Source organism: Podarcis erhardii (assembly GCF_964252035.2).
Source record: "Podarcis erhardii genome assembly, chromosome: 1".
NCBI classification, from domain to species: domain Eukaryota; kingdom Metazoa; phylum Chordata; class Lepidosauria; order Squamata; family Lacertidae; genus Podarcis; species Podarcis erhardii.
Window position 1 is genome coordinate 130,487,494 of NC_138497.1, and position 999,418 is coordinate 131,486,911.

Consider the following 999,418-nt stretch of genomic DNA (forward strand, 5'->3'; position numbering starts at 1 on the left):
AAGGATCTTTGCAAACTCAGAAAGGTAAATAAGATGAAATAAACTGAGCGTATCTGTTTTGCCGTCACTTTTTTTGGAGCCATTTCACAGAAAACCAAACAAAGCTTGCAAATCTTCCTCCAGGCTAGGAATCTTGAACACCCCTTTCATATGTGCCCTGAAGCCTATAACAGGTCCCAACTGCACGGCTTCAAAGACTTCCAAGAGGTCTTTCCTGTCAAAGCCGGGTAATAGAATCCAGTACAAGCAACGCAGAGTTCAGGCTACGCTAGACACAGCTATTAAAGCCGCCACTTTTTCCAGTAGATTGTATTACTCGCCGAATGCACAGTTAGTTCAAAGGGGCCTGCACAAGAAAACTTCCCTATGGAATGCACTCGACATGGCTGGTACATTTTACTTCAATACAAACGAGTTCAATGCATCAATCCCCGTTACATGTATATATACTGCACAGGAGAAAATGTTTCTTTGGACAACTAGTTCCACTAATCATTATTTTCAATTGCAAACAAATGAGCCAGGAGACTGCTATCCGGATAGCAGATCCTTATTTGGCAAATGTCAAGGTGCGAGCCTTCAAACGGAAAGTTCTGGAGCCCATAAATGACCCCATCAGTAAATTAATTAAATTTAAAATTTAATAAAACTCTCTGCTGCTGCTGAGGCGTAATTCCTGACAGTTCCCAACCTCACCCAGCAATTTGAAGGCCTTTTTTTAGTGACCAGAAATTCGCAAAACCGATCTCACGTGGACCTCCTGAAACTGGAAAATGGGTTATGTCAGCACCCCAGAATTCTATTAAATGTACGCTGCCCATCTGACTGGGTTCCCCCAGCCACTCTGGGGGAATAAGACATAATAAGACATCACACATTAAAAAGCTTCTCTATACAGAGCTGCCTTCAGATGTCTTCTAAAGGTTATATACTTACTTATCTCCTTGACATCTGATGGGAAGGCTTCAACAGGGCAGGTGCCACCACTGAGAAGGCCCTCTGCCTGGTTCGCTGTAGCTTCACTTCTTGCAGTGAGGGAACTACCAGAAGGCCCTCGGAGGTGGACCTCAGTGGGTGGAGCTGAACGATGGGGGTGGAGATGTTCCTTCAGGTATACATGGCTGCGGCCGTTTAGGGCTTTAAAGGTCAGCACCAACACTTTGAATTTTGCTCGGAAATGTACTGGGAGCCAATGTAGATCCTTTAGGACCTGTGATATATGGTCCAGTCGACCACTCCCAGTCACATGTCTAGCTGCTGCATTCTGGATTAGTTGCAGTTTCTGAGTCACCTTCAAAGGTAGCCACACTACAGAAGTCCAAGTGAGAGATAAACCAGGGCATGTGCCACTCTGGCGAGACAATGTGCAGGCAGGTAGGGTCCCAGCCATCTAAATGCTTTTAATTAATTAAATGTCTGGAGCTTATTCACGGGTGTATGCGAACATCACGTGTGTTTGCTATCTATGCAATACCCATGCATTCGCACTTCATAGCACACCGAAAACATCTTTGATTTGTGCCTAAAAACTAACGGTCTAGAGAGGCCTAGATAACAGACACCACTCCATGCTGTCAAAAGCAGCTGCTGCTGCTGCCTTGGGCTCCCCCCTCCCCCAATTTTCTCCAGTTGCATCGAGGCTGGTAGCAAAAGTCTCAGGGCCCTCTGCTTTTAAAACTGTGCCTGCTTCAGCATACATCATGGGGCCTCTTAGAAAATTACCAGCCGCAGTTCTCTGTAACCCCTCACAGTGCTGTTCAATAAAAGACCCGTAATTATTGCCATAGCAACTGCAGCATGTGGTGTATATGGTACATCTGTGAAACAAGACTTTGTTTTCTAAAAAAAAAAAAGGAAAGAAAATGCACTGTATATTAATTTGTAATCAGTTAGTATGATTTTAGCATTTGTAAAGCAAGGATCTTTTCGAGGGGTCTCCCTCCTTATTTTCAAGTGTGCTCTATTCCTTCCCCTCCCTGTGAGAGTCTCCTCCCCATTTCTGTGCCCTCATTCAGAATCCTATACATTATTCAAGTGTAGATCTGTGCAATGCATGTTATTTGGATTAACAGGTACCAAGTGAGAGCATGCAGAGTGCTTTCTGGGAGGCTATCGCAATACGTCTCTTCCCATCTCCTTTGTTGTTGTTATTAGGTTACAGTGACAAGTTGCAGGCTGGAGATATTCTAGGAAAACAAAATCCATTTATCTTGGTTTTCTGCAGGGCCAGAATCACCACATGCTTGTCTGTTTTACCTAAGAAATTAAGTACAATTATTTTCAGCTAATCAAGGAAGCAGCTCACTTTCCAGTTGGCTTTCTGAGGACAGCTCTGTGCGTTCTGTATCAGGAGAGGGACAGAGGCAGGGCTGTGTAGAAATGGCCGAACATAAATGCTTTTAAAATGGTCTTCTCTCAACATGTCAATTCATTTCTGTTCATTTTGGTGCTGCTTTCCAGCTACAGTTTAAAAACACACACACAAACACACACACACACAATGCTACTGTAAGAAATCAAATTAAATTCAGAGCCCTCCTGTATGCTGTCCACCCCACAACATGAGTTGAGAGTAAATGTCATTTTTTCCATAATTTGTATAACTTATAAAGTTAACTTTAAAATGCACTTACAATTTCTCTCTCTCTCTCTCTCTCTCTCTCTCACACACACACACACGGATTGTGTAAAAACATTTTCTTCCTTGACCTAAGGGCTATTCACGCATTACTCAGATGACAACCTGGGTTTGGCATTCAGTTAGGCATTTCAGCCAATCCAGGTTCCCTGATGAGCCTGTCTGTACTGTGCATGTGGTTGCAAACATGTGTTTGTCGCATTCACAATTTACATTCTGGGACACAAAGTGTCTTAGATGCCCATCTTATAAATGTAAAGTGGTCCATCGAGTCAGCCATCTTGCAAATGCAAGGCATATCTCTCAGATTCATAAATAAACTGCTGCCAATACACATATCCCAGTTTCCGTGGCCTAGATGAAATGATCCCCTCATCTAAATTGTCTGAAAAGGGGGAACAGATGAAATGACTCTCTCATCTAAATTCCCTGGGGGCGGGGAAGGGAACAGTATCTGTGAAAATAATTATTCTGACAATGTTTACCCTGAACAGTTGGAGCACTGGTGAACATTCCATGACATGACAACAGCTCAGCCAATAGCTACAGGAGGGGGGAATTCCACATTGATGTATATTACATAGGCCAACAGCTTTTAATATACAATCTTGGTAACAATGGCACCTTTTCTTCATGTTGCTGTAACTAGGTTTGGGACACTGTTTATTTTCAGCTGTTAGAAAATGCCTTGGTGAAGTCGCCACACCCTGCTTTGGAAAAGAAAGCTCCAAAATGGAACTGGTTCAATTCCCAGCTTTTAATGAACCACTTGATGCTCGAAGAAGCTGAAATCATGGTTTATGAACATTTTGCGAATGGGAGTGGTTGCCGGTTGTTATTTTATCCCTGCCTGAAGACAGCTTTCAGAATGTGAAAAGGCATAATGTAATACTTTAACTAGTCATTCCTTTAAATAAAGTAGGGCAGACATCAAAGCTCTTTTTTCTGGTCTTACTAATACCATAAAAGCAGACTAGCGTTACCAACCGCAGGCTGTATTTATTTGGGAAGGGGGGGGGGCAAGCAGATTTTGTCTTCTTTGAAGCACATATAACTTGGCCCTTGACACTGGAAAGATCTCAGATTGAGACAACGCAATAAACTTGACAGTCTTCCAAAAGAGCCTTCCTGTTCCCTTTTGCTTCCACGCCCTTCCTGGTCCCCGGCTCTCTCCACAAATTTCTTGCTCTTTTGCACTTCCCATCCCTCTTTCGTCTTTGCAGCTCCTCTGACGGATCCGACCACTAGAGAGCACCCGTTGCACACAGATAAAGCCCAATGCTGCGATGCCAGTTTGCATGAAAGAACACAGTGCTGAGAAAGAAGTGGGAAATTAAGTGGTACCAGGAATTATTATACACCCTTCGCCAACAGACGCCGGTTCAATAAAAGGTATCGCCTTATCTACTTTATGTCTCTCGTTTCATTTGTTTGTGATTTAGCGCCTTCACCGTCACAGAAGCACAACGTGCAGCCTGGCTACCGGAGGGGTGATTTGTAGCAAGCAGTGAAGTTAAAAAGAATGGTTTTCTTCTCCCCTCAGTCTGTTTGGTGCTGACATCAGCAGAGAAGAACGGGCGTCTCGTAACGTGACATCATTTCCAGTAAATCAATATGGAGTAAAATGCTGAGCCCTTCAGCTACGAGTGCCATGACAACCACCAGGGAGGCGGCAAGCGAAGGATGGGTTCAGAAGGCTCATTCTGTGCCCACTGCCAAGCTCAGCTTCTGCACCTGTGTACAGTAAGGAGAGAGAGCGGCCTCTGTTTAGACTCTTATTTCTGCCGTATGCTAGGCAACTGGGAATTTCCCTTATGCTTGTGTTGTGTGGTTTGGCATCGTTCCCTACTGGAGGGACAGCTGCAAACTGACCGCAAAGCATGCTAATCGCCTGGCATACATGAGGGTTTGAAGCAGGCAAGGGGTCATCACCTGAAACCACAGGTTGTTCCCTCTAGCTGATGGGGGGTGAATCTCCTCCATGAGTAGTCAACATGATGCCCTTCAGATGCAGTAGAACTGCTACTCCTGACATTCATGTTGATAGGAGTCGGACTCCATTAACACCTGGGGAACACCAGGGGTGGCGCTGCGGTCTAAACCACTGAGCCTCTTGGGCTTGCCGATTGCAAGGTTGGCGGTTCGAATCCGCGCGATGGAGTGAGTTCCCGCTGTTCTGTCCTGCCAACCTAGCAGTTCGAAAGAACGCCAGTGCAAGTAGATAAATAGGTACCGCTGTGGCGGGAACAAAAAAGGCATTTCCGTGCAAGCTGGTTTCCGTCACGGTGTTCCGTTGCACCAGAAATGGTTTAGTCATGCTGGCCACATGACCCGGAAGAACTATCTGTGGACAAATGCTGGCTCCCTCGGCCTGAAAGTGAGATGGGTGCCGCAACCCCATAGTTGCCTTTGACTGGACTTAACCATCCAGGAGTCCTTTACCTTTTACCTTTACCATGTTCAGAGGTCGTTTAGTGGAATAGGCTCCCTGCCTATTGAGATCAAGGAGGCACTTTACTCTTTTCAGATCCTGCTAAAAACATTCTTGTTTAGACCAAGCCGACCCAGATGCTTAGAAAGTTGAGGTCAGTTTAATCTGTTTTAACTTTTGTATGCTTTAAAGTGCTCACTGGAAGGACAGATCCTGAAGCTGAGGCTCCAATACTCTGGCCACCTCAGGAGAAGAGAAGACTCCCTGGAAAGATGTTGGGAAAGATGGAGGGCACAAGGAGAAGGGTACGGCAGAGGACGAGATGGTTGGACAGTGTTCTCGAAGCTACCAGCATGAGTTTGACCAAAATGCGGGAGGCAGTGGAAGACAGGAGTGCCTGGCGTGCTCTGGTCCAGGGGGTCACGAAGAGTTGGACACGACTAAACAACAACATGCTTTAAAGTAGAGTTGTAATTCCACTCCCCCCTTAATTTTGTCTTATCTTTTTGTAAACTGCTTTGGTTTTTTGTTTACAATCAAGCAGTGTATAAACTTTAGGAAACAAACAAATAATCCGGCTCTGCTTCCAGCTAGGTGGAGTCTCAGTGTACCAAACACATTTTCTCCTTCTCCTATCAAGAGGAGAACTGGCAACTGAAAGCTCCATTCTGGCAGCACTGCCAAAAGTGATGCTCAACAGTGGGTCACAGAAGGCTTTGTCTCCTAGAGACATGATGTGATGGTCAACGGGTTACCTTTTGCTCCTTCTCATTTTCACATTGGAAACAGATTTTATTCCTGCACAGACAAGGGGCAAGATGAAGCGATTTTCCTTCGCGGAGCCACTGTAGTTGATTATCCTGTAATACTGGTAGATCAAAACTCATGTCAGCAACAGAGAGAATGCTTTTTATTAGGCCCAGCTAAAGCCAGTGAGCTCATGCAGAACTCTCTTGCAAGCTGAACTTGCCCGTTGTTCGAGGACCTGCATGATCCTGTTTGAACACGGACTGGACTTTTGACTAAAAGTTTTGATTTTATGTGTTCTCCTGTAATAATGACAACAGGCCATTTCATTGGCTGACTTCACGGCACCCTGTGGTCCTTTTTTAGCCACTCTTCAGGTCTGAATGTGAAAGAATGAATCCACGAGACCTTTTCCAGAAGTAGGTTTTTTCTTGATGTGATATTTTAGTGTGTTGAGAATAAGATTTGACTAGATCTGAGCACTTGGGGTTCATCCAGACTTGCCTTTGTCCCACTGCTTTCTCCTGGGAAAGCCCAGTCTTTACCACTGAATCGGATCAAATGTCAACTGGATTTTCTATGGACTGACATTTGCTCAAATTTATTGCTGCAGAGTGGGTTTTCCAAGGGAAAATTGCAGGACCTGTGCATGGGGCAAATGGTAAAACCCCTTGGACCCATGCTTTCTAAGCATGGGATGAGCATAAGCCTGGATGAGCCCTACGTAAAGGAGTTGAGTTACTTTTCCCAGATCCTATTTCAAATGACTTTTGCCACTCTCACGTCTCTCAAGGAAATTTCAGCAGCTTTAGCGAATGGCAGAGTTAATGTAACTTAAGTTGCCAAGGAAGAGTGAAAGAGCTTGTGCTGGCTATTGTCAAAGTAATCTGGAAGCTGCAGCTTGGGCCAGCTGAAGCTTCTGAGTCATATTCAAGGGCAGTTCCACATGGCGACAACCATTTCCAACCTGGAAATCACCAGAGCCAAATGTGGTGGCCAAATCATCTCTGTCCAAAAAAAAGCTGATAGCTGGTGCTCCTAGCCACCTGTGATGGCCTGGGATTCAGACTTGGAGGCTGAACCTGAGGAATCCCAGCCTGCAGAGGAGTCCCCGCCTCCAGAACCAGCTGAGCCGGGGCTGGGGCATGAGCCTGAAGGGTCCTCACCTGTGCTGGATCCTCAGGAGCAGGCACCAGCTGAGTCTGCTCTGGCTCCTGAGGGGATGGAGGACCCATTGCCTGCAGGTGCTCCACTCTCAGCCCCGTCAGGGGAAGCTGAGGTTGCCTCTGGGTCCGGTAACCCTCCAGCCTCTCCTGAGCTGCAGAGGCTCAGGGCAGAGAGACGGAGGGAACTAAGTTCCCGCAGGAGGAGTGCTCGCCTTAAGGCCAGGAGAAGCGAGTCACCTGTGGACCGGGGCCGCCCTATGCCTCGGGGCAGATAAAAGCCAGCCAGCCCAGTCCCAGGTTGCGGGAGCAACATTGTTGGTAGCCTGTTCCTGCCTGTACCCTGTCCTGCTTCAGGTCAGAGTTCCTGACCTCACCCGACTCCCTACCTTGGACCCTGCTTCAGCTTTGACGGACAGCCTCCGTACCGCACCCTCAACCTCGGACTGGACTCAGATCTCACCGCATGGTTAGCCCTCGGGACCAGCACACCACCAGAGTCGCCAATGACAACACTGAGTATCACTAAGTGGTGGACCTGCTCCTTCCAGAGGAATGCATCCCTGCCAAGAACACACCATCTCTCTACCTCTTGGACCTGATAACTAAGAACACACAGCAGCTTTCTTTCTTAGCAGGATTCAGCTTCAAATTATTGACCCACATCCAGCCGGTCATTGTCTCTGTCAGGGTAGCCATTTTGGTGGACTCCAGAAGGATGTTGTAGGACTCCATCTTCTTTCAACCTTGCCCGTTGGAGCTGGTGGGAGTTTTGCAGGCCAACAACATCTAGAGGACACTGGCTCTCCCTAGTCTGTGAGGTGCCATAGTATGCCTCAGTAAGGTAAAAGGTAAAGGTAAAGGACCCCTGGATGGTTAAGTCCAGTCAAAGATGACTATGGGGTTGAGGCGCTCATCTTGCTTTCAGGCTGAGGGAGCCGGCGTTTGTCCACAGACAGCTTTCCAGGTCATGTGGCCAGCATGACTAAACCACTTCTGGCGCAATGGAACATCGTGACGGAAACCAGAAACGCCGTTCACCTTCCCACTGCACAGGTACCTATTTATCTACTTGCACTGGTGTGCTTTCGAACTGCTAGGTTGGCAGGAGCTGGGACAGAGCAACGGGAGCTCATCCCGTCGCGCGGATTCGATCCGCCGACCTTCCGATCGGCAAGCCCAAGAGGTTCAGTGGTTTAGACCACAGCGCCACCCGTGTCCTCAGTATTGCCTCAGTATTGAATAAGCACTATATATTACATCCAGCATATGTGCTTGGATCGCTGGTTATTGCTCTTACGAAGCCAGGCATTCTGTTTATTTAATAAAACCCAACAAGGCATGTCTGACTGGAAACGAGGTCAGCTTGCTTCGGTTGGATGTGATGTCAGCTTACTGTATTTGCCTTAAGCTAACTTAAGATGACTCAGGTTGCCTCCTTATGAATTGCAATCAAAGCCTGTGTGTGGCTGGGTTGTTCTGAAGTAACCAGATTGTGTCCTGAGCTATCTTCAGTTTCCTCGTGGGTTTGCTCCCCGTCTCTTCACTTTTAAACATCTGGAGAGATTTGTGCAGTTGTACCAGTGCCCCGCTTTTCCCGGTTTGGTTTCTCTCGTGGAGAAAAGAAGTTGAGTTTGCGCCATTTCAAGGGAAAAGAGAAACAGCAAGAATATGGCAAGGACTGCAGTTACACCTGCTCCTTTTGTCTTTATAAATATAGCATCAGGAGGCTGGCATTGAATTTTTACAACTTGCACAAAACAAGTTCTTCTAATCAAGACAAGGATTTCCGAAAGCTGCAAATCTTTCCTATTAAGGTGGGGGAGCGTGGGGGTTGTGGAGAAACAAGGATGATAAGTGAACAGAGGAATCCGCTTTCAACTCAACAGCACTTCTGCAGAGAATGCAAACTAGAATATTAATATCGGGCATTTACTGATATAATTCTCTCCCCCCATGACACCTGCCAGCATATGCCACTCCCCATCATGGCCCACAGTCACAACTTGTAATGTTCGCAAAGAATAAGGAAATAACACTGGAGGCGCATATTGTCTTGAGGGAAAGATATATGCACCAAGTATGTATCAGAGGATCGCCAAAGCATGAACCATCAGGACGCAACATTATCAAAGCTAGAAGTCAGGTCATTCGTTATGCAGAACTAGAAATTCCCTGCATTTCTTTCTCGTGCATGATCTCTTGGGTTGGGGCAACTGGCTTAAATGATTTTAAACATTTTTAAAGGTTCTAATTTTGGTTCCTCTGTTTTGTTTTTGTTGGGTTGATGTTGGTTAAATGTTTAGTTGGGGTTGGCAGTTATTTTAATTTGGGCATAACTGTAAACTGTTTATTATTGTTGTTGTTGTTGTTATTGGTTTCTCTTATTTACTGGTTTGTTTGTTGCTCGTATAGGATATTTTGTTTTTTGATGTTTGATGTGGTTGTGTGTGTTGCACGTCACCCAGAGTGGCAGGGGAAATGCAGCAAGATGGGTGGGATATAATTGTTTTTAAAAAAATATTATTATTGTTATTGTTATTATTTTTATTATTTTTATCATCATCATCATCATCATCATTAATCCTTCTCACCCAGCAAAAAAAAAATCCCATTCATGACATAAAATTATTCTCTGAACCTTTTCCATTCTGAAAAAAGAATACACACACACACACATTTCGCAAGTAAATTACTCCAATTTCCAGAACTTATTTCAGTTGCAAAAACATTGTGTAAGGATATATTTATATGGTCATTGACAAGAAGATTCAGACTATGTTTTCGACGTTTGTAATAAAACTGGTTTAGCGTATGAATTTGGCACACTTACAAAGCATGCCAGGACTAAGAATTGAGCCATCCCTCCCATTGTTCTTATCTTGCTCAGATGGTAATCTGAGTGGAAAAACTCCTCCATCCCCTTTAATAGTTTATCTGGTGGTGGTAGAAACAGGGACAGGGGCAGGACTAATTTTTGCTTCCCCCCTATCATTTGGAATGTTGCTGCCCTAGTATTCCTGGTGCCAGGGATGCTGTGAAGTGTAATTGTATGTTTGGCAGGTGCCCTAGTAAAGATCTGTTTCCTGGAATCCCTAGTGTCACAAATGTTGCTGTAGGAGAATTCCAAATGCCAGGGAGGGAGAAACCTATGTTTGCCATTTGCAGCAGCCACAACTAACGGTAAGAGAGCTTAGGGACTCATGCACGGGGCTAGGAACTTACACAGACCCCATTATGTTCCAACGGATGCAATAAGGAGCATGGCGATTTTTTACTGGAGCTCGGAATTAGCAGTTTTGCCAAATCTAGTCCCACTTTGATGGGCTCCAACATCCTACTCCAGGATAGACAAATCCCATGGGCAGCTTGCACCCAAAGAAAGCTATTCCCCTTGTGCTCAACCAATGAGCTATGGTTCTCTCTTGGTCCGCTATCACTTTCTATGAGAACAATTCACTGTTTACAATGGAATCGCCTTACATTACAAAGCATGCTGAATGTTTCAAGTGGCAGGAAAGTAGAAGCACAAGTGAGTTTCTGGGGTTTTAGGTGTAATGTGAAAAAAAAAAAGACTTGCAAAGTATAAATACACAGCCTCAAGTCTGTAATGCTATGCATTACATCATTCAATTCTGCAAGTGGACATGTCTTTAACTAGTATGGTTTCTGCATGGGCAAGTCCTTTATCAGTAACCTTTTGCGCTTTTTTGAGTGTGTCAACAAGCATACAGAAAGATCCAGTTGATACAGTGTACTTAGGGCTTATCCACAATTACTTTTTGTCTCGCTCTTTCAAGGCCCTGATCTGTGCTTAAAAGCTTTTTGTCCAAGCATTTTGCTTTTTGTCCCGGAGCTTTCCCTACAAAAACCTGCTTAACTGGAGCAAACACCGATTCCTGTTTGCCATGGATTGCTGTTTGTGCCGACTGAGCTTTAAAGAGTGTGTTTTTATGGAGAAAGCTCTGGAGCAAAAAAAAAACTGGGGGGGGGGGAGCGCTCAGACAAGTGCTGACCATGTTTGGAAAGAGTGCAGGAAAGATAAGTGGCTAATATTTGTGAAAAGCTTTTGATTAAGTCATTCACCAAAGACTCCTGAGTAAGCGTAGTCAGTGGTTTTTTCCTGGAAAAAAAGGTGCCAGAACGCATTTCTCCCAGAAGAGCCATCACAGAGGCCAAAGAGGATTTTTCCTGTGCATCTGTTGTTAGCTGGGAAGTTGAAGAGCCTCAGGAAAGCTGCACTGTGCCTCCATCTCTCAAGGAGACCCTCTCTGGAGCCTGTAGAGGATGTGGGTCTATGCTGATCAGGTCTCTCCACCTAACTTCCAGGGCCCACCTAAGAGGTGCAGGAACACCGTTCCTGTGTGTTCCACCTGAAGAAAAGCCCTGAGTGTAGTAGCAGTCATGTGACAAGAGGACAGCAACTGGTAAGGAACAGGAAGCTCTAATAACCTAGCAGTTTGAAAGCATGTCAAAGTGCAAGTAGATAAACAGGTACCACTCCGGCGGGAAGGTAAACGGTGTTTCCATGTGCTGCTCTGGTTTGCCAGAAGCGGCTTAGTCATGCTGGCCACATGACCCGGAAGCTGTACGCCGGCTCCCTCGGCCAATAAAGCGAGATGAGCACCGCAACCCCAGAGTCGGTCACAACTGGACCTAATGGTCAGGGGTCCCTTTACCTTTACCTTATATTATTTATACCCCATCCCAACAGAATATTAAAAACACAATAAAACACCAGACATCAAAAACTTCCCTAAGCAGGGCTGCCTTCAGATGTCTTCTAAAAGTCAGATAGTTGTTTATTTCCTTGACATCTGATGGGAGGCTATTCCACAGGGTGGGTACCACTACTGAGAAGGCCCTCTGCCTGGTTCCCTGTAGCTTCACTTCTTGCAGTGAGGAAACTGCCAGAAGGCCCTCGGTGCTGGACCTCAGTGTCTGGGCTGAACGATGGGAGTGGAGACGCTCCTTCAGGTATCCTGGGCTGAGACCGTTTAGGGAACATACTGGAAACCAATGAAAGGCTGCAATGCTGCCTTTTCCCTTCCTTGCCTGCCATCACCATCTTGCATTGATGTAAACTGACTTTTGGAATCACTCTGCTCGCTGGAAGTAACTCCAGATTTTACCTCACTATCTTGGAGCAACGTTGGCTTGGTAACGTTTGGAAAATTAAGACTGTTACCTTGGCTCGCCGCTAATGCACGCACAAAACACAAGATAAAGGTACAAAAGAACTGCATCCCAAAAGGGGGCAAAGGAACGAGAGCAGCTGAGAGCTTTTGCAAAGGATCAGATTAAAACGATGACAAATGGAGGTGCAGCACTAGGGTCAGGCCCCTTTCAATAACAGGATCCAAGAGCTCTCAAACATTTGGTTTCTGTCAGTTACATGGGAGCCTTCTGGTCTCTGGTGACTGAGGTTTTTCATCAGGCTTTGCTGAAAGGATAAAGGAGAGAAGCTAAACAGGATAATTCCCACATTCTGCCGGGTGACTCATTTCCCCTCACGCTTTTCAAAAGCCGCCTTCACAGGCCAAGGGGAGCCGTGCTGACAAAGCAAAGGAAGTGGACCTTTTGGTGGAGGGGAGCGAGCGTTTCAACGGGACGCCTGGTTCCAAACATGCACGGTCACTACAGAGAGCACCTGCAAAAACACAGGCTCCAAAAACAGCCTGGCAAATGTGGGAATTATCCTGTGTCGGTCCTCTTGCAAGAAAGGAGTGCTGGTGGGCTCCGAGGATTTCAAACCAGAGGATCTCAAAAGAGAAGATAGACAGGGACTGGAAGGTGTTTAAAAGATACTTGCAAAGCCATATCGAAAAATCAGAACTCATATTAGAATAAACAAGTTCCGTTTCAAATACTGAAATACCAAATAAGATGGATAACAATGTGTAATAGAGAAAGAAGTATGAAATTAGGTTAAAGGTGTGTGAAAGAAAGTAATAGAAGTGGAAAGAAATTGCAACTGAGTACCGTATTTTTCACTCTATAAGACGCACCAGACCACAAGACGCACCTAGTTTTTGGAGGAGGAAAACAAGGAAAAAAAATATTCTGAATCCCAGAAGCCAGAACAACAAGAGGGATCGCTGCGCAGTGAAAGCAGCAATCCCTCTTGTTGTTCTGGCTTCTGGGATAGCTGCGCAGCCTGCATTTGCTCCATAAGGCGCACACACATTTCCCCTTACTTTTTAGGAGGGAAAAAGTGAGTCTTATAGAGCAAAAAATACGGTAGATTGGAAGTCTAACACAAAGGTAGGGTGAGGGGTGGTGGATGGTGATGGGAGAAGGAATTATCTGTGGGATTGAGTGTAGGTATGTTTGAACACTTTTAAGGATTGTATGAAATGTATGCTTGTATATTTGTAATACATGTGTATTAATGCTGAATTATTTTAACAATAAAAACTTTTTTAAAAAAAACAAAAAACCATCCATCCAGGTAGTTCGACAGAAACAAAAACCTCTTGACTTGCCCCCAAGCTGATGCACGCATTCCTGTCTCTTTCCTAATATGGAAAGAGGCAGAAATGGTCTTATTGTGGTAAAAAGCCACAGAGGATAAAAGACAGAGGATAATGCTGATGGGGCAAAAATTTAGCTGGGCTGCAGTGGCAGGTCAGGGGCGCAGCATTCACATAAGCAGGTGATGGCCGGCATATTGTTATTTTCGGCTCGGATTAAGGGTTCAAACATGAGGGCCTCAGGAAGATCTGTAGCCTCAATCTCGGATAACACCAGAAATAAAAAGCCGGGTTTCTTCCCGCTTTCATATGATGAGGGCACTTGAAATCTCCTGCCTGATTGTCCTGTTTTGCCTCGCATATAACCTGATTTCAGATTCTTGCCTCGTAGCTGCAGTTCTAAGTTACTATTGATAGGTCCAGGCCAGAAACTTGACCCTGTGATGTATGAAAGGCGTAGCAAGTGTGACTTACATGTCAGTACACTTGTTTCATGCCTTAAGCCACATCATCTCGGGATGTGATCTTGTCAGATTGTATAACCAAAAGTAGGGCTGAGTTGGTTCGTGCTTAGATAAGGGGAGGATTTCAAAAGTAAAAGCCTGGGGCAATGGCAGATGATTTTGGCGAATCCCTAGGGGGATAATTGGCCACAAACAGAGTTGCTTTAAAACACACACACATACACACACACACACACACAGTGGTACCTTGTTTTCAAATGTCTTGGAAGTTGAAAGTTTCAATTTTCGAACATTGAAAACCCGGAAGGAAATGCTTCCGTTTTCAAACGCGCCTTGGAAGTAAAACGGCTTCTTCTGAGTGTTTCTCATTTTTCTCAATTACATTTGCTAACCGCCCTTGGGTGTCTCAGTTTTTGAACGTTTTGGAAGTCGAATGGAACGGATTGCGTTCAAAAACCGAGGTTTGTTGTTTAGTCGTTTAGTCGTGTCCGACTCTTTGTGACCCCATGGACCAGAGCATGCCAGGTACCACTGTAAAATAAATAAAGAGTAAATATGCTGTTGTGGTTATTAGTGGTGCTGTTTTTTATGCTCCTTCAGAGGTCTGCAAACCAATCTGTTGGCAGCTGGTGAAATCCCTCCATTCAAGAAGAGTAACAAAACCCCATTGCCACTTTTACCTTTGTCTGAATGAAAACTGTCTGAATTTTGGCGAGCTTGACAGCCGGAGCTTCTGCCTGGGTCACACCAGGCTCAAACATGGGGACGTAAAGCTAGGCTTGGCTTTAAGTCCCTGAGCTCAGGGAGATGGAGAAGCTCAAGTATGGTGGCTGAATACAGCTCTCTGGGTCTCTCTATCTGGTCCACCCACTTATCTGTATTTTTGTAGTAGACGCAGACTGAGGGCAGCCCAAGCGAGGGGGGGGCACTGGGTGCGCAGCCAAGGAGGGAGCCTCCTCAAAGCTGATATTGCACTGGCCAGGTTCGGGAAGGAGGTGTGAGGGCTCTGACAGGGTCCTAGTGTCGTTGTGCATCCTTCCCAAAGCTGGGAAAAAGCTAAACAGGCTTAGGGAGGAGGAAGGGAGGGCTCTAGGACTATGCCAGAGCCTCACTCCTCCTTCCCAGTGCCTTGTTCACTGGGCTAAAGCCAGTGCCAGGAGGGCTGGGGGGAGGGCATCAAATGTTGGATGGACTTCATGGAACTGGCGGAAATGACTGGCAGGATCCGAGACCAGGAAGAAGAGTCGGTGGAAGAAGATTGGAAGAAATTTAAAGATTATCTACAGAAATATTGTAAAATTAAGGAATGTTAGAAAGATGTTGGAATGAAGTTACATGGCTTTAGCAGAAATGTTATAAAGAATTAAGTATAATAGATTGTAAATGGATTAAAGGAAAAAATATTGTTAGAATTTGTCAAGTTAAATGATAGGACAGAAAATTGAGGAAGATGGAAAGGATTTGCTGAAACAATTAATCGAAGTGGAATACAAAAAAAGGGAGGTGTGAGGAGGTCGCTGAAATAAGTAAAAGAAAGTTAATAACATTGAAGGTATAGGTTGTGTTTCTTTTAATTGTTTTTGTTTTATTTTTGTTATGTATATGTAGTATTTTTGTCTTTGTATTGTATTGTATGGTTTTGTTATGTAATAATAATAATAATAATAATAATAATAATAATAATAATAATAATTTATTTATACCCCGCCCATCTGGCTGGGCCTCCCCAGCCACTCTGGGTGGCTTACATAAAAAACAAAAAACCAAAAAACCAAAAATACAGTAATTTTTTTTTTATCACACGTTAAAAACTTCCCTGAACAGGGCTGCCTTAAGATGTCTTCTGAATGTCAGGTAGTTTGTATGACATCTGCTGGAAGGGCGTTCCACAGGGAGGGCACCACTACCGAGAAGGCCCTCTGCCTGGTTCCCTGTAGCTTTGCTTCTCGCAATGAGGGAACCGCCAGAAGGCGCTGGACCTCAGCGTCCGGGCAGAATGATGGAGGTGGAGACGCTCCTTCAGGTATACTGGACCGAGGCCGTTTAGGGCTTTAAAGGTCAGCACCAACGCTTTGAATTGTGCTCGGAAACATACTGGGAGCCAATGTAGGTCTTTCAAGACCGGTGTTATATGGTCTCGGCGGCCGCTCCCAGTCACCAGTCTAGCTGCCGCATTCTGGATTAGTTGTAGTTTCCGAGTCACCTTCAAAGGTAGCCCCACGTAGAGTGCATTGCAGTAGTCCAAGCAGGAGATAACCAGAGCATGCACCACTCTGGCGAGACAGTCCGCAGGCAGATAGGGTCTCAGCCTACGTACCAGATGGAGCTGGTAAACAGCTGCCCTGGACACAGATTTGACCTGTGCTTCCATGGACAGCTGTGAGTCCAGAATGACTCCCAGGCTGCGCACCTGGTCCTTCAGGGGCACAGTTACCCCATTCAGGACCAGGGAGTCCTCCACACCTGCCCACCTCCTGTCCCCCAAAAACAGTACTTCTGTCTTGTCAGGATTCAACCTCAATCTGTTAGCCGCCATCCATCCTCCAACCGCCTCCAGACACTCACACAGGACCTTCACCGCCCCCACTGGTTCTGATTTAAAAGAGAGGTAGAGCTGGGTATCATCCGCATACTGATGAACACCCAGCCCAAACTGGGTGTTTAATTCTTTTTAATTCTGTTTATGTTTGATTCTTTTTCTTTTTTTCCTGTAACTTTCAAAACTTTAATAAATATTATTTTTTTAAAAAATCAAATGTTGGCCTCACACCATGCAGCATATTACCTAGGTCCGCCCCTGTTTGTAGAATGATCAGGCCATGCAAGTGCATCCGTACTATGTAGCCCTCCCTTTCCTGGGAATTTAGTTAAATGGTTCCTTCCCATCATGGCAAGCTCTGCCCAGGTTGGCCTGTAGCACAGGGCAAAGAGGACAGCAGCAATTGACAGGACTTCGAAGAGTGTGGGGCACAAGCAACAGACCAGGAAAGTGACCCAGTATCGGACTCTGGGCAGAGGAGGAATGATGGAGACTGCCTCCCCAGCCTGACCCTTCCAGAGAAGAAGACAGTTCAGAATTACAACAGGGGTTTGAGGGAGGTCACGGCTCAGAGGAAGATGATACTCTTCATGGCCCCATGGACCAGAGAACGCCAGGCACTCCTGTCTTCCACTGCCTCCCACAGTTTGGTCAAACTCATGCTGGTAGCTTCGTGAACACTGTCCAGCCATCTCATCCTCTGTCCTCCTCTTCTCCTTGTGCCCTCCATCTTTCCCAGTATCAAGGTCTTTTCCAGGGAGTCTTCTCTTCTCATGAGGTGGCCAAAGTATTGGAGCCTCAGCTTCAGGATCTGTCCTTCCAGTCAGCACTCAGGTCTGATTTCCTTAAGAATGGATAGGTTAGAATGGATAGATCTATCTATCATCTATATCTATATCTATCTATCTATCTATATTTATCTATCATCTATCTATCTATCTATCTATCTAATCTATCTATCTAATCTATCTATCTAATCTATCTAATCTATCTATCATCTATCATCTATCATCTATCTAATAAAATTTATATACATCTGAATACAGCCCTTTAAATGGAAGTTTTTAATGTTAAAAGTTTTATTATGTTTTCATATATACTGGAAGCAGCCCAAAGTGGTTGGGACAACTTGATTGTAGAAAACCTCAGAGCCGTTTCCAAAACAAGAGAGAGATTACAACAATAATATTATTAGTAAGAACAATTAAACATTTTTTTTTTTAAAAAAACCCAACAATAAATTAAATGCATTAACACCAGCAGTTCTGCCTTGTGGGCTGGCCCTATAGAGCCATTGATTTGAAAAGAAGTTGTTGAGTCAGATCAGCATGAATGTGGGTGGGTGGGTAGGAGAGAAAGCAAGAGTTTGAATGACCCCCTAAGTGTTTCTGTACCTCCTTTGGAAAACAAAAACGACAAAAAACAAAATATACAAGATTAGCAGCCTTGTTCCTTTGATCTGCCCATTGATCACCGTAGTGCTTTGCTCTTTCTTTTGAATATGTAAAATTGCCTCTGTGACAAGCACAATGTCTTCCATTCAAGGGCAGGCTGCATTATGAATAGAGCCTTCCTTTCACTCTTTTTCCTTTCTCTTTATGACGCCGGCCTTGTTATTATCACAATGTTCCAAGTCCTGCCAATGCCAGACACTTTTGGACTTCGACTCTGGAATTTATTTCTTCCCCTCCCATCTTTTATCCCTATACATAGATCTGCTGGGCACCGATGTGGCTTAATTCATTCGCTGGCTGGGATAGCAAGAGGCTAAACTGACTGAAAATCAATGTCCACAGCCAACCAGTTAATAGCTATTGGAGCTGGAACCAACCAGGCTGGTCCTAAAATAGCCTGATGTGTTTTGCTGTGTGTTGAAAAGCAGAAGGGCTGGGAGTTGTAAAGTACCTTAAGAAATTAAGTTATTTCTGTGTTGCAACCCCCATGGTTTGTGGTGGCAATCCAGAGTGTTAAAATTGGGTTTGCTCCTCCCTAGGCCTAGTCTGATGTTCTGACGGAAAAACTCACATCAGAATTTGGATTCAGCAACATTGGGCTCTCATCCTGCCTTCTCCACGTTCCCACATTTCGGTGCAAATTTCTCCTCATATACTTTTGTATGCCATTTTGCCAAATATACACAATGTTGCAAAGCAACTTTCCCTAATATAATGCAGTTTGGGGTGTTGTTTTCACTAATATGTGCATTTTATGCCCACTTCACCACTACATGTGCATTTTTTGTACACATTACTTAGCCGGATACAGTGGTACCTCGCAAGACGAATGCCTCGTAAGGCAAAAAACTCGCAAGACGAAAGAGTTTTTCCTTTTTTGAGTTGCTTCGCAAGACGAATTTCCCTATGGGCTTGCTTCGCAAGACAAAAACGTCTTGCAAGTTTGTTTCCTTTTTCTTAAAACCGTTAATCCTATGGGAATCCGTGCTTCGCAAGACGAAAAATTCGCAAGATGAAAAAACTCGCGGAACGAATTAATTTCGTCTTGCGAGGCACCACTGTAGTTGCATTTTGAAATCTGGAGAAGTGTGAAGCTCAAAGGATCGGTGTGTTTCCACTCATGTATTGTTTTGGAAAGTGTGGATTAGGTGAGTTCACCTTTCAATGTAAATAATCAAATTTCTCACCCTTCCATACTCCTGGATGCCCCCTGGTTGTTCCGTCTGAGCTCCCTGGCTATCCTTTCCATTGGAGGACAGAGTTAAGTATCCGTGAGGCCTGCCCTGAACACTCAGAACTCCCTCAAGTGTGGAAGAGGACACTCCACTTTTGTCAAATAAGATTGAACTACCAGTCTGGTAACCTTCTGTACGTGGAGTGAAAGTGAGGGCGCCATCTTGTCTTTTGCCTCAAGCAGCAAAATATCTTGGGATCTCCTTGCTCGCATCCTATTTTTGAAATGCTCTTCCTAAAGATACTTTCCTGACACCAACCTTAATGCCCCCACCCCAGCATCAGGCAAATGTATATTTTTTTATTGATTTTATTTTCCCAGGTCTTTAGAAACAACAATACAACGTGTTTTTATTCTCCCCTCCCTCATGACGTGCCTTTACTCTTTTAATTCTGTTCACCATTTTTATTAATTTTTAACCTTTTTGTTGTGGTTTTATTTTAAAAAAAATCAATTGCCAGCCTCCCTGAAAGCATTTTGCTGCAGGAGAGACCATGGTGGAAAAAATGGATACATGCATTAAATACAGGAACCCTGTCAGAAGAGGACTGGTTTTTCATTTTGATGCTCTGATGTGTTGGGAGCCATTCCAAAGACGACAAGGCAGAAGTGGTGTGGGCTAATTAATTTGATCATCACAGAAGGAAGTCCAGATGATACATTTCGGACCTGCTGGAAGGGAGTGTACAGCATGAGCAAAAGGGTCCAGGTTGCAGCCATCAATTGCTTTTACCTCAGTTTCATCAGCATGGTGACAAAGGGAACAGCTTACCCTGGCACAGTGAGCAAGACAAAAAATGGCAGGTGAAAGATACCTTTGGAGGTGAGTATTAAGGGAAGCCCTGAGATACCGTATTTTTCCGTGTGTACGATGCCCCCATGTATAAGACGCCCTCATGTATTTTGGGGGACTCCAATTTAAGACAAAGGTCTGTATAGTTAAAGCTATGGTTTCCCCAGTAGTGATGTATGGAAGTGAGAGCTAGACCATAAAGAAGGCTGATCGCCGAAAAATTGATGCTTTTGAATTATGGTGCTGGAGGAGACTCTTGAGAGTCCCATGGACTGCAAGAAGATCAAACCTCTCCATTCTGAAGGAAATCAGCCCTGAGTGCTCACTGGAAGGACAGATCCTGAAGCTGAGGCTCCAAGACTTTGGCCACCTCATGAGAAGAGAAGACTCCCTGGAAAAGACCCTGATGTTGGGAAAGATGGAGGGCACAAGGAGAAGGGGACAACAGAGGACGAGATGGTTGGACAGTGTTCTCGAAGCTACCAGCATGAGTTTGGCCAAACTGCGGGAGGCAGTGGAAGACAGGAGTGCCTGGCGTGCTCTGGTCCATGGGGTCACAAAGAGTCAGACACGACTAAACAACAACAAAAGCAATTTAAGAAAATGGGGGGAGATGGCCCAGAGTTATTGAGTTTATTTTTTTGGGGGGGGGGATGCTGGAAATCACTCACCAGACTTACAAACGCTGGCAATCACATGTGTCACAAAAGCCACAAAGTGTCTGCCCACTCAACCAGCAGCCGGCAAGTGCACACAGAATTGCTACAGTGGAAGCCAATCCACATCACCCCTTGCCTCAGCCACCAATCACCCACCCAATCACCACTGACAAGATCCTGATCACAGCTGCAACCAATCGCCCGTCCCCCCTCTGCACTATCCGGGTATAAGACGAGCCCCGATTTTGAACATTATTTTAGAGTAAAAATACCTCGTCTTATACATGGGAAAGTACAGTATCTTCCAGACAGGCTGGCTCAGAAAAGGCTTCCCACCAAACTAGAAAGCCATGCCTTGGAAGGCGCTTGCCGACAAAATAACCCTCCACCCCAGAAAGAAACAAGATCATCGCGTTTTTTAAGAATCATAAGCAGGATTTTAAAAAACTGTGTGGGAATGTGGAATACAAAAGGAGAGAAGATTGGTGAACGGTGATGAATTTTTATGACGCAGTTAAAAAATGGCGTCTCGCCAACACAGGCTGCCGGAGAAAGACTGCCGGAGAAAGACGGGGGAGGAGAATCAGGAATGCTGGAAGAGGAGGAGTGACGGAATTGAAAGTTTGACCTGACAGAGCCCCCTGATCTACTTGACTTATTTGGCTAGCCTGGAAAAATAAAGGACAAACCGAAGAATAATTTTATTTAAGGAAGTGTCGAACAGAGGTTGTCCTGGGCTGATACAGCTTCCGAAGAGAACCCACACAGAGATGCCAGCTTTCAGCCTGCTTGTGAGAATCATCAGAGATCGCAAAGAAAGGAATGTACGACTACAACAAGATGGGGAAAAAAGTAACAAAGGACTATCCGGATTGAACTGGATAGAACTGATTAACTAATGCAGTAAAATAAGTGATGTCTGGAATTATCCGGAATTTTGGACTCGTGCGGAGCTTGATATATGGGTACCTCTAAAAATTTAAAATTTGGCTGTATAATTTGGAACCAATGTGATTTAAATAATGTGATGTGATTGGCCTGTTAATAAAAATTATTTTAAAAAAAAAGGAAGGAGCTTGCCAATGTTACAGGATCATCATGCACTTGGCGCCAACCGCGCCACTTGAACATGCCATGTGGGGAGTGACAAATAGCGGTCATGCTCCGCTCAGTCCTGGAGGAAGACAAAGTTCAAGAGGAGACCAAACACTTTGAGCTAGAAGGGCTGCAAAGAACCATTGGAACGGAACCCAATGCCCCAAACAGGGTGCAAAATGTTGAATGGGCTGCAGGTACGAGACCCTGAAATGCCATCAACGAAGCCCAATATGAATTAGGGAGAAGGAAAATAAACGTTGTTGAGAAGGAGGAGATGGAGGCACAAATGCACTGGGGCACCGGGTTTGAAAACGTATTTCAGCTGGGGGGCTACATTTCCTTGTGGGAAACCATTTCAGTGATGGTGGGATTATGGAGGTGGCAGGAGGCTGTATCCCAAGATTCATTCGTACAAAAGTCTGATGTTTCTACACATCCACCCACATGGGGGATATTTCTCTATCCTGGCAAACCAGAGGTACTGGTATCACAGGCATGGATCACAGTTCAAGGCATATTCCCCAGTGCCCAAAAAGTTCAAAACTCTCCAAAATCAACACCATCGTCTCATCTACATGTTAAAACTAATGATGCTGTTTTTATAATCAATTTTTATCCGTACTGTTTTTACATTTAAGGCAACATTTAATTTTCTTGTTAAATGTGCTGCTTTAAATACTTCCGACTTTCCTCTGTTTGATGTTTTGAATTTTTTTATGCTTTAAGTTGTAAACTGCTTTTTGTATTTGTAGTGGTTCTAGGGGGTTGCTCATGCGTAAGTTGCCGCCACTCTTGGCTTGGTTGCCTGGTTGAACCCTTTCTGTCTGGACAGCCCTTCACTGCGTGGCTGTCTCAGTCGCTGGCAGAATCCGTCAGTGGGCGTTTGTTAAACTTCTTCCAGCAAAAAAGTTCTTTGACGCCAAGTCTCCTCCTACTCTCCCTGCGCGGAGGTCTTCTGCGCAGGGAGGATGTGGGCAGCGGAGTACCCGTGCTCTCCCCACTAGTCTCCGGTGAAGAGTCCTGGAGCCTTTTCTCCGATTCCCCCATCTGCCCCCCTTCTCTCCTGGTGTTACGTTGATATCCTTCCCCAGCAGATGGGCTGCCTCTCTTCCTGCTGGGACCCTCTCCGGCATCCCTCTGGAGCCTTCCCTCTGCCTCTGGCTCTGATGGCAGTTCCCTGACAGTATTATTATTTTTTGAATCTAAAGCAGTAGAGAAATGATTTCCATAAATAAAACAGAATAATGGCGAACACTGGAACTTACCTTTTCAAGTTATGATTCTCATCACCTTTAGAAAGTGTGGGGAGACTTTGGGAAAGAGGAGACACAGTTTTCATTCCCTCTCTCCTGTCATCTGTTTGTGGAAAGATACAACAGCTTGGCATATTATGTAAGTACGAATTGCATCTAATTGTAGTTATGCAAGGAGCACTGCAATTATAATATCATACCACCATTAGTGCACGGCGTCATGCGCACATGTAATGTTTTCTGCACCCACATCCACCAAGATTCAGTTCCCAGCTCTGTGCATACAAAACTTGGGGATACATTGTTCTTCTTTGAACTCCTGACCCATCGAAGAGGGCATCCATCTCCTACAGGGGTATCACAGACCCTCCAAATGTCCTTATTTTCTAGGGACAGGCCTGGATTTACAGGTTTCTGATATGATCCCAGAATGTCCCACTTTTCCTTAGGTAAAGGTGAAGGGACCTCGGACCGTTAGGTTCAGTTGTGGGTGACTCTGGGGTTGCGGTGCTCATCTTGCTTTACTGGCTGAGGGAGCCAGTATTTGTCTGCAGACAGCATGACTAAGCAGTTTCTGGCAAACCAGAGCAGCACATGGAAATGCCATTTACCTTCTCGTCGGTACCTATTTATCTACTTGCACTTTGACGTGCTTTCGAACTGCTAGGTGGGCAGGAGCAAGGACTGAACAACGGGAGCTCACCCCGTTGCGGGGATTCAAACCACTGACCTTCTGATCGGCAAGCCCTAGGCTCTGTGGTTTAACCCACAGCGCCACTCACATCCTTTTCCTTAGGACTCCCTATTTTCACTGGGAAATGTTGGAGGGTATGGAGTAGGACATCCCTGTTTTCACTGGATAAATTTTAAAGGATATACCAATTTTCACCGGAGAACTGTTGGAGGGTACGTTATGGCCTTATGTAAAACGAAGCACCCCTATGGAAATTGGGCATTGCAATAAATGGGCTCTGGACATAGAAAAAGTGCGCTGACATAAGATATGCATCTAGCCCAGTACAGTGGTACCTCGGGTAAAGTACTTACCGTATTTTTTGCACCATAACACTCACTTTTTTCCTCCTAGAAAGTAAGGGGAAATGTCTGTGCGTGTTATGGAGGGACTGCCTACGGGTGGCGGGGGGGATCTGCTGCAGTCATGAGCAGAGGATCCATGGTTCCCCTTCCTTCGCTCACGAGTGTAAGCGGCTCCTGTCCGGTTGGTTCCTTTAAAGCAAGCAGGCTCTCTGTCCCTCTCTCCTCCCCACTCAGTTCGCTAAATAGCAGCAAAGTTTTTCAGCTCGCTAAGCCGGGGATGAGCAGGGAGGAGGGAGAAAAGCAGAGCCTGCTTGCTTTAAAGGAGCAAAGCAGGAGAGGAGAGGAGCCTTCTCCCCTTATACCCCTCTTCTGCATTATTAGCAGCATCCTTCTCCACCCACCCCACGCATGCTCCTTGTCCCTTGAGTACTTTTCCTTCCCTCCCCACTTAAAACGTGGTTACAAAGCACGGATCCACATGGATCCTCAGGATTTTTGCATTGGGCTACTCTAAACTCACTGTCAGATCACATGTCTGTGGCCACAGCATGAACCACAAAAATCATGCATCCACTGTTTTGTTTAGAATATTTTTTTTCTTGTTTTCCTCCTCTAAAAACTACATGCGTGTTATGGTCGGGTGCATGTTATAGAGCGAAAAGTACGGTAATTCGTTCCGGAGGTCCTTTCTTAACGTGAAACTGTTCTTAACCTGAAGCACTTTAGCTAATGGGGCCTTCCGCTGTTGCTGCATCGCCAGAGCACGATTTCTGTTCTCATCCTGAAGCAAAGTTCTTAACCCGAGGTACTATTTCTGGGTTAGCGGAGTCTGTAACCTGAAGCGTATGTAACCTGAAGCGTATGTAACCCGAGGTACCACTGCATTATCCGCACTGACTGGGAATGGCTCTCTAGGGTTTCAAACAAGGCGTCTAGCCCAGACCCACCTGGGGACACCGGGGATTGAACCTGGAGCCTTTCTCATGCAAAGCCAATGCTCCACCCCTGAGCTATGGCCCTTCCCCAAATCCTCTGTTTCTGCTTCCTTGTGCCAAACAGGACCTCTCGCCTGCCTGACTCTGGGGCTCTGTGTGCTCAACAAGCACAAGATTTAGAGCAACAACCCAGAATCACAGCGTGAGCCTGTCATCCCCAGTTCAGAGCTTCAGAGAGAGAGCTAGGAGGCATCTCCAAACTGTAGTGATAGGGAGAGAAGACAAGGGAGCCCATGCTGGGCTATAATGTACTCTCACTAAGTCGCACAACAGGAGCTCGGAGAGTAACTTATCTCCTTTTGCTAGAGGATGGAGAGGTAGCCAGGAATTTAAGTTACATCAAATAATTTGACATACTCGTATCGGGGAAAGTGATTCATGAAATCTGAATTTTTAATTCCAGGCCCGGAGACAATTTCTTTATTAACATGCCTTTTGAGATGGCTCAGTCGTTCCGCACATTCCCACCCCCACATTTAAATTCCGAATCTTTTTATAGGTCACTTCCTTTTTTGCTAGCCAACCCAACCCCATTCTTCCCTGGGGTCCTAATCAATTACCACCCTGCTATATTGCATTTGATGGGAAGCTTGTGCGCCCAATTAATTCAAAGATGCATTAAAGTGAAAGGCTTCACAATGGAGATGAACGCATCTTCCTTTCTGTCATGTCTGGGGCTCGTGAATTAAATTTAAGGAAATGTTAACGGAATTGTCAATAGCGCATTGCAGAAAGGTCATAATGGGGCTGGCTTTAATAAATGGGATTTTTTGTGCGCACGTTATTTCTTTATTATATTAGAATGCATTTTCCCCTGTTGTCTTCTGAAAGTGGATGAGAACAGTTTCCACCCATTAGCGTGTCTGTGGCGCTGTCATAATTGAAATCTTTGCTTCGCTACATCAGGCTTTGGTACCTTCTTAGCTAGCACTATAGAATTGGATTTCTCTCTCCCCCCCCCCCTTGCATCCCTCAGTCTGTGATTATAATTAAACAGTCCTTGCCTTTGACGATACGTGAGAGAGGTGAACTGTGTAGTGGTTAAGTGGCTCATTAGAATGATTTCAGTTGACACAGCCAAGATTTCTAATTCCACACTAAATACTTTACAGAGTTGAGATTTAAGCCACCTCTATGACTTGGAATCATAGAATCACAGAATTGTACAGTTGCAAGGGACTCCCAAGGTCCTCCAGTCCAACCCCCAACAATTGAAATACTTTATTGTCACTTGTACAACTTGTATACAGTGAGATTATATGAGCCCCCCCACTCAGCTCTCTTAGTCTTAATTCCCCTCGTTTACTGACGCACACCCACCAAACCCGAAAGTCAGTTGCCCTGTTGTTATCTTTTCATTCAGCAGCCTAACAGCCCACGGATAGAAGCTGTTCTTTACCCTGTTGGTGCGACTAATCATGCTTCTCTATCTTCTGCCTGAGGGCAGGAGATCAAGAAAGTGCCGGCCAGGGTGTGAATCATCCCTGAGAATGTTCCTCACTCTCCTGAGGCAACGTTCTTCTGCTATTTCATCCAGCGGATTCACGGGGCAGTCCATAATATCTTGGGCTGTATTCACCAGCCTCTGTAGGCACTTCCTATCAGTTGATGTCAAACCAGCGTACCACACCGTGATGCAGTATAAAAGGACACTTTCTATTGTGGAGATCACATCAGATGTTGATTGACATTGTTCTTTCACAATACTCTGAGGAGATGGAGTCTCTGTTGGGCTTTCTTAACCACCTGGGTTATATTGATTTTCCAAATAAGGTCTTCACTGAGATAAACTCCTGGTAATTTAAAGGAAGAGATTCTCTCCACACACCCCTCCCCGATATACAGCGGGGCTAGTTCTCCTCTGTTCCTCCGAAGGTCCAACGCCATCTCCTTTGTCTTGCTGATATTAAGGTGCAAGTTGGTCCCTAGGCACCATGTAGATATTTTTTGGACCTCCCCTCTATACGCTGATTTGTCTCCACCTGTTATGAAACCCTGGTGGTGGTGTCATCTGCAAACCTAATAATTGCAGTAGACGGGTCAGATGATACGCAATCGTATGTATACAATGAATACAGGTAGGGACTTAGGACACATCCCTGTGGTGTGCCAGTGCTGATTTTTTAAGGAATTACATGTTACATGTCCAATCCTCACTGTTTGTGTCTGATCTATCAGAAAGTCTTTAATCCAGTCACAGATGGTAGAAGAAAGGAATGCAGGAATCTCAGCTAAAGCATCCATGACAGAAGGCCATCCAATCTCTGCTGATAAACCTCCAAGGACTTATATAGGCGCTGGAAAATCTAGCAACCATTTCAGACCAGCGAGGTAAGCAAAGAGTGCCAATCGCACCCAGTTCTGTGATGCACTGTAACTTTTCTCGCTAAATAGGTTGGGGAAGTTGTGGCCCACCATATGTCGTTGGACTACAACTCCCATCAACCCCAGTAAACATGGCCAAAGGCCAGGGGTGATTGCGGTTGTGGCAGTGGCGGCGGCGGCGGAGGCAGCGGCAGCAGCAGCCCATAGGGTGGTTCTGGAAGGGCTGTGGCATGGGGAATAAAGCACAGTGCAGGCTTGGTGGTACGGCCAAGTCAAAACTCCTGCCACTATGTCTGGCTTCTTGGAAAATGCCAACTACATCATACTGTTGGGAAAACAAGTACACAACCCTGCCCTGGCTGCAACGCCACCTCAATCACTGCCGAGTTGTAGTCCAACAATACCTGGACGGCCACAGGATCCACATCCATGCTCTAAAAGACAACAACTTTCCTGACGTGCCCATTCTGCCATGTATTTTTCACTCGTTTAATCAACGGAATTAATTATATTTAATTTTAACACAAACCTGGTGTTCTCCCAAGGGCTCGGAGCAGGAGTGTGTTAATTACAAAGGCCCTAACAGCGTCAGTTAAAACCCATATTGCCTTCTTTCACCCTTTGACGATTTGAATTAAAAGAATTCCATACCCACCTAAATCGGGACGCTCCATTTTTTTGGTCCCAGGCTCTAGTGTATGCACAAGAGGACAAGGTCCAAAGATGCTCCAGTGCTCTGGCATGACTGAGCTGGTTCACAGCAGAATGCTGTCCAGTGTCCGGTGCTCTGGTGTGACCCTGCTGATTAACACCAGGGTGATCGTCTTTTGGTCCAGAGTGCAGGATAAAAAAATGAAACATTCTGGGATCCAAACAGAAGGTGGGATTGGCTTCTGTGATTCTGGGATGTCCCGCTTAAAATGGGACAGTTGCTGTATAAAGTTAGTAATAAATGTTGGAAATGTAAAGAAAAAGAGGGAACATTTTATCACATGGGGTGGGAATGTAAAAAGGTGAAATGCTTCTGGGAGATGATATATAATGAGTTGAAAAAAATGTTGAAATATACCTACATTTATAAAGAAACCAGAAGCATTTTTATTGGGCATTGTGGGGAGTGACATAAATAGAAAGAAATGTAAGCTCTTTTTATATGCAATAACAGCAGCAAGAATATTATTGGCCCAAAAATGGAAGCAAGAAGAGTTACCGACGATTGAAGAATGGAGGATGAAGTTAATGGACTATGCAGAATTAGATAAACTAACAGGAAGGATTCGAAACTGGCGAGACCAGAAATTCACGGAAGACTGGAGTAAATTTATGGACTACTTGAAAAGTATTTGTGAAGATCAGACGACGTTTGTAGGTTTGCAAGAAGTTTTGTGAGGAGTATTATTAGAAGTATTGTAAAAATGGAGAAGGGGAAGGATGATTTGTTAAGAGATGTAAAGGCAATATAAAGTTAAGAAATGCATGAGAAGTGGTTAAAACAGTGGATCATCAGAGGTGCTGATGGAAGTCTAAAAAGATTGTATAAGTGATAAGTTTTGTGGTACATTTTATAATTTATATGTTAAAATTAATTAAAAAAATATTATTTAAAAAAATGGGACAGTTGAGGGGTATGGAATTCACACTGCTCCTTGAAGATCTTTCGCTTTGAGCTTTAGCAAGTCTCCAGGTAAAGAGAACCCTGGAAAAGGCCTCTCTGCACACCACTGTGATCCTGGTTTGCTTGGAAGATGGTAGTAACCTTAAGAGGGAGTTTGTTTATCTTAAAGGACATGATGGGAAAGCAGAAACTCCTAAGAGATGCAGGGCCCTGGTCATTTACAGATCCTTGGCTCATCATCAGCATCACCCTTGCCTAAAAGCAACTGGGAACAATTTCAGGTGTCTTTTGTTCTTTTTCTCCCACAATATCACTGAGTCCCCTGGATGGCCGGTAGTCAGAGATGTCATTCCATGGAATTATTCCAGTCTCTGCTGGAAAAGGCACCATGTAGCCTAAAATCCTGCAAGTAAGCATCTAACACTCTTCTTAGCGACATCTGCAAACCAGATCAGACAGCAGCAAATCGTATTATGGACATTACTGCTGATATGGCTAAGTGCAAACGTACAAACTTATCCACAATTATCTCCAAGATCACAGAACACAGCTTTGGAATGGGAACTTGAACTCGGATGCAGAATGCAGATTTTAAGAGCAGCTGCAGTGGCCAAATGTTTTATTCTCTAAAGCTGCAAAATCTCACACTCCCCAACATCCATTGAAATTTGGAGCGAGGTGTTGTTAGATTTAGCAGCTAATTTCAAAACTAGAGTTAAATGCATAATGCAAGTGAGCAATAGCTAGATATGTGGCCTATATTGGTAATTATATATATGGTCTATATATAGCTATATATAAAAGTCTTAAAAATGGAAAGCGTAATGCTGGTGGTCAACAAAAGAGGTTTAAAGACTCTCAAGGCAAATCTAAAAAAATGTGGTATAAACACCAACAATTAGGAAACAATGGCCTGAGAGTGCTCCAATTGGAGAACAGCCTTTACCAAAGGTGTCATGAGCTTTGAAGACATTCAAACTCAGGAGCAAGGGAGAAACGTGCCAAGAGGAAAGCACGCTTGGCAAACCCTCACCATGATCAACTCCCTCCCGGAAACCTATGTCTCCACTGTGGACGGATGTGTGGATCCAGAATTGGCCTCCACAGTCACCTATGGACTCACTGTTAAAACCGTGCTTATGGAAAACAATCTTGCTCGGCTACGAGTAATCACCAAAGAAGAATAAGATTTCTAGAAGTTTGAAATCTAGTGTAATATTCTCCAGCTGATGGGCCATCAGCCCACAGTTCTCACCCCTCCTCTATTTTTATTTTTCATGCACTGTGCTTGTACAAGGTTTTGTGCATGTATGTTATATGTGTTAGGTATAATTGGTTTAATTCACATAGAAATTGGAAAATGCCTATGCGTATTAATGAAGATTTAAAATGGAGAATGTGTATTGCTAACATTTCCCACAGTAGTTTTCTAAGGGACTCTAAGCTCCTTAATAGGCTAATGATTACCTGTTGATTGTTTCTCTAGCTCTAAACTTAATGCAACCTCTGATCACATGAAAAAGGTATTGAGTTGCAAATCCGCCAATTTGATAGGGTTAATTTTATTCTTTGGTAGATGTACAAAAAGAAAAACACACACACCAATAAATAACTTTTAGAAAGGGACAAGATTAGGACAAGCACTGGCTCCTCCTCCTCCTTAAGCTTGGTGGCAGCAACATTGTCAGGGGAAACAGGGACATTCCAGGATCAAATCAGAAGCCAGGATGGCTTTTGCAATTCCAGGACTGCCCCTGGAGGGTATGTTAGTTGAATCTGGGCCTGAGCCTATATGGACCTAGAATGATGCGATGAGCAGTTTCCCGGGCTAAATGCATGGGCTAATGTGTATTGTAATGTGCATTATAAGAATGACTCACAAATGCACAATCCATTCCATAAGGTTTAATTACTGAACGTCAAGCAAAAATTCAGCAGGGGAAGCTTTCCTCTCCCATGCCCAGAAAAGGGTGGATTTCTGCTTGTCACACAGCTGTGAAAGCTACAGGGACCTTGCCAGAAAAGTTGGCAATTCTACCCTGTCTAAATTACCGTTCAAGGAGAAGAATGGTACATTTTGATTCACCCTGCCAGCTCCTTATCCTTTTCGGTCTGCCACCAATGCTTCTGCAGACAGCTGCACATTCAGAAGCAGAGCTTTGCAGCTAAATGCTCAGCCTCTGGATCAAATGCCCCATTTGCCTTATGAGTGGACTAGCCTTTATCATACATTGCAACGAGACTCTTACTCTTGTAATTGCTGGCGTTTGCCCCACACAAGTACCTAGCGCTACCTCTAATCGCTGTCTGTTGACACTGGAATGACACCAGCCAACCGTCTGTTTTCTTTGGCAGAGGTAAGAGATTCACAAGAACTTTACTGAGCAGAACATACGATGGATGTACAGTTCCCTCGCAGAATGACATACGCTCAGGGAAACCCAATTCGCCTGTTGAGGAGGGCTGGAAAAACCAAGAAGTGGCTTATTTCCACTCGGAAGACGGGATGTACACTTTCTGCATGGATTGTCAACACCTGGAGAGAGAGAGGGAGAGAGCGCATTACTTCACGCTTGGAAGCCCCTGTATTCAAATTTGCTTATCAATGTAATAAAAAGAAGCATATTCACTACTTTGATGACTGGGAAATGTTTTACTGGAAACAAATAAAACCAGACAATCACAGCGTAAAATGGCCTCATACAATTTCATTCTCTGGTATTGCGCATTTGTATTTTTATGGCATGACTACAATTAGGCAGTTATTTTTGCTTCAAGAGACACCGGGTGGTTGCGGGAGGGGAGGGGGGCATGGAGCTGGTAGCATATACCATCCATGCGAAAAAAGAAGAAATCTCTTCAGAGTCTCAGCTGTCACAGAAATCTGAAATCCCATACAATGAAAGATGGCTTTGGGTAAAGGAGACATGTCAAGTAAACACTCACAGAAGAGATCCCTTAAGGCAGGAGACTTCAGGCTTTCAGACAAAGGGCCCACCCACCTTTTGCCCAAACCTGACACCCAGGGCTATTTCCTCTTCCTTTTGGTCTTCTTCTAGCTTCCCCTTCCTCCCAGTTCCATTCTTCTCTTAATCTCTGTTTCTTGCCTCCTCTTCCCAAAACAAGGAGTATAAAATGATAATGGCAACCATAGGCACCAATTATGTGGGGCACTGGGTGCCCAGGCACCCACAAATTTCAAATGAAGGGGCCGGGCACCCCAAGGTTCTATTTGGTGGTGTGTGAAGATGCATCCATAGCTCCCACTGAATATGGGATTTATTTGGAATCTTTATCCCTTCACAGTTCTTGAGAATTAGAGCCAGAAACTCATTCATTCTGAATGCCATCCTTGGCAATATTCTGAAGCCAATTTTGCCTCCTCAGCTTGGTTAGAAAACACTGGATTTGAGATCACACCACAGGATTTATTTGCAAGCAGAAATAAATCTTGGTTTATTTATTTATATTCCTAAAGCCATCTGTATGCAAAATCACTCATTATTGTAACAACTTTTCTTTTTCTTTTTCCTTTTCCTTTTCCTTTTTTTTAAGCCGTCACATGAAATGGCTGGAAGACTGTGGAAATATGGATTCAATCAGCAGCCCCTGGCTATTTTCTTTCTGCTTCAGTTATGAAAGGAGATGAGGTGTTTAAATTACTAGATTTCACATGTGGAACAAATAAGTCTGAAGGAAATAGCATCTGACTCCATCCAAGTTTGAATTACAAATTATTCTAGGACCCACTAGAGAAAGGGAGCAGTGGGGGAGACTAGAGAGAGAGAAAACACATTTGGGGAGATTCTTTGTCAAACAAAACAGCTTTTCAATCACTTTGTGGGCCCAATTTCTTCCTTATGTTGTATTAGCCAAGCAATGCAAAGGCTCAGGGGCTCTTGTTGATACCACACTCGATGACTACTTATATTATGTGGTGATATATTTATCTGGCAATAAACATATCACAATGTTTGGGGATCTTTCTTTGTAAGGGGAGACACGGTTGTCTTGCCAAATGCAAGGTGGTTCTTTTAAAAAGAGATTCAGAAGTAGTACAAACACAAGTGAGTGAGAAGATTGAAGATTTTATTCTAAACAGCAAGCAATATATACATTACCAAGCAAGCACTTCAATCTGCCACTTGGAAGCCCTCAAGAAGTAGCAAAGTGACACCCCCCCCCCAGTAGCCTCAGGTTGCATGGCCCTGCGGCCATCTGTCCGTGCACAAGCTTCTCCTTCTCTATGCCCAAAACCATCCGATAGATAGATAGATAGATAGATAGATAGATAGATAGATGATAGATAGATGATAGATAGATATAGATAGATAGATAGATAGATAAACAATGACAAACCTAGACAGCATCATATAAAGCAGAGACATCACCTTGCCAACAAAGGTCTGTATAGTTAAAGCTATGGTTTTCCCAGTAGTGATGTATGGAAGTGAGAGCTGGACCATAAAGAAGGCTGATCGCTGAAGAATTGATGCTTTTGAATTATGGTGCTGGAGGAGACTCTTGAGAGTCCCATGGACTGCAAGAAGATCAAACCTATCCATTCTGAAGGAAATAGCCCTGAGTGCTCACTGGAAGGACAGATCCTGAAGCTGAGGCTCCCGTACTTAGGCCACCTCATGAGAAGAGAAAAGATCCTGATGTTGGGAAAGATGGAGGGCACAAGGAGAAGGGGACGACAGAGGACGAGATGGTTGGACAGTGTTCTCAAAGCTACCAGCATGAGTTTCACCAAACTGCGGGAGGCAGGCGAAGACACGAGTGCCTGGTGTGCTCTGGTCCAGGGGGTCACGAAGAGTCGGACACAACTAAATGACTAAACAACAACAACAACAGATAGATAGATAGATAGATAGATAGATAGATAGCCCGTATAGCTTGCCTGACTGGCTGTGTGCAGATTATTTGTTAGCCTCTCCCAATGCCTTACTTCAGGGGTGACCAAACTTCTTTCAAAGAGGGACAGATTTGATGAAGTGAACATGCATGAGGACCGACCAATGTTGTTAAGCTTTTTTTAGGATTGTTGTTTTAGGACCAAAGTTTTTTAGTTTAGGATTTTAACCCAGGATATACTGCCACAGGGGATGGATTAAATAAATTGGTGGGCCGGTTTGGGCCCCCGAACCGGACTTTGGGCATGCCTGCCTTACTTTCTCCAAACAATGTCCAACATCAAAGAAGGTTCTCATCACTATCTCTTCCTTCCAACAGATTAGGACATTAAAGGCTGTTCTCATCCATCCAAGTGCTTAGCAGGAGATAGGGAAAAGGAAGGAACAGGGGGCAGGAAGAGGGCAACTGAGCTAGACCACTAACTCTTCGAAATACAAATATCTTCTGGATAGATTGCCCATACAAAGGTAAAGGATGGACTGTTCTCCCACTGTGCCTGTAGGGAAGACTCGCCTTATCTAAGGGACGTATCTTTAGACATGTCTCTATTTGTGTTTGTTTTCTGTACAATGAGTCCAGATAGTTCTCTCATCTAGCTTTCTCACATGCTCTGAAACCAATACAGTTTAAAGGTAAAGGTAAAGGGACCCCTGACCATTAGGTCCAGTCGTGGCCGACTCTGGGGTTGCGGCGCTCATCTTGCTTTACTGGCCGAGGGAGCCGGCGTACAGCTTCCGGGTCATGTGGCCAGCATGACTAAATTGCTTCTGGCGAACCAGAGCAGTGCACAGAAATGCCGTTTACCTTCCCGCTGGAGCGGTACCTATTTATCTACTTGCACTTTGACGTGCTTTCGAACTGCTAGGTTGTCAGGAGCAGGGACTGAGCAACGGGAGCTCACCCCATCGCGGGGGATTCGAACCGCCGACCTTCTGATCGGCATGTCTTAGGCTCTGTGTTTTAACCCACAGCGCCACCCGCGTCCCATACATAATACAGCTTAACATAACGCAAATTTGCATCACGGCAATGGAGAAGTACAGCTGAACTGTTGCAGCTACATGGGCAACAGTGCCATTGCAGCTGCACCGGCAGGAGGCAGGAGGTCTTCTTCCTTTGCCTTTGAAACCTGTAGGCTTGGAGAAAGAAGTGTGCTTGGAGGTTGTCTTCCTTCTGGCATCAAGATCGGAAAAGCTATTCCCTCTGGTGCAATGCAGCTTCCATGTCAAATGGTGCCAAGAGCATTCTGCAGAGAAGCAGCAGCAAAAAAACTGAATGCAGCCGCCAAGTAACACTATCATCCCCCCCCCCTTACTAATTGACCTTGTCAAGATAATTATTGCAGATTGTAAGATGCTGGCAGGTTGGGTGGTATTATGTGCTTTAGAACAGTCTGCTGTATTAAGTGGAAAGCACACTTGGGCTGTTTCTAAAGACAAACGGCTTCGTTTGAATGGGATGGGTTTTAACGGAGCAGTAAGCTGACATGTTCACAGCCCACGGCCTCCCTATGTTGTCAGCATCCATTTTGCGTAAACAGGTCGCAGGTAACAGAGTGACAAATATTTTTTAAAACCACACTTCTGAGTGCCCTTGGAACTTCTCCCTCCAGTTTCCCAACATTTCTCGCAGAGCTCCAGCTGCTGATTTCTTTGCTTTTGCCATTTCTCTGCCTGCATTTGCCAATGTCAGTGACTTCTGTGGTCCAATATCACAGTGCAGCCTGGCAGGCACAGGTTTCAATAGTGGCCTGAGTTCTTGGTGTGCTTTTTTCTTGGTATATTTAATAACAAGAACTCCAATTTCTTTAACGTTAATGGCAGGCAGAGGTGGCATGCCGCCCCCTTTGACTCCCATTGGCTGGACTGCTCTGATGTCAGAGTGATGCAGGGCCAGGGCTGGATTTAGGTTTGATGAGGCCCTAAGCTACTGAAGGTAATGTATGTCCATCTGTCCTTTGTCAACAACAAATTGTCGCTGTTTTTTGTGTTGATTATATGCTGTATGGTAATTTATGGACCTAAAGGTATCTAAAGCCATTTGCATATAACAAAATATGTAGTCTATTAAAGTAATTGTTGAACTGAAATACAATTAAGAAGTATATACCAGTCCATGCAGAATGTAGGCACCCTAAATATAGAAATTAGCATACCAGTGATATTTTAGGGAGCAGACTAGCATGCGGGGCCCGTTACTTACATCAGGCTTCCTCAACCTCAGCCCTCCAGATGTTCTGAGACTACAATTCCCATCATCCCTGACCACTGGTCCTGCTAGCTAGTGATCATGGGAGTTGTAGGCCAAAAACACCTGGAGGGCTGAAGTTGAGGAAGCCTGACTTACATCACAGGAGCCTACACAACACAAAACACTGTTGCTGTATGTAAGTTTTATTTTATTTGTTTTTATCTTATATTTCGGAAATGTACATCCAGTTTTTTTCCTGAATTTTTTGGGGGGGCCCCAAGAGGTAAAGGTAAAGGTAAAGGTACCCCTGCCCGTTCGGGCCAGTCTTGCCAGACTCTAGGGTTGTGCGCTCATCTCACTCTATAGGCCGGGAGCCAGCGCTGTCCGCAGACACTTCCGGGTCACGTGGCCAGCGTGACAAGCTGTATCTGGCGAGCCAGCGCAGCACACGGAACGCCGTTTACCTTCCCGCTGGTAAGCGGTCCCTATTTATCTACTTGCACCCGGGGGTGCTTTCGAACTGCTAGGTTGGCAGGCGCTGGGACCGAACGGCGGGAGCGCACCCCGCCACGGGGATTCGAACCGCCGACCATGCGACTGGCAAGTCCTAGGCACTGAGGTTTTACCCACAGCGCCACCCGCGTCCCTCCAAGAGAGTCAGGCTCAAAGCTGTAGCTTGTTTAGCTTATAAGTAAATCTGGCACTGTGCAGGGCACAATTGAGCTTGGAAATGTTTGCCAGGAATGTGTTGGGAACTGAATCCCACAATGGCCCATGAAAGGATCAGAAAGGGCAGGATATAAATAGTTGAGCTGCTGGTTATGCACAACTCTAGTGCATATTAGAATCCAGGGGTGCCAACTTGAATAAAATATTGGGGGTGGGGCAGGTAAGCCCCGCCCTGCATGATTGATACACTATTTGAATGCCAATGTCTATCAACTTTGGGGGGCCCTGGCTCCTCAGATATTTTATGGGGGGCCCTGAAGGGACCTCAGCCCTTAGGAGTTGGCTCCTATACATAACATTGTACAGTTGGAAGCGACTCTGAAAGTCATCTAGTCGGATTCCCTGCAATGCATGATTTATTTTTTTTTGCTCAAGGTGGTGCTTGAACCCAGGACCTTGAAATTAAGAGTCTCATGCTTTACCAGCTTCACTATAGGAAAACAGAAACACAGAAAGCTGACTTACATGGAATCAGACTGTTGGTCCATCTAGTTCAGTATTGTCCCCACTGGCAAGCCGTAGCTCTCCAGGGCTTCAGACAGCGGTCTCTGCCAGCCGTTCATGAAAATGCTGAGTGTTGGACCTGGAGTCTTCTGCATGCTCTTCCACTGAGCTACAACCCTTCTCCAAACAACAGGATTCAAACCATTCCTGATTAATAGACCAATCTCTATGAGTACAAACCAGTGAAGGTGGTGAAGGTCCTGTGTGAGTGTCTGGAGGCGGTTGGAGGATGGATGGCAGCTAACAGATTGAGGTTGAATCCTGACAAGACTGAAGTACTGTTTTTGAGGGACAGGGGGCAGGCGGGTGTGGGGGACTCCCTGGTCCTGAATGGGGTAACTGTGCCCCTGAAGGACCAGGTGTGCAGCCTGGGAGGCATTTTGGACTCACAGCTGTCCATGGAGGCACAGGTCAATTCTGTGTCCAGGGCAGTTGTTTATCAGCTCCATCTGGTACACAGGCTGAGACCCTACCTGCCCGCGGACAGTCTTGCTAGAGTGGTGCATGCTCTGGATATCTCTTGCTTGGACTACTGCAATGCGCTCTACGTGGGGCTACCTTTGAAGGTGACCTGGAAACTGCAATTAATCCAGAATGCGGCAGCTAGACTGGTGACTGGGAGTGGCCGCCGGGACCACATAACACCGGTTCTGAGAGATCTGCATTGGCTCCCAGTACATTTCTGAGCACAATTCAAAGTGTTGGTGTTGAGCTTTAAAGCCCTAAACTGCCTCGGTCCTATATACCTGAAGGAGCGTCTCCACCCCCATCGTTCTGCCCGGACGCTGAGGTCCAGCGCTGAGGGCCTTCTGGTGGTTCCCTCATTGCGAGAAGTGAGGTTACAGGGAACCAGACAGAGGACCTTCTCAGTAGTGGCACCTGCCCTGTGGAATGCCCTCCCTTCAGATGTGAAGGAAATAAGCAGCTATCTTCTTTTTAGAAGACTTCTGAAGGCAGCCCTGTTTAGGGAAGTTCTTAATATTTAATGCTGTACTGTTTTTAACATTTGTTTGGAAGCCGCTCAGAGTGGCTGGGGAAACTCAGCCAGATGGGCAGGGTATAAATATTATTATTATTATTATTATTAGTAGTAGTAGTAGTAGTAGTAGTATCAACTCAGAAGTAAGGCCTATTAATTTCAATGATTCTTACTCCCAGGTGCATAGCATTGCAGTGATCCCAACAGCAGCCTTACTCACTGAAAAACCTATGGATGCAATGGGACAAATGGCAGATAAGTAGACATTTATTGTGCTAGAAAGGCCCCCCCGAACCACTCCTCTTTTGCTTTAGCGGCCCAACAAAGTCAAACTGATGGCTTTGCATTTGCATGAATCACTGGCTAATCTGTCTTGCAGCATTTTAAATTGATCGATTTGTCTGCTTCCCTGGTTTAGACGATGCCCTAAAAGGAGGAGGGGGAGTCATCTCAAGGGACAGCGTGCCAGAACATCACTGCAGGGTGTTCGGCAGTAGCCTCCTGCAAATTTGAGCCATTAACATGACAGCACATCTGATCTCGACAGGGCAGAGCTGCTGTCATCTCCTGCTCCCGTCTCCCCACCTGGGAACGGCCGCTTTTAAATGGCAGCAGCCAATGGCTGGCGCATTGGGGGATTGAAAAGCTTAGCAGGCCGTGCTCTTCGCAGTGGCTCCAGAAATCTAAGTGCTGTGACTAAAATAGAACGGGGAGATAAATTGCGCGGCTTTGGCCAAATGGCACATGCCTTTAATTCCAAATATGAGCTGCTGAAACTTGCCGATGTCATTAGTTTAGAGCGGAAGCAGGGTGTACATCACGGCCAACGTTGAAGATTAAGTCAATTCAGCCTGAGAACATCTACTGGACTCGAAGAAGCATTAAGGAAAAATTGGGCCAGAGTGGTGGAACCTCGGGTTTGGGAATTTTATAATGCAGCAGTTAGAAATTACTGAGCCAAATTGCTCCCCACACCCACCTCCTCCCATAGTTGTCAACCCAGCAGATTTAAGGTAAAGGTAAAGGGACCCCTGACCATTAGGTCCAGTCGTGACCGACTCTGGGGTTGCGGCGCTCATCTCGCTTTATTGGCCGAGGGAGCCGGCGTACAGCTTCCGGGTCATGTGGCCAGCATGACTAAGCCACTTCTGGCGAACCAGAGCTGCACACAGAAACACCGTTTACCTTCCCACCAGAGCGGTACCTATTTATCTACTGGCACTTTGACATGCTTTCAAACTGCTAGGTTGGCAGGAGCAGGGACCGAGCAACGGGAGCTCACCCTGTCGTGGGGATTCGAACTGCTGACCTTCTGATCGGCAAGCCCTAGGCTCTGTGGTTTAACCCACAGTGCTACCCGCGTCCCCAGCAGATTTACTTTATTAGTTATTATTACATTTATTTTTGAATCAATTTTTTATCCATTCCTCCCACACCCAACATAAAAGACAATAGAGGTCAAACTAATCTAACAGAAAGGATCTACGATTCTCTGTTTTTTATCCATTCCTCCCCCACCTCAACATAAAATACAATAGAGGTCAAACTAATCCAACAGAAAGGATCTACGATTCTTTGGAAACTGGGTGGGGGGGCAATGAATACAGATTTTACCTTTCAACAGTAGTCTAGCTTCTACATCTACATCTACACTCATCCCTCTATGTCCTCTATCCAGGCAATCAAGAAGTATGAGAAGAGTTCAAGGTTGCGTTCCAGTCAGGCAAAAATGAAGCGATGCCTGGAGAAGGGTGTGGCTTGAAGATAGAGAATGTGTGCCCTGGAGAGAATCCCAACTGGCAGACAGAGAGGCCTGGAGGTCCACATTTGCTGCCCTGGACCTGAGGTTCCCCCTGTTGTTAAAATAAAAAAAATACAAATATTACCAGACACCACAAGCTACCCAGGAAGCAGGTCGTGGGTACGCACTGTGCCTCTGGGGTTGCCACTGCTTAGAGAATTGGGGCAAGTGTAATAATACAGTTAAATAATATAGTTATATATATATAAAACCCCAACCATTTACTCTTGATTTCCCACCCAAAACAGACCTTTAGATCCTTGCTGTAAGACAGGGGTCAGCAAACTTTTTCAGCAGGGGGCCGGTCCACTGGCCCTCAGACCTTGTGGGGGGGCCAGACAATATTTGGGGGTGAGGGAGGAATGCATTCCTATGCCCCACAAATAACCCAGAGATGCATTTTAAATAAAATCACACATTCTACTCATGTAAAAACACCAGGCAGGCCCCACAAATAACCCAGAGATGCATTCTAAATAAAAGGACACATTCTACTCATGTAAAAACATGCTGATTCCTGGACCGTCCGTGGGCCGGATTTAGAAGGCGATTGGGCCGCATCCGGCCCCTGGGCTTTAGTTTGTCTACCCATGCTGTAAGGATTGCCTTTCCGCATTAAAACCTACCCTGACCATTGCAACTTGAAGTGGGAGCTCTACAACCTAGGGATTAAAAAACAAAAACGAAACAGGAGTATGCTGAGCCCATTAGCTGTTGGCAACAAGAGTGGCCTTCTAGCAAGTATCATTTGGGTCTTTGCGGTCTAAAGAAGCCCTCCAGCAAAACTAATTCTGGCCAGAGATGGATAGTTTTCACACGTGATATCTTGCCACTTGAAAAAACCAGAATGGGGTGGGAATTATGCTTCCTCGTGTTAGGAAACCGATATATATGTTCCAAGTTCGCTGTGGTGCAGATTAATGTGTTTATTTACCTAAGTATTTTTTAACCATTGCTTCCTGACCCGGAACTTGGCGGTTGCGTGAGGGTGGTATGAGATGCACACAAACACCGTTAAAGCTCTGAGATGCATGATCTATTTAAGGAAAAGCAATACTCAAAGGAACCCTGCGGCAAAGTAGTAAAAGATTTAGCAGCCCTGGCAGCCCAAGATATACACGAGGCAGTAAAATATTACACCTCCTCTAGGACTCAGCATAATCAAAGGGCGGCAAAGAAATAAACCCTTGACAAGAGGCCGAATATGAAAGTCAAATGACTTAGCAATAAAAGTGCCCCTGTACCGTTCCGCAGCCCAGATTCTGCCTGCCCCATCTGAATCCTGCCTGTTATTGAGCATGCAAGACAGTTCCCTTTCCCCTCCGTGTCTGTTGGGTCGTTCTGCTGCATAGTTGACATTTTAATGGCGTTGTAACATTCTCATGCCTGAGATCAAGTTCCTTCAAAATGAACTTCGGGCAGTGGCTGGAAGGAGAGTTCTTCGGTGCAAAAGGTGCAATTATAACTTTACAGGAGCCTGAAAATTGCTGCAGGATATTCCCAGCAGGAATTAGGTGACCAGCGGTGACCAAGCAGCAGCACGGATTGCCAGTTTCGGAAAGCTATTAAAATATCGAAGCACCACTTAGCACGGAAAGAAAATCCGGCCCCGTCTGCTTCCCTGCAATTCTTAAATAACTACTCTGCATTTAAATTGAGATTCTTTAAAGATCTTTGTGAGCCCTTAAAAAAGAAAAAAAAAAAGTATATAGTAGCTCTGAATGACGACCAGGGGCTGATATGACCAGAGACCTGTCTCAGTGTCAGCAAGTGAAGATGTTGAAATTCTAAGAGCACTTGACACAGGAGAGTTTTTTGTGGTTTCGTCAGGAGAGGCTCTAACTAACTGGCAGAGGCACACATAGTGTTCATGCTGCTGAATAAATGCGACCGGATAAATACTTCACTTGACAATCGTTGTCCACAGACTTGAGATGTTACTTGTTACAGAGTTCTTACTTTGATATAAGAAGACATTTGAAGGCAGACCTGTTTAGGGAAGCTTTTAATGTTGTTGTTGTTTTTTTAGTTTTTATGATTAAAATAATTCAACATTAATACACACATATTGTGAATATACAAGCATACAAACATACATTTCATATAGTCCTTAAAAATGTTCAAACATACCTACACTCAATCCCACAGATAATTCCTTCTCCCATCACCATCCACCACCCCTCACCCCACCTTTGTGTTAGACTTCCAATCAACTCAATTGCAATTTCTTTCCACTTCTATTACTTTCTTTCACACACTTTTAACCTAATTTCATGCTTCTTTTTCTATTACACATTGTTATCCATCTTATTTAGTATTTCAGTATTTAGAACGGAACTTGTTTATTCTAATAGGAGTTCTGATTTTTCGATATGGTTTTGCAAGTATCCTTTAAACACCTTCCAGTCCCTGTCTATCTTCTCTTTTGAGATCCTTCCAATTTCTCCCATTGTTTTGGATATATTGTAATACTCCAATAATTTGGCAAGCCACTCTGTTTTTGTCGGTATAATACCACTTTCCCAATTTTTCACAATCAGTAGCCTTGTGGCTACTGTTGTGTATAAATATAATGTCTTCTCTTCTTCCTTTAGACTTCCTGGTACTATTCCCAACAGAAAACCTTCTGGTGTTTTCCTAAATGGAAGCTTTTAATGTTTGACAGACTATTATATTTTAATATTTTGTTGGAAACCGCCCAGAGTGGCTGGGGAAACCCAGCCAGATGGGTGGGGTATAAATAATAATAATAATAATAATAATAATAATAATAATAATAATAATGTTGTTGTTGTTGTTGTTGTTGTTGTTGTTGTTGTGTCTAGGCTAGGGATGGAGAGGAAATTCCCACTTCCTAAAACAGCATGTGAACCGTGAGCACAGACATCCCTGTGTGCTGAAGTGCATATGCTAGGGTAGAGTGTGCATATATTAATACAACATTCATTGTATTAGGGGAAATCACTTGCAAAAATATGTATATTGGGCAAAATTGCGTTAAAAATGCGCTTATTAGGAAAAATTTGCTCTAAAATGCTGGGGAATTTTCACAGCCACTTTAAAAAATAATAATAATCAAAAACTGATGTGGAAATGGAAAGAACTACATAAATACATTACGTTTTTTTTATTCGTATGCTGCCTTTCCATAGTTCAAACCATGCTCAAGGTGGCTTACAACAGGGGGAAAAATGAAATTATAACATAACGAAAGTAGTCATAAACAATAAACAAAATATATAAAATACGCAACCAGACTGAACAATTTCCGCATAAATCATAAGATCTAAAATAAAGATACAAAAAGGATAGTATAAATAACAACAACAACCCCCTCCAACAATGACCCCTAACTTATCTTAAAGACCATTGTAAACAGTTGAGAGCCAGTGTGGTGTAGTGGTTAAGAGTGGTGGACTCGTAATCTGGGGAACTGGGTTCGCTTCCCCGCTCCCCCACATGCAGCTGCTGGGAGACCTTGGGCTAGTCACACTTCTCTGAAGTCTCTCAGCCCCACTCACCTCACAGAGTATTTGTTGTGGGGCAGGAAGGGAAAGGAGAATGTTAGCCGCTTTGAGACTCCTTCGGGTAGTGATAAAGCGGGATATCAAATCCAAACTCCTCCTCCTCTTCTTCTTCTTCTTCTTCTTGAAATTGTTATTAAGATTGGGATAACACTTGTAGTTTACTGGTGAATTTTGGGCACAATGGAGATGTAAAACATTTGGATTATCATAAATGATGCAGGAGGAAATGATTAACAATAGGGCCCACAAGTGGGAGGACGTCAGTCCAGGAGAGTCATTGGAATCTTGTTTTTATGTTGGATATGTGATTGTAAAATTTTAATCTGAAAAACCAAATAAACAATTAATTATTTTTTTTAATTGTCGTAACCTGCCCTGGGGCCTGTTGGTGAATGGTGGACAATAAAATATAATGAAATAATAATAATAAAGGTTTCAAAAATTAGGGCCAGGTAGGTAACACACTATGTGGGGCTGCCCTTGAGACTGACCCAGTAACTCCAGCAGGTGCAGAATGCCGGGGAGAGACTCCGTACGGGGTCCTCATCGCGGGATCACATTCACCCGGTGCTATACCAACTGCACTGGCTCCCGGTGGAGTACAGGATCATGTTTAAGGTGCTGGTTTTAACTGCCTCTCCTGGTATGTCCCACGGAGGACCTTACGGTCTTCAAATAAAACATCTTGGAGATCCTGGGCCACAGGGAGGTTAGACTGGTCTCGACCAGAGCCAGGGCTTTTTCGGCTGTGGCCCCGATCTGGTGGAACGCTCTGTCACAAGAGACTAGGGCCCTGCAGGACTTGACTATTTCTGCAGAGCCTGCAAGACAGAGCTGTTCTGCCAGGCCTTTGGCCAAGGCACAGTCTGACCCCCTCTCTCCTTCTGTAATCTTCATAGAACTCTAGCCCAATGGTTGCCATTAATTTGATTCTGAATTGATACTAGAATGTATTTTTATTAATTGACTGAGTGATTTCATGTACACTGTGCTATTTTTACTTGTTGTTAGCTGCTCTGAGCCCGGCTGTGGCCAGGGAGGGTGGATATAAATAAATTATTATTATTATTATTATTATTATTATTATTATTATTATTATTTCTCCAGAGTTGGATATGGAGAAACAGTACTTGTAACAATTCCACCAGCAGCCAATTGCAAAGGGTTGAGAAAAATCCCACTCCCAGGGCATTCGTAACAAGTACAATCGCAATTAGAATTTGCAGCAGTGCAATAGTATTGTAATGACTATTTCCCCCAATATTTTAAAATTTTAGTCACACATATCATGCGCCTGTTGAGCTGAGGTGCAATGGAGAATGCTGTACTCCCCCCACAAGTGCTGAAGAAAGGCTCACCTCCTAGTCTGCTGCAGTACTTGGAATGAGAGGAAATAATAATAATAATAATAATAATAATAATAATAATAATAATAATAATAATTTATTATTTTTACACAGCCCATCTGGGCAACTTTCAACAGAACATTAAAAAACAATAAACATCAAACATTAAAAACTTCCCTAAACAGGGCTGCCTTCAGATGTCTTCTAAAAGTCGGATAGTTGCTTATTTCCTTGACATCTGATGGGAGGGCCAGTGAAGAAGAAGAGAGTTTGGATTTGATCTCCCACTTTATCACTACCCGAAGGAGTCTCAAAGTGGCTAACCATCTCCTTTCCCTTCCTCCCCCACAACAAACACTCTGTGAGGTGAGTGGGGCTGAGAGACTTCAAAGAAGTGTGACTAGCCCAAGGTCACCCAGCAGCTGCATGCGGAGGAGCAGAGACGTGAACCCGGTTCACCAGATTACGAGTCTACTGCTCTTAACCACTACACCACACTGGCTTCATCACAGTGGCGAAGCTGCATGCTCTGGCACCGGGGGCGGAGAGCAGCTGAGGATGTGGCTGGCGCGTGTCCTGGGGTGTGTGGCGCACGTCCCGGGGGCATGGCATGTCGCCCGTGGGGGCATGGCACTTGGCATGGTGGGGGGTGCACAGCGTGTGTCCGGGGGGCAGCCGCAATGGTATCCCCTCCCCGATGGTGCCAGGGCCAGTGAGCCTCCCTCCCGTTCCTCCGCCAGTGAGGAGGGCGGTCCATAGGGTGGGCGCCACTACAGAGAAGGCCCTCTGCCTAGTTCCCTGCAACCTCACTTCTCGCAGTGAGGGAACCGCCAGAAGGCCTTCTCGGTAATGGCACCCACCCTTTGGAGACGCTCCTTCAGGTATACTGGACCGAGGCCATTTAGGGCTTTAAAGGTCAGCACCAAACCCTTTGAATTGTGCTTGGAAACGTACTGGGAGCCAATGTAGATCTTTCGGGACCAGTGTTATATGGTCTTGATGGCTACATAACACCGTCATTGCCTCAGGCAGCTTAGGACGCGGGTGGCGCTGTGGTCTAAACCACAGAGCCTAGGACTTGCCAAGCAGAAGGTTGGCAGTTCGAATCCCCGCAACAGGGTGAGCTCCCATTGCTCGGTCCCTGCTCCTGCCCACCTAGCAGTTCGAAAGCACGTCAAAGTGCAAGTAGATAAATAGGTACCACTTCAGTGGGAAGGTAAACGGCATTTACGTGCGCTGCTCTGGTTCGCCAGAAGCGGCTTAGTCATGCTGGCCACATGACCCGGAAGCTGTACGCCGCAACCCCAGAGTCGGTCACGACTGGACCTGATGGTCAGGGGTCCCTTTACCTTTACCTTTATCCATGAGGTGAAGGGGTTTTGCTCCTTGTTCTTCCCAGACAAATGCATCCAGCATTAGGGTGTTCCTTTTCACCTCATGGCGTGGGAGACTATTGTATTTTAATATTCTGTTGGAAGCCACCCAGAGTGGCTGGGGAAACCCAGTCAGGTGGGCGGGGTATAAATAATAAATTATTATTATTATTATTATTATTATTATTATTATTATTATTATTATCATCATCATCTCAAGGGCTGCCACATGGAAGAGGGAACAAGCTTGTTTTCTCCTGCTCTGGAGGGTAGGACTCGAACCAATGGCTTCAGGTTTCAAGAAAGGAGATTCCGACTAAACACTAGGAAAAACTTTATGAGAGTAAGAGGTGTTCAACAGTGGAACGGTCTCCCTTGGGAGGTTGTGGAGGTTTTTAAGCAGAGGTTGGATGGCCATCTGTCATGGATGCTTTAGCTGAGATTCCTGCATTACAGGGTTTGGACCATAGCTGTCAACTTACAGATTTGAAAATAAGGGACCAGCAGCCTCAAAAATAAGGGATCAGCAGCCAAAATAGGGGATTTTAGTCAACCAGCAGCCAAACGAAGCCTCAAGCGGTGGTTCCCACAGCGCAGCAACCCAGCAAAGGGGATGCAGCAAGGAAAACCACCATCACCTCTCCGCTGGGAAGCGCTGAGCAAAGGCGAGTCCCCAGGCAATGCAGCCGATTTGATGGGCACAAAGCATGCAAGCTCCACCCTGGCCGGCAGGGAGGGAGGGAGAGGAGCTGCTTCCTTTGAAACCCAGGAAATTTAAGGGACATCATCAATAAGGGACAGCAGCGGGACACAACACTGGGATAAGGGACTTTCCCGCCAAATAAGGGACGGTTGACAGCTATGGTTTGGACTTGATGGCCCTTGGGGTCCCTTCCAATTCTACAATTCTCTGATTCTTTGAAATGCTATTTGGGAGTTGTAGTCCAGCAACATCTGGAAAGCACCAGGTTGAGAGAGGCCCTTGTTCCTATTTCTCTCTCTCCCTGCCTTCTGGCCATTGGATAATTTTGCTAGAAGCCGTGGAACAGCCTGTACAAAAATCCTTTGAAAGATGCTCCTGCTCCACCTGCCACCACTTTGACATTGTATCCTGGTTATGTAATTCATACAACCCCCTGCACATTCAGAGCACATACCAGATCCTCCTGTTTACTCCCAGACCTCAGGCAACGGAATAATTATGAGTAATAGCTGCACAGTGAAAGGGCAAGCCGATTATTATCCGCATAAATATCAGCCCAGGAAGGTTAAACAACATCTTACGTACCACATTTTTGTAAACCATCATTGAGGGGAAGGGAAATAAATCACTTTTTATAAAAGTCCTTTATACTTTGACATGCCTGCTGCTTTCCCTAAACATTATACTAAGATATTTAATTGGAAGCACTAGCAAAGAAAACTTTTCATTCTTTATTCTCTCCTCACCCTCCTTTTTCCTTTCTTCAGTCCTCAAGGTAGGCTAGAATGAGGAAATCAAGATATATATGAGGTGGCTGCTTGTTGAGGTCCATTCGAGAGTTAGTGTGTGTGTGTTTTATGAGGGGGCAAAACCCTGAAAGACGTACAGTGGTACCTCGGGATGTAAACGGGATCTGTTCCAGAGCCCCATTCGCATCCTGAAGCGAATGCAACCTGCGTCCATGCGTCTGCGCATGCACGGGTCACGTTTCACCGCTTCCGCGCATGCGCATGACATCATTTTGACCGTCTGCACATGCGCGCAGGGTGAAACCCAGAAGTAACGTGCTCTGTTACTTCCGGGTCGCTGTGGAGCGCACCCCGAAAATACTTAACTTGAAGCACATTTATCCTGAGGTATGACTGTACATGAAACTCCACAGAAAATTGGCATGATAATTGTAATGCTGTTTGAAACATGAATGATAAAATCTAGCTTCTGGAAGCACTATTGACACCCACGCGCCAGCTTGAGCGCTGCTTTGAAGACTAGCGGACCTAGCAACATCACAAACTCTTATCAGTTTCATTCGAGTTGAATAATCTCCTGGGAACTGGTGAGACGAATTATCTATTAGATACTTCCCACCCTCTTGTGGGATGTTACACATAGATAGCAGTCAAGTACAACATTCCTAGAGTGGACATGAAAGGGGATGTTTGCTCCAGTCAGTCAGAACTTCCTGTGTCTTCCTGTGCTGGGACAAACTTCCTCTGCATGTGACTAGAAGTGGGCGTGACCTTACCTGCCCAGGTAACAAAGGGGCAAGGCAGGCAGCACATTTCCCTCTTCTCCATCTTGCTTTCAACGTGTGAGCAGCAGTGATGGCTTCTCTCAAACAGTCACTGGGACTAACTCCCATATGGGATAGTTCCATGTGTCTATACTTTGTAACCTAAGGCTGCCTTCAGGGATCCATCTGTGAACTGAATGTGTGAGTAAACTTCTTTTATAATGCTTTACACAAGATTGTCTATTTTTTTTAAGGGGAGAAAAGGGGATTACCAGGAATCCTAATATTGAGAAACTTAAACAAGCTTGCAACAAGCTAACCCAAGGGTCAGCAAACATCCCGCACCTCGGGCCGGTGTCTCCAGAGCTGATCGCATGGCGGGCTGGAGGGTGGGGGAGCGCGTGCCCATACACTTGCACACATGCTATTTCCGGTGCACTTCTGGGTCAGAGGAGCACCGGAAATAGCTTGTGCGCATGTGCACGGGTCTCCTCCGACCCAGATGTGCACCGGAAATAATGCTTGCACATGTGCAAATAATGCTTGCGCACGCGCACAAGCTATTTCCGGTGCTCCTCCAACCCGGAAGTGGGCAGCTGCCCAGCACAGCACTGGTAAGAGCGGGCGGCGGGGGTCGCCGCAGGCCAGATAAATGAGTCCCTCGGGCCTTATCTGGCCTGCGGGCCTTAGTTTGGGGACCCCTGAGTTAACCGCTGTGTATTTAATAGGCGAATACCCTCTGCTATGTAAAGGGACTTGCAAACACAAGTTAGGAAGCATAATATATATATATATACTCTCCTGCCTCCCTGAACATTCCCACACCTCTCACCAAAGTGGAGGAATAAGTATTGAATTTGGTCTGTAGAGCAGATGTCCCCAAAGAGGTTTAGTAGCAATAGTATCGCTATGCCCCCACTGTTGTTGTTGTTGTTGTTTACTATCATCATCATCATTTATTGAATGATACTGCCCTATACCTGAAGGTCTCTGGGCGGTTTGTCATTATTAAAATCATTTACTGCAGATAAAGTGCCTATCAATTTGGAAGTGCTTATTAAAAGCTAAGGCAACCCTTCCCACAGGCTCATAATCTAATATACACAACACAAAAGGACAAAAGAATGGAGAGGGTAGAGGAAAAGAGTACGAATTTGATCAGCTTTTCCTTTACTAGCTGATGAAGGGGACCAAGATAGCATCTCTATTGACATGATGCTCTTCCTGGGTCACCTGGTTCATGTGTTACAGCAAAAACACAATACATTGTCTGTGTCTCTTGTGTATCATGACCTTTCGGCCCCACTAGATGCATTTCCACCTCCCCTCCTCCCCATACACCTTTGTGAATCTGCCAACTGAGGACAAGCTTTGTGCATCAATAAATTGAGCTCTGCCCCATAAAAAGCTTCTGCCCCAATCAATCTGATAGGATATGTGGGGGAGGGGGAGGGAATCATTTCAACAGGTGGTAGATGTTACTGTTGCTAATAAGTCATGTTTTGCAAAGCATTATGAAGTCATGAATTTTTATTTTTATTTTATTTTTTTAAAAAATCTTATTGAACATTTTATGGATTTTGTTTCAGTTTTGGTAAGTGGGTTAGGTTAGAAAGATGCATTCGAAATGTTAAAAAATAATGTGCATACAATTTCCCCCATTAGAGACTCCAAAAGCATATCTCCAAATGGAAGCTGTATTCCATTTGCTGGCCTTTAATGCATTATTTAAAAGCGTTATGTATTAAATAAATTGAAAACTCCCAAGAACTGGCTGCAGATAGTTGTCCTTCAAGAACATATCGGTTGTGGATGTCAGGGTAGCATCCTAGCAGTGTGGGGGGCCAGTAGGGAGCCGGTGGCACTGTGGTCTAAACCAATGAGCCTCCTGGGCCTGCTGATCGGAAGGTCAGCGGTTTGAATCCCTGCAACAGAGTGAGCTCCCATTGCTCGGTCCCTGCTCCTGCCAACCTAGCAGTTCGAAAGCACACCAGTGCAAGTAGATAAATAGGTACCGCTGCGGTGGGAAGGTAAACGGCATTCCATGCACTCTGGCTTCCGCCATGGTGTCCCGTTGCGCCAGAAGTGGTTTAGTCATGCTGGCCACATGACCTGGAAAGCTGTCTGTGGACAAACGCCGGCTCCCTCGGCCTGAAAGCGAAATGAGCGCTGCAATCCCATAGACACATTTGACAGGACATAACCTTCCAGGGGTCCTTTACCTTTACAGTGCAGCCATCCAGATTTGTAGTTAGCACTAGAGGTTTTCCCAGGAGCAGAAGCGCCTGGCCTGTCAGTCGAGCCTGATAATATGTACTGCTAGCATTCAGAAGCCTTATCCTCATAGCTAGACATCTTCCCGATTGGTACAAGCTTGCTGTGTGTGTGTGTGTGTGAGTGAGAGAGAGAGAGAGAGAGAGAGCGCGCACCCATTGAGAACAGAGGAGAAACTATGTCATTAATCCCAGGAAGTACTTGCCATCAACCTGTCTGGCTTTGAGTTTGTTAGCCAATTATTCAGGCCATAACGACATCAAGATGGCTTTTAGGCATGGCATGGCTGCTTCTGAACCAGAAGCAAAGACGAAGAAAATCTGGTTGTCATCATACTGAAGTTGCCACTCTCTCTTCCAGACTATCTCATGCAGACATTTCCACCCAGGCTCTGGAGAGAATTTGGGGTGCAGCTGGGGGGGGGCTTATATCTATAGTTGCACAAATAGGGGGATGGCGATAGTAAAGAATTCTGGGGACGTAGAATGGACATAATGGTCTCAGAGTTCAGGTGGGAGTTCATACTTTTGAATGGTATTTTCAAATGAAAGCTCCTCCTTTGCCATGTAGCAAACTGGCACAGTGCCCCCAATATCTTTTATTTCTTCGCTTGCAAGTATATTTATATTTTGGGTTGGTGGGGTGGGGTTACAAGCAGGGAACATTTTCTGAAATAGCATCCCACCAAGTCTGAAATCAAGGGATGCGGGTGGCGCTGTGGGTAAAAGCTCAGTGCCTAGGACTTGCCGATCGCATGGTTGGCAGTTCGAATCCCCGCGGCGGGGTGAGCTCCCGTCTTTCGGTCCCAGCTCCTGCCCACCTAGCAGTTCGAAAGCACCTCCAAGTGCAAGTAGATAAATAGGTACCTCTTTATAGCGGGAAGGTAAACGGCGTTTCCGTGTGCGGCGCTGGTGCTGGCTCTCCAGAGCAGCTTCGTCACACTGGCCACGTGACCTGGAAGGGTCTTCGAACAGCGCTGGCTCCCGGCCTCTTAAGTGAGATGAGCGCACAACCCTAGAGTCGGACACGACTGGCCCGTACGGGCAGAGGTACCTTTACCTTTAAGTCTGAAATCACACAACCTAGCAGTTTGAAAGCTTCACTTACATGGTTGTTTTTATCGCTGACCTACTCCTGTCCCTCACAGGTGGCGCTGTGGGTTAAACCACAGAGCCTAGGGCTTGCCGAACAGAAGGTCGGCGGTTCAAATCCCCGCAATGGGGTGAGCTCCCGTTGCTTGTTCCCAGCTCCTGCCAACCTAGCAGTTTGAAAGCACGTCAAAGTGCAAGTAGATAAATAGGTACCGCTCCAGCGGGAAGGTAAACAGCATTTCTGTGCACTGCTCTGCACAGAAGCGGCTTAGTCATGCTGGCCACATGACCCGGAAGCTGTATGCCGGCTCCCTCGGCCGATAAAGCGAGATCAGCGCTGCAACCCCAGAGTCGGCCATGACTGGACCTAATGGTCAGGGGTCCCTTTACCTTTAAGTCTGAAATGATACAGCCCTGGATTCTGTCACCAAAATCTCTCACCATATTCTGTCACTTGCACAGGCCAGAACTGTGTCTGCTGATGATATTGACCTCCCTCTACTTGCGAATCAGCTTTGCAGCAGCAGCAACAGCAACAACAACAGTTTTCCGGGTCATGTGGCCAGAATGACTAAGCTGCTTCTGGTGCACGGAGGACCGTGATGAGTGCCAGAGAGCATGGAAATGCCTTCTCGCTGCAGCGGTACCTATTTATCTACTTGCACTGGCATGCTTTCAAACTGCTAGTTTGTGTGATGGCCTGGGACTCGGATTCGGAACCAGAGGAGTCTCAGTCCACACCGGATCCTCTGCCTCAGGTGGCATCTGAACCAAGTCTGGGGCCTGATTCTGAAGAGCCCCAGTCTGTACAGGTTCCCCTGCAACAAGCATCAGCTGGGCCGAGTCAGGGGCCTGAGCCTGCCCTGGCTCCAGATACGGGGATGACCTCGTTACCCTCTGCTGGGCAATCATGTACAGCTGCTCCACTACCAGTTGGGTCAGGAGAGGCTGAGGCGGCCTCTGGGTCTAGTAACCCACTGACATCTCCCGAGCTGCAGAGACTCAGGTCTGAGAGAAGGAGAGACCTGAGTACTCGCAGGAGGAATGCTCGCCTTTGGGCGAGACAGGGAGGTGAGTCACTGGGGGATCAGGACTGGCCGTTACCCTGACGGAGATAAAAGGCTGTCAGACCCTGCCCTAGGTTGCGGGAGTAACATTGTTGCTTGTTGGAACCTGCCTGAGACCCTGTGTCTGACCTAGCCTGGTTTCCTGCCTTGTGACTTGCCTTGGCCATGTTGGACTGACTCCTCACAGAATCCTTGGATTCGGGACTGGACCTGGACCGTGTTGCTCGGGTTTACTCCCGGGCCCAGCACAGGTTGGCATAAGCTGGGACAGAGCAACGGGAGCTCACCCTTTGCAGGGATTTCAACTGCCAACCTTCTGATCGGCAAGCCCAAAAGACTCAGTGGTTTAGAGCACAGCGCCACCCACGTCCTACATTGTATTATGCATTGTATAATACTTACAACCTAATATTGTCTCCCTGCTTATTTAACGTATATGCAGAATTCATCATGTGAAAGGCTGGGTTGTATGAATCCCTAACCGGAATTAAGATTGCCGGAAGAAATATCAACAACCTCAGATATGCAGATGACACAACCTTGATGGCAGAAAGTGAGGAGAAATTAAAGAACCTTTTAATGAGGGTGAAAGAGGAGAGCGCAAAATATGGACTGAAGCTCAACATCAAAAAAACAAAGATCATGGCCACTGGTCCCATTAACTCCTGGCAAATAGAAGGGGAAGAAATGGAGGTAGTGAGAAATTTTACTTTCTTGGGCCCCATGATCACTGCAGATGGTGACAGCAGCCACAAAATTAAAAGACGCCTGCTTCTTGGGAGAAAAGCTATGACAAACCTAGACAGCATCTTAAAAAGCAGAGACATCACCTTGCCAACAAAGGTCCGTATAGTTAAAGCTATGGTTTTCCCAGTAGTGATGTATGGAAGTGAGAGCTGGACCATAAAGAAGGCTGATCGCCGAAGAATTGATGCTTTTGAATTCTGGTGCTGGAGGAGACTCTTGAGAGTCCCATGGACTGCAAGAAGATCAAACCTATGCATTCTTAAGGAAATCAGGCCTGAGTGCTCACAGGAAGGACAGATCCTGAAGCTGAGGCTCCAATACTTTGGCCACCTCATGAGAAGAGAAGACTCCCTGCAAAAGACTCTGATGTTGGGAAAGATGGAGGGCACAAGGAAAAGGGCACAACAGAGGGCGAGATGGTTGGACAGTGCTCTCGAAGCTACCAGCATGAGTTTGAGCAAACTGTGGGAGGCAGTGGAAGACAGGAGTGCCTGGCGTGCTCTGGTCCATGGGGTCGCGAAGAGTTGGACACGACTAAACGACTGAACATCAATAACAACAAACCAGGTTCCCACAATCTGCTGCCTTCCAACTGTCTTGGACGACAACTCTCACCCATTCCAGATCTCTGACCCCTGGCCGTGCAGGTTGGAATAGGTAAGTGTTGCAGACCAAAGGATCTGGTGGGCAGCAGGTAGAGGAAAGCTGACCTAAACTACTTTAAGATAACCTTCTAAATATTGGCATTATTCCACCCACCCCAAAAACCTTCAGGAAATCTTTCTCATCTTGGGAGTTTTGTTTCTAGCCTTCTTCCATGATTAAAAAACAAATCCCTATTCCAAAAAAAGAAAGCAAGGGGGGAAAGCCTGACCCCGAGAAGCTCTAATTTGGAGATATCAAAACCGGCAGCTTTTGTCAACATGACTCATTTGCAATGTCATTCAACGCGTCCCAAGCCGCTCGACGGAAGCTCGTTAATGCAACAGCCCCTTTCATAATAAGCCCCAACCCTTTTAAATATACAAATAAATCCAAGCCGTAGTGGAAGATGGAATATTCTTCACTTTTACAGCAAATTAGGTTTAATGGACAATAAGTGGCAAGGTTTTAAAAGGAAGGGGGGGGGAGTGGATCTGTTGATCAATATTTAATCAAGAGCTCTTTATTTTTTCATAAAGGAAGACTTTTTCTAAAAGCCTGATTTAAAATCAGTGACAAGGCCGGATTCTGTAATTTTGCAGGGTTAGTGCCATATATAACACGCCAGAGACAGAACAGCAAAAAAAAAAGAACCTTTCTCGACACCAGCGAAATGTAGATTAACAGCAGGAGAAGACAAAAGGCCACAGGAACAGATCAAATAGAGTGAAGGGTGCGATGGTGGCAGGAGGGGGGAGGTGAGCAGCTTGGCTAACGATGGCGAAGCATTACCATAATGAATCTTGTGAGTAAGCAACATACTTTAACATAATTCCTTTTGATCTATTAAGAAGGCATATGCTATAATCAAGAAAAGCGTTACTAGGCAAAATGCTTTCAGATTTAAAAGCTTAACTCGTTTTCGCAATCTCCACCACCGTTTTCAGACATACTTTTTAAAATAAAATAAAAAACCCAAAGGAGCTATTCACAATAAATTGACATAACTTACCCTCACAGACACGCATGCAATAATTTCTGTGTATGTGTGTGTGTGTTTTTCCTATCCTGTCAACATTAATGTTTATTCATTGTTCCCCAGTCCCCCTTAAGAATTTAGGAGAGGGAAAATGCAATAAGCTATAACTTTGAGATGCCTGTGCTAAATTACAGGCGCTGTCATTCATGGAATAATTATCCACCAATCCATACAAAGTTAAATCAAATAGAATTTTGAAGCAACATCAATTTCGGCATAACAAACATGCCTTCTGTTCTTTAAATGTGCCAGGTGGAAAACGAGGAGCCAGGGCTGTGATCCTTCTTTAGGCAATGGAAACCAGCCCAATATGTGTTTGGACTTAGATATTCTAGACTCCTGACCATTCTTTGTAGTGGCTGTTTGTCCAGGTACTTTTGTGCCTGCTTCTTTGACTAGCTCAGAAGCTTTAACAGGGGAAGGCAGGGGAACTCACAAGGGACTGAACAACACTACAGTCGTACCTTGGAAGTTGAACAGAATCTGTTCGACTTCCAAAACGTTTGGAAACCAAAGTGCGGCTTTCAATTGGCTGCAGGAAGCTCCTGCAGCCAATCAGAAGCCGTGGAAGCCCTGTCGGACATTCAGCTTCCAAAAATAGTTTGCAGACCGGAACATTCGGGAGCCAAAATGTTTGAGAACTAAGCTGTTTGACTTCCAAGGTACGACTGTATATCAACCTGTTATTGTTCTCAGACACTCTCCTCCTCCCCAAGTTGTTTTCACCCTCATGAACACAAACACCTGCACACAGGTAAGTTCTGGTTCTGCACAAGTATTCTTCATAGAAGAAGAAGAAGAGTTTGAATTTGATATCCCACTTTATCACTACCTGAAGGAGTCTCAAAGCGGCTAACATTCTCCTTTCCCTTCCTCCCCCGCAACAAACACTCTGTGAGGTGAGTGGGGCTGAGAGACTTCAGAGAAGTGTGACTAGCCCAAGGTCACCCAGCAGCTGCATGTGGAGGAGCGGGGAAGCGAACCCAGTTCACCAGATTACGAGTCTACCGCTCTTAACCACTACACCACACTGGCTCTCATACCTGCTGATCTGCACCTCTCAACCATTGAGTGCACAGGTGCACAGGCGGTATACTTGCTGAACGTTACTTGTGAATCATTGTACAAGTACGCAGCTCAGCTGTTTGTCTGTACAGATGCACGTTGGACACTCATTGAATGTACCACCCCTAGAGCGAATGTGAGTCCAGAACCGTACCTGGGAGGCGAGTGATGGCGCGATAGAAAAAGGTAATGCGTGGAAGGGCAAGCATTCTCTCCTACCCACTGTTCGTTACTCCACTGGAATCTAGTTTATTTATTATATTTATATCTGCCTTTCTTCCCAGAGGAGCTGCACAAAGACAGGCTGGTCCTGGAAGGAGTCTTATTCTCAGTGAGTTGCCATCTCCTTAGTCCCAGGCAGACCAAAGGAATTGCACCCCTCTGGGCCAGCACTGCATTTGTTCAAAGAGGTTGTATAAAGACTCCAGGAGCTGAAGATTAAGGATGGCTGAGGATTTTATTCAGTCTGCATTTGGAGGGGAGACCAAACCAATGCACAGCCCCAAGAACCACTGACTACAGCATAATGCAAGATTCAATCAGATACAAGCATTTCTCTGAATTTTGCGATGTTGCTTGTGATACAGGTTTTGGCGAGAAAAATGTGCAGGAATGAATTAAAATGGGCAAAATATATACAAAATATACCGCCAGGATGATGTAAAATGCAACCCATTTGAGGTCATATTTGGGTAATATTTTTTCATGGTTTATTTTTTAAAGCTGTTTGATGAAGGAACAGGATGGAATGGATCAATGACAAGGAGATGTGTAAAATTGAAATATCCTGGGTTGTATTCAGTGCAGCACTACAGATGTTGTTCTGTCAGCAAAAGCATCTCTGCTTGCCCGATAGAAGGCTCTTCCTTCTTATCCCCCTGCCTGCCATTCTGGAGGATCTCCCAACCCTCGGGAGCAGATCTGGAGAGGGTGTGTGGACCACATGGGGAGGGGGAAATTCTCACTGCACTAGTGGCACTCCTTGCTCTGACTTTTGCTAGCACTATAGTTTAGTTGAATATGGTCCACTGACCTGTCCATCCTTACTCAAGATGCTCCATAGGGGGATCAACGAAGGGAAATCATCATTGTCCAGGGAACCACAGCAGAAAACTGAAATTTAGGGCAGAAGCCAGTTAAAGGTCAATTGGATAAAGAGTTAACACAGTGTTGAGTAAAGTCTTGCTTGTTCATTCTCCTGTGGATTTGTTTACAAGGTTGGCGGAAGCAAATATTCCCTGGTGGGAATTTGTGGCCTTCTGACTCTCGACCAACACAGCCAACCAGTTCGGCAGACGGCCTCCTTTCGCACAGCGCAGGCACCCAGTTGGATTTCCCTCTCTGACATTCAAACAAGGGTAGCAAAGAAGACTTGGTAATATTCCGCACTGCAGCCCTGCTTACGATTCTGTCATCCCAGCATGTCTGGGAGACATTTCGGCAAGATGTGTGAATCCCTTTCATCCTCTCATGAATTACTGAAAAGGCATGTGGAAGTCGAAATACTCGCCAAAGTGAAATCTGTCATGTTTGGTCCTGAGCATGATGTTACTGTGGTTGGGACTGGCTGCTGAAATAATCTAAAACAGAGTGTCCTGGAAAGGCTGCTTCTCGTGGTAACCTGTTCCATGTGTGTCCTCCTCTGTTAAAAACCAGAGACTTTCCCCTCGCAAAGGAGACTCTTTGAAGTCCTTAAGTGATATTTAACCCCTTTTCCTTGTTGTAAAGAAACCAGCGAAATAAGACCTGCAGCCATCACCCGTCCCCAAGCATCAAGACTTTGAAGAAGAGTGGCAAAGTAACACTAGCAGTAGCAGTAGCAACCTTTGCTTTCTTAGGGTACTTCAGGATTTGCCTTGCTGTGTGTGAGAGAAAGAGAGACAGAGACAGAGACACTCTTTAAGGACTCTTTGAAGTTAGAAATTGCAAAAAGAAAAGGTTCTCTGAGTTTTATCTCTTTAACATTCAAACAAGTAGTGGAACTCGACCATCTGAGCACCTTTATGATCAGATTCTGGGCTGCGTCTTTGAGATAGAGTTTGAATGTTTGTGCTTATTAATTTTGGAAGGCAAGGAAGTGTTGAGAAAAGAAAGCTTTCTGGAATATATTACTGAATTCGGAAGCCAATGCACCAGGGGGAAGATGCACAGACTTTGTTTACCAGGCTAAAAGATGTGTAGACTTCCTGAGTTCAGAAATTCCTGTCAGGGATTCCTGACTTCTTCCTTGACCTCTTGGGGCTGTTTCACATGAGTCCAAATAGGTGTATATTAAAAATTTAGCAAGTTCCTGCTTCTGCCCTGAAACATAACCATGGGAGATACACTGAACAAAATAATTCTGCAGCCACCAATTCTTCTGTGGGGAAGAACTGATGTATGTTACATTTTTAATGAATATTTTGGTGTGTGAAGCAGCTCAGTCCTTGCCCTAAGAGGGGGGAAAGTATACAATAACACTTTCAAGGAATCTCCATAAGCATTTCAATCTCAGTTGGAACAGAAGGTTATTATTTGGTAACCCTTTTCCATTGCTGCAAGAGAGTTGGTTACGAGTGCATATGTATGTATACACACACACACAAACACACACACACACGCTAGTAACCATTTAAAACCATTTTTTAAAAAACTCTCTTGCAGCAATGGAAAAGGGTCATATATATGTTTGTCTTGTCTGTTAGTATGTCTTTCTTTTTTTTGTGTGTTTCTTGGAATGGAACAATGGAAACAAACTGTTAGTATTATTTTCTTCTTTGGAAGAACAGTACAACAATCAACAATTGGACAAAAAAAAATATGCACTTGAGGCTGCAATATTTTTGTGGGAGCATCAATGAAGCAGCATATAATCCGTAAGGTTCCATTTAGGATCCCTTGCAATGATGCAGCGAATGCTGAGGACTGATCTCAAAGGCTCATTTCAGATGTCACACAAAACTTTGGCTAAAGAAGCTTAACTTCTTGGAACCAGTCAGCAAACCAGAAACAGAACAAGTGTTTGAGGTGGGCTTGTAAACCATGGTTTGTGCCAACCATTGTTTGGCAATGTGTTTGAATTGACACCAAATAGTCATTGCTTTGCCTCCGGACTCAAGGCTAATGTCCCTAAAGACTAGACTGCTAAGTATTGGGGATGGGCCTGTTTTGCAACTAGAAAGTCCTAGATTCAGTCTTCAGGTAGAGATGTGTGATGGCCTGAGATTCGGACTTGGAGGCTGAACCTGAGGAATCCCAACCTGCACAGGAGTCCCCGCCTCCAGAACCAGCTGAGCCGGGGCTGGGGCATGGGCCTGAAGGGTCCTCACCTGTGCTGGATCCTCAGCTGCTGGCACCAGCTGAGTCTGCTCTGGCTCCGGAGGTGATGGAGGACCCATTGCCTGCAGGTGCTCCACTCTCAGCCCTGTCAGGGGAAGCTGAGGTTGCCTCCAGCCTCTCCTGAGCTGCAGAGGCTCAGGGCAGAGAGGCGGAGTTTCCGCAGGAGGAGTGCTCACCTCCAGGCCAGGAGAGGTGAGTCACCTGTGGACCGGGGCCGCCCTATGCCTCGGGGCAGATAAAAGCCAGCCAGCCCCGGTTCAAGTTGCGGGAGCAACGTTGTTGGTAGCCAGTTCCTGCCTGCACCCTGTCCTGCCGGATCTCCTGTCCTCGCCTGACTCCCTGCTTTGGACCCAGCTTCAACTTTGATGGATGGCCTCAATACTGAACCCTCGACCTCAGACTGGACTCGGACCACACCTCACAGAAACCCACGGGACCAGCACAAGATGGGAGAGACTACTGTGTGAAATTCTGGTGAAGCAGTGACAGTCAATATAGATAATATTGAGCTACATGGACCAATGAATCAATATAATACGCTATTACGGAAAGTAAAAGCAGACAAACCACAACCTCACTTGATCAGGAGTTGTTCCCCAGCATCCTTAGTGACTTCACAAGACAGCCTGGGACTCATGTCTTAGATCATGTGGTTAAATGTCCTTGGTCAGCAGTTCTGCAAAGCAGCAATCATTGTGATTCTTCAAAAGCTGACAATCGCACCAGGTCATATACTTTATAGAATTATGAATAATTTTAGCTGCTCGTATTTCTGGCTGACAGGCACTGAATACTTAAACAACATAAGAAGTTCATGGGAAACTTTGCCGGAGTTTCGTTAAAATATGCTCCTTGGGTTCTATTGATTTTGCAGTTCTGGAACATTGTATTTGAGAGTGGAATTTTCAGTTCGGCTTTCAATTTATTTAGCTCTCAAATATTATATGGTGCTATAAAATTGTGTTTCATAGCTGCTTGCAACAGAAATGAGAAGAATTGGAGCTGGTGGGGGAGAGATGCCAAGTCCCAAAACATGCTACAGAAATACACAGAGAGAGAGGGGGGGAGAGAGGAATATATCCCTTTTATTTATTTATTTTTAACTGGAATTTTTAATATTGATATTAGCAGGTACCAGCCTTAATGTGAGTCGCCAAAGTCAATGGAGTTGTTACACAATGCGGTGCTTCAACCACATCCTCCTAGTGGTCCAGCAATAAAACTGCCGGCACATTTGCAAAGCTAAGCAGGGTCCGGTATGGTTTTTAACCATTCTTATCAGTGGAATAAATCCAGGGAAGGCTATATCTACACAGCTATAAAAAATGCTCTGCAAAAAAACCGTTGTAAAGCTCACAATTGAAAAAATCATTGTGTTGTGATTTCAGCTCTACAGCGCCACCCGGTGTCACAGTGTTATAATGCATTTATAACGCTGTATTTTGACTAATGACAGCAGTCACGAAATTAAAAGACGCCTGCTACCTAGACAGCATCTTAAAAAGCAGAGACATCACCTTCCCGACAAAGGTCCGTATAGTTAAAGCTATGGTTTTCCCAGTAGTGATGTATGGAAGTGAGAGCTGGACCATAAAGAAGGCTGATCGCCGAAGACTTGATGCTTTTGAATTATGGTGCTGGAGGAGACTCTTGAGAGTCCCATGGACTGCAAGAAGATCAAACCTCTCCATTCTTAAGGAAATCAGCCCTGAGTGCTCACTGGAAGGACAGATTGTGAAGCTGAGGCGCCAATACTTTGGCCACCTCATGAGAAGAGAAGACTCCCTGGAAAAGACCCTGATGTTGGGAAAGATGGAGGGCACAAGGAGAAGGGGACGACAGAGGACGAGATGGTTGGATGGTGTTCTCGAAGCTACCAGCATGAGTTTGACCAAACTGCGGGAGGCAGTGGAAGACAGGAGTGCCTGGCGTGCTCTGGTCCATGGGGTCATGAAGAGTCGGACACGACTAAACAACTAAACAACAACAAACAACAAGCTGAGGCCTAAGTCAGTCAATCAACAGATAAACAGCAACACACCAGATGGTGGGCACTGTGTGAGAACAGGATGATGGGCATATGGTCTCATCCAGCAGAACTCTTCTTATGAGCTTACATACATGGATTCATGACATAACTGATTCAAGTTGTCCATAAGGCCATAATTGGCTGAGATTTACATTTACAGACTGTAAATGGGCCGTTGAGATATTACTAACAGGTAGATTATCAGATTTTCCCCGCAAAGGAAAAATCTGGATTAAATTGTTTTTCAAAAAATGGGCTGGCATTTTGATGCCGGTTGCTGCAAATCAACTCGCACATTTGCGGAGAACCCATCCCACAATAAACATCCATCTGGAAGCAGCTTAAGTGCAAACAGATTCCAAAATTGCATGCATTCAGGAATGGTTTGCATCTGAAGAATGGGAGACCATTTTAAAGGGATCAGTTTAATAATTTTTCACATGCAATTCATAAAGGACTATACAAAAGGCCATCATTCTGCATAAAGCTCATGCAGACATCAATATTATCTTTTTTCTTTGTTGAGTGCCACTGTGCAGTGTGTCATGCCAGGTTTATCTTGTTTGTTGGCAACAGTGGGTAAGGCAGGTCTGATTCTCAATTTATATATTCTTCTTTGGTGATCACTTGTAGCTGAGTAAAATTGCCTTCCATAAACACGGTTTTAACAATGAGTCTGTAAGTGACTGTGGAGGCCAATTCTCGATCCACACGTCCTTCCACAGTGCGGACATTGGTTTCCGGGCAGGATTTGATCATGGTGTGGATTTGGCAAGTGTGCCTTCCTCTTAGCACGTATCTCCCTTGCGTCCTGAGTTCGAGTGTCTTCAAAGCCTACGATACCTTTCACAAAGGCTGTTCTCCAACTGGAGCACTCACAGGCCAGTGTTTCCCAGTTGTCAGTGTTCATACTACATTTTTAAAGATTTGTTTTGAGACAGTCTTTAAACCTCTTTTGTTGACCACCAGCATTACGCTTTCCATTTTTAAGTTCGGAATAGAGTAGTTGCTTTGGAAGGCGATCCTCAATGGTTTTCGGCCTTCATTTTATAAATATTGAAGCAAAGACAGTGAAAGAAAACTATGCAATGGATCACAGTTCCTATGCCAGTCCGCAGGAGGGAGAGAGACAGAGAGAAAGAATTATATTTCCACTCACTCTCGTGCTATTACCTTTATGGTATATCGAATCTTCCGTTTTATGTGAATTGCAACAGCTCCCGTGTTTTTAACGGCCTTTACTCTCATCAACTTATGAAAGATTTACGGCACTTCTAAACAGGAGTCATCAATTTCAATTCTCAGCAAATCAATGAGTGGGGGGGGGCAGCACTATTGAACTGGTTTATGCAACCAATTGCACAAGTTAACGTTTATTCCTTGAAAACATAAAAAACCCACCTGTATGTGGACACAGAACTAGTAAAAGGTGCCAGGCAAAAAAATGTTGCAGATATTAAAACTGTGTATTTATTATCTCACCCAGACACAGAGTGATTCCCTCAATAGAACATTGTCAAAGGCAGATTGTCTAGTAGGTTTTTCTATTGTTATAAAAAATTAGGGTGGCACACACTCCACGAAAGCCAATCCTTCACCCTTCAGAATTTAGGAAATATTCCCTGAGAAAATCACACTTTACTTTAGAACACAGAACTATCCCAAAACCTGGGCTCTCCTAATAACTCTAAATATTTCCTCTGCAGAAGAAATGTCTTAGAAAAACGTTTCCAAATTGTTCTTTTCACTTACAGATCATACAAATTCTGTCTTAAGGGCATATTTTGCAGAATACTAGGATAGGCCTGTGACCTGGATTCAAGAACTAAAGTGTTTATGATCTCAAAGGAATGGTCATACTAGCCAGTTAATGCAATCAGTGACCATTATCAGGTACCGTGTTTTTCGCCCTATAAGACGCACCAGACCACAAGACACACCAAGTTTTTGCAGGAGGAAAACAAGAAAAAAATATTCTGAATCTCAGAAGCCAAAACAGCAAGAGGGATTGCTGGGCAGTGAAAGCAGTGATCCCTCTTGCTGTTCTGGCTTCTGGGATAGCTGTGCAGCCTGCATTCACTCCATAAGACGCACACACATTTCCCTTTACTTTTTAGGAGGGAAAAAGTGAGTCTTATAGAGCAAAAAATACGGTAATTTGTCAGACAAGAAACAAGCCACACTCTCAAATTTCTGTTGTAGACTGCCTCCTTCTGTGACACAAGCATGATGCATTTTGGGTGGTCTTTGGCTAAGGGCCTGCACAATTTTTAAAGTCTTTAAAAGTTCTTGCACACATTTGTTCTGGATCCTCGACTCCATGCAAAGTGGGGGGGGGACACCGTTGTTGCAACAGAAAATAGAGAAGTTCTTTGATTTCACTGGATCCTGCCTCCACTCAATTTTCTCTGGCCGATAACAAACATAGGAGGACACTGGATCCCTTGATCAAGAGTTGAGCTGACAAAGCAAACTCCAGTTTTTTCTATAACACTACACAGCACTACACAAGGAATTATTATAACACTACACAGCACTACACAAGTTGCACTTCCGGAACAGATTCTGTTCAACTTCTGAGGTACAACTGTAAGGTTTAAAAAAAAAGGGGGGGGGAGTTGATCAATATTTAATCAAGAGCTCTTTATTTTTTCATAAAGAATGAATGTTCGAAAACCTGAACACTCTCTTTCAGTTTTCGAATGTTCAGGAGCCAAAACATTCAACTCCCAAGGCTTTCAGGAGCCAAGGTATGACTGTATTATTATCGAAACAAAATAAAATAAAAATTCATTCCAGTAGCACCTTAGAGACCAACTAAGTTTGTTATTGGTATGAGCTTTCATCATTATCATCATCATCATCATCATCAATTGCTAGAAGGCACTATCTGGTACAAACAGGGCTGTGCACATTGGGTTTTTTAAAAAATAATATTTATTCAAATTTTCAAGATACAAAAACATTTAAATCATAAACAAACAAAAACAGAAAAAGGCAAAAGAAGAGAGAAAAAAAACCAAAAAAGAGAGAAAAGTATACAAGATTCAAAATAACTTCATTTCATTATCTTGTGTCTTAGACCTCCTCATACCTCCCTTTTTTGTATTCCAATTTAATCATTGTTTCAGAAAATTCTTCCCATATTTATCAAAAAAGAGAAAAAGAATAATTTATCTTAACAATCTATTTCAAATTTAAGGGCTGTGCACATTGTAAGAATTCATTTGTGTGCCATTATCTCCCCCGCCCCAAATGAAACTTGCTAATTCAACAGCAACTGATTTCATTCTGCATCAATTGCTTCAACATCTTCCTGTGCCTTAGGGCCTTCCCCTGAGGAACCTCACAGCTGGCATGCAGGCATTCCCTCATTCAAGCAAGAGGCAACCCCTCTTCTTTGCCTGGAATAAGCAAAACTGGTGAGCTTTTCCCCGCAATCCAAACCCAACACCATCCACTCCACAATGCTAGATTTTTGTGAAACCTGCCATGGATTGCAGAGGAGGAGCACAGGAGCTCAAAGAGTTAGAGATGGTCCCAAAAGGGAAACAAATGTACCCTCCTGAGCAAAACTCAGGCGCTATAAAAACACCATACATTTAAAGCACACTTAGAGTGCATGATTCCTCCACAAAGAGTGCTGGAAACTGTAGTGTACGCCTCACAGAGCTACAGTTCTCAGCCCCCTTAACAAACTACAGCTCCCAGAATTCTTTGGGGGAAGTCAGTTGCTTTAAATGTATGGTGCAGATGCAGCCTCAGAGCACACAGGGACTGGAATGCAATTTGTTGTGTTTCTCAGCCCACTGCTGAAGATCTGGGGATCGAGTAATATCTATACAGTGGTACCTTGGTTCTCAAACTTAATCAGTTCCGGAAGTCCGTTCCAAAACCAAAGCGTTCCAAAACCAAGGCGTGCTTTCCCATAGAAAGCAATGCAAAAAGGATTAATCCGTTCCAGACTTTTAAAAACAACCTCTAAAACAGCAATTCAACATGAATTTTAATATCTAACAAGACCATGGATCCATAAAATGAAAGCAATAATCAATGCATTGTACTATAGACAGTATTGTAGATGATAAAAAATAAAATTATTATTTTTTCTTACCTGCACTGATGATAGTCACTGTTTGGGGGGCTTTTATCCATTTCCACAGTCACACAATCAATCAGTAGCTGAACTGGGTTCCACACAGTCACAAAAACAAATTAACTGAAAATGCCTCAAAAACAAAAAGGCAAAATAAAAAGCAAAAACAAAAGCGCCGGTCTTAATCTGTTCCAGAAGTCTGTTTGACTTCCGAAATGTTCAGAAACTAAGATGCAGCTTCTGATTGATGCAGGTGCCCCAGAAACAGTAGCTGACAGCCGCATCGGACATTCTGCTTCCGAAAAATATTCCAAAACCGGAACACTTACTTCCAGGTTTTCAGTGTTTGAAAACCAAGATACCACTGTATATGGTTGTGATGGACTGGGAAACCAGAAACTCTTCAATCAGCAAACTTGTCTACTTCTCATTAGTTACTCATCAAACAATATTTCATGGTACTTGAAAAATCTTGATACTGTAACACCATTCTAGCCGATTTGATACTCCTTCATAGCAAGCAAGGAGCTTTGAATGGAGAGAGGTGGCTTTGTGGGAGCATAATATGTAGGTTTCCCTCTCCGAGTCTCTAACTCCATGCCCAGAAATGCCCCATTTTCACTTTATTCTATGCTATTCAACATCTTTGTGCAAAGGTACAACCAGAATATCTTCTGTAGCAGCAGCGCCCACGGTAGGGGTGTGTTATATAAGGGTGGATCTTAAAATATGGAGATGCGCTAGGTCTCGGCTGGTATAAGGTAAAGGTAAAGGGACCCCTGACAATTAGGTCCAGTCATGACCAACTCTGGGGTTGCGGCGCTCATCTCGCTTTATTGGCCGAGGGAGCCGGCGTACAGCTTCTGGGTCATGTGGCCAGCATGACTAAGCCGCTTCTGGTGAACCAGAGCAGCGCAGGGAAACACCATTTACCTTCCTGCCGGAGCGGTACCTATTTATCTACTTGCACTTTGACGTGTTTTTGAACTGCTAGGTTGGCAGGAGCAGGGACCGAGCAATGGGAGCTCACCCCGTCGCAGGGATTCAAACCGCCGACCTTCTGATCGGCAAGTCCTAGCCTCTGTGGTTTAACCCACAGTGCCACCCACGTCCCTTTTGGCTGGTATAGGAGATCTTAAAAGACACATGAGTGTGCAAGATGAAATCTCCAGCCTCCGTAGACAGCGATGGATTGGTTCTGATGAATTGCCTTTAATTGCTGCTGTGCAATCTCCACCGTGCTTTCATGTGCCATACAATTCATGGGCTCCGTCACCTGTAAAACATTACTCTTAAAAGAAAACTGTAAACACATTTATGGATGCCTTTGATTTGTCATCTGAAACAGAGATAGCCAACATGGTGCCTTCCAGATGCAACTGAAGTACAAAACTGTCATCCTGGCTGGGGCTGATGGGAGTTGAAGTCCAGCAACAGATGGAGGTCCCTATATTGGTTAACCCAGATCTTATTTTTTCTGAAATAATTTTATTTGATTTTTACACATGTAAAGTTATAACAATACAAAATGCATATCCATAGTTAGAGATTTCTCTGAATCTCCAGATTTCCCACCATCCCCTCCATGGGTCCTGTTGTCAACCTTTTCGACTGCATATTATTTCAAAATCCATATTTGTATCTTTCCATATTGTCCATGATATTTGCTACATTGCAAGTGTTATTAGAATCCTGCTAATGTTTTCATCTGCTTACAGTGGTCTCCTAAATAAATAATAGTTTTCCCCATTCTTTGTTAAAGTTTTTGTCTTCCTGGTTCCTGAGCTTTCCGGTTAATTTTGCCATTTCGGCATATTCCAACAGCTTGATTTACCTTTCCTCTCTGGTAGGGACTTTATCTTCTTTCCATCTCTGGGCTAGTAACATCTGTGTGGCTCTTGTTGCATACATAAAAAGTCTTTTCTGCTTCTTTGGGATCTCCGTACAGTGGTACCTCGGGTTACAGATGCTTCAGGTTACAGACTCCGCTAACCCAGAAATAGTACCTAGGGTTAAGAACTTTGCTTCAGGATGAGAACAGAAATCATGCTCCAGCAGCGCGGCGGCAGTGGGAGGCCCCATTAGCTAAAGTGGTACCTCAGGTTAAGAACCATTTCAGGTTAAGAACGGACCTCCAGAATGAATAAAGTTTGTAACCCGAGGTACCTCTGTACCTATAATTCCTAATAAAAAGCTTCTATTTTCTATTTTAAACATTTTTTAAAAATTCATTAGATAGCATTTCCCAGAATGCTTTTATTACCTTACACGACCACCACATATCGTAAAAGGTACCTTCTTTTTCTTTACATTTCCAGCAGGTATTTGTACTTATCTTAAACATTTTTGCTAACTTACTAGGAATCAAATACCACTGGTACATCATTTTCAAAGACCATACTTTTCTGTGTATGTTTTTTTACTCTAAAATAATGTTCAAAATCTGGGCTCGTCTTATACACAGATAGTATCTCCCCCCAATTTTCTTAAATTCCCCCAAAATAGGGGGTGTCTTATACATGAGGACGTCTTATAGACCGAAAAATATGGCAATTTTCTTTCAGCATGCCGAGAATTTCAAGTGAATTTTTTGTAACCTTTCCCAATCGGAGAGTTGAATATTATGGTTAACCCAGATCTAAATACTTTATAGAGTCACTCTTGTATCCAAGCCATACATGTACATTTAGTATAAGGGGGAGAGTTTTTTAGTGCCATGCTGAAGGGCTTTGCAATTGATTAGATGCACCATGCAAACAAGGAAGTCGATGGAACGGAAGTACAATAGACAACAGCGACCGGGCTCCCTGAATACATTCTGACAATTTAAGCCTGCCCACGTAGAAAGGAGATGAGACGATTTATTTCTCGGTACTTAAAATTTTGTGCACCTTTGATATTTTTAAAAATTCCTTTTAGATACATCAATCATTTGCTTAATTCTCCGCTTTGATCTCACCCTTGAATCGGCCTCAGTTCAGAGGGAGAGAGCCATCCTGATCAAATGGGCTTTTGAAGTAGTTAAATCATAGCTTTGCCACAGTTCTTCATAGTTCTAAGCACTTGGGTTTCTTATGGCGGTGTCTCTGGAGACAGCACAAAGTTACCAAGGTGACCCTGCAAAAGGACATGGCAGTGGTGAAAAATGCTTCTGCCCTTTGCTGCGTCTTTATGATGTATATTAAAAGCCTGAAAAATGCTTCTGCCCTTTGCTGCATCTTTATGATATATTAAAAGAAGCTCGGAAGTTGTTCGTTCTGTTGGTTTAATAAGTGGGGAGGGGGATTTTTTGAGTTTATCAGAAATATGCCTACTTGTCTTATGGAGGGAACATAAAGGACCCTGACCATTAGGTCCAGTCGTGACCAACTCTGGGGTTGCGGCTCTCATCTCGCTCTATTGGCCAAGGGAGTCGGTGTACAGCTTCCGGGTCATGTGGCCAGCATCATGCAAACGCTGTTTACCTTCCCGCCAGAGTGGTACCTATTTATCTACTTGCACTTTGACGTGCTTTCGAACTGCTAGGTTGGCAGGAGCAGGGACCGAGCAACGGGAGCTTACCCTGTCACAGGGATTCAAACCACCAACCTTCTGATTGGCAAGTCCTAGGCTCTGTGGTTTAACCCATAGTGCCACCTGCGCCCCTTATGAAAACCGAGTCCATCGCATCGTCTTCGGCAAACTAGTTCAGCAAGGTTGCTGAGAAAAGAATCATTGTTTTTGAAAATGCTTATAGGAACCAAGCTATTTTCATGAGTGGTTGTATAGGAGGAAATAGTTCTGGGGATCATTGTAAAGGAAGGGATGTTGTATGAGTAGCATGCGAAGATCCCTTGTTAGACACTTCTGAACCAATTATTAAAAGGTTGCAAAAGAAGAAGCACATATTGCACTCACGACTGCAGCACCAAATCCAAATGTCTTGCATCCAAAATTAGTGGGCAGGGCTTTTCCTTCAGAAGATTCGGCTTCAGGCAGAACGTTGCAATCGTTTCCTCTCTCTATATATAGAAATTAATCATTGACTAAGCAAAGATGGCAACAAAAATACATTTACCACTCACCCCAGCAGTACTATTACAATTATGGTTTTATTAAATTTATATCCTCTTCTCCCTCCCAAAGGAGTCCAGGGTGGCAAACAACGAGAGGAAAACCCCCAACTAAAACAGGTTTTTATAAAATCCAGTACAGATGCAGACTGGGAAAGAACTCAATTTTAAAACCTTGTTGATAGAAGATGTCATTCTCTAGACACCATTAGACATTTAATATTCAATGGGATTATTATTCTGTAGGAGAACAGATGCAAAAACACCTGGAATGGCCAATGGTATCTGGAAGGAGGAGGAGGAGGAGGAGGAGGAGGAAGAGGAAGAGGAAGAAGAAGAAGAAGGGGGGAGGAGGAGGAGGAGGAGGAGGAGGAGGAGGAGGAGGAGGAGGAGAGGAGTTTGGACTTGATATCCCGCTTTATCACTACCCTAAGGAGTCTCAAAAGGGAGTCTCCTTTCCCTTCCTCCCCCACAACAAACACTCTATGAGGTGAGTGAGGCTGGGAGACTTCAGAGAAGTGTGACTAGCCCAAGGTCACCCAGCAGCTGCATGTGGAGGAGCGGGGACGCGAACCCAGTTCACCAGATTACGAGTCCACCGCTCTTAACCACTACACCACACTGGCTAGTAGCTGCAGGAGGCCCTTCCCTGCAGAGTACGGCGAATGATTGGCTATGTAAGAAAGGAGACATCTAGCACACAGAGCATCTCCCATCCAACGCTAGCATTGCTGCATAATTCCTGGACATCCCTGAGGAGCAGCTACTGACACACATGCGATCCTTTGCCCAGACTTTCAAATTCCCGTAAGATTATGCATGGGAGAAAGGAAAGGCCCCAAACCTGGGCATCAGATGAAGCAGGGTAACAGGAAATTGCAGAAATAGACCTATGGAATCCCCCAAATGGATTTATTTCATGCTGTTCATCAACAGCTACCAGGAGCTGGACTTTAACCTTCAGCAAAGCGTCTGGAAAAGGTGTCAGCGGTGATATACAGGAAAGACTTGCAAAGCTGATTTGCTTTGTAACAGGGTCGCTTCACCTCATCTTTTATTAAAATATGCCTGATCTTGAAACCCTTTCTGATTACTGGAGAAGTACTAGAGTGTTGATATCACAGGGGCCAAAGTTAACCCATCAGAAATGGAGAAGGAAATATTTGCTGCTTGTCTTGCCCCTCTGAAATACCCTATACACTTAACCACAGCAACTCAATCTGGATCTATACTTACACAACACAAAGGGTAGGATTGGGGCGGTACAATAGACTGTACCATTTTACGCTAGAGATGGAACATTGCTTTTAAAAACGTTTCTCTCCAGCAGCATATCTCAAGTGAGGCCACTAGTGAGCTGTGTTTTCCCCTCTGCTGTTTACGCAGAAACACACTGCAGTCTGATTTAACGTCATAATAAACTCATCAATAAACTTGACGAGAATGACTTCTCATCACGTAGTAATGAGTTCTCCAGGCAGGCCATACTTCTGGTTCAGCTCTGGAGCAACTGACCTTCTGGGTCACAGTTGTTTCTCTTAATAGGGCCTCAGATGATGAGGGACTCTCCTCTGCCAGAGGGTTTTAAGCAGATGTTGAATGGCCAACTATCAGGAATGCTGCGGTTTCCACCAAGACTACAATCTCTGCCAACACCTATAGACAGAAGCTTCTACTCTACTGCATGTGTACCTGCACTTCTCCCAAGGCACATGGTCTCTCCCCTCAAAGAATTATGGGAATTGTAGTTTACCCCTCACAGAGTCTCCCCCCCCCAGAAGGTGACAGTCAAGCTCCTAGTTGATAAAGATCTACAGATTAAACATCTGGTAGCCAAATTCGCTCTGGCAGCTAAGAAGCGTGGTTCTAGATATGTTCATGCTTCTTAATTTTAAAATCTCATGCTGTAAATTTGTATGTTTTAACTTTTATAGGTCATGCTGTCTGATTTCAGCCTCATTCTTATCCCCTGCTGTACATTGTAAAGGCCTTGGGCTATATACAATAAATTGACTGACTCATGGACCTTCATAGAGCTATAATTCTGAGCAACTCTAACAAACTACAGTTCCCAGGATTCTTTGGAAGAAGTCAAGTGTTTTGAATATATGATGTGTATGCACTCCAGAAGCTAATCCATAGAGGGTCCCTATCCTGTTACTTTGTTCCTAAGGTAAGCCAGATATGGCGTTAAACACGTGAAGCAAAAGTGGTTATGTGTCCTTCACAATGGTCCTGAAGAGCTGCCTCCGTGTTTTGTGCTCTAACTTTCTTCAGAAATATCCCACTGAGTTTTTTTAAAAAAGAAAAAAAATAACCCTTTTGGTCTGGGGGCCCTGCTGTGTTTCCTTTGTACTCCAATGTCTCCAGCCCTGATATATATCTCTCTAGTCCTCCCCCCCCCCCGAAAAAATGTTTATGGGTACTCTCATTTTCTTACTCATATTGAAATACTGCCCCTCAATGAGGCCAAACTTAGATTCACAAAATGTTTAGGGGTATGCATACTCCTGTGCCCCCCCCCCCCGAAAAAGCACTGTATCTCTCTATATCTTTGTCCCACTGCATTTCAGGAGAAACAGATTTTTGAGGCACTACAAAAACCTGCGAAGAGAGAGAGACAATGGGATGAGTGCCTATACCAAGGGCAATAATGCCTCTCTTCATACTAACGTCAACTGATAGCTTAGAAGATTCCTTAACCCAAATCTGTCTTGCTAGAATATAAACCCATCACATCTTGCCTCAGTGGATTAACTGAACAACTTGAGTAAATTTTCTTAGCATCCTTTTAAATATTTGAACATTGTCTGCATGCCACCCCTCTCACACACACATGTGCATGCAGCACACGCCTTGCCCCACTTGCACACACCTTGCCCCACACATGTGCATGCAGCACACGCCTTGCCCCACTTGCACACGCCTTGCCCCACACATGTGCATGCAGCACACGCCTTGCCCCACTTTCTTGTCTCCAGGCTTAGAAGATTTCTTAACCCAGGTCTCAGAGTGCCACCTCACAACCTGTATAATAGCCCTCTGAATTTGGCAATGAAGCTCTCCAACCAAACCATTTGACCATATGCGGAAGTCTGCATATATTGGTGAAAATAAAAGTCAAAAAGCATTATTATAGAGGAAATTTCATGCAAACATTAAGGAGACACAGTAGGCACAAGTATGGGCAGAGAAAGAGAGACAGCCGCAAAACCGTATGTAAATTTTCACGTGGGCTTTAAAACAACAACAACAACAAAAACCACAAACTGATGGAGAAACAAAGTAAATTGAACTGAAAATGGGAGAAAGGAGAAACTGAGGGAAACAAAAAATTGCCAAATTCCTAGCCTGGACCTTGAGCAGCTCCAACATCTGAAACTCCAACAGCTCGAAAGAGCAACTTTGACAGAGATGGAAGTCTTGGGTTTGTAATTTTCCGAACAAATCCACTTTGAAATGTCACAAGCGCTTGGAGAACAATAACAAGCCTGAAAAAGAGCCATTTAATTGAATTCTATTGCAATCTGCATGTTTTATTTATCATTTTTCATCATCTCACTTTTAGGAGGGTGGGGGTGGGAAGTCTTATGCATTACGCTATCGCCTGGAGTGGAGGAGCTCACCTCAAGTGAGCAAAGGCACCCAAACAGCAAGGCAGCAGAATACCAAGCTGATCTAAGATTCATGGAATGGATTATACATATTGCATTGGCTTAAAAATGAAACCTGGTGAAGTATTACAGTAATTTTAAAATATAAGTGGGTTTGTACAGGGAGGAGATTTAAAATTTAAACCTGTTTAAATATTGAAGCAATCTAAGAGGGCGGGGGTGGGGGGAGTTTTGAAAAATGGAATTCAATAGCAAAATCTCTGTTCAGGGCAAACTGCTGCACAAAAACCAATCTGGTCATAAGAACATACCATAAAGCAGGGTATTTGCTGTTTAATACCACGGAGGAAAACATATAAAAATAGGAGTCGGCTGGATGAGTTAAGGCTTCAGGGGGAAATGTGTTGTGGAATACAATTGCTAGAAGAAGCTTGGAATTTATTTTCTTTGCAAAACTGTAACCTTGACACTGCAAGGCATTTCAGACGGTCACATTAGGGCTGTTGTATTGTCGTTGTCCCCCAACGTATGGCGGGGGGTAGGAATAGAGGGAACAGATTCTGCAGGGCTTTGCACCATGCAAGGACGATGCTCAGTTCAGACATTCATACCCAACTCATAGAGATCTCTAAACAGTGTAAAGGCAAGGGTGAGACTCAGCTATGCAACTAACTGGGCTGCATTTGTTTACATCCGAGGAGAGTCTGAACACTTGAATGAGGCAAATATGATGTGCTGCCTGTGGCATACTATGCCATTACCAAAGGCAGCTGGTTTCATGGGTGGGGAACCTAAAGGAAGAAACACCCCCCTCCATCCTGAGGGCGGCACTCTCTGGAGTATTCACCACCATTGTAGCTGCTGCCACATTCAAGCCAAGTTTTTTCAGGTCGGGGCACATGGAATGGAAGGCAGTAGAGGTGGCGGGAGCAGCGATATCACACCTCCACCAGCCTTTTGCAACGGCTCAACCCAAGCCCTAGCAAAAGGTTCAAGCATTTGAAAGAGCCCAGTTTTCAGGTTAAACACCAGGGTAGCTAGTGCATCCCTATTTGAATCATCATAGACTAGTCTCAGTGTGGCTTCTGGCCTCAGAGATTGCTTAGAGTTTCTGGTATATACATGCACGCATGTGCAGCTCAGTTGAGCAAGGCCAATGGAGTAATTATTAGATTGCTTATGGCTGAGTCTTAGTTTGCTTTTTACAAAGCTACCGTACAGTGGTACCTTGGGTTAAGAACTTAATTCATTCCGCAGGTCCGTTCTTAACCTGAGGTACCACTTTAGCTAATGGGGCCTCCCGCTGCCGCCATGCCGCCAGAGCACGATTTCTGTTTTCATCCTGAAGCAAAGTTCTTAACCCGAGGTACTATTTCTGGGTTAGTGGAGTCTGTAACCTGAAGCGTCTGTAACCTGAAGCGTCTGTAACCCAAGGTACCACTGTACTACCAACCTTACTGTATTCTTGTGAAACATGGACCACTTATAAACACCATCTCCAACTCCTCAAAAGATTCTATCAACAGTGTCTCCAAAAAATTTTACACCTCACTTAGGGAAGACAGGTAAACTAATACCAGTGTACTGGAAGAAGCAAAGATCACCAGTGTTGAAGCAATGATTCTTCAACATCAACTTCGTTGGACTGGTCATGTCGTGTGGATGCCTGATTATCGTCTTCCAAAGGAACTACTCTATTCTGAACTTAAAAATGGAAAGCATAATGCTGGTGGTCAACAAAAGAGGTTTAAAGACTGTCTCAAGGCAAATCTAAAAAAAATGTAGTATAAACAGCAACAATTGGGAAACACTGGCCTGCAAGTGCTCCAATTGGAGAACAGCCTTTACCAAAAGTGTCATGGGCTTTGAAGACACTCGAACTCAGGACACAAGGGAGAAACGTGCTAAGAGGAAGGTGCGCTTGGCAAATCCACACCATGATCAACTCCCACCGGGAAACCAATGTCCCTATTGTGGAAGGATGTGTGGATCCAGAATTGGCCTCCACAGTCACCTATGGACTCATTGTTAAAACCATGTTTATGGAAGACAATCTTATTCAGCTACGAGTGATGGCCAAAGAAGAAGAAGTTTGCTTTCATCGCCATATGCAAACACAGCAGGGCTTTTTGCAACCATACCCCCGCTTCATAATGACCGCTCCTCCTTGCAGTTTGAATGCCAGGACCCTTTGTCTCTTGGGCAAATACTCTGTGGGAACGATAACTGGAAATATTTGCCTGGAACAACAACAAAAGTCTTGAGACACTGTAAGTTTTATGGTCACATGGGTTTTTGTTTTTTTAAATTGACTACAGCCCACTTTTTCAGATGCACAGCATTATCTCCAGTTGACAGATGTATTACAGAGAGAAAGAGAAATGGGAAACACAGGAACTAAAGAACATGGAATAGGTATTCAAAGCCCACATTTACCCAAGACGAAAACAGTGACTCATTCGCAACAACAAGTGTTGTTTTTGTTTAAATTTTATTTATGTTTTTCAGGTTCATACATTTCAATAATTTTACAGTCACTTTAACATTTCAAAACTTGACTTCCTTCCCCCTCTTTCTGCGCTTCCTTAAATTTATTTTTAATGTTTTCTGCATATCCAAATAAGTTAATTTGATCATTTATTCATCTACTTTAAAAAACTGCAGGTTATTATAATAATCCTGCCAATGTTCTTATCTGTTTACAATTTATCTGTAAATATCCAATAAACCATTCTTCTATAAGAAGTTTGTTGTCTTGATTTCTTATTTTTCCAGTAAGTTTCTCCATTTCTCCATATTCCATAAGTTTTTGTATCCATTCTTCTTTCACTGAGACTCCTTCATCTTTCCATTTTTGGGCAAGTAACATTCTTGCTGCTGTAGTCGCATACATGAATACCTACAGCTGTAGGTATTCAAAGCCCACATTTACCCAAGATGAAAACAGTGATTCATTCACAACAGCAGCAATTATTGATGATTCTGCTGTTCCTCCTAGGCTACACTAACTTAAAAAACCTGGGTCTTGATCGAGCCCAAAGAGAAGAGGATCAAATTTGCCAATAAATTCATATACAGTGGAACCTCGGTTTTCGAACGCCTCCATTGACGAACGTTTCGGAAACTGAACACCGTAAACCCGGAAGTAAATGCCTTTGTTTTTGAACGTGCCTCAGATTTTGAACTTCCAAGGAGGCTTCTGTTTTGAGTTTACCTATTGTACTGAGGCTTCTGTATTGGGTTTTCGGTTTTCGAACGTTTCGGAACTTGAACAGTCTTCCAGAACGGATTATGTTCGAAAACCAAGATTCCGCTGTAGTTCTCACAGTTTCTGAGGTGGAGTTTGCCAGATTTTACACGCACAGATGAATACATACCTCTGAGGTCTTGCTTATGAAGTTCTCCAAGGGTAAAGCACGGTGTTGGATGCTGTTGTTTTTGTCAACCTCAGAAGCATGCACGGTGGATTCCTCACCATGAACTGGGTGATGAAGATGTAAGAAACCAGCTATTGGTCCATGTGACCTGTTGTAAATAAAAATTTCCCTTTTCCCTTATGGGGTAACCAAGAGCCCATATTGAGTCCTTACATAGGTTTCCTATTGGTAGGAGAAAATAACAGAGGCCAACCAGAGAATACTGAGAAGCAAATCAGCTAGTAAGCTTGATCTTTATTGATCTGTTCCAACATGGTGCTCCCTTCACCCACAGGAGAGAGGAGGAACCCGGAAAAATGGCATGCAAGGCCTTATAAAGACTTTTGAAATTTCCACCTTGTAGATCAAGACCACCCCCAGAAACATCATACCTACATCACAGAAAAGGCAGTCTTAAAACAGAAATTTGAATGTTGCTTTTCTGCTGTCATTGTTTATCTCCTGTCTGACAGGTTACTTGATTGGATTGCCTGGGGAGCCTGGCCAGTCTTTTGTAATGATAAATACTTAGTTCCTGGGCCAGGTCACAGGCTCACACCCTATTCATATCTTAAATGTGCCCTTAAGACAGGATTTGTGAGGAAAGAGACAATGGGAGGTTTCCCACTTTGACCTTGCAGAGAAAAGATTGGCTCAGTTTAGGAATCAAAATGGTTGCAGGTTGGTCTTCCTGTGCTGATCTATGTACGTGCTTGGTTGGTACACTTATGAACATTACCATATATCTAAGACCATAAAATTCCTATCAAGAGGCTACATGAGGAGAGTAGATTGGCAAATGGGAAGACAGAAAGGGACTCTCTTGAAAGAGAGAGACTAGATTCCAGGAATAGAAAGAAAGTGGAGAATATTCTACAAAGAAACGTGGGATGATATAAACAGAGCCCCCTAATCCAGTTGACTGTAAATCCCTTTTTCCTTAATTGGTTTAGAAGCTGAGGGCCGTAATGCGAGAGAGAGGGGCTCTCAGCTGCTTTTCTCCCTCACTGCCTGGAATCACATTAAGTGGGGGAGGGGGGGAAACAATGACAGAACTGACAGCTCCCTGTCTGTAGGGGCACTTAGAGTTAATCTGCTATTGAGACTAATGCAATTATGTGGGATTATAGGATTGCCAGCAGATACATAGATTAAGGAAATTCCCAAAGAGAGGCCAGGGTATGGTACTATTTATTTCAAAACTGCATCTGTCTAAGTGAATGCTGGGACACTATCCATGGTCTCGACACTAATGCAATGGCTAGCTTTAATGAAGGCATTGCTTACCTCCCCTGGACACACCTATGTGTCCAGAAATGACAAAACAGAGGTCACACTGTGAGGAATGCTCATTTCAATGGGGGGGGGGGACTTGGTGGTGGTGGTGGTTGTTTTTAAATATCCCTTTTTTCTAGACCTTTCTCTTTGCGTGTCGAGGTCCCCAGGGCCACCCCAATAAAATCACACATCACACAGAATTTTTTTTGTTTAAGGTTTTTGGCATAATTTTGACCACAACTTTATTAAAATACAAAAATGTGAGTGGTTGCTTAGGCATTGGTTGCTACTACCTGCTACTATTCCGCACACCTGCGAAAGTCAGAAAAGGGGAATACACTTGGGGGGAGCGACAGAGCAGGGAACCTGCCCTCAGCCCTCCCCAAATGCAGCCAGGGGCTCTTGCAGTGGCCTGAGCCCCCTTGACAGGGTGGACAAGCAATAGTTAGCCCCCGATTCCTTTAATGGAATCCCTTGCAGCAGCAGCATTAGAGGGTCAGGCACAGCCAATCCATGCCCCTCAACCAACCAAACCATAAACCAATGCCTAACCGCAACCTTACAAGTTGTGAAGATTTGCTATGCAGTAGGCAAAAACCAAATGGCCCCAGCCAATCAGCCAGATGGACAAAATTCCTACCGGGCCCCTGCCCCAAGAGCAGACGACCCCATGACAGGCATAACAAGGTCAAAGCGAACAACCCTAAATATAGGGAGGGGGGACGGGCAATCTGATGCACAGGGTGAACAGAGGAAGCTCTATGCCTCATGCAGGGAGTTTTAGCATTTCTGGCTGTCAATCAATGGCAACAACAAGGGAAGCCCAATCGCATCAGTGGCCAACGATCAATTAGCCCGCCCCCAACTTTGGAGTGTCCTGGCGGCCCCCACCGCAACACGTGCTCTCCATGAAGGAGAACACGCTCGCTAGAGAGGCATAAACAACAGTTCCCAGAATTCTTTGGGAGAAGCAATGTGCTTTAAATTTATGGTGTGTGCGCAGCCTCAGTTAATGTGCTCCACCGCTCACAGGCTATGCCTGGTCCCTATCCTTAAGATATTTCTTCACCCTAGTTTTCCCTGAGCCCATTAAAACCTGGAGTGAGCACCAAGGCTGATAGTTACACTTTCCCGTTACCTGTTGTGTTCATTTGCTTCCGCAACAGTCCAGCCAGCATTTTGCCAAAAGGGGCTGTAATTTCACAGCAAAGGGTGGTTTTTATTTTTATTTTTTACCCTTAAGGAGGCATGCTCTTACACTCTTTCCAAAAATAGCTGTTTGCCTCGCAGTAACAGAAAATACTGTTTCAGGGGATAAGAGAGTGGGAGCTCGTGTGAGATTAAAGAAAATATAATGAGGTAGAAGAGAAGCAGGACCATCTGGAATAATCATACACCTAAGCAGCAAGACTGCTAAAACCACACAACCTTCTAAAATAAATGGTGTGCTGGGGAGACAGTGCCTTAGCATTCGCATTTCACACGTCACATTATTAGAACTTGTAACCTCTCGCAGCTCACGCAAAGCACATTTGTCTTTTAATATTGCAGATAGCTAAAGCACTTGGGTCTATTGACATACATTATCTAACTTTCTGTTTTTAAGTATGATTAATAGTTGGCTGTCAGGAAAGAAGGAATTTTGCTGTGTATTTGCTGCGTATATTTATATGCCAAGGAATTTTTGGTAAGGGGGGAGGAGCTACTGGGGTGGGGGGTGGGGTCTCAAACATAAAATTGATAAAACTAGAAAGAGAATGGACCCCAAAATTAAAACCTAAGAGAGGATGCCAAATAGATATTTTTGAATTTGAATCTTGGGCAGATGAGCAGGTTTATGATTCATAACCAAGCAATATAACTATTACATTGCTATTACTTTCAGATGGGAGACATGTAGACAGATTTTAATTGAAGCAGCCCTGCGTACAGGATAGAATCAAGGAAGACAGCAATAAAAGGATGGTTCAACTAGACTTGTTTTATGAGCAGAATGTTCACAACTTTGGCACATTCAGTGCTTAACTAGTGATTGATCTCTGGACAAATATATTTTAAACTTGTTTTGCAGATGCATCGCAACGTGAGCATAAGCGGTGGGTTGATCCACCTGTTTCAAGTGCATGTCAATATTCCGTGTATTCATCCATAAACCCATTCTGCCCAGTTTTCCATATTGCATTCAGAAGATGAAGGGGCAACAGGTCTTAGTGAGTTGGGAGAGTCTGTGGCAGAAAGAAGTCAAGTATCAGAGGCAGATGCTGAAGCAAGGGATTGGGAGGCCAAGAGGTAGAGATGAGTCAGGCTGGTGAGGAGTCAGGGGTTTCTCCAGCTCCTGCTCTGAAAAGCTCCCCTCTCCCCCTGACTCCTAGAACCAAGTGAGGTATGAAATGGGAGAAGCAGAGGTACAGGCTACACTCAGGCACAGTCTCTGAGTGCTTGCAAGAAGCCCTGGAGAGAAGGACTTTAGCCCAGAGAGGAGAACAGCCTTAGAAGGCAGTGGGAAGGATGGGACTTTTAGTCTTCTTTCATGGAGGAAGACCTGTAGGCCATGAGCTGTTGTGTTCATTATGGCTGAAACTCTGTCCAGTTGATGAAGACCATGTTTCGCTAATAAAGAGTTAACTCCAGCTTTGAACTAGTTACAGGTAGGTAGCCGTGTTGGTCTGCCATAGTCGAAACAAAATAAAAAAAAATTCCTTCCAGTAGCACCATAGAGACCAACTAAGTTTGTTATTGGTATGAGCTTTTGTGTACATGCACACAAAAGCTCATACCAATAACAAACGTTGGTCTCCAGCTTTGAACTGCGTGGCCATATGCCCTCTTTTTCCAGGACACATCCTCTTTTTCATGGGTATGTAAAATGAGAGTCGTCATAGCAATCCATAGTGAAAAGCAGAAGTTGTCAAATGCATCCTCTTTTTGGCTCTTCAAAATATGGCAACCCTAAATTTCTGCCAATGAACTCAGTAGCGATTCTCCAGTAAAGGTAAAGGGACCCCTGACCATTAGGTCCAGTCATGACCGACTCTGGGGTTGCGGCGTTCATCTTGTTTTATTGGCCAAGGGAGCCGGCGTACAGCTTCCGGGTCATGTGGCCCGCCGCTAAGCCGCTTCTGGTGAACCAGAGCAGCACACGGAAATGCCGTTTACCTTCCCGCCGGAGTGGTACCTGTTTATCTACCTGCACTTTGATGTGCTTTCGAACTGCTAGGTTGGCAGGAGCAGGGACCGAGCAATGGGAGCTCACCCCATCGCGGGGATTCGAACCACCGACCTTCTGATCGGCACGTCCTAGGCTCTGTGGTTTAACCCACAGCGCCACCCGTGTCCCAGCAATTCTCCAGAGGACAAGCTAACTTCTGTGTCCTCCTTTTCAAGCCAAGACCCCATAAACCAGCAGGTCTTTATCTGCATGAGAGTTCTGTAAGGAGCAAAATGTTCCCACTCTCTTGAATCTGGGAGTCTGGCTCCATGCGGGCATCAGAACAGCATATGCAAAACTACCACTGATGCTGTGGCAAATGGTTACCCCCTCCTCACGAGGATGCAGTAAGTGAGCATATATCTATCGCAGCCAATTACAGAGGACTGGATCAGGCTGTGTCTGCATCAACAAAATAACTGCATCCATTCTGTTCCATGTCTGGAATACCATGTGCTGTCTGAAAATGTTGTTTTATTTATATCTTGTTTTTCTCAAAACCTTAGCACAAAAGACTTTTGAGCTCTGGCACAACGCCATATAAATCTTTCATTTGGATCAATTTCAGCGACTTGTTAATGGAATATATAGCCTTCCTGATTTTTGAGGAGTAAAAATAGTGATTAGTTTTATCTGCTAATTTAAAGTGGCTGATCAAATGAAGGCTGAAGGTTTCTGAAATGGCTTGGGTCCCAGTTTTGCCATTGCAACCTATCATATAACCCCTGCAATTAACCCAAATTGCTAATGATCACTGTTTCTTTCAGAGCTTGTTGAGGCTTTCAGTCTTACGCACACATATTTGGGACTAAGCCCTGTTGAACTCAGAAGCGAGTAAACATGGTTTTCATCTTCTCTGTGTAGTAGCATAAAATGTTTTTTAAAAACTTTACCAATCTCTCCCCCCCCCCCCGTTTTATTTATTCTCTTGGTTTGTGACCGGGGGGTGGGGATTTTTTTTGTTTGATTGTTCTGGTTTTACTCTCTCTCAGTTCAGGTTGCATTCTTGTTCCTGGAAAGACACTCAAGCTGAGAGGTGTCCGTCAGAAAAATGGGCTGACCATTTAATATATTTGTTTGTTTTTAAAGAAAATATGCCCACAGACATTGAGAACAGAGGTTGCATTTGAACTGAATACTGGAATGAACTGATTCTCTGGACTAGGGGCAGGCAACCCATAACCGTGGAAGATGTCATTGGACTCCAGTTTCCAACTGTTTTGTACTTCTTCACACAGTGTTAGGGACTGGGCAGAGGAGGAATTACTCAGCTACAATCAATGAAAATAACGGCAAGTCACAATGCATAAAATACCACAAAAGTGTGTAAAAGGGTCAAACTGAGAAACACTATATATATATATATATATATATATATATATATATATATATATCCCTGAACTCTTCTTCTCTCTTCCCAGCTGCATCTGCTGTTCTCCATGTCAGGGTCTGGAACGTTGGGCAAGGCAGGTAGGAAAAACCATTGCCTGATTGCCAGCACAAAGTCCCTCTCTAATGGAAACGAAGTGATGGGGATGGCTGCTCCTGTTGAATTTCTTCCTGGCAAGGGTTCCAAGTCTGGCAGGTGGCATTCATATTCTAGATACATAGACCAGAAAGAAATAAAATATTTGCTCTGGGGTAGCATTAGCATTCCAGGAGATAATCCCATGGCAGTTTGCTGACCCCGTACCTTATAGTGTGCAGTAATGCTTATAGATCTCCTTCAATTAGAAGTCTTAATTAGAAAGGCCCTTAGCAGGACTTGATTGGATTTGGGCTCCTAGGAATAAATTAAGTAACTTTACAAGGCTCTCCTAATCAGATGGGGTGTGTGGAATAAGAGCTGTAGTTTAATTTCAAGGTGTGCTCTCCAACTACTTGTGAATTAACCCAGAAGTGATAGGTCTGTGATTGAGTACTTCTCTCTCTGTCTAATGCCGAAGTGGTTGAGCTGTGTGATCCCTGGAGAGACGAAGGAGGGGTGGTGGCCAGGAAGGGGAGGAGAAGTGAACAAGGGAGGATGAAAGGACGACAGGGCCTATTTGGGGGTCAAGGGCTCTCAAACGCTCTGATGAAACTGCTGCGGTAGCTGGCAAGCAACCCAAATAAGATAGATGCAGGAACTTCTCATTAACCCCAAACACAATAGGGCTGTCTATCTGGTATTTCTAAACTGCCCGGGCCAATGCTCAACCCTAGTTGTGCTACAGTCAATGTGGGTATTGCTTTGTTTCTCCTTCAATACCCATGCCAAACCCCATCTCAAACCCTCAATGATTTGGGGACTTCTTACCCATGCAAAGCCAGGTTCCAACAGATTATTATTATTATTATTATTATTATTATTATTATTATTATTTATACCCCACCCATCTGGCTGAGTCTCCCCAGCCACTCTGGGCAGCTCCCAATCAAGTGTTAAAAACAGTACAGCATTAAATATTAAAAACTTCCCTGAACAGGGCTGGTTTCAGATGTCTTTTAAAGATAGCATAGCTGCTTATTTCCTTCACATCTGAAGGGAGGGTGTTCCACAAGGTGGGAGCCACTATTGAGAAGGCCCTCTGTCTGGTTCCCTATAACTTGGCTTCTTGCAGGGAGGGAACCGCCAGAAGGCCCTCGGCGCTGGATCTCAGTGTCCGGGCTGAATGATGGGAGTGGAGACGCTCCTTCAAGTATACAGGACCGATTGAGCAGATGAGACCAATAGTGGGTCCAACGGCCAAGAAAGCGGTTTCTGAACATGCTGTAGAGGAAAGTGAGGGGCCTATGGGTCTCATCAGCCTAGGAAGGTAGCCCATCGAGGAAAAGAAAAACTCTGATCCGAAACCTCCACTGCCTTGTGGGACGTCTTGGGGAGAGAAAAGGGTGAAGGAGTAAACCCTACACAAATCCAGAAGACGGTCGGATGGTGTATTGTGCGTCTCCTTCCAGCAACTCCTACAGCCAAGCTGGCACCAAATGTATTGCTCTGCTTTCCTTTGGACCACATCAGTGAGGCCAGTAAGGGGGTCCTGTTATCTGGGCAGCCCAGGACCTCCATACAGGCTTGTGCCCTGAGGGGGTCACCTTGGTGCTGCTAACTCAGTGGTTTGACTTGAGGCACACTCCATTGTCTTTCGAGACAACAACAACCCCTGCCAAAGCTTTGTTGTCTGTTACAATGGTGGAAGGCTCCCCATATAGGTACTGGTGAAACTTCCTTAGACCAGATATAATTACTAGATTTTCCTTTCCTCTCCCCCTGAAAATAGGCCGGTTCTGCTTTGTTTAGTGTCCCGAAGGCATAACCAATAGGCTGTCCTTCCATGGGATCTATTTTATTTCATGGGACAAAACAGCCTTTAGTCCATTGCATGAAGCATCACAGAGTTCAATTAAGTCCTTTACTGGGGTCAAATGGACCAAAGTATCTGAGAATCTCAGTATCATTTCAGATTCCTGGAAAGTCTTCTATTTTTTCGTCTCCTCAGTGCCATGAGGTTCACTTCTTAAGACGTGTTCTGTTGGTTCTAACAAGGCAGAAAGGCTTGGAAGGACTCCAACATCCCTAGATATCTCCAAAGTTCTGGGGTATTTTGGGGTGCTGGTATCTTAGCTGAGACTTTGTCTGCCACAGGGTGAATTCCCTCTTCATCCATATTATAGTCTAAGTACTGTACCTACAAGCCTTGAGATGTGGGAAGAATTTCTTTCATTTCATCATCATCATCAATCTTTATTACGGTCCAGAGACCCAACAAATCGTTACAAAGCAATACACAATTCATACAGCCTACCTCCAGGTTAAACAAGCATTTTGTTCAGAATATAGGGATCATTGGTTCATGCAATCACCGATAAAAACTTTGCCACTGCTAATGTTCTAGCGTTTGTCCGGTCTTCCAATAGGAACCTGACATAGTGAGCCTCTGATTTTCCCGGGAAAGGTACCAGCAAGGGTAATATCAGTTCAGCCCTGGCTTGCTCATATTTTGCACAGTGCAACAAAATATGTTTTATGGAATCGATGTCTTGAGCACATGAGCAAAGTCTGTCCTGGCATCCAACCTGCCATCCTCTCAACCTGCCATCGAACACTGCAGAAGGAAAGACATTTAGTCTGGCTTTGGTGAAAAGCCTTCGATAGTTTGGTACTGTCAGGTTTTTAATGTAAGACGTTAACTTAAAGACATGCCCATATTGTACTCCTACTGCCAGCGGACTACAGACTGTGTGTGATCGAGATCGTGAATTTCTTTCATTTCAAACACATCCCTGCTTCTTTCCGCCTTTGAAAAGCTCTCTTGAGTGTTATGAGATTATCCTGATCACTTGTGCCTCTGATGGGGATATCATTAATCCTCACCACTGCTCCACAGATCTCCTTTAAGAGGTTTTCTGTGACCCTTTGGAATCTCTCTGGTTCTGGTGAAACTCCCAGGGGCAAGGTGTTATAATGGTACAAGCCTTTGTGTGCATCGACCGTAGGAAATTTCTTGCTGTCTTCATCAAGGCTACTAAGAATGGAACACGTCCAACTTGGAAGTACGCAGGGCTCCTCCAAGCACTGCTAGCAAGTCCCCCGTTCAAGGACTGGGGTAGCTGTCTAGTTTAGAAACTTGATTGACTGTGACTTTACAGTCGCCAATGGACCATAATAACGAGTACCATGGGTGTTGCCCATTCAGAAAAACTATATAAGGGAAATGATGCCTTCATGCTCCAGTTCCACTTCAGTTCTCTAGGGAACTGTTCTGGCTTTAAAGTATTTTGGCTGGCTTTCTTCCTAGATAGAAATCCTGGCTTTTATTCTGTAGTATAACCAGCCTCCTATAACCTCCTATAACCAACATAAAGGTAAAGGTAAAGGGACACCTGACCATTAGGTCCAGTTGTGGCCGACTCTGGGGTTGCAGCGCTCATCTCACTTTATTGGCCGAGGGAGCCGCCGTACAGCTTCTGGGTCATACGGCCAGCATGACTAAGCCACTTCTGGCGAACCAGAGCAGCACACAGAAACGCCGTTTACCTTCCCGCCGGAGTGGTACCTATTTATCTACTTGCACTTTGACATGCTTTTGAACTGCTAGGTTGGCAAGAGCTGGGACTGAGGAACGGGAGCTCACCCCGTCGCAGGGATTCAAACCGCTGACCTTCTGATTGGCAAGTCCTAGGCTCTGTGGTTTAACCCACAGCGCCACCCGTGTCCCCATAACCAACATACTTATGTCTAATTAATGCATGAAGGGGTTAATGCCATACCACTTGCCATGTCACTTCCCTTACCTCAGAAGGAAATAGAAAACCAAGCCTGTTGCCCCTCACCCCACCCCCATCTACCTGTGAAACTCTGCAAGCGAAGAGGTTTGAGCTGGTTGCTCCAGCTCAGCTGCAAGACTCTTATCAGCCACTTGAGTTCCTATACCAGGGGTAGGCAACCTAAGGCCCGGGGGCTGGATGCAGCCCAATCGCCTTCTCAATCCGGCCCGCAGATGGTCTGGGAATCAGCATGTTTTTACGTGAGTAGAATGTGTCCTTTTATTTAAAGTGCATCTCTGGGTTATTTGTGGGGCATCGGAATTCGTTCATTTTGTTCCCCAAAATATATTCCGGCCTATTTGTGGGGAATAGGAATTCGTTCAGCACCTCAAAAAATAAAATAAAATAAAATAAAATAAAAAATATTCCGGCCCCCCACAAGGTCTGAGGGATGTTGGACTGGCCCACGGTTGAAAAAGGTAGCTGACCCCCGTCCTATACCAATAATCTAGGACCTTTTACCACTTTGTAACTAATCTATGTTTTACTGACTGTGCAACTTAATACGCAGAAAAGCACATGAACCAGACCTTTGAAGAATTTGTAAGTAAACCATTTTTTTTCCTTCTCAAAATACATTTTAATATTTTGTTTTCCTTCATAGATTTAATAATTTTTTTTATAATATTTTTATTAAGTTTATGAAATACAGAAAAAAGAAATAAAGACATAGATAGAAAAATACAGTAGAGAAATTACAAATTTCCATAATCCTTTTTTCCAACACATCTATTGGACTTCCCCACATCCTCCAAACCCTGCATTTTCTGTAATACAAAATATCAGCAATTTGTTAACTTATTTCTAAGCTTATTGTATCTTTCATTTTATCATGTTGCCTAATTTCAAAACTATTGTAACCCAAATCTTATATGTTTTAACTTAAACATAATAAAGTTATTTCATTATTCCACCTTTGACTTCTTGTACCTTAATTTCCATTTCATTAATTTACCAATGCTGAAGCAAGAATTTCTAAAAAGAGCATTTTTTAACATTCATACAACTTGTAATGTTTTTTCAAATAGTCTTTAAATTTTTCCCAGTCCTCCTCGATTGTTTCTTCTCCCAAGTCTCGGATTCTGCCAGTCATTTCAGCCAGTTCCATATAGTCCATCAACTGCGTCTGCCATTCCTCCAGCGTGGGTAAATCTTGCGTCTTCCAATGCTTAGCAATCAGGATCCTTGCTGCTGTGGTAGCATACATAAAAAAAGTTCTATCTTTCTTAAGTACTCTCTGGTCCACAATGCCCAGAAGAAAGGCCTCCGGTTTCTTAGGTAAGGTATATCTAAGTACCTTTTTTAGTTCATTATGAATCATCTCCCAAAAGGCCTTCACTTTCGGGCAAGTCCACCAGAGGTGAAAGAATGTCCCTTCCGCCTCTTTACATTTCCAACATTTGTTATCAGACAGGTGATATATCTTAGCAAGTTTGACTGGGGTCATGTACCACCGGTATATCATTTTCATAATATTTTCCTTCAAGGCACTACATGCCGTAAATTTCATTCCGGTGTTCCATAACCTTTCCCAGTCTTCAAACATAATGTTGTGCCCCAAGTCCTGTGCCCATTTTATCATGGCGGATTTGACTGTCTCGTCCTGTGTATTCCATTTAAGCAGCAAATTATACATTCTCGAAAGTAATTTATTTTTTGGCTCTAACAGTTCTGTCTCTAGTTTCGATTTTTCCACCTGGAATCCAACCTTTTTATCCACTTTAAAAACCTCCTGGATTTGAGCATAATGCAACCAATCTCGCACCTTGTTTTTCAATTTTTCCAAGCTCAGCAGCCTCCAATTGTCTCCAATTTTTTCAATTATTTCCCAATATTTAGGCCAGTAGGCTTCCATGTTAAGTCTCTTACGTGCCTTGGCCTCCACCGGTGAGAGCCACCTCGGAGTCTTACTCTCCAATAAGTCCTTATATTTTGTCCAGACCATCAAAATTGCTCTTCTGACAATATGGTTTTTAAACAATTTGTGAACTTTAACCTTGTCATACCACAAATATGCATGCCACCCAAAAGCATTATCAAACCCTTCCAGATCTAGGACATCAGTGTTTTCCAATAAGATCCAATCTTTCAACCAGCAGAAGGCTGCAGATTCATAATATAACCTCAAGTCTGGCAGGGCAAATCCCCCTCTTTCTTTCGCATCAGTTAGTATTTTAAACTTTATTCGGGGCTTTTTGCCCTGCCAAACAAACTTGGAAATATCCTTCTGCCACTTTCCAAAACATTCCACTTTGTCCACGATCTGTAGGGCCTGAAACAGAAATAACATTTTCGGCAATACATTCATCTTTATAGCTGCTATCCGGCCCAACAAGGAAAGTTTCAATCTTGACCATATTTCCAAGTCTCTTTTGATTTCTGACCAACATTTCTCATAATTATCTTTAAACAAATTCAAATTTTTGGAGGTCAAATACACCCCTAGATATTTTACTTTTTTAACCACATTTAATTCTGTTTCTTTCAGGAACTCATCTGTTTCTGTAGTTGTCAAATTTTTTGCTAGAACCTTAGTTTTTTGCTTGTTCAGCTTAAATCCCGCCACCCGACCAAAATCAGAAATTAATTCTAACACTCTTTTAGTGCTAGAGACTGGCTCCTGTAATGTTAATACCAAGTCATCTGCAAAAGCTTTCAGTTTATATTGTTTCACTCCGACCTCATGTAAGTAAACCAATTTTTAATGTCTTTCCCTATGCTGGGGGAAGAGGGAAATTATGGAAGTCACTTGGAAGGATATATTTTAAAGGTCTAGTGGCCTATATTTCCACTTTGCTACATATTTTGTGACTTGAAATCTCTGCTGGTGTTCTCTTACCAATAATACTTGCCCCAAGCTGTTCCTTGTGGGTATGACCATTTCTGTACTTCTTTGTTACAGATCTGGTCTCAGTCTAGTGTGAGTTCCTTCAGCCATGCTTAACCAAACAGGTGTGCCCTTTCTCCTTTTACTACTTAAGATTTTATGTTGGCCTTTGTATGTGACTTACAGACCCTAGTTCTGGGGTATTTCCCCCAGTTTAAGTCCTTAATTTCACTCTTATCTTCATTGCTGGACTCAGGCCTCTTCTACGTTTCTCACTGACAACTGTAACAGAAGCACCAGTATCTATTTCCATGCCTACTGGGTGACTACTGAACTGTACAGTCACTTTATAAGGCACCATTCCCTGTCCCCCCATTACATCATAAACCATGAGAATGGCATCATCTGCCCCCTCTCCCACTTCCTCCCATAGTTGATGTGCTGCTTGTTTTCTTCTCTGTCCCTTGACTTGGTTGTACGACCAGACAGCCTCCTTTGCAATTTATTGCTCCATGCCCATTTCTTCTGCATTTCATAGCATTAGAATCATAGAATCATAGAGTTGGAAGAGACCACAAGGGCCATCAAGTCCAACCCCCTGCCAAGCAGGAAACATCATCAGAGCACTCCTGACATATGGTTGTCAAGCCTCTGCTTAAAGACCTCCAAAGAAGGAGACTCCACCACACTCCTTGGCAGCAAATTCCACTGTCGAACAGCTCTTGCTGTCAGGAAGTTCTTCCTAATGTTTAGGTGGAATCTTCTTTCTTGTAGTTTGGATCCATTGCTCCGTGTCCGCTTCTCTGGGGCAGCAGAAAACAACTCTCCTCTATGTGACATCCTTTTATATATTTGAACATGGTTATCATATCACCCCTTAACCTCCTCTTTTCCAGGCTAAACATGCCCAGCTCCCTTAGCCGTTCCTCATAAGGCATCGTTTCCAGGCCTTTGACCATTTTGTCAGGAGTGCTCTGATGGTGTTTCCTGCTTGGCAGGGGGTTGGACTCGATGGCCCTTGTGGTCTCTTCCAACTCTATGATTCTATGATTCTATGATCTTCGTTTTTTTGATGTTGAGCTTCAGTCCATATTTTGCGCTCTCCTCTTTCAACCTCCTTAAAAGGTTCTTTAATTTCTCCTCACTTTCTGCCATCAAGGTTGTGTCATCTGCATAGCTGAGGTTGTTGATATTTCTTCCGGCAATCTTAATTCCGGCTACGGATTCATCCAGCCCAGCCTTGTTAAGGTGCAAATCCTGTAAATTTTTTCGCTCAATGGAGGCTGGTCCATTTGGTTGAATGAGTCTGCCCTCAGACAGCCCTCAATCACCTACCTTCTTAACCAGTTCAGGTTGGGACTGAGCATCAGCAAACTCCTCTGTAGACACAGTGTTGCCCTCATAGAACTTATCTGGGAAGAGGATGGGGGCAAAACTAGAGGGCGCAGTTTGAGGAAGGCTGCTTTACTTGCTAAGGTTCTGCCGTATAGTCAACGCTGATCAAACCCTGCTCACATGCTTGCTGACATCAGTTTTTATGGAAAGGGATAAACTGGATTTTTCACTCTTTTCTTGTATTGATTTGGCAACCAAAGAGCAAATATTGACAAGAATTATGTTGCACCAAGGTACCAAAAGCCACATATATATATATATCCCAGGAATTATGGGATTTCAGAGATAGAGAATTCCCACACAACTATTAAAGAAACAGAAGTTGTGCCCTCTTCTTCACCTGGTCTCTTGATTCATATCCTGGGCTATGTAATGATTTCTATAACCAATTCCCATCCTTATTCAATCAAAGGTAAGATACTTTACAATTATGGAATTTTAAATACACCATAAAGATGGGCATCTGAGCTCAAAAATGTTCCCAAGACTCATTGCACCTCTGAAAGGTAAAAAAACCCCACAACAAACATCCTTAAGGGCACCATATAGTAAATTTTAAATAGGGGTGGATGAACCTGTCCATTTTGGTTTCTCTCGGTTTTCTAATATATACACATTTTTGCATGCAATTTGGACTGATATGCACATTTTTCCAAGCAATTTCAACATAATGCGTGTTGTGTTATTTTCTTTATTTGCTTGGCGAAGAGTATCACAAAATTCAGAGAAGCGCGAACTTTGAAGGATGCCTACATTTCGGTATGGTTTTTCATAATTTGAAAGAGGAGTGAACACTATTTACTGTGCAATGCTATGTATAATGGTTCTAGGGGTTGCTCGTGCGGAAGCCAGTGCAAACACCTGGCTGGGTTGCCTGAGTGAACCTTTTCTGTCCAGACAGCCACTCACCCGTGGCTGTCTCAATCGCTGGCAGAATCCGTCAGTGGGCGTTTCTTAAACTTCTTCCAGCAAAGAAGCTCTTTGACGCCTAGTCTCCTCCTACTCTCTCTGTGCAAAAGCCTTCTGCGCAAGGAGGGCATAGGCAGCAGAGGACCCCTACTCTCCCCGCTGGTCCCCGGCAAGGAGTCATGGGACCGCCTCGCCGCTTCCCCCATCTGCCCCCCTCCTCCACTGGTGCTACGCTGATTCTCTTCCCCAGAAGATGGGCTGCTCCTCCTGATCCTTGGACGCTCTCTGGAATCCCTCTGGCTTTTGCTCTCTCCCTCCGGCACTGATGGCAGTTCCCCGACACTATGCATGTCCTCTCAGAAGCAAGTTTCATTGAGTTCAATGGGCCTCACTTCCCAGTGAGTATAGGATTGCAGCCTGGGGTGGTACAAAGTCTGGAGTATGTTAGGCAGCACAAGCAATCTTGTCTCTGATAAAGTAAGCCCAAACTTCATTGTTAAAGTTCTCTCTAAGTCATTATCGGGGGGGGGGGGCGGTAGGAGGAGCTCGGGGAAAATGAGTTTCCTTACCTTTTTAAAATTATATATCTGTATATATTTATTTGTTGGGGGCGGACTGGAAGGGATATACACCCAATGCCTGAGCCTATGCAGAATGACCTGGCTAAGCCATTAAGAAACAACACGGGACCAATGAGGTCCTCCCCACTTGCCCAGAGGTATGAACAGAGACAGGGGTTTGGAAGGTTGCCTGGGTAACTGGGTGTGAGGTGTCAGGAAAAGAGAGCTTTTAGCAAGGTGTTCTGGGAAGAAAAAGGAAGAAAGAAAGAGTCTGGGATCCATCTTGGGCAGGCTGGCTGAGGGCTGGCTGGGAAAGATGCCTATGTCTCCAAAGCTGCACTGTTGTCAGGGACAATTCCCTCTCGAAATGACCGTGCTGTAAAATCTGGACTCCCTCCATGCAGACTGAAGGTGTAAATAGGTGAATAAGCCATATTTATTCAAGCTATAGCAGTCTCCACCGTGTCTCCAAAGGAACACAGACCCTGGGTGAGTGCCTGGAACCCCACCGCTCAGCAGATATAGGGGGAGGCACCCAATTTTTGTAATAATAATAATAATAATAATAATAATAATAATAATAATGTGATTCTTTCAAGTGGAGTGAGACTATCAGTCTTTAGTGCAGGAAAACGAAGATTACAGGAAGGTGTGATTACTGAGGGAACTGTAAGGTATACAGTCCACACCCAGCTGAAGTCAAAAGGCAGAACTTCCATGTTTAAATGGTAGCTGATTGCACCTTCCCCGGGCATAAATCTCACTAAATACCATGGGCCTTCCTTCCAAGTGCAGCAATTTATAGGGCACTTACATGCATGGAACGAGAGTGGGGGATGAATGGCTGACAGATGCAGCTTCTCCTCCTCCTCCTCCTCCTTCTTCTTCTGCGATCACTCGTAGCTGAGAAAGATTGTCTTCCATGAACACGGTCTTAACAGTGAGTCCGTAAGTGACTGTGGAGGCCAATTCTGGATCCACATGACCTTCCACAGTGTGGTCATAGATTTCTGGGCGGGAGTTGATCACGGTGAGGGTTTGTCAAACCTGCCTTCCTCTTAGCACGTTTCTCCCTTTTGTCCTGAGTTTGAGCTTCTTCAAAGCCCATGACACCTTTGGTAATGGCTGTTCTCCAATCAGAGCATTTGCAGGCCAGTATATCCCACTTGTCAGTGTTTATACAGTGCTGCAGGTGGAGCACCGCAGTGCTGAAAGTGCAAAGAGAAAGAGGGCTTAGAAGGACCGCACCGCCAATCTTTTTCTCAATAAAAGTGCCAACACAAAATGCCTCCACCTTGTCTCCCAGCAGCAACCGCCCTGCTTTTCTATCATTCGGGGATCAAAGAGGACACTGTTAGAGGGGAGCCACATCAATACTAATTAACAATTCAACTAGTCTACAGGCTGTCTGCCATGCTCCTTCGTTTTATCATTACAGCTGTTGAAAGCTACCAAGATAGTCGTATTTCAAGTAGGGAGGTAAAAAGCTGTTTTATCAAGCCACCAACACGTTCTCTGCGTGCAGCACATTGGAATGCTAATATACCAGGCCTATTCTCTTGGGAGGAGGGAGAGCCAATGGGTGGGAGCAACTGGAATCTGTGACTCTCCCAGTGTGGTTAGACTACAACTCCCATCATCCCTGACCATCGTCGATGCTGTCTGGGACTGATGAGAGTTGGAGTTCAACAACATCCAAGCTGGCTGCAGGTTCCCCATCCCTGGGATAGAGCATTGGCTGAGAAATTACGTTCAAAACTCTACTTAGTTGCTTTGTGGCTCTGGGCAGTGGCATACCATGGGGTGTTGGTGGTGGCCACAGGGGCAGCTGGTTGCTCCAGGCGCAAAATTCTTAGGGGCACAAAATTCCAACACCCGGCGCTGCCTCAAAACAGCTGCCTGCCTCTGTTGCTGGCTTATCCATGCGAACCAGGAAGTGACCTCTACAGACAATGGACTCTCTGCGGCAGCGATTTCCTGGGTGACGTGGATGCCGCTAGGTAGTTGAAAGTGCATGCGTTCCCTGTCCGTTTCCCTCCCTCCCACCCCTTGGCATACATTTCAATAGGTGAAATCTCTCCAGCTGGCTGAAGCCAATGCATCTTAAACGTTTACTGTGGGAACCTTTGGCTGGATTGTGTCCTTGCAAATTTGACAACAGGAACTGCAGGGGCTTCAAAACACACACCACAGGCCACAGCCACATGGACAGGAAGGGGGAGGGAAGATACTTGATCAACTTAACTTCTACACATATTAAACATCTCCTTTTGATCTCTAAATCTCCTGTTTCCAATCCGGCATCTTAAAAATGCCAAGCTTACACCCTCTCCCCTAATGATAAATGTGCTCCAGTCCTTCCGAAAGCTTAAAGACCTCTCCCTTCAGGCCAGAGCATTTGATAAAGAAATGAATCTTGCCGATTAATAATTCCCTAGGCTGAGTTTCTGTTTAATAACTGTTCTGTCAGTGATAGATCTGGAAGGCTCGGCTGTGTTTATATGCAAGCGTGCATATAACTGGAAGAGGGTGGCAGGCCGGGGGTGGGGGAGAAGAATGAGGGGACAAGGAGTAATTTGATTGTGGCTGGAAGATTTGGCAGGCAAGCATTACAAAGCAGCTCTTTAGCAATGGCTGGGGAGTGGGTGGTGGGGGGGAAGCCTCCCAGCATGACAAATCGTCCCCTTCACTGCTTCCCCCCCCCTTCCTCTCCAAATGCGCTATCTGATTAGGCAGCGGCGAGCCAATCAGAGTGTATGATTGGGGAAATATTTCCTCCTTGGCATTCAAGAGAACAATCCCTTACCCGGGGAAAATTACATTAAAAATAAATAAATGGAAAAGCATCAATCAGCTAGGAACATATATTCAGCTCTCTGGAGGGAAAGCAATTTTTTTAGAAAACTTAAATAGGACTAAGGGCCTTAGCTTGATTTGGATTCCACCCTCCCCTCACTGTGTTACTTAAAAGGATAGGCTTGCAACCTTTCTGTGCATGAACTCTATAGGGTCCGTACTTTTCAGTAAACGAAACCTCTGAATATTTACAGTGCCACTGAGATGCAGGAAGAGACTACTGTTCAAGTAAACAACCATAATCTACAAATTCATTGTATTTCCCACCCAGACCATAGTATGTCCTGTGTTGCATCGTGTGAAGGGCTGCATGAACTGTCATGGCAAATCAAAACATTCATTGGTAGCTGCCTGCAGCCAGGGGGCGGAGGAAAGGGGGAGGTGGGGGCGGCCCACCCCAGGTGTCATCACTGGGGGGGGGGTGATATTCGGTGCACCAACTGCCCGCAACTCCCAAGCCCACCCCGAGCCATTGAGGGATGAGGAGGAGAAGAGGAAGAGTTTGGTTTTGATATCCCACTTTATCACTACCCAAAGGAGTCTCAAAGCGGCTAACATTCTCCTTTCCCTTCCTCCCCCACAACAAACACTCTGTGAGGTGAGTGGGGCTGAGAGACTTCAGAGAAGTGTGACTAGCCCAAGGTCACCCAGCAGCTGCATGTGGAGGAGCGGGGAAGCGAACCCGGTTCACCAGATTACGAGTCTACCGCTCTTAATCACTACACCACACTGGCTCTGGCCAGCAGCCTTCTCCCCTTCCCCCTTCGTTTTGACAACTCAGGGGAGACTTGGGAGTTGTGGGCGGGCAGTCCGCCATTGCCACCCACTCCTGGGCTGCTTCAGGGGGGAGGAAAGCCTCCCCTGAGCTGTTAAAAGGAAGACGGAAGGGAGGGAGGCTGCTGGCAAAGCGGCATGGCTCCTTGCCTCGCCCTGGTGTAGGAAGCAGCCCGCCATGGGCAGCTTGCTGTGCCCCCATGGGCATCTTACCCCCTGGGATGCTCGCCCTGCTACCATGGCCCCGCTCCAGGGTGCACAACAGGTGTGCCGCTCCGCTTGCCAGAGCAGCTAGTTCGGCCTCTGCCTGCAGCTCCGTCTTTCAGTAAAGGTGCTTGCAACTGGCAGATGAAAAGAAAAAGTAGTGGGCAAGTTATTGCACATCAGCCAATTATAAAAGGATCAATAAAGTAAAACCACTGACAACTCTGCTAGTTAGGTTACGGCTCAGTGTCCAAGTTCAGATTTCCAGTGTGACACATTGGAACTATTTCCGTCAGACCCAAACTGGAGCTTGTAAGTTGGTCAAAGCACACAGTGAAGACACTGAATGGAAATATGCTCTTTGAAATCGGATGCTCTTCAAGGAAGGTACGCGTTGCGCTCGGGGCCCCCAGGCATCTCCCACCTCCTGGTGTGGGCAGGGCTATGTCCTGCACCCCTCTGGTTGGTCGTTTCATGGTCACTTGGTCCCTAAAGCCAATGGCTTGGCTTGGGGGGTGGCCATGAAACATTATTTAATCCCTGCGAGATGCTTGCTGGTCCTCTGTGCCTTTAGCGTAGCAGATCACCCACCCCTTTATCTGGTGTGTTGCCTTGCTATGGATGTTGTTGGTCACCTGTTTTGCAATGGAGGCCTGGTAGGAATTCCCCCCCCCCCTTTTAGAAATAATTTTTACTGAATGATTTTACGTTACAAAAAACAATACAACCATACTACCACTAAATATAATTAAGAAATAAAAATTACATACATCAATATTTAGTTTGTTATTTGTTATTTACCGTCTTATTTCCTCCCAAACATTCCATACAAAAACACACATATGTTCAGACAGCCACACACCCACACACCAAATGATAATAATGAAAGTAAATGTTTTCCTCCCTTTTATCTTCCAAAATCTTTTCTTCAACTTTGACTTCCTGTCAAGTCCCTTTGTATATATTTAACCTACAGTCGAATGTACACAAAACAATAAACCTTTCTATATAAATTTTCCAATACATTCTGAAAACATAATAAATCCTTAATTGTTGTCCACCTCCTTTTAATTCCTTTATCACTCGAATGCTAGCATGGAGTCAAAACTATTATTGTATTTTTGAACATACTTTCTATAACCATCCCATTTTTCTGCAAATTTTTGCTTTGAGTTTCCTCTGAGTTTACTAGTCAACTGAGCTGTCTCCACCAATTCCTGTAATTTGATTTGCCAATCTGTTATTTTGGGAGCCTCGTGATCTTTCCATCCCTTGGCCACAAGTATACGAGCCGCTGCGGTTGCATACAAGAATACCTCTCTTAGATTTTTTTGGGATCTCTTTATCTAAAATACTTAATAGAAATGCCTCCGGTTTTTTAGTAAAAGTTATCCCAATCATCTTTTTTAATTCTGTGGGAGTTCAGAACTTAACTGGTTAAGTGTTCTGAGCTGTGCGTCACTTTCCGACGTCAGCTATGAAAGCTGGGAGGAGTCTGGGAGGAGACTGTACTGTTGTTGTTCTCTGTGTGTCTTGAGAGAGACGGACATGGCTGCAAGCAGTGATGGACAAATGTTTGAATAAAAGCTGTAAATAGACGAATCTGTCTGTGTATGCTTGCATGGAGCAAGGGAGAAAAAGACTGTTTTACACCGCTGTATGCTACTCTGCTAAGCCGTGGCCAAAGAGACAGCAGACTTTGGTGCGCAGCTAGAAGGAAGCGTGCCGGACGCTGCAAATGACTGATTGGGATCGTAAAGCTGTCTGAGATCGCGGCTCCATCGATCAAGCTCAGAGATCGATTTCCGCATAGGTTATGGGAAGGTCAGAAAACGCTCGTAAAACAGTCGGTGTGAGCTCCAGGAACGCTTTGAAGTCGGCACGGAAGCTAGCTGGAGGTTGGAAGCTGCATTCCTTGAGTCTAGCCTAATGCCGGGAAGCAGAGGGAGTTTTTGCCTGCTTCCGAGAGACAGTGAGAGCTTCTGATACAGAGAGCTGGCCGGAGGCGTAGGCTGCTTTCAGTGAGTCTTGCCTGATGCTGGAAGGCAGAGCTGCTCAGAGACAGAGCTAAAAGCTAAAAGGCAGCTGAAAAATCGTTTCTCCACGGAGAAGGGAGAGCCGGAGCAGCTGGGCCGTTTCTCCATGTACAGGAGCCGGAATCAGCTGGTACTGAGTAAGTACAGCTTGTGGGGCACCTTGGCAGAACGGGAGAAAATGGCAGAGAGCCAGGATATGCCGGTGGAAAAGCTCACTTTAAAAAATTGGGCAACCTGGAGCAGAAGAGTCAGGGGTTGGTTCTTGGTCACTGGGCTTTGGGAAGGAAGCCAGTCAGAGCCAGCTGAAGCAGGCTGTGAATCTGCGGTGCCTGGAGATGGCAAGCAGAGAATGCAAAGAGAGCTGAATATGCTCAGAGCATGCATTGATGCTTCACTGAGGCCTCATTTGGAAGGTGTACAGACACCAGGGGCTGCCTGGAATGTGCTGCGAAGTTTGTGTGAAACTGCAGCAGGAGGCCAGGGCCCTGGAGAAGAAATGGAGAGCCCCAAGATGGCTGCGGCCCCAGTTCCCGGTACTTCAGTCTCAAGGAGCACTGTTGGGCAGATCGGGGGGGCGAAGAGTTCCAAAGGCAAGTTTAAGAAACTTTCCACTGTTGCTGAAGCGAAGAGCAGCTTCAAGGGGGGCAAGGCTGGTGGGAGGCGCCGTTCCAGGAGAAGGAAGGCCAGGCCAGCTGGGAGGAGCCCCGGGCAGTGTTTTTCCACTGGAGTTCAACATCTGCGTGGCAGTTGCCCCCACCGGAGCAGAGAGCCGATGCAGGATGTTTGCAAGGACACTTCCCATGGGAATCAAGCGGGTTTCCATGGCAACAGGCCTGGGAAGACAGGCAGGCGTGGAACTGAGCCAGGTGGTCGTGGTAAACAACAGGAAGAGGCTTATCAAGTCTCTGCGAGTATGGCATTGTTCGAAGACGGCCGAATGGAAAATTTGGAAATGGCTTTTGTAATCGACTCTGCAGCTAACCGCAACATGGTTCCAGAGACATCTGCAGTCAAGATGGGGAATTGCACGGCAATTCCGGCCGGACAAACTGTTATGTTCGCAAATGGACAGAGAACCCAGATTAAAACTGTCACTAACGTTTTCCTTTCTGTTTTGCAGGAGACGCTGCAGTTTTGTGTTATCCCAGAGGGGGATCACTGTTTATTATCTGTGCCTTATTTGTTAAGTAAGGGGTTCAAAGTTTGTTTTGAAAATGATGTCTGCACAATCTCCAAAGGGGAGAGGGTACTTGCCAAGGTTAAGAAGGGGCAGAATGACCTTTTCATTCTTAAGACGTCTCTTGGGGGTGAGGGGAAGGTTGAGAGAGCACAGGCGCAGCGTGCTACAGTTCCCACTCATGTTCAATGTGCTTGTGCATGGCATCAGAGGACCAATCATAGTCCTGTAGAGGAACTGCAAGTACTTCCTGAGGTTACCAGAGGGTGTAAAATTAGAGATTGTGGACGTGCCATTAATTGCACCACATGCAAGCAAGCAAAGGTGAAAGGGTGCAGTTACCCAAAGGTGGAACGGGTTGCCACTAAACCTTTTGAGCTGGTTCACATAGATTTGGCCGGTCCTGTCAAGGAACCAAGTCTGGGAGGGGCCAGGTTTCTGCTAACTTTTTTGGATGATTTTTCGCAGAGCACCTGGACCCACGGTCTCAAATCCAGGGAGGATGCAGCACAGCTGATCAAGAGCTGGGTTGAGGGGGTGGAACAGAGATTCTCCACCAGGGTTCAAGCGATCATCAGTGACAGAAATGCTAGGTACACTGGTTCTGCTTTGCAGCAGTTCTTTCACAGAAGAGGGATACGTCACACAGTTACTTCACCCAGTAAGAGGGGGGTGGCAGAGCTGAGAAGTGAAGCTCTGGTTAAGGCTGGACAGGTGATGCTGAAAGAAGCCAGGTTACCTCCAAAGTTTTGGCTGGAGGGAATCCGTTGTGTGTCGTTCACCTGGAATCGTGTCTACAACTCACTGGTGGGTGACACACCGTATTCTTTGTTAAATGGCCGCAAACCCCAGGTTCATTTTCTGCGCAAGTTTGGATCTCCTGCGGTTGTCCCTGTGCCTAAGGCTTTGCAAGGGCCAGATGGAGCCAAAGTCCAGAAAATGATCTTCTGTGGGTATGAGCCAGACGCTCGTGCTTGGAGATTTGCTTATCCGTCAGGTGATCAGAGTAAGGTGCTGATCAGTAAACACGCTGAATTCTTTGAGCAGGATGAAAGGCCAAAGATTTCTGCACAGCGTGATGTTCTTTCAGAATGTCTCTCTGATTCAGAGGACAGTTCTGGTGAGGAGGAAGAAGAGGCTGAGTCTGCTGATGACGATCAGGTCACTGACCAGGGTCAGGAGCAGGGTGGGGCGTCTCCACAAGTTGTTAGGAAAGGACAGCCCAAGAGTGAGCCTAGTTCTCCTGTGAGTGTAATGGAGAGGATTCGAAGACGCTTTAAGTCAGAGGGGGAATCCCGTGATGCAGAGGACACACCTGCTGGTGACAGTGAGCCAGAGGAAACACCAGAGTTTGTGCCTAGGCGATCCAGTCGCACAACCAAGGGTATTCCACCTGAGAGGTACCAGGCCACAGGTACGTGGGTAAGTTTCGCACAGTGCGATTCTGAGAGTTGTGAGGTGATTCCACAGATGCCCAACAGGTACGCCAAGGTAGGGCGCAAGGCATTGGGGAAGGGATTGATCTCACAGGGTGTGGCTGAAGATGTTACACAGGTTTTGTCAGAAAGCAACGCAAGGGGGTGTGTGGGAGTTCAGAACTTAACTGGTTAAGTGTTCTGAGCTGTGCGTCACTTTCCGACGTCAGCTATGAAAGCTGGGAGGAGTCTGGGAGGAGACTGTACTGTTGTTGTTCTCTCTGTGTGTCTTGAGAGAGACGGACATGGCTGCAAGCAGTGATGGACAAATGTTTGAATAAAAGCTGTAAATAGACGAATCTGTCTGTGTATGCTTGCATGGAGCAAGGGAGAAAAAGACTGTTTTACACCGCTGTATGCTACTCTGCTAAGCCGTGGCCAAAGAGACAGCAGACTTTGGTGCGCAGCTAGAAGGAAGCGTGCCGGACGCTGCAAATGACTGATTGGGATCGTAAAGCTGTCTGAGATCGCGGCTCCATCGATCAAGCTCAGAGATCGATTTCCGCATAAATTCATCGTATATTTCCCCCCAAAAAATCTTAATCTTTTCACACGTCCACCACATATGGATCATGTCACCATTATTTCTGGTAGGAATTTTTTTCCATCTGGCAGATTGGCAGAGCCATTTGGTTTTCGCCTACCGCACAACAATCATCACAACATTGTAAGGTTTGGCGGTTAGGCATTGGATCAGCAATGCTTGGGGAGGGGAGGTGTGGCCATCACCTGCTCCTCCAAGCTCAAGGGTATTCCGTTAAAGAAATCAGGGCTGGGTCTTGTCCGAAACCCCGCGGTAGGGGCTAGGGCCATACCAGGACCCCACGGGGGCACCAGGGGTGACCTCGAGTCGGTCCGCATTGGCGGGGGTTCCCTCTAGCCGTGTTTCACTCTTTTATCAGATTCCCAGCGATGTGGGTGGGAGTCTGACATAGTTTGGATGATTTCAATGCCACTCACATTCTGTATTCAATAAAGCTGTGGCCTAAATTTTGCCTAATAACTTAAACTAAAATCCTGTGTCACTGTGTCTTCATATTTTGTGGGTTGATGGGGGTCTCGAAGCGCAAACACATGTTTTTGCAATGTCCTTCACTTACCAAGTTTTGGGAGAAAATATTGGATTGTATAAACATGACAGTGCTGAAAAAGTTAAAATTTTCAGAGGGAAATATCCTTTTGAATTATGTACCTGCTGCATGGAATTTGACGACTGGACAAGGCAAATGAATTTTTCATGCGCTGACTACAGCCAAAAGACAGATATTGATGTACTGGAAAGATAAATCTATCCTCCTCTTTAGTCAATGGATTGAAGACATGACAACATTCGCAACTTATGAACTGACTGCTCACAGACATGGACTTTGTATGAAGAAGTAAAACATTAGTTGGAACATGTTTATATATTAAAAAATAGTAGGTTATAAACAGTGCTCCCCCCCCCTTTAAAATGTTTAGGGGTACTGAGAATCAGGAAACACTATGACCAGAAATGCGGCCACCCCTGGGGATAGCAACAGAATTGACGATTCACCATACTAGAGAAGAAACTAAAGATTTTAAAGTATTTAGTTTCTTCTGTTAGGGGCATGGGTGGAGCTGTGGGTTAAACCACTGAGCCTAGGGCTTGATGATCAGAAGGTTGGCGGTTCGAATCCCTGCAACGGGATGAGCTCCCGCCACTCGGTCCCTGCTCCTTCCAACCTAGCAGTTCAAAAGCACATCAAAGTGCAAGTAGATAAATAGGTTCCGCTCTGGTGGGAAGGTAAACGGCGTTTCCGTGCACTGCTCTGGTTTGCCAGAAGCAGCTTAGTCATGCTGGCCACATGACCCGGAAGCTGTACGCTGGCTCCCTCGGCCACTAAAGCAAGATGAGTGCCGCAACCCCAGAGCCGTCCGCGACTGGACCTAACGGTCAGCGGTCCCTTTACCTTTACCTGTTAGATTCACAAAATGTTTAGGAGTATGTGTGCCCCTGTGTACCCCCAGAAAAAAGCACTGGTTATAAATAACCATATATGTATTTAAGTAATAACACTTATATATAGTCAGTGCCCTTTTTCTAGAAAAAGAGATGCCAGAACTCACCCCACTTGTTCTCTTATAATGGCAATGGCACCCACCAGAGAGGTGTCAGAACTCAGCTCTCTCCCCAATCCAGACCAAATATCTGAAGTTGAAGCTCCTGAGCCAGTTGGAGGCTATGTAGGAAAGTGTGATGGCTGCTGCGCTACCCTGAACACCAGCTGTTAGGCGGGGAGGCTGAGCAGCCTAAATAAAGCTCCCCTGCACCTCAGATCTCTTTGGGACTTCCTTTGCCCTCATTTACATCCTCTTTGGGGTTCCAGGAAGGGTCTCCTCATGAGCCATGAAGACCCTCTAGCTCTCTCCTGCCATTTCCTGGAATGATTTTGTTTATTTATTGGTTTGTTCGTTTGTTTCCCAGTGCCGCATATATATGCAGTCATATGCGAGTTGGTCAGATGTAAGGGGGGGGGGAATTGTGGCTGTTTGCATATTTAGTGGTATGATAAAGAAGGCTGATCGGCGAAGAATTGATGCTTTTGAATTATGGTGCTGGAGGAGACTCTTGAGAGTCCCATGGACTGCAAGAAGATCAAACCGATCCATTCCGAAGGAAATCAGCCCTGAGTGCTCACTGGATTGACAGATCCTGAAGCTGAGGCTCCAATACTTTGGCCACCTCATGAGAAGAGAAGACTCCCTGGAAAAGACCCTGATGTTGGGAAAGATGGAGGGCACAAGGAGAAGGGGACGACAGAGGATGAGATGGTTGGATAGTATTCTCGAAGCTACCAACATGAGTTTGACCAAACTGCGGGAGGCAGTGGAAGACAGGAGTGCCTGGCATGCTCTGGTCCAGGGGGTCACGACTAAACAACAACAACATACAGTGCTACCTTAATTCTCAAATGCCTTTGTTGTCAAACAAATTGGCTCTCAAGTGCCGCAAACCCAGAAGTAAGTGTTCCAGTTTGCGAAAGTTTTTCGGAAGCCAAACGTCCAATGTGGCTTCCAATTGAGTGCAGGAAGCTCTTGCAGCCAATCGGAAGCTGAACCTTGGGTTTTGAATGGTTTCGGGAGTCAAACGGACTCCCGGAACGGATTCCATTAGAGAACCAAGGTACCACTGTACTTTTTAAAAAAGATCTATTCACTTTTACTTCATTTTGTTCTATTGAAATATTCCCAACCAAAAAAATAAAAATAAATTTAAAAAACCAAATCAGCAAAATGAATAAATCAGTGAAGAAAAAAAAACGCAGTATATTGTAGAGGTTGCTGATAAAAAATGTGTCCATTAGGGGAAAGGTGCTCTAAATTTCTGGAAAACTTTCATAAAGCCAAATGATGATGATGAGATATTATTTATACCCTGCACATCTGGCTGGGTTTCCTCAGCCAATCTGGGCGGCTCCCAATCAGATATAAAAACACAATACAGCATTAAACATTAAAAAATTCCCTAAACGGAGTTGCCTTCAGATGTCTTCTAAAAGTCAAATAGTTGTTTATTTCCCTGACATCTGATGCAAGGACGTTCCACAGAGCGGGTGCCACCACTGAAAAGGTCCTCTGCCTGGTTCCCTGTAACCTTGCTTCTCGCAGTGAGGGAACCGCCAGAAGTTCCTCGGAGCTGGACCTCAGTGTCCAGGCTGAATGATGGGGGTGGAGACACTCCTTCTTCCTTTCTGGCAAACTGATAAGGAAATGTAGGTGGACCTAATTTTGGACTTGCAAAATAAGAAAATGAGCGAAACAAAAAATGTCCACTCTTAATTGTACCTTCAACAGCAGGTAGAAGGGCAGACATGAAGAGATGATAATGCCTATTGCCAAAATGTAAGAAGCTTCACTCCCATGTCTGCCTCTCAAGCTGGTTGCAAGTCAGGCTTTTCTTACTGGTCAGTTGGCAGTCTTATTAAGAAGGCATCAGGGCACAGATAAAGCTTGGTGTGGGGAGGCTTAATGATATGCAAAAATGGGAAAGTAGAAAACACATACCTGGGTCAAGGGGTCATGTTATGTACTGAACTTGGATCCTAGAACAATAGGCAGGTAGGATCCTAGAAGGCAGCAACCCGATAGGTCTGCAGGAGATGCCCAATTGGCTCCAGAAGGAAGTGAATCAGCAACCTGATTGGCCTGCAGGAGCCGCCCAATCAGGCTCCAGGAGGAAGTGAATCAGCAACCTGATTGGCCTGCAGGAGCCGCCCAATCAGGTTCCAGGAGGAAGGGAATCTGCAACCTGATTGGCCTGCAGGAACAGTCCAATCAGGCTCCAGGAGGGGAGTTGAATCAGCCAATCACACAGGACCCATTGTGTAATTAATATATATATATAGCCAGAGGTTTGGGGGGAAAGCACACACTCACTGTTTACCTTGAGCTGAAATAAAGAGCATGAAATAAATATTTCAGGTCAGCAGCAAGACAAAAGTCCAAAGCTGAAAGAAATCCAGGAAACTAACCAGCTACGGTTTTGCAGGCAAGGAAAACAACCTGCAAATGAGGTTGCCAATTAGGGCTCCGTTCTGCTTGGCAAATCAGACATTCGGGGATATCAGAAGGTTACGTTTTCAAAAGGTCATTACCACCGATTAGCCTTGGATCTCTCCCAAATGAGAGCACCTGCCCTTATCGCCGTCTGATATGGCTCTCCCTCCCTCTCTCCCTTACCTGGCAAGAAAGGAACGATCCTCTGGCAGCCAGAAAGCTGTATATGGGGCATTTGTTATGTTGTGAGCAGCCTATGCAATGGAGACGAGATAATTCACTCCTGGTGCTACATCAGGGCCCAAGGGCACAGCCACCCAGCCACCCAGGAGCAATAGCAAAGCCCCGGAGCAGAGTAATGACTTGCCACTGGGGTGTTTTATGGGCGGGACAGAATGTGGAATATAGGCCCATCTGTTATTTTCCGTGGGGCTGTTCAGTTTGGATTCTAGCAATCCAAAGGACAGTGTTTTTTGCACACTTGGAGAAAAGGTGACAAAGCCAATGGCCGATTCTTGCCATCCCTTTCCTAAAGGAAAAACAGAGACGAGAATGTGATTGGGGCTGCCATACATCCAAGTTTTCGCTCAGAAAAATGGCGTCGGGGCGGATTTTTTGCTGAATTGGCAAAATGTCTGAGAAAACCCGGATGTATGGCAAGTTGGGCTATTTTTTTAAAAAAAGTCTTTAAAAATCAAAGAAAAAGCCCCAAAATGATTTTGGGGGGGGGGGAAATAAAAATAAAAATGGCCACCCAGTTGGGCCATTTTAGGGACAACTAAAATTCCTTTTGCTTTGAGAGGGAAAGAGAGACCTCTGAAAATGTATGCTGAAGGAAGGTTGTTAGGTTTTATGGACATAGCGAGTGTGGAAAATAGGTCCATCTGCCAGAAACAGGATTCTTAAAACAGTTCATGCAAAGGAGAGGCCATTTCAGATGTCACCACACCTACCGTAAAAAGCTATTTGCAGGAACTTTAGGACCAGCTAATATACTGCACCTCTGGTGATGAAAGCCCAGGTGCAAGGAAAGAATGATGAGTCATTTAAAGGCCTGTATAAAGATGGCCATCAGTAGACAAGAAGAAAACAGGTTTTTAATCTTTGTTTCGGGGAGAAAGGTTGCTAGGGTTACAGGATGCAGCTGGAGGTGGAGCAACACCCCCCCCCCCAAAAAAAGAACATGTTTTACTGGTTTGGGCCAGTAAAAGCAAACTGCAAATTCAAACCATGTGAACTCCAAATATCAAATCTTAATTTGTGGATTTGTCCACTAACAGAACAACTCGGGGAATAGCCAGTCCGGTCTTAACAGATCAAAATGCGTGACCTCTCTGGAGTGCCACCAACATCTGTCCATTGGCTGGTATGTCAGCCAATTTGACTTAGAACCTACAAGTTAATAGGAATTTATGTTAATCCAGGTAAAACAATAAATTTGTGAATGTCATGGTTAAGTCGGGTTAAACTGGCATTTTTTCCCTGTTATTTTTAGATTGTACTAAGATCACTTTGGATTCAGATTCATTAGTCAACATTAAGGGACATTAATTAGTCTACATTAAGGAACACAGGTGGCGTTATGGGTTAAACCACAGAGCCTAGGACTTGCCAATCGGAAGGTCGGCGGTTCGAATCCATGCGACGGGGTGAGCTTCCATCACTCGGTCCCTGCTTCTGCCAACCTAGCAGTTCGAAAGCACGTCAAAGTGCAAGTAGATAAATAGGAACTGCTCCAGCGGGAAGGTAAACAGCGTTTCCGTGCGCTGCTCTGGTTTTGCCAGAAGTGGCTTAATCATGCTGGCCACATGACCTGGAAGCTGTACGCTGGTTCCCTCAGCCAATAAAGCAAGATGAGCGCCGCAACCCCAGAGTCGGTCACAACTGGACCTAATTGTCAGGGGTCCCTTTACCTTTACCATTACATTAGTCAAAATACAGCATTATAAATGCATTATAACACTGTGACATCAGATGGCGCTGTAGAGCTGAAATCGCAACTCAATTATATTTTCAATTGCGAGTTTTACAACTTTTTTTGCAGATTGTCTTTTTTTAAATAGCTGTGTAGATCACTGCCATGCATCTGATGATATTGTCCACAGAACCTGGGAGATTAAACCAACCTTTCCCAACCTAACCCCCTCCAGATGTTTAGCACTGCAATGCACACCAGCCCCAGCCAGTGGCGGAGAAACCCTCTCCAGCACCCAGGGTGGGACGCCAAGGGGTGGGGTGAACCACCTGGTGATGCACGTGCAACATCCATATGGAGTGCGCATGTGCAGCAGCCCGTACGGAGTGTGCATGCGCAGCAGCCTGTACTGTCGCTGTTTGAGAGGCAGTACGGACGCCCGTATGGACAGCGCACAAGAGCGGCAGCCCATACGGTCGCCATGTGAGAGGCAGCCCATATGGATGGTGTGCGAGAGCGGTAGCCCATAATACCTATACTGACTGCACCTGCCCTTGGCCGCTCTACAGCTGGGGGGAGGCAGAGGCCATCCTGTCCATAGCTGTCAACCGTCCCTTATTTGGTGGGAAACTCCCTTATCCCAGTGCCGTGTCCCGCTGCTGTCCCTTATTGATGATGTCCCTTAAATTTCCCAGGTTTCAAAGGAAGCAGCTCCTCTCCCTCCCTCCCAGGGAGGAGGGAGGCTCCAACTGTGTTGCTTGGTTGCCTGGCCCGCCCCCCTCCGGCCTCCTCTCACCAGCCTCAGCCCCTGGGAGTCCCTCCCCGCCGGGACTGGCAGGAGCCTCGGGCCCTTCCGCCGCCATCCTCGCGGCCACCGAAATGAGCATCTCTGCCTGGGGCTTCCCCTCTGCCCATCACCGTCGCTCCCACTAGGCTGTACTGCGGCTGTGCCGCCGAAGGACCCAGATGAGATGGGCAGCCTATGAATTGCTGAGAAGCCTTGAGAGGAAAGCGAGGGCAACCATAGAGAAAGCAGTTCAGAGAGAGGAGGCGGAGGCACGGGCAGTGTTCCAAGGGCCAACCATAGAGGGGGAAAGCGGAGGAGGGACCGCAAGCGCTTCTCCCATAGATTTATAGTGGTAGACTAGCATAGATGGTCTGATCTGCGGGTTTACTTCAGCGCTATTCCCCCCCCCTCTCTTCCTCCCGCCCCACCTGATGGAACTGAGCTGCAGATGGAGAACGAGAGAAAAGATACAGAACTGCAGCAGCATCTTCGTAGTTTGGACTTCGTTTTGCGCGAAAAGTGGTTGCTGCTTGTAGTTATTTAATTGCAGTGTTTCATCAGCTGGTGTCTTGAGCAGCAACCTCTGGAAATGAAGGGCTAAAAACCGGCGCTGCTCTCCAAAATTATCTGGTCCTTTTAACTTTGTATTTCCGCTGGTTGACTAAAATCCCTTATTTTGGCTGCTGATCCCTTATTTTCGAGGCTGCTGGTCCCTTATTTTCAAATCTGTAAGTTGACAGCTATGATCTTGTCACATCCCCCCCCCCCCGAGTGGTACCCGGGGCAGACCACCCCCTCCGCCCCCCACTTTGTATGCCCCTGGCCCCAGCTAGCCATTCTGGAGGGCATCAAGGCAGAACATAAGATAGAATGAAGAATAACAATGTTTTAAATGTTAGAAATTATCAGTTTTGATCCAGGCCTTCTGCTGAGATTCTCCCTTAGATTCCGAAGAAGCAGATCTGTGGGTTCACAGAGTCCCTTAGAGCAGTGGGGCATTTGATCCATCCAAAGGATCCAACCAGATCACTGGCAGCCCATTGGAGAGCTGTAAGAGCAAGCTAGTGTCGCCCAACATTTAAGCCCCAGAGCTTTCCCCCTGCTGACCTCCCCGTGGCAGCTCATGAAACGAATAATGCAAATGTCGAAAGAAACTATTTTTTCCTTCGAAGTACCCTCGCGCATTATTCCAAACCTCATCACTTTAATCCGGAGAGTAAATAACCTGCTGAATGAAATGTGCTATTTCAGGGCTATAAAAGGGGGAATTCATTATATCACCTTTTCCTAATGGGACATCATAAGCCGTAGTGTGCGATTTCTGCAGGAGGCAGCTGCAGCTCCAGTAGCGCTGCCCTGTCCCATAATTCACTGTAAATGGTAGGAATTCAAGCTGCATCTGTTTCATTATAGGAAGACGAAGTGCTGCGGCGGCTCTGAATTACATTTCTATTCATTTCGCAGAGTTCTGAGATTATTTTTATATATATATATATTTGCTTCTCATACAGAAATTGTTGCCATTATATAAAGATTACATAGCTGACAATTTTACTCTTTTCTCGGAATTAATAACAAAATGGAAATCAGATTCCTTTTTTACACCTTTGACTTAATGCAGAACGTTTTACATACTGAATGGAAACTTTGAATTATTGCCCTTTTGTTTCCTATATACACACCCAAGGCACATGTGTTTGAGGTATTTTGTTTTTTGGTTTCCTCCTTCCTGGTTTGTTTGAATTCATCCGTCAAACTTGGTTTCTGATCCAGTCATTTGGTTTGCCCTCTCCTCCTCCTCTCCATCCCCTCCCCCGTCATGTTTGTCGGGTGATAAAACCCTCCCTCACTAAATCAAGAAGAACAATTCTCCCTCGTCCAATCCATATATTAAAGATCCAAAGCTCAGCATGCCTGGTCATCTAGATAAATCCCCGAGTTATTGTCAAGGCAGAACACTGAGTTACGGTCACCACTGCTATTGCTCTATTAAACTTTGCAGCCTGCTCTCTCCTTCGCAGACTGCGGCGCCCACACTGTCATTCGAAGCAAATAAATCACACAGGGTGGCTTTCAAAAAGCCTGCCTGCTTCATTTTATAGTTTGTGTAATCACTGGTTTTGGGTAGGGGGGGCAGGAGATGTGTTTGCATGTGTTTAGTTTTTAGATAACTTGTTAAACGATATAGCGAGTGTTGAATTATTTTAAATGTTGATCCTATACAGGACTTTTGGGATGCGGGTGGCGCTGTGGGTTAAACCACAGAGCCTAGGGCTTGCCGATCTGAAGGTCGGCGGTTCGAATCCCCGCGACGGGGTGAACTCCCGTTGCTTGGTCTCAGCTCCTGCCAACCTAGCAGTTCGAAAGCATGTCAAAGTGCAAGTAGATAAAGAGGTACTGCTCCAGCAAGAAGGTAAATGGCATTTCTGTGTGGTGCTCTGGTTCGCCAGAACAAACTGAATAAACGCAGTTCCAACAACAACAACAACAATCCTTTCACACCAACAGGTGAGCATGTTTATGATTTCTTCATGTTCATGCAGTGGGAAGCCTCCCTCGAGAGCCTGCTAGGTTGCTGACAGCCCTACACTTATAATAATATCTAGAAATACGATAATATCTAGAAATACGAAATGAAAAATTCCTTTCAAGTTAGCATAAGGTGACAAAGAGTAGGGTGGAATCTAGACACATATAAAAAACATTGTGAAAATGCTTTTTAAAAAGTTTTGAAAAATATATTGAATTTGCCATAGCTCACCAGCGCCATCTAGTGTCAAATTCCTATAATGCACTTTACAACACACTTAAAACATTTTATTTGCAGCCGTATAGCTGAGTCCCTAGGTCACAGTGAACCTCAGTGCTTATCTTTGAGTAAGCAAACATAGAACTGGACAGACAGCAACAGTCTTGGAGAAGTAGAAAGAATAGACCACTCAATTGTGCCTTGGTCAGATCACATCTGGAATACTGTGTCCAATTCTGGGCACCACAATTTAAGAAGGATGTTGACAATCTGGAATGTGTGCAGAGGAGGGCAACGAAGATGATCAAGGCCAAGGGTCTGTAAACCAAGCCTTCTGAGGAGTGGTTGAAGGAGCGGCTTATGTTTAGCGTGGAAAAGATGAGACTGAGAGGAGATATGATAGCAATCTTCAAATATTTCAAGGGCTATCACATGGAAGATGGAGCAAGCTTGTTTTCTCCAGCTCTGGAGGGTAGGACTCGAACCAATGGCTTCGTTACAAGATTCAGTTGTGCATTAGCTATGTGAAAAAACCATCAGAAGGATTCTGTTCTCTTTTCCATTTTCTGTTTCTGAGGAGTGTATGATGTTCCAACTTGCTGTCCTCTGTTAGAAAAGCTCTCCAGTTCTGGACCAGTATAAAGATTAAAAACCCAAAGGCACGAGACACAAGGGCCTCGAAGATGTTGAACAACAACTAGCAACTGGGCAGCAAACTGAAAATGTGCACAGATCACCTGGTCCACGGCTTTTCCCACTACAGTGAGATTTATTGCATTGCTGTTTATAGTAAGTACATATAAATTAGCATATGCAAATTTTAAGCGAATCTGTGTCCTCTTTTTTGCCGATACATTATGACCACCCACAGAATTCTAGCTGTCAGTTTGAATTCCTGTTAGCGCTGATTGGACATCAAATTCCCTGTTCCCATTCATTTTTCTCCACACACATGCTTGTTTCTTACACGCTTGCGCTGCATCATAGGTATCGTTACCTGTGACGGGGTGAGTTCCCGTTGCTCGGTCCCTGCTCCTGCCAACCTAGCAGTTTGAAAGCACACCAAAAGTGCAAGTAGATAAATAGGTACCACTCCAGCGGGAAGGTAAATGGCGTTTCCGTGCGTTGCTCTGGTTCCAGTGTTCTATTGCACCAGAAGCTGGCCACATGACCAGGAAAAACTATCTGCGGACAAATGTCAGCTTCCTTGGCCAGTAAAGCGAGATGAGCACCACAACCCCAGAGTCATTCACGACTGGACTTAACTGTCAGGGGTCCTTTACCTTTACCTTTTTATATATGTTGGAAGCCGCCCAGAGTGGCTGGGGCAACCCAGTCAGATGAGTGGGGTAATAATGGTAAAATTATAATTATGGAATAAAGGTAAAGGCACCCCTGACCATTAGGTCCAGTCGTGGCCGACTCTGGGGTTGCGGCGCTCATCTCGCTCTATAGGCTGAGGGAGCCAGCGTTTGTCCACAGACACTTGTGGATTATGTGGCCAGCATGACTAAGCCACTTCTGGTGAACCAGAGCAGCACACGGAAGCACTGTTTACCTTCCCACCGGAGCGGTACCTATTTATCTACTTGCACTTTTGGTGTGCTTTCAGACTGCTAAGTTGGCAGGAGCAGGGACTGAGCAACGGGAGCTCACCCCATCATGGGGATTCAAACCGCTGACCTTCTGATCAGCAAGCCCTAGGCTCTGTGGTTTAACCAACAGTGCCACCCGCATCCCTTACCATTATGGAATAGGCCAGCCCTAATTTCATCAGAGAAATGCTGGAGGGTATGTGTTTGTTTGTTCATCCTGCCCTTCATTGTCCAACTGCTCCAGGGCACCTAAATGCAGCTGTTCCCTTCCCTGCAAGGCTCTGCCACGGACCCCCACAAACACAGACCCCTGCAGCTTCCGCAGGCCATTACAGCACCAGGGCCTGCCTGAATGCATGAAATCCTAATCTGATTAGATTTCTCATTTTCCGCGTAATGCATCTGTCACACCTCTATGCACCACTGCCACAGATTAGTGGCTTCGACGGAACGCTGCCCCACTAATGAGTTAATCCAAATGCCCAAATCCCAAATCAGACTGAAAGCAACACAGAGAAATGGGGGGGGGGGAGTGGCGATCCGCATTATTTTGTATCTGTTGTTGATTCAGCAGGGAGAAAAATACGGGAGAAAAAGCTCTTGTTTCTCGCTAAGAACGAGTGTTGTCAAACTTCCAAGTCAGCTGTGGCTATAGTCCTTCCTGTTCCCCCCTCCATCATTATGAGTGCCAGTTACGCATTTGTTATCAAATGGATGGGCAAAATCCTTGGTAAAGACAGACACCAAAAGGTAAAAACTGTTTTGTTTTTTAATTTTTTAATTTGTGATTTTCAGTTACAGTGGTGCCCCGCAAGACGAACGCCTCGCAAGATGGAAAACCCGCTAGACGAAAGGGTTTTCCGTTTTGGAGGCGCTTCGCAAAACGAATTTCCCTATGGGCTTGCTTCGCAAGACGAAAATGTCTTGCGAGTTCCTGCGGGTTTTTTCCGTTTTTTTCGCCCTTTTCCTAAGCCGCTAAGCCGCTTAACAGCTGATCCGCTGATAAGCCGCTTCTCAGCGGATCGCTAAAAGCCGCTAGACCGCTAATAGCGCTAATCCGCTAAGCTGTCAATGGGCTTGCTTCGCAAGACAAAAAAACCGCTAGACGAAGAGAATCGCGGAATGGATTCTTTTCGTCTTGCGAGGCACCACTGTATATGCGTTTCAATAGTTTTAGTCATTTTAACATTTAAAAACTTGACTTCCTTCCTCCTCTTTCTGCAGTTCCTTAAATTTATATTTATCGTTTCCTGCATATTCTAAATGAACTTCTTCTTTTGTTTATCTGCTTTAGTTATATACTGCAGGTTATTACAATAAAGTTCCTTATCTGATTACAATTTATTTCTACATATTCAATAAACCATTTTTATATTAAAAAAGGTTTCTTGTCTTGATTTCTTATTATTTCCGATGAGTTTCGCCAGGACCCCTGGATGGGTAAGTCCAGTCGAATTCAACTATAGGGTATGGCGCTCATCTCTGATTTGTAGGCCGAGGGAGCCAGCCTTTGTCCGTGTACCATGACTAAACCACTTCTGGTGCAACGGGACACCGTGACGGAAGCCAGAGTGCACAGAAATGCCATTTACCTTCCCGCCGCAGCGGTACCTATTTATCTACTTGCACTGGCGTGCTTTCAAACTGCTAGGTTGGCAGAAGCTAGGACAGAGCAAAGGGAGCTCACCCCATCACGGGGATTCGAACTGCCAACCTTCTGATCGGCAAGCTCAAGAGGCTCGGTGGTTTAGACCACAAGGCCACCCGTGTCCCTTACAAGCCCCCCAGTACCACTGGTTCTCTCGCAGAGAAAGGGTGGTGCTTAAAATGGTCCCTTTTGCAAAAGAAACACTTCTTTTAATATGATGAAGGAAGGAGGGGTAGGGGCATCCCAGGAAACATTTTGGGAGTTTACAAAATTATTCGTGGCCTGGAGGGAGTGGATAGAGAATGGCTTTTTTTCCTCCATCTCTCATAACACTTGAATTCGCAGGCATCCAGACGCATCTGAATGTTGCAATATTCAGGACAGATGAACTAATATACTTCTTCACAGAACTGAAGAATTGGAAGGGACCCCAATGGTCATCCAGTCCAACCCCTGCAATGTATTTGGTGCCTTGTTAAATTATGGAACTCACTCCCACAATGATGGCCACCACTACCTTGGATGGTTTTAAAAGAGGGTTGGAGAAATTCAGGGAAGAGAAGGCTACCAGCAGCTCCTAGACACAATGACCATGCTCTAAGAGGCAGTCTCGCAGGGGAGTAGAGCACTATTGCTCTCATGCCCAGTTTGTGGGTTTCCCATAATGGGTATCTGGTTGGCAGCTGTGAGAACAGGCTGCTGGACCAATTGGGCATTGGCCGGATTCATCAGGGCTTCTGAGTTCTTATGAGTCAGAACAAACTTGTTTTAGGAAAAATATACAAAAAAATGCCACAGTCTGGGAGAAGCCTCGTACGGTTCCCAGGGAAATTGGAGCTAATAAGTTGGGGAAATGACCAGTGATGGACGTGAGAGAGAAGTTGGGCTAAGTACTCAGGAAACTTGTGGACAGAGGGTATGAACGGGGGTTTGTTTTTGGTTTTTTTGTATATGATTTTTATTAAATTTTTTGTTTCAGAAGAGATTGGATTTGATATCCCACTTTATCACTACCCAAAGGAGTCTCAAAGTGGCTAACATTCTCCTTTCCCTTCCTCCCCCACAACAAACACTCCGTAAGGTGAGTGGGGCTGAGAGACTTCAAAGAAATATGACTAGCCCAAGGTCACCCAGCAGCTGCATGTGGAGGAGCGGAGACCCGAACCCGGTTCACCAGATTACGAGTCCACCACTCTTAACCACTACACCACATTGGCTCTCTAAGTTAGAACGGACATGGGAAACGGTTTAAGGTCCCATAGCCTGGAAGGAAACTGGCCAGTGGCATCTCCCCCTTGGCTTAATGAAGGAGCTAAGCAGGCTTAAGGAAGGAGCTAAAGGGACGCGGGTGGCGCTGTGGGTAAAACCTCAGTGCCTAGGACTTGCTGATCAGAAGGTCGGTGGTTCGAATCCCCGAGACGGGGTGAGCTCCCGTTGCTCGGTCCCTGCTCCTGCCCACCTAGCAGTTCGAAAGCACGTCAAAGTGCAAGTAGATAAATAGGTACTGCTTTATAGCGGGAAGGTAAACGGCATTTTCATGTGCTGCGCTGGTGCTGGCTCGCCAGCTGCAGCTTCATCACGCTGGCCACATGACCTGGAAGTGTCTTCAGACGGCGCCGGCTCACGGCCTCTAGAGCGAGATGAGCACGCAACCCTAGAGTCGGACACGACTGGCCCGTACGGGCAGGGGTACCTTTACCTTTTAAGCAGGGATTAAGTTTGGAGACAACAGACAGATTTTGTGTCATATTGATGCAATATTTCTCAGAATGTGCTCTACCTGGCTCCTGCCAATGGCTGTGGCTTCTCCTGTGCTTTTCTACAGCTGGAGGGCAGTGCCACCCACTTCCAGGGAAAAGCCAGCCACGTCAAATAATAATAATAATAATAGGATGATTTCACAAATCCCTACCCACCCATTCCCAGGGCTTACATAGATCCCTGAGCCAGAGCTTGGATTGTGATTATTGCCACGAGGAACCTATCTGAAAATGGGCAAAAGGTCACTGGTAAGCCCTCTACACAAATGTCAAAGATTTATTTTCCCACCGGCTGGTTGTTATAACAGTGGTGTGGAGTTTATTTATGAGTTTCTCATAGCCCAGAGGTTCCCTTCTGCCACTCGGCTTGACAGTTCACATTTTCAGAACCTTCAAGTGCCCCTATTTTCCAGGGACAGTGAAAGATTTACAGAAGCCATCCCAGTTTCTGATTTGATCCCAGAATGTCTCTGTTCCTTAGGACATCCCTATTTTCTTTGAAGGGTATGGAATTATGAGATCCCCGAGCCAAGAGGATAGGTAACTATACAGCCTTTAGGAGTCATCTGAAGGCAGCCCTATATAGGGAAGTTGTTTAATGTTTTATTTTTATATATATATATGTTGGAACCTGCCCAGAGTGGCTGGGGCAACCCACTCTGATGGACAGGGTATAAATATTATTATTGAATAGGACCCCTGGACAGGTAAGTCCAGTCAAAGGTGGCTATGGGGTGCGGAACTTAACTGATTGATACTAGCATTGGGTAAGTCCTATAATGAAAAAAGTTGTGTTGGTTTGTTTATTTCTGTAGATCATGGGTAGGCACCCTAAGGCCCAGGGGCCAGGTGCGGCCCAATCGCCTTCTCAATCTGGCCCGCGGACGGTCCAAGAATCAGGGTGTTTTTACACGAGTAGAATGTGTGCTTTTATTTAAAATGCATCTCTGGGTTATTTATGGGGCATAGGAATTCATTCATTTTTTTCCTTCAGAATATAGTCCGGCCCTCCACAAGGTCTGAGGGACAGTGGACTGGCCCCGTGCTGAAAAAGTGTGCTTACCCCTGCTGTAGATAGATGCAGCTGTTACTCTCATTTCATAGATAGGGGATTTGTTCCGGGCAATGTAATAAATTCATTACTGCTGAGGTTGCAAGTTTATGCCTGGGCACAGACATAGTTGATTCCAGAAGATGGAGAGGGGGAACCATTTTTGTTGCTGCTCTTGTTAATAGGCAGCTGCCTTCTGCTACTTCTTCAAAGTGATTTGTGTTAGAATTCCTGCTCCGTGATTGCAGTCATAGGATTGTTGTCTATCGCATGATGGTGTATGTTTTGACTCCACAGAGTGGGAAGTGACGGAGGGAGAGGGAGCCATGTTGCAGTACTCCGTGTGTGTTTGTATGTAAACAAATGTAGATTAGCCAAAATGCTGAGTTGCTGAGGTCTGTTACACAAACTGTGAAGACTCTGCGGATCCCTGAGTGTGTCGGTGTCTGTTGGCATTGGTCGCTGTGATGTTCGGGCAGAAGAAAGCTTTTGAAGCTCCGGAAGGAACGAACAGGAGGGAGAGAAAATGCCAGTCGGGCATGTGTCTCTGCCAGGGTCCTACTCAAGTGTAGGATGAACCCCTGACAATTTGATGGATGATATTTTCTGTGCTCAGAAACAGGGAGAGTGTCCATTTGAGAGGAGGATGGTTACATAGGAAGGTCTTTTTCATTTGGGATGAACTTCATGATTGCACTTTCCTGTCCTGAGCCCCTGCCTCAGAGCCGACCAATGGCTTGAACATCCACAAAGGGCCAAAGCATGTATTGTGGGATGCAGGCCAAATTAGCCATGGTCAAGGAGGATCCTGACACTTTCATTCACAGAATGAGCTAAAAAAGGAACTCTTCCACATTGTTCTTGGCTCAGTGGGAGGGACGAAAGGAGTGGTAGGTTCCAATTATGGGAAACTGCAGTCAAATATACCGTATTTTTCGCTCTATAAGACGCACCAGAACACAAGATGCACCTAGTTTTTGGAGGAGGAAAACAAGAAAACAAGAATTCTGAATCTCAGAAGCCAGAACAGCAAGAGGGATCGCTGCGTAGTGAAAGCAGCAATCCCTCTTGCTGCTCTGGCTTCTGGGATAGCTGTGCAGCCTGCATTCGCTCCATAAGACGCACACACATTTCCCCTTATTTTTTAGGAGGGAACAAGTGAGTCTTATAGAGCAAAAAATATGGTAACTTGCAAGCTTAGGAAGGAGTTTAGACCACAGGTCTGTTTATACGTAAGTTCTCCAAGGTAAACGTGCATAGGATTGCAGCCTTAGTTAATTCCTCTTATTTGCAATTCATTGATTGGTTAACAGATGAAGTCTGCAAAACTCTGGTCCTGGAAGGACATCTCAGTGGTTACAGGGTACGTGCAATCTCCCTGTCAAGGGTGAAAGAGAGAGAGCGCTGACCTCAGAAAGGCAGGTCCAAAGCTACATTTTCCTGCAGCCGTAGTCTTATCTTATCAAAGTAGACTTCCAATGTAGGTAGGGCCCGAAAAAGTGGGGATGTTGTGAAGGTTCAGAAACATGCTGGGGGAGGCTTGGATTAGTCATGGGCAACCTGATAAATTTGCACCAGGCCCAGAACTGACATAAATGGTTGTTGTTGTTTAGTCGTTTAGTTGTGTCCGACTCTTCATGACCCCACGGTCCAGAGCACGCCAGGCACTCCTGTCTTCCACTGCCTCCCACAGTTTGGTCAAACTCATGCTGGTATCTTTTAGAACACTGTCCAGCCATCTCGTCCTCTGTCGTCCCCTTCTCCTTGTGCCCTCCATCTTTCCCAACATCAGGGTCTTTTCCAGGGAGTCTTCCCTTCTCATGAGGTGGCCAAAGTATTGAAGCCTCAGCTTCAGGATCTGTCCTTCCAGTGAGCACTCGGGGCCGATTTCCTTAAGAATGGAGAGGTTTGATCTTCTTGCAGTCCATGGGACTCTCAAGAGTCTCTTCCAGCACCATAATTCAAAAGCATCAATTCTTCAGCAATCAGCCTTCTTTATGGTCCAGCTCTCACTTCCATACATCACTAATGGGAAAACCATAGCTTTAACTATACGGACCTTTGTTAGCAAGGTGATGCCTCTGCTTTTTAAGATGCTGTCTAGGTTTGTCATTGCTTTTCTCCCAAGAAGCAGGCGTCTTTTAATTTCGTGGCTGCTGTCACCATCTGCAGTGATCATGGAGCCCAAGAAAGTAAAATCTCTCACTGCCTCCATTTCTTCCCCTTCTATTTGCCAGGAGGTGATGGGCCCAGTGGCCATGATCTTCGTTGTTGTTTTTTGATGTTGAGCTTCAGACCATATTTTGCGCCCTCCTCTTTCACCCTCATTAAAAGGTTCTTTAATTCCTCCTCACTTTCTGCCATCAATGTTATTTCCCTCCCATTGGGAGGGAAGAGAAACACCTTTAAACAAAAGAAAAAGATAGAGGAAGCCTTCATATTTATTTCTGTGATGCTGGGCACTGGATAAACCAGGGATGGGGAAACTCTGGAGCTCCAGATGTGGCTGAACTACAACTCCCATCATCCTAGGTCATTGGGTATCTTGTCTGGGGCTGATGGAAGTTGGAGTCTAACAACTTAAGAAGGGCCACAGGTTACCCACCCCTGGGATGAGCAATGGAGCCACTTCCTGTTCACACACAGAGAGAGACACAGAGAGACTGAACATTAAATAAATGTGCACATGACAAAAGGTCATGGCTTTAGGGAAAGAGCAGTGGGATGCTCCCCTGGTGTCCCCCCATGATGGAAATCTGCTTCATATTTCAGCAGATGGGGAGGGGGGCAACTAGTAAAAGTCACCTCCCGTTTTTAATCCATGACGAAACATTTTTAATCAGTGGTTTTAATCAGTCAACTACAGACTGCACCCCTATTAGGAAAATGAATCCTGTTCTTATGAATCAATTTGTTCAATCTGCAGCTGATCCCAAATAATTCAGCTTTTGTAGAATAGCAACCTTTTGGCAACCATAAGAGAAAGAAGGAAAGACACTGAAAAGCAAAAGCAACAGATACTGGGGAAGGAAATAGAAGAATGGCTCGTGCTCAAGGCCATAACAAAGGGGTCAGGATCAGGCATAACATGAATCCTCACCCCAAGCAAAACATCCAGTTGCCAACAAGCATTGTGGAACACAACAGTAATGTCTAGACACATGGATGGATGGTGGAAGGATGGAAGTTTTGAAGAATTCGGCCACAAATTCCACATACACTGAAGATAAGAAACTCAGATTCTGCTGTGTGTTCGTCCCACATCCTGCATGGATTCCATCCACCTAAAAAGTGTCAGAAAAAGGGAACAGCCAAGGTGATAATTTCTAGCAACTGCAGTAACTTGTGAATCCAGCCCTAAATCTTCAAACTGATATAATGGTTGGAATAAATCCTCTCCTAACTACTAAGGCATCTTCTAAGCTAACATAATAAGCAATAAGCAGGGTGTCAAAACTCAAATGCTTTGCATTTGTTTCCTGAATATTAGACTTCGCCAAAACAAACGGCTGCAATTTTTCTTTAAGGGAAACTAATAAGCTGCCGTTTTTTACACCCTGCATAATCCTTCTAGTCCATTTGCTTCTGTTCTTCACGTAATAAATGGATCCCTACCTAGGGAGCATGTAATGTTTTAAGCTCCTTTCATTAATAAACTTCCTCCGTTCCAAATTTCCAGCTTGCAATCTGCTGCTGCAGGAACCCCGCCCTCTCCCCGAGCCAACTGCCTCCAGCAAGCTCGCTCTTGTGCGCTAACAAGGCCCTAATAACCACCGTAATCAGAGCCGGCCTGCTCGGCTCACCCCAGGAGCATGGCGGCAAATTGACGATCATTTCTCATTCTGAACGATGACACGGGCGCATCACCTCACCCTCAGAAGACAGCAGCACCTGCCAATCCCACTAAAACAACAAGGGGGGAGAATGAAAGCCCTGCCTGGGCCAATCCGATGCCCCGCTGGCTCTAATTATCCAGACGGGAATTCCTCAATTGCTGCCTCCCACCAGCTCCCACCTAAAAACTGCCTGGAGAGTCTTTGGCTGGCTTTTCCCCTCCTGTGTGGGAGCCTTTGCCTGTACCTACTGTCACAGCCGCTGAGTGGATGGGGTTCCTAATGAGTCTTGACACTAATGGCTGAGCGAGACGGTGTAATTATGTATCCCCTCCCGCCCGGAACAAACCTGGCAGGAAAAGACCCCAGACCTCACACCCTTCCAGTCCAAAGAGCCCAGTTATAATGCTTCATCAGCAGAGCCAGCTGCTATTCTCTTCCCGCGGCTCCCCCCTCCCTCCCTAATCTACTTCCCCCATTTCTTTCAGCACCGTCGTGCAGGTGGCATGAAATAAAAATTTATGGCCCAACTCAGGATGGCTTGGGTTGAGCGTATTAAGAATTCCTCTTCAGTCTTTCGGGAAACGGGTATTATTTTTTTGCTTTAACTTGCAAACTGGAAGTGCGTTTGAATTTCAAGATCCAGATATGTATTTATTTATTCTTTTATATATATATAAAAAAAGCACCCCTAAATCAAAACAAAGGAAGGGGTGTTCCAATAAGGCTGAGTTCCCCTTTGTTGGAAAAACAGTTGGAAAATACAAGTGATGTTAGTTTCATTGCTGTTTCTATTCCGATGATATATATTGCGGTTTTTATGTCGATCTTTTCTGTGAACCGCCCTGAGACCTCTGGGTATAGGGCAGCTGAATATAAATTCAATAAATAATATTGAAGTAATTGCAAAAGTAGGGGCAGAAGGAGACAAGGCATGCTTCTGAAATTTCTGTGTTGATTGTAAGTACAGGTGTAAGAAACTGAAGATACCTACTGAACTGTGAGCTAATTACGGTAAGAAACAGATGTTGTCTGCTAATGAGGAGGCAGGATCTACGAGAAACATCTTGGGGAGGAATTTGTCCGCAGCTTCTTGCGATACGGTGGATAACAGAGTAAGGCAACCACCACTTCTGACCTCCACAAACTCTAATGCTTGGGACGCTTAGGCTGCCGACACGCAACATTTTATTCTAGAATTGATGCAGATGGTGTCCTTGGTTTCTTCTCCGCAGTCTGCACACAGCCTAGATCCTTCGCACATGTCTTTGCCCCTGAAAAGTGCTTCTTGGGAAACTGGTTTCATTCAAGAGATAAATGCTCGTCACAAGTTGAGTCTACGTTACCCCCAGTGCCAGATTTACGTATAAGCTAAACAAGCTATAGCTTAGTGCCTCACTCTCTTGGGGGCCCAAATTTTTTTAAAGGAAAAAAACCACTGGATGTACACAAATTAAGTGCTTAACCCGAGGTACCACTGTACAAATAGACATAAAAAGTCAATTATATAAAATACATTTTAGGGTTTTGACTCAATAGTCAAATACAGTGGTACCTCAGGTTAAGTACTTAATTCGTTCTGGAGGTCCGTTCTCAACCTGAAACTGTTCTTAACCTGAAGCACCACTTTTGCTAATGGGGCCTCCCACTTCTGCCATGCCGTTGATCTTATTCTGATTGCCCCAGCTAAAAACCTTGCAACCTTTGCTGTCACCTGCTCATCTTGATCTGCCAAGAGAAAGGACACTGTGGCAGTGGCAGGGCAACCCGGAATGGACAATAAAAGAGGGGTGACAGCCTCATTCCTCAAGTCTTTCTACAGAGTGCAAGCCAGAAGGTCATGCGCCACCGATTCAATACTGCCATCTCCACAGGGACGTAAGTGTTTTCCATGTGGAATCTGTTGGAATCGTCCCATTGAAAGGCCAGCGTTTAAAGTGATGATGGGAACAGAAGATGAGCATAGCATCCTTCTGCCCAACACTGTGTCCTATGCGCCAATTCACATCTCCCTCCTGTTGCTCCCAGAGCTTGTCAGCCATTAATCATTTCCAGAAGGACAGCCGTCTTAGTCCGTGTTGGGGGAAAACCAACAGAGAGTCTCGCGGCACCTTGACTCCTGGTTGCTTTGTCTATCGAGAGAGCCCTTTATTATTTGGCCAACTTCAATAGATTCCTCCTCCTATCATTCTGTCTCGGTGAGTTCATGGCCAAGGAAAGGCGCCGACCACATCTTGAGCCCAACTCATATTCTGAGCCATTAATGGATCTCCCAGTTCAGACAAGGAACTTTTAAGTGGTCTCAAAAGTTAGTGCGCACATACACAAATATCACCTGGGCCATATTTTAAGTAAAATCAAAATATGGATTCCTTTCCCCACCCCCTCCCACAGACACTTTCAAGGTTGCTGGTTCAAGCTGTGGGCAGGGGGTTGGACTAGAGGACTGGAGGGGGTGTCCCTTGCAACTCTACAATTCTACATGTGTTGCAGACTTGCTTTGCTTTTTTGCTGCCTTTTATTTAGTGCCTTGCTTTTATGTAGACTGATTTTAAAGCAGATAATAATAATAATAATAATAATAATAATAATAATAATAATGGTGTTCCTGTTCTCTGGCCCATAGCATAAAAGGGTACAGTTTTCAGGATGATAATAAAAACAGCAACAAGACAATAGGCAATTAAAAATGGCTCAGGGCTATTTTAACTGGTGATCCTACCCTTTTGTGTGTGTTTCACAGCTCATCAAGTATTATTTACTGTGCTATTCACTTTAGAACAAGGGCTTGCTAATAGCAACCACTGCAACAAGAGCCTCTATTCATAGGCTGCTTGGGATACACTCGAACAGAGCGGTTTGAAGCACCTTCTTCAGAAACACTTGGTGAAACAGGAGCGTGACAACATTTTACTTGCACTCCTGAAAATGGCATAATAAACAAAAGCTATCAAGGCTGTGCTTTTCTCCAGATCTTTTTCCCACCTTCCAGTAAGCAGCAAGCTGTCATGAAATCAGGTTCTTATCGGGCTGTGCTGGTCACGTCTAGCCAGAAGGGACTGGATAGCTCAGTTGGCTAGAACGTGGTGCAGGCAAATGCCAAGGTTGCAGGTTCGATCCCTGTTTGGGACAGCCACATATTCCTGCTTTGCGGGGGGTTGGACTAGATGATCCTTAGGGTCCCTTCCAATGCTACAATTCTATGGTTCGAGGGTAAGCATCACTGAGCTCAATAGGACTTGATCCCAAGTTGCGAAAGCCTGGACTGGATGAATCCCAAGCCAGAATTAAGATTGCCGGAAGAAATATCAACAACTTCAGATATGCAGATGACACAACCTTGATGGCAGAAAGTGAGGAGGAATTAAAGAACCTTTTAATGAGGGTGAAAGAGGAGAGCACAAAATATGGTCTGAAGCTCAACATCAAAAAAACGAAGATCATGGCCACTGGTCCCATCACCTCCTGACAAATAGAAGGGGAAGAAATGGAGGCAGTGAGAGATTTTACTTTCTTGGGCTCCATGATCACTGCAGATGGTGACAGCAGCCATGAAATTAAAAGACACCTGCTTCTTGGGAGAAAAGCAGTGACAAACCTAGACAGCATCTTAAAAAGCAGAGACATCACCTTGCCAACAAAGTTTTATAGTTAAAGCTATGGTTTTCCCAGTAGTGATGTATGGAAGTGAGAGCAGGACCATAAAGAAGGCTGATCGCCAAAGAATTGATGCTTTTGAATTCTGGTGCGGGAGGAGACTCTTGAGAGTCCCATGGACTGCAAGAAGATCAAACCTCTCCATTCTGAAGGAAATCAGCCCTGAGTGCTCACTGGAAGGAGAGAAGCTGAGACTCCAATACTTTGGCCACCTCATGAGAAGAGAAGAAAAGACCCTGATGTTGGGAAAGATGGAGGGCAGAAGGAGAAGGGGACGACAGAGGACGAGATGGTTGGACAGTGTTCTCGAAGCTACCAGCATGAGTTTGACCAAACTGCGGGAGGCAGGGGAAGACAGGAGGGCCTGGTGTGCTCTGGTCCATGGGGTCACGAAGAGTCGGACACGACTAAACGACTAAACAACAACAACAACAACAACAACAAAGGGAGAATGCAACTAAAACCTTAGTCAATTAAGCCTATTAACCAATTTACAAAATCTGCATATATATATATATGCATATGAAAACAAACAGGGCTTTGTTTTGTTTTTAGAGCATTCCATCCAGGAAGAAGCATGCCCTCTTGAATATGCGAGAGAAACTTGCCATGCTTAGATTGATCAGCATCTTAAGCACAGTCAACAGAGTTTATAAAGAAATCATTTACCAAAGATTATAATCAATAACGTAATCAATTTATAAACCAATATTTGCCGCCCCCTTTTTTGAGGCTTTAAAGATGGCACACACAAAAACACACCTATCCCCAAACGCCTATTATTGCTATATGTATATTCTTGGTTAAGGAAGCTGTTGACATCTTTTAAGAGAGAGAGAAAAATTCTCCATTCTTCCACCATGTGGCAGCAAAATACAGAAACTTTCGATGGTTTTATCAGCACCTTGGTATGTCTATTCCAGCTCTGACTTTGTGATCAACTGGGGCGAGGGAGGGCGGTTCTTTCCTTATTTCTGCATCTGCCAGCTGTCAGTGAAGACTCTGGGGAAAAGGTAGAAGGATTTCTACAAAGTTACAGCGGGCAGCGGAAGGGAGGATTAGATTTGTTATATGCTTTGCATAGGATTGGGTGGCAGATAATGTGTGCCTTATTTATGCTTTACTCACATGTAGGGAGTGCACAATTTCAAGACTGAGCAGGGGCATTCTTCATGCCCCACCCAGAGCACCCACACTGCCTTGCCAACCAGTGACAGTGTGCTGAGCACCCAGTCATGGCTCTCGCTGCCAGAAAATGAACGCTGCTTTTCGTGTTTACCAGCTCTGATGACAAACCCCTCAGGACTGGAGGACATTGCTCTGCGCCGGAGGAAGTCGATGTGGGAGAATATCTGGTGGCTACAATTAAGACGCACATCTAGAAGGGGGGGGGGGAGCATATAGCCAAGGCAGTTTCAGAACTCTGGTTGCAAATAAATCTTTCCCCCAAGCAACACACGCGTATTAATCAGGGTGTTTTGCAGCATGACAAGCTGCCGCCATTGTGTCTATAAATCCCAGCGAATAATTCCGCCTTCTGAAAAGAGAAAAGGAGTAGAAAAGCCGAGGATGATGTGGAAGGAAAGGCTAATTTAATTAAAAGAACCCCATTTTCTCCTTGAGTAGAATCGCACCCCAGGTAGAAGCAATTCAGGCTTCTGGTGCCGCGAAGAAAGGCGACAGGTGGCTCGTTTGCCAATTACCTGAATGTTGCATCCAGCTTATTCAGCAGGCTTGCAGCTGGAGTCTGTTACAGTCCAATTTATTAATGATCTGCCTAATGCAAAAGCTACAAATTTCCATAAGATGCTTTTTAGAAAGGAAAGGAAAGGAAAGGAAAGGAAGAAAGACGTTAAGGGAGATGTGCGATTTGGCAGTGCAGCAGACTGGAGGTGGGACTCTTAGCACGGGCCTTGCCAATTAAAGGGAGTTGGGCTGCCCAAGAAACCCAAGCAATGTGTTAGTTCCTCTGTCTTCCTTCAATTCCACTTTTACTCCTTTGTTCTTAAATGTCCCGTTGCCTCTCTCACTAATGTTCTGGTCCAGGTGGATTTAAATACATGCTTTAGTTGTGAATTGTTCTAACTTTAGCCATTTGTTCTTCAAGGTGTTTCACGCATTGTCATTAGACATTAGGTTTCAGCTCTTGCCTTTTTTCCTTTCTAATTTTTTTTATGCTCTTCCTCCCCCCACAATTCTCCTCATACCATAGAATTATAGAGTTTGAAGGGACACCAGGCCCAACCCCTGCAATGTGTGTACATGTATCCATGTATGGTCCCTTTCGCTCCGCCCTTTAATCCTATTGCCATTCTGCTTTCCTTAAACACCACAAGATTAAAAAGAGACAAATATCTACGTGATTCTTCCTTAAGAGCGGGTTCCGGCAGTCTGACAGCTTCCTGAAGGGTTTTGCCCTTTCCTCTTCCTTTTCACTAATCTTCTCATTTAAAAATAAATGCACGAATAGATAAAATCCCACTTCTGAAACCAGATACGACCATGGAAATGTATGATTCCCCCGGTCTTTCTAGGCTGCTTTCCACTGATGTCTGCGTCAAACTTCATAGTGTCTCCATTTTTTCTCTCTGCAACAGCTGATAGCATCCCTATTCAGCAGGAAGAAACTCCAATGAAAATCCTCGTTACATATTTTACATGGCTGTTTTTTGTATAGATCTTAATTTTTTAAATCTGGATGTTTTATGGTGGCCTATATTTGGAATATAGAAGGCTGATCGCTGAAGAATTGATGCTTTTGAATTATGGTGCTGGAGGAGACTCTTGAGAGTCCCATGGACTGCAAGAAGATCAAACCTATCCATTTTGAAGGAAATCAGCCCTGAGTGCTCACTGGGAGGACAGATCCTGAAGCTGAGGCTCCAATACTTTAGCCACCTCATGAGAAGAGAAGACTCCCTGGAAAAGACCCTGATGTTGGGAAAGATGGAGGGCAGAAGGAGAAGGGGACAACAGAGGACGAGATGGTTGGATAGTGTTCTCGAAGCTACCAGCATGAGTTTGACCAAACTGTGGGAGGCAGTGGAAGACAGAAGTGCCTGGCATGCTCTGGTCCATGGGGTCACGAAGAGTCGGACACGACTAAACAACAAATATTTGGAATGCCAAATAAAGGTTTGGTGAAGGAAGGGAGGAAGAAATTTGCGTGGGAGTGCACCCGGTCACCTATGGGTGACTGTCAGGCTTCAGGAAATCCCTCCCCCGGTGGCAGTGAATAAACAAATCAAATGAAAAGGAGCATTCTTACCAGTTAGTTTCTTTAACAATCACAGTGAGAGGCAAAGGAATGCATCTCTCTCTAAAAAAGGCGTTGTTCCCAGTAAAGGCTCACCCTCTCTGTCCCCAGTAATCTATGTCACTCCTAGGTCGGGTAATCTGAGCTGGTTGCCACAGCGTTCTCTATTATATCACTCCCAGAGTATGGTTACCAGATTTTTTTCAATGAATCCGGGGACACTTTTTTGTTAGCTGAGTAGCAACAGGGAGTCAGTAGTGGGGATGGTGAGGCAAAAGACCCTGGGCCCAAACACACATGCATATTGTATTGCAAAGCCCTTCTTTTTCACCTTCTGAAATATAAATGTGCAGAGTTTTTATTTAAAAAACCTGGGCAACTGCACGCTGCCTGCCCGTGACTCCCAAGCCTTCCCTGATCTCCTTCCCCGTTTGTTTTGACAGATCAGGGGAGGCTCGGGAGTCACGGGTGGGTGGCCGTTGCCCAGGAGGGGCCAGCCTGGTACTGCAGTTGGCTGGTAGTAACAGGCTGGCTCCAGGCTGCTGAGGCTGCCACTGCCACATTTCCCAGGAACAGATTTGCAAATCTGGGGACGTTCCAGGGATGGAATTTGTCCGGGGACAGATCTGCAAATCTGGGGGCTGTCCCCGGAAACTGGGGATGTCTTGTAACCCTATCCCAGAGCCCGTCTAGTCTTAGGCGAAGGGGGGGGGGTCAGGAATGCTGTCGAAGGACACTGAATCTGCGCTCTCTCTCTCTCTCTCTCTCTCTCTCTCTCTCCTGGTGTTTCCTCTTCTAGCTGTTCCTCACCCAGTATTTCCCAGCTTTTCCCCTCTGGACTATGCCCCTCTGCAAACCGCTGTTCTAAATCAATACTGTCCTCCTGCCCTTGGGAAGGTTAGGAGAAGGGGGGTGACTCCCACCATTCCTACGCAGTCCAGCCCCCGACAGTGACTGACCATTGAGAAAACCACACCCAAATTCTGTCTGCTACAAGCTAGCAGAAGATTATCATCGTTTACAGGGCCGGATTTAGGTTTGATGAGGCCCTAAGCTGCTGAAGCTAATGGGGCCCTTTATATGTGCAGCTGTCCTTTGCCAACAACAAATTGTTGCTGTTTTTTGTGTTGAATATATGCTCTATGGTAATTTACAGACTTGATAGGTATCTAAAGCCATTTGCACATGTTCCTATGCAACCAGTCCATGCAGAATGTAGGCACCCTATATATAGAAATGAACAAACCAGTGATATTTTAGGGAGCAGGCTAGCAGGCTTACATCATAGGAGCCTACACAACACAAAACACTGTTGCTGTATGTAGGTTTTTCCTTTAATTTTTTTTGGGGGGGGCAAGAGAGTGAGGACTTAAGCTATAGCTTATACGTAAATCTGGCACTGAGCATTTGTTATTATTCATAGTCCACCCTTCCTCCCAAAGCAGCCCCGGACAGCAAACACATTCATTTTATATATATATGCATTCTATATGTTTGTTTGATTGTTTATGTATTTATTGATTGCATTTCTATCCCAGCTCAAGGTGGCATCTGTGGTTCTCCTCTGCCCTGTTTTATCCTTACAACAACCCTGTGAGGTAGGTTCGGATGGGAGGGCAGTGGGTGGCCCCTATATGCATTCTAAACAAAACAAAACAAAAACTCATTCTCTCAACCAGTGATCTCAGGGTTGCTAGGAACAATGTCTTTCAGCCATCAAATGCCTGGGTAAAGAGGAAAGCTTTAAGGTTTCTCCTCAGTTAAGGAGACACACAGGCACACCTCAATAGGTTGGGCATCCCACAAGCAGGGAGCTACCACTGAAAAGGCCCTGCCATGGGTTCACACCAACCTAGGCAGTCCCCAGCAACAGGAACAAGGCACCACCTGCTGATCATAGGGTCCGTGGTGGGTACAAAGACCTCTCCACCTACAATAAGGCCTTCCTTCCTTTGGGTCTCATGCAAATGTTATCAGCATCTGTATCTCGCCCCAGATTTGGGGCATCACAGAAAGCTACCCAGCTATCAGCACCACAGAGGGAGGGAGGTTAATGCAAATGTATATATATATATTTATTAAAATATTTATACAACACTTATTGTATTGGGAAGGCCTGCGGCTCAGCAGTGCAGACCCATGGTTCACCTTCCAAAAAAGGTCCAAGGTGCAGTACTTGGAATCTCTTGGCAGAAGTAGGGAAGAACACACTCTGAAACCAAGAACGGCACAGCTAGTTGGGGCAGATAACACTGAACTAGATTCACCATTAGTCTGGTTTAGTTTGGGGCTGGGCAATATATCAATATCTCGTCCAGAACCAGTTTGAAGTCCATATTGTGATATTGGTTTCACAATTTTTGACCTGGCAAAATCTTGATGTGTGTATGAGCATGCTAGGCAAAAAATCACAATGTGGGCGAAACCGTGAAGCTGGTCAATACCTCTACATAGCTTCATCCTTGTTTCATACATTGTAATAGGTCAGTATATCACAGTGTTTAGCTGGCGATACATCGCAATGTTGAAACCCAGATATTGCCCAAGCCCTAGTTCAGTATAAAGCACCTTCCTACCGTCTTGCCAACCAATGTTCAAGAGACGGTGTATAATGCATTTAAAATACAACAACTCAATAATCAGGATGAGTGGCTCAGTGCAAGGCAGCTTTCTATCCGTTGCCTTCCTAAACCATAGTTCTCAAGAGTCAGACAATCAGGACTGGTTGATTTTAGCTGATGATTTGATTCCCCCTCATATAAATTGTAGCCTGACTGCAGCGCAGGTAGCCCGTCAAACACAAGAGTCAACAGAGCTATGTGGTTCACAAGTTATTTAGAGTGGGGAAACTTTTGATTAGCCTTCTGACTGAATGCTTAGCAGTCTCCATTTCTGCTGCTGCTGTGTGTGTTTTTTTCTAAGGGCTCTAATGTAGCACCAAGAAGGTTGAAGCCTACATTCTCCATCCATGACAGTGTACAGGTTTTTGTGAACCAAGAAATGACATTTCCAGAAAGCCAGGCTAACTCCCTTTGGGCCAAGCATCACAGATTGTTCCGGTGTTGTTTGAATGCCATCAAAATATGAAGCAAGTTCCCACCTGTAAGTGCAGACCTGGAGAATGGCTCCCAAGGCCAATGTGCTAATGCCTGAATGATGAGCATTCATGGATAAATGTCATCTCTGAGTATGACGGACAGCTGTTAGCCCCAGCTCTCCACCTGTCAACTGGAGACGGAACAAAGCGAGATCCTCTTGTTATCCTGAAACTGAGTTGCTTAGGCCTAAGGAATAGTAAAACGGTACCTCTAAAAAGCGTATGAGCAGAGCTCTCTTCCCAAGAGCCTCTGCTCAGCTTACAGTGGTACCTCGGGTTAAGTACTTCATTCGTTCCGGAGGTCCGTACTTAACCTGAAACTGTTCTTAACCTGAAGCACCACTTTAGCTAATGGGGCCTTCTGCTGCTGTGCCGCCGGAGCACAAGTTCTGTTCTCATCCTGAAGCAAAGTTCTTAACCTGAAGCACTATTTCTGGGTTAGCGGAGTCTGTAACCTGAAGCATCTGTAACCTGAAGCATCTGTAACCTGAAGAGTATGTAACCTGAGGTACCACTGTATATTTAGCGCCTTGAAAATGATACATCCTATTCTGTAACGACAGCAACAATCATAATCATAATACCATCTGACATGGCTGCCCCAGCCACTCTGGGCAGCTTCCAACATACATAAAAGCATAATAAAACTATACAGGGCTGCCTTCAGATGTCTTCTAAAGGTTGTATAGGTACTTATCTCCTTGGCTCGGGGGTTACTCCATACCATCTAGCGTTTCTCCGATGAAAATAGGGACGTCCTATGGGAAAATGGGACATTCAGGGATCAAATCAGAAACAGGGATGGCTTCTGTAAATCCGTGACTATCCCTGGAAAATAAAGACACCTGGAGGGTCCGCCATTAAGCCACTACAGATGTCCCCAACTGCTGCTCAAAGTGGGGGTTGACCCCAGATGCATGCAGGTCCCAACTGCCACATATTAGCTGAACGGCAGACAGGAATCCATACGCCAACCCGCATCTTGGTTAGAAGCTGTCTTGTGGGTAGAGGCAGCCAGTGTTCTGTGGCCTCTTCGTGGGTAGATCCTCATAAGCAGAGCTAGGGGCATGAGGAGAAGGCTTGAGATGGGATGTAAGAAACAGAAGGGGCTGAAGAAAGGGGCTCAAAACTGGAAATGAGAGGACCACAATCGGAGAGGAACACCTGCCCCAGCCATGCCACCTCTCCTTGGCCAAGAGACCATGAGGAAGAAGGCAGCTTAGTTGTTAAGTTCTTCTTTAATATGAAGCAGGCTTACTCACTTTTTAGGCCCGGAACAAGAATCTATTTTTACAACTGCATAGGGAAAAGAAAGGGCGAGCTCTCTTTGCTCCAGGCCAAAATTACCAGAGACAATGCTTAACTCTTGTGATTACCCATTACTACACTAGGCAAGAGGGACGCGGGTGGAGCTGTGGGTTAAACCACAGAGCCTAGGGCTTGCCGATCAGAAGGTCAGCGGTTTGAATCCCCGTGACGGGGTGAGCTCCCGTTGCTCAGTCCCTGCTCCTGCCAACCTAGCAGTTCGAAAGCACGTCAAAGTGCAAGTAGATAAACAGGTACCGCTCCGGCGGGAAGGTAAACGGCGTTTCCATGCGCTGCTCTGGTTCACCAGAAGCGGCTTAGTCATGCTGGCCACATGACCCGGAAGCTGTATGCCGGCTCCCTCGGCCAATAAAGCGAGATGAGCGCCACAACCCCAGAGTCTAGCCACAACTGGACCTAATGGTCAGGGGTCCCTTTACCTTTACCTTTACACTAGGCAAGGGTGGAGTGCTAACTTAGGTGCTTGAGAAGCAGGACCTACAGCTACAGCCTGGATCTCAGGTGGACCACAAGGTTCATGGCGATGCTGTTTAACTGGTTGCGATGAAGTGTTTGGAGCTGTGCTGAACCTAGGGAAGCAACTCAGGTTCAACAAATGCCTGGCAGAAAATTAGCTGGTCTTCCCGTCTTTTGTTAAAATGATGGACACTGGCATGCGTGACATGGCCCTTCCTCCAGAGGACATCACTGCAGTGGTCCCATCTGTGCTATAAATTGAAAGCGCTATCGTATCACTTTAACAGGCCGGGCTTCCCCTAAAGAATCCTGGGAATTGTGGCATGTTAAGGGTTGCTAAGGTAAAGGTAAAGGTACCCCTGACCATTAGGTCCAGTCGTGACCGACTCTGGGGTTGCGGCGCTCATCCCGCTTTATTGGCCAAGGGAGCCGGCATACAGCTTCCGGGTCATATGGCCAGCATGACAAAGCCGCTTCTGGCGAAGCAGAGCAGTGCACGGAAATGCCGTTTACCTTCCCGCCGGAGTGGTACCTATTTATCTACTTGCACTTTGACGTGCTTTCAAACTGCTAGGTTGGCAGGAGCAGGGACCGAGCAACGGGAGCTCACCCCGTCACGGGGATTCGAACCGCTAACCTTCTGATCGGCAAGTCCTAGACTCTGTGGTTTAACCCACAGCGCCACCCGCGTCCCTTTTGCTAGGAGAACACTATTTCCTGCGCAGAGGTACAGCTTCCCCCGGAGTCCCTCACCATCTAGGGGAGACATTACAATCCTGGATAGTCTGACTCAGTATAAGACACCTTTCTATCTTCCTAGGGAGGAAGTGTGGATGCAAGTTTTTTTTAATCTATGGTAAAAATGGTATTTCATAACTGATAAAGTTAATCTCTAACACTCCCTCACCTCAGAAGCACAGGGGGAGAATCCCCCAATTCATTAAACCTTTATAGAATGTCTCAAGAGTGGGGTATTTTCTTAGGGTCTCATTTAAATTAAAAAGGACCGCTTTCCTGTGTTAAATGCTGCAATACCGCAGGAGCATAAAGGCGTTCTTAGACTGCCTTGTGAAAGCACCCGCCGCTTGCCAGGTTTTGTGCGAATGCTGTCCATCTTTTAAATCTGCACATCTTTATCTGGGAGCTTTGAAATTTTTCTCCTTCATCTGCCTTGAGATTTTTCATCCCACCTGTTTGCCCAGTAATGCTTCCAAGCGTGATGCGGCCATAAAGGGTTTTTCTTCTTCTTCTTCTTTTCCTTTTGGAGACAATTCTATCCCTCCACGAATCCATGTTCTGCTGCAAAACAAACCTGCTGTCCAGCAGCCACAACAAAACAACAAACCCGCCCTCTTAATGTGCCGCGTTCCCATTTTCTTCGCTAGGTGGGTGGGCTAACAAATGTCCCAGCGAATGTCCCATGCTATAGCAGCCCCCAGCTCTTGGCACAGAAATGTGCAGCCATGATGTTCCTAAATGTCAGGGAACGAGCTCCAAGAGCGGCTAGTACCGCCAGACACCTGCTCCCAGCCACTCTCAGCTTCGCCTTCTGCTGCTGCAGTTCTGACACTCCAGGCTTGGTGAAATTCCAGTCAATGGTCACATTTGGGCAGATATATGTATATATAATGTTCTGCAGTTCTAAAGCAGGAATGGAGGACTTAAAACACCACCTACCCCTGACTGTTGGCCATAGTGGCTATAGGGATGGTTGGAGTCATAGCTGTCAACTTACAGATTTGAAAATAAGGGACCAGCAGCCTCGAAAATAAGGGATCAGCAGCCAAAATAAGGGATTTTACTCAACCAGCTCCTTTCCTTTCCCCCATAACAATCAATCAAAGGAGCCTCCAAAGCAAATCCAAAATCCCCCCCCCCCACGAGATCGCCACCCGCCATTGTACTCAACCAGCTCCTTTCCTTTTCCACCACCATGCGCCCTCTCTCCAGACAGACCTTTTCCCTGGCAAGGGTGAGTGGGCCGTCGATGACGCATCCATCCGATTCCAAGTACAGGTATGTTCAACTTCTGAGCCCCTCCAAGCCAAAGGCAGAAAGCCCAGCCAGCAGCCAAACGAAGCCTCAAGCGCTGGTTCCCACAGCACAGCAAACCGGCAAAGGGGATGCAGCGAGGGAAACCACTGTCACCTCTCCACTGGGAAGCGCTGAGCAAAGGCGAGTCCCCAGGCAACGCGGCCGATTTGATCGGCACAAGGCATGCAAGCTCCACCCCCCAGTCGTTCTTAGACTCCTTATTGGGTGAGCAACGCAGCCAAGCAACACAGTTGGAGCCTCCCTCCTCCCTGGCCGGCAGGAGGGAGGAAGGGAGAGGAGCTGCTTCCTTTGAAACCTGGGAAATTTAAGGAACATCATCAATAAGGGACAGCAGTGGGAAACGGCGCTGGGATAAGGGGGTTTTCCGCCAAATAAGGGACGGTTGACAGCTATGGTTGGAGTCCACCAATATTTGAAAGTGACTCAGAAATGAGAACCAATGCACAATGCGGCAGCTAGGGACCATATAACACCGGTCCTAAAGGATCTTCCCTGGCTCCCAGTACGTTTCCGAGCACAATTCAAAGTGCTGGTGCTGGCCTTTAAAGCCCTAAATGGCTTTGGCCCTGTGTACCTGAAGGAGCATCTCTACCTCCATCGTTCAGCCCGGATACTGAGGTCCAGCTCCAAGGGCCTTCTGGTGGTTCCTTTATTGTGAGAGCTGAGGTTACAGGGAAACAGGCAGAGGGCTTTCTTGGTAGTGGCGCCTGCCCTGTAGAACATCCTCCCACCAGATGTCAAGGAAATAAACAACTATCTGACTTTTACAAGATATCTGAAGGCAGCCCTGTTTAGGGAGGTTTTTAGTGTGCAATGTTGTATTGTGGGAGAAAAAGCAACAATAGTGATGATGGAACCACCATGAAATCAGAGAGATTTGTTGTCAACTGAGTTTTGATGAAACTTTGGAATTACAGGAAATTAAGCAAAAACTCCCAACGAACCTTTTGATTGTTCATTTGTTGGCTTACCTTTTCTCCAGATCCCTGCATTTCAACCAGAACTACAACGTGAGTAGGGGATTCCAACAGGTGAACATGAACTTATGCCCATTTTGCCCTTTCTGGGATGTTCCCTTATAATTTAGACATAGCAGAGCAGCTATTTACAACAATCTTCCAATACTCTATTAACCACACAACAGATGAGACAGTTTCTTAATAATCTGACTTGCCGCTAGAACAAATTACATCATTGCTAGCAATCAATCAGTTGAAAAAAAAAAATGTGTCAGGATTATTTAGAGTCTTCCAAGTAGTGACAATATAATCACAGGAGTCTACAATTACTTCAGGGTTGTCAGATTGCATCGTCAGTATGCAACTAAAAATGACTTGGCACCTATCTCTCTAGAAGGAAGCTTTCGGCGATAAATACTAAAGCATGCAATGGAATACATCAGCAGGACTTGTTGAATGCATCCTTCTTTTTTGGCTATGTTCTGCTTGAGCAATGAAAGTAGCAGCAGACAAGAACCCTAAACTACTCAGGACCAGGTTACCTGAAAGGCCAGCTTCTCCTCTATTGCCCTGTAAAATCAGTGAACATAACCCAATTAGCCTTGGCTGTGACCAATAACTATTGACTTGTGATCATGTAGAATGCCCTCTTTGTTGAAACTGAAGAAACACCATAACCACTGGCATTCTGCCACCTCTTGAAGATGCACCTATTTCCACAACCGTTGCACCTGATCCCTTGACCAGGATCTGGCCAACATTGGTTTTGTTAACATTGTACTGCTTTTATTGTGGGAAAACACTGCTGCAGTCAAATATATTAAATTCTCTGTTTGCTAGGTGAGCAAAGGGTTAAGACACATGGATTTCCCTGTAAATTCCTAGAGGGTACTCTGTGAGATCACATCCTCTGCTTCTCCAGGCAAGAAGAGCAACAACAGGAAGATAATCCTTATTACTTCCTCCCACCTGAGGAACCGTTTCCTTCTCGTCATTCAGCCAGGAGGCAGAGTCGGTGCGCTCCTGAGTCCAGGTGCCATCTTTGATCTACTAAACCATGTATTTTGCAATCTAGAAGGAGTTTTTACTTAACTTGCTTCACTGCTATTTTCTGCCTGAATCAAGTCAGCAACTTTATGTAAGTAAATAATACTTTTATATTCTTACATTACAGATTTTTGTGTTATTTTGTTTAGAGGGATAAAAGAAAGGGGAGATCCAGTCTGCTCAAGCCATCCTGGATAATTATAGAAAGCGAACACAGCTTTGTCCCAAGTTTTGGTGTTATTGCTGCAAAGGAAGGTATACTTTTAGCTCTGATAAACTAGACGCTGATCTTGCTCAAGTGAGTAAGAGGAAGGGCAATTAATAAATATCATATCCTACCTTCTCAATCCATCTCACCGTTTCTGATACTGTTCTATTACGTATTTTAATCACGGGTTTTAATCTGGTTTTGTGTATTTGGCTTTTATATTTTGTAAACCAATTCAGACATTGAAGTAGTATGCAAATAAACAACAATGTTGATCAGCCTTTACATTCTCGTGTGTCCCAGGGGCTTCCAGAGATCCTGAAATGTGAAACAGGAATAGCCCCAGTACCAAGACTACTTGGGTGAAGATGGAGAAAGGGCATCTAAGGTCACAGTGGGCTCTCACCAACAAGCTTCCAGAAGACCCAGTAACCATATCAATGGTTCACAGATGCAGATTTCGGTACAAAAAGCATTGATCGGTGGCAGTGGAGTTGCCAACTTTCAAACCGGCCGCTGCACTTGTACTTTTAACAGCAGCTAGATGTGCAGAAACCAGCAGGTGAAGCTTTTGATGGCATGGAGATGAGCCATCGCCTGCTGCTGGCTACACATTGCGTTGCACAAGAGCAAGCCAGCAGCGTTGATTCCCCAACTCCTCTTGCCAGTTGGCAATCCCAGGCATTGCCATTTTGTAGGAACCAAAATGAATCATTTCAATAACGTTTGGTTTGGAACGTGGTTGTTATATTTGTCACGAGCACTGGGTTGAAGACGAAGGTTTCGTGTTTTGATTTTGCTTGCTAGTAACATTATAGACTTCAGAATAACCTACTTCTTGCCATTTCAGAACTTACACCCTTCCATCCAGATTGCCTGGGAGTTTTGTCTCTAAGAGCAACCTCAGCTGTTCGGATCTCTGCGGAATCCAGAGCATTAAACTGCCTCGTTTACTTTGAAACAATTTAGAGAGAACCTTCATCTCTGTGCCTTGAACCACACACAAGCACAAAATGGATCTAGCTTCTACCTGTACTTCATTTTATTTACTTCAATAAGCAGACATTTTCACAAGTAAATCCATTTATTATTGATGGTTCCATATCACATCACATGCATTTCTTTACCCTTTCTGAACTCATTTGTGTACAAAATTCCAAAGGGGATTTAGAATATGGTGCTTTCTCCTTGACATTGTGGCAGGATTTGCCATTAGACTAAGCATGCTCTAGAATCAAGCTCTAGAATCAGCAAGGAATGATTTAACTGTTACACAAAACGCACCTAAACCTCAAGCAAACTGAGACCCTCATTCCACAATTCAAATATCAGGCTTCACCACCCTCTTATGGTGGTTATCAAGATAGATGCCCCCTCTATGCCTGCAGATTGACTGACAACCCTGCGCTGTTCATATAGGGGAGGAAGGAACTAAACCCTATGGTTTTAATTTCTTGCTGCCTTAATAGATCAGGTGATGTCAGGGAACTGACATCAGAGCGAGAGGCGGAGGCAGGGCTCCAGAGCGATGCCGGAGAGGGGACCAGCAGGGGGGAAGGAATTCAGCGTAACACCAGTAGAGAAGAGAGGGAGATGGAGGAATTGGAGACAGGTCTCCAAGACCCTTCACCAGAGACTAGTGGAGAGAGCACTGACACGCCCCTGCCTTCCACTTACTTGCGCAGACGAGTTCCGCGCAGGGAAAGTAGGAGGAGACTTGGCGTCAAACAGCTCTTATGCTGGAAGAGGTTCAAGAAACGCCCACTGACGGATTCTGCAAGTGACTGACCGGCCACGGAGTGTGAGCTGTCAGCCAAAGCATGGTTGGCCAGGCAATATAACTAAAACTGAAGGCAACTTACGCACAAGTAACCCCCTTACAACCATTACAGGTACATTGGCCTGGAATTTTAAAAGGAAAGATGGCATGTGGATATTTCCTCTAGAATGTCCCTGGAATAAATGGAGGGCATTTTATAAATTTTAAAAAATTAATTGATTAAAATTAAATAAGGGAAGGAAAACTCAAAAATAGAAAATACAAAACCCATGGAGAAACAAGAAGACACACCTACAGTGTTCCTGGAACAAGCAGTCACGGAGATGGTGACAGCAATGGCACCCACACACCATCTGGGCACGGAGGCAACGGACAAGCACACAACAATGATGTCACGCTGGTCCTGTATGCTCTGTGACATCAGACAAAACACAAAATGAGGCCAGCACACCCATACCAAGATTCCACCAGCCCAGCTGTTACCTCCACACTCCATAAGGCAGGGGTCTTTTTCAGGAGGGGGCTGGTCCACTGTCCCTCAGACCTTGTGGGTGGCCAGACCCACCCTCTCCCAAAAGCACCCTCCTCCCCAAAGGACCCCCCTCTCCCGAAAGGACCCCCTGCACCACCTCGTCTTTGGCAGTGTCGTCGTCTTCTGCCTTGGCCAGGGGTCTGTGGGGCACAGAGCCCATGCTGCTGGCCTGGGCAGCCTCCCCACTGACACCACGGCTTCCTCCCGCTCAACTCTTGGCCATACGCAGCCGCCTCAGCAGGAAGGAAGGTGTGTTGCCCTTATTTCCGAGCACAATTCAAAGTGTTGGTTGCTGACCTTTAAAGCCCTAAACGTCCACAGCCCAATATACCTGAAGGAGCGTCTCTACCCCTTACCCCTATCATTCAGCCCAGACACTGAGGTCCAGCTCTGAGGCCTTCTGGCAGTTCCCTCGCTGTGAGAAGCGAAGTTACAGGGAACCAGGCAGAGGGCCTTCTCGGTAGTGGCACCTGCCCTGTAGAATGTCCTATCTGACAACCATCTGACTTTTACAAGACATCTGAAGGCAGCCCTGTTTAGGGAAGTTTTAAATGTTTGATGTTTTATCGTGTTTTTAATATTATGCTGGGAGCTGCCTAGAGTGGCTGGGGAAACCCAGCCAGATGGGCAGGGTATAAATAAAATGATTTATTAATTTATTATTATTATTATTATTATTATTATTATTATTATTATTATTAAACTGTGGGTGTCTGGTTGGCTGGATGCTGGATTAAAATAGGCCACTGGTCTAATCCAGAAGTCTCGCACAGGACGACGAAGAGAAATGAGGCTGGAGAAAGGCTGGCGCTGCCGCATAAAGGCTGCTGGACACCCCCCCCCATGGCACCTGGTTGGACGGCCACCGGGGGGGGGGCATGAGCGCCAGCCAGGTGAGCTGGAGGCAGGGGGCAACGCCCCCTGCTAGGAGCAGTGTTCGGGCTCCTGCCCACAACCACTCCCCTCTCTTTCAGGGAGGAGAGTCTTTCTCATACACAGTGGTCCACAAACCTTTGTTCTCTGGGCCACACTTCCAGAATAAAAAAATTCTCTTGTGACACCAATTTTGATTTATTTAAATGAAATACACTGGAAGACAGAAAGAAACAACTCCTAGCAGTGCTTGATTTATAACACAGAACTCGAGTGAAGTGTTAAAGATCCAATTCAAAAGGCACTGAGACTGCAGTCAGCCTTTGTGACTTGGGTTTGCACCTCTGAAACCAATAAAGATGCCATGGAGAGAACTCCAGAATATTTCTCAGTTTAAAATAGGGACATCCTATTCCATTCCCTCCAACAGGTCTCTGATGAAAACTAGCATGTCCAGTGCTATTTTTCCAGAAAAAGGTGCTGGAACTCACCATAAACACATCCTTTATTTTCTTGGGATAGCAATGGCACCCACCTGACAGGTGCCAGAACTGAGTTCTGGCTGGAAAAAAACCCCTAGGGATGTCCTATTCCATACCCTCCAACATTTCTCCAATGAAAATAAAAAGGTAAAGGTAAAGGACCCCTGACAGTTAAGTCCAGTCACGGACTCTGTGGTTGCGGCGCTCATCTCTCTTTACTGGCCGAGGGAGCTGACGTTTGTCCGCAGACAGTTTTTCAAGGTCATGTGGGCAGCATGACTAAGCCGCTACTGGCGAAACCAGAGCAGCGCACGGAAATGCCATTTACCTTCCCACCAGAGCGGTACCTATTTATCTACTTGCACTTTGATGTGCTTTTGAACTGCTAGGTTGGCAGGAGCAGGGACTGAACAACGGGAGCTCACCCCGGTGTGGGGATTCGAACTGCCGACCTTCCAATCAGCAAGCCCTAGGCTCAGTGATTTACACCACAGTGTCAACCCCGTCCCTCCTAATGAAAAGCTGGACATTCCAGGATCAAATCAGAAACCGGGGTGGCTTCTGAAATCTGGGACTGTTCCTGGAAAATAGAACACTTGGAGGGTCTGTCAGAATTGCTTCTGTGTGCAGATGAACAGCACTCTCATTTTTAACATGTAAAAAAAAGAGAGAAACAATAGAGTTGCCAGCTGACTGACAATGACCCTTGAAGTCAGTCGCCTGAGTTTATGCCCTTCAACATTTCTTCGATGAAAATTTGTTGTTGTTTAGTCGTTTAGTTGTGTCCGGCTCTTCGTGACCCCATGAACCAGAGCACACCAGGCACTCCTGTCTTCCACTGCCTCCCGCAGTTTGGTCAAACTCATGCTGGTAGCGTCGAGAACACTATCCAACCATCTCGTCCTCTGTCGTCCCCTTCTCCTTGTGCCCTCCATCTTTCCCAACATCAGGGTCTTTTCCAAGGAGTCTTCTCTTCTCATGAGGTGGCCAAAGTATTGGAGCCTCAGCTTCAGGATCTGTCCTTCCAGTGAGCACTCAGGGCTGACTTCCTTAAGAATGGAAAGGTTTGATCTTCTTGCAATCCATAGGACTCTCAAGAGTCTCCTCCAGGACCATAATTCAAAAGCATCAATTCTTTGGCGATCAGCCTTCTTAATGGTCCAGCTCTCACTTCCATACATCACTACTGGGAAAACCATAGCTTTTACTATACGGACCTTTGTTGGCAAGGTGATGTCTCTACTTTTTAAGATGCTGTCTAGGTTTGTCATTGCTTTTCGCCCAAGAAGCAGGCGTCTTTTAATATCGTGGCTGCTGTCACCATCTGCAGTGATCATGGAGCCCAAGAAAGTAAAATCTCTCACTGCCTCCATTTCTTCCCCTTCTATTTGCCGTTAAAAGCTGTTGGCTCTGCACAAATCACAGCTGAAGCTTCTCACAATGCGAAGATAACCATTATCACCTGCTAACGTTTGGGCAGTCAGCTGTTCTTGAAGGCACAAATTGCACTTGATAAGTTGGCAACTTTTACGCAGAGTTCAGGGTACTGTTACCAGATGTGTTTCAACTCTTCCGTTTCATGATTGAATAATGGTGAATGACCAACTTCTCTATTCTTGGGGAGCACACAATTGTCCAGCCGCTTGTCTGGGGGTGTTACGGCTGAGTCACTGGCAGCAGACTGAGGCAAACTGTTATGTACTGAGTTGAATAGGATCCAAAATGCAGCAGTCTGATTGGTCCTAGAACAATAGGATCCAAAATGCAGCAGTCTGATTGGTCCTAGAACAATAGGATTCAGAATGCAGCAGTCTGATTGGTCCTAGAACAATGCAGCAGTATGATTGGTCTGCAGGAGCCACCCAATCCAGCTCCAGATAGAAGTGAATCCACAACCAGATTGGCCTACAGGAGAATTCCAGAATTAGTCAATCGTGCAGCCCATTGTGTAAATAATGTATATAAAGCAGATACTTTGAGAGGACTTCCATTCCTCCTCACCACTATGAGCTGAATAAAGAGCATGAAATCCACTCTTGACTCTGAGTATATTTCACAAACCAAGAGCCATGGAACAAACCAGAGGTTGGGACCGAAGAGCAAATCATGAAAGAAGAACAAACCAGGAGGCAGAACAAAACGCAGTGTTTCATAAGGAATTTGTGGGTTGTGTCTTAACAATGTACGTGCATCATCTCCCAAACCAGCAGCGAGAGCAGCTGGATGCGGAGTGAACATGAGTTCGTACACAGTCTAAAATAGTAAATATTCATGCAATACCTGTCTTCCAAATGTGCATTTTGTAAGGGTGATTGCTCAAACGCTATCTGTAGTGTTTTAGAACTGAAAAGAAAAGGCTTGTTACATTTCTCACCACAGAAAGCAAGCAAGAGGATATCTTCGCACATATTCTCTCTCTGCACACACCCCCAGCCCCTCTTGGTTTCATATGTACATTTATCCAGACATGGATAGTTCTTCATGAGTAGCCTCTCTGTATCTATCAAGTTGCAGCATTCAGAATGTCCTCTGCGAGCTGGAACGTTGCATCCTAATGCATTTTGATGAGCCAGATTAGTTATTTGTCACATACGTTGGTAATGCAAGGGGAAGTATTCATTCCAGAAATTAATCCAAGCAATCAGCCGGTGGCAAATGGATGACAGTGACCAAAACCAAATTTGTACAGAAAACAGCAGAGGAGAGGCATTTTTTCCCCTCCATCTGCCCAATCCACAGATACTACTCTTTTTTTGGAAAAGCAGATAAATAGCTGAAGGATGTGAAATCAATCCCGTCTGATGAAAAACGGCTATAGCATTCATTTCCCCTTTCTACTCTGGCCTTGGAATGGGAGACAAAGAAGTAATTTCCTTACTCCCTGGCCTAATGGCTCACTCAGTGAAATAACCAGACTCCATTGACAGAGAAAAGGCTTTGGATGGCACATACAAAAGGCACTTGGGAGCAAAGGAGCAGTTGTGTTCAGTAGATCTTCAGTAGTTTTTAACGTGTGATATTTTACTGTATTTTTGCTTTCTATGGAAGCCGCCCAGAGTGGCTGGGGAGGCCCAGCCAGATGGGCGGGGTATAAATAATAAATTATTATTATTATTATTGATCTGAAATCTCCTCTGCCTTCAGCGTAAGAATGCAGGGACTGTAAGGTCTTTGACTCTCCAAGGAGTCTGTAAAAGTCCGGGACCAAGTATTTAGTACAAACTGTCCCACTAACAAGATTTAAACCAACTGCACCCTGCCCCCCCAAATGGTATATACTCTGAACAAAATCCTCACTCTAGCTCAGCGGTGAGAAGCCTTCTGGGGGGGCTGCGTTGTTATGTACTGAAGTTCTCACCCTGGGCCAGCAGGGGCATACTGTGGATAGTTTCCACTCAGGTCCACATATGCAAATAAGGAATTGAAAGTGACGTTCAGTGATTGGATAGTTACAGAAAGTTGCTACTGTTGCTTTGTAGTTGAGCTCTATATAAGCAGGTTGGCTGAACCCTTCAGCCCAGTTCTGTTCTGGGCCTGTGAATAAACAAGAGCTGTTTAAAGAATCGCTGGGTCATCTGATATGTTCACCCACAAATTAACATGCGTCCCCTCTGTAGCAGTCTCTCAGGAGCCATCGTATCAGGGCTCAGCAGAGTCTTCCCTGTTCCTCCAGTCCATTTTTCTTTGTTGGGGTAGAACTGGAGTTATTTACGGGTAGGCCAAGCCTATGTTTTTTTATTATATTTGGGTCTCAGAACTCCATTTCAGACCCTCCAAGTGTCCCTATTTTCCAGGGGCAGTCTCAGATTTACAGAAGCCATCCTAATTTCTGATTTGATCCCGGAATGTCCCGCTTTTCCTTAGGATGTCCCTATTTTCATCAGAGAAATGTTGGAAGGTATGGAGTTATATGGCCCCCCCAAGCCAAGGAAATAAGTGTCTACACAACCTTTAGAAGACATTTGAAGGCAGCCCTGTATAGGGAAGTTTAATGTTTTATTGTTTTTTTATATATGTTGGAAGCCGCCCAGAGTGGCTAGTGCAACCCAGTCAGATGGAGGGGGTATAATAATAATAATAATAATAATAATAATAATAATAATAGTCTGTATTGTAGTAAGAACCATTCGCTTTCCTAGTGAGCTCAATGATATGATTATCCTTTTCCTCCTTGCCATCAAATTAGTGCCTCTAACTTAAATTCTAAACAACAAGCATGACTACCTAGGAACAATGACAATGTTGCCCAGCTGCTGTTATCTTTTTAAATAGAACTGTGCAGAAAATATTTTTAGCTGATTTCCGAAGGTTTGGTGGGAGAGTGTTGTGTTGTGTGTTTTTCTGGAAGATAGCTTACCTTATTTCGCTCTTAAACTATTGCCTTGGGTATTACGCATGCGGAACATATGGGGTGCTATTTAAATCCAAGTTGTTGCTTATTTGATTTTTTAAAAAATCAACTTTATATATTTCTTTTTTGTTTTCTCTTCTGTCGGGTAAAGTCTGTCTCCGTAACGTTGGGAAGCCTCACATTTATTTTCTTGACATAGGGATGCCAAGTCTCGACATTTCCTTTCAAATGTTATGAACTTGGATGACTTTAAGAGAGGATTAGATGGATTCTGAGGGTGCTACAACAGCAGCAAGAATACTCATTGCAAAGTACTGGAAGACACAAGATCTACCCACCCTGGAAGAATGGAACTGGTGGAAATGACTGGCAGAATCCGAGACCAGGGAGAAGAGTCGGTGGAAGAAGATTGGAAGAAATTTAAAGACTACTTACATAAATACTGCAAAATTAATGAATGTTGAAATGATGTCGGAATGAAGTTAAGTGGTTTTAGTAGCAATGTTATAAAGGAGTATGTAAAAATGGATTGTTATTAGGTGAGAATGCAAAGTTATAATACATCAAGGTAAAGGATTAAGATAAAAATAAGGAGGGAAAGGATTTGCTGAATTAACTAACTGAACTGGAATACAAAAAAGGGAGGTGTGAGGAGGTCAGGGAAACAAGCAAATGAAAGACAAGATATGAAAAGATTGATTTGTTTTTAACTGTTTTTATTTTTCTGTACTCTGTATTTCCCCCCCTCTTTTTCTTATTCTGTAATCTTTTTTTTGGAAACTCTAATAAATATTTTTTTAATGGATGGATTCTGAGTGGATGCCGCTGTCAGTGGCTACTCGCCAAAATGGCCACATTCTGTCTCCACTGGTGGAGGCAGCATAACTCAGAATGCCAGTTCCTGGAAACCACAAGAGGGGAGCGTGATGTTGCCCCCAGGTGCTCCTTACAAACTTCCCATAGGTATCTGGTTGGCCACTGTATGCAGATCCATACCATACATTCAATCCATATTTATTTTTTAAAAAATAATATTTATTAAGTTTTCAACAAGAAAAAGGTTACAAAACAATAAAGGACAAACACCAAAAGTACAAAAAACCAAAAATAGACATAAAAAGAAAAAAAATAAGAAAAAAAATCCCTCTTTCTGATATCTTACCACTCATTTACTTATTTTCATGACTTCCTCACACCTCCCTTTTTTGTATTCCATTTAAAAAATTGTTCAGCAAATCCGTACCCTCTTAATTTACCATTAATTATTTATCCTCACATATTATAATTTCAAATTTTCATCTAATCAATCGATTCTTACATATTCTTATTTTGCCTTATTGTTAGAACCACTTCGTTTCATTCCAGCGTCATTAACATTCATTAATTTTACAATATTTCTGTAGATAGATTTTAAATTTCTTCCAATCTTCTTCCACCGACTCTTCTCCCTGGTCTCATTCAATCCATATTTAAAGCACAAGGTTCCCTCCCCTAATGGGAACTGTAGTTTGTTAAGAGTACAGCCATGCCTTGGTTTTTGAACAGAATGCATTCTAGAAGTCCGTTCAACTTCCAAAATGTTCAGAAACCAAGGCTTCCAGTTGGATTCTGATTGCACAGGCACACCAGAAACAATAGCAGAAGCTGCATCAGACTTTCGGCTTCCAAAAAAACGTTCGAAAACTGAGACACTCACTTCCGGGTTTCAATCGTTCGGGAGCCAAAACGTATGAGTACCAAGGCGTTCAACAACCAAGGTATGACTGTACTGGGAACTGTTATGCTTCCTTGTTATTTTTGATGTTATTAGTGTAATCGTCTTGCATTTAGACTACTGACTTTTATTTTTTTTTTCTAAGTTGTTATATCCGCTATCATGTTATTTTTGTTACTAGGAAATTGTTTTTTCCACTGTTTGAAATGCATTACTGTTTTCTTTGTTGTAAGCCGCTTTGAGCATGATTTTTTGTGTGTAGGGCGGAGAAATGGCATAGATAAAATTATGAATGATTGAATTGTAGAACTGTGGTGGGCAAACTACAGCTCCCAGGATTCTTTGGGGGAAGTCATGTGCTTTAAATGTGCATTGAATGTCCTTTAAATGTATTGTTACATGCCACCTCAATCTTCACGAGCCATGTGAGATGAAGGCACACTTACTTGGAGTCTGTGTTTTCTTTTGGAAAATGAGGCACAACGGAGATTGTGGTGTATTTATGATACATGGTTTATTTACACATGTATACAACCTGAGACTAGGGATGCGGGTGGCACTGTGGGTTAAACCACAGAGCCTAGGACTTGCCGATCAGAAGGTTGGCAGTTCGAATCCCTGCGATGGGGTGAGCTCCTGTTGCTCAGTTCCTGCTTCTGCCAAATGCAAGCAGATAAATAGGTACCGCTCTGGCGGGAAGGTAAATGGCGTTTCCATGCGCTGCTCTCGTTTGCCAGAAGCAGCTTAGTCATGCTGGCCACATAACCCGGAAGCTGTACGTTGGCTCCCTCAGCCAATAAAGCGAGATAAGCGCTGCAACCCCAGAGTCGTCCGCGACTAGGTAAGGACTTTGGGATTATACAAGAGGACTTTAGTGTTTTCTTATGAAGTCATAGGGTGTTTCTTTCGCCCTGGTTCTCCACAAGCCCCTTTTACCCCTTTCCTGCAGATCAGGTGTGGGGTGGAGCGAATGCGTCTTAAAGGAAAACACATTTTTCCCCTGGGTTGTAAGCTGGCAACTCTGCCGACCAAATGTTGATTTTCTAATTGGGATGACCAGTTTCAAATCCCTAGCTCTTTCACAAACATGACAAGCAAGCCTTTAGAAAAATCGCTGTCATTCAGCTTTCTCTTCTTGTTCTGTTAAAAGGTAGCTTCATCTGTTTGCCTTACAGATCTTCCTTTTGGAAGATTAGCCAACGGCTGGGGAAGAACACTCTGAAAGTTCTATAGAGATTGAAATTTAAGAATAATCTGATAAATGATTAACCAAGTGGGAGTAGGGAAGGCAGAGAGTCTCATTTGGTGTGCATTTTTAAGTGCGTCGACCTAATTTGTATCTTTCGGACTAATGCAGAGACTGGAACATAATTATCCTTCACATCTAACTAAATTGTGCAATGAAATTCTTGGCTGAAAGAAGTGCCGCAATGTGTAAAACAGATGTCTGTTTTAGGATAAAACACCGTTAGAAATGCATACGTCAAGGTAAAATACACATTTTGTGATAAATTCAATAAATAAGAATGATTATTTCACTACATACCCTGTTCTTGTGACTGTAATTTGTTTTAAACTGTTCTTAATACAGTGGTACCTCAGGTTAAGTACTTAATTCGTTCAGGAGGTCTGTACTTAACCTGAAACTGTTCTTAACCTGAAGCACCACTTTAACTAATGGGGCCTCCTGCTGCTGCCACGCCGCCGGAGCATGATTTCTGTTGTCATCCTGAAGCAAAGTGTTTAACCTGAAGCACTATTTCTGGGTTAGCAGAGTCTGTAACCTGAAGCGGATGTAACCTGAAGCATATGTAACCCAAGGTACCACTGTATCATTTTTTAAAGTGTTGCAATTCACCCTGGGACCTTATGGTGACAAAGTAATAAACTGAAATAATAATAATAATAACAATCAAGTACATATAAATTTCTTCCAAGAGTTGGTGGAAGAAGATTGGAAGAAATTTAAAGATTACTTGCAGAAACACTGTAAAATTAATGAATGTTAAAATGATGTTGGATTGAAAATAAGTGGCATTAGCAACAAAGTTAAAAAGAGTATGCAAAAATGAATTGATAATGGGTGAAAATATAGAGTTATAATATGTTAAGATATAGAGTTAAGATAAATGAAAGAGGGCAAGGATTTGCTGATTTGAATATATTAATGGGAATACAAAAAGGAGAGGTGTGAGGAAGTCAAAGAAATAAGCTAATGAGTTTAAAGTTATAAAAAAATGGATTTGTTTTTAACTTTCTTTTTTCTATTTTTCTATTTCTCTTGTTTTTTGTACCTTGTATTTTTGTTTGAGAGTTTTTTCCTTTTTTGTTTTACTATGTATTTTTGTACTTATGACTTTGTAAAATTTTAATAAATATTCTTTAAAAAAAAGGAAATGAAAAATAAAATAAAATATAAACCTCCATATGATTTTTTTATAGGTGCTGGAATGGATTTATGAATGAACACATGTGAAATGAACTGATCTGTCCATCTTTAGTTGGAAGTCATTTTTGGCTCGTAAAGCAATTGTTCAGATGTTCCTTCACCAGCAACAGAGCCTGGATTCCAGAGGGGCAATGTTGTGCTTTTCATGCCTGCTTGGTTGATACAGGAAACATTTCTCAAATGTGGCTCCTGCCATCACAGCCACGCCGTGACCCAAGAAAATGCATCTATCAACCACCATCCTGCCACAATATTATTAAAATACCACTGGGCTTGGGAGCTGGTCGTCAAAGAAAACGTATGGTGCATTTAGCTGCACAGGAAAGGCATTCACAACACAATCCTATGAGCAAGGGCTCATCTGGGCTTCCTTTATTTCTGCACTTCCAGGCACAGGTCCACGCTATAAATAGTGTTAGAAACTTGGATATATCAGCTAGGTGAGGAGATTTCACCCCTCCCATATCCAAGAATCTCCTGACGAGTCTGCTGATTCTCCAGAGAGGAGGAGCAGTGTTCTGCTTTCTACTTATTCAGCTCCAGCACCAAGTCAGTCAGTCAGTCAGTGTGTCGGAGAGAGAGAGAGACTGAGTGTTAGAGATCATGTGTAGAGATAAGGTTGCTGCTAAGAGCAGCTGCAGACACTCAGTGCAGCATTCATTTATGCTTAGACCTATTTAGCTCTGTATATAGTTTTGTATTATAGTTGTAGTTATAGAATAAAAGAAGATATTCTACAGAGCTGCTCTCCGAGTCGTGTATACACTGCCAGACTCTGCTATACTCTGCTGTGCGACGACTGTATTGTGGAAGTGAATCCGGTGCTCACAACTCTAAGCTGTGAGTCCACAGCACTTTGACCTGGTGGTCTCTGGAAGTGCTACCCAGCTCGCCTAGCCCAGTCGGGGTTGAAGTGCTTGAGTCCAGTTGGTGACACTGGCTCAAGGGTGATGCTGACACTAGGCGCCAAATGGCTCCTTAAACCAAGGTTGCAGGCACCAAAACAGAATGTCCGGTTGCCATTTTGGGGCAAGACGGGTCTAAAGTCTTTATTTTTCAAATGATGGAATGACTGCAGTTGATTCTCAGTTAAACATCTGGCTAGTTCAGATGGCAACCTTATGCTAGGTTAAGAACTTTGGCCTCAGTGGCCCAGAGTGCCTTCTATCAGCTTCGGCTGGTGAGCCAGCCATGCCCCTATCTGGACAGGGAAAGCCTAACTACTGTTGTAGCCCTCTGAAAGGCTACAACAGCCCTCTGGTAACTTCAACTACTGTTGGCAGCCCTCTGGTAACTTCAAGGTTAGATTACTGCAATGCGTTATGTGAAGGGCTGCCTCTGAAGATGGTTCAGAAACTTCAGCTAGTGCAGAATTCAGCGGCCAGGTTGCTGCACTGGCTACCAATTAGTTTCCGGGCCCAATCCAAAGTGCTGGTTTTGACTTATAAATCCTTAAATGGCTCAGGACTGCAATACCTCAAGGACTGCCTCTTTCCATATGAACCTACCCAGATGCTGAGATCATCTTCTGAGGCCCTTCTTCATATGCCTCCTCCTCAAGAGGTCCAGAGGGTGGAAACATGAGAACAAGGCCTTCCCTGCAGTGGCTCCCTGCCTGTGGAATGCTCTCCCCAGGGAAGTTTGCCTGGCGTCTTCATTATACACCTTTAGGCGCCAGGCAAGAACGTTCCTTTTTAACCAGACCTTTGCTTGACCTGATGGACATCCTCTACCCTTTTTGTGAGGATGCTATTGGATTATTGTTCTTATTTTGATTTTATAGATTGCGATTTTATTCTGTGAACCGTCTTGAGACCTCCGGGTATAGGGTGGTGTAATGGTTATAAGGGGTTACTTGTACGTAAGTTGCCGTTACTTTTGGCTAGATTGCCTGGCTAACCATGCCTCGGCTGACAGCCCTCACTCCGTGGCCGTTCAGTCGCTTGCAGAATCCGTCAGTGGGCGTTTCTTGAACCTCTTCCAGCATAAGAGCTGTTTGACGCCAAGTCTCCGCCTACTCTCCCTGCGCGGGACTCTTCTGCGCAAGGAAGGAGTGGGCAGAGGCGTGCCCGTGCTCTCTCCACTAGTCTCGGACGAAGAGTCTTGGAGACCCCTCTCCGAATCCTCCATCTCCCTCCCTTCTCTACTGGTGTTGCGCTGGATTCCTTCCCCTCTGCTGGTCCCCTCTCCTGCATCGCTTTGGAGCCTTGCCTCCACCTCTCGCTCCGATGTCAGTTCCCTGACAGGTGGTATATAAATTCAATTAACAATAACAACAACAAGAAAAGTCACTTGATCCAGGGACAGTCTGCATATATATTGGCCAATTCCTACCTCTTTTTCTTAATAGGGACACATAGGGATATTCTTCACAACTGTGGGCAGGGCAGTGGAGTAGGGTAAGTGAAGACAAGGGACAACATTTAACTATAACATCATTCACTGTTCTTGCTCAGGCTGCACAGAAAAAGCATGTCAGTTCCTGAAATCCATTCTGATTGTGCAGATAAAATATAACGGATAGAATTCTGCAGGGTGTGGTATTGTTGCGTAAAAACAGGCAAGACCCAATGATCCCCAGGCACGCACCTCCAGATGATGGAGATGTCAGGAAACATCCTGGTGCCCAGGCATCTTCACCTGGTCGCAAGTGGCTGATACCCAGGTGCAAAATGCGCCTGGCACCTGGCTAATTTCAAACATTTGCTTTGAAGTGCTGTGTCTGAGTTAATTTTATGCCCCACTGCTTTCCCCCGGAAAACCCGCTCTGGAATGCAGAATCGGAACAAATAGCAATTTGGGTTTCCCACAGATTGCCATTTGCTTTGATCTAGTGGTAAAGAGAAGGTTTTCGCAGGGAAGAAGAAGAAGAAGAAGAGTTTGGATTTGCTATCCCGCTTTATCAATACCCGAAGGAGTCTCAAAGCGGCTAACAATCTCCTTTCCCTTCCTCCCCCACAACAAACACTCTGTGAGGTGAGTGGGGCTGAGAGACTTCAGAGAAGTGTGACTGGCCCAAAGTCACCCAGCAGCTGCATGTGGAGGAGCGGGGAAGCGAACCTGGTTCACCAGATTATGAGTCTACCACTCTTAACCACTACACCACGCTGGCTGGGAAAACACCAGGTCAGAAAAAGGCGCTGAGTGTGGGCCTGTGCTTAGAAAGTATGGGGCAAAAGTAAGTTAGGTGCGTCCAGCGGCAGAGCAAGCCAATGGGGTGTCTGGGGTGGGGCACATGCCCTGTGCCCAGGGGCGGGGCCAGCCACTCACAGGGTGGGGCAAGCTGGGGCAGGATGCTCCACGGGGCCTATGAGGAATCTGCCTACCTCCTCCCTCTCAGCCACCCTACGGCTGAGGGGGAGGCAGTGGGCAGACCATTTGGGGCAGCCCTGAGCCTGCAGGCGCCCAAGCCACCGTGTCACTCCCAGGAGAGATGCATGGCTCGGGCGCACTGCAGGCCCCGCAGTGAGTGCTGCCTGGCATTTTGTCACCCCCCTCAGAGGTGACACCCTGGGTGGTCGGCCCCCCTCCTTCCTCCACTCCTGGGTGAGTCCTTCATCTCCCTGTTTTCAATGGGACTTACTGACGGGTAAGTATGCATCGGATTGTTGCTTCTGTATGAGAGAAGCACCATAGCAGCACACCTCTAATCTCTAATCTATGTGAAGGAATGGAGATGAAGAATCTCTTCCTCATCACGATATTCTAGTGCCCCCTTTCTAGTGCCCCTTGCACCTTCCGAAGGACAGGCGCTGTGTCAGGGATGACATTTGATTTGTGTGCCACTGATTCAGGCTCTCACTGTTCCGGCAGAGAGCCAAGAAGGGAGAGCCCAAGGCCTGCTGCCAGGATGGCTCAGAGGTACCTGGCTTGTGCATGATGGATGTTATTGTCAGCACTTGGTTGCTCTGCGCGACGGCCATGCAGAAGCGTCAGAGGTTTTGCATTGAAATTCTGCATTAAAAAAATGTCACGCTTCTGCCTCGAAGGGCTTCCTTCTCAGAAATGACTCAAGCCTTTCCAGCTGCACAGCCAAGAGGGAGAGGCATCACACATGCCTGCTGTGGAGGACACAAGCTGCTCCTGCGTTGGCTCAGAATAAGTTGCGAGTTCTGGGTTTTTACCAAGCACAGGAACAACTTTACCGGGGTTTGAATAAGGCTGCATTTCAATCACGGGGTATTGTTGTCGGAAAGAGCCTGAGCTCAGGAGCGATGCCAAGATCCCTGAGGTTGTGTGATCTGCCAAGGAACAAACAAATATATGCTCTCCAGTAATCAGTTCCCTTCTCACTTTTAGCTGTGTACGTCTATTATATTCTTGTGCACTCCTCACTGCTGCACAGTGGAAAACACTAAGGAGAAAACTACCATGGTTTGGTTTCTTTGGATGTGAGTCAACATTGGAAACTCAGGTACAGTGGTGCCCCGCAAGACGAACGCCTCGCAAGATGGAAAACCCGCTAGACGAAAGGGTTTTCCGTTTTGGAGGCGCTTCGCAAAACGAATTTCCCTATGGGCTTGCTTCGCAAGACGAAAATGTCTTCAAGTTCCTGCAGGGTTTTTTCCTCCTTTCCCCCCCTTTTCCTAAGCCCTAAGCCGCTTATCAGCTGATCCACTAAAAGCCGCTAAACTGCTAATAGCGCTAATCCGCTAAGCTGTCAATGGGCTTGCTTCGCAAGACGAAAAAACTGCTATACGAAGAGCCTCGCGGAACGGATTAATTTTGTCTTGCGAGGCACCACTGTATGTGATTTAGGCAGCAAATGGCTCCTTAAACCAGGGTTACGGTAGCCAAAACAGAATGCCTAGTTGCCGGGGTGTAGCAAGGTCAGGTGGTACCTGGTGTGAATTTTTTTTTGTCACCACACAGATTGCAATTTTTGGGAACGTTGCCCAGAGTTGTTGACCTTTTTTTTAGTGAGGGTGCCCCAAAGTTGTTGAAGGTTGGCCGCGAAACAGATATGCCCGCAGATCACACAAATCTGACCAATGATCACATGAAACCATGCCAGCCGCCGGGGCTATGAGCACCACCAACCAGGGGTGTGAGCACTGACCACCAGGGGTGCCATTGCTGCCCGCCGATCACAAAAATCTGACTGCCAAGCTGGCACCCTTCAGCGGGCAGCGTTCGCATCCCCCTGCGGGGGGCACTCACATCCTTGGCGGGTGGGTTTTCGTGATTGGCGCAGCCATCATCATGAAAATCGACCCACTGATCATGCAAATACACCTGGTGTGCTGGTCAAGAGACAAGGTCTAAGTCTAGTCCGTGGTTGAGGGTGCAGTATGGAGGCAGTCCATCAAAGCTGAAGCTGGGTCCAAGGCAGGGAGTCGGGTGAGGTCAGGAGCTCCGGCAGGTCAAGGTACAGGCAGGAACTGGCTACCAACAATGTTGCTCCCGCAACTTGGGACTGGGGCTGGCCGGCTTTTATCTGCCCTGAGGCATAGGGCAGCCCTGATCCTCTGTTGACTCGCCTCTCCTGGCCTGGAGGTGAGCATTCTTCCTGCGGAAACTTAGTTCCCTCCGCCTCTCTGCCCTGAGCCTCTGCAGCTCAGGAGAGGCTGGAGGGTTACTGGACCCAGAGGCAACCTCAGCTTCCCCTGACGGGGCTGAGAGTGGAGCACCTGCAGGCAATGGGTCCTCCATCACCTCTGGAGCCAGAGCAGACTCAGCTGGTGCCTGCTCCTGAGGATCCAGCACAGGTGAGGACCCTTCAGGCTCAAGCCCCAGCCCCGGGTCAGCTGGTTCTGGAGGCGGGGAATCCTGTGCAGGCTGGGGTTCCTCAGGTTCAGCCTCCGAGTCCGAATCCCAGGCCATCACACCCGGCATGTGGCATTGCCAGCCGAGGGTGTGAGCACTACCCGCCAGGGGTGTCAGTGCCACCCACCGATCTCAAAAATCTGACTGCCAATCGCATAAAACCGCCTGCTGGGAATGCAAATGCCGCCCGCCAGGGGATGCCAGGCTGATCGCCGGGCATATTTGCGTGATATTTGTGCCTATCACGAAAATCTGCCTGCGGAGGGTGCGAACGTCACCATGCCGATCTGCCCAGGACGATTTTGTTACACACACACCCCAGGCATGACACCCGGGGCGGACCACACACCTATTGTGATGCCCCTGCCTAGTTGCCATTTGGGGGCCAGGCGGCTCAAAAGTCGTATTTTTCAACACAACTTGTTGGTTCCTGAAATCCATTCCGAGTGTGCACATAAAATATGATGAATAGAATTCTACAGGATGTGTATGAAAATGCACCTCCAGATGGTGGAGACATCAGGCGCCATCCTGGCATCTTCACTTGGTCACAAGTGGCCTGGCTGATGGCCAGGTGCAAAATGCGTCTGGTGCCTTGCGGATTTCAAACCGCACGCAGGGATTAATACTTTTGTTATAAAGATACAAGCAGAGCATCGGTGGAGGTGCAGAGGCAGCCTTATATGACAGCAGATCCCTTAAAGGTAAAGGTAAAGGGACCCCTGACCATTAGGTCCAGTCGTGGCCGACTCTGGGGTTGCGGCGCTCATCTCACTTTATTGGCCGAGGGAGCTTGCGTACAGCATCCGGGTCATGTGGCCAGCATGACCAAGCCGCTTCTGGCAAACCAGAGCAGCGCACAGAAATGCCGTCTACCTTCCAGCCGGAGTGGTACCTATTTATCTACTTGCACTTTGACGTGCTTTCAAATTGCTAGGTTGGCAGGAGCAGGGACCGAGCAACGGGAGCTCACCCCGTCGCGGGGATTCAAACCACTGACCTTCTGATCGGCAAGCCCTAGGCTCTGTGGTTTAACCCACAGCGCCACCCGCGTCCCTCTTGCTTAGTGTAGTAATGGGTAATAACAAGAGTTAAGCATTGTCTCTGGTAATTTTGGCCTGGAGCAAAGACAGCTCGCCCTTTCTTTTCCCTATGCAGTTGTATAAATAGATTCTTGTTCCAGGGACCGAGCAATGGAGCTCACCCCGTCACGGGGATTCGAACTGCCAACCTTCTGATCAGCAAGTCCTAGGCTCTGTGGTTTAACCCACAGCCCCACCCGCATCCCTCAGCAGATCCCTTACCCTGCGTCAAATCACTAGAGATATCCTGCACCTCCCAAATGTACCCACAGCTGACTCACAGCTTTCTTTCTTTATCTCTACATCTCCTACATTTTTGTTCTCTCTCTTACACACACACACATAAACACATGCACGAGGATCACCTCTTCCCCATTCCTGATGTTGTTGGACTGCAATTCCCATCAGACCCAGCCAGCATGGCCAGTGGTCAGGGGGATGGCATTAGTCCTACAGCATCTGTAGGGCCACAGGTTCTCCATCTCTACTCTAATAGATGCTTGAGTAGAATTAAGAGCTCTCGGGAGACTGTCTCCTGCCATTAACGTCAAACATCAGCCAGCCATCCCAGGCTTTCAACCTAGCCAAAAGAATAGTCAGTCAGCAGCCATCGTGATATAATAAATTAATGGCTGCCACTGATGCCTACGGGAAGAGCAAAAGCAGGGCACTTGAGGATAACGTTGCGTTGGGGCACAACCTGCTGTCAGTTGCTGACACTGGATGGCCTGATCTCTCCTGACAGGACAAGAGGGCAGAAGGCACCGAGATGCATCAATAGTCAGATGTGTTAGAAGCACAATGGGAAAGTCAGAACTGCAGTGAGGCTGTCTTGAGGCACAGCCCATCTGCAAAGGAATATTCGTCACAACGCAGTAATGTCTTTCGTTGTGTGATTGAAACGAATCCAACATAGGCATAGCTGTCAACTTACAGATTTGAAAATAAGGGACCAGCAGCCTCGAAAATAAGGGACCAGCAGTCAAAATAAGGGATTTTCCGGGCACAGGTATGCTCAACTTCTGAGCCCCTCCGGGCCAAAAGCAGAAAGCCCAGCCAGCAGCCAAACGAAGCCTCAAGCGGTGGTTCCCACAGCACAGCAAACCGGCAAAGGGGATGCAGCAAGGAAAACCACCGTCACCTCTCCGCTGGGAAGCGCTGAGCAAAGGCGAGTCCCCAGGCAACGCGGCCGATTTGATTGGCACAAGGCATGCAAGCTCCACCCCCCAGTCGTTCTTAGACTCCTTATTGGGTGAGCAACGCAGCCAAGCAACACAGTTGGAGCCTCCCTCCTCCCTGGCCGGCAGGGAGGGAGGGAGAGGAGCTGCTTCCTTTGAAACCCGGGAAATTTAAGGGACATCATCAGTAAGGGACAGCAGTGGGACACGGCGCTGGGATAAGGGAGTTTCCCGCCAAATAAGGGACGGTTGACAGCTATGAACATAGGTTCTGTTGTATGTGATAGAAATCGGATCATTCTCTGGCCCTGCAAAAAGAACTCCTGTTGGTTTATTTCTAGCAGCTAGGGGCACCTGGTGGAGCAAGTTGAGACAACATAAGGCCACAGCTTACAAACAATAGGTGTCTAAGGCATACAGGTATTGTGATCATGTACAAATGGATTTGGCAGGTTTACTGGGCTAATGCGGCAGAACGGCTGCCATTTTCTAGAAACCTCCTCCTCCTCCTCCTCCTCCTCCTCCTTCTTCTCCACCACCACCACCACCACCTCTGCTTATCTGGTAAAGTAGAGGTTTCCAACACTATAGACTGAGGGTGTGTGTCCTCCAAGCCTGTAATTTTATAGCTGTAAGACTGAACTCTGCAGAGAAAAGGGGGACTACTAAAATAGTCAAACCAGTTTCACTGTTGAGTAAAGGGATACGTATATGCTTTGTAATGTACAGCTAGGACCACAAGTTGCCACAAAAGCTAAACAGCTGCAGACAATTCGGGAAGATGAGATGAAGGGAGCAAGTCTTCTGCCCTCCCCCTGGCTAGATGTGATATAATGGATGCACGAATTAGAGACCCAGGGTGTATATTTTGATTTAATTATGTTTCAAATATTAATGGCATTTAACTTTTAGAAAGACAGAATGCATCACTGACATTTTATAACATTTTATAACCCCTGTGTTCTCTAGGCCATGAACAAGAAACCTTAACTAAACCTGAAAGTAGCACAAATGGTCATTAAGGACATTGTTCTAGTTAACATTGGAGTGTAAACAAACACATCTCCTTGACATCCTGAGATGGCTCAGGGACAAAGGGAAGTGAGATGGGGACAGGAATGTCAACGACCCTGTCAAAGGCCTTATTGTCAACGAAACAGTGATAAACCCAAATGTGAGACCCAAATGGCTTAGGCACTTAGGGGCACCCCAAGGAAATTGTGGGGATGAAGGTACTTGAGTGGAGTCATGTGTGTTTTACTTCTCATGACCTGTAACCTTTCTTGATGTACATAGAAGAATGTTTGATGTTTTATGACTCTTGGTGTGCTGTGCTTGAAACCCTATCCAGTCGTACCTTGGATCTCAAATGCCTTGCGACTTGAACGTTTTGGCTCCCGAATGCCCCAAACCCCGGAAGTGAATGTTCCAGTTTGCGAATGCTTTTTGGAAGACAAACGTCCGACGCGGCTTCCAATTGCGTTCCTGAAGCCAATCGGAAGCCACACCTCAAGCGTTTTCGGAAGTAAAACGGACTTCTGGAACGGATTCCGTTTGAGAACCAAGGTATGAGTGTATGAGCTTTATTAAGAATTTGCTCTGTGAAGTCTTTTCTTCCTGTTTCTGCTGAGCAGCTGGTTGGCAAGGCTGTGCTATTGCAGTAGTTAAGAAAACAGGCCCCTAACTTGATCTGCTGACACTTGCTGCAATTCTCTTGGTTCCATGTTTTATTATTATTTTATATATATACATATATATTTATTGATTTTAACATATAAATTGCAAAATGTACCACAAAACTTATCACTTATACAATCTTTTTAGACTTCCATCAGCACCTCTGATGATCCACCGTTTTAACCACTTCTCATGCATTTCTTAACTTTATATTGCCTTTACATCTCTTAACAAATCATTCTTCCCCTTCTCCATTTTTGCAATACTTCCAATAATACTCCTCACAAAACTTCTTGCAAACCTACAAACGTCGTCTGATCTTCACAAATACTTTTCAAGTAGTCCGTAAATTTACTCCAGTCTTCCGTGAATTTATGGTCCCGCCGGTTTCAAATCCTTCCTGTTAGTTTATCTAGTTCTGCATAGTCCATTAACTTCATTCTCCATTCTTCAATCTTCGGTAATTCTTCTTGCTTCCATTTTTGGGCCAGTAATATTCTTGTTGCTGTTATTGCATATAAAAAGAGCTTACATTCCTTTCTATTTATATCACTCTCCACAATGCCCAGTAAAAATGCTTCTGGTTTCTTTATGAATGTATATTTCAACATTTTTTTATCTCATTATATATCATCTCCTAGAAGCATTTCACCTTTTTACATTCCCACCACATGTGATAAAATGTTCCCTCTTTTTCTTTACATTTCCAACATTTATCACTAACTTTATACATTTTCGCTAACTTGACAGGTGTTATATACCATCTATACAGCATTTTCATCACATGGTTCCGTGTTTTATTTAAAAGGTGTTCCCTCACCTGGGTAATGAACAGGTGTTGTATAAGCCAAATTCTTAACCACATGATCAAGGTCTCAGTGTTTAAAAGCAATTGATGGTCTTGGGAGTGGGACAAAGGGACTGTACTTGCTTTTGAGAATCTACTCAGCTATGACACTGGGGAGCCCTGCTAGAAATCTGGTGATGAACAGAATCTGTTGACATGTTAATGGTGTGAAACTTCTCCCTTATGCTCAGTCTTAAGTATATATAAACCTTACGTCCCAGAAAGCTCTTTTAAGTCTCCAATGTCCTTCCTACCAGGGAAACCAAACCCAAGGTATTGTGGTAGGAATTTTGAGGTCTTAGATATATGTTAAATGTTCATAAGTGTACCAACCAAGCACATACATAGATCAGCACAGGAAGACTGACCTGGAACCATTTTGATTCCCAAACTGACCAAATGTTTTCTCTGCAAGGTCAAAAGAAAATGGAAAAGCCTCCCCATTGTCTTTTCCTTCACAAATCCTGTCTTAAGGGTATGTCTGTGTTTGAATAGGGTGTGAGCCTGTGACCTGGCCCAGGAACTAAGTATTTATCATTACAGAAGACTGGCCAGGCTCCCCAGGCAATCCAGTCAAGTAACCTGCCAGACAGGAGATAAACAACGACAGGAGAAAAACAACATTCAAATTTCTGTTTTAGACCGCCTTTTCTGTGATGTAGGTATGATGTATCTGAGGGGTGGTCTTAGGTTACACCCCTTCTGTGATGTATGTATGATGTTTCTGGGGGTGGTCTTGATCTACAGGGTGACAATTTCAAAAGTCTTTATAAGGCCTTGCACGCCATTTTTCTGGGTCCCTCCTCTCTCCTGCGTGTGAGGGGAGCACCCTGTTGCAACAGATGAATAAAGATCAAGCTTACTAGCTGCTTTGCTTCTCAATATTCTCTGGATGGCCTCTGTTATTCTCTCCTACCAATAGGGAAGCTATGTAAGGACTCTATATGGGCTCTTGGATACCCCATAAGGGGAAAGGGCATATTTTTGTTTACAACAGAATGCACTGGGATCCCTGAGATCTCACATTGTTCTGAAACTGGGGCGTACGTAACAGTATTTCTTTGTACTGATGGATGAGGAGAGCAGAAGTTCTTATTTATTATATTTATGAGTCTCCCTATCACATAAGTTCCCCGGGCAACTACAAATTAAAGCAGAGAATTTAACATAAATCATAAAATGCAATCCAGCGAACACAAACATCAAAGCAAACAAGATCCAGGACAATCCATCTAATCACCATCAGAGTAAGATTAATCTTATAGGGATGAAAACATGCATCCCAACCAGAGGTTTTAAAAATAATTCAATTAGATTTATAGAGTAACTCTACAGCAGAGCGAATGGAAGAGCCAGTCACAGAGCCTAGGGCTTGCCGATCAGAAGGTCGGCAGTTCGAATCCCCGCGACGGGGTGAGTTCCCGTTGCTCGGTCCCTGCTTCTGCCAACCTAGCAGCTCCAAAGCATGTCAAAATCCAAGTAGATAAATAGGTACCGCTCCAGTGGGAAGGTAAACGGTGTTTCCGTGTGCTGCTCTGGTTCGCCAGAAGTGCCTTGGTCATGATGGCCACATAACCCGGAAGCTGTATGCTGGCTCCCTCGGCCAATAAAGCGAGATGAGCGCCGCAACCCTAGAGTCGGCCATGACTGGACCTAATGGTCATGGGTCCCTTTACTTTTTTAAGCCCCCTGGGCTCACATGGAGAGCAGGCAAATTTTAGCCATACAATTTTGGTGCTTTCTGATTCCGTCTCCTCCTGGCCCTGGTTCTCACTGTACCCCATATCAAGTAATCCAACTTTTTTTTAACCTCATGTCATCCAGTTTTCTTAATATTTTGTACACTTGTGGAATGATCAAAACTAAGTTTAAATCTAAATTTTTAGGGTTTTTTTTAATCTCATCCCGTTTTTTAGTTATCAGGTTTTGAAAATTGCATTTTGTTGTAATGTTCATGAAATGAAGTACTAACAATAATTATTTCAAAGCGTTAATTCTATCATGCAACAACAAGCTACCACACAGCTTTGGAACACGTTTTTAAAAGAAAAGTCTGACTAGCTTTTCAGATACCTTTTAACCGAATAACTTTCTAAAGAAATGCCTGAAGTAACTGATATTATAGTTTGAAATCTTGTTTATTCTGTTATATTTTACTCCAAGAAGACCCATTTATCCTAAATAGAACCCAATAAGGTACGCATGTAGGAACAAAATATTTCTTTAATGTGATCTGATTGAGATCCCAGTATGAAATTCTTATAATATTAAATAATCAATACAATTTTTGAAAAAATAATCCTATTAATTTTAATCACTTTTTAAAATTTAAAATTTTGTAACTTAAATTTAAAATTTAAAGTAAATCCATCATGTGACATATCATATTAAAGCCCATTAAGTTCTGAAGAGATTGGTGTTTTTAATTTTGACGTATCTCACTGCTGAGCTGAGCTTTTAAGGTTTTTGTGTAGCTTGACAAAGCCAAAATTGTCAGTTTTTTGAAATTTCAAACTCTCATAATAAGGATGAGGAAAAAAAACCTAAAATTTTAGATTTAAACTTAATTTTGATCATTCCACAAGTGTACAAAATATTAAGAAACTTGGAAGACATGAGGTAAAAAAAAGTTGGATTTCTTGATATGGAATGACCCAGAATGGGAACAAGAATCTTTCGATCCAAGACCTTCCTTATTTCTTCCTGGCATATAACCATTTTCCTCCTTTATGACAGTAGTCTCTACATCTGTGAACCCAGAATTAAAGTCTGATTTACAATGTTGATGCTTGAGTTCAAACCGTGTGGTCTATTAATGAATGCACTTGAAGAAGGAGCTCCATTGATGATGTCCTTAAAATATCTGTGCTGAGAAACTATGGTGTTTATTGTAAATCACTAATTGGGCAGTTAATTAGTTAAAAACAAGATAGTTAAATTAAAAACCTTTAATTAGCCTTCCGCAAACATTTGCTAATGGAAGCGTTTCAAAAGGTATCTTCAAATTCTCTCACAGCAGCCTCATAGACACCAAACATCACTTAGAGTCCATTGTATCTCCGCATTGACTAATGCTATTGTGTTTGTGGTGTCCTGCATTGTCCTGTGTCATGAAAACAGCTCAGCAAATGTCTCTCAAGTGGCAAATATAGGTGGTGGCATTTAAAACATGGAGAGTTATTAATGGCTTTCTGCATGTGGTTTCTCCTTGCCATTGCTCCCCTAGCCCCGTAAATCAAGCCACTTTGTCACTACTTTATTTGTAGACCAGGAGGAGCTCAGGAGGAACAGGTGGTATAATAATAATAATTAATAATAAATTTATTACTTATACCCCACCCATCCGGCTGGGTTTCTCCACCCACTCTGGGTGGGCAGCTTCCAGCAAAATATATTAAAAGACAGTAATTCATCAAACATTAAAAACTTTCCTAACAGGGTTGCCTTCAGTTGCCTTCTAAAAGTCAAATAGTTGTTTATTTCCTTGACATCAGATGGGAGGGCGTTCCACAGGGCGGGCGCCACTACCGAGAAGGCCCTCTGCCTGGTTCCCTGTAACCTCACTTCTTGCAGTGAGGGAACCACCAGAAGGCCCTCAGCGCTGGACCTCAGTGTCCAGGCTTTAAAGGTCAGCACCAACACTTTGAATTGTGCTTGGAAACGTACTGGGAGCCAATGTAGGTCTTTGAGAACCAGTGTTATATGGTCTCGGCGGCCACTCCCAGTCACCAGTCTAGCTGCTGCATTCTGGATTAGTTGCAGTCACCTTCAAAGGTAGCCCCACGTAGAGCGCATTGCAGTAATCCAAGCAGGAGATAACTAGAGAACGCACCACTATGGTGAGACAGTCTGCAGGCAGGGAAGGTCCCGGCCTGTGTGGTAATTGTTAGTGCCCACCAGCCTCCTCCAGCAGCTGACCCACTCTGCTCACTGGTGGACTGGCCCTGCAAGATCATCTGGGTGCATGGTCTGTTAAGTTGTATGTGAACATATCAGATGACACAGCGATTCTTCAAACAGCTCTTGATTATTCACAGGACAGAACTGAACTGAAGGGTTCATTCAGCCTGCTTATATAGAGCTGCAGTACAATGTAACTGTAACAATTTTCTAAATCTATCCAATCACTGAATGTCACTTTCAATCCCTTATTTGCATAACTATCTACAGTATCCCCCTGCTGGCCCAGGGTGAGAACTTCAGTACATAACATGGTCGCTCCAAGTCCAGCTGCTGGAAAAAGGCCGTCTCTTGCAGACAGGTTGTGGGCCCCCGACACAAGACAATGGCTTTGGCTTTCACAGTAACCCAGTTTGAGAACAGACAACTCCATTGCAACCGAGTGATACTTTTCAATACGGCATTGAACTTTGCAGAAGAATCAATGGCAAACATCAATAATGCTCACATTACACTGCAACCCAGGGGTCATTTCACTCTTGCGCCGGCTATTTATTTCCTAGTCCCAAATCTAATACGCCTCATCTCTGTGCCTTTCTCAAAGAGTTATTTGTTATAAGCAGCAAGGGGGAAATAATTAAAATATAAAACATAGCTAAAATTGTGCTCTCATCTTTGGCACTGCGTTATAACTCACCATGAAGAACAATAAGATTACTGTTCTGGGACTGTGTCCAGAATGAGTAACATTTGCACTGCCTCCCATTCTTGTTCCTAATCCTTTTCAAGACAGTGGAATGATAAACCCTATTTACTTATTTGTCAAGCCAGTACATTTATAGAGTTGCTGAGTGCCTTTTCCAGGCCGTGAATTATTTTCTGATGCAGGAAAGGTTTGTTTTCATGGAACATATTCTGTGTAATCAATTCAGCTTTTTTTCCATTAAGTCAATAGGCAGGTAATTGTCAATGTGATTCTTTTGCTCTGCTGTTAAGATAATCTTTTCTGTTTACTACTTGGTTTTTTGCTGGAATGGCAACGTGCAGGAATGAAAGTATAATGGCAGGCACCATAAAACAGTTTGGTAATTGTGAAGAAAAGACAAAAGTGGTCTGGGTGCAAATGAGAATTTAGAATAATGCCATGATATTAGCAGCCCAATATTAATTAATACGGGATGCAAGTAGTGCTGTGGTCTAAACCACAGTGCCTAGGGATTGCCAATCAGAAGGTCAGTGGTTCGAATCCCTGTGATGGGGTGAGCTCTTGTTGTTCAGTCCCTGCCCCTGCTCACCTAGCAGTTTGAAAGCATGTCAAAGTGCAAGTAGATAAATAGGTACTGCTCCGGCGGAAAGGTAAACGGTGTTTCCTTGCACTGCTCTGGTTCGCCAGAAGTGGCTTAGTCATGCTGGCCACATGACCCAGAAGCTGTCTGCGGACAAACGCCGGCCTCTCGGCCAGTAAAGCGAGATGAGCGCGCAACCCCAGAGTCGTCCATTACTGGACCTAATGCTCGGGGTACCTTTACCTTTACCTGTATTAATTAATACATACACCATTGCTGAAGAAACAGTGCACACTCCCAGAAAATACTGCAGGTGTTTGAGCAATAACTCATAAGCATAATACTACTGGCCAGTAAGAGGACGAGATGGTTGGATAGTGTTCTTGAAGCTACCAGCATGAGTTTGACCAATCTGTGGGAGGCAGTGGAAGACAGGAGTGCCTGGCATGCTCTGGTCTATGGGATCACGAAGAGTCGGACACAACTAAATGACTAAACAACAACAACATTGGCCGGTAACACTCATTTACGCTTAATAACCCCTGCAAACTGAGTATGGGCATAGTCTTCTCTAGTAGGGAGGGATATATTTATTATAGTTCGCATCTATATGTTTGCATCCATACAAATAATTTAGCATAGAATCATAGAACTGTAGAGTTGGTAGGGACCCCAATACAACTTTGTACAATACAGGAATCTTTCACCTAGCATTGGGCTTGAACCCATAGCTTCGAGATTAAAGAGTCTCATGCTCTGCCGACTGAGCTATCCCAGCTCACGACATATATTTAAGTTGTTTGAAGACCCATCACCTTCCGGAGGTTGGGGGAGGATAAAGCCACCCTATCAGTTCTAGATACAGTGGTGCCTCGCAAGACGAAATTAATTCGTTCCGCGAGTTTTTTCGTCTTGCGGTTTTTTTCGTCTTGCGAAGCACGGACTTTGGAAAAGCTTCAAAAATCACCAAAGTCTTCAAAAACCTCAAAAAAGGCTACCACACCACGTGCTATGAGTTGCTCCTCGAAGTGAATGCACGGTTTTAAGAAAAAGGAAACAAACTTGCAAGACAAAGGAAAGAAACTTGCAAGACGTTTTCGTCTTGCGAAGCAAGCCCATAGGGAAATCCGTCTTGCGAAGCAACTCGAAAAACCCTTTTGTTTTGCAAGTTTTTCGTCTTCTGAGGCATTCGTCTTGCGAGGTACCACTGTATCTGGTCTCCTTTGTCTGAGCAGCATTTCAACCTTTCAAGATCCACACCGTACATTTAAAGAACTGTAGTTTCCCTCTCTCACAGTTTGGTCAGCATGAGTTTGACCAAACTGCGGGAGGCAGTGGAAGACAGGAGTGCCTGGCGTGCTCTGGTCCATGGGGTCATGAAGAGTTGGACACGACTAAACAACAACAACAAAGTTTTCCCCTCACAGAGCTACGGTTCCTAGCATCCTTAATGAACAACAGTTCTCAGGATTCTTTAGGGGAAATAGTGTGTTGTTAATGTATGTTGGATGTGGTTTAAATCTATTGTATGAATCTAAAAACTCCCATTCTGCCAATTCACAGACCCTCCAAGTGTCCCTATTTTTCAGGGACAGTCCTGGATTTGCAGAAGCCGTCCCGGTTTCTGATTTGATCCTGGAATGTCCCTTTTTTCCCTTAGGATGTCCCTATTTTCATTCATTGGATGGTATAATAATAATAATAATAATAATAATAATAATAATAGTAGTAGTAGTAGTAGTATACCCCGCCCATTTGGCTGGGTTTCCCCAGCCACTCTGGGCAGCTTCCAATGGAATATTAAAAAACAATACAGCATCAAACATTAAAAACTTCCCTAAACAGGGCCGCCTTCTTATAAAAGTAAAATAGTCGCTGGGAGGGTGTTCCACAGGGCAGGTGCCACTACCGAGAAGGCCCTCTGCCTGGTTCCCTGTAACTTGGCTTCTTGCAGTGAGGGAACCACCAGAAGGCCCTCAGTGCTGGACCTCAGTGTCCAGGCAGATCGATGGGGGTGGAGACGCTCCTTCAGGTATACAGGACTGAGGCCGTTTAGGGCTTTAAAGGTCAGCACCAACACTTTGAATTGTGCTCGGAAACGTACTGGGAGCCAATGAAGATCTTTCAGGACCGGTGTTATATGGTCTCGGCAGCCACTCCCAGTTACCAGTCTAGCTGCCGCATTCTGGAGTAATTGCAGTTTCCAAGTCATCTTCAAAGGTAGCCAAACGTAGAGCGCATTGCAGTAGTCTATGGTACGGATTGATGCAACCCTTGAGCCAAGGAGATAAGGAACTATACAATCTTTAGATGACATCTGTATAGGGAATTCCCCCCCCCCATCTTTAATGTCTTACTTTGTTTTTATACAGTGTTATTTTTTTTCTTTAAAAAAATGTTTAGGGGTAGTCTCATTTTGACTCAAGAAAATCACCATTTTATAGTTCAAATAGGGGAAAATAAATACAGTAAATGGACAAAAGTACAAAGAACATGCATTTCTCATATTGAATTACTGCCCCTCAATGAGGCCAAACTTTCATCAGTAAAATACCACACATCCACATTCCACACTGCTTCACACATTAAATGCTCGCTTCCATCTGAGACTCAGGAAACACCGGGAAAGGAAATGAGGCCGCCATCGGGGGCAGCAACGTAACTGAAGATTCACCGTGCTAGAGTAGAACCTTTAAAAAAAAAAAAAAGTTTCTTCTCCCATTAGATACACAAAATGTTTAGGGGTACATGTCCCCCTGCGTCCCCCCAGAAAAAGCACTGTTTTTATATATGTTGGAAGCTGCCCAGAGTGGCTGGGGCAACCCAGTCAGATGGGCAGGGTGTAACTAATAGAATTATTATTGTTATTATTATGAAATAAGATGTCACTAGAGACATCACCTTGCCAACAAAGGTCCGTATAGTTAAAGCTATGGTTTTCCCAGTAGTGATGTATGGAAGTGAGAGCTGGACCATAAAGAAGGCTGATTGTCGAAGAATTGATGCTTTTGAATTCTGGTGCTGGAGGAGACTCTTGAGAGTCCCATGGACTGCAAGGAGATCAAACCTATCCATTCTGAAGGAAATCAGCCTGAGTGCTCACTGGAAGGACAGATCCTGAAGCTGAGACTCCAATACTTTGGCCACCTCATGAGAAGAGAAGACTCCCTGGAAAAGACCCTGATGTTGGGAAAGATGGAGGGCACAAGAAGAAGGGGACGACAGAGGACGAGATGGTTGGACAGTGTTCTCGAAGCTACCAGCATGAGTTTGACCAAACTGCGGGAGGCAGTGGAAGACAGGAGTGCCTGGTGTGCTCTGGTCCATGGGGTCAGACACAACTAAAGAGTCGGACACAACTAAACGACTAAACAACAACAAATTTTCATCGGAGAAATGTTGGAGGGCATAAACTCAGGCGACTGACTTCAAGGACTACAAATCAGACAGTACATCAACCATGTCGCAGCCTGGTTGCTGGTATCCACAGCCTCAGCCAGGGTCTCTCTTGGACAACTCCCATATATTGAAACAGACACATGGCGATAGTCGGAAACCAGGGGGAGAGGGTTGCAGACTGCTGTGATCTACTTTACTCTGGTTTATAAATGAAGGGGCTCCTTTAAGAGGACTGTCACACGTGTCCAAATTTGAATGTCAGGCTAATTTAATTTGATGGCCCCTTGATTGATTTCTATTGTTGCCACGTGACTGAGAATATTACAAGATATCTATTTTCCGCAGGGAATAAAAGAATTGTGTATTTATTCCGGTGTGACGAGTTTGTGCATAACATTAGGCCTCGTCCCGAAACTGTCTATCATCAGGGCCTGCAGAAGTAAGCGGCTCAGAGCGCCCTCCATTCTTCCTATCAGTGTGAAGCCCAATTACTTGGGAAAGGGTGAAGGACTATTCCCAACATCCACACATGACAGATATAACCTTTAAGTCCTAGCAAAATGCCAAGCCGTAAGGGGACATAAAAATTCTGAACATATTTATGTTTTCCATTGTGCCGTTTCAATTCTTATGCAAATGTGTTCTTTTAAGTATTTTGCTATGCCCAGTCCTGGTGCATATATTCTGAAAAGTGAGTCCCACGGAGTTCGACGGGGATTATTCCCAAGTAAGCAATGCCCATGGCTACAACCCTAGACATCCACAGCAAAAACAGGAAGAGGATGTGTGTTCAGTAGGGCTGGGCGATATCTGGTATTCAACCTCATGATACATCACCAGCTAAACGTCGCAAAATACCAGTATATCACAATGTCTGAAATAAGGATGGAGCTATGTAGAACATAGGGACATAGAACATAGGGACGCGGGTGGTGCTGTGGTCTAAACCACAGAGCCTAGGACTTGCCGATCAGAAGGTCGGTGGTTCAAATCCCCGCGACGGGGTGAGCTCCCGTTGCTCGGTCCCTGCTCCTGCCAACCTAGCAGTTCGAAAGCACTTCAAAATGCAAGTAGATAAATAGGTACCGCTCCAGTGGGAAGGTAAACGGCGTTTCCGTGCGCTGCTCTGGTTCGCCAGAAGCGGCTTAGTCATGCTGGCCACATGACCCAGAAGCCGTACGCTGGCTCCCTTCGCCAATAAAGCGAGATGAGCGCCGCAACCCCAGAGTCGGCCACGACTGGACCTAATGGTCAGGGGTCCCTTTACCTTTACTTATGTAGAACAGGGACCAGCAAACCTTTTCACCAGGCCAGTCCACTGTCCCTCAGACCTTGTGGGGGGCCAGACTATATTTTTTGGGGGGGAAATGAACAAATTCCTATGTCCCACAAATACCCCAGAGATGCATTTTAAATAAAAGGACACATTCTACTCATGTAAAAACACGCGAATTCCTGGACCGTCCACAGGCTGGATTTAGAAGGCAATTGGGCCGGATCGGGCCCCCGGACCTTAGTTTCCCTACCCATGAGGTAGAAGCATTGGCTGGAGTCACAGTTTTCCCCACATTGTGATATTTCCCAGTGCCTGCTATTGTGATTCAGTGCCCCCGCATGATGAAGGGGAGAAGCTGAGCCAGCAGAGGTAATAGGGGCTGCAGTTATCGATAGAAGAATTGGCTGGCTTCACAGTTTTCCCCCCATTGTGCTTTCTGCATAGCATGCAGAGACATCATGATTCGTGATATATTGCCAGGTCAAAAATTATGAAACCGATATCACGATATGGACTTCAAACAGGTTTTGGAGGTTATGGTAAAAAGGGTAAAGGTAAATGACCCCTGGACAGTTAAGTCCAGTCAAAGGTAACCATGGGGTTGCTCACCTCGCTTTTCAGGCCAAGGGAGTGGGCGTTTGTCCACAGACAGCTTTCCGGGTCATGTGGCCAGCAGGACTAAACTGCTTCTGGCACAATGGAACACCATGATGGAAACCAGATCGCATGGAAACGCTGTTTACCTTCCCGCCACAGGGGTACCTATTTATCTACTTGCACTGGTGTGCTTTCGAACTGCTAGGTTGGCAAGAGCTGGGACAGAGCAACGGGAGCTCACCCCGTCACGGGGATTCAAACCGCTGACCTTCCAATCGGCAAGCCCAAGAGGTTCAGTGGTTTAGACCACAGCACCACCTGCGTACCATATATATCGATATATCGCCCAGCCCTAGGTGGGACAAAAGAAAAACCTCTCAGCCCCATGCCTAGAAATCACTGGGCTTAAATGGAAGTGTGGATGAGCCCGCAGTCTCTCGCTTCTGACTCAGACTGAAGTCTTTCATTCACAGCCACCTAGATTATTCTATCCCCAACCAAGAGTTGGGAAAGAAGGGACACATTTTGGCCAAGTTACTCTCATCTTCCAGAGAAGCCTCCCGCTATTTTCCTAGTCATTCTGGACCAAGTACCTGGAACTTCCCTCACAACAAATATGGCTGGCAACTTGGCTTGCTTGACCTTTAACAACCGTCTGCTGTCAACATGGCCCCATTAACTCTCTCCTGACCCAACCAACACACCTCCTCAATCTTGCAACAATATTATGTAGCACGGTTGTGGGGTTTGCCTTTTGTGTTTCCATCATCATCATCATCATCATCATCATCATCACCATCATCTTATTTGTATGCCTCCTTTCCACAGTTAAAACAATTCTCTTTTTAAAAAAATAATAATATTTATTCAAAATTTTGAAGGTTACAAAAAGAAAAAAGAGAAAAAATAAAAATTAAAAGACAATAATAAAAAAACAGAAAAAATACAATCAATTTTAAAAAAAGAACAAATCGAACCTTTACATAGCTTTCTTTCCTTTACTTATTTCCTTGACCTCCTCACACCTCCCAGTTTTGTATTCTAATTCCAATTGTTATTTCAGCAAATCCTTCCAACCTTGTTTTTATCTTAATAATTTGTCTTAATATACTATCATTTTACGTTCTCTCTTTCATCAATTCATTTTTACTTAATCCTTTATGTCATTTCTGCCAAAACCACATAATTTTCTTTTTCCAACATCTTTCTAACAGTCCTTAATTTTACAGTATTTTTGAAGATAAGCTTTAAATTTTTTCCAATCTTCTTCCACCGACTCTTCTCCTTGGTCCCGGATTCTGCCAGTCATCTCAGCCAGTTCCATGTATTCCATCACCTTCGTCTGCCATTCTTCCCGGGTGGGTAGATCTTGTCACAGTTAAAACAATTCTCAAGGCAGCTTACAATATGAAAAGATTGACATAATTACAAACATAGCAAAGTAGTCAAAAAAATAAAGCACATTAAAAACTACATAACCAAATCGAACAATTTCCACATAAAAATGAAGATAGGAAAAGGTAATATCAGTTCATATCAGTAACAACAGCAAAAACTCCCAACAGAACTTCCCCTCAAATACCGCAGTCCTTGCACATATTGTAGAACCTCGTGTTACAGATGGGATCTGTTCTGGAGGCCTGTCCATAACACGGAACGGACGCAAGCCGAAGCACTGCGTCTGCACATGCGCGCGGTGCGATTTAGTGCTCATGTGCAAGCGGTGAAACCCAGAAATAACCCGTTCCAGTACTTCCGGGTTGCTGTGGGACGCAACACGAAAACACATAACCTGAAGCGGACGCAACATGAGTATGACTGTATATGTATGTTTCCTTGCACATATATGTGTGTCTCAGTGCACCTCTGTCCAGCATTAAATTTTCTCTAGCTCAGAAATTAACAGGATTTAATTTAGTCTGCAAATATTAGAAGTTCTTGAGGCTTTGACATGAATTCTATTCTTTGTCTACCATTCAAGCAGCATATGAACCTTTGTGATCAGGCAGCCAGGTAGAAAAAGAAGACCAATCTCCTGCTGCACCTATGAAGGATTCCTAGCAAGTGCCGTGTGCCATGCGAGGCTATACAGTGGTACCTCGGGTTACATAGGCTTCAGGTTACATACGCTTCAGGATACAGACTCCGCTAACCCAGAAACAGTATCTCAGGTTAAGAATTTTGCTTCAGGGTGAGAACAGAAATTGTGCTCCGGCGGCACGGCGACAGCAGGAGGCCCCATTAGCTAAAGTGGTGCTTCAGGTTAAGAACAGTTTCAGGTTAAGTACGGACCTTCAGAACGATTTAAGTGCTTAACCTGAGGTACCGCTGTAGTTGTGAAATCCCTTCTTCCACACAACTATTAAAGGTACCGTATTTTTTGCTCTATAGGACTCACTTTTTCCCTCCTATAAAGTAAGGGGAAATGTGTGCGCGTCCTATGGAGCGAATGCAGGCTGTGCAGCTATCCCAGAAGCCAGAACAGCAAGAGGGATTGCTGCTTTCACTGCGTAGCGATCCCTCTTGCTGTTCTGGCTTCTGAGATTCAGAATATATTTTTTTTTCTTGTTTTCCTCCTCCAAAAACTAGCTGCGTCTTGTGGTCTGGTGCATCTTATAGAGCGAAAAATACGGTACTTGAAAAGCCTAGTCCTTTACGTGCATCTGGTCATTCTTTCTCATTCAGAGCAGCAACAAAGGACACCTGGTCGCATCTTTCGGCAATCTTTCAAATTCATGCAAATCATGGAGTTTTTGAGTTGCCATAAAGGAAATGAAAACTTAAATTGGAGGCAGACGAGAGTGGCCAGCGGGTGATGGAGAGAGGAAGCACAGGCCATCAGTTTGTACTTGGGTAGAAGGGAAGAACTCCACTCTGCAAAATAATTGGAGGTCCTCCTCCTTTGTTCTATGATGGGACCAAATAACGGCTTAGATTAGGTATGAGTCACGGTAAACAACATGAAAACAACAAGGCGGGGAGGGGAGGGAATTGTTCCAAAGTTGTTTTTGCACAAACCTTTGATACTGTACATTTCGCGGTCGCTCTCTTTCATTTCTCTCACTAGCTCATTTTGAGTGACATCCAAGCAATTCCACCTAAGATTGCCCCTTTTTCCTGAGAGCTGCACTCTGGAAGGGCTCTGGCCTAAGATGAAAACAAACAAAGCAGCTACCGGTGGGAACACTGCTTCTTTCTGGGGGTACGCAGGGGTACGCATACAGTGGTACCTCAGGTTACATACACTTCAGGTTACATACGCTTCAGGTTACAGACTCTGCTAACCCAGAAATAGTGCTTCAGGTTAAGAACTTTGCTTCAGGATGAGAACAGAAATTGTGTTCCGGCGGCGCGGCAGCAGCAGGAGGCCCCATTAGCTAAATTGGTGCTTCAGGTTAAGAACAGTTTCAGGTTAAGTACGGACCTCCGGAACAATTTAAGTACTTAACCTGAGGTACCACTGTACCCCTAAACATTTTGTGAATCCTTTGTACTTTTGTCCATTTACTGTATTTATTTTCCCCAATTTGAACTATAAAATGGGGGTTTACTTGAGTCAAAACATTTTATTTTTTTTAGAAAAAAAGCACTGAGTGGGAATAACCACTAGCCCTCCAAAGGATGTCTTCCCACTCTGCCCCACAAAAATCTCAGTTGTGCTTCCAGGAGGGCTAAGAGGATTCCTCCTTTCCGTGTAGCCTCAAACTTGTGCCAAAAGACCAAAATGAGCATTCCAACTAAAGGAAGGACATTTTTGCCTACATTTAAAGGTCTTGGCTCCCTTAAAGAAGACATTATTTAGCAGGCAAGTCCTTCCCTAAAAAAAGAGGAGAAGAAAAGACATGGGAGGCTAGGAGTTTGAGCAGAGGAGTGTGCTGCTTGCCCCACACTGGTCCCTCACACATTCGCTCAAGCAGCTATAAATAAAAGCAGCACCTTGAAATAAAAGCAGCACTATCAGTTACCTTAAAATGAAGAAAGTGGCCACTACTAAAAGCTGGAAGTGCCTTTTGCTTATTTCCCTATAATATGTTTTCTTCCTGCCTTTGAGCAGACACCTTACTTTATTTTACTCTGAAATGCTTTAGGGGTATTACTCATGCAGAACATATGGAGCACTATATAAATCCGAGTTGTTGCTGATTTTACTTAAAAGCCACTTTATTATTTTTCGGTTTGGCTTCTGCCTACTTACTGTTCCCTAAAAACATCCCTAGCTTCATAGCAGATGTTGCCTGCTCAGAGCAATTTTCCTTTCCTTTCCTTTTATTCCCCTTTAATCTTTTCCGGTATCTGTGATTTCGCCCAGCAATTCAGTAACTGTGATTTGGGTGACAAAGAAGAGAGGGATGCCAACAGTAAATAAACAAATCCAACCATCCACGTCCCCCCCGAAAAAAGAATCTATGCAGAAAACAGACTGATTTAGAGTTGAGGGTGGCAGCTCCTCTAGGTGGCCTATTTATTGAGCATTCCTCCCGATTTGCTTGCACATAGAAGAAGACCCTTGAGCCCTTGAGACTGACCCAGAAACTCCAGCGGGTGCAGAATGCTGCAGCGAGACTCCTTACGGGGTCCACGCTGCAAGATCACATTCACCCGGTGCTATACCAGCTGCACTGGCTCCCGGTGGAATACAGGATCAGGTTTAAGGTGCTAGTTTTAACCTTTAAAGCCCTATATGGCCTAGGACCCTCGTACCTACGTGACCGCCTCTCCTGGTATGTCCCACAGAGAAACTTACGGTCTTCAAATAAAAACATCTTGAAGGTCCCAGGCCACAGAGTGTTAGGCTGGCCTCAACCAGAGCCAGGGCTTTTTCGGCTGTGGCTCCGATCTGGTGGAACGCTCTGTCACAAGAGACTAGGGCCCTGCGGGACTTGACATCTTTCCGCAGGGCCTGCAAGACAGAGCTGTTCTGCCAGGCCTTTGGCCAGGGCACAGCCTGACTCCCTCCCTCGGCAATCTTCATGGAGCTCTGGCCCAATGGTTGCCAGTGGCTTGATTTGAATTAATTTTATAATGAATGATTTTAGAGTGTTGTTTGTGCTGTACTTTTGTACTGTTTTATTGTTGTTAGCCGCCCTGAGCCCGGCTTCAGCTGGGGAGGGCGGGATATAAATAAAATTTTTTATTATTGTTATTATTAAGAAGAAGAGTTTGGATTTGATATCCCGCTTTATCACTACCCGAAGGAGTCTCAAAGCGGCTAACATTCTCCTTTCCCTTCCTCCCCCACAACAAACACTCTGTGAGGTGAGTGGGGCTGAGAGACTTCAGAGAGAAGTGTGACTAGCCCAAGGTCACCCAGCAGCTGCATGTGGAGGAGCGGGGAATCGAACCCAGTTCACCAGATTACGAGTCCACTGCTCTTAACCACCATGCTGGCTCTCCACATAGCTTACGTGGAGGTCAGATTCTCACCTGTCTTTATTGAGCATTCAATCTGATTATTATTTTTTAACGCAGCAGCTATATATCAATGACCATTCATCCTGATTTGTTTCATCTGAGCCTCCTCTACTCAGAAACGCCCCGTGTGATGTAGAATCCACAGCAGATGGATTTGGACATTTACTCCAGAAATGAGATGGGTGGGCAGAGTTCTACTTACTTGCGAGTATAATGACTCTGTAGGAATAGCATAAATCAAACAGAATTATGCCAACAACCAAAGGGGACGCATGATAACAAATACCAGATGGCAAGCCCTAACAACATGTCTCACATCCAGATTCTGTGAGATGTTAGGAACAGAGGAAGTTGCCACATTCTGAGTCTGAGCATTGGCCAGGGATTCTCTGCCGTGATGGACAGAGGCTCTCCGGGGTTTTGAACAGATGTGTCTCTCAGTTATTCATTACCAGATCCTTTCAGGTAGAGATACTGGGAACTGAACCTGAGATCATCTGAATACAGAACATTTGCTCCACCATCACTGACCTGTGGTAGGCTCCTCTAGCCTCCATTTCTTTCATCCATTGAATATGCTCAGTTTTAAAATAGACTTTTAAAAAGTCAAACTTGGTAATTATGGCATAAATTTTCATGCCAGTGTTTGAATACAGACACAACCCAGATACCTTGCAAAAACTTCAACATTCTACATGTTCAGCTTCCACATAAAAAGTTGTCCAAAACTGGAAACCAAGTTCTGCTTTGCAAGTTGTTTCCAACTTTATTCCTTCTCCTTCTCCTTCTCCTTCTCCTTCTCCTTCTCCTTCTCCTCCTCCTCCTCCTCCTCCTCCTCCTCCAATCACTTGTAGCTGAGTAAGATTGTCTTCCATGAACACGGTCTTAACAGTGAGTCTGTAAGTGACTATGGAGGCCAATTCTGAATCCACACATCCTTCCACAGTGGGGACACGGGTTTCTGGGTGGGAGCTGATCGCGGTGATGGTTTGCCAAATGTGCCATCCTCTTAGTACATTTCTCCCTTTCATCCTGAGTTTGAGCGTTTTCAAAGCCCATGACCCCTTTGGTAAAGGCTGTTCTCCAATTGGAGCACTCGCAGCCCAGTGTTTACCAATTGTCCGTGTTTATACTACTTTTTAAAAAAAGATTTGCTTTGAGAGAGTCTTTAAACCTCATTTGTTGACCACCAGCATTACGCTTTCCATTTTTAAGCTTGGAATAGAGTTGTTGCTTTGGAAGACGATAATCTGGCATCCACACAACATGACCAGTCCAACGAAGTTGATGTTGAAGAATCATTGCTTCGACACTGGTGATCTTTGCTTCTTCCAGTACACTGGCATTAGTTTGCCTGTCTTCCCAAGTGATGTGTAGAATTTTTCTACATATTCCAGTCCCTGTTAGCAAGAGATATTGTCACACTAGGAAATGAGCCCCAGCTTGGCTTAAGCCAGTTGCTCCAAGGACCAAAGTTATCATGTGTAAAAGAAGCAAATAACTGCTGAGATGAGAAACACCTTGTGAGGTTTCTAGGGCAGGCAACCTATCACCCACTATCCAATTGGCATTTTGTTCCATGTTTTGTGTTTACACACATCACAAAAAGCAGCCACAGTAAGTCCTTGTGTTAGACCAACAGAAGGCCAACTTCATTATGTTGTGGAGAGGTGCTGTAAAACCTTGAGATTGAGTCGGTATTTCTCAAGGAACAGCTCTGGGCTCATAGCAGAACAAGCTGGCCATTGTGTTATTTCATTTTCAATAATGAAAATGTAGTGTCATGTGGCTTTATGGCCAGGAACCATAGTGGACTTGACAGGGTCCTTTATCAATATATTATTATGTACAGTGTTACTAGGTACTGCCAATGATATATGGCTCGTTCCACTTCCCCATTTCAGGCTCTGCGGTGCACACATATTGCTTATTAGAATGCTATTGAGACCACCTCCTTGGAAAAGGAACTCTTTGGGATCCTGCACGCCAAAGCAGTTAGTTAAAACTGACGATCTGCACTAAGGGGCACTGAAAGAAAGAAAGAAGGTTAGGTAGTTTAGCACAAATAATCCCATTAAAATGACATCCCAAGCTTTTGCTACAATAACAGGATTTTGCTGTGTTTCTGCAGATCAGAGAGACTGGATGATAGATTTGCTTTCAGACAGCTCGAGAAAGATATTGATTTTACTAAATGCAACTCGATACCTGTCTGTTTGTAGCATGCGACAGCATGAATCTGCGCCTTCTTTTTCTTCTCTTTTCGAAGACTTTGGATTCCAGATCACTTCCTCCACCCCTCCCCGCTCAATGCTGTGGAAGGGTTTTAGCACAGAGTTGTGCTTAAAAAAACACACCTCTTTTGCAGAACTGAGAACAGACTGAGCACTGGCAATGCTCATTCACTGACAGTTCTACAGCTCACTGTCTGGTCCAGTTTTCACATAATGCTAAGACGGACCATGTCTTAGCATGCATGATGAACAAATGTCCAAGGTCCCAGAGTGAAGATCACAGCCACTGTGCTCCTCCCCATATCCTCCTGCTGCTGCATTAGCCAGGGCTAACGTACAGTGAGGGGGGGGGAGTATTTGATCCCCTGCTAAATTTGCCCGTTTGCCTTCTGACAAAGAAATGACCAGTCCATAATTTTAATGGTAGGTTTATCGTAGCTGTGAGAGACAGAATAACAACAGGAAAACCCCCAGAAATCCAGAAGACAAAAGTCAGAGATTGATGTGCATTAGAATGATTGAAATAAGTATTTGATCCCCTATCAACCAGCCAGATGTCAGGCTACCTGGGATCTTCACTGTATGCAACGAGCTGAGATTAGAAGCACCTGCTGTAAGGGAGAGGTCTTACCTGTAATCCCAGCTCGTTACAGTACCTGTACAAAAGACACCTGTTGACAGAAGCAACCTATCCAGCAGATTCCAAAGTAGCCACCATGACCAAGACCAAAGAGCTGTCCAAGGATGTCAGGGACAAGATTGTAGACTTGCACAAGGCTGGACTATTGCCTAGCAGCTTGGTGAGAAGGTGACAACAATTGGTGCAATAATTCACAAATAGAAGAAACACAAAATAACTGTCAACCTCCCTCGGTCTGGGTCTCCATGCAAGATCTCATCTCATGGAGTTGCAATGATCAGGAGAATGGTGATGAAGCTGCCCAGAACTACATGGGGGGAACTTGTCAATGATCTCAGGGCAGCTGGGACCATAGTCACCATGAAAACAGTTGGTAACACACCATAGTCACCATGAAAACAGTTGGTAACACAGTCCTGTGAAGGACTGAGATCTTGCAGAGCCCGCAAGGTCCCCTTGCTCAAGACAGCACATGTACAGGCCCATCTGCAGTTTGCCAGTGCACATCTGAATGACCCAGAGGAGAACTGGGTGAAAGTGTTGTGGTCAGATGAGACCAAAATCGAGCTCTTTGGCATCAGCTCAACTCACCGTGTTTGGAAGAGGAGGAATGCTGCCTACAACCCCAAGAACACCATCCCCACCATCAAAAATGGAGGGGGACATATTATGCTTTGGGGGTGTTTTTCTGCTAAGGGGACAGGACACCTTCACCACATCAAAGGGACGATGGACGGGACCATGTATGGTCAAATCTTGGGTGAGTAACTCCTTCCCCCAGCCAGGGCATTGAAAATGGGTCATGGATGGGTATTCCAGCATGACAATGACCCAAAACACACGGCTAAGGCAACAAAGGAGTGGCTCAAGAAGAAGCATATTAAGGTCCTGGAGTGGCCTAGCCAGTCTCCAGACCTTAATCCTATCAAAAAATCTGTGGAGGGAGCTGAAGGTTCGAGTAGCTATACATCAGCCTAGAAATCTCACTGACTTGGAGATGATCTGCAAAGAGGAGTGGGACAAAATACCTCCAGAGATGTGTGCAAACCTGGTGGCCACCTACAAGAAACGTCTGACCTCTGTAATTGCCAACAAGGGTTTTGCCACCAAGTACCAAGCCGTCTTTTGCAGAGGGATCAAATACTTATTTCACTCATTCTAATGTACATCTTCCGACTACTTCCAAGAATTCTGGTAACAACTCATGGCTTGTCTTGAGTGGTAATTTGCAGGTTTCCTTATTTGCACTGAGCCATAAAGTAGCCATGTTGGAGAAGTCCACAACGAGTGCAGCCCACATCCACTCCTCTTGTTGTTTTCAGTCTGCAAATGTTGCATAACAAACGTTGCATACATCTCGGACGGCCTTCCCCTCCAGTTTGTGTTGTGTTTTCCTTGCATTGAAACAAATTCTATTCTATGATTCTATAGAGCTGTTCGACAGTGGAATTTGCTGCCAAGGAGTGTGGTGGAGTCTCCTTCTTTGGAGGTCTTTAAGCAGAGGCTTGACAGCCATATGTCAGGAGTGCTCTGATGGTGTTTCCTGCTTGGCAGGGGGTTGGACTCGATGGCCCTTGTGGTCTCTTCCAACTCTATGATTCTATTCTATGAAATGGTATGGAATAATGTACCATATTTTTCGCTCTATAGGATGCACCAGACCATAGGATGCACCTTGTTTTAGAGGGGAAGAACAAGAAAAAAAAAATTCTCCCCCTCTCTGCTCAGCACCCCTTCAGCGAAGCGGCGGGAGAAATGAAGCCCCTTCCATTTCTCCTCCCGCTTGGCTGAAGGGGCGCTGCGCAGCTTGCCCTCTCTGCTGAAGCCAGGAGAGTCTTGCTCTCCTGGCTTCAGTGAAAGGAACCCGAAGCCTCCGGAGTGCAGCGGGAACTCGTGCTGTGCTCTGAAGGCTTCAGGCGGCTCCCAGGCTTCAGCGAAAGCAATGCGAAGCCTCCGGACCACGGAGGAAACACTCCCTCTGCGCTTCGGAGGCTTCGCATTGCTATCGCTGAAGCCAAGGAGCCTACATTCGGTCTATAGGACGCACACACATTTCCCCTTAATTTTTGGAGGGGAAAAAGTGTGTCCTATAGAGTGAAAAATACAGTAATTAATGACATAAAATTTAGCCACGGGGGACAGCAAGACAGAGAACATAGTTTTTTTCTGGAAGCTGAACTGTAGTGGAAAGGAAACAGCACTGTATGTAACAAATACAGAGGAGGATGGAAATCAATGCCTTGTTACATCTCGAGTTTGAAGCCCTGCAGCTGTTGGCTATTGTGGTTCTGCTTTCCGCAGCTTCGCTTAGAAAGGTGTTTCAGTTTTAAACATGATGTTTCCATTTAGCTTTTGAGATTTTTATAGTTAAGTACAGACAAGCGGAACCTGCCAAGAGTCCTTTCTTTCTCCTTAACTATGAAAAGGTATGGGAGCTTTCTTTCTTTTTCTTTTTTTACACCTGGTCACCCCAAACATGCATTCACACCGTAGGTTCTCAACTTGTGGATCAGGACGCCTGCAGTGGTTCACACAGAAGACGCTTGCATGGGCTTTGCAAATGCTGCGATTCTGGGAATGATCAAGTGCAGGCACAGGCAAACTTGGCCCTCCAGATGTTTTGAGACTACAGTTCCCATCATCCCTGACCACTGGTCCTGTTAGCTAGGGATGATGGGAGTTGTAGTCCCAAAACATCTGGAGAGCCGAGTTTGCCTATGCCTGATCAAGTGCTTCTCTCCACCAGTCCAGGAGCTCTGAAAACAGCAGATGGATGAAAGAATTGCTAAGCTTCTGTTCCTTATGGGAACAATCCTTTGGGACCCATCCTTTGGATCAAAAGAAATTGGACAGAAGAGGTAATTTTTAATAGCCATTCACCCCATTTCCCAGGTTTTCACATACAGAACTGCTTCCCCAGTTCTGGAGAGGCAGTGGATGTGAGCTGCTGGGAGCTTGGCAGAAAGTCTGATGGTCCTGTTATGCCAGCTGTGGTCTGGCTCAGGCAGAGTGCTTACAGCAGATGTTGAGGTCCTGCCCCTTTCTGGTGCTTACACAGGCTTCCCCCTGCCCCCTCTCCTGATGGGTAGCTTCCTGTGGCTTCCAGGGCCCTTCACAAGCATAGCAACATAATTCCTGAGTGGATTGTCCTCTCCTCTGTGCCTAAGGCCCCGGGGTGGTCAGGTGGTGGGATCCAAGAGACAGCTAGAAGCACAGGCAACCAGCAATGAGTTTTCTGGTGCTGTAGCAAAAATGTTGGCATCTGAAGACTCAGCAGAAATTGTGGGTTCCTCAGGGTTACTGGCAGTCCTGAAGTTATTAGGAGGAGACTCCTGCTCTCTGATGCCAAGGACTGGGCAGAGGAGGAATGGTGGAGGCCACCTCCCCCTCTTGACCCTTCCAGGGAGGAGGAAGAGAAAGATAGTTACAGATAGGTAGCCGTGTTGGTCTGCCATAGTCAAAACAAAATAAAAAAATTCCTTCCAGTAGCACCTTAAAGACCAACTAAGTTAGTTCTAGGTATGAGCTTTCGTGTGCATGCACACTTCTTCAGATACCTAGATAGAGAAAGATAGTATAGATTTACAACAGGGGGTTGAGGGAGGTCACAGCTCAGAGGCAGATGAGGCGGAAAGTTGGCAAATCATGAGAGAGGCAGGACCAGAACGGCAGCTGGCTGACATGGTGTCTTTAAAAAGCATTCCAGAGCCTCCATCTCCCAGAACCCGGCGAGCCTTGAAAGTAGGAGAGCAAAGAGCTCAAAGACAGAGGGCACAAAGCGAAAAGCTCAAAGACAGAGGGCACCTGTAGAAGTGACGAATGAGGAAGTGGGAGAGACGGGGGTGGAGATTCACTCGGGACAACGCCATTATCCAAGAGGCTGGGTTCTATAGCCTCTCTTTGTAAAGATTAAAATTTTAAAAAAGGACTGTAAGAAACTTTTCCTTGTCTTTATACTTTCCTGGGCAACCAGCCAGAGCCCCTGACAGCACCCTGGCACCCTGTGATGCACATGGATAATTTTAGGCTCCAGACTTAATGATCTTACGGCAAGCCCATTTGAGATTGCAACGTGCATTGCTTTGCTTATCCTGTGGCAAGCCAGCCCTTCTGTTGAGCGGTGCCCTGGACGTCTGTCTCAGTGTCACGCCCTGATTATATTCCTGCTGGGTCCCCCCACCACACCCAACTCTTCCTCCTCCCCCTCCTCCTCTGAGATCTCAGGTTCAGCATTGGGGATGGATGGGCCCTGACAGTGCAGTAGTGGGGTGATCAAACGCAAAACTCTCCACAAACTCAGATCATAGAACATAGAACTGTCTAGTTGGAAGGGGCCAAAAAGGTCATCTAGTCCAATCCCCTGCAATGGGGGAATCTTTTGCCCAAGGCAGGGCTTGAACCCATGACCCTGACCTGAAGAGTCACATGCACATTTCACATACTAATAACATCGGAGCATGACTTGGAAGGTTCTACCGAACACAGAGCAAATATTGATATGGGGCCAAGATACATGTCTGTATTAAGTCACTTTGTTGTTGTTGTTGTTTAGTTGTTTAGTTATGTCCGACTCTTCGTGACCCCCTGGACCAGAGCATGCCAGGCCCTCCTGTCTTCCACTGCCTCCCGCAGTTTGGTCAAACTCATGCTGGTAGCTTCGAGAACACTGTCCCACCATCTCGTCCTCTGTCGTCCCCTTCTCCTTGGGCCCTCCATCTTTCCCAACATCTGGGTCCTTTCCAGGGAGTCTTCTCTTCTCATGAGGTGGCCAAAGTATTAGACCCTCAGCTTCACGATCTGCCCTTCCAGTGACCACTCAGGGCTGATTTCCTTAAGAATGGAGAGGTTGGATCTTCTTGCAGTCCATGGGACTCTCAAGAGTCTCCTCCAGCACCATAATTCAGAAGCATCAATTCTTTGGCGATTAGGTCACTAGTGAGATCTTTAAATTGCATTTTAGCATTCCCAAAGCAAAATCCAAAGATTCAGCCAGCAAGTGAGGCTCTCTCCTTCAGTGATAGGTGTCTGAGATGGAATTGCTCAAAGCCCGGAAAGAGTCTAGACAAAATAAAAACTGTTATCTGCTATGGAATTGACCCAAAGCACCCTTTATAACAAGATAACCATAACTTTAGAAAATCTGATTTTCCATTCATTTCATCAGTGAGAGGCATTTCCTTTGTCTCAATCTACTGCACAGCAGGGGATCTGAGCTGATGAAGTATCATCAAATTGTCAGCTCCCACTGTGAAACACACACACACACACACACACACACACACACAGCAACCACCCTTCCTCTCACTGGTTAGTTGCATGGATATGAGTTTGAGGTATTGCTTCGAATCTGGTCTTTTTCGTCTCTGCTAAAACAAAACAAAACAAAATGTAGAAATGTCTCCCTTCCTAGGAAAAAAAAAAGAGAACACATTCTGGAAGTTTTCTATGGCAGGGAGATGATGATGATGATTATTATTATTAGGCTTTAAAGTTGCCAAAAAAAAAAAAATCACCATACTTGCTGATTCAGGAAAACCTGTGCATATGGCAGCCCTAGGAAAAAGAAGAGGAGGAGTTGGAGTTTGGACTTGATATCCTGCTTTATCACTACCCTAAGGATTGACGGGGTGAGCTCCCATTGCTCGGTCCCTGCTCCTGCCAACCTAGCAGTTCGAAAGCATGTCAAAGTGCAAGTAGATAAATAGGTACCGCTCCGGCGGGAAGGTAAATGGCATTTCCGTGCGCTGCTCTGGTTTGCCAGAAGCGGCTTTGTCATGCTGGCCACATGACCCGGACAGGGCAGGAGCTGGGAGGCCACCAAGTATGGGAGAATCTGGAGCAAAACAGCAGCAGCTCACTACAGCTTTTGGGAGCAATTGGCTGGCAAAGCCCCGGTACCCATATTGTTACTTTGCAAGGCACAGACATTTCTTTGTTGTTGTTTTTTTAAGAATATTTATTAAGATTTTACAAAGTCATAAATACAAAAATACATAGTAAAGAAAAAAGAAAAAACTCTCAGACAAAAATACAAAATACAGAAAACAAGAAAAATAGAAAAAAGAAAGTTAAAACAAATCCATTTTTTATAACTTTAAACTCATTAGCTTGTTTCTTTGACCTCCTCACACCTCCCCTTTTTGTATTCCCATTAATATATTCAAATCAGCAAATCCTTGCCCTCTTTCATTTATCTTAACTCTATATCTTAACATATTATAACTCTATGTTTTCACCCATTATCAATTCATTTTTGCATACTCTTTTTAACTTTGTTGCTAATGCCACTTATTTTCAATCCAACATCATTTTAACATTCATTAATTTTACAGTGTTTCTGCAGGTAGTCTTTAAATTTCTTCCAATCTTCTTCCACCAACTCTTCTCCCAGGTCTCGGATTCTGCCAGTCATTTCTGCTAATTCCATATAGTCCATCACCTTCATCTGCCACTCTTCCAGGGTGGGTAGATCTTGTGTCTTCCAATACTTTGTAATAAGTATTCTTGCTGCTGTTGTTACATACATAAAGAAAGTTCTATCCTTTTTTGGCACCAATTGGCCGACCATGCCCAGGAGAAAGGCCTCTGGTTTCTTCAAGAAGGTATACTTAAATACCTTTTTCATTTCATTATAAATCATCTCCCAGAAAGCCTTAATCTTTGGGCACGTCCACCAAAGGTGAAAGAATGTACCTTCATTCTCTTTACATTTCCAACATTTGTTCTCAGGCAAATGATATATTTTTGCAAGCTTGACTGGTGTCATGTACCACCTGTAGATCATTTTCATAATATTCTCTCTTAAGGCATTGCATGCCGTGAATTTCATACTGGTGGTCCACAACTGTTCCCAGTCAGCAAACATAATATTATGACCAATATCTTGTGCCCATTTAATCATATCTGATTTAACCGTTTCATCCTGAGTATTCCATTTTAACAGCAAGTTATACATTCTTGAAAGTATCTTAGTTTTGGGGTCTAACAGGTCTGTTTCCAATTTTGATTTTTCCACCTGGAAGCCAATTTTTTTATCCAAATTGTAGACCTCTCTTATTTGATAATAATGAAGCCAGTCTCGCACTTTATCTTTTAATTTCTCAAAACTCTGCAATTTCAATTTGTCTCCTTCTTGTTCCAATATTTCCCAATATTTCGGCCATTTGGCCTCCATATTGAGTCTTTTCAAAGCCTTTGCTTCCATTGGTGACAACCACCTTGGGGTTTTATTTTCCAATACTGTAAGTCTTTATATCTTATCCAGACATTAAACAATGCTTTCCTGACAATATGGTTTTTAAATGCTTTAAAAACGTTGCTTTAACGTTGTCGTACCACAAATATGCATGCCACCCAAAAGCATTATTGAAACCTTCTAAGTCCAAAATGTTTGTGTTCTCAAGGCACAGACATTTCTTTGAAGGCATTCAGCTTAGACTGAATGTATTGCTGGTGCCGGTTCAGAACCATAGGAAGTTTTGCTGGTCAACGTGTTAAGGATCCGTATTCTAATCAGCTTAAAATGCAGACATCACATTTTATTTTATTTATTTATTTTTTGCTGTGAATTTAAATGGGAGACAAGCATACGCACAAAGAGTTGGCTGCACATTCCTCCTGCATTTGGATCACTGAACCATACTGTTCCTCCAAATAAATGAGCAATTGTTCAGACATCATAAATATTCTCCCCTTTTATTTTTGTGCGATATTGCGAAAGCTGGCCCCCATCTGTTGGCAAATGATTCACCCTCGGCTGCTAAAAATACCTGGGCAAAGCATATGCAGATTTGCTGTTGTTGACATCTGTCTGTCTCAGGAGACAATGGAGCACGTCTCTGGAGGCGGAATCAAACTGCTGCATTAGCAGCATAAAAGTGACCTCCCTGGGGCACAAGCCTGGGCAGTGTGTGTGGAGGTCCTGGCCTCCATACAAGACTCTTGGCCTTCCTGATGTGGTCCAAAGGTTAGGAGCTGGGGGCACTGTCATACAGTGGTTCTGCTCCTTCCTCCTGGGCCGTGTTCAGAAAGTGGTGGTAGGGGATGAGTGTTCAGACCCCTGGGCTCTCACTTGTGGGGTGCCTCAGGGTTCTGTCCTCTCCCCCATGCTTTTTAACATCTACATGCAGCCGCTGGGAGAGATCATCAGGAGGTTTGGGTTGGGTGTTCATCAATATGCAGATGATACCCAGCTCTACCTCTCTTTTAAATCAAAACCAGTGAAGGCGGTGAAGGTCCTATGTGAGTGTCTGGAGGCGGTTGGAGGATGGATGGCGGCTAACAGATTAAGACTGAATCCTGACAAGACAGAAGTACTGTTTTGGGGGGACAGGAGGCGGGCCGGTGTGGAGGACTCCCTAGTCCTGAATGGGTGTAACTGTGCCCCTGAAGGACCAGGTGCGCAGCCTGGGAGTCATTCTGGACTCACAGCTGTCCATGGAGGCACAGGTCAATTCTGTGTCCAGGGTGGCTGTTCACCAGCTCCATCTGGTACGCAGGCTGAGACCCTATCTGCCCGCAGACTGCCTCGCCAGAGTGGTGCATGCTCTGGTTATCTCCCGCTTGGACTACTGCAATGCGCTCTACGTGGGGCAACCTTTGAAGGTGACCCAGAAACTACAACTAACCCAGAATGCGGCAGCTAGACTGGTGACTGGGAGCGGCCGCCAAGACCACATAACACCAGTCTTGAAAGACCTACATTGGCTTCCAGTACGTTTCCGAGCACAATTCAAAGTGTTGGTGCTGATCTTTAATGCCCTAAAAGGCCTTGGTCCAGTTTACCTGAAGAAGCGTCGCCACCTCCATTCTTCTGCCCGGACACTGAGGTCCAGTGCCGAGGGCCTTCTGGCGGTTCCCTCGCTGCGAGAAGCCAAGTTACAAGGAACCAGGCAGAGGGCCTTTTCAGTAGTGGCACCCACCCTGTGGAACGCCCTCCCACCAGATGTCAAAGAGAAAAATAACTACCAAACTTTTAGAAGACATCTGAAGGCAGCCCTGTTTAGGGCAGCTTTTAATGTTTAATAGGTTATTGTATTTTAGTGTTTTGTTGGAAGCCGCCCATAGTGGACGGGGTATAAACAATAAATTATTATTATTATTATTATTATTATTATTATTATTATTATTACTCATAGGGTAAGTATGTATATAATTGCAGCCCTAAACACAGTATTATTCACAGCTACTTTGTTAAGACCCAATGTTTCCAATGGGGCTTCATTCCATTCAGCCAAACTTCCAATATGGTGTGGTTGGGGTTCTACAAAAAAAGAAAGCATCTGAGTGACATTTCAACCACGTAGGAGAGGGGACATGTTTCAAAAAGAAAGGCAAAAAGAGGGAGAGCAGTAGTGAACCAAACCTGCCATCTGCACAAATAATAGTGCTGTGTTCACAACTAATAATCAATACCTTTTGAGCTTCCTTATCCTAGTACAGTAACAGTACTGTAGCATCACAGCAAGCAGAAGGCATAACCAGGCGATAGGATTCCAAGCTGGGCATTCAAATGAGCTGCAAAACTTGCAAGATTAATTCCCACATTCTTTGGTAAACTCAGATCTTCCAACTGGTAAGATACAAACTCTCTATCTTACGTATGAGAGACTCAATTCGAAATGTTGAAAATCTTCAAAATAATTCAATATACCCGGTGAGATGCGTAGAACTGCATGAGTTTGAGTAGCTTTAGCCTCTAATCATGCAAAATCAATGAAAACAACTAAGAAGAAATAAAAATACACTCTGCAATCTTATTTATTCATTTCGGAGGCCAGAGCTTGTTACTCCAGACTAATGTTACTGAAGGCTTAACGACACATGACACTAATAATGTGATTAGCAATCACATTTTTTAAAATGGAGTCTTGGTCGCAGGGGAAGGAACAGCCTTGGTGAGCCAGGAGAGGAGAATTAAACGTTCTTCTCAGCCCTGATCTCGGTTAGAAGAGTCCCTCCAGCACCACAATTAGCATTAGGGGGGAAAAATAACCCTATTGCACAGGATTAATTATGCACTGTGTAAACAAGTACTTGCTTTTATCTGTTCTGAATCTATGCCCCATCAACCACATTTAAATCTTCATCTTATTACAAGTGACATATAGAAGTTTTCCTAATGTAAGAATCTGTTGTTGTTGTTGTTGTTTAGTCATTTAGTCGTGTCCAACTCTTTGTGACCCCATGGACCAGAGCATGCCAGGCACTCCTGTCTTCCACTGCCTCCCACAGTATGGTCAAACTCATGCTGGTAGCTTCAAGAACACTGTCCCACCATCTTGTCCTCTGTCGTCCCCTTCTCCTTGTGTCCTCCATCTTTCCCAACATCAGGGTCTTTTCCAGGGCGTCTTCTCTTCTCATGAGGTGGCCAAAGTATTGGAGCCTCAGCTTCAGGATCTGTCCTTCCACTTAGGGCTGATTTCCTTAAGAATGGAGAGGTTTGATCTTCTTGCAGTCCATGGGACTCTCAAGGGTCTCCTCCAGCACCATAATTCAAAAGCATCAATTCTTTGGCAATCAGCCTTCTTTATGGTCCAGCTTTCACTTCCATACATCACTACTGGGAAAACCATAGCTTTAACTATACAGATTTATACACACAGCTTAAAAATATGCAAACATTTATCTCTTAAAATAAATAATAAAAAAACAAAATTCAAAGTGCTTTCTTTCTTGGGTTTCAAATTAAATAATTTACCCCACATAGTTCAATAGTTTATTTTACCAATCTTCTTCATCTTATTTGGCAGAGGCTTCCTCCTTCTATAAGAGCAGGCTGGTCTTGGCCTGGGGTCTACTCTTGGGTACAGGAACAAAATCTTTCGTACAATAAGTCCAACAAAGCCTATACATCTCAGTGTCATGACTTCAAGGTTTTTTTAACAGCAACCATTTTCCACATACCTTTCCAATCTTTATATATCTTCTCCCAGGCCTTTAAAATAATTTTACATTGCCACCACATATAATAAAGCCGTCAACAATTGTAATCCAAATGATAACCATTACTGTTCCTCCCTGCTGGATATGAAAATCAAAAGCTGCTTTGGGCCATCCATTATGACCTAACCTGTATCCTGCCCTCCCCGGCCAAAGCCAGGTATGGAGCAGCTAACAACAGGTAAAAATAGCACAGTGTACATAAAAATCACAGATTCAATTAATTAAAATACATTCTAGAATCAATTCAGAAGCAAATTAATGGCAACCATCGGGCTAGAGTTCTATGAAGATTACAGAAGGAGAGAGGGGGTCAGACTGTGCCCTGGCCAAAGGCCTGGAGGAACAGCTCCATCTTGCAGTCCCTGCAGAAAGATTTCAAGTCCCACAGGGCCCTAGTCTCTTGTGCGTTCCACCAGATCGGGGCCACAGCCGAAAAAACCCTGGCTCTGGTCGAGGCCAGTCTAATCTCCCTGTGGCCTGGAATCTCCAAGATGTTTTTATTTGAAGAGCGCAAGGTCCTCCATGGGACATACCAGGAGAGGTGGTCCTGTAGGTACGAGGGTCCTAGGTCATATAGGGCTTTAAAGGTGAAACCAGCACCTTAAACTTGATCCTATACTCCACCAGTACAGCTGGTATAGCACCGGGTGAATGCTGGCACTAATTGTGCCCCCGCAAGAGATGAGAGTTGGGCCCCCAATCCCATATCGCCCCAACCCAGCCAAAGGACCTCTGTCTTCGAAGGATTTAACTTCAACCGGCTCCCAAGTAACCATCCCGCCACAGCTTCCAGACATCTAATCAGTGTGTCTGGGGCCAAGTCAGGATGGCCTTCCATCAACAGATAGAGTTGGGTGTCATCAGCATACTGATGGCAACCCAACCCAAACCAAAACTCCGGACAAGCTGGGTGAGGGGGCGCATAAAGATGTTGAAAAGCATCAAGAAAAGTATTGCGCCCTCCGGCATTCCACACACCAAGGAGTGGTGCGCCGGCAGTTCCCCCCCAAGCGCCACCCTCTTTCCCCGACCAGAGAGAAACGAGTGCGGCAGCGGTGGTCCTGAAGTTTGTGATTGACCGTGTCAAAGGCTGCTGACAGGTCTAAAAGAAACAGCAGCCCCAAGCAGCCTCGATCCAGCTTGAGTGGTAAGAAGAAGAAGAAGAAGAAGACGAAGAGGAGGAGGAGGAGGAGGAGGAGGAGGAGGAGGAGGAGGGGGAGTTTGGATTTGATATCCCGCCTTTCACTCCCTTTCAGGAGTCTCAAAGCGGCTAACATTCTCCTTTCCCTTCCTCCCCCACAACAAACACTCTGTGAGGTGAGTGGGGCTGAGAGACTTCAGAGAGAAGTGTGACTAGCGCAAGGTCACCCAGCAGCTGCATGTGGAGGAGCGGGGAATCGAACCCGGAATTGAACTCTTAACCACTACACCACACTGGCTCTCAGATTGGCATTCTATCATCCCCTCTGTTTCCAGTGTTCATGAATGAGTGTCATGGCCTATGAAGTCAAAATGGCATCATCTCTGCTCACATAGCAGCAGGCTTGGGGAAGAAGAAATAAAAAAAAACTTCTGAGGAAAAGAAAACCCTAAGGGCAGAATCCTAGGAAAACCCAGTTAGGACTCAGCATATTTGGTTACAGAAGTCTAGGTGATGGAGAAAGGGCAGAAAAATGGATTGTGTGTGGGTAATGGAACACAGTATTCTGGAGGGGGCAAGGCGGACTGGCTGCAACAGTAAATGGGAACACGCCGCACAGCAATATTTTATGGCAGGTCGCACTTGTTTGATACTAATGCAGATAAAAAATGAAATAGCTGGAATGTATCATAGTATCTGAAGCAGGAAAAATATTCCCTCTACAGTGGTACCTTGGTTCTCAAACACCTTGGGACTCAAACAACTTGGAACCCAAACACTGCAAACCCAGAAGTGTGTGAACTTTTTACGGAAGCCGAACATGCTCCGGTTTGAGTGTTACGCTTCCGATTTGAGTGCCACACTTCCGTTTTGAGTGTTACGCTGAGGTCTGTCTGTTTTTGCTATTTATTTTGCATTTTTGTGTCTCTCTTTTTTTGCGACTGTGTGGAACCCGGTTCAGCTATTGATTGATTGATTGATTGATTGATTGTGTGACTGCAGTGCATTGTTTATTGCTTTCATTTTATGGGTCTCATTTGATAGTAAAATTCATGCTAAACTGCCATTTTAGGGGTTGTTTTTAAAAGTCTGGAACAGATTAATCCATTTTGCCTTACTTTCTATGGGAAAGCATGCCTTGGTTTTGAAACACTTTGGTTTTGGAACGGACTTCCGGAATGGATTAAGATTGAGAACCAAGGTACCACTGTAGTTGGGCTTCATATTTTATGCCGTATGTTCCTTCGCACGTCTGAATCACAGGCACAAAAGGTGCTGCCGATCAGTCTTCCAAACATACATATTCACGATCATCCAACGACTCCGACATCTGCAAACTATCTCAAGTTGTCGAAAGACATGTATCTTTTCCCCCTGCTGGTCTTTCAGTGATTGCAATTAGGAAGAACTGGAGGAAACATGCTTTTCCGTTAATATTTCCTAAAACCAGATGGGCGCCTGCTATTTGATTTGCGTGCCTTTGTGTGTGTGTGTGTGTGTGTGTGTGTGTGTGTGTGATTTTCTTCCGCTCACTGCAAGTGTGCATTGTATAACTTTGCATGATGATGTGATTACTTTGCAACGCGGCTGCACTGTCACATTTCACTGGGCATCTCGGCTTTTAATTTCCAGTTAATAACTGGATGGGGTAGAGCAGCGAGCTTGCTGGCTGCCTTTTTAAATACCGTGGCACGTTGATGGAAAGAAGTTACATTGATGAAACACTTAGGCAGTGATTAATCTCATCTATAACGCAGGGTGATGTAACAGCTCCAGCATTCTCTTCCACACAAAGCAGCGTCCAATTACTTGCTATTGATCAGCGATTGCATTGTGCCAAACGGAATGCCAGGCTTGATTCACTGGATCCAATTGAATTTCAGCCAATATCAATTGATATTTGGCATTTTTCTCCTTGGAACATTTGTCTGTCATCAGGGAACTGATTAACAGGTTGGCAGGTTTTGTTGTTGTTTGTAAAAGAGAATTTTTTAAAAAAAAAAATCCAAGAAAAATGTGTGGATTCTGTTTCTGAACTGTCCTTCTACTCGTTGCCTAGAGAAAGTGAAACGTATTTCTCCCCATCCATATTTGCTTTCTGCCAGAGGTTGCTTGCCCCCTTCAGGCCTCTTAGCATTCTGTGCTGGTCCGTGCTTATTTTTTATTGATAATCAAGTGAATAATTAAAGTCCAACAGCTACATGAAAATCACATAAATCATCTTCGGTATGCAAGCAACAGCGCTATGCTCAGTCGTAATTCACATTGCAGATTAAGCTCAACAAATTTATATTTTCAAGCTGCGGCAAAACCACCCCACCTGCAAAACCAAATCGCAGTGTGCTTGTGTGTCACTTTGAGCTTAGCGACACAAACGCTGGAGAGAGGAGGAAGACAGATCAGTTTCACGTGACTGTTTTTATGACTCCGTACACAAAATGGCAGCTTTGGGAAAGAGCTGTCGGCTCTGCAGTGGAGAACATGCCTGGCAGGCAGAATTCCTCAGGTTCACTCCCTCGTATCTCTGGGTAGATCTGGAAAAAGACTCCAATCTGAAATCCTGCACAGCCACTAACAAAGCTTCAGGGAATCTTATCCCTCCCACGGTGGGATGCCAAGAAACAGATGAACAAGAAGAGTTCTTACCAAGTAGTTTATTCAATATTCACAGAGAGAGACATAGAAATGCTGTCTCTCTTAGATAATGGCGTTGCTCCAAGTAATGTCCCACCCTCTCAGTATTGGCAAAACCTATTTGGTGTTTTGCAACTTTCTGACTAGTTGCAGAGTCAACGCAGAATCCATGGAGGCAATTGGCAACTTGGCTGCAGACAGGATAGATACAGTAGGAACCAGGAGCTTGTAGTTGGATGTTTATTATATACAGTGGACTATTTACAGGAACAGGGACGCGGGTGGCGCTGTGGGTAAAACCTCAGCGCCTAGGACTTGCTGATCGTATGGTCGGCGGTTCAAATCCCCGCGGCGGGGTGAGCTCCCGCCGCTCGGTCCCAGCACCTGCCAGCCTAGCAGTTCGAAAGCACCCTTAAGTGCAAGTAGATAAATAGGTTCCGCTTTATAGCGGGAAGGTAAACGGCGTTTCCGTGTGCGGCGCTGGTGCAGGCTCGCCAGAGCAGCTTCGTCACGCTGGCCACGTGACCCAGAAGTGTCTCCGGACAGCGCTGGCCCCTGGCCTCTTAAGTGAGATGGGTGCGCAACCCCAGAGTCGGACACGACTGGCCCGTACGGGCAGGGCTACCTTTACCTTCATCTTTATTTACAGGAACAGGACACGGATCTTTTGCTAGCTTTCTCTGACACGACTGACAACTCCTACACTCACTGACACAATGAACCACTGAAATCTGAACTACCAGTTAGTAGGCCATTAATTATCACGCCCTTGAGAGAGCTTGACTAGTCAGGGAGCTGTTTCCATGCCTCTGTTATCACCAGGCAGACTTACTCCTTCAGATTGCCCTCTGGCTGTCTGCCAAACCTTAATTGACTCTGTGTGAGTAGCTGCACGTACACAGTTTCCCAACACTCAGTCCCTCCTATTCTATGTCACCCCTGAGCCAGCTGATCTGTGCTTTCTGCCTCTGAGCTTTCTGTTCTGCTACTCTCAAGGCACGCTTGGCCCTGGGAGACGGTGGTGGTCAGGAAGGCCTTCTAGAGAAACTGTGCAGTGCTTCTTCTTCCTGCTGCTCTCCCAATATTTCTCAGCTTCTCCTCTCTGCAGCCTCTGAACTATGACCTTCTGCAAACCACTGTTCTAAATCTATACTGTCCTCCTCTTCTCGGGAACATGCAGGAAGGGGTGGTGGTGGTTCCCACCATTCCTCCTCAGTCCAGCCCCTGATAATCAGACAATGTAGAGTCGGCGTGTCCAACAGGTAGATTGTGAGGGTGTCCTAGGTAGATCACGGTCTGAAGTGTAGTGATCGCCTTTGGCCAACCCTCCCCTAAAAAAAACTTATGCCAACCCCCCCCCCCAACTTTGGTCAACCCTCTCCTTAAAAAAGCTCAACAACTCCTAGCAATGACAATGGGTAGATCACAGCCAGTCTTTTTATGCAGTGGTACCTCAGGTTACAGTCGCTTCAGATTACAGACTCCGCTAACCCAGAAACAGTACCTCAGGTTAAGAATCATAGAATCATAGAATCATAGAGTTGGAAGAGACCACAAGGGCCATCGAGTCCAACCCCCTGCCAAGCAGGAAACACCATCAGAGCACTCCTGACATATGGTTGTCAAGCCTCTGCTTAAAGACCTCCAAAGAAGGAGACTCCACCACACACCTTGGCAGCAAATTCCACTGTCGAACAGCTCTTACTGTCAGGAAGTTCTTCCTAATGTTTAGGTGGAATCTTCTTTCTTGTAGTTTGGAACCATTGCTCCGTGTCCGCTTCTCTGGAGCAGCAGAAAACAACCTTTCTCCCTCCTCTATGTGACATCCTTTTATATATTTGAACATGGCTATCATATCACCCCTTAACCTCCTCTTCTCCAGGCTAAACATGCCTAGCTCCCTTAGCCGTTCTTCATAAGGCATCGTTTCCAGGCCTTTGACCATTTTGGTTGCCCTCCTCTGGGCACGTTCCAGTTTGTCAGTGTCCTTCTTGAACTGTGGTGGCCAGAACTGGACACAGTACTCCAGGTGAGGTCTGACCAGAGCAGAATACAGTGGCACTATTACTTCCCTTGATCTAGATGCAATACTCCTATTGATGCAGCCCAGAATTGCATTGGCTTTTTTAGCTGTTGACACTGTTGGCTCATGTCAAGTTTGTGGTCAACCAAGACTCCTAGATCCTTTTCACATGTACTGCTCTCAAGCCAGGTGTCACCCATCTTGTATTTGTGCCTCTCATTTTTTTTGCCCAAGTGCAATACTTTACATTTCTCCCTATTAAAATTCATCTTGTTTGTTTTGGCCCAGTTCTCTAATCTGTCAAGGTCGTTTTGAAGTGTGATCCTGTCCTCTGGGGTGTTAGCCACCCCTCCCAGTTTGGTGTCATCTGCAAATTTGATCAGGATGCCCTTGAGTCCATCATCCAAGTCGTTGATAAAGATGTTGAATAAGACCTGGCCCAAGACAGAACCCTGTGGCACCCCACTAGTCACTCTTCTCCAGGATGAAGAGGAACCATTGATGAGCACCCTTTGGGTTCGGTCAGTCAGCCAGTTACAAATCCACTGAGTGGTAGCATAGTCCAGACCGCATTTTACCACCTTCTTTACAAGAATATCATGGGGCACCTTGTCAAATGCCTTGCTGAAATCAAGGTAGGCTACATCCACTGCGTTCCCTTCATCTACCAGGCTTGTAATTCTGTCAAAAAACGAGATCAGGTTAGTCTGACATGACTTATTTTTCAGAAATCCATGCTGACTATTGGTGATCACAGTATTCCTTTCTAGGTGCTCACAAACTGTTTGCTTAATGATCTGCTCCAGAATCTTCCCTGGTATTGATGTCAGACTGACTGGGCGGTAATTATTTGGGTCCTCTCTTTTCCCCTTTTAGAAAATAGGGACAACATTTGCCCTCCTCCAGTCTGCCGGGACTTCGCCTGTTCTCCAGGAATTCTCAAAGATGACTGCCAGTGGTTCTGAGATCACATCTGCCAGTTCTTTTAATACTCTTGGATGCAGTTCATCTGGCCCTGGAGACTTGAATACCTCTAAACTAGCCAAGTATTCTTGTACTATCTCCTTAGTTATTCTGGGCTGTGTTTCCTCTGCTGAATCATTTGCTCCAAATTCTTCAGGTCGGGCATTGTTTTCTTTATTGGAGAAGACTGAGGCAAAGAAGGCATTGAGGAGTTCAGCCCTTTCTGTGTCCCCTGTTTGCATTTCACCATCTTCTCCTCTGAGTGACCCCACTGTTTCTTTGTTCTTCCTTTTGCTACGAACATACCCATAAAAGCCTTTTTTGTTGCTTTTAACCTCTCTAGCAAGCCTGAGTTCATTCTGTGCTTTAGCTTTTCTGACTTTGTGTCTACACGTGCTGGCTATTTGTTTGAATTCCTCTTTGGTGGTTTCCCCCCTTTTCCATTTTTTGTACACATCCTTTTTTAATCTTAACTCAGTTAAAAGTTCTTTAGATAGCCACCCTGGCTTCTTTAGGCACCTTCCATGTTTCCGTCTCATTGGTATTGCCTGAAGTTGTGCTTTTACTATATCCCTCTTAACAAACTCCCAGCCATCATGAACTCCCTTTCCTTTTAGTATTACTGTCCATGGGATCTCACCCAGCACTTCCCTAAGTTTTATGAAGTCGGCTTTCTTAAAGTCAAGAAATTGAGTCCTAGTATGCTTGGCTGCTCCTTTCCGCTGTATAGTAAACTTCAGAAGAGCATGATCACTCGCACCTAATGATCCTTCCACTTCTACCCCACTAACCAGGTCATCAACATTGGTTAGGACCAGATCTAAAATGGCTGTTCCTCTTGTTGCTTCTCCCACTTTCTGGACAACGAAGTTGTCTGCAAGGCCAGTGAGGAATCTGTTTGACCTTATGCTCTTGGCTGAGTTTGACATCCAGCAAATATCCGGGTAATTGAAGTCCCCCATTACTACTATCTCCCTTCCTTTTGCATGCTTGGCCATCTGTTCCAGGAAGGCATCATCTATGTCCTCCGTTTGGCTTGGGGATCTATAGTAAACTCCCCCAATGAGGTCCCTGTTATTCATTTCTCCCTTAATTTTGACCCAAATGCTCTCACTTTGAGGTTCTAAATCTTGGATCTCTTCACAGGTATACACATCCCTGACATATAACGCCACTCCTCCTCCTTTCTTGTCTGGTCTGTTTCTCTGAACTTTGCTTCAGGATGAGAATAGAAATCGCACAGCGGCAGCGCGGCAGCAGCAGGAGGCCCCATTAGCTAAAGTGGTACCTCAGGTTAAGAACAGTTACAGGTTAAGAATGGACCTCCAGAACGAATTAAGTTCTTAACCCGAGGTACCACTGTACTTTGAGTAGATCACAGTCTCTTGGGAGTTGGACGTGCCTGATGTAGAGAATACTGAGTCATCCTGAGAGATGGGTCTGACTTAATATTGGGCTGGGCAATATATCGATATACCGTGGTACCTCGGGTTAAGAACTTTCTATTTATTTATTTAATTGTCACAAGGCTATGATACCGTCAGTAAACCGTGCGTAAGTTTCGGGCCTACTGTATCACATTTGATGTTCACGGCCCAGAGCAACATTTCAGGGAATCTGGGGGTCACTAGAAAAACTGGAGTGGGCTTTGTTCTACCTGCCTGAGCCACTATTTGCAGTATGGGTTGACACATGCCACTTGGTGCCAAAATCCCCATTTTAATTATTTTTCTGTTCAGCACGCATTCTTTTCATTTGTATCCATGGAGGGTGAAACTAAGAAGAAACGTTAAGGAAGCAGACAAGAAGCATTCATCAGCGATAATAGGGAAAGACTTGGAATGAGGGAACAACAATTGGGAAGACTCAATAGAACAACCAAGACAAATATCAAGGGAGAATAAGGAGACATGGTTAATAGAAATGACTGCATTTTAAAATAAAATCTAAAAATAGTTCTTTTATATACCTCCAACGTGATAATTGTAGCAAACATGTTTTGAAATATTTCTACTATTGGACTACTTCTTACATTTGTTTGACACCCATTAAGGATTTTTTTTCCATTTTAAAAACATTATAACTAGTGGGGTATATGCCCATTAGTCTGTCTTGTGGATGTCATCCATCATGCGTCTGACACACAGGGTTTTGTTAGAAAAATGTAACAACATCTGCCGCTCATTCTACAACTTCCTTTTGATTCCTTACACTTTATTTTCACTTTTGTCTCCGAAAGAGAATGAGATTTGTTTCTGTCACAGTGCATGATAAAACACAACTCTTCCATGGAGAACCGAGAAGATTAAAAAGGCAAAACTAAGTTTGAAAACGAGAAGCGACACAAGATGTTCCCAGCTGTGCTGCTGATTTTTCCAAGGTGCTGCTGAAGAACTTGCTCCAGTTCCAACGGTCTTTTTTTTAGTATGCATTTTATATGTGAACAGATAAACAACACACCTTTCATAAAAGTACTTCAGTAGACGTAAGGGCATGTCAGTGAAAGAGAAGTCATAAGAGGGAAAGGTCTTCAACATTGAAATAGCAGCTTCTTTTTACCTTCACAGATAGTGACCTTCAAATCATAGCCAACTTCAAACCATTGCTTATGCATCATGCTTTAAATCTTTGTCTGAACGCAGTCAGTAGATCACATTTTTCTCTAGCTGGAATGCCCTTTCCAACATATTCTTACAAAAGTTGGGTGACCGTCCCTCTCTCTGAGAGAGAGCCAGCGTGGTGTAGTGGTTAAGAGTGGTGGACTCGTAATCTGGTGAACCGGGTTCGCGTCTCTGCTCCTCCACATGCAGCTGCTGGGTGACCTTGGGCTAGTCACACTTCTCTGAAGTCTCTCAGCCCCACTCACCTCACAGAGTGTTTGTTGTGGGGGAGGAAGGGAAAGGAGAATGTTAGCCGCTTTGAGACTCCTTCGGGTAGTGATAAAGCGGGATATCAAATCCAAACTCTTCTTCTTCTCTTCTTTTGCCAAGCATTAGCAAAAGCCCCTGGGGTTCCCAGCACTCACCCATGGTCTGTGTTCCTTTGGAGAATTGAGACACGGCGGTGACTGTCATAGCTTTAAGAAATATGGTTTATCCACCTATTTACACCTTCAGTCTGCACCTTACAGCATGGTCATTTCAAGAAGGGCTTCTCCCCCACAGCAGTGCAGCCAGCCTTCAGCCAGCCTGCCCAAGATGGATCCCAATCTTTTCTCTTCCTCCTCTTTCTTCCCAGCAACCCTTGCTCAAGGCTCCCTTTTCCTGTCACCTCGAACACACACCCCATCACCTTGTAAACATTTGTCTCCCTAGGCCAAAGGATTTCTCTCAAATGGCCCATCAACAACTTTTGTCATGTCAGAAGAGGTGCTCTTTGCTAGGCCAGCGAGGCTGGTTTGCATAAGCCAGTCCAGGGAATCATTGTCTGGCACAGCTCTGCAGCTTGTACTTTCATCCATGTCCAAATTAATTAAAATCCGACCATTTATTCATTTCTAAGGTTTCGGGGTCCATATATATATAGCTACCTTATACAGAACCAAGCCATAATAACCAATCTAGCTCAGTTCCGTCTAGTCTAACATAGCGGTTCTCCATGATTCCAGGGAGCGAAATCATCCAGTTGTGCTGCCATCTAGTATTATTTAACTGTATGTTTCAGAGAATGTTATGAGTATCCACTGCTGGACTGTTCTTCACAGAAATGTCTGGATGCTCAGGCAGGGGCTAGGGCTATAGTACTACTCTATTTGACCATCCAGGAAAGGTGGCATCTATATGATATATGTCATAGGTCCTCCTCAACACTGGTTGGACCCCTTGGTAGATCATCCAGTGGGCAGGTTGGTTGATATTGGTTGAGCTAATGCCTATGCCAAACCCCTTCCATCTGTAATCAACAAAGCTGTGGCTGATTCAAACCTTATAATGTTGTCTCCGTCACCCGGGGCGGGATGTGGAGGGGCAGGGTGACCCGCCCGGTGACGCATGCTCAACGTCCGTACAGACTGCGCATGCGTGGCAGCTGATATGGACGTCACGCGCGATCAACAGCCCATGCAGACTGTGCATGCACGGCAGCCCGTACAGTCACCATGCGGATGCAGCGTGAGCGGCGCCCACACTGACTGCTTGCGCACCCTCCACCGCTCTACAGCTGGTGGGGGCAGTGGGTCATCTTGTCAAACCCCACCAGGGCAGTGCCCAGGGCGGCCCGCCCCCTCCGCCCCCCTTCATAGGCCCCTGGTCACGAGTGGTCTTTTGGAAGGCGGTGGGTGCTCACAGCACTTTGGCACGCAAGAGGGTCCCCAAACACATGTGCGCAGTACAAACCTGTCACGAGAGAAGAGAAAGGAGCTTGAATGGTGGAATGGTCAGATGGAGTGAGAATGAGTGTCGGGCAGGGAGGCTCAGTTGGAAAATGACACGTTTGTGGCTGTGCGAGAGACGGAAAATGACTCAGGAAAAGGAAAAGAGAAATATACAGCAGCGCATTTATTTATTTCTTGTAGGACCACAGCTGTGACCCTACTGTTAAGGGTGAGTCAGCTGAATTGCAATCTGTCATCATCATTTCTTGCCTATCACTTCCATGATCTTTAATTGTGTTTTTCATCTGAGAGGTTTTATGCTGCATCTCTTGCAAGAAGAAAAAGTGTTTTCCTGTATTTTGTTCTTCTTTGGTGTTTATTTGTTCTTCTTTGGTGCTTATTATTATTATCCGTTGCATTCTTAACACTGTTGTGTGTGTGTGTGTGTGTGTGTGTGTGTTTTTGCTTTTAAGCCTTCCATGGAATATTTATTGATGGGTGGCTATATAAACTTGATAGATAAATCATGCTGGGGGCAGCACAAGGAAGAATGGGTTTGCATTACAAGCAGATAGATTAGAGTAAATGTTAGGAAAACCTCATTAGGCACAGTTCAAAAACAGAAAAGTCTGCTTATGGAGGTTAGGGACCTCTCATACTTGGAGAAGGACACGTAAAAACCGAAGATGGAAATGAAGGAGGAAGCTCCTGCATATCAGCATTCAGAACAATGTGCTCGCCATTGTAAAGCCATCGTGTCCCGCTCCACTTTTAATATGCCTTTCACTGCGGAATGTTACTTAACAAGTGTTTTGCATTTTAAGCTGAGCAAAACAATGGCACATTTATGTTTTAGTCAGGTGAAAACTGCTGTAATTGTGAGTCAATGAAACAGAACACCTTTTAAGAGTAGGAAATGTGTGTGTGGGCTGAATGAAATTAAAATATCACACGCATTATGTGTGGAAATGTTTCTGATACAAGGCATTGAGGGTTTTTTTGTTTTTTTTAAGGGCCTATTCCATTAGTCAATTAAATCTGTGGTCAGAAAAGGAGGGGGATTCTAGTTACTACGCAGTGATTCGTTTTCTGTATTATCTCCCACGGTCTGTTTGTTCTGCAAGATCGTCTGATATGAGAATTTCATTGGCATTTCTTCTTTTTATTTTGGATTAATTTGTATTTATTCACACCAGGCTTTCCCTATAAAGAGCTAAGAACAGTATTTTAGCAACACAAATAGGTTTGCCAGAGAGATTAATGACTCATGCAAGCCTCATGGCTGTGGAGGGGGCCTTGAACTTAAGTCTCCTATATTCTAGCAGTGTGTACCAAACAGGATCCAGGCCTGAGCTCAGTTTGGTGCCTTGGAAAACAGCCCACTTCAGCCTGAAGATCTTCAAAGGATATCCAATTGGGCCCAGTATCTAAAGCCAAACCCCATTCAGGCAAATAGGTTCAGGGGTGGAGATGCAATTGTTCAGTACCTTTTAAAAATATTGTCTAAAAAGAGTTGCCTACGGTTTGTGTTTGTTGTTTGTAGGAATGGATGAAATTTGCAGGCATGGTGGACACTTTAACCAGGCTGGCATGCGCTCCATAAATTGGGCCAATGGCACAGAGAAATGGGAGAAAAAGCTGGACAGGCATCTTGTAAAGAACTAAGCAGGCATCGGAAAGGCCAGGAAGTTGGGAATACATGAGTCTTCATTTCGCCCCCTCTCAACTCAGTGATTAATTTCTACGCATCACACCATTTCAACAACGAAAACATGTCCGTCATTTCCCACTCAAGGGGAACTGCCAACAATCCAGAATGCTCATAAAATCACTTTGGGTGAAGTCACTTCCTTGCAGAATATAACAGCAGCTGGAGAAACGAAGTTGACATCCGATTGGACTCAAATATGGCACATTCAGCATTGCCAATCTTCTGCATTGCCTTGGCTAGGAAAGGGCACACGGGTTATCTTTCCTTTTCATGTTAAACAATCTGGTTGTGTGACCTCAGAGAGTCTTCCTACTAGTACGCTAAAACCACTTTCTGCAAATGGGCTTACAAAGGGAGAAACTGATTGTGTTTGCTGAGAAGAGGTGTCTATAGCTTATCCTCTCATCTTTCCTGTTCTGAGGCAGCTTTCTCCGAAAAACAGCCCAAAACCTTCCGGCTGCTTTTGTTCAGTTCATAAAATGGGTGTTTCCATGACTCATGGAGCATGGAAAAAACAGGTGAGGTGTATTTTTCACATCACACCACTCCAAATCCTGTAATTTTTTGCAAGGGGAAAGCATCAATCCTAGCACAGGAAAAGAGGAAGCGCACGGGGGGGGGGGGCGGCGCATGAGAGTAAGAAGACAGATATTTTCATGAAAAATACAGGAAGTGTCATTCCGAAACCCTTTAGTGCCAGTGAATTCCCCAAGCCAAATGGAAGGCAGTCAGCATTACATGACACAGAGTAGCTCCCTGATGGTGGAGAGGAAGGAACCTGCCAAGTTCATCACTTTGCTGACCTTTCTCTGGAGCCCTGCTGAAGGTTAATTTCCAAAAGTGCTACAGTTGCCCATAACATAATTACTAATTAAAGTCATCTAATAAGTTCATCCCAGAAGGCTAATAGTAAAACCACCAGCTCTTTCTTCTCAGTGCACACCCATGCACTCACTTATCGACTCCCGGGCCGCTCATTTTACTACAGGGCCTGCATTCCCAGCCCTGGTGGAGCTCTGCCGCTAGGCAAATGATTACACGGGGCAAGCAGAAATTCTTTACAACGCAAAGCAGTTCTGTATTTTCAGTAGGCAGAGTGTGCTTAAATCAGGGGTTGGCAAGGCTTACGGGTCATGGCCTGGATCACTCCCATGGAGATCATCCGTGGGCCGGGCCAGCGCAGCGCTGTGCCTTAAATCATGTCTGCACATGTCCACGGCACCGGAAATAGCTTCTGTGCATGCCCAGACACCAAAAATCACGCCTACAAAGGGTCTATAAGGCTTGGCCTTCAGATTGACTATCTTAATCATTCGCTGTTCACCAGAGCTACAGAGCTGTGGAACTCCCTGGTCCCGGAAAACAGTGCCTGCATCTCAATATTTTTCTGAATGTCTGTACATTTCCCCTGCTGCAACACCTGGGTTGCTTGTTGACATTTCAGTAAAGACGAGCTGATGGTTGGGCGGGAGGTATACGCCTCACCAAGATCCAAAAGACCTGCTCTTGAGAACGTTAAAAATTAAACTGAAAAGGAAGTGCATTTCATACGAGTGTTTGCGACGATCTTTCGCATACCTCACAATGAACTGACGCGTTTGGCCTGTGGCATGAATTCTTTTTACAGTGGTACCTCAGGTTACATACACTTCAGGTTACATATGCTTCAGGTTACAGACTCTGCTAACCCAGAAATATTACCTCAGGTTAAGAACTATGCTTCAGGATGAGAACAGAAATTGTGCTCCTGCGGCGCGGCAGCAGCAGGAGGCCCCATTAGCTAAAGTGATACCTCAGGTTAAGAACAGTTTCAGGTTAAGAACGGACCTCTGGAACGAATTAAATACTTAACCCGAGGTACCACTGTATTTTATTTTTGATAAGAATAAATAAATAAGAATAAAATGTGCACCCCACCCCCGAGACCAATCCATTGTAACTATCCAACCTCCCAAAATTTCAACACATCTTGTGATGGTTTGACCCCTTTCCATTTTACAAATTCTACAAACGCCTTCCGTATCTCTTCAGAATCATTTTGTCTTACCTTAATAGCACATATTAATTTATCATTAATAGCTATATCCCACACCTCTTTATACCATTCTTCCATTCTTATATTCACCTTGCCCCTTCCACTTCCTAGCTACAGTAACTCATGCAGCTGTCAATAAATTTGTGAGCAAGTCCTTCATAGCCGGCGAACCTTCCACCCCGTCGTAAATTGATAACATTGCTACCTCTGGACTTTCGGTCAGCTTTGTGGCATGAATTCTTAACAGAACTTTGCCTTCTGTCCCTGCTCTTCTTGGTTTATGCCCAATTCCTTGAGGGTGTGTCACTGAACTGAAATCTGCCCAAGGCCTAGGAATGGGGGCATGGTGGAAACTGACATAAAAAGCAAATGCGCTGGGTGGAATAGCTTTGCACAGAGCATCACAAGACATGATCTGATACAATGCCAACATTCCAAAGAGGCTTATTGATGTCCAAAGTGGAGAATCACAACACAGTAAGGAGAAGGTAAAGGATACTGCAGATGGTGACAGCAGCCACGAAATTAAAAGACGCCTGCTTCTTGGGAGAAAAACAATGACAAACCTAGACAGCATCTTAAAAAGTAGAGACATCACCTTGCCAACAAAGGCCCATATAGTAAAAGCTATGGTTTTCCCAGTAGTAATGTATGGAAGTGAGAGCTGGACCATAAAGAAGGCTGATCGCCAAAGAATTGATGCGTTTGAATTCTGGTCTGGAGGAGACTCTTGAGAGTCCCATGGACTGCAAGAAGATCAAACGTATCCATTCTTAAGGAAATCAGCCCTGAGTGCTCACTGGAAGGACAGATCCTGAAGCTGAGGCTCCAATACTTTGGCCACCTCATGAGAAGAGAAGACTCCCTGGAAAAGACCCTGATGTTGGGAAAAATGGAGGGCACAAGGAGAAGGGGACAACAGAGGACGAGATGGTTGGATAGTGTTCTCGAGGCTACTGGCATGAGTTGGACTAAACTGCGGGAGGCAGTGGAAGACAGAGGTGCCTGGCGTGCTCTGGTCCATGGGGTCACGAAGAGTCAGGCACGACTAAACGACTAAACACCCAGCCTCTAAGCTTCAGCACCCAGCCTCTAAGCGTCTCTCTTAAAAAGGCAAAAACATGAGGAAACACAAGATTTACACACACATGTGCGCACACCAGTGGTCATGACAGGTTTCCACCTCTAAAGGGCGCTGCGTGTGTGTGATGCGACGGCATCAGACAAGCCTGCTAACAGAATGTTCCCCTAACTCAACGAGGACTCTTCAACTTTGTGTTCTCCACGGAGAAGGGGAGTCACACTTTCCAAAGTTGATTTAAGGACAAGTATCATCAGCGCGCTCCATAAATAATGTAAGGGCAGAAGAAACGTCCAGCATTGTTTAGAATATTTTATGAGGACTTCATTGCTGTTAATTGAAAGGGAGAGATGGATCACCGAGAGTTTTTGCATATAATTTTACAGAACCTGGAGAAATGGTGTGTCAACATCTCTAATCTGATTAGCTCTGATCTCTTCACCTTTTCTGTTTAAGTGTGTGGGGTGTGTGGGGTGTGTGTGTGTGTGTGTGTGTGTGTGTGTGCGTGCACGCACAGAGACAGGATCACCTGGCACCTCTCATTTTCAGCTATTAAATAGAAAAGGGGAACCAACAACATATCCTCTAACATTTCTCCGATGAAAATAGGGACATCCTATTCCATTGTTGTATTATTATTATTATTATTATTATTATTATTATTATTATTATTACCCCTCTGGACAGCTTCCAACCTATGAAAACATAACAAAACATTGAATTATTTTTAAAAAACACTTCCCTATACAGGTCTACCTTACAATGTCTTCTAAAAGTTGTACAGTAACTTATCTCTTTGGCTCTGGGGTCGCGTAACTCCATACCTCCCAACGTTTCTCAGTGAAAATAGGGACGTCCTAAGGAAAAGGGGGACAGTCGGAAACTGGGATGGCTTCTTTAAATCCAGGTCAGTCCCTGGGAAATAGGGATACTGTACTTGGAAGGTCAGCAACAACATCTATTTTCTCTCTTCCATCACTATCTGAAATGGCATCCTGTTAAAAGCGAAGAAGCTTAAAGGACGTCCCCTGCACTTGAATCCTATTTTGTCTTCAGATTCGGCACTGAGTGGGTCCCCTGCTGCGAAGCCCAAGGACGCTCTAAGCTGCTTGGCCGAGGAACCCCGCCAGCCCATTGATCCAACAGTGGGAGCGAACTCAGCGGTGCCCCTGCACTCGGGGCTTGATTCGAGTTTGCAGAATATCTCCGCTAATAAAGAGTGCCTAAATGGAATCACCTTTTAAAAGGGTCCGCACACTTAATTTGGCAGGGGGCATAGCCAGCACATTACACATGATTTCTTTCTTTCCCCCTACCCCACATCATTCTGGCTGGCTTTGAATAAATGCCTGTAATTAGATAGCAAAGGGGGGAAAACATTACCCAAATTAATATTAGACTCCGGCTAGCCAGATAGAATAACGCGCAGGGACACTGATTAGACTCAGCCCACAGCTACCACTCCTGTGTTGGCTGCGTATTATTCACAGACCAATTATAAGCAACGGGAAGGGGAAATGAAAGGGCACTAGATAGCTGTTACCTTTATTATGTTGCCCTGAAGTATGAAAGGCCCACTAAGAATGACAGGCTCCTGGAGGAAGGGAGGCAGCGAGCCACTCTTTGGAATGGATAAGGAGGAGCGTTGACCAGGGCAACCCAGGAAATGAAAATCTTAACAGGGGTAGAGAAACTGGCCAACGTGGTTGAAAAGGTAGTAAATGGCCTCCACATTTGAAAGAGCAGAAAAGGAGACCCGTAAAAATGGGTAAATGTGGGAAACTCAAATAAAAAAGCTGTTTGAAACAGCCAAAAGGAGGAATCTCCTTTTCCAAACATTGCTAAGCCTTGTCTGTTGTGCTACCTGTTGCTGCTGAGATGTTACGGGCAAGAGCTAGGAAATAAAACATAACTCAGAATAATTCCTCAGCTCTGCATGAATATACATGCACAGTCACAAATAAAATTACATATCTCAATGCTGGCTGACCGGCTAGTAATCATAATATTTAAATTTACTAGTAATCATAATATTTAAATTTCCTGAAAGATTATTTGGTTGTTGTTTAGTCGTTTAGTTGTGTCCGACTCTTCGTGACCCCATGGACCAGAGCACACCAGGCACTCCTGTCTTCCACTGCCTCCTGCAGTTTGGTCAAACTCATGCTGGTAGCTTCGAGAACACTGTCCCACCATCTCGTCCTCTGTCGTCCCCTTCTCCTTGTGCCCTCCATCTTTCCCAACATCATGGTCTTTTCCAGGGAGTCTTCTCTTCTCATGAGGTGGCCAAAGTACTGGAGCCTGAGCTTCACGATCTGTTCTTCCATTGAGCACTCAGGGCTGATTTCCTTAAGAATGGAGAGGTTTGATCTTCTTGCAGTCCATGGGACTCTCAAGAGTCTCCTCCAACACCAGAATTCAAAAGCATCAATTCTTCGGCGATCAGCCTTCTTTATGGTCCAGCTCTCACTTCTGTACATCACTACTGGGAAAACCATGGCTTTTATAATGAATGATTTTAGAGTGTTGTTTGTGCTGTACTTTTGTACTGTTTTATTGTTGTTAGCCGCCCTGAGCCCAGATTCGGCTGGGGAGGGCGGGATATAAATATTTTTTTTTAATTATTATTATTATTATTATTAATACGGACCTTTGTTGGCAAGGTGATGTCTGAAAGATTATTTACTGAAATGCTTTTATATCCCACTCTTCTGCTCTCAAAATGGCCATATAGATCACTTACACACACACACACACACACACACACACACACAGCCCAGTTCCAGCTCGCTTGGCTCACAATCAGAAAATATATGACGCAAAAGGAAAATGCATCAGGAGGGAGGACGAAGTAAGCAAATGGTGAATGCACAAGTCCTTAGTTACAAAATTATGGAACACAGAATAGAACAGAGCAGCTCACCAGAAGTAACCCACCAGAGTAGTGGTTGGGAAACACTATTGCACCTTAGTGCGGTGACTGAGGCTGACCATCATCTACAACGTGCAGAAAATACTCAACAAGCAGTGTATCGTCCAGGGGGAAGATCACTTAAGAAAAGTTAAAAACAGCCCGGCAGGGATGAACCCCCTTCCCCACACACAGAAACACAATTCATAGCAGATCCTAAATCCGGGTTCAGAATCATCCTCCTCCTTAGCCTTGAAGTTTGCTGGGGAACCTGTCTCAGGCATACACACTCTCTCTCATACATAAAGGTAAAGGGACCCCCAACCATTAGGTCCAGTCGTGACCGACTCTGGGGTTGCGGCGCTCATCTTGCTTTATCGGCCGAGGGAGCCGGCGTACAGCTTCCGGGTCATGTGGCCAGCAGGACTGAGCCACTCCTGGTGAACCAGAGCAGCACACGGAAACGCCATTTACCTTCCCACCAAAGTGGTACCTATTTATCTACTTGCACTTTGACGTGCTTTCAAACTGCTAGGTTGGCAGGAGCAGGGACCGAGCAATGGGAGCTCACCCCGTTGCAGGGATTCGAACCTCCAACCTTCTGATCGGCAAGTCCTAGACTCTGTGGTTTAACCCACAGCGCCACCCGCGTCCCCACTCTGTCATACATACAAACAGCTTTATTACCTAGGATTCCCAAGAAGACCAGCAGCGATTTGGCTTTTTTGCAGATTGCTGTTTGCTCTGAATCAGCAGTAAAGAGAGTTTTTGTTTTTTGTTTTGTTTTGTTTTGTTTTTGCAAAGAAAGCACCAAGGCAAAAGGAAAAGGAAACAAGCTCAGACAGAGATTTAAAAAGCAGACCTGTGCCTAGAAGTGTGTCACAAAAAGAAGTCTGGATGAGCCCTAAGTCCCATCGAGTTACTTCTGAGTAGACATACACGGGACCGTGGACATGCTGCCAGTTCTGAAAAACAGAATTTACCACTGCTAAAAGAGCTTTTCTTGACAAAGACATGAAGAGCTCAGCTGATTATTTTTGCAGTTTTTGGCATCTGCCAGGCACCAGTGAGACTAAGTGAAGTTATGTGTATTTGGGGATTTCAGAAGGGCCATTTTTTCTGCAACAGAAGTTCCTGTTCCTTCTGATACAGCAAATGTAGCTTAGTAACTCACTTTAAGTAGTTTTAATGGTACAGGAAGGCGAATTGGTCAATAGTAAAATTCTCATGGGTCAGCCAATTTTCTCCTAGAGGTACTGTCATGCTGTCTCCTTGGGCCAAAGAGCCACCAGTCTGGCCGTAACGGGTTTTCTTTTTTGTTTTTGTCATCTCACAATTGCAAAAACTGGCACAAAGTAATGATATTCCTTTCATACACCTGGTGAACATTGAAATTGAGAGACTGATGAACCTAGTGGCTTCCAGCTGGGTCCTAGAAGTCAAACTGCGCTCCTTCTCAGTTTCTCCATTTCCTCACAGATGTTCTGTCAGACACAGCCTGAAAATGGCGTCCTCAAGAGAGGGCGATAGCGAATACCTCAGCAACACCAGCCTTATGTATTTGTCACAGGACGCGGGTAGCACTGTGGTCTAAACCACTGAGCCTCTTGGGCTTGCTGATCAGAAGGTCGGCAGTTCAAATCCCTGTGATGGGGTGAGCTCCCATTCCTCTGTCCCAGCTCCTGCCAACCTAGCAGTTCGAAAGCACACCAGTGCAAGTATATAAATAGGTACCGTTCCAGCGGGAAGGTAAACGCGTTTCCGTGTGTTCTGGCTTCCGTCACGGTGTCCTGTTGCACCAGAAGCGGCTTAGTCATGCTGGCCACATGACATTGAAAGCTGTCTGTGGACAAACGCCGGCTCCCTCGGCCTAAAAGCAAGATGAGCGATGCAACCCCAGAGCCAACTTTGACTGGACTTAACCGTCCGGGGGTTCTTTACCTTTTTGTGTATTTGTGCACATAAAATTAAACTATGTGAAAATTGCACTGCATTGGAATTCTGGCGCACTGGTCATACTGCCATGACGAATGGACGGTTGCTCTTTCCTGATGCCTAACACGACACAGCAGGGTGACCAGAGGCATGTTGGACGTGGTCATTTTGAGAAAGTCTGGTTTTCTCTTCCAAGTTCTGTGAACAAGAATTTGCCACAGCCTGTTCTTGTAGTTTCCGATGACGAAGAAGAAGAAGAAGAAGAAGAAGAAGAAGAAGAAGAAGAAGAAGAAGAAGAGGAGGAGTTTGGATTTGATATCCCGCTTTATCACTACCCGAAGGAGTCTCAAAGTGGCGAACCATCTCCTTTCCCTTCCTCCCCCACAACAAACACTCTGTGAGGTGAGTGGGGCTGAGAGACTTCAAAGAAGTGTGACTGGCCCAAGGTCACCCAGCAGCTGCATGTGGAGGAGCAGAGACGCGAACCCGGTTCCCCAGATTACGAGTCTACCACTCTTAACCACTACACCACACTGGCTCTCACTTTCCGAAGGGGCATAGTGAATTCCAGTAGGACTGAAGCTGTAAAAGGTCTGTGGTCTCTTGGTTTTCTGTCCTTGGAAATGCATACTCTACATATGTTCATTGTTTAACTGTCATTCTTTTCCTCAAGACCAACAAAAACTCTCTCAGCTCAACATTTTAATGGCATACAGATGTCATTGTTGAAGGCAGGAAAATTGTGTCCTCTCTAGAATCGTCTTTCCAAAAACAAAACAAAAAAACCAAATTTGTAGGATCATAGAACTGAAGAGTGGGCAGTTATCCCAAGGATCACCTAGTCCAGCCTTTCGCAACCTGTGGGTCCCCAGATGTTGTTGAACTACAACTCCCATCACCCCTAGCTAGCAGGGCCAGAGCTCAGGGATGATGGGAGTTGTAGTCCAACAACATCTGGGGGCCCACAGGTTGAGAATGCAGGAATCTTTTGACCCACGTGGGGTTCAAACCCACAACCCCAAGATTAAGAGTCTCATGCTTTACCCACTAAGCTATCCTCATGTACCAGTCCTCTATTGCTGTAAATAATAATTTCCCCTTTCCCTTATGGGGTATCCAAGAGCCCATATAGAGTCCTTATATAGGTTCCCTATTCATAGGAGAAAATAACAGAGGCCAACCAGAGAATATTGAGAAGCAAAGCAGCTAGTAAGCTTGATCTTTATTGATCTGTTGCAACAGGGTGCTCCCCTCACACACAGGAGAGAGGAGGGACCCAGAAAAATGGCGTGCAAGGCCTTATAAAGACTTTTGAAATTGTCACCCTGTAGATCAAGACCACCCCCAGAAACATCATACATACATCACAGAAGGGGTGTAACCTAAGACCACCCCTCAGATACATCATGCATACATCACAAAAAAGGCGGTCCAAAACAGAAATTTGAATGTTGTTTTTCTCCTGTCGTTGTTTATCTCCTGTCTGACAGGTTACTTGACTGGATTGCCTGGGGAGCCTGGCCAGTCTTCTGTAATGATAAATACTTAGTTCCTGGGCCAGGTCACAGGCTCACACCCTATTCATATCTTAAATGTGCCCTTAAGACAGGATTTGTGAGGAAAGAGACAATGGGGAGGTTTCCCACTTTGACCTTGCAGAGAAAACATTTACACAGTTTAGGAATCAAAATGGTTCCAGGTTGGTCTTCCTGTGCTGATCTATGTACGTGCTTGGTTGGTACACTTATGAACATTACCATATATCTAAGACCATAAAATTCCTATCACACTATCTACCACAATGTTCAAGTGTTGATCAGACTGCTGATATTATCAGCTATGCACTTCAGGCACAAAAAGAACAAAAGGTACTGTTGAATCACTTTCATTCTCCCAGGTCTGGGTTTATTTAGTACAGTTAACCACATTAACCTGTGCGCGTTGGAGATAACTGCTGAAATGTGATCGCAGAAGATGAAATATACAAGTCAGGGAATGTGATTATATTGGGCTAGTTTCTGCTGAAGGAAAGTGTCGCCTTTTGAGTTTCACGGAATTCTTTGTCAGTGGGTGACAGCAGACGCGAGTCTTGTGAAAACGTTTGCACAATTCCAGGAACTACATATGCTCCGCACACTACAAACCGAGCACAGGTTGTTCACCTTGTTGTTGTTGTTGTTTAGTCGTTTAGTCGTGTCCGACTCTCTATGACCCCAAGGACCAGAGCACGCCAGGCACTCCTGTCTTCCACTGCCTCCCGCAGTTTGGTCAAACTCATGCTGGTAGCTTCAAGAACACTATCCAACCATCTCGTCCTCTGTCATCCTCTTCTCCTTGTGCCCTCCATCTTTCCCAACATCAGCGTCTTTTCCAGGGAGTCTTCTCTTCTCATGAGGTGTCCCAAGTATTGGAGCCTCAGCTTCACGATCTGTCCTTCCAGTGAGCACTCAGGGCTGATTTCCTTCAGAATGGGGAGGTTTGATCTTCTTGCAGTCCATGGGACTCCCAAGAGTCTCCTCCAGCACCAGAATTCAAAAGCATCAATTCTTTGGCGATCAGCCTTCTTTATGGTCCAGCTCTCACTTCCTACATACTTGTTATCTCGCATGGATCTTTGCTGAGGGCTGGAGCACCCATCAGCAACCTGAGCAAACAAAAATCTCTTCCCTCCACCCCCTCTGACTTCAGAGTTTCGATATATGAAAAATGCACAACGGAGCCCAAGAAGCTGAGAGCTTTTCATATGGCTGCAAGACGGTGAAATAAACATAGACCTACCATAGTCAGTGGGAGCTTTACCATGGGGCGGGGGGGGGAGGGACACAACTTATCCCTTTGACCCCGACCTGGCCACAGTGATCCATGCAATGGTCATCTCCAGGCTTGATTACTGTAATTCGCTCTACGCGGGGCTGCCCTTGAAGCTGTCCCAGAAACTCCAGCGGGTGCAGAATGCTGCAGCGAGGCTCCTCACGGGGTCTCTGCCATGGGAGCATATTCACCCAGTGCTTTTCAAGCTGCACTGGCTCCCGGTGGAGTACAGGGGCAGATTTAAGGTGCTGCTTTTGACCTTTAAAGCCCTTCACGGCCTAGGACCCTCGTACCTACGGGACCACCTCTCCCGGTATGCCCCACAGAGGACCTTAAGGTCTATAAATAGCAACACCCTAGAGGTCCCGGGCCCTAAGAAAGTTAGCTTCAACCAGAGCCAGGGCCTTTTCAACTCTGGCTCCGGCCTGGTGGAACGCTCTGCCTCCTGAGACCAGGGCCCTGCAGGATCTGATTTCTTTCCGCAGGGCCTGTAAGACAGAGTTGTACCGCCTGGCCTTTGGCTTGGAGCCAATTTGGTTTTTTTTATATATAAGATATTTATTGAAATTTTCAGAAAGGAATACAATGTAAAACAGAAAAAGGAAACAACAAAAATACAAAAATACAAAAACACAAAAACAAAAACAACTCAAAACACGTATAATTTCCAATTACTTATTTTCTTTTAACTTATTTTCCAGAGCTCCTCATTCCTCCCTTTCTTATATTCCAATTCAAATTATAAATTCAGCAAATCCTCACCATTAATTTTTACTTATTTCAAAACCTTATTTTCCATTTCTCTTAAGCATTACAGCTGGAAACCACTTAATTTCTATCCAACATCATTCTAGCATTCATTAATTTTACAATATTTCTGCAAATAGTCTTTAAACTTCTTCCAATCTTCTTCCGCTGACTCTTTTCCCTGGTCTCGGATTCTGCCGGTCATATCTGCCAATCCCATATAGTCTATCATCTTCATCTGCCATTCTTCCAGAGTGGGTAAATCTTGTGTCTTCCAATATTTTGCGATAAGTATTCTTGCTGCTGTTGTCGCATACATAAAAAAAAGTTCTATCCTTCTTTGACACCAATTGGCCAACCATGCCTAGTAGAAAGGCCTCTGGTTTCTTCAAGAAGGTATATTTAAATACCTTTTTCATTTCATTATAAATCATTTCCCAGAAAGCCTTAATCCTTGGGCACGTCCACCAAAGGTGAAAGAATGTACCTTCAATCTCTTTACACTTCCAACATTTATTATCGGGCAAATGATAAATTTTTGCAAGCTTGACTGGGGTCATGTACCACCTGTAAATCATTTTCATAATATTCTCTCTTAAGGCATTACATGCCGTAAATTTCATACCGGTAGTCCATAACTGTTCCCAGTCAGCAAACATAATATTATGTCCAACATCCTGTGCCCATTTAATCATAGCAGACTTCACCGTTTCATCCTGAGTGTTCCATTTCAGCAGCAAGTTATACATCTTTGACAAAACCTTAGTTTTAGGTTCTAGCAATTCTGTTTCTAATTTCAATTTTTCCACCTGGAATCCAATTTTCGGCTTGGAGCCAATTTGATTCCCTCCCTCTCTTTCTTTTTCTTTTTCCTTCTCCTCCTGCGAGGAGGCTACATTTTAATATTTTAATGTTTCAATATTTTAATGTTGTATTTTAATTTTGTTTTTAAGTTGTATTCATTCAACTTGTTTTTATTATTGCTTGTAAGCTGCTCTGAGCCCGGCCTTGACTGGGGAGGGCGGGGTATAAATAAAAATTATTATTATTATTATTATTATTATTATTATTATTATTATTACTCTGGAGCAAACCTGGCATTGGTAACTGTGTCCCGGATTTCTAAGTATGCTTACTATATAATCAATGACGGGGAAGGAGGAGGAGAGCAGAGAAAATGGCAGGAAGGATTTGCAAGCAGCGATGTGCTTTTGTCCTGTGACGTTCTATTTACCGCAAGCTTCCTATCGCTTCCCTTATCTGCTTTCCATTATGAAGACATGTAAAGATATTTTGCATCAAACTGCTCTCTTCAAAAGGGGGATTACATGGTGCTGCAGAGTTTAATTTCAGCTTATCTCCCGACACTGTATTCCTTGACTATCGGGTTAGGCCGTTCTGTGTTACCGTTTAACCAAGGCTGGAGACAAATGTTTCATATTAATTCTAATTCCCCTTAAATTGTCTTATTTCATGCTTTATAACAAATTAATGTGCTGTATCAAGGGCACCCCCTTTATAAAGGGCAGCTCGCCTCTTTTTTTTTGTTCACCGCTCACCATTGTGAGAACTGTAAACATTTTAATTAACTTTTAAACTCTCTCGCTCACATCAGCTCAATACACCTCGTAAATACAAAGGGATAAGCCCTTTGAGCGCCATAGATCGAAAAGCCTGCTCTTTTCAGCAGCATTGAACACTGCCTGTACCTCTTTGGCCCCACAGATTTCTATTTTTCTTTTCGGCCAGGCATTCGTAGACGGCAACACATAACCCCTTGTAGGTATCCTTACTGTGCCGCAAGTCACCTCACACGTGGTGTTTTCCCTGCACACAAGGGCTTCTAGAACAAGTGGCAATCGTGGCGAAATATCTGCAGTATCTCCAGACTGTGAAGGAGAAATGTCATTTATTTATTTATCTCCTTATCAGCCAATCAATCTCCATGCCCTTCAATGTCATGGTGGCAAACACACTTACTTCTCCTTGATTTAAATTCCACAGCGGCCCTGTGAAACAGGGTGGGCTGAGGGAGAGCAAAGGGCCCAATGTCACACAGCGAACTTCAGGGCTGAACAGAGATTTGAACCTAAATATCTCTGGCCTAAGCAGATCCTCTACCATCATACTGGCAATGGAGCCCTAACACAACAAGCCATGGCCAAGCCCACTACCATTTTTCTAGGAAAAGAGGTGCCAGAACTCACCATGAATGCCGCCTCTTAGAATGGCAATGGCGCCCACCTGAGAGGTGCTAGAACTGAGCTCTGGCGAGCTCTGGCTAAGAAAATCCCTGGGGCCCAAGCCAACGTGCCAGTGATGAGTTCTGTCAGATGTTCAGACCCAAGAACAGGGGATGTCAAGCCAGCAACTCACGGCTGGTTGCCCATGAACGTACAAAGACAAGGGAATGTTTCTTACCGTCCTGTTTTTATTCAGTATTTACAGAGAGAGGCTATAGAACCGAGCCTCTTGGATAATGGTGAATCTCCACTCACCCACCCACCCGTCTCTCCCACTTCCTCATTCGTCATTCTCATTGTCTCTCCTACGGGTGCTGCTACATGCCCTCTGTCTTTGAGCTCTTTGCTCTCCTACTTTCAAGGCTCGCCGGGTTCTGGAGGGCCTGAAATGCTCTCTAAAGACACTGTGTCCATCATCTGTCGTCCCCCTGCTGCTTCCTTTTCCTCCCCTCCCCCAATTATTTCCCAACTTTCCCCCTCATCTGCCTCTGAGCTGTGACTTCCCTCAAATGCCTGTTGTAAATCTAAACTGTTTTCCTCTTCTCTGGAAGGGTCAGCCTGGGGAGGCGGTCTCCGCCATTCCTTCTCTGCCCAAGTGAGGACCAGCTGAAGGCTTGTTGTCGAATGGCACAGAAGGGAAAGTGAGCCACCTCATCAGCAACAAGTTGCCCAGACTGAAGATTTTAAGTGCCTCAAAGATGACCCCGCCCCAGGAGTACTTTAAGGATGTGAAGACCAATTATGGCACGGTTGTGAAACCAGATAATCTGGCTCAAAGCGGCTCCTCGCTCATGAACAGAACCTGCCCTCTCAACCTCTGGAACAGCCACAAATTTGGGGTGCAAGGGTGGCAGGAATACCTCAATGGAAATGTTGGCTTGAACGACCCTCAGGGTCTGTTCCAACTCCACAATTCCACACATTGCGCCTTCCTCGTTTCCTTGTGGGCCTTGTCACCCTTCCGTGTCCTCTCTGAAGAAGAAGATAAATGACACGTCCAAAACGGTTTAGAGAAGCTACAGCTGAGTACCTCCTGGCTTCTCCTGCCTGTCCACAGCTGTTGCCTCGTGCTGCCACTCTGGCAGCTGTGCCCTTGCACTGCCTAGTCACTAGAGTCAACTCTGATCAATACTCCTAAGCGCTTGTCCAATGTAATAATCTCTGGCGATTCCAGGTAATTCGCATTCCTAATCAAACAGATGAAGTCGACAACAAGGCGAGGGCAATCCCTTCCTCTTCGCAGGAGCGGAGCCTCTTGGAAGTTACTGTACCCAATGGGGGAAGAAGACATATGCCACATTTTTAGAGATACCCTCAACTCTCTAGGTACTGTTTGCACTAGGTGTGAGGAGAGTTGAGGGCATCTCTAAAAATGTGGCATATGTCTTCTGCAGCTGCTGGGTGACCTTGGGCCAGTCACACTTCTCTGAAGTCTCTCAGCCCCACTCACCTCACAGAGTGCTTGTTGTGGGGGATGAAGGGAAAGGAGAATGTTAGCTGCTTTGAGACTCCTGAAGGGGAGTGATAAAGCGGGATATCAAATCCAAACTCCTCCTCTTCTTCTTCCGCAGAATCCTTTGCACAAGTCGGAAGATCCCTGGCTGCCTAAACCCCAAGGGAATATATTCCTGCTTTGCATTTATCTTTTTTCTTTTAAAAATAATAATAATGAGGATAAATGAATGAATAAATTTTAAAAGCAGACAGCCCGCCAGAAATACTGTGGGAGAGGCAAGATGCAGGCTCCGTTTATCTTGGCCATCATTTTAGTGTGAGGCTGAAGAAGGGGGAGGCTGTAAAAAGTTATTCTCTTATACTTATCTTCACACAAAGTGTGGAAAACAGCTAGGCCAGCAATACCAGTTCTAAGCAATACCAGTAGTGCCATTCTACACGTCTGCTCAGAAGTAAGCACACTGAGCTCCGTGGTCCTTCCCCCAGGTAAGTCGGTGGTGGGTGACAGCCTAAAGGCCCCTCCAGTCTGGTTTTTTTTATTACAGTTGTGTCTTCTGCAACATGTTCTCGACACCATCGTAGTGCATTATTTGGTTCTGTTTTATTAGTGGTTCTGTGATGCTTCGCCGATGCTGCCACATTGGTGAGGTTTGAGGGGTTATTGGTTTGTATTGCTTTTGTTTTTATTATGCATTTGATGTTTTTATGCATTATGCTTCCTAATTTTCTTTCTAGAAGGGCTATATACTTACATATGGATGCCATACATCCTCTTTTTCCAGGACATGTCCTCTTTTTCAGCAGTAAAATGTCCATCCGGGCGGATTTTCTGAATTTGCCAAAATGCCCAGGGGTGCGGGCTACATTTTATGTTGCATACACAGTACTAGACAACCAAGTGCAAAACATATACAGTCGTACCTTCAATCTCAAACACCTTGGCTCCCGAACAAATCGGCTCCCGAACAATCGAAACCCAGAAATGAGTGTTCCAGTTTTCAAACCAATTTCAGAAGCCGAACGTCTTTCGTGGCTTCTGGTTGGCTGCAGGAACTTCCTGCAGCCAATCAGAAGCCGCGCTTTGGTTTCCAAACGTTTTGGAAGTCGAATGGACTTCCGGAACGGATTCCATTCGACCTCCAAGGTACGACTGTACATCCTGTGTGAGTTTTGCATGATGCAGGAAAGGACCGGGTCCTTGTTTTTGTATATTTTGAAGGGAAATTATAGAATGTGCCCGCTCCCCTTCCCTTCTCCCAACCTTAAAGGTAACAGGACCCCTGACCATTAGGTCCAGTCGTGACTGACTCTGGGGTTGCGGCACTCATCTCGCTTTATTGGCTGAGGGAGCCGGCGTACAGCTTCTGGGTCATGTGGCCAGCATGACTAAGCCGCTTCTGGCGAACCAGAGCAGCGCACGGAAACGCCATTTACCTTCCTGCCAGAGTGGTACCTATTTATCTACTTGCACTTCGTGCTTTTGAACTGCTAGGTTGGCAGGAGCAGGGACCAAGCAACGGGAGCTCACCCCGTTGCGGGGATTCGAACCGCTGACCTTCTGATCGGCAAGTCCTAGGCTCTGTGGTTTAACCCACAGCGCCACCCGCGTCCCTAGGTGGGGGCAAATGCATCCTTTTTTTGCTCTTCAAAATACAGTGGTACCCCGCAAGACGAACGCCTCAGAAGACGAAAAACTCGCTAGACGAAGGAGTTTTTCGTTTTCTTAGCCGCTTCGCAAGACGCATTTCCCTATGGGCTTGCTTCGCAAAACGAAGCTTGCCCTGCAAGCTCCGGGGATATCAGGGAAGCGCAGCACGTCTTCCCCGCTGTCCCCGGACCTGTTTTAAAGCAAGGGGCAGCGGGGAGAAGATTGCTTCTCCCCGTTGCCTGCCCCGCAATCTCCGGGGACAGAGGGGAAGGCGCGCGGCGCTTCCCCTCTGTCCCCGGACGGTCTCCATAGGAAAGCATTGATTGATTTTCAATGCATTCCTATGGGAAACTGTGCTTCGCAAGACGAAAAACTCGTAAGAAGAAAAAACTTGCGGAACGAATTAATTTCGTCTTGCGAGGCACCACTGTATGGCAATGAAAGCTCAGAGTCTGGAGGTCCTGCTGGAATGACGCAGTTACTCCAATTACTGTTTTAAAAATTCAGCCCTATGAGAGTCCCAGAGATTCCTATTGGCTGGTGTCCAAACAACTAATCTATCAGTCACCACTCTGGCTTCACTCATTGGCTAAAAATGCCGACATTTGGCTGACAGATTTTACAGAAGTTGCTTGGAAAGGTGCCTGCATAGCTTTTTTTCTAGAAGGCCTAGGGATTTACTTAAAAAAAATAAAAAGCAGGAAGGTATTTCAGAGTCTGGTAGTCTTCTTTAGAGATGCCAGTGAAGGCCTTTGTAGACCCGGGTCCTAATGGAGGAGCCTCCATTGTCTTTAATTGGGGAGAAGGAGAAATGAAGAGTGTAAACAATGCACCAAATTAAAATACAGTGGTACCTCAGGTTAAGTACTTAATTCGTTCTGGAGGTCTGTTCTTAACCTGAAACTGTTCTTAACCTGAAGCACCACTTTAGCTATTGGGGCCTCCTGCCGCCGCTGCGCCGCCGGAACACAATTTCTGTTCTCATCCTGAAGCAAAGTTCTTAACCCGAGGTACTATTTCTGGGTTAGCGGAGTCTGTAACCTGAAGCGTATGTAACCCGAGGTACCACTGTACGAGTCTCCGCGAGTCTCTTCGTCTTGCAGTTTTTTTGTCTTGCGAAGCAACCCTATTAGCGGCTTAGCGGATTAGCGCTATTAGTGGCTTAGCGGCTATTAGCGGCAAAGCAGCAAAGCGGCTAAGCGGCTATTAGCGGCTTAGCGGCTTAGAAAAAGGGGGGAAATGGAAAACCCTTTTGTCTAGCGGGCTTTTCGTCTTGCGAGGCATTCGTCTTGCGGGGCACCACTGTACTAGAATTCGACAATCTCAGTTTGTTGCTTGTAGTCACATTTCAAAGATATCATCCTCGCAGCTAACAATGCATAATAATGATTTGTGGGACCCTCAGCTGCAAGGGTCCCCAAGTCTGTGCATGCCTATAAATCTGCCACCAAACTTACAAGGTTTGACTGGAAAGTTCAGTGAATGGTCACAGAAATTGGACAGTGAGAAATATTCAAACATGCATATCTTAGGTAAAGGTAAAGGGACCCCTGACCATTAGGTCCAATCGTGACCGCCTCTGGGGTTGTGGCGCTCATCTTGCTTTATTGGCTGAAGGAGCCGGCGTACAGCTTCCGGGTCATGTGGCCAGCATGACTAAGCCTCTTCTGGCGAACCAGAGCAGCACACGGAAACGCCGTTTACCTTCCCGCCGAAGTATTTATCTACTTGCTCTTTGACGTGCTTTTGAACTGCTAGGTTGGCAGGGGCAGGGACCGAGCAACGGGAGCTCACCCTGTCACAGGGATTCGAAACACCTACCTTCTGATCGGCAAGTCCTAGGCTCTGTGGTTTAACCCACAGCGCCGCCCACGTCCCTTACAGGCCTTCAAAGCAGGCCCTCCCGATACAATGCACCATTGACAACGTTCATAGAACTGTTGGAAACTTCTGGAGAAGTTCTGTTTTCGTACTGCTTTCAGTTCCCTTGTCACAGCAGATTGGACGTGTGAAATGTTGGAAAACCTCGGCCCTTTCAGCGCAGATTTCAGTTTTGGAATAAGAAAGAAATCCGATGGGGCCAGATCTGGAGAATATGGAGGTTGGGTCAAATCAGTAGCCTCAGTAACGATTTCATGCAGAATATGCAATTATTCCGCCATCATTCGGATGGACAAACGATCCCACATCAATAACTCACGAACTCTGTCAACCTTTGCCGCTGTTCTGCTCATCAACGGTCTGCGAGACCGACGGTCATCTTCGATGGTTTGCCGCCCTTCACAGAAAGACTTAAACCACTCATACACTGTCTTTTGAGTTACAGCTTCATCTCTGCACACAACTGTGAGCATTTCGTGGGTTTCTGATGCCAAGTGTATGTTCGAATATTTCTCGCTGTCCGATTTCTGTGACCGTTCACCGAACTTTCTGGTCACACCTTGTATAACACAAGCCTGGATAGCTCAGCTGGTTAGAGCATGGTTCTGATAACAGCAAAGTTGCTGGTTTGATCCGCATACAGAACAGCATTGGACTAAATGATCCTCAGGGTCCCTTTCAACTCTACAATTCCATGATTTTATGATCAAAACAGCAAAAGTTCTCTTTCTGCTGTTGGGGGCAGGGAAAGTCAAAATAAATGCATCTTTCTTCTCCAAAATATCAGGCTGATGACAGAATAGCTAGAACTCAGTAAGTTGGGTAATTTTGCTCTGAATATGAATGAGTTATAAGATAAATGACATTTAGTGACATTAATTAACTGATTAAATTAAACCTGATATTTTAATCAGAATTTGTTTATGCAGAGTTGTGAATAAAAAGTGTAGTTTAACCTAGTTACTTTAAAAATTCAAGTTACCATAACAACTTCTTGCAATATTAAAGGTGGTATTTTCTTTGCATTATTTTTAGAAGTTTAGTTGCCATAACAACTGGAAGCCAGCTCCTATTCTTTCTCTCTCGCTTTCCCTTTTGCAAAGAGTTAAAATGTGTTGTTTGTTCCTTTAGAGACAATCAAAACAGGGTAAGTGAGATGCCAGGAACGGAATGCCACAAATGGACACATTAAAAAAAGCTGCATTTATTTATTCATTTATTTATTTGTGGGGGAAGGAACTTGGTGGGCCTCCTTTTCTGTGAGAAACTCAAGATGCCCCTGTGTTGCTCAAATAAATTTTAGATGAATATTTATCAATCCAGGAGGAAGTGGGCGTAATGGGCTCCAGCTGTATGAAAGACTGTCAAAACAGCATACGAATAACACAAATGTCAATTTCGCTTACTCTGGACTATTCCCCTTTTCTTATAGATTGCTTGTGGTTCCGTCAAACGGAGACTAGGTAAGCCTTGGGCTCATTCCTGTTCAGCCATAAGGCTAGCATATCCTTAGGCAAGCAACTACCTCGCTGGGTTCTTATCCTGATGCACTCCGCGCCTTGGTTGAAACCTTAGAGCTATTTACTCTACACACTCCTCTTTACTCTGCATCCAGTGTGCTCCCATCGTTGGTTTGGGAAGCAGTGTACAGTGGTGCCTCACAAGACGAAAAGAATCCGTTCCGCGATTCTCTTCGTCTAGCGGTTTTTTCGTCTTGCGAAGCAAGCCCATTGACGGCTTAGCGGATTAGCGCTATTAGCGGCTTGGCGGCTTTTAGCGGCTTATCAGCTTAGCGGATAAGCAGATAAGCGGCTAAGCGGCTTAGAAAAAGGGGGGGGAAGGGGGGAAAAGTTGGAAAAACTCGCAAGACATTTCATCTTGCGAAGCAAGCCCATAGGGAAATTTGTTTTGCGAAGCGCCTCCAAAACAGAAAACCCTTTCGTCTGGTGGGTTTTTCGTCTTGCGAGGCATTCGTCTTGCGGGGCACCACTGTACTCAGTTTCCCCTAAACCAGCTTCAATCTGAATTGAGAAAGAAGCATAACCCCATTGCGTTTTAAGTTGGTAATGCGTGTACGCAACCTAGGGGTTTTAATGTGGAATTTCTGCTCTCTGACCTGTAGCAGCGAACACCGATGTTATGGAAGATGTGTGCGTGAGAGCCTGAGGAAGCATGGAAAGTGGTAACACAGGCTTCCTCAACCTCGGCCCTCCAGATGTTTTGAGACTACAATTCCCATCATCCCTGACCACTGGTCCTGCTAGCTAGGGATCATGGGAGTTGTAGGCCAAAAACATCTGGAAGGCCGAGGTTGAGGAAGGGAGAACATAAAACTAAAAAACAAAACAACAGCCCTCCAACTGGAAGCACCCAAGGGGTGAGAGAGAAATAAGAAAACCTAGAAGCCGCATTGGGTGCCACACTGCAGGGGGAGGAACAGCAATGCTGTAGAATGGAGCGCAAGAGGCAAGGGCACTGGATTTTACCATCACAAAGTTAACCTCTGGTTTCTGATAGAAAACATGCTCTGGCTTGCAGTATTACTTGATAGGAAGCCATGCGGTGCTGAGGGATTTAGAACACACCCTAGATTTCCTCAACATCTGTTTGGTTGCAATGAAGTGCTGAGCCACTTCATCACATTTTAATAATTTTAATAATTTTAATAATTTTAATAATTTTAATAATTTTAATAATTTTAATAATTTTAATAATTATTTTTGCCCTGCCCATCTGGCTGGGTTTCCCCAGTCACTCTGGGCTGCTTCCAACAGAACAATAAAAACAGAATAAAACTTCAAACATTAAAAACTTCCCTAAACAGGGCTGCCTACTGATGTCTTCTAACAGTCAAATAGCTCTTTATCTCCTTGACATCTGATGGGAGGGCATTCCATAGGGCAGGCACCACCACTGAGAAGGCCCTCTGCCTAGTTCCCTGTAACCTCACTTCTCACAGTGAGGGAACCGCCAGAAGGCCCTTGGAGCTGGACCTCAGTGTCCGGGCTGAACGATGGGGGTGGAGATGCTCCTTCAGGTATACTGGGCTGCAGAGAATATAACATTATGGCTGAAGGTCGTTGATAAACTAGATGATGGTGGTGATGATGATGATGATTAGATGCATACTATGGTAGGGACACGAGTGGCGCTGTGGATTAAACCACAGAGCCTAGGAGTTGCCAATCAGAAGGTCGGCAGTTTGAATCCCCGCGACGGGGTGAGCTCCCGTTGCTCGGTCCCTGCTCCTGCCAACCTAGCAGTTCGAAAGCACATCAAAATGCAAGTACAGTGGTACCTCGGGTTAAGTACTTAATTCGTTCCGGAGGTCTGTTCTTAACCTGAAACTGTTCTTAACCTGAAGCACCACTTTGGCTAATGGGGCCTCCCGCTGCCGCCGCGCCACCATAGCACAATTTCTGTTCTCATCCTGAAGCAAAGTTCTTAACCTGAGGTACTATTTCTGGGTTAGCAGAGTCTGTAACCTGAAGCGTGTGTAACCTGAAGCGTATGTAACCCGAGGTACCACTGTAGATAAATAGGTACTGCTCCGACGGGAAGGTAAATGGCATTTCCGTGTGCTGCTCTGGTTCGCCAAAAGCGGCTTACTCATGCTGGCCGCATGACCCAGAAGCTGTCTGCGGACAAACGCCGGCTCCCTTGGCCAATAAAGCGAGATGAGCGCTGCAACCCCAGAGTCGGCCACGACTGGAGCTAATGGTCAGGGGTCACTTTACCTTTTCTCATGGTGGACGCATGAGAAAAGATAACCAGGTGCCACCCAATATCCAAAGTCTCAAAACATCGAGGCCTGGAATTCCACAGCCAAAATGTGCTAGGTGATGGCCCTAGAACATTATTGACCACTTCCATCCTGAAGGTCTGGAGATTCTCCTTCCTTCCAGGGTTCAGAGGATGGCTGGAAGGACACTAACTTTTACCCTCCACTCATATGAACACCCTGGCGCATTGTCTCCCTCCTTTGTTCTCAGCAGGCCTCCAGCACTTTATTATTTTCACTGCCCCCTGTTAAGTTGTGGGTGAACATATCAGACGACACAGCGATTCTTCAAACAGCTCTTGTTTATTCACAGGCCAGAACTGAACTGAACTGAAGGGTTCAGCCAGCCTGCTTATTTAGAGCTCCACTAGAACGCAACAGTAACCATTTTCTGTAACTATCCAATCACTGAACGTCACTTTCAATCCCTTATTTGCATATGTGGACCTGAGTGAAAACTATCTACAGTATCCCCCTGCTGGCCCAGGGTGAGAACTTCAGTACATAACAACCCCCATCAATCACCCACCAGCCCCTCTCAAAATCTGCCAAGTCATTCTGAATGAAATTTATATACTTGGTTAAAGGAGAATTTAATCTGCACAAGCCATTAATCTGTGGCAGAAGTCATAATTTTCAGCTCATAGGATTTGCATTTCCCTTCTGCAGAGTTGGGGTCCCCGGCTATACATCTTTCGGTCGTCAGTCTCAAAGCATCTTGTACGGGAGCCGTACTTTCACCTACCCACTGGTTATAAAAATATAGGATGGCCTGTGATTTATGGCATGGAAACGCACTTGGGATGGCTAATTAATTTTCCAGTGCAGCCCACTGGGACAGCTAACAGGAAAGAATGTAGCCGCTCATAACATGTCCCCATTCACCTCTGTCATGGTCCTCAGTTTTGTCATTAAATCTTAATTATCGCCGCAATCCAAAGCTGCAATCGCGACAATAGTCAGAGGCTCGGTGTCTTCATTTCTCCCTAAGCGCTGCATCTGTCCTTTATCTGGAATGAACGGCAGTTTTCTCTTTTGAATACCGGGCGCACGGAGAGAGAAAGATCCATATTGAATATGCTGGTGATCTGCCCTTTCGTCCCGAGATTCAGAAGACAACGTGATACATATTGCATTACCCGGCGCTGCCCTTTGCTCATACAAAGCAGATCAGGCAGTGAAGTGGAACTAGAAGAGGTGACCCTGGATTCCTAGTGTAATTGTGGTCCTCTCCCTTAATGAGGTTTCAAGAGGAGGTTGCAGAATGGCGGTGGGAGAGGAGGCAAGCAATGCTGGTGCGCTTGGCTGGGGGAGGGGGCGCCTTTAATTAAAAACCAATAAAAAATGTCAGCTGCGGCAGGTTAACAAGCTGGATTCCCCTTGTCCCTGCTCCTGCCCTTTCCTGACAGCAAGCAAACAAAAGCTTGCTATAAAAGACTAGCTTTTGCTCATCCATCTTTCTCCTTTCCCATTAGATCCTACAAGCCAAAACCTCCAACTGCTGCAGAATTTATTTCATTTCGTTGAGCAATGGCTGTTCCTGATGCAAAACATGCTCCCTCCCCGTTTTTAAGGGAGAAACATCCTCGTGGCAACAGGCACCGCTGTCTTTTTCCACCGGTTAAGGATGCTTGGGCAACGATTTCAACGATAAAAGTATTCTCTTTTATCACACGGACGGAAAAGTTGTATCATTAAAGGGTGCGCAGTGTGTGTGATTTCTACCGCATTGCATCATGGGCTGGATTCTGTTGTTGTTGTTTTTTATATATAATATTTTATTAAGTTTTAACAATAACAAGGTTATAAAACAACAAATAAAAAAGACACAAGAAAAATACATAAACACAAAAATACAAAAATACAAAAGTTCAAACATTTAACATAGGGGGAAAAAGAAAAAAGAACAAAAAACAAAAATCCCTCTTTTTAATTTCTCCTCTTTAGTTAACTTATTTTCCTGACTTCCTCACGCCTCCCTTTTTTGTATTCCATTTAAATATTGGTTCAGCAAATTCATATCCTGTTAGTTTATCCTTAATTATTTTTCCTCACATATTATAGCTTCAAATTTTCATCCAATATCACTCCAATCTTACATTTTACCTTATTACTAGAACCCCTTCATTTCATTTCAATGTCATCAACATTCAAAAATTTTACAATATTTCTGTAAGTAGATTTTAAATTTCTTCCAATCTTCTTCCGCCAACTCTTCTCCCTGGTCTCGGATTCTGCCAGCCATTTCCGCCATTTCCATGTAATCCATTACTTGCATCTGCCATTCTTCCAGAGTGGGTAAGTCTTGTGTCTTCCCATGGGCTGGATTCTGTTAATGGAAGCCTGGTCACATGTAGAGAAAGTTTGTCCCAGCCCAAGAGGAAACAGGAAGTTTATCTACTGGCTGGACAAACATCCCTCCTCATGTCTAAACACGTTCACTCTAGGAATGTTGTATTTGACTGCTCTGTGTTTCATACCCCACATGAAGACGGGGTTCAAAAACTTCAGCTGTTGCAGAATTCAGCAGCCAGGTTGCTTACCGGAGCAAGACAGTTTGAAGATATTACACCGATCCTGGTCCAACTGCACTGGCTACCAATTAGTTTCTGGTCCCGATTCAAAGTGCTGGTTTTATAAATAAAGCCTTGAATGGCTCAGGACCGCAATACCTCAAAGACCGCCTATTTCCATATGAACCTACCCGGACCCTGAGATCATCTTCTGAGGCCCTCCTTCGTGTACCTCCGCCTCGTGAAGTGTGGAGGGTGGCAACACGAGAACAGGGCCTTCTCTGCAGTGGCTCCTTGCCTGTGGAATGCTCTCCCCAGGGAAGTTTGCCTAGCGCCTTCATTATACACCTTTAGGTGCCAGGCAAAAACGTTCCTTTTTAACCAGGCCTTTGGCTGATTTGATTTACATGCTATGCCCTTTTAAAATGTGGTTCTTTGGGTGGGGGGGCTATTGGATTGTTGTTTTTATTAGGTATTTTGTGGTTTCATATCTTGATTTTATATCTTGATTTTATTCTGTGACCCCTGGGTAGAGGGTGGTATATAAATTTAATAAATAATAAAAATAATATAGCAAGCGGGAGAAAAAGGAATGTTGCAGCTCGGATGCTGGCCTGCTGTGGACTCTCTCACTGGATAACACCTCCCATGGTTTCCCCCACCCTTCATGGTTCTGCCCAGGTGCCCCCTTAATCTCTGGGTCCAAGCCTGTTGGTCCTGCGTTTTGGCTCCTGGCACGTTCAGCAGCCTGCATCCCATCACGAACAGCCTGTTTTTTGAAGATGGGAAACTGAGACTGGCAGGGAGTGGGTGGGAGTGATTTGTGGGGCTGGGCCTTGAATGCCTTGACGCTCTTGCTTTGGCAGGTGTCCTACAAAAACGAGAGGCTTTCCCAGCCTGGCGGGGGATTTTGAAGTCTGAATCCTTAGCAGCACATTCCCCAGACTCCTGACAGAAATAATAGTTTTGCTAAGGCATCGCATGCTCTCGCACTCGACAGAAGTCGGTAGTAAATACGCTGCTCCGGCGTCTCTGCGTTTTTGCGGGCAAACAGACATCCGTTTGGGTGTTAGAAGGAAGGCCGCAGCAGCAGAACTCTGGGGACGCGGAGCTCTAATAGATTCGCAAGGCTGGCTTGTTTAAATGGGATTTCATTGTATTACACAGAGGATATTTTTTTCCTGAGGATGTGATTATTCCAGGCCTTATCCTCTTGCTGTGATATGACCACCCTTGGCACCGTGCTGCATGGCGTGGGATTAGTCTGCCGGCATTGTACAAAGTGACTTAGACATGTTGTCTTTCTTATTAGCATGTGGTATTGTAGATCATTTTACAGAGGCAACAGCTGCAGCCGTTATTCCTACAGTTATGTCATAATTTGGTATGTTAGCTGCTGCTGGCAGCACAAATTATTCAGCTTGCTTATCGATACGTTGAATTCTCCTAGCCCTCAAGCTATGCATTCTCTCCAGCCCCCCACCCCACCCTCTTCCACCACAGCAATAAAAACGGTTAAGTGACAACTCTCAAGGATTAGCAGTGAGAAAAGTGGTGACCATGAAATGTACACCGTACACAGCCCGAAATAATTATGACTGATAACAAGAAGGGTGGAAGAGGATCACATTTCTCTCTCTCTCTCTCTCTCTCTCTCTCTCTCTCTCTCTGTGTGTGTGTGTGTGTGTGTCTGTATCTCATACAATCACACACATATGCACACAGGTTGGCTTCCCCCAAAGAACTGGGAATTGTAGTTTGTCGCCCAGAGCACCCTTAACTAACTACAGTTCCCAGGATTCATTGCGTGAAACCATGCAATTTCAATATATGATGTGGGAGGCCATTAGGCTGCATGATTCATGAGTCCCTTCTAATCCCCTGGATCCAGCAAGGGTGGAGATCTAGCAGAGGATTCCGTTGCTGATTGTGAGAAGGACAAAAGCCAGAGAGAGCTGAACGTGAAGCAGGCAGGAGTTCAGAGAGCAACGCCACGCTTCATTTCTGTTTGAATCCAAGCCTGGGACTATGGGAGACGCGAGGCCTTCTGGGGTGTTGATGCCATGAGCCCCTTCAGTTTTGCCTGTGTAGGGAAACCATATATCATAAAGACACCACAGTCTCTACTGTCTCTGATTCCAAAGAAACAGAGACCTGGAAAAGCACCTGGAATCCCCGGAGTCTTGCCATGCTTGGAGACTGGGTTGGCACTCTTGTTATTATCGCTAATAATCACTTCAGGCTGCAATCCAAAAAGCCTAGTGACATGTGCTTCGTACCACAGAAGTTAACCGGGTCTCTCCAATGGTTCCGCAGGAGCTCCTATGTACACAGGGACCACCCTGGTTCCCTTAATAGGGAAAGATAAAGAACTGTCAGCCGTGATCTGAATTGATTTTACCCAGGTAGAGATTGCTACGCAGTGTAAAATAATGGTAGCTGAAATCACTTTCTTCAAACCGGTGTATCCTTGGGCCAAAGTTGGAGCTTATGAAGCAATCCCTGTTTCCCCACTTTTCTACGAGCTTTTTAAATCTCTTGCTTTGCACATTGTGCTAAGCTATGGGTAGGCAAACTAAGGCCCGGGGCCTGGATCCCGCCCAATTGCCTTCTAAATCTGGCCCGCAGACAGTCCGGGAATCAGCATGTTTTTACATGAGTAAAAACATGAGTATTTGAAAGGCTTAGGACAGCGTCCCCATTTATTTCCCATACAGCAACTCAAAGTTCATCTTGATGGAATCATTCGTTATTTAGTCATCAGTAATAGCTTGAAGTTGTTTACTGGGGGGGGGGCAGGATCCTGGCCAAAACCAAACACACAGCATGAGGAAAATCTGATACATCCAAAAAGCTTAAACACAACCAGGATTATTGCTGCTGCTCTCCCTTTCTTCATATCTTTCCTTCTCCCCTATCATCCTTCACGTCATTCAGGAATGAGCGTCTTAATTTATTACAGTCCTCCCAAAGCAAATATCCAGAAGACAGTCAGCTAATTAATTTCCTGTTTCAGCGTCATTTTTATTCTAGACCTTTGGCCACTTGGATGCATGCCACATTGGTTCAGATATATACATGAATTGAGATGTGGAAGAAAGAAGGCATTGTCTTCTGAATTGTGAGTGTGCTTGGGAACAGAGATGTTTCTTTCGCAGTGCTTTTTTCTCTGCCCCCTTTCCTTCCCTCCCCTGAGCCGTTGACTGATCACAAATTTTAACACAGATCCATACAGATGGCATTAGCTGAGTCCTGTGATAAACATACCTGCAGAATGTGTATTTATTTGATGGTGGAAATGAACCTGCCAAGTAAGTAATATTGCCCTCCTACAATTTTTTATAATCCATCTCCCTCTCAAAGTTCTTATTCCCCAATCCCCTACATAAACATGCATGCTATCTCCTGAACGGCATCATTTATCTTGACTCTGCCGGTTAGGTGATCATTCTTTTTTTGGGAGCCTGGATGACACCCAGAGTACACAGTGAATTAGTGGCACATCTTGTTCCTCAAGTAATACATCTGGCACTTTCCTTCCCAGACAGCAGGCTCCAAATTCAGCCTTCTCCACCTGACACCCCAAACACCGAAATTCTACAGGGATTAATTGTCATCATCACACAGCAATCGCTCGACTCAAGATAACAAAAATACTCGGAATGCCATTACTGATCTCCCATTAACAAGCTTTCCCTCCTGGGAAGGAGGGCAATAGAGCATCTGGCACGTCCTTTATCGGATTCTCAGTTTGCCCAGTCCAATGGGGCAGGTTGACAGCAGTTATAAAGAGAGGCATTGCAGGTGGGGGTTCACATATTGGAATTCCCGGCCGATAGAAAAACTATCAGATCAGGAAGAAAAGCCTCTATGTGCTGGTTTTCTTTGCGCATGATTTTTTGTGTGAGTGTGTGCGTGTATGTGTGTCAGACAATTCCCTTATGTGAACCCTGCACAATTTAAGCATGTTTTAAATGGCAGCTTTAAATGAGAAGCATAGCTGTCAACTGTCCCTTATATGGCGGGAAACTGCCTTATCCAAGCGCCATGTCCCGCTGCTGTCCCTTATTTATGGTGTCTCTTAAATATCCTGGGTTTCAAAGGAAGCAGCTCCTCTCCCTCCCTCCCTCTCTGCCGGCCAGGGAGGAGGGAGGCTCCAACTGTGTTGCTTGGCTGCATTGCTCACCCAATAAGGAGTCTAAGAATGACTGGGGGGTGGAGCTTGCATGCCTTGTGCCGATCAAATCGGCCGCGTTGCCTGAGGACTTGCCTTTGCTCAGCGCTTCCCAGCGGAGAGGTGACGGTGGTTTTCCTTGCTGCATCCCCTTTGCCGGGTTGCTGCGCTGTGGGAACCACCGCTTGAGGCTTTGTTTGGCTGATGGCTGGGCTTTCTGCTTTTGGCTCGGAGGAGCTCAGAAGTTGAACATACCTGTGTTTGGAAAATCCCTTATTTCCGAGGCTGCTGGTCCCTTATTTTCAAATCTGTAAGTTGACAGCTATGATGAGAAGTGACTCAAATATGTGTCTTAGAAGGTCCCCCGAGATCCCTGACAGCAGCGCTGTCTTTAACATATGCACCACCGGGGTGCAAAGATCCACCCAGCGCCCCAAATTTAGTTAAGCCCCCAAATTAACTTTTATTATGCTTATGTCAGACACCACGCTTACGCCTTATCTCTTGTTTACGAAAGGAGGGAGGAAAAAGAAACAAACTTTTTTATTTGCTCATTTATTTACAATACACATATTTAAGTATACAACACTACCACACTTAAACTTATAAGTATTGTTTAGGCACCTGCTTAGGAGAAACATCAGTCATCTCAAAGGTGCCACTGACCCTGCTGCCACATAGCAGTGTAGCTCAATACAATACGTAACATAATATTTTGATGTAAGAGTTAATTGATGCTTTTGAATTATGGTGCTGGAGGAGACTCTTGAGAGTCCCATGGACTGCAAGAAGATCAAACCGATTCATTCTGAAGGAAATCAGCCCTGAGTGCTCACTGGAAGGACAGATCCTGAAGCTGAGGCTCCAATACTTTGGCCACCTCCTGAGAAGAGAAGACTCCCTGGAAAAGACCCTGATGTTGGGAAAGATGGAGGGCACAAGGAGAAGCGGACGGCAGAGGACGAGATGGTGGGACAGTGTTCTCGAAGCTAGCAGCATGAGTTTGACCAAACTGCGGGAGGCAGTAGAAGACAGGAGTGCCTGGCGTGCTCTGATCCATGGGGTCACAAAGAGTCAGACGTGACTAAACGACTAAACAACAACAACAACAAAAGTTAATTTTGCATGCACTGCGCCACTGTGAATGACAAGCGCCGTCGCTGAGTCTGACAAGCGCTGCCGCTAGCGCAGCACGTCTTTGGTAAATGAGTGCACAAAGTCGAAAGTCCTTTCACTAAAGGACATTTCGGTAATACCTAGGTATTACCTGTGTATTTTGTTTTTCTAGCTTGATCAAAATTATTTATTATTTCATAACAGGTAGATAGTTAAGAGCTTAGGTGGTTTCAGCAGTGGGCGCCTGGCGCCCCCCAGAATTCGGCGCCCGGGTGCCCCGCACCCCTTGCAGCCCCTTGCCTGACAGCATCCCCATGGCAAATGCGTAGAGGTTCCTTGGCACATGGAAAGGATGCCCTGAGGACAGGGTATGGAAATGCATGTGCTGGTTTAATCCAGCACTCATTGCAGCTGCCTGGGAGCTTTCTTACGGCAGCAAATATCTACCCAAAGGAGCCACACATAGAAATAAATGGAAGGCACAAACATACAAATCTAGACTTGACTTCATCAACCACATGATGAATGTGGGAAAGGCAAAGTTCAACTTGAATCAATCTGGACATGAAGGTCAGGGACTTTGTTATCGATCCACAAGCCATTCTGAAAGCCTTTGAGGTTGAAAAGCATAAAATGTTTTAAATAAATGATACCAGTAACAACAGCCATTTAAATAAAATCGCTTATGGGCCCTTTTTACAATTAAGCAGCATAAAATTTCTGCTTAATAAAATAAAATAAAATGTGTTCATAACATGCAGCTATTTCAGACCATCCAAGTTGCGTCAGGAGTGACATGTGTGGTCTTGCTCCAGCGGTATTTTGCTGATACACCTCCGTAATGACCCTGGAATGCCAGCATGGCTGGACATTTGCAGTGCTGAGTGTCTGATGCTTTTCTGGTGCGAGAACTCATAGCATCAGATTTTTAAACCACAGAAACAAACCATGTCGTCATCTGAATTATTTCCCAAATTTGGATTAGACTTCTGGATACAGTGGTACCTCGGGTTAAGTACTTACAGTGGTGCCTCGCAAGACGAAAAGAATCCGTTCTGCGACTCTCTTCGTCTAGCGTTTTTTTCGTCTTCTGAAGCAAGCCCATTGACGGCTTAGCAGATTAGCGCTATTAGCGGCTTTTAGCGGCTTAGCAGCTTAGAAAAAGGGGTGGAGGAAAAAAAACCCCGCAGGAACTCGCAAGACATTTTCGTCTTGCGAAGCAAGCCCATAGGAAATTCGTTTTGCGAAGCACCTCCAAAACGGAAAACCCTTTTGTCTAGCGGGTTTTCCATCTTGCGAGGCATTCGTCTTGTGGGGCACCACTGTAATTCGTTCCGGAGGTCCATTCTTAACTTGAAACTGTTCTTAAGCTGAAGCACCACTTTAGCTAATGGGGCCTCCTGCTGCTGCCACACCGCCGGAGTTCTTAACCTGAAGCACCATTTCTGGGTTAGCGGAGTCTGTAACCTGAAGCATATGTAACCTGAAGCGTATGTAACCCGAGGTACCACTGTACTTTCATAAGCTAAGATATCCAATTATCTTTCTCTGAAGTGTCCACATCAAAATCCTATTTCTGCATGTGTTTTTCTGTACGTCGCTTAGGGCATCCATGTTGGGGGCAGAGAAATGGACCTTGGAAACCATGTTTGATATCTTGATATTGTGTGGGCATTATTTATTACAAAAGAAAAAGAGAACAGACTGAAAATACAGTGGTACCAGAGTTACAAACGCCTCAGGTTACAAACGCTTCAGGTTACAAACTCTGCTAACCTGGAAGAGTTGCCTCAAGTTGAGAAATTTGCCCCAGGAGAAGAACGGAAATCATGTGCCGGTGGCGCATCGGCAGCAAGAGGCCCCATTAGTGAAAGCACACCTCTTGTTAAGAACAGTTTCAGGTTAAGAACGGACCTCCGGAACGAATTAAGTTTGTAACTTGAGGTACCACTGTACTAGGAGAGATGAAAATACCACTTCCATTAGTGTATTTTAAATGACCGTAACAGAGCCAGTGTTTTTCTGGAAGTATTTTATGACCAAAGGTCAATAGCAAGGAATGTCTGGACAGTGACTGCATATATGCTGCTGTTACTTAAATTTGGGGTGTTCAAGGAGTTTGAGAGGGGAATGAATTACAACTATGGTAAGTGCAGTGGCTTTCAAAGTGTCTGAAACACGGTTCCCATATTGTACCTCTATTGTCACCAGTGCTGGATTTACATATAAGCTAAACAAGTTATAGCTTAGGGCCCCACTCTCTTGGGGGCCACAAAAAAATTTAAACGAAAAAACCCCTGGATGTACATTTTCGAAATATAAGATAAAAAACAAATAAAATAAAACCTACATTCAGCCAACAGTGTTTTGTGTTGTGTAGGCTCCTATGATGTAAGCAGTGGGCCCCGCCTGCTAGCCTGCTCCCTAAAATATCACTGGTTTGCTCATTTCTATATATAGGGGGCCTACATTCTGCATGTGCAAATGGCTTTAGATACCTATTAGGTCCACAAATTACCATATAGCATACATTCAACACAAAAAAGTGACAATTTGTTGTTGACAAAGGGCAGCTGGACATATAAAGGGCCCCATTACCTTCAGTAGCTTAAACCTAAATCCGGCCCTGATTGTCATCATTGCTGATAACCAAAAAAAAAACCCTAACATTTTCTTCTGCCATTGTCCCTGTAATATGGAACCCCCTTCCCTCTGCTATACATGGAGCATCATCTCTCAGACAAGGCTGAGCAAGGAGTAAAGAAAGCTGCCTTATCAGATTGTCGGTCCCTCCAGCTCAGTATGGACCAAGTGCCTGTCTTAAAATAAGGCAGTTTCCCATATTATTCCCTGCTTACCCCCAGAGTGCTTGCAGAGAACATTCTTAGCTGCTAAGCAGAGTCACTGTATCAGCAACAGTAATTATTTCACGAAGATCAACCTGCAGTGCTTTTTCAGTTAGCATACGGCATACACTGATACATAAATACCGCATTTTTTGCTCCTAAATACCGCACTTTTTCCCTCCTAAAAACTAAGGGGAAATGTGTGTGCGTCTTATGGAGCGAATGCAGGCTGCGCAGCTATCCCAGAAGCCAGAACAGCAAGACGGATTGCTGCTTTCACTGCGCAGCGATCCCTCTTGCTGTTCTGGCTTCTGAGATTCAGAATATTTTTTTTCTTGTTTTCCTCCTCCAAAAACTAGGTGCGTCTTGTGGTCTGGTGCATCTTACAGAGCGAAAAATACGGTACTTTACGATGATCAACCCGCAGTGCTTTTTCAGTTAGCACACGGTGTACACTGATACATAAATACATGCCCACCCAATTTGGGTAAAGCACTGTACATTTTGAATAATATGGCCCATGATAACCACACAGATATTTATAGTTTCAGGGGGAAAGGGGCTCTGCGGAGTTTATCATTCGTGAAAAACTATATTCCAGAGTTATTCTACATATAGCAATCTTATGTAATGCTCTAAGTGGCTCTGTGTTGCTATAGAGGAGCAAAACAACCATAAATGCCATGCCCGCTATCGTGGGGAAAATGAAAGAAGGAGCAGCCATATACCAATAACCCAGACCGGGCCTTTTTAAAGCTCGCTGGCATTAATTAGGAATAGATTTTGTGATATATTTCTGTCCAAAAACTTTTTAGTAATACATGACATAAACACAAGACACTTTAGAATTCCAGACCCATTTTGCATCGTTAAAAGGTGGCTTGAGATTGTGAGCAGCACCACTAATTAATCAAGGGGTAAATTTTAATCTGCACAATTAAAGCTTTGGTTGATTCATTGCACGGCTTGGATCGATCAGAACTTGCAACCCTACGAGCAATGGAATGGACTCAAATGACAGCTTTTTCCCTGTCCGAATTTAAAAAAAAAACACCTCTCACCTGTACCCAAACATTTCCTCTTCTCCATCTCCACCCACCGGCAAGTGCAGTTTGGGTTCACACGATGGCTTTGGGGCGAAAGAGAGCATATTTTGCATTTTTTATTCTTCGTTGAAAATTCCTGACAGACAGACAAGATAAAGGTCAATTCTAAGCCCATCACCCTTGTGATTTGAATTTGCAGTTCAGCTGAACTCTGTTTTTGAAAACCTTTCATTTGAATATATAACGTATTAGTTCCCCTACTATTTCACCAGTAATTTGAGAGAAAGGGAAAGTGGAGGATGGCGGGGGGGGGGGGGAGAGCATCATTCATTGCTCTGCAGCCTCTCCCAGCGGTCCAGGCAGACTGAGGCTCAGGAACACAGCAACCAACAGAGAAATTATATTTTCAAATGAATATATTTTCATCAAACCTTCTATGTATCTGTCAGCTGCACTGTGAGTGAACCTGATGGTATTTGAAAGCTGCTGCATAATTCCAGCCCTTGATGAAAATATTTGTAAGAGAAATATTTGGGATGCAGCCCTCAATCTACTCTGAGGAGACGACTCCTGCTTATTTCAGCATGCTTGCATCTGCAGAATGCTGTAAGGACCAGGAAGCACAAGGTTGCCATATCCTAAAAAAGAAAAAATCAAGGAAAACAAGAAACATAAACAAACACAATATCTTTCCCCTTCATGCCTTACATCCACAAAGTGGTCTTAAATATTTCATGGCAAGAAGAAAACAATTTGAGCTTACAGGCACCATTCAGAATTTTCTGGTATTAAGGCTACAAGCAGCTTTGTGAACTGTTCAAAGGGTGGGGTGGGGGGCTTCAGAACGTGGTTTGTACATTCAAAAGGCTTTGACGTGCATTACGGCAAAGTGGGGAGGGGGACACTGGAGTTGTTGTTGTTTAGTTTGGTTGGAGGGGGTTGGCAGTCATCCACACATTTTTTTAAAAGCACCTTAGAAAAACAGGAATACAAAGCTTTTCGGAAACCCAAAAGGTGCCAAATTTTATACAGCGCACTGCACCAATTGGTAGGGGTACAGAATTATGCATCCTAAGTGCCAAAATAGAAGCTTGCCAGCAGAGGTGAGTGTTGGTGGTTGCAATATGAAGTGGCAGGAAGAGGGTGCAAATGGATATTCAAAAGCAGCTGGGAAGGAAGGGGTGCTTAACCCTTCACCCACCCATCATTTCCCATGAGATTTTTTTTCAATGGTCCTTTTTGAGGCACGCACGTCCGTCCGTCCCCCCCCCCCAGAGATTAGACAGATAATGATGGGGGAAATTGCCTTTTCCATGATACCCTGATATTCCTCCCCAGAAATATCTGCCTGAGCCCTACCTTCCTAAGTTTTAGAGTCTAGAGGACCATGGAAAGCATAATGCTGGTGGTCAACAAAAGAGGTTTAAAGACTCTCTCAAGGCAAATCTTTAAAAATGTAGTATAAACACCAACAATTGGGAAAGACTTGCCTGCGAGTGCTCCAATTGGAGAGCAACCTTTACCAAAGGTGTCATGGGCTTTGAAGACACTCAAACTCAGGACGGAAGGGAGAAACGTGCTAAGAGGAAGGCACGCTTGGCAAATCCACACCGTTACCAACTCCCACCTGGAAACCTGTGTCACCACTGTGGAAGGATGTGTGGATCCAGAATTGACCTCCACAGTCACTTATGGACTCACTGTTAAGACCGTGTTCATGGAAGACCATCTTACTTGGCTACAAGTGATCGCCAAAGAAGAAGACTGAAGCTATTAGTTCAGAGAGAGGGCCCCAATGTGAGAAGCCAGTAGGGATCTACCTGGTCTTATAAAGCTTCTAACACAGCCCTAGCTCTTCAATCTGAACAAGACATCCTTATGGACGATCTGAAATTATCCTCAGGCTACTCTTGCCTCCTTACCTCCTTCCTTTTGGTTCCCCACTCACTTTCTTACCAACCAATTTGAATTAGTTGCCCACTCATTTGAATGCCACGCTCATCTGTCTTCCTTACCCTGTCTCCTCCATCGCTAAAAAACCTTGGGGTTTGCAGAGGTATTTTTTCAAAAATAAAAATAAAATCTTTAATTGGGCTCTCGTTATTTAGGCTTTTCATTCCATGCGAAAGGCACAAGAAAGGGAACACACACACACACACACACACACACACACACACACAAAGTTGGGTGAATCCTGTGTGTTTAAACAGGACATTGTCAGGCACTCTGAAATAGGAGTTGGCGGTCAAAAATTAGCACCCATTTATATAGTGCAGCATTAAGGGGGCGAATATTGTTTCGCTTTTTTAATGTACCAAATCTATGTCTTTGTGGATGAATTCTCTTGGTGTAGCAACAGATGCAGAGGGTTAATTATTGCTAAAACTAATTGTGTGTGCTAGAATACCAGGCACACATTAACAGCAAGCTACTTAAAGGCACACAGCATGGGATGCTGGCAGGCGTTGTGGGCGTGGTCCAAAGCGTCTCCCAGAATGCCACTCTATAAATAATGCACTTTATTAGTCCTCTTGAAAAAGCAATGCCCAGCCGAAAAATATGAACCCTGGGATATCATCATTATCATTCTCTCTCATTGCAAGTGCAGAGGGACATGCTCAGCACACCAATTACCGCTCAAGATGATGCAGCTCCTCTCCATCTAATGAAATTAAACCGGTCCCCAAGGCCAGCTGGATTGCTCCTAGATTTTATTCCCCCCTCTCCTCTTGCCTGCTTAATTAGCGAGACCTTTGTTCTGATCTTGCTCCGATGGTTCCATGAGATTCTGGGCCCAGGAGAGAACTCTGGCTCCATGGAGGTGGTTACCATGTTTTCGCTATTCAGTTTGTAGTCACTGCAAGGGGGATGGGATTGCGAGCGGTGGCAAGGAAGCCATCGTGGTGTTGCGCAACATTGTGTGTCGAGGACCCCCAAGACACCCCTGAATAAAAACATGTTCACACATCATTTTTGTTTTGGTTTTTGGCATAATTTTGGCCACAACTTTATTGAATTACAGTAAGTGAGTGGTTGCTTAGGCATCGGTTAGCGACTATCTGTTCCCACTTGGAGGTAAGATCAGAACTGACAACCACACCCATGCGGAAGTCAGTAAGGGTAAGCAATTTTGGGGAGAGAATGGAACTGGGTGCCAGGCTCACACCTCTCCCCAAATGCTCCCTGGGGCTCTTGCATGGCCCTAGCCCTTTGTCAGGGGTTCGGACAAAAGCATGGCAAGCCCCTGGATTCCTTTAACAGAATTCCCTTGCAGCAGCAGCATTGAAGGGGCAGGCACAGCCAACCTCATCCCCTCCACCAACCAAAAAATTAACCAGTGCCTAACCGCAACTTACAAGTTGTGACGATTTGCTACACGGCAGGTGGCGCTGTGGGTTAAACCACAGAGCCTAGGACTTGCCAATCAGAAGGTCAGTGGTTCAAATCCCTGTGACGGGGTGAGCTCCCGTTACTTGGTCCCTGCTCCTGCCTACCTAGCAGTTCGAAAGCACGTCAAAAGTGCAAGTAGATAAATAGGTACCACTCTGGCGGGCAGGTAAACGGCGTTTCCGTGTGCTGCTCTGGTTCGCCAGAAGCGGCTTAGTCATGCTGGCCACATGACCCGGAAGCAGTACGCCGGCTCCCTCGGCCAATAAAGCGAGATGAGCGCCGCAACCCCAGAGTCGGTCACGACTGGACCTAATGGTCAGGTGTCCCTTTACCTTTACCTTTTAGGCAAAACCCAAATGGCACCAGCCAATCAGCCAAATGGTAAAATTCCTACCAGGCACCTGCTCCAAAGCAGACGACCCCATGACAGGCATAGCAAGGTCAGCGCAAACAAACCCTAAATAAAGGGAGGGTGGGCGGGTAATCTGATGTGCGCAGCGAAAAGAACACTGCGCACAGGGACCTATATAGCAACCCCAACAATCAAATAAAATTGCAACAATCAATTTCCCCCAGCAACATTGGAGGTGCCCAGTCAAATCCGTGGCAATCCAAACTAACCCGCCCAGCAACAGGGAATGTCATGGTTGCTCCCACCACAACACGTGCTCTCCATGAAGGAGAACCCGCTTTGTTAGACAAAAGCAGCTCTCACTAAGCGAGACGTTGGACGTCTCTCTGCAGAGCAGTGCAGGCAGATGGGGTGGAATGGAACATCTCAAACGGAAGGGGAAAATATCAGCTGCCTTGCTTCGCTGATATTAGGGAGCTGAGAAGGTATTGGGGTCCAGAAAAAGGTAAGATCAAAACCTTTTTCAGGGTAGAGTTGTGACTCAGGCCATGATCTCAGTTCAAGAATCCCAGAAATCAAAGACAAGTTCAACACAGTTCAAGGTCCAACAAGGCAGAGGGTGGGGCCACATAGCAAGCAGAGGTCAAGGTCCACAAGGCAGGCAAGTTTTGCAAGCCGTGTCACCTAGTCAAACAAGGCAGACTTGAATGTAGCTCCAAAAGCAGCCAACACCAACTGAGCCTTGAATGGAACCACAGGTATCTCTGAACAGCTGGCCTCACCCTTGGGAGGCAATATCTACTCTGAAAGGGACCCGGTCTATTTTAGGACACTGTTCGGATGACAACGGAAGAATATCTCTTAGATTTGCAGTAACTCAATTTGCCTCTGGCTTTGACAAGTGCTGACAAGTACACAGTAGAGCTTGGCTGGTCAATAAATAAATGTGTCTTTTAAAAAAAAGAAAAAGAGCAAATTCCACTTTGCTGAGGGGAATGAGAGAAGCAATGCTCATTATGGAAAACATCAGAAACACAGCGAACTTGGTTGGCTGGGCAGTGTATAATTGTCATTAAATCACCATCAGTCGTTGAGGGAGGTTAAATGTCGCTGGAAATTTTACTGAGTTAAGACCCTAAGCATGAAATCAGAACCCGCTTACCAGATTTCCCCAAGACTTGTATTTGTGCATACAGTGGGATCCAAGCTTAGTGCTTATCACAGTGGTACCTCAGAAGTCATACGGAATCCGGTACAGAAGTCTGTTCGACTTCCAAAACGTTTGTAAACCAAGGCGCGGCTTCCGATTGGCTGCAGAAAGCTCCTGCAGCCAATCGGAAGCCGCTTCGAGCGTTCGGGTTCCAGAGAACGTTCGCAAACCGGAACGCTCACTTTGGGAGCGTTTTGGAGCCAAAATGGATGAGTACCAAGGCGTTCGGAATCTAAGGTATGACTGTATTTCAGTTTTCATCTCATCCCAGAGGCATTCACCACCAACCCAGCCCTAAATTGCTGGCTATTTCACAGGATTTCAGTGGAGCTTTTAAAATAAATAAATAAATGAAATTAAAATAAAATAAAATAAAGCCCATGGTATGTCAGCTACCTAAAGCTCAGTAGACAGGGAGTTGAATTGGCCTCAATCTATGATGTAGAGATTCACTCAGCACATGCTGGGGCCTATCCTGTTACACAAACAAATGTTGTGCTGTCCATTCAGAACTGAAAACACTTCTGTGTCCTCTGGCTTTTTCATTTCACCACATCCTATTAAAGGGGGCAGAGCAAAGCCCATTCTCTATGCTTGTCGGCTGTCAGAATAGATTTGCTACAGCACCCATTACTTGCTGCTGAGAAGTCATTCTTCCGAATTAGAGGAGAAGTCATCCATCTGTCCAAAAGAGTCTCTTGAAACTGAGCTGCGCTGATGAAAGAAGCCCCTGCAGGCAAAGACTGCGGGTTTATCATCCCAGGGGCCTGTAAGAGATCATATCCAATGGCCATAAAATTGGGGAAGGGGTGGGGACGCTTCAAAAACCCAACAAGGAAGAAAGGAAACGTTTTCCAGCCTTGGAAAACCAGCATAATGTGGGGAATTTGTACAACAATCTACAGGCACACCTCATTTGACACCCATCCAATTGCCCTTTTGCTCATTCTTCCAGAAACTGAAACACGAAGTAAACACACACAGGCTGTGTACAGGCTATACCTTTAAAGCCTTCTTTCCCCTCAAAGGATTATGGGCTCTGTAGTTTGTCTCTCACAGAGTTAACCATTCGCTTAACAAACTAGAGTGCCCAGAATCCTTTGAGGATTTGAATGTGCTCTAAAGGTATAATGTGTACACAGCTGCACAAGTACTGTATTTTTTGCTCTATAGGTCTCACATTTTCCCTCCTAAAAAGTAAGGGGAAATGTGTGTGCATCTTATGGAGCGAATGCAGGCTGCACAGCTATCCCAGAAGCCAAACCAGCAAGAGGGATTGCTGCTTTCACTGCACAGTGATCCCCCTTGTTGTTCTGGATTCTGAGATTCAGAATATTTTTTTCCTTGTTTTCCTCCTCCAAAAACTAGGTGTGTCTTGCGGTCTGGTGCGTCTTATAGAGCGAAAAATACAGTAATTGTCACAGAGGAACAAGTTATCAGTGTACAGGAATGAAGTCTTCCCCCAGATAATTTGTATTTCCTGTTGGAAGATGGGGCTCCCATATTATTTCTCATGGTGCTCTCCACAAAGATTCTAGAACTGGAATCACGGTGTCTTCTAGAAAATAGTTGCTGTTTTACTGTCGTAATTCTTCCATATTGTTGTTATTGTTCTAATAAATTAATGGTTCAAATCTGGGGTGGAAAACTCATGGTCCTCCAGGTTCTGGTAAACTCCAGCTCCCATCAGCCCCAGCCAGTATGGCCAATGGTCAGGGATGATGGGAGTTGGAGTCCAACAACACCTGGAGGGCCGCAGGTTGTCTGCCCCTGCTGTAAATGAACACCCTGTGATATGTCATGTCAATTGACTTTGTGTTCTGTTGTTGTTGCTTCTCTTGGACTGGTCAAATGCCCAAGCGAGATTGTTTACGTTGTCAAAAGCAGTTGGAGAAAGGTATCTCTTTACCTCTAATGGGACAACGACGTGACGCTCAGAGACATTTGTCGCTGCCACTCACACAAATTATATTTCAAAATACACCTTCAAATCCTGCAGCAACCTCTCGGGACACTATATATGCACCAAGAAAAGTATAGCCGACAGGCATTCTGTGTCAAAGCAGCCTTGCTGAACTTAATTGCTCAAGGTGGGTCTGAACACATTCATATGTAGAAGGGGGAGAGAAAGAACTATGTTTTTGCTTCAGGCGAGCATTAATATTACACTCTGAAGGCATCCAAAAAGAGCCAAGGCACACAGGAGAAAAACATACCTGAAGTTCAGGTATTAAAAATAGGCCATGCCATTCCAGCCAGCGACTTTATATCTCTCTGTTTATCCATCTGAAGCATTTGTACCCCACTCTACAGCTAAAAAGAAAACCCAGCCCAGAACGGCTTACAAATATCAGCAATAAGACAGAGCCTGTCCTCAGGCTGTTACCAACAAAGGTCCGTATAGTTAAAGCTATGGTTTTCCCAGTAGTGATGTAGGGAAGTGAAAGCTGGACCATAAAGAAGGCTGACCGCCGAAGAATTGATGCTTTTGAATTATGGTGCTGGAGGAGACTTTGAGACTGCAAGAAGATCAAACCTATCCATTCTGAAGGAAATCAGCCCTGAGTGCTCACTGGAAGGACAGATCCTGAAGCTGAGGCTGCAATACTTTGGCCACCTCATGAGAAGAGAAGACTCCCTGGAAAAGACCCTGATGCTGGGAAAGATGGAGGGCACAAGGAGAAGGGGACGACAGAGGATGAGATGGTTGGATAGTGTTCTCGAAGCTACCAGCATGAGTTTGACCAAACTGCGGGAGGCAGTGGAAGACAGAAGTGCCTGGCATGCTCTGGTCCATGGGGTCACGAAGAGTCAGACACGACTAAACGACTAAACAACAAACCCAGTAAGTTTCATGGCTGAGTAGAAAAGCAGCTGTCTTGGTTGCCGGGCTGCATGGAGAAGATGTGCTCTTCCCCTGAGGTACGCAGGACCAGTCTGACCATTAGGCAGCAGAGTGAGATTTCTATCTCAGATGACGGAGGCAGTGTGCTTGGAGGAAACAGTCCCCTGAAGTATCCCCATTCTCCTGAGTAGGTGGAACGGAGACACTATCTATTCATGCGCCCCAGGCAGCAAAATGTCTCACCAGTAAAATTACACCAGTAAAATTACAGTAAAAACATAATGGGGGGGGGGGCAATTTAAAATACAGGTTAAAATGCAATTTAAAATGCAGCCTCATTTTAAATGTAGCCCATAGATCAAAACCATAAGGGGGAATGGAAACATAAGGGTCAGACTGAGTCCAAACCAAAGGCCAGGCGGAACAGCTCTGTCTTGCAGGCCCTGCGGAAATATATCAAGTCCCGCAGGGCCCTATTCTCTTGTGACAGAGCGTTCCACCAAGTCGGGGCCAGTACTGAAAAGGCCCTGGCCCTAGTTGAGACCAATCTAACCACCTTGCGACTTGGGACCTCCAAAATGTTGTCATTTGTGGAACTTAAGGTCCTCCGCGGGGCATACCTAGAGCTCTGAACTCTCCTGATTTCTGCTAAAGCACACTTTCCTTGAGGTCATTCCATGCATCTTATGAACTCTTGAATATTCTTCATAGAGAATCCCCAGCAAAGGCAGACTTCCAAGTGTCCCTGTTTTCCAGGGACGTCCCTGATTTAGAGAAGCTGCCCCGGTTTCTGATTTGACCCCAGAATGTCCCACTTTTCCTTAGGATGCCCCTATTTTCATTGGAGAAATGTTGGAGGTGATGGAAGGATGTTCCTATTTTCACTGGAGAAATTTGGAGGGTATGGATTTATCCAACCCCTGAGCCATCTGAACGCAATAGGGAAGGGTTTTTAAAAAATGTTTTATTATGTTTCTACAGGGGTACCTTGGGTTAAGTACATAATTCGTTCCGGAGGTCCGTTCTTAATCTGAAACTGTTCTTAACCTGAAGCACCACTTTAGCTATTGGGGCCTTCCTGCTGCCGCCATGCCACCGGAGCACGATTTCTGTTCTTATCCTGAAGCAAAGTTCTTAACCTGAAGCACTATTTCTGGGTTAGCGGAGTTTGTAACCTGAAGTGTATGAAACCCGAGGTACCACTGTATATATGTTGGAAGCCGCCCAGAGTGGCTGGGGCAACCCATAAAATTGTCGTTATGGAATGGGACGTCCCTGTTTTCATCAGAGAAGTCTTGGAGGGTACACAAAGCCATAACTTCCACAACAGTTGCATGCACTAATTGCTAGGTCGCTGCCTGGGTTTCTCTGATCCCCTCAAAATCTGTTGCTGCGTTGACCAGAGAAAGATCCCCTATAATGTTATCGTGAGGTACACTGTTTCCTGGCACAAGATTGGCAACCATTTCTCTCCCCCAAAGCTCTCTTTGTTGTGCCTACCTTTGTGCAGGAAACACTGGCAGTGCTCCTGCCTCAGAGAGAAGATCTGCATGAAAAGGCAGAGATGTTATTTTCCTGCAGCAGCCAGATAGGAGAGGCTTTCCAATAAGAGAATAAAATATAGCCCCAGTTTGAATCCTTCGCCGTTGTTGTTTCCTAAGTTTTACAGCCTTCCTTGTCCATAAATAAGAGAGTTAGATTTTTTCCCTCTCCCCCATAATGTGCTGCATAAATACAACTTCATGTATCTGAAAAGCTGACAGCTGCCCTACGAGATATACTATGACAGCTTGAAAAGTCTACGAATCAATCATTTAGATATAGCTACTGTACTCTCTCTTCCTGCTAGGATGTATTGCAGGGCCCAGGAACTAGCTGGTGGAGATATGCCATTATAATCCTGATAGATGAAAGCTCCCCCATCCTCAAAACAATTGTCTTGTAAAGTGGAAGGGATGGTGGGAAGCTGGGCTCAGCAAACAGATATGCCAGGTTGCAGCACGCAAGCTCTGAGCCAACTGGGGGCGGGGGGGGGGGGAGCAGCTCTATCTCCACTTCCAGAAACCAGCACAGCAGCAGGATGACAGTTCAGTTCTCAAACAGGCCCATTATGACCTAATTAGCATACATGAAATGCAGATTCAAAGCATTAAAGTGATATACAAATCATTAATTTTTTGTCAAACGCATGTCAGCCTCGTGTGGGCCTTCTTATTTTAATGTTGCATGACAGCAAAAAGCTTAATCCTCTCCGCACACGGAAGAGGAGAAAGATTTGATGGGGCTGATAGAAGAGGACCCTTTTAAACGTATTTCAAAGCTTGGCGGATTGATAATACGTGTGTGTGTGTGTGTGTGTGTGTGTGTGTGTGTGTGTGTGTTGTAGGGAAAGATACATTTGTCCCGTTGAAGCTAATTGTGGAAAGACAGAAAATAATGTACCATATTTTTCCATGTATAAGACGACCCCTATTGTTTTGAACCAAAAAATTAAAAATCCATATTTATTGAGTTGTTGAACTTTTTGTGTGTGGAGCTTTTTTTGGGGGGGGGGGAGTTAAGACACAGTTGTTGAGCTTCTTTGGGAGAGATCAGCCTTGAGTTGTTTGACTCCCAATATTTGCCTGAAATATTTTAGCAAAAAGCATTGTCTTATACACAGAAGAATACAGTAACATACTATAACTCTTGTCCATATATTGTTTGGATGAATGGGGCAGAAATATCAGGAAGCAGATTGGGCGAGGGGGTTGATAGGGGAGGGGTAGTACTGTAGCACCCTGCTTGTGGTTAACGCTTAGCTAGAATGAAATATTCAACGCAGCAATAGAGAAATTAAAATAATAATTTATTTGTCAGACAAATAAATGAGAGGCACAGTGGTATATGGTTACCAAAGCTCTGCTCCCTCCAGCCCTGATGGCCAGCACTTATATTTCCTTAACCCAGCCCCCTTGCTCCTCCTTTGGCTGCCTCTGTCCAATCAGCCTGGTTGAAATTCCTGTTGGCTGTTCGCTAGAACCAATCATAAAAGATACACCCATTTCCTATTACCTTTTATGGGAGACAAAGAGCTATATTTCCTTCTATCCATAAATGGCAGACAAAGTGTGTTCTCCTTCATGGAGAGCACGTGTTGTGGTGGGGGCCGCCAGGACACTCCAAAGTTGGGGGGCGGGCTAATTGATCGTTGGCCACTGATGCGATTGGGGCTTCCCTTGTTGTTAGGATGAAGTTAATGTTGTCATTTATTGATTGACAGCCAGAAATAGTAAAACTCCTTGCACGAGGCTAGGGCTTCCTCTTTTCGCCCATGCATCGGATTGCCCGTCCCTCCCTCCCTAGAATAGGGTTGTTTGCTTTGACCTTGCTATGCCTGTCATGGGGTCGTCTGCTTTGGAGCGGGGGCCTGGTAGGAATTTTGTCCATCTGGCTGATTGGCTGGGGCCATTTGGTTTTTGCCTACTGCATAGAAAATCGTTACAACCTGTAGGGTTGTGGTTAGGCATTGGTTTATGGTTTGGTTGGTTGAGGGGCATGGATTGGCTGTGCCTGCCCCTGTAATGCTGCTGCTGCAAGGGATTCCGTTAAAGGAATTGGGGGCTAACTATTGCTTGTCCACTCTGACAAGGGGGCTCGGGCCATAGCAATGAGCTCCTGGTTGCATTTGAGGTGAGGGCAGGTTCCCTGCTCCGCGTAACCCCCAAGTGTATTCCCCCATTCTGACTTTCGCATTGTGCAGAATGTCAGTCTGTCCCCCATGGTGGGGGCAGATAGTCGCAACCAATGCCTACGCAACCACTCACAAATTTGTATTTTAATAAAGTTGTGGCCAAAATTATGCCAAAAATCTTAAACAAAAATTTCTGTGTGATGTGTGAGTTATTGGGGTGGACCTGGGGACCTCAACACGCAAGTAGCCATATATCTTACATTTGCCTCGACAAGGCACCTTAATTACCAGATCACCTTTTGCCCCTGTTGCCCCTGCATTCCAAAACAAATGGCTAAAACAAATGGCTAGTGGTATTAAATTCTATCTAAACAGAGATCTTGGGTTCACATTCTCACACACCATCAATGAAATAAGAATCTAACATTTCTTACTTTCTAAATCCTTTGCCTAATTACATTAAGCCAACAAATCTCATACATAACATAGATAGCTTTTTAGAAGAAAAGGCCTTTGCAAAGTAAAAAGGAACTCAGTAAAAAACAGCTTCAAAAGAAGCCTCTTCAGTTTACACCCCCCTTGCCCAGCCAGCTGCTTTTCCCATTAGCTCTTCCCAAAATTTATTGCCCTTTAACTCTCTCAGTATACCTTAAACCTTAGGAAAATATGGCTAGAGTCTGATGGGAGGCACATGGCATTATTTTCTGTTAAACAATAAATCTTACTATTTACCAACTCTTAATTAGTGTTTTTGCAGCTTGATTGTATTCTGTAATATGTAGGGTCAGTGTAACATTTGCTCCCAGCCTGTAATTCCATTTTACAACTTTGAGAAACTTGTCTCCTGCTACTGCTATAAATCGGGGGGGGGGGCTTGTTCAGGAGAGCAGGAAGATAAACAACTGCCATAGTACTTAGCCAACTGGTTTCTACCTGGCATGAAACATACAAACATTTGCAAATATATCTTTAAGCTCATTTTAAAATACAGGCCTTGATCAGATGCCTCAGTGCCTCTGGTAATAATAAAATTAAAAACCATACCACAACAATAATGCTACTGAGATTCGAGGCAAATATTTTGGCCTAGAGTCCTGGAGAAACAAAAATGTTTTTAGTAAGTGTCTATTCGAAAGCACATCAAAGTGCAAGTAGATAAATAGGTACCGCTCCGGCGGGAAGGTAAACTGTGTTTCCATGCGCTGCTCTGGTTTGCCAGAAGTGGCTTAGTCATGCTGGCCACATGACCTGGAAGTTGTACACCGGTTCCCTCGGCCAATAAAGCAAGATGAGCGCCGCAACCCCAGAGTCGGTCACAACTGGACCTAATGGTCAGGGGTCCCTTTAGCTTTACCTAAAACTTGATGGCATGGGCGACAGTCACAATTCCCTGGGAAAGGAATTCTACCATCCGGGTTGCCACCAAGAAAGTCCTGCCTCATATCGCAGGACCACACATCCAGCTAGGAATCCTGCATTGAAGGGGGTTGGACTAGATGGCCCTTGGCGTCCCTTCCAACTCTACTCTGAGCTAGTGCCTGAGCTTGTGGTTATTTAGTTGCCGTATCAGAACATCTTTACAGATATATTCAGTTGGACACACAATGTACAATGGGAATTAAATCACTGTACAGTACAGTGGTGCCCCGCAAGACGAACGCCTCACAAGACGGAAAACCCGCTAGATGAAAGGGTTTTCCGTTTTGGAGGTGCTTCGCAAAACGAATTTCCCTATGGGCTTGCTTCGCAAGACGAAAATGTCTTGCGAGTTCCTGCGGGGTTTTTTCCCTCCCCCCCCTTTTCCTAAGCCCTAAGCCGCTTATCAGCTGATCCACTGATATGCCGCTTATCAGCTGATCCACTGATAAGTCGCTTATCAGCTGATCCACTGATAAGCCGCTTATCAGCTGATCCACTGATAAGCCGCTTATCAGCTGATCCCCTAAAAGCCGCTAAACCGCTAATAGCGCTAATCCACTAAGCTGTCAATGGGCTTGCTTCACAAGATGAAAAAACCGCTATACGAAGAGCCTCACGGAACGGATTAATTTCGTCTTGCGAGGCACCACTGTATAGAGAAGGGTCAACTATAACTCCAACATTAAGTCATTCTTGGGCTAATTTAATAACATTTATAAGCCATGGATTTAAAAAGGCAATGAATTTTAGAGTCTGGGCTTGTAAGAAATTAATAACTGTGGGCATCAAACAAAAATCTTGGCTGATATTCATCTAGATGAAAGCTGGAGGATTCTGTGGGACAAGAAGAACATCATAGGAACTTTAAGAATTGAAACCAGGATTTATAGGCAATATTGATTATTTTTGAATGAAATGTGGTAATTAATTTTGATGACTGACTGACTTGGATGAATTATCTTTAGTTGAGACACAGCTAAATCAACCTTGTTTGATTTGGGGCTACTTTTTACAGGGGAGTAGCTGGCTGGCTTTGAAGATTTGACTGAACCATCTTCATTGAATGTCCAGATGATTCACTTTAATACGTTGACTGACATCTGATTGGACAGATTGATTTAGAACTATTTTACCTGGATAACAGTTGACTGGCACTGCTGAATTAATTTGAATTATTTCAAATTAAAATACACCTCACCGGTTCTTAAAATGAAGAACAGATACCTTCTTCATCCACCTCAGCACGATCAAGACGAACATCTCCTCCTTCCCTTAATCATTAGATTTATCATCTTCTAAGCAGAAGGAGGAAGCAATCTTGATTGAAATCATGATGACACTGGGCTGAATGGTTGAAGCCTCTCTGTCCAGCCAAGCACCGTGATTGGAATGAAAATCTGCTGGTGTTATACATCCCCCCCCCCAAGTGGTCATGCTAAATTGGAGTGCTGGGGGGCTGGATCAGACCAGTGGGTCACTAGTTGGCAACCCCTACTGTGGCCAGACCATCTCTGTCCAAGAAGTACTGTAACTGGCATACCAGCCATAGCTGGGAATAGGTGCTTATTTCCATGGCCACTACTTGTGTCTCTGCAGACAGTGATAGACCCAGGAGCTTGTCCTACACTCAAGTAGGACCCTGGCAGATACTCATGCCTGACTGGCATGTTTTCTTCCTCCTGGTTGATCGTTCGGGAGCTTCAAAAGCTTTCTTCAGCCTGAACATCACAGTGACCAATGCCAACAGACACCGGCACACTTAGGGATCCGCAGAGTCTTCACAGCTTGCGTGACAGACCTCAGAAACTCAGCATTTTGGCTAATCTACTTTATTTACATATAAACACACACGGAGCACTGCAACATGGCTCCCTCTCTCTCTAGCATCAGACAGCAAAGAGAAAAAGAACAAAGGACAATAGTCCCACTTCATGGAACACAGTAACACAAACATCCTGTCTCCGTCATGTCCGACTCTGTGGAGTCAAAATATGCACCGTCATGTGATAGACAAAAATCCCATGACTGCAATCATGGAGTAGGAATTCTAACAGGAGCTGCCCTAGACCACAGACCTGCAGCTTCTGAGGAAGTGCGACCCCATTGCAGCAGCACCGTCCTTCAAGGCATCAGACACCCACTCATCCCACAATGACATGTCTGCCACACATGGGAGCAACTCAGTCAATCCCCTGCAACTAGTTTGAAAAGGGTAACAGGGCAAGTAGCTGGAAACAGTGCTCCAAGCATCTTGTCTTGTCCACATCCTCAGAAGCTGGACCTGATTTCTCAAAACAAGCCCCATGTTTGGATTTGGCACTCAAGTCAGCATGTGGATGAGTGGTTTCACCTCCTTGCAACTGTGTCGCAGCAGGTGTTTTGGGGGTCCAGCACCCCATTTGCCAAGATAGATGTGTGTGGGATGTGAAACACAAGAGCAGCCAAGTACAACATCCCTAGAGTGGACATAAAAGGGGATGTCTGGACCAGCCAGTCGGAACTTCCTGTTTCTCCTAGGCTGGGACAGACTTCCTCTGCATGTGACTAGAGGTGGGCATGACCTCAACTGCCCAGGTAACAAAAGAGCAGGTGTGCTGGTCCCGGGGGGAAGGTTACCGTTGGCGTAGTCAAAGTCCGGTCCTGGGTCACTGGTCTGGAAACAGTTCACAAGGAGCGAGGCGAGGTCCGAAGCAGGAAGCCGGGCGGGGACAGGAACACTGGAAGGTCAGGTCTGGGTCCGGGCAAGAGCAGGTACTCAATGACGTTGCTCCCACAACCTGGGACCGGGCTGCCTGGCCTTTATCTTCTCTGAGGCCAGGGGCGGCCCCGGCCCCCAGGAGACCCGCCTCTCCTGGCCTTAAGGCGAGCACTCCTCCTGGGAGAAACCAGTTCCCTCCGCCTCTCTGCCCTAAGCCTTTGCAGTTCAGGAGAGGCTGGGGAGTTACTTGACCCGGGGGAGACTCACTTTCCCCTGACAGGGCTGGGAGAGGTGCACCTGTAGGCACTGTGTCCTTAATCACCTCCGGAGCCAGAGTGGAATCACCTGGTGCCTGCTCCTGAGGATCCGGCACAGGTGCAGGCACTTCAGATCCAAGGCCCTGCCCCAGCTCAGCCGGCCCTGGAGGCGGGGACTCTTGTGCAGGCTGGGGTTCCTCCGGTTCAGCCTCTGAATCGGATTCCTAGGCCATCACAGCAGGACTGGTCAGCCATCTCTCTCTGACTACAGTGGTGCCCCACAAGACGAACGCCTCGCAAGACGGAAAACCCGCTAGACGAAAGGGTTTTCCGTTTTGGAGGCGCTTCGCAAAACGAATTTCCCTATGGGCTTGCTTCGCAAGACGAAAATGTCTTGCGAGTTCCTGTGGGGTTTTTTCCCTCCCCCCCCTTTTCCTAAGCCCTAAGCCGCTTATCAGCTGATCCGCTGATAAGCCGCTTAACAGCTGATCGCTAAAAGCCACTAAACCGCTAATAGCGCTAATCTGCTAAGGTGTCAATGGGCTTGCTTCGCAAGACGAAAAAACCACTATACGAAGAGCCTCACGGAACGGATTAATTTCGTCTTGTGAGGCACCACTGTACATTCATCGAAGAAGCAACATCTGCTTAGCCTAAGATGCTCTCTTAGCTTGCAGCCAAGAGAGGACAAAGGAGCTATCTCCTTATGGACTAGTTTCCAGGTGTATATTTCTTTTGTAACTTAAGTCTGCCTTCTGGGATCCATTTGTGAACAGAATGTGAGTGAGTAAACTCTTTTTATATTTTTATAGAAGACTGTGTCGTGTCTATCTTTTTATGAGGGACTAAATGGGAAATTACCAACGAAACTTATTTTAGAGGCTTTAGCGGGCCTGAGCAAACACATCAGCTGTGCAAGTTTAAAAAGGGGACTGTTACTCTGCTAAACTGTAGAACTTTTTAACACAAGTTGGAAAGGATATAATCAAGCAATATATCCTCTCCTGCATCCCTGAACAGTCCCACAATGTGAACTACTTGAACCAACTCTGCTGGACTCTCCTGGACTCAAGGACACAATGGAGACAGCACAGAAGTTCTTCTCTACTCTCATCACCCTATGAGAGGCGTGATCATATGATCTAGCGCAGGATTTCCCCGAACCTGGGTCTCCAGCTGTTTTTGGACTGCAACTCCTATGATCCTTAGCTAGCAGGACCTGTGGTCAGGGATGATGGGAACTGTAATCCAAAAGCAGCTAGAGATCAAGGTTTGGGAAACTTTGATCTAGTCCAGGCATAGGCAGACTCAGCTCTCCAGATGTTTTGGGACTACAACTCCCATCATCCCTAGCTAACAGGACCAGTGGTCAGGGATGATGGGAATTGTAGTCTCAAAACATCTGGAGGGCGAGTTTGCCTATTCTTGATCTAGTCCATGGTCAATTGTCTTCAAAATAAGATTCTCACCACAGCCACGCTAACTAAGTGTATGGGTTGGGGTTCAAAGAGCAAGATAATAGCCATTTAGAGTAGAAGCAAAAGTGGAAGTTGACAGAGGTGTGCTAGTAGATCTTCCTAGTAACATTTTTGTAAAGGAAAGAGCAGAACTTTCTAGCAAAGTATTTGAAAAAGAAGGAATCTGTTATGAATGAGGTTTTCTGTTTCAGTTTATGATGCATAATAGAAATCAAACAGTGATCAAAACTCTGGAAGAGATGATTTTTAAAAAAGAAATATACAATCTGATGAAGCAGGAGCATAAGAATTAAATAGAACAGACAGAAAGAAAATCTTCCCTGACTTTTAGCTACAAAAATCTAACAAAAAGCTGGGGTATAGTTCCAGATAACAGAACTGTAGTATAATCCTGAGGGTTATTGCTCTTGATATTCTGATTTTCTTTCTTTCTTTCTTTCTTTCTTTCTTTCTTTCTTTCTTTCTTTTTCTTTCTTTCACTTTAAAATAAAGAACGAATAAAGCAATTACATTTATGGCATTGGATGTTAATGGCCTACAGAGCCCTTTCAAAAGATGCAGATTTTTTTTAAAAAAGTCTGTGGTGAACATGACATTTTATTTATTTAGGAGAAACATACCCTTAAAAAAAAAAGAAAAAAGATGAATAGTATCTGAAAGAATTTTTCTCAGGCAACATCTTTCATGCTGCAGCAACAAAGAAAACCAGAGGTATTATGGTCGGTATTAATGTGTCTTTAGCAATGCAAATAATTTATCAAAAAATGGATAAGGGAAGCAGATTTTTGTTCCTGAAAATAAGACTTACGGGGGGGGGGGTAACAAAACCATCAATGTGTGCACCAAATTATAAGCAAAAAAACCCACCCCAAAACCATTTATATGGACGGAGGGTCTAAATTTGGTAGAAGGGAACATGGTGATAGTATGCCATTTCAATGCACAGTAATACCTTGGAAGTCGAATGGAATCTGTTCCGGAAGTCCGTTTGACTTTCAAAACGTTTGGATACCAAAGTCCGGGGCCTGCAGTGTGCCCGAGCCTTGCGTCTCTCCTGGGAGTGATGTGGAGACTTGGGTACCTACAGGCTCCGTGCTGCCTGAAATGGCAGCGTGGGGCTTGCGTCTGCCCTCCGCCTCTCCCTCAGCCACCCTACAGCTGAGAGGGAGGCGGCGGAGAGGCTCCATGCAGCATGCCCCGCCCCCATGGGCAGCTCGCTTCGCCCCCAGCTGCAGGATGTGCGTGCCGCACCCGGCACCCGAGCGGCTAGCTACGCCACTGTCCACAGACAGCTTTCTGGGTCCCGCCACAGTGGTACCTATTTATCTACTTGCACTGGTGTGCTTTTGAACTGCGAGGTTGGCAGGAGCTGGGACAGAGCAACGGGAGCTCACCCCGTTGTGGGGATTCGAACCACCAACCTTCTGATCAGCGAGCCCTAGGCTCAGTGGTTTAGACCACAGTTCCGACCACTTTACTTTTAACCCCTATACCTATTTTGGTAATGCAATTTCAGCCTCTCAGGACAATCTGAACGTGACTATCCTGGAGCAAAGGAACTTCAAAGGAAGATGGTCACACGAACCCACCAAATACAGTGGTGCCTCGCAAGACGAAAAAAATCCGTTCCGCGAGTCTCTTCGTCTTGCGGTTTTTTCGTCTTGCGAAGCAATCCTATTAGCGGCTTAGCGGATTAGCACTATTAGCGGCTAAGCGGCTATTAGTGGCTTAGCGGCTTAGAAAAAGGGGGGGGAGCGAAAAAAAAATCGCTTTCGTCTTGCGAAGCAAGCCCATAGGGAAATTCGTCTTGTGAAGCACCTCGAAAAACGGAAAACCCTTTCGTCTAGCGGGTTTTTCGTCTTGTGGGGCATTCGTCTTGCGGGGCACTACTGTATATGTCAATAGGTCCCATGCTATCATTTGGGTATTAAACTAAGACCCATGATTTTGTATGCGTTAACTGGCTTTTCCGCTGCCAGGATGCCCGTCATATCAGCAACTTTTTGTGTGTGAATTACAACAGTCGACAACGTATTTGTATCACTGTCTGTATTCTGCATTTGACTGCTAAACCTCCTCACCCAACTCCATTGTGTATGTGAACATTTCATGCATTTGACAGCAGTCCATTGAATAATTTGTTAGCCTTTGAGGTGCCACACGACTTTCGGCTGCTTTTGCTGCAAAAGGCTAATGTGGCTATCCCTCTGGGAATTCAGATAAAAGAGGCTCATCTGCACCAGAATTGCGGGGCGGGGGGGAGGAATACCTACAAAGCACGGTTAGGGTATTAATTATATGGTACTTGAGTTTTGTATTTGTACGAATCGATTAACGCTGAAAATATCTCTCCAGCAGATACAAATATATCTTCTTTTTCTTAATTAGATGCATTGCTTTCCCTTGCACCTCTACCGAGGGGACTTCTCCCTGGCAGGCACTGAGCTGGCTTGAGTGAAGTTGTTTATATGGCGCAGGATCTGTTACTGAAACACATCGAAAGAGTTCCCTTTAGGGGGAAAGAGTTATTTTGCAGCCAGCGGTGTGCAAAGATTTGTGTGTGAGATTTTAAATAAAAACCTACTATGGAGGAGCCAGAGGGCCCTTGCTGGGTTTCATGAGCCCATTGTTAGCCGTGATGCACTCCTGGGGCTGGAGGAGGGAAGGGTATTAACTGAATTTAAAGCAAGACAGGGAAAGTCTGGCTATTTGAAGAAGGAGGAGGGGAGCTAGCTTAGGAAACTGAGCAGTTCTGCACAAATGAATGGCTCTACTCATGTGGCAAGGCTTCTAACTTTGTTGTTGTTGTTGTTGTTTAGTCGTTTAGTCGTGCCTGACTCTTCGTGACCCCATGGACCAGAGCACGCCAGGCACTCCTGTCTTCCACTGCCTCCCGCAGTTTGGTCAAAGTCATGCTGGTAGCTTTGAGAACACTATCCAACCATCTCGTCCTCTGTCGTCCCCTTCTCCTTGTGCCCTCCATCTTTCCCAACATCAGGGTCTTTTCCAGGGAGTCTTCTTTTCTCATGAGGTGGCCAAAGTATTGGAGCCTCAGCTTCAGGATCTGTCCTTCCAGCGAGCACTCAGGGCTGATTTCCTTAAGATGGAGAGGTTTGATCTTCTTGCAGTCCATGGGACTCTCAAGAGTCTCCTCCAGCACCATAATTCAAAAGCATCAATTCTTCGGCAATCAGCCTTCTTTATGGTCCAGCTCTCACTTCCGTACATCACTACTGGGAAAACCATAGCTTTAACTATACAGACCTTTGTTGGCAAGGTGATGTCTCTGCTTTTTAAGATGCTGTCTAGGTTTGTCATTGCTTTTCTCCCAAGGAGCAGGCATCTTTTAATTTCGTGACTGCTGACACCATCTTCAGTGATCATGGAGCCCAAGAAAGTAAAATCTCTCACTACCTCCATTTCTTCCCCTTCTATTTGGCAGGAGGTGATGGGACCAGTGGCCATGATCTTCATTTTTTTGATGTTGAGCTTCAGACCATATTTTGCACTCTCCTCTTTCACCCTCATTAACAAGTTCTTTAATTCCTCCGCACTTTCTGCCATCAAACTGGCCTCCTTTAAATAGTCTTTTATGTTTTCATAACCTAGCAATTGTGGGTTCAGCTTGCATTCTGGGTAACAGGCAGCTTAAATGCATATATAGTGAAACACACATTTACATATACACACACATAATCCAAGAGAAAACAGCATGTCATCCCACAATATTTTTGAATATCCATTGACTCTCTTCCAGCTGCCACAAACCCCGATAGACCACTAAGCCCATTCTGGTATGCCAGCTTTTTCAAAAACCTCAGCATCTTGATATTGCTATAAGATCGGGAGAATATGATGAAAATGATGTATAGATGGTATATTACACCAGTGAAATTAGCTAAAATCTACAAGACAAATAATAAATGTTGGAAATGTAAAGAAAAAGAAGGAACATTTTATCATATGTGGTGGGAATGTAAGAAAGTAAAGAACTTCTGGGAAATGATATATAATGAGATGAAAAAGATGTTGAAATATACATTTTTTAAAAAACCAGAAGCATTTCTACTTGGCATTATAGGTCAGGATATTAACAGGCAAGATGTTAAATTGTTTTTATATGCAACAACAGCGGCAAGAGTATTGTTAGCCCAGAAATGGAAGCAAGAAGAAATTCTGACGAAAGAAGAATGGCAGATGTAAATAATGGACTATGCAGAATTGGACTAAATGACAGGAAGGATTCGAAACCTGCGGGACCAGAGATTTACAGAAGTTGGAAGAAGTATATGAACTATTTGAAGAGCTATTGTAACCAACAAATTATGCTAGTGGGACTACAAGAAGTTTTGTAAGGAGAAATATATGAAGTGCTATGAAGTAGATAAAGAATAGAGATATTGGTTATGAGTTTTAAATGTAACAGGGAAAATAAGAATGTATACTAAGAGATTACATTGGAAAATTTTCAGATGAAAGTCTTCCATCGAATAAGACGTAAAAATATGTTTAATTACTGTTGAAGATGGTATGTTAAAAAAACCTAATAAAAAATTATATTTAAAAAAAAGATATTGCTATAAGATCGGAGGTTGTGCTGGAGGACCTGTTGGGTCTACTCTGCAATTATAAGAGTCAGGTCTACAAAACTGATCAAACCAGCAGGACTGCTGGAGATCACATGAATAGCCCTGGTAAAGGTCTGCTTTGTGACAGAAATTGCAGGTAAATGGCCCACAGTGACAAAGGAATGGGCAGAGGCTTTTATGTGCCAAGGTCCCATGACCCTCTAGCCCCCGATAGTAAAATAACCAGACAGGAAAATTAGTGTAAGGGAAGAATGGATCAAATAGGCCACAGCTTTATTGATTAGAGATGTGGTTTGGCTTAAGGATTGGATATGTCTTTTAGATCATCTGCTGTAATTCTACATCTGCTATGGTCAACTCAACCTTGGGGGGTGGGTCCTATGACCCACATCAAATAGTGGTACCCACCCACCCCCAAGAGGTCCCCATTGGAGGAGTTCTATGGCCCTAGCCCCTGCCTGGGCACCTGGACAGAAGCAGATCTTCATGGCTCCTGTTAACGGGATACCCTTGACCATGGAGGGGCAAGCAGAGGCTACAATCCCCCTCCATCCAAGACTAAAGCTTACGCAAAGCCTAACCACACAAAGTTGTGATGATTGCTATGAGGTAGGCGACAACTACAGGGGCATAGCCAATTTGTTAAGTGGAAAAAATCCTGCCCGGCCCCTAATACAGCGGGCAACAATTGTTATGTGCTGAAGTTCTCACCCTGGGCCAGCAGGGGGATACTGTAGATAGTTTTCACTCAGGTCCACATATGCAAATAAGGGATTGAAAGTGACATTCAGTGGACCCTCGTACCTACGGGACCGCCTCTCCTGGTATGTCCCACAGAGGAAATTACGGTCTGCAAATAAAAACATCTTGAAGGTCCCAGGCCTCAGAGAGATTAGGCTGGCCTCAACTAGAGCCAGGGCTTTCTCGGCTGCGGCTCCAATCTGGTGTAACGCTCTGTCACAAGAGACTAGGGCTCTGCGGGACTTGACATCTTTCTGCAAGGCCTGCAAGACAGAGCTGTTCCACCAGGCCTTTGGTCAGGGTGCAGCCTGACTCCCTCCTCTGGCAATCTGCACAGAATTTTGCTTAACGGTTGCCATCAATTTGATTTTAATTAATTTTTATAATGAAATGTTTTTAAAATGTTGAATTATTTTATTGTTGTTTGCTGCCCTGAGCCCAGCTTCGGCTGGGGGGGGCGGGATATAAATAAAATTATTATTATTATTATTATTATTATTATTATTATTATTATTATTATTGGATAGCTACAGAAAGTGGTTACTGTTGCGTTGTAGTGAAGCTCTATATAAGCAGGCTGGCTAAACCCTTCAGTTCAGTTCTGTTCTGGCCTGTGAATAAACAAGAGCTGTTTGAAGAATCGCTGTGTCATCTGATATGTTCACCCACAACTTAACAACAATGTCCAAAGCAAAACCATGTACCAGCAAAAATTCAATATTTCAAAGAGGGAGGGAAGGAGGGAGATCCAACGATGAGCTGGGTGAGTAGACCTGGGCTGACCCTCTATTTATTCCCTGGGCACAAAACCAAGCAATGCTTGCCAATGTGGTTGGCCCCACCCCTGGGGAGGTCCTGCACAGTAGCCTGCCTGTGATTGGCCACTTTGCAGGAAGGCTACCATCCGGCCACTGCGTGGAGGTCTGCAGTCCACACACTCCAACCAGCCCTCCCAACCCAGCCGCCGCAGGATTGCGATGTGGGGGGCAGTACTAGACCACAGCGCCATCTGCCCAGTTAAGGATTTTTTTGTGATTTACCCCTTGATTTTCATCTATTTTCCAAGATAGATTTGATGTGCTGGATGTGTTTCTGTTGCTGTTTGTTTATGTTGTATTGTTTTATTTTTAAAAAAACCTGTTGCAAGCCACCATCTAACACTGCAAATGCAGTGGAAGGATGCGATACAAATATGACAATCAATTAACTAACTAACCTCCAATGCAATGGCAGCAATTGCCCTTTAAACCAATAAAATACCATTTGAGCCCTCAAGCGTGACTACTATAAAGGCATATCTGCCCACATTGTCATTGCACTAGCGGAGAACAGAATCCCCAAGAAAGCGGGGGGATGTGTAGGATTCCAAACATTCCCCCACCCTTATTTTTTCTCCCAGGATGAAATCTTTGCCAGAGGAATCAGAGTGGAAAAATCTTGCAGGCTGGCTTCTAATTTTAGAAGCATGTCCCCCGTCCCCCCGCCACCCACCTCCCTAGAACTGTTTTGATTTGACTGGTGGCTTTCGCTTCAATTCCACAGGCATTACAATGCACAAGAAAATGATTTGTGCTCACACATCCAGCGCACCCAGCCTTGACACCTGTTTGTCCTAATAATATTTGAAAAGAGGCATGCTGCTTGACATTATTGTGACTTGTGGCAAGGCATAGAGTGCCCCCCCCTCCCCAGATCATTTAATGTCAGCAGTTGGGTGAGCTTAAAACACACACACACACCTCAACAAATCGAATTTCTTTTCTCTCTCACCATAGAGAAAACTAAAGTCAATCTCTATGGAGAAAACAGGTAAGAACAAAGTCACACTTGCCACCAGCTTCCAAATCCAATGTGTTTTATTATTTATCTGACCTTCTTAGCAAGTAAGTTTCCAAAAAGAATTAAGAGCCTAAACCTTTCACAGACGGGCTCTATGATGTAGCTAAGACACACACAGAGAGAAAAATGGCCGGATTTAGGTTTGATGAGACCCTAAGCTACTGAAGGTAATGGGCCCTTTATATGTCCAGCTGTCCTTTGTCAACAACAAATTGCAGCTGTTTTTTGTGTTGAATATATGCTATGTGGTAATTTAGGGACCTAATAGGTACCTCAAGCCATTTGCACATAACAAAATACAGCAGTACCTCGGGATAAGAACTTAATTTGTACTGGAGGTCCGTTCTTAACCTGAAACTGTTCTTAACCTGAGGTACCACTTTGGCTAATGGGAACTCCCGCTGCCGCCGCATGATTTCTGTTCTCATCCTGAAGCAAAGTTCTTAACCCGAGGTACTATTTCTGGGTTAGTGAAGTCTGTAACCTGAAGCATCTGTAACCTGAAGCATCTGTAACCCAAGGTACCACTGTATGTATTTTATCAAAGTAATTGATATAGAAATGAGCAAACCAGTGATATTTTAGGGAGCAGGCTAGCAGGCAGGGCACATTATTTACATCATAGGAGCCTACATAACACAAAACACTGTTACTGTATGTAGGTTTTATTTTATTTGCTTTTTATCTTATGTTTTGGAAATGTACATCCAGTTTTTTTCCCTTTAAATTTTTGGGGGGCCCCCAAGAGAGTGAGGCCCTAAGCTATAGCTTGTTTGGCTTATACGTAAATCCGGCACTGCACACACACAGAGAGAGTGAGAGTTTTGCTCTGCTTGCAACAGCACCAGCAAAAGCAGTATTCTTTGTTCTCCTGGCACAACAACAAAGGAAAATGTGAATTTCAGAATGGTGATGCAGTACTAGCAGGAACCAGTCAGATTCAGAATTAGCCAAGGCTCAAACAAGAAGCCTCCTCACCTGAGCACTGCTGTTGGGAAAGGCTGTGGCTCAGTGTTACAGCCCATCATACTCTATTCTGATGAGAATAGGGATGTCCTATTCCATCATAATAATAATTTCATTATTTATGCCCTGCCCTTCTGACTGGGCTGCCCCAGCCACTCTGGGTTGCTTCCAACAAATATCTTCTTTGGCGATCACTCGTAGCCGAGTAAGAATGTCTTCCATAAACACGGTTTTAACAATGAGTCCGTAAGTGACAGTGGAAGCCAATTCTGGACCCACGCGTAAAACATTAAACACTGAAAATCTTCCCAATACATGGCTGCCTTCAGATGTCTTCTAAAAGTTCTATAGTTACTCATCTCCTTGGCTCAGGGGTCACATAACTCCATACCCTCCAACATTTCTATGATGAAAATAGGGACATCCTAAGGAAATCAGCCCTGAGTGCTCACTGGAAGGACAGATCGTGAAGCTGAGGCTCCAATACTTTGGCCACCTCATGAGAAGAGAAGACTCCCTGGAAAAGACCCTGATGTTGGGAAAGATGGAGGGCACAAGGAGAAGGGGACGACAGAGGACGAGATGGTTGGACAGTGTTCTCGAAGCTACAAACATAATCTGACCAAACTGCGGGAGGCAGTGGAAGACAGGAGTGCCTGGCGTGCTCTGGTCCATGGGGTCGCGAAGAGTCGGACACGACTAAACGACTAAACAACAACAAAGGAAAAGCGAGACATTTCAGGATCAAATCAGAAACCGGGACCATTTCTGTAAATCCGAGACTGTCCCTGGAAAATAGGGACACTTGGAGGGTCTACTTTGCCTGCTGAAGGTCCCAGCATCTCCAAGTCGATGCCTAAAACTCTTGAGAGCTTCTTCCAGTCCATGGAGGCTTTTCTAAGCTAGTTGTCCCAGGGTCTGACTCTGTATAAGGGTTCCTGGGTTCTTATGTCTTGATAAAGAAAGAGTCAGCTGCCAGTTCTGATAGCTTCTGCACACAGGGCGCCATCTTGTACTTTGTCAGGCAGCAAAATGTATTGTGCCAACCCTGAGGCAGACCATATGCAAGTCAGCTCCTTCACCAGCGAGGCTCATAATGTTTTCACAGTTGGTATGAGGCAGCTTCATGTGAGGTACAGCATGGACCACTCCTGAATCTGAAATGGTTAATGTTGAGCCGAGAGAATGTTTCTTGCCACTCCCATCTGAACCGGAATTGTGAACGCCAAGCAAGAATCACCGCAAATAGATGGAGTGGCAGAACTTCTACCTTCGGGCAAACAAAGCAGAGCTATGGAATGTTGTTTATGCTCCTCTTTCCCATAAACACTGCCGAATAAAGACAGGAAGCTCTTTTTATCTTTTGTTCGGCAATTTCTTTCTGCCACCGGCAAGAGATCTTCATCTTTACTCCCTCTACCCCTTCTCGTTTATTATAGCCTAGCTATTCTCATCTCCAGCTAAACTATTCATTATTTCATTCTCTCTTAAATTGTCTTTTAATTACTTGGCAGACTCGAAGCATCTAAATGTGCATTAGTTTCCCACATCATCTGACACTCGCTCATGCTATGATATTATTAGAAATAATTGCAGGGCCCTGTAACTGAACACAGCACTTTATTAACACAAAAGGTCACAGGAACTGTAGACTCTGAAGGAACCCTTTAAGAGCATTCTGCACCAACCTTCAGGTGCAACCCAAGGAAAAATCCACTCCTCCCTTCACTCCTGCAAGACTCTGATATCCTTTAACATGGGTAGGCAAAATAAGGCCCAGGAGCCGATCTGACCCAAATCGCCTTCCAAATCCGGCCTGCGGATGGGCCAGAAATCAGCATGTTTTTACATGAGTAGAATGTGTCTTTTTATTTAAAATGCATCTCTGGGTTATTTGTGCGGCATAGGAATTCATTCATATAGTTTTTTCAAGTTTTTCACAAGGTCTGAGGGCCAGTGGATCGGGCCCCTGCTGAAAAAGTTTCCCCACCCCTGCCCTATAACATGTGGCTTTAGCAAGACTCACCCAATGAAAACAGGGACGTCCCATTCCATAATCATAGTTTTACTATTTATACCCCACACATCTTACTGGGTTGCCCCACCCATTCTAGGCAGCTTCCAACATATATAAAAACATAATAAAACATTAAATATATATTTTAAAAAACTTTCCTATACAGGATTGTGTTCAGACAGCTTGGGTGTTGGATAACTTCATACCCTCCAACATTTCTCCAATGAAAATAGGGACACGGGTGGCGCTGTGGGTTAAACCACAGAGCCTAGGATTTGCTGATCAGAAGGTCGGCGGTTCGAATTCCCGTGATGGGGTGAGCTCCTGTTGCTCGGTCCCAGCTCCTGCAAACCTAGCAGTTCGAAAGCACATCAAAGTGCAAGTAGATAAATAGGTACCGCTCTGGCAGGAAGGTAAACAGTATTTCCGTGTGCTGCTCTGGTTCACCAGAAGCGGCTTAGTCATGCTGGCCACATGACCCAGAAGCTGTACGCCGGCTCCCTCAGCCAATAAAGCAAGATGAGCGCCGCAACCCCAAAGTCGGCTACGACTGGACCTCATGGTCCCTTTATCTTTAAGGAAAAGTGGGACATTCTGGGATCAAATCAGAAACTGGGACGGCTTCTCTAAATTAGGAACGTCCCTAGAAAATAGGGACACTTAGAGGGTCTGTAGTATTGGTAAATTAAAATGCAATGCAATGCACTTCTGTGTGGCAAAGAAATCTCAAATGGATCAGAACTGGAAGACCAAAACAGAGGCAGAAGGGGTTAACAGCTGCTGTTTCTGCTGCTGCACCTGCCATAATTTCATTAATAAGGGTTTGTGGGGTGTTTCTAAGCTGCCCTTTGACAATCATTGTCGCTAAGATTGATGTGTGCACCGAATTGTCTGGCTCCGACTGGTGATAACTTGAGTTCTAACAAAGAACCTCCAGGAGGCTTAAAATGCAAGGCAACTGGAGGGAAGGTGCTTAGGTGTTTGACAGACAGCCTGGGCAGATAAGGCAGCTCATTCCAGGTCTCCTCACAGGTTAGTGCCTATTTGCTTTCCTCTTCAGCATGGAATTAAGCCATGGGAGGGGCTGCAGTGCTGAATTGATTTGGGGATCTCATGCCAATCAAATCCCTGTTCTTCTGACTGCTCGCATGCAGATGCACAGAGGAAGGTAACCTAACTCTGGCTATAGACATGGCTTCATTAATTATTTTTATTAATAATATGCTGCCCTTTATCAAAAGACCCTGGAGCCGTGTATAGCTTTAAAAGCACAACTTTAAAAGCGAGGTCCCAGCCAAAGAAGAATGGCAACTTAAATTGATGGAATACGTGCAGCTTGCAGATTGAACGTATAGAATAAGAGAACAAGGACGTTTGAAGAAGACTGGAAAATGTTTACTGAATATATGGGTGGAAATTGTGTCCATTTAAAAACACTGGTAGCATTAAGATGAATTCAGCAGTGTAAATGAGTTTGATCGATGTAACAATGGATTACTGAAGGGTTTAGTTCATGTAAAATATGCAGGGATGTATGCAAAATGAACCACGGAAAGAGAAGAAGGGAAATCATTGATTTAAGGCTGCTTAAATGAATATTTTGGAATGTATATTAGAAAATTTAAGAAAAATTATACAATACAATAAAATACAAGCACATTACAGAACATCAATGATAAAAAAACATACTAAACAGCAGACTGACATTCTAATAATAAAATAGTCATCAAAATAACAGTCGTGTCCCCCACACTTTCACAAACCATTGGTTATTTAATAGCCATAGATCTGGGTAAAGAGGAATGTTTTTGCCTGGCACCTAAAGACATGTAATGATGGCACCAGCCTCTCTGGGGAAAGCCTTGCACATTCAGGGAGCCACCACAGAAAAGGCCCTTTTTCTTATTGCCACCATCTAAACCACTCTGGAGACATAGAGAAGGGCCTCAGATGGCAAACACAGGGTCTGGGCTGGGTTGTTTGGGGAGAGGTGGTCCTGAAGGTTTTGTGGTCCTGAGCCTTTATAGATCAACAACAGCACTTTGTGGTTTTTCTTTTTGTTTTTTTACAGATGATCTTTATTGAATTTTTAGTTACATATTATACATACACATACATTATATTTCACATTTGTTCTTGCTCTCCCGAGTTGACTTCCCTCCTTCCTTCTTCTGGCTTTTTTATGTCCTCTGACTTTTCGCATTGTCTTTATCCATTTTCTATAAGATTGTTCTTCTTAATTTTTTTCCATTAAATGTCTGTAAACAAATAAATCTTTCTGTATATACAATTCTTGTTGTCTGTCTGTTCATTTACAAATATTGTTCAATAATAGTCCTAATATACATTTTTAATTCATTTTGATATTATTATCCCATAAATTTCTTGTATTTTCCCATTATGAGATATTATTTTAATTCTACTGGTTTCCCTATTTCACACCATCTTCTCTATATATAACATAATTTTCCCCCATTCTTTTTGATATGTTTCATCACCCTGATGTCAAATTTTTGCTGTTAGCTTGGCTATTTCTGCATACTCCATAACCTTGTACTGCCACTCTGCTATTGTAGGCAATTTTTGCTGTTTCCATACCTGAGCCAGCAATAACCTCGCCGCCGTCAACAACAGCACTTTGAATTGGGTCCAGAAACTAATCAGCACCCAGAGTAATCGTGGTGTGCATTGACAACAGTCAGAGATTTTCCCCAGAGCAAAGGCAAGGCAATCTACTCACAGTATATATATATATATAGAGAGAGAGAGAGAGAGAGAGAGAGAGAGAGAGAGAGACAGTGATCTACCCATTGTCTTTGGAGGACGGACCAGAGTTGCTGAGCTTTTTTCACGGCCTCGGTGCTGTATACCTGAAGGAGCATCTCCACCCCCATCGTTCATCCCAGACACTGAGGTCCAGCTCCAAGGGCCTTCTGGCGGTTCCCTCACTGTGAGAAGTGAAGCTACAGGGAACCAGGCAGAGGGCCTTCTCGGTAGTGGCACCGCCCTGTGGAACACCCTCCCATCAGATGTCAAGGAGATAAAAAAAACTATACAACTTTTAGAAGACACCTGAAGGCAGCCCTGTTTAGGGAAGTTATTAATGTTTGTTTTATCGTGTTTTTAATATTCTGTTGGGAGCTGCCCAGAGTGGCTGGGGGGGCCTGGCCAGATGGGTGGGGTATAAACAATGTTTTTTAGGGGGGGGGGTATGCAGGGGTATGCATACCCCTAAACCTTTTGTGAATCTTTCTACTTTTGTCCATTTACTGTATTTATTTTTCCCAATTTGAACTATAAAATGGTGATTTTCTTGAGTCAAAATGATGATGATGATGATGATGATGATGATGATGATGATAATAATAATAATAATAATAATAATAATTTATTATTTATACTCCGCCCATCTGGCTGAGTTTCCCCAGCCACTCTGGGCGGCTCCCAATCAAGTGTTAAAAACAGTACAGTGTTACATATTAAAAACTTTCGTGCCTTAAGATGTCTTCTGAATGTCAGGTAATTGTTTATCTCTTTGACATCTGATGGGAGGGCGTTCCACAGGGCGGGTGCCACTACCAAAAAGGCCCTCTGTCTGGTTCCCTGTAGCTTTGCTTCTCGCAATGAGGGAACTGCCAGAAGGCCCTCGGCGCTGGATCTCAGTGTCCGGGCTGAATGATGGGGGTGGAGACGCTCCTTCAGGTATACAGGACCCAGGCCGTTTAGGCCTTTAAAGGTCAGCACCAACACTTTGAATCGTGCTCGGAAACGTACTGGGAGCCAATGCAGATCTCTCAGAACCGGTGTTATGTGGTCCCGGCGGCCACTCCCAGTCACCAGTCTAGCTGCCGCATTCTGGATTAATTGCAGTTTCTGGGTCACCTTCAAAGGTAGCCCCACGTAGAGCGCATTGCAGTAGTCCAAGCGGGAGATAACTAGAGCATGCACAACTCTGGCGAAACAGTTCGCGGGCAGGTAGGGTCTTAGGCTGCGTACCAGGTGGAGCTGGTAGACAGCTGCCCTGGACACAGAGCTAACCTGCGCCTCCATGGACAGCTGTGAGTCCAAAATGACTCCCAGGCTGTGCACCTGGTCCTTCAGGGGCACAGTTACCCCATTCAAGACCAGGGAATCCCCCACACCAGCCCGCCCCCTGTCCCCCCAAAACAGTACTTCTGTCTTGTCAGGATTCAACCTCAATCTGTTAGCCGCCATCCATCCTCCAACCGCCTCCAGACACTCACACAGGACCTTCACTGCCTTCACTGGTTCTGATTTAACGGAGAGGTAGAGCTGGGTGTCATCTGCATACTGATGAACACCCAGTCCAAACCCCCTGATGAACTCTCCCAGCGGCTTCATATAGATATTAAAAAGCATGGGGGAGAGGACAGAACCCTGAGGCACCCCACAAGTGAGAGCCCAGGGGTCTGAACACTCATCCCCCCCCCCACTTTCTGGACACGGCCCAGGAGGAAGGAGCGGAACCACCGTATAACAGTGCCCCCAGCTCCCAGCCCCTCTAGACGGTCCAGAAGGATGTTATGGTTGATGGTGTCAAAGGAGAATACCCCTGAACATTTCTTTAGGGGGAAAAAAGCACTGGGTATAAGTAATAAATTATTACAGTAGAAACTTGGTTCTCGAATGGCTTAGTAGATGAACAAATCGGCTCCCGAACACTGAAAACCCAGAAGTGTTCTGGTTTTCTAACGTTTTTCGGAATCTCCTGCAGCCAATCGGAAGCCATGCCTTGCTTTTTTAACAGTTTCTGGAGTCGAACAGACTTCCAGAACGGATTAAGTTCGAGAACCAAAGTTCCACTGTATTATTATTATTATTATTATTATTATTATTATTATTTCGGAAACCTGTGTGGTTTTTGTCCTCATGTCCTCCTTGTGGACTCCCCCATAGACATCAGGTTGGCCGCTGTGTCTCTGTACATTCATGATGTCTTCCTTGTGGACTTCCCATAGACTGTGGATTAGCCACAGCGGTGGGGGGGGGGATGTTGGACCAGATACACCTCTGTTCTGGCGCTCTAATGTTCTTCTTCTTTGTGTTAAGATTTTTATTAAAGTTTATTCATGATGCAATAAAATATAGACAACTAATTTGAACAAAAAACAAAAACAGCTACAAAAAAAATGAAAATAGAGTACAGTGGTACCTTGGGTTAAGTACTTAACTCGTTCCGGAGGTCCGTTCTTAACCTGAAATTGTTCTTAACCTGAAGCACCACTTTAGCTAATGGGGCCTCCCGCTTCCACCGTGCTGCCGGAGCATGATTTCTGTTCTCACCCTGAAGCAAAGTTCTTAACCCAAGGTACTATTTCTGGGTTAGCGGAGTCTGTAACTTGAAGTGTATGTACCCTGAGGTACCACTGTACAGAGTCCTCTTGTCAGGTGTGCATACAGGAGCCAGGCCCTGTGACCAATAGGAAGGCCCCAGTCCTGCAAAGTCCTCAGTTTGTTCTGGAAAGGCAAGATGCGGCCTTACAGGTGAGGCCGATTGGTAACTCACAGCACCTGGTGGCAAGAGCTGGGAAGAGATATAAGGTCAGCATTTCCCTTCGGCTCTTTGCCACAGCAACACTCTTCTTGCCTTGGGCTTCTTGACTCCTTACTTCCTGAACCTCGGACCCTTGGCTTATTGACTCCTGGCTTTTGGACCCCCATTCCTGCTCCCACCCTGCCATCTTGCCCCCCAGTCCTGATGTCCCCTGCCGGGACTTTGATCGCCCATGAACCGGACCGTAACACCTCTCTTAGAGGTAGTTCTTAACTCTTACCACCCACAGAAGGTTGTAGTCCCTCCCAGCTCTCATATGGGACCTTTTCTTCTTATGTTGCTACTGAATGAATGAATGAATGACAATAGTAATTTAATGTCATGTGTCGTTTGGACCTCAGCACACGAGAAACGGTTTTACTTTTTCTTTTAAATCCCCCTGCGTCGATTACTGTTGGAAACCAACACTCTAATTTTGTTCGTTATAGTTTTGTGTCACAAAACCTCAGCAAGCTCTTGTACCAGGCTAATGAGAGAAGGGGTGAACAATATCATTTTTCAGGGCTGTCGTACACTGTTTCATGAACGCCTAAATGCCTTATATAGAGAGTGAAATATGGAAGTGACTGCGTAACAATGACCTTTTCAATATTCTCCATTTTCATTGGCTCCCCGTTCAAGGAGTACCAGCAAGTTTAGTGCCATTGTAACACTGAGAGGAGGAGTGGAAATGCCAGCCAGTGAAAACACAGAATATTGAAAAGGTCAACATGGTACAGCATGCTGCTGTAATTCGTATAGCCATTAGAAGTCCAATATTTCATCTCATGGTAAAGAATTATAATGAGAATTGAAAATGGCACCACATTAATTCATCTTTATGACGAGCACAGCAATCAAAATGGAAGCATACACATATCAGATATTCTTTTTGCAGTTTTGAAGAATATAGAACGGGCATGTGAAAAGGATTTTATCCCTCCAAGTAAAAGCCCAAACCAAGCCAAGCCTTCTGTTTACCATCACTTTTATTAAGTTTTGTATCCTTATTGGAGTTCACCGATTGGGTCTGTGTTGCTCCCGGACAGGAGGAAGGAAGTCAAATGACACCGAGGTTGATTCCAAGAAAGAGTTTATTCTGCTCTCCGGATAGCAGAAGGCACTTGCGTGGTGAGTCCACAGCAAGTCCAAAGAAATGAGAAGTTTCATGCAGTATATATATCCCCCAGGCACCCTCTCCCCCCTTCCCCAGGAATCCAACCACGTCAGCCTATGTACGCAGGTTGACATCACATATGTTCCTGCTCTGGTATTCTTAACCATAAAAGGGTATTCCTTCCTGTACTTCTGACCCTAAAAGGATCTTCCTCCTCCTACTCTTATCTTGGAGGAAGAGGTCATCATCTCCGGGAACACACTCTGGCGTTGTTCCCAGACTTAGGTCTGTGCTTCAGGGTTGTGGTAAGATAAGACCTAGAGTGTCATCCCTGTTCCACTTTGGAGTGGACAAGGCCATCCTTATCGTCACTGACTGATAAAGGAGAAAGCCTTGTTTATGCAGCTATGTTCTTATGCATTTGCTCAACAGCTCAAGTTAAAGCATTTTAGAAATGCTAAGAAGAAAAGGGGGGGGGGTTGAGTCAGTTTTAAACTGACTGCACAGAAACCCATTCCTTCAGTTTGACCAACCCGTAGTGGCACTGATAGTTCCAGAATCTCTAAATGATGGGAAGGAATGACAACAACAAAAGAACAGATCTTGAGAGGAGGTTCACCAAAAGCATTTTCATAAATATCAGAATGCCATAGAATGTAGTGATCCACATTGGTTTAGAATCAAAATGCTGCCATGCTCACAATCAAAATGGAGCCCAACCATTGCCAAACCATAGTCCCATAAAAGAAAGGTTGTGTGGTGAGTTCCCGCCTCCCCCCAGTAGGAATAAAGACACAGGACACCATTATTTTAAGGTTAATGGGCAAAAAATGTGTTAGGGTGTGAAACCTAAGACGCTGGCAAGTTAGCAATGTCATGTGACTTTAAGTAGTCAAGCTCGTTAAGTTGTTAAGTTGCTCAGTATATAAAGAGTGTTTGTTTTCTCTGCCTGTGGGGCGTGAAGCAAAAATGTCTGAAAGCTCCGGAGGTGTTTCTGTTATCTTTCTGCAATAAACCTGTCTTTGGAAAGACAGGCTTCCCTGTGTCATTATTTCTTTGCTGCTGAGACTCTGAAGCTTGTACTGCAACAAGAATCTCTGCACTGGACTTAATTAATGCTCTGCAAAGAGAACTGTTGCTGGTTGCGCAGTGGAAGCGTTTACTGGACCAGTACACAGACTCTCTTAAAATGGCCACAACTTTATTGGTTACAGGTAAGAGCAGTATTGGCTTAGGCATTGGTCCTATCAGACTATCTGGCTTCAGCCTGTTAGCTTGAAAACTGGGAAGGGTTAACACCAGCAGAGGGAGCCCTGCTGATGCACATCAACTAGGCACTCACCCGGGGTCACCACTCAAGGGGGCGCTTTAGGCCCTGGCCTCCATAGGCTTTGGACAAGGCAACGCCCCCCGGAATCCTTTACCGGACTACCCTTCAATAGCTGTGCGGACCAAAGAGGGAGATCCCGGGGCCGCGCTTGCCTTAAATGAGGCAAGCCACACACCCTGAGCCAGCCGATTGGTTGGCTCAGGGGATGACGCAGCCCAAGGATTCCTCTGATCGTGGGGGGCTGGAAGCCAGCCTCCACGTGCGCGTTGGGGGCGTGAAGCCCACAACACCACCTCCTCCTGATGTCAGAAGTGGCTATACAGAGCAAAATCTTGTTGTAAGTGAACTAATGGGCTTCATTTGGGTGAAAAGGTGGCTCAAAGATTTAGAAATAGACAATATTTTCTAAAATTTTGTCTGTGGACCCTTGAGTCTGTAATGCTGAGAGGTGGGTTTTTAATGCTCACCTGTTTAATAATAATAATAATAATAATAATAATAATAAATTATTATTTATACCCCGCCCTTCCCGGTTTAAAAATGGGGCTCAGGGAGGCTAACAGCAAATATAAACATTGATTAAAATGCGACTTAAAAACAGCATAAAACACCACAGAATACAACATAAAATGCAGCATCAACATCAATAGAATTCAAAAATTCAGGGGGCATTTTTGGAAAAAAACAAAACCCCAGTCAGTAGACATTGAATGACCACCAAGGCTAACTGGCCAAGTTGGTCCTACTAGGGCCAGCAAGGAGGTGTGTGAATAAGGGTTTCTTCATAGAAGAGGAAAGGGAAAAGGGAATAGGATAAAGCTAATTCAAACTGAAGGCCAGGTGGAATAGCTCTGTCTTACAGGCGCTGCAGAAGGAGATCAAGTCCTTAAAAAGGAAAGGAAAGACCATTTCAACCTACAAGTAAGGGGAAAAAATAAGAATTAGAGCACTTGGGGGAAGCAAATTCTATTTCATACCCTCCAATATGAAATGGCCCCAAACCGAGACACCATATTCCAAGTCAGCATTCCCTTGTGAGTCACTGTAGAGCATGTTCTTGGGGATCCTGCCATCTTCCATTCTGTGGACAAATTGCTTATCAAACTACTCATTATTTAAAAAATACCAGATACATGCAGGGTGTTGGTCCACTGTGCTTCATTAAATCCAGGGTCAATGCAGCCGTCTACCAGGAGATTTTGGAGCACTTCATGCTTCCTTCTGCAGATGAGCTTTATGGGGATGCTGACTTCATTATCCAGCAGGACTTGGCACCTGCCCACACTGCCAAAAGTACCAAAACCTGGTTCAATGCCCATGGGATTACTGTGCTTGATTGGCCAGCCAACTCGCCTGACCTGAACCCCATAGAGAATCTATGGGGCATTGCCAAGAGCAAGATGAGAGACATGAGACCGAGCAATGCAGAAGAGCTGAAGGCTGCTATCGAAGCATCCTGGTCTTCCATAACACCTCAGCAGTGCCACAGGCTGATAGCATCCATGCCACGCCGCATTGAGGCAGTAATTGATGCAAAAGGGGCCCAAACCAAGTACTGAGTACATATGCATGCTTCTACTTCTCAGAGGTCCAATATTCCTCTATTTTCAGTCCTTGTTTTGCTGATTTCATTTAATATTCTAATTTTCTGAGATTTGGGGTTTTCATCAGTTGTGTGCCATAATTATCACAATTATAACAAATAAAGGCTTGACATATCTCTCTTTGCATGTCATGAGTCTATCTCATATATTAGTTTCACCTTTTAAGTTGAATTACTGAAATAAATGAACTTTTCCATGATATTCTAATTTTTTTAGTTTCACCTGTAGAATAAACACAAAATAAAGCATATTACCAAGACTTCTCAAAAACTTGTAACCTTTCCTGCCGATCCCTTTTTATCTTGCAATTAGTGGCAAAAATCAACATTCGCCATGTTTCTGACATTATTCACTGTAACGCTTTCAAGCTAAAATTTCAAAATCTCACAACTTTTCCTGAGTCTTTGTATCGGGATTGTCGCTTGCAGCGCTTTAAGTAGTAACATTCATCCAGAGTCAAACTAGCGCCTTCAAGATCCATTACACTGCAACAATCTTTATACCCCAGGCAAGGGCCTTTAAAGTCTAATTATTTATACAGTTAAATAGGTTTTACCGCACAGCTAATAACAACTGCTGGTTATTAATAATTCATGGCCATTCATTTGGGAGACCAGGCCTTTATGATTTGCCTTAGTCAACATGCAAAAATCAATTACCAGTCTTATCCAGGTTAGGGGGGGGGTCTTGAAGATGAGCTATCTGCTAGCCTGCTAAGCCATTGTCAATGTGTAAGACAGTCCATATTGACTGAGATGCGCTCCATGGGACTTACACGAAGGTAAGAGTATCTAGGACTTCAGCCTTAGAGAGGCAGTGTTCACTTTTAGGCTGGTGTAGCTAAATTGTTAAACATTTAGCAGTTTTATGAAACATGGGTTTTAAAAGTCTGCGGAATTTTAAATTGGCTAATTTGCAGCAGGTTGCCTTTTCAGAACACCTCTTTCCTACTGGGATGTCATAGTAATTGGTTCTTAATTGAGACATGTGCTTCCAATTTTCTAAATCCAACCGACTATGAATCTGGAAAAGACCGGCAGGTTTTAGGCTCGGATTCATTCATTTCCATAGGACTGACAAATACGTTTAGAACTGGTGCCTATGCAAATCTATCGTAGGTGGCTTTCATCAGATCTCTTAATGGATATTAATTATCCCTTAACAAGCTTTAACCACATTTTTGTTCAAACAGTTGGAATGACCAAGCAGGTAGAAGAGGGAACCTTATCTTCTTTGCCAAAGGATAGCGTGTTGGGTGGAGCTGATGATTTGACTAACTTTGTTTGTGGTTGCCATCACATAAACCCAGTAACTGTGTGAAGCCACTTCTATATGGAAGTAACAAAGGTTACAACCAGCTGGCTGTGAGATATCATGTAGGCCTTTCTCACCAGTTATCACTCTCTCATGGTCCTTACTGGTAACCTCTAGGCTGGATTACTACAACGTGAGACTGTTCAGAAACTTGAGCTAGTGCAGAATTTGGCAGCCAGGTTGCTCACCGGGGCAAGACAATTTGAGCATATTACAGCAATTCTGGACCAAATTCGCTGGCTGCCAATTAGCTTCCAGGCCCAATGCAATGTGCTGTTTTTGACCTTGTTGTTGTTGTTTAGTCATTCAGTCGTGTCTGACTCTTCATGACCCCATGGACAGGAGCACGCCAGGCACTCCTGTCTTCCACTGCCTCCCGCAGTTTGGTCAGACTCACGTTGGTAGCTTCGAGAACACTGTCCCACCATCTTGTCCTTTTTCGTCCCCTTCTCCTTGTGCCCTCAATGTTTCCCAACATCAGGGTCTTTTCCAGGGAGTCTTCTCTTCTCAGGAGGTGGCCAAAGTACTGGAGCCTCAGCTTCAGGATCTGTCCTTCCAGTGAGCACTCAGGGCTGATTTCCTTCAGAATGGATAGGTTTGATCTTCTTGCAGTCCATGGGACTCTCAAGAGTCTCCTCCAGCACCATAATTCAAAAGCATCAATTCTTCAGCGATCAGCCTTCTTTATGGTCCAGCTCTCACTTCCATACATTACTACTGGGGAAACCATAGCTTTAATTATACGGATCTTTGTCGGCAAGGTGATGTATTTTATAGGTTTTTGACCTATAAAGCCTTAAACAGCAACACTGAACAGGTTCAAGGGAAAAGCAGGCAAAGTATCCCCATCTCCACTAACCCCCCTGGCCTATCACCCACTATTCCAACATGCAGCTCAAAACCTCCGGATTAAAACCTGGCAAGCCAAAGGACTACATTGTCTAAAAGACTTCAACAACAACAACAACAACAACAACAACAACAACAACAACAACAACAACAAACAACAACAAACCCATACCAACACAAGGAATACAGAACAAACTAGGGGACACCCATATACCTTTGGCTAACACATCATCAACTACATGCCTTCTTAAACAATCCCCAACAGTAAAATCAGCAGCCACTAGGTGCTTGACCACCTTTGAAAACCTCCTGACAGCAGAGGGACACAGTAAAGGGATGGTATCCACAATATACAAAATACTGCTCCAAAATCCCACAAACCCTCTTGACGCAGTCAAAGAACAATGGGAACATGACATAGACAAGGCATGTACTTTTGTAAACCAAGAAAATCTTTAATAAAAATAATTTCTTTTTTGATAAAGCCTTGAATTGCTATGGTCCGCAATACCTCAAGGACCACATCTCCCCATATAAGCCAACCTGGACACTAAATTCATCATCTGAGGCCCTTCTTCATGTGCTTCTTCTTCTTCTTTTTTTAAAAAAATATATTTATTAGCAATTTTTTAATTTAATTACAATACCAATAAACAAAACAATGTAGCATATCTCTTAACATAATTTTCTTATCATCTTTGGACTCCCTCCCATCCCCCGCTCCTGCCTTCCTAACCAAAAAAATATACATAAATTTCCAGCAAATTTAACCCCTTATTTTCATTCTTGTTGTCTAATTTTCCAATATTGTATCTCTAATTTTAGATATCCTTTATTCAAATCTTGAAATATTAAATATATCGTAAAAATTCTCCAAAATTTTTTCTTTTCTTAAATTTAACTTATCTTCCTATATCACATATTTAACTTTAATGGTGCCCAGTTATTTATATTCTAGCATCCTTCTTAACATTCATATAGTTTACAATATTTTTGTAGGTAGATCTTAAATTTCTTCCAATCTTCTTCTAGCGTCTCTTCTCCCAGGTCTCAGATTCTGCCAGTCATCTCAGCTAGTTCCATATAGTCTATCAGTTGCATCTGCCATTCTTCCAGTGTGGGTAAGTCTTGGGTTTTCCAATGCTTAGCGACGAGTGTCCTTGCTGCTGTAGTTGCATACATAAAAAATGTTCAGTCCTTCTTTAACACCTTCTGGCCGACAATACCCAGAAGGAAGGCCTCTGGTTTCTTAGGGAAGGTATACTTAAATACCCTTTTCAGCTCATTATATATCATTTCCCAGAAAGCCTTCACTCTAGGGCAGGTCCACCAGAGGTGAAAGAATGTTCCTTCATTTTCTTTACACTTCCAACATTTGTTATCAGACAAGTGGTATATTTTTGCAAGTTTGACTGGAGTCATATACCATCTATATATCATTTTCATAATATTTTCTTTCAGAGCATTACATGCAGTAAAGTTCAGCCCAGTAGTCCACAACCTCTCCCAGTCCTCAAACATAATGTTATAACCAATGTCCTGTGCCCACTTTATCATAGCCGATTTGACCGTTTCATCTTGTGTATTCCATTTTAACAGCAAGTTATACATTCTTGAAAGTACCTTAGTCTTAGGCTCTAATAGTTCAGTTTCTAACTTCGATTTTTCCACCTGGAATCCTAACTTTTTGTCAAGTTTAAAAACTTCTTTGATCTGAGCGTAATGCAACCAATCTCGCACTTTATCTTTCATTTTCTCCTGACTCTGCAATTTCCAATTATCTCCATCTTTTTCTAATATTTCCCAATACTTCGGCCACTTGGCCTCCATATTGAGTCTTTTCCGGGCTTTAGCTTCCAATGGTGAAAGCCACCTTGGAGTTTTACTTTCCAGTAAGTCTTTGTAATTTGTCCAGACATTAAACACTGCTTTTCTGACAATATGGTTCTTGAAAGTCTTATGAATTTTAACCTTGTCATACCACAAATATGCATGCCATCCGAAAGCGTTGTTAAATCCTTCCAAATCTAAAACATCAGTGTTTTCAAGAAGCAGCCAATCTTTCAACCAGCAGAAAGCTGCTGATTCATAGTACAACCTTAAGTCTTCTTCATGTGCTTCTTCTATGTGAGGTCCACAAAAACAGGCCTTTTCTGCAATGGCTCCCCATTTGTGGAATATTCTCCCCAGGGAGATTCATTTGCTGCCTTCATTATATATTTTACTTGCCAGGTGAAAACGTTTCTTTTTTTAAAAAAATAATATTTATTACTTTTCCAACAATTTAAACACTACAAAAAAGAAGAACAATACAATACAATACAAAAACACTACATAACACTAACACATTAAACTAACAAAACAAAACAAAAACAATTTAAAACACATCAAATAATTTCAGTATATTATCTTTCATTCACTTATTTACACGACCTCCTCACACCTCCCTTTTTGTATTCCACTTCTGTTAATTGTTTCAGCAATTCCTTTCCATCTTCCTCTGTTTTCAATCCTATAATTATCTTAACACATTCTAACCTTATTTTTTCCTTTAATACTCTATTAATCTATTTATACTTAATTCCTTATAACATTTCCACTAAAGCCATATAACTTCATTCCAACATTTTTCTAGCATTCATTAATTTTGCAACATTTCCGTAAATAATCTTTAAACTTTTTCCAGTCTTCTTCCACCAACAGGTGAAAACGCTTCTCTTCAACCAGATCTTTGGCTGATTGATATTCTACAGCAGGGGTCAGCAAACTTTGTCAGCAGGGGGCCGGTCCACTGTCGCTCAGACCTTGTGGGGGGCCGGACTATATTTTGAAAAAAAAAAAAATGAACGAATTCCTATGCCCCACAAATAACCCAGAGATGCATTTTAAATAAAAGGACACATTCTTCTCATGTTGCCTACCCATGTTCTACAGCCTTTAAAGTGTATTTGTGGGGAATGGGGTGGTTGTTTTGTTTTTTCTGTTTTAACTTTTTATTTGTGCTTTTAACTTGTATATTCATCTTGTGAGCCATATAGAGATCTTACGATGAAGTGTGGTATATAAATTTTTATTACAGTGGCACCTCGGGTTAAGTACTTAATTTGTTCCTGAGGTCCGTTCTTAACCTGAAACTGTTCTTAACCTGAAGCACCACTTTAGCTAATGGGGCCTCCCACTGCCGCCGCGCCGCCGGAGCACGATTACTGTTCTCATCCTGAAGCAAAGTTCTTAACCCAAGGTACTATTTCTGGGTTAGCGGAGTCTGTAACCTGAAGCATTTGTAACCTGAAGCATCTGTAACCCAAGGTAACACTGTATTATTATCATTCTTTCACACAATACCTTTAAAGACCATTCAAAGACCATTCTTCCACTCAAAGAATTCTGGACATTGTAGTTTACGCCTCACATACAATTCCAAACAACCCTTAGCAAACAAGAATTATTTGAGGGCGGGGAACTGCTGTAAAGGTACAAACCTTTAGTATTGCCAAACAACTTGAACCTACAATATACTGCATAGCATGACAAGCAGCTTTGTAAATCTTACAAAGTTGCTCTTCTGTCATATATATATATGTGTGTGTGTGTGTGTGTGTGTGTGTGTGTGTCTGTGTATTGCAGTTAATGGACTCCTCTTTAAAAGGAGTGTATGCAATGCAGAACTAAAATTACTATTAAGCTATGCTTGCTATAGAGAAGGATCCCTGCTGATGTGTTAGCATTCATTTATCCAAAGGGGGCGAGCCTTCCCCCATAAAATAGAGCAAATGTATGGTCAGGAGGCCTACCCTATTCTCTGTGCCCACTGAGATCTTTTTAAAATTCACCACAGCTAGGAACATAATCAAAAAGAAACAGTTGGGCAATGTTCCTAGCCATGGGGAATGTTATTGCACCTGCTTGCCGGGCCCAATGAGCGAAGTGACTTAAGTAGGTTGGTGAGAAGTTTTGTAGCAAAGCACCAGAAATTAAACTTATCTTGTACCAATGGCTGGAGTAGCTCCTTTGAGTGTCGCTCCTGGGGTGAGATTAGTAGAATGGAGAGGTTTGAGCGTTTGTATCTCTGGCAAACCAACACTGAGCTTAGATGAGAAAAAAGGCTCCTCACACATCATACAAACTGCTGTAGCTGTTCACAACCAATAATAATAATAATAATAATAATAATAATAATAATAATAATACCTTTATTGTCATTTTACAACCTGTGTACAGTGAAATTAAATGAGCCTCCCTCTCCTCCAAACACTCAATCTCTTATCCAACAACACACCACCTCGCAATTTCGCTATGTTATTTTTCGTTCAACAGCCCACAGATAGAAGCTATTTTCCAGCCTGTTGGTACGGCTGATTATACTTCTATATCTCCTGCTCAGGGGTAGAAGATTAAAGAGGTGATGGCCGGGGTATGAGTCATCCCTGAGAATTTTTCTCACTCTCCTAAGGCAACGATCCCTTGCAATGTCATCTTGCGGGCTCATGTGCCGTATTCACCACCCTCTGTAGAGACTCTCTGTCCGTGGCTGTCAGGCCAGCATACCACATTGTGATACAATACGAAAGGACACTTTCTATTGTGGACCGGTAAAAGGAGTTCATCAGTTGTTGTTCAACATTATTCTTTCGCAAGACCCTGAGGGAATGGGGTCTCTGTTGGGCCTTTTGGACCACCTGAGTTATGTTGATTTTCCAATTGAGGTCCTCACTAAGGTAAACTCCCAGGAATTTAAAGGAGGAGACTCATTCCATACAGCGCCCCCTGATATACAACGGGGCAGGTTCCCCTCTCTTCCTCCTGTTCACAACCTACTATGACCATCTGTTGTTGGCATCCATCTGTCTCAAGAGACAATGGAGTGCACCTCTGGAGTCAGCAGCACTCCCCGGGGTGCAAGCCTGGGCAGTGTGTATAGAAGTCCTGGGCTGCACAGATGACAAGACCCCTCCTCTTGACTTCACTTAGGGGTCGAAAGGAAAGATTAGCATGTTGGGCACCAGCTTGGCTGCAGGAGCTGCTGGAAGGAGGAGTACAAGGCACCATCCAACCATCTTAAGGACTCTATCTTAGGGACTTCTGGATTTGTGTAGCCTATTCTTCTCCTGAAGATAGAGGAGGTTTGGGATCAAAGTTTTCCTTCTCCTAGATGGGCTACCTTCCCAGGTTGAAGAGCCCTATCCACCCCTCATTTCCCTCCACAGCTCATGCAGAAACCACCTTCTTGACCGTTGGATCTGTTATTGGTCTTGTTCCTTCAATCTGCCCAAGCCTGTCTTCACATGCACAGAGGAAAATGCCAGCTGGAGTGGGAGGCCAGAAATAAGTGCACCTGCAATGTGGCAATTGAGGGGGAGGAGTTTTCTTCCTGCTTGGCCAACCGGTCTTGAAAACAAGCAATGACTCCTCCCCCAGCAAGGATTTTCATGTGACTTTGATTGTCCAGTCAGAGAAGAGGAACCATCCTAAGTGGTTTCTCTTCAGATCATATGGATCTTTCGCCTTTTACTAAGTGGGATATGATTGTCTAATAGTTAGAGATCTGGGTGAAATTTTGGCCAGTTTGCATTTAAGTGGAATTTACCTAATCCATACTTCTCAAACACACACTAACTAAAATACAGCTGTCTTTCAAAATTTGCCCTTCTACATAGTCCATAGTTTTGCTCTCCAATCAAACAAAACATATATTAGTGAAAGTAGCATACAAAAACACAACATACATACATACTAGCAAAAACTGCTTGCAAAAATAAGGTCTGTTGGGAGAAAATCATATTAAAATGCTGGTGAATTTTCATGAAGACTTTTTTGCTTTTACAAGGTATGCTGATGCGGAAATCTGTAGAAGTGAACTTAAGAATGGCAAGCTGAGAGACTGAGCTTGAACAATTTGTCCATCTCTACTGCAGGTCTACAAAGAAGACCCTATGGAAAAGGAGGAGGGAATTGTTGGAAGCAAAGAAAATTTACACCAAAGTTATTGGGAAACCATTACTATAATCATCAACTCTCAGGGCTCATTGAAGAAAAGAACGCCTATTTTCCACACAAGCTGAGCCCCTGAGGTCCTCAGTGGGTTTTGCTGCATAGGAGGTGGTGATCCAAAGGGAAGACACAAAAGCAGAAATTGCAGCCTGAATAATCATGGCCCCAGAAAGATGTTAAGTTATTTCTCTTCCCTGTCCTTTATTTGATTGTGACTGTGTTGTGAAAGTCATTTGTTAGCTCTTTGGGAGACTCTTGGGGCTATAAAGCGGGATATAGGTATTCAAGAGTATTTTCCACCCATCAAAAGTCATGGAGCAAAACATCTTTAGCTACGTTGAGAAAGTGATTGTTATTAGCAAGCAAGCAAGCTAAACAAAACACAGTTACCTCATCCCTTGATAACACCATGATGGCATTTCCAGTTCACGAGGTCATAAAATGTCGTCACTTTCTTCAGCTAGCTAGTTCCCAAAACAAACTTCCTGGAAACCACTGTTGCCATCCCCAAATGTGAAACTCAAAGGGAGAGGGAGGGAGAAGGGGGAAGTGTTGCAAGAGACCAGAAATCCTCTCGTCTTTGGCTTATTTATCACCAACCAAGGTGTAGGAGCTCTTTTATTGCAAATCCTGCCTAGCAATTTAGTGTGCTGCCACCGTGCCAGCCTGATGACACATCATCAAGCTAATTACACTCATTCACTAAGTGCCTGTCCTTCTTGTTAGAACAAGAACGGTGAAAAGCTAGTTAGGGAACAAAGTACTGCAAGGAGATATCACGGCAGTGAGTTGGCACACGAGAGGGATATTTGTCTGTGTAGAGGCTCTGTAATAAATGAAACATCTGGCAGAGGAGAATGTATTGGCAGCATTCTTCAATCTTTCCAAGGAACTGACAGTGTGCTCTACAGCCATGTGGCAGCAGTTACAAAGAGGTTCTCTGAACAAACTAATATAGATTATGTCAGCCTGTCATTAATTCTAACCAGACAGTTGATATCTCTTTTTCCCCAAAGAAGGAGAGAAAGAAAGAAAGTATTAAGCTTGATGTTGTGCTCTCTCAAAATGGGGATATATGAGAAAGATATTTCACAAATAAAGGAGGGCCTGGCAACTATATTTAAAATTGGTGCCAGGGCTGCAATCCAGACAGCTGTATGTGGATAGCGACCTAGCCTGAATCGTTTCCCTTTCACCACTTGTCCGAACAGGAGAATGCAAAGTCTCAGCAAATTCTTTTTAAAAAATAAAAAATATATTTATTAAGAGTTTGGAAATTACAAAAAGAAAAAAGAAAAATTAGACATAACAATATAATAAAATACAAAAACAAAACCAAAAACGCTACATAAAACATTGAGTTAACAAAACAAAACAAAAACAATTAAAAACACTTCCAATATTTTCAATCTTAACTTTCATTCACTTGTTTCATTGACTTCCTCACGCCTCCCTTTTTGTCTTCCACTTCAATTAACTATTTCAGCAAGTCCTTTCCATCTTCATCTATTTTCTGTCCTATAACTAATCTTAACATATTCTAACCTAGTTTTTTTCCCTTTAATACATTAACAATCTATCTGTACCTAGTTCCTTTTAACATTTCTGCCAAAGCCATATAGCTTCATTCCACCTTTTTTCTAAAGCTCATTAATTTTACAATATTTCTGTAAATAATCTTTAATTTTTTTCCAATCTTCTTCCACCGACTCTTCTCCCTGGTCTCGGATTCTGCCAGTCATTTCCGCCAGTCCCATATAGTCCATCAACTTCATCTGCCATTCTTCCCGGGTGGGTAAATCTTGTGTCTTCCAATACCTTGCGATGAGTATTCTTGCTGCTGTTGTCACATACATAAAGAAAGTTCTGTCCTTCTTTGGCACCAATTGGCTGACCATGCCAAGGAGAAAGGCCTCTGGTGTCTTCAGGAAGGTATATTTAAATACCTTTTTCATTTCATTATAAATCATCTCTCAGAATGTCTTAATCCTTGGGCATGTCCACCAAAGGTGAAAGAATGTACCTTCAGTCTCATTACATTTCCAACATTTATTTTCGGGCAAGTGGTAAATTTTTGCAAGCTTGACTGGTGTCATGTACCAAAAGTCTCAGCAAATTCATGCTTGCTGTTCATGTGCATGCATTTGCTGTCATAGTGTATTTGGGATATGATACATAAGTAGCAGTCAAGTGCAACATTCCTTGTTTTCCTAGAGTGGACACGTGGGGGAATGTTTGGTCCAGCCAGTCGAAAACTTCCTGTTTCCTCCTGGCTGGAACATACTTCCTTTGCATGTGACTAGAGGCGGGTGTGACGTTACCTGTTCAGATAACAAAAGGGACAAGGCACGCAGCCATCTCTCTCTTTTTGACTTCCTCCATCGTAGGACCAGCAGCTTTTTAGCTAGAGATGCTCTGTTCAGCCAACAGAGGACAAAGGGACTATTCCCATATGGGATAGCTCCACATGTATATACTTTGTAACTAAGTCTGCCTTCAGGGATCCAACCGTGAACAGAAATGTGAGTAAACTACTCTTATATATTTTACACAAGATTGTGGCATGTTTATTCTTTTAAGAGGGATATAAGGGAACTTGCCAGGAACCTAATATTGAGAGGCTTACACAAGCCTGCAACCAGCTATTGGCTGTGCATGTAAAAAGGGGAATGTAAACTCTGCTAAGAAAAGGAACATGCTAGCTCAAGTTAGGAAGGATATTAAGAAACAATATATCCTCTCCTGCCTCCCTGAACATTCCCACAGTGTACACCTGTGCATTAATGTATCACATGACGGTGATGACTGCATTTCATACATAGTAGATGAATCTAGTAACTTGTTGTCTTGTTACCTCATCCTGCTGAAACATCATAAAGCTAATTATTCTTATAGGGAATGCAGAATCCATGGGGCCACTCTGAACCTCAACAGGTGAACCTCAACAGGTGAACAGGTGAACAAAGACATTGGATTCGTATCTCATTATACATGACAAAGCCATTTTTCACCTTCTCACCCCTTGCTTTTTCCTGTAAGACCTATTGCAGTCGTTAAGAGTCGCCAACAGGCTCATCACAGCTATCTGCCAATCACCCATTCCCTCCACCCTTCTGAGTAATACCCCTCCCCACCTTCTCACTATATAGAAGGGTCTGGTGACTTCTGTTTCAGTGTATCTGAAGAAGTGTGCATGCACACGAAAGCTCATACCTAGAACTAACTTAGCTGGTCTTTAAGATGCTACTGGAAGGAATTTTTTTATTTTGTTTTGACTATGGCAGACCAACACGGCTACCTATCTGTAAGGTGAACCCTGTGTGTGGCACAGGACATCAGATTCCACAGCACACCCAAGCAGTCTACAGACCTAAGAGGGAACATCCCTCTACAGTTAAAAGAAGCTCAGGAGCACTTTTCCAATGGGTTCTTTTTTGTGACAGACATATTTTCCTTTGTGGTGGGACATGGGAATTTGTGTGTACTTACAGGCATGCAGGGCTCCAATTTTCAGAAACCAGGAAATATCAAAAGGATGAATCATATCTGTTTATGGATGTACAGTGGTGCCTCGCAAGACGAAATTAATCCGTTCCGCGAGTCTCTTCGTCTTGTGGTTTTTTTGTCTTGCGAAGCACAGCTATTAGCGGCTTAGCGGCTATTAACGGCTTAGCGGCTTAGCAGCTTTAAGAAAAAGGAAACAAACTCGCAAGAACTCGCAAGACGTTTTCGTCTTGCGAAGCAAGCCCATAGGGAAATTCGTCTTGCGAAGCGCCTCAAAAAACGGAAAACTCTTTTGTCTAGCGAGTTTTTCGTCTTGCGAGGCATTCGTCTTGTGGGGCACCACTGTACAGGGAAGGCTCTTTTTTTATTTAACCTATGTGTAAGACATTTTCAGGGGGGACTCACAGGAACTCAGTTCCAGCATCTCTCAAGTGGGCGCTATTTCCATTCTAAGAGAACAAGCGAGTACAGGCACCTCTTTTTCTAGAAAAATAGCCCAGAGCAGCTTATATGGGTGCAGTTTATGGTTCTTCAGATACATTCCTGGGCGGTATGCTTGAAAAACAGAAATGAGCTGCTCAGAAAATGGAAGCCAATTTCTAAATGTGGAACTAGCGATATAGGTCACAGGCCGGAGTATCAACTGACTACCACAAACTTTAGGGAGTTTTCCTTCTCATAATCATGGATTGCTTTGAACTGTGTTTTTTATTACCTGAGGGCATAAAGTTAGTTATCTCAGCTATCCACACAACAATTATTCAAGGCGGGTTATGATGATTCATAAAACATAGGTGGAGAAACTAAATACAGTGGTACCTCGGGTTAAGTACTTAATTCGTTCCGGAGGTCCGTTCTTAACCTGAAACAGTTCTTAACCTGAAGCACCACTTTAGCTAATGGGGCCTCCTGCTGCTGCCGCACCGCCGGAGCACGATTTCTGTTCTCATCCTGAAGCAAAGTTCTTAACCTGAAGCACTATTTCTGGGTTAGCAGAGTCTGTAACCTGAAGCGTATGTAACCTGAAGCATATGTAACCCAAGGTACCACTGTAATAATAATAATTTTTATTTATACCCCGCCCTCCCCAGCCAAGGCTGGGCTCTGGGCAGCTAACAAGCAATAATAAAAACAAGTTGAATGAATACAACTTAAAAACAAAATTAAAATACAACATTAAAATATTGAAACATTAAAATATTTAAATGTAGCCTCATCGCAGGAGGAGAAAGGAAAAGAAAAAAGAAAGAGGGGGAGGGAATCAAATAGGCACCAAGCCAAAGGCCAGGTGGAACAACTCTGTCTTACAGGCCCTGCGGAAAGAAATCAGATCCTGCAGGGCCCTGGTCTCATGAGGCAGAGCGTTCCACCAGACCGGAGCCAGTGATGAAAAGGCCCTGGCTCTGGTTGAAGCTAATCTAACTTCCTTAGGGCCCGGGACCTCTAGGGTGTTGCTATTTATGGACTTTGAGGTTCTCCATGGGGCATACCAGGAGATGCTAAATTCTAAAAGAAAAGCGGGACTTCCACATCCAGGGCCACCCAGTGAATATCGCTGAGCACAGATATTAAACAAGATTTGTGCCACATGTTTTGTCTACAAGACAACACCATTGCCCATTTGGGAGCCAAATATGCAAAGGAGGTACATATCTCTACACCAGTCTGTCCAGCTGAAGATTTGCAGGCTAGGACCTTCTTGTCATCTCACCAATGGGTTCAGCCCATTGGGTGTGATGCAGAATAGGGCCTTCTGTGTAGTGGCACCCCATTTATCAATCACTGGCGGGGTTTCAGTGCCACCTTAAGACCCATTTCTTCACTCAGGTGCTTAGAGGAAATTACGTGAAGGGGTGGAGCACCTAAAACTGATTTCTCCATTGCTATTGATATGAAACTGTTTCCATGTCGTGGTTGTATTGATTATTTAGATTTATATTCCATGAGCAGTTTTACTGTTTTAATGTGAATACTGCCAACAGCCTTGGAGTCCTTTCGGATGAATGGCATTAAAAAAATGAAATGAATTAAATAATCAGCCTGCAAAACCTTGCTAATCTTCACTGGTTCTGCAGCAAAAACATTAGCATCTTCTTCCCACGTGAATTTGCTGGATTGTGTGAAAAAAACATTCTTTCCAGTGCCACCCCCTGCCCCCTAAGGGATGTCGGTGCTAATCTGAACTGTATGGGACGTGCAGCAAAACATCTTTGCTGTTGCATGGAAACCAGACCACCCTCAAGAATTCGGGCGGCAACCATACCACAGACTCAGTGTTTGAATTAGGCCTTCGATGTCACGATGACTGAAGTACTCTCCTCTGGGAAATGGCAAGATTGCATCCATCTTTTATTTGACATCATCCTAAAAGTTTGTTGTTGTTGTCCCTTGTCATATTTCTCCTGTGCGTCACCTGTCTGAAGGCTTGATGGCTTCTTGGAATGGTTTGTCTTTTGACTCCATGCTTCACATAAGAACTAGCTACAAGTTCGGTGGGGGTCAGGAATAAGGCAGCCTGAATTAACCTAGTGCACTCCTATGAGAAGGCATCACGTTTCATTTTTACCATGGTGCACAATGCACTCTGCATCTGACACTTACATAATTTGGGGGGGACGAAGGAGATGATTCAAACTCTACATCTAATGATACAAAAGACTATGCAACAGATCTTTCCAATGACCATGGAGCAAATTTAACAAAGATTTTATAGTGTATCTTCTGTGCTAACGTTTCATGGTTGTTTTTTCTCCCCACGCTCATGCATTAACTTTGGGTCAAAAGTCACAAAGAAAGAGAGTTGCTTGATGTTGACATAACATAGAGGATACAATACAGTGGATGGGGGGAATACATTTTTTTTGAAAAGGAGAATGGAGTCAGAAATTTCATAGACTCCAATAATAATAATAATAATAATAATAATAATAATAATAATAATTAATTTCTATTTATACCCCGCCCTCCCCAGCCAAGACCGGGCTCAGGGTGGCTAACAACCAATAATAAAAACAAGTTGATTAAAATACAATTTAAAAGATTAAGATACAATATTAAAACAATTAGGGAGCAATCTCATCATAGGAAGAGAAAGGAAAAAGAAAAAGGGGGAGGGAATAAAACTGATTCTGAGCCAAAGGCCAGGTGGAACAACTCTGTCTTACAGGCCCTGCGGAAAGAGATCAGATCCCGCGGGGCCCTGGTCTCAAGAGACAGAGCGTTCCACCAGGCCGGAGCCAGTGTTGAAAAGGCCCTGGCTCTGGTTGAGGCTAATCTAACTTCCTTAGGGCCCAGGACCTCTAGGGTGTTGCTATATATGGACCTTAAGGTCCTCCATGGAGCATACCAGGAGAGGCCATCCTGTAGGTACGAGGGTCCTAGGCTGTGAAGGGCTTTAAAAGTCAAAAGCAGCACCTTAAATCTGACCCTGTACTCCACCGGGAGCCAATGCAGTTGGAAAAGCACTGCTCCCATGGCAGAGACCCTGTGAGGAGCCTCGCTGCAGCATTCTGCACCCGTTGGAGTTTCTGGGAGAGCTTCAAGGGCAGCCCCACGTAGAGCGTATTACAGTAGTCAAGCCTGGAGGTGACCATCGCATGGATCACTTTAAGCAGTCAGCAGGTCAAAATGAATGTTACCAGTTTCTCTAGGTGAAAAATACAGGAATATTAGGCGATAGAGAACAGCTTTTTTATTTTATAAATTAGGCAAAGACACTGCCTCCTTTGCAAATGTGATGCTGCTGATTATTTCACAAATGAAGCCATTTCGCTAGCTTAGCATAGAATACAACTGAAGAGTCTTTTCGCTCCCGGAATAATAGCATATATACCTTGCATCAAAACTGACTGCTGCAGGTAAGTGATCAAAGACGTTTAACCTAAAAAGCGAAAATTGAATCAGCTGTGGTGGGAAAGTAGGCTACCACTTTAATTTTGTAAACCAGCAGAAGAAAAACCTAGACAATGAGCAGCATATGTAGGCATCAGTAAATTTGCCCTATTTGAAGGCTCCAGCTTCCTCAAAATAAAATATTTATTGCAACCTGCTGCTGCTTAAGGCTTCCTTAGCTGTCAGAACTCATACATAAAAATATTTCTTCTCCCCAAGAGTGCCATTCATCATTCAACCAGTAAATATAACTCACGTCATTGATTATGCCATGATTATATTTTCTCTTTTAAATGACTGTTAGAATCAAGTTTTAAAAGAGCCATTAGTTTCTCCTCTAAACAATCTTCCAGGCTTTAAAATGCTTCATTGTTTTAGTAAATTGCTATAGTCTGTAGGGTCAAAATCCAAAGCGGGATATCTGTAAAATTCTCTTGTCTCTTGACTGACTTGTCACTGAAGTTTCTTATGCATTTTTAAATGTCAACAAGCATCTTTATAAATAGCAAATGTCCTCTTCATTGTCTGGTTCACCATTTGTGTCGGAATAATCAGAAATGATTATGACCCCTCAGAAACATGTGCTGGGTAGAAACCAGCAAAACTGTGTTGTGATTAAACCCCATTGATTGGAATAGGATTTTAATGTGCATTTAGTTGCAGAAATAACTACTAAGGAGCAGGTCTTGTCAACAGATTGTGTGTGTGTGTGTGTGTGTGTGTGTGTGTGTGTGTGTGTGTGTGTGTAGAGGGGCCTCAATCCAAATGCAGTGAATTGGACCCAGAAAATCCTGTTGGCATCCCTGCCAGTATCTCTTGTGCAATAGTTAATGGAACAGCATCGTGGCCAGACTTCCTTCTGCTAACTGCTTGGCTCCAACCCCTTGTTTTCTACAGACTAAATTTTCACTCCATAGAACAGGCAGTTCTCGAAGGGCATTGCGTGCCACACCACTGTGGCAGGAGAGGATGGCAAGTTTGCCAGGACGTTTCAAGGACAAACAAAGAAACATTTAAACATTTCAGTGAAGTGTAGTATATAATTATATTTCGGGAATGATTCATGTTCCTATGTCGCTGCATTGTTTTATACTTTCCAGATGTCCCATGATCATATTATAAAGTAGTTGTACTCTGTGTTATAAATCAAGCACGGCTAGGGGTTGTTTCTTTTTGTTTTCCAATGTATTCCTTATCAATAAAAAGAATTCGTGTGGCGTGGGCAAATTTTTATTCTGAAAGTGTGGTCCAGAGAAAAAGAATTGAGAACCACTGCCATAGAAGCTGGTGAGAAATTGGCTATGCAATGCTAATCTTCAATTTCCAAATGTGAATTACTTCTAGAGCAGTGGTCCCCAACTTTTTCTTGGCCATGCCCCACCTAAAGGTAAAGGTAAAGGGACCGCTGACCGTTAGGTCCAGTTGTGGACAACTCTGGGGTTGCAGCGCTCATCTCGCTTTATTGGCCGAGGGAGCCGGCGTACAGCTTCCGGGTCATGTGGCCAGCATGAATAAGCCGCTTCTGGTGAACCAGAGCAGCACATGGAAATGCTGTTTACCTTCCCGCCCGAGTGGTACCTATTTATCTACTTGCACTTTGACATGATTTCGAACTGCTAGGTTGGCAGGAGCAGGGACCGAGCAACAGCTCACCCCGTCGCGGGGAAGGAACCACAGACCTTCTGATCAGCAAGCCCTAGGCTCTGTGGTTTAACCCACAGTGCCACCCGCTTCCCATTCCCTAGTTATGTAGTTCAAGAAAGGTTCTTGCTGTTATCACTGTGTCTTGCCTCGTGGGAACCCACCTACATTTCAAAGCCATTGTACCAAACTCTTCAACCATTACTTTTTCATGCTCATTTATCTCAACCTAAAGATATTTTTGCAATCCTCGGAAGGAAGTTGGTTTTTAGGAGAGAGGAAAAGATTGTAGGTTCAGTCAAGGTGTCAGATAATTTCACTTAGGATGATGAAATTACACGAAGATCCATACATCCATTATCTTCAAATTAGGTACCACCTGCTTCTTATAACAGTCTTATATGAATGAGGAACACTGAGTTTAATTAAGGAGCACGTGTGGGTGGAACAGACTTTCCAACAGCAGTGAGATTATTAATGGACAACTATACTGAAGTTCTCCACGTTTCTGAAAAGCTAATTACAATGTAAATTTAGTCTTAAATTGTGGCTTTGCTGTGGGATAGGAGTTGTTAGTTATTAAGCTTTTTTTTCTTCAGATCCTGGGGAAACATTGGTTTGCCGCTACAAATTATTCCTATTCCCTTGTTTAGCTGCATGAAACTTCTAAAACAGTTCCACTTTTTAATATATTTTCAGTCTTCAGCAAAACGGAAATTTAAAAGGGGGTGCACCAACATGCACACCAATGCTTTATTACCTTTGTATCTCCCCTCCCACAATGTCAATAATTTAGGGATTATCAAATCAATATAGCAGGACACTCCCCCCCCCAAAAAAAGTATTCCACTTTGTCAAATGCTGAGTAAAATACTATAAAATTGTCAGTTTGCATTTCCTAGTGCAGAAAGTATTGATCTGAAGTGTAGAGATCTTTCCTATTCTAATTAATTCAAGCGGGTTCTGGAAGCTTCTCTGTGTGAAAGAAGCTTCATGATGTTTGGGTTATTCCTTCAGAGAAAGTAAACTTTTCCAGGATAACAGTCTAGTCTCCTTCCATATATCTACTTGGAAGATGGTAGAGTTTGTTCCCTTACCCTGGCATTTTGAAGTTTCCTTGCTCTGAGGTTTCCGCAGCTCTCAGTGGATTTGCTGGATTTGAGTACCTGATTAAATAATAACAGCCCTCTCCGCACTGATAACTAAAATGGGGCACAGAAGAGAAAAGCTGACGCCTCCAAAGGCTGCTAAGAGTGGTCTCCTCAAATCAAGTGTACTCCCTTGCTTTTTCTGAGGCTGTTACTCTGTGCCTGAATCATTTGGGCAGTTGACATACCAGAAGTCTGATATGTCAAAATCCAGTTGTTGCTTCCTCGTCTTACAAGTTTCAGAAATAAGTGCATCTTCTTTAGCTTCTAGGAAGAATGCAGTCACCACAGCTTTTCTGAGAGGTAACGGTAAAGGTAAAGGACCTCTGACAGTTAAGTCCTGCAGACGACTCTGGGGTTGCTGCATTCATCTTGCTTTACAGGACGAGGGAGCCGGCGTGTGCTGGACCCGGGGGAAAGGTACCTTGAGCGTAGTCTGAGTCCACACGAAGAGGGGCGAGGTCCGAGGCGGAGAGCCGGGCGGGGAACAGGAACGCTGGAATAGGAGGCCGAGCAGGGTACAGGAACACCGGATGGTCAGGAACAGGAGGCCGAGCAGGGAACAGAAGCACCGGATGGTCAGGAACAGGAGGCCAAGCAGGGATCAAGAACACAGGAAGGTCCAAAGCCAACAACGACGTTGCTCCCGCAACCTGGGACCGGGCTGACTGGGCTTTTATCCTCTTCTAAGGCCAGGGGCGGTCCCGGCCCCCAGGAGCCCCGCCTCCTCTGGCCTTAAGGCGAGCACTCCTCCTGGGAGCAACCAGTTCCCTTCGCCTCTCTGCCCTAAGCCTCTGCAGATCAGGAGAGGCCGAAGGGTTACTGGGCCCTGGAGGAGGCTCACCTGTAGCCACTGAGTCCTCAAGCCCCTCTGGGGCCTGAAGGGTTTCACCTGGGGCCAGCTCCTGGTGCTCTGCCACAGGTGCAGGCTCTTCAGCATCTAGGCCTTGCCCCAGTTCAGCCGGCCCTGGAGGCGGGGACTCCTGTGCAGGCTGGGATTCCTCTGGTTCATCCTCTGAATCGGAATCCCAGGCCATCACACGGCGTTTGTCTGCAGACAGTTTTTCTGGGTCATGTGGCCAGCATGACTAAGCTGCTTCTGGAGCAGCGGAACACTGAAACCAGAGCAGTGCACGGAAACTCCATTTACCTTCCCGCCTCAATGGTACCTATTTATCTACTTGCACTGGTGTGCTTTAAAAACAGCTAAGTTGACAGGAGCTGGGACCGAGCAACGGAAGCTCACCCCATTGCGGGAATTTGAACTGCCAACCTTCTGATCAAATCCCCATTGCGGGGATTTGAACTGCCAACCTGCCCGCGGACTGTCTCACCAGAGTGGTGCATGCTCTAGTTATCTCCCGCTTGGACTACTGCAATGCGCTCTACGTGGGGCTACCTTTGAAGGTGACTCGGAAACTACAACTAATCCAGAATGCGGCAGCTAGACTTGTGACTGGGGGCGGCCGCCAAGACCACATAACACCGGTCTTGAAAGACAGACATTGGCTCCCAGTATGTTTCCGAGCACAATTCAAAGTGCTGGTGTTGACCTTTAAAGCCCTAAACGGCCTCGGCCCAGTATACCTGAAGGAGCGTCTCCACCCCCATCGTTCTGCCCGGACGCTGAGGTCCAGCGCCGAGGGCCTTCTGGCGGTTCCCTCATTGCAAGAAGCAAAGCTACAGGGAACCAGGCAGAGGGCCTTCTCGGTAGTGGCGCCTGCCCTGTGGAACGCCCTCCCATCAGATGTCAAAGCGATAAATAACTACCTGACATTCAGAAGACATCTTAAGGCAGCCCTGTTCAGGGAAGTTTTTAATCTGTGATATTTTAGTGTATTTTTGGTTTTTATGGAAGCCGCCCAGAGTGGCTGGGGAAACCCAGCCAGATGGGCGGGGTACAAATAATAAATTATTATTATTATTATTATTATGATGATGATGATGATGATGATCGGCAAGCCCAAGATGCTCAGTGGTTTAGACCACAGTGCCGCCTGCATCCCTTTTCTGAGAGGAGTGTTATCCAATTCCCCAATTTCTCCCTCTCCCTCTAATATCTCTCATTAGAGGTGAAAATGGTGATGGATTATCCTTCCTTCCTGCCTTCCAGTTTCAACCAAACATTAGTCCAGCATATCTGGCCCCCTTAAGTGCTTGCCTTGGTCATAGTTGATCTCAGTCTTGCACTGCTACTGTGATGGCCTGGGATTCGGACTCGGAGGCTGAACCTGAGGAATCCCAGACTGCACAGGATTCCCTGCCTCCAGAACCAGCTGAGCCAGGGCTGGGGCTTGAGCCTGAAGGGTCCTCACCTGTGCTAGATCCTCAGGTGCAGGCACCAGTTGAGTTTGCTCTGGCTCCAGAGGTGATGGAGGACCCATTGCCTGCAGGTGCTCCACTCTCAGCCCTGTCAGAGGAAGCTGAGGTTGCCTCTGGGTCCAGTAACCCTCCAGCCTCTCCTGAGCTGCAGAGGCTCAGGGCAGAAAGGCGGGGGGAACTAAGTTCCCGCAGGAAGAGTGCTCGCCTCCAGGCCAGGAGAGGCGAGTCACCTGTGGTCTGGGGCTGCCCTATGCCTCGGGGCAGATAAAAGCCAGCCAGCCCCAGTCCCAGGTTGTGGGAGCAACATTGTTGGTAGCCTGTTCCTGCCTGCACCCTGTCCTGCTCCTCTGCCAGAGTTCCTGACCTCACCCGACTCCCTGCCTTGGACGCAGCTTCAGCTTTGATGGACAGCCTCCATACCGCACCTTCGACCTCGGACTGGACTCAGACCTCGCCGCACGGGTAGCCCTTTGGACCAGCACAGCTACTGAGTAGCAGCTACTCCCTTCTTGTGGCAAGCGACTTAATTAAGTTGTGCTAGATGAGCTACATACTGTGACAGTTTCTCTCCTGGTTTCTGACAGCTGGGGTTTCCACAGAAACTCTTCTCCGCACTCAATGCTCCCAAATGCACTCCCTAGGGCATCAAGATATTCCAGTGCTGTGTCATGAGGGTTACTAGCTCAAAGCAGCCTAATCACCTCAGAAGCAGGTCCCCTCGGGCTTTCTGCTATTCTTTCCCTCTTCTCTTGCTCGGTAAAAGTTCCCTCTTGCTCTGTGTAGCTGGCATGAGATAATCAGTCCAGAGTAGTCAGTCCCTGAAAAAACATCTCAGTCTCTGATCATTCCCACATCCATCCCCTAAGATCCAATGACCTGAGTAATGGCTTTTAAGGAAGTCTCTTACGTCAGAGGACATGAGGGGGAGCTCCATATGATATTTCTTCACTTTCTACTGCGGCAATGATGGACCTTTTGTTGGAAATTGCAGCTGGGCAGTGCTTCTGCAGTCATATACAGCCTGAAGGCTTCCTCCTGGTATCTTTTTTAAATAATTTTTATTGAGTTTAGTTTACATTATTTTTAACCATAATCACAATCCATTAGAATCATAACATCACCTATAGCGTTGCTCAAACTGAGCCTCAACTCCCCCCCACCCCCACTCCTTGGCTTTCATAAATATTCACTTATAACTTAACATTTCTATTTCAACCTATTTACCTTCTTTCATGCTTATAAAATTTACCTTAATAATTGTAAAGAGGTTCCACAAATTTAACATTACAAAATATTTTTTTTATCATAAATTTTTATTATTTTTCAATACAATCATACAATTTTATCCAGATTTTAACTGATTTTAACAAAGTACAAATTTTGGTCTTCCTTCAGTTTCTCTGGTAATCATCCATTTTTACCCTTCAATACGCATTCCTTTAATTGCATTGCCATTTGTCTTCCCTCCCTTTTCTATTTTCTTTTAACAATACCTCTTAAAATTTTACAGTGCTTCTTGAAACCCCACTAGCGTTGTTTGCACCTCACATATATTTTTCAGATAATCTACAAATTTTCCCCAATCCTCGATGAACTTTTGGTTTTGGGCATATCTTATTTTCCCAGTCAGTTTGTCCAGTTCCGCATAGTCAGTCAGTTTCATTCTCCATTCTTGAATCGTCGGTATTTCCTCTTGTTTCCATTTCTGGGCCAATAAAATTCTTGCTGCCGTAACTGCATACTAAAATAATACAAAATATTTTAACTCAAGCCTGCAAACATTTTCAAATGTTTACAATGTTCTCTCATATATTGTATACATTTACTCCAGTCCTTTTCAAACAGCTCGTCACAGTGGTTTCATATCTTCCCTGTCAGCTTCGCCAGTTCTGCATATTCCACCATTTTAGTCTGCCATTCTTCCAATGTTGGAAGTTCCTGCTGCTTACATTTCTGGGCTAAAAGTATCCTCGCAGCTGTGGTAGCATACATAAATCAATTTATATCTTTTTTTTGGAATTTCTTCTCCAGTTATACCCAACAAAAATGCCTCTGGTTTTTTGATAAAAGTATTTTTAAAAATCTTTTTCAGTTCATTGTATATCATATCCCAATAGGCTTTAACCTTAGTACAGGTCCACCACATATGGAAGAAATTCCCCTCCTTTTCCTTACATTTCCTTGTCTTGATTTCTATACATTTTAGCAAGTTTAGACAGCGTCAAATACCACCTATACATCATCTTCATTAAATTTTCCTTAAGTGCTGTACATGCAGTAAATTTAATTGCTTTTGTCCACAATTTTTCCCACATTTCACAATCAATATGGTGACCCAAATCTTGAGCCCATTTAATCAAAACCATCATTACTTCTTCATCCTTTCTGTGCCATTGCAGTAATAACTTATACATTCTTGACACTGTTTTCCTTTTATTATCTAACAACTCAGTCTCTATTTTTGATTTGGTATTACCAAAACCAGGCTTCCTACTGGTATCTGTGTTGAGTGTATGGGCCACAGAAGCTCAGTCAAGTGGTTAAGTTCACCACAGAAAACAGCCATTTAGCAGAGTTTACTAGGCTAACACCAGCGATACACTACCATACACACCCACACTATTTACCAGTGTTACAAGTACAGTGGTACCTCGGGTTAAGTATTTAATTCGTTCCGGAGGTCCGTTCTTAACCTGAAATTGTTCTTAACCTGAAGACCACTTTAGCTAATGGGGCCTCCTGCTGCCGCCACACCGCCAGAGCCCGATTTCTGTTCTTATCCTGAAGCAAAGTTCTTAGCCTGAAGCACTATTTCTGGGTTAGAGGAGTCTGTAACCTGAAGTGTATGTAACCTGAAGCGTATTTAACCCAAGGTACCACTGTACAGTGGTACCTCTGGATACAAACCGGATCCGTTTCGGAGCCCCGTTCGCATCCAGAGGTAAATTGAAGACGCGTCTGCGTGTGCACGGGTCGCGTTTCGCCCCTTCCGCGCATGCGCATGACGTCATTTTGAGCGTCTGCGCATGCGCGAGCGGCGAAACCCAGAAGTAACGTGCTGCTACGTCTGTTACTTTCGGGTCGCCATGGAGTGCAACCCGGAAATACTTAACTTGAAGCTACTTCAACCCAGGGTATGATTGTAGTCTTCTCTCTCTGAGCCCAGAGAGGGCTCTTTGCTTCACAGTCATTGCTGTGACACACAGCTGGCCTGCCAACAGGCCTGGTACCTGAAGCCAGCTCCCTATTGAGCACATCCATTTTCCAATCTGGGCATGACTGAGCCAGCATAGATGTTGCTGAGACGGGAGTGTGAACATGCTGGGATTGTGGGCTTGGGAGAGCACGTCTTTGTTTGAGACTCTGTCAGAATCTCCCCCCACCCTCAGACAGGCAGGGAGAGCAGTTCAAAAACAATAGAATAATTGTGGAAAAGAATTAGCAAAATACATAGACTTGTTTTTTGTATTTACAATAGGGTTTTTTTGTATCTACAATGAGTGAGATTAATAAACAAAAAGTGAATGGCATTTCTCTTCTCACGTCTGGATGCCAAGTGCCAGACACTGTTATCTATGCTACAATAGCCCTAAAGAGGTAAATTAATTTCAGAATGGCCAGGAAGACACACAAAATGAGGGTAGATGGGGATACGCTTGTTCTGTTTTGCCAGAGGGGGTGATAACCGAGTGACACTCTGTGGCTATGTGACTGAAGGCTTTAAAGAATGCAAATGTGCCATCGATTGAGCATTTTAATTCTAACAGAGCACTAACTGCATGAGAAGCATTCTTCAAATGGTGGAGTATTCATGGAGAAAAACAATTGCATTCAGAACTTGCTGACAAGACATGCGTGAGATGTGTGAAATCTACAAATATCTGCCTTTGATAAGAACAAGTAAAACTAGGGGAGGGGAGTTATCACAAATCGCTCTCCTCCAAAACAGTAACTGTTAACACCCATATCCAAACAAGCCTTTATGTTCTTATGCACAAGCTAACTTCAACAGGAGTGGATTTGAGTGTCTTCTTGAACGGCAATATGACAAGAAGTAGCAATTAAATGAGATACCCGATCCCTTTTGGAGCAGTTATTTTATAATCTGGGCTACATTAGAACATGCCTTTTTTGCAGTATCTCCCCAGGGAGGCTCATTTGGTGCCTTCATTATACATCTTTAGGTACCAGGTGAAAATCTTCCTCTTCAACCAGGCCTTTAGCTGATTAACATTCTATGTCCTATTAAATGGTTTCCTTTTGGGGGAAGATATTGGTTTGCTTTGTTCCTGTTCTTAATTATGCATTTGTGTTTTTACTTTGTATTTTTATGCTGTGAGTAGGGACGTGGCTGGCGCTGTGGTCTAAACCACTGAGCCTCTTGGGCTTGCCAATCGGAAGGTTGGCAGTTCGAATCCACACAACAAGGTGAGCTCCCGTTGCTTTGTCCCAGTTCTTGCCAACCTAGCAGTTTGAAAGCACACTAGTGCAAGTAGATAAATAGGTACCACTGCTGAATCAGACCAAATGGGGTTTTCCATGGGTGGCTCTTTGTTCCAATTCAGTTCTGAGGAGTTTGTTTCCCAGGGGGAAGCTGTAGGGCAAACACATATCCGCTCAGACCCATGTTTTCTAGGCACAAGACAAGCAGAAGTGTAGGCGAGCCCAGAATAATAGAATCATAGAATCATAGAGTTGGAAGAGACCACAAGGGCCATCGAGTCCAACCCCCTGCCAAGCAGGAAACACCATCAGAGCACTCCTGACATATGGTTGTCAAGCCTCTGCTTAAAGACCTCCAAAGAAGGAGACTCCACCACACTCCTTGGCAGCAAATTCCACTGTCGAACAGCTCTTACTGTCAGGAAGTTCTTCCTAATGTTTAGGTGGAATCTTTTTTCTTGTAGTTTGGATCCATTGCTCCGTGTCCGCTTCTCTGGAGCAGCAGAAAACAACCTTTCTCCCTCCTCTATGTGACATCCTTTTATATATTTGAACATGGCTATCATATCACCCCTGAACCTCCTCTTCTCCAGGCTAAACATGCCCAGCTCCCTTAGCCGTTCCTCATAAGGCATCGTTTCCAGGCCTTTGACCATTTTGGTTGCCCTCCTCTAGACACGTCCAGAGTTGGGTTCCATTTTTGTTCCCTTCCTTTCCTTCCCGTTCTATGGCTTTGTAAAACTTTGTGGATTCAAGTCAAGCAGAGTTATTCTTTGAATAAGCGTGAGGAGAAGCAAATGTGAAAACACTGGAGTAGGAGGTTTAAGCACCTTCGCAAAAAAAAAAATGAATTACCGTACTTTTCCATGTATGAGACTAGGTATTTTTATTCAGAAATCATCTTTAAAATTGGGGGTCGTCTTATACATGGATGGTGCATTGTGAGGTCTTAGGATTGGTTGCTGCTTCGACTGGTAGATTGTTACTGGTGCCTGAGGCAAGGGCTGGTGTTGATTGGCTGTTGCTGCGGCAATTGGGTGGGCAATTTGTTGCATTTGACAGTGAGGGGACAGAGGATTGGTGGCATTTATGAGCAGTGGTGTAGTGTGGGGGTGCAGGGGGTGCCAGCCGCACCGGGCGCAGCATTTTTTGGGGGGGCGCTCGCAGCTCTCTGCCCCTACCTGGCTCACTCTCTCTCTCTCTCTCATTGCAGTGCTGGCTGTGCAAATCCGATCCGAGCTGCCAGGTTGCCGTCCACTGTGGAGGGGGAGGGTGCCAGGCGTGCGGTGCGGAGCGGAGCGGAGAGAGAGCGAGGGAGGGACTATCTGGGGGAGGGACAGTGCAGCGGCCGCCCAGCGCAGCGCTGAGAACCACACCCGACCAGCCCAGGAGAGAACCACACCCGACCAGCCCAGGCAGCAGCAAGAAGAAGCTGGCAGCGGCAGCAGGTTAGGGGTTAGGGGCGCAAATTACTTGCCTTGCCCCGGGTGCTGACAACCCACGCTACGCCGCTGTTTATGAGGCGTGCAATCAGGCATTGTCGGTCTTGCAGGTGAGCGATTTTCTGCTGCACATCCCCCCTAAAAAGCTCAACAACTTTGGGGGGATCTCCCCTCCCCCCATTTTCTTAATTTTGAGTCCCCCAAAATAGGGGGCGTCTTATACAAGGTGGCATGTTATGCACGGGAAAATATGGTTACCTACGAGGCAAAAATTCAGTAGCTGTTGTTTTTTAAAAATAAAATAATAGCTGTGGTGGTGGTGGTGTAGATACATGACAAATGAAGCCAGCAATGTATTCAAATTGATAGCTACCCAAAGGATTTCACCTCACTCTTGACAGCGCCAGGTGTCCCAGGCAGACACACCGTGTCAAAATGCAAAAGGCGAAAGGCACTACAATTTTCTAAGGAACGGATGGCGGTGCCGAGAATGCCTGCTGGGACGCTTGTCTCCAAAAGCACTGAAACAGATAAATATTGGAAGCAAAAAATAAAACTTCCCACAGTAATGTTCTTTCCGTATAAGGAGGGACAGATAGGTTCTCCACAGGTGGTTGTCATTCTGTACTTATATAACCTTCTTGGCTGACAGGCTTTCTTTCCCATCAATCTACCATCCTAGCTGCGGGTTTGCTCTAAAAAGTTACTGATTCACAACTTATAATCAAAGTCTTCTCTCTCTCTCCCTCCCTCTCCTTTTTTGTCTTTCTTTCTTCTGCTTATTGATTTTATCTATAGTAATACACAAAGGCTTTCCTAGATACAGTTAGAGCCGGAGTCCGTGATTGGCAAAGACAACAAATTTTGCTCTTGGAGGAAACTGATTTTCTTGATCCATTTCATGGGGTTTAGGCCCAGTTTTAGCACAGAAACTGCTTTGGTCACCCTGCATGCTGACCTTAGACGGGAGAGAGACAGGGGAAATGTGTCCCTGTTAATTCTCCTCGGTATCTCAGCAGTTTCAGTACCATCAACCATGGTGTCCTTCTGGAGCAGCTGTCCAAGTTAGGAGTGCATAGAATTGCTTCACACTGGTTCCAGTCCAACTTCAATAGTTGGTCTCAGAGGATGATGCCTGGGGAGTGCTTTTCAGCCCCTTGGTAACTACCGACCAGAGCGATTGACATGGATACCACAAAAGGTCCTAGAACTGATAATTCAACAGTTGGTCTGTGAGCACTTAGAAAAGACCCAGCATAAAAAAAGGTAAAGGGACCCCTGACCGTTAGGTCCAGTCGCGGACTACTCTGGGGTTGCGGCGCTCATTTCGTTCTATAGGCCGAGGGAGCTGGCGTTTGTCCACAGACAATTTCCAGGTCATGTGGCCAGTATGACTAAGCCGCTTCTGACGAACCAGAGCAGCACACGGAAACGCCGTTTACCTTCCCACTGGAGTGGTACCTATCTATCTACTTGCACTTTGACGTGCTTTCAAACTGCTAGGTTGGCAGGAGCAGGGACCGAGCAACGGGAGCTCACCCCGTCGCAGGGATTCAGACCACCAACCTTCTGATCAGCAAGCCCTAGGCTCTGTGGTTTAGACCACAGCGCCACCCACATCCCAACATAGGTTTCTCAAAAATAAGTCATGTCGGTTGTACAGTTCACCACAAGGGGATAGAGATTACCAGTTTTTGACACCAAGAGCTAATAGTCCAGGCATAGTCAATGTGGCGTTCTTCTTTTGAACTCCAGCTCCCCACCACCTCCAGCCAGCAATGGGAGAGGATGGCAAAAGTTGCAGTCCGAAACATATGTTGGGCACCACGTTGGCTACCCCTGCAATAGTCCACCTTACTCACGCAACCAGAACTACTCTCTCGGTTATCGCTGCTTGTCTCACCCATCTGTTTTCAGCCAGGCTTGAGGTGCTTTAATTAACTACATTTTAACACGTTGTGACCCCACACTTTCTGTGAGGAGATCAGGTTGGCATACGTGGTCACTCTCACCATAACTCTGCGTGGTAGTTTGCACTTGTTCCTAATGCTTGCACCTTCCTCTAACAGGCTCCTCAAACTGAGCCCATGTTGGGACACCATGGTCTGAGATATTTGCTATGGAGTAGACCAGTAGTGATGTATGGTAGTGAGAGCTGGACCATAAAGAAGGCTGATTGCCGAAGAATTGATGCTTTTGAATTATGGTGCTGGAGGAGACTCTTGAGAGTCCCATGGACTGCAAGAATATCAAACTGATCCATTCTGAAGGAAATCAGCCCTGAGTGCTCACTGGAAGGACAGATTCTGAAGCTGAGACTCCAATACTTTGGCCACCTCATGAGAAGAGAAGACTCCCTGTAAAAGACCCTGATGTTGGGAAAGATGGAGGGCACAAGGAGAAGGGGGTGACAGAGGACAAGATGGCTGGATAGTGTTCTCGAAGCTACCAGCATGAGTTTGACCAAACTGCGGGAGGCAGTGGAAGACAGAAGTGCCTGGCATGCTCTGGTCCATGGGGTCACGAAGAGTCGGACACGACTAAATGACTAAAGAACAACAACAACAAGACAGTCTCTTCTGTCAAAGCAACTGCTGTCTACCATCTGGAGCAGGCAGCTAAAAGCTACCTAAATAACACAAGAAACTCATGTCTGGAACCGATACAGGATGAGATTATTACCATCACTTAACGTTTACAAGCCTCCATCCACTGCCAGCAGTTACGTTTTGACATTATATACATGATTTAGTGTCCTCATTATTATTGTGTACAGTGATATTCCCTTGCGGATATTATTAGAGATTTGTTATTATTGCTGTTATTTGCATTGATGGGTTCTTACTCTTTATTAGGCCAAGGTCCAATTCCTAGGTAATCCTTGTTTTCCTTTGATTCTAGGAGAAATTGGCGAATTGTTTGGAGTAGGAGTAAAATGTATGTGTTTAGGGTTGTGTGACAGAGTGTGTGGAGTTTTTCAAACCAAAACTGGTCCAGAGAAGTAGAATTCCCTTCTTCTGATTGGATATCTTAGTAAGCAGAGAATGAGATTTTTACTCTCAGGGTCATGGGATCTGAACCCCACATTGTTTTCCCTTCCAACTCCACAATTTTATGATACTATGATATAACACACACAGTGCTGGATTTACGTATAAGCTAACCAAGCTATAGCTTGGGGCCCCACTCTCTTGGCCCCCCCCCAAAAAAAAATTAAAGGGGAAAAAACTGGATGTACATTTCCAAAATATAAGATATATTAATATACTACTTAATTGTATTTCAGTTCAAAAATTACTTTGATAAGATACATATTTTGTTTCATGCAAATGGCTTTAGATACCTATTAGGTCCATAAATTACCACATAGCATACATTCAACACAAAAAACAGCGACAATATGTTGTTGACAAAGGACAGCTGGACATATAAAGGGCCCCATTACCTCCAGTAGCTTAGGGCAGGCATAGGCAAACTCGGCCCTCCAGATGTTTTGGGACTACAATTCCCATCATCCCTGACCACTCGTCCTGTAAGCTAGGGATCATGTGAGGTGTAGGCCAAGAACATCTGGAGGGCCAAGTTTGCCTATGCCTGGCTTAGGGCCTCATCAAACCTAAATCCGGCCCTGAACACACATGACTTTTGTTTTGAGAAATTTCAGCATGCTAAGATATGTTGGAACTTGGTTTGAGATGGTAAAGAAATCCCCAAAACCATATACAGTGGTACTTCAGGTTACAGACACTTCAGGTTACATATGCTTCAGGTTACAGATTCTGCTAACCCAGAAATAGTACCTCAGGTTAAGAACTTTGCTTCAGGATGAGAACAGAAATTGTGCTCCAGCGGTGCGGCAGCAGCAGGAGGCCCCATTAGCTAAAGTGGTGCTTCAGCTAAGAACAGTTTCAGGTTAAGAATGGACCTCCGGAATGAATTACAGTAAGTACTTAACCTGAGGTACCACTGTATGTAAGGGCTTGTCTTTATCCTTGAAGGAAAAGTTAATAATTGCAACCAAACAAATACAGGGAAATTCCACAAATGAAGGAGTTCATTTCTCCACCATCAAAAGCTTCAGCTGCTGAATCATTTGTGCCCCTCCATTGCTAAAGGGCAGAAGAGCAGGACAATAACAAAAAATTAAAAATAAAAATGGCACAAGCCTTCAATTGAAGGTATGCGAGAGAGCACAGAACCGAGAATTATTTTGGGTTCTTAAGGTTTTTTTTAAAGACATGCTCATCCGTAAAAGCAACCCAGCCTGTCCCTTGGTAACTAAGACCAAACCAAATAACTGGATTTAAACATACTGGGCTTTAAAGGAGAGCTGGCTAAGTACAACTAGATGCATCAGGAAGAAGAAAAGTGATGAGATGAACACTTCATTTTATGATATGCAATTACAGAGTAAACGAGCAAGAGCTACCCCCTTAATGGGAGAGGCTTATGAAGAGAACGGATGATCCTTTTACAAACAACCTCACAGCAATGCTTAAGACCTAACACAAACCAATAAGAAGACAACTAGAGGTTTTGTTTGCTCTTCAAAATGTTGAGTTCTATTAGCTTTATGCTGAGTGGAACAAGACTGTCATGGTCACCTAACTAAGGCACAAAGATTTCAAAGGAACCAGAAAGCCAATGTCGCCCAAACCCAGGACGATTAGAGTGTGTTTTATCCCACTCTGGGAAAATCCCTCCTTGTAGCTTCCCCTGAGATGTATTGCACCAACACATCCTGACTGCACTTTGGGTATTTGTGGTTTGGTATGGATTATAAGAGGGACGCGGGTGGCGCTGTGGTTTAAACCACTGTGATGCTTGGACTTGCTGATTGGAAGGTCGGCGGTTCGAGGCCCTGCGACGGGGTGAGCTCCCATTGTTTGGTCCCTGCTGGCATCAGCAGCGCCCTAACTGAGCCACCTAGTGAGTTCTGCAGTGTCCTTGAATAATAGTTCATTGGGGCATTGCGGCAATTAAAACGGTGGGTCACTTGCTGCTGCTGCTGCTGCCCTCACCACTGCTACAGATAAGTACAATAGTGTTTGGGGAGGGGATCACTGATCTTGGGATAATGCAGCGTCACATTTTTACCCTTCTCAATCATTTATTTATGTATGTATGTATGTATGTATGTATGTATGTATGTATGTATACCCCGCCCATCTGGCTGGGTTTCCCCAGCCACTCTGGGCGGCTCCAGAAAGAAGAAGAAGAAGAAGAAGAAGAAGCGATAAAAGATCAAACCTTAAAAATTTCACTAAACAGTGCTGCCTTCTGATGTCTTCTAAAAGTCAGATACAGTAGTTGTTTACTTCCTTGACATCTGGTGGGAGGGCGTTCCACAGGGCAGGCGCCACCACCGAGAAGACCTCCTGCCTGGTTCCCTGTAACCTCACTTCTTGCAGCGAGGGAACTTGCAAAAACAAAACAAAACAACAACAACAACTTGCTTTGTCCCTTGCTTTGAGCTGTGTGGACTAATTTTGGTGTGTTCCCTACAGCCAGCCATTTTGTGCTACCCTTAAAGTAGAGTTGCACAATGCCATGTAGCAGATATGCCTAAACAGGCACCTTCAGCATGATCGTGATGATCCACACATAGATGAATATAGATATAGTAAATCAGCTGGGCATCCACTGCAATGACTGCGTGACTGTAGAAGAAAATACAGACTTAACGAAACGTTCCTAGCTTGTCCAGCCACCCAAATGCTGCCCGTCGTTTACTAGAACAGCAAACGATCACGCATTAATCAGAAAACCAAGGCATGGTCTTAGCATGGATCACAAGCTGTGTGATGGAATTACAATATTACAAAATTTACGGACGTAGATATAAAATCATGTATTAGGGGGAAACGGCTCAAGAGATAATTTTGTAAGCTATCCATTAAGGCAACAATGCTATGGCACATTGATAATATGAGAAAAGGCATCAGCGTCAAAAATGTCAATGTTATTTTACAAAAAACAAAAATGGAAATCACTGTAATTTAAGCTACTGAAGCAAATATTGCTGCTGCTCCAAAACAGGCTGATTATCTGAGTATAAGAGTCAGGATGCCACAGAAGCATTCATCACCTGATAATAATTTTACATAACATATGCCCTATAAACTCTGCCTTGTTCTTGTCCAGAGTCCTGAGCACAGGAAAGGCTAACAAATGTAGAAGGGCCCTTTAATGCCTTCTTTCCCTTCAGTTTATCCATGTTGAGTTGTATCTAAATCAGACCAGGGCTACTCCAAGCTCCTACTCATCCTTTACTTATTTTACTGCAGACTAAGAGAATCCAAAGGGATGCGGGTGGTGCTGTGGGTTAAACCACAGAGCCTAGGACTTGCCGATCAGAAGGTCGGCAGTTCAAATCCCTGCGATGGGGTGAGCTCCCGTTGCTCGGTCCCTGCTCCTGCCAACCTAGCAGTTCAAAAGCACATCAAAGTGCAAGTAGATAAATAGGTACCCCTCCAGCGGGAAGGTAAACGGCGTTTCCGTGTGCTGCTCTGGTTCGCCAGAAGCAGCTTAGTCATGCTGGCCACGTGACCCGGAAGCTGTACGCCAGCTCCCTCGGCCAATAAAGCGAGATGAGCGCTGCAACCCCAGAGTCGGTCACGACTAGAACTAATGGTCAGGGGTCCCTTTACCTTTACCTTAAGAGAATCCAAGGGATGAGGGACTTTAGAAAGAAAACTGGGATGTTATTTATACACACTCAATGAGGATTACAGTTTATTGGTTGCAACACCTGGTACCAGTCAAAAACTCTTTACGGATCTAGTAAAAAACCTTACTTAAGATTCCCACGTCTGTGACTGCATAAATGGATTCCACCTAGAATGGATATTTTGTTCTGCTAAGCCTGTAAAACACTCTTCTGGGATCTTTACCTTCCCCTCAGCAAATAATCTGGGTTGCCCTGCGTAGGTATTTCCTAACCAAAACCTTTCCAGGATCTAATCTATGGTTACTAGACGTCCCCGTTTCCCAGGGACAGTCCCCGGATTTACAAATCTGTACCAGGCAAAATCCGTCCCCAGAATGTCCCCGGATTTCATTTAATGTCAGCGGATTTATATCTTAAGTGTTGTAGATTTATTAGCAGGGAATGAATGTTGTGTGATTGGTTCAATGGCACAAGACACATCATATGGGGACTTCTGGCAAGGGAACATGGCAGGCGCCACAGCAGCAAGCAGCTTCTGAAGGAAGCCAGAGCCAGCTGCGCTACCAGGCTGGCTCTGTGCTGCTGAGACAGCCACTGCCAAGGGGGAACCCGGGACGCCTGGTGCATCAACCGGGGGAACCGCTGACCCCCCAACCCAAATTGAGCCAGGAGTGAGAGCGCCTGGCCACCCGGCCGATGGCCCAGTGGCGCTCCAGGGCCTGTAAACCCTGGAGCCGACACAGGGAGAAGGAGAACAGGAGAAGGAGAAGGAAGAGAGTGAAAGAGGAAGGAGAAAAAAGAGGGGAGCCCCAACCTTGCCTCGCTGCTGCTGCTGCTGCTGCTGCCGCCGCCACTAAGAAGGAGAGGTAGGAGAGCACCAGGAGGGCAAGGACATGTAGCCGAGCCCAGGCCCGACCTGAGCCTACTCCATGGCAGCTAGCGCTCCAAGAGAGCAGGCCGGGGTCCAGAGGAAAGCTGTGCGACAGAGGAGACCACAAAAGAGAAGATATGACTTCTTAACTTTTTAAAAACAAATAACTTTTTTTAATCCCTTTTTTTTTCTCTTAAAAAAAAAAAAAGAAGTGTCCTCGGATTCTTTGAAAAAAATCTGGTAACCTTAATCTAATCTAATCCCTGTTTGAGCACTATATGCCAGTCAAGCCCTATTTCTGCACCATCCAAGCCCTATCTAAACTCTACCCAAGCCCTATTTGAAAATTTAACTGGCAGGTTCTGTTCTGTTCTCTCCTGATTGGATGACACTCCACTCAGTCCTGATTGGTTTCTGGGTCCCCTGGACTATGACCCAAAGTCCATCCATCACATATGTTAACTCACTGTGGTTTTCACAGCCCCCGTTTCCATATTTGGGTGAATGAGAAAACTGTGGTTTGCAAGTAGTAGCTTTGCATTTCCTCTCTTTGTGCTAAAAATGAAGTTGTGTGAGAGAGTGGAAAGCATAGGAGCTCAAGTCTGATTATGGTGAATTATCCTAACAAACCATAATTTGATGTTACATCCAAATCTGGGCAAGGAACTGACACTATAGTTTGGTGTCAACTCTGAATTGGGCCCATATAACAGAGTGATTTTTTTCAAACTTTAACAGTGACTAAGTTCTGGCAAAACTAAATAATGCTTACATTAGTTATTTTACATCGGGCAGCAGGTCTCAAAAACTATCTTAGCATTAGAATTCTTTCAGCTAAAGACTGAGAAATGAATAAGCCAAAGTCATCACCCTTTGGAGATTATTTTTAGAAACTTTAATGACTCCAAGAACATTAATGGCTAAAAGAGAGAGAAATCTATTTTTTTTTCCAATTACAGATCACATTTCATATAAACAAGTATGGCATAAAAATCATTGCCTTCAGATTTTTCATTTACTGAAGCAAGCACTCAAAATGGAAATAAAGAGCATAGATAAACTCGCATATCAAGCAGATTCAAACTCCCCAAAATGTAAAATGCAGCTTTTTGTATATCAATTCTCTGAACTCTAATCACTGCATTTTCCCAGCTTGTATAGTTAATCACTACCAATCAACACTCTTTTCTTTAGAATCTTGCTAAATATATCTGTTTTCAATTGATCCTCTTTCTATGTTCTGTAGTTTCCTTGGGCATAACTACCTCTGCAGGATATTAATACCCTGTTCAGGTAATACAAGGAGCACTGTGAAACATCAGTGTAATTAAAATAATGTCATCAGTCTGTGAAGTACACTCCCTACTGTGATAGATGGCAAGAAAATCCTCCTAATGTACAACGTGGGGGTCTTGTAGACAAAGGTGATTTTCATTACTGTGCATTTCATTCAAGATGTTGTGCTTTAATGCACGTTACTTTATAATATCTGTATATCTTGTATCATTTATTCTCTGTGCTATATATTTCATGGATAGCCATCGAAGCAACCTACCTTGCCATTTCCACCAATTTTCTTTTAATTGTGATAACTACTTGCTGCTGTTCAAAAGCACTTCTACAATGACATGGGCATGACCTTTACTGGACCACATTAGACCTGCCAAATAGAATGGTTTACTTGTGATGTGCATAGCTGTAGATGGAAAACAGTTATTCCCAGGTGTTGAAGGGAGCATGAGCGAGCCGCCTGTGTATATGATCAGAGTTGACAATACGAGTTAAGAAATGTATGTATACTCAAATCAGCAGCTGGACTCCTCAGGGCCAATTCAGGCCCCTGAGCAGCTCTAATGGGACCCCAGCACGGTTTCTTTAAAATCAGCTTGATGTGTAGACATTAGAAGGTAACAACGTGTTGTGAAAAGCTGTTCCACGGAAGTTGTGTGTCAGGAGCGGGTCAGCAATAAATCACACAGAGTACCTGAAGTTAAATCTTTATTAGAAGAAACAAGGCTGCTCAGTAGTGCCAGGCCTAATAATAATAATAACAATTTATTATTTGTACCCTGCCCATCTGGCTGGGTTTCCCAGCCACTCTGGGTGGCTTCCACAAAGACCAAAAATACACTAAGATGTCACACATTAAAAACTTCCCTGAACAGGGCTGCCTTAAGATGTCTTTTGAATGTCATTTAGTTGTTTATCTCTTTGACATCTGATGGGAGGGCGTTCCACAGGGCGGGTGCCACTACCGAGAAGGCCCTCTGCCTGGTTCCCTGTAGCTTTGCTTTTTGCAATGAGGGAACCGCCAGAAGGCCCTCTGCGTCCGGGCAGAATGATGGGGGTGGAGACGCTCCTTCAGGTATACTGGGCGGAGGTCGTTTAGGGCTTTAAAGGTCAGCACCAACACTTTGAATTGTGCTCGGAAACGTACTGGGAGCCAATGTAGGTCTTTCAAGACCGGTGTTATATGGTCTCGGTGGCTGTCCCCAATCACCAGTCTAGCTGCCGCATTCTGGATTAGTTGTAGTTTCAAATGAGTACAGTTGTGAGGTGTGGCCTTCTCACACCTGCCTAAGGGTCCTTTCCAAGCAATCTGAGGTTCCTTCATCTTGCCTGTCTTTGCTCAACACTCTTCATACCTCTTTGGGTTCTGGGACAACAGAGTGGGGGGGGGGAGAGCTGGTTGCAATAGGAGCCAGAGACACCCTGGCATTTTCAGCAGCCTGCCCCGTCTCTACTTCTTGGCCTCCCTCCTCCCTTGAAGTCCCCTTTAGCTACGCTTGCACACAGGTTGTGCAATTCCCTTCGGAAATATTGCGGTGAAGATGCTGATGTCAGCAGACGGGACAATTTCAGGATGTTGCACTGTTAAGTAAAGACGATGCAGAAGTAGGGAAGAGGGAGGGGAATGTAGCTGGGAATAGAGAGAAGCCTGTTAACGTTGTGAAGTAAGGATGTTACATATTTTGTTGTTCATACACAAATAGTTGCACAAGTTAAAACGAGAAGGGCTTGGCATATTTTAGGTATGTGCAAGAAACAAACACCATCTGGAGAAAGGATATTGCAAGGGACTGTCCCTGGTTATTTAAAAAATAAATAGATGAGAGGTAGGAAACTCAGCAAGGCTGACCCAGATGGCTTGTGTATAACTAGGCTAAGGAAAATGGGAATGTTTGAAGGTCCTTCCCAGCTACATCTAACAGGGTGCCAATTAACTATTTGTCCCTTTGCTCTTGCAGGCAACTGTAAGCAACAGCCAGTCCTCATTTTGTCTTAGTTTATTTTAAGATAAGGGACGCGGGTGGCGCTGTGGGTTAAACCACAGATCCTAGGACTTGCCGATCAGAAGGTTGGTGGTTGGTGGTTCGAATCCCCACGACAGGGTGAGCTCCTGTTGCTTGGTCCCAGCTCCTGCCAACCTAGCAGTTCGAAAGCACATCAAAGTGCAAGTAGATAAATAGGTACTGCTCCGGCGGGAAGGTAAACAGCGTTTCCGTGCGCTGCTCTGGTTCACCAGAAGCGGCTTAGTCATGCTGACCACATGACCCGGAAACTGTACACCGGCTCCCTCGGCCAATAAAGCGAGATGAGCACCGCAACTCCAGAGTCGGTCATGACTGGACCTAATGGTCAGGGGTCCCTTTACCTTTTTATTTTAAGATACACACAATATAATACGGTTTGTTTTACAGGAAGTGTAAGATGAGATGAGGTATCATCATCATCATCATCATTTTATTTGTTTGCCACCTTTCCTATGCTCAAGGTGGCTTACAACATGACAAGGTTTACATAATTTACAAAATTACATCATTACAAACATAGCAGAAGTCCTAAACAATAAATAAAACACATCAAAGCGTACACAACCAAATGGAAACAATTTCCTCGTAAATCATAAGACCTGAAACTAAAGATACAACAGTAATATCAATAACAGCAACAAGCTCTCTCAACTCCTCCAGCCCAAGAATCTGTTCAACAGCCTGATTTTTTGTAGCTGGAGTCAGTCAGCACTCCATTCTCCCAGGCCAGATGGGAAAAGGCTAGCCAGGCAGGGTACAGGTCTTCCAGAACTCACAGCCAAGGTGGTCTCATTTAAAACAACACAGATAAAAATTAAAAACAATTTAAAAGAGGGGCTGTCTCTGCTGAGCAGCAGCAGCAGTCCTTGTGAAGCCTGTCAGGCCCTGCCCCAAACCAGTTGGAGAGAGGTAAGGGCAGGGCCCTTCAGGCCCTCAGCAGGCAGGCCTCCTGGGCAGCAGCTTTAATAGCATTCTAGTTCCTTCTTAGTTTCTGGCACAGGTTTTCTCAAATGTGGCTACCAAGGAGAGCCAGCGTGGTGTAGTGGTTAAGAGCGGTGGACTCGTAATCTGGTGAACTGGGTTCGCTTCCCCGCTCCTCCACATGCAGCTGCTGGGTGACCTTGGGCCAGTGACACTTCTCTGAAGTCTCTCAGCCCCACTCACCTCACAGAGTGTTTGTTGTGGGGGAGGAAGGAAAAGGAGATTGTTAGCCACTTTGAGACTCCTTAGGGTAGTGATAAAGCGGGATATCAAATCCAAACTCTTCTTCTTATTCTTTTGATAGCTGTACTGAGGTTTGCTACACATTGACATGTGAAGAATATGATTTCGCTTTGCCGTAGCTGCAGCTCCAATTACAGAGCTAAAAGGAGAGGTAGCCTGATTAGTTTTGTCAGAATCAAGATGAAACCCACTTCACAATTTTTTGGGATTGCTACAAATTGGCAGAGATATAAGTTTCAGAGTGATCCCTGATTATCTAGCATCTCCTTTGTACCCCAGGCCATGAACTACTGTCCTCGTTCTAATGAGCTTCATTTGCCTTGGTGACACCAGCACATAGCTAAATCTATTTGATTCTATAGTGTTGTGACATCATTACCCCAATATAGGGACCCTGATTGACTAGGGTAATCCAACAATGCATGAAAAAAGGCAGTGGGGAGAGGGGGGGGGGACGACTGCCAAAGTAGCAAGGGAATCAGATAGGAATGAGTAGCTGCTAAAGGGATTGAGAGCTTTTTCAGAGGATTTTGCTCTTTCAATTTAAAAATTGAACTCGGAGAATAGAATCCTAGGATCTACAAAACTAGATGCAGGAATCTCCAATAATTCATACATGACAGATGGCCATCTAACTTCTGCTTAAAAAGCTCCAAGGAAGGAGAGTCCACCATCTTTTGTGAGAGTCCATTCCACTGCCAAACAGCTCTTACTGTCAGAAAGTTCTTCCTGGTGTTTATTCAGAATCTCCTTTCTTATAACTTGAAGCCTAGCCTCTGGAGCAGAAGAAAACAAGCCTATAGAATCCTCCACATGACAGCCCTTTAGATATTTGAAGATGATTTTAATATTTGACTCAACACAAGCTCCTCTGTGCCTCACTTCCAGCAACGGAATATGATGACTAGCAAAGGCCACTTATTCTGGCAGCCTACTTTTGGCCAGACACTATGTATTCAGACTTCCTTGCTTAATAGTCATGCTGTGGTCTAAACCACTGAGCCTCTTGGGCTTGCTGAAGGTTCGAATCCCCGCGATGTGGTGAGCTCCCATTGCTCTGTCCCAGCTCCTGCCAACCTAGCAGTTTGAAAGAATGCCAGTGCAAGTAGATAAAAAGGTACCACTGCGGCGGGAAGGTAAATGGCGTTTCCGTGCTCTCTGGGCCTCATCACGGTCCTCTGTGCACCAGTAGCAGTTTAGTCATGCTGGCCACCTGACCCGGGAAACTGTCTGTGGACAAACGCTGGCTCCCTCGGCCTGAAAGTGAGATGAGCGCCGCAACCCCAAAGTCACCTTTGACTGGCCTTAAGCATCCAGGGTCCTTTACCTTTTTTTTTACCTTAAGAGCCATGAGTATTTTATTTACATGTACAGTGGTACCTCGGGTTAAGTACTTAATTCGTTCTGGAGGTCCATACTTAACCTGAAACTGTTCTTAACCTGAAACACCACTTTAGCTAATGGGGCCTCCTGCTGCTGCTGCGCTGCCGGAGCACGATTTCTGTTCTCATCCTGAAGCAAAGTTCTTAACCTGAAGCACTATTCTGGGTTAGCGGAGTCTGTAACCTGATGCGTATGTAACCTGAAGCGTATGTAACCTGAGGGACCACTGTAATATATGTAACCTGAACATAGGATGGAGGGGCTCAAAGCATTCACACTTCAGCAGATCTTGTGTCCTCTTAGGTTTCCAGGGGGGGACCCAAAGCCCAGCACACTGGAAGACATACCTCTGTTCTCAAGCTTCCAGCATCAGCCAGCTTTTCCTCACAACTCTCCTCTGCACAGCCTAGTGTTCATCATCCTAGGTTCATGTGGCATCCGGAGTGGGAGAAAGGCTAACCCCCACTTCCTGGAAACCACCATCACTTCCTTGTATCTATTGCAACCTAGCTAAACTTGCCTGACCAGTTCAGCAGCCTCTCCTACCAGATTCTAACCCGCCTTGGATATAGGATGGGACTGTGACATATTACCCAGGTGAACTATACTGTACTTGGAGTCGAGAGTGGATTTCATGCTCTTTATTCAGCTCATAGTGGTGAGGAGGAATGGAAGTTCCCCTAGAATGTCTGCTTTATATACATTATTTACACAATGGGCCCCACATGATTGGCTAATTCTGGGATTCACCTGTAGGCCAATCAGGTTGTGGATTCACTTCCACCTGGAGCTGGATTAGGTGGCTCCTGTGGACCAATCAGACTGCTGCATTCTGGATCCTATTGCTTTAGGACCAATCAGACTGCTGCATTTGAATCCTATTGTTCTAGGGCCAATCAGACTGCTGAATTCTGAATCCTATTGTTCTAGGACCAATCAGACTGCTGCATTTTGGATCCTATTCAACTCAGTACATAACACCAGGAAACCCCTTCCCACTCAGCTGAGGTAGATCAATCAGGATCAGGCACTAGCTATGGGGCTACCCAACAAAATAAGAGGCCAACTAAGAACTGTTGTACAAGCAAAGGCCAGGAAAAGACTGAGACGCTTTCTGCTGCTACAGTCAGATCCACCTCTTCCTCATCATCAGTGGACTACAAGATGCACTTGTTCCTGCTCTTTGAATAGACTTCTGACCCTGAAGTTTTGCAGCCAGGATGGCCAATTCGGAATGTCTCACTGGGCCCGTCTTCATCTCATAGGAACCAGGGTGAAGGGTGGGAGTCTGGACCACGGTGCAATGCAGGGACCCATCTGGGTGGGTCTGTATGACTGGGGAGTTGGACTGTTTCTTCAGGTGTGGTAAAAAGGTAAAGGCAAAGAACCCCTGACAGTTAAGACCAGTCGCAGACGACTCTGGGGTTGCAGCGCTCATCTCGCTTTACAGGCCGAGGGAGCCGGCATTTGTCCGCAGACAGTTTTTCCAGGTCAGGTGGCCAGCATGACTAAGCCACTACTGGCGCAATGGAACACCAAAACCAGAGCAGCGCACGGAAACGCCATTTACCTTCCCACCGGAGGTACTTATCTACTTGCACTTTTTGGTGTGCTTTCAAACTGCTAGGTTGGCAGGAACTGGGACTGAGCAACGGGAGCTCACTCCATCACAGGGATTCGAACCACTGACCTTCTGATTGGCGGGCCCAAGAGGCTCAGTGGTTTAGACCACAGCGCCACCCGTGTCCCTTCAGGTGTGGTAGTCATGTTCAATGACTAGTAATGCAATCCTAAACATGCCTACTCAAATGTAAGTCCTATTGAATTCAATCGGTCTTACTCTCAGGCAAGCAGTTAGGATCGCAGCCTTGGTTGGCATCATCATCAGAGTAGCTTCAGAGTGCTGGAAGTGTTTTAATACCTGTTTGTGTCATAGTAGGTAAGAGCAGCATTAAAAAAATAAAACTTCTTTGCTTAGGGTTAAAACTTCTGAATAGGCCTGGGGAAATAGAAAAGGTATTTGTATGAGATGTGAAAAAAATCACATGAGCACCAAATGAGCCTCTGTAGGAATCATAGAATCATAGAGTTGGAAGAGACCACAAGGGCCATCGAGCCCAACCCCCTGCCAAGCAGGAAACACCATCAGAGCACTCCTGACATATGGTTGTCAAGCCTCTGCTTAAAGACCTCCAAAGAAGGAGACTCCACCACACTCCTTGGCAGCAAATTCCACTGTCGAACAGCTCTTACTGTCAGGAAGTTCTTCCTAATGTTTAGGTGGAATCTTCTTTCTTGTAGTTTGGATCCATTGCTCCGTGTCCACTTCTCTGGAGCAGCAGAAAACAACCTTTCTCCCTCCTCTATGTGACATCCTTTTATATATTTGAACATGGCTATCATATCACCCCTTAACCTCCTCTTCTCCAGGCTAAACATGCCCAGCTCCCTTAGTCGTTCCTCATAAGGCATCGTTTCCAGAACATCTCACAGGCTAGGCTAGGTGCCACCACCAAGAAGGCTCACATCCTTCTTTCACTTCATACAGTGGAACAACCTCCAGCAATAAATTCAGTTAATTCAGCGATCATGTACTTTGGACCCAAACAATGTGGTTTTAAAGGTCAATACCCGCACTTGGAACTGTGCCAGGAAACAAACCCAAAGCCACTTCAGCTGTTTCTAGGAATGAGGAAATGTACCGTACTTCCACATGACCAAGTGTGACCCTGCTTTCTTCCTTAAAAAAGCAACTGAATACCAATGGTAATGGGAACATGGTCTATAACAGTGAATGAGACAGTACCCCATCAATCACAGTCTACCCTTGCCTGCCTGCCTTCTTGCTTACAGCCAGTGAGGGGGTAACTCTGCCTATCTTTGGTTCTGGCTTCATGTTCTGTTTGCCAGCCTACCAGTTCCAATGGGTGCCAAACTATTCTAAGTAACCCTGTGTCTTCAAAGGTTAAGTCGATTACCACCAGAGAGAGGGACTGCTCTGTGGTGGCACCCTGGTTGTGGAATACCATCCCAAGACAAGAAAAAGAACCTCATCACCAGTTTCATTAACCTTCAAGCAGCAGGCCAAGACAGTGTTAATCTCCTGAGCTTTTAATCATCCATTTTCTTTTGCTGCTATTTTACTCATAGAGATTTTATGGTTTCTGTACATTGTTGTTGTTGTCATTCTAAATAGTTGACTGTTAAGTCACATTAAACATTTTAAGGAAAATAATGTAGGGTGCTAGTTAGTTTGGATGTTGTTGGGTTTTTTTAAAAAAAACTGGGAGTACAGTTATGATTGATGACAGCTTCTACAAACCATATTGCCTTCACAGTGGGATTTATTTCTGAGTAAATGTATTGCATTGCACACCTCTTATGTAGGGCATGTGCAGAATCCTTTAATAGAATGAAACCCTTCCAGCTGCTCACCAACCTTCCTTTTTCAGTGCATTTCTTTCACCCTAAGGAGCAATGGTTGTTCTGTGAAAGCAACGCAAAACTGCTCCATCAAAATGGTCAGAGCACCTATTTGCCAGAATAGCCTTTGCAGTCCCTATGCGTGCTGACTCCAGACTTTTAGTGCCTGAAGGTTTACATTGGGATCTGCTGCCTGTGGATCCCGCTGCCTGAGGCTGTTGCCTCACCCTGCCTCATGCATGGGCCGGCCCTGCTTATTGCCATGGGAAGTATGCATACTATTGCCACCAGGCCATACTTGTGAATGTGGTGCGACTTAATTGCCACATAAAGGGATGCGGGTGGCGCTGTGGGTTAAACCACAAAGCCTAGGACTTGCCGATCAGAAGGTTGGCGGTTCGAATCCCCACGATGGGGTGAGCTCCTGTTGCTCGGTCCCTGCTCCTGCCAACCTAGCAGTTCGAAAGCATGTCAAAGTGCAAGTAGATAAATAGGTACCGCTTTATAGCGGGAAGGTAGACGGCGTTTCCGTGTGCGGCACTGGTGCTGGCTCGCCAGTTGCAGCTTCATCACGTTGGCCACGTGACCCGGAAGTGTCTTCGGACGGCGCCGGCTCCCGGCATCTTGAGCGAGATGAGCGTGCAACCCTAGAGTTGGTCACGACTGGCCCGTACGGGCAGGGGTACCTTTAATTGCCACATAAAGGGACGTGGGTGGCGCTGTGGGTTAAACCACAGAGCCTAGGGCTTGCCGATCAGGAGGTTGGTGATTCGAATCCCCGCGATGGGGTGAGCTCCCGTTGCTCGGCCCCTGCTCCTGCCAACCTAGCAGTTCGAAAGCAAGTCAAAGTGCAAGTAGATAAATAGGTACCACTCAGGCGGGAAGGTAAACGGCGTTTCCGTGCGCTGCTCTGGTTCGCCAGAAGCGGCTTAGTCATGCTGGCCACATGACCCAGAAGCTGTACGCCGGCTCCCTCGGCCAATAAAGCGAGATGAGTGCCACAATCCCAGAGTCAACTGGACCTAATGGTCGGGGGTCCCTTTACCTTTAATTGCCACATAAACACACAGGGTTTGCACAGTCCCACAGCTGGCGAATGTGAGGAAGATCACAGAAAGCAGGCTAACCTCTCCGGGTCAACTCGGCTGGTTCGCATTGTCTGTTAACAAATAGTAATCTGCGCTAAGGAGAAATCTGCAAAGCTAAGCAGGCTCCGGTCCGGTTTCAAATCGGATGGGGGAACCGCGTGTTAAGATTCCTGCAGGGGTTGGACTAGACGACCCTTTCCTCCCTTCCAACTCTATGGAAGAATACACACGCGCTTTCAGAACTGGGATCTGTAAATGCGGAAGATTTGCTTTGCTGCAGTCCGTGCAGCGTCAAAGTCTGCCTGCAACACTTCACATCTGCTCGTGTCTTGGAAGGCAACACTGTATTTAAAAATGTCAACAAAGTTTCGGAAGAAACAAAATCGCAACTTGGTGGGAAGCAAATCAAGCAGCGGGTCGTTTCCCTCTGCCTCGCCTCGCCTTGCCGAGAGGACTTGTTGCTGCGGTGCTACGGAGCTGGCATTTAAAACGCTCGCGGCAGGAGGAGGAGGAGGAGGAGGAGGAGCGGGAGGGCGGCCGGCCGGCCCCGGAGGTGTCCGCGGCCCCTTTAAGCTGTTGCCGTTGCTGCGGGAGGAAGCCAAGCCCGCGCGCAAACCTTGCGCGCCCCCCACGACCGAGAGCCGTGCCTTCCCTTCCCTTCCCGGGGTGCCTGGTGCGCTGAGCCGCGAGGAGTCGGGTGGAGAGACCCGGGCAGGGCGCGCGGGAGTCGGGGCGCCCAGGCAGCTGCCCCACAGAGAGGGGGCGGGCGGCGGGAAGGAAGGAAGGAAGGAAGGAAGGAAGGAAGGAAGGAAGGAACCCCCCCCCTGCCGTTCCCAAGCTGCCCTCCCTCCGAGCCCGAGGTGCCTCGCCGCGTTGGCGCGCCCCTCTCCAAGGCTCGGCCTGCGCTTCTTTCCCTGGGGCGCACAGACGCTTTCCAATCTCTCCCTTCCGGTTTGGGCCGCCTCCTCCGCCTCTGGGGAAGCAGCCTGGGGGGAAGGCTCGGCGGGGTGGGGAGCCAAGGGCCGCCCTTTTCCTTCGCCCTCGGGGTCGCCGCCGCTGCGCGCCTTCGCCGCTTCCCAACTCCCTCCCAGCCGCCGCTTGCGTTTGAGCGCGCAGGAGACGGAGGCCGCGCGCTCGCCGCCGCCACCACCCTCCTCTCTCTTCCCCCTCCGTGGTGCGTGCAGCTGGCTTCCATAGGGCAGACCCAGTCTGCCTCGATCCCTCCTTCCCTCACTCTGCCTCTTTCTCTCCCTCTCCATTGGAGAACTCGCGTGTGACCTTTGTTGCCGTTGCGCTTTGCCTTCAGGGCTGCTTGGCCTGCTTCCATCTCCCGGGCCTGTTTCCCTCCCTCCAGCAGTTCTGGCCCTCTTTCCTTCTCTCTCTCTTTTTCTCCCCCTTCCTTAAACACCTGCTGCTGCTCAGAGGAGCTTTTAGTTTTTCCTCTCCCCCCCCCCATTGCCCCCCAAACAGTGAGCCTTAGGATCTGCTTTAAGAGTTGGAAAGTGAATGTTATTTTGCTCGCTTTGCTGGCAAGGCTGCCCACATATCTCTCCTCCCTGCCCCCCCCCCCAATCATTTCCTTTTGAAACCCAACAACAACAACAGGCCTCTAAATAGGTTTTTATTTGGATGAGATGAAAGTGACGGTTTGCTTTGGCAAGACGGGGATTGTGGTTCCCTGTAAAGATGGACAGATCCCGGTTAGAGACTTAACACAGCAGGCTCTCCAGAGATACCTGAGAACCAAAGAAAAGGTAAGGGATGTTCTTTACCTGTAACAAGGCAAGGCAAAGTCGCCTCCTGTGGCTTCTGCCTGCAAGGTGATTGCATGCATCCTTCTGCTGCATGAGTACATATTTTGAGACGGAAGCGCATTGCCAGTTGCTTGAATGGCCTTTTCATGTAGATGGTAGACTGCTGTCAAAAATGACACCACAGCACAAGATGAGAGATGGGATTGTGATGTTCCATGTCAATTTCCCTTCATAAATGTTGCTTATAAACATATTGTCTGGTTTTCCTTTAAGGGGAAAAAAAAACCACCTGTTGTGTTTTATGTGTGGCTGAAGTGTTTATAAAGGCAAAACGTTAGTTGCAAATAGCAATGCCAAACTTTTATTTTATTTATTAGATTTATATAGCACCATCGTAAGATTTCCCTGGGAGCGGATAGGTTGTCCAGCCAATAGCAGCTCTTGGGTACAAGGAAGACAAGAGGTTGCAAATAATATTCAGAACAGCACTGCCAAATATGTTTGTAGGAATTGTTACAATCGGAAGGTTAGACATACAGCTCTATTTTGTTTACCGCTTCAACGGGCCTTTATTCTAATTTAAGTGTCCTGGGTTTTGCAGTGCCGCTAACTTCCATGTTAACATAGCCATTTTTCTTCTTCGTTTCTGAGCTACTTACCACAGGTGACTAAAGATTCCTAAACTGAAGGGCTATAAACTTGTTAAAGTCTGCATCACTGGACTTGTCTGTCACTTTCTAGCATTCGTTATGATTTTGCCAAGCTGATGGCCAGCAAAACCAACCTCCTTGTGATGAATGATCTTCACCCAGTCTGTAGCATCTAACAGCAATTGCTATGTGGGTCCATCTCCGTCCGTCTCGTTTTGAGTTCTCGCGCTGCCCTGCATTCCTGGCAACTGGATGGTGGCTAACAGATTAGGGTTGAATCCTGACAAGACAGAAGTACTGTTTTGGGGGGACAGGAGGCGGGCCTCCCTGGTCTTGAATGGGGTAACTGTGCCCCTGAAGGACCAGGTGCACAGCCTGGGAGTCATTCTGGACTCACAGGTGTCCATGGAGGCACAGGTCAATTCTGTGTCCAGGGCAGCTGTTTATCAGCTCCACCTGGTACACAGGCTGAGACCCTACCTGCCCGCAGACTGTCTCGCCAGAGTGGTGCATGCTCTAGTTATCTCCTGCTTGGACTACTGCAATGTGCTCTATGTGGGGCTACCTTTGAAGGTGACCCAGAAACTACAACTAATCCAAAATGTGGCAGCCAGACTGGTGACTGGGAGCGGCCGCCGAGACCATATAACACTGGTCTTGAAAGACCTAGACTGGCTCCCAGTACATTTCCGAGCACAATTCAAAGTGTTGGTGCTGACCTTTAAAGCCCTAAATGGCCTCGGTCTAGTATACCTGAAGGAGCGTCTCCACCTCCATCGTTCTGACCGGACACTGAGGTCCAGCGCCGAGGGCCTTCTGGTGGTTCCCTCGCTGCGAAAAGCCAAGTTACAGGGAACCAGGCAGAGGGCCTTATCGGTAGTGGCACCCGCCCTGTGGAACGCCCTCCCACCAGATGTCAAAGAGAAAAATAACTACCAAACTTTTAGAAGACATCTGAAGACAGCCCTGTTTAGGGAAGCTTTTAATGTTTAATAGATTATTATATTTTAGTGTTTTGTTGGAAGCTGCCCAGAGTGGCTGGGGAAGCCCAGCCAGATGAGCGGGGTATAAATAATAAATTATTATTATTATTATTATTATTATTATTATTATTATTATTATTAACTGCTGGAAGAGAAATGGTGAAGTCACCAAAAATGGGATGGCTGAGCTCCATGTGCCTTTTAATGTTGTAGGCTGGGCAGAGAGCAGAGAGCATCCAGGTGGGGGAAGTTGCTTTGAGTCCACCTTGAAACTGGAGAACATGCTCTGTCCCTGTGCTGTTTTCCTCTTGTCATTCATACAAGACTGACTGGCATAGCTGCTGCCTCTGGTTCCTTCTTCTGAAGATCCCAGTATGTTGGATGGTGTGGAAGTGGGTGGGTCAGAGGTAAGCCTCTGTTGTGTCTTGGCTCCAAGAGATGGGTTGGGAATGTGTGGCCCACCAGAGGGTGTTGGACTTGGTATCCCATCAGCCCCAGCCACCGTAGCCAGTGACTGGAGTTGTATCATCTAGACAGCTGCTGGTTCCTTGCTCTAGGATGATCATCAAATTCTGCTCTCTTTCTTATACAGATCGTTTCATGTTCCAGCTGAGTTACTACTTGTGAACCTTTTCTATTTTTAAAGTATCTCTTTTGTTCATGTCATGTCTTACACCAAAAGGGATACCTTACTATAGGGAAAACAAAATAAAAAAAATATCCTTCCAGTAGCACCTTAGAGACCAACTCAGTTTGTTATTGGTATGAGCTTTCGTGTGCATACACACGTCTTCAGATACCAAACTACAGTGGTACCTCGGGATGCGAATGGGATCCATTCTGGAGCCCCGTTCGCATCCCAAAGCAAACGTAACCCGTGTCCGTGCGTCTGCGCATGCGCGGGTCACGTTTCGGCACTTCCGCGCATGCACATGACGTCATTTTGACATTCTGCGCATGCGCGCGTGGCAAAACCCGGAAGTAACGCGCTCCGTTACTTCCTGGTTGCCGTGGAGTGCAACCCGAATTTGCCTAACCCGAAGCGTATTCATCCCGAGGTATGACTATACAGGGGTCAGCAAACTTTTTCAGCAGGGGGCCGGTCCACTGTCCCTCTGACCTTGTGGGGGGCCAGACTGTGTTTTTTAAAAATAATAATGAACAAATTCCTATGCCCCACAAATAACCCAGAGATGCATTTTAAATAAAAGGACACATTCTACTCATGGAAAAACATGCTGATTCCCAGACCGTCCGCGGGCTGGATTTAGAAAGCGATTGAGCTGGATCCAGCCCCCAGACCTTAGTTTGCCTACCCATGCCTTACTACAATGAGTTGCTGGCTCTGATAAATGGAGAACCCTTTTCATTGTTAGTAGAGCGGCGAATATGTATGTCCATTGTGCGGGAAATCGGGGTTTGATTCCCCAATGGCAAGTGTTTCTTACTGGACCAGGACTATAGCTCAGTGGTAGAATGCATTCTTTATAAACCATGCCAAGTCCAATGCTTGGCAAGGCTGGATGCAGAATTGTATGTTTTAGGTTTGGGACATCCCTCTGCTCAATGATAGGCAAGATCTGTGTTGAGAATACAGTGGTACCTCAGGTTAAGTACTTAATTCATTCCGGAGGTCCGTTCTTAACCTGAAACTGTTCTTAACCTGAAGTGCCACTTTAGCTAATCGGGCCTCCTGCTGCTGCCGCACCGCCGGAGCCCAATTTCTGTTCTTATCCTGAAGCAAAGTTCTTAACCTGATGCACTGTTTTTGGGTTAGCGGAGTGTGTAACCTGAAGCGTATGTAACCCGAGGTACCACTGTATAGGGCTAGATATATCAGACAGCTTTGTATGTTCATCTTATAGCCATACTTAAAGTAGAAGCATCACACTAATTGAAAACAAACCATTGAGTAGCAAAAAATGATCATAGAATCATAGAATCATAGAGTTGGAAGAGACCACAAGGGCCATCGAGTCCAACCCCCTGCCAAGCAGGAAACACCATCAGAGCACTCCTGACATATGGTTGTCAAGCCTCTGCTTAAAGACCTCCAAAGAAGGAGACTCCACCCCACTTCTTGGCAGCAAATTCCACTGTCGAACAGCTCTTACTGTCAGGAAGTTCTTCCTAATGTTTAGGTGGAATCTTCTTTCTTGTAGTTTGGAACCATTGTTCCGTGTCCGCTTCTCTGGAGCAGCAGAAAACTTGTACATGAACAGTTTGGAGATTCATGAGGTTTGATGGTTGATTTTGGCCTTCCAACTGGTCTTTCATATGATAATAAAGTTTCCTGCCTTGATTTTTGCCATGAAACATTTGTAAACACAAATCGCCCCTCCCAGTCCTCTTCCTCCTCCACCATAATGGGTGGTTGCTATTTCAGATTGTTTATTGAGCTGCTAAACATACGTTATACTCCGCTGTGTTAAATATGGGTATAATAAAGAAGGTAAAGCAGTAGGGCATAAAGGGAGTGGTGTATTTGGTAAACAGTTGTGATGGCGTGCATATTTACTTATAGATCAGGGCGGTCCAACTTTTTATATCAAATGGGTACTTCAACATGGAACCCGCTGGCTGCATACTGCTGTGTTGTGCAGGGTTGCAGAGTCAGGCCAAAATTTGATGCTCCTATCCAGCCCTCGTTCTGCTTTCCCAAAGCTGGGCAAGTGATGCACTGGGCTTTGGGAAAGCGTTGCGAAGCTCTGGCAGAGCCCTAGAGCAGGCTTCCTCAAACTCGGCCCTCCAGATGTTTTGAGACTACAATTCCCATCATCCCTGACCACTGGTCCTGCTAGCTAGGGATCATGGGAGTTGTAGGTCAAAAACATCTGGAGGGCCGAGTTTGAGGAAGCCTGCCCTAGGAAGGATGCGGGAGGACTCTAGGACTCTGTCAGATGTTTCTGAGGGCTCCGAAGAAAGACCTTGGAGGGCCACATGTGGTCATTGGGCCACCCTGCCTTAGATGCCCCTCAGAGTCCTTTGTTCCCAAATCAATGTGTGTTTGGGCCAGTGTGGTCTTTTCCAAGCTTCTACAAATGCTTGATCAGTGCTTTTTTCTTTCTCTTTTAAAAACAAGCACATGCTGATGATGTAAATCAGGTCCTCTGCAAGTGTTTCATTTTTATTGCTCTGTTAACACCATAAATCCTAGACACCTGTGTGCCGTGTGATTGATTTAGAAGAGAGCTGATTACAGACACATTTCCCTTCTTGATAATGCTGCTTCACAAGCTGAGTATTCTTTCATCCACAAGATGCAACATCAGTGTAGGTGGTTGAGAAAGAGCCCTAGGAAACACTACTAAGTTTTTTCTTCTTCCGTTGACAAGGAAATACCTTGTATTTTATGCTGATTACAATGCATTACAATTTGTGCGCCAGCTATGAATTATTTGTGTATGAAACAATGTATTGTAATCACTGTGCCTATGTTTTGAGTTCCGAAAGATATACCATAATCTCTTTCAGAACTTACCTTAGAGTTCCAGCTTTGGTGATGTGTTTAAAGTTTTGCATGTACCACCTATGAAAGAAATAGGGGGCTTGGAATAGGGGCCTGTGGTAAATGTAACTCTGTGACAAAAGTCCAGGAAATTACCATATTTTTTGCTCTATAAGACTCACTTTTTCCCTCCTAAAAAGTAAGGGGAAATGTGTGTGCGTCTTATGGAGCGAATGCAGGCTGCGCAGCTATCCCAGAAGCCAGAACAGCAAGAGGGATTGCTGCTTTCACTGCGCAGCGATCCCTCTTGTTGTTCTGGCTTCTGAGATTCAGAATTTTTTTCCCTTGTTTTCCTCCTCAAAAAACTAGGTGCGTCTTATGGTCTGGTGTGTCTTATAGAGCAAAAAATACGGTAATTCTACAGCAGGCATGCCCAACAGATCGATCGTGATCCACCACTGGTTGATTGCAGGGGGTTCCTGGTCGATCGTGGTCAATCTTTGGACCCTTAACAACCCCCCCCAACACCCCCCCCCCCGCACTCTGGCTCCTTACAAAAAGCTCAACTCTGATCCATTCTCCAATGACAATGTGTAGATCACTGTCTGTTGTTTTTTAATATATACTGTGAGTAGATCGCTGTCTCTTGAGAGTTGGATGTGAGTGGTGGGGACCTATGGCCCTTCAGATGTCTTGGGCTGTAGCATCCATCAGGATGGCATCTTGATTGTCGTACTGATTGCAAATGTGTGCATCCTCTTCACAAGAATCTGGGATGCAGTCTGAGTTATGTGTGGGAAGTTCCATTCAATTAAATGTCCCTCTTAAGCAATGCTTCCAGGGGAGGAAAGATGAAGATTCAGCTTCTCCTGTCTTTGATAAATGTTTGAGTTATTAGTGTATAGCATCCAAAGTGCCTGGTTATTTATCTAAGCCTAAATTGTCACTGTTAATTACGATGGTAAAACAAACAGTCAAACTTCCTCATAAGTTTGTTTCACGAGGGAGCAAGAAGTTAGGGAAGCCAAAACAAACATTCCAGAGACCTGAAAAATTCAGGTCAAACTTCTTGCGAGAGATTCTCAAAAAAACCTGCATTGTTCGCTATAATACAGATGGGATGTTCTTCTCTTGTACTATCCATATGGAGACAAATTCTGAAACAGAAAAAAGCAATATTAAAATGAAGCCTCTTGTCAGGTATAAGGAGGCATAGGAAAGTGAATAGTTACTACTAGTTAGACGCCATAATCCCAGGCAGGAGTTTTTGAATGGTGAGCCAGATCTGAATCCTAAGGTAATTTATCTGGTCTCACATTTTAATAAAGGTACAATTAAAACATTCTCAACATGTAAGAAATAGAAGTGCTGGTTTTATTACAGAGCCTGATTACAGTGGTGCCCCACAAGACGAACGCCTCGCAAGACGGAAAACCCGCTAGACGAAAGGGTTTTCCGTTTTGGAGGCGCTTCGCTAAACAAATTTCCCTATGGGGTTGCTTCGCAAGACGAAAAAATCTTGCGAGTTCCCGCGGTTTTTTTTTCGCTTCCCCCCCCTTTCCTAAGCCGCTAAGCCGCTTATCAGCTGTTCCGCTGATAAGCCGCTTAACAGCTGATCGCTAAAAGCCGCTAGACCGCTAATAGCGCTAATCCGCTAAGCTGTCAATGGGCTTGCTTCGCAAGACGAAAAAACCGCTAAACGAAGAGAATTGCGGAACGGATTCTTTTCGTCTTGTGAGGCACCACTGTACTTGTGAGACATTCAATTTTGTGTGGCAAACAGAATGGTCTCTAAGACAGGGGTCAGCAATCTTTTTTCAGCTGTGGGCCGGTCTACCATCCCTCAGAGCATGTGGGGGGCCGGACTATATTTTGAAAAAAAAAAAAAAGAACAAATTACTATGCCCCACAAATAACCCAGAGATGCATTTTAAAGAAAAGGACACATTCTACTCATGTAAAAACACGCAGATTCCTGGGCCGTCCGCAGGACAGATTGAGAAGGCGATTGGGCTGCATCCGGCCCCCGGGCCTTAGGTTGCCGAAAACTGAAATTAGCCATGCCTGATCTAAACCAGGTGGTCTCTAACAGATAAATAGCTATTTGGAATTCGGGGAAAGTGTGGGACATTTCAATGAGAGGCCACAACTACTTTTAGGCTGAACTTTGACTAGTGCAGTGGTACCTCGGTTCTCAATAATAAATAATAATAATAAATTTTATTTATATCCCGAAGCTGGGCTCAGGGCGGCTAACAACACTAAAACAGTGCAACATTATAAAAACATAAAAATTAATTAAAATCAAAATTGATGGCAACCATAAACTAAAGTTTTGTAAAGATTGCCATAGGAGGGAGTCAGGCTGCGCCCTGACCAAAGGTCAGGTGGAACAGCTCTGTCTAGCAGGCGCTGCGGAAAGATGTCAAGTCCCGCAGGGCCCTAGTCTCTTGTGACAGAGCGTTCCACCAGGTCGGAGCCGCACCTGAAAAAGCCCTGGCTCTAGTTGAGGCCAGCCTAACCTCTCTGTGGCCTGGGACCTTCAAGATGTTTTTATTTGAAACTTAATCCATTCCAGATATCCGTTCCAAACCAAAGCATTCCAAAACCGAGGTGCGCTTTCCCATAGAAAGTAATGCAAAATGGATTAATCCATTCCAGACTTTTGAAAACAACCCCCAAAACAGCAATTTAACATGAATTTTACTCTCTAACGATACCATTGGTCCATAAAACGAAAGCAATAATCAGTGTACTGCAGTCACACAATCAAGCAAGCAAGCAAGCAAGCAAGCAAGCAAGCAATCAGTAGCTGAGGAGGGTTCCACACAGTCACAAAAACGAAACAAAAAAGCTGCAAAAACAAAAACGCATAATAAATAGCAAAAACAGACAGACCTCAGCATAGCACTCAGATCAGAAGCGTGACACTCAAAAACAGAGCATGTTCAGCTTCCGAAAAAGGTTCACAAACCAGAACACTTACTTCCGGCTTTGCAGTGTTTGGGTTCCAAGTTGTTTGAGTACCAAGGCGGTTGAGAACCAAGGTACCACTGTATGGGATTATCACTCCCAGCTCTACAACTTGTTAAAAAGTTACCAGTGAGCTTATTAAAGCTGAACAACCAGAATTCTTACCTTTTTGCTGCACTTCTTAATATCTTCAATTGCTCATAGGTGGGAATAAGTAGAAAGTAGCCAGCAAGCCTGTCTCTCAGCATTGAGCTGCAATGTTTTTTTTGTCATGGAGAGCGTTCCCCAAACAAGGAAAAAGTAACTTGTCTAAGCTTATTAAAGGTAAAGGTAAAGGAACCCCTGACTGTTAGGTCCAGTCGCGGACGACTCTGGGGTTGCGGCGCTCATCTCGCTTTATTGGCCGAGGGAGCCGGCGTACAGCTTCCGGGTCATGTGGCCAGCATGACTAAGCCGCTTCTGGCGAACCAGAGCAGCGCACGGAAACGCCGTTTACCTTCCCGCTGGAGTGGTACCTATTTATCTACTTGCACTTTGACGTCCTTTCGAACTGCTAGGTTTGCAGGAACTGGGACCGAGCAACGGGAGCTCACCCCATTGCGGGGATTTGAACTGCCGACCTACCTGTCATTCGGATCCTTCCTGTCATTTTGTCCAATTCTGCATAGTCCATTATTTCCGTCTGCCATTCTTCTTTCGCTGGAATTTCTTCTTGTTTCCATTTCTGGGCTAACAATACTCTTGCTGCAGTTGTTGCATATTTAAAAAAAACAATTTAACATTTTGCCTATTAACCACCCGCATCCCTTCAAAGCTTATTAAGGCGTACTAAATTGAAATGGGTGAACTGATTGAACTCTTGATGTGTACGGCATGTATACACCAAGCTGTACCTAGCTGGGAAAGGACCATTTGCAAGTAAAAACTATATGGGCAGTGTTGTGCTCTTGCTACCTGTAGAGACAAATATTCGGGCATTCAGAGGCACATTGCTCACTAGCAGCCTTCCTTACATAGTCAAGATATGGCCTGCGAGCCAAAGTGTTGTGTGCGCTGATCTGTTCACCTTCATGGTCTTGACCTTCCTGAATCTCTCAGGGTCTTTTGGACTGGCACCCACAAGGGAGTCCTGGAAGTTAATATTATACCCTTCTTTAAATGATTTTATAGTGGGGAAATAAATAATAATAATAATAATTTTATTATTAAAACAAAACAAATTCCTTCCAGTAGCACCTTAAAGACCAACTAAGTCAGTTCTTGGTATGAGCTTTCGTGTGCATGCACACTTCTTCAGATACCATGACCAAGAACTGACTTAGTTGGTCTTGATACCAAGAACTGACTTAGTTGGTCTTTAAGGTGCTACTGGAAGGAATTTGTTTTGTTTTGACTATGGCAGACCAACACGGCTACCTATCTGTAACTAATTTTATTATTGATACCCTGCCCATCTGGCTGGGTTTCCCCAACCACCCTGGGCAGCCTACAGCACATACAAAATGGCAAAACATCAGACATTAAAAATTTCCCGAAACAGGGTTTCCTCCTTCAGGTGTCTTCTAAAAGTCAGATACCCCGTTCAGGACCAGGGAGTCCCTCAGACCTGCCCGCCCCCTGTCCCCCCAAAACAGTAGGAAAGGAAAAAGCATTAAAAGGTCATTGAATGGGCAACATTTTTGAAGACGTTGCTTTACTGAAATTGTTTATAAAAGGCAAAGTAGTATTATTATTTTTAATTGGGGCCTGTAGGATAAACAACACATACTCTGAATTATGTATGTGAACAAATCATACAGTTTTTTATAGAAGTCTTGTTTAAGCTTGTATTATGTCCTTGCCGCTTACTACTTTATGCCTGTATAATGTATATTTTTGCATAGTATTTATGTGACTATGAAATATTACTGCCACCAAGCACAAGTGCTTTCCTCTAGCACATATTGTGTTGGCATGCGCATGGATGGCACCAGCCAATAACTTGTTTTCACAAACTGCATGGTGAAGTGGGCTGGAGAAGACGTTGCCCCTACTGCCCACACCTCCCTTAGGTAGGCTTCCTCCATGCTTGTGAGAGACCAAAACAGAAAACGAAACAAATCTGCCATTATCTCTTCTCAAGTGATAGTCACAATTTGGAAACAGAATGCTGCTAAACCTGGAGGAGGGTGGCTATATTTAGCCCGTCTTTCCAGACTTCATCAAAACAGAGTGCCTTTGTAAGACTGATAGCCTTGTTTCTAACAGGGTTATTATTATTTTTTTAACGTTGCTGAAAAGTGAAGTTTTCTCATCACTGCCCTGTAATAATTCCAGTCTCAAAAGAGCATCTGCAATGCTGGTGTTTTTATGAAGTTCTTTATGCACGGGTGTATGTGCATGACTGTGTGATAGCTCAGTTACTGGAGCATGGAGACTCTTAATCTCAGGGTCAGGGCTGTCTTAAGCATTTCCGGCGCCGTGGTGCAAAGATCCCTCCAGCGCCCCACCCCCCGTTTACCAGAGTTGTCAACCACAGAGCCTAGGACTTGCCGATCAGAAGGTTGGTGGTTCGAATCCCCGCGACGGGGTGAGCTCCCGTTGCTCGGTCCCTGCTCCTGCCCACATAGCAGTTCGAAAGCATGTCAAAGTGCAAGTAGATAAATAGGCACCGCTCCAGCGGGAAGGTAAACGGCGTTTCCGTGCGCTGCTCTGGTTCGCCAGAAGCAGCTTAGTCATGCTGGCCACATGACCCGGAAGCTGTACGCCGGCTCCCTCGGCCAATAAAGTGAGCTGAGCGCTGCAACCCCAGAGTCGTCTGCGACTGGACTTAGCGGTCAGGGGTCCCTTTACTTTTACCTTACAGTCCCCTAAACAAAAGACCGAGTTGCTATTTTGGGGCCAGATGCCTCAAAAGTCAAATTTGTAATATGACTTTTGGGCTCCTGAAATTCATTCCGATTGTGCAGATGAAATATAGCTGATAGAATTCTACAGGATGTGTAGCTCGTGTGTGAAAACAGTCAAGATCCAAGAATCCTCAGGTGTTCACCTCCAGATGGTGGAGATGTCAGACACCATCCTGACACCTGGACATCTTGCTTTCCACACGCTTAGTTGATTATCGAAAGTTGTCGATAGCGGATAATTACCGTAACAAAAAGGTTCAGTCACAAGGATGTAAACTGGTGTGGTGCCACACATCAACCCTGTGGGGACTATATCTTTCCTGTGACTAAAAATATATATTTTCTTCCGAGCCCTTATCTCTAGTAGCCTGATCTCAAAACTATCAGAAATCCTGTATTCATGGTTTAGTGTTTTGTTTTGTTTTTTAAAAAAAGAAATTAGAGTTGCTCTACAACCTGTAATCCAATTAGAGAAACGTCACACACCCAGCAGAGTTAATGCTGCGTGAATGTAGTTTGTAACTGATTTTGTAAGCGTTTAAAAGAAAATAAGATGATTAGCAGTAGTTAACATGGATTTTTTTCCAAAAACAAATGCCAAAACAACCTAGTTTTCTTTTCTTTACTTTTTAGCAGAGTAACTTTTTCCCAGTGGGAATACAAATCAGTTAACTGTTAAGCAGAAGTAAGCAGGTTGTCCCTGACTCCCCCCCTAGGTCTAACCCTGAGGTGTGACCCTTTAATTATGTATAAAGAAGTAGAACTTGGAACTGCAACTGTTCAGTGAGGTTTTCTGCGTAGAGGGCTTCTGGGTGTTTGCCTTTACCTCTTGGGATTTCCTGTGGGGATCAATTAAGAATTTAGTCTCAAGAATTTAGTCCTTGCCAGAGACAAAACTTGCTGCCGGTATTGGAAGAGAAGGAATAACTGTGCATCAGGACTAGTTCAGTAAAACTATGCTTTTGCTTCTAATGGTATCATTTCCTATTCTGGGCCTCCGATAGATTGATGGATAATGCAAATATCTTTACAGGCGACTCCCCACTTACGCAGGTGCTACTTCCCAGTGCTCCGTGTGCGCATGAGTGAAATGCACGTACGCGGGGAGCACCCTAGACAATTGGCGTGGCCCATGAAGATACCCTCCCCACAGCTGGAGGTGCAGCAGGGCTTTGTTTTGGCTGCTCAGCTTCCCCGTCAAACAGCTGATGCACAGGTTAGTGTGGCAGCAGTAACTGCTTTCCCCCACACCAGCTGTTAGGCAGGGAGGCTGAGCAGCCAAAACAAAGCCCTGCTGTGCCTCTGATCTCTTCAGCACCCTCTTTGGACTCTGGGAGGGTCTTTCTGCAAGCCAGAAGGACTTTCCAGCGCTCTCCTGCTGCTTCTGTTTTCCTGGTGCCATGTGTGTGCATTGTCGCACACCAGTTGATCATGTGTAAGAGGGGAGTTACCAGTACTTGACTTTGTTGTTGTTGTTGTTTAGTCGTTCAGTCATGTCCGACTCTCCGTGACCCCATGGATGAGAGCACGCCAGGCACTCCTGTTTTCCACTGGCTCCCGCAGTTTGGTCAAACTCATGCTGGTAGCTTCGAGAACACTGTCCAACCATCTCCTCCTCTGTTGTCCCCTTCTCCTTGTGCCCTCCATCTTTCCCAACATCAGGGTCTTTTCTAGGGAGTCTTCTCTTCTCATGAGGTGGCCAAAGTCTTGGAGCCTCAGCTTCAGGATCTGTCCTTCCAGTGAGCACTCAGGGCTGATTTCCTTAAGAATGGAGAGGTTTGATCTTCTTGCAGTCCACGGGACTCTCAAGAGTCTCCTCCAGCACCATAATTCAATAGCATCAATTCTTCGGTGATCAGCCTTCTTTATGGTCCAGCTCTCACTTCCAGCTCTCACTTCCATACATCACTAGTACTTAACTTAGTTGCCTCTAAATCTGCTTCCACACTGGCTTGTAGACTGAATCCTGAGGAAGGTAAGGGAAAGAACACAAGTAAAGTTAGATTAGCGTAAAAAGTTAATTAATGAGACAGGTGAGATGGTGCGGCTTGGCAGCGTCCGAAACTCCCATTGTTCTATGCACATTTTGTGGCAGGGGATTTCATGAGCGCAAGCAGTTTCTGAGCTCTGGACACAGTACTGCACCAAAGATTTCAGATTAAAACTGCAGAGTGGAAGGAAAGGAGGACCTTCTCCTGCCTCCCCACTTCCAGCTACTCTCTGAAGACTGGAGAAGAGACCCTCTTAAGAATATTAGGGGGGTGCTCGGGGGAAGGACTAGACCATGTGAAAAATGAACGTAATATTTTAGCTGCAGTTCATTCATTTTTCAGCTTTGTATTCTTCGTTATTAAAAGAAGTGTGCCTGAACATTCTGTTGTTGCGCCCATAACCTCGGTTTAAGGTGCCATTTAGCTCCTAACTTTCATATCTCAGTTTCTAACACCTGAGCCGTATAATTCTAACCTATTTTATGTATGAACCCTGCCCAGTGACATAACTATGCTTGGTTACTGCCAGCAAGCTATAATCTGAAGCCATGGTTTGGTGTAGGCTTATGAATCTTGGCTTGCCATTATGTTTGAATCCTGCACCCTTTCTGGTTTGTCTTCCCTGTTCCCACTCTGCCGGTGCTCCCCAAGCTACAAAGGTGTTAGACAAGAACAACTGGAAGCAAATAGAGACTCTGGGGAAACAAGCCATCATTTGTTTCAAAATCCGCGGGACAAATTTTGGCTAACTTGTGGTTATTAAATGCAGCGTGGCTTAGCGTAATGTGTGAACCAGGGACTGAATTTGGAGAAACTGAACAGTAGATAAAGGACTTGGATAGTTAGAGCATTTTGCTGCAAAAAAGAAGTGAACTAGACTAAATGGGAATATTTCTGAAAAAACAGTGGTACCTCGGGTTCCATACGCTTCAGGTTCCATACGCTTCAGGTTACAGACTCCGCTAACCCAGAAATAGTGCTTCAGGTTAAGAACTTTGCTTCAGGATGACAACAGAAATTGTGCTCCGGCGGCATGGCAGCAGCAGGAGGCCCCATTAGCTAAAGTGGTGCTTCAGGTTAAGAACAGTTTCAGGTTAAGAACCGACCTCCGGAATGAATTAAGTACTTAACTCGAGGTACCACTGTATTCTAACAATTAGGTGCAGCTGGAGGGCAGGTACAGTACAATTCTATACAGTGGTACCTTGGGTTACATACGCTTCAGGTTGCAGACGCTTCAGGCTACAGATGCCGCTAACCCAGAAATATTACCTCGGATTAAGAACATTGCTTCAGGATGAGAACAGAAATCGTGCTCCGGCGGAGTGGCAGCAGCAGGAGGCCCCATTAGCTTCAGGTTAAGAACAGTTTCAGGTTAAGTACAGACCTCCAGAACGAATTAAGTACTTAACCCGAGGTACCACTGTACTGCAACTGACTTCCCCTGACCATTTCCATTGTTGACCAAAGGAATGGATGGTGGTGATTGTCCTATTCCTGCTGCTTTTGGGGTGCGGAGGTTAAATCACCAAATGAGATGTATATTCTATGCTACCCACATGTTTGCTACAATATCACCCTCTTTCCCAGGTTGAGCAGAGCCACTTATATGGGGTCTTTCAATAAACTAGAGGTGAGGAAGATGGCAGGAGTCAGGACACACAAGATGTTAATTCTGTGCTAAATTCTGGGTTAGTTTTCTGGTTACTTTGACCTCTGGTTGGTCTTGGACATTGTTTCCCCACGATTAGGCATTTCTTTTTAAGAAGCAAAAAGCAGTGTGGTATATTGTGGTATATTGTATTTAAGAGAGGAAGGTGAAATTAATTCTTGTAACAACCAGGGTTGGTCTATACTGATTTCCTTCAGTTGTGTTTCCATGCTTGGATGAAGACAGTTATTTCTAATTTTCCCAGTGAGTAGGATTATCTGTGTTCTTGTAGCATGAGAAACTGTAGGCGGAGTTTTCATATGCAACTTATTCATACATGTTCAAGATTATACTGTCTCATACCCAACTAAATATTAATTTATCCTTTATGGATCAGAGTTCATTAACAACCCTCTAATTTGCCCTTGCATCAATATGTTTTCTTGAATAGAAAATCTTAATTAAGCTGTACAGCATTAAAGTTCGTTCACCATGACAAGCATATTAATAAGCTCAAGTATCACTTCATGCAACAGCTCCTCATGCTTTTGTGGGAGTTGCTGGTGATTGCTTGCCAGGTTTAAGGAGAGAACCCTTTTCACAGTATTAATTTTATTACTTACTTTTTTATTGTATGTGTGAATTGCCCCATCGCAAACTTCTCTGGGCAATGAACAATTAAAACAATTTCAAAATAATAAAATCCAATGAAATACTAGCCATTAATCGGCACAACAACAACTATGAAAGCACAACTACCAGTGATAACGTGAAAAGTAAAATAAATTCTGTTGTAATCCTAAAATGACAGAATCGTAAAACATCCTTGCAGAGCTAAAGGAACACACTAGTCAGGAAATGCAGGGTTTAAGATGTTAATACAGTTCTAAACCATGAATGGTGTTAAATAAAATAAACAAGGTATTTGCCAGATGTTGAAAAGAGAATAATGTCAGTTCCAGGCAGACTTCTCTGGGGAAGGAATCCTATGACTGAGGGCATCACTGATGTTCCCTCTTTCTGTCTCAGATTGAGGGGCCATCCAAAGGAGGGAGGCTCAGCTGATGATTTTCAGTATACCTGAAGGAGCGCCTCCACCCCCATCGTTCTGCCCGGACACTGAGGTCCGGCACCGAGGGCCTTCTGACGGTTCCCTCACTGCGAGAAGCCAGGTTACGGGGAACCAGGCAGAGGGCCTTCTCGGTAGTGGCGCACGCCCTGTGGAACGCCCTCCCACCAGATGTCAAAGAGAACAACAACTACCAGACTTTTAGAAGACATCTGAAGGCAGCCCTGTTTAGGGAAGCTTTTAATGTTTGATGGATTACTGTATTTTAATGTTTCATTGGAAGCCGCCCAGAGTGGCTGGGGAAGCCAAACCAGATGGGTGGGGTATAAATAAAAAATTTGTTGTTGTTGTTGTTGTTGTTGTTGTTGTTGTTGTTTATTATTTGGGGGCCCAGAGATGTGTGTTTGTGTAGGGAAAGGGGCAATCCTTCAGGTACCCCAAGTCCTAAAGGACTGATGTTGAAGCCATCATTTTGCAGTGAACCTAGACATGGACCTAGCCAATGGAGGGAATAAAGCACTTGTGTAATGTGTACATATAGCACCAGGATTCAAGTAGAAATCTTGCTGCCGTATTCTTCACAAATTGTAGTTATGGATGGTCTTTAAACACATTGTCAGGGGTTCAGGGAGAGAGACGCAGAGTGAGGGGGAAGGATTCCAGACTGACGAGGAAGAGGATGACAATGACCCAAGATTGTCCATGAGTCCGTCCAGTGAATCGGAGGACTCCCAAAAGGGAGCCCCTCTGGTCAAGCCAAGGGGAGCTAGAGGGGGAAGCAGTCAGGAGCAGGGAAAGGAAGGGGGAACCCCCAGTGGGAGTTGGAGAGCGAGACCGGCTGCTCCGCTGGAACGGAGTGAGGGGGGAGGAGTGACCAGTGTGTCAGAAGGAGCAGAACAGGAAGCAGAGAGGGGAAGGAGATCAGGGCAAAACGTGCTGCCGGAAGGGGAGGAAAGTAGTATTGAGGGCAATGTAACTGTCGAAAGGAAGGTCAAGAGCAACGTAAGCGCGCCAAGTTCAAAATGGGAGGCGCGCGGAAATGAAGAGAGTCCTGGGGAGGAGCCTGGTCCCAAAGCCCGAAGGAGGGGGGAGGAGGCGGCAGAGGATTCAGCCTCGGGAGAGTCCCGAAGGGAGAGAACACAGGGGGGCAGAAAGACCCTGCGGAAAAGGAAAGAGAGAAAGAGGTGGACCAGTACAAGCCTCTTAAACTGGTGTCGAGGGGGGAGCGAGTCAGAGGGGACTTCAGCGGTCTAAGGGTAACAGACGTAGGGTCACGGACCTCGGATCTAAAGCTACTGATGTTCTTGAATAAAAGCTTTTGTACATAAGCTGGAGTGGACTTTGGTCTCTTGTGAGCTGGGACCACGGGTGACTCTGACACACATATTCAACACATTGCAGTTACCAGTGCATGGATTGCTGAAGCAGTGATATCACTGTCAAGGAAAGGCCATAGTTGGCATACAAGTCAGAGCTGAGAAAAGTCTATAGAGACTATAGTCCTATAAATGAAAGACTTTGTCCCATAATATTGAATGAGAAAGACGTACAGCTATATATCCCCCCCCCCAAAAAAAAATAGAATTATACCGCAAAATGATCTCATGGATTTCAAACCCAGAATTTCGCATATGTTATTTGGTAAACCACAGTGATTTCCTTGGTTTACTTTTGCGGCGTACACCCCCCATCCCCCCCCAATTAATAACTGCTTTGGTATCCCCTAATTCTTGCTGACATGGATGTGAGTGTTTTGACTTCTGCTGAGATCCTTCATTGCTCTAGTCATCTGCAAAAGTGTTTTGTTCCTGGCAGAGCTATCCTGCTTACTTGCTTGAGAGTAAAAAGTTACTTTCTCTTACTTGCTTAGAGAACCTTTTCCCCTTGTTTCTTCAGTGTAAAATTGGCCTAGGAGGCTTCTACACCTTGTAGATAGGACATCACTGGCATAGTAGATCCTATGCTGGTTGGTTGCAGTGGCCTGAATTGTGGCATTGCTAATGATGAGATCCATTATCCTGTGCACTGCTCTGCTGGCACAATGGCTTATGGGTTTAAAATCGGTCTTATTTATTTCTGTACAAAGTGCATCAACCAGAAATCAGCTTTGATTTAAAGTTTCCCCAGGGATAGGAAGAGTGGCTAAGGAATATTCATGTTGAGTGACAACAATAATTACTGGAAGAACCATTTAAAAAATGCCATGCATTGATTGCATTATTCCTGTGCGCCAGTGGGAATATGTTACAAAATAGCTGGCAGAATTACAATTATTACTCCCAGTTTTGTAAAATGCTAAAGCCATCTATATAGATGGATCTATCTATCTATCTATCTAATATAGATATCTATCTATCTATAATATGTATGTGTGTGTGTGTGTGTGTGTATATATATACATATATATATATATATATATATATATATATATATATATATATATATATATAATATGTGTATATATATATATATATGTGTGTGTGTGTGTGTGTATGTATGTGTGTGTGTGTATATATATATATATAATAAAAATGTGCCTGTATTTTAACTCCCTGCCCTGCTGTGGCTTGCATTGGTAAATAAAGTGCTGGATCTTAATTTAGATGCATATTGTCTGTCTCTGTGTTAAAATTATACCTTATAATCTGGAGAAGGTAAACCTGTTGATGAATTCTCTGCTTTATTATGATCCTGACAGGTGTTTTTTTTTTTTAATGGCTGTGGCTTCGAAATTAGCATATTACTAAGTAGATCCCAACCTCTGACCTTTCATCTTTTAACGGTTGGAGTAGATAATGTGAAGAATACTCTCTCATTTCTAGATGGCTGCATCCTTGATACTCCTTTTTATTTAGCCATTGTTCAAACGTGAACACTGCAATGATTGTGTGTGTCCTCCCCCGTTCTTTTGTGAGCTGTGCAGAACCTTTTGTATGCTGGTTTTAGATTGACTGACTGCTTGATTCGTCAAATAAATCTGGAACAATGGCTGCCACCTTGATAGTGTCACAAAAATACATTCTACAAAGTTGTTAAGGTTCATGAACAAATTAAATCGGGGGGTGGTTGGTTGTCTTTAATTCAGTAATGACAGCTTTGTATATCTTTTCCTGGAGCCTGGGTTTCTTGTGTTTGACAACTGGCATCCTGAAAACATATTAATGGGCTCTGATTATTTCAAATACTGAGAAAGAACTAAGGTGGATTTATTGCTAAAAGCCATATACTTAATGATACCCCTTTAACAAAATAGCCTTGAGAAGTTTTAAGCAATGTTGATTCTCTTATATGGAATTTAGATTGGTAGCGGACTCAGTTTTTGCTTACCTCTAACTCCATTTCATTATGAGTTGTCCAGTGAAATAAGACAAGTGTTGGATATTTTTCTACTATGTATGCAGTGATATCAAACATGTAATGAAGTTTGAACAGTGCCAGATTTACGTATAAGCTAAACAAGCTATAGCTTGGGGCTCTACTCTCTTGGCCCCCCTCCAAAAATAAATAAAGAAAGAAAATAAAGAAAAAAAACCTGGATGTACATTTTCAAAATATAAGATAAAAAACAAATAAAACAAAACCTACATACAGCAACAGTGTTTTGTGTTGGGTAGGCTCCCATGATATAAGTAATGGGCCCTGCCTGCCAGCCTGCTCTCTAAAATATCACTGGTTTGCTCATTTCTATATTTAGGGTGCCTATATTCTATATTTTAGTGTGCCAGCCTCTATACAGTGGTACCTCGCAAGACGAATGCCTCGTAAGACGATAAACTCGCAAGACGAAAGAGTTTTTCGTTTTTTGAGTTGCTTCGCAAGACGGATTTCCCTATGGGCTTACTTCGCAAGACGAAAACGTCTTGCAAGTTTGTTTCCTTTTTCTTTAAACCGTGCATTCAGGGGGTGCAGTTGCGACTTGACTTCGAGGAGCAACTCATAGCACGCGGTGTGGTAGCCTTTTTTGAAGTTTTTGAAGACTTTGGTGATTTTTGAAGCTTTTCCAAAATCCGTGCTTTGCAAGACGAAAAAAATCGCAAGACGAAAAAACTCGCAGAACGAATTAATTTCGTCTTGCGTGGTACCACTGTACTTCAGAACTCCCTGCCTGTTGTCCTCGTAGTCTGGTGAACCGGGTTCGCGTCTCTGCTCCTCCACATGCAGCTGCTGGGTGACCTTGGGCTAGTCACACTTCTGTGAAGTCTCTCAGCCCCACTCACCTCACAGAGTGTTTGTTGTGGGGGAGGAAGGGAAAGGAGATTGTAGCCGCTTTGAGACTCCTTAAGGAGAGTGAAAGGCGGGATATCAAATCCAAATTCCTCCTCCTCTTCTCCACTGTGCTCTCATTGGTGCATGCTTAATTTTAATTTTAATTTTGTTCAAACAGGTCTGTCCAGAAACAGACCTGTTTCTGTTGTTTCTGTTCATGTTGTTGACATGTTTTAATCTCTTTGTTAGTGTTAGTTATCTTTTGCATGTTTTTAATCACTTGTTTATAAGTGTTCTTATTGATAATTTTAATAATTTCTCGTAAACTGCCTAGAGATTTTTATTTGCCATCAAGCAGTATATAAACTTTTATGAATAATAATTTTTAAAAAGGCAGGTGATGTTAGCTTCTGAAGCAGCTGTTGTGCTTGAAAGTACCTGGGCACATCTTCCTCTTCTTTGGCGATCACTCGTAGCAGAGTAAGATTGTCTTCCATGAACACGGTTTTAACAGTGAGTCCGTAAGTGACTGTGGAGGCCAATTCTGGATCCACACGTCCTTCCACAGTGGGGACATGGGTTTCCGGGTAGGAGTTGATTACGGTGAGGGTTTGCCAAGTGTGCCTTTCTCTTAGCACATTTCTCCCTTTCGTCCTGCGTTCGAGTGTCTTCAAAGCCCATGACGCCTTTGGTAAAGGCTGTTCTCCAATTGGAGCACTCGCAGGCAAGTGTTTCCCAATTGTTCGTGTTTATACTACATTTTTAAAAATTGGCCTTAACACAGTCTTTAAACCTCTTTTGTTGACCACCAGTATTACGCTGTCCATTTTTAAGTTCAGAATAGAGTACCTGGGAAGTATGAACACACATTTAGCCATTGTGACATTTATTCACACTTTCAAAAAATGGTATTTTCCCATTCCGCTGCAATTGGCTTCAACATTGCAATACATTCAAATGCATAATGGCACAACAGCAAAATCCCACTGACTTCAAGTTGGAACTTAGATGTCTTGAAGCCAACTGAGATCAAAGAGGCTCCAAAGGGGTCCATGATCCATTTCAGGAAGGATAAGGCATCAGTGGTTACTGAGGGTGATGAGACCACATCTCCCTTGATTGTAAAGGGAAGAGAGATGTTGCTGAAAGAAACCCAGTTGAGACAAGTGTTTGCAAACCATGAAATTAATGTATCCAAATACTGTAATCAGCTACATGTATCAGATCGTGTTGTGTAAATACAGTGGTACCTTGGTTCTCAAATGCCTTGGTACTCAAACCACTTGGAACCCAAACACTGCAAACCTGGAAGGAAGTGTTCCGGTTTGCGAACTTTTTTTGGAAGCCGAACGTGCTCCCATTTGAGTGCCACACTGAGGTCTGCCTGTTTTTGCTATTTATTTTGCATTTTTGTTTTTGCTGCTCTTTTTGTGTGTGTGACTGTGTGGGACCCAGTTCAGCTACTGATTGATTGATTGATTGACTGTGCGACTGCAGTACATTGTTTATGGCTTTCATTTTATGGATCAATGTTCTCGTTAGATAGTAAAATTCATGTTAAATTGCTGTTTTGGGGGTTGTTTTTAAAAGTCTGGAACGGATTAATCCATTTTGCATTACTTTCTATGGGAAAATGCACCTTGCTTTTGGAACGCTTTGGTTTTGGAACGGACTTCCGGATTGGATAAAGTTTGAGAACCAAGGTACCATTGTATGAGCAACCACTGAGGCACAGCACTTCTCGTCTTTTATTCTGGAATCCCAAGAATAGCCCCATTAAATAAATAATAATAATAAAACTTCGTTCAAAATAAAATGCAACACATAACTAGAGGCAAAAGTCAGTCTATGTGCATGCAGAGGTACACATTCTTTCTTTAGAAAGCCATGGCATAAATGTGTCACCATGGCGATGCAATGAAAGATGGGGCATCACATAAGATTCCGGATTCCATAAGTTCCATATTCCAGGAACATGACCAGTCATAAATGGTCAGCTGACGATTCCAACCCTGATAACTCTTCTCCCTCCTTAACATTCTGTGCAATGTAGCTGCTAAAGTCCTTATCAGTCACTGGAAATGTATTTCCTGATGTTGGAATAAAACTGCTGGTCCCTTCTCCTTTTCCAAAATTAGTTCAAAGTGCTGGTATTCACCTATAAAGTCCCACATAACTTGGAAATCAGGTACTGTACTTAAAATACTGTTGGTTCCTGTGTACATTTTAGCCAATTTCTAGTGCGCTTTTGAGAATGTCCCCACCATCTGAGGTGACTGGGAGAGGACATGTTTTGCTGTGGTGCCTTGTCTGGTGACAGATTTGTATGGCAAAAAAATTTATGCTGCGCTGGAATTTCTGTCTTCCAAAACACACGAAAGAAACACAAGGTTTTGGTTTTTCTGGACTGAACACAGTAAGACCACAACTTGCACACCTTTTAACTTGTGTGCATTCTACTTTACATGTGTGACCATCCCCTCACCACCCGGGGTTGGAAGAGAGCAGGATTCTAGGAAAAATTATTTTGGCAATCCCACACACCATTTAACCCAATGGGTTTCGACTGTGGATGCTTTTGGAACTTAAATTGAGAGCTTACTGTGTACATAATTGTGACAATGGTATTAGCCAGGGGTCAACAAACGTTTTCAGCAAGGGACCAGTCCACTGTCCCTCAGACCTTGTGGGGGGCCAGACTATCTATCATCTATCTATCTATCTATCTATCTATCTATCTATCTATCTATCATCTATCTATCTATCTATCTATATTGGGGGGAGAACGAATTCCTGTGCCCCACAAGTAACCCAGAGATGCATTTTAAATAAAAGGACACATTCTACTCATATAAAAACACCAGGCAGGTGCAAATAACCCAGAGATGCATTTTAAATAAAAGGACACATTCTGCTCATGTAAAAACATGCTGATTCCCGGACCGTCCGAGGGCTGGATTGAGAAAGCGATTGGGCCGGGTCTGGCCCCTGGGCCTTAGTTTGCCTACCCATGGTACAGTGGTACCTCGGGTTAAGTACTTAATTCGTTCCGGAGGTCCGAACTTAACCTGAAACTGTTCTTAACCTGAAGCACCACTTTAGCTAATGGGGCCTCCTGCTGCCGCTGCACCGCCGGAGCCCGATTTCTGTTCTTATCCTGAAGCAAAGTTCTTAACCTGAAGCACTATTTCTGGCTTAGTGGAGTGTGTAACCTGTAGCGCATGTAACTTGAAGCGTATGTAACCCGAGGTACCACTGTATTAGGTTTTGCAAAAGAACCAGTGAACTCAATATGTGGAGTAAGCAAAGACCACTACATGCCTTCCATTCTAGCACCTCCTAAGTTTCAGCTGGCTGTAGCAAAAACTAGCCATTTGGTTGCCAATTCACTTGGCGACACCTTTTGAAATCCACCAGCAAGCCTCTCTTTGTTGTCATCTTCCAACGTCAAAGCCTGTGATGCTGGTGAGAGCTGAATAAAACCGTCCCATCATTAATGTAGGGTCACATAGCTGGTTGTAACACCTGGGCTTAGAGAAACAGCTATAATTAAAAGCAGAACTGACGAAAGCTAGTTCATGAAGCAAAACATCTTCCTGTGAGTCTAGCAGTGTAATAAGCATTACTGAATGCAAGCACCCTGGATTGTTATTGGGGGGAAACTGCAGAAATACTGAATAATACAGAATAATAATAATAATAATAATAATAATAATAATAATAATAATAATAATCCTGTTTCAAAGCATTTTAATTCTACACTCCCTCTGGTTTGAAAATATTTCCCATAAAACGACCATCAAATTCTGGGATATTAAGAAGGAAGGGATTGCTACTGGATCCATACAGACACCATAACTTAACTTCCCATGGACTTAACCCATGGAAGACAATTTTATGTAGACTTTTGTTTACTTATTTTAAAAAATATTGCAAATGTCACACTTTTTTAGAATTATTCTTTCCTGGAAGCAGCCACCTTGGCTCTCAGAATTCATTTAAAATCGCAACATGCAAACCCAACAGTTTACCTGGTTTGCATATTGAGGATTTTTGAAAACTTGCTGTAAAAGACATTCATTAATGTATCTACATTAATTAAGTAGTGTAAAAGTGATTTCATGACATCTGTATCCAAACAGATGTTTGGCACAATCAAGTTGTTACTGGATACCTATTTAGAAATGCATTATTGCACTTCGGCTGAAAACAAGACTGGTTTCATATCATTTTACTTGGAGGCTGTGAGGAATTCCATTTGTTTTCTGATTATGTCACCCCCTTTGTAATAATGAAGCCATTTAATAATAAGACTCTTTCTCTTGGCTGAAAACCAAGCATCACATGCACATTATCTAGAGTGAGTTTATTTTTCATGATTTTGGCATATTTCCTGGTTTTGGATTGAGGTTTTATTTATCTTTTAAAAGGGGTATGTAGATCACGTGTTATAGTGATCCTAGCTATAAAAGTCTCTGTTATAAGTTGTGGTTTCTTTGGAACTTCTGAGCAGACTTGTGTGGGAGCAGACTATGCTCTGATCCAGCCATAAAAATGATATCTACTCTTATATATTGTTGGTAATTGTTTGATATGTATACACGTTTCCTTTTTTGAGCATTTGTTGAGCCAATAAAAGATACCAACTTGCCTGTTTTTGTTTCTGGCATTTTAGGGCCAACACAGCAACAAATACGCAATAGGTATTATTTTAATTTGCTCTCTTCCATGAGCTCAGGGATTGGTTAATATATTATGCATAGACAAGGACAATTCTCGTTTCTAAGGGATTACAACTTAGCTGTTAAGGAACAGTGAGGCCATGAATTAACTCATGTTTTTTGAGGAACGCGGGTGGCGCTGTGGTCTAAACCACAGAGCCTAGGGCTTGCTGATCAGAAGGTTGGCGGTTCGAATCCCTGTGACGGGATGAGCTCCTGTTATTTGGTCCCTGCTCCTGCCCACCTAGCAGTTCAAAAGCGCGTCAAAGTGCAAGTAGATAAATAGGTAGTGACGGCGCACATGTGCTGTACATAGTGGTTTGCCAGCAGCATGCTCCAGTGCCGTACGGATGGTGCCGGAATCCTCTGCTTGTGGCTGTAGCAGCGACGGAGGGATCCCACCAGCATCCGTATGGTGCTGGAGCAGCGCCAGCGGCAAACCACTATATACAGCACATGTCGACATCGCGACATACAGTGCATGCGTGCGACACTGCACATGTGCTGTAAATAGCGGTTTGCCGCCGGCACTGGGATCCTTCTGCTTGTGGCTGCAGACACGAACGGAGGATCCTCCATGGCGCCTTCTTGTCACCCCCCGACACCACCCCTGTTGCGACGCCACTGCATAAAGATAGAAAAAGTCCCCTACACAATATACACCAAAACAACAGTCCCTGGTCACAGGTTTGCAATCTAAAACATGTGACGGAAAAGGGGAAGGATGAGAAAGCCACTTCCGAGCTGGAGAGGAGGTGGGGTTGCGGGCCCACCCCCTCCCCACGCATGCCGGGGCTGGCCGACAGCCCCCACGAGAGTAGGGGAATCCTCGGGCGCATCATCACCCCGACCAGCCAATCGGCAGGCTGGGGAGGCATGGCCTGGAACATTTAAGGCTGGCGCGCCCAGGGACTTTCCTCTCTTCCCCGTTCCAGCTGCTGCGGTGGTTAACCCTTCCCAGTCTTCATGCAATTGGGCTGAAGCTGGGTAGTCGATAGGAACCAATGCCTAAGGCCAATACCTCTCAAATCCTGTAATCAATAAAGTTGTCGCCTTTTACGCCCATTAACCTTAAATAAAGTGTCCCGTGTCTTCATTTCACCGGGGGGGGGGGGACTTGCCATGCAATGGAGGATGGAATGGAGCATTTTTAAAGTTGCACAGTAATTCTTATAATGACCAGTCGGAACGAAGGAAGTCCAGGAAGAGGAGAAGCTGAATGCAGCTGACCTAACCTGAGTGGCCATTGTGCGTCAGCTACCCCTATCCTTGCTTGTATTCATTCATTGCCCTGCTTCTTGCTTCATGTTACATCTTCTGTCAAACATCATGACTTGTAATCAGCATGGAATGCTGTGTTAATATATATCCCCTTCCCCTCCTATTCCTTTGCTGTGTTGTGAGTCTAGAAACGAGCTTTGCGTTGTTAGTGCTTAGAGGTGAAGTAAAATTATTGGTGGTGATTTGATTTTCCTGAACAGCCTTCACTGCAAGAGGTGACTTAAATTTGTCTAAATAAGCTACCGTAATGCCTGCTTCATATATATATATATTTTCAGGTGACTAGCTTTTAGAAATATATATGTGATGAGGAAAATATTTACATAATAATCCTGAAAGCATTGCTCTTTGCATAAAAAAAATGTGATCATAAACATCCTTGGAATAGTTTGATTCTAAACATGGGTCTCAGCCCTTAGGCAAATAGCACACGCACATTAAATATTGCTGTTCAATATTCATTTGAAGTGCCGAGGTGAATTAAACTAAGTAGGTATTTTCAAATGTCTCCTCTTTTAAAAATGTAGTATGATGTCTTGATTGAAACTATAGATAGAACTGTAGCTTACCACATATGCTAACGTATGTCATGCTTCAGGCGATAATTGCCATTCCCATAATTAGGAGTTTAGAAGTTATTCAAAAGAGTAGCCCATTAAATGCTTTTACTAAATGACCCTATTAACTCTATGCTGTGGTGGTATCAAACGATGCTTTTCAAGCGGTTGCACAAGAATTGTGTGGAACTATAGGAGTCTTTTTTTTAAAAAAAAAATTATTACTTTTAAACCTTACAAACAAGAAGAAAAAGAAAAAGAGAGAAAAAAAGAAAAAACAAAAGAAAGAAAAAACAATACAATACAATATATAAACAATACATCACACAACATTAACGCATTAAACTAAACAAAACAGAACAAAAACAATTTAAAAACATTTCAATGCCTTATCTTTCATTCCCTTGTTTCATCGACTTCCTCTCACCTCCCTTTTTGTATTCCACTTCTATTAATTGTTTCAGCAAATCCTTTCCATCTTTAACTATTTTCTGTCATATAAATATCTTAACTTATTTTAACCTTATTTTCCATTAATACTATAATACTTATTTATGCTTAACTCCTTATAACACTTCTACTAAGGCCATATAATTTCATTCCAACATTTTTCTAACACTCATTAATTTTACCATATTTCTATAAATAAACTTTAAACTTTTTCCAATCTTCTTCCACCGTCTCTTCTCCTTGGTCTCGGATTCTGCCAGTCATTTCCGTCAATTCCATATAGTCCATCAACCTGGTGCTCTTCTGTCCGAGGCTTTTAACTCTTTTCCAGGTCCCTTCTGCAAGACTTCTTCGCATTTATACATACACTATACTTTGTCTTCTGCTGATCTTGTTCTTAATTTCCTTTCTTTGATGCTGAAGAGTAGGTCTTGAGGGAGCTCCAACCTAACAATGTTTTTATTCCTTCTCGACATGTCATCCACATCTCCGTGGTTAAAACTAAAATCCAAAAGATATTTCAGGACGTGTTTCAAAGTCCCTCCAAATCTGCAGGTCCCCACAACTCCAATTTCCTCCTGACCCAGGTCCAGATCCCAAAGGTCAGTAAATCCCTGCATGAGGTGATCTATCCAGCTTTCCTTCTCCGGAACTATAGGAGTCTTCAGGGGACTACAGTAGAACCTTGGTTCACGAACTTAATCCATTCTGGAATTCCGTTCCAAAACCAAAGCGTTCCAAAACCAAGGCACACTTTCCCATAGAAAGTAATGCAGAACTGATTAATCCGTTCCAGACTTTTAAAAACAACCCCTAAAACAGCGATTTAACATGAATTTTACTTTCTAACGAGACCATTGATCCTTAAAATGAAAGCAATAATCAATGTTCTGTACTATCAAATAAATAAGACAGTATTGTAGATTATTAAAATTAAATTTTTATATTACCTGCACTGATGATAGTCATTGTTTGGATGGGGGGCGGGGCTTTTATCAATTTCCACAATCAATCAATCAATCAATCAATCATAAAAGGAAAAACAAGCCACTGTCACAAAAATGAAAAAGCCACACAAACAAAAACGCAAAAAAACCAACAACAGCATAAACAAAAGCACCAAATATCACCTTAGAACACTGCAATCAGAAATGGAAGGCTTTCATTATGATGCGGGGGGGGATTCAAATGAGCTGTGCAGTAGTAAAAATGAAAGGAAGGAAGCCTTAATTACTTTGCGGGGGACTCAAATTAGCAGTGCAAGGGTAAAAACGGAAGCTCAGGAGCACATTCGGCTTCCGAGGCAAAGTTCGAAAACCAAAACACCTACCTCCGGGTTTGCAGCGTTCGAGTTGTTCAGGAACTAAGCTGTTCGAAAACCGAGTTACCTGTGAAATGTGTTTCTCAGACCTGGTGCATGTGTCACATTAAACCACGGTTTGGATGAAACTGAGGTATAATGTGAGTGGTCAGCGTGCTGGTATGCGTTGCTCAAAAGTTCATGTGGCATGCCTCCCTTGCTCCTTCCTTACTTATGTGTAGGGAGTAAACCTGTGGCTGCCTTCGCATTATGTGTGAACCGGTCCTTGTGATTTACCGTATTTTTCGCTCTATAAGACGCACCAGACCAGAAGACGCACCTAGTTTTTGGAGGAGGAAAACAAGAAGAAAAAAAAATCTGAATCTCAGAAGCCAGAACAACAAGAGGGATCTCTGCACAGTGAAAGCAGTGATCCCTTTTGCTGTTCTGGCTTCTGGGATAGCTGCGCAGCCTGCATTCGCTCCATAAGACACACACACATTACCCCTTACTTCTTCGGAGGGAAAAAGTGAGTCTTATAGAGCAAAAAATACAGTATTTCTCTCCCAACAAACCACAGTGGTAAACCAAGAAAGCTACAACAGCGCTTCGTGGTTCCTGCTTGGCTCACCACCTGGTGTGAATAGGAACAATAAACATCAGGTTACAATTATGCCCAACCCTGCAATATGATTAGTTTCTCTTCCAACTGTGTGAAGCCAATGTTTGTTCTTGGCTTACCAATCACCATTTGTTTCAGTGAAGCAATCTACAATCCCTGGTTAGGACACGGTGCAAAGTCATGGGTTGTGGTTTGTTGTTGCCATTCCCCTTAGGATAGGAATGAAGTTGTAGTGATCTTGACATTCATGGTTAGCTGTTAACTGTGGTTTACTATGATGTGTGAACTGGAACACTGTATGTGAAGTTCTGGCAACACTGGAGTTGCCAATGTTAGTGCCTGTGGTAGTTTTACTATTTCCACATGAAAAAAAAAAATCTCATTGCAACCACTTCCTCCAATCCATTTAGTGAGGTTCCATACTGAATTTGGATTCCTCTCCATCTTACTTGCCTTAAGGCAGATGATCACAGTGAGCTTTTTTGAGTAAAGTTTTGCTTAGCTGTGCGTATCTGTGCAGATATTACACTTGCAAATTAATTCTTTTGCAGTTCTGAGTCCTTGAGTAAGGAATGTATGTGGGGTATGTGTTTGCAAGAAGTGTGGTCTTGTCTTCTGGCATCAAGTTGCATTCCTGAAGAGCACATAGTTTTTCTTCTAAGTCTTCACCACCAGCAATTTATTACATCCCATTTAAAAAAAAACACCTTTATGCATGCTAATTTGGGTGAAAATGGTTGCTCCAATCTAGTGTGCAAAGAAAAGCTCAAATGCTTGATTTTTTTCTGGATTGTGTGCATAATGCTAGTTTTTTTTTGGAATTGCATTAGTGATTTGAAAAATATAGAAGACAGACACATGTCTTGCAGTTGTGTTTTGGGAAGCATGACGCCAAAATTATAAGATTATAAAAAAAAAAATCCACCCTCTATGGCTCATTTTTAAAAATTTAATTAAAAACGGCATTTAGGCTTAAAAAACTGGTTAACTGAAATGTATGCTAAATAATGTGGAAGCTTAAGCGATGCAGTTTAGTTAATAACTTTTAACATTAGCATATTAGCATTTACCTTTCTAATAAAAACCTTAAACTTTTGATAGCAGCCTTCGCCCATTTGTCATCTTTTCATGGGCTGTTGGTATTGCAGCGATTCGGGCAATTCTTAGCTTTAAACTTTCGCATGTCAGGCAACATTTAATTTAAAAGTGTTTAAAGTTAAATCACCTGTGTAATTCTTCTCAAGAGCTGGATCCTAAGGGCTGCAGCATGTCGGAATCTCAGTGCTAAAGAGGAGGTGAGTGAGACCATAAAAATCACAGGATAGGATTCAACTTTACACTATTACAAATGTTCTGTATGCGCAAAATTTACAGTTCATCGGATGGAACGGTTGTGCCCCCCCCCCCGGCCTGCACACTATTCTGGAAGTTCTCCTGAAACTCCCTTAGCCATTTTGAAGGGGACGGACATTGAGTGAAGGAGAAGAGCGAAGCGCCCTTGGAAATCCTTGTGTAGGGTATTCGCTGATGTGGCTGTCTAGGTCAGGCATAGGCAAACTCTGGCCCTCCAGATGTTTGGGACTACAATTCCCATCATCCCTAGCTAACAGGACCAATGGTCAGAGATAATGGGAATTGTAGTCCCAAACATCTGGAAGGCCAGATTTTGCCTATGCCTGGTTTAGGTGAATCCAGCCCGCAAGGTTCTGCAAAGACTTTGGTCTTGAAAAGAAGGGCCTGTATTCTTGCCCTTTCTGGGTCTGCTTCTGAAACACCCATGTGGGAGCTTTATTCATGACCTTACTGACTGCTAGACAGGACTACACTCTCTTCATCTTCCAATGCTCAAATCCCCATGAAATTGGCTTAAAGACATGACTTAAAAGAAACAAGGCCTGTGTTGCTTTAATTTGTATTCTAGTTTGAAAACACATATTCAAGCTTCTCAGTTCCAAATTATTTATATAAGAAAGGTTTGTTTATTATTTAAAGTATTTTTGCCCTGTTTTTCAGCTGCAGAAGGCTCATACACCCCGGTTCTATTGAATTTTTTTTCAGTTCAACTTGTAAGATACCATCAAGGTTGCAAGATTCATGATTATAAGAGAATAGTCAATATTTACAGCACATTATAATATTGAGACACCCCCCTCCCCGAAGGATCTATTCTTCAATTATTTCCCTTTAATTCATTGTATGAAGCAACTAGCCAATTGGAAAATAAATTGAAAATGTTAATTTTTGTGCATTTAAATGGAATAATACAACTTCATCTTTTCATGGACTGTCTAAATAAACTATCATCCTAGGAAAAAGAGATGTCTGTATTCCATGCTAGCAGAACACAAGTTACGAATCTTGTCACGCCACCTCAATGCTTGTTTTTATATTGCATTTTGAATTACAGTAAGGTATTTTCCTCGCCTAATGTCCTATGGAGGTGGGTAGAATCCAGACCAGATTTCCATTGGCTTTTAAAGAGGGTTGATTGAATGAAGAAGAAGATTGATTTCTTTGGAATTAAACTATGCACACAGATGTAACAGAACTCAGACATCAGAGGGCTGTGTTCACAACCTTTGTCCGTTCAGTGGGTACCACTGAGAAGCTCACCATGGCTGAAGCCAGTCACCTCTCTAAACTCTTTTTCAGTACTAAGGCTCAGTTATGTAAGGCATAACAGCTTTGGCAGAGATGCTGCGGTAAAAGTTACATATAGCTGTGTATGTCTGAGATCACTGAAGAAAGGGAGGAACACAAAATTAAAGGGTTAAAAGAGGAAACGAGGATGAAATACAAATCTAGTGAGTGCTGTCCTAAGCTTTATCATTGAAAAATTCCTTCCAGTAGCACCTTAAAGACCAACTAAGTTAGTTCTTGGTATGAGCTTTCGTGTGCATGCACACTTCTTCAGATACACTGAAACAGAAGTCAGCACTTCTGTTTCAGTGTATCTGAAGAAGTGTGCATGCACACGAAAGCTCATACCAAGAACTAACTTAGTTGGTCTTTAAGGTGCTACTGGAAGGAATTTTTTTATTTTGTTTTGACTATGGCAGACCAACACGGCTACCTATCTGTAACTTTATCATTGAGTTACTCTGTAGGAGGATTTGGGAGCAGGTTGAGGAAGAATTTGTACTTGGTGATCTTGGCACTATGTGATATATAAACCAGTACCACTAATTAACAATTTATTCTGAAATAGCTTCTTCTAGGCGGGAAGTTCTGGTGTTCAGCAATTACCACACGAAGCTTCATTAAAACATTGAAAAACTGGTATGCCAGTGATAGAACTGTAAAGAAACCAAACTACTACAGAGGTACCTCAGGTTACAGACGCTTCAGGTTACATACACTTCAAGTTACAGACTCTGCTAACCCAGAAATATTACCTTGGGTTAAGAACTTTGCTTCAGGATGAGAACAGAAATCGTGCTCCAGCGGCACGGCGGCAGCAGGAGGCCCCATTAGCTAAAGTGGTGCTTCAGGTTAAGAACAGTTTCAGGTTAAGAACAGACCTCCAGAACGAATTAAGTTCTTAACCCGAGGTACCACTGTACACAAATAAAAATGTATGCAAAGTTAAAGGGTAAAGGGACTCCTGACCATTAGGTCCAGTCAGGGCGCTCATCTCGCTTTATTGACCGAGGGAGCCGGCGTACAGCTTCCGGGTCATGTGGCCAGTATGACTAAGCCGCTTCTGGCGAACCAGAGCAGCGCACGGAAACACCGTTTACCTTCCGACCTACCTTACCTATTTATCTACTTGCACTTTGACATGCTTTTGAACTGCTAGGTTGGCAGGAGCAGGGACCGAGCAATGGGAGCTCACCCCGTCGCGGGGATTCGAACCGCCGACCTACTGATCGGCAAGTCCTAGGCTCTGTGGTTTAACCCACAGCACCACCCGCATCCCTAAAATGTATGTAGTGTGCAGCAAAAGGACAAGATTACTTCCATGTCTTTTGAATTGGACTGCATGCATGCATGCATGAGATCAGCGGTTCACGTGCCGATCAACATGGGTTTTGAGCCCACATTGGGGGTTTTGACCCCATGTTGGGCAAAAATTGCAGACTTGATGAACCTTGTGGCTCCTTGCAAGTCTGCGATGTTATGAAATCTGAGTATAAATATGTGAGATGAGCTAGGTGTTTTTAAAAGCAGAAACAATTTGAGTTGGGGTATAGTAAATGTTGGAACTATTGCAGAAGAAAAGAACGCTTGGCTTGCTTTTTATTGTTATTACAAAGTGCCGTCTTTTGTGTTCATGGCCGTTGTAAACTAGACTAATTTTTATCTAACAAGTTATGTAAAAAAGAATGTGTAAATGGCTTCTTCAAACAGTGTGGAATAATTGCCTTGTTTATTAGTGAATGCTTGCATGTGTAAGTCTTATCAGATATGTGTGGCATCCAGTTATCAGAAGAAACTATGAAAAAGGAAGGAGTTGCCAGAAAGTACTGTAATGACCAAGAGGACTGGAATGCTGAAGTATGAAAAGATTGGAAACTGAAAGGTGTTGGCATGATAAACAATCTTGGGCATTGCTAGATTAATATTCTGGAATGCCTGGCAGAAACTGAAGTATAGTTAACTTGTGCAATCGGTATACAGTGGTACCTGGGGTTAAGTACTTAATTTGTTCCGGAGGTCCGTACTTAACCTGAAACTGTTCTTAACCTGAAGCACCACTTTAGCTAATGGGGCCTCCCGCTGCTGCCGTGCCTCCGGAGCACGATTTCTGTTCTCATCCTGAAGCAAAGTTCTTAACCCGAGGTAATATTTCTGGTTTAGCGGAGTCTGTAACCTGAAGCGTATGTAACCCAAGGTACCACTGTGTATCACTCAGTCGTAATATCACTTTAATTGTGCCAGCTTGACCTAGAGTAAGTTTGGGTGGAGGACCTCGAAGCTTTTGTTGCTGCTATGGTTAGTTGGAAATACTTGGTGTTTTAACTATTTGTGAATGTTACTGTCTTTTGTCCATATTTAGCTAGTTAGTTAATTTTGCTAACTGGACTAGCAGGGTTTATGTAAGGTAACCTTCCAGGTAAAAATGCAACTTCCTTGTGACACTGGATTACAGTGAGGATGCACTTGTTTTTTTTTTAAATTTGAACATCAAGATCCTTATTGAAAACAGCTGGGAATCAGTGGTTGCATTTAGATAGGTTTACAAGCTAATATCCTAGTTTGGGATATTGGTTAATTTAGGTTATAGTTCATCACCCTTGGATAAAACAGCCAGTTATTTGGGGCATAACAGGAGTGGGAGATTCTGGTAACCTCCTCGCATGCATGGTGGGAGTGCATCACCCCAAAAGTCTGGTTTGCTGTCGCCTCTGAAAACAGTCACTGTTTCATCATCCAAAACAATTTGATACCAATTGCAAAGCTTCAAGAGACAGATATTCCGACTTAATTTGCGCTTGTTGCAGAAAGATCCATGTGCGAGAAAAGAGAGCTGAAATTCTGCTTGGCAAGGCATTGTGCAGTGAAAGTTTCATCTAATGTCTCAATCCCAGTATCTAGTATCTTGCAGTATCACACAAATGTCCTCCACTGGTTTTGTTCAGCTTCATAGTACAGTGCCACTGCTGGTCGAATCTTTCTTGCTCATGCCTCTCTAGATCCCAACCCAATGTGAATTTTAAAATGGTTGTTTTACATTTTAATCTACGGCTATTAATTATATTCTTTAAAAATAATCGCAATATTCTGAAGAGAGATTATTTGAACACGTCCATATTTTAAGATAATGTTTTTAACTAAATATTTTGATACTCTGTTGCTGACTGAAGCATGCTAAAGTGGTAAATTAAGGAGAAAATACACTTATGTTTCATTTGCAGGATCCTTCGTATTGGGTGAATATTCACCATCTGGAATACACAGATGGAGGAATCCTGGACCCAGATGACATCCTGGCAGATGTTGTGGAAGACAAAGATAAGGTAGATGGAGAATAATGCTCTATTTTTAACTGGAAATTGTCAGATTGAATTAAGGCTCTACTTGACTGTGTTATAACCTCATATAGCTTAATATACTGAATAGCTATTTCATAGAGTGATATTAGGTTGAATAGCCCAAATAATTAAAATGCTGGCAGGCTTTTGTTGAGGTACATTTCTGCTGCACAGTATCAATGCTGGACAGAAGCAACCCGATGCATTGCTACTCTGCATTAGGACTTTGGTTAAAACTATATTTCATGCTCCTTTTACAATTCTGAAAAAAGTAGCTGCTGATAAAAGTCAAGCACTGGCTGCATTAAAAGAAGTGTAGTTTCTTTTCGCTGTTGAAATGGAATACACAGGATGAAATGGTGAAATCAGCTATGATTAAATGGGCACAAGACATCGGTCATGACATTATGTTCGCTGACTGGGAACAGTTATGGACCACCGGTGTTAAATTTACGGCATGTAATGCCTTAAAAGAAAATATAATGAAAATGATCTATAGGTGGTACATGACCCCAGTCAAGCTTGCAAAAATTTATCATTTGCCCAATAACAAATGTTGGAAATGCAATGAGACTGAAGGTACTTTTTATCACCTTTGGTGGACCTGCCCGAGGGTTAAAGCCTTTTGGGAAATGATCTATAATGAAATTAAGAAAGTCCTTAAGTGGACCTTTCCTAAGAAACCTGAGGCTTTTCTCCTGGGTATGGTTGGCCAATTGGTGCCAAAGAAGGATAGGACCTTTTTTATGTACGCTACCACAGCAGCAAGAATTCTTCTGGCAAAGTATTGGAAGATGCAAGAACTACCTACTCTGGAAGAATGGCAGACAAAGGTCATGGACTTTATGGGACTGGCAGAGATGACCGGCAGAATCCGCGACCAGGGGAAAGAGACAGTGGAAGAGGACTGGAAGAAATTCAAAATATATCTTAAAAATTGTTGTAAAATTGAGGAATGTTAAGATGTCAAGGGGTAAGAAGTAGAGAATTACAGCTGTAACTAATAAGTTTATGGAAACGTAATGAAAGGGAATTAATAGACAAATTGACTAAAGGGTTGCTAAAGAATTTTAAAATAAGGATGCAGCGAAAGGGAGGTATGGGGAAGTCGGAGGAAAGAAGGTGTATGAAAATAAGATTATGAAATTATACATGTTTAAATGTTTTTATTTGTTTTTGTCTTGTGTTTTGTTTGTTTTTATTATGTGTTTGAAAAATGAATAAAAATTATTTTAAAAAAAGAAAAAAAAGAAGTGTAGTTTCCAGATCAAGGGAAGTAATAGTATCACTCAATTCTGCCTTGGGACACGGGTGGCACTGTGGTCTAAACCACTGAGCCTAGGGCTTGCCAATCGGAAGGTTCGAATCCCCACGACTTTGCTTGGTCCCTGCTCCTGCCAACCTAGCAGTTCGAAAGCACGTCAAAGTGCAAGTAGATAAATAGGTACCACTCTGGCGGGAAAGTAAACGGCATTTCCATGTGCTGCTCTGGTTCGCCAGAAGCGGCTTAGTCACGCTGGCCACATGTCCTGGAAAAACTGTCTGCAGACAAACGTTGGCTCCCTCAGTCAGTAAAGCGAGATGAGCGCCACAACCCCAGAGTCGTTCGCGACTGGACTTAACTGTCAGGGGTCCTTTACCTTTTTATTCTGCCTTAGCTAGAACACACTTGGAATACTGTGTCCAATTCTGGGCACCACAATTTAAGAAGGATGTTGACAAGCTGGAACGTGTGCAGAGGAGGGCAACCAAGATGCTCAAGGGTCTGGAAACTAAGCCTTATAAGGCGGCTTGAAGGAGCTGGGCATGTTTAGCCTGGAAAAGAGGAGACTGTGTGGAGATATGATAGCCACCTTCAGATATCTTAAGGGTTGTCACATGGAAGAGGGAGCTTGCTTGTTTTCTTCTGCTCTGGAGGGTAGGACTCGAACCAATGGCTTCAAGTTGCAAGAAAGGAGATTCCGATTAAACATTCGGGAAAAACGTTCTGACAGTATGAGCTGTTTGGCAGTGGAATAGACTGCCACAAGAGGTGGTGGACTCTCCTTCCTTGGAGGTTTTTAAGCAGAGGTTGGCTGGCCACCTGTCATGCATGCTTTAGCTGAGATTCGTGTATTGCAGGGGGTTGGACTAGATGGCCCGTAGGTCTCTTCCAACTCTATGATTCTGTGATGCTTCTGTTTGTTTTCACAAAGCCAGCCTTGTTTCATTGTATGTGTGTGAGATATTTATAATAAAGGAAATCACACGGACATACAACATTTAATTCATCCACATTTTGAAAGCCATGTCTTTCTTTTGATAACACCTGTGTATTTTTCAGTGAAATTCTCTGGGTCTCATACATGGGCATAGCCAGGATTTTGTTATTGGGGGGGGGGGAGAATCTCAGTTAGCTATGTATTTTTATGTATAGTGGACCCTCCAGATACGAATTAAGAGCCTCGGACATAAGATCTCCAGGTTGATGGACTATATGGATCTGACGGAAAGGACTGGCAGAATCTGAAACCAGGGAGAGGGTGGAGGAAGAGTGGGAAGCTAAAGCTTATATTTAGAAATTTTGCAAAATTAATGACTGTTAGAAAAATCGTGGAATGTTATTATATGGATTTAGTAGAAATGTTAGAAGAAGTTAAGAATGGATAAGTAATTTAGTCTTAAAGGGAAATAAGGTTAAAAAATATGTTATCTACAAGACGATAAAAAACAGAGAAAGATGGAAAGGATTTGCTGAGATAATTAGAAGAATTGGAATACAAAAAGGAAGGTGTGAGGAAGTCGAGGAAACAAGGAAATGAAGGATAGAATATGGAAAAGGAGAGATGTATTTTAAACTGTTTTTGTTTAGATTTATTTATGTGTTTAGTTTAATGGGATTGGGTTGGGGTTTATATTATTTGTATACTGTATTGTATTGTGGTGTTTTTTCATTTTTTCATTTTTTTTCTTTCTTTTGCCTTTAATTTTTCTCTTTTCTTCTTTTTCTGTAATCTTTAAAAGCAATAAATATTATTAAATAAATAAATAAATAAATTCGTTCTGGGGGTCCGTCCGCAACCCAAAAAGTCCATAGGCAGAGGCGCCACTTCTGCGCATGCGTGCGGTGCGATTGAGCGCTTCTGCGCATGTGTCGTGGCGAAATGGGATGGGCTTCAGCAGGGCTTATGCAGAAACAAGATGGTGTGAGCCACCTGTTCTTACCTGCCTGTTCCACTCATAAGAATCCACCAACAATGAAGGCACCAATATTGAAGTACTGATGGCCTGTTGAAGCAGGGCAGTCTTCGTTTTTATAAATATTAAAGGAAAGGGGGCAATGTGAGGTTTCTGGGAGAGAGATTGCATGGGTCTGGGTGCCAGTTGAGAGGTGAGTGGTCTAGCAAGCTTTTTTTGTTCATTGTTTTCATATGAGAGATCATTTGAAACGTAGACACCGTTGGCTGCCTGCTAAATTCTGCCTGTTTGCTGCAATTAATGTTTAGCCTGCCACTGCAGAAAAGGTAGTTGATTCTAATGAAATTAAATGCATCTCTTCTTCCTTTTTTTTGTATTATTTTCCCTGGTACTAACATGGCAAATGCCAGTAATTGCTTCTGCACATAAAATAAGCATCTTGATCTGCTTTATACTGAATTGAGACTGCCAGGGCCCCTCCAGTATCTTAGGCAGAAATACCTTTCCAGTCCTGTTACTTTTGAGCTATGTTAGCTGGAATGACCAGGGAGTGAACCATGGAAACGTCTAAATTTAAAGCAAATCCTGAGCCGTTGCCCATTCCATTCTTTTATTAAGAGCTGTTGTCTCCAAATCTTTGTGTAATATTTGTGAAACACTACTTTATAGTGTTGCTTTCTGGCCCTGACTAAACACAAGCACATCAGATACTTAACTCAAAGTATATTAATCATCTATCTAAATTATACTTGGGGTATTGACCCATTGTAATAAGTAGGCTTAAGTCAATTGGTCACAATGGATCTATTCTGAGTACGACTTAGTTGGATAATGTTCTTCATTCCATGCTGCTTTCAAAGACAGAGGTTTTTTAAATCCTGTATATAAAACAGTTGTTTCATTAAACTCAGGGCACCTTGGTTAGTGCTTAGAAGGTCACAGGCAGAAAAAAAAGCTGGGACTCTTTTGAATGACACCATTTTAAAACCCTATAAAGCATTTCACAAGCATTCGTCCAGGGCTTTTTTCTGGGGGTACGCAGGGGTACGCATACCCCTAAACATTTTGTGAATCTTTGTACTTTTGTCCATTTACTGTATTTATTTTTTCCCAATTTGAGCTATAAAATAGTGATTTCCTTGAGTCAAAATGAGAGTACCCCTACACATATTTTTTTGTAAAGAAAAAAAGCACTGCATTCGTTCAACATCTTTACAACAGGCTTGCAAAGGGGATTTGGTGTAATTACCAGCTTATTCTTTTCAAGTTGCTGTTTTGTGTTTTGCAGTATTCAACCTTTCCATTGTATACACAGCACAATCTGCCATCGCCCATTAAAAAAACAAACAGTGAATATGATAGCTTATTAAAGGGGAGAAAGAACAATGTTAAAGAGCTTGCAATCTATTGATAGCCCAGTAGTTCCAAAATGTCTGCATAATAAGGTATTTGAGTGAATGGAAAACGAACCCGTGTGTGTGTGTGTGTGTGTTTGTGTTTTCAGGGGTGGGAAACTGGATTTTGCTTTTTTTTTTTTTTTAATAATTTTTATTGGGTTTTTACATTTTATAACAACAGACACACACACAAAGACAAAGACAAACAAACACACAAATACAATTACATACCCTAAGTTTCTTTACCCACTTTCATTGACTTCCCCCCACCCCCTCCTCTTACATCCCAATTCCAAAATTAATTCAGCAAGTTCTTACCTAACCTCTTAAAGATATTCACATTGCTTTTAAAAATTAAATTCTTTTGTTTATCTATATTCAACTATCCAATTCTCTTATAATCATTAATTTCTTTTTTTTTTAAGGTCGATCTAACTTCCCCTTCACAAATTTTCCCTTTATTATATTAATTATAGGTCACATTGACCAAGTAAAACAAAACATAACATTTTATAATTCTATTCTCTCCCCCCCCTGCCCCGGTTTCTGTCCCTTCCTAGACAAATGTCCAGAAAACAAACAAAAAATATTTCTAGCCCGGATTCCTCACGTCCGAGGCGTCTGATTCTCTGTCAGTCCCTCTCTGCCAGCTATATTGGTAGTCCTCTTTGATGGTCCTAAGACCCCGAAGGAGTTCAGTCAGAGTCAGATCATATTTTCTTTCATTCAGAATGTTGAAGAGTGTTTGCTGCGAAAGGCCATCTAGTTTTCCATACTCAAGAGAAAAGTCCCAATCATATTGCTTTGTTCTTTCTAGTTTTAATATTCCAAGTACTCCAGGGGCTTCTCTCTTCTTCTTTCTCATCTTTCGCAGGTCTGTAATCCAAAGGTCTTCTTGCTCATACTCTAACGCTGCAGATTCCTGGTTGATATTTTCCACTTGTAGTGTCTGAACTCCTTCTTTTTTCTCTGTCAATTCCAAAGGCATCTCTTCCTGCTCAGCTGCAGAATTTTTATCATACATCTCCTTTGTGCATTCAGCAGAGTTGTTTGTTTCAGGATTCAAGGTTATAAAAACTTTACTCAGAGCCATACTCTGCTCCTGCAGGATTCCCACGAGAAAGAACATTTTTTCTATCTCCGCCAGTAATTTTCCCTCTGCAGCCATTGTAATGTCACTAATTCCCCCTAGGGGGCTTTCAGTTATTTAGTAGTCCTTTTCCAATAATCTATTACTTTGTTATTATCAATACTTTGTTTCCAATCGCCTCAGTCCAAATGTATCAGCTTTAATTCCAAGAGTTATTAAATAGCAAAATTCTTTACTTTGTCCGCCCGTTTGACAGCTTCTTTGACAGCTGTCAAACTCCTTTCACTTCTTCCTCCGGGACCCAAATAGGACACTCCCGGGTTTTTTGGGGGGGATACACACAAAGTTCCAAATTCCCTTTCTCTCCAGCACAAAAATCTTGTTCTATCAAATTTGTGAGAAACTTTTAAATCTTCAAAACAGTATTCATTTCGCCTTAATTCTCCGTTCCTTGCTTTGAAACGTCTATAAGTAGAGGGGGTGCGGACTTCCCTTTAACACATCCCCCGATCGTGCCGAATTCACAGGATAAAATTTTTAAAGTCCAAATTCCACTACTCACGGGTCCTTTGTTATCCAGTCCAAATTTTGGGAAGAAAGTCAGCGCTCTCCGGCCATGGCTTGCGGCTTCGCTCTACTGAGGTAGCGGTCTACTCTCAGCACCACGCCACTCTCCGTACCCTCTCCGCAGCCTTTAAAAAGGCTCTTCGTGGGTCGGGGAGGGCGCTTAAGGTGCCCACCGAGTCACCAAGTCCGCAGGCTTCCGCGCCTGCGGTTTCTGAGGGTCCCCGTGTCGCCGGCACGGCAAGACCCGTCCTCAGCAGAGCCGATTCCCTCCGGAGCTCGGAGGGAATCCGCCATTAGCCGTTCGCGCTAACCCGGAAGTCCCGGGAAACTGGATTTTGCTGGTGGGCAAGATAGTTACTTCCTCTACTCTCAACAGAATTCTCCACCAATTCTGCAAAGTATTTGTTTTAGTATGCTAACAAAAAACCATTACTGAAATATCTTAAAGTACTATTTCATCCTATAATTTCTCAAGACTGGGAGAAGAGAAAAGAAGGCATCACCAAGCTTTATTTATCACATTGTGAAGTAAAATATAGGGAATTTTAAAATGCCTATTAGTTCCTTACATGGCTTACCTTCTGTAAAGTTGTGGTAGGCACCTGAAGCAATTTAACTATCTTAGAATTGTCAAAGATAGAATTCGCAGACATTTTTAGTTGTAAGGTTAAAAAATTGCTCCCCTTCTTCTTTAAAAAAAAGAAGAAGGGGACATACATTTGAATAATGCACTGTTTCTAACTTAAGAAAATTACAGTATAATTAAATGTGGCAGGCTGTACATGTTTACTGTTTCTTGTTGCTAATTAACTGTTGGGATTGTAGAGAAGAGCTGGCTAACAGCTGTTTGAGGTAATAGGAACAGGGAGTGCTTTGGTGGTGATGAGGAAAACAACAAAGTGTTCGGGTATAATGAAAGTCTTATTTGTTCTATGTCTTTTCCATCCTTTTGAGGAACCAACTATTCTTGTACGCTGTTTTACTTTTAGGAGGATGCTAAAGAAGTGGTTTGAAAGAGGAGGGCAACCATGCCCCTTTTAGTTCCTGGTGTCTGGGAGCTTTCCATTCTGCCTCAGTAGCTCTTCCTGGCTCTGCTCCCTGGGCCAGCCTTCCCCTGTGTATAATTAGAGGAGTTTGCTGCTTTTGAAGGTCCCCAAATCTGTAGCCCATCCACATCAGTAGCAGAGCCTACCCTGGGCCACCACAGATACACTTTCTCTGTTTCACCAGCTGCTAGTGAAACCTGTGTTATCTCTTGCATCTCCTTTGCTACCTTTTTAATTCCTTTCTCTTTTAATCTTTCTCCAGTCTTCGTTGCTCACCGCCCGCCCGCCCCGGCAAAGAATACGCCATTTCTTCTCACAACATTTTGTTTAATAAGAAGCTAGCGTGCTGCCTCTCTCATTTAGAACAGTGGTCCTGTATGAATGCAAAACACTGATCGATAGCTCTGTCTCCGCAACCTTTACAACATCCCTATAAAGCTGGGCAGTATTGTTACTTTTGCGTTACTGATGACCCGGAAACTACAGCTAATCCAGAATGCGGCAGCTAGACTGGTGACTGGGAGCGGCCGCTGAGACCATATAACACCAGTCTTGAAAGACCTACACTGGCTCCCAGTACGTTTCCAAGCACAATTCAAAGTGTTGGTGCTGACCTTTAAAGCCCTAAACGGCCTCTCCCCAGTATACCTGAAGGAGCGTCTCCACCCCCATCGTTCTGCCCGGACACTAAGGTCCAGCGCTGAGGGCCTTCTGGTGGTTCCCTCATTGTGAGAAGCAAAGCTACAGGGAACCAGGCAGAGGGCCTTCTTGGTAGTGGCACCCGCCCTGTGGAACGCCCTCCCATCAGATGTCAAAGAGAAAAATAACTACCAAACTTTTAGAAGACATCTGAAGGCAGCCCTGTTTAGGGAAGCTTTTAATGTTTAATAGGTTATTGTATTTTAGTGTTTTGTTGGAAGCTGCCCAGAGTGGCTGGGGAAACCCAGCCAGATGGGTGGGGTATAAATAAATTATCATTATCATTATCATTATCATTATCATTATCATTATCATTATCATTATCATTATTACTGAGTTGCCAACATCCCCTGGTGCCCACAAACTTTTTGAATCTCCTTCCCACATACACTTGCTTCCTCCTTGATCACATGGTGGTGAAAATGGCTTACCTTTTTCTCGAAATGTACATAGAACCGAAGCACGGAATTGGAGGATGGTGCTGTTTTCGACTTCCTCTTTCAGCTGTGTGTTCTTTTCAAGGTTGAGATGAATTCTAATGGGCCCAACTTTTGCCCACTTCCCTTGGAAAAGTGAAACGTGTGTGGAGACACTTTCTTTCTGTTTCTTGGGTGTGTGTGTGAAGAGATGTTACCAGAGGAGGTGGAGGCCACAGCCCTCCAGGTGTGAAAGCTCCAGGTGTGCCCATGGACCTAAAAAAGTTGGCATGTAGTGAATTAGTTCTTGGTTGTGATGAGATTTCTTTAGCGTGGTGGTTCAGAGTGTGAGCTTGCAAGGCTTATGTTTCAAATTTCGCCTCTAGCTGTGAACTTATTGAGTGGCCTTAGGCAAACCATTCTTGTTTAGCCTCATCATTGGTATGGGGATAATTACACCCAATTTCCTTCGCAAGCTGTTGTACTAATGCTCAAGTAATGTTCAACTAATGTTTGTGAAGTGATTTATAGAGTGTTCAAAGTATCTTGTGCAATGCAATCCTCACTGTGTCTGCTCATAAGTAAGTCCTACTGAATTGTAACTGTAATCTTTTATAGTTTTATTAGGCATGATTCTTCAGGTTGTTGTTGCTTTTTTAAAATAGAAATAAAAATGAATCCACAAACACTTACAAGCAACCAATCTCTGCAATGTTTTTATCTTCATAAATTGTGTTTCTTCTGCCCAGAGATCAATTCAATCCATTTGGAGGTGTTCATGGGATTAAGAAGTCTAGGAAAGCACAGTGTTGATTGACGTTTGTAATTGCACATCGTTGTCCTTCTCTGTGTGAACTATTTTTCTTTCTGCTCTTCAGGTCTGAGAGCTCTTGTCTCTCACATGACAACTGTGCATGCTAGCAAGATGATGTATGTTGCCAGCATAGCAATACACTTAAATATTTTAAATGATTAAGTCTCCTACTAATTTACAGTGAATTTGGAGAAGATTGTTAACAGCCTGCATATCGCAGAACAAATGGCCAAAAATATTCATTGAGTCTATGTGGGAAAATTGCGTGGTTCAGAATTTGCAGCTCCGGTGGTGTATTATTAGTAAAATCTAATACAGAACTTGAATGAAAGGCAAATTAAAACATTATGCATTTAAAATCCAGTCTAAAGACCTTTATTGGTCAATCTGCTGTTCTCATTCTACTTTGTGAAACATTATTTCATTGCCTTTTAAAAATCTGTCATATGCTGGAAATATTGAAATAATTAAACACGTTTGATTTTATGCATACATTTTCTAAAATTAACTGCCTTTTTCACACTAATCTGTCTTGTCTCTAATTGGGTTGAAATGTGTGAAAGGGAGAGCGCTTGATACAGAACAATTTTTCAAAGGGAAGCTGAGGAGCAGTCAACAATCGCAAGTTATTAGGTATGGTTTTGTTCAGGGGGTGGGAAGGAGAAGAAAGCAGCTTGTGCTAACAAGGGACAGTAGCTTTTGCACCAACATTCTTCTTACAGGTTAAATAAAGCATTTACATATTTGTTACAAACAGATACTGAATATTTATGTGGCGGTTAAAATACATTACTGTTTTTTCTGAATGGAAGGGATATGTGATGCTCTGCAATAAACAGCGGAACACTTTCACTTAATTCTCTTTTGCATGTATTTAAAATATTATATCTTTCTGCTTTACTGATGCATTTTTGGGTGGTTTTGAATATTCAGATTCACAGGAAATCTGTGTCTTAAGATTTCCCCCAACTTACTTATTACAGTCCCTTTTTCTAGGGTGTGGAAGTAAAATTCAACATGCTCAAGTGTTGAGCAACAACACCTGCTCGTAGAAAATGTCAGTTCTCCTTCTGCATTATCATGAAGTTTTCCGACCTAGCTATACAAATGCAAAATTTCATGCTGTGCTTAAAATTCTCACATAAGAGTTTTATAATTTGGGCACATCTGTTTTCTCTTGCGACTTTTCTCTGAAATGTCTGTCGATTATGTTGGGGTTTTAGTTTCTCTCTTCTGTGGTGTGAGTCACTTTGTACTGGTTTATAGGAAGGAAAGGTACCTGTATGGATCCATAAGGGGAAAAAATCTTCCAAAACCCACAGTGGAGGAATACAATTTATTTTTTTTGCCACAATTTTGTTAGCTGTATTTAGGACCAACCACAATGTGTTGTCTGACTGTGTATTTAAGGTGTTACCGTATTTTTCGCTCCATAAGACACACTTTTCCCCTCCTAAAAAGTAAGGGGAAATGTATGTGCATCTTATGGAGTGAATGCAGGCAGGAGGCTCTGCTCAGCGCTCCCTTTAAAGAGCCACGTGGAGCATGTGTGCGGCTCTTGGGGGCTTTTCCCTGAGGAGGGAGAAAGACTGCCCTTCTTCCTCCTTGGGGAAAAGCCCCCAAGAGCCACATACATGCTCCACGCACTCTTTAAAGGGAGCACGGCTCTTGGGGGAGCCTTCCTCCTGCTGCCCAGGAGAGGCTGCGCACGGCTATCCCATAAGCCAGAACAGCAAGAGGCCCTCCCAGAAGCCAGATTCCTCTTGCGGTTCTGGCTTCTGGGATTCAGAATATTTTTTTTCTTGTTTTCTTCCTCCAAAAACTAGGTGCGTCTTGTGGTCTGGTGCGTCTTATAGAGCGAAAAATACGGTATTTTATTTCATAACTGTAACAGGGTATGGAAAACAGAACTAGCCATCCATTTCTCTCTCCCAATAGCTAATATAGTGTGATGCCCCTCCAAATACCGGCATATTCTAAAAATACATACATATCTGTACAACCTTTATTTACCGGACTTGTACATTAGTTCTCCCAAAGTTGTAAACTCTGTATGCATTTGCAAAGTTGGTTCACCAGTTCTCCCATAAGGCAGAAAGTTACATGATGAGTACACTCAACATTTAGGTTCAAAATAGATACCCATCAACAGCTAATATGGAGATGTGAATATAATAGTAAAGATTTGTTTGACCCCCTTAGGCTGCAATCCTAGCCCCACTTATTTGGAAATAAGTCCCAGTGGATTCAGTAGGAACGACATGAGTAGACATGGTTAGGATTGCTCTGGAAATGCTATAGATGTTTCTACAATAATGCACCAGGTAAAAAGCCAGAAAGACTGACTGATTGATACATACCTAGTGTCCAGTTGAGTGGAGGTTGAATTCTGCCCAAGTGTTTTGGCTATGCAAACATGGAAACAGCAACCTTTTCTCTAATGGATGTTTGTAGGATTTGTTATCGCACCCAAGAGAATTCACCGATGCTTGGGGAAGGCTGACTTATTTTCTGTACGCCTTAGGGCAAAAACATGGTCTAGTTTCCCAAATCTTTTTGCAAACATCTGCTTCTCTGTAACACGATTTGGGTGAGTTTGAAAGTATGACATCTCTGGAGGAAGTATGGAGAGATATTTCATCCTGTGCCTCTGTAATAAAAATCTTTTATAAAAGTGAGAGGTTAGGAGGCGAAGGTTCATGTAGTCTTGGTTGTCCGTCCATCCTCCTTGGCCCTTGAGGCAACGGGTTATGAAGCAGTGGTAATTTCAGAATTTCAGAATTGCCTTTATTTCTTTCAAGCTGCTTCTTTTCAATTTTGCCTCCTGCTGCTACTGAAAGTGAAAGGAACAACCATACAGGAAAAAAACTATGCTGTGTTCACTTCTTCTAAGAGGCAGTGGGTGGCAAAAGGAACATGGCTGGTAGTTGTCCTCAGGCAGCAAACTAATAATAGGAGAAACAGCTTAGTGCCTATAAAACACCTGGGCTGCCTTGTCAACTGCTATGATAAACACATCTCTGTGAGCCATACAAGAGGCATTTGGGCAGGAATACTTGTTTTTAGTAGGTTGGCGAAAGACGTGAGTGGTCCTTATTGTACAAGACCTCAGACTTGACCATGCATTTGAAATAGTGCTATTAAGATCAAAGGAATGTATACAAAGCAGAAAGAAATGATATTTTACATTGTAAACCTGTGTAAAAAAGAATGTTATATCAAACAGTATAATGAGAAGGATGGGAAGGATTGTGCTGTTAACTATATGGACCTTTGTCGGCAAGGTGATGTGTCTGCTTTTTAAGCTGCTGTCTAGGTTTGTGATTGCTTTTCTCCCAAGAAGCAGGCGTCTTTTAATTTCGTGACTGCCATCACCATCTGCAGTGATCATGGAGCCCAAGAAAGTAAAATCACTCACTGCCTCCATTTCTTCTCCTTCTATTTGCCAGGAGGTGATGGGACCAGTGGCCATAATCATTGCTGTAATCAATAAAGGTGTGGCCAAAAAAATTGCCGAATAACCTTAAACAAAAATTCTGTGTCTGTGTGAATTTCTTTATGCTAATGGGGGATGGCTTGAGGGTCTTGCCACGCAACCAGCAAAAAGGCACCCAGACAACACAAGGAATATTGCGGCACGGATAAAACTCTCCACACCCCTCTAAGGAGTTGGCACTTTTTTGCGTGGAGGGCACTGTGGGCCACATACAGCCCAAGACCTGCAGGGTAGCCGCCCCTGCTTTAGGTGGTACCTCTTTGATTATTCCTTTGTCCACAAAAATAGTATAGCTTGACATTTACCTATCCTGTGTTTTGTTCGTGCATGTAGTTTGCTGCCAAGGAGTGTGGTGGAGTCTCCTTCTTTGGAGGTCTTTAAGCAGAGGCTTGACAACCATATGTCAGGAGTGCTCTGATGGTGTTTCCTGCTTGGCAGGGGGTTGGACTCGATGGCCCTTGTGGTCTCTTCCAACTCTATGATTCTATGATTCTTCTATGATTCTAAATCATAGTTAGTGGTTTTCCTTGAATATGAAGATGGTGCTTGCTTCATTCCTACCCTAGTGCGAGAGGGGATAAACCATGGGTAGGCAACCTAAGGTCCGGGGACCGGATGCGGCCCAATCGCCTTCTCAGTCTGGCCCGCGGATGGTCTGGGAATCAGCGTGTTTTTACATGAGTAGAATGTGTGCTTTTAGTGTGAGGTCCAGCGCCGAGGGCCTTCTGGCGGTTACCTCGCTGCAAGAAGCCAAGTTACAGGGCCTTCTCAGTAGTGGTGCTCGCCCTGTGGAACACCCTCCCACCAAATGTCAAAGAGAAAAGCAGCTACCAGACTTTTAGAAGACATCTGAAGGCAGCCCTGTTTAGGGAAGCTTTTAATGTTTAATAGGTTATTGTATTTTAGTGTTTTGTTGGAAGCCGCCCAGAGTGGAAACCCAGCCAGATGGGCGGGGTATAAATAATAAATTGTTGTTGTTGTTGTTGGGCGGGGTATAAATAATAAATTGTTGTTGTTGTTGTTGTTGTTGTTAAAATGCACATCTGGGTTATTTCTGGGGCATAGGAATTTGTTCACCCCCCCCAAAAAAATAGGCCACCCCCCCACAAGGTCTGAGGGACAGTGGACCGGCCCCTTGCTGAAAAAGTTTGCTGACCCCAGGGATAAACCATGAACCCTAGCTTAGCAGTATGTCCAATCCAGGGATCATGGTTTATTTCACTTATGTCAACCTTTGTGGTTTGTTAAACTTGCCCCATTTTCTCATAGTTGTTCCTTGAGCCTCTAATTATGTCTTCTGTTGGAAATTCTACCCCTTCCTAACAACTGAAATAAATCTTTGCATTCCATTGATTTCTGTAGTGTTTTTATCTTGAGGCAATATGTTTAAAAATGGTGCAGAGAAACATGATTTACCTTTTTTTAATTTTTGAAAGGGCATCCATATTACCATTCCATCAAACTCCATTGGTCATTTTTTTGCTCTCTGGGTAATGAGAAGAGGCAAGGCAATAAAAAATTGAAAATTATAGAACCTAGCTTTATTCAACGAACTCCTGGTGCAAGACATGAACTGTCATTGCTCTTATAAGGATCAATAAAGTTCCAGTGTTAAAAATGGAATTGTTGTCCTCCTTCAGCCTGTTATTAAATCAATGACAATTTTATTGTGTGTGTTTCCCCCTCCCAATTTTTTTTTTGTAATCTGAGCTTTTTTCCATGGTGTTTGTTGCCTTCTGTGTTTCCTTCATCTGCTTTTACTATTGGTGAGCGGTATATCTAGATGCAGAATGTTTGAATCAGGTAAACTATAAATGTATGTAGTTTGGTTTCTCATTACTTGTCGAGAGGTTTCGTATTAACAAACCCTGCATTTTGAGATGTGAGACTACATGAAATTCCTTTTTGTGGTCCGTTCACACATAAAAATGGCCACCAATAACTGCTGGTGCAGATGCAACACAACTGGGGAGAGGACTGTGATGTTGTCTGTTCCTTGTCCTCCTTGTATAATAATAATAATAATAATAATAATAATAATAATAATAATAAGTAATTATTATTATTATTTATTTATATCCCACCCTCCCCAGCCAAAGCTGACATTTTCTATGAGCAGGTGTTGTTGCTCAACACTTGAGCATGTTGAATATTACTTCCACACCCTAGAAAAAGGGACTGTAATAAGTAAGTTGGGGAAAATCTTAAGACACAGATTCCCTGTGAATCTGAATATTCAAAACCACCCAAAAATGCATCAGTAAAGCAGAAAGATAGAATATTTTAAATACATGCAAAAGAGAATTAAGTGAAAGTGTTCCGCTGTTTATTACAGAGCATCACATATCCCTTCCATTCAGAAAAAACGGTAATGTATTTTAACCGCCACATAAATATTCAGTATCTGTTTGTAACAAATATGTAAATGCTTTATTTAACCTGTAAGAAGAATGTTGGTGCAAAAGCTACTGTCCCTTGTTAGTGTTGTGACGTGGGGTTTGTGATTTCAGCTCTCTTGACATAATATGCTGGAGACAGTTCTCTAGTAACACTTCTTTATTAACGCAACAAGACTCAGACTTTAGGAGGGGAGAGCTACATTTATAGGGACAGGGAACTAGATAGAAAGGATACATTTTGGAGGGAACAATATCAGGCAATCACAGACCTGCCTTTTGGAGGCAACCAATAAGACAGAGGATCCAAATACAGCAGCTTAAATGAACCAATAGTAGCTGTACCCTCTGGAACCAAAAGGCAGTTACTTTACCCTAATGCAAATACAGACAATAATAATACAGATATAAAATCCTTTGACTCAATACACAACAGTTAGCACAAGCTGCTTTCTTCTCCTTCCCACCCCCTGAACAAAACCATACCTAATAACTTGCGATTGTTGACTGCTCCTCAGCTTCCCTTTGAAAAATACGCACAACCGAGTCCGTTTTGTTCACGATGAGAAGCCATCAAGCTGGTCTTACCAGGTCCCTTCAGTCTTACCTTCCTCCTCCATTGACACAAGCAACAAACCATGAAGCCTCATCTTGCCGTTTTGTCTAAATTTGGGATAGCGGGTTGTTAACCCCAAACAAAACATGATCAACTTGCAAAGAACAGACCATGGCTTCACAGTCGTACAAGGCTATATGGCTTGTTTGGAGCTTCTGGAGATGTACTAAATCCCCACAAGCCGTTAATCCTGGCTTAAAATTAAATTCAGATGAGGCCATCCTTTTAACCAGCTTCAAACCCCGAAGACTGTCTCCTCCTTCGTTTTAACTGCGGTTAATGTTAAGGGTATGGGACGCGGGTGGCGCTGTGGGTTAAACCACAGAGCCTAGTACTTGCCGATCAGAAGGTTGGCGGTTCGAATCCCCGCAACAGGGTGAGCTCCCGTTGCTCGGTCCCTGCTCCTGCCAACCTAGCAGTTTGAAAGCACCTCAAAGTGCAAGTAGATAAATAGGTACCGCTCTGGCGGGAAGGTAAATGGCGTTTCCGTGCGCTGCTCTGGTTCTCCAGAAGCGGCTTAGTCATGCTGGCCACATGACTCGGAAGCTGTAGGCCGGCTCCCTCGGCCAATAAAGCGAGATGAATGCCACAACCCCAGAGTCGGTCATGACTAGACCTAATGGTCAGGGGTCCCTTTACCTTTACCTTTTAATGTTAAGGGTGGGGGTGACTGTGGACATTTTAAAGAGGAAGGGGTGGAATTTGTTTCCTGATGCCTGCTACCCAAATCCCTTGATCAGGAACGTTTATTTGTAACAAAATATAAAAAAATCCTTCCAGTAGCACCTTAGAGACCAACTAAGTTAGTTATTGGTATGTACCAGTTATTCTTTCATTTCATTATTATACTTGATTTTTAATCCTGGTCTGTCAGAAACCATTACGGTGACACTTTTTAAAAACAATCCCATCGCACCTATGGATTTTAAATATATATATATATATATATACTTTGGGAACGGGAGGGACGCGGGTGGCGCTGTTGGTTAAACCACAAAGCCTAAGACTTGCCGATCAGAAGGTCGGCGGTTTGAATCCCCGCGACGGGGTGAGCTCCCATTGCTCTGTCCCTGCTCCTGCCAACCTAGCACTTCGAAAGCATGTCAAAGTGCAAGTAGATAAATAGGTACTGCTCCGGCGGGAAGGTAAACGGCGTTTCCGTGCGCTGCTCTGGTTCGCCAGAAGCGGCTTAGTCATGCTGCCCACATGACCTGGAAAAACTGTCGGTGGACAAACACCGGCTCCCTCAGCCTATAGAGCGAGATGAATGCACAACTCCAGAGTCGTCCACGACTGGACCTAACGGTCAGGGGTACCTTTACCTTTTTATACTTTGGGAACAATGATGCTGCTGAGCTCTATATGCTTCTGCAGCTGACTCATTTTTGGGCACTTATAAATGCTGACAGCATAATACATCTTCTTCTTCTTTTTTTTTTTTTTTTTTTGTTCTACTCTGTTAATAAAGTATATCTATGCTCTTTCCCTTTAGAGGAAACATTTAATATAATAGAATAATAATAAAAAATAAATAAGCTTAAGTTACTTTTGGCAACAACTATATTTCATCTACATTAAAAACTTAAGCCATAGCAGGGAAATTAGAGCTCTTTATTGCTATGCACGTCAGTTAATGTTTGACTCATTTCCTTCTACTGGGAACAGTTAATTTCCACTTCTATTTTTTCCTATTGTGGTTTTTGAATTGTTATGTATTTGGGCACAATTTTGTGGAAAACTGGTGTTCAAATAGTAATAATAATATAGTTTATTAAATTTGTATACCCCCCATCATCTGTAGATCTTTGGGGGATTCACAACATAGAATTACAATATCAAAACCACAAAATACATAATTAAAACAAGAACAAAAACCAATAACACCCCCCAAAAAAACCACATTTTGAAGGATGTCAGATGTCAATCAGTAAAATCAGATGTCAATCAGGAACGTTTTCACCTGGCCCTTAAAGGTGTATAATGAAGGCGCCAGCTGAACATCCCTGGGGAGAGTATGTGCACCCATTGCAGAAATTAAGTAGATGGCCATTTGGTGATTTGATCCCATTCTAACTCTGGGTTGGACTAGATGACCCTCGAGGACCCTTCCAACTCTACAGATGCTTCAGGTACACCTGAACCCTTCAATCCATCGCAATGGAGTATCCTAGATCCATTGTTGCAGCCCAGTCTTCAGGTTACATTAGAAGGCAGAGGTAAAGGTAAAGGGACCCCTGACCATTAGGTCCAGTCATGGCCGACTCTGGGATTGCGGTGCTCATCTTGCTTTATTGGCCGAGGGAGCCGGCGTACAGCTTCTGGGTCACGTGGCCAGCAGGACTAAGCCACTTCTGGCAAACCAGAGCAGCGCACGGAAACACCGTTTAACTTCCCGCCAGAGCGGTACCTATTTATCTACTTGCACTTTGAGGTGTTTAGCAATTACCACACGAAGCTTCATTAAAACATTGAAAAACTGGTATGCCAGTGATAGAACTGTAAAGAAACCAAACTACTACAGAGGTACCTCAGGTTACAGACGCTTCAGGTTACATACACTTCAAGTTACAGACTCCGCTAACCCAGAAATATTACCTTGGGTTAAGAACTTTGCTTCAGGATGAGAACAGAAATCGTGCTCCAGCGGCACGGCGGCAGCAGGAGGCCCCATTAGCTAAAGTGGTGCTTCAGGTTAAGAACAGTTTCAGGTTAAGAACAGACCTCCAGAACGAATTAAGTTCTTAACCCGAGGTACCACTGTACACAAATAAAAATGTATGCAAAGTTAAAGGGTAAAGGGACTCCTGACCATTAGGTCCAGTCGTAGCCGACTCTGGGGTTGCGGTGCTCATCTCGCTTTATTGGCCAAGGGAGCCGGCGTACAGTTTCCGGGTCATGTGGCCAGCATGACTATGCCGCTTCTGGCGAACCAGAGCAGTGCACGAAAACGCCGTTGACCTTCCGGCCTACCTTACCTATTTATCTACTTACACTTTGACGTGCTTTCGAACTGCTAGATTGGCAGGAGCAGGGACCGAGCAATGGGAGCTCACCCTGTTGCGGGGATTCAAACCGCCGACCTTCTGATTGGCAAGTCCTAGGCTCTGTGGTTTAACCCACAGCACCACCTGCGTCCCTGAAGGCAGAGGTACTTCTTGCCTATTCCTTCCCCAGTGAATGCTCTGAGTAATTTATTTCTTACTAATGACAGGCAAGCGGAGCTCGCAATATGAAGCTGGCATTCAGGGCCGTCTTAAGCATATCCGGCACCGTGGTGCAAAGATCCATCCGGCACCCCCCCCCACGGCATTTCCCAGAGTTGTCGACTTGTCAATCTTTTCCCAAGCCTCTGCAGGGATCGCTCTCCTCCCGCGGAGGCTTGGGAGGCAAGCTGGACACCCGCCAGCCATATGGTCGATGGGGCACAGCTGGCGGGCGTTCAGGGAAAGGGGATGCTGCCAGCAAAGTTGCACAGTTCCCCCATTCACTGGGGCACCCTAGAGAGGCCAACACCCTGGCGCAATGCACCAGTAAGCTCAATAGGAAAGACGGCTCTGCTGGCATTGTACTAAGGACTATCTAACTCAGTGTTACCTAAGGTAGCTTTCTCTAGCTTGGTGCCCTCCAGATGTGCTTGGGAGACAGCTCCCTTCACCCACACTGGCTGAACTCTGATGGGAGTTGTAGTCTGAAACAACCAGAGTGTGATGGCCTGGGTATCTGATTTAGAAGCTGAATCTGAGGAGTCCCAGCCTGCACAGGAGTCCCCACCTCCAGGGCCGGCTGAGCTGGGACAGGGGCTTGAACCTGAAGGGCCCTCCCCTGTGGCAGATCCTCAGGAGCAGACACCAGGAGCAGACACTCTGGCTCCGGAGGTGATTGAGGACCCATTGCCTGCAGGTGCGCCTCTCTCAGCCCTGTCAGGGGAAGGTGAGGTTGCCTCTGGGTCCAGTAACCCTCCAGCCTCTCCTGAGCTGCAGAGGCTCAGGGCAGAGAGGCGGAGGGAACTGGTTTCTCCCTGTAGGAGTGCTCGCCTTAAGGCCAGGAGAGGTGGGTCACCTGGGGGCCGGGACCACCCCTGGCCTCAGAGGAGATAAAGGCCAGTCAGCCCAGTCCCAGGTTGCGGGAGCAACATCGTTGGTAACCTGTTTCAGCCAGCACCCAGACCTGTTTTTCTGAAGTTCCTGACTACGCCTGGCTTCTTGCTTCGGACCCCGCTTCCCCCTTGGTGGACAGTCTCCAGACCCTCAGCCCAGGACCGGACTTTGACCATGGCTCACGGTAACACCCCCCCCCCCGGAAGCAGCACAACAGAGGGCATCAGGTTGAAGCCTGTCTTGGGGCTAGGCTGTTCAAATCTCTCTCTGCCTGACCTTGCAGAGGTGATCAAGGACTTGGTGTTGAGAACTCCCAGGGTGTTGGTATTGGGGGACAACCACACACACCATCGGTTTCTTAGAGATTGTTCTGAAATACATGGTGGCCAAATTTGCTCCTAAAACACTTGCAGCCTTTTGCACAGTCTACATGGATGCAGATGAAAATGAACGGCGTTTTGGTTTGTGCTTGACTCGCTTATTTGAAGACTACATTTCAAAAGTTGGATCTCTTGGTATTCCTTGTGCATTAAAAATGAGGTCTCAGACTATAATGATTAATTAGACTATCACAATGTGGTTAATTATGACACAGACTGTATACATTTCAAACTGTAATTAGCCTTTCATGAATAACTATAGGAAAGTAAGCTAATAAACAGCCTTGCTTAATCCTATGTAACTTATATTTTAATAAATTCAGACTGAGAGTTGCAGTCTCTAGTAATTTGAAGCAGTCTAAAATAATGAAAAGCTGTTATAAAAATTTAATTTCTGGCTCATTTGGTTTCCGTAGTTTAAGGTGCTAAAGAGGGATTGTTCTGTTTGGCCTTGTTTCAGTTTTAAAAGCCTACCCTTTTTTCATTTGTAAGACATGCGTTGTGAGACCTCTTATTAACCCTTTATTTATAAGACTGAGCTAATCAAAACTGTTCCGAATACCAGTTCTCCACATTGCCCATCTAAAGCAATAACATGCCCCATATTTTGCATGAAAGGAGTCATAACTGGCTCCTGGTTATCTCAGGTTAGGAGGCAGGTTTCCAACCCATCCCCACTGCTTCTAAGAAATAATAAGTGGATGTGATCTATTGATTTATATAATGATCTCATTAATCTGTTCCAAAATTCATCGTCTGCTTATTAGGCTAACCCAGATTTCACAAAAGGTTTTGAGTTATCTGTAACCAGGTAGGTGGTAAACAAAAGCAAAGTTGCAGGGGAGGGAAAGGTTGGCGGATGGCGAAGCATCTGGTTGCAGTCTTAGTGTCAGGAGTCCAGATTCCCAGCTTGATAACGCAGTAAGCGTAGCTAATTAAAAAGGTGGATTTGGTGCAAAAACAAACAGATAGCTCTGCATGGCGCTAACAAAGCGTCCGGCACCATTACTCAAGATGACCCTTTTGAAGACTCCTTCCGGCGTCGCCAGAAGCAATTGAACTTACAAACCTTACATCTCTTGTTTTGTGTCCTATCTTGCAGCCCTCCCATTTGCCGACACCTTGGACTTAGTGGATCAGCTCACACTCTTCCTTTTCTGAGAGGCTGTCTCTGAGTTCTTTCACGCTTGTTTGTGCTTCCGGCGAGGTTTGACTGTGTTCTAGCCCACTATCAGCTACTGTCTTATCAGCCAGCCTGTCAGGGTCAGGAAAAGCTGAAGTCTGCAGCTGCCGGCTCTCCCCTGCCTGACTAACATCAAAACCTCTCTGTTCCTAGCTGCTTTCTGCAGTTGGCTGAAAACCTTCTCTTGGAGCTGGCTCATTCATGACACTTAGGATGGAATATTAGAGGAGCCCCCCAATCTGTGTTAGGATGTTGTGCCCCCACTTACCTTTCTTGGGACTCTTATAAACTGTCATGCCACTATGACCACCACTGTGCAAATAGGGGACCTCCTAACTGAGGCATCTTGAACGAATTCATGAGACAGCTCATAACCCTAGAACATTGATTAGCCTTTAAAAAAGTAACATAACAGGAACTGGCGGAGGAGAGACAGAGCACTCCAGAAGCCCTTCGTTTGCCTGCATTCAATGTTTTATCACTTACGGCAACCATTTGGGCAGAGTCTTCTTCCATTGGTTGGGCTAGAGGTGAAAACCTTTCGAGGCAAAACAAGCTGCTCAGGTTCTGTTTCAGCTCAAGGGCCAGATTGGAGCTGTATTTCAGTGGTATGGGGTGCAACCCTCCACAAAGAAAACACACACATCTCTGTTTTCCCCACTCAATTGCCATAAACACACACATGCACCAGACTCCTAGGCACACTTTATTTCTTTCTCACACATACCGTATTTTTTGCTCCATAAGACACACTTTTCCCCTCCTAAAAAGTAAGGGGAAATGTGTGTGCGTCTTACAGAGTGAATGCCGGTGGGAGGCTCTGCTCAGCTCTCCCTTTGAAGAGTGCATGGAGCATGTGTGTGGCTCTTGGGCCCTTCTCCCTCCTCGGGAAAAAGCCTGCAAGCGCCGCACACACACTCCATGCAGCTCATGAAAGGGAGCACTGAGCAGAGCCTGGGATGCATACAGACTCTGCTCAGTGCTCCCTTTAAATAATATTTTTTTTTCTTGCATTCCCCCTCTAAAAATTAGGTGCGTCTTATGGTCGAGCGCATCTTATGGAGCGAAAAATACGGTACATAGACAAGCTAGTCACTCACTCAAAGAATTTCCAGTCCTCCATTGCAACGCTGGAGTGGGGTGGCTGCTCTTTAGAGAGGTTCATAGCTTAGTGCTAATATTGGGAGATGGAAGTACTCTGCCTGCTCTTGGTGTAGTGGTTAAGAGTGGTGGACTCGTAATCTGGGGAACCGGGTTCGCGTCTCCGCTCCTCCACATGCAGCTGCTGGGTGACCTTGGGCTAGTCACACTTCTCTGAAGTCTCTCAGCCCCACTCAACTCACAGAGTGTTTGTTGTGGGGGAGGAAGGGAAAGGAGAATGTTAGCCGCTTTGAGACTCCTTCGGGTAGTGATAAAGCGGGATATCAAATCCAAACTCCTCCTCCTCCTCGCTGAGGTGCAAGCCTGGGCAGTGTGTATGGAGGTCTTGGGTCGCCCAGATGACAAGATCGCCCTCTCAGCCTCGCTGGTGTGGTCCAAAGGAAAGCAGAGCAATATGCTTGTCTGCAGGAGTTGCTGTAAGGAGGCCTACAAGGCACCATCCAACCCCCTTAGGGACTGTATTCTGGATTTGTGTAGCCTTTCCTAGAGCCAGTGTGGTGTAGTGAACTGGGTTTGATTCCCTGCTCCTCCACATGCAGCTGCTGGGTGACCTTGGGCCAGTCACACTTCTCTGAAGTCTCTCAGCCCCACACACCTCACAGAGTGTTTGTTGTGGGGGAGGAAGGGAAAGGAGATTGTTAGCCGCTTGAGACTCCTTCGGGTAGTGATAAAGCGGGATATCAAATCCAAACTCTTCTTTTTCTTCTTAAGAGTAGAAAAGCAGCATTTCCACCCAGCTCTGGGCTGTGACTTGGGGACAAATACTACCTATTACTGTCAAGGTGCAGCAAGAACACTTCTCTCTGCTGCAGTTACCTCTCAAGTAGGGCTTATATCCTATCATAGTGCTTAAAAGGGAGATAACTGTCATGTACCTGACACCAGATGATCGGCCTTGTACTATTTAATGTTTTTCCTACCCTACTCTTCATGTTAAATAGGGGCCCCTAGAGTGGCTTACAAACATTAATAAGACGTCTCTGTTGATGGGCTTTTAATCTAAAAGAATCAGAACAGGGAGAGGGATTGGGGAGGGGGGAAGGAAACAATAGTGGTTATTATGACCAGCTGGAAGAGAAACAGATTTATTTAGAGGAGAAGTAAAATGTAGCTGGTCTCTCTGTGGAGCCAACTCAGCAGCTCAGCTTCCCATCTCTCCCTGTGCTGGTGGAATAGCTGTTGCCATGTGACAGCTGTTGTAGGACTGCGTTCAGTCTTCCCACAATACATCAACCAATATCATGGTCTATTAAAATAAAACCAGAACGTAACAATGAAGGGAAGATTGAGGGAAAGGCTGATTTGAGGATTAAGTGAGAAACTGAGGCAGAGATGCAGCTCTTGAGCTATTTTTAAATTTAGCACAAAGCATTCTGTGTCGGAGCTGTCCTTGGTGCTAACTGAAGTAGGTATGTCCGCAGAAGCTTGATTTACTGTATTATTTGATAGCCTTCAAAATAATTTCACCAGTGCATATATTAATCCTGTTCAAAATACAGTGGTGAGGAAAGAAACCCAAGATTATTGCTAAAGGATAATTAGCAGAATGAAGCTGAGTTAATAGGTGCGACATCCAATTATTTTCTGCCCTGGAGATAAATTTCAAGTGAAGGTTGAATATTATAGCCGTGGCTTAGCTCTCCTGCTTGTTCAAAGTCACATTGAGTGGTTAGAAGTTGTGGCATGTTAAAAGATTTCTGCCACTGGTATTGCAAATTGATTTTTAGAAGAAGCTTGTGGTTGCTTTAATGTGGTGTTTGTGCTGAAAGGGTTTGTAGCTAACTTCTTGATGTCTGTCTAAATTGTATTGATTTAACATGCGCAAAAGACAAACCAACTTGCGCGGAATGTTTCATTAACTTACGTTCCATTTCTTCTCTTCGTATGCTTTTGAATTGGACCAGAAATCATATAACAGTCATAAGAACAAGAAGTGAAATCTATAAAAGATAAAAACAAACCACACATCAGGAACAGTGGAAGTGGAGCAGGGGACAGAAAAATAAATGTTTTGCAATCCTGCTGCAAACCTATTAAAGAGGGAAGTTTCCTAACTATTTCAGGAAGGAGAGCTTCATAGATTTAGATCTGTGACCATAAGGTTATTGCTTCTATCCACTGATGGTCTGACCTGCCAAGATGGGACCAGTTGTCTGGATCTCAACTGGAAGATGGTTGTGCATGGCAAGAGACCCTCATAAAAGCAGCGCTTCAAGATCAGCACCCTGAAATTGATTCCAGAAGTGCATTAGTTACCAAACAGACTGAATGTTTAAATTCTTGAGAGTAGATGTGAATCCGTGTTCTGTATTCTTGATAACTCCCAAGTCCTCTTCAAGCTCATTGCAGTAATGAAGTCTTAAGTTACAGACACATCAGTCATATAGTAAGGGGGACAGAACAGATGTGTTTGTGCCGATGGAGAACGGCAGTCTTAGCAACAACTCCAACCTGCTTTTCAGGAAGCAGATCTGGTCCAGGAATATGGTTCTCTTTATCTGATGAGTTTGGGTTACGTCTGTCATAGAAAAGTTTCTGCCCTCTAGAAAATGGCTGTTTCATACATTCCAGTAACAGACTGACCTACATCTTCATCTGGATTCAACTTCAATCTGTTCCTTCTCGTCCATTTGACTATAGCTTCAAGACATTGGTTTGGAACACAGATGGAGAGAGAGAGGGAGAGAGCACTGCTCCTTGGTGCTTTGTTAAAGATGCACATGGATTAGATGTCATCAGCATATTGAGGACCCCAGTACTAAAGCTAATACTAACACCCACTGACCTGACGTCTTCAGTAACCAACCTCTAGAGTCCATTTAGATGAAAAAAGAGAGGCTGAATATTGGATTCTTCCCAAGGCACTTGACATAAATTTGAGATGATCTGAAAGAAAAGCACAGCCTGCTGTGTCAATAGTCCATCAACATCAGCAGAAAGCTGCCCTCCCGCCATGTTGTTCTCTGGACAAATATAGTCTTTCAGGGGTGTTAATGCAGCCTCTTCCCCATAACCAGACTGGAAGCCTGAAAAGAAAGCAGGCTTTTCCTGTATCTGCATGAGTAGTACACCATGTGGTGAATGAGTTTTTGTTTGTTTGCTTTGGTCACGAGTAATCAAATTTCAACCATGCCAATGTTGTGCTAGCTGCGTGTATAAATTGGTCGTTGTGTGCTGGTAGTGCTGAACAGTCAATTATCTATGTCCTATTAACTGCTGCCCTGGGATCATCTTTCCTGACCATCCAGCCACAAAGTAAAATTCAAGCATCCTTTGTTTCTGCTTTCTCAATTACATTGGCTGCTCTCTGATAGAGGTTCCTGTACTATAGTTAGCTGGTGCTGCTTGTTGTTGTTGTTTAATCGTTTAGTCGTGTCCAACTCTTCGTGACCCCATGGACCAGAGCATGCCAGGCACTCCTGTCTTCCACTGCCTCCCACAGTTTGGTCAAACTCATGTTGGTAGCTTCAAGAACACTATCCAACCATCTCGTCCTCTGTCGTCCCCTTCTCCTTGTGCCCTCCATCTTTCCCAACATCAGGGTCTTTTCCAGGCAGTCTTCTCTTCTCATGAGGTGGCCAAAGTCTTGGAGCCTCAGCTTCACGATCTGTCCTTCCAGTGAGCACTCAGGGCTGATTTCCTTCAGAACGGAGAGGTTTGATCTTCTTGCAGTCCATGGGACTCTCAAGAGTCTCCTCCAGCGCTATAATTCAAAAGCGATTCCAGGGTCCCCTCTTAAAAGGGTTACAAAAATGGGTGTCACTGGCCATACACTGAAAGGTTGTCCGTGAACTACCCTGCGTGTGGGGATATGGTCTCGGCTGCCTGACTACACTTACATCACACAGAGCACCCCCATATCCCATTTACCCTGATGTGCCCCAGTTCCCTGGCTGGGGGGCTGGGGGGATATACGCCCAAGGCCTAAGCTATGGCCTACCTACATTTGGAAGTTTAATGAAGTTGATAGAATAATAGAATCATAGAGTTGGAAGAGACCACAAGGGCCATCGAGTCCAACCCCCTGCCAAACAGGAAACACCATCAGAGCACTCCTGACATATGGTTGTCAAGCTTCTGCTTAAAGACCTCCAAAGAAGGAGACTCCACCACACTCCTTGGCAGCAAATTCCACTGTCGAACAGCTCTTACTGTCAGGAAGTTCTTCCTAATGTTTAGGTGGAATCTTCTTTCTTGTAGTTTGTAGGTAAGTGTGGAGCACATGATGTAGGCAGAAAGCCCGCCCTCCGGACACTGGAGGCAAAGCGCCACTGGAGGCCTTGGACAAATGCATCCAGTCAGAGTGGAGAATAGTGGGCAAGATGAGCCACTAGTGATCATTTGCTGTTCTAGTAAACGACGGGCAGCATTTGGGTGGCTGGACAAGCTAGGAACGTTTCGTTAAGTCTGTATTTTCTTCTACAGTCACGCAGTCATTGCAGTGGATGCTCAGCTGATTTACTATATCTATATTCATCTACGCGTGGATCATCACGATCATGCTGAAGGTGCCTGTTTGGGCATATCTGCTACATGGCATTGTGCAACTCTGCTTTAAGAGTAGCACAAAATGGCTGGCTGTAGGGAACACACCAAAATTAGTCCACAGAGCTTAAAGCAAGGGACAAAGCAAGTTGTTGTTGTTGTTGTTTTTGCAAGTTACCTCACTGCAAGAAGTGAGGTTACAGGGAACCAGGCAGGAGGTCTTCTCGTTAGTGGTGCCCGCCCTGTGGAACACCCTCCCACCAGATGTCGAGGAAATAAACAACTACTTTATCTGACTTTTAGAAGACATCAGAAGGCAGCACCGTTTAGTGAAATTTTTAATGTTTGATCTTTTATCGCTGCTGCTGCTGCTTCTTCTTCTTCTTCTTCTTCTTCTTCTTCTTCTTCTTCTTCTTCCTCCTGGAGCCACCCATAGTGGCTGGGGAAACCCAGCCAGATGGGTGGGGTATGTATGTATGTATGTATGCATGTATGTATAAATAAATAAATAAATAAATGGTAAAAATGTGACACTGCATTATCCCAAGATCAGTGATCCCCTCCCCAAACACTGTTGTACTTATCTGTAGCAGTGGTGAGGACAGCAGCAGCAAGTGACCCACCATTTTAATTGCCCCAATGCCCCAATGTGGGGCTGGAAATTTAGCAAAATCGCAAGTATCCCAGTGCTTCATTTTTCTGTGGAAAAGTTTGTGTTTTATAAGTTCATTAATGAAAATGAATGGATGCCAGCTGTGAATAGATATTACGCAAGCTAGGCAGTTTTTAGCTTTGTTTACTAAATGATATTTCCTAACTTTCTACATCTTTCCAACGCCATGTATGAGGTGATTCCTCAGCACAGTTCTGTTAGTCTAGTTTGGAGTGGCTGAACTAATCTTTGCTTATTGCTGCTTCAACCTGAAGAAGGCATTTTTGGGGGGGAAAATTGACAAGTCAGTTAAATGCTACAAATGACATTATGCTGTTCTACTAATTGCTTCTGAAATAATACAATCATATCTGAAAGCTTCTTAGTGAAGACTGTGTTACCTGGCTAAAAAGTCATTGTACATAATTCAGCAAGGTCAAAATATTTGAATCAGTGATGTTCTGGGGCCTCTATTAGCCTAGCAAAGAGAGGTCAGAATGTTAGAGTAGCTTTGATTAGTTAAAATAACGAATCTGTGGCACGTGCCTTTTAAATGAGCTACTTCCAATGTTCAGCTGTACTAATTGAGAGAGAGAATTGAGATTCTCTCTCAAATGTCTCCATGCATTTTGGTTGCTTGTAAATACATCCAAAAGATTCAAGACATTAGACATGATAAATGGCATTTCATTGTAGCTTCATTATTTAATGTAAGTTTTTGAGCTGCTTGTTGGAAGTTAGCGTGTAGAACTTTCCTTGTTAAACAAATACGATTAGCTGCCTTTAGCATTACACCAAAATTTTCTGCTTAAGGTTTGCCTCTACTCCCTGTCTAAAAGTAGTGGGGAGGATTAAGATTTCCAGTGTTCATTGGCTCTTTTTCCCATGTAAGAAAATAAGAAGCAAAATACCATATTTTTCGCTCTATAGAATGCACTTCCCCCTTCCAAAAATTAAGGGGAAATGTGTGTGCATCCTATGGAGCAAATGCAGGCTCCTTGGCTTCAGCGATAGCAACGCAAAGCCTCCGAAGTGCAGAGGGAGTGCTCCCTCCACGCTCCGGAGGCTTCGCGTTGCTTTCGCTGAAGCCTGGAGAGCGAGAGGGGTCAGTGCGCACCAACCCCTCTCGGTCTCCAGGCTTCAGGGATAACACTCTCCTTTCCCTTCCTCCCCCACAACAAACACTCTGTGAGGTGAGTGGGGCTGAGAGACTTCAGAGAAGTGTGACTGGCCCAAGGTCACCCAGCAGCTGCATGTGGAGGAGCGGAGACGTGAACCCAGTTCACCAGATTACTAGACTACCGCTCTTAACCACTATACCACACTGGCTCTCCTATATCACAAGGAGGCTGCGCTCCAAAGGCTTTGGGTTCCTTTTGCTGAAGCCGGGAGAGCAAGACTCTCCCGGCTTCAGCAGAGAGGGAGAGCTGCGCAGCGCCCCTTCAGCGAAGCGGGAGGAGAAATGGAAGGGGCTCCGTTTCTCCTGCCGCTTCGCTGAAGGGGCGCTGAGCAGAGAGGGGGAGATTTTCTTCTTCTTCTTCTCCCCCTCTAAAACAAGGTGTGTCCTTTGGTCGGGTGCGTCCTATAGAGAAGTCTCTTTGGACATGTTCTCTAATTTTGTGTGACCCACGCAGGACACAGAATATTAGGTGTCTTGTTACTGTAGGACTGGCGGCATACAATTCGGTCTTCCAGTCCTTGCTTCTTGGCAGCTCTGAAATTTTGTGACATTTTGCCATGCTCTAGTTGGCAGGTTTACAGTGCAAGAAAGAACCACTTAACAGAAAGGTTTCTTAACATTCTAATTAATTTTGCTTGGGAAGGTTAAGAATGCAGCCAGGTAAACCATTCAGCTTCGATTGTCCAATCGTGTAAAAAGAAATCTCTCTCTCTCTCTGTGTGTGTGTGTCTCCCATCCATGCACACACTTGCATCCTCTCACGTACTTTAGGATTGTGGAGAATGTTGGTGCGTTTCACTGATAGAGGTGGAATTACATTCCAGTCGCCCTTTCTTTTGTGCAAAGTGCCCAGCAGAGCTTTTTCCAGGTACTGAGAGACCTTTCACATCTCCTCCGCCCAAATAATACCTCACGCTCCTGCTCTTTGTGCGTCTAAGTTGCTTTGAAGACAGTTTTTATATCAGAAGGCTTTCCATGTTAATTCTGTCAGAAATGTGTTATTAAAACAGTACTATGTGAATTTTTCACTGGGGTGGCGTATACTGGTTTTATTGCTGTATATGTAAGCTGCCTTTTGGTCCTCTTTGCTGGAAAAGTGATTGGAAAGATGATGGTACAAATGTAATAAGGGACACATCTTGCCATCTTTTAAAAAGAAATGTAAGAATGTCACCAGATGCCAATTCGTTTCTGGACACAATTCGGAGTACTAGTTTTTAAGCTTTGAGAGCCCTAAATGGCTTCAGACCTGAGTATATTTGCAGGACTACCTGGTCCCTGGCACACCTACCTAACCTTTAAGAACTTTTTTCTTTTTCTTTTGAGAAACCCTGTTCAGAATTACCCCGGTCCTCTGAAGTGAGCGTTCTCGCTTTCCATTTCTAAACTGCCTTCATCAGTAATGATCCTAGGGCAGTTAGCTGTCTAGCAACAATACAATGGTACCTCGGGTTAAGAACTTAATTTGCTCTTCTTAACCTGAAACTCTTCTTAACCTGAAGCACCACTTTAGCTCATGGGGCCTCCTGCTGCAGCCACGCCACCGCAGCACGATTTCTGTTCTCATCCTGAAGCAAAGTTCTTAACCCGAGGTAATATTTCTGGGTTAGTGGAAACCTGAAGTGTATGTAACCTGAAGTGTATGTAACCCGAGGTACCAGTGTACATCAAAACCTTAAAATGACAACGGCACTTTAAAACCAGTATTTAAAATCCACCCATATTAAGGATATTAACCATGCAGTAGAGCTCAGGACGTGGGTGGCGCTGTGGGTTAAACCACAGAGCCTAGGACTTGCTGATCAGAAGGCTGGCGGTTCGAATCCCCGCGACGGAGTGAGCTCCCGTTGCTCAGTCCCAGCTCCTGCCAACCTAGCAGTTCAAAAGCACGTCAAAGTGCAAGTAGATAAATAGGGACCGCTCTGGCGGGAAGGTAAACGGCATTTCCGTGCGCTGCTCTGGTTCGCCAGAAGCGGCTTAGTCATGCTGGCCACATGACCCGGAAGCTGTACGCCGGCTCCCTCGGCCAATAAAGCGAGATGAGCGCCGCAACCCCAGAGTCGGTCACAACTGGACCTAATGGTCGGGGGTCCCTTTACCTTTTAGAGCTCAGTTGGTTAGAGCATGGTGCTGTTAGCACCAAGGTTGTAGGTTTGATCCCCATAAGGGACAGCTGAATATTCCTGCTAGGGGCTTGGACTAGATCAGGGACGTCTAACTCCCAAGAGACTGCAATCTATTCCTAGTATAAAAAAACTGGCAGCGATCTACCCATTGTCATTGGAGGTAGGAGGAGCTTGGGTGGGTGGATTGCCCAGAGTTGTTGACCCTTTTTGGGGGAGGATTGCACAGAGTTTTTTTAGCTCCCCCCCATAACTTTTTGTGCACAATAAGGATCTTGCGATCTACCAGAATCAGCCAGGGATCTACTGGTAGATCACGATCTACTGGTTGGTCATCCCTGAACTAGATGATCGTCAGGTTGCCTTCCAACTCTAAATTTCTAATTTCTAAATTCTACAATTTCATCACTGTGCAGCTGGTGTTATCCAAATAATAGGTCAGAGGTGGGGAACTAGTGAAAATCCAGATGTTGTTCAACTCCATCTCCTGTTGGTTCCAGCCAGCACTTCCAGGGATAGTGGGAGTTTAGCTCAACAACATCAGGAAGGCTGCAGATTCCCGTTCCCTGTGGTAGGTGCTAATGAGGAATAGGATCTTTTCTGTTGTGATATCTCACCTTGGGAGCACCCTTGCTCTTCTGTCTTTCTGTCTTCATGATGTATTTTAGAAAATGTTTCGTTACTTTGCCAATGCTTTTAATATTTGGTTGGAAGCCATCCAGAGTGACTGGGGAAACCCAGCCAGATGGGCATGGTAATATTATTATTATTATTATTATTATTATTATTATTATTATTACTACTACTACCCAGTCTGCTGGCCTTTATTTGATTTTTGACTCATTTTTAAACTCCCACTGCTTTATTTGTGGTTTTGATAGAGTATTGTAATGTGTTGTTGTTTTTTCTTGCAAAGTGAAGACCCCTTACATTTCTTCTTGGCTATATGAGGCAGAGAAAAGCTATGGTTTTTTTTTCTCTTTTAAACAACAACACTATAATTCTATAAATTTGTATGCATGCTCTTTAGCTAATGAAAAAGGGCTGCTATTTTTAATACAGAGAATCAGAAAGGTCAAGTTTATAGGATCTTGCTGCTTTTATGAATAGATCATGTCTTCACAGGTACAGCCTGGTTATGCGAAGTATCAGTAATGTGCCGCGTACTTCCAGAGATTAAAAAGTAAATCTTAGTGTGGAATCCGAATAAGGAGAGCTTTATCACAGTACATAAGCCCATTCAATCTTTGTCAGGTAAATTCTTTCTCTCCTAGATGCTTACTTGGCAGATATCAGCAAGCCTGTTAAGAAATTGCCCACCCTCGATTTCTGAAGAACAGAACTGATTTATCAACATGTCAAATGCAATGCAAGGCCTGATGGCTCTAAGCAACATTTGACTGGAGGAAATCTTGGGTCTTCTTATCAAAACTATGCGTAATTTCAAACTGATTTCTAGTTCTTATCTTGTTATTATGCTTGGAGACTTTTAAAAATTCATAAATACCTAGTATTTTAATAGTGTTTTGTACTTGGTATAATGATGAGCATTTAGTTAAAAGAGCATCCCCACACCTCCACGTAGAGCAGGAACACCCCAAACCAATGTTGGACCAGGAGGTAGATGGCAGAATCACTGGGTGCCAAACTAGCCAGAAGACAAGTAAGTAAAGAACTTCTGGGAAATGATATAAAATGAGATGAAAAAGATGTTGAAATATACATTCTTAAAAAAAACAGAAGCATGTTTACCTGGTATTATAGGTCAGGACATTAATAGGCAAGATGTTAAATTGTTTTTATATGCAACAACTGCAGCAAGAGTATTGTTAGCCCAGAAATGGAAACAAGAAGAAATTCTGACGAAAGAAGAATGGCAGACGAAATTAATGGACTATGCAGAATTGGACAAAATGAACAGGAAGGATTCGAAACCTGCGGGACCAGAGATTTACAGAAGATTGGAAGAAGTATATGTATTATTTGAAGAGCAACTGTAATCAACAAATTACACTATTAGGACTACAAGAAGTTTTGTAAGGAGAAATATACAAAGTGTTACAAAGTGGAAAAAGATAGAGATATTGGTTATGAGTTTGAAATGTAATAGGGAAGATAAGAAATGCATACTGAGAGATTAGATTGGAAAATTTTCAGAGAGGATTGATGGAAGTCAAAAATTTGAATAAGATGTAAAAGTATGTTTAATTACTGTTGAAAATGATATGTTTAAAAAAACTAATAAAAATTATATTAAAAAAAAGAAGACAAGCAAGTGGCTTCTGAACTATAATTCTTACAGTGCTTAGAGCCATGGACAACTTTTAAAAAAATATGTTCAATTCCAAAAACACATTGAAAATATTTACCAAAAAGCTTATTATTTCTACAAATGAGAGATTGAAAACAGCCGTTTATCCTCCTCGTATTTTGCCATCAGGGAATGTTGCACAGGTTTGAAGCCTTTCATGTTACAAACCCTCCTCAGCAAAAGGGAAAAAAGTACTGAGTAAACCAGGTTGTGCCAGAGGAAGCCTCCATTGGGTGTCTGCTGAAGGGCAACAAATGGCTAAATATTAATGTATATTTATTGCCATGGAGAAAAGCTATGGTTTTCCCAGTAGTGATGTATGGAAGTGAGAGCTGGACCATAAAGAAGGCTGATCGCCAAAGAATTGATGCTTTTGAATTATGGTGCTGGAGGAGACTCTTGAGAGTCCCATGACTGCAAGAAGATCAAACCCATCCATTCTTAAGGAAATCAGCCCTGAGAGCTCACTGGAAGTACAGATCCTGAAGCTGAGGCTCCAATACTTTGGCCACCTCATGAGAAGACTCCCTGGAAAAGACCCTGATGTTGGGAAAGATGGAGAAGGGGACGACAGAGGACGAGATGGTTGGATAGTGTCTTTGAAGCTAGCAGCATGAGTTTGACCAAACTGCGGGAGGCAGTGGAAGACAGAAGTGCCTGGCGTGCTCTGGTCCATGGGGTCATGAAGAGTCGGACACGACTAAACGTCTAAACAACAACAACAAATTGCCATGGAGAGATGCTTGTGAGGTTTTCTGATTTTGTTGCCAACATAACTTGATCAGCTTTGGGTGCTATATGTCCCTTTAGATTGGGAGGGGTAATAATAATAATAATAATAATAATAATAATAATAATAATAATAATATATTTATAACCCGCCCATCTGGCTGGGTTTCCCCCAGCCACTCTGGGCGGCTTCCAACAAAATATTAAACATTAAAACATCAGTCATTAAAAACTTCCCTAAACAGGGCTGCCTTCAGATGTCTTCTAAACGTCAGGTAGTTGTTTATTTCCTTGACATCTGGTGGGAGGGCGTTCCACAGGGCGGGCACCACCACCAAGAAGGCCCTCTGCCTGGTTCCCTGTAACTTTGCTTCTCACAGTGAGGGAACCGCCAGCAAAGGGGTTGCCCTTTGCTGCTCTGTCTCCGATGGCATAACATCTTGGGATGGCCCAATATATAAACACAAAAACACACAACACAGTAACAAACAAAAACAACCTCCACCCCCAGTTTAAAAGCTCACAGATTGTTTAATTAACAGGAGGCCTGGGAGAAGAGGAATATTTTTACCTGGTGCCTAAAGATATGTAATGACATCAGGTGAGTCTCCTTGGGGAGAGCATTCCATAGGCTATCGGATGGGAATATGGATTCCATCCAATCAAACCTGTCATATCTCCTAAAGAAGATGGTCTTTGTCTGATATCGTGTTGTTGACTTTGTGCACTTGATCTTTGCTGGTTATATATTGACTTTTTATCCAGCTTTTATTGTTCTGTTATTATTATTATTTATGTGTTGTGACTTACAGTGGTACCTTGGTTCTCAAACTTAATCTGTTCTGGAAGTCCGTTCCAAAACCAAGGCGTGTTTTCCCATAGAAAGTAATGCAAAACAAATTAATCCATTCCAGACTTTTAAAAACAACCCCTAAAACAGCAATTTAGCATGAATTTTACTATCTAACGAGACCTTTCATCCATAATAATCAATGTACTGTACTATAAAATAAATATGACAGTATTGTAGATGATAAAAATTAAAATTAATAAGGCAATGGATGTGTGGAGTGGAGAACCTCTGACTTTCCAGAAGGTGATGAACTCTACTCCCTTCTCATCACTCCTGGGTGTTGGCCCTGCAGCCTGGTGCTGAATTAAACAACATGTGGAAGGGTTAGGGGATTTCCACCCTTGTCCTATAACTCCAATGAGCAGAGCTTTGAGAAGAAGCCATTAATGTGCTTGTTTTTAATAAAAGTGTATCCTTGTCGTGGCATCGCAAACGGAATTACTTTCCAAGTATGTTCATAAGTAGAGTAAATGCAATCTAACAAGAGATTGCCTGAGGTGTACATTTTAGTTTCCACCTCCTTTCCCCGGAGAGTTGCAGAAAATTCAAGTTGCATCTGTAATAAAAACTGTCAGGCTGAGTTAAGTGAACTTTTTAATGATTCTTTGAGGAACTTTACAAGGGGAAGAAAAAGGAATATTGGGGAGGGGAAACTTACCATAAATCTTAGCAGTCAAATGTGTCCTACTAAAGCAGTTGCCCTTGTAGTAGAATTTTAGCCATTAAATAACTCTGCAAGGAAGACATATAGCTGGTCCAGTGAGTAATGTTCTGTGTGAGCAAATACCTTTGGTACCCCATAACGAGAGATTTCCCTGATGCTCTTTACATTGTCAAAAGCCCAGAGTAGCGCCAGTCTTCATTTCAAGTAAAAATCTAAAATTGGCATCCCTGTGAAAGAGACTTCATTTTAAAAGTTGATAGATGTTTCAAATCCAGGTTTGAATTTTGAGGATATTATCAGTGTCACAAAGTGACAACTGCGACCTCACTTCTAAAGTATTCACATCCAAAGATCTGCTTTCGGTTCTGAGTAATCTCAGCGGAAGGTTTTTAAAACTTCAAACATTCTCTTTGCAAATATTTCCCCAATGCAGTGTCACAAACTGTTTTTGAATACTCCTGTTTTATAAACATTTACTGTGTGATGCCAGGGGGGAGCTGCTATTGAGGAAACATGGGAAAACAACACTGGATATGCAGAACTACGTTTCATGATTGTTTAGATCCTGGGCCTATTGCATTTGTTTATGAATTAAAACCTACCTGTGTGTTATTTTAAAAAATCAGCATTGAAAGCACCTACCTAAAAGCACAGATCTTTTTTTTTTTAAAAAAAAGTTAGCTAAACAGTAACCTGTTGTAAAATCCAAGTTACTAGGAGATGTTGAGAAGAGTTACATTTCAAGTTCTTTTTCCTTGCGGATTTGCTTCTGTTAAATTAGACTTGGATTTGTCTTGAGAAGGGGAACTTTAAAGGATTCTGCCAATCTATATTTAAGTCTATGGTAGCTAGGCTTTTCACTACCTTGGATTCCTTATTACAACACACAGCTATTAAGATTGATCTTAGAGATAGCTTGTCTTTTGTGGATGAAGGAAGCCTACTGTTCATTGAAGAATTAATATGTCAAGCCATTAAAAAAACAAAAAAGCAAAAAAAAACCCCACTCCTTTGTTTGTAGCACTCGCTTTGAAAAATATATTTTCTTTTGTATGTTATCTGCCTCCAGGCTCTCACCTTGCTCATTCCTCGACTGTGCTGAATGTGAATAGGTTTTAAGCTGTACAATAACAGATAGTAAGCTCAATTTCAAAAGCAGCTGTTGATTTTTTTTTCCAGGCGCTCTTCATTCTAGCCCAGTTTAATCTTCCCATGCCAAGAAAAGCACACCTTGATAATGCAGCTATTTCAGGCATACAATTAGGAAATAATTGTAGAAGCCTCAAATATCAGGAACTTTAAAAAGAAAAGAAAAAGGAAACACTGACCGCTAGCTATTTTAATTGGAATCCCTACCTTTTTTTTTAATGGAATACTTATGTTGGCATAGACCAGAAAATAACTTCTGTATCACTCAGGGGCTCACCAATTTCCCTTTGTGATTTGATACACTTCTTCCAGGGCCCAACTTCAGTTATTAATGAATTTATATATATAAAGCTGCACACTGTGATCACATAATCTGTGTTGTGAGGAGCAGCATGTTCAGGTTCCACGAGAGAGGAAAACAGCCTGGGGTTTTGCAATCTTTTTGGAAATTTATTCCACATGGAATACAAGGGACAAACATTCCAACTACTGTACTTTTTTCTGGAACAAAGCTATCCACAGAACGTCTTGGCTGTCACAGTCTTTGATAGCAGTTTAATGGAGGTCCGATTCCCTGCTGTTACTTACCCATTCGTTTATTCTTGCAATACGGAAGCGATTCTCAATACACTGTTTTGGGCTAATGTCTTATGTTATATTCTAGGCATATTCTGTTTATTTAGCAGACATGCATTGTGGCCACGGAGGCCCACAGAAAATAAGGTGAGTGAATACAGCAATAATTTGTACTGCCATGATACTTTACAGCATAACACGGAGAGTGCAATAGTTGTTCAGCCATTTTTAAGAACGTCAAAAGTTTAAGCATAAAATATCCCAACGGTTCAAGCAACAGTATATAATAATACAGTTAAGAAACGGTTAAGGTAATAAGCATGGAGTGTGTCTCCATGTTCTGCTCTAGGGTGCTGGACCAACTTCACAAACGCATTTCCATCCCTTAAAAATGATGAAAAGAACATTCTGATACCTGACAGATGCATGCTTGGTTAAAATACTGAATGCTAACTACCGTATTTTTCGATCTATAAGACGCACCAGACCATAAGACGCACCTAGTTTTCGGAGGAGGAAAACAAGAAAAACAAATATTCTGAATCTCAGAAGCCAGAACAACAAGAGAAGAAGCCAGAACACTGCTGCACAGTGAAAGCAGCAATCCCTCTTGCTGTTCTGGCTTCAGGGATAGCTGCGCAGCCTGCATTCGCTCCATAAGACGCACACACATTTCCCCTTACTTTTTAGGAGGGAGAAAGTGAGTCTTATAGAGCAAAAAATACGGTTTATGGTGATGTTAAAGAACAGTGCATACCAATTTTTGCTTACAAGATGCAAACTTTTGTCACTTCTAGTAGCATCAGGTCAAGTTTGTTGCCAAATTATTTTTCATTCATGTATAAGAGCGATTCCAGTTAGATTTTGAAAAGCCAAGATCTCTGAACGAGTAGCCTAAAAATGTAGTTAAATTTTCAAGCTGCTCTTTTTTCAAGAGCATCGTTGTTCAAAGAGTCTCCTTTTTCTGTCACTAATATTAACATTAACATTTTAATGTTTCAATATTTTAATGTAGTATTTTAATCTTGTTTTTAAGTTGTAGTCATTCATCTTGTTTTTATTATTGCTTGTTAGCCGCCCTGAGCCCGGCCATTCAAAAGCATAAATTCTTTGGCGTTCAGCCTTCTTTATGGTCCAGCCCTCACTTCCATACATCACTACTGGGAAAATCATAGCTTTAACTATACGGACCTTTGTCAGCAAGGTGATGTCTCTGCTCTTTAAGATGCTGTCTAGGTTGGTCATTGCTTTTCTCCCAAGAAGCAGGCGTCTTTTAATTTCGTGGCTGCTGTCACCATCTGCAGTGATCATGGAGCCCAAGAAAGTAAAACCTCTCACTGCCTCCATTTCTTCCCCTTCTATTTGCCAGGAGGCATTAGCAACATGTAATTGCTGATTTATGTTTTTCTTTGGTCTCCTGGTCTTAACTTGTATATTTTTGGCTGCTATCCATGGTAAATGATAGTTGTTGATACAATATTAACTCCTCCTCCAACCCAAATACCCTGATAAGTTATCTCTGGCTCACAGTGTGCGTTCTGGCACAACACAGCTCGCTCTTCTTTTAAGGCACAAGACAATATCTTTATACAGAGATGGATAGGCTTCTGGGTGCCCAAAAGCATCTGTTCACTATTCTTGTCGCATTGAATTAACGTGCCTGGACTGCAAAAAGAAAGAGACAGAGAACTTGCAGGTTTAGCTACCTCTCGGTCAGAGCACACTGCTTTGTCTTAGCATATGTTTATTTATATATTTAAATTTACCAATAGATCAGCAGAGACTATGGGACACAAATATGAAGACTGCACAATTGCTAATCCCACACCTGGTTTGCCAAGAGAGCATTTTGTATCCCATGGGTGCCTCAGGTAGTTCCAGCTAAAAACTCTCAGCTCTTCATCCTTTCCTTGCACCTCATTCTTCCCTTCCACAGCATCAATGCAATTAATATAGGTCCCAACTCTGAAAACAAATTCAGGAGAATATCCAGTCATTGACTCCCACTGAGGGAAATTCCACTCCTGTTCTTGCCTATTAATAAACAATCAGCCTAGCAAAGGATTTAACACGCAGCATATTTGCACTTACTGTGTTGATCCATAGGTGTTCTCTGTGGAACCCTGTAGCTCAAATGTCAGGGGTCTGATGAATACTCAGCCTCTTCTTAATCTCCGAACAAGGACGTAGTAGCCCTGTGGTCTAAACCACTGAGCCTCTTTGGCTTGCCAATCATAACGTCGGCAGTTCGAATCCCTGCGACAGGGTGAGCTCCAGTTGCTCGGTCACAGCTCCTGCCAACCTAGCAGTTCAAAAGTACACTAGTGCAAGTAGATAAATAGGTACCGCTGTGGCGGGAAGGTAAACAGCATTTCTGTGTGCTCTGGCTTCCATCACGGTGTCCTGTTGTGCCAGAAGTGGTTTAGTCATGCTGGCCACATGACCTGGAAAGCTGTCCATGGACAAATGCCGACTCTCACAGCTTGAAAGCGGAGATGAGCGCCGCACCCCATAGTGGAATTCGACTGGACTTAACCGTCCAGGGCTCCTTTACCTTACCTAGTTTCTGAACACAGATGTGAAGTTAAGAACAGGTTCACCACAATCCATTGCCTCTAATATCCAGCCCACTGATTATAGCAGGAGGCTATAATGGTCAATGTTTTCAGAAGCTGCTGAGAGATTGAGCACTTCCTCTGCTACTTGATATAGGTCATTCATTCAGAAGGGCGACCAAGGCTGACTCAGTTCGAACCCAGATTGTAGTGGACCTAGATAATTGGTCTCATCCAAGAACACAACCACTCTCTCCACCATCTTAGAAAAGGACACGGGTGACTGGTATATTGTTATTGTTCTCGTTTCATAGCGGGCTTTTAAAGAAATGAGCTCATACCATCCCAGTCAGGGTTGGATTTAGGTTTGATGAGGCCCTAACCTACTGAAGGTAGTGGGGCCCTTTATATGTCCAGCTGTCCTTTGTCAACAACAAATTGTCACTGTTTTTTGTGTTGAATATATGCCATATGGCAATTTATGGACCTGATAGGTATCTAAAGCCATTTGCCACTGTTGCTGTATGTAGGTTTTATTTTATTTGTTTTTTAACTTATATTTTGGAAATGTACATCCAGTGTTTTCCCCTTTAATTTTTTTGGTGGCCCCCAAGAGAGTGGTGCCCTAAGTTAGCTCTTGTTTAGCTTAAACGTAAATCCGGCACTGATCCCAGTAGGGAACAGGCATGTGATCCAAAGTGAGAAGGTTTTAGACCCTGTTCTACAGCTGAGAAGAAGCAGGTTGAATCCGGTTTGGCTGCAAGCGTCTCTTTGCACAGCCAAGGTGAAGTTCGCCTGGTGCCTTCGTTATACACCTTTATGCACCCGGTGAAAATGTCCCTTTCTAACCAGACCTTTGGCTGATCTGATTGACATCCTATATACCCTTTTAAAATGTGGCTCTTTTTTTGGTGGTGGTGGGGAATATTACAGTGGTACCTCAGGTTACAGATGCTTCAAGTTACAGACGCTTCAGGTTACAGACTCCGCTAACCCAGAAATAGTACCTCGGGTTAAGAACTTTGCTTCAGGATGAGAAGAGAAATCGCGCAGCGGCAGCAGGAGGCCCCATTAGCTAAAGTGGTGCTTCAGGTTAAGAACAGTGTCAGCTTAAGAACAGACCTCTGGAACGAATTAAGTACTTAACCTGAGGTACCACTGTACCCTTTTAAAATGTGGCTCTTTTTTTTGGAGGGGGGGAATATTGCAGTGGTACTTTGGGTTACAGACACTTCAGGTTACAGACGCTTCAGGTTACAGACTCCACTAACCCTGAAGTAGTACCTTGGGTTAAGAACTTTGCCCCAGGAGGAGAACAGAAATCGTGCTGTGGCGGCGCAGCAGCAGCAGGAGGCCCCATTAGCTAAAGGGGTATCTCAGGTTAAGAACAGTTTCAGGTTAAGAACAGACCCCCAGAACGAATTAAGTTCTTAACCCGAGGTACCACTGTAATGGGTTGTTGTTTTTATTTTGGTTATATATATCAGGCTTCCTCAACTTCGGCCCTCCAGATGTTCCAGTTATAGATAGGTAGCCGTGTTGGTCTGCCATAGTCAAAACAAAATAAAAAAATTCCTTCCAGTAGCACCTTAAAGACCAACTAGATGTTTTGAGACTACAATTCCCATCATCCCTGACCACTGGTCCTGCTAGCTGGGGATCATGGGAATTGTAGGCCAAAAACATCTGGAGGGCCGAGGTTGAGGAAGCCTGATATATATTGTGGTTTTCATATTGATCCTTTCTGTGAGCTGCCCGGAGACCTCCAGGTATAGGGCGGTATATAAATTCAATAAATAATTATAATAATTTGAACCCTCCCCACATGTCAATCAGCTGGATTGTTTTAAACCCTGCATATGATTTTTTTTTTTTGGAAAAAAGAATTTTAGTTCAGAAAAAATAGAAAACTGCAGGTAGCTGTAAACAACCAGTTGCATTCAAAAAATGTTGCAGAAACATATAAATAGTTCTTAAACTGAAAATACTTGATAATACTTGGGTTTTCATTTTACTACCATTTTCTACATTTGGTTATTGAGAGCTATATTTCCTTCATTAAAAGTCAGTAATAATGGTATTTGGTTTGTTGTATGATGACCTCAGCTCTGATAATAGGTAGGCAAGGCAGAAAATGTGTAAGTAATAGTAATAGTAGCAGTAGCAGTAGTAGTAGTAGTAGTAATAATAATAATAATAGTAATTTATTTATACCCCGCCCATCTGGCTGAGTTTCCCCAGCCACTCTGGGGAACACTTCCAACAAAATGTTAAAATACAATAGTCCATCAAACATCAAAACCTTCCCTAAACAGGGCTGCCTTCATATGTCTTCTAAAAGTCTGGTAGTTGTTTTTCTCTTTGACATCTGGTGGGCGGGCGTTCCACAGGGCAGGTGCCACTACTGAGAAGGCCTCTGCCTGGTTCCCTGCAACCTCACTTCTCTCAGTGAGGGAACCGCCAGAAGACCCTCCGCGCTGGACCTCAGTGAACGATGGGGGTAGAGATGCTCCTTCAGGTATACTGGACCAAGGCCATTTAGGGCTTTAACGGTCAGCACCAACACTTGGAATAATAAATAACAACTCATTGCATTTTTTGCTTTTAAATATCAGCTGTAGAAGTCTTTCAAACATATGTGCACGCACACATACTGCAAAAGAGATTGAAATATTTTTGTTTCCTTAAGTATAGTTTTAGTGATCAGGTCATGTTGTTAGATTTATAGATCCGTAACACAAAATGAGGCTGCAGCATAGGAATATTCAGTTCCAAAACTTTTTTTTAGGGCTCATATGCTGCTTTTGGTTCGTGAAAAGTCAGCTATTAGTTTTAAATTGAGCTGTGTTCACAGTTCTGCTTTTATGTTGCACTAAAATAGGGTGATTAAATTTAGAGTACATTTTTTATGGATTGGTAGGGGAAAAACCATGTTCACCATGGAAATTAAACAGTTGATAGCAAGTACCACCTAGCATACTCCTAAAAATTAAAATTGCTGATGCTCCAAAATTGTCTGTAGCACCTCATCTTAATATAGCGGTTATCTTTTTAATAAAGAAAGCCTTTAATGAAATAAGGCATTTTTTTTAAAAAAATGCAGTGAGTTCATTTACCATGACCTTTAGCATAAAAGAGTCACACACAATACCAGTAAGAGGCGAGACTTAAATAGAGAATTTCTGAGGATGTTGCATTTCCCAAGAGGCTAAGTCAATTTGTCTTTGGTTTGTGCTTTAATGTTCCAGAGACAAGTAATAATTTTACCGATATACACTGCCCTGGAGTGTCTTAGAGTTCTAATTATTCTATTTTTAAGTGCTGACTTATTTAAATTCTTCATATAGTTTAATTGGAATATGAACATTCTTTATGATTACAAGTTGGAGGGTAGGGAGAGAGCGAGCTAAGGAACCTTTGATACATTAATTTAAAATACATAGGCGTGGGCCTGAACTGGCATGAACAACCTGGTTTTTGAGATCTTAATGCTGGAGGAGACTCTTGAGGGTCCCATGGACTGCAAGAAGATCAAGCCTATCCATTCTGAAGGAAATCAGCCCTGAGCGCTCACTGGAAGGACAGATCGTGAAGCTGAGGCTCCAGTACTTTGGCCACCTCATGAGAAGAGAAGACTCCCTGGAAAAGACCCTGATGTTGGGAAAGATGGAGGGCACAAGGAGAAGGGGACGACAGAGGACGAGATGGTTGGACGGTGTTCTCAAAGCTACCAGCATGAGTTTGACCAAACTGTGGGAGGCAGTGGAAGACAGGAGTGCCTGGCGTTCTCTGGTCCATGGGGTCATGAAGAGTCGGACACGACTAAACAACAAATGCCAGACCTGGGCTTGAAAGACACATTCAAAGCTCTTTCATGGTCCCAAGGACTTGGGGAGTTCATAGGGCCACTCCTCTTCCCAGAGGTGTGGGGTTGCTGGTGGATTTCGTGCACTCCTCACAAACAGCGTGGGACATTGGAAAGCCACTGGGGTCCCGGCCGCATCACGCCCCCGGCTGACCAATCCGGTCGACCCTGGGGGTGGGGGCATGGCTTACCTCATTTAAACTGCTGTGCAGCTGGGGAGCTCCCTCTCCTTACCTCCTTCTTCCTCAGATCTTCTCCTGCCCTATTTTCATGTGTTCATCATTTGACCTTGTTGTGGACCACGGTTGGTCGCCTGTTGAGGGGGCCAGGTAGGAATTTTCCCACTTGGCAAGCTGGCACCAGCCATGTGGTTTTCGCCTGCCTCATAGCAACTGTCACAACTTTGTAAGGTTTGGCAGTTAGGCATTGGTAAAACTTGGTTTATGGAGGGGAGGTTGTGGCCTTATATACATATATATATATATATACACACAGTGGTACCTCTAGATATGCACACCTCTGGTTGTGTATCTTTCAGGATGCGAGCGCAGCAAACTTGGAAGTATTTTTCTGGGTTTCGCTATGCGTGCATGTGCAGAAGCGGGACCTCCGGTTACGAATTCCTCGGGATGCAAGCAGTGCTCCAGAACGGATCCTGTTCGCAACCGGAGGTACCACTGTAATGAATTGAAAAGAAACCCATCACCTTAGTTCAATGGTGAACTCTGCCCTAAGTGTTTAATGGTGCTTACTCCTGGGTAAGTGAGCAGCCTAGGCTTTTTTTAATTGGTGGATTCATGATGTGATTGAGAGGAGTTTTCATGTACATGTTGGAAGTTTTCATTAGCTGCTTGTGGTAAGGGGGGGAGCTTGACTTGGAGTCCCTGCAGCCACCATGGGCACACATTTAGCTTGGCTCATCTTGAACCTGCCCCCGTCAAGTGTTGTCTATTGTGTGTGTTACACAGCTTTCCTTGTTCTATGATGGAAAGTGTGATTTCAGAGAGTGCTCCCTTTCTTTTGCAGATTGCATCTTTTTTAAAAAAAAGAGATTAAAAAAAGATAGGGCTTCAAATGATGGTTTTGTTCACAATTAAAAAAAGAATGAACCTGTGTTAAACAAACATAGGGACATCTTAACAAAGTGTATTAGCTAGTGGAGTGCTTGGTATCAATGGAACATTCTTCTGGTCCTGAATGAGGCATTGATCTGTTGTCTTAAGGCTTTCTTTTAGTTTAGCAAAGTCTTGTGTTTTAGTTTTCACAAGGTTTATGGTTTATATTATCTTCTTGGTTTCTTTCCCCATTGTAACATGGGGATAATAAGTTGTCGTTTGCAGCAGGTCTCCTCCTGCAAACCTTAATTGCTTTTCATTTATTTTACTTTAGCTTCTTATAATTGTTGCCTGGAAATGATGGAAGAAGAGAAAGAAGAACAGAGATATAGTGTTCAAGATAATTCTAGTGTTTTTTTCAGTCCTGCATGATGAATTTCTCATAATACAATATAGTATTGTTGTACATTGTAGTTCAATATACAGCATCAAAAATAAAACTTGTTCTCTTGAAAAGAGGGACCATGTATTATTTATAATAGAAAACATGTTTGTTTAGCTTTGTATAGCTTTTCCCCTTTCTTTTTTTAAGAGGACCATTTCCAAGTTTCTTATTTCAGGTTAACATTTATAGCAAAAGAAGGATCAAGAGGTGATTAAAATTAAGAAGTTGAGCCATGACAAGTGTGACGATGCAAATGTGGTTTATTTAATATTAAACCACATATGGTTGTAGAGATAAGTCTACTTCTAAATCTGTGAACTTGAGGAAGACATTATTTTCAATCACCTCTAATGCCCCAAATGATTTAGATACAATATATTTTAATGGAAAGATAATATTTCCTGGATTTTACACTCTTTAAGATTATGACAGCAATAACCTTAAAAGGTCCTGTGATTCAGTCATTAGATAAGTTTGTTGTAGTAGTAACCGCTACCAACAAACAAGCTAGGACAAAAAATGACAGCAATAAATGACAGCAAAGTCTGTAATTCTGACTTCATGGGATTATTTTTTTTATAGCCGTAGGGAAACTCAGTGGAGTCTATTATCCATAATCTCATGAACAAACTTTTGTGCAGCTGTTATTTATCATACTGTAAAAGCAAAGTTATAAAGATGTCAGAAGAAGCACCATGGTTCAAAAAGTCTACAACTGTTAATATTTCCATATAATTACCCACACTGATAAATCTGTTCCTGTGCTTTGCTGTTTTTGCCCTAAAATGATTCACATACGCAGAAAAGGAAGCTTTGGAAAGTGGGGTTGGGAAAAGGAATAAGCCATTAACGGCCTTGGCCCCGTATACCTGAAGGAGCGTCTCCACCCCCATCGTTCTGCCCGGACAATGAGGTCCAGCTCCGAGGGCCTTCAGGCAGTTCCCTCATTGCGAGAAGCAAAGCTACAGGGAACCAGGCAGAGGGCCTTCTCAGTAGTGGCGCCCGCCCTGTGGAACACCCTCCCATCAGATGTCAAAGAGATAAACAACTACCTGACATTCAGAAGGCATCTTCAGGGAAGTTTTTAATGTGTGACATTTTAGTGTATTTTTAGTTTTTGTGGAAGCCGCCCAGAGTGGCTGGGGAAACCCAGCCAGATGGGCGGGGTACAAATAAATTATTATTATTATTAGATCTAAAATGATTGCACTTGGAAATGTTCAAAGGTCCCTTTGCTTATTTGGTACTGCAATGAGGAATACCCCAGCAAAGGTGTCCCATTGTGCTATCCATAGAGAACTGTTCTCTCCCTCTCTCTCTTTTTCTCTTTCCCTCTCTTTGTGTGGCATCTGACTAAATCGGTTCCTTTCCCTCTCAGCTATCTGCATGATTACGATGTATTTGCTAAATTGGGCAAATTATGCTCGGCAGCTAACAGCAATACTACAATAAATAAAACACAAAGTACGGAAAATAAAACTGGCAGCTTCAAAAAAACAACAACCGTCATTGAGCAGGATAAATGCTTGTTAGTGACTTGACTATCTAGCGACCACATTACTCAGTCTATTTCCAAACAATGGAATAACCACCAGCAGCAGCCCTAATTCCCCCCCCCCCCTCATTGATTTAATTTATATTACTCCAAGAAGGTAGATTGCACAGTTAACTTCAGGCAGAGACATTTGAATGCCTGGCTCCTGGCCTGTGACTAATTGCTGTGTAACACGACTTGTAAAGCCACCGTTAAGTCTGCTAAATTTCTAAGGCGTTGTTCTTGCAGAGTTGGTAAACTTGCAACCGGCTGCACCACTTCAGATTACAGTTTTCTTTTTTATATAATATTTTTTATTAATTTTAACATATAAATTATAAAATGTACCATAAAACTTATCACTTATCTTGCAACCCTACAAATGTTGTCTGTTCTTCACAATTACTTTTCAAATAGTCCGTAAATTTACTCCAGTCTTCCGTGAATTCCAGTTTTGAATCCTTCCTGTTAGTTTATCTAATTCTGCATAGTCCATTAACTTCATCCTCCATTCTTCGATCGTCGGTAACTCTTCTTGCTTCCATTTTTGGGCCAATAATATTCTTGCTGCTGTTATTGCATATAAAAAGAGCTTACATTCCTTTCTATTTATGTCACTCCCCACAATGCCCAATAAAAATGCTTCTGGTTTCTTTATAAATGTATATTTCAACATTTTTTTCAACTCATTATGTATCGTCTCCCAGAAGCATTTCACCTTTTTACATTCCCACCACATGTGATAAAATGTTCCCTCTTTTTCTTTACATTTCCAACATTTATTACTGACTTTATATATTTTCGCTAACTTGACAGGTGTGATACAACCATCTATACATCATTTTCATCACATTTTCTTTTAGGGCATTGCATGCAGTAAATTATAAACCTCCCTTCCATAATTTCACCCAATCACTCAGCTGTATATTATACCCAAAATCTTTGGCCCAGTTCAGATTACAAGTTTCAGCCTCTCTTGCTCACAAACAAAGCCCAACCCACCGTGCATAGCTATCACGCCAGGAAAAGTTATGCTAGAGCACTTTCCCCCCAACATGCTGTTTCCTATATGGAGGGGTTTTTCTTATCCCCACTGCAGCTTTTGATACGAAGGAGCAGCCATGTGGCCTCCCATCTGCAGTCTGAAGTAGAGCAACCCCCGATATAAGATTTGACAGTCTCAGTGAGAGTAATGATCAAAGTGCAGCAAGTTAAAAGTAAGACACAGTATATATAGCCCTGCTTTGGTTTTTCCTTTTAGTATGCCAGGCCAGGAAGCAGATGGCACTAGAGAGGTGGGCAGGCGTTTTTGTCTAACAACACTAAATCACAAGGGTCCGGTGAGTCCATTTGCAAACTAGGGAAGCTGTGGTGGGCAACCACCCCATCAACCCACAACCTCCTTTGTTTACTTCAATAGAATACCAATTTCAAGTCTGATTTCAGTGAGGACAGTGGATTCTGTGAGTACCAAAGGAAGCATTTGTAGGTACATATGCACCTGTAGTTGTCACATTGGCGACCCCTGCTATTGTATATCCAAACTGTAGTGTCTTGTCCAGGAATGCCAAAAATCTCAGTAGAGGTACCCATGAACTGCAGAAGTAGCCATGTTGATTCTGGATGAAAAGGGACCCCTGACCATTAGATTCAGTCGCGGATGACTCTGGGGTTGTGGCACTCATCTCGCTTTATTGGCCGAGGGAGCCGGCGTACAGCTTCCGGGTCATGTGGCCAGCATGACTAAGCCGCTTCTGGCAAACCAGAGCAGTGCACGGAAATGCCGTTTACCTTCCTGCCAGAGCGGTACCTATTTATCTACTTTGACGTGCTTTTGAACTGCTAGGTTGGCAGGAGCAGGGACCGAGCAACGGGAGCTCACCCTGTTGCAAGGATTTGAACTGCCGACCTTCTAATTGGCAAGCCCTAGGCTCTGTAGTTTAGACCACAGCGCCACCCGTGTCCCTTTCCAGTAATATTAGATAAACATAAACATATATAGGGATATTTTTCAGTTGAATGGGAAAACTATTAAGTTGGGAGTTTTGTGGTCAAACTGGTTATATTGCTGGTTCTGGTTTGTTTTTTAGATTACAAATCAACTGCTACAAGCATTGAAACAGATGTGGGTTAAGGAACGACCCTTTTGTTTCTCATCCATTATCAAATACATAGCTTAGAGGCCATCAACAGGAAGGATTTTATTATTAATCCATTCTGAACACTTTCAATTCTGAGATAAGTAGAACCTCCAGTTTAACCTCTTCCGAACTTGATCACACTTGTAGCAAGAATTGCTGAACTGACATAGATATTCAGAGTCCCACAGAGCCCATCTCTGACTCTGCTGGTACTAAACGAAATGCTTAGGATATATAAATTTTATTTCTCACTATTCCTTCCCTCGATGCTTCTAAACAGCCCTCAAAGAACCACATTTTTGACATGGCCTTCAGCGGTTAGTGTAAACAGAGCTGTAGAAATGCTGCTGCTGTCTGCTTTTATATGTTCTAAATTATACTGGGATATTTGGGGGGGGGCTCTTACTAGTGTTCTTTACACATTTCTTGCCCTCCTAAGAGAGTTATATTCTACTAGTATTCAGATAGCACTAGGTTACTACCAGTTAAGTAGGCAGTCTAACATTTCCCGTGATAACAAGTGCACCTCTTGGACTTTATTGTGGGTTCAGACTGGCAGCAAAATATTTAAAGGAACAATCTCGGGAAAATGGCTTTATGAAAATCAGTTTACTTAAAAAAAAAAATCAAAACAGTGTTTGCATATCAATAAAATTGGATATGAGAGTATAGAACACAGGGGAAAAAAATGTAGTTAGTGGTATTGGAAACAAAATTCATTTCCAAAGCCTTGTTGGGATTCTAAGGAGCTGGAGTTAGCCTTTTGTTAAAAACACTTGCCTATGTGATCCTGCTGAGCTGTCCTGGGAGGAGAAGCCACTAAGAAGTTTGCCTGATCCAAAGTCAGGGAGGTCCTAATGGGTGGGACATGGCACTACACAATTTATGTATTGTGTTTATCTTATTAAGGCTTTGTTGATAATATCTAACTTGGGGACTTTGAGCACCCTTTAACAATGAAATTGCAGATCAATAGTTGCTTCATAATATTAACAGTTTGAACTTTACATACAGTCGTATCTTGGTTCTCGAACGTAATCCGTTCGGCTTCTGAAAGCTTCCGAAAACTACAACGCAGCTTCCGGTTGTCTGCAGGAGCTTCCTGCACTCAATCGGAAGCCATGGAAACCATGTTGGACGTTCAGCTTCCAAAAAACGTTTGCAAACTGGAACACTCACTTCCAGGTTTGTGGCGTTCAGGAGCCAAAACGTTGGAGTCACAAGGCTGTTGACAACCAAGGTACCACTGTATATTCCTTTCTAGCCACTTGAAATTACTCTTAGACTCTACCAAAAGTGGTTCATTGTTTAGGAAATTCTGTCATCATAGATGATAAACGTGAGTTTCACCCAATTTCAGTTCAGTTATTTGTTCCACTCTGTTCCCTGGTATAAGTGCTTTGAAGCTCCAGAAATATTTCCACTATGTGTTCGTTTTCCTGTGATGGGAGGCAATATTAACAGATATTGACTGAACTAAATTCCTCCCCTCTTGTTGGTGGAAGAAGAGTGGAAGAAATTTAAAGTTTATCTTCAGAAATATTGTAAAATTAAGGAATGTTAGAAAGATGTTGGTGAAAAAAATTATGTGGTTTTAGCAGAAAGGATATAAAGGATTAAGTAAAAATGAATTGGTGAAAGAGAGAAGGTAAAATTATAATATGTTAAGATAAATTATTAGGATAAAAACAAAGTTGGAAGGATTTGCTGGAATATTTAATTGAATTAGAATACAAAAATGGGAGGCGTGAGGAAGTCAAGGAAATAAGTGAATGTAAGTAAGTGAGTTAAAGGTTTGACTTGTTTTTTATTTCTTTTTTCTTTTTTCTGTTTTTTGATGATATGTATTGTTTTTTCTTTTTCTTCCTTGATTGTTTTCTCTTTTTTTTCTCTCTTTCTGTAACCTTTAAAATCTTAATAAAAATTTATTTTTAAAAAATAAAATAAATTCCTCCCCTCTTGTGCTCCTTAAAGATTAGTCTTTACCATGGGTAGGCAAACTAAGGCCCAGGGGCCAGATCTGCCCAATCGCCTTCTAAATCTGGCTCGCAGACGGTCCGGAAATCATCGTGTTTTTACATGAGTAGAATGTGTCCTTTGATTTAAAATGCATCTCTGGGTTATTTGTGGGGCATAGGAATTCATTCAATTCCCCCCCCCCAAAAAAATATAGTCAGCCCCCCCCCCCAAGGTCTGAGGGACAGTGGACCGGCCCCCTGCTGAAAAAGTTAGCTGTCCTCTGGTCTTTACCCTTCCAGATAGAGCCCCCCCCCGCCTGGACTTCCTCCCAGATGTCTGTAGCTAGAATGGTTTTTTTCAATAGCTAGCTGTACCACATTTTAAACAACCGCAGAAAAAGAATCAGTATATTTGGAAAAGTCATCATTCCTATTTTCTTCACCTTTGCTCATAAGCTGTTTCATTTTAGTCAAAGACCTCACTTTTAAAATCAGGTGAGAGACTGTAACAGGATGTGGATGTCGATGAATTGTATCCTTTGCTGAAAAAAGAGTTATTCTTGAAACCATTAGTCCCCTAGCTAATAGCTACTGTGTTAATTTCAGAAGCTGCGAACAATGCATGCTCCTTTCAGTGTTTATCATTAACTCAAGAGTTCCCTCGTACAGAGCTAGATGGAGCTGTAAGATCTATCATAAATGGTTAAGACCCAAATATATTTATGCCACCTACCAAAAATTGTAGTCTGAATTTTTCCACCCATCACTGTTCTAAAAACTGAGTTGGGAAGCAGCAATGCAGTGATTCAGCAAGGCATGTTTGGAAGTGCAATTTGCTATTATAGTAGGCATGTTTTTGTATAATATACCTTAAAATAAAGATAATGTTGCCTACGCATTATTTGAGAGGAAGGTGTGCATGTGTGTCTGTGTACATATTCATGTGCTTGCTTGCTTACTTTCCCCCCCTTTTTTTACAAATGTCATTACACAGTGCTATTATATCTAGAAAAAGAGGTGCTGGAACTCACCTTGAACGTCTCCCTTGTTTTATTATAATGACAACGGCGCCCACCTGAGAAGGGCCTGCCATTACTGTTATACACAGGAAAAGGTAAAGGGGTAAAGGGACCCCTGACCGTTAGGTCCAGTTGCAGATGACTCTGGGGTTGCGGCACTCATCTCACTTTACAGGCGAGGGAGCCAGTGTTTGTCCGCAGACAGCTTCTGGGTCATGCGGCCAGCATGACTAAGCTGCTTCTGGCAAACCAGAGCAGCGCACGGAAACTCCATTTACCTTCCCGACAGAGTGGTACCTATTTATCTACTTGCACTTTGACATGCTTTTGAACTGCTAGGTGGGCAGGAGCAGGGACCGAGCAACGGGAGCTCACCCTGTCGCGGGGATTCAAACCGCCAACCTTCTGATCAGCAAGCCCTAGGCTCAGTGGTTTAGATCACAGTGCCACCTGCGGCTATATATACACAGGAAAGGCAATCGTAAGATCTTAATTCCACCCCCTTCCTTCTATCAGCCAAATAAGTTAATCTTTGCTGTGGATATTTGATACATAGAAAGACAGAGGTTAAGTGTTCATGATCTGTGTAGACACCAGTCTATGGAAAATGGAAGATATTAAACATAAATGACTTTAGGCACACATGGGCAGGGAGGCAAGGCATTCTTCATTATGGCATAGCTTGTCATTCAATCTTACTTGCCCTTTCAGACTCTGCTGCTGCCTCTTCCTTCATTCATAAGACTAAGTCTCACAGACACTAGGTTGGAACTTTCTCATAATTTGATCTTGACTTGTGGCACAAATGGCAAAAATCTTGGCCCCTGCAATAATAAAATGTGTTGTAGGAAAGCATAGTTAGACCTTTGGGGACACTTGAATCTTCCTTGTGGCTGTGGAGGAAAATGCAAAATTATGCTTTTAATTTGGAATAATTAAAGCCACGAATATATATTCCAAATGAAGCTCCATGCATGTGTCTGGTTGAAAACTTTCCTCCGTATACAAACAATTTAGAAGGCTACCTGACCTTAAAGAAAATTTTCTGAGAGTTTGAACTGTGTTAAATATTTTAGTTTGGTAAAGAGGTTGCTAGTTCTAGTTCCTATGTGAGCAAGATACAATTCTTAGCAGATTACGTAGTCTAGCATTTTTCAACTTTTCAGATCTCTCTTCCTTGTTTCTAAAGGTATTTGTTTTAGGAGCTGGAGTAATTTCAGACTTGTTTCTCGCACTGTTCAGCGGTCAAATACCTACGTAGGCGCCAACAATAAATGGCTTGCTTTTTTATAGCTACAAGAGCACTGACCACCCACAGATATGTATCTGGGCACTATTGTAATTGTATAGAAAGAGGTACATAAATAGAGATTTTTGTGTGCATATCCTTTCTCTCTACATGCACACATCTGAAAATATTGACCTTAGACCATAATTTACCTAGAATGGCTGTTACGAGTTTACATTGCTTGTAGTTGCTTGGTGGGTGGTATAATTCTAATGTGATATAGTAGTGTTCTAATTGTAGGTGTTAGGTAAGAAAGCGCTGGACAAAATGAGATGCTTGTATTTAATTGCACTTTAATGGCCTTCATGATTTTGGGTTTGGGACTTATTCTGCATTAAGCAAAAACTTACTGGGCTACCAAAAAGTATTGCAAAATGCCATGGTTTTGGGTTTACAAGAATAAATTCTTGAAAATTGGGGAGGGTAGGAGAGGCAAGCTTTCCTAACAGCGCAGTTATAATTCGTAGGCAGAGTGGGGGACGACAGAGGGTGAGATGGTTGGACAGTGTTCTCGAAGCTACCAGCATGAGTTTGACCAAACTACGGGAGGCAGTGGAAGACAGGAGTGCCTGGCATGCTATAGTCCATGGGGTCATGAAGAGTCGGATACGACTAAATTTGCAAAGTTTTCGTGATTACTTGAAATACCTGAAAATTGTTCATAGATGATGTCTTCTCCCAAAAATATACAGTATATGAAGACTGCGTCTTAATATTAACCAACTCTACATTGCAGCAAGCCTAGGTGAGAGTCATTGTGGTTAGGGTGCTGTACAGTGGTACCTCGGGTTACGAACTTAATTCGTTCCAGAGGTCCGTTCTTAACCTGAAACCGTTCTTAACCTGAGGTACCACTTTAGCTAATGGGGCATCCCACAGCCACTGTGCCACCACTACACATTTTTTGTTCTCATTCTGAGGTAAAGTTCTTAACCCGAGGTACTACTTCCGGGTTAGCGGAGTCTGTAAACTGAAGTGTTTGTAACCCAAGGTGTTTGTAACCCAGGTGTTTGTAACTTGAGGTACCACTCACTGTACTAGAATTATGGGGAGGCTATAGGTTTGCCACCCCTGTGTTAGCTTAGCCTCACAGGGCTATTGTGATGATAATGTGGTGGCGGCGATATACATATCCCTGTTGCCCTGAGCAACTTTGACAAAGGAAGGGATAAAAATACAAGACAGAGGTTGGGTGAAATACTGGCCTCCCTGAACATTCCCACATCCCAGGCACATGTAGAAGCAAGTCATAACATTGAGAACTTGCATGTTGTTAAAAGGGACCTATTGCAGTTGAGATAGTTCGCATCAGTTTTCCTACATAAAGCATTCCACTTGGATAGAGTCATGGAATTGTAGAGTTGGAACGGACTACAAGGATCATCTGGTGCAACTGTTCAGTGCCAGAATCTTTCACCCAACGTTGGGCTCAAACGCACAACCCTGAGATTGAGAGCCTCACGCTGCATTGGCTGAGCTACCCTATAATTTGTATTCCTTGTAAGGCTGCTTCACCCATTTGCACCAAACAATTATTTCCACACTGAAGCATCCATTCAAATACCTTTTTTCATCCCCTCCCCCCATTTTTAATAACTTTCCTTGCTAGGAATAGCACATTTTTAAAAATTGAGATTAAATAGCGTCAACCGGGAGAGAAGAGCTTAATATATGCTCACCTGTGCTTAACCCCCGAACCATTTCCATCATCTATGGCTTGACCGAGCATTATTTGCAGTGTACTAGGAAGTGTGTAAAAAGCTTTGTTATTCACGGAAATACACAGCTGATTTGTACCGAAGTTACTTTGCAGTAGACAGGGTATGTTGTTGTTTTTTCTGATCTCCCGCTTCTCGTAATAAACCCATCGGAAAAGGAAGATAACTAATTACTTTGGAGCAGAGCTACCATCAGGTGGTTACATGACAGCAGATGTTCTGGAAGTGTGACTGTGATGTTGTTCTTCTGAGTGCTGAATTATTGTTTTGTAATCTTGCCTGAGCAGAGTGTTCAGTAGTCCAAAAATGGAAGCGATATGCTGATCTCTGAGCTAACAAATCTATGCTTGGGTGATGTGAAGAGAAGAGGGGACCTTGGTATATTTTCAAATTCCAGTGATGTTCTGATAGAATTTGGAAGCCAAATAACTGTGCTTTGGAATATTTCCAGCTGCATGATTAAGAGAGAGAGAGAGAGAGAGAGAGAACCGTGACATTTATTTATTTAAAATAATAAATGTTACATTAAAGATTTAAATTTAAATTATTAAATATATACCAAATATAAACAAAACAGTTCCCAGTGCTGTTTACAGCTTTAAAACCAGGAAAAATCACAAACTAGCAAAGATAGCATATTCACAATAATTTAGGAACTCTCCGTCCAAAAGTTGTCTAGATGAAATTTAAAAGCTTCAGGGAAACTGCTTTTTAAGCTTCTGAAATAAGACTCGCGGGGTAAGAATTTTAAAGTAAGAATGCAAAGCCATGATACATTTTAATCGCCCTCTCTCTCCCTCCCCTCCCCCACATCAAATTTGGGCATATGGAACATATGGAGCTCAGTCTTTACCATGGGTAGGCAAACTAAGGCCCAAGGGCCAGATCCGGCCCAATCGCCTTCTAAATCCGGCCCGCGGATGGCCCGGGAATCAGCGTGTTTTTACATGAGTAGAATGTGTGCATTTATTTAAAATGCATCTCTGGGTTTTTTGTGGGGCATTGGAATTCATTCACCCCCCCCCCCCAAATTAATAGTCCAGCCCACCACATGGTCTGAGGGAAGGGACGGTGGACTGGCCCACGGCTGAAAAAGGTTGGTGACCCCTGCTATAGGGTAATTTATGGACTTAATAGGTATCTAAAGCCATTTACACATGTTCCCATGCAACCAGTCCATGCAGAATGTAGGCACCCTATATATAGAAATGAGTAAACCAGTGATATTTTAGGGAGCAGGCTAGCAGGCGGGGCCCATGATTTACATCATAGGAGCCTACACAATACAAAACACTGTTGCTGTATGTAGGTTTTTATTCTATTTGTTTTTTATCTTATATTTTGTAAATGTACATCCAGGTTTTTTTCGTTTACATTTTTGGGGGACCCCCAAGAGAATGGGGCCCTAAGCTATAGCTTGTTTAGCTTATACGTAAATCCAGCACTGGCCACAAGCCCCAACTTTCGCCATCATCTTTCTCCTGATTAAGGAATTATGGGGTCTTGTTGTGTTCTCCAGTGTTTCAGTGGATGTGGGATATTTCAATGTAAAATTGAAAGACAAAGAGACACTCTAAAATACCCCTATCTGAACAGTTGCTCATTAAAGCACTTGTCTCTGCTAAATCTCTCCCTTTGGAAAGATCTGGCCTGCGTTGAATGTTTCCTGCTACTGTTCACACACCTGCGGTGGAGTATTCTTCCTTGTTCCTTCTGCAACTTCCCATCCAGTTAGCAAATGTTGTGAAACACGTAGGACTGCAACTATTCTTCAATAATTATAGCCGGGTCCATTCTGAAATGGAATTTTATCGAAGCTTCTTACAGGTTTAACAAGGGACACTATTATGGTCAACTTGGTGGCACATCTGTTCCCAGCGATGCAGGTTTTTTTTCTTGAAGTTTTTGAATTTGAGTAATTTGCACGGGGTAATTTGCATCGAAGCGTTTTCTGGTGCCTTAGAGGGCAAGCAATTGAACACGCTCATTTTACCTGTGTTTAGTAAACAAAGCTGAAAAACTTGGTAACTGCCGTTGACATCCATTCATTCTTACTACAAACTTGTACATTTGGAAGATTGCCCACAGGAAAAAAACAAAACACATTGTAAAACTTTCTGCCCCATATCATCGCCTGTCCTAGAATGGGCTTTCGCAGAGTAAATGAACAGATTATGTCATTCAGAGCCTTTCGTGTTATTGTGGAAGCAAGGGATGCTTGCATTAACATTTGTTGTGGTAACAGTTAGTGTGTTTATATGTTGTTGTTTGCAATGTTTCCTGCTTGGTTGTGGGAGAAGGTAGGGACATGCGGGGAAAGGAGAGGCAAAATTAAGGTGGGATTAATATGTGCAGATTAATATTAATATGTGCAGCAGTATGTGGACCGAGAACTCCCAGAAGTGCAAGCTGGATTTAGAAGAGGCAGAGGAACCAGAGACCAAATTGCAAACATGCGCTGGATTATGGAGAAAGCTAGAGAGTTTCAGAAAGACATCTACTTCTGCTTCATTGACTATGCAAAAGCCTTTGACTGTGTCAACCACAGCAAACTATGGCAAGTTCTTAAAGAAATGGGAGTGCCTGATCACCTCATCTGTCTCCTGAGAAATCCCTATGTGGGACAAGAAGCGACAGTTAGAACTGGATATGGAACAACTGATTGGTTCAAAATTGGGAAAGGAGTACGGCAAGGCCGTATATTGTCTCCCTGCTTATTTAACTTATATGCAGAATTCATCATGCGAAAGGTTGGGCTGGATGAATCCCAAGCCGGAAATAAGATTGCCGGAAGAAATATCAACCTCAGATATGCAGATGACACAACCTTGATGGCAGAAAGTGAGGAGGAATTAAAGAACCTTTTAATGAGGGTGATAGAGGAGAGCGCAAAATGTGGTCTGAAGCTCAGCATCAAAAAAAACGAAGATCATGGCTACTGGGCCCATCAACTAATGGCAAATAGAAGCGGAAGAAATGGAGGCAGTGAGAAATTTTACTTTCTTGGGCTCCATGATCACTGCAGATGGTGACAGCAGCCATGAAATTAAAAGACGCCTGCTTCTTGGGAGAAAAGCAATGACAAACCTAGACAGCATCTTAAAAAGCAGAGGCATCACCTTGCCAACAAAGGTCCATATAGTAAAAGCTATGGTTTTCCCAGTAGTGATGTATGGAAGTGAAAGCTGAACCATAAAGAAGGCTGATCGCCAAAGAATTTATGCTTTTGAATTATGGTGCTGGAGGAGACTCTTGAGAGTCCCATGGACTGCAAGAAGACCAAACCTATCCATTCTTGAGGATTTCAGCCCTGAGTGCTCACTGGAAGGACAGATCGTGAAGCTGAGGCTCCAATACTTTGGCCACCTCATGAGAAGAGAAGACTCCTTGGAAAAGACCCTGATGTTGGGAAAGATGGAGGGCACAAGGAGAAGGGGACGACAGAGGACGAGATGGTTGGACAGTGTTCTCGAAGCTACTACCATGAGTTTAGCCAAACTGTGGGAGGCAGTGGAAGACAGGAGTGCCTGGCGTGTTCTGGTCCATGGGGTCACGAAGAGTCGGACACGACTAAACGACTAAACAACAACACAATATGTGAAGACAGTAATGTCCTTAGACTTCGTTTCTGATGAGGGTAAAGACAAGGGTTTAAGCAAGAGGTGCAATGGAACTGGTGGTTTGGACCTGAGGCTCAGTGGAACAGAGGAGCAAGCAGATATTTTACTTGCTTATTTCTGAAACAATAGTTTTTTTAATAAGCAGAACAGAATAAGTTTAAATAGTAGTAGTAATAATTATCCCAGTCCAGAGGTGGTGTCTTCAAAATTTGCATGGCAGTCATGAGTTTGAGACACATTTTAAATTAACACGGAGACTTTTAGCATCTCCAAAAAGTTCAGAGAGGCAAGCTGTGGTGTAATTGCAATCCTGTAGATTTCTGGATCCTTTGTCTGCATAATGAAAAGAATATTCCCATTGAAATTTTACTCCTTGCTGTCTGCAGCTGTTTTCAAACAAGTCTGAGGCATATTAAGCTAGCTGGGTATTCTTTTTTTTTTTAAAAAAAAACCAACTAAATTTGATACGAGACAAATGGTTCAGGCTACGCTCTTATCTGATCCAGAACAATTTTTTTTTTTAATGTAGCATAAATATTAAATATTTACAGAAACAGGCAGGGAAGAGAATTTTCCTCTTATGTGGCAAAGTTACCCAATACATAGAATGCAAATTCAGTGCCAGGTAATCCACTTTACTTCCATTTAATTCATGCTTTATTTATTAAAGGAGGAAGATGGAGAGAGTGAGGGTTTTTTGTTTTGTTTTTTTAAAAAGAGAATATTCAGGTGCTCGGGTAATGGAGGACATGAGAACTGGAATAGTATTGAGCTCTCTAGAGTGCAATAAAACCTCTAATTACTTCAGTAGAATGCATTTAATACCTCAAGTAATCCTTAGCATTTATACAGCATTTGAAAAACTTCGTATACTTAATGTCAGTAATGCTTACAGCTACCCTATAAGGCGGGTCAATATCGTTAGGATCATTGAAGCTGTGTATGTTGAAATGCTGTATAAATGAGGTTTGATTTAGGACCTGTTGAATTCATAGAAGAGGAGAGAGGTTTGAACTGGGACCTTTAAGGTTGCACTCGTATCGAAATAGAGGGTGGAATCCAGCATAGCAGTAAGGCACCAGTTCCATCAGCAAAATAACTTCATGCTACATGGATGGCAGTAGACCAGGCATGGCCAAAATTAGCTCTCCAGATGTTTTGGGACTACAATTCCCATCATCCCTGGCCACTGGCCCTGTTAGCTTGGGTTGATGGGAGTTGTAGTCCCAAAACATCTGGAGGGCCAAGTTTGACCATGCCTGCAGTAGACGGATCTGTTTCTCAACCCATTGCCATGGTGGGAGGAAAGATGTCAGCTGTTCTGGGAGGTGAACATCCACTTATGGCATGGTTTCAGGTCTATATCTTGAACTACAGCAAGAGTTCGATTGTCATGCCATATCAGAAGGTGTTTTTTTAAAAAAGAAAAAGAAAAAAACACAAATAAGTAAATACACAAAGGAGTTATTTTGAAAGGTGGGACGGAGGGTACAGAGTTCAAAAACGTATTTATGATGTGATTTGCAAAAGGCTGGAGTGCTTTTTTAAGGCTGCTGTGTAGCTCTCTGATATTTGGTCTCAGTGCAAAGGAATTATAGATGAATACAGATAAAGCAACATTATCTAGATGTGTAATGTTAGACTTTCAATGTGTCCGAGGCTGTTTTCTCCAATACAGTGGTACCTTGGGTTACGAACTTAATTCGTTCCAGAGGTCCGTTCTTAACCCGAAACTGTTCTTAATCTGAGGCGCGCTTTCACTACTGGGGCCTCCCGCTGCTGCCGTGCTGCCGGCGCGCCATTTCCGTTTTCATCCTGGGGCAAAGTTTTTAACCCGAGGTACTACTTCCGGGTTAGCAGAGTTTGTAACCTGAAGTGTTTGTAACCCAAGGTGTTTGTAACCCGAGGTACCACTGTAATCTCTTTTCCTCTTCTTCCTCTGAATGTCTCAGCCTGTCTTTTTCATTAGGACTATTATACAACTGAAATGCTGCCTGAAGTTCTACCTTCAGTTTAAAGGGAAAAGAGTGGCTGATGTGCATGTGCATGTACGCATGTGCGTTAGACACTGACTTCCTTTACACTCACAATTCTCTCTCTCCCTCTCTCTTTCCCTCAGTGAGATCAGAGCAGGTGAGTTTCCTGCTGTCCCTCAATCCAGCCAGTGGTTTGTAAGGGGCTGTGGGGCATTTTGAAGGCAGTTAGGAAATAAATGGTTCATCCAGTGGTGTTTAGTGCCTTTTGGGGGACTGGTAGCTTTTCCCAGTAGTGATGTATGGAAGTGAAAGCTGGACCATAAAGAAGGCTGATTGCAGAAGAATTGATGCTTTTGAATTATGGTGCTGGAGGAGACTCTTGAAAGTCCCATGGACTGCAAGAAGAACAAACCTCTCCATTATGAAGGAAATCAGCCCTGAGTGCTCACTGGAAGGACAGATCGTGAAGCTGAGGCTCCAGTACTTTGGCCACCTCATGAGAAGAGAAGACTCCCTAGAAAAGACCCTGATGTTGGGAAAGATGGAGGGCACAAGGAGAAGGGGACGACAGAGGACGAGATGGTTGGGCAGTGTTCTCGAAGCTACCAACATGAGTCTGACCAAACTGCGGGAGGCAGTGGAAGACAGGAGTGCCTGGCATGCTCTGGTCCATGGGGTCATGAAGAGTCGGACATGACTAAACAACTAAACAACAACAACAACAACAACAGGGAAGGGAAGCCACTGTAGAGGTAGAACCAATGGTTGCCAGAGCCGATTAATCTTGGTTTGTGCCAATCTTCATGGCAGGAACTCACAGGCAGGGCCGGATTTAGGTTTGATGAGGCCCTAAGCTAGTGAAGGTAATGGGGCCCTTTATATGTCCAGCTGTCCTTTGTCAACAACAAATTGCCACTGTTTTTTGTGTTAAATATATGCTATATGGTAATCTATGGACCTAATAGGTATCTAAAGCCATTTGCCCGTAACAAAATACAGTGGTACCTCGGGTTAAGTACTTAATTCGTTCTAGAGGTCCTTTCTTAACCTGAAACTGTTCTTAACCTGAAGCACCACTTTAGCTAATGGGGCCTCCCACTGCTGCCATGCCACCGCAGCACGATTTCTGTTCTCATCCTGAAGCAAAGTTCTTAACCCGAGGTACTATTTCTGGGTTAGTGGAGTCTGTAACCTGAAGCGTATGTAACCTGAGGTACCACTGTATGTATTTTATCAAAGAAATTGTTGAACTGAAACCAGTGATATTTTAGGGAGCAGGCTTGCAGCTGGGGCCCACTGCTTACATCATAGTAGCCTACACAACACAAAACACTGTTGCTGTATGTAGGTTTTATTTTCTTTGTTTTTTATCTTATATTTGGAAATGTGCATCCAGGTTTTTTTTGTTTAATTTTTTTGGGGGGCCCCCAAGAGAATGGGGTCCAAATGTATAACTTGTTTAGCTTATATGTAAATCCAGCACTGCTCATGGGTGCCCAACACTTTTGTTCTGTAGCCCACCAGTCAGCCTCCCTGCTAATATGATGCCTTTGGCAGTGGAAGAAGGCTTGATTGGGAGCCATTTTTGCCCACCCAAAAAATTACCCAACACATCATGTGCATTGCATTTGGGGTAACTTTATCCCAGGCAGGCGCTATGCATTCTCTTTATGTCGTCTCAACATTTTTGATAATTCTGTCTCCTGTGTCTATTCTCCAGTGGGCACTAGGGCGCCACCAGTTGTTTGTTGTGTAGCTCCATGACCTTGAAGAGGCAGAAAACATAATCCTTTCCGGATATCAGCTCCTCCCCTTCCTTTAGGGGTCAGATTGTTTCCTACCTCACAGACAGAGGGCCTTCTCGGTAGTGGCGCCCACCCTGTGGAACACCCTCCCTTCAGATGTGAAGGAAATAAGCAGTTATCCTATCTTTAAAAGACATGTGAAGGCAGCCCTGTTCAGGGAAGTTTTTTAAATATTTAATGCTGTACTGTTTTTAACATTTGATTGGGAGCCGCCCAGAGTGGCTGGGGAAACTCAGCCAGATGGGCGGGGTATAAATAATAAATTATTATTATTACTTGAAGTTGGATCTGTTTCTCAATGGCTCCTCTGGCTCAGCAGTTCTGGTATTGTGATAGCTATTGGCTCTAAACAATAAAAATCCATTGATTGATTGGCTCAACATGAAAAATGCAAGTGTGAGCGCCTGATATTATTCTTAAGTGTGAGTGATTGTTCTTCCATTCTTTACTGGCAGTTTCTCTTTTTTAACATATATTTTCTTTTGCTCTCACAAGATTTCCCTCTCGACTTTAAACTTCACAGGAGAAACTTCACAGTTAGCTGAGGGCTAACGAAGGGTTACTTCCGTGCTATTTAGTGTGCTCTTTCTACTTGTGTATTTTACTCTCCTTTGTGTTGTTTTTATAAAAGGAATAAAGTTGATGAAATGGAATAAATTGATTGAAATGGATTGATTAAAACTGATTTTGAAAGCAATTAATTTGATTGTAAGTAGCTACCCCAAATCAACAGATGTAGTGATTATTTGGTTCTGATGACTTCCTGGATGAATTTTACGCAGTTTAGCTTCCGAAACTGAACTGTTTGTTGTTTAGCCCCAAGCAACTGCGGTTGATTATAACAGAAGAGGCTCCACCCTGCAGAATCCTCAAAAGCAATAGGCTTTGGGGAGAGGCACCACCACAACCCCACATGCCATTAAAACAAAACCTTACAGCTTCTTCTGAAGCGAAGGCAAAAGAAATGGGAACAAGCTGGGAAAACAACAAAACCCAACAAAGTTTCAGAGCAGCTCATTCTCGGTGGTCTTCCTCCATGAAAACCAGTTGCTGAGACTGAAAGCCCACACCTCCTTGCAGCTGTCCCCTCCTCACCATTGCTTTTCCCAAGCAATCTGAGACTGTTCCTGCGTGCAGCGAACCACTCTTCCACCCTTTTCATGCTGCTTTTGGTTCTGGGAAACAAGAGGGGAGGGGCAGTAGGAGGGGGAGACTGCCATGACTCTTCATCAGCCTGACTCATCTCAGCCCTGGGCTCCCTCCTCTCCTGCTTCAGCTTCTGCCTCTGAGGCTGGATGTCAAGAGTGCATGCAGGAGCCAGGCCCTGCGACCAATAGGACTTGGCAGGACTGGGGCCTTCTGTTGGTACTAAAGGGTTAAGAGGTAACAAGTCACTCTAATCACTGAGCAGCTGAAAATCATTAAGCATCCAGGAATGTGAGTTGGTTTGTATAAATAGTCAGTTCACCTGTGTTTCTCTCTCTCTTCCCCCCTTGACCTGACTCGCAGACTCAGTCTGTGGCCATGGGCGTGTTTGCTGATATGAGTTAAGTTTAGAGTAAAGTTTTCTTTATGCCGGAGATAAAAGCATGTGTGCTTTATCGCCAGGTTTTTTTTTTGCTTTTGTGAATAAAGTTTTTTCCCTGAGTTCCAAAGTGCTTGCTCCAGGATTCTTCATTTATAAAAGGTACTGACTCCCCTGCCTCCTTCAGCCGCTGCACAAAATTCTCTGCTGAGATAAGACTTATGGCGTTGGAAGCACACTGGACGTTTACTTAACATTAAACTAATCAAAGTTTAATGGACACCTTCCTAAGTTTGTTCTGGAAAGGCAAGGTGCGACCTCACAGGTGAGGCCGACTGGTAACTCACAGCACCTGGTGGCAAGAGCTGGGAAGGGATATAAGGTCAGCATTTCCTTTTGGCTCTTTGCCACAGCAACACACTTCCTGCCTTGTTGCGTTTGGCTTCTTGCTTCCTGATCCTTGAACCTCGGCTTCTTGACTCCCTGCTTCTTGATCCTCGGACCCTTGACTTCTTGACTCCCGGCTCTCTGACCCTCAGACAATTTTAAACCTTTTTTTTTTTTTGGTAAAAGAAACCTAGTCTTATATACGGAAAAATATGGTATATGTGCAACTAAACTTATGCCGGCAAGCCTGTTGATCTTATACTACAGTGGTGCCTCGCAAGACGAAAATAATCCGTTCCGCGAGTCTCTTCGTCTAGCAGTTTTTTCGTCTTGCGAAGCATCCCTATTAGCGGCTTAGCGGATTAGCACTATTAGCGGCTATTAGCGGCTAAGCGGCTATTAGCGGCTTAGCGGCTTAGAAAAAGGGGAGGGAAGGGAAAAAACTCGCAAGACTCCCAAGACGTCTTCGTCTTGCGAAGCAAGCCCATAGGGAAATTCGTCTTGCGAAGCGCCTCGAAAAACGGAAAACCCTTTCGTCTAGCGGGTTTTTCGTCTTGCGAGGCATTCGTCTTGCGGGGCACCACTGTACTATGATGCAACAAAACAGGGTGTCTTTTGCCAAAACAACTCAACAGCAACAAAACAGTTCAGCAATCAGGAGAGATCTCATCAGACAATTGAAAGAAGCTCTGATGACTGAAATTGCAGCGAATCTAAGAGCTGCAAGAACACCTGTTCTGGAAACTCAGAGCAGGATAAACAATGATAGCACACAACCCAGGCTACATGTGGACAATAATTGCATACAGCAATGAAGCACCGCAGACCATCAAGCCACAGTGTGAAAGCAGACCATTGTGTCACCACTTAACCCCTTACTGCAGGATGAGCAACAAGAACGTAGTACATCTGAAAGGCTAGGGAGGGGGAGGGGAGTGATGGCTCCCATGTAGAAGAGCATATTACACACCTGTTCCAGGATACAAATTTTGTAGCTCTCCAATGGGAGGCAGCAGCAGTTTTGTACACTCTGAAACTCAAGTTGTGGTGCCTGCAACAGTTGAATACAAATGTAATCATCATCATCGTCGTCGTCATCATCAAATAGACTTCTATAAAATTAACAAACCTTTGTCAACACAAGAAATACAAGACAAACTAGAAGACACCCAAATGCCCTGGTTAACACATCACCATTACATGTCCTCTTAAACAACCCAGTAGTAAAATCAGCAGCAACTAGGCCCCTGACAACCTTCGAAAACCTCCTCCTAACAACAAAGGGACACGGTAAAGGGATGGTATCCGCAGTATACAAAATACTCCCTAGACACAATAAAAAAAATGGGAGGATGACATAGGCTATGAGATTAACCCCACTCAGTGGACCAGAATGTGGTCTAAACCCCCCTTTAAATCCATATCAACGAAAAGAAAAGAGCTCACTCTGAAACTTAGCTACAGGTGGTACCTAACACCAAGAAAACTAGCGCTAATACACCCAGGAACCTCACCAAAGTGCTGGAGAGGGTGCACCTCCACAGGCACATACCTCCAGATGTGGTGGGAATGCCCCAAAATCCAACTATTCTAGACAGCAGCCATATGAGAAATAAGTAAAATAACCAAGCAAGTATTAGAAATCACCCCAGAATTGGCCCTGCTAAACATCTTCCTAGACAATAATGCCCACTTACACTACAAAGAACTCATAACCCACCTACTTTCAGCAGCCAGAAACATCATAACAAGACGCTGGAGAGACCAAATTGTACCAAATTGTATGGGAAACAATTACCAAATAGTATGGGAAACAATTTCCCAATAGTATGGGAAAAATTAACCAATAAACTGAAACTGACACAGGGACAAATAGAAGAAGACGCCTTCACCCCGGTATGGCTCCCCTTTATCACATACACAGCCCAACAAGACAATGACAAAAATCCACGAACATCATACAGATCAATACGGCCAACCTGATCCAAAACACCCACCCACCCCACTCACACATGAAAACAAAGATCACCACAGCCACTCACAAACAAACAACCACACCCTAGGCCAACCCCAACCTCTCTCAGCACCAAAGGAACACAAGTGAACAGCAGAGAACCTGCACAAGCGACGCTGACACAAAACCCCACATATATTAAGTAAAATAGAAACATCGCCACCCGACCCCCACCCCCACCCATCTTTCCTCTTTCCCCCTTTTCTTCCTAATGTCTCGACAAATGAAACTGATTTGTGAAAAATGTTACATGCGGAAAAAATAAGAGAGAGAGAGAGACATTGCACATACTTTTGTAAATCAAGAAAATCTTTAATAAAATAACATTAAACAACAACAACAACAACAACAACAACAACAACAACATAATGCCTGTTATCTAGCAATTGTATGATGATGAAGCTCTAGCATGCATGTAGAGAGAGCTTTGAGGAGAGTAGGGCTTTTTATTATTATTAAAGAAATCCTGAGTGGGGTATCATCTGCCTCTGATACTATGAAAATTGTTTTTTTAAGAGTGGTGTTTGAGAGGGTGGGGGCAAGGCATTTGTTGGCAGATCTACCTGTCTTCAGAGTCGCATCCTAGTTGCTTTACTAATATGCTAAACGTTGCTGCTCATGAATAGACTGTCAGAAAATAATTTTCTTTTTATGGCAAGAGCTTTGTGGAAAAGTAGTAGTTAAGTGGATCATGTCACACGGGGGTTTAAACAAGAAGTTCCTATCTGGATAAATGATTATTGGAAATGTCACTTGATTATTAAAATTAGGCAGTTGAAATTTTCTTTGCCTTGGGTTTCTTCTATGAATCAACTCTATTGTAAGTCAGTTTTTCCAGTTCCTGCCATTTGAAACAGGGATGTTACAAAGGTGGGTGGGAAGGGAGGGTAGGGTGAGAGGTTAAGACATTTTGTTGGAAGATTAAAATAGGAGGAGTTGGTAGCATCAGCAGCCCTTAGAAGCATATTAGCATGAAAGCTTTTCTTGTACAGTCGTACCTCGGGTTACATACACTTCAGGTTAAATACGCTTCAGGTTACAGACTCCACTAACCCAGAAATAGTACCTCGGGTTAAGAACTTTGCTTCAGGATGAGAACAAAAATCGTGTGGTGGCTGCGCAGCAGCAGGCCTCATTAGCTAAAGTGGTGCTTCAGGTTAAGAACAGTTTCAGGTTAAGAATGGACCTCCAGAACGAATTAAGTTCTTAACCTGAGGTACCACTGTAGTTTCTTCATCCTTTAAAGGTAAAGGGTTGTTCGAATCCCCGTGACGGGGTGAGCTCCCGTTGCTCGGTCCCTGCTCCTGGCAACCTAGCAGTTTGAAAGCACGTCAAAGTGCAAGTAGATAAATGGGTACCGCTCTGGCGGGAAGGTAAACAGCGTTTCTGTGCGCTGCTCTGGTTCGCCAGAAGTGGCTTAGTCATGCTGGCCACATGACCCGGAAGCTGTACGCCAGCTCCCTCGGCCAATAAAGCGAGATGAGCACCGCAACCCCAGAGTCGGCCACGACTGGACCTAATGTTCATGGGTCCCTTTACCTTTTAAAAGTACCCCTGACAGTTAAGTCCAGTTGCAAATGACTCTGGGGTTATGCGCTCATCTTGCTCTACAGGCCGAGGGAGCTGGACAGTTTTTCCGGGTCATGTGGCCAGCATGACTAAGCTGCTTCTGGCAAAACCAGAGCAGCACACGGAAACGCCGTTTACGTTCCCACCGGAGCGGTACCTGTTTATCTACTTGCACTTTGTGCTTTCGAACTGCTAGGTTGGCAGGAGCTGGAACCGAGCAACGGGAGCTCACCCCGTCACGGGGATTCAGACTGCCGACCTTCTGATCGGCAAGCGCTAGACTCTGTGGTTTAGACTACAGTGCCACTCACATCCCTCTTCTTCCTTTATATCCCCTCCCAAACTGGTGTGCTGGAAAATCTGCCGAAATCATTCATTTCCAAAGTGGGTGAAGTCTTCCTATTTGCTATTATGGATGGAGATCATCTTCTCTGTCAAAAGCCGCCAGAAAGTATCTTACAAAAGATGTGATAATACGGGAATCGGTGATGGGGTGATTGGCAGTACTCAAGGGGACTAAGGCTCATTGTGATTTTTGACAAATAAGGGGAAATTCCTCTGCATTATCTCTATACACCAGTGTGGTGTAGTGGTTAAGAGTGGTAGTCTCGTAATCTGGGGAACCGGGTTCGCGTCTCCGCTCCTCCACATGCAGCTGCTGGGTGACCTTGGGCTAGTCACACTTCTCTGAAGTCTCTCAGCCCCACTCACCTCACAGAGTGTTTGTTGTGGGGGAGGAAGGGAAAGGAGAATGTTAGCCGCTTTGAGACTCCTTCGGGTAGTGATAAAGCGGGATAGCAAATCCAAACTCTTCTATATTTGCAACCATATCCCCACCAGTAGTGGGCAAGGCCAGAGGCTTAAGCGATCAGAGCAATGAATGTAAATTTTATCTTTGTCTAGTAGGCTCGTTTCTACACACTCACACACCCCATCCAAACAAGGATTAACGTTTGCAACACCAGGGTCTGCAACATCAAATTCTGTCTGGAATTTAAAATATTCTGTCAAAGTACTGCAGCAACTGCTTTTGTGTAGACCAGTGCTGAAAAGCACCAATTTGAGAAAACCAGTGTCCATTGGCTACATAAGCCATTGCAGTGTGGCTTATATGTAGTATAGTTTGGTAACTTGATTTGCAAAGCATGCCTTGATAACAGCTAGTATTTTTATTTTTTTATATATGTGGATAATGTTGTTCCAGATCAGTTTGCATTTGTGTTTTGTTAGGAAGCCCTCCATCTGAGCAATCCATAAATGCAAATGCGTATTTGTGGGGCAAATTGCCATCAGCTGAAAATTTGGCAGCAGAGATTAAGATTACTAGTAAATCTAATTTTAAAGCCTCTTGATTGATTGCATTTTGTAGCACCATGAGTCAAAGTGCCATTTATAATTGCCTGTCTCTTAGTATCTAAAACTTAAAATACACATCGGATAAAAATTGTTACAGCCTAACAGCCATGAATCTTATGGACTAGTTTGTGTAGATAATTTTAGAATGTTGGTTGGTAACTTTGGTCATTTTTGTCTAATCATGTTTCTTCTGGAGTAATAATAATAATAGTAGTAGTAATAATAATAATAATAATAATAATAATAATAATAATAATAATAATAATAATAATAAATTTGTATTTGTATCCCGGCCGAGGCCAGGCTCAGAGCGGCTAACATCATAAAAACAACACAATAAGCATAAAAACAGACATCAGTTAATTAAAATACATCTTAAAATTAATTAAGACAAGTTAAAATCCAAGCAGGAGGCAATTATCAGGGTGGAACTGAGAGTGTTTAATAATTGCCAGGACCAACTGTTTCCACTGATCATACAAGGACCTGTGAGCGGGTTGGGGGCCTCCTTCGGGTTTGTTTTATACAAAGGAAAGTAAGTCAAACTGCATCCTGCCCAAAGGCCTGGAGGAACAGCTCCGTCTTGCAGGCCCTGTGGAAAGATGTCAAATCCCGCAGGGCCCTTGTCTCTTGTGCGGGAGCATTCTACCAGGCCGGGGCCACGGCCAAAAAGGCCCTGGCTCTAGTCGAGGCCAGTCTAATTTCCCTGGGGCCCGGGATCTTCAAGGTGTTGTTGTTAGCAGACTGTAAGGTCCTCCACGGGGCATACCAGGAGAGGCGGTCCCGTAGGTATGAGGGTCCTAGGCCATATAGGGCTTTAAAGTTTAAAGCCAGCACCTTAAACCTGATCCTGTACTCCACCGGGAGCCAGTGTAGCTGGTATAGCACTGGGTGAATGTGATCCCGTGGCGAGGACCCCGTAAGTACAAGTCCAGGTGGCAGTGGAATGAAATGGCAAATCCACCTCTTTGCCTTCTGGAGTTGGGAGTTCTTTGGCGTCAGCCAACGTTATCTTTCTGGAATTCTGAACCTGCAGACTAATCAGCTGTCAGAGATTGGACTCAAGAGGGCGAGAGAAAGGAGGAGGAATGGTGGAGATCACACACCCCTCTTGACGCTGCTGGAGGAGACGAATGCAGCATCGATTTACAGCAGGGCTTTGAGGAGTTTGAGGGAAGTCACAGCTCAGAGATAGGCGAACAGAAGAATTGGGAAGTGTTGGAAGAAAGAGACAGCATCTTAAAAAGCAGAGACATAACCTTGCCAACAAAGGTCCATATAGTTAAAGCTATGGTTTTCCCAGTAGTGATGTATGGAAGTGAGAGCTGGACCATAAAGAAGGCTGATCGCCGAAGAATTGATGCTTTTGAATTATGGTGTTGGAAAAGACTCTTGAGAGTCCCATGGACTGCAAGGAGATCAAACCGATCCATTCTGAAGGAAATCAGCCCTGAGTGCTCACTGGAAGGACAGATCATGAAGCTGAGGCTCCAATACTTTGGCCACCTCATGAGAAGAGAAGACTCCCTGGAAAAGACACTGATGTTGGGAAAGATGGAGGGCACAAGGAGAAGGGGACAACAGAGGACGAGATGGTTGGATAGTGTTCTCGAAGCTACCAGCATGAGTCTGACCAGACTGTGGGAGTCAGTGGAAGACAGGAGTGCCTGGTGTGCTCTGGTCCATGGGATCATGAAGAGTCGGAAACGACTAAACGACTAAACAACAACAACAAAGAAGAAGAAGGAGGGGGGAACTGCAACAGGGCAGCCAGCTGACACATTGTCACTGGAGAGTATTTCTGATCCTCCTTCCCCCAGAACTCGGCATTTGTTTAAGGGTGCAGGAACAATGGAATCAGAGACATTTGACCACGAGTGGCCACCGTAAAGGAAGATGCTGTTGCAAGGTAGGAGGAGCCCAGGTTGCAGCAACACCATTGTTAAGGCTTGTTAAACGGCCTCGGTCCAGTATACCTGAAGGAGCGTCTCCACCCCCATCATTCTGCCCGGACGCTGAGGTCCAGTGCCGAGGGCCTTCTGGCGGTTCCCTCATTGCGAGAAGCAAAGCTACAGGGAACCAGGCAGAGGGCCTTCTCAGTAGTGGCGCCCACCCTGTGGAACACCCTTCCAGCAGATGCCAAAGCGATAAACAACTACCTGACATTCAGAAGACATCTTAAGGCAGCCCTGTTCAGGGAAGTTTTTAATGTGTGATATTTTACTGTATTTTTGGTTTCTATGGAAGCCGCCCAGAGTGGCTGGGGAGGCCCAGCCAGATGGGCGGGGTATAAATAATAAATTATTATTGTTGTTGTTGTTGTTGTTGTTGTTGTTGTTGTTGTTGTTGTTGTGTTCTTTTGTCTCTCACCATTAGGATTGAATAAAACCCATTAAAAGGTCTCTACCTTGTTTTCTCTGCTTTGGCTGCAACCGGGGGGTGGGGGGGAATAGCTTTCCCAAAGCCTTGACAGAGCCTTGACATCGGCAAACAAACACTCAGGTTCAGAGGCCGATTTGCAGGGCCCATACTCTACATTTTCCTCCACTTCACCATTATGACGCAATTTCCCTTTCCTTGGCAGTATTCAAGTGAAGTTCTGCCCATGATTTGACTAAATACTCTATTTTGATGAATACACCAGTGCCAGATTTACGTATAAGCTAAAGAAGCTATAGGTTAGGGCCCCACTCTCTTGGGGGTCCCCTCAAAATTTAAAGGGGAAAAAAATGGGATGTACATTTCCAAAATATAAGATAAAAAACAAATAAAATAAAACCTACATACAGTTAGAGCTTAATAACTATTTCATTATTAATATACTTCTTCTTAATTGTACTTCAGTTCAACAATTACTTTGATAAAATACATGTTTTGTTATGTGCAAATGGCTTTAGATACCTATTAGGTCCATAAATTATTCTATAGCATATATTCAACACAAAAAACAGCAACAATTTGTTGTTGACAAGGGACAGCTGGACATATAAAGGGCCCAATTACCTTCATTACCCAAATCTGGCCCTGGAATACACATTGTGAAATTTTTGATTTCTTGTGGAACATTGAAGTTTTTCAACTAAAGCAACAGACATTGAACAGGAAACTACCTTATTTTTTGCACCATAACACTCACTTTTTTCCTCCTAAAAAGTAAGGGGAAATGTCTGTGCGTGTTATGGAGGGAATGCCTACGGGTGGCATGCCTATGGATTTTCCTCCTCTAAAAACTACGTGCGTGTTATGGTCGGGCGCGTGTTATAGAGCGAAAAATACGGTAGTTCCTTGAGCCCAAAGGTATTAGGAATCCAGAAAACGATTTACCCCTAGAAAAATCATGTGGATCACTCCTTCTGCCAAGCTGCAGTGCTTTATACAGATGGAACATTTGGAAGAGCACAATGTTGAATCCCACCCTCTGTTTAAAAACACTATCTAAAATAAGCGTGTAATAGACCTGAAATACCATTTACAATGGTTTTCAAACCAGGAACACAAATTACAACAAAAACACCTCGGAAACATAAAAATATCAGCAAACACACATATTTTAAACATATACATAATCAGCTTATGAAAATGTGTTTCTCACAACAACTTCTAAAATTATTATAAACAATGATGATGCTTGATTGGTGTGTTCAGTCTCAGTAAATAGCCTGCACTTTAAAAATTAACAAATGTTGTGTTCTGCCCATCTCACATGGATTTAAAATGCGTTGCCGTGCACACCAGAATTGTCAGTTTTAAAGCCCTTACCTCAGACTTTCCTCAGATGTTCTTCATCTCTTAATGCTTGTCCTTAAACCCAGCTGCTACAACTTTATATTATTTCAACAGCAAAAAAGAAAGGAGATGTGAGAAATTATATTTATGGACTTCTAAAGGTCTTACAAGGTCTTCATACCTCGTGAAAGTGTGTTCTGTGCTTTGTATATCTAAACCACTATACAGTGGTACCTCTGGTTACTTCCGCGTTTGCAGTGTTTGGGTTCTAAGTTGTTTGAGTCCCAAGGCGTTTGAGAACCAAGGTATAAGAAAATCAATTTGGAGACCGGGAGGAGGTGGAAAATGCCATTTCTTGCCTCCCTCACCTGGCATGAGGGGTTTCTAAAACAAACTGACCCAGTAGTTTTCCAGCTGGTTGGCATCTCAGGAAGATAAAATGTGATGATATTGGTCAACTGACATCAACTATATTGACTTGACCATATTGTTGCTGCTCATGATAGTGAGACAGCTTTTTCATGGAAATGGAAATGGTGCAGTTGACCAACAGCCTAAGGGGCAGCTCAGGACAAGAATTTGCACAAAAATGGGATAAATATAAGAGATATTGTCAGGGGTTCAGGGAGAGAGACGCAGAGTGAGGGGGAAGGATTCCAGACTGACGAGGAAGAGGATGACAATGACCCAAGATTGTCCATGAGTCCGTCCAGTGAATCGGAGGACTCCCAAAAGGGAGCCCCTCTGGTCAAGCCAAGGGGAGCTAGAGGGGGAAGCAGTCAGGAGCAGGGAAACGAAGGGGGAACCCCCAGTGGGAGTTGGAGAGCGAGACCGGCTGCTCCGCTGGAACGGAGTGAGGGGGGAGGAGTGACCAGTGTGTCAGAAGGAGCAGAACAGGAAGCAGAGAGGGGAAGGAGATCAGGGCAAAACGTGCTGCCAGAAGGGGAGGAAAGTAGTATTGAGGGCAATGTAACTGTCAAAAGGAAGGTCAAGAGCAACGTAAGCGCGCCAAGTTCAAAATGGGAGGCGCGCGGAAATGAAGAGAGTCCTGGGGAGGAGCCTGGTCCCAAAGCCCGAAGGAGGGGGGAGGCGGCGGCAGAGGATTCAGCCTCGGGAGAGTCCCGAAGGGAGAGAACACAGGGGGGCAGAAAGACCCTGCGGAAAAGGAAAGAGAGAAAGAGGTGGACCAGTACAAGCCTCTTAAACTGGTGTCGAGGGGGGAGCGAGTCAGAGGGGACTTCAGCGGTCTAAGGGTAACAGACGTAGGGTCACGGACCTCGGATCTAAAGCTACTGATGTTCTTGAATAAAAGCTTTTGTACATAAGCTGGAGTGGACTTTGGTCTCTTGTGAGCTGGGACCACGGGTGACTCTGACAGATATGTACAAAAATATACCAGTGGTTTTTCGTCTATGGCAGCTTTTGATTGACCTTGCTTAAAGAAATATATGAGAAATAAGAGCAATGGTACAAATTGCTGTAAGAATGCATTAGATAATATATAAAGAATAGATTAATAATGGTAGGTACATTCACTATTAGAATAAATTCATACAACGGGAATTGACAGGAAGTCCAAAGTCTTTATGATATTTTTTGTTAATAATCTCTGCTAATAATTTTTGTTAATAATCACATAAAAAGTAGCATAAATACAGCTGAAGCTTAAGGTTCATAATTATGTAAGAAAAGATAAGCATATGGTTTTTCTTCATTTTTTGTGTACATGATGGAAATTTCTTTTTTTTTTTAAAAAATTAATTTTTATTTTATTAAAATAATTCAACATTAATACATACATATTACGAATATACAGACAAACATACATTGAGTGTGGGTATGTATGAATATTTTTAAGGATTGTATGAAATGCACATGATTGAAATTTCCCTTTACTTTAAGAGACTATTAATAAAGCTTTTTACATGTTTAAAAGAAGAAGAAGAGAGAGACAGCTTTTTCTGGTGTATTGGGATGTAACCCTATATACTTTGACTAGGATAGGCATTCCAGTGTACGAACTCAGTTTATATGGATACCAGATGTTTAATTTCACAACCTTCTGGTTTTAAAAAGAAAACTAGTGCTATTCATCAAAATAAAAACATTATATATCTTTGCATTAGTAACTATATAAAAAAGCCCCAATATAATGAGTGGGTGCTTTAAAAAAAAATTAGTCTAAAATTAAATGCAAAACCCCCCATTTTCCTCACTTGCTTGTTGAATCGTATGGGCTTTTTATTTACTTAGGCTGATTGACAGGATTATAAATGAGAGCTGTGTGTGGAAGCCTCTAATTTTTCATAAGTAAATGAATTAATTTATCATAGCGGCTGTGTGTTATTGCTGTCTCTGCGCCAGGCTGGCCAGCTCCCGTTATTTTCCCCATTCTACCTTCTAAATACTGAATCCATGTCATTGTGTTTGACAGCTTTCCGATTCCCCTGTCAGATGCAATTTGGTACTAATCACATTTCCTTTGCTTAGTGTCAATGATACAGACCATGCATAATATTCCTGTACGTCCACTCACTTGTGGTGCCACACAGCTGAAATGTCTTGGGCATTAATCTGATGGCGCTGCTGCTGCATTGAAATGCAAAATTGACGCTTGAACAGTAAAATAATGTGGTGTGGCAGATGTGCAATAGATAAGTGAGGTTCAACTAGTGATCTTTACCCAAGCTCTGCTGCATTTTATTTATCCGATTTATGAATACCTCTTTTAAAAATGGAAACTGCAATCAGTGCTGGTTCATTAGCGCTCCATTGTTGATGATAGGGATTCTTTCTGTGTGGTCAAAACATGAAAGAATTAACTTTTCTTCTCAGTTTTAGATGTGTGTGCAATTGTTGAAACGTAATATGCCTATATTTACTGCTGGGCATCTTGTGAGTGGGCCAAGCGTGTAATTTTGCTCCAAAAAGAGGATATGTACATATCTGACAACTTAAATGAAAATTATTTTTCACTTTTTGAATAGTTTTGAAGCTTTCTTTCAATGTCACATGTTTTCAGGAGATTGCCCTATACTAATATTAAAAATTCTCTAAATATCAGTACGCTGTAGCAGTTTCAATATAGTATATATTATGGATGACCCGTATCTGCTTTATTCCTGTAGGAAAGTTTCCCAGGAAATATTTTTGAGAGACGATTTGCATAAAATACATTCTCAGACTGACTAAGGATACTTTCCTTTCTGTTTCTCACTACAGAAAGAAATAGAAATCTCTCTGGGATTTTAAGCACATTTTTGAAACACTTTTTTTTTTTGCTGTAGAGCATTTGGGGAAATGAATATGAACTACTTTAAATCATGCAAAATTTTAAAGGTTGCATTTTCCCTAAAAGTACTGGTACTTAGCTCCTCTTAACAAAATTGTTCCCCAAATGTTACAGAGGAGTTCAGCGAAACGTGCACCCTCTAATGGTAATTTTGAAAAATTAAAACTCGTTCTGCATAGATCTACCACTCACATGTTGTTGGTTTTTTTTTTTTCAAATTTTGTGTGCGTTTCTTAGGTTCCATAAAAATCAGGCTTGGAGCCGCTTGAACACATGTCACACCTTTAAGCATTTATTAGATCCTGTAGCACTAGTATCCCAATTGCTATCTACACTCCTGGTGTAGGCAACTATTGTCCCATTCGCAAGACGTGGCCTGCAGCACGTTCCATCTTAGTCACAGCCTCTTCTATTTGATGCTGCCCTATCAAGCCTGTTACCTGTGCTGACTTACTGGAGAACTCAATTATTTGGGGCAGCAAACATGCACATGAAAACCACTTCATGGACCTTTGTAGCTGATCAGTTTTGTGTCCAACTTCCTGGAATCCCTTGTGTTTGGAGGCTGGAATATGTCACCTCTGTGAGAAGCAGGAGTAGGAGTGGCAGAAAGTCTGAGAGTGGGAGAGAGATAAAGGGGTGCCAAGACAAATTGAAACAAAAAACGGTTGCCCCACCCACCTCCGTCATTCAGCCCCCAGAAAGATTACCCAAGGGAACGCAGTCCTTGACAGAAGAAATAATAATTTCTCCACCCCAGCACGACACTAATTTTTGAACCATCTTCAGAGCTAAGAAGTGGTGCCTTTAGTTTACTTGCAAAGGACTGCTCTCTCAGGCCTCAAACATACTGTCGGGGTCCACTAATCGTGCCCAAGCTTCCAGGGTCACTGAAAAGCCGATAAATGCCATAGACAGAGAAGATTCCCATAATCACTCATTTATTCAGCTGAGTAAAACAGAGCGGGCAAGCCACACTCACCAGTGTGATGGTGAAGCTGCCCCAAAAAGCCTTTGTTCATATTTTTAATAGGCATCCCCTCTCCCTTTCCCCCTTTCTTTTTTTTATTAATTTTTTTATTTGGGATTTAAACAAAACATATTATCTTAAAACATATCGTCCTTAGCCCCACATAGAGCGCATTGCAGTAGTCCAAGCGAGAGATAACCAGAGCATGCACCACTCTGGTGAGACAGTTGCGGGCAGGTAGGGTCTCAGCCTGCGCACCAGATGGAGCTGATAAACAGCTGCCCTGGACACAGAATTGATCTGCACCTCCATAGACAGCTGTGAGTCCAGAATGACTCCCAGGCTGCATACCTGGTCCTTCAGGGGCACAGTTACCCCACACCTGCCCGCCTCCTGTCCCCCCAAAACAGTACTTCTGTCTTGTCAGGATTCAACCTCAATCTGTTAGCCGCCATCATCTTAATTTGAAAACAGAAGGCTTTTTCTTTTAGTCTTTCATGTTGATTCTGCAGGTTCAGAAATAGAGCCAACAGTCAATTGAAGTTTGTAGTCTTCCTTGTTGTGCGTCACATTTGGACAAATGGAAAAAAGAAATAAGGGCATTTCTTATCATTCAAAACTCAGGAGCAGTCTTGTTTATAGCTGAAAAGAATGAAATGGGTCTACAAATAATGTTGAACATGAATCTTGCCAAGCACAAAAGGAGAAATGGCCTTTTGGTGTATTTATTTCAGTCTGATAAGGCTCTCTTTGTTTCATCCCCCAGCTTGTACAAGAATAAATCTCAAATGTTAAAATCTTAGCAGTTAAATTCATGCTTGCGCACACAGGTTTGAAAGAGTAGCCACACTATAATATAGTCTAAGAGAATATAGTCAGAGAAACTTATACATGCTACTCTAGAAGCAAATCCCATGCGTCTTATTTTCTCATAGATGTACAGCCTTGAACGTTGTATTTCAAGTTATGTAGCTTCTTCCCATCACAAAGTAGAAACGAAATGAAATATTGCAACAGATAATATGAAGCAGCATATTGAAAACAACTGATTCTTGAGAAAATAAATTGAGGGATTGAATGCAGAATTCCAGTGAACAGAACTCTAGCTCCTAGATACTCCTGTTGGAGGAAGAAAGGATGGAATTTTCTCCAAATACTCCTTCCTGCTGCAGCCCAATGAATTGATGCAAATGGGTGGCGCTGTGGGTTAAACCACAGAGCCTAGGACTTGCCGATCAGAAGGTCGGCAGTTCGAATCCCCGCGACGGGGTGAGCTCCCGTTGCTCGGTCCCTGCTCCTGCCAACCTAGCAGTTCAAAAGCACATCAAAGTGCAAGTAGATAAATAGGTACCGCTCTGGCGGGAAGGTAAACGGCGTTTCCGTGCGCTGCTCTGGTTCGCTAGAAGCGGCTTAGTCATGCTGGCCACATGACCCGGAAGCTGTATGCCGGCTCCCTCGGCCAGTAAAGCAAGATGAGCGCCGCAACCCCAGAGTCGGTCACGACTGGACCTAATGGTCAGGGGTCCCTTTACCTTTACCTTGTATATAAAGCACATGATGCTTTGCTTTTCGGTTTGCATAAACAAGCTGCTTTGCTACAACCTCACTTGGAAGTCCGTTCCAAAACCAAAGCGTTCCAAAACCAAGGCGTGCTTTCCCATAGAAAGTAATTCAAAATGGGTTAATCCGTTCCAAACTTTTAATAACAACCCGACAATTAGCAATTTAACATGAATTTTACTATCTAACAAGACCATTGACCCATAAAATGAAAGCAATAAACAATGTACTGCAGAAACACAATCAATCAGTAGCTGAACTGGGTTCCACACAGTCACATACACACAAAAAGAGCCACAAAAATGCAAAATAAATAGAAAAAAACAGACAGACTTCAGCGTAATGCTCCAAACAGAAGTGTTGCACTCAAATTGTCAGTGTAACACTCCAAACGGAGCACATTTGGCTTCCAAAAAAAGTCCACAAACCACAACACTTACTTCCAGGTTGGCAGTGTTGTGGTTCCAAGTTGTTTGAGTCCCAAGGCGTTTGAGAACCAAGGGGCCAATGTAATGTGACACGTGTTACTTTTAACTGCATGGGAAAGTAAACTTGAAGGAGCAAACCCAAATCTTTCAGAGCACATACAGGAACATGAATTTGCCATTTTCTGTAGTGGCCCCAGTGTGATACGCACACTGGAGGCCTGCAGCAAAGGTATTCAGCAGCTTGAAAGGTAGATGTAATTTGCTAAATGATTGCCAAATTGAGGGACCCAAAGGAGTTTTGTCTGGCTCCCTCTTTGCTTGCTGTTCAGTGGGCAGTGAAAACGCATTTATTCCACAAACCTTTGGGGGATGTGTTTGAAACTGTGTTGGGACTACTGAGTGAGTACAAGTTATCCTTCTGAGGTTGTTCGCTGGCTTAGTCTGGCTGCCTTTAAGATTGCTGTTATTTTAATGATTTTAACTGGTGCAATTTTATGAGCTTTATGGAGTTGTGGGCTGCTTTCACTATTTTTAATAGAAAAGCAGGTTACAAATATGAGGAAACGTTGTCTTTAAGCGGTTCCCTGCATGTTTAGGACATGCGAGCAGTTTTTATTTGTCATCTTCTTAAAAAAACAAAAATAAAAAGAGGGGAGAACATTTGATCACTTAATAAAAACAGGGATTTTGTGTCTTGTTCCAAGTTACAATGAAAAAAGAAAAGTGATCGGAAACCTGTGGTCCTCTAGATATTGGACTATAACTCCCATCGGTCAGCATGGTCAGTAGCAAGAGATAATGGGAGATGTAGTACATCTGCATCAGGAAAAAAACATGGGGTTCCTGCCATGGTTTTGAATAATGCCTTGCTTACAGTAGTGGTCTTCACGGGGCTGAATAGATCAATCAGTCATTTTACTGGAGAAACTCTGGAAATATGGACTTGTGCATTCCATCTTCCAATGTACCCTCTTTAATTACCGTATTTTTTGCACCATAACACTCACTTTTTTCCTCCTAGAAAGTAAGGGGAAATGTCTGTGCGTGTTATGGAGGGAATGCCTACGGGTGGCGGGGGGTGGGATCTGCTGCAGTCATGAGCAGAGGATCCATGGTTCCCCTTCCTTCCCTCCTCCGTGGCTCGCTTTGAAACAGCAAAGCGGGAGAAGAGCCACTGAGTGGGGAGAAGAGAGGGACAGAGAGCCTGCTTCTTTGAAGGAGCAAAGCGGGAGAGGAGAGGCGCCGCTTATACGAGTGTAAGCGGCTCCTGTCCGGTTGGTTCCTTTAAAGCAAGCAGGCTCTCTGTCCCTCTCTCCTCCCCACTCAGCTCCCTACATAGCAGCAAAGTTTTTCAGCTCGCTAAGCCGGGGATGAGCGGGGAGAAGGAAGAAAAGCAGAGCCTGCTTGCTTTAAAGGAGCAAAGTGGGAAAGGAGAGGAGCCTTCTCCCCTTATACCCCTCTTCTTCATTATTAGCAGCATCCTTCTCCACCCACCCCACACATGTTCCTTCTCCCCTTAAACCCCTCTTCTGCATTATTAGCAGCATCCTTCTCCACCCACCCCACGCGTGCTCCTTGTCCCTTGAGTGCTTTTCCTTTCCTCCCCACTTAAAACGTGGTTACAAAGCACGGATCCACATGGATCCTCAGGATTTTTGCACTGGGTCACCCCAAATTCACCATCAGATCACATAGCATGTCCATGGCTACATCTTGCACCAAAAAAATCATGCACCCACTGTTGCCTGGGGCCGCAGTGGTGCAAAAATGTGGTTACAAAGCATGGATCCACATGGATCCTCAGGATTTTTGCATTGGGCTACTCCAAACTCACTGTCAGATCACATGTCTGTGGCCACAGCATGAACCACAAAAATCATACATCCACTGTTTCATTTAGAATATTTTTTTTCTTGTTTTCCTTCTCTAAAAACTACGTGCGTGTTATGGTCGGGTGCGTGTTATAGAGCCAAAAATACGGTATCTAATATGTTGTTAAAAAAATTAAAAAGAATATATTTATTTCTTTAAACGGTTCTTAACCTGGCAGTACTTGAAAACTGATGAATTTAATTGCATGTAGGTTCAGTTGTGGGTTTTCCTCCCTCATTGACGGCGTCTTTCCTCCCTCTCCAAGCTTCAGAGATTGGGGAAGGAAGAGAAGTATCTCTCCGGCTCGACTTAAGTGATACTAAATTAGTGTAGTCATGTGTTGTTGTTGTTTTTAGCGTACTCAGGAAGAGGTTAATAAGAATCTTACCTTTCTAACCTAATTGAAAGTGCTAATCTGGTTCCACATTAAAAAAAAGGAAAAACAAGTGCTTTCGAAATGTTTGAAATGGTATACAATTGATATAAACTAATTGCCTTGAGTTACAATTATATAAATGCTTTAAAACACAACTGTTTCCCTCTCCACTTAAAGGTGCTAATTCTCCCCCCTCCCCCCCCCATTTGCTGAAGTGCTGAAACTTCAGTGTTTTAATTACATTTAGTAATTGGTTAAATCTTCCATTCCATGTATATTCTTCACCATTTTCATCTTTAGGGTTCAGGGTTCTATGTGAGACTGACATGCTTTTTTATTTTATTTTTATTTATTTTTTTGCTTTTATGACTGACTTGTCTCAACTGATCCACAACTTTGTTATTTTAAAATATTTGTTTCTCAAGGCATATATTAAGATTTCCTCAGGTCCTTAAGGCTCTCTCTGTGTATATACACTCTGTTTACCTTCTTACACTTATGCCACATTTATTTCACCTGTGAGTAAATACAGTGAAGTTTCATTTAACCAAGAGACTCTGGGGGCATCCAAAATGTTCTCCTTAAACTTGATTAAATTGCCACGTGGGCAGTTATTTTCACGAATACTGAAAAGGAGGAGATTTTGATAACAGAAGGTGAACTACCGTATATACTCGAGTATAAGATGACCCGAATATAAGCCTGGCACCTAATTTTACCACAAAAAACTAGGAAAACTTATTGACTCAAGTCTAAGCCTAGGGTGGGAAATGCAGCAGCTACTGGTAAATTTCAAAAAATAAAAATTGACACCAATAAAATTACATTAATTGAGGCATCATTAGGTTAAATGTTTTTGAATATTTATCTCAGAGAATGACAGTAAACTAGCTCTGTAAGTGGAAAAGAGGGTCAACGAAAACATTATGGTATCAACAATAGCTTTAAAAGCACAAAAACCTTCATCTCTCTCCCTTCTCACTGTACTCAAACTACAGTGGTGCCTCGCAAGACGAAATTAATCCGTTCCGTGAGTCTCTTCGTCTAGCGGTTTTTTCGTCTTGCGAAGCAAGCCCATTGACGGCTTAGCGGATTAGCGCTATTAGCGGCTTAGCGGCTTTTAGGGGCTTTTAGCGGCTTATCGGGTTATCAGATCAGCTGATAAGCGGCTTAGCGGCTTAGAAAAAGGGGGGGAGGAAAAAAAACCGCAGGAACTCGCAAGACATTTTCGTCTTGCGAAGCAAGCCCATAGGGAAATTCGTTTTGCGAAGCGCCTCCAAAACGGAAAACCCTTTCATCTAGCGGGTTTTCAGTCTTGAAAGGCATTTGTCTTGCGGGGCACCACTGTACTCCCTCTTCCATTCCTCAGCTGCCTCATGAGAGCTCTCAAATATTCTGCAGTATTTTACTCAAACCTCTTACCATTGTTTAAAACTGCCAGTTTTCCCCATCCATAGCTGTCAACGTTTCCCCTTTTTAAAGGGAAATTCACTTATTCCGAATAGGATTCCTCAAAAGAAAAGGAAAATGTTGACAGCTATGCCCCCATCTCCTCCAGCCTTTCAATGTTTCTCCCTTCTCACTGTCATGCCATGCTCACTACTCTTGAGCAACCTGACTTCACTTTTGCTTGCTGCCTTTATGCAAATCCAGGATTGTGATGTGGCAACTACAAATCCTCCTGTGGGGGCTGCCACCATGAAAGCCTTTCTTCCTAGGGAAAGATAGGTATCTTGTGGACCGTAAGCTAATTCTGGACTAAACTTCGCAAGCCGACAGGTTTAATTTTTAAGGAAGGAAACCTCAACGGATAAAGAGGATGCTGGTGCTATCTTACCTGACTTTTCCAGCAGTGATGACAACAGAACACAGGTGCTTCCCCCCTCCCCATAAGGGCCTCTCTACCCCACTGGTTAGGGACGTGGGTGGTGCTGTGGGTTAAACCACAGAGCCTAGGACTTGCCAATCAGAAGGTCGGTGGTTTGAATCCCCCCAATGGGGTGAGCTCCCGTTGCTCGGTCCCTGCTCCAGCCAACCTAGCACTTCGAAAACACGTCAAAGTGCAAGTAGATAAATAGGTACCACTCCGGCGGAAAGGTAAACAGCGTTTCTGTGCACTGCTCTGGTTCGCCAGAAGTGCCTTAGTCATGCTGGGCACATGACCCGGAAGTTGTACGTACGCCGGCTCCCTTGGCCAATAAAGCGAGATGAGCACCGCAACCCCAGAGTCGGCCACAACTGGACCTAATGGTCAGGGGTACTTTTACCTTTACCTTTACCCCACTGGTTCGCCCAGCCTTCGGTCTGAAAACATTTGATATACACATATCAAAGGGCTTGAGTTCAAGCTCCCTCAAAGCTCCATGGGAGATTTGCGTTCACTTCTCACAGGAGGGGAGGTGCCCACAATGCAAGAAAGACGCAGCCCAGGGCTTGCAGCCCAGGGAATCAAAAGCAAACCAGGATCCTTCTTCCCGCTGACCGAGCTGCGTCTTCAGCCCAGGTGCCCAGGTACAGCAGGAAGTGTCAGAGCGGCCAAGGTGTGGGGAGCGGGGGGGGGCAGCCTCCCCTACGGAAATGCGTGGGTGAGAAGCTGAGGTTGAGGCTCTACAGCCAGTGCAGCACCGTCCGGCTCAGCCCACGCACCTCGGGCTGGTGGAGTTGGACATGAGGAGAGGCAGCTTCCCTTCGCGAGCGCCTTCTAGAACCATAATGGCAGTTGCCAAGGTAACCGCCGCCGCCGCTCTGTCCGGTTTGTTTTCTTCCCAAATTTTTTTATTAAATTTTCCACAATTTTGACAAATATAACATAAAAAAACACAAGAAAACACATTACATTACAATACTAAAAACAACAACAAAAAAATAAGCACATATTATTTGTAAAACCCAATTTAACTTTCATTGTTATCTGACTTCCTCGAACCCCTCCTGTCTGAATTTCATTGAATCACCTTGTAACAGCTCTCCAATATCATTTTTCTACTAAAATTTATTCCATCAAATAACTATCTTCTTCTCCTTTCTTAATATTCTAAATCCAAATTATTATACACTTCAATCTTAGTTTAATCCTAAACCTGTTTGGTACTTTCAAGTAATTTCTAGTTAATTATATTACAATATTTAGTTAAGTAGTCCTTAAATTTCTTCCAATCTTCTCTTCTTTCTGATCGCGGATTCTCTCAGTCAGGTCGGCTAGCTCTAAAAAGTCCAACATCTTCACCTGCCATTCTTCTACTGTTGGAATTTCTTGGGATTTCCAATTTTTTGCAAATAGCAGTCTTGCCATGGTAGTGGCATACAAAAATAATCTAACATCTTTTTTGGGCAGTTCCACCCCTATTATTCCAAGTAGAAAGGCTTCTGGTTTCTTAATAAATGTATTTTTCAACATTTTTTTCTACTCATTATAAATCCTTTCCCAGAAGTCTTTCACCTTGGGACATGTCCACCACATATGAAAAAAGGTACCTTCTTTTTCTCTACACTTCCAACATAGATTATCATTTGTATGATAAATGAGAGGCTCTGTCTCATGAGACCAAGGCCCTGCAGGATCTGATTTCTTTCTGCAGGGCCTGTAAGACAGAGTTGTTCCGCCTGGCCTTTGGCTTGGAGTCAATTTGATTCCCCACCCCTTTCTTTTTTCCTTTCTCCTCCTGTGATGAGGCTGCATTTTAAAGTTTCAATGTTTTAATGATGTATTTTAATCTTGTTTTTAAGTTGTATTCATTCAACTTGTTTTTATTATTGCTTGTTAGCTGCCCTGAGCCTGGTCTTGGCTGGGGAGGGCGGAGTATAAATAAATGTTGTTATTATTATTATTATTATTATTATTATTATTATTATTATTAAATCTTTGCTAGTGGTTTTTTTTTTTAAAGGAGGACTGCCGCGCATGCGTCCGAATGCCTGGGCTTCTTTAAGCGTTCGCACGCGTACAACTGTGGGGCTGTTTGCACATGAACAACTTTGCTGCTGTAGGTGGCGGTGGTGGAGGAAGGAGGAGCAGCCCCAAAGGGCTCTTTTTGGGATGCTCGTCCCTTCGCCGCCGCCTGCCTCACTTGAGTATAAACCGAGGGGGGCTTTTTCAGCATAAAAAATATGCTGAAAAAGTTGGCTTATACACGAGTATATACGGTAATAGACGTGACAAATGTAAACTCAGTGGGCAGAGCAATAGACTCTTAATTTCAGGGTTTGGCATTTGAGCCCTACGTTGGGCAGAAAGATTCCTGTATTTCAGGGTGTTAGACTATATGACCGTCATGGTCCCTTTCAACTCTACAATTCTGTGATTCTATGAACCTTTGACATAGTATGCAATAACTCCTATTATTTATTTATATTTGGGGGGGATTTGTATGCCACCCATGCATAAAACATCAAGCTGGTGTGCAACAGTATATGGAGAATTGGAAGGGACCCCAAGGGACATCTAGTCCAATACAGGACTAAACCAACCTCTGCTTAAAAACCTCCACGGAAGGTGTGTCCATTCCACTGCTGAACAGCTCTTAACTTTCAGAAAGTTCTTCTTGATGTTTAGTCAGAACTTCCTTTCATGCAACTCTGTCGGTCTGGGTCCTACCATTTAGGGCAGGAGAAAACAAGCTTCCTCCATCTTCCATGTGACAACCCTTTAGGTGTTTAAGATAATATGATGGCTATCATATCTCCTCTCAGTATCCTCTTATCCAGGCTAAACATACCCAACCCCCTCAACCTTTCATCCTAAGGCTTAGTTTCCAAACCCTTGATCATCTTGGTCGCCTTCCTTGGCCCACGTTCCAGCATGTCAACATCCGTCTTAAATTGTGGTGCCTAGAACTGGACACAGTACTCCAGGTGTGGTCAGACCAAGGCAGAATAGAGTGGTACTATTACATCCCGTGGTGTAAACCACAGAGCCTTGGGCTTGCCGGTCAGAAGGTCGGCGGTTCAAAAGCACATCAAAGTGCAAGTAGATAAATAGGTACCATTCCAGTGGGAAGGTAAACGGCGTTTCTGTGCGCTGCTCTGGTTTCGCCAGAAGCGGCTTAGTCATGCTGGCCACATGACCTGGAAAACTGTCTGCGGACAAACACCGGCTCCCTCGGCCAGTAAAGTGAGATGAGTGCGCAACCCCAGAGTTGTTCGCGACTGGACTTAACTGTCTGGGGTCCTTTACCTTTTTTTTTATTACGTCCTTCAACCTGGACACTAGTCTTCTGTTGATGCAGCCTTGAATAGCATTGCTTTTATTTCGGTTGCTACTGTTTCATACTGTTGACTCATGTTAAGCCTGTGGTCTATTGTAGCCAGTGGTCAGGAATGATGGGAGTTGAAATGGATTATATCTATTCCAGTCAGTGAAAGACGCAGCCCAGACACTACCACAATTTTACAGGCCAAGGATGTTGCGTGTCTAGACCCTGCAACCACCCCCTCGTGAAGAATAAAGCACACCAGGACACAGATATGAGGTTAATGTTATTGGGTAAATTTTGGCCACAACTTTATTGATTACAAACTGTGAGTGGTATTGGCTTAAGCATTGAATGGACCCGACTATATGTGACTCTTGCCTGTTGCGCAGGTAAGGGTAAACCACCAGAAGGGGGAGCCCCGTCAATGCAGACCAACTCGAGCTCCCCCTAGCCCCGCCCTGGGCTTCGGACAAGATCCACACCCCCGGATTCCTTTAATGGAATACCCTTATCTTGGTGGGGAAGGTGATTGCCACACCTCCCCTCCCCATCATAAGGTCAAACAATGCCTAACCACAAAACCTTACAAAGTTGTGACGATTGCTACGAGGTAGGTGAAAACCAAATGGCCCCATGCCAATTTTGCCAGGTGGAAAAATTCCTGCCCGGCCCCTCAACGGCGACCAACCGAGGTCCATAGCAAGGCCAATGAAGAAAAAACTGTAAGATAGGGAGGGAGGGAGAGAGTTTGAAGAAGTGAGCCAAGAGGACGCCCTCCGGCTCGTGCCTCAGCTTAAATGGTCCCGGCCACACACCCCACCAACCAGCGGATTGGCTGGCTGGTCAATGACGCAGCCGGGATCCCCTGGGCAATGCAGGACTTTGTCCCCCACCCCCGGAGGAGAGTGGGTGGCCACTCGGTCCACCACAACTCCTCCCCACAGTACAACTCTGGTCCTAAAGCAGTTGCCATACACCTATTGGTCGTAATTGGGCGTCTTCTATGGCTTGCAGGTGATTGTTCGAGTTGTATAGCTTTTAACAGTCTGCTTATTTGGAATAACAACACTTGCTGCTGCTTTTCTACAGCTGTATTTGTTAATGTGCGTTAATGATGTTTTGCAACTGATGTTTTACATTGTTGCTTTGCGGTTTGATGTTGCTGTTTGCCTTTAGCTCTTTTTATGAGGAATGGCAGGGTGATGATGTTAAATAAAAATAAACACCACGCAGAACTTAAATTGGATGGCAAGAGACCTGCCAAAAGTATGCATGCTTTATTTGAAGAAGGGCACAATGTTACCGCCCTAATTATCATGCATGTGGATGCTACTAAAATATGTCTTTGTGAACATGAGCTGACACCCTTTCTACAACCAAATTATAAATGAGTAGGAGACCCAAAAATGTCAATTTCTTTTGAGCCGTTAAATTCCATCCCCCACTTCTTTCTTTCTTTCCTTATTTTTCCACCCAGTTCCTTATTTCACATTGTTTCCTTGCCCCGGGCAAATGGATTTCATTAAATATTTGTCTTTTTGCTCTGTTATTCTACTAACCCTAGTGTATCATTGTGACATAGATCTTCAAAGTGACAAAGAGAATGAGATGTTACAGTAGTATTTTAAATGTAAGGAAACAGCACTCCTACCTTTCTCTTCTTGGCTTATACAAGCATCCGAAGAGAGTTAAATTTGCACATGTAACATTGCATTCCATTTTAATTTAGCTGAAGTAACTGGGGTACAGGAATTCCCCCTTTGAGTGGAAGACGCTCCCGCTCATGCAAGCCCCCACCCCCCAATTTCTGCCCGGTCTGCCCTCTCGTTGCAGTCCCTCCCATTGCCATTCCAAAAGGTCTTTCCACCTGCAGAAACTACTTTTGAGGGTGTGTGCTGGGTTGCACCTCGAGAATGGAGGCAAGAAAGCCATGGTACACAAAAGGAGCCCTGCTCCCTCTTTCTTACATCCTACCCTTTAATAACGTTGTAGCCCTGAAAACCATTTTAGGCCTTGTTCCTTCCAACGGGTGAACTCTAGCCCAATGGTTGCCATTAATTTGATTTGAACTGATTTTATAATGAACTGATATTAGAATGTTGTATTATTTTACTGTTGTCAGCCGCTCTGAGCCCGGCTTCGGCTGGGGAGGGCGGGATCTAAATAAAATTTTATTGTTGTTGTTTAGTCGTTTAGTCGTGTCTGACTCTTCGTGACCCCATGGGCCAGAGCACGCCAGGCACTCCTGTCTTCCACTGCCTCCCGCAGTTTGGTCACACTCATGTTTGTAGCTTCGACAACACTGTCCAACCATCTCGTCCTCTGTCGTCCCCTTCTTCTTGTGCCCTCAATCTTTCCCAACATCGGGGTCTTTTCCAGGGAGTCTTCTCTTGGGACCAGTTTACCATTGAAATCGCCTTAGCATTGAACCCACTCAGCAGCTTTGATAAGCGGAATTACAGGTGCTACAGGGGTCAGCAAACTTTTTCAGCAGGGGGCCGGTCCACTGTCCCTCAGACTATGTGGTGGGCCAGACTATATTTTGGAGGAAAATAATGAACGAATTCCTATGCCCCACAAATAACCCAGAGATTCATTTTAAATAAAAGGACACATTCTACTCATGTAAAAACACGCTAATTCCTGGACCATATGCGGGCAAGATTTAGAAGGTGATTGGGCCAGATCTGGCCCCCGGGCCTTAGTTTGCCTACCCATGTGCTACATAATATCCATTCTGCATTTGGAAGAAATAAATATTTTGATGTGGAAGCACCCATAGTTTGGAATATCCTGCCTATTGACAAAGGACAGATCGTGAAGCTGAGGCTCCAATACTTTGGCCACCTCATGGGAAGAGAAGACTCCCTGGAAAAGGCCCTGATGTTGGGAAAGATGAGCAGCAGCAAGAATACTCATCGCAAAGTATTGGAAGACACAAGATCTACCCACCCTGGAAGAATGGCAGATGAAAGTAATGGACTATATGGAATTGGCAGAAATGACTGGCAGAATCCGAGACCAGGGAGAAGAGTTGGTGGAAGAAGATTGGAAGAAATTTAAAGACTATTTACAGAAACACTGTAAAATTATTGAATGTTAATGATGTTGGAATGAAATGAAGTGGTTTTAGCAATAAAATAAAATAGGGATATGTAAAAATGGATTGATATTAGATGAAAATTTGAAGTTATAAAATGTGAAGATAAAGAACTAAGAGTAAACAAAGAGGGTATGGATTTGCTGAACTAACTATTAACTGGAATACAAAAAAGGGAGGTGTGAGGAAGTCATGAAAATAAGTAAATGAGCGGTAAGATAATAGAAAGAGGGATTTATTTTTAACTGTTTTTATCTTTTCTTTTCTTTTCTGGTTTTGTATCTTTTTGTATTTTCTTTTCACTATTTTTGTAACTTTTTTCGTGTTGAAAAGCTAATAAATATTATTCAAAAATTAAAAAGATGTTGGGAAAGATGGAGGGCACAAGGAGAAGGGGACGACAGAGGACGAGATGGTTGGATAGTGTTCTTGAAGCTACCAGCATGAGTTTGACCAAACTGCGGGAGGCAGTGGAAGACAGGAGTGCCTGGTGTGCTCTGGTCCATGGGGTCACAAAGAGTCGGACATGACTAAACGACTAAACAACAACAACAACAACAACAACAGCCTATTGACATCAGGCAGGTCCGTGCACTGGGCTCTTTTCAGTGCTTGCTAAAAACATTTCCCATCTTCCACGATGGATAATGCTATTGTGGAAATTCCCCATGTTCTCTTAAGGTTTCTATTGATCCCATATCTTCAGGCAGGTATCTATTGCATTATTATGTTTCTTGTAGCTTTCCCTGTTGTTGTTGTTGTTTTAAAAAAACTTTTTATTTATGTATAAGCAAAAGCTATTACAAAGAAAATATAAGAAGAAAAACAGACAGCCTGACAGCTGTTCCATGATCAAATAATCAAGCATTTCTGGAAGTTTTCACCAACATACACTATTGTAATCTTGAATCAAAGACACAGTGCTCTTTCCCACTAATATCCCAATATAAATCAAACTTGGCAAAGCTGTGGCAGGAATTATCATGGGAGAATATCCCTGTTTGGTTGTTTTATTTCAAAGCCCCAAAGTATGTTTTCTAATTGTCACGGGTCTAAAATATTTACTTTGTTCTATAAGCCATTGAGATGTCCACTGTAAAACACCTGCTTCGTAAAACCAAGATATTGTTGACGGTATAGTTTCATTATCATTGACCATTGCTGCTTTAGATATAGTACTACTTCTTTTTTTATCAGTAAATGTGTTTAGTTTTTTAATTTTTTAATTTTTTTTTATTCAAAATTATAACAAGACATATTATCCAAAAAGATATCGTCCTTGTCCCCCCCCCATTTTTCCACCCTCCCCCCCTCCCACACAACAACCCCCACCCCCCGACTTCCCTCAGTTCCAGTCTTTGGTTTCTCTGAGAATGCTGTTTTCTGCATGTTACAAAGTTGTATAGATGCTCAAACTATTTAGCTGATTATTATCAATAAAAAGTTTGTGAATGTTTATTCAAAACCTGCCAAGAAGTCCAGTTCGCTTTGTTGCGTCTTCAGATACTTTGTAAAGGGTTCCCATTCATCCTTAAAGTCACAGTTATCCTTGTCCCGTAGCTTATATGCAATTTTGCCAGTTCTGCATAGTCCATCAATTTTTCTTGCCATGATTCTTTAGTTGGGGTTTCTTTAGTCTTCCATCCTTATACTACCAAAACTCTCACGGCCGTTGTCGCATACATGAAGATGTTTTTCAACTTTTTTGACAGGTTTTCCCCTACAATCCCCCCCAAAAAAGTTCTCGGTTTTTTTTTATTATCAAATGTTAAATGGAAATGTTAAACGGATATAGTACTTCTATCTATCGCTGCACCACCATGTGATAAAAAATAAATAGCTGCTAATTCAAGGCTACTTGTAGTCTTGTATATTTTCCTTTTTTCTTTTTTTTTACAGAATATTATCTGGGCCATCGTCTTTATTTTGCTGTATTTGTTTTCTCCCAATGCAGCATGCATAGATATGATGATTTGTTATTTAGAAGGTACTTTGTTTCTTATCACACAAACACATATTGTGTGGTCCAGTTCTTTTCAGATGGGGGTTTCTACATACAGTAGTAGTTTCTTATTTCAGCTTGAGGAACAGTGACCTCTTCAGCTCCCTCCCCCCACACTTTTGTTTTCTTTTCTGTAATAAATCTGATTTCATTTACAATGCTTCCCCAGTCTACTCTGTTTGTACATGTGCTTGCCTTCGATGACCTTTCCTCTGTGCTTTTGGCATTTCCCTGCCCCCTTTTATATTCTGCTTTCTGGGTATTAGCCACCTCAATTCCCTCAGTTATCCACCGTCTATTGTATCAAAGTGCTATACGATATTTATCTTTACCGTCTGTATGGGCAACACAGCTCCCACTGTCATTTCTAGAAGCTTCCTCTCCGACCCCCCCAATTTGTTTTCCCCACATACCTTTGTTATTTTGCCTCGAACTGTTCTTATCTACCTGCTTGAAGACTTGAACGTGAATATGTTCCCATTATTGTTGCCTTTACTCTGTGTTCATGCCCTGTTAAAACAAAACAAAACATCAGAACAACATTGATTATGCTTTGGTGGCCTGCTTATAGATTCCTCCTACCTGTTCAGAACTATTTATTTGTAGAATGATTCTTTCTGTTTACCTTTTGGGTACCGTAAGATGAACGCTTTACACTGGTTCTTCATGTATTTTTCTCTGTTTTACAATATACCTTGAGATATCTCTTAGGACAGCTTTTGATCTGCACTTCTTGCCAGTTCATTTTGAGGATTAGTTCAAGGTGCCATATTTTAAAATACAGTGGAAAAACTGTGTGGACAAACGTCGGCTCCTTTGGCCAGTAAAGTGAGATGAGCGCCGCAACCCCAGAGTCATTCACGACTGGACTTAACCACAGACAGTTTTTCCAGGTCATGTGGCCAGCATGTCTAAGCTGCTTCTGGTGAAACCAGAGCAGTGCACGGAAACACCATTTACCTTCCCGCCGGAGTGGTACCTATTTATCTACTTGCACTTTGACATGCTTTCAAACTGCTAGGTTGGCCGAAGCAGGGAATGAGCAACGGGAGCTCACTCCGTCACCGGGATTCAAACCGCCGACCTTCCGATTGGCAACCCCAAGGCTCCGTGGTTTGCACCACAGTGCCATCCGTGCTGTTAAGTTAATTGTAGGATAATACTTTTTTTAAAAAAAGTAATAAAATACTATCACATTTTATGTTTGATGTATTACAGTATTTTAATTTTTTTTTGGAAACCGCCCAGAGTGGCTGGGGAAGCCCAGCCACATGGGCGGGGTATAAATAAATAAATAAATAAATTATTATTATTATTATTATTATTATTATTATTATTATTATTATTATTATACAGAGTCCATCCTAACATTTGCAGATGAATCAGAAATGGGGGTGGGAGGGTACTGCTGCTGGGGGCTGTCAGGTGAGAAAATCCTCATGTCATCATGCACATAGAATTCTTTGGATCCAAGTCATAATTAGTTGTATTTCCTTCTTGTTACAAAAGTTTAATAAAGTCACTTCCGGGTCGGCGCCATCGCCGAATGGCGGACTCCCTCCGAGCTCCGGAGGGAGCCTGCACGGCAGGGGCTGGGTCCTACCGCACCGGCGATGCGGGGACCCTTAAAAACCACGGCCACGGGGGCCGTGGACATGGAGACTCGGCTGACACCATTAGCGCCCTCCCGACTCGTGAAGGAGCCTTTTTAAAGGCTACGGATCGGGTGCCGGGGAGAAGCGTGGTGTTTTGAGTCCTCTGCTATCCCTGCCGTGCAAAGCCGCATGCCATTCGGCGGAGAGCGCTGGCTTCTTCCTTTGAAAATTCGGACCTAAAAGAATAACCTGTAAGTAATTGGAACTTGGACTAAAAAGAGGGACAAAAATTTTAAAAATTTCGGAGCGAGCGGGGGAGGCGCAAAAAAGGAAGTCAGCCACCCCCTCCATTGTAGAAGGGTCAAAGCAAAGGATCTGATAACTAAGATCGGAGTAACATCATTTTGGCAAGTTTTTAACCTCACGAGTGAAGAATATGAGATTGAGCTGGAGGAGGAAAGTAGAATTCGGACTTAAAAACAACCCCCCCTGGAACCCCGGGAGCGATCGATGACGGAGTTTGGAGAGGAGAAAGGCAAGTTTTGACAGCTGTCAAAGAGCTGTCAAAGCGGAAAATAAGATAGAGACTATGTTACAAGGACTTTGCTGGTTATATTTGTTATAAATTGGATACAAATTGTTTTAAATAAGGATTACAAAGTTACTAGGGCTAATGGATGCGATCTGGAAGAGAACTCAGTTTCTGCAATCCACCTAGAGGAGCCGAGGGACATTACAAGTTTTAGCTGGAAATTGGAACTGAACTGTTTATCTCCTGGGAAACTGCAGAAATGGAACATTATTATGACTACAGAGGCCACTACACCGAAGAAGACAATGGAATCATCTGTTGTGGAATGAAAGGAACTTGACGTAATGTTTTGTTTCTGAATAACAAGCCTCTGTAAAGGAACTAACTTTTGGAATTAGGACATTTGTGCAGGAAAACAGGGACAGAAAGAAATAGAAAGAGGAGTGTGATCAATAAGAACAACAAAATAACAAGAATTGGACCAAGTTAAAAGTGGGGACATTTGGGACATCCAGATTTGACAAGCTTAAGGATTATAATTTGGAGTTTTTCACTCCTGGATATAAAAATCTGGATGGAAAAAATGGGCCTCTCTTTGAGACAGAATCCTTCCATGATTGGACATTCGAAACTAAAGAGGACTGGCAAAGGACTATGATTTAGAGAGACGTGGAAATATCGGACATTGAGGAACATTGGGAACGCAACCGGGAAAAGGGGGGGTGGGAAATGTGGAATCCTTAAAGGCGTAAACTATGTTTTATTTAGGCTATATACATCTACATGGTATTCTAAAGTGGGGAACTCGTGGTGGGAATAAGCCGATTTTAGGGGAATGGAAAATAATGTGTTTTTTTTTTAAAAAAAAAAAAAATTGGGTTAAGGATAACAAGTTTGAATTGAGGAGAAGAACTTGTTGAGATCATTTGAGAGATTTGGAATACAAGGGGGGGAGGGAAGGGGAAGTCCTGAAAGGATGTAATTGGAAAAAGATTTGAAATTGGATGTTTTATTAATTTGTAATTAATTGGAAAATTTTAATAAATATTATTAAAAAAAAAAAAAAAAAGTTTAATAAAGTGACATTTCATTTTGCAGTTGATTGCTGTGTACGATGAGCAAGAGTCAGTCTCCAAGTCTGAGGACGCCAGTGCTAGTTTGACAAATGGAAACAGCCCTGATGCTTTCGAGACAGATGTAGCTGCCCAGCTGGCTGCATTTCAGCCAATCAGAGGAGAGATTGAAGTGACACCCTCCGCTTTGAGACTAGGTATGTGTGTATGCATTTTTAGATTGATAATTATCTTGGATGAGAGGTATGCACTGTTTCTGCAGTATTGTGGGTGCATTTGTCATCTTCTGGGTTTGCGCACACTGATAAAAACATACTTGGAAGAAGAAGCATCTCCTATTCTTACCAGCCTGCCAACTTGCTAACGTCATTGGCTAATGCATTATTCCTAAATTCCGTATCTTTTACAGATGAAACAACCAAAGAGAGGGCTTTTTTCTTTTTTATATTGATGCCACAGCTATTCCAAGGGAGTTGTGCATCTAGCACCAACTTTATTGTCTTCTAGGCATTCTAAACTCAGAGATTTCCAGGGCTGTGTGCTTTTATCTGTTGGCTAGTTTACATGTGTACTTGTTTTAGTTTTTTTAAACCGCCTTGTAATAATTGATGAATGCTTTAAATAACTAAATAAAATGCTATAATATTTTAATAACAATACTATGCATAATATATGCAAATCATGCCAACTGGACATATTTTCTGTAATTTCTCTTACAGTATACATGATGTATTCCACTATTTCTGTTGTTTTGGGAGAAAGCACAAGAGCTATATGCAAGGCTCTGTGGTTTCTTAAGTTAGCAAATCTCCTGGCTTCTGAAATCTCAGCATGCTACTCACAAGCATATCCGAGACTGTAAGAAGTGGAAATTACTGATGTAAACTAAAATTAAAGATGGCATTCTTAAGAAGCTGAACTACATAGCAAATTCCAGAATCTGAGGATGTTTTTGTAATTCTACATGACTGTGGAAACATAATACATTGGAATATATGTATTCCTTGGATGCTAATGACATGAAGAAAATTCTCTAGTGCTGACTGACTAGTACCTGTCAAGTTGCTAAAACAGCAAAAGTCCTTGGCATAAGGTGCCAATAAAACTCTAGAACATCATCATCACAAGCCACCCATCTCACAGTGTTGCCCCAGCCACTCTGGGTGGCTTCCAGCAAATTAATAATAATAAAATAAAACAAATGAAGAAATTTTGCCTCAGGATGCATTAACGTAGACCTTGTCCCCATATTTTAGTATGGTGTTTGTGTGTTTGTGTGTGTGTGTGTGTGTGAAGACCAAGGAAGTATTGTTTCATACAATAGCTTTCTAGACTCTGGGGCTGTTTAATGCAAATAATTTCCACTCCCCCTTAGTGGCACTTTATGCTTATGGGTCTGAGCCGTAAATTAATTATTTTTTACCATTCATCATTGCCTATTATGTTTATTTCTGTCTGTTTCCTTTGTCCTTGACTTTATGTATTCCATTTGTACCTGTCAGCATAAATAGTGTGGGTCAAGGATACAGCTTCTGTCTACAAAATATTGGTGGCACACCAGCATCTTAAAGATAAACTGTAGCTGCCGTGTGACAAACTGCTTTTGATACGAGTTGCCACATGATTTTATTGTGTCTTAGGTGGAAGCAAACTTAGGAAAATAAACAATATATATGTTGCTATGTTATTGTTTCAGCTACTCATTGGCATAGTTATTTTTTTCCAGTGCATATTAATACTTACTAGGCTGAGAACTGTAGAACATGGGGAATCAAAGTGTCATAGAAGTTTTTAAAGCTTGAATTCCCATTTGGTGGGAAGTCAGCCATTGTAAATAAACAGGAAGTGGAACTTGAAAGTGTGCACCCTTGTTTTGTCTTTTAGGGAATATTTATTATTCAGTATTTATTGTTGAATATTTCTTGCAAACACACACCATGCACAGGGACACCTTGCCACTGACCACTTTTTTCTCCCTCTCCTTCTATTCCTCCTTACAAGTTCTGGAGTCAGAACTCGAGATGGTAACTCTCAAGTGTTCATTCATATTTGTAAAAGCATGTAGGAAAGTGAGCCGAGCATATTTGTGATAGTGAGAAAGATCAAATTGGCATGTGAGAAATGGTAAATTCTGGAGAGGATCCCGGAGATATATGCTGGTCTATAGCTCATGTGTCTTGTGCAGGTATAGGGTGGAATATAAATTCAATTAATAATAATAATAATAATAATAATAATAATAATAATATGTGTGTGTAATAGGCAAAAAGGGAAACCTGTGTGTGTATATAAACACTGGAAATTCACAAGGCAGCTCCCAGTGTTGCAAAAAGTTCCGGGAAGTTCTATAGTTTGAAAGGGACCTTGCCATAGCTGTCAACTTACAGATTTGAAAATAAGGGACCAGCAGCCTTGAAAATAAGGGACCAGCAGCCTTGAAAATAAGGGATCAGCAGCCAAAATAAGGGATTTTCCGGGCACAGATATGTTCAACTTCTGAGCCCCTCCGAGCCAAAGGCAGAAAGCCCAGCCAGCAGCCAAACGAAGCCTCATCAATAAGGGACAGCGGCGGGACATGGTGCTGGGATAAGGGACTGTTCTGCCAAATAAGGGACACTTGACATCTCTGGACCTTGCCTTACTGGTAGAGATCATCTTTTGTGTGTAGTGTTTTAAATGTAGCTCTTTTTGTTTTGCATTGCTTTTACCAAAGGTGTCCTTGTGATCCTAGTCAATGAAGTACATAATAGGTCCCTGGCATCTCAACAGAAGGATATAGTTGGGAAATTCCTGAAATCACAGATGCAACAGCCCTCTTTGTTGTGTCACCAAAAACTGGACTTGTGGGTTGTTGTTGTTTTTCCAAACAAAGAGACAAAAATGCCAGATATCCTAAATGTCTATGCCTTAGAACAATTGGCCATGGAACTTGTTGTTGTTGTTTAGTCGTTTAGTCGTGTCCGACTCTTCGTGACCCCATGGATCAGATCACGCCAGGCACTCCTGTCTTCCACTGCCTCCCGCAGTTTGGTCAAACTCATGCTGGTAGCTTCGAGAACACTATCCAACAATCTCGTCCTCTGTTGTTCCCTTCTCCTTGTGCCCTCAATATCTTGCCCAACATCAGGGTCTTTTCCAGGGAGTCTTCCCTTCTCATGAGGTGGCCAAAGTATTGGAGCCTCAGCTTCAGGATCTGTCCTTCCAGTGAGCACTCAGGGCTGATTTCCTTAAGAATGGATCGGTTTCATCTTCTTGCAGTCCATGGGGCTCTCTAGAGTCTCCTCCAGCACCATAATTCAAAAGCATCAATTCTTCAGCGATCAGCCTTCTTTATGGTGTCACTTCTGTACATCACTACTGGAAAAACCATAGCTTTAACTATACAGACCTTTGTCAGCAAGGTGATGTCTCTGCTTTAGGTTTGTCATTGCTTTTTTCCCCAAGAAGCAAGCATCTTCTAATTTCGTGACTGCTGTCACCATCTGCAGTGATCATGGAGCCCAAGAAAGTAAAATCTCTCACTGCCTCCATTTCTTCCCCTTCTATTTGGCAGGAGGTGATGGACCCAGTGGCCATGATCTTCGTTTTTTTGATGTTGAGCTTCAGACCATATTTTGCGCTCTCCTCTTTCACCCTCATTAAGAGGTTCTTTAATTCCTCCTCACTTTCTGCCATCAAAGTCACGTCATCTGCATATCTGAGGTTGTTGATATTTCTTCCGGCAATCTTAATACCGGTTTGGGATTCATCCAGTCCAGCCTTTCACATGATGAATTCTGCATATAAGTTAAATAAGCAGGGAGACAATATACAGCCTTGTCGTACTCCTTTCCCAATTAACTTTCCCATGGAACTAGCCAGAGGCAATTCCTAGACTTAGGTTTCTATCCAACTAAATTAGAGAATGCAAGGAAAGGCTTTTATGTGTAGAGGAACTTCCCTTTTCTATCTTGCCCCTGTGTTTCCTCTGCTCTGGAGGTCTGGGGAAAACCAACTGGGAACAACAACTGCAGTGTGGAAAGTGGGCAACACAGTAGTATTCAATTTCAAAAGGCAAAACTCCTCAAGAGTGAGAAGAATATTTAGAATATTGTTGAAAGGGAGAGTCATGAGGGTCAAATCTCTTCTCAAGATGCTTGGAAGCTTTTTAAAACCATGATGATAGAAGCTTAGCTGGAATGTGTATCACAGATTAGGAACAGAACCACTAAATCCAAGACGATGCCAGCATGATTAATGAACAGAGAAGAAAGCTATAAAAGGCAAGAAGGTTTACTTTCGGAAATTGAGGGAGACGAAAGAGGAGCACAAACTCTGTTGAAACCAATGTAAGTTGACAGGAAAATAAAGAAGAAAAAAGAATTTGAGGAACATACTGCTAAAAACATTAAGGATAACAAAAAAAAAAAATATTTTAAATACATGAGAAGCAGGAGGCTAGGGAGACTGCAGAGAAATTAAATGATTTAGTTGTGTCTGTCTTCACTGCAGAAGATTTAGGGCAGATTCCTGCTCCTGAACTGACTTTTTCGGGAAATGTGTTTGAAGACTTGAATCAAACAGAAGTGGCAAGAGATGAGGTTTTAGGTTCTGTTGAGAAATAAAAATGAGCAAGTCACTGGGCCCAGATGACACCTACCCGAGAGTTTATGAAGAAAATGACTCAATATGAAACTATTTTCTAAAAAAGAAGCAAACTTTCCATAAAAACAACCTCCATTGCACAGGATTGGAAAGCAGCCAATGTCACACTGATTTTCCAAAGGGGACCCAAAGCTAATCCGAGTAATCACATGCCAGATAGCTAATGTGAGGTGAAAAACATTATTTGTTGGTGGAGAGCAGCCAGGGCCTTCTCGGCTGCGGCTCCAATCTGGTGGAACGCTCTGTCACAAGAGACTAGGGCCCTGCGGGACCTGACATCCTTCCGCAGGGCCTGCAAGACAGAGCTGTTCCACCAGGCCTTTGGTCAGGGTGCAGCCTGACTCCCTCCTCTGGCAACCTGCACAGAATCTTGCTTAATCAGTTGCCATTAATTTGATTTTAATTGATTTTTATAATGAAATATTTTTAGAATGTGCGATTATCTGATTGTTTGATTGTTTGATTGTTGTTAGCCGCCCTGAGCCCGGCTTCGGCTGGGGAGGGCGGGATATAAATAAAATTTATTATTATTATTATTAAATCGGTGAAATTTTTTAAAGAATAGAGGAGCAAGATTTCAGAGGAAGAATCAACATGTCTTGTACGAGTTCCTTGAGACCTGGCTGTCATGGCATAAGACTGGTTCCCCTAACAGATTGGAAACTATGAGGCTACAGAGAGGAGGAGGAGTACATAGACAGTTCTAACAATGGAAATGGGTGGGAACTGCAATGTTTAGCATTGGGACTGGTGCCATAACACTTGTTCACTTCCCTACATACTTTTAAAATGTGAATGGTAAAAGCAGTCATGATACACTGGGCTCAGGACATTGGTCACAACATACTTATGAGTGAATGGAAAAGGCTATGGAAAGAGGACATTAGATTTACCCCCTGCTACAACCTTAGAGAGAATGTTTTAAAGATGCAACACAGTTGGTACCTAACCCTGGCCAAGTTGGCCAAAATGTATAAGAACAGCACAGAAAGGTGCTAGGGGTGTAAAGAGGGGAAAGGTATCTTCATACATATGTGGTGGGAGTGTAAGAAGTTAAGAGAATTCTGGGATGTCATCTATAACGAAATTAAAAAATATGTTTAAACTCTCTTTCACAAAAAAACCGGAAGCCTTCCTACTCGGTATCATGTTTGCAGAAATCAAGAAAATTTGTAGACCCTTATTTATGTATGCTACCACAGCATCAAGAATCTTCATAGCCAAAAACTGGAAAAGCAATATTATCCCCACCAAAACTGACTGATTAAGAAAAATGATTGAATATCTACATCTTGCAGAATTAACAGGGAGAATAAGAGGAAAGACTATTCAAAAAGTTAACAACGAATGGTCAACTTTTAAAGAATAACCCAAAAACTATACGGACAATGCAAGTCTCCTGGCAGATATAGATTAATTCTTGAAAATAGAGGAAAGGTATGATAAAATCTGGTTAGATAAGTACAAAAGAAAAGTAGAATAACAAACACAAAATGCGTACAGAGTTAAGTTTCATAACAAGGTACAAAGAGAAGAGTTGGAAGTCTATTATGTGTGGTGTACATGTAGGATATGTCGGTATGTGAGGTATGTATTATATGTAATGTATGTAATGTATTTGTTAAGTTTTTTGTTACTTGAAGTACAATAAATAAAATGTGAATAGAAAGATAGTGTTGGAAGTTCAGTAACTGTCCAAACTCATGCCAATTCATCAGGGAGTAAGGAGGCTACAGAGCATGTCTGGCGCTGAAGCTGCTTTTAGATGACTCCAACTACAAATATGGAGGCTGCTGAGGAGGCCAGACACCATCTTGGCTGCGAGTCCTGCAAGAGCTGGCTCCTTCCTTCCTGGCCTTTTCCAACCTTGCATGGGAGCTCAGAGGCCTGACTGACTCCAGCTACAAAAGCTGCTGAACAGACTCTTGGGCTGTGGTATTGTTTAGGGTATTTTGTTGAGGTTTGTTGTTGTTATTGATACTAAATTTTGTATCTTTATTTTTTAATCTTATTATGATTTATGTGGAAGTTGTTCCAATTTGGTTGTGTGCTTTTCAATATGTTCTATTTATTATGTTCATAATTATGTAAACCTTGTAATGTAAGCCACCTTGACCAAGGTTTTATCTAATGAAAAGTGGCATAGAGATAAATGCTGATGATGGAGGTACTCTAAGGCGTTCACAAGGCCTAGTTGCTTCCGTTCACAGAACTAAAAAACTGTGGCTACTAGAAAGTCCAGATGCTCAATGAATGCATGTAAATAGATTCAAGGACTTTCCCCTTCATTACTCAGTATTTTTGTCTTGATGGTGTGGTATAAAGCTTACTTGGTTCTGAAAATCCGACTGACCAATTTCTAGCTATCATATCTCTCTGTTAATAAATATTCTGCTATTGTTTACGTCTCTCAACGCCATCCTGCCCCCCACTATTAACAGTTTAAATCCATAATGCAAATGAAAATTGTCTCGTCCTATTTCTGCATGACTGGAATACAATCTGACTTGCTAAATTATGGGTGAACTGACCCTACTTAGGATATTTTTTTAAAAAAACAAACCCCAAAGTGTTGGAGAGTGGTTTTAATTAGAATAGATATGTGGCTAATCATATCACAGAAGCAGAAGAGAGAAAAGTGTGATTGGAATAGAATATCTACATATTAGTCTGCTCTATGTAACTTTCTTGATTAAGCACTATAATCCAGGGGTTTTGCATACACATGCACAACATATATTTACTTTGGGAACTTTCCTTACAGCAGTTCCACACTAAATGAAGGGCACTTTCTTGCTGCTTGTACATGAGAGTTACAGTGATGGCCCAACACTTGAAGTGTGGTTGCCATAACCGTATGAACATGCAGCTGAGACAAGATGAAGACTTTGAGCACAATATATTTGTGATGATTACTTTTAAAACGGTTAAGTATGGCTATGTGTAAAGCTAAAGGTAAAGTGACCCCTGACCATTAGGTCCAGTTGTGACCGACTTGTACCTGGTGAACACGGTTTATGGCTCTGCTAGATGGCAGGTTCCTGACTGCTCAGATGCCCTCTTCCCATGCCATGGGACCTTAGTTCACCCACTTTTTTTTTAGATGGAAGTACAGTGGTACCTCTAGTTACGAACTTAATTCGTTCCGGAGGTCCATTCTTAACCTGAAACTGTTCTTAACTAGAGGCGTGCTTTCGCTCATGGGGCCTCTTGCTGCCGCTGTGCCGCTGGCACACGATTTCCGCTCCTATCCTGGGGCAAAGTTCTCAACTCGAGGCAACTCTTCCAGGTTAGCTGAGTTGGTCATCATCATCATCATAAACTTTATTGCACTAGCCAAAGGCCATGGCATCATTCACAATGGGAACAAAAAGAAAAGCAACAATAAGCATAAAAACCATAAAAACATCAGGGCACTGCTGATACAATAAACCACAATCACTTCTCCTAAAAATTATTTGTTGCATACGGTAGAACAGCAAGGGGTTCTCAGGTAGAATGTGCCAGCTTAAATGTCCGAATCATCTTTGCAATTGACCACTATTTTATCTAGTTTTTTTCTCCTGATCTTCTTAGCCACCAATGAATATAGTGCTACTTTATAAGTTATGAAGTCATCAGTATCACTCAGCAGCCATTTTACCCTTTCCACCCTGTTCAAGTGTGTTCCATTCGTGAGCAGGGGTTTTATAAATCGGTCTCTTGGTTATATATATAGCGGGCATTGCAATAAATAGTGGTACAGGTCCTCTACGCAAGGCCACATGACCTGGAAGCTATACGCCAGCTCCCTCAGCCAATAAAGAAGATGAGCGCCGCAACCCCGGAGTCGGTACTGTTACCTTTACTCAGAGTAGAACCATTGAAATAAATATCAACAACAACAAAACCCAACCGAACATCCTAAACAATACCACAGACTGAAAGCTGTTCAGCAGTTTTTGTAGATGGAGTCAGTCAGGCTTTTGTAGCTGGAGTCATATAAAAGCAGCTTCAGCACCAGACATGCTCTGTAGCTGCCTCGCCTCCTGTTGTAGATTGGCAGGAACCATCTCCCCATGCTTTAGCGCTGTTAAAACATCAGGCATGGGTTTGGCCAGCTAATTTCAGTGGGTCTGTTTGTAAGTAGAACTTAGTTGGATGATGAAGAAGAGAAGAGTTTGGATTTGATATCCCGCTTTATCACTATCCTAAGGAGTCTCAAAGCGGCTAACATTCTCCTTTCCCTTCCTCCCCCACAACAAACACTCTGTGAGGTGAGTGAGGCTGAGAGACTTCAGAGAAGTGTGACTGGCCCAAGGTCACCCAGCAGCTGCATGTGGAGGAGCGGGGAATCGAACCCGGTTCACCAGATTACGAGTCCACTGCTCTGAACCACTACACCACGAGTTGTCCTTCTCCTTGAGCCTACGCATTGGATCTCCGACTTGGCTGCATAACGCAATGTGACATAATGAGTGCTGAATAATTAAAACACAAGCTGAAAAAGAAAATCAGGCTGCATAGAAAGCAGGATTTATTCTGGCAATTAAAAAAAAAAAGTTTGTCAAGTGTTTAGTACTTGGCATTGAAGGGGTAATTAGAGCTGGCATCAACCCCAGTTCCTCCATTAGAAAAGGAAGCTCAAGCGCTACATTGCATTCCTTGGTCTCAGCCACGCTAAACTTTTAAACATCATTTCTTACTAATAGGGAAGAGTCTCAAGAGGCAGAAGGCATCCCTGCGAGTTGGAAAACTTAGGGGGAAATAATAAAATGCAATGGTTTGGTCAAAATCTGCTCCTTGGTATAAGAACTCAGTTTCCTTTTTCATCCACATCGAGCCAATACAATATTTAGCCTACAAATTATACTGTAGAGCAGTGCTTCCCAATTGGTGGTTCATGTAACTCACCCAGGGGCTCCGTGGCACATTCCTGTCAACTGTCTGGGGCACCCCACTTTGTGGGAGCATGATGTCGCTTGGGTCATGTGACTCACACCGGAAGACGTGTGGCACAGTTTTGCCCTGGGACACGTTGGAGGGCATAGCGGCACCGTTCACATAGCAAAAACTACCATAAATACAGTGGTACCTCGGGTTAAGTACTTAATTCATTCCGGAGGTCTGTTCTTAACCTGAAACTGTTAGACCACTTTAGCTAATGGGGCCTCCTGCTGCCGCCGCGCCGCTGGAGCACGATTTCTGTTCTCATCCTGAAGCAAAGTTCTTAACCTGAAGCACTATGTCTGGGTTTGGCTTTTGAAAAACAGGCGATTGGCAGTACTTAGCTAATTGAGAACTTCTGTCACAGAGGAAAGGGATGGAATTTGCTTGGTCAACCTGCCATTGGCATCCAAACAGCACATGTAAAACAAAGAAAATGGGTAGAGCTAGGGACAAAATCATTTTCTTATGAGAGCTGCTTGAACTGATGTTAGCGGGTACTTGATAAGAGTGTGGAGTAAACTTTAACTTAGACTGCAATCCTATACCCACCTAACCTGGAAGTAAGCACCACTGAATTTGATGGGTCTTAGTTCTGTGTAGATATGGACTACTGCAATGCGCTCTACGTGGGGCTACCTTTGAAGGTGGCTCAGAAACTGCAATTAATACAGAATGCGGCATCTAGACTGGTGACTGGGAGTGGCCACCAAGACCATATAACACTGCATTGGCTCCTAGTATGTTTTCGAGCATAATACAAAGTGTTGGTGCTGACCTTGAAAGCCCTAAACAGTCTCGGCCCAGTATACGTGAAGGAGTATCTCCACCCCCACCGTTCAGCCCGGACACTGAGATCCAGCTCCGAGGGCCTTCTGGTGGTTCCCTCACTGTGAGAAGTGAGGCTACAGGGAACCAGGCAGAGGGCCTTCTCGGTAGTGGTGCCTGCCCTGTGGAACGCCCTCCCATTGGACGTCGAGGCAATAAGCAACTTAAAATACTTTTAGAAGGCATCTGAAGGTAGCCCTGTTTAGGGAAGTTTTTAATGTTTAATGCTGTATTGTGTTTTTAATATTCTGTTGGGTGTGGCTGGGGAAACCCAGCCAGATGCGTGGGGTATAAATTATATAGTAGTAGTAGTAGTAGTAGTATAAGATTGCACTGGCTATCACATGCCACAATAGGCAAGGATTGCTGCTCATTTGATGCCAGTTACATCTTCCCTGGTGTGAACAGAAAAAGCAAGCCTGAAAGCCAAATTTAAGCTTGTCTTTCCATTACATCAGGGGCGCGGGTGGCGCTGTGGGTTAAACCACAGAGCCTAGGACTTGCCGATCAGAAGGTCGGTGGTTTGAATCCCTGTGACGGGTTGAGCTCTTGTCAAAGTGCAAGTAGATAAATAGATACCACTCCGGCGGGAAGGTAAACGACGTTTCCGTGCGCTGCTCTGGTTCGCCAGAAGTGGCTTAGTCATGCTGGCCACATGACCCGGAAGCTGTACGCCGGCTCCCTCGACCAATAAAGTGAGATGAGCGCTGCAACCCTAGAGTTGGCCACGACTGGACCTAATGGTCAGGGGTCCCTTTACCTTTACCTTTATCTTCCATTGCATCCAAAACAAGGTTTGTGGTTTGTTGATCCTTAAGAAGCTGTGATCTATAAGCCAACAACAAACCATGGTTTAAGGCTCACCGGCACTTGTGGCTTGTTAGGGGGCAACAAACCATAGTCAAGGGTTCAGGTGTAATGGAAAACCAAGATTAATTGCGTCATCTTGGTTTGTTTCTCCCACTCTAGGAGAATGAAGTGGAAGTGATTGGGCAATGCACACTATCTTGCTGATTAATCTCAGTGAACCAATGACAGGGCAGAACCCAAGTGGAATTTGGAACCTCTGTATTGATGATCAAACATTTTTTATCAGCAAGCCAATCTGAATGCATTTTCTCAAGAGTATATTTCAAACACACACACTTGCACACATAAACCTGCACATTTTTATTATACGTATGTCATGCCAAATTCCAAATTCAAGTACATTTATTTGCGTACTTGAATAGAAGACTGCATTTTTAAATCCTCTAGCTAATATTGCAGATGCGTTCCGGTTTCATAAACCTACTTCCAGTTGTTTGTAAGTGATAGAAAATCATTTTGGGCCAATTAGCGTTCATTCTTGGCACTACTCCAAGGGTAAATTAATTTTGGAAATAGTTGAAAAGTGGTAGTTGAAAAGCGGGGGGGGGGGGGGTTCATTTCTAGTGTTTTAAGTTAAGTTTTTTTAATTAAAAAAAAATCACCACATTTACCACATTAGACAGAAGAAAGACTAGTTTTCCCCCCTTTAACTTCACAAGACTTCAGCTGACACAGCATGGTAGCTGCTTTTCTGAATTATCTGAAGTTTTTTGGCTGGTCTTGAAGATGAATGACATTTAGAGTACATTGGCAATGATAAAAGTACAAACGAATTTGAGGACCTGTTGGAGATATGCTACAGTAGTGTAAAATGTCTTTTATTACATATGGTAATCCAAGCTATGGCTTATAGGGACTGTGTGGGCTCCCACAAGAGGACCTTACAGCTGTTTTGCTCCACCTAGGTCCTTTTTTTTGCTGCCATGTGGGTGCAAGTCTATCTCCTGGAGCCTTCACCTTCATGTGGTACCGCTAAGCCAGAGTTTGGTTTACCGTACTATGTGAAGCAGAACCGAATCCGTTCTGGAAGTCTGTCCAACTTCCGAAAACGTTCAGAAACCAAGGCGCAGCTTCTGATTGGCTGCAGGAGCTTCCTGTGGAGAGCCAGCGTGGTATAGTGATTAAGAGCAGTGGACTCGTAATCTGGGGAACCGGGTTCGCTTCCCCGCTCCTCCACATGCAGCTGCTGGGTGACCTTGGGCTAGTCACACTTCTCTGAAGTCTCTCAGCCCTACTCACCTCACAGAGTGTTTGTTGTGGGGGAGGAAGGGAAAGGAGAATGTTAGCCGCTTTGAGACTCCTTCGGGTAGTGATAAAGCGGGATATCAAATCCAAGCACAAACCGCGTCAGACGTTCGGCTTCCAAAAAACTTCCACAAACCGGAACACTCACTTCCGGGTTTGTGGTGTTCAGGAGCCAAAACATTCAAGCCACAAGGTGTTTGAGAACCAAGGTACAACTGTATACAAATTATCAAAATGGTATCAAAGTTGTAATTTTTTTTTTAAAAAAAAAAGGTTTAAAAGGGCTATACGTAGAAAAGGTATCTATCTTCATTTGCTTGTTTTTACTTTTACCCTAAAAATTAAGCTTCCTGGGTGGGCATTAAATTCAAACAGCATTTGTTTATAATAACAAATATTTTACCCCATTTCTGGATATTCCTAGTTCCCTTTTAATGCACACTGTTACCATGTTCCATTGATTCAACACCTCTACATACTTTCCTTAATCCTTCTGCACAGTGGTTAGATTGATCACATTACACTGCTCCAACATTTTCTCAATTTCTATTTAACTTACTTGGTTTCTGTGTATTCCTCCATGCTTTGGCATACATAATACTTTGCAGTAATCCCAAACACAATGGTAGCTTAGCCAATTGCAAACACAAAACTGTGGTAATTCAGGAACTGTTGGAGGACCTAAGAAGTTCTGATTTTCTGTGAGTTGTAGAGAGGAGTTAGGTCCAGATTGCCCCCCCATTTCTCTTGCATGCTGAAACAACAACAACAACAACAACACAACAAAACAACAACAACCAGTTTCACTTCCCCTGCTAACTTCTGTATTGGCTTTTAGCATGTCACCCGATCAGTCTGTTTTGTACTGGTGATGTGAAGTAGCAGAACAACTTTAGAGTGTATGCAGTAATCAGTTAAATTCCTAGTGTCATATTTCTATCCTTCATTTTGCTTTTGTCTTCAGGGACACCACTTTTGGTGAGAAGGAGCAGTGATCCAGCCCTAGGCCCACCTGTCGAATTTGCTGCTGGAGCTTTGAATGCCAATGAACATGCTCTGAAGACATCCGTGACAGTAGGTATCTTGTGCTTCTGAATTCTGTTACCATTGTTCCTCGTAATGTCAGACTACTTGGAAATTAATATTAATTAGCAGCAGGTAGTAGCTTGTTCCAAAGAATCACAGGAAGAGTTCCACTTGAACTCGGGTGGGCAACCTTTTTGGCCTTGAGTGGGTGGGCAGTTGGGGGCCAATGACTATGGCTGGAGCCAATGATTGGCATGGCCTGGGTAAATAGTGAGTGTGGCTTTTCGTACTAGGTCAATGGGGCTCCTTTCTCCACCTTCGACAGCAGCCCTCCTTGCTCTCGGAAATGATCCACCTGAGGAGTTGGGAGGGGGAATCTCCAACAGCATATGTGATTGTTATGGCTATTGTGTGTTTGCTCGAGAGCAATCAGGCAAGATGCCTCACTGGTCTGTTCTAGAGCTTTATTATTGGTGCTAAAAACCTTTACAATGCAGAGCACCTCTATTCCATGTCTTGCTCATTCACTAGCAGAATCTGTGAGTGGGCGGTCCTTAAACTTTCCCCAGCAGAGTACTCTCTTGACCCCCAGCCTACGCCTCCCCTCTCTGCGTGAAAGCCTACTGCGCAAGGAAGGCTTGGGGAAAGGGGGACCTCCCTCCTCCCCGCTTTGCTCAGGCAAGGTGTCCTGGCCCCGCCTTGCATCCTCCGAGCCCTGCATCTCCTCCCCACTAGAGGCATGGCTTCCTCCACTGAGGAAGTGCTGCTTCCCACGATTTTTGGAGGCTCTCTGTACTCCATCTGCCTTTCCCCCTCTCACCTCTGAGCCGATGGCAGTTCCCTGACAGTAATGTAGCATACTCTGCTTTAGTTGTGGGAGGAATCAGAGGTACCTTCTGAGAAAGCAGCTATTTCTATCCAAGCTACGACATCTGATATTTGTCCTGAGACACATCCGGGGTCGGGGGGAGCATAGCCTTATTCACCTATTCATACTCACATGTTTTCATTTAAATTTATACCGTATTTTTCACTCTATAGGGCGCACCTGACCATAGGGTGCACCTAGTTTTCAGAGGGGGAAATCAAGGGGGGGAAATATGATTTTCCCCTCCCCAGCTCTGGGAGCAGCGGACAGGCTGCAGGCCGGTCAGTCCCTTCTCCCTCCTTGGGGAAAAGCCCCCAAGAGCGGCACACTCTTTAAAGGCTGCGCGGCTCCTGCGGGCTTTTCTAGGAGGAGGGAGAAGGGACTGACGCGGCCAGTCAGTCCCTTCTCCCTCCTGTGGAAAAGCCCGCAAGAGCCACACCGAGCTTGTGTGCAGCTCTTGGGGGCTTTTCCCACCTGCCTCCCCCTGCATTTGCTCCATAGGACGCACACACATTTTCCCTTGCTTTTTAGGAGGGAAAAAGTGCGTCCTATAGAGCGAAAAATACAGTAGTTATTAGGCAAACACAATTCTCATGATGAAACACAATACAGTAGAAGACTGGCTTGCTTTTAACTCTCTTGTTTCCCTCTCTTGTACGAATGTGTGTGTCTGTTAGGTTGCCATTTTTAGCACTGGGCAGAACCCAGACCATTTTGGTGCTGCATTTAACAGCAACCACAATCACATGAGATACAAAAATGCAGACTCTTTCACTGCATAATGTGTGATTATTTAAATTCGATGTGAGGAAACTTTGGTCCTCCAGATGTTGTCGGACTACTTCCATGACCGCTGGCCTTGTTGTACTTCAGCAATGCCTTCAGGGCCAAGGGTTTCGCACACTTGATAAAAACGACAAAACTAATAAATCCTCTGATTAGTTCTTACATTAGTGATATGTGGCAATTGTGTTAGCCTCAAGTACAGGATCCGATTGGGACTCCTAATGTATGGGTGTTTTAAGGAGCCATCATTTGAGCCCCCTATGTATGATATGGAAAATGCCCGTGTAATATTTGTGTATTCGCAGCAACGAAAAGGTCGTATGAACTGTAAAGTCTCTTTTTTTCATGCATACACCCAGACCCATGGGTTTTCTCACCCGTGATGCAGTTCTGTTGCGCCCACCGTTGTTGAAGCTAAGCATGTCTGTCCCTGTAGTCTGCCTGGGCTTGGAAATTCCCTGGAAAACATGTAAGCCACCAAGTTCCTTGGGGAACGAGGGGAGCGTTAAATACAATACAATTACAAAATGGGAGGCTCATTGCTTCATAGCATTGAATTCACACCAAATTATTTGACTTGGTTTATATGCAACTTTCTGAAGGTGTTTACCAGCTCTTACTGTTACATTTAATCTTTGATAGCAGTCAGGACAAAGCAGGTGAGGAATGATAATATGGATGTCTTTTATAACTTATTTCATTGGTTCTAACTGGCATGAGTTTTATAAATCCAGATATTGAAAGACGCCATGTGAGATTATTTTTTTTCTGTATAAAGCTATTAAATATCGGAGTTGATATTTAAGGAAAATTCCGTGGGAATCTAGGATTCGTGGTTTGACTTGGCTTTCTCTTTGCAAAACTGAAGGTTTTCCTGTGAAATTGGAAGTACCGTATTTTTCGCTCTATAAGACACACCAGACCACAAGAAGCACCTAGTTTTTGGAGGAGGAAAACAAGAAAAAAAAATATTCTGAATCTCAGAAGCCAGAACAGCAAGAGGGATCACTGCACAGCGAAAGCAGCTATCTCTCTTGCTGTTCTGGCTTCTGGGATAGCTGCACAGCCTGCATTCATTCCATAAGACACACACACATTTCTCCTTACTTTTTAGGAGGGAAAAAGTGAGTCTTATAGAGCAAAAAATACGGTATTTACTAATGTAGCTTGTACATACCTATTTCCTAGAACAAATATGGACAGAAATCAAAGAGTCATAATGAACTCATTAATATACATCTTCTACATTAAGCTGAGTTTGGAGTATGGTTAAATAATATTCACTGTTAGGCCACACCACCAGGAAGATGCTCGAAGGAGACACAGGATTTAGATTTAGTTCAAAGAGGAAAGTACAGTAAAGGTTAGGATTCCCTGTATAGATGTTTCAGGGGAAAACAACCCAGATCTGAGAGAATGAGCCATGGGCTTTTTGCAAGTTCTATAACCAAGCTGATGAAAGAATTATATACAGAACACGCAATTCATATTTCCATCACAGAAGCTCAGTATGCTTTCCTGCGTTGTAAAAATTCTGAGCATAAGACCAGATATGTGTATCGCTTTAAGTGAAATAAAAGTAGAATACTTTGATGTATGTGATTTGCTGAATAAGGGAGTGATTGCAGCATTGGTTAATCTTTTTTTTTTTTAAAAAAAAATTCAACACAATAGTTTTAACAAAAATACATCATCCACATTGTTTTCCCACCTCCATTTTTCCCCTCCCCCTAAACAGAAAACCCAACCCCCCACCCCCAGACTTCCCTCAGCTCCTTTCTCTGGTTTCTCAACACCTCTTTCTATCTGCATGTTATAAAATTGTAAAGATCCTCAAATTATCTATCTATATATCACAATAAAGAGTTTGTGAATGTCCAGTTCATTTTGTTGTTTCTTCATATATTTCATAAAAGGTTCCCATTCGTCCCATTCGTCTTTGAAATCACAGTTAGCCTTGTCACGTAGTTTGTGTGTCAGTTTTGCCAATTCCTCATAGTCTGTCAGTTTTTCTTGCTACAGTTCTTTCATCGGGATTTCCTCATTCTTCCATCCTTGTGCTATTAAGACTCTTGCCACCGTTGTCGCATACATGAAAATATTTTTTAATTTCTTTGGCAGGTCTTTTCCCACAATCCCTAATAAGAAAGCTTCGGGCTTTTTCACAAATGTTAAATGAAACATTTTCTTTAACTCATTATATATCATTTCCCAAAACATTTTAATTTTACTGCAATCCCACCACATATGATAAGAAGTCCCTTCTTTTTCCTGACATTTCCAACATAGGTTTGAGCCAGTTTTATACATTTTCCCTAATTGTACTGGTGTTATGTACCATCTGTGGTTAATCATTTTTAAGAAGAGTTTCATGGTGTCGTGCTGTAGCTTAGTGAGCCATAATAGGCAGAAGGACGGATGTGTGGACACTTTGCTTTAGCAGAATTTGTCTATAGTGAATAATGTTACCTAGTGTATTTTATATCTGACATACACAATCACAAATAATTAATTGGAAAACGAAATGGCACATGATCTAAATTCATAATGTAGGCTATGTAAATGTAGGCTTGGAAGAAATGAACAATTTACCGAACACGTTTACCAAGAGGATGTTGTGTTCCAACAAGAAGAGCTTTCTATCTAGTCTTCCAAATTCAACCAGATTGTTTTCTTGCAATTAATAAAAGTCAGGTCTGGTGTTGCCCTGAAGAATGACCTAAATATTGCTTCAGTTGACTTGAACATGTCGATGGATTAAGTAGTATTTCCTTACAATTAATGATTTAGAAGGTTGTAATAAATGTACAAGGGATGCGGGTGGCGCTGTGGGTTAAACCACAGAGCCTAGGACTTGATGTGAGATAGTTATGAATATTCGTATGTATAATATATAAGCTCAAATATGTGGTCATAAGTAGGTGTTTTATTGCCACTTGCAGAACCACTATTGGTCAAATGAGTTGTGTAAGAAAGGAAATAAAGAGAAGAAATGAAATGAAAATACCTTCCATTGTTGAGGACAGTGGCCTCAACCTCAGACCTTCTTCTGTTTACACTTCACCATGTGACTTTTTCTCTTCATGAGACAATTTGTGTGTACAGCACGCATGTTTGCATTGAATGAACCACGAGTGGAAGTAAAATAGCAACCAGTTAAGTTCCGCTAGAGCCTATGTAAGAGTTAACATATTTGGATTGGGTTTCTGTTTTCTCCCACAAGATATAGAATATCTGTTCCTTGAATGGTGATCTACTTGCACTTGTAAGGTGAGCATTTGTGGATCCAGCACAAGATAAAAACGTTGGTTCAGAAGTTTTGTCTAGGTGCTATATTGATTGAATATGTTGCAACAATATGTAGCAAGCTCTAATAGCTCCACCTACTAGGAATTTATACATAAATTATGGAATTTATACATAAATTATGCATATCAAAATTGGTTCCCTTTTATGCATTGTGGGTATATAATTTGTAATTTGGAAAAAAGGTTCATACTTAATCAGAAGCTTTTTATGTTTCATGTTCTTGCTTTTAAAAAGAAAAAGAACAAAGGTCAAGCCTCCGGTTCTTATACGGCTAATTGTAATTTTAAAGTATTAGCTATTGTGATTTAAGTGTTTTAACATTAGCATAATAGTATGATGTACTAGGCCAATTGATACCATTGTACATAATTTCATATGGCTGGGTTCATTTGGAGATGAAACAATGTTGCAATTCAAAAGATTATATTTGAGCTAAAGCTATATCAATCACTTATCCACCAACACACACACACATACACGGTATGTTTCAAAAAAGTGCAGAGTAAATTACCTTTTAAATAGCACTATTTAATTTTTAAACCATTAAATCACACATACGGTGGAGTGTTTCTTGACCCAGAGAATTAATAGTTTCAGAATGTGTACTTCCAGCTGTTCAATTAGGCCATGGTTGTGAGAGTGAAATATTATGCGCCTCTGTGTTTTCAAAATGATCTCTCTCTTGCTAGGATTTTTTTATTATATTTTTTTTGCCCTGTTCTTCTTTTGCTCTGCTCAGATTGGAAAGTTTTGCATCCTTGCCCATGTATTCCTAATTAAATTCAAAGATGTGCGCAGAATGTTATGTCCTTGACAGAGACGTTACATTATATTACAAAATGTAGTTGTATGCCTAGCTGTAATTAATGAATTATGTAGACGCCTTCTATGCTTAATTTGTAGTTGTACGATGTTGAAATCTCTGAGATGCATCTCTGAGATGCAGCTTGGCTTCCCCTTGACAATTTAAATAATGAATTTAAGGATTGAGTAAAATAGTTAAGGCTCCCTTCTTACGTTACGCTGGTGGTATAGGAGGTGCTGTAGCAACCGTGGTGTAAAGAGCTCATACTGCAGCTCCTCCCAGGAATGAGGCAACAGAGATTTGGGGGAAGCCATTGAGTTGGTACCTCCTCTATGGGCTGGTCCACCTCATGATAAATTGGATCCTCTTAATTGAGGGGCCTCTGGGAGCCTTCTTGGCCTTGAGAACACCCGCCCACCCACCCTCTACTTTAGGTGTGTCTTTAGCCTTGCTATGGACTTTGGTTGGTTGCCCGTTTTAGATCGGGGGCCTGGTAGGGATTTTTTCATTTGGCAGATTGGCACTGCCCTCTTGGTTTTCTCCTTTGTTGTTGTTTAGTCATCTCCAACTCTTCGTGACCCCATGGACAAGAGCACGCCAGGCACTCCTGTCTTCCACTGCCACCCGCAGTTTGGTCAAACTCATGCTGGTAGCTTCAAGAACACTGTCCCACCATCTCACCCTCTGCCGTCCCCTTCTCCTTGTGCCCTCAACATCTTTCCCAACATCAGAGTCTTTTCCAGGGAGTCTTCTCTTCTCATGAGGTGGCCAAAGTATTGGAGCCTCAGCTTCACGATCTGTCCTTCCAGTGAGCACTCAGGGCTGGTTTCCTTAAGAATGGATAGGTTTGATCTTCTTGCAGTCCATGGGACTCTCAGGAGTCTCCTCCAGCACCATAATTCAAAAGCATCAATTCTTTGGCGATCAGCCTTCTTTATGGTCCAGCTCTCACTTCCATACATCACTATTGGGAAAACCATAGCTTTAACTATACAGACCAAGATTAGTCTGATTCAAATGTACCAGCAGAACCTATCAGTGAGTTTGCACCTCGTAGCAATCGTCTCAACTTTGTAAGGTTTGGTGGTTAGGCGTTAGATTAGTGATGGGGGGGGGAGGGAAGGTGTGGTTATCACCTCCTCCTTCACGATCAACAGTATTCCGTTAAAGGAATCCAGGAGCCTGGATTTCATCCGAAGCCCACGGAGGAGCCACTGTGAGCCCCAGGGTACAGCTCAAGTCGATTGCCATTGACCCAGCTCCCTCTTCAGGTGGTTACCCTTATCAGACTCCCTGCAAGGCGGGCAGGAGTCAGTTATAGTTTTGGGTTCCAATGCCTAAACCAATACCGCTCAGATTCTGTATTCAATAAGGTAAAGGTAAAGGGACCCCTGACCATTAGGTCCAGTCGTGGGTGACTCTGGGGTTGCGGTGCTCATGTCGCTTTATTGGCCGAGGGAGCCGGCGTACAGCTTCCGGGTCATGTGGCCAGCATGACTAAGCCACTTCTGGCGAACCAGAGCAGCGCACGGAAACGTCATTTACCTTCCCGCTGGAGCGGTACCTATTTATCTACTTGCACTTTGATGTGCTTTTGAACTGCTAGGTTGGCAGGAGTGGGGACCGAGCAACGGGAGCTCACCCTGTCACGGGGATTTGAACTGCCGATCTTCTGATTGTCCTAGGCTCTGTGGTTTAATCCACAGCACCACCCGCATCCTGTATTCAATAAAATTGTTGTGGCCAAAATTTGCCCGTTAACATTTAAACTTAATTCATGTGTCATTGTGCCCTTATTACCCGTGTGTGTGTGTGTGTGTGGCCTTGACGCACAACTCTGATAGCACATAAAGGGCTCAGTGCAGTTATACCTAGGTTACCAGTTGAAACAAAATTTAAAAAAAATCCTTCCAGTAGCACCTTAAAGGCCAACTAAGTTTGTTACTTAGTTACCAGTGGTTACTTAGGTTACCAGTGTTATGAAGAATGGAGGCTTTGTTCTGACATTCTGTTGGGGACAGTTGCAAGCTCTTTGCATCTCATAATAAAGTACAGTGGTACCTCGGGTTAAGAACTTAATTGTTCTCGAGGTCTGTTCTTAACCTAAAACTGTTCTTAACCTGAAGCACCACTTTAGCTAATGGGGCCTCCTGCTGCCGCTGCACCACAACTGTACGATTTCTGTTCTCATCCTGAAGCAAAGTTCTTAACCCGAGGTAATATTTCTCCGGGTTAGCGGAGTCTGTAACCTGATGCGTATGTAACCTGAAACGTATGTAACCCGAGGTACCACTGTACAGTGGTACTTTGGTTCTCAAACGCCTTGGTACTCAAACAGCTTGGAACCCAAACACTGCAAAGCCAGAAGTAAGTGTTCCGGTTTGCAAACATTTTTCGGAAGCCGAACATACTCCGTTTTGAGTGCCACGCTTCCGTTTTGGGTATTACGCTGAGGTCTGTCTGTTTTTGCTATTTATTATGCATTTTTGTTTTTGTTTACTCTTTTCCTGTTTTTTTGTGACTATGTAGAACCCAGTTCAGCTACTGATTGATTGATTGATTGATTGATTGTGTGACTGCAGTACATTGTTTATTGCTTTCATTTTATGGATCAATGGTCTCATTAGATAGTATAAAATTCATGTTAAATTGCTGTTTTAGGGGTTCTTAAAAGTCTGGAATGAATTAATCCATTCTACATGACTCTCTGTGGGAAAGCATGCCTTGGTTTTGGAACAGAATTCCGGCACGGATTAAGTTTGAGAACCAAGGTACCACTGTACACACCAGTTCTCATCATTAATCAGGCCATTTCTGGCTTGATTGTAACTTGGTGATAACTTGGGCGCCTTAAACTTTCGCTGTCTATCTCCAGACACAAATGAATTCTTCTCAGTGGAGAGCTGCAAAATCACCTAGAATCCAAGTTTAGGAGGACCAAGGAGTAGACCAGGGGATGGATCATTTGCTCCTAGACTCATTGGGACATTCATGTATTTGTTTTTAGTTGTCTGCTCCCAAGTATAAATGAACCAGAATGCACTGTGGCCACATCAGCAGAGGTCGTCTTCTTCTTCTTCTTCTTCTTCTTCTTCTTCTTCAGCAGAGGTCTTCTTCTTCTTCTTCTTCTTCTTCTTCTTCTTCTTCTTCTTCAGCAGAGGTCGTCTTCTTCTTCTTCTTCTTCTTCTTCTTCTTCTTCTTCTTCAGAGGTCTTCTTCTTCTTCTTCTTCCTCTTCTTCTTCTTCTTCTTCTTCAGCAGAGGTCTTCTTCTTCTTCTTCTTCTTCTTCTTCTTCAGAGGTCTTCTTCTTCTTCTTCTTCTTCTTCTTCTTCAGAGGTCGTCTTCTTCTTCTTCTTCTTCTTCTTCTTCTTCTTCTTCTTCTTCTTCAGCAGAGGTCTTCTTCTTCTTCTTCTTCTTCTTCTTCTTCTTCTTCTTCTTCTTCTTTTCTTTTTAGCCTTTATTTAGCACTCAACAATAACATAACAATCAACAATAGCTGAAACAGCAATTCGCCATTCACTACATTCAACCATCCTTAACAATACATAACATTACAAAATGTCGCAACAACTAGATCAGCATTCCATAGTGGTTTTTTCCTGTATCTGTTTTACATAACAAAAATAGATAAAGAAAAAAGAAAGAAGAGAAAAAAAGAAAGGAAAAAGAAAACGAAAAGAAACGAAAAAGGAAAGATCAAGAGAAAAATAGATTAGACTCATTGTACTGTTGTTCCTATTATTATTTTACACACAGTTTCAAATTACCATTTCATTTTCTTTGTTCTTGTCAAAAGAAAGTTGTTATCTGTACTTTTTATTTTACAAGAATCATTCAAGTTCTGCCAGGAGATTTTTTGTTGTTGCAATAATTTTTCAAATACTCTTTAAATGTTTTCCATTCTTTCTGTACCTAAATGGATTTTTGGAGCTGGGAGATGGAACAGGGGCTTGCTCCATCCACTCCATGTATCGACCTGGTATTGCAGTATCGGCAGAGGTCTTCTTACTCATCTACAACATTTGGTGACTGTGTGAACGGATGAACACACGACTCCTCTAAATCTCTTCTCTTTAGGAGACCTACATTTGGTTCAGAACCTGTGAGCCCAAGAGGTGTATTTATTAGCTATCAAGCTTTCCTTTCCTTTCCTTTTTTTATTTTTGGCTCTGCTTTTAAATACTATTTTGAAATGCATACATTTGCACTGAACGGAAGAACAGAGCGCTTTGGGAATGAATGGGAGAGTTTTCTGTCATTTAGAAGGCCTGGCGTTTCTTTCCATAGCTGCTCATGTATGTTTGAATAGAATTCTGAATTAGAGGAGTCAATTTAAAGAGAGAGAGAGAGATTAAAAAACCACAACAAACCCCAGCTCCCAAGTAGCTACTGTATGTATTTATGCTGTGGGAACATATATATAGAATACTTATAATCAGTGTGAGAGCTTGTCAGAGTGCTCCTTTTGATGTCTGATTAGATGATCACAGGGACATCTGGAGCGAGTTAGTTTTGGAGCTGTTGCTATGATGCATTGCAGAAGCCAAAGTTATCTAGCTGTCTTAATCCACGGGGTGGGACAGGGATGGGGGGAGAACGTGCTTTCGAAAAAAGTTTTTAGACTTATTTATGATGCATAAATAAATAAAAGGCTGCCAAGTTAACATACTACTGTATTTCTTTTTCTTACGTGACCAGCTATGGGTGTGTGTCTTCAGCTATTTTAGATGGCAAAGATGTGGCGGATATGAAATTGCCGGCATGCCTGAAAAGGCAGTATTCAAAAGGAAGATCTGTTATGACTTCAACATGTTGAACTCATTGGTTTGGGGACGTGGGGTAAAGTCAAATCAGGGAGACATCAAAGTGTACTGCAATAGTTGACGTCCTTTCCATGACCTGCTTTCAGTTCAGTAATCTGTGCAGCACTTGCTTGATTCTGTTTTTCCTGTTTTATTTGTTCTTTTGGCTGTTGGCTTAGTAGAAAAAAGAAGTAATAAAAGCAGGGGCAATTGCTTCAGGGTAGCACAGACTGAATAGGTAAATTTTTTGGGATCTTCTTTTGGCTGCTGTGCGTTATAACATCCCTTGTACAGTGGTACCTCAGGTGAAGTACTTAATTCGTTCCGGAGGTCCATACTTAACCTGAAACTGTTCTTAACCTGAAGCACCACTTTAGCTAATGAGGCCTCCTGCTGCTGCCGCGCCACCGGAGCTCAATTTCTGTTCTCATCCTGAAGCAAAATTCTTAACCTGAAGCACTATTTCTGGGTTAGCGGAGTCTTTAACCTGAAGCGTATGTAACCTGAAGTGTATGTAACCTGAGGTACCACTGTACTGGAGATTAATCTCTGCTGGGGGAAAGCTCCGTAACTTGTAGTTTGTGAAGACTGCTTGCTTTGTAATCAATGCTGCATTTTCAGAATTCATAATATTACAGTTCCATAGTTCAGCCCTTAACAGATTCAAGCGAATGAAAGTCGCTGACTTAGTTAACTCAGTGAGGTCATAATTCCTCAGGTATCTTGCTTGACATAAAAAACAACTATTATGGCATATTTGTGCTTCAACAACAAATGTTTAACTTATATCAAATATGTTATCTATCTTCATTTATTTTGTAAAATTTGTGTAACACTTGATTGTAAAAAAACACAAAAGCCCTCAAAGTGGTTTGCAAAAGATAAAACAGTAAAATCAATGAAAATTTGCAACTCTACTTGAAAACATAAATAAGTACACTTCCTAAGCATTTGGGTAGGCTTGTCTAAACAGGAACATTTTAAGCAGGTGCCAGGAAGAATTCAGTCATGGTGCCTGCTTTCTCTCAATAGGCAGGGAGTTCCAATGTTCCTTTTTAAAAAAAATAATAATATTTATTAAAGTTTTAACAAGAAAAAAGTTACAATGCATTGAACAGTACACACACCAAAAAAAAAAGCACCGAGAAAAATACAAAACAGCAAAAACAGTCACCAGCATACACTAAAGAAGAAAAAGAAAAGCAATAAAAGAAGAACTAGAAATAAAAACTCCAATTTTTAAGTTCATATTTAACAAACTTTCTTTCTTGACCTCCTCACGCCTCCCTTTTTTGTGTTCCTCTTTGTCCAATCAAGTACAGCAAATCCTTACCCTCTTTCAAAACTTATTTCTAATTATTATAGTCGCCTCTATTATGTCTCCGATCTTTCCTCCTTATAATTAAACACCTTTAACATATTGTTTACTTTTGACATAATATAACCTTGTTCTTTCACCCTTTTTCTATTACATTTTTGCATACTTTTTTAACACTGTATCACTAATGCCATATTGTTTTTCTATCCAACATCATTTTAGCATTCATAAACTTTGCAGTGCTTCCGCAGGTAGTTCTTAAACTTCTTCCAGTCCTCCCCGATCGTTTCTTCTCCCAGGTCTCGGATTCTGCCAGTCATTTCCGCCAATTCCATGTAGTCTATTACTTGTATCTGCCATTCTTCCAAGGTGGGCAAATCTTGTGTCTTCCGGGAGTTCCAATGTTCCACTGCCACACTAAACAAGCGAATTCTTACAATTGTGGGTATTATGTGTCACTATCTGCTGTAGTAGGGACACGGGTGGCGCTGTGGGTTAAAGCACAGAGCCTAGGACTTGCCGATCAGAAGATCGGTGGTTCGAATCCCCATGACGGGGTGAGCTCCCGTTGCTCGGTCCCTGCTCCTGCCCACCCAGCAGTTCAAAAGCACGTCAGGTGCAAGTAGATAAATAGGTACCACTCCGGCGGGAAGGTAAACGGCGTTTCCGTGCGCTGCTCTGGTTCGCCTGAAGTGGCTTAGTCATGCTGGCCACATGACCCGGAAGCTGTACGCCGGCTCCCTCGGCCAATAAAGCGAGATGAGTGCCGCAACCCCAGAGTCGGCCACGACTGGACCTAATGGTCAGGGATCCCTTTACCTTTACCTTTATCTGCTGTAGTGCCAAAGTGCTTGAAAGGGGCACATGTAGGGTAATCTAGGTACATGTTAGAGACTATTCACGAAGTTGTGGTAAATGTTAGCATTTCAGCATTTGCCAGTAATCCATGTGTCTGTCGTTGACATTGCATGCAGATGTGGAAGTTGACAAGCTGGTTGGTTGCACAGGGTGAGAGCGACTGCTGGTGGAGGGTGACCTCTCTGCCTTGTTGTTGTTTAGTCATTTAGTCGTGTCCGACTCTTCGTGACCCCATGGACCAGAGCACACCAGGCACTCCTGTCTTCCACTGCCTCCTGCAGCTTGGTCAGACTCATGTTTGTAGCTTCGAAAACACTATCCAACCATCTCGTCCTCCGGTGTCCCCTTCTTCTTGTGCCCTCCATCTTTCCCAACATCAGGGTCTTTTCCAGGAAGTCTTCTCTTCTCATGAGGTGGCCAAAGTAGTGGAGCCTCAGCTTCAGGATCTGTCCTTCCAGTGAGCACTCAGGGCTGATTTCCTTAAGAATGGAGAGGTTTTCATCTTCTTGCAGGCCATGGGACTCTCACCCTCCCAAATCCCCCAAAATCAGGACACTAGGAAGAAAAACATTGCCATCACCATCATTGACTTTCATTGGACATGGGAGCTTGGTAGCAGAGATCTGGTCCTCCAGAGGAAGGTTGGGGCGATGTAACCACAGGAGGATGTGAGTCACCATGTTTTCAATGCTAGGAATTGCATGTAGCCTGCACATCTGGGAAAAGAGACGGGAACTTCTATCAGATGTGGTGGACTTGTAGTAAAGTAAAAGCTTACTGGGATGCGGGTGGCGCTGTGGTCTAAACCACTGAGCCTAGCGCTTGCCGTTCAGAAGGTTGGCGGTTCGAATCCCCGTGACGGGGTGAGCTCCCGTTGCTCGGTCCCAGCTCCTGCTAACCTAGCAGTTCGAAAGCACGTCAAAGTGCAAGTAGATGAATAGGTACCACTCCGGTAGGAAGGTAAATGGCGTTTCCGTGCACTGCTCTGGTTTCGCCAGAAGCGGCTTAGTCATGCTGGCCACATGATCCAGAAAAACTGTCTGCGGACAAACATCGGCTCCCTTGGCCAGTAAAGCGAGATGAGCGCCGCAACCCCAGAGTCGTTCGTGACTGGACTTAACTGTCAGGGGTCCCCCCCCCCAAAAAAAGCTTACTTGGAAATGATATATAATGAGTTAAAGAAAATGTACAAAAGTACATTTGTTAAAAAAACAGAAGCATTTTTATTTGGTATAGTAGGTGAAGAAATTCCAAAAAGAGATTAAAAAAACCTGATTATGTATGCAACAATGGCAGCAAGGATACTTTTAGCCCAAAAATGGAAGCAGCAGGAATTACCAACGATAGAAGAGTGCCAGATGAAGATGATGGAATATGCAGAACTGGCTAAACTGACTGGGAAAATCCGAAACCAGCGTGATCAAGCTTTCCAAAAAGATGAGAGTAAATTTGCACAATATTTGAAGGAAAATTGTAAACAATTAACAACACAAGTAGGGTTGAATTAAACAGACTTGCAATGTTAATGATTAATACCTATTTATATTTATTTAAACATTTATGAAAATTGAAATGAGTTATTTGTAAATTGGAAGAGGTACAAATGCCATGATATAGAAATGAATTATGGGAACTTTGAGGTGGGAGGAAGGGAAATCGACCAGCTCATATGAGCAAAAATAAATGTGAGTAACAAGGATGTATTTAAACGTTACGGAAAACTACCATATTTTTTGCTCTATAAGATGCACTTTTTCCTTCTTAAAAAGTAAGGCGAAATGTGTGTGTGTCTTATGGAGCGAATGCAGGCTGCGCAGCTATCCCTCTTGCTGTTCTGGCTTCTGGCTTAGCTCCTCTGTCCCTTCCCCCACCTCCTGGAAAAGCCCCCAAGATTCGCGCTCCCTTTAAAGAGCCTCATGGAGCGTGTGTGCGGCTCTTGGGGGGAAAAGCTCCATGCGGCTTGTGAAACGGAGCACTGAGCAGAGCCTGGGATGCATTCAGGCTCTGCTCAGCGCTCGTTTTAAAGAATCCCCCCCCCCTTGCATTCCCCCTCTAAAAACTAGGTGTGTCTTATGGTCAGGTGCGTCTTATGGAGCGAAAAATACGGTAATAAAAATATTCTTTAAAGGGAAAAAGAGACAATCCCTCCTTAATAAAACTAGTGCTACCAGAAACGTTGAGCATTTATTTATTTATTTAGGATGTAGTTCCCAGCTGCGTATGGCACACGGTTGAACTTATTTTTAGAGGGTGCTTCTTCGCACGGCATCATATCCGAATCATGCCTCTCTAATGCCTTGCAAAGTAAGGCAGATTGAGCGTGGCACCTTTTCCTGCTTCAATTTTACATAGTTGTCAGATGCCGAAAGTGCTTTGAAGTCGAGAGATAAACAAAGAGCTAAAACGAAATTAAGAGGAACACAAACAGCATTTCATCTTGGTGCTTTTGAAATAATAATCTGAATGGCTATAGTCGTGCCAGTGTAGTAAGTCTGCAAAATTATCCGATCAATCTAAATTGAGTTACTGTATATGCAGTAAGCAGAAACAGGTGGAAATTAGTTTATCTATACCAGACTCTTTCTGTTTGCTTTGAACATTGCAACATAAACTAGATTTTTTTTTTTACTTTATTAGGGTTTTTTTCATTCTCTCCTTCCCACCAGCCTTCAGATGGGAGGTGGCAGAATGTGTTACAGAGCTGTCCTAGCTCTAAAGGAGAAAATGTGGCAAAGGTGCAGTGCAAATATGCAGTCTGCTACAAATATCACAGGAGAATGGAGACCTAATAAGTAAAAAATATATATGGAGGGTTGCTATTACAAATAGGATATATAAGAACAGTTATCTTAATTCTGGTTATAGTAAGCAACCTGATATCTCCACTATTTTCATATTTGTAATTACAGCCCAGCATTGGCTTAGAATATTCCTTGTCAGTTCTGCAGCCATTGGATTATAAAGTCTTCCAGAGATGCTGTCTGAGGGGGTAATGATGTTTTGGAGAACTTGTCTCCAGAGACTGCAACATCTGTTCGTGATGTGTACAGGAATGCTCATGTTCTAAACATTCAGAGGTCTTCACAGGCAGATTCTCATCTGTTAGGAAATTTGTAAGCTCTCGCCTTCTGTAAAATTATATATACTGTGTGTATATATATATATATGCCTTAAGGCTTGCACAGGTTCATTAATAGACTGGTGGGAGGTTTGGGGGCAGACCTTGTAGGACAATGCACATAAGAAGTCATGTGGGTTCCTGCATGAACATCATTTTTGTTAAGTTGTGGGCAAACATATCAGACAACACAGCGATTCTTCCAAAACAGCTCTTTATTTGTAAGCTGGAACAGAACTGAGCTGAGGAGCTCAGCCAGCCTGCTTATATAGAGCTCCACTAGAATGCAACAGTAACCATTTTCTGTAACTAGCCAATCACTGAACGTCACTTTCGATCCTTCATTTGCATACAAACTATCCAAGCACTGAACGTCACTTTCGATCCTTCATTTGCATAACTATCTACAGTATCCCCCTGCTGGCCCAGGGTGAGAACTTCAGTACATAACAATTTTCACGGGTAAGGTAAAGGACCCCTGGATGGTTAAGTCCAGTCAAAGGTGACTATGGGGTTGTGGAGCTCATCTCGCTTTCAGGCTGAGGGAGCCGGCGTTTGTCCGCAGACACCTTTCTGGGTCATGTAGCCATCATGACTAAACCACTTCTGGCACAACGGGACACCGTGAGGGAAACCAGAGTGCACGGAAACACTGTTTACCTTTCCGCTGGAGTGGTACCTATTTGTCTACTTGCACTGGCGTGCTTTCGAACTCCTAGGTAGGCAGGAGCTGGGACAGAACAATGGGAGCTCACCTCGTTGCAGGGATTCAAACCACTGACCTTCTGATCAGCAAGCCCAATGTGATGCTGCAGAAATGGGGTATCTGGATTACACATGAAGAACGTGGTGGCGAACCAGAGCAGCGCACGGAAACGCCATTTACCTTCCCGCCGGAGCGGTACCTATTTATCTATTTGTACTTTGATGTGCTTTCAAACTGCTAAGTTGGCAGGAGTTGGGACCGAGCAATGGGAGTTCACCCTGTCGCGGGGATTTGAACCGCCGACCTTCTGATTGGCAAGCCCTAGGCTCAGTGGTTTAGACTACAGCGCCACCTGCGTCCATTTTAGGGTGGAGTATTGGCAGCAATGCTCCACCCTAAAATGTAACGGGGAGACGTTATTAACCCACCCCCTTAAAATTGTAAACAAATGATCATCTTACAAAATAAGTTTTGTTTTGAGAGCTATACATTAGCGCACTATAAATCTTGTCCTGATGGGGAATAGGGCATTGAAACATACTTTTCCTCCAGTCGCTACCCTTCACCCAAAAAAGGGACTCCCTTCAAACAGAATCACACTTAAGAGGTGTTACTATTGAAGTTATTGACCACAGTTAATACTAGGTAGGATGAAATGGAATTTGAAATGAGCTGGTTAATAATCCCTCATTAGGATGGAGCCGATTTAGTACAAACTGCAATTAAAACCTAAGTTGACATAGCTCTTAACTGCAGTTAGAGGGATTCACTTTGGAGAAGACTGGAAAGTTTTTTTTTCTCATGACCTGCTTCAAGTATCTCAACTCAGGTTGATAGTCTCAGCTTTCCATCTATTTTAACCCTGTTTGCTGGAATTGCTGAAGAAGCAGCCCTACTTTGTTTACACATTCCAGCAGAACACCCCCTGACTCATTATGTTTTAGGTGTATACCGTATTTTTCGCCCTATAGGGCGCACCGGCCCATAGGGCGCACCTAGTTTTGGGGGAGGGGGAAATAAAGAAAAAAAATTATTTCACCCCCAGGTGTGGGGCTGGGGCAGGGGAAGCCCGAGCTTCCCCCGACCCCAGCCCCCAGAACAGGCTGCTATCCGCAAGCCTTGGGAGTTCCCGCCGGGCTCTCCAGGTTTGCGGATATCTGCCCGAAGCCCGGGGTGCGCTGCTCAGTGCGCCCCAGGCTTCAGGATGCAAGCTGCTATCTGCAAGCCTAGGGAGCCCGGCAGGAAATCCCGCGGGCTCCCAAGGCTTGCGGATAGCTTCCTGAAGCCTGGAGAGCAAGAGGGGTCGGTGCGCACCGACCCCTCTCACTCTCCAGGTTTCAGCGAAAGCCTGCATTTGCCCCATAGGACGCACACACATTTCCCCTTCATTTTTGGAGAGGAAAAAGTGCCTCCTATAGGGCGAAAAATATGGTACCTTAAAATGTAAACAGTGATGTACATTCAAATTTTACAGGGAGCCCTGGTTGATTGACTTCAGTGGCTGAATTGGGAATTGTATCTTGGGAAACAGCCCAGAGACAGTGAGCTGAGTTTTGCCCAGCAAAATTTTTCGCACAGTTGCTCTCATTCTTGCTTCAGAAAATGGTTTTTAGCAAAACCCAAGTTCAAGATTTATCATGTTATCTGTCATCATAAATGGCACAAATGATGTTTAGCAGCTTGCACTTATCTCAGTTTATTTAACTTTATCTGAGTGTTTCCAAATCAAAACAATTAGGCCGTGTGTTTAGAATAAGCGACAAGTTGGAGGAAGTCTCACACTTGGTCTTACTGTGTGTTTAGCTATTGCTAAGCATATATTACTGGATTTTAACTGGATCTGGAAAATTAATATTTGGCCTTTCCATAGATGATGATTTGAAAGGTCTAAGGGACAAATGAAACTGCCACCTGCAGACATATAAATCAGAGGTTCTAACAACTAAATAATTCACACATATCCATGTTGTTCACCTGATTTTCTAATATCTGCAATAATTAGAGGAAATTGTATGTCAAAGCAGCAATAATATTTGGAGAAATTAAGTTGAAATGCTCTTAAATATAGAACACTCCTAAATACTCAAAAACACTTAAATCGCTTGTCACTTAAATTCTGCATGTGTCCAATTTCCTAAAATTAGTCACACATGCAACCTTAACTCCTGCTGTGCAGCCTTGTAAGGTGGTAATAAAAGATAACAGACTTTGAAGGAAGAAAAAGTCTTACTTGGTAAAAAAAATATTGAAGAATGGAACAGTTCCTGCGAGATTTAAGTTCCAGTTTTGCGTAAAAGATTTCATTATATACCTGTCATTGCTTGTGTGCCTAATTCGCCTGTCAGTCAGCCCCATCCCCCTTCAGAGGGAACTGAACTGGAACTTCTCACTTGGAAATACCTTTTTTATTTTTATATTAAAGCAACAACGTCTGACCTTCTGTTAGTAGTGAATATAAGCTAGCTGCTTTTATAATGCCTGCATAATGCCCGTGTAGTTCACATTACTCAATCAAGTTTACAAAAAAATAGCTGCTTCTCCAGTAGCCGTGGTGTTAACTTAGAGCTCAGTGTAGGAACATGAACAAGAAGAAGTGGGAGCCATCCTGGCCAAATTCAAGGCATATTCATTTCATAAACAATTGTATTTTTTAATATATAAATTTTTATTAGTTTTTTGACATATCATTTTCAACAGTAATTAAACATACTTTTACATCTTATTCAATTTTTTTTACTTCCATCAATCCTGTCTGAAAATTTTCCAATCTAATCTCTCAGTATGCATTTCTTATCTTCCCTATTACATTTCAAACTCATAACCAATATCTCTTATCTTTTTCTACTTTGTAACACTTCGTATATTTCTCCTTACAAAACCTCTTGTGGTCCTAATAGCGTAATTTGTTGATTATAGTTGCTCTTCAAATAATTCATATACTTCTTCCAATCTTCTGTAAATCTCTGGTCCCGCAGGTTTCGAATCCTTCCTGTCATTTTGTCCAATTCTGCATAGTCTATTAATTTCGTCTGCCATTCTTCTTTTGTTGGAACTTCTTTCTTACAGTTCTGGGCTAACAATACTCTTGCCTCATGTCATAAACAATTGTCATCTGGGGCATGTGTCTGCTGTTAAAAGGAAAATGCAAAAAGCCAAATATCCCACTAAGTTTTTTGGCGTGTCTGGAGTAGCTCTCTGGATCCCAACCATAAAATTCATAAATGACATTTCTTCGAAATGTTAGGAACTATCCTCTTGGGTTTCCATTTCTTCATTTTGCTCAGTGTGGCCATCATAGCTGTCAAGCGTCCCTTATTTGGAGGGACAGTCCCTTATCCCAGTGCCATGTCCCGCTGCTGTCCCTTATTGATGGAAGTCCCTTAAATTTCCCAGGTTTCAAAGGAAGCAGCTCCTCTCCCTCCCTCCCTGCCGGCCAGTGAGGAGGGAGGCTCCAACTGTGTTGCTTGGCTGCCCGGCCCGGCCCCCTCTGGCCTCCTCTCACCAGCCTCGCCCCCTGGGAGTCCCTCCCCGCTGGGACTGGTGGGAGCCTCGGGCCCTTCCGCCGCCATCCTCCTCGCGGCCGCTGAACTGAGCGTCTCTGCCTGGGGCCTCCCCTCTGCCTGTCACCGCCACCACTCCTGCTAGGCTGTACTGCGGCTGTGCCGCTGAAGGACCCGGATGAGATGGGCAGCCTGGCATGGTCTATGAATTGATGAGGAGCTTTAGAGGAGAGCGAGGGCAATCATAGAGAAAGCAGTTCCGAGAGAGGAGGAAGAGGAGGAGGCGGAGGCGCAGGCAGGTGTTCCAAGGGCTACAAGGGGCTACAAGCAAGCGCTTCTCCCACAGATTTGTAATGGTAGACTAGCATAGATGGTCTGATCTGCGGGTTTACTTTGGGCGCTATTTCCGCCCCCTCCTCCCGCCCCACCTAATGGAATTGAGAGCTGCAGATGGAGCACGAGAGAAAAGATACAGAACTGCAGCAGCATCTTCATAGTTTGGACTTCGTTTTGCACAAAAAGTGGTTGCTGCTTGTAGTTATTTAATTATTGCAGTGTTTCATCGGCTGGTGTCTTGAGCAGCAACCTCTGGAAACGAAGGGCTAAAAACCGGCGCTGCTCTCCAAAATGTTTTTTTTTTTAATATATATTTATTGAGATTTTTAAACATAAGTGCAAAGATAAGGAACAATATAACATATATCATAACATATTTTCTTAACTTCTTTGGACTCCCTCACATCTCCCGCTCCCACTTGCATCATTGTCAATTCTTGCCCGCAATTTATCATCTTGTTTACATTCTTGTGTCCCATTCATTTAAGTATAGTCTATTAATTCTCCAAAGGGTATATAATTTTTCCTCAACTTACTTGTCATCTTGATTCCATCTAATTTAGTGGTGCTCAATTATTTATGATCTAGCATCCTTTCTTAACATTCAACCAAATTACAATGTTTTTTTAAATAAATCTTAAATTTCTTCCAGTCTTCTTCAACCCTCTCCTCTCCCAGGTCTCGGATTCTGCCAGTCATCTCGGCTAGTTCCATGTAGTCTATCAGTTGCGTCTGCCACTCTTCCAGTGTGGGTAGATCTTGAGTTTTCCAATGCTTGGCGATGAGTATCCTTGCTGCCGTTGTTGCATACATAAAGAATGTTCGGTCCTTCTTTAACACCTTCTGGCCGACAATGCCCAGAAGGAAGGCCTCTGGTTTCTTGGTGAAGGTATACTTAAATACCTTTTTCAGCTCATTATATATCATTTCCCAGAAAGCCTTCACCCTAGGGCAAGTCCACCAGAGGTGAAAGAATGTTCCTTCATTTTCTTTACATTTCCAACATTTATTATCAGACAAATGGTATATTTTGGCAAGTTTAACAGGGGTCATGTACCATCTGTATATCATTTTCATTACATTTTCCTTCAAAGCATTACATGCAGTGAAGTTCAACCCAGTGGTCCACAACCTTTCCCAATCCTCAAACATAATGTTGTGCCCAATGTCCTGTGCCCACTTTATCATAGCCGATTTAACCATTTCATCTTGTGTGTTCCATTTTAACAGCAAGTTATACATTCTTGAAAGTACCTTAGTCTTAGGCTCTAACAGTTCTGTTTCCAACTTTGATTTCTCCACCTGGAACCCTAACTTTTTGTCATTTTTAAAGACTTCTTTAATCTGAGCGTAATGTAACCAGTCTCGCACTTTATCCTTCATTTTCTCCAAACTCTGCAGTTTCCAATTGTCTCCATCTTTTTCTAGTATTTCCCAATATTTTGGCCATTTGGTCTCCATATTGGGTCTTTTTCGGGCCTTAGTTTCCAGATGTGAAAGCCACCTTGGAGTTTTGTTTTCCAATAAGTCTTTGTATTTTGTCCAGACATTAAACACTGCTTTCCTGACAATATGGTTCTTGAAGGCCTTATTGATCTTAACCTTATCATACCATAAGTATGCATGCCAACCAAAAGCATTGTTAAAACCTTCCAGGTCCAGTACGTCAGTGTCTTCGAGAAGTAGCCAGTCTTTTAGCCAGCAGAAAGCTGCGGCTTCATAATACAACTTTAGGTCTGGCAGGGCAAAGCCCCCTCTTTCTTTCGCATCAGTTAATATCTTAAACTTGATTCTGGGCTTTTTGCCCTGCCAGACAAATTTAGAGATATCTCTCTGCCACTTCCGGAAGCACTCCGTCTTGTCCACAATCTGTAATGTTTGAAACAAAAACAACATTTTTGGCAAAATGATCAGGTCCCTTTTAACTGGTTGACTAAAATCCCTTATTTTGGCTGCTGGTCCCTTATTTTCAAGGCTGCTGGTCCCTTATTTTCAAATCTGTAAGTTGACAGCTGTGGTGGCCATCCAGAAAAAAGGAGTAAATGGTGTCTGGCCAAGTTCTGACTCTCTAACCCACACAAGATCCAGTGCCCTCTTTTGACACTAATTCGATAGTAGAAACTTACATAAGGTGCTCACATTTTTTGCGCTTTATGTTGAAGCAGTACAATTGGTTCATTCTTTAGTTCAGAGTGACTTTTTTTGAATTATGTCACATCGGAAGCTACAAGATTCGTGGTCATGCTTATTGTGGATTCATGTGCCATGGTTAATCATAGCTGACAGTTTACCGAAAACACACAAATGGCTCTCTGCTTTGCTGCTTCCTTCTAGCCAACAGGAGCAACAAACCATAGTTTTCTGGCCACTCCCAGGGTTCATAGTTTGTTTGGCTCTGTACAAACCATGGTGTGAAGCCATGGTTTGTTAACTTATTTGACTGTGACGTGCAAACTGGGCCACAGTCGCTACCAAATTTGAGAGGGGACCAAGCTCAACCTTTTTATTTGACCGTCAGTCAGAAAAAAAAAATACAAATACATTTGTCAATACACAGTTAAAACATCCAGAAAGCTTTTAGAGCTTAGCCAACACTAAAAAGGGCTAAACAGATAGCCCCATATCAATACAGTCAATTATGGTCTTGCGACGCTTAAAGGCTAAAAAAAGAAATTTGGCCACCAAGAAAGGTATAACTCTAGTAACATTATTCAGCAAGTGTAAAACCTGGTTTTCTCCGGGTAGGAAGCTAAGTTGACATAGGAGTGGGTCTATAAAATTTTGTCTAAGCTCTGCATAAGAAGGGCAAGTCAAGAGGATGTGTTCGGTGGACTCAACCACACCGATAGCACAATGACAGGTTCTCTGGGCATAAAATTTGAGAGGAATAGGCATTGGCTGTGCCCATGTGTCACACTGAATCATAGTTTAGTACTGTACAGCGTGCATGAGCAGGGTGTAAATGATAGCAAGTCTTTTTTAAATTTTTAAAATGATTTTATTGATACATCAGGACAACAACAACAAAACAGAAGAAAAAAACAGAAAGAACAATATACAGCAATAAAAAGATATTAAAAGGTAAAGGGAATCCTCACCATTAGGTCGAGTCGTGACCGACTGTGGGGTTGCGGCGTTCATCTCGCTTTATTGGCCGAGGGAGCCGGCGTACAACTTCTGGGTCATGTGGCCAGCATGACTAAGCCGCTTCTGGCGAACCAGAGCAGCGCACAGAAACGCTGTTTAACTTCCCGCCGGAGCGGTACCTATTTATCTACTTGCACTTTGACGTGCTTTCGAACTGCTAGGTTGGCAGGAGCAGGGACCGAGCAATGGGAGCTCACCCCGTTGCGGGGATTCGAACCACTGACCTTCTGATTGGCAAGTCCTAGGCTCTGTAGTTTTACCCACAGCGCCACCCGCGTACCACAAAAGATATTAGAAATTAGATAATGACAATAAAAGTTACAACCAGCGAAACCTAAACATTTACACCACATAAATATAAATAACATAATATTTTGACTTCCTTCACCCTGATATCGGCTTTTTAATTCATTTCTTTTCAGCTGTTTCCTTTCTGAATTATTATTATGATTGTCTCACATACATAACCTAAGAATCATAAATCATCTTGCAGAAATTAATCCAAGTCCAGGTTTTCACTTGGGGACACCGTTTTATAAAGTAATCTTTACACTTTCCCCACTCTGTTCTGAACTTTTGTTTAGGTTGGTCTCCGGTTACCTCTGTTAGTTTAGCCAATTCAATGTGATCCAGTAATTTATTTTGCCATTCTTTTGTTGACATTTCTTTTTCCAGTTCTTAGCAATTCAAATGATAGCAAGTCTTGGTCTTCTGCACTCCCCCCCTTTCCTCTGATGCTTCTGGGGGGAGAAGTTCTGAGACTTTTGCTTCTACTTCACATAAATTCTGGTTAAAATTGACTGTGGCTAGTTGTTGTTTTTAAGCATCTTCAGAGCATTATTAAAACATAAGCTGACTTGTTCAAAGTGGGTGGATTTGATTTAAATTAAATCAATTTAAATCACTAGTCAGTAAGACTTGATTTAAATCTTTTTTTTTTAACAGGAAGATTCATTCTTGCTGGTATAATCTTAATATTTACAACCAGATGAAGGTTTCATTTTTGGAATAAGAAATTTTCAGAGTAGTTTTTACAGTTATATCTAAAATTACTGATTTGGTTATACTATTAGAAATACATAGGTACATAATTATGAAATTATTGCGAGGTTTAATAAGTTTACTGCTTATATTTGCACAACTTTTCTGCTGTACTTCATTGGAAGGAGAAAAAATAATCATTAGTAACAATTTAAACAATTTAACTAAAACAATAACATTATAGCATATGTATCCATGTTTGTTAACTGATGTGGTTAAACGATTAAAAAAAAAACTTAGACTGAGTTTTAGCACATATGAAAAACTTAAAACAAATTCTTATTTCCTGGTGAGTAGCCTTTGGACTATAATGTAACTTAAATAGAAAACTATCTTTAGAAAGATTTTTCCTCCAAAAGGATTTTATTTTAAAAATCCGATTAAAAAAAAATCTGATTTAAATAAAAAAATCTGATTTTTAATTTTTTTAAAAAAATATATTTATTTTTATCGCCCTGGTTCAAAGCAACCATAGTTAAGGCTGGCTATAGTTCTGGATCCAGACAACATGACAGGTTGTGCTTACTTGAGCAGAAGCAAAAGCTTCAGAACTCATTCTCTTGGGCACACAGGGAGAGTTAAGTCCAGTCAAAGGCGACTCTGGAGTTGCGGTGCTCATCTCGCTTTCAGGCCGAGGGAGCCGGCGTTTGTCCACAGACAACTTTCCAGGTCATGTGGCCAGCAGGACTAAACTGCTTCTGGAGCAATGGAACACTGTGATGGAAACCAGAGTGCATGGAAACTCTGTTTACCTTCCCGCCACAGTGGTACCTATTTATCTACTTGCACTGGTGTGCTTTCGAACTGCTAGGTTGGCAGGAGCTGGGATTAAGCAACGGGAGCTCACCCCATTGCAGGGATTCGAACTGCCAACCTTCTGAACAGCAAACCCAAGAGGCTCAGTGGTTTAGACCAGTGTTTCCCAACCTTTGGTCTCCAGCTGTTTTTGGACTACAACTCCCATCATCCCTAGCTAGCAAGACCAAAGGTCAGGGATGATGGGAATTGTAGTCCAAAAAGAGCTGGAGACCAGAGGTTGGGAAACACTGGTTTAGACCACAGTGTCATCTGCATCCCACAGGAAGAAGGGGGTATTGGAGAGACATTTGTCTGAGCCTTGTTTGTCTTGTTCATGGTGTATTCAACAAGCCTGTCCTCAATCTCATGTCCTCCCAAATGCTGTTGGACCACAACTTCCATCACATCTGGAGGAAACTAGGCTGGGAGAGACACGGTGGCACCAAAACTGGGCAACCACAACCTCAGTATCGTTTAGCAATAAATCAATCCGCCCTGATGCATTGCTTAAAATCATAAGTTGTCGCGGCATGGAACAATATTATTTGTTTAGTACCCTGCTGTTCGGCATTTGGTTAATATTGCATTTTTAGCATTCAATTTTTATATGCAGTGTTTTATTGTGTTATGTATCTCTGCCCTGATACCCTATGACAGGTAATTATGAAATTCAATATATTGTACTTTACTGTGTACAAGACTAGGTGTTTTTTTTTTAACCAAAATTTTAGGTTTAAAATGGGGGCTCGTTTTATACATGGGTAGTGCTGAGGGGTATTTTCTTAATTTGGAGCCCCCCAAAATAGGGAGCGTCTTATACTTTGGGGTGTCTTATACATGGGGGGGGGGGGAATTAAGCATGGGTGAGAATCCCAGTGGAGAGAGAAAGTTGAGAAAGAATATATAAGCTTCTTGTCTAGAATGTAGGAGAACCAGAAAAAAATAACTTTCTATGATTTGAGGGGTGGCCCTGGGCATACTGAATGAGGCAAAGGCAACATAACATAGCTACAAAGCCTATGCATCTACTATGCAGCATCTCAGAATGAAGTTGTGTACTTTTTAGAATGAAAGTAATGTTGAGCTCAGAAAGACCTATGACACTTCGTATCTGTCATTTTCATGTTTGAACCCGAGAACCTGAGTTGAACAGACAAGTGTTCTTCAAAGTTGTGAGGTTAAAGAGGTGTGGCTCTTTTCAGTGCTTGGGCTTGGGCTTGTTCTAAAAAGCCTAGGGATAATAATACCATATTTTTCTCTCCGTAAGACTCACCTGACCCTAAAAGGTAAAGGTAAAGGGACGCCTGACCGTTAGGTCCAGTCATTGCCGACTCTGGGGTTGCGGCACTCATCTCGCTTTATTGGCCAAGGGAGCCGGCGTACAGCTTCTGGGTCATGTGGCCAGCATGACTAAGCCGCTTCTGGTGAACCAAAGCAGCGCACGGAAATGCCATTTACCTTCCCGCTGGAGAGGCACCTATTTATCTACTTGCACTTTGACGTGCTTTCTAACTGCTAGGTTGGCAGGAGCAGGGACCGAGCAACGGGAGCTCACCCCGTTGTGGGGATTCGAACCGCCGGCATTCTGATCAGCAAGCCTTAGGCTCTGTGGTTTAGACCAGTGTTTCCCAACCTTGGGCCTCCAGCTGTTTTTGAACTACAATTCCCATCATCCCTGACCACTGGTCTTGCTAGCTAGGGATGATGGGAGTTGTAGTCCAAAAACAGCTGGAGGCCCAAGGTTTGGAAACACTGGTTTAGACCACAGCGCCACCTGCGTTCCCACCTGACCATAAAGGTAAAGGTAAAGGTACCCCTGCCCGTATGGGCCAGTCTTGACAGACTCTAGGGTTGTGCGCCCATCTCACTCAAGAGGCCGGGGGCCAGCGCTGTCCGGAGACACTTCCGGGTCACGTGGCCAGCGTGACAAAGCTGCATCTGGCGAGCCAGCGCAGCACACGGAAACGCCGTTTACCTTTCCGCCAGAGCGGTACCTATTTATCTACTTGCACTTTGTCGTGCTTTCGAACTGCTAGGTTGGCAGGAGCAGGGACCGAGCAACGGGAGCTCACCCTGTCGCAGGGATTCGAACCACCGACCTTTCAATCGGCAAGCCCTAGGCGCTGAGGCTTTTACCCACAGCGCCACCTGACCATAGGATGCAGCTATTTTTTAGAGGAGGAAAACAAGAAAAAAAATATTCTGCACAGAGCGTGTAAGTGGCTCTCGCTTTTCTTGCTTTAAAGCAAGCAAAGCAAGAGCCGCTTACATGGCTTGTGTCCCGCTTTCAGCAGCGTTCACTTTGCTTGCCCATCCCTCCTCCCGCTTCGCTGTAAAGTGAGGTGACGCCAGAGGAGGAAGAGGAGGAGACACTGGGACAGGTGCTTTGCTTGCTTTACCACGAGGCAGGAGGAGGGGTGGATGGGAGCCATGTCTCCGGCTGCGGAGGCATCCCTCAGCTTGCGACTGCAGCGGCAGCCGAGGGATCCTTCTGCCGTCCAGTGCATTCGCTCCATAAGACACACAGACATTTCCCCTTACTTTTTTGGAGGGGAAAAGGTGCGTCTTATGGAGCGAAAAAAACGGTAATACAGGGGTCAGCAATCTTTCTCATTGGGGGGCCAGTCCACTGTCCCTCAGACCTTGTGGGGGGCTGGGCTATATTTTGAAAGATATAAATACCCTGCAAGCCGGTCCCGCAGCTGCCTCCGGACCTGGAGGAGCAACGCACTCTGCACGCGCTCAGGAGCGCATCTCAGCGCTGCCCGCTCACCAGCGTTGTTGACGAGCAGCAGCCGCTTCATCGGCCCATCCCTGCTGAGCTCCCGGGCGGCATGTATCATGTGCTGCGGCCCATCGTCAGAGGCCAGGTTGGTGTGCAGGCCGCGCATGCAGAACGCTGGGCAGATGGCGCGCAGCTCACCCTCTACCACCAAGCCAGGTGCCAGGCCAGCAAGCACGCCAAGCTCTGGCTGAAGACCTGTGATGCGCCTGTCACGATGCCCATGGCGTGGCCCAGATCTGCCGCCCACCCACCGGCCTCTCTGTCCACAGCCGCGCTGTGTTTACCTCAATGTGCAGGTGGCAAGGTTTCGGATTGGCTGCAGGAACTTCCTGCAGCCAATCCAAAGCCGCGCCAGCATCAGCGCCCGCCCAGAAGCTGTGCCAGCGTCGCGAAAGTCAGTCCCTGCGCGATGAGGCATCCGCAGCATGCGGGGACTGACTGAGCGGGTGGCAGGGTCCGCGGGCCAGATTTACGAGCTTGGCGGGCCTCATCGGGCCCCCCCGGGCCTTAGTTTGCGTACCCCTGATATAATATAGTGTCTTTCACCTGTTCCATTTTTGTGTGTCCGTGTCGTGCTCACCTGAGCAACAACGATTTGTTTCCTTACTTTTATTCTTCTAATTAAGTATGCAGCCATTACTTTACAGCAATGCTTCAATTAAACCCTCTGAACCCCCAAAGACATTGTTGTTGTCAGTAAGCCTACTTTCTAATATGAAATGAAGTCTGCTGTGCGAGTTCATGCTTTTCAATAAATAAATAAATAAAATTACAAATGAGGCATATTAGCGGTAGCTTTTCTGTCGGTGGTTGTTGTCTTAATAATTTTATGATTCTGAGGATGTATTATATAATGTTCTTTAATTAACCATTTATTGGGTTCTTGTAGTTGTGCTGGGGTTTTTTTTTTTTTTGTCCCGTGAATTTCTGCATCATGATCTCATTACTTACAAATGTTAATACATCCTGCTTTTTCTCATTCTTATTTTTTCTTCTTTAATAATTATTTTGCTTTGTTTCAGTGCAGGTTATGCCACCATTTTATCAAAGCATCCAGTCACTTAGGTATTCAGAGCATAATACACTACTTCAGTTCTTATTTCACTGATTTCTATACTAAATTTTTAGAACAAATCCCACTTTGCTAAAGGTTATTTTCTCCTGTCTCTTTACACACACACACACACACACACACACACCAGGGATTTAAAATATATTTATAGATCCTTCAGGATTTCTTTTAATAACAATGTTTTCTCCAGTAGTAGGACATTTTGCTTCCAAATTAACTTATGGATTTTAAGATAAACTATCAATATATATTTTTTTAAGTCTGAAGATGACAAAAACACTAGATTTATTAACAAAGCTAAGTTGGACTGGGCTTGCAGTTGCATGTATCTGTAATACATTAAAAATGTGGAGCACGATCTAACCAAAGTTCCTTAGAAGTCCCATTGAGGTCATTGGGGAAAATTTATGCATGCGTTCATCTCTGCCATTGAAATCAATGCCATTTTAAAACCTATTAATACATTTCTATGAAGACCTTCATATCTCAGGGCAGCTTTCACCACGAAAACGGGGAAAAAATAAAAGATGCAAGAAAATTAAGATAACAAATAAAACTAGCAGCAAAAATTAATTGCTGATTAAAAGCCTGGTAGATCCGTATAAATCTACATATTCATATATTGCTATATTTATTATTATTAATTTTATAGATTGTATCTTATGGATAAAAATAGTCTAGGGATTATTAATTTTTTTAAGCTTACTTGGTGACCCCAAAGATTAACTCTATGGTTGGCAAGCCTTCCTTGGGAGAGAACTCAGTAAGCAGAATAAGACCATTGAGAAGACCCTCTTCCCAGTCACCATACCGTATTGGCCCAAATATAAGCCGCACCCACAAATAAGCCGCATACCGTTTTGGCCCAAATATAAGCCGCACCCACAAATAAGCCGCATACCGTATACCATATTGGCCCGAATACCGTATTGGCCCGAATATAAGTTGCACCCACAAATAAGCCGCACCTTTTAAATTTGGCGGCTTGGGGGAGGTGTGGGAGCTGCAAGTGGGTTGAGCGTCACTGGGGGGGGGGACCATGCCTGTTTGCCGGTGGCGTAAGGTCGCGAATATAAGCAGTGCCGGGTTTACGTAAAAGCTAAACAAGCTATAGCTTAAGGCCCCACTCTCTTGGGGAACCCCCCAAAAAAATTAAAGTAAAAAAAAACCTGGATGTACACTTCCAAAATATAAGATAAAAAATAAATAAAATAAAACCTACACACAACAACAGTGTTTTGTGTTGTGTAGGCTCCTATGATGTAAGTTATGGGCCCCGCCTGCTAGCCTGCTCCCTAAAATATCACTCGTTTGCTCATTTCTATATATAGGGTGCCTACAGTGCTGTGGGTTAAACCACAGAGCCTAGGACTTGCCGATTGGAAGGTTGGCGATTGAAATCCCCACGACGGGTTGATCTCCCATTGCTCAGTTCCTGCTCCTGTGTAGTGTAGTTCCTGCCAGTGTGGTGTAGTGGTTGAGAGCGGTAGTCTTGTAATTTGGGGAACCGGGTTCGATTCCCTGCTCCTCCACATGCAGCTGCTGGGTGACCTTGGGCTAGTCACACTTCTCTGAAGTCTCTCAGCCCCACTCACCTCACAGAGTGTTTGTTGTGGGGGAGGAAGGGAAAGGAGAATGTTCGCCGCTTTGAGACTCCTTAAAGGGAGTGAAAGGCGGGATATCAAATCCAAACTCTTCTTCCTGCCAACATAGCAGTTCAAAAGCATGTCAAGTGCAAGTAGATAAATAGGTACCGCTCCGGCGGGAAGGTAAACGGCATTTCCGTGCGCTGCTCTGGTTCGCCAGAAGCGGCTTAGTCATGCTGGCCACATGATCCGGAAGCTGTACACCGGCTCCCTCGGCCAATAAAGCGAGATGAGTGCCGCAACCCCAGAGTTGGCAATGACTGGACCTAATGGTCAGGGGTCCCTTTACCTTTACATTCTGCATGGACTGGTTGCATGGGAACATGTGCAAATGGCTTTAGATACCTATTACGTCCATAAATTACCATATAGCATATATTCAACACATACACAAAAAACAGCTGCAATTTGTTGTTGACAAAGGAGAGCTGGACATATAAAGGGCCCCATTACCTTCAGTAGCCTAGGGTTTCATCAAACCTAAATCTGGCCCTGAATATAAGCCACACTAACTTTTCATGATCGGAATCTGGGGGGGGGGGGATGGGGCTTATATTCGGGCCAATACAGTAATTTCTAAAGATGGGCGCTCCGGAAGAAAGGTCTGTGGCTATTGTACTAGCAGGCAAGCAGGTTGATGTGGTTATGCTTGGCATTCCTTCATGTATGCCTGATTCCAAACAGTATAGGGTTTTTAAAGTAAGCACTAGCACTTCAGACTGTCCTTTGAAACAGGCCAGGATTCAGTGAAGATATTTGATTCTGCTGATTGGTCCCAGTCAAAAGTCTTTCAGCTGTGCTCTGAACTAGCTGTAGAATTCAAGGGCTTTTTCAGTATCAAAGGTTTGCAAAATTTCAAAGAATTTTGAAACTCCAGAGGATGCATATATAGTGTTTTAGGTGGATAAGGCCAAGCACAGTGTAGGACTTGACTTGGTATAGATAAGGTGAATTGGCTCATCTCAAGGTGTTCTGCTATCCTGAAATCCCTTGTGAGAAAAAAAAGTCATTTGCTCAACTGTTGTTTTTCTGTGTTATTAGTTCACATTACATCATTTATAGCTGAAATTAGATCGCTCGGTATCAGTGTTGATACTCTGGATGAAACAGGACTTCACTAATTAATCTTGACATTTTCAGCCACAATTATTTTTTTATATAAAGTGGCTTGAACTAGATGGTGACATTCAGATTCAGTTTCAGTTCCTGATACAGGGAGGGGGAGGGTCTGTTCCACCCAAATATAAAAAAGCGATGAAGAGTCAATATACTGCTAATTCTATCCCAATAACTTAGTGTTGTCCATTTTATGAAAGCGATGCCATGTCAAAATACGTTTAGATCAGGCATAGACAAACTCCTGTCCTCCAGATGTTTGGGACTACAATTCCCATCATCTCTAGCTAACAGAACCAGTGGTCAGGGATGATGGGAATTGTAGTCCCAAACATCTGGAGGGCCGGAGTTTGCCTATGCCTGGTTTAGAGTCATGCTCGTCTTGATAATGTTTCCATTTAAACAACGTGGGTTGTTGTTAAGCATAATTTCCCTAGATTTTCCTCATTAATCCTTCTGACCAGCAAGGACCCATGCCTGACCTCCCTACGCTCATTTTGACAGATATGGAGTTCACCCATGGACATCCTTCCTATTTTCCTTTCAGGATGAAAGAATATATATATATATATATATATATAAACAATATGATATCTTTATTGTCATTGTCCCATACAGAACAATAAAATTGAAAAATCTACATAAGACATTCAAAACCCCCTAAAAACTCTGAAACCCCATTTTAAAATACAATATACTCCTATAGAGACTCCTTATACTGTGTTTAAAACCAGAATCGCATTTGGGTAGAAACTGTTTCTCAGGCGGCTAGTCCTAGTCTTTATAACCCTGTACCTTCTTCCAGAAGGCAGAAGCCGAAAGGGATCATTTCTGGGGTGCGCACTATCCTATGCTATCTCTGCAGCATTCTTATGGCACCTGGCAGCATAGATTTGATCCAAGGTGGGAAGAGTGCACCCAATTATTCTCTCTGCAATCTTTACAACCCTGGACAGCATTGATATTTCCCTGGCTGTGCAGCTCCCAAACCACACACAGAGACCATAAGTTGATACATTCTCCACAGTACAATGGTAAAGTGCCATCAACAGGTCCTTTGATCCTGCTTTAATTTTTTTTATTAAAGATTTTCTTGTTTTACAGAAGTACAGTGGTGCCTTGCAAGACGAAAAGAATCCGTTCCGCGAGTCTCTTTGTCTTGCGGTTTTTTCGTCTTGCGAAGCAAGCCCATTGACGGCTTAGCGGATTAGCGCTATTAGCGGCTTGGCGGCTATTAGCGGCTTGGCGGCTATTAGCGGCAAAGCGGCTTAGAAAAAGGGGGGGGAAGCGAAAATAATCGCAAGACTCGCAAGACGTTTTCATTTTGCGAAGCAAGCTCATAGAGAAATTTGTCTTGCGAAGCGCCTCGAAAAATGGAAAACCCTTTCGTCTAGCGGGTTTTTTGTCTTACGAGGCATTCATCTTGCGGGGCACCACTGTATGTGTAATGTCTCTCGTATTTTTTCCATGTAACATTTTTACAAATTCGTTTCATTTGTTGAGACATTAGGGGGAGAAAAAAAGGGGTGGGGGGGAGATGGGTGGGGGTGGGGGTCGGGTGGCGGTGTTTCTATTATGCTTAATATATGCGGGGTTTTGTGTCAGTGTTGCTTGTGCAGGTTCTCTGCTGTTCACTTGTGTTCCTTTGGTGCTGAGAGAGGTTGGGGTTGGCCTAGGGTGTGGTTGTTTGTTTGTGATTGGCTGTGCTGATCTTTGTTTTCATGTGTGAGTGGGGTGGGTGGGTGTTTTGGATCAGGTTGGCCGTATTGATTTGTACGCTGTTGGTGGATTATTGTCATTGTCTTGTTGGGCTGTATATGTGATAAAGGGGAGCCATAAAGCTGTCTTCTTCTGTTTGTCCCTGTGTCAGTTTGTTTATTGGTTAATTTTTCTAGTAGGGCTGTTTCCCATACTATTTGGTACCACTGGTCCATGCTTACTCCTGACAGGTCTCTCCAGTGTCTGGTTATGGTGTTTCTGGCTGCTGAAAGTAGGTGGGTTATGAGTTCTTTGTGGTGTAAATGGGCATTGCTGTCTTGGAAGATGTTTAGTAGGGCCAATTCTGGGGTGATGTCTAATACTTGCTTAGTTATTTTACATATTTCTCGTATGGCTGTTGTCCAGAATATTTGGATTTTGGGGCACTCCCACCACATGTGGAGATATGTGCCTGTGGAGGTGCACCCTCTCCAGCATTTTGGTGAGGTTCCTGGGCGCATTAGCGCTAGAGAAAAGAAAACAGGTCCTTTCAGAGATTGTTTTTCCAGAGGATTCTCCGCCACTAGGTTGGAGGCCCTTGGAGAGAGTCTACATTGCACTCACTATGTTCAGCTACATTTATCAGTATTTTTTTAAAAAATGAATTTGCTGTAAGGAAATTCTGCTCTTTCTACTTTCCACTTTCTGCTCACATGTGGGGGTTTGTGAGTATGTGTCTCAGTTGCTTACCCCCTTTCTATCCAGCCTTACCATTCTAACTGCTTCATGAAATGGTGGAACTAAAGCAACATCAGATCATGTCTTTTTCAAGTCTTGTTGCAGCAGAGGTATGGAGCAGTTGTTGGCAACAGTAAGGCTGGAATTCCTAGACGTTTGCTTTTTGGTTTGGAGTGTAATTCATAAGTATTAACAACTGCTCTAAATCCAAATCATAATATTTAACATTAAAATGCACATTTTCAAAATCTCTTTAGGGTTTGACCCACTCGTCTTCAGAAGATTGGGATCTTGCTGCACACAGCGAAGCGCTGACGTCTCAGAAAACAAAATTCATTTTCAAGTATGTATGAGTACATTTATATTTCATTTCTACTTTATTGTACCTTATCTGTTTTTTTACTTTTTTAAAAGACAAACCTCATACATCTTTTGGATGTATGCATCTGTGTGTTTATGTATGGCTTGTGGCATTCTGCCTATTGTAGATCAAATAATATAGTTCCTTAAATCAATTTGTTGAAGAGAAATGGAAGATATTTACACTGGGTAGATTTCAGGATGCTTGAAAGCCTCTTTATTGTCACATTAAAGGTAAAGGGGTAAAGGAACCCTGACCATTAGGTCCAGTCGTGACCGACTCTGGGGTTGCGGCACTCATCTCGCTTTGTTGGCCGAGGGAGCCGGCGTACAGCTTCCGGGTCATGTGGCCAGCATGGCTAAGCCACTTCTGGCAAACCAGAGCAGCGCGTGGAAACGCCGTTTACCTTCCCGCTGGAGCGGTACCTATTTATCTACTTGCACTTTGAGGTGCTTTCAAACTGCTAGGTTGGCAGGAGCAGGGACTGAGTAACGGGAGCTCACCCCGTCGCGGGGATTTGAACTGCCGACCTTCTGATCGGCAAGTCCTAGGCTCTGTGGTTTAACCCACAGCGCCACCCGCCTCCATTGTCACATTACCTGGGGCCAAACTAGACCTTCCAGTTTGCTTAAAGGAACTGCGGGGCATGGATGGGAAAAATAGGGTTTGCATAGTGGGCATTTTAACTTTCTCTAGCGTGTGATTTGCCCAATCCCTCTCTCCAAGCTTCTGTTAGCTCTGGAAGGAGAAAAAAGTTAGATGTCTGCCCCTAATCCCAGGGTAATAGTAATCATGGTGGCATTTTTAATTGAAACACACTGCATTGTGGGATGGGGAGAAAAGGTTAACTCCCTCATTGCCATATAACAACACCCTGTGTAACTCACAAACCTCCCCCTGTGACTGATTTCAAACATGGAAGAAGGCATTGAAACTCCCATACCGTTGGGTCATGCTAGAAATCCAGAACGGAAAAAGCAACATGAGTTCTTATAATGCAAAATTCAAATGGCAGCTGATATACAGTGGTACCTCTGGTTATGCACTTAATTCGTTCTGGAGGTCCGTTGTTAACCTGAAACTGTTCTTAACCTGAAGCACCACTTTAGCTAATGGGGCCTCCCGCTGCCACCACTCATTTAATTCGGAACGAATTAAGTATTTAACCCGAGGTATCACTGTAAAATATGGGAAGCAGGTGGCGCAGTGGGTTAAACCACAGAGCCTAGAACTTGCTGATCAAAAGGTCGGCAGTTCGAATCCTCGCAACGGGGTGAGCTCCCGTTGTTCGATCCCTTCTCCTGCCAATCTAGCAGTTCGAAAGCACAACAGTGCAAGTAGATAAATAGGTACCGCTCTGGCGGGAAGGTAAACGGTGTTTCCGTGCGCTGCTCTGGTTCGCCAGAAGCGGCTTAGTCATGCTGGCCACATGACCCGGAAGCTGTACGCCGGCTCCCTCAGCCAATAATGCGAGATGAGTGCCACAACCCCAGAATCGTCCGCGACTTGACTTAGCAGTCAGGGGTCCCTTTACCTTTACCTTACCACTGTAAAATATTTTTTTTTGAGGGGGAGGCAGATAAGCTTCGCCCTGCAGAAATACAGTGGCATTCTGCTATGGTGTGTGTATTTGGGTGGGGTGGGGTGGGCCATGTCTATGTCCTCTCCTGCCGACCCTGATTGTAATGAAATAACATTTCACCAGCATGTATGTAATTGCAAGTCTCTCTCCCTGCTTCCTAATTTGCCGTACTCATTCTTCGCCATGCTTTCTTCTGCTCTTTCTATATATCATCATATCATTCTGCTTCAGCTAAACCAAATTAAGAACAGCATGGTCCAAATGAGAGCGTTGGTTTTGGTGGGTGGCGGATAAAAAGATGGAGGAGATGGAACAGCCGATCTCTGACCCGTTGATGGCTTTGAACCGCAGGGGAAGTGATAGTAAGATTTGGGCGGTGGGGGAGCAAGCGTATTATGTTAGCGGTAACTTTTCTACATGGCTACCACCTTCAATTATGTTACATTTGCATTTCTCATTTTTTGAATTCAAGGATCTCTGTGGTCAGATCAGGAAACAACAAGTTTCCTAATCAGATAAAGATTTGCCAAATATATATTTTCCAGTAAGAAGGTGCCTTGTTCTCCTATCTGATATTTAAACCTGCTTGCGGTGACAGTGGTGAGGTGTTTGAGAGCACCTGGCTAAAAACAGCAAATCTAGGAGCACCCTCTCAAATTCAGAACTGCTTGCCTTTTTTTGTATTCTAGGTGGTTTTAAGGAAGTCTCAGTGGCAGTGTTGAAAACTGCAGGTAACTGAATGGAGCTAGATTTAGCAATAATAATAATAATAATAATAATAATAATAATAATAATATAATAATAAATTTTATTTATAATAATAAATTTTATTTATAATAATAAATTTTATTTATACCCCGCCCTCCTTGGCCAGAGCCGGGCTCAGGGCAGCTAACACCAGTAAAATTACAATAAAAACATAATAGGGAAAAAAGCACCAATTTAAAATACAGGTTAAAATGCAATTTAAAATGCAGCCTCATTTTGAAAGTAGCTGATCAAAATCATAAGGGGAGGGAAACATAAGGGTCAGACTGAGTCCAAACCAAAGGCCAGGCAGAACAGCTTGGTCTTGCAGGCCCTGCAGAAAGCTCGTCAAGTCCCGCAGGGCCCTAGTCTCTTGTGACAGAGCATTCCACCAGATCGGGGCCAGTACTGAAAAGGCCCTGGCCCTAGTTGAGACCAATCTAACCATCTTGTGACCTGAGACCTCCAATATGTTGTCATTGAAGCCCTAAACCAAAGTGTGTGTGCGTTTGTTTTAACCAAGATTTCAGACAGTTTAAAAAACCCTTTCAATATAGGCCTTACTCCTAATACTTTCCCATGTCTATCTTGTTAAAATTTCTGTATGTATCAAGAAGACAGTAAACACCATTTTTCATTTTGTCTCAAAATAGAGAATGGAAAACTGTGATCCCCCCCCCCAAAAAATCACATGAGAATATTTATTTGTGTGCTTATAAGAAGATGGGAACTATGCGGGGGAAGAGAAAGAGAGGTGTTTTGTTTATTACCAGTTAGCAAAAACTCTGTCTACATAAATCGGTACATTTTCTTATTTAACAATAAACAAACGTGGTAGCATAAGAATATTGCTTTAATAGCAAGCTCAATAAAATCACACACCCTTGCATAGAATTTTAATGTGCTCCACAATAGATAATGACTTGTGGCGCTGTGGGTAAAAAGCCTCAGCGCCTAGGGCTTGCCGATCGAAAGGTTGGCGGTTCGAATCCCCGCAGCGGGGCGCGCTCCTGTTGCTCGGTCCCAGAGCCTGCCAACCTAGCAGTTCGAAAGCACCCTCGGGTGCAAGTAGATAAATAGGGACCGCTTACTGGCGGGAAGGTAAACGGCGTTTCCGTGTGCTGCGCTGGCTCGCCAGATGCAGCTTGTCACGCTGGCCACGTGACCCGGAAGTGTCTTCGGACAGCGCTGGCCCTCGGCCTCTTAAGTGAGATGGGCGCACAACCCTAGAGTCTGTCAAGACTGGCCCGTATGGGCAGGGGTACCTTTACCTTTACCTTGAACCAACTTTCCTTCCTTCCTTCCTTCCTTCCTTCCTTCCTTCCTTCCTTCCTTCCTTCCTTTCTTTCTCTTTTTCCCCTTTCCCCCTTTCTTACATTCATGTTTCTTGTCCAATACCTCTTAATTGGAAGAGGTTAAAAATAACAAGGCATTATACTGTAGTTTAGGAATGTATCGCCAGTCATGTAATTCCACCCCCTAGTGCAACTTGTAGAAACAGAAATATTTTTGCAAGCCTCACACAGAAACATGTTTTTTTTCCATAATAAAAATAGCTCTGTTAATGAAAAATTAAACCGAGGCTATTAGAAAGTAGATACTTGGTTTATTAACAGTTGATTACTTGGCATTCTGAAACTGCATCATGCATAGGTTACTCATTTAAAGGCTTCATTGGATCGGCCGGGGTTGTATCAGGCCAGCTTTGGTACCAGTTTGGTTGAAATACACTTCTTACATTAATAAACTGTAAGTGCAGCAATAAAAAGCTCACATTTTACTTTATTTTCAGCATGTTTGGTTCATTTCCCCTTTCCAGCTGTTTTCGGGTCAAACATATCACGGGTTTTTAATACTATATATAGTGAGCAACTACATATTTTTTTGGGTGTTGCTCAAAAGTAAGCCCCCCACTTCCCCTGCCCCGATCAGGACTGGAATTGCATGTAATCCTACCGTCCACAGCTTCACCCCTCCCCCTGGCCCTATAGCAGGTAAAGGTAAAGGGACCCCTGACCGTTAGGTCCAGTCGCGGATGACTCTGGGGTTGCGGCGCTCATCTCGCTTTACTGGCCGAGGGAGCCGGCGTACAGCTTCTGGGTCATGTGGCCAGCATGAATAAGCCGCTTCTGGCGAACCAGAGCAGCGCACGGAAACGCCGTTTACCTTCCCGCTGGAGTGGTACCTATTTATCTACTTGCACTTTGACGTGCTTTCAAACTGCTAGATTGGCAGGAGCAGGGACTGAGCAACAGGAGCTCACCCCGTCACGGGGATTCGAACTGCCGACCTTCTGATCGGCAAGGCCAAGAGGCTCAGTGGTTTAGACCAGTGTTTCCCAACCTTGGGCCTCCAGCTGTTTTTGGACTACAACTCCCATCATCCCTAGCTAGCAAGACCAGTGGTCAGGGATGATGGGAATTGTAGTTGAAAAACAGCTGGAGGCCCAAGGTTGGGGAACACTGGTTTAGACCACAGCACCACCCGTGTCCCTTATATAGCAGTTACTCGTAATTAAAAACAAAGCAAAAACATTTTGGCTCCTAAGGAAGAGTTTTTTTATTTAAATTTGGCTATTGCTGGGGAGGGGTGTTTTGGGGTTGCATTAAATCACCCCTCCCATCATCCCTAGCTAGGAGGCCCTATGGTTAGGGATAATGGGAATTGTAGTCCCAAAACATCTGGAGGGCCGAGTTTGCCTATGCCCGCCATAACCTGTCATGGATAAAAGTGTACTTCCATGTCCACAAAACTTTTCAGTTAATGCAGTTGATTCATTTCACACCCTGAACCCAGCGGGGCTCATATAAAATTTTAGAAAATGATTAGCAGTGACGGACACCTGAGCATGGCATATGAAAGCACCGGGGAGGTGATAACAAGGTAATCAGGAAATTGTGTCAATCAACACAGAACATTATCCACTGATTAAATCCACAACACTGCAGGAAATGAAACGGGGAACAAAACAGGAAGAAAGAGCTGTTGTGGTCAAGTGTGCGCTAATAGATGGTTGTCCAGACAAGAACAAGACATCACACAGAGGCTGAAGTAAACTTTCGGTTTTGAGAGACATCCCATACTGAGCTGAGTATGTTTGTGAAAGAGATGCAGTCACTACGTCTAGGAAGTGAAGCTCAGAAGCAGGTCGTTATTCCAACTTCATTACAGTCGCACCTTGGTTCTCGGACGGAATCTGTCCCCGAAGTCGGTTCGACCTCCGGAAATGTTTAAAAACTGAGGCGCGGCTTCCGATTGGCTGCAGGAGCTTCCTGCACTCAACTGCGGAATCCACGTCGGACATTCGGGTTTCCAAAAACCGGAATATTGTTCGCAAACCGGAAAACACTCACTTCTGGGTTTGTTGCGTTCAGGAGCCAAAACGTTCAAGTTGCAAGGCGTTCGAGAACCAAGGTACGACTGCATAGAAGGGGCATTGTCAGATAAGTATTACCTCCACATGAGCCCACTTCAGATGTTGTAGCACAAGTATAAAAAAAGCCTTCTCATCCCTGTCTTTAGCCACCATTATTATTGCACACATGGGGTCCAGGGTTTTTATTCTCCTGGAGAGAATCCATGAAAACAAAAGTCCCCACACTGCGGAACCAATACTAGAATAAAGGAGAAGATATGTGTCAATGAGACCAAGGCTGAAGCGGGACTATTCTACTTTTGTTGACCTTTCACAGCTGCTTTTGTCTTGATCTCTTTTAAAGTTTAGGCTTAATACATTACTGTATAGCTTCTAACTTTAAAAGCAACAGCCTCAAAGCTATGTACGGCTGAGCAAGAAGAAACAAGGATAAAATCACACAAACCTATAAAAAACAGTTTTAACAATACAAAAAATAAATAAATCATGGATGTTGCCTAAATTCCCAGGAAAATGAAAACATCTTTGCCTGGCATTGAAACAACACTGAAAGGTTGGTGGTAGGCTGACCTGCTAGAGAGACTGTTGCTCTCTGATTTTTGATGAATGTAACCATGTCTGTTTCCCCCTCCTCTTCCTTAGTGGTGTCACAAGAGCGGTAGAGATTTCTGGGGAAGGCGGGCCGCTGGGGATCCATGTGGTACCATATATTTCATCATTAAGCGGAAGGTAAGGATTTGCATTGCCATTTTGATGAAAACGAACTCGGTGGTTGTTGTTATTGTTTTGTCCTAAACACCTTATGCATAAGCATGTTGATTGTCGATACGCTGAAGTGGCTCAAAGGTGTAGGGAAACAGGGGAAGATGTTTGTGTCCCTTTTGGTTCTCATAGAATCATGGAAGGGTTCCCGAGGCTCATGTAGTCCAACCTCACCACAATGCAAGAATCTCAACTAGAACATACATGACAGATCCACCATGTATGTGGATTTAAGCCGTCCACCTTTGCTTAAAAACCTCCAAGGAAGGAGAGTCAACAACCTCCAGAGAGAGTCTGTTCCAGTGTTTAACAGCTCTTACTGTCGGAAAGTTCTTCCGGGTATTTAGTAGAAATCTCCTTTCTTGGAACTTGAACCCGTTAGTTTGAGTCCTACCCTCCTCAGCAGCTGGAGAAAGCAAGCTTTCTCCATCCTCTGTTTGACAGCCCTTTAGGTATTTGAAGATGGCTATCATATCTCCTCTCCGCTTCCTCTTTACCTGACTAAACATATCCAGTTCCCTCAACTGTTCCTCATAAGGCTTGGTTTTCAGACCCTTGGTCATCTTGGTTGCCCTCGTCGCCACACATTCCAGCTTGTCAACATCCTTCTTACATTGTGGCGCCCAGAACAGGATTCCACCTGTCTCTCATATCTGCGCTCCTTACTCCTTAAATAGAAACCAGCTTGATGGCATCTAAATTAAATTATGTTCCCCCTTGCAGAACATTTTGTCATATAAAGAAAATACCATATGTTTTTCTTCTTCTTGATTATCCTATTTTTGATCATTTTAATATGCTGGTCAGCTGTTGCGCACATGCCTTAAACGAAGAGATTCAAACCTTTGCACCTCAGTTTAAGACTTATTTTCATGATGTATTTGGTCTGTTAAGAAACAACATTTCCTAATCTCTTAACCATGGTCTTGCATATTTCCTTTCCCTCTTGTGTAAATTCCCTCCCTTTGACAGCATTAGCTGTCATGTTGAATTACGCCCCAGTACTAGCGCTCATCATGGGTAGCTTGAATCTAGAGTTTGAAACGGAAGTTTTGAAACTGTTTTGCAAATGCTAACTAGATAATATCAGTTACAGATAGGTAGCCGTGTTGGTCTGCCATAGTCAAAACAAAACAAATTCCTTCCAGTAGCACCTTAAAGACCAACTAAGTCAGTTCTTGGTATGAGCTTTCGTGTGCATGCACACTTCTTCAGATACACTGTGTATCTGAAGAAGTGTGCATGCACACGAAAGCTCATACCAAGAACTGACTTAGTTGGTCTTTAAGGTGCTACTGGAAGGAATTTGTTTTGTTTAGATAATATCATTCTTGCAGTGCAAGGAGGAGTGTGCAAATCTGCAAAGTCCTTGCACAATGTTACTCGGAAGTAGCATTTTTACTAATTTTTTTCTTGGGAGCCGCCCATAATGGCTGGCGCAACCCAGTCAGATGGGTGACATAAAAATTGTTGCTATTACTACTACTACTATTAGTTTGTTGGGACCACTCTTGTATAGTTGTCAGTCTTGTGGATGACAAATGGTGTCAGGGACTGGCTGGACAAAGAGGAGTGATGGGGGGCACCAGCCAGTGAACCCCCCCAAAGGGAACCACCAGAGGAGGAAGGCTCCTATTGGTGGTGGGACACTGAGGAGAGATCAGAGGGTGAAGATTGGGAGCGGGTCCCACATACTGAAAGGGCAACAGGGTTCAGTGAGCAGGAAGAGCCTGGGGCAGGGAGCAGTTCAGACTCTGGGTCTGAAGCAGAGGAGGGGAGTCAAGGGACTGCTGGAGAATCCATTGAGTCTCCATCTCTTGTTGCGGCAAGCTCTCCTCCCCCTGCAAGAACTCACAGAGTATTGAAAAGAAGTCAGAGGTGTGCAGACGCAGTTTGAGACTGCGTGGGAAATATCCGGGAGACGAGAAGCCTTAGAGAGGTTTGGAAGGCAGTCCTGACAACTGCCCCATAGCGGCAAGACCTACCGTATTTTTCGCCCTATAGGACGCACCATCCCATAAGGCACACCTAGTTTTTTGGGGGGGAAATAAAGGGGAAAAAATTATTCCCCCCCAGGCGCGGGGCGGGGGAGGCCCGCCCGAGCTTCCCCCGACCCCAGCCCCCAAACAGGCAGCTCTCTGCAAGCTGTGGGAGCCCAGCGCTGGCTCCCGCTGCTTGCGGAGAGGTCCGCGAAGCCTGGACGCGCTGAGCTCAGCGCGCGCAGGCTTCAACACGCAGGCAACTCTCCGCAAGTGCACCGACCCCTCTCGCTCTCCAGGCTTCACCAAAAGCCTGCATTCGCCCCATAGGATGCATACACATTTCCCCTTCATTTTAGGAGGGGAAAAAGTGCTTCCTATAGGGCGAAAAATACGGTACTGGGAAGGGCTGTTGAGTTGTATGCCGTTTCCTTGAATAAAGAGTTAACTTCACTGACAACAGAGATCTGCTTCCTTTCTTACTGACCTGCCTCTGACTCCAGCCCTGACAAGTGATACTTCAGTCTCCTTTCTGCCTTAAATATAAATAAATTCAGAGAGTGGCTCGTTTAAATCGACACAGGAAGGGCTTCCATTAAGTATTGTGATATTTTCAAGTGAAAGTTGACACTTTTTTTTTAAACAACAATGTCCCAATGAATAATCTCCCTTCTTGCATTCAGATGCAATGCCTGTGATATACCATGGTGAGGAACTTAGTCTGTCCACAAGCTATATGCTTGTGCAAACAGACTAAGCCATGGGTCAGCAAACCTTTTCAGCAGTCCACTGTCCCTTAGACCTTGTGGGGGGCCAGACTATATATATATATATATATTGGGGGTTGAAAGAATTCCTATGCCCCACAAATAACCCAGAGGTGCATTTTAAATAAAAGGACACATTCTACTCTCATAAAACACGCTGATTTCCGGACCGTCCACGGGCTGGATTGAGAAGGCGATTGGGCCGGATCTGGCCCCCGGGCCTTAGTTTGCTTACGCATGGACTAAGCATTCCCACATCCTGACTTCCTAAAGTAAGGAAAAAAACAGTTGGATGGCTTAGCTTTACATGTGAAGCAGTTCTCATGGTTTGGTTCCCCACTTGAAAGAAGCTAGGAACAAAACATTCATACATAATGTTATGTCTGAATACAACTTGCTGGTACGCAAAGGACTTTCCCCTCCGCAGGTGTCCTGTGTCACCTGTAAATCTGCTCCAGAGGGTTGGGGGACCCCCATAACAAATTTAGAGGGTGCATAATGCTTTTTAATGTGTGGTGTTCTCTTATGTTTTTATATATGTTGTAAGGCACTCGGAGTGGCTGTGGCAACGCAGTTAGATGGGCAGGGTGGACATAATTAAATTATTAATATTAATATTAATCATGTTAAAATGATGGAAGTCCTGTTGTGCATGGATTTACAATGCTATGTTGAATGCAACAATGTTTGATCAGTTACCTCTTCAAGCAAGGATGTCTCTTAAATAATTGTCCAAAAACCCTAATAGGAACCCAGACAGTTAAGTCCAGTCATGAACGAATTTGGGGTCGCGGTGCTCATCTCACGCTACTGGTCGAGGGAGCCGACGTTTGTCCACAGACAGTTTTTCTGGGTCATGTGGCCAGCATGACTAAGTCGCTTCTGGCAAAACCAGAGCAGCACATGGAAACACCGTTTACCTTCCCGCCAGAGTGGTACCTATTTATCTACTTGCACTTGAAGTGCTTTGGAACTGCTAGGTTGGCAGGAGCAGGGACCAAGCAATGGGAGTGTGGTGTTCGTATGGAGACCCCGGTCGTCTCACGGACTATTGACCCGTACACCACTAATCCGCTGCCACCAACCAGGTCCCCCATCACTTCAGTCTCAGTCAGCTTTTCAATTAAAAAAGAAGAGTGTATTTTATTTCAGACACAAACAAAACTTTTACAGCATTCACAACATTGTTGCTCTTTACTTTCTTAGTCTTATTTCCCTCTCTCTCTCTCTCTTCTATCACCCCACACTCAAGAACCAACTGCCCTAACTGTCTCTCTATTTCCAACTGCCTTTCCCAACCAGCCAACCCACAAAATCCAACCAACTACCCACCCACAACTCCCAACGAACTCCTCCCAGAACTAGTTTTATAGACCTCCACCCCCCTGGGTCCTGTCTTTGCAACCTAGTTAACTATTTCCCCTCCAGCACTCTCTCATATATGTTAACGTCACAGGGAGTTCACCCGATCGCGGGGATTTGAACTGCCGACCTTCTGATCGCCAAGCCCTAGACTCTGTGGTTTAACCCACAGCGCCACCCACGTTCCTTCCAAAAAGCCTACTCTGGATTAATTTATCTGTTCTTTAATATTTTTGTTGACAAATGCCATGAGACCTGACTTGGCAAAGTTGCTTCTTTGAAAGGCAAGTAGAATGTTTGCATAACTGTCTTGAATGAAACATATCGGTGACGTTCAGCTGAATTTACTACTATTTTTGCGGAACATTTGTATTTGAAACAAATTGAGCGTATTTACAAGTTGCGAATTGTATACGTTTTTTGGCTGCGAATAGATTTTAAATTCGACAAGGGAGGTCATTAAAGTTTTTTGAGCTCCTTACTTTTAATACTGAGAAGTATGTTGGGGAATTCTTTATACTAATACTAAGAGGTTTTTTGACACACACACACACACACCCCGCCAAATATTACTGATAAATATAGTTGTTTAAGAGTTTGTGTCAACTTTTAAATTCTTTAAGTTAGGTGTTGGTGCACAATCAGCATCGTAGTTCTGTCTTTCCACTTAATTGAAATAATTTAAATTATATATGTTTATACATATATAAATGTTACACAATAAAAGAGAGGAAATTAAAATTTTAAAAACACAATAAAAAGATGTTAATGTTGAGACGCTACATAATAAAAACAAGGAAGTAATGGGTTTATGTTGCCAGAAAACACTTAACTCAATCCACATGTCTCTATTCCACATCTCAAATAAGTATTTAAGACCAGAGGCTATCATATAAAACTGTAGGGTTATTATGTTGGCTACAGTAGGGTCTGTATAACATGTAGTTTTGAAAATATCCTTGCTTCTGTTATTTTGTTTTATTCAAACCATGATTTAAGTTTACTTTTGATGTCTTATACTGCATTGAAGTGGAACCTCCTGGTGATAACCACACAAAAATTCATTTGAAAATTATCTTGAAAGAATTTGGAATCAGAGTATAAATACAGAATAGATAAGTACAGCAGACATTCTTACTCAAAAAATAAACGCAAACAATTCATTTGAAACAATTCCTTAAATATTCAGAATTGGGAGTATAAATGTAGAATAGACAAGTATAAACAGACAGTCTCACTAAAAATATAAACAATCAACATTATCAAATGAGATGTTTTATGCGAAGTGATTCATAAATGAATTGAAATGAAGTACCGTATTTTTCGGTCTATAGGACACACTTTTTCCCCTCCAAAAATTAAGGGGAGATATGTGTGCGTTCTATGGAGCGAATGCAGGATCCTTGGCTTCAGGGATAGCAACGCAAAGCCTCCGAAGTGCAGAGGGAGCGCTCCCTCCGCGCTCCGGAGGCTTCGCGTTGCTTTCTCTGAAGCCGCCTGAAGCCTCTGAAGCACGGTGGGAACTCCTGCTGTGCTCCAGAGGCTTCAGGTTGCCATCACTTAAGGCAAAGGCAATGTGGGAGAGGGAGAGCTGCACAGCGCCCCTTCAGCAAACTGGGAGGAGAAATGGAATGGGCTCCGTTTTTTCTGCCACTTCGCTGAAGGGGTGCTGTGCAGAGAGGGGGAGATTTCCCCCCCCCCTTGTTCTCCCCCTCTAAAACAAGGTGCGTCCTATGGTCGGGTGCGTCCTATAGAGTGAAAAATACGGTAAATGATAAAAAAGGTAAGCTATACTAATTTACTGACATTTGGAAATGTCTGTTTTTCCTGATGTACCTGTTTCTTCCCCATTACTGTGGGGTGTGTGTGTGTGTGTGTGTGTGTGTATTCTGTCCAGTGGCAAACCAGATGTCTTCTGGTAGTAGTTGCAAGCAGGACTTTAAAATTCAATACCTAATTTAGGTAACTCCAAATAACTTACTTTGCATTCCTACCTTCAGGATTCTAGGGCTTTATATCCGTGGCATTGAGGAGAACAGCCGAACTAAGAGGGATGGACTTTTACTTGAAAATGAGTGTATTGTGAAAATTAACGACACAGAACTTGCAGATAAAACCTTTGCACAGTGAGTTTTGCCGAATTGTTTTATTCTGTTAACCTGAGGAATTTATGCAGCACACATCAATCCAGTCAGTTTTACAATGTTGGCTATGATTAAAATACTACAATTCTGCCTCGGAAGCTTATGAAGTAAAATAAAATAAAATAAAATTCTAGTAGCATCACATTGGGTATAGAATATCTGATCTTCTGTTGCTGTAGAGACTGACTGTAAGTGGAATGTTTTATTAGCCACTTGGGAAAGTGCTATTTAATAATCCAACTAAGAGACTCATATGGGACATGGGTGGCGCTGTGGGTTAAACCACAGAGCCTAGGGCTTGCCGATCAGAAGGTTGGCGGTTCGAATCCCCGCGACGGGGTGAGCTCCAGTTGCTCAGTCCCTGCTCCTGCCAACCTAGCAGTTCAAAAGCACGTCAAAGTGCAAGCAGATAAATAGGTACCGCTCCGGCGGGAAGGTAAACGGCGTTTCCGTGCGCTGCTCTGGTTCGCCAGAAGCGGCTTAGTCATGCTGGCCACATGACCTGGAAGCTGTACGCCGGCTCCCTCGGCCAATAAAGTGAGATGAGCGCCGCAACCCCAGAGTCGGTCACAACTGGACCTAATGGTCAGGAGTCCCTTTACCTTTACCTAAGAGACTCAAAACCTGATCCCAGTTATAAAACATAAATAATTTCATCAATCTGGGTTGGGTTTTTTAAGAAAACCCTTTTTGGGTAAGTTACCTATAGATCAGGGGTAGGCCATCAAGAGGGGGCCGAAGGCCTCCCCCAAAAATTTTATGAGGGAAATGCGCCCCCTCAATATTCCATGACAATGTGTACATTTCGTGCAACTTACTGACGTCATGTGTGCAAGCCATGAGGCGTGTGCACAACACATCAACATGTTGTGCGCACTGGCACCTCAGTAATGGGGCAAGCCAGCACGCTTGCTATAGGTAGCTTAGTAGGCTAGATATTTATTTCTGATAGAATTTTTAGAATTTGTTAGAACTTTTCATTACTTTTTAAAGCATAGCCAGTTACTTTATTATTTTTTGTGTTCAAGGAATTTCTGCTGATTTATCTCCTATTATTATTATTATTATTATTATTATTATTATTATTATTATTACTACTACTACTACTACTACTTGCGGGTCTTATTATAATTAGGGATACAGCATTTACCAGAATTTTAGATTTTTAAAGAAGTGCTTTAAAATATTCCCCCCCCCCCAATTATTCATGCAGTAGTTTTTGAAATTATAATGCTCATGTGTAAAAATGTAAAGTAATTTATTCATAAAACACATATTTATTAAATATGGTGGATGGTGACATCCCAGAAGATATATATTCTACCGTAAGAAATATGATGAATTTACTTTTTCTCTTGCTTAGTGATCTGTGTATTGTTGCGAGCTCCTTTTTTTGTTTCCTGTATTTTTAACTTTGTTTTTTAAATAATTCCATGTGAACAAAAAAATAAGACTCTCTCTCTCTCTCAATACACTCAAAAAGGAAAGCGTTTGCTGTGGTGAATGATGTGTTTTGTGTAAAACTAAAATAGGTCTTTCTTTGGAACTACTGATTTTTATTCACATCAAAATGTTTAATTTTGTGTGTGTGTGTGTGTGTGTGTGTGTGTGTATGTATATGTGTGTGTGTGTGTGTATATATGTGTGTGTGTGTGTGTGTGTGTATGTATATGTGTATATGTAAATGTATATGTTTGTGTGTGTATATATATATGTATATATGTATACAGTGGTACCTCTGGTTAAGTACTTAATTCGTTCCGGAGGTCCGTTCTTAACCTGAAACTGTTCTTAACCTGAAGCACCACTTTAGCTAATGGGGCCTCCAGCTGCCACTGCGCTGCCACTGCACGATTTCTGTTCTCATCCTGAAGCAAAATTCTTAACCCGAGGTACTGTTTCTGGGTTAGCGGAGTCTGTAACCTGAAGCATATGTAACCCGAAGCGTATGTAACCTGAGGTACCACTGTATGTATATATATATATATATATGTGTGTGTGTGTGTGTGTGTGTGTGTGTGTGTTGCAGTGGATACAGTCCTGGGGTTTGTGTGGAAATCCCTGTTCCTCTATGGTGCTCCCTTGATAACAATAGGTCCTTCTATCTCAGTGAGGAATGCTTATCTCACAGTTTTGAGCAGAAAATGAGGCTACAGCTCTGTAAACTGAAGGGGAAAATGAATTGCCATAAAAGTGGGAAATAACAAAGATTTTTGTCAAAGAAAGCCAACTGCAAAGTGACAACAATTTCTTACAAGAACGAAAAGGAACTCTTTGAAAAAAGATCTTTAAAAGCCTTTTCTGCAAAGCAACTTCCACATTGTCCCCGTGTGCGTCTAACATGGCTTACATTTTCCAGACCTTCATACGTTTCTCCTGTGTCTTGTTTTCTCAAGAGCGCAAGATATCTTTCGGCTAGCCATGAAATACCAGACCATCGTCTTGGAAGTGGTTCCTCCGCACAGCCGTGAACAATATGAAAAGTCCGCCATCGCACCTTTATATCCAGCAGATAACGCGGAACATGTTTCGAGAGCAAAGGTTCCACCTCCCATCTATGCAAAGCCAGTGACAAGGGAAGTGGACTTGTCCGGAACAAACCACTCGGAGCTTGGGGTGCATCCTGCCAAGAGTCCCAGCTTTTCAAGAGTTAGTAGGAAGCCATCATCGCCTACCTTATCGCCCCTGATGGGTTTCGGCAGCAAGAAGAATGCAAAAAGGATAAGGATAGATCTCAAGAAAGGTCTGTTAAACCTCCTCCTGGTGTTTTTTAAAATGACTTTCATATCTAGTGGTACGTTGGTTCTCAAACTTACCGTATTCTTCGCTCTATAAGACACAGTTTTCCCCTCTTAAAAAGTAAGGGGAAATGTGTGTGCGTCTTATGGAGCGAATGCAGGCTGAGAGGCTAAGCCAGAAGCAAAACAGCTAGAGAGAGTGTTGCACAGCGCTCCCTCTAGCTGTTCTAGTTTCTGCCTTAGCGGTGTGAAGCCTCCGCAGGGCAGTGGGGAGCCTTCAACCCGCTGCCCTGCGGAGGCTTCATGCGGCTTTTGCGGGAGGTTGGGGAAGGGACACCTCCCAGAAAAGCCCCAAAGAGCTGCGCTCCCTTTATAGAGTGTCCAGCTCTTGCCAGGAGGTGGGAGGAAAGCCAGGAGGGCAAGAGGGATCGGTGCGCACTGATCCTGCTTGCTATCCTGGCTTCAGGGATCGCCCCGCAAAGCCTCCTGAGCGAAGAACGAGGAGCGCTCCCTCTTAGCTCAGGAGGCTTTGCGTCGCTCTCTTATTTCTTGTTTTCCTCCCCTAAAAACTACTTGCGTCTTATGGTCTGGTGCGTCTAATGGAGTAGAAAATATGGTAATGCGTTCTGGAAGTGCGTTCCAAAACCAAAGCGTTCCAAAACCAAGGTGCGCTTTCCCATAGAAAGTAATGCAGAAGGGATTAATCCGTTCCAAACTTTCAAAAACAACCCCTGAAACAGAAATTTCAAATGAATTTTACAATGGAACGAGACCGTTGATCCATAAAACGAAAGCAATAAACAATGTACTTCAGTCACACAATCAATCAATCAGTTCGCAAACTGGAACACTTTCTTCCAGGTTTGCAGTGTTTGGGTTCCAAGTTGTTTGAGTACAAAGGCGTTTGAGAACCAAGGTACCACTGTATTTGTGCTTGATTAAGGTGCTGCAAATGTAGTGTGAAATTCAAATATTTTTCTGTGTGTCTACACTTTAGGCCCTGAAGGACTTGGTTTCACTGTGGTTACCAGAGACTCCTCAGTTCATGGTCCGGGTCCTATATTTGTGAAAAGCATTTTACCTCGTGGCGCAGCAGTAAAAGATGGCCGCTTGCAGTCAGGAGACAGAATACTGGAGGTTTGGAAAATGTTCATTTGCAGCTCACCACAAAAAGTTATCTTTTAGTGGGTTTAAGTGCAGTGGATCATTTTTTAAAAAAAAAACAATTGATATTAATACTTGGAGTAGATCCATTGAAGTAAATGGACGCGATGAGCTTAGGTCCATTAATTTTATTGGGTAAACTCTGCGTAGATAATAGGGTACCAGATGTGTGCATTTTAGGGCACTTCTTAATGTTGACTAACAGAACATGTGGTGAAAGGGAACTTTCTCGTTTACTCAAAGCACACCAGTTGATACATTCTCTTCTAATTCTTAATTTAGAAGAATTAAGAATTAATTCTTGCTTGTTAGCTGCCCTGAGCCTGGCCTTGGCTGGGGAGGGGAGGGTATATAAGAAAATATTATTATTATTATTATTATTATTATTATTATTATTATTATTATTATTTTGAGGGTTATGGAATATGATGCCTGAGGACTAGTGAGATTTAGGTTTCCATACAGCTTGGCGTCATGGCTGAGTTGCAGTTAAAGGAACACAAAAGTCTCTTTGGGTACATGAAATTAGTTGTGTGGCTACCAATTTCATGAACCTGAATTATGTGCCTGTACTGGAAGTGCTCTTTACCGGTTTTATTTCTTGACTTTAAATCTTCCAGACAGTTACTGCATAAAATGTAGGGGCCCCGTTCTCCCAGAAGCCAGTAAAACTTGCTCTCACTCCATGTTTTAATAACAAAGTCCTTGCAAATTAGAGCGCCAGTCCTAAGACCTTGACCTTAACATTGCCATTTTCATAGCAGCTACAAGAAAGATGTCGAGATACTTTAGCAAAGGATCCTGTTCAGTCTAAGCCCATGGGAAGGCAAACTAAGGCCCGGGGGCCGGATCAGGCCCAATCGTCTTCTAAATCCGGCCTGCGGACGGTTTGGGAATCAGCTTTTTTACATGAGTAGAATAATAATAATAAGAAGAAGAAGAACAAGAAGAAGAAGAATTTTTTATTTATACTCCGCCCATCTGGCTGGGCCTCCCCAGCCACTCTGGGCGGCTTCCATAGAAACCAAAAATACAGTAAAATATCACACGTTAAAAACTGCCTTAAGATGTCTTCTGAATGTCAGGTAGTTGTTTATCGCTTTGACATCTGCTGGAAGGGCATTCCACAGGGCGGGCGCCACTACCGAGAAGGCCCTCTGCCTGGTTCCCTGTAGCTTTGCTTCTCACAATGAGGGAACCGCCAGAAGGCCCTCTGCGTCCGGGCAGAATGATGGGGGTGGAGACGCTCCTTCAGATATACTGGGCTGAGGCCGTTTAGGGCTTTAAAGGTCAGCACCAACCCTTTGAATTGTGCTCGGAAACGTACTGGGAGCCAATGTAGGTCTTTCAAGACCGGTGTTATATGGTCTCAGCGGCCGCTCCCAGTCACCAGTCTAGCTGCCGCATTCTGGATTAGTTGTAGTTTCCGAGTCACCTTCAAAGGTAGCCCCACGTAGAGCGCATTGCAGTAGTCCAAGCGGGAGATAACTAGAGCATGCACCACTCTGGCGAGACAGTCCGCAGGCAGATAGGGTCTTAGCCTACATACCAGATGGAGCTGGTAAACAGCTGCCCTGGACACAGAATGTGTCCTTTTATTTAAAATGCATCTCTGGTTTATTTGTGGAGCATAGGAATTTGTTCATTTCCACCCCCAAAAAATATAGTCCAGCCCCCCACAAGGTCTGAGGGACAGTAGATCGGCCCCCTGCTGAAAAAGTTTGCTGACCCTGGTCTAAGCTACACTGGTGAGAATTGCCAGACAGTTTGCAAAACCCTGGGGAGTTGTTATGCGTTCCCCTTGTTATGTGGTAGGGAACTATTGTTCCCTGTTGTACCTTCTAACTTGGGCCAATTTCATTTTGGTCAGAAGGCCCCCTTGTGTACATGTGTGTGTAAGCAACCAACCAAGACTGCACACATATGGTTCCCCAGCCACTCTGGGCGGCTTCCAAAAGAATATTAAAATATTGTGATACATCAAACATTGAAAGCTTCTCTAAACAGGGCTGCCTTCAGATGTCTTCTAAAAGTCTGGTAGTTGTTCTCTTTGACATCTGGTGGGAGGGCGCCACTACCGAGAAGGCCCTCTGCCTGCTTCCCTATAACCTCAATTCTCGGAGTGAGGGAACCACCAGAAGGCCCTCGGTGCTGGATCTCAGTGTCCGGGTAGAACGATGGGGGTGGAGACGCTCCTTCAGATATACTGGACCAAGGCCGTTTAGGGCTTGAAAGGTCAGCACAAACACTTTGAATTGTGCTCGGAAACATACTGGGAGCCAATGTAGGTCTTTCAAGACCGGTGTTATGTGGTCTCGGTGGCCGCTCCCAGTCACCAGCACTTTGAATTGTGCTCGGAAACATACTGGGAGCCAGTGTAGGTGTTATATGGTCTCGGCGGCCGCTCCCAGTCACCAGTCTGGCTGCCGCGTTCTGGATTAGTTGTAGTTTCCGGGTCACCTTCAAAGGTAGCCCCACGTAGAGCGCATTGCAGTAGTCCAAGCGGGAGATAACCAGAGCATGCACCACTCTGGCGAGGCAGTCCACAGGCAGATAGGGTCTCAGCCTGCATACTAGATGGAGCTGGTACACAGCTGTCCTGGACACGGATTTGACCTGTGCCTCCATGGACAGCTGTGAGTCCAAAATGACTCCCAGGCTTCGCACCTGGTCCTTCAGGGGCACAGTTACCCCATTCAGGACCAGGGAATCCTCCACACCTGCCCGCCCCCTGTCCCCCAAAAGCAGTACTTCTGTCTTGTCAGGATTCAATCTCAATCTGTTAGCCGCCATACAACAGCCAGTGAGGGTGTAACGCTTGCATCCAACACTGTTAATAGGGCAGACTGCACTCATAAAGTTTCATTAAGATATATTTCAAAACCTTCTGGTTAATTCCTCTTTTTCCCCCCCTATCTGTGTTTGTCTGCATCTTTTAGGTGAATGGTAGAGACATCACTGGGAGAACCCAGGAGGAACTTGTCAGTATGCTGAGGAGCACAAAGCAAGGAGAGATTGTCTCCCTCACCATCGCTCGCCAGGAAGAAAGTTTTCTGCCCAGAGAACTGGTAATAGTCTTTGCATAGCAGAGTCCACAGGAGAAATATTTCAGTTAATCAGACGGCTGACATGGGAAATCTTAATTTGAGAAGTCTGACATTGGCAACTTGATGCCACAAGGCCTGTAACAGTTAGATTTTAACTTATTACATTTTGTCTTTATACTAGAAGAGGTACAATCAGCACAACCAACAAGATACATGCATGAATTAAGCTGTATCTAAAATCAGAGGGTGAAATCTAGTGGGATATTGATGGGGAGTAGATTTTGTGTGTGCAGGGAGTGGGGGGGGGAGAGGAAACCATTACACAAGTGGATTTTCATTTTGCAGGTGGGCGGAAATCATTAGCTATCTCCCAGAGAATGACTAAAACTATATTATCCTTCATAAAGAAAAAAGAAATTAATCTGAAGCACAATTTCAAAGCTGGACATTTATGCCTTGTGAAATTACCATTCTAATGATGATGGTTAATAGCGAGTTTCTCTGTCGTCCGGGGTGATGACAAAATACATGGCAGTGTACTTTAGTAATATAAATCTCCTCAATTAAATGAGTCCAGACAATTTATTTCATTTATCTGACCCTTCCTTCAAGGACAAGAGAGTGAAAACCCTGCAAAGTTAGGTTGGCATCTTTGATAGTGACAGCTCTGAGTTCAGCCTAGTTGACAAGAGATTTGAAGCTGGGTTTTCCCCTGTCCTAATGCCACATTCTGGCCACTGCAACATACTGGGTAGTATTCAACAAAGTTTTGCTCAGAGTAGACCCATTGGAATTAATGGGCCTAACTTCAGGCTTCGCCACACCTCCATTTGTCCTACCCCTTTCCTCTGGGGAAACCCAGAGTCAGATTGGGGGGGGGATAATGATCTTTTGTTCTATTGGATAGTATTTGTGTGGGGTTTTTATGTGAGTCACGTGGGTACGCCCTTTATTTTTTTATATATACAGTGGTACCTTGGTTCTCAAACTTAATCCATTCCCGGAGTCTGTTTGACTCCCAAAACTGTTCAAAAACCAAGGCATGGCTTCTAATTGGCTGCAGGAGCTTCCTGCAGTCAAGTGGAAGTCGCACCAGAAATTCGGTTTCTGAAAAACATTCAGAAACTGGGACACTTACTTCCGGGTTTGCGGCGTTTGGGAGCCGATTTGTTCAGCAACTAAGCCATTTGATAACCAAGGTACGACTGTATATTTAGTTTTATTGGCATTGTGAGAGATATGAGGGTCCAGAGCTTGGTTGGTTATTTTTGGTTAGTTGCAGTATGGTTAGTTTGTTTGTGTGAGGGGGTGTGTGCCATATTAGTCATATTGATTTTTATGCTGTTGGGGGGATAGATCATTGTCTTGTGCTGTATATGTTTTGTTATTTTGCAGGACTGATGTCTAAAAGGGGTGGATTTTGGGGCATTCCCACCAAATGTGGAGTTATGTGCCTGTAGTGGTGCAGCCTCTCCAGCATTTAGGTGACATGGTGTTAGGTACCATCTATAAATAAGTTTCAAAGTGAGTTCGCTTGTTTCGGCCGAGATGGATTTAAAAGGTGGTTTAGACCACAGCTTAGACCATTGGGTAGGGTTTATTTCGCAACCTATGTCATGCTCTCATTGGTCATTGTGGTGAGGGGGTTTCTAGGATCTTGGAGTAGTATTTTAGCCTCTAGACATTTAAAAGTGACTTTTAAAAGTGTCTTAGATATTTAATAGTTTCCTAGTCACCAATTTGGCAACGATATATTGCTGAATGATACTACAAAATTAGAGGATTGTTTAATTTTATAATATCTTTCTATCAAAGAAATGCATAAAGAGGGGTTTTCAATATATAGAAGGTACTTTTCTGGAATATATATCTGCTGTCACAGAAACAAACATAACCTCTCTGGTCCCCTCCCTGTTATCTTGATTGATGTGTCTACTTTGTTATTTTTTAACTCAAAATCCAGTAGGATAAAGGAAGGACAGAACTTCCTGCCTTTGTCTAATTTTCTCCTCTTGGAAGAAAAGAAAAACTGCCTTTGTTTTCTGGCTCCAAGAACTTACTTTTCATTTCATCAAGAACTTTATTTTAACTCGGTGTTGCACCTTCTAGCTTCACGTAATGCAGAAATGACCACCCTGAGTCTGCGTTTCCCCACATTTCCCCCTTTTGTTTACTTTTAGCACTCTTATCGTTGTTGGCTGGCTGTTTTGGCAATGAGAACACACCGTTGGCTGGTCGGCTGGTCAGTTGGTTGGCCGGCATACAGGAAAGCCCTAACGTAGGTCGAATTGTTGAGAAGTGACCCCCCTTATCTTTTCACAGCTTCTGCCGCTGCTTCCTGAACACTTGTGTCTAGATAAGGCTACAGGCAGTAAGTGTGCCGAGCTGTGTGGGTTTTGGTAGTGAAGCTTTTGTTTGTCGTTTGCTTGCTCGAATGCTATTGCAGGGCTTTTAGCGTCATTTATAATGTCCCATATTGTCAATTTTCCCATTTAACAGCTTCCCTTGAGAGAGGGAAGGATGCACAGGTGGGTAAGCCTCATAGCAAGGATAATATAGGAATTTTAATGCATACTGTTTTGGTAGGTCACTCCACAACTACATGACACTGTGTGTTCAGTAGTCGACTGGCAGAAACAATGGCTTGCTTGATTTTGAGAGTGTGTTTTCAAACTTGTGCCATCTGAAATGAGTCTGTCTAAAGCTTCTCCCCTCTGGAAAAAATCATAATGTTGACAATGCTACTCTTGGTTTTCTTCCTTAAATATTGCATTATTATTTCCCTTGGCTATTCCGGGCCTAATATAAACCTTTACAAAAGAAGCAAATGACAAGTCCTAGTTTATAGGAGGTCACTTGTGGGTTCTGTTGAATAACTTTCTGTCTCCTGGAGTACAATTTGGTCTGGTGTATAGTTATGGTGGACAGCGGTGGAGCAAGCTGATCGGGCGCCTGGGGTGGCGCTCGTGCCCTGCTCCCAGGGGCGCAGCCAGCCCCCCATAGGGTGTGGCGAGCTGGGGCAGGACGATCCGTGGGGCCTCCAAGGAGTCTGCCTACCTCCTCCCACTCAGCCACCCTAAATCTGAGGGGGAGGCGGCGGGCAGACTGTTGGGGCAGCATGGAGCCTAAGCCACCGTGTCACTCCCAGGAGAGACTCATGGCTTGGGCGCTGTGATGGCCTGGGATTCGGACTCGGATGCTGAACCTGAGGAATCCCAGCCTGCACAGGATTCCCCGCCTCCAGAACCAGCTGAGCCGGGGCTGGGGCTTGAGCCTAAAGGGTCCTCACCTGTGCTGGATCCTCAGGTGCAGGCACCAGCTGAGTCTGCTCTGGCTCCGGAGGTAATGGAGGACCCATTGCCTGCAGGTGCTCCACTCTCAGCCCCGTCAGAGGAAGCTGAGGTTGCCTCTGCTCAGGGCAAAGAGGCGGAGGGAACTAAGTTCCCGTAGGAGGAGGGCTCACCTCCAGGCCAGGAGAGGCGAGTCACCAGAGGATCAGGGCCGCCCTGTGCCTCGGGGCAGATAAAAGCCGTCCAGCCCCAGTCCCAAGTTGCAGGAGCAACATTGTTGGTTGCTAGTTCCTGCCCGAACCCTGTCCTGCTTTCCTGCCTGAGCTCCTGACCCGCCCTGACTCCCTGCTTGCATGCCTGTTCCTGACTTCACCCGACTCCCTGCCCTGCACCCAGCTTCAGCTACTACGGACTGCCTCCACGTTGCACCTTTGACCACGGACCGGACTTGGACCTCGCCTCTCGGGTAACCCATGGGACCAGCACAGGCGTGCTGCAGGCCGCGCAGTGAGTCCTGCCCAGCATTTTGTCACCCCCCTGAGTGGTGACACCCAGGGTGACCCACCCCCACCGCACCCCCCTCCTCCGCCCCTTGATGGTGGACACAAACGATCTACAAAACAAAGGCAGGATTACTTCCATGCTGTGACCCACCAGGCAGCAGCAGATATGCATGCCCACACCTGTTATGGACAGGTAAGAAGGTGAAGATGTTCTGTTAAGCACAGCACACCAGGATCTGCATAGGAGCGACTGTGCAGGTTTTTCTCTTGTAGTCATGGTTGAGTCCTAGAATTTCATGTGTAGCATGCAGCGGGAAAACAAGGGTGGACAAAAACTCCCTTGGCCCCAATTTAGGGGAAACCAGCAGTTTGGGGCCCTCGGACAGAGGCTTCCTTTATTAGACTGCATCCATATGGCTGCAGCACGGCAGTCCCACCTTTTTGTAGATAATGTAGCTCCAGAGAATGTGTTGCAGGAACCACAGGAAGAAAACAACAACCACCAGTCCAGAGTTCCATTCTTGTGTTAGCCTTCTGTTTAAGAGTACTATATGAAATATTGCAATCACAAGGTCATAATTTGCAATTTTCCTGGGCATCTGCCAAACACCTGTAGCAATTCATCTCCCGCTGACCCTGAAACAATTTGGGTGACCCACAGTTCTTAAGTATGTGTGCATAAGGCTGATACCAATTCTAGTCTCGGAGGGGGGGGGGGCGGGTCTGAAAGCAGCCTGAATTTGCCATATGGTTTTATGACTGTTCTTGCTCCTGGCAAGGTATAGGATATAATGGCTGTTGATTGAATTACAGGATATTGGGGCTTAGTTAAGTGCAGCTCTGTAAACTAACATCAAAGAGCTGTTTAATTAACGTTGTTTTCGCATTGCCAGCGAAGTGAAACCCAGCCTGCTCTTTGAGGGGTTGTCATTGCTTCAGAAGGGAATAAGAGAATCTTAAGAAGATTCTTTTGTGAAGCAGATCCGCAAAGTATAGTTGGGACCAACACAGTCTGTCCTCTTTATTATCCAGTTAGCCAAATGTTACTAGTAATTCATGCCAGCTGTTGACAGTGTAGCAGCTGGGGTAAGGAGCTGGTTGCAAAACACTGGGGGATTATCTTGATTTGCTTAATTACCAGACTCTCCAGGCTGCCTTGTGATTAGTATATTTTATAAGATACATTTGGGTTTTAAGCTATGTAGTAAATACTCTGCCGATTTCTCTGAAGACTGTTTAAAGATTAGGAGCGGGGTAGGGTGGGGGAACTGTCTGATAGTGATCTGGTTTGTATTTTCTGACTGCTTTAAAAGTAAACAGAATTCTCGGAGTCGCGCTACTGTTCCACCTGATTCCGAAAACATTAAAAGGTTTGGCCGTGCCTGTTGCCACCTCTTCTCATCCGCCATTCCCCAAAAGGATTGATCATGAGCCCACACTTTTCTAAACTAACTTAAGGATCATTTTTCTTCATGCTGGCAAAGTAAGCAAGCCACTTTAATTGGAAGCAGTTGCTGTTTAACCCGTGCTGTGCTGCAGCTGTGCGGGCTCCCTGTGCAAAATAACTATGAAAGATGTTTTTTGTTATTTTAATGAGAGTCCAGAGACCTGGAGATGGACGCATGGAAACGCTTGCATGTGCATGCACAGAAAGGCAAAAGTCCAGTCCTTAGCCAAGTATGACAAATAATAAAAAGTTTAGAAAGATAGATTTGCCCCTTGTTAGGAAATGACAGTATATATACCTATGCTTTTACACTTGCTCTCTTACACATGTGTTTGTATATATCTTCCTCCTTACATTTAGGATTGCTTTCAATTATTCCTTTTTGTTATAATAATAATAATTTTTATTTATACCCCGCCCTCCCCAGCCAAGGCCGGGCTCAGGGCAGCTAACAAGCAATAATAAAACAAATTGAATGAATACAACTTAAAAACAAGATTAAAATACAATTAAAATATTGAAACATTAAAATATTAAAATGCAGCCTCATCACAGGAGGAGAAAGAAAAAAGAAAGAGGGGGAGGGAATCAAATTTGCTCCAAGCCAAAGGCCAGGCGTAACAACTCTGTCTTCCAAGTGTCACTGGAAGGAATATGAAGATCCCCCTCTCGCTTAATTAATTGTTTTATATGGTATGGCCCTCACTGGCAGACATAAAGCTCAAATTTCTAGCCCAGTTTCTGCCGAAGCCTTTAATGCCTACATCAGATGGGTACGTAGGCATGGTGCAGATTATAAGGGGCAGGAATGTCCATGAGAGGTATAGCTCCATGGCTAAACGCAAGCTAAGCATTGAGCCAACAAACAACACTCCCTCTGTGCTTTCCCTCTGTGCTTTCCCAACACTCCCTCTGTGCTTTTTTTGAAGAGAGGAGCAGGTGCAGCTCTTCGCATGGGAAATATAGTTGGAGTCCTGGGGCCCGACGCTCCTTCGATGGGTTGAGTCTGGAAGGTTTGTTCATGAGGGCATCTCTGTGTCCTTAGCAGCTGAAGCAGTGTCAGAATTGGCTCAGCAACCTATTCACTCTTAGTTGTCTCCCTTGAATAAGGAGGTTCCACATTGACATCAGGAGGCATCTGACCAGGGGTGCTGAGTGTCTCAGGGGCAGAACATTGCTCTGCCAACCTGTTTGGTTCCTCCCCTGGATCAGCTCTCTGTTCCCTAGACCCCTAGCCTCCTCTCCAGGTTCATACACTTCCTGGGGTCCTGATGTCCCCTCTTCCACCCCACTAGGACCCTCCCCAGTGTTGTCCAGTTCCAACTCTCTGGGCTCCTCCCAGTCCTCGTCAGAATCTGACCATCCTCTCCATGATATCTTCACAGGGCTCCTAACATTATAACCTTTTCTTTGAGCCCTAATAAATCGCCTGGAAGCAGATAAATTTTATGCCATATGGTATAAATTTATTGAGCATATAACTAAGTCTGAGGGCATTCTTAACTCTCCCACAACTCATGGAACATTATGGACTATATTTGGCATAGATACGAAACCTACTTGTCATTGGTTTAAAATTTGATTGTCCCTCACTTGATTGTTTTGTTTTGTTCTGTTTGTTTTACTTTTATGTACCTTAAACTCGATGCAAAATCTTAATTTAAAAAAAACAAACAAACCTCTAACCAGGGCATAGGCAGTATTCAGGGCAGCTAACAATTAAAATCAAACATAAAATACAATACGTTTATTTCTTTTTTAAAAAGAAAACAACACAATATGACAAAAACAGTTCCAAGTGCACCAAATTAAAAATAAAGCATTGGATTAAAATAAAAAAAAAACTTATCTACCCAATGAGACAAATGCTTACCTAAATAAAAAGGTTTTTGCCAGGCAAATAAATACCCTAAAAGGCAGGGGGAGGGGTGCAACTGAGCACCTGTAGACAAAAGGTTTCACAATTTGGCTACAGCCATAAAGGAAGTTATTTGTCTAAACCCATAAGCTGAGCCTCTACCATAGACTGAACATAGAGAAGGTTCTGCCTGCTGTTTCTTATGGTGTAGGCAAGCAGACCTGGAAGGAGGCCGTTCTAAGGTATCCTGGGCCTAGGACATTTCAGGCTTTAAAGGTCATCGCCAACACTTTGAATTTTGCCTGAAAACGAGCTGGAAACCAATGAAGATCGTGCAGCAGCGGTGTCATAAGATTCTGTAAGCGAGCGCTAATCAGTATTTTCGCTGCTGCATTCTGGACCAACTACAGCTTCTCAAGAAGGTAGCTTCTGTAGGGCTCACTGCAGTCATGCAGTCCAGATGTAGCTAAGGCATGGTTATAGCTGCCAACTGAGAAGCCAGATACAAGGCAGTCTGAAAGCACACCCCAATTGTGAAAACTGATTCTTCAAAGGGAGTGCTACTCCGTCCTATGCAAGGTAAAGCGTTTCGTATCCCAAACTCTTATCTGTCTCCTGGCCAGAAGAATCTCTTCCTTCACTGGATTTAAATTTCAGTTTATTAGCCCTCATCCAGCCTGTTAGCTGGCCCCGGACACCACTTCCCAACATCATCAGCTTCCCTGGCTGGGGATAAAAAGATTATATAGTTGTAACTTTAACCGTAGAAAGTTCTTGCAGTGCTGTAACACAATCAGGTTGTGTTACGAAAGAAGGATGCATATATCACACTATATTCAGCTGTTCTATATGTTTATGCTTACAGGTACGTTATGTGTTGTCTCTCGAGTTTTCTGTTTTAGAGATCTCGACTCCTGGACAAGTGTACATCTGCAGGAAGTCCAGGGAAGCCGACATCTGGATTGCACATGTTTCCTTGTAAATTAGATGCTTCTAAGCATGTGCTCACTTTAAAACATGCTGGTTTTATGTAAAGTAAACAGCTCGCAGTTATGTAAATATCGGGAGTCCTTGACACAGGGAGCAACTCAACTGCTTGATGTAGCATAAAAGGCTGGCTAGACACAGCCCAATTTAATTAAGCTGAAACACTCTGGCTTAAGCTGATTGTCCAACCCAGGGCATGGTGTTAGCCTTCAGTGTTGGAGGCCCCAGTTAAGGCCTCTTGTTCAGCTGCAAAGCTGCTGGGTGGGTGGCCTTTTGGCAAGCAAGCATCTCTCAACGCATCCTGTCTTTTTTTGGTGTGCTGTTAAGGTAAAACGAGCTCAAAGAGAGGGTGTAACCTGTAGCTTGAGACAAGATATTACAAAGCTTGTTTTCAAGCCTGCATTAAATCCCAGGCATATAAATATGTGGGAAAGAGTGCTACCATTTGGTAACTCAATTACCGTATTTTTTGCTCTATAAGACTCACTTTTTCCCTCCTAAAAAGTAAGGGGAAATGTGTGTACGTCTTCTGGAGCGAATGCAGGCTGCTCTGCTATCCCAGAAGCCAGAACAGCAAGAGGGATCTCTGCTTTCGCTGCGCAGTGATCCCTCTTGTTGTTCTGGCTTCTGGGATTCAGAATATTTTTTTTTCTTGTTTTCCTCCTCCAAAAACTAGGTGCGTCTTGTGGTCTTATAGAGCGAAAAATACGGTATTTCTGAGATGAACGTCAACATTAACTTGAGGCTAGCATTGCTTTAGTAAGATTTCCTTGTCAGCACAACATTTTGTGGGTATCGTCCAAACGGTGACTTTGTGGCTGGTTGGTGGCGTTTGGAGTTTCACTGTTTTTAAAAGAAATCTTACTGGGGAAATTATAGGAAATAAATACAAACTGGGAAACATCTTATTTTCAAGTATTTTCTGTCGGCTAATGGTTATGTGGCACCGAGAGATTGCTCTTTAATCTTGCATGATTCTTTCCTGAAAAGAAGACTGTGGAGAATGCAAATTCATAAGCCTTTGAAAATGATCCCTTCTAAGTCCATTGCCTCTTGCTCTCAGATCTGAACGGCACTCTGGGGAATATGTTCCTCTTATCAGTACTGAGCAGCCAGGCAAGGGGGCAGCCAGCACATACTGGAGAGGCCCTGATGGTGTGTGCTGGTCAAGGACATCTGACAGTTAGAGAAAGGTCTCTTGCTATGTTAAATAAATGCTGTTTCCTTCCTGCCTTCAGTGAGAGCTAAAGTTTTTTTGTGTGTGTTGTTTTTGTGTGTGTGTAAGGTTCTTTTTTGGCCACGGAACAATAGGAGAAGCTAAGGCAGCCTTTCTGCCAAGGGAGATGTGCATTAGATTATCATAAATCCACAGATAGAAAGTGCAGTGGTCAATGGGTGTCGGCATTCTTAGATTAAATAACAGGGTTTAATTGAAAAGGAGTCTCAGGAGAGAGAGACGATTGAGATAAGACAGAGCATATATTAACGTTGGCCGGACAAAGAAGAATTTATGGGATGAGGAACAATCTTAGGTTTGTTTGTTTGTTTGTTTGTTTGTTTGTTTGTTTAATAAAGGAGATTTTAATTTAGGCAGTAGGAAAGGCCAAAAGCACATTTTACTGGCATTAGACATTCATGAATGGCATCTGTTAAAAGTAGGTTCTACTTTTGAGCATGTGAAGAGTTTTATTCTCCCTCCCCAAAAAAAAGTATGCTTATAGTTTCAGTACAATTTGGCAGTGTTGGGAGCATGTTATTGTCACTGCATACACATTTGTGTTAAAATAAGTATGGGTATATTCTGTGTTGGTACGCCATGCTATAGGTGCCTCACAAGGGGGGGAAATTGAGGATGAGTAAAATGAACTGAAAGGGACGCGGGTGGCACTGTGGGTTAAACCACGGAGCCTAGGACTTGCCGATCAGAAGGTCGGCGGTTCGAATCCCCGCGACGGGGTGAGCTCCCGTTGCTCTGTCCCGTTGCTCTGCCAACCTAGCAGTTTGAAAGCACACCAGTGCAAGTAGATAAATAGGTACCGCTGCGGCGGGAAGGTAAATGGAGTTTCCATGTGCTCTGGCTTCCATCACAGTGTCCCTTTGCACCAGAAGCGGTTTAGTCCTGCTGGCCACATGACCCGGAAAGCTGTCTGTGGACAAATGCCGGCTCCCTTGGCCTGAAAGCGAGATGAGCGCTGCAGCCCCATAGTCGCCTTTGACTGGACTTAAGTGTCCAGGGGTCCTTTACCTTTACCTTCTCTGAAGCACTAGTAAGAGGGGGAAGGAATTGTAGATCAGTTGTAGTAGTGGCTGGCTTATTAGTTTTTTGTTTTCCTCTATCCTCCAATTTTTAAAACTTACAATGCTTTTGAATGTGTTTCTTTTCTTTAAAATCTCTTTAATAATATGAATGAGTAAAATCAGCATTGGCATCGGGAGTTCTTAAATTCTTTTACTGTTTGGGTAAATTATTGACACTTTGAGGGATCGCTGCCAAAGGAAGAACGGGATAAAAATTTGTGTTGGCACTTTGTTTTACTGACATGTGTGAAATCCAGCTCTATTTTAAGGGTATGGATTCAGTGCCGCATTCATGTCCAGTTACTAGAGTTGATATATCCCATGAATTTTCAGTCGTCTGTGATATGTAGGAGAAAAACATTTGACTGCTGCAAGTGTTTAAATTTAGCAAAATTACTATTTTTAGTTGTTTAAGATTCAAGAGTTGCCAAGTAATGCCAGCTGTCATAAAACTGATTGAGAATATATGCATCCTTGAAAACAGATATTGGAGACATGCTTGAAAATCTTCCTGCCTTGAGACGTTTCTTAATGAGATGTCTGGTCAGTGAAGACCCTCATAATTGAATTGCTACATGTAGGCTATCAGTAGACATTCATGGTGTTTCACAGCATACCTGATTACCATATTTTTTTGTGTATAAAATGCCCCCATGTATATAATACAACCCCTATTTTTTAAAACCAAAATTTAAGAAATTAAGTTGTTTAGATTTTTTTTGGGGGGGGTGGTCACTTCTGCCAATCGCTCACCCGCCTGCCCTCCACTTCTGATCGCTTTGCACAGCCACTGCCGATCGCACACCTCGCCGCGGAGCTGCCAATTTTCTGCCCGTTCACCGCCACTAACAGCCCACTTGCTGCAGCCACCAAATCGCCTTGCCCGCCTCACCACAGCCTCTAATCGCCTGCCCAGTTGCTGCAGCCAATCACCAGCAGGCCTTGCCGCAGCCACCAATCACCTGCCCAGTCACTGCTGCCAATCTCCTGCTTGTTGCTGCCATTAATCGCACATCCCCCCTCTGCATTCACTATCCATGTATAAGACGACGCCCAATTTTTGCCATTTTTTTTTTTTTTTTTTTTAGCAAAAACCATCATCTTATACACGGAAAAATACGGTTGATTGCATTGCTGCTTTTTAAATAAGAGAAATGTACTTTCCTCTGCTGCCTTTGTCCATGGAGTTTTCTTGGCAGGGATACTGGAGTGGCTTGCCGGTTCCTGCTCCAGGTGGATCACGTTTGGTCAAAACTCTCCACTATGACCTGTCCATCTTGGGTGGCCCTGCACAGCACAGCTCATAGCTTCTCTGAGTTATTCAAGCCCCTTCGCCATGGCAAGGCAGTGATCCATGAAGGGGATCACTTTTTTTTTCCTGGTAGTGATGTATGGAAATGAGAGCTGGACCATAAAGAAGGCTGATCGCCGAAGAATTGATGCTTTTGAATTATGGTGCTGGAGAAGACTCTTGAGAGTCCCATGGACTGCAAGGAGATCAAACCTATCCATTCTGAAGAAAATCAGCCCTGAGTGCTCACTGGAAGGACAGATCCTGAAGCTGAGGCTCCAATACTTTGGCCACCTTATGAGAAGAGAAGACTCCCTGGGAAAGACCCTAATGTTGGGAAAGATGGAGGGCACAAGGAGAAAGGGATGACAGAAGACAAGATGGTTGGACAGTGTTCTCAAAGCTACCAGCATGAGTTTGACCAAACTGCGGGAGGCAGTGGAAGACAGGAGTGCCTGGCATGCTCGAGTCGGACACGACTAAATGACTAAGCAACAACAACACTTTCCTCTGTATATGACATTTTAGTTTCCCTGTATCGTGCCATGGTGTGTGTTAAACTAGTGTTTTCTTTGTCAACTTCGGTCTTTGTTTGGTTTTTTGCTTCCATTGTGACATAGCTAGCTAGCTACAAGCTGCCATCCCCAAGTGCAGAGGTAGACTTCTGAAGCCAGCTGGAAGGAAATAAAATACGGTAAATGGAGAAGGAAGAGTACTGGGAGAGTAAGGGCTGGACTGGAGGAGAACAGCTGGGGTGGGAAATGCTATAATGAAGACAGTACCTTCTTCTCGAGTCCTGTATTTGTACCAGTAACTAATACAGGCTTTACTGTAAGTACTCCTGCATTGTGTGCAATTCAAGCATGCCCTGCAGTAATCTCCTCCCAGGAGTCTGTTAAAATATCACTTGATATTCCTGTAGAAACTTAGAATTAAAAGCTAGATTTGTGAATAGATAGCACCTGGGCCAGTGGCAGGGAACTATCAGGGTAGGACCATATAACACCGGTCCTGAAAGATCTTCATTGGCTCCCCGTATGTTTCCGAGCACAATTCAAAATGTTGGTGCTGACCTTTAAAGCCCTAAACGGCCTTGGTCCAGTATACCTGAAGGAGCATCTCCACTCCCATCATTTAACCCGGACACTGAGGTCCAGCGCTGAGGGCCTTCTGGTGGTTCCCTCACTGCAAGAAGTGAAGTTACAGGGAGCAAGGCAGAGGGTCTTCTCGGTGGTGGCGCCTGCCCTATGGAACTCCCTCCCAGCAGAGGGTGTTTCTCTTGTCACCTAATGGCCAGAGCAAACACAGATGCTGCATCCATAAGCAGCTGCTTCATTGTTGAAATTTTACTAATGGCTTTCTATTCCTCAAGCTAAAGCAGATCAAGCCTGTTTTTTTCATTACTGTGAAGGTAATGAAACTAATCTCACTGCTAAGAATGTATGAGTGTGTTATGTTCCACGGATAAGAAAACCTGATGTGAGGAGAATGAGATCAGAATGGATTGTTCCTAAACTAGCTGGTGTACAATTATTATTTTTTAACTTACAGTAATTTAGATAGGATTGAAACAAAATTAAAAAATTCCTTCCAGTAGCGCCAGAGACCAACTAAGTTTGTTACTGGTATGAGCTTTCATGTGCATGCACACTTCTTCAGATACGATAGTTAAATAGGATTGTCATTCATTATTCCGGGGTCAGCAAACTTTTTCCAGCAGTGGGCTGGTCCACTGTCCCTCAGACCTTGGGGGGGGGGCTGGACTATATTTTGAAGAGGAAAAAAGAATGAATTCCTATGCCCCACAAATAACCCAGAGATGCATTTTAAATAAAAGGACTCATTCTACTCATGTAAAAACACACTGATTCCCGGACCATCCGTGGGCCGGATTGAGAAGGCAATTGGGCCGGATCCGGCCCCCGGGACTTAGTTTGCCTACCCATGCATTATACTTTACAGAGGCAGACCTCTAAGGGCTGTTCAGTTTGAAAAGAGAGCAGGGATTTTGGAGCGTAGACCAAGCATAAACATAGGTCACCGAGTCACAGCCTTCATTGTGGTGAGGTGTATTGTAGCTCTATTTAAATTATAGTCATTATTTCCAAATAATGCACCTATACATATAAATTAGGACATGCAAATGTTATGCAAATGTGGCCCCCTTCTTTTATTTGGCGTTGCAGTCTTCTTTTGGCATTGTGAAAGTGCCCACCCTAAATTTCAGAGCTTTGTGCAAACCACTTATTTGCTTTCCAGAGAGCTCCAGTGAGGTAAATAGCTGCGAAATATTATGGATTCCAAACTGGATGTAAGCGGAGAGCTGAAGGAAACCTAATACTTGAAAATGATTTAGTATATTTATATCTGTCGTCTCGCTTCAACACATTTTAACAACTCTATTTTGGTACTGATAGCATGCCCACACAGTCTGACGATAACCCAACAGATTGGTGCAAAGAACTAATGCATGCACTCACTCCCTTTTAATAAACTAATAAATCTTAGGAAAAACATGAAACACTTGAGCACCTAAATTTGTGTGTCATGTTGTTTTGGGCGCTATGTTTATTTTGGTAATCCAGTCACTTAGCTCTGTATTTATTTAGGAGAACAGTTATAATTAGCATAGTTTGTTCTCAAAATCTTCTAAATTGTCATTATTATTATTTTTTAAAAATAATACTTCTCTCCTGTATTGTTGCTTTTTAGATTCTGCTACACTGAGATTTATTGTGATCAAAGGTTTGGCATGTTCAGACTAAGTATTTATTAAAATACCCATAATAAAATTGTTGCAGATGGAAATGGAGAACATTCCGGTGATAGATATGAACAGGTGTGCAGAATATTTGTTGTTACACAAGCACGTTATATAAATTGAGATAATTGCTGTGCTCCAATTAATTCTGTTGCTCCATTGGAAGTGGGAAGTAAAGTTAGCAATTTGGTACAATAAAATAACTTGGCAAAAAAGCAAGTAAACACACAGGTGCACTTGTCTGTATGAAGATGTACGTGTGGTGCTTCGACAGATGGGTACAGCTATGTGCAAAAGTTTCCCAAGAAGCTTATATTGTATTGCTTAAATGTTAATGGGAGAGATGGACTCTGAGGTCAGTAGGCTCCCTGCCATAGTGGTGCTATAGCTTAATTATTCAATAAAACCTCTTTTCCCAAATCCGTATAACACAGCATTTTATTCATATTCTTGTCATGGGAAAACTGAAAATACGTAATACAGTGGTACCTCGATCTATGAACTTAATTCGTTCCGGAAGTCCATTCTTAAACCAAAGCATTCATAAACCGAGGTGTGCTTTCCCTACTGAGGCCTCCCACCACCAGTTCACCAGTTGGAACACCTGCGTCTGGTTTTGCAGAGTTCGTTGCCTGAATAGTTTGTTAACAGGACTGTTCGTAGACCGAACTACCACTGTTGTTGTTTAGTCGTTTAGTCATGTCTGACTCTTCGTGACCCCATGGACCAGAGCACGCCAGGAACTCCTGTCTTCCATTGCCTCCTGCAGTTTGGTCAGATTCATGTTTGTAGCTTCGAGAACACTGTCCAACCATCTCGTCCTCTGTCATCCCCTTCTCCTTGTGCCCTCCATCTTTCCCAACATCAGGGTCTTTTCCAGGGAGTCTTGTCTTCTCATGAGGTGGCCAAAGTATTGGAGCCTCAGCTTCAGGATCTGTCCTTCCAGTGAGCACTCAGGGCTGATTTCCTTAAGAATGGATAGGTTTGATCTTCTTGCAGTCCACGGGACTCTCCAGAGTCTCCTCCAGCACCATAATTCAAAAGCATCAATTCTTCGGCGAGCTACCACTGTAGTCTGAGCAAAATATCTGTTATTGCCCCTTTAAGAATCTACATTTTTCCAGCAAGGGGGTGGAGCCTAGAAGGATTGGACTTGCACACCCAGGCTCATCAGTTTCACTCCAGCATTTCTTGGACATTGTAGTCACTGGGAGCTGTCCGTAGTGCTGAAGTCACTGCCCTGCTGCGTTGCTTTGCTTGCCTTGCTTGTCTCCAGTTGCACTACGGTCCATTAGGCCCCCACCTACCTCAGTCTCCCTGTAGCCAAGCCTGTCTACTTTCTTATTTACAACCAGTCCAGTGGGTCACCCTGTATGACAGTTTCCTCCTCCTTCAGCTCAGTGTTGCCCTTGTACAACTCCGCATGGAACAAAGTGAGTTAGTTGGCTCTCCCTGTCTTCGGCTCTGGAGCCAACTGCTCTTGGTCTCCCTGCCTTCTGCCCGACCAGTCCCAAGGGACTCTTCAGCCACCACTGCGGAGACAGGCAGATCAGAACAGCTTCAATGTTTCTTGCAATAGGTGTATATAGAGTTGAATTACCTCGGGTCCATGATGGCCTTCCTACCGCCGCTCTGCTTTTTGTTGAATCGGCGAGAAAAGAAAGATTGGACAGCTTTTCACAGTATGATCCCTTATAACTCTTCACACTTCTCCATGTATCCCAGCCTTATCTGGTGCCGTTTCAATATCTGATCTGTTTAGCTCATGTGTGTTTTCACCTGCATTTATTTTATCATGTTGTGCTTTTATTAACGTATTAATTTTGAACATTGCCTCATAATTGTTGTGTGGTGGGGGGAGTGGAATATTTAAAATTCCACTAGATAGATAAATCTGTGTTATTATCTCCTGGCCAGGAACTAAAGATACCAAGGGTGCTTGGACGGGGTACTGTGGTCTAAACCACCGAGCCTCTTGGGCTTGACGATCATAAGGTTGGCAGTTTGAATCCGCACATCAGTGCCAGAGGTTTTCAAAGTGCAACCTGCCTTATGGTAACACAGCTGTTCAAGTGCATGTTCAGTTCTACATACCGTATTTTTTGCTCTATAAGACTCCCTTTTTCCCTCCTAAAAAGTAAGGGGACATGTGTGTGCGTCTTATGGTGTGAATGCAGGCTGCGCAGCTATCCCAGAAGCCAGAACAGCAAGAGGGATTGCTGCTTTCACTGCGCAGCGATCCCTCTTGCTGTTCCGGCTTCTGAGATTCAGAATATTTTTTTTCTTGTTTTCCTCCTCCAAAAACTAGGTGCGTCTTGTGGTCTGGTGCGTCTTATAGAGCAAAAAATACGGTAATACTAACACATCAGGGACGCGAGTGGCGCTGTGGTCTAAACCACTGAGCCTCTTGGGTTTGCCGATCAGAAGGTCAGCGATTCGAATCTCCATGACGGGTTGAGCTCCCGTTGCTCTGTCCCAGCTCCTGTCAACCTAGCAGTTCAAAAGCATACCAGCGTGAGTAGACAAATAGGTACTGCTGTGGCAGGAAGGTAAACGGCATTTCTGTGCACTCTGGCACTCGCAACTGTGTCCCATTGCACCAGAAGCAGTTCAGTCATGCTGGCCACATGACCTGGAAAGCTGTCTGCAGACAAACGCCGGCTCCCTTGGCTTGATGCGAGATGAGTGCTGCACCCCACAGTCAATTTTGACTGGACTTAACCGTCCAGGGGTCCTTTGCCTTTACTTGAGTTAGCATGCCACATGCATGCCACAGCTGAGTGGAAAGAACTTTGCAAAACAGTTTGTGATATTGCGTGTCATGTGTTCTGCTTTTCAGAGGGAAGAAGCATTAGTGGCTTTGCATAAGATGTGAAAGAAGGAATTTGCATGCCAGTCCTTGTCTTGAGACATGTTATAAATAAATTGGATAGAGGTGGGAGAGTTGGAAGATGTGGCTGCTAGATGGCTAAAAAAAGAGTGAATTGGAAAAAAGGCCGAGGGAAGGATAGTTTGTTATGAAGAAAGAAGAGAGAGAGAGAGTAAATCCTCAGCTATCCCAAGCAGATTTTGAGGGTGCACAGAAGGCTAAAGTGCGAAGGAGAGGAAGGTGTAAGTCTGCTCTGCTCAAACCTAGGCAGTGCTAGACACAGCCCACATACAGAATATTTATACGGTCTAATAAAAATGCACCCAGTTCTGTCAACTTCAGAACAGTAAACTATCTAAAGGTGGTTTTATAGCTGGGAAGAACGATGAGCAGTTGGCTCTGATCTAACCACAGTGCATGTGTGTTTTCTGATTTACTTTTCAACAAATTTCCATTTGGCCTTGTGTTTTTATTTGTACAAAACTACTTGTAACTGCGGTGATCTAGAGCTGAGTTAGTTTTTCAAAATCATAATGTCAGAAACCTAAAAATATTTCCTTTACTAGATTATTATTATTTCTTGAAAGTGGGAGCTTTTATAACTCAGTGATTGCAAAGTAACATTCATTTTCCAATAGTACTAGTTGGACAGTTCTGTTCTGAAGGACTCAGACTTGCACACGAGCATCTTTTATTTTTATTTAAAAATATATATCAGAAAAGTTAACAAAGAACAAGGGAAATGGATAGCTAGATCAGACAAAAATTATTAATGTCAACATCGGGCCACTTTTATGTTTTCCAATTAAATGAAATGCATTAACTTTGTCATATGATTAAATATATTAAATATTTGCTCTTGATACTTATTGGAATTGAGGTTCAGTAGACCTTGCATATCTCCCCCCTCCCCCATATGGAGGCTTCCAGATTAAAAGTGTATTATTTATTTTAGTTTTCCACAGGACTAAAAATAGTAGGTTTTAATTGCATTGTGGGAGCACCTGATCAAGGGTTTTCGGGGTGGAAACTACTTTCTTTCATAGTTAACAATTTCAATGGTGGTCCACAAAAGAGATTTTGGGGGAGCATCCTGATTGGCACTCTTGACTAGGACCAAGTCAAAGATTATGTGTAGAAGTGTTCATGTTTGAATGACAAACAAGTTGTTCTGTTGGTTATTTTGTTTCAAATAGAGGTGAACGTGTTTGCCCATTTAGCGTGAGGACAGGAACTGCTGTGCTAACCTCTGAGCTCTCCTTGTGACAGCATCACTTAGACTAAACTGTTTCATTTTATTACATTGCATTAGTTGCCAGTTGATTTCAAGGTCCTCACATTGGCGTTAAGACCACCAGATGTGTAACTGCTTTATAACTTTGCAACTTTCACCTGAGCAGAGTGGTGCGGGAATGTCAGGAAGGGGTGGGTTGGAAAAGTCATGTTGTGATGTCATGCTGCTTGCCTCTTCCTGGTTATCTGGGCTCAACAAGTGAGTCTGACTATGAAGAAACTGAAAGAGCAGCAGTAAAAAACAAAACAAACAAAAAAACAAAACCATGGAAGAAGCAGTGCTGTGAATAACATTGGTGGGATGAAAACGTGGGTGTTCCTTTGGGGTCTGGATTAGGGGATCTCTCAGCGGCTTTTCATACCATTGACCATAACATCCTTCTGGACCGTCTTGAGGGTCTGGGAGCTGGGGGCACTGCCATACAGTGGTTCCGCTCCTTCCTCCTGGGCCATGTTCAGAAAGTGGTGGTAGGGGATGAGTGTTCAGACCCCTGAGCTCTCACTTGTGGGGTGCCTCAGGGTTCTGTCCTCTCTCCCATGCTTTTTAACATCTTCATGCAGCCGCTGGGAGAGATCATCAGGAGGTTTGGGTGGGATGTTCATCAATATGCGGATGACACCCAGCTCTACCTCTCTTTCAAATCAGAACCATTGAAGGCAGTGAAGGTCCTGAGTGAGTGTCTGGAGGTGGTTGGAGGATGGATGGCGGCTAACAGATTGAGGTTGAATCCTGACAAGACAGAAGTACTGTTTTTGGCGGACAGGAGGCGGGCAGGTGTGGAGGACTCCCTGGTCCTGAATGGGGTAACTGTGCCCCTGAAGGACCAGGTGTGCAGCCTGGGAGTCATTTTGGACTCACAGCTGTCCATGGAGGCACAGGTCAATTCTGTGTCCAGGACAGCTGTCTACCAGCTCCATCTGGTATGCAGGCTGAGACCCTACTTGCCCACGGACTGTCTCGCCAGAGTGGTGCATGCTCTGGTTATGTCCCACTTGGACTACTGCAATGTGCTATACATGGGGCTACCTTTGAAGGTGACCCGGAAACTACAACTAATCCAGAATGTGGCAGCTAGACTGGGAGTGGCCGCCGAGACCACATAACACCTGTCTTGAAAGACCTATATTGGCTCCCATTACGTTTCTGAGCACAAATTCAAAGTGTTGGTGCTGACCTTTAAAGCCTTAAACTGCCTTGGTCCAGTATACTTGAAGGAGCGTCTCCACCCCCATTGTTCTGCCCGGACACTAAGGTCCAGCTCTGAGGGCCTTCTGGCGGTTCCCTCACTGTGAGAAGTTAAGTTCCAGGGAACCAGGCAAAGGGCCTTCTTGGTAGTGGCACCCACCCTGTGGAATACCCTCCCACCAAATGTCAAGGAAATAAACAACTATTTGACTTTTAGAAGACACCTGAAGGCGGCCCTGTTTAGGGAAGCTTTTTACGTTTAATAGACTATTGTATTTTAATATTTTGTTGAAAGCCGCCCAGAGTGGCTGGGGAAACCCAGCCAGATGGGCGGCATATAAATAATAAATTATTATTATTATTATTATTATTATTATTATTATTATTATACCTTGGCTTCACACCCACCAATACTTCTCTGTATATCACTTTTGCTTATAGAAACTTGGATAATTTTAATTATATTTTTATTGTAATATAAATAATCTCTGGTCCAATGAGGGGGACATTCCTTTCATGATGATTTCCAATTGACCATGTTAAAAAAAAAGAGAGAATCAAGTAATCTGCCTCCTTTCCCTCAGTGTATGCCTCTCAAATCATTAACATGCAAAATGCAGAACAGGGCACCCGAGAAGTAGGCATTTATTCAACTCCTGTCTGTTTATGCAGATGTTCTGCTTCTTTGTCTAACAGAAAGGAGAACCCTGCTGCAGCGCTCTTTCGCTTGACACCACAGAGCAGTTGACCTTTGAGATCCCTCTGAATGACTCGGGTTCGGCCGGACTTGGTGTGAGCTTAAAGGGCAACAAATCTCGAGAGACTGGGGCTGACCTTGGGATCTTCATCAAATCCATCATCCACGGAGGTGCTGCTTACAAGGTATGAGGAAAAATATCGGTTATTTTATTTTATTTTAACCAATACTTTTGAATGAAAATATGAGAAGCAGTTGCCAGGTTTGTGTGCACAAGAACAGTGTGTGTACTTAGAATAGAATCATAGAGTTGGAAGAGACCACAAGGGCCATCGAGTCCAAGCCCCTGCCAAGCAGGAAACACCATCAGAGCACTCCTGACATATGGTTGTCAAGCCTCTGCTTAAAGACCTCCAAAGAAGGAGACTCCACCACACTCCTTGGCAGCAAATTCCACTGTCGAACAGCTCTTACTGTCAGGAAGTTCTTCCTAATGTTTAGGTGGAATCTTCTTTCTTGTAGTTTGGAACCATTGCTCCGTGTCCGCTTCTCTGAAGCAGCAGAAAACAACCTTTCTCCCTCCTCTATGTGACATCCTTTTATATATTTGAACATGGCTATCATATCCCCCCTTAACCTCCTCTTCTCCAGGCTAAACATGCCCAGCTCCCTTAGCCGTTCCTTATAAGGCATTGACCATTTTGGTTGCCCTCCTCTGGACACGTTCTACTTAACATAAGAATCTTTGTGTTGGGTCAATCGAAAGGTCCACACTCTGCCCCCTCATCTGTCTGACCAACAAGAAGCCACCAGAGCTTGATGATGATCATGGATTTTTCCTCTAACAAGGACTTCTGTAGTGTGGCTTATTCAGGGGAGGCTGGGTGGCTGATACAAGTCAGCCATGCTAGGAATTGCTGCAGGAGAACCATTAAGTGTGCATATGGCTCTCTGTCACCTTCCTTTCATTCACATGAAGCTTCTTCTTTCACTTTCCTGACTTGGCAGCAACTGCAAATACCCCCTGACTTGAGAACACCAGGCTCCTCTCAACTATTTGCTACACATTTTTTCCAGTACATGTATCAAGAGTTGCTTGTTCTTAACACCTACTAGGTTGAAAATGAAGTATCCTGTTTTTGCTTTTGGAAGCCTACACTCTACTCTTATCAAAAGGGACGCGGGTGGCGCTGTGGGTTAAACCACAGAGCCTAGGACTTGCCGATCAGAAGGTCAGCGGTTCAAATCCCCATGACGGGGTGAACTCCCGTTGCTCAGTCCCTGCTCCTGCCAACCTTGCAGTTCGAAAGCACATCAAAGTGCAAGTAGATAAATAGGTACCACTCTGGTGGGAAGGTAAATGGCGTTTCCGTGCGCTGCTCTGGTTTGCCAGAAGCGGCTTAGTCATGCTGGCCACATGACCTGGAAGCTGTACACCGGCTCCCTCTGCCAATAAAGTGAGATGAGCGCCGCAACCACAGAATCAGTCACGACTGGACCTAATGGTCAGGGGTCCCTTTACCTTTACTTTTACTCTTATCAAATTGTCCAAATTCTTATGAAACAATGGTGTATAAAGGTAGGATGAGATAAGTGGGATAAGATAAGTGGTTTCTTTAAAAATTAAACCCACTGAGTTGGAGGAAGCTAACCAGACTTCAGTGATAATAGACTTGGCAGAAGAGACAATAATAGATTATTCAGCCCTGCCATCTTTTAAGAATGCGATGAATCAGAATGCTTTTCAGTGAGGATTGGCTTCTCAAAATGACACCATAGAGTCCCATAATGGAAATATTTTAATTGACCTTCTGTAAACGCGTAAGGAAGAAAAACTCCAAAATTTTATTTTTAGGTTGTGTGGCAACAACTAATTTCTCCATGAATATTCAAAATCCTTACATAGAATTCTACAACATGTTCTGTTCCTGCCGCGGAAGCTTCTTAGGCATCTGTTCAGGATGCATTTGCGAAGGAAGCTGACTTATGCTGAGTCAAACCCATTAGCGCATCTAGTTCAATGTTGTGCACATTGACTGGCAGGCACCTCCCAAAATTAGAAGGTGAATGGTACCTCTTCCTCTCTGCAAAGACACCAGTGCACACACACGGCTGTCCCTTGACTCCAACAATCTAAAGTCCTGCAAGTTCTTTCAGTGCCAGGGATAGAACCTGGGACCTTTTCTGCATACATATGTTCGTAGTCTCCCACCAAACTATGGCCTGCCTACTTACTATATCAGAGGGGAGCCAGCAGTAAATCACACCACGAAAGCTGGTGTTAACTCTCTATGAGCAGAAATACGATCCATGCAAGCGTGTTAGGCTTAATCTGTGTCAGGCGTGTCAGATTGGAGGATGGGTGTGGCTAACCCATTGAGGTTGAATTCTGACAAGACAGAAGTACTGTTTTAGGGGGACAGGGGGTGGGCAGGGGTGGAGGACTCCCTAGTCCTGAATGGGGTAACTGCCCCTGAAGGATCAGGTGTGCAGAATGTGGCAGCTAGACTGGTGATTGGGAGCGGCCACCAAGACCATAATACCGGTCTTGAAAGATCTACATTGGCTCCCATTACGTTTCCGAGCACAATGCAAAGTGTTGGTGCTGACCTTTAAAGCCCTAAACGGCCTCGGCGCAGTATACCTGAAGGAGCGTCTCCACCCCCATCATTCTTCCCAGACACTGAGGTCCAGCTCCAAGGACCTTCTGGCGGTTCCCTCACTGTGAGAAGCCAAGTTACAGGGAACCAGGCAGAGGGCCTTCTTGGTAGTGGCGCCTACCCTGTGGAACACCCTCCCACCAGATGTCAAAGAAATAAACAACTATCTGATGTTTAGAAGACATCTGAAGGCAGCCCTGTTTAGATAAGTTTTTAATGACTTTTTTTTTATCTTTTGTTGGAAGCCGCCCAGAGTGGCTGGGGAAACCCAGCCATATGGGCGGGGTATAAATAATAAATTATTATTATTATTATTATTATTATTATTATTATTATTATTGGCACAGCAACTCATCTCCAGTAGGTCTTGCCCCCATGAAGCAGTTTCTGAGACTGAAGCCTCCCCACAGCTGCCTTAGTCCCCTCCTCTACAAGTTTTTTTCCCCAGTCAGAGACACATGTCTCTTCTTCAATTCTCTTCCTGTTCTGGGAGACCAGGGGACGGGAGCTTGTCACAGCAGGGGAAGGGGACACCCCTGACTCTTCACCAGCCTGCCTCCTCTCTGCCTCTTGGCCTCCCTCCTCCCCTGCTTCAGCTTCTGCCTCTGATTCTGAACTTCTCTCTGCCAAAGACTCTCCCAGCTCACTAAACCCTGTTACCCCCTCAGCTTCCAGCACCTGCTCTTCCCAGTCTTCTGCCTCTGATCACCTATTGTTGTTCCACCATAACTCCCCAGGCTCTGAGTCTTCTTCCCTTAGTGGTTCCTCGCACCATTCCACTGCATCCAACCAGTCCATGGCATACTACTTGCGTGTTGTGAATATTGCATGCTCTTTGTATGTTTCAGTTTGCCCTGCATTTTTGTAAAACTACACAAGTAATACAAGCCTCTAGGACGCGGGTGTGTGCGTGTGCGGGCAATTGTACCTCCTTTTTATGCATCTTTTACAGATACTTTCCCCCTTACCTTACTAAAGAGTTCCTCTGTTTTCTTAATTACTGGGTGGAATTATTGCAAGTTTCCGAATCTTATATCTTCTTTCTCATTGCATCCTTGAAAAAGCGGTTGTGGATATAATCGTTTAAAAGGAATGGCACATGTTGTTATTTTTTATTACTACAAAACTTACCTGCGGAGAGTGAGAGTACCTTAGAAAATCAGTTATTGAAAATACTCACTTTTTTTTAGAGTGACTTCCTTGAATTTTCATGTTTTCATGAAACTCTGTTTTATGCAGCAAACTGCTAAGCCACGAGGGTGCCTCCATAACAACATTCTGCCATTTAGAATTCTTTCTGTGCTGCTCTACATAGTCCCCATGGGCAACACAGGTGGGCCCATAAACCAGCAGAAAAGCAACGAAGAGACACAATCTTTGATTGTAGAAATAAATTCACCAAGCCTATGAATTGAAATAAAGTATATTCCGTTTATGTGAGAAATTAAAAACTACTTCCCCATGTTTTTATTGAATAATTAAAATAGTATTGTGGACAAAAATGTGTGACTTGGCAGGAGTTATATCAGTTACATAAAACTTAATTATTTCTGAGCTAAACAAATCAATAAAAGAAAGTGCTTCTGGGTTTTTCCACCATGTTGCAACGCAATTAGTATTCTACACTATTGTTTTGATTTCTAAGATTTGAATAGATGTAAACACCCAAAAATAAACAAACCCTTTCTAATTATTTAATAGTATATTGACTTTCCTAGATAGATATTATTTTTTAAAGTCAATTCCTAAAGACACCCCCCTCCGAAAGAAACACTTTTTCATCAAATTATGTACATTTATATCCTGGTACTCCTCTAAATAGGACAGTATATGCATTATTGAAAATATATTAATCAAGTAATTGGCATGCATGGTGAATACGCAGTACACAGTTACCTTCATTCCCTTAAAGGGGGAAAACCGTTCAGTTTATTTCTATGAGAAAATGGGCCTTCTTTGAACATCTGAACTTTAGATCTTACTGTTGGCGTTATTTCCTTCGAAACAAAAATTTAATTTGAAATCTAGACTGTGTGGTTGTAAGTTAAGCCTTGTGGGTACATGTGTTAGGATCTCTTAGCGTACAACCCGAGTGTGGCTTTGTCGATTAAGCATGGCACCTGCATTGGCAAAACTTGGGTCCGAGTTCCTTCTCAGCCATGAAACTCAATGAGTGTCTCTTGTCACGTAAAGGTAAAGGGGCCCCTGACCATTAGGTCCAGTCGTGACTGACTCTGGGGTTGCGGCGCTCATCTCGCTTTATTTGCCGAGGGAGCCGTCATACAGCTTCCGGGTCATGTGGCCAGCATGGCAAACCAGAGCAGCACACGGAAACGCCATTTACCTTCCTGCCAGAGCAGTACCTATTTATCTACTTGCACTGATGTGCTTTCGAACTGCTAGGTAGGCAGGAGCAGGGACTGAGCAACGGGAGCTCACCCCGTCGCGGGGATTCGAACTGCCGACCTTCTGATCGGCAAGTCCTAGGCTCTGTGGTTTAACACACAGCGCCATCTGCGTCCCACAGCGCCACCGCATCCCTCATGGGAGTCTACTCCACTGTTAAACAGCTCTCATTCTCAGAAAGTTATTCCTGGTGTTTAGTCAGAATTTCCTTTTTTTGTAACTTGAATGCATTGGTTCAGGCCCAACTTCCAGAGCAGGAGAAAACAAGCTTGCTTCGTCTTCCATCTGGCAGCCCTTTGGATATTGGAATATGACTATCATATCTCCTTTCAGTCTCCGCTAACTCCTTCAGCTGTTCCTCATAGGTCTTGATTCCCAGACCCTTGATCATCTTGGTCACTGTTGTCTGTACACGTTCCAGCTTGTCAATATCCTTCTTATACATATGAAAGATCACGTACAAATCGGTACAAAAGAAAGCATCAAAGCACCAGCCCTTTCCTTAAAAGTAAGCGGCCCTAATAGAGAATGAAGTCTCAAAGGGCTAATTGCGGCAAGCTGCTGATTTTGTAGGTTCACCCTATCTGTGCTGAAAAACAGGAGGAATAAAATTGCAAGAAAATAGAATAACAATCATAGAAAGCCTGAATGAATGGTATGAAATATATTCCATAATGGAGTAGAAGGTTCATATTTCTACCAACTTACCAAATATTCATGAATGTTGCCAGATAAACTCCTATTTAGTTAGAATGTGCCAACCATGAGATTATTTGGTCTTATAAATCACAAACGGATTCCACATGCTAGCCTTGTATATTGTATACAGTAGGGGTCAACAGACTTTTTTAGCAGGGTCCACTGTCCCTCAGATCTTGTGGGAGGCCGGACTATATTTTTTAAAAAATATATATGATGCAAAAGCTCTATGAGCCCCAGTGGCTGCTTACCTGTGTCTTGTGAGCGGCAGGGGCGGGTGGCGGCGGCGGGACGATGAGCAGTGCACGAAAGGGCTCTGGAGAGGCACTGCTTAAAATGATGGTCACTTCAGCGCTGCTGCTGATGGCACCGACAAAGCCCAGCCCCCTTCCTCCTCTAGGCAGGGCAGGGAGAAGCCAGGAGGAGGGAGGGAGGGAGGAGGTGGCGGCGGAGGCGCTGTGTGAGGGAGAGGGAGGGAGAGGGAAAGAACGCGTGCACTGGCGATCCACGCGGCAATTCCCAGACCGTCTGCGGGCCAGATCCAGAAGGCAATTGGGCCTGATCCGGCCCGCGGGCCTTGGTTTTCCGATCCATGGTATATACTTTTAAGTGAGGTTTCTTTTGCCTCCCTTTTAGCACATAGTTGGCAATATTGAAAGAACAGGATTCATTCTGACATGGAGTTAATCTTTTAAAGAACACAAAGCTTTAGTGATTATTGAAGGACTCCTGTTTTTACATTAGATAATTGTGTCTTCATTTCAATTGTTTAGTTGCATTATACCTCTTCCCCTCTGCCTGCCCATACAATACAATCAGGTTCTTGAGCTTGAATCTATTTATTTATTCCAATTGATTTTTGTAGGCAGTGTATGAATTGGAAGAGGTCACATTTATCTATGAGTTCTGATCCACCCTGACCTCCAATCCATTAAAAGAAAACACCCCAAACCCCTCCAGTTTGGACACTATTGACTACCATGCTGAATGTGGGAGGGCAAGGACAGAGAAAAGACACACAAACTGATGCTTCAATACAGTTTTAATACAGTCGACCCGCAACATGCACACATTTTAACATTTCCCAAGCCATTTCAAGTTTACCTGGAGAAAAACAGCGCAGAAAGAGCTTTCACACTCTCAGACTTGTTTACTGGGCTCTGGAAGGCTCTCACTAGATGCCAGATGGTCTTGTGAGATCTCGGAAGAGCCTTGCAGAGCCCACTAAGCAAGTTGGAGAGCTGGCTTTGACTATACACAATTTCGCCTTTCCATTCTATCTCCAGAAGGTAACACACGCAGAAATTGCAAGTCAACTTCACTTCTTCCCTGGTCCTCTACATATATTGTGTAATAAGCCCCTAGAAGCTGTCATTTTTTTTGGGGGGGGGAGCTAATGCCTTTGGGGAGAAAAAGGCAATAAAAGTCAAAATTGTATTCATCTTTTTAAAAATAGTTCAGGGTGATTTTTTTATTTATTTTTTTGCTTTTTGTGGCAGAGTTCTACCTTGCACAGCACTAGTTTTTACTATAAAAATTTGAATTAGGTACATTGAATTGAATTGATGCTTTTGAATTATGGTGCTGGAGGAGACTCTTGAGAGTCCCATGGACTGCAAGAAGATCAAACCGATCCATTCTTAAGGAAATCAGCCCTGAGTGCTCACTGGAAGGACAGATTGTGAAGCTGAGGCTCCAATACTTTGGCTACCTCATGAGAAGAGAAGACTCCCTGGAAAAGACCCTGGCGTTGGGAAAGATGGAGGGCACAAGGAGAAGAGGACGACAGAGGACGAGATGGTTGGATGGTGTTCTCGAAGCTACCAGCATGAGTTTGACCAAACTGCGGGAGGCAGTGGAAGACAGGAGTGCCTGGCATGCTCTGGTCCATGGGGTCACAAAGAGTCGGACACGACTAAATGACTAAACAACAACAACAACATTAGAAACAACATGAATAGGGGAGTGCAGATGTTTGGGTGGATATGCACATCTGTAGATGTGAGATTTTTATCTATCTGCATTCAGGCATTCATGCTTTCCAACCTTAAGACTGGGCTTCCCATTCTTAGCATGAAATTCATAAAATATCTTTAATTTTTCCTTGCTGCTCTTGATTTTATGCGTTTCCTCCTTTAAATACATTTTGCTCCTTCCTAGAGCTGCAAATGTTGTTTGCTTCAGGGTATACATTGAATTTAAGTGAACCGAAGTTCGGCTGTGAAACTGTAACATATAAAATCATTATTTTTTGTAAGGATAGTCCCTTTACAGATAGCTTGTGATAAGCGAGAGGAGAGAATGTGAGTGTGAAGCTAGTCTAATAAATGAGTTTCAGAAATGCCTTGGGATAGCATCCAGGAAAGAGGTTAATACTAAAGCAAATTCAATTCCCCCCCCCACTGTAATATTGTACTAGAAATACTGTTCTTAGTTATAAAGGGGAATTGACTGCTCTGTAAAATGACAGTATAGATCCTTAGAAATTGCAGGAAATGACTTATCCAGCACTGGGAATCTTCGCACACTCTATTGAAGAAACAGTGCTCAAAATGCTGACTATCTATAAGGATCGGGGAGTCCATTAACTTCACCCTTTTTAGAAGTGAGAACTCAGAAGTAGAGACGTTTGTTCAAGCTGTAGCCTCTATGGTATTGGTGAGCTTCTACTTGCAGCCTTTGCAATCTCTCTTTGAAGTGTCTTGTAAACCAGTAATGAGCAGAAGTTAGATCAGGATCTGCTAGTAGATCTCTGAGTGATTTGAAGTAGATTGATGGGGATCATAGTTCCGTTTTTTAAAAGAAATTACGCGTCAAGAATTAATCCCCCTACCCACCAGTTCCTCTAAACTAGGCACGTCCAACTTCCAAGAGACTGTGATCTACTCCCAGTATAAAAACCTGGCTGTGATCTACCCAATGCCAGGAATGAGAAGTGAACAAAGTGTTGAACTTTTTGGGGGAGGGGAATGCCCCAGAGTTGTTGAGATTTTGGGGGGATCATTAAAGATCACACAGGCAATCACTTTCCTTAATACCACGATCGACCAGGGACACACCCGCGATCGACCGGTAGATCGTGATCAACCTGTTGGACGTGCCTGCTCTAGATCATGGTGCTGAAATGGAAAAAGCTGGGTAGGTTGGAAAACCAGGGAGAATATTTTTATTTTATTGATTCTGTAGTAAAATAACATTGACCTGTTCCAACAAAACTTGTAGAGTGTTACATGCTTATATCAGTCACCTATAAGTAGAAGAATTGAACAGGGACACTATCGGGTAACTGAGTCACTGCCCGCATTGCCAAGGCTTCAACTGCCAATGACACAGCTTCTCCATAAGTACGTGTGAGTGGCTGGAGGTGATATTATTGCCATATCTGATACATGGAGACCATGCCTTGTCAAAATGACGGCGTTTTGTCGGACCTCTAGCAACCCTTCTATGTTGTGTGAGTTGCTCTGAAAGAACTAGATCCCAAACTTTCCCTTGCCATCCAGTCAGAAGCATACTGTCAGGGAACTGCCATCGGAGAGACAGGTGGTGGACAGGCTACAGGAGAATAGGAGAGAATCTGCAGTAGAAGAGGGAACCAGCAGGGGGAGTGCAGGAGTCACAGCGGAGGGGAGGCTCTGGGATGCTTCCAGTGAGAGTAGTGGAGAGGTAACGGGACCCCCGTTGGGAACGCCCACCCTTCGCCGGAAACTGTCACGCAGAGAGTCTCGAAAGCGCATGTCTGTCAAAGAGCTTTTATGTTGGCGTAAATTCCGTAGACGCCCACTGTCAGATTCTACCAGCGACTGACGGAGTCATGCTTTGGGGGCTCCGTTAGTGCATCGGTTTGGATGACCAGCCAAACCCCAGAGGGATCAAGCTTTTACGCACAAGCAGCTCACTATCCCATCACAGCAATCTGACAGTCTTTGAAAGCAGCTTGTGCAAGCAGAAGGCATCATGAGCGAACCATCCGGAACCGGAGGAGCAGGAGCGGGAGCTGGCGCAGATCCAAGCCTGGAACAAAGGTACAGGGCGTTGGAGGTCCAGCTGGCACTGCAAACGGCGAGGCTCGAGGAGAGGAGGGCTCAAGATGCAGATAAGGGGAAGACCACCCCACTTGCCAGACGGGTGCCTGGACTGGTGCAGAAATTTGGGGGGGATCCCCGGAACTATCAAGCCTTTAGGACAGAGATGCAATATGCTCTCAATCTACTGTTTGATGACTTCCCCGACGAGAACTCTAGAGTGGCGTACGTAATTGGCCATCTAGAGGGAGGGGCGAGGGACTGGGTTCGGCCCCTGATGGCAGCCAATAATGAAATCTTAAAGGACACAATGAAGTTTTTCCGCGCCATGGACTTGATGTTTTCCAGCGAGATCGAGCAGGGAGTGGTGCGCAGGCAGTTAATGGCGTGTAAACAGGGGAGCCGATCTGTACGTGAGTACTGGACTGAGTTCACCATGCTGATTCATAGACTTGGGTGGGACCTTGCTAGTGAACCTATTCAAATGCTGTTTGAAGAAGGTCTCTCTCCGGCAGTGAAAGATGAACTTTCCCGGGCGCCTAGGGCGGAGTCTATGGATCAGCTGACTAAATCAGCGCTGTCCATAGGAGCACGCCAGGAGGCTAGAGCTATGGAAAAGCGGGAAGGAAAGGGGGAACGTTGGAAGGACTTCCGCATTCCAGAGATTCCGGAGCAGCCTTTCCCGCCAGCAGAGCCGATGGAACTTGGAACAGCGCGCGCGCGCGCAGTTTCAAACACCAGTGAAGGGCGGAAGAAGGAGGGAAAGAGCGGCAAGAGATGCTATCTCTGCCAACAGCCAGGTCACTTTGCCAGAGTCTGTCCGCAAAGGAAGGAATGGCAAGGGATGGCGGGAACTGTTGGGGGGAAGGAGGAAGAAGAAATCACGGAGCCAGTAAAAGCCAACGCCTGGCTGCCAACATCAGGGCACAGCAGCCAGGCCAGGGAGTAATGAATGTGCCCACGCCGGAACCTCCAAGACCAGCGCTTGTGATAGAGGTGTTGCTGGAACTGGCAAACGGACACCCACTGAAGATAAAGGCGCTATTGGATTCAGGTAGCTCATGTAATTTCATGAGCAAAGAGTTTGCAGCTGCACACCAAATACAGACTATCCCATTGAGTAAGCCTTTGCAGGTTACCACGATTGATGGGAGGGAGCTGTTGGGAGGAGAAGTGAGCCAACAGACTGTACCAATGATAATGAGGGTGGCACGACACACCGAACTGATAGCGTTTAACGTAGCCACCTTGGGAGGAGCTCCTATTATCTTGGGTATGAGCTGGCTGGCGCTACACGATCCGCTAGTAGGCTGGCATCAGAGAGTGGTTTCCTTTGGATCAGCACATTGCCTAGAACACTGCAAGGAGGGAGAGGCTCAGGCAGGCGCCAGGGGCACTCTAGCAGGGATGGAAGTGATGGACAAAGGGAGGGTGCCACCACAGTACGCTGACTTGCTTGACGTATTCAGCGAAAAAGAAGCAGATAAACTGCCCCCGCACAGACCCTTTGATTGTCAAATTACCTTACTCCCAGGAGCACAATTGCCAGTGGGCAAGCTGTATGCAATGTCAGACAGTGAGATGCAGGAGTTAAGGGAGTTCATTGACAAGAATCTCAAGCGAGGTTTCATCAGAGAGTCACGAGCGGTGGGGGGCAGCCCAGTGTTCTTTGTGGACAAAAAAAACACGGGCAAGCCCAGGCTTGTATGTGATTTCAGGGCCCTAAATGCAGTGTCAGAACCAGTGACTTTCCCTATGCCCAGAATTGATGACATTCTAACACGGGTGAGAAAAGGGAAAATTTTTACCAAGCTGGACCTTAGGGGGGCATATAACTTGATACGTGTGAGAAAGGGGGATGAGTGGAAGACCACTATGTTCACCCCCTTGGGGGCCTTTGAGTACACCGTTATGCCTTTCGGATTACAAGGGGGCTCCACCTGTTTTCAATCATTCATGAATCACGTCCTGGGGCCACTGCTCTACAAGAACTGCGTAGCGTTCTTAGATGACGTTCTGGTGTACTCAGACAATGAGGAGCAGCATGTGCGAGATGTAAGAGAGGTACTGAGCAAGCTGCTAGAAAACCGGCTGTGGGTGAAACTGGAGAAGTGTCAGTTTCATACCAAGGAGGTGGAATTCCTGGGGTACCGGTTGTCTGACAAGGGATTGGCCATGGATCCCAGCAAGGTTCAAGCGGTACTGGAATGGAAAACACCAAAGACCAAGAAGGACGTGCAAAGGTTCCTGGGCTTCGGAAACTTCTATAGGAAGTTCATCAAAAACTTTGCCCATTTAACAGCGCCCATCACGGATTGTCTTAGTAGCAAAAAGAAATTTGTTTGGACGGGAGAAGCGCAACAAGCGTTTGAACGCTTAAAGCAGGCGTTTGCGTCGGAAGAGCAACTCTTGCACGTGGATCTACAACAACCAATGAGAGTGGAGACTGACGCGTCAGACCGAGCGGTGGGGGCCGTTCTTCTCCAGCCGGGAAAAGATACGTCTGAATGGAGACCGTGTGCATTCTTCTCGCGGAAGTTGAACAAATCAGAGAGGAACTACACAGTGTACGACCGAGAACTGCTCGCCATTCATGAAGCATTCTGGAAATGGCGGCACTTGCTGATTGGGGCGCAGCACAAGGTTCAAGTCCGAACTGACCACAAAAATCTGGAATACTGGAAACAGCCCGAGTGCTGAACCAGAGACAAGTGAGATGGGCCCAGGAGTTCTCCAAATTCCACTTTGAGATTCGTTACGTGCCCGGCTCCGAGAACGTGAGGGCGGACGCTCTTTCCAGGAAACCTGAGTACTTAGAGGGGGAGGGAGCGCCTGAGGCAAGGCATGTAATCCCTGAAGACCGCTGGGTGTGTGGGGCGGCATTGGTGGGGCAGAGGGAACTGATAGAGGGTACGGAGAACGATGAATACGCCCAAGAGAAACTCAGAGAGCTCCGGAGGACAGAGGAGAACACAGGGGGGTTCGAAGAAAAGAACGGGGCGTTGTATTACAAAGGGGCACTGTACATACCCGACGGGGAACTGAGGGGCAGAGTACTCAAGCAGTTGCATGACAGCCCCACAGCGGGACATTTTGGACAGCACAAAACCATGTGGTTGGTTACCAGGGAGTTTTGGTGGCCCAAGGTGAGGGAGGACGTACGGGAATATGTCAGGGGTTGCGACAGGTGCCAGCGAGCGAAAGGAGAGAGGGTGGCGCCAGCGGGGCTATTACAACCCTTACCCACGCCCGAAAGGCCATGGGAGGCAGTATCCATAGATTTTATGACGGACCTGCCAAAATCCAAAGGCAAAACAGCTGTCATGGTGGTGGTAGATCAATTAACCAAGATGTGTCATTTTATAGCTTGTTCACATGCAGTCACAGCGGAGGAAACCGCCAAGTTGTTTGTAGAACATATTTTCAAGTTGCATGGCGCCCCCTTGAGGGTGGTCAGCGACAGAGGGAAACAATTTACTTCCAGGTTCTGGAGGAAACTTATGAGCTTACTGCACGTAGAACTCAATTTCTCAACTGCCCGGCACCCAGAAACCAATGGGCAAGCGGAAAGGGCAAATGGGGTTTTACAACAATACCTGAGGTGTTATGTAAAAGACAGAGAAAATGATTGGGTGGATAAGTTACCTCTAGCAGAATTTGCCTACAACAACGCGGAGAACGTGTCCACAGGGATGAGTCCCTTCCTGGCAAATTATGGGTGTCACCCCCGGGCATTCCCAGGAGAGGGAGGGGAGAGGTGGAGCGTGCCGGCGGCGGAATATTTTTTTGAAGAGATGGAGGCGATCCACCGTCAGCTTCAACTTAACTTAGAGAAAGCCAAGGAAGAATATAAGAAGCAAGCAGACAGAAATAGGAGGGAAGGTGAAACTATAAGGGTGGGGGACCGGGTGTGGTTGTCCACCCAAGGGCTACCGTTCAAGGGCGGGAGTAAAAAATTGAGGCCCAAAAGATTGGGACCCTTTGAGGTCATACAGCAGGTCAACCCAGTGGCATTCAAACTCAGGCTGCCCAGTCACATGAAATTACACCCAGTATTTCACAGGTCATTACTGTCGCCGTACCGAGAGGGACGCGAGTGGGGGGAGCGTGAGAGAGAGGCCACCCAAACGCCCGTGATAGAAGAGAGAGAGCGCGACATGAAAGTGGCAGGAATCATTGATTCCAGGTGGAAGGGGAATCAGGTGGAATATCTGGTAGAATGGGAGGGGGAAGCAGAGTCGGAAAACACTTGGGTACCAGCAGAGGTAGTCAATGACGAGGTTTTAATAGAAACATTTCATCAGCGTTTCCCAAGAAAACCGCAACCCGTGGCTCGATTTAGAAGGGAACACTTTGGGACCACCGATGAGGAAGGAGAGTTTGAAGGGTTCCCAGAGTCAGGGGTGGGTGAAGAAGCCGACTCCGACGAAGAAGAGGAAGACGGGGAGAGAGACGGTACGCCGTGGCTGGAAGTGTTAGAATCCTCGGACGACGAGGAGAGTTCCTTCAGGGGCTTTCCGCCCTCACCGCCAGTGGGAGAGGAGGCGGGAGGGGGTGAAGGGGGCCCTGGGGGGGAGGTGGATGTCAGGGAACTGCCATCGGAGAGACAGGTGGTGGACAGGCTACAGGAGAATAGGAGAGAATCTGCAGTAGAAGAGGGAACCAGCAGGGGGAGTACAGGAGTCACAGCGGAGGGGAGGCTCTGGGATGCTTCCAGTGAGAGTAGTGGAGAGGTAACGGGACCCCCGTTGGGAACGCCCACCCTTCGCCGGAAACTGTCACGCAGAGAGTCTCGAAAGCGCATGTCTGTCAAAGAGCTTTTATGTTGGCGTAAATTCCGTAGACGCCCACTGTCAGATTCTACCAGCGACTGACGGAGTCATGCTTTGGGGGCTCCGTTAGTGCATCGGTTTGGATGACCAGCCAAACCCCAGAGGGATCAAGCTTTTACGCACAAGCAGCTCACTATCCCATCACACATACCTTGGAGTCTTTTCAGATGGAGAGGTGATCCCTAAACAGGCAGCAGTAAACTGCATGACAATTGGTCCTTATGTATAAAGGGAGGGTTGAAACTGGCGCCTAGTGGCAGAAGGGCCAGAGCAGGGTTTTAGTTTGATGGTCCACCCAATAATATTGGGAGCAACATCGGAAATGTGTCACCGAAACCCAGTAAGCTTTTTGCACTCCCACCATAAATGTATGATATGTATGGTAACCTCAGGGTTAGAGTTATGATATGTATGGTAACCTCAGGGTTAGATTACTGCAATGCATTATGTGTAGGGCTGCCTCTGAAGATGGTTCGGAAACTTCAGCCGGTGCAGAATTCAGTGGCCAGGTTGCTCCCTGGAGGAAGACGGTCTGAGGATATTACACCGATCCTGGTCCGACTGCACTGGCTACCAATTAGTTTCCAGGCCCAAATCAAAGTGCTGGTTTTGACCTATAAAGCCTTAAACAGCTCAGGACCACAATACCTCAAGGACTGCTCTTTCCATACCTGGACCCAGAGATCATCTTCTGAGGCCCTTCTTCGTGTGCCTCCTCCTTGAGATGTCTGGAGGGTGGTAACATGAGAACGGGCCTTCTCTACAGTGGCTCCCCGTCTGTGGAATGCTCTCCCCAGGAAAGTTCACCTGGCGCCTTCATTATACACCTTTAGGTGCCAGGCAAAACGTTCCTTTTTAACCAGGCCTTTGGTTGACTTGATTGACAACCTATCCCCTTTTAAAATGTGGGGATTTTGGGGGGGTGTTATTGGTTGTTGTTTTTATTTTGATTATGTATTTTGTGGTTTTATATTTTGGTTTTATTCTGTAACCGCCCTGAGGCCTCCAGGTATAGGGTGGTATATAAATTCAAATGATGCTGATGCTGATGTAGGTCTTCTTATAGTCCCGCCAGCATTGGGATGAAGTCACAGAAGTTATATAAGAGTGCTTGACCAGGGTCCACTGCTAGCGAAACACTACCTTCAACACTGGACTCTGGCTGAAATGGTCTTTATAGGAGACTGGCATTCCATGGCCCTTTGCTGGTATAATAATATTGAGCTAATAATATACCATAGTGTAGTTTCAGTTTGAAACGGGACCCCAAACCCCCTTTTTTTCTTTCTCCAAGGGAGCATTTCTAAAATGCATAACAAGAACACAGCTGTATAAACAAAGCTCTCTCCTTTATCTGTCACGGCAATGGATGACCTTGGCTGTTCCAGTGGAGTAGGGATGACATGTCTGGGTCTTATCTTACCACACTCTGACGCACAGACCTAGTCCGGGAACAACACCAGGGTGTGTTCTTGGAGTTGGTGACCTCTTGCTCCAAGATAAAGAGTATAGGAACAGGAATACCTTTTTATGGTCAGAAGCACAGGAAGGAAAACCCTTTTATGGTTAAGAGTACCGGAGCAGGAACATCTGTGATATCAACCTGCATGTACAAGCTGCCGTGCCTGGATTCCTGGGGAAGGGGGGAAGAGGGTGCCTGGAGGAGATATATATACTGCATGAAATCTCTCATTTCTTTGGACTTGCTGTGGACTCACCACGCAAGTGCCTTTCTGCTTCTCCGGAGAGCAGAAATAAAGAACTCTTTCTCTGAACCAACCCTCGGTGCCATCTGACTTCCTTCCTCCTGTCCGGGAGCAATGCAGAGCCACCAATCGGTAAAGTCTAATAAGGCTACAATAGTTTATTGAACTGTGAATGAACAATGTGCCAACATCCACACCCTTCACCATTCTCTTCCTCCCTTGCATGTTTCATTTCGGTGCCTTTATCCTGGCCTGTTAATTCACAAGGCCTCTTTGTGGTCCTATAAACTATGGTTATTGGACCAGCATTATTACAGTTCTCACCTAAGCTCCAAGCTCCAGCTTTCTTGACTTGCAAAAAAGACAAGATCAGCACACCCCAGCGTATCTGTCGTCTGCTCCGAATGGAGAGAGACACCCATCTACTTGTTCTTAATTTGTAGGACAGACATTCCAAGCTCCATTCGAACAAATCTTCCATAGGTTTGAAGATACTTTTAAGGACTCTGAAGCGACGCTAAAATGGCTAGAGCGGAACGTTAACAAAAGAAGGGAGCTTTGTGCTCGCAAAAAGTGGAAGAGCTCTTCAAAACCTCCATGAAAAAAGATCACAACAATAAAATACTCATTCTTTCCTTCAGCCATTGAAATGAATGATTTCTTTGGTGAGGATTTTATTAGAATACAAAAGATGATGAATACCGTGCCTAATGCCTGCTCTGTGCTTCTTTAATAGAAAGTGTGGGGGGGACCCTTATCTGTTACAGATCACATCCTCTAGGTGAATTCCTGCCAACATTGTCACGGGGAACACTGCCTTTGACTTTGGCCTAGAAACGTTCTTACGGATTCTTCGCCTCCCCAGTATTTAATTATCTCTGTCACTTCTTTCATGCGGTATATTTACATAAAGGATGTGGAGTGGCAGATTTAAAAGGAGAAACCGGGGTGGGTGTGTCCAAATAAAGATTGCATCATATATCTTACTATGAAACCATCACAGTGGAAAATGATTTCTGCTTGTGTGCCGCTGTGTGAACAATTTAAGACTTTGGTATTTGTGCGTCTAACTTTGAGTGGCCCATGTGGCCCAAGTATTTTAAAGAGCTCTTCTCTCATTGTTTGCCGACTCTAAGCAGGGGACAGCATCTTAAAAAACAGATACATCACCTTGCCAACAAAGGTCCGTATAGTTAAAGCCATGGTTTTCCCAGTAGTGATGTATGGAAGTGAGAGCTGGACAATCAAGAAGGCTGATCGCCGAAGAATTGATGCTTTTGAATTATGGTGCTGGAGGAGACTCTTGAGAGTCCCATGGACTGCAAGAAGATCAAACCTATCCATTCTTAAGGAAATCAGCCCTGAGTGCTCACTGGAAGGACAGATCGTGAAGTTGAGGCTCCAGTACTTTGGCTACCTCATGAGAAGAGAAGACTCCCTGGAAAAGAGCCTGATGTTGGGAAAGATGGAGGGCACAAGGAGAAGGGGATGACAGAGGACAATATGGTTGGACAGTGTTCTCGAAGCTACAAACATGAGCCTGACCAAACTGCGGGAGGCAGTGGAAGACAGGAGTGCCTGGCGTGCTCTGGTCCATGGGGTCACGAAGAGTCAGACACGACTAAAAGACTAAACAACAAGCAGGGGAGGTTCTGCTCATACTGCTGTCAGTCAAAGTGGCATGTAATACAGTGGTACCTTGGTTCTCAAACTTAATCCGTCCCGGAAGTCCGTTCCAAAACCAAAGCGTTCCAAAACCAAACACTTTTTTTAATGCTGCATTGACAGATGTGTCCCCCATGTGGTGCGCATTGTACCCTGTTCCTTTCTCATTGGCCAAGTATCACTTTGGGCAGGGAAATTAAACCTGTGCAAGACATTGCAGTAAATAAGATATTTGAGGTTGCTTCCCACCCCCTTGTTCTTCACTGAAACAGGCACACAGTTCTGTGCTTGCAAAAAAATAAGGTGCTCTTGCTGTCTTCAGTCCAAACTTCCAAAAGATATTTCCCCTTAAAACCATATGACAACTGATTTTTTTGTTAGAGCGTTTATTAATTTTCCAATAAAAACATCCAATTAACATTCAAATCATAATCATAATCCAACTAAAATAAAAAAAACTAAAATAAAAAAATCCAATTGTCTTCCGATTTAGTTCTGATTTTGCGGCTTCCCACGGCCTGAACTTCAAAGTAACTCTGAAATCTCAGTCATGGCCAACTCTGGGGTAGCAGCGCTCATCTCGCTTTATTGGCCAAGGAAGCTGGCGTACAGCTTGCAGGTCATGTGGCCAGCATGACTAAGCCGCTTCTGGCAAACCAGAACAGCGTACAGAAACGCCGTTTACCTTCCCGCCAGAGTGGTACCTATTTATCTACTTGTACTTGCTTTCGAACTACTAGGTTGGCAGGAGCTGGGACCCAGCAACAGGAGCTCACCCCGTCGCAGGGATTCGAACTGCCGACCTTCTGATCAGCAAGTTCTAGGCTCTGTGGTTTAACCCACAGCGCCACCCGCATCCCTCTATTGCATACACATGCAGCCACACAAAAGAAGAATCTTCCTGTCTTTTCCCCCTCTCTTCCCCATAACCAATCACCAATCCCCCTTTGGGGGAGAAAGTGGTAAAAGAACTGCAATGGAACAATGGCCAAGTGTTCCTGGATAACTCTTGTTACCTGGACCAATCTGAGTTCAAGTGTGGTTTTGGGCAGTGCTTTTTTCTGGGGGGATGCAGGCAGACGCATACCCCTAAACATTTTGTGAATCTTTGTACTGTACTTTTGTCCATTTACTGTACAGGGGAACCTTGGTTCTCAAACTTAATCCATTCCGGAAGTCTGTTCCAGAACCAAAGCGTTCCAAAACCAAGGCAAGCCATAGAAAGTAATGCAAAATGGATTAATCTGTACCAGACTTTCAAAAACAACCCCTAAACCAGCAATTTAACATGAATTTTATTTTCTAACGAGACCATTGATCCATCAAATGAAGGCAATAATCAATGCACTGTACTATAAAATAAATAAGACAGTATATAAAAATTAAAATTATTTTTTCCTTACCTGCACTGATGATAGTTATTGTTTGGATGGTAGGTTTTTATCCATTTCCGCAGTCACACAATCAGTCAATCAATCAATCAGTAGCTAAACAGTCACAAATACAAATTAACTGAAAAAGTCTCAAAAACAAAAGCACAAAAAAAATAGCAATAGTTCCAGAAGTCTGTTTGACTTCCGCAATGTTTGAAAACCAAGGCGCAGCTTCTGATTGGTCCAGGTGCCCCGGAAACAATAGCTGACAACCGCATCGGACATTTGGCTTCTGAAAAAGGTTCGAAAATTGGAACACTTCTGAGTTTTCGGCATTTGCGTACCAAGGCATTTGAGAACCACTATACAGCAGCACTATACAGATTTTTGCCACATCCCAGATGTAAAATTCCCTTCCCAGAGATGTCTGCCCCTGTGCTAGTGGTCTTTCAGCACCAATTGAGGGGAAAAAACCCCTTTTCCTTCAGGTTCTTGTGAGCTGAAGGTATTGCCTGGAACCCAACAGTTGGATGGGTTGCTTCTGCAATATAGAATTGTTTGTCATTGTAATATATTTTATATGATGTTTTATTGTTTTGATACAGCTGTTTGATCTGTGTCTTTTTATTGAATTGTTTTTGTAACCTGCCCTGGGATCCTAACAAATGGAAGGAGGGGTTTAAGAAATGAAGGTTGGGGGGAAATTATGGTAAATAATAACACTGAAAAGAATAGCAACACAATTGTCCAAACTTACTGACCCAAAGGAAATTGGGAAAAGGAACAATTGCAAAAAGGAAAAGGAACAATGGGCTTCTCCCGGAGAAGCAACCTTATAGTGTATATGGTCCAACAATTTAAAATAGATTCATTTAACACCTTTTTGCTGCTAAAATAAAATTAGGTGTGATAGTGTTGCTACCAAAGTAATTGTGAACACTTAAGTTTAATGGAGTATACTTTAAAAATCTTTTAAATATTAAATATTTAGGTTTTAATTTTTTATGTGATGATATGTTGAATTGTTGGTAATGTTAATTCTGACACATTTGCATCATATTTGTGTCTAGTATGTATATTTATATAAATGTTTCTACATTTGTATTTTTACAAGCAAAAATAAAAGAAAATACAAATTTCAATACGTGATACTCCAGAAGCTAATTCAACTTTACCGTCATGACGTGTCTATGAAACCGTTGCTGACATGTAAATTTTTCAGCACTTTAAAAAGCAGAATGTTAATGTGAATATATTTTGTGGTGTTGTGACTTAAAAATGTATGTTGTGTATACAGAAATAGTGACAATACAAGGTTGTCAAAATGTTTATAAATGTTCCCAGTTGTGAACTTGCTGTTAAAATGGAACACACAAGACGAAATGGTTAAATCGGCTATGATAAAGTGGGCACAGGACATTGGGCATAACATTATGTTTGAGGACTGGGAAAGGTTGTGGACCAATGGGCTGAACTTCACCGCATGTAATGCTCTGAAGGAAAATGTAATGAAAATGATATATAGATGGTACATGACCCCAGTTAAACTTGCCAAAATATACCATTTGTCTGATAATAAATGTTGGAAATGTAAAGAAAACGAAGGAACATTCTTTCACCTCTGGTGGACCTGCCCTAAAGTGAAGGCCTTCTGGGAAATGATATATAATGAGTTGAAAAAGGTATTTAAGTATACCTTCACTAAGAAACCAGAGGCCTTCCTCTTGGGTATGGTCGGCCAGAAGGTGTTAAAGAAGGACCGAACATTTTTTATGTATGCAACAACGGCAGCAAGGATACTCATCGCTAAGAACTGGAAAACTCAAGATCTACCCACACTGGAAGAGTGGCAGATGCAGCTGATGGACTATATGCAATTGGCGGAGATGACTGGCAGAATCCGAGACCTGGGAGAAGAAAGGATTGAAGAAGATTGGAAGAAATTTAAGATTTATTTACAAAAATATTGTAATTTGGTTGAATGTTAAGAAGGATGCTTGATCATAAAATAATTGGCCACCACTAAATTAGATTGGAATCTGATGATAAGTGAGATTAAGGAAAACATAAACCTTTTGGAGAATTGTTAGACTATATGTAAATGAGCGGAAATAAGATTGTAAACAAGATGATAAATTGCTTTAAAAAAATTTTAACGATGTAAGTGGGAGCGGGAGACGTGAGGAAGTCCAAAGAAGTTATGAGATTTTGTTATGATATAACTAATGTTGTTTATTATTTGTGCATTTCTTTTATAAAAAAAAACCTTAATAAATATCTATTAAAAAAAAATAATGTTCCCAGTTGTGTCCAAGATTGAGATTCCGGTTGTGAAGGATGTTGCACCACTCATGAAACATTTTGTTACATAGATTAGAACTCTTTTGTTTACTAGAAGTTTCCATCTTTGGTCTTACTAATTTGGTTTATTCCCCTCCCCATCCTGTTCATAACCCATTTTTTCCTTTCTTCATCGGTTGTGCGGTAGTGCTCATTGTTCTTGTAACAGCTTTCATCACTAGTTATAAGGAGAAAATGCTTAGTTAGACCTAGCATCAATGTAACACAAATACATTGAATGCTTTTAACGATGGGGGTATCTGAATTGCAAATATACATATTATGGACCACTAAGATATATGAGAAATGTAAGCAACCCTGACGAGTGCTTATAGAAAACTCTTAATGAGGTTATGATTGAATCAAATTCACTGTAAGCAGCCTAATGGTTTTTCAATTCTGCTTCCTCTACTATGGGTCTCTTTTTTTTACCGCAAACCCTTTCAGCCCATATTAGGTTTCTTCAGGTTTATGGCATCAACATGAATAATTTGAACTAAGATGTCTCTCAGATAAGAAAAACCACTTCCTTAATAAAGAAGACCCATATCTCTATGATTGAGAGAAATGTTGTATACTGTAGGGCATATGAATTAGCGGCGGGCGCTGGATCTTGAAATGACTTGCATGGCACGCTTCCATTTACCTCACTTTTCCTTGCTATCCTAAAGAAACCTGTGGCTTCATTACCACAAATCTCCACGTGAGATGCGGCAAATAGATTGAGAATGCGCTTGGCGCTTCATCATGGTCTTACGGCAGGGGTGGGGAATCTGTTGCCATCCAGATGTTGTTGAACTTCAACTCTCATCAGGATGGCTAATGGTCAAGGATGATGGAAGCTGTAGCTCAGTAACTTCTGGACACCCTTGTCCCCTGGTGTATTGTGGATCGCCACTCAAAATCTGGTTGGTGGTCAGAGATTTACCGTATTTTTCGCTCTATAGGACGCACCGGACCATAGGAGGGGGAGAACAGGGGAAAAAAAAATCTGCTCCTCTCTGCTCAGCGCCCCTTCAGCGAAGCGGCAGGAGAAATGGAGCCCCTTCCATTTCTCCTCCCGCTTCGCTGAAGGGGCGTTGCACAAAGAAGGAAAACTGTGCAGCGCCTCTCCAGCAAAGCGAAGCCTGGAGAGCAAGAGGGATCGGTGTGCACCGACCCCTCTCGCTCTCCAGGCTTCAGGCGGCTATCTGCAAGCCTTCGGAGCACGGCGGGACCTCCTGCTGCGCTCCAAAGGCTTGCGGATAGCTGCCTGAAGCCCCCTACACTCCGGGGGCTTCAGGCAGCTTCAGCGAAAGCAACGCGAAGCCTCCGGGGCGCGGGGGGAGCTCTCCCTCTGCGCTTCGGAGGCTTCGCGTTGCTATCGCTGAAGCCAAGGAGCCTGCATTCGCTCCATAGGACGCACACACATTTCCCCTTCAATTTTGGAGGGGGAAAAGTGCGTCCTATAGAGTGAAAAATACGGTATTTATTTATTAATGGCAAATTAAAATCCAAATATTGCCTTAGACCTGTGCAAGTCTTCTGGGTCTGCATTGACGCTCTTCCACTTTTCTTCAGCTTCTCGTATTGTGTTGGGCCAATTGCGACATTTTTGACGGGTTTTTGGCACAGCTTGTTGGGTTCCGAATGGGGCTCCTGCGGTGCACCCAGAACATGCTGAGTGGTCCATGGAATGGCCTGTACGTTTTTACTAGTTCAGACTTAGTATCCAATGTAAGGAGCAGATTTTGGAGGAAGCTGGTTCTGTTAACAACAACAACAATCTGCTAAACCTGCCTTTAGTGTCTTCTCTCTGATAAGATTTGCCCCCACGCTTTGAAGTAGCCAGTAACGAAGAGGACATTTTGGTCTTACCTATGCATTCACCTTTTTCATAATATGTTTCCCAGGTCATAAACATGAATAATTTTTTAAAACAAATATTTGTCAGTTTGTGCTTTAATACTGGACAAATCATATGCAAAACTTGCAAGTGTTCTTCTTCTTATCTTTAAAAAGCAAATACAGTGGTACCTCAGGTTACATACGCTTCAGGTTACAGACTCCGCTAACCCAGAAATAGTGCCTCGGGTTAATAACTCTGCTTTAGTATAAGAACAGAAATTGTGCTTTGGCGGCGCAGCAGCAGCAGGAGGCCCCATTAGCGAAAGTAGTGTTTCAGGTTAAGAACAGTTTCAGGTTAAGAACAGACCTCCAGAACGAATTAAATTCTTAACCCGAGGTACCACTGTACTTTTCCGTTTATCACTATTTGGGATTTTTCACTTTATTATGTTTTGTGTTCTTCCTTTGCAGGATGGACGGCTGCGAATAAATGACCAGCTGATTGCAGTGAATGGGGAATCCCTGCTTGGAAAATCCAACCATGAAGCTATGGAGACCTTGAGGCGTTCCATGTCAATGGAAGGAAACATTCGTGGGATGATCCAGCTAGTGGTTCTCAGAAGGCTGGACAGGCAAACAGAAGCAGTATGCAAAGCATTTGTCTCTGTTTATGCATTTATGGGAGATGTGTCCAACATTATGTAACAGTCGCTATGAGGAGAGGGGGCTGATTCAGTTGACATTGCTATTTTTTTCCTTTGAAAATTCCTTTGGAATATTATTACAAAGTCCTCTTAGAACAAGAGCAACCAGTTAGTATTGACATTGGGTGAATAATAATAATAATTATTATTATTATTATTATTATTATTATTATTATTATTATTATTATTATTATTTATACCCCGCCCATCTATTGACATTGGGTGAATAATAATAATAATAATAATAATAATAATAATAATAATAATAATAATTTATTATTAATACTCCGCCCATCTGACTGGGCGGCTCTGGGCGGCTTCCAACCAAATATCAAAAAGAATACAGCGACAGACATTAAAAACGTCCCTAAACAGGGCCGCCTTCAGGTGTCTTTTAAAAGTAAAATAGTTGTTTATTGCCTTGACATCTGCTGGGAGGGTGTTCCACAGGGCAGGCACTACTACCGAGAAGCATAATACTAAGGCATAGTTTGTTATAACCATGGTTTGTTCAAAGAGCAAGTGACTAGCTTGCAGGTGACCCAAGAAACAATGTCTTGCTTCTTCTAATGTTGGATTGTCTCCTCCATAAATATTTGGCTCCTACCCCCCCCCCCCAAATTGTGGTGGTTAAGGACTGACACTGTCTTAATATATTACCAGTTCTCCTATCATTGGCCAGCTGCAGAAACCCTCCCCTTCTCTAGCTCTTTGGGGACTCTTATCAACTCCAGTCTATTAATTCAATACATGGTCCTGTATACAGGATGGAACTTGGGGTATGAATGGTTTCAGAAAATAATTTACAAATTGTGAGAGGAGCCCCAGCATACAATTGCAACCCAAAATGATTGGGCGACCAAAGGAGGTGTTCTCCATGTAAGGGATGCGGGTGATGCTGGGGTCTAAACCGCTGAGCCTCTTCAACTTGCCGATCAGAAGGTCGGCGGTTTGAATCCCCACGACGGGGTGAGCTCCCGTTGCTCTGTCCCAGCTCCTGCCCACCTAGCAGTTCAAAAGCACGTCAGAGTGCAAGTAGATAAATAGGTACAATTCCAGCAGGAAGGTAAATGGCGTTTCCGTGTGATGCTCTGGTTTCACCAGAAGCGGCTTAGTCATGACCCGGAAAAACTGTCTGCGGACAAATGCTGGCTCCCTCAGCCTGAAAGTAAGATGGCCGCTGCACCCCATAGTCACCTTTGACTGGACTTAACTGTCCAGGGGTCCTTTACCTTTTACCCTTCTCCATTTATGAATTTTTAGGCAAACAAACACCACTAAATTTATTGAAGTCTACCTGTTTTGCAATAACTAAGCACTGTGGTTTAATGGGGGAGCAGGAAATCTTACGCTTTACTCCATTTACCATAATGTTTATATTGGAATAATAATATAAAAAAATTGTCCAGTAGCACCTTAGAGACCAACTGTTTGTTCTGTGTATATTGGAGAAACAGGACGAAATAGCACATAGGGACATTTGTAATTCTTATTTACTGTAGTGCAATGACAGGGGCTGTTCATGCAGAAGAATGGACATAAGCGACTCTATATCAGAATTAAAAATGAAAACAACTGTACCTTTGAAGTATAGTTGTGTTCAATTTTTATCAACAAATTAGGGTCCTGTTGGTCTTCTGAAACAGGATCAATGGCCTTCACTTACATTTTTTTTCTTCAGATTTACCAACACCCCACAGTTGAATATCCTATTGAAATCCTGTACTAAAAGCTGTTTGAGTCTCCCCCCCCCAAAAAAAAAATATGGCTATGTACAGTGGTGCCTCGCAAGACAAAAAGAATCCGTTCCGCGAGTCTCTTCATCTAGCGGTTTTTTCATCTTGCGAAGCAAGCCCATTGACAGCTTAGCGGATTAGCGCTATTAGCAGTTTAGCGGCTTTTAGCAGCTTATCGGCTAAGCGGATTAGCGGCTTAGAAAAAGGGGGAAAAAATGAAAAAAAAACCCCGCAGGAACTCGCAAGACATTTTTGTCTTGCGAAGCAAGCCCATAGGAAATTCGTTTTGCGAAGCACCTCCAAAACGGAAAACTCTTTCGTCTAGCAAGTTTTCCGTCTTGCGAGGCGTTCGTCTTGCAGGGCACCACTGTACGTACGAAATGCACCCACACTTCTAGCACATTCTCTTTGAAGAATATACAACCGGCTTTTTATTGAATCAAACTCATTTTAAACAGAAATTAATTTTTATAGGATGTGCTTGCAGTTCAATTGTAATTCCATTTGCGGCTGAAGAGTATAGCGAAATGGGGCATGACCTTTTCCCTTTTCCCTTACCTGAGCTACCTCCCTCCCTGCTGCATCGCAGCTTAGTACAGCAGGATATGTTTAAAAATCCATTATTTTCTTATTGGCTGGGACACTAATGGAACCTTTTCATGACAGCTCTGTTTCACTAGCTGAATGCTCTCTAATTAGGCAGCCTACTGATCAGTTGTTGAGCTATTGATTCTGTTGTTTATCAGAGAGCTAGAAAAGCAGATTTTCCAACACCACCCCAGTTGCCATTAATTTACAGCTGCCTCTCCTATAAGGTATCCGTGTTTAGTAATAGTTTGCCCCTGTAATGTATTCAGAATTCTCCATATAAGAGAATTTGGGAGTTGTATGGTAAAGGTTTGAGAACAGAACCTGCTTTCAAAGAAAAAGTTGTTTTTTGGGGTGTTGGGTGGAATTCAGTGCCACTCTGCGATGAACACTCCACCTGCACAAGCAATTGTAACTTGCCCCATAGAATGACTCCCCTCCCCGAGCACTGTTCTGGGGGTTCTCTTAAATCTCCTGGAACCAATTTGGGGGGATGTGGTGGGAAGGAGGTGGGAAGCCCCGTGTCAGCAATAAATCAAAATGGCGTCAGTGCAATTTCCGTATTTTTCCATGTATAAGACGCCCCCATGTATAAAACGCCCCGCCCCCTATTTGGGAGGACACCAAATTAAGAAAACACCTCCCAGCACTATCCGTGTATAAGACGAGCCCCAATTTTAAACCTTTTTTTGTTTTGTTAAAAAACCTAGTCTTATACACGGAAAAATACAGTAATTCTTTCTTCAAGGAAACCAGGTCTGCTCAGGAGGCCAGGCGTCGTGAGCACAGCAACTCATCCCAGTAGTTTTTGCACCTATCAGGCAGTTGTGGGGACAGAAGATGCCTGCCTTCCCACAGTTGTCTAAGTCTTTTCCCCGCTGCCCAGTCCTTCCCAAATCTGAGACTTTTCCTCCTTGCCTGTCTTTGCTCTGCCCTCTTCATATCACTGTGGCTTCTGGGAGACCAGCAGAGAGAGGAGCTGGTCGCAGCAGGAGGGGGAGACCCCTTGGCTTCTTCAGCAGTCTGCCTCTTGGACCTCCTGCTCTCCAGCTTCTGATTCTGGACTGATCCAAAGACTCTTCCTGCTCACTAAACCCTGTTAACTCCTCAGCATCTGAAATCTTGTCCTCCCGCTGACCACTCATCATTTTCCCACCACCCCTCCTTGGGCTCTGAGCCTTCTTCTCTTGCAGTTCCCCAGCTGGTACCGCCAGAGAGCCAGTGTGGTGTAGTGGTTAGGAGCGGTGGACTTGTAATCTGGTGAATCGGGTTCGCTTCCCCGCTCCTCCACATGCAGCTGCTGGCTGACGTTGGGCTAGTCACACTTCTCTGAAGTCTCTCAGCCCCACTCACCTCACAGAGTGTTTCTTGTGGGGGAGGAAGGGAAAGGAGACTCCTTCGCTTTGAGACTCCTTCGGGTAGTGATAAAGCGGGATAGCAAATCCACACTCTTATTCTTCTTCCAACTGCTCCTCAGCATCCAGCCAGTCCATGACATCCCATTGTCCTCTTCTTTGCCTTACTCTACAGAATTGCTGAAAAGTATCTGCTTGTCTCTTTTATTTCCCTCCCAATGTATTTGACTTCTTAGCTACAGTCTTTGTTTCATTCCCAATCTTAGGTTAATTGTTGTATTCTGTCCTCCTTCCAGACTGTCCAGGCTTGTATCACATTTTCCCCTACATTCCAACTCCCCTCGGTTTTCTAAGAATTTTTGAATTCCGAGCCTATCAACAGCGACTTTTTTTTAATCAAATAAAATAACATAAATGTGCAACACCTAATACATATTAGGTACTTTATTAACTGCTTGGGTCATATGTGATCAAAATGCACAAAGGCAGACACGGGCAAATAGTTACAGTGGGTTGGATCCAGACTAAGCTAATGTAATGTAATTTCCTCAGAAATCAGTGGTACTTAGGTCATGATTAATTTATCCAACTGATTTCAGAGGGAAACAAGTTCAACTTACTGTAGTTTGGCTGTAATTCCAACCCCATTTTGAAATGGTCTAAAAGCTTTAATGAGAACTCATATATATATATATATATATATATATATATATATATATATATCCACTGAAAGTAATTGCACCTTGAAAGCAAGAACTACTTCGCCTGTGAATTCAGATTTGCGAAACAGAGGCCAAGTTGGCATGTTTTTACAAATAGTTTTGAATGAAGGCAGAGTGCTTTTAATAGACATGGATGTGAGGGAATCGTATTCAGGTTTTTTGTAGGGTTTTTTTTACAGTAGAACAGTTAATTAGTCCTTCAAAACTAATTCTGCTTAGTAAATTGTTTATTTTTACAAAGCAAATGTCAGAACGAATTTGGAATTGTTATTGATGAGCGAGAGGGAAACTTTGAAAAGCCAAAGGGTTTGCCATTTATTTCCAAAGCCATTCTGGTGTGCATTCATTACAGAGCATATGTGGCAGCCACTGAGAGAAGGGAACCAGCTGGCTGTCAGAAAATTACCATTGGCACCGTTTTTCTTGTCTTGACAAGGCTACAAGCTGCCTTCACAGATGGAGTAATAATGGAAAGCCAGTTGTGGTCAGAAGAAACGCTATTCTGCATTCTGCTTTTGATGGGCATAATCAGGGACTGTGCCGAATATGCTCCGTTCAGGCCAAAAATTTGTTGTGGTAGAAATATTTTCCAAAAAACCCCCACACATTTGCATTCTGTGAATATCCATCTTCTTTTCCCCAGTCCTAGTTGGTGCCATTGTTTTTCCTGGATGCTGCTACTTCAGTGCTTATTGTTCCCCAAATGCCTTTTCTTTTCTGAATCACTCGTAGGTGATCACAGCTAATCAGGAATGGTGCCACAATATTATGTAGCCAATTATGTAGCCAGTTCTAACTGATGTCACTGATGGCAGGATAGCCATTCATGCTGTCTGTATGAATACAGTGGTACCCCAGGTTACAAACACCTTGGGTTACAAACTCCGCTAACCCAGAAGTAGTACCTTGGGTTACAAACTTTGCCCCAGGATGAGAACGGAAATCGCGCGCCGCCGGCGCGGCATCAGCAAGAGACCCCATTAGCGAAAGCACGCCTCAGGCTAAGAACAGTTTCGGGTTAAGAATGGACCTCCAGAACGAATTAAGTTCGTAACCCAAGGTACCACTGTAGTGTGTGTGTTTTTTGCAAGGAATGCCAAACGTAATCTGATGAAGGGGGCATTTTGTTGCAGAAAACATTTGCAAAGTGCTGGGCCTTGCAAGGCAAGGCTGAGATCCCCAACTCTGCGGTGAGGGTCCTTTTGGAGATTTAGAAAAAGGAACTTCACGTTTCCCCCCCACATCGTGTTTCTTTACATAACACGCACACATTGTGCTTCACAATATATTGCCATGTTATGAAACTGTTACCATGATGTGGGCTTTAAACTGGATTTGGATGATGATGATAATAATAATAATAATAATAATAATAATAATAATAATAATGATAATAGTTTATTTATACCCCACTTATCAGGCTGGGTTTCTACAGCCACTCTAGGCGGCTCCCAACAGAATATTAAAAATACAATACCAGCCTTACTAGGGAGGTAAAGGTAAAGGGACCCCTGACTATTATGTCCAGTTGTGGCCGACCCTGGGGTTGGGCCGCTCATCTCACTTTACTGGCCGAGGGAGCCGGCGTACAGCTTCCGGGTCATGTGGCCAGCATGACTAAGCCGCTTCTGGCGAACCAGAGCAGCGCAGGGAAATGTTGTTTACCTTCCTGCTGGAGCGGTACCTATTTATCTACTTGCACTTGGACGTGCTTTCAAACTGCTAGGTTGGCAAGAGCAGGGACCGAGCAACAGGAGCTCACCCCGTTGCGGGGATTCGAACCGCTGATGTTCTGATCGGCAAGTCCTAGTCTCTGTGGTTTAACCCACAGTGCCACCCACGTCCCTTACTAGGGAGAGCAATCCACAAATGGGGAGCTCCCATAGAAAAGGCCTGTTCTCATGTTGCTGCTCTCTGGACCTCTCGTGGTGGAGGCACACAAAGAAGGGCCTCGGATGATGATTGCACGGTTTGAGTCAGTTCCCAGATTAAGACTGCAGTGACATCATACCACCTCATTTTAAGGGGCATTAAAGGACATAAATATGGTGGCTTCCAACTTGAGGATTCTAAGGAGGAGGAGTAGCTCTGCCACAAAACAAGAAATGGCAAAGAATGGGCAGAAGAAGTAGGTCAGTTATGTCCTTCTGCCCCCTCGTCTTCTTTCTCGCAAATTGGAATTGAGAGAATTTGTGGCTCAGCCTCAAGTGCAAAGAATGGGATTCTTGGATACAGTGGTACCTCAGGTTAAGTACTTAATTTGTTCCGGAGGTCCGTTCTTAACCTGAAACTGTTCTTAACCTGAAGCACCACTTTAGCTAATGGGGCCTCCCGCTGCTGCCACGCAATTTCTGTTCTCATCCTGAAGCAAAGTTCTTAACCCGAGGTACTGGGTTAGTGGAGTCTGTAACCTGAAGCGTATGTAACCTGAGGCACCACTGTATTTGCTGCAGTAATTGGGATCATTACCTAGTGGATTAAATTCTAGGACTCTTTTCAAGCTGGATGTCTCCTTGTTTCTTCATCAATGACTATTGATGCCTTCTTCTTTCTTTTTTTTTTTTTTTAAAAAAAGGCTGTTTTACTGTTTTCAGCTCTGAGCATTGATAATATGCAATAAACACTTCATAAATAATGTACAAATTGATAGCAGATTGGGAGACTGATATATTTAGTGTGATAGTTAGCCCTTTTTTACATCAATAAATGTGATCCGTCTTCCTCATAGGAGCCTGCTGTACCATTTCCAAAACTGGATCTTGAGGGAAACGTTAATTCTACAACCATTCCGAGACGGAGTGATGCTGCTGTCCAGTGTTTTGTATCCTGCTGCCCTCAGGAGAGGTTGAGAGGTGAGTGTTGCGCATCCTACTTTAACTTTTGCTTTAAACCTTTTTTTCTGTGTGTGTGTTTGGTGGCGCTTTGTTTTCAGAAACTCTTCAACTTCGAAGGCAATTAATTAGAGTAAGTGCAGATGTGAAGATTTCAGGGAAGGTGGAAGAGCTGACTCAGAACCCGCAAATTAGATTCCTGGCACAAATTCCACTTTTTAAGTGACAGTTTCTAGCTTGCTGGCCCAACACATAAGACTGGATATAAAACAGTTACAGGTGGAAAGTGTAGCTGTAGTGTTTGTTTCCCACAGTTCTTTATCCCTATGTTCTTAAACTTGTGTATCTGGTTTTAAGGCGGCACCCAGTGTTGCTTTTAGTGACTTATGGATGTATTCTTCTTAGTTATTTGTTTTTAATATTTTGCGTGTATTGTTTGCCAGTGCTACTTTTCTAGAAAAAGAGGTGCCACAACTCACAACAAATGCTTCCCTTGTTCTCTTATAATGGCGATGGCATCCAACTGAGTTCTGGCTGAAAAAAAAAGCCCTGTTGTTTGCTTTGTTAGATGTAACGCTCCTTAAAAACTCTGAATTATATTATTATTATTATTCTATACAAAATACATAGAAGGGACGTGGGTAGCGCTGTGGGTTAAACCACAGAGCCTAGGACTTGCCAATCAGAAGGTTGGCGATTCAAATCCCTGCGACGGGGTGAGCTCCCGTTGCTCGGTCCCTGCTCCTGTCAACCTAGCAGTTCTAAAGCACGTCAAAGTGCAAGTAGACAAATAGGTACCTCTCCAGCGTGGAGGTAAACTGTGTTTCCGTGCACTGCTCTGGTTTGCCAGAAGCGGCTTAGTCATGCTGGTCACATGACCCAGAAGCTGTATGCCGGCTCCCTTGGCCAGTAAAGCGAGATGAGCGCCGCAACCTCAGAGTCGGTCATGACTGGACCTAATGGTCAGGGGTCCCTTTACCTTTACCTTACAAAATACATAATACATAATAAAAACAAGAACAAAACAAACCAACAATCCCCTCCCATTTCAATAACAGTTTGCTGAGTCTGCTCGCATAGACATATGCAAGCCCAAACAAGGCAGTTCTTCGTCTTTTTCTTTTATTCACAAAAATTATTTATTTTTATTTTCTACTTAACCAAACACACCTATCCAGCGTGGACCATACTGATCCTGCTTGACCTCACGCAGGAGTGTTTTCAGCCAACCACCAATCAGAGAAAACCAGTGAGGTTTTCTGTAGCTTTCTAGCCTGCATTGCAGTGTGGGGAAGAGTAGGGAACCTTTGACTCTTCACAGGCTATTAGAGTACATATGGCAGGGCTTTAAATTCTTTGAATCAAGATATCGATAAATTAATATGAGTGTGAAGGTTGCAATTGTTCATATAGTTGTGTTGATTCAAAGGGTATTGAGCTACAGAGGTTAGCTTGCATTTATCCATAGATTGCAGATTCCAGCAGTATGGAATATGGAGAGATGAGCTCTAAAAAGTTGGCCATGTTTGCACATAACTCTAAGCCGATGATGTCTGAGCACAACAACCAGAAGCTGCTTGCTTTCCAGGGAAGTGATTGCAGCCATTTTGATCCTCCCTGATTCTTTTAGTTCATTATGGTGTGGCAGCTATGTATTTTTCGCTCCATAAGACACACTTTTTTCTCCCTAAAAAGTAAGGGGAAATGTCTGTGCGTTTTATGGAGCAAATGCGTGGTCTCTAGAGCCAAATTGCCCAGGGGCAAAAAGCCGATCATGCTTTTTTTCTTTTGAAAGAGGGAAGTGGGCGTTGAAACAAAGCTGCTGATCACAAGCGATCGGAAGCGAGATAAGGGATGCTAGAGATAAAGGAGGCTGCCTGGGAGGGGGGAGGTAAAGACAGCAAACTTGCAAAGGAGGAAAACAGGAAGACTAAAGCAATAGGGAGAGAAATTAGAAGAAAAGGAGGAGCAAAAAACAGCTCCAGCTAAGGAAAAGACACTAAGGCAAACAAGAGGGAAGGGAGTGTTGAAAGGAAACAGCTGATTGGTGGGATTGGGAGAGAGATAAGGGATGCTAGTGGAGGCTGCCTGGGAGGGGGGAGGTAAAAGCCCACGGATCCTCAGGATTTTTACATTGGGTCACCCCAAATTCACCATCAGATCACATAGCATGTGGCCACAGCATGAACAACAAAAATCATACATCCACTGTTAAATTCAGAATAGTTTTTTTCTTGTTTTCCTCCTCTAAAAACTGTGTGTCATTTGGTCAGGTGCTTCTTATGGGGCGAAAAATATGGTGCTTCCAACCTCCCAGAGTTCAACACAGAACCTGGGGGACACACTTTGAATTAAATTTCCATATCGTAAAGTGTTTACAATATAGTTAATATTAATATATTTAATATTTATTATATTTTGCATATATTTAATATATTTATTTGTTAAAACAAAATTTATACAAAAACAGATGTATGTGCTTTCATTACCAATGCAGACATTGCCTGGATTCTCCCCCCAGCAGTGTCAATCAGTCAACAAGGCACAATATTCTACTGTCACAGAGCTCGCTGGCCAGCAAATGACACAGAAGAAAAATGGAGCTAACTCTTTACAGTGGTACCTTGGTTCTCAAACTTAATCCGTTCTGGAAGACCGTTCCAAAACCAAGGCAAGCTTTCCCATAGAAAGTAATGCAAAATGGATTAATCCGTTCCAAACTTTTAAAAACAACCCCTAAAACAGCCATTTAACATGAATTTTACTATCTAACAAGACCATTGATCCATAAAACAAAAGCAATAAGCAATATACTGCAGTCACACAATCAATCAATCAATCAATAGCTCAACTGGGTTCCACACAGTCACAAAAACAAAACAAAAAAGAGCCACAAAAACAAAAAAGCAAAATAAATAGCAAAAACAGACAGATCTCAGCGTAACACTCAAATCAGAAGCGTAGCACTCAAAACGGAAGTGTAACACTCAAACCAGAAGTGTACCACTCAAATGAAACATGTTCAGCTTCTGAAAAAAGTTTGCAAACCGGAACACTTCCTTCCAGGTTTTCAGTGTTTGGGTTCCAAGTTGTTTGAGTACCAAGGCGTTTGAGAACCAAGGTACCACTGTATTAGCAAAAACGCAATCTTCATAGACATGACTGAGTGTCAGGCCTAATGAGCACAGCAGCTCATTCCCTGTAGGTCTTACTGCATGGAATCAGTTGCAGAGACTAAAGGTCTCAGTCTCCCCACAGCCGTCTTATGTCTCCTCCTCTCCAGGCCTTCTTCCAAGCAATCGAAGGCTGTGCCTGCATGTCCCCTGTCTTTGCTCTGCCCTTTTCATGCCTCTCTTGGTTCTGGGAGTCTCACTCACTGTGCCCTAGTAAGGAAAGATAACCATTTGCCACAGCATCAGCGGTAGTTCTGCATACGCTGTTCCAATGCATGCATGGAGCCACATCCCCCGATTCAAGCAAGTGGGAACATTTTGCTTGTTTTAGAGCTCTCATGCAGATAAGGACTTGCTGGTTTGTGGGGTCTTCCTTTGAAAAGGAGGACACCCCTGAATGTCATGTGGTGTGATCTGTGGCGGCTGTGGATGAGAAGAGAGGGAAGAATTGATCCTTAAAATATTAGGTAAGAATTACGTAGGCATACGTAACTGAACAAAGAAATTGCATTTGAGGTGGAGAGGTCCGGACTTCAGTCTTCGGCACTAAGGCCTAGTCATACTAATTTGGTGCACGCCATAGTGAATTTCCTCAAATAGAGAGTTTAAATAAAACAAATTCCTTCCAGTAGCACCTTAAAGACCAACTAAGTCAGTTCTTGGTATGAGCTTTCGTGTGCATGCACACTTCTTCAGATACACACTTTCGTGCATGCACACGAAAGCTCATACCAAGAACTGACTTAGTTGGTCTTTAAGGTGCTACTGGAAGGAATTTGTTTTGTTTTGACTATGGCAGACCAACACGGCTACCTATCTGTAACTAGAGAGTTTAAATGTTTACTTAATGCTCCTGGTACTCTTTGTAGTGTACATCTATAAACCCAACGCAAACACACAGGTCCTCTACCAACTCACTTTGAGTTTTAAAATAAATCTAATATTCTTGTAAAAGAGAAAATATAAAGCATATATTTATATAAAAAACCACCTGCTAAATGATATCTTTTTTAAAAAAAACAACAACAAAAAACAAATCTGCTTTGCCTATGGGTAGTTGAATAAAAGAATCTTTAAAATCCAATATTGAAATGCGGGCATTCAGTCTATTTTTATATGAATAATCTAATACTTGCCACCCAGAGGTCCTCAGTTTGTTCCTCTGCCAAACTGTTGTGCAGAGACAGCATTTTTTTTTAGTACAACCTCTTCAAAGAAGTCTTACTTCAGTGCCAGCAATTTCACATTTCTGTTGCTGAAAGATTACTGGAATCTGCCTCATCAGAAGGTTTGTAACTTCCCAAAAAAATTACCAGTCTGCCAAGGGATTTGCTGTCATCTTTGTGGCTAAGTAACAGGTTTTTGTTCTAATGTTTGCCCTAAGAAATGGCTCTGAAAATTAAGTGTAAGCAAGAATACATTACAGAGAGAAATGTTACTTCATACCAAGGCTGTGAATCAAATAAAGGATTTTAGTTGGTTAATCATCTACCACATAAGCAATTCATTAATAATTACATTTAAATATGTATGTTATCCTCCCCTCATAATAAGGTGGCTTTTTCAGATGTTAAGGTGAGTATAAGAAAACACAGAATTTACTTCTTCTTTTCTAAGCCAGCCATTCATTTTAGAATATAAGGCTATATTGAATATTTTTCTTCTTCGTTGTCTATTAGTCAATACACTAGGATGGAAATAGCATATCTTTAACTTGCAGTACTACTATTAAATTTGGTTCCCACTGATTAATCAACTAAAGCTTTGGTTGATTGATCTACCAACTGAAAATGCCTACAATCCTCATTTGCAATCCTTGTTATAAAGGCAAAACTTTTTCCAGCCTTTGTTTCATTAGCCTACAGTCATGCTATTAATACCAAATATTATTAATTCAGATTTATTTATGCATATAGGAAGTCTGATTGTGTCAGCACAGTTCATTTTGCTCCCTACTATTCCTGGTTTGCCTTGACCAAAAAAACAAGCAGGACTGTCGTGCATTTAGGACATATTAATATGATGTATTAGCATTAATATTTCCAAAATATCTACATCCATTTCTGTATGTTTAAGTTAATGACCACTTTCCTCTTTTGTAGAGTGGGTCTTCAATTTCTCCAGAAGCTCTCGTCTCATTTTCAAATTACTTCAGCTCCATATCAAACCACTTGATTATAGTGATAAATCACAGATTGAAATAGGTTCTGGTGTACAGTTTTAGCTCAGGATAACAGATAATATAAATAAGCCTTAGGTCGTGAATATAAGTTTTTGTATAATAGTTCACGAACGCATCTGCCTGTGGCAACCAGAAATTTAATTCTGGCAACCAGCAGAGAAAGACTTTCATATACGCTCAAGTATACATGAGTGGTAAATGTTTTAAAAGTGACTAGCAACACAGATAGAGTTCCTCCTTCAAATCTGCTATAAAAGTTGTTTAGATTATGGGGTGGTAGTCAATGAAGTTTTACTAAGAGTAGGCCCATTGAAATTAATGAACTTAACTTACTTAGGTTCATTAATTTCCGTAAGTCTACTTTGGGTAAAACTTAGTTGAATACAACCCATGATGTGCATTTAACATAACAAAAGAATTGCATCCTCCTTTACCTCATAGACTAGCTAGCTAAGGCTTTATTTATTTTTCCAAGAGCACGATGGCAAGTTCTGTGGGTGAAACTGTGTTAGTCTTAAAGGTAAAGGGTAAAGGGACCCCTGACCATTAGGTCCAGTCGCGGACGACTCTGGGGTGGTGGCACTCATCTTGCTTTATTGGCCGAGGGAGCCAGCGTACAGCTTCCGGGTCATGTGGCCAACATGACTAAGCCATTTCTGGAGAACCAGAGCAGCGCACGGAAACATTGTTTACCTTCCCGCCTATTTATTTACTTGCACTTTGACGTGCTTTCGAACTGCTAGGTTGGCAGGAGCAGGGAATGAGCAACGGGAGCTCACCCCGTCGCGGGGATTCGAACCGCCAACCTTCTGATCGGCAAGTCCTAGGCTCTGTGGTTTAACCATAGCTGTCAACTTACAGATTTGAAAATAAGGGACCAGCAGCCTTGGAAATAAGGGATCAGCAGCCAAAATAAGGGACCTGCAGCCTCACCTGTTCCAGGCACTCCAGTCTTCCTGTCCTCCTGCAGTCTGGTCAAACTCATGCTGGTAGCTTCAAGAACACTGTCCAACCAACTTTGTAACCAGAGGTTCAACTGAATAGAATCTGAATCACATGCACCACAAGGCCTATGCAGCCTCAACTTAAGATGGCTCCCCGGCCTGGCTTTGCACTGCAAAGTTTGCAGCAGCACATGCAACAAAATGGCGTCCAGCATTCAAAAACCTCCTCAGCTTGCATTAACTAGCCACACACAAGGCATTCATGCTCCACCCCCCAGTTGTTCTTAGATTTCTTATTGGGTGAGCAACACAGCCAAGCAACACAGTTGGAGCCTCCCTCCTCCCTGGCTGGCAGGGAGGGGGGGAGAGGAGCTGCTTCCTTTGAAATTTAAGGGACATCATTTAAGGGACATCCATCAATAAGGGACAGCAGCGGGACATGGCACTGGAATAAGGGTCTGTCCCTTCAAATAAGGGACACTTGACAGCTATGGGTTTAACCCACCCGCATCCCTTGTGTTAGTCTTACATCCCAGAAAATGACCTGCACTCCCACTGCCCTCAGAAATGCAAGCATGTAAGCAAAGTTCCCTTACTTCTCTCTCCTTCTCAATTCACTAAAAGAGAACAGAAAAACTGTTTGCAACCAAAAGCCAAAAAAAAAGAAGAAAGTTTTTTGACACTGTGTGGACTTCCCATTCCATTCAGAATTGAGGACTTGATTAAGCTGCAGCTTCTTTCAATGTAGGAAGAACTACTACACAATACAGTTGGCAAACGATATTTTTGCGAAGACTTAGACTTGGGGGCAAGCTCTCACTTTTCGCTTGCCCCAGTTATTTTAGAGACGGTTCGAGAAGTCGCTGGTGCCATTCTGCTTGGGGGCCCACAAAACCCTAATGCTGACCTCTCTATTCTGCCTTGGTCAGACCACACCTGGAATGCTGTGTCCAGTTCTGGGCACCACAATTTATGGAGAACATGTGCAGAGAAGGGCAACCAAGATGATCAAGGGTTATGAGGATTATGACCAAGCCTTATGAGGAATGGTTGAAGGAGCTGGGTATGGTTAGCCTGGAAAAGAGGAGACTGATAGGAGGTATGATAGCCATTTTCAAATATCTCAAAGGCTGTCACATAGAAGAGGGAACAAGCTTGTTTTCTTCTGCCCTGGAGGGTAGGACTCAAACCAAGGCCTTCAAACTGCAAGAAATGAGATTCTGACTAAAAACCAGGAAAAACTTTCTGAGGGTAAGAGCTGTTTGACAGTGGAACAGTCTCCCTCGGGAGGTTAGAAGAGAATTCTTTATACCCTGCCCATCTGGGTAGGTTTCCCCAGCCACTCTGGGCGACTTCCAACAAAGCATTAAAACAACAGTAGTCTGTTAAACATTAAAAGCTTCCCTAAAGAGGGCTGCCTTCAGATGTCTTCTAAAAATCTGGTAGTTGTTCTTCTCTTTGACATCTGGTGGGAGGGCGTTCCACAGGGCAGGTGCCACTACCGAGAAGGCCCTCTGCCTGGTTCCCTGCAACTTCACTTCTCGCAGTGAGGGAACCGCCAGAAGGCCCTCGGCGCTGGACCTCAGCGTCCAGGCAGAACGATGGGGGTGGAGACGCTCCTTCAAGTATACTGGGCTGAGGTTGTTTAGGGCTTTAAAGGTCAGCAACAACACTTTGAATTGTGCTCGGAAACATACTGGGAGCCAATGTAGGTCTTTCAAGACCGGTGTTATGTGGTCTCGGTGGCCGCTCCCAGTCACCAGTCTAGCTGCTGCATTCTGGATTAGTTGTAGTTTCCGGGTCACCTTCAAAGGTGGCCCCACGTAGAGCGCATTGCAGTAGTCGAAGTGGGAGATAACCAGAGCATGCAGCACTCTGGCAAGACAGTCCGCAGGCAGGTAGGGTCTCAGCCTGCGCACCAGATGGAGCTGATAAACAGCTGCCCTGGACACAGAATTGACCTGCGCCTCCATGGACAGCTGTGAGTCCAAAATGACTCCCAGGCTGCGCACCTGGTCCTTCAGGGGCACAGTTACTCCATTCAGGACCAGGAATCTCCTTCCTTTGAGGTTTTCAAGCTGATGATCCTTGGGTCTACAATTCTATGAATCTATGGCCTAGCCCTAATTTGTAGATAAGAAAGAGAGAGAAGATAAATGCCCAGACAAATGCTTAGAAAAGATAAAGGCCTGTTGGTGTGCTGCAGCTATGTACCTATTGAATGTTTTATTCAATCCTTAGTTCAGTGTATGTTTGGTGTGTGAGAGACTATCCGCTGAAATTAATAAAACCAATATAAACTTTGACTCTATTCTACCATAAGGAGGATTTCAATATGTTTATCTTTAATTATGCATGTTCAAATGGAAAAATCAGGTCTTTTGAAAATCCTAAGGGATGCATTTTCTGCTTGGTGTAATTTTAATTCTAGTTTGGCTAGTTTGGAGATTTTTTATAATTTGTTATTAGTTTCAAGAGACATGCGGGTTCGGTTCTTGATCAGCAAACAGACGTAACATATTTGTGGTGCCGTAGTTTATTACTCCTCCTCTCCCCCCTTTAATTTCAGAGCTTTATACATCTGAGAGTGGCATTGCTGAAAATGAAATCCCACCCCCTCTGCCCCCACATCCTTCTGATGAGCTGCTTGCAGATTATAATCAAAGGTTTGAAACCGCTTACTATTTATAACTTTATTTTTGGTGATAGGAATGCTTTTCCTACATGATATGTAAAAAAGCCCACGTGTTGCTTTATGACATTTAATTTGCATCGGAACACATTTATTTATTGCTTAGATGTAGTTTTTTTTTTTTCCTAATCTTCAAGGGTTATTATGGTATACATTAGCACCGACATTATCTTCGGTTGAGGCTAATAATGTCCCCCACTTTGCTGGTATCCTTGAATAGGGTTTGAAACTGGTTAAGAATCTTAGTTAAATGAAATGATTCATGGATGGTATTTAACTGAGTAGGTTGGCTAAGATTTATAAAACAGAATCAGATATGTGTTGGAAGTGTAAAGAAGTTGAGGGAATGTTTTTTTCGCATGTGTTGGACATGTGAAAAGGTAAAAGTGTATTAGGAAACGATTTATAATGAATTGGAAAAAAAATGTTTAAAATTACTTTCCCCCCAAAAAACAGAGCCCTTTTTGTTGGGAATAAGTCAGACAGAAATTTCTAGGTGTCAGAAAAGTTTATTTATGTATGCAACAACTGCAGCCCATGCAGAAACTGAATCCCAAGTTTATTTAGGGTGGTCGGCTGATACAGAAGCAGAGTCATATCTGTCTGCATACATTTTCATTGCAGTCTCTCAGGCATGCCCAAATCCCCAAGTGTGACTCTGGCCTAATGTTCTTCCAATTACAATTTCCCCTTTTTTCTTTTCTTTTTTCGTAATTTTATTAAGTTTTGCAATTTTATATTCAACAGAACCAACATTATCGCAAAAAGAATATGTAAATCTCATTCTCCCTACCCACACACCACCCTCCCATGACTTCCCTCAACCTCCTTTTCTTTAAATATTTGCTTCTCCTGCCTATTGTGTTCTACCTTAATTTTGTGATCATTTAGCTAAATATTGTTGCATCCTTATCAACTTTATACCATTTTTTTTTTCAAATTACATCTTACGCTTTGTTCTTTCCCCAATTGTTACACCTTGACTTTTATGTTTGTTTTCTTTATTGTAAGTGTTTGCTCAATCCCTGCTAGTGAGTCCACTTCTTTACAATGTACACCATAAACGGTTCCCAATCCTTTTTAAAGTCTCCGTTGTCCTTGCCTCTAAGTTTCCCATTTCAGCGTATTCCATCAATTTTACTTGCCATTCTTCTTTCGCTGGCATCTTGTCATCTTTCCATTTTTGGCCTAGTAATATCCTAGCCATTGTTGTGGCATACATAAATAGTTTCTTCTACTCTTTTGGCAAGTCTTGACCAATAATACGTAGCAAAAAAGCTTCTGGTCTTTTAACAAAGGTTGCCTTAAACTTTTTTTTTTTCCATTTCATTATAAATCATTTCCCAATGACAATTTTCTTAAGGAAGTGGTAGAGATCTGAAGAAAGTAGGTTCCTTCTGTGCCTTGCACATGCTTGGAAGGATAATTTTTTTGTAACTAAAGTGAGAGAGGATACCGTAGAGAAAGTTTTCTGGAAATCTGTTGTCTGCTGCATCTGGTGCTGTCAGTGATTTTAAAGATTTGCCTGAAACTGGGAAGGATAAAATGTAATCTCAGCTGAAAAATGAAGCGTCTTACAAGTTTGGGCTTTAGTTTGCTTGAAATTTGGAGAGTCACATACCGGAACTTTGGAATGAGGCATGTTGTGGCACCTAGCAGCTAAATGCATTTCAAAAATAACTTACGTTGAAGATAAGTATTAGGCAGTAGGACTCTTTTCTGCCTTTTGATCCTTGGTGAACCTTTAATAAGCCTTATTAATTACTGAGATGGCCCACAAAGTGGACAGACAGGATAAAACCTGCCTTTTTTCGCTCTGGTTATGGCTCTCCTAAGTAAAGTCAGATTTAATAGAGGCAATAACTCATGTAAGAAATTTAAATTGCATTATAACGGGGAAGGGAAAATTCGTTTATATTTCACAGGGTTTAATTACTTCATTTGTTTTTGAGCTGGTGCCTATTTTATTTCATTCTGTTTTATTTGTGGTATGGCTTCCTTCCACAGCTCAGTAGCAGATTCAGCAACATACTTACGAGATCAGCACATCAACTTCAGATCTTTGACACTGGCCAAGCAGACAGAATCAATTAATCTGAAAGCCTCCAAAAGCATGGATCTTGGTAAGATGGGGTGGGGAGATACTAATAATTCTTTTTCGCCTCATCATTTATTTTCTGTTTAGTTTCTTAAACATGCATAAAAGGTAAAGGGACCCCTGACCATTAGGTCCAATCGTGGCCGACTCTGGGGTTGGGTGCTCATCTCGCTTTATTGGCCGAGGGAGCCGGCGTACAGCTTCCGGGTCATGTGGCCAGCATGACTAAGCCGCTTCTGGCGAACCAGAGCAGCGCACGGAAATGCCGTTTACCTTCCCGCCTGAGCGGTACCTATTTATCTACTTGCACTTTGACGTGCTTTTGAACTGCTAGTTTGGCAGGAGCAGGGACTGAGCAACGGGAGCTCACCCCGTTGCGGGGATTCGAACTGCCAACCTTCTGATCGGCAAGTCCTAGGCTCTGTGGTTTAACCCACAGCACCACCCGCGCCCCTTTAAACATGCATACATTGGAAGAAAAACGTTATTAGGGCCAAACAAGAAACTTTGCAGGAAATGCAGGATAATTTTCTCTGCATTTTATTTTTACTGAAAGCTGCTATGGAAGTCCCAGTTTATCAGAATGACTCACTTTCTCCTGCTGTTTGTCTGGTCAAAATCGCTGCACAGGTATGAACAAAGCCACTGCAATACATTGCCTCACTTACCCATCCTGAACAGTTGATCTAGGAGGATATTATGGTCAATGGTATCAGGAGCAGCTGGGAGATTGAGTAACCGATACACACTCCTCCGTCCCCTTCTCAATGAAGGTCATCCAGAATGATGACCAAGACTGATTTCGGGGGGGGGGGAGTGAATCAACCTAAAATATCTCGTTTACTGCAATGTCTTGCACAGGTTTAATTTCCCTGCCAAAAGTGATACTTAGCCAATGAGAAAGGAACAAGGTACAATTTGCTTCATATGGGGGACACATCTGTCAATGCAACATTAAAAAGTGTGCCACGTGCAAGGAAATTATGAAGAAGACTTAAGGCAGGACAATTGCAAAGTTTATCTGTGAAATGTATGTGTTTAAATGCTTCTTGAACTGGAAAGAGAATTTCTTCCAGCAATTTAAAATAGCTTTAAAACTGTCTGTGACATTTGTCTGCCTTGGGCGTGGAAACTTCATCAATAAGAAGAACTAATAAGAACTTGAGACGCAGTGGGTTAAACCACAGAGCCTAGGACTTGCTGATCCGAAGGTTGGCGGTTCGAATCCCCATGAGGGGTAAGCTCCCATTGCTTGGTCCCTGCTACTGCCAACTTAGCAGTTTGAAAGCACATCAAAGTTCCAGTAGATAAGTAGGTACCTCTCTGGCGCGAAGGTAAACGGCATTTCCGTGCGCTGCCCTGGTTCGCCAGAAGTGGCTTAGTCATGCTGGCCACATGACCCGGAAGCTGTACGCCGGCTCCCTCGGCCAATAAAGCGAGATGAACTCCGCAACCCCAGAGTTGTCCATGACTGGACCTAATGGTCAGGGGTCCCTTTGCCTTTACCTAATAAGAACTTACAGGCACACCTTCAGGGATGAGGCTCCAGCTCCTGGGATGAAGGGCAAGAGATCATCCCGGCGGTTCCCAGCTGTCAGCCCTCGCACCACTTCCCCACTGCCCATTCTCCATGCGGGCATGGCTCTTTCCTGGCCCTGTTTGGCGCAGGGGCAGTGGCCAAAGTTTTCTCCCATTAAAACAGCCTCTCGAGTTATTTCAGAGAGGGAGGAGACTTTGGCTGCTGCTTCTGGGCTAGGCCGGCCGGGACGGAACCAAGACGCCCGTACAGAGGCCAAGTGGGGAGAGCTTATAAGATCAGGGAGGGAAAGACTCCGCCTGGGAGCCCCTCGAAAGCCTCTTGCCTCAGAGGATCTCCCTTTTGCACCACTGTGGCTGCTGCCCACACCTCCCATAAAAAGAACAGGGCCACGCTTCAAGAGAATGGTCTCCGTCGCCAGCACCCAACCTGATGGACAAGAAGGAGACTCCGTCTTGCCTTTCTGGATTGTATTGTCCTTCCAAGTTGCTGAAGGAGTCCATGCTGCTGGGTGCCTTGCATGTCTTCTGGGATGCCACGCATGCTGTCTGAATGTGCCAATCCCTGACAAGAGGAGAAGGGCATCACTGGCATAGGTAGGTAGGTAGATAGATAATTTATTATGGTCAGAGACCAGTTTATAAAGCACACTTGGGGGTACAGTCACAGAAGTTAGTTAGTTAGTTTGATTTATTACGGCCATTGGCCCATATCTAAAACAATACATCAAAATTTATCCATAAACAATACAATTTAAACAGTTCCAAGTTAAAACACCCATATAAAACCAATTTTACTTCAATTAAGTAAACACTATACACAATAAGCTCCTTCTATGTAAACCGCTATTCAAATCCCTCAGATTTTGGGGGATATGCGTCTTAGTTCTGGCACTTATTGATGGTTCTTAAGTTTAGCTAAGCTGTCAGAGTCATACAGTGATCCATTTCTCCTTTTTGAAATAAGACATTAATCAGGTATCTAGCGACCGCAAGGGATCTACTTGTGTCTTTGTCGTTTAATAAGTATATTATTTGGGCTTCCTGAGGTCTGTCAGCAATTCTCGATAAATATGGGGCCAGAAACTTGAAGAAAAACAAACAATTAAACAATGTACAACAATAAATTTAAAAACCATGTACAACAATAAACTACCGTAGGGAGTTGACCCAGAGTCACCCATGGAACCGAGTTTGGGGATTTTCATAAGTTGGGAGATGGTCTGTGCCTACAGATCTGTACACAGAATCTGGCGACCATCTGTCTTCTGATCTTTGCCTAACAGGAAAAGGTCGGATTTTTGCTTTTCTGGGAGGTCGGCGAGCCTCACCAATGGATCAATGGTCTTACTACGTGCCTCTTCATAAAAGGGACATCTACAGAACAAGTGTTCTGGGCTTCCTATCTCTCCCAATGAACAGGCGCAAAGTCTCTGAGCACATGGGACTTTTTTAAAGGCTCCTTCCAGGACCGGCGAGGGCAGAGCCGAGCTTCTGGCGAGTGTAAAGGCCCTTATTGCATTTTTAGATATGAGAAAGAAGAGATATGCTGCCGGTGTGGCTATATATCCTTTTAGATTTGTCAGCAGCCTTTGACATGGTCGATCATGATCTTCTGGACCACCGCCTCGCAGACGTGGGGATACAGGGCATAGCCCGTAACTGGCTGTGCTCTTTTATCTCTGGTCGGGGACAGAGGGTGGCACTAGGGAGGGAAATGTCATCGCGCCATTCCTTGGTGTGTGGAGTGCCGCAGGGCGCAATTCTCTCCCCGATGCTTTTTAACATCTTTATGCGCCCCCTTGCCCAGATTATCCGGAGCTTTGGGCTGGGCTGTCACCAATATGCTGATGACACTCAGCTCTATCTGCTGATGGATGGCCACACCGACTCGGCCCCGAACACACTGACCAGATGCTTGGAAGCTGTGGCTGGATGGTTTCGTGGGAGCCAATTGAAACTAAATCCTTTGAAGACAGAGGTCCTATGGCTGGGTCGGGATGGCATCGGGATGAGGGACCAACTCTCTTCTCTTGCGGGGGTCCAATTAGTGCCATTGCCTTCCGTTAAGAGTTTGGGTGTAATCCTTGACTCCTCCCTTTCCATGGAGGCGCAAGTTACAGCAACAGCCAAGGCGACATTTTTCCACCTTCGCCACATCAAGCAGTTGGTCCCTTACCTTTCCCGCCCCGACCTGGTCACAGTGATCCATGCGACGGTCATCTCCAGGCTTGACTACTGTAATTCGCTCTACGCGGGGCTGCCCATGAAGCTGACCCAGAAACTCCAGAGGGTGCAGAATGCTGCAGTAAGGCTCCTCACGGAGTCTCTGCCACGGGAGCATATTCACCCAGTGCTTTTCCTGCTGCACTGGCTCCCGGTAGAGTACAGGGTCAGATTTAAGGTGCTGGTTTTGACATTTAAAGCCCTTCACGGCCTAGGACCCTCGTACCTACAGGACCGCCTCTCCTGGTATGCCCCATGGAGAGCCTCAAGGTCCATAAATAGCAACACCCTAGTGGTCCCGGGGCCTAAGGAAGTTAGATTGGCTTCAACCAGAGCCAGGGCCTTTTCAACTCTGGCTCCGGTCTGGTGGAACGCTCTGCCTCATGAGACCAGGGCCCTGCAGGATCTGATTTCTTTCCGCAGGGCCTGTAAGACAAAGTTGTTCCGCCTGGCCTTTGGCTTGGAGCCAATTTGATTCCCTCCCTCCCTCCCTTTCTTTCTTTTTTCCTTTTCTTCTCCTCCTGCGATGAGGCTACATTTTAATGTTTTAATGTTGTATTTTAATTTTGTTTTTAAGTTGTAATCATTCAATTTGTTTTTATTATTGCTTGTAAGCCGCTCTGAGCCCGGCCTTGGCTGCGGAGGGTGGGGTATAAATAAAAAATTATTATTATTATTATTATTATTATTATTATTATTATTATTGATCTCTCTCGATTTCTCCAATTTTATAGTCGGGGCACCTTGAGCAGTCCTGTTGTCTCTCATTGTCTATGCCTGGCCCAACCCCAGGCTTAGAAGGGCTTGAGGGCCAAACTCTCACTGGCATCAGTTAAAGCTCAATAAAGAAATTGGGGCGGGGGGAGAACTTACGGGCTCACTTTTACATATATGTGATTGGCGGCAGCATTGCGCCTTGCTAGCTGTTAGAGCTGTGCAAAATATATTAAAGTACGGCAGAAAATAGTTTCCACCCTGTAAGCACAGCATAGAACAATTTCTTTGGGGATTGCTTTCTGCGGAGAAAGGTGGCGTATCTTTTGCACGCAGTTTATTGTGGAATGTAGCTGGATATTTCAGCATAGGCTTTTATTTTGTCTCCAGCTAGAATGAAACCTGCAGCATTCTGACCGTTCAGAGGCAATGTGGTTTTTGTTGTGGTTTTTTTTTACTTGCCTGGAACATCAGAATCTTAGTCCCTCTTTGGTATTTCAGGAAGAACCACGGTTACCACAGCAGTACATATGTTTAGATAGCAGTATGGTTCACCCTCGAAAAACTGTCTGCAAAGTAAAGTTTGTAGAATGGCTTCAAGATTATATCTATCCTATGTTGGTACCTCTCGCTTGCAGCAGTGCTGCTTGAAATGTTATAGGAGAGCCAGGTTCCTTTTGTTGTTGTTGTTGTTGTTGTTTAGTCGTGTCCGACTCTTCGTGACCCCATGGACCAGAGCACGCCAGGCACTCCTGTCTTCCACTGCCTCCCACAGTTTGGTCAAACTCATGGTAGTAGCTTCGAGAACACTGTCCAACCATCTCATCCTCTGTCGTCCCCTTCTCCTTGTGCCCTCCATCTTTCCCAACATCAGGGTCTTTTCCAGGGAGTCTTCTCTTCTCATGAGGTGGCCAAAGTATTGGAGCCTCAGCTTCACAATCTCTCCTTGCAGTGAGCACTCAGGGTTGATTTCCTTAAGAATGGATAGGTTTGATCTTCTTGCAGTCCATGGGACTCTCAAGAGTCTCCTCCAGTACCATAATTCATGTTCAGGTTCCTTTTAGTCTACCATATTTCTCTGCAGAGAACACATCAATGTGAGGGCGAGACTATTATGGGTCCTGGTTCTGGACTGCACGTTGTGCTATGTTTGTTGCAGAGATCCATTGGACAACAGAAAAAGCCTGAATAATCACAATGTGTGAAACTGCCTTCACTGCGAGAGAGCAATTACTATATCCAGTCTTAAGATTGGTTATAACTCGGATAAAATCAGATGATGGCTTATCACATTATTATTGCATTGGGTGCAGGTGGCGCTGTGATCTAAACCACTGAGCCTCTTGGGCTTGCCGATCGGAAGGTCGGTGGTTTGAATCCCCGTGACAGGGTGAGCTCCCGTTGCTCGGTCCCAGCTCCTGCTAACCTATCAGTTCGAAAGCACGCCAGTGCAAGTAGATAAATAGGTACCTCTGTGGCGGGAAGGTAAACAGTATTTCCGTGCGCTCTGGTTTCCATCACAGTGTCCCGTTGTCCCAGAAGCAGTTCAGTCATGCTGGCCACATGATCTGGAAAGCTGTCTGTGGGCAAACGCCAGCTCCCTCGGCCTGAAAGCGAGATGAGCGCTGCACACCATAATCGCCTTTGTCTGGACTTAATCATCCAGGCGTCCTTTACCTTTTAACCTTTTACTTACTATTGCATTAATGCTACCCATGTCAAGAGCTGGTGGTCTGTCAGCTCCAGTGATACCATGTTACTGCTTCACAGTTTTCAGAGAATATGAACTGGAAGGTTAAGGGTAGGTTGAACATGCTGGACCACAAAAGAGGACAGGTTGAAGAACCTAAAGCTTTCTCTCTCTCAACCCCTGGGAGTTTGCCTGGTTTCAGCAGGCTCCGCCTATTGAGTTTCAGCTATTTTTATCCACAACTTGGTTTTTAAAAACAACAACAGACAACTAAGATCCTCCAGCTTCTGAATGCCATGCATCATCAGCAAACATATAGAGCTGTTTATATCCACAATTTTCTCCCCCAAAGGCTCTAAGAATAAGCATTGAACAATGAAATGATGGACAATACGGAATAGTCAGCATTTCTGAAAAACTAGGACATTCAGGGTTTTTTCCTTTTTCCTTTTTTAAAGACACAAAGCATCTGCATAAGATATAATTTTATTTTCACCTGCTCTCTGCTGAATTTTATGCATGCAAATATTTCTTCTTACAAAATGGAACTCTTATCCCAGAACCCTTTAAAGAGTAGGCTTCTGAACATTTGGGGGGGGGCGGTAGAGAATTAAAATCAAATGTTAGATATGTATTGGTAAAGATATTTTCCTGCATGGAAAAATAACTGCTTTCCTAATTCTTTGAAGATGGCTGACAGTGTGATCTAATTCCAGTGTTTGGCCAAGTTACTTTGGTAGTATAAATACCTTGAACCATGAATGATTGACCTACGAAGTACCGGTACATGAATATATTTGTATTGATAATTTAAAATCTTTGCATAGGCAAAGCATTAAACAAAATAAACATTTTCAACATTCCCTGTGAATGTTCATTGTTCATATATCAAGACTAGTTTACCAAAATTAGAGAGTTTATGACCGAGACATTTGGGTTTTAGCCATATGTTTTTTACTAGCTCATTATCACTCAGCCTCTATTGTCCTGCTATAAAATAGAGTTGCAAGTATATAGCTCGCAGAAATCTTGTAATGATGCACAACAATTATAAAGCTCCTTGCAAAATGATTATTGATTCGTAAATGCAACAATGAGTTTGTGCCCTTGTGTAATCAAATTAGTGCTTCAATATTCTTGATCGCCGAAGAATTGATGCTTTTGAATTATGGTGCTGGAGGAGACTCTTGAGAGTCCCATGGACTGCAAGAAGATCAAACCGATCCATTCTTAAGGAAATCAGCCCTGAGTGCTCACTGGAAGGACAGATCATGAAGCTGAGGCCCCAATACTTTGGCCACCTCATGAGAAGAGAAGACTCCCTGGAAAAGACCCTGATGTTGGGAAAGATGGAGGGCACAAGGAGAAGGGAACGACAGAGGACGAGATGGTTGGACGGTGTTCTCGAAGCTACCAGCATGAGTTTGACCAAACTGCGGGAGGCAGTGGAAGACAGAAGTGCCTGTCCATGTAGTCACAAAGAGTCGGACATGACTAAACGACTAAACAACAACAACAATTCTTGATAAATGATGGAGACAGAGTCTCATAGCTGCAAGATCAGTTTGGCTTTCTAGTGGGGAGTTATTTGGGTGATCTATTAGGACTCATGCCATGGTAAACATGTTTAGACAACCTTTGAGAATGAATTTAAAAATACACATTAAATGTATAGTGGTTTTACCTGAGAAAGTATTTGCTGTATTCAGACAATCATGTATTTGCTTATTGAACTAAAACGTGCACAAGTCTTTTCCTAGTTTCTTTGCTCCTTTTCTTGCTCTGTACAGCAATCAAACCAGGAAATCTCTAATTAACCAAAGCTTCCTGTTTCATTTAAATTAGGAATTATGGTTACCAGCTTTGGAAAATCCAGGATTTTAAGCTAACTTCAAACAGTGTACTGTATAATATCCTGGCTTGTTCTGAAGCTGGTCACCTGTTTTGGATAAAACACAACACAATGGTTAATTAGAGACTTCCTGGTTTAATCCTGACTTGACCTTACTTCTACTATGTTCTACTATGTTCTTACTGGCAAGTAAGAGTGCATAAGATTGCACAATTAGTGTGAATGGACAAATGTTTTATAAATAAATAAGAACAAAGCTTTAATATAGTGTTGCCTTTTTCAGCCTTGTGCCCTCAGATATCATTGGTCTACAACCATTGGCCCTATTCACTAGGGATGATGAGAGTTATAGACCAACAGCAGCTGGGAGCACAAGGTTGGGAAAGGCTTATATAGCACATTTAACTCTCTATTTTCATGCTTCTTGGAACTGAGTGTTGCCCTCTTCTCAATTTCCTTGACTGTTTAGGTGCTCTGAGCGTCAGACTGGAGTCAGCACCTTTTCATGTTTGTTCTGGGTCAGCTCATTTTTTTATTTTATTTTTTGTCTTGCATTTCAGGCTAATGTAATTCTGTAAGGTAGATGCTGCGTGTCAAATTTAGTGACCCATGTTGAATTTTAAAAAATTGCACAGCAATGAAGGGGAAAGCCTATGGAACTTTCTCGGGCATCTAAGGCAAAGAGAATGATGGTGAACCTTGCATAACATCACAGCTAGCTCAGCCATAGACTTTCTTGTATACATAGCCGGTGTCTAATTGCATTTCGAAGTCCCCAAGGCACCCCCTAAATAAATCACAATTCACACAGAATTTTTGTTTAAGGTTTTTGGCATAATTTTGGCCACAACTTTATTAAAATACATAATGTGAGTGGTTGCTTAGGCATTGGTTATGACTATCTGTGCTGGTCCCGGGGGCTAACCGAGAGGCGAGGTCTGAATCCAGTCCAAGGTCGATGGTGTGGTATGGAGGCCATCCGTCAAAGCTGTAGCTAGGTCCAAGGCAGGGAGTCAGGTGGGGTCAGGAACTCTGGCAGAAGAGCAGGACAGGGTGCAGGCAGGAACAGGCTTGCAACAACATTGCTCCCGCAACCTGGGACTGGGGCAGACTGGCTTTTATCTGCCCCAAGGCATAGGGCGGCCCCGGTCCACAGGTGACTCGCCTCTCCTGGCCTGGAGGTGAGCACTCCTCCTGCAGGAATTTAGTTCCCTCCGCCTCTCTGCCCTGAGCCTCTGCAGCGCAGGAGAGGCTGAAGGGTTACTGGACCAAGAGGCAACCTCAGCTTCCTCTGACGGGGCTGAGAGTGGAGCACCTGCAGGCAATGGGCCCTCCATCACCTCAGGGGCCAGAGCAGACTCAGCTGGTGCCTGCACCTGAGGATCCAGCACAGGTGAGGACCCTTCAGGCTCAGGCCCCAGCCCCGGCTCAGCTGGTTCTGGAGGCGGGGACTCCTGTGCAGGCTGGGACTCCTCAGGTTCAGCCTCTGAGTCCGAATCCCAGGCCATCACACTGTCCCTGCCCCAGGACAGAAGTGACTTCCAGAACCCTGTGAAAGTCAGTAAGGAAAAACGTTTTGGGGAGAGAATGGGGCTGGGCACCATACCCTCCCCACTCCCTGCACATTCCCAGGGGCTTGCGCAGCCCAAGCCCCTTGCCAGGGATTCGGACAAAAGCATGGCGAGCCCCTGGATTCCTTTAATGGAATTTCCTTGCAGCAGCAGCAGCATTGGAGGGGCAAGCACAGCCAACCCTTACCCCTCCACCAACCAAATTTTAACCAATGCCTAACCCCAGAGCCTTACAAGTTGTGATGATTAGCTACGCAGTAGGCAAAAACCAAATGGCCCCAGCCAATCAGCCAGATGGACAAAATTCCTACCAGGCCCCTGCACCGAAAGCAGACAACCCCATGACAGGTATAGCAATGTCAAATGCAAAAGCCCTCAATTAGGGAGGGTGGGCGGGCGATCCAGTGCACACAGCAAAAGAGATTGCGTGCAAAAAATATATAACCTTCGGGCCAACCCACTCAATGGTAACATCAAAATCTCCCCAACAACTATTATAGCCCAATCACAGTCATGGCCATCCAAACGGCCCCGCCTAGCAACCAAGAGGGGGTGTCCTACTAGACCCCACCGCAACACGTGCTCTCCATGAAGGAGAACACGCTTTGTCATCGCCTGTCGTACATAAAAGTCAACTCACAGAGTTGTTGTTGTTGTTTAGTCGTTTAGTTGTGTCTGGCTCTTCGTGACCCCCTGGACCAGAGCACGCCAGGCACTTCTGTCTTCCACTGCCTCCCGCAGTTTGGTCAAACTCATGCTGGTAGCTTCAAGAACACTGTTCAACCATCTCGTCCTCTGTTGTCCCCTTCTCCTTGTGCCCTCCATCTTTCCCAACATCAGGGTCTTTTCCAGGGAGTCTTCTCTTCTCATAAGGTGGCCAAAGTATTGGAGCCTCAGCTTCAGGATCTGTCCTTCCAGTGAGCACTCAGGGCTGATTTCCTTCAGAATGGATAGGTTTGATCTTCTTGCAGTCCATGGGGCTCTCAAGAGTCTCCTCCAGCACCATAATTCAAAAGCATCAATTCTTCGTAGACATAATAAAATATGAAATATTACATGAAACAATAAGTCCCCCCCACAAAGCAACCTCTAATCATTTCCCTCTTCAAAACAGCTTATTGTAATTATAAGTGTAGTTCTGAAATTACAGTAATTCCTGAAATCAAAGAGAAAGTTATTTGAATCACTATCAAAATGGTAATGGCAGTGCCTGAGTCAGAAGCAGGCTGTGCTTGTTGGTCTGGAATGCTTTTACCATTTCCCTCTTAGCAGGATAAATTTCTAGAGAATCAGAATCAAGATTTTTTCTTGTTTTGCATAAAGAAAAGGTAGGTCCAAACACGTTCTCAGATCTCACTTGAGCCTTATATGATGTTGCCCCTCTGAAGAGAGAGAATTATACTAAAGCCCAGCTTTGACATAAATCCCTGGCCTGCTGTGAGCTCTCCCTTTCCCTCTTCCCTTCATTGGCACGCTGATCCTGGTGAGCTTAAACTGGACTTCCCTTCTATGAAGAACTGTGGGTTACTACAGTGGTGCCTCGCAAGACGAAAATAATCCGTTACGCGAGTCTCTTCGTCTAGCGGTTTTTTCGTCTTGTGAAGCATCCCTATTAGCGGATTAGCGCTATTAGCGGCTTAGCAGCTTAGCGGCTATTAGCGGCTTAGCGGCTTAGCAAAAGGGGGGAAAGGGAAAAGACTCGCAAGACGTTTTCGTCTTGCGAAGCGCCTCAAAAAACGGAAAACCCTTTCGCCTAGCGGGTTTTTCGTCTTGCGAGGCATTCATCTTGCGGGGCACCACTCTACTTTCAGTTTACTACTCAGAGTCTCAAACCAGGATCAGATCCGAAACTACAACTTAGGGAGCTGGAAATTTATTTCTGAACCTTTTCCCAGGTTTTGATGAAGAAATTCACCAATGATTATAACTGGAATTGGGGAAACGTTTATATCTGGCTGTGGGGAACTGGTAACAGCTCCCCCAGTACTTAAAATTAAAGCCTTCCTTTAAAGTGATCATTATACAGAGCTTTATTTAAGGCAATACCTCCAGGTAGTACCTTAATTGTACTCCTCGTGGCTCTGGCAATAAGTTCAAAAATATAAAAACAGTAGACCTTGGTGAAGTCGATTCAACTTAGAGGCACACTTGGGCAAAGTAGCTGGACTTCTATTCCTTGTGCAAGACAATGTGAGGTGAAACCTATTTCTAGCTAGTGCCAACCTAAACTAAATTCTCCTAGATCATATCGTATCGTAAAACCTTTTATTGGCATCACATACAACATCCAAAACAAATCAGTACAGAATTACCACTTCCCCAGTGGCACAAAACATTTGCTAAAAGAAAGGAGGCAGAGCAGTCTATCGTCACATCTCTTGGTGTCCAGGGAGATCAGATGTCTTCGACGACAAAAAACCAAATAGAGATATTTAGCCACTAACTTGGTGAGCTCCTGATCATTCCCCAGTAATAGAAAATGTATGACCTATGACTCTGGTTTCCATTTAGGGATACAGAGTTGATCTAGAAATTGCTGGCAGACATCAACATATAGTTCTCCTATAGGAAGGTTCATATATTCAGTGCCAGAGGTTTGCAAAGTTCAATCTGCCTTAGGGTAACACAGCTGTTCAGTTGCATGTTCAGTTCTACATAATACAGTCATACCTCGGGTTACAGGCGCTTCTGTTTGTGTGCTTTCAGGTTGCGCACTGCGCCGAAGCTGGGAGTCCCGGAACGTGTTACTTCTGGGTTTCTGTGCTTGCACATGTGCAGAAGTGCCAAATCACGACCCGCATGTGCGCAGACGCGGCACTGCGGGTTGCGAGCGCTACCGGTTGCGAACGTGCCTCCTGCACAGATCACGTTCGCAACGCGAGCATCCACTGTACTAACACATCAGGGGCGCGAGTGGCACTGTGGTCTAAACCACTGAGCCTCTTTGGCTTGCTGATCAGAAGGTCGGCGGTTTGAATCCCTGCGACAGGGTGAGTTCCCATTGCTCTGTCCCAGCTCCTGCCAACCTAGCAGTTCGAAAGCATGCCAGTGCAATTAGATATATAGGTACCGCTCCGGCGGGAAAGTAAACGGTGTTTCTTTGTGCTATGGCTTCCGTCACAGTGTCCTGTTGCACCAGAAGTGGTTTAGTCATGCTAGCCACATGACCCGGAAACCTGTGTGTGCACAAACACCGGCTCCCTCGGTCTATAGAGCGAGATGAGTGCCCCAACCCCAGAGTCAACTTTGACTGGACTTAACTGTCCAGGGATCCTTTACCTTTTACCTACCACATCACTGCCAAGAACAAGTCCAATACTATCATTGGAGTGTAGCTGTCATACTATCATTGGTGATGATGCTTTGCAAGGGGTGAAAGGGTAGTCATTTGAGGGAGCAAGAGACTTTTAGACAGCTGAGGACTGTGGAACTGGAGAAGCGAGGGTTGTAGGCTGCGATGCCAAATTAATTTGGAGAACTGTGGAAGAGGTGGGAAATGAAGTTGTTACCTTCAAAAACTTCCCTGAATACCTAGGAAGATGAGTAAGGCATCAGAATGAAAGTACAGTGGTACCTCTACTTATGCACACCTATGGTTACGTATCCTTCGGGATATGCACATGGCAAACCCAGAAGTATTTTTCCGGGTTTCACCATAGACGCATGTACAGAATTGCTCTACCACCCCGCGCACATGCGCAGAACAGGCACCTCCAGTTGCGGAAACCTCAGGATCCGACCGGAGCTCCGGAACGGATCCTGTCTGCAACCGGAGGTACCACTGTACTGTATATGCGGTGGTCTCTTGGCTACTGCCGTACTAAGATGCTTTCCATAAGTGGCCACTGAACTTTGCAACAAACAGAAACACCTTTTTTATGTATGTGTAGAATCATATGTTCTTCCACAACAGTAGCTGCCCAGCACTGAAGCTCTATCTCTTGAATTGGAAGCCGCTTGCACACGTAGCTTTGAGTGGGTTGCTGCACATGTTGCAGAATTTGAGCTGCTCTTGCAGGGTAGATTGTTTCGTGAGACGATCTGATGGCCGGCAGCAGACCTTCCAATATGGTTTCTCTGACTTCAAGTAGTTAGCGAGAGCTTTTTCAGCAAAAAAGCAAGGCTTAAAATGAAACAGTGCCAAGTATTTGCTGCTTGAATTCTGTTACTTATACATCCCTGGTAGCCATTGTTTTTCTGTTATTGTTAGCTTGCTTATTATCATTGTACCTTTGGCAGTCATAATGTCTTTTGTGATTAGCCATGCATCTCTCATTAGTTGTCAGAAAGCTCTCAGCACTGTATTCAGCTGTGCCATAATGGAAGCAAAGTTGGTAAATAGCTACCGGTTCGTTTTGCTTCCATATTTCACTTGTTCAGAAGAGTTAATCATGAGTATAAGCATCTAAATGCCTCCCCTACTCCATAACTGAAACTATATTTGCAGAGCCAAACTACTATGCATGTACGTGCTGGCTTTCTGTTTTTACATTTGGCACATCTTTTGAGTCAGACCGTGGGTAAACTGTTGTTCCTTTCTCTTCACCTCTTCCTCCTCTCCATCTGCAAAAACCCTTTGTTGGTTACTACAGAATCGGTTTCCAATTAATTTTTGATACATCCAATTAAACAATGTTTAATTAAAAATTTGTTTTCGCAGAAGGTGGGTGCTCTAGCGCTGCGGCACATTTTGAAGAGAGAGAAAATACTGGACGTTTTCATGCTACTGTTGCTTTCATGCCATAGTGTAGGGAAAAGAGGGAATTAGTTTTGCAGAGAAATGCAGTGCTGCCTAGTTGATCTCAATGAATGGTCTTGTTGTCCCTATTATCATGGATATATTCCCTTTTTCTCTGACCAAACTGGGTTTGTTTTTGTTTTTTGGTAGAAATAAAATGTGCATGCTCCAGTGCCAGTTCACAGCTTCTCCATCCTTCGAGTTTAGAGCCATTTTTCGTGTTGTTCTCTCCATTCAAACACACACACATGCACACACACGTGGAACATGGCGTGTGACTTGGGACATATGCCTCCCACATATAGGGCCACCTATATAGTCCTTTCACCTCCCCACTGATTTCTGGCTTCAGTTCTTCAGTAATTTGCCCCCTGAGCAAATACAGTGGTGCCCCGCAAGACGAATGCCTCGCAAGACGGAAAACCCGCTAGACGAAAGGGTTTTCCGTTTTGGAGACACTTCGCAAAACAAATTTCCCTATGGGCTTGCTTCGCAAGATGAAAATGTCTTGCGAGTTCCTGCAGGGTTTTTTCCCTCCCCCCCCCCTTTTCCTAAGCCCTAAGCCGCTTATCAGCTGATCCGCTGATAAGCCGCTTATCAGCTGATCCGCTAAAAGCCGCTAAACCGCTAATAGCGCTAATCCGCTAAGCTGTCAATGGGCTTGCTTCGCAAGACGAAAAAAACGCTATACGAAGAGCCTCACGGAACGGATTAATTTCGTCTTTCGAGGCACCACTGTAAAACCATGAGGTTGTATTTCCTAGCCAGTTATAGCAACCAACTTCCAAACTTTGTGTGTGTGTGTGTGTGGAGGGCGGTGGAGAATTGGAGACATGGAGATTGCTTTCTGTACCCTTGCTAAATATTTTGTATTTGCATCGGGGGGTGTGGCAGTACCTCAGATATGCAGATGACACAACCTTGATGGCAGAAAGTGAGGGGGAATTAAATAACCTTTTAATGAGGGTGAAAGAGGAGAGCACAAAATATGGTCTGAAGCTCAACATCAAAAGAACGAAGATCATGGCCACTGGGCCCATCACCTCCTGCCAAATAGAAGGGGAAGAAATAGAGGCAGTGAGAGATTTTACTTTCTTGGGCTCCATGATTGCTGCAGATGGTGACAGCAGTCACGAAATTAAAAGACGCCTGCTTCTTGGGAGAAAAGCAATGACAAACCTAGACAGCATCTTACAAAGCAGAGACATTACCTTGCCAGCAAAGGCCCGTATAGTTAAAGCTATGGTTTTCCCAGTAGTGATGTATGGAAGTGAGAGCTGGACCATAAAGAAGGCTGATCGCTGAAGAACTGATGCTTTTGAATTATGGTGCTGGAGGAGACTCTTGAGAGTCCCATAGACTGCAAGAAGATCAAACCGATCCAGTCTGAAGGAAATGAGCCCTGAGTGCTCACTGGAAGGACAGATCCTGAAGCTGAGGCTCCAATACTTTGGCCACCTCATGAGAAGAGAAGACTCCCTGGCAAAGACCCTGATGTTGGGAAAGATGGAGGGCACAAGGAGAAGGGGACAACAGAGGACGAGATGGTTGGACAGTGTTCTCAAAGCTACTAACGTGAGTTTGACCAAGCTGCGGGAGGCAGTGGAAGACAGAAGTGCCTGGCATGCTCTGGTCAATGGGGTCACGAAGAGTCGGACATGACTAAACGACTAAATAACTACAACAGTGTTGCAGTACTAGCACCATTGCAGAGGGGACCCAGGGGGTTGTCTCCAGTGTACTCTCCCCAATAGTGTTCCTTCCCATCTCACTGTCATTCGTTATGCATACGCACCACTGTACTGGGTCACTGAAATTCTGGCAACAGGCAAGGACAGCAACTTCTGGTCTTTCCACAGCTTCCTTGGTCACTCAACCTCATGGTATTGAAATCCGCCTGAATACGAGGTGGCCTGATGCGTCAGTGCATCTGGCTGTTAACCAGAAGGTTGGTGGTTTGAGCCCACTCAGTGACGGCCATGGGCCAGATTCCTGCATTTGCTATTATTATTATTATTAATTATTATTATTATTATTATTATTATTATTATTATTATTATTATTATTATATTCTTTATTACAAAAAACAGTTTACATCAAGCATAGACAAACACAATAAACAACATAAACAAACCATAAACACTAACAACATATCTTTTGACATTACACACATTTTAACTTCCGACTCACCTCATTGTATTTTTTACACCCTATTATTCTATACATAAGTGATATATAAAGAGTTGGGACCCGGGTGGTGCTGTGGGTTAAACCACAGAGCCTAAGACTTGCCAATCAGAAGGTCGGCGGTTCGAATCCCCATGACGGGGTGAGCTCCCGTTGCCCAGTCCCTGCTCCTGCCAACCTAGCAGTTTGAAAGCACATCAAAGTGCAAGTATATAAATAGGTACCGCTCCGGCGGGAAGGTAAACGGCGTTTCCGTGCGCTGCTCTGGTTCGCCAGAAGCGGCTTAGTCATGCTGGCTACATGACCCGGAAGCTGTACACCGCTCGGCCAATAAAGAGAGATGAGCGCCGCAACCCTAGAGTCGGTTACGACTGGACCTAATTGTCAGGGTCCCTTTACCCTTTATTCTATACACACTTCATTATTATTATTCTTTTGTGTTGCTTATCAGAAGAAATTTTTGTTATTAAGATTTCCTTACACTTTAAGATTCAATCTAAGTCTGTCAGGAGCATTGCATTATCAGAATACTTATAAAGATATTCTTTGAATATTGTCCAATCTTTAATAACTTTCTGATTTGATTTTCCTCTTATTCTCCCAGTCATTTTTGCAAGCTCTAGGTATTCTATCACTTTTCCCATTTTTAGCTATTAAAATAGTAGCCACTGTAGTTGCATGCTTAAAAAGGGTTTGAATTTTTTTGTATTTCTATCACTTTCCCCATTTTTAGCTATTAAAATAGTAGCCACTGTAGTTGCACGCATTAAAAGGGTTTGAATTTTTTTGTATTTCCATGGACATAATGCCTAACAGAAAAGCTTCAGTTTGTTTGTTTTTAAGGAAAATTTGAAGATATTTTTGAGTTCATTATATATTGTATCCCAAACTTCTCTTATTTTCACACAGTCCCACCACATGTGCATGAAGGTACCTGTGCTGGTCCTGGGGGGAGGTTACCGTGAGGCGTGGTCAGGGGCCTGGGTCGAGGGTCTGTAGACTGACCTCCAAGGGCGAAGTGGGGTCCAAAGCGAGGAGCCAGGCAAGGACGGGAACTCTGGAAGAACAGGTCTGGGTGCTGGCCGAAACAGGTCTTCAATGAGGTTGCTCCCACAACCTGGGACTGGGCTAATTGGCCTTTATCTTCTGTGAGGCCAGGGGTGGTCCCGGCCCCCAGGTGACCCGCCTCTCCTGGCCTTAAGGCGAGCACTCCTTCTGGGAGAAACCATTCCCTCCGCTTCTCTGCCCTGAGCCTCTGCAGCTCAGGAGAGGCTGGAGGGTTACTGGACCCAGGGGGAGACTCACATTCCCCTGACAGGGCTGGGAGAGGCACACCTGTAGACACTGTGTCCTCAACCCCCTCCAGAGCTAGAGTGGATTCACCTGGTGCCTGCTCCTGAGGATCCGGCACAGGTGCAGTAACTTCAGAATCAAGGCCCTGCCCCAATTCAGCCGGCCCTGGAGGCGGGGACTCCTGTGCAGGCTGGGATCCCTCCGGTTCAGCCTCTGAATCGGATTCCCAGGCCATCACAGTACCTACCCCATTTTTACATCTCCAGCATACGTCTGAGCTATTTTTATACATCTTGGTCAATCTGGCCGTGATCAGGTACCATCGGTACAGCCTTTTCATTACATTTTCTCTCCAATTGTAACATGCGGTGAACTTTATGTCTTCTCTCCAAAGCCTTTGCGGTTGGACTACATGGCTCACGGGATCCCTTCGAGCTCTGCAGTTCTATGATTCTGTGTTGCTTTGGTTCTATCTCAGCCTGGGCATCTAACCTCAGGCAGAAACCCATCGCACCAAGCATGTCTGGTAGAAATATTGGGGGAATGAACGAGGGGAGGGTGTTGGTGGTGAGAGTTTGCTCTAATGCCTGAGCTAGCCAGGCTGCTAAAAGGAGTTAAATAGAAATGAATGAGTTGGAACTGAGGGGAAGGTTGCTCTTTGTCAATTACGGGTTGCATCTGCTGTTCCTTGGTATAAGCAATTATGTAAAGAATAATATGATCTCTATTTGGAATATGCAAATGTGGCCGGGGTTCAGAAGCCAGTGACCTGAGAGGGGCTGCAGAAAGGATGAAAGAGTGGCAGGTGGCTAAATCAGCATCCATCCCTCTGTGACTGGTTGCATGTTTTTTAATATATATATATTTTAAAACAAACTCTATATAACTGGATTATGTTGACTGTATTTTCTCTGCTTCTAAACTGGGCAATAGTTTAGCTGCCACGTTTTTCTTTATGTATGGAATGTCTTAGGGCACCTAAATTAAATACAATATGACCCTCAGCAAACAATTCCAAGGTTTGACCTCCTAGCCTTTGCTTTACAGACCTGAAAATTACAGTCCATCTAATTTAGAACAGTGGCAGTACAGATGGTTTGTTCTTACTTTTGCAAATAAGCAAGACAGATGATATATCTCGGTGTTATCGGAGTTCAGAAAGGAAATGAGGGGAAATGGCTAATTACCGTACAATTTATTGTAAGGATGATGCCACTTCCTATTCATGCACAATAGGATAGTTGTATAGACAATAATTGCCACATTATGCACTAAAATGCATTAACTGGTCACGTGTACACCAGTGTTCTTCGCCAGCTGCATGACAAAACGATTTTTTTCCCTCCTAACTTGTAACAGAAGACGAATACCATTTTTAAAAAGCTTAGCATTTTATTATTTATATCAGCATCACTTAGCTGTTTTCCACAAACCTATTTACACAATGCCTCCTTCGGCCTTGCACAAGTGATCTGAAAGAACTACAGCCGCGGAAAATGCATTAAAAACACGAAAGCCCTGTTAGCTCTCCTTGGTGTAAGTTAAACAAGGAATTGAGTGATATTAACATATACCAGTGTTGCTGAACAGCTGCTCAAGACAAAATGTCTGGCAGTGTTAATGCAGAAAAAGGACAGTTGTGTATATATAGGGAGTTTGTGGGAGTGTACTATAAGTATGATTTTCTGATGTAATTTGAATCTTACATTGAAGGGTGAATTTTTCATCATGCACATGAATTTTCAACTCCTGTTTTGTCCTAATCTTTACTTTCCAAGTGAAGTTTTATTCAGCTCGTTAGAGGAATTGGGAGCCATGCTATACAAAAAACAAACGCTACATTTCTCAATAACATTTCTCAAAGTTGTCCATGATTAATGTACTTTAGCGAGCCATATGAGCAGAAAAATACTGTTGTACATTTGTCTGCTACTGGTAAGTGACTAATAGGATTTTCACCCACATAGTGCTTTCTTTTAATTGGAGAGTCCACCAAGGTTTACTTGGGTTTTTATTTTATTTAATGATTTTTTTAAAAAACCCCATAAAAATGCCTCAGTATGATCATTTTTGCAAGAATATGATTTTTGGGTGTTTTTGCGAGATCTTGTGCAACTGACTGAAGCTTTTCCTTTCATATCTGCAAGGGCAAGAGTGATGAATCATCCATGTACTACTTTTAGAGAAAACATTCTCTCCTGCCAACCTAGCAGTTCGAAAGCACACCAGTGCAAGTAGATAAATAGGTACCACACCGGCGGGAAGGTAAATGGCGTTTCCGTGCACTCTGGTTTCCGTCACAGTTCCCCGTTGCGCCACAAGCGGTTTAGTCATGCTGGCCACATGACCCGGAAAGTGGACAAACGCCAGCTCCCTTGGCCTGAAAGCAAGATGAGCGCCGCAACCCCATAGTCGCCTTTTATTGGACTTAACTGTCCAGAGGTCCTTTACCTTTACCTTTTACATAGTCACCTGATTTCATCTTGCCGCATAGGACCAAAAGCAAGCAGTATAGTGCTGAGTATTTGTGCTGCCACTGCAGAGCACTTAACATGCTTCATCAATTAAAAACTCATGATTATGCAACACCTCATGTACATTTGCACCTTGCAAGGCCTCGGACAAATCAGAGAGCGGGGGTACGACAGGGATAGCTCAGCCGGTAGAGCATGAGACTCTTAATCTCAGGGTTAGGGGTTCCAGCCCCACATTGGACAAAAGATTCCTGCATCACAGAGGGTTGGTCCCTCGTAGTCCCTTCCAACTCTATAATTCTATCATTCTGTGACGTACCTTGCTTTTCCTTGTATAAGACGAGGGGTTTTTTTTGTTTAAATTTTGTTGTTTTTGTTTAGTCATTTAGTCGTGTCCGACTTCGTGACCCCATGGACCAGAACAGCTAGACACTCCTGTCTTCCACTGCCCTCCGCACTTTGGTCAAACTAATGCTGGTAGCTTCGAAAACACTGTCCAACCATCTCATCCTCTGTCGTCCCCTTCTCCTTGTGCCCTCAATCTTCCCCACATTAGGGTCTTTTCCAGGGATTCTTCTCTTCTCATGAGGTGGCCAAAGTACTGGAGCCTCAGCTTCAGGATCTGTCCTTCCAGTGAGCACTCAGGGCTGCTTTCTTCAAGAATGGATCGGTTTGATCTTCTTGCAGTCCATGGGACTCTCAAGAGTCTCCTCCAGCACCAGAATTCAAAAGCATCAATTCTTTGGCGACCAGCCTTCTTTATGGTCCAGCTCTCACTTCCATACTTCACTACTGGGAAAACCATAGCTTTAACTCTACGGACCTTTGTTGGCAAGGTGACGTCTCTGCTTTTTAAGATGCTGTCCAGGTTTGTCATTGCTTTTGGTCCCTCTTAGTCCCTTCCAACTCTCCAATTCTATGATTCTGTGACGCACCGTGTTTTTCCGTGTATAAGATGAGGAGTTTTTTTGCTTAAAAATTGGGCATTGTCTTATACACGGATAGTGGAGAGTTGGGACAGGCGATTGGTGGCTGCTGTGAGCAGGAGATTGCCAGTGGTGTATTTGTAGGTGATTGGTGGGTGCGGCGAGGTCTGCTGGCTATTGGCTACTGCTGCAATTGGGCGGGTGATTGGCACTGGCTTTTGGCGAGTGTGCAGACAATGGGTGGCTTTGTCGATGTGTGTGCGATTGGCTGTGGCAGTCCTGTGGGTTTGTGATTTTCGGCAGCAACCCCCCCCAAAAAAAGCTGAAAAAGTCTGGGCAATCTCCCCCCCCCCCCAAATCTCCCCTTCTCTGAGTCAAAAATACGGTAATTCAGAATACTGAATGGGCTTTGGGCTGAGGCATTCAGAAACTTCAGTCCTCAGAAAAGGTTGAGTCCTCAGAAAAGGTTGCAAGGTTTTTAGCTAGGGCAATCAGAATAAGATCCACTATTTGACTATTGATTCAAAACCCTAAAATGTATTTTATATAATTGACTTTTTATTTCTATTCTTTGTATATTGTATTGTTGTTTTATTGCCATGGCCAATGGCTGACACAAATAAAGATTCCTTCCTTCCTTCCTTCCTTCCTTCCTTCCTTCAGTCTTCCAGGAAAACTCTGCCATTGCAACTTGCTATTCTCTTCCAGAGGACTTTCATAGGGAGACTCCAGCATTAAAACTGCTCCATAATAAGCTTAGAGTGATGTTTGATTCTATCTGTTTAGGTTTGAATTGAGATAATGGTTTCCTATATCAGCCCAAGTTTTAATTAAATTAGCAATGTTTGGATGGGCATGTTATCTCCAACTTTATATCTAATGGTCACAGACCATTTCATTTGCCTTTTGACATTCCCACCCCCCTGCCCTCCCATTGTACCTATGTATATGTGGGTCCTTATCACTCTGTTCGTATTTAACACAGAATAAGACCACTTCACAGGTTTGCATACTTCCTACTTCCTACACACTGATCCCACCTGATTGCCCAGATGCTGTCAGATACGATTATTTGGGCTATATCAGTGTTATAATTGGATCAAGTTTGTTCTAATATCTGCTTTTAAGACCATGATCCCAAGTCATAGCACTAGGCTGTCAAACAGTGATCAGTGGGGTCAAAGTGAGTTGTCCTCCCTCTGACCAACCAAGTGTACAAATGTGTTATTTCTTTTGGAGAGCATCTGAGGATTTTATACTGGGATACACTGGAGGAAAATTATTTCCCCGAACAGACTGTGTTGTTATATGGTAATCTGTTTCGCTGTGGTACTGCATAAATACATTGTGGTGAGACTCTACACAGTTTTTAATTACAGTGGTACCTCGGTTTTCGAACAGCTTAGTTCACGAACAACTTGGAACCCGAACGCAGCAAAACCAGAAGTAGGTGTTCCGGTTTTCGAACTTTTTTTCCGGAAGCCGAACGTGTTCTGTTTGGAGTCCCCCTGTGTTTCCTGTTGCGCTGCTAATTTGCGCCCCCCCCCCAATTGTAATTCAAGCCTTCAGTTTCTGATTGCAGTGTTCTGAGGTGATATTCGGAGCTTATTTTTGGTGCTTTTGTTTTTCTATTTATTTTGCGTTTTTTGCTTTGAGGCTTTTTCAGTTAATTTGTTTTTGTGACTGTGTGGATCACAGTTCAGCTACTGATTGATTGATTGATTGTGTGACTGTGGAAGTGGATAAAAGCCCCCCATCTAAACAATGACTATCATCAGTGCAGATAAGAAAAAAAAAATAATTTTTATCATCTACAATACTGTTTTATTTATTTTATAGTACAGTACATTGTTTATTGCTTTCATTTTATGGACCAATGGTCTCGTTAGATAGTAAAATCCATGTTAAATTGCTGTTTTAGGGGTTGTTTTTAAAAGTCTGGAATGGATTAATCCATTTTGCATTACTTTCTATGGGAAAGCGCGCCTTGGTTTTGGAATGCTTTGGTTTTGGAACGGACTTCCGGAAAGGATCTAGTTTGAGAATCAAAGTACCACTGTACAAGTAGGAGGGTTCACTCCACCCCTTTAAATTTATATTTTAATTTGTTTCGTTGTAAATGCTTTTTATGCTGGTTCTTCTCTGACTGGCCAATATTCATATTTGCAACACTTTGATTCCACATGGTTATTAGAATTCCTGATCTATGATTGCAGTCATGGGATTGTTGTCTTTTACATGACGGTGTATGTTTTGAGTCCACAGAGTGGGAAGTGACGGAGACAGGATGTTTGTGTTACTGTGTTCCGTGAAGTGGGACTATTGTCCTTTGTTCTTTTTCTCTTTGCTGTCTGATGCTCGAGAGAGAGGGAGCCATGTTGCAGTGTTCTGTGTGTGTTTATATGTAAATAAAGTAGATTAGCCAAAATGCTGACTTGCTGAGGTTTGTTACGCAACTGCGCAAACTCTGCGGATCTCTAAGTGTGCCGGTGTCGGTTGGCATCGGTCGCTGGGATGTTCGGGCTGAAGAAAGCTTTTGAAGCTCCCGAACGATCGACCAGGAGGGAGGGAACATGCCAGTCAGGCATGTGTCTCTGCCAGAGTCCTACTCGAGTGTAGGCTGAACTCCTGACAATGGCTTCTAACCATGATGAAGGCAGCAAGGAAGGGGAAGTACTGAGAGCCTTTGACATGTCTCTGTAGAACAGCAACAGGGGGGAAACGTTCTTCAATTGACGGACCTCATTCCCTCATGGGTGACCTTCTGGAAACAGCTTGCTAAGGTCAAGGGGAACCAGAGGCCAAAGTGAGTGGAGTTGTGGATGCGACTCTTCCTCTTCCCAGTGTAATATGCTGCATTGCAGGCACACAAAAGGCAGAGGTTTTCGATACACATTCTGCCCCCACACCCACAAAAACAACCCTTCTCCATCCATGCAGGCAAGCGAAAGAAGAGGCCTTTCAAATTGCTCTAGGTCCGAGGCCGGCAACCTTATCCGAGAATGGGCCGGTTGACGCTCCGTCTGTTGGAGGATGGTCTGGAGCATGTGCGCATTCTTCCAGGTCAGAGGAGCGCCCATGCGCATGTGCACACACGCTATTTCCGGTGTTCCTCTGACCCGGAAGTGCGCCAGGAATAGCATGTGCGAATGCGCACGGGCCCTTCTCCATCCCGTACACGTGCACACATGCTATTTCTGGCGTACATCTGGGTCAGAGGAGCACCTCTGCACATGCACACAGGCGCCACCAACCTGGAAGTTGGTCCCCACGCCGGGCTGGGCCGGTAAGAAGGGGCAGCAGGGGGGCTGTGGGCTGGTTAGACAAGCCTCTTGGGCTGTTCCGGCCCATGGGCCTTAGGTTGCCGACCCCTGCTCTAGGTGTTACAGTGGTACCTCGCAAGACGAATGCCTCGCAAGACGGAAAACTTGCAAGAAGAAAGAGTTTTCCATTTTTCGAGGTGCTTCGCCAGACGAATTTCCCTATGGGCTTGCTTCGCAAGAAGAAAGCCCATAGGGAAATCTCCGGGGACCTCTTTTAAAATGCTGGCGGTCTGGAGCAAAGACTTTTGCCCACCGCCCGCCTTCAGAAGAGGTCCAGGACCTCTTCTGAAGGCCGGCGGGGGGCAAAAGTCTTTGCTCCAGACCGCCTGCCTTCCCGGGATAGCGGAGAAGCGCAGCGCGTTTCTCCGCTATCCCGGACGGCTTTTGACTTCTCCGCTGTCCCAGGCGATCTTAAAATGCTGGCGGGCTTCGCTGTCGACCCCCAGCATTTTAAGAGCCCCCGGGACAGCGGAGACTTCGCTGCCACCCGCCAGCATTTTAAAATCTCCCCGGGACAGCGGAGGCTTCGCTGCCGCCCGCCAGCATTTTAAAATTGCCCCGGGACAGCGGAGGTGGGGAGAAGGGCTTTTCTTCCCACCGCCAGCCTTCAGAACAGCCTTCTGAAGGCTGACGGTGGGAAGAAAAGCCCTTGTCTCTCCCCCCCCCCCCAGCCTTCAGAAGAGGTCGGGGGACAGACTGTCCCCGGACCTGGTCTGAAGGCGGTTTCCATAGGAACGCATTGACTGAAGACAAAAAACTCGCAAGAAGAAAAAACTCGCGGAACGAATTAATTTCGTCGTGCGAGGTACCACTGTACTTCAGAAGTTTTTAACATATAATTTTCATTGCTGCTTTTACTCTGCATTTGGTGTTTTATTGTAATATATCCTGGCATTATTGCATTGATGGATGGCATGGAAATAGGTGCTGTTCTCAGGCCCTCTCTCAAGATAAGGCATGGCACACATGCAAGCCTCCCCTTATTTTGAAGTGGCTGTGCTTGAAAATTGGGGGTCCTCTTTTTAGTCTACAATCCTAAGCACACTTAACAGGGAGTGAATTCAGTGGGATTCTTCCGTTTAACTTTTGTGGCTTTCTAAACTTAGTACATCCTTTTGAAAGCATACATGGAACCATACTGATCCTCAGTTAATAGTATTCCGGTATTAAATTTCTTTTTTATTCATCATCCACAGAACAATGCCCTACTAGATATAAGCAGCTGAGCAATTAGGGAGAGAAATTGAAGGAATAGGAAAGCAAACCAGACACTTTCCTCATAATGTGCTTGCTATTCTTTTTTTGAATGAAGACCCAAAAAGAGAGAGAGAGAAAAATGCTATTGGAGTGTCTCCCCAACCCCCAGTTGAATAAACATGTTCTGGGCAAAGCCTATAAATAAGACAAAACCTCTCTCCTCATATGTATATTGTTGTTTTTGACAAATTGAACCAAGAAAGTATTGCTGCACACCACCCCAGTCTCTGAGCAGTTCTTATTCGGGGTCTGTGTTTCTTTTTGGGAAATGAGGCAAAGCATAGACCATGATGTCTTTGTGATATATGGTTTATTTACACATGTATACAACCCAAGCCTAAGATCAGTGCCTGATTGACGTATAAGCAAACAAGCTATAGCTTAGGGCCCCATTCTCTTGGGGGGCCCCAAAAAATTTAAAGGGGAAAAAACTGGCTGTACATTTCCAAAATATAAGATAAAAAACAAATAAAATAAAACTTACATACAGCAACAGTGTTTTGTGTTGTGTAGGCTCCTATGATGTAAGTAATGGGCCCCGCCTGCTAGCCTGTTCCCTAAAATGTCACTGATTTGCTCATTTCTATATATAGCGCAAGGGATGCGGGTGGCACTGTGGTCTAAACCACAGAATCTAGGGCTTGCTGATCAGCAGTTCGAATCCCCGTGACAGGGTGAGCGCCCGTTGCTCGGTCCCAGCTCCTGCCCCCCTAGCAGTTCGAAAGCACGTCAAGTGCAAGTAGATAAATAGGTACCGCTGCGGCAGGAAGGTAAACGGCGTTTCTGTGCGCTGCTCTGGTTCGCCAGAAGCGGCTTAGTCATGCTGGCCACATCGGCAAGCTGTCTGCGGACAAACGCCGGTTCCCTCGGCCTATATAGTGAGATGAGCATGCAACCCCAGAGTCGTCCACGACTGGACCTAATGGTCAGGGCTACGTTTAACTTTACCTTTATATATAGGGTGCCTACATTCTGCATGGACTGGTTGCATGGCAACGTGAGCAAATGGCTTTAGATACCTATTAGGTCCATAAATTACAATACAGTGGTACCTCGGGTTAAGTACTTAATTCATTCCGGAGGTCCGTATTTAACCTGAAACTGTTCTTCACCTGAAGCACCACTTTAGCTAATGGAGCCTCCTGCTGCCGCTGCGCCGCAGGAGCACAATTTCTGTTCTCATCCTGAAGCAAAGTTCTTAACCTGAAGCACTATTTCTGGGTTAGCGGAGTCTCTAACCTGAAGCGTATGTAACCTGAAGCGTATGTAACCCGAGGTACCACTGTATAGCATATATCCAACACAAAAAACCAGTGTCAGTTTGTTGTTGACAAAGGACAGCTGGACAGATAAAGGGCCCCATTACCTTCAATAGCTGAGGACCTCATCAAACCTAAATCTGGCCCTGCCTAGGATGGAGGGGTTTGCAGCATCAACATTCCAAGAGGGTCTTGCTTCCTCCATGGGTGCAGCCTAGGATCCCAGCCAAGATCCAACATCATGCTCTGTCTACTGCTTTGCATCTGCTGCTCACGTGACTCCTGGCCCTAAGCTTCTAACCCACGTTGCTTTATCCGCGGCGAAAAAGGCGCCACTCATCTGCTGTCTCACACTGGGCTCCTTTTATCCATTGTGTTCTTTTTCAGTGGCCCATCTCGCAGCCTATCACCTCACATGGAAGTTAAAAAGGTAAAGGTAAAGGGCCCCCTGACCATTAGGTCCAGTCGTGACTGACTCTGGGGTTGCGGCGCTCATCTCGCTTTATTGGCCAAGGGAGCCAGCGTACAGCTTCCGGGTCATGTGGCCAGCATGACTAAGCCGCTTCTGGTGAACCAGAGCAGCGCACAGAAACGCCGTTTACCTTCCCGCCGGAGTGGTACCTATTTATCTACTTGCACTTCGTGCTTTCGAACTGCTAGGTTGGCAGGAGCAGGGACCGAGCAACGGGAGCTCACCCTGCCGTGGGGATTCGAACCGCCGACCTTCCAATCGGCAAATTCTAGGCTCTGTGGTTTGACCCACAGCGCCACCCGCGTCCCTCACATGGAAGTTAGCCTTGCTTAATTAGCTTTTAACACTTGGCTTAATTAAAGGATTAAAAGTGTCCAGCTCAAAGCTTGACGCACACGGGTCTGACTTAATACACATGGGTCTGGCTATTAAACCTGTTTAACAACCCCAAGCCTCAATTAAATTCTAGCACCTACTTGGGCCCAAGGTTTGAGGGAGTCCAGCACCCTATCAGGTATTTTCCTCTCTCTGGACTTGCATTATTCAAGTGAGATCACCAACAGTATCTTCCCTCCTAAAATGAGTTCAGGTGACTGCCAGCCCTTCACTCTAAACCGGTTATTCCACTCCCTCCACTGTGTTTTCTGGGACTATTGTCACTCTGGATTCCATGGCTATTGAGCGTGCTCAGTCTTCAGGGGGTTTGCCCTGTTAGGCACACACACACATTAGGGTTTCCTTAGGCATATTGACACATCCACACACCCCTTGGTTTGTCATTGCCTCCTTTTTGGCTGCCCCTGAGTTTGCCATTAAGAGGAGTGATACTTTTCTAAGTTTAATTTTACTTGGAAGGAGGTGAGGAAGCAAAAGGTGAGAGGGCTGGTTTAATGGTTCCTTGTGCTAGAAAGATGGCAAGTGTGATTGTATAGATTGCAATGGTATTATAAGTGAGTTTTTAAATTGATTTTTTTAAAAAGGAGCAGGTGGCACTGTGGTCTAAACCACTGAGCCACTTGGGCTCGTCTATCAGAAGGTCGGCAGCTCGAATCTGCGTGACGGGATGAGCTCCCGTTGCTCTGTCCCAGCTTCTGGCAACCTAGCAGTTCGAGAGCACGCCAGTGCAAGTAGATAAACAGGTACTGCTGCGGCAGGAAGGTAAATGGCGTTTCTGTGCACTCTGGTTTCTGTCACGGTGTTCTGTTGTGCCAGAAGCGGTTTAGTCATGCTGGCCACCTGACCTGGAAAGCTGTCTGTGGACAAACGCCGGCTCCCTTGGCCATAAGCAAGATGAGCACCACACCCTATAGTCAAGTTTGACTGGACTTAACCATCCAGGGGTCCTTTACCATTTATTTATTTATTTATTTATTTATTTATTTATTTATTTATTTATTTAGTAAGCCCTCTTGTTGCCTTCAGAGTTTAATATTGATTAGTATCTACTCTTGAACAGGAATTCTTAAGTAAAAAAAAAATCTAAACTTAGAAGCTGCCCCTCCAAGCACTGGAATAATAGACAATATCAATCCCTTTTCTGTAATACCCATGAATGGCTCAGCGATGCTGAAGATTCAGGCCGAGAAGAGAGATTATATTCCTTCATAAACTCTGTTCCGTGAGAAGTTTTGATAACAAAGTGGTGGTGGTTATGCCACGGGAGCTGAGCAGAATTGATAACAGCATGCCACAAAGTTCAATTAGGATTTAGTTTATTAATGTTTTACAGTATTTCATCGCAAGGGGATTATTCAGCTTCATTTAGTGCGTGGAGAAAGTAGGTGCAGCAAAAAAAGAATAAGTGTAAAATAAGCTAGGGTGGGCTTAATTAACAATGAATTACTTAGGAGAGGTGAAAACGCTATGGAAAGGAACAATTTGCATCATCACAAAGATAACAATAGTTTGTACAGCCCATGTGCATTCTTGAAAATGCATCCCAGTGGACTGCACTGCCATGAAACTAAGCTGGAATTGAGCAAAAGTAATGAATAGCAGAGTTTAAGTATAAGTGAAACTGAGCTTCGCAGAACTTCTTCCACCTGTCTGGGACAAGGGAGTGCTTTTGACCAGTGTTTTGCCTAGGCACAGTCAGGCTCATCCATATAGCACTAAACCATAGTTTAGTGTGCATAAACAAATGCCGGCAAACCTCGATGAACTGAAACAACGTTGTAAAGAAGAGCGGGCCAAAATTCCTCCACAACAATGTGAGAGAGGGAAAAAGTCCCACAGCAAACGATCACTTTCAAGTTATTGCTGCTAAAGGTTGTTCTACAAGTTATGTGCTTAGTTTTTCACACATTTTGGCTTTTAATATATATATATTTAAAATAAATCAGGACACAGGGTAATAGGTCATGTGTTGTTGTTCATCTCAGTTTGTATTTACCTAATGTTAAGACCTGCTAAGGAACAGGGTCCATGGGGTCACAAAGAGTCGGACAACAACAACAACAACAACAACAACAACAACAACAACAACAACATTGTTATTATGTCCTGAGATGTAAAACCACAGAATTCAAAGAGGATGTACTTTCTTTCCCCCCATGACTCTAGTCAGGGCCGTCTTTACCTGGGGGTGCAGGGCACCCAGGCACCAGATTTTGGGGAGAGCCAGGCGCCCACTGCTGCAGCCGCCTAAGCTCTTAACTATCTACCTGTTGTTGTTGTTGTTGTTGTCGTCGTCGTTTAGTCGTGTCCGACTCTTCATCCCACGCCAGGCACTCCTGTCTTCTACTGCCTCCCACAGTTTGGTCAGACTCATGCTGGTAGCTTTGAGAACACTATCCAACCATCTCGTCCTCTGTCGTCTTCTTCTCCTTGTGCCCTCCATCTTTCCCAACATCTTCAGGTATCTGAAGAACTGTGCATTCACACGAAAGCTCATACCTAGAACTAACTTAGTTGGTCTTTAAGGTGCTACTGGAAGGAATTTTTTTATTTTGTTTTGTCCCAACATCAGAAATCCTTTTGAGAATGCAGGAATTCAGCTTGGAAATGCTCTTTGACCCAGTCTTAGACCTTGATTTCCAACCTTTGCTGTGGCAAGGTTGATGAATAAGCCGTGGTCCTTTTTTGTTGTGGTTTAGTCGTTTAGTCTTGTCCAACTCTTCATGATCCCATGGACCAGAGCACGCCAGGCACTCCTGTCTTCCACTGCCTCCTGCAGTTTGGTCAAACTCATGCTGGTAGCTTCAAGAAAACTGTCCAACCACCTCGTCCTCTGCCGTCCCCTTCTCCTTGTGCCCTCCATCTTTCCCAACATCAGGGTCTTTTCCAGGGAGTCTTCTCTTCTCATGAGGTGGCCAAAGTATTGGAGCCTCAGCTTCAGGATCTGTCCTTCCAGTGAGCGCTCAGGGCTGATTTCCTTCAGAATGGATCGGTTTGATCTTCTTGCAGTCCACGGGACTCTCAAGAGTCTTCTCCAGCACCATAATTCAAAAGCATCAATTCTTCAGCGATCAGCCTTCTTTATGGTCCAGCTCTCACTTCCATACATCACTACTGGGAAAACCATAGCTTTAACTATACGATCTACCTGTTATGAAATAATAAATAATTTTGATCAAGCTAGGAAAGCAAAAGGACTTTCGACTTTGTGCGCTCATTTACCAAAGATACACTGTGCCAGTGGCAGCGCTTGTCATTCACACAAAAAATTAAAAAATAATGCCCTTCTCCCCACCTACACCCGGTGTCCACAGAATCCTTTTTTGACTGGATTCTGTGTGAGCTGGAGGCAAACAAACTGGAACCAAGAAGCAGGAGCTCCCGGCTTGGGAGATGCCTGCTGGCAACTGGCAGCCAGGAGACTGCCGGGCGACTCGGGCTCTCCAGGATCGCGCCCTTTCTGCCCAACCTCTGCCCTGCCGCTCTTGGGGGACGTGCTCACAACCTGCTGCCTTGCCCCTGACCGACCTGCTCGCTGGCCGAGGGGGATGCCCGGCTCCGGTTCACCAGCCTCCCCAAACATAGCGCCCCTCCTGGCGCCCGGCCACCCCCTTGAGCTCTGCGCACACCTCTCAGGCACCCGCCGGCTTGGATCGCCACGCCGATACGCCACACCTGCCTGCAGCTCAGCATGGATGGGGAGGCTCAGAGGGGAGCCCTGGCTGTGCTGCTGCTGTTGCTGCTGCCTGCCGTCCTGCCTGCTGGCTGGTGCTGGGTGCCGAAGTCTCGCCAACCCCTCCTGGAGCCTGCCCACAGCAGGACACTTTTGTTTCTTTTTCCTCCCTTCTTTCGTAAACGAGAGATAAGGCATAAGCGTGGTGTCTGACATAAGCATAATAAAAGTTAATTTGGGGGCTAAACTAAATTTGGGGGGCGCTGGGCGGATCTTTGCACCCCGGTGGTGCGTATGCTAAAGACGGCCCTGACTCTAGTCTAAGCTGGGGACAGAAGCTTTCAGTCTCATTCCATGCTTGGAAGAGGACGAGAGGTGAAAGGTAAGCCTATGATGTTCTTGCTCTAGTTCATAATTTAGCATGACATCTGATTCAGGCCTATAAATGTATAGAACCAGTCTGTGCCCTAGCACTGATAAGTGTTTTCATTAACCAAGTAATGCAGAAGTAATAGTATGTTTCTGAATATACTGTCAGCTGCATAGAAGTATCTTAGTAAAGCTAAAGGGACCCCTGACCATTAGGTCCAGTCACGGACGACTCTGGGGTTGCGGCGCTCATCTCACTTTATTGGCCGAGGGAGCCGGCGTACAGCTTCCGGGTCATGTGGCCGTCAGGACTAAGCCACTTCTGGCGAACCAGAGCAGCGCACGGAAACGCCGTTTACCTTCCCGCCGAAGTGGTACCTATTTATCTACTGGCACTTTGACATGCTTTTGAACTGCTAGGTTGGCAGGAGCTGGGACCGAGCAATGGGAGCTCGCTCCGTCGCGGGGATTCGAACCGCCGACCTTCTGATCGGCAAGTCCTAGGCTCTGTGGTTTAACCCACAGCACCACCCGTGTCCCCATAAGTATCTTAGAAGTATCTTAAGAGAGTCTTACAAACTGGCACACACACAGGGTATAACGCATTTTTCCTTTCTTTTTACCGCGCCTAGCTTGATTTTTTGAGAATAGGCTAAATAAACTTCCGTTCCTCATTGTTCCCCACATTTAACACTGAAATCTATTTCTTAAGTATTTAAAGATGATTGCAGTGTAGTTTGGAAGTTATCCTAGGTTTATAAATACTTACTTTTAATGTATAACTGTAAAGTCAGTCCATTACATTAGAGATGAAGAATGTCCACTTACGCTAAAAAGAGTTCCCACTCAAAAACAAAACAGCTTTAAAAAAATTATGTAAAAGGATGGTTTCGAGCCAGAATTTGACATGTTTTCTGTGAGTAATATGCAGCCATCCCTAAATGAGGAAAGGCTGCGGTGGATAAATAAGAGCTGCTGGAGTCATGTTATTGGCACAATCATTGACTTAAAATTAATTGATGGTGCTATATCTTTATTATGCTGAAAGGGCTGTGTAAGGATAATATCCATCTGGAGAGCTAGCATCAGATTTTCACCCTGCCTGCAAATATGTTCAGATCAGGGAAAGTAATTTATTTAGATCCTTAAAAGCATGCAAGAAGTGTTTGTATTTGGAAACAGGACCTTGACTGATTAATCTGCTTTCTAGATGGTTTCGGTTCAGCTTTCTACAGATAGAATACTTGTGAGGTTTTTAGTGGGGGTGCTAGTTATTTTTCATTGTGCCGTAGCTTGTCTAAATCTGTTTATATTATAGCTCATCTAAGCTTAGTATCTCTTAGCCCTTCCTTCCCTTTGAACATATCTGGCTCTAGTATTGAGGCAGGAATCCTACACTGTTGGAGTCTAGGGAAAGCACTGGGCTTCAGCCTGGAGGGACCCAACAAGATTCAGAGGGGGAGTTGGCAAGGGCGGAGGAAGCAGGATACAGTGCAGGCGGGCGACCCTAGGTGTCAGCATTGAGGGGGGTGACAAAATGCCTGGCTGCACTCACCGCGGGGCCTGCAGTGCGCCTGAGCCACGCGTCTCTCCTGGGAGAGACGTGGTTGCTTGGGCGCACGCAGGCTCCGCATTGCTTAAATGGTCCGCTCGCTGCCCCCCCCCCAGCTGTAGGGCGGCTGAGTAGGAGGAGGCAGGCAGACTCTTCAGAGGCCCCACGGAGCATCCTGCCCTGGTTTGACCCGCCCCCGAAGGTGGCTGGCCCTGCCCCTGGGAATTGGGTCCAGTGCTCTCTGCCCAGGCAAGGCAGCACTTCCAGAGAAGCAATGAGACATGTCCACCTAGACTTAGCATCTGTTAGCAGTTTATAGCCAGTGTGGTGTAGTGGTTAAGAGTGGTAGACTCTTAATCTGGTGAACTGGGTTCGCTTCTCCGCTCCTCCACATGCAGCTGCTGGGTGACCTTGGGCCAGTCACGCTTCTCTGAAGTCTCTCAGCCCCACTCACCTCACAGAGTGTTTGTTGTGGGGGAAAGGAGAATGTTAGCGACTTTGAGACTCCTTCGGGTAGTGATAAAGCGGATATCAAATCCAAAGTCGTCGTCTTCTTCTTTTTCTTCTTCTTCTTCTTCTTCTTCTTCTTCTTCTTCTTCTTCTATATATATTTCTGCAGAAAGAGAGGGTTTATTACAAGTAAGTGTCTCATCCATTCTTCCTTGGTTTTAAACTTTTGGGTGGGTATGCAAACTTTTTAGAAAAACGTCTCGTCTCCACTGCAGTTGTGAACTCCTCACTGCTGATCCTTGAATCATGGCCCTTGGCTCTAGACCGGGATCTTCCCCACCAACCCTTTGCCTCGTGAGAGCTCTTGGGCTGAATCAGCTGCTTTCATGCTGCTGAATCGGTACTGTTACTCTTCTTTAAAAGGTTGATCACTTCCCTACTTTCCAATAAGAGCACATGCTGTTGAGTTTTGGGGCAGGAACCGAGACACTCAGGCCTCCCTGAACCACCTATGCTTTTAAAACAATTAATAATAACTCAAAAAACATGCCTTGTTTGGCAGGGTCTCTATTTATATTAAATTATAATAATATCATAACCTGAAAGCCAAATGGGTGTGGAGTGAGCCTCTTAGCATCCAATAGTTCCCCCCTCCCCCCGAGAAATAAAAATAACGTTGTAAATAGTGGTGACTAGTTCATTCATGCAATCCTTTGAAAGAACATACATGAATTAGTTGTGATGTAAGCTAGGAAGCTTGGGTAAACAAGGCTTGTTTTTCGAGTTATTGTTAATTGTTTTAAAAATAGGGACACAGGTGGTGCTGTGGGTTAAACCACAGAGCCTAAGACTCGCCAATCAGAAGGCCGGCAGTTTGAATCCCCGCAACAGGGTGAGCTCCCGTTGCTCGGTCCCTGCTCCTGCCAACCTAGCAGTTCAAAAGCACGTCAAATTGCAAGTAGATCAATAGGTACCACTCCGGCGGGAAGGTTAACGGTGTTTCCGTGCGCTGCTGTGGTTCGCCAGAAGCAGCTTAGTCATGCTGGCCACATGACCCAGAAGCTGTACGCCGGCTCCCTCAGCCAATAAAGCGAGATGAGCGCCGCAACCCCAGAGTCGGTCACGACTGGACCTAATGGTCAGGGGTCCCTTTACCTTTTTAAGCTAGGAAGCTTGGGTAAGAGAACTATGAACAATTAGCACTTCTCTAGATTTAAGTGTTCTGCCGAGAGACAGTGGACTTATTGGGGAACTTAAATGTGGGGCAAAATGGTGGGTCTTCGTCAACATACAAGTCAGCCGTGAGCTTCAAACTTCTGAATGGTGTGTAGGTTTCAAAATGGGAAGTTTAGCAATCATGCGTATCAAATATGTATGGATAAGGACTTGTGTCAGGATCAGTCAAGTGCAGACAATCCTCTTGCACACTGAACATTGTATGCTTCCCAAAACTGTGAAAAAGACCTGTGTGTATCTTTTTGTAGATTATAACATATGATGAATTTGTATACTCCTTTGGCGTTTCTATAACATAAATAGTACATACCTTCCATTGGCTTCTAGGAAATATTTTTTATACGTGTTTTGGGCACCAAAAACAGGACCTTAACAAGTTTTCCTAAGAAAGGATTAAGCGCTGGTGGAAAACTGAGTATCTGTTAAATAAATGTTTGATTCATGACAATATCTGTTAACTGTTTCTCTTTTTCCCTCCATTTTCTTCAGTGCCAGATGAAAGCAATGTTTGCTTGTTGACTGAACATAAACTAGGTAAGAAATTCTTGGTTTGGCTTAACTATGCTGCACAGAGTTCTTGTCTAAAGTTGTGTGGGGTTTTTAAAGTGTGTCTTCTTGTTCACTGAATGGAACTGCAAGTTCTTTCAGGAGATCTTGGAATGTGAATTGAATGAAAACTTCTTACTTCATAATTTGAGTTGGCCTGAATGCACTTGTTTATGTGAATCCATGGATCATGCAGAGAAAAATATTAAAGTCCATATTTTTCCCTCAACTCCCCTTACTTTTCTGTTCCAAAGTATTTAGTATCTATTGGATTCAAACTGGTCCTGCAACATGGGGTCTGGGAGGGACAATAAATATATCCCTTCTTCATACTGGAAGCATTCCCACGGTGAGAGTTACTCTTGACTGCATCAGGCAAGAAGCTCACAAGCTAAGAAACATTTTTAAGTTCTCCCATGCAAGTTTAGAAAATTACTTAACTTCCTCAGAAACAGAATGTCAGAGAGAAATATTTTGGTACCTTTTCTACTTATCTTCAGAAGCTATGCCCTGTTTGAAAAGGGTATGGGACACTTAGTCATTTTGTATAAGTTAAAAAGATTTGCAAGCGTTAGAAAAATAGTGTTATCACATTCATATGCCCTAAAAATGACCCCCCCCTCCAGAATTAAAGTATATACAAATAGTGAATAATTCTAGGAAATACATGACATTTCTATTCAGCCTTTTTGACATTTAGGCTGCTCATATTTCCTCAGCCAATACCCCTTTAATGTTTCTTGTCTTCCACCCTTCCCATCTCCACCAATCCTTTCCTTCACCTGTACACTAAAGAGGTTTTCTCATTTATTTGAAACTGAGGTTCTTTCTCAGCTGGTACCTTCCGTTTTCCTTGCACCTGAAATTTCTGTTTTCTCTTCATTGAGGAGAATACAATAAAGTTTCCAAGAAGTGACTCATCATTTGGAAAGGCGTGCCTTGTTATTACTCAGAAGGAGGCTTGCAAATATTGCAGCTGCCTTAAGTTTGCCAACGATAAATGCAAGCCCTTCCTGTCAGTCCACATTGGAACAAATCCCATTGCAGACATAAAAGTTGGCAAAGAGTTGCTCAGAAAATCAAGAATCTACCATTTCAAGCTCCAAGTGTGGGTGGGTGGTTTTTTCCCTATCCATAAGTGTCAAGAGCAAATTAGAAAGACAACAACCCTGGGTTTCTGAAAAACAGCCATCAGATTACAGCTGGTCTTCTTGGACCAGCTGTGGGTTTTATAATGTTTTGTGATGGGCCTTCTATCTCCTCTTTATTTATTTATCCATACATGCACAGCTCTGGGGAGCTGCTGTTCCTGCTTGTTGTTGTACGTAATTTCACTAAAACTATTGAAGGGGTTGACAGCCCTCGGTTCCAAACATATCCACATTTTTTATGATAACATTCTTGCTGTCTCTACCACTTTCTCCTGGCATGTAGTATGACACGCTCAAGGCTGTCCACAAAAAATTGGCCCTTACACCTATGAGAAAAAATAACAACTTGAAACAGCCCAGAATTGCTGGTCACACTTTTGGGGGGGGGGGGGCGGTACATTTATAGAAATGGAAAGCAAATGTATTCCTTTTAAGAACCATATGGATTTCCAGACACCTGCCAGTGGCAGTATTTACAACTGAAACATGTATTAGTTTTTAAATGTAATCCACAGTGCTTTTAAATTGTGCCCTCCCCCCAATATATTACAGAATCTACTTTACTTACCCACACTACCCAAACGGATACAATAGCACAGGGTTTCCTAAACTTGGGTCTTTAGATGTTTTTGGACTCTCCCACTGGTCCTGCTAGCTAGGGATGATGAGACCTAGGTTAACTTACAGAAAGATTGTAAAATTTAGGAATGTTAGAAGGATGCTGGAATGAAGTTATGTGGTTTTAGCAGAAATGTTATAAAGGACTAAGTAAAAATGGATTGTTAATTGGTGAAAGAAGAGAATGTAAAATTACAGTATATTAAGATAAATTATTAGGATAAAAACAAAGATGGAAAGGATTTGCTGAAATATCTAACTGAACTAGAATACAAAAAAGGGAGGTGTGAGGAGGTCAAGGAAACAAGCAAATGAAAGATAAGTTATGGGAAGGTTTGATTTGTTTTTTAATTGTTTGTATTTTTGTTTGTTTGTTTGTTGTTTGTTTTTGTTTGTTTTTACTTATTGTGATGTATTGTCTTGTTTTTTTGCTTAATTTGGTGTTTTTTCTTTTTTCCTTTTGTAACCTTTAAAACTTGAATAAATATTATTTTTTTTAAAAAAAAAGAGAGACGTAGTCCAGACACTGCCGGAAATCCTAGTTTGGGAAACTGCTATAGCCAATTGAACTATAGCCAATGGAAAGCTGTGCTCTCTTTGCTTAAAGCCTCTGCCCTGTATTTGAGATTGCACTCCACAGAGCAGAGATTATTTTTTTGGGGGGGAGAGACAATACATTCCTCCTCCAGCTGCAGGCAATGTCCTGTTGCAGGCGGGTACATACATAGTGTGGTACTGCCATGTTGTTGTTTTCCTTTTGGACAGAGACTACTGTCTGTATTCCCTTGTTCCAGGAAACAGAACAAAAATTTACAGGCAGTGACTTAGGCATTCCCTATTGGTTGCCAAACGCATCATTTTTTTCAGCATTAGAAAAGTAAACACCATCTTGAGAACCCATTAGTGTAGACTGGGCAGGTCCTTACTCAGTATGCGTGAACTTGCTGCATATTGTGGATTGCAGATTTTAGCTTTGTTGTTGTTGTTGTTGTTTAGTCGTTTAGTTGTGTCTGACTCTTCATGACCCCATGGACCAGAGCACACCAGGCACTCCAGTCTTCCACTGCCTCCCGCAGCTTGGTCAAACTCATGTTCGTAGCTTCGAGACACTGTCCAACCATCTCATCCTCTGTCGTCCCCTTCTCCTTGTGCCCTCCATCTTTCCCAACATCAGGGTCTTTTCCAGGGAGTCTTCTCTTCTCATGAGGTGGCCAAAGTATTGGAGCCTCAGCTTCAGGATCTGTCCTTCCAGTGAGCACTCAGGGCTGATTTCCTTAAGAATGGAGAGGTTTGTTCTTCTTGCAGTCCATGGGACTCTCAAGAGTCTCCTCCAGCACCAGAATTCAAAAGCATCAATTCTTCAGCTATCAGCCTTCTTGATGGTCCAGCTCTCACTTCCGTACATCACTACTGGGGAAACCATAGCTTTAACTATATGGGCCTTTGTTGGCAAGGTGATGGCTCTGCTTTTTAGCTTACCAACCTATATAGCATACTTATATGGCCAAATCTTTGAGTGCTGACCTACTCCCCCCCCCCCCATTTTCCCCTTCCATCCTGCGGTTATTTTAATTTGCATTAGCGCTGTTGTTGTGTTGATATAAACAGGAAGATCCAACATTCAATATTAATTTAAGTTTTAACCAACAAACAGCACAAATACTGTTCTTGCCTGGAGGTCTAAGATGACACAAAAGGAAAAAGGGGTGAGAAAGAAGAGGCAAACAAGCCAACTTAGGCACCAGTTCTTACCATTCATGAAGATCTCAGAAAGACTAGGTTGAATGGAGGAGAGTGGAATGGCATAGCACTCTCATCTTCCCCAAAGCAGCCGCCTGGTGCAAATAATTCCTAATAATATTTACTAGACGCTTTCATCTGGCTAGACAGTTTACTATTGAACCCACAGTGAACTGGAAGCAGTGAGTCTTAAATGGGGGCAGCAAGCCGAAGAAGAGACCTGGAGGTGAATATTTCCCCCTGTCCAATCTGCAACATTTCTAGACAATACTTTCAAGGGTGTAGGAGGCAAAGTGGAAAAGTAATAAGCCCTTTGGGGTATGTGGTGTAATGTTGGGATGGTGGCAAGGTCACTGAGCCACAATTGCTGCAAAATACCACATTCCAGCAAGCTGCGTTTACATGGGTGGTTAGTGCTGTAGTGTATTTGCCACAAAAACTCACGAGATGCCTCTCTTAATTTGAGCTGTTATAAATGTGCAACTAACTGTTGTGTGTTATAGTACTTAGAATGGAATTGGTAAGAAGGATTTATGTACAGGTTATTGTTTATGTTGGGCAAATGCTGCCCTTTCCCCTCGTTTATGCAAAGTCACAAATGGTATTCCATTAGCCTCACAGCTATTTGCTTTATTTTCATTTTTCATATGGCTCCCTCTTTCTTTCTTTTCCTTTTTCCTTTTGATTTAATGCTTGCGACTCTCTTAATATGTATTGACTGTCTGCTGAGCTCTCTGCTGACACAGCTCTTTAAAATGATACAGTACTGGAGAAAAGCTGATGAGTCCTCCTTTACGAGCTTTGACATATTAATTAGCAAAGTGGACCAAAAGAAAGAAACCTTTGCTATTTTCTATTTTAATTTTCTAAAACACATGTATATTGAGATTTTAAACCAATAGCTCCCATCAAAAGGACTAATGCGTGTCGGGAAGACTCCACGTTCCAGCAGGTTAACACAGTGATCTTTTCCACTTCCTAAGACCACACTGGTTGCCAAATTATGTTCCTTTTTTTCCTGGATGTCTGTTCTTTTAGAGAATCTGATGGTGTTATCATTTGTTGCATGAACACCAGAAAAAGTTGAATTCTCAGGAGTGTAAAGTTGGATGTAACCACAGTTAACTGGACAAATTGCAGTGAATCTTAGCTATGATTAACAGAAACCATACTTCCCTAAGCTGTCTTAGTGGCAGGAAGGTAAATGGCATTTCCATGTGCTCTGGCACTCGTCACAGTGTCCCATTGTGCCAGAAGCAGTTTAGTCATGCTGGCCACATGACCCAGAAAGCTGATTGTGGACAAACACTGGCTCCCTCGGCCTGAAAGCAAGAGGAGTACTGCAACCCCATAGTCACCTTTGACTGGAACGGGGTTCTTATATTTGCCTTAGTTTTAATAACTATAGATAAGATTTGCCACATTTTAGGGTTTGGTTGTAGTGTTAACTGTGGGAGTTTCCAATCTTCTCTTCATGTGACCATGCAACCGGGGGAAGGAACGAGCACATGTTCCCAAGTCTCGCTGTGGCACATCCTTGTATTGATAAACCATGGTTTAGCATTACTGTACTTGTGATCCGTGTGCAAAGTTTAGGTATTGCTTACGTCCCTTAATTTGTGTTCTGCAGTAGATGATTGTTCACATATTTGGAACCTTAATTTCTGATGAGCTGTTTTTTCAGGACTCTCAGTTGGGGGAGAAAAAATGGCTTATGAAAGCTATACAGTGGTACCTCGGGTTAAGTACTTAATTCATTCCGGAGGTCTGTTCTTAACCTGAAACTGTTCTTAACCTGAAGCACCACTAGCTAATGGGGCCTCCAGCTGCCACCACTGCGTGATTTCTGTTCTCATCCTAAAGCAAAGTTCTTAACCTGAAGCACTATTTCTGGGTTAGCAGAGTCTGTAACCTGAAGCATATGTAACCCGAGTTACCACTGTCTAGAACATCTTTTCCAAGACATCTTTCATTCTTAGGCTTTTGTTAGTTTTCTATACGCTTAATAATTCTAACCTTAATGCTTCCTCTCACTTTATCCAGAACTGAAGATTAGCTAACTGGACAGTGATTGTTTGGATCCCCTCCTTAATCCCATCTTTAGGTTGTCTACTTTCCAATACCCTGGTATGGAGACAGACTTTTGCAACAAGTTGCATATTTTGTTAGACAACCAGCAGTTTCTTTTACTTTTTCCTTTAAGAACTATTGCGTCTGTGCAAACTGGACCTCGAGACTTGTTAATTTTCAAGAAACTTCAACTCTAGCCAACTTTATTGGACTTTATTCTCCTGTTAAATTCAGACGATAATAAAATCCTGGTGCACCATCTTGTCCAACATACTATTCTCACAATGGCCAGCCAGATGTTTGTGGGAAACCCTTAGCACTCTTCCCACCCTCCACTGTTTCCGACAACTGTCATGATACCAGTTCAAGCACGGTATCTTTTCTACATATTCCCTAACAAAGGCAGACACAAATAATTAATTTGGATACTCTGAAATATCCTTCTCATCCTTTAGAACTCTTTTCACTCCTTTGTCATCTAACGATCGAACCACCATCCTGTCCAGCTTCCCCCTGATATATTCTAAAGATTTATTCCTGTTGGTCTTAATGTTTTTAGCAATAAAGGTAAAGGGACCCCTGACCATTAGGTCCAGTTGTGACCGACTCTGGGGTTGCGGCGCTCATCTTGCTTTATTGGCCAAGGGAGCTTCCGGGTCATGTGGCCAGCATGACTATGAGCAGTGCACGGAAACGCCGTTTACCTTCCCGCCGGAGTGGTACCTATTTATCTACTTGCACTTGACATGCTTTTGAAGTGCTAGGTTGGCAGGAGCAGGAACCGAGCAACTGGAGCTCACCCCGTCGCAGGGATTCGAACCACCGACCCTCTGATCTGCAAGTCCTAGGCTCTGTGGTTTAACCCACAGCACCACCTGTGTCCCTCTGTTTTTAGCAATATGTGGCTCCAAATTCTTTCTTTTTTTTTTGTACTCCTGTCATCAACATACAGAGTTTTGGCAGAGTTTGTGCTGCTCCCTATTCTCAATTGGGGAAGGCTTCCATTTTCTGAAGTCAGCCTTTCTGCTTTTTATAGCTTCCTTGCCTCTGTTCATTAATCACGCTGGCATCATCTTGAATTTTTTATTTTTTTTAGTACATTTCCTAATCTGTTGATATACATTCTAGCTGAGTTTCTATCATAATGATTTAAAATAGCTTCCCAAGTGCCTTGGAGAAAGTTAGCCCATTTAGTTCTCCCTTTCAGCTTCCTTCTAAATAATCACCCGCTTTTGAAATAAAATGCGACGGTGTTGGACTTTCTTCCCAACTTTTCATGTGCATTGAATCCGATAGGGAATAGAGTCTAGCAGGAAGTGAGAAAAGGAAGGACTGGAGTCAATGTCTAAGTCAAACTTCCCCAACCTGGCGTCTTCCAGATGTTCTTGGACCATATCTCTCATCACTTCTGACTGTTGGAGGCTGATGGTGTTGGTGGTTCACTCCCATTATAGAATCATAGAATCATAGAATCATAGAGTTGGAAGAGACCACAAGGGCCATCGAGTCCAACCCCCTGCCAAGCAAGGAAACACCATCAGAGCACTCCTGACATATGGTTGTCAAGCCTCTGCTTAAAGACCTCCAAAGAAGGAGACTCCACCACACTCCTTGGCAGCAAATTCCACTGTCGAACAGCTCTTACTGTCAGGAAGTTCTTCCTAATATTTAGGTGGAATCTTCTTTCTTGTAGTTTGGATCCATTGCTCCGTGTCCGCTTCTCTGGAGCAGCAGAAAACAACCTTTCTCCCTCCTCTATGTGACATCCTTTTATATATTTGAACATGGCTATCATATCCCCCCTTAACCTCCTCTTCTCCAGGCTAAACATGCCCAGCTCCCTTAGCCGTTCCTCATAAGGCATCGTTTCCAGGCCTTTGACCATTTTGGTTGCCCTCCTCTGGACACGTTCCAGTTTGTCAATGTCCTTCTTGAACTGTGGTGCCCAGAACTGGACATTATGAATTATGAATGAATGAATCTTTATTTGCATCAGCCATCGGCCATAGCAATAAAACAACAGTACGATATACAACAAATAGAAATAAAAAGTCAATTATATAAAATACATTTTACAGTTTTGAATCAGTAGTCAAATAGTGGATCTTATTCTGATTGCCCCAGCTAAAAACCTTGCAACCTTTGCTGTCACCTGCTCATCTTGATCTGCCAAGAGAAAGGACACCGTGGCAGTGGTTGGGTGACCCGGAATGGACAATAAAAGAGGGGTGATAATCTCATTCCTCAAGTCTTTATAAAGAGTGCAAGGGCATGTGCCACCAATTTGGTACTGCCATCTCCACAGGGACATAAGCGTTTTTCGTGTGGAATCTGTTGGAATCATTCCTCAAGTACCGCCGAGGGCAATACATTCAATCTTGTGAGAGTAAAAGTGTGTCTGTATTTTAGAATTGCTAGGTTATGCAGATAGGGTGCCAGAGAGTCGAAATGGGTAGGTGGAAAATAGTCATACCAAGGGCAAAATTTCCTTATTGTGGCCAAGTTGTTCTGATGCTTGATATCATTTAAAGGTAAAGGTAAAGGAACCCTGACCATTAGGTCCAGTCGTGACCGACTCTGGGGTTGCGCGCTCATCTCGCTTTATTGGCCGAGGGAGCCAGCGTACAACTTCTGGGTCATGTGGCCAGCATGACTAAGCCGCTTCTGGTGAACCAGAGCAGCGCACGGAAACACGTTTACCTTTCCGCCGGAGCGGTACCTATTTATCTACTTGCACTTTGACGTGCTTTCGAACTGCTAGGTTGGCAGGAACAGGGACGAAGCAACGGGAGCTCACCCAGTTGTGGGAATTCGAACTGCCGACCTTCTGATCGGCAAGCCCTAGGCTCTGTGGTTTAACCCACAGCGCCACCCGCGTCCCTAATATCATTTAGGCGCTGACAAATTAGACTGTTTGCTTTACTAAAACCCAAAGTGAGTAGCTGTTGTGGTGATAAACCACAAGAGTAAAGTTTTTGATAGACAATGTTAGTCCAGGTGCTCTTGTGACAATCCTGCAGCACTAGGGATATTAGACCAGGAGGATTTGAGTTTAGGTGAAGCCAGTAGTTAAGTGTCCTACTCCAAATCTGTAATTCTACCGAGGGAATTATCTTTTCTTCCCTCCATCCTAGCCCTGTCCAAGAACGGCCATAGCTGGAGTATTAGTCACAGCTGGTAAAAAACACAAAAAAAACCCTCCCTTGACCATTGAGGACACCTTTGCTTCCAGTGACAGTGTTGAATCTAAGCTACATACTTGCTCCTTCAGGGAGAGTGCAACTTTGTCAGGAACAGGCAACCTGCCAGTTTCCCAAACTTGGGAACTGCTTGCCCATGGGGCTTCTGTCTTATTAGGATTCAGCTTCAGTTTGTTGGCCCATCACCAACCCCTCAAGCAACTGTTTAAAACCATTGGGGTCGAGATGGTACCCTGAGGGGAAGCCCATATGCCAGGGGGCTGACATACAATCACTCAAAGTCACTCTGTGTTAATGGTCTTGCAGGAAGGAATGGCACCACTAAGGGAGAGTGCCACCTTTTCCCACAGAGCTGGTCCAGGAAGACAGCATGGTCAGCCATCTTGAATACCTCTGAGAGATCAAGTAACAACAGCAGGACTGCACTCCCCCTGTCAGGATTTACAATCTCTCCCTCACACCAAGAGAGAACAGGCTGGTGGTTTTATAACGTCCAGATTTATTGCTATTTACACAGTAGTTCAGTCCGAGTACACCGCTCAATCTTCCTCACTAGATAGGTCAGTTGAGCCCACTGGAGTGTGGAATCTTTTCCAACAGGAAATACGCCATCGGCTGCTGCTCCTCTTGTGGGCTTGACACCAAGCCTGAACTCTCCAAAAGTGAGGAAATTCCGGAACAGACCATCCAGCTTGCATCTCCTCCTCTGAAAGCGTGTCTGAAAGTTGCGGCTCCTCTGCCTGCCTTAAATTTCTCTGGGAATTTATGACTAGTATTCCAGGGGAGGAGGGGCTTGCTTCACTCTCTGCCTGTGAAGAAAGCAAACCTCCATCTCTTTCTGCCTCCCCGCTCCTTGGGCCTCAGATCCCTCACTTTCACTCTGGGAAGGAACATTTCTGACACCCCCATCCATCAGAGCATAGCTGTCAAGTGTCCCTTATTTGAAGGGACAGTCCCTTATTCCAGCGCCATGTCCCGCTGCTGTCCCTTATTGATGGATGTCCCTTAAATGATGTCCCTTAAATGATGTCCCTTAAATTTCAAAGGAAGCAGCTCCTCTCCCTCCCTCCCTGCCGGCCAGGGAGGAGGGAGGCTCCAACTGTGTTGCTTGGCTGCGTTGCTCACCCAATAAGAAGTCTAAGAACGACTGGGGGGTGGAGCTTGCATGCCTTGTGTGTGGCTAGTTAATGCAAGCTGAGGGGGGTTTTGAATGCTGGACACCATTTTGTTGCATGTGCTGCTGCAAACTTTGCAGTGCAAAGCCAGGCCGGGGAGCCATCTTAAGTTGAGGCTACATAGGCCTTGTGGTGCATGTGATTCAGATTCTATTCAGTTGAACCTCTGGTTACAAAGTTGGTTGGACAGTATTCTTGAAGCTACCAGCATGAGTTTGACCAGACTGTAGGAGGACAGGAAGACTAGAGTGCCTGGAACAGGTGAGGCTGCAGGTCCCTTATTTTGGCTGCTGGTCCCTTATTTTCAAATCTGTAAGTTGACAGCTATGCATGAGAGTGACCAGGGCCAATTCATCTCCAAAGCCGGTCAAGATGATCTGTATCTTCCAAGAATGTTTGTAGCATGGCCACTACTCTCTCAGTCAACTTACCCAGAAAAGGAGTGTTGGCCATTGACCTATAATTGTCCAGCGCAATTTGCTCTGAAGTTCTCACCTTTAGGGAAGTTGTATAATAGCCCCTCTTAAAACCAGAGGCATCTGTCCTTCTAGTAATGAGACATTTACTAGTCTGAACCCGTGCAGTGAAACCTCCCTGGCTAGCTTTAATCGGCCAAGGGTCGAGAGATCATGAGGATGGCTGCATATCAGCAAGTACTTTGTCCGTGTTCTCAGACTGCATTAACTGAAATTGATCCCACAAAACTCTCTCAGATAGCATATTGGACACCTCATTTGGACTTGCTATAATATCAGCATCAAGGTCACTGTGAAGTCAAGCAATTTTACCCTCAAATGCAGGCAAACGAGTCACGCTGGGTAGCCAAATATCTAGTGCTTGATGGACTGAAGCACATGTCAAAAGTCCTCGGACAACTTTAGAAAGCTCCATCTCTTGCAAATCACCCCATATCTTGGAAATCATGAATTATATGCAATTCTGCTCATCAAAGGGTGCTCAAATGGGAAACTCTTTCACAGCACCTGGCTGCAAAGCACCTGCAAAATTCCCAAATGATCTCAGCTTGGCAAATAAACATTTCATTTCTGTACTGAAATCCTCTTATATTCAAAAAGACTTGAATCTTGCAGATACATTTTTAAAACTCCTCTGCTGTTAGACTGCCTTCTAGTCTTTTAAGAAGTTGCATACCCTATACAAACATGCTGACTTTAGAACAACAACAAAATTATGAAATCTTCTGAACAAAGGGAGGGAGGAAAATAGCCTTGGCAGCTTATGCACCATGTCAGAACATGCTTCTGTTGCAGCAAAGCCATTTAGAATTGTGGAGTGCTTTTTAATTTGCTCTATATTACCCCACCATTGACCTCTGTCTCTTAGCTCTATGCCTCTAGTCAGTGAGTGTCTTTTCAAGTTCCCGTCCTGGTTGAGAGGTCAGCAGATATGCAGGAGGATAGCAGTGGGTGGAGGTTTGTGGGGGGGGGGGGTCTGTTCCATAGAGACTTGAAAAGTTGGCTCTCGTCACTGGCAAACTCTGTGAGCTACTGCATGCCACTAACGAAACCTGCAGTTGCTGATGAGTTCCTAATTTTCCTTAATCCTTTCCCTGCAGATGCTAGATTTTTTTTCCTGCTTGTGACACTCCTCTGGCAGTGGGCATGCTGGAACCACTGATGCCTTGGACTTAATGAAGTTGGAACACTTCCCGGATAATACATCTGCCCTCCTAGTTTTATACCTCAGAGGACAGGAGGAAGATTAACAGAGTACTACTTTACTCTAGTTGTGATGCAGACTTGTAGAATTGGCTACTGTCAAATGCTCAGCAAACAGGGTGGTGTGGTTCACTCCCATTACCTTACCTTTTCACTCGGCGTCTTCTCCTCCCTCCATCCTTCCACTGATGTGTCCACAGGTAGAATGTTCATAAAGGTAAAGATAAAGGTTAAGTCAAGTCGCAAACAGCTCGGGGGTTGCGGCGCTCATCTTGCTTTACTGGCTGAGGGAGCAGATGTTTGTCTGCAGACAGTTTTTCCAGGTCATGTGGCCAGCATGACTAAGCCACTTCTGGTGAAACCAGAGCAGCGCACGGAAAGGCCGTTTACCTTCCCGCCAGAGCGGTACCTATTTATCTACTTGCACTTTGACGTGCTTTCAAACTGCTAGGTTGGCAGGAGCAGGGACCGAGCAACGGGAGCTCACCCCGTCATGGGGATTCAAACCGCCGACCTTCCGATCGGCAACCCCAGAGGCTCAGTGGTTTAGACCACAGCACCACCCACTCATATCTTGATGTTAAAGATCTTGAAGCCTTCTCCTTAATACACAGCCTTCTCATAATCAGCAAATTTTTTGCATGGGGGCAATCAATCAGGCAGCTGTTTCATTCACTTTCTGAACTGAGTTTTAGTTTAACTCAGTGTTTCTGAAACTTGGGTGCTTTTGGGACTACAATTCCCATCATCCCTAGCTAGCAAGACCAGGGGTCTGGGATTATGGGATTTGTAGTCCAAAAGCAGCTCGAGACCCAAGTTTGGGAAACACTCATTTAACTTCTTTGTGGTATGCAACAGTGTTTTCCCCCCTTACAGTGGTACCTTGGGTTACATATGCTTCAGGTTACATACGCTTCAGGTTACAGACTCCGCTAACCCAGAAATAGTGCTTCAGGTTAAGAACTTTGCTTCAGGATAAGAACAGAAATTGTGCTCCGGTGGCGCAGCGGCAGCAGGAGGCCCCATTAGCTAAAGTGGTGCTTCAGGTTAAGAACAGTTTCAGGTTAAGAACGGACCTCCGGAACAAATTAAGTACTTAACCCGAGGTACCACTGTATTCCCTTTGTAAGAGAACCACCCAAGGTGGTGTTATATGTGAGGCATTCTTTAGTAGAACAAAGGATGGTACTTTTCCTGTTTTATTTGCAGAACATCACATCTGAAAATCCACATACTACATTGGTTTGTAAGATCTGCAAACCAGAGGGGTCATGGGTCATCATGTTTACATGGCAGAGTATACGGTACCTGAACAGGAATAGGTAGAAGAGCAGCAGAAATTAACAGTAACAACAAAAACACAAATTCCAGGATGGCAAATGACTCTGAAAAATTTGGCTTTAGGACCACGTGCATGCATTATCTTTAATAGAGAATTCATTTTAATTTAAGATTGAATTTTCAAGCATTTTTGCATTACTTAGAAGGCTGAAATTTCACAGATAACCATTTTAATTTTAAAAATCATTAAAACAATCTTTAGGTTGATAAGAGCCACACATTCTTTGTTGACATCAAACATTATTAATCAAATACTTTGTTCCAGATAAAAAATTGGGGATATACCGTTCAGCATGCTCCAGTCAGCAAGATTAGTGCTACCAATGTGTAACGATAAGGAACCCCACTGCAGTGACACATTAATATAAATACAACTGACTACTGTCAACTGTATATGTTTAATGTGCAGTTAGGGAACTGTGTGTTTTTCTTATAGAACGTAAGAAAGAAGAAGCAAGGTTCAAGTGGTGTTCAAAACACACTTATCCCAGCTGTGCGACAAATAGTGTCCAAGTACCGTATTTTAGGAGCCAAGTAGATTGCACTTAAAAGTCTGTTCAACTGAAGTTACTACAAGGAGTTGCCTCCAACTGAATTGCAGGCCGGCACTCACACATCCATCTGAATTACTATACTTATCTCAACAATTCAAGTTCAGGCTGGATTGAGTGCATATCTATAGGAATTTAATTTTACATCAGATCAGCTGCTTACTTTCACCTTTAAAAGGGGCACATCTCAGCTGACTGGAAGAAGAAAGGGACATGCTTGAGGAATCCCACACATCAAAAAGAGAAATTGTTCTCCATGAAATATTTAAGCCTCAGACATCACACCGAACAATAAACTGTAAAGAAACTCATTATACTGGAAGTGTGAGACTCGGATAAGCCTCCTCAAAAAGTAAGTACTCCAAGATTATAAGGAAGGAAGTATACTTAAATGAGTTGGGTCAGCTATTTTTAGGCACAGAAGTTTCTAAGAGACACTTTTGCTGGAATGCTTAAAATGCCAACGTTGGATCCGAAATCTTTAAGCAGGAAAATATTCTAAGAGAGTAGAAAGCCATGGACCTCTAATGAAATATACAGAAGTGCTGATACACAATTTTGTGGACGCCAAGGGTTGCCAACTTTTTTGGAGCTGTGGGCACATTTGGAATTTCGAGAAAGTTCTGTGGGCACCAGTCACAAAATGGCTGCCACAGGGCTGCGGATAACACAAAATGGCTGCCACATTGAAAAGAGCATAAAGAATGACTGGACTACAAAATGGTGAGGTTGTGACTCCCATCGACGGAGAAGTCACCCACATCAGCCACCACATCAGTCCTCACATCAATTGAAATGTTGTCTTGTTTAAAAGGGCATGTAAAACACAGGAGAGACCAAGCTACCGCAAACACGAACTGAGCAGGAAGAGCGGCTTCTTGTGCATTTTGGATTTCTGATGGGATATATGCTGAGACCACAGACTAGGCACTTGCAGTTTTGTACCCAGCTCCTGTATTCAGAACGACAGTGAATATGAAAACGGAAGTTCACTGGGCTAACATCTGGACTGGTAGCCGCTAGATCTAGACATGACTTTGCCTAGTCCATTTTGAAAGCCTTCTGAGTAGTCGCTATCATTGGATAGTCTTCAAAAGTGCTCCATTTTTAGCTGCTTCACTTTGGCAGTCTTCTTCTTCTTTGGCGATCATTCGTAGCCAAGTAAGAATGTCTTCCATAAACATGATTTCAACAATGAGTCTGTAAGTGACTGTGGAGGCCAATTCTGGACCCACACGTCTTTCCACAGTGGGGACATTGATTTCCAGGTAGGAGTTGATCACTGTGTGGATTTGCCAAGTGTGCCTTCCTCTTAGCACATTTGTCCCTTAAGTTCTGAGTTCGAGTGTCTTCAAAGTCCATTACACCTTTGGTAAAGGCTGTTCTCCAACTGGAGCGCTCGCAGGCCAGTGTTTTCCAGTTGTCGGTGTTTATACTCATTTTTTTAAGATTTGCCTTGAGACAGTCTTTAAACCTCCTTTGTTGACCACCAGCATTACACTTTCCATTTTTAAGTTCGGAATAGAGAAGTTGCTTTGGAAGACGATAATCAGTCATCCGCACAGCATGACCAGTCCAACGAAATTGATGTTGAGGAATCACTGCTTCAACACTGGTGATCTTTGCTTCATCCAGTACACTGATATTAGTTTGCCTATCTTCCCAAGTGATGTGTAAGCTTTTTGGAGACACTGTTGATGGAAACTTTTGAGAAGTTGGAGATGGCATTTGTAAGTGGTCCATGTTTCACAAGCATACAGTAAGGCTGGTAGTACAATAGCTTTGTAAACAAGCATTTTGGTTTCCTTGCGAATGTCCCGGTCCTGAAACACTCTGCATTTCAGTCAGGAGAAAGCCACACTCGCAAAGCTCAGGCGATGCTGGATTTTGGCATCAATGTTGACCCTTGTGGAAAGATGTATTCTCATACAAAAAAAAGTTTATCACAAGAATGATGACTGAACAGAGTTGAAGATTTTCTTAGTCTCTTCAAGAGATTAAAAGCTCAACGTGGTGGTTATGACATGTCAGCACTAAGCCATCTTACATGTCGCATGTCTCGTTCGCAACTGTAACTGAGATATATGACTGCAGGAAGCCACAGCAGGGATTGCAAGCATATTCCATCCCATAATTAGAGTGCACCAGCTACCTGATGTCAGGTGTGCATGCAGGAGCCAGGCCCTGTGACCGATTGGACTTTGCAGGACTGGGGCCTTCCTGAGTTTGTTCTGAAGAGACAAGGTGTGGCTGCACAGGTGAGGCCGATTGGTAACTCACAGCACCTGGTGGCAAGAGCCGGGAAGGGATATAAGGTCAGCATTTCCCTTCGGCTTTTTGCCACAGCAACATGTTCCCTACCTTGCTGTGTTTGACTTCTTGATCCTTGGACCCCTGGCTTTGTGACTCCTTGCTTCTTGGACCCCTGGCTTTGTGACTCCTTGCTTCTTGATTCTCAGACCCTTGACTTTGTGACTCCTTGCTTCCGGACCCTTGGACACTTGGCTTCCTGACTCCTGGCTTCTGGACCCCCATTCCTGCTCCCACCCCGCCATCTGGTCCTGGCGTCGCCTGCCGGGACTTTGATTGCCCGTGAACCGGACTGTGACACCTGAGTTGTTTCCTTTAAGGTTTAGTAGAACATGCTCCATATGGGAATTGAGAATGGTCAGTAACAATTTTCGCCATTCTGGAACCTTCATCAGTTTTCTTTCACCCCCCCCCTTGTCTTGATGGACCACATCAAAATAATCATGACCACAGATAAGCCATTTGAGCTTTGAGGATGGACCACTTGCCAACCATCTGTCCGTTGGAATGCTGCCTTGGAGTTCTTAATGTCTGCCAAGAATTTAAGTTGATGGTTATCTAGCACTGCCTTCAGGCAAAATATCGTCTCAGAATTTCGTTGTGGTCAGTCTCTGAAAGAAATCACATCCTTCCTCAAGTCTTACAAGATGTTGGTGGATGATATCCCATATCCTTAAATAAGCTTTCTCCTCCTATCTGCAGAGAGCTAAGACATTCTGGAAGCGGGGGGAGGGGACACAAAATATCTGAAGCCTTTTTGGCTAGGTATGAAGCATATGAATGTTTAAGTCTTAGAAGACCATACATTTACCAAAATAAGTAAGCCCCATTGAATACATTTGGCATATTTCAAAGGAGGCACTCTTAGTTTCTATGTGAAAATAGTAATCTGGTTTCAAGGCAATTTATGTGAAGCACTACCAAATCTATTTCCCAGCTACAACATTGCCTTTGTTTGCATTTACACAGAGGTGTACAACTACTAGACATCTGTAAGAGACACTAATCTAGAGGGACATAGTGTGGCCAGGGGCCACAATTTTGAGGGGTGTGAACCAGGGCCTCCCAGGCACCCCCAGCACAGCCCGGTCTTGTGCTCCTCTTTGCATGTGTCAGGGGGGTTTGCCCACCAAGGGCTGTATCGTCTGACTGCCCTCCCCTCATGGCAGGCTCCGTTCACTCGCTGCGTCCTGCCCTCCAGCGCGCAGGCACCCCTGGCATGCATGCCCCTGCCCTGGGAACAGCAACCCATGATATGGCACTGCTAATCTTTAACCAGTACATGTACTTGGCTGTTGTCAGGCTGTGATTTAGTCATAGATCACTAGTTTTATTCAGCTTCAAACCTTGATCCGTGTGAAAAGGGAGTACCTGGAAATATGTTAGAATAATAAAAATATTTTTTACATATTTATTTATACCCCACCTATCTGTGGTGTAGTGCCAGTGTGGTGTAGTGGTTAAGAGCGATAGACTCGTAATCTGGAGAACCGGGTTCGTGGTCTCTGCTCCTCCAGTGTGGTGTAGTGGTTAAGAGCGGTAGACTCGTAATCTGGGGAACCAGGTTCGCGTCTCTGCTCCACCAGTGTGGTGTAGTGGTTAAGAGCGGTAGACTCGTAATCTGGTGAACCAGGTTCGCTTCCCCGCTCCTCCACATGCAGCTGCTGGGTGACCTTGGGCTAGTCACACTTCTCTGAAGTCTCTCAGCCTTACTCACCTCACAGAGTGTTTGTTGTGGGTGAAAGGAGAATGTTAGCCGCTTTGAGACTCCTTCGGGTAGTGATAAAGCGGGATATCAAATCCACACTCTTCTTCTTCTTCTTCTATCTGGTATAGCACAGGCCCATTCCTATGGCTTAAGAGGCAAGTAATCAGTCATCCCATTTTTTGGAAGTACAGTGGTGCCCCGCAAGACGAATGCCTTACAAGACGGAAAACCCGCTAGACGAAAGGGTTTTCCGTTTTGGAGGTGCTTCGCAAAACGAATTTCCTATGGGCTTGCTTTGCAAGACGAAAATGTCTTGCGAGTTCCTGTGGGTTTTTTCCCCTCCCCCCCCTTTTCTAAGCCGCCAAGCCGCTTATCAGCTGATCCGCTAAGCCGCTAAGCCACTTATCAGCTGATCCGCTAAGCCGCTAATAGCGCTAATCTGCTAAGCCGCTAATGGGCTTGCTTCACAAGACGAAAAAACCGCAAGACGAAGAGACTCACGGAACGGATTCTTTTCGTCTTGCGAGGCACCACTGTAAAACTGAGGCGGAATTGTGGTGGCTTGTTAAAGGTCAGTCATTGAACCCTTTCCTGTACTAAAATCTGAATGCAAATCCACCACTCTTGTGTGCTAGACAACGCTGCTTGTCTCACCAGTCAAATTGGAAAAAAGGGAAAATACTTTTCTACTCCATGTTCCTACTTGAAGGCCTAGAGATAATATCAGTCCACAGGAGCTTATTCAAGTTCATGGGGAAAGCACTGTGTGTTTCTATTTTCCCTCTCCAACTGAATTTTATTCTGCTTGCCATTGCCACCACCTCTCAGTTCCCTTTCCCTTGAATGTACACGGTTGCTTCTGTGGAAAAGAAAATGACCCTTCATGTTAGGAGACTGCAATAATATCATGGACAACCAAACATCTCAGTTTAGTTTCACAAGGTGAGACAAAAAATTCGTAACATGAATATTTATCATTCCTTAAGCGTTCCTTCAGGACGGAAGGGAAAGATGTAAACTGAATAAATAAATAACTAAGGAGAAAAAAATTAAGTAATGCTTATTAAACATGGTGAGATTTCGAAGAAGTAAATGCACTTTGCAACATTTAGTCACTGATGCAATTGGGACGGGTAACTGAGGGGGCCCAACGCCATTCTTCATTGACTAGGTTTGGGGGAGTAGCAAACTGTTTAAAATACTGTAGTTTTCCATGTAGAAGACTCTTTTTTTTCTTTAAAAATTATGCGAAAAAGTGGGGGCCGTCTTATACCTGGATAGCGCATGGGGTGGACATTTGATTGGTTGCTGCCGCGGCTGTCAGCAGCTATTTGGCATGTCATTGGTTGCTGCGTCAATGGCTGGTGTTGATTGGCTGATGCTGTGGCAATTGGGCAGGCGATTGTCAGCTTCTGCCAGTGAGGGGACAGATGAGAGGCGTGCAACTGAGCGATTCTCGGCAATTGCAAAAAGCTCATCAACTCTGAGCAATCCTCTGCAAAAAAAAAAAAAAAAAAAAAAAAGCTCAACAAGTCTGTGCCATCTCTCCCCATTTTCTTAAATTTGAGTCCCTCAAAATAGGGGGCGTCTCATAGACGGAAAAGTATGGTAATATTTCATTATATATATTTTCGTAATTTTTTTTGAGCGGGAAGTTTTAGGTTTATCTTTCCCCCCCCCCAATAATATTTATTATTTTCTATACATAAACATAACAGAAGAAAGAGCCAACAATAATAAAGTAAAAAGAATGAAACGGAAAAAGAATAAAGAAAAAAAGAACATATAACATAAAATACATCAAATCACCACATAAACAAAAACTTAATTAATTAATCAAAATCCATCTTCATAAACATATTCCTTGACTTCCTCAAATCTCTTCCATCTGAGTTTCTTAGTAATTATATATAACAGTTTCCAATATCATTATTTCATAAAACCATATCACAGTCATAGTCCTATTTCCTAACTTTTCTTATCGTACATTTTCTTATTTATTTAATCCCAATTTAATGCTAGGCCTAATTGATTCTTTCAAGTGATTACATATCTTTAATATTACAGTATTTATTCAAACAGTATAGTAGCAACACGAGTCAAAGCATGGTCCTAAGGAGTCTGGTCAGCAGTAATGGCAGAAAAACTTAACATGCCCCTCTTCTTTTTACATGGCATGGCAACCATTTATATCTTGCATGAGGCAGGAAGAGTAGACAAGGACCCCCAGCCCACAGTCTCCTGGTGGACTTTGGAGAGATCATCTTGATTAGGAGTATATTCTTGCATTCTATTTGTATGGCATGGCAATGTATTTTCCTTACTATCACGGTACAGTGGTACCTCGGGTTACATACGCTTCAGGTTACAGACTCCGCTAACCCAGAAATAGTACCTTGGGTTAAGAACTTTGCTTCAGGATGAGAACAGAAATTGTGCTCTGGTGATGCGGCAGCAGTGGGAGGCCCCATTAGCTAAAGTGGTGCTTCAGGTTAAGAACAGTTTCAGGTTAAGAACGGACCTCCGGAACAAATTAAGTACTTAACCCGAGGTACCACTGTATTCTGAATGCTCTAAGAATGGGTGACTTATGCAAAGGCTGTTAAGATGTTCATAGCAGTTCTCCTATATTATATATTGAAAGGAGAAATAAAAACATTTTAAAACAGGATGCTAGTCCTGATACTTAGTTCAAAAATATAGAAGAGACCGTATTTTGAAAAGATGAGTTAATGCAATTGAACAGATCTTGAAAAGGGTTAATCAAGGTATCTTTAAACTGTAGCATTGGTCAAAACTATAAAAAGCATAATATGATAATATGATGCTGAAGCACAATTCCATTGACTTCTTGTCATTAGTGATCTGAATTCTAATGTTCATGCCTCATAGTGGTTATAAAAACATTATTTATATGAATGCAGAGAATTTGTCCAAAGATAAAGCTTTCAACTACGTTAATGTGAACATAGCAGAATAAATGACACTGTTCGCCTGTGTATATTCTCTGAAAATTGAGGAATGTTGTTGTCCCAACAAATACATTAATTTATGGGTGTAATATCAAATTAAGTGATTTTGGATCTTTCCCTGGTATTTCTAGATACTTTATAAATATCCTGGAGCATAACTCACTACATCTGCGTTTGTCATTTTGAATTGATTGCTGGAACATTGCTACAGTATTTATGGCAAATGAATTTTAAGTCTTCTAGGTGGGAAGAGTGGGGAAAAGTTATTACACCATAGCTGCTTCTGATAAAATTATACCGGGCCTTTGTTCTGACAGCTTCAGCTCTCAAAAGATGAGGAATTTTGTTTGATCCGTGGAGAGACTGATAAGCAATTTCAGTTCAAAATGAGTCCCGGAAGCCATCTGACAAAGTTTTATATTTTGGGTTTGGCATTGCTCCCTTCAACTCCTCCAATGCTCAGAATGATGATAACAGGATAGTTTGGTACCTTATAAACTTGTGGTTCAGTCCTCCATCTTTACTTAGCACTGCGAGTTCATTAGGGTTTACTCCTAGGAGACTGGATATAGGATTGCAGCATGAGAGATTTGTTGTGGCGTAAGCTTTTTGTTAGATTCGAGTCTGCGAAAGCTTGTGCCACACTACATGGGTTAGTCTTTAAGGCACCACGAGGTGCTGTTTTTCCTGCAACAAAACTAACACAGCCACCTCTCGAAGGAGGGGAATTAGTACCTGTAACAGTGAAACATTGCTTTGGTTGGAAATAATAAAAGCCCTTGATAGTATTACTGTGCACTGAGCTATATCGATCTTGGGGGGTAGAGTGATTAGAGGAAATTGGTAACCTTTCTAGAAGAGTTGGGGAATCTTAGGCCCTCCGTATGCCGTTGACCTCAATCTTCTAGCAGCTTCAACAGCAAGGCTTGATGTGAGTCGCAGTACATCATCTGGAGCCATAGTTCCCAACGTGGGGCACACGACGCACAGGGGGGCAATTTTTAAGGGGGGCAATTCGAGAATGAGTTATCAACAGTTAATGGACTTTTAGGCTTCCTCCATGTGATTAGTTTACTTTTTGAATAATAAGAATTATATGTCACCGGGGGAGGGGTGTCAGTATTTTTGTTGTTGTTTAGTCATTTAGTCGTGTCCGACTCTTCGTGACCAATTCTTTGGTGATCAGCCTTCTTTATGGTCCAGCTCTCACTTCCATTCATCACTACTGGGAAAACCATAGCTTAAACTATATGGACCTTTGTTGGCAAGGTGATGTCTCTGCTTTTTAAGATGCTGTCTAGGTTTGTCATTGCTTTCCTCTCAAGAAGCAGGCGTCTTTTAATTTCGTGGCTGCTGTCACCATCTGCAGTGATCATGGAGCCCAAGAAAGTAAAATCTCTCACTGCCTCCATTTCTTCCCCTTCTATTTGCCAGGAGGTAATGGGACCAGTTTTTTTGATGTTGAGTTTCAGACCAGACCAGAGCTTCAGGATTTTAGAGATGCTTAAGTGGGGCATGGCCAAAAAAAGTTTGGGAACCACTGGTCTATTCTAGAGGGCTGCAGGTTCCCCAGCCCTGCCCTATAGCCTTGAAGAAAGTAAGATTTAGGGATTTTTGGTGGGGGGTTTTAGGTGCATTCTTCAAATAAACATTGGTGGGAATTTGCTTATTGTTTAATTCTACAGAGAGGGTCATATGTGCAGTTCTGGATGATTCTAATACAGTGGGACCTTGGTTTAAGAACAGCTTACTTTATGAACAAACTGGATTAAAAACGCTGCAAACCCGGAAGTAGGTGTTTTGGTCTGTGAACTTTGCCTTGGAATAAGAACTTGTTTCGCTTCCTATTGAGTGTGTTCCATTTGTAAATTGAGTCCCTTTCTGCTATGGGAAAGCACACCTTGGTTTAAGAACAGACTTCTGGAACGGATTAAGTTCCTAAACCAAGGTAAAGTGGTACCTCGGGTTAAGTACCACTTTGCTCCAGAGGTCCGTTCATAACCTGAAACTGTTCTTAACCTGAAGCACCACTTTAGCTAATGGGGCCTCCTGCTGCCCCCGCGCCACCGGAGCACAATTTCTGTTCTCATCCTGAAGCAAAGTTCTTAACCCGAGGTACTATTTCTGGGTTAGCAGAGTCTGTAACCTGAAGCGTATGTAACCTGAAGCATATGTAACCCGAGGTACCACTGTACCACTGTAGAAGTTGACAAAGCTAGCTTGCTTTCCAAACTGAAGTGTTGGGACTGGAAGGACATGGCTCTCTGATATAGCATCTTATCTTGTGTACAGGAGGTTCAGCTCCTGGGGTTCCCAGGGAAGACTGGGGAAAGCTCCCGCCCCAAATGCTGAAGAGCTGCTAACAGTCAGATCAGACAGTACTAAGCTAAATGGGCCAGAGTTCTGACTTGGTATAAGGCAGCTTCTCTGTTCCTATAAACACCTGTGCTTTCCTTCTATATATATAAAAATACAGTAATGAATCAATTCCATAGTAAATTATAAGGGAAATATTCCTCACCTCTCCATTCCAGCCCACCCACCCAAGAACTGGACGTAGTAGAGTTTCTTTTTTTCTTTTTTTAATAATGTTTATTCAGAATTCGAGAATTGCAAAAAGAAAAAAGAAAAATACAAAAAACAGAGAAAAATACAAAGATAAAATACAATCATTGAAAAAGAAAAAGAACAGATTAAACCTTTACTTAACTTTCTTCCTTTACTTATTTCCTTGACCTCCTCATACCTCCCATTTTTGTATTCTAGTTCAAATTGTTATTTCAGCAAATCCTTCCAACCTTGTTTTTAACTTAATAATTTATCTTAATATATTGTTATTTTACATTCTGTCTTTCATCAATTTCATCAATTCATTTTTACTTAATCCTTTATATCATTTCTACCAAAACCATATAATTTTCTTTTTCCAGCATCTTTCTAACAATCCTTAATTTTACAATATTTTTGAAGATATACTTAAAATTTTTTCCAATCTTCTTCCACCGACTCTTCTCCTTGGTCCCGGATTCTGCCAGTCATCTCAGCCAGTTCCATATATTCCATCACCTTCGTCTGCCATTCTTCCCGGGTGGGTAAATCTTGTGTCTTCCAATACTTTGCAATGAGTATTCTTGCTGCTGTTGTTGCGTACATAAAGAAAGTTCTATCCTCCCTTCGCACCAATTGGCCGACCATGCCCAGGAGAAAGGCCTCTGGTTTCTTCTGAAAGGTATATTTAAATACCTTTTTCATTTCATTATATATCGTCTCCCAGAAGACCTTAATCCTAGGGCATGTCCACCAAAGGTGAAAAAATGTGCCCTCAATCTCTTTACATTTCCAACATTTATTATCGGGCAAATGATAAATTTTTGCCAGCTTGACTGGGGTTAAGTACCACCTGTAGATCATTTTCATTATATTCTCTCTTAAGGCATTACAAGCCGTAAACGTAATACCTGTGGTGGACGTAGTAGAGTTTCTCGTTGATTCAAAAGACTCCTGTAGATGCATATATAATCATTAACACACTAGAGTTGATTTTTCAGCTGTCTGGTAGGATTATAGATTTTCTGCAGGTCCCTATAAAGCTCCACAGACTGCCACTGGAACTTCTTCCAGCTCTGATTTCCAGTTTTTTTCTGGTGCTACTGCCTATGCGCCTCCCAATATCACCATATATATTTTTCTGTTGTCATGGGACCAACGGCCCCAAGGGGTTTAAAAACGATTATTTTTAGAAAAAGCAAGCACAGGTTCTGAAGATGCTGGAAACTGTGCCAAATGCTAGATTCTTTGCTTACACAGCATCATTACAAAAATGTGGACTTAAAACAGCCATCTCTAGATGGGAAGCTGCTAAATCGAATTCTTTAGTAGGCAGCGTACAAATATCAACACATGCTTCCTCTTGAATTTTATCTGCTGTCTTGTACTCATTCTGATCATTTTCAGTAAAAGTGTTTGCGGCTGGCGTTGAGTGTTCTTAACATCGCTGAAAACTTCTTGGTTTGCTTAACATAGTTTGGATCCAGGGTAGGTGGTTTGTCTCTGTATAAATCCGATGAGAGATGAACCTCATTAGCAAAGAGAAGTCAGCCCTTCTTTTGCCTTCTTCCTCAAAATCTGCTTGCCGTGTCATCTTAGTGTGTGTGTGTGTGTGTGTGTGTGTGTGTGTGTGGAAGGGATGGCGATACGCAGTCCTGGATTTACGTATAAGCTAAACAAGTTATAGCTTAGGGGCCCACTCTCCTGGGAACCCCCCAAAAAATTAAAGAAAAAAAACACTGGCTGTACATTTCCAAAATATAAGATAAAAAACAAATAAAATAAAACCTACATACAGCAACAGTGTTTTGTGTTGTGTAGGCTCCTATGATGTAAGTAATGGGCCCCGCCTGCTAGCCTGTTCCCTAAAATATCACTGGTTTGCTCATTTCTATATATAGCGCAAGGGACGCGGGTGGTGCTGCGGTCTAAACGACAGAGCCTAGGGCTTGCCGATCAGAAGGTTGGCGGTTCAAATCCCCGTGACGGGATGAGCTCCCGTTGCTTGGTCCTGGCTCCTGCCCCCCTAGCAGTTCGAAAGCATGTCAAAATGCAAGTAGATAAATAGGTACCGCTCTGGCAGGAAGGTAAACAGCGTTTCCGTGCACTTCTCTGGTTCTCCAGAAGCGGCTTAGTCATGCTGGGCACATGACCCAGAAGCTGTCTGCGGACAAACGCCGGCTCCCTGGGCCTATATAGTGAGATAAGCATGCAACCCCAGAGTCGTCCACAACTGGACCTAATGGTCAGGGGTACCTTTACCTTTACTTTTATATATAGGGTGCCTACATTCTGCATGGACTGGTTGCATGGCAACGTGTGGAAATGGCTTTAGATACCTATTAGGTCCATAAATTACCATATAGCATATATTCAACACAAAAAAAAGCAACAATTTGTTGTTGACAAAGGGCAGCTGGACATATAAAGGGCCCCATTACCTTCAGTAGCTTAAGGCCTCCTCAAACCTAAATCTGGCCCTGGTCTTACGTACTAACTCTTATTCTCAGTTTTAGATGGGTGAAAATAGTGTAGCCGTTGATGTGATTAGGATGACTCCAGAAGATCTGACCTACCACACGATTTCAAGTTATTAGACTGAACTAAGGGAAGTGTTTTGATGGCTCCCAACAACCGTTCTTTATGAATCAGGCATGGGTGTATTACCATATTTTTCGCTCTATAAGACGCACCAGACCACAAGACGCACCTAGTTTTTGGAGGAGGAAAACAAGAAAAAAATATTCTGAATCTCAGAAGCCAGAACAGCAAGAGGGATCGCTGTGCAGTGAAATCAGCAATCCCTCTTGCTGTTCTGGCTTCTGGGATAGCTGCGCAGCCTGCATTCGCTCCATAAGACGCACACACATTTCCTCTTACTTTTTAGGAAGGAAAAAGTGAGTCTTATAGAGCAAAAAAATACAGTAAGTTATTTTAATGAACTCTACTGAGTCTTGGGTGTATTTATAACATACTCATGTACAAGTGAATCTCTTGACAACGTTAAAGACTCGGCTCTGACATCTAGTTTAATTGTCCCTTGGCTGGCAAATATTAGTGTCTCACCTGGTGTCAGACTGTGGGAACTCAGGCTATGCAAACTATCTGAATGATAAAGAGCAAGGAAAATAAACACAGGTACTTTATGTTCTCTTAATTCAGGTCCAAGTGGATTTGGATGAAGTGTTTATTTAGTTTGCCGGCTTCCTCAGATGCGCTGCCATATCGATTTCTTTTATTACTGGAAGCTATATAACCTGACCTCTCCCAGATCCAGTATTTTGAAAGCCGTAAATTTTAACTTTACTTGTGAGCAAGGGCTGAAACGCTGTGAAAGCCTTTTTATTAGTGGAGTCTTGCCTAGTTCTATGTTCTTGTGTCGCCCACGGCAACAATATTTAGAGCTTCTTAAATTAGAGTAAATGTTGGGCAGCTGCAGGAAGAAGTCTAATAAAGTGCGCTCGTAAACATCTCAAGTGTGCAATTGGACTGCGCACATCTCAATCGGACTGCGAGTCGGCAGGTGTACAAAAGATTTCCCCCTAATTCGATTTGGCTAGTTCTGCTTTATGCTTCTAGCCTTAACAGTTCCGACTGAGTGGCAGAATTGTGTTGGGTGTTTTGTTTTGTTTTAAGTGCGGCTTCAGACATGAAAATTGAATCCTCACGTAACCTCATCTCTTCCCCATCCCCCTTTACGTTAATTTTCCACATTGTGATAATATTTTAAATAATTCCTCCAAATAGAGCCCCAGGCAGTCTTTCTCCCACAGCCATTCATGTGTGGTTTGAAATAAATGTTTAAGTCCAATTTTCTGTGAAAATTGGCAGAGCACATTTGAACTTAATCAGTTGTGTGTTAAATAATGGATTTAGGGAGAGCAGATTTCCATAGCCAGCAAATAGCTCAATAAAACAAAACAAAAAAACAGGAATATTGAAATTGGAAATAATGTTTAAATAGTTGTTCCAGTACTGTACCTAAAAAGTTAATCCTTGCTTAAATTGGTAGTGTCACATATTGCGTGCAAACCTATGTAGAAGCCCCCAAGTCAGTCAAAAATATTATTCAAAAGTATCTAAAGTCTGTAAGATTTAATCTGAGTTTTGAGCATCATTGGCATAGTTCATTAGTAGAGAAAGGTGCGACTTGCTTTATGTAACAGGTATTCCCTTTGCCAGTCTAAAATGTAGGAAGTTGGCCTAGTTGTATTTTACTGTCAAGCAGCCATCATGTGGCTCTAGCCATGCTTCCTGGTTTCTAAATGCAGTCAGCAACCATGTTGCTGGGGGGGGGTGGCGTTCCCAGCCCACACATGCATTGGCGGAGCACATATAAACACACCCCAGTCTGCTCCATCCCAGTTCTGCCCTTTGGGGGGCCATGTTTAGTGATGCTTTTGGTCGTTTCCGGGTTTGACACAATGTCTTTTGGATGTGTGTTAAACAGTTGTCGCCTGTACCATTGTAATAGCTGTGATTATCCATTAGATGCAGGTTAGCAAGTTGTCTTTGATGTTAATCCAGCCTTAAAAATGGCGGCATTCAGAAGTCAATTGCTGAAACCGTTCAGTCCCCTGTTTGAGACTTCAGAGTTACTGTATTTTTTGCTCTATAAGACTCACTTTTCCCTCCTAAAAAGTAAGGGGAAATGTGTGTGTGTGTGTTATGGAGCGAATGCAGGCTGCACAGCTATCCCTGAAGCCAGAACAGCTGTGCAGTGATCCCTCTTGCTGTTCTGGCTTCTGAGATTCAGAATATTTTTTTCCTTGTTTTCCTCCTCCAAAAACTAGGTGCGTCTTATGGTCTAGTCCCAACCTTGGGCCTCCAGCTGTTTTTGAACTACAATTCCCATCATCCCTGACCACTGGTCTTGCTAGCTAGGGATGATGGGAGTTGTAGTCCAAAAACAGCTGGAGGCCCAAGGTTGGGAAACACTGATCTGGTGCATCTTATAGAGCGAAAAATACGACCATACAGTGCTTAGACAAAAATACTTTGCAGGGAGGCTTGGACAAGAATTGCTGCTATCGGAAATATTATTAAGGGCCTTTCCGCACTTACCATTTATGGTGGAATAGTTGCTGGGTTTGGGGGCTTGGCTTGAATTTTTTGGCATGTTGCCACACAATGTCATCATTCAGCTAGTATTCCAGAATAACATACTCAAATGCCCAGAATAGACCCTCAATATTTTCAGTTTTGTGGCATGTATACAAGCATCGAGAAATTGTGTGAGAACGCTCTTCAAGCTTTCACAATTACATAAGCTAACGAGAAATATCTAAAAAGCATTTTTTAAAAAAAAAATAACGTGTGGTGGAGGATAACTTGTGTGCATATTTAGCAGAGAGTTGAAGAATCTGAACACATTTTAACCTGGCTTCAGTTTGAATGTAGTTATTTTCTTGCACTTTTAACACAGTTGCAGTTTGGATGTCATTAGCAATTGTTTGGTGACAGACAATTATAACTGTTGAGATATTTCAAGTGCCATAAAAAGAATCATCATCATCATCATCATCATCATCATCATCATCTACCAATAATTGGTGGGAGAACATGGTTGCCATCAGTACATTTTCTCCTCTGGGTTCTCAGCTGAGTAGAGAGGAATTTTCCTGGTCTTTCACAGTCACAAGTAATCGCTGTTCATGAATGAAATTAGGATGGTGATAGAAACTGAAATGTAGCCATTATATGTAGGCAGGTGGTAGAAACAATTTAAATATTAGTAAATCTCAGATCTGTAATGAGAGGTTTTAATCAAAGAATTTATCAAGTTCCCCATTTTGTGAATTTTGATTCTTGTGATTTATTTATTTTATCGCAGGCATAAGATTACCCAGACACCTTTTCTTTCTGTTTCCAATTTAGGACCCTTTGCTTACGGCAAAAGACTAACTAAAAGATAATCGTTATCGCTAATTTCTGAGCATAAGAGGTTTAGCATATTTCTTTGCTTTTTATCAAGCCCCTCATAATTCTCTCCATGTTTTCTAAATGAGCCAGTGTTGAAAAGGCCACAACATTAGGAGTGTTTCTGATAGCTATTCAGCTGAAGAGCGCAAATTAAACAGTATGATGAATATTGAAATCCTCTCCGTTGAAGATAACTTTTAGTATCTCTGTAGAGATCATGCCTGAAAATGTATATGAGTAATTGACGGGGTGGAACAGGAGGAGGCACAGTCTTGAAAAGATTTTATAAAACATTATGTTCATTTATAAAATATAGCTAATATTGCATCAAAGTGTGAGTATTCCACTGGTTTCTTCCTATGACTGGGGAGAGCATAACAACTTGGGTGAAGGAATTGAGGGGATACTCATCAAATTTGCAGATGACACCAAACTGGCAGGAGTAGCTAATGCCATAGAAGACAGAATTGGGATTCAAGATACAGTGGTGCCCCGCAAGACGAACGCCTCGCAAGACGGAAAACCCGCTAGACGAAAGGGTTTTCCGTTTTGGAGGCGCTTCGCAAAACGAATTTCCCTATGGGCTTGCTTCGCAAGACGAAAATGTCTTGCAAGTTCCTGCGGGGTTTTTCCCCTTTTTCCCCCTTTTCCTAAGCCCTAAGCCGCTTATCAGCTGATCCGCTAAAAGCCGCTAAACCGCTAATAGCGCTAATCCGCTAAGCTGTCAGTGGGCTTGCTTCGCAAGATGAAAAAACCGCTATACGAAGAGCCTCACAGAACGGATTAATTTCGTCTTGCGAGGCACCACTGTAATCTTTAACAAATTGGAGAACTGGGCCAGAAATCACAAAATGGATTTCAAGTTTAATCTAGTTCCCTTCAGCTTCATGCTGCACATGTTGCAGTGGGGGCAACCATGTAGATGGCCACAAATCTGATTGGGTACCCCTCAGTCATTGGGGAGAATTTGGTGTAGCAATTTTATGAGTGACTGTTGAGGGGCTATTTATTCCCTGCGCGCAGCATTGAGCTTCCTCTTTTCGCTGCACGCACTGGATCACCCAACCTCACTATATTTAGGGTTGTTTGCATTGACCTTGCTATGCCTGTCATGGGTGTTATGTACTGAAGTTCTCACCCTGGGCCAGCAGGGGGATACTGTAGATAGTTATGCAAAGAAGGGATCAAAAGTGACGTTCAGTGATTGGATAGTTTTAGAAAATTGTTACAGTTACATTGTACTGGAGCTCTATATAAGCAGGCTGACAGAACCCTTCAGTTCAGTTCTGTCCTGGCCTGTGAATAAACAAGAGCTGTTTGAAGAATTGCTGTGGCATCTGATATGTTCACCCACAACTTAACAATGGGGTCGTCTGCTTTTGGGGCAGGGGCCTGCTAGGAATTTTGCCATTTGGCTGATTGGCTGGTGCCATTTGGTTTTTGCCTACTGCGTAGCAAATCGTCACAACTTGTAAGGTTGCGGTTAGGCATTGGTTTATGGTTTGGTTGGTTGAGGGGCATGGATTGGCTGTGCCTGACCCTCCAATGTTGCTGCTGCAAGGGAATTCCGTTAAAGGAATCCAGGGGCTCGCCATGCTCTTGTCCGAACCCCTGTCAAGGGACCTGGACCACGCAAGAGCCCCTGGGAGCATTTGGGGAGAGGTGAGAGCCTGGCACCCAGCTCTACGCTCTCCCCAAAAATGTTTTCCCTTACTGACTTTTGCAGGCTTGCGGATGTCAGTTCTGTTCCTACCTCTAGGCGGGAACAGATAGTCGCGAACCAATGCCTAAGCAACCACTCACATGCTGTAATCAATAAAGTTGTGGCCAAAATTTATGCGAAAAACCTTAAACAAAAAATCTGTGAATTGTGTCTTTATTTGAGGGTGGCTATGGGGTCCTCTACACGCAAGTAAAAAAAGAAAATAGACTACCTCTGACTACAAAGCTGCTTTATATATGAAGGAAGCAGACATGTGCCTAACTAAATGCGTAGGTGCTCTGATCATGTCTAGTTTGGCAAACACACTACTTTTTTTTTTTTTTTTAATGAAACCTATGTATTAATCCAACTTTCTCTCTTTCTTCTGAAATGGCTGTAATCTCATTATATCCTTTTAACATTTAGATAGTTGAATAACCTGTCTTATACAAATTTCGTTCCTCTGAACGGACTCCCAGAAGCACCTTTTCCTTGCTGGAGTACACAAAGAAATTACCATATAAGATAAATTAAAATGTCAGTATTTGAAGCACTTGCTAATTTTCTGGCTCTGTTTAGTTTCTCAGTCATTAACCCCACCACTTCAGCTTCCCTCTGGCCTTATGTTTCAGATAGCATTATCTGCCCTTCTGATATTCTGGTCGGCCTCGTGTAGGCTGGGCAGTTGGGAGACAGAGCTCTGCCTGATTTCTGCTGGAATCCAAGGCTGTGGCTATGGGAGTAGCAAGACCCTCCTGGGGTGATAATGCTGTGAAGCCCTCCATCGTAGGCTCAGGTAGTAAAGGTAAAGGTAAAGGTACCCCTGCCCGTACGGGCCAGTCTTGACAGACTCTGGGGTTGTGCGCCCATCTCACTCAAGAGGCCGGGGGCCAGCGCTGTCCGGAGACACTTCTGGGTCACGTGGCCAGCGTGACAAAGCTGCATCTGGCGAGCCAGCGCAGCACACGGAAACGCCGCTTACCTTCCCACCAGTAAGTGGTCCCTATTTATCTACTTGCACCCGGGGGTGCTTTCGAACTGCTAGGTTGGCAGGCGCTGGGACCGAGCAGCGGGAGCGCACCCCGCCGCGGGGATTCGAACCACCAACCTTTCGATCGGCAAGCCCTAGGCGCTGAGGCTTTTACCCACAGCGCCACCCGCGTCCCTAGGCTCAGGTAGTACAGATGTGTAAATAAACAAGGAAGCAGTTAGCAGCCAACAACAATTCAACTGATTGCAGTTTCTGGGAGCTTGTAACCAGGAGCTTATGACAAGAACTTGTAAACAGAGGCATTTCCAAGGGCATTTTGAGAGGGAGTTCTGCTTCTCAGTGTACGTAGGACCAAGAGACACTGAAGGCGAGGGAGCCACTACAGTGACCTATGGCACCTATGCTATGTTCGTCTTCCAGAAAGGGAGAGGAGTAGCATCATATGTAAGGGATGTGCACACTTGTAAAGAGATCCATGACCTGGAACATAGAAGGCAGATGGGCAGTTTATGGGTAAAAATTGTAGGAGAGGGAAACAGCCATGACCTTGCCAACAGCCATGAGTGTCTGTTGTAGACTTCCAAGCCAGGCTGAAGAAAGGTACTAGAACAGATAATTCAACAGTTGGTCTGCAAGCACTTAGAAAGGATGCTGTGATTACTAAGGCCCAGCATGAGTTTTTCAAAAATAAATCATGCCAAACGAATCTAATTTCTTTTTTTGGTCGGCGGTTCGAATCCCCGTGACGGGGTGAGCTCCCGTTGCTCGGTCCCTGCTCCTGCCAACCTAGCAGTTCAAAAGCACGTCAAAGTGCAAGTAGATAAATATGTACCGCTCCAGCGGGAAGGTGAACAGTGTTTCCGTGCGCTGCTCTGGTTTGCCAGAAGCGGCTTAGTCATGCTGGCCACATGACCTGGAAGCTGTACACCAGCTCCCTCGGCCAGTAAAGCGAGATGAGCACCGCAACCCCAGAGTCAGTCACAACTGGACCTAATGGTCAGGGGTCCCTTTACCTTTACAAGTTTGGTGGATCAGAGGAATGCCGTGGACATAGTGTACCTTGATTTCAGTAAGGCTTTTGACAAAGTCCCTCATCATATTATTGCAGAGAACCTGGTAAAATGTGGATGAGATAACTGGATTTGTAGCCGGTTAGCTGACTGAACCCAAACAGTACTCCTTAATTGTTCCTTGTCATTCTAGAAAAAAAGTGACAAGTGAGATGTTGCAGGGTTCTGTCTTGGGCTGGCTGTTGTTCAGCATCGTCATAAATGACATGGGCGAAGGAATTGAGGGCTCATCAAATTTGCAGATGACACCAAACTGGGAGGGGTAGCTAATGATGCAGAAGACAGAATTTGAACTGAAGCATGACCTTAATAGATTGGAGAACTGGGCCCAAACTCAAAAATAAAAATAAAAAAATGGATTTCAGTAGGAACAAATGTGAGGTTCTGCACTTAGGCAGGAAGAACCAGCCTCACAAATATTACATGAGGAATACATAGATTGCCAGTAGTATATATGTGAAAAGGATCTAGCAGTCATAATAGACCACTAGTTTAACATTAGCAACAATGAGCTGCAGCATCAAAACAAGCTTATTCAATTCTAGGCTGCATCAACAGAAGTATAGTGTCCTGATCTAGGAAAGCAATAGTATTACTCCATTCTGCCTTGGTCAGACTCTACCTGGAATGCCGTGTCCAGTTCTGGGCACCACAATTTAAGAAGGATGTTGACAAGCTGGAACGTGTGCAGAGGAGGAAATTAGGAAGGAGAAGAATCTGCTAATGATAGCTATTAGATAGAGGAATACTCAACCTTCCAACACAAATAAAAAATAAGTAATAATTCTAGGTTTCCATAATGTTTTTTCCTCTCTCTCTTCAATTCACTGTATGTAATTATGCAAGTGTACAAATGGCATCCATGTGCGGAACCGCTCTCAGCATGCTATTGGGACATAAAATTTAAAAGAATCAGTAAAACAACTGCAGTGGTACCTCAGGTTACAGACGCTTCAGGTTACAGACTCTGCTAACCCAGAAATAGTACCTCGGGTTAAGAACTTTGCCTCAAGATGAGAACAGAAATCGTGCTCTGGTGGTGCGGCGGCAGTGGGAGACCCCATAAGCTAAAGTGGTATCTCAGGTTAAGTTTATTAGTTAAGAACGGACCTCCGGAACGAATTAAGTTCTTAACCCGAAGTACCACTGTATAGACCAGAAAAGGAGGGACTATGGACGAAGAGTCTGGGAGGTCACAACTGCATCTATCTGTGGTTTCTAAATAGCTAGTGTCATTTGTGATTTTGAACACAGGTGACATGACTTTTAAGTCACATTTTGGTCTGCCATCTTGATTCAAGATGGCACCTGGCATCCAAATGTTGACATAGTCCACCACACACACACACACACACACACACACACACACACATCACAAGCTCTTGTGCTGAGTTTGGTGATGACAACTTCAGAGGCCGCTGAACCTACACCAAAAAATGGGCAAAGCCAGAGATAAGTTATATTTTGCTCCACCAGCTTGATTAAAAATGGCTCCTGATGTCTAAATGGCAACAGATTCTGCCACTTCTGTCTCAGGAACCTTCATACCAAGTTTGGCAACAATATCTTGAGGCATTCAGAGGCATAGAAAACAAATGGACAAACCATTTTTCAAAATATATAGCCGCTATCTATGTACACAGTAATATAGTATGGTTGTTTCAGGGTATTACTCAGATTTTCTTTTCCTTTGAATTTTTCCTTTTGATTTGCTTACACAATTAATAGCCGGTCAACACATTTAAGTGATGTTCAGGGCCTCAGTATTTTAATTTCTATTCCAAAATAGCTTCACATTTGAAGGTTTAATTTAGGAAATTTCCTGTGTTGCTAACAACAACAAAAAGTCAGTTTAAATGATTATATAGCCTGAGGCAAAGGGCAACTAAATGTTCAACTATTAATCTACCAGAGAGAATCCTCAGTGAGATTTAAAAATAAAATAAAATAAATGAGGATAGTTATTTTTAAATGGCAGAACTGAAGGAAGTGACAGGGGGAATTTCAGTTTCATTTCAAGTGCTTAGAACGTATAGTTAATCTTTGCCACTTCACTCTGTATTTTGACAGGATCCCTATAAAATGCTGTTAGGCCATAAACTGAACTTAGGACTTCAACTTGTTCTCTAATTTTAGGTGCATTAACAGGAGCTTAAATGATCTAATGAAATGCTTGACTGTTTACCTGTAACTGTGATCTTTCCTCTCCTTTGAAAAAGTACGAAGGAAGGGTGCTCTGAAACGTTAAAAACAGGACGCAGATCCTAATTGCTAAAATTAATTCCACACTTTTAGGCAGAACCAAACACTTCTAAACTAATGAAAATATGCTGCAAACGTGGGGTTTTCTGACATCAAACCAAAATTACTTTAAGCTTCAAATAACAATAGTAATAACAAGCACGTTCATGGGGTTATATTCAGCTAAGTGCTACTCAGAGTAGACCCAGGCAAATTAATGAATCTCGGTTAATCATGTCTGTTGACTTCCATGGGCCTACCCTCACTAGGACGAGCATTTAACACCACCCCAGGGTGTTTTTCAAGTTCACAAATCTCTGCCGGTGTTCGTGAGAATGAGGCGTATTCAGCTTGTGGGTTTTGTATCTCTAGATTTGTATCAGCACCGCTGGTGTAGTGGTATCATACAAGATTCCCATTCTTGCGACCCGCGTTCAATTCCCGGGCGGCGCAGGATTTTTTGAGGGGACACAGGTAGCGCTGTGGGTTAAACCAGAGAGCCTAGGACTTGCTGATCAGAAGGTCGGTGATTCGAATCCCTGCGACGGGGTGAGCTCCCGTTGCTCGGTCCCAGCTCCTGCCAACCTAGCAGTTCAAAAGCACGTCAAAGTGCAAGTAGATAAATAGGTACCATTCTGGCGGGAAGGTAAACGAAGTTTCTGTGCGCTGCTCTGGTTCGCCAGAAGCGGCTTACTCATGCTGGCCACATGACCCGGAAGCTGTCTGCGGACAAACGCTGGCTCCCTCGACCCATAGAGCGAGATGAGCGCCGCAACCCCAGAGTCGGACACGACTGGACCTAATGGTCAGGGGTACCTTTACCTAGCGACACGGGCAGCGCTGTGGGTAAAACCTCAGCGCCTAGGACTTGCCGATCGTATGGTCGGCGGTTCGAATCCCCGCGGCGGGGTGAGCTCCCATCGTTCGGTCCCAGCTCCTGCCCACCTAGCAGTTCGAAAGCACCCCTAAGTGCAAGTAGATAAATAGGTACCGCTTTATAGCGGGGAGGTAAACGGCGTTTCCGTGTGCTGTGCTGGTGCTGGCTCGCCAGAGCAGCTTCATCACGCTGGCCACGTGACCCGGAAGTGTCTCCAGACAGCACTGGCCCCCGGCCTCTTAAGTGAGATGGGCGCACAACCCTAGAGTCAGACACGACTGGCCCGTACGGGCAGGGGTACCTTTACCTTTACCTTTACCTTTTATCTCTAGATTCAACATATAGGATGTGGTGGCTGAACAACATGTGGAGTGTTTTGTGGCTGTGTCAATCAAGTAGTCCTTCTACATTTTTGCGGCAATTACATTGAGTTGTTCCATCCTATTTGTACCCTGTCTGAGCTAGCTGTGAAATCCAAGGATGTGTCAGACAGAATTGATAAACCAGGGATACCTGATCACAGCCATCTGCCCATATTAGTGCAGCGAGAATGATAAATTCAATAAATAAATAATTATCCTTGAGTTGCATTTTCAAAGGCAAAAATTACATTTATTTCATAGGAATATAAAATGTCTCCCAAGTGTCACTGTGAACACATGGCAACAATCTATACGCCATATTTTAATGCCACATGTCTTTGTTCTGCCTTCACAAGTTCAAACTTGACTTGATAGATGTAGAAGATATTTCACATTTGCTCTCCATTCGTCTTAATTTAACCCATTCCGTAGTGCCAAAGGGTTTGCAATGAACACCACCAACCAGATTAATCAGGGAAAGATCCAGTCATGCGCAAAGACAACCTGAGTAGGCTTCCCCTTGCTTCATGTACTGTAATGGTTGCTTTATTTATTTATTTATTTATTTATTTATTTATTTATTTTCCTAAATTTATATCCCATTGTTCTTCAGCCTTGGAACTTAAGCCAGCATACATGTGAGTCCCAGCTGTTCACCCACCCAGGCTCAGACAAGCCTTAGGCCTGCTTAGCTTCACCAAGGTGGGAGCTACATGTGCCTTCAGATGAGACCATGTTGTTGTTTAGTTGTTTAGTCGTGTCTGACTCTTCGTGACCCCATGGACCAGAGCACACCAGGCACTCCTGTCTTCCACTGCCTCCCACAGTTTGGTCAAACTCATGCTGGTAGCTTCGAAAACACTGTCCAACCATCTCATCCTCTGTCGTCCCCGTCTCCTTGCGCTCTCCATCTTTCCCAACATCAGGGTCTTTTCCACGGAGCCATCTCTTCTCATGAGGTGGCCAAAGTATAGGAGCCTCAGCTTCAGGATCTGTCCTTCCAGTGAGCACTCAGGGCTGATTTCCTTCAGAATGGATAGGTTTGATCTTCTTGCAGTCCATGGGACTCTCAAGAGTCTCCTCCAGCACCATAATTCAAAAGCATCAATTCTTTGGTGATCAGCCTTCTTTATGGTCCAGCTCTCACTTCCATGCATCACTACTGGGAGATTAGACCATACATCACCCCAAAGCCCATACTCTACTTGGAGTTGGGAATAGCATGATGTGCTTTTAAAACATTTATCAGCATCTTTAAGCTGGTAGTAAAAACATGGTCTCAGCTGGGTCCTCCTAGACGTACACAATGAAACAGCATGTCTCTGCTTAAATACCAAACTCTGAAGACATCTGAGGTTGCTTCCGATGAGATAGCTTGGGGTGGATCCGGGAAGGTTTATGGAATATAAAAGTGGGGCAGGCCATCTTAATTCTCATTCTTGCCACCAGCTCCTGTGGACTCTGAGGCATGGTTTTTCAAAGAAGAGCAGATCAGGTGATAATCTGGGGTGCACTGCTTAAGGCTGCAAGTGGGAGCTCACATCACTGAATGCCCCTCCGTACAAACAGTAAGGTGAAATAAAAATTCCATGCAGAAAAGTAGCTTGTCTAGCTTAGCAGTGATGTGGTCCAGGCAAGACTCTGGTGAAGAAGTTGAGAGCTCCTTGTCAGCACAATGGACAGGAGGACCCCCAAACGCAGCGGGGCTGGCTTTCCAGTTTGAAGAAGTATGTGAAACGATACCCACTGGGGTCTACAGATAAGATCATTAAGCCTAAAATTATAAAACTGGAGCTCTGCAGCCTAGTCTTCTCCCTGATGCCAATGTTCTACATCAGCATTTCCCAAACTGGGGTCTCCAGCTGTTTCTGGACTACAAGTCTCATCATCCCTAGATAATAGTACCTGTAAGGAGAATTATTAGTTTCTCCTTCCTCTATTTCTCATGAGGTCTCATCATCTTAAGCACACACGGCCACAGACATTGTGTACATGAGTAGTGTTTTCAGTGGTGTTTCATTATCGTCTTATCAATCACGCTAGTTTACTTTTGTCTAAATAATAATAATGTTACATTCTGGAAAAATACATTGCACATGCTCAGAGACACTCTCCTTATTATCCTTATATATCTCAAAAAATCCCTCTCAAGGATGAGCATGAACACTGAAAGCAGATCTTGAGGCTCAGTCCCAGCTCCGATTAAGCCTGCAAGAGAATCTTATATTTTGAGCTGTGCTGTGATTTTCCTGTCGAAAGCAAGCAATCAAAGCTGTTTTCTTGCGGAAAAGCAGCCTGGCTTTTTCCTCTGCTGATCAGAAAAGCTTTTACTTTATCTGTTTCTTCTTCAGTGATTATGCCCCTCTTTTCTGCTGTTCCTTCCAAGCCTCAAATGTGCCCTGCTCTACTTCTCACTGATGCTTATGCCTTGAATAATTTTAAGCACCTTTATGTTGCAAGCAAGGCAGCGCTCAGAATCCATTTCAGCAGTTGCTAATTTGGCAATAATGGTAGTCTCCACAATGGCAATTAATGAACAAAGGAAGCTTGCACTTTGTGACCTAGCAACCAGGTTCCCCTTTACACTGGTTTCTCTCTCCCTCCCTCCCTCCCTCCCTCCCTCCCTCCCTCCCTCTCTCTCCCTCTTGTTCACCATTGTACACTAGATGTCATATTCCCCAGAGAACAGCAATGCTAAATTGCTTTGTGTGTTGCTGATCTCTCATCATCTAGTGGCAATGCTTACCCATCCCTCCCTTTCCTGGTTCAGTTAATCACTTTTATTTTAGATAATCTACATTTCCACCCCAGTATTGCTTGATACAGGTTTGATTCACACAAGCAGCCACTTGAAGCTAAACTCTGTACCTCTTGTGGTTCCTGCCATTTTATTAATCACCATTTGTATCATTATCATTTGTTTCATATATACAGTGGTACCTCAGGTTAAGTACTTTGTTCCGGAGGTCCGTTCTTAACCTGAAACTGTTCTTAACCTGAAGCACCACTTTAGCTAATGGGGCCTCCTGCTGCTGCCGCCGGAGCACGATTTCTGTTCTCATCCTGAAGCAAAGTTCTTAACCCGAGGTAATATTTCTGGGTTAGCGGAATCTATAACCTGAAGCATATGTAACCTGAAGCGTATGTAACCCGTGGTACCACTGTAACACTATAACACAAATTATTTGTATGTTTTAAATGACAGAGTGGGGTAGAGGACTTTCCCCCCAGTCATTTCTTCTTCTTCTTCGCATTTCACCACTTTCATTTCATTTGCTAACTAGATACACACACACACACACACACACACACAAAGTGTAGCTGAAAAGTGGTTTAGCACTAATTAAAAGGGTTAATTTAAAAATATTGTGCTAAAACAGTGACCACTACAAGTGGTTATAGTAAGTGTGTGTTAAGCTGTGTTTGGTTCACCTGCCCAGGTCAAATCTCTGCCCTTGAAGAAGGGTGGAACAGTAGTTCTAAAGGCAACAGTAGTTCTAAAGGCACCTATGCAAGTTTCACTACTCTTCATTCCTATTCTTCAGAAAATTGTAGGAATTTCTGTGGTCTGAGAATGAGACAGTAATTATGAAGTTGTCTGGATGAGCAATCAAAGCAATCCACGTTGGGTGAAAGTGTTCTCGGCAAATCACCACTCATGAACAACCACTACAGAAGCAAGAAATTCCTACAAAATGGGTTCCTGGTGTAGATACACTGTGGGCTATGTAGCTCTTGTGCAAAAGGAAGGGACTGGCAGGGAAGAAAGAATGCCTACTGCTCCTCTTTATTAATTTATTTTTTTAAAAAAATGCTGTCTCATGAAGTGCAATGAAATGCGTATTAATCAGTATCTTGCTAGAAATATTTATGTTTAATTCATGGAGACCATGCTGATAATTTGATAGCATAGCGCCATGTTTGGCAGGCATAGCTTAGAGCTGAGTTATTAAAAACTTTGCAAGGATTCACAGGTTTGCTAATTTTCATCCATATGCTAAAAAGAAAACATTACTCTTGAGAAATAATTATACATTCCCAGAATTCTTTTTTTTTTTTTTTTTGTTAGCAGCCAGTACAGAGGTACAGACAAAAGAACATTTGTTTCAAGTCTTCATCTGAAGGTTAGAGGGTGGTTTTTGTTCCCATTGTAGCGTTGGCGGTGGCGTAGCGTGGGTTGTCAGTGCCCGGGGCCACACAGAGGCTGGGAAACGGACTGAGTCATAGCTGTCAACTGTCCTTTATTTGGCGGGAAAGTCCCTTATCCCAGCGCTGTGTCCCGCTGCTGTCCCTTATTGATGATGTCCCTTAAATTTCCCAGGTTTCAAAGAAAGCAGCTCCTCTCCCTCCCTCCCAGGGAGGAGGGAGGCTCCAACTGTGTTGCTTGGCTGCGTTGCTCACCCAATAAGGAGTCGTAAGAACTACTGGGGGGGGTGGATCTTGCATGCCTTGTGCCGATCAAATCGGCTGTGTTGCCTGGGGACTCGTCTTTACTCAGCACTTCCCAGCGGAGAGGTGACAGTGGTTTTCCTTGTTGCATCCCCTTTGCTGGGTTGCTGCGCTGTGGGAACCACCGCTTGAGGCTTTGTTTGGCTGCTGGCTGGGCTTTCTGCCTTTGGCTCAGAAGCTGGACATACCTGTGCTTGGAAAATCCCTTATTTTGGCTGCTGATCCCTTATTTTTGAGGCTTCTGGTCCCTTATTTTCAAATCTGTCAGTTGACAGCTATGGACTGAGTACTCATGCGCATTCAACTGCCTAACAGTGTCCGCGTCACCCAGGTGATTGCAGCCACATAGATAAGAAAAGTTGTTCCATAGTCTGGAGAGGTCACTTCCTGGTTTGCATGGAGAAGCCGTTATCATCGGAGCCCTGTGATGGAAGCATGCAGCTGTACTGAGGCAGCATTGAGTGTTGAAATTTTGCACCCCTAACAATTTTGCAGCAGGGGAAACTGCCCCTGTGCCCCACATCCTATGCCACCGAGTCCTGGGCTGGGTAGAGAGGTTAAACTCCTAAGCATGAAAATGGATGCAGTGGGAATGAAAATTGCCTCTGTGTGCTTCTTTTGGGGGGCCACCACCACCACAAATTTGGGCCACAGCTGGCAGGGCTTTGTGGGCTATCGGCGCCCCACCCCTGCTTTCACTGTCAGCTTCAGCTGGCTTAAGGAACTTGACCCACCTTGGCAAAGAGCCATTGTACTTGAAACATGATGGGGCTCAATAATAAACTGCTTTAAAGGCACCTTTTGAGAATTCCCCATCACTTTGCTCATATTCTGTTACCTTCCCTGAGTTAATGTTGTGCAGACCTGCTCCGTAGCTTCTCTTACATAGGTCTTTTCATCTAGCAACTTGTGCTGTGATTCCATCCAGTCTATTTAATCTTTTCTCTCTCTCCTACTCTTCCGGGGGGGCTCTAGTCTTGAGAGACACGACAGTTCGCTCGGTGGCTCAAACAAGTCAACACTGAGGCTTCTGGCTATGGGAATGCCAAGTTGCTTGATGACTGATGTGCCTCTGTGCCGAAAATGGAGTGTGTAACTTATCTAACAGAAAGCAATTAATGCGAACTTTTTCTTAAAGGGAAAGGCTGAGCAGTAAAAGGGGATTTGCTAACAAATCTCAGTGTAATGGGCTGATGGAGTTAGGATTTCTGTGATTATAATAGGAGAGTGACTTCCTTTGCAAAATCCGTATTCATTCATCTTAGCAAAATAGCTCCTTTTATATCCTGTTCCTTTGGATTGATTCTCTGGAGGGCTCAGAATACTAGTACTGTGTGTGAGTTACATACGTTCCTGTTTTTTGGGTTTTTTTACAAACCTAATGTATTCAGTTTAAAAGCCCCGGTTAGTTTAGAGAACAAGAAGTGATTTCCAGTTTTGCAGCTGGAAAATCTAAGGTTTAAAAAAGTGTACCAAGTAGTCAAATATTTCTCGCTCTCTTTCTTCAGCGTCTTCTGGAAAGGATATTGGTCCCACCCTGGGTTTAAAGAAGTCAAGCTCCCTAGAGAGTCTTCAGACTGCTGTTGCTGAAGTGAAAAAGAACGAGCTTCCTTTCTATAGGCCCAGGCCTCACATGGTTCGTGGCAGAGGATGCAATGAGAGTTTTCGAGCTGCTATTGACAAATCTTATGATGGACCTGAAGATATGGCAGAAGGTATTCTTTACTTCTATTTTCTGCTTCAGAAAGTTTCCATTTCAGTGCACAAGAGTGTTTGTTTCCTCCCAATTTGAACTGAAATGCTTAAGAGCTTTGAACGAAGGCCTAAATCCAGTACAGTGGTACCTCGCAAGACGAATGCCTTGCAAGACGAAAAACGCGCAAGACGAAAGAGTTTTCCGTCTTTTGAGTCGTTCCGCAAGACAAATTTCCCTATAGGCTTGCTTCGCAAGACGTTTCGTCTTGCAAAACAAGCCTATAGGGAAATTCGTCTTGCGGAACGACTTCTTGCGAGTTCTTGCGAGTTTGTTTCCTTTTTCTTAAAGCCGTTAAGCCGTTAATAGCCGCTAAGCCACTAAGCCTTTAATAGCCGCTAAGCCGCTAATAGCCGTGCTTTGCAAGACGAAAAAACCGCAAGACGAAGAGACTCACGGAACGGAATAATTTCGTCTTGCGAGGCACCACTGTATACGTTCTTGTGGGTCCTGACTAAGCTGACAAGATCGTGGAAAAGATCATTTAGGTCGGTGGTTTCCAACCTGTGGGCGCCGGACTCCTGGGGAGCCACAGAATCACCCCAAGGGGTCTTCAACAAGTAATGCTCCTCCAGCCAGCACTTGATTTCCTCTACTGCTCACCAGCAACAGGGTTTCATCTCATTTCCTCAGAGTGAGCTATGGCATAGGCTAAAGCAGAGGCAGAACATGGACCAGAATGTGCGCATGAGAGGGAGGAACTTGCTACTGACTTGCAGCCACCAGGAGCTATTCAAATGCTGTTGACTTGGCCAGTGCTGGTGGATGGTTCCTTGCCATTCCTGCCTTTGTGTGGAATTTGGGAGGGGGGAAATTCCTCAGCAGAGGCCATCATATCATGCTATTGGTGTGGGAGGACGGTGGCCTGGTGAAGATGCAGGCCAGGACACCCCTTTCCGGCGCCTTTCCTGGAAAGAAGGTTTGCAGGGAGGTCCTCACCTTCTCTCTCTCCATCTTTCCTTCCCTTCTCCATTTTTTGGAGACTTTGCCTGGTTTAGTACAGTCAGTTTCACAGGCCGCGGAGCCTGTGAAACTGAGTTGTCCTTTCCTCTGTAGGGAAAGTAGATTCCTCCCGTGAGAGTAGTGAAGTGCAAGGGTTAGGACAGGTTTGCAAGTGACTAACAATGCATAGGGAGTCTACAAGTGTTACTCTGGGGGTTCCTGGAGGCTGTGATCCTAAGCATCCTTTGCGGGTTTAGGATGGGCACTGCCCCACCTGTCCTAGTAGACTGGTCTCCACAGGGTTCCATTGCTTTGGTCCAGCCTGGACCATATGGTGAGGAACCCTCATAAATAAACAGCATCTCTCAAGCCATGGCTGACCCAGGCAGCTCAATATGTCCCAAGCAGCTTACACAACCTGAATGGATGGCTTTCCACAGCGTTTATGCATATGTCCCCTCCATTTCCCCTTGGACACCACCCATATTCCCATTTACTTTTGATTTTTATGTATATTTCTTTGTTTTCCTTTGTTCCCTTTCTTCACCTGTGGGGAACGGGACAGACATAAGTAAGGGGTGGGGGGCACTTTCTGCCTTAGACCACCTAGCTGCGAGATGCAGCCCACCAGACAAAAAACCGTGTGTTGCAATACCCAACCAGGAGTTTTGGAAAGCTGCCAAATAACTTGGTCCGGTTGCATACACAAAATGTGGACTCATAAATATTGAGGTTTAGCTATGCTCTCCGTCACTGAAATAATCCGTGACTGTGGGTGTTCCCACAGTCGTACCTTGGAAATCTGTACAGTCGTACCTTCGAAATAAAACGTTCGACTTCTAAAGCATTCGAAAACCAAAGCGTGGCTTCTGATTGGCTGCAGGAAGCTCCTGCAGCCAATCGGAAGCCGCAGAAGCCCCATCGGATGCTTCCAAAAGAATGTTCAAAAACTGGAACAGTCACTTCAATCGTTCAGGAGCCAAAACGTTCGAGAACTAGGCTGTTCAAAAACCAAATTACGACTGTATTTTTAAAACTGGGAAGGGTCAACAAGCCTAGAATGCATACCAACACTGTGTTTCCCTATCTACCTGTTATCAAATGGAATAACTAGGAAATAAGAACCCATAATGACAAATCTCATTTGCAACCAAGTCTGACTGAAATTAACTGGCTATGTTTGACAGCCCTTTTAATGCGGTGAACGTATATTATAGGACACCGCATATGTACAACTACCCTGCGATTTCCATGTGTTCATCATAAACACCTCTTGTTTGTACTTATTGATTATCCTTCTCCTCCTGCAGATGGTCCGTCTGATAAAAGCTCTCTCTCGGATCAGGAAGCTCGTAACTTTGAATCAGCCCTTCACATGAAGGTTGAGTTAGAGGATGTGGAAGCCAAGGCGAAGAAACACAAGAAGGCAAAAGAAAAAATGAAAGATAAGAATAAAAAAGCAAATCTGAAGCTCAAATCTAAAGCGAAAGAAAAGGACAAGAAGGAAGAAAATGAAGATCCAGATAGAAAAACAAAGAAGAAAGGTTTGGGTGCCATGTTGAGGTAAAATACATTTTTCTCTCTCCATCAATTAATATTATGCTAGATGGATATTTATGTTTTTATTGCCGCCGACTCAATTAATATTATGCTAGATGGATATTTATTTCTTTATTACCGCCGACTCAAGTTAGGAAAATATTCAGATGCTTGGTCCTTCACGCTCAGTGTTCTCTGCAGTAAACATCTAATAGAAGTATTGCCTGACGTTTATCTAGATGTCAGGGATTAAACCTGGAATCGTTTTGGCATACAGAGTAGATGCTCCTTCAGGGAAGGAGAGCTTTCCCCAGACAGATTGTAACCGATAGTCTTTCTTCTACAAGCCAAGTACAGTATCCACTGAACCACATTGAACCACTTTTGCTATTGACAAAAGGCCACTTTGATTGCTGGTTTCCTTTATTCAGCAATTAAACTCGAAACCAGGAATGCCCGTTTGCAACACAGGCCTCTTAATTATTTCGATAAAGTTTGTTTCCTAACTTTCTTTCTTTTTTTAGAAAAAAAAGCCAAGTCACAACAAAGCAAGCTGTTTAACTACATAGGATAAACTACATATAGCCAAATATGGTTTGGAGAAATAATAATAATAAATGTCTCAATGTCTGTAAGATCGGAGCTTTTGTGCTCTTCTCTTGAGATGGTGTTCAATGGATTTGTTGCCATCATGGAAAATAAGCACTGCTATAAGATCTAAGGGCACAGGGAAGCTCAGAGAGGAATGTGCCTTCTCTAATTTGACATGAAAGGAAAAGGCAGCGTCTGCCAAAGATGATGGATGTTTTTCACATCTAGCAAAAGGTTGCATAGGAAGTGTCCTTAAGGAGTTGGTTTCACACAGGTCTTCAGGCTACATGTTTCCCGCTAAATACCTTCCTTTTATCAGTGTGCCCTTCATCCTGGAAGAACATTACCAACGATGTTCTATACAGTTGCACTTCCATGCAGAAAGGCCAGGATTCGAAGTGTCCCTTTTGTAACACCAACCATTCTGCAACCCTGAAATGCACGCACACACAGAGTTAGGGACCCGCTTGAGCGGAACCCAGTGACGTTACAATAGGAAGGGGGGGAATTGATTGCTCTAATTCTCAGTAGTTCTTCTGTGTCAGTCACGTCTGACTCCCAAGAGACTGCGATCTACTCCCAGTTTTAAAAAAACTGGCAGTGATCTACGCATTGTCATTGGAGGGAGGAGGAGCGTGCGTGAGGTGTGGAAGGAGAGGTTGTTGAGCTTTTTTTGGGGGAGGACTGACCCAAGTTGTTGAGCTTTTTTGCTTTGGGGGGGGGAGGAGAGACCAGAGCAGTAGAGGAGGAACCCTCTCCGGCACCCAGGGTGGGGCGCTGAGTGGCGGGGCAGCCTGTACGGAGTGCGCATGAGCAGAAACCGTACGGGATGCCGCGCATGCACACTCCATATGGGATGCCGCACATGCGCAGTCCGTACTGGCTGCTGCTCGCGCGCGGCGGCTGTACGGGCTGCCGCTTGCCCAGCGACCGTATGGGCTGCCGCTTGAGCAGCAACCCGCACAGAGTCCGTGTGTGCGGCAGGCCATATGGACTCCTCATGTGCGGCATCCCGTATGCACTGCATGTGTGCGGCATCCCATATGGAGTGAGCATGCGTGGCAGCCCATGTGGTTGCCGTGTGAGAGGCAGCCCATACAGATGCCTGTATGGATGGCGCATGAGAGTGGCAGCCTGTACAGATGCCTTGTGAGAGTGGCAGCCCGTATGGACACCGTGCAAGTGGCGCCCATATGGACTGCATGTGCCCTTGGCCACTCTACAGCTGGGGGAGGGGAGGCAGGGGCCATCTTGTCTCACACACACACACACACACACACACACACACACACACACACACACCCTGAGTGGCACCGGGGGCTGCCAGCCCCCTCCGCCCCCACTTCGTATGCCCATGGACCAGAATTCTTGAGCTTTTTTAAAGGGGAAATGCCATACATCACTAACTGGAAAATCAACATCAAACACACACACGCACCGAAATAGACAATCATGCTATCCACAATCAACTGCAGCAAGCGCCAAACGACTGCCCACATGACGCGACATAGAGGGGTGAGGGGGAAACATTCCTTCCCTGTCCCCCCCCAAGCGATCGAAAAGGATCCCGCGATCCACCACGATCTACCAGGATCACCCGGGGATCTACCTGTCAATCGTGCTTGACAGGTTGAGCATGTCTGTTCTATGTGAATGGGCATCTCGGATTGCTTGCTGTATAAAATGCTCAGCATTTCAGACATAGAGTTTGTTTTTCTAAATCTCGCTGTTATTCTGCTTTCTGGGTGAGCATTTTATGCAAAGCATGGAGCTGATTCTCTGCCTTTCTGTGGGGCATTGTATTGTAGGCAATCTATGCATGGCCATGAGCATGACCGTAAGACAGTGTTTTCCCACTTGGAGCATGGTGCTAGGTTTCATCTGGTGACCCAGAGTGTAGAGAAAGTACTGGAGATTACTGCACAGGTGCTCTCTGGGTTTTGTGTTACGAACTCTCTGCTTCTTCTGCATCCTCACATTTAGTTGATTTACGTCTCTCCAGCTTTATTTGTGAGCCGATCAAATTTTTGTCTCCAGTATCTGCTTATAACTCTGCTTACTTGCGTCCCTTAAGCCTCTGGCATGATTTATTCTTTCTGAATGGTCAGCTGTGATCCACATTTTATACAGCAAATGTTTGCCGTACATGTCAACAGCGCTGTTTTGCTAGAAGGTGAGGTGCTGGAACTCACTATGAATGTCTCCCTCTTAGAATGGCGCCCATCTGAGAGGTGCCAGAACTGAGTTGGGTTGGGGGGGGGGGAAACCCTGCATTTTAAGTACAAAAAGGCAATATGGTGCTTCAGATGGCTCCAACCACTGATAAAAGCAAACATGAGGACTTTGAAAATTCACAGAGAGAAGGGGCTCAAGCCTTTAGGGTAACCCAGACAGTTGGAGGCATAGCTGTCAACTTACAGATTTGAAAATAAGGGACCAGCAGCCTCGAAAAGAAGGGATCAGCAGCCAAAATAAGGGATTTTTGTCAACCAGCAGCCAAATGAAGCCTCAAGCAGTGGTTCCCACAGCACAGCAACCCGGCAAAGGGGATGCAGCAAGGAAAACCACTGTCAACTCTCTGCTGGGAAGCGCTGAGCAAAGGCGAGTCCCCAGGCAAACCGGCCGATTTGATCGGCACAAGGCATGCAAGCTCCACCCCCCAGTCGTTCTTAGACTCCTTATTGGGTGAGCAACGCAGCCAAGCAACACAGTTGGAGCCTCCCTCCTCCCTGGCCGGCAGGGAGGGAGGGAGAGGAGCTGCTTCCTTGAAACCCAGGTGTGATGGCCTGGGATTCCGATTCAGAGGATGAACCAGAGGAATCCCAGCCTGCACAGGAGTCCCCGCCTCCAGGGCCGGCTGAACTGGGGCAAGGCCTAGATGCTGAAGAGCCTGCACCTGTGGCAGAGCACCAGGAGCTGGCCCCAGGTGAAACCCTTCAGGCCCCAGAGGGGCTTGAGGACTCAGTGGCTACAGGTGAGCCTCCTCCAGGGCCCAGTAACCCTTCGGCCTCTCCTGATCTGCAGAGGCTTAGGGCAGAGAGGCGAAGGGAACTGGTTGCTCCCAGGAGGAGTGCTCGCCTTAAGGCCAGAGGAGGCGGGGCTCCTGGGGGCCGGGACCGCCCCTGGCCCTAGAAGAGGATAAAAGCCCAGTCAGCCCGGTCCCAGGTTGCGGGAGCAACGTCGTTGTTGGCTTTGGACCTTCCTGTGTTCCTGATCCCTGCTTGGCCTCCTGTTCCTGACCATCCGGTGCTCCTGTTCCCTGCTCGGCCTCCTGTTCCTGACCATCCGGTGTTCCTGTTCCCTGCTCGGCCTCCTGTTCCAGCGTTCCTGTTCCCCGCCCGGCTCTCCGCCTCGGACCTCGCCCCTCTTCGTGTGGACTCAGACTACGCTCACGGTACCTTTCCCCCGGGTCCAGCACAGTTTCCCCCGGGTCCAGCACCCCCTTTGTTGGGGTGCGTTCGGGAAGAGCCAGAGGCCATGGCTGACCAGGTGGCTGCGCTGGTGGCTTTGGCCCAGAAGAACCAGGCCTTGACTCACACCGTGCAGCAGCTCAGCGACGCGGTTACGGCACTTCAGCAGCGCTTGGAAGCCCTACCGGCTCCTGGGGCCGACGCCCCGGCTCCTGGCAAGTACCCAGTGGCTTTGCCCGAGAAATTTGATGGAGCCCCGGCCAGCTTTCCCATGTTCCTCGCCCAAGCCAAGCTGTATATTCAGGGGCGAGCCCGGAGCTTCCCTGACGACCGCACCAAGGTGCACTTTTTGATTAGTTTGTTAAAGGACCAGGCGGCCAAGTGGGCGTTGCCGCTACTCAGGCAAGACTCCCCCTTGCTGGCAGACTATACGGGGTTTTGCAATCTTTTGGAGGCCGCGTTCGGCAACCCCCAGAAAGGGAGTCAAGCCAACCGGGCGATTCGGCAGTTGAAACAGGGCGAGTCCACGGTGGCCGCATATACCACGGAGTTCCGGCTGTTGGCACAGGACTTGACCTGGAACGACTCGGTATTGCGGGACCAGTATCTCGAAGGGCTTTCGGACGAGATACTGAACCAGCTGGCCACAATGGAACGCCCCACCACGCTAGACACTCTCATTCAACGGAGTCTACAGATAGACGACCGGCTGGAGGATCGGCGCCAGGCCCGGGGCCGACGACACCTCCAGTTCTCGGCACCAGTTTCTTCCGGCAGCCCCACGGTCACAACTGAGTTATCGGAGGAGCCTATGCAGCTCGGGGCAGTGCGGCCACGCCTTTCCCCCGCAGAGAAGGTGCGGCGTTGGGAGGGGAATCTATGTCTCTACTGTGGCGGAAGTGGACACTACGCTCGGTCCTGCCCTGAGAAACGCCAGCCGCAGGGAAACCGCCAACCCCCAGTAGCTGATGGCCCTAGCTACCGGGGGTCCCAAACAGCGCAGAATGGGCCCGCACCAATGGACTTGCAACATCTTATGGTTCCGGTACGTTTATACCCTCCAGGTGGGCCCTGGATTCTTACCCATGCTTTGGTGGATTCAGGAGCAACCCGTTCTTATATGGACGCTGCTTTTGCTGCCCATCATCAGGTGCCACTTCGGAACAAGCCAGAACCGGTCCAGGTGGAAGCAATTGACGGACGGCTTCTACGTTCAGGAGCCGTTACTCAGGAGACCCAGCCCCTGGTCCTGTGTCTCCAGCAGCACCGGGAGTTGCGAACTTTGGACATTGCCTCTATGCCCCGGTTCCCCCTCGTGCTCGGGATGGACTGGCTGGAAGCTCACAACGTTCAGATTGACTGGGTCAAACGGACTGTGCACTTCCCAGACCCATGTTCCCATGCTCAATCCGAGATGCTGGCGGCCGCGCCCACGGAGGAGGCAGCACCCACGCTCCCAGCCGTGTACCAGGACTACCAGGACGTGTTCGAGGAACGGGGGGCAGACCAGCTGCCGCCGCATCGGCCTTTTGACTGCGGCATAGACCTCCAGCCCGGAGCGCCCTTACCAGTGAGTCGCTTATATTCTCTAACAGAGCCAGAGCGCGAGGCTTTGCAGGACTTCTTGCGCAAGAACCTGGAGCGTGGGTTCATTAGGCCTTCCACCTCGCCTACCGCGGCACCAGTGCTCTTTGTTAAGAAGAAATGTGGGGAACTTCGCCCTTGCCATGATTACCGAGCCCTGAACAAAATTACCATCCCAGACCGGTACCCCTTGCCCCTTATCTCGGAGTTGCTGGAGCGGGTGCAAGGGGCACAGGTGTTCACCAAGCTGGACCTCCGGGGGGCCTACAACTTGATTCGGATCCGAGCCGGGGATGAGTGGAAGACAGCATTTGGGACCCGGTACGGGCAGTTCGAATACTTGGTTATGCCTTTCGGTTTGTGCAACGCGCCTGCTGTGTTCCAACGCTACATCAACCACGTGTTCCAGGACTTGTTAGACAAGTACGTGGTGGTGTACTTGGATGACATACTGGTTTACTCCCGTGACCCGGCTCGCCATGAGGGACATGTCCGGACCGTGCTGCAGCGCTTGCGTGAGCACCGTTTGTACGCAAAGCTCAGCAAGTGCGAGTTCCATCAGCGGACTGTGGACTTTCTTGGACACCGGCTCTCTCCAGATGGGGTGCAGATGGACCCTGGGAAGGTGGCAGCGGTTCGAGAATGGGCGGCACCCCGGAACCGCAAGGACCTACAGCGTTTCCTGGGGTTCGCCAACTACTACCGGACTTTCATCGCAGATTATGCTCATCGCACCACCCCGTTGACCCGGCTACTGCGCCCAAAGACGCCGTTTTCCTGGGACAAGGAGGCAGAGGAGGCGTTTCAGGGGTTGAAGGCCTGTTTCCAGAGGGCGCCAATTTTACAACATCCTGACCCCTCTCGACCCTTTGTGGTGGAGACCGATGCCTCCAGTACGGCTCTCGGTGCCGTCTTGTCTCAACAGAATGGACCTGAAGCGCCACTCTTACCCTGTGCCTTCTATTCCCGCCAGCTCCTACCAGCGGAGCGTAACTATACTGTGTGGGAGCGGGAACTACTGGCCATCAAGGTGGCCTTTGAGGTTTGGCGCCACCATCTTGAGGGGGCACGACATCCGGTGGAGGTGAGAACCGACCACCGGAACCTGGAGTACCTCCAGACCACCCGCAAGCTGAACCAAAGACAGATCCGGTGGGCGTTGTTCTTTTCCCGGTTCCAGTTCCGGATCCGCTACATCCCTAGCTCTCAGAACCAGAAGGCGGATGCCCTGTCCCGGAAACCTGAAGACAACTCAGACACGGTACAGCAAGCAGAACCCACCACGATCCTACCTCCAGCTGCATTCCTGGCCACCCAGGAGGCGGAGCCACTGCAGGCTCGGGTGCGGAAACAGCAGCGGGTCGACGCTTGGGCCCAGGAACGACTCCAGGAGCTGGCTGGATACTGTATCCGGGGCTGGTCCTGCATCAGGGCCTTCTGCTGCACCACGGTCGTCTGTACATCCCGCCAGGGCCACTGCGGCTGGAGGTTCTCCGGATGGCCCATGATGCCCCAGCAGCGGGGCACTTTGGACGGTATCGGACCACCCATCTGGTCAGTCGTGAGTTTTGGTGGCCCCGCCTGAAGGCTGACGTGGCTCGATACGTTGCTGGTTGTGATGTCTGCCGGCGCGCCAAGGGCCCTACCGGGCGACCCCCCGGCCTACTTCAGCCATTGCCAGTTCCACCGCGCCCTTGGCACACGGTTTCGTTGGACTTTGTAGTGGACTTACCCCCGTCTCGTGGTTGTACCTGCCTCCTAGTTTTCTCCGACCATTTCACCAAGATGGTGCACTGCGCCCCCTGCCCATCTGTACCCACAGCCAAGGAAACCGCTCAGCTGTACCTTCAGCATGTCTTCCGCCTGCATGGCCTACCTGAGCGCGTGGTGTCCGACCGGGGCGTTCAGTTCACATCCCGGTTCTGGCGAGCATTACACCAGACCCTCGGGACAGAGGTCTGCCTCTCGTCAGCCTACCACCCACAGACCGATGGCCAGACGGAACGGGCGAACGCAGTGCTGGAGCAGTACCTCCGGTGTTACTGCAGCTACCAGCAGGATGACTGGGTCGACCACCTGGCATTGGCGGAGTTCGCCTACAACAACGCGGTGAATGCGTCCACCCAGCAGACCCCGTTCCAGGCCAGTTACGGTTATCATCCACGGCTGTTTCCAGATGTGCTGCCGGCATCCGCGGTCCCGGCGGTGACGGAGTGGCTTCAAGAGCTCCAGTCCCAGCAACAGCTTTTGGTGGAGCAACTGCACCAGGCCAAGGAAGCGTACAAAGCCCAGGCCGACCGCCACCGCCAGGTGGGGCCGGAACTTCGCGTCGGTGACCTGGTTTGGCTCTCCACTCGCCACCTCCACCCCTCTCGACCTTCGCGGAAGTTGGACGCCCGATTCACCGGCCCGTTCCCTATCGTGGACCAAGTCTCTCCTGTGGCATTCCGTCTTCGGTTACCCGCAACCCTGAAGGTTCACCCGGTCTTCCACAGGTCCCTTCTGAGTCCAGTGGCCCCACCCGACGAGTTCCACCCGAACCGTCCCCGACCGCAGCCAGTGTTGGTTCAGGGAGAGCCTGAGTACGAGGTGGAACGCATCCTGGACTCCCGATACCGCAGGGGAAAGCTGCAGTATCTCATTGACTGGAAGGGGTACGGACCGGAGGACCGTTCCTGGGAACCAGCGGCCAACGTCCACGCACCTGCCTGCCTCCGAGAGTTCCATGCAACGTACCCCGGCAAGCCGGGTCCGGACCCTCGGTTGAGGGGGGGGCCTGGGAGGGGGGATGGTGTGATGGCCTGGGATTCCGATTCAGAGGATGAACCAGAGGAATCCCAGCCTGCACAGGAGTCCCCGCCTCCAGGGCCGGCTGAACTGGGGCAAGGCCTAGATGCTGAAGAGCCTGCACCTGTGGCAGAGCACCAGGAGCTGGCCCCAGGTGAAACCCTTCAGGCCCCAGAGGGGCTTGAGGACTCAGTGGCTACAGGTGAGCCTCCTCCAGGGCCCAGTAACCCTTCGGCCTCTCCTGATCTGCAGAGGCTTAGGGCAGAGAGGCGAAGGGAACTGGTTGCTCCCAGGAGGAGTGCTCGCCTTAAGGCCAGAGGAGGCGGGGCTCCTGGGGGCCGGGACCGCCCCTGGCCCTAGAAGAGGATAAAAGCCCAGTCAGCCCGGTCCCAGGTTGCGGGAGCAACGTCGTTGTTGGCTTTGGACCTTCCTGTGTTCCTGATCCCTGCTTGGCCTCCTGTTCCTGACCATCCGGTGCTCCTGTTCCCTGCTCGGCCTCCTGTTCCTGACCATCCGGTGTTCCTGTTCCCTGCTCGGCCTCCTGTTCCAGCGTTCCTGTTCCCCGCCCGGCTCTCCGCCTCGGACCTCGCCCCTCTTCGTGTGGACTCAGACTACGCTCACGGTACCTTTCCCCCGGGTCCAGCACACCAGGAAATTTAAGGGACATCATCAATAAGGGACAGCAGCAGGACACGGCTCTGGGATAAGGGACTTTCCTGCCAAATAAGGGACGGTTGACAGCTATGGTTGGAGGTGTTTCCTGCGACTGTGCTCAATGACTTTGGCACACACACAAAAATCACTTTTTGAAATATGGCAGCCCCAGCTTATCAGGTTTCTAGAGTCTTACAAATGAGTGGAGTTACAGGCTCTGGGCGCTGCTTTGAAATATGTTTTGCTTCCTTGCTAAAAGTTTTTGTAGCTTTTGTAAAAAGCTGAATGTGTGGTGTGTCACTGTCCCCCACCTCGAAACACCATTATACAAATCACGCTGTGACAACCATGTAAAATGCATGTTGTGTTTCTACTTAGCAAAGCAGGAACTTTAATCTTCCAATTCTTATGACAACCCCATCCGACGCAATTTGGGTCAGTGTGAAGACGGTAATCCGTTTGTCACTTTCTGAGTACTTAACTGCGCTTAACGCAGTGCTTGCTCATCCAAAAGGGTATTACGTGAAAGCATATTCTCGAGTTTGCTGAATTGGATGATGGGTATTAAGTTCTTAATTTGTGGCCTAGTTAGTCTAGTTGCCTGACCTGAAATCATCTCAGCCTGTGTGTTTCCCTTACTGCAAAGCCAAAGCTTTGACTTCGTTTTTTAAATTAAGTTAAATAAAAGCTAGACCTTTTAAATCACCGAGAGAAAACGGCATCTGTCACGGTGTACTGTTGCTCTGTGGCCTGATCCCAGAGCAGTTGTTAGAGTCATGGTGTATAATAAATGTAATGTGACTGTAGCCTTGCTATTACCTTTTCCAGATAGTGGTTGTAAAAATCCTGGGTTTTACCCTTCACTTTTTATGGGTATGAAGGTAAGTTAGCTAATGGACTGCAGCCATACCAATGAAATTTTTAATAGCTAGCTCCCTATAGGCAGCCAGTAGGCTGGAGTCATGATGTTTGGGTTTTATAAAGTACAGCCCAACTGTATATCTGGCATATTCGGTGGAGAAAAGAAGGAAAGTCATGTATGTGCAATGCAGGGCTCCAGACCTCGTATTATGTTTCCATAGTATATTCGAAATACCATTAGCGTAGCACCGTCTCTCTTTCCACAGTTGAATTAACCTGAATATGTTTGTGGCGATTGTGGCTTTTCTGGGGCAGTATTGATAAACAGCCCTGACACATAGCAGAGGGGTATTTCAGTGGAAAACAGTTTTCTGTTACTCAGTTAAGTGTGCAGGGACAATTAATATAGTGTCTAATATGAGTTGTGCCCACTCTTTTCTTCTTTGGAAATATTACATTTTCCTACTCACAATTAATCTTAGAGTATTTACTTTCCCTTTCAGGGTGTGCAGGTAGTAGCTGTTGTTTGTCTAAATCAGGTGCTTAGCTCAAAGCAACACTAGCAAATCATTTAGACCAGTGTTTCCCAACCTTGGGCCTCCAGCTGTTTTTGAACTACAATTCCCATCATCCCTGACCACTGGTCTTGCTAGCTAGGGATGATAGGAGTTGTAGTCCAAAAACAGCTGGAGGCCCAAGGTTGGGAAACGCTGGTCTAAATGATTTGCTAGTGTTGCTTTGAGCTAAGCACCTGACCCCCCCCCCCATTTCAGTTAGAAGAGAAGAAGCATTTTCATTATCAAATGAAGTCCCTTTTTTCACCTCTTACTTTTTTATGGCCAGCGGTGTTGCCTCTGTAATAGTAAGATGGAATAATAGTCCTCCTTTGGCTTAAACTAACCCCCTGCTTTTACAGCCCTCAGCCAAGAGGGACGCAGCAGCCATGAGCTGGTTTTTGCAGTTCTTTGTGTGTGTACCTTTGCGTGCCTTAGCACATTTCCACAGGTCATCAGTGCTGTTGTTTCTTTGGAAGTGTGCCAGTCACCACTGGATATGCTGTCTGCAGTACCTGTCCCTGCCCTCAGTATTAAGTTCCCCACTCCCTTCATATGGGTGATACATATGGGTGATCACCAGTGTCGAAGAAATGATTCCTCAACATCAGCTTCATTGAGAGATCTTACCTCTCTTGCCCTGACCTTGCCACTGTGATCCACGCGACGGTCACCTCCAGACTGGATTATTGTAATTCGCTCTACGTGGGGCTGCCCTTGAGACTGACCCAAAAACTCCAGCGGGTGCAGAATGCCGCGGCGAGACTCCTTACGGGGTCCTCACTGTGAGATCACATTCACCTGGTGCTATACCAGCTGCACTGGCTCCCGGTGGAGTACAGGATCAGGTTTAAGGTGCTGGTTTTAACCTTTAAAGTCCTATACGGCCTAGGACCCTCGTACCTACGGGACCGCCTCTCCTGGTATGCCCCACAGAGAAACTTACGGTCTTCAAATAAAAACATCTTGAAGGTCCCAAGCCACAGAGAGGTTAGACTGGCCTCAACTAGAGCCAGGGCTTTTTCGGCCGCGGCTCCAACCTGGTGGAACGCTCTGTCACAAGAGACAAGGGCCCTGCAGGACTTGACATCTTTCCATAGGGCCTGCAAGACAGAGCTGTTCCTCCAGGCCTTTGGCCAGGACACAGCCTGACTCCCTCCTTCGGCAATCTTCGCGGAGCTCTGGCCCAATGGTGGCCAGTGGCTTGAATTTAATTAATTTTATAATGAATGATTTTAGAGTGTTGTTTGTGCTGTACTTTTGTACTGTTTTATTGTTGTTAGCCGCCCTGAGCCCGGCTTCGGCTGGGGAGGGTGGGATATAAATCAAATTTATTATTTATTATTATTATTATTGGACTGGTCATGTTGTGTGGATGCCTGATTATCGTCTTCCAAAGCAATTACTCTATTCCGAACTTAAAAATGGAAAGCGTAATGCTGGTGGTCAACAAAAGATTTAAAGACACTCTCAAGGCAAATCTAAAGAAAAATGTAGTATAAACACAGAGAACTGGGAAACACTGGCCTGTGAGCTCTCCCGTTGGAGAACAGCCTTTACCAAAGGTGTCATGGGCTTTGAAGACACTCAAACTCAGGACGCAAGGGAGAAACGTGCTAAGAGGAAGGCACGCTTGGCAAACCCTCACTGTGATCAAAACCCGCCTGGATACCTATGTCCCCACTGTGGAAGGACGTGTGGATCCAGAATTGGCCTCCATAGTCACTTACGGACTCATTGTTAAAGCTGTGTTTATGGAAGACAATCTTAATCGGCTACGAGTGATTGCCAAAGAAGAGGAAGACATAAAAAGGTAAAGGTAAATGACCCCTGACAGTTAAGTCCAGTCGCAGTCGACTCTGGGGTTGTGGCGTTCATCTCGCTTTACTGGCCGAGGGAGCCGGCGTTTGTCCGCAGACAGTTTTTCCTGGTCATGTGGCCAGCATGACTAAGCCACTTCTGGCGAAACCAGAGCAGCGCACGGAAAGGCCGTTTACCTTCCCGCCAGAGCGGTACCTATTTATCTACTTGCACTTTGACGTGCTTTCGAACTGCTAGTTTGGCAGGAGCTGGGACCGAGCAATGGGAGCTCACCCCGTCATGGGGATTCGAATTGCCGACCTTTTGATTGGCAAGCCCAGAGTCTCAGTGGTTTAGACCACAGCGCCACCCACGATCATGCAAATTCAGTGTTTGGTGCCTTGCCTAGCCAGGTTTGTGTGGGGAAGGAAGGGAAAGGAGAATGTTAGCCGCTTTGAGACTTTGGGTAGTGATAAAACGGGATATCAAATCCAAACTACTACTACTACTACTACTCTTCTTCTTCTTCTTCTTCTTCTTCTTCTTCTTCTTCTTCTTCTTCTTCACAGCTTGGTTCCAGGATAACCTAAGGAACCTCTGAGCTTTATATACCTGCTCAATCACTGAGACCACCTGTTCCCCGTGTTACAGAGCATAGAGTGGCCTCCCCTTGAAGTCGGATATTTGGTGTAGCTGGTCCCATGATGAGGAATATTCTTCCAGCAGGGATTCAGAAGACCAAACTTACTGCTAACATTCAGGCATCTCTTGAAGACTTTTTGTATGTCAGTAGGCCTACACCTCTGTGTAAAGCATTCATTATTGGCCCAATCATTTTAATGATACTGGTTTTAATCATTTTGGTTTCCCCCCTATACTGCTTTATTGAGCTTAAAAAGAAGTAACAAACAAAAGGGTTATCCAAAAGAAAGGAAAGAAAATGGTAATATTTGTTACATCACATCACAATGCATTCTTCTTAAGTTTCTTGCGACTTCCTGCCACCCCCTCATGTATCTACCACTTAGTCTATCTAGCGCACTATTTATTTTTATTTTCTTATGCTAATTTTCATCAGTATTGTATTCTCTTGTAATTATCCATCATACCACAGAAGTCATTCAAAGCCAGCCACTGACATCATATTACTACAGTAATCCTTGAGATACTTTTTGTACATGAAACATAAATTTACACAAACAACAAATTTATGTTTCATTGTATACGTATTGCTGTGAACCACTCTGATATTTTATAACATGGTGGTTTAGCCATACTTCTATAAACAAAAATAAATAAATAGATGCCGGGATCCCAAACTGGGAACCATTGGCCAATACATGTGTGCATGAACCAGTCATGTCCAGAAAAGGATCCACTCACAAAAGTGTAGGGTTTTTTTTAATCTTTGCATGTATTCGTGTGTGTGTACTCATTTTTTTCTGAATCCAGTGGTGCATTAGTGTTTTTAGTACCACTTAATGTAGGTGGGAAAGTGATGGGAATAAATGCATACATTGGTACTGCAAAGGGAGGACTAAATTATAAACAGAAGCTGTTTAAAAGGTTTTGTGAGGCCTTCATTTTTAATTTTTCTCGTCTGATTTATATCTACTGTACAAAGCTGTCAGTTGTTAAATAAAACTACCATGTTTTTAGTTATCGCACGCAAAGGGGATGGGTGCAATAATTAATCTGAGAACATATGCATGGCCCATTTGTCACATCGTTAAAAAAAATATACTGGCTGCTTTATGACACCCTTGCCTTCTCCCCTCCCCCTAAATTTTGATTAGTCCTTAGTTGTGCTTAGTGTTTGTCAAAAGCAAAGACAAGAGGAATATTTTCATATTAAAAATGCTCATGTACACATTGCTAAAGGTTTATTTGTTTAATTAGGGTTCTATTCTTTTCTTAGCATACATGCATAAATCTCATTAATGTTAACGAGTTAGGCCAGCGCATCATAGGGGAGTATAGCCTTCTAACTCATTAATGTACTTTGATAATAAGATGACCTATATTTGTGGAGCAAATCATAGTCAAGCTTCCAACTTGTTTTTGATGGAAAGGAAAGAACTGGAGACTAAAAGCTTGGACTTTGAAAGAGACAGAGCAGTGTGTGTGTTTATGTTTATGTGTGTGATGTAAAAATCACACACGCACACACTGAAAGAAGCAAACTTTATAAAAGTGTGCAACTATAAATAGAACTGCCATATAAATTATAAAAACAATAACATTAAGTTGGAGGCTCTAGGAGGCTGTCTTCTATTTATATCATTTTTTAAATAAAAATATAAAACCAAAAACCTTTTTAAGGAAAAGAAACTTTGCTTTCAAGTCTTTGCAGGTTTCCCATGTACTTTCCTGCTTCTTCATTCCTCCTTTCTCAGGCTGTCACACAGGCGGACCTGCATGAACTGCAGGGTGATTTCTCGCCTTTCTAGACAAACTCCTTAGTCAAGTCTACATTCTGCTTTTGCTGTTTTACTGCAACATAATAGTGTGTGTGTGTGTGTGTGTGTGTGTGTGTGTGTGTGTGTGTATAATCTTAAGGATAGTGTAAGCTGTTTTCCCAGTAGTGATGTATGGAAGTGAGAGCTGGACCATAAAGAAGGCTGATCGCCAAAGAATTGATGCTTTTGAATTCTGGTGCTGGATGAGACTCTTGAGAGTCCCATGGACTGCAAGAAGATCAAACCTCTCCATTCTTAAGGAAATCAGCCCTGAGTGGTCACTGGAAGGGCAGATCGTGAAGCTGAGGGTCTAATACTTTGGCCACCTCATGAGAAGAGAAGACTCCCTGGAAAAGACCCTGATGTTGGGAAAGATGGAGGACACAAGGAGAAGGGGACGACAGAGGATGAGATGGTTGGACAGTGTTCTCAAAGCTACCAGCATGAGTTTGACCAAACTGCGGGAGGCAGAGGAAGACAAGAGTGCCTGGCGTGCTCTGGTCCATGGGGTCACGAAGAGTCGGACATGACTAAACAACAACAAAGCTGTCAAAGGATACAACTTTGGTATAAAAGTGCAACAGTGCTATATTTTGCCTGCTTCATGATGCGCTGTTCTTGAGATCCCCTGGGATCTGCCCATCCCTCTTCCTTCACCATTGTGAATATTTTAAGGAAGAGTAACACAGAGATTTTCAGAAAACAATGTAGTACGGAAAGGACCTAGAGGGTAGAATCTCAACTGTTGTTTTTTTGCAATAGCAAAAAAGGCTATGGGAAGTCTGGAGCTTATTGCAGTTTGGGGCAGAGTTCCATTGTACTAGTAGCTAGGGTTGCCATATTTCAAGAGGTAAAAATCCGGACACCAAAAGTTGTTGCATTTTTTTAGGGCAATCTGAAGTCCTAGAGCCAGAACAGGGGCAGAGGAAGGGGGTGGGGGGTGCACCCCGGGTGTGACAAAATGCCAGGAGGCACTCACCGCAGGGCCAGCAGCGCGCCTGAGCATTGCGTCTCTCCTAGGAGTGACACAGTGGCTTGGGCGCCCGCAGGCTCCCCGATGCCCCCAACCGTCTGCCTGCTGCCTCCTCCCCAGCTGGGAGGCTGAGTGGGAGGAGGCAGGCAGACCCCTCGGAGGCCCTGCGGAGCGTTCTGCCCCTGGGTGGCTGGCCCCACCCCTGGACGCAGGGCACATGCACCGGCCCAGGTGCCCAAATGGCTTGCTCCTCCACTGAGCCAGGAGGAGGAGGAGGAGGAGGAGGAGGAGGAGGAGGAGAAGAAGAAGAAGAAGAAGAAGAAGAAGAAGAAGAAGAAGAAGAGGGGGAGGAGGAGGAGGAGGAGGAGAAGGAGAAGGAGAAGGAGAAGAAGAAGAAGAGGGGGAGGAGGAGGAGGAGAAGTAGTAGTTTGGATTTGATGTCCTGCTTTATCACTGCCCGAAGGGATCTCAAGGCGGCTCACATTCACCTTTCCCTTCCTCCCCCACAACAAACACTCTGTGAGGTGAGTGGGGCTGAGAGACTTCAAAGAAGTGTGACTAGCCCATGGTCACCCAGCAGCTGCATGTAGAGGAGCGGGGAATCGAACCTGGTTCACTAGATTATGAGTCCAGCACTCTTAACCACTGCACCACACTGGCTCTAGAAAAGTCTAATGAGTAAACCCTACACAAATCCAGAATACAGTCCCTAAGCTGGTTGGATGGTGCCTTGTAGGCCTCCTTACGGCAACTCCTGCAGCCAAGCCTATTGCTCTGCTTTCCTTTGGACCACACCAGCGAGGCTGAGAGGGCGATCTTGTCATCTGGGCAACCCAAGACCTCCATACATACTGCCCAGGCTTGCACCTCAGGGAGGAGGAGGAGGAGTTTGGATTTGATATCCCACTTTATCACTACGCGAAGGAATCTCAAAGTGGCTAACCATCTCCTTTCCCTTCCTCCCCCACAACAAACACTCTGTGAGGTGAGTGGGGCTGAGAGACTTCAGAGAAGTGCGACCAGCCCAAGGTCACCCAGCAGCTGCATGTGGAGGAGCGGAGACGCAAACTCGGTTCCCCAGATTACGAGTCTACCGCTCTTAACCACTACACCACATTGGCTCTCAGTGTGCCCATGGCTGCCCATGGAACCTTTAAAAAAACAAATCCAAGACATTTGCTGTAAAATGTGAAATTCTCCCCAGGTGGGCATGTAGGACCCCCAAAAGAGGACATGCCCAGGAATTCCTGGATGTATGGCAACCCTAATAATAGCACCCCGGTTACCAAGAAAGTACACATCTTGCTAGCAATTCACACGGTTTTTATGCTGCTACTGCTTTGCACATATCGCCCTTTTGCTCTCGTTGGCATCATTCATTCTCACTTAAATTGCCTGCCTAGTGCAACCCACTCATTTTTGCTTACACACCAATGGAATCATAACACCAGACGTAGCATTCTAAACTGATCAAAAACGCCATGTGTTAAATGGCGGCGTGGACAAATGAGGTCAACAACATCAGTCGCAAAAGAAGACATAATACAAATGAGTTCACGGTGAGTGGCAAAAAATGGCAGGAGCGGGAGGGCACTTTGACATTCTGAAATGTGAGCACCCAGAAAAAGTGAGCGTTTTGGTCCAGCTTGAAGTCTTTTTCATCATAAACTCCCGTACAGTTCCATGATCTATTATGGGTCAGTGTAAGTGAAGCAGTCATTGCTGTCCACATAAAAGATGTCTCAAGTACTGGAGGTGGTGGAATTAGAGGTTGTCTGACCCATTTAAATGGCATTGTAGGTATCTCAGGGGGGGGCGCAGGTGGCGCTGTGGTCTAAACCACAGAGCCTAGGTCTTGCTGATCAGAAGGTCGGTGGTTCGAATCCCCTTGATGGAGTGAGCTCCCGTTACTCGGTCCCTGCTGCTGCCCACCTAGCAGTTCGAAAGCACGTCAAAGTGCAAGTAGATAAATGGGTACCGCTCCGGCGGGAAGGTAAACGGCGTTTCCGTGCGCTGCTCTGGTTCGCCAGAAGCGGCTTAGTCATGCTGGCCACATGACCCAGAAGCCGTACGCCGGCTCCCTCAGCCAGTAAAGCGAGATGAGCGCCGCAACCCCAGAGTCGTCCGCGACTTGACCTAATGGTAAGGGGTCCCTTTACCTTTACCTAGGTGTCACAGGATGTCTCCCCCATGCAACTGGTAATTAAGTTAGAAACAGAAGCGGGACAACCATGCAAACAGGGTCCCCATGACGTACAGTGCCAATAAATTTTGCTTCTCCTCCCCTTCTGTTAGATTGACTAACTCTGGGCAATGGAATAAGATCAAAGCAGAATTTGTTTTATAGTGCCCTGACACTGATTAAATGAAAAAGTCATTTCAACTGACATTTTTAGCAAAGATTATTACAGTCATTAGTCTAATTATTTGAAAACACATTTGTTTCAAGCATGAAAATATGGCCTAGCAAGTATTTCAGAAGGCTGACCTTTTATTGTGCCCTTACAAAAAAAAAGGAGGCGATAGGAAGTTAGATTATGAAGATGATTAAACCCAAACCAATCACCAGAAGCCCACAGAGCGCTCCTTCTTGAGTGTGCAGAGCTGGAATTCTTAAGCCTTTCTACTAATTTTGTTGTTGCCTTTTTATTGTTGTTCTTTTAGGACACTGTTTTTCCTTTCATTCTTGCCCCAAGCAAACATAATTTGTGCACTGCCTTCAAGCTGTGTAAGAATGGATTCATATATTGATGTGTATGTAAGCTCAAGCCATGCACTCTGTACTCAAATTCTGAGGACAGAAATTACTCATATCAGGACTGGGCAAATTATGCAGGCTTCTAATGCACAGGCTATGCACTGTATGGGCATAGATAGGGTGCAATCCTGCATCCCTTTATGTTAAGCTTGTATGCAGATTGTTTGCTTTATAAAGACATAGACTTTTTATTATTCAATGCTGTTTCTGAAATTTTCCACATTTCACTTTCATAAACTCTATCTTTGCTATATTAATTTCAGCTGCAACGTTTAAAAAGCTGTTTTCAGCTATACAGTGTTGGTATTTCATCAACTCCCGAAACAAACACATCCTTTTCCTTATTTTTTTGTGAATCTGTCCTGTTACAAATCTTGTCAGTTTTATAGCTATGACTCTACGTAAGCTGTTTAATTTCTTGATTTGCATGAGAAGTGTGTTGTACCCACAGGGTGGTGAAAACCGATTTGGCACGCAGCTTCCTAGTTCTGAGTGGATAACTGGCTTTAGTTCCTACTGCCATAATAACATGGAATTCGTTCTCTTACAGATCCTTTTCAGAAATTGCTATTACAAATATGTCTTGTAGAGATACTCCTTATTTTACAGAGAATTGTTACCTTCCCTGGGTTTTTGCTGGAGGAACTGCACGGCTGGGCACTCTGTGACGCCTGCTCGTTTTAGAAGCATGTCAGATTTTACAAATCTGTAAAATATGCTTGGAAAACCCTGCAGACTTGTAATCATGCACTATCTCTGGATAAATGTTTCATATTGTCAGGTTACTCTGGTTCTCCTTTCATCACAAGATTCCAAGCTGTGGCAGAGGCAAACTGGTGATGAATCTCATGGCCCGGGACTTCCATTTTGTTTTATTGTGCTTGATTTTCACACATCAGCGCTTATCAAATAGTGGGCCATGGCACATTTGTGTGATGCAAGAGTGGTGACCTAGTGGGGCACAGAATGGAAGTCCGGCACAGCCACATTAAAGACATGCTCACCTCATGCTGAGCTGGGGGTACAGCAGCCAAAGACCATTTCCATTCCTGGTTGTAACTGCCATGGTCTGCAGCCTGGCCTTCATTTAAACCAGTGGGAGGTGGGTTGAGCAGATTTGCAGGTGCCTCTTACTGTTCCTAGGGACGCAGGTGGTGCTGCGGGTTAAACCACTGAGCCTTTTGGGCTTGCCGATCAGAAGGTCGGCGGTTCGAATCCCTGCGACGGGGTGAGCTCCCATTGCTCGGTCCCACCTCCTGCCAACCTAGCAGTTCAAAAGCACCTCAAAGTGCAAATAGATAAATAGGTACCGCTCCGGCGGGAAGATAAATGCCGTTTCCGTGCGCTGCTCTGGTTTGCCAGAAGCGGCTTAGTCATGCTGGCTCCCTCGGCCAGTAAAGCAAGATGAGCGCCACAACCCCAGAGTTGTCCGCGACTGGACCTAATGGTCAGGGGTCCCTTTACCTTTACCTTTTTACTTACTGTTCCTACTTTGGCATCTACCTATGCCTATTGTTATCTGCCAGGTTAGGTCCAAGAAGTTGCCACTATGCCCAGACTCAGCTCTCTAGCAATTAGAAAAAGGACTCCCATCAGAGTATGCATGTTGCCTGCATTTTGCTAGAAGGATGAGCAGGTCCTACAGCTTTATGGAATCTCCTTCCTATTTATATCAGCAGTAATTTTAAGGTGCTTGTTTAAGCCCTTCACACAGGCTTTTCCAGAAGCATGATTTAAATTCAATAATAATAATAACAATTTATTTATATCTCACCCATCTGGCTGGGTTTCCCCAGCTATTCTGGGCGGCTTCCAACAAAAGATTAAAAATGCATTAAAACATCAGTCACTAAAAACTTCCCTAAACAGGGCTGCCTTCAGATGTCTTCTAAAAGTCTGGTAGTTCTTCTCTTTGACATCTGGTGAGAGGGCGTTCCACAGGGTGGGCGCCACTACCGAGAAGGCCCTCTGCCTGCTTCCCTGTAGCTTTGCTTCTCGCAGTGAGGGAACTGCCAGAAAGCCCTCGGAGCTGGACCTCAGTGTCTGGGCTGAACGATGGGGGTGGAGACGCTCCTTCAGGTATGCTGGGCCAATGCTGTTTAGGGCTTTAAAGGTCAGCACCAACACTTTGAATTGTGCTCGGAAACGTACTGAGAGCCAATGTAGGTCTTTCAAGACCGGTGTTATGTGGTCTCGGCGGCCGCTCCCAGTCACCTGTCTAGCTGCCACATTCTGGATTAGTTGTAGTTTCTGGGTCACCTTCAAAGGTAGCCCCACATAGAGCGCATTGCAGTAGTCCAAGCAGGAGATAACTAGAGCATGAACCACTCTGGCAAGACAGTCTGCGGGCAGGTAGGGTCTCAGCCTGTGTACCAGATGGAGCTGGTAAACAGCTGCCCTGGACACAGATTTGACCTGCGCCTCCATGGACAGCTGTGAGTCCAATATATGGGAGGTACACTCAAACCTCCAGTTTCCCAAAACCCCACTGCTGGCGACATTGGAAAAGGCACAGTCCCCCTAAGATGGACTGGGGACCCAGCAATGAGCTGCATTATTTCGCTTGACCTCCAGGTGTTGCCGAACTCCAGCTCCCATCTTCCTGAATTATTGGTCGTGATGACTGGCGCTGATGGGAAGTGGAATCCAACAATACATGGTATAGAGAGAGAGAGTGGTGGTTGAGATGAGTGTGAAGAGGACGAGCATTGAGCAGTGCTTTTCTGGGTCACCTAGCACTGTATAATATTCATGAACCGTGTCTTTTAAGTACAGTCGGGCTCCCTTCTGAATTTTCTTTTTATTTAAAGCTGTTGTACCTGCTGTGGAAGAGGATCATGACCTTTGTAAATATATTTTTAGACTCTTAATAATTCCTCAAACATCAATGAAAGAGGGGGAATGCAAAAGTACAGGAAAGTGCTGAAAAATAAACATAAATTTATACAACATCTGTATATAGATAATTAAAGCCATGAGATTTAATTAAAAACTACAGAATAGCTGACGTTCTCTCAAGAATAAAGCATAGGACTCCGAGCAGATATTTATTGAATATCCATGGGGATTTTAAGGGCAGAATAAGAAAAAAAAAATGAACTACTTTCACTGTGAAATGCACAGGGATTTTAAGCAATTTAGGACTGAAACCATGAAAATGAGTGTCCTGTAAATCATCCTATGATGAACTGTAACATGGCAGACAATTTAGTTGGAATAAATATGGACAACTAGGTCAAATATGGACATTTGACCAACTAGCAGAAAGATCATTACAGGACTTTAATAGGATAGGTTCAGTTGATTATTTATATATTCAGAAACTCGCATTTTTAATACTTGGATGGTCTTGCAGAAGCAGAATATTCAGTTTAATCTTCCAGCTATGGAGTTTGTTGTAATTCCAGACTTTTGAAATATATCTGTCAGGGAACTGCCATCGGAGCCAGAGGCGGAGGAAAGGCTCCAGAGGGATGCCGGAGAGGGTCCCAGTAGGGAGAGAGGCAGCCCATCCGCTGGGGAAGGAAATCAGCGTAGCACCAGTGGAGAAGGGGGGCAGATGGGGGAATCGGAGAGAAGGCTCCAGGACTCCTCGCCGGAGACCAGCGGGGAGAGCACGGGTCCTCCGCTGCCCACACCCTCCCTGCGAAGAAGACTTCCGCGCAGGAAGAGTAGGAGGAGACTGGGCGTCAAAGAACTTCTTTGCTGCAAGAAGTTCAAGAAACGCCCACTGATGGATTCTGCCAGCGATTGAGACAGCCACGGATGAGTGGCTGTCCGGACAGAAAGGGTTCACCCAGGTGACTCAGCCAGGTGTGGCGATGACTTACGCACGAGCAACCCCCTAGAACCATTACAATATCTTATTTGGGTGATCATTGCATATTAAGATCTGGAAACCTGGTACTATTAATGTTCATCTGAACATAGCAGATAATAAAGGGTTGTTGTTATTGTTGTTGTTGTTGTTGTTGTGTGTGTGTGTGTGTGTGTGTGTCTTTTAGGGGGGAATGCTAGTTCTGTAATCGGCAAGTAACTGACTTGATTGTCGAATTCAAGAGTGAAATTCTGAGCAATGTAGGCAGAAAGTGGTACGAGAAACTATTATCAAGTTTGATGCTAAATAATATTCCTAATATACTAGAGAGCATGATGAAACTGCTTTCTTATTACCGAGCAAATTAGAAAGCAATTATGGATTGCTTAAGAGTCTTAAAACTGGGATCAGTGGGCTTGAAGCAAAGCTTAGAAAATTAATACTATATTTTTTCAGGCCCTGGGTTATAACTAAATTTTACGCAGTTCTTCACTTAAATAGTGGCAACTGACACTCTTCGAAGGACTTGCCTCCTTGGGAGCAGATGGCAGAAAAGTCTTCTCTCCCTTCTGTTCTATCTAAGCCTGCCAAAGTCTTCCACTGCCTCCCGCAGTTTGGTCAAAGTGATGCTGGTAGCTTCGAGAACACTGTCCAACCATCTCGTCCTCTGTCGTCCCCTTCTCCTTGTGCCCTCCATCTTTCCCAACATCAGGGTCTTTTCCAGGGAGTCTTCTCTTCTCATGAGGTGGCCATGAGCCTCAGCTTCAGGATCTGTCCTTCCAGGGAGCACTCAGGGCTGATTTCCTTCAGAATAGAGAGGTTTGGTATTCTTGCAGTCCATGGGACTCTCAAGAGTCTCCTCCAGCACCATAATTCAAAAGCACCAATTCTTTGGCGATCAGCCTTCTTTATGGTCCAGCCCTCACTTCCATACATCACTACAGGGAAAACCATAGCTTTAACTATACAGACCTTTGTTGGCAAGGTGATGTCTCTGCTTTTTAAGATGCTTTCTATGTTTATCATTGTTTTTCTCCCAAGAAGCAGGCATCTTTTAATTTCGTGGCTGCTGTCACCAAATTGCTGATACCTCCCTCTTGTGCTTAGATGGTGTTAATTTGGCTATATAAATGTCCGCATTTGGAAAACAAGTTTACAATTATCACATAGACTTGCTAGACCAAAAATGATTCTCATGGTGTAATCTCTAGACTTCTGCCACAGCAAATTAGCAGTTAATAGTGGCACATATTAATGAAACATGACTGCATGGCAGACAAATCTTCCAGTATAAATGGTTGGGAATGGGGTATCGGCCAGAATGGTTCTTAGAAAAGTTTCATAAGAGTTTATGGGTGCAAAGAAGCATTTAACTTTTAAAGCAAAATGAGTGAGTGAGCAAAAGAATGAAAACTTGTGAAATATATCCCAATACTTCCCCCTTGCCTAGAATGTAAAACTCGCCTACATTGGAAATGAGAGGCAGATATGGTATATCGGAAACCTAAAAAATAATGGTATAAATGCCATGCACGTCCTTTAAAAAATCTCATTTATAAAAGCATTACTATTAATGCTAAGGTCCTGACTTATTACAATATTGCTGAAACCTTGAGCAGAGCCAAAGGGGAGATTTAAGTTGTGGCTATGATCCAACCATAATGTTCAATAATGCACTTTCAATGAGCCACTGCCTATAATAATGGGAGGTAGGGAAAGAGGAGCTAAGTGTGTGTGTGTGTGTGTGTGTGTGTGTGTGTGTGTGTGTGTGTGTGTTTCTTAGTGATTCACTCCTATTGCTCCTTCTCCAAGTATGAAAGTGGAGAAATTAAGTTAACCTGGAAGAACTTAGCCAACATTGCGAATTGGTTCATAAATAGTCCGTTCCCTTGAAAGGGTACTGTGGGAGAGATTTTTAGGATCTAGCCAAATGCTTAGAAGCTTCTGCTTCCTAGTAAAAGGTAAAGGGACCCCTGACCATTAGGTCCAGTCGTGGCCGACTCTGGGGTTGCGGCGCTCATCTCGCTTTACTGGCCGAGGGAGCCAGCGTACAGCTTCCGGGTCATGTGGCCAGCATGACTAAGCTGCTTCTGGCGAACCAGAGCAGCACACGGAAACACCATTTACCTTCCCGCTGGAGTGGTACCTATTTATCTACTTGCACTTTGATGTGCTTCCGAACTGCTAGGTTGGCAGGAGCAGGGACCGAGCAACGGGAGCTCACCCCGTCACGGGGATTCGAACCGCTGACCTTCTGATTGGCAAGCCCTAGGCTCAGTGGTTTAGACCACAGCGTCATCCGCATCCTATTACACCACTGACATCCCAGTTAAAACAGCCCAGACGATTTCCAGAGATCAGTTGAGTATGCCAAAGGATAATATATCAGAGAAAACTTGACCTCCTGAATCTTTTAATGAGTATGTTAAAAATTGATGGCCTTCTGTGACATGCAGTTATTATCCTGGTGCTTTGGGGGAATTTCAGCCGTGCTTCCAGGGGCAGGCCCACATGTCTCTTGAGAAGCTACCTCCAAGATCAAGTGATCTCTGGAGCGTCACTTCATGAGACACGAGGAACTGTTGATGGAAAGAAATCTTAGCCCACATCTCTTTGCTTGAGTGGAAGGTATTTTCTCCTTAATCATGGACTTGAGTGGGATGTTATCCCTTGAATTTTCCGTAAGCTCTTGGGGGAGAGACAAAAATCACGCTCATTCCAACGTTCCCACTCCTCATTTGAAAAATGATTTTGGAATGCCAAAGAACCAGGTTTTTAGGCATTCTGGTTTTTTTAATCTCGACTCTGGATCTTTCAGCTGATGGATGTGCATGCCTTGCTTGATTGTACCTTGACACAAAGGCCACCTTAAACAAAACCTGAGGTTGTGCTTGTTCTTCGCTTCAAAGCAGATGTTTTAAATTGTTTGGACGGCTTGCTTTTTGGGCACCCACCTTACACCGCCCTCGTCCCCCTAACTCCCACATTCCACGTAAAGAGCAGAGGTGCACTTGAAAGAAGAGACAAGAAGGTGAATCAAACTTTTAGGGATTTTTAATTGACTTTGTGTACATACTTTGAAGTTGATGAAGTGGTTACAGATGGTATGTATTAACAAGTCCCTCTATACAGTTGCCGCTCCTGGGCATAGTGATTGAATACTCTCTTGTGGAAATGTCTGTTTACCTATGGTGCATAAAGAGTGCTGGATTTCAGCCCTGCACATTCCTCATTTGTCACAAAACTAACCTGTAACCTTCAAAGAACACAGCCTGCCTTTCTGTAAATACAGCCGCGCTGTTCCAACGAAGCAGAATAGGGCGCCTAATAACTGTGCAACAATAGGGGGAGATTTATTTATTTTTAAGGAACCCTTTGCTTGGCGTGCAGTTTGTTAAGATGAGACATAAGGTATGGCTACAATGACTACTACTGCAATATATTTTCCAGAGACGAAATGGTGTCATTCTCTTGCAGCAGAAACAATGAAGAGTCTTGTACAGTGGTACCTCGGGTTCAGAACTTAATTCGTTCTGGAGGTCTGTTCTTACCCTGAAATCATTCTTAACCTGAAGAACCTAAACTGTTCTTAACCACTTTAGCTAATGGGGCCTCCTGCTGGTGCTGCATCGCCGGCACGTGATTTCTGTTCTCATCCTGAAGCAAAGTTCTTAACCCGAGGTACTATTTCTGGGTTAGTGGAGTCTGTAACCTGAAGTGTCTGTAACCTGAAGCGTCTGTAACCCGAGGTACCACTGTAACTCCTTCAAGTCTTAAGTGCACTATTCGACTAACTTTTTACCCTAGCAAAAAGATTAGCATTAGTGAAAGGGGGTTTTCCCACTCTCTTCCCCCCCCCCACATACCCCATGCCACAGGGGCAGATTTAGGGCAGTATAACTGGTTCCACCACACTGGGTGCTGAGCCTAGGGGGTGCCGTAGGGCGTCGCAACTATGACAGAAGGCAAGAGGCATCATGTTTTGTCCTCAAACAGAGGGTCACTAAATTTTGAAAGACCAAAGGCCACTGTTGTGTGTCATCCCCAAATTACCAAATAACCCATTACAGTGAGTTAGGGCATGGGTAGGCAAACTAAGGCCCGGGGGCCAGATCCGGCCCAATCGCCTTCTAAATCCGGCCCATGGACGGTCCAGGAATCAGCGTGTTTTTACATGATTAGAAAGTGTACTTTTATTTAAAATGCATCTCTGGGTTATTTGTGGGGCCTGCCTGGTGTTTTTACATGTGTGCTTTTATATGTGTTTTTACATGTGTGCTTTTATTTAAAATGCACCTCTGGGTTATTTGTGGGGCATAAGAATTTGTTCATCCCCCCCCCAAAAAAATTATAGTCCAGCCCCCCACAAGGTCTGAGGGACAGTGGACCGCCCCCCTGCTGAAAAAGTTTGCTGACCCCTGGATTAGGGCAAAACCCAGATTTGGGGGGGGGGGAGGCGCTGGGCGGATATTTGCACTGCTAAAGACGGCCCTGAAAACCAAAATACAGTGGTACCTCGGGTTAAGTACTTAATTCGTTCCGGAGGTCCATTCTTAACCTGAAACTGTTCTTAACCTGAAGCACCACTTTAGCTAAGGGGGCCTCCTGCTACCGCCGTGCCGCCGCCGGAGCACGATTTCTGTTCTCATCCTGAAGCAAAGTTCTTAACCTGAAGCACTATTTCTGGGTTAGCAGAGTCTGTAACCTGAAGCGTATGTAACCTGAAGCGTATGTAACCTGAGGTACCACTGTAAACACTCTTAATTTGGGGCAGGGGGTGGTTAGGCTAAGTGAACAGCGCAAACCATCAAGTGCAGATGGCCTGCAAAGTTTGATTTAATATGCACAGAGATGCAGCAGCTGGTAAACACCAAAGCTTCACCGTACAGTATTCCTACAAGTCAACCGACTTTTAAAACGGAAAAGCATCTCTCACGTTTCAACTGTGGGCTTGAAACATTTAAATCTCTGCTGTTCACAGGTATTCCTAAGGCTGCTTAAGTCTTCCCACACATTTACTAGCGACTTGGTGCACAGGTGCGTTTTGAGATGGGAAAAGAGAAGTTGGGCTCTTGTTCAAGAAGCCAAGGAACTGTCGGTCTTCCACATATTGCACACCAAACTTTCCTCATTTAGCTTGCTGTTTGGCATTGATCAGCGATTAATTATGTCTCCATTAAGTTGAAATTCCTGGTGTAAAATTATACCCCTCCTCTCATCTTGACTGGTTGGTACCATCTTCAGGGATTAAACAAGATAGTATTTGTTTTATAGCCTATGTACCTAGTAAAACTAAGAGTCGTGATAGTGGTTGGCATTGAATAGCTGAACCCCCATCACCTCCATAGGGGTGTAAAAAAAATTGTCAAAATGCAAAATAATCAAATGTGAGCAACACAATGAGAAAACAACTTGGAAAAATGCAGTATAATCTAAAAGTGATAGAGGAAAATAACAGGTTTTGATTCCCTGACAATACTTTTAGTATGCTAGTATGCTGTCATACCTCCATTCTCAAGTCCACAAAAACATAAAAGCAAAGATGTGTTTTCTCTAGCACTTTAACTCACTATGAAAACAATTGTCTCTTTAATAGCAACATGGCTCATTGCTAGGGTCCTACCCTATGCAAAAAAAAAAGGGGGGGGGAGTTTCCTTGGTTATTTACCCTGGATGCTAATGACCCTCTTCATGGAGCTTCCAAAAAAACCCATGCACATGGTATAGCTTTAAGATTACAAAACCATGATACAGTGTGCCTGGAACCATACACATGCAACTCCACCACACAAATAACTGGAGCTTTTAAATCTGTTGATTATATTGAACGAATAGCAGCAGAAACTAAACTGTCACCAGCCAAAATTCAAATATGCAGATGGATTATTATTTTTCTAGAAATCTGCTGCTGAAGAGAAATGGAACTGTTATTAAGGGGGGGAAAGCAGAATTGGAACATGCTGAAGAATGTTCAAAACATGTCTGTCTGGGGTGTTCTTTTAAATAAACTGTTTGAAAGCCCAATAAATAATGGACAACTACCTTAAGTTACTCAAATTCTGAGAGGCCTCCAATTGTAATTATACTTACACGCCGAAAAGTAACTTCTGACTTCTTGGGATTATTTATTTCAAAGGGCTGGTGCAGATGTCAAGACAGGTGATCATTAAATCAATATTAAGATATTGGGAATCCGCTTCTCTCCTTCCCCTGGAGTATGAATTCCCTGCACCTGAGATTTGTATGGTTAGCCATGATACCAACACAGATGTTAAGAGTAGCAAAAGGCAGCCAAGTTTCCGAAGTAATTCATAATCTGAAACTGGATTGAAACCTTGATTTTAGTTCCTGGCGAAGGCAAAACCTTCTACCTTAAGCAACATGAACCAAACTGGACATTCACTTCGGATGTGCTTTGTAATAAAATATTAAGATGGTCGGTACTTGAAGTCTCAAGCTGTCTCTATCGAAGACTTATATTGACTTTAAAAAAAAGGAATTCTACTAAATAACTTGAAATAGTCTCTGACTTCAGAGGTCCAGGTTCACAGGGCATTACAAGGCAAGTAGAAGAATGTGCGGGGAGGAAGCGTTACCAGTCTCTCTGTTGACATCCTAGGAGATCATTTCCAGACCCTCTTTCTGTGCACAAAGTAGTGGCTTGCTCATTAAAGGTAGACAGAGCTCAATTTGCAACAGAGGCCCGTTGTTCAGGAAATAGATACCATTTGGCAAATGGCACGACATGCACTTTGCGTTCCTTGATGCAACTGCTAATGTCCTAGGGTGCAATCCTGGAGTTGCTTGCACTAAGCCTACTGTCTTCAAACACTGCTGAAGGATACAGAGTTGAAACTCATATGAAGCCATAAGTACATGCTTAATGGTGATACTACATATGGGCTATCTTTTCACCTTCCCTCTGGCTTCTTCTTATTTTTGCTGTTTGCAAGTATATTTTAAAAGGTAAAGGGACCCCTAACCATTAGGTCCAGTCATGACCGACTCCGGGGTTGTGGCGCTCATCTCGCTTTATTGGCCGAGGGAGCCGGCGTACATGTGGCCAGCATGACTAAGCCGCTTCTGGCAAACCAGAGCAGCGCACAGAAATGCTGTTTACCTTCCCGCCGGAGCGGTACCTCTATCTACTTGCACTGGTGTGCTTTCGAACTGCTAGGTTGGCAGGAGCAGGGACTGAGCAATGGGAGCTCATGCCGTTGCGGGGATTCGAACTGCCAACCTTCTGATCAGCATGTCCTAGGCTCTGTGGTTTAATCCACAGCGCCACCCGCGTCCCAAGTATATTTGTACATATTTCTAAATCACATCAAATACCTTTTCATTTCCCTCCCATTTTACCCCAAGGTTAACGAATACCTGAATGCATTTTTGCATGCTTTTTGTTCTACCCCTACTGTATTCTGAAGAATGATGGAACCAAAAAGCAAATGAAAATCACCACCACCATTTCCCGAATTCACACAAGGGAAGGCGACTTAAATCTCCAGTCTTCTTTCCTTGCTATCAAGGGGGCAGGTAATGAAAGCCCTGAATGCATATAACATTTCCCATTCATACTACAGGTGATGGGATAATGAATTATAAGGAAAATTATGCTACTCACCATTAAAAGATTACCTTAGCAGAAATTGAAAGGCTTTGCAGATGCATAGGGAGAAGATAGACGACAGTTTGGAACACCAGCGCTGTTTAAACCTGAATCAATTCTATTTTACATAACCTACTCCAAGCATAAGGCATTATATGTATACTGTATGTGCTTGGTAGAGACAAAAACTGGAGATCTGTCATAGATGTCGAAAGGCAGGTTTATACAATATGTGCCCACTCAGCTCAAGTTCATTGGCAACCCCAGTTGGACACATTATGAGACTTCTGGAGCCTTTTCTGCCTGGCAAAATTTATTCATATTTTTCATGGAAGCTCATCAGATTCTGCCAGATGGGGAAATAGAAGGGAGGGGAAGCCATGGACATCTGTCTCTTTCTGATGTGCCACAACCAAAAGCAAAAGAAACTTGTAGACAAGTAGAAAGGAGGCCAGGTGCTTTTTCACCAGGACCCATGAATGCTATCAACATAGCTTTATGGAAAATAAGGTTCTCTTGCCAGTCCACCCAGCCATTAAATTCTCCTCCTCATGTGTACTCAGAATCCAAGAATTCCAAAGCTGGCTTGAATCAGGCTCGCATGGTGAGCACAATCTCAGTCAGTATGTGTTGCTGCCTATTCATATTCTGTTCAACTTTTGTCAAATGAAAACTCTTCGCTGGGTACTTATTACCCCAGATAACTCTTGCCTGGTATAGCAATCAAGCCATTTCCACAGGATCTGGTAACAGGTATGCCCCGCTAAGGAATTTTACAAACTACATTTCCATTTCTAAACAACTTGTGTGGCAAGACGTTCCTACCCCCTTACCTTTCATACCTCCCAAATACAAAGGTTAAGAGGCATGACAACTATCATTTGGGTAAATTCAGGCCACAACTTTCTTGACTAAGAGGTTTGGCATGGACATTGGGTAGACCCCTACCCTACCTCGCTTGCCTGCTGGAAGGACTTATGTTTGGGGTCAACAGGAAATGAGGGAGTCCCTGACCTACCATCAAGGAGTAACTCCCCCCCTGGATTGCACCTGGGGAGCGTTGTGGCTCCTTGCTCCCATCTGGGCGTCCAGACAGAGGCTCCTCCCCCTGGATCCCTTTAATGGGATACTCCATTTCGTAGGGGCCAGACAGAGGCTACAACAACTCTACCATCCAAGACTATGCCTACCCAATGCCTAAACCACCAAAGTTGTGATGAATGCTATGAGGATAGCAAAAACCAGAGGGCGGGAGCCAATTTGCCAACTGGGAAAATTCCAATCCATCTCCAAAAATGGCAACCAACTATGCCATAGCAAGTCGGTTTCTCCCTTCCACCACCGCCCCCCAATATCTTCAAGGTGGCTCCCCATTGGGGTAGGAAGGGGGAAAGGAGGACAGATAAGGCCCATTATGTTATTGGATGCCCTGCTTCTACTACATGACAACTTCTCCAATACCTGGAGAAACCCAGAAGAGTGGCATATAAATAATAAAATTATTATTATTATTATTATTATTATTATTATTATTATTATTATTATTACCTTTCATTTTGAATTTTCTGGTAGACAGGGGAGAGAAATGAAAAGGGAGATTTATTTGCAATTACAGTGGTACCTCAGGTTACATACGCTTCAGTCGCGAACGACTCTGGGGTTGTGGCGCTCATCTCGCTTTATTGGCCGAGGGAGCCGGTGTACAGCTTCCAGGTCATGTGGCCAGCATGACTAATCCGCTTCTGGCGAACCAGAGCAGCGCACAGAAATGCCATTTACCTTCCCGCCAGAGCAGTTCCTATTTATCTACTTGCACTTTGACGTGCTTTCGAACTGCTAGGTTGGCAGGAGCAGGGACCAAGCAACAGGAGCTCACCCCGTCGCGGGGATTCGAACCGCTGACCTTCTGATCAGCAAGCCCTAGGCTCTGTCATTTAGACCACAGCACCACCTGCATCCCGGGTGTATGCCCAAGTAATACCAAGTATGACCAAGCAATTAAGATGGGTGGAAAATTCAGATGAATCTACAATGCAGAGAGACCCATTGTTTTCCCCAAAATATTTCCCTATGATACTTCATCATTTTTCCAGGCAGAAGTCATTTCCCCTGTATTATTTAATTAAGAGTATGCTAGGATGCACTACATTGTAAATATATCCAGGAGCCAAAACACATTTCCAAGGCTCTTTAGATCAAGCTGATGGTTTGCAGATGTGAATACTGTTTTCTCAAGAAGACATTACTAGGTGTTTGATTTAGAACAATGTCTTTCTTAACAGGAAACAATTCTATTAAATTGTAATAGCTGAGAGAAGATTGGCAACTGCTACATGTTGCCTATTAATTGAGCTCAATACTCTTGTGTATATGAGGTTCACATGTGCATAGGGCTGGATATTCAAAACATACGTGCAGGAGAAACATTGGGCAATAATCTTTATTTTGCAGCACACAGCTATGGATTATCTTTTGGTCGCTAGACAGTTATTGCAGAGCCCTCTGATTTTCTGTGTCCTGATAAACAGCTTTCACAATGTTCCTTGTGTCTCTGAAACTCTCTTTAGGGTTGATTTTTTCCAGTCTTAGTTGGACCCTTTAACACCACACACAATGAATATTTTCTTGATTTTTTTTCTATTCTATTTTTATATTATAACATATATCATAATTCACCAGTACCAAATTGTCCCTCCCCCACCCCGGACTTCCCTCAACTTCCTTTTCTTGTTTGTTTTCACACATTATCAACTCCTGCTTGTTTCCTTTCCATTCATTTTTTTATATTTAATCTTATAATTTATATAAATTTTGTTATTTGCAAATGTTTACTCAAAACCTGCTAATGAGTCCAATTCTTTGCATTGTTTCTGTAGATAAACCAAAAACAGTTCCCAATCTTCTTTAAATGATTTTTTTGTCCTTATTTCGTAGTCGGTCAGTTAGTTTTGCCATTTCGGCATATTCTGTAAGTTTTTCTTGCCATTCTTCTTTTGTTGGTATTTTATCACTTTTCCATCCTTGCTCCAATAACATTCTTGTCGCAGTTGTAACATACATAAAAAGTCCATGTTTTCCCTTTGGCAAATCTTGACCTAAAATTCCTAACAAAAAAGCTTCTGGGGTTTTAACAAAGGTTATCTTAAACATTTTATTTTTCATTTCATTATATATCATTTCCCAGTAATTCTTAACTATTTTACAGTTCCACCATAGATGATAGAAAGTACCTTCCTTTTCTTTACACTTCCAACACTTATTGGAGCTTGATCTATACATTTTCGCCATTTTCATTGGTGTGGTGTACCAACGATACATCATTTTCATATAATTCTCTTTTAATAATATACAATCGGTAAATTTCAAATTTGCTCTCCATAATTTCTCCCAATCCTCCAATTGTATATTGTGTCCTATATCTTGTACCCACTTAATCATTGTCGATTTCCCCTCCTTGTCTTTCGTCTCCCATTCTAATAAAATATTATACATCTTTTTTTAATGGTTTAAAATTTTCATCTACAACTTCTTTCTGGAATCTAGACACCCCCTTTTGATTCTTTTGATACCCTTGGCATCAGCCTTGAATTATGAATTCACCTGGTCTCTGCAGGTGACAGGAAGTTCCATGCATGCAAGTAAACTGGATGGCAGAGGGACAGATTCAGACCCTCCTCTGCCAGCCCTCTTGGTTTCCATGCTGATTTCAGAGGAAGGGGCTGGAGCATGGGCCTAGCCAAGGTTCATGTTAGTAGGGGGCAGGACACCCGCCTGTTATCCTCTGTTTGGCTCTGAATTGTGAACTTGAATAAGCTGAACTATATTGTCGCCTGAGGCCTGAGGTCTTTCTGCAGTATAAACAGCCAGTGGGAAACTTCCAGTCTAAGTATAGCTAGCTTTGTAATCTCCACCTTTTGAAGGGAGGTTTGCCAGTGATGCTTCCAAGATCCTGTATGGTGGAATGTGAGCCCTAGATAGCTGAAGTATTTTATCTGTTCAAGGTTATGGCCATCCAGCACCCATTTAGACCGGGAGAAGCTTTAGCCAGGACAGAACTGATACTACCCTTGCTGGTACCTTTCCCAGGAAAATCTGAGGCTCACTGTGTCAGGCTCCTACTGGAAGACCGGACAAATGTTAGAACATTAGCAATAGCAAAGTTTTTATCGGTGGTTGCAAGATCAAATGAGCCCTATATTCTAAACAAAATGTTTGTTTTAACCTGGAGGTAGGTTGTATGTATTGTTTTGTAATGATTTGTTGGGTCTCTGGACCATAATAAAGATTGATGATGACTTCCAGTCATTTATAGACAAGCCCTGCAGGTGCACCCTCTCAGGAGAAAATGGCAGAAACTATGAGAAGCTTCCAGAACCAAGCTTCCTGTGACATGATTGGTCAGTTCACGGAAGCCAAGGCTATCTCTCCGTTGGGTTGTCAGCTGTATTGCTAGAATGTGCCAGAACATCATACAGGTGGTCTCAGTGAGCATTTCAGTTTCAAATATTCTGAATATTTCCACCTTTAGTTAAGATTTTATTTATTTATTTATTTATTTGCGTGATTTATGTGGGGGCACCTGGCTATGCCCCCTGGGCTGGAACAGCATGGAAACGTAAACTACTCAACCCTTGGTGGACTACTCAAAATGAAACTAAACAGGCTAGTCCCTTTTGCCGCCAGCGTGGTGTAGTGGTTAAGAGCAGTGGACTCGTAATCTGGGGAACCGGGTTCGCGTCTCCGCTCCTCCACATGCAGCTGCTGGGTGGCCTTGGGCCAGTCACACTTCTCTGAAGTCTCTCAGCTTCACTCACCTCACAGAGTGTTGGTTGTGGGGGAGGAAGGGAAAAGAGAATGTTAGCTGCTTTGAGACTCCTTAGGGTAGTGATAAAGCGGGATATCAAGTCCAAACTCCTCCTCTTCTTCTTCTTCTTCTGCAATGCTGCTGCACACATTAAGCAAATTGTGTGAGAAGCAGGAGCCACAGTTCCATGAGCAGATCGCATACAGCCAAACTAATGGTGGGAGGACCTGGTCGCTTGGGCAAGGGTCTAATTGCATGGGTCTTTCCCAGGAACTGGCAATGACTTCTTCTAAATTGTTGATGCTCACTAGGGATTCACATGGTTTAGTGACTCCAGGGGTCAGCAATCGTTTTCAGCAGGGGGCCGGTCCACTGTCCCTCAGACCTTGTGGTGGGCCGGATTTTATATATATATATATATATATATATATATATATATATATATATATATATATATGTATATATATATATATATATGGGGGGGGATGAATGAATTCCTATGCCCCACAAATAACCCAGAGATGCATTTTAAATAAAAGTACACATGATAAGAAGAATAATAATAATAATAATAATAATAATAATAATAATAAAAACAAAATAAAAAAATTCCTTCCAGTAGCACCTTAAAGACCAACTAAGTTAGTTCTAGATATGAGCTTTCGTGTGCATGCACACGAAATATGTATCTGTATCTGAAGAAGTGTGCATGCACACGAAAGCTCATACCTAGAACTAACTTAGTTGGTCTTTAAGGTGCTACTGGAAGGAATTTTTTTATTTTGTTTTGACTATGGCAGACCAACACGGCTACCTATCTGTAAATAATAATAATAATAATAATAATAATAATAATAATAATAATAATAAAAATAATAATAATAATAATAATAATAATAATAATAATAATAATAATATATTTATACCCCGACCACCTGGCTGAGTTTCCCCAGCCACTCTGGGCGGCTCCCAATCGAGTGTTAAAAACCAATACAGCATTAAATATTAAAAATTTCCCTAAACAGGGCTACCTTCAGATGTCTTCTAAAGATAAGATAGCTGCTTATTTCCTTCACATCTGGAGGGAGGGCGGGTGCCACTACCGAGAAGGCCCTCTGCCTGGTTCCCTGTAACCTCACTTCTCGCAATGAGGGAACCGCCAGAAGGCCCTCGGCGCTGGATCTCAGTGTCCGGGCTGAACGATGGGGGTGGAGACGCACCTTCATGTAAAACCACACTGATTCCCAGACCATCCGCGGGCCGGATTTAGAAGGCAATTGGGCCAGATCCAGCCCCCGGGCCTTAGATGGCCTACCCATGGTTTAGTCATTGAGAAGCAGTGAAATAGGTCTTAACAGAGCTAATTGGAAGAAGATTGCCCAGTGGGGAAGAGCCACAAGGCTAGCTTCCCGGCAGATGTGCCGTTGTGCTTGCCAGGAGAGGTTGGCATGGCACTCCTGCTACTGTTCCCACACTATGTTAAATTCCCTGCTGCCTCCCCGTCTCTCCTTCCTGGTCGGTATAGTGACAAAGCCTCTCGTCCTCCAAGAGGGGAGATGTTGTGGGCGGGACACGATTTCTGCGTCACACAGGGGGCGTTACGCCCCCTGCCCCACTCATCTGGCTGGTGCACCACGCCCACAGGTAATAACAAACAAACAAACAAAACCAGTGTGTAGCGAAGCAAAGTGAGGCTTGCTGTGGCTCAATTGTCTGGCAAAAGACTGAGGAGAGCTAAACAACATGGCTGCTAAACAACATGGCTGCTAAACAACATGGCTGTCTGGGACTGAGGTGCCATGGAAGCTGTATCTGCTCTGGCTTCTCGCCCATCTTCAGTGAACACAGGACAAAGCCTCTCCTCTTCCAAGAGGGGAGGTGTTGTGGGCAGGACGCGATTTCTGTGACATGCAGGGGGCGTTATGCCCCCTGCCCCACTCACCTGGCTGGTGCACCACGCCCACAGGTAAGCGCCCAACCGGGCAGCTTGGAGGGGGCGTGGTTTGCAGTTTAACTTACTGCTGCACCAGCCATTCCGCCTCATTTTCCGCCTTCTCGTTGCGAGTCACCCACCCACCACTCCCTTAGAGCTTAGGGCTTAGTTGTTGTTTTCTCTTGACCTTGCTATGGACCTTAGGTTGGTTGCCCAGGGGGCCTGGTAGGAATATTTCCAATTGGCATTAGGTCTTTTGGTTTTTTCGCCTACCTCGTAGCAATCGTCACAACTTTCTTGGTATTGGCGGTTAGGTTAGGCATTGGAATGTGTTGTTGGTGTGTGGAAGGGCTAGGTGTGGCCATCGCCTACCCCTTCAAATTTGGGTATTCCGTTAAAGGAATCCAGCAGTCATGCATCCTGTCCGATGCCTGTGTGGCGGGGGGCCATGACACGACCCTCGGTGACATCAGGGGAGAGCTTATAGTTGTATTAGCATCAACAGGCTCCACCTTCTGGTGAATAAACCCCCTTTGGGCTCACCCCTCTCCAAGTGGGTGGAGTCAATCTTCCGTGGTCCAATGCCTAAGCCAATACCTTCTCACTTGCTGTAATCAATAAAGTTGTGGCCTTTTCTTGCCCATTAACCTTATACTCTGTGTCTGTGTGTCTTCATTCCACAAAGCGGGGATCGGGTCCTCGAACCACAAACCTGTGAGGAAAATAGCATTGCAGCTCTTCTCCACAGGGCAAACCAAGGTGGTTTGCAAAGACCCCATCACTCTTGAAGTGACGCCAGAGGTTCAGGGGCAACTCGAGAGCTTAAAAATGAGTGGGCAGAACAGACTTTAATTCCTCTAAATCAAACTTGAAATGTGAGAGACTAAATACAAAAGTTGGAATCAATTAATTAATTCCTGAACCACAGACTTTCAGATCTGAGTTGGATGTGTTCCTTTTGAAGAGACTTTCAGGGCTGATGACATAAACCCTCTTTCCTTCTTTCCTTTGATCCATGCCATGTGTTTAAAATGAGCTGGATCTATTGTCTTCACTCCATATCCTCGAAACATCTGTGAGGAGATACTATAATATTTTAATTTGTTAATTAATCAGCTAAAAGCAAGACAAACTGTTTATAGAAAGCTTTGTAATCAGTAAGCTTGTGCCGGTTGTTCTTAAACTTTATTGCTGCTGTTGTTTTCAGTTATTATGCCTTGAAAGACATGTTAGAATCTGAAGAGACTTTAAGCAATAATAACCATTTCACTTTTTATGCCCTGTATATTACAGCAGTGCTTGCTTCCATCTCCATTTAGTGATCCTAATTTGTATCACTTACCAATGCACCCTGCAGATGTTGAGAAGTTCCCATGATCTAGGGCTGCATTTATGGCCAAATAAGTTAATGAATTTCCTAGTTAATTTCGTTTATGAGAGGGGCCTTGAAGCTAACTGCAACGATATCACAAATGAAGATACATCTTCATAATGCTAAGGTTTATCCATTGGGGAGGAAGAAGGAATTAGTTATACTTACATTCCCCCAGCAACCAAACCAATACCTTCAAAGGTTAAAGCAGAGAACATAAACAGGAAAATGTCAACAAATTTATAGTTAATGTTCCACACTGTGCCTGATATCAGTAATCAATAACATGCTGCAGTATCCTTGCCAGCGCTGTATATGAAGACTCTAAATCCTCCTCTGGCACTTGAGTGTATCGCTACCCACTTATGAATATGTATTGCAGAATGATTTACATATTTAATTTAATGTTGACAGGATGCAGGTCTCTTCTACAAAGTCATAGGAAAGCTTTCGTCTTATCGGTATATATATATTGGTAGAATCATAGGATTGTAGAGTTGGAAGGAAACCCCCAAAAGTCATTAAGTCCAACCCTTTGCAATGCAGAACTGTTTGGTAAACATGCTTTCTGCCCCGTGGGAGAGTCAGATAAGAGAAGGAAGTCTTTCTCTCCTGATTTCTTACACACAGGGCCAGATTTAGGTTTGATGAGGCCCTCAGCTACTGAAAGTTATTGAGGTGCTTTATATGTCCAGCTGTCCTCTGTCAACAACAAATTGTCACTGTGTTTGGTATTGAATATATGTTATAGGGTAATTTATGAACCTCATAGGTGTCTAAAGCCATAATGGGATCAAAATATAGTCATACCTCGGGTTGAATGTACTTCGAGATGAGCACGTTCGAGTTGTGCTCCACGGCAACCTGGAAGTAACAGAGCGCGTGACTTCCAGGTTTCGCCACTTGCACATGTGCAGACGCTCAAAATGACATCACGCGCATGCGCAGAAGCGACGAAAAGCGGCGCACACGTGCGCAGATGTGCCGCCGCTAGTTACGTTTGCTTCTAGATGCGAACAGGGCTCCGGAACGGATCCCGTTCGCATCTAGAGGTACCACTGTAAATAAATTACATATTACATGAAATCAGTCCGTAGGCATAAGACTCGTACCCTTAGTCTGTGCTGCCTGATCATCAGTCGGCAAGCACTCTTTAATATTAGATCACAGGTATACAGTGGTGCCTCGCAAGACGAAATTAATCCGTTCTGTGAAGCTCTTTGTATAGCGGTTTTTCCGTCTTGCAAAGCAAGCCCATTGACAGCTTAGCGGATTAGCGCTATTAGCGGTTTAGCGGCTTTTAGCGGATCAGCTGATAAGCGGCTTCGCGGCTTAGGAAAAGGGGGAAAAAGGGGGGAAACCCGCAGGAACTCGCAAGACATTTTCATCTTGCGAAGCAAGCCCATAGGGAAATTCGTTTTGCGAAGCGCCTCCAAAACGGAAAACCCTTTCGTCTAGCGGGTTTTCCGTCTTGCGAGGCGTTTGTCTTGTGGGGCACCACTGTAACATCTTGACCTGCATTCAACTGTGTGGCACTGCAGTCTGCAGCTGCATGCTACGTGTTGCCATACAACCAGTCCATGCAGAATGTAGGCACCCTATATATAGAAATGAGCAAACCAGTGATATTTTAGGGAGCAGGCTGGCAGGCGGGGCTCATGACTTACATCATAGGAGCCTACACAACACAAAACACTGTTGCTGTATGTAGGTTTTTATTTTATTTGTTTTTCATCTTATATTTTGGAAATGTACATCCAGTTGTTGTTGTTTTCCCTTTAAATTTTTTGCCCCCCCCCTCCAAGAGAGTGGGGCCCTAAGCTATAGCTTGTTTAGCTTATACATAAATCCAGCACTACTTACACATCAGCAGGATTTCTCTCTCTCTCTCTCTCTCTCTCTCTCTCTCTCTCTCTCTCTCTCATGCACACACACACACACACACACACAGGGGTACACATTTTGGGAATGAAACCGGAGAAAATAGGAAGTAAGGGTTTGTAGTGAAATACAGGCAACCCTTGATTTGTGCAGCTATTACAATCCAGGTTGGAGCACACATGAGACCGTCCCATTACAATCCATGTGCATGCATGGTCATGTGTGCTTTGAGCACGCACAAAATGGTCATTCCCTGTATACGATTCTGGTTTTGGATGTGAGAGAATGGGGTGTCATCTCTGCCAGTGTCCCACGAAGCCCTGTACAAAGAGGGCAGGTCATTTTGCTTTCACCTCCTCCCACAAACTACATCCTAATTCATCCCTTCAGCTTTGCTCTGCCGGGGCTTTCAGAAATGAATGCAGCATGTGTGTACCTAGTCGTGGTTGCCTGTAGTAAAAAAGCCTCAGCACTGAACCAGGTATATGACTGCTATCTTTGTTGTTGTTGTTTAGTCATTTAGTCATGTCCGACTCTTTGTGACCCCATGGACCAGAGCATGCCAGGCACTCCTGTCTTCCACTGCCTCCCGCAGTTTGGTCAAACTCGGGCTGGTAGCTTTGAGAACACTATCCAACCATCTCGTCTTCTGTTGTCCCCTTCTCCTTGTGCCCTCCATCTTTCCCAACATCAGGGTCTTTCCCAGGGAGTCTTCTCTTCTCATGAGGCGGCCAGAGTATTGGAGCCTCAGCTTCAGGATCTGTCCTTCCAGTGAGCACTCAGGGCTGATTTCCTTCAGAATGGATAGGTTTGATCTTCTTGCAGTCTCTCAAGACTCTCCTCCAGCACCATAATTCAAAAGCATCAATTCTTTGGCGATCAGCCTTCTTTATGGTCCAGCTCTCACTTCCATACATCACTACTGGGAAAACCATAGCTTTAACTTATACGGACCTTTGTTGGCAAGGTGATGTCTCTGCTTTTTAAGATGCTGTCTACTTCTCCCCTTTTCCGGTCTTGGCTGGCGAAGCTCAAACAGCTTTGACAATGTTCTCTCTGCTTGACGACAACTGAATATCAAGGCAGGTCGGGGTTATGCGCTAGGTGCAAACTCCATTAAAACACTAATTCTGTGAGGTATCAACATGTGCTTTCTAGAGGCTGACATATGGCTCCTAATCAAAGAGTTATGTGGCTGGCAATGCATTGTCTTGATTTAGAAGAGAGGGAATGTTCTCTGTTAGTTTCCCTGTGTGCATTTAGAAAACAAACTCTTCCGTCCACCAGCCAAACTGTTGTTTTCTAATGATGTGAGGATTCCAGATGGGCGTTGCATTCCAGAGAATCAGAAACCCTGTTGACTTCATTCAGTTCTCTCTCTGCATTCAGCCATACAGCAGGTCCATTCAAATGCATCAAAGCATTAAGGCATTATGAGCTGCACAATTGCAAATAGATTCTCAGATGTTTAGGATAAGGGTCACTGAAAGAAAGTCAGAAAGTTACTCTCTGGAGTGTTACTTCCTTCCCATTGGAAGCAACAAAAGCAACTTAGGAGAATGAGTTTAGTTCTTTCCTCGTATACATTAGCTTTACTTATTGGAAATTATTGATTAAAAGGTAAAGAGACCCCTAAGCATTAGGTCCAGTCGTGACCGACTCTGGGGTTGTGGCGCTTATCTTGCTTTATTGGCCGAGGGAGTCAGCGTGCAGCTTCCAGGCTCTGGCACTTCAGTGGCCGAGGGGCTATTGGGCAATTGCCCCCCAAAAATGCAACAACTTTTTGTGTCCGGATTTTTACCTCTTGAAATATGGCAACCCTAGGTAAAGGTAAAGGGACCCCTGACCATTAGGTCCAGTCGTGGCCAACTCTGGGGTTGCGGCGCTCATCTTGCTTTACTGGCCAAGGGAGCCAGCGTACAGCTTCCAGGTCACGTGGCCAGCAGGACTGGCCAACCAGAGCAGCACACGGAAACGCCGTTTACCTTCCCGCCAGAGTGGTACCTATTTATCTACTTGCACTTTGATGTGCTTTCGAACTGCTAGGTTGGCAGGAGCAGGGACCGAGCAACAGGAGCTCACTCCATCGCGGGGGATTCGAACCACCGACCTTCTGATTGGCAAGTCCTAGGCTCTGTGGTTTAACCCACAGTGCCACTCGCGTCCCTTAAATTATTGATTAGACGTTATAAATTATGTGCTGGGATTTTGTTTTTGACATGTCAGTGAGGAACTGGCTGTAGTCAGGACTAAATGACAATGGCCGTTTTGCAACATACGGTCGGGCAGAAAGCAACGTGGTTTTTCTCTCTAAAATGTACACCTGGTGTTATTTTGGTCCATAGGCTATACTTCACAAGTAACCTGTCTTACGGCTTTGATCTACATAAACTTGAAGCACCAGATTCTGCAACCCTCGCTGGTTTTTCCTCTGGCAATAGCTGCTCTACTGTCATCTAAATTATGCTGCTGCAAGCCCAGGGCTGATTTCTGATCTGGCCTCTGAGTACTGCACAGTAACCTGCTAACAAGACAACTGCCCTAGCTATCCAACAATTATTTTCCACGTGGCTATTTATACTCTCTGGCCTCCAAGAGACTGGTGCTTGCCTCCTGGCAAGAAGCTATTCTTCATTTACCTTAATTGCACATTTAGAGTTTCTTAGATGAGGTTGAACAGGTTTCTATCCATGTATCGTGACTACTTTCTGAACCTGGCTACTTATTATTTTTGAGAAATTCATTCCAAGGCCTGACATTGTTTAGCTTGTGCAGTCTGACATGGCTGCAGCTCAGAGCATCAGAAGTAAATGCCAGAGAGCACTTGCAATGAAAAAGGGAGCTGTTTTCCGAAGCACTCATAAGATAGTGTAGCAAAAGGAAAGTCCTTTGAATATTTGATGCTGGGTTAGAAGTCATTTCAATTTGGGAGCGGAGGTATCAAAGTAGAGCTGCAGCTCATTTTTTGTACTTTGTGCTCTTCTAAGACTCAATTAGCAGGAGTAAAGATTAACATAGGGAAAATAAAATGTACAGTGGTACCTCGGGTTACAGACTCCGCTAACCCAGAAATAGTACCTCGGGTTAAGAACTTTGCTTCAGGATAAGAACAGAAATCGTGCTCCGGCAGCGCAGCAGCAGCAGCAGGAGGCCCCATTAGCTAAAGTGGTGCTTCAGGTTACGAACAGTTTCAGGTTAAGAACAGACCTCATGAACGAATTAAGTACTTAACCTGAGGTACCACTGTATGTATCTTTAACAAATGTAAATCATAGCTGTATCCAGTTATATACTATTTGATCAGGACTTTAATAGGCAAGTTGGCAGCTGGTCTTTCTGCAAATATTTGTAACGGCCATTTATAACACGCTTTGCTCACGTGGAAACTGAAGGAAGCTTTAAAAGGCTTTTTTAAAAAAAAGAAAAAGAAAAAAGAGAAGGCATGTTTTGAAATAGTGATGATCCCATAGTGTTGCGGCATTTGCAGACCTTCAAGCACATGCTAAGCCACGGACAAAACAAAAAAATTCCTTCCAGTAGCACCTTAAAGACCAACTAAGTCAGTTCTTGGTATGAGCTTTCGTGTGCATGCACACTTCTTCAGATACACTGAAACAGAAGTTTCCAGACCTTTCTATATAGTGAGAAGGTGGGGAGGGGTATTACTCAGAAGGGTGGTAGGAATGGGTGATTGGCAGATAGCTGTGATGAGCCTGTTGACGACTCTTAACGACTGCAATAGGTCTTACAGGAGGAAGCAAGGGGTGAAAAGGTGAAAAATGGCTTTGTCATGTATAATGAGATAAGAATCCTAGGTCTTTGTTCAGGCCAGGTTTTTCCATTGTTTTAAGTTTGGTGATAAGTTGTAATTCAGCAGCTTCTCTTTCCAGTCTATTTCTGAAATTCCTTTGTAGTAAAACAGCTACTTTGAGATCTTGTATAGAATGTCCTGGGAGATTGAAGTGTTCTCCTACTGGTTTCTCTGTCTTGTGATTCCTGATGTCCGATTTATGTCCGTTTATTCTTTGGCGTAAGGTCTGGCCTGTTTGTCCAATATAGAGAGCTGAAGGACACTGTTGGCATTTTATGGCATACACAAACCTGGCCTGAACAAAGACCTAGGATTCTTATCTCATTATACATGACAAAGCCATTTTTCACCTTTTCACCCCTTGCTTCCTCCTGTAAGACCTATTGCAGTCGTTAAGAGTCGTCAACAGGCTCATCACAGCTATCTGCCAATCACCCATTCCTACCACCCTTCTGAGTAATACCCCTCCCCACCTTCTCACTATATAGAAAGGTCTGGAAACTTCTGTTTCAGTGTATCTGAAGAAGTGTGCATGCACACGAAAGCTCATACCAAGAACTGACTTAGTTGGTCTTTAAGGTGCTACTGGAAGGAATTTTTTTGTTTGGCAGACCAACACGGCTACCTATCTGTAACTAAGCCACGGACGTTCACCAGAACGGATGCTAGACGAGGTGGACGTTCGCCGAGGTATTACTGTAAAAGAGTCCTTAGGGTTCAGTTTCCCCTCATGCAATCTAAATTTTCCAGGAATTGCAGCACAGATATGGGAAGATTTTGGATTTGGGGCTCTTGGCACAGGGCTTGTGACGCTACCTTTATTGTATGGGAAGAAGCTGGGCTGTAGAGGCCCCCGTGTTATGAATATAATTTCAGGAAGGACCCTCAGACTATGAACGTGATAATCTGTTTTTGGTGGTGAACAGTATGGTGAAGCTGTGACAGTTATGCCATTTGAACCAACCCGTCCTCTGAGGCGCTTCTTCATATACCTCCTCTGCGAGAGGTCCAGAGGGCAGCAACACGAGAACGGGCCTTTTCTGTGGTGGCTCCCCACTTGTAGAATCCTCTCCCCAGGGAGGCTCCCCTGGCACCTTCATTACATATATTTAGTCATACCAGGCAAATACATTCCACTTCTCCCAGGCCTTTGACTAATTAAACAATCTATAGCCTCCTAAAACTGTGGGGAGGGGGTTACTCTTTGGGTTTGTTGCTATGTTACGGTGTCATGATTCAATAAATAATAATAATAATAATAATAATAATAATAATAATAATAAAACAATTGCCTGACCTATCTCTGACCAAGGACTCAGTTATACAGCTATAAATAAGAACGTTTAAGTTTGTTTTAATTTCAATATACAATGTGATGCTAGATGACAATGGTAAGCCTTATGGAAAATTCAATGTATTTTTAAAACAATTTTTAAAGGCATTTTCAGAGCAGTTTTTATATGTGTCCAGATTCCACCCAAGTCACTGTTGCATACCAGGGTGGAAAAGGTGAGGGACGAGGTCAGCATGGTGCAAACTCACTGACAGGAACCCTGGATAGGTTCTGCTGGTACATTTGAATCAGGCTAATCTTGGTCCGTATAGTTAAAGCTATGGTTTTTCCAGTAGTGATGTATGGAAGTGAGAGCTGGACCATAAATCGCCAAAGAATTGATGCTTTTGAATTATGGTGCTGGAGGAGACTCTTGAGAGTCCCATGGACTGCAAGAAGATCTGTGATGGCCTGGGAATCCGATTCAGAGGCTGAACCGGAGGAATCCCAGCCTGCACAGGAGTCCCCGCCTCCAGGGCCGGCTGAACTGGGGCAGGGCCTTGATTCTGAAGCGCCTGCACCTGTGCCGGATCCTCAGGAGCAGGCACCAGGTGAATCCACTCTGGCTCCGGAGTTTGTTAAGGACTCAGTGCCTACAGGTGAGTCTCCCCCTGGGTCCAGTAACCCTACAGCCTCTCCTGAACTGCAGAGGCTCAGGGCAGAGAGGCGAAGGGAACTGGTTTCTCCCAGGAGGAGTGCTCGCCTTAAGGCCAGGAGAGGCGGGTCTCCTGGGGGCCGGGGCCGCTCCTGGCCTCAGAGAAGATAAAGGCCAGTCAGCCCAGTCCTAGGTTGCAGGAGCAACGTCGTTGAAGAGCTGTTTCAGCCAGCACCCAGTCTGGTTTCCCCAGAGTTCCTGTCCTTGCCTGGCTCCTTGCTGTGGACCCCGCTTCGCCCGTGGAGGACTGTCTGCCGACCCTCGACTCAGGTCCTGGACCTCGCCCCATGGTAACTTCCCCCCTGGACCAGCGAAAGATCAAACCTCTCCATTCTGAAGGAAATCAGCCCTGAGTGCTCACTGGAAGGACAGATCCTGAAGCTGAGGCTCCAATACTTTGGCCACCTCATGAGAAGAGAAGACTCCCTGGAAAAGACCCTGATGTTGGGAAAGATGAAGGGCACAAGGAGAAGGGGATGACAGAGGACGAGATGGTTGGACAGTGTTCTCGAAGCTACCAGCATGAGTTTGACCAAACTGCGGGAGGCAGTGGAAGACAGGAGTGCCTGGCATGCTATGGTCCATGGGATCACGAAGAGTCGGACATGACTAACCGACTAAACAACAGTCTTGCCACCAGCTCTCCCATCTCTCCATCCCAGCATGCAGCAGGAACTTGACTGGAGGGGAGGTCAGGAAAATGGTGTCTCTCCACTTCACTGTCCACTGCTGTCTTCCCTGGATCTCACAGGCCACCCAGTTTTATAACCTTGTTGGAAGTTGGCCTCAGTTTCGGAAATTGGCTTCCAGTCCTATCCAAAAACTGACTCAAGTTTCAGAACAAGGCAACGACAATGAATGGTGAGCTATTTTATTACTGTTCTTGATTTGCATAAGACGACAAACAGTGGGTTAAAGAAAAACCCAAAAAGCAAAACCTGGTATTATGAAGACGCTCGTTAAATCTCAGGTATTATGACTGACCTAGGTTGCTTCCTGTTTCTCAGGACATAAAGCTTCCATCTGCCGCATTTTAAGGGCCTTGGATTTTATCATGATTTCCACTTTCTGCTCCTATATCCTGTTGTTCTCCACCGCTAAATATCACTGGCCAGTGTGTTTGCAATTCCCACCAGTATGATTGGAGAACTGGAGTATTAAGGTGACAGGAAATTGTATGACTGAAAGAGAAGAATGAAAAAGGGGTTTCATTTCCATCTTTATTAGAGGGGGAGGGAGCAGAATATGACTGAGATATATAGCTGGGGGAAAATAATAATTCTGAAAATGTAAAACTTGCTTATATAAATCAATAGTATGGCTCTCGCCAGGAAAACTGAAACAGAAGGGGTCAAGGGATGAGCAAATATTAGCCAAACACAGTCCATACAATATTAGTCTACCTGGAGGGAGTGATAGAAAAAGATTGAGGCTACTTAGATTAATAAGGGGTGACAGCAAGGGAAACATTATGAACTGATAGCATACAAAACACAGTAGACCGTTGGACACAGCAGACAAAAGACTTTTTTTCTGGAGACTTCGCAGGATCACGGCTCCCCCCCCCCCCCCCGCAGTGAGAAAGCTTCACAGTGTAGTTTTATGTATGTCTATTCAGAAGTCGATCCTATTGTGGTGGGTAAGGGGTAAAGGGACCCCTGACCATTAGGTCCAGTCATGACCGACTCTGGGGTTGCGGCGCTCATCTCGCTTTATTGGCCGAGGGAGCTGGCGTACAGCTTCTGGGTCATGTGGCCAGCATGACTAAGCTGTTTCTGGCGAACCAGAGCAGCGCATGGAAACGCCGTTTACCTTCCCACCGGAGCGGTACCTATTTATCTACTTGCACTCTGATGTGCTTTCAAACTGCTAGGTTGGCAGGAGCAGGGACCGAGCAACGGGAGCTGACCCCGTTGCGGGGATTCGAACCGCCAACCTTCCGATCGGCAAGTCCTAGGCTCTGTGGTTTAACCCACAGCATACTCCGAGGCAAATGGGCACAAGACTTCAAGTTGGCATTGCTTGCCAGTTTTATTTAGGCACATCCTGGGAACGTGCAGAAATCCACATGAGAAATTCTGTTGCCAATAACACGTTCACAGACCCGAGTCACCAGACTTCGGGCAAACTTTTGACGGCCCAATTCTTGTGTTTGCCTTCAACCTCCACAGACCTATCCCATCCTTTTTCGCCACCTGAGGCAAAGCAGGAAGCCTCGCTTACTGGGCTTGTGTGGCTACAGCTTCTGGGTTTCAGTGGGATCTTATGAGAGCCCTGCAGAGGCCTTCCTGAGACCCTGATAAGCAAGGTAGTCTGCTTACCAGGGTCTTGGGAACGCCACGCAAGGCCTCTGTGCAACCTTTCAGGGCTCTTGCCAGATCTTGCTGGAATCTGGAAGATGCTGTGGCTACTTCTAACTTCTCTGGCAATGGCAGCCCTGCAGAGGCAGCCCTTGGCTTCTGCTGCTGGGGTTGTGGCCTCCATCTGCCTCAGACAGGCTGCCCCTGGCTCTCCAAGTTTGTCTTAAATTCAGGACCCTCGGAAATTGTTGCTTATGCGTACAGTGGTGCCTCGCAAGACGAAAAGAATCCGTTCCGCGAGTCTCTTCGTCTAGCGGTTTTTTTGTCTTGCGAAGCAAGCCCATTGACGGATTAGCGCTATTAGCGGCTTTTAGCGGCTTTTAGCAGATAAGCAGATAAGCGGCTTAGCGGCTTAGAAAAAGGGGGGGAAGGGAAAAAAACCCGCAGGAACTCGCAAGACATTTTCGTCTTGCGAAGCAAGCCCATAGGAAATTCGTTTTGCGGAGCGCCTCCAAAACAGAAAACTCTTTCGTCTAGCGAGTTTTCCGTCTTGCGGGGCACCACTGTATTTCATTTACGCTGCAATCATCGTTTTGTAGTACTAAAGCTTCTGTTCTCTGATCAGTAAGGAAAGGGAAGGCGGCGGTTTTCAAAGTTTCCAATTGACGTTTATCGCATAAAGATGATGTGGAGTTGGATGCGATTTCTGTGAGATGGTTTGACATAATTGGGTTAAAATGTTTTAAGAACACAGGACACTGGTTGTGTGGCACTGAAAGCTCCACCACTTCAGAGAATAAGACTAGCACATCCGACAAAGGCAACACAGATTTCAGTAATACTGCCTGCAATTTCAGAACAATATTCTCACTTGATGCAATTGCATATATTGACCTGAATTATGCTGACACAATTTGCTAGCAACCCTATATGTTGTTGTTGGTCGCCTGCCTGGTCTCGACCATTTTGTATCATTATACCATTCTCCAAACAGCTTTGCTTGTATAACAAATGTTGGGCTCGTGGAAGCATGTAGCAAGGAGGGGAAGGACTTCTTAGAAATGGTTTAGGAATATTACTGCCTCCCTCCACAGATTTGAGGGATAGGTGCTAATAATAAGCAGATTCGGACGATTTGTGGTTAATGCAGAGGCAGACTGAGAGTGGAGTGAAGAGTCTAAGTTATTTACAAATTGGTTACAGATGTATGGTATTTATCAACACATTTTCATTCATCTCAATCATTGATTTTTCTGTCAGTTACAGTAACATACTGTGTAATTGTTTAAAATATGTGTCTGGGTTTTTCTGTTACATTCTGTCCCAAGGGGTTTGTGTGAGCTATATTATGAAGATTTCCCCCCATTATCAGGCTCCATTTATAGGTTTTTGGACCAGGAATGATTCATGTCCCTTTCTTGCCCCCGCCTTCCTCATTTCACGCACACAAGCTTCAGCGAAGCTTTCCCAGTTTCTTATATCGGTGTCCTCTGTGACAGCCATACTAGGAAACCACAATTTAAGGCGTCTCTACAAACCAAGATGCGAAATCATGACCTCCTAGTTTGAATGTCATGGAAAACCAGTTTTAACAAACCAGGAATGTACTGGGAGGTTTGCTGGACTCAAATTGCTATATCTGAACTAGGCCCTAGCTGTGTTTGTGTTGGCTAGATGTTAGAATTGCTTTCAAGAATGGATTGCTTTGTGCTTTGTACAATTTGTTGCCCAGATTAACATTTGGCTGTAGGGTACAAAACAGCACAAGGAGTACAAACTTGGGACGCTCAAGGGTGCAATGAAATTGCACTAAACAGAAGATGGAGAAATGCAAAATGGCACAGCAGCGCGAAGGGGTGTTCTGTGTGGCATGGAAATCAAATATTATTTTGCCTTCTAAAGCAGTGTCACGCAGTCTTATTGACAGGTGTGCCACAAATGATGTCCAAAGAATGAGATAGTGTTACACTTAGAGCCGGGCCCAGTCATTAGGGAGAGTGAGTCAACTGCCTCAGACAGCAGAAGCCTCCCAGGAGGCATGAACAAGGTTTATCCCCTTGTGTATTTATGGGACCGTCTCTCCTGGTATGCCCCGCAGAGGACCTTAAGGTCCATGAATAACCATAGTTTAGAGGTCCCAGGCCCTAAGGAACTCAGACTATCCTCCACCAAGGCCAGGGCCTTTTCAGTGACGGCTTCAACCTGGTGGAATGCTCTGTCCCATGAGACTAGGACCCTACAGGATTTAGCCACCTTTCGTCGGGCCTGTAAGACAGAGCTATTTCGCCTGGCCTTTAATTTGAATTCAGCCTGATCTTTTATTTCCCTTCTCTTCCCTCCCCCTCCCCTTTTATGAAGATTACCCACTCTGGGACCCCACAGCTAATTCTCCTCTGGCCTCCTCGCTGGCCCAAGTAGGACTAATTCAGCCAGCTAGCCCTGGTGACTATCTAATGTTGGATTTCCCCCAAACTGATTTTAGAACTCTGAATTTTATTGTCATTCATGCTTTTATACTGTATTTTATGCTGCTTCTATATTGTATTACACTTAAGTGTTTTAAATTTGTTGCTAACCGCCCTGAGCCCGGTTTTCTGAACCGGGAAGGGCGGGGTATAAATAAAAAAATTATTATTATTTGTTATTATCCCGCTGCCTCTGCCAGGGGACGAGAAGCACTGGCACCAGCGGCGCTGATTTGGGGCAAGATTGTGTCCATTTTGGGTGAGCTCTTGTGGAGCACACAAGATCTCGCGTGGTTTGGGGTGAGATCTCACCAAACACCAGCGCGATCCTGCCCAAATTTAGCACAGGTGGTGGTGGTCTTCTCTACCAGAGGCGGATGGATGTTGCAGGGCTCACAGGGAGCAGGTAGGTGGTGGCAGGAGCAGCGGCAGGGCAAAACAGCATGCAAAACGGGGCATGCCACCCCTGGTCACACTACTGGAAATACAGTGGTACCTCGGGTTAAGTACTTAATTCATTCCAGAGGTCCGTTCTTAACCTGAAATTGCTCTTAACCTGAAGCACCACTTTAGCTAATGGGGCCTCCTGCTGCTGCTGCGCTGCCGGAGCACAATTTCTGTTCTCATCCTGAAGCAAAGTTCTTAACCTGAAGCACTATTTCTGGGTTAGCGGAGCCTGTAACCTGAAGCGTATGTAATCTGAGGTACCTCTGTATGGGCTTTTCCTTGTTTGGGGATGGGTTGGGGTGCGTCTTGCCTACAGATTCCTGGAAGAGACAACAGGACAAACATATACAGTGATACCTCATGTTACTTCCGCTTCATGCTACGTTCTTTCAGGTTACGACATGCAGCGACCCGGAAGTACCAGAAAGGGTTACTTCTGGGTTTTGCCACTCGTGCATGCGCAGAAGTGCAAAATGACATCACACGCATGTGCAGAAGCAGTGAATCGCAGCCCGTGCATGCGCAGACGCGCCACTGCGGGTTGCGCACTTTTCATGTTGCGAACGGGCCTCCAGAACGGATCCCACTCTACTGTTTATGCCACTAGAAACATGTTCCCATAGGCTACCTATGGCTGTCCCTAATGTGTTGGTATTCGTTGCATCTCTTAACACTGAAAGAATTATAATGCGTGAAAATTTTAAAAATGCTTACTACTACTACTATTAACCGTTGGTACAAAACAGCATGGTACATTAGCTCCACAGGTCCCTTTCTTCATCTATGACCTTTAAGACTAAAGCGGGGGGGAACCCTAATCCTGTAGTCCTTTATGTAAATATCTTGTAGTTCACTAAATAATCCATAAATATGCCTTGTTTCCATGGGATTTTTATGCATATAATTTGTTTCCAGGTTATTATGCCCTGGCTATTTTTATTCATGAGATGTTTAACATGAAATCTTAAAATACGGCATTAAAAAAAAAAAATCAGGCTGTATTAAAGGAATATCACTACTGTAGTTTGTCGCTTTGGGGTGTATTCTTCTTCTTTTTTAACATATAGCTTTGCATTGGTAGAACGGTGAAATGTTTCTGTTTGCCTCGTTTCTTAACATTTTGGAGCTGTCTGTTGTGTATGTAGCCGATGAACAAATTCATCCATGTCTTGGATCTTTGCACTTTTGAGAGCAGAAAGTCATCTTTTTGATTACAGAGTATTGTCCTGGGCTTTTGCTGGCGTATTTTTTTGTACCAGCCACTTGGGAGGGAGAGAATCTTTGTTATCTTAAACTGGCTTGATCCTTATTCATACATCTTGGCCTATCCCCGAGACAAGATAATGAATATGCAATTCTGATATTAAACAAATCCTTGCCTTGGATTTATTTAGCCGCAGCCTCCAAAGCCCAAATTTATCTGTAAGAAATCAATTGGACGTCAACTGTGTCGAAAGCCCAACTCGGCCCAGCACCAGGGCAGGGAGACGTTGAAACCTGTCTTGGATACTTTTATTTTTATGCTGCTATCATCCATTTTGTTGTTCTTGACATTTGACAATTGGTTTTGTGTCAACCTGGCTGGAGGTAGAAGAGGCAGAGCACCCTCCCACGATAGACAACAGAGGTTCCTGCTTAATTAACCAGCAGAGACACAGTCTTTGAGTGACAGAACCTCCTTTAGTCCACATAACAAGGTAGCATTAATCTCCAGGAAAGGATGCTCTCCTCGATATATGTGCACATAAGTCTTATTAACACTAATGAGAGTTATGTGCTTGTATCAAAGAAAAAACAACTACCTTTGCTCCTGAGTTTTTTCCCCCTAAATTAGATTCTTCTACTGAGCAGTATAATTGCATCCTTCTGCTAGCTTTTATGCACTGTGTTTTTCAACTGTTTCATTATTTCCTGTTCTATTTAGCAGCTGTCTTGCAATTTTTGCTAAGCCACCTAACAAGAATGAACCCGACCCAGATTTATTAAGATGTCCCATTCAATGAGTCTTTAAAATGATTTGAATGAACATATATATATTTTCAACATGATTATTCTGGATGTTTTCTTCTTGTTGTTGTTTTTTAAAGAGCATACCCTCCCCCCTCTTCATTGGTACATCAGTTCTTTTCTAAAGATCTCCTACTTTAATATGAAACCAGTCTCTCAAATCCCACATACATCGCCTCATCTACCAACAAAACAAAATGTAAGGAAAAATACATTTACTGTTTATAATTGATAACCACCCCTTTGACAGGCAAGCAGATTTCTCTTTGCCTCTGCTTCAAGTGATTTGACTCCAGTGATCCTTAGCATTAGCAGATTTCAACTGAAAAAATCTACACACTAATAATAAATCTCATGAGAATGATGCTAACCGTATCCTACTTTATCTAATTATAAATGTATGACAGTGCCATGGTTATAGCCAGGGATGGAAGATATTATTTATCATACAGCCTTCTTTTGACACTTTAAAGTGCTAAAATATTAGATGTTTATGATATTGAGACACGTCATTTGCATTAGGAAAATGTGAGGATTTTTTTAAACAAACAAACAAACAAACAAACAAACCATTATTTTATTTATTTTACTTTACTGCATATAAAAATGCTCAAACAGCCTGGACTTGAGCAAGGTTGAAATTAATTACAGATAAACTACAGAGCTTTACCATGAATGCTAATCCGGATGCCTTTTTCTCCTGACATTGCTCAGAGAGGGTTTGTACAGTCTAAAAAAAGGTGATCAAATTTTGCGCTGCACAAACACTACAATTCTATGATTCTATCTGAACAAAAATCCTTCTCATAAGTTGCACTAGAAGCACACCATGTTGGTGTTCCCATTTCTACTGCTTCTTTGGAATATAAGAACACCGGTGGGAGATCTGTGATCTAGATGTTTTATCTGCCCTAAGAAGAAGCGTATGATAAGATCAAACCTATCCATTCTGAAGGAAATCAGCCCTGAGTGCTCACTGGAAGGACAGATCCTGAAGCTGAGGCTCCAATACTTTGGCCACCTCATGAGAAGAGAAGACTCCCTGGAAAAGACCCTGATGTTGGGAAAGATGGAGGGCACAAGGAGAAGGGGACGACAGAGGACGAGATGGTGGGACAGTGTTCTAAAAGCTACCAGCATGAGTTTGACCAAACTGCGGGAGGCAGTGGAAGACAGGAGTGCCTGGCATGCTCTGGTCCATGGGGTCATGAAGGGTTGGACATGACTAAACGACTAAACAAGAAGGAGAAGGAGAAGGAGAAGGAGAAGGAGAAGGAGAAGGAGAAGGAGAAGCGTCTCTCTGGCAAATTTCTCACTTAGCAGCAGTTAATACAACTCAGTGTGTAAGTTGGGGTAGTCATATAGGGAGCGCCCTTGTCAAAGGAGTTGAGGCTAGGAGCACAGAAGTTCTTAGAACCAGCTTGTACATTATACTCAACACAGGGATCAACATCTCAATTATAAGGTTTCCCAAACTACCTGCCCCATAACTCATGATGGAAGCTGGGTCCGGTACAGTGGTACCTTGGTTCTCAAACTTGATCCGTTCCGGAAGTCCGTTCCAAAACCAAAGCATTCCAAAACCAAGGCACGCTTTCCCATGGAAAGTAATGCAAAATGGATTAATCTGCTCCAGACTTTTAAAAACAACCCCTAAAACAGCAATTTCACATGAATTGTACTACCTAACGAGACCACTGATCCATAATATGAAAGCAGAATTTGAATTTAAGGGGGAGGTTTATTTATTTAAGGGGGAGGTTTAAATGTCTAAACACGTAAAACATTATACATTAAAAAGCTTCCCTACACAGGGCTGCCTTTAGATGGCTTGGGGGTCGGATTACTCCATACCCTCCAACATTTCTCTGATGAAAATATGGACATCCTAAGGAAAAGTGGGACATTCCAGGATCAAATCAGAAACCGGGACAGCTGCTGTAAATCCAGGAATGTCCTTGGAAAATAGGGACACGGCGAGTCTGTCACTGCCCCCTTGAGCTCCTTGGGGGGAAAGGTGGGATATAACATCATAAATGGTGATGTTTGAAATCGCTGCTGAACATACAAAACTTGAAAAAATGTGCAGATGACACAGACTCACAAACACAGAACAATGCTATTTTGAGCCCTAAGGTTAGAATCTGTGACAGCCATTTCGCACATGCAGGCAATTATATCTAAAATATGGTTGTAACTATCACATGAGAGAGAAGGTTTCTAAAATTGGGCCTAAGATCTAATTAAAATAATGATCTGAGTGATAGTTCAAATTAAGCATTCTTCGTGAGATCTCTCTTGCTTAATTATATTGATGCTTTTGAAATTACTTAATCAAGAAGACCAAAAAGAAAAAAGAAACCAGAAAAAACCAAGCCCCAGCAACTCCAAACCACCCACCCTGACGCTCTAGGATTCCTTGTGGAATTGGCAAGTTTGCTACAGTGATCCCATTTCCCCCCCTTTCAGAACACCACAGGCACCAATCTGAGGGTTCACATTCCGCACACTTAAAAGCGATAAATTGGGATGTAAAGAGTTAATGTTTTGTGCGTTTCATTTAAAATTCCAAATAAATATAGTTTCAGCTTTGATCCTATCTGGACTAATTCTTTTGTCACTCTGCTAATTAATTCAGCTTGTTGAAGAAAAGATGCTAATTTGAGCATCAAAGTAGTCGTTCCTTTTTGTTTAATCAGAGTTGTTGAAAAAGATAAGTTTAGCTCCCATTGGACTTTCTGGGAGCTCAGTGATTTGGGTGTTGCTCCCCACAATTGAATACCGAGGATAGGAGTGCTTTTTTCATGTTATAAGCAGTAACAGCAGCCAATATTGACGATGTTAATGAGCGTTGTCCTTTTTAACAAAATGAGGCTGCTTTGAATTTTAGAAATAAACACCAGGTAACATTTTGAATTGTTTAACTGTTCCTTTCTCAATTTCTCCTGACAAATAGTAAATATTGTCTATCGGTAGTGCCGTGACTGGTTTCTTTCTAAAGCTGATTTGAAAATGCATGGATTTGATACACTGAAGTGTTTCGGTTAACCTTGATTTCAACCAGGTTGTCATTTCTAACAAAACTGATACTTGAGCAACTATCCGATTTAAATCTTTGTGGCAGTAATCCTTCCTTTCAGCAGAATGCTGGGAAGTTAGGCCTTAGGTTTTGTCAATGCTGAGCTCTTAAGGCCTCCTACTTAGAACTGACTCCATCTAAGGCAAGGGTGGGGGCTGAGGAATATCAAGAGTCGTATCACAAGTCAAACAGTAATAAAACACTCTGTGTGTTTGACTTAAGAAGAAGAATTGCCTTGATGGTGCATGAGATTAAAGGTCCATTTTGTCCACCATTTTGCCTACAGCAATGGCCAATCAGATGTCTCCGAAACTCACTTCCAAGGCATGTTGGAGCCAAAGGGGAATTTCTATTCACAAAAAAGCAGTTCCTGACCTAGGGGGATGTTGATATGTGAGGGGAAATGACCTCAAATCCTGGTAAAATCTGTTTACCCAAGCCCTTGTGCTGAGCTCTTACTGAATACCTTTCCATAACCTGTTTTCCTTATGCACCACCAGTGCTGTTTTTCTTGAATTCACCGTGAATGCCTCCCTCGTTCTTTTATAATAGCAATGGCTCCCAACTGAGAGGTGCTGGACCTTAGTTCCAGTGAGTTCCAGCTGGCGGGGGGGGGGGAAGCCCTGTGCACCACATTTCTCATAGCATAACCTGACCCTAGATACATGGCAGTGCTGTGCTGAGAGAAGTCTTCCGCTGGCTTGCGCAAGAGTTTGCAGAACCACACTAACACACTTTCTCCATTCATGGTTTGGGGGATCCAAGCCACTGGGCACAGACATTCAGTTTATCTGGCTTAGCTATAAGGCCTAAAAAAGGTAAAGGGACCCCTGACCTTTAGATCCAGTCGTGAGCGACTCTGGGGTTGTGGCGCTCATCTCGCTTTATTGGCCGAGGAAGCCAGTGTACAGCTTCCGACTCACATGGCCAGCATGACTAAGCCGCTTCTGGCGAACCAGAGCAGTGCACGGAAACGCTGTTTACCTTCCCGCCGGAGTGGTACCTATTTATCTACTTGCACTTTGATGTGCATTCAAACTGATAGGTTGGCAGGAGCAGGGACTGAGCAACGGGAGCTCACCCCGTCACGGTGATTCGAACTGCCAACCTTCTGATCAGCAAGTCCTAGGCTCTGTGGTTTAACCCACAGCACCACCCATGTCCAATAGCTATAAGGCCTAGTTTTCATTAATTTGTCTTGTCTGTCTAACCAAGTAACAATTTTTTGTAAATTATGTGTTGTGTATGGTGGCATTGGAGGATGGATGGCGGCTAATGGATTGAGGTTGAATCCTGACAAGACAGAAGTACTGTTTTTGGGGGACAGGGGGCGGGCTGGGGTGGAGGACTCCCTGATCCTGAATGGGGTAACTGTGCCCCTGAAGGACCAGGTGCGCAGCCTGGGAGTCATTTTGGACTCACAGCTGTCCATGGAGGCGCAGGTCAATTCTGTATCCAGGGCAGCTGTCTACCAGCTCCATCTGGTACGTAGGCTGAGACCCTATCTGCCTGCGGACTGTATCGCCAGAGTGGTGCAGGCTCTAGTTATCTCCTGCTTGGACTACTGCAATGTGCTCTATGTGGGGCTACCTTTGAAGGTGACCTGGAAACTACAACTAATTCAGAATGCGGCAGCTAGACTGGTGACTGGGGGCGGCCGCCGAGACCACATAACACCGGTCTTGAAAGACCTACATTGGCTCCCAGTATGTTTCCGAGCACAATTCAAATTGTTGGTGTTGACCTTTAAAGCCCTAAACGGCCTCAGTCCAGTATACCTGAAGGAACGTCTTTACCCCCATCGTTCTGCCCGGACGCTGAGGTCCAGCACCGAGGGGCTTCTGGTGGTTCCATCATTGTGAGAAACAAAGCTGCAGGGAACCAGGCAGAGGGCCTTCTCCATAGTGGCGCCCACCCTGTGGAAAGCCCTCCCATCAGATGTCAAAGAGATAAACAACTACCGTATTTTTCGCTCTATAGGACGCACTTTTTCCCCTCCAAAAATGAAGGAGAAATATGTGTGCGTCCTATGGAGTGAATGCAGGCTTTCGCTGAAGCCTGGAGAGAGAGAGGGGTCGGTGCGCACCGACCCCTCTCGCTCTCCAGGCTTCAGGAAGCTATCCGCAAGCCTTCGGAGAGCGGCGGGAGTGCCCGCCGGGCTTCCAAGGCTTGCGGATAGCAGGCAGCAGCCCGAATCCCGGGGAGCGCAGCACTGCGCACCTCGGGCTTTGGGCAGCTATCTGCAAGCCTTTGGAGCCCAGCGGGAGTTTCTGCTGGGCTCAGAAGTCTTGTGGATAGCAGCAAGCTCCAGGAGCGAAGGCGAGGTTGCGCGCAACCTTGCCCCTGCTCCCAGACCCGTTCTGGGGGCTGGGGTCGAGGGAAGCTCGGGCTTCCAACACCCCAGCCCTGCAGCTACAAAGGAAGCTAAGACAGTCTTGGCTTCTGCCAAAGCCCTGTGCAGCCTCTCCCAGCTGGAGAGGTCGTGCGTGGCTAAAGAGGAAGCCAAGACAGCGAGTGAGATGGATCCCACTCGCTGTCTTGGCTTCTTTGCTCTTTGGGGCTCGGGTGGGGGGGATAATTTTTTTTCTTTATTCCCCCCCCAAAAAAAAACTAGGTGCGCCCTATGGTCCGGTGCGCCCTATAGAGTGAAAAATATGGTACAGTGGTGCCTCGCAAGACGAAATTAATCCGTTCCGTGAGGCTCTTCGTATAGCGGTTTTTTCGTCTTGCGAAGCAAGCCCATTGACGGCTTATCGGATTAGCGCTATTAGCGGCTTAGCGGCTTTTAGCGGCTTAGCGGCTTAGCGGATCAGCTGATAAGTGGCTTAGCGGCTTAGAAAAAGGGGGGGGAGGAAAAAAACCCACAGGAACTCGCAAGACATCATAGGGAAATTCGTTTTGTGAAGCGCCTCCAAAACGTAAAACCCTTTCATCTAGTGGGTTTTCCGTCTTGCGAGGCGTTCGTCTTGCGGGGCACCACTGTACCTGACATTCAGATGACATCTGAAGGCAGCCCTGTTCAGGGAAGTTTTTAATGTGTAATATTTTAGTGTATTCTTGGTCTTTGTTGGAAGCCGCCCAGAGTGGCTGGGGTACAAATAATAAATTATTTATTTATTTATTTATTTATTTATTTATTTATTTATTTTGTGCACCATGACAAAGAAGATGTACCCTCCTCCTTGCTCCTTTTAGTTGCCTTTTCTGTACGTTTTCTTACATATCTTTTTGAGAAGGCGGCAAGTGGAATTGTGTGTTGTGTATAGTTGTGGTAGATTGTGAAGGACCTAAGGAGTTGGCTTCCTCCTCATCTGGTCTGCCCTAGCAGTGCAGTCTTAAAACCATTTCACATAGGAAATAACAATTATCACTTTTACATCTTCCTCCTCCTCCTCCTCCTCCTCCTCCTCCTCCTCCTTCTTCTTCATCTTCTTCTGCGATCACTCATAGCCGAGTAAGATTGTCTTCTGTGAACACGGTTTTAACAGTGAGTCCATAAGTGACACTGGGAGTGGCAATGATCAGGAATGATGGGAGCTGTAGTTCAGCACCATCTGATGGGCTGCAGGTTAGCCAACCTGATTTATACAATGGTATTGTGATGAATTGCTCTTTTATCTTTAATTCCTTTTCTAGTGATTCCTAATATATATATTTTAATTGCTGCATCACCCAGAGCTATTTTCTCCCAGTGAGCTTTCTGTACAACCATGGTACTTGTGCACGTTTTTCATGTTATTTTATATTATTTTCACAGCCACAGCAGATGCAACGTCTCAGCTGGTGGTCTCAAAGCATGTGGTCAAACTTTTGAAATAATTAGCTCCAAATCTGAAAAGTCTGAATCAGCTGTTGCATTTTTGTTTTTGTTTTTTAAGCATATTCTTAGAAAACAGGAGTTTATTTAGATTTTTGTGCTCTAGCCCAAGGATTCATGGCTAATTAAAATATATCCTGTCTAGTTAGATTTTAACAGTAGCCCATCGAAAGCTTTTGGCTGAGAGATACGGAATGGACTTGTACCAAGACTGCAACAAACCAGGGTCCTGCACTAATTTCAAGTACAGTGGTATCTTGGTTCTCAAACTTAATCAGTTCCAGAAGTCTATTCCAAAACCAAAGCATTCCAAAACCAAGGCGCGCTTTCCCATAGAAAGTAATGCAAAACGAATTAATCTGTTCCAAACTTTTAAAAACAACCCCTAAAACAGCAACTTAACATGAATTTCACTCACAAACAAGGCCATTGATCCATAAAATGAAAGCAATAATCAATGTATGTACTATAAAATAAATAAGACAGTATTGTAGATGATGAAAATTAAAATTATTTTTTTTTCTTACTTGCTTTGATGAATAGTCATTGTTTGGATGAGGGACTTTTATCCATTTCCACAATCACACAGTCAATCAATCAATCAATCAATCAGCTGAACTGGGTTCCAGACAGTCACAAAAACAAATTAACCGAAAAAGCCTCAAAAACAAAAACGCAAAATAAATAGCAAAACCAAAGCGCCAAATACAGTGGTACCTTGGTTCTCGAACTTAATCCGTTCCGAAAGTGTGTTTGACTTCTGAAATGTTCAAAAAATCAAGGCACAGCTTCTGATTGGTTCAGGCAATAGCTGACAGCTGCATCAGACATTAAGTTTCCGGAAAACGTTTGACAATCAGAACACTTACTTCCGGGTTTTCAGTGTTTGGGAACCAAGGCATTTGAGAACCAAGGTTTTTGAGAAACAAGGTACCACTGTAATAGTTCCCCAGTTTGGATGTAACTATGGTTAACATATGTATGTTTGGATGTAACTAGATTAATCTCAGTCAAGAAGTGAAGGGACAGGGTGAGAACATAGTGCACATGCGCAAGACTCATGCATCTCCCAATTGATTAAGCCAAGATTTGTGCATTCATTGGAACTGAGCCACAGTGTAGGGATTAAAACCTGATTCTTACAGTCACTAAGGGTAAAGGGACCCCTGACCATTAGGTCCAGTCGTGACCGACTCTGGGGTTGCGGTGCTCATCTCGCTTTATTGGCCGAGGGAGCTGGCGTTCATCGGCAGACAGCTTCCAGGTCATGTGGCCAGCATGACTAAGCCGCTTCTGGTGAACCAGAGCAGCGCACGGAAACGCCGTTTACCTATTTATCTACTTGCACTTTGACGTGCTTTCAAACTGCTAGGTTGGCAGGAGCAGGGACCGAGCAACGGGAGCTCACCCTGTCGTGGGGATTCGAACTGCTGACCTTCTGATCGGCAAGTCCTAGGCTCTGTGGTTTAACCCACAGCGCCACCCACGTCCCCTTACAGTCACTATACCCCCAAATGATTGCGCTAATGGAAAGGGGCAGGCTTTTACTTATCAATTTGTTATTGATTATTTAGTTCTTTCCCCACCCTTCTATTTCCATACGTAATCTTGAAATCCGGTGCTTTGTTTATTTGTTTGCTTTCTTAAAGCATGGGGTGTATGAGATCCTATCAAGATCCCCTCAGCTTTACAACATTTCATCAGGGAATGGAACTGGAATTGGGCCTCCCCAACTCTCTCTCTCTCTCTCTCTCTCTCTCTCTCTCACTCACTCACACACACACACACACACACACAGCCATTGTGATGGTTGCTGATCTTGTATGGGAAGTGGCAGAGTTACGACTACAGTCAATGCTTGTTTTTAATTTTGCTCTCTGAAAATGATAAAACGAGTGCATGCAAGAATAGGCATAATCAGGGCAGGAAAGCATTGTAGATTCTGAAGGGGCCATACTTGAATTGTTTTTCTATTGTTCAGTGGGTTAAATAACAGTCTAGGGATACAGCTCTCCCATAAGATAGATATGAGTCTAATTGTCATCTGTTCCCTAAGAATACCAGATTTGGTGGCAGGTTTGGAGAGTTTTTGATTTTACATTGTTGCAGCGCATTGTGAGATCTGAATTCTTTCATAATTACATTTCAGCGATAAGGGGATGGTGCCAGTAGTTGGGAGAATAAATATTTCAACTTGTTTTTGTTTCAATACTCTTTTAATCTACATTACTAGGCTTTGATATTTTAATTTGTTTTATCTTTTGTTGTCTTTATATTTCATGAAAAGTGGAAGAGAGATATCTATTATTATTGCATACAGCTGAATTTTTTGTCCATCAAAGTAATACCACACTTGTTATGATAATCTCTTTTATCTGTAAGGATCCTCCATTTATTTGCAAGAACTGGTTAAGGAACGGATTTATAACAGTGTCATATTTTCCAAGAACGCACGTTCAGTTTCCTATCGTACATGTTACTATCCTTGCAACCATATAATGCTTATTAAATAACAGTTTTGTCTGACTTCTGGAGGCTAAAGGATTGTAAGAAGATCTAAAGCTGGGGTGCATGTCACAATAATTTGTTGCACTACAAGGAGTATTCCGTAAATATTTTCGGAGACAGTTTATTTCTCTCAGGTCACTACTCTAAGTGAGTTTATATAAGATATTGTATAACCCACACAAGAGGTCTAAACAACACCACAACATGGGCTTGAGTTCTGAACATAAGTGCAATCACTGGAAGGCCAACCTTGCCAACAAAGGTCCGTATAGTTAAAGCCATGGTTTTCCCAATAGTGATGTATGGAAGTGAGAGCTGGACCATAAAGAAGGCTAATCGCCAAAGAATGGATGCTTTTGAATTATGGTGCTGGAGGAGACTCTTGAGAGTCCCATGGACTGCAAGAAGATCAAACCTCTCCATTCTGAAGGAAATCAGCCCTGAGTGCTCACTGGAAGGACAGATCATGAAGCTGAGGCTCCCATACTTTGGCCACCTCATGAGAAGAGAAGACTCCCTGGAAAAGACCCTGATGTTGGGAAAGATGGAGGGCACAAGGAGAAGGGGACACAGAGGACAAGATGGTTGGACAGTGTTCTCAAAGCTACAAACATGAGTCTGACCAAACTGCGGGAGGCAGTGGAAGACAGGAGTGCCTGGTGTGCTCTGTTCCATGGGGTCATGAAGAGTCGGACACGACTAAACAACTAAACAACAACAACTGGAAGGAGTCCCATTCTGTTTCTGGTGTCTCACTTGTTAATATAGCATCTTTATTTTCCTTCATTTTTTTCTCCCTACCAAATTTTTGAACTGGATTTCACATCTCCAATTTTGTCCTTGTTGGTTCATGCTTTTCTGCCCTCCAGCCCATTTCTGCTCAAAACCTCTGGGTTTGTTTTTTTTAATGCTTTAATCAAATGAGTGGCAAGTTTCTTCCATCGCAGTTCTTTCGGCTTGCTCAGCCGAATTCCCTCATATCTTTATTTCTGTAAGAATGTGTTACTTCCCACTCTTGACTTTATCCACTCTGCATTCATCTGCTTGAAGCACCATTCTTGCAATGCAGCTGGAAATAAGCTATCGGGCGTTTTGAGTTTTCAGAAGGAGAAATCTTACCAGATATATAAAGCTTTCTGAGTGTTTAAAGTGCTTCACAAACATTGGCTCGGTGACCCCCTGCTATAATTTAGCAACCTCTATGACTGAGGTGAGATTTGAAATGGAAGATTCCTTCCTCACACATTGAGATACACCAGCTCTTGACTTCAAAGAAGACTTTTCTCTCTGAATGTGTGTTTATTCTCTGTCTTTAGTCTGATTTACTGAGAGCAGTGATAAGATTTAACCATAGGGGATTCAATCATCCCACTCCTGCTTGATTTCTCTTTCACTCTTATATTTTCCATCTGCCACGCTATTTCAGTATATTTATTCCCCCATTCAAAGTGCACGTCCAGAGTGCAAAATGTCTTGTCTTTCCTCATATTGCTGATCATAGCAGCGTTAGGAATTGTTTTAACCTGTTTTTGGATGACCTACCAAGGTTAGAGCTAGGTGTTAGGTTTGATCCAGACTTGGTAGACCCATCAGGACTTGGTTTAGTCATTGCTGTAGGGATGAGGAATCTGATTTTTTTAAGGTCCCAGTTCAGTCCTAGCCCTGTAAAAAGAGTTTAACGTTACGAGAAGGATGAAATTATCTGGTGGTGTTAATAGAGTTTAACGTTACGGGAAGGATGAAATTATCTGGTGGAACGCTCTGCCACAAGAGACTAGGGCCCTGCAGGACTTGACATCTTTCCGCAGGGCCTGCAAGACAGAGCTGTTCCACCAGGCCTTTGGCCAAGGCACAGTCTGACCCCCTCCTTCTGTAAACCTCATAGAACTCTAGCCCAATGGTTGCCATTGGTTTGATTTGAATTAATTTAGAGTGTTGTGTTGTGTTGTACTGTTTTATTGTTGTTAGCCGCCCTGAGCCCGGCTTCGGCTGAGGAGGGCGGGATATAAATAAAATTGTATTATTATTATTATTATTATTATCATCATCATCATCATCATCATCATCATCATCATCATCATCATCTTTTTTGGGAAGAACATCTGCTGTAAAGATGAATGTGCTACCTAAAATGTTGCTTTTATTTCAAACAATCCCGGTGATCGGCAGGGTGGGTCACTTCAAACAATGGCAAAAAGTATTATCAAAATTTATCGGGGACGGACGGACCAAGAATTAAATATAAGCTTCTTACATATACAAAAGAAAGAGGTGGTTTCTCTCTGCCAGATTTGAGATTATATTATGAAGTGTCCTGTCTAGGTTGGTTAAGGGACTGGATATTGTTGGAGAATACAGATTTATTAGATCTGGAAGGTTATGACAATAGATATTTTTGAACTGGATACAACACTCTACACCAGAGGAGGAGTCATGGAGCTGTTGCTTTAAGTGACAGGCATATGGAGGTTGAAACTAGGCAATGTTTATTTCCCCTTCCCTCTTGGTATAATAAGGAAGTAAAAGGTTGGAGCCAGAGGGTGAGAGTTCAAGGCTTCCTGCTCTGTGTCTCTTAGCTTATGACACGAAGCCTGGGCCATGTGCTCAAGACCAGCAGAGGTAGGAACTGCTGCTATCTCCACCCCAACCCTACTCCTAGCTTACAAAAAGCTTTAGCACAAAGTTTGCTGCTCCTGGAAATACACTGAGCTAATATCAGGACTTGCATTCATAGTGTCACCTCAAGGAGATGCTTGAAGTTTACAACACTTTTGATCTGAAGTGCATCACCCTCTAATAGCAATGTGAAGGAGTGTTTAATAGTTTATTCATGTGGCTTCTCTAGAGTTAATTTTTTTCCATAATGGTTTTGTCTTGGAATCGCAGAATTGTAGAGTTGAAAGGGACTCTGAGGGTCATCTAGTCCTGACTGATGGTCATCTAACTTCTGCTTGAGAACCTCAAATGAAGGAGAGTCTATGACCTTATGAGGAGTTTATTCCACTGTTGAACGTCTATTTCTGCCAGAACGCCCCCCCCCCCCAATGTTTAGTCAGAATCTCTTTTCCTGTGTTTTGATTCCATTGGTTCCGGTCCTACTAGAAAACAAGATTGCGCCATCTTCCATGTGACAGCCCTTTAGATATTGGAAGATAGATGTCATGTCTCCTCTCAACCGCCGCTTAAATTCACACTGGACCCTGAATAAACATCTGCCTGACATTTGATTTGACTATAAACACCTGCCTGACATTTTGAGAAACCATCATTCCTATTAGCATCAGATCTCAAATAAAGGAAGATCTAGATTGATAGATGTAGATATGCCATAGCTGAAGAGCTCTGGAAACGTCAATGTTGTCTAGCTGTGCTTTAAATCTGAGCAGCAACTAGCTTTCATGGCTTCTACTATCATGCATTCTGCCGTATTGTCGTTCTCACTTAAGGTGTGAAGGGCTGGGTGTCTGGCCAGTCGCTCCCAGGCTGTGAGCTGGCTCCTCCGTGATTTACTGTGCATATTCTCTGCCGCCGCCACCCCCTTGCAGTAATTCCAGCAAGATCCATAGAACTGCAGTGCACAGCACCCATAATTTCTGCCCAATAAGAATATAACTAGAAAGCTTTTAGGTAGTTAGAAAAACACTAAAAATGTAAAAGATTTCTTTCATTAACACTCCTATTAACATAAATGTAAAATGAGTCTGGGCTGGTAATCACAGGCAGCCAGTCTGACTCACTCTTGCACTGTAAAAGCCTATGTATGAAAGTAATTAATCAAAAGCACAGTGCTGCTCCAAGAGAGTATTTCTCCTGCTGTAACGCAGAGTGATAAAATAACTTAAAACACACGGCAGTAGTGGCAGTTAATAAGCTTTTTATAGTCCCTGTGTGGACCTGAAAATCATACCTTATTAGTATCTTTATCTTTCTCACTCACTTTTTTACTTACATTTGAATTTAGCAATGAGGGGTTTTCCTGTAAACATTTTTTCCCCAAATATCAAGAATGTCTTGCTGTATTTTTATTTCACTTGCCTTCAAATTGAAACAGAGTGAATTGATTTGAACTGTACTTCCTCTTGATAGTTGATGTTATTTCCTAAACAATGGTGCAAACCTGACCATTAAAAACTGTTAATTTACAACTCAACAGAATATTGTTTATACCAGTGGTTTTCAACCAGTGTACCATGGCGCCCTGGGGTGCCTTGAATGATGATCAGGGGTACCACAGGGAACACTGGGCTCTGTCCCTCTTTCCTTCTCTCCCTTCTGTTATGTACTGAAGTTCTCACCCTGGGCCAGCAGGGGGATACTGTAGATAGTTATGCAAATGAAGGATCAAAAGTGACGTTCAGTGATTGGATAGTTTTAGAAAGTTGTTACAGTAACGTGGTACTGGAGCTCTATATAAGCAGGCTGACTGAACCCTTCAGTTCAGTTCTGTCCTGGCCTGTGAATAAACAAGAGCTGTGTGAAGAATCGCTGTGTCGTCTGATATGTTCACCCACAACTTAACACCTTCCATGATGCCTTCTCATGTCTCTGCCTCCAAAAGGCTTGTGTGGCTGTTTGTTGCAGCTGCCCTGGTTATAATCTCTCCAGGCAAATGCTACCTCTGGGGCTGGTCAGGGGGTGTTGGTTGCCAGGAGCTGAGGCGGCCTCCGAGTAAGAAAGCAAGTGGGTGAGGGAGCCCAGCCAGCCAGTCCACTAGCTCTTGCTGTTGGGAATGGACATACAAGGCCCAGGCCTCTGTGGGGCAGTGTGAGGAGACACCTCTCTTTAGGGTGATGGTGGAGAAGCTCAGAGACCAGGGGCAGAAGCAGTAGCTGCCCAGAGGACTCCAAAGGAAAGGGGAGAGGAGGCTGAGGGAACACTCCACCAGGGTGGGTGTTCAAAAAAGGATGGGAGACTGCCAGCTCTTCAGGCAAGGGGTGACATAACTGGGCTCCAGAGCCCCACAGATGCTGCAGAAAGAATGCAGTTGGTCAAGGGAGCCGTGGACTCAAAAAGGTTGAAATCCTCTGATTTATACCATTGTCTCATTCTTACAACTAGATCTTGTATTTCCCACTGTATAAATGTTTCAGGCCTTCCTGAAATATTGTCTCTATGTACATTAGTAAGTGAGACTGACAAATATTATAGTGGTTAGGTCAACAGTGTGGAGCCACGGAAGGGTGGCCTAGTGTCTTCTGTAACAAGTGGCCCAGACTAACGAAGCACAGTCAGTATTGTTGCAGCCAATATAGGGATTTGTCTGCCTCAGAAAACTTGATTCCTCAAGCTAGGAGGTTTCTAGCCTGTGGTGCTAGTATCCCAGCTAGAACGTCCATCTGCTCCTCCTCTAACCACTGGCCTCAAAGGCACCCGACCCACAGGCCATCCAGTCCAACCCCTGAAGCACTTGTCAGGTGAATCTACCCTCAGAAATAAATAGAAAATCCTTTTGTTTCCTCTGACCAGAGGCCATTTCCTGAGTGTTATTTTAGAGCTGTTGGTGTCCATCTGTCTTGAGATACAATGGAGTGCATGTCCTGGGGCGGAGTCAAATTGCTGTGTTAGCAGCATCAAAGTGACGTCTCTGAGGCACAAGCCTGGGCAGTGGGTATGGAGGCTCTGGTCTTCCCAGACAACAAGACCCCCCTCTTGGTCTTGCTGATATGGCCCAAAGAAAATGGTCTTGCTGGTATGGTCCAAATGGAGCAGTGTGTTTGGCACAGGCTTGGTGGCAAGAGTTTCCAGAAGGAAACTTACAAGGTGCCATCCAACCACTCTGGATTTGTGTAGGGTTTCCTCCTTAGCCTTTTCTTCTCCCGAAGTTATCCCGCAAGGCAGTGGAGGTTTAGGGTCGGCGTTTTCCTTCTCCTAGATGGGCTACCTGCCCGGGCTGACGAGCCCCATCTGCTTTAAATGCTGATGAAGCCCAACAAAGGTCGGTCCCAACAGAAACAGTAGCAGGTGCGGTTATGGGTTTGATGGTGCTCCTACACACCTCTTCATTTTTGTTCCGTGTAATTTGCAAGCCACTTTAGTTTTACCAAAACACAGATCGCATCTACAGATGGCAACATTTAAGTATAAGTTTTGCTGTTGATGTTGCTGCTCTGTCGTCATTGTCGTCGCCTCCCCCCCCCCCCCCCATTACTGGGTGACCTTTTGAATTAATGTTCCTTTCTCACAAAATGCTTCAAATACCATTGTGTTCTCAGTTAGCTGCTGTGACATCTACTGATATAGGAGACCTAATTAACCAAAAGAATTCCCAGTTGCTGAATTTAGCTAGCAATCTGCTTAGGACTCTGTCCAGCAGATGTTTTTTCCTGCATTAGAAGTCTGGGGACTTTGTAGACCTCCCTGCTCTTTAATCCTCAAAGTAAATATCAACACATTTGAGATGTGGAAACTGGCTCTTCAGCACAGAAATGAAATGTTACCATGGCCACCGCTTTTAGGTCTTGCATGGAAGAAATCCATCGTGGGAGCAACAAAGTAGATTCACAGAACAGCAAGTTCATCTTAAGCCTGCCTCAAAATTAAAAAGGAAACAAAGAAAAGATTATGTCACTGGGATGAGTAATAATCAGCTCTTCGCATCGCCCGGGCAAGTCAGCATAGATACAGAAATATTGTCTCTGTGTACATTAGTAAGTTGATAATAATAATAATAATAATAATAATAATAATAATAATAATAATAATAATAATTTTATGATTTATACCCCGCCCCTCTGGCTGGGTTTCCCCAGCCACTCTGGACGGCTTTCAGAAGATATAAAACATAATTGACAAAATAGATTGACAAATATTCTTGTATACAATCGCACATTCCAAATTCAAATGATGGATCCAATTTTCATTTGTTACTAACTGTTTTATTAAAATATCTCTAACCTGTTTATATCAACCGATCTCAGGCCAGGATATGGTCATCATATATAAACATAAAGCAATAATCATAGTATAAAATCAAATAATCAGCCATAGCAAAATAGGCACTGAGCAGAAATCAACAAGCATGTTCTTTTAAATTAAAGATGCAGCTATAGCATGACTTGACACAGGGTTGAAACCAGGGTCATTTACAAGTGTGCTTCCAGAGAGAAGCCCTTTCATTATTGGGGTGCAACAGCGGAGAAAGACCAAGCTAATCCATGCCAGTGTAATCTTTCATCCTATGGGCCTCCTGTCCTTATATCTGCCCTTCATGATCCAACAAAAGCTGGGGTGGGACACAGGTGGCGGCTGTTTCTCATCTTAAATAAGCTTATACAGTGGTGCCCCGCAAGACGAACGCCTCGCAAGACGGAAAACCCGCTAGATGAAAGGGTTTTCCGTTTTGGAGGCGCTTCGCAAAACGAATTTCCCTATGGGCTTGCTTCGCAAGACGAAAATGTCTTGCAAGTTCCTGCGGGGGTTTTTTCCTTTTTTCCCCCTTTTCCTAAGCCCTAAGCCGCTTATCAGCTGATCCGCTAAAAGCCGCTAAACCGCTAATAGCGCTAATCCGCTAAGCTGTCAATGGGCTTGCTTGTCAGACTCTGGAGATAACAGAGCAGTGCGCCTTTGAGGGTGAAGTCAAACCGTTGAAGAGTTACGGCGCCTGCTGTTACTGTAATAATAATAATAATAATTTATTATTTGTACCCCACCCATCTGGCTGGGTTTCCCCAGCCACTCTGGGCGGCTTCCACAGAGACCAAAAATACACTAAGATGTCACACATTAAAAACTTCTCTGAACAGGGCTGCCTTAAGATGACTTTTGAATGTCAGGTAGTTGGTTATCGCTTTGACATCTGATGGGAGGGCGTTCCACAGGGCGGGCGCCACTACCGAGAAGGCCTTCTGCCTGGTTCCCTGTAGCTTTGCTTCTCGCAATCAGGGAACTGCCAGAAGGCCCTCGGTGCCTGGTTCCTCATTAAAAGGCTCTTTAATTCCTCCTCACTTTCTGTCATCCAGGCAGAACGATGGGGGTGGAGACGCTCCTTCAGGTATACCCGGCTGAGGCCGTTTAGGGCTTTAAAGGTCAACACCAGCACTTTGAATTGTGCTCGGAAACGTACTGGGAGCCAGTGTAGGTCTTTCAAGACCTAGAGAGGCCAATATGGGAGAGACATGTTTTGTTGCAGCTGGGGCAGAGGGTAGCTTCCGGTCGTGCTGATGCAGCCGTACAATGACGATTCTATTCTTGGCCCTCCTCTCATCAGGCATCCCACCTCTGGTCACTGCTATAGGTGCATGGCCTGTCTGCCTGTCTCCAGGCCCTGTGATTATCTGCAAGGGGTTATTACACAGTGGGCTGAATGTTGCCCGCCTTCATGTCATGTTTGCAGCCATCTTTGTAGCGCAGAGTTGGTCTGCCAACGGGCCTGGTGCCCGAAGCCTGAATCCATAGACCACGTCTTCAGGAATCCTGCCATCTTCCATTCTGTGGACGTGACCAAGCTGCTGTTGTTTAGTCGTCTAGTCGTGCCCGACTCTTCGTGACCCCATGAACCACATCACGCCAGGCACTCCTGTCTTCCACTGCCTCCCGCAGTTTGGTCAGGCTCATGTTTGTAGCTTCGAGAACACTGTCCATCCATCTCACCCTCTGTCGTCCCCTTCTCCTTGTGCCCTCCATCTTTCCCAACATCAGGGTCTTTTCCAGGGAGTCTTCTCTTCTCATGAGGTGGCCAAAGTATTGGAGCCTCAGCTTCACGATCTGTCCTTCCAGTGAGCACTCAGGGCTGATTTCCTTCAGAATGGAGAGGTTTGATCTTCTTGCAGTCCATGGGACTCTCCAGAGTCTCCTCCAGCACCAGAATTCAAAAGCATCAATTCTTTGGCGATCAGCCTTCTTTATGGTCCAGCTCTCACTTCCATACATCACTATTGGGAAAACTATGGCTTTAACTATACGGACCTTTGTTGGCAAGGTGATGTCTCTGCTTTTTAAGATGCTGTCTAGGTTTGTCATTGCCTTTCTCCCAAGAAGCAGGCGTCTTAATTTTGTGCCTGCTGTCACTATCTGCAGTAATCATGGAGCCCAAGAAAGTAAAATCTCTCACTGCCTCCATTTCTTCCTCTTCTATTTGCCAGGAGGTGATGGGCCCAGTGGCCATGATCTTAGTTTTTTTGATGTTGAGCTTCAGACCATATTTTGCACTCTCCTCTTTCACCCTCATTAAAAGGTTCTTTAATTCCTCCTCACTTTCTGTCATCAAGGTTGTGACCAAGCTAGTGGAGGCATAATTTGGTGTGTGTTAGGTGATAAATGTAAGACAGCTTTCCTCCAACCTAGTTCCTTACAGCTGTTTTAGACTACAACACCCCCCATCCCGTGCAGCTCTATAATGTCAAGGCTGATGGGAGTTGTAGTTCAACAATAGCTAGGGGCATTAGATTGGGAAAGACTGGTGGTAAGTTGCTCTTAAAGCCATGGTTTTCCCAGTAGTGATGTATGGAAGTGAGAGCTGGACCATAAAGAAGGCTAATCGCCAAAGAATGGATGCTTTTGAATTATGGTGCTGGAGGAGACTCTTGAGAGTCCCATGAACTGCAAGAAGATCAAACCTCTCCATTCTTAAGGAAATCAGCCCTGAGTGCTCACTGGAAGGACAGATCGTGAAGCTGAGGCTCCAATACTTTGGCCACCTCATGAGAAGAGAAGACTCCCTGGAAAAGACCCTGATGTTGGGAAAGATGAAGGGCACAAGGAGAAGGGGATGACAGAGGACAAGATGGTTGGACAGTGTTCTCAAAGCTACCAGCATCACTTTGACCAAACTGCGGGAGGCAGTGGAAGACAGGAGTGCCTGGCGTGCTCTGGTCCGTGGGGTCACGAAGAGTCGGACACGACTAAATGACTCAACAACAACAACAACAAATTGCTCTTTAAACTGCTGTAGCAAATACCACTGATTCGTATTCCTGTAGCCAGAAGTGGACCTCCAGAACTCAGACTACTTCTTGTTCTCGGGGTGTTGTTGTTAAAGCTAGTATCAGAAATTGGTGGGGAGTGTATCTCATGTATCTGCATTGGTTTTTTTCTCAAGTACAGTACACTGCTGGCTTTCCCGTGAGGATGACTCTTCCTTCTTCAATTTTTTTTTTTTTTTAATCCTGGTGGCAAGTCACATTAAAGAAAATCCCTTCCTGCTTTCGTATGCGCACCTCGTAGGCACAATGCATTTGGAATATTGCCTTTCCCTTGTAGACAGAATACTAATGGCTTTATAGCTACAGCTGCCTTCGTAGCGCCTTACAAACTTCTGTCTGTGTCACCAAAACACTGTACAGGATGGCATGAGGCCACAGTGTTTGTAACTTGATATTCCTGTCTCTCTCTCTCTCTTTTAATGCAGTTTTGAAACAGCAATTCTGAAATATTTAACATATTAAATAGGCAGCAGATTTGTTCATCTTTTCCGAGTATCTTCTCTGCTCATTGAATTGGCTATTTTGGCTGCAAGGACACTGTTTGCTCCATCAGTTTCTGACACTCCTCCCATACCTGAGGAATAATACCATATTTTTCACTCTATAAGACACACCAGACCACAAGACGCACCTAGTTTTTGGAGGAGGGAAACAAGAAAATACTATTCTGAATTTCGGAAGCCAGAACAGCAAGAGGGATCGCTGCGCAGTGAAAGCAGCAATCCCTCTTGCTGTTCTGGCTTCTGGGATAGCTGCGCAGCCTGCATTCGCTCCATAAGACGCACACACACATTTCCCCTTACTTTTTAGGAGGGAAAAAGTGAGTCTTATAGAGCAAAAAATACGGTACTTCTATCTCTGGGTATCTTGAGGTGCGGTGCTGTTTCCGAAGGAATCACACAAGGAATTCTCTTAAACAGAAGAGCTTTTGTTTCTGTTTATACTTGCTGGGAATTGTGGCCTAGTCACCACCTCTGCCTAATCAACAACTCACATTAGACAGTGGCGTAGCGTGGGGGGGTGCAGGGGGGGCTGGCCACACCGGGCGCAACATCTGGGGGTTAGGGTTAGGGGGCGCAAATCCACGGGTTAGGGGGTGCAAATTACTTGCCTTGCCCTGGGTGCTGACAACCCATGCTACGCCACTGTTTCTAGAGTACCCTCTTCCCATCAGTATCATGTGATACTTCTGGATCCTGGGCCCTAATGGAAGTTAATTATTGGTGCTGCTTATTCATGTCTGCACAGCCATGTGATTGTGTTGATCGTGAAACGTTATCTGAGCGCATTCCCTCAGAGAGCAATTGGGAACAATGGACAGTATATGGCCCCATGGTCAAAATCTATACAGGCAATATAGACCACAGCTGGACTTCAATTCTGCTGCTCTCTTTTGGTTCCAGCCATGTTCATGCACCAGCCTGCCATTCAGAAACCCAATGTTCCTCAGATATTTTAATTTTCCATTTTACAATATTTCAACAGCAAAAACTAAATCTAAACAAATTCAACCTCCCTTTTCTTCCCCATCTGCGGTTCCTTATCTTACTGCATACCCCATTCAAATCTACTTACAAATTTAACCTTTTTACTCCCTTTATTTCTTACTGCTCGTGTTTATGTCAATCCTTCTAGCGTTTTTTAATTCATATATTCAACAAATTTTCCCCATTCTATCAAAAAAAAGTCTCTCGTTTTGATCTCTTAGTCTTCCATTAAGTTTTGCCATCTCTGCATATTCTATCAATTTTAATTGCCAGTCGTCTTTCATTGGGACTGCTGCTTCTTTCCATCTTTGGGCAGCAGAAATCTAATGTTGCTCATCAGACTTCTGTCTAATGCTAATGCTCTCAGTTCCCTTTCCTTCTGTCCTTCTAACTTGACCAGTAACAGAACGGCTGCCGGATGAAGAGACCTGTTCACCATGACTACTAAAGGCAGTCAGTTCCTTCCACTGTTTCAGGGCTGCCTTCCACAGATGATTGACACCTTTCCACACCTGAAGCAACAGAGTGCTGTTGCACCTGAAGGACAGAACTCCATCCTATTTCCTGCAATAGTCAGACCCAGCTTGCACTTATGAACTCCAACACTTGAGTGTATTCATGATCTCTGAATCATACCAACTGTAGCAGTGTGCCATATTTTTTGAAGGCGTCCTCTGCTTCCAGTAAACCAGGCATGGCCAAACTTGGCCCTCCAGTTGTTTTGGGACTACAATTCCCATCATCCCTGCCCACTGATCCTGTTAGCTAGGGATGATGGGAGCTGTGGTCCCAAAACAGTTGGAGGGCCAAGTTTGGCCATGCCTGCGGTACACTTAGTAACATGAATCGTGGAAAGAGGGAAGGAGACTGGGGATAAGATAATACTATGGGCTGAAGTCAGACCTGTTCATACTTGGAAATCAGTGAGATTGAGGTGGTCATGATTACCTCAAGTCCTATTAATGTCATTGGATCAAACCCTTTGAATTCAGACGTTTGACTACTTTTCTGCTCTGGTGTAAAGCTAAATGGGAAATCTTTTTAAGGATTTTGTAAAAGACAAAAAAAAGTTTTAAAGATCCAACCTGGGGCCAAAGATTGCTTATTTGGTAGAGCAGGTGTTCTGAACAACTTTACACAGTTCCGCTGTGAAGCCAAAAAAAGCAGGAAAAAATAATTTTCTTCTAAATTTACTAACCGCTTATTAGTTTTTTAATCACATTTGAACTTACCAGTTTCTCGCAACAACAGAAACTGTACCGCCAGGCAGCAGTGATTTTCCATATTGTTTGATTGGCAGTTATTGAAATTAAAATTGTCATTTCTAAAAATAAAGCTTTTTTCTTCTATGCAAAAGAACCAGTATCAGATTCGAAGAGACAGCAGAGGTAAATTATGTAGCTGCTGCATTCCTTTTTATTATGTAACTTGTGTTGATATATGTTATTATGTTTGCTTTCCCCCTTATCATAATATAAAAAACCCCAGCAATAGTATATTCTTTTTTTAAAAAAATCTATAAATGCTAAATCAAATACTAGACCCCGGGCCTACTTAGATGAAACTCTAAGGAAATGAATGCAGGTAGAACAAAAGTATGTTATGGAACATAGCCAGGGTTTTGGGGGACTGTCTAGAAGCAATGAGGCATTCATTGAATATCTATGCTTTAGTCAAGAAAGCTATCTTCTCAGCTGCTCTTAGATACAGACCTTTCCAGAATTGCTTTGAAGGCCATTTTACACTATGCATTCGATTATACTTGCAAAGTTGCATGATACAATTATATTCACATTCACTTTTCTCTGTTTAGGTTTTGACATATATTAGTTGTCTGAACCTCCTGGCAAATAAAAGGGGAAGAAATGGAGGCAGTGAGAGATTTTACTTTCTTGGGCTCCATTATCACTGCAGATGGTGACAGCAGTCACGAAATTAAAAGACGCCTGCTCCTTGGGAGAAAGGCGATGGCAAACCTAGACAGCGTCTTAAAAAGCAGAGACATCACCTTGCCAACAAAGGTCCGTATAGTTAAAGCCATGGTTTTCCAGGTAGTGATGTATGGAAGTGAGAGGTGGACCATAAAGAAGGCTGATTGCCGAAGAATTGATGTTTTTGAATTATGGTGCTGGAGGAGACTCTTGAGAGTCCCATGGATTGCAAGAAGATCAAACCTATCCATTCTTAAGGAAATCAACCCTGAGTGCTCACTGGAAGGACAGATCCTGAAGCCACCTCATGAGAAGAGAAGACTCTCTGGAAAAGACCCTGATGTTGGGAAAGATGGAGGGCACAAGGAGAAGGGGACGACAGAGGATGAGATGGTTGGACAGTGTTCTCGAAGCTACCAGCATGAGTCTGACCAAACTGCGGGAGGCAGTGGAAGACAGGAGTGCCTGGCGTGCTCTGGTCCATGGGGTCACGAAGAGTCTGACACGACTAAACGACTAAACAACAACAAGTTGTCTGAACCTATAAAGTTGTAGATCTACACTATCTATGTGTAGTTTGTGATCTCCTTGTGTTCATGGATGGGATGGATTCTGAATATTCTGCCGAAGTGCGAGCTTTATCCTTCAGAGGGGAATATGTGTGGATCTGAAGAATCTCCCCCAAATCCTCCTCTTCTAATGAGCTCTCAGACAAAGAAAAACGGGGAGCAGATATTTTCTATGTTTGGTTTTCCACTTCCATCTTGACAAGGAGGGAGGTAGAAACCAGTGGTATTCCTGCTCTTAAGGAGGGAAGTGTTCTCCACTTCTTCCATTCTCTTTCTGTTTTCTGATCGGGTTTCTCGACTGTTTCTTTTATCCCATTCCTTGTGCGGTACAAGCACTGCGTTTGGTAGCATATATAGAAAGCAGGGCTTCAGTTTCCCTGAACAAGAAGTCCATATCTGAAGAAAGACCAGTGAAAGGAGTACAGCCACTGAAAACATCTGCATGGACTTTATTTGTTGTTGTTAAGTCGTGTCCGACTCTTCATGACCTCGTGGACCAGAGCACGCCAGGCACTCCTGTCTTCCACTGCCTCCCGCAGTTTGGTCAAACTCATGCTGGTAGCTTCGAAAACACTGTCCAACCATCTTGTCCTCTGTCGTCCCCTTCTCCTTGTGCCCTCAATCTTTCCCAACATCAAGGTCTTTCCCAGGGAGTCTTCTCTTCTCATGAGCTGGCCAAAGTATTGGAGCCTCAGCTTCACGATCTGTCCTTCCAGTGAGCACTCAGGGCTGATTTCCTTCAGAATCGAGAGGTTTGATCTTCTTGCAGTCCATGGGATTCTCAAGAGTCTCCTCCAGCACCATAATTCAAAAACATCAATTCTTCATTGATCAGCCTTCTTTATGGTCCAGCTCTCACTTCCATACATCACTACTGGGAAAACCATATCTTTAACTATACAGACCTTTGTCGGCAAGGTGATGTCTCTGCTTTTTAAGATGCTGTCTAGATTTGTCATCGCTTTTCTCCCAAGAAGCAGGCGTCTTTTAATTTTGTGACTGCTGTCACCATCTGCAGTAATAATGGAGCCCAAGACTTTATAGGGGAGAGAATTGTTTTTCCATGTCTGCTAGCAAAGAGAGAAGTAGCACTTAAGACTAACCAGCTATGAAGAACCTGTGGTCCTTCATAGAATCATAGAATCATAGAGTTGGAAGAGACCACAAGGGCCATCGAGTCCAACCCCCTGCCAAGCAGGAAACATCATCAGAGCACTCCTGACATATGGTTGTCAAGCCTCTGCTTAAAGACCTCCAAAGAAGGAGACTCCACCACACTCCTTGGCAGCAAATTCCACTGTCGAACAGCTCTTACTGTCAGGAAGTTCTTCCTAATGTTTAGGTGGAATCTTCTTTCTTGTAGTTTGGAACCATTGCTCCGTGTCCGCTTCTCTGGAGCAGCAGAAAACAACCTTTCTCCCTCCTCTATGTGACATCCTTTTATATATTTGAACATGGCTATCATATCACCCCTTAACCTCCTCTTCTCCAGGCTAAACATGCCCAGCTCCCTTAGCCGTTCCTCATAAGGCATCGTTTCCAGGCCTTTGGCCATTTTGGTTGCCCTCCTCTGGACCCGTTCCAGTTTGTCAGTGTCCTTCTTGAACTGTGGTGCCCAAAACTGGACACAGAACTCCAGGTGAGGTCTGACCAGAGCAGAATACAGTGGCACTATTACTTCCCTTGATCTAGATGCTATACTCCTATTGATGCAGCCCAGAATTGCATTGGCTTTTTTAGCTGCCGCGTCACACTGTTGGCTCATGTCAAGTTTGTGGTCAACCAAGACTCCTAGTTTGTGGTCAACCAAGACTTCATATGTCATTGGAGTACATCTCTCAGCAGCCTCATGGTCAATGGTTCCTGAACATTAAAAAAATGATGATTTCATTTGGTCAGGTCCCCCAGTTTCTCAGTTGCTGTGTAAAAAGCAGCAGGGCCCTCAAAAACATGTTCAAGGACTTAAACGGTGGCACATTTAACAAAAAATCTGCAACTGGCTAAACATTTCAGCAAACAAAAGAAGCAGCCAGTCCCCCAGTTCATATGTATGTACTTACGTGTGTGCGTGCACACACAGATACACTCTTGGCATGGGCAATGCGAGATATTTTGTTGCCTCAGGTGCAACAGCAAATACACCTACAAATACATATTTTGGCACCCGAGGTTGAATAAACAACAACAACAGATGTGCATCTCCCTCTCCCTGGCAGTAAAAATGCAACAATAATAAACTGAGTAACGTTCTGCCCTTTCATGATGCTCAATGATGCACAAGGCAGCAGAGGTGACCAGAGCATAGATTACTGAATCCAGGTTATTCGTGATCTGATAGAGTCATAATTGTACCCATAGTCAAAGTATGTAGAAGGCTTTCCCCTTCACCTGGGATGATGCAGGAAGACTTCCAAAGGCCCACTCTTTCAGACCCCACCTGAAGCAGACTGCATTTGCATGTGATGGTGTCTGACTTGTCCAGGCATAGGCAAACTTGGCCCTCCAGATGTTTTGAGACTACAATTCCCATCATCCCTGACCACTGGTCCTGTTAGCTAGGGATGATGGAAGTTGTCATCCCAAAACATCTGGAGGGCCAAGTTTGCCTATGCCTGATCTTGTCTATATACTGTACACATTTTTTCTTTACGGCAAGACTTTTTCAGTCTGCAGTGAACACTTGAGGGACACTCTGTGGTACTGTGTTGCCTTTTAGGGGCTAATTTTTTTGGTGTGCTATAGTCTCACTGCTTGAATTCATTAGTAACTTGAGTTCTATCAGATTGCCGTGAAACCCAAGATCTCAGTGTTGGTCACTGGAGAAATGCCAATATTGAAGAGAAAAATATAGTTCAGCCAACATGCTTGAGGCCATGGAGAGCCTACTTAATGAATAAAAGAACGTTCTCTAGACAGATGGGGAACGGGATTTTTAAAATCACCTGAAGATTATGTCAATAAATATGAAATGTGCTTATTGGATACATTTTGGGGCATGTAGTTTTATGTAAAGTTATCTACAAAGGTTCAGTAGGCAGAAGGTAGCATTTAGACTGAGGGAGATGTTGTCTCACATCTATTGCATCTCGATTCTAATTCCTAGTTCTGTGGAAATCAAAGATAAATGCTTTCTGTTAAATAGATGACATTAGGGATGAATGGCAAATGAAATATGAAATATTCAGCATGTATTGAGCTACACAAATAATTAATTCCTAAAATGTCTTATCATTTCATCAATGGCATTTGTTTTCCTTACTGAACTAATTCGGTGCTATATGTTTCCAATGTTGTGATTCTTACTTTAAGTAAAAAATAAAAATAAAAAATGTAATTTGGCAGTCCGCAGAGGAGGATGCCCCAATGTCCTCTGGTCAGAAATATATTGGTAAAAAAATCCTTATTCATTTGTATTTTCCATATCATTTGCATTCCCTCATTTAAAATCCTGTATTGCATGGTCAAATTTTCAAAGAAACAGTCCTACATGCAAATTTGAGCCAGAAAAAGCAGCATAATGCATATAACTAAATAAGAAGATAAAACATTCCAACTGCAGGCATTAGTCTTGGTTATAAAAGTTATAGTTCTAATCCATAATGCTTAGTGAGTTTTCAGCATAGGAGGTGTGTGTGTGTGTGTGTGTGTGTGTGTGTGTGTGTGTATGCTCACAATTGAAAACTATTATTTGCAGGACCTTTTATGTCACTACCATATGCAAGTTACTTCTTCGTAATGAAAAAGAGTATTGAGTTTTTGCAAAGTGGTTTTTCTAAAGTAGATTATTTTTGTTGTTCATCCAATGTAGTATCATTTAGTTTGATGCTGTCTACGCATAACCTTTATTTTAGAGGTAAAGAGAATTCAGCTTAGGCTGTGCATGATGTGTAGGAGCTTTTATTGATGAGACCAAGATATGGTTTGGTGGTTCCTTGTGTTAGCTTGGAGGCTGCCAAAGGATTACTTACACACAAGCTGTCCCTGGGGAAAGAAGACCCTTCAGCTCCTTCGAAATTTATGCTAATAATAGTTTAGTACTGAAAACTCCATTCATTTAACATCTTGAGAAATCTCTAGCATGCATTACTCATGTGTCTTGGAAAAATTAAGCTCCAAGTGTATGGGAAATTAGTTAATTCATACTCTGAGGAATGTTTAGTTACATATCAGCTTTATTTTAGGAGTTGTGCTCCAAGCCCCAAAACCCATCCCTCATGGAAATAAAGACACAGTGGAGATAGAATTTAGTTTAAATGTTAATGGGCAAATTGGCCACAACTTTATGGAATACACAAATGTGACTGGTATTGACTTAGGCATTGGTATCAAAACTATATCTGGCTCCTGCCCCACCCTGCAGGAACCCTGGAAGGGTAAACAACCAGCAGGGGGATCTCTGTCAGTTTATATTGACTGGTGCTCACCCCTGGGGTTTCCGGGGGTCCTGGCATGGCCCTAGCCCCTCTCCGGGCTTCAGACGAGATCCAGACCTCCGAATTCCTTTAATGGAATACCCTATTCATTGGAGGGGCAGGTGATGGCTGCACCACCCCTCCCCACATTCCCCTAAACCAATGCCTAACTGCCAAACCTTACAAAGTTGTGATGATTGCTAAGAGGTAGGCAAAAACCAAGTGGCCACAGCCAATCTGCCACATTGGAAAAAAATCCTACCCGGCCCCCGTTCCAAAACAGGCGGCCAACCGAAGTCCAAAGCAAGGCCAAACATGACCTAATTAACGGACGGGTGAGCAGGTGTTCGGCAGCACGAAGCAAAAGGAGGTCCTACGTCGCGCTGCCAAATAGTTGCGCCTCGAGGTCCCCCCAGGCCACCCCAATAACTCACACTTCACACATCAATTTTTGTTTAAGGTTTTTGGCATAAATTTGGCCACAACTTTATTTAAATACACACACGTGAGTGGCTGCTTAGGCTTTGGTTATGACTATCTGTCCTTGCCCCAGGGACAGAACTGACTTTCGGATTCCAGCGGAAGCCAGTCAGGGAGAACCATATTGGGGAGAAATGAAGCTGGACATCAGTCCCTCACCTCTCACCCTCATGCTCCTGGTGGCTTGCACGGCCCAAGTCCGATGCCAGGGACTAGGACGAAAGGGATGGCAAGCCCCTGGATTCCTTTAACGGAATTCCCTTTCAGCACCACCATTGGAGGGGTAGGCACTTACCCCTCCACCAACCAATGTGAACCAATGCCTAACCGCCAACCTTACAAGTTGTGACGATTTGCTACGCAGTAGGCAAAAACCAAATGGCACCAGCCAATTAGCCAAATGGACAAAATTCCTACCAGGCCCCTGCCCCAACGGCCAACGACCCCATGACAGGCATAGCAAGGTCAGAGGTGGGCGGGTGATCCGGTGCGCGCAGCCCAAGAGAAAGCCCCAGGCTGCGAGCCCTGTATTTAAGACCTCTGACCCCTCCCATACTTTAGCAACATAAGATTCTCCCCAGCAACACTCCTTGCCCAATCACATCATGTGGCCAATTTGCCCAACAACAGTGGGGTGGCCTTTTTGGCCCCCACCACAACACATGCTCTCTATTATGGAGAACACGCTATACCCCCAACCTTTGCCACGATGCCAGTTGGCTAAAGGCCATTGGCATAACTGTGGCACCACCAGCTTGGAGCGGGGCAAACCCCACCCACAAGCCGGTTGGGGAAGAGTTTCAGGGGCTGAGCACAACATGGACCCTCTGTTAGGAGGATCCAATTTGTAGCAGATGCACATTATACTGTACTTGTTTAAATCACGTGGGTTTGGGTTTATGTGCACTTTTCCTCCTGTTTCTAAGCCTCCTTTAATCTCACCTTTCCTAATTAGGTTTGGCAAGAAAAAGGAAGAGAAAGGTGCCAAAGGTGATCAGAAGGGAAACTCCAAGCATGGCACCCTCAGAGAAGAGGACCTGGAAAAAATGAAGGAGGAGCGGGAAAGGTGAGTCTGAAAGACAGGTATATTTTGTCCTGTCTTCACTGAAGATGGACAAGAAGCCAAAGCAAATACAGCTTCCATGGCACCCCAGTCATCCTGCAACCAGTGTGTCTGTCATTCCTCTCTTGCAGACAGCCATGTTGTTTAGCTCTCCTCAGTCTTTTGCCAGACTCTTGAGCCACAGCAAGCCTCACTTTGCTTCGCTACACACTGGTTTTGTTTGTTTGTTTGTTATTATATTTTTATTGAGTTTCCATTTTATAATATTTAAACACATCCTCATTATCCACCTAACTTCTTTTGCTCTTACGAGCTTTGACTACCCTCCCTCCCGCCTCTTGATTTTCAGAGTTAAACTTGATATCATAGCATTTAAGCATTCTCCAACTTAACGTTTCACTCATTCAAAATGTCACAATTTTTGAATAAATATAGAAAGGTAAGAACAATTATCATTGTAAGTCTTCTCACAACCCTGCTAGTGTTGTTAATTGCTCACAATGGTCCTTCAAATATTGTATAAATTTCCTCCAGTCTTTTTGGAATACTTGATTGTGCTGGTCGTTTCCCTGCCAGCTTCGACATTTCCGCAACGTCCATCATCTTCATCTGCCACTCACCTTTTGTTGATATTTCTTGTTGTTTTCAATAATAATAATAATAATAATAATAATAATAATAATAATAATTTATTTATTATTTATACCCTGCCCATCTGGCTGGGTTTCCCCAGCCACTCTAGGTTAAAAGGATTCTTGCTGCAGTTGTTGCATAGATAAATAATTTTTTTCTCCCTTTGGTATCTCTTCTCCCACTGTACCCAATGAAAATGCTTCCGGTTCTTCTTAACAAAAGTGTTTTTATACATTTTCTTTAACTCATTATGTATCATTTCCCAGTAAGCTTTTACCTCTTTACATGTCCACCACACACTACACCAGGCTTCCTCAACCTCGGCCCTCCAGATGTTTTGATACTACAATTCCCACCATCCCTGACCACTGGTCCTGCTAGCTAGGGATCATGGGAGTTGTAGTCCCAAAACAGCTGGAGGGCCGAGGTTGAGGAAGCCTGCACTACACACGGCCTTTGTTTCATTGCATCTATTATTAGCATGTTTCACCGTACTAGTGACAAGGCCCATGCTTGATTCCTAACATCCCTGGAAAAGGGGAAGACTTCTTCTCACTCTCAGGTCCCCTGTTCATTTCGGTCAACCCACATCGTGAACCATCACTGTGCAGCCATCTCTAGGTTGGACGCTCTGGCATTTCAACCCAAAGCAGGCAGTGAGGGAGTAACTTGGAGATGGTTGGGAAACACGCTGAGTAGTAGTACAGTGGTGCCCCACAAGACGAACGCCTCGCAAGACGGAAAACCCACTAGACGAAAGGGTTTTCCGTTTTGGAGGCGCTTCGCAAAACGAATTTCCCTATGGGCTTCCTTCGCAAGACGAAAGCCCATAGGGAAATCTCCGGGACAGCGGGGAAGCGCAGCGCGTCTTCCCCACTGTCCTCGGACCTCCTCCGAAGGCTGGCAGTGGGGCGGAGAGCCCTCCTCCCGCCGCCAGCCTTGGGATGGCTGCTCCGAAGGCTGGCAGTGGGGCGGAGAGCCTCCTCCCGCCGCCAGCCTTCGGATGGCTGTCCTGAAGACTTGCGGTGGGAGGAGGGTTTTCCTTCCCACCGCCAACTTTCAGAATGCTGTTCTGAATGTTGGCGTGGGGAGGAAAAACCCTCCTCCCACCGCAAGCCCCGGGAACAGAGGAGAAGCGCTGCGCGCGTTCCCCTCTGTTCCCGTACCTGTCCTGAAGGCTTGCGGTGGGGAGAAAAGCCCTTCTCCGCACCGCCAGCCTGGCAAGGTCTCCATAGGAACGCATTAATTGATTTTCAATGCATTCCTATGGGAAACCGTGCTTCACAAGACGAAAAACTTGCAAGAAGAAAAAACTTGCGGAACGAATTAATTTCGTCTTGCGAGGCACCACTGTACCTCTATGTTCCCTTCCCCCAGAACAGCCAGAAACAAACTGGTTAAGGGTTCTGTGCAAAAACAGGGCCAAAGTTGTGCAAAAACTCCCCCAGAACAGCCAGAAACAAACTGGTTAAGGGTTCTGTGCAAAAACAGGGCCAAAATACCTGTTTGCAGGTCAGTCACTCTGGACAGATTATTTTGGCTCTCAAACAGCACAGTGAGTTGGCTAGGTTGGTTGGAAGGAAAGCAACCATATGAGATTCTTTGTTGACTGCAGCTGGAATTTACCTTCCTTAACTCTGGCCCTAACCAGACAGTCGTGTCTGAACCCTGTGTGCATTGAACATCCTCTTTGCAAATCACTAGAGCAGGCATAGGCAAACTCGACGCTCCAGATCTTTGAGACTACAATTCCCATCATCCCTGACCACTGGTCCTGCTAGCTAGGGATCATGGGAGTTGTAGTCCCAAAACATCTGGAGGACCGAGTTTGCCTATGCCTGCTCTAGAATCTGTCCTGCCACAGCTGTACCTAGGATTTCCTTGAACCTGCCCAAAGTGAGTTCTCCCCCAAGCCTTTGCACTGGCCTGCTTAGCTTCTGTCTCTGAAAGATAATTAGTCTAAACCTAATGGGTGGAGATAAGGGGCGGGTTTGTGGATTTAATTAAAGACCCCCACCCCATCTCTTCCTTCATAATTCAAACTGCATCTGTTTCTGCACTGAAAGAGTTGGTGGGGGAGGGAGACAGGTCCCAAGTACAGGTAAACCCTCCTCAGGTGTTCCTTGTCACACAATTGCATTTATGCAAGCAGGTGGAATGACCCTGCCTATTTTGTCACATCACTTTTTATGTGTTGTGAAGGTAACATTTGCAGCAGGGAGCCAGCTGTAAACATTTAGGCTCCATGTGCGATTTAGAGCCCTGATCTTCCAGGCACCAAGAAAAGGTAAGTTTGTGGTGCATGGCGTACGCATATCATTTAGCTTGGTGGGTCACAACTTGTGACCAGAAGGCTAATGGTGTTTGTTTGTTTGTTTGTTTGGGCATTTATAAACTGCCAACTCATAAGAAAAACAATGAAAATCCTTTAAATGTCATAAAATACAAGACCACATCACCCAGCAATGAACAAAATTAATTCTGTTAATTAGTTCTGGTTGCTCAGTGCAGCAAATTGTTTCATTATAGTTTGTTTATAACATGATTTTCTACATAAAAATATGATCAAAGCTTTATACGAATGATGAAATCTTCTAACAATATCTGACAATCACAAAATCAGCAGCCATGCCAAACAAACTGAGACCAGTTTCTGTTATGGCACAACTGACAGTCTGTCTAGTAGAAATGGAACTTTATCCTGAATATACATAAGTGGTTTTTACAAATTAATTAGTATTTGGCCAAGGTTTGCACCGGTGGTACTGAAATTTCTGTAACATATGCCTAGTACTGCTAGCCTGGGTTCTCCTTTATTTTCAATTTCTAACTCCCCATTTGGATGCTGGCAATTTGAGAGGTATGTGTCCTTCATTTACAGGAGCCAATGTCTTTTATTAGGATCCTGGCAAGCTAAGAAGTATTCGTCCCATCTGTTAAAGGGCCAGTGTCATTTGCAAAATCGTTGGCAGACTTGAAGGAATGATCCCGTCTGTTTCTAGGGCTAATGTTCCAATTGGATGTGGAATAATTGTTGTTAACATTTCTTTTAGTGATAAATTCTCCTCTGAAATAGAATGTATTCCCTGGAGTGACAGTTAATTGGTAAGAACCTATTAAAAACAGTCAGTTCAATGCCTTTATAATTCTGGTTTATCTTCTCTAATAATTATTCACCTTTCTGACCTGGAAATGTTTGAGACTGAAATGGAGAACAGCAGGTGTGCTTAGAAGCTGATGAACCTAGATGATATTTTTAACTGACATATTTGATTCTTATCCCACAATTAACGAGAGCTGAAATATCACCTTTTTTCCACTGGGCAATTTCATATCCTTTTAATTCTGTTGTAAGGGGGGGGGGTGGATGCTTACCCAGTGAATTCCCAAAGGATGACTTGAGATAAGCAGGCTATTTCTGTTTTCTCTGTCATATCTACATAACCTCACTCTCAAGCTCACATTGCTTGGAGCAGTGGTAGCTAGCAACTGCGTCACAAGTCCATTGCAACGTGTAGGAATGCTTCGTACTAGCAGATGCATGCAGTTCCACAGTTTTCCCCCCGTCTAATCTGATGAGCCAAGCTACTTGAGAAATAACTGGCTTCAAACCCATGCTGTCTGCGACCACCTGTACTACTGGTTGGGCACTCAGTGATTATTTTATGCTAACTGTATTTTTGAATGGGTGGATGGATAAGTTGAGTGATAGCTTGTTTGCATGGGACGCGGGTGACGCTGTGGGTTAAACCACAGAGACTAGGACATGCCAATCAGAAGGTCGGTGGTTTGAATCCCCGCGACGGGGTGAGCTCCCGTTGCTTGGTCCCTGCTCCTGCCAACCTAGCAGTTCGAAAGCACGTCAAAGTGCAAGTAGATAAATAGGTACCGCTCCGGCGGGAAGGTAAACAGCATTTCCATGCGCTGCTCTGGTTCGCCATGTGGTCATGCTGGCCACAAGACCCGGAAGCTGTAAGCCAGCTCCCTCGGCCGATAAAGCGAGATGAGCGTCGCAATTCCAGAGTCGGTCACGACTGGACCTAATGGTCAGGGGTCCATTTACCCTTTACCTAGCTTGTTTGCAGATACAAATCGCCTGTGTGATGCTTCAGTCATCAAATGATGAACACGCATTTACAGTGTGAACTGGTCCCTAGGGAAGACAAGTCTGAAGTAACTCAGGAGCGTAGTTTGGGCTGGTAAAAATAATTTAGTGCTCAGCCCTTGGAAAGGTAGCAGATGATATTAACAACAAGAAAAAGGGAAAGCTTCCTTCCTTGTGACATATTACTGGGAGGGGTGGAATTGCAGGAGAGTTTGAAAGATAAGCTCCAAGTTATCCAGTTGAGTGGAACTTTAGTGCTTTATGTTGTTATTGACTGCTCACCTAATGATAGCTTACATAGACAGTAAAGATGAGTTTTATAACCCTGTCCCCAGATTCACTAATCCCATAATGTATAATGTAATTCAGGCCTAAGATTTTAATGCACATATTGGCAACGGCGACTGCACAGCGAGTCGGTGCCATAGATCTTGCTGCCACTATGACTTCACTAGCTGCATACTTTGTCTTGCCTTCCAAATGGACGAAAACTTCAGGAAAGATTTACTAGAATGTAGACTCTGCACATTCCTTACTAGGAGAGAAATTAATTTATCGTAAAACGTAACAATTGACGGGCCCGGAGCTGAAAGGAGTATTGTATGTGGTGTGCGAAAGCCACCAGGTACAAACAGCTTGGCCTTGTAGGAGATTTTAATTGCTCTCCTAATTCGGTATCTGGACCATAAAGAAGGCTGATCGCCGAAGAATTGATGCTTTTGAATTATGGTGCTGGAGGAGACCCTTGAGAGTCCCATGGACTGCAAGAAGAGAAAACCTCTCCATTCTGAAGAAAATCAGCCCTGAGTGCTCACTCGAAAGACAGATCGTGAAGCTGAGGCTCCAATACTTTGGCCACCTCATGAGAAGAGAAGACTCCCTGGAAAAGACCCTGATGTTGAGAAAGATGGAGGGCACAAGGAGTAGGGGACGACAGAGGACGAGGTGGTTGGACAGTGTTCTCGAAGTTACTAGCATGAGTTTGACCAAACTGCGGGAGGCAGTGGAAGACAGAAGTGCCTGGCGTGCTCTGGTCTATGGGGTCACGAAGAGTCGGACACGACTAAACAACAACAACAAATTTGGTATCATTGGTAAAAGTTCGTTAGCCTCCTACTGCTCACTTTCCATGCCTGATAACATGACAGATTTTGCTGGTGTTCTTGGTGAAGGGAAACAGGGAGAGAATTAGTCTGAGGCCAAGCACTCTGGCCTAACTCTGTGCTGCTTTTCAGAAGAAAGATTCTGATACACCGCCTACCTTCCACCCAATACTGAGGCCCCCATTAACCAAGGACTGGTGGAATAGGCCAATGTAGGATTTTGTTTTGTTTTTGCGGGTGTCACAGGTTTACGTATTCCAGTGGTTTTGGCTTGCTGTGGCCCATGCACAGTTTCACATGTGGTGCACATCGAATGCAAAAAAAAAAACCCCTGGGTTCCTACAATACTGCTAGGTAAAAACTGCATTTTCGATGGAAAGTGCAAGTGCTGTCCACTCTGGCGCGTGAAGCCTCAAGGAAGCAGCTGTTCTTTGGATGGTAGGAGCCAAGCCCAACCAGTCAGATAAGAAGTAGCCAGTCTAGCCAGCCATTGAGACTGGAGAGAGAAAGATTGCCTTGGTCTAACACAGGCTTCCTCAACCTCGGCCCTCCAGATGTTTTGAGACTACAATTCCCATCACCCCGACCACTGGTCCTGCTAGCTAGGGATCATGGGAGTTGTAGGCCAAAAACACCTGGAGGGCCAAGGTTGAGGAAACCTGGTCTAACGCGTAACGCCAGAGAAGTGTAAAAATACCAAACATGCTCTCTTCTTCTCCCGCCAAATCACTCAGTTGTGTTGAGAGATGTCTGCAGAGAGAATGGGGCCGACCTGTCTGATCAGCCTGACCTCATTCCTGGTTTGGTTGTCAAGAAAAAAGAGTGAAAACATCTCAGAGAAGTCAGAGAGAAAGCTTGCTGTCACACGAAGCAATTCCTTCCGTGAAGCAAATGTCTCCAACGCACAAAGTGGAGAGGGTTACGCTGAAAGCGGCCATCTTGGTTCTGACTGGGCCCACCTGATGGGAACAGTTCTGTGATAAACATTTCCAGGAAATCTTCTGTTGTCACAAAGGCTGACGGGTGAGCTCTTCAAAAGAATTTTAGTTAAGGAAGCACAATGTCCTCTGTAAGTGTAGATTGGCTAGAATGGCTGTCAAGTGTCTTTTCAACAGTAAATGGGATGTTCTGACACCTGGCAGGGATGATCGCAGCCATTTAGCCCAATCAGCCAAGAATGTGCAGATGTCAAGTCTTAACTGCTGAAAAACAATCCACATAAGTCTTAGAAAAGGCCTGTGGTAAATTGCTTTTTAAATTGTTTTAAATACCTGACCACCACTTATGTGTGTATTATTTAGATTTTATTATTCACATTTCTACAGGATGGGCGCCATGTTTTCCTATTCCTTCCTGTTTTTAAGTATTTTTGGAGCTGTGGTTGGATCTGGCTTTCTTTTCAGCCAAAGCTCAAATGTGCAGATTTCTTCCCCTCCTCACCACCAGCACTGACTGCTTGTGCGTTGGAGGTTCCTGTGGAGATGCTGGCACAGAGAGTGTAGTCCACATTGTAAACATAGCTAAGCTGCACCCCTTTGAATCTTCTGGTAAATGTTCAGTGCCTTTCATTCCTGGAAGAAGCTGCTCATCTATGAGTGGCAATAGCCGGACAAAACCAGTCAGATGACAACTGGCTAGCCATTTAGACAGACAGGATGCGGGTGGTGCTGTGGTCTAAACCACAGATCCGAGGGCTTGCCAATCAGAAGGTTGGCGGTTCGAATCCCTGCAACGGAGTGAGCTCCCGTTGCTCGGTCCCAGCTCCTGCCAACCTAGCAGTTCAAAAGCACATCGAAATGCAAGTAGATAAATAGGTACCACTCCGGCGAGAAGGTAAACAGCGTTTCTGTGTGCTGCTCTGGTTTCGCCAGAAGCGGCTTAGTCATGCCGGCCACATGACCCGGAAAAACTGTCTGTGGACAAACGTCGGCTCCCTCGGCCAGTAAAGCAAGATGAGCGCCACAACCCAGAGTCGTCCGCGACTGGACTTAATGGTCAGGGGTCCCTTTACGTAGCCATTTAGACACAAGAATATTCGTTGGTCCAGCCAACAATGTGCTAAAGCTGTAGGTGAAAGTCACCCTTGACACATCAGTGAGGTGACTCAAAACTAAAGATCCGTTCTTCATAAGGAGGCCACTGCTGTTCTTCATTTCCCAGGGATACAGTTTTCGCAGAGAGCAGATTACTAGTCCTTCGTAATCCGAGCTATTTTCTCATCAGAGTGAATCTGTTTTATGGTACGCATAAAGTCACTGTGTAACTCCTGCTTTTCAAAATTGGGCTAGACCAGCTTCAAAGGCTTAAAGTCTACCCATAAAAGGAAAACATGTATTTTCTTTTTAATTGAGATGATTCAGTCTTAAACCACTACAGATTAAGCTTTCAATATGGGGAGAGGCAGGCTTCCTTTTCTGAAATGAAGAGTGTCTCCCTCACTCATACCTAGGAGGCTACTCATGTTGCTTTTTTAATATCCTTGTCTTTGAAGATCTATCTAAAGTAAACCAGATGTATTGAGTAGCTTGTACTTTGTGATAATTTGTCCTCTTCTTAAAAACTGAATTTAATATTAATATCTGCTGAAAGAGAGCTGTTTTCTTGATTATTTACCTCTTTCTCCTAAGTATCCCCACTGAGATTATTATTTTCAGGAGATCCTTACATATTTCTGCTGATAAATAAATAGAGATACACACACAAAAATGGGTGTATATATGGAATAATTTATTGTATTTTTCCACAAAAGCTCACGATAGAATATAAATTGTAAATAAAGCCATATCCCTATCCCCCCCAGTCCCTGCCTCTTCTCCTGCTCCCTCGAAATAAGCTCCAGAAGGAAGGCTGGGGGGATTCTCTGGAGCAGATGGGGGGGGCTTACTGGGGAAGAGAGGGAACAAAGTCCCATTGAGCCAATGGAACTCCACTGGCACAACCTTGCATACCGTTAAATCTTGATGCTGGTTCCTTTGTGATAGGAGCTTATTTTCTTAATAAAAACACTTGTGCCTGTGGTTTTCTCACTGGAGAAAATAAGTGTATAAGCAGAAAAGTAAGAAGTTGAATGTACATCTGGCTCGTATTTTCAGCAGCCGGCAAGGACTGAATATTTAAGCAAGTGATTCTCAGACTTTGGACTTTGCAAATGACTTCAAGTTTGTGGTTTACTTCTAGGAAGCCTTCCAACACTGTAGAATTGTTCTCCCCTGTTTTACCGATCCTGAGCCTTGCTCATGTTAATACTCTTTAAATCAATACATATGTTCTGGAAAGTGGAATTTAATATTGCAGCTCTGAGCATCCTGCACAAGCTGCATTCATCCCACAGAAGAAGAAGAAAATATTTTTATTCATGTGTATAGGGAGAGAGAGAAACTGATTTACGCGGCACGGTAAGCTAAACTATGGCTTGCTGGGACCATGCAAGCATCTGGGCAAAGTTGCTTCACGGCCACTTTCATAGAATCCTAGAAGTCAGAAAGGGCCATGAGGGTCATTTCATCCAACCGCCTGCAATGCAGGAATCTTTTGCCCAACATTCTCCTGCCTAGTCGTCTTCTTTTTACTCCTGTGCCAATCTTGGCTACATTTCAGGGTTAGTGAAGAGAGAGCTTAACCATAAGCCTGGGTTCAGACATTCTTGTTGTTGTTTAGTCATTTAGTCATGTCCAACTCTTTGTGACCCCATGGATCAGAGCACTCCAGGCACTCCTGTCTTCCACTGCCTCCCACAGTTTGGTCAAAGTCATGCTGGTAGCTTCAAGAACACTGTCCAACCACCTCGTCCTCTGTCGTCCCCTTCTCCTTCTGCCTGCCCTCCGTCTTTCCCAACATCAGGGTCTTTTCCAGGGAGTCTTCTCTTCTCAGGAGGTGGCCAAAGTCTTGGAGGCTCAGCTTCACGATTTGTCCTTCCAGTGAGCACTCAGGGCTGGTTTCCTTAAGAATGGATAGGTTTGATCTTCTTGCAGACCATGGGACTCTCAAGAGTCTCCTCCAGCATCATAATTCAAAAGCATCAATTCTTTGGCGATCAGCCTTCTCTATGGTCCAGCTCCCACTTCCATACATCACTATTGGAAAAGCCATAGCTTTAACTATGCGGACCTTTGTTGGCAAGGTGATGTCTCTGCTTTTTAAGATGCTGTCTAGGTTTGTCATCGCTTTTCTCCCAAGAAGCAGGCGTCTTTTGATTTCGTGGCTGCTGTCACCATCTGCAGTGATCGTGGAGCCCAAGAAAGTAAAATCTCTCACTGCCTCGATTTCTTCCCCTTCTATTTGCCAGGAGGTGATGGGACCAGTGGCCATGATCTTCGTTTTTTTGATGTTGAGCTTCAGACCATATTTTGCACTCTCCCCTTTCACTCGCATTAAAAGTTTCTTTAATTCCTCCTCACTTTCTGCCATTAAAGTTGTGTCATCTGCATATCTGAGGTTGTTATTTCTTCATGCAATCTTAATTCCAGTTTGGGATTCATCTTAGCTCAATGGGGCATGGGAATAAATAAGACCAGGGAGGAGCAAAGTGGATTTGAGTTCTTCTCTATGAGCCCAAACATCTACGTGGTCCCAGTAAGACACAGTTTGGATTATTGTGACCTTTGAACCAGGCCTGTATATTTGAAGGGTTGCTGGAGACTTGAAAATCTATTTCTAACCTATGCAAATGTTTCATCTTTTTTCTATTCTTTTCCAAGTGATAGTGGATATCAATGTTAAGGCAGGTTGTGCCCGAAATGGATAGCAGAAATAGATTATTATTATTATTGCTTCTAAAATAACATTATATAGTAATTGTATTGATAGATATAGAAAGGTATTATACTAGAAAATCTTATTGAATTTCAAATAAAACATAGCTAATGTTATTATAACCACAATGCAATGTTAGAACGAGTGTATCTGTGTTGAATCTCCTATACTTTTTGCATCTTATTTGGTAAGAGTTAATTCAACACAGCATTTCTGTTCATTGACTATTCCTGACTTAGCAGCACCGCTAGGTTCTGCGGTTTAGACAAAATAAAGTTTTGGATGAGATCCCAGTTTTAATAGTCCCAATTTATTATAACCATTGAACTCTGATCAGATCACAGATTGGATGAGGTCCCAGTTTTTTAAATGTCCCAATTTACTGCTGCCTCAGAACCCTGATAAGAATACATATTTGATTAAGGTTGGGTTTTTGATATATATATATTTTATAAAAATCAGTTAATTACTTTTAGATTCTTATTAGATCATAGCAGCATAGCTATGGTATGTCTAATTTATGGGGGGAAATATACTGGCTGGTGTTGTGCTAGACAAGGTCGTCATTCTATTTTATGCTGACTACATGAAGTTATCAGATTTCTGGTTTCCAAAGAAACAGCAAAAGCACAACACAAAAGGATAGGATAGTTGGATCTTCTGCTGGTATACACACCAAACCATGTAGCAGCAGTTTCACTTCTCCACTGGCTATTTAAGGAATATGGTTGACATACAGGCCAGTGTAAACAGTCTTTCCATCCATAGAGTGTGACGCAGCATTTAGAATAAAGTAGTAACTTTAGAATAAAGTTCTAACTAAAACAGATTTGGAGCTTGACAGATGTGTTGCACAGCTCTTGACAAATTGTACTTTTGAGTAATTCAAAAACGGAAAACTTCTGTGGACCAAAATGGAAAACTTATGTGTTTCTTCCAATTTTCCATCCTACAGTAGCAATATTCACAGATGTTCTATTCAGGGCGTTTTCACTGCTTCGTTTGTGACTATACCACACTTTCTGATACGGCTTAATCTGCTACTGAAAAACCAGGAAATGCTTGCAGGAAGAGTTAAGACAGTTGTGCTTGCACCTGAATTGAATTCCAGCAGATGTGTGTGCAACAGATCCCTTTTCTATTGATCTTCTACTTGTCAGACGTCTTCTTTTATCAAACTCTCACTGGTCATCTTTTGAAAATAAATAACGATGATTTAAAGTAATTGTCAACTTTAAAAAATGGCTTTCCAAGTCTTGCAGAAGGCATCTCTTTCTCACTCGCTCTGTTGGTGCTCCCTTCCCCGGCCAAAAATGTTTTGTAGAATTGGAAGGGATATCCCACTGTGTGTTTAACTGGTGATAAATCTTTTATACTGTTGCAGTGCAGAACAGTTTGCTTTCAGCCTTCTGTTTTTGTACTCCTACTTCTCTAGCCTCACAGTGAATGTCTATTAGGTCAGTTCACCACAAATCAAGTTTCTCATACATCTTTGATGGGGATGGAAATAGGGGGTTTTCGTACCTGAATGCCCTTCTTTTCTGTTGTTGTTGTTTTTTTGTTGTTTGTTTTGTGGCTTATAGACCACAGAGGTACCTTGGTGCCATATGATGATTTTTGGAACTACATCAAACCATGGTTTTAGTGCCGCAGCCCAAAATTCAGCCTGTTGTAGCCACAACTGAATTCTCAGAATATGTGCCATACAACATGATTTCCCTCCTTCCTCCATATTTTCATTAACAAATGAAAGCTTACACTACACACACACACACACACACACACACAGCTGCATGAAAACGATGAAAATTGAAATGATGTCTCTCCTCTGCAACCTGGAATTTATCTATATTTTCTGTACCACCCATTAACGAAAAGCTCTCCAAGCAGTTCAGAAATAGAAGTGTTCACCATGAAGTGTAAGAATGGAGCACAGAAACAAAACCTTCAATAGCTAAATACTTGCCTCTTTGTGTTCTATAGTTTTACATTGGTCAATAATTTTGTGATGATAAGCACTCAGAAGAAAGATAAGCACTACCATAGTTTAAGTTATTGAGCCAGGGCTGAAAGACTACATGCATTGTAAATTATTGCACAGTGTATGGAGAACAAATGTCAAGAGCTTGTTGTAAGTTGGAGGTTGTCGGGATCAGGCAAGACTTGAGCTAAGCAGATTGCCGTATGTGTACTAGCCTTAGAATCATAGAATCATAGAGTTGGAAGAGTCCACAAGGGCCATCGAGTCCAACCCCCTGCCAAGCAGGAAACACCATCAGAGCACTCCTTGTGGTGAAATGTTATGGTTTGAGGAGAGAAGGAGGGAGGGGGCGGGGTAGTACAGTTGAACCTCCATTTACATAACCCTCTGGTTATGTAAACTTTGGGATGCGTGCGCGGCAAACCCGGAAGTATTTTACTGGGTTTCGCCACATGCTCATGCACAGAAGCGATCCTCAGGTTGCGGAAACCTCGGGATCCAACCGGACCTCTGGAACGGATCCCATCCACAACAGGAGGTACTACTGTAATTCCTTCCTAGGCAGTAGCATGGCTGCCTCTCACACCATTGTTAAAAACAAAACAAAATAACCATTTTTGGTCTTAAGGTAAAGGTAAAGGGACCCCTGACCATTAGGTCCATTTGTGTCCGACTCTGGGGTTGCGACGCTCATCTCGCTTTATTGGCTGAGGGAGCCGGCATACAGCTTCCGGGTCATGTGGCCAGCATGACTAAGCCACTTCTGGCGAACCAGAGCAACGCACAGAAATGCCATTTACCTTCCCACCGGAGCGGTACCTATTTATCTACTTGCACTTTGACGTGCTTTTGAACTGCTAGGTTGGCAGGAGCAGGGACCGAGCAATGGGAGCTCACCCCGTCACGGGGATTCGAACCACCGACCTTCTGATCGGCAAGTCCTAGGCTCTGTGGTTTAATCCACAGCACCACCCGCATCCCACGTTTTTGGTCTTAGACTGACTGTAAATGCTTTGCCTGTGGTAAAGACAAAATCTGAATTTGTCTCTAGATTTCTCTGCACGTTCCTTTCCCTGATTTCCAGAGTAGTTTTATTTATCTTTTGACAGTGGCCTCCTTTTTGATCTGATGCTCTCCTGCATTCCTCCTCTTCTGGCTCCCCTGCCTATGATAGACGTGGACTCCAGGTTGACTTCCTTGGGTTTCTTTTATCCAACTGCTTCCTAATTTTAAAATAAGTTGCCCTGTGAGATTTGTCTCCATGTTTCAGCCCATTTCCACTCCCACTCCTGCGCAGGACTAACCATACTTTCAGCCATAGCCTGCTGTTGACAGAGTTTTAGTTACTCCATCGCTGTTGCTGGGATTACGGCCACACGGAAACACATTATAAATTGGCAGCCTGCCACCATCTGCTCTTTCTTTCTTTCTTTCTTTCTTTCTTTCTTTCTTTCTTTCTTTCTTTCTTTTAAGAGTCTAAAGCAGCAGGACTCTTGAGATTTTTATTTTTTTAAAAAAAATATTGGGGTATAGTTGTGTTGGTTTAAGCATCCATCTGCTGACTCTTCAGGTTCCAACTTCTAACCACATATCATCACCATGAAACAGAAACCTGAGTTGTAGTGCATTTCATTAATAAGTCTGACCAGAAGGATAAAGGCACTAATGAAATAGAAAATGAGCCAGTCAGAATTTTCCCAGATCAGATAATGCAGGTAAGAAGAAGAAATATTTTAAATAAAAATGGCAATGTTTCTAGGATTATTATTTTTCCTAGATAACATAGATTATAGGTAGGGGGTCTTAGAGCTTGCTTGATTACTGCAGACCCCCTGTGAGAATAAATTATTCCTGCAGATATATAGAGATAGCCTCCTCTTTTGCTCCTCAGCAAAGACACAAAATGGAATCCACCCAGCATAGCTTTTCCTGAGGGAAGGCAACTTTTAAGAAGTGTTTGAAAAAGAGTTTGGATTTGATATCCCGCTTTATCACTACCCGAAGGAGTCTCAAAGTGGCTAACATTCTACTTTCCCTTCCTCCCCCACAACAAACACTCTGTGAGGTGAGTGGGGCTGAGAGACTTCAAAGAAGTGTGACTGGCCCAAGGTCACCCAGCAGCTGCATGTGGAGGAGCAGAGATGCGAACCCGGTTCACCAGATTACGAGTCTACCACTCTTAACCACTACACCACACTGGCTTTGGTTGCATTTGTATAGGCAAGCTTATTTGAGAAATAGCCATAGAATAAAAAAATGAAGCATGAAGGCAGAGCCTGTCGGCCCATGATCCAAGACGGTCATTCATTTGAAGAGTCCTACATTTGAGTTACCATAAGAAAAGGCACAGAGGAATGATACTAAAGTTAAACAGTAAACTTGGTTCATGTGCTGGCTAAACCCAGTAGAGAATAGGGCAAGATACATCCAGACTTGTCCCAACAAGAAGACACCCCTATATCTGATCGCTGATGATAGTCATTGTTTATCCATTTCTGCAGTCACACAATCAACCAGTAGTTGAACTGGGTTCCACACAGTCACAAAAACGAAGTCACAAGCCACAATCACAGGTCAGTCCCATAAAACAAAGTCACAGTCAAAAAACCGAAAAAGCCACACAAACCAAAACACACAAAAATAATAATAGCAAAAACAAAACCTCCAAATATCACCTCTGTGTTACGTGGGTGCTCGGGACTCAACAACTGGCAGACTCAGCAGGAAGCCTCTGATTAGCAGCGAGGGACTCAATTAACAAACAAAACACACTCAACAGGAACCAGACGATGAAAAGCGAGCCCTAAAACAGCAGCCGGGCCCAACTTATATACAGTGGTACCTTGGGTTACATACGCTTCAGGTTACATACGCTTCAGGTTACAGATTCCGCTAACCCAGAAATAGTACCTCGGGTTAAGAACTTTGCTTCAGGATGAGAACAGAAATCATGCTCCGGCGGCGTGGCAGCAGCGGGAGGCCCCATTAGCTAAAGTGGTGCTTCAGGTTAAGAACAGACCTCCGGAACGAATTAAGTATGTAACCAGAGGTACCACTGTATATAAAAAAATGACTCAACCGGGAGCACTCATTTCCAGGTTGCAATTGGACTTAGTCGAAAACGGACTTATAATAGACTGGACTTTAGTCAAGCTACCACTGTACTGTGCAGCCCTCATCCTTTGTTTCATGCTCACCTAGCTTTGTGTTGCTAGGTAATGTGACCTGTTGTGATCTCTTCTAGACCCAGAGTTCTTAAAGTAGGAAGTAGGCATTTCTGCAGAAGAATAAGAGATTAGTAGGGAAAGTAGGATGTGCGTGGCGCTGTTGTCTAAACCCCTGAGCCTCTTGGGCTTGCCGATCAGAAGGTTGGCAGTTCGAATCCCTGCGATGGGGTGAGCTCCCGTTGTTCTGTCTCAGCTCCTGCCAACCTAGCAGTTCGAAAGCATGCCCAAAAAGTGCAAGTAGATAAATAGGTACCACTCTGGCGGGAAGGTAAACGGTGTTTCCGTGCACTGCTCTGGTTTCGGTGTTCTGTTGCGCCAGAAGCGGCTTAGTCCTGCTGGCCACATGACCCGGAAAAACTGTCTGCAGACAAACACCAGCTCCCTCGGCCTGTAAAGCAAGATGTGCGCCGCAACCCCAAAGTTGTCTGCGACTGGACTTAACTGTCAGGGGTCCTTTACTTTTTTAGGAAAAGTGAAGGCTGCTCTCTGACTCTTCCCTATTTTTCATTCTATGGCACTTTTACCGTCAGGAAGAACCTTGCAATTTCACTGAGTGATAGCAATTGTGATCCATATCTTGCATTCTCTGTGTTTTTATTTCCATCATCATAGCTGATGAGTCGGTTGCTATGCATCTGTGCCTGCCATTTGACAAAATTTGCCCCGTGGACGCAGTTGATCAAACCCAAAGGTTGTTACGGCAACTCCAAAGCCTGGTTTGTCATTGATGTGGAAGGCTTTTGTAAGAAGAGTAACTTGTATACGTTCTCTGATTGCTAGAAGTAATAGCAAGTTTCCATTTTCTACATTAGGCTTTGAACAATTGTGCCCAAAAGTGTTTCAGAAACAAGTCCAGTGGGAGGAACAACGGATGGAATCTCCATTGTCTCCCCCTCTAAACTTGTGCCTTAGAAAAGCAAAGTTTGGGGAAGAAATGAAAGGTTTTGTGCCGATTGTCTCCCGTGAGTTCTAGGCAGGGTGGATAAAAATCTATGATTTTTTTAAAAAATGTATTTTAAAAAAATATATTTTTTGTTTAAATCAGATTTTTTAAATTTAAATCAGATTTTTTAAAATTTAAATCGGATTCTTTTTAATTTAAATTGGATTTTTAAACTAAAATGCTTTTGGAGGAAAAATATTTCTAAAGATAGTTTTCTATTTAAGTTACATTATAGTCCAAAGGCTATTCATCAGGAAATAAGGTTTTGTTATAAGTTTTTCATGTGTGCTAAAACTTAGTCTAACTTTTTTTTTTAAAAAAACACAACAACACTGTTTAACCACATCAGTTAACAAACATGGATACATATGCTATAATGTTATTGTTTGAGTTGTTATTAAGGAAATGATTGTTTTTCTCCTTCCAATAAAGTACAGCAGAAAAGTTGTCCAAATATAAACAGGCAACTTATTAAACCTCACAGTAATTGCATAATTATATGTCTATGTGTTTTTAATAGTATAACCAAATTTGTAATTTTTGATATAACTGTAAAAACTACACTGAAAATTTATTATTCCCAAAATGAAACCTTCATCTGGTTGTAAATATTAAGATAATACCAGCAAGAATGAGCCTTTCTGTAAAAAAACGATTTAAATCAAGGCTTACTGACTAGTGATTTAACTTGATTTGATTTAAATCGATTTGATTTAAATCAAATGCACCCTGGTTCTAGACACTTCAAAGCACTTGTCTCCTTGCTGGTGGTTCTGTCTACCAGCTCAGGCATGAAAGCAAAGCCATCAGGAAAGCCCCTCTCCCCTTTCTTCCGATGTAGCCTCCTTAATTCCCCTCTTTGCCCTGAGACTTGAAGAAAATTCAGAATTAAAGAGCAGAACTGAGAGAAGTTGCTTTTGATCCTCCCAGTGCCCCCTAGGACAAGCTAGTGCTTTCTTAAAGAAACTCACCTGGATTCTCTTGGCATTGTTGTTGTTGTTTAGTCGTTTAGTCGTGTCCGACTCTTTGTGACCCCCTGGACCAGAGCACGCCAGGCACTCCTGTCTTCCACTGCCTCCCGCAGTTTGGTCAAACTCATGCTGGTAGCTTCGAGAACACTGTCCAACCATCTCGTCCTCTGTTGTCCCCTTCTCCTTCTGCCCTCCATCTTTCCCAACATCAGGGTCTTTTCTTCTCTTCTCATGAGGTGGCCAAAGTATTGGAGCCTCAGCTTCATGATCTGTCCTTCCAGTGAGCACTCAGGGCTGATTTCCTTCAGTATGGATAGGTTTGATCTTGCAGTCCATGGGACTCTCAAGAGTCTCCTCCAACACCATAATTCAAAAGCATCAATTCTTTGGTGATCAGCCTTCTTTATGGTCCAGCTTTCACTTCCATACATCACTACTGGAAAAAACATAGCTTTTACTATACGGACCTTTGTTGGCAAGGTGATGTCTCTGCTCTTTAAGATGCTGTCTAGGTTTGTCATTGCTTTTCTCCCCAAAAGCAGGCGTCTTTGAATTTCATGGCTGCTGTCACCATCTGCAGTGATCATGGAGCCCAAGAAGGTAAAATCTCTCACTGCCTGCATTTCTTCCCCTTCTATTTGCTAGGAGGCATTAGGGGCCATCCAATGTTAACGACTGTTAAGCTTAACGAAGCACCCATAGATAAGGCAGCAAGTGGAAAAGGAAGGAGGCTGTAAGGAATGGAAAACAGCTGAAACTTCGCATTTTGCAAAGGGGCAACGACAGAACTGGCATTAATGGAGGGTTGGAAGGCCTTGATTTCCATGCACACCTAATTCTGCACATGAATGTTGTGGGCAGTCCATTAGCAAATAATGAAATGTTGCGGAAATACACAATTAATGTGGGTTTGCTTTCAAGGTGAGCTTACTACCATTTTTAGGGAAATGGCAAAGTATCCAGGTCTGTTACACAGTAGGTGCATTTCAGTTTCCCCAAAGATACAAATATTTTAAAATGTGGCCTTCCAAATGATTATTTGGAAGGCAGGAGAAATACAGTGGTGCCTCGCAAGACGAAATTAATCCGTTCCGCGAGTCTCTTCGTCTTGCGTTTTTTTCGTCTTGCGAAGCACGGCTATTAGCGGATTAGCGGCTTAGCGGCTATTAACAGCTTAGCAGCTATTAGCGGCTTAGCGGCTATTAGCGGCTTAGCGACTATTAGCGGCTTAGCGGCTTTAAGAAAAAGGAAATAAACTTGTAAGAACTCGCAAGACGTTTTGTCTTGCGAAGCAAGCCCATAGGGAAATTCGTCTTGCGGAACGACTCAAAAAACAGAAAACTCTTTCGTCTTGCGCGTTTTTCGTCTTGCGAGGCATTCGTCTTGCGACGTACCACTGTAAGTTAGCGGGAATATGGTAAAAGAGGCAAAAATGTGTACAGTATTGTTCAGGCATTATAACTGAACTATCAAGTGAAAAATGGAACTGGATAAAAGAGAGATCATTGACGAAACTGTATAGATTTTCCACAGAGGAGCGAGAAATAAACAAGAAATATTAATGCAATTATAATAGCCTTGTCTAGGAGATGAAGCATTGATCATGGACAAATTCACATAGCCTAGTATTGGCTAGCCAAGTACAACATAAAGAGGAAGTCATTGTCTTTGAGCAGGTACAATTGTAGGCTGCATTTATAAGGGAACAAAGTGAAGAAACTATATATTCTTTCTTTCTGTAGGAATGAAAGAGAATTGTGGTGACCCAATACCAGCTTTTGTTGTGTACGGAGTGCCAGTATTGACAGCAGTACAAATTATTGTTGCTATCAAATACGAAAGAATACTACTATGTCTGAGATGGATTGAGCCACTATGGTGGTCTCCTTCTTGGGTATAATTTAGAAATCTCTCTAAGTTTTTAAGAGAGAGAAAATCTGGGCCTAGTACTTTCCTCCCTTCCTTCCTTCCTTCCTTCCTGAAATTGGCACCCCATTTTTCCTTCCAAAGGAGCCCAGTACTTTTAATAAGCATTCTCGAGTCTTCCCCTGAAGAACTCTTAGAACCAACTACAGTCGTACCTCGGAAGTCTGTTCAACTTCCAAAACATTTGGAAACCAAAGCGCGGCTTCTGATTGGCTGCAGGAAGCTCCTGCAGCCAATCAGAAGCAGCGGAAGCCCCGTCGGACATTCGGGTTCCAAAGAACATTTGCAAACTGGAACACTCACTTCCGGGTTTGCGACATTCGGGAGCCAAAATGTCCGAGTACCAAGGCGTTTGGCATCTAAGGTACGACTGTACTCCGTTGCTGTTTAACTTTTTCGGTATTTCAGCCCACTGTCCCAAAGGGCTTAAACAGGGGTCCGCAGACTTTTTCAGCAGGGGGCCGGTCCACTGTCCCTCAGACCTTGTGGGGGGCCGGACTATATTTTGGAGAGAGAAAAATGTCAACAAATTCCTATGCCCCACAAATAACCCAGAGATGCTTTTTAAATAAAAGCATACATTCTACTCATATAAAAACACCAGGCAGCCCCCACAAATAACCCAGAGATGCATTTTAAATAAAAGGACACATTCTACTCACATAAAAACACGCTGATTCCTGGACTGTCCGTGGGCCGGATTGAGAAGACGATTGGACCAGATCCAGCCCCTGGGTCTTGGTTTGCCTACCCATAGGCTTAAATAACCATAGTCACATCCATTCCCTCCCAGCCACTCCCACCCTGCAAATAGTTATTAGGGTTACTCTTTACTTAAAGCTGCTTGGGAGTGGGCTCTACTGCGTATAGTAAACCAGGTTTTGAGCACACATACATAGATAATATCAGTCTATGAAATACTCGACAACATATTGGCTTTATTCTGGTGACATAAGTTTCACTTCAGCTACTGAAAGTTCTTCCAGATAGGGTTGTATCTAGTTGTATGTGCTGATGGACGGCTCTTTCAGCCAACTGAAGCTTTGTGAGCTGGAAAGGGGAGAGTGTCATTTTTGTGAATTCAGCATTGGCTCTGCAATCTGCTGTGCCACATACCGTACCATCGGTGCCTTGTACAACGTGTTTCTTGTTGGCTTCCAAAGTCAGATGCAAAACTTAAGCAAAATTAAAGGAAATCATTCAAAATTGGCTCAGTTTCCAAAAGTGATGCGTGTCGCATAATGAGCTTTCCTTGGCCCAAGCACAGCTTAGTTTGTGTTTCAGCGGGGAGTAAACATAGCACACAAGTGCCCAAAGGACTGCATCCCTCTTACTGTATTAGTTACAGGTAGGTAGCCATGTTGGTCTGCCATAGTCGATAGAAAATAAAAATAATTCCTTCCAGTAGCACCTTAGAGACCAACTAAATTTGTTATTGGTATGAGCTTTTGTGTGCATGCACACTTCTTCAAATACAGTAGAACAGAAGTCACCAGACTCTTACATATAGTGAGAGGGTCTGGTGACTTCTGTTACAGTGAATCTGAAGAAGTGTGCATGCACACAAAAGCTCATACCAATAACAAACTTAGGCGCTGTGGGGACGCGGGTGGCACTGTGGGTTAAACCACAGAGCCTAGGGCTTGCTGATCAGAAGGTCGGTGGTTCAAATCCCTGTGACGGGGTGAGTTCCCGTTGTTCTGTCCTAGCTCCTGCCAACGTAGCAGTTTGAAGCACGCCAAAGTGCAAGTAGATAAATAGGTACCGCTCCAGCGGGAAGGTAAACAGCGTTTCCGTGCGCTGCTCTGGTTCGCCAGAAGCGGCTTAGTCATGCTGGCCACATGACCTGGAAGCTGTACACCGGCTCCCTCAGCCAATAAAGTAAGATGAGCGCCGAATCCCAAGGTTATCCGCAACAGGACCTAACGGTCAGGGGTCCCTTTACCTTTTAAGGTGCTACTGGAAGGAATCCTCTTATTGTATGTTATTCATTTTAACATTTCTAAGATGCCTTTTGACCAAACTGGGTCAATAATAGCCTTCAGCAGTATCAAACACAATTGGTTAATACTGGATTTCATTTTAAAAAAAATGCATGTAAAACAAATATTTTGCATTGGAGTCCAATTGACCAATTGCTATTTCTTCCCAAAAAAGGCATGGCAAAATTTGTTGGTGGAATGGGACTAAATAGTAATAGATAAAGGACAAGCCATTGGGGTAAAAGAGGGAAAGTTGAACTAAAGAAACATTAATGAGAAAAGCAGCAAAAGATTATTATGAATGACAGCAATCTGTTTATTCCTTTCTGTCACTAATGTTCACCCATGGGGCCTGCTGTTAGTTTGTTTATCACAATCATATATGGCCATTGCTCCAGTTTGCTAAAGGTGGCATATATGGCTCTTCTTTTCCCATTTTATCTTCACAATAAACCTCTTGAGAGAAACACACTGTAGGCTGCATTCAACCATCTCTTTGCGGCCCAAAGACTCTTTGACCCAGAGGGTACTTCCACCAGCACAGAAAGGAAGGCAAAGAGATTTTCACTGGTTCTGCCTCAGAGGTTTGGCAATGAATGATATGTGCAAGCAGTGGCATCTGAGTTTCCAGCAGACATAATCCTGAAACTTGCAGCAATTTTTTACCAGACGTAACGGCTGGAAACTTGGGTTTTTCTTTCAAATTAAAGCAGAGATCCTTAGAATCCTGGACTCTTGTGTTGCCCATTTTGGTGCATGATCAATATTGTGAATAATTGCACTCACAAACGGCTCTGCTTATGACTTAAGTGTTAACCTGCACTTTGAGCCACAACACACATTTTTCCCATAGCAGCAACCGGGGAATAATCTATTTGGGTAGCAGTTCCCTCTGCAGCAAAGCTAATACTGAACCAGTCAGGCAGCTGGATGTATTTGCCATAGAATAACCACACTGAGATTTGAGTTTATTATTAGGGAGACCCAGAAGGGAGTACATTCATTAGGCAGGAGGGCAAATAACACCCTAACTCATATAGGTTGAGGAAGAGGGGGTTGTTGTGTGGCCTTTGTTCTTATTTCTGTTATGTACCATGGTACCTCGGTCTACAAATAGTCCTGTTAACGAACTATTCAGGCAACGAACTCCGCAAAACCAGAAGTAGGTGTTCCGGCTAACGAACTTTGCCTCGGAAGAGGAACAGAAGCTGAACGGTGGGAGGGCACTGGTGGCAGGAGGCCTGAGTAGGGAAAGCACACCTTGGTTTAAGAACACTTTGGTTTAAGAATGGACTTCCGGAACAGATTAAGTTCGTAAACCGAGGTACCACTGTATTCTATGTTTTCTATAGTTCTGTGTTGTGAGCCACCCTGCAATTTGTGGGTATGCAAATTTAATAAATAATAATAGTAATATAGTCTCATGCTATGGTTTGCATGTGATTTGACACCAGCTTTTAAAATGTTTAGCAATGCACCAGAAGTCCATATACAGTGGTACCTCTGGTTACATACACTTCAGGTTACATACGCTTCAGGTTACACACTCCGCTAACCCAGAAATAGTGCTTCAGGTTAAGAACTTTGCTTCAGGATAAGAACAGAAATCGGGCTCCGGCGGTGCGGCGGCAGCAGGAGGCCCCATTAGCTAAAGTGGTGCTTCAGGTTAAGAACGGACCTCCGGAACGAATTAAGTACTTAACCCGAGGTACCACTGTATGATGTAATTGTAGTTGGTGCTACTATACAAAATGGGTGAAGCATGAGCTTGACCAAAAGATGACATGCTTCATATTGATAGAGCACCCCATAGCCTTCCCATCCTATTCTTCTAAACCACTGGGCCTCTTGGGCTTGCCAATCAGAAGGTCAGTGGTTTGAATCCCCGTGACGAGGTGAGCTCCCGTTGCTCGGTCCCTGCTCCTGCCAACCTAGCAGTTCAAAAGCACGCCAGTGCAAGTAGATAAATAGGTATCACTGCAGCGGGAAGGTAAACGGCATTTCCGTGCACTGCTCTGGTTCACCAGAAGCGGCTTAGTCATGCCGGCCACATGACCTGAAAGCTGTACGCCGGCTCCCTCGGCCAATAAAGCGAGATGAGCGCCGTAACCCCAGAGTCGGCCACGACTGGACCTAATGGTCAGGGGTCCCTTTACCTTTACCTCTTTAAGCCAATACCGCTCACATTTGCTGTAATCAATAAAGTTGTGGCCTAAAATTTGCCCATTAAACTTCAACCAAAATTCTGTGTTGGTGTGAATTTCTTTATTCTATTGGGGGATTCCTTGAGGGTCTTGGCACGCAAATCCAGTATACCTGCCTGACAGTGGAAAACAGGCATATTCAACAATACAAGCTGTAAAATCATATGCTGGCATGTCAATGCAAGGAGGCCGCTGGGGAGCAACCACAAAGAATTCCTCTCTTTGTGCCTTGGTTGTACAGATCTAATGGGTGGATAATATAATTAGGCAGGAGCTCTTATTTTATTAATCCTCTTTAACATTGCATTTCAAATCTACCAAGAAGACAAATCTATGAATAGTATAGAATTGTAGAATTGTAGAGTCGGTTCGTATAGTTAATGCTATGGTTTTCCCAGTAGTGATGTATGGAAGTGAGAGCTGGATCATAAAGAAGGCTGATCGCCAAAGAATTGATGCTTTTGAATTATGGTGCTGGAGGAGACTCTTGAGAGTCCCATGGACTGCAAGGAGATCAAACCTCTCCATCCTTAAGGAAATCAGCCCTGAGTGCTCACTGGAAGGACAGATTGTGAAGCTGAGGCTCCAGTACTTTGGCCACCTCATCAGAAGAGAAGACTCTCTGGAGAAGACCCTGATGTTGGGAAAGATGGAGGGCACAAGGAGAAGGGGGCGACAGAGGACAAGATGGTTGGATAGTGTTTTCGAGGTTACCAGCATGAGTCTGACCAAACTGCAGGAGGCAGTGGAGGACAGGAGTGCCTGGCGTTCTCTGGTCCATGGGGTCACGAAGAGTCGGACATGACTAAACGACTAAACAACAACAACAACAACAAAAGAGTCGGAAGGGACCATGAGGGTCAACTAGTCCAATGCAGGAATCTTTCAGCACACAACCCTGAGATTATGTGTCTCATTCTGTACCAACTGAGCTATCCCAGCTGTAGCTGTTGTTAAAAATGCATCGTATTCATCAAAATTCCCAGAATACGAACAGCCATGGTTACAACTTCATCAACCTCGTGGGATACTTATACAATTGGTTTGACTGTTCCCATACTTGTAACAACAACAACAACAACAACAACAACAACAACAACAATTTATTATTTATACCCCGCCCACCTGGCTGAGTTTCCCCAGCCACTCTGGGCAGCTTCCAATAAAGTGTTAAAAACAATACAGCATTAAATATTAAAAACTTCCCTAAACAGGGCTGCCTTCAGATGTCTTTTAAAAAGAAGATAGCTGCTTATTTCCTTCACATCTGAAGGGAGGGTGTTCCACAGGGCGGGCGCCACTACAGAGAAGGCCCTCTGTCTGGTTCCCTGTAACCTTACTTCTCGCAATGAGGGAACCGCCAGAAGGCCCTCGGCGCTGGACCTCAGTGTCTGGGCTGAATGACAGTCCTTCAGGTATACAGGACCGAGGCCATTTAGGGCTTTAAAGGTCAGCACCAACATTTTGAATTGTGCTCAGAAACGTACTGGGAGCCAATGCAGATCTCTCAGGACTGGTGTTATGTGGTTCCGGCGGCCAGTTCCAGTCACCAGTCTAGCTGCCGCATTCTGGATTAATTGCAGTTTCCGGGTCACCTTCAAAGGTAGCCCCACGTAGAGCACATTGCAGTAGTCCAAGCAGGAGATAACCAGAGCATGCACCACTCTGGCGAGACAGTCTGCGGGCAGGTAGGGTCTCAGCCTGCGTACCAGATGGAGCTGGTAAACAGCTGCTCTGGACACAGAATTGACCTGTGCCTCCATGGACAGCTGTGAGTCCAAAATGACTCCCAGGCTGTGCACCTAGTCCTTCAGGGGCACAGTTACCCCATTCAGGACCAGGGAGTCCCCCACCCCCGCCCACCCCCTGTCCCCCAAAAACAGTACTTCAGTCTTGTCAGGATTCAACCTCAATCTGTTAACCTTTCAAGAACTCTTTCTTAATTCTGGAGGTTAGCCCAGTATAACCTTCCTTCATTACATTTTCGGAAGCGTGATTTGCAGTGCAAAATACAGATATTTAACACTACTAGGGAGTTTTCTAATACTAGTAGGCTTTCCCATGTCTGGCACAAAAGCTGTCGCAAATGGACAAGATTCTCACTTGATGTAGGGTTGCCATATTTCAAAAAGTGAACATCTGGACACAAGAGTTGTGGAGTTTTGGGGGGTTGGGCCACAGCTGTTGAACTACAGCAGCAAAAAATGTTATTTGCCCCAAAATGGAAAGAAGGAGAAAGAAGATTTTGGAGCTGTTTTTAAGGGGAAAAGGCAAAAATGACACTGCCGACATGGATTGCCATGTGTCCGGATTTTCCCAGACATTTCAACAATTTCTGCCCAGACACTGCTTCCCACTACAGTATTCTGGGTGTGTCCAGGAAATTCTGGATGTATGGCAAAACTAACTTGATGTCAATATTGAAATACTTTATTGTCACTTGTACAACTGGTATACAGTGAGATAACACTCAACTGATATCAGCAGAGATAATTCAAGGGAAGCAAACTAAACATCAGGCCTTCAGACCTTGGTCAGTCAGATACAACTCAATCGGTAGAGCATGAGGCTCTTAATCTCACTCAGGTTGTGGGTTCGAGCCCCAGGTTGGGTGAAAAATTCCTGCATTGCAGGGGGTTGAACTAGATCAGCATGGCCAGACTCAGCCCTCCAGCTGTTTTGGGACTACAATTCCCACCATCCCTGACCACTGGTCCTGTTAGCTAGGGATCATGGGAGTAGTAGTCCCAAAACAGCTGGAGGGCCGAGTTTGGCCTTGCCTGGACTAGAAGATCCTTGTGGTCCCTCCAACTCTATGAATCTATGACAGCAGAAGACAGAAGCATTCAGAAACAGACGCTAATCAATTGACTGACAGATTATTATTTTTTTAAAATAAATCAATCTTCATTTGTAAACAAAACCCTATAGTGGGGTGTGTAAAAAAAATTATTTTCTACATTATAATTTCTCTTGAAAGCACTTTGTGTGCAAGAGAGAGCTGGAGAGAATCCATTCAGTTGTGCCGCCCCCCCCCCCAATAAATGTCTTTGGTATTGACGTTTCTTACCTTTATTTGCAATGGAAATCCATCTTGGTTGTTGCCATGCAGCAGGCATTCACCGACAATGGGATCCATAGACTCCATTCTCCCAGGAAGGATTGTTTCTGTTGACAAAAATTGATCGGGTTTTCACTTTCTACATATATATCCATGCATTTGGTCCATCAAGACGTTGAATGGGCAGACCAGGCCTCTGCTTCTCTCTCTCTCGCTGTTATGTGATCTTTCTTTCATCTTTCTTTCAGTGACCCTCGGAGAATTGAGCCTCTTTCATTATTTTTTTGAAAAAAATCTGTTCACTAATTACTTGTGTGCTAGGGATTGTTACATTATAGAAATAAAAGGAGATGTTCATTCTTTATTTTTTATCTGTGGCAACCTCAAAGCCTCTCCTTAATCCTATTTTTGTTTGTTTACAGCTCTTCCAACTTTCTGGGGATTACTTGCATCTGAAGAATGCAAAAAAACCCCAATCTCAAACCCCCCCCCCCCACCATCCTAGGGGCTTGTTCTTGCCTCCATTTAACAATAAGCATTCTGTATAGGGGCATTACAGTGATTGCAGATAGGGTGTTTATGCTCATGATTAAAGGATCAGAAATAGATAATGGGTTTTCTTTCCAAACCACTCCCTTCGGCAAGTGAGCCCATCTGCCTTTATTTTGGCACCAGCCCTTAACCATCGGTTAGGGCTACCTTGTTAGGTTTTGGTAAAAGGGGAAATGTGGTACAGCAACATAAGAGGAGAATGCCCTAGAACCAGGTTTGGGGCAGGTAATCTTTGGTGGGAGAACCCCAGCAAAGATTTAAAATCACAAACCATGCAGCAAACCATTGCACTGTGGAGAGTGTATTAACTTATGGTCTGTGTGTATGGTTTGGGAGCTGCATGGCCAGGGGAAAAACAATGCTATCCAGGGTTGTAAAGACAGTAGAGAGAATAATTGGGTGCACTTTTCCCACCTTAGATCAAATCTATGCTGCCAGGTGCCATAAGAAAGCTGCTGAGATAACACAGGATAGTACGCACCCCGGAAATGATCTTTCAGCTTCTGCCTTCTCGAAGAAGGTATAGGGTTATAAAGGCCAGGACTAGCCACCTGAGAAACAGTTTCTACGCAAATGCAATTCTGGTTCTAAACACAGCATAAGGGGTCTCTATAGTATAGTGTATTTTATAGTATAGTGTATTTTAAAATGGGGTTTCAGAGTTTTTAGGGGATTTTGAATGTTTTATGTAGTTTTGTAGTAGTTTTATGTAGTTTTGTAGTAGTTTTATGTAGGTTTTATGTAGTTTTTCAATTTCATTGTTCTGCATGGGACAATGACAATAAAGATATCGTATATTGTATATATATTGTAAAGCAAAGCATGGAAATGCAGGCTGTTCGACCTTTAAAACATCCCCTTCTAAGTCACTTTCAAAGTTCCCTTAGTGTAGAAAGAGACCGCACGTTTGGTAAGTTGAAAGTGGTTTACTTACAAACCCTCCAAAGGTCAGATTCATGTGTTTTTCTACATAGCAAGAAAATATAGGCAGCATAACTTAGATTCCAAAATGGCAAGGGTTTCTAAATTATTAGTATAGAAACGCAAATGTAGCTTACTTAAGCCACATGGTCTAAGCTTCGAACACCCAGCTTAGACCTTGCTGGTAGAGTTCACATGGTTGAATGAAAGAACAAAGGCTTCCTCCCAAAGTGAGGAGGGGTGACCTAGCTCAGCCTGGCAGGATAACTTACTGTATGGTCTTAACCCCTTAATGTATTAATTAGAGTTAAGCCTGTTGGTTATATGAGGCTGGATATCCCACATAACTTGGGTTCTTTATTAAGCAGGGTTTGGAAACTAGTTTCAAAGCAGATAATAATAATAATAATAATAATAATAATAATAATAATAATAATAATGGTGATGATGATGATGATGATGATTTATTTGTACCCTGGCCATCTGGCTGGGTTTCCCCAGCCACTCTGGGGAGATTCCAACAAAGATTAAAAATACATTAAAATATCACACATTCAAAACTTCCCTGAACAGGGCTGCCTTCAGATGTCTTCTGAATGTCAGGTAGTTGTTTATCTCTTTGACATCTGATGGGAGGGCATTCCACAGAGTGGGCGCCACTACCAAGAAGGCCCTCTGCCTGGTTCCCTGTAGCTTCGCTTCTCCCAGTGAGGGAACCGCCAGAAGGCCCTCGGCGCTGGACCTCAGTCTCTGGGCAGAACGGTGGGGGACTGGGGGAGATACTGCACAATCCTGCAGCCCATACAAAATATTGATGGACTGTGATATCCTGCTACCATGAGGGGTTCTTGGGTGGCTATGAAGATGATAGGAAGGGGGAGGGAAGATCAAAATGGGTAGCTAAGATTTTTGAAGTGTTCAAGAAAGAACTTGTCTATGAGTTTAAAGGTAGGGAACTCAGTAAATGGGTTAAAGGGATAAACTTATTTTGTCTAGAAAGACCTTATAAAAAAGCACCGCTATTACTTCTTTAATACAGAAGATCCAGACTTCTTTCCTTGAGGCGGCATTTTTGTTGCAGATATGATGTATTTGCACAATCAAAGTTAACATTTAGCTGTTGAGAAACTGTGATTCTCTCTTCCCCACTCCACTTTCCCTCAAGATTTATGGATCCCTACGTATGGCAAATGCACACATGGGGTTATCTGTCTCTGCATGCATTAGGGACCTGCGTTTGCCCCCAGTTTCCCAGCACTGAATGAGAAACTGTCGCGTAAAACCATCAGGTTTTGCAGTTTGCACTCTGGCTATTCACACAACACTAAACCCAAGTTTTGCACTGAGTGTACAACTTACGGAGAACTGGAGCTGATCAAGGCTATCTAACCTTGTGTGCCTGTATGATGATACATGGGTTTGCAAACCTCTTTTACACAATGCCCGCATCTTCAATTTTAGATATGTCCTTGGCATATACCTAAAGCCATATGAAGAGGTCCTCTGATTTCATAATTATTCTTAGTGAAAGACACTGTGGTATAATACTTTTACATTTACTGGGTAGCAAGCATTGTATAAGCTTTAATGTTTTCATGCCTTCTCATTTGTGTTCATTTTCTAGAGGAATCTATTTCCCCTCTTCTCTGCCTAGTTTACCTAATTCTTGGTGTGTGTTTTTCCCTAATTTGCCATCCAAAGTTACTCGTTTACTGGTTCTTGATTTTCCTCCAACTTCAAAAGTTGATGCTTTAAAAAAACACTTATTATTCTCTCGCCATTCTTTTCATACATCCTCTACACCTACTTGCTTCCAGGAGCATCTTCTGTTCTCCAGAATTTAATAATGGTGGGTAAAGCCTGGCTTTTTTTAATTGGCAGCTTTCCTGAGCTTTAATCCGTCTCTTGCCTTTCATTCCCTGCTCTCCGCGTACCAGGGCTCATCTTGCTGCTGTGATCTTTTCCGTTGCTTTAATTATGGAGTGTGGCAGCTGAACGTTTAAGTTTCATATTAATAGTGCCTTGTTTAAAGTTTTCAGTTGCAAAGCAAATGTTGAATCATCTGAATTTGGCGAGGTTTGAAATTATACCTGGGTATGTTTTTACCGTTCCTATTCCCAGCAGATTACACAATGGCACTGATTAGCTGCCGCATTTTGTAATACCACTTAAGGTTTTATCACAGTGGAGTACTGCCAGTAATAGTCTTTAATTCACTTATATGTACCAATTCATCTCTGTCAGGCTTCTATTCATTTCTTCCCTGTCTTACTCTGTCCCTAGCCTCTGTATAATGAGGTATGATGTCCCCCACTTAAGTGGGGGAGGGGGTCCAAAAATCCCTAGTGAACTGACTCTGGTCTTTTTGACTCTTCAGGCAACCAAACCCCCTTTGCATTTATATGCCCACATTATTGCACTTCTCACAAATGAGAGAAAGTGGTGCTGATAACGTTATCTGTTCATTCAGATGCAAAGAAGAAGAAGTTACCGTATTTTTTTCTCTATAAGATGCACCAGACCACAAGACACACCTAGTTTTTGGAGGAAGAAAACAAGAAAAAAAATATTCTGAATCTCAGAAGCCAGAACAGCAAGAGGGATCGCTGCACAGTGAAAGCAGCAATCCCTCTTGCTGTTCTGACTTCTGGGATAGCCGCGCAGCCTGCATTCGCTCCATAAGACGCACACACATTTCCCCTTACATTTTAGGAGGGAAAAAGTGAGTCTTATAGAGCAAAAAATACGGTACCTTTCGTCAGGCATTTAATATGGACCTGTTATAGAGATGTCTTTTTCATAATCCTCAAAGTAATGCATGTTTGTGCGGTTGAATATGGGTCACCACGTTGCAAATACCTGGATGGCGATGGGGCGCTTATCTGTTGCAAATCGTGGCGGATTTATGATTGACGTGCTTGCTTGATATATGTTGCGTTAAATGCTGGAGCATGATTATAAAGCGTGAGATGTTTCCTAAGGTTCTAGCTGTGGTTTTTGTTGTCTTTGCAAAACAACTGTTGCCTCCGAAAGTCGCATGCTTTGCTTCGCTAGATGTTGCTGCAAACTCTGAGCTTTGTTGTTTTGTCTCCTAGGATTGGTGCAAAACATCAGGAGCTGCGGCAGAAGCAGGCCAGGGGGCTTGCCGAGTATTCCCCTGGCCCCGTGGGCCCTCCGCCTGATATTGACGACGACGAGACAGACCCCAATTACGCACAAGTCAATCACTTCCGAGAAATGTATCCACCTGCCAGTGCATACAGGCCGTCTTCTCCACCTGTGTCGGAAAACTTTGGGTGTGACAGCCCTCCAGTGCCAGTGGACAGGGACCACCTTGAAGGGCTGTATGCGAGGATAAACAAGCCGTCTCATCAGCACGCTCCTGTGGAGAGGTAGTGATTCATATCATGGAAATTATTGCACCTGCAAATATTTGCAGATGTAACAAAATAGCATGTTGTTTGTTTATGTCATGAAATTTATACAGTCGTACCTTGGTTGTCGAACGCCTTGCGACTCAAACGTTTTGGCTCCCGAACGCCGCAAACCCAGAAGTGAGTGTTCCGGTTTGCAAACGTTTTTTGGAACCCGAACGTGTGCCGGGGTTTCTGGGGCTTCCGGTTGAATGCAGGAAGCTCCTGCAGCCAATCGGAAGCCGCGTCGTGGTTTCCGAACGTTTTCAGAAGTTGAACGGACTTCAAGAACCAAGGTACGACTGTACACCACTTGGTTGTTAAAAATCCTCAAAGCAGTTTGCAAAAGATAAAACGGTAAAATCAAGGGGGGGGGGATCACAACCGTACTTTACAAACATGCAAAAGTTAAAATATTGAAAGCGTTAAAGATTACCTCAACTTTCTAAGAATCTGGGGAGGGCTTGCCTAAACAAGAATGCTTTTAGCAGGCACCAAAAGGGAATACAAAGAAGGCTTGACCTCAAAAGGCAGAACATTCAGGAACATACTAGGTTCCATCAGTCTATGAGGGCAGGCTGGTTTTGTGTCTAACACGTTTTCTGCAAGGTTTGTCGCATGGACATATTACCACTTTGGATAGCGTACACGAATGGCTTTAGCACTGCAGCACCATTGCAAACTGTGATGTTATGACAAAGTAATGAGGTAGGGGAATTAAACAGTAGAAATGTTTATGATCGGAATGTCAAGGAGCTAAGCTTCAGCTTTTTCCACTCCCAAATCCACTTTTTACAAGAGGAGAGATCCAGATTATAACTTTTCTTCAGCAATGTTGCAATTTTACTCGGGTTCGCTGAGTTATTTGTTTAAATGCAAACATTATATTCGCTTTACATTTGCGCCAGTTCTAGTCCCACTGCTCAAGGTCATGATAAAATCGAAATCATTATTAAAAGGCTTCTACTTCACAAAATTGACAGAATTGACCTGACTCCAATCCAATTGCGGCACTACCAAATAAGTGGGTTTTTCCTTCCCGCTTCCTGCTCTGAAGAACTTGTTATTTTGCAGCATAAAAGACTTGTGTGCTCAAATTGCGCTTTTTGGCCCCTGTGATCATTCGGCGCCATTAGCAACCAGCTTTTGTACCATATGCAGTGATTTACTATGTATGCCTACAGTTTACATTTCCCCTGTTGTGTGATATTATGCACTTTCAATTAAGTCGGAGGGAGGACTGAGAATCACGGCACTTTTATGCAGACTGTAAAGCGTGGCTTTGCAAGACAGATTACCTTTCAGGGCCTTTCCAATAACCAAGTAGGGAGAGAGGAGCCATTTTTAATCCTTACTGTCAAGCTTCCAGGTTGATAGCAATAAGAAATATAGTATTCCCCACCCCCCTGTATGAGTTAAACAAGAAAACACAGATTCGCAGGCACAGTTGTGGAGCCGTCACCATGAGATTCTGAAAGTTGGCATTTGATAATACAAAATAAAAATAAAAGAGAGCTTGATTAGACTTCCTGTGTGTTACAATAAATTGTGACACCTCTTGGAGGTGGGGGCAGTATGTGAAAGTATAAACAAACAGCTAGACAAATTAGAAGACAGGAGTGCCAGTTTGGCCCTGCGACCGTGGGTCCCCGGAGCCATAGGTACCATGCATTGTGCATGGCCCTGGCACTGAATTTTGTGGGTGCCTAGCCCTTTCATGGGGAGTTTTGTGGGTGCTTGGGCACCCAGGGCCCCAGGGAGTTGGCACCTATGCTGGAAGAGTAAAAATGAATGGTTGTTACTAAGGTTTGTATAATTTGCTTGTCAGCGCTATCACTAGCCCTATTTTTGGTTAAAGGGACAGTAAATAGTATGGACTTGTGAATAGATTAATTCGTTTAAGACTCTTTTGCAGGAATCAATACCAGTTTAGAACTTCCTTTATGTGCTAAAGCAGGGGTCAGCAAGCTTTTTCAGCAGGGGGCTGGTCCACTGTCCCACAGACCTTGTGGGGGGCCGGACTATATTTTTTTTGGGGGGGGGTGAATGAATGAATTCCGATGCCCCACAAATAACCCAGAGGTGCATTTTAAATAAAAGCACACATGCTACTCATGTAAAAACATGCTGATGGCCCCCGGGCCTTAGTTTGCCTACTCATGTGCTAGATTGGAAAGAGGTTCAGAACTAACTATTGGGCCAGATATTAATAGTTCCTGAGGTTAACAGGATAAGAATATATGTTATCCTGAGGTTAACAGAATATATCTATCTATCTATCTATCTAATAATAATAATAATAATAATAATAAATTTTATTTATATCCCGCCCTCCCCAGCCGAAGCCGGGCTCAGGGCGGCTAACAACAATCAACAATCAAACAATCAGATATTCACACATTCTAAAAATATTACATTATAAAAATCAATTAAAATCAAATTAATGGCAACTAATTAAGCAAGATTCTAAGCAGGTTGCCAGAGGAGGGAGTCAGACTGCGCCCTGACCAAAGGCCTGGTGGAACAACTCTGTCTTGCAGGCCCTGCGGAAGGATGTCAGGTCCCGCAGGGCCCTAGTCTCTTGTGACAGAGCGTTCCACCAGATTGGAGCCGCAGCCGAGAAGGCCCTGGCTCTAGTTGAGGCCAGCCTAACCTCTCTGAGGCCTGGGACCTTGAGGATGTTAGTATTTGCAGACCGTAGGTTTCTCTGTGGGGCATACCAGGAGAGGCGGTCCCGTAGGTACGAGGGTCCTAGGCCGTATAGGGCTTTAAAGGTTAAAACCAGCACCTTAAACCTGATCCTGTACTCCACCGGGAGCCAGTGCAGCTGGTATAGTACCGGTTGAATGTGATCTCGCAGCGAAGACCCCATAAGGAGTCTCGCCGCGGCATTCTGCACCCGCTGGAGTTTCTGGGTCAGTCTTAAGGGCAGCCCCACGTAGAGCGAGTTACAATAATCCAGTCTGGAGGTGACCGTCGCATGGATCACAGTGGCTAGGTCAGGGCGAGAGAGATAAGGGGCCAACTGCTTAGCTTGGCGGAGATGAAAAAATGCCGCCTTTGTTATAGCTGTAATCTGCGCCTCCATAGAGAGGGAGGTATCGAAGATTACACCCAAACTCTTAACGGACGGTGCTGGCACTAATTGCACCCCCGCAAGAGATGGGAGTTGCCCCCTCAATCCCATATCATCCCGCCCCAGCCAGAGGACCTCTGTCTTCGAAGGATTTAACTTCAACCGGCTCCCACGTAACCATCCAGCCACAGCTTCCAGACATCTCGCCAGTGTATCGGGGGCCGAGTCAGGATGGCCATCCATCAACAGATAGAGTTGGGTGTCATCGGCATACTGATGGCAACCCAGCCCAAAACTCCGGACAAGCTGGGCGAGGGGGCGCATAAAGATGTTAAAAAGCATCGGGGAGAGAATCGCACCCTGAGGCACTCCACACACCAAGGAGTGGCGCGATGATAATTCCCCCCCGAGCGCCACCCTCTGTCCCCGACCAGAGAGAAACGAGCGCAGCCATTGCAGGGCTGTGCCCTGGATCCCCACGTCGGCAAGGCGGTGGTCCAGGAGTTCGTGATCGACCATGTCGAAGGCTGCTGACAGATCTAGAAGAATCAGCAGCCCCGACCCGCCTCGATCCAGCTGCCTACGGAGATCATCTGTTAGGGCGACCAGAGCCGTCTCGGTCCCATGACCAGCACGGAAGCCGGACTGGAATGGATCCAGAGCAGATGTTTCATCCAGAAACCTACTAAGCTGTTCAGCAACCGCTCTCTCAATCACCTTACCCAGGAATGGAAGATTCGAGACCGGGCGGTAATTGGATAGATCTAAGGGATCTAATGATGTTTTCTTTAAGAGCGGACGCACCACTGCCTCCTTCAGTTCCCCTGGGAATATCCCGGTGCCAAGGGACAAATTGATGATATCCCCCAGGGGGCCCCGCACCTCGTCTGGACACGCTCTAATCAGCCATGACGGGCACGGGTCAAGAGGACAGGTGGTGGGCTTTCCAGCTTGGAGGAGTCTGTCCACATCGGCTGGAGATATCCGGTCAAAATGGTCCAATACTGGACCCGAGGACAGTCGAGGGGCCTCCAGTTCCTTTATTGTATCCAAATTGGCAGGGAGGTCATGGCGGAGCAACAGGACCTTCTCCGCAAAAAAGCTCGCAAATGCCTCACAGCTGTGTGTCAGATTGTTATTTAAATTTGGCTGTCCTTCAAGGGACGTTAAAGACCGAATTATACTAAATAATTGCGCCGGGCGAGAGCTAGCGGATGCAATGGAGGCCGAGAAGTAAGACTTCTTAGCGGCCTTCACAGCCATCTCATAGGTTTTCATAAAAACCCTATAAGATGTTCTTGAGGCTCCGTCACGGGCACCCCGCCATACTCGCTCTAGCCGTCTGAGGTCCCGCTTCATTTTCCGAAGCTCCTCGGTAAACCAGGGAGCCCGGTTTCTGCGGGGTCGCAGAGGGCGCTTAGGTGCGATCTCATCGATGGCTGCCAGGAGCTGGGTATTCCAGCCCTCAACAAGCTCAGTCAATGAGTCGCCAGGGAGAGCAAGGTCCCGCAAGGCTTGACGGAATCTATCAGGGTCCATCAGCCTCTGCGGGCGAGCCCAAATCGGCTCGCCACCTAAGCAGGGTGGGGGTGGAAAGTCAATCCTGGCTTTCAGAGCGTAGTGATCAGACCATGGCACCTTCATCGAAGGAGACATGATCACATCTATACCGGCACCAAAGATCAAATCCAGTGTGTGGCCTGCTTGATGTGTGGGGCCCGAAACAAACTGGGAGAGCCCTAGTGTCGCCATGGAAGACACCAGGTCCAGAGCCTGTGAGGAGGGAGCGGCATCAGCATGGAAGTTGAAGTCTCCCAATACCAATAGGTTAGGGAACTCCAAGGCCCAGCCGGCCACCGCCTCCAGCAGGCCTGACAGGGTGGCTGCTGGTGCGCTAGGTGGCCGGTACACCAGCCAGACAGCCAAGCTCTCCTCGGAGCCCCACACTAGGCCAACACATTCAATGCCGGGGATCGATGGCGATGGTAGAGCCCTGAAAGAACAATCTTCCCGGATTAATAATGCCACCCCTCCCCCCCGGCCCACAGTCCGTGACTGATGGAGGACAGAGAAACCCGGGGGCGCCATCTCTCGTAAGGTAACAGTTACCCCTTCGCGCACCCAGGTCTCCGTCACACAAGCCAGGTCAACCCCCTGCGAGGTGAAGAAATCTCGCAGGGTGGCGGTTTTGTTGCCTATAGACCTGGCATTGCACAACACCAGTGAAGGAGGTGAGTAATCCTTGCTCACCCTACCCTCGTCTCTCGGGATGGGGCGCAGATTGGAAGGGGTACGAGCATATCCGTATCTCGATCCCCTTCGCTTATAACATCTGCCCCCACCGCCATACCTCCCTCGCCCCTCCACGGTAGCAATCCCAAGCCTCATAGTAACCTCCATTTACAAAATAGAAAAACAAAACAACCAAAAACAATTGTGCCCAAACAAAAACCAATCCCCACCCCACTCAATATCCCACCCCAAAACAGAACAAGATAGAACAAAACAAGAATACATAGATAAAAACCACCATTCATGGTGGTACAACAAAATAAGCAATAAAAACACGTTTAAAACACATTAAAATATATAAAACATCTTTAGCATTTGCTGCAGCAGCACCGTCCTTAAAACTATCAGGGAGGTGAGCCTGGGCCCCACCCCCTAGGCCAGATGGAGTTAGCCTAAGAAGGGAGAGGCCTTACACTCCAAGCACTCACGATGCAGCAGCAGCAATGTCCCTGGCCTCAATGAGGCTTCTTAAAGCCGTGGCGAAGGTGAGCCTGGGCCCCGCCCCCTAGGCCAGATGGAGTTAGCCTAAGAAGGGAGAGGCCTATCTATCTATCTATCTATCTATCTATCTATCTATCTATCTATCATCTATCTATATATGTTTATAGTGTAATCATTAAATCAGAAAGCCCATACTGAATCTAGCAGCATTGTAAGCTGACTAGATAACTTTTATGTTATGGGGCAGCATACAGATTCAATCAAACATTACATGATTCATACCCAATATTTGTAGATGTGTTTTGTATGGACCCAGCATCCTGACTGATCATTCGGATAATATATTGCAGTTAAGCATCTTAAAAGCAGCACTGACAATTAAAAGAAGCTATAGTCAGTGACCCCAATAATGCTATGTGGTTCAACCGTGGTCTCATTATATTAATCTGCATCAATACTTCCATTCTAGGAACTTCAAGAAACTTTACTGCTGTGCTTCGTAACACCTGCTAGGCTACGCTAGAGGATGAGAACGGGCTGAGTGTATTATCATAAAGTAATGGTGTGAATGAAAAGCCAGGGTTTATCAGGGCATTTTCTTTCTAGCAGAATCTCAGGCTGTGAACCCCCAGGTTGCTTTATTTATTTATTTTACCAACCCCCTGAACTTTCAAAAGCTTGATATCTATATGCATGCTATTGCTCGTGCCTGTCTATGGGAGCCCGCTGTACCAGGAGAACGATTTTCTTCGTAAGATTGCTTTTTTTGTGGTGCCCTAGATCTCTTAGAAGACTTGACTATGTTCAATGTTTCCTATAAATCCGAACCACAGCCATAAATTGTTCGCAAATGGTTCCTTTGGAAATGAAGGCTGATACCGAAAAGAAGACTCTTCTCTCTGAGAAAATTAAAAATAATGGGCAATTACAATGGGCACTTGTAACAGTGGCCACATGCAGAGGAAGCTCAGGTTGCATTCGCAACCTGCAGCCCCACATCTGCGCATGCGTGGGTCACGATTTGGCGCTTCTGTGCAAAGTGCAATTTAGTGTTTCTGCGCATGCGTGAGCGCCGAAACCTAGAAGTAACACGTTCCTGTACTTCTGGGTTCGGTGTGGTGTGCAACCCGAAAACATCTGTAACCCAAGGTATGACTGTATAGGCTGCCTCAGATGGCCACTACGGTACCACTGCAGGCCTCCAGATAGCAAGATATGTAATGGCATCAAGAATTGCAGATGGCTTGCCACGTGGAAATAGCCAGGTCTGTGGGTGGGCGTCATTCCCTCAGGAGGTCAAGTCCACCAGACCAAGATGAAGGAAGGAAATTTCACTTTTTGAAATATGGTGCTTAGTCATACTGGCCACATGACCCGGAAGCTGTACGCCGGCTCCCTCGGCCAATATAGCGAGATGAGCACCGCAACCCCAGAGTCGGTCACGACTGGACCTGATGGTCAGGGGTCCCTTTACCTTTACTTATATTATTTCTCCCTGCTCGTATGTGCAGTGGGGGGGGGGGGCGACAACAAGAAAGTTATTGCCATTTTGGTTTGGCTATGCAATTAAACGGGATTTCTAGAGATTTGTATTTTCCGGATTATGATCCAGGGTAAATAGGATCGGGTCCAGACCAGACCAGTCTGAATCAGGTCCAATCCAGATTTACCAACTGAGGCCACGAATCAGAATAGGTGGGGGGTCTGTGCACAGCGCCTGCATTTAGTTGTTTAGCTTCAACAAACAGAACCCAGATTACTTCATCTCAGTCTTAGAATTCCAGTCATGGGCCATTACCATAGAGGATTGAATTAAAACTCATGCAATCACTTATTTTCCCCGGTGAAAAATGTATTATCATCCCTTTAATGATTTTATAAAATTATGAGGCATCTTATAATGAAAGATCTCTGTGGCTTGATCAGTGTACCTCATACTGACGTACAGCTAGTCGTAGCTCCCTCTACAAAGTCCCCCTTTTTAAAGTCCTACTCATTAAAGAACATTACTGTCAAAGCTATTCCAATAATTAGAAGCCTTTCTATACATCAAAAACCAAGAAATAATCCCAAATGCAAGGGCTAAAACCGTATGTTTACCAGTATGGTGTTAATCTCTCCTGTCGTAAATGGAGGATGATTTGCAGTCTGTAAAATTCACAGTTAAGGTAAAGGTAAAGGGACCCCTGACCATTAGGTCCAGTCGTGACCGACTCTGGGGTTGCGGTGCTCATCTCGCTTTATTGGCTGAGGGAGTCGCCGTACAGCATGACTAAGCCGCTTCTGGCGAACCAGAGCAGCGCACGGAAACACCGTTTACCTTCCCGCCGGAGTGGTACCTATTTATCTACTTGCACTTGACATGCTTTCGAACTGCTAGGTTGGCAGGAGCAGGGACCGAGCAACGGGAGCTCACCCCGTCGTGGGGATTCAAACCGCCGACCTTCTGTTCGGCAAGTCCTAGGCTCTGTGGTTTATTGATGGATATTGATACTTGACTAGGGGAAAGTGGGTAAAATGCAATGTGTGAATGGTCATAGTTGTTAACCAACTGCATTTCCCACATTTTTCTGATGCAGGTTTTTTTGGTCGGAAGGTGACGTAGGAAGTAATGAGTGCGGTCTTTCATTTTTCACGTCAGAAAAATTAAAGGCTGAGCAACACAAAAAAAGCCTCTTACTATAGCATTGCGTTTGTTTCTGCCAGCATAGGAAATGTACAGTTGTGAATATTACCCCTCTGGCTGGAATTCTAGCATTGGCAACACTGGGAAAATAATAATCATTGTACCTAACTTAAGACCATACAGTGGCTCAGTTCAGACATTACTTCAAAATCATGGTTTCTGCTAACCATAGTTTTGATCCCAACCTATAGTTTGAAGTAAAGAATTTACAAGAAAATGATGCAAAGGCACTTTGAACGATGGGTTCTATTTCTCCGGGGTGGGCCAGGGAAGCCATTTGCCTCAGGTAGCGTATCGATTCCCCACCAGTGCTCCACAGACAGCCGTGCTGGGGCTTCCCGCGGCAACAACCCAGCGCCGTTGCCCTTGTTGCTGAGCCCTTGCCACTGCGTTGTGACACGGGTGCAGCCACGGACAAGGATACAGTTGCAGTGGCAAGGCTGCAGCGGCGCAGGGGCAGGGCCTCAGATCTGGTTGGAGGTCATTGGGTCGTTTTGCTAATAGCGGCAAAATGCGTTGGGCCAGCCCTACTGTTTATGGTTTGTTGTCTGGCTGCAGACTATGGTTTGTCAATCTAATCTAATGCCAAACTATAGCTTAGCTTTCTTACATTTGGTTTGATGTGATGCCCAAGTTGACCCACTGAATTCAAGCCTGAACAGGACTCTGATTCAAATCCATTTCTGAACAGGGAGTTGTTTTCTTCTTAAATCAATGTTACCCTACTCCACAATGTGTTCTCCCCCCCCCTCTATATATACTGTACTTTTTTGGGTATAAGACTAGGTTTTTTTACTCTAAAATAATGTTAAAAGACGGGGGTCGTCTTACATGTGGGGATCATCTTCCCAATTTTCATAAATTTGTGTCCCCCAAAATAGGGGTCGTGTTATACACGGGAAAATACGGTATTTGTTGTGGGGAAAGTGCCAAAGTACCCTTTAACCAAAAGTGGGTTGTGGTTCCTTTAACAGGCAGCACAGTAATAAGAATGTTAACTTTTTTTTTTGCGCGGGGGCATATAATTTTTTTTTAAAAAAAACCTGCCATTTAATTTTAAATGCTAATATGTGTGCGGGTAATTAAGAAGCCAAAATTGACTATGAGCTTGGTAAGCTCTAAGAATGGGAGAGAGAGATCATTACGCCTCTGCTCATGGATAGCTATTTGCAAACCAGCTGATAATGTGCAAAATGAAGATTTCGTAAGTGGCATTTTAAATGAATGGTTAATGGCTTGAAGATTAATTAAATAGTCAGAGTTGTTCAAAAGAGAACCTGCTAAAATCTTGTTTGTAGGCCAGTCACTTGCATAGCAAAAGTGCAAGCCTATCTAGCAAGCAATTTACAGCATTTCCCCCACTCAAACCACACACACACACACACACACACACACACACACACACACACACACACCTTTCCAGCATGCTACATACACGGAAGGTCAGAAAGGTTTTACTGCAGGGTACTTTAATAAATACCACAAAACGAACGATAAAACTTTGAATTTGTTGTTCTACCAGTACTCATCTCACTGAGGGTGGGTGAGGCAGGGAAGGAGATTCACATTTTGTAAGCATCAAAACACTGCTGTTTTTGAAAGCTGGGAAAAGCAGTATCCCTGCAAAAAGCACTAACTTGGGGAGGGAGGAGATTTGGATTCCAAGGCAGCTATCCATTTTTATTTTTGGTGCAATACAATGATTCTCTGGAAAGCTCATTAATGTACTGCTTTCATTTCTGGACAGCACCTTAGAACACAGTTCACCATATTGTGCATATTGAGAATATTGAGAAAGAAGCATTCTAGACTTTGGTACGACTTGTATATTATTATTTTCCTGCTGTTCCTTCGTTTGAGGCCATACTAGAGAGTGTTGGTTTTCATGTTTTTAAGAGGGCCAGCGCCCTCAGCCACGGTTGCCGCAGGCTGAAGAGACAAACTATTAACTGTAATCCGCCATCACAACTAAAGCTTCCTTCCCCCAATTGGCACAGGGCCTGTCAATGGCAGAACACGCCTGCTGAACGATGAGCTTCTCCCTTAACAAAATCCATCGCAACTGGCAAACCAAATTGCCTTTGAGTCCGTCTGCAATGCAGCACAGGAATTATAGTCAAAAATCAGATATTCCAATTCCCAGCAGGTGGTGGTGATGGAGAGGTTGTGGAGACAGATAACAACATGACACTGTCCACCCCCCCTCACCCCCCGGGCAGTCTGATGGAGAAGCAAAGTGCAAAGCCCTTCCCAAGCCATTTCCAATCTTGAGTTCTTTCCTACAGTGATTAGCATGATTAAGCATGGATGTCAGGCCTAGTTCTCCCATCTATATCAAAATAAATACTTCGGTTGACCAGGTGACCTCATAAGCGTGAGGTCGGTATGGAGCAACCAAGAGAGCTCCCCTGGCAATTATTACATGCTGCTTACTGCAAAAGATTTGTTAGACAGTGATGGAAAGTCTTAATGCACGAAGTAGTGGAGGAGGACACGCACAATGATGATTAAGATGACAGTGAACTGGAAACAGCTGCAATGCTCTCCCTGGGCTCTGTATGGCTTAAGATGAAGACCACCTGGGTTGGCTACTGTGTCTGATTTTTAGAGAGTGTGTACGGCAATTCTCCCACTGTGTACATTCCTGTTCTTCGGTTTTTGAAATAAGGAAGCCATTGTTAAAGCTTCTGCAGTCGTTTCTTTTCCTCTATATGTCCGTGTATATATTGCTGCTGCTATATGCTGTGTGCAAACTGAGCTACAAAACTACATACCATATTTTTCCGTGTATAAGACGAGGATTTTTTTATTATAATGAATTGTGAACAATAGGGGCTCGTCTTATACACTGATAGTGCAGAGGGGGGACGTGCAATTTGTAGTGGCCGCGAGCAGGAGATTGTAAGCAGCGTTTGGGCGGGTGATTGGTGGCTGCGGCAACGCCTGCTGATGATTGGCTGTTGGTGTGGCAAGTGGGCACAAAATGAGAGGCACAAATACAAGATGGGTGACACCTGGCTTGAGAGCAGTACATGTGAAAAGGATCTAGGAGTCTTGGTTGACCACAAACTTGACATGAGCCAACAGTGTGACGCGGCAGCTAAAAAAGCCAATGCAATTCTGGGCTGCATCAATAGGAGTATAGCATCTAGATCAAGGGAAGTAATAGTGCCACTGTATTCTGCTCTGGTCAGACCTCACCTGGAGTACTGTGTCCAGTTCTGGGCACCACAGTTCAAGAAGGACACTGACAAACTGGAACGTGTCCAGAGGAGGGCAACCAAAATGGTCAAAGGCCTGGAAACGATGCCTTATGAGGAACGGCTAAGGGAGCTGGCCATGTTTAGCCTGGAGAAGAGGAGAGGAGGTTAAGGGGTGATATGATAGCCATGTTCAAATATATAAAAGGATGTCACATAGAGGAGGGAGAAAGGTTGTTTTCTGCTGCTCCAGAGAAGCGGACACGGAGCAATGGTTCCAAACTACAAGAAAGAAGATTCCACCTAGACATTAGGAAGAACTTCCTGGCAGTAAGAGCTGTTTGACAGTGGAATTTGCTGCCAAGGAGTGTGGTGGAGTCTCCTTCTTTGGAGGTCTTTAAGCAGAGGCTTGACAACCATATGTCAGGAGTGCTCTGATGATGTTTCCTGCTTGGCAGGGGGTTGGACTCGATGGCCCTTGTGCTCTCTTCCAACTCTAGGATTCTATGATTCTATGATCCTATGGGCGGACAATTGGCGGCTGTTGGCGGTGAGTGGGCAGACAATTGGGGGCTTCAGCGAGGTGTGCGATTGGCAGCGGCAGTCGGATGGGTGAGCGATTGGCGGCAATCCCCCACAATAAAAGCTCAACAACTCTGGGCAATCTCCCCCCCCCCCATTTTCTTAATTTGGAGTCCCAAAAAATAGGGGTTGTCTTATACATGGGGACGTTTTATACACAGATAAATACGGTATATCAGAAGACAAGCAGAGTCGTGCTGGAGGCAACAGCCAAATGTTCTTTCTGATGCAGAACCCTCTTTCCCAGGCAGATTCCTCCAAGGAAGCCCATGGGCCAGACAGGATATGAAAGCAACAGCCTATCTAAGCACTTTGTTTCCCAATGTTTAGATGCACACTGGCTCTGAACATGGATGTTCTATTTAGCGGTGATAGCTTTAAGGTAAAGGTAAAGGGACCCCTGACCATTAGGTCCAGTCGTGACCGACTCTGGGGTTGCGGCGCTCATCTCACTTTATTGGCCGAGGGAGCCAGCGTACAGCTTCCAGGTCATGTGGCCAGCATGACTAAGCCGCTTCTGGCGAACCAGAGCAGCGCATGGAAGCGCCGTTTACCTTCCCGCCGGAGCGGTACCTATTTATCTACTTGCACTTTGATGTGCTTTTGAACTGCTAGGTTGGCAGGAGCAGGGACCGAGCAACGGGAGCTCGGGAAGGGATTCGAACCGCCGACTTTCTGATCGGCAAGTCCTAGGCTCTGTGGTTTAACCCACAGCGCCATCCGCGTCCCTGGTGATAGCTTTAGCCACTGATAATTCATCCTCATGGTCAATGGGAACTGTGCACGTACTGTGGAAATTTCCAGAGTCCTCTACCATTTGAGCGTCCCTCTAGCATTTGTGTGTGCTTTCTGGTGTGTCCATCTTCAAGAGATTCTCTTTAGGTTGCAGTGGTTTTGTTTGTTCTTTGAAAGAGGTCGCCTTCCAAACGTGTGCTTGCATCCACTGGCTGAGGGAGCCTGCATTTGTCCGCAGAAAGCTTCTGGGTCATTTGGCCAGCATGACTAAGCTGCTTCTGGAGAACCAGAGCAGCATATGGAAATGCCATTTACCTTCCCGCCGGAGCGGTACCTATTTATCTACTTGCACTTTGACGTGCTTTCGAACTGCTAGGTTGGCAGGAGCAGGGACCGAACAACAGGAGCTCACCCCATCGTGGGGATTTGAACCGCCGACTTTCTGATCAGCAAGCCCTAGGCTCAGTGGTTTAGACCACAGCACCACCCGCATCCCATAATTTCCCCTTTAGTCCCTCATAAAAGTAATAGTCTTCTATAAAGGTATAAAAAGAGTTTACTCACTCACATTCTGTTCACAGATGGATCCCAGAAGGCAGACTTAAGTTACAATAGTAATATACCTGGAATCTATCCCATAAAGAGATCGTCCCTTTGTCCTCTCTTGGCTGGAAGCTGGAAGCCAAGAGAGCATCTGGAAGCCAAGAGAGCATCTTAGGCTAAGCAGATGTTGCTTCTTTGATGAATGTAGTCAGAGAGAGAGAGATGGTGGCCTCTGCTGAGGTATTTTGTTACCTGCATAGGTGAGGTCATGCCCACCTCTGGTCACACGTAGAGGAAGTCTGTCCCAGCTTAGGAGGAAATAGGAAGTTCTGACTGACTGGTCTAGACATCCCCTTTTTATGTCCACTCTAGGGATGTTGTACTTGATTGTTCTGTGTTTCACATCCCACAGAAGTGTGGTGTGCCATGCTGTGGATTATAAAGAAATACTGCCACAGTTGTTGATGTTTTTTTGAAGCCATGTTTGGCTGGATTTCACTGCTTTGCAAGCTAATGTGAAGGCAAAGATGGAAGAACTTACTGTTTAATGTCCCAGAAATAAAACTTCCTGGAAAAGTTCAGGAAAAATAGGTTCTTGGCACAGACCTTCAGGCTTACAGCTCCTCTTCCAACAGTACAAAATCGGAGGTGTTTTATGACACCTCAGATTCATTATCCTAGACAGAATAGATATTCATGCAATGCAATATTCATTATAAATCTTAGTATGGCCACCAGCAGCAGGGCTGTCGTCAGTTCCAGAAACCTAGAGGGAAATAATATTCACATTCCCCTGGAGACGTTTCCTTGACTTCTAAGCAGACCTTTTCACTATGATTCACAACAGATGTGTTGCCTACCTATCTTACAGCAATAAGCTACCCCATTTGGAGACTTTCGGTCAGAAATTGCATCAAACTAGTGGGTTTCTTCTATAATTTCTAGAGGTTATATGATTTTTTTTCATGTTCTTCCTGATGCACTGACAATGCTTTTAGATTATCAGACACTGCTCCAATAGGAAGTAGTTTTATAAAAAGAGTTGTGTAGTCGATGCCTGACTAATTATTAAATCAGGAACTACCTAATAAATTTCAGGTGTTTTCTGATCAGCAAGAAGAGAAAGTGTCTGTGCTGGACCCAAGGGCTTTGAACAAGTAAAAGAAGCAACAGTAGACTTTTCAGGCATAGTAACCAATTAAAGGTAAAGCTAAAAGTACCCCTGACCATTAGGTCCAGTCACAGATGACTCTGGGGTTGCACACTCATCTCGCTCTATAGGCCAAGGGAGCCAGTGTTTGTCTGCAGTTTCTGGGTCATGTGGCCAGCATGACTAAGTCGCTTCTGGCGAACCAGAGCAGTGCACGGAAACGCCGTTTATCTTTCCACCAGAGCGGTACCTATTTATCTACTTGCACTTTGAGGTGCTTTCGAACTGCTAGGTGGGCAGGAGCAGGGACCGAACAACAGGAGCTCACCCCGTCGCGGGGATTCGAACTGCCGACCTTCTGATCAGCAAGCCCTAGGCTCTGTGGTTTAGACCACAGCGCCACCTGCGTCCCTAGTAACCAATTAAGGTAGCCCAAATTTTTTATGGGTTTTAAAGGAGGCTTATGTTTGCAAAGCAACACATCAGCACCACAGGAAATTCCTGAAATATTGATTTGGGACTTGGCATCTGAAATACCGTAAAAGAAATGGAGTGGCCCTCATAGTCAACAAAAGTGTGGCAAAAGCTGTACTGGGATGCAATCTCAAAAATGATAGAATGATCTCGATACGAATCCAAGGCAGACCTTTTAACATCACAGTAATCCAAGTTTATGCACCAACCACTGGTGCTGAAGAAACTGAAATTGACCAATTCTATGAAGACTTACAACACCTTATAGAAATGACACCAAAGAAGGATGTTCTTCTCATCATAGGGGATTGGAATGCTAAAGTAGGGAGTCAAGAGATAAAAGGAACAACTGGCAAGTTTGGCCTTGGAGATCAAAACGAAGCAGGGCAAAGGCTAATAGAGTTCTGCCAAGAGAACAAGCTGGTCATCACAAACACTCTTTTCCAACAACACAAGAGACGACTCTACACATGGACATCACCAGATGGGCAGCACTGAAATCAGATTGATTATATTCTCTGCAGCCAAAGATGGAGAAGCTCTATACAGTCAGCTAAAACAAGACCTGGAGCTGACTGTGGCTCAGATCATCAGCTTCTTATAGCAAAATTCAAGCTTAAACTGAAGAAAGTAGGGAAAACCACTGGGCCGGTAAGATACAATCTAAGTCAAATCCCTTATGAATACACAGTGGAAGTGAGGAACAGGTTTAAGGATTTAGATTTGGTGGACAGAGTGCCTGAAGAACTATGGATGGAGGCTCGTAACATTATACAGAGGCAGCAACTAAAACCATCCCAATGAGAAGGAAATGCAAGAAAGCAAAGTGGCTGTCCAACGAGGCCTTACAAATAGCGGGGGAGAGAAGGCAAGCAAAATGCAAGGGAGATAGTGAAAGATACAGGAAATTGAATGCAGATTTCCAAAAAATAGCAAGTAGAGACAAGAAGGCCTTCTTAAACGAGCAATGCAAAGAAATAGAGGAAAACAATAGAATGGGAAAAACCAGAGATCTGTTCAAGAAAATTAGAGATATGAAAGGAACATTTCGTACAAAGATTTCCATAATAAAAGACAAAAGGGGAAAGGACCTAACAGAAGCAGAAGACATCAAGAAGAGGTGGCAAGAATACACAGAGGAACTATACCAGAAAGAAATGGATGTCTCGTATACCCCAGGTAGTGTGGTTGCTGACCTTGAGCCAGACATCCTGGAGAGTGAAGTCAAATAAGCCTTAGAAAGCATTGCTAATAACAAGGCCAGTGGAAGTGATGATATTCCAGCTGAACTATTTAAAATTTTAAAAGATGATGCTGTTAAGGTGCTACACTCAATATGCCAGCAAATTTGGAAAACTCAGCAGTGGCCAGAGGATTGGAGAAGATCAGTCTACATCCCAATCCCAAAGAAGGGAAGTGCCAAAGAATGCTCCAACTACCGCACAATTGCACTCGTTTCACACGCTAGCAAGATTATGCTTAAAATTCTACAAGGCAGGCTTAAGCAGTATGTGGACCGAGAACTCCCAGAAGTGCAAGCTGGATTTAGAAGACGCAGAGGAACCAGAGACCAAATTGCAAACATGTTCTGGATTATGGAGAAAGCTAGAGAGTTCCAGAAAGACATCTACTTCTGCTTCATTGACTATGCAAAAGCCTTTGACTGTGTCGACCACAGCAAACTATGGCAAGTTCTTAAAGAAATGGGAGTGCCTGATCACCTCATCTGTCTCCTGAGAAATCTCTATGTGGGACAAGAAGCTACAGTTAGAACTGGATATGCAACAACTGATTGGTTCAAAATTGGGAAAGGAGTACGGCAAGGCTGTATATTGTCCCCCTGCTTATTTAACTTATATACAGAATTCATCATGCGAAAGGCTGGGCTGGATGAATCCCAAGCCAGAATTAAGATTGCCGGAAGAAATATCAACAACCTCAGATATGCAGATGACACAACTTTGATGGCAGAAAGTGAGGAGGAATTAAAGTACCTTTTAATGAGGGTGAAAGAGGAGAGCGCAAAATATGGTCTGAAGCTCAACATCAAAAAAACAAAGATCATGGCCACTGGTCCCATCACCTCCTGGCAAATAGAAGGGAAAGAAATGGAGGCAGTGAGAGATTTTACTTTCTTGGGCTCCATGATCACTGCAGATGGTGACAGCAGTCACGAAATTAAAAGACGCCTGCTCCTTGGGAGAAAGGTGATGGCAAACCTAGACAGGATCATTAAAAGCAGAGACATCACCTTACCAACAAAGGTCCATGTAGTTAAAGCCATGGGTTTCCCAGTAGGGATGTATGGAAGTGAGAGCTGGACCATAAAGAAGGCTGATCGCCGAAGAATTGATGCTTTTGACTTATGGTGCTGGAGGAGACTCTTCAGAGTCCCATGGACTGCAAGAAGATCAAACGTATCCATTCTTAAGGAAATCAGCCCTGAGTGTTCACTGGAAGGACAGATCGTGAAGCTGAGGCTCCAATACTTTGGCCACCTCATGAGAAGAGAAGACTCCCTGGAAAAGACCCTGATGCTGGGAAAGATGGAGGGCACAAGGAGAAGGGGACGACAGAGGACGAGATGGTTGGACAGTGTTCTCGAAGCTACAAACATGAGTCTGACCAAACTGCGGGAGGTAGTGGAAGATAGGAGTGCCTGGCGTGCTCTGGTCCATGGAGTCACGAAGAGTCGGACACATTATAAACAATGGGTTGGAAATTTGTGGCTATCCAGATCGTGTTGGACTCAAGCCAATGTGACCAGAGGTCAGGGATGATGATGATGATGATGATGATGATGATTTAGTAAATTTATATACTGCCCTATACCTGGAGCTCACAGAACAAAATCCAAATATAAAACCACAAAATGTATTATTATTACTTAATGGGAGCACCAGCTCAGTAACACATGGAGGGCTCATGTTTTTAAGCAAACGTTGGTTGTTGCTTTTTTAGAAATGCCTTTTGAATGTTTCTGCTCAAATTCCTTCTTTGAGGAGCATTGCTGTAGGCACAGAAACCGCATATAGGGCCAGGCCTGTTTGGCTGCAATAATGTCATGCACTCTTAGTATATATTTGAAGCATAGGACATTATTCAGGCCCTGTTCTTTAATGCCTCCTCCTCCTCCAATTCCTCTTGCCACGATCCTTTTCCTCCCCCAGAGGCCAAAAGTCTTTTCATTCTCCATTGTGCAGCTGTCACATATTATTGTCACAGTGTGCGCCCCTCCCTCTCGATTCCTCTCCGAGGGAATAAGAGCTTTTGAGTCTTGCCAAGAAGGTGTGAGATGAGAGTGCAGTCACAATGGAGGAAAGGGCAGCGAGGTGCCAATATTTTACCGTCTTTGCAAATAAATCTGAATAATCAGCCCTTTTGACAACCCATTGTTGTGCCTGATTCCCCCCTTATTCATTTAAAATTCAAATGGTGATACATTATAATTTTCAGCGTAATAGTTACTTTGGGGTGTTGTCTGTCAACTCCGTAATCACTGAAAACATAGCCTGCGCTCGCTTCTGAATTTATCGGCGTTAAACAGTTCTGCCTTTGGGCTTTTAAGGATATTCAGCCCAATATATGTTTACCTCGTAAGTCGGTAGGAACCTTATATAATGATTAAAACATGTCAAAGGGGACACCGTTTAATTTATTAATGGAGTGGGGTGGGGGGCAGCCTGTATGTGTGGTTTGTTTAAGGGCACAAGCCAAAAACATTTATAAATACACTTTTGTGGTTTGAAAAAAATCTTGAAAGTAGCCACGGCATATATAGGTTTTTTTTTCGGGGGGGGGGGGAGTGTGGAGCACTGATGGAAGGGGTAAAAACCCACTCTTTTGGAGTAAAGGGTAGCGCTATTTTCTGTTTCTCAGCGCCTGTAATGCTCAATAATTGCCTGAAAGGGCTGCCTTAATTGAGTACTTTTGTGCAGTAAGTGTTCTGCTAACCAGGGGAGCTGAAGTGCTTCTGATCCATTCGCAGGTAATAATAGAGGCGGGCTGTTGCAGCGCAGGCCCTTGCTTTACAAATCAGCAGCTACTCCTGCAGCATGATGGAGGGGTGGGGGGTTAGTGGTGGTTTGGGGGGGGAGAGGTGGGGGGCGGTTTGGGGAGCAGCATTAAATCAGCCACAAGCCTGCGCCTAATTGTTATTGATTGTTAAGTGCACAAATTGCGGGGAAAGCAGCCCATGCGAGTTCCTCACCTGAAGAAAGTCTCGTTTCCTTCCTTTGATATTTTCCGTAACTACGGCTCCTGGTTTGTAAGGATAAAGAGAGGCGGCTATTCGGGGCCTGTATGGCAAATAGCAATGTTTATGCAGCTGCTGCTGCTGCTGCTAAATGGGTGGGGAAGGGGGTGAACTGATCTTTTCCTCCTTTTCCCTGTAAATGCCACTGTCTGCATCCTTGTTGATGCTTTGACCTCCCTGTTTCAGAGCTTGAAAAGCCTTTTCCACTGTGAGCAATAGGCAGTGTCTGCAGAGCTCAACAGTCAGAAAAGCTCATTCTCGTGCCTTGAGTGCTGATGCCAACTTGATCAGTTTAACTACAACTGATGCGCGGCTATTTCTAGTTAAACCTGGTTCACATTGCTATCCTTTGCTGTACAGAAAGTTCCGCTATTATGAATTGTACTTGCCACCCTGTAAGGCTGCCTTTTGTGGTTGGGGTGCCATTTTAAACAGCCCTATTAAGTCGCGTTTCTTTCGCTTTTCTTTGATCTGCGCTCTTTCATTTTCTCATTTAGTTCCCTCTCCTGTTAATCCATTTTGGAGCACAAAGCCAGTTCAGTAGTCTGGCGTTGCATAGATCCATTGAGAAGCTTAATTCGGGTGTGCATTCAGACGAGAGGTTTGCAATTCTGCGCGGGGGCATAGAAGCAACCTCACCGTGCTCACCGTGAATTTGAAACAAGCAACCCTCAAGTGCTCAAAACCTTGTGCATTTTTTGCACACTTGGGGTTGAGCACCATTCAGTTAAGACATTTGTATAGCTATAATGCCTGCTCCCCAAAAAGGAGGGAAAGAGAGACATTGGAAATGGGGTTATTTAAAATTGCTGTCATAGCATTTACTTGGGATTTTAGAGACTGGGGTTAGAGGTTTTTGACTCCTCTGTTCATGTGCAGGAATGAGGTGAGTAGCACTCTGTTCACCTTCATCCTATGAATACCACCTTCCCTGCACTCCACTCCAGCAACTTAGTCGGGGGTCCAGGAATGGGGTGGTGCATCTTCTTCTTCTTTTCTTCTTTTTTTCTATATAGTGTGGTGTAGAGCCAGTGTGGTGTAGTGGTTAAGAGCGGTGGACTTGTAATCTGGTGAACGGGGTTCGCTTCCCCGCTCCTCCACATGCAGCTGCTGGGTGACCTTGAGCCAGTCACACTTCTCTCTGAAGTCTCTCAGCCCCACTCACCTCACAGAGTGTTTGTTGTGGGGGAGGAAGGGAAAGGAGAATGTTAGCCGCTTTGAGACTCCTTCGCATAGTGATAAAGCGGGATATCAAATCCAAACTCTTCTTCTTCTTAATATAATTTTTATTAGTTTTTTTTTAACATATCATTTTCAACAGTAATTAAACATACTTTTTCATCTTATTCAAATTTTTCACTTCCATCAATCCTGTCTGAAAATTTTCCAATCTAATCTCTCAGTATGCATTTCTTATCTTCCCTATTACATTTCAAACTCATAACCAATATCTCTATCTTTTTCCACTTTGTAACACTTCGTATATTTCTCCTTACAAAGCTTCTTGTGGTCCTACTAGCGTAATTTTTTTATTACAGTTGCTCTTCAAATAATTCATATACTTCTTCCAATCTTCTGTAAATCTCTGGTCCTGCAGGTTTCAAATCCTTCCTGTCATTCTGTCCAATTCTGCATAGTCCATTCATTTCGTCTGCCATTCGTCTTTCGTCGGAATTTCTTCTTGGTTCCATTTCTGGGCTAACCACACTCTTGCCGGAGTTGTTGCATATAAAAACAATTTAACATCTTGCCTATTAATGTCCTGACCTATAATAGCAAGTAAAAATGCTTCAGGTTTTTTTTTAATGTGCATCTTCTCTGGTCCCAGTGCAAAATCCTTTTACCTTAGGCATTAGACCAGTGTTGTCCATATCATTTCGTCTGTGGTTTCTGAGAACGCTGGTCCCAGTTACATCACTGGGACCGAGAAGGGCAGGCAGCACCTGCCAACTTATTTCCCTACCCTTCTGGACGCTGGTGGGAAGGGGAGGCAGCCGAGGGCGTTTCGTGAGCCCCCCCCTGTGCTTTTTGCAAACTTTCAGATGAAACGCTCACAAAAAGCCCGAGCCTTAATGAACATTTGGTTTGACCATTCATAAAGGCCTGGCCCCAGGGGTGTATGAAGTGGGGGGTGGAGGGGGTGGGCCGCCCCCGGGTGCCACTGTGGGGGGTGACAAGATGGCCCCTACCTCCCCCCAGCTATAGAGTGGCCGAGGGCACGCAGTCCATATGGGCTGCCTCTCACACAGCGACTGTACGGGCTGCCGCTCTCATGTGCCGTCCATACCGGCGTCCGTACGGGCTGTGTCTCGCACGGTGACTGTATGGGCTGCTGTACATGCGCACTCCATGCGAGGTGTCCCGCCCCGGGTGCCGGAGAGGGTTCCTCCGCCATGCTTGGCCCCTTTCAGGCCGGACAATGGGATCCTGGTGAGTCCCAGTTAGGGTGACCACTTACACATTGTTTAGGAGAAGTGTAACGAGCCGCCAAAAAAGATGGCACAGGTTTGCACAAAGTCGCCTGGGCAGCTTTATATGTATAGGTGAAATTTTTAAAAAAGAAACCACTGCAATTAAAATAGAAATACAGTACAGAACAAGGGAATTGTGTGTTATCGCATAGAGCCATAGTGTTGGAAGGGACCCTGAGAATTGTCTAGTAGTCCAACCCTCTGCAATGCAGGACTATGCAGCTGTCCCATACGGGGAATCGAACCTGCAACCTTGGTGTTATCTGCATCACACTCTAACCAACTAAGCTAATACATGACACCACGGTGGGGAAGACTAACTACAGGTGAAACTCGGAAAATTAGAATATCGTGGAAAAGTTCATTTATTTCAGTAATTCAACTTAAAAGGTGAAACATGCATATTTACTCAGTGGACCAACAGCAGCTGATGACATGGCTCCCCAAATCTCTTTTTTGATGAGAGGAGCTTTTGCATCTCATTTGGAAACCAAGGCCCCAGAGTCTGAAGGAAGAATGGGGAGGCACACAATGCCAGATGCCTGAAGTCCAGTGTGAAGTTTCCACAGTCTGTGTTGATTCGGGGAGCCATGTCATCAGCTGGTGTTGGTCCACTGTGCTTCATTAAGTCCAGGGTAAATGCAGCCGTCTACCGGGAGATTTTGGAGCACTTCATGCTTCCTTCCGCAGACGAGCTTTATGGGGATGCTGACTTCATTTTCCAGCAGGACTTTGTCACCTGCCCACACTGCCAAAAGTACCAAAACCTGGTTCAGTGCCCATGGGATTACTGTGCTTGATTGGCCGGCAAACTCACCTGACCTGAACCCCATAGAGAATCTATGGGGCACTGCCAAGAGAAAGATGAGAGACATGAGACAGAGCAATGCAGAAGAGCTGAGGGCTGCTACTGAAGCATCCTGGTCTTCCATAACACCTCAGCAGTGCCACAGGCTGATAGCATCCATGCCACGCCGCATTGAGGCAGTAATTGATGCAAAAGGGGCCCAAACCAAGTACTGAGTACATATGCATGCTTCTACTTCTCAGAGGTCCAATATTCCTCTATTTGCAGTCCTTGTTTTGCTGATTTCATTTAATATTCTAATTTTCTGAGATTGTTAATTTGGGGTTTTCATCAGCTGTACGCCATGATCATCACAATGATAACAAATAAAGGCTTGACATATCTCGCTTTGCATGTCATGAGACTATTTCATATATTAGTTTCACCTTTTAAGTTGAATTACTGAAATAAATGAACTTTTCCACAATATTCTAATTTTTTGAGTTTCACCTGTAGGTGTCTCCTCTGGCTGCTGTCCAGGTGCCAGCACCTTAGACCGATCTCGGAAGCAAATAGGCTGCCAATGTAATTCTTTTAGAACTGGGTTACTGTTAATATACTTGGCAGCTGCATACAGGACTAACCGAAGCTTCTGAGAGTTGTCTCCTTGGGCAGCACAATGTACAACACTTTACAGTAGTCTGGTTAGGTGGTTACCAGAGCATGGACCACTGTGGCAAGATGTGAACTTCGTAGAAGCATCGGGGTGGCCAACTCCCAAGAGACTGCAATCTACTCACAGAATTAAAAAACTGGCGGTGATCTACCCCCTTTTGGGGGGGTTCAGGTCAAAGTTGTTGTGCCTTCACTAGGCTAACCACTGTCAAATGTCGGATACTAGGCCAGATAGACTTTTGATGTGATCCAGCAAAATGGTTTTGTACATTCTTAATCTTTGGCTACGGTGCCATATTGAAGACAGAGAAAGCTGCTGCTTGGAAGTGTCTTAAATGAAGACATTTGGTTTCATATATGCAGAACTGAAACAGTAGAACGTTTAAGAGTGCTTTTACTTAACTGAGATAACAATGAGAAGAATGCCGTTTGGCTCCATTGGCACTGCCTAGAGAAAGCCAATGAGCATTAAATGTTACATTCTTAAAGCACTTCTGCATTTATAAGCCAACAGATTATTAATTCTCAGTGAGGTGCCTTGGACAATTGCCTGGGTGGCATTCACTGTCGTCACCAGTCCTGTATTATGAGAATATGGCAAGAGTAATAAGAGAGGGAAAGTTTGGAAATTTTTTAAGCATGGGTTGAAAAAAGAGGAAGAGTATCTCTCCATATAGAATAGCCCTGTAAAGTATTAGAAAGCCCAATTTGTTTAAAATTTTAATACATTAAGTGAGAGCCAAAGAGTGGATTCCATAAAAATGCAAATATTCACTATATTAATGGTTGTACAACACATGTATATCAATACAAAGTGAAATATTATTATTCTAGCCAACCCAATTATTTCTACTCTGACTGAACCGACTCTAAGGTGGGTTTTCCTCGGTCTTGATACCTGAGGTTTCTTTAAGCCAGTGACAGCCAAACTTGGCCTTCCAGCTATTTTTGGACTACAGTTCCCATCATTCCTAGCTAAAAGGACCAGTCGTCAGGGATGATGGGAATTGTAGTCCCAAAAACAGCTGGAGGTCCAAGTTTGGCCATCACTGCTTTAAGCTAAGATGACCACAATTAGATCTGTGCACCTTCTACATGAAAAGTATGTGCTCTGCCAGGAAGTTAGAGTCCCTTTTCTTCTGCGCGAAGGATAGAACGCAATCATATTCTTCTCTAGTTTCCCAAATCCTTGGGAAAGCAGCTTCTATTCCTTGACATGCACTTAAATGTGTGCTCGGATAGTAGCGTGGAAAATTAGGCTGAGAATATAATTGTTAAAATGATAATGAACTCGCTTTCTTCTTTATTTCTATGATTAATGTCACTGCTTTGGCACAGTTGCTGAAAGTTGATATTTCTTTCTTGGAAGTTACATTTCATTCCAGTTTGATTTTTTTTTTTTTTACATTCTCCCCCCCCCCCCGAAAGTTTAGAACTAGCAATGAGCAGTCTCCCCCGAAATAAATTTTCTGCAACGTTAATTGAGCCAGACCATAGCATTTAAAGCAACCTATTCTACCGTCCATTTACCTCCCATGTGAAATGAAAACTCTGTTTTGATTTGAACTGTCACAGATAATTTCTGCACATAAAACACATCCAGGGACAGCTTTCAAATGGAGTTGTCACTTCTTGTTTAGCGGGCGGGGGACTCTCTATTGTTGTCAAACCTTCTTTGCGAAAGTATCACTAACATGCTGATATGCACAGCTATTCGGAAATAGAGGAATGGATACTCCACCGCCAAGAAATGCTGGAATCCGCTTTCTGTTGCATTCATCTCCTTAGGGAGAAGGTTTTAAATATCACTTTAAGCAGATTTGCTACTCCTTTGTTGTGTAAAGTGCAGATAGATTACTCAGTATTTACTCATCAGAATCACTGTTTACCTTTAGCAATATTATAATATAGTGGATAGCGAAATGTCTTCATTGTAAGTGTACTTAATTACAATAAAATACCAAATTATTTCTTCAAGGAGGAAACCCGCATATTTGGCTGCAACATGGCCTTCAGTTTTACAGGATGGGGTGGGAGCAGTTGGGTGATGTCATACTTTTAATTAATACTGAGTTTTGATACAAAAAATGGTGCCACCATTAAGACAATCTCAAATGGACTTTAAGGAAAAAGGGGCTAAAATGGTTGCAGATTTCTACTTTTGTGCATTGATCATACGTGCCTTGTCAGGGCCGGATTTAGGTTTGATCAGGCCCTAAGCTACTGAAGGTAATGTGGCCCTTTATATGTCCAGCTGTCCTTTGTCAAAAACAAATTGTTGCTGTTTTTTTGCGTTGAATATATGCTATATGGCAATTTATGGACCTATTAGGTATCTCAAGCCATTTGCACATGTTCCCATGCAACCAGTCCATTCAGAATGTAGGTATCCTATATACAGAAATGAGCAAACCTGTGATATTTTGGGAGCAGGCTAGCAGGCGGGACCCATTACTTACATCATGGGAACCTACACAACACAAAACATTGTTTCTGTATTCAGGTTTTATTTTTTTAATTTTTTTATCTTATATTATGGAAATGTACATCTAGTTGTTTTTTTCCTTTACATTTTTTGGGGCCCCCAAGAGAGTGGGGTCCTAAGCTATAGCTTGTTTAGCTTATACATAAATCAGGCATTGCTTGGGGTCTTCTCTGTGCTTGCTTCAGAAGAGACACAGTCAAACCTGTGGGAAACTTAAGTGATTTCAAGAGATTTTACCCAACTGCTGAAAAAGAATCAGGAGAATTCCATTGTCAATGGAAAATTTGCCATCAGGCTCTTCGAAATCTAAATCTAAATTTGCCATCAGGTTCTTCAAAATCTAGCAGTTTGAAAGCACGTCAAAGTGCAAGTAGATAAATAGGTACCACTCCGGCGGGAAGGTAAACGACGTTTCCGTGCGCTGCTCTGGTTCGCCAGAAGCGGCTTAGTCCTGCTGGCCACATGACCCGGAAGCTGTATGCCGGCTCCCTTGGCCAATAAAGCGAGATGAGCGCCGCAACTCCAGAGTCGGTCACGACTGGACCTAATGGTCAGGGGTCTTCAAAATCTGAGCACGGACAACTCCATTATCATGTGCTGACAGGAGCAAGCTAGCCGTACATTGCCCGAGCAAGTTGGAGTTAATTCTTCATTAGCAAATGCAGGATCTGTACCGAAGTACCAGACCTACGGTAATTGTCATTGGCCAGGAGTTAGCTTTACCTGATCAGCCCTCTTTCTCCTTATGGCTCCAGCTTTCTTGAGCTGGGTTTTCAGCTTCAGTTTTGGTGCTGGAAACAGCATTCATTGTTCCTGGCCAGACCTTTCTTCTTCTTGTAACCTTGGACCACCTCTGACTACATGAACTGAGATATTCCTGACCTTAGGACTGGACTGGACCTTGTATACGGACTCTGCCTCCAGGCAAGTACCCCCTGAGGCTAGGCTGGTTTTTATTAAAAAAATTATCAAACAGTGTAAAAATGCCATGAAATAAATAATAATATGACATGAAAATAAATAATAATAAAATAAATGGCAGCAGCAGCTGTCCCATCCCCAGTTTCCTTCCATGGGAAGACCCTTCCCATCACCATCACCGCTGATGCCCGGCCCTGACAAGGAGGCACAATACTTGCTTTGCCCCCGGCTCTGGCAACCTACGCTACACCACTGGTGCAAGTGACCTGTATTTAATTTCAGGTTTAATATCTCCTCTGGCAATGGAAAGAGAGAGAGGCTGCTCCTTGTTTGTGGACTCTTGCCCATTAACTCGCCCCCCCCCCCGTCAGTACCATTGTCTTTCTCTCTTCACTATTCACCCCCAACTTTTGTCTCCCTGTGGTGCAACTTTCACACCATGTTATAATGCCGAATAAGAGGGGTAGGCCTTTTTTTCCTGCGCCAAAGCCACCCTTTTCTTTTTGGCTGAGTAGGGAGTATGCCAATAACAATAGCAAAAGGGAATTCCAGCTAGATTGTTTTCTGCTCCTGTGTGAATTTTTATTCCACTTTCATTATTGTGATGCCGGCGCGTGGGGTTCTTTGCTAACCTAGCAACAATTGGATGTAAATTGCTGAATTCTCCCTAAATTTATACGCCAAGCATAGAGATCTTTCATCTGTGAGACCATAAACATTATTTTATCATGCTAATGTGACTTTTTCTGGCAGTGTTGCTACTTTGAATACATGGGTTTGAAAATAATAATAGTGCTTATCAGTGGGAGGAAAAAGAATGCTATGTAAGAATCTGGACTTTGCCATGGCAACACTACCTAGTTCCTTTTCTCTCTCTCTCTCTCTCTCTCTCCCCCCCCCCCAAATCCAGTTTTTAGTCTTGTGTTCTATGGGAGTCTGCCTCTCTCTTTTATCTTTCTTTCTGCAATTCGCAAATAATCTATTTCCATTTGTGACTAAGGCATTGATTCAGAGGTGCAAATTTCCCAGATGCTAAAGCACTTCAAAGTTTCACCTGGACAACTGAAGTCCGCCTTGCACTCGTGAGATGCTCTGCTCCCTGGACGGGGTCGTAGAAGGAATTCTGAAAAATGTAACCTAGCTGTGTTAAAAAGGGACCCCTGCCCATTAGGTCCGGTCGTGACCGACTGTGGGGTTGCGGCGCTCATCTCGCTTTATTGGCCGAGGGAGCCGGCGTACAGCTTCCAGGACATGTGGCCAGCATGACTAAGCTGCTTCTGGCGAACCAGGGCAGCGCACGGAAATGCCGTTTACCTTCCTGCCAGAGTGGTACCTATTTATCTACTTGCACTTTGACGTGTTTTCGAACTGCTAGGTTGGCAGGAGCAGGGACCGAGCAACGGGAGCTCACCCCATCGCAGGGATTAGAACCACTGACCTTCTGATCGGCAAGTCCTAGGCTCTGTGGTTTAACCCACAGCGCCACCCACGTCCCTTAAACCCAGCTGTGTTACCTGAGTTATATTTCCTTAGAGCCAGGCACAGGGGGTCTCAGGGCAAGGAGCCCAAATGCAGACCTCCGGGCCTCTCTCTTTTTCCAGCCCTCCTGCATCTCTCACTGGTTCTGCCCCATGCTCTCAGGTGATTTTGCTTGGCATGAATCTGCTCTTGAGGTGTGGCAATGCCCTGTTGCTCAGTTGCATGGAGGACAGAGAGCGGCGTCTGTATATATAGACCTCTGACTCTTGCATGGTTGAGTTCTGTCACATCTATTGCCTCTAAACTATCCCATCACTAGCATGGAAGTCTGGCCCAAGAGGAAATTAAAGACAACAATGGGTAAAAAGGACAATCAAATGATCAAGATTATCGTTCAGATAGTGGCCCTTAATCTCATCGCACCCTCGATAAACCTAGCAACCTTTGCTGTTGTCTGATCATTTTGATCTGATAACGGAAAGAACAATGTGGCCGCAGATGGGCGGCCTGAGATGGTAAGTAAGAGTGGGGTAATGATCTCATTCCTCAGATCTTTATAAAGGGGACAGGACAGGACAGGACAGGACAGGACAGGACAGGAGAACATGAGCCACTGTTTCCAGATTGCCATCTCCACAGGGGCAGAGTTGTTTCTCAGTTGGAATCTTTTGGTATCTGCCCTCAAGTACGTCAGAGGGCATCACATCCAATCTGGCCAGTGTGAAGGTACCTCTGTATTTTGGGATCGTTAATTTATACAAATATGGTGCCAGGGAATCAAACTGAGGGGGGGGGAGGCATACCAAGGACAGAGTTTCTTTATAATGGCCAGATTGTTCTGTAGCTCTAAGTCCTTCAGACGCTGTTCAATTAGCCTTTTTGATTTAATCAAGCCCCTCATGAGAAGCTGAGGTGGCTGGAGTCCACACCATAGGAGTTTTTTGGGGCACAGTTTTAAACCACGCACTTTTAGGGGAGTCTTGGGTCACTAAGGGCAGTAGACCGGGAGGATTTAGGTTTAAACGGAGCCAATAATTAAGAGTTATTTTCCAGGACTGAGCTTCTGCAGAGGGAAGACTTGCCTCCAGCCGTAATGCTGCATTTGGGGCACAAGGTGGTACAGAAAAAAATCTGCCTTAAAAATTTGGATTGGACAGTTTCAGGAATGCTACAATGATTACCTGTCCAATTTTGGGCCCCGTAAACTATCCACACCAAAAATTTGACTTGAAAAACTTCTGGGGCTGCTGGGATGTATTTGCCGCCCTTCGTATGGAAAAAACGGGACAGCGTCTTAGCACTTGAGGCTGCTTTTTCTTTAACACATTTTTGGAATACACCTCAAAAGGCCTGGATACGATGCCTTATGAGGAACGGCTAAGGGAGCTGGGCATGTTTAGCCTGTAGAAGAGGAGGTTAAGAGGTGATATGATAGCCATGTTCAAATATATAAAAGGATGTCACATAGAGGAGCGAGAAAGGTTGTTTTCTGCTGCTCCAGAGAAGTGGACACGGAGCAATGGATCCAAACTACAAGAGAGAAGATTCCACCTAAACATTAGGAAGAACTTCCTGACAGTAAGAGCTGTTCGACAGTGGAATTTGCTGCCAAGGAGTGTGGTGGAGTCTCCTTTTTTGGAGGTCTTTAAGCAGAGGCTTGACAACCATATGTCAGGAGTGTTCTGATGGTGTTTCCTGCTTGGCAGGGGGTTGGACTCGATGGCCCTTGGGGTCTCTTCCAACTCTATGATTCTATGATTCTATGATTCTATGATTCTATTCTGATGACTGGAAGTCTATGCCCAGGTATTTAAAGGCTTTAACCTGCTCAATTGGTTGATTGTCCATGCTCCAGCTATGTAATCTAGGTTTCCTTGCGAAAACCATGACTTTGGTTTTCTGATAGTTTACCACCAGCTGTTCTCTCCGCCCAAAAGGAAATGTAGCCCTCAGAGAGAACAAGGTTTCCCATCCCTGCCTTAGAACAGGCACAGAACTGGCAGGAAGCCCAGAACATGGGGTGTTGAGGTGTATGGATCTTGAGCCAAACCCAAATACAGTGGTACCTCGGGTTACATACGCTTCAGGTTACAGACTCCGCTAACCCAGAAATAGTACATCAGGTTAAGAACTTTGCTTCAGGATGATAACAGAAATCGTGCTCCGGCGGCGTAGCGGCAGCGGGAGGCCCCATTAGCTAAAGTGGTGCTTCAGGTTAAGAACAGTTTCAGGTTAAGAACAGACGTCCAGAACGAATTAAGTCCTTAACCCAAGGTACCACTGTACTGGTTTCCTTATGTCAACCCTCTCCCCCAACACACAGAGAGAGATTTGCCTTGCATTCTTCAAGTGGGATGGAAAACCTGAAGACAGCGTCATTTTGCACAGCAATCCTGTTTGCCGTGGCTATGTGCTGTGGACATGCGCCAAGAAGCTATAGCCAGTCAGTGCTCTCCTCCTCTGCCTGCTCCTGAGTGCTTATTGCTGCTTCCCAACATGATGTGTTTACTGTGTATGTTGGTCGTGTCGTCATGACAATCACAACTGCTAAGTAAAGTGTGAAGTAGTTTGCAGAGGAGTCCAAGGGAAGGGGACAGAGCCGGGAAGTTGCAGTGATGCAGGAACATCCTAGAGGGGTTCAAGAGACTAAGGAGTCACGTATCATAAAGGCAGATGGATACATGGCAGATTGAAGGAGATTTAGCCGAACATATCAACAACCTCAGATATGCAGATGACACAACCTTGATGGCAGAAAGTGAGGAGGAATTAAAGAACCTTTTAATGAGGGTGAAAGAGGAGAGCACAAAATATGGTCTGAAGCTCAACATCAAAAAAACAAAGATCATGGCCACTGGTCCCATCACCTCTTGGCAAATAGAAGGGGAAGAAATGGAGGCAGTGAGAGATTTTACTTTCTTGGGCTCCATGATCACTGCAGATGGTGACAGCAGTCATGAAATTAAAAGATGCCTGCTTCTTGGGAGAAAACTGATGACAAACCTAGACAGCATCTTAAAGAGCAGAGACATCACCTTGCCAACAAAGGTCCGTATAGTGAAAGCTATGGTTTTCCCAGTAGTGATGTATGGAAGTGAGAGCTGGACCATAAAGAAGGCTGATCGCCAAAGAATTGATGCTTTTGAATTATGGTGCTGGAGGAGACACTTGAGAGTCCCATGGACTGCAAGAAGATCAAACCTATTCATTCTGAAGGAAATCAGCCCTGAGTGCTGACTGGAAGGACAGATCGTGAAGCTGAGGCTCCAATACTTTGGCCACCTCATGAGAAGAGACCACTCCCTGGAAAAGAGCCTGATGTTGGGAAAGATGGAGGGCACAAGGAGAAGGGGACGACAAAGGACGAGATGGTTGGATAGTGTTCTCGAAGCTACCAGCATGAGTCTGACCAAACTGCGGGAGGCAGTGGAAGACAGAAGTGCCTGGCGTGCTCTGGTCCATGGGGTCACGAAGAGTCGGACACAACTGAACGACTAAACAACAATCCCCCCCCCCGTGTTTATGGCTTGAGCAAAACAATGGAACTGTTATAGAGGATTACTTACTGACACAAGTATACAGTCCTTAGGAGAGAATTTTTCTTTTTGTATGCCTGTGAAGTCAGCATCCCCAGTTTTGACTGAGCCCAGGGGCCACACCAGACATTAAAGAAGCCTGTTTAGAAAAGAAAAGAAAACACACACACACATACACACACACACACACACACACACGTAAGTCACTCTGATAGACAACAAAGCCAGGCTCTCTTTATAGTCCATTTCTAAAATGAAACCATAAATTTAAAGGCTGGGCTTCATCGCTGCCCAGGAAAAAAAGAAGCAGCAGCTTCCCCCCCCCCCCCAGTCTGCTGATGAAATATAACGTTTAATAGGATTTATGAGGCCCAGATTCAGGAAGATCATTTTCAGGGCAGTTAAAGAAGCTTTTCCTCCTGCCCTTTGCCTCTCCCCATCCCAAAGGCAAAGGCATAACACCCACACACATGAAAATCTGTTAGTAATGAAAAATTATTAGAAATACCTCAGTTGAGCCTGTACAAATTTCAGTTTGGGAGGAAAGGGGGGGGGGGAGAAAAGTATAGTAAAAGGGATTTACAACAAGGAGTGCCTCTGAACAGAATACCAACTACATCAAAACAAGCAGACTGCATGTTTATTTTTTATAATAAAATTCATGAATACAGCACAGGGCAGGTTTGAGTAAGTGCCTTGCTCACACTAGCAAATATTCACTGAGTAGGCTTCCTAAAGTGAAATAAAATACCCTCGTAGCTGTATTTTGAAGCTTCTTTCTGTGATCCCTCTCTCTCTCTCTCTCTCTCTCACACACACACACACATGCAAACACTCAAGTTGCAATTTTGTGGGGGGAAATAGGTCTTCTTCAACTTGTGATCACAGTGTCCGTCAAATAGGAGGAAATGAAGAAAAACTGCCAGGCAATGTCAGATTTATTAACAGCTCCCCTACTCTCCAAATTAATGTGTTTTTCTTGCCTTTGACGAGCCGAGATGTCCATGTGCTCTACTTACCTTAATGGACAAGAGAAGGAAGTGGTGCTCATCAATTAGCCATCTCGTTAAGCTGACTACAGCTTCATTTGGAACGCAGGGACGAGAGCTATCTGCTCACAAAGGCTCGAAACAGAACTATGACTGTTCGATATTTATACTACTTGAGTGTTCAGAGGCTCCATCATGGTTTAATGCTCTCTGGCACACACAAATGTTCTACGATGTCTAGAGTAATCTTATTCTTCCTTCCTATCATAATCTAAGAAGATGGAGAATTGCACACCTAGAGCTGTTGTTGTGGCCAAATGTCCAGCTTTTTACAGTGGTCCTCTATTTGAAGCAGCCCTCTGTTTGAAGGGCTTCCCAGCCCAGGGGGTCTCACAGTTGCCCATCAACACTTGAGGAGCAGGCAGAATGATCACAGCATTTCTCCACTATGGGGTAAAGGTAAAAGACAGTTAAGTCCAGTCAAAGGTGACGATGGGGTTGTGGCACTCATCGCGCTTTCGGTCCAAGGGAGCCAGTGTTTGTCCACAGACAGCTTTCCAGGTCATGTGGCCAGCATGACTAAACTGCTTCTGGTGCAATGGGACACCGTGACAGCAACCAGAGCATATAGAAATGCCATTTACCTTCTTGCAGCAGTGGTACCTATTTATCTACTCACACTGGTGTGCTTTCAAACTGCTAGGTTGGCAGAAGCTGGGACAGAGCAACGGCAGCTCACCCAGTCATGTGGATTCGAACTGCTGACCTTCCAATCGGAAGCATCACATGACTAAACGGCCAAACAAGTGTCTTGGTGTTTGACAGCTGCTGGTGGGTGGCAAAAACAGAATGATTATTATCGGCGGCCATGCATGGAGATTTGAATTTCATTCAGGTTCGTGAGCCAAAGGCTTTTTTCGGATCGGTCTCCACGTTAACTGCATTGTTGCACTTGTCATAGGAGTGCCAGAACCCCCCGTGAATAGTTTCCTTAATCAAAGGATGCTCGTCGTCTTTCCTATTGTGTGGTGCTTCCCCGATTCCAAAGGCTCCTTGAGAATGATGTGTGCCATCTACTTAAGAACTGCGCTGGCTGTGTCTTTGAGCAATGCCTAACAAAATTGCTTCTGGTCCCTGTGCTTGGGACTCCTGAGGCAATATCACAATAATTATAATACTGATTAAATGTGCCCATCTCTGAGGAGCTCTCTGTTCTGGTAAGAGCCACTCTGCCATGCACAGCTACTACCAGCCGTGCTTTCATCCTGCCTCGCGTCTTGCGCTGACAGCTAACGAAATACTTTACAAATTATTTCATTTGCTATTTACGCTGTCCCTCGTTAAATCGCCGTTCGAATGCTTCATTCTTTCCTTGTAAGACTCGCACCTTTCACCTCCTGCTCCCTACTGGCTTAACAAGAACATCTGCTGTCTTTCTGTAGAAAAAGATGCTGATTTTGTTTTTACATCTGTTTGGTTGAACATATAAGTAGGATTGAGATATAATTAGATGTTTGTTTCGAAATGCATCGCCACATATGCTCTTGGTAGAGTATGCCAAGCCTTCCATTGTTTGCAATGTTAGAGGTCTGGATTTGAAAACGTATGTAAAAGCAATTCAAATCGGTTTCTCCCCCCCCCCATCAAAGTGTAATAAATAATAGCTTTATCCAATTAGAACATGGGTAGGCAAACTAAGGCCCGGGGGCCAGATCAGGCCCAATCGCCTTCTAAATCCGGCCCCCAGACGGCCTGGGAATCAGCGTGTTTTTACATGAGTAGAATGTGTCCTTTTATTTAAAATGCGTCTCTGTGTTATTTGTGGGGCCTGCCTGGTGTTTTTACATGAGTAGAATGTGTCCTTTTATTTAAAACGCATCTCTGGGTTATTTGTGGGGCATAGGAATTTGTTCATTTTTCCCCAAAAAATATAATTCGGCCCCCCACAAGGTCTGAGGGACAGTGGACCGGCCCCCCGCTGAAAAAGTTTGCTGACCCCTGAATTAGAAGTATGTTGTAGACCGAGTCATTTATTTAGTACAAAATTTCCAGAGGAATAGCTGTGCAAATTCCAACGTAATATCACTTCTTTCTTTTTTCTTTTAGCCTCAAAAACAGCTGGGATGGAGAAGGCAAAGAGAGTTAATCTCCCTCCAACAGCTCGCCTTTCCCTCCCCAGCATTGTTTTAAAGCTAAAAAACTGTTGGAAGATGAAGTTATATGTCATATAGAATTTAGCCCCAGGTCAACTGTAGCACCTTAAAACTAACAAGTCTGGCGTGACATAAGTTTTGTGGGACATAGTGTGCTGGGTCCAGGGGTAACCCGAGTAACGTGGTCCAGGTCCAGTCCCAAACCCAAGGGTTCTGCGAGGAGTCCGTCCGACAGGGCCAAGGCAGGAAACCAGGCAAGGTCAGGCAAAGGATCACAGGCAGGTTCTGGCAAACTGCAACGTTGCTCCTGCAACCTGGGGTGGGGTCCAGCAGCCTTTGATCTCTGTCGGGGTAACAGCTGGTCCTGATCCCCCGGCAACTCATCTCCCTGTTTCGCCCGAAGGCGAGCACTCCTCCTGTGAGTACTCAGGTCTCTCCTTCTCTCAGACCTCAGTCTCTGCAGCTCGGGAGATGTCGGTGGGTTACTAGACCCAGAGGCCGCCTCAGCCTCCCCTGACCCAACCGGTAGTGGAGCAGCTGTAAGTGATGGCCCAGCTGGAGGCAACGAGGTCATCCCCGCATCTGGAGCCAGGGCAGGCTCAGGCCCCTGACTTGGCCCAGCTGGTGCTTGTTGCAGGGGAACCTGTGCAGACTGGGACTCTTCAGAATCAGGCCCCAGACTCGGTTCAGATGGTGCCCGAGGCAAAGGATCCGGTGCAGACTGAGACTCCTCTGGCTCTGAGCCCAGGTCCCAGGCCATCACACATTGCTCTGTTCCACTCATTCGGGCATTTCGCGTTTTTGTTTTACAAGGAAAAATCAGAATTGTAGCGTGCGAAGGTGCCGCTAAGGGTCATCTACTCCAACCCCTTGCAATGCAGAAATCTCAGCTGAAACATCCATGACAGATGACCAGCCGACCTCTGCTTAGAAACCTCCGAGGAAGGAGAGGCCATCACCTCTTGTGGGAGTCCGTTCCACTGTTGAGCAGCTCTTACCGTCAGAAAGTTCTTCCTGATGTTTAGTTAGAATCTCCTTTTTTGGTAACTTGAAGCCACGGCTTCGAGTCTTCCCCTCCAGAGCAGGAGCTAGCATACTATGCTATAGCAATTGAAGATGGATATGTAACCTTGTTAATGGCTCGTGGCAGTTAATTAATTAATGTGTAAATATGAGAGTTTTCCCCCAGTCAATCAGCAACGAAAAGGAACTTTGGGGTGCGGCTCGTGACATAACTGGTGGGCATCCCAACTGCCTTCCCACAAAATCTGTCACAATCGTAGACTATTTTGTGAGCTTTCAAAAAGCAGACCTTTTCATTTCAGTGGCTTTTATGTTCTTCTGTCCAATTGTCCCTGAAAGATTTTGGTTTGCTGCGCTTTTAATAGGTTTATAAACTGCTCAGAGAGTTTTGCCGAATGGGTAGTATATTAATTTTATAAATAAATTAAATAGTCATTTAATTGCATATTTAAAAAGAAAAAGGAGTCATAAATACCAGCAGGGGAACAGCTCCTCTGGCAGCAACGCCCCGCCAAGATTACTAATTTATATGAAATTGTGCATTTTAGTGTGTGTCTATATTCCACCAAGAAACGTGCATTCATTTCCTTAATATTCCTTTATATAGTCATTAATGTGCATGTTTTCATAAATTGTGTGCTTATGTCCATCGCTTTTTTCTTGCATTTAATGGACCTTTGTTTCTTGCGGCCTTCGAATAAACACTGGTGGTGTTACTAGTTTGTATTAAGAATTTGGTATGCTTCATCAAAATGGCAGCTCTAATTAGGTTCCTTGAATTAGCTAATGGATTTTGAGAAAGATAGCTTCCAAAGCTCTTACAGCTGTCCAAGATATTCCTGCCATGGCAGAAAGACAAAGGGCCCCTGGATGCTACAGATTTGAAAGCTTTAGAATTGCAGCTGACAGTTAAAAAGATGAATTACATTTGTATTTTTTTCCCGTAAAAGTCCTAATACTGGATTAATGTTATCCCAGTAGCCATCATCCATTAAAAGGTTTCTTTTATTATAAGGGTGCTTTTTGACCATGTGAGCCATCTACATCGCTGACATCTTAGGCTGCCGATAAATAACCTTTAAAGAAGAGAGAAGCAAATTATTTCTTCAGGATTACCTATGCAGAGAATCTAAAATGTAAGGAGATTTCGCCATGGCCATATATCCTTACGATAGTTCTGCTTCGGGATAAGCGTTAAAAAATGAAGGCGCACGATAAAATGGGACACTGAACTTCCTCCGGTGACGTTGATGTGTCGATTCATAACAAGCAAAATTTAGGGTTCCCACCCACTACTCAACGCTGTCTATTTCATTTTCAGGTATTTCTGAGTATAATCATAGTTCCTGATATTACACAGTGCTTTTTAAAAAAAGATTAGCATGGCATCCCTTTATTTTCATCTCCCTACGGCTACACTTTCGTGCCAGAATTTATGGCAGGGCGAAATAAATGATGTGGCGTGTGATCATTTGGAATTTATGATCTCTCAACAGATCATATAGAGTGTGGGTGGAAAGGGTCTTACTCTATATTTGCTGTTTCAGCAAATAATAATAATAATAATAATAATAATAATAATAATAATAATATATACACCCTGGCCATCTGGCTGGATTTCCCCAGCCACTCTGGGTGGCTTCCAACAAAACATTAAAAATACAGTAAAAAATCAGACATTAAAAACTTCCCTAAACAGGGCTGCCTTTAGATGTCTTCTAAAAGTCAGATGGTTGCTTATTTCCTTGACATCTGATGGGAGGGCGTCCACAGGGCGGGCGCCACTACTGAGAAGGCCCTCTGCCTGGTTCTCTGTAACTTCGCTTCGCGCAGTGAGGTAACCGCCAGAAGGCCCTCGGAGCTGGAAATATTATCTGCCTCCCTCTGTGATGGAACTCCTAAGGGTGTGTCCATGACAGCTGGTTGTTTTTTTCTTGAGCTGTGCTTGAGATATATCTCATGTTATCCACACCATATCCTTAGGGGGACTCTCTGATGAGAGAGGCTCTGCTCCAGGATTTTGCTGCTGAGCAGCTGGGGGTCTCCTTATAGCAGAGCGCTGATTTCCCCTGCTGTGTTAACTCACGATGACTGTATAGAAGAGCCCTGCACCTACCAAGTTTCCTGCTTGAAAGGGCAATGCATGGGGCTTATTTATTACAATATCCTCTCAGAGGTAGGTAGATAAAGGTAAAGGTAAAGGACCCCTGGACGGTTAAGTCCAGTCAAAGATGACTATGAGGCTGTGGCACTCATCTTGCTTTCAGGCCGAGGGAGCCAGTGTTTGTCCACAGACAGCTTTCCGGGTCATGTGGCCAGCATGACTAAACCACGTCTGGCACAACGGGGCACCGTGATGGAAGCCAGAGCACACGGAAATGCCGTTTACCTCCCCGCCGCAGCGGTACCTATTTATCTACTTGCACTGGCATGCTTTCAGACTGCTAGGTTGGCAGGAGCTGGGACTGAGCAACGGGAGCTTACCCCGTTGCAGGGATTCATAACTGCTGACCTTCTGATCAGCAAGCCCAAGGAGCTCAGTGGTTTAGACTACCTGAGTCCTAAAGAGGTAGGTGGATATTTGTTGTTGTTTAGTCGTTTAGTCGTGTCTGACTCTTCGTGACCCCATGGACCAGAGCACTCCAGGCACTCCTGTCTTCCACTGCCGCCCACAGTTTGGTCAAACTCATGTTAGTAGCTTTGAGAACACTGTCCAACCATCTCGTCCTCTGTCGTCCCCTTCTCCTTGTGCCCTCCATCTTTCCCAACATCAGGGTCTTTTCCAGGGAGTCGTCTCTTCTCATGAGGTGGCCAAAGTATTGGAGCCTCAGCTTCACGATCTGTCCTTCCAGTCAGCACTCAGGGCTGATTTCCTTAAGAATGGATACATTTGATCTTCTTGCAGTCCATGGGACTCTCAAGTGTCTCCTCCAGCACCATAATTCAAAAGCATTAATTCTTCAGCGATCAGCCTTCTTTATGGTCCAGCTCTCACTTCCATACATCACTACTGGGAAAACCATAGTTTTAACTATATGGACCTTTGTTGGCAAGGTGATGTCTCTGCTTCTCAAGATGCTGTCTAGGTTTGTCATTGCTTTTCTCCCAAGAAGCAGGCATCATTTAATTCTGTGACTGCTGTCGCCATCTGCAGTGATCATGGAGCCCAAGGAAGTAAAATCTCTCACTGCCTCCAGTGGACATTTAGGGGAACCCTTTCTCAAAGGGTATGGCATACCACACTGGTATGGCAATACAGGACGGCAAGTGTGGCAGAAAGATTCAAGATCAAATAATCATGTCAACATTTCAGTATATACATACCCTCCGACATTTCTCCGATGGGAATAAGGATGTCCTATTCCGTGACTTGATTATTTAGACCCTGCCCATCTTTTTTTTCCCATATAATTTTTATTATTAAACATAAAACAAATCAAAACAACAACAACAACAGAAAATAATGTGTATATATATATATATACAATAGTTTCACATCATTTTCATAACTTCTTTCTCTTTTGTACTTCCCTCAGCTGTCCCGTAAATCATCCATATTCGTCACTTTCATTACGCTTTCATCAGACTTGTATTGACATTATTTATCTCTTTTCCTCCTATTCCCTTTAATCAATACTTATTACTTTTTTACAGTGCTTCTTTAAATCCCTTAAGCGTCATCTGTCCTTTACTTAAACATTCCAGATACTCTACATATTTCTCCCAGTCCCCGATGAACTTTTGGTCTCTTAAGTATCTAATCTTCCCTGTCAATTTATCTAACTCTGCGTATTCTAACAATTTTGTTCTCCAATCTTCTATGGTCGGTATTTCTTGCTGTCTCCATCTCTGGGCCAATACCACTCTTGCGGCTGTAATTGCATATCTAAAAATTTTGCGGTCTTCCCTTTTAGACCCTGCCCATCTGACTGGGTTGCTCCAGCCGCTCTGGGTGGCTTCCAACATGTACAAAAACATAATTAAAACATAGAACCTTTAAAAACAAAAACAAAAACCCTTCCCTCTGCAGGGCTGCCTTCAGATGTCTTCTAAAGACATTCCTCTGATGAACACCTCTGATGTCCTAAGTAAGAGAGGGATATTCCAGGATCAAATCAAAAACCAAGTTGGCTTCTGTAAATCCAGGACTGGCCCTGGAAAATAGGATTGTGCTCTTGATTTGCTTTTGGTAAAAAATAGATATTTAATAATAATTTCTGTATAAATTCCAGAAAGATCTATTAGAGAGAGAGAGAATAAGTAATGTGCTGTTGTGTGATTATCATAAGATGTTTTTGTTAAGAGAGGATGATCTGTGAGGTGGGCAGAGATCAAACTCTTAGAAACATACTGGGGCTGTTGTCCACTTTCTGCAGGAAGTCCACGCATCAGCATACTGTAGTATCAAAATATTTTTTTTTCTTAATTTGCAGAATATGGATAGATATCTTTTTTTTAATGAGAGCAAGAGCATCAGTTGAGGAGGACAATTCTTTCAAAATGAGAGCAAGTGATACTGCGGACAATCCTAGCTGTGATTTCCAATGTATTTCTTATCAATTAAAAAAAAATCAGTGTGGGTTGCAAGCAAATTTTTATTCTGAAAGTGTGGCCCTGAGAAAAATGTTAGAGAGCCACTGCTCTAATGGCAGATAAGGGAGAATTTCACGAGAGGCTCATGAAAGGTAGCTTCAGATCTAGTCGGTATCACTCAGAAGGGAGGGGGGAAAACAGCCACCTCGGCAGAGAAGCAGGATATCATGAGAGTCAGTGGCGTAGCATGGGTTGTCAGCACCCGGGGCAAGGCAAGTAATTTGCGCCCCCTAACCCGTGGATTTGCTCCCCCTAACCCGTGGATTTGCCCTAACCCCAGATGTTGCGCCCGATGCAGCTGGCCCCCCCTGCACCTCCCACGCTACGCCACTGATGAGAGTGAGTCAAAATCTCGCAATATCTCTTTTTATATATACACATTTTTATTAGTTTTTAACATATTAATTAACATTCATACAACAGAACTTCACAACTTATACAACATTTTTTGGACTTCCGTCAACACCTCTGATGATTTTCCGTTCTTATCACTTATTATGCATTTCTTAATTTCATATTACCTTTAATTATCATTAACTAATAATTCTCCTCATTGTCTTTTTTGCAAGATTCCGAATGATTCACCTTACAAAGCTTCTTGCAAACCTACTAGCGTAATCTGTTCATCACAATTACTTTTCAAATAGTCTGTAAATTTACTCCAGTCTTCTGAGAATCTCTGGTCCCCGCAGGTTTCAAATTCTTCCTCTTAGTTTATCTAATTCTGCATAGTCCATCAAAAGCTTGCAAGATCTCAGTGAGAATCCTGAGAATCCTCCGGAAAAACAATCTTGCAAAGGACCTGTTGATGGCATTTTACCGTTGTACTGTTGAGAGTGTATTAACTTATGGTCCGTGTGTGTGGTTTGGGAGGTGCATGGCCAGGGAAAAAACAATGCTGTCCAGGGTTGTAAAGACAGTAGAGAGAATAATTGGGTGCACTCTTCCCACCTTGGATCAAATCTATGCTTCTAGGTGTCATAAGAAAGCTGCAAAGATAGTACAGGATAGTACACACCCCGGAAATGATCTCTTTCAGCTTCTGCCTTCTGGAAGAAGGTACAGGGTTATAAAGACTAGGACTAGAAACAGCTTTTACCCAAATGCAATTTTGGTTTTAAATGCAGTGTAAGGTAGTCTCTGGGACTCAGGTGGCACTGTGGGTTAAACCACAGAGCCTAGGATTTGTCGATCAGAAGGTCGGCGGTTTGAATCCCCGTGACGGGGTGAGCTCCCCTTGCTTGGTCCCTGCTCCTGCCAACCTAGCAGTTTGGAAGCACGTCAAAGTGCAAGTAGATAAATAGGTACTGCTCTGGCGGGAAGGTAAATGGTGTTTCCATGTGCTGCTCTGGTTCACCAGAAGCGGCTTAGTCATGCTGGCCACATGACCCGGAAGCTGTACGCCGGCTCCCTCGGCCAATAAAGCGAGATGAGCGCCGCAACCCCAGAGTCTGTCACGACTGGACCTCATGGTCAGGGGTCCCTTTACCTTTTTATCAGAGTTTTTAAGGGGTTAACCAGGCTAGGATAGCTGGGATAGCAGGCTTGTTGGTTTTTGAACATCTGATGTAGATTTTTTCAATTTCGTTGTTCTGTATGGGACAATGACAATAAAGATTATCGCATCGTATTGTGAGATCTCACCAGAACCAGCCATTGTTGCTACTGTTTCGTGGGCATCGCCACACAACCCAGGAAATGGAATTTGCGCAGCGGTGGAGGAAGCCGCTGAGACGCCTGGGGTAGGGCACCCAGGGGTGGGGCGAGCCTCCCATAGGGGCGAGGCACACTGTGGGGCCTCCAGGGTCTGCCTGCCTCCTCCCACTCAGCCACCCTACAACTGGGGGGTATGTGGCAGGCGGAACCTGTGCGGCCCCATGCCATCACGTCTCTCCCAGGAGAGATGCGTGGCTTGGGCACACTGCAGGCTCTGCGGTGAGTGCCACCTGGCCTTTTGTCACCCCCCTCAGTGGTGACACCCGGGGCGGCCCACACCCACTGCACCCCCTTTCTCTGCCCTTGAGTCTGCAACAGCAGCACAGCAAAACAGGATGTGTTCCCCCTTTCTTTAAGTATGACAGAGAATTACTGCTTGTTGCCATGTGTGTTTCCAGCTTGTAGCCCCCGCCCCCCATGACCTGGAGCAGTGTCACCAGTTGACTAGTTGTGATTGAATGTGGATGCCATTATGATGCTCAGAAGGTTGGACTTTCTTTTCCATTTTAGTACGTTTTGTATATTTTAAAGTCCGTTTGTGAATTTTTCTTTCTTTTATTGTTTTTATCTCTCCGTAAAGCACCTTCAGGGTTGTTGTTGTTGTTCTTTTACAATCAAGAGGTGTATAGATTTTACGAAATAAAAAAATAACACCAACTTCTGCCAGTGCAGTCCTACGTATGTCTACTCAGAAACAAGTCCTAAGTCCAGTGGGACTTGCTCCCAGGTTAAGTGCGTATAGGGCTGCACCCTTAGTAAGCGTTCTTAGGAGAGAGGTGTAAGAAATACAATAACATTCCTTTGCCATAATTAGCATTCAGCGTTGGCTCCCTTGAATTGTTACAGCTGTTGTAAATTGAGTGGGAGGGCTGAAAATCTTCACTCCGTGCTGGTGTGACCTATATGTTAAAAACGTGCCAGCTGCTTTCTCTCAGTGAAGCTTTTTTTTAAAATAAAAAATAAAAAAAAATAAAAAAGCCAGTTGTAAAACGAGAGGGTGCCAGAAGATGGCAATTTTAAGTATTCGGCTGTGTGTGTCCTAAGGAAACTGCCACACAGAGATTGCCCTCCATTATTGTATCTCATTAAGATCCTGTGATGGAAAGAAGACATAATTGATGTCATTTTTGTAGTGCAAAACAGAAACTCGAGCATTGGCGGCGGGTGTTTGGGGGGGGGGGACACCCTGAGTCTCCCTTTTGTTATTTGCTATTGTGCATAGGCTGTGGAAAGTTCAACTGTTGTCAGCAGCTGAGTCCCAGAATCGCCCTCCTCTTTGTAGCTCTTTGCAGATTCATTCATATTGCAGAACCACCAGCAATGCCCCAGACATTGCCCTTAACTAGCTCCAACGTCACCCTTTCCATAATGCTTTTTAATGAAGATCTTGTGACTGTTTTCCCATAACAGGCGCGTTCTGGCTGAGAATCTTTCAGCGCAAAAAATGTCTTTCCCCAAATGACTGTTCCCCTCAATCATATGACCGCAAGCAGCCAATTTACCCAGCCGTCACATCGCCCCTCCTCTTCTGTAGCTGGTGTTCTGGTGAGGCTGAAAATTAAACATTTTTATTGTACTGCATTCAGCAAAGTAAGGAGTACCAGATTTCCCCTTTTCTGGTGCAACATCACAGGACCTTAAAGTTGCACGGTTTTTAAGCAGACTTGCTCTCTTTGCTAGGGAAGAAGGTTCCTTGTGCTGTCCATGGCATTTTTTAAAAATGCAAGAAGTACTGTATTTTTTGCTCTATAAGACGCACTTTTTCCCTCCTAAAAAGTAAGGGGAAATGTGTGTGCATCTTATGGAGTGAATGCAGGCTGCACGGCTATCTCAGAAGCCAGAACAGCAAGAGGGATTGCTGCTTTCACTGCGCAGCGATCCCTCTTGCTGTTCTGGCTTCTGAGATTCAGAATATTTTTTTTCTTCCTTTCCTCCTCCAAAAACTAGGTGCATCTTGTGGTCTGGTGCGTCTTATAGAGCGAAAAATATGGTGTCTTTTCTCCAAAGTGGTGCTTAAAAAGTTACACCTGCTGAAATCCTCTGTTCTGTGCAAATTCTCCCCTCTTCCATCTTTATTAAATGATACAGAAAACAGAGCAATAAAATACATCCATAGAGCCAGCACACCCATGACACCAATCTGATGTAAACACAACATTTTTTTACTCCTGTTACTGCTATTGGCTCCTTCTAAGCCTAAAGTTCAAACCTGTCTCCTACAAAGTAGTTTCATCATCACTCCTGCCCTTTAATAGTCAACTTGGGTCAGGGGTGCCAACTTGAATAAAGTATTGGGGGGGCAGGTTAGCCCCATTCTGAATAATCAATCACAAGACGCAGCACATGCAAGCCATTTGAATGGCAACGCCCATCAACTTGGGAGGGGCCCAGACCCCTCAACTATTTTATTTGGGGGGGGGGCAGAGGGACCTCTGCTCCTAGGATTTTGCTCGTGTGACTCAGGTGGTGAATACTGACAAGACTGGCCAACATGGAGCCACTAAGACACAGTACAGAGCTATCTGGAAGAGAATTCGGAGGTTTGCAGAAGTGCAAAACATTTTAAAGAAGAGGGTTTGGATTTGATATCCTGCTTTATCTACCCGAAGGACTACCCGAAGGAGTCTCAAAGCGGCTAATATTCTCCTTTCCCTTCCTCCCCCACAACAAACACTCTGTGAGGTGAGTGGGTCTGAGAGACTTCAGAGAAGTGTGACCAGCCCAAGGTCACCCAGCAGCTGCATGTGGAGGAGCGAAGACGCGAACCCGGTTCACCAGATTACAAGTCTACTGCTCTTAACCACTACACCACACTGGCTCTAAACAGGCAAAATAAAAACCCCAAACCCTCTGAATGAAAACTGGGCACACCCCATAACCATGCATTGTCGTATATGTTGCTGTTGTTAATTCTGCTGTCTGGTCTTAGACCACAATAAAGATTGATTGATTGATTCCCTAAGAGTTAGAAAAGAAAAATGGAGTCTCGGAGTGGCTAGCTGAAACCCTGAGCACAAGCGCGTCTCATACAGGCAGGACTTTCTAAAGTTCTGACCCCTCTCAAGTGGACACCATTGCCATTATAAGAGAACAAAGGGAGAAGTTCATTTTCTAGAAAAATAGTGTTGCGTACAAGGCAGGACAGACTTCAGCATTTCATCACAAGTTTCATTGGTGAGAAAAAGAAAACTTAAATACAACGGCAAAGCTTGTTTGCATGCATTATCATAGGAAAAGGTTACATTCCAGTATCTTTAAATGCAAAGCAGGAGAGCTGTCAATAGAAAGACCTCTAGCTCAGTGGTAGTGTTTGTCTCCGCATGCAGAAGCTTCGGGGTTCAATCTCTGGCAACTCTTAAGTTACGCTGGGCAAGAAAAACCTGGAACATGCTGGCTGGGACTCAAGGGGCTTATAGTCCACAACATCAGAAGGGCATCTTGTTGGAAACTACTAGAGCCAGTTCCAATGACTCTACAGTGGTACCTTGGTTCTCAAACTTAATCGGTTCCAGAAGTCCATTCCAAAACCAAAGCGTTCCAAAACAAGGCGCACTTTCCCATAGAAAGTAATGCAAAATGGATTAATCCGTTCCAGACTTTTAAAAACAACCCCTAAAACAGCAATTTCACATGAATTTTACTATCTAACAAGACCATTGATCCATAAAATGAAAGCAATAATCAATGTTATGTACAGTGGTACTTCGGGTTGTATATGCTTCAGGTTACATACGCTTTAGGTTACATACTCCACTAACCCAGAAATAGTGCTTCAGGTTAAGAATTTTGCTTCAGGATGAGAACAGAAATCGTGCTTTGGCGGCGTGGCAGCAGCGGGAGGCCCCATTAGCTAAAGTGGTGCTTCAGGTTAAGAACAGTTTCAGGTTAAGTACGGACCTCCGGAATGAATTAAATACTTAACCCGAGGTACCACTGTACTATAAAATAAATAAGACAGTATTGTAGATGATAAAAATAAAAATTACTTTTTTCCCCTTACCTGCACTGATGATAGCCATTGTTCGGATGGGGGGCTTTTATCCATTTCTGCAGTCACACAATCAATCAGTCAACCAATCAATCAATTATAAAATGAAAAACAAGCCACAGCCACAAAAATGAAAAAGACACACAAACAAAAACGCAAAAAAGCGAAAACAAAAGAACAAAATATCACCTCAGAACACTGCAATCGGAAACGGAAGTCTTTAATTATAATGGGGGGGGGCTTAAATTAGCTACTCAATGATACAAACAAGATTTTAAAAAAACCCTAATTACGATGGGGGAGGACTTAAATTTGCTGTGCAAGGTTAAAACAGGATAAAAAACCCCTAATTACGATGGGGCTACTTAAATTTGCTGTGCAAGGGTAAAACGGGATGGGGAAAACCATAATTACGATGGGGCAACTCAAATTTGCTGTGCAGCGGTAAAAACAGAAGCTCAGGAGCACGTTCGGCTTCCAAGGCAAAGTTCAAAAACTGGAACACCTACTTCTGGGTTTGCAGCGTTTGGGTTCCAAGTTGTTTGGGAACTAAGCTGTTCGAAGACCAAAGTACCACTGTACTGAGCTCGATGACTCAAGGATCTGACATTTTTTTACAAGGCAGCTTTCTGTGTTCCTAGGGACTTTGCCCCATTTTAAAATTATTCATCATCTACCCCAAAAGGTATAGTTAAAGCCATGGTTTTCCCAGTAGTGATGTATGGAAGTGAGAGCTGGACTGTAAAGAAGGCTGATCGCCAAAGAATTGATGCTTTTGAATTATGGTGTTGGAGGAGATTCTTGAAAGTCCCATGGACTGCAAGAAGATCAAACCGATCCATTCTGAAGGAAATCAGCCCTGAGTGCTCACTGGAAGGACAGATGGTGAAGCTGAGGCTCCAATACTTTGGCCATCTCAGGAGAAGAGAAGACTCCCTGGAAAAGACCCTGATGTTGGGAAAGATGGAGGGCACAAGGAGAAGGGGATGACAGAGGACGAGATGGTTGGATATTGTTCACAAAGCTACCAGCATGAGTTTGACCAAACTGCAGGAGGCAGTGGAAGACAGGAGTGCCTGGCATGCTCTGGTCCATGGAGTCACGAAGAGTCAGACACGACTAAACGACTAAACAACAACACCCCAAAAGGAGATCATCTGGGCTTTGCTGTTTAGTATGCAGAGCCCGGTGAACCTCCGCCAATCTTAGAATACGTTTTCTTGCAGCCTTCTTTTATAAAGGTCAGTCGGAAGAGAAGTCCGTTGCCAGCTGTAGGTTACGAAATCAAGAAAGCGTGGGTTTGAAGCAGAGACAGGATGGGAAAGAAACTTGAATGAAGAAGTTCATCATTGTGTTGTTGTTTTAATTTTTTGTATGGAGAAGATACATTAGGAGCAGTCGAGAAAATTGTTCAAGCACGCTAAGTCATACTTAAAAAATAATAACAACAGACCGTGAGATGTTTGCAAAAAGCACTTCTGCCAACTAGTTCAGGCAGCTGATATTTAATTCCACTCAGTGCTTGCTACAGGTAAGAAGAAGAGCCTAATTGTTTTTTAATTAAACCCTGGGAGCCAAAATAATATTAGCTGCTGAATTTCCACTAAGCTGCCTCTGAAGTCAAAGAGTCACCGGCGATGTTGTGGGTCACTGGGCTCAATTTTCATCCAGATAAATGATGCCCATGTGTTGCTTTAGGAATCCTTAACCTTTTGGACGGAAGTGGCTGCAATGCTTTCATGCAAGTTTGCAGGGCTAAAAGGTCATCACATTTGTTTTTCGTTTCTAAAAAGTACTTTAAAACTAGATCATGATCTAGTTGGTGTTTTTCCAGCCCAAGTTAAAGCCAGTTTCTGTTTACAAATGAATGTCTGTGCAGTTTTCTCTTGGTTCCTCCTCCCTGGCATTTACCTTGTGTACCTCTGTGACTAAATATACGGTTTCCATATATTCTTCATATGTCTAGCTATAGGGTTACCTTTCTGTCAGTTCCCATTTTCAGGGATGTCTAGCGCTGTGACTCTGCTCAAAAGGAATTCCGCCCCACAATTGTGTCCTGAAAATTCTCGGGTTTCCGCCTTTCAAACTTTACTGCTCTCGCGGTTGTGGGGGATACATTTTCAAATGCTGCGGGCGGCAGTTGTGATATTGAGGGGAGCCTGCCGGTTTCCCCAGAGTTTCCCTTTCAACACACACCATCCTACTATCCTGAGTTCCTAATGCACTCTTGAGTGTTCGAGAGCAGCTGAAAGAGGACTGTCTCTACAAACTCCTTCCCCTCCTCCTCTCCTTTCAGCAGCTCCACTGTGTACAACCCTCAGGGAGACTTGCATACACTCTCCTCCCCTGGAGCCAGGAGCAGAATTTACCCCACCTTTACTTCTCTTTTAAAAGAATCTCACTTGGTTTAGTGTGAGGTGAGAACCAGGCATCTTGGCTTGGGGAAAAACCTGGTTAGCTGCTGTGGCGTATGCCTCCTAGGATGGGTCATACGGAAAGGGTTAAAATGGTGTGAAGTGATTGGCCAGTGAGAATGCAAGGGGGGTGTAAAAGTTAGAGTGGGAGGTTTTGAAGGTTAGTTGAGGTTTGGGAGTTGAGGTTTGGGAGTTGAAGAAGGCAGAGGGAGGTTTAGGTGTGGGTTGGTAGAGTTGTATTGTGAGAGAGTGAGAGGAATTGTTAGGTGGAGTCAGTTAGATAGTTGGAATAATCAGTTTAGAGTTGTTAGGAGCTAAGAATAAGAAACTGGCAAGAGAAAAATTAACTGAAAGCATAAGCTTGTTCCTGCATTTAAAAATAAACTTGATTATTTGTTATGTTAACAACTGACTGGACTCCGTGTGTCCCCATGAGATACGGGGTGGTGGCAGTGGAAAAAGCAATCGCAGTGGCGGTACAGGGTCAATAGACCGTCGAACGCCCTGCGTGTGATCGCCACAGCTGCTAACCCCTGGGGTGGTTTTCTCGTTGCAGGACTGCGTTAGGGGAAGAGAAGGTTTCAACCTTTCCTCTTAGCCTAGTGCTGTGTTGGGGATGCATGCAGCAAATGTCTGCATGTGTGCAAAGGGGAGAGAAAGTAGGGAGGGTGGACTGCATGTGTGGTGGCAGTATGGGGTCTGTATGCATGGGGAGCGCAGTGCAAATATGCAAGACTGAGTGCATTCTCAGTGGCCACAGGCATGTGGTTTTTAAATGCAGTCCTTGGGCCAAAAGGTTTAGTCAGCCTTTCCAATTCATTCATATATATATATATATATATATATATATATATATATATATATATATGAATGAAACACGGGTGGCGCTGTGGGTCAAACCACAGAGCCTAGGACTTGCTGATCAGAAGGTTGGCGGTTTGAATACCCGTGAGGGGGTGAGCTCCCATTGCTCGGTCCCTGCTCCTGCCAACCTAGCAGTTCGAAGGCACGTCAAAGTGCAAGTAGATAAATAGGTACCGCTCCGGCAGGAAGGTAAACGGCATTTCCGTGCACTGCTTTGGTTCGCCAGAATATATATACACACACATTTTTATTAATTTTTTAACATATCACTTCCAATACTCATACAACATAACTTCTCATCTTATACAATATTTTGGACTTCCGCCAACACCTCTGATGATTTTTTCCGTTCTCTATCACTTATTATGCATTTCTTATCTTTTATATTACATTTAATTATCCTTAACTAATAGTTCTTCTCATAGTCTTTCTTGCAATATCTCAAATTACTCACCTTACAAAACGTCTTGCAATCCTGCTAGCGTAATCTGTTCATCACAATAGCTTTTCAGATAGTTCGGAAATTTACTCCAGTCTTCTGAGAATCTCTGGTCCCGCAGGTTTCGAATCTTTCATGTTAATTTATCTAAATCTGCATAGTCCATCAATTTCATCCTTCATTCTTCTTTCACCGGTAATTCTTCTTGCTTCCATTTTTGTGCCAATAATATTCTTGCCGCTGTCACTGCATATAAAAAAAGCCAGCCTTTCCAGTTATGTCCACTGCCATGCGTACCTCCATGGGTGCCCAAGGTTCATGTGTTTGTTGGATAACGTGGTGCCTAACTTCATTGGCAATTGTTTTTTGCCACTGCAATAATAATAAGATATGGCATGGAATCTCCATTTTGGTAGTATCATACCTTGACTCCCCCCCCCCCCCATTTTCTTTTTAACCAGTTCGTAGACTTTTCCTGGTTCGGAAAAACAGAAATCGGAAGCCTGCGGCTGATTTCGGCTGCTAAATCTGCAAGCTGTGGGGTTTTTTTAACATTTTGAGTACTCTTTATTTGAATTTTAACTTCTGTTATCTTAGAGAATTGTCAGAGAACTCTTCTATCACAGTATCATTCATTTGCTCAAGTAGAGATGTAAACATCAAAAGCTCATTTCCTTGTAAACTATCTTTTCTCTCCATGGCTGACAAAGATGAAAGCTTGAAATATTGGAGAGTTATATTTCTTTAGTGTGGGTTTTATTTTTATCATTCCCCCCCCCAACTATTCTTTTTCTTTCTTCCTATTATTGAAGCTGCGAAGGCGCTTCGATAAAACATGCAAGATTTCACTTCTCTGAAATAAAATGCTGGCATCGTAAATGTAGCCTTTGTAACGCACCCTTTGAAATTCACCAGCCTTGACTTCTTAAAGTGAGTGATACCATAAATGAACAATACCATTCAGGAGTGCTTTCCCACATGTTTTATGTACGTACAAGACAGGGATGTTCCTGTCTGTAGATAGAATCCTTTTTTGACTTTTATGGCATTGTAGCTGTAGGAATCGACATGTTCCTCCAATCAGTACACAGTTGTCTCTCTTAGTTTGTGAATGGGATGATTTCTTCCCCTCCTGCCAGAATCAATTAAAATGGGGTTGGGGTGGTGGGGTTTCATTCTTTGCTGCTGCATGACTTCTGTTCTCATCCTGAAGCAAAATTCTTAACCTGAGGTACTATTTCTGGGTTAGCGGAGTCTGTAACCTGAAGCATATGTAACCTGAAGCATGTGTAACCCGAGGTAAAGGTGAAGGTAAAGGGACCCCTGACCATTAGGTCCAGTCATGACCCGCTCTGGGGTTGCGGCGCTCATCTCGCTTTATTGGCCAAGGGAGCCAGCGTACAGCTTCCGGGTCATGTGGCCAGCATGATTAAGCCGCTTCTGGCGAACCAGAGCAGCACACAGAAACGCCGTTTACCTTCCCGCCGGAGCGGTACCTATTTATCTACTTGCACTTTGACATGCTTTCGAACTGCTAGGTTGGCAGGAGCAGGGACTGAGCAACAGGAGCTCACCCCGTTGCGGGGATTCGAACCGCCGACCTTCTGATCGGCAAGTCCTAGGCTCTGTGGTTTAACCCACAGCGCCACCCGTGTCCCACTGTACCACACATCACTGTACCCGAGGTACCACTGTAATAATAATAATAGAAGAAGCCGTCCCTATTTTCATCAGAGAAATGTTGGAGTGTATGAACTCAGTACTAGTACACAGCTTCACAGACTCCTTCCTAAACCCAGCCTCTGGCTCCGTCTATTACAGAATTGGGCTGGCCCAATACATTTTGTTTCCTGAGACAAAGGACAAGATGGTGCCCAATTCTTCCTAAACAAGCCAACTGAATTGGTGTCTGAATCTTACTTCAACTCTGGTGATGGGGCAGTGTTTTCTCCCATGACATCTGACGGCAGAAGGGCAACTTATGGGGTGGAGAGCAGGGTGTATGGCATCTGCTATCAGAAGCATCCACCTCACACCTTCATGGACCGTGAGGGTGTGTGACATCCCGTGCTGCGATGGTAAGCCCAGCTTTTTGCAGGATCCTCTCGCTCCCTGGAACTTAGCATTGAGTGGGTTGCATTCCCACTGAGAATGGTTGGGGGGGGGGAGGAACTCTCCTTGTACCCAGCACTTACATCCTTGTGCAAATTAATTGAAATAAAGCATGTTTTCTATCTTGCTTATAATCCTGTACTCAAAACGAGCATGAAAAGTCAGTTGATCATTATGGTGTCGGAAGCCTGCAGCCAATAGAAGGAATGATGCGCTCGCCACAATATATTGAGGTTCTACTAAAGAGGTATCCTGATGGTACTGGGATATTGCAGCAGGACCTAGCCCCCTGTCACACATCGAAAGTGGTGAAGAAATTCATGACAGAGCAGCAAATACAGGTACTTGATTGGCCAGGGAATTCCCCGAACGTAAATCCCATTGAGAATTTGGAGGCTATATGCAGAAGTCGCCTTTGTGCTGCAGACTGTACGACTATGGAGAAGCTCATTCAGGTGCTGATTCAAGTGCGGTACAGGGATCCGAAAATCAACAGTGATGGTTCGAAACGAGTAGACTCCATGCCAAACCGTGTTCAAATGCTGCTTAAAAATAGCAGAGGTCATATCCGTTACTAATGTACGTATATGTGACTTTTGTACATGTATATGTGACTTTTGTACAATAAAGTACATAGTTTGTTTCAGTTAATTTGCACAAAGGTGTAGGTTCTCCAGTCCGGAGCTGGTGTCAAGAGCCCAGCTAGAATAGCCTATGAAGGAGGTTCAAAGAAGAGGCAGCCAGAGGGTTTAATTCATTTCATCCATGTTCCTCATCTGCTATGAAATTGCCCTCCTAGCCCTCACTTTTTACTTCATGGGGGCAGACACGGTGTTAAACCCAAAGTTCTGCTGCCGTCGCCTGCAGTTTGAAAATATGAGTTCAACAATATGAATTTAGACAAGAAAGGCCCAGGAGCAAAATACTTTTTTCAGAAACAAAATACACCTACACACTGTGTTTTGTTAAAGGAAGCTCAGTAAGACATCAGTCGTTACCAAAACAAAAAAGTTGCTCTCTTGATAGACATCCAAATCAGATCCTCAGGGATGAAGCAGCCTATGTGTGGTACCTGAGGCCTAGCGATACATATTGTATGCCACTGATATTGAACTGATAACATGAAAGAATGGCACCTGCTTTATGAAAGGAAAGTGCCATTGCCACACTGAGGTGCTCAAAATGAAATGCCATCTAATAATAATTGTTGTTGTTACTGTTTAGTTGTTTAGTCGTGTCCGACTCTTCTTGACCCCCTGGACCAGAGCACGCCAGGCACTCCTGTCTTCCACTGCCTCCCGCAGTTTGGTCAGACTCATGTTTGTAGCTTCGAGAACACTGTCCAACCATTTCGTCCTCTGTCGTCCCCTTCTCCTTGTGCCCTCCATCTTTCCCAACATCAGGGTCTTTTCCAGGGAGTCTTCTCTTCTCATGAAGTGGCCAAAGTATTGGAGCCTCAGCTTCACAATCTGTCCTTCCAGTGAGCACTCAGGGCTGATTTCCTTCAGAATGGATAGATTTGATCTTCTTGCAGTCCATGGGACTCTCAAGAGTCTCCTCCAGCACCATACAGTGGTACCTCGGGTTACATACGTTTCAGGTTAAATACGCTTCAGGTTACAGACTCCGCTAACCCAGAAATAGTGCTTCAGGTTAAGAACTTTGATTCAGGATGAGAACAGAAATCGTGCTCCGGCGGCACGGCAGCAGCAGGAGGCCCCATTAGCTAAAGTAGTGCTTCAGGTTAAGAACAGTTTCAGGTTAAGTACGGACCTCCGGAACGAATTAAGTACTTAACCCGAGGTATGACTGTAATTCAAAAGCATCAATTCTTCAGCGATCAGCCTTCTTTATGGTCCAGCTCTCACTTCCATACATCACTACTGGGAAAACCATAGCTTTAACTATAAGGACCTATGTTGGCAAGGTGATGTCTCTGCTTAATAATAATAATAATAATACAACAGGGTTAAATAATGTTTTGCCCCCCTCCTTCGTTGATTGCTTCCCCCAAACATTAAATGTTAAATTAAACTTGTTTTGCACACTTGGCAACTACGACACGCAGATACTGAGGTAGCCTGACTGAACCAGCTGCGCGACATCCATGGCTCTCCATGCTTTATCACAAAGGGTCAGAGGCAGGGCATGGAACATCACGCATGAATAATGTTATATTGGGATATCTATTTCTTGCTTGGCAGTTTGGGGATGTTTCCCAGCAACCCCATTGCCCCTGAGCCAGCTACTTAAATTTGGTTCACATTCCTTTCTGTTGCTTGTTGTTAGTAGTTCTGCTCAGCAAAGCACCCTGGTTTTGCTCTTAATGAGGTTCTCAACCCAGTTTGAGTGCTTGGTTGTGGAATTATTTTAACTGGCAACATGGGTAAAGCTGTGACGTGATGCCTGAATTTGACCAAGTTAGGCCATTTCTCTCAGGCAGGGGGCCTTGGGGCATTTTCCAGTGGGCCCCAGTGCCATAGGCTACCCAGTGCCACCACCAGCAAGCCCTTGCATGGTGAGTAAAGTTAGCTAGAAGACAATTGGGTGGGGAGGAAAGGTAGGTATCCCTCTGTTCTTGTTGTGGTTGTTGTTGTTGTTGTTTAGTCGTTTAGTCATGTCCGACTCTTCGTGACCCCATGGACCAGAGCAGGCCAGGCACTCCTGTCTTCCACTGCCTCCCGCAGTTTGGTCAAACTCATGCTGGTAGCTTCAAGAACAGTATTATGCAGGGCGCTGCACTGGAAATAAGGCTCTGTCCTGTTTGTGGGAGAAGCCACAAGCTCTCTGCTCCGAGCCAGGAAATAAGGCTTTGATGCTGGTGCCACAGAAGACTCCCACTCTCAGGACCTAGGTTTGATGAGGCCCTAAGCTACTGGAGGTAATGGGGCCATATATATGTCCAGCTGTCCTTTGTCAACAACAAATTGTCACTGTTTTTTGTGTTGAATACAGTGGTACCTTGGGTTACAGATGCTTCAGGTTACAGACTCTGCTAACCCAGAAATAATACCTCGGATTAAGAACTTTGCTTCAGGGTGAGAACAGAAATTGTGTGGCGGCAGTGCAGCAGCAGCGGGAGGCCCCATTAGCTAAAGTGGTACCTCAGGTTAAGAACAGTTTCAGGTTAAGAACGGACCCGCAGAATGAATTAAGTTCTTAACCCGAGGTACCACTGTATAAAGTTAAAGGTAAAGTTAAAGGGACCCCTGACCATTAGGTCCAGTCGTGACCGACTCTGGGGTTGCGGTGCTCATCTCGCTTTATTGGCCGAGGGAGCCGGCGTACAGCATCCAGGTCATGTGGCCAGCATGACTAAGCCGCTTCTGGAGAACCAGAGCAGCACACGGAAACACCGTTTACCTTCCCGCCGGAGTGGTACCTATTTATCTACTTGCACCTTGACGTGCTTTCAAACTGCTAGGTTGGCAGGAGCAGGGACCGAGCAACGGGAGCTCACCCCATCGTGGGGATTCGAACCGGCGACCTTCTGATCAGCAAGTCCTAGGCTCTGTGGTTTAACCCACAGCGCCACCCGTGTCCCTTAATATACAGTCATACCTCGGGTTAAATATGCTTCGGGATGAATATTTTTGGGTTGCGCTCCGTGGCGACCCGGAAGTAACGGAGCACGCATGCTCGCACATGCGCAGACATCCAAAATGACGTCAGATGCATGTGCGGAAGTGGCGAATCGTGACCTGCACATGCACATGGACGTGGGTTGTGTTCGCTTCAGAATGCGAACGGGGCTCTGGAACGGATCCCGTTTGCATCCAGAGGTACCACTATATATACTGCCCTATAACTGGAGGTCTCAGGGCAGTTCACACAAATCAAAATATAAAACCCCAAAATATATAATCAAAAGAAAAACAACAACCCAAAACAAACACACACACACACACAATTTAAAAGGGCATAGGGCAGACTTCCTCAACCTCGGCCCTCTGAGACTACAGTTCCCATCATCCCTGACCACTGGTCCTGCTAGCTAGGGATCATGGGAGTTGTAGGCATCTGGAGGGCCAAGGCTGAGGAAGGCTGGCATAGGGTGTCCCTTGGGAATGTCCTAAAGAAATGTCCGCTGCGGTTTTAAAATCAAAATCCCCTGCCTTCCTGTCATGCAGCATTTCAGGAAAGGCACCACCAAACTCGCAGAATTCTGTCAAGTGACACAGCACTGACAGAAAAGAAGAAACTGGGCGCTGCCTCCAGCTGCGGAGCTTCATAAAAAAAACCCCACACAATTCTGTCAAACTGCTTTTTGTCCACTGTCAGAAACACGGATTGAATGGGCTGCATATTCCGTCTTATTTCCTTTAAAGCAGGGGTTCTTAAACTTTCTACCCCCAGGTCCCACTTGAGAGGGCTTAAAAGTTCCAAGACCCAGCAGTCACAAAATGGCGGCAGGAGGAGGCAGAGTTTGGCACAATCACCTGGCAATTACTGGCGTAATTTTCTACTGATATCTAATCCATCATTGCTAGATTATTTGCCATCTTCTTGTTTCCTGCTTGGCAGGGGGTTGGACTCGATGGCCCTTGTGGCCTCTTCCAACTCTATGATTCTATGATTCTATGATTCTTTGGTCTCCTCAAAAGCATCAAGTCTTTGGCGATCAGCCTTCTGGACATAGCAGATGACAATTGTGAAGGACACATTTTCCTGCCAATGGGCCTAACCACTTCCCCATTCTTACAACTAGCAGAAGTCACTAACACGGGAGAGATATTCCCCTGGCAGGCAGGGTGCTTTTGCTAGTGACATACAGATAGCAGCTCAAGAATTTAACTTCCTGGGTGATATGAGCAAAAGGCCCATTTTGCACACACACACATACACAATTTTTATTAATTTTTCTGTTTTACCATTTAAAGTACTCATTTTTACATCCTTAGTATATCAGTGACTTCCCTTCTTCTCTTTCCATGGTTCATTTTGCATATCACAAATCCCTGCATATTTTACAAAAACTAAACCATTTAGTATTCCATTATTACATCTGTCAAAGCTTATTTACGCTGTTGAATTTATCCTAATGCTGCCAATGTTTTCAAGTGTACACAATTCCCCCCCCATATATTCAATAAAAGTTTTCCAATCTTCTTTAAACGTATGTACTTCTTGTTCTCTTGTTCTATATGTTAAGTCTGCAAGCTGTGCATATTATGTCAATTTAAGTTGCCATTCTTCTTTGGTTGGGACCTCACTCGTTTTCAATTTTGGGGCTAACAAAACACGGGCCACAGTAGTGGCATACTTACATAACCATTTATTGAAACCTGGGAATTTCAGTCTGAATTATCCCCAACAGAAAGGACTCTGGTTTTGGTTTTTTGGGGGGGAAAGTACTTTTAAATATTTTTTTTCAATTCATTATGGATCATTTCCCAATACTCTTTTACCTTTTTACAAGTACACCATCCAGTTTTAATTTTGAATTAGCTACAATAAGTGGATTGGCAGAGGCATTTTTTTTTTGTGTTGACAAACAAACAACTTTTGGAGCATTTAAGTCACACCTGGGCTAGAGGACAGATCTGCATGGGGACTGCACAGTTCATTCACTAGGCTTGGGGACTTAGACACCTAGTTTTTTTGGACTGACTAGTTGGACAATGAAAGTTTAACACCAGGACGAATCAAAGGCAATTCAGAAATAGTGGCAGTGGTGGGTTCAATCATAGCCCATCCATTTTCCATTCCTAAACTGTAGTTTCAGGGCAGCAGTAAAAGGAAAGGGCTAATGCAGCTCTCTTTAACCATCTTACAATTTAAATGCTGATCACAAGTCTTATTGATGCGTTCCAGCGAGATTCTTTATTGTATAAATTTTTTAAGTATTATTTTTGAAGTTGGCACAATTCTTTTATATTTCTATTTCAAGGTCTGATTTCTTTTCAGGACAATCATTTGTTCATCCTATGCAACTAAAAAAAAAATACCCATCTTCTTCATTTCTTTGCTTTAGAATTGGTATCTGATCAAACCCATATTTTTAAATATATGTATTTATAGTCAGATGGGAGAATAGGTTGCAGTCAAAGTATGATTTTTCTTGAAAATGTGAGAAAATGGTGGTCTTTTTTTTTAATATTGCCTTATCAGTTTCTTTTTTTTATTACTGATGACTTCATTCTGTTTGAATTCAATGCTTCGGTTTCTTTGGGGTAAACTAATAGATTATGTATGCGATATTTGCCTGGCCCTGATTGAATTCATCTGCTGAGTTTGAATGCGGTTCATATATTCATGTAATTGTCAGGAGCCAAGTTGAAATTCAGAACTCTTAAATGATTGGGCATCACAGTCATTTCTTTCACATTGTTTGGGGGGGACTTGCAGTGCGGTGCTTCATCTCCCTGTTCTGACTCTGCATTGGTTACTCAGTTCATATTTCTCTCCAGGGCCGTCTTAAGCATATCCGGCGCCGTGGTGCAGAGATCCCTCCAGTGTCCCACCCCCCATTTCTCAGAGGTGTCAACCTTTTCCCAAGCCTCTGCAGGGATCACTCTCCTCCCGCCGGGGCTTGGGAAGGAAGCTGCACGTCTGCCAGCCATTTAGTTGGTGGGGCACAGCTTCCATCCTAAGCCTCTGCAGGGATCGCTCTCCTCCCATGGAGGCTTGGGAGGCAAGCTGCACGTCCGCCAGCCATATGGTTGATGGGGCGCAGCTGGGGGGGCATGCAGAAGGGAAAGGGGAGGCCGCCGGCAAAGCCGTGCAGCTCCCCCACTCGCTGTGGTGCCCCTGAGAGGCTGGCGCAACGCGCCAGTAAGCCCAATGGGAAAGACGGCTCTGTTTCTCTCCTCAGTTACAGTGGTACCTCGGGTTAAGTACTTAATTCGTTCCAGAGGTCCGTTCTTAACCTGAAACTGTTCTTAACCTGAGGCACCACTTTAGCCAATGGGGCCTCCTGCTGCCGCCGCACTGCCGGAGCACAATTTCTGTTCTTATCCTGAAGCAAAGTTCTTAACCTGAAGCACTATTTCTGGGTTAGCAGCGTCTGTAACCTGAAGCGTATGTAACCTGAAGTGTATGTAACTCGAGGTACCACTGTATACTGAAATCTTTAAAAAGCCAGTACTTCTAACTATGTGGGCAGTTATTAAGAAAAACATCTCTTAAGGCTGTGTCCGGCATTTTATGTTTGGAGGATAAAATGGGGGTGTACTGCCAACACTGACTTTCCTCAGCTTCCACCCACCAACCCACCCCTTTCAGAAGAATTTCGCTCTTATTGTAGTGTGGAGCCTTGTAGCTCCAACCAGCAGCTAAATTGTGGGCAATCTGCTGGTGAAAGTTCATTCTAAAGCACACAGCAGCTTGGTTTTTTATTTAGCCCCTAATATTTAAGACTCTGGGCCAGGTTAAGCTTGCAATTATCCTGCAGGTGGTTTCTCAGAAGAGGTTTGCTGCCCCACAAAAATGACCAGCAAAGCCAGCTTGCTATTCTACCACATAGATTTGCCGACAGATTGTATTTTATAGACAGCGCTTCCAGCAAGGGCAGCTTCTCACATTATGTTGTGGAGATGACGGTGCCTGCAACCTCACACAGTCAGCCGAGTGTTCTTTGCCTTAGTGAAAAGTGCTCTCACTTATGGAAGTCAGGGTACCCAACTCTCACTGACACACTGAGCCCCCACTGCAAGCTTCCCCATTAACAAGGTTAAAAATAATAAAAAATGGGGTTTCTTCGGTTATGTTCAAAGCAAGAGGGACAACAAGCAAGTGGTAGGTTCTCTGCGCAGAGAAGATGGAGAAATGCTATTGGGTGACAGAGAGAAGGCGGAACTGCTCAACACCTACTTTGCCTCTGTTTTCATGCAAAAGGAAAGCAATGCTCAACCTGGTGGTAACAGAATAAATGATGTAAGGAGGGAGCGGCAGTTCCAAGTTAGGAACAGAGGTGGTAAGGGAAAACCTAGCTTCTTTCAATGAGTTCATACCTCCAGGGCCTGATGAGCTGCACCCAAGGGTAATTTCAGAGCCTCTGTCTGAGGATTCTTGGAGAACAGGTGAGGTCCCTGCAGATTGGTGGGGAAATGTTGTCCCCATCTTCAAAAACAGGGGAGAAGAAGACCCAGGTAACTACCACCCAGGGAGCTTGACATCAATACCAGGAAAGTTCCTTGTTGTTGTTGTTTAGTCGTTTAGTCATGTCCGACTCTTTGTGACCCCATGGACCAGAGCATGCCAGGCACTCCTGTCTTCCACTGCCTCCCGCAGTTTGGTCAAACTCTTGTTGGTAGCTTCGAGAACACTATCCAACCATCTTGTCCTCTGTCGTCCCCTTCTCCTTGTGCCCTCCATCTTTCCCAGGGTCTTTTCCAGGGAGTCTTCTCTTCTCATGAGGTGGTCCAAGTATTGGAGCCTCAGCTTCAGGATCTGCCCTTCCAGTGAGCACTCAGGGCTGATTTCCTTCAGAATGGATCGGTTTGATCTTCTTGCAGTCCATGTGACTCTCAAGAGTCTCCTCCAGCACCATAATTCAAAAGCATCAATTCTTCGGCGATCAGCTTTCTTTCTTTTTTTTTTTTAATATTTTTATTAAGTTTATGAAATACAGAAAAAAGAAATAAAGACAGAAATAGAAAAATACAGTAGAGAAATTACAAATTTCCATAATCCTTTTTTCCAGCACATCTATTGGACTTCCCCACATCCTCCAAACCCTGCATTCTCTGTAATACAAAATATCAGCAATTTGTTAACTTATTTCCAAGCTTATTGTATCTTTCATTTTATCATGTTGCCTAATTTCAAAACTATTGTAACCCAAATCTTATATGTTTTAACTTAAACATAATAAAGTTATTTCATTATTCCACCTTTGACTTCTTGTACCTTAATTTCCATTTCATTAATTTACCGATGCTGAAGCAAGAATTTCTAAAAAGTGCATTTTTTAACATTCATACAACTTGTAATGTTTTTTCAAATAGTCTTTAAATTTTTCCCAGTCCTCCTCGATTGTTTCTTCTCCCAAGTCTCGGATTCTGCCAGTCATTTCAGCCAGTTCCATATAGTCCATCAACTGCGTCTGCCATTCCTCCAGCGTGGGTAGATCTTGTGTCTTCCAATGCTTGGCAATCAAGATCCTTGCTGCTGTGGTAGCATACATAAAAAAAGTTCTATCTTTCTTAAGTGCTCTCTGGTCCACAATGCCCAGAAGAAAGGCCTCCGGTTTCTTAGGTAAGGTAAATCTAAGTACCTTTTTTAGTTCATTATGAATCATCTCCCAAAAGACCTTCACTTTCGGGCAAGTCCACCAGAGGTGAAAGAATGTCCCTTCCGCCTCTTTACATTTCCCGGCGATCAGCCTTCTTAATGGTCCAGCTCTCACTTCCATACATCACTACGGGGGAAACCATAGCTTTAACAGGAAAGGTCCTAGAAGAGATAATTCAGCAGTTGCTCTGTGAGCACTTAAAAAAGGACCCAGCATGGGTTTCTCAAAGCAAGTCATGCCACATGAATTTCATTTCTTTTTTTTTAATGGAGTTACAAGCTTGTTGGATCAGGGGAATGCTGTGGACATCGTTTATCTTGATTTCAGTAAGTCCCCCATGATACTCTTTCAAGGAAGCTGGTAAAATGTAGGTTGAAAGAGATAACTGTTAGATGGATTTGCAGCTGGTTGGCTGACTGAACCCAAAGAGTACTGATTATAAGTTCCTTGTCATCCTCAGGGTTCTTCTCTGGGCCCGTTGTTGTTCAACATCTTTATAAATGACTTGGATGAATGAGTTGAGGGGATGCTCATCAAATTTGCAGATGGCACCAAACTGGGAGGGGTAGCTAATGCCACAGAAGACACAATTGGGATTCAAAATGACCTTAACAGATTGGAGTGCTGTGCCCAAACTAACAAAAGGAATTTCAATAGGGACAAATGTGAGGTTCTGCACTTAGGCAGGAAGAACCAGCTGCACGAATAGAAGACGGCGATCACCTGGCTTACTAGTAGTACATGTGAGAAGGATCTAGGGGTCTTGGTGGACCACAAGCTTAACATGAGGGAACAGTGTGATGCAGCAGCAAAAAAAGCTAATGTTATTCTAGGCTGCATCAGCAGATGTATAGTGCCCAGATCAGGAGCTTGGTTTCCATGGTGTGCCTATATTATTTACCCAATGAGGCCTCATTCATCAAAAACTATTCCTTCTCCCTTGACATTTAATACCCACATTGGGCAGGCATGGGGAATGTATATATGGCATCCATAAACGTCGCTGTGAATCAAATTAGTTTAGTATTTTTATATTTAAACCCGCATAAGACAGGAAATATAAATCTTAGCCAGCTAGCAGTACTCCCCACCCCCCACCCCGCATATACTTTCATTTGTTTCTTTGCTTTATGGATCTAATGCAAGCTTAATATTGCTGTAATTTGTTATTTTTTTAAAAAAAAATGATGTTTATTCAGGTTTTAAGACATTACAAAATGAAAAAAGAACACAATACAGAAAAAACAAGACATTTCCAAAAAAATGAAAAAATAAAAAGCAAAAGAACAAAAACAGCTAAAAAGGAAAAAAATAGTTAGAAAATACAGGGGGTTGGCAGGGGGTTGGACTCGATGGCCCTTGTGGTCTCTTCCAACTCTATGATTCTATGATTCTATGATAATCAAAAAAGAAAAAAAGAACAAGTTAAACCTTTACATGATTTTCTTTCTATAACTTATTTCCTTGATCTCTTCACACCTCCCCTCTTTATTCTCTAGTTCAAAAGGGAATTTCAGCCAATCCTTCATCTTTGTTCTTATCCTAATAATTTATCTTAATATGCTGTAATTTTCCATTCTCTCTTTCACCAATTAGCCATCCACTTTTACTTTATTTAATCTTATTTCTCAATAAAACTGATATATTTAAACTTATTCTCTTAAGACATTTCCTCTAGGGTCATAAAAATTCCATTCCACAATTTCTCCATCTCTCATTAAAAGCAATTTTTAAAAATCTCGATATATACACTTTAAATTCCCAATTTTCTTCCACCGCCTCCCCTCCCCGGTCTCAGCCCCTATCAAACAGTTCCATCAGCTTACAACAGTCCATCAACCTAATATTGCTGTAATTTAGAGGCTGATCGTGCATCTCAAACATCACTGTCTCCTTCCTTCCACCCAACTATCTCTCAGCCCTTTCAACCACAGTGTTCTAACTGTGAACAAATTACTTCAGTAGCCAACCGAGCCATAGCAATCACTGCAGCCAAGCCGGAGAATTGTTTCATGGAAACATACTTTTGTTTTAAGTAACAGGTTGAAAGTTAAGTTGTGGCAGGAACATTGCTCCTCTCCCCAACTCAGAGAGGAATAACTTGAACCCAGGTTTCCAGATGTCTTGGGTGTAGGTGTTTCAGGCTGAGCTCTGCGGTGACCCAAAATAAACTTGCAATGTGGACAGACCCAAATAAATATTAACATGTTCCATTTCATTTGTTAAATATTTTGCTTTCTTGAATTTGTGGCTTGGAGGCAAGGTGTAAACCAGGGGCCGGCAAAGTTCACGGTCCCGCAGACGCCGCAGTGGGCCAGAATGCGTGCGCACACATGCGCAAATGCTATTTCCGGCGCAGAGGAGGCATGCGCAGTTTCCCATTGGCTGCAGGAGCTTCCTGCAGCCAATGGGAAGCCAGCCAGCATCACAGAAGGCGGTCCATAGGAGCTGACCGAGTGGGCAGCAGGGGTCCCTGAGTGGGCGGTGGGGGTCCATGGGCCGGTTAAACAACTCCCATGGGCCATTTGTGGCCCATGGGCCTTAGGCTGCCGACCCCTGGTGTAAACAGTGCAAGCAGGAGCCCTAACTAGCCGGCCTGTGCACATATCCAAAATGAAAGTTTTCACTACAACTTGAACTGAAAATGAATTCCACCTGGACTCTGTCATAGCTGTCAAGTGTCCCTTATTTGGTAGGACAGTCCCTTATCCCAGTGCCATGTCCCACTGCTGTCCCTTATTGATGATGTCTCTTAAATAAGCTACTGAAGGTAATGGGGCCCTTTCTATGTCCAGCTGTCCTTTGTCAACAACAAATTGTTGCTGTTTTTTTGTTACAGATAGGTAGCCGTGTTGGTCTGCCATAGTCAAAACAAAAAATATTCCTTCCAGTAGCACCTTAAAGACCAACTAAGTCAGTTCTTGGTATGAGCTTTCGTGTGCATGCACACTTCTTCAGATACACATATTGTATCACATATTCTTCAGATACACATATTCAACACATATTGTGTTGAATATATGCTATATGGTAATTTATGGACCTAATAGGTTTCTAAAGCCATTTGCACGCAACAAAATATGTATTTTATCAAAGTAATTGTTGATCCCTTATTTTGGCTGCTGATCCCTTATTTTCGAGGCTGCTGGTCCCTTATTTTCAAATCTGTAAGTTGACAGCTATGGACCCTGTGCTTACATCTGCTGACGATGTAAACGCCCTCTGATGCAACTTATGCTACATTTTCTTCATTCTCCAGTGACCATCCACCTGTTGGAACTGCAGATCGCATCCAGAAGTTACGGAAGGAGTACCATCAAGCAAGACGAGAAGGCTTACCTTTCTACGACGAAGAGGAGGGCAGAGGAAGGCCATCTGATTATGATCAGCACTGGGTAAGGTGCTCCGCCGAAGTCTAATAAGTATGCGTCGAGTATTATGGGGACAACACCAAAAAAAATTAGTTGTGTTTCCCAAATAATTTATTGAGAAGTATATGTTGGCCAGCCTTGCAAATAAGCCCACATAAGTTACTAGCCTGTGAAAAAAGTTAGTAGCCTACTGGGGGCTGGCAGAGTAGGGACAGAGAGTGCCATCCGTCCTTCGCCACCCTGTGACACTTTTCATAGCTCACAGCTTCTGCCTGCGTAGGTGCTCACCTAGATGGGCCTGTGTGTACTTTGTTGTTGTTGTTGTTTAGTCATTTAGTCGTGTCCGACTCTTCGTGACCCCATGGACCAGAGCACGCCAGGCCCTCCTGTCTTCCACCGCCTCCCACAGTTTGGTCAAACTCATGCTGGTAGCTTCAAGAACACTGTCCAACCATCTCGTCCTCTGTCGCACCCTTCTCCTTGTGCCCTCCATCTTTCCCAAGATCAGGGTCTTTTCCAGGGAGTCTTCTCTTCTCATGAGGTGGCCCAAGTATTGGAGCCTCAGCTTCAGGATCTGTCCTTCCAGTGAGCACTCAAGGCTGATTTCCTTAAGAATGGATCGGTTTGATCTTCTTGCAGTCCGTGGGACTCTCAAGAGTCTCCTCCAGCACCATAATTCCAAAGCATCAATTCTTCGGCAATCAGCTTTCTTTATGGTCCAGCTCTCACTTCCATACATCACTACTGGGAAAACCAGTGTTGTTGTTTAGTTGATTAGTCGTGTCCGACTCTTCCTGACCCCATGGACCAGAGCACGCCAGGCACTCCTGTCTTCCACTGCCTCCCACAGTTTGGTCAAAGGGAAAACCATACCTTTTACTATACAGAACTATGTTGGCAAGCAGACAATTTATTTTTATCTGTGGCTTCTACAGAAGTGCTTAAATGCAAGGGTGATGTAGATTTTGGTAGCTAAGGAAGAACCAGAGCCACTATCCTACGGTCTAACAGGTGAGCATGGCAACTGATATATTTCAGTTGTCGTTCCGTTCTTCAGTTGATTTCGTGTTCTGCTAGGCTAATTGAGATAGATTCATGTGATGGAAAGAGGTACAAATCCCCACCAGGGGTTTGCTGTGGTCATGAAACATCTTTTTTACCGCCTCCCCATCCCAACCCGTTCCTATATGTGCCAAGTTGCTACATGTTCATATGAAAGCAGGTAATGGCATTTGATTTCCTTTCTCCAGAATTATGATCAAGCCTCGCTTTCCCTCCCCAAGTTAATAACTGCTCTGTGAAAAGCTTGGGGCCTTTCAGGGATAAACTGGCCATTATGCTAAGTAAGCTATAAAGTGGAGTCCCTTTGATTGTGTAAGCAGAAATGAGTGTCTCTGCTTCTGTGCCCTGTGCTAGACTCTTAAATTCTCCCCAGTCTCAGACTACACTGGCTGTTTTCTTATCACATGACAGAGGAGCGGAAATGACTGAAATTGTTAAAACAGTTTCCCCTGGATTTTATGATGATACCTTAACACTGAAAGCTGTAAATACCTTCAGAGTATATAATACACCGTGAACTATTCCGCATTCTACGCCCAAGCATGTTGCCAAAACTAAAGCTAATTTAACATTAAGGCTGTCCTTAATGTCCACAATAGGGACGTGGGTGGTGCTGTGGGTTAAACCACAGAGCCTAGGACTTGCCGATCAGAAGGTCGGCGGTTCGAATCTCTGCGACGGGGTGAGCTCCCGTTGCTCAGTCCCTTCTCCTGCCAACCTAGCAGTTCAGAAACACGTCAAAGTGCAAGTAGATAAATAGGTACCACTCTGGCGGGAAGGTAAACAGCGTTTCCGTGTGCTGCTCTGGTTCACCAGAAGTGGCTTAGTCATGCTGGCCACATGACCCAGAAGCTGTACACTGGCTCCCTCGGCCAATAAAGTGAGATGAGCGCTGCAACCCCAGAGTCGGTCGTCAGGGGTCCTTTTACCTTCACCTTAAATGTCCACAAAGCAAACAACTTGTATGGAAAAGAGGCCAGGGGTGGATTTTGTGTGACCATTTAACATTTGGGAAGGTTTTGCGTTTCTCGTGGTTTTTGTGCTTTGGCTGCCTTTTTTGAACCAATATATTGAATCCTTCTTGTTGGCAACATGACCCCAGCTGCTTACAGGTCACGCTGTCAGCCAGATGATATCACAATGCGACCTAGCCAATAAGATATGGTTGTGTGACATCACAAAGCCAATTTAGAGTAATTTTATTTATTTATTTATTTATTTATTTATTTATTTATTTATTTATTTATTTATTTATTTATTTCTACCCCGCCCATCTGGCTGGGTTTCCCCAGCCACTCTGGGCAGCTTTCAACAGAACATTAAAAACAGAATAAAACTTCAAACATTTAAAACTTCCCTAAACAGGGCTGCCTTCAGATGTCTTCTACAAGTCGGATAGTTGTTTATTTCCTTGACACCTGATGTGAGGGCTTTCCACAGGGCAGGCGCCACCACCGAGGAGGCCCTCTGCCTGGTTCCCTGTAACCTCACTTCCAAACCTCCAGAGTGGGCTGCTTTTAGCTTCTCTATCAAATTACCAAAAGAAGCAAAACTGTTTGCAAAAAAAAAACCCTCGCCCTTCCTCATCCATTGATTTTGGTATCTATGCCATAATTTTCAGTGACGTTAGGTCAAATCCTCATAGACTGGAACTACATTGCATCAATATGTAATTTTGTATATTAACAAGGATTGAGGTGTCCCTTAAAATCTTCTGTCTCTATCTGGAACATTTCGTCATCTCTTTAATACGCCGCTTCTGTACAAAGACTTTGTGCTATCTTTTTCGTACAGTGGTACCTCGGGTTACAGACGCTTCAGGTTACAGACTCCGCTAACCCAGAAATAGTACCTCAGGTTTAGAACTTTGCTTCACGTTGAGAACAGAAATCGCATGGCAGCAGCAGCAGCAGGAGGCCCCATTAGCTAAAGGAGTACCTCAGGTTAATAACAGTTTCAGGTTAAGAGTGGACCTCCAGAATGAATTAAGTTCTTAACCCGAGGTACCACTGTAGATTCTTCTACCTTATGAATTAGAGCAGTTTTGGAATATCCGTGTTTTGTAAGTCAAGCTGTATGTTCAGGTAAGGGGTTTTAATGTACTATGGTATTTTAATATTTTGTTGGAAGCCACCCAGAGTGGCTGGGGAAGCCCAACCAGATGGGCGCGGTATAAATAAATTATTATTATTATTATTATTATTATTATTATTATTATTATTATTATTATTACTGAATGTAACAAATACAGTCTAATGGGGGTCTGGCGGGAAAGGTTGCTAGGATGGGGGTGAGGTTTATGCTCTGGAGCTGTAGAGTGGGGAGGATCCCAGGGAAACCTTAGGTTAGTTAACATACAAATCCAAACAAATAAATTTGATAGGAATATGGATTCTTCATCAAATAAACTACAGTGGTGCCTCACAAGACGAAATTAATCCATTCCGTGAGGCTCTTCGTCTAGCGGTTTTTTCGTCTTGTGAAGCAAGCCCATTGACAGCTTAGCGGATTAGCGCTATTAGCGGTTTAGCGGCTCTTAGCGATCAGCTGTTAAGCGGCTTATCAGCAGATCAGCTGATAAGTGATAAGGAAAAGGGGGGGAAGGGGGGAACCCGCAGGAACTCGCAAGACATTTTCGTCTTGCGAAGCAAGCCCATAGGGAAATTCGTTTTGCGAAGCGCCTCCAAAACGGAAAACCCTTTCGTCTAGCGGGTTTTCCGTCTTGCGAGGCGTTCGTCTTGCGGGGCACCACTGTACCTCAGTGGATGACTGAAGAGGCCAAAGTGGACAAAAAAAATAATCCAGTCCATCGGAATGTGCTGGGAGACAACCTTCCCTTCTTAGAATTCCACGGTTCCGTTGTTTACAGCTATAACGCAAATGATTGTTCCTTACTCTCTGAGGATACTGTTACAACCTTATCTCACGGAGCTGCGTTAGGATTTGACATTGAATGGCCGCCATGCTACACTAAAGGGAAGGAAGGCAATGTTGCTTTAATCCAACTCTGTGGATCTGAACAAAAGTGCTATTTGTTTCACATCTCTTCTATGTCAAGTCAGTACTGTGTTAGCTAATCTCTCAACAAAATGGACTTGTTAAATTGTCCTTTCATCTAAGCTGTAGCTCAGTTTGTTGGCTTTGTCGGACACAATTTATTTTGTAAAACAGAAAAAGGCCTGCTCTCACACTAGTAGGAAATTTTGTACCCTGGCAGTCCAAATTCTGTACCAATAAAAGTTGGACTTGCTTAACTTAAGCAGTGTAAGAACCATCTTGGTGGATTTCAATGTTCAGGGAGGTTCTGTAAGCCCTCCCACAGTGGAATACCAGTCAAATATATAACTTTGTATAACTGTAAAAAAAAAAAAGCCCAATACAGTCTAATTATTATTATTATTATTATTATTATTATTATTATTATTATTATTATTTACTGTTTGTACCCTGCCCATATGGCTGAGTTTCCCTAGCCACTCTGGGTGGATTCCAACAAAGATTAAAAATACATTACAATGTCACACATTAAAAACTTCCCTGAGCCTTCAGATGTCTTCTAAATGTCAGGTAGTTGTTTATTTCCTTGACATCTGGTGCGAGGGTGTTCCACAGGGTGGGTGCCACTACCGAGAAGGCCCTCTGCCTGGTTCCCTGTAGCTTTGCTTCTTGCAATGAGGGAACTGCCAGAAGGCCCTCGGCGCTGGACCTCAGCGTCCGGGCAGAACGATGGGGGTGGAGATGCTCCTTCAGGTATACTGGGCCGAGGCCATTTATAATGGAACAGATGGTTATCCAACTAGGAAGCTTTGTCAAAATCAGTGTTGTCCATTATGCATCACTAAACCTACCCTGCGGTATCGTACTTCCTATTTCCCTGGACCAGAATCCCTGCCTAATACAGAAATCTGGGTTATTAATCGAGAGAGAGCATGTCACAGCACCCTAGACCTCCCCTCTAAGTCAACAACTGGGGTTACAAACAAGGCTCCAGACTTTCATGATCTGAATTGTGATGCCTTGGGGGGTTGGTTTCTGTACCCCTGTAACCTCTAGCCTAGACAGCATCTTAAAAAATGGAGACATCACCTTGCCAACAAAGGTCCATATAGTAAAAGCTATGGTTTTCCCAGTAGTGATGTATGGAAGTGAGAGCTGGACCATAAAGAAGGCTGATCACCGAAAAATTGATGCTTTTGAAGTATGGTGCTGGAGGAGACTCTTGAGAGTCCCATGGACTGCAAGAAGATCAAACCTATCCATTCTTAAGGAAATCAGCCCTGAGTGCTCACTGGAAGGACAGATCCTGAAGCTGAGACTCCAATACTTTGGCCACCTCATGAGAAGAGAAGACTCCCTGGAAAAGACCCTGATGTTGGGAAAGATGGAGGGCACAAGGAGAAGGGGACGAAAGAGGACGAGATGGTTGGATAGTGTTCTCGAAGCTACCAGCATGAGTTTGACCAAACTGCGGGAGGCAGTGGAAGACAGGAGGGCCTGGCGTGCTCTGGTCCATGGGGTCACGAAGAGTCGGACACGACTAAACGAATAAACAACAACAACAAGCCTTGCTGCTAATTGTCTGCACAATATATTATTGACTCTTATTTCAAACTGCGGGGGGGGGGGTCACCATACCCAGGTCTTGCTTCTCTCCTTCCTCTTTCCATTTGTTTGTGTTTCTTGCAGAACATCGAGCCTAAGGAAGAGTTGGGATGAACGCAATAGCTAGCTCACTGCATAGTGACTTTTTGTAGGTTCTAACAGAGATATTCTTGTTGGGATTTCTGCTGAATAAATCAGTTTAACGTACTCCTGATGAAGTCAACCTTATTTGGCAAATATACAAAGTTTTAGTGCTTAGGGGTTTTTTTGAAAAAGAAAACTATTCACCAAACGACGCTCATAAATAACATGCCTGTGCTCCCAGGGTAGATGTTTAAAGAATAATTGATGTCCCAGCAAATAATCCCAGACCTGGTCAATGAAGCTTTGGGAGCAGGCTGAGGATTCCCATTTCTTATCAAACCTTGAAGGGCTTTATTACCTTGCTGAGGGAGCTCAGACCTGCGGCCTCCATATAGTCTCCAAAGCCTCACAAAGGTCTCTTCTGGGTAATCCTCTTTAAGCCATTTCTATTAGGTGTAATACCCTAAGATTACTGATTCCCAAGGCGACATGTTTTTTGAGAGGAGAAGTTGTTAATCAAAGCACCCAAGATAGCTTTAAAGCTCTCAGTCCCTCGGATTAATATCAGGCGTCTTAAGACTCTTTCCATTTCTCATTCAAATGCATTTGTGCTAACATTAACTCGGCGGCTCATAACGCAAGGAGGCTGGCCGGGAATCACAATAGCCCAACTTCACTGGCAAAAAAAAATAATTCAGGCGTTGCGTTAATTCTTGAGCACCACTCCATTAACTGCCCAGCTTCTCCCAACTGTGATTGCGATTTTGTTTGGGAGCGTGTCGTATGAAAAATTAAGAGGATCACAAACATGCTCTGGAGAGAGAATTCCACAGATTCACAGAGTTGGAAGGGATTCAGCCCAAAGTCCTGCCAGTGCAGAAAACAAGCTCTGCCCCTGGAGACCCAGGTAGCCTCAGCGGCTAGAAGAATCGCCTTGTGTGTGACAGCTATGGCTATTCCTGGACTAGCAGAATTTGACCACAGTAAAGGTCCATATAGTAAAAGCTATGGTTTTCCCAGTAGTGATGTATGGAAGTGAGAGCTGGACCATAAAGAAGGCTGATTGCTGAAGAATTGGTGCTTTTGAATTATGGTGCTGGAGGAGACTCTTGAGAGTCCCATGATCAAACCTATCCATTCTGAAGGAAATTAGCCCTGAGTGCTCACTGGAAGGACAGATCCTGAAGCTGAGGCTCCAATACTTTGGCCACTCATGAGAAGAGAAGACTCCCTGGAAAAGACCCTGATGTTGGGAAAGATGGAGGGCACAAGGAGAAAGGGACGACAGAGGACGAGGTGGTTGGACAGTGTTCTCGAAGCCATGAGTTTGACCAAACTGCGGGAGGCAATGGAAGACAGAAGTGCCTGGCGTGCTCTGGTCCATGGAGTCACGAAGAGTTGGACATGACTAAATGACCAAACAACAACAACATTGGTGACTTCAGGGCTGGTTTGCTGCAATGCGCTCTGTGTGGGGCCTCCCATATGCTTGGTCTGGAAGCTGCAGTTAGTGTAGGATGCTGCAACGTGATTGCCGGCAGGAAGGAGACCCTGTGGGCATACAGCACCTCTGCTCAGTGGTGGTTGGGGGTCTTGCATTTGCCTCCAGGCCAAATTAATGTGCATATACCATAGTTTTCCATGTATAAGACGAGGTCATTTTCTGAATAATGTATGTTGAAAATTTTGGTTCGTCTTATACACAGAATGTTGCACAGGTGGTAAGGTGGTGGTTTTGCTTCTGCGACCAGGATATTGTCTGCAGCGATAGGGCGGTTGATTGTTGGCTGGGTCGAGGACTACTGTTGATTGGCAGCTTTAGCGACATTTTGGCTGGGGATTGGGGGCTGCTTTTTGTGAGCATCCGATTGGTATGTTTGGTGATGAGTGTGTTATCTCCCGCTTGGACTACTGCAATACACTCTACGTGGGGCTACCTTTGAAGGTGACTCGGAAACTACAACTAATCCAGAATGCGGCAGCTAGACTGGTGACTGGGGGCGGCCGCCGAGACCACATAACACCAGTCTTGAAAGACCTACACTGGCTCCCAGTATGTTTCCGAGCACAATTCAAAGTGTTGGTGCTGACCTTTAAAGCCCTAAACAGCCTCGGTCCAGTATACCTGAAGGAGCGTCTCCACCCCCATCATTCTGCCCGGATGCTGAGGTCCAGCGCTGAGGGCCTTCTGGCGGTTCCCTCATTGTGAGAAGCAAAGCTACAGGGAACCAGGCAGAGGGTCTTCTCGGTAGTGGCCCCCGCCCTGTGGAACGCCCTTCCAGTAGATGTCAAAGCGATAAACAACTACCTGACATTCAGAAGACATCATAAGGCAGCCCTGTTCAGGGAAGTTTTTAACGTGTGATATTTTACTGTATTTTTGGTTTCTATGGAAGCTGCCCAGAGTGGCTGGGGAGGCCCAGCCAGATGGGCGGGGTATAAATAATAAATTATTATTATTATTATTATTATTATTATTATTATTATTAAGGCTTTCTGTCTTGCGGGTGAGAGGTTTTCACTTTCCCCCCGAAAAGCTTAACAATTCTGGGCTATTTCCCCCCTTTTTTCTTAGTTTTAAGTCCCCTAAACTAGGGCGCGTCTTATACATGGGGGCATGTTATACATGGAAAAATATGGTAAATCCCTTAACAGCTTGGGACTAAGTTATTTGCAGGATCGCGTTTCCCCAGACGTGCCAGCTTGGCTGCTTTAATCTACGGAAATGGCTCTGTTGCAGATCCACCTGATACTCATTCCATCATTGTAAGAAATCAATCTTCTAGTGTGGCAGCATCTAATAAATATTGGAACTCACTGCCGGTTGACATCATCCAGGTGCCTTTGCTGTGCTTCTTTTGGTGCCTGTTTAAATGGGTTAAACCACAGAGCCTAGGACTTGCCGATCAGAAGGTTGGTGGATTGAATCCCCGTGACGGGATGAGCTCCCGTTGCTCAGTCCCTGCTCCTGCCAACCTAGCAGTTCAAAAGCACCTCAAAGTGCAAGTAGATAAATAGGCACTGCTCTGGCGGGAAGGTAAACGGAGTTTCCGTGTGCTGCTCTGGTTCAACAGAAGCGGCTTAGTCTTGCTGGCCACATGACCCAGAAGCTGTACGCCAGCTCCCTCGACCAATAAAGCGAGATGAGCGCTGCAACCCCAGAGTCAGTCACGCCTGGACCTAATGGTCAGGGGTCCCTTTACCTTTACTAAAACATTTTTGTTTAGGCAAGCCTACTCAGACATATAACATGTTGTTATTGTTGTTTTCAATAATTACATGTTGTTATTGTTGTTTTCAATAATTTTGTATTTTAAAATATCTGTTTCTCAACTGTTTTCATCCATAATTCCATTATATATTTTCTTAGTGACTTTCTTACAATCGAGCGGTATATAAATTTTGTTGGTTAGTTGGGAAGCACTGTGAGATACAAGAAAGGGAACTAACTGACATTTCCAAAACTAAACTGCTTCCTGTCCCAGAGCAAAGTCCTTCATTTTTAAAGAAAGCCCCTTCCTCCTGTTTAGCGAAATTCCCCTTAGCTTCTGGTCTAGACCAAAAGTTAATATTTTTAGTGGTTCTGTTTCTAGGCTATACCACATCAGACTGCATGTGGTGTCCCATTTATACAGTGGAACCTTGGTTTCTGAACGCTTCAGAAGTCGAACGTTTCAGTTTTCAAACACCGATAACCCAGAAGTGAACGCTTCCATTTTCTAACGCACCTCAGAAGTCGAACGGCTTCCAAGGCACATTTCTCTATTATTATTTTTTTTAATGGATTTTGCCAAATGGGAATTGCACTTCGGTTGTCGAATGTTTCAAAAGTCGAACTGTCTTCCAGAATGGATTACATTCGACAGCCGAGGTTCCACTGTATATGAGATAATTTGCAGACAAGTAGTCCACAGTTATGGGACGCAAGTGGCACTGTTGGTTAAACCACAGAGCCTAGGACTTGCCGTTCAGAAGGTCGGCAGGTTGAATCCCCACGATGGGGTGAGCTCCCTTTGCTCGGTCCCTGCTCCTGCCAACCTAGCAGTTCAAAAGCACATCAAAGTGCAAGTAGATAAATAGATACCACTCCGGCGGGATGGTAAACGATGTTTCCGTGTGCTGCTCTTGTTCGCCAGAAGCGGCTTAGTCATGGTGGCCACATGACTCAGAAGCTGTACACCGGCTCCCTCGGCCAATAAAGTGAGATGAGTGCCGCAACCCCAGAGTTGGCTGCGACTGAACCTAATGGTCAGGGGTCCCTTTACCCTTTACCTTTAGTCCACAGTTACAGTTTGAAGTAATACAGTTCAGGGCATTTCAACTCAGGATCTTTCTTTACACATATAGACAATAAAATTCCTTTATCTGCTCCCCGCCCTCCACTTTTGAGGATTGGAACAGAAACTTGCCTGTGGCAACTCTGGCCTGCCATCTGTTCCTCATTACTCATTGTAGGCCTTTCTGTTGGTACCCAACATTCCTCCTGTCAAACTTCCTACCTGCCTGGAATAAAGGCACTAGCTTCCAACACAACGTCCTATTTCTGGCCTCTCTCTCTCTTTATATATATATAGTGGTGCCCTGCAAGACGAACGCCTTGCAAGACTGAAAACCCGCTAGACGAAAGGGTTTTCCGTTTTGTTTTTTTGTTTTTTTTAAATAATTTTTATTGGGTTTTTACATTTTATAACAACAAACACACACACAAAGACAAGAACACACAAACTCACAAATACAATTACATACCCTAATTTTCTTTACCCACTTTCATTGACTTCCCCCCACCCCCTCCTCTTACATCCCAGTTCCAAAATTAATTCAGCAAGTTCTTACCTAACCTCTTAAAGATATTCATATTGTTTTTAAAAATTAAGTTCTTTTTGTTTATCTATATTCAACTTATCCAATTCTCTTATAATCATTAATTTCTTTTTTTTTAAGGTCGATCTAACTTCCCCTCCACAAATTTTCCCTTTATTATATTAATTATAGGTCACATTGACCAAGTAAAACAAAACAAAACATTTTATAGTTCTATTCTCTCCCCCCCCTGCCCCGGTTTCTGTCCCTTCCCAGACAAATGTCTAAAAAAAAAAAAAAATAGTTCTTAGCCCGGATTCCTCACGTCCGAGGCGTCTGATTCTCTGTCAGTCCCTCTCTGCCAACTATGTTGGTAGTCCTCTTTGTTGGTCCTAAGACCCCGAAGGAGTTCAGTCAGAGTCACATCATATTTTCTTTCATCCAGAATGTTAAAGAGTGTTTGCTGCGAAAGACCATCTAGTTTTCCATACTCAAGAGGAAAGTCCCAATAATGTTGCTTTATTCTTTTTAGTTTTAATATTCCAAGTACTCCAGGGACTTCTCTCTTCTTCTTTCTCATCTTTCGCAGGTTTGTAATCCAAAGGTCTTCTTGCTCATACTCTAACAGTGCAGATTCCTGGTTGATATTTTCCACTTGTAGTGTCTGAACTCCTTCTTTCTTCTCTGTCAATTCCAAAGGCATCTCTTCCTGCTCAGCTGCAGAGTTTTTATCATGCGTCTCCTTTGTGCATTCAGCAGAGTTGTTTGTTTCAGAATTCAAGGTCATAAAAACTTTACTCAAAGCCATACTCTGCTCCTGCAGGATTCCCACGAGAAAGAACATTTTTTCTATCTCCGCCAGTAATTTTCCCTCTGCAGCCATTGTAATGTCACTAATTCCCCCTAGGGGGCTTTCAGTTATTTAGTAGTCCTTTTCCAATAATCTGTTACTTTGTTATTATCAATACTTTGTTTCCAATCGCCTCAGTCCAAATGTATCAACTTTAATTCCAAGAGTTGTTAAATAACAAAATTCTTTACTTTGTCCGCCCGTTTGACAGCTTCTTTGACAGCTGTCAAACTCCTTTCACTTCTTCCTCCGGCACCCAAATAGGACACTCCCGGGTTTTTGGGGGGGGATTACACACAAAGTTCCAAAATTCCCTTTCTCTCCAGCACAAAATCTTCTTCTATCAAATTTGTGAAAAGCTTTTAAATCATCAAAACAGTATTCAATTTGGGACATCCAGATTTGACAAGCTTAAGGATTATAATTTGGAGTTTTTCACTCCTGGATATAAAAATCTGGATGGAAAAAATGGGCCTCTCTTTGAGACAGAATCCTTCCATGATTGGACATTCGAAACTAAAGAGGACTGGCAAAGGACTATGATTTAGAGAGACGTGGAAATATCGGACATTGAGGAACATTGGGAACGCAACCGGGAAAAGGGGGGGTGGGAAATGTGGAATCCTTAAAGGCGTAAACTATGTTTTATTTAGGCTATATACATCTACATGGTATTTTAAAGTGGGGAACTCGTGGTGGGAATAAGCCGATTTTAGGGGAATGGAAAATAATGTTTTTTTAAAAAAAAAAAAAAAAATGGGTTAAGGATAACAAGTTTGAATTGAGGAGAAGAACTTGTTGAGATCATTTGAGAGATTTGGAATACAAGGGGGGGAGGGAAGGGGAAGTCCTGAAAGGATGTAATTGGAAAAAGATTTGAAATTGGATGTTTTATTAATTTGTAATTAATTGGAAAATTTTAATAAATATTATTAAAAAAAAAAAATAAATCATCAAAACAGTATTCATTCCACCTTAATTCTCCGTTCCTTGCTTTAAATCGTCTATAAGTAGAGGGGGTGCGGACTTCCCTTTAACACATCCCCCGATCGTGCCGAATTCACAGGATAAAATTTTTAAAATCCAAATTCCACTACTCACGGGTCCTTTGTTATCCAGTCCAAATTTTGGGAAGAAAGTCAGCGCTCTCCGGCCATGGCTTGCGGCTTCACTCCACTGAGGTAGCGGTCTACTCTCAGCACCACGCCACTCTCCGTACCCTCTCCGCAGCCTTTAAAAAGGCTCTTCGTGGGTCGGGGAGGGCGCTTAAGGTGCCCACCGAGTCACCAAGTCCGCAGGCTTCCGCGCCTGCGGTTTCTGAGGGTCCCCGTGTCGCCGGCACGGCAAGACCCGTCCTCAGTAGAGCCGATTCCCTCCGGAGCTCGGAGGGAATCCGCCATTAGCCGTTCGCGCTAACCCGGAAGTCCGAAAGGGTTTTCCGTTTTGGAGGCGCTTCGCAAAATGAATTTCCCTATGGGCTTGCTTCGCAAGACGAAAATGTCTTGCGAGTTCCTGTGGGGTTTTTTCCCTTTTTGCCCCCTTTTCCTAAGCCCTAAGCCGCTTATCAGCTGATCCGCTAAAAGCCGCTAAAAGCCGCTAATAGTGCTAATCCGCTAAGCTGTCAATGGGCTTGCTTTGCAAGACGAAAAAACCGCTATAGGAAGAGCCTCACGGAACGGATTAATTTCGTCTTGCGAGGCACCACTGTATATATATACAGTAGAACCTCTGGTTACGTATCGTCCTCCTTACGAACGCTTTGGGTAACGAGATCCGCTAACCTGGAAGTAGGTGTTCTGGGTAGCAAACTTTGCCCCAGGATGCGAGCAGAAGTCACGTTCTAGCAGCGTGGCGGCAGCAGGAGACCCCATTAGCGAAAGTGCGCCTCAGATTATGAACGGTTTGGGGTTAAGAATGGACCTCTAAAATGAATTAAGTTCATAAATAGAGGTACCACTGTATATATATATTGTTTTATTTAATTCATTAAATTTATATACTGCCTTTCCTCTGCAGATCTTGAGGAGGTTCGCAAAATAAAAATGCAACATAAAAGTACAAAATACATGAGAGAAACAAGAACAAAATGCACACAAACCAAGAAAAAGAAAACCTCAATACTCCCCTTCCCCTCAACACCTTCCCAGGGGTGGACTTTGCTAATCTTTGGTAATACAGTCATACCTCGGCTTACAGATGCTTCAGGTTGCGGAGACTTCCAGGTTAGCGCCATTGGTGAATGGCGGAGTTCCTCCGACTGGAGGAGCGGGCTCCGTGAAAGTTGGGTCTTCCCACTGCGGCGAAGGTGGGGGCCCGCTAGAAACCCCAGGCGGAGGAGCCTGGGGACATGGGGTTCGGCAGAGCGCCAAGAGCGCCTCCCCTACTCGCCGGGAAACCCCTTTTTGGGGCTCCGGAGCGAAGTGGGGTGAGCAGCACGGTGCATCGAACCGACTGCTACTTTCACGGAGGGAAGCCGCGCAGCCATCACCGGAGAGCGCTGACTTTTTCCTGATGATAATTGGACTCAAAAAATACCCGTGAGTAAAAACGGAAGATTTGATCAAGAAAACTACAAAATTTATGAATTAGGCACGAAGCGGGAAGGTCTAAACAGGAAGTCCGCCTTCCGCTTTGTAAATAGACTGAAGCAAAGACTTTATAAGCTAATTAGCCTGGGAAATCGACTTAAAGACTGAAATTTCCTGCATCCATAAACAACAAAACCCCCTTTGACAGCAGGGGAAAAGGGGGAAAATTTCTGATTTTCTAAGCCTGCGGGGAGAGTGTAAAGGAACATAAGTCTCCGTCGTCCCAAACCTGGGGACGGGGTGTCAGGACAGAAAGTTTTGGAGATGCCCATCGATTGAAAGTGGTTTATTTTTGACAGTTAGCAAAAAGAAGAGAAGCAAATTAACTTTAATGCCGCTTTCTGCATTTTGCATGTTAAGGAAACAAAGTATATGAAAACTGAAAGTAAATTTTCCTTTGTTGGATACATTTTAAAAATGGATGTGAACCGAAATTGTGTCCCCTAGAGGGAGCTTGTCAACTTGTTGCTGCAGTTTATAGTGAAACTCTACAATTCTGGGAATTAGACCGTGGGACCAGCCGCCTGACCTTGAACAGCAATGTGCCGGGAAGAAATCTTGTCGTCTGACCTTGGCAGGATAAATGCTATGCTACAGCAGCTGCATGAGAAAATGAACTTAATGAATGAAAAGCTAGACTTTATGTCTGTTGTAGCCAGTAAATATGAACTAACAGAAAATAAGGATAAAGAAGCTCCACAACAACTAACTCAGGAAACTGGCTTGACAGGGCAAGTTCAAGGGCAGATGATGACGGAAGAGGTTGTGATTGCACTTCAAAAGACACAGATGGAGAAACCTAAAGTCCTGCACGACCAAAAGCCGCAGTACTGCAAGATTGAATATGGTATGTCTCTGGAAGTGTTTGGAGTTAAGGAAGCTCTCAGCTCTGGCGGGACTCTGGAACGGGTCGACAACTACTTCTGGAACAACTACTTTTTGGATTACAAAATTAATTTGGGGGAGTGGGACTCTGGGGAATGGGCTAGTCTGATGAAAGAAAATGGAGATAATTACCGGTTGGAGTTCCCCGGAAGCCCACCTCCCAAGGAGAAAGGGAAGAAATTACGAAAGAAACCAACAAGGGACAGGGAAGGGTGTAAGAATAAACAGGAACAAGAAAATCTGCAGAGGGGGCATGGAAGAGACTTAAGAGCCTCGGATATTAGAACACCAGATTGATGGACTGGACATGAGATTTGAAAGGACTGACATAACCCGAAACCAGGAAGAAGGGACGTTGGATAAAAATTTGAGGAGAATTTCTATTTATTTTTGGAATTAGTTTGATATTAATGAAATAACAGGGAATTTACTGGAAAGGAAATAATTGGCATTAGTAGAAAGGTTTGAAGAAGTTAGGTATAAATATGGTTTAAATTTTGAAACTTTATGGGAAGAAACTTAAGGACTATTTGCAGAAACAGTGTAAGATCAATGGATGTTAAAATGAAGAAGGAATGAAACGAAGTGATTTTTAACAATAAGGTTAAAAAGGAATATGCAAAAAATAGTTTGATAACTAGATGAAAAATAGAATGATATAATATGTTTAAGATAAAGAATTAAGATAAAACAAAGAGGGGAAAATTTGCTGAATTAATTATTTGAATTGGAATACAAAGGAGGGAGGTGTGAGGAAGTCATGGAAATAAGTAAATGAATTATAAGACAGAGAAAGAGGGATTTGTTTTTAACCTGTTTTTATTTTTTATTTTTTTCTGTACTTCGTATTTTTTCTTTTCTGGTTTTGTATTTTCTGTATTCTTTTTTTACTATTTTTGTAACCTTTTTTCTTGTTGAAAATTTAATAACTATCATTTAAAAAAACAACAACAGATGCTTCAGGTTGCGTTTTTTTGGGTTACGGAACGCTGAAACCCAGAAGTACCGGAACGGGTTACTTCTGGGTTTTGGTGGTTGCGCATGCGTAGAAGCACCGAGTCGCAACCCACGTGTGCGCAGATGCACCGCTGCGCGTTGCGAACGTGCATCCCACACGGATCACATTCGCAACCCGTGCGTCCACTGTATGGCAGCCTGAGTGAGGCCAAAATTGGGTGCCCCCAAATGGGGATCTCAAATATGGATCTTCTAAATTTTGCATGCCCTCGGCAGTGAAACTGAATTTTGCACTAACTTGATTCAAGTTTTGCACTAACATGATTCATATACGTAGGTCACTGAGCTACGGGCCGCTGGGAACATCCTTGCAAATGTTTTTTTCTCTGCTGGAGCTGCATCCAGCTGCAACCCAAAATTTAGACCCTACCTCATGCTGCCTTTGTATGGATAGTATATTTCCCCTTCCCATGTGGTCAAGAATATCTAGCCTAGACCATGATCGCTAGCAGACAGGCTACTTACGACTAGCTTTTCCTCCCTGGGAACGGGGACTGAGCAACAGCTGACTTGTTTCCTATAAGAGAAGAGAAAAGGCTAATTCCATAATTGTGATTAAATTGAAAACTTACTGCAGCTCCACATTGTTCCAAGTCTTTGTTCTGAAGAAGGCACATAATGCTGAGACAAGAGGAAATCCTGCTGTTAAAAAGGTTTTTCCCTTTCCCTGTATAGGGTATTCACTTGGGGGGAATGCAGCTGGTGACCCCCTCTTATGTACAGTTAATGCTAGATGGATTCTCCCTGTGTTTCTTGTCAGTTAGCCATGCTAGCTAAGCCAGCTTTCCTTTATAATACGTCCTGCTAATGTAAAGCAGCTGCCGTATTATTCACCGTTCACTATCTAACTGAGTGTTCAGTTTTGATGGCATCTGTCATGAGTCCGCAGGCTAAGAACAGTCCCTCTTTTGAATGCATTGCTGTATACCGGTTGTGTACGTGTGGACACACAAATAAAACAAGTGTGTGTCTGGGCAAGCGCCCAAGGATAAAGCTGACGTTAGCAAGTGGCCTTTTGCTGACGACGTCAGCAAATGGGGCAGAGCTTTTGACAGAGGCGTTTCTAACCCTTCCCTTTTTAAGAACGTGTTGAGAAAAGCAGCTTTATAAAAGGAAAAGGTCATCCGTGATTCTTCCCTAGATTCCATTCCCGCCATACTACAGTGGCTTAAGAACCTCCCAGCATCACCTTGTAGCTAGGCGGCCTTAAGAGCATAAACAGGAATGGAGCAATTTGTTTTACAATTTAGAATACTCATTTAAACATCCTTAAAATATCAGTGGCTTCCCTTCTTCTCTTTCCATGTTTCCTTTTGCATATCATAAATCCCTGCGTATTTTACAAAAACTAAACCAGTATTCCATTATTACATCCATCAAAACTTATTTACGCTGTTGAATTTGTCTTCATGCTGCCAACGTTTTCAAGTGTACACAATTTCCCCCCATATAGTCAATAAACGTTTTCCAATCTTCTCTAAACGTATGTTCTTCTTGTTCTCTTATTCTATATGTTAAGTCTGCAAGCTGCGCATATTCTGTCAGCTTAAGTTGTCAATCTTCTTTGGTTGGGACCTCGCTCATTTTCCATTTGGGGGCTAACAAAACACGGGCCGCAGTAGTGGCATACTTAAATAACCATTTATTCACACCTGGGAATTTCAGTCTGAGTTATCCCCCAACAAAAAGGACTCTGGTTTTGTTTTTGTTTTTTGGGAAAGTACTTTTAAACTTTTTTCCCAATTCATTATGGATTGTTTCCCAGTACTCTTTTACCCTTTTACCATTCGAAAAAAGGAATGGATCAATTTGCAGTTTTTTGTGTAATGCAATGTTGGTTGTTACTGTATGTTGCATTTTGTATTGTGGTTCGACTTTTGCTTTTGATGCTGTACTGTTAGCTGCCCTGGACTCTTATGAGAGGAAAGGCGGGGTCTAAGAAATCATACCCGCCAACATTTCTCCGATGAAAAAGGAATATCCTATTCCATAATCATAATCATAGTAATTTTATTTATTTATACCCTGCCCATTTGACTGGGTTGCCCCAGCTACTCTGGGCAGCTTCCAACATATATAAAAACATGATAAAACATTAAACAACTTCCCTATACTGTGCTGCCTTCAGATGTCTTCTAAAAGTTGTATAGTTTCTCATCTTCGAGGCTTTGGGGTCGCATACCTCCAAACACTCCAACATTGGTGGTGTGGGAGCAGGTTTCCAGTCTAGCCGCCTGAGAAACAGTTTCTATTCAAATGTGATTTTGGTTTTAAACGCAGTGCAAGGTAGTCTCTATGGGAGTACAGTGGTGCCCCGCAAGACGAATGCCTCGCTAAACAAAAAACCCGCAGCGCCTCTCCTCTGTTCCCGGGGCTTGCGGTGGGAGGAGGGTTTTTCCTCCCCACCGCCAACATTCAGAAGGCTGTTCTGAAGGCTGGCGGTGGGAAGAAAAGCCCTTCTCCCCCGCCAGCCTTCAGAAGAGTTCCCCGCAGGGCTCTCCAAGCTGCGGATAGCAGCCTGCTGCCCCTATCCGCAGCTTGGAGAGCCCTGCGGGGAAGTCCTACAGGGCTCCCCAAGCTGCGAATGTCTGCCCCGCGCGAGGGGCGCTTTGCTTAAGAGCCCTTGGAGAGCCCTTCTCCACTGTTCTGGGGCGATTTTAAAGACCCCGGGAAGGCAGGCAGGGGGGAGCAAAGACTTTCGCCCCCCCCTGCCGGCCTTCAGAAGAGGTCCTGGACCTCTTCTGAAGGCTGGCGGGGGGCGAAAGTCTTTGCTCCCCCCTGCCTGCCTTCCCGGGAGAGCGAAGAAACGCAGCGCGTTTCTCCGCTGTCCCAGACGGCTTTTGAAGGCAGGTGGGGGGGAGCAAAGACTTTCGCCCCCCCGCCGGCCTTCAAAAGAGGTCCTGGACCTCTTCTGAAGGCTGGCGGAGGGCGAAAGTCTTTGCTCCCCCCCGCCTGCCTTCCCGGGGGTTTTAAAATCGCCCCGGGACAGCGGAGAAGTCCGCTGTCCGGGGCGATCTTAAAATGCTGGCGGGCGGCATTTTAAAAATGCGCCAGCATTTTAAAAAACCCCGGGACAGCGGGTTTTTTTTAAAAAAATGCTGGGGGTGGGAAGAAAAGCCCTTGTCTCCCCCCCCCCCTTCAGAAGAGGTCGGGGGACAGACTGTCCCCGGACCTGTTCTGAAGGCAGTTTCCATAGGAACGCATTGATTGATTTTCAATGCATTCCTATGGGAAACCGTGCTTCGCAAGCCGAAAAACTCGCAAGACGAAAAAACTTGCGGAACGAATTAATTTCGTCTTGCGAGGCACCACTGTATATTGTATTTAATTATGGGGTATCAGAGATTTTATGGGGCTAACCAGGCTGGGATAGCAGGCTTGTTGGTTTCTGAATGTCTGATGTAGATTTTCAATTTCGTTGTTCTGTACAGGACAATGACAATAAAGATTATCGTATCGCATTTTTCCAATGAAAATAGGGACGTCCTAAAGAAAAGCGTGACATTCTGGATCAAATCAGAAACCGGGACGGCTTCTGTAAATCTGTGACTGTCCCTGGAAAATAGGGACACTTGGAGGGTCTGAAGAAATAACAACAACCACAACAATAACTAGTGGAACTGATCACTGTTTGGAACTCAGGCCAAAAATATCATTTCAAACAAGCAACAATTTCTTTGTCTTCCTGGTGTTCTGCAATTCTCTTTCTTACACAGCGATTGTATAGTTGTTGCTTTTTGTTACTGCTATGGACCCAATGGTTTTCTCCCTGTGTTGTTGTTGTTGTTTAGTCGTTTAGTCGTGTCCGACTCTTTGTGACCCCATGGACCAGAGCACACCAGGCACTCCTGTCTTCCACTGCCTCCCACAGTTTGGTCAAACTCATGTTCGTAGCTTCGAGAACACTGTCCAACTACCTCATCCTCTGTCGTCCCCTTCTCCTTGTGCCCTCCATCTTTCCCAACATCAGGGTCTTTTCCAGGGAGTGTTCTCTTCTCATGAGGTGGCCAAAGTATTGGAGCCTCAGCTTCATGATCTGTCCTTCCAGTGAGCACTCAGGGCTGATTTGCTTCAGAATGGATAGGTTTGATCTTCTTGCAGTCCATGAGACTCTCCCTGTACCACTCCATTATTCCCACCCTTCTGTTGTGTCTTGGCTTCCTCCCCAGTTGTCTTTCGGCAAGGAAGGAAAATTTTGGAATCCTGGCCATGCATTTTTGCCCATGCACAGAACGAAAGTTCCCTACATCTCTGTGGGGGAGGGGGAAATGTTCATCCCTTTGAAGATGGTTCTTGTTATTGCTTTATTCTGCAGGAGCTCATCAGCCTAAAACTCAGAAGAAAATAACTTTTTGCTCCTTGGAGCAACATAAAAAATATTTTATAACTCAAAAGGATCACACCAGCACAAAATAAAAAGTTGAACACTGTAATTTTTTTTTGATTACTAAATAAATAAATCTTGCTTGCTTGGAAGAAGAAAATGGCTTTTTTCCCTTTCAGGTTTTTTTTAAAAAAAATTATTTTAAAGCTTTCTTACTGCAGGAGTGCCTCACCACTCTAGCTCAAAATAAAAACACAACAAATTAAATATAAAGTACACATCATTATTTGAAAAGACCCAGCTTCCTTAGAAAGTAGAGAGAGAAAATATTTATTCTGTTGAGCATGCTTTCGTGTTTTCTGACGTGCAACGTTAATGCACAAATTCTGGATTTATTTATTTATTTTTGAAAAAGAACTTCAGGTTTTGATATAATCAGTGCCACCCTAGTAAGACATTCTGGTTAGAATTATTGAATATTCAGATCAGGACTGAAATCTGCTTACTTTTACTCAGATTACTTTCTAACGCAGAACCTGCCGCCTTCACTCCTGGACTGCTTGTACTTTCTCAGCATGAGGAGAAATTATAGACTCCAGTATCATTTGTACCATATCTGGATTATTAATGTATTTTAGTTAACCTTTTTTGGTCCATCTCTGCAGCTCAAAGCAGGCAAGGCTGTAGTTATAAAAGTAATACTTGCTTTTTTAAAACAATCAAAAAACCAAGACAGGTTCCCAGATAATAATAAAAAAATACATCTACTTATGTCTATACTAGCCTGGTATCAATAGGTTTTGTATATTGTTCTCTGTAATAATTTAAGCCAGCCTTTGGTCTCCACTTTAGAGATCTGAGTGAAAATCCTTTGAAGTCAAACACAGAATTTCCTATTAATCTCAGTGTACTTCCACAAACAGAAAGAAAATTACAGGAAATTGAGAGTATATTGGGGCCTTGGTATATTTGGGCATTCTTTGCTTCTGCTAAGAAAGGCATTCTAAGCTGAGGAAGGTATTGTTGTCATGGTCCTGTTGGGACTGTGTACTTGCTGAAACAGACCGACAGTGCCGGATTTATGTATAAGCTAAACAAGCTATTAAAGGGAAAAAACAAACTGGATGTACATTCCAAAATATAAGTTAAAAACAACAAATAAAATGCATACAGCAACAGTGTTTTGTGTTGTGTAGGCTCCTATGATGTAAGTAATGTGTCCCGCCTGCTAGCCTGCTCCCAAAATATCACAGGTTTGCTCATTTCTGTATATAGGATACCTACATTCTGAATGGACTGGTTGCATGGGAACATGTGCAAATGGCTTGAGATACCTATTAGGTCCATAAATTGCCATATAGCATATACCCAACACAAAAAACAGTGACAATTTGTTGTTAACAAAGGACAGCTGGACATATAAAGGGCCCCATTACCTTCAGTAGCTTAGGGCCTCATCAAACCTAAATCAGGCCCTGACAAGGCACATATGATCAATGCACAAAAGTAGAACTCTGCAACCATTTTAGCCCCTTTTTCCTTAAAGTCCATTTGAGATAGTCTTAATGGTGGTGCCATTTTTGTATCAAAACTCAGTATTAATTAAAAGTATGACATCCCTCAACTGCTCCCACCCCATTTTGTAAAACTGAAGGCCATGTTGCAGGCCAAATATGCAGGTTTCCTCCTTGAAGAAATAATTTGGTATTTTATTATAATTAAGTACACTTACAATGAAGACATTTCGCTATATGTTATATTATGAGCTTAGGGCCTCAACAAACCTAAATTACTATTATTATTATAATTATTATTATTATTATTATTATTATTATTATTATTATATAATTTATTATTTGTACCCCACCCATCTGGCTGGGTTTCCTCAGCCACTCTGGGCGGCTTCCAACAAAGATTAAAAACACAATACAGCATCAAACATTCAAAACTTCCCTGAACAGAGCTGCCTTCAGATGTCTTCTAAATGTCAGGTAGTTGTTTTTCTCTTTGACATCTGGTGGGAGGGTGTTCCACAGGGCAGGCGCCACTACCGAGAAGGCCCTCTGCCTGGTTCCCTGTAGCTTTGCTTCTTGCAGGGAGGGAACCGCCAGAAGGCCCTCGGAGCTGGACCTCAGTGTCCGGGCTGAACGATGGGCGTGGAGATGCTCCTTCAGGTATACTGGCCCTGTATCCCCGGTTGGATCAAATCATAGAATTGTAGTGTTGGGAGGGACCCTGAGGATCATCCAGTCCAACCCCCCGTAATCCAGGAATATGCAGCTGTCCCATAGAGGGATCAAACCTGCAACCTTGTGTCAGGTGTGCGTGCAGGAGCCAGGCCCTGTGACCAATAGGACTTTGCAGAACTGGGGCCTTCCTAGGTTTGTTCTGGAAAGGCAAGGTGCGGCCTCACAGGTGAGGCCGATTGGTAACTGACAGCGCCTGGTGGCAAGACCTGGGAAGGGTTATAAGGTCAGCATTTCCCTTCGGCTCTTTGCCACAGCAACACTCTTCTTGCCTTGCTGTGTTTGGCTTCTTGCTTCCTGATCCTTGAACCTCGGCTTCTTGACTCCCTGATTCTTGATCCTCGGACCCTTGACTTATTGCTTCTTGATCCTCGGACCCTTGACTTCTTGCTTCTTGATCCCCGGACCCCTGACTTCTTGACTCCTTGCTTCCTGACCCTCGGACCCTTGGCTTCTTGACTCCCAGCTCTCTGACCCTCACACTCTTGGCTTCTGGACTCCTGGCTTCTGGACCCCCGTTCCTGCTCCCACCACGCCATCTTGCCCCCGGTCCTGATGTCCCCTGCCAGAACTTCGATGGCACATGAACTGGACCATGACACCTTGACATTGTCAGCACCACGCTCTAACCAACTGAGCTATCCATTGCCTTGTATGGGGAACTGCGCCTATATTTGAGAGAGAGGGAGGAAAAAATCAGGTGGGGGTGGAACTACATGTGCCCAATCCAATATCTGACCCCGGGTGCATATAACCCTTTGTAAAAAGTGATGCACCCATAATAATGATAATAATAATAATAATTTATTATTTATACCCCGCCCATCTGGCTGGGCTTCCCCAGCCACTCTGGGCAGCTTCCAAAAAAATATTAAAATACTGTAATACTTCAAACATTAAAAGCTTCCCTAAACAGGGCTGTCTTCAGTTGTCTTCTAAAAGTCTGGTAGTTGTTGTTCTCTTTGACATCTGGTGGGAGGGCGTTCCACAGGGCAGGCGCCACCACCGAGGAGGCCCTCTGCTTGGTTCCCTGTAACCTCACTTCTCGCAGTGAGGGAACCACCAGAAGGCCCTCAGAGCTGGACCTCAGTGTCCGGGTAGAATGATGGGGGTGGAGACGCTCCTTCAGATATACTGGACCGAGGCCATTTAGGGCTTTAAAGGTCAACACCAACACTTTGAATTGTGCTCGGAAACGTACTTGGAGCCAATGTAGGTCTTTCAAGACCGGTGTTATATAGTCTCGGCGGCTGCTCCCAGTCACCAGTCTGGCTGCCACACAGCTTCAGCTGCTCCTTGCATGCTCTGCTGGATTGGAACCACTGAATATGGATGTCCGCATCTGCACACCCCCATGGAACCTAAAATAGCTAAGAATTAGTAATCTTCTTCGTGCATTTGTGGGGATTGCTTTACAGATTTCACACATAGATTGGGTTACTTTATAATCTTAGCCCTGTCCCTGGCTGTGGCATTAATTTCCTCCCTTGCTTATCTTTTCGTCTTCAAGAACTGCATAAAACACAGTAATTGTGTAGTTCTTCACTAGTAGGGGAGATGCAGACGGCATGACAATTTCCTTTCATGATGCCTTGTTTACATCCAGCCTCATAACTCTCTCTTTTTTTTCCCCTTTCCTCTTTTGCAAGTAAGATTTAAATGTTGATAAATAACATCTTTAAAAATGATCACATGTTTTGTTATTTGATCTCCTCTCAGCCATTCCCGGCGTCAAATCTGTATAGTATTGCCCAAATATATGGTCTGTCAACAGGTTTTTGACAGAAACACTTTTGTAACATACTCCGTTTTGTCAGTTCCCAATTAAGGTTACTGAAAGAAGACGAATCATGCTAGTTTGTGTTAAAGGCCAGGGAGTTTATTGTGCATCTGGCACAGATCCAGACCTCAAAAAAAGTAAAATGGAGGAAAAGAAGCCTGAGAACTGCATTATTTTTCCATAACGTGTCAAAAGGTTCTGTGCTTACTTTGGACTCAGAAAGGAGCTCTTTGTGCATTTAATGAGCAATTAATTCCAGCTTCAGGATGTTGAGTTTCAAGTAGGTTAGGCTCCCCAAAACCACAAACGTTTGTATTGGATCGTGTTTTTTGAAAAAGGGGGCATTCCAGCTCTGGGAAAATAAAAGCATTCCTGTCTTCTCAGGCAATGGGGGATATGACAACTTTATGTGATCCTGGAAGCCACTGCCGACCCGCCCTATGAGTTCAAGTGTTTCTGAAAGCCATCTGGCTGGCAAAGTCAATTGGGCCGTTCTTACTCCTTTCCCTACTTCTTAGCTCCTTTTAAGAAAAGCTTGGTTTTAAAAATGTTCCGTGGTGGTATCCCTTTCACAAAACTGCCTTATGACTTGCGTTGCCCTGGCAGCAAAGAGAAGATGTTAGTTTTTCTCTAGGTTCTTTGTGGAAATGTTGGGTAGCTGATGCTAACGCTTGTTTGGTTGACGTGGGTGGGCATTGAATGTCCCTGGAAGAACACACTTACCACTCCGTACAGGAGAGCTGAGACCAGTGTTCAGCCTGGTGGGGAAAAGAGGAAATGCTTAGATAATGGCCCGTGCGAGAGAAAAATTGTTATGTACTGAGTTGAATAGAATCCAAAAGGCAACAGTCTGATTGGTCCTAGAACAATAGGATTCAGAATGCAGCAGTCTGATTGACGAGTATATTTCAGAAATGAAGTCAGTATTTTTGCAGCTGTTACCACAAAACAAGTGTGTGGAATGGACCAGGTACTGTTGTTTGGGGAAAGCCAGTTCTACATTCTTAAACAGTACTGGATATCTGTCTCCTTTCCTCTCCTGGGCTCCATATGCATGTCAGCATCGCCCTTGAGCCAGTGTCACCAACTGGACTCATGCACTTCAACCCTGACTGGGCTAGGCGAGCTGGGTAGCACTTCCAGAGACCACCAGGTCAAAGTGCTGTGGACTCACAGCTTAGAGTTGTGAGCACCGGATTCCACTTCCACAATACAGTCGTCGCACAGCAGAGTATAGCAGAGTCTGGCAGTGTATACACAACTCGGAGAGCAGCTCTGTAGAATATCTTCTTTTATTCTATAACTACAACTATGATACAAAACTATATACAGAGCTAAATAGGTCTAAGCATAAATGAATGCTGCACTGAGTGTCTGCAGCTGCTCTTAGCAGCAACCTTATCTCTACACATGATCTCTAACACTCAGTCTCTCTCTCTCTCCGACACACTGACTGACTTGGTGCTGGAGCTGAATAAGTAGAAAGCAGAACACTGCTCCTCCTCTCTGGAGAATCAGCAGACTCGTCAGGAGATTCTTGGATATGGGAGGGGTGAAATCTCCTCAATGCATAGTGTTAACTAAACAGACACTACAAAACTCCCTTAAGTCTTCAGTGCCCTCAGGGCCAACACCAAGGTTGGCACCACTGGGCAGCTTCCAAGGCCCCAGGGACTTGGGAGGGCCCACTGGTGCCAACCTCCTGACCAGCTGCTGCTGAGAAGTAGCAGCAGCAAATTTCTATCTGTTATGTACTGAAGTTCTCACCCTGGGCCAGCAGGGGGATACTGTAGATAGTTCAGGTCCACATATGCAAATAAGGGATCAAAAGTGACGTTCAGTGATTGGATAGTTACAGAAAGTTGTTACAGTTACGTTGTACTGGAGCTCTATATAAGCAGGCTGGCTGAACCCTTCAGTTCTGTTCTGTTCTGGCCTGTGAATAAACAAGAGCTGTTGAAGAATCACTGTGTCGTCTGATATGTTCACCCACAATTTAACACTATCCTTCCTCCCCAGTCCTGAGTACTCCTTGCAATTAGGGCTGGCCCAATACATTTTGGCACCTGCGGTAAACCACAGAATGGCAGCTCCACCCTGCCAGGGAAGAAGGAGTGAGTGAAGATCAACATTGGGAACCAAGGGGGAATCAAATCAACCTTATCAGATGGTTGAAATGGTGAACCAAAGACCATTACAGGGGCAAAAGAGGCCCGCTCTGTATCACGAAGGACAGGCGCAAAGCCCGGGAGACCCTACTATTTCCTCCCTAGGGTTAGAAGGAGACCAGAAGTGTCTCTTAATCATCAAGAGACTGCTGTAGAGACAGCATTGAGTTGGTTGTCAAGACAGCAGCAGATCTGGCCTCTAAGCAGTCTGCCATAGCCGCAGTGGGCAATGCATTCCTTTTAGCTGGATGTGCTGCCCCTGTGTATCCTGCCGCCTGAGGCGGTCTCCTCACCTTGCCTCATGGGTGGGCCGGCCCTGCTTGCAGTACTGCCATTGCTCACTCGCTTTCTAGCTCTCCTTGGCCATACAGATGCCTAGTAATAACCCACGTTATAGTCGCATGTGTATAGTCGCATTTAGCACATCTCTTTCATTTTTGTTTTGATTTTATAAGCAACCAGGGGTTGGGGGATTATGAGTATCAGTACCATGATGAACAGGGAGAGAGGGCTTGATCCTTTCTCCCCTCCTGACAGAGATCTTCTCCTCTTAGTTGCTATTTGCTGTGGGAAACAAATTGCTCCAGCAAGTACTTTGACAAATACCAGCATGGGGGGATTTTTATCAGGATCAGAGTACAGGGGAAGGGTTAATTCCCTCCCCCTGTGACGAAGACCTGATCCTGGCCAGTTCTGTCTTCCCCACAGCTCCTAGCTTCCTAAAACAGCTGTGCTGAAAGGGACCCGACGTTCCGTCCTTAATTATTTACTGATTACTTCTTAACTATTTCCTCCCACCCACAAATTGTGCCCACAGATCAATACGGCTTTTTTTCTTCTTCTTTTGCTCTGTGCTCAAAAGCTTTGTAAAGAGTTCTGTCCATCCCCTTTCACTTGATAAGGGAGAACAAAGTCACTGACCACAAGAGAGACCAATCAAGGTCAACTGACTTCCACAGGCTCCACATCAGCAAGTGCCACTCTATTGTATGCTCAGCGCTCAGATACAGTCAAGTCTGGCTAAGGAGCCATCATGCTCAATGTTTTGTACTTTGCCACAACATGTACATTTGCACGGTTAGGGGAGCCCCTAAGAATTATCTGTGCATTTGTAGGCCGGCATCCAAAGCTTTCTAGACACCTGCTGCATTCGTGAAGCTCAGCATTACAGTGGTACCTTGGTTTACGAACTTAAACCGTTCCGGAACTCCGTTCTTAAACCAAAGCGTTCTTAAACCAAGGCGTGCTTTCCCATAGCAGCAAGGGACTCAATTTACAAATGGAACACACTCAACAGGAAGCGGAATGTGTTCTGCTTCCAAGGCAAAGTTCAAAAACCAAAACACCTACTTCCGGGTTTGCAGCGTTCTTAATCCAAGTCGTTCATAAAGCAAGCTGTTCTTAAACCAAGGTATCACTGTTAACATAGCTGAAGCACCCGTTTCCATATATTCCAAACTTGGAATTGGCCTTCCATGTGGAAAAGAACACATGAATCACAGCAATCGTGAAGGGTGGGTGAGCTTCTGACATTAAGTCTTTCTGAAGATGAACAAGACGTCGCATTCCTAATATTTCTCCATTTGAGCCTTCACTCGCCTGCTTGAAACGCACTCCCAAATTACAGCTCTGTTCTTGACATCCAGCATGCTAGTGCCATTTATGCCAAAGGATAAAGTACAGTTTCTTCTGACATCTAAATGTGTTTGTTAAGAAAAGAAAAGTAGAATTCCTCTTAAAAGTTTGACAGCCACATCCCTCCCCCCCCACCCCACCCCCAGGAAGTAAGATTATTTTTTTTTTGATAACTTTACAAAGGCTACCCCAACTTTTCTGATGTCGGGAAAGAAAACAGAGAGAGGAAGTCAATATCACACTCTTCTGATAATGTTGTCAGTGTACGCATTTCACCTTGCCAGAAGGAACGATATTCCCCTAACCCCCCCCCCATACTTTGTTCCAGCCAATTTTAGGGGCCTGGTGAAGCAGAAGATGAAGGAAAGCCTTCTTGCACAAGCGGAAGGCCTTCTGCAGGGCTTCTGCTGATTCATCCATCCATCCAGGCATCATTTTACTTGTCTGCCGCCTTTCCAAAGTTAAAACAATGCTCAAGGCAGCTTACAACATGACAAGAATTACGTAATTACCAACATAACAAAAAGCATAAACAATAAATAGAACACATCAAAAAGTACAGAGTCAAATGGAAAACAATTTCCACATAAATCATAAAATCTAAAACTAAGAATACAGCATTAATATCTTTTTTAAAAAATATAGATTTTTTATTAAGTTTTACACAATTTTCCAATACAACATAACAAATCCTTGGCCTAAGACTTCCTTCAACCCCTTCTAATGGTTTTCTAAATTCCTTTCTGGTTACGCATTTTATTACTATGCTTATTGTTGTAAGTCCATTCTTACATCAGCTAGTCTTAGTTCTTCTCACAATAATTTGAATAATCCTCCTTACAAAACTTCTTGCAACCCTACAAGCGATGTTAAGTCATTACAATTGTGTTTCAAATACAACATAAATTTCCTTCAGTCCTTTAGGAAAGCCTGGTCCTGCTGGTTTCGAATTTTCCCTGTAAGTCTTGCCAGCACGGCATAGTCCATCAGTTTTATTTTCTGTTTTCTTTTGTTGTTATATCTTCTTGCTTCCATCTTTGGGCTAGTAATAATCTTGCTGCAGTAGTTGCATATAAAAAGAATACAGCATTAATATCAATCACAATTCAAAATGACATAGATAAAAAAGTAATTTAAAACAAAAAACAAAACAAAAACACCCCACTGGAGCGGTACCTATTTATCTACTTGCACTGGCGTGCTTTCGAACTGCTAGGTTGGCAGGAGCAGGGACCAAGCAACGGGAGCTCACCCCGTCGCAGGGATTCGAACCGCCGACCTTCCAATCGGCAAGCCCAAGAGGCTCAGTGGTTTAGACCACAGCGCCACCCGCGTCCCTTGACTATATGTTAGACTCAGATAAAATGAGGTGCTACAGAGCATCAGTTCTGGTGACACAGTTAGGTGTCAAGGACAGGGATCGACCTCTTATTTCATGTTTAAAATGTGAGTGTTTATCGCGTATCCTTTCCTAACTCCTTGGAATAGGTCAGGCCATAAATTTTCATTGGTAATAGTCCCGTGGCTGATAAAATATATCACCAGTAAAGGTGTTCTGAAATTGCCCGGCTGCTTGTTAATCTGCCGTTAGAGCTCCTGCGCTTGTTTAACTTCAAGGCTTTAAAGTGTGGTGGCTGCATTGTTGTCAACTTGCAGCAAACTCTAAAGAGCGTGAGATTTCTTTCTCTCTCTCCCCCCCCCCCCACTTTCACAGCAAAGATGTGAAAATGAGAATGTATTGCTGGGTGTTGTAGAAGGCAATTATCTGTGAATATAAAAAAGCTTTTTAACAAACAAGTGGCATTGTTATAATTATTTTAAATGAAAAATAAAGTCAGTGGCTAAGACACCTAGAGATTGTGTGGATAACTTTATTAGTTCCCACTTCGACGTCTGCAGTGCAGATGCTAATCTAATAAGAATGCATTAAAGTACAGAGCAAAATAGGGCAGAGGAAAACTTCATTTGCTAAATCAACCCCTGGAATTACACAAACTTAGCTCTTCTGGGAAAAGTCAAGTGTCTTCTTCTTTTTGTCCTCTTCTTTTTTGTGATTTCCTGCCCACCACTTCACTACCTGCTGAAATTTTGAAAAACGGTAGCCTGACCCCACCTTTATTTTTTCGATGGAAATGTGATTTAAATAATTAAAAGGTGTTCTACCCAACCAGTGGTTTGTGTTAAAAGCATCCGCTCGGGTTCTCGCACAATTCCATTTTGTTTGTATTTCTAATTTTTAAAATCTTTTTCAATGTTCCTGTGTACTTGAATAAATTGGATTTTTAAAAAGAAATCCGCGCTTTCAGTTTTCCCAGAAAGAGAGAGAGGTTGACTATCTTAGAGGCCTAAGTACCTATGCTTTAACAACACAACCTCGTTTAAAGTACGGACTATGATATTAAGCTTTTATTTGTAGGGTTTTGTGTCAAGGGCATATTCATTGTGTTTAGTGTGACTCTGCAGCCCCATTTAATGTACAATCTTAGCAAGCTAGCACATCCACATTTTATTTTCCCAGTGTTCTTACAACGTTGTAACACAGTGCTGCTGGTTTGCACATTCATTGGTCCTGAATTCTGGAATCTCATTGGAATCTCCTTGCAATTATTATTATTATTATTATTATTATTATTATTATTATTATTATTATTATTATTATTATTATTTGAAGGAAGCCTCTAGTGTTTTTTAAGAATTAAAATTATCCCCTGCCAGTCTAGAAAAGACCTGGCAAGCCAGGTGAGGCTTGAGACAGAGTACAGAATGGTGGAATTGAAGGAGCAAGGGTCCTGTGGTTTATCTGGGGGTGGAGGTTTTTTGTTAGATTTCGAGATAGACAAAAGCTGTTAATTCACCTAGGCGTAGGTGGAAGGAAGTGTCCTTGCTGTTGTAACGGGTTCAAAAGCAAAAAAAGGACACAATTTATTTATTTTTTAAATGGCTAGAGCAGGCATAGGCAAACTTGGTCCTCCATATGTTTTTGGGACTACAACTCCCATCATCCCTGACCACTGGTCCTGTTAGCTAGGGATGATGGGAGTTGTAGTCCCAAAACATCTGGAGGGCCAAGTTTGCCTATGCCTGGGCTAGAGCATTTGAATGAATATATATATATATATATATATATATATATATGGTAAGGCAAAGGACCCCTGGATGGTTAAGCCAGTCAAAGGCAACTATGAGGTTATGGCACTCATCTTGCTTTCAGGCTGAGGGAGCAGGGTTTGTCCACAGACAGCTTTCCAGACAGCTTTCCAGATCATGTGGCCAGCAGAACTAAACTGCTTCTGGCGCAATGGGACACTGTGACAGAAACCACAGCGCATGGAAATGCCGTTTACCTTCCTGCCATAGCGGTACCTATTTATCTACTTGCACTGGCGTGCTTTCAGACTGCTAGGTGGGCAGGAGCAGGGACCGAGCAACGGGAGCTCACCCCGTCGTGGGGATTCGAACCACCGACCTTCCAACCGGCAAGCCCAAGAGGCTCAGTGGTTTAGACCACAGCGCCACCCGCATCCGTATATTTGTATACACTCTCACAGCTGTATATAAAGCTATCGTATACTGAGTCAGGCCAAACTTGTTTGCTCTGATTGCCAGTGGCTCCACCTTTTCTCACTGGAAATGCCAAGGGTTGAACCCAGAGCAGGACAGGATTGGCCATCACAAGGCTGGCTTAGCGAGACCCAGTGTTTCCATCACTCCCTTTCCCTTGGCCACTGAGGCAGCAGCAAAAGCTGCAATGCTTCGATAGACCATGTCCCAGGCTTGGTGTTCTTATTTGCTGTTCTGGACCAGTTCATGAGGCTTAGGCAGCATGAGTCACAATATTAATATAATCTTAACAGCCAGCAGGTCTGTTTTGGGGGACTGGAGCCAGCATGGTTCGCCCATCTGTAGTATTTACACATTTTGCTCTGTCCTGCTGGGTAGAGCCGCTGTTGCTTCATCATATTACACGGTTGCAAAATCGAAAGGTACTCTGCCGCCACTCAGAAACGAGGCACCTGGGCTTTGCTCACCATGGAAAGATAATGAGTGCTAGCCCTGTCCACAGCTATTAAGGTCATGGCAAAATCATTTATCCTAAACCCCACCACCACCCAAAAAAAAAAAAAGCATTGTGTGATCTTAAGTAAATCAAATCATTCCAGGGGATCACAGTCATAGCAAATAAAACCTTTGGGGAGGAAGTTCTAGGATGCTATAATTGGGTACGGTGGAGCCATAAATAGAACAAGTAGGCTGTTGAGAATCCAAGGCTCATTGATTTCAATAAGTGTGTGTCATTATCGCTGGATTGCTCCCCTTGGCTGGCATCCACCATCTCCAGTCATTTGCAGACCATTTCCTCCTTACACGAGTGAATGAGAAACCCATTCATCCGTGGGGCTTTAGGTCCCTACTATGAAATTTGGTTTAGTACTGGAAGTGATTATGGCATTTTTGGGGTTGGTTGTTTTTTGGTTAATTTAATTTTTACTCTGCTCTCCTATTTTAGTTCGTTGAGTGGCACAGTTAGATGGTAGGAAGGGAAAGATTCGATATCACTCCCCACCCCCGGCCATATTTCCTCCTCCTTGCCATTGGTGACTCCAACCACGTAGGGGTGCCCAATCTTTTTTCAAAGAGGGCCAGATTTGATGAAGTGAACATGTGTGAGGGCTGACCGAAGTCGGCTGCTGAGCTTTTTTTAGGATTGAAGATGCTGAGCTTTTTTAAGGATTTTACCCCAGCACATGTACTGCCACAGAGGCTGGATTAAATCAACCAGTGGGCCGGATTAGGCCCCTGAAATGGACTTTGGACATGCCTGCTCCACTGGCTATATAAAGGCTAAAAGGTAATGGTAAAGGGACCCATGACCATTAGGTCCAGTTGTGAACAACTCTGGGGTTGCACCGCTCATCTCGCTTTATTGGCCGAGGGAGCCGGCATACAGCTTCCGGGTCATGTGGCCAGCATGACTAAGCTGCTTCTGGCAAACCAGAGCAGCACACAGAAACACCATTTACCTTCCCACCGGAGTGGTACCTATTTATCTACTTGCACTTTGACATGCTTTCGAACTGCTAGGTTGGCAGGAGCAGGGACCGAGCAACGGGAGCTCATCCCTTTGCGGGGATTCGAACCGCCGACCTTCTGATCAGCAAGCCCAAGAGGCTCAGTGGTTTAGACCACTGTGCCACCTGCGTCCCTATATAAAGGCTAGTCATAGGCTAAAACGTCATCTTCAGGAATTTGCTCAGCAGCTCGACGCACAGATGGATAGATTTGTTGCTGACATTTGAGCGATTGTATTCCGGCTGAATGTTGCAGGACAGTCGCTTTTGAATTTTAATTCAAAATTTCTGAAAACCATTCCAAAATCTGCCATGCTTTCAGTGATCTGCCTATGAATCATTCTTATTTGAATGTGTTTGTATGATAATTCTGCATAGATATATTTTGCAGTATTTCAGCCTTTTCGAACAAAAACATCATTCATGGCGTACTTCAATAGAGTCTTGCCAAATTGTCTGTATTATGACAAGCAAAACACGCATGTGTGAAAGCCCAAACCATGCTTGCAATATTTTAGCCATTTCAAACAAAACCGCTTCCATTCTTTAGGTTTTCCAAATCCAAGCAGGCCTTCTTGAGGAGTGGTTTTACCACTGTCTCCATCAAGCAAGCAGGACACCACATGGCTCTTATTTTGGTGGCAAAACACTGACATGCCAACCTCCCTCCCCCTCCAAATAGACATAATGGATGTGGCCTTTAAGCAATTAATTCGAGATTCTGCACTTTTGGAACTAGCCAAAGTTCAAATAGTCAGATTCGTTTGCTTGGAGCTGGGGAAATGGAATTGAAAATATGCTTTTTGCATATATCTACATGTTCTTTGCATATGTCTACAAAGAGCCATCTTTAACTCAGATCAACCTGTTGAGAGAGATGTAAATGTGTCCTTCATCCTCTGAGCAATGGGTGAATTGTTTACTGCTTCGGTTCTGTGTACACATACTGATTGCACATGTACAGCTCTTGAACATGTCGCATTGGAGAGGACACACCTGAGCCTAGGACTTGCCGATCGGAAGGTTGGTGGTTCGAATCCCCGCGACGGGGTGAGCTCCCGTTGCTCGGTCCCTGCTCCTGCCAACCTAGCAGTTCGAAAGTACGTCAAAGTGCAAGTAGATAAATAGGTACCGCTCCGGCGGGAAGGTAAACGGTGTTTCTGTGCGCTGCTCTGGTTCACCAGAAGCGGCTTAGTCATGCTGGCCACATGACCTGGAAGCTGTACGCCGGCTTCCTCGGCCAGTAAAGCGAGATGAGCGCCGCAACCCCAGAGTCGGTCATGACTGGACCTAATGGTCAGGGGTCCCTTTACTTTTACCTTACATACAGTGCACCAACAAATCATTCACTACAGAAGAAACAGACAAGTGTAGGCCTTGGAGTTATCTCTTTTTATATTGCATCAACTACGCATTGCTTTCATGTGCCATTTTAAGATTATTCTTTATTTTTTAAAACTAACTTATTGATTCAGAAACACAAAGCTCTGCGAGAGAAGATGGGAAGTCATATTTTACACGGCTGACCTGCCACCATCCAAAATCCAAACCCAAGTATGTGAACATAGGAATAGACGAAAAAGTACACAACCAGTGAATTTGCTTCAACTTTTATCCTTCTAATATTCTCTGCTAATTTGTCAGGAAAATGCCTGCCAAGCCAGCAATTAAAGTGTACTTGGTCACCAAGATATTTATGTGGATTAATAGATCTCTCCCTTGAATGTTATGTACGTAAGTTTTGAAATAATAGCTATAATATATGGTGGCATGACCCCTCTTGAGTCTTACCCAAAAAAAAAAAAATCAAGTTCTGTCATTTTAATGCAAATTGTACCTTTGGAAATGATGGCCTGAAAAGAAAAGGTTTCCATGGTAACCTTAGGGAACTACATATCCTGTTTATCATAACTTCTCCATGAAGCAAATTGCAGAGTGGAGAGCATGCTTTGATGTTAGCCGTATTTTCCTGCAGACACCCTTCTAAACTTAAGGACAATTTAACTCACCCTCTTAAACTTTTTTTTTTCATTTATACATAAAGGAAGTGTGAGGGGTGTGTCTGTCTTTCTGTGTGGATGTTAAAATTGCAAAATTGCTTTTGTATTGGCTACTCCAGGCTTCATTCAGAACCATTAAATGACCTTTTCTAAGTTTCCATTCCAGTTTGAATGGCAGGTCAGCCTCCTGAAAGAATAATAATAATAATATGAATATGAATAACAGGCTCCTTCCATTACTTTCCTCCACTTGTCCATCCCTGAAGCTCTTCAAAAGCCGTGGAGAGTTCTGTTTTCTTGTTGTTCCGCTTTGCGTGTTCAGACCCAGAAACCTCCCGCCACCCCCCGAAATAAATTCACACTTGCCTCAAAATTTTGGTTTGCTTTTTGGCAGAACGTAGACCACAACTTTAGGGTACGCGGGTGGCGCTGTGGGTTAAACCACAGAGCCTAGGACTTGCCGATCAGGAGGTCAGCGGTTCGAATCCCCACGACGGGGTGAGCTCCTGTTGCTCGGTCCCTGCTCCTGCCAACCTAGCAGTTCGAAAGCACGTCAAAGTGCAAGTAGATAAATAGGTACCGCTCTGGCGGGAAGGTAAATGGCATTTCCGTGCGCTGCTCTGGTTCACCAGAAGCGGCTTAGTCACATGCTGGCCACATGACCCGGAAGCTGTACGCCGGCTCCCTCGGCCAATAAAGTGAGATGAGTGCCGCAACCCCAGAGTCATCCGCAACTGGACCTAATGGTCAGGGGTCCCTTTACCTTTACCTTAGGCCACAACTTTATTGATTACAGAACGTGACTGGTTGCATATGCTCTGGTTTGACTAGCTCCCTGCCATGCAGGTAGCGCTGACCCATGGTTCTAGCATAGGTCAGCCAAGGGTGAACACCTGGATAAGCGTAAAGCTGGGAACAGGCAATCTCCACCACCCAAATGTCCCCCTGGACTCAGGCACGGGCACAACCCCCTCTCAGGGGTTTACCAAACCATCGAGTCCCTGGATTCCTTTAATGGAATACCCTTCACATAGGGATGGCGAGAGTGTTCCCCCATCCCTATCACCTGAACCAGTGCCTATCCGCAACCTTACAATGCAAAACCCAAATGGCAACAGCCAATCAGCCAAGTGGGGGAAATTCCTGCCATGCCCCTGTCCCAACGACACACGACGGCATAGCAAGGTCAAGCGCAAAGCCCTAAAAGTAGGGAGAGGTGGGTGGGTGTTCCGATGCACGAGCCGAAAGAGGAAGCTCTGGGTCACATGCATGGGTATAAATATGTCCCTCAAACTGTTTGGACTGTGTCCCATTGGTCAGATTGTACCCAGCTTCGAGGGACCTACCAGTCGGGTGTTGTGGCTGACCAATCGTACCCACCCACAACACAGGGTGTTGGTTTTCCAGGTCTCACCGCAGTACGTGCCCTCTTTAAGGGAGGACCCGATTTGCCCAGTGCACAAGGATTGAGATTGAAAGCTTCCCTGCTCAGTCCCTGATCCTCTTATTTGTGGTGCTATCACAGGAGAGAAGTATATTGATTATGCGTCACATTCAGAGCCAACACTGGGGGTTGAAGAGTTGGCATCTGTGCCACCTACTAAGGCATAGTGTAGAAACTATATTCTTGTGCATCTGGATATTAACTTCTGGCTAAAAGAGAGCATAGCTACCCATGGCATGCATACACACACACACACACACACACACACACACACACATATGGTCATTAGGAGCAAGGAACAGATGTTGCAAAGCCCTGTCTCTTTGTCTCTCCCCCACCCCAAGTTGCCTTTCTTTGAAGTGCCATTTGAGTCATCCAGCTGACAAGACTTGACCCTGTATGTGGTGCTTTTTAGAACCGCAGTGCCGGGGAAGGCGTTGGCCATTATTGCCCATCTGGCATCCATCTGGTACCAACAAATAACAGATAGTACCAGATCGCAGAAATACTATACCAGCTGCCAAATTGGTATCGGCACGGAAAGGGAGGTTGCCTCCCAATCATGACTGCCAGTTGAAGGAAACAGTATCCGTATCGTTTGGAAAACTGGGACCAAGAAAACACACACACACACACACACACACACACACACACGGTTTGGCATATGGAATAGAGCTACCCTCTTCTACTGAGAGCTTTTATAAGGCAGAATTGCTGGATTTTGTTGGTGTGTTTTGTTGAAGGCAAAGTTTGGAGGAGGGTGGGTTTTTTTTTGACATAGTTATTTAAGGTGGAGAAAGAGGATAGCAGAGGAGATTTCATTTCTTGCTTACTCTTATTTTTTAAAGGATTAAGGTGGATTTACTTCTCTGGCCATTAAAATTCCTTGAATACTCATCTGGTTTGTTGTTAAGATTAGAAGGAAGACGTCCAGGGTTAAAATGTAACAGCAAAAAAACACCATTATTTGTGTTTTCGATCGCTTTTTAAGGAATTTGTAGATTTTGCTCAGCAGCTTTTCCTTTTCTCTAAAGTTGTGTCCCAATTGGTGCAGTGTTGTTTACTGTTGTAACAATTGTTCTCTTAAAATTTATCTTCTGTACCGTGAAAATAAATAAAAACAGGAAAGAACAGAGCATGCCCTTCTTCACTGCCAGTATTATATGTCTTATATAATATATATAGATAGATATATATATATGCAGGTTTTGGTGTCCTCGGGTGTCTTCCCGTGTAAAAGTTGGGGTGTCTAGGCGACGTTTCGACGAGGTCTCACTCGTCATCTTCAGGCTGGTGCTTTCGGCTTCTTGTTACTGGAACAGAGCAGGATCTCAGTGTTTGAGTTCCTATAAATACTGTAGAGGGGGTGTGGTGTATAGCCTCCAATGTTCTGGGCAGAGAGGAAGTTCCCAGGCTAGTGTGCCTTTTCTTCTTTTGTTCCTTAATTACTTGAGAGATATCTTGAGTGATTTCTTGAGTGATATCCTGAGTACCACTTAGGTGGGTCATTAGGTGTGGATTAGTTGCTAAAGTCTTTGTGTCTTGACCTCTTGAACTTTGTGAAGAGTTTTCATGAGAAGATGGCTGTACTGTACTTAGTTGTGCTCTGGCTTGGCTTCGTGTATAGGGGCGAGCTGTGGTTTTGTGGCTTGTGTCAGCCAGATCTGTGTAGGGATTGCAGGGGGGTGCAGCATCCGTAGGTGCCACCATGGATTGGCTACTGGATGGTGTCTGTAATTCATCTGTGGAGAGGGTCTGGGTTTGGGTCTGGTGTGGTTGATTGGTGTTGGCGTTCTGTGTGCCTCTGGATCTGGTGTCAGTTTTTGTGACACCAGATCTGACACCAGATCCAGAGGCACACAGAACGCACACAGAACGCCAACACCAGAGGCACACAGAACGCCAACACCAATCAACCACACCAGACCCAAACCCAGACCCTTTCCACAGATGAATTACAGACACCATCCAGTAGCCAATCCATGGTGGCACCTACGGATGCTGCACCCCCCTGCAATCCCTACACAGATCTGGCTGACACAAGCCACAAAACCACAGCTCGCCCCTATACACGAAGCCAAGCCAGAGCACAACTAAGTACAGTACAGCCATCTTCTCATGAAAACTCTTCACAAAGTTCAAGAGGTCAAGACACAAAGACTTTAGCAACTAATCCACACCTAATGACCCACCTAAGTGGTACTCAGGATATCACTCAAGAAATCACTCAAGATATCTCTCAAGTAATTAAGGAACAAAAGAAGAAAAGGCACACTAGCCTGGGAACTTCCTCTCTGCCCAGAACATTGGAGGCTATACACCACACCCCCTCTACAGTATTTATAGGAACTCAAACACTGAGATCCTGCTCTGTTCCAGTAACAAGAAGCCGAAAGCACCAGCCTGAAGATGACGAGTGAGACCTCGTCGAAACGTCGCCTAGACACCCCAACTTTTACACGGGAAGACACCCGAGGACACCAAAACCTGCATTCCTGTACCCGTGAAAATCTACGAAAGCAAATATATATATATATATATATATATATATTATATAGACATTTGAACTAGGTTTATCCAACCCATCTTATATAAGTTTCCTGGATGTTCAGAGCAACACAACATCTCCCTATTAATTACTACAGGACAAGAGCCCAGAAGTCACATATTCCGTCACCAGATTTTGCGCTGCCATGATAGATATTTGATGAATAATGGTCTATGCTACAATTCAATCCTAAACTGAAGGCCCATATTGTTAGATCTGCACTTCTGAAGTCTACCCCATATAGCTGTGTTAACCAATCTTTTAATTTTTCTTATACATTTTTACTCACCCATTATCTATGCTTAATTATGGTAAGTATTCTATGTATATGTTTAAATCTACGTTTGGTTCTTGCTCCTATTTATTTAATAATTATTCGCGTAGATAGGTAAAGGTAAAGGGACACCTGACCATTAGATCCAGTCATGACCGACTCTGGGGTTGCGGCGTTCAGCTCTCTTTATTGGCCAAGGGAGCTGGCGTACAGCTTCCGGGTCATGTGGCCAGCATGACTAAGCCGCTTCTGGCAAACCAGAGCAGTGCACGGAAACACCATTTACCTTCCCACCGGAGTGGTACCTATTGATCTACTTGCACTTTGACATGCTTTCGAACTGCTAGGTTGGCAGGAGCAGGGACCGAGCAACGGGAGCTCACCCCGTCGCGGGGATTCGAACCGCCGACATATTGTTATGCTATGTATTTAGTTGTTTGGGTTATGCTGGTCTATGACCGTAATAAAATACTTGACTTGAGTATTTTTTTTTTATTTATTTAAAAAAATGCACCGTGACTAAATGTTTAGAAAATAGCAGTATAGCCACGGGGTACACAATGTGCTCCTTCTGGGGCAGTTCTTCCACCTTTGGTCCCCACTTTGCAGCACTCATCTCTCACCTGTGGCTCCTAGAAGCTGTCAGCATGCAACAGTGGTCACAATCCCGGGAACAGCTTTGATTGCCTGACTAAACCAGGTGAGGGTAGCCAATGGGTCTCAAGCCCTGCATGAGTCGAGGACTTGCCCTGCATGTGAAGACAGATTTTGGCAATTTGAGCAGACGAGACCAATGGGTCCAATGGTCAAGAAGGCGTTTTCTGCATGTCCTGTACAGTGGTGCCTCGCAAGACGAAAAGAATCCGTTCCGCGAGTCTCTTCGTCTAGCGGTCTTTTCGTCTTGCGAAGCAAGCCCATTGACGGCTTAGCGGATTAGCGCTATTAGCGGCTTTTAGTGGCTTTTAGCGGCTTATCGGATAAGCAGATAAGCGGCTTAGCGGCTTAGAAAAAGGGGGGGGGAGGGAAAAAACCCGCAGGAACTCGCAAGACATTTTCGTCTTGCGAAGCAAGCCCATAGGAAATTTGTTTTGCGAAGCACCTCCAAAACGGAAAACCCTTTCGTCTAGCGGGTTTTCCGTCTTGCGAGGCATTCGTCTTGCGGGGCACCACTGTAGTGGGAAGCAAGGGGCAGGTAGCCCATCTAGGAGAAAGAAAAGGCTTATCCCAAACCTCTGCTGCCTTGAGGGACATATTTGGGAGAAGAAAAGGCTAAAGAGTAAAGAAATCCAGAATGGAGTCTCTAAGCCAGAGCTGAGTTCCATTGAGCTCTGGCGGGGAGGGGGGGACCCTTGGGATTCTACCATCTTCCATTCTGTGAACATGACCAAGGACACAAAGGCAAACCATTAGGTCCAGTCACGACCGACTCTGGGGTTGCGGCGCACATCTCGCTTTATTGGCCGAGGGAGCCGGCGTATAGCTTCCGGGTCATGTGGCCAGCATGACTAAGCCGCTTCTGGCGAACCACAGCAGCGCACGGAAACGCCGTTTACCTTCCCGCCGGAGGGGTACCTATTTATCTACTTGCACTTAATGTGCTTTCGAACTGCTAGGTTAGCAGGAGCAGGGACCGAGCAACGGGAGCTCACCCCGTCGCGGGGATTCGAACCACCAACCTTCTGATCGGCAAACCCTAGGCTCTGTGGTTTAACCCACAAGGACACACATGTATGCAAATATGGGTATTTATTATAGCATCAGCATTTCCAGCCACTTGTAGTCAGGTATGGTAGCACAACAGAATCATGCTAGCTATTTTAAAAGTGGTAAAAGCTTCATCCTGAACAAAGGAACAAAAAAAAATTTGCCCCCTTCCCCCCCCCCCATTTTGACTTCACTGCTGCCTTTTCTAAAGATCTTTTGCATGGCTTAGGCCAGGCATAGGCAAACTCAGCCCTCCAGATATTTTTGGACTACAACTCTCATCATCCCTAGCGAACAGGACCAGTGGTCAGGGATGATGGGAATTGTAGTCTCAAAGCAACTGGAGGGCAGAGTTTGCCTGTGCCTGGCTTAGGCTGAACAGATTAGCCCCTGAGTAGCAGCACTGGGTGTGGAGAGCTCAGCATACTTCTGGTTCAAAAGCTAATGTGATAGGAGGAAATGCCTCACAAGAGCCTGGAAGTACAGATAACAATTCCAAATGTTAACAAGACAATGAGTTGTCTTGAAAGGGGAACAGTCTGTAATCTGAAAGCAGCAGTTATCTGGATAAATTGTATAGTAAACTAATTGCAGAAAAAGGAGGAGAGGAGACTGCAAGATCTTGGAGGAACAAAAGGCAGTTCATTCTCAGTCACAGGCAATGTCAAAAGGTTGGTTTTAATATTATGGATGTGCCAAAGGGGCAGATTGTCGTGACTGTATTAGATAAACCATGTCCATCCAGTTCAAAAAAATAAACAAAAGCTGGCCATTCCGAGTGATTGCTGCTCCTTAGAAGCTCTCCTCCTTTAGTCTTTCCCATGTTCTGTTAAGACCCTGAAATATTACTAATGTGGTCTGAAGAAAAGTGGGAATAGTTTATGTGAGCCTTTTCTGCTTCTTTGAAATACAAGCACTGCCAGCCCTAAGCTGAAGGTGTCTACTGTTTGCTTTTCTAGTTTATCTCAGGGTTCGGTTGCAGTCGTGAGGGCCTCACCAATCTGGTGTGCATTTAAGACAATTAAGGGGTCAAATTAACAAAAACAAATTATTGGATTAATGGGAAGGAAAGCCACCCAGAGAGAAGGGCACAGAGGAGCCAATGATCTCATCCGTAATAGATAAAAGAAACAGAGGCAACCCTTGAGATTCTTGACGCAGAAGCTTATTGAGCTTGAGACAGAATAGCCAGTGTGCTCAGGGTTTAGACATTTTGCAGCGGCATATTGCCTGCACTGGCCCCTGCATTTGCTGCATAATCCGTTAACCTCCGTATTTCATACGGAGTGATAACACCTAATTCTGAGTTACTCTATTACTTAGATAAGACAACTGATACAATTTTAGGCGCAGGTGTTTCTCTCTCTTATTTTTCTTGCCAGAAATCCCCATCTGCATTTTGGTTTCTTCATTAAGAACTGTTCTCTGTCCAAGTCTAGATATTGCATTAGTGAAACAAGCTAATGTATGGGGAGAAGAAGAAAAAACAGGGGCATAACGATTGTCTTAGAACTTTGTGGTGGTTCTGTATGGAGGGAAGAACCGAAATTTAAATATATTAGCAATGTCATTATTGGAGCCCCACTCTCTCTATATTTTTCACCGTCTTTCTCAAAAAATGAACAATGGGGAGATTAAAAGGACACATAATTGTCTAATTTTGCTTTTCAGTAAAAGTGTTCAGAACTGCTAACCAGGTCATCAGTAACCTTAATGCACAAGTCTGTTGCTGCTGTTTTATGGTGAACGAGAAGGATGGTGTGATTATTCTATCTAGTTATTTTATTCAGGGATGTTTTCCTGACCCATGGGAAGTGCATTCTCGTGACATGAGGATAACTATTAATCAACACTTATAGCAGTAATCAGTGAGTTGAAAAATGACCAGAAACTGAAAATGCACCAGTAAAACTGCCTTAGAGGAGGTTTTTTTCCCTTCTCAGATCATGCCCTTGCATTTTTATTTGGATAATGCTTACACAGTTATGATGATATATCCTGAAACACAGTGATTTAGAAAAGCAGTTCAGATCCATTCGTGTTTTTTTGTTTGTGTGTGTGTGTGTGTGTGTGTGTGTGTGTGTGTGTGTGTAAGCATTGTGAAATGCTCTGGGAACCATGAAGGCATTGTAATCACAATAACAGGTTGTTTAAAAGAAATTCCCACAGACTTCAGGAAGAGGTGTGTGTAATAAAAGTAATAGTACTATTAAATGTGAGGCTGATGAAGATGACAATTCTGGCTTGTATGCAGAGTAGCAATTAAGGCAGTGGGTCTCAAAGGGTCTGGCACACCATACTGGTGTGGGTACTGGGGAGGACAGCAAGTGTGGCAGGAAAATTGAAGGACAATCTGAGAAACATTTAAACATTGCAATAGTGTTGTATTGAATAGTGAAAGCATCTTCTGCCCCAGAAGAACTATTCTACCTCCCTACCTCCTAGGTGTGGCCTTCACATTTGGGCAACTCAGAAAGCTGGCAGACTCTAACTTGGCTTATACAGTGGTACCAGGGGTTACAGACACTTCAGGTTACAGACGCTTCAGGTTACAGATTCCACTAACCCAGAAATAGTACCTCGGGTTAAGAACTTTGCTTCAGGATGTGAACAGAAATTGCATGGTGGCAGCGCAGCGGCTGCGGGAGGCCCCATTAGCTAAAGTGGTACCTCAGGTTAAGAACAGTTTCAGGTTAAGAACGGACTGCCAGAACGAATTAAGTTCTTAACCCGAGGTACCACTGTACAGTCGTCCCTCGGAAGTCAAACGCCTTGTGACTTGAACGTTTTGGCTCCGAAACCCAGAAATGGGTGTTCCGGTTTGCAAACGTTCTTTGGAACCTGAACATCCGCCGCTGCTTCTGCGGCTTCCGATTGGCTGCAGGAGCTTCCTGCAGCCAATCGGAAGCCGCGCTTTGGTTTCCGAACATTTTGGAAGTGGAACGGACTTCTGGAACGGACTCCATTCAACTTCTGAGGTACGACTGCAATTGTTGTATGGGCCTTTTGCTCACCCCTCTCTTCTAAGGATGCTCTGCTGCCTCAGGCCCTGTGGACTCTTCTGCTTCTTGATGAAACGACCTCCTTTTCATTGCTCTCTCTCTCTCTCATTCCTCCATCAGTCCCCAAAAACAACCTTTTCATCTTCCTGGGGAATGGCTTCTCTTCCCTCTCAGCCACACCCCTTGATTCATCTCTTCTTCCTTTCCTTCCTTTGTTCTTAACTTCCTCCTGCCCTTTGATCATACCCCTGTTTGAAAGCCTTTCAATTCCTGCAGCCCAGCCTTCGCACTTGGTGGCAAGGCTCTCTCTGTACATGATGCTTGGGTGCAGACCCTGGCCATACCAAGGTGGTAACACGTCATGGCCGTGGTCGTAACTCATCTGTTGCAATCCCAGTTCTTCAAAAGTAAGAGATTGCTTTTGCACAGCACCTGGGAGTAAGCCCCATAGAACTTACTTCCGAGTACAGTGGTGCCTCGCAAGACGAAAAGAATCCGTTCCGCAAGTCTCTTCGTCTAGCGGTTTTTTCGTCTTGCGAAGCAAGCCCATTGACGGCTTAGCGGATTAGCGCTATTAGCAGCTTTTAGCGGCTTATCAGATAAGCAGATAAGTGGCTTAGCGGCTTAGAAAAAGGGGGGGAAAGGAAAAAAACCCGCAGGAACTTGCAAGACATTTTTGTCTTGCGAAGCAAGCCCATAGGAAATTTGTTTTGCGAAGCACCTCCAAAACGGAAAACCCTTTCGTCTAGCGGGTTTTCCGTCTTGCGAGGCATTCGTCTTGCGGGGCACCGCTGTACATAGATTTAGGATTGGGCTCCACAGACAAGGATGAGAGGTATCTTTTTAACTTCTTTGCTCACGGCAACATTCTGTAACTTTCAGTTAGCATGCACAATGGAAGTGAACAGCGTTTTTTTGTGATTAGACCTTTTATCTATTTGAAGTGACTAAAAATATTTGCATTTATGACCCGTTTCCCTCTGGATTTTGCTAACTAACTGCTATTCCATTGTGCCCATGAAATTTAGATGTGTTTGCATAGTACAAATACCTTGTTATAAGTACATTTTTTATATATGGAGGGAATTGTAAGCAGAACGAACACCTCCATTTGTTGCTCAAAGGCTCAGCCTGACTTGTTCTTTTCAGTGTCTGCCTACCACATTGACTCCAAGAAATCTCAGTTTGACCTGCAAGGCCATAACTAAGCCTAAACTCAGTAATCCAGACTATAAGAAAGTAAGGTAAAGGTAAAGGTAAATGGACCCCTGACCATTAGGTCCAGTTGTGGCTGACTCTGGGGTTGCGGCACTCATCTTGCTTTATTGGCTGAGGGAGCCGGCGTACAGTTTCTGGGTCATGTGGCCAGCATGACTAAGCCGCTTCTGGCGGACCAGAGCAGCACACGGAAACGCCGTTTACCTTCCCGCCGGAGCGCTACCTATTTATCTACTTGCACTTTGATGTGCTTTCAAACTGCTAGGTTGGCAGGAGCAGGGACTGAGCAACGGGAGTTCACCCTGTCGCGGGGATTCGAACCACCGACATTCTGATCGGCAAGTCCTAGGCTCTGTGGTTTAACCCACAGTGCCACCCGCATTGAATACTGATGGTTCATTGTTAACATAGATCACACAAGTGACTCTTAACTAGTTTGTAGTTAGTTAGTTAGTTTCTATACCGCTCTTCACCAGAAGATCACAGGGCAATTCACAGTATAAAACACAAAAATACATACTACAATAAGAAAACAATAACAATAACCCTCTCCCACAGTTTTATGCCCTGTCCAGGAGACATACCATGCCAACCACAGGTACACATGTTAGCACCCATCAGAGTTGGAGATTTCCACCCAGATTGCACACATGTGACCCCGCTTGCACCCTACACATTTCTGAACTCATCACCTATTGCGAGACCTTAACAGCTTTCAATATCTTTCTCTCCCTTTTTCAAAAAGCAAAATTACTATTTATTTGTTTTTTTAAAAGCCATTTTGAGCAATAAACAATTATCAGTAGTATTAAGAATCAGAAAAATAGGATTTCCCATGTTTGAATGTAGTGTTGCATAATATTTAATAATGTGTGGAACTGCATTACCTTTTCCACCTTGTTACTGCAGTACTGTACATTGTAAACTCAACTGTTCTTGCTTAGAGAGCGAGGGAAGGGGGTGCTGTGTGACTGTTCATGTGACTATGATTGTGATTGTTTGGGTCTAGCCCAGGGGTCGGCACACTAAGGTCTGTGGGCTGGATCAGGCCCAATTGCCTTCAGGATCCGGCCCGCGGACTGTCTGTGGATCAGGGTTGGGATTCTGTTTGTTTGGACTGCGCCATTTTTTTCCTGCCCCATTCCATTTCCCCCCCCCCCCCCCCACACACACACACACACACCCTGCAGTGGCGCCCTCCCTCCTCCTGGCTTCTCCCTGCCCTGCCTAGAGGAGGAAGGGAGCTGGGCTGAGCTGGCTGAGCGCCATTTTAAGCAGCCCCTCTCCCGATCCAGCCCTTTCGCACTGCTCATCTTCCCACCACCGCTGCCCTGGTGCTCCTGTGGGCCAGAGAGCGGAGTGGATGAGCTCACTCTGCCTACCCACAAGAAGCAGTGGTGGCGGCTGTGGTGGCAGCCTCTGGGAAGGTAAGCACAGCGGCTGGGGCTGGGGCTGGGGGGTGGGAAGGAGGATTATTTGCCCCCCTCGCCTCTTCTTCCAGCTCCCCCCCCCTCCCTGTGCCACTTCTCCGGCCTGCCACAAGGTCTGAGGGACAGTGGACCGACCCATGGCTAAAACTTTTTGCCAACCCCTGGTCCTGCCCTACACCTATTAATGAAGTGCAGCATCTCACAGAGCCTAGTGGAGTCCTTTACCCCTTAAAAAAGGTTCACCACCCCTGCTTATAGATTTAACCAAATAATTGCTAGTCTATTTTTTTAAATAATATTTATTAAAATTTTAGAGGTTAGAAAAAGAAAAAAGAAAAATACCACATTAAACAAAATTAAAACAAAAATAAAACAACACATCACAATATGAAAAAAACAGAAAAATAAAATCCATTAAACAGAAACAAAAACACAAAGAAAAATACAGCAAATCTTCTCATTACTTATCTTTCATTAACTTATTTCCTTGACCTCCTCACACCTCCCTTTTTTGTATTCTATATCAAATATCCATTTCAGCAAATCCTTTCCCTCTTTTAAAATTTTAGTCCTGTAAATTATCTTAATATGATGTAACTTTACTTTTCCTCCTTTCACCAGTTAACAGTCAGTTATTCCCAAATCCTTTATATCATTCCTGCTAAATTCATATAATATTATTCCAACATCCTTCTAACAGTTATTAATTTTACAATGTTTCTGTAAATAGTCTTTAAATTTCTTCCAATCTTCCTCCACCGACTCTTCTCCCTGGTCTCGGCTTCTGCCAGTCATTTCCGCAAGTTCCATGTAGTCCATCACCTTCATCTGCCATTCTTCCCGGGTGGGTATATCTTGTGCAAATAATAATTGCTAGTCTAGTCTGTGTTCTGTTTCTACAGCAAACCGTGTATTGGATTATTCTAATCTTTGAGTCATGTCTCATCGACAATACCTCTCATTAAGAGGCCCAGTTTTCCATGGCGCACCAGGTCTCTTGGTTAAAGGACCAACAGTGTTGCTTGCGTACGTATGTTGTCTGTGACAGGTGTAGGTGAAGATGCATCTTGCTTGTTAAAAAGAGAAACCATATATAATGATGCCTTGTTTATTCCCTATTGCAGTTCACACACACACAAAAGCCAAACAACAAAACAAACCACAAGGGTACCTTAATGCATAGCCCATCTCCATTCTAATCCCTTCCATTAATTAACTAAAGCCCCGTTTGATTCATCTGCCGATTAAGCATGCAGACCTAGTTTTGTGTAACTTGAAAGCTTCCACATTCCTCCAATGACAGTAGTTGGTGCAATAAAAGCATCCCCCTTCTCTCTCTTGGTGCACCTTAAAAAGGAAAGAACCAGTGGCAGATTGGAGTTGAGGAGAACTATGAAATGTCTGTCATCCAGCAATGGCACATCAGTGCTGATAGGGTCTCATAACTCTAGCTCCCGTCTTCAAGAGATGGCTCCTGTCATTAAAATCAATGCAACTTAATTAAAGCAAATTATAGACAGATACGTCTATAAATAAGATATTAAAGTGTGCTGCTCAATATGATAATTGCTGCATATTTAGTAATCAGTGTGTGTGTTCTGCATTTGCCAAGAGGGATTTCATTCAGTGGAATCAATGGAGCTTTATTAAAAACCATCCAAATTAGAGGCAGAAATGATGAGTGTTATAATAATGCTAAATCACTGTTTCAACTTTGATCATAAGAAGCAGGATGGCAAAAACACACCCCTCTCCTGTGTAAAGAAAACGCTGGCGCTGTTTTCTTTCTTTTATTTTTCTCTTTCTCAAATTGAGCACAACATGTTTGAAATTTTAATTTGCACCTTTTTGATTAAATAAAAAGACAAGTGGACAATCCTTGGAGGGTTTAACAAATAATGTGTCATGGAATCTAAAGACAGAAAAAAAAGGCGTCAGTTTGGTTGGTCCTTTTCTGTGGTACCGAAAAGGAAACAACACACCAGTTCACAAAGGTTGCTGTTTATGTGGTAATCCCTTACGTATGATAGAATTTGACATGTTCTTTTTCTTCTTACACGAGTTAATGTAGCTTTAGGTGGACAGGGCAAGATACTTTTTTATAAAAAAGAAAAAAAGAAACTATTTCCATTTCCACCCCCATCAACACGCCCCAAGTGGAAAATAAAAACCAAGCGAGGAGAAGTCCAAAGATCAAAGAGCAAATTCCACATGGTTCCTTTCATGCCTTTACTTTTTCAGCACTTGGATCAGAGGCTTGGAAGGGTTTTCATGGGGGTTTTTTGGGGGGAAAGATTACTGGAGAGGAGAGGTCAGGAGGCCGCCTGCAGCTAACCCCCCCCCCCGGAGCACAATGTGGATGGGCAGCTAAAGACAGCGAAAACTTTGCTCAAAAGGGCAACTTTATTGTGTCTGGCAAAGGTAAAGAGAATACTGAAAATAAGACACCTCAGAGTTGCTAATGTCACCTTTCACTGGCGGGAAGGTGACAATTTGACATAAAAGAGCAGCTGGCCATTTTTATTTTATTTTTTAGATCTGTGGGACCCCCGGAGTTTGCAAGTGATGCCTATGACTGTTGCGACTACAATTCTGTGCACAATTGAGGTGCTTAAACATCATTTGAAGTTGCTGACATTTAAGCAGCCTCTCTGCGTTTAAGATCTTTGCCTTATGTGCAATGGCTTCTTGGTGGCTAATACCTGTGGCAGTCTGAAAGCCCAGGCTACATTTGCTCTTTGCAGAATATGTTCCTCATCACGCCTTTGGAACATCTTGCAGTTATGAGTAATAGGCAGACATATGCCTATAGCCCTTCTGGCGCTGTGAGTTAAACCACAGAGCCTAGGACTTGCCGATCAGAAGGTCGGTGGTTCGAATCCCAGCGATGGGGTGAGCTCCTGTTGCTCGGTCCCTGCTCCTGCCAACCTATCAGTTCGAAAGCACATCAAAGTACAAGTAGATAAATAGGTACCACTCCAGCAGGAAGGTAAACAGCGTTTCCGTGCGCTGCTCTTGTTTGCCAGAAGCGGCTTAGTCATGCTGGCCACATGACCCGGAAGCTGTCTGCTGGCTTCCTTGGCCAATAAAGTGAGATGAGCGCCGCAACCCCAGAGTCGGACACGACTGGACCTAATGGTCAGGGGTCCCTTTACCTTTACCTTTTTATGCCTATAGCCCTTCTGGGTAGATAAGGTTTGCAGGTTCCTCCAAACTGAAGCTTATTTTTTGCTCTTCGCGTTCCTAGAATTATTAAACAAAAGTTTCATCCAGCATCAGTTCCATCCAAGGTGGAAGTCCCTTCTCAGAAGGTGTTTTTGAGTCTTTTGAACACAGAAGAAGTAGGATGATACCCAAAGGGAACTGAAGCAGATAAACTTCTTTTCTTTTCAGGGCTGGACATGGGGAAGCTACACATTGCTTTTTACCTTTAGGTTATGTACCTTGAAGTAATAGCTGCCTATCACTACGTAGCTGTGCAGAAATACTTGTATGGTAGCTAGTTTCTAGAGTTGTTTCACTATGAGTAAGCAAGACACTTTTGCTGTGGGCAGGTATTATCCACAAGACAAGGGCGTGTGGCAGCTACCCTGATATAAATGCTGTAGAAACATCATTTTCACCACAGTTTCTCTGTAGATCAAGGACATTAGGTCTCCTTGCCTGATATGTATGTGCAGAAACCATATGGGTTCCTGGGGTAAACTAGCATTGGTCTGGATTGCCATTGTGTTTATGTCTGCTGATAGGTGGCTACAGAAATTACCACCTTACCAGGGTGGATTTGATTTAAATCAAACTGATTTAAATCAGTAAGACTTGATTTAAATCTTCTTCTTTTTTTTACAGAAAGACTCATTCTTGCTGGTATCATCTTAATATTTACAACCAGATGAAGGTTTCATTTTTGGAATAATAAATTTCCAGAGTAGTTTTTACAGTTATGTCAAAAATTACTGATTTGGTTATACTATTAGAAATACAAAGACAGGTAATTATGAAATTATTGTTCATATTTGGACAACTTTCCTGCTGTACTTTATTGGAAGGAGAAAAATAATCGTTTCCTTAATAACAATTAAAACAATTTATTTAACTAAAACAATAACATTATAGCATATGTATCCATGTTTGTTAACTGATGTGTTTAAACGATTTTTTTAAAAAGACTTGGACTGAGTTTTAGCACACATGAAAAACTTAAAACAAATCCTTATTTCCTTTGGACTATAATGTAACTCAAATAGAAAACTTATCTTTAGAAAGATTTTCCCTCCAAAAGCATTTTATTTTAAAAATCTGATTTAAATGTTTTTTAAAAAGCCGATTTAAATTTTAAAAATCTGATTTTTAAATTATTATTTTTTTAAAAAAATCATTGATTTTTATCCACCCTGCAACTTACCCATGCTCCTTGGTGTACAGTGCTGCAAAACTTGACTGTGCCAGCTAAATGTTCAGCAGGATTAGGTAAAGGTAAAGGGACCCCTGACCATTAGGTCCAGTCGTGTCCGACTCTGGGGTTGCGGCACTCATCTTGCTTTATTGGCTGAGGGAGCTGCGTACAGCTTCCGGGTCGTGTGGCCAGCATGACTAAGCTGCTTGTGGTGAACCAGAGCAGCGCAAGGAAATGCTGTTTACCTTCCCGCCAGAGCGGTACCTATTTATCTACTTGCACTTTGACGCTGCTAGGTTGGCAGGAGCAGGGACCGAGCAACGGGAGCTCACCCCGTCGCGGGGATTCGAACCACCGACCTTCTGATCGGCAAGTCCTAGGTTCTGTGGTTTAACCCACAGCGCCACCCGCGTCCCATACAGCAGGATTATCTTCCCACAAATCAGTGTACAAACGTGAACAATTAATGACCACACACACACCCCAATAGCCTGGTTCTGCAGTGACTCAATTTCAGAAAATGTTAGGTATACCTACGTCTCAACAATTTCAAATGAACGTCAACATAATCTGACTCAAATTAGCTTGCACACCCCCCCCCCCAAAAAAAATAGAAGGAACCTCCATGGGTGGGTTTTCTCTCAGTGATCTTGTGGCCCTTGCACCATAATATTTTTTTGCATTCCTCCTCCGTTGATATGCATCTTTGCTCCTCTAGCCTCCAGGTCATTTCTCTCATACATTTGTATTGGGTGGGTATTTTTCCCTTTCCCTCTGGGAAGATTTCATAGAGGGAATTGTCAGGCAGTGAGATATTATTTGCAGCCAGACTATCACCTGCTCTTATTACAGGCTTCAGCTAAAGCACTGTATAGTTATCACAGCTGACAGGGCCATAGCTTACATTTCTCACCTGCATTTCTTTATCTCCCTCCCTCCCTTTTATTTCGCTCCATTTCTCTTGGATTGAATTATATAATGTGCAGTGGAGATCCATTTCTGATTCCCTCACCTTTTAAGGGGGGGGGGAATTGTGAGAATCTTGCACTCCGTGACTCCCACACCTTACTAGTTTCTCTCTTGTCTCATGGTAATGCTCCTCATCACAAAGCCATGGCAAGACTGATTGTCCACTCACTTCTTCTTCCCTTCTTACTTGTTCAATATCTGCTCCGGCTCAATTGCCATTTTATTATTATTTTATTATCTTTAAATGGTGTCAAGGCATCACTGCATCGCACCCTTCTCACCCCCCACCCAAAAAGCAGCAATTTTTATTCCCCCCCCCAAAAAAAAAGTCTTAGTGCCCCAATAATAAAACTGGCTGCTGCTGAAAATGGCTGCAGGGCTGAAATGATACTCAAATAGCAAGAGGAGCAGTATTAACCATGCAGAAAACAAGTTGGCCTGGCTTGAGAGGCCAGCAGTTATCATTCTGCTGGATCTGAATGCTAATCCTAATCATTTTGCCTGTGGCATTGTCTGCCACCTGTGGGTCCTTCTTTTCTGCTTTTGCAGAATCCAGTGCAACAGCCAATAATTATTTGAACTGAAGCAGAATGTTGGGCTTATAGCGAGATATTATAACTCCCTTGCTTCGGGGAGCTTATTGCCCTAAGAAGTTTGCCCACCAAGATAATAAATTCACCTGCAAAAGCTTATGCTGTAATAAATGTGTTGGAGTGCTTCCAGATAGATTTTTATTTCTACTACAAATGTGTTGTTCCACGTGTGCAACGGCAACATACACTGGCTACATATGTGTTCTATGCATGACAGAGAAGTAAACCTTCTTTGTTGTTGTTGTTTAGTCGTTTAGTCGTGTCCGACCCTTCGTAGTCCCATGGACCAGAGCACACCAGGCACTCCTGTCTTCCACTGCCTCCCGCAGTTTGGCCAAACTCAGGCTGGTAGCTTCGAGAACACTGTCCAGCCATCTCGTTCTGTGTTGTCCCCTTCTCCTTGTGCCCTCCATCTTTCCCAACATCAAGGTCTTTTCCAGGGAGTCTTCTCTTCTCATGAGGTGGCCAAAGTATTTGAGCCTCAGCTTCACGATCTGTCCTTCCAGTGAGCACTCAGGGCTGATTTCCTTCAGAATGGAGAGGTTTGATCTTCTTGCAGTCCATGGGATTCTCAAGAGTCTCCTCCAGCACCATAATTCAAAAACATCCATTCTTTGGCGATCAGCCTTCTTTATGGTCCAGCTTTCACTTCCATACATCACTACTGGGAAAACCATAGCTTTTACTATATGGACCATTGTTGGCAAGGTGATGTCTCTGCTTCTGTCTGCTTTTTAAGATGCTTCTAAATGTCCTAAATGACTGTGTCCTATAACAGCTAGTGTTAGAACCAAACTGGGTTCTTGTGTCACTGTACAAAGCCCTGAATAACATAGGCCCAGGCTTCCCAAATGGATCACTGTGATCACCTGGAGGAGCAAACTCAGCCCTTCAGATGTTTTGGGACTACAACTCCCATCATCCCTAGCTAACAGGACCAGTGGTCAGGGATTATGGGAGTTGTAGTCCCAAAACATCTAGAGGGCTGCGTTTGCCTATGCCTGGACTAGATGACTCTTGAGGTCCCTTCCGCTCTCACCCAGTACCCTATGTTCTCATCAATCTCCTTGTGTTTTCTAGTCTGATCCACAAATCATTTAAGGTGGAGTACACAGGGTGAGCTCCCATTGCTTGGTCCCTGCTCCTGCCAACCTAGCAGTTCGAAAGCACTTCAAAGTGCAAGTAGATAAATAGGTACCGCTATGGCGGGAAGGTAAACGGCGTTTCCGTGGGCTGCTCTGGTTCGCCAGAAGCGGCTTAGTCATGCTGGCCACATGACCCGGAAGCTGTATGCCGGCTCCCTTGGCCAGTAAAGTGAGATGAGCGCCACAACCCCAGAGTCGTCTGCAACTGGACCTAATGGATTTACCTGGGTTTGAGCACCTTTAGTTCCACTTAGATTCAAATACTTTGGAACCACTGTTTTGCAAGAGCTGAGCAAAGAAATAAATAAAAACATGAGAACAGATTTTGTAGCAGACCCAGACTTTTGCTGTGTTCTCCCCAGAGGAGCCCAACCTATTTTCCTGAGATAACTGCTTTATTTTGAATCCAGTCAAGTGTGTCAGTGTAAACTTCAAGGCTTCCCATGCCTAATGTTTCTGCTGCATTCTGTACAAATGGGAATAGTATCTTTACATCCGCCAAGATTCACTTTCAGCAGGAACTGTTTGGCTGTTTGGGGTGGGGTGGAATCAGGTTGTTGCTTTTTTTAAAAAAAAACAGGCTCTTTGGAATAACACTGCATTTATGATGATGAGAGCAGTAAGAGATTGTAAAAATTAAAATACTTAAAAGTTCCACAAATGATATTTCATATTAGCCACACTTCTCTCCTGGGGTTTATCAACCTGAAGTGGGGCCTTCTGTAAAATACACCCAGCATTTAGCAGGGAAATGGCAACAAAGGATGGTTTAGTTGTGGTTTGAATCAGGCAAGGAAGGGAAAGTTTTCAGAAAACGACCCGAGATCTCCTAAACTCATTATGCCAATATCTCTTGCATGGGTGACCTCTACCTCAAAGCTAAACTTGTTTTGGTAAGAAGGCCCCACCTAAAAATCAGTTACTAGCACAAGTAGCTATAATGGCAGCCTGACTTCACAGGCAGTGGCGTAGCGTGGGGGGTGCAGGGGGGGCCGGCCGCACCGGGCGCAACATCTGGGGGTTAGGGGGCGCAAATCCACGGGTTCGGGGGTGCAAATCCACGGGTTAGGGGGCGCAGATCCACAGGTTAGGGGGCGCAAATCCACGGGTTAGGGGGCGCAAATTACTTGCCTTGCCCCGGGTGCTGACAACCCACGCTACGCCACTGCTGACAGGCGCTCCCGGTTCCATAAGTTATTGTGTGCTTTCCCCGTCCTCTATCATGTCAGATACTCTCTCCTTCACTCCTGACTCGCCGGCGTAACATCTCGACTTGTGTCTAGACAGATGGTGAGGGGTAGAAGGGCTTTGCTGAGCCTCTAATAATGAGAGACGCTGAACCTTAGTCTGCTCTTTGAGCTCACTTCCCAGTTCACCCTCACTAAAGAATCTATCAGCCTTGCAGAGCCAAATTTGGTAAGGCTGTATCCACAATCAGTTTCTATGGCAACTGTATCTCAGAGCACATACACAAACAGAACTGGCAGGGGGATATTTTTTTCCCCCTCCCATCCCTTCTTTTTCCTCTGAAAGAAACAATCAGAAATTGGATGGTACAGCCTATTTACAAGGCACATGTGTAATGCATGTACTTTCTCCCTTGCAAGGCAGCTGTGTGGGCTTGCCTCAGTAAACAACCATGAATTCATAGCTGTTTTTTAGTGTTTCTGTACACTAATGGACTTCTTATTCTTGGTGGATGTGAGAACTCATCACCATCATCCTCAAACGACTGTTCTGCTTTAGAATATGTAATTAGTGGCTTTGGAGATCCTTTTCCTTGCAGATCGCTTGAAGCTGCATGTTATTAATTGGGCATTCCTGATCAAGCAGATAGCAGTATTTATTTTCTATTTCCTTGGCTCCAGGAGTATAGACTCGTTTCATTTTTCCACAAAACAAGAATAAGTACAGTATTCCAGGCTGGTCTGTCACCAGAGTTCCCATTTATTTAAAGTAGCATTAACTGTTTAAATTACAAGTGTGGCGGCAAGGAGCAGCGACGGTGTTTATCGTTGTTTTCTCCTCCCTGAAACACCTGTTGTTTTTCTGGCGAAAAAAACTGAAGAAGAAAGGAAAAGACACAGGATGCTGATTTTCTGAATCTCAGTCAAGATTATGTTAAAACTCAGAGCCAGTGAGGTGCAGCGCATTGGAGTACAGTGTGGCGTAATGGTTAGAGTGTTGGACTGTGGCCTGGGAGACCAAGGGTTCAAATCCCCACTCAGCCATGAAGGTCACTGGTTGACTTTGGGCCATTCACCATCTCACTTAAGTTAACCTACCTCACAAGGTCGTTGTGAGGATGAAATGGGGAAGAAGAGAACCACTTTGAGCTCCTTGAAAGATAAAGGTGGCATATAAATATAATATATACGTTTCCGAGCACAATTCAAAGTGTTGGTGCTGACCTTTAAAGCCCTAAACGGCCTCGGTCCAGTATACCTGAAGGAGCGTCTCCACCCCTATCGTTCTGCCTGGACGCTGAGGTCCAGCACCGAGGGCCTTCTGGCGGTTCCCTCACTGCGAGAAGCCAAGTTACAGGGAACCAGACAGTGGGTCTTCTGGGTAGTGGCACCCGCCCTGTGGAACGCCCTCTCACCAGATGTCAAAGAGAAAAATAACAACCAAACTTTTAGAAGACATCTGAAGGCAGCCCTGTTTAGGGAAGCTTTTAATGTTTAATAGGTTATTGTATTTTAGTGTTCTGTTGGAAGCCGCCCAGAGTGGCTGAGGAAACCCAGCCAGATGGGCGGGATATAAATATTTATTTATGTATTTATATATACATACATACATACATGGGACGCAGGTGGCACTTTGGGTAAAACCTCGGCGCCTAGGACTTGCCGATCGCATGGTCGGTGGTTCGAATCCCCGCGGCGGGGTGCGCTCCCGCTGCTCGGTCCCAGCGCCTGCCAACCTAGCAGTTCAAAAGCACCTCCGGGTGCAAGTAGATAAATAGGGACCGCTTACCAGCGGGAAGGTAAACGGCGTTTCCGTGTGCGGCTCTGGCTCGCCAGAGCAGCGATGTCACGCTGGCCACGTGACCGGAAGTGTCTCCGGACAGCACTGGCCCCTGGCCTCTTGAGTGAGATGGGCGCACAACCCCAGAGTCTGTCAAGACTGGCCCGTACGGGCAGGGGTACCTTTACCTTTACATACATACATACATACATACATACAATACAATAAGCTAGAGGGTTGGGGACCCAAAGCTGTGTTGTGAGACAACCTTGGGTTGGGTCACACCAGGTGCACAACTGTTCCTTTTCTTTTAAGTCCCTTAGGGTTTTTTTCTTAAAGAATATGGGAAACATAGTATACAGTGGGAAGATGGTGGGAAATGAAGGAGAAAGGCAGCAGAAAGTTGGGCTTCTATAATAACAACTGAAAACTAGATAACTAGTAGCAGGTTGGGGTGAAGGATGGACTCCACATCTGAAAAGACTAAAAGGCTACTTTCTGGTGCAGTGCATATTGTGCCGGATGTCAGTTTGTGAGACCTGGGTTTAAATGTCTGCTCAGCCATTTGTCTGCTCAGCTCACTGAATGGCTTGGTAGCTCAGACAGCATAGTTGGTTAGACCGTGGTGCTGATAAGCACCAAGGTTGCAAGTTTGATTCCCAGAAGGTACAGCTGCATCTGCCAGCATTGCAGGGGGTTGGACTAGATCATGGGTAGGCAAACTAACGCCCACGGGCTGGATCCGGCCCAGTTGCCCTCTAAATCCGGACTGCAGACTGTCCGGGAATCAGCGTGTTCTTACATGAATAGAATGTGTCCTTTTATTTAAAATGAATCTCTGGGTTATTTGTGGGGCCTGCCTAGTGTTTTTACATGAGTAGAATGTGTGTTTTTATTTATAATGCATCTCTGAGTTATTTGTGGAGCATAGGAATTCATTCATTCCCCCCCCCAAAAAAATAGTCTGCCCCCCCCCCAAGGTCTGAGGGACAGTGGACTGGCCCCCTGCTGAAAAAGTCTTCTGACCCACGGACTAGATGATCCACAGAGTCCCTCACAACTCTATTATTCTAACCCATGTCACAGGCTGTTGTGAGGGTATAATGTAAGCCACCCTGATCTTCTTCTCAAAATGATGGATAATAAATAATGGTATAAAAATAGTGTCATCTCATGGTGGAGTATACCTTGATCATCAAAGCGATAAAGGACTCCTAAACACTCCTTGGAGAGCTTTGGATGTGTGGAGTGTGCCATGAATACAATAAGCAAGCACGATTACTTTTTATAGTGAAAGAATAACTCCATAGTAACTCCATAGTGCTTGTCCAAACCTGTAGAATGCAATCAGATTTCTTAACAAATCCTATTGTCATGCCTTCTGGTGTCATCGTTCCATGACATGACCATAAATTCAAAGATGGAACATCACAAGGTCCTGAAATGCAGGTTCGTGAATGCACCTGTTGGTTGCATATCTCCAAAGCAACAGCCAGGGCTGCTGGGAATTGTCAAATGCAAGGAATTAAATGAATGGATGAAATGTGGCTTGGATAACAAGACTGACTGAATCGGAGCAAAGGTTTGATTACTCTGTTACCCCTAATCCTGACGCATTTTTGTCTCGGAGACTTCTGAGGAAGGAGGTCCCAAGCTTCTCCTCTTGCATCTCTATTTCTTGGGCTCTTTGCAGCCCCACATATGGGAATGTACCTTGACGGAACTTCCTTGCAAGTTCTACAACAGCGGTTCTCAACCTGTGGGTCCCCAGATGTTGTTGGACTACAACTCCCATCATCCCTGAGCTCTGGCCTTGCTAGCTAGGGGCGATGGGAGTTGTAGTTCAACAACATCTGGGGACCCACAGGTTGAGAAAGGCTGTTCTACAAGGAGAAAAGATGCTCCCCTCTCTTATCATTGTTGTCCTGGACTTGTGTGGTAAGCAGCGGAGCCTCGGCCTTCCATCTCAGTACTTTGGGAATTTGGCTAGCAGAGACTGTCGGGATTCACAGAATGCTGTGTGAGATACTAAGTCTGCAGGCTTGAGGTTTGCTAGCTGATGCAACTGGCTGATGTAATCAGCCTGCAATACTTTCTGGGGAAGTGCTGGGTCAGAATGATGCAGTAGTAATGTGCTGTCAGTTGATTGGCTGTCATCGGTTTAAAAGAGAAATCTTGTCTAGCAGTAAGTGGGTGGTGTAGAGGAGTGTGGTCAGAAAGAGAGAGTTAGAGGTCTTCCTGTTTGCCTTAAGGTGCAGCCAGGTACTCTGTTTGACTGTATGAACTGGTCGTTTATTATACTCTGTAGATACAGTGGTACCTCGGGTTACATACGCTTCAGGTTACAGACTCCGCTAACCCAGAAATAGTACCACGGGTTAAGAACTTTGCTTCAGGATGAGAACAGAAATCATGCTCTGGTAGCGCGGCGGCAGCAGGAGGCCCCATTAGCTAAAGTAGTGCTTCAGGTTAAGAACAGTTTCAGGTTAAGAATGGACCTCCGGAACGAATTAAGTACTTAACCCGAGGTACCACTGTATTTGTATATATAAGGTAAAGGGACCCCTGACCATTAGGTCCAGTCGTGACTGACTCTGGGGTTGCGGCGCTCATCTCGCTTTATCGGCCAAGGGACCCGGCATACAGCTTCCGGGTCATGTGGCCAGCATGACTAAGCCGCTTCTGGTGAACCAGAGCAGCGCACGGAAATGCCGTTTACCTTCCCGCCAGAGCAGTACCTATTTATCTACTTGCACTAGTGTGCTTTCGAACTTCTAGGTTGGCAGGAGCAGGGACCAAGCAACGGGAGCTCACCCTGTCGCGGGGATTTGAACCGCCGACCTTCTGATCAGCAAGTCCTAGGCTCTGATTTGTATATATAGCTCAAAATAAATATACTTCACTGAAGAACCTGGAACTCTGAGAATTTCTGCTAAAGTGCCGCGGAGAATTCATGACAGAGACTCCTCCTATTGTTCCATTTCCCAAAAACATTTCCTTCAGATATTGCAATTACTGTAAATTATTATGAGGCGTACCAGATGAGACATTTGTTATCCTTTATCGGGGACAGGCAGGAAGGTCGGTGGGTCCAGCTGACTTTATTTCCAGCTCCTAGCCCGTCCATATGTGAAAAAAATATATTAAATCTAGTTTAACTCACCAACACACTATCATACAGGCAGACTTTCAGGTGTGGAAAAGGCAAAAGGGAAACATTAGTATCGAGACTCACACCACTTATTTCCCTGCAGAGTCAGCCAAAGTTTTACAATAAAGTTAGGCAATCCTACTTTTAAGCAACATCATCTGTTTTGACTGTGACATTTCTACACTGCGGCACAACCTCTGTGGTGTGATATGTGGCAAATACAGCTGAAAGACATGGGTGAAAATATGGGAAATGCTTTCATACAAATCCACCTCTACTAGTATTTTAGAATTAATGTTGAAAACCATGCAAAAATGGTATCTTAACCCCAGTAAAATTATTATGTATTCATAGGGATGATCAGGTAACCTGATGATGGGATGTTGTTGTTTGTTGTTGTTTAGTCATTTAGTTGTGTCCGACTCTTCGTGACACCCTGGACCAGAGCACGCCAGGAACTCCTGTCTTCCACTGCCTCCCGCAGTTTGGTCAGATTCATGTTTGTAGCTTCGAGAACACTGTCCAACCATCTCGTCCTCTGTCATCCCCTTCTCCTTGTGCCCTCCATCTTTCCCAACATCAGGGTCTTTTCCAGGGAGTCTTCTCTTCTCATGAGGTGGCCAAAGTCTTGGAGCCTCAGCTTCACGATCTGTCCTTCCAGTGAGCACTCAGGGCTGATTTCCTTCAGAATGGATAGGTTTGATCTTCTTGCAGTCCATGGGACTCTCAAGAGTCTCCTCCAGCACCATAATTCAAAAGCATCAATTCTTCGGCGATCAGCCTTCTTTATGGTCCAGCTTTCACTTCCATACATCACTACTGGGAAAACCATGGCTTTCACTATACAGACCTTTGTTGGCAAGGTGATGGCAAGATGATGGGATAGCGGTAGCTATAAACATATCTGGTGGATGTGTCCCAAGTTGTCAGTGTTCTGGGATCATATATTTGGAGAAATAATCAAAATCACCCACCAATCTGTTTAAGAAGACTCCTTGATTTGCTTTGCTATATTTGTTCATGAATGACAATATTGAGCTGACAGATAAAGCTTCAATTAGCTATCTATTCGTAGTAGCATGGATGACAGTAGCCAAGAGGTATGGCAGACAGCTTTATTAGAAATACTTTCCTGTAAACTGTGTTTAGCCAAAGGAAATAAACACAGAGACACATATGTTACCTATCCAAATGTTTCAGAAACAAAAGGGAAGTCCCTCAGGTATACTCCCAATTTATGGTTGTTACGAAACTTCATTTTTTTCTGAAGCTTTTGTTTTTATTTCTGTGCTGGCAGTGACTTCTTTCAGGAACCTTCTTGGTAGTTTTGATTTGAATTTTGGACCATCTTGCTTTTCTTCTATATATGGCTAAACACATGTTTCCGAAACCTATGAAGAATAATAACAATTAATTATATATTTTTTGAAAAGATGTTACAATTATAGTAATTTTTATCACAAAGGCAAAATACAATTAGCTATTCTCCAAACAGTGCAGGGAGGCTGCAGGATACCCTTCTAAATTTTCCACAGTAGCGTTCTGGAGAATGGTGGGAAATTAAAGCAGACCTTAGACCAAGCCAACAAGTTTTCACAGGCCAGATTTGTTTTTCAAAATGAAAACGGCCCAGGGCGGGAACCAGCAGGGAGTAATATTAGATGTATACCTCACATCAAACTCTGTTTGATAGGGGAGGGACTTCCTGTGGTGTTATAGTGATGCAACCTTCATGGGGTGGGACTTCCTGAGATGTCACATGATGTCAGCTATCAAGCAGAGTTTGATATGTGGTATACACTTCACGTCAGGTTCTGGTTTGTGAGCCAAATCACAATGTACTTTGCTCATAATCAGTTCACCGTTGTTTAATGAACGTCGTTTCTGAACTTTCGCGCATAAGCATACTCAGAGAAATAGGGCAGCCCTGATTGTCCCCCCCCCCCCCATGGGTTTGACCCAAAGTTCAGGAAGCACTGCTTTAATATAATAACATTGGTCAAGTTGGGGTGTTGTCCAGGGAAACGTGCCCGGAGAGTTTATGCACAAAACATTTGCATACAGTGGTACCTCGGGTTACATATGCTTCAGGTTACATACGCTTCAGTTTACAGTTTACAGACTCCGCTAACCCAGAAATAACCTCGGGTTAAGAACTTTGCTTCAGGATGAGCGGTAGCGGGAGGCCCTATTAGCTAAAGTGGTGCTTCAGGTTAAGAACAGTTTCAGGTTAAGAACGGAGCTCCGGAACGAATTAAGTACTTAACCCGAGGTACCATTGTACAGAGGAACAAACCCTTGTGCAGTTTGTTTCACACAGCCTTTCTGTCACAGCAGCTTTTACTCATCTTCAGCAAAACTTGACACGCTATGCATAAATTGCAGGACTGGAAGAAGTGCGGTTTAACCTGTAGAATCGTAGAATCCTGAAGAACATGCTAATTTTAGATTGTGTGCACATTATGCATTATATGCAGAGACAAAATGAACACAATATAAAAATAAGTTTCAAAAAGACATTAAATCCTGTCCCCTTTCTATCCCGTTAATCTGCGCTGGAACAAGGAGTGGAAGTAATAGAAAAAATATTTCAAATGGCCTCTTAGTACATTGCTTTATAAAAGTGCTGATTCAAGCGGTAGCAGGATGGGAACACATGCTAATGTAAGAAACAGGGAATCCAGCCACAGCAGCTCCTGCGTTTGCTAGAGAATTACAAGTACATTTGAAGAAGCCTCTTAATACTTTGAGTCATCAGCAGACATTGATCTCGTTCAGTCGTAATGGCAAACTATGGTTTAGTGTTACATGCATAAGCCTCTGCTCATACTTCACCTATCTTTTAAATTAACCATGGTTTATCCTTATGTCAATGCTTGAAATCATCTTTCATTTTTATTAACAGCTTTCCTCCAACCTGGTGCCCTCCAGATTTATTTATTTGTTTGTTTGTTTGTTTTTTGGCTACAGCTCCCATCAGCCTTGGCCAAGCCACTGGGGCTGATGGAGTAAGAATTCAACAACTTCTAGAGAGCACCAAGTTGGCAAAAGCAGGTGTAAGGAGCCAAACCAATACTGTATGCCATAATTTCAAATGGGGTGGTTACCTGGGAATCACATGCATTCTGTCGAGAGTCCCATGGCAAGTTATAAATGTAGGAAACGTGCTCTGTGGAGGACTGCCCTTGAGGTTGACTCAATGTATTGGTGATGACTTATCAAGTCCCGAATGACCTGGGACTTTAAAAGCTTGAATGCCTCTCTAAATATAGTCCTGCCGGGGTGTGTTAAGATCAGCTAGGGAGGCTCAGACTTGCATTCTGCCATCAGGTGTCAAACATCATGCAGTGATCTGAGAGGGTCTTCTCCGTCAACTCTCGCTCTCTCTTTCCCATTTACATGCCAGGAGAAAGCATGACTAAATCACTCCGGCCTTTGGAAAGTTTTAATGTTCAGCTAGAATTTGTAGGCATTTGCATTTTGATGATTGATTGAAATATGAATTTTATTCTGCACTTAACGTGTTGTAGATTGGCATTTCGAAGTGTAATTTCACTGTTCTTTGTCCTGAGATCTTTGCAGGGGAAGGTAGACTATTAATATGTCAATAAATAAATAACATCTGGGTTCAGCCATAACAAGTAACTGCCATTAACTTAAAATGGAAGCAAAAGCTTGTGTCGTTGTGGCTCTGGCGAGGGGTGGGGAGGGAGGTAGTGATCAAGAGCCCAAATTTTATTCACATTAATAAGGCAATTGGCTCAGTGTAGATAGCATGTCCACCCACAGTTGAGAATTGACAGGTCATGCTTTGAGATCAGCCAGCAAACCGGAATCAGAAATGATGGCTACAAAAAGGTTTTCAAACCATGGTGTGTGCCAACGTATGGTTTTCATTGCGTCTGAGTTGACAAACTATAGTTGTAGCTGGAGGCTGCTGCTGCCTTGTAAAAAAAATGGGAGCGATAAGGAGGTGGAAAGTGAACGCAGATGTGGGTTCTGAGCTATTTCAGTTAATGATTATTCCTTCCCAGTATACTTTGGGGGTGCAAAATATTTTAACACTAATTTATGTTGTCACCCTAACAATATTCCCATTTGTAAATCGGAGAACTGAATTGGGGAGACTTGTGCACCCTATTGATGGCATGCGTCGCAGTTCAGATATACCGTATTTTTCGCTCTATAAGACACACTTTCCCCCTCCTAAAAAGTAAGGGAAAATGTGTGTGCGTCTTATGGAGCGAATGCAGGTTCCTTGGCTTCAGCGAAAGCAACGTGAAGCCTCTGGAGTGCAGCAGGAGCTCCCGTTGTGCTCTGGAGGCTTCACATTGCTTTCGCTGAAGCCAGGAGAGCAAGAGAGGTTGGTGCGCACCGATCCGTCTTGCTCTCCAGGCTGGAGAGGCGCAGTGCAGCTTTCCCTCTCTGCGCAGCAGCCCTTCAGTGAAGCTGGAGGAGAAATGGAAGGGGCTCCGTTCCTCCTGCCGCTTCACTGAAGGGGCGCTGCGCAGAGAGGGAGAGATTTTTTTTTCCCTTGTTCTCCTCTAAAACTAGGTGTGTCTTATGGTCGGGTGCGTCTTATGGAGCGAAAAATACAGTAGCTATCTTGGGCCCAAGTCCTAAGATGGTCCAGAATGAACAATGGCTGCTTTCACTTCATCCAATATTATTCTTGATTCTCTTTCTTATTTTTTATTGGACTGTAGGATACAGAACATCTTTTTGTGTTGCCCCATGTTATGTACAAATTGACGGCATCTCTTCTGGACTGCAAAAAGAATGGCAAAACAAGGAAAACAAGCACTCTTTTGTCCTATGTATATATTTAATGTTAATAATAGGGGTGAGATTAATGTGGGGTCCCCTTGAGCCTCAGCATTTTTTCTTTGTTGATTTTGGCATGCTGGCGCCTATTTGTTCTCTGATTATCATTTTGAGAAACATTGTCAGTAACTGGGTTGAATAATTGATCGTCATCTCTAATTATGCTGTTCTCCACAGGTGCCTGGAAAAACTCCAGATGGGACTTCACACCATCTCCAGTTTGAGGGAAGAGAAAGACAATATGCCTCCTTACCCAGGTAACTTTTGTTTTAGATTTACATACTCTCACTCTCTTGTATATATGTACATGTATAACCACACACAGGCACACTGCTTCCGCAGGCGGGTTTTCTGCTATTGTCGCACTGTTTAGCAAAATCTGCATCAAACAGACATCTGGCAACGAAATGAGATATTATTCTGCAATTTTGTCGTGCTGCCCTTCTCCTGATGATTAAGTGCCATCTTTATAGCTGTGTTAATAATTTAGCCAGCCAATTTGGAGGGAGGGGTGGAGGGAGAGTAAAGTCTCTCTCAATGAACATGTCAGCAAGAGTCATGATCTGCCGAAGAAGAATATGACATTGAGGGAGCTTATTCCACAAGACTTATAGCAGGTCTTAGCAGAGCCTGAGACAGAATTTACAATGGAACAAAATCATAGCTAGCAATGACAGAATTGTGCTGTGAAAAGTTCAGTAGTGCAGCCGTTTGTGGCTTCAGAGGTGAGTGAAAATAACTTGGTTTCTGGTTTGCTTCTCCCAATACACTAAGGTTGCAATCCTTTACACACTTACCTGGGAATAAGTCCCACAGAACTTAATAGGACAAACATCTGAGCACAGGATTGTGCTGTAACTCTGCTCTATGACTAAAGAACATTGGAAGTGAGGAGAATTGTTAGAACTTCTCTTGATTATGGGGTGTGTGTAGTAAACCTGTGATCTTCAGGTGAAGGGCAGTATAGAAATTTAGTTAAGAAGAAGAAGAGTTGCATTCCTAATCAAAACTCTGCTCCTTATTTTTAGAAGGTTACACAACCACTCCGTTCCTTCTCAGATTTGAAAAATCAGAACCAAAGATGCCCTAGGCACAGTGTGTGTTACTCATCACCAAGCAGCTGTTGGGTAGTACCTGTGACTTTCACACCTGTGGGGTTGCTTCTCTTTTCCCTACATACGCCCTGGAGAGCTACAGAACCGTGAAAATCAGGTTTGACCAGAGATCCCAGTGACACACACCACATTGATGTGTGTGTCCTCTAAGCAGTGACAGCACCACCGTACATCCTCCAAGTATCTGTAAACTTCCTGCGTAGTTAACTCCATATCTATGGTCATGCGGAGAGCAAGTCAGCAGCCATTTGTTCTCCTCCCTCCCCATCCCTGCTACTGGCTTCCTGAGCTCACTGTGGCAAGTCAGTGCCTGGTGAGCAGAGTTTGACCAAGCCCAGGTCAAATTCCAGGAAGGCAGGTCCACAAACATGAATATGGATGGTGAGTTCAGGTTCCAGGATGGCTAGCAAGGGGCAGGTTCCACAAACAAGGTAACAAGTGGAGGTCAGGTCTCGGAAAAGGGCAAGCAAGGATGTGGTTAGCACCACGGACAGCTCCCAGTGGGCCTGGAAACCAGAGAAGCCTTACTTGAATGCTGCTTAACAGCTAGCAATCTCTGAGGGAACGTTGAGTAGGTTTCCGGTTTCCTCTAGGTAGCCAGTGGCGTCCCGTGATGAATGAGGTCCCCAACTTAAAAGGGACCTGCTTCCTCCAGGAGCCTTTGCTTGTAACGACACAGAAGTGACCGCAGCTTTGGAAGCAGAGTGTGAAGGCAGTACAGTGGTGCCCCGCCAGACGAATGCCTCGCAAGACGAAAAACCCGCTAGACGAAAGGGTTTTCCGTTTTGGAGGTGCTTCGCAAGACGAATTTCCCTATGGGCTTGCTTCGCAAGACGAAAATGTCTTGCGAGTTTTTCCGACTCCCCCCCCCTTTTTCTAAGCCGCTAAGCCACTAAAAGCCGCTAAGCCGCTAATAGCGCTAATCTGCTAATCCGCTAATGGGCTTGCTTCGCAAGACGAAAAAACCGCTAGACGAAGAGACTTGCGGAACGGATTCTTTTCATCTTGCGAGGCACCACTGTAATGTTTTCTTTTCAGACTGTATCACATACTTTGAAATTCTAGCCACTTGATGAGCAAACAATGGTTTGTCTGAGTCAGGGGAAAAGAAATATTTCCATTTGACGTGTAACAACCCTCTCCTCAGGGCACCAACTTGGTCATCATTTTGGAACCAAGAAAATACCTTTTCCTTCTCCCAGGCATTTGGGATTGGATGTTGTTATTCTGGTTGTGGTTTTAATATGTATTTTCATTGTGGTGTTTTTCTTCTGGTTGTAAATCGCTTTGGGACATATTGGTAGTGGAAAACGATAAATATCCTTAATAAACCTGACTCAGTCAGTGAAGCATGAGACTCTTAATCTCAGAGACATGGGTTTGAGCCCCATGTTGGGCAAAAGATTCCTGTATTTAAAGCCCTAAATGGCCTCGGTCCAGTATACCTGAAGGAGCATCTCCACCTCCATCGTTCTGCCTGGACACTGAGGTCCAGCTCCAAGGGCCTTCTGGCAGTTCCCTCGCTGCGAGAAGCCAAGTTACAGGGAACCAGGCAGAGGGCCTTCTTTGCAGTGGCACCCGCCCTGTGGAACGCCCTCCCACCAGATGTCAAAGAGAAAAATAACTACCAAACTTTTAGAAGACATCTAAAGGCAGCCCTGTTTAGGGAAGCTTTTAATGTTTAATAGGTTATTGTATTTTAGTATTTTGTTGGAAGCCGCCCAGGGTGGCTGCGGGGACCCAGCCAGATGGGTGGGGTATAAATTATTATTATTATTATTATTATTATTATTATTATTATTATTATTGCAGGGGGTTGGCCTATATGGTCCTTGTTGTCCCTTCCAACTCTACAAATCTTTGATTCTATTATTCTGTTTGATGGGCACCTGCCATGGATGCTTGAGTTGTGATTCCTGCATTGCAGGGGGGTTGAACTAAATGACTCTTGTCTTCCCTGGCAGCTCTACAGTTCGATGATTCTATGTAACCGGTGCCTTTCTCTTAGTACACGGACAGCCAGCATGGTGCCTGCCAGATGTTATTGGACTACAACTCCCATCATCCCTGACAATTCGCTAAACTAGCTGGGGCTACAATTGGAGTTGTGGCCCATATCTACATGACACCACATCGGCTACCCCTGTCTTAGTACTTCAGAAGTACTAAGTACTAAGTACTTCACCTTGAGAAGGATGGGTTCTGGTTAAAGATGCTTTGCTGGCTCCCTTGAGCAGTCCTACGAAACTGTTCAAAGATCTGGTGTCTGCAGAACGGCAGTGTGCCTCCACACTTCTCCCTATTTTCCTGGCCGCCCATGTTTTTACTCAAGGAATCCTGTCAGTATATTTTTACAAGAAAGTGTTGCGCTCTTAAGAGACTGGGTGTTACTCAACTGTGCTTTGCTCAGAGTGGGCGCACTAAAATCAATGGCTCTAATGGAGCAATTTTCATCCATTTTAGTGGGTCTACTTTGAATAAAACTTAGTTGAATGACACTCACTGTGTTCATGCCATGCTTTCATTGATGCAGTATAACAGGGCAGAATCCCAATAAAGGGAACTGGCATCTTAATTTCACTCCCCCTAGTATTTTGAATAGTGAGCAATCTGGGACAGGAGCACCTTTCAGAAATGATGCAAAAATGCTCTAAATCTAAGAGGTAGCCATCTATGTACAGCATTATTTTAGTTCTGTTTTGCATTATGTTTCCTAAAGGCTGTGGCTTATATTAAACAGTATTAAGAATATCAGACTGGATTTATTGGGTCTCTCCTGTAAGAAAAGTTTTCCGAGGCTTTAACTTTCTTTGACTATACACTAACAACCATTAATAATGTTCTCCAGTTTAAAGGGGATTTTTACATTTCAGACTATCTCTTTAATTCACATCTGTGACTAATACGGGCCATGATTTGCTAACTTAGTATCAGAGGAGCTATCTTCCTTAAAAGTTTAGTTTGGCTCCCCACTGTTTTCCTGCATGCCTCAGGTAATGAGATATTTTCAAGATCCATTTTTAATCTTCGGAAATTCTTCTCCGCTACTGTCCATTTGCGTTGTGAGTCCCACTGGAAGGTTATATATTGCAGAAAGTTACTATAGTTTCCATAAAGGAGCAGCTTAAAAGGCTGAGCCAAACATACCCCTCCGTCCAGGTCTTTGCTTCCGTCCTTTGATTGCATCCTTCCACTCATTTCCTCTGTCTAACAGATCTATTCCATTCCTTCTGCGCCTTCAAGTCCAAGTCATTTCTAGGCCTGCAGCCACTGCTGTCTTCCATCTCATCTCCGAATCCCCTCTATTTCTTTTACATCTGCTCTGTAATAGATCATCAGAACTGAATATAGTACCCAGCTGTGCATGTACTATTGATTTATATTACATAGGAGCTTTTTCAATATCATTTTCCATTCAGTTCTCCTCCACCTCAACATCTTGTTTACTACTTTGACTGCAGCTTCTGCGGGGCGTTTAGCAGATTTACATTGTTCACACGAACACAAAGATCTCCTTTCCTGATCGATTCTAAGTCTAAATCAAGCCATTAATCTTTCTCTCTGCTTTTCCAAACTTCAGTTTTTATCTCTGTTCTGGATATGTATTTGGAAAGGGTTTAAGAAGCAATCAAGATGTTCCATAGCCTTTGCGTTTCTGAGGGTAGAAGGGGTTTCATTTTTGCTTAGTCAGTTGGAAGATTAGAGGCTGGGGCATTTGTGGCAGCCTCTAGTTTAAGTAAGAATATCTGGAATGCCATCCTTTAAACAACATAAGCAAATTTAGATTATTAATTCTGAATATTGATATTTCAGCTGGTACAAGATGTGAGGTTTTTTATTTTATTTGATTCTTATTTGAGAATTGTGTGGCAACAGGCAAATATTTCAGAATAAATGCAGAGCAGTTGAGTTACTCCTCCTCCTCCCTTGAAATGGCTTAGCAAATAAGGGGAGGAGAGGGGGGAAAGTCATGTTGCGTGAGGAAAAAGCCTCGTTCTACTCATACATTCCCCAGTTAGCACTACCTTGAATCCCACTCCAATGGTTTGCTTTAGATTTACCTGCCAGAGACAGGAAGAGGCAGGCTGATGTGATTACCTAACAACCCCCCCCCCCAAGAAGAACCGTTGTAATAACCGATAACAAGTGAGATAATAATGAACTGTGTGGAAATGGATCATTAACTAAAGGCTTTGCATTGCGGAAGATCTGGAAAGGAAATGGAAGGCTTTTGGGATGACACAGTTCTAAAAGAGAACCGCCATGACAAGATAGGCTCTGTTGCAGGATTGACGGTCAAGAGGGGGAGGAAGCCATGGCTTTGTTATCATACTTGATTCTGTGTTTGATCTGGCAGAACCCCCTGAAAAGATTGATGTTGGAGCAACAGGTCTGGGAAAGCTAATGAGCAGACGCTAAGACTATTTTCTATGGAAATGCTGAAATGGCGTCTGCCGTCTTAATATGACTTTTGGATTAATGTGAAAATCCACACAGGACTATAACAGCGTTTGCTTCAACTCATTTGTGGAGACATTCAGAGGTTATAAAGAAAGGGGAAAATATACGAAAACAACAAGAAGATTGAAAGATGATTTGGTAAAGGAAAACAACAAAGAGATGAATGGACAGAACTGTGAACATCAAAGCAGCAGAAATAAGAGATGATTGGATCCCCTTCTGAGCTCGAAGCATGGGTACCCCCAACAAAAATTTAAAATTCGGTTTTGTAATTTGGAACTAATGTGATTTGATTGGTTTGTTAATAAAAATTATTTTTTATTTTTTTTAAAAAAAGGAAGAGGCAGGCTGAGCCTCACTTGTCCACTCACCAGGAATCCTTGGCAGACACGAGTTGAGAGTGAATCGAACAGTGTTGGGCTTTGGCTTGATACCGATGACCCTCAAGTCTAAGTATCATTTACTCAGTTTGGTGGGGCTCTGCAAACTTAGGGTACTTGCTGAAAAACACTGCTATTGGACTATTGGCTCACCTTGGCAACAGTTGGAGTGAATCAGACAACGTTGGATTTGGGGGTGATAACTATGACCTTCAGTTTCAGTTCAAATTACAGTGGTACCTCTGGTTATGTACTTAATTCGTTCTGGTGGACCATTCTTAATCTGAAACTGTTCTTAACCTGAAGCACCACTTTAGCTAATGGGGCCTCCCGCTGCTGCCGTGCCACCGCCACACGATTTCTGTTCTCATCCTGAAGCAAAGTTCTTAACCCGAGGTACTATTTCTGGGTTAGCGGAGTCTGTAACCTGAAACGTATGTAACCTGAAGCGTATGCAACCCGAGGTACCACTGTACTCAGTTGGGAGGGGACTGGAAATTGTGGAGTTTTCGCTGCAAAACTGTTCCCGAACTTTGGCACTGGTTTGAAGTGATTTGGACACTGTTGGGTTTTGGGGTGTTAACTACGAACCCTAGTTTGATGGATCAATTTCTGTTTTGGGGAGCTGCAAAATGACTGCAAAACTTTGGCACGTGTTCAGAGGGAATCCCAGATTTTGCCATTCATTAGCATCCAGGGACTGTCAGGATTGCAGGTTCATCCACAGGTCAGGAAAAGACAACAGGAATGGCAATCGGCTTTTGTTCACGATACAGTGGTGCCTCGGGTTACAGACGCTTCAGGTTACAGACTCCGCTAACCCAGAAATATTACCATGGGTTAAGAACTTTGTTTCAGGGTGAGAACAGAAATCGTGCTCCAGCAGCGCAGCAGCAGCAGGAGGCCCCCTTAGCTAAAGTGGTGCTTCAGGTTAAGAACAGTTTCAGGTTAGGAACGGACCTCCGGAATGAATTAAGTACTTAACCCGAGGTACCACTGTAGTAAAAACACAACGGAGTTCATCTAGGCTAGTCTGCCCTAGTTGAAGGTGTTGCTGGAGCTGGCATTTGGTCCCTGTGTCCATCTCTAGCCCTCTCCTTCTGGACTCCTCCCAAGCAGCTGTAGACTCCGTCGAAGGAGAGGGATCCCCCCAGTGCCGGATTTATGTATAAGCCAAACAAGCTATAGCTTAGGACCCCACTCTCTTGAGGGCCCCCCAAAAACTTAAAGGAAAAAACCTGTCTTAATTGTATTTCGGTTCAACAGTTACTTTGATAAAATACCATATTTTTCGCTCTATAAGACGCACCAGACCACAAGACGCACCTAGTTTTTGGAGGAGGAAAACAAGAAAAAAAATATTCTGAATCTCAGAAGGCAGAACAGCAAGAGGGATCGCTGTGCAGTGAAAGCAGCAATCCCTCTTGCTGTTCTGGCTTCTGGGATAGCTGTGCGGCCTGCATTTGCTCCATAAGACTCACACGCATTTCCCCTTACCTTTTAGGAGGGAAAAAGTGAGTCTTATAGAGCAAAAAATACGGTACATACAGTGGTGCCTCACAAGACGAAATTAATCCGTTCCGTGAGTCTCTTCGTCTTGCGGTTTTTTCGTCTTGCGAAGCACGGCTGTTAGCGGCTTAGCGGCTATTAGCGGCTTAGCGGCTATTAGCGGCTTAGCGGCTATTAACGGCTTAGCGGCTTAACAGCTATTAACGGCTTAGCGGCTTTAAGAAAAAGGAAACAAACTCGCAAGAACTTGCAAGATGTTTTGTCTTGCGAAGCAAGCCCATAGGGAAATTCGTCTTGCGGAACGACTCAAAAAACGGAAAACTCTTTCGTCTTGCGCGTTTTTCGTCTTGCGAGGCATTCGTCTTGCGGGGCACCACTGTATTTTGTTATGGGCAAATGGCTTTAGATACCTATTAGGTCCATAAATTACCATAAAGCATATATTTAACACAAAAAAGCGACAATTTGTTGTTTACAAAGGACAGCTGGGCATATAAAGGGCCCCATTACCTTCAGTAGCTTAGGGCCTCATCAGACCTAAATCTGGTCCTGGATCCTCCTCTGGGCAATGTGCAAAGCTCTTCATGATCTGGGTGTCAATGGAGGAGGAGAGCCAGCTGAAGAGGGGCTGAAGCAGTTGCTGGCTCTCCTCTGCCAAAGTATGAACTCACATTGACCATTGGCATTCAGCCCTGACCTGCTACCTTCACCTCCCAACTTTCCCCTTCCACTGACCTGGGTCTTAGTCCTCTGTGAGACTTAGCCCACAGCGCCCACGACTCTTTGCCTTCCAGCCTGTCGCTGGCACATAGTTAATAAGCCTGATGAAGGATTATCCTTAGCTATGAAAGGGGCTGGTGGAGATATGCACTCATACCCTATTAAAGTGGGTGGGAATGTAGTGAAGCCAAAATCCACTGGCAATGCCATTTGTGCAGCCTGGTGGTATTTCTATGCAAAGATAACAAGTATACCAGATGCGCGCCGTGACAGTTTGCAGCACACTAATCAGCAAGATTGCTATCCCAGTTTAATACCAATGGTTGGGTGGCAGGGAGCAGGAAGGTGGGAGAAGCCTGCCTCTTCCTAAGCAAATAAACATGCTGATTAATTCGGTTAGCTGTTTTGCTTTGGAGGTTCTGCTTGTTAAATAACGTTGACTTTTAAAATAAGCATCAGTGTTAATGGAACATGAGTCCTAAGGTGGCATGGGTTCTCTGTTATGAAAAGCTGTAAAGGAAAATAACCAAGAGTCAAATCAAATCAAACGTGTCTTTTTTTATTTTATTTTTAAAAACCCTAATACTAATAAAAATTTACAGTCATAATTTGGCAACCTTGTATGGGAAACTTTCTGCTAAGTCAGACCTTCCCAAGGGCTCAGGAGTGATGGATACTTATTCTCATACCGGATTGTGTTATTTAATCTCCAGAAGGGAAGGAAAAGCGTAAAAGGCAAAGCCAAGGATTTGCAGGAAAGATAAGAGATCTTCACACTCGCTAGTTGCTCTAGGGCTCTAAGGTGAATAGAGCAATGTTACTCAGCAATGTTAAAGCTTCCCACTTAGGAAGAAAATACCATGATTCTTGCCAGGCATGCAGTGCTTTTTGGGTACCGTGAATTTGACCATAAGGCAAGGTAATGTTAATATACCTGAAAATCTTCCCCCTTGCCCCTCCAAACTGTTTTCTGGTTCCATCTGTGACATGTAAATATGTTGAATGGTTTCCATTTAATGGACATTATCCATTGTCGCTCATACTCAAGAGTAGACCCATTGAAATCAATGGACTTCAGTTACTTAAGTTTTGATTTCACTGGGTGTACTTTGAGTATGACTGATGTTGAATATCACCCAGCCTTTATCTCTAGTTAAAATTAGCCTGCTTCCTGATTTTGGCTCCACTGCAGCCTCCTTCTATACAAGGGATAATTAGGAGCATTCCAAGTTAGAGAACTGTTGGTGCCTTTAGATGTGAAAAGTTTCTCCTTTTGGACCCAGAAATAGACTCTTAACCAGAAGTAGAGGTCAGTCACTGAGACCTTTAATGATCGGTATTAATATGATGTATCTCCTGTGCCTTGGCCACCTTTCTAGCAAGAAATGCTGATTCTTAAAAAATCAATGTTTCGATTCTTCTCAGCCCTTGTGTTGGTTCAAGAACAACATTTTGTACCATAAAGGACACTGGAAAGACTAAAGGGTGAGATCTCATTGTGAAAATAACTTCTGGAGCAGTGAAGAAAATGGGTGAGGGGAGTTACTATGACATTCCCATCTTCACAGGCTCATTAAAGTTTAAGATGGGCCTTATAAAGGACATCTAGACTTATCTCAGATAAATAGTTTTTCTTGCAGTAGCTCATGCCTTTGACATTCAGGACCTGCCATGGCTGTTTTAGTTTCCCCCGGCTACTAAATAAGTGAAATGTCCCAAGGGACCAGAGGCTTCCCTGCAGCATAATTTGTTACAGTAATTTAAGAGGAGCGAATCAAATAACAACTTGACAAAGAGGGGAGTCAACACTATTATACAACTGCTGTATTTGCATAAATTCGACATCCTTGCCAAACCTTGAAAGAATGCATTAATTCATGTCCATAATCACCCTGAGATTTCTTAGATTCATGTTCTTTCTTTTACACATTCACCCTTCCCATCCAGCCTCTCCCATGCCATTGTGCAAAATTAATCTGCTCAGTAGAAGGCATTTGTCTTCTGGAGTCACCTTACCATTTTGAATATTCCCCTTGAGGTTGAAGCAAGATGCAGAGTTTGCAATTACTTTTTTTTTTCTTGCAAGGTTACGTGCAGATGTAAGCTTGCGATAACAGCCACCAGTCTGAGTGTTTCATTGCCATCACCAAACTGACGGATCTGTTATATATCTTCCTTAGCAATTTTTTGTTTGTTTGTTTGGCTTGATATATAACAGTGCAGTAAATTTATATTTGCTCAGCTTCTTTTCACCCCAGTAAATGCTGGGTCCCCAGTTTGAAACCAATGCTTATTGACTTTGTGGGCTGTATCAAACTAAGATTATGGTTGCTTCCCGGGGACAGTCCCTGGATTTACAAATCTGTCCCCGGACAAAATCCGTCCCCGGAATATCCCCGGATTTCATTTAATGTCCCCGGATTTATATTTTAAGTGTTGTAGATTTATTAGTAGGGAATGAATGTTGCATGATTGGTTCAATGGCACAAGACACATCATATGGGGACTTCTGGCGAGGCAAAATGGCGGGCGCCATGGCAGCAAGCAACTCCTGAAGCCAGCCAGAGCCAACTGCACTACCAGGCTGGCTCTGGGCTGCTACCACTGCCACTGCCGAAGGGGAACCAGGGATGCCCAGCATGTCAACTGGGGGAACTGCTGACACCCCCCCCATGAGCCAAATTGAGCCGGGAGCGAGAGCGCCCAGCCACCCGGCCGACTGCCCAGCGGCACTCTGGGGCCAGTAAAACACCGGAGCTGACGCAGGGAGAAGGAGGACAGGAGAAGGAGAAGGAAGAGAGTGAAAGAGGAAGGAGAAAAAAGAGGGGAGCCACAACCTTGCCTCGCTGCTGCCGCCGCTGAGGAAGAGACGTAGGAGAGCACCAGGAGGGCAAGGACATGTGGCCCGACCCGAGCCTACTCCACGGCAGATAGTGTTCCAAGAGATCAGGCTGGGGCCCAGAGGAAGGCCGCATGAGAGAGGAGACCACAGAAGAGAAGATATTACTTCTTAATTTTCTTTAAAAATATTTGTTTTGAAATAACTTTATTTTCTCTCTTTTTTTAAAAAAAAAAAAGTGTCCCCGGATTCTTTGAAAAAAATCTGGTAACCTTAAACTAAGTCGTTCTGCTATGTGCCTCCCATATACCTCCTAAATGTGTTGTGGGTTTTCCCCTAGCCCTCCAGATCAGATTTAGGGAAAGGGAGGGGGAAGTTGTGTTGCGCAGCCAAAAGAACTTGGCACCAGTGAAATTGTTTGGATCCCACCACTGAGCCTCATGCTGACAGTCCAGTTCCGAGTTTCTCTGTTTAATTGAAGGCAGATTCCTGTTAGAGTGACATCTAAGACACTTCTGACCAACATCTGGGCCAGGGCTAGCTGTGACTGGCTGAAGGGAATGCTTGCCAGACGTTTGCCCTCACCCTCTGCTTGTTGGAAAAGGACTCAATGGAAGAGCTTGTGCTTTGCATGCAAAAACTCCCAGGTTCAGCCCCTGATGTCTCTCAGTCGGACTGGAGAATGCTGCTATCAGAAACCCTGGAGAGGCAGCCCCAGCCAGTGAAGACGATATGGAGCTATAACCTGACTTGATATAAAGCAGCTTCCTATTATTTCCCTATACTCACATAATGGGGAACATCTGCACAGTTCATGGGACTGAGCTGTCATCATTAAATCACATTCTTAACCAAGTCATTTCAACAGTGCTATGAGAAGGTGTTGCAGTCCAACCACAGCTTTCCATGTCATCGTTTTTCCACATAGGTCAAATTTACAAGCTCAAAGACAGTTTGATTTTGCTTACACTAGGATGTTTCATTCATCATATTGGGCATACCACACTGTTTCTTTTGTGTGTGTGTGTGTGTGTGTGTGTGCCTTTTTTGTTGAGCCTTTGTCTCTTAAACTGAGTGCAAGGGGTGGAAGCCAACATCCGTATTATGTTCCATCTGCTTGCAAAAACTTGGTCCAGGATGGAAAGAACAGCAATTGCTGTTGAAAGGAATGTAAAGATCTAGGGCCAGAACTGTGGCAGAGTTGCTAAGCAAGCTAGAAAGAACTGGAAGCAATCTAGATCAGTTTTAGAGATGTGGTCATGGGTTAGGACACCAGAGGTGGCTGTTGCCCATTGGTGCTGGTGAAGGAAGAAGCAAGGAGCACGGCAGTAGGGATGAGCCAGAGAGACAATGCCAGACAGAGTCGACTTCTGCTGAGTTTTGCAAGGGCAACAGTGAGGTGGAGGAGGAACAAGCTGACAGCCAGAGCCACCCTATGGACTGGTTAGCGGGGTGAAATGCAGTCACCTCCAGATCAGTCATGGTTTGTGAGCTACCCCTAGGTAAACGTAAAGGGACCCCTGACCATTAGGTCCAGTCGTGGCCGACTCTGGGGTTGCGGCGCTCATCTTGCTTTATTGGCCGAGGGAGCTGGCGTACAGCTTCCAGGTCATGTGGCCAGCATGACCAAGCCACTTCTGGCGAACCAGAGCAGCACACAGAAACACCGTTTACCTTCCCACCAGAGTGGTACCTATTTATCTACTTGCACTTTGACGAGATGAGGAAGGGAGGCTCTCCACTGTGGAGCAATTTGGTGCCCTCTGTGATGGGATGAAAGTTGCGAGCGAGCATTTAGTACAAGTGGCTGAGCACAAAACTGACAGGAATGCCAGACCTAAGTGAGGCCGAAAGACCTTCTGGGTTTCCTCTTATGTGTACCCTTTTCATAAGATCCATCTTGCACAGCTTCCCGTTTTTCTCTCCACAAACTGGACGTGACATTAATTGTGTGAGCTCCCGTCGTTCGGTCCCAGCTCCTGCCCACCTAGCAGTTCGAAAGCACCTCTAAGTGCAAGTAGATAAATAGGGACCGCTTTATAGCGGGAAGGTAAACGGCGTTTCCGTGTGCTGCGCTGGTGCTGGCTCGCCAGAGCAGCTTCGTCACGCTGGCCACGTGACCCGGAAGTGTCTTCGGGCGGTGCCGGCTCACGGCCTCTAGAGCGAGATGAGCACACAACCCTAGAGCCGGACACGACTGGCCCGTACGGGCAGGGGTACCTTTACCTTTACCTTTATGCCAAAATTTTAAAAAGTTTAAATGGCAGCTGCAGAGCTTGCCAGTCAGGATCAGGCCCGAAGCATACTGGGAGTGGGGTTTAACCACCATGGTCTAGGCAAAGAAATATTCCTCCCCCTCTCCCCTCCCAAGAGCAAGATATATTATTGGAATGAAATGCAGTTTTGAGAGTGGTAGTTTTCATTCTGGCCACAAGGTGTGGGGAGGGTGGTTAAAAACTGTTGCATGCTGTAGTCCCAGTCCTGACACCACCACTACCTGTCTGATATTTAAAGTTTTAAAAACTGTTGCGTTCACACAAGTAACTTCGTGTCTAGTTTGGTCACCACTGCTATGGGCTGTACTCTTTACAGCCTTTTAAACAGCATCCAGCTGTACCACAACATACTTTTGTAAGTACAGAAGTGGCCTGGATTTGTGACCAAACTCTCTGGCTTCTCTTAGATCAAGGTATTCAGCTCAAACATAAAACAGGGAAAGACACTTATTGAATATGGACACCTCCATGCATAGATTGTCAGGTGTGTTTGCATCTGAAATCCGAAAGACTTTCTCTTTTAAGGGGAAGTAGAAATTTGATACAACCTACAAGAACAAAAAAGGGAAAAGGCTTGACGCCGATAATGGAAGGGGAATAATTTGTGCTTCCTTAATGTAAAGTGGAACAAAGCCTGTAATTAACAAGTTGCCGTTTTTTCTGAAAGCTGAATTGGGTCTTTTATACTGAAAGGCATTCTTTTTGAAGGAAGTCAAGGAGGTCACAAGGTCAAAGCTTCAAGTCATGGAGTGCAGCTGTTCAACCAGATCTGTAATCTCCAAGGGAGTAACTAAAGAAATTTCAACTTGCGGGAGGGGCAGTGGTGTCCTGGTATCAATGAGGACATTTTCTTTTAAAAACCGAAACAAAACAAAGCTCCCTGAACCCTTTAAAACCAGTTGTTCCAGAATAATACTTTGGAGATGTAGACTAAGATCAGAAAGGGAGAGAGAGAGAGAGAGTTGGATTTTGTCCGTTGCTCTCTTAATGGCTCTCTTAATGGGACACGGGTGGCACTGTGGGTTAAACCACAGAGCCTAGGACTTGCCGATCAGAATCCCTGCAACGGGGTGAGCTCCCGTTGCTCGGTCCCTGCTCCTGCCAACCTAGCAGTTCGAAAGCACATCAAAGTGCAAGTAGATAAATAGGTACCACTCCGGTGGGAAGGTGAACGGCGTTTCCGTACACTGCTCTGGTTCGCCAGAAGCGGCTTAGTCATGCTGGCCACATGACCCGGAAGCTGTATGCCAGCTCCCTCGGCCAATAAAGCGAGATGAGCGCCGCAACCCCAGAGTTGGTAACGACTGGACCTAATGGTCAGGGGTCCCTTTACCTTTTACTCTTAATGGCTCTCGACTCATCCTCAGAAAGAGCCAGTTGATATAAATGATGTGGTTTAGAAGTCGGTTGGTTCCTTGTAACTAAACAGTTGAATAAATAGAAAAGGAGACAAATGTTGAAAATGGTTCCCTAAGTAGTACATTTTTACAAAGTGAAATTCTCGGGGGAACAGTTTTGTCTATCTTGGCATATGGCCCTCATGGCCTCAGAGCTAACTCTTAAGCATAGGTAGGGGAAAGGATCAGCCCTGAAGAGATCTAGGAAAAGAGCGCTCTCCACAGAAAGGCATGCGAGTACATATAAATAGAGAAATTATAGAAGTATTAAACCATTAAGAAAAGGATAGCATGTAACCACAGAAGTACAGGAGCAAAAATTATTTTTGAAAACAAACCATTTATGGTAGAGAAAGAAGCACAAATTTTAATGGAAAATGCTTTTAGTCAAAAGGAAGGATTTTGCTCTCTCGAAAAAAAATTAAAAAAAATTGGATGCAGATTAAAAAGAGAAAGATCAAATTAAAAAACCCAAAAGCGTTTGTCCCATAGAATACATCAGGAGGTTGGTGTGTGGAGAAAAAAGAACTGTGCTGCAAAGCGCAACCTTGGCATGGATAAGGCAGATACTGAAATCACTCAAAGGTTGTGCATTGGGTCAGTGTGGCAACCAAACAATGAGGCAAATCAGGGTAATCTGGGGGGTCTTCCTTCCCCCTGAGCTGACCCATGACAGTGCCAGATTGCCAAATAGGCAAAGAAAGCACCAGCCTATAGGGGCCCCAAAACAACAGATCAAAATAATATCGATTTGATCTTGAAAGAAAATTACAAAAACGTATTAGGAGATAATTTGCAATGGAGGGGGGGGCAAGATTTTGACTGCCTAGGGGCACTCCACAGGGTTTAATCCAGCACTGAACCATGATGTCAAGATTAAGGTTACCAGATTTTTTTTCCCAATGAATCTGGGGACACTTTAAATAAATAAATACTACACGTTCGGGACATTGATGCTGCAGCGATGGCGGTGGCAGAGGGGCGGCTACCGCCTTGACTTCAACCGCCACATTTCCCTTTCCTCCTAGGCTTCTATCTCCTTTCTCCATGAGCCTGGGCAGCCCCTGAGTTGTTGGTTCTTTGGTGGTGGGGAAGCGGTGTGCGGTGGGTCAGGCATGGAAGGCGGAGAAGGAGGGCCGAGAGCGGTGGCGAGGCTCAGGCAGCGCAATGCCTCCCTTCCCATTCCTACTTGCATGCAAGTAGGAGGGGGCAAAGATCCCTCACCTGGGAAGTGAGGCTTCACACTGTCTTTCAGAGCAGCCCCATCCCAACTCCTACTTGCGTGCAAGTAGGAGGGAGCAGGGATATCTCAGGCAGCGCAATGCCTCTCTTCCCATCGGGAGCAGCTCCAATCCCATTCCTACTTGTGTGCATGCAGGAGAGGGTGGAGATCCCTCAGCTGGGAAGGGAGGCTTCCCGTTTCCTAACTGAGAGTTCCCTGCCCCCTCCTGCTTGCACACAAGTAGGAGTTGGGAGGCTGCTCCAATAGGCAGCATGAAGCCTCCGTTCACAGCTTAGTTGCTGGGGTCAGGGAAGGTGGAGGCAGCCCGGAAGCTGCATCTTAGAGCCCCTGCACCACCAACTCATGGGGACTTCTGAGCAGCTTCTGAAGCCAGCCAGAGCCAACTGCTCTGGGCTGCTGAAACTGCCGCTGCTGCATTTCCCGGGGACATTACATGAAATCCGGGGACATTCCGGGGATGGAATTTGTCCAGGGACTTATTCGCAAATCTGGGGATTGTCCCCAGGAAACAGGGATGTCTGGTAACCCTAGCCAAGATCCACTACCCTCAAGAGGAGTTTGGATTAGATTTGATATCCCGCTTTATCACTACCCGAAGGAGTCTCAAAGCGGCTAACAGCTGGAGGGCCAAACAGAAGGTGCAGCACACTTTGCTGAGGACGCCAGAAGGAGGAGGAGGAGGAGGAGGAGGAGGAGGAGGAGGAGGAGGAGGAGGAGGAGTTTGGATTTGATATCCCGCCTTTCACTCCCCTTCAGGAGTCTCAAAGCGGCTAACAATCTCCTTTCCCTTCCTCCCCCACAACAAACACTCTGTGAGGTGAGTGAGGCTGAGAGACTTCAGAGAAGTGTGACTAGCCCAAGGTCACCCAGCAGCTGCATGTGGAGGAGCGGGGAATCGAACCCAGTTCACCAGATTATGAGACTACCGCTCTTAACCACTACACCACACTGGCTCAAGGACACAAAGCTCTCTGATGCTATGTTTTTTCCTGTACTTTCTGTACAGAATAGCATATATTTTTCTAGGTTCATGGGCTTTGCAAGAAGGAGACGGTCTACATTGTTTTCTGCGGAGCACTGCTTGCTGTTAAACACAACACCAAGGGGAATAAGGGGGTCTCCTAACCACTGTCAGCACTCTTAACAACTCTGCAGCCCCCAGAATTCTCCGAGAAAACCCATAACTGTTTCAAGTGGTGCCGTAATGCGTTAAAAGTACTGTATTCTTCCATGTATAACATGCCCCCAAGTATAAGACAACCCCTATTTTTTTGGACCGCAACAAAAACTTGTGGGGGTTGCTGGGGGGGGGGAATTGCCCACAGTTGTTGAGCTTTTGGGGGGGTCATCGCCACCAATCGCTCTACAGCCTGCCCGCCAATGAAAATCATACGCATCGCCTCAGCCACCAATCGTCTGCACTCTCGTATTATACACAGAAAGATACGGTATAGTGGGAATGTGGCCAAAAATAACACTTAGTTTGACACCTGTTTTGCAAATGTTTCTTTGATTCCAGTGTTATTGGACCCATTTCGTCTCCGTTTCAAAGATCACCTGAGTCAAACCTGAATGCCAAGTGCTGCATTTATGATACGTTTTTCAGCCTGCATGTGCTGTTGCGCAGTGTTTTCAATTTCACTGTCCCCTTTTTTTAAAGCCATTTTCCTAACGAAAGGTAGAAATTAATAAACGCTTGAGAGCTTGCAACGGTGGCAGCAGGGTGATCTTGTGCTGAAAAGCTTTAGGTGACGTGTAACTAAATTAAAGTGCGACTTTATCCTGTTGTGTTCTTGCTGCTTAACTTTCATCTCTTAATAGTGATGTGCGTCTCGCATTACTAGGCTTTTCGCTCCTTCTTTTGGCCTCAGAAGACTGAAATGCATGCAATCCTGGGAGACCCTTGGACAAATGTTAGTTTAAAAAGAGTTAATCCCCTCTGAACCAGTAAAATAAAAGGGGGAAAGGGAAGTCAGGAAGCCCTGACTCAAGAGGAGTCCAGGAGGCAGGAATTTAAATGGCAAGGCAGTTGATAGGGAGGTGAGAAGTAATGTTAAACGGAGAGACATTATTCAGGTCAGCATCCTTCGTGAGCAAAGTAATTGATATCCGGTGCTTTTGCAACAGCTGAAAAAACAGCATAACATGCTCTACACGACTTAACAGCCGTAGGAAGTGAGAGGAAGGAGGGTGTTACCCTTGAAGGAAAGTGAGTTACCTACCAGTTTTGTTCCACTTCAAAGTTAATTTAGTATGGAGAATGCAAAATGCACATTCAGCTATCTGTTAGGCCATGTTCTAGAAATGGGCTCGCCATAATCTACAGAGCCGAGGAAAGCAAAAGCAAGTGTGTATTAATTCCGAGTGGCTCCTGATGCAGCAGAGGGCTTGGGGGAGCACCCAGGGAATCGGGGGTGTATCATGAGAAATTAAATGGAAGCCTTTTGCTTTCACTCAGAACCTTTGCTTTCTGGGTGAAACAAGGTGTGTTCTGTAGAGCGAGCGGCTATAGATAGCAACAACATTTGCCAAGAGTAGGCAATCTCAGTGGGATTTCACAGTTGAAACTGGGTGCAAATGACTTTTTACTTGGATCAAGGTGCCACAGCAACTCTATTATATGACAGCATTTGACATTTTAGTTATGCATTTTCATTTTAAAAAAATAAATAAAGTAGAGGGCTTTTTTATTGAAGTAGCAGGAAAACAAACATGAAAAAGATATGTTGTGCACGTTGATGTGGATAACCTAGTGAAAAGAAGGAAATACACATATCATTTGTGGGCAATATTTTCTGTTGCTTAATAAAACTCTTCTTTTTAGAAACACAGAGAATTCAAATAATATCACCTGACATTTATATAGAAGCGTCTTTCTAAACATCCTGGAACAGCCAAATACAGGCTGTGTTTCCGTGAGAGCTGAGGTGTCTGTAACGTACATCTCTTACGTACTGTCAGCCCTCAAGACATCTGGAAATCGACATTAGGGCAGTGAAAAAGTTGTACCGTTTTGAAGAAAGCAAAGATCCCTTCAAAAGCAGCCAAACTGTGCAGTCAGAAACCCTGAGACTGTTGTTAGTGAGCAGAGCCGATTGTGTTCCTGTATGCTTTTATGGAGCAGGCAGACAAAATATTATGAACGCTTCTAGGCTAGAATCAGATTTCAAAGTCTTTGTGTCTCACACAGACGTCTAGTAGCTGAGAGAGAGTTGGAAATGTTTCTTTCTGTTTTGCTTATTTTTCATAGATTCTACTGTTCCAATATGACCCATTTCTGCTGCAAAATAAGCTGGCATAGCTCAGTCAGTAGAGCATGACACTCTTAATATAAGGGCCGTGGGTTCGAGCATCGCATTGGAGGGGTTGATTAGATGACCCTTGTGCTCTCTTCCAATTTTATTTTATTTTATTAAGACCCTTTAGGAGTGTGACAAACAGGGAAAACCCTCCCCATGCTTCTCACAGCGAAGGCATTGTTCCTCTCCAACACGTAGACTTGCTGATAGCAAAAAGAAATGTCTGTTTGTAAAGAGAGCATGCAAAGTTTCAAGTAGCTAGCCAGTAATAATAGCAGCAGCAGAATATTCAATGCACATCGAAGGGGTGCTGGGCTGAAATGTTTTGCCAAGTGATTTTCATAGAGGTTTTTTTGAGGCTGGAATTTTTATGGATTTCCAGGATTCGGGATAAAGTGGGGCTTCTCTGATAGAAAAAGGCAAAGGGACCCCTGAGCATTAAGTCCAGTCGTGACTAACTCTGGGGTTGCGGCGCTCATCTTGCTTTATTGGCCGAGGGAGCCGGGGTACAGCTTCCAGGTCATGTGGCCAGCATGACTAAGCCGCTTCTGGTGAACCAGAGCAGCGCACGGAAATGCCGTTTACCTTCCTGCTGGAGTGGTACCTATTTATCTACTTGCACTTTGACATGCTTCCGTGCGCTGCTTTGGTTCACCAGAAGCAGCTTAGTCATGCTGGCCACATAACCCGGAAGCTGTACACCGTCTCCCTTGGCCAATAAAGCAAGATGAGCGCCGCGACCCCAGAGTCGGTCACGACTGGACCTAATAGTCAGGGGTCCCTTTACCTTTTACCCATGCAAACAATTTAACTGCATTGTGAAAGTCAGTGACGCCAGTTTTCCTATCTGTGCATAGGCCGTATTTTTTGCACATATAGTGGTACCTTGGGTTACAAACACCTCGGGTTACAGACTCTGCTAACCCGGAAGTAGTATCTCGGGTTAAGAACTTTGCTTCAGCATGAGAACAGAAACCGTGTGGCGGCAGCGGGAGGCCCCATTAGCTAAAGTGGTACCTCAAGATAAGAATGGTTTCAGGTTAAGAACAGACCTCCGGAACGGATTAAGTTCGTAACCAAAGGTACCGCTGTGCATGCATGACTGGATTTTTAACTATAGGACTTTATATAATGCTCTGTGTGTGTTTGTAGACAAACACAGACACACACATCAGATTCAAACCATAAGTGTTTTGTACTTCTGCTTGCTGGCTTTTCCACTGCAGACCCACAAAGGTTTTCCAAGATCACACCAGAAGCCCTCTGGAACCACATTCAAAAGATACTGGTAAAACAAAAACATTCCTCACCTTATTTTTTCCATACCAACACAGTTTCCCTATTGTTTGAAGCCACCCAGAGTGGCTGGGGGAATCAAGTCAGATGGGCGGCTTATAAATTATTATTATTATTATTATTATTATTATTAGTTCCTGGTTGTTCTGCAGCACCCTCTGGTGCCACACTTTAATAACACATTATTAACGTTTCAAGCAAAGCGTAATGTGTCCATCTACGTTATGAAAATCATTCCTTAACCCTTCCTTAACGTTATAAACCACGAGTGTAGATCCGGCCCAGATTCATACCAAGATTTTTTAAAAAACCCTCAGATTATGGCATAGCAACTATTTATATGCAAATCAGCAAGAAAACTTGCCAACTGTGTGTCAGGGTTATAAAGAATCAAATTTGTCCAGTGTTTTATGTAGCAGGGATCATATTATTGGCAACTTGATCCTCTCTGGTCTAGTTTCTAAATAGGAGGACATCAGGACAGGTATTAGAGGGAAGGGACTGAAATTTGGAGGCAGTCCTTTGAAGGGAGTGTATCAATGCATATCCCTTCACCTATCCTCAATACCTCTACACACACACAGGCACACACAGAGATGTTTCCTGCTTAGAAACAGGAGACAGCAGGAAAGAGCAGCAGTTTCAACACCAGTATATATGGGGGGCAGGGCACACACTAAAGGCAGATACAGTGGTACCTAAGGTGCTACTGGACAATTTTTGATTCCACCCCCCCTTTATTTCGACTGTGTCAGACCAACCCAGCTACCTACCTGAATCTAGAACAGTGGTACATTGGTTCTCAAACTTAATCCATTTACTGTTGGGAGATGTAAAAACGGCTGTAACTTCCCCTCCCCGTTTTGACAGAAGCAGATAAAATTTGCAGGCGTATGTGCCCCTTCAAAGTAGGCAAAGCCTGCCAAATTACAAGCAAGTACAGTGCTACCTTGGTTCTCAAACTTTATCCATTCTGGAAGTCCGTTCCAAAACCAAAGCGTTCCAAAACCAAGGCATGCTTTCCCATAGAAAGTCATGCAAAATTGATTAATCCGCTCCAGACTTTTAAAAACAACCCCTAAAACAGCAATTTAACATGAATTTTACTAACGAGACCATTGATCCATAAAATGAAAGTGATAAACAATGTACTGCAGCCACACAATCAATCAATCAGTAACTGAACTGGGCTCCAAACAGTCACAAAAACAAAACAAAAAGAGCCGCAAAAACAAAAACGCAAAATAAATAGCAAAGACAGACAGACCTCAGCGTAACACTCAAAATGGAAGTGTGGCACTCAAAACGGAGCACGTTCGGCTTCCATAAAAAGTTCGCAAACCAGAACACTTCCGGGTTTGTACTGTTTGAGTTCCAAACTGTTTAAGTCCCAAGGCGTTTGAGAACCAAGGGACCACCATATTATTTCTGGGTTGTGGTGAACATTGTACCTTGTAGCACTAAGCACACAATCAAAGTCAACAGCAACAAAAAACGCCACGTCCCAAGTCTGGAGATACCTTCACCCTTGTAATTTCCACGTAATAATGGCACACATATCTAGAAATAGGAGGAGAAGGATACAGAAATAAATTATCATGAAATGCATATATTAGTGTAAACTCTGACAATATATGGATTTCCTGATAACTAGTTTTCTTTCTTTCCCCTTTATTTTTCTGGAGTGTGGTACCTGGTCCCAGTGAGGTTCACCATGAGCAAAAATGTCTCATGTTTTGTTCCTCTTGCTGGCCATAACTTTCATGTTAGCTTTTCAGTGAGGGCTGTTTTTTCTCCAGAACACACTTATGCAACACATTTCATGATACACCAGCAAGTTCTTGAGGCCAAAATTACCACCTCGTTAACTATAGGTACTCCACCTTTTGAAAAATTGCTCAAGGCAGCTTACAGAAATTCTAACCAGTGTAAAACAACGAGAGTCTCTGCTTTCTCAGGAAAGCAAGAAACCTCCAGCTGTGTTCTCTGGTTAGTGCAAAGATGCATATTGATGACCAAAGTGGTTAAATGTACCAATCACGAATCACTGGTGCACTTAATGCTTCTTGATTGTCGTTATTAACATTGGTATATCGTTGCTAATTAATGCAATCAGTTTTCTTTTAACAAATTAAGCTCTGTAAATATCAGTGAATTATCAAAGGTGAATGGGCTCCCTCTCTTCAACGCTACCATCTTAATTTTGCCTGATTGCAGGGCGGGGGAGATTGGGAACCTACTCTTTGGTTGCTGTAGCCGTGAAACCATTTCTGGTGTGAAAGTAGAAGAGAAGTATGAGAATCGTGGTTCTGATGGACAAAGGAGGGATGCTGGCAAACAGTGGTTGCGTGTCAAGGTGCCCAAGCCACCCCTCAAAATAATTCACAATTCACACATAATTTTTGTTTAAGGTTTTTGGCATAATTTTGGCCACAACTTTATTAAAATACATAATCTGTGAGTGGTTGCTTAGGCATTGGTTAAGACTATCTGTCCCCCCGCCAGGGACAGAACTGACTTCCGAACTCCCTTGGAAGCCAGTGAAGGGAAAACAATATTGGGGAGCAATGGAGCTGAGTCACAGGCCCTCACCGCTCACCCACATGTTCCCCAGGGCTTGCCGGCCCTGGTCCCATTTCAGGGATTGGGCGAAATCGTGGCAAGCCCCTGAATTCCTTTAACGGAATTCCCTTCCACACCACCATTGGAGGGGCAGGCCCAGCCTATCCTTAACCCTCCTCCAACCAATTTTTATAACCAATGCCTAACCGCAACCTTACAAGTTGTGACGAATTGCTAAGTAGTAGGCAAAAACCAAATGGCACTAGCCAATCAGCCAAATGGACAAAATTCCTACTAGGCCCCTGCCCCAATGGCAGACGACCCCATGACAGGCATAGCAAGGTCAACCGGAACTCAGGGCAGGCGGGCGGGTGATCCGATACACTCAGCAAAAGAGAAAACAAAAGCTGAGTGCCCCAATATTTAAAGCCTCTGGTCCCACCCGCCACATTGCAACATGCAATTTGCCCCAGCAACCAGGCTATCCAATCGTTGCCCCAGGCCAGCTCACTTTTACCTGCCGGGCAACAGAGGGTTGGCTTGGCAGACCCCACCGCAACACGTGCTCTCATTTCAGGGAGAACATGCTTTGCTTTCAGTAGATGCTTAGAGCAACATTAGTTTGGCTTTCATTGGAACTGCTTTCTCTTGAATTATGGGGGGAGAGCTGGTTACTAGATTGGTGGACTGTTTGGGAATCTACAAGAATGTGTTGGAATACCAGAAAAATGGCTGTATAACGCTTAGAGAGTGCTGTTACCTTCCGAAACACCTTCATATATACAAAACACCTTTTGGTGTGCCTGAAGATAGGAATGACACACTAACTAGCAGAATTAGAAACATGATTAATTGTTTGTGTTACCTGTTTAAGGGCACAGCTGTACACTTGAGGTCTAGGCATGAACGGTAATATCTAAATAAAACCAATGACAAAACTTTTTTTTAAAAAAAAAGATTGTGAACTTCCTTTGAGCTTAAACTGTTTTCTTTTACCGCGCAGATGAAAAAATAAAAAGGCACATTTCAGTGAGTTCGATTGAGTTACTATATCTAGAAATAAAATAATAAAGCAGAAGGGAAATACAATCTGTTCTGGCTCTGTATCTTTGTAATTTATTGAGGCGTATTTCTTTTAATCACAGAATATAGCTAAGGAGGGAGAATACTGGCAGCAAGGAGGGAAAACAGAGGAAAAATGCTTTGATTTAGATGAAAGATAATGTTAAAAATAAGAGTTGTGTAATAGCATTAATAACCTGCTCTCGTGCTGCTTTACGCAGCTCCTAAATATCAGGCTGTGTATTAATAGTAATCCAATATTTGAATAGCTAGAACCTCTGCACCAGTTGTTATTACTTAAGGAGACTTTCTAATGGCTTCTATTATTTCTTGAAAATCATTTTAACAATGTGGCTGAATGTTCATTGTGCTTTAAATTCGTTTCATGTGTGGAATGAGAACTGATTAAAATGTGTTTTTTATGTGACGTTCAAAGTGCTTTATAGAATGATTTGGATACTTCCAATGTAGTGAATGCACAGGTGAAGGGAAGAATTATTACATACATTGCGTAGCTCGTCGGCAGCCCCATTCCTTAGGCCCAGGGTTGCTCATTTCCTTCGTATGTGAGAGGATGGTTTTCGTCAGCACACCAGCAGTGCTCGTCTTAAATACAGAAGCAACTTCCCCTTGGAATCTGGGCAATTCCCAGCATGCAGTTTCCCACCATGCCAGTGGCGTAGCGTGGGTTGTCAGCACCCGGGGCAAGGCAAGTAATTTGCGCCCCCTAACCCGTGGATTTGCGCCCCCTAACCCGTGGATTTGCCCTAACCCCAGATGTTGCGCCCGGTGCGGCCGGCCCCCCCTGCACCCCCCACGCTACGCCACTGCACCATGCTGTTGGACTTGCTTGCTGTCATCTGCTTCTATTTAACGTGAGGTGTTACACAGCTTGTCCTTCTAGCTATATCTTTTCTGGTCAGGTGTTTAGTTACTCAGGACTGCCATAGGTCTGGAGTTTTGTGAAATCTGCAAAAATTATCCAGGGAAACCCGGACATATGGCAAGGGAGATAATTATTATTATTTAATTAAAAAAAACACTAAAAAATATTTTTAAAGCCGCCAAAGTTAATTTTTTTCCATGTCCCCCCCCCCAAAAAAATCTCCACAACCCTAAATTACTGGACTAGGAGATATACAGCAAGGGAATACATTTCACTTCATTTTGGTGCAGGAGAATCTTGCATTCTCCCATGTTAGACCTGTAAGTGAAAGGTAAAGGGACCCCTGACCATTAGGTCTAGTCGCGGACGACTTTGGGGTTGCGGCGCTCATCTCGCTTTATTGGCCAAGGGAGCCGGCGTACAGCTTCCGGGTCATGTGGCGAACCAGAGCAGCGCATGGAAACGCTGTTTACCTTCCCATTGGAGCGGTACCTATTTATCTACTTGCACTTTGACGTGCTTTCGAACTGCTAGGTTGGTAGGAGCAGGGACCGAGCAATGGGAGCTCACCCCGTCACAGGGATTCGAACCGCCGACCTTCTGATCAGCAAGTCCTAGGCTCTGTGGTTTAACCCACAGCGCCACCCATGTCCTTGTTAGACCTGTGCCAAAAAAGAATATTTTCTACTTACTTTTTCCATCAAGAACAGGGGTCAGCAACCTTTTCTAGCCACCGTCCCTCAGACCATGTGGTGGGCCAGACTATATATGCGGGGGGGGGGAGAGAATAAATTCCTATGCCCCCAAAATAACCCAGAGATGCATTTTAAATAAAAGCACACCTTCTACTCATGTAAAAACAAGCTGATTCCCGGACCGTCCGCAGACCGGATTTAGAAGGCGATTGGGCCGCATCCAGCCCCCAGGCCTTAGGTTGCCTACCCCTGATCAAGAACAATACTGCATGATGAGGACATGCCCAGTGAATTTATCAGTACCCCCCTTGGGACCGAGGTCCCAACAAGTTGCTACCATCTCCTTGCCTACTACTTACAATTTCATGTTCATAAACATGGTAGGTTCCAGGCAAGAGTTGCACCAGTTAGCAGCCAAAGAATTGCCACCCCCCAAAAAAAAACACGATGCAGAAAAATGCCTTCCCTTTAGCTAAAAGGGATTGGGTAAGATTTCTCTAGCAGGCTGAGCGGAAAGGTTAATTCAATGAGATGCAAAGCACCCTTTTCACAAGACTGGGTGTTTTTCTCTACATAAAGATCTCAGCCTCTGCTGATCCAAGGAACAAAAGGCCAGAGACCCCCAATCCTAATCCCGGGGCTCTTTAAACAGGGGCTGCAACACAAGAGGCGTGACCAGTTAGTATGGAGACGGGAGCTGGTGGTGCCAAGAGGTTAATGACTCTCAAGGTATTACGCAGGGCGGAATAATGTGCAGCATACAAAATGACACATGTTGTTAATTTAAGTAGCCAGCCATTACAATCTGCTTTTGCCCCCTTTTGCTTTTGAAAAGGTCGCAAAATAGCTTCACGTTGCTCAATAGGTTCTTTAATTCCATGCAACCTCCCAGCATTGCTTGAGATGATCTGTAGGCTAAGGGAGGTAAGCAGAGCGCTCACTTTCTCTTGTGTCCAGAGTCTATGCAAATCTCATTATTGCCTTTGTGTCAAGGAGGGTGACAGTAGAACGCCAGCCACCATCATGAGCAGCTCAAACACAGGGAAGGGGTTGTCAGTGTTAAGTAAAAGGTGTCTTTCTGACTGCCTGGGCTTGGTCACTCACTTGTGTTGAGGTGTTATAGGGAAGAAAAGGGGTTTTGAGGGGGTGGGAGGCTTTTACTGCATTTTCGCTCCAACCCAGTTCAGAAGGAAGCTGCATTTTGTTCAACAAATAAGACTGAAAAGCTTAAATACTTGCAGTATTTTAATTGCGTGTCGAGGTCCCCAGGGCCACCCCAATAACTCACACATCACACAGAATTTTTTGTTTAAGGTTTTTGGCATAATTTTGGCCACAACTTTATTAAAATACAAATTTGTGAGTGGTTGCGTAGGCATTGGTTGTGAGTATCTGCCCCCCACCCCCGGTGGGGGACGGACTGACATTCCGCACGATGCGAAAGTCAGAATAGGGGAATACACTTGGGGGTAGCGACGGAGCAGGGAACCTGCCCTCACCCCAAATGCAACCAGGAGCTCATTGCTATGGCCCGAGCCCCCTTGACAGAGTGGACACTCAATAGTTAGCTCCCAATTCCTTTAACGGAATCCCATGCAGCAGCAGTATTAGAGGTGCAGGCACAACCAATTCATGCCCCTCAACCAACCAAACCATAAACCAATGCCTAACCGCAACTTTACAAGTTGTGACGATTTGCTACGCAGTAGGCAAAAACCAAATGGCCCCAGCCAATCAGCCAGATGAACAAAATTCCTGTCGAGCCCCCGCCCCAAGAGCAGACGACCCCATGACAGGCATAGTAAGGTCAAAGCGAACAACCCTATTCTAGGGAGGGAGGGAGGGACGGGCAATCCGATGCGAAAAGAGGAAGCCCTAGCCTCGTGCAAGGAGTTTTAGCATTTCTGGCTGTCAATCAACAAATGGCAACATTAACTTCTTCCCAACAACAAGGGAAGCCCCAATCGCATCAGTGGCCAATGGTCAATTAGCCCACCCCCAACTTTGGAGTGTCCTGGCGGCCCCCACCGCAACACGTGCTCTCCATGAAGGAGAACACGTTATCTAAGAATATAGGAAACTGCCTCATGGTCTGTCAAACCATTGACCCACCTTGTACATGCGCTCTGCCACTAAGCTATGGTCCTTTCTAATCTGATTCTACTCACCCAGTAAAGACTTCTGAGCCTCAAATGCTCTTAATACAAATGGTTCGCACTCCTTTCCGTCTCCCTCGAGTTTCACGTTTTGGAATGGCATTCTCACACGAGTAAAAAATGACTGCCCCACATGACACGAGGCACCTTAGACAACCTTGTCACCACGGCAGGACAGAAGTAGGTTACAATTAAATCTCAGAACCGTCTGTGCCGTTTCTTTAATGTTTGTTCCCCGGGGATACCACTGCTTGGTTTTCCCAGTGGAAAACACATTTGATTTAGTGTAAAACTACTCCTGGGGTGCACTAAAGTGGCAAGAGAACCCGTTGGTTCCAGCAGTAAACCAGTTGTAAAGTACGCTGCCCAATACCTGCTTGTCTTGCATGCACACAAAAGGCACAAGATGTCTTTCCAGAACTGCTCTGGAGCACAGGCTGACAAACAGCTCTGATGGCTTAATAACAGCAGCTGTGTGAAAAAGGGAGCATCTCTCTTCTAGACGACTATTAAACTCACAGGAGCCTTGGTTCTTCTTTGCATCTCATTACACTACCACAGCAGGGTCTTCTTCCACGTTCTGAAGTTGGTTAGCATTGAGTTTTCAAATCCTACGTGCCAACCAGCTAAAACAGCTGCACTGGTTGATTTTTATTTGACAGCCCTTAATACGAAGGGTTGTCACTGGAAGTTCAGCTTCCCATTTCAGTAAGTTCTAATCAGGCACTGACTGTTCCCAGCCAGCACAGTGGAGGTTTTTCAGCTTATTTTCTTTCTGTAGACAGGAACGAGAAAATGATGCGAAGTATTTTGGACCTGAGATTTTTTTCACACCGAGAGTGTGTTAGGGATGGCCGTGGAGTTGCAGCTAAGTGCAGTTTTGTCAATTGGGAGTCCACCACTTTATCAATCAGCTTGGCTAAAAATGTGCCCTTGCTTGAATTAATTACATCGCTGGCAAATAGTGAGGGAACTTCGGCTCCATGCAATCCAAAGCAGATACAGGTAGCATAAGTAAAGGCTTTTTCTCTTTCACTATTTGTTTTCCACTCAGTGCTTAGGTCATCAAATGACCATTATTTTTTATGGATCTGTAAAGCCTAAAGACGGCAGAGCTATGTAATACATAACGTTGCAGAGTGGTCCGCTAATCCTGCTCAACCACAGTCGTGCCTGGGACCAGGATTTGGGGTCTGGCAACTGGAAATCTGACACTCTAGGAATTCCGATTGCAATCCTCAGACTGAAAACAGCTCCCCTGCAGCCAGGCCTGCGTTGTGTGAGAGCCCTGGGATTGCATTAGTTTACATTATCGGGTAGGGGAAGTTAGCCACTCGCTGTTGATAAAGTGCAGGAGAAGAAAGCACCTTTACCAGAGCAGCCTATAAATAATACGTGTGTGGCATGTGCTGGAAATCTGTTTTGTAGTCTTTCTTCGACATCAGCAGTAGCAAAAAGAACAGGGCATCGCAGAACACGTTTTCCTTTTAGCACGGCAAGTCCGTTTGTGTTCCTGCAATTTTTGAAATGCAAAAAGCATCCCCCTTTGTTCTGTAAATGTTGTTTTAAAATTACTAAAACAAAGAGCACTTGATGAATAGCAGGCCAGTATCAGAGACTTCTTGGGTTACAAAATTGATTTTAATGAGCTGTGGCCGACAGTCTTTTCCCTACACACACACTTCGGAGACTCCTTTTCTTCTTACTGAGATGATTCACCCACAGAAATTTTCTTTTTGTTCAGGTTCAACCTGCCAATACAACCCCCTCATTCAGAAGAAAGCTCCTTTAAACTCCGGGCTTGTGTTCTTCAACGTGAATTAGCAGAAGTCTGGCAAGGATTTTGCAACCCTCTGGCAGGTTCTGCCCCAATACCGGGAAATCTGTGCTCTAGAAACAGGCCATTCCCCCCCCCACACACACACAAGTTCCTTCCCCCAAACACACACTTATGAACTTGGGGTTATTTGAGCAAATAATATAATATATAATACTATACATCTAACCAATGCGTTCTGCACTGAAACATCTGGAAACTGCCAATTTAGGTAGGATAATGTTCCTTTCTAAGTTACTTCAGAATTCCTAAGATATTTTGCCTGAGCCAGAATTTCGGCATGTGCATGGATATTCTTATGAACTGCATGGAGCCATCTCCTCACTCTGCAAGGTTGCACAATTTGCCTGATTTCTGCTGAGTATGGATAGTGTGGGGAGATACTTGTTTATTGTAGACCTTCCTCACCTTTTTCCATTATGGTGACAGGAGGGTTATTTAGCCAAACCCCGGTTTCAAGTAGAGGAACACTGGTTTCCTCCCTAAACGTCCGTAACTGCCCTTACTTTAGCAATTTTGTGCAGTGTAAGGAAGAATTCGGAACTAGTTTGCAAATTGCAAGCGGTACTTAATCTGAGATCCTGTTCTTGTTAGGGTAGTAACCTTTTGACTGCAAGTGCAACTCATGTGACTGAAAATATAGGCAGCTTAAAAATAAAAACCTGACACATTTTGGTATGGAGGAATGTGCCTGTTATGTACTGAAGTTCTCACCCTGGGCCAGCAGGGGGATACTGTAGATAGTTCAGGTCCACATATGCAAATAAGGGATCAAAAGTGAGGTTCAGTGATTGGATAGTTACAGAAAGTTGTTACAGTTACGTTGTACTGGAGCTCTATATAAGCAGGCTGGCTGAACCCTTCAGTTTAGTTCTGTTCTGGCCTGTGAATAAACAAGAGCTGTTTGAAGAATCGCTGTGTCGTCTAATATGTTCACCCACCACTTAACAGTGCCCTTAGGTGAGTCTCCTGCAGTAGGTGAAGCGAAGCAACTCGTACGCTTCAGTGGGAAGGAACTACAGTGGTACCTTGGGATGCGAACAGGATCCGTTCTGGAGCCCCATTCGCATCCTGAACACAACGTAAGACGTGATTGCGCGTCTGCGCGTGCACAGGTCGCGTTTCGCCTCTTCCACGCATGACGTCATTTTGACCATCTGCGCATGCACGAGCGGCGAAACCCGGAAGTAACACGCTCCATTACTTCCGGGTCGCCGTGGAGTGCAACCCGAAAATACTTATCCTGAAGCGTATTTATCCTGAGGCACAAATTCTCACTTGATGGCTAGACAAGTGGTTTTATAAGCGTAGTTCTTGATTGTGCCAAGAAACAAATGTCACATGGATATAACCTCGTGGTGAAAGCATTTGTGGCACATAGGCTGTTTGCATTTGGGCATCTTTTCCAGCCTCTGCACGAAGAGAAGATGGGCAAGTAGTTCTGAACCGAGCAGCCACCATTTATCATTTCCATAACATTTTTAATTTACAAAGTGCTTTATAATCTTTAGTGAGTTCGCCCCCACAAGCCTATGAGATTTCCCCATTTTACAAATGGGGAACTGAAGATGAGTGAGAGAGAAGAATGCTGACGCCCCACACTGACTCCATGACCCAGTTGGGACTTGAAGAAAGTCACCGGGATCCAAAATCAGGGCTCTTCCCCCTGGATTTTAGCTGTATGCCATGCATTGTTTTCATTCTGTTTCCCTCTTCATGAATGCATTAGTGGAAATGGCTTTTAAGGTGCCTAAGCCACTGTTTCCTTTTACAGTCATACCTCGGGTTACAGATGCTTCGGGGGGGGGGGGATGCATATCTAATAGAACACATATGTGGGCATTTCAATATTGTCTATGCCCATATATATATATTTGTTGTTGTTGTTGTTTAGTCGTTTAGTCGTGTCCGACTGTTCGTGACGCCTTCGACCAGAGCACGCCAGGCACTCCTGTCTTCCACTGCCTCCCGCAGTTTGGTCAAACTCATGCTGGTAGCTTCGAGAACACTGTCCAACCATCTCATCCTCTGTCGTCCCCTTCTCCTTGTGGCCTCCATCTTTCCCAAGATCAGGGTGCTCTTCCCCCTGGATTTTAGCTGTATGCCATGCATTGTTTTCATTCTGTTTCCCTCTTCATGAATGCATTAGTGGAAATGGCTTTTAAGGTGCCTAAGCCACTGTTTCCTTTTACAGTCATACCTCGGGTTACAGATGCTTCGGGGGGGGGGGATGCATATCTAATAGAACACATATGTGGGCATTTCAATATTGTCTATGCCCATATATATATATTTGTTGTTGTTGTTGTTTAGTCGTTTAGTCGTGTCCGACTGTTCGTGACGCCTTCGACCAGAGCACGCCAGGCACTCCTGTCTTCCACTGCCTCCCGCAGTTTGGTCAAACTCATGCTGGTAGCTTCGAGAACACTGTCCAACCATCTCATCCTCTGTCGTCCCCTTCTCCTTGTGGCCTCCATCTTTCCCAAGATCAGGGTCTTTTCCAGGGAGTCTTCTCTTCTCATGAGGTTACCAAAGTATTGGAGCCTCAGCTTCAGGATCTGTCCTTCCAGTGAGCGCTCCGGGCTGATTTCCTTAAGAATGGAGAGGTTTGATCTTCTTGCAGTCCATGGGACTCTCAAGAGTCTCCTCCAGCAGCATAATTCAAAATTCTAGATGAATGCATTAGTGGAAATGGCTTTTAAGGTGCCTGAGCCACTGTTTCCTTTTACAGTCATACCTCGGCTTACAGACACTTCAGGTCGCGTGTTTTCGGGTTGTGCACCGCGCCGAACCCGGAAGTACCGGAATGGGTTACTTCCAGAGTTTCAGTGCATGTGCAGAAGCGCTAAATTGCTCTTTGCACTTGCGCAGAAGCACCAAATCACAACCCGCGCATGCGCAGATGCGGTGCTGCGGGTTGCGAACGCTGCGGGTTGCGAACGTGCCTCCCGCATGGATCACGTTCGCAACCCGAGTGTCCACTGTATTTGGTTTTACAACTTACAATCTTGCGGTGTTTGGGAAGATTCACATGACAGTTTCACATGGTACTGAATGCTTCCCCCCCCCCCAAGAAAGAAACCCCACCTCAAGTTGTGAATGCTGTAATGTACATTGGAGAACATGGCTTACCATTTTAATTGAACTGATTTTTGAAAATAACTTAAAGCGTTGTTGTTTTTTCAAACTTGGGACCCACCTTTAATCCAAACATGCATTTGGCGACCCATGTCTTAACTTTTTTCGCCCTATAGGACGCACTTTTTCCCCTCCAAAAATGAAGGGGAAATGCGTGTGCGTCCTATGGGGCGAATGCAGGCTTCAAGAGAGCCGCAGCGCCAGCCCCACAAGGTCGGGGGACAGCGGGGAGGCGGAACGCTGCCATCCCGCTGTTTCCCGATGTGGTTTGGAGGCTGACGGCGGGGAGACGCGTGCTTCTCCCGGCCGCCAGCCCCGCAAGCTCCGGGGACAGCGGGGAGGCGCAGCGCGTCCTCCCGCTGTCCCCGGACCTGATCTGCAGGCGGGCGGCGGGGAGAAGAGCACTTCTCCCCGCTGCCAGCCCCACAAGCGCCTGGGGGGGAAATAATTTATTTTTCTTTATTTCCCCCCCGAAAAACTTGGTGTGTCCTATGGGCCGGTGCGTCCTATGGGGCGAAAAATACGGTATATATTTTTAGTGGTAATTCTAATGTTGTGACTTAGCTTAGATCAGACGGTGACCAGCAGTGGGTCCTGACTCACCAGCCTTGAAGATTTTTTTCGAATTCTGTTTAAGAAAAGGGCTGGTTGAGATCTCAGTTCTTGCTGGTGCATTCACAAGAGCAGCCATTCTCTCTTTCCCATGTGCATTTGCACAAACACACACAAATAGGCATTCCACTTCATTAAAATAAATGGTGGGTGAATCAGGCCAAATCAGGCTTTTCCAGTTAGGCGTCTTCCTCCAGAAACAGCAGTTCTTGGTTATTATTGTTTGTATGTTTGTTTAATATATGAGTTGCTTCTCATGAAAAACATCCTGAAGAAACTTTGACAACAAAAGCATATATTGGAAACCATTTCAAGTCCAATACAGAGACGTGCTGTGTTAAAAACCTCCTCTTAAAAGGTTTGTTGGTTAAGGGTGGTTTTCAATAGGCACCGAGAAGTTAATAGCGAAAGCATCATGTTATCTCCATGTTGTTTAAAGCCCAGCCTACTAAAACCTTTCATAGGAAGGAAGATCATTGAGCATAGGATTAGCAGTTTTCCCTTTGTGTTTTTATCGCTGTGGGATTCATGTGTTGGAGGGAAGAGTATTAAACCCAAAGCTATTACCACCAATGGAAAATATTGCTACAGGATTTTGGGGGATTAGTCCTTTGCATATGTGAATAATCTCAAAGTTACAGGCGGATCCTCAGATCAGTCAGTCATCTGCCGCCCTTCTGATGCTTTTTGTCACAGCATGATTCTTTCCTCCATTTTGCCAAAGTGTTTGGGGAGCTGCACCTGTGAATTTCTACCTGCACATCTCTGCTGGGTGCGAAGGGCAAACCTTTGTTGCAACAGAACAGGTGTGAAGCCCCATTTGAATCAGACCAGGGACTCCGAGGGGGGTTATGTGGAGAGAGTCTCTTCCTTTAAATTCCTGGGAGTTTACCTTAGTGAAGACCTCACTTGGAAAAACAATATAACTCAGGTGGTCAAAAAGGTAAAGGGACCCCTGACCACTAGGTCCAGTCGCGGACGACTCTGGGGATGTGGCACTCAGCTCGCTTTATTGGCCGAGGGAGCCGGCGTACAGCTTCCGGGTCATGTGGCCAGCATGACTAAGCTGCTTCTGGCGAACCAGATCAGCACACGGAACCGCCGTTTACCTTCCCGCTGGAGCGGTACCTATTTATTTACTTGCATTTTGATGGGCTTTTGAACTGCTAGGTTGGCAGGAGCTGGGACCGAGCAACGGGAGCGCCTCGCGGGGATTCGAACCGCCGACTGTCTGATCAGCAAGTCCTAGGCTCTGTGGTTTAACCCACAGCGCCACCAGCGTCCCACTCAGGTGGTTAGGAAGGCCCAATAGAGACTCCATTTCCTCAGGGTCTTGCGAAACAACAATGTTAAACAATTGATGACCTCCTTCTACTGTCCTCTCATATTGTATCACAGTGTGGTACATAGGCTTGACAGCCATGGACAGAAAGTCTTTACAGAGGGTGGTGAACACAGCACATGATATCATGGGCTGTCCCCTGAGCCCGCTAGATGACATCGCATGGGATCGATGCCTTAGGAGAGTGAGAAAAATTCTCATGGACAATTCACACCCCGCGGGCCAGCACCTCTTTCATCTTCTACCCTCAGGCAGGAGATATAGAAGCATAATCAGTCGTACCAACAGGCTAAAAAACAGTTTCTATCCGTGGGCTGTTAGGCTGCTGAACGGAGAGTAATATAGGGCAACTGACTTTTGGGGTTGGTGTGTTGTGCGACAAGCACACAGAGTGCAATGAGATTGAGTGTTGGGGGGGGGGAGGGAGGCTCTGTTAATTTCATTGTACACAGGTTGTACATTGACAATAAAGGTATTATTATAATTGTCATCATATCATCACATCCAGGCATGGGTGGTCACATCCAAACACCATACTTTCAAGGCACATGACTTCCCCCAAAGTAGCCTAGGCACTTTAGTTTGTTAAAGATGCTGGGAACAGCTCTGTAGGTAAAGAATGAGACTCTTAATCTCAGGGCTGTGGGCTTGAGCCCCACATCGGTCAACAAATTCCTGCATTGCAGGGAGTTGAACTAGTTGACCCTCACGATCCCTTCCAAATTCACAATTCTAAAGGGTTGACTGCGGTTCCCACAACTGAGGGAAGCATTGTGCTTAAAGTGTGTGGCATGGATGTAACCTTTGTCTTTCTACCTCAGTTTTAGCTTCCTCCCTGATCTCAGGAACCCGTTCAATCACTGCCAGCCTGCTTAGTGGAACTGCTAGCTTAACTCTATACAGTGGTACCTCTAGTTACGAACTTAATTCGTTCCAGAGGTCTGTTCCTGAAACTGTTCTTAACCTGAGGCGCGCTTTCGCTCATGGGGCTTCTTGCTGCCGCTGCGCCACAGGCACACGATTTCCGTTCTCATCCTGGGGCAAAGTTCTCAACTCGAGGTAACTCTTCCAGGTTAGCGGAGTTTGTAACCTGAAGCGTTTGTCACCTGAGGCGTTTGTAACTCGAGGTACCACTGTATTGCCAGCCTGACATAAAAGTGATTCTATGGTTGTTGTTGTTGTTTAGTCATTTAGTCGTGTCCGAGTCTTCGTGACCCCATGGACCAGAGCACGCCAGGCACTCCTGTCTTCCACTGCCTCCCACAGTTTGGTCAAACTCATGCTGGTAGCTTCAAGAGCACTGTCCAACCATCTCATCCTCTGTCATCCCCTTCTCCTTGTGCCTTCCATCTTTCCCAACATCAGGGTCTTTTCCAGGGAGTCTTCTCTTCTCATGAGGTTACCAAAGTATTGGAGCCTCAGCTTCAGGATCTGTCCTTCCAGTGAGCGCTCCGGGCTGATTTCCTTAAGAATGGAGAGGTTTGATCTTCTTGCAGTCCATGGGATTCTCAAGAGTCTCCTCCAACACCATAATTCAAAAGCATCAATTCTTCAGCAATCAGCCTTCTTTATGGTCCAGATTCTATGGTTATAACCATCTAATTGGAAGAGCCTTGCAGTTTTCCAGCCATTCATCTGGGTAGTCAAATCCACAGTGGTGTTGGGGCCCATGCTCTTCATGCATAAAGGTGCCAGGATCGATCTTAGCATCTGAGAAAAGAAAAAGACAAGACTTTCTGCCTGAGACCCTGGGTGGAATGACTAATACCGATTCTGTATAAGACAGCTTTCTATCTTCCTATGTCCTCTTTGGCTTACATCCAGTCCCTTTCCACGCTTTAGTTAAGGAAATCGAAGAACATATACTTCTCGTCATTTCCTGCTACAGATAACGTTCCCCACATGCCTTCTGGAGTGGATGGGCTTGAAGCAGCCAGGTTGGATGTGGCCCGGAGGTCACAAATATTCCACTTCTCAATGTTGGCCTGGCAGACATGTGTACCCTCCAAATCATGGGTCACTGGAGAGGCATGAACCAAGCATCTGAACTCTGAGCTCACCAGGAGCCAACAAAAACAAAAAGTGGGGGTAAAATTCATTAGGACTTCCTCAGAGGGAGGATGCAGGTCCATGTTTTATCAATCATTGGAAAGGTGGTGACCAAAGCATGCACATGTGTGCGAGTGTGTGATTAGTTTTTAGGAAAAGTAAGTAACAAGTTAGGCTTTTTCCAAGGCCAAGTAGTAGTGCGCACTTCTACAGATTCATCCTGTTATCGCTTTTGACCGGGGTGGGTGGGGATTGCTTGTAAATCTCCCCCAGTGCTTCCCCTGGTTTCAGTGGGGTCTGATCTCAGTTTTCTGTTTGATATCAGAGGGCAGGACTACACTGCAGGCCACACTCACACTCAAACAGTAGCAGAAAACAATGTCCCCCTATTGCATGGGTAGGCAAACTAGGCCCGGGGGCTGGATCCGGCCCAATTGCCTTGTGAAAAGGATCTAGGAGTCTTGGTTGACCACAAACTTGACATGAGCCAACAGTGTGACGCGGCAGCTAAAAAAGCCAATGCAATTCTGGGCTGCATCAATAGGAGTATAGCATCTAGATCAAGGGAAGTAATAGTGCCACTGTATTCTGCTCTGGTCAGACCTCACCTGGAGTACTGTGTCCAGTTCTGGGCACCACAGTTCAAGAAGGACACTGACAAACTGGAACGTGTCCAGAGGAGGGCAACCAAAATGGTCAAAGGCCTGGAAACGATGCCTTATGAGGAATGGCTAAGGGAGCTGGGCATGTTTAGCCTGGAGAAGAGGAGGTTAAGGGGTGATATGATAGCCATGTTCAAATATATAAAAGGATGTCACATAGAGGAGGGAGAAAGGTTGTTTTCTGCTGCTCCAGAGAAGCGGACACGGAGCAATGGTTCCAAACTACAAGAAAGAAGATTCCACCTAAACATTAGGAAGAACTTCCTGACAGTAAGAGCTGTTCGACAGTGGAATTTGCTGCCAAGGAGTGTGGTGGAGTCTCCTTCTTTGGAGGTCTTTAAGCAGAGGCTTGACAACCATATGTCAGGAGTGCTCTGATGGTGTTTCCTGCTTGGCAGGGGGTTGGACTCGATGGCCCTTGTTGTCTCTTCCAACTCTATGATTCTATGATTCTATGAAATCTGGCCCGCAGACAGTCTGGGAATCAGCATGTTTTTACATGAGTAGAATGTGTCCTTTTATTTAAAATGCATCTCTGGGTTATTTGTGGGGCATAGGAATTCGTTCATTACCTTCCCCCCAATATAGTCTGGCCCCCCACAAGGTCTGAGGAACAGTGGACCGGCCCCCTGCTGAAAAAGTTTGCTGACCCCTACAGTGGTACCTCAGGTTAAGTACTTAATTCATTCTGGAGGTCCGTTCTTAACCTGAAACTGTTCTTAACCTGAAGCACCACTTTAGCTAATGGGACCTCCTGCTGCCGCTGCGCCACTAGAGCCCGATTTCTGCACTTATCCTGAAGCAAAGTTCTTAACCTGAAGCACTATTTCTGGGTTAGCGGAGTGTAACCCGAGGTACCACTGTATTGTGTTTCCTTTTGAAATGGACAGAAAGAGGGTTCTGCTACGGCATGTCCTGATGTCATCAGTAGGACATGATGAGAGAGTTGGCGAACCACACCAGACGCAGATTTTAACAGTTTCAACTTCATGACCTTCCCAGAAGCCATAGCAGAGCACTGGGTTTGCAGCGCTGTGCAAAAATAAGTGATTTTGAAAGTAAAAGTACAGGGAGGGTATAGAACTGTCACCATGTGGATTTTTGCTCATGTAATCCAGCTCTGCGTTTGCCATAGGGGGCTGCTTTGCCGTAGCTCCTCGGTTGTGTTGAATTTAGCATCCTGCAAATCATCTGTTTTCACTTTTAAAAAAGAGGAAGATATACTGCAAAGATATACAAAAAAAGCAGAGAAAAGGCTGGGCAGCATTTGGGGTCGGGGAGTGTGACGTGTAGTACTTTGTGTCTTCCTACATCTAAGAGAAATAATATTATGCCAAAAAAAAAAAGGTTTTTAATAAAAAATATTTATATCCTCTCCTTTTTCTACACAGAGTGCACTCAAAACTACTCACACTTGAAGTGCATTTTAATAGCATTGCGGTGCAATTAAAAACAGGCAGAATTTATACAAGTCAACTTTGGTGCAGAATTTAAGAGCAAATGCCTATACAGGGACTGCTGTGCCTTCGCAAGGGTCAGTAGCACGTGTGGCTGAAATTCAATGCAATCATGGTTTGGGGGCTCCAAGCAGTCACTTCCTTATCCTAGCCAGTGATTTCTTTATTCTCTCGGGGGTCTGTGAGAAGTATGTTGCGTTATCTGTGCTCAAGGAGTCAGCCGGAATTAAGATTTCCTGTGATGTCACAGTCCTCTAGAAAACGCATTTATAACAGCAGTGACATTCCCAATCCCTCCCAAGCAGCAAAGGTTAATAGATCCACTTCCTGCCCAAATTAACTCAGGTGGACACTTGACACTGGGCCTTATTTATGGTCCCAGAGAGAAATAAAAACAAGTAGGTCGTTCTGGATCTCCAGGGCCATGATGAGATTTTGATCAAACCACTCAAGAGAAGGATTGCGAAGTCCATCCTGGGAGCCTTCCTACTCTCAGTAGGCTTAAATAGACTTCCTTGCTCTATTTCATAAACACACACACACACACACACACACACACACACACAACCCAGGGTCAGTGTTCATGTTTCACGTTTATAACCACAAGCCCCGTTAATCCAGCTGCCTAGTCTTTTGTCATCCACCTGATTAGACTAGTGGGACTTTGTACTCTCCCTCCACCGTCCTGTCCCCCCCTAAAAAAAAACCTCTTGCTTGCCTTTGCACAGAATGTAGTTTACTGCAAAAACACAATCTCAGTGACCTCTGATTTGAGAGGACAATTATGAGCCAGTCGCATTGCCATTTAGATAAATTGCTCTCGGTGCTGAGCACTTTGTAGACTTAAAAATATTCCGTAGTTGACAACATAATAATTTTAAGAAAAGGAAAATTGTTGGTTATTCCCTGTTTTTTGCCCTCCACTGTCTGTCTTGTTTGTATAGTAATGTGCCACCCCTGCCACACATACACACACCTCTGAGTGTACTATAATCTAACCTGTGCCCCCGTCTCACTGAGAATTGTTTGGCACAAAGTGAAACATAAGGTGCATTTTTCCGCTGCCCCGCTCACTTAAGTCCACAGGACAGATCACCAACATTATCTGCCTTGAAATGAACCCATGCTCTCCCCCTGGAATTGCTTAGTGCAAACGTTTCCTGTTTAAAGTGGAATAAGAGAGAGGCGAAGAATTCCAGGCCTTGGACTTTCAGGACCCTTGTCCCTCCCCAGAGATTTTTCACTTTAAAAACAGAATGTTACAGAAGGCAGGCCCTCCCAGCACTGCATGAGAAACTCCAGACAAAGTGCTGAAGGACTCTGAAGCCACCCTCGGAGATACAGAAAGGACTCTGAAGCCACAGTTTGTGGAGACCAGTAGAAAAAAGACAGTCACAGAACCGAAAACTTACAATGAAACCAATGAAATACCATGAAAATCCCTGAAACGATCAGTCTTTAACATCAGCAGTAACATCTAGACCATAGGAGCGTTTCAGCCCTGTTCTTGAGTTTGTTTAAACTCTAAAACAGCTTATCTTGTATTCCTTTCTTTGAATTTGTGCTATGTATGGTAGGTTTTTGAAACCTTTTTGTAAAGGCAATACCAGAGTTTTCACAGCCAAGTCCTCAACTCCTTATTACTACTGCTTGGCTTTCTTTAAATAGGGCTGTTTCTAAAACTTGCCATTTAAGTTTTCAAACCTTTTTTGTAAACTCAGGGGAGCGTTTCAGCCCTTTTCTTGAGTTTGCTTAAAATCATTTAAGGTTTATGATTTCTCTATTTCCTTCTGAGGAAACTGAATAGTTCAGTGAAACAAGGTTTGTAGCCGGTATCCCGTTAAGGCTTTGTTCAATTCTAGGTTTTTCTAATTTTCCCCCTTAAACTTTTTGATTTTTGTTATTTAGTTTAATTCTATAAGATAATATTTCTAGTCGATTACTTCTCGTTTCCGGGATTTTCACGGTATTTCATTGGTTTCCATGTGCTGCTCTGGTTTTGCCAGAAGTGGCTCAGTCATGCTGGCCACATGACCCAGAAAAACTGTCTGTAAACAAAGCCAGCTCCCCCAGCCAGAAAATCGAGATGAGCGCCGCAACCCCAGAGTCATCTGCGACTGGATGTAACTGTCAGGGGTCCTTTACCTTTACCTTTTTACTAGTGTTGTTGTCAAATGGTTTGATCTGGTTTTGTAGTCTGATTAAACCAAAGCTTCCCATTTCAGATGTGAGAAACTATGGTCTAACAAACCTTCTAAGTACTGATTTAAGGCTTGGTAGAAAAAGAAGGAGGGACCATGAGGGCACAAAGCTCATTCTGGTCTAATATCTGGAGTTATTGCTGCTAAATACAGTGGTGCCCCGCAAGACGAATGCCTCGCAAGACGAAAAACTCGCTTGACGAAAGAGTTTTCCATCTTTTGAGGTGCTTCGCAAGACGAATTTCCCTATGGGCTTGCTTCGCAGAACAGTTTCAAACAGAGCTTGCTTTTGGTAGAGTAACAGGAGAAAGGGCTAACCAGAGAGCTTGTGCCTCCACACACACAAACAAATATGAAGCAGTCTCATCATCAAGGCTGACCCAATACATTTTGGCACCTGAGGCAAACCACAAAATGGTGTCTCCTCACCAGGACCGAGAGTCTACTGTTGAGGCTGTATTTGTGGGGTGGCTGCCAAGGAGGCAGCAGATGCAGTCTCCCGAGGTGTGTGCCACTGCTTCCCTGCTACTGCTGCCTCTGTGGATCCTGCTGCCTGAGGCACTCACCCCATATTGCCTCATAAGTGAGCCGGCCCTGCTTATCTTGAGCTTTGTTTCTTTGTCATTCCATGGGGTTATGAAAAATGTCAATGACTGGCGTGGCTGTAATCGTAATCATCCGAGCTCTCTATTTAGTCTTTGGTGACTCAGCTCCTTTGCAAAGTCCCTTTTATGGGCTTCCTTGAGAGATAATAGGAAGGATTCGTTTTGGACCGAGAGCACATTTGCTTCACTGGCGAAGGAGCCCATCTCATTCCTCCTTGACAGTTTATGAATAAAACCACTGAGGTGTTAAATAATAGGATGATGTGCTTTCCCCTGATATTCTGAATGCCAGGCGGACCGTTCTCTGCTCCAACCAATTGATACTATTTTGAGACTTTGCCCTCCATAGGCACAGGGACACACATCCATTCTTATTTACAGCATCTCTGGCTCTGTCGGGTGACCAGACTCAGATCTGTCAAGCAAAAGCTGTCGCTTTAGTGATGACTAAACCTGAGCCAGGAGTTTGCAGGGGTGAGTGGGTGGATGTTCAGCCTTATTCCTCACTGTAGTCTGCTGCTGGAACTGCAAAAGAAAGAGCAGCAACAGTACACTGGCTTTGCCCGCTGTGCTTTGATACCAGCAGGCCTGTGAGGTGGAAGTAGATAGTACCACGAGCTGAATTGCATCAAATCGCGAGTCTGCGGTGTTTTGTTTTCTGCCTTGCTGTCATGTGGGGGTTTTTTTCTCACCAGTAAAACTTGTGCTACTCAGATGTCAATGGCCTGTGCCTAATGAAGATGACTGAAAACTGGATTAGTTCAAGCACTATTCCTGATGGGCAAAGGACTCAATTTTCCCACTGCAGTCTCTGCAGCATTTGTAGAAGCAAATCACTAGGAAGAGGAGGTGTATAGTACTGTGGTACCCAAGGGATGCCAGTTCACATATATGAGCTCTTAATTTTCCATTGGACGCGGGTGGCGCTGTGGGTTAAACCACAGAGCCTAGGACTTGCTGATCAGAAGGTTGGCGGTTCGAATCCCTGCAACGGGGTGAGCTCCCGATGCTCGATCCCTGCTCCTGCCAACCTAGCAGTTCAAAAGCACAAGTGCAAGTAGATAAATAGGTACTGCTCCGGCGGGAAGGTAAACAGCGTTTCCGTGTGCTGCTCTGGTTCGCCAGAAGCGGCTTAGTCATGCTGGCCACATGACCCGGAAGCTGTACGCCGGCTCTCTTGGCCAATAAAGCGAGATGAGCGCCGCAACCCCAGAGTCGGTCACGACTGGACCTAATGGTCAGGGGTCCCTTTACCTTTAATTTTCCATTATGTCTTACTTCACAAACTGGAAGCACAACTGTCCTTTTTCAGTTAAGTGTATTCCTTGTGTAACCAAGTTAAAATGAGCTGGAGATGAATCAGCGAAATCAGCAACATTTCACACTTCTTTTCTTTCCGTTTACACCGGTACTCTCAAAACATTTTATCAGTATCTGTAAAATGGCCTTGTGTGTCCACAGCAAATGTGTTCTTCTGGGTGCATATATATCCTGGTGGTGATTTGCTGTGGTTTCTTTGCTTCCTGGGCTAGTATTTGCTGCTGTTCTCCTATTAGAAAACATAAGTGTTATCTGCAGGAATTGAAATTGGGGTGGGATTGAATTTTCAGAAGAGTGACGGCTGAGGGGGTAAGACTCTTCTCCACAAGGACTCAGGTTGTATGGCACAATGATGAAAGGAAAAGAAAAAAGTTTCACCAACTGTCTGATCAAGCAGGACTCTTCTTAGATTTTTTCTAGGTGAAAACTTTTTAAATTTCCCACACCTCTTGAATCTGCTGGCTTTTCCTTTCCTTTTGTGGATTTAGGTTACCGTTGTGTAAATCTTTATTGCTCACTCTTACCAATTTTACTTGATGCTAATATGATGTTAAAGGGATGTGGGTGGCGCCCACAATGCCTAGGGCTTGCCGATCAGAAGGTCGGCGGTTCAAATCCCTGCGACGGGGTGAGCTCCCATTGCTTGGTCCCTGCTCCTGCCAACCTAGCAGTTCAAAAGCACAAAGTGCAAGTAGATAAATAGGTACCGCTCCAGCGGGAAGGTAAACGGCGTTTCCGTGCGCTGCTCTGGTTCGCCAGAAGTGGCTTAGTCATGCTGGTCACATGACCCAGAAGCCGTCTGCGGACAAACGCCGGCTCCCTCAGCCAGTAAAGCGAGATGAGCACCGCAACCCCAGCGTCGTCTGCAACTGGACCTAACGGTCAGAGGTCCCTTTACCTTTACCTTTAATATGATTTTAAATGGTTGTATGCTACACCTTGGGTTCCTCTGGGTTTTTCTGTTTGGTTTTCTGATGATCTTCCATGAATGCACAAGGAGCAAGGTTGGTCCAGGGATCTGTCGCTGAGCTTTGCTTCCCGGTTCTGTGTGTTATATCTTGTGCGGCATTTCAGAAGATACAAGTTTTTCCACAATTGGCCTGAACAACAATGACCAAAAATATCTCCCTGGCTAGAGTCTTTCCTCTCCTTCTTCCTATTGGAGGCTGCCTCCAATTTGCTTGTAATTGGCATCCGTATATCGGAGTTTCCATGTGCCGAGATTGCTCAAGGTGGAAGATAAGCTTGGCTTGTTCCAAGGTTCCCCACGTTTTTCTGGGAAGCTGGACCAGATTTATGGGGGAGAGGAGAAGGGCTGTGACTGCAGAGATTCAGCATTTGCTTTTGTTTTGTTTTAAATGACACATTAAAAAAGTAGAAGCCAGATCACTGCAGGTCCAAAAAAGAAAGCATATATGTGTGGGGGGGAAATATTCAGCACTGCATTGCAGGGTGGTGTCTGGTCTGCAAAAACCAACACACTCCAGAAAGCATGGTATCTATTTTGCATCTGAAAAAATGTTGCCGTCAACAGTTCTCTTCCGAGCTAGTCAGCATTCTTTCTGTAACTGAAGAACTATTTTAGCCTTGAAGAGAACAATCTCTAATCACACAGAGGGGTTTTTTTGTGTGTGTATGTGTGGCTTCTGGGTTGACATCTACATAAAACAGTTATTTATTCCATGTAACACTTATCCCGGCTTTACCCTTATTAGGGAGAATCCCCTCATTAATGTAAATCCTGGAATTAAGACAGAGAAAACTACAGAAATTACTCCATAATTGGCATTGGCATTATATGGTCACACATGTTGCTTTTCACATGCACCAGAGCTTGTCAAATCCTTAGTGATGCAGACACGTTACAGATTTAGGCCCTCCTACTCACGCCCATGTGTGTTTGAGTGTGCTCTTCTCCACTGAAACGGTGTTGGCAGCTAGCCCACTAAATGCAGATACAATATCCTCATATCCGTACTGTTTTCTTCTGGGAGTTCCAGGCTTTCCAACTGCGAGGCTTGGAGAGTTTTTATGGACTGACATGTCTGAGACAAGAAAATTGGCGAAACAGCTTTGAGGTGTGAATATTGGTGTTCGTGAGCCTTGTGGGGCTCGCCAGGATGCAGACCCAACTCATCTGTTTATCCTCAGGCTAGATAAGACACAGTCCGACGCACATCATTGAAAGGGCTCTTTGTTTTCCATTATTGCAAGAGGATCGTGAGGAGCTCGCATTGTGAGGCGGAGGATTCCAGTGGTGCCTTTTTCTAAAGGAGCTGCGATGTGCGCTGGACCTTTGCGCCAGCTTCCGGCATGTGTTTTACCAATCTAGCAGCATGCATCTGCCAGGAAGTCTTTATTCTGTCTTGACTCACGTTGGCCAGTCGCTAGAGCTTGGTGGCTTTTCTTGTCCCAAACAAATGGGGAACTTCAAATGGAAGCAACGTGGGGCTTTCTATTTACAGCTCTCTTCTTTTCTTTCCCTCCCAGGCATGGACCCATAGAACCCATGGAGTATATAGCAGGACAACGGGTGATGTATAAAGACAGAGATCTTCCTTACTATCAAGCTGGCCACCCACCAGTACATCCCTCCAAAGGGAGCTATGCTCTCCCACAAGATGGCCCAAGGGCAACAGAGATATGGTATCCTCAGTGTGGTCTCCCACAACAACCAGTAGGCCAGCACAAAGGACCCCTCCGCCAAGATGTGCCACCCTCCCCGCCTCAAGGCCACAGGGGGCTGCCTTATCATGAAATGGGCAGACTCGCTCATCGCCGAGCCGGCCCGGATCAGTACCAATACAGGCATCAAAATCCTAGGCAGAAGGACCCCATGACTGCGGCCGTATAGCCTAAAGCCGGACTCCTGTCAATATCTCACCTTGCAGCTGTTACCACTGATCTTGCCTACCCCAGGGGAGAGATGTCGTTTGAGCCTGTCCAGTTTGCACCCAGGACACGTTCGTGAACATAACTGCGAGCTCGCAAAAAGCGGTACAGTGTCTTTTGCGTACCACCAGTGTATCGGAGTGTGTGTTTTAACGCTTCCTCAAACGTAGAAGGCGGCAGGCGAAGAGTAAGCAGAATTTGCTCTAAGCACGCCTTAAAAGTGCCACTCAGGGCTGTTTGCAACAAACTACACAAGCACATGCTAGATGCCCACATTGCAGGGAACTATTTTGGACATTGTTTCAGAAAGAATATTCCATGGGTGCCACTGTGTGTGCCCCCAGTATGGCAGACCCTTCTTTTCTATGACCTCTGATTGGAGAATTATTTTAAGAGTGGAGATGGGCTCACGGTGTGACCTGACATTTCTCTCTGTTGTCCTAGGGAAATACTGTTTTGCTCTCATCCCGGTCATATTTTTTAATTGCCCCTTCAGATATTCACTATTTCTGTCCCCCTCTTCAGTTTTTGTCACATGGAGACCCTTTGGAGAATCTTATTTACTCTCCCCAGTTGCCAACTCAAAGATGAAAGGGTTGTAGGGAGGGTGGCAGTGGCTATGTAAGACAACTCACCCCCAGGACCCAATTTTGCAGGAGGGATAGCGGGAGTCTGCCCCTCCCGTACAAACAGTTGCTGGCCAGACAGGCACAGCACCCGGCTATCCTTGCGTTGGTTTTTGACTTCAAAGTGTCTCTTGTGAAGGCTATTCTTCTTCAGATCCCACCCCAGGAAGGAAGGTCAGGGGATACCAGGGCCCCTGTTGTCTGGCAGAAATTCTGCAGGGCTGCAGCACCCAGGGCTTGGTGAGCCTGTAGCAAAGGAGGCTCCTTCTGTTTTAAAATGGTGGATTATCAGATGGTCATGTTAAGAGAGAAGACAAAAACACAGTGAAGGGAGGAAGCTCAGGTGGTCCCTGGTGTTCCTCTAGTTTGCATTTCTGAGGGAGATGGTCCTGTTTGCAGGTTATTGACTGCGGGGGACGTAGAAGGTCTTTTCGGTTCCGTTTATTTTTACTTGCCACCCTGTCTAACAAAGCCTCTGAAACTTTGATGAGCTAGGAATTCTGAGCATCTCCAGTATCATTTTTTAAAACACCCCCCTTTTTAAAAAAAATAAAAAATAATAATAATCCTTTCCTTTGGATGGCTTTCAAGGCTATTTATTCCATAGCCTTTTTCCTTTCAAGGAAAAGACCTTGGGGCCTGGCCACAGAAGGAGCTGTTGGTTTCCTTTTGGTATGCAGCAAATTAACAGGATTCATTACACAGGTCATCTCATAATTATTATATATTGCACAGAGGGGTCATCTACCAGGCACAGCCATTTATCATTTACCCTTTCTGAAATGGCTTCATTATACCCGCTGGCCCCTGGAGACTTGGCGCTTAGTGAATCTGTCACACACACAAATTTGTGTTGCTGCATTTGAAAGGACGAGCTCCTCCATTGCCCATGAAAGCTTCTATGGTGTCGCATTGAACCCACTGGCCTAACATTGTTGTCCCAAGTATTAATATTCATATAAGTAATTGATTTTTTTGTTTGTTTGTTTAATATGAAAAGGAACAAAACTCAAACCTAACAGCCTCAGATTCAAAGTCCCTGAGTAACAAATAGTAGTGTTGGGATCCAAGGTTGTGTGTCTCATAGCCTTCTCTAGGTCATTTACTCTCTAGGCAGGACTAAGCAGGAAACAGTTTAGCGAGGACAGTTGTGTTTCTACCATTAATTCCAACAAGAAATCGTCACCAGGGAGTGACTTTTCCCTGTAATTATTCTCAGACTGCTTGTTCCTAAAATGGCAAATACATATTATAGCCATGTAAAAGGCCAATATCTATTTCCACCAGATGAATTTCAAGTGGCTGTGAATAAGTAAGCAGAGAGGCTGATATTTTTGGGAAATGTATCTGTATAAAATACCCTTAAATTTTGTCCAGTCCACTTTTAAATGGGCAGCTAAGTCCCTCCTAGTAAGTGCAGTCATGTCTTCCTTAACATTTGCCGGCTTAAGTAGAGTGTGAACGTCGAATTGTTTACTCCTTGCTAAGCCTAAGTTCCTGTTCTTGTTTCACATCTGAACCAAGGTAAGATACCACACAGAAGACAGGAAATAATGGCCTGCTGTGATCACTGGTGTATAGTGACTGGTCATCCAAACTAGATTGATCATGTTAAAATGTTACTTTCATTCTTCTGTCCTGGTTTGGTGGAGGGAGGACAAAGCTCTTTCTTGTTTCTCAAACTTGGGTCCCCAACTGTTGTTGGACTACAATTCCCATCATCCCTGACCACAGGTCCTGCTAGCTAGGGATGATGGAAGCTGTAGTCCAACAACAGCTGGGCACCCAAGTTTGAGAAACACTGGGTGGAGTTCATTATGAAAAAAGAGATTGCTTTCTGTCTTCTGTGGCCCTGTAGTCTGTGCCAGCCATTTTGCTGGTATTTACAGCTTCACCTGCAACAGTGGAAGTTACCGCAAACGTGTGCGTTTTTTAGGTCACTTGGAGTGCCTGGTGGCTCCCGAACAATATGACCCGACCCCCCAGCCTGTGGGGGAATTCTCTGTGATGAAATTCTTCGGCTTTATCCCTTGCCTTGTGAACTCTTTTGAAGAGTATGGAGGTGGACCTTCGTCTCAGGTGTATGCAGGCAATCATTTAATTGAGATAAGCTTCAACTTTGGATCTGAAGCAAGACTGATACTGAGAAGGCCACTCTCAAACAACCACCCCATTCATTTCCCCTTTGGGGTGTAGTACAAGTGCTTCCCCCCTCAAAGATTTCTGTAAATAGACCATATGTAAGACAGATGAAGATAGGCAGATGTTCCAGGAGTGCAGAAAGGCCACTAGGAGTGAGGTGAACATTTTAAAATGCACTTTGTACAAATATAACCTATGATACGTTGGATCCTCCAATAGAAGAAGCTAATGTTGATGACAGTGGCTTTATCTCTAGCCTGATCACAATTAAGGGGAGCTTTGGAAGATAAGCTCCTGCCTTATAAATCACCTGCCTCCTAACCCCTTTCTGGTGCCATTTCATTCCCATTCACAGAGATAACTGACAGCATTTCAGGAGCTAGGGATAAATCCAAATTGAATGGAAAGAGCCTGTCTGGATTATTTATGGCCTTTGAAGCTTGTGCTCAGTTGTTTTCCATGTAACATGAAACACCCTTCTAAAACTCTCATTGACTGCAGCGGCTCCATTTGGTAGGACAAGGCAGGTCAAGAGACTGTTAATCTTAGCCAATGGGGTATTCAACTATGCTTCTGATTTCAAAGCCATAGGAGACTTTTCCTCCTTTTGGTTAAAAAAATATAGATGCAGTACTAGATAGATGCTTCGTGCTTTGCTGAAAGGAGCAAAAACTCCTGGCCTGGTTTTGGGGGGACAGGAGCAAAGGAAACTGAATGGCATCCCCATCAGTCTGAAATGCCCCCATGTTTCTAATGGGGAGGGAGAGCAGTTGGCTGATTTAAGTGACTCACAAAAGAGTGTGGGTGTGTGCACACACTCATGTATATGTATATATATCCTGCTTCTCTGGAATAACGCAAAACAAACTATCGGCACCATATTGCAGACAAATGTGTAGCACACACACATATCACAAGGTGCTGTAGCTGGTGGATCAAAATATGTATCACTTGCACGCAAAACAATTCCATACGAGCCATTAAGAAAACAAGTTGCTCTTTTCTCGCATGTGCCTGTATGTTTGCGAATATTAATGGATCTGAGAGGGTTCTTTGCTATTCACAAAGGCCTCGTGTGCTAAATGTCCATGATAACGTGCCAATCCGACAGAAGCCATCGCAAGTGAATTTGGGTGGCTCTGATCTGCCCCTGTGGGATGCATTTTCACACGCAAGTTCGAAAATGGGCATCAATGTGCTTGTTGATTAGGTTTGCCGTGTCGGCCCCACCCTGTGAAGAAGACAGGTGCCTCCTACCGCAGTCCCAATTTCCCCTTGCTTTAGAGATGAAGATCAGGCCAACAAAAATGGGTGGATGACCAGATTCATGCCCGTATCCTAACAAGAGGTAGGGAGAACGTGTCCAATCACAAGGCACAAATATGAGCTGCACAAGCCATCTATACCTTCCCACCTTAACCCCCAAAGGGCTAAGAAGGAGCACATTGCAGTTGCTAGCCAACTGTGTGATCTGCTTTCTTCAAAGGCTGGCAATCTTCAAAGGACAAGGCTCCCTTGCGAAGAGGGGCAAAGGTTTTGCGCATGCCAGCAGGGAAATCGTAAGGACAGCACAAGGGATGGGGGCTGCATAACACTGGTTTCAGAACAAGCAGTCAAAACGGCTAGATACAGCTTTGTACATTTATTCCCCGAGTGCTGAGCTGGCTTAGGTATTGCATTTGGAACAGAAGCCTGGCTGAAAGCCCGCTGAACTTACTGGAAACATCAGTGTACTTTGGAGCAAATTCCTGTTGCATTTTTAAATTTAATTTTATTTTTGTTACGAAAACTAGATTTGACGCGTTAACTGTTGAGTGACTGGGTGCTCCGTGCAGACACCCAACCGTTCCCTGAACCATCTGTTGACATTATTAGCTTGTGGGATGAAGGATCAACTCTGACTGCAGCAACTGAAAAGGGCGAGTAGTCCAAAAAACAAGGAGGGGTCCTGGGAAGTCAGCTTTCCAGATTCTCTTCAAAACCCCAACATTCCAAGTGCTACCCTTAGCCAGATATAAAGCTTCACATGCTGCCTAATCCTTGTATACTGTTGAAACGCTACCTCCTTCCTTTCTGCCTTTTTAAAAACACTAGACGTTCTATGGTAGATGTGCTCTGGGGTGAACATATCCTCTCCCTTGTGGGAGCTAAGATGCACGGACAGCTTTCCCAGATCAGGCTCTCGCGTATAACTTTTTGCAAGAGCATTCTAGCCATCTGTGCACTTACTTGAGAGACATTTGCCTCTCAGTGCAGAAACCAGAACCTTTTTCTTATACATACGTATTTTTAAGGCTTCATTCACAAGACATCCACTTCAGATTATTTCTGGCGCAATCCCACAAACGGTAATGGGAATTGCTCGTTTGCACACTGCTGTCCTTTTCAATTCTTTCTTGTTGCTGCGCATATGCGCCTATATTTGTGTGTGTGTGCTTTTTTAAAATTGTTTAAAAGTCTGGGAAATTTATTGGGGGGATTTAAGAGATCATCCGGTACCACTGTTTCACTTTTTTTTGTTACATATCACAATATAAATGCTGAACAGTTTTATTTTGCATTAAAATAAAGGCTTTAAGAACAACTGCCAAGGGCTCTTTTTGTCTGATCTTTTGATCCCCATTGTCACAGCCACCCAGGTGGGTCCCAGCTCACGAGAGACCTTACTCCGTTATAGTTTACTTACAGGAAAAGTTTATTGAAGATAATTGCTTCTTTCACAGTTCAGCATTGTGGCTGTACGTCTGTCACGTTAGACCGCCGAAGTCCCCCTCTGACTCCTCCCCTCCTCCACACCAACTTAATAGCCTGGCTCTAGACCACCTCTTCCTCTCCTTTCTTTTCCGCAGGGTCTTTCTGCCCCCCTGGGTTCTCTCTTTCCGGGATTCGCCTGAGGCTGAATCCTCTGCCGCCTCCTGCCCCCTCCTTCTGGCTTTGGGGCCGGGCTCCTCCTCTGAGCTTTCCCCACTTCCGCGCGCCTCTATGTTTGAACTTGGCGCGCGTACGTTGCTTTTGACCTTTCCTTCGTCCTCTATACTGCCCCCTGTTCCACTCTCTACCCTTTCCGGCTGAACACCTTGCTCCAACCCCCTCTCTCTGTTTTCTCCTGTTCCTCCTCCCTCCGAGAGGCTGACAACTCCACCCCCTTTACTCCGTTCCGGCTGAGACCCCTCTGACAGCGTCTGTGCTTCACTGGGCTTTCTCCCCTCCTTTCCTGACTTTTCACAGCTTCTCTCTTCTCCTGCTTTTCGCCTGATCATGCTAGCTCCCTTTTGGGAATCCTCTGACTCACTGCTTAGGCTCATAGATTCCCTTCGAATTCCGTCATCTTCTTCCTCGTCTCTCTCTCCCTCCTCCCACTCGCTTTCCGTCTCCTCTGCCATCTCCTCACTTCTCCCAGAAACCCTGACACCCATCAACTGTGGTCAGCCCTCAACAGAGACGCTCTTTGAGAAAAAACATAATGGGGGGGGGATGCAGGCAGTTGCGACAATGGCTAGTTTCCTTCTTGCCATTGTTTGGCACACCACAAACCTCCAGGCTCCATTCATCCAGCGGCAGGACTAGCTCAAAACAGCTTCATTAAAGTGTGACCCCGAAATTCCAGATCTCCCCCCCCAAAAAAAATAAAAACCTGATGCCAAAGTTTAGTACCATTTTTGTGCTGCGAACCCTGAATTTCTTGCCGCCACCGCCGCCCCAAACCAAGTAACTGACACAGCAAATCGAGGTCCCCAAATCCAGCCTTGTCACACGTTAGCGAAGCTGCTCAGAACTTCTTTTCTGAATGTCACAGATACCAAGCAAATCTAAGGATACCAGATTCAACTGAAGCCAGTGGTGCCTTAATTATAGGTATTTTCTTGTCCCTGTTCCTGGTATATGTATAAACACCAATTTAGGAAGAAGAGAAGAGAAGAAGAAAAGTTTGGATTTGATATCCCACTTTATCACTATTCTAAGGAGTCTCAAGGTGGCTAACAATCTCCTTTTTCCCTTCCTCCCCCACAACAAAAACTCTGTGAGGTGAGTGGGGCTGAGAGACTTCAGAGAAGTGTAACTAGCCCAAGATCACCCAGCAGCTGCATGTGGAGGAGCGGGGAATCGAACCCAGTTCACCAGATTACGAGTCCACTGCTGTTAACCACTACACCACAGTGGCTCTCCAATTGCTACCATTTAAATAGACATACAGTACATCTCAGCATAGGGCAGAAGACTAACCTGATGAGCAACTTTCCCTGTTCCAGGATGGTTCTTCAATCCAGGCTTGGAACAGATGACTATCCTCTGTGGAGTTGGGCAAACAGCTACCCGGTACTTCTGCATTATAGGCACTGTATCTCTGAATACCAGCCTCCTAGAAACAAGTGCAAGAAATGGCTTAAGTAGGACAATGGCTTAAGCACAGGACATTAATTGCTATGGCACTAGTTACAGATAGGTAGCCGTGTTGGTCTGCCATAGTCAAAACAAAACAAATTCCTTCCAGTAGCACCTTAAAGACCAACTAAGTCAGTTCTTGGTATGAGCTTTCGTGTGCATGTGTGCATGCACACGAAAGCTCATACCAAGAACTGACTTAGTTGGTCTTTAAGGTGCTACTGGAAGGAATTTGTTTTGTTTTGCTATGGCACTATTAGCCCAAATGTACAAATATGTTAAGGGACGCGGGTGGTGCTGTGGGTTAAACCACAGAGCCTAGGACTTGCCGATCAGAAGGTCAGTGGTTCGAATCCCCGCGATGGAGTGAGCTCCCATTGCTCTGTCCCTGCTCCTGCCAACCTAGCAGTTTGAAAGCACGTCAAAGTGCAAGTAGATAAATAGGTACCACTCCAGTGGGAAGGTAAATGGTGTTTCCGTGTGCTGCTCTGGTTTGTCAGAAGCAGCTTAGTCATGCTGGCCACATGACCCGGAAGCTGTACGCCAGCTCCCTCGGCCAATAAAGTGAGATGAGCACCGCAACCCCAGAGTCGGCCACGACTGGACCTAATAGTCAGGGGTCCCTTTACCTTTACAAATATGTTACTTGGGCTGACCCATAATATTGCAGGTTGGATGGAAAACATATGCAGTGCTTTTTTCTGGGGGTACACATACCCCTAAACATTCTGTGAATCTTAAATTTGGCCTCATTGAGGGGCAGTATTTCAATAAGAGTAGGAAAATGAGAGTACCCCTAAACATTTTTTTTAGGGGGGGGGAAGCACTGACCATATGTAACAGTAAATGTTGCAGAATATGTTCGAGTTGCTTCTGTTCTTTAAGGACAACCAGATAAATTGGGGAGAGAGAGGTTTTTAAGTATTGGAGGGGTTTTGTTTTTTACAAAAGTGAAATCACGGTCAATTTACAGATATCAGAGTTGCAGAATAAGCAGCAAGCAATGTGCAATAGGGACATGGGTGGCACTGTGAATTAAACCACGGAGCCTTGGACTTGCCAATCAGAAGGTCGCGGTTTGAATCCCCGCAATGGGGTGAGCTCCCATTGCTCGGTCCCTGCTCCTGCCAACCTAGCAGTTTGAAAGCACCTCAAAGTGCAAGTAGATAAATAGGTACCGCTCTGGCGGGAAGGTAAAGGGCGTTTCCGTGCACTGCTCTGGTTCGCCAGAAGCGGCTTAGTCATGCTGGCCACATGACCTGGAAGCTGTACGCCGGCTCCCTCAGCTAATAAAGCGAGATGAGCACCGCAACCCCACAGTCGGTCACGACTGGACCTAATGGTCAGGGATCCCTTTACCTTTAATGTGCAATAGGAGTTCAGTGGGTTGGGAGGGTAATCAGGCAAAGAGAAAAAGGGTGACAGAAATGCACAAGAGCTTGTCACTGTTTTCAGTGTTCAGAAGATACATTTTCCTTCTGCATAAAATACCATGCATCCTTTCCAAACCGCCACTTCACTCTTCAGAAATATGGAATGGGCTTAATCATGTGACAGAGACATTGCATTCTAACATGAGTGGCTGCCAAGTTTAGCTCTCTTACCCTAAGCCTCTGTCACTTTTTACAGGAGTTTAGATGTGGTCTGGCATCGTCCAGCCTGGGACTGCTTTTTATCTCCCCAAATCCCTCATGTAGTTTCAGTTACATATAGATTACTTCCCTTCTGGTCTTGTAAGCTTCTGCTCTGTGGTTTGTAATCAGTAAAACCACCAAGCGAGGTTGTGGATGTTTTAAAAGTAGATACAGGGGGAAAAGGGGACAGATTTCACACTAAAGAGAAGCAGTCAAGACAGATGTCAAAGGAATATATAATACAGGTCCACATCTTTGAACAGTTAGAGCCACTATTTGAGATGTTGCGGCCTGGCAAAAGCACCTCAAAGAAGCAGAAAAGAAAACGGAATCCTCTGTAGCAGTCAGTAAAGAGATTATTCCAACACTAAATAAAGCCTTTCTTCCTTTATGATATTCAGCGAACAAACTGAAGGATGGTGAAACCTCAACCCTGGAACATGAGAAGGTCTTCAAATCTATCAAGGTTGTGACTGGATTCATTAAAACATATTCAGTGCTCAAGAAAATCCAGGACATATATATGCAGAGTTTGACATTTATACCCAAGGCACAGGCAACATTAAGTTGGTTTTAGCACATATTAAATGATAATCCGTGTAGACAGCAATTTTGAAGGGGATTTCTGTCAAGTGTGTTGCACTTTTAGCTAAATCTACATAGGTAGATAAAGCTCTAATGCTTTAATTCCCCTTCTCCCCACCCCACCCCCGCTAATGATATAAACAGATGAATCAAGAGAACAGGAAACAAAAGAAGTCTTTTAAGCACAAAGAACCTGGTGACTGTGCTTTTTTTCTTTTTAAGCTGCTCTTAAATCTGCTGTACTCCATGCTGCCGCTACACACAAAAACAGAAGCTTGGATGCCGAGATAAGTTAACAAGGACTTTGAGAGAAGAAAAGTTCCTGTCCCCTGCACAGGGGTCAAAGTGTCCCCTTGAACAATCTGCACAGCGGATGCTAAGGAAAGAGAGAATCCTTGAAAATTGCCTTCGCTTCAGCAGCAAGCTAAGGGTTGTGTTAAGAATCCCAGCCAAAAAAAAAAAATGACAGCAAATCAGTGCACCGTGTAATTGTTGCACGGTGGGCACTCGTGCCATTTTCACACGTGATGGTGCACAAAGTTTTGGCTGGGAAAATCTCTCTTGTGCAGCCAGAAACAGAAGGATCTAGTGAGACATTCAGTCTGAAATGGTATGACCCAGGACTTGCAAACTCAGTAAGAGATAGGCAACATATCTCCCTGGGCATTATACAGATAGTGCGTTGCCAATTCACCTTAATTACATGGTGAGGGAGCGTAATATAAGCAGACCAGAAGATGGACTGATGCTCTCTCATACCAGAACGCAGGGACAATACAAGTGGGATTGAACTTGAGGAGATGGAGATAAACAGAGGCTGACAGATGAGCCCAGATGACTCAGCCAACATGCAGCTTCTGAGAGGCTGAGTTGTTGTTTTTCCCCCATCATGTTAATATACTGGCCTTTGTTGTTGTTTAGTCGTTTAGTCGTGTCTGACTCTTTGTGACCCCCTGGACCAGAGCACGCCAGGCACTCCTGTCTTCCACTGCCTCCCACAGTTTGATCAGACTCATGCTGGTAGCTTTGAGAACACTATCCAACCATCTCGTCCTCTGTCATCCCCTTCTCCTTGTGCCCTCCATCTTTCCCAGCATCAGGGTCTTTTCCAGGGAGTTTTCTCTTCTCATGAAGTGGCCAAAGTACTAGAGTCTCAGCTTCAGGATCTGTCCTTCCAGTGAGTACTCAGGGCTGATTTCCTTCAGAATGGAGAGGTTTGATCTTCTTGCAGTCCATGGGACTCTCAAAAGTCTCCTCCAGCACCAGAGTTCAAAAGCATCAATTCTTTGGCGATCAGCTTTCTTTATGGTCCAGCTCTCACTTCCATACATCACTACTGGGAAAACCATAGCTTTAACTATACGGACCTTTGTTGGCAAGGTGATGTCTTTGCTATTTAAGATGCTGTCTAGGTTGGTCATTGCTTTTCTCCCAAGAAGCAGGCGTCTTTTAATTTTGTAGCTGCTGTCACCATCTGCAGTGATCATGGAGCCCAAGAAAGTAAAATCTCTCACTGCCTCCATTTCTTCCCCTTCTATTTGCCAGGAGGTGATGGGCCCAGTGGCCATGATCTATGCCCTATGTTTTAAATATAACAAGATCCCATTGGTAGAAAGGTGAGCAACTTCTAGAATACTGTTCTGACTGAGCCCTTGGCCCATGCTATAATAAAAATGCCAACATGCATGGGGCCTGGAAGAAGACAAGAGTGGGCTCACCCATAAAAAAGTTTGTTCCAATAGCCAGAAAAGGAAATGAACGGAGTTTACCTATCCTGTTATATCCTGAGCACACTAGTTTGAATTATAGTCTATAGACACAGAACTTTGTAAAAAGCTATTTGGCATGGCAGAATTGCGTGTGTCAGTGGCCGGAAGAGTTTCTACAATGTAGATTAATGTTGGCTTTTATTTGAAACAGTTCTCGAACATAGAAATACAAATTTCTTGAAAAAGTTGCAGCCCGTGGGACACAGCTACAGCTGGAGAGGCACAAACCTCTAGTGGCAATTATAAGGAGACCAGAAGCCTGAACAATTCCAACTTTGTTGTGCAGTTGCTTCAGGTGTTAGATTGCGCTACTAAAATCAAACAGCGAGCACTAGATTGGTGTGATTTTTAGAAGGGATTCCACTATACACCCTCTGATCAAGCAGAAACAGACTATGGACCACAATTTGTCCAGTCATGAACAACCTAAAACTACGGGGACCCACCTCAAAATAGCTCCTCATTTATCTCCTATGTCCTTAGGGAGAGAGCCGAGAGCTTTTAGCTGGAATTAGTTGAAACCTGGGGGCACAGACTGGAGGGCTGCCCAGCTTGCCCTCTGGGGGGCCTTGAAGGGAGGAATGCTTGAATCCACGGATGTCCTACTTAACTACTGTTCAGGGCTCTGCACCAGCCACAAAGTTCAGTGTTTTGTGAAACAGTCTGCATTAGCCGTTCTGCAAGCTGCCTGATTCAGCTTGGGGTTCATTTGAGTTCAGAATCTCCCTCTTTACTCTTAAGAGATTTTAAAACGGCTGTAACTTCCCCACCCCATTTTGACAGAAGCAGATGAAATTTGCAGGCATATGTACCCCTTCAAAGTAGGCAAAGCCTGCCAAATTACAAGCAAGTACAGTGGAACCTTGGTTCTCAAACGTAATCCGTTCTGGAAGTCCATGCCAAAACCAAAGCATTCCAAAACCAAGGCACAGTTTCCCATAGAAAGTAATGCAAAATGGATTAATCCGTTCCAGACTTTTAAAAACAACCCCTAAAACAGCAATTTAACATGAATTTTACTATCAAACGAGACCATTGATCCATAAAATGAAAGCGATAAACAATGTACTGCAGTCACACAACCAATCAATCAGTAGCTGAACTGGGTTCCACACAGTCACAAAAACAAAACAAAAAAGAAGCAAAAACGCAAAAAATTTTTTTGCAAAAACAGACAGATCTCAGCGTAACACTCAAAACAGAAGTGTGGCACTCAAATCGGAAGCATAACACATGGAGTGGAGCACATTCAGCTTCCAAAAGGAGTTTGCAAACCGGAACAGTTACTTCTGAGTTTGCAGTGTTTGGGGTCAAAGTTGTTTGAGTACCAAGGCGTTTGAGAACCAAGGTACCACTGTAGGCCAAGGGCCTTTTATGCTAGACATCTTTACAGTTTGATTTTAAAGAAGGGGGGGGGCGCTTGTTTAACTTTATTATTAAAAACTAGGTGTATTTGGATAAAATTCAATGGCAAGGTTGCCATTTGTAAGGTGGCGAATCCTGCCAAAGTAAAGAAGGGTGGGGAGAATGAGAAAGGATCTGCTTCCCAGATAAAATCATTCTGGTTAAAAGGGACCAAGCAGTTCTCCCTTTCACCACTCTAAATCATCTGTTGTCCCTTCCTCCATCACCCCACCCAGTTATGGTAAGCTTAAAGACACTGCTTTTGCTTGCAGCTGATGACTATCTCCAGCATTTGCTGAAAATATCTGGATCACTGAGGATCACACAAACCGCTTCAGGAGTCCCCACTTCTACTTCCCCCTTGTACTGATCCTGCTTCACTTAAAACAAGCCAAAAAATCCCTCAGAGGCATCCCACTTCACCTTGGGACTTGGGATTCGTTCAAATATTGAGGCAGATCGTCAAGCAAATGTTTCAGATATACTATAAGCTTCCAGTTCATTCTCAGCCAATGAAAACCAAACGCGTATTGGCTTGTGGGATAAATATCAACCTCATATAACCAGCATGCTTAGCACTAGTTAATGCATGAAAGAGTTAAGACCATAGAGTAAGCAGTTCTGCCAAATGTAGCTAGGTTGCACAGCCCTCAGTTTGGGAGAAATGTTTGTCAAAAGCCTTTGTTCACTCTCTTCCACCATGTGAAGCCAACCAGAAAAGATGTCTAGGCTGGTCACTCTAAGCCCAGACCATGTGACTTTAGCAAGTCATATTTGTGTTTCTATAGAAACCTTTACCGATTTTGAAACATAGGTTTTGCTGCCTATGTTTTCTTGCTGTTGTATGGAAAAGCACATGAATATGACTTTGAGAGTTTGTAAGTAAACCACTATTAACATTTACCAAACATTGGTCTCTTTCGGTACAAAGGGAATGAAGGGAAAGATTTGGAAAGAAATTTAAAAGGGGGTGTTTTAAAGATCTAACAGTCTATATGCCCATGCTTTACTTTGCTGCATATTTTGTGATTTTAAATCTTTGTTGGGACTCTCACCAAAAAGTACTTGCCCCAAACCCGAATCTAGGCATCCAGGGAATTCTCCTTTTATTCTCATTAACCAAACACCCCAAAGCAACAGTGCTTCCATCCGAACTTCTCACTGCTTGGGGAACAGCAAAGCTGAGAAGAATTATTTTCAGTCAGCTTCCTCTTTCTGTTTATCTTCAGTCTGAGCTTCCTGTACATAATTCTCAGGAGCCTGGTTGCATTATTCTGTATTTCCCTTCTCTTCCTGGGCTCTCCACTCCAGCGGCACCAAATTTATTAATTAAACCAAAGACCAGGATATCTTTACTACCGGACATTCGCCTTCCTCCTCTGTTATCAAATGCATACACATCCCTAAGACACCTTTCTTTCTCTCCCCCCCCCCCATCGGCTGTTCCTGTCTAACCCTTCTTCCCTTTCCCCTTTCCTCCATCTTGTGTCATTAATTAGACTGTAAGCCTGTAGGCAGGGCCTGTCGTATTCTTTGAAAAGTATGGTATATGCCTTTGCTGTTCAATCTCCTGGTGGAGATTGATGTCTGATATAGGAAGGGGGTCCAGGAGGGGTGGGGTGGAATCAGAAAAAGAAACATACAAAGTATTCAAGTATAACCATATATCAAGAGTAAGAATGTAGAGACTCTTGGATTTACTTCCCCCTTTAGTGGAATGGGACGCGGGTGGCGCTGTGGGTTAAACCACAGAGCCTAGGACTTGCCGATCGGAATGTCACTGGTTCAAACCCCCGTGACGGGGTGAGCTCCCATTGCTCAGTCCCTGCTCCTGCCAACCTAGCAGTTCAAAAGCACGTCAAAGTGCAAGTAGATAAAGTAGGTACTGCTCCAGTGGGAAGGTAAACGGCATTTCCGTGCGCTGCTCTGGTTCGCCAGAAGTGGCTTAGTCATGCTGGCCACATGACCCGGAAGCTGTACGCCGGCTCTCTCGGCCAATAAAGCGAGATGAGTGCCGCAACCCCAGAGTCGGCCACGACTGGACCTAATGGTCAGGGGTCCCTTTACCTTTAGTGGAATGGGGTGTCCCACCAGCTGATCTGATCCAAAGGTTCAATTGTATGGCATATGCTCTTGCAGATTTGAAATCCAGCAGAAAAGGAATTCAGGAATCTTACCTGCTGTAAAAAAATTTAAAAAACTACACATTGAGAGAAGGGGAGCACCATAGTAAAAGGCAAAATGCATATACAATGAGTGGGGTACACAGAATGCTACTGGAAGAAGCAAAGAACACCAGCGTTGAAGCAATGATTCTTCAACATCAACTTCGTTGGACTGGTCATGTTGTGCGGATGCCTGACTATCACCTTCCAAAGCAACTACTCTATTCCGAACTTAAAAACGGAAAGTGTAATGCTGCTGGTCAACAAAAGAGGTTTAAAGACTGTCTCAAGGCAAATCTTTAAAAATGTAGTATAAGCACCAACAACTGGGAAACAGTGGCCTACGAGCGCTCCATTTGGAGAACAGCCTTTACCAAAGGTGTCATGGGCTTTGAAGATGCTTGAACTCAAGAAGCAAGGGAGAAACTTGCTAAGAGGAAGGCACGCTTGGCAAATCCACAACATGATCAACTCCCACCCGGTAACCCATGTCCCCACTTTGGAAGGACGTGTGGATCCAGAATTGGCCTCCACAGTCACTTATGGACTCATTGTTAAAACTGTGTTTATGGAAGACAATCTTACTCGGCTACAAGTGATCGCCAAAGAAGAAGAAAGAAGAAACGTAGAATTCACATTTTGGCTTTCCTTTGTTCTTCAAAAGACACAAGGTCCAAATCCAGGAGACAGAGAATACAGTAGTATTTCGGAAGTCAAACGGAATCCGTTCGGGTAGTCCGTTCGGCTTCCAAAACGTTCAAAAGCTGCGGAAGCCACGTCAGACGTTTCGAAGAAGAAGAGTAGAAGAGTTTGAATTTGATATCCCGCCTGTCACTCCCTTTAAGGAGTCTCAAAGCGGCTAACATTCTCCTTTTTCCCTTCCTCCCCCACAACAAACACTCTGTGAGGTGCGTGGGGCTGAGAGACTTCAGAGAAGTGTGACTAGCCCAAGGTCACCCAGCAGCTACATGTGGAGGAGCGGGGAATTGAACCCGGTTCCCCAGATTACGAGTCCACCACTCTTAACCACTACACCAAACTGGCTCTCAGGGTTCCAGAGAACGTTCGGAAACCAGAACACTCACTTCTGGGTTTGCGACATTTGGGAGCCAAAACGTTCAACTCGCAAGGCGTTCGGGATCCAAGGTACAACTGTGCCCACCTATTGTAAACATACATTGTAGAGGGCATGCAAAGTACATGCAAAGCCAACTTTGAATGGTGTGGTTTACTGCTGGCTTGCTCTTTGACATGTGACATGAAGTCTGGCAACAGCAACCCCACTGTGTGAGAATCCCTTGCAGATTACCGCGGTGTGTGGAGACGGGTAGTCAGGGAGGAGTGCAGAGAGAAGAAATGTCGGGGTGCATGTGCACTGAGAGAACTCCTCCATTGTCTCTCAAGACAGAGGGATGCCAACCAGTAAGTTCCATCTGACATGGGGCTTATAAGAGCAAATCAACAGCAGGCTGAAGGGAGAGAGAGCTCTTGCCATTGGCTCTGCCTCCTTAACTTGCCACAGTGCCCTGCCCTCTTCTCTCAGAGTCTCCAGGGACCTGCTAGCCCTCCGTAGAAACTTATAACTCCCGTTCCCAGGAGAACATCTGCATCTGAAAGAAAATAAATTTCTTAGGGAATCTGCGCCGTCAAATGAAAATGCAAAATCAGACACTCAGGGTAGATTCTATATAAAACCATGCCCTTTGCCTCCAACACACAATGAATAATAATAAAAAAATGATATAAAGCAGCAATGAACATTCAATGTTTCATATTTAAAATATGTTTTTGTGTGGGAAAACAATGAGGCATAGAAATGGAGCTGAAAGGTTCTCAAAGGATAATGCCAGCAACTGCAAGATGTTAGCGGCATTGTCATCCAGGTTTCAAGGCAGGTTTTTAATTTTCTCTTATGAATTGCGGCGGCTGGGGCGAACGCCGCCATGAAAATTCATTAGGAAAAAGGGGAAGTAAACTTGCACTAAGATCCGCTCCACTCTTTGAAAACTTTCCGCACTTGTTTTTAGGGGAGAGCGAGGTGGTCTGATCGCCGAAGAATTGATACTTTTGAATTATGGTGCTGGAGGAGACTCTTGAGAGTCCCATGGACTGCAAGAAGATCAAACCGATCCATTCTGAAGGAAATCAGCCCTGAGTGCTCACTGGAAGGACAGATCCTGAAGCTGAGGCTCCAGTACTTTGGCCACCTCATGAGAAGAGAAGACTCCCTGGAAAAGACCCTGATGTTGGGAAAGATGGAGGGCACAAGGAGAAGGGGGCGACAGAGGACGAGATGGTTGGATAGTGTTCTCGAAGCTACTAACATGAGTTTTACTAAACTGCGGGAGGCAGTGGAAGAAGGGAGTGCCTGGCGTGCTCTGGTCCATGGGGTCACGAAGAGTCAGACACGACTAAACGACTAAACAACAACAAGGTGGCCTTCCTGCCAAGCTCCACCTGCGTCAAGTGATAATCTACCCAGAAATGCTGTGAAATCTGGCGCTTCTTCTGTTTCATAGCAGCCCCCAGAGAGTATTTCTCCTCCTCTAGAAACAGGAAAGTGATTTGAAAAGATGGCTTTGAAAATAATAAGAGAAATAAAATTCTCACTGCATATTTCTCACTCGGAGCCTTAATTGTTGGCTTATCCAGGCAGAACAAGTGGGGCAGAAGCAGGCGAGAGCGATAGCAGCTCCTTTTCTCACTGAATCAGAGCATCCTGTTTAGCACTGATGTAATTTCCACCGTATTGAGTAAGTGGGAAAGTGATGTAATTTGCCTGGTTTATGGCCTGCTGTGAAGCGCAGGGGATCCATTTTTCCGGCATGAACATCCTCAAAACCCAAGCAAAGATCCACCTTTACAAGCTAGGGAAGACCAGACCAGTTGAAATCTGCTCCATGGCCACCATAGGTCCATTCCAACGGGGTTTTCCCCCTGAAGACTTTTCAAAAAGAATATGCGTGCACACACAATTATCTAAATTGTATGCACTCTTCCTACAAAATAGCAGTTTTCAGGTGTTTCCATGCATTTCACCCCTATAGCAGGGGGTTTTTTTGCACACATTTTAAACTTAAAATACACCTCTTTGGACACATTTTTGGGACCAAACTAGCATCTCGAAATCCGGAGAAATGCTTAATCCAACCGATAGCTGGGTGCCAATCCACAAACATGCCCAGGAATGTCAAATTGGCAATTAGGCAAGCGCTATCTCTATTGATACCTGTCTGTTTTGGTGGGCCTGTCCAGACACTTCTTCTTCTTCTTCTTCTTCTTGTTACACATGTTCTTAAATCTGTTTTAGACATTTTGTTGTTTTTAGATGCTTTAAACAGTTTTTAAATGTTTCAATAATGGTTTTTTTTTTACTTTATATTTAAATTGTATTCATTGCAAAAGTGTTTGCCACCCTGGTCTGTTGCAAAATGTGGGGCCGAAGAATTACAGTGGTGCCCCGCAAGACGAATGCCTCGCAAGACGGAAAACCCGCTAGACGAAAGGGTTTTCCGTTTTGGAGGTGCTTCGCAAAACGAATTTCCCTATGGGCTTGCTTCGCAAGACGAAAATGTCTTGCGAGTTCCTGCGGGTTTTTCTTCCTCCCCCCCCCCCTTTTCTATGCCGCTAAGCCGCTTATCCGCTAAGCCGCTAAGCCACTAAAAGCCGCTAAGCCGCTAATAGCGCTAATCCACTAAGCCGTCAATGGGCTTGCTTCGCAAGACGAAAAAAACGCTAGACGAAGAGACTCGCGGAACGGATTCTTTTCGTCTTGCGAGGCACCACTGTACTCCTGTAATTCGCTGCCTGTAGCAGTTTCCCCTAGCCTGTTGCCTTCCAGATCTTGTTGGGCTCCCAGCTCCCATCAACCTCAACCAGCTTGGCAAATGGTCAGGATGGGAACTGGAGCCCAACAACATCAGAACAGCACCTATGGGATGGGGGATACCCTGCCCAGACCTCAGAGAAGTAACGGTCCCCAGTTTCTCAGCAAAAGGGCTCTTAACAGAATTTCTGGGTGGAAGAACAGGGGGATAGAAGGCATCTTTTATTTCAAGTATGGCCCAACCAAGAAGCAACAATGTGGGTAGATGAAAAAAATGGAGTCCTCTTTATCCTGAAAATAAGATACCTGCACCAAATGAAAGAAATGGCGATGCTGGCATGCTGGCATATGAAGCCCTTCCTATCATTGTGAAGGAAATCATATATAATATATACCAATATACTTTAAATTCTTTAACTGAAATGCTTCAGCAGCCAGCCATTTCTTAGGAAATGCAGGGAGTGTCGATTCTTTTATTGTAAATGGAGCTTTACACTATCTAAAAAAGGTAAAGGACTGCTGACAGTTAAGTCCAGTCGCAGACGACTCTGGGGTTGCGGTACTCATCTCGCTTTACTGGCCGAGGGAGCTGGCGTTTGTCTGCAGACAGCTTCCGGGTCATGTGGCCAGCATGACTAAGCAGCTTCTGGCGAAAACAGAGCAGTGCACGGAAACGCCGTTTACCTTCCTGCCGGAGTGGTATCTATTTATCTACTTGCACTTTGACGTGCTTTCGAACTGCTAGGTTGGCAGGAACTGGGACTGAGCAACGGGAGCTCACCCCGTCACGGGGCTTCGAACCGCCAACCTTTGCAAGGCCAAGAGGCTCAGTGGTTTAGACCACAGCGTCACTGTCTACTCAGAAGTAAGTCCCATGGTATTCAGTGGAGCTTACTCCCAGGTAACTGGGCAGCCTTATGCTGCAATTTTAAGCATTTTACTCAGAAGTAAGTCCCACTGAGTTCAATAGAATTTACACTCTACTACTGTATGTCCCTGAGCATTGTCTCAGATAATAATAATAATAATAATAATAATAATAATAATAATAATAATAATAATAATAATATTGTACCTTCTTCCCTGACAGGGACTCAAGGCAGCTTACAGCTAAATTTTTATTTCATTCTATTTATGTGTGGATGGTGTTCTACACAATCCCTTTCCTCACATTTTTTTTACAACAATCCTGTGAGGTAGGTTCAGTGGAGAGGTTGCCATTGACTCAAAGTGACTGGCAAATGTGCATATCAAATGCGTGTGGCGAGATCAAAAGCGGGGGAATCTTCCTAATGTCCCTATTTTCATCAGATAAATGTTGGAGGGTATGGCATATAAACAATAAAGGGGGAAAAACCTGCCCCTTCATAATACCCTGCTGTGGAATTTCAGTGGTAAAAAGGTAAGTTCTTGACTGGTGAAAATGCTAACTACTGCTTCATTTGCAGCTCATTGAAAGGGTCTGCTGTGGCCAATACACACCCCCAAAAAACCCACACAAATTGTAGTGCCTTCTTTCCTCACAGATACCAGACCCATTAACTACAAACTCCCAAATTTGGGATCCTCGCCAAACCCATGCCTAAGTTTTGCAGTTTTTTGGGTGGGCTTTGGTAATATGGTGATTTGCTGCCCACCTCCCAATATTTCTAATTTTTGCAATAATTCCTTTGCTTTTTTATGGATCTTCTCAGTAGGTACCCATATCAATATAGGTATTAATTAATAATAAAATAAATAAATAATAATAATAATAATAATAATATTAATAATAATAATATTAATATTATTAATAATAATAATAATAATAATAATAATAATAATATTTTGGACCCCCTAGGCTCAGCACCATGCTCAGGGCATTGGGCAAGATTCAGTCAGCCCCAACCTGGGCACTACCAAAAGGCTCTCACACAGACACAAGTGGTTGTTTGTTTGTTTGTTTGAAATTCTCATCCTTTAATGAACGGTCAGTGATAACTTTGAGCTGGTTCTGTAGAATACAATTAAACAATATACCTAAAGGTTTCTTCCCTCTTAGGTTTCTTTCCATTCATTGACATTCCATTATTGACTTCCTTTTCACTGCAGATCCATGTCTGAGGTGCAAGAAAACAGCAAGAATTTTATTTTATTGGCCCAGAAATGGAAACAAGAGGGAGTACCGACGATACAAGAATGGAGATTGAAATTAACGGACTATGTGGAACAGGACAGATTAACTGGGAAAATATGATATGTTCGAAACCAAAAATTCATTGAAGATTGGGGAAAGTTTGTAGATTATCTGAAAAATGTATGTGATGTGCAAACAACGCTAGTGGGGTTTCAAGAAGCACTGTAAAAGTTAGAGATGTATTGTCAAAAAGAAATAGAAAGGGGAGGGAAGAAAAATGACAATACAATGAAGGGAATGCGTATCGAAGAGTAAATATGGATGATTACCAGGGAAGCGGAAGGAAGTCAAAAAAGAGTAATTTGTTAAAACATAGAGAAAAAATGTATATGTGTTGGAAGACTAATAAAAATATTTATGGGGGGAAAAAAGAAAACTGAAAATTCCCTCGTCATGTTACCTTTGTTCTAAAATTAACAAAATATACATATATATGGATAAGCCAAACTGCTTCCCAGGCACCACTTCAAGAAGAGAAGTTGAATGTCACTGTAGGAGTCTTTAATACATACCCCCTTGCGGATTTCTTTTTCCTCTGCCGCAATCATACGACATAAAGTTCATAAATCTTCTTTATGCAGTACAACAGAGCAGCGAGTGCTATCATGTTATGCCATCTTTTTTTGTGCATGTTCTCCGTCCTCAACAAAACCACGGGAGTGAAGGAGGCGAGTGTGTGCAGGAGCAGGCCAAAGACTTTATAGGCATCATACTCCACCTGGTACTTGCAGCAGGGGTCGAATTGCCAAGAGATCTCATAGAGCAGGCATAGGCAAACTCGGCCCTCCAGATGTTTTGGGACTACAACTCCCATCATCCCTACCTAACAGGACCAGTGATCAGGGATGATGGGAATTGTAGTCCCAGAACAGCTGGAGGGCCAAACAGAAGGTGCAGCAGGCTTTGCTGAGGATGCCAGAAGAAGAAGAAGAAGAAGAAGAAGAAGAAGAAGAAGAAGAAGAAGAAGAAGAAGAGGAGGAGGAGGAGGAGGAGGAGGAGGAGGAGGAGGAGGAGGAGGAGGAGGAGTTTGGATTTGATATCCCGCCTGTCACTCCCTTTAAGGAGCCTCAAAGTGGCTAACAATCTCCTTTTTCCCTTCCTCCCCCACAACAAATACTCTGTGAGGTGAGTGGGGCTGAGAGACTTCAAAGAAGCGTGACTGGCCCAAGGTCACCCAGCAGCTGCATGTGGAGGAGCGGAGACGCGAACCCGGTTCCCCAGATTACGAGACTACCGCTCTTAACCACTACACCACACTGGCAAAGAGATGTAATGGGAGTAATCGACGGGAACAGCCGGGGGGTGAAAAGGCAGGCTGTGCTGGCCAGCACAGCCACCTTGTGCAGCCAGTGCCCAGCTGTGATCCAGCAGGCAGTCTCGTCCCCAATACGCATGGGCTCAATCACAATGTAAGGCCTGCTCCAGCTTCAAACAGGTCCACAGCATTCTTGCCATTGAAGATTTTGCAAACGACGTAACAGTCAGTGGCAGAAAAGGTGACCCTCTCCCTCCCGCTAGCCTTGCTGGGGACCACGTGCCTCCTTCCCCATGCAGCCATCTTGGAGAGAGTCACTTCGGGAAAATCACATATACGTGGTTTAAAACTGTTTTTAATATTGTGTTTTCATGTTGGAAACCTTAGGGCAAAGGGCAGGTGCATTAATTGTTGTTGTTTAGTCATTTAGTCATGTCCGACTCTTCGTGACCCCATGGACCAGAGCACGCCAGGCCCTCCTGTCTTCCACTGCCTCCCGCACTTTGGTCAAACTCATGTTCGTAGCTTCAAGAACACCGTCCAACCACCTCGTCCTCTGTTGTCCCCTTCTCCTTGTGCCCTCCATCTTTCCCAACGTCAGGGTCTTTTCCAGGGAGTCTTCTCTTCTCATGAGGTGGCCAAAGTATTGGAGCCTCAGCTTCAGGATCTGTCCTTCCAGTGAGCATTCAGGGCTGATTTCCTTCAGAATGGAGAGGTTTGATCTTCTTGGAGTCCATGGGACTCTCAAGTGTCTCCTCCAGCACCATAATTCAAAAGCATCAATTCTTCTGTGATCAGCCTTCTTTAAATTAATAATAATAAATAAATAATATGTGGGCTGCATTTCCTGCTGGCGGGATGTCATCGCAAACCGGAGGCAGCCTCACCCTGATAACAAGCCCCATTAATTTCAATGGGGAAAAAATGAAGTCTCTGTGGGGCTCTAATGACAGGAACACGCTTAATTTCTTCTGTAAAGCAAGAAGGACTCTTGAAATGAACTTAGCTCCTGGAGCCTCAACAATGAGAAGGCCTTTCTCTAGGCTTGCCTTTCCTACTTGTCATAGGAGAGATGATAACAAGAGTCCTCCTTAATCCCCTGACTTCCTTTGAAGACATTACAGAGTTGCTCTTCACTCCTGAATTAACCAGCTCAAAACAAAGGTCTTTTGTACCCACTTGCAAAGGGAGTGGCCCTCATTGCCAGAGCCTGAGTTTTCTAAGGAACCTGGAAGAACACACTAGTAAAAATCAGACAGATATCCCGGTACAGTCCTCAGTTACTTGGAGGTGACTTCTAATTAAAAAAGTGGCATATGGTTAACCTTTCTCCAGCAATTCCCCCACCGTCTACCGCAATAAAAATGACTCTGATATCATAAAGCATTACGGCTTCATTTTCAGCCCCAGCACAAAGTGGCCGTAGAGATGTAAAACCTAAGATAGTGAAACAATTTCCATCAGCGACTCTCCCTTTATCTCTTGGTTTTATTATAGCTCAAAGTACTGACGCAAGGGGGGGAGGGAAATGGACTTGTTAGCAAATTATATGTTCGGTCTCAGTACAGATCCCATATTACACATCTTTAATGTCCATAACTAGCTGTAATGGACCTGACTGGTGCAGGGCTATCAGGGGCCCAGGAGATGCTTTATAATGGGCGAAAAAATGAACTGGGAACATCAAAGGGCAAACTCCACTCTGTCGTGTATCTCGCTTGGTGACCTTGGTCCAGTCTCTACCTCCCAGCCAAACCTGCACCACCAGGTTATTGGGATAAACTTAGAGCGAAGGGGCGATAACCCCATGTCCTCTGCCCTGAGCTCCTTGTGATAAAATCATCATCATCATCATCATCATTATTTATACCCCACCCATCTGGCTGGGCTTCCCCAGCCACTCTTGGCGGCTTCCAACAAAATATTAAAATACAGTAATCCATCAAACATTAAAAGCTTCCCTAAACAGGGCTGCCTTCAGATGTCTTCTAAAAGTCTGGTAGTTGTTGTTCTCTTTGACATCTGGTGGGAGGGTGTTCCACAGGGAGGGAGCCACTACTGAGAAGGCCCTCTGCCTGGTTCCCTGTAACTTGGCTTCTCGCAGCGAGGGAACCGCCAGAAGGCCCTCGGTGCCGGACCTCAGCATCCGGGCAGAATGATGGGGGTGGAGACACTCCTCCAGGTATACTGGACTGAGGCCATTTAGGGCTTTAAAGGTCAGCACCAACACTTTGAATTGTGCTTGGAAACATACTGGGAGCCAATGTATGGATATCCCCTGTGGTAGCTTCTAATCTGAAAAGAGGCCTTTAAGAAGTACCTGCCTCTGTAACTGGCATAGAGTGGGTTGGTGGAGGAAAAGATTTCAGGCTTGTGCCATCTGATTTTGTGTTTTAACAAAACCCTCAGATCCACCAGTCACAACCAAGTGCAAAGGACAGAATTATGAAACAACATGTTGCTGCTGCACATGGGGATTTATTTCTGTGTTACACTGTGTCAACAAAAATCCATTCCTGGTTACCTCTGCCTTTCTTCATCTCAGCAGTCCTACTGAGGTAGAGACCTAGTTATTGTTGCTATTGTTAAAGATCTATTGTTAAAGATGCTATTGACCTTGCCAATCTACTGCAAATCACCCAGAGACCTATCAGAAGATCCAGATCAACCTTTTCTACAGCCCTGGCATAAAGCAGCAAGCTTGCTATATGATGTCCTCCGAATGCACTATTTGCATGGAAAGGAAACCCGCCAACCCATAGTCATCAACTTCAGAGGAAAAATATTCCACAGGAGGACAGCAGGGGAGGAAAGGGTTAAGCCCCCTCTCCCCTGCTGTGATTCTGATGGTTACATATTGTTCCTCTCCGGATTGCATGAATATTGTTTGTGGTTCTTAAAATTGTTGGTGCAACAGCAACCCTCAAAATGCCCCCAGAAAGTTCTGCGGACAAGTTCTTTCGTTGAAGGAAGGAAATATTAACACTGCTGGAGCAGACAACTTGAACTTTGCACGATGACCACTGAAGCTTCTGACCTGAAGTCACTGTTTCCTTGGAGATACCATGCTTTTCTGTGTATAAGACTATGTTTTTTCCTTTAAAAAGTGGGGGTCGTCTTATACATGGGGTGGACGTTTGATTGGCTGTTGCTGAGGCTGTCAGCGGCTATTGTGTGTGTTATTGGTTGCTGCGTCAATGGGTGATGTTGATTGGCTGATGCTGTGGCAGTTGGGCAGGCGATTGGCAGCTTCTGGTGGCAATGGGACAGATGGGAGGTGGATTTAGTGACACATAAAGGTAAAGGTAAAGGGACCCCGACCATTAGGTCCAGTCATGGCGAACTCTGGGGTTGCGGCGCTCATCTTGCTTTATTGGCGAGGGAGCCAGCATACAGCTTCTGGGTCATGTGGCCAGCATGACTAAACCACTTCTGGCGAACCAGAGCAGCGCACGGAAATGCCGTTTACCTTCCCGCTGGAGCGGTACCTATTAATCTACTTGCACTTGTGCTTTTGAACTGCTAGGTTGGCAGGAGCAGGGACTGAGCAACGGGAGCTCACCCCATTGTGGAGATTCGAACCACCGACCTTCTGATCAGCAAGTCCTAGGCTCTGTGGTTTAACCCACAGCGCCACCCATGTCCCTATTTGCGACACATACGGGTCAGCAATTTTCGGCAATCCCCCCTAAAAAAAACTCAACAACACTGTGCCATTGCCCCCTATTTTCTTACATTTGAGTCCCCCAAAATAGGGGTCGTCTTATACATGGGGTCGTTTTATAGATGGAGAAGTAAGGTAACTTTTCTATTAATAATAAATAAATATGCCGCCCCATTCTCATTTTATACAGACAAAATATTGGTAGCTATTGGGTTAGATTCATCCCAAAGCATGTGAGCACAACCACAAAATTGTTTCCATGACAGCATGGCTAGGAACTGACTGCGCTGGGGGCACTGCTAGTAGCAATGGCTATCCCAACTGCCACAGGGAAAGTCCAAGCACACTTATGGACTTAATTTGAAACTGTATGTCACAGGCTCAGGTTATAGGTAAAGGGACCCCTGACCATTAGGTCCAGTCGTGACCAACTCTGGGGTTGCGGCGCTCATCTCACTTTATTGGCCGAGGGAGCCAGCGTACAGCTTCTGGGTCATGTGGCCAGCATGACTAAACCACTTCTGGCAAACCAGAGCAGCACACGGAAACACCATTTACCTTCCCGCCAGAGCGGTACCTATTAATCTACTTGCACTTGTGCTTTTGAACTGCTAGGTTGGCAGGAGCAGGGACCGAGCAACGGGAGCTTACCCCATCATGAGCAGTGGCGTAGCGTGGGGGGTGCAGGGGGGGCCGGCCGCACCGGGCGCAACACCTGGGGTTTGTTACGGTAAAATCTGGGTGCGGAGTTGCCCTGCCACCCAGCACGTCGGACTAAGTCCGCGGGTCCTAGCGGAAGAAATGAGTTCAGCCGGAGACGGAGCAAGATGCGGAGATCCGAGTTTATTGGCCAACAGGTTCAAGACGAGATTGAACCCCGAGAATGGGGCGACATAAACTTTTAAAAGTTCCCTCCAAGTCCCAGAATACAGTGCAGAAAACGTCACGAATACATCACAGAAAGGTGGGGTCACACAGATCAGCACTTCAGTAAAGTGGGTGGGGGTTTACACAGATCAGCAGTTCCGTAATGTAGGGGTAGCACGGATCAGCAGTTCCGTAATGTAGGGGTAGCACGGATCAGCAGTTCCGTAATGTAGGGGGTAGCAGGAAGAAGGAAATATGCATAAACGTTCCCTGAGTACAGGTGGTGGCAAGACAATGGCGGAGATATGCATCGCCCATCACCTGGCATTGCCCGGAGGAAGGGCTTGACGGAATGATTCGATCGGATTAGGGTCTTCCTGAGTACGTGACCTGCCGCTCAGGGGATTATGGCAGTGGGGCGGCAACATGGAGTCCAGAGGGGAGAGAGTAGAATGATGTCAAAACGGAGAAAATCGGGGCTTTGGCTGATTTTATATCATTTTCTGAAGCTTTCGGCCGCCTCGCCGGTCAAGTATATATTGTATATTGAAAACGGAAATAAATGGATACATTGTAACCTGACTTTGACAGTTTTACGAGGTCGCTGGTTTCGGTTCCATTGTTCTCGCAGCGGGGAGGTGTCATCAGCTTGTCAGGAGGTTAAATGAGGCGTGCAAGAGCTCCCTGGGCTAGCTGCTGCAGGGGAATGCACGCTCTTGATTGGCTGAGGCGCAGCTATTATAGTCAATGGAGGATGTAGTTCGATACGGTCAACTCATGTTAAGAATAGGGCGAAAGGAAGGCATAGGAAAGGCATAGGAAAGAAGGGCTTATTCCGCCCGTATAGAGAGATAAGGAATAATTATAAGGTCAAGGGGTATAGTGTGGTGCTTGTGCAACAGTGTAGGGGTTCTGGGACTGGGCGCCATCGAGGTCATCGCCTCGGGCCCCTTTGAGGAGAAGGAGGTGAGGAAAGGTGCCCCCCCCTCTCCTTCCGTATCAGTCCCCCATTCGGAGATAGATTTGCATCAAAGTTCTGTAAGAACTTGCAAATCCTTTCTCCGCACCCTATACCCCTGTGATTTCGTACTCTCCTTCCCCCAAGTGCCTCATTTGCACGTATTCAGGGAAGATGGGGCCGTTGTGGGAGCGGGAATAGGCTCGGAGGGAAAGAGGGGTGGATTGAGTAGGACAGCGGAGAAGAGAGCAGCAAGGGGAGACACAGTGTATAGTGCAGCAGAGTACAGAGATGCAAAGGACGACAATAAGGGCAGCAAGCAAAATCACCTTAAGCAGCTGCCGGAGCCATCCGAGCTTGGGCAGCCAGTTCCATAAGTCCACATCGGACAGTCCCTCGTGTTGTATTTCGGTCAGCCTTCCTGCCAGCTCATGGATGTTATTCAGATGTCCGGTGATATTTAGGGTCTGGTCAGTTACGTATGTACAGCACTCTGTCCCTATTAACGCACATGTCCCACCTTGGCTGGACAGCAAAAAGTCCGTCGCAATCCTGGTCTGTAAGCCCATCTGACGCACCTCTGACAGTTCCGACACCAGGGAGTCGGTGATTTGGGTTGTTTCCTGCATAAACTTGAGGAGGATGTCGGTGAGTCGGAGGATGTCGACGTGGTTAGATCCTGCCCCGTAGGCGGGGAAGAGTGCCCGTCCTACGGTCTCTCCGTTTGCAGCGACGTCAGATAGGTCTGATAGTCCCTTCTGGTCCCTTTTATTCCTCTGCCTCCCCGGGGGCAGATGAGGGACTACTCGGATGCCCGGGACAATGTAACCCACGAAGCAGGAGCCCGACATATGTGGACTCACCCAGGTATATGCACGATGGCCACATACCCAAAATAAGCCACTGAGGTAGGATTCCATCCTCCCTGAGGCAAAGGCTTGTAATAACAGAGAGTCGGTATGTTGAGGTTGCCAGGTCGGAGGGTGTCCGATGACGCTGGCCCAAGCGAGAGTGAGATCTTGGAAAGTCCGTGATCCTGTCACATCGGTGACAGTGGCTTGGCCGTTTGGTAGGAGTTCTAAGTTGGAGACGCAGGTGCTGGACCCAATAAATGTCCCTTCTCCGGTGAAGGTGCGGCAAAGGGGTCCCTTCGTAGGGCCAGTCAGATAAAGGTATTGATGCGTTAAGTTCAATGCTGTTAAATTCCAAGAGGCGACATCTCCGGACTGGAACTGTTGTATAGTCACTGGTACTGGAACGAGGGGAAGGCTTTGCTGGAGGTGGCTGGGCGCATGGGCACAGACCCAGCACTCCGGATAGGGCGCCTCTTGGGCCACTCGGCTGAGGAGTTTGATGTAGGAGTTCTGCTCCCAGGAGGAAAGAAGATCCTCTCCCGGGGGCGAGGCGTCGCTGCCAAGCTGTCGGGGTGCCGTGCCGAGAGGATGAAGTGGGTCGGTGGTGTTCAAGAGTCGCCGGTCTCTGGCTATGCCCCCACATCTCAAAGGTCCAGCGGCATCCCATGTGGGGGGTCGAGAGGGGTGAGCTGGGTGGTACCAGCCTTCTAGGTATTCTGCCCCCTTCCAGTCATGAGTAGTTCCGAGGTTCCAGAGGCAGCAGAACCCCCTTAGGCAAAGTCCTTGAAGCTGGGGTTTTCTGGGTTCCGGGACCATGAGGAGGCATTGGAATCCGAAGATTAGGTTGTCTGAGGGGTCCGTTGTGTCAGTGTACGATGATGTGGCCCCTCCTTTCTCAACTTCGGTCCAATTCGGGTTTCTCAAAAGTTCCCCGCCTCCGTAAAGGAAATGAGTCCCGTTTTTACACTGAAGGCGGTAGTAGGAACGGTCAATGGTGATGGCAGCTGACCCAATTCGGTGTAAATTTTTGTCCCGAACGAAAAGTTCCCAATATTCATTATCAGTCAGTCGGGGTACGAGGGAATGGCGCAACAATGTCCGAGATTCGGGAAGGCAGAAGTCAAAGTCCCCCATTCGGGCAGGATTTGACTTCCCCCCAGTCTCCACCCGGTGATAGTCCAGGAAATGGTAGTCCGTGGGTAGCCCAATACAGTGGTTCGTGGGTGTTGCTGCACATCGGGTCAGGGTTCCGATGAGGAGAAAGATGAAAATGAGATCCATGATCAAGTGTATTAGAAGAGCTGACGAGGAGCTGTCAGACGAGCTGTCAGAAGAGCTGTCAAACGAGAGGGCTGTCAAGTGAGATGTTGAACGAGGGGTGCTGTCAAACGAGCTGTCAGGGGAGCTGTCAAACGAGCTGTCAGTGGAGCTGTCAAACGAGCTGTCAGGGGAGCTGTCAGAAGAGCTGTCAAACGAGAGGGCTGTCAAGTGAGATGTTGAACGAGGGGTGCTGTCAAACGAGCTGTCAGGGGAGCTGTCAAACGAGCTGTCAGGGGAGCTGTCAAACGCGCTTCAGGCGGAGCTTGATAGCGTCAGAATCCGGGATGATCTCGGATGTCCAGTTGGGTGTTGCTGTTTCAGGTCCGGTCTGTTGAGCCCGAACTTGGCTCCGATCTGGTCCGGTCTGTTGGGCCCGATTCTGACCCCGATCTGGTCCGGTCTGTTGGGCCCGATTCTGACCCCGATCTGGTCCGGTCTGTTGGGCCCGATTCTGACCCCGATCTGGTCCGGTCTGTTGGGCCCGATTCTGACCCCGATCTGGTCCGGTCTGTTGGTCGTCGTCGTCGTCGATGTATGAAATTGGTGGGTTGGGCGGGGTCGAAAAGGTGAAGTCCTCGCCGAGACTGTCCTCTGGTTCTTGGGGAGGGGGCGATGACTTACACCTAGTGTGGTGTAACCAGGAGTTCTTTTCGCCTACCTTCACGGCTGTTGGTGAAGTCAAGAGGACCTGGTAGGGACCTTCCCACGCTGGTTGGAGCGGTTCCTTTTGATAGACCTTGGTTAGGATCCAATCTCCGGGATGGAAGGAGTGGGCCTGGACGTCGATGGGTAGGTTCTGTCCTTCAATGGCAGCATACTGATGGAGGCGTTGTAGCTGTGTCTGGAGCTGAATAACATAATTAGTAAGTTCTGCTTCTCCCAGATCCAGCTCTGAGAGTGGGAATAGAGTGTTGTAGACTGGTGGGGGTCTCCCAAATAAAAGTTCGAATGGGGAGAGCTTCAAACGTTCAGTTGGGGCACTACGTATATTGTGGAGAACCAGTGGGAGTGCATTGACCCACTTCAAGCCCGTAAGGTTGCAAAGTTTTCCCAACTGTATTTTTATTTCTTGGTTCATTCGTTCTACTTGGCCAGAGGACTGCGGGTGATATGGTGTGTGGAGGTCCCATTTAATTTGGAGGGCTTTGGCCACTAATTGCACTATTTCGGCAGTAAAGTGAGATCCTCTGTCGCTGTCTAGGCGGCGAGGTATCCCATATCGGGGAATAATATCTTGTAGGAGAGCCCTAGCAACTACAGATGCAGTAGCTTTCCGGCAAGGGAATCCCTCTACCCATGAAGAAAATTGGTCCACTATGATTAAAGCGTGTTTAAAACCCTGGCATTGGGGCAGATCGATAAAGTCGAGTTGTAAGTTTTCGAAAGGGACAAAGGTCCATGGTCTAGCTCCTGGTGGTTTCTTAGGTTCACGCTTGGGATTGAAGCGATGACAGGTTATGCAATTCTTTGATGCTGCCACAGCGGCGGCAGCTATCCCTGGGGCATACCAAGATCTAATAACATGTTCCATCAACCTCCCTTTTCCCCAGTGTGTCCGTTGGTGAAGAATCCTCACTAGTTTTGGAGTCCAGGCCTTTGGAAGGACGGTTCTTCCATCGGGGAGGACCCAGATGCCGTTTTGTTCTGTGGCCCCTATAGATTGCCACATGGCTCTTTCGTCCTCTGGGGCAGATTTATAAATCTCGGTTAAGTCTAGATCTGTGGGTAGTTGTAAGGCTTGGAATTCAGAGTCGTTGTTGGGGATACGAAGGGCAGCTATCTGTGCGGCTTTGTCGGCTCGTCTATTTCCTTTGGAGACTAAATCCCTGCCTTTGGTATGGGCTTTACAGTGGACAACGGCGATTGCAGCGGGTAAGTGAATTGCCGTCAGAAGTCGCTCTACGAGAGCGGCATGTGAGATTTGGGATCCGGCGGCAGTCAGAAAACCTCTCTGAAGCCAGATTTGGCCGGTTGTGTGTACTAACCCAAAACAATATTTACTGTCCGTATAAATGGTTATCCTTTTCCCTTCTCCAATCTCACAGGCGCGTATAAGCGCAATCAACTCGGCAGCTTGGGCGCTGTATTGTGGGTTGATCGGATTTGACTCTAGCACCTCGAAGTCAGAGACCACTGCATACCCAGTCTTTCTTATGCCTTCAATGACTTTAGAACTGCCATCAGTATACATTATTAAGTCGGCATTTTCCAAGGGAAGGTGATCTAAATCTTCTCGGGGTTTTTCTGCCTGTCGGACTATGGTAGCACAGTCATGATGCGGAGTGCCATCGTCAGGAAGGGGTAGCAAGGTGGCGGGATTTAAGGAAGTGACACGCTTGATGGTGACATTTGATGGGGTTAATAGAAGGGCCTCGTACCGGTTGAGGCGGGAGTTGGAGAAGTGGTGACATCCCTTCAGGGTTAGGAGTGTTGAGACTGAGTGGGGCACGTGAATTGTGATCTCATGGCCCAAGACTGTTTCTTGAGCTTTCTCCAGGAGGAGCGCAGCAGCAGCGATAGCTCTTAGGCAACTGACTGCCCCCTTTGCCGTGGTGTCGAGTTGTAAACTGTAATAGGCTACTGGCCTTTCCTGGTCTCGAAAGGGTTGGGTTAGGACGCCTGAGGCAACCCCCATTTGTTCATGAATGAACAAGTTAAAGGGGATCCGGTAGTCGGGCAGTCCTAAAGCAGGAGCTGATCTGAGTTCTCGTTTTAAACGTTCAAAGGATTTATAAGCTTCTTCTTCCCAGACCAATGGGTCTGGGTGGTCTTGGCGGGTCATGGCGGTTAGAGGCTTCGTTATTTCTCCATAGCCAGCAATCCATGCTCTACAAAAGCCGGCCATGCCAAGGAAGCCGCGTAACTGTCGCTTTGTTTTTGGGAGGGGAATCTTGGTGACCATTTCAACTCTGTCAGTGGCGAGGCTTCGAGTACCCACCCCCAAGATGTGCCCGAGGTACTTTACTTCTTGTTTACAGTATTGGAGTTTCTTGGGGGACACTTTATGCCCCTTCCTCGCTAGTTCAGATAGGAGGTGTTTAGTGTCCAATTTGCATGCCTCTTCGCTAGTAGAGCATAATAAGAGGTCATCTACGTAAAGCAAGAGGGCGGAGCTTGCAGGGAGATGGATGTCTTGTAAATCTTGGTGTAGAATGGCTGAAAATATTGCGGGTGACTCCACATACCCCTGGGGTAGTCTTGTCCAAGTTAACTGACTGGGTCCCCAGGTAAAAGCGAAGAGGAATTGGCTAGCTGGGTCCAAGGGTATGCTGAAGAAGGCGGAGCATAAGTCCGCGGCAGAGTACCAAGTTGTTCTCGCCGGAATTGCGTTCAGGAGAGAATTTGGGTTGCCCACCACTGGGTGTCGTGGTATTACGAACTGGTTTACTAGTCTCAGGTCCTGGACAAAACGGTATCGGACTGGGGCTCCCTCCTTCGAGGGCTTCTTTACCGGGAGTACGGGAGTATTGCAGGGCGAGGCGCATGGAACTAAGATCCCTTTCTCGAGGAAGTCCTCGATCATGGGTGTTAACCCCTCGATGGCTTCTTTAGGCAAGGGGTATTGTTTGGTGCAAGGGAAGGGTAGGTCGGTTCTGTAGGTGATCTTAACGGGAATGGCTGATATCAGGAGTCCGACAGAGGTTGATTCAGTGCCCCATAAGGAAGGGGGTAATTCGTTTTCTAACTCTGGAGGGAGTTCGGGAAACTGACGGTCCAATTTCGCTTCTTGTACGATACCCTGGAACGCGGGGATGGATTCCTCGGGCATATATAGGTAGATGCCATCTGAGGAACACTTTATGGTGGCGTTGAGTTTACATAGGAGATCTCTGCCGAGGAGATTAACAGGACTGCTAGTTAAAAGGAAGGTGTGTTCTGCTAGTAGGGGTCCAAGGGTGACTTTGGCCGGTTGCGAGAGTGGGCAAGTGCGGGGTATCCCGTCTAGTCCCATAACTTTCTTGGTCACCGTCCCTGGTTGTAGATGACTATCGGTCAAGGTGGAATATGTGGCCCCTGTGTCTAGTAGACATTGATAGGGGTGGCCATCAATCTCGATAGTACAGACAGGATCTTCCGGTGACAACGCTAACACTGGGCAGATGGTTTGGGTTGGACTCAGACTGGGATCCCCTTCTGGTTGTCAATAAGTATCTTGGTCCTCTGGTGGCGGCTGGTTTGGGGGGTGCAAAGGGGGAGCCGTGGCGTTTGCCCAAGGGTGAGTAGGCGCGTTCAGGGCTGGCATCTGGGTTCTTGGGCCCGGTTGGGGTCGTTGGGTCTTAGGCATTTGGTTCGGAGGCACTTGTGGAACGTAGTCTTCCGGTGGATGATTAATGTGCCCCTGGTTTAGGTTAGATTGCGGGAGGAGGGGAGGCTGGCTCGTTCGGGTCGGGAAGGGCAGGGAGCCCTGTCCTCCGTAGGGTGGTGTGTTAAGGTAAGGGCAGAATCTTTTTATGTGTCCCTCTTCTTGGCAGTAGTAGCACCCTCCGGTGCCTGGTCCCCATGGTCTATAGGGATTTGGAGGTCCTCCACCCCGGACTCCCCTTCCGCGGCTGAGGCCCCTGCCCCGGTTAAGGCCATAGGTAGTTTCCATACTCAAAGCCAAGATCTGTTCGGCCTCAGGTTTTGTTTCCTTTTTCTTTCTTTCATCTCTAGAGTTATAGACGGATTTTGCGATGGATAAGATTTCGCTTACACTCTTCCCATCGTATCCAATTTGGAGATTTAGGGCTTTCCTAATGTCTGGGCAGGCCTGATCTTTGAAGAAACCTTTAACAATTACTTCATGTTGTGGATTTTCGGGGTCTATTCCCCCCCATGTTTTGATGGCAGCAACCAATCTGGTATAATAATCAGACGGGTGCTCATTTGGTCCTTGCATTACCGTCTGGACTTTAGTCCAATTTACGGTGCGTTGTCCTGCAGCCTTTACACCATCTAGAATGGCTTTCTTAAATAGTTTCAGGTACCAGATTCCATTGGTGGTGTTATAATCCCATGCAGGCTCGACTCGGAGGCATTGCGCTGTGAGGGCCTGTAACCCTTGGGGTCATCCCCTCTGATAGTCGGGTGATTCTATGGCTTCCCCCGCTTTCGTTAAAATATCCGCCTTCTCAGCCTCATTGAAGAGGGCGTTCAGGAGAACATGGACATCAGGCCAGGTGGGGTTATGGGTGGAAAAGATGGCGCTGATTTGGCGGTGACATTTATCGGGGTCGTCCCTCAGGGAGGGCATCTGGTTTGACCAAGTTACGAGGTCCGAGGTATAGAAGGGTTGGTGCGTATAAACCATTCGTGGGGGTCCATCGGGTTGGAGTGGTGGAATAGGCAAAGCCCTTAGGGGCATTTGGACCGCGGTAGAGCTCACGGTAGAGCTCACCTGATCGGAAGTTCCTGGGGTTTCTGCAGTGAGGTTGAGAAGTTCTGCAGTGGGCGCACGAGATTCCAAGGGGGAAAGGCTTTCTCTGGCTTGAACGGGGTTCTCAACTACGTTTTGATGCGTTGAAGGGGGGGTCTTTGTCTTAGCCTGTCCGGAGTCTTTCTGGTCTCTTTTAGCCTGTAGCCTCGTGACTCTTTTATTCTCATTGCTTTGTGTCCCCTCATCCCCCGTTTCTTCATCACTACTAGATGGCGGTGACGGCGATCCTCTATAGTAAAAGGGGATCAGGGCCCGTTGTGTATCATCGTCTACGGAGTGCCTTTCGTAAGGGGGGGGCATGGGGTGTCGTCCGGGATTCAATATGGGTAGCTGGTAAGATGTAGTCCCTTTTGGGGCTTGCAGGAATCCCTTTACAGCCTCAAAGGTAGCTAGGTATTCCAACTGACGGGGTTTTTCTTCCATCAGGTACCTCTTTAGGTGGTTCATGCGTTCTTCATTAAACGAACCTCCCACCGGCCAACGCAATTCGGGCTTGGCGGAGGCGGTGCTGGCGGGCCAGATTTCAGAACAGAGGTCCTCTAATTTTTGCTTCGATAATAATTTGTGGCCTGGAATCGCCTTCCAATAAGTGATGACAAATTGGAGGGGTGAGTCAGGGTCCTTCTGAGACTGAGATGGCTTCCTTGAAGCCTTCCTCCCAGAGTGAGCCCGCTCGTGTTTGGAAGCCTGGGTACCCATTTAAGTTTCACGCGTGTCTAGACAGAAAGAAGGAAGAGAAAGGGTTGTAAGGATTGGAGATAGGTATACTTAATACGGGATCTATAGTAAAGAGGGGTCTTGAGTCGCTTGGCAACTTCCTTAGAGGGTTTTTAAAGAGCTCTAGCTATCCGGTATTCCTTTCCATTTCCTTAGTCAATAACCTGGGGTTCCCTTCCACTCTGCCGATCCCGCCCAATTCCTCATGGGCTATCCCTCCTGGCAACCTCCTACCTATCGTCAATCTCAGGAAAAGGGGCCCTACTGAACGCCTGCGCCGTGCAGTGCCAGATCGGGTGATCCCTGGATAGAGTCTTGGTTCGAAAATCCCCCTTGCTTTCGGAAGCGGGCTTACGGTACACGTGGTACGTAGCCCGACCGGTGCGGCTGGGATTGGGATAGAAAGCAAGACCACTTCCTGCCCCCTAGAAAGGACGCTCGGGAAGCTCGGAAAAAGAACTCCAACCCCTTGCTTTCAACTGGGATACCCGTTGCGGAGAGTCGGCTATCTTTCAAGTCGGGTCTCTCCGTCTTACTTTCGGGCTCCCAATTGGTGCGGCTGGCTGGAGAAATATAGAGAAAGAGATAGAGCTCAGAACCCCCCTTTTGGGTCGAGCAGCAGTCCACGGTCTCTCTTACCAATTGGACCAAGAGACAGGCGAGAAGGAGCGATAGAGAGGAGGGCAGAGATTTCGGTTGCCAGGAGATTTCCACCCCCTTCCCACCAGTGCACTGGATTTTCTCTTCCTATACTCACGAGTCTTCTATGGCGATCCCGGGACCGATGAATAAGCCGGCCGGATTCCCTTTGCTCCCCGGCTGAACCCTAGGGACGTTCGATTACCGCCCGGAGGATGGCCGGAGGTCCAAAGGATCTTCCCAGGCAAAATGGCCCGGAGCCGGCTGAAGATTTCGGGGCCCCCGGTCAGCAACACGGGAGTACCGCCCGCCCCACGTTGGGCGCCAAATGTTACGGTAAAATCTGGGTGCGGAGTTGCCCTGCCACCCAGCACGTCGGACTAAGTCCGCGGGTCCTAGCGGAAGAAATGAGTTCAGCCGGAGACGGAGCAAGATGCGGAGATCCGAGTTTATTGGCCAACAGGTTCAAGACGAGATTGAACCCCGAGAATGGGGCGACATAAACTTTTAAAAGTTCCCTCCAAGTCCCAGAATACAGTGCAGAAAACGTCACGAATACATCACAGAAAGGTGGGGTCACACAGATCAGCACTTCAGTAAAGTGGGTGGGGGTTTACACAGATCAGCAGTTCCGTAATGTAGGGGTAGCACGGATCAGCAGTTCCGTAATGTAGGGGTAGCACGGATCAGCAGTTCCGTAATGTAGGGGGTAGCAGGAAGAAGGAAATATGCATAAACGTTCCCTGAGTACAGGTGGTGGCAAGACAATGGCGGAGATATGCATCGCCCATCACCTGGCATTGCCCGGAGGAAGGGCTTGACGGAATGATTCGATCGGATTAGGGTCTTCCTGAGTACGTGACCTGCCGCTCAGGGGATTATGGCAGTGGGGCGGCAACATGGAGTCCAGAGGGGAGAGAGTAGAATGATGTCAAAACGGAGAAAATCGGGGCTTTGGCTGATTTTATATCATTTTCTGAAGCTTTCGGCCGCCTCGCCGGTCAAGTATATATTGTATATTGAAAACGGAAATAAATGGATACATTGTAACCTGACTTTGACAGTTTTACGAGGTCGCTGGTTTCGGTTCCATTGTTCTCGCAGCGGGGAGGTGTCATCAGCTTGTCAGGAGGTTAAATGAGGCGTGCAAGAGCTCCCTGGGCTAGCTGCTGCAGGGGAATGCACGCTCTTGATTGGCTGAGGCGCAGCTATTATAGTCAATGGAGGATGTAGTTCGATACGGTCAACTCATGTTAAGAATAGGGCGAAAGGAAGGCATAGGAAAGGCATAGGAAAGAAGGGCTTATTCCGCCCGTATAGAGAGATAAGGAATAATTATAAGGTCAAGGGGTATAGTGTGGTGCTTGTGCAACAGTGTAGGGGTTCTGGGACTGGGCGCCATCGAGGTCATCGCCTCGGGCCCCTTTGAGGAGAAGGAGGTGAGGAAAGGTGCCCCCCCCTCTCCTTCCGTATCAGGTTAGGGCAAATCCGCGGGTTAGGGGGCGCAAATCCACGGGTTAGGGGGCGCAAATTATTTGCCTTGCCCCGGGTGCTGACAACCCACGCTACGCCACTGATCATGAGGATTCGAACCGCCAACCTTCTGATCGGCAAGTCCAAGCATATTTACGGACTTAATTCGAAACTGTATGTCACAGGCTCAGGTTAGACAATAGCGATACGGGTTAGACAACAGCAAACAAAGTAAGTCTCTTCTACCAGCTTTGGGGCTCTCAGGCTTTGCCACAATGGTTTGGTTTTTTTTTCCTTCCTTATCTAGGCAACATACGTGGCTACCTGATACATCAAAAACAAATCAAAGACATGACAGACATTTCTAACATTAGTACAGTGGTACCTCTGGTTACATACGCTTCAGGTTACAGACTCCGCTAACCCAGAAATAGTGCTTCAGGTTAAGAACTTTGCTTCAGGATGAGAACAGAAATCATGCTCCGGCGGCGCGGCAGCAGCGGGAGGCCCCATTAGCTAAACTGGTGCTTCAGGTTAAGAACAGTTTCAGCTTAAGAACGGACCTACGGAACGAATTAAGTACTTAACCCGAGGTACCACTGTAATTGCATTTCAATGAAAAGAGGCAACAATCAAGCTGTGTTTTTGAATGCAGGGGCTTTCAAATGTGTTTGCTGAGGGCAGAGGCTGCAGCCAAAGTCCTGTGTGCTCACCATCTCTATGCTGCTGCTCCCTGTTCTACCTGTTGGGCTGGTCTCATTTGTTAGGTAAAGTAAAGGGGTCCCTGTCTATTAGGTCCAGTTGTGGCCGACTCTGGGGTTGCGGCGCTCATCTCGCTTTATTAGCCAAGGGAGCCGGCGCACAGCTTCCGAGTCATTTGGCCAGCATGAGTAAGTGACTTCTGGCAAACCAGAGCAGCACACGGAAACACCGTTTACCTTCCCGCTGGAGCGGTACCTATTTACGGTATCTACTTGCACTTGTGCTTTTGAACTGCTAGGTTGGCAGGAGCAGGGACCAAGCAACGGGAGCTCACCCTGTCGTGGGGATTCGAACCGCCGACCTTCTGATCGGCAAGTCCTAGGCTCTGTGGTTTAACCCACAACGCCACCCGCATCCCCATTTGTTAGGTAGGACAGGGCATTGTCCTTGAGGCAACAGATTTCATAGTTGGGGGGAGCATCAATCCCTTTGGGAGTTCTGCTTGGAGTCACAGAATATCCTGAGGTGCCTCTTCAACCTTTCCTTCTTCATCGCTTCCAAACTTTTGCCTTTCTCCTCTCCCATTTTGACACCTCCTGTGGCAAGTGCTGTTACTGGATGCAGCTAGAGCCCGTTTCCTGAATGCATTGTGCACCCCCAAGCCCAGTCCTCCCCCCCCCCCCAGGCACAGGGAGCTCTAACACCCATGCTGTGTTCCTCGAACAAATTTTGTACTCCATTCCCCTGGCCTCTCCAAAAGCTATGAAATGCATTTGCAGAATAACTAAAAGACCAGCATTTTTTTTAATATAAGAAATGTTTCAAAGCATGTTAGGGCATGGATGTGCATATATGGGGCATTTTGAATTGGGAACAACATAGGAGACTTTTCTCCAACTGCCTTTGTTGTTTCTTGCAACACATTTGTGTGTGTGTGTGTGTGTGTTGCTTTGATGGCTCACTTGGGTGTGAGATTCTCTCAAACCAAGAGATTTTGTGTTGTCCTTATCATCCAGCGCATAAACATCACATTGTGGGACTGTAAACACAGGAAAAGTTCAAGACAGAAATGAATTCAGGATGGTGCTGTTTTTGCCAGGACATTTTTGTTCCTAACAGGATATAGTCTTATAAATCTTTAGGCACGTGCATATTAAAACAATTTAAAATGTCACTGGGCAATCTGGGAACTGAAAACTCAGGGTGCAAAGCCATACAGTGCCAGATAAGGCAATGCTAAATTCACTGGAAACAAAACAAGTATGAGTTCAGAAGATAAATGTTTGGCTTGTGGGCTCAAAGTATGCTGTGCTAACGAGCCATGTTGAATTATTATTGCTTTAAAAACTCTGTATTTATCTGGGGAAAGGTTTATAGACTGCAGAGAAAAGCAGAGGGGGAGATAGAGGTCGCTCAGGTTGAAGATGTTATTCTCAGCCCCTTTGTTCTAAGAATTTTAAGGTCTTATATATATAAAGTAAATGTTCATAAATGTACCAAGCAAGCGCATACATAAATGTATAGACCACATGACTGAGACCCACAGAAAAAATCCTGAAACCATTTGTCTCTTCCAAATTGACCTCAAATATTTCTCTGCAAGGTCGAAGGAAATGGGGAGCTTCCTCATTGTCTCTTTGCTCACAAATCCTGTTTCAAGGGCACAGTTAAGATATGAATAGGCTGAGCCTGTGACCTGTGACCTGGATTCAGGAATTGAGTAGTTATCATAGCAAAAGAGTGGCCAGGATGCCCAGGTAATCCAATCAGGTAACGTGGCAGGCAGGATAAAAACAACACACTCAGATTTCTGTTGTAGTCCGACCCTTCTCTGATGTGCGGATGATGTATTAGAGGGTAGTCGTGGGCTAAACCCCTTCTGTGATGTATGTATGATGTATGGAGGAGTGGTCTAGGGCTCCAGGGTGGGCAGTTCAAAAGTCTATATAAGGGCTTGCAAACCTTTGCCCGGGGTCCCTTCTGCCTTTTCCGTGTGATAGTGAGCACCCTGTTGCAACAATGAATAAAGATCAGGCTTTTGTATATCCTGGTCTGGTCTCTGTTCATTTCCTGACCGGTTTGATTCTTAAAAGGTACGTTCTCTCTGAAGGTCCAGTCTTCCTTAACAAGCTGAACCCCTTGAAGGGACCCCTCAATATTCTTGTTTCACCCTTACTTATAAAGAAATTATGGGGGGGGGCATCTGGCCAGTGTCCCATCTAGCCCAGCCTCCTGTTCTCCCAGTGGTCAACCAGATGAAAACATGGATGTAACAGCACTATTCCCTCCTGCGATTCCCACCAGCTGGTATTCAGCGGTAGCACACAGCCCTTAATGGCTGGTATTAATGGGGAAATGTGATTCCTCATGAAGATCAGCTGAACATTGTGGTGTACCAATATATCGCAATGTCTGAAATAAGGATGGAGTTACACAAAGCCATTGGCTGGCTTCATGGTTTTTCCCACACTGTGATTTTTGTCAGCACCTGCTCTTGTGATTCGCTGCCCCCTGCAAGAGGAAAGGGAGAAGCTGAGCCAGCAGAGGTAACAGTTATCGAGAGAAGAATTGGCTGGCTTCGCACTTTTCCCCACATTGTGATTTCTGCATAGCGCGCACACACACACACCATGATTTACGATATATTGCCAGGTCAAAAATTATTTGTCATCCGTGCATGTTTATTCATTGCATTTATTAATTATAAAATCTGTGGAATGTAGTGCTGTATTATCACCACCACCACCAAGGACTAGTGACACCAATTCCTTCCCCCTTTGCCCCCACTAGTTTGTGAACAGCATTTTAAGTACAATTCTCTTTTGCTTTGTTTTATTGAGAGAACGCGCCACTAGTCTTTTAACACACAAACAAACAGCTATAAGGAGCTATAAAGATGATTGTTTCACCCATGTGCCCTGCCATTTTGTGAGCTTTCCACAACTTTTACTATTATTTTTTTTCAAATGTATTCATCTGATGGCTGTGTGATTCCCTTCTCTGGGAGGCAGAACTTTTCCTACTGCTGATTTTTTGAAGGGGCGGGGAATGGCAGACAGGAAATACAAGAAATCTTCTTCCACCAACTCTTATCCGAGACCAGGGAGAAGAGTTGGTGGAAGAAGATTGGAAGAAATTTAAAATCTATCTACAGAAACACTGTAAAATTATTGAATGTTAACGATGTTGAAATGAAATGAAGTGGTTCTAGTAATAAGGTAAAATAAGAATATGTAAGAATGGATTGATATTAGATGAAAATCTGAAGCTACAATATGTGAGGATAAATAATTAAGGGTAAATTAAGAGGGTATGAATTTGCTGAACAAATTTTAAATGGAATACAAAAAAGGGAGGTGTGAGGAAGTCAGGAAAATAAGTAAATGAACGGTGAGAAATTAAAAAGAGGGATTTTTATTTTTTTATTTTTCTTTCTATGTTAAATTTTGGTTTTTGTATTTTTCTTGTGTTTTTTGTTTATTGTCGTGTAACTTTTTTCTTGTTAAAAAATTTAATAAAATATCATTTTCTAAAAAAAGAAATACAAGAAATAAATAAATGTATTCTGCCTGGAAATTTTTTACTCAGTAGGCAAGACCTTGGGCTTGTCTCTTGCACTGCATTCCTGCTGCCCCCTAAGGAGCGAGAGCAGTTTACCATTTACGATTTCACATTTTAAAACAACAAAAGGAACTCTGGAACGGAATGCACCCCCTGAAACAATTTCATAGCGAGCCACACAGATGACGATCCCTCTCTACTTCATGACGACTTCCAAGGCTTTCCTGGCCACCAGCTGCCCGATCCACTTGCTGTGTTTACCATTTAGCCTAACAAAGAGTTTTGGAGGACCCTAAGCTTGCACACTCCTATTCTGCAACGTTTTTTTTTTCCCCTAATAAAAATATCACCCTAATATGAATCTCAGTTTATCTTTTCATAGGCCAACATGCCTACCTCAACTGGAAGGGAGAATAAGTAACTCGGAGCAAGGATTTTTGTGTGGCTGCCCGTTCTGTGGTACAGCATTACTCTTGGGACACAACATTACTCTATCTGCACTTTTTGGAAATTTTCTGGATTTTTTTTTACTCTAAGAAGCCTCCTCAGCTGGATGAATAGATCTCTACTGTGGGTGTCTACTTGATAATTGTACTTTTAACTGCTGCAATTTTCTGTATAATTTTAAACCCTTTTTTCCCCTCATTGCATTCTGTACCTGTACAATGCCTTGAGACTTGCCTGGAAGGTGAATTAATAAATACAGTGGTACCTTGGAAGTCAAACAGAATCCATTCCGGAAGTCTGTTCGACTTCCAAAACGTTCAGAAACCAAGGTGCAGCTTCCAATTGGCTGCAGGAAACTGGAACAATCACTTCCGGTTTTCAATTGTTTGGGAGCGAAAACATTCGACTCCCAAGGCGTTTGAAAACCAAGGTACGACTGTAAATGAACTAGCTTATAGGGTAGGGCTGCACCTTCTTTGCCCTCCCTTTTGGGGGAACATCTTGCTGGGGTGGAGAACAGCTTCCCAACAGAGGACTGGGAGAACTTGAAGCAAGGTAGTCTAAGCATTGTTCCTTTGTGATGCCTTGAAGTGGCTAACTGCTTTCAGGGTATTGCATGCTCAGACCCAGAGACCTCCCCCCTAAATAAAGACACATTTGACTCAAATTTTAGTTTTGGTTTTTGGCAGAATTTAGGCCACAACTTTATTGATTACAGAAAAGTGAGTGGTTGCATAGGCTCTGGTTAGCTCCCTACACCTTTGCCATGCAGGTAGCACTGACCCAGAGCTCTATCATAGCTCAGCCAAGGGTGAATACCTGAGGCAGGTGAAAAGCCTGGGAACAGACTCTGTTCACTCCCCAGATGCTCCCCTGGACTCAGGCACAGGCACAACCCCCTTTCGGGGGTTGACCAAACCAAGTTGAGTCCCTGGATTCCTGGATTCGGAATACCCTTCACATAGGGATGGCGAGAGTGTTCTTCCATCCCTATCACATGAACCAGTGCCTATCCACAACCTTACAAGTTGTGACGAATTGCTACGCGGCAGGCGAAACCCAAATGGCCACAGCCAATCAGCCAAGTGGGGGAATTCCTGCCCCTGTCCCAACGACAGATGACACACGACGGCATAGCAAGGTCAACCAGAAAAGGCTCTAAAATTAGGGAGAGGTGGGCAATTTTCCGATGCACGAGCCAAAAGAGGAAGCTCTGGGTCATGTGCATGGGTTTATATAGGTCCCTCAATCTGTTTAGACTGCACCCCATTGGCCAGATCAAACCCAGCAACGAGGGACCTACCAATCGGGAGTTGTGGCCATCCAATAGACCCACCCACAACCAGGAGGTCAATCTCCAGGTCTTACCGCAACATGTGCCCTCTTTTAGGGAGGACATGATTTATTATTATTATATCAGATTGTACCACCTGCATATTCCTTCCCATCCCACAACTGCCTGCCAAATCTCAGCAGGGAAGACGACAGAAAAACAATAGGAAGGTTTGGACATAAGTCTTATCTTAAATCAATACTAGGGGGCTCACAGTGGGATCCTTTGTGACTACAATGCTTTCTGGGGAAGGTTGCTGCTGCTGCTGTTGTTTTCCCCCAGCAGCTGCTGATCTTGCAACCCTCCTCAGCAGAGAACAGGAAAAGTGCTGCTCCCTCAATACAGAAGGAGAAGAAGAAGAACTTCAGCCAAGTATCTCAGAGCACAGAGCAATGCCAGTGTCAGTTCAAAGGTTTTTCAGTCCAGACTAGAGGGGTTTGTGGGGTGTTTGACTTGCCCCAGGGGCAGCTGCTTCTCCATTTCTGACTCCCCAGTAGGTAGTTTTGGAATGCAATGCAATTTTTTGCAGCTGCGACGTTCCTGCAGGACTTGAAACCCAAGAGAAGCAAGGTGGGCTCTTGCATGTAACTTGGATGAGAAAAAGGGAGAAGCAAGGGTGGCCTGTGCTTCCTCTGTTGGCACAGCTGGTGTAATGTCAAAACTAAGCTATCAGGAATGGATGTGCATGCCTTGGAGGCAGAAAGGAGTTCACACATCTCTCCCAGGAATTCTGCTGCATCAGTTACAGGCAGACAGAAAGCTCAACCCATTCACTCCCTTGCATAGTCACACACCCTTGGAAGACATTTGTCTTTGAATCAATCACTGCTTAAAATGCTTTGATTATCTATTAGGAGCCATACAGAACTCTTCCTCGGGCTGAGAATTTCAAGCTAAACTTGTCTCTGCAATGTACCTGGCCATTCTGGTTGGCCATGAATCAAAATGGGTACATGCTGGCCAACTCGTGCCCCTCCTTTTTCACATAATTCATGCATTGACAAGATGATCTCATGCTTAGGGTGGCTCCAGACAGTCACTATTTTGTGGGAGGGATTCAATCACACTCCAGAACTTTAAAGGTAAAGGTTAAGGCGACCCCTGACCATTAGGTCCAGTTGTGGCTGACTCTGGGGTTGCGGCACTCATCTCGCTTTATTGGCTGAGGGAGCTTGCGTACAGCTTCTGGGTCATGTGGCCAGCAAGACCAAGCCACTTCTGGCGAACCAGAGCAGCGCACGTTTACCTTCCCGCCAGAACGGTACTTATTTATCTACTTGCACTTTGATGTGCTTTCAAACTGCTAGGTTGGCAGGAGCTGGGACAGAGCAACGGGAGCTCACCCCGTCTCAGGTATTCGAACCGCCGACCTTCTGATCGGCAAGCCCAAGGCTCTGTGGTTTAACCCACAGCGCCACCAGCGTCCCTTTCCAGAACTTTAGGCTTGCTCAATTACAATGGATGAAAGCACTCGGTTGCCCTACTGCAACAAATCCACTTTAAAAAAAATAAATGAACTTTTTGCTGTTTAAGAAAGTGATAAGGAAATTTTGGGGGGAAACAAATTAATAACAGTAAGACCTGTACACAAGCAAATCAGAATGAACTATCATTGTCATGCAACCATCCCATAAACAAATCACAATGAGTGCTCAATAAAAATCAGACATAGTCAAACCACTGGGTAAGCAGATCAGGATGGATGCAAAAAGGAAAAAGGAGGAAGACAAAGAAAAAAGGAAGAGCCAGGAATAGCACCACAAATGCACACCCTCCTTTGTCCTCTCACATCTTACTTCCAGACTACTTGTTTTATTTCAAATTCACCACGATTAGTTTGCACAACTTGGCTGTTTATTCTGCATTCATTCTGATTTGTTTGCAGGGAGGTTATACAAGGTCACGTCAATCCGTTGTTAGCTCACGCTTTCCCGACTGCAGAAATTTGGGGTTGTCTTTTTTAAAAAATAACAACAATAATAAAAGCAGGTTTGTTTCACAACAGCAACAAAACTACTTCAGATGTGCAACCCAAATTTGCTGGTAATTGAATCCCACCTTAAAAATCGGAACTTAATAGCTGAACAATACCCCATATATTTAGAGACATCGCCTTGCCAACAAAGGTCCATATAGTTAAAGCTATGGTTTTCCCAGTAGTGATGTATGGAAGTGAGAGCTGGACCATAAAGAAGGCTGATTGCCGAAGAATTGATGCTTTTGAATTATGGTGCTGGAGGAGACTCTTGAGAGACCCATGGACTGCAAGAAGATCAAACCTATCCATTCTTAAGGAAATCAGCCCTGAGTGCTCACTGGAAGGACAGATCCTGAAGCTGAGGCTCCAAGACTTTGGCCACCTCATGAGAAGAGAAGGCTCCCTGGAAAAGACCCTGATGTTGGGAAACATGGAGGGCACAAGGAGAAGGGGACAACAGAGGACGAGATGGTGGGACAGTCTTCTCGAAGCTACCAACGTGAGTCTGACCAAACTGTGGGAGGCAGTGGAAGACAGGAGTGCCTGGCGTGCTCTGGTCCATGGGGTCACGAAGAGTCAGACACAACTAAATGACTAAACAACAACAACAACAACATCCCCATATATGGGTGGGGGTGGCAATATTGGGAGGGGGAAAGATTTCCCAGTCACCTGCAACGTAAAACAGAACCAAGAGACTCGGGTTCCCACTCAAATGCTTCAAGGAAAGGCAACGGTTACGCTTGATAAAAGGGTGGGTGGGTGGAGGCCCCAAGATGGGAACATACCACTGGGTGAAAGCTGGAACGAGAAGTAGAGATGCTTCACAGAAGCTTTGAACAGTATTATACCCTGCTTCACATGCCTGCAGATTTGACAATAATACGGTTTTGCAATACAGCTGCACTTTGTCTGCCCAGCTCCCCACTGAACCGCCTGCACGTCCCCTTTCTGAAATCTCCCACAGATGCAGCTTTTGGCTTTCCAGCATCTGACAGTGAAGCATCCCCTGTGAAGTTCCTTCCTGGTGGCGGGGGGGGGGGAGGGAAGGGGGGCGTTGCTCCCTCTAATCCACTGCTGCAGGCAAACGCCAGCCGGGTGCCCTCTGTTTCCAGGGCATTGCAAAGTGCTCTCCCTGCTTCTGAAGTTAATTCATCTATGTCTCCATGAAAACAAGCTCGGCTAAAGAGGCTCCTTTCATCCACTCATTATCCCTTTACCGTAATAACCTCAAACAGGGAGACTTCAAAGTGGCCCGGCCAAGTTTGATTCTAATTTGCTACCAGATTGGAGGCAAGGCAAAAGCAGAGCGGAGGGTGCCTTCTCTCCCACCTCCGAGAGGGTTTCAGTCATCTGTTCATCGCAAGACACAGTCTGGTGTTTTCTTTCTGATTTGTTGGTTCCTTCTCATTCAAGCCCCCCTCCTGCTGCCCCCCACGCAAAAACAACAAAGGTTGAATCCCCCCCTCCATCACTCCATCTTGGTCTAGTGGCAATCCTCCTGCCAGCAGCCCATTTCCAACTATTCCTCCAAGAATCTCTGCAGAGGTCCACTTTGTTAACAACCGGCCTCCGCTGTTCACCTCCATTAATTGGAGCAATAATTAACAGAGTTGAGGCCTCGGCTGGAAAGGGCTAGGGGAGCATAAAAGCCCTTTGGTGTCAAATCTACTATCATGAGCCTGAGGCAAAATTCTTTTAAAGGGACCCAAATCCTGCCATTGGAATAAATTAACAAGACAAAACAAGCATGCAGGAAATCATCTGGGTAGAACTACATGCTGCCTTAAGAAAAACAACCCTTTCCCCCAAATTTCCTTTGCCAAGACAACAGAAATGCGGGGGACAAATGCTTATCCATCCTGGTTTAAGAGCCTGGCTGGGAAAAAGACTTAACATGCATCTGTTTTCTTTTGCATTTAAATCCAAGTTGCTCAGCACAGCATACCTGGTGGTCTGCTGTGTTTTGCTCTCAAAACGACCTTCTGAGGTATGACTGACTCAAGTCACCTGGTGAGAGCTCCATGACCAAGCATGGATTTGAATGTGGGCCTCCCTAGTCCAGAATAGGGACGCGGGTGGCGCTGTGGGTTAAACCACAGAGCCTAGGGTTTGCCGATCAGAAGGTCAGTGGTTCGAATCCCTGCGACGGGGTGAGCTCCCGTTGCTTGGTCCCTGCTCCTGCCAACCTAGCAGTTCAAAAGCACGTCAAAGTACAAGTAGATAAATAGGTACCGCTCTGGTGGGAAGGTGAACGGCGTTTCCGTGCGCTGCTCTGGTTCGCCAGAAGCGGCTTAGTCATGCTGGCCACATGACCTGGAAGTTGTACACCGGCTCCCTCGGCCAGTAAAGTGAGATGAGTGCTGCAGCCCCAGAGTCGTTCGTGACTGGACCTAATGGTCAGGGGTCCCTTTACCTTTACCTCCCGAGTCCAACAACAACAACCACCACCACACACGCTGGCTCCCAAATTGGGAGCCAGTTGCAGGGGTGAATTGGTGGAGGTGGGGGTTAAGCCCCTTCATGCTCGCACTTCTCCCCTGCAGATGATCCCCACTCCCCAATCTCACATGGGGAAAATATGGGTTGGAAAGTTAGGAATCAAAAGGACGGAAGCACTGGGAACTGCCACTGAAACATTTCTTCTCTGCGGCCAGGGTGAACTTTGACCAAGACCCTCCTGCAATAACAAACCTGTCGTTTTCCTAAGCAGCTCTCAGCTGTCCTGTGCCACTGTTTGTTATCCATTTATATTAGGCATGTCCAAAGTCCATTTCGGGGGCCTAATCTGGCCTGCTGGAGAGAGAGAGCCAGAGAGCCAGTGTGGTGTAGTGGTTAAGAGCGGTAGTCTCATAATCTGGGGAACCGGGTTCTCCACTCCTCCACATGCAGCTGCTGGGTGACCTTGGGCCAATCACACTTCTCTGAAGTCTCTCAGCCCCACTCACTTCACAGAGTGTTTGTTGTGGGGGAGGAAGGGAAAGGAGAATGTTAGCCACTTTGAGACTCCTTCGGGTAGTGATAAAGCGGGATATCAAATCCAAACTCTTCTTCTCTTCTTCTTCTGCCAGTTGGTTTAATCCTGCCCCTGTGGCAATACATTTCCTGGGGTAAAATCCTAAAAACCTCAACAACTTCAGTCCTAAAAAAAGCTCAGCTAAGGGGGTAAAATCCTAAAAAAAAGCTCAAGAATTTCAATCCTAAAAAAGGGTCATCAACTTTGGT

General features: G+C 44.4%; 1 protein-coding gene, 2 long non-coding RNA genes and 1 pseudogene across 5 annotated transcripts; 3 read left to right on the forward strand and 1 right to left on the reverse strand.

Annotated features, from left to right (window-relative positions):
- The first annotated feature begins 260,942 nt into the window (after positions 1-260,942).
- On the forward strand, positions 260,943-281,506 carry LOC309336023. Its single transcript, XR_014153863.1, has 3 exons — positions 260,943-260,958; positions 266,351-266,455; positions 281,458-281,506. It is a non-coding gene; the product is annotated as an uncharacterized lncRNA (long non-coding RNA).
- Positions 281,507-319,380: 37,874 nt separating this feature from the next.
- PARD3B (par-3 family cell polarity regulator beta) lies at positions 319,381-955,653 on the forward strand. 2 transcript variants are annotated; one of them, XM_081859338.1, is made up of 23 exons: positions 319,381-319,651; positions 354,300-354,401; positions 449,247-449,418; positions 462,699-462,808; positions 497,464-497,549; positions 503,915-504,001; positions 510,143-510,268; positions 512,683-513,029; positions 514,022-514,161; positions 517,128-517,256; positions 537,715-537,900; positions 561,720-561,893; positions 569,082-569,205; positions 578,053-578,149; positions 580,183-580,298; positions 615,957-616,001; positions 658,198-658,404; positions 660,695-660,947; positions 742,947-743,057; positions 774,511-774,807; positions 839,402-839,537; positions 904,466-904,545; positions 949,898-955,653. In XM_081859338.1, the coding sequence occupies exons 1-23, from the start codon at positions 319,532-319,534 to the stop codon at positions 950,259-950,261; spliced, it is 3,609 nt and encodes a 1,202-aa protein (XP_081715464.1). In that variant the 5' UTR covers positions 319,381-319,531; the 3' UTR covers positions 950,262-955,653. The 2 variants fall into 2 exon arrangements, with proteins under 2 accessions (XP_081715464.1, XP_081715465.1); XM_081859339.1 differs by lacking the exon at positions 615,957-616,001.
- LOC309335834 lies at positions 632,191-637,384 on the forward strand. The gene is made up of 3 exons (XR_014153762.1): positions 632,191-632,451; positions 634,385-634,498; positions 636,846-637,384. It is a non-coding gene; the product is annotated as an uncharacterized lncRNA (long non-coding RNA).
- A 15,900-nt stretch (positions 955,654-971,553) lies between the features above and the next one.
- Positions 971,554-972,567, reverse strand: LOC309337538 (transmembrane protein 11, mitochondrial pseudogene; annotated as a pseudogene). Its single transcript has 2 exons — positions 972,260-972,567; positions 971,554-971,786 (listed from the first exon to the last, which is right to left on the reverse strand). The product of its transcript is annotated as a transmembrane protein 11, mitochondrial pseudogene (transcript).
- Positions 972,568-999,418: the final 26,851 nt, after the last annotated feature.

Excerpts from the sequence above, each read along its gene's own strand:
- PARD3B (XM_081859338.1), top strand. The coding sequence starts at position 319,532 with ATGAAAGTGACGGTTTGCTTTGGCAAGACGGGGATTGTGGTTCCCTGT. Across the intron at positions 658,405-660,694 it reads ACCTGAAGATATGGCAGAAG|ATGGTCCGTCTGATAAAAGC; the intron begins GTATTCTTTACT and ends CTCCTCCTGCAG. Across the intron at positions 839,538-904,465 it reads CTGATTATGATCAGCACTGG|GTGCCTGGAAAAACTCCAGA; the intron begins GTAAGGTGCTCC and ends TGTTCTCCACAG.